Below are 1153433 nucleotides of genomic sequence, written 5' to 3' on the forward strand. Positions count from 1 at the left end.
GGCAAGAAATATAGGTCACAATATAGAGTTGGATAGATGGGACAAGCTATGGGCAGAAAATTATAAGATGACACTGTCGATTCCATACAAAGAAAATTTATACAAGATATTTTATAGATGGCACCTTCCTCCGGCACGTTTGGCTAAAATGTTTCCAAACACATCACCAATGTGTTGGAAGTGCAAGACACAAATGGGGACATATTACCATCTCTGGTGGTCTTGCAGGAAGGCACAACGCTACTGGCAAGAGATTAAGAGAATAATCGAAGAAACAACGAGGCAAAGTGTAGAAATGAAACCAGAACTCTTTCTATTTGGAATGACTACAGCACAGTGTACCAAGGAGATAAAATATCTTACCATCCACATATTGACAGCGGCACGTATAGTGTACGCTCAGAATTGGAAATCCGAGATAATACCAACAGAAGAAAAAATAATAACAAAAATAAATGAATGCGCAGAGATGGATAGGCTCACAAAAGAGCTCCAAGATAAAGAGAACACTGACTTTTATTTAGTTTGGCAAAAATGGTACACATGGTTAGAAAGAAGGATAGGGCCAACAACATAGGACATTAGGAGAACATAACTCAAGAATTGTAGAAATAGATACATGAGATGAGCCGTAGGATTGTATAAATAAATGGTTAATATGTTTGTAGAAAGATACTGCTGAACTTCAATGAATATATCAAGATATAAGCAAGTGAATTTGTAAATAGCATGATTAAGGAAAATTGGTTAAATGGACATTAATCACCGATGCGAAGGTTTTCTAGAAGTTAGTCGATTGACTCTTTGTTAATGTATAAGTGTTTACATGTATTTGTGTTTTATGTTTGTTTATGTTAATAAAACTTAAAAAAAAATGGGATAGCGGGAAGCATTATCACCTGTGACTTGCTGTTTGGTGTAGCAGCCATTTTGATACAGCATCAACAGGATGTGTTCTCATAATTCCAAATGTTCCCATTGCCTCAAAATAGTTGAGGGCTTATAAGATCTCAGGCCTTTCATATTAGTATGCCGGTCACTAAACAGAACTACTACCGTTCTCTGTTCGCTCTCATCTGTGAACAAAATTGTATAGTCTGAAAGAGATTGCCTTCTGCCTGAACATGTGAATGAAATAATAAATATAGCATCTGCACTGAAGGATGAGAACCACAACCACTGATCTATGAGAAGTGACAGAAAATTACGGTAATACTGCAATTTGTTAACACAGTAGAACAAAACTACAAGAAAACAAGATGTCACTGTAGCAAACTTAACTTAAATGTTGGTCTTCTTCCAGAATTCCAATTCCTAGAGGGGGGAAAAATACTGTCTGACACAAAGAAAGGATTAGCATTAGTTCAGAAAATTACCCAAGACATGAGATGAATGCCACACCTAGAAGCCACTGTCACCTTTACATCTTTTATTCCCTGAGTTGCAATCTGCCTACAATCCATGACTCAGTTTTGGGAAGGGGGCTTCTTCGAAGAAGAAATAAAGGGTATTACTGTATGTATTCAATAGATTGAATTTTTTTCTAAAATGTAGGAGGGGGGCAGGGGTGGGTTCTAAATTTTTTTTATTACCAGTTATGTGGGCGTGGCTTATTTTGTGGGCATGGTTTGATGGTCATGTGACAATTCTTTAGGATTTAGCAGAGGTACTGGTCTACCAGGCTTTTAACTGCTTGCAGAGCTGTACCGGTCTACCCATTTATTCTTGGAGCGTTCCGGTCTACCTATTTGTTTTTGGAGGCACCGGTCTACCCATTTGTTTTTGGAGGCACCGGTCTACCCATGTTTTTCAAGTGCACTGGTCTACCACCACACTGCCTTTTAACACTGATCAGCTGTAGGGTGGTACTTTGAAGTCCGGTGGCAAGAGTTTAAACAGATTTTTTCCTTCTAGCCAATCAGCTGGGACTCAGGAGGTAGCGAATAGATTGGGGACAGGGCCAAATAAAAGGTAAGAATAACGCGGGGGGGCGAGAGGGCCTAGCTCCCAAACAAAGAGAACCGGTTCGGTGATGTCATATCATTACCGCTACCAGCTCAGCAGAACTGGGCCAAACCGGAAGGAACCCTCCACAGGAGGGCGGGCAATCTGCCCCAGCAGAAAACACACCCATACAACTTTCCCTATACTATCCCAGTCCTTGCCCTAAAATGCTCTACAGGAACAATAATTTTAGAAATTATAGTCCCCAGCCAGAAAAAGGTTGCTTGCCCATTTCATGGCAGCACTCATTTCTCCCCACCATTGGCTATAATTAAGCCCTCTTAATCTGTACTCACATCTTTTTTCTTAAAAATATTTTGGTTCAATTCGTATCTCTAAACTTTAAACATACTATTAGAGACGTTCTAAGTCAATCTGGTTTCATTTACTCTACCTTCACTCATTCAAGTTAGAAGTGAGTGATGGCTCTGCAGAATTGGGCAACATCTTCTCTTTGCTAGGAATAGCACTTAGCACTATAGCACTTAGACTTATCTACCACCCCACAGTGCTTTTACTGCCCTCTCTAAACTGTTTAGAGAGTCAGCATATTGCCCCCAACAATCTGGCTCCTCATTTTACCAACCTCGGAAGGATGGAAGGCTGAGTCAACTTTGAGCCGCCATCATGATCTATCTGTGGGCAGAGTTAGCCTGCAACAGTGCATTCTAACCACTTTGCAATCACGGCTCTGAAAGTGAAAGAACCATGATTCTGGACTATCACAACAGATATATGGTGACTGAACACCTCTTAAAATGAACAATCTTGAGCCTGAAGCTTACATACATTTCTGTATTCTGTTATGCTTATGGCAGCAGGCATAATTCAACCATTGATGGGATTTAAATTCAACCCACTAGACTACTGCTAAATAGGAGAAGGCTGTTAAACATTGCTAGCCTATATCCAGGGGGGCACATGTGGCAGATCAAGTATTGTTGCACCCTGAAGCTGCAGATTTCGACAAAATACAGCCACAACATCCAATTGTGCTTTCTACTGCATCAGCAGGATTCAGAGGATTAGGGATCAGGCTAGAGACAGAATGCAAGCCTCGCAATAAACTTCCTCTGGATTGCATGATCCAACCGTCATTCCAGTGTAAGATGAAACCTGCTTTCGATGAATCCAATGCTGTGCATTATTTATCTTCTTGGCAGTTCTCCCACCACATATTTGGCATCACTGAGCAAAAATAAACGGGCAAGGCATCTGCATTATCAGAAGCAGCAGCAAGCAAAACTGAGTCACAAAATGTGTGAAGTGTGGCGCATGAAGACTATGCCAGTTGTCCACCTCTGATATTGTTTTGTGTAGAATTATTTTTTTTAATATTAAAATGACAAGTGAAATGATAAAAAATACAAACTAAAAATAAAGGCATAAAAAGAAAAAAGAAGTAAGAATATAATAAAGAAAATAAACATATAAGGAATTGACTTCCCCCTTCATCACAAGTATGACAATTTTAGTAATTTATTGCCTTTTAAAATACAACAGATGATTACTTCTTCCTATATCTCATCTCTTATCTATTAACAGATCCTTGAAGCCTCGTTGTTCAGTCTTGATCAGCAAAAGTTCATAAAGGCTTAACAGAGACGATAACATATCTATTTTAACCTGGTTCAAACAAATCAACTTTATATTCCTTCTTTTTACATTTAACAATCTTGATCTTGAATTCTTTCCAATGATGTCTTAGAACTTGATTTCTTTTAATGTTTTCTTTATCCCTTCTCACAAAATTTTTCAAAACTTTAAGAAGTCTCTTTTGTAAATCCAATATAGGAAAGTTATCCATGTCATTCTTTTGGTTTGTTATTTGTATATCCCTTTTAATTATTAACACATCGTGTCAAGCCCAGTTAAGTACTTTATTTGCTCACAGCATATAGACAGAATCTTGCCAGACTAAACCTACATTACCCTAATGGATATGCCCTGCAAAATTCTAGTTGTCCAAAATCTCTTCCTTTTTCTGTGATCCATCCTTGGCTGTATTGCCTCATACACACACACACACACATACACTGGGCTTCCTCCTTTCTGGACCCTTAGTCTGTCTGTACTTTCCAAAATCAAAATTCTAATCACCTTTTTGCTGTTTATTCCGAAATAGATTTTTTAATCCTTAAACCAGTATTTAAACTGTTTTAATTAAAAATTGAAGAAAAGTCACTTAGTAACTGTGAAATTTACCAATCCAAAGATTTCTAATAGCTGAAAAGCATTTAACAAGAAATTTCCAAAAGTGTTTAGAAAAGAAAGTATGTAAACTCCTTGTACTTTGAAAAGTGCCCACAAGGGTGGAGTGAAGATGGCTTTTCCTCATCTCCCAGAGCTGTAAGCCCATTAGAGACAGATTTCCTTCAGTCTCCTCATAAGTAATCTGCAGGGAGCACTTGTGGGTGATCTCAGGACCTTTCCTTGTCCAGAGAGGAATTACAAAGAGACAGTCTACTCATTGCCTCTTCATTCTGCTGCAGAGCCATCTTCAGTTCTCCATGTCTTCGTTGGAAGTCCTGATAGGTAATATTGCGTAATTCCACCAGTATAAGGATATTTCCCAAGGCAGCTTTTTGGAATCAGGATTGCTCATAGTGAAATTCACTCCAATCCCTTTCAGCAATTTAGCTTCACCTTATCTGGCGTCGGGAAGGATTCCCCTTTGGGTATTTGTCAAGCTCTGGAACAGCTGGAAACAGTTGCTAAATCAGAGAAGTGGAATACCTTTTCTCATTTGCAAATGACCTCATATATTGAGGTCAACAACCTGGAAGCCCAGCTAACATGCAGTTTTGTAGCCTTCCAAATAAATGTCAAATTGCACTTTCTTGACATTTTCAGGTAGGAACATGGACTGTGGGCTATTTCAGGCAGGCTAGATACAGATAACACTTTAAAAAAAGAGGAAAGGGGGGTAGGTGAATGCAAAAGAAAAAAAAACCTCTCTCATTTGCTTTCTCCAGTTACAGGTCTTAATATGGGATGGTGGGCACTGTAGTCTAAAACAAGCAGAAGGAGTTGTCAGCATTCCAGAAAACCCCCCAACTTCAAGTAAAAACTCTGAAGCAAGCATTTTTCAAAGTTCTATTTGCTAGGATAGGTAAAGTGGCACATCTGGGAAAACCCGAATCTGAGAGGTCCAGGTTTTCCCTCAGGAAATCAAAACCCTCCAAACCATCCCCTCACTCCTCAGTCGATCACATGCTCCAATCACCATCCGTCCCATCTCGAGACATCACTCCGACCACTCCTTCTCCAGATGCTGGATCAGCCTGACCTTGACCGACAGGAAGAATGCTATTATGTCTAAAGACAACCCCTCCACTAAATCCCCCCTCCTACTTTCCCACACATGAGAAGGTGGCAGCATGGAAGCTTCCGGCCTAATATGGCTTCCAAAGCTGACAGGAGCTTTCTTACCTATTCTACTGCCCACTTTACAGCAGAACATGGCCTCCAAACAATGCAATGAGGCAGGAGAGGATAGGGAGCCTGCCATATCTGGGGAATATTGACTCTATACAGTCAAAAATACTTCACATTTGTTCCATAGTTTGCTAAACTAGGTTGAGACACTTCCACCTTTGGATTTCTATGTGCTTTCTCTTTCCTGATAGACTTTTCAACTGACATCCATCTTGGTTGTCAAGATAAAGTTTCAACCACAACAATACAAGAGCCTTGGTGGCGCAGCAGACTAAAGTGCTATTAAGTAGCACCAGCTGCCTGCAATTACTGCAAGTTCAAATCTCACCAGGCTCAGCCTTCCATCCTTTCGAGGTAGGTAAAATGAGGACCCGGATTGTGGGGGCAATAAACTGACTGTATAAAAAAAAAACACCGCTTAGGGGGGGCCGAAAGCCCTACTAAGCAAGTATATACAAAAGTATGAAGGCTATTGCTTAACACATTGTAAGCCACCCTGAGTCTCCAGAGAAAGGGCGGCATATAAATCGAACCAATAAATAAATAAATAAATAAATAAATACACGAGCACACAATAGATACAAATGTAAGTAAACCGCTCCAAACTCGATTGCAGAAAATACGTCTTCAGTAACAGAGTGGTTCAATGCCTGGAATGCACTACCTGACTCTGTGGTTTCTTCTCCAAACCCCCAAAACTTTAATCTTAGACTGTCTACTGTTGACCTCACCCCATTCCTAAAAGGTCTGTAAGGGACGTGCATAAGTGCACCAATGTGCCTACCATCCCTGCCCTAAGGTCCCGTTTTATTCGTATCCATTTCATGTATTCATAATCATGTTTATACTTATATCTGTAATCTTATATATGTTTGACAAAATAAATAAATAAATAAAATAATGAAGATTCCTAATAACATGCTGGTATGTGGCTTCCATACCAGTTTTGGTTGTAGGTATTGGAAAGTTGTGTGGAGGAAGACTTAGGTGAGGTATTGGGACAGAGGGCATGCTCAGGTGGAGGCACGGAGTGTGCAGCAGATCAGAGGTGGGTTTCAGCAGGTTCTGACCAGTTCTGGAGAACTGGTAGCGGACATTTCAGTTACTACATTACTACCAGTTCAGAGAACCGGTAGTAAAAATTCTGACTGGCCCCGCCCCCATCTATTCTCTGCCTCCCAAGTCCCAGTTGATCGGGAGGAAATGGGGATTTTGCAATAACCTTCTCCTGGATTGGGGTGGGAATAGACATTTTATAGTATCCTTCCCCTGCCACGTACACCAAGCCACGCCCACCAAACCACACCACACCCACCAAGCCACACCCACAGAACCAGTAGTAAAAAATTTTGAAACCCACCACTGCAGCAGATGTGTCAGAAACTGATCAGAACCTGTCTTTCTAGATTGGTTTAGAGCAGGGGTGCACCTATGGTTTAGACTGATGTGTGGAATTGGGTGCTTTGCAGTGCTTTGGGGATTGGAGGCTGGGCAGAGGGAATTTAGATGGGGGAGGAAGATGGTAGAGGAGGATAACATAGTAGTACAGTAATTGTCATGGGGAGGTCTGGCGGGAGCTGGGGGCAAACCACTTTCATAGAAGGGTGGTTCCAGTGTTTTAATACAAGTACCTCATTCCAGCTCCTGTGTTTAGTCCCAGGATCTAGTTTTCAGAGCTTTGTTGGCTCTGGATTCCAACTGCTGCTTTTATCATGCTAGGTCAACCTGCAACAAACCTCATTTTATCCACAATCAAAATGAGAGGACTGACCTAGCTTGCATCACTGAGATCTGGTTGGGCATTGGAGGGAGGGTCCTACTCTATGAAATGCACCCACCTGGGTTTTGGGTGTGGCATCAGCCACAACTCCAGTGTAGGGATGGGGATATGGCTGTTGTTATTCATGAATCTCTGGTGGCCACCAGGGGTCCTGCTCCAGATACTACCAGATGTGAAACTCTCTTTGGGAGGCTGGATCAAGGTGTCAGCAGGGATTTTTGCTCACTTACCTTCTTCCCTGTAGTATGGTGGTGTGACAGATTAGTGAAATAGCAGTTCCCCGGGAAGGAAGAAGCCCATTCCAAGTAAAGGGGCATGAGACGAAAGACAATACAACCTAGAACTGGATTAGAGACAAAGAAATATATTTAGGATAGACGCTCCTAGAATCTCCCAGTGTGTATTTATTAGGGTTAGAGTAAGATAGGTTTAGTTTGGCAAGATTCTGTCTCTATGGTATGAGCAAATAAAGAACTGAATTTTGGCTGGATTGTTCTATGTCATTCTTGGACAGGACCTGACTGTTCTGATCCGGCCTTCACAGGAGCAAGAAACAGACTCCCTGCAAAGAAAAACTGCATTCACCAGCAGAAAGTCCAGGTAAGAATCCTGGAAGAAGTTAACTGAAACAATAGTCCTTATCAGCTCATTATGATAAATGCAAGGCTGTGAGCTCCCAACTGGGAGGCTGCAAATTAAGTCAGTTCAAACAGAAAAATTGACATACCTCAGTTCTGGCAAGTCAGTCTTTGTCGCACGAAACACACAAGGAGCAAACTTTCCAGAAATGTAAACGGTTGTCTGCAACAATAAAACCACTCCCCTTTCCTCCTATTTATTCCCCAGCGAGGGAGGGGTCAGTCAGTGTCCACATTTGTTTTGCTTCCTGAGCCTGCTCATTGTCCTCCATTGTTCACCTCTCCTATCTGCTCTGCGCATATGCGCATCTGAATAGGCCCTAGGTGTTCCTCCTCCTCACTCCTCTGACTCCAAAGGCAGCTGCCACTCTGGCTGGGAAATGCCGGACAGCCCTGGCTTTATCTCTGTATCTGATGCTAAGCATCCATCAGAGCCATCCCCAGGCTCCAGAACTGGCCCAAGTTCTTCCCCAATTTCCTCATCATCCGAGTCTGTCGCCAGCTCTGCTGGCAGTTGGTGGGCCACAACACTGACAAGCAGCATACCTGCTTCTGTTAATGGACTTTATATTTGGGCAGAAATGGAGTTTATCAAGCTTATGATGTCAGGTTCCGGTACACCCATGAGGAAATTACAAAAGAACACAGTTCTGGTTTGTAAAATGTCTTTATCTCCCTCACAATACACCCGGCACTAACTGACGTTCATTAACATGAAGTACATAGTCAGGACTAACTGCCTAGTTCCCTCCCCACTGTTTAAATTGTCCTTAGCCCCACCCAGCCACCCATGCACGTGTTCTGCCCCTCTCTCTTCCACCAGCCGGTTCATTTGACAGCAAGCCGGGAAGCCAGCAGAGTGTAAACGTCATTCACACCCAGTGCGCATGCATGCAGGCGTTTGTCTGCTTCTCAGCTGTGTGGCCACTACTCAGCTGTGTAGCTGCCTCACAGCTGTTTGGCGACTATGTCATTAGCAGCAACAGTTCTTCTGGGTTTTTCTTGTTCTTGCTCATCCCACCGGCAATTTGGCATGGTCCGGCTTTTTGATGGGTTTACATGGTCCGCTGGATGTATTGTGCAGTGGGCGTGTCTTTCTCGGGTGCCCATTGGAAAGGCAGTCCCGGCTTCTCCATTCCCCACTGGAATGGCATCCCCGGGCCACCAGGCACACCAGGGCTGACATATGACTCTGAGGGATTGCAACCTGCCATCTCTGACCTAGGATCTGAAATAATACAGGAGTCTAACCTATCAGGTTTACCTCTTGGGGTGGTGCTATTATAATCTGGATTTGGGGAATGTTAACATCAGTACCCAGCCATGGGCAGATCACTCCCTGTTGGGCTAAAGTTCTCTGCAGCTGCCTCTCTCTGCATGGAGGAAAGGTCTATTACAGGGGTGTCAAACTCAAGGCCCTCAGGCTAGATCTGGCCCATGGGATGCTTAAATCTGGCCCATGGGGCTGGCCTGGAAATAAAAAAGGACCGGCCCACAGTCTCTCTGCTGGCCAAAACAGGCCATGCCCCCCACCTCCCGGCCTCCTACAGCAGTCTTGTGATCGAAAACAGGCCGCGGGGGAGGCGGGCATTTTATATGTTTCTTTCTCAGCCTCATGCACTCTATCTCCCTTCTGGTTGGTTGCTTTACACATGATTCCTGGTTTCATTCAGTTTAAAAATATGGAACAGGTCTAATCCAAAGAGTTTGCTCACTTATCTGTGGCTGTAATGTAATTTGCTTGGTTTTGACTTACAACTGGATTGTGTTATCTCCTCCATAATGGTTTGTAAACAATATAGTGAGCTTAAAAAGTTAAAATATAGTACCTAATTGGATGTAGGATATGGTAGTATGCACAAGCTATAATATTTTTTTTTAATGCAGTGTGTGTTGTGGCCCTCCAGCTGCCAATGGACTGGTGGCATACTCAGATGATGAGGAGGTTCGGAAGGAACTTGAGTCAGTTCTGGAGTTTAGGGAAGGCTCTGATGGATGCTCTGTGTCGCATGCAGAGATAGAGCCAGGGCCGTCCAAATTTTCCAGCCACCGGATAGGCAGCTGCCTTTGGAAGCTGATATAAGTGAGGAGGAAGAACAGCTGGGGCCTGTTCCAGATGCACGTATGCACAGAGCAGTTAGGAGAGGAGAACAACAGAGGACAAGGAGTCAACACGGGAAACAAACCACACATGGACTCTGAATGGCCCCTCCCTGGTGGGGGAATAAATAGAAGGAAAGGGGAGTGGTTGTCATAGGAGACAACAGTTCGTAGTTCTGAAGATTTTGACTCATTGCGTGTAGTGCCACAAAGACTGCTTGCCAGAACTTAATTTGCAGCCTTTTGTCTGGGACAGGGGTGGGTTCTAAAATTTTTTACTACCGGTTCTGTGGGTGTGGCTTATTTTGTGGGCATGGCTTGTGGGGGTGATGTGACTGGGTGGGCATGGCCAACTTTTTTTTTTTTTTACTTTTAAAAGCATTTTTTCTACAGCCTTAAGAGGTTGCAGAAAAAAATGCTTTTAGAAGCTTCTGACGATCAGGCAAGTCAGCTGGGATCGCCAGAGGCTTTTAAAGGCATTTTTTTCCCTAAAACTTCTTCGGCTGAAGAGGTTGCAGAAAAAAATGCTTTTAGAAGCTTCTGACAATCAGGCAAGTCAGCTGGGATCGCCAGAGGCTTTTAAAGGCATTTTTTTCCCTAAAACTTCTTCGGCTGAAGAGGTTGCAGAAAAAAATGCTTTTAGAAGCTTCTGACAATCAGGCAAGTCAGCTGGGATCGCCAGAGGCTTTTAAAGGCATTTTTTTCCCTAAAACTTCTTCGGCTGAAGAGGTTGCAGAAAAAAAATGCTTTTAGAAGCTACTGAGATCTCAGCTGAGCTGCGCGATCATCAGAGGCTTTTTTTTAACTTTTAAAAGCATTTTTTCAGCCGAAGAGGTGTAGAAAAAATGCTTTTAAAAGTAAAAGGAGAAAAAAGCCTCTGATGAGGTGGGTGGGATAAGTGAGTGGCGACCGGGCCAGGGACCGGTTCAGGGGGGTGGCCAGCCAATGTTATTACCAGTTCTCCGAATGACTAAAAATTTTTACTACCGGTTCTTGCGAACCGGTTGAAACCAGGAGCAACCCACCACTGGTCTGGGAGCTTATCGGAAGGAACTGATAAGGTCTGTTACTGCAGTTAACTCCTTGAAGGACTAATGCTTGGACTTTTCGGTGGGTGAATGTAATTAATTCACAAGAGGAAAATAAAGAGAGTTTTTCATGACAAGGAGCCTGTTTCTTGTTTCTGCTAAGGCTGGGTCAGAACAGTATGTCATGTGAAAACGTCCAGTGGTTATTTCTAAATTGTGATTTATTGTGTAAAGCACAAATGGCTGAATTTACAGAACACACAGAGTCAAAATCAATTCATATTATGATGACTGGCAGATAGAAGGCAGCTTTTGTCAGGTATGCATACAACTCAGTGAAATCAGTGAGATTTAATTGTGTAACTAGTTGTAGTCCAAATGGACCTGGAAATGTTTCCACACAGCATGCATCTTTCTAGACATTTAGCAATATATTATGATGATTTTGTTGTGTTGTACAGTGTTCCTCTTTACAATGGATATCTGGAATAAAATTTTAATATTTTCAAAGAACTCTATTAAAAATGAAAAATGGGAGGGTCAGCTAAAGTATTCTACATCGAGTTAGTTAATATTTCAAAGGACAGATTCAACAGGGAAAAGGGAAACCTGAGTTGATATTGCCCAAGCGATAACAAAGAGTGTACAATTTTGTTATTTGGTGATGGAGAAATGCCATAAATAAGGCAGACAGATTAATACATGAAGAAGACAAAAAAGGAGATATGGATGATTTAAAGAGAAATGAATTGTTTTGTTTAAAAGTATTTTAAGGTTCTAAATGTTAATTTATCATTTAACCCAGTAAGTATAACTATAATACCCTGGATGTTGTTTAGGTTGTTTTAACTCACATTAGGCATTTGAACATCTCTGTTCCGACAATATTATACACATATTCAGATCTGCTCCTATACAAAAAGCAAAGCAGCTGGGGACTCTACATGTCTTTAATTTCTACATTATGGAATTGAGACTATCTGTGCCAGAAAGTAAATCTCCCTTTGTCTGGAATAGATGTTTTAAATGCAAAGGGGGAAAAAATGCATCTTGAGCTTGTGTCAAACACCCACCATGGCTATACCCACCCCGACCATGCCCATAATGACCACACCCACCCTGACCACACCCATCCTGGTCCTGATGTGGCCCTGATGTAGCCCTCAATGAAATCGGGTTTGACACCCCAGGTCTATTAGATAAATCCACCCTTGACATGACATAGACTGAAATTTCAGAGGAAGCTTTGGCTTTTTCGACCAATGCCCTTATTACTGTTTGGAATGAGGCACTGAACCGAATTGTGCCCATCTGAGCAGCTTCAAGAGATGAAGCAGCACAAGAGACAGCTACAGTGCTTCTGGAAAAAAACCAAGAGTGACATCAATCGAGCACAGGTAAGAACCTATATTAAGATTTACCTTGTGGTGATAAGAGTGAGAAGGTTGTTGAGAAAGTGATTGGCATTCACCTTCACAGGATAAAGTGTGAAAGGTATAAAGCAGATTATCTGGTCTCTTTTCAGTTTGAATTCAGGCCAGGATACAGTATGGAGATGGCCCTTGCTGATGACCTTTGGAGGGCTTGGGATGAGGGTGGTACAACTGTCATGGCTTTCTCCTGAATTTCTCAGTGGGCTCCAATACCATCAAATATGGTATCCTTCTGGATTGGCTTTGGGAGCTGGGAATGGGAGGCACTTTGTAATGATTCTGCTTCCTTCTCCATGGCTAGTTCAGTTGCGGTTGGGAGGCAGGAGAGGTTGAGCCCTGGACCCTGCAGTGATGTGTGTGTGTGTGTGTGTGTGTGTGTGTGGCCTCAGGGCTCAGGTTCTTTCCTCTTGTGACATTTACATGAAATTGCTGTGTGAGATCATCTGACAACACATAGTACCATATCACCAACATGCTGTTGATATCCATTTATACATCTCCACCCCTGACTAGGCAGGAGATACAGTTATGGGTGGGTGGAGAGTCTGGAGGCCCTGTGGCTCTGAATGGAGAGAAACCAATTTTGACGCAACTCTGATAGGACAGAGTGGCTTTTGTTTTTGGCACGCGTGTCTGCATGCGCGCGCGCGCGCGCGCACACACACACACACACACACACCTGGTCTGTTGAACTGTCATCTTTGACTCTGGATGAGAAAAAAGAAAAAAAAAAAGCAGAGAGAAAAGCAGATACCAATAAAGAAGAATATTTGTAGTTCATGGCTGAAACGAAGGGATCCTCGGTGCTCTCTGAGCTTTCTTGCAGTGTTTCATTACCCTAAGTAGGTAACATCATCAGTGCTAGTGGGGGAAAAAAAGAAGAAAACAAAAAGACAAAAGCACGAAACAAATGAATATATATAAAGAATGGATTGCGATATCCCTCTTGGCAGTTATACAGTTCTAGCACAATCATTCAAATTTCACCAATTTTAGAAAGGCAGAGGCCTCAGAGTGCAGGGTGATGAAGGCGACTGCAGATAGAACTGGCCTGGGGGTAGCTGAGGTGTTCTGGTATAGCTGCAGTTTTGTGCCACGCTTCTGGGGTTTCTGGGGCTTCACACCACAGCAGACTACTGGGGGGTGGGGGTGGGGCTGAAGCAGGGGTGAAATGCTACCAGTTCGGACCGGCTCGGTCGAACAGGTAGCGATGGCGGCGCGAGGCTCCGCCCACCCACCCAGTTGTCGTTAAAACCAGGAAGTAACCTGTTTTTTACCCTCTGTGCATGTGCAGAAGGGTTTGTGCGCAGAGGGTCTGCGTGCGCACTTCCAAACCGGTAGGGAAGGTAAATAGATTTCACCCCTGGGCTGAAGCTTCCAGGGATAGCTGCAGCTTTGCAGTGCAGTTCAGGGGCTTCTTGCAGCGCCAGAGCCTCTGTGTACCAAGAAGCACCTCAGCTGCAGGGTGGCAAGAATCCACACAGCCCACAGTTTTGGGACTGCTTATTACCCTGTAAGGCAGGGAGTATGGCAGTCAAAAGGGCAGAGACTGGAGAGGGCAGAGGAGTGGGGGAGTTGAAGAGGAGGCAGTTCCTTATCTTATCGAAGTTTCAGGGCTGGGAAAGACCAAGTCTGGAATGGCTTGGATTGGGGTGGGTACTCATTCAATGACTGCTGGAATTCAGTTAACGACAGCAATGGTAAGGGCTGGGATCGCCATCACTGCTTTACAATCATATCACATCACTTAGCAATGGACATTCCGCTCCCAATTACCGTTGTAATTTGAGGACGACTCGTATGTTTTTATAAGATCGGTGCTTTCACCAGTATCATAAAAATAAGTGAAAAGGTGGATTTAAGAAAAAAAAAGTCTAAATCAACTGGAAGTAATAAGCACATTGTGCCAAACTGCCCTACTGCCACTACTTGCAACGAGTCCAAAAGAGGAAAAGCTGAAGATCTAATCTGCAATGGGGAGAGAGTTTAATTGCTAATAGTTAAATTACTTCCATGTTCACCATAAAGATGAAATGTAGTATGCATATAATACAATACCTGATTAAAAAATTAAAATGGAATATGTTAATATTAAGCTACAAACACACACACATGCATCAAGTAGAAATGAGCCTGAGCCCTTCTTTTGAACTTCTCAAGAGACCTATTTTAAAAATTCATTTAAAATTTTACAGACATGTGGCCAAAACATGGACAAAATTTTTCAGAGAGCTACACGATAGCCCTGAGCAAACAGTCATCCATAGGTTAAAATTTGGGGCATTGGAAACTTGCTTTTCTTCATCCCGTCAGATCACACTTTGAGATGGTCATAATAGCAATCAGGATGTAACTAAGCTTGTTTAATGCAAGTGTTCATTATTTGAAGCTCTATGGGTGTACGGGTATCAAATGTGGCTTTGATTGAAATATATCCCATCGAAATCTTGATGCAGAGTTTCTAATTTGACACTACAGGTAGCCCTCGATTTACAACAATCCATTTAGTGACGGTTCAAAGTTACAACGGCACTGAAAAAAATGACATGACCATTTTTCATATATATGACATTGCAGCACCCCAATGGTCACATATGATTTACATTTGGATACTCAACGACTGGTTCATATTTATGATGGTTGCAGAGTCCTGGGGTCATGCAATCAGCTTTTGCAACCTTCTGACAAGCAAACTCAATGGGGAAGCCAGATTCACTTAACAACCGTGTTACTAATTTAACAATTGCAGTGATTCACTTAACAAACATAAATTCTGGGCTCAATTGTGGTCATAAATTGAGGGCTATCTGTACTTGGGTTTAAAGGTTTTCCTAATAATTGTTGGAAGCTAGCCACTAAACATTTTTCCAAGGTGTAACACTGGTGATCTGTTTGAAAAGTAAATGGGATTGGCTTAACCTGTAAACCTATCTCTCATATGCATGGATAGGTTATACAACAGAAGCTTTTAAGAATCAAGAGCTACATTAACACAATTACATTTAATCTTCATTTACATCGGTGTAATTTCCAAACAATTGTTTAGCCCAGATATTAATTTATTGGCTTTCAACCTAAGTGATCTTTGCAGGACTGTCCAAAGAGGAACATAAAGTAGGAACAGGATGATCTCATACCACAAACACTGTTTGCTTTTCTTGAAAAGAACAGAACAAGTGATGATACTCAGTTAATTTTGGCTCAGCAATGTTGCCCTTGGTTAATACTTGAACAGGGGACCACAAGGAAATCTCTAGACTGTAGGCTAGACTGGGAAGCTGAGAGAAATATCCCAAGGCAAGGCAAGGCAAACCATTCCTAAATTATCCATTAAAAAAATTACTCATTTACACATATAGCCACCAATATCCAAACCCAGCTTTCCTTCTAAAAATAATAAAAAATAGTAATAATAATTAATATTCCTGGATCAAGCTTGTGAAGTTAGAACCCACAGTGAGCGCTGATAGCAAAAGGCCATTTTTTTAAAAAAAAGACTGGAATTGCTTGCGCTGCTATGCGGTTTGAATCAGTAGTTTCTTCTCTCGGTTACCTTTAACCATAACCAAGCAATGAAAAGGGTAGTGGGAGAAGGAGGCATTTTGATGTGGAAAACGACACACACACCCCTTTTTAATTTTTTTTTTGCTCTTTAAATCTCGTGAGAGAGGGAGGGGAGCTGTTATTAGAAGGGGAGGAGGTAGGAGGCTGGGAAGGCGCACTGCAAAAAAGTGAAGGGAGATTTAGGAGAACCTTCCAGCTTGGTAAGCCCCCTTCCTCCTCCTTCTCTCCTCCTCCTCCTCCTCCTCCTCCAAGGAAAGCGTTTTCTTTACGGGGAGCAACTCGGCTCACGGCCGCTGCGAGGCGATGTCGAGCTCTGGCCATCGGCAGCCCGGATGTAGCGGCGCAGCAGCCAGCCCGAGCCGCCGAGCGGTGCCTACTGGCCTCCCTCGCCAAGTGTGGCACCACGGAGAGCAGGAACATGGCGCTCAGAGCGATGTGACGGGGGGGAAAGGAGCCGGAGATGCCGCGGGCGTTCGCCTGACACGCAGCCTGCCGGCCGGCTAGCCGACCATCGGTAGGCGCGGGCAGGGCTGGGGAATGAATGGCGCGGCTCGGGACTTTGGAGCCGCATCCTAGAAATGGGGAAAGGAAGGAGAGGGCGGACGGGCAGCAGGGAAGGAGGGAGGGAGGGAAAGAGGGAGAAGCCCCCCACCACCACCTCCTTGCTTGTCAGCCCCTTTGTCGGCTTTCCCCCCGTCTCCGGAGGGTAGCGCTGATTTGTGGCTGGCGAGGCCGGCAACTCCGCCGCGCAGAAACCAGAGGGAGCCGGTGGGTGGGTGGCTGGCTGGCTGGGTGGGTGTGGAGCGGCGTGTGCCATCGCCGGAGCTGCCGAGGGGGCGACCGGGAAGGCGAGGAGGATCCCGGGCGGCATTTGGGGATGGCGTCCAACCTTCCCCCGGCGTTAGCAGGGCCGGGTCGCCGGAATCGCGCACCGCTATCCAGGCGCCGACCCCCGGCCCCAACTCCTGCTCCTGAGGAGGGCGGGTCCGCGCGGCTCTTTGGGTGTGCGCGAAACCTTAATCGAAGTCGGCATCGGGCGTCGCGCCGCTTGGAAATAAGCCTGCGGCTGGGTGGCCGGGGAAGCCTCACTTGGCAAAACCCATTCGGGTAAGGGTCGCTCCTAATAACGTGGCCGGCAGCTTATAGGCGTACCCCGGGGACGGGGGTGGGTGGGGGATGCACACGGGTGGACGTGGGTACGCGGGCGCACCTCATATCGGGGAGACGATATGTGTGGCGAAAGGGTTTTTTAAAGGAAGCGGAGCGGTGATCCGAAGCGAATGGGGGAGCTCCGTGATTCTGCGCGCTCAGGATTTTAAAGAAAGGATGCAAAAAAAAAAAAAAAAAAAAGGGAAATCTAAAACGGGCGCCGGTGGGTTGTGCCAGCAAACTCTGTGACCTTGCCATTTTAGATGTCGCGGAGGTAGCAAAGGGGGAGAAGGGAAAGAGCCCCGACTCTAATTAAACAATACCGGCTTTTTTTGTTGTTGTTGTTAAATATAGGGAGGGACTTTTGATTTGCAAGCTACTTGCTCGGATTAGATTTCACACTTTTGGTTTGTTTAACGGTTCCACGGACGAGACATGCCCCCTATGTATAAAATCAAGTGGACCTAAAATATGTACATGGGGTCTTTTGCCAATCTCTTGATGCCTACCATAAATGTTGTAAATATTCTGTGGTGTGTATTTCTAGGAATTTAAAGGAGACGGCAGATAATATCCAGCTAACACTTTGCAAATACGCCTTAAGAGCACGTTATTTTAAAAGTTAGGCAGAAGTCAACCCTAAGTAACACTTAATTTAAAAGTGAGCATATGGGGTGGTTGCAATCTTAATCTAAGGTTATTTTTTCAACAAATTGTCTATGTAGATCCCTTCACCCTTAAACATTTTTAAATAATAGAAAGTGAAGGATTAATTAAACCCTCCAAATAGGTTATCTTTATAGCTAAATAATTAACTTTTCATTAGAAATCAAAGATGGTATGCAAACTCATTATAAGAATTAGACTGCCATGCTGGAAAAAAAATGAAGGGAGTGGGCAGGAAATCTTAAAGCCTACTTTTGAAATCAGCAGAATATACCACCAAATCTCTTTTAATTATACAGTACTGAGTTTAAAACATGAAACTTAAGATGCTGCCTATTTTTGCTATATGTATGTTAAAGTTATTTTAGGAATTTGCTAATTCCTTTGTACTTTTTATATATTACATTCATTTCACTGGGTGTGATGTTGTGGGATTTATAACAGTAGTTCTATAATGCCTATATTATTTCCGTATAATTTATTTCTGGCATGGTATGGGAACAGCCACAGCAACTTTGCATAATACACACTTTGCAAAGTGTGTAAGATGTCAGATCAGGTTCCCCCACACTCATATCTTCCGGAAGTGATAGACTTCAGCTTTCTCCTACTGTAACTAAACTAAGGATAAGAAAGCCATGATGCTCAAAGGAATGATACAGTGATTTCCAGAACATGCAAACTGAGAAAAGGAGAATTACACATTGGGCTGACATCAACTCTAGGCATCCTTATGTCCGAAGATTCATGCCTTTGGCTTCTTCTGGCAGCTAGATTGAGATCCTTTTTTTAATTTCCCATAATGCCTCTCTCCTAGTATCATTCAGAGGTTTTATGGCAAACTCAGTGGATGGAGAGTAGAGTAGAATAGAATAGAGTAGAGTAGAGTGTAGAATTTAGAATAGAATAGAACAGAACAGAATAAGAATATCAGAGTTGGAAGGGACTTGGAGGTCTTCTAAGTCTGGTTAAGCAGGATACCCTATACCCCAGGTGGCGAACCTATGGCATGTATGCCAGAGGTGGCACGTAGAGCCCTCTCTGTGAGCATGTGTGCTGTCGCCCCAGCCCTAGGATGGGTGACAGCAAGTCGCGGGCTGTTTCGTCCCTCTGCTGCGGCTCCCTGTTGGGTGATCCCACCACTGGCTGGCCCCACTCCTCGCCCTCCTCTCCCAGCCACCCCAAAGGAGTCTTTGAGGAATGCCGAAAGGCACAGATTTCCTCTGCCTTCTGCGTTCCCACCCCTGCTGAAGTGAACCAAACAGGTCGGGGTCTCCCCGCTAAGCAGCCCCACAACGCCCACTTGCGAACTCTGCTGAGCGCAGCTCCAGATGTTTGACGCCCTGCCTGCTCAGCTGTCGCCGGTCAGAGGTAGCGCTCTGCGCCTTCGCCTCCCAGCCGAAGCGCCACATTGTTTGCTTGCTGGTCATCTCCAAGGAGGGAGGTGCGCTCAGGCTGCCCAAGCCCCTGCCATGGGGGGAGAGAGGGAGAGGGAGGGGGGTGTCTTCCCGACAGGATCCAGGTTGGAGTTGCCTTATTTTGCGTGGATCTCCAATGTTTGGCTTTGCCTGCCAGCCTCCACTCCTCCTCCACAACCCAAGTGGTTGGATTCCTATGACATGTGAAGCTGGGCAGGAGAGCACAGATGGATGGATAGATAGATAGATAGATAGATAGATAGATAGATAGATAGATGATGGAGGGATGGATAGATAGATGAGACACAGAGAAAGAGACAGAGAGAGAAAGAGAGAGGGAGGGAGGGAAAGAGAGGGAGAGGGAAAGAGGGAGGGAGGGAGGGAAAGAGGAAAATAGGAGAGAAAGAGAGAGGGCGGGAAAGAGAAATGATATTACAAAAGTTTTTCTTTTTTATTGTTGCTAAACGTAATATTTCAAAAGCAGAAAAAAAATGAAGAGGCATAAAAGTGCATTTATCACATTTTTCTTAGAACAATTAGCTGAACTCTGCCTTGTTTAATCATTATTTTAGGTAGTTAAACCTCATTATTCAGGTAAAATTGCCGTATTGGCACTTTGCAATAAATAAGTAGGTTTTGGGTTGCATTTTGGGCACTCGGTGTCTAAAAGGTTTGCCATCATTGCCCTATACCATTTCAGACAGGTCTCTTCTTAAAAGCCTTTTAAGAACAAAGAACAACTTTGATGTTCGTATTTCTCTTCTGAATTTGGGGCAACTTGGAACTTAAGAGATCCAATGCTGCAACGAATATTGGTAAATCTTAATACCAAATGTAAAGCCTCTTGGCTGCTTTTCTTCAGAACTGACCCTAAAATTTCAGACATCAACCTTGGTTGATATATGTCCTAGTTAATGGAATGGAATGACACATGTTCTTCAAGCTTTCTCTTGTTCCTAAACAGCCCAAATTACATTTTTTGTCAATTGAACCTTTATCCTGTATAATATAGTTTCTCTTACTATTCTGGGATTGAACCTGATTATGTACTTCCTCTGACATCTTTCCTCTTTGTTATAGGCACTGAGTCAAAGCCAGTCAATTTTCTTTGACTTTTCTTTACAATGGAATTGTGGTGCTTGGCTTCAGCTAGGTATATTCAGATTCCATGCATGCTTTACTTGCAATTTCATTCTATCCCTAAATGGAGATACTGTGTTCTATATTCCTCCAGAACTTATTACAATTTACGTTATAATTCAACACATTTTCTTGACGGGGGGGGGGGGGTACCATCTATGATTCTAAGATGTCACAAACTATCTGAAATATCTTTGAAATAATGCAGAATAGATTCTTTAAATCCTTGTCCAAGATCGCTGAAAGCTCTTGAGAACAACTGAATTCACAGTATTTCTGTTATTTTATTTTTAGGATGTTAGTGGAGGTCCCTTGACCCTTAGACATACCTCACTGATTTAAGCCCTGAACTACAACTGTGTAACTTTACAGATATATTAGCACCCCATTCTTTGTTTCAAGTTCTTGGGTGAACAACCTGCATATGCTCCATTTCTGTTTTGGCTTTAAGAAACGGATGTCCTTATAATGTATAGGTAGTCCTCAACTTACAACAGTTCATTTAGTGATCATTCAAAGTTACAACGGCACTAGAAAAAGTTACTTATGACCATTTTTCACACTTATGTGTTGCAACATCACCATGGTCATGTGATCAAAATTAAAAAAAGCAAAGGACCTTGATGCTTGGCAACTGGTTCATATTTATGACAATTGCAGTGTCCAAGGGTCATGTGTGGCTCAGTGGGCATTGAGCTTGTCGATCAGAAAGGTAGGCAGTTCGAATCTTTAGTACAGGTCTCCTGCGTGAGCAGGGGGTTGGACTAGATGACCTTCAAAGTCCCTTCCAACTCTGTTACTGATCACCTTTTGTAACCTCCTGACAAGCAATGAGAAAGCCAGATTCACTTAACAACCATGTCACTAGCTTAACAACTATAGTGATTCATTTAATAACTGGCAAAAAAGGTTATAAAATGGGGCAAAATTCACTTAACAAATGTCTCGCTTAACCACAGAAGTTTTGGGCTCAGTTGTGGTCATAAACCAAGGACTCCCTGTATTGAGATTAAACCTAATCTTGGAATTTCTATGGTAGCTGTATATTTTGAGTTGGCACAATATCCTTTTGAAATGCTTCAAATGACTTTTTAGTGTAAGAATATTTCAGCACTATGTTGATTAATCTGAGGAATGCTTATTAGGGAGTGAGAGAAATGTACAACGGGATCTTCTGATGTCCCTTGTGACTTGCCTACTCATGACTTGTTCCTATTTTAGTTGTGTCAGATGTTGGAGGGTGTGTTGCTCAGCACAAAGTGTTTCAGAAATTTTACACCTGTCCCCCAGAGTCGTTGAAATTCATGCTCAACTTCTGCCTTGTCTTGTTTTCCAATTCAGTGGCATGAGGTCACTGTCTCTTCCTCTTCTTAGTGTTGCCACTTGCTTTCGGCTCTCCCATTTCTCTCTCCCACAGATATACTTGCTGGTCATGGCTCTTCTCTGTTGTAATGAGTACTTTTCTTTGAAAAGTATTATTAGATGGAAGCTTAAGCTTAAACATCAGAGGCCAATGACTGAGTCAGGTGAAAATCGGCATGCGGTTTAAAGCAGGATGGTGTAATAATGTGTTGTTAAGCTGATCATGGCCAACAAACCATGCATGGTGCTCCACCAGGATCTTCATAAGCCAGTTTTTTTGTTGACTATAAGGTAAAGGTAAAGGTTCCCCTCGCACATATGTGTTAGTCGTTCCCGACTCTAGGGGATGGTGCTCATCTCCGTTTCAAAGCCGAAGAGCTAGCGCTGTCTGAAGACGTCTCCATGGTCATGTGGCCAGCATGACTAAACGCCAAAGGTGCACAGAATGCTGTTACCTTCCCACCAAAGGTGGTCCCTATTTTTCTACTTGCATTTTTTTACGTGCTTTCGAACTGCTAGGTTGGCAGAAGCTGGGACAAGTAACGGGAGCTCACCCCATTACACGGTACTAGGGATTTGAACCACTGACGTGCCAACCTTTCAATCTGACAAGCTCAGAGTCTTAGCCACTGAGCCATCGCATCCCAGGAGAAAAAGTTTGTTGATATACAAAGCTGCTAAAAACAGCGAGGTGTTCAGGCACCTGGCAGGCAACCATCTGTGCCTGGTGGTTAAAGTTAATTTAGTGTGGCGTACAAATGTGGACTGATTTTTTCTCTGTGCCAAGTGGTTTCCTTTTTTCCTAGCTTTTCCTTTGAAAACTGTTGTGACTTCTATTATTTTCTCTAAATGCTTAAAATAGTTAACTGATAACTGATGTATATTGATATATATGTTCAAAAGAAAAAAGCAAGAGCATCAAAACCAAACAGGAGCAAATACAAAAACCAAAAAGCTTGGTAATATGCTATCTAATATACCAATACAGACTGAACAGATCTTCCCAGGAGGCTTCATCCAGAGCTTAAATGAAGGATCCCTTCAGGATGCCCCTATAAAATATACCTTCCTATTTCCTAGAGCAGCAGTGTATCTTCCCTCACAGCTGCAGCTACTGCACAGTTCAGGCCTGCTCTTGCTCAACAAAGTGTCTCAGCAGAACAAAATGCTTAGGGGGGGTGGACTAGATGACCTGCAAGGTCCCTTCCAACTCTGTTAATCTTCATCTTTGTGGAGCCAAATACTTCCTTGAGATGGAGCTGAACAATCCTAACCCTAACAAAAATTCAATATAATCTGAAGAAGAAAGGTGACGTTTGAAACATCCGCATTCTATATTTCTGTGAGAAAAGGTGTTTCGACAGAGTGATATAATCCATGAGGAACTACTTAGTTAAGATAACTAAAAAAAAGAAAAACCAGAGATGAGTAAAACAGTCCTTAATTAAAAGATCTACAGGATTCTCTGTTCTTGTGTTAAATCTTTCAGCCAGTCTTATTTCCCATATGCTTTAGAAGATCGCTCAGGTGTCTCTTCCCCTCACAAATACATTTACTCTTTATTGCACGCAGATTCAATAATAGTGGCATTGTGCTGACTGCAGATTGCAGTCTGATTCCACAGTATAATGTAAGTAATCATATGGTTCCTCTCCGGAGCAAAGGAACATTTTTCCTTTTATGTTGATGTGACTTCTGGCCTGTAATAGTGGGATACGCAACCCTGTTATTGGACTTCCTTCCTCCTGATTTAGGTCTATATTCAATCAATGGCACTTTTTACTCTGAATGATGCTCCTGAAGGAATTTTAAATGAAACAGATGCAGCATCACCCAGAAAATATCAGACTGGACCAGAGATTAGCTTGAGGGACATCTTTTAATAAAACAAAAACGAAGAACCTTTATTTAAATGTTTGCAACCAGTACTAATTCTCAAGAACCTTCTTCTCGTTTTTGGACATGGCAGGTTAAAGTATTGTTAACATCTTTTTAATCTGCCCATGAATTGAAATGGGTGCCTTTCATCTGCAGCTCTACTGTGCATCTTCTAAAATTTGTCCGGAGGTTTATGGAATCTTTCAGAACAGAATTAAATATAGGAGAATGAGGACTGTAGAGACAGGGGAATTGTCTGTCTCTTGCTTAACCAGTAGAAGTTGTGTCCATGATTGACAGAAGGAGAAAGGAGATTCCATCTGTGGAACTAAATCCTGTGACTGTTTCCTGTAGAGGAGAAAGGGTTTTTTTTGCTTTGGGGAAACATTTGAGCCACAATGACCACCAGACACCCAAATATGTCAGGCCACTGGGCCAAAAATCATTTCCCTCTGTTCTTCCTTGATAGCTCCTATTGAGAGGTATTACATAGCCTTCGTAAAAACATCTTCATTTTATTTATATACTCATGTCTGGAGGGTTTTTTTTCTCACTTAGAGCAGACTCAAGACAGCTATGAGAGGGCCCGCAAGTAAATTTAATAAATAAATAAATGACCAAAGAAAGCAATTGACCCAATGGTGGGATTCAAATAATTTAACAACAGGTTCTCTGCCTTAATGATTTCTTCCAACAACCAGTTCACCAAACTGCTCAGAAAGTTAACAACCAGTTCTCCCGAAGTGGTGTGAACTGGCTGAATCCCACCACTGAATTGACCCCACATTGAAACTCACAACTGCTAAGTAAAAACTATCACAGGTATTTCTCTATTTACGACTATTTGTTTAGGGACTCTATGAAATTATGACAACACTGAAAAAAGTTACTTGCAACTCGTCCTGGCACTTAATGAATGCCACAGGGTTCCCGCAGTTACACGATGGCTATACAGACACTGTATTGCGATCAGGTATTTATGACCGTTGTAGTGTCCTTGGGGCCACGTGGTCACCATTTGGGGCCTTTGCATCTGACTTCCAACAAGCAAAATCAATGGGGGAAAGCTGGGTTCCCTTAACAATCACACGATTCACTTAACAGCTGTGGGATTTGCTTAATGACCTTTTGATTCACTTAAATAACTCGGACAAAATAAGTTGTAAAATCAGCCACAATCATGTAATAAACTCACTTAATGACTGCATCACTTAGTGATGGAAATTCCTGTCTTGTTGTGATCATAGGGTTATGTTCTGCCCCAGCTACGGACCCCAAAGAATACAGCACACACAAAGTTTGTACAAAACTTATTTTACTAAAATAACTCAGTCTTTTTCAAAACAAAAGCTGTTAATAAACTTTCTTAACAGCCTACAAGAAACCAAAGATAAAGTAATCACAATCTTACTAAGGTTGGCAGAAAGCCCAGAAGCAATTTGCAGAGAATCCAGATGCGAAGTAGAGTGAACTAAAGTTGTTCTCTACAAATTGCTTCAGTCAGCATTCCTCCTTAAATAGGCTAAGGGAGTGGCCAATTAGCCCCAAGCCTTACTCTCAAGGAGACCTCCTCCTGAGGAGCTACTCCTGCCTTTTGGCCACTCTGCACGCCCATGTATCGAGAAGAGGCTCCTCCTCTTCATCCTCTTCACTTAAAGGAGCTTCTGGAGGTTCTGAAGGCCCTGGCTGAATCCCTGCCTCTGGCACCACATCTTCTCCAGCCTCCTCATTGTCCGACTCGAATGCCAGCTGCACAGGCTGCTGGCGCAACACCACACCAGCCTCCTCACTGTCAGAGTCAGCTACAATCCGCACAGGCCACTGATGGGCCACAATAGTTTACCTGTCTATCCTTAGGACTGCAAATGCCATTGTTTGTGTACCTGTGTGAATCTCTTTCAGATTATTTGCATATACAGGGGAAATCCCATCACCAGTATGCAGAAGGGAAAGATCTGCATGTATACAACAGTTTGTTTAGTGACTGTTCAAAGTAACACTGACAGAAGTGATTTACAACCATTTTTCATACTTATGGCCATTGCAGTATCCCTACGGTCATATGATTTACATTCAGATGTTTGACGACTAGTTCATATTTATGATGGTTGCAGTGTCCCAGGGTCATGTGACCATCTTTTGTGACCTTCTGACAAGTGAAGTCAATGTGGAAGCCAGATTCACTTAACAACCGTGTTACTAATTTAACAACTGCAGAGGTTCACTTAACAAATGTGACAAGAAAAGTCATAAAATGGGACACAATTCACTTAACAAATTTCTCACTTAGCAACATAAATTCTGGGTGCAATTGTGATAGTAAGTTGAGGACTACCTGTATCGATATAAGATTCCTATGAGCTATGCATTCCCGGCATCAAGATATTCAAAGACGTCCCATCAGAGCATGTCCAATATCCTGTATTCATTTTCAGAAGAAGGGTGGTGGTGCTGATTTTTATCACTTCCTACTAATGATAGGAGAATCTATTGATTTTGCTTTTTCTCAGTTTCTCTATTAACTTCTGCTTTTCTCAGGTTCTCTTGTTTTGTGAACATTTCCATTTTTGACCCATAGTTCCCCAAATATACACATTTTTTTGTGTTGAAATCTAACTCATAAATATCCCATTTTGCAAACTACCCCATCTAACAACAATCTTGTTTATTATTTTTTGTTTTTATAGACATATCCCCAAATCTTTAGCAGCATTATAAAGTTCAGAAGACAACACATTTCCACAGGTGGCCAAGGCTCAATTCGTATATTGGTAGAAAAAAAATGAAAAATTATTTTTATTACAAAATTATTTTAATTATTTTTTCATAATTAAAAATATTATCTGTAAGAATCCAAAGTAGGGCATATAGAAAGTTCCCCTTATTTTATCCTTCTAAGAACCTACAACCCAGGTGAAGTAGGCTGGGTTAATAATTAGTCATTCAGTGTTTTCCATGATCAAAAGGGGAGCTTGAATCAGTTCGCTCTATTCTAGATTACCACCTTAAACTACCATACTTTTGACTTTCTGACAATAAATCTACCCAATACAGAAATGATAATAATACGTAGTAATTTAAACTGTGGTATACAGAAGATGAGTCTTCATTCTTCAGGGTGGGAAATAGTTTTAGCACCTCAAATATTTATAAAAGCAGAAATAAGAGCCTTGATGGTACAGTGGTCTACGCACCCTGTTATTAACACAGCTGCCTGCAATTTACTGCTGGTTCGAATCTCTCCAAGGCTCAAGGTTGACTCAGCCTTCCATCTTTTCTAAGGTAGGTGAAATGAGGACCCAGTTTGTGGGGGCAATAAGCTGACTTTGTATAAATATACAAAAGGATGAAGGCTACTGCTTAACGCATTGTAAGCCGCCCTGAGTCTCCGGAGAAGGGCGGCATATAAATCAAATTGAAAATATATATATATATATATGTATGTATACATTAGTTGATAATCTAATTCAGTATTTTTTCTGTCAGCCTTCTGAGGAAGATCAGAATGGAAACACAAACAGATGAGCTTTATCATAAGTCTACATTAATAGCATCTTAAAAGTACGGTATAATCATACCAACCTTCCACTGTCTCTTTTACTGCCTCGTAAGATAAGGAGGTTCCTTTCTGAGTTTTTCTGCCCATTATGCATCTGTGGGCTAATCTTCTCTTATCTTTCCCTATGCCACATTCCCACCCACCCCCCAGTTCATTCTCATATACTAGAGGCTCCAAACTTGGCAACTTTAAGACTTGCGGACTTCAACTCCCAGAATTCCCCAACCAGCTATGAAGTCCGCAAGTCTTAAAGTTGCCAAGTTTAGAGACCTCTGCCATATACTGTTACATCTTCAAACTTGGCAACTTTAATATATGGACTTCTGAAAGTTGAAGCCCACACATCTTAAGCTGCCAAGTTTGAAGAACTGTCAGGCTCCAGAAATCAAGGAAGACACATTGAGGTTCTTCTAAGACATTGCCTTTATTGTTCCTCATGAATAGAAAAGAAATCTTGCCAAACTAAAGCAGACTACTTGCACCATTAAACATATACTCTGAGAAGTTCTGAGGAGGAGCTGTCTTAACTCTTTCTCCCATACAAACTGCCTAAACTTCACTGTCTTTTGCTCTTCTGGAATGTACCCCCTCCTTCCTGGGAATCCTTGACTATCTTCCATCACAAACACTGATCTAACTTCAGTTTCTTGCATGGATCCAGGAAAAATTAGAATTAATCTGGAATTGTTAACTAGGACCCAGACCTTAAAAAATGAAAGAAATTCACTGCAATATCATTTGTTCTAGGCCTTAGGGTGGAATGTTACAATGACTTGGAAACAAACTCAATTGAACACATTAGTGATTTCTGCTCTATGGGCATATTTGAGATTACAACAAAAAAATCTTAGCTTGTTCCACAATGCACACATTGATTATTAAATTTATATCTCCATGCTCAGTGAAGAAATAAAAAAAATAAAATATTGAAAAGGTGGATGCAAAAAAAAAATACTCTTTGATATGCAGGTAGTTTACTCGTGAACTCTTCAAATCACCTGAAATCGTTAGACACTGAAGAATGTCTGCTTCTGCCCCAATTTTAATTTATTCTTCTACCATGGCAACTGTAAAAGTCAGTGCAAATTGGAGGGTGGGATTATCTGACTTTATCTAGGGAAATACAACTTAATTATATGAATGTATATTCTACTGGCTCTGAACTGATTTTCATATATTATGAAACTGCCATTGTTTGTATAACTAACTGTTCATTTAGTTATGGTCATACTGTAGCTACATATATGTTGTGGGAGAAGATGGAACATGACAACTTGAACTAGTTGGATATCTGCATCACAGCCATACCTCATAACTTGTCAATCTCTTACTTACCCACCTGTTATTTTTCTCCTCTTTTGGTGTGCTAGTCATATACGAAACACTTCAATCGATCAATTGTTTTTCATACGTATACACTGCCCCCAGGTCATTCTCTATGTTACATGAATGCTACATTCTGAATTTCTTAGTCAAATTTGAAGCATGAAAACAGTGAATTGCATTGAGGAAAAATATTCTCCATCTGAGCCCAAGATTATTGAGACTTGAATTTAAATTATCAAAGGTATTAATATTTTGTGATTGCTGAAAACTTAAAATTTCAAGAAATTCAAATTCTTGGGGTTGGTTCCTTCATTGAATAACAATTTCTTATCCCACCTTAGTTGTGCCCAAAAAAGTAAGATTATAATTTTGTGTAATCCCTTGTTCAAAGAAAGGCAAGAGTAGACTAGAATTTTCTGACTAGGAAATGTACATATCGCGCTACAGCACAAATGCTTCTGTGTTTGATTATTTTATTTTGTCAGTTTATATTCTACAGTTAATTCAAATTAAAAACTGAATTTGTGAAACAATCCTAATGGCTCATTTCCTTGAATCCAATCTATATCTTGATCCTTGTTAAATTCTGAAATTTCTACATCTAGAAAAACAAAATGCATTATACACTTCAATTTTAGGATCATCAGCCTCTTGTTCTGGTTGGTCTTAACCAGTTAGAATTGGCAAGACAAAGCCTTAACTACAAGTTTATGGAAAAGTGCAATTTGCTTCTATTTAAGTATTCAGTGCCACATGTAATAAGGATTTTGCATGCCTGGGTATGCATCTCAATTAGATTTGCAAAATGTTTGGAGAAGATAGTTTGCTCCCACAATTAGACATTAATTTTGCATTTACCATTCACATGGAAAGCATCTCTTCACTTGCTATTTTACATACCCTTTTTAATGCCTCATTTGCTGCATGTAAATAAAAGAGTTCTATTGCCATCAGGAGAGGGAAACGTTTCAGCAGCATATATGATTGTGGCTTTTTTTATTCATTTATTTCCTTTCTTTTTGGAGTAGCCCAGGCTCCTCATAAACAGAGCAAGTGCATGACAGGCAAGTGGGGTGGAACTGCCATTTCTAAAATCAGGGTTTGGTTTTTCCATTAAAAAAAAAATGCTGGTATTCTTTTCAGTGCCACAGGATCTATCATTGCCCAAATATTCTCTGGGTGGAGCTCATGTAACTGAGATGGAATGAGAGTTGTGTATTCTATATTAAACATAGATATTTTGATTTGTAGGAAATGGAAGCTGACAATGATGTATTCTAGACAAAAGACACAGATTTAGCCAAAGGAGAAGACTTAGTCATCACCCAAAATTAGGAGAGGCATTATAAAAAAAGAAAATGTTTGCATTAAAATTGCATATATGCTTTATATGAATATAGAATATAGATAGGTGGGTTTGAAAGTAATTTATTAAATACAACTACACTTTAGGAAGATTGTCAACCTTCTGTGTTCCTATCATGGGCTAAACACTGACAACCCTAGTTTTATTAAACTAGACTTGAGGTTGGGCTGTCTTGCAAGGGGAACTCTGACTTTTGCAAAATAGGGCATGTAGCACCAACCACATCAGTAACAAATTAGTTTGGACAATGCTTTGGGGTCTATTACTGCTCTAATTAAAAGGATCTGTAGCAATAAAAACTGCTAAAAGGCTCACATGTCCGAGTGAACTGCTTCTCAAAATAAACATCTTTCTCCTTGAGTAACAAAAATATTTCTGGCATAGCCCATCGACTATTTTTGTTCTGAGTGATAACATGACAGATTGGCAAATGTCACCAGTTTGTCTCCCTCCCCACTTGTTCAGTTGCATAAGATGTTCCACTAAACAGTTATTTTCCAGCTCAATTTTGTCATCTCACTCATACATCGATTCCATGAAAACCAGAATAAGAGAGCGGCATAATTCCACAGCCAGAATTCTGAGACCTTCCGTGGGAAAATCCATCAGGTTTCTTGATTAGGGTGACTTGAGAATGGATAATAGCATGTTCACATCTGCCCCGATAGTAATTTATGCTTGGTACTGCTATCAGAAATTGTCAGCCCATCAGTTTCATACTTGGGAGAAGCCTCCCAGATACTTGTCATGTCATAGTTAGAGAAGAAGTTTGCCTGTGAGGATGAAGCTGTTTTCTTCAGCAATTGATTGCCCTTTTATCAACATGAACTTGGGAGTTTTCTTATATCCATGACAGTTAATTGTGGCATTTCTTTTCTTGTCTTTGCTATGGTTTAACAGATATTTGACCTTACACTTTTCAATCTGGGAGCAGGTTGACTCTTGGTTGTTTTCACAACTCTTTTCTGAGAAGCTCCGACTCTCTAGTTCTCAATCGAGTTCTCATACTACCCTCCTCTCCATTTCTCTCTCTTCATCTGGAAGGAATAGGACCTATCTCTTCTGACTCGGTGTCACGTCCTCCCTTCCTCCATCTCTGTGACAATTATCTTCTCTTTCTTCATGGTTAGAACCACAGGAATGGTTGACATTTTCTCGTCCCTCTTCAATCTTCTAGCAAGATGCCTGCAGTTTCAGAACTCTCTTTTGTGTGGTGCGGTGTCTTTCAATCCAAGGCGCTAACAGATAAATAGGGGAATTTGATCTTTTGGTCTTCCCTCCTCTATCAAGTTCTCCCTGCCTCTTGTCAGAATCACTGGAGGCTGCAGAAGTTTTATTGGGCAACCGGACAGATGGCTTGGGTTTGTAAGGGCATTGCAAATGGAAATCATGAAGTAGAGGAAGTAATTACACATCATCTATTGCCTTCCAGGAGCATTCATTGTTCAGGAAGCTTCTCTAATAAATCAAATGCACAAGCCAGTCACGAGTCCGGAATATGTATCTGATACAGTATTCCTCCCCTTGCCTACAAGGTGAATAAGGACAGAAGTCTTTCCTAAATAAGGCAATAACTGGTTCTGATGATAATTTCCCATTTTAGCCTCTTTAGAATGAGATAGTATAAACATATGCACTGGAAAGGACTTTTGAGATAATTTAGTCCAAATAATTGCTCATTGCAGGGTCCAGTAATCGCCCTCAAGCATCTTTGAACATATATAGTGAAGGAGAACTTGCCATTTCATGTGGCAGACTATTCTGCTAGCTAAAAGGTCAGTCTGGAAGTTCCTCCTGGTGTCTCTCCAGAACCCCCTTCCCTGCAGTTTTAAGCCATTGATTCTGGCTCTGACCTGTGGAGCAATAGAGAATAAATTCGTTTCCTCTTCTCTGTAAATCTCCTGACTGAATCACCTGTCCTAACCTTAACTCTGGCCATTGGACGGAAACTACTTTGGTCGCTCTCCTGGACAAGCTTTACAGGAAGTTGGATGAGAAGAGTGTGAATCTTTCTTGTGTTACCAGATCTCTCACAGCATTTGATATTGTCAACCAGTCTCCTTTTGCGTTGTCCACATGGGTTAGGACTGGTGGAGACCATATTTCTGGTGGCTGCACTCTTTCCTAAGCGAGTGAGCCTGTCAGTGGATATGGAGGCACAGAGGTCAGACCCTCTGAGATTGCAGTGTGGGTTGCTGTAGGGCTTAGCCTTCAACTTGATGTTGTTTAATATCAACGTGGAGTCACTAGATGAGTTAATTTGTCAGTTTGAGGTGACATAGTAACCCTATACTGGTGGTATATAAATTGAATGTCTCCAATATGAGCCAAATAGAAAATGCAGGAGATGTTCTGACCTAGTGCCTGGAAGCTATCAGGGTCTGGATGGGGAGAAACAGGCTCAGAAACAACCCAGACAAGATGGAAAGATGGTAATTCAGAAACCTCTTGAGCCTTTAATTACACCAACTTTGGAGTTGTGCTCCCTCTCAAAGAGCCATCAACTGGGAATCCACCTGGACTTGTGTCTCCTACTGGAAGAGCAGATGGAAGCCTTGGCCAAGAAGGCTTTTTCCCATCTTCAACTGGGTTGCCAGTTGTGGCCATCCTTAGAATGGAATAAAGGCAGTCATTCATGCTGTTGTCTTCACTTGGATTATTGTAATCTGCCCTGGAAGGGAGTGCCCTTGAACATCACCCAGAAACTCCAGTTGTTGCAAAATATAGCTGCTGAATAACTTGTGGGCTGACCCATTACTATAATGCCATACTGCTGCTACTGGAACTGTATTAGTTATAAGTTTGTTTCTAAGTGCAACTCAAGGTGCTAATCATTACCAATAATGCCTTTACAACTTGTGTTTCTCACTTAGAGGAGTCCCAATGATGTTGAGGTTGAGGTTGAGATAGTAGCACCATTTTTTTAAAAAAAAGAAACCTATGGGGAAATTCCCCGATGTTTCCTCCTTGCAATTTAATTAAGGTCTAAGAAAACAGGAAGGCTACTGACTATTGGAGAGATTGTACAATTCACACAAAAACACACATCAGTTGGAAACTTAGAATTAGTTGAGGATAAGAATTTGAAGGAATTTCTGAACAAATCCTCTTTCACAAGTTCAAATAAGAACTGTTGCAAAAAGCATAGAAAATGTCTATCTTTGGTGTTGATTTGAAACACATGAAATAGAAATTTTGAAGATCAGACTGAGTAATTGATGGAGAAAAGGAGGGGGTAAACTATTTCCTTTTTTAAAAAATAGTCATTTGGTGCCTCCAGAAATGTTGGGTGTTTTAATATCCACAATTCTAGTGGCTAAGAATATTGGGAGTTTGCTTTTTGCAAATTGTGACCTTTCTTTCTGCCCTTCTGGACACATTACTCTAGGCCTAGGGGAAGCTGCTCTACCTCAAGAAAATACCTTTCTCCTTTGATGCCACCTGTTTTGGATTTCTTGTACAGCCAAGTCATAAAAGTGATGAAATTCAATTCAAATCACTTGGAATGCTGAACACTCCATTTCAAGATGGAAATATCCTTCTTGAGCATGAAACAGCTATTTCAAGCATGAAATGGGCCATTTCAACTATTTGGGAAGTATTTTGTGTTCAAAATGTGTTTTGAGCTTGATATGGGATCTTTCAAATTCAAAACAGTTAACATTCAAAATGCTTGCGCCTCTCTTCTCAGTCCGTACTCTATCACATGTTAAACAGAGTTGCAGAGGGAAAACCTTATTCCACTTTTAGACAGTTGAATAAAACTGTGATATTGAAGATCTCATGAAATAAGGTTATCTGCAGTAGAGCATTGCCATAAATATAAATCTTACGAGTCTTACTGTTAATCTCAAAAAGGAAAGCTGGATGATGGTGAGCTTGCTGGGAACTCTGAATTTTGCTTTTATGGTACATTTGAAAGGTATCCGATTGAGAAGGATTGCATAAAACTGATCAGTAATCTCTGGATATTTTGTCTCACTGGACAAATAAATATTTTTTTTTAATATTTATTTTTAGTATAGGAAAAACAGGGTGAAAAGGTACTCTCTACTGAAAGTGGTGACTTGTAAAAACTTAGGTACTTCTGCCTAATTAAACCAACTCACATTAAAAAAAAAAGAAATGTACCACCCAGGAAATACATAAACAGTGAAGAAATTGAGAGTAGAGCAGATTTCTGCTCTGTTATGATGGCTTTGCTCTCAAGTACAGTTTGTACACCATCAAAAAGCTGGTTCATGTAAACTTTGTGCCAACTGGAGTTAGCTTTGGAAGCACATGTAGTACAAACAAGGAAAGAGGGAGGCCAAATGCAGTTGCAGGAAAGCAAACGCCAGTCTGTTGCAAGTTAAATGACAGACGGTGTTATGTATTTGCTAATACGTTCTATTTCTATTGCTGCTGAGCCAAAATGGGCTACTTGTCCCTTCACTGTGCTATTTACCACCTGCACACATGGGTGCAGACATTTTAATGATTGAAAAGTTCATATAAATCTTTACAAGTTTGCCCATCAAAGGGGTGGCATTCACACTTCCTTGTGCTCCTGGGCCGGGTTTTTTTTTCAAAGTTTCCTCCTTTTAAAACCAGGGTGTCAAACTCAAGGCCTACAGGCTGGATCCGGCCCATGGGGTGCTTAAATCTGGTCCACGGGGCCGGCCTGGAAATATCAAAGGACCGGCCTGTGGTGCCTCTGCCAGGCAAAATGGGCCGCATTCCCCCCCCCCGCAGCCCGATTTTGGCCTTCCTGGCCTCCATCAGCACTCTACCGGCCAAAAACAGGCCGCACAGAGGCCTCAGGAGCACCTTCAGTACTGCTGGAGGCCAGGAAGGCAAAAAACGAGGCTCAGGGAGCTCACGTGCGGCCCCTTGTGCCCCATTTTGGCCAGTAAAGTGCTGAAGGAGGTGTCCGTCCCATCTCCCCCCCCTCGCTCCCTCCTCCCGCCGGCCTGCAGGGGAGAAATACAATGATGATACAAAGAAATCCAGTTTGATATCCCCATTTTAAAATATCACCCTAAGGATGCAGAACCAACATATTCTTACAGCATCCAGAATTACTTCTCTGTCTTCCAGATGTTCCAGTGCTAAATGAGCTTTGATTAGTTACATCTGTTAATGCAGGAGAGGATTTTGCTTCCCTGCCTATTTTTGTGCATTCTCAAGCCTTTAAAAAATCATTTAAAAGGCATAGTGTACAAAAAGAAACCACCCCAAGAAACCACATTAAAACTAATGCATCCTGCTGAAATATCTTCGGATTTTCCTTCAATTAGCCCTAAAGATTGGCTGTCCTTACCATCATAAACTTCAGAATGACCCTCTCCCCAGCCCTAAGAAATAATTGAAACCTACATTAAGGTCCTTCCTTGTAGGACATGGGAATTTCCTGGTATCTCCTTTAACTCTTTCTCCCTATTTATCAGGGGTGAAATCCAGCAGGTTCTGGAGAACCAGTAGCAGAAATTTTGAGTAGTTCAGAGAACCGGCAAATACCACCTCTGGCTGGCCCCAGAGTGGGGTGGAAATGGAGATTTTGCAATATCCTTCCCCTGGAGTGGGGTGGGAATGGAGATTTTGCAGTATCCTTCCCCTGCCATGCCCACCGCGCCACACTATGCCCACCAAGCCACACCCACAGAACCGGTAGTAAAAAAATTTGGATTTCACCACTGCTATTTATCCTATACATCTATGCTGCTTTCAGATTCAACCGCTGCAGAAGGACTTCTGAACTATGGATGCAGGAGCTAAGGAGCAGGGTTCTTGAAATTCTTAATTTGCTTCATACATGGTAAGTTTCTTTTACTGTTTCTTAGAATCTCTTTAAAACGTGTTAATCGCAGCATGAATCAATTTCAAAGAAGAACAGCATTTGCTCATTTTCTGATTGGCATCACATGTTCATTACATTTGGGGAACTGACCATTCAAAGGTATTTATGTATCTTAGAGCTTCTCCTATTCCCTTCCAGTATGGCTAAACAATTTTATCTCCCCTGCCTTGCTTTATAGAAGAGGTGGAATCCCTTGCCAGTCTCCCATTTTTATCATATTGTGAAATATATCTCCCCTGGAGATTTGAGGCAGGATAGCTAATATTTAGTAGCTGGTCATAGTAACAAGTACTAATAAGAATATATTTGCTGAAGCTAATGTTTTCCTGTAGTTCTTTGATTGTTCTGATGCTGTTTAGCACACATTCTACCTGCATTTGCTTTAACTATATAACTAAAAGCTGATTGAAGTACCTCATACTTAAACCTATCCAGTTATAGGAGAAATCATAGAAGTTGTACACCTACAGTCATAGATTTCAGGGAATCTAATTCAATCTCTTGTTGATATAAAACATCCTTATTATAATAATACTTATTATAAAACATCATTATAAAACATCTTCATTATAAGAGCTGTGGTGGCGCAGTGATTAGAATGCAGTATTGCAGGCTAATTCTGCCGACGGCCAGCAGTTTGATTCTGAGCGGCTCAAGGTTGACTCAGCCTTAACTCCTTCCTAGGTCAGTAAAATGAGGATGCAGATTGTTGGGGGCAATAGGCTGACTCTGTAAACCTCTTAGAGAGGCTGTAAAGCACCGTGAAGCAGTATATAAGTTTAAGTGCTATTGCTATTGCTATTACTTTTTTTACCCAGGATTGATACATACTGTATTTTTCGGAGTATAAGACGCATCTACCTTTTTTGGTGAGGAAAAGAAGAAAAAGAAATCTGCCTCTGCCATGCAGCAAACAGCAAACAGCTTGCTTTACTTTCATTTTCGTTTTTAGCATAGCTTGATTAGCACAAGGAAAAAAAAAATCTGTTCCAGCAATTTACTTCTTTGCAGCAAGCAGCAGAGCCCTGCGCAAAACAGCTGAGAGCAAATCAGCTGAGAGTTGGGAGGCCGATCCAATCAACTTGTGCTAATTAGGCTCTGCTGAAGCTGAAAGGAGCTGTTTTTTTCTTGCTGTTTGCTTGCAAGGAGGTAACTGCTGCGAGGCAGAGGCCAAAGGGTGGGGGCCAGTGGGTGGGCGGGGCTGCATTCGGTGTATAAGACGCACCTAAATTTTCACTCCCTTTTAGGGGGGGAAAAGGTGCGTCTTATACTCTGAAAAATACGGTAGCTGTCCAGCCTCTGCTTAATACCAGATTTAGCATGTTAAATCCATAGCTGAGTCACTAAATCCATAGCAATAGCAATAGCACTTAGACTTATATATCGCTTCATAGTGCTTCAAAGCCCTCTCTAAGCGGTTTACAGAGTTAGCATATTGCCCCCAACAATCTGGGTCCCACCTCGGGGGGATGGAAGGCTGAGTCAACCTTGAGCCGGTGAGATTCGATCTGCTGAACTGTAGCTAGCAGTCAGTTGAAGTAGCCTGCAGTACTGCACTCTAATTACTGCGCCACCTCGGCTCTGCGCCATAGTTTGTGTGGAGATGGATTGTATGCTCCACCCTCAAGAATGACTCGGAAAACTTTCTCCTAGAATCTTGGAAAATCAATTCCAATCAATGGGTGGACCAGTTGGACCAAAAGTCTAACTCACCTTTTCCTGCTTTCCGGGATCAAATGGAAAGAGCTGCAGGAAATGCTGACTAATCTTTCATTAAACCCACCCACCCCCTTTTTTCCCCCCAGGAAATTGAAGCCCTTGGTTTGAGCCCTGCTTTTTGGAACAAGAAAAAACAGATCTGCTCATTAAATTGGAAAGTTGCCATCCTGTTTCCTTTCACCTTTAAATTGTCTCTTTTCAAGGCTAAACAATAAAGGGTGGGGGAGAAGGCAGCTGTAATATTGAAATGGTGGAGCCAGCAGGGGAATCATATGATGAAAGTATTTTGCAGAGATTGGTTGGCTACTGGGTGCCATCTAACAATTCAGTTTTGAAGGAGAGGACGAACATTTTATGCTCTGTTGTTTATTTTCTGCCTTTCTTCTGCTTCTGTCTGACTCAACCAACTAATCATCATAATCATTTATACAAGTGCCCAGATAACAGAAAACCATCACATCAGACTGCAGTCTAAATATTTGCTGCATTCCCCTTGATGTAAATCCATATGAATTCATTCACATCCAACACACCATCGAAGCTTTGTTAGCCAAAAAAATGACAACACCCCCCCATTCGAAACAGTCCAAACATTCCCTCCCCCCATTGGAGCAAAACGGCAAAACACATCCAATGGTTTTTAAATATTCTCATGAGTGTAAATGCTTCAGGGCAGCATTCATTTTCCCTTTTTCCTAGGAAAATGGTATTATGTTTTTACACACTGCTTTCCTAGTAGCCATCCAAAAATGCTTAACTGTTCTCTCCCTTTTTTAATTGAAGGGAGATGGTAGAATGAAGGGTGGACAAAAGCTAAACCCAGACACCAATAGACAATCAATTACACCTGATTTTTAAATAAGTGATATAAAGTATGGAAGTATGGAAGAAAACTGTGGTATTTGCTGTGGCACTATAATAAAAGCACACATGGATTCTTTATTTTTCCGTTTTCTGTCCATGATGCTTATTCAGCATGAAATTTTAGAAGAGAGATCAAATGTGCTGTGCAGTTTACTTATGTACTAGCATAGACATCCTCTTTTTATATTTTTCTATCTCCTTAGCCCTTTATCCAGTTAAGTGTATTTGCATGTCTCCTGAACTCCCAGTGTAAATGGTTCCTATCTGATGTATAGGAGATCTTATACTATCTGATGTATAGGAGATTTTATATGCTATGTTTTATCTCGGCTGTTCACCGCCCTGTTGGAGAAGGGCGGTATAAAAATCAAATCAAATAAAAATAAATAAATAAATCTAATTCTCCTCCCCCCAACACAACTTTCTGTGTGTTTCATGTGGGATTGAGAGTGTGATGTAGTCTCACAAAATTGTCTCATTCTTGTTAGGACCATTTTCACAATACTACTTCCTTCAGCTTTCCCTTGACATTGGGGTTACACCTGGGTTGAATGTTCAGGTGAGGATGTATATATATGTGTATGTATATGTGTGTGTGTGTGTGTGTGTCTGTATGTATGTGTACACACACACACACACACACACACATACATACATCAAATATATAATGTTTGCAACTATAACAAATAGCTACAGTCATGGCTAAGATAAGCAAGCACTTGAAGGAGAGCATTACTTAAGTATATCTACCAGAATAAATAAACTTTTAAATTGTCATAAGAGTCCATTCTTTTTTTTTTAATTCAGAAAAAAATAATACCCTTGCTTATTTAATGAACCACTCCACCAGCCAATCACTACAGCCACAAAATCAATCTCCCTTGTATTTCTTGTTTTAAGTAGATAATGGAATGAGATATACAAACCAGTGTCACGGGCTTGGATTTCAACTTTGTCATGCTTAGAGAAAGTCATTTATCTTTTGGACTAAGCCATTATGTAATTGGTTAGTGATTTAGACACACAATCACACTTGGTATTTGAGGAAATGTTCAACAAGTCATTGTTTTAATCACATAGAAGGATTTGTGAAATCAAACGCACATGATCACCTGCTGCCTAAACCATTTAAAACTTAAGAATACATTTAACCAGCAAATTTCAACAAGTCTGTATCTCAGAATTAGTTTATGGATTGTGTGTATAGGTTTACTTCTCTTCTGCCATATTCTCATCATATGCTAAATAATTAATTAGTTTATGGACTTGGTTTCTAGCAAAATCAGCCCCAAAGGATCCTGAAGCAGTTAGTGAATATCTATAATTCTTTGTCATCACATTTACAATCTGAACACACAGTACAAGCTATTACGAATATAAAATAGCATGATAGAATGGCAAGGTGAGAATCATGGAAACATTCCACATCCAGCAGTGATATTAGAATTGCTCTGCTAGAATTTCTCTGCTTCTCCTCCTGTCTTCTGCAGCTTGATGAATAAGATGGAACGCTAGCCAGGAAAGCCTAATTTAAAGCCAGGTATACTGGCTTAAGTGATGCAAGGTTTACACTTCACATTTACCAACTTCGAATTATATCGCCTGGATTATGCAGTTCAGCGTACAGGATAAGGGAGATGTTACAAAACCCATAAATGCATACACATCACTGTAGTCCAAGGGTGTCAAACTCAAAGCCCGGGGGCCGGATTCGGCCCTCAGGGTATTTAGATCTGACCCATGGAGCCACCCTGAAAATTGCAAAGGACCGGACCTCAGGGCCTCTGCAAGTGAAAATGGGGTTCGGGAGGGCCGCATGCAGCCCTTGTGAGCTCCGTTTTAGCTGGTAGAAGGTTGCAGGAGGCCATTGCAGCTGAAAACGGAGCTCGGGAGCCAATTTTCGCTGGCAGAGTGCTCGAGCTCCCACAGGCGCCCCTGACATGAGTGACATCAAGCTGGCCACACCCACCCTGGCCACTCCCACCCCGGCCCTCTGAGGTCAAACACAACCCTGATGCGGCCCTCAATGCAGTGGTGGGATTCAGCCAGTTCGCACCACTTCGGGAGAACCAGTTGTTAACTTTCTGAGCAATTTGGCAAACTGGTTGTTGGAAGAAATCATTAGGGAAGAGAACCGGTTGTTAAATTACTTGAATCCCACCACTGCCTCAATGTAATCGAGTTTGACACCCCTGCTGTAGCCCCTTTCACAGGAAGCATTCCTATGCGGTGGAGAAAGCAAGTAAATAAAAGAAATTAAAGGCAGGATAGAAACAATCTAACTTATCTTATTGAGACAGTGTTAGTTAAAATACAAAAGGTTTCGTATTATTTTTGATTATGCTACCAGTCTACCTTTTCTCTGGCGGTTCAAGGTAGTGTACCTAAGAGTCTCTAGTAATTCTAGCTTCCTAACAACATTTCTATGAGGTAGATTGAGCTGATGGTTTGACTTCAGCACTCCTTTAAAGACTCGGCACGTTTTTCTGATATGACAGGCCTGCTTATGTTTCATTAAGCCATTTCCTAACCTTCCTACAAGGGAAATAAATTGAGTCATTTGTTAACTTAACTCCCTTTACTTTTCAAACATCAAATGACATTTAGAGACCGTGTGTGGTTTCATTGGGGAAAGGCCAATGACAATAAAAAAAATGAACTGTAGTGATTTTCTTTTTAATTCTCAGCTGCTACAGTATAATATCCAAGCTACCTTCGGCATCGAACAGTCACTGAACAATTTCAACTCATAAAATGTGGCTATTATGCAAGGCAAGGTACACCCTTAGATTGAATTTAGGGAGAATAAGCTGTAAGATCCATAATTGCTTGGGCAGGGATTCATAATCATTAAACCAGCCCCGAAGTATCAGTTTTCTAGCTAACCAGAATTTCATATAGACCAGCCATCCAGTTAGATCAAAGGACAAAGATTACAGGCAGGTTACAGGACTCTGTTTGTAGGTGTGTGTCTCCCCCCCCCTTAAATAACTGTTTAAATAAGGACAATATAGAAGCACAAACCTGCACTTTGCACCACATAATGCCATTGTTCAATGAAAATATTTTCTGTCTTTTTAATATCCCAGTCAGCAAGAGCGCAGTCATGAAAGATTAGTATTAGGGTCTTCGGTGCAGCAGTTTAGAATTATGACTGCTTCCTGTAGAAATTGCTTTCACTCTTTATCCCATTCCACCTTCTCCAGGAAATACTTCTGAAAGGATAACAATGCTTTGGAATCTAAAGCTATGCAATTGATTTGCTGTAGTTTTCAATGAACTTTCAGTGCTATTGTTTCTTCCTCATATCCTGTCATGGTTTGTAAACTTATAAGTAATATAAAAGAATGTGCAAAACAGTTACCTCAGGTGTTTCAAGTTCAAGAGAAAACCCCACTTGTTCCATTTTTTTTCCCTCCGAGTTCAAAAGAAAGATGATTTTGTCCTGGCCTCAGAATAAAACAAACAATGGTGTTTTGAGTGTTCAGGCTATTGCAAGGGCTCTGCCATTTTTAAAAATCATGATTGGGTGTTGTTTTGTTTTGTTCCTCAATGTTTCTAGCTTTGCGTAGTCTTCAGCATAGCTTCAGGTAGTCCTCGACTTAACAATCACAAGTGAGCCAAAGGCTTCATGGCTCACTTGTGGTTGCTAAGTGTGTCTTGCTCCGTTTTATGGCCTTTTTTGCCACAGTTGTTAAGCGATTCTCTACGGTCGCTAAGTGAATCATGTGGTCGCTAATTGAATCTGGCTTCCCCCATTGACTTTGTTTGTCTGAAGATGGCTGGGAAGGTCAAAAATGGCAATCACACGACCCCGGGAGAGTGATCATAAATACATGCCAATTGCCAAGTGGTCAAATTTTGATCATGTGACTAATCATGGGGATGCCGCAATGGTTGTAAATGTGAAAACTGGTCATAAATCACTTTTTTCAGTGCTGCTGTAATTTTGAATGGTCATTAAATGAATGAGTATAACTCCAGGGCTACCTTTATTGCAGAAAGGAATGAATCCTTTTTCGACTATTGTTGGCTGAAGTTGGATGAGGTATTGGGGAAGGCTAAAAGGAGAGCAGGAAAACAGCAGGTTTTTTTTAAGCTTATGCTCGGAGGGAGATGTTTCTGGTGCTAGGTCCCAGGCAGTCCCGTATGGATCAAACAAAAAATGCCACATGTTATCTTCAGAGGCAAACTCCTGATGAGGGACCAAGCATAAGCACTGCTAAAGATACCTCACATTTGCCCACCTGTTTGGTAGATAAACATGCTACTTTAAAAATATAATTTTGCAGGATCCAATCTGAGTCTGTCACCAGAACCAAAGATTTATTCTTCCAGGTTTTCAAACTCATGCTGGAGCCCATCCTCAGGGATATTCTCTCTCCCCCTCCCCCTCCCTGAGGATGGGCTCCAGCACGAGCTTTAAAACCTGGAAGAATAAACCTTTGGTCTCGGTGACAGACTCACATTGGAGCCTACAAAATTATCCTGGGACACATACATTTACCTTCATTTGCAATATATATTTGATTTGGGGAAGTTAATATTCATTAATATTCACAAAGATAATTAGGAGACTGGAGGCTAAAACATATGAAAAACGACTGCAGGAACTGGGTATGTCTAGTTTAATGAAAAGAAGGACTAGGGGAGACATGATAGCAGTGTTCCAATATCTCAGGGGTTGCCACAAAGAAGAGGGAGCCAAGCTATTCTCCAGAGCACCTGAGGATAGGACAAGAAGCAATGGGTGGAAACTAATCAAGGAGAGAAGCAATTTAGAACTAAGGAGAAATTTCCTGACAGTTAGAACAATTAATCAGTGGAACAACTTGCCTCCAGAAGTTGTGAATACTCCAGCACTGGAAGTTTTTAAGAAGACATTGGACAACCATTTGTCTGAAGTGGTGTAGGGTTTCCTGCCTAAGCAGGGGGTTGGACTAGAAGACCTCCAAGGTCCCTTCCAACTCTGTTCTGTTCTATTCTATTCTATTCTATTCTATTCTATTCTATTCTATTCTATTCTATTCTATTCTATTCTATTCTATTCTATTCTATTCCATTCCATTCCATTCCATTCCATTCCATTCCATTCCATTCCATCCCATCCCATCCCATCCCATCCCATCCCATCCCATCCCATCCCATCCCATCCCATCCCATCCCATCCCATGGTTTGTGTTCTAGCCATGGACTCCTTTGAAAATAGATAACCACCATGCAAATAAAAAAGTTTGTCATAAGGGCATAAACATACTGTGCACATTACACAGGTGCAACTAATGTGGTTGAGAATTTTAGGTTGTAATATACTGGCAGAATATTTTGAGATGCTTCGTCCCAACCTTAACAAAGAAGAAATGGTTACTACTGGTCACAGCTGAGCAATAGCTGAAAAGTCACCTGGAAAGAAAACCCACCTATGGGGTCAGGTAGATAAATGGTTTTGTTTAAGGTAAAGCAGCTCCCAATTTAGTTTTTAACAGCAGAAGCAATAATCCAAATTCTAAAGGATTGATCATTTGGCATCAAACAAAGGAAAAGACAAGACACAAGAATTACCCCACTTATCCTACTGAGCAGTCATCTGGCTTGTTTGGTTTGGTATGTTATGCAAATCCAGCCCTTGTGTTAGCGAACCATAGCTTAGCATAATGAACAAAACCAGCCAATTGTGTCCTATTAAACAAACCAGACTTTAACAGATTATGGCTTGCCTCTTGTAAAAGTTGCTTCTACTTGGATGCAATGATTGGAGGGGAGGGAAATGAGCTTACCTTCCCTTGAGAGTTGTTTTCTTGATCAAAATTAGACTTCAGCCTAATTTCTTCCAGTGGGAGAAAAAAATTCTGGGCTTCCCATAGTTTTTCTGCAATGTAAAGGGGTCATCCTTTAGTTCTGTGTGTGGTGCCCCACAACAAATCAGAGAGCTTTCAGTGGGAGATTTGTGTATTGGGGCAGTATTTCTTATTTTGCAAGAACACCCCCAGGTAGTGTTTGGCTTCTCTGCACTTATACGTGATCTTAATTAGGCCATTTATGGGACAATGAATGCTAAAAATTATATTTTAAGCAGCCCATTTAATAAAATAAATAAATAAAACATCAATACACGTCACAATACTCTATCCGTCCAACCAGATCAAGAAGAATGGGCATGCTGCAGATTCCGTCAGCCAAAGAATGCTGTCTGGCGGGGACCAAAATACGAGCTTTTTCCGCAGTGGTCCCTGCTCTGTGGAATATCCCCCCTTCGGAGATCAGAATGGCCCCCAACCCTGCTAGCCTTTCCTAAGGCCTTAAAAACTTGGCTATGCTGTCGTATTCCTCTCCCTCTGTTGAGGCAGGGGGCTACCCAGGACAAGATCCAGAGGTCCATCAGCATTTGAAAGACAAAGGTCACTCTTTTGAAAACAGCTAAACCCACATTGTGGATAGAGAGGGCCGTTGATTTCAGAGAGGGGGAGAAGAGGCCATCTATGTTAGAACAGAACAAACCTCCCTCAACATAGGGAGAGTAATGCGAGACTATTGTATTTTTCGGAGTATAAGACTCTCCAGACTATAAGACGCACCTACCTTTTTTGGTGAGGAAAACAAGAAAAAGAATCTGCCTCTGCCTCCGCCTCCCAGCAATTTTGCCTCCTTGCAGCAAACGCCAAATAGCCTGCTTTACTCTCATTTTTGTTTTCAGCATAGCTTGATTAATACAAGAAAAAAATATATGCTCCCAGCAATTTACCTCCTTGCAGCAAGTGGCAGAGGCCCGCGCAGCCATAGGCAATGGCAATATCTGCAGCCTGAAACAGCTGAGAATCAGGAGGCCAATCCAAGGGACAATCAATTTATGCTAATTAGGCTGTGCTGAAGCTGAAATGGGCTGTTTCTTCTTGCTGCTTGCTTCAAGGAAGTAAATTGCTGGGAGGCAGAGGCCAAAGGGTGGGGGCCAGTGGGCGGGCGGGTTTACATTCGGTGTATAAGACACACCCAAATTTGGGGGAAAGGTGTGTCGTTACTCTGAAAAATACGGTATCTCCTGCCTACAACACAATCCTTTCAGCAGTTTCAAGAAGATTCCACTTCCATTTACACTCTGATTCAGGTGATCCTGAGGACATAGATAAACCCCCAAGTGGCCTCACCGGCTCTTCGAGAGAGTGTTAATGACCAGTTGACTGCAAACAAATATGATCCTTCCATCCCTCCACCATCCAGTGAGAACTGATGAAACTTCTTGGATGAGAAGCAAAACGTCTTCTTCCTCAAGGAAAAAACATAACCCAGTTGCCTTTTGAAAAAGCACCTTTGAGACATACCAACTCAGACAAACAAAGTAACAGGAACAACAGCCTAATCAAGGAACCACCAAGAACACTCCCACCAACACTGATAGGGCAAGCCATTAATATATAAACAGAGACCAAATCCCACTCTGTTCCAGCACTAAGGTTACCTATTTGGGTAATGAAACGTTTGCAAGTATACCACCAAGCTCAGAGAGCACCAAGGACCCCATAATTTAACCCTAAACGTCAAATAATTGTCTTCTATATTGGTAAATTGAATAAGCTCAGGTTTTACTAGAGTAATGATTAAAACTGTACCCACAATCCAGCCCAGGATTTCAAGCCATACAAAATTCTGTAGGAGGGTTGAATATTGTCAGGTCTAGCTGGAAATGAAAGTTTCCTAATAATCAAATAAGGCTCAGTGTTGAGTTATCCGTCATAAAAGTGTTCCAAAAATTCCTCTACTTGGGATCAAGAGCATATTTCTGAATTAACTCTTCTTCCAACTTGCTACTATGCCTTTTTTTTTTTATACCACACCTATAGTTTTTGTAGTCTTGAGAATTATGCATTTGAGTTTCCATGCCTGGTGTCCATGGTCACAGTCTATGGGCATAGCATCTGGAGCTGAGAGACTTCATTCTTCCATGAGTGATGCTACTGCCTGATTCTCCAGAAATATGCTAGGAACCCCCTAGCCTTTCTGATCCTCTGAGGCCATGACAACCATCTGAAACTGGCTGAAGGACCACTTAGACCTCCAATGAGAACATTGATCAAGGCGCCTCCCCCCCCCCCCTGAGCTACGCATCTGCAGACGGGTCTGATATGAGATGTGTAGGATTATGCTGTCAACGCCTTTAATTTCCCAGGAGGTTTTCGAAATAAATCTTTACCAAGAGCTGGCTAATTTTCAACATCCATCAAAATCATACAAAAACTAAGTGACATTTCAGAAAAACTAGTAGGCCTTCAGCAACTAATAAGCCAGCTGGAGAGTTGGGTTTGTCATCACCGAAAAGTGCGCTGTGTTGGTTTGAGTTCTATTGTTTTCAGGAGAGCATTTTTTAAAGTTGTGTTTTAAAAGGCAGACAGAAGGACCTGCCTACAGGCAGTTTGTTTGCCATCCAAAAGCTGTCTGTCATGAAGGATCAGTAAAACATTTTGTGAGTGTTTTGAAATCATCACAAGCAGGATGCCTTTGTACAATTTTTTAAAGAAAACAAAACTCCCGTGCTATATTTTTCAGTATGCTGAGAATGTAACAGAAATGTATCATGCAGATTAAAATTGTTGTAAATATCAAAATGTAAATAATGTCATTTTGGTTTCTAATTCTAACATACATAAAAGTCTAATTAGATGTAAGCAGGAATTTCTCCTTTATATACAATATCATACAACAACGCAAATAAAGAAACCTAAAATAAGTGTTTGAAGAAAAAGAAAAACTGTTTTAAATTACAACAAAGACGAATCATATGGAAAAGATTTAGAATGAATAAAATCAAGAGAGTGAAGAAGATCTTAAAGGGTAAATTCAGTGGAGGAAATACCATCAAGGCAATTAATACCTGGGCAATTCCAGATATACAGCTGGAATAGTGGACTGGACTCAAACAGAACTAAAAACAATGGATAGGAAGGCCAGAAAAATACCAATTTTCCCTGAAAATAAGCCCTCCCTGAAAATATTTAAACACATTCGCGGCCGGTCCCTGCCATTTCCTCTGGTTAGGGTTAGGGAGACAGAGCTGGAAATCAGGTAAGATGGCAAGAGGATCCCTGTCTTGCTCCATGTGCCCCAAAATAATAAGACCTCCGCAAAAATAAGTGCTTATTTCAGGGTTCAAAAATATATTATTTTCAGGGAAACACGGTATGTATGAATCATGCCCTTCATCCATGGAGCAATGTTGACAGACTCTAGTTACCAAGGAAAATAGGCAGGTGTGGACTATTGCAAGTACGTCAGATGGTTGAAGAAAAAAAGGCATTGGAAGAATATTTCACGGACAGTGAAGACGCTGCATTGAAGCTAGTATACTGGATGACTCACTGAGTATGGAGACACCAAACTAGTCTACAAGAAAGACCAAATGAAGAACAGAAAAGAGACCTGGAAAAACAAAGTATTACATGCCCAGTATATTAAAAAAGAATAGGCAAAGCAGATAATAATAAGATCTGGCGATGGGTAAGAGCAGGAAAATTGAAGAAATAGACAGAGGGGCTAATTCTGGCTGCACAAGACCCAAGTTTTAAGAACAAATGCATACAAGCCAGAATTGAGGAGCAAAAGATAGCAGTGTCACTTCTGCAAAGAAGCTGAAAAAAACAGTAGACTGCCTAGTTATAGCTGCTATAAGAAGGTCACACAGACTACTACAAACAACAGCATGACAAAGTAGCAACAATAGTGCACCGGAAGATCTGCAAGAAATACCATTAATCTGTAAGGTGGGACCTTAAAATAGACAAAGTAATGGAAAATGAAGAACCTAAAGCCCTCTGGGATTTTAGAATTCAAATTGACAGGCAGCTGCCACATAACATCCCAGATGTAACAATTGTCAATAAGAAAGACTAAAAAGTGGACATGGCAGTTTTCTTACAACAGGCGATTAGTTGGATTTGATTTATTGAACTGAATCACTTACCTAGCATTGCATCATGCAGCGAACCATGAACTAATTAGTCATATTTTAACCTCACATGTTGTGATATTCACTAACTTGGTACATATTTTGTAATTGTAATTTTGTAAGCGTCATCTGAACTTTTATTTTCTCCAAAATGAAAACGGGTGTCAAGCTTGATTTCATTGAGGGCTACATCAGGGTTGAGTTTGACTTCGGGGGGCCAGGGTGGGCGTGGCCAGCTCAATGTCACTTGTGTCAGGGGGGCACCTGGAGTGGACAAGTGCTAAGGCAGGACTTCCCTCAGACCCTCCCTCACTCTCATTATAATCTCCCTTCCGTCCTTCCTTCCTTCCTTCCTTCCTTTTTCTCCTCTTTCCTTATTTTTTCTTTCTTGCTCTCTTCCCATCTTCCCTTCTTTTTCTTTCCTCTTTCCCTTTCTCATTTCCAATCCATTCTTGCATGCTCAAATACAAAAGGGGAAATATTTCTCCTTTTGTTTTGTTTTTAATTTGTTTTGCTAGCCCTCTGCCAGCAAAAATGGAGTGTGCCCTCCCCGTGCCCTGTTTTCAGCTGCGACAGTCTCCTGCAGCCCTCTGCCAGCAAAAACGGGGCCCATTTTCGCTGGCAGAGTGCTCCAGGAGGCTGTTGCAGCCACCGCAGCCTCCCCGAACTCCATTTTCGCTGGCAGAGGGCTGAAGGAGGCCATTGTGGCCGAAAACGGAGCCCGGGAGGGCCACAAGTGGCCCTCCCAGGCTTCATTTTTGTTGGCAGAGGCACTGCCAATTGATCCTTTGCCATTTCCAGGGTGGCCCTGCAGGCCACATCTAAGCACCCCTGAATTAGAATAACATATTATTAACAATAGTTTGGTACTATTCTTTGAACTTTGCTTTGTTTTCAGTTTCTGTTTTCTTTCTCTGTCTTGTTGAAATAAGGAAGTTTTCCAAGTGAAGTAAGGGTGTGATTTTTCTCAACGCAATTTAATAGGAGAACAGGGTTGATGGTTAAAGCAGATGAATAATAATGAAGGCAAGACCAGAATTTGGAGAAGGAATCCCAGCTCCCTTTTTTTTAACCTTCTTGCAAGTCTATTCCATGGTTTACTTTCATGGGATTCAGAGGTGGTATTCAGCAGGTTCTGAGCAGTTCTGGAGAACCGGTAGTGGAAATTTTGAGTAGTTCGGAGAACCGCTAAATACCGCTTCTGACTGTCCCCACACCCATCTATTCTCTGCCTCCCTAGTCCCAGTTGATTGGGAGGAAAAGGGGATTTTGCAGTAACCTTTCCCTGGAGTGAGGAGGGAATGGCGATTTTACAGTATTCTTCCCTGCCATGCTCACCAAGCCACACCTACAGAACCGGTAGTAAAAAATTTTTAATCCCACCATTGATGAGATTCTTATCTCCAAATTATAGGAAAGGGTGTCAACCAAATGCAGATTGAGATGGCCTTGGGAGGCTGCAGAAATAGGCTTACCGCTGGCAGGTTATTGGTGTCCAAGTTCAAAAATATAATAAATATTTACTTTCATGGAAACTGGAAAGCATCACTGTGGTCATGGTGCTAGGAGATTTTATCCTTATAGCATTTTATGGTAGAAAAAGATGAAAACAGACTAAACTAGACAATCGTGAGATTGCAAAGCACACTATAGTTCACAAACTTGGCTACCTTATTTCTGCTTCTTTTTGATTGTGAGCACAGTAGAGGTAGTCCTTGACCTACAGCCATTCGTTTAGCGACCAAAATTACAACAGCACTGAAAAAAGTGACTTACAACTAGACCTCACACTTACAATGTTCACAGCATCCCCACGGTCGAAAATTTGGGTGTTTGGCAACCTGCAGGTATATACGGCAGTTGCAGGGTCCTTGGATTGTGTGATGATCATTTGCAACTTTCCCAGTTGATTTCTGACAAACAAAGTAAATGGGGGAAGCCAGATTTGCTTAACAACGGAGTGATTCACTTAACAACTACTACAGAGCCTGTAGTACAGTGGACTAAAGCACACTGTTATTAACATCTGCTGCCTGCAATTATGGCAAGTTCAAATCTCACCAGGCTCAAGGTTGACTCAGCCTTCCATCCTTTCAAAGGTAGGTGAAATGAGGACCCAGATTGTGGGGGCAATAAGATGACTTTGTATAAATATACAAAAGTATGAAGGCTATTGCTTAATGCATTGTAAGCCGCCCTGAGTCTCCGGAGAAGGGCGGCATATAAATTAAAGCAAAAAAACCCCCCAACTTCAGTGGTTCATTGAACTGTAGCAAAAAGAAAGATCATAAATTTGGCGCAACTCAACAGCTGCCTTGCTTGGCAACTGAAATTCTGGTTACAATTGTGATTGTAAATCGAAGACTACCTTTAATCAGGGGTGGTTCGCAGGGGTTCGGAGAACCCCTAGCTAAGATTCCATGCAGTTTGGAGAACCCCCAAATCATACTCCTGGCTGGCCCTGCCCACCCCGTCCCTCCCAGAAGTCCCCACACAGCCCGTTTTGGATGCAGATAAGTGCAGGGTATGCGTGGAGGCTCAGGGAGGGCAAAAAACGGGCCTACTGAAGGTTCAGGAAGTTTTTGGGCATTTTCACCCTCCTGGAGGCTCAAGAAAAGCCTCTGGAGCCCAGGGAGGGCAAAAACGCCACACACACCCCACGGTGGTACAGGAGGCCGACTAGGCTATGACCAGCATGGCCACACCCACCCAGCAACCGGGCAGAGAACCCCTTGCTAAAATTTTTGAAGCCCACCCCTACCTGTAATGGAAGGCCTTTCTAAGAGTTATGGACAGAAAAGTGTACCAAGCAACCTTTCAACTATCAACACACACACACACACACACACACACACACACACACACACACACCAGGATTTTTATAATGTTACTCTTAACCTGACTTTAAATTTAAAATAGTGATAGCAGAATAACAAAGTTTGAAGGGACCATGTAGGTCATCTAGTCCAACCCCCCCCCAACCAAGCAGGATTTGTTTCAATTGTATGAAATGAAAGAAAATATGAGAAGTCAAGAACAAGATTAGATATGAACTTAAAGATCCATCCCAAGATCTTTTCCTTCTGTTATTCCAAAAGCTACTGTAGCATGGGTGAGTTCCATAATTTTTTCAATTTAAAGCACACATGTGACTATTTCAACATATTTGGGGATCGTTTTATTTAAAAATATCATTTCTTACAATTCTCACAAAAATATGCTAATGATTTATTTATTGGTGTTTGTTAAAATGTTCTTGACTTCTGCATAGATCATGGATGTCAAACTCGTGACATCATGTTGTTGTCACGTGACATATCGCAATTTTTTCCCCCTTTGCTAAACCGGAGATGGGTGTGGCCAGCGTGTGACACATCCGCCCCGCAGGCTGCGAGTTTGACACCCCTGTCATAGACCATTTGTTTCACCACTCCTGACCCTCACCTTCTCATCTGCTTAAAGGGAGAAAATCAGCTGGTGATCTCTGCCAGCAATTGGAGGGAAGGGATGGAATTAACCCAACAGGGAAGGTGGCAATTATCTTTAATATGGCTGTGTAGCACTTCAGTGCTGACTCCAGTGATGTGGCTCCTGCAAAGAGTTGTAGAGGGAGTGTTATATTGGCATTCCCGTATGCTTTATGGAATCAGAAGAACTGCACAACCCCAGCCTTTAACAAAGATGGCTGGCAGTGGAGACAGCTGACAAGATTTGGGCAATTTAAGCAAAGTTGGGCCTGCCAGATATATGGAAGCAGATCTAAGATAAGTGTTCAAGGACACATATGCACACTTATGCATAAATATTCTAAGAAATGGGGCGGGGGGAGTTTTGAACCATTCAGTTCACATAGTAAAACATGTCAAAATGTGGTTTCGTTTGTGCTTTAGGGTGGTTTATGAATTAAATCCTTTGTGGACTTATACGCTGTGATTTATAGCTTAGTGTGTTGGGCGAACATTACTTTTTAGTTTATTCAACAAACAACCGAAAAGCAAATATGGTTTTAATACAGGATATGAATGAGCCCAGTCGGCCTAAGATGTTTAAAAGTGCTGGTATCCAAATATGTGAGGAAACTAGAGGTGTGTGTGTGTGTGTGTCAAAGTCAAGAAGTCAGTGACAACATGTGATCAAAGCCCCCCCCCCTTTTTTTTACATGTATTGCACGTAATACATTGATCATATAGTTGTGGTCACCAGTTTGTCCTTATTTTTTTATTTCACCTGCAGAAATTCTTGGTTGTCTGATCTTTACAGAAAAATCTCAGTTAGTTGCTTAATGTCGTTTTCTTTTCTCTTTGTTCTCTTTGAGCGTGAGCTATAATCTGTTTTGGATTAAATCATGAAATCCAGCTGTAGTGTTACTGTACTGCCACCATGCCTCTTTTTTCCTCCTTTTTCTGAGAGACCAGATGAAAGAAACAATATATTCCGCCTGCCTGTTTCCTACTGTGCCTCTGTCAATCACTGTCGAAAGAAAGAGTACTCTGGGATGTGCCTTAATTACCCTGATCAAAGAGCAGAGGGGGAAGGAAATCCTTGATTACTTTCTCTAGGAGCTGCCTCTAGTCCTTCTGTTGCTGAGGTGATATAGAGGTGCTGCAGGATTAGCTAAAAAAAGGACAGCACTGAGTGTTCAGACTTTATTTACATTGATGAACAACTTAACCTAGTTTTTTTTTGTGACTTCGTACTTTTATTAGTATCTCAATTTTAACTTGAAGTGATGTCCCAGTGTCTGAAGGCCGTGCGGGCCTGGATGGGGAGAAACAGGCTCCGACTCAACCCCTCCAAGACCGAGTGGCTGTGGCTTCCAGCGTCCTGATATAGCCAGCTGACGCCATCGCTGGCTATTGGGGGCGAATCACTCGCCCCCACGGAGAGGGCTCGCAACTTGGGCGTCCTCCTGGACGCACGGCTGTCTTTAGAAGATCATTTGACGGCCGTGGCCAGGGGGGCTTTTTATCAGGTTCGCCTGATACGCCAGCTGCGCCCCTTTCTAGATCGGGACTCTCTACGCACAGTCACTCAGGCACTAGTCATTTCCCGCCTGGACTACTGCAACGCTCTCTACATGGGGCTCCCCCTGGGGTGCACCCGGAGGCTCCAGCTGGTCCAGAACGCGGCCGCGCGGGGGATTATGGGGGCGACGAGGCGCTCCCATGTGACACCTCTCCTGCGCGAGCTGCACTGGCTCCCAGTGGTCTTCCGGGTGCGCTTCAAGGTGTTGGTGACCACCTTTAAAGCGCTCCATGGCTTAGGGCCGGGGTATTTACGAGACCACCTTCTGCCACCAATAGCCTCCCACCGGCCAGTACGCTCGCACAGAGTGGGCCTCCTCAGGGTGCCGTCCGCCAGACAATGTCGGCTGGCGACCCCCAGGGGGAGAGCCTTCTCTGTGACGGCGCCCACCCTCTGGAACAACCTTCCCCCAGAGTTACGTATAATAACAGACCTCCGGATTTTTCGTCGGGCCCTGAAAACCTATTTATTTCAACAAGCTGGGCTGGCCTGAGTTAAATTTTAAATTGATTTTAAATTGGGTTATCTTAATTTCGGCCAAAATATTTAATTATTTTAATACTGTTCTTAAATTTTGTATGCTTTGTTTTTATCTTGGCTGTGCACCGCCCTGAGTCCTATTGGAGAAGGGCGGTATAGAAATTTAATTAATAAATAATAAATAAATAAATAACTGATTTTGACTAATAAGTCCGAAATAGATCTATCTTAGTCTCCAATGGGCAGCAGGGTGCTTGCTGGCTGCCTGAAAAAAGCCTAGAAACTAGTGGATTGTGATTTCACTGAACTGGAGCTGCATAAAAATCTTGGTTTACGTAGGAAGAACCTGGCTAAAGAGAAATACACCCCCCCACACACACATACATATATACAGTCATGGCCGTAAATGTTGGCACCCCTGAAATTTTTCCAGAAAATGAAGCATTTCTCACAGAAAAGTATTGCAGTAACACATGTTTTGCTATACACATGTTTATTCCCTTTGTGTGTATTGGAACAAAACCAAAAAAGAGGGAAAAAAGCAAATTGGATATGATGTCACACAAAACTTCAAAAATGGGCTGGACAAAATCATTGGCACCCTTTCAAAATTGTGGATAAATAAGATTGTTTCAAGCATGTGCTGCTCCTTTAAACTCACCTGGGGCAAGTAACAGGTGTGGGCAATATAAAACTCACACCTGAAAGCAGATAAAAAGTCTTTGCATTGTGTGTCTGTGTGTGCCACACTAAGGCATGGACAACAGAAAGAGGAGAAGAGAACTGTCTGAGGACGTGAGAACCAAAATTGTGGAAAAATATCACCAATCTCAAGGTTAGAAGTCCATCTCCAGAGATCTAGATTTGCCTTTGTCCACAGTGCGCAACATTATCAAGAAGTTTGCAACCCATGGCACTGTAGCTAATCTCCCTGGGCGTGGATGGAAGAGAAAAATTGATGAAATGTGTCAATGCAGGATAGTCTGGATGGTGGATAAGCAGCCCCAAACAAGTTGCAAAGCAATTCAAGCTGTCCTGCAGGCTCAGGGAACATCAGTGTCAGTGCGAACTATCCGTCGACATTTAAATGAAATGAAACGCTATGGCAGGAGACCCAGGAGGACCCCACTGCTGACACACAGAGACATAAAAAAGCAAGACTACAGTTTGCCAACATGTACTTGAGTAAGCCAAAATCCTTCTGGGCAAACGTCTTGTGGACAGATGAGACCAAGATAGAGCTTTTTGGTAAAGCACATCATTCTACTGTTTACCGCAAACAGAATGAGGCCTACAAAGAAAAGAACACAGTACCTACAGTGAAATATGGTGGAGGTTCACTGATGTTTTGGGGTTGTTTTGCTGCCTCTGGCACTGGGTGCTTTGAATGTGTGCAAGGCATCATGAAATCTGAGGATTACCAACGGATTTTGGGTTGCACTGTAGAGCCCAGTGTCAGAAAGCTGGGTTTGCGTCGGAGATCTTGGGTCTTCCAGCAGGACAATGACCCCAAACATACGTCAAAAAGCACCCAGAAATGGATGGCAACAAAGCGCTGGAGAGTTCTGAAGTGGCCAGCAATGAGTCCGGATCTCAATCCCATTGAACACCTGTGGAGAGATCTTAAAATTGCTGTTGGGAAGAGGTGCCCTTCCAATAAGAGAGACCTGGAGCAGTTTGCAAAGAAAGAGTGGTCCAAAATTCCGGGTGAGAGGTGTAAGAAGCTTATTGATGGTTATCGGAAGCGACTGATTTCAGTTATTTATTCCAAAGGGTGTGCAACCAAATATTAAGTAAAGGGTGCCTATAATTTTGTCCAGCACATTTTTGGAGTTTTGTGTGACATTATGTCCAATTTGCTTTTTTTCCTCCCTTTTTTGGTTTTGTTCCAATACACACAAAGGGAATAAACATGTGTATAGCAAAACATGTGTTACTGCAATACTTTTCTGTGAGAAATGCTTCATTTTCTGGAAAAATTTCAGGAGCCCTGCCCTCCCAGGTAAACTAGACAGGAAGCATGGATAGATGAGGTTTATTGTAAGGCTACATTAATCTTGCAAATCTGAAAGTACAAACTTCTTTCCACTACTATTAACTGCTTAATCCATTGGGATGGATCACTCCTAAGTTTCTTTCTCTGACCATGGGAGGCTCCTGCCTCTCTTGTCTGATTGTTTCCTAGGCAGCATCTCTTTCCCTTGTTCCCCAAGGTCATTTACTCATTCCATTACACAAATAGATATCTCTTCATCATATTTGGAGTCCTTTATCTACAAGCAAATCCATAAATCATCAACTTTTCAATCCTGGTATCAGCAAAAAAGTCCATAAAGGGTTACCAGAACTTTACAAAAAGAAGTATTTTAACTTCGATCAAATAAACCAACTTTATATTCTTTCCTTTTACTTCTATCATTTTTAATTTTTTTTATTATTTTAAAATAACAGAAAAAATTAAAACAGAAGAGACAACACACAAAGATACATTTTGAAAAAAAATACATAACAAGTGCTTAATAATAACTGAAAAAACAGGAGTATAATATATTGTTACAACAATAAACTTTACAATTCCATGTTTATTTAATTTCTATAGCCATCCATCTCAGACAATGATTCTGGGTGACTTACAGTTTCAAAATCATAAAAACTATTAAAGCAACAAAAACACTTAAAACAATAAAAACATCCAAACTAAGTAAACAGTAGCCAAGCTAGATAAAAATCTTATTTTCTTTTCATTGTTTATTTCAAATTAAGTTTTTAAGTTTATAATTTATAATAAAAGTTTTCTTTTGTTCAGAGTTGAAGATAAACTCAGTGACTTTTCAAATTTGTCTCTAATAGCTTTAACATAGTTAAGAGGCAGTTTCCAAAAGTGATTAGAAAATGGGTCTTGCAAGTTTAGTATCCTTTAAAAGGTCAGCCTCCAAATAAGTTGGAATGGATTTGTACAACATTCTAAACATCAAGAACTAACCAAGGATAAAACTAACTTCGCTTGTGCAAATCCAGGTCTTTTTATAGGTCTTTAATGTATTTAAGCAAGTTTTGCAAATGTAGCTACTATGGCAGAACTCCTGTAAGACTTTCTGTCCTAATAAAATCATACATGAATATAATATATACTGTCATGATTAAATATATCTTAAATATATGACAAGAGAAGTCAGCCTAAAATGTAACAAATGGAATCATGAGCCCGGAAGGGCCATCACTTGCCTATTCTTCAAGCATTTATCACAGACCAAAATTAGTAACAGCAAACAATATAGACATTTGTCTCAAATATATGTAAAAGTTAGCCCACCCTTGTCAGTTCCTTGCATGACAATCAAGCAATGACCTGCATGCATTTCTGACTTTACAATTCCAATCACACAATTCACGTTATGTCATTTATATCATTCAGACATACACAAAGATTAACAGGTCTTTTAAAAATTGATGAGATGCAACCACAACCACAGTATGCCCCTATCCCCTTAATAAACTAAGTCTTCACACAGAATATGACTGTTTCTTATTTTCATTTTGTGTAAATTGTTTTCGCAAAAGTAGGATGTGTAGACTTCCAAAATGGCATGAATTAACAGTGCCAACAATTCCAGAGATGAGCGAAATCAGACTAGGAGGCAGAATTGAAATTGGCGATGTTATGTAACAGATATGGAGAGGATATGAGACTGAAAATAAATAAAAGCATAAAATAAACTTTAAAAGGTTTTTAATTAGAACATTGGGTCTGACTCTGATCCTAGTGTAAACTTTTTTCTTTCTGCAATATTTTCTGCAATATTTATAGTTAAACCAGTCCCCTCTTTTTCCCAGTTTTTTTTCTTCCAGGAACTGTATTAAAATGAATAGAATTGAGATTCTGCTATAATAGAGCTCAGAGAAGAGCAAGAAAAATTATTAGGGGCCTGGAACGGGGTGGTTTCTACTTATCTTTACTACCGGTTTGCAGTGGGGCTGCGCGCATGCTCTTCTGCGCATGCGCAGAAGCGTTTTGATGATGTCGGGGTCGGTGGGCGGAGCCTCCCACCGGTTTTACTACCGGTTCTATAGAATCGGTGCGAACTGGGGGCAACCCACCACTGGCCTGGAAGTGAAAATATACAAAGAATGATTGCGGGAACTGGGTATACCTAGTTAGTGAAAAGAAAGACCAGGGGTAACATGATAGCAGTCTTCCAATACTTGAAGAGCTGCCACAAGGAAGAGGCGGCCAACTTATTTACCAAAGCACCAGTAGGAAGGACAAGAAACAATGGATGGAAACTAACCAAGGACAGAAGCAACCTATAACTAAGGAGAACATTCCTACCAGTGGAACAAATTGCCTTGGGAATTTGTGGTTGCCCCATCACTGGAGGCTTTTAAGAAGAGACTGGACTATCATTTATGAGAAATAGTATAGGTCTCTTGCAAGGATTGGACTAGATGATCTCCAAGGTACCTTCCAATCCGTTACTATTACTGCTATTTTGTTAGTAACACAACAAGTCCACAAATTAATGGAAATTGTAGAGCAATGGTGAGCAACTTCTAACCACCAATGTTGTTGAACTTGCCACTCCCAGTTGCTTCAGCCAATCAATCGCAAAGGATGCTGGATGTTGTTGTAGTTAAGGAATAAGTGATGGCCCACATGTTGTTCACTCCTGCAATAAATTCTTTGTTGTGACCCAGGCCCAAGTAGTTAGTATTAAATACAAACAGTTCGAAAACAAACAGACTTTATTAGAACAGCTGAGAATTAACTCATTCTCAGTTTAGTCCAAACTAAATTAAAGCAAATTCTTCAAAACACCATTCCACAGTTTATCACATGACCTTGGGAGAATTAGGCAAACTGCAAAAGGCTTTTCTTGGCAAAAGTTCAGAAGCAGAAGATTCCGACAAGAAATGAATACAGTGAAACAAGAGCCAATTCTCTCAACGTTGTTTTCCGGCAAAGAGGGCAAGAGCTGTTGCTGGTCTTTTAAGCCTTATGGGAGGGGCCAGTCATCTCTTGGCCCTACTCCCGAGTCTTCCTCTCTGCTTTATCTGCTCCTGCCTTCTGACAGCTTTTCTCATACGTGCACTAGGAACAGGCTCCTCCTGTTCCTCTGCCTCTCTACTGTCAACCTCTGGAGGCTCCGAAGTCCACACATCACTCCCCGATGGCCCTGGCCCCATCTGTGCCTCCGATGCAGAGCCCTCATACGGGCCTTCCCCAGCCTCCAGGACTGGCCCATGTTCTTCCTCAGCCTCATCGCTGTCCAATTCCGCTGCCAGCTCCGCAGGCTGCTGGCGGACCACAACACTCTTGTTTCTGTTGATTATATTAGCTTTTCAAGGATAATTCTCCTTTCTTTCCCATAATTAATGAGTAGAGGGGCTGCTGAATAATTGAGATATGATACTGCATCCAAAGGGGTACAAATGGCTTTTCTGAGTCAGAGATAAACCAAATAACAAAATGTTCAGAATACACCATCTGAATCAACCAGAGAAAGCACAGACAGAAAGCACGTTGGCTTTGTCTACTGTTAACTATTGTAATTTGCTAAAAAAATATTTTTTTTCTAAATAATTTAAAATGGAAGAATCAGCCACGGGCTTTGATAGAAAGAATATTTTTTCCAGCTTACTTAAGTGACCATAAGTACCTAGAAAATCACACTGTCTCTCTTTCTGAAATAAGCTTTCTCCTGTTTTGCTTTAATCCCATTTTAGGCTCTCTGTTTTTATATACAAAGCATCAAAGATCTCTCTCTCTCTCTCTCTGTCAGAAGCCCCACTATGTGGCTTTTCAGGAAATTAAACTTGTGTTCCATCGCACAAACAGCTCAGTATGAGCAGCTGCATTTCATAATTGTTCCTCCAAATGCATTGGCTATCTGGAGAACGGCAGGCTGAGGTTCAGTTGGAGTGCTGGATTAAGGCTTTTCTGATTGAGATTATCAAATATACAAATATGATTCAAAGACATCCTATGCTTTTCTGCTAGGTGAATAGATTTTATCTAAGCCAACTGGAAATGAAAATGGGACAGTTTATCTCTGTAATCATAAGCTTACATTTCCCTCCTTCACTTGTAACTATAGTTTGCCACAGGTTTGCAATTTTATACATTTCTGTGAGAGAGATGGAGAGCAGTTTGATGTATTGATGAAGGTACCAAATTAAAAATCAAGGAACTATGAGTTCTAGTCCCATTTTAGACACAAAACCAGCTGGAAAAGTTTGGGAGATTTATTATCTCACAGCCCTAGGAAGAAAGCAAGGACAAACCACTTCCGAAAATCTTGCCAAGAAAACTAAATTGTCCATATAAATTACCAGTGGTCAAGCTTGACTTGAAAGACATTTTTCATGTGGCATGTGGGCCACCCTAATATGTCAGTTCATTATATTTATGAAAAATCTATATTGGCTTTAAATATCGATGATTACCAAGAATAAGAAAGTTGCAATAATTACTGAGAAAAATGGCATTACGAGATCTTGGTAGCTTACGGTTGAAAGAGAAAGCACTGAATGGCATAGGCAACTTCATGCTGTCTTTAGACTTTAGCTGCCACCAGCCCCAGCTGATATAAGCAACGGTGAGGATTGTTGCTGTCCCGAAATATCTGGAAGTCACCTCATGTTGATTATTTTTAGCATAGAGATTACACTGTAGGGTTTTTTCCCCCCCTCACAGTACGTGATGGATGAACTCACTGTACTCAATATTTCAAAAATAGTTGGTATAAACTGTTACTGCACCAAAACTCTTTTGAGAAGCAATTTCAGCCTTGTTTTAATGGTTTTGGACACTGCTTATGACAATGTGTCACTGTTAGTTCACATTGCTTTTTCTCTACTGCTCTGCCTTCCCTGATAGATTTCATTTACTCTAAGTTATGTCAAAAGAACTTAAAGAATGCTGTGTGCACAAAGACCAAAACCAGCGTCCTTGGGCCACATTGATGTGCAAAAGGAAATCTTTGAACAGGACGCAAGAGCAATAATACTTTTCTATTCCTGTTCCCCAGCAATAACATTAGGAGGTAATCCATCTAGTATAATCAGTTTGAATCATCAGCATTTGTTTGTTTAGATTTCTTTTTATCCTGCCTTTATTATTATTTTTTATAAGTAACTCAAGGTGGTGAACATAACTAATACTCCTTCTTCCTCCTATTTTCCTCACAACAGCCCTCTAAAGTGGGTTGGGCCAGGGGTGGGCTTCAAAAATTTTAGCAAGGGGTTTTCTGCCTGGTTGTTGGGAGGGCATGGCCATGGTGGCAGTGGCCATGGTGGGCGTGGTCTAGTCAGCCTCCGGCACCATGGCGGGGGATGATGTTTTTGCCTACCCTGGGCTCTGGAGGCTTCCCTTGAGCATCCGGGAGGGTGAAAATGGCCTCCCCAGGCTTCGGAGGCCCTCTGGAGGCCAGAAACTTCCGGTAGGCTCGTTTTTCACCCTCCCTGAGCCTCCGTGAGTACCCTGCACTTACCTGCATCCAAAACAGGCCACGTGGGGACTCCTGGGAAGGGCGGGGTGGGGTGGGCAGGGCCAGCCAGGAGTGGGATTTGGGGGTTCTCCAAACTGCACAAGAATCTTAGCTAGAGGTTCTCCCGAACCCCTGCAAACCCCCAGCAGCCCATCCCTGGGTTGGGCTGAGAGAGTGTAACAGGCCCAAGATCATCCAGCCATGGCATTTTTATCCCAAAGCTTTAGTATAAACTCATCTTCAGTATGTTTCATAGGAAATTCTAAATCACTCCAGAATTGTCAATTCAGCTTCAGATATATTGATCAGTATAGTATTGGCAGGAGGGGCAGTATATGACCCCTTGTTTGGAAACTAAGCACGGCCTGCTCAGCAGTTGGCTGGGAGACTCCTAAGAAATTCCATGCCTCTAAACTAGACTAGGGAGTCAAAAATATACCCTGGAAGAATGGCAAAACACTTATAGATTGCTGCCGGAAACTTTGCAGATGTGTTCAATTAAGCAACTGGTGCTAGGCTCCTGAAGATTACATGTCAATCTGCAAAAAAAGTCCAAATGAGAAAAGATTTGAGCATATGTATATCCAGCATATACTGTACATATGCAGCATATAGTATATGCACAGGTCGTCCTCGACTTACAATAGTTCATTTAGTGACCCATTTGAAGTTAAAACAGCACTGAAAAAAGTGACATGACCGGATTTCACAGTTATGACCGTTGCAGCATCACATGATCAAAATTTGGACACTTGGCAACTATTTCATATTTATAACGGTTGCAGTGTCCCGGGGTCATGTGATCCCCTTTTGTGACCTTTTGACAAGCAAAATCAATGGGGAAGCCAGATTCACTTAGCAACCGTGTTACTAACTTAACAACTGCAGTGATTCACTTAACAATGGTGGGAAGAATGGTTGTATAGTGGGACAACATTCACTTACCAAGTGTCTCACATAGAACAGAAATTTGGGGCTCAATTCTGGTCCTAAGTCAGGACAATTTGTATATGCGGTTGCTTTATAGATCACACATGCTTTGATGTAGAATTTCCCCATTTTCTCCACTGTTTCTAGACACTTGTTTCTTAATAAGAAATGTATACAGTGTTTTTCCGTCCTCTTGAGTCTTAGCTAATACCTGCTAATCATAGAACTCTATAATATAAGCAGTGCAATAACACATGAGCCACTAATTCAATTTCACGTGGACTGATAGACCTCTTTCTCGCTTTCAGTGCAATTTGCTGAAGCCAATATTCAATATTTGCTTTTCTATTAAGAGATCTGGTTAACAACTATCACTTGCCTTTGCTCTTGGTGATGGAATGCCCCCATATCCTAGGATTTTTATTAGAAACCTTAATCCCTTCAATAGGGAAAATCTGGTACATATAAAGAGGTGGCATTAGCACTCTGAAAACTAGAATATTGTTCCAGGATCTATGGATTATAATAATTTGTCTGCTATATGTATTTAATTTTTCTATTTGCATTGTGATTGTAATTGTTTTAAATTGCTTTTGTGAATTGTTAGCTAGAGTTACTTGTTTGAAATGGGCGGCCATACAAATTGAACAAAATAATATCTGAATAATAAATACCTGTCCAGTGGCAAAAAAGCTTTATGACTTTCTTGGAGTCATATTTTAAGTTGCTTAGTAAGTATTTGTTAAGTGGCACAGCATTTTTCAAAGTATTTGTTAAGTGGCACAGCACAGTATTTCTCTATTGATACTATTCATTGTTACATTGGTAAGGAAAATATTTAGAGTCAAAAATACCACAAACATTAATAACCCAAACAGTTTCAGCAAAGACATATTGCATTATAATTTGCCATGTACAGATTCTTTAAAATATCTGTGGCTAATAATTTGTCAGTTGCCTATTAGAAAATTGCCATAAAGTGTGAGATGCTGGGTTTAACAGCAGAAGACTTATTTTTTTACTGGGTTGGCAGACGCTTTGTTTGAAACTTTTTAATAAGCTGAAATGGAAAATCGAATTATCAACTGCTGGTAATGAATTCTGACTCCTAAAAACCTTTTGAATATTTCAAAAGCAAACCACACAAAAACATTCACTTGTCTTCTTACAATTTTTTTTTTTTTAATTTGATTTATATGCCGCCCTTCTCCGGAGACTCAGGGTGGCTTACAATGCGTTAAGCAATTTTATACAAAGTCAGCTTATTGCCCCCACAAACTGGGTCCTCATTTCACCTACCTTAGAAAGGATGGAAGGCTGAGTCAGCCTTGAGCCTTGGAGAGATTCGAACCAGCAGAAATTGCAGGCAGCTGTGTTAATAACAGGGTGCACTAAACCACTGTACTATCAAGGCTCTTTTTAATTTAACTTTCCTCAGCCCGTATGTTCTCCTACATTTGCTGGACTGTAATTCCCATTACCTTTAGACAGGCTGAGGACTATGAATGTTACAATCTGATATATTTGGAAAGAACCAGGATGGGGAAGATTTAACCATTGGATACTGTTTCTTTAGATTCATTTGTAGGAGATGACCAGGCTGAGCCTGAGGGAGGGGTTAAATATGTCATCAGTCATGAGTCCCTTCGCACTCACAGAGGTCTGAGTCCAGCCCATCTTGAATTCCATTGAACTCTTATCTACCGCCAAATTGTTGTGACCATTAGTAGTTCAGATTCTTAAGCTTGCAATATTTCTTTGTACCCATTTGAACTGCCTGGATATTCTGATTTCCCTGGCATTGGACATATCAGTTGTATAAATTGATCCAGAAAAGAAAGAATCTATATGCTACTATTAATTCCATCCAAGAAGTGATGGGATGGCTTTCTCCTGACAATTCGTGATTTGTTCACATACTTGAAGATTATGAATTTTGTAGTAGACCATTCATAGCTAACCCTCTCTGAGAAAGGGTTAAACAACGGTCTCCTTTTTCCCCTCTTTCCACTGCTGGGTGTTCTGGATGTCATAGGAATTGAACAAGGCCGTCCACTTATGTTCTTGAACATGAGTCCTAAACAAGAACTAATTCCTGCTTTGTTCTCAATTGTTGTTCAATCTTCCCTCTTCCTACCATACCTTATTTTAAAAAGGGGGGAAACGCAAATGGTTCCAGCTTCTTCATCCTCATCTTCTGAGCTTTCAGCCATCAATACAAAAAATCAGATGTAGCTGATATGATGAGTTTTCATCACAGAGATATAGTATTGCCATCCTATCTTGGGGATAATTAAGGATGAAAAACCTGGATGAGATGGTCCATGTCTCCATGGGATCAGTACTTGTTCTGACCTAGGCTTTCTGATACAGTAAAAGCACACAATGAGTCCCCAAAACCCTCTTTTGTGAATTCTGCTCATTCAGAGCCTGTTCATTCTCAATCTGTTCATTCACAGATGAGTCCCAAATAGTTGTAAAAAGTCAGACAGAAGTCTGCCACAGTTCTTCAGGATAAGGCTGATAAACACCCACCTTTATCTCCCTTGACACGCTGCCAAGACCTAATTGGCAATTAATTTTGCAAGGCCACACGGAACACAGAGTCAAAATGGAGCTGCAGTATTGAAACCGGCCAGCACGAACAGCGGCTGCTTCCTGCAAAGGCCTATGTGCCTTTGCTCCTCCTTTATGTCTTATGGGAGGGGCCAATCATCTCCAAGCCCTACTCCCGAGTCTACCCTTTTGTTTTAACTGTTCTTGCCTTCTGGCAGCTCTGCGCATGCGCACACTGGGAACAGGGTCCCCCTGTTCCTCTGCCTCGCTGATGTCCGCCTCTGGAGGCTCCAGAGGCAGCATATAACTCCCAGATGGCCCTGGCCCCATCTCTGCCTCCAATGCAGAGCCCTCATCTGAGCCTTCCCCAGACTCCAGGATTGGCCCATGTTCCTCCCCAGCCTCCTCACTGTCAGACTACGTTGCCAGTTCCGCAGGCCGCCGGCAAACCACAACAGTATTTACCCAAGGACATAGAGCGTTTGCAACAGGGAAATGAATTTAGAGTAGCCAAGTATTCTACTTTACAGTGAGCAGTTCTTCATTTGATGGTTTCCTCTTTCTGTACATCATAAGGATGTACAAGCTGAAGCCATCTGTCCTGGATATATCTAACAGCAAGGTGAGCACGCATCTGTCACAGCATTCCCCACAATAGTGAATGTATAGTGCCTCTGTTTAAGTTAGATTTTAAAATAGGTATCTATATACGTATACATTAGCATACAATATACAATTTATATACTACTTTAAATCCAATCTTTGGAGTGATACATTTTTTCCCTCTTTTTTTGGCAATGGGGTCAGAGCCGATTATACAGAATTTTAATGGGCAATAATTTCAGTGTTTGAGGGCCTAAACTTATGTAATAGATCTCTCTGATATATTGCTGAGATCTGAAGATGAAGCATATTATTCCAAGCGAGCAAGATATTCATCATAAAGTAGCTGACACTTAACTTGCTATATTTTTGTCCATATGCCTAAAAAAACAGGCAATATTTAACATGGAAACTGAAGTGATTAGATCTTTTAGTAGATTCTTTGTGTGTAAAGGAGTGAGTGGCTTCTTCATAATGTTGGCTTTTCACATCTTTTTGTATAGCTACAATTTTATAGTTTTATGTTTAGATGACCAGCCCTAGTCTCATGGGGAAAGAGTTTTAGGCAGTGTACAGATGAAATGTGGTTTTTTTTCCCCCATTAAACCATTGTGTTGATACTTAGTAGTAAAAAAATCATACATGTGAGCCAACTCTATTTCATATTTTTAATAGAGTGCAATGAATGCAGCCTATGAGGAAAAGGGGGAATTCCACTTACTCTTGTTCTATTTCTTCTTCTACACAGCTTTCTGAGAATGTTGTTATTATTTTCTTTCATCTATTACTCAGATAATACTTGATTTCATTGGGCTCCTTTTTGTTTAGGGTCCCTCCCCTCCTAATGTTTCCCCCCCCCCTTTTCCTCCTGTTACCTCCTCCTTGGGTATGGTTTTTTTTTTAATAAAGTTTTTTATTTTTAAACAAAAACAACATAAAAAATATCATCTTTCCATATACTTACAGACAGTGATTTGGTCGGTTAAAATCATTTTGTGCTCTCAACATTTTCAAAATTTCAATTGTGACAAGTATTCTTTCATCTAACTAAAAACAAATGTTTACACATTTTATCCAAATTTCATTTCACATGTAATATTTCATCATTCTTTATTATCTACCGATTGGTAAAATAGCTCCCATATCAAATAATATTGTTTATTTTCCTGTTCTCTTATTTCAAATGTCAATCTACTCATTTCAGCACAGTCCAATATTTTTTTAATAATTTCTTCATCAGCAATTTTCTTCTCTCCTTTCCAATTTTTTGCAAATACAATTCTAGTCGCTGTTAAAATATTCACAATTAAATATTGCAGTTCTTTATTAAATGTCTCTGGTAAGATCCCTAATAAAAATATCTCTGGTTTTAAGTCAATATGTCTCTTTGTCATTTTTTCCAACCACGTGTGTATCTTAATCCAAAATCTCCTTGCTTCTGTGCACGTCCACCACATATGGTAATAAGATCCTGGGGTCTGATGACACTCCAACACTTCTCCAATTTATTCTTGAACATTCTGGCTATCCTCGTCGGGGGTAGGTGCCACCTGTAAAACATCTTATACAAATTCTCCTTATATGCTATAGACATTGTCATTTTATAGTTATGTGATCACAATTTTTACCATTTCTCCAAATCAATACCATAACCAAAAAATTTTTCCCCCTCCTTGGATATGGTTGTTGCTATTTTGGCTGCAGAATTCAAGCACTTGTCTATGGAGATTGTCAATCATCCAGGTCATGGTTGTCCCAAAGGCGCTTTTTCCAAAAGGCAACTGGACTTCCTTGGGGTTTTTTTCCTTTGAAAATATTTTGCTTCTCAATCCAAGAAACTTCTTCAGTTCTTGGATGAGAAGTGAAACATTTTTTTAAAAAAACCAAAAAACCCCTCAAGGAACGTTCAGTTGCATTTTGGAAAAAGCGCCTTTGGGGCAAATCAAGCACTTGTGTGATTGGGGCTTCTCCTTGCTGGAAGGGACCACATCATATTTTGCATAGCTATCCAGAACAGGCAGCAAAATTAGTTCCAATGAAGGAGAATATTTGTAGCTCAGGTTTGAAATGAATGGTCCTTGGTGCTCTCTGAGCTTGCTTGTTTTCTTGCAGACGTTTCATTACCCTAACTAGGTAACATCATCAGTGCTAGTCAGTGTTGATGATGTTGCCTGATTAATGAAATGTCTGCAAGAAAACAAACAAGCTCAGAGAGCACCTCAACAAAATTAGTTGTTGTGGGGAAGGAAAACCCCAAAGTGAGCATAAGGAGACAGGAATTCCTATTCTTATTTAGGTCTTTATGACATGTGCAAAATGCTCTGGTTAATATATGTTTTAAACATGTTTGAGCCCACTTTGACTTTTGCAACTGAATGCTTGGTTGGGTTTGGAGAAGATCTGAGAAGGATATTGAGGAAACGCTTGTTCAGCTCTGCAACATTGCACTGAATGGTTGAAATTTGGTTCTCTTTTGTCTTCTATTGGTCCTAGCAGAATAACCGCATTAAAAAGCAAAGTGCATGTTCTCAAAAGAAGGGGCAAGTGAGAATAAATATTTCATGACATTTTCCATATGAAAGGAGAGCAAAAAGCGAAATGTGCCGGCTGTCACTCGGGAAGTGATAAAGTGCACATTTGTATGTAAGCATAATATAAACAGCGACATAATTAGCGAGAAAAGGACGACCCATGACTGCAGTGAGAGTTTAATCATTTCTGCTCTTCCAAATCGTAATCAGACTTCAGCTCTTTTCTATCACAGTGATTTTTCCAAGCAAAGGGTATTGGTTATACAATTTGAAGACCGACTAATCTGCTCAATTTTGCATCCAGAGGAAGACAGGTGTGTATTGCAATCCAGAGCAAATTCAGAAGCGTGTTTTGTTCAGCTAGAGTTGATTCTAACTAGATGTCCTAAGCATTGCAGACTTATCTATGCTCCACTGCTCTAGGATTGATCCCATTGTCATACAACAGTGCAGGACTGACTGACTCAAAGTCACCCATTGAGTTGTGTGCCTGAGTATGAAGTGGAACTTGGTCAGGGCATCTGCAGGAGCCATCAACAGCATAATAATAGTGAACGCCTCTTTTTAACGTCCATGTTACATGGATGTAAAAAGGGACAGGGCTTCAGGTACCTGGTCATGCCACTTTGATGTTGCTTTAGATCAGGGGTGTCAAATTCGTGACGACACGTTGTCATGTGACGTATTACAACTTTTTCCTCCTTCGCTAATCCAGGGGTGGGGGTAGCCAGCGCATGACACATCTGGCCTGTGGGTCATGAGTTTGACACCCCTGTTTTAGATGTCCCCCCCAAACGTGGGTCTCCCCAGTCCTAGTCCAACACTTTAACCACTATATTAATTGTGCTACTGAACATACAGTAGTTTATTGGAAACCACCTCTATCTAAATGAGTGAGGCTATGTTTACTTTGCCTTCCTCTCCAGCTTTCAGCCTTTGTTGTGGAATTGGCAACGTTCACCCATTTTCATTATTGTGCCTTTCCATTTAATCATGATATAGATTATAGAATATCTCAAATGACTTCGTGTAGGAAACAGGATGAGATCACTCTTCTTTGCAGTTCAATAGATTTGACAGTAGGGGTAAATGAAACCAATTAAAAATAGACAAATCCATTCATAATTTTCAAAAACAACTCCCGGAATACATTTGCTTTTCATGCTACTCTTGCTTTCAATTGCTTATTCAAAAGGACCTACAAATTTGGCACAGTTCTAACTCTTGCTATTTTTAGTCATACTTTCTACAAGCTGTCCCTTATCACTTTTGGTACCACATTCATACATTGATAACTTGGAGTCAAAAATACCAGCGTATAGTAGTTGCTTTTCCAACCAAATGCCCTCCAGATGTGTTGGGAGTTCATAAACCTGTCATTGGTATCCAGATTCACCACGCTTACGTTTGTGGCAAGCTGATATACAGCAATGCTTTATGATCTTTATGAATTGCAATGCAAACTATCTGCTTTGCAAGTCTTTGATTTATGTAAAGATTAAAATATCATTTTTCGGAGTTCTGCAAATCAAAAAGCAGAGCAGCATGCATTTGGCAGCCATAATTTACCATGAATTACATTTTAAAGTAAATAAGTGCATTTTAATAAATAAACCTAGACTGGTGTATTCTGTGAAGAAGAAAAAAAAAACATGTTCTAATATTGTGCATTTCAGTATATGTGTCAAGTTTTATACAGATTGTTTTTAAAAAGTGCAGAGCCAGGACCTAGAAAGATCACATGCAAAGCCTAATATGGACGGGAAACAGATTATTTGCTTTCCTTTGTAGGGATGTGATTAAAAAGTTGATCAGTGGCTGCTTTTCAGAGACATGGTATCTAATTTACCAGGATTGGCAGGAAAATAGCCGTTTTTTTGCAGTGGTTCTTTTCTTTGGGCAATTAGTATTGTGATGGGGTTTCCTGGGGCTGGTAGACAAACACATGGCTTTCAATGTGAGCTTGGGGTGGAGGATAGCTCGTCGACTGTCAATTTTTATGTATGCTAGAAAGCAACACAGCCCTTGTCTTGCATTGTGTATAAAGAGAAGGCTGGGAATTACAGAAAGAATGACTCATTTATTTGAAGTCCCGTTTGTTTGGTCCTTGTCCTTAGGGACTTGGTCCTTATAGGGATGCAGTGGCTCAGTGGCTAAGACGCTGAGCTTGTTGATCGAAAGGTCGGCAGTTCGGCAGTTCGAATTCCTAATGCCACATAACAGGTTGAGGTCCCATTACTTGTCCCAGCTTCTGCCAACCTAGCAGTTCGAAAGTATGTAAAAAATGCAAGTAGAAAAATAGGGACCACCTTTGGTGGGAAGGTAATAGCGTTCCGTGTGCCTTTGCTGTGTAGTCATGCTGGCCACATGACCACGGAGATGTTTTCGGACAGCGCTGGCTCTTTGGCTTTGAAACGGAGATGAGCACCGTCCCCTAGAGTCAGGAACGACTAGCACATATGTGCAAGGGGAACCTTTACCTTTACCTTACCTTGTTTGGTCCTTAGTCATAAAAGCCTCCTCTCAGGGGTGGGAAATACTGTCAAGAAGGAAGAACCTTTAGTTAGAATAGGGATCAGCAGCACCTTCTGGGAGGTGGGATATCTACAGCTAGTCCTCCACTTATAACCGTTCATTTAGTGTCTGCTCGAAGTTACAACGGCGCTGGGGGAAAAAAAGACTTATGATCGGTTTTTACTTTTATGACCATTGCAGCATCCCTACAGGCGCTTGATTAAAATTTTGCCGTTTGGCAACTGGCATGTATTTATGACAGTTGCACTATCCTGGGGTCACATGATCCCCATTTGTAAACTTCCCAGCAGACTTCCAATAAGCAAAGTGAAGGGGGGAAAGTCAGATTCGCTTAACGACCCCATGATTGCAATGATTTGCTCAACGGTGAAAAAAGGGTAATAAAACAGGGCAAAACTCATTTAGCCACTGTCTCGCTTAGCAATGGAAATTTTGGGCTCAGTTATAATCTTAAATCAAGGACCACCTGCATTCTCACGGGTATTTGAGAAGGTACACTTTTCTCTGGCCAGCCTTGCTTTTTTTTTTTCCCAGTCCCAGAAATGACCTATTTCTGACCAACTCTGAATCATTTGAGATGGAAGCAAAGTTTGCTACCTTTGGCTGGCAGATCCGCCCTATAGAAGGAGCAGCAGGTGGCTCCCATCTGGGTAGGGAGGCATCCAAGAGCCAAAGCAGCTTTTCTGCACTGAAAAACAAGCTTCAGCTGTGTTCAGTGTGGGATGGAACAGGGCCCGCTCACTCGGTGCCCTCTCGATGCTTGTAGGCACACCCAGCATATACTAGCAACCTGTGCAATTTTCAGCATGTGCATGTTGGATGTATTTGGGCAAATGCTTCCTAATTTATTAGACGATTGTACCACAATCTTCATTTGAATCAATCGACCCAGCATGCTCGTTTGCCTTTATATTTCATTTCCTACTTGCACTGTAAAGCCAAATACAGAAAAGTTAAATGTGTCCTCAACTTGCAACCATTCATTTAGTGATCGTTCAAAGTTACAGCGGCATTGGAAAAAAGTGACTTATGACTGCTTTTCACACTTAACGACCCTTGCAGTCACATGATCAAAATTCAAAGGCTTGGTAACTGGCTCATTCACAATGGCTCGTTGCAGTGTCCTGGGAGGGATCACATAATCCCCTTTTGCGACCTTCTGACAAGCAAAATCAATGAGGAAGCCAGATTCACTTAACAACTGTGTTACTCACGTAACAGTGGCAAGAAAGGTCGCAAAATGGGGCAAAACTCACTTAACAACTGCCTTGCTTAGCAATGGGAATGTTGGCCTCAGTTGTGGTTATAAGTCAAGGACTATCTCAGAAATTATGCATCCCTGTTCTTGTTGACTGATCAGGTTTTTTTCCTTTGAGTAAAATGAATTCTAAATGTAGTAAAAATAACTGAGTTAGATTCACTAACACTGAGCATGTATAGAGTAAGCCTTTAGATGTTGGCTTAAAAATAAATCTGTTTCTCAGATGAAATGTCTATAGATTTATAGCAGTGGTATAAAAACAATGCACTGAGCATCACAGCTCAGCTTCCTCGAAGGACACATTTTTCAGTAGCAGCTGAGCAAATGTGTATCATTGTTCCGTGCTTATCTCATCTTGAGCCAGTAACGAAATGAGGGAAAGAAAGTATGTATTGTTCATTGTGAATGTAACTGGTGCCAAGATGAGGTCTCTCACTCCTTAAAAGCTAGAGGGGAAAAGAAAACTGTAAATCAGGACCAGATGTGCTTCTGTATTGGGCTGAGTTGTCTCAGGCTTCTGGGAACCTTTGTTGTTGTTGTTGTTGTTTTAATAGAAATCCATCAACCAGAGACAAGTATAAAAGTGTGACTTGGGAATGGAGACAATCACATCCTACACACAACTTCCATCAGCTTCTGCATTCAAGACTACAGATGTTCTACATATCCCAGTTTCTGACACCAAATGCTAAAATGGTTGAATACCGCGGCAGTGAATTGACGTGATGAGCAGCACGTGGTCATCTGTGACAGAGTCCTTTAAAAAAACAAACAAACCACATTCGATTTCTAATCTAACAGGAGTCAGAAATCTTTGGTGATCTGCTGCAAATTGCTTAGAAATTTACCAATAGAGCTTGATCTACCTCCTGGCTATCTAATTCTAGATGTTCAGAAACAACTGCCATCCATCATGTTCTGGGTTTAGAACCTGTTGCTCCTCAGGAGGTAAGTGAACAAACATCTTACTTGCCACTCAGATGTAGCTGGCCTTACTTATTCTTATCGCAGATCTGCCCATTTCTGTGTTTTTGTTGAAGATTGTTGTTTCCTTTTCCTTTTATCGAAGGCTTTCCTAATATTGAACCGTATCTTGATAGTGATATCTTCACAGACATGAAGATTTTCCCCCAGTTTCTTTGCCTATTTTTAAAATATTTATAGTGTAGGGCTTAAGCTAATTGGTAGAGGCCTAATGATACCCCAGCACTTTCCAGAAATAGCTATTAATTAAATATTGTTATGATATCATTAAGGTTAATATTATTAGTTTGCTTAATGTGACCATTTTGTTCACACAAATGCAGTATGTAAAATCCAGGCAATTTTAATTTTTTAATTTAGATTTAAGTTTAAATTATTTTTTTTAAAGCAAGAGACAGCAGTACTAGAAAGTGGAGGCACAGTTTAGCTTTGCAAAATACTTACTTGTAGAGAAGCTGATATAGCATTTTATTCTATTTTATTGCTGCATATATGTGTGTTTGGCAAATATAAATGTACCATGTTTTCTCCAGTCATAGTTGTTTTGCCTTTATTCAGTTGTAAGTCTGTCCTATCTGATTTCTGCATTAGCTTGCAAGGTTTGGTTTGGTATTATGAAAATAAACCTTTTTTTTGTATGCACCTTTTTTGTACGTACCTGTTTATAATGATTAGATTCTTATCTGCATCTTTTCCTCGTTTACATTTTATTTTTATGGAATTTTAAGGCAGGATTTTCATTGCAAAATTCAGAGAAAAGTTACAATATAAAGGACAGTTGGCAACCCTGAAGCCTCAAAGATGGCCTCAGCCAGGTATTCTGAGAGATATATTCTCTAAGAAGAGAACAGAATTGGAAACAAATGTGAACAGAATAAAAATCTTACTTTTTGCTACTATTATGGAGGAGTTTTGGTACGTAGATAAATCGATCCATGTTACAAATCCAGTTGCCATGCTCAGTGTTCACTGAATTTAAGAGGCAGATTCATAGTAAGTTTAAGAGCCATTGAAATCTGAGAAAAGTAGTCTACAACCAATTTAAGGCCTATTCATTTCAGTATGACTAAGTGTACTCATTTATGCTGGACCCAGGCCAAAATTTGTTTTAGCACAACAGCTGATCCAGTCTGCTAAGAACCCAAGATAGATACTTATCCTATATCAGATGCCGAATATGGGGGTTCCCCATTAAACGGGAAGCAGCCATCTCTGAATAGTAATAAGTCAAGTCTCCTTCAAGACGAGATTTATTCCTGGTGACTTCACAGAGAGGTTTTTTTTTTAAATACCAACATACAGTAGAAGTAGTTTGTCATTGCTTTCTTTGGGAATTATTTAATTTCTCAGTGAAGCCTATGCCCCTGGAGTTTCTAGGTGGTCTCCATCAGAGTATCAGCCAATCCCAACCATATTTTCACAGCCCCAGACAAGGGATTCAGATGCTTCCATTTGCTGAAATAGGACCTATGGTATAGCATGCAACCTCAGGGATATTCAAGCTAAAACTCGTTTAGCCAGTTTGGTCTAGTGGTTATAGCACTAGGTTAGAAACCAGGGGATTGTGAGTTCTAGTCCCTTTGTTGGTATGAAAACTGGCTGGGTGACTTTGGGCCAGTCACACACTCTCAACCTAAACCAGGGATGGCTAACCTTTTTGCCATCGCGTGCCAAAAGTGGGGGGAGTGCGGGGGTGGTGGTGTCGCTCGTGCGTGTGCCCACACCCATAATTCTATGCGCCATGCGTGTGCGACCCCCCCGCGCTCGCCCCACTTTTGGCATGCGATGGCAAGGTAGGCCCATTTTTCGCTCTCCCCAGGCTCCAGAGCCTTTCTAGGAGGCTGGGGAGGGCAAAAATGGCCTTCCCCACTCCCCCGGAGGCCCTCCAGAGGCTGGGAACAGCCTTTTTCCTGACTTCCGGTGGGCCTAAAAGACCCAAAATTCAGCTGGCCGACACGTGCATGCACGGCGGAGCTGAGCTCACGTGCCCACCGATATGGCTCAGCGTGCCACCTGTGGCACATGTGCCATATGTTCGCCATCACAGACCTAAACCATCTCACAGGATTCTTGTTGTGGGGAATATAGGAGGAAGAGGGAGTACAGGTAGTCCTCACTTTACGATCACAGTTGAGCCCAAAATTTTTGTTGCTAAGCGAGACAGTTGTTTAAATGAATTTTGCCCCTTTTTACGACCTTTCTTGCCACAGTTGTTAAGTGAATCACTGCAGTTAGTTATGCTGTTGTAAAGTGAATCTGGCTTCCCATCGACTTCACTTGTCAGAAGGTCACAAAAGTGGATCCCATGATTCTGGAACACGGCAACCGTCATAAATATGAGTCAATTGCCAAGCCTCTGAATTTTGATCAAGTGACCATGGGGATGCTGCAGTGGTCGTGTGAAAAACAGTCATAAGTCACTTTTTCAGGATCATTGTAACTTTGAGAGGTCATAAAATGAACTGTTGTAAGTTGAGGACTATCTTTATTAGGTATGCTTGCCGTCTTGAGCCAATTTATTTATAAAAATAATAAAGACAGGATGAAAAAAAAAACCACCTAACCCTTTTCACCAAACGATAACTGGCTTCTCTTTTACTAACTTGTCCATTCCCAAACTAAGCTTACAAATTCAGTCCAAACTTTTCATTGCATTTTTTTTTTGGAAAGACCTGTTGAAACCTGAGAGCATCTCCAGCCATTGTAGCTGGGTTTACATGTCATGCAAAGTCACCGTGGTATTTTGGCTTCAAATGAAGGACTGTAAACTGCAGTTTATGACTTTGGCTGTGTGTGCAAGGCAAGTCATTGTGGCTTGTTCAATAAACCACAGTTTATTACAAAATTACATTGTTTTATTATAAAAGATTTTCTGAAAATCCAGTGAAATGAATTTTTTTTCTTATCATGTTGCTAGGGAAAAAATGACCTTTTTCTCATTTACTTGTGAGTCTTGAGTTTTTCAGCAATGCAGTTTACTTCTGGTTTGGTAGAGTAAATGTTATATTGATCAGACATTCAAGTTTGTTAGAACTAGACTTCCCAAAGTTTCACATCAGTTTGGTCTAAAATTTTTGAAACTTTAATCCCAATCTTTTAAATGAGCATCAAATAGGGAAAGGCTGCTATAGTATAATGCACTCTGCACATGGACAAGTGAGAGCGTTGTTTGCATTGTGGCCCTAGCTTCATAGATTCTTTGGGCATCAGAATCATTCCAGGTAGTCCTCGATTTACGACCATAATGGAGTCTGCCGATCACAGTTGTAAGTTGTGACAGTTGTAAATTGGGTTACCCCTGTGACCGACCTGATTATATAACCTCCTTTGAAGCAGTAGTTAAGTGACCTCCATGGTCATAAATTGACCACCACACTTGTTAATCAAATGCCGCAGTCATGAAGCAAACCCATGATTTGTTATGGTCCAGTTTTGCTGAAAAAGGATAGTAAATGCTTGGAAGTTTGTAACTGAGTCAGGAGTGGGTTGCTTGGGGTTCGCAGGGTTTTGGGAGAACCTCTAGCTAAGATTCTGTGCAGTTCAGAGAACCCCCAAATCCCACTCCTGGCTGATCCCGCCTACCCCGCCCCTCCCAGGAGTCCCCACGCAGCCCGTTTTGGATGCAGGTAAGTGTAGGTCGTGTACGAAGGCTCGGGGAGGGCAAAAAATGGGCCTACTGGAAGTTCGGGAAGGCCAGAGGGCCTCCGGAGTTTGGGGAGGCCATTTTCACCCTCCCAGGGGCTTGAGAAAAGCTTCCAGATCCCAGGTAGGGAAAAAATGCCCCCCCCCACCGTGGTGCAGGAGGCTGACTAGGCCACGCTCACCCAACAACCGGGCAGAGAACCTCTTGCTAAAAAATTTTGAAGCCCACCCCTGAACCGAGTCATAGGTACCCCCAGGGAGATCCGTCGTAACTTCAAACGGTTGCTAAGTGACTGGCTGTAAATCAAGAATTACCTGTAGAGATTTTTTCCAGTTTTGTTCAGTGCGCTGAACAAAATAAATGGGTGAGTGGAACAGCTTGCTCTGATAAAACACAATTGAGAAGACCAACCTGATGTGATATCTCTAGTTCCGTGAAAGATGGACAGCTGTATTTTTGCAAAGTAATGGGAAAGCGTACACCAGGGACCTTTTACCGACCAGTGATTTTAGTGGAACAATGTGAAGTTTCTTGGCTGCTCCTCTTTAATACAGAGTCAGAGTGAATTTTCAAGACTTTTAGAGCTGATATGCAATATAAATGGATTTTACCATTTTGAGTAAATGCTATTATTATCTTTTTCAATTATGGAAAGGTTCAGTTAATAGTAATACATTTTATTAATGCAGAAATAAATTTGAGACTTCTGTTTAATTTTGTTCCTTTTGGCTAGTGCAAACATATATTCATGTTCTCATCCATCCACTCTCTGAAACATACCTCTCTCCCCTGACTATTAACAATCCCTTCTATATCTTTAGGCAAATGGGGGGAAGGGATGAGCCACCATGGTTTTCAGGTTTTGGAAACTGTTTTATCCTGTTTGGAAATCAATTTCATTAATTCTAGATGCAGCATTAAATAAAACAATATGTTAATTGTTTTGTGAATAGCATGATTCCCTGGATGTAGGTCCTTTCTTCTGCATAAGTCTCTATGGGACATTAAAAGCAATTTGATGGCTTAATGGACTCTGGACAAGCATGGAAGTGGGCACATAAGTAGTGGTTGTGGGTATTTTACTTTATAGTGCCTTGGTAAGGCCAAGGATGCAGTACTTGGAGTACTGCATTCAGTTTTGGTCGCCACAATGTAAAAAAGATGTGGAGACTCTAGAAAAAGTGCAGAGAAGAACAACAAAGATGATTAGGGGACTGGAGGCTAAAAGATATGAAGAACGACTGCAGGAACTGGGTATGTCTAGTTTAATGAAAAGAAGGACTGGGGAGACATGATAGCAGTGTTCCAATATCTCAGGGGCTGGCACAAAGAAGAGAGAGTCAAACTATTCTCCAAAGCACCTGAGGGTAGGAGAAGAAGCAATGGGTGGAAACTAATCAAGGAGAGAAGCAACTTAGAACTAAGAAGAAATTTCCTGACAGTTAGAACAATTAATCAGTGGAACAATTTGCCTCCAGAAGTTGCAAATGCTCCAACACTGAAAGTTTTTAAGAAGATGTTGGATAACCATTTGTCTGAAGTGGTGTAGGGTTTCCTGCCTAGGCAGGGGTTTGGACTAGAAGACCTCCAAGGTCCCTTCCAATTCTGTTATTCTATTTTCCTGACTCGCTGCTCCGACAAGCCTACTAATGGGTTCCTTCAGTTCTGATTGGTTGTACTGAGTGCTCATAATGTTTTCCTCCTCCTGGTCCCGCCCACTCTGCCTCGGCTAGTCAGTCTTTTTCACTCAGTGGATTGGATCAGATCTGAGTGCTTTTTGGCTAACCTATTATTAGGCTTTCGCTGGATTTCTCTGTTAAATTTTACTGCTGTCTTGTTAATTCGTTATTTGTGTTAAAATTATTATCGGAGAGCTGCGCACCGGGGGAGTTCTTACGCTCAGCGAGCTGCGGATTCGGGCTGCGGCCCTGAGCCGCCGATCCGCCATTTTATCTCCGAAGGCCAGCTGAGAGGCGCAATTGACATTTTCGCCCAGGTGAGAGGCGCGCTTCATTTTATTGCCTTTTGTTGTGCCGCGGGTGGAGGAACTGGTTTCCCGGCTTGCCGGTATAACTGCCCTCACCCACGCAGCTTCTCCTTGCAATTTGCGGCTCCAGGTTCCCTGCCCGTCAGAGGCATACCCTGACGTTGGGAGACAGCTTCGCGGCGGGTGAGGGTTCCCGCCAATTCGAATTTGACAGCCTTGTTACTGGCTGGGGGTGAGCAGTTTATCAACTCATTTGTTCTCTTTTGGCTTGCCGATTGATTTCCTGTTTGGCTTTACTGGCTTTTAAGCGGCGCTTGCGACTCCACTGAAGCAGTTGTCGTTGCGCCCGCCATTTTCTGGCGCCAATTTCTTCTGATCGCCATTTTGAAAAGGAGTTTTGACTTGACAGCTCGGCTTGATCCTTACCCGAGCGGGCAGCAAAGCGTGGCATTGCGGATGGAGTTCCTACATCCATCTGTCTCCCTGACTTCTATTGCCTGGACGTCTGCTTAACTAAAGGGGAGTTTATTTGCAATTTTTCCTATTTCTCTGCTGCCTTCCTGACTGTTTGCCATATATATATATATACACAGAATTATTGTGGACTCTGCTCTGTCATCTGACATTGAGCAGGATGTCTCTCCACCTAGAGCCCCATTGCCCAAACCCGCTGGGAAGAGAAAGGCTAAGACCAGGGGCATAGAAAAGGCAGGTTCCAAATCCTCACATTATGATGGGACCATGGATAAGGATGCCATGAGACTCCATACCGCCTTGGAAAGGCAGTTTAATAAGGCTAAGGCTGCTAGGCAGAATGAGTCTCTCCCTGCCTTACTTGTTGAGGACAACGCGGCCCAGCCGTCAGCACCTCCTGTGTCGAACCCTCAGGTGCCTAATATTGTGGCTTGGCCACAGGGCGATATTATACTTGTCCCTCAGGGTCACGATCTGAGCTGTATGCAAGGGGACACCATAACTCAGGGTTCTGCACCTCCCCAGGCCCCAAATGTTGCCCCGGAGACCATAGTTGCTCCCGCTGCGGTGGTTTACGAGACGGGGGGGGGAACCTTAGTTCAAGTCAGACCCTGGACCTTCAATCCATTCTGTCCCAGGCCTTTGCTAGTATTTTCCAGGCCGGGCTGCAACAACAGGTCCTCCTGAACGCTTCAGGGGGTACTTTCAGTATGCTTCCTGCTGCACCCAGGGTTCAGCTCTCCTCCTCAAGTCAATCATACCACCTGTCTGAGGGTTCTGTTCAAGATGGGGATTATCTTGAGGACTTTGAACTTTCTGATGATGAGGAGAATATGCCAGACAAACCGGCCTTTCCAAGGCTTTTCAGGCCTGCCCTCTTTAAATCACTCTTGCATAAGGCGAAGGTGGCTACCAACATGGGCAAAGTACTTGACCCAGATTCATTGTCGCAGGATCAGTCCAACCCTAATGAGTCCTTATTCAAGTTGCCTCAGCCTGAGATTGACTTTGTACCATGTCCGGATTTATTTTTGCAGGTGATACAACAGCCATGGGAGCGTCCTAGGTCTCTTTCTGGACCGACCGGACATGACAAAAGGATGTATTGCGCTGCCCCAGAACTAGACACTTTATTGCAGTTACCTTCAGTGGATGAGCCTGTTTCAGGCCTCATTTCTTCTTCGGTTCTTGCCGGGGATGTTGGAGACGGTCTTAAGATGGAGGATAAACGAGCAGAGATGTCCTTTAGAAAAACGCATCAGGCGGCTGCCTGGGCCATCTGCGCGGCGACTTCTGCCTTGTTTTTTAATAGGGGGTCGCTTATCTGGCTTCACCAGCTTCAAGACAGATTGCCTCCAGAAGAGGCCCGTATTCATCAGGATGTGACTAAGCTAATAGCAGCAGCTGAATACTCTGCCGATGCCTCGTTGGATGCTGCAAAGTTTGCATCCAGAGCCCTTGCCTCCACGGTGGTTTCTCGTCGCCTCCTATGGCTTCGTCATTGGAGGGCCGACTTGAAGTCTAAATGGCGGCTTTCCACGGCTCCCTATAAAGGATCCACTCTTTTTGGACCGGCTTTGGATCCAGTTTTGGTGGAAGGTCGTGATAAAAGAAAGGTACTTTCTACATCATATAGACGACCGGATCGCAGATACACCCCTTATACCCGGCCGCCCTTTCGTGTTGACCCAGGACCCAGCGGGTCCTATTTTCAACGATCTTCCGCCCAGGGACAGTACTTGTCATCTGATCGCTCCTCCTTCCGAGACCGGGGCAGACGCCGACCCGACCTTAAGAGACCTTTCCGGGGCTCCGGTTTTCGCTCATTCCGTCATGGCAAGTGACTCGCCATCTCCTCTTTCTATAGGCGGAAGGCTCCAGTCCTTTTACCACCAGTGGGACAATTCTTCAATGGACGCCTGGTTTCTTTGCACTATCACCAGCGGCCTTCTCTGGAATTCACCTCCGCCCCTCCGAACCGATTCATTCAGTGCCCCTTGTCGGGTTCTCCTCAGAAGAGACATCTCATGGATCTAGAGATCCAACACCTGTTGGACATAGAGGCCATCGAGCCGGTTCTGGAAAATCAGGTACGGACCGGATTTTATTCAATATTGTTTCTTGTTCACAAGGGTTCGGGGGGCTGGGGGGGAATTCTGAACCTCAAACAACTCAACCTCCATGTGTTGTATTGGCGTTTCAAAATGCATTCGCTCCGTTCCATTCTCGGCTGCAGCCGGCGTGGGGATCTCATGCAGTCAATCGACATCAAGGAAGCCTATCTCCACGTGCCAATCCACCCGCTTCACAGACGCTTCCTCCGGTTTACTTACAACGAGTGCCATTTTCAATACAAGGCCATGCCGTTTGGACTATCGGCGCCTTGGACGTTCACAAAGGTTCTGGCGGCCTTGGCGGCTTCATTGTGGGAGCGCTCCGTCCACATAGTTTGTTATCTGGACGATATTTTGCTTCTATCGGCCTCCCCGGACCAGGCACAGCGGGACAGACGGACGGTACTTCACATCTTGAAGAGTCACGGTTTCGTTCTCAATCTGGACAAGAGCCACCTTTCTCCAACGACGAACATTCTTCACCTGGGGGCGATATTAAATTCATTACATGGCCGTGTTTTTCTATCTCCAGATCACCAATCCAGTATCAGGGACCTTGTGCACCAAGTGTTATCAAAGAACTCTGTTCCGGTTCTCTTGTTGTCCCAACTATTGGGGAAGTTCATATCTTGCATTCAGATCGTGCCATGGGCACGCCGCCACTCCCGTCAACTGCAGTGGTTCTTGCTCCCTTTTCAACGGACAGGGCGTGCAGAGGCAATTACTAAAGTAGTGGTTCCTCGTCATGTGCGGCAGTCTCTTCGCTGGTGGGTCTCTCCAGCCCTTCAATCCAGGACCCTCTTTCTCGAGCCTCAGCGGGTCACAATTACCACGGATGGCAGCCTATATGGCTGGGGCGCCCATCTGGAGTCGCTTCTTGCGCAAGGAACTTGGTCCCCTCTGGAAAGACAACACAGTATCAACTGGTTGGAACTCCGTGCAGTGCGGTTGGTTTTGATTCAGTTTCTTTCTCAAGTACGCAACAAACATGTTCTCATTCTAATAGACAATATGGCCACGAAGGCCCATCTCAATCAGTAAGGCGGCACACAGTCCAAGGAGATGATGGCGGAGACAGAGAGGTTGATGTCTTGGGCAGAACAGCATATCCTCTCACTAAAGGCGGAGCACAAATCGGGCAAGTCCAATCTCCAAGTGGACTACCTCAGCAGGGGTCACTTGGATCCATCGGAGTGGCGCTTGAGCCCCCTACTGTTTCACGAAATTTCAGCCAGATACGGGACCCCAACCGTCGATCTGTTTGCGACGTCTCAAAATGCGCAGCTTCCACGGTACTTAACCCGCTTTCTTTTGTCAGGCACAGAAGGCCATGACGCTCTCTCCTCCCCGTGGCCCAAAGGTCTCCTCTACATATTTTCCCCGATTCCGGTCATTCCGAGATTGATCCAGAAGGTGCTTCTGGAACAGGCAGACCTTCTCCTGGTGGCGTCTCATTGGCCACGGAGAGCGTAGTTCGCCGATCTGATGGACCTGTCTGTCGAGGCCCCATGGTGCATTCTCGCGACCGAATGTCCCTAAGCCAAGGTGTCGTTCTCCACCCGGATCCAGACTGGCTCCAGTTGACCGTCTGGCGCTTGAAAGGATCATCTTAAGGAAGGACAACATTCCGTCTGACGTCATCTCTACCATTCAAGCGGCCAGGTGGTCCTTGACCATATGCATTTACAATGCGTCCTGGAGAATTTTCACACAGTGGTGCATTTCCAACCATGTCGATCCTACCTCGGCTTCTGTCTCCGACGTCTTTCAATTTCTGCAGACGGGTTTCGACAAGGGTTTGTCCCCGTCAACTCTTTGGCGCCAAGTAGCGGCTTTAGCTACCGTTTTGACTGGAGAGGGTCAACAGTCTCTTTCTCATGATCGGAGGATTCAATCCTTTTTACACGGGGCCACAAATTTACGCAAACCCATGATACACCGCTATCCTACATGGGACCTTATCATTGTGCTGCAAGCCCTCACATTCGCTCCTTTTGAACCACTGGGTTCGGCTTCCTTGCGCTACTTGTCATTAAAGATGGCCTTTCTGTTAGCGGTGACATCGGCCCACAGAGTTTCCGAGATTGCAGCGCTCTCTATTCGACAGGACCTTTGTATTTTCTTCCCCGATCGTGTGGTTCTTCGGCTTGATCCGGCGTTTGTGCCTAAAATTAATTCAAGATTTCACTGGGCTCAAGAAACTGTACTCCCAAATTTTTGCCCAGACCCTCATCATCCGCTAGAAAAGAAATGGCATACCCTAGACGTCCGTCGAGCTCTCAGGCGTTATATACGACGTACCGCCTTCTTTCGGAAGACGGAGGCCTTGCTGGTGTCCTTTTTGCCGTCGTCCATGGGACAGAAGGTCTCTTCTGCTACTGTGGGGTGCTGGCTTAAAGCCTGTATCTCTAAAGCCTATGAGTTACAAGGGGGTTCTATTCCAGGTGGCATCTTACCACATTCCACAAGGAGCGCAGCCACTTCTGCGGCCTGGGCTACACAGGCCTCTATAGACGAAATTTGCCGGGCGGCCACCTGGTCTTCCCTTTCTTCATTTGTTCGTCATTATCGTTTGGATATGTTTGCTTCTGCTGACGCTTCTTTCGGCAGATGTGTCTTACAATCTATAATTTCCCCCCATGTTCAGGGGATGGCTCCGGTTCCCTCCCAGAATTCGTGAGCTTGGGCATGTCCCATTAGTAGGATTGTCGGGGCAGCGAGTCAGGAAAATGGACGTTGTCCTACTTGAACGTCCCTTTTATGCTCGCTGCGACGACAATTCGGCCTGCCCGTCGGCCAGCCATCCCCTGCCATGGGTGGGGTTTTCCTTTTTTTCTTCCTCTGCAGTATGTCGGTGTTGTTTCTGCTACCTTTCTGCTTCAATTGTGGAGATAATTCGTGAAAAAGACTGACTAGCCGAGGCAGGGTGGGCGGGACCAGGACTGCAAAGGAAAACATTATGAGCACTCAGTACAACCAATCAGAACTGAAGGAACCCATTAGTAGGATTGTCGTCGCAGCGAGCATAAAAGGGACATTCAGGTAGGACATTTTCTATGTAACCCAAAGAATGCCTTTACAGTGGCACCTACTGTAGTGGCTCATTGCTGGTGTGGTGAGCTAAACATATATCCAATGTTCTGATGTATCTCCCTCCCCTTCCCCCCAATGTTGCCCACATAATATTAAAGCTTTAAAATACCTTCCATTAAATAAGTTTGCAAAGTCTATGAAATGTCTCTGTTTTCATATCGTACAATTTAATCTGGGTATCCCTAACCCATTACAGACATGGGTATAAAGCTACTGAAGAATTTTGCTTGTTACAGAATTCTTAAAGCATTGTTTAATATGCTGCAAATGCCTGTAATGCTGTATGGCCTTACGGATTTTCCTCGAATATGGAACCTGCTGTACAAATAAATACTCACTCCAATGGTAAATTGGGAGCTTGGTTACCATAGGTAGGTCCTATTAATGAGGCTGGGTGTGTTCTCATACCATCCAAAATCTGCCATGCTTAAGAAAAACTAGATATCAAGATATATTTTTTTTAAAAAAATAAATTTTAAAGAAGAATGACTGTGCTGGATTAGGTCATGTGCCTCTCCAGTCTTCCTTCTTGGAAGCAGAGTCTGTAGGAACTCTATATAGGTAGTACTCCATGTACTTATCCCTCTCAAGTGCCCCTTTGACTTTTAGTGTGAAGAGTGTGTGTTTGTGTGAAATCTCTCCTTTATACCTCTTAGCCATTTATACCTTTGTCCCTACAGATTTATCCAACCACCTGTTCAAGACCTTCTCTTGGACATGCTAGTTTTGCTCACAGAGGCATTATTTGCTAGTCTGATCTAGTTTGTATTGGTGTGCTTTGGAAATACTATATGTGTATTGGGAAAAGTATTCAGTGAAAGTCAGCATGCACTCTGAAGTAAACTGTAGACTTGTTTGAGCTGGGTTCTGCTCCTGGGCAAAAATACCGTGTTTCCCTGAAAATAAGACCACGTCTTATATTAATTTTTGCTCCAAAAGTCACATTAGGGCTTATTTTCTGGTTGGGTCTTATTTTGGGGGAAATACGGTACTAAATGCATCCATCTGGCTGACAATCTTAACTGGGCTTATTTTGGGGGTAGGGCTTATATTACAAGCATCCTGAAAAATCATGCTAGGGCTTATTTTCTGGTCAGGTCTTATTTTCGGGGAAACAGGGTACATCTGTGTAGTTTTCTTGACAGCAATATGGAAATAGTCTGCATTGCCTTCTTCAAGCATTTTTTCAGCTTCTCATTCTAGCCCACAGACCTAGAATTTCTTCATGATCTCCCTTCCAAATACAACTGGGTACAATCCTGTTTAACTTTCAGGATTGGTCAAGGTTAGCTAGGTGGTATGAAGATACAATGACTGGAAGAACCAAGGTGGAGCTATTTCAAATGGCATAACATGATTTGACATGCAAGCATGAGACTTCGCCAATTCTCCTGATCTAAGTTTGCAATGCTATGCTCTTTAAATCAGGAGTAGGAGCTATATATTTACTATGGCAACATAGTTACTTAAGTTGTTAGACAGCATCAGTGTGTTCCTCTCTTCGTTTAGTAACCTGCGTAAATGTTACTGCTTTAACTTTGAAAACAAAGCCATCAGGAGGGTAAGAAGAGTGTCAAGGACGGAGCCCACATAACATATGAGAATCCTTTAAAGCATGGCTATCGTGTTCAAGTTCTCACGAAGTTGGAAAGCTAGTACCGTGTTTCCCCAAAAATAAGACCCTGTCTTATATTTTTTTTGAACCCTGAAATAAGCGCTTGGCCTTATTGCCATGCATTCAAAAGCCCGATTGGGCTTATTATCAGGAGATGTCTTATTTTGGGGGAAAACAGGGTACATCCGTCCTCCTCTCCAGGAAGAGATCATCTGGAGAATCTTCTTATTTATGTCAAGTCTGAAGTTGGCAGGGGATAACGGGAACTGAACTCCAAGACATATGGAGTGGTCCAAGTTAAGAAAAGCTGAAATAGAATGTACAAAGCAAATGATGTTCTCTGAAGGACAATAGTGTTTTCTTCGCTAATTCCCTGCCAACGTTTTGCCTCGCTGTACAAACCCACATTGTCTTTGCTTTTTTTTTTTTTTAAACTTGGATTTATTTCGTTGTGCGTCTCTATTAGATGTTTCTCATGGGAAAGCCATCTGGGTCATCCCGCTGTGCTGTGGTGTAACCAGTGAAGGCATTTTCAACAATAAACAAGGTATTGTGTGTTTCAGCAGAAATCCTGACAATGAGAAAATTCTGGGCTTGGCATTGTTTCAGTGTTTTTGCTTTTGGCCATTTTGGGACAGTAGCACTGGGGAGCAGGTGGTGGGGGAGACAACCGATTTTTAGGCTTAGAACATGCCAGGAGATTAGCAAGGCAGCACAAGATCTGCTGTAACCCTGTGCAAGAAGACCACGATATCAGACCTCCGGACTTTTCGTCAGGCCCTGAAAACACATCTATTTCATCTAGTCGGACTGGCTTGATCCCATCCTTGCGGTTTTAATTTGAATTTGGTTTTAACTGGGTTGTTTTAAATTGATGGTCAAAATTATTTAATGTCTTTTAAACTGCTTTTAGATTTTATATGTTGTGTTTTACCGTGGCTGTTCACCGCCCTGAGTCCTGTTGGAGGAGGGCGGTATACAAATTAATTAAATAAATAAATAAATAAATAAATAAATAAATAAATAAATAAATAAATAAAGACAGTGTTAGAAATGAGTGTGTGGGATCATATCAAATGTTGGTGTATTTGAACATGTATGAGACGGCTTATGCTTGCATAACTGGCAGGGTGGATTTGATTTAAATCGAGTTGATTTAAATCACAATTTAAATCATGATTTAAATCACTAGTAAAAAGGCTTGATTTAAATCAACTCGATTTAAATCATAATTTTTAAAGAGCAACTGTCATCTCTGCTACTCATCGATAGTCTCAGTGTTGCAGAATATACAGCCTGATGCTACATAACTAAGCTCTGTTTCATGCTGAATAAACTAAATTATTTATGTATCTTAAATAGAAAACTATCTTACAATAGATTTTTACCCCAAAAGTTTTTTATTAAAATAAATTCAATAAAAATCAAAAAAATCCGATTTAAATAAAAAAAATCTGATTTTTTTGATTTTTTTAAAAAAATCATTGATTTTTATCCACTCTGATAACTGGACACAAACATGATTCACACCCTTCTCTTTTCAGGAGAGGGATAAATATTCTGTATGTAGACTTATGAATTGAGAGTCATAAAAAGATAAGGTTTGGAAAGGAGCTTCAAACTCACCCAGTGCCCTCAAGATCTACAAAGGTATGGCAAAAAAATCTCCCTTGAATTGAGCTTGATTCCTATTGACTTCATAGATATTCCTGTGGTTGTTTCTTTGGCGGTATGGCTAATGCTTTTTTAGTTTGAGGCTTCCCTCCCTCCCCTCCACCCCCGTCTTACTTCCATGTTTAGGATTTTATTGAGGTTTTCCATCCATATGCTCACTAGGTCCAGCGTTGCTCACATTCCACAAGAAGACACAGGGAACAAGGTATTGTCATTTGTTGAGGCAGAACCTACAGTGCAGGATGCAAATTAGAATATTAGTAAACAGAATCTCTCTAGCCCTTTGTGCGTGCCTTTGAGACAGCCTTCCTATGGTTTCATCATCCAGGGACATTCTGCCTCCTGTACTTTCTCCTCCCAGCCCATTTCTCGCACACACTTTGTTTATTAAACAAGGCTACAGTAACATGTTTCCCGTCTATCAGGTCCCTCAATGCAACATTTCTGGAAAGCTTACGGCGGCAGAAGTCTTGTACGACAAACAGAGCAGAAGAACTATCTGTGCTCAAGTTGTAATGGAAAATTAATGCATCGATTTTAATACCAGAAGAGGGGGGAAAGTCTTGAAGCCATCATTGGAAAGCTTCAGGAGCAAAAAGTCTGGACAATCAACACCCCACCCCTACATAATTTTTTTTCTTTTCTTTTTTTTTTCTTTTTATAAATTTTTTTCTGTAATTTTTAATATTTTTTTCTATAATAAGAGTGTGTTTGCCAACTCTGAAGACGTTTGACCAATAAGAGCCACAAGTGTAGAAAGGCATTTGCTATCTAAATCACATGAAGACACTGTACAAACTATCAAGGTGCAGGCCCATGTAGTTCAGAAAGAGTCCACCAAAAATACCAACAAACCAATAAAACCAATGATTAAGGTTAGAATGAGGGAAAGAGCAAAAGAATTGTTGCTGGTATCCAAACCTCAAACTATGGTGAGGTACCTAGTTTTCTGGCAGGAGAAATCCAAGCTAGCAATCTAGCACTTCCAGCGATTTATCTAGCAGGAAGGATTTTCCCACGAAAACAGCCTCAAACTTTGGTTGTTATAGAGCTGTGCTCTAAGGATTTCCCAATTGCCACTCTCTTCTTGTCCTTCTTACTGAGAAGATTTTGGTTTAAATTTGGACTAAACATTTCGCCCCCCTTTTTTTTTTTCTTGTTCAAATTCTCTCGTTGGAATTAGACTCATTTCTAAATTACTTATTTTTTGCAAAATGTTTTGCTGTCTATGTGAATAAACAGCAAAACATTTTGTGTTTTGTGAATGTGAATTCACAAAATTCACTATATGTGAATATGTGAATGTGAATGAAAAATATGTGAATGAGTGTTCCTTTTCCAGAAGCAAAACCATCTGGAATGATGGTGGCCTTTCCCATCAATTGGGTCCATGGGCCCCCTTTTCCCATTGCATTTCAAGTGGTAGGCTAACTTCAAGTATCCAGAGCAGGTAATGTGCTTCTTCGCCAGTACCCTACTGCTGTCCTCCAGAATCTACCTCTTGCCATGACTTCTCGGTATATCTTAGTTTAAGTCAGGGGTGTCAAACTCAAGGCTCAAGGGCCAGATCCAGCCCATGGGGTGTTTATATCTGGCCAGTGTGGCTTCCCTGGAAACAGGATTGGCCCACAGTGCCACTGCTAGCGAAAATGGAACTCGGACGGCCCTCCCCAACTTCATTTTTGCTGGCAGAGGGTTGCAGGAGGCCGTCGCAGCTAAAAACAGAGCTCAGGAGCCTGTTTTCGCTGACAGAATGCTCGGGCCACTACAGGTGCCCCCAACACAAGTGACGTCGAGCTGGCCATGCCCACCCTGGCCACTACCCACCCCGGCTTCCTGAGGTCAAACACAACCCTGATATGGTCCTCAATGAAATCAAGTTTGACACCCCTGGTTTAGATAGATCCAGTCTTGCTTTATTTGTCTAAAACTGCTGGTGTAACTATACCATCTTATTGATGGAAACTGCTCACTATTTCCATCAATTCCACTGTCTTTTAGCAGAAATTTTTTTTGGTTTAGTGCTTGCTTCTGGACCAACAGACTACCCCTCCCCCCCCAAAAAAGAGGAATGGTATAAAGAAGTCACCACTGTCATGGAAATGGATTGGGAAATTATGAAAAAAACAACAACAGTTCAGCCCCCAAATATCATTGTTGCTGACACCATCCAAGGATTACATCATTTGCTTTCTAAAATGCTATTAAAATATACACTTGGTCATACCGGGTTTCCCTGAAAATAAGACCCTGTCTCATATTTTTTTGAACCCCGAAATAAGTGCTTGCCCTTATTTTTGGGGAGGTCTTATTATTTTGGGACGCGTGGAGGAAACCAGAGGAAATGGCGGAGACCGGCTGCACATGTGTTTAAATATTTTGGGGGAGGGCTTATTTTGGGGGGGGCTTATTTTAGTGCATGCGCTCAAAAGCCCGATTGGGCTTATTATCAGGGGATGTCTTATTTTAGGGGAAACAGGATATTTGACTCATCAAGAAATATTGATATGGTGTACCTTTTTCCCTGATTCTGCTAAATTTTTGACAATATGATTCAGATATTTTTCACATTTTCTTGCTTTTTAGAATGTTATCAGGAATGAACGTTCTTTGTGGAATAAAGAGACTTGTTTTGCTCAAGATCAGCTAGCTGATAGGCAGGAACCATTAAGTCCTCAATCTACAAAGAAGTGTCTTTAATCAAAAAGAGTCCCTTTTTTTAAGTTAATAAGTCAGGAACTTATGTAAGAAGCTTCAATTGAAACCACCAACATTTGGAATATGTAGGGCAGTGCACGTCTCCCTTGAGTTTCTATCTGGAATCTGAATTGGTTTTAATGTTTTGAATTTGACTTAAGTGTTAAAAAGATCTGAAAATACAGCCCATCTCTTCTGGAGTATCATTAGTCCCACCCAGGTGTGTAGTGTTTCTTTTTCCATAATCCTTGCCTAAGAGTCAAGCCTGTACAATCCATTGAAAATACAATAAATCCCATCTGACATTTTTACAGAAATGTTTGGTCTGTTAGAAATAATATTGTTAGATCAAATAAACCCTTGGTCTTGTTCAGCAAGGGCTCATGATTATGAAAAGAATACATAGAACATGTTAAATAAATAATTCTATGAATATTTCCAGTTGGCCAATTTTATTGATTTTTTTTCTCCTGTAGATAAAGTTCATGAAATATGCATTATGTTTATATCGTACGCAATCATAAAAGATATGAAACTCCCTCCCCCCCTCCCTCCTGTTTTGTGTGTATTTGTGAGCGTGAACTTCATTTTGTTATATTAAGGATTCTTCTTCCTGTTGCTCAGGGCCTCAAAAACACAGAAATTGGCCTCGGTGTCTCTGAGAAGGTCCGCTTATTGCTAGTGAATCCCTTTTAAAAGAACAAAAGGGCAAAAGCTTCAGAAGGCCAAAATAAACACAATTTTAAGCTAAAGATTTTAGCAATTCACATCTTCCTTGAGGATTGCAATCATGCTGTTAAGCCTCAGAGCATACAGTTCTGTGATTACAGACTGATGCAGTGCTGGATTTTATTTTTATTTTTTTAATAATGCTTGATTTTCAGAAGCAAAATTGCTATTTTAGTGAGGAGCAATTGCCCACCGCCTAAGCAAGAAATATAGTAAGTGGCCTCTCAAGAGATTTTTTTTTTCCCTCACCAAGAAAATAAGAGCCATGATGGATTGTCCCACAAGTCAGTCTGGAAGCAGCTTTTCAATTAGTTGCTATTCTGTAACTTTGAACTAAAGGAGACCGATATCTTGTCCACCCCTCCCCTTAGCCTTTTCTCCCAAAATCTAGATGAATGGTTTTGTGAAAAGATTTTTCTGTGTTACTCTGGACCAGAATGACTGAATGGAACCAATTTTAGTTGCTGCTCAGATTGGTGTCTCTTGACAGAGAGGGGTGGAAAACCCAATTCCTTTAATCTTGGAAGACCCACTACATGTCAGAGTAGGTGTTTTCCAGAAAATGACAGTTTTCATGATCTGATAAAGTTGATTAGGAAAAAAAAAATGAACCCCTTTCTCGTGCTGTGGACTTCACTTGGAGTGTCCCTTTGATTTGATTTGTCGCAATGATTTTTGTATATCCACAGTTGAACTTTTAACGTACAATTTGTTTTTTAGGAAATCATCTTCATGCCCCACCAAATGATTGAAAATATTAATTTAACAGATCTGTGGAAAATAAGGGCAGGGTGGATGTCTGAAAGACTGGCAATGTTCTCCTAAAGTGGCCAACTCCATCTACATCAAAAGTGTAGGTTCTGTTTTGAGCAACAAGCAGAGAATGTGTAGCTCTCTGAGTATAATTTCTGGCAACTCCTTCTAAAATGGGCATTGATGATGGAATCTGGGAATTATGTTTAAGAAATTATTATTGTCCTTGTTTTTAGCAACATTTGGAAATCACAAGTTTCCTGCCCCTAAATTTAAGCATAAAGAATTATATATGTAATTCTAACAGAAGCAAAAATATTTACAATGTACAAAGGACAAGGTAGCCACCAGGAGCCTGGTGGCGCAGCAGACTAATAGCCTGTTATTAACATTCAGCTGCCTGCAATTACTGCAAGTTCGACTCTCCCCAGGCTCAAGGTTGACTCAGCCTTCCATCCTTTCTAAGGTAGGTAAATTGAGGACCCAGTTTGTGGGGGCAATAAGCTGACTTTGTATAAATATACAAAAGTATGAAGGCTATTGCTTAACGCATTGTAAGCCGCCATGAGTCTCCAGAGAAGGGCGGCATATAAATCAAATTAAAAAAAAAAAAGATAAATGATGGCTATATCATCATCATCACCAGTATGACAACAAACAAAAAGTAACAGTTCCATTTATATACTAAAAGTAATTCAAGCAAATAATAGAAATCTGCATAAAAAGGCTTCATAGCATAAATTGGGGCCCATATCATCTGGAGTGCATGAGTTTCCATTCTTTCAAAAGATGCTGTGAAGATAGCATTAGTGCTGTTCTATTGTTTATGCACCTCTTTTTTTTTTCCAGAAGCAAAGAGCATCCTGAAAACTCATGTGTGTGAAAGCCATGCAACTTTGCCACCAGAATAAAAAATATTTCTTTTATCGCCCTATATCAGGGCTGTCAAACTCCCAGCCCGCGGGCCGGATGCGTCACATGCTAGCCACACTCGGTTTAGAGAAGGGGAAAAAATTGTGATATGTCACATGATGGCGCCGTGACGCTGTGAGTTTGACACCCCTGCCCTATGTGATACACAGATGTAATGAACCCCCCACCCTTTAATTGATCAGTTATTTTCTTCTTTCCTTCATTGGTTTAGGGCAGTGGTCTCCAATTTTTGTGGCTTAGCGGCCCAGCTGGGGGGGAGGAAGAGGGGAACCGGACTGCAAGTTGTGCGCATGTGCATGCACGCTGGCCCGTCGCTCGCACAAGTCGAGTGTGCTGGCCCACAGCCCGGTTGTGAACCAAGCCATGGTTGGGGATCCCTGGTTTAGAGAATTCCCTTCGGTTGCATGTCTCAGTCATATTGATATACCTCCAGTCTAGCAATTATATTCTCAAGGGAAAATTCATCATGAACTTTGAATAGAATGAGAAAAATATAATTATAATTTATACTAGTATTAATAGTTAATAACAGTTTCTTGATGAAATCATGAGAAAGTTTTACACTACTTTATTTTAGTGTCTTCTGAATAGAGAGATATTCTGTACCTATTCCATAGCATTTTTGTTCCCTAATAATTTTGAGCTTACCATTTTTTCCTGAATATTAAAGTATTATTGCTGATTCCTGAATTTTCTGGAATGTCGGCCTTAGCTTAGCTAAACACTGTTTTGAATCAGTTTTCAGTTGGTTGTGTTCGCTCTTAGAATGATTTCAGACATAAATAATCTATCCTTTTTCAGTTTTAGTGGTTTGGGTTTGTCCTGGATATGTTATCTCAAAGATCTCAGAGAGCTCAACGGTGCCTCCATTTTCATTTCTGGGGGCTACAGTCATCCTTCTTCAAGTATGAGATTTTCCAGTCCCAGTTTCATTGCTATTTGCTAAGTTTGAAAGCATGAAAAATTGCTCCTTGAATAGGATATTTTAGGTCCTAATGAGTATCTGTGAAGTTGGGCTCTGAGTGCTGGTTCAGCTGAATGCTTTCATCTACTGCCTGAAAATAAATTGGAATGTTGAGTGATTGAGTTGCTTTGGGCTGCTCAGAGTAAGCTTTCCTGGGCCTATAGCCTGTCTGTTGGAAAAATTACTGTGGACAATTTCCAGTTAAATTTGCACCCAGTATACTTCCAGCCAATTCTAGATTACAGCAAGTGTACATATCACTTATTTCAGCTCGGGGAAAAATATGTAAACTGGCAAAAGCAAGGAGAGAGAGACATATGCAAGTAAACATGAATTTGTATTGTTTATATATTGCCAGCTCTGTGCCCATTCCTTTTCATCTTTGCTATCCAGTCATCAACATATACACCATGTGTTTTTAGTAATGTGTATCTTAACACATTTTATCTTCTTTTTCAGGTTTTTCCATCATGTTTGGAAAGAAAAAGAAAAAGATTGAAATTTCTGGCCCTTCCAATTTTGAACACAGGGTACACACTGGATTTGATCACAGAGAACAAAAATTCACCGGACTACCTCAACAATGGCATAGTTTGCTGGCAGATACAGCAAATAGGCCAAAGCCTATGGTGGATCCTTCATGCATCACACCCATCCAGCTTGCGCCTATGAAGGTACCGTACCAGCTTTTTCCCCTCCCCCTTCATTTTCTTTTCTTTGTGATAACTTTATTAGATTTTTTTTTTAAACTAAAAAGATTTTAAAACTAACAGAAATCAATAATTAAGGTTGAAAAGGAAAAAAAGAAAGAAAGAGAAAGCAAATAGTTCAGAAAGAAAAGAAAGGAAAAGGAAATATAAAGAAATGACTTCTGATTTTCTTTTACAGGTAGGTATAGGTATAAATTTAAATTGATCTTTTACTCTAAGGTTAGAAAATAATATTCATTTTCTCTATTATCTACTATTTTTTTAATCATCAAACTCATATGTCATCAAACATACCGTGTTTCTCTGAAAATAATGTCTTATATTTTTTTGAAATAGGGCTTGGCCTTATGTGCCATACGCTCAAAAGCCCGATTGGGCTTATTAACAGGGGATGTCTTATTTTGGGGAAAACAAGGTATGTCATGTGTTTCTGTTTCATGCAAAAAAGGGATTTCCTGTCAGCATTACAAATAATTTTATCTTTTCACTGTCAATGTTGCCATCTCAGCAAATTTCATTGTCTTTACCATCCCTTCTTCCATTGTGGGTCATGTCAACTCTTTCACCATTGTGTATATAAAAGTCTCACTACTGTTAATTGCATTTAAAAACAAAGTTCCATGGTTGTTTCCCAACTTTTGTCAATCAGTCCCAAAAGAAACATCTCTGGGTTCAGTTATATATTAATCTTTAAAATCTGAATTAATGTGTATTTGAATCCATTTTTTCACGTCCACCAAGCATGATTAAAAAGTCCCCCCATTCATATTTTCAATTTACATTTGAAGTGCCTTTATATATTTTAGACAATTTTTCCAGTGACAAATACACCAATGAGACATCATTTTATAAAAGTTCTCTTTAAGATTGTAAACATAATGTGAATTTCAATTCTTTCAGCCACATATTCTCCCATTGTTTCCTTTGTATATTATAACCAAAATTTTAGCTCATTTTATCAAATATTCTTTCACTTCTTCTTCTGTGTCAAATTTTAATAAACATTTTATACGTTTCAGCAGTATGTTCATCATTTGTACATAATTCTGTTTCAAATTCAGTCTTTTTTAACTTCATTCCATATCTTAACATACTTCTTTTGAAACAAACATACAATTCATATTTGTCAAATTAACACCCAGATATCTTACCCTTCTCTCAATCTTGAAACCCATTCTGTTTGTCTCTATTGTTTGATCTAGTACCTTCATATTTTTATTAGCTTTTAATAAACAGAAGTTATGTCTTCTGTTTATTAATCTTAAAAGTCAGCTCGTATACTTTTCTTCATTTTCTTTGATGCCAAAAATTTGATTGATTACACAGGCCATCTCTCTTTCCTCTTCTGTGAGTGAAGTGTAAAGTAATATTCCAAAAGGTGCACCTCTGTTAAATACAAAAAACTGTAATACATTAGAGATACGAGCTTTTATGCAAACCCTTGACCTCTCCCCCTGTTATTCTGTCACAAATCTTCTCAGGATTCCAGCTATTAATATTACATGCCCTGGATCACATAAATCCTTAGGCAGACTAGATTGAAATGTAGGGACAAGCAGCAGAAAATAGATAAAATATTATAAGCCTGTGTTTGGTCATCTGGTTAGAAATCTTATTGAGGTCAGTGGGTCTTACCTCTGAACAGACATCTATACATTAATGTTGTTCATGGATCCCACTGAAGGAAAATAAGGGACAATGTCCATATTTGATACTGTCTTGGGACCGATAACACAAGATGCTATCAGTTGCCTTGCTTGGCTTCCAGGGCACTTTGCCTATTTATTGGTTAAAGGCATTTTTATTTTATAGTTTTAAAAAAATGCTGGATTGCCACAAAGCTGAGTAGGAATGGAATTATCTTCATTGCTTTTCTCTTTTTTGCCATCTAATAATTTGATTAATTTTACAGATAAATGTGAACTAACAATGAAAAAATAAGATACAGAGTAAAGAGAGAATAGAGATAGAAGTGCAAAAACGTATGAAGAAAAAGAAAGGGAAAAAAAACACAAAGAATGATTTCTTCCAAGGATATAGGGAACACTTACATTGAACTCTTAGTTTAAGATTGTACTATAATGTCCATTTACCTTTTAAAATTTTAACAAACATCAAATCCATATGTTAAAATCTGAGTTTTCTCCATCTCCTGCAAAATGTCTACAAAGAGCTTCCAATGAAGTTGAGTAGATGAATTCCTTCAGTGATTTTTCTCTCACAACTTAGCCATTGTTGCCAGTTCTGTCATCTTTATTAACCATTCGTCTACTGTAGGTATTTTAGGATTTTCTGAAATCATGCATGAAAACTCTGCACAGATTCATTGATATTCTTAGAAAATAAAAACAGGGTAGGTTTTGCATATGTCACAAACGCAGCACATGCAATTTTAATTTTGTTCTTTGAACATAAAGTAATTATTTCTTGTTAACAGCTAGTCCTCGACTCACGACTGGGGGAAAAAAGGTCCATTGTGGACAATAAAGTTTGCTTAACAACTACAGCATTAGCTTAACAACTGCCACAAAAAATGGGTAAAATTGGGTCAGCCTCATGACAACCACTTTAACAATTGACACAATTTACAACCGTAATTCCAGGGTCATTTAGGGTCATAGGTCGAAGACTACCTGTACTTTTGGCAATATCTATCTTGCTTGCTTGCTTGTTTGTTTGTTTTTGTCTACCTTGGTTTCTGCACTTCTCTCCTATCACCACCACAATACCGATTCTGAGGCCTTCTTTAGGAGCAACTCCATATAATAGTACAAAAAATAAAGATATTAAGAAATTAAAAATAATAACTGTTAAGCAGGAAAGAATTGGTTGTCCCAAATATTAGGTAAAATTGTCTTTGTAAATTTGGATTATTAAACATAAGGCACACAGACACACACACACATACACACACGCGCGCGCACACATACACACACACACACACACACACACACAGAGTGTTATTTTAAGCATCTGTATCTCTACAGCTACTTTCTAAGAAAAAAATTGAATTACAAACTCCAGTGCGGAGCCATTTATCTTTTGGATCTACCCCAAATTAGAATACACATTTTTGCAAAAATAAATGATGTATGTATTCTGTGTCCTGACACAGACCACTACACATGAGAGATGCAAACTCGGCAGCAAATATTTGGGATTAATCTATTCCCCTCTTGAGTGTAGACACTGGCAACATATTACTTTGAATAATTAAGTCACAAAAAGCTGAGTCTGATTAGTATTACATTAGCATCTGCTGAACCTTTAAAAAATGGCCATATGTCCTAACTTCTTCCAAACCTCACTTCCAAGCAATCCAGATTAATTGGTAATATTGATTTTCCCATCCCCCCCCCCATCAAAAACCCCCAAAAACCATTATGAATGTTTATCATTTGGGCTTCATTACAATAGTAAATGAAAAATAGATAGTATATCACATATGGAAGTCTGGCTGAAGAATACTAAAGTAAGACTCTGGCAAAGAATGCATTCTGCTGTTTGTAGCTAGTATATGTTAACTGGGATTAAGTTTTTGTAGTTTCCAGGTTTCTCAAGATTTTGCTGTAGGAGAAAAGAAGTCTCATTTGGTCTCAATATTATTCTAGGATGATCTTTAGGAACCCTTACCTTTTCATAATACAATAAATGACTAGATTCTTTTCTCCCCCTTAGACTACATTCTGATAGATCTAAACTTTAGTTAGTCTGCTTTAATCCTTAAAATTAAATGGTTAAATCTGCTTTATATTTCAGAGAATAGGGCCTAGAGTAGAACTTTTTATTAGTATATCCCCAACCTTCTGGCATGATAACCACAAATGCAATTTTGAAAGTGTGTTATTGGCACGCTAATAAATTGACTGTTGAAGTAGGTGTGGCCAGTAACAAATACAGATTTCCCAAAAAGGCAGACTGGTGAGAATTCTCCCACCACTTCTATTATTCCAGGATGTAATCTATCATAAGGGCAATGTGATAAACAGCATCCTGGAATAATAAAAGAAGTGGTGGGAGAAAGCTCACCATCCTGCCTTCTGGGAAATCTCTATTTGTTACTCTATCTCTCTACCTACTGACAGAATTTAACAGAAGAACAGAGTTGGAAGGGACCTTGGAGGTCTTCTAGTCCAACCCCCTGCCTAGACAGGAAACCCTACACCACTTCAGACAAATGGTTATGCAATATCTTCTTAAAAACTTCCAGTGTTGGAGCATTTACATTTTCTGGAGGCAAGTTGTTCTACTGATTAATTGTTCTAACTGTCAGGAAATTTCTCCTTAGTTCTAGGTTGTGTCTCTCATTGTTTAGTTTCCACCCATTACTTCTTGTCCGGCCCTCAGGTGCTTTGCAGAATAGCTTGACTCCCTCTTCTTTGTGGCAGCCCCTGAGATATTGGAACACTGCTATCATGTCACCCCCTAGTCTTTCTTTTCATTAGACATACCCAGTTCCTGCAACCGTTCTTCATGTTTTAGCCTCCAGTCCCCTAATTATCTTTGTTGCCCTTCTCTGCACTCTTTCTAGAGTCTCCACATCTTTTTTACATCATGGCGACCAAAACTGGATGCAGTATTCCGAGTGTGGCCTTACCAAGGCATTATAAAGTGGTATTAACACTTCACGTGATCTTGATTCTATCCCACAGCCTAGAACTGTGTTGGCTTTTTTGACAGCTGCTGCACAGTGCTGGCTCATATTTAAATGGTTGTCCACTAGGATTCCAAGATCCCTCTCACAGTTACTACTGTTGAGTGAGGTACCACATACTTCAACAGTCAATTTATTAGAATGCCAATAATACGCTCTCAAAATTACATTTGTATTTATAATGCTAGAAGGTTGGGGTTCCGCCCCCCTAGGCAATGTTGTAGTTGTAGTTTTTTGTGGGACCCCAAAGAACTACTGGGAACACAGTTTATGTTTGAGATTGGCTTTTTTCTTTGCCACATCCTAATTCCCCTTCAGTATTTATTTTGTAATGAGAGGAAACTCAAAAGAAATTGGTGGGGCAAACAGTTGGTTGAAGACCAAGGATCGATGGGTACCTAAACATCCAAGGTTCATAGATCAGAGTTAATTTGTTTAACCATTCAGTCGTATCTGACTCTTGGCAACTTTATAGACAAGTGCTCTCCATGCTACCCTGCCAAGCACAGCTTCTTTCATTTGTTAGATGTTCATCTTTGTATCATCTTTAATGGTAACAAGCCAGTGAGTTCTTTGCTTACCCCTTCCTTTTGATCCACTAACCAACCATTCCTAGCATCATTGCCTTCTCCAATGAATTTGCTCACATGACATGGCCGAAGTAAATCAGACGTAGTCTTGTGATTTTGGCTTCTAGTGATGCTTCTGGTTTTACACAATTCAGCATCTCTCTGTTGATTGTTTTGGTTGTCCATGATATACACAACCATTTACACCAGCACCACAATTCAGAGACATCAATTAAGATAGGTCAGAGCTCCAAGCAGTAGACTAATTGGCCAGAGACTGAGTGGGTGTGTGGGAGGATTTAGGACTAGAGATCTTTGTCTTCTTTTCCAACCAACTGTGGGATTCATTATACCTGACTACCAAATGTTTCTTTCACATTGAAGAATAGAGGCCAGACCTGATACTTTCCATCTCCATTATGTTGCTGTTATGTACATAAAAGGGTTAAATCTAGAATAAGCAAAGGCCCCTCGCTTTGGGACTCCCCATGCTGATTGCTCTGTATTGTTTCCAGCCGTTCTGGAAAGTTCTGTGAGAGATACATCGATAATCTGGATTGTTGATATTAACTCCTCTGTCCTTTTATCTCTTGCCTGTTGCTCATGTTTTCTCTCTCCCTGTTTTTGCCTGCCTTTGTCCTGTTTTGCTGGTCAGCTGTTTTTAATGTCTGCTGACAGTTAATAAATGAACACAGAGCTATAGTTTTTGCCAGTTGTACTAAATGATGCCTGTACTTGCTCTGATCTGGATATGGGGATTGACTATAGCGGGTACAACATAAACTGGAAATTAACCACAGTAATTTTCCAAATGTCATCCCGGTTTCTTAGATTGCCATGTTTCAGTTAGTTGTTTGTTTGTTTGTTTATTTACTTACTTACTTACTTACTTAGTTTGTCAAAAATGTACGAGATAACAGGAATAAGTATAAACATGGATATTAATACAGGAAATGGGTACGAATAAATGGGGACCGTAGAACAGGGACGGAAGGCACACAGACCTCTTAGGAATGGGATGTTTCCCTTCCTTTGTATTGTTAGGAGATCACCCAGGGATTTCGGGTGGTATCCTTAGTATATCGGTAATATTCTTTCTTTTGCTTCTAGCCTAGGGCAGGGGTGAGGAATGATGGCCCCTTTATGACTTGTGGACTTCGATTCCCGGAATTCCTAAGCCAGCCATGTTCCTACTAGTTCAGGAATTCTGGGCGTTGAAGTCCACAATTTATAAAAGGGCCATTGTTCCTTACCTCTGTTCTAGGGAGACAGTACAAGTACGGAACTTCTTTGAGTGCCAAAATGCCAGATGAAAGATGAAATGTACAATCTACCTTGGGTGGGATTGCACACCTTCTGAAATATCAGCTTCACTATTTGGGAGGCTTCTTAGCCCAAGAACTTTGTTAGAGGTGCAAGAGATATTGGTTGTGAGGAGTACTTTTTACAGCTTTTGTTGGTTCACCAGCTATGAGTTCCAGGGGTGGGTTCTACTTACCTTTACTACCGGTTTGCAATGGGATCATACGTGCGTGCTTGCTTTACAGATCACCAATGATGACATCCGGGTGGTGGGTGGGGCCTCCTGCCAGTTTTACTGCCGGTTCTTGCAAACCGGTCCGGACCGGGGGCAATCCACCATTGCCCCCGGTCCGGGGCTCATGATAAAAATGGACTACCACAGAGTTGCACTTGAAAAGGAATGTAGAGTTGACTTATTTAAGGATGGCTTTTTCTCCTATAGTGACAAAGCCTTTTTTCCCAGGGTTAGCCCTATCATTAGGCCAAAAAAAAAAAAAAAAAAAAAAAGACAGCCACTTCTAATTTTGAGTTTCTTTGTTGTAAAAGGCATTCTTCAAGTCTGACTTCACAGCCAAGCACTGTAAATGACAGTGTCTGTATTCCAGCCTTTGATATAGAGATGACATGGCTTTTTTCACATACAGGCTCATATCCACCAATCCTTCCCTCCCTTGGATGTTTTATTATTTTGGGAGACTTCGGGGAGATCTTTGAGGAGGGAGGGATGGAGAGAAACAACCGAGTGCTGGGGAAGGGTTGAATTTATTCTCTTCCAGCCCCTTAGAGTGGGGTTTATAAGAAGAAGGAATTTCCAGCTGACCCTTCCAACATAGGTGGCATCTGTTTTCAGAGTTGTTATTTTCTATAGGGATGGGGAACACTTTTAACTTATAACTACGTTACCGTCCTTTGGTTTGCTTTGTCTGTGTGCTGAGAAGTAGCTCTGTTTGTCTCTGGCATAAGTTGGAAAAGGGTGTTTAATGTCAGCTCCTTTCATCTAGACTACAATCATTTGTCTTTAATGTTTCCCCCCAGCCCTTTGGTAACCTATATTAATAATTGGGGCATCATCATTTTACAGAGCCAGTAAAAGCCTGCCTGCTGAAATATATTTTATATATTCAGTTACAACTGCTATATCCTCATTCTGGAACTACTCTAGTTTATCCTTTTCAACACAGATTATCTGCATTTTAATATTCAAAGCTAAAAGATTTTAATACAATTTTTTAGATATATTTTTCTCATAAAGTTTACTTTTGCTCATAACCTGAGAGATTGGTTTACCACTTAGGGAGGAAGGACCGATCCCTCTAATCACACATCTCAGTGCTATGTACAAGGAGATGGTCCTGTAGTGTTTGTTGCCGTCTATTTTTTCTTTCTCATTTTTCATCCTTTTCTAGCACTTAGCACTTAGCAATAGCACTTAGACTTATATACCGCTTCATAGTGCTTTTACAGCCCTCTCTAAGCGGGTTACAGAGTCGCATATTGCCCCAACAATCTGGGTCCTCATTTTACTGACCTTGGAACCTTGAGCCTGGTGAGATTTGAACTGCCAAACTGCAGCTAGCAGTCAGCTGAAGTAGCCTGCAGTACTGCACTCTAACCACTGCACCACCTCGGCTCTCATTCTAGTAATTATTCTAGTAATTATTAAGCTAACACAGGAGGACATTCTCTGGAGGAGGGAAGTGGTGGTGAGAACTATCATTTCACCATTCCAAGAGGAAGGGCCAAGGTGTGAAGACTCAAAGTGAAAAGTAACTTTGAGAGCTCTGTCCTTCCACTCTGTAGAACGAATTCTGCTGCTATAGTCATGAAAAGTTGGAAATTGTCCATGTATTATCAGTATTTGTTTTCCCTACCAGATACAGGAGGCACTTGAGATTATTCTTTCTCTTGACTCTTATTATTTGAGTGAATAATATTAGGGTTCCTTTGGATATGAACTCCTTTCAGGCAATAGACATTTTGGTGCTCTTATCTTGGCCAACAAAACACCTTATTGTAGAGATTCATTGGATGCCTACATTTTTCTGTTTTTAGGAATTTGTTAATGAAATTATTTTTAATAACTAATGAGGTCTTTACTTTTAAAATATACTTCATGGTGTAATGAAGGTTTACTTTATTTTCGTATCTATTCTTGCTCTTGTGATTTATTTATTGTGAGAATTCAGTTTGCTATATGAATAGCCAGGAGCCAAAGTTGTTGGGGTTTTTTTTAGAATATGGCTGGTTGGTTGTTTTTATCTGGGAAACAGGAAAGCTGTGAAAGCTTTAAAAATAAATAAACAAGTCACTAAAGGAAGCAGTGTCCTATTTCAGAAGAGAAAGTTATGGTTATTTAAATTTAGAGTAAGAGGTTGCTATATTGTATATTTGTGTCTGTTTTAGAAAAAGTCAGAAGTTATTGTTTTTATAAGTATATTTATATTTTCTTCTGTCACCTTTTAAATTTCCCACCTTTTCATCCTCCCCAATTTTTCCCGCTTTGTGTTATTTTATATTTTATTATTCTTGTGAAACTTGATAAAATTATTTGAAAAAAAAAGAAGAGAGAGTTATGGTCTAGGGAGAAAATCATATGGTCTTGAGTGCAAGCTGGTCACTAAATTAGAAACATTCTTATAATGTATATGTGGAAAATTCAGTTAAGCAGCAACAGCAAAGTGATTTCCAACCTTAATAAGAAAGGCTTTGACTACCACATTTGGACTGCAAATGTTTGGATGACTGCCAGTTAGTAGCAAAGAGACAACCTTTTCCTATCTCCTAGAGATTAATGGTAGCCCTAATCTGAGCAGGGTCAGTTTCAAGGATCCTGGGCCAATCCATGCTACATCAAGAGCAATTGCCCCTGAACCTGAACTCATGTGATGTGTAAACAAGACACCTGGGTTCATTTGTGTACCACTGTCTCCAGCAGTAGCAACAACAAAACTTCTGCATGCTCTCATACATGCTATGTGATTGGTGCAGTGGTTAGAATGCAGTATTGCAGGCTAATTCTGCTGACTGCCAGCAGTTCGATTCTCACCAGCTCAAGATTGACTCAGTCTTCCATCCTTCCAAGGTCGGTAAAATGTGAACTCAAGATTGTTGGGGGCAATATGCTGACTCTGTAAACCACACAGAGAGGACTGTAAAGCACTGTGAAGCGATATATAAGTCTAAGTGTTATTGCTATGTAGTACTTCATCCTTTCAGCTCAAAATTAGTAGCTGTTACTTTTCACAAGTCATCCCTAAAATAAAAATTATTTCTTAGACAAGTGTGGAAATCAGTGTATACAATTTTCCATTCTCATCCAGCCCTCCTAATGAATTTGAGGGTTTAAAGGCAGCGAGGTTTAAGTGAACAACTGTCATCCTGGAGTTGAGAGTCAGTTCTGTTTCCATCCATGTGGTTGGTTGGTTTGTAGCCCAAACTAACTTCCAAAGGTCAGCCAAGTGTACTTCATTTGCAAAAGAGGAATTGCTATTCACCTTGTACCTCATCATAGCATCTACACTGACAGTTTAACACTTAGGATGGAGAATACTGATTGTTCTCATAGGGCATCTTGGTGATGGCCTCATCATCTCCTGCTTGACGTGCAAAGGAGCAGTAACACACTAAAATGTATTGTGTTATTGGAACCAATGCACAGGTGGACAATGAATGAATAGGACCAGTGCCTGTTGGTAGATCCCATGACTTCTCTTGAAAAGCTTGGAAGAGACAATTGACCGATATAAGAAAGAATCATGGGCAGAGAGCTACATTGACTTCTGGGGTGGTTCCTGATGACCGTATAAGGTTATTTTTCTCAGAGAGCAGCGCCCAAGGTGGGAAAACAGGTCTCTTCCACCACTATCATCATCGTCTCCTTTGGGGTGAGAAAATGGTAAGATGGAATCTTTTTGTGGTTCTTCAGATCTCTGTAGGGCTGGGCCTCACAAAGAGAATCCAAAGCCTATAGGATGGCCTAGTGGGGCACAACTATCCTAATCCTGCAGTAGTCATCCTACACCATTAATTGGGTGGCCCAAATTTGTAGTCAGCAGTTTGCAAAGTGCAAAACTCTGGAAAGCATTTAAAATATTAGATTACAAATCAAAAGATCATATTAAAAGTGCAACCACAGGAAGTCACCACTGTTACTTCAAACAGGCATTTGGGGTATCTGCTATAGCATCTCTATTATGGGATTAGAGAACCCATACATTTTCAAGAACCACAATTACAGAATAATAGAATAGCAGGATTAAAAGGGACCTTGGAGGTCTTCTAGTCCAACTCCCTGCTCAAGCAGGAAACCCTATACCATTGCAGTCAAATTGTTGTCCAATCTCTTCTTTGAAACCTCCTCTGTTGGAAACCCACAACTTCTGGAGGCAAGTCATTCCACTGATTAATTGTTCTAAGTGTCAAGAAATTTCTCTTTAGTTCTAGGTTGCTTCTCTCCTTGATTAGTTTCCATCCATTGCTTCTTGTCCTGCCTTCAGGTGCTTTGGAGAATAGGTTGACACCACCCCCACTTCTTTGTGGCAGCGCCTAGTGGCATAACCAGTTCCTGCAGCTGTTCTTAGTATATTTGAGCCTCCAGTCTCTTAATCATCTTTGTTGCCATTGGTAGCTTTTCAAATTATCCAAAATTCAGTCATAGGTACCATAGGTCTTCATCCTGTATAATTAAAAGCGGGAAGTAATGTACTGTTACACTAATTTCAGAAATATTAAAATATTAAAGCTAATAAAAATGACTTAATACCAAAGATAGCAGTGTCTTTGTGTCTTAGCATTTGCTGCCATCTAGTGGCTTTTATTGCTCAAATACAGTATATGTGGACTTTTGTTGAGTTTTATATATATCCGGGTAGTTCAGTGTGTGTGGTTGACAGAATGTATGCTTTTGATGTTCAGATACTTTGTGTGCTCATCCATGAATAACGTTTGGTCAGGTGAAAAATAGTAGAAATGGCAGATTTTAGCTAATTTAAATTTGTACAGCATTTCCTCATATCTTTGGATGGGGAAGATGCGCTAAAACCCACATGAATTATATTAAATTTCATATGGCTGAATTTTGACAATGAACTATAATGCAGACTGCCAGATGATGTTGGGAAAACCAATTCAATCCATTGTACAATTCGACAGACATTGGCAATCTCTCCCAAGTATTCACAGACTTAAAATACAGCACAGACAAACAGTATTAAAATAAACGTACCACTTATAAACCAATATGAAGATCATTGTCACATTGATTGTCTCATCTTAAGAGCAAAAACTTAGTTCCCTAGAGGTGCCTCAAACTCAAGCATCCAATCAAGGGATAGGTTACATGAATGGAAATTCCCCTTTATGAAGTTGCTGTTTTTTGTGAATTTGTGACACAAAGTCACACAATTCCATATCTCTATTCCATCTAAATGGGGAGAGATTGGGAAGGTTCTTGACAGTTTCTGAGAAGCAATGGTAGTTAGGTGAAGGTCAATCAATTGGAGGAGCTATGGATAGGCTTCATTGTATGTATTTTATTTATTTCAATTTATATAATACTTTTTTTAGATGTTTATCCTGCCTTTTTTATATAGAACTCAAAGTGGCAAATATACCCAATGCTTCCGTCTCCTAATATTCCACAAAAACCCTGTGAGGTGAGTGGGGTTGAGAGAGAATGACTGGCCCAAAGTCATCCAGTCAGCTTTCATGCCTAAAATGAGACTAGAACTCACTGTCTCCTGGTTTCTAGACCAGCACTTTCACCGCTACCCCAAACCTAATCCCCAGTCTCTGCTATTTTACCAGTAATACAAAAGGAAATACAGTGGTATCTTGATACTCAGCTGCTTTGAAATTCATCAAATTGGTACTCAACACATTTTGACACGAACATTTTATCCCAGTACTCATTGTTTGTTTGGTACTTAACGCATAAGCTACTTGTCGATGTTGGCTGCTTTGTGACGCGCTACATTATTCCTTATGGGAAAAATCTGTTCAGTACTTGTAGTTTTTGGTACTCATCACGCCTCCTGGAACCAATTAACGATGAGTACCGAGGTACCACTGTACAATAAAAGTAATAACTTTATAGTTCTAACCACGATGATGACAGCTATTTATCATTACACTGAGATAATGTAATAGTATTACAATAGTGAGCATCTCCTGCAAGGCGGGGGGAACCCACCTTAACAGCCCATCATAACACTATAACCTAACCCATCATTTCCTCCAAAGCAAGCCATCCCTTCAAAGCAATAAGGGTAAAGTTTAGGGCTCCTGCTTGACTTAAAACTGTTTCTGGAATCATAGATAGCTTCAGTGACAAAGTGAGCCTACGCCTGGATTTTACCTGAGAGCCCTATCTGGATCAAAGCAGCCACGCTTGATTATTTTCCTGAAATGAGTTCTGTGTTGGACTTTCTTTTACCATAGTCTACAGAATACACCCATCTAATCACTTAAATTGGGCCCAGTAAGGAGCATCATATGATGCTAATGCTAACAATGCCACACTGGTTGTCTGTGAGCTGTTGAATCCAGTTTAAATAGGATAAAAATACAAAAGTGGAAAATACAAAGCCCCAAAGGACTTCGGGTGCATGACTTCCATCAACTGATTCATTGATACCAACTGGGGAAGCTCTGCTTCTGGTCCCTTTTAGTGGGACAGTAGATAAACCAGGGACTTGGGATAATTTTCAGTGATTGTCCCCTGACTAAAAAATTCTGTCATTTTGAAACAATAATTGTTTTTCCTTAGCAAGTTTTAGATATTTTTTTAAAGTTTCAGCGGTATTATTGTCTTTGAAAAGGATCTCTTATGACAGTGTATTTTTTTTTCTTCTTTTAGTTTGGATTGCATGTTTTGATTTTGTACAATGATGCTCTACCATTTTGTTCCACTGGGTCTTTTTTTATTATTGTTAGTCTCCTTGGCAAAGTTATTTTTGCATGTTCATTACATCATGGAATTGTAATCTTTGAAGTTCATTAACTTTCCTTTAAACATTTTATTACATTATAGAATAAAATACAAAAATAAAAAAGCAAATAGGAAAACACAGTGGGGGCGGAGAAGGGGAAAGAGAAGTGAGGGGAGGAGGAGAAAAGAAAATGCATTGGCTTCCAACTCCCCCTGTTGCAATAAAATAAAGCATTAACAACAAACCTCAGCTTTTACTTTTCTGTAATAATATAAAGTAGCCATTTCTATAAAAACAAATCAATCTAATCAGGGGTGGGCTTCAAAAATTTTAGCAAGGGGTTCTCTGCCCGGTTCCTGGGTGGGGTTGGCCATGGTGGGTGTGGCCTAGTCAACTTCCTGCACCATGGCAGGGGGGCGCTTTTGCCCTCTGGAGGCCTTCTTCGAGCCTCTAGGAGGGTGAAAACAGCCTCCCCAGGCTCCAGAGGCCCTCGGGAGGCCGGAAATGGGCCTGGCCTTCCCGAACTTCCAGTAGGCCTGTTTTTCACCCTCCCCAAGCCTCCACGTGCGTCCTGCACTTACCTGTATCCAAAATAGGCCGCGTGGGGACTCCTGGGAGGGGCGGGGTGGGGTGGGTGGGACTAGCCAAGAGTGGGATTTGGGGGTTCTCCGAACTGCACAGAATCTTAGCTAGAGGTTCTCCCGAACCCCTGCTAATCCCCAGCAGCCCACCCCTGAATCTAATCAGTAAAACCCAAAATCAAAGTTTCCTTTTTTTCCCACCTCAAGCACTTGCAGTTCATTAACTTGCAGTTGTAATTTTCCTAAATGAAAAAGGGAAAAAAGAGATGAGAGCACAAGGTAGAGAAAAAGAAAGACATGCTTAAAAATAACTTGACATACTTTCTGTAACCATTAGATCAGCATCCACTTTAGAAAAAGCAAATTTTAGTAATACTTTAAACCCAAGGCCACAAAGAATCACCAGATCTGCAGCATTATTTTTGCTCTTCCCTAATCACCATTGTGTTCAGTACTGGACTTCAGGCAAGGAATATGTAGTAACTTTTATCCTGTCTCTATTTGTGCATTAAGGCCCCCATTCAGTATGCATCAAGCCCACTCACAGTAAGGTCATAGCAAGGGGTGGAAAAAACCAAACACAATAGAGAAATATTGTCCATCTCTGTCCTAAAATTTTAAAATAGAATGATGATTGTGTTTTAGCATTGAAAACAAAAGTAACTTTGTCTCAGAGAGGATAATAAATTGAATAAAAATACATTCTGATTAACCACATACTGTGAACTATGCAGAGTGTTAAAGAAGTCTAAGAGAAACATCCACCTCTCCTGCATGCATCAGATGTTCTTCATAGAAATCTTGGTTCTTCTAAGTTACGTAGCAATAGACTTTGTGCTCCATCTAGTGACCAAAGGTAAGGCTAACAGAAAATTAAAGTGAGTCAAAGCATTCCTCCTCCCTTCATGCTTAAAAAGTAGGCTGAAATAATTTGTACTGCTCTCTCCTCCATTGGATCCTGGCTGTACTATACTTATGTTGCCAATGTGAGAGAAGTTTTAATAGATTCCATGGATTTCTTTCACTTCCCATCCAACAGGGAAAAAAAAACAGTTGCAATTCTAGGTTGCATTATAAGAGGGATAGAATCAAGATCATGTGAAGTATTAATGCTGCTTTATAAAGCCTTAGTAAGACCATACCTAGAATACTGCATCCAGTTTTGGTCACTACAATGTAAAAATGATGTCGAGACTCTGGAAAGAATGCAGAAAATAACAACAAAGATAATTAGTGGGATGGAGCTAAAACATACAGAATAACGGAAGGGACCTTGGAGGTCTTCTAGTCCAACCCCCTGCCCAGGCAGGAAACCCTACACCACTTCAGACAAAGGGTTATCCAATCTCTTCTTAAAAACTTCCAGTGTTTAAGCATTCACAACTTCTGGAGGCAAGTTGTTCCACTAGTTAATTATTCTAATGGTCAATATGAAGAAAGATTTCAGGAATTGAGTTTGTCTAGTTTAGTGAAAAGGATTAGGGGAGACATGATAGCAGTGTTCCAATATTTGAGGGGCTGCCACAAGGAATAGGGGTCAACCTATTTTCCAAAGCACCAGAAGGCAAGACAGAAAACAAGGATAACTAATCAAGAAGAGAACACTTAGAACAAAGAGAAATTTCCTAACAGTGAAAACAATTAACCACTTGTCTGGAATGGTATACGGTCTAATGCTCAAGCTGGGGGGTTGGACTAGAAGACCTCAAAGATCCCTTCCAACTCTGTTATTCTGTTATTCTATAATGTATGGCAGGTTTGGGTTTCAGGACTCCAGATACAGGTAGTCTTCAACTTACAATAGTTCATTTAGTAACAGTTCAAAGTTACAATGGCACTGGAAAATGGACTTATGACCATTTTTCACACTTACAGAGGATGCGCTGACACAGTGGCTTAATAACGCTGGAAATGTCGGCCAGAAATGGTCTGTACTTCAGCAGTTCAAGCCCAGTTCTGTGAGATGGAGTGAGCTCCTGTCACTCGATCCCTAGCTCCTGTCCACTCAGCAGTTCGAATCTATGCAGTATTTGATTAGATAAATGAATATCACTTTGGTGGGAAAAAAACCTAGCCACGTTCGTGTATATGGAGAGTGGAAGCTGGTGCTGGACTTAGCCGGACGCAGGCGTCGTGACACAAGGCAAGGCGACATTGGCAGAAGAGTCAACAACCCAAGCGCCGATAGCTAATTGGTATAAAGCTAGTTCATCTCCCAAGGTGAATCAAGGAAGTGCCAAACAGAATGAATTCGTAATCTAGGCTTGTCAGGACTGCATTGTGTCTAGCAGGTATAGAATTCCCCAACACTGTACGCCATACACTAAATAAATTCACATTTACAACCATTGCAGCATCCCCGTGGTCACGTGATCAAAATTCAGCCACTTGGCAATTGACTCATATTTATGACAGTTGAAATGTCCCAGGGTCATGTGATCACCTTTTGTAACCTTATGACAAGCAAAGTCAATAGGGAAACCAGATTACATAACCGTTTTACTAATTTAACAGCTGTAGTGATTCACTTAACACCTGTGGGAAGAAAGGTCATAAAAGGGGGCAAAATTCACTCAACAAATGTCTCACTTAGTAACAGAAATTGTGAGCTCAATTGTGATCGTAAGTCGAGGACTACCTGTACTTAAAAATTAATCTATATTAAATACAGCAAATGGGGGTTTGCTTGCTCCAAATAAATGTTCATAAAATCAGGAGGTAAAGTGTTCAAAAACTGACTCCAGTGTGTTTTAAATCCAGTGTTTAAAGTGACTTTCTAAAATTCTGGGTTTTGGTTTGTTGCTTTGCTGTCTTGATATATTTTAAAATCTGTCCATAATGGAGCTATGATACATGTCCAAACAAAGCTCCTAGGTAGCATTTTGTTGTTGTTTTTACTGTGCTTTTAAACTCTTCACTGTTCCATTTTTGTTAATGATGATTAACAGTGATTTGCTCTGCTATAAATTGGTCTAATACTACAAGTCAGATGTATACAACTTATTTTTTGCCTCACAGCTGCAGTTGATCTTGTGGCATACAGAGGCTGCTCATCCCCAAAAAAGGAAACTCCAGGACAAAGGACAAAGCATATTTTTAGCAATTTTCTCTTGCCATTCCATTAAAAATGAAGTTTGCTGGCAACTTTAAATGATGCTCTGGGAGCTGTGCCTGTAATTTTCAGGGACTGCAGTCAATAAGTCTTCATTTTCCAGAGAACAGCTTAGAGAGAGAATAATATCCTGTGTTAGCTTCATTTTTTATCAGAAAGTAGAATGGAGGGACCCAACACAAGGTGGCAGTAAAGAATATTTCAGCATTTAGATCAGTGCTTCTTAAACTTGGCAAATTTAAGATGTATGAATTTCAGCTCCTTAACCTGAGGGTTGAAGACCACACTTCTTAATATTGTCAAGTTTGAAAAATCCTGATTTAGATGATAAAGCTTTATCTCTCTAGTTAATCTGCACAACAGTCTTTGAAAAAAGGTCATCATGTTAATATTTTCACGATTCTCATATAAGGTATAAGGAGTTACTTTCTTACTTCAGAATAGCAACACAATACAGTATGTAGTTCCCCCAATACAACAAGTGCTGATTTAGATTGTTATAGTTGTCAATTATATTTGTCTGCTGTAAAATCACTGAGACTTCCACTTACAACAAAATCACATTCAGTAAAACAAAGATCCTGAAGGGGGGAACTCCCCCCCCCCACCCAGTAATTTCATTAAAGCAGTCCCAGATGTTTATTATAACAGGGATTTTCTTCAAAAATAGAAAAGAAACTTATTTTCTGCCTTTGTCAATAGCTCAAAAAAGATGCTTGTTTTCTTTCCTCCAGAAAAAAAAAAAAGGATTATTTTCAATTAATACACATATTTCACACCAGACATAAATCAAGGAATTTACAGCTCACTTCACAACATTTGTTCCCTCTAAATTTAAGCATCCATATAAGGCTGCTGACTTTATGATTTATTTGTAGATTTGTCCTTAAAGGGCCTCCTAAGGAAGTTTTGTTAGAATCTGGGAAATTTATTGAGAGGGACTATAGCTCCCTTCACCAATGGCATAAACTGAGGATACTTAACAGTTCTAAAACAAGACTTACTGGGTTTATTGAGTTTTTCTAGATATGCCTACTTCAGAATGTGTTTGAAGCGAGATACATTTTGTTCACAAGGTTATCTGAGGGACCGTCTCTTGCCAGTCACATCTACCTGATGTGGGACACCGGGTGGAACCCATAAGAAGGGCCTTCTCCATGGTGGCTCTCTGGAACATCATTCCCCCAGAGATTAGAATGGCCCCCACTTTAATACTCTTTTGGAAGGCGCTGAAGACCTGGTTCTGCCGGTGGGCCTTGGGAACCCAGAGTGGGATGGAGCCCATTAAATGGCTCATGTGATCTGCTGTCACTGTCACTGGGGGTGGGGGGTGATAAAAACTCTGTTCTATTTTTCCTAGCCAAAAAGAATTCATCATTGATCTGAGAGAGATTTTAATATTGTGGTGTGGTGTGTTTATAAATTTTAAACGGTTTGGATGTATATATTTTTTACACTCTACTCCTATATTTGGCCACAGTTTGTTGTTGTTATGGTTTTTTAGAATATTCTCCTTGGGTTGTTTGTGCCTTTTGGATTTTCATTGATTACTATCCTCTATTGTGGCACCTGGTTTATGCTCCAGTTCAAGAGTTTTGAATTTATTTGCGGTCAAACTTCCTTCCTCCTGTTAATCCTGTTGTGGAATATCATAACCTATTGAAAACTTGAAGAAAAAACATTTTTGTGAGAAACAGCCTCCAGGCTGTTGCTCTCACAACAATATTTAATATACAGGTAGTCCTCGATTTACAACAGTTCATTTAGTGACTGTTTGAAGTTACAATGGCATTGAAAAAAGTGACTTAATGACCATTTTTCACACTCATGATGTTTGTAGCATCCTCATCGTTATGTGATTTACATTTGGATGCTTGACAACTGATTCATATTTATGACGGCTGCAGTATCTCAGGGGTCATGTGATCCCCTTTTGCGACCTTCTGACAAGCAAAATCAATGGGGAAATCCAGATTCGATTAACAACAGTTTGACTAATTAAACAACTACACTTAACTGTTCACTCAACAATAGTTCCTCCAAACCATTCTACCTTCCTTCCTTCCCGTTTCCGGCGTTCCCGAACATCTGGTAGGCCCGTTTTTCACCCTCCCCGAGTCTCTGCACGCACCCTGCACTTACCTGCATCCAAAATGGACCACGTGGGGACTCCTGGGAGGAGTGGGGTGGGTGGGGCCAGCCAGGAGTGGGATTTGGGGGTTCTCCAAACTGGACAGAATCTTAGCTAGAGGTTCTCCCAAACCCTTGCGAACCCCCAGCAGCCCGCCCCTCTGCTAAAAGAGAAGTTGGAAAAAGAATGGTAAAACCTTTTTAAAAGTAGTATAAAAAATACACCCTCCAAATGTTTGTTTAAAAATGAAATATCATCACTTGTTGATGGAACTAAATAAAACTAAATAGATGAGTAAATTCTAAGCATTGGAAAACTACTGGTTTTAAGGCATATGCATTCAATTAGGTTGAAGTGCCTGACTTCAACTTTCAAAGCTGATATTTTGTTTATTGTTTACTATATTTAAGGAAGTCAAAAGGACGAGAACAAAAATGATTATAATAAGTTGTTGTTCCTGTTGTTATGACAACTGACTACAGAAATTTCAGTGAACTTTGACAAATAATAAAGCTGTGTTATCATCCTACAAAGTCCTGTCTTTGGCTTTCTGAAAATAATTCCCTACCTAGAAGCAAATTCCATTGCATTTAAAATAAATTATTACAGTTAAAGAGGCATGTACAGCAACTTCAACATTAGTCTTTTCAAGCGGCTGGAATATTCTATGTTGTTGCCAACATTCAGTTGCATGTAGGTCAATATGTATTATTATCTGCTAACAACAATGTGAAATTACAGTTGTCAGTTGTTTAGTTAGTGTTGGCCTTCATACGCATCACGTTCCAAAAACCTAGAATGTTTTAATATATTGGCATACAATAGTAACTTGTTGAATTTGGTATTAGATACATTTTGACACGAAAATGTCCTGGTACTCATCAATTCGACACACTGCAAAAGGAAGTGAGGGACAATCACAGAGGGCAGACAGGAAGTCAGCCATGCTGGGAAGGTCACTAACAGGAAAAGAGACAGATAGGAAGTCAAAACAAAGGGGCAGGTGGTAAGTCACATGGTTTATATGGTACTCATCCTTTTTAGTACTTGTCACACTTTCTGGAACCAGTTAAGGACAAATATCGAGGTAGAACTGTGATATATGTGTGGATCTAAGCCTTTTGCAATCGACAGATGGAAATTTTATCAATGCACAGATTTTTTAGTGCCATCCAGTAATTTTTTTGGTATGGCACCCAGTTTGTTAAAAACCACTGGAACCATCACAACTGATTTATGTCACGATTTTCAATTTCAATTTTCAGATCTTGATACTCTGTGATCTTCTCTAATTCTTTATCTTCTATTCTACTATTCCTTGGTATTGCCACAAGAATTATCCACACTTTCTTTTCAACCACAATTATATCTGGTTTGTTATAAGCCAAGATTTTATCAGTCTATATTTGGAAATCCTACAACATTTTAACCTGCTCATTTTCAACCTGCTTATTTTTTAAACTATATGTTCCTACCAATTTTTCATTATTGGAATATGATATTTTTTATGGATGTTCCAATGAATTATTTTGGTGATTGTGTTACATCATTTATAATTAATTTGTGTGATCTTTTTTGCACGAGCTGAGTTTATGGTATACTGTTTCTTCTGCTTTTTTTGCACAAACTACACTTTGAATCATTTGATGATTTTTAAATTCTGGTCTTGATTGCATTAATTTGAATAGTTTGCTTTTCCTCAGCCAAAATCAAACTTTCAGTTTCTTTTCCAATGTTCCAGTTATAACCCACTTCCAGGTTTTAGCTTTATCCATTTTCCCCTCCATCTTTTGTAAAAATTGACCATGTAATGTTCTTCCTTGCCAGCATTCTGTTTGTATTTTTATTACATGATTTCAATATCTTCTTTTTGTTTCCTGTATATTTAGTAAGTTCAAAGTTTTAACTTGCATCACGGCTTCTTCTTGGCTAATTTCCCTTGTGCTACCTTTTGTACTGTACCAAATCACTTTTTTACCATAGACAAAAACCTCATAAATCACATAGAACAAGTTGCAAAAAAGAATATGTTACACTGCACAGAGCGTTCACAGTGTGAAATAGTGTAATTGCCTCTGTGAACAATTTCTATGGCCCTTAACATGTAAGCCCAAAAATTTCTAATTGCCATAGCAAAAGAAGTCACCCTGGGAGGACTGAAGAAAAGCACCATTTGCTCCTCTTCTCAATCTAGATGAGAAGACTCAGTACTTTATGGATTTTTTACTGACCCTTCCATGTTCTTCTAGAACACGGGTGTCAAACTGGCGGCCTGCAAGCCAGATGCGTCACACACAGGCCACGCCCAGCTCCGCGAAGAGAAAAAACATCATGATACGTCATGTGACAGCAACATGATGCTACAAATTTGACACCTGTGTCCTAGAAGGTCATCAATCCTTTGGGGACATATTTTCAGAAGTTGTAGGAGCCAGTAAAAATTGTTCCCCTTCTGTTAGCTAAGTCTAACTTTTCTGGATATGAAAAGTTTATTCTTTTTTACAGAATAAAACCTCTGAGTGCAACCTAAAGAAAAGGTACGCAGATTGAAGCTATAGAGAAAATAATAGATTACAGTTCAGCTAATTGGCTTCTTCCCAGTTTATCCTTTCACTCCTAGGCAAAACCAGTTTTATCAGACATCCAGTTGGGCTGCACAGTTGGGGAGGGCTGCTGATTTAATGAGTAAGTTTTAAGGATGCTCTTAACTTTGATTTGAATTTTCTGACTGTTTATTTGACTCCTTTGGGTGGAAACACAGGTTTAGCTTAAGAAGAGAAACAAGGACCAGTCAGAATCAGATTTTTTTAAAAGGCATATATTATATAGGGTAATCTCATCTATATGTTTTAATACACTGAGGATTGCTGTCAGCATAAGCCTCTGGAACTGACATTTGGGGATTTACTTAGTATTTGAAGGAGGGCTCCAGAGCAACAAAACTACAAGATTTCCAAAATCTACTGAATTACAAAATTGTCTTAGGAAGAGCTCACCGCTGACTCAGTCTAGGATTATATAACTTCATCACGGTGTTCATTGCACCTCCTCCACTGTCTGCAGTAAAACGTTTATACTTTCAGTATAAAAAGATTGTTTTAGTCAAACAGGCCTATTCAAAGCTGGAAGGCAAGTGCAACAAACCAAAAAGGGTCTATTTTCCCCTCTTTTCTTGGCCTACCTGTCACCCTACAGCTTCTGAGAAGCAATTTTTTTGGGGGGGAAAATAACCTCACAAATCCTAAAAAGATCAAAAATCTCAAGGGATCACATTCAAAGCAAATGGAACGAAGGCATTGCAGGATCCACTGCTTTCATGGAAATGACAACAGCAGCGTTAGGCCATTGTAAGGCAAGCTCTTTTGTACGGTATGTGCATATGACATCACAACATATACAAAAAAGACAGAGCTTAGAGCAAAATCTGGCAGAGCTCATGGCAAGATACTTAACACACACACACACACACACACACACAGAGTCCAATACCACTGGGGGAGGGGACATATTCACGGAGCACTTTTGAAAATACAATATTTCATCTTTCAACACTTTTTTAATGATTATTTTTTTTTACTGGTGTTTCCAAAAGTCTGTGCCATAGAAACCAATTGTCTGTCTGTCTGTCTGTCTGTCTGTCTGTCTGTCTGTCTGTCTGTCTGTCTGTCTGTCTGTCGTCTTTCATTTTGAAGCCATGACTATATCCTTCTGGCCTAAGGTTGAAGCTGTCCATTGCTTTCAGTAGGCTGTGTATAGATTTAAAATTCCTGCTTATTCTTTCTTGCTTGCAATTAATTTGTGCGCCCAGCTGTAAGTCTGTGGAGATTCTCAATCATTTGGGACACTCAGTTGTAATTTGTGCCCATTAATAACATGGACATTGAATAAAATCAAACAAAAGGATGGATTAAGAACAATGATTTTCATCTGCAGAATAATAATGACTATGTCTTCAATATGTTTTTTTTTATTATCATAGAACACCTTGTTAGTACACTTTCTATATTAATGGACAATGGATTTTTTTTTAAAAAAATTATATATGAGGATGAATGATGAAATACTTGCATATACTTAATTTTTTAAAGAATTCTTTCCTCTCATTAATTTTTTTCCTCTAAAATCTTTTTCATTAAAATGAGAAATACATTACTTTGATGTATGGTTTAATCTTAGCCAGACTGTTAAAATATATTTCTCAGCTATTACTACATAGTATTTAAATAAACATTTGGAAATAGACTCCTGTTTTAAGGGGGGGTGGGGGAAGGGGCATTCTCAAGAAAGGAATAAAATACAGAATTATTTGTTTAACGCCGGGTCTTCCTGGGGCAAAGCAGTTAATTACCTACTTCATTACAGTCTATGGAAATACAGTGGTTTTAGAGGAGAAGCTGTTTTTCATCTCCTCTTTGTTACATGGTGAGACAGCTGTTCTTACGACAGATCCATTATAGCTTATCACCAGAGGACAGACCAGGAACATCACACCATGAAATATGCCTCTTGTCACCACCAGCCAGAACAAATGCTGGAACTCCTCAGAAAGGAAAAGATCTGCTTTTGGAGAGAAGTGGACATTAACTCAAATAGATTGGCTTCATTGATTTTAATGTACGAGGAATTACTATGACACAAAGGCAAGCCATAACTCCCAGCAGTGATATGGATTTCTCCCAGGAGCCCCTTCTTTGGCGTTAATGTATGCAGTTAGCATCAAGGAAGGGAGGATTTGAATGATAAATGTCATTTCTGGTTTTCCTTTGCACAATGAACAGGCTACTTTCCAAAGTCACTACTTTAGGAAATACAATGGTATTTTTTAGAATCAGTATTCCCAATGAGCCTTCATTGGGAAATAATGCTGATGTTGTCAGGGGATATGGATACGATTATTATTTATTTGCAGTCCCAGATCAATAAAGTGGCTATGATGAGCCATCTGCTACCAAACATAGTGACATTCTTGTCTATGAGGCCAAAGTAAAGATTGTGCAGCTCACGATCTTGTAAGGAAAAACTTGCTTGTAAGGAGAAACTTCCTAACAGTGAGGACAATTGACCAGTGGAACAGCTTGCTGTCAGAAGTTATGGGTGTGCTTCATTACTGGAGGTTTTTAAGAAGAGACTGGATGGTCACTTGTCTGAAAAGGTACAGGTTTGAGCAGGGGGTTAGACTAGAAGACCTCAAAGGTCCCTTCCAACTCTATTCTGATTGATTGGATTATTGAGGAAGCCCTTCATATTATTCTTACAAGGGGTGGCTGGACATGCCAGTATCCAACCAATCCAATATCCATGCCTTAAAACAATGATTAAGCATTCTCCTAGTAAGGATGAACTTACTAAGCCTTGTCAGAATATTCATGAACTGGAATAGGGCATGGTAACAAGGTCAGCCAATGAAGAGGCATAGCAACTAAGTCAGCCAATGTGGACTGTTTGAAAACTGAAACTGGAAGGAGTGTGGGCTTGGCTCTGTGCTCTGAAGCTACAAACTAGTCTGCTCTGCTGAACTGAAACTGAAACCTGTTTTCTCCTCTGCTTTTGGTATTGTATATTTCAGTGATGGCCATCACTGAAATATACAATACCATCGCGTGCCAGGAGAGGGGGTGGGGGGGGTCATAATTCTATGTGCCCCGCCCCTGCGCATGCATGTGCAACCCCCCCTGCTCCTTCCGCTCCTGGTACGTGATGGCCTGATAGCCCATTTTTCTCTCTTACCTGGCTCCAGAGGGTGGGTCTGGCTCCAGAGGGTGGGTCTGGAAGTTGGCAAATGGGCCGTTTTTGGCCTCCGGGGAGGTGGGGAAGGCTGTTTTCACCCTCCCCACACTCCTAGAGAGGCTCTGGAGCCAGGTGAGAGAGAAAAACGGGCCTTCTCCACCCCCCACCCCCCCGAGGCCCTCCAGAGGCAGGAAACAGCCTGTTTCCCTACTTCTGGTGGGCTCAGAAAGCCTGAAAATCAGCTGGCCGGCACATGCATGCGCGCCGGAGCTGAGCTCGCATGCCCACTGATATGACTATGCATGCCACCTGTGGCACGCGTGCCATAGGTTCGCCATCACGGGTATATTTATTTCATGTGTTATATTATGTTTAAAGAGAAGTTAATGAATCCTGCTGAATCAGTTACCTGTGTATGCTTTCTGGATTTGATTTCTGCAACAAACTCTGACAGGCCTTTGTTGTAAAAACGGAAGAAAATGTAGCTTGTGGTACAGTATCCTTCCATAATAGATAACAAATTAATTGCCTGTTAGTACACGGAAGTCTCTAACTCTGTACCTTCTATCTCTACCTGTGCTTTAATAATACACTTTTAAATACCTCAAATACTACAATACTTCTTGTTTCTAGAATGAGAACCATTTAATCCTTAGAGTATGCAGTGATAATTGCCAGTACTTTCAGTTTCTAATTACACATTGACTACTTTTTGATGTTGCAGGGAAAGTAGTACCTGGGCTTGGTTTCTTCTTAGAGGAGAAATCTCTTGTAATTTTCATATCTGGGCCCCATATTATCTCCATTTTTCTCTATGAATAATAAGCTGAATGTGACTTAAGTATTTTTGGAAATTGCCAATTACCTGCCAAATAGTTGAAAAGTGGAAGACAAGATTTACTCTGCCCTTACATAGAAGGTCTCTAACAGCTGGCCTGAATGAGTATCAACAAAAGTCTACTTCATCTACCAGAAGGCTTTTACATATTTATTTTGGCTCAGGAGGGAAGGAAAAAGCCTGGAGCATTAGGAATATGAGGAGGTTAAGATCCTGGTTTTGTAACACATGAAGAACAGCCGTGCCTCAGAGAAAAACTATGGTTTTATATGCAGAGCCACTTCATGTCACCAAAGGATGATCTTTGCTCAAACAACCAGAGGGGATCTCCTAGCTAAAAAAAAAAAGTGAGGTTCTGCCGCAGAGGAGACAAAGAGAATATTAAAGCTGCACTTGGATTTGAGCCACCCATTTGCACTTGGAAGGCAGATGCCTCCTGGGTGCTTCAGGGGCTCATTAAATTATGAAGCACTTCATTGTCAATCATGCTATTCCATGCTGTGGTAAATATGAGTGACCCAGAACCGACCCGTTAAGGAGAGACAAGTACAGAACGAAACATATTTGTATCACTGGATGTCTGATTTCAAGACAAATGGAAGCATGCTTATAACTTTCTCTACTGTTTTAGAGTTTACTGACACAAAATTAATGACATGGATTCCGAATGGCAGATAGTAATTGGTGCAAAAGGTGGAGAGGTCAAAGAGTTTTGGCTTTGGTTGTGCTGACTGTTTTCATAGTTTGAGCCAAACATTGGAAGACCACAAGCTAAGACCAGGTTTTCCTCATTAGAATCCTCTTTACTGTGGTTTGCTTAACCCAAATTTAGCCAGAGGTCAGAGGCCAAGTGGAAGGCCTGCAGGGCCTAAAATTCTGGAGAACAAACTGTGTAGCCTTAGAACATGGGTGTCAAACTCACAGCGTCATGTTGCCGTCATGTGATGTTTTGCTATGTTTTTCCCTTCGCGGAGCTGGGTGGGTGTGACCTGCACATGCCGAATCTGGCCCGTGGGCCACCAGTTTGACACCCCTGCCTTAGAAGATCATCCATTTGCAGTTAGTTTAATTACGAACAGATGGACCGTATTGCGATGATCTAGAGTAGTTATAAATATGCACCTATATCACATATGCAAGTGTTCAAGTAATCAGAATTGTGGAATGCTTTTCCTACTATTGCATAAATAGCCACCCAAACTATTTTAGTTTTTTAGTTATGTTATATTCTTTGACAACACCGATAAGTAATGGCTCACTGGGGATGCAAATACCTCAGGCTTAATAACTATATGCTATATACCGTAATCATGTCAGCCTCCCCATTCCTAGGTAAACCAGACTACAAAATCAATTCCAGAGGAAGGTTAAAACTATTTTGATTGAGATGTTATTAACCCTGACTAGGTGGCTCAGAGGCTAAGACGCTGAGCTTGTCGATCAGAAAGGTTCCACAATTCGGTGGTTCGAATCCCTAGTACACGTCTCTTGTGTAAGCAGGGGGTTGGACTAGATGACATCCAAGGTCCCTTCCAACTCGGTTACTGTTACTTCAACCCAATTGTGCCAGTCTGATTGTACTGTACCTTCTTCCTCTTCTTATAGGTAAGTGAATTAGGAAGGTGTCTGCCTGAATATCGTCCATATATAATTTTGTTGTTCTGAACTTAAAAAATGTTTCATCCCCTTTTGCTTAGGTAATGGTTTCTGCACATCTCCACCAGGGTCACCTTTACTCTTCACTATACATGATGTAGATATATTCCGTGCCATTTTCATCCATTGCTTTGTTTATTCAGAAGTGCATCCATTCTGTTAGGAATGGGCTTCCCCTTCATCGCTTTAAGTATGCCCTGGTGGTTTGTCACAGATTCCATCTTTTGAATGCCAGGGATGGGAGAGGAAAGCCATTCAGACTGCGTTGTTTGCAATGTAGCAAATTCTTATTTCTTTGAATCAGCATATTTATGCTTGAATAGTCTTCCCCCCCCCCCAAATGTTATGTTTCGGTACTCCAACTTACTGAAACTATATGACCTCACATAGGAGGTGGGCATGAAATGCATCTAAAAAAACTGCTGTGATACAATTGCTATGTTATTATATTATGCTGTGCTGTGCTGTGCTACGCTACGCTACATTATATTATCTAGAATACAGAATAAAAGAGTTGGAAGGGACCTTGGAGATCTTTTAGTCCAACCCACTGATTATATTACATTACATTATATTGCTGTGCTATACCATATGCTGTATAGGAAAGACACACATACACACCGAATGAATTGAGAAACTTATCCTATACCCAAGTACGTTAACAGTAAATAAAAAAAAGTATGAATTCCCTTAATCATAGGTATGAAAAATAAAATAAAGGATTGTTCTAAAAAATACACTATGTAGTTTGCAGTCTGTAACATGAGATTTTTCTCTAATGGCAAGCTACTATACATCCACAGCCAAAGCTGTTGTGACCCCGACTCCCGAGCCTGTCCTAACAGAGGAAGAGGACTCAGAAGGTGATGGGGAGGAACTGACAAGGCCTCCCTCTCCAGGACCCTCCTTTCTGGCAATGCCTCAGGTTCCATCCGAAGGCCAGGAGGAACAGCCTGGGATGTGCCAGGAGGAAGGTATATCGGAGCACCAATTGATAGGGAGCGAGGATGATGAATTCTGGCTTGATCCCAGGCAGCGTCAGAGGGAGAAGTGTGCGCAGCAACGGAAGAGGGGTGGGAGGGCCAGAGATTGAGCTAAGTCATGGAGCCACGCCCCACCAGGAATAAAAGTGGATGGGATTGCTCTTCAGGCTTTGTGACGGACAAAGTTAAACCCTGAAAGTCACATTGTGATCTCTGAAATTTGGCTTGGATATATTTTGGACTGAACATTGACTAAACTCTTGTCTCATGGATAATTTGTTGCTCCTGGAACGGACTGTTTTATGGGAGTGAAAATGGTCTTGGCAGGCATTCAGCAGTTTGCTGCCAAAACCTTGGTCTGCCAAGAATTCTAATCTGTTTACCTAATAAAATATTGGCAGGCTTGCTTGGTATTACGTTTGCCTGTGTGAGGAAGGGGGACAGAACAAAAGCAGAGGATGCCCTGCTGAGCATACAATGTCAAATCACCAATTTCATTTTGCCATGACCAAATGAATTCCAAGCGAATCAGAATATGATTAAATCTGGAATATTGTAAGTCCTTAATAATGTCGTTCTGTACTCACTTACTGAGAACTAAATTACACAGTTCAGCATTGCCTTACTCCTATACAAGTGTGAGGCTTGAGCCTCAGTGATTGAATGAGACTTTGCATATTTGCAACTGGTTGCAAGCCCCATTAACCACAAAGAGCTCCTTTTTTGTGCTCAAACGTTATTAAGATGGGTTGCAAATCAAAACTTGTTATGTAAACCATACATGGGTTCTGTTTTGTTTTATTACTACTCTTCTGAACCAACTTCTAATAGGCTATATGAGATGAGAACAGATATCAGATCTTATTGAGGCTCACACTGCTTTTTTATTTGAGATGCATGCTAGTCATTGCATTGTATTTGTACAAGGACAATTTTCATAAAAGTCTCCTTCCCAAAAACATTTAAGACTTCAGAGTTTCTATTATTATTACACGATGATCATATCCACTAAATTATCTCTATATCCTTGTTCCATTGTTATCTACTCCAAAGCTGCATATTAAGTTCATATTTAGTATTGAAACACAGCGTAACTCATTTTTGTCAGTATTATTCAACAGCCATCACTAGCATCATTATTAATAGTCAAGGGCACAAGAGAGAAACTTTTTAACTAAACAAATAGCCTAAGTGAAGGAAGCGGAAAGTTGATAATTTTATTTGAATTTATTTGTTTGTTTATGTGTGTATCTGTGTGATTCATCTATTACTGCAGCCCACTAGAACCCAAAGCCAAGTACAGATACTAATGGGAATATGTGTACATGTAGAGACAATTTGACAATTTGATGTAGTGGTTCAGGCACCAGACTAGAAACTGGGCAATTGTGAATTTTAGTCCTGACTAAGGTGGCTGGTTTCAGGTCCATAATTTTCTCTCAGCCCTAGGAAGAAGGCAGTGGCAAATCATTTCTGGAAAAACATTGCCCAGAAAAGGTAGGGAGTTGTCCAGGTACTTTCCAGGAGTCAAGACTGATTCAAAGGCATCCCCTGAGGTACAGTATATCACAGAAGTGAGTACACCCCATCACATTTTGTAAATATTTAAGTATATACTTAAATACTGCAATTTGAAATGCTGCATCAAATTGGTCTGCAGAGTTCATTGCCATGAGGTGCCATGTTAAACTCCAGTGACCAGTATGAGAGAGTGAGAGCGATAACACCAAATTTTAACACATCTGCTCCCCCTTTACACCTGAGACCTTGTACCACGAACAAGTCACATGACAGCAAGGAGGGAAAACGGCTACTTGGGCCCCATTTGGACATTATCACTTAGGGGTGTACTCACTTTTGTTGCCACCAGTTTAGACATTAATGGCTGTGTGTTTCGTTATTTTGAGGGGACAGCACATTTACACTGTCATACAAGCTGTATACTTACTACTTTACATTGTAGCCAAGTGTCATTTCTTCAATGTTGTCACATGAAAAGATATATTTACAAAATGTGAAGGGGTGTACTCACTTCTCTGATATACTGTATACATGAAGAACAAGCTTTTTACCATCTTCTGAGGACCATGGGAATGTATTCTTGCTTAGGGAAGCAGGCTGTTCCATAAGAGAGGAGCTGTGTTATAGGAACAGCTCCTCCAAGGTGAGCCCCATGTGTAGATGGTTCCTGCCCATCGAGGTTAGAAAGGCAGATTCTTTCTGGGAAAGATTTTTTTTTTTAATTTGATTTATATGCCGCCCTTCTCCGGAGACTCAGGGCGGCTTACAATGCGTTAAGCAATAGCCTTCATACTTTTGTATATTTATACAAAGTCAACTTATTGCCCCCACAAACTGGGTCCTCATTTAACCTACCTCAGAAAGGATGGAAGGCTGAGTCAGCCTTGAGCCTGGTAAGATTCGAACTTGCAGTAATTGCAGGCAGCTGTGTTAATGACAGGGTGCTTTAAACCACTGTACTACCAAGGCTCCTCCTCCAACATATTGATGTTAAGGACACTATTCAAACTATAAATACAGTGAAATATTTTGGTGGCTCTGTCAAGATCTTGAGACTACTTTCCCAAGTGCCACTTACTGGTTGATAGGTTAACCATATGGATAAAAATTTAAAAATTATATACTGCCAAGAAAAAAAACCTTAGAAGGGTGGAAATACTAGACACATCCCCCCCCCCATTCTTACTGAAAGTCCCAGGTAGCCATGAAATACATTTGAGTTTGCTTGCTCCAAGAATGGTTGGCTGGAATCCTATTTAACTATAAACTGTATAGACTTTATCCAAAGAGAGTTACATTTTCACACGAACAACTTAATATGGGTCATGGATTGATTAACAAGAGATCCCACCCTCTTCTCCTCGCATCATATTCCCGCCCCCTATCTTTTTAGCTAGGTCGATTTTATAGTATTAAGTTTTATATTACCAATAAAATATGCAATTTTATCTTTTAATATTGTAAAGCCATCCAGAGTTACCATATGGCAACAAGGGGACCCAATAAATTTTACAAATAAATAAATAAAATAAATATACTGAATCCAATCACAGCTCTAATTAGCCAATTACCTGAAGTCTTGGATAAAAATCTTGTTATCAGTTTTGTGGGTCAGATGTGCAGTACCTATGGAACTCTAATTATTATTAAAGGGTAACTACCATCCAGAAGTGTCCACAGGGAAGGTCAAGAACATCAAAACGATGGACGTGACTAGTAGTCAAAGCCTTGTCCTTTGAAATGTGGATCTCATGCATCACATAAAAAGGGATGGGGCTTTCAGTGTCTGGTCATACCTGCAATTTTGATATTGTTGGCCTTCTCTGCAGATACCCCTGGTCCCATCATTCCTGATCTGTATGATTTCTGTATGCAGGATGGGCAGAAAGCTGTTGAAATCCAAGAATATCTAGAAAATTGTGGATTTCTGATGCCTGCCTTAATTGGATATACTACAAGTTTAATTCAAGATAATTTCCTATAGCTGCATGTTATTTATACTCTGATCTTTAAGAAATTAAAATTCTTCTCAATGAAGTCAAAAGAAAATTTTGATCAAAGTCAAAAGAAGATTTTAATCTAGTTTGGGATACTATGATGGCAGTGCAGAGCAGAGAAATCTCTCTCTCTTCTTTCTCTCTCTCTCTCTCTCTCTCTCTCTCTCTCTCTCTCTCTCTCTCCCTCCCTCCCTCCCTCTCTCTCCCTCACTCTCTCTCCCTCCCTCCCTCTCTGTCTCTGTCTCTGTCTCTCTCTCTAACACACCTGTGATAGTGGTACCTTCCATGACCTTTTTAATGGAAGAATGAAGTACCAGTTATGTTTAGTTATTCCTTTCCATAGAACGATCCACAGAAGTGAATCACAACCTGTTCTCTCAGTATCCTAGGAAATAATGTTAAATTCCTAGGTTAACATCAAATGGTAATTTCTTATAAGAGTATTGTTGAGGACAGAGCTAGTGAGAGTATGCAAACATGCATCTTGGGGGGAAATGACATTTTGTCCCCAAAATTTTCCCACCTGATAAAAGGATATAGCGGACTGTCCCTGTATTCTTTGCAATGTTGCTGAAATGACTGCTGAATGGTTTTATCACTATGGCATTAAATCAAAGGCAGCCTTTAATCAAAAGCTATCTTCTGTTCCCAGACCATCGTTAGAGGAAATAAACCTTGCAAGGATGCTTCAATCAATGGCTTGCTAGAAGAATTTGACAATATCTCCGTGACCCGTTCCAACTCACTTCGGAAGGAGAGTCCTCCCACGCCTCACCTGAGATCCTCCAACCACATAGAAATCCACCAGCAAGAAAATGGCTTTGTCACCTATTCCCAGTATTCCAGCGAATCGGAAACAGGGACTGATTTCTTTGTTGAAAGGTACAGAGACCGATGCCTTCGTGGGGAGGAAGCAGACAGATACTCCCAAGGGAGCTGTGCTGCAAAGCAAAATGGACACCTGGCCAAACTGAAACCCAGTGAGATGTATTTTTCTGAAGCCAAGCCTTTGAAGTCTGACATGTCTAGATTCTTACCAGATTATCGCACTTCCTTGGAAACAAAAAGTAAACTGAATGAGTATGGTGGCCTGAAGCTGGAATATCAGAGAGCACCTAGCCACTCTTCTCTGGATTATAAAGAGCCTTTTCATTATGCTCTCTCTAGAACTTCTCTTCACAGTCAATACTCCAGAGAAGGACTAGAATACAGTGACAGTGAGTGGTCCAAGGATGATTACGACAAAAGACCAAAATCATCCTATGTGAACCAGGCAAGTCCTCAACCAGCCATGAGGCAAAGGTCAAGATCAGGGTCTGGCCTTCAAGAGCCAATCATGCCCTATGGAGCAAGTGCTTTTAAGTCCAATCAGCAAGGGTATTCCTATAGTTCCTACACCTACCCGCGATTGTCGGAAACAGCAGCAGGCGTTCCAAAGGTAAATTTGTATAGGTCCACGTTTTCAACCTTACTATAATTTCAGCATTTAAACACTGTGTTTCTCTTTGGTAACCACCTCAGTGCCTCAGTCCTAAAGAGGGTTTGTGTCCCAGAAAATTGACATGAGTTAGCATGGAAGTTTTCTCATTTTAAACCCTTATCAAGGGTTTAAGATGCTGAGCTTGTCGATCAAAAGATCGGCAGTTCAGCGGTTTGAATCCCTAGTGCCGCGTAATGGGGTGAGCTCCCATTACTTGTCCCAGTTTCTGCCAACCTAGCAGTTTGAAAGCACGTAAAAAAAAAATGCAAGTAGAAAAATAGGGACCACCTTTGGTGGGAAGGTAACAGCGTTCCGTGCGCTTTTGGCATTTAGTCATGCCGGCCACATGACCATGGAGATATATATCCATGTTTCATAAAGAGTTGAAATGTTCAACTGGTGAATCAGAATGACTATTTCTCTTGTTTTCCCTCATACTTAATTCTTGGAAGCATTTCCACAAACAACCATATATAAAATCATTTTCTTAGGAGAAAATAGTCTGAATAAAATCAGAAAGAAGGTGGGTAACTTAGGGGAATTGTAAATGTGAAACTACCTGATTTCCATAACATCCCTTGTTATAGTAAGCACCCAACCGCCATAGGAAAATTGGCTGAATTGTTTAGTTTAGTGTGTAGATGCTACCTATGGCAAACATCCTGCTTTTTGTGAGGCATTGTTCAACAAAGAACAAGTAGAAGGCTTCAGGACACAATCTTTTTCCAAAATAAATCTCACATTGGGATATCATTTTATAAAGTACCTACTACTGATTCAGTCTTGTCTGACAGTTGCAACCAGTCTTTGACTAGGCTTCTGCTCGGACCCATGAACATGAATGAATATTGAAATGAAATTAAGCTAGTGATGATATTTTGTGTGCTATTAAACAGCAGACCAGTCCCGTATTTCTTCAACTCATTAGTTAAGATTTACTTGTCCTCCTCATTTTGGATTTCACCTTCCTAAAAAGATTCAACAATTCTATACCCTCATCAATAAATCTACCCCTACATTTTCCAATAGAACATCATCATCACCACCATACTGACAGTTTTCTATTTTGAAACTAATTTTTCTCCACAAAATATCAGAAAGGGCACAGACAATGTCACAGAATAAATGTTAAACCATGCACAATGAATACTTACTTGCTAGCAGAAGCATATGCTTGCTGGTGATTGCTATACCTGATGATATAATTATCAATGGATCCCTGTAAGCCAGATAGATAAGACTATGGAAGAAGCTTTTCATGTTGTTATCTCATGTCATTTGAGTTAATACTATTGAACTCAATGGAATCTTTCCAGAGCAAGAGCTGATTTATCTGATTCAGTCTAGGGCACTGTTGGCAAACCTATAGAATGTGTGCCGGAAGCGGCACGCGAAACCATCCCACGAGGAATGCGCGGCTTCGCTGGCTCCTCTTCCACATTCCTGTGCACACACGCGCACCGGTCAGCTGGCCATCACGCGCGCAGGAGCAGCAAAACCCGGAAGAGCGGTGTTCTGTCGCCCATGCGCAGGCTGGCACCTGAACTTCCGGGTTTATGTCACGCGCATGCGTGATGGCCAGCTGGTGCACGTCCGTGTTGGAAACTGGAAGTTTGGGTGGTGGCTTTACTGTGGTGTGCCAAGACCTACACTCCAAAATTAAATACAGTTAAAGTATTTAACCCCCACTCCTATATGTCTAATAATTGCCCCTTCCATCTCACAGAAGATGTGTTTGGTGGAAGCATCTTGGAGGGCTCTGTGGAATTGCGCCTGAAGTATTTGGTCAATCACTATCTATGGCCTGCAGTCTTACATGGCACAGCTATGATACAGTTGCCAACCTGTTTCCAACAGGGCTGCTCTGATACCTTCAGAAAATGCATGATCAAAGCCAAAAGCTGGCAGATTTACTTTTCTGATTGGAATTTGAAGAAGTACTTTCTTGTCAAAACTCAACCCATGTATCTGGCTGCCATGGCTAATAACTCTTGATAGCACCAGACACATTCACCCTTGAGGTATTTGACTAATTCCTTTTTAAAACTCTCTAAGCCCACACCAAGTCCCACATCATCAGACAGCAAATCCCAGATCTTTGTCACGACTTGTACAGAGTATTAGTTTTTTTGAGCTGTTTTATGTCGGGTTCATTTTTCAGCTGAGCCTGCAATGAAGTATAGAGAACCTAACCATGTTTTATCATAGGCAGAACAGCAAGTCAAAAAGAATGTGCTCCTTCTTTTCTGTCAAGCCCCAGAGGAAGTTGTGTGAACCCATTATGGAGGGGAAAAAAGCAGCAGTTAATTTTGTCTAATTGAACAAGTCAGCTCTGAGTGGAGTTGACATCCATTGTCCATTTTTCAGTCCAGTGTGAGGAAATGTAATTTATATTGGCTAAAATTTGTGGATGAGTGCTTCATTTGTGTTAGGATCTGCCATGGCTCATGTTCCTTTGCGGGCATCTCCCACACCTTATTCCTTTGAGGTCTCTTAATGTGTTGCTTTTCTTTCTGCTTTCCTATCCATGTTTTTCCCTGCCTAGCCCCCCAAAAAACCCAGAATTATTCAAGCACCAGGGACCTAGCTACCCCTTAGCAACTAAACAGGGCCAATCTGTGCACCTCTACTCACAAGGATGTGCTACTGAATTCTGTGAGACTTACTTTGAGGCCAGCTCATGTAGAATTGCAGTTGAGAAAGTCTTTGTGCCAAGGAGAACATCAGATGCATTTGAACTCCTTTAACACCAAACCTTTCAGTTGTTTCTGCAGCAGCATGTTCCGTCTCACTGCTGTGACTTTGATGGATGTCTTGTCAGAATTTAATCTGCTTCATTGACCTGGATTTGAGGAAGTGATTCTTTTTCACTTTTTCTTATCTTTTCCTTAGGGCGGTTTCATTAATTTCTGTTTCTATTTTATACTTAGAAAGGTATATGATTTTATGTGTTTGTCTGATTTTTTATCTCGCCATGATCTCATCACTCTCAGTGGCATATAAATTCAATAAATATAGTGCATGTTATATTTAACCCTTTCCAGTGTTACAGATATCTGTGCCTGGACCTTGTTAGGTTGTTTACAGTTTTTTTTTTTAAATGCATACATTACAGAAAATAACGTATGTGTAAAATATATGAATGAGAGTATTTTAACAGGAGCTTTTTATTTTCTCCTGAAGACTTTGATGCAGAATAATTCTGATATTTATTAAACTACATGTCGGGTTACTAATGGGCGGAGGGATTGACTTGATCAGTCTATCTCATGAGATCCAAGGGTTAAGACTTTTACAGAGGAGGCAGAAGGAACACAATCCAGTCTGTTCCCTATTTTATAGTTTTCTTAAGCTGCACAACCATTGATTTTTAAGATACAGAACTGCATGTAATGCAATGAGCAAGGTTGGAAAAAATCAGACAACTGCTTTATCTCTTCCATATATATATATCACTGCAAAACAAAAATACTGTAATAGTATTTGAAAGTCTAGTTCAAAATCATATGACACAGCAATCCCGCAGAAGCCAAAAGCATAAATAAATATACAACTTCCTTTTGATAAGGTGTCCTTTCCCACAGTCTTTGTTATTGAAGCAACAAAAAGTTGTAGTGTCTTGCTGTGTGATATATTTAAGTATAGATTCCATCATATTTGGTAAGGACTATGCAATGCAGGTTCAGGACCTTAGCTTCCAGACTTATGGCCACAGAGAGTAGTTTGGAAACTAATGCCTAGGTAATCTGGGAGCTTTGTTAAAAATACTTAATTGTAGTATTTCCCTCCAACCCACAGCAGGTATAATGCAAGCAAATTGACATTGTTTAGTTTTCAATGTAGTGCTTTTCATTCATGGCGACAGAATATGAAATCAAAAAAGTATTGTAAATAAATATTTTTGTTTATGGAAGCAAGACATTCTGCTGTTTGGAAATATATAGTTGGAATATTGTTCTTAAAGGGGTGTCCGCAGACCAGCCATCAAGACTTCACTGCCACTGGCAGTCAGCTTCATTTCTTCTAGCCCAGATAAAATTCTTGGCCTGTCTTAGACTCACTCTATTGTTACCCTTTTCTGAGCTCTTCCTAAAAGGTTGAACTGATGTACAATTATCATATGCATCTGTTTTTCATTCCCAGTTTATTTATGCCCCAGAAATTTGCTGCTCCAAGATATAGTTAGAAGATAATAGGCATATTTGTTTTGGAAATAATGAATGAGCAGTCTTTAAAATAAACTGGCAAACACACCTATTGGTTTTAGTCTTCAGAACAGCTTCCAAGAATCAGGGAAATCCTTTTCTCGTCAAAACTTCCCAAGAGATTAAAAAAAAAAAAAAAGAAGAAGAGCCAGTGAAGGAATCTCCAGAGGTGGTTAAACAGAGCTGATTCTTGCTGTGCATCTCGTTTCCTGCGCTGGGTAGAACTCAGTTGTTCCCTCGCTGTGCAGCAACCTACGGAGATAAATTGATGCTGCAGCAGGCTTCCCCCATCGCTCCTCCCTACAGCCTTAGCATAAAATGGTCAAACGAAGTTCCACTGCAGAATTCAATTTCACAGTTCAGTTGGGTCCTTGATTACACTGCCAAATTCAGATTAATGTGCATTTAACTAACATGGATCAGAGGACTTCTGGCTGGCAGCCAGCAGTGAAACTAGTAACTAAACGCTGAATGGAGCTCCTGCTTTGTCCACCCCTGCCCTGCGCTTTACCACTGAAATTGATTGATTAAATAAATTCACTGCTATAATTATTTGTAATTGTGCTACATCATGAGTCTGTTTCTAAACCCCCCCACCCACCTACTGTGGAGATGTTACAAGCTCGCTTCCTTTGCACAGTGCTGAAAATTACTCTTTTCACAAAAGGCTTATTATTCTTTTTTTCCCTGCTTTCTTTCTTTCTTTTTTTTTTTTTTGAATCGTTCATCTACATAGGTACATATTTGAGAATGTCAAGTATTAGCAGATTAAAAAACTGAGACAAGGCTTGTAAAAAAAAGAGTCCCCCCCCCCCCCAAGAGACATAAAGACTGCTGTTTACTGAATTCCGGAAGTTCAGAAGTAAATTGGATTAAAAACTATGTAAATATTGCTGTGAAGAGTATGACTCATATATTTTTTTTCTCCCAAAACTGATTCTCATGTAGATTAGAAAGAATCAATTTGGGGACTCTGAATAATCGTTTTTAGAAGATCATTTAGGAAATGGCAGCATCTTATTTTATATCTTTCTAAAATAATGCTGCTGTGTAAGAACTGGAGACGGTGAGCTGCTTCTTTTTTATTCCCATATTGTAAATTTTCTGCAGATATCCAATCTTACTAACATTGGGGGATACATAAATTAGTTTCAGAGTTAGTGATCAGTAAAAATTGTCAGTTGTGATTATCTTCACTGATTTTTATGGTGATCTACTGTATGCTTATCAAGTTATATTAAGGTATTACTAGGCTAACATTAAGACTAGTAATAGTATTGACCAATTAAAGATTTTTTTTAAAAAAACTCTCTAAATAAATATAGCTCCTATTTAACCCAGCAACTGCAAAATTTTGAGGAAATGGCTATTTTAGAGGTCTTCCAACCAGAATCCTTTAATTTCAATGACTTTCACTTTAAATAAAACGTATTATCAGATCTCTCGGGGGCGCTGTGGCTCAGTGGCTAAGACGCTGAGCTTGTCAATTAATAGGACGGCAGTTCAGCTGTTCGAATCCCTAGTGCCGCGTAACAGGGTGAGCTTCCGTTACTTGTTTCAGCTTCTGCCAACCTAGCAGTTCAAAAGCACATAAAAAATGCAAGTAGAAAAATAGGGACCACCTTTTGATGGGAAGATAACAGTGTTCCGTGTGCCTTTGGCGTTTAGTCATGCCGGCCACATGACCTCAGAGACGTCTTCGGACAGCACTGGCTCTTCAGCTTTGAAAAGGAGATGAGCACTGCTCCCTAGAGTCGGGAACGACTAGCACATATGTGCAAGGGGAACCTTTACCTTACCCAGATTCTGGGGTCAAGGTGGGGTCTGCTGTAAACAGCATATGACTCCCTCCTGGTCATCCCCTAAGAAAAAATATTTAAGCCAAAAGCAACTTTACCACTTGCCTTAGGAAAACAACACAAACCCAAATATATAGACAGTAACATGCAGGTGGAAGAAATAGGCAAACTGTTAAACGCCATGAGATAATCTCCTTAATGCTCCCCAGACAGACCTGCCCAGATAGCAATTTACCCACAACAATCCCCTTAAAAGTACTGTACAGAACATTTCAAAAGAACAGGACATATGTAAACAGTCCAGCCCTCCTCCCCTTCCTTGCAAAAAAAAAAAGTCCACAGCAGTCTCTGCAAAAGTCTCATGCAGCAGTTTCATTCTTTTCCTGGATGCTTAATCCTTTCTGGTTGGATCTTCTGCTGCCCATCTTAGCTGGATACAGTCTGCTTTCTGAACTCTTCAAGGGATCTTCTCCAGTCAGATCTATGGTGCAATTTCCCTCATTGCTGATGCTCTCCCTTACTTCACGGTTGGCCAAGTGGCCAAACGATATTCCTGAATCCTTCCTGCTCTCAAAGCTAACCCTAACTCTGCTAGCTGCAGGGTGGAAAGCCTTATATTTTTATTTTTCATTCTACTCGTAAGTAGTCTTTCTGTCTCACTTGAAGCTCAGTCTCTTATTTGCGCTCTCTCTCTCTCTCTCTCCTGCCCAATTCAAGAGTAAACTTTTCCTCTTTTTTTTTTTTTTTTGCCATAGCCTTCCAGCAGGGGTGGGCTTCAAAAATTTTAGCAAGAGGTTCTCTGCCCAGTCGCTGGGTGGACGTGGCCTAGTCAGCCTCGTGCACCACGGGGGGGGGAGGGGCTTTTGCCCTCCCCAGGCTCCAGAGGCTTTCCTCGAGCCTCCAAGAGGGTGAAAACGGCCTCCCCAGGCTCCGATTTTGGGTTCTCCAAACTGCACAGAATCTTAGCTAGAGGTTCTCCCAAACCCCTGCAAACCCCCAACACCCCAAACCCCACCCCCTGCCCTCCAGGGTAAAGTTCTCAGTTTTGCCACATGTTTCCTAATACTATTCAGATATTATTTCCATTTCTTCCCTTTTATTCTTTCAGATAGATCAGGGCTGTCAAACTTGCGGCCTGCGGGCCGGATGCATCACGTGCTGGCTACGCCCACACCTGGTTTAGCGAAGGGGGGAAAAAAGTCGTGATACGTCACGTGATGCCGCCATGATGACCAGGTTTGACACCCCTGAGAGAGATCCTCTGTCTTGCTGGAGATCCCCAATTCTAATATCCTTTGCTGATTCCAAGCTGTCTACCAGGAACAACTATCTCCACATTAACATCTCTGAGATCTGATTTAATTTGATTTTGACTTCTTCCAGTTATATATAGCTCCAGTTTCTACCCTCTTTACTTGAGGTGATCTCTTGCAATTTGGCCCCATATTTTAAGCCATTTACTTATTTCTTTTTTTTTTATTAAAAAGTTTTATAAGAAATACAAACAATTGCCATTTACTTATTTCTTAATGCTAGTGCAATCAGTTTAGATGCCTAAATTTAAAAATATTGTGAAACTCCAGGAAAAGTGGGTTTTGCAGAATCCTAGATCCATGTCAAAGCCACTTTTTGGTACTCTTCGATAAAAGCTGGCTTAGACATTAAAAAATCAGTTATAATCAAACTGGACAAATGGAACTAAATGGATCAGTAGTCAAACTCAATACAAGTAGTCCTCGATTTACAACAGTTCATTTAGTGACCATTCAAAGTTACAGTGGCACTGAAAAGTAACTTACGACCAGTTTCCGCACTTAACGACCGTTGTAGCATTCCCCACAGTCATGTGATGAAAATTCAGATGCTTGGCAATTGACTCACATTTATGACCTTTGTAGGGTCCTGGACGTCATGTGATCCCCTTTTGCGACCTTCTGACAAGCAAAGTCAACGGGGAAATCCAGATTCACTTAACAACCATGTTACTAACTTAAGAGCTGCAGTTACTCACTTAACAACGTAACATGGGAGAAAACTCAGTTAACAAATGTCTCAGCAACAGAAATTTGGGCTCAGTTGTAATCGTAAGTCAAGGACTGCCTGTAAAGGCAAATGCGTAGGTCCATGAGAAAGTGTATTTATGACACCAAATAGTATTTATCAAGCTGTAAATTGTTAAAAAATATAATTCATGCTTTCCTAGAGTAAAGAAATTATTTAGTATAATTTATTAATATTCCAATTGAAAGGACATATGGCGCGCAGATTTTAGTGAAGTACTACAGATTCAGTTTTGAGAGCCAGTCCAGTGATTTTATTTATTTATTTATTTATTTGTCAGATTTATATGCCGCCCTTCTCCTGTAGGACTCGGGGCGGCTCACAACAATAAAACAACCCAACAATAGATAAAAATTAAATAATATTAAAAGCCAATTAAAAACCCCAAATCCCCAAGTTAAAATCCACGGCAGATCAGGGAAGTTGCTGAAAGAGCCATGTCTTTAGATCGGTGCGTAGGTCGGGGGCCGTCCGGAGCCTGGTGGGCAACCCATTCCAGAGTATCGGTGCCACCACAGAGAACGCCCTCATCCTGGGGATCGCCAGCCGACACTGTCTGGCCGAGGGGACCCGGAGGAGGGCAGCCCTATGTGAGCGCATTGGGCGGTGGGAGGTGATCCTGATTAAGGCTCCAGGCTAGAAATTAGGAGACTGTGAGTTCTACCCCCATCAGCTAAGTGACTTTGGGACAGTCACTCTCTTTTAGCCCACGACATCAGGTTCAGATGACAAGGTGGTCAGTTAATTCCCATCGCAACCAATGGATCAACCTTCAGATGATCCAAAAATGTGAATTGTCCACTTGAGAGAAAAAAAGCTAGGAAGGAAAAAAAAATGCAACTCATTCTCCTGATTCCTTTGCACAGCCTTGCTGCATTACATCAAAGAGCCATGTGGTTCACAATCCTCCTTCCATAGTCGCTGATACTACACTCTAGCTTTTGTCTGCAAACAACTAGCATTAAGTGACACACTAGCACTGAATCTGAGTTTTTCTATCACCATTAGGAGTATCATCAGTTAGTAGAGCTCTCTTTCATGTATTGGTTTAATTCTCTCAATGCTACTGAAGCCATATCCCAATGCACCTTGGTTTTGGTTTTATCATCCATAGTTAATTAAATAATGTTATAAATATTAGAGGGTCCTTAGTGCTCTCTGAGCTTGCTTCTTTTCTTGTAGATGTTTCATTACCCTAACTAGGTAACAACATCAGTGTTAGTTAAGTGATACGATGTTACCTAGTTAGGGTTAATGAAACATCTACAAGAAAAGAAGCTCAGAGACCACCAAGGAACTCCTCATTTCAACCCTGAGCTACAAATATTCTCCTTTATTGGTTATAAATATTAATATATTATAGGGAAAAAAACTGCAAGGGCTAACGCAGGCAATCGCCAGGAATCAATATTGACATGAAAACGCAGGTTCACGTTCCTGTGCACTAATATACTAGTATCTGGCAAAGCGGGTTTTTTTTAAAAAAAGATAACTTGTTCTCCTCCAGTCGGGCACGGCAGTCAGGATGGGTGGTGACTTGGCAGAGTTGCTTATTGGACCGGGTTATCTTGAAGTCGGAAGTCCCTCCTCCTGCCTGCTGACTGACAGTTTTTTCGACTCGGTCGAGTCAGGACCGGTCGTGTTTAGGGAGACTTCTGCAGTTTAAAAAAAAAAAAAAAAAAAACTAAGAAAGAGAAAAGACGCTGAAAGGACGTTTTAAAGAAGCGAGGCTGCTCTTTCTTTCAGCGTTGTAGCTGCCTAGCTCCGCTGTTGCTTCGCTAGGTGGATTGCCGGCTGGCGATCCACCCGCCGCGCGCACGAGTTCGCTCCGCCGCATCGGCCATTCCGCCCTACAGCTGAGAGGAGGCATATTTAGATCGAGCTCCGGCGGCTAAATTGAGCGTGTGACAGGATTCCGCGCCATTCCAGTGCCTTGCCGGCTGGCTCGCACTTGGATTGTAAATCCCTTTCACGTGAGCCTCTGGACAGCGGAGCAGGGCTAAAAGGGATAGCGGCGATAGCGTGGGCGCTGAGGAGCGAAGCGCGGCGCTTTGGGATAGCGCCTGTTCAATTGGCGCGTGGGCGGCCTCTACTCTATTTCAGGTGCTACGACCGGCTGGCTAGCACTTTGGCCTTATTGCCCTGCCCCTTCCATCGATCGAGCGCAGTGAGTACGTGGTGATAGTGGGGCCTATTGAGTACAGATACAAGCCGCCATTTTAGAACCTTGGACTGATTAGCCGCCATTTTGGTGTCAAGGTTGTGAAGCATTCATCTTGTCCCAGCGACCATTTTGTACTATAATCATTATGGCTGAGATTTCTAATTCTAATAAGAGCAAGAAGGGAAAACGCCACCACCATCAGCGAGACCCCGTTGGGGATGTCTCCTCTGGCTCACAAGCGAAGAAATCTAAATCGCGTTCTTCCCATGAACCACCTATGTCCAGGGATGAACAGAGGAGGCACAAGGCCATAGAGAAAGCTTGCAATAAGGCAGCTTCCTCCTCCAAAACGACTGCGCAGGATCCTTCAAACCCAGAATCTCTTCAGGCTCCTGCTAGGGACGAGGCCTTAGCAATACCCTCTTCTATTCCTCCTCTCTCTCCTGATATCTCAGTTACAGGGGATTCCTGGGTACCTGACTCAGCCTCAGTTTTTCCAACTGCCGCCCCTGTGGTAGCTCCCGCCCAAGGGGATCACATCTCTAGAGCTGTCTCTACTGGGTTGGAACATCCGGAGCTACAGGCCCCCCCAGAGCAGAGACTGGATGTCACCCCGGCCTTGGCTCGCTTAATTGCGGATTCCATAAGACAGGGCATTGCCCAGGGATTGCAAGAGAAAGCATCTTCAAAAGTTTCAGAATACCTAAGCCGCCATGCACCTTCGGTTAGTTCTCAGCCCCTTCTATCTTCTTCTCAGGCTCCGGCTAGGGCAACTTCTCCTTCTGAGAACAGCCAGGGCTCTCTGTCTGGGGAAGAAGACCAGGCAATCATAGACAATGACTTGTCGGAGGATGAGGGCCTTCCGCCTGATCAGCCTGCCTTTGTCGGTCTGTTCCGGCCCCAAATGTTTAGGTCCCTCTTGCACAAAGCCCAGGTAACCACAGGGCTGGGCCTTCCCGCAGCCTCCGACCAACCTCAGCCGGGGACTTCAACAGTTTCTTCTTCCTTATTTGACGTGCCCACGGTGCAAACCGAGATAGTCCCGGCTCCTAAATTATTTACAGAGGTTTTACAAAGACAATGGAAGAATCCGAGTACAGGGCCTATCCCTAACAGCCTAGATAGGCGCTTATTTAACTTGGCGGCGGAGTATGCCTCTCTTTTGCAGGTCCCCCCTGTGGACGCACCGGTGGTGGCCTTATCATCTCCTTCTCCTGCGTCTGGTCCCTCTGAGGAATCCCTGCGTCCGGAGGAGAGGAAGACAGAACGTACTCTCATCAAGGGCCACCAGGCGGCTGCCTGGTCCGCCCAAGCGGCATCCTCTGCATCGTTTTTTAACCGGGCTTCGATCCTGTGGCTGAAGCAGTTGCAGGAAAGGATTCCAGCCTCTGAGGTGAGAACACACCATGACATTAACAAGATACTGGCCGCAGTGGAGTTTTCTGCGGATGCCACCTTGTCTGCAGCCAGATTCTCTGCCAAGGCCATTGGTGCCGCGGTCACGTCTAGAAGGCTGCTTTGGCTGAAATATTGGCAAGCCGACGCTCGTAGTAAATGGCGCCTGGCTTCAGCCCCATATTCATGTGACAAGCTCTTTGGCCCTGCCTTGGAGCCTCTTTTGATCGAGACCCGGGATCACCGGAAGATCTTACCGGCCATGTCGCGGAGGTCGGATGGTCGTTCGTCGGGCTCCTTTCGTGCGCAGTCCTTTCGAGCTTCAGACGGCGGCTATTTCCAGCAGAGGTCCCATCGTGCCTTCCAACAACGTGGAAACTTCCAAGATTCTCAGGTCAGGCAAGGCCCCAGATACCCCCCCAAGAGAGGTCAGAGAGGCGGTAGGGGCCGGCCCTTTCGACGGTCTCGTTAGAAGCTCTTCACGAGAGGAGCTTGGGGGTCGCCTGGCCCTTTTCTCCCAGGCCTGGGAGGATACGGTTTCTGACACATGGGTAAAGAATACCATTAAATTCGGCCTTTCCCTAGAATTTCGGTCCAGCCCTCCTAATAGATTTATTCGTTGCCCAGTGTCCTTTGATAGTGCCAAGGGGCCCCTGGTCTCCGCGGCGATCCATCACTTGTTAACCATAAAAGCAATAGAACCAGTGCCTCCCTCCGATTTAGGCTTAGGGTTTTACTCCAGGTTATTTTTAGTTCCAAAGTCCTCGGGGGGCTGGCGGCCTATCCTAGACTTGAAAGCCTTGAACCGGCACATAACTTACCGCCGGTTCAAGATGCACTCCTTGCAGTCTATCTTGCTGGGCATTCGGGAAGGGGATTTTTTATGTTCCGTGGATTTAACTGAGGCCTACCTCCACGTCCCTATCCTTCCCGAACACCGTAAATTCCTCAGATTTTGTTTCAACAATAAACATTACCAATATAGGGCTTTGCCCTTCGGGTTGTCCTCGGCCCCAAGAACCTTTACAAAAATTATGGCGGCCCTTATGGGTTATGTGGCCACGCTTCCAATTAGAGTGTCCTTTTATCTGGACGATGTTTTGATCTTATCCAGGTCTTTGCAGCAAGCACACTCGGACCTATCTAGGACCCTTCAGATCCTCCAGTCTCATGGCTTTTCGGTTAATGTCGCCAAGAGCCATTTATCCCCTTCCACCCGGATCCTTCACCTGGGGGCGGTGATTGATACTAGGTCCTCGGAGGTGTTTCTATCCCCCGACCGGGTGGACAGCCTTAGAGGGTTAGCTGGCCGGGTCCAGAGCCAAGGGTCTTCCTCTATCTTAATCTTATCCCGTCTTCTTGGCAAGATGGTCTCCTCCTTTGGGATAGTCCCTTGGGCTCGTTTGCACAGTAGGGACTTACAATGGGCCCTACTGCCCTTCCAACGCTCTCACAGGGACTCTTCAGCCACGATTCTGGTACTTCCACCCTCGGTGATACGGTCTCTGTCCTGGTGGACTTCAGCAGCACTACTGAAAGGGACCAAGTTCCGAGAACCGAACCGTCTTCAGATTACGACAGACGCCAGCTTGTCCGGATGGGGAGCCCACCTGGGTCCCCACCTGGCGCAAGGCCAATGGACACCTTACGAGCAAAGGATGAACATCAATGTGCTCGAACTGCGGGCCATTTTCATGGCTCTAAAGGCCTTCGAAACCCATGTGCTAGGTCGGGACATCTTGATCTTAACCGACAATGTAACAGCCAAGGCGCATGTGAACCGTCTTGGGGGCACCCGCTCCAGGGTTCTAATGAAGGAGGCTCGGAGGTTAGGCCTCTGGGCGGAGGACCACTTAGCGTCAATACAAGCGGCCCATATCTCCGGCATTCTGAATCGCACAGCCGACTCCCTCAGCCGGGCACCAGTCGACCACTCAGAATGGTCCATTTCTCCTCGACTGTTTCAGGAAGTGACTCTTCGTTTCGGACTCCCAACGGTGGATCTATTCGCCAGTGCCACCAACCACCAGCTGCCTCGGTTCTTCACCAGGTTCCCCTGTCCCGGGGCAGAGGCGGTGGATGCCCTTCGGAGTCCGTGGCCAACCAATCAACTTCTTTATGCCTTTCCTCCAGTCAACCTGCTTTCCAGGGTAGTACGGAAGTTGATCCAGGAACGCGCGGAACTGATTCTCATCGCTCCCTCTTGGAACCGTCGCCCCTGGTTCGCAGATCTCAGATCTCTGTCAGTGGAGCCTCCTTGGCGGATCCCAGACGAACGGCTGGTTCTCAAGCAGGGACAGCTGGAACATCCAGATCCGCTCTGGTACCATCTCACCGCGTGGCGATTGAGCGGGAGCTTATGACCAGGCTTCCCCTGTCGGCCGGTGCTATTGCAACCATCCAGGCGGCACGACGAGCTTCAACCACCCGCATTTATGAAGCTACCTGGCGGGCTTTCTCCCTGTGGTGTGGAAGGCAGCTCGTATCTCCTACTTCGGCATCAATTCCCTGTGTCATCGAGTTCCTGCAGGAAGGATTAGTCTCTGGTCTTTCTCCTAATACGCTTCGACGGCAGGTAGCAGCACTTTCCACGGTCTTATCCGGCTCCTCGTCTGAGCCACTGTCACGGGACCCTCTGATTCGCCAGTTTCTCCGGGGCGCTACCAACATCCGCCCTCCGACAATCCACCGCTACCCATCTTGGGATTTACCCAAAGTCCTCCGGGCTCTTACGGGCCCTCCGTTCGAGCCTCTAAGAGACGTTTCTTTGAAATACCTTTCTTTCAAGGTCGCCTTTCTCGTGGCAGTCACCTCCGCACGCAGGATTTCTGAGATGGCAGCTCTATCCATTCGTAAGGAGCTCTGTATCTTCCACCAGGATCGAGTGGTCCTGAGATTGGATCCATCTTTCATCCCCAAAGTAAATTCTGTTTTCCATCGAGCACAAGAGGTGGTGCTACCGAATTTCTGCCCTAACCCCCGACATCATCTCGAGAAGCGATGGCATACCCTTGACGTTCGTCGCGCATTAAAAGTGTATGTTTCCCGTACGGCGACTTTCCGGCGATCGGACGCTCTCTTCGTATCTTTCTTACCAGCTTCCTTGGGGTCGAAGATTTCCTCTACCACCTTGGGACGATGGATTCGGGCGTGCATTTCGGCGGCGTATGAAGCCTCGGATCTTCCGGTGCCCCGCAGGATAACGGCTCACTCGACGAGGAGCGCAGCCACTTCGGCAGCATGGTCTACTAGAGCCTCCATTGAAGAGATTTGTCGGGCGGCTGCCTGGACGTCGCCTTCCCCCTTTGTGCGCCATTATCGCTTGGACACGTTTGCATCGGCGGATGCTGCCTTCGGACGTAGAGTCCTTCAAGGGGTCCATGCAACCTCCTAACCGAGGACCGGCCTCCTCCCTCCCGTCTGGACACATGGCTTTGGTATGTCCCATCCTGACTGCCGTGCCCGACTGGAGGAGAATGGGCGTTGGTTCTTACCTGATACGCCTCTTCTCGGACTGTCGGGCACGGCAGTCAGCCCCACCCACGTGGGGAGTCCGGTCCCGGCACTGTCTCCTCCGGGAGGGGGTTGGGGCTTCTAATGTTGTTCGTTTTTCTCCCTAGACACGTCTTACCTTTTTACTCCCTCGTCTCAAAACTGTCAGTCAGCAGGCAGGAGGAGGGACTTCCGACTTCAAGATAACCCGGTCCAATAAGCAACTCTGCCAAGTCACCACCCATCCTGACTGCCGTGCCCGACAGTCCGAGAAGAGGCGTATCAGGTAAGAACCAACGCCCATTCTGTTTTATGCTCTTAAGAGCCGCGGTGGCGAAGTGGTTAGAGTGCAGTACTGCAGGCTACTTCTGCTGATCACCGGCTGCCAGCAGTTTGGCAGATCGAGTCTCACCAGGCTCAAGGTTGACTTAGCCTTCCCTCCTTCCGAGGTGGGTAAAATGAGGACCCAAATTGTTGCTGACTCTGTAAACAGTGACAATAAACTTTGTGTGTGTGTGTGTGTGTGTTCTCTATCGAAGCACCTGGTCTACCCCAATATGGGAGGGCGCATACTGCTTCCCTTTCGCCTTTCAGCTCCAATCCAGGAGCCCTCAAGCAGTCGCATTCACGACAAACCATGCTGTGAAGCGGTATATAAGTCTAAGTGCTATTGCTATTGCTATGGGCATTCTATATGATCCTATTACTTTTTTTCATAATTTTTCTTATGTCTCATCCCCACTTCCAAAATTAAACCAAGGATGATGGAAGTTCTAGAGAACTCAAGGCCTAGAAGTCAATTATCCTTTGGCTACGGGTAATTATTCCTGACAAGGGTGGATTTTTGTTTGAACTACTTGGCTAAAAAAGCCGGTTATGATGCAGTGGCTAAGGTCCTGGACTGGAAGCAGGGAAAGAGAAGTTCCCAGTCTTCTCACACAAAGAAGCCAGCTGGGTGACCTTCGGGGAAATCACTCCCTCTCAGCCCTGATCAGCATCAAGCCAGCTGATCAACAAAACCCTTTGTGGCATTGTGTATGGATAGCTTTGCTGTAAGGCCTAGGTACCCACAGTGCAAAAGCAAGTGGACAAACAGTTGGGAGAACAACAGCCACCACTACTGAATTTTTTGGTTACCTCAGATCGCAGCCTATTGAGTGAAATAACACAAAATCCTCTCTCCTGTCCTCTTAGCAAAGAAACTGACATCCATGTGACCTGACATGGAAGAAAACAGGGTATATGTTAGAGGTATACATTGCACAGAGCCTTGTCTTAATATGTCCTCAGGCTGCCTCAGGAATGGCAATTGCTGTTCTGCTTTGACGGTGACAGCTGTAAGAGCAGCCCAACTGGATCACACAATTCTCTTCTAATGTAGCATTCACTTGCTAAACGTGACCAGCCAGTTATCTCTCAGTCTTTTAAAGCATACAAAAAAACAAGTAGTCCTTGACTTACAACAGTTCATTTAGGGACCGAAGTTACAACGGCACTGAAAAAAAGTGACTCGCCATCAGTTTTCGTACTTACGACCGTTGTAGCATCTATATGATCATGTGATCAAAATTCAGACACTGGGCAATTGGCTCATATTTATGATGGTTGCAAGGTCCTGGGTGTGTGTGTGTCATGTGATCCCCTTTTGCGGCCTTCTGACAGGCAAAGTCAATGGGGAAGCCAGATTCACTTGCTGTTTTTTTTTTTTGTTTGTTTGTTTGTTTGTTTTTAATTTGATTTATATGCTGCCCTTCTCCGGAGACTCAGGGTGGCTTACAATGTGCTCAGCAATAGCTTTCATCCTTTTGTATATTTATACAAAGTCAGCTTATTGCCCCCACAACTGGGTCCTTAATAACAACTGCAGTGATTCACTTAACAACAGTGTCAAGAAAGGTTGTAAAATGGGGCAAACTCACTTAACAAATGTTTCACTTAGCAACAGAAATGTTGGGCTCAATTGTGGTTGTAAATTGAGGATTACTTGTATGTTTGAAAGCTTCTGCTTATTGTAGTATTATTATGGTTCATCACACAGTCAGCCAGATGTTTAGACCAGACTTGGCAGTTTTATCCACCTATAAAAGTCCTTCCCCCAAGATCTATTATTATTATTATAGGTGGTTCTTTCTGGACAGTAATTGGGACCAGAATTTCCATCACTATGGTCATAAAGCATTACATCATGTGACCATGTCATGTAGAATGGCAATTCTGGCAATCCCGGTTGCCATTGTTAAGAAACTTACGTGATTGCAACTTCCGACTTCCTGTTGGCTTCCCCATTGACTTTGGTAATGTGAAATTAGCAGGGAACATTGGAAATTGTGATCACATGACTGCAGCTCACTACAATTTATTGCAAGCCAGGCACTGAGCACCCAGATTGCAGTTCTGTGACTGTAGGGATCAGTCTGTAGGGTGGGTTTCAAAAATGTTTACTACTGGTTCTGTGGGTGTGGCTTGGTGGGCGTGGCATGGCTTGGTGGGCGTGGCTTGGTGGGCGTGGCAGGGGAAGGATACTGTAAAATCTCCATTCCCACCCCACTCCAGGGGAAGGTTACTGCAAAATCCACATTTCCTCCCAATCAGCTGGGACTTGGGAGGCAGAGAATAGATGGGGGCAGGGCCAGTCAGAATTTTTACTACCGGTTCTCCGAACTACTCAAAATTTCCACTGCCGGTTCTCCAGAACTGGTCAGAACCTGCTGAAACCCACCTCTGGTAGGGATGCTGCAACCACCAAAACTCAGAGAATCAGTCATAAGTACCACTTGTTCAGCACAGTTGTAACTTTGAACAGTTACTGAACAAACTGTTGTAACCTGAGTACTACCTGTATTATTATGGTTGGTCAGACAGTCAGCCAGATATTGAAACTGGATTTGGAATTTTTTTCAACTTACTGAGTCCTTCCCAAGGACCTACGATAGGCAAATGTTGATGTTTCATGCTGTTAAAGGTATCATCACAGGATATGCCTGTCCTTATTTTTGCACATGCTTTTGCACTGTGGGTACCTAGGTCTTACAGTAAAGCTATCCTCTTCCTCTTTTCCCCAAGCAATTTTGTGAGGTGAGTTGGGATGAAAGTGATTGGCACAAAGTCACCCTTCAACAGTGGAGAAGAAATGGTACCTGATTTATAGCTACATGACCACCTATCCATGGAACAGTACTGGACTTATGACTTTTCTAGTAGAAGATATTGGCCACAGCCCCAAGACCTTTGCCTAGCTTTATATACCAGTTGTGAAACTTTTTGGACTAGGAGGCCCTGTAGATCCTAATCCATGTCCTCATCACTTTACAGAAAGACCAACCTTCTATATAAGGTTGGCTTCGAAGTTAAAAGTGTTCCAAAATGTGGAGGTCTACTTGCTAACCAGCGATAGAAGATTTGGAAGTGTTACCTCAAGTAGTGAACACTAGCCTAGCAATAACAACAGCACTTAGACTTATATGCAACTTCACAGTGCTCTAATCGGTTTACAGAGTCAGCCTATTGCCCCCAACAATCTGGGTCCTCATTTTACCCACCTCGGAAGGATGGAAGACTGAGTCAACCTTGAGCCTGGTGAGATTCAAACTGCCAAATTGCAGGCAGCCGGCAGGCAGCAGAAGTCGCCTGTAGTACTGCACTCTAACCACTGTGCTTCCGGATTCAATTCAAAGTGCTGCTTATCATCTGTAAAGCCCTCGATTTGGGCTTGGTTTCCAGATATTTGTAGGATCATTTCTCCCGGTCCACATTTTTCCATCTCTTCAACAAGGGGATGCTGAGAATTCCCACCCTGATACTGATACTTCTTTAGGACTGTCTTCACCCTTTGCAACATCTTGTCCTTGGAAGTATATGATACTCTTAACTCCCTGATCTTTACAAAGGCACTTACGGTCTTATAGTATTTCAGAGGGTGTACCAGTATTAATGATGACGGGACTGTATTAAGTTTGGTTTTTAATTTGGGGTACTATTCATATTTATTTTCACGAGCATTTCTATATTGTTTTCTGTAATATTGTAAGATGCCTTGAGGCCTATGAAATAGGTGGTGTACATATTTTTATATAAATAAATGAAGGAGGGGAACCATCTGCGGCCCCTGATTGAGTTGCCCCAACTTGATCTATGGCAATGTTTTCAACATTGTCGCTACAGAAGATAGAATTGAAACCCAAGACATCTCTTCCTGTCAAGTCCAGTTGACAAGACACTGGACCCTCGCCTCTATCCACTATCTAGAGAGCTATATAGAGAGCAGTGGGCAACCCATAGCATGCCACGGTCATGAGCCCTCTGGAGCTCATCCTCCCAAAATCCTGGCTACCAAAACCCAGCAATACAATTTATTATCCAAATTCAGAAACATTCAGAAAATGTTTTGGATCAGTTTCACAATTTGAAGAAGTAATGATGCTGTGTGCGTCTGTCTGTCTGTCTGTCTGTATTGGTACTTATCATGCCTGGGGACGGGTGTCATAGTATAGTAGAACATAAAGGGGCTAAGGACACTTATTGTTAGTAGCACCTTCAGGAAGGGGGAATTAAAAAAGAAATACAAGGCTACCCCAAATCTGAATTTTCCTGCTAGACTTTGGAAACATGAATTTAAAGGGCTTCGTCAGCAAGCAAAACTGGAGACAAGGGGAATCACAGACTGTTTTAAAGCTAAGAATAGAATAGAATAGAATAGAATAGAATAGAATAGAATAGAATAGAATAGAATAGAATAGAATAGAATAGAATAGAATTCTTTATTGGCCAAGTGTGATTAGACACGCAAGGAATTTGTCTTGGTGCATATGCTCTCAGTGTACATAAAAGAAAAGATACGTTCTTCAAGAACCATAAGGTACAACACTTAATGATAGTCATAGAGTACAAATAAGCAATCGGGAAACAATATCAATATAAATCGTAAGGATACAAGCAACAAAGTTACAGTCATAAGTAGAAGGAGATGGGCGGTGGGAACAATGAGAAGATTAATAGTAGTGCAGACTTAGTAAATAGTTTGACAGTGTTGAGGGAATTATTTGTTTAGCACAGTGATGGAGTTCGGGAAAAAACTTCTTGTGTCTAGTTGTTCTGTGTGCAGTGCTCTATAGCATCGTTTTGAAGTAGGAGTTGAAACAGTTTATGTCCAGGATGCGAGGGGTCTCTAAATATTTTCACAGCCCTCTTTTTGACTCATGCAGTATACAGGTCCTCAATGGAAGGCAGGTTGGTAGCCATGTTTTTTTCTGCAGTTCTAATTATCCTCTGCAGGATAATTTCCACCCCGCAAGGGATTAAATGAAGATGATGATGAATGTATTTCATACAATGAAATAGACGCATTTCATGACAGTGTCATTACATTCAAACTCAAAAAAAAAAAGTTTTTGCCTGGACTTTGTCCACTTTTGATACTGACTCCATAGATATTTAATCTTGCTTCTTGCTCTCTTCTTTGAGTCTGCCCTCAAACACCTCCTACCTCTTTAGCTCAGGAGTAGATATCTGTTGTCAGCCCATGTTCCTCCCCAGCCTTCTCACTGTCCAACTCCGCTGCCAGCTCCGCAGGCTGCTGGTGGACCACAACAATATCTTCTGCTCTGGTTAGAAAGTCTCTCTGACTTGACTGGAGTCTGAGGTTATACAAATCTTGAAAAGGAACCAGCCAAGGATTTCCACATGAATCAGTTCTGTTGAAAATCAGATCAAAAGTGTCTGTTCCATCAACAGCTCTCCAAAGCTTGAGGCCAAGGATTCTCCTATTAAACAATATCCCATTGATTTAGAAAGATTGGGTTTAAAGACCTGGAATCTTTTTTCAAGCAAACCATTTGTTCAACGGATTGGTGGGCCATGATACCCTGTTCCCAAAAGACGGTTGCTTGAAAGGCTGCCTAGTTTTGGCAATCAAAAGATTTAGATTCATGCTTTGAAAGCCAGTTCTCTGGAGGTCAGTTGTTTTTCTCCTACCCTTGAACAATGTCTTCTGCCCTGCTTGAGAAGACAACAAGTAAGCCTTTTATAAAGGGGCAACATCGTACTAATTGAACAAGATACCTTTAGAACATGTGTTTCTAGAGGCATCCAAGCAACTAGTAGACAGTCTGAGGGTGACATACTTGAAGAAGATTTTTTTTTTTTAAGTAAATGTTTGCATCCCTCATTAGTTCAGGAACACACGGTTGTACCAAAGACGAAATTAACTTTTTGATGTGCCTTTTTCCACAGCTGGATTATGATCGAGCACAGATAGTAGTAAGTCCACCCCTTTCTGGATCAGACACATATCCACGAGGCCCAACAAAGCTACCTCAGAGTCAGTGCAAAGCCACCTATTCAGGTAGTGGCTATCAGTACTCCGCTATCTATCACAAATTCTCTCACTTTAACCACCAGCCTTCTCTGCAGCCGAGCTCACATTATACTTCCACAGCTTCTTACCCAAGCTCCCCCAGCATCACTTCAAGTTCTTATCCTCCGCCGAGCTGGGGTTCCTCCTCAGATCAACAACCCTCAAGGGTATCGCACGAGCAGTTCCGAGCAGCTTTGCAACTGGTGGTGAGCCCGGGGGATCCTCGAGAATACTTGGACAACTTTATCAAGATCGGGGAAGGCTCCACCGGTATTGTTTGCATCGCCACAGAGAAGCACACGGGAAGGCAAGTGGCTGTGAAAAAGATGGATCTCAGGAAACAGCAAAGAAGGGAACTGCTCTTCAATGAGGTAAGTCCTTTTGGAACCATAAGAAGGTTCTTTTGCGCCCTTAATTTCTTTTCATACGGTAGAGGTAGTTCTCAACTTAACAACAGTTCATTTAGTGACCATTCAAAGGTGCAACGGTGCTGAAAAGTGTGACTTACGACTATTTTTCACAGTTACGACCTATGCAGCATCCCCATGATCGAAATTCAGATGCTGGGCAACTGGTCCATATTTATGACCATTGCTCTGTCCCAAGGTCATTTGATCACCTTTTGCAACCTTTGGACAAGCAAAGCCAGTAGAGAAGCCAGATTCACTTAGCAACTGGGTTACTAACTTATGAAGTGCAGTGATTCACTTAACCACTGTGGCGAGAGAGTTCATAAAATGGGATAAAACTCACTTAACAAATGTCTCACTTAACAACATAAATATTGGGCTCAATTGTGGTAATACGTCGAGGACTAGTGTATATCTCAATCTGAAGGCTCTCAGAGCAGAGATGTTAATGGTATATACTGGTTAGACTAGGGGTCGGCAACCTTAAACACTCAAAGAGCCACAAAGGTCCTAACCAGAAACCCCCATTCAATTCTGGAGCCGACCAGAAATCCGGTCCCCCCACCATAGAGTCTCCTCCTAGCACGGCATCCTTTTTCCTCTACCTGTCTTAACCAAAAGCCCTATCAATTGTGGAGCCGACCAGCAACAGGGGGCCGCAGCAGAGGGATGAAAGAGCCACATGCGGCTCCAGAGCCACAGGTTGCTGACCCATGGATTAGACTGTTAACTATAAACCAGGAAAACCTGATTTTCACTCGACTTCAGAATTTCCTAGTCAGTCATTATCTCTCAACCTCACTTTCCTTGCAAAGTTTTAGGGAACAGACCAGCTCTTATATAGTCAGAGTGAGGCAGACCTCTGTGCCTATACCCCACCAATGACAATACAGCATCTTGTAAGATCTTGTAGATCACCCTACCATCACTGATGGTATATAAAAGCTGTCCTCCTTATTGTTAGCACAATGACTCTATGACTCAAGAAGATGTTATCAGTTGCTGCTAGAGGAATGAACTGTTGGTGGCAGGTGGGGGAAGCTGGGGAAAAAACCTTTTTAAAACCAGCATCCTTAAACCAGTCAATCGCTTTCAGGTTCAATTCACAATATTGTCCCACAACAGTATTAAACAAAAATTCAGCAGACAATCCAGTCAGTTTCCTACATGATGAAGAATGGGGTAAGCAGCTTGCCTTTGATTCTCGTGACAAGTGTTTATGGTTTGGGTAAACCCTGACAGTGAGAATAAAATGGGAATGGGAAGAATCGTGTTAATTGCTTCGAAAAGCAAGTAGTAGAATAAAAATCGAGATGTTAAAATATCCCAGAAGTTGGACATATTCTCATTTTATATTTATTTATTTATTTATTTATTTTTCAGCTTTCTATACCGCCCTTCTCCTTTCGGACTCAGGGCGGTGAACAGCCAAAGTAAAACATTTGTACACAAAAGTTAAAATAGGTTTAAAATAATTAAATACAGTTTGGCCCATAATTTAAAACATTTCAATTCAAAACCAATTTCAAATTTTAAAAACCTCCCATAAAAATATTAAATATTAAAAGCATAAATAAAGTTATATATTTATCTTGCTTTGAATTGACCCCTACATTCAGAGCAGACACTATCCATTTGTTCTAATACCTAGAACAAATTGTAACCTTAATAAACATACCGGTAGTTTAAAGTGAAAAGCCACACACTTGCCGTCAAAGGGAAAGTTTCTGTGTGGCAGAATGGAATCTTAATTAATAGAGAAGGATTAATCAGATTCATGACATTGATTTAAATGAGTGAAATAAGTCAAATAAGTTGAAGTATCAGTTTCAGCTCAGATATGGATAGCATTCAATTTCTCACCATAGTTTTAGCAGGCATCTGGATGTTTAGAAATTTTAGAACAGTAATTACTCTGCTTTGTTTTTGTTTTTCCTGTTGACTGAGTAGAGAAGAATAAACATGAACACTAATTAATACTGTCTGGGATATTTAATCTTCACACCGTATCAGAGCAAATATTATATTATGGGGTTGAAAGTAAAGGATGATCATATATATAGAAGTCAATATGCCTTGGTTTGGCCAACTGGAACATGCTGCTGTCTTCCTGTGATTTGTTATTTTACATATTTAGGTCCAGCTTTTTAAAACGGCAAAGAATCAGACATAGATACAACTACAAATTTCATAAAGAGTTCACAGAAAGCAGTTGTCAGTACCATTCATACCAATCCAATAGCACAACAACAGCATCAGTTCTGGAGTCTTCTGAATGGACAGAGAGAGAGAGGAAGTGTTATGTGGCCACTTCAAACACAACCTGTGAACAATATAACACCGTTAATATAGTCACAAGGTTGTGACTTTTTTTCCCCTAATGCATAAGGGCAAGTCTGCATTTGACAAATTTCTCAGACAGCAATTTTCAACAAACAAATGCAGTACCTGCAGTAGCAGCAAAAAAACAACATGTTTTTAAAAATTGCTAGCGCTGGAAGAATTGGAAAAGGAACCGTGCTAGTCTATCCAGAAAGCAACATGCCATTTATGTGACTTGGAACATTCAAAAGAGTACTGTTTTGAAAAGGCTTTGTTTCTTTCTATTTTTTTTTCTGAGGTAGGGACAACATTCTTGGAACATTTAAAATGGCTATTTGGAGCTTGCAATGTACCAATGAACAGGGTTTTGCTAGTTCTAACTATGAAATATATGCTCCTCCTTGAAGTGTAGCCAAATTCTCTTCTCATTTCTGGCTGAAAGTAATAACATTTTACATGATGTTCAAACTGGACAAATGTAAATTACAGCCAACCGTAATTTACATTAATCTTTTTTTAAAAAAGAATCAAATTTGGGATACACATTTTAGTTGGCATCAGCTGAATAATAATAATAATAATAATAATAATAATAATAATAATAATAATAATAATAATAATAATAATAATAATTTTTATTGTCATTGTACGTGTATACACAGTATACCCATACAACAAAATGTACTTAACACCCAAAGACCAGGTCCAACACACATAACAATCCCCAAACACACACACACACACCACAAATTCCCCACCCCTAAACCACCCAAACATCCACACCACCGCAGACCAAGTAATGCTGTCCAACAGCTCACTGATGGTGGCCCTTTAGTTCATTGTTGAGTGCAATTATAGCTCTGGGATAAAAGTAATGAACCCCCCTCCCCAAAGATCAGCCCAGCCTTGATGCTTCTAAGATGTAGATCTGTCGTGGATTGTAGCTGCCATTTTCAAATCTGTAAACTTGTGCCATTTTCCCCCTTGGAAACCTTCAGCCCTTTCTCTTGGAGTGGGGGGATTATATTTATCACTGATGAACTACTGTACTGAGCTCTCCAGGGTTTCCGACCTACCTGAAAGATGCCTAAGACGACTGGGCCTCAGTGGGACCCTTTGCAGGTGGAATAGTTTGCTAGGCCTAGAGCAGCATCCTTGCTGCCCAGAGCAGCATCCTTCCTCTGAACTTCTCTTCCAAGGCATACCTTGTCTGCAGAACTAAGAGAAGACCGCCGATGGCATCAGATTGTCATGGTTGTAGCGTGTTGCTCAGATAAGATCATCTTATTCAGCAGAAAACAGTGCTGTGCACTTCCAAAGACCAATGTATGTCCCCCAAACCCTGCTTGTTCAAATGCAGGAGGGCTCAGGTGCAGCAAGCTTTTGCTGATCATTTGGTCAACAGATGTCAAGATCCTATTATCATCCATAGCTGTTGACAAGGCTGTTTTCCTTTTTCCTGCATGAGTGATCGTGCCTGTCCTAAATTACAGTTTTACACACCCGGTACATGTAGGAGAAACAATCCCCCCACCCCCCGCATCATTTTCTTTTTTTACCAGATTGATCTTCATTTCTATATATGAAGGAATAATTCTTCTACCTAGGCTCATTTCCAACCCCAGAATTTCATTTCTAGCCAGTCTGAACTCAGCATTCTACTGAGAATTAGCATCCAACTATGAATGACAGGATTGAACATTCTCTCTCCTTTGGCGTATATTAGCAGGGAAGCCCCTGGACTGTGTTGCCCTGTCAGCCTCTGCTCTTCTTCCAGGTTGTCATCATGAGAGACTATCACCATGAAAACGTGGTCGACATGTACAACAGTTACCTGGTGGGAGACGAGCTCTGGGTGGTGATGGAGTTTCTGGAAGGCGGTGCTTTGACAGATATAGTGACTCACACACGGTAAGCTTGTTCTGTGGCCAAGTCCTGCCTTCTGGCCATTTGATCTTTTGCAGAAAAACATCACCAAGGGAGCATTGCCAGTGCACTGTCTGTAAGATGAGGGAGCTGAAGCAGATGAGGTCTCGGTCTCTCTCTCTCTCTCTGTGCTGCAAAAATGAAACTTCCCCCAGGCAGAGCCTTGCATCAGCCTCTGAATCCCCACTGACCTCTCGTGCAAAGGGGATTCTCCGAAGGCAGGTCAGAAAGCGCCCCTTTCATTCATTCTTTCATCCTTTGCAACGCCAGGAACAAAGGAGGAGGAAGAGGGAGAAGGGCAGACTTGGGTATCTCCCATTTTGGTTCTTAACACTGATTCCCTCGACTGTTTCTATAGCAACCTTGGAAGTTACTAAACATATTTTGTGCCAGTATTGACAGATAAAACTGTAACATAATGAAGGAGAGATGCATGATGATTTGGCAGGTTTAATTTCCAAAGTGGATGCATTCTATCCCGAATCTTTCTCAAGTCCGACCTTTCCTCTGTTGAATTATAATAATATGCTGTTAAATGCATGAATGAAGTTCTTTTGGCATGCTTTAGAGCAGTTCTTCCCAAATTTGGGTGAATTACCAACAATTGGGTTAACGTGTTTTTTCTTTTCTTTCAATGATGCATGAACTCATTACCCATCACACTAAGGATATTTAAATTGACTTACAGATGGTCACATGTACTAAAATATATTTGAAAATCTCTCAGAGTTTTCCTATTAAAACAAAAATTGTTAAAATTACCAATGGTGATTCGTTGAAATGACATAAAGATCTTTCCATTATATTGTTTTTATTTTATTTAGTTATCAAATTTAGAAACAGCTCATCTCCCTCAAAGAGGAAATCTGGGCGGCACACTAATAAAATGTTAAAAACATAAAAACTTGATTATAGAAATTTAAAACACAGGCAAGGATGGTTAAAATTCAACATAATGCAGGTAGTCCTTGAGTCACGGACATTCATTCAGTGACGGTTCAACGTGACAATAGTGCTGAAAGAAGAAAGAAGATTTTCTACTAAGTGATTTTGAATAATGAAGGAAGAGCTTTGGGAAACACTGCTTTAAAGGATGAAGGCATCATTTAGTAGTTAAATACTTCCTGTATGTTTCATAATGTATCTATATCGCAGTAAATCAGTTAAAACAGTTTCCAGTAGTTAAATTGGTCTCTTTCTTTAACTAACAAAATACTATCTAACTTCCAATGACTTTATATTCTTGAAAAGCAGAGGACAAATCTGAAAGAGCAGCCAGTCTAAAAGAGCTTCGTAAGGATTAAAACATTGTTTCTGTTTACAATTTTGCTCTAGAAAGAAAAATTCAAGAGCTAAACCAGGAAAACAAACAAACAAACAAACAAACAAACAAACAAACAAACAAACAAATGTAAAGGGCATCTGTCTTAAATAAAAGACAGCCCTTTACATATGGCCACTGTAGTTGAGCTTGACACCTGTTTTATATTTTCCACTTTGAAATCAATTGTATTCTAAAATCATCCTAAAACTCTCAGCAGGCTAAGAAAGTTTAAGGCCAGATAGAAATCAGGACTGTGCAGATATACATCTGTGTATTCAGAAGTTTTCATATTGAGTTTTGAATAACAAATTGCTTTCTTCTAAAAATGGGGCCTTCTCTCATTTGCTGTATGACTTTTATTTGTGAAACAAGGGTTATTTTTAAGATTGGTTTCAGCCCACATATTAAAAATTCCCCTTACTTTCGCTAAGGGCTATTTTCTGAAATATTAGTCACCAGGCCAATATTTTGGCAGGCGTATAATTGCAAACAGATGTTTGCAGAAAAGTCTTCCTTAAATGCTGTCATTAGGATTCGATTCATTAGATGCACTCCTTGATTGCTGTTTGAACATTATAGGACCTTCCTAGAAGATCTGATTAAAGTATCTGCAACTTTTACATAAGCATCAAGTTGCTATGGGGTGAAATGTTAATCCTATTGGGTGAGCTATTTATGACCTGATAATTAGCCATTTCCACCTGAGTGCCATTGGGCATTTCTACCTGCTTATGCTCCAACTGGACATGGTCTACTCCCCATTCCATTTTTAGGGGTGCAATGACCTTGCGGCCTCAAGCTATCGTTGCTGCATCTGCCAGACCAGCTTTGTCTCCAAAGGTGACCTTCAGCCACTCATCTCAAAAACTTTGCATGTGCAGATGGGAGAAGGAAAAATACACAAGTTCTCAGGAGCCCATCTAGAGAATTTGTTACGGAAGAGATAGAGTGGATTTAGAAGGCACCAAGTTCAGTTTCTTTTATGATACATAGCATGGTAATGGACAAAACCTTTCCCAACATCGGGAAAATTTCTGTCAACCAAAGCTAATACTGCTCCACTAGACAAATCGGCTTTTTGAAATCAGCAATAACATACTTTCTAATTTGTAAGGAATCCCTCAGGAAAAAAAAAGGCTGAGTGTTTTTCATTGTTTATTTTGAGACATTGGAAATATTTTCATAGTGTTGGTTGTAGTGATGGTGGGGTTTTTTTTTGAAAAACGTATCCCAGCAATAAACGTATGATGACATTTCTTTTCCTATATCACCTGCCGAATTCCAGAATGAATGAAGAACAGATTGCTACTGTTTGTCTGTCTGTCCTAAGAGCATTGTCCTACCTTCACAATCAAGGAGTTATTCACAGGGATATAAAGAGTGACTCTATACTTCTCACTAGTGATGGGCGAGTAAGTATTTGTCATTTTTTCTGGCCTTGATTTTTTTTCTTTTTAATTGGAACCACTGTAAAGTTCAGATGACTTCGGTAACATGTTAACAACCTGTCCATGAAATGTACACTGCTTGCCTGCAGCTTCCATTATTTACCAAGAGACATGGGAAAACTTGTTCAGCCTGAATTTATACATGAACTGCCCCGGTTCATACCTCCAGCCAAATCAGACTGTGCATCAAAATCCTGACAATTCAGAATGTTGCACTAGGACTTCAATTAAAAGAAACAAACAAATGTTCTTATCACAGAGAAATATGTTAGAAACATCTAGCATGTAAAACCAAGAAAAATCAAGACAAAGATACACAAATTAAGAGTTGTTGTTGTTGTTGTTTTATTATTTTATTTTATTAGTTCAATTTATATGCCGCCCTTCTCTAGAGACTCAGGACGGCTTACAATGCGTTAAGCAATTGCCTTCATACTTTTGTATATACCTGCTTAGTAGGGTTTTTTGCCCCCCCCCCCAAAGCGATGTTCTATTTTATACAAAGTCAGCTTATTGCCCCCACAAACCGGGTCCTCATGTTGGTCCTCATGTTGTTGTTGTTGTTGTTGTTGTTGTTGTTGTTGTTGTTATTTTGTGTGGTGGCGAGATTTGCTGACACACATGCATGCAGATTTTTATAACAATTTCATTATTTTTGCAACATTTGCCAAGTGTTGCAGTAATGCACTGAAACAAATGCCCCACCAAATAAAATAAATAAAATATAATAAAAGTTGAGTAAAATCAAAACGGACAGATTCATCTATCCTGATTTGCAAATTGCATATATTCAGGGAGGATATTAAACTTACATCAAAAAGAAGAGAATACCATTTTGAATGCTTTTTGGCTGGTTTCCCCTGATTTTTGCTTAATAAGATGCACACAATGCCTCATTATGTTCATTGTCTGCGGCGCACATTTTTGTCATGAACGGTTATATAACCATCTGATTCTACCGCCCCCTTCCACTTTAAAACCATCTTTTCTATATTTCAACATGCAAAAGATGGGCAAAAGTTTCCTCCGCTCCTCCATAAAGGAAAATTGATCTGGCATTCAAAAATACCCATTGTTTTGTTTCCCTTTTATGGTATAAAAAGAACCTTTGTTTATGCCATGGATGGCTAGGCTGTGGTTTTATAAATAGTAACAATCATTTCTAATTTTTATTTGATCAATGTTGAATTAAGAAGCAGGAAAAAAGGCATGAAAAGTAATGCCAAAATAAGATAAATAGTGCCACAAATAAAATGTGAGGCACCATTTGTACAAACATTTAAAAAGCTTCCTTATTAATTATTTTGATAGCTCCCTGTTCCAATCTCAGACTGCATCCTGACATGACAAATGAGCTGCTAATCTGATCTAATCCACTTTAGTCCCATGACTCAAGGCTCAATCATTATTCTGCTTCAGGCACAGGAAGGGAGGGGGGGTCTTGATTGTTTTTGCCATGAATTGATAAATTTGTGTCAGGTATGAACCAAGCAAACTTTTATATATGTATAACATTAATTGATGGCATTTAAAGCCATCATCTCCCCCAGCCCTCAAACAAAGAATATAGGAAATTGAGGAAATCTCACACTTTTCATACTGCTATTTAGCGACAGTTTTTATCCTCTTGATTTTATTACAAGAAAATGTTGAAAGTTGGTTGAAGCTAGTAGCAGTTCATAGTAATAAACAAGAACATCTTTATTCAGTTTGCATTCTAATTTATGTTTGCATTTCTCAGTTTATGTTTCGCGAATCAATTTGCAAACCAAAAGGCAGTTATAAAGTGAAATTTGTATTTTCCTGAATTTTATGACACATTTTCTGCTGCTAGAACTACTAATTCTAGGAGCATGCAATTTGAAACCTAAATTGCGCATGGAGAGGAGTGGTAGGAAACATCCTGTCAAAATAATTCTTTCCACAAACTAGAGGAAAAGTTCCCTTAATAATAGTAAATGAGAGGTATGCAAGACAATGCAATTAAGTTTATAATCGGGCAGAAAGTATTGAAATTGTAGAAAATGAGCTGTTGATATAATTTAATTGGAAGGGAATACTACAGCCTAACAACTTTTATCATCGTCACCTAATTCCATTTGGTTCTTAGTAAACTGCTCCTTGTAGAGATGTGATGGCTCAGTGGCTAAGACGCTGAGCTTGTCGATCGAAAGGTCGGCAATTCAGCGGTTCGAATCTCTAGTGCCGCGTAACGGGGTGAGCTCCTGTTACTTGTCTCAGCTTCTGCCAACCTAGCAGTTAAAAAGCCCGTAAACAATGCAAGTAGAAAAATAGGGACCACCTTTGGTGGGAAGGTAACAGCGTTCCGTGCGCCTTTGGCGTTTAGTCATGCCAGCCACATGACCACGGAGACGTCTTCCGGACAGCGCTGGCTCTTCGGCTAAGAAACGGAGATGAGCACTGCCCCCTAGAGTAGGGAACAACTAGCACATATGTGCGAGGGGAACCTTTACCTTTACCTTTACCTAAACTGCTCTCTGAATACCTCACTGCTATTGGTTCCTGAAATAGTCTTCTGACAAGTGCTTCCTATTCTGCTTGGTAGAGGTAGCACAGAGAGGGGAAGAAAAAAAATATCCTTTTCAGCCCTGAAAATTTATCCAGGTGATACTTTTGTTCCATTAATTGCTGGTGGCCAATGCATCTAACCATGGTCAACGATTCCAGTTGATACAAAGTTTCTGTCCTACACTGGGAAAAAGGTTCCCCATCTAAATGTGTTAAACAACCCAAATTATGGGTCTGCTCAACAAATGGGAATACTATTCACTGTCCGCTTGTTTAATTTTGCACCGCATGATGTATTATTTATTGTTCAGATAAAGCTGTCGGACTTCGGATTCTGTGCCCAAGTTTCAAAAGATGTTCCAAAAAGAAAATCACTTGTTGGAACTCCATACTGGATGGCCCCTGAAGTGATTTCAAGATTGCCTTATGGAACCGAGGTAAGCAAAACAATGATTTTACTCCATTCAGCAACATAAATTATCTTTGGAAAACAATAATCTTCTTTAAAATATTTACTGCATTTATTTAAAGTTTAAATTCAGTTTGAACGTATTTCTTCCAGTCTGGATTCAGCCTGGAATATATTAATGAGATGCATTTGATTACACAATGATCTTTGGTGGGCTCAGGATGGAGGTAATGCATCCATCCTGGCTCCTCTTTGAGCTGTTGGTGACTTACAATATCATCAACAAGGGTATCTTTCTGGATGGACTCAGGGAGTTATGAGTAGGAGGCATGATGTTAAAGAACTTCCCTTCCTCCTTCCAGACTTGGGTCCGGATAGTGTTGGTTGGATGGAATTGGTCTAGAACTAGAATTGGACCATCTGGACTTAATCCAGAATGCAGTGACAGGGATAGTTATTTCATACATAACACCATTACTCTTACTATTCCACAAGGAAGACAATGAAAACCTGATTCTTTCCTTGGGGACTTGAGTCAGGATGATTCCAGAGAAGCACAACAAATTTGTGCTCTCTGATTGTCAATTAATGATAGGTTCTTGGTTTTTTGCTAGTAATTGCTAACGTTGTGTTTTGGTTTATTGTACATCACCCAGAGCCACATTCTTTGAACCAAACAGCTATATAAATGCTATATATAAATAAAAAACAAATAAGAAATAGTCTCTTTGAGCAGTTCCCATAACTTTGATAAAAATAAGATTGTCCTTCTGTTCACATGATATGTTTAACTTGGTTACTGAATTATTCATTTTCTGGCTTCATACAATACATTAATCCATAAAGAAACAAGCGGGCTTGAATTGCAGACACACATTCATGCACACAACCCCTGAACAAGGGTAAGGCTCACCAGGTTTACTTAGCATGATATATGAATGCATCTTCTAGGTCTTTATGTGACCAGGATCTGCATGTTGCGTGAGCACAGCCACTGTCTGAACAACATCACACAAAAGAAAAAAAAGAGCAGCTTGAAAGAGGCAGCGAATCAAGCAAATAGCCCTCAAAATTGCATAATAATTCTTAAAACGAACGGCTAAAATGATAACTCTTGGAGAAAGAAAAAGTTGAATATCCTGGTTTGCTAAAATAGGAAGTGCCTGTCTGTTGCAATGGTTGTTTTCAGGTGATTGTTGAAGAAGTGCAGGATCTGGTACAGAACATTATTTATAAGAAGAGTTGTAGTGAGCCCTTTTCCATCTCTTTCTGTGCTGCATTTTTGGGCCCATTCTGAGTTTTCAAAACAACTGATGTAATTAGACATATTGAGCATAACAGCAGACATTTCAATCTTTCCACAAAGAGAGGATTGTGTGAACTCATGATCTGTGCTATCACTGCAATGTCCCACAACTGCTATCACTGTTGTATGACAATCATTGCAAAAAAGACTCATAAGACTACTGTTTTGCTTTGTATTTTACTCCATCTTTCCTGGAAATAGAGCCTGCATGAAAAAAAAAATAGAAATTGCAAGTGCCTGTGATTTAACTTCAGCTTTACTAGTTTCAGGGTGGTATTTTACAACTAACTTTTAGATCTGACCCACTGTCAGTAAGAGCAGCATACAGAAAGCAATTAATCATACTCTCCATGATTCAGTGAGAGTTGACGATCATTGCTGTTCTCATTAAATAATTTGCAATGGTAGTTTGATTTGCTGGGGAGGGCTAAGTTCCTGAATTCCTTTGTTGATGTGCTTATCTTATGATGATCTCAGTAAAGTATTATTAGGCAGAACATAATCGGAAAAACTTCTAAATCCATTTTGGTGAGTCATTTATTCTTTAGAACAGCCAGCCTATCTTAAAATGGGCAATCTATGAAATATTAGTAGAACTCTCCAATTTGGACTGCAAACTCACCTAATTTCCAGACAGCAGCAAGGAGTTAGTATTTTCTGTAGCTAGTGGTTGCCAGGATCTTTGCAGCTGAAATCTGAGGGTCCTGCAAATTATGATAATAGCAATAACATTTATACTTATATACCGCTTCACAGTGCTTTGCAGCCCTTCTAAGGGTATATAGAATCAGCATATTGCCCCAACAATCTGGGTCCTCATTTTACAGACCTCAGAAGGATGGAAGGCTGAGTCAACCTTGAGCCAGTGAGATTCGAACTGCCGAAAGACTGGCAGTCAGCAGAATTTAGCCTGCAATACTGCATTTTAACCACTATGCCACCACAGCTCTTATGCTCCATCTAGGTTGGTGTTGGTTTTTGTTACCATAGAAAGACTTTCCAACACCAATCATGTGGACTTTTGAGATATGAGGACAATTAGTAATGGATAAATTTTATTTCCATAGTTAAACCTGCGCAAACAGGATTTTTAAGGTAACATTTTGGTAGAAAATGCTTTCAGGTGAGAAAACTAAGGCAATGTTAGCTACTGAAGTTAAACATATGGCCAATTTGAAATCAGATGTGTGTCGCCAGCATCTTAAGACAGAGCCCTGCAATGCCAACCACAAATTACCTCTCTCTTTTTTTTAAGGATAAAATAACAAGGAGAATTAAACATCAGTATAAGAGTATGTTTAATGCATCTTATTTGCACTGTAATTGGTTCTATGTTGCAGGTGGACATCTGGTCTCTTGGCATCATGGTGATAGAAATGATAGATGGGGAACCGCCTTATTTCAATGAGCCACCTCTCCAGGCCATGCGTAGAATCCGAGACAATGTACCACCAAGAGTGAAGGACCTACACAAGGTGGGAATGCTCACCTTTCCTTTGAATCTTGTGCTTATCGTTCGTCTCCAGCATCTTAGCTGAAATAGGTGGGGCTAACCTGAGGCCCCAGAACAACACCTAACCCCAAACTCACTGTTTATATTCCCAGAAGAGCTTCAACATGTAGACAACCAAGAACCGTTTCATGCAAACAGGATGAGACGGTGCAAGTTTCCTTTCTCCCCATGCACAAGATTATGTTGAGCCCATTTAGCTGTCTAAGTGTAGGCTTAAACTCATTTTAATCTCTGCATTAATTTATATTTCAGTAGGATATTTATATAGAATGTTCTGAGCAGAAACATTTGATATACCTGCATTTCTCCTTCCATTTAGCCATCACTCTTTTTCCTCTATGTTCTAAAAAAGGTGAACTATATGTAGCATTCAATTCTGTTAGCCATGCAAAACAGAAGATTAGGGTTTAAGGTTTAGGGTTTTGCATTGATATACTGTAATTATACTTTATATTCCCAGTTGTCCTATTGCTTATTGATAAAGAAAACAAACAATTTTTATACATAGAACTGCATTATCCCTGATAAGAATGTGTGCATGAATACTCCCCCTACCCCAATAGCATGCTTTGAATTAATAGCAGTTCCCCAAGAGGGTACAATTAAATAATAAAACCATACAAAAATTCAGAGTGAAAGTGAAGAGTTTCAGAAATATCAATCACATGCATTACATAAAATGGCAACAACAGCAGCAACTACTGTTGAAAAACACACATATGGACAATGCAGCATAGGTTCAACTCAAAGCTTGGGGAAACAGGTCTCCTGCTGGGGCCAGCTAAATTTCTCCCCATGTAAATCATTGTCATGGTATGATTGAGAGCAAGTGAATTATGGGTTAAATGAAAGCTGCTTTTGGCCTGCAAGCCCCAATCTTCTGAGGTGTGATTTAGATGTTAGTGTCCTCACAGTGTCATTTGGTCTTTTCCTAGGTTTCATCAGTTCTCCGTGGATTTTTAGACTTGATGCTGGTGAGGGAACCTTCACAGAGAGGATCAGCACAAGAACTCCTGAGGCACCCGTTTCTGAAACTGGCTGGGCCTCCATCTTGCATAGTGCCTCTCATGAGGCAATATCGGCACCACTAAATTCGGCTGCTTTTGTTCATTCGTTTATTTGTTTTCCAGGAAGCAATGAGGTTGGGCGCTGCCAAATCAGCAGCAAGCAGTAGTGATCCAGTGAGAAATATGCCACTGTTGACATGGCTCAGCACACCGTGAAAGCGTCACAGTGAAGATGTAGCTTGGCTAATTCCTGACAATGTCGACAGTTAGTGCTCCTGGGTGAAATGCAACCACAGTTGGATTTTTTTTGGCCTGAGTCAGAGCAAGAGGATTTGATTTTAAACCATCCCATTTGGGGTGAGGCAGGGGGAACTTCCAGCATTACCCCAATGGAAGGCCAAACTTTTATTGCAGATCAAAGGAGAACAACACTTCTGCTTCAAAAGAGACACTTTTTTTCCTGAATTTAAAAAAAAAGAAAAGAAAAACAACCCAAGAAGCACTTTTTATCTCAGTTAGAGCAGTGTGATGTATTTTGAAATGAATTTGTAATTTTCTGTACATTGCTTTTGATAATTTATGTACTTTGGTGTCATAGTTGCTAGTGGAAGTGATCGGTATTACTTAGCAAGTATTAGAGCGAGAGCTTTCCTACTTTTTTATCTCTTTTGAAGAGAAACAAACTTACATGCACACGCACACAAGTGCAGCTCGGAATGTTGATTAGATTTGCTTATCTGTGCCAGGCAAACATGGCTTCATTTTGCAAATGTTCAAATTGCTGGCCAATGCTGTATTCATTCCTCCATTCCTCCACAAAAATTTCAAGATTTCAGTGTTGTTTTGAAGCGATAAGCACCTGGAAAAATCTATTCATGCTTATGGAAAAGGTTGTGTCACAATTCTGTATTCATTGGATGAAAGTATCACGTCTTTTATGGTGGTAAGCATATGATCAGTTAAGAACAACAGAGGAGAAATCGGCTGATCAAGAAGAAGTTTGGTTGGCCACCAATAACTATGACATTTCTGGCTATGTACATTGAGCTTGAAATTACAACACACTTAAACAAGTCAGTGAAAGATCTAACAGTCACATTTACACTTGTTAAGCTTGCAGGCATTAACCTTTGTTAGTTTCTTTGTGAATGGGAGTTAGTTAATGAATCAGGTTAGTGCAGCCTATACTGAGTGACTTGTCCCATAGAGACCTAACTGCTCTGGATCAAAACTTGCGGGACTTGTATTCCAGCAATGGATTCAGCCAGAGCTAACATTGGATGGTGCCAGATTGAAAATGAGACCAGTTTGCAAAGCAGACCAGTGTCTGTATGGTGCTAGTTGGGGTTGCTTACTCCATATGACTTCAGCTGAGTGGTTATGCTTCCATCTGAATTCCAGAAGCCCTTCCTTGTCCTGTATTTATAAGTTTCCACCATGATTCACCATGTATCTGAGTGCCCGTCCCGGAGTTGGGGCAGAGCACTTAAGAGTATCATCCTTGCTGTCTGCAAACAGTGGCTTCATTACCAGTACTTCCTTGTGCCATCACACCACCCAAGTGGGAGTGCCTGGAACTACTGGTCTTTCTCTCCCTAAATTCTGTTCTGTCCCTTGTCCTTGTGGACTAACATCATGTCCTGTGACTTGAGGTCATCCAAGCAAATGCAGCTGCCATTGCATACTGTACTGAAAAGCCAGTATCTTCATCCATCTCTGGAATCTCTTAAAGTGGGACATTCCAAGGAGCTGATGCCTGTCCTTGTAGCTAGTCTTTAAGCTAGGCAGACCAAGGGCCTGACCTACATTCACATACCCTCGGAGGCTTCGCACACTTCCTAGTTTAGGCTACTGAATGAAGAAAGCTGTATAGCACAGAGCAGACTTTCATCGTTGCATTGCATCGCCCGCACTGCCCAACACTCTGAACTGCTCACAAGTTGTAAGTACATAAACTGGAGTTTAGCAGCGACAATAGTTCAGCACACTTGGGCTTGCACACACAGTAATGCCAGTTTTGAGTCTCCTTTTGTAGCTTCACGTGTGACAGACACCCCACTCAAGGCACCTGCGGGCAAGAGAATCTCTGCTTAGTCTTAGCAACATGGATATTGCTTCATTTGACTCCGTGCCAAGTCCAATGCCTCCCGTTTGTCTTCATTATTTTTATTCAGGCTTTAGAAGTCAACCACTAAGTGGGCGTTTTCTGAGTTTAAATCAAAGTGTTGTAAAATTTGGTTAATGTGTTTTGCCATACAGGAGAAAAAGCTGTCTAAATCCCTTTGAAATGTTAATTCAGCAATGGCAACTACAATTAATCTTATGTTGCTTGTTTGGTAGGTTTGCATGTTTACCATAGACCTGGAGAGATTTGCCTTTATTAAGTGCTCCATAATTATTTCAGTCAGTGGGAAGGAGTTATTTATTTATTCATTATGTATAACTTGAAAGCCATGTCTTTTCTAACTTGGATTTTGCTTTTCGTTTTGGGTTATTTTCACCTGATTTCACTTGAAGAAAACTGTCTGATCCTAAAACTGATGTCTCTGGATAGAGCATTTTGCATTGTGGTGGGCTTTCATTTTATCAGTAAGTTGGTTGATACCTATTGTAATAAAAGAGAAGCCAACCCAAAAGTTAGAAAGTTGCTGATTTGTGAGTGAGTGGTTAATGAAGATATATCTTTTTTTCCATTCTGTATATCGCTTTTTTAAAAATTCAAGTTGGAACCCCACATTACATCGTATACATTGATGCACTACTTTTCTTTGAATGTACATTCAGTCCCAAGCTCTTTTCGTTAAGAGGTGCATAGAATTAAGGCACTATCCTTAGTACATTTTGGATTGGGGTGGGGGGGGGGAGAGACGGGGGAAACAACATTTTGCTTCCCAGTAATCTTTTGATGGGAGGAGGCAAAGAAAGGAGGTTGTCATAATGCAAAAATGAATAGTATTACATGGTACAGTAGACAGGATTGGGGTTTCCTTCTGTGGATGGAGTGGAGTCTATTTTAAGAGGGAATCCATTTTAAGGTTTACACAAGTTATCATTTCTTTCCCATTAAAAATGGTGTGAATATATGGTGGCGCAGTGATTAGGATGCAGGCCAATTCTGCCGACTGCCAGCAGTTCGATTCTCACCAGGCTCAAGATTGACTCAGCCTTCCATCCTTCCAAGGTGGGTATAACGAGGACCCAGATTGTTAGGGGCAATAGGTTGAGTCTGTAAACCACTTAGTGAGAACTGTAAAGCAATATGAGGTGGTATATAGTCTAAGTGCTATTGCTAATTATATTTATTTATACCTGTATACAATGTAAAGGAGGGATGCGGTGGCTCAGTGGCTAAGGCACTGAGCTTGTTGATCGAAAGGTCGGCAGTTCAGCAGTTCAAAACCCTAGCACCGCATAACGGGGTGAGGTCCCGTTACTTGTCCCAGCTTCTCCCAACCTAGCAGTTCGAAAGCACATAAAAAATGCAAGTAGAAAAATAGGGACCACCTTTGGTGGGAAGGTAACAGCGTTCTGTGTGCCTTTGGCGTTTAGTCATGCTGGCCACATGACTACAGAGACGTCTTCGGTCAGTGCTGGCTCTTTCGTTTTGAAACAGAGATGAGCACCGCCCCCTAGAGTCGGGAACGACTAGCACATATGTGCGAGGGGAACCTTTACAATGTAAAAGTTATCCAACTTCCAACTAATTTTGGTTGTTATACTAGGATTTCGTAAACAATTGGCGCTACATAAGGTCCTGCAATTCTGTGTTGCCCATCTTTATTTTAGGTAATTCTCAAAACTCTATTCTGGTGAATATAATTTATATTCAGGATTGATAACCCCATATGGATGATGCTGGGGTTGGCTAGAATAGTGAAGGGGTGGTGGTTACAGTTATATGCATCACTCCACCTACTGTTCAACCTTCCTCAGAGAGATTAATGTCCCAAATATGGCAGATGATGATACTCACTGCAGTATTGAAATAATATTTGAGTATATTGCTTTGCTGTAAATTCATAATAAATTGCATCTTACTAATTATTCAGATTGTTTATATAGAAAGCTTGCACACTGTGACAAGATTTCTGACCATGATTTGCTGAACAAGCTATACTCATTTTCACATCTAGTGTTAGGACACCACCTTTTTCAGACTGTGGACCACATTTACTCTGAATGGTTCACTAGGGATGGCACACCCCAAAATCAACATGCGCTTAAGCCAGATGCTAAGTGATTTACTGTAATGTTAGATACAGTTAATTGTTTCTCAATTATTTGGTATAATTTTCTTTTCATGTATTTGCTGGAAATCTAGAAGGGCTATGGACTTCTGTTGCCCAAGTTGAGAAGGGCATATGGTATTTGAACCATGGATTATGCATCCACATGCTAAACTTATAGATACCATAACTGGGATGCAAATGTTAAAATGACCACAAGATGGCAGCAAAGGCCTAACGAAAACAAAAGACTTGGCTGATATCTAGTGGTCATTTAAAGCTTTACAGGCCAGATATGGTGATGGACGAACTACAGTGGCAGATTCACTCATAATACTAAACCAACCCAGCATTAAAAGTTTTATGCCTTAAATCAAGGGGGATCAAGGTCAGCCATACTACTGTGTGGTAACTGCATTCCAAGATTTCAAATAGAGTTATTTTTCCTAGGGCAGGTGATGTTGGACCTTTTAATGCTGCTCTGAACTATTTAGAGGAAGAAAATATACTCCAGATACCTGACACCAGAAAGAAAAAATAAACTTTATCATGGCAGGAGAAAAACGTATGAAAGAGCTTTGACAATTACAACTATAAATCCTACCAAGATAATCCATGTATAGAAATCCATACTTGTTTTCCTAATACTTTTTTCTTGGTTTGCCGGGTTCCTCCATCTCTCTGCCTCCTCCTCCTTTTTCCTCTAATTTCTCCTCCTCCTTCCTTTCTTCTTGGTTTCCCATACTATTTTCTTCCTGCAATTCCTCTGAACTTCTACTCTCCTCCTCCCTTTCTAGTTCCAGCTCTAATTGTGTAGATTTAAAATTGTGTTCATAAAAATCCTGAGCATCCCAGCAGTTTTCTATTTTCACTTTCCTATCGTTCCACGTAAACATGAGACCTTCCGGCAATAACCACCTATACATAATCCCATTCTTCCTCAGCTGTAGCGTTAAAGGCTGGTAATTCCTCCTGATTTCCCTAACCTGTCTTGGAACTTGCCTCAGCACTGAAATCTGTTTTCTCCTAAATACTGCAGCTCGGTTCCGAGATTTCTTGTAGATCTCCTCCCGCACTGACTTCTTGTTAAACCTAATATGTACTTCTCGTGGGTGGTTATATCTCTTTGCATAATTAGTATAAACCCGAAATACCGCATCAATATCACTAAGGACCGCTATTTTATCTTTTTCCAGTATTTCAGAGATAATGTCCCCTATAATCCCTTTTAAATCTTCTCCTTTTTCCTCTATTACATCTTGCAATCTTAAAATAAAGGAAGATCTTTCAAGTTCCAAAAAAATTATCTCCTCTTCTACAGCTCTATTTACTGAAATCTGTTCACGTTCATAGTCATCCAGTTGGCCTTCACATCTACCTAACCTGGTTTCCACCTCCTGTAGTCTTCCCTCCTGCTTCACCATGTCATCTCGTATTTCTTCTAACTTCTCATTAAACTCCTTAATATCCCCCCTTACCGCTCCCATTTCATCTTTCATATCTGAAGTAAGATCCTCAAGCTTTTCAAGTTTTTTGGAGATAGACTCCTGGTTCTTTATCATAACCTCCTGCATAGCTTGGAGCATCCCCTGAAGACTTTGCAAGGTGGGAGCCTTTCCCGCAAAGGTCTGATCATCTATTTTTCACCATCGCCAAGGTTGATGAAATCGGAGATGACACAACTGGAAGCATAACAACCTTTTTCCCTGTTTTAGTCATCGTAGTTGTCGCTGTAGTTGACATGGTTGCTATTAAATCTATGTAATACCGGAATTTAAGAGTGAAAGTCTATAGGGAAGACTCTCTGACTTCTGCAAAGCTTGAATAAAAGTCCATGGAAAGAACTCCTTCTAAACTGTTTCATGAAGCAGTGCCCCATCCAGGGTAGACTCTCTCTCTGTGTGTGAGTGTGTCTAATGATGATGATGACACTGTTGTATTGTTTTATAAAAATTTGTTTCCATGAAACCCTGTTTTAAATCATTTCTGTATTTTGTCCTTGGTCTTTGAAGAGAAAAATCAGTGTAAGCATTTGATTGATCTGTATACTGCTGCAATAATCTGACATTTATTTATTTACTCATTTTCCAATTTATACGAAACCAGGAGCAATTCTGGAGAGTGTACCATTATATCCGACCCCTCAGCAGATAAGGCAGCCATCAGATCTGGATTTCTAATTATTCTGATTCCCCTTATTCAATTCAGTCCAACAAACTGTACTCTTACCTTCCCTAAATTATAATGCTGAAATGAATACTATGATAAGAACTATGAGCTTTGTTTATCTAACCAGTTCCTATGTTCAGCATGCTACGATTCCACCGTTTTCTAGCAAACTGATCATTCTCGAGCTCCTGGGGAGGGAGGGAGGAAGCAGTGAAAAGAGGGAGCACCCCCTTTCCTAAAGTCTGACCAATCCTAGGAACAATGTAACCAGAACTTCAGAAGTTGAAGCAATTTGCTTTCCAATAAGGCAGGGGTATCAAACTCGCGTCGTCATGGCATCATCACGTGACGTTATCGAGACTTTTTTTACCTTTGCTAAGCCGGGCAAGGGCGGGGCCAGCACGTGATGCAGGGCCACGAGTTTGACACCCCTGCAGTAAGGAATAGATGCAGCCAGCTTTAAGCACACTACTGGACTCCTGTATTTATGCACCATAAACATTCTTCTGGATGCTTGCATTGAACTAAGTCAGATTTGTTTTAATTGCGGTCTGTGGAATAAAGTAAAATTGACTAATTCCTCATATATTGTTAAATCCAAGCCAAACAAATCACTTTATGGCTTAGTGCAGTGTATAAATCAGCACCCTGGCCCAAAGTTAAACCACCCTGAGCCACCAATAAACATCTGCACACGTTAGTCTGGGGATACTGAATTCACTGGATGGATGGAAAGCCATGGATAAATCCGAACCTCTTTCTCTAAAGAACCATCCCACAAAACAGTGACTGTGATCAGGGTTGTGACCTTCCGAAACTCTTATCCTTTACTTAGCTGGAGGCATCTCTCATGCAGAGTCCTTTTTCCTTAATCCTCTAGCATTTTATTGCATTCTTCTTTGCCTAAGATATTTTAATATCAATAAAACATTTAGTCTAAATGCTCCATATTAAGAATACTCCACATTAAGCAACATAGTTTAGGATTTATTGGTTTTTGCTGTTTACTTCCATATCTATATTTACACATCAGTTATTTCTAACACATGAAGGTTTCTGCATAGTAAGATGAACATTTCTTGGTGATAATCTTATATAATCATTACATTGCGGTAGGCATTTTTTTTCAGTCACAGTACATGCAAAGTGTACAGCCCATAAGCATTTCTCACACCAGAGCTTAGCACTCTTGTGATTTGAGCAGCAACGTTCATAAAACTGTTTGGGTGCCAAAGCATTTCAATAAGCAATAAAAATATAAAATAAAATTCTCCAAGCTTTAAAACCTTAGAATCTTAATCTTGGCTCTGTTTGAAATATATTTCAAACTGAGATGGGCTGAACTGGAAATGAGATGATGGGATCGTATGAGCAAGTCCTGAGGGTGTTGTTTTAATTTACCCAAATGGCATTATTCCTTTGAAAATATGTGAAAGTTGAGTAGAGAATCCTACCGTTCCTAGAGCTTTGGAAAAACAGGATTGATAACGGCAACTTCATAAACTGAAGGAGCACTAGCGGAGGAACTGATTAAATCTGATGGAAACCCCAAGTATGGAGAAGGAAGGTGGATTTTTTGTCAGTTCCCCTTTTCCCTTGAACTTCTGCTCTCATCCTATTGTGCAAAGTCCCCATAATATTCCATGCAGATTTTTCAAATGATGTTAAATGTAGCAGAAGGAAAAAGAAATCAAAACTTTCCTGTGAGCCGTGAAGACCCCACAACAGGAACTCTGTTCCTGGACCCCTTGATCCAAGCCATGGGCTTACATTGTGAATGGAGAACTAATTAGCGCGTGTGTCATGGTGCGCCGGTTTCATCAGCCACAGCTAGCAAGGCAAAAATAGAAATGGTGAGAACTGTAGTCCAGCAAACGTGGAAAGGGAAGGTTCCACATGTTCATTTGTCACTGTCCTCATTCCCCTCACCGCCATTGAGGTAAACACATTTTCAGAGCAAAACATACATTTCCATTCTCGTCTCCTCCACCACCACATGAATGGAAACGATGCTTGGCCAATGTAGGGAACATTGCCTGTTGGGTCAGTTCTCCAGAGAAGATGAAGTTATTTCCCTGTTTTAAGCATTGAGAAATGGCTGTTCTTCCATCCCCTCCCTTCCCACCCCTCCCACCCCTTGAATCCCTCCTCCCATCCCCCACCCCTCCATCTGTCAGTATACAGTATATTTCACTATGTATAAGAGGCCCTGACCTATAGGAAAAAAAGTGCTTTTGCTTGAGCTGATCTCTTTCTTTTGCCAGCTATCCCATATGTTTATACTCCGATCTGTCCCGTGGAATTTGGACTTGGTTGGCTGTCATTTTGAGATGGATGTGATAAACACCAAGGGTTACCACAATCACCAAGCCCAAGATCAAGCCCAATATGAGAGGAAGGGTTTCTTCTAATTGTTCTCTTTGATCCACTGGACATTTATGTTCTGCAGCACAGAGAAAAGAGAAGAATGAGGAAAGGGAGAGAAGTGTTATTTTGCATATAGGTATTTCTCCTGCAAAACAAAGGATTACTTTCATTTTCCTCGGAAGACTTCATGACAATATACAGATTCCTCACCAACATACACATACCTTCTCAACTATTCTGAGAGTGAGATTAAGCTGAATAGAAGAAAATGGACTGGCTTCAGGTCCCCCAGGATGTAGAATTTTGATCTAGATCTCCTCAGCCCTAAGGTGAAATTTAGCCCATTGTGTTAAAGTTGTGCTGTATGAAACCAAGGAGTAGGACAATTTTAATGGATCACAAGCCTCCTATGCCCTTGAAAGCCTGAGATGCATACTGCTTGGGTGTGATAAAATGTGCAGGTGAAGAAGTGAGAGGAAAATGTTGGTAACCGCACCCACAGCTTCCCAGGGAAGAAGCAGCACATCCCAGAGTACGACTCAAGACAACAGACTGCACAGTCCTGAACTGGAGGGGGAAGGGAAAAAACATTTAGACTGGCCACACTTTAGAATCTCCCAGGGCGTATCTATTAGGTTAGAAAGTTGTAGCTTTGGTCTGACAAGATTCTGCCTATTAGATGTAAGCAAATATAGAACTGCATTTGATTGGATCTCACTATGTCATCTTAGGCCTAACAATTAGGAATCCAAAGCAAGCAACCCAAATCATTATTCTTCAATCATTAGGTCTTGCCGTACTTGTATCCTTTCCTACTGCTCAAGCTGATGGGTCATTGCTTATTACCACATGTGCCAATGATAGCTGCTACCAGTGCTGTTTGCACAACCCTAGCAATAAAGCCGTTCTGATGGAGATGGAAGAATCTTAATGCCCATAACAATAACTCTCTCTGCAATTTTGTTGTTAGTAACTTCGTGCTTGATTGATTCTTTTTGTTTTTATTTTTGTCCTTTTTAATCATATGCCACCTAGAGTCACAAATCTATGATGACAGGTATACAAATGTGACATAAATAAATATAATGTAGAAATAAATAAGTCCCTATGAGAATAAAAGGAACAGAGTCTCTTTGACAGAACTCTCTTATCACGTAACCTGCCAATTGTGTGAAAATGCCTAAATTCAGCAAAGTGCATAGCTGCTGCCTTTGATAGGATTCAGCCCATCTTATTATTATCCCCTTTCTCCACAGTGGATTCTTGAACTTTAAAGTATCAGAATGTGCCTTGAATCCATTCCCTTGAATTGCTTAAAAGTCTACATCTCATTCCCAAAATTACTGAAACATGCATGGGGCTGCCCTTGAAAAGCATTCAAGGAAGCATCAGCTGACGCAGAATGCGGCTGTGTGGACAGTTATACATGCACCTACGAGGGTGCAGATTTTATATGACAGCTTGATGCTTTTTTAGTCTTTTGTTCTGCAAGCTGCATTGGTTGCCTTTTTGCTTCCAGGTGCAATTCAAGGTTCTAGTTTTGACCTTTGACCTATATGGCATGGTGATAGGTTATTTGAGGGAAACAACTCTTCCCAATTAATTTATCCATCCCACCACGTCAGGCAGGAGGGGTAGGCTAAGGGTCCCGTCTCCAAGGAGATGCATCTCATAAGATCCAGCGACATGCCTTTTGTGCTGTGGCCCCAGCCCTCTGGAACATCATTCACCCCAAAATGAGGTTAACCTCATCTCTGTTAATCTGGCAGGCATTTAAAACATGTTTTTTTTCACCAGCCTGGGAGATCCCAGGGGGAGTCTACAAGGTAGCTGTGTGAGATTAACTAATGTTAGTTCACCCACAGTCTTGGATTTTAACTGTTTTATTTTATTTAATTTTGATGTTTTTAGATTGTTATGAAGTTTTTGACTGTTTTGCTGTACACAGCCCAAAATTACATTTTGCGAGATGGGCAGCTCGTAAATATGGTAAGTAAGTAAGTAAGTAAGTTAAGTAAGTAGGTAAGTAAATAAATAAATGCAATTCAACTATTTGCAATTCAACAAGTTTGTTATTGTTTTTTTTTAACTATGGGGCCAAACACATATATATCTTTTAAACTGTATTTTAATGTTTGTATTTATGTTCTTACTTTGGCTGTGCACCGCCCTGAGTCCTTCAGGAGGAGGGCGGTATATAAATCTGATAATAAATAAATAAATAATAAACTATTCAGTGTGAGGGAGCAGAGGAAATAGGCTTATTTGTTGACCAAACATGTTCACAGAAGAAATAATGGCTGTACTTGAGAATAAGAAAACAAACTGGAGGAAAACCCTCATCATGAGGTGATCACTTGGGAAAGAAGTCAGATTTAAAAACCTTCAGGTCAGGAAGCCATTTCGAAGAACAGTATGAGTTCACTAGCTTGCAGACAATATCTAGTCTCTCCTGTTGTCTTTTAATCTGCTGGATCCTATATGCTCATCTTTGACTTTGTTGTGGTAAAAAGTTATTACCTGATCTGGTGCAATCCTCTTTTTTCCCCCTATTGTCTGCTTTGATTCAGCTTACAATTCTCAGATAGCCAGAAAGGGGGAAAGACCAGCAGGACAGCTGTAAATGGCTAGGGCAGGGCCGGATTTAGATGAAAAGAGGCCCTAGGCTATTCCACTTATGAGGCCCTTTCACCTATAGTGAAAGTGTAATTTTAATTTTGCTAACAATTTGAATGTAGGCCCCTCTTGTTCTTGAGGCCCTAGGCTGAAGCCTAGTTAGCCTATAGGAAAATCCGGCCCTGGGCTAGGGTCATTTAAAATGTTTGCCTTTGAGAAATAAAATGAAGACACACAGACAAATCCAGCCCTGGAACTCAGTCAAACTCACCACTGATTATATTGCTAAATAGAAGAGAATCACGCATTTTTTCTCAAAGTTTTTTTTTGTTTTGTTTTTTTTTGTGGACAGTTGTGGCCCACAAATCAAGAAACTTTAGAAGTAGTAGGCATTTTTGCCCAAAGCTCAGGGTCAGTCCTACCACTAGGCAGTGTGAGGCAATTGCTGCAGAACAGATGCTAAAAACTGCTGGTAAAGAAGACAGAGCTGTTTTCAAGTACCACTATAGTCCTTTGCAGTCTTGATGGAAAATTCAGAAAAAGAGAGAAAAATAACATATTGTCCTTTACCTCTGGTATAAAACTATCTTGCAACATGCCTGCGAAAGCTACCTGCTTAAAATGCATACTTTACTCAAATTAGAATGCCAACACACTAAACATCCCTCAAAACGTTCCAAAATTCACTCTTTTTTTCAGACTATTTTTTTTTAATGTAGGAAGACATGCTACACCGCTCTTGAATTTCTGGGATTACAAAATGGGAAAAAAAGGACACACTTTCTGAATAATTTAACATGTCAGCTAAAATAGCCAGGCTATTCTTGTATTGCAGTAAAAACTATAATGATAATGCTTTTGAGTTGGATCAATAAGCAATAGAGAATTTGCCCAGGGGACATAAAAGCATATGTGGAAATTTCAATTAGGAGTCAGTCCACTATACAAGCCAAAGTTGCACATGTGTCTATTTTACAGACTGAGAACTACATAAAGTTCATTATATGAAATCACAATTGAACTGAACTAATGTCAAGAATTCAAAATGAGAGCAACAACTGAGCAGAAGGTGGACAGCAATTCCCACTGTTGAAGGAAAGGAAAAGGAAGGGAAGGGAAAAAGGAGAAAGAGAAAAAGCCACCAAAAAAAATCACATTTTTTCCTGTTAAAAACCTTTATCATAAATTGATGCAATTGTAGTGCAGTCCACTACCATAATTTGAAGTAGCATCAAACTGTCATATAAAATGGGTACATATTGGAACTAAGGTGGGGATGAACATGGATTTTAATTATTAATCAGGGAAAACAATTATAGCATAACCAACCTGAGACCTTGCCTCAAACAGTTGATTATGATGCCAAATTTCTGATTTCTCTAGCAACAATGAATACTGAAGACAATTAATCCAAAGGACTAACTTCTTCAAACTCAGATTAGCAAGATTAGTTTGAAAAAATTGCTATAATAACAACACAAATTACAGCAAGTGCACTTTGTTTTCATATAGGAACTGCTACCTTGGCAAATCAAAACAGATTTTTAATTCCTTCACACACTCTCTTGATGCAAGAGAGAGGAGGCCTTTCTTTCTTCTTCTTTCTTTCTTTCTTTCTTTCTTTCTTTCTTTCTTTCTTTCCTTCCTTCCTTCTTTTTCTTTCTTTCTGCCAGCCTGAACCTGAGATTATTTACAAAATGGTTACTAGCCACTTTACCATGGTGATAACTAACTCAATGACTTTAACTTGCCCTCCTGTTGCTAGTCATCTGCATTTTCCAGTTCCAGATTTTCTACTTCTTTTATGATCAGCTTCCTTCCCTTTTAATGACATGATCTATTCCTTTCCCATTCCTTCCGTGTTCCCACTGCTATATCCTTGCTTACCTTCCTTAAATCTCAACTTTGCCTTCTGAATAATCATGAAAGTAATCAAGGGGTTATGATGGGAATTTCAGTGCCATCAACAATGTAGCGTTTAGCACTCTAGTAATAAAAAATGCAAAATGCATACTAGAGAATATTACAAAGATTAAACCACCAGGACAGCTACTATACATGTGGAACTTCATAAACCTCACCAATGAATGATTTTAACATCAGAAAAAAGGGAGGAAAGACCAAGCAAGTTGATTAGACTTTACTAATACTTTACTAATACTCATAAACCCAGGATAGTATATAAGAGGCAATGGGACAACAAATCCCTACTCAGTGCTTCTGCTTATCTATTAAAAAGCATACAAAATAGACCCACAATATACAAACTGTATGATTTTGTATACAATACGTTACTTAGGAATTTATGGATCCCTTGACAGAAATTTAGATAGGCTAATTATTATTAATCATGGTAGAAACATAGTTCTGAAGAAACCTATCACTTTCAGTTGTCAAGAGAAATCCCCATCTCCTTCAGCATTCCACTGTTGAAGAGATTTTAAGGTTTCACTGAAATCTGCATTCCTATCATTTCTCCCCCATTGATTCTACCCTGCCCTTTAGAAATACAGAGAATATCTGCTTCATTCTTAAAATGTCTATTTTATAGAGGGTCAGGCTCTTCCTATTCAGAAGGAAAGTATCTCTGGACAGCTATCATTGGAAGTTAAAAAAAACAAAACTGGCAGGATTGTTACCACTGGATTTAGAATAGCAAGAAGTTTGCTTGACTATTTGGATACTTAGCCTAATCTATCAGGGATTTTCTTACAACTTCAGATTCTTGATCCTTATTTATGCACACTGGATTATAACATCCACGCACTGTTACACCTGCACACGACAAACATTTAATAAATCCTCTATGGTTTGCCAAAACATCCTTGAGCCAGAGGAATATATAAAGTATGCATTATATAAAATAAAGACAGTGGAAATTTTCACTTTAGGATCATAAACATTTTGCCAGAATAGTGATGAATCTATACCTACTGAGAAATAAAATCTCTAGCTACCAGTAAGCAAAACGCCCCCAAAAACACAAACCTTGAAAGAAGGCATTGTGGAATGCCATTGGAGATAGTTTGCTCTTCATTAGGTGCCGTGTTTCCTTGGGTCACTGCAAGCCTCTGCCCTATGCTTTCTTTCAAGGCAAAGCCTTGCTGTTATCAATAATCTTACATCAAATTTCCCAGTGAGTGCGCTAGACACACGATTTATTTTTTAAACTAAAAGAAGGAGCCTTCCCCCATTGAAGAAAGTCTTCATCTACAATACGAAATCCTGGTCTTTATCCACCCCAATCTTCCACAAAAACAGCTTGCTTCCTCAGTCAAGAGAGTCTCTATTGACTTTCCAAATTGCATCTATAAATTGATCAGCATCCAGAGGTCCCTTACCTTCACTGAAAACAAAATCAGAGCTGATGTCAAAGGGCTGGAGGCGGACCTCTGACAGCAAGAGAACAACTGATTTTTGGTGGTCAACGGAGCTTAAGGTGATTGTCTGCTGAGCTTGACATTCATAAGACTTCCCAGCTGGGGTGACTAAAGCAGAGAGGTGACGTGTTGTGACTGTGTGTTTCCCCGCTGTCAAGAAGAAAATATTATTATTGGATGACTATCATACTTTTTTTTCCTAGACCAAATGACTATTTAATTCAGCATTCCATGACCAACTGCATTTAATATATTTTATAAATATCTTCTCCACATCTGCTAGGTTTTAATAACATCAACATTAAAAAGACTTCAGAAAATGTCTAAAGAACAAGAAATTTGATCAAATTGCTCAAAAAATCCTTTTCCTTTGTTAAAGAGACAAAAATGTGGACAATGAATATCAAGACTGTCTGTAAATATGCATTTTGTACGTTTGTATGTTTTTAGTCTTTTTTCACTTCTAGTCTTTTTTCACTTTTTTCTTTTCATTTTGTGTATTCTTTTTAAAATATATATATTTAGTTAATATAAATATGAAAAGTCTATTTTTACAAATCAGATAAAGATTGGCATTAAGAATTTGCCCAGTCTTCTGTGTTTGCAAGAAAGAAAAATAGTTTTTCTAATATATTTAGAGATTTTAATATGTGCTCTTACAAATTAGGCTGTAATTCTAATAGACAGATATTGGAAGGAACTAGATAGCAAGAGAGAGCTGAACAATATGCAGATGAACAGACACATGTTCTCTCATACATGTCAGGAAACATTCATGCTGTTGTACATGATTAGAAGCATAAAACCTTAATTTCCGTTTTCATGACATTCCTCCAGTCCTTGTATTCAGAACTACATAGCACAATGTGATGAAAATCATTAAATGCATAAGCAAAAGATGCTTTATTTCCCATTAGGATCCTAAAATGATGCTCACACTTCAAACATCTAATGGCTTATGCTGATGACAGCAGCTATGATGATCCCACAAGGAATAGCAAGTCCTAACTAGAAATTCAGCATTACCAGCAGTGCTATTATTAGCTTTCTATGACTAGATCCTGCTTGAAAAAAAAACAAAACCACACCACCCTTTTGCAGATAACATTCCCGGGGAATCACGCTCCACCATTCATGTAGTCACATGTAACCCCTTCAGAGCAGCATCACAAATGGGTCCTGAGTGGCTGGATGACGTACAGTACTGCTGATGGGGCAGAATTGGACCTAAAAAAACCCAGATGGCAAGTCCTATTGGAATGACTTCTGGACATTGCAGATCACAACTCACAACTCGTCATACGTATATGCTTGTGCGGATGAATGGAACTGTAGAATTATTCATCAGAAGAGGAAACATCGTGAAGGTCTGTATTGTCCAATACTCTCTCACAAAAAATATCAATTTTCCAAAGTATAGGAAAAATGGACCAAGTGGATAAATAAGCATAATGCAAACATTTAAAACTGAAAATGGGAGGCAAATTTTCAAAATATAAACAACCCGTATGATGAAAAGAAATGTGAAAATCTTAATAAATAAAGTTAGAATCAGAAAGAGTAAAACAAAATATCCTGTTTTTGTTAAAATCGACTGCACCTGAACAACCACTCATCTAAGAGTAAACACAATTCATTCAACAGGATTTATTTTGGAATACAAATGTAAAGAATTACACTGAACGGCTTTTAAAAAATCCTGATTTTTGTTGCATATCCTGTCTGGCTAAGCTACACATTCACATATAATGGCCAATACTAACTACTGCATTATATGTGAAAGAGATGGTGTATTTCAAGCCACTCGGAAAAGATACTGTAGTTTTTTCTATACATTATTTTAATATAAAATAGACTTTTCTTCCTAATTAATACTTAGAAATAGACAAAGATTTAATGATCCAAATTACTCAGGAACAAATAAAATACAGATGGGTACGCCTTGGGCATGCTTCAATGCAGCAATGGGGGCAGGGGGCGGGGGAGAGAACATACCCTAGAATATTCTGCACTGCAGAGGTGCCCAGTGACACACAGAGGCACCAAGAAGAAGTCCATAAGAAAGAAACACAAAGAAATGCAATGGTAACACCGACCATTAATAGAAGCCACCCAAATAGGTAGAAAGTGGTCATATTTTAGAGCATAGTAATTACATTTGAGATGTGCAGCGTCTACTAACCGTTATCTATATTAGATTGCTTAAATGTTCAACACCCCCCCTCCCCAAAAAAAATTACCAACTCCAAAATCCAAGTAAAGGCAATCATAAAATAAAATCAAAATTATTCTAATTGCCCTTCAGGGATTACATGAAACTCCCTTCTATAACTGTCCACTCCAAACCCAACACTGCACTAAAAAGTGCTGGGCCCAAGATTAGAGTACAGAATGCTTCCTTCATTACAAATGGGTTTACAGTAATCAGAAATGATTTACAGATGCCATCCCCTAACAAGCAGTATAACTGTTACATCATTTGGGCGAATAGTTTTTTTTTAAAAACTTTAGCTAAGTAATCCTTGCTCAGGGATTATTATTTTTAAAGGTTTTGTTTTAATCCTGATTTATTTGCTTCATAACGCTTAGAAATGAAAAAGGTATAGTCCTGTTTTCCTTCTAAGAATGGACTGATTTTATTCTTTTACAAATTCTGGAAGTTTTTCTTCAATAGAAAAGGGGCTTTCTAATATTTTATATCGATTTAATTGTTTGGTTCCATCTTAATATGTCAAAAGGGCAGTGCCCGGGCATCGAAGCCTGACGTAACACTGTTTTTATATGAACTATAACTCCCATCAGCTTCATTTTAACCTAAGCACGACTTACTACCGGTAGTACGGGAGCTTTTTTTTTTTTTTTTGCTCGGGATCCAGGCTGATCGTCGGGCCAGGCATCAGTTTGTTCCAAAGGCGCACAAATCTGCGCCTGGCCTGGGGGGCGTATAGTATGGTTGGCTGGTTGACAGCAAGGATGCCCTTCTTGGAAAAACTCAAGGCCATCCGCAGATTCTTAAAACCAGCTTAGGAAAAGGCCAAAGGCCAAGCCGGGCCTCGCTTCAAGCGGGATCATTGTCCACCCACAGCTCGGCCAAGAAGAGAATCCAGGCCCGAGTCGGCTGATCTGATCGAGAAGGGGGATCTGGGGTGAAGGAGGAGGAGGAGCCGTCGGGGAAACGCGGCCGCCCGCTTTATCCGCACTGCGGGCCGGGGAGAGGAGGCGGCACCGGCCTCAGGCCTGAGCCAGACGCGTTTGGCGGGAGACGTGGGCGAAAAAAAAAGCGGTGGGGGGTGGGTGGGAACCAGCTGGAAATGATTCAGGCTCCCTCCCGCCGCAGCAGCGCTTTGCAGAGACTTCGAGGTTTGCAAGCAAGGAGGCCAAAGTCGCTCGTGAACCTGGGCGGCTCTCTCGCTCTCTCTTATCCTTTGCCCACCTCTGCCTCGCCATTCCCACGGCCCTCGGGTCGGAACGAGAGGCAGCCCCAGGCTTTTCTAACCTGCCACCAGCAACTACCTCGTCTTATCCTTCTCTCCCCACCTCACCTCCCTCCGCCCTCAGGCCTGGCTTCGGCCGCGCCGCACTTACGGTTCACGGCGCCTTTGAAGTAGGTGCTCTCGCTGCTGTCGTAAACGAACTGGACTTTGCTCATTTTCCACCAGGCCTCGGGGTCAGAACTTTTGTTACGCGTCTCCTGTCGAGAAGGGTTAAGAAAAGACCCAAAGTCGAGGCAGGGCAAAGGAAGCCTCGCCGGCCGCCCGCCTGGCCTGGCCAAGCGAACATTTATTTTCCCGCGCTCGCAGCTTTCTGTGTGGCTCGGCCGGCCGCCCTCCCGGGAGATTCCTCGGGGCAGAAGGAAGGAGGAGGTTGACTTGATCCGTCGGCTGCCTTCTTCGGCGCCTTTAGCGACGGCGTACGGTCGAAATAATAATAATAATAATAATAATAATAATAATAATAATAATAATAATAATAATAATAATAATAATAATAATAATAATAATAATAATATCGGGCTAGCGTCACGGCGTCTCTTCATTTTATTTCTCTCTCTCACACTGCCAATTTTTTTCCTCCCCCCCCCCTCGGGTTGATTCTTGATTCCTTCAGTTTTGGTTTTTCTCGGGTCCTGCAGGTGATTGTGCCTCCCCCACCCCGCACCCCCATCCATTTCCCCGGGATTTCCCACCCTCAACCCCACTCCCAGCCGGGGCTCTGCTTCGAGGCGGACCTTTGGCGGTCTCTCCCCCGATACCTTGAGAAAATAAAGGCTGAGGGTGTAAGCTCTGTTGAGCCACGAAATGTGGAGTTCGGATTCGTTGCTGCTGCATTTGCCTCGCTCCTCGGCTCCGCGGGAAAGCGAGATGTAGGCTTGCTCGGTGATCGTCTGAAGGCACAACACAACACAAGACACGGGCGCATTAGGTCTCGACCCCCCCCCCCACACACACACTTCCACAAACAGCATCGGGAAAAAGAAGTGAGGTTTCTTCTCCCCCCTCCATCTCCCGCTGCCCAATATAATAGATAATAAGAATATAAATATGGCTAGCTTCAGCTCCCCACAATGGGTTAGAAGGAAACGTAACCTTATTTACTGTACCGCCCGAGATGTAATAATAATTACCCATAATAGACCCAACCTCCCCGCACCTCCGCGCCCCAGGGACTCGAGATGAGTAATTATATATTGTCATTCCCTTTCCCATCCCCCCTCCGATATGAAAAAGAAAAAAAGATTGAAGTAAACTTTGTGCACTTTCCACGATTCAAAAAAAAAAGGTCTTTTCTGCAGCGAAAGGAGAACAGGAGCGGGGGCAGGACAGACAACTCTTTGCAAACTATATGTACACGGGGGGGGTGGCGATGCTTTAGCTGCAGTTCCCCCGTGTGAGTGACAGGGAGGGGGAGAAAGCGAAGTTGCATTGCCTTAGCAACATGCCGCTTTTAAAAAGGCTGCGATTATATTTAAGAATAATTCGAATCTTCCCCTCTTCTCTGTCTCTCCCCCTGCGCGCGCGCGCACACACAACACACACACACACACACACACAATCAAGCCTAAGCCACAGATAACCCCCAAATATTGAAAGACATCCTTCTCGCGCTTTAGATAGATGATATTCAAATTAAAAGAAGAATCTCACATCAACAAAATTGCTGGCCCAGATCTCGTAGGGGACGACTAATTTCGCAGCGAATTCCGCCATGAGGCAGGTTGTTCCGTTTTCCCGAACTACAAAAATAGCCTTTTCGGGATTTGGAGATAAGCCCGAAAGATTTTCCACTTCTTGTTCTGCCAGCCCACCAGCTAGTGCATCTGTTGAGAGAAAAAAATAGGGAAAGTGAAGCAAGAGGATTCAGATTTAGGTTGCTGAAAAGGGGGGGGGTTCTCTTTACCGGCAGCTTCTGCCTGCTCTGGACACGAAGTTAAATCAGTTAGAATTTCTCCAGAGAACTCCAGCGATCTACCTTCCCCGGGGCGGTGGGGACTGGAGGAGGGAAGCTATTTAGTCGCATCTATTTTTCTTACACACAGGACACACAAGCGACCTTTTTCTGGCTGTTTTCCTCCCCCCTTTCCCCACATCGAGCTGGGGGAAAAAAGGCGAATAGGCGGAACATTTTCGAGATCGGCGGGATGAGAGGCGAGTTCCTGCTAAAGGCGGGAAAGCATGTACTCACGGAAAAGCAAAAGCAGTCCCTGCAGTGGCGGGATGGCTCCCGAGGTTTCGCACCTTCTCCGCTCCATGCTCCCCAAGCCGAGCCCGCAAGGAAGAAGGCAAGAGACGGGAAGCCGCGTGGATGGGCTCCCCTCGCCCGCTCCCGCTGCTGCAGCGTCGCTGCGCGGAGACGAATGCGCCTCGGTTACTTTTCCGAGCTCCGAGTAAGTGGTGGGGAGGCGGGGTGTACGTGGCAGGCCGGCGGGAGCTGTCCGAGGTACTGAACTCCACCGTGGTCTTCAAACGTTCCCCAGCTGGTTCCGGGGAGAGAACTGTCCAGCCTACCGTCCCACAGCTCGTGAGTTGCCGCAACTTCGCTCAACAGAAAGTGGAACTTCAAAAGTCCAATGCCAGAGATGGCTGGTAAAGCACCTGCTTCGGATTAAAACCTCTGCCAGCGTTGTCTTTGCTTCCCTTGCCCATCCACTCCCCCAGATCATTGTCTTCGCCAGGCAGCTCCAATTGTCTTGAAGAAATCCAACTACGCATTCCTTCTCCCTCCATTCTTCTTCCAGAGGACGCCTCTTTTATTAACTTCACAAGATTGCAAAGTTCAAAATACTCTTTCCTGATCCTGTTTAAGATAGTGGCTCTCTTCCTACACATACACACACACACACACACACACATACACAAAGCCTGTTAAAATGCTGCTTGCAGTAGTTCTTTAGCCAGATTTTGAGGCTGTGCACCTTAAACATAACCTTATAACGTGCTTATGAAATTCTCCAGTAATGCAGAAAATTTATATTAGTGAGACAGGAAAAAACTGAAAGATCAGCAAAGATGCACACAAAGGGAAATAATGTGTAGAGGGGGAAAAGATACTCACTGATCTGAAACCAAATGGGATATGGTGTCCTTCCAAATCTCTCTCTCTTTCTTATACACACTACTTAGACAGATAGATATACTTAGCTTAGAGAGAAATAAAGGAGGTAAACTCAGAAGACAGTGCAAGTGATCGATTTAAATGGAGACTCTAGTCTTTAAACATTGCTCCAAAGATATAATGTTTTGGGATCTATTCATTCATTCTCTTAAAGTGTCAGATTGGCTCAGATTGGAATTTACCCGCAGTATATGAGTATGAACTCAATAAGGCTTATTGCCAGAAGACTGTATATACGCTTGCAGCGATGATGCATTTCTGATCTATTATAAAAAGAACACGCATAAACATAGCTACCTCATGACTGGGGTTTAAACTAGAACCCAGCAAACCCAGATCCAACTTTCCAATTGACTATGCTGCTCACTGGGTCTTTGAACCAGTCACAGTCTCACAATCTTTCTTACAGTATTGTTGCAGAGTACTGTGAAGGATGATGTAATGCAAATCACCTTAGCAGAAAGACAATTATAAATATGATTAACACAATAAAATCATCACCAGGCCAGCCTTTGCATTTATAGGAGTTGCTGCACTAGTATGATCACTGCTTTTGAGAATTGCCTCCATTGATTTTTCTGATGGAAGCTAATGTGATTGTGGAAGCAAACCAGCACACAGGGAAGCAGAGTAAGCCATGATAGATAGCTTTGCTCAGTAGTGTGGCTCCTCCTTCCCATAATGACCACTCCCTAAATCGACTCATATCCTAGCCTCCTGTAGGTATAAACCTAGGTATTCATGCCCATAGAATCAAAGTAATCTAGTGATTACTACTAATAAATATTTTGGCAAACTCAGTATCGAATTTAACTGTTAATATTTTTCAATTCTCTTAAATTTGCAATATATCCACTTGCCAAAAGCATATATATTAGAGGTATATAATTTGATCTGTAAATAATGTTTTCCACTCAAAGTAGAGCACTTCCTTGAATTTTAAAAAGGTACATAGCATTTGAAAAGTAGTTCTCTAAAGCTGCACTTCTATGCGTATCTGCCTAGGGAGCATCCCAATTAACCAAATACACAGTACATAGGTAAGTAGTAATGCTGTATTTCCACCTGGAAGGAAATGCCATTGAACTCAGTGGAATTCATTTTTATGGATAGGATTGCGCTGGGAAATACAAAATGTTATATTTAATTTTGGAGTGTAATAAATTGTTCTTTGTTTGTGCATTCACCACTGGTAGAAAGCCATTGCTGTAAAGCCTAAAATTATATCAGGGCATCAAATCAAGCACTTCATAAATATCACATTTAGCATGGAGTGAAAATCCAAAGTAAGATTAAAGTCTTTTAAAAATAAGATTATATTTTGTAAAAAAAAAATAAAAATAAAAACCAAACCCAGATTTCCCTCTACCCACCCCCATGTTTCACCACTGAGTGTTTTTGCGGCAGACATTAGGAAGCTAAAATCTGCTGCAGCCAGAGATGCAGGAAAACAATCCAGTTCAATTAATTTTGAAGTTCATTGATCCTAAATATATAATGGGTTAGAATTAGTTAGTGTCACAATAAATGAGAAAGACTAATAATCAGTTAATTATCCTGGGGATATAATCATCACCTTATGATACTTTGTATCCAAGAACATAATCCCCCTGTCCTGAATGCAGGTATTCTAAATGATTTTTTTTTAAAAGGAGTTATCTGATATGGTACACATGTCTAGGACAGATGCTTTTTCTTTATTTCCATTTTTCCATGCCTTAAATCTTGGAACAGACATTCTTCCCCCTAATAGTTATATTTGAAAGATTTCCCAGAATTTAAAATGAATAATTTAACAGAAATGCATCAAAAATGTTTCCAAAGATATATACTAGCATATTTAATATGCTCTTTAAAAAGTCTTATAAAAACATTGACACATGGTTGAACTATAGCAAGTTCAATTTTCAAGAGCAAAGACTGAAGTGTCCAATATCCTAATTTTAAGAGTTATTTGACCATCTATATTTCATATTTTTATAAGATCAAATTACAGTTAGCAATTAACATTTTGTGCATATTGCATGCCTATGCATCTTTTCTGAAAGACGTTGGCAGGTTATTGTTAGTAGTATAGTATTTGAAAGGCCACATTAATCCATACGATATGGTGAAATACTGCAGTAGACTATTTTTTAAAAATTATGTCACATAGTAATTTTGTTTTGGAACTTTTATTGATCCTGTAGATATTTCTTAAATCCATCTATGATTAAAATCAACAAGGCAGGTAACATAGGAATGTTTTCATGACTGCAAAGAGATTGATATGTTAATGTCCAAAGGCTTTGCTACTCTTTCTGTATTTGAATGAGCATTCTGACTCCGTGAATTCCATTTGGGAGACTGCTTAAACATCTGGATTGCACAATTCTGTAAAAGACATGGAACTAAATCTAGGGTTGGATTTTGCTTAAAATGTGATTTCCAACTTTGTTGGTAAGTTCTCTAGAAATAAATAGCTTTAACAATTTAAAGGAAAAAAAATACAAAGGAAAACTTATTAAGCAACCAGAAATTTTCTTAAGACTATTGTCACTTTTTGTTGCATTTGTATATATTACTGCTGACTGGTCAATGGCTGTAAACAAATGCTACCATTGTTCCTATTTGAAACTGTGGTGGCCAAATCAAGGCCTCTTCATTATTAAAGTCAGGATGCTTTGAAAAAGAGAACTGGACAGAGATGTTCCAAGCTGTGCCAATTTGTACTGCAAATGGGACAGAAGGAAATTAACCATGAAGAAGCACATCTGAGCACCAGTACTTTCATACCCAATTGTTGTGAATGACAACCATTATTATATCATAACCCTTTAGAAATTTCAGTCCCTTGTTGGAATTTGGTGACTCTGCCAATTCCTTTCTTTGAAGGGTAGAAAGGAATGACAGAGGGAATAGAACAAGCAAAGCAGCCGTATTTTCTTCAAAAAATTAAAATTTAAAATTCTGTTCACTAATGAGTATTCAGATTGCTTTGGACACCCAAGAAATATTGCCATGTTTCTTTTAAACCCAGTGATTGAGTCTTCACGAGATACCTGCTTCTCTCCTCTAATGTAAAGAGGATTTGACCAAAAGAATATTATTTCAGATGGTGCAATGGGTGCCATAGTCCAACCTCAACCACAATAATACACCTATCTCAAATCTCTCTGTGGAGCAAATCTACATGGAAAGTAATAAGTTAAAGAAGAATGACAGAAGGCTTCCTGCTTTTCTCATATCAAAACATATTATGATTGAAAAACCAACAGTTTAAAATACCTCTGGATTGATACTACTGTTCTAAACCCCTTAGAATTCCTCATTTTGATAGGAACAATTTTCATATGATATGATATGGAGTTGATATTTGCATCATAACACTTGTGATAAGAACAGGTTAATTTCTTCCCATTTTCATTTTCTTTAGTGCACTTCTAGTTTGTTTTCAAGGGAAGGAATTTTTTTAATATTAATGGTGGATTAGTTAAGAAAGTAAAGTAACTAAAATCTGGATCTATTCACAAAAATCTATACTTTTAACCAAAACCAAACTAAATTTAAGATATTGCAATTCATATTTGCAGAAAACATAAAGAAATCTTCCTTTAGCATCCTGTGTCATTTGCAAGCAGATTCTGAATATAAATGTTCTCACACCCTGTATAAAATGTAATGTCATCAGAGGAAAAATACAGGCCATTAAAATAAAGCATTTTTATAGCTACATTTGGTGCAGGAAACCAAATGTAGCTATAAATGTCAAACATTTACAGATCAGCACACATTTTAAGCAATGCAATTGCTTAATGTGTTGGTTAATGTATGTAAAGAATTCTTTGTTTTTACTCAGATGAAAAGAAGAAATGGAGGAAGAGGAAGAAGAAGCTGCTGCTTTAATAAACTTCCTGTATTTTCTTCATACTGTAGTTTACTAAAATGGCATCCTTTACACATAAGAGCTTTTATAAATTCACCAACTCTCTCTCTCTCTCTCTCTCTCTCTCTCTCTCTCTTTCCCTCTCTCTGTAAGTGTGTGTGTGTGTGTGGTGTGTGTGTGTGCTATGGGGAAGTGTAGAGTGGAGCAATGTATATATAGTTCCTTTTCCATAGTGTCTATTATTTTAGCTGATCTGTTTGCTAAGTCCCACCATTCAAAGTCATTTATTATGCAATGTGCTATTTGTGAACATATATTTGTGAGCCAGGCTTTCTCAACCAGTGTCTGCAGCTCCAAATGGGAAAAGGATTCTGGCTAAACGATTACAGATTAGCCTTGGATAATTATTTTTATCATCTGCAAAAGGCAAGACCAACTTTATTTCAAACTGCTAATCAAATTCATGCCTAGATTCCTCATCAACTTTTCATTGCTCATTGTCAACTACGTACCTCTGCACTGGGGAACATTCTATCTCAGCTCTGCTCTTTCAGTAGACAGCTTGGAAGAATTTTTCTCTAATAAAAGTGGCAAATGTTGTTTATTCTTGATTATTCTTCCATTCTCTTTTGTGTTTCTCCCCCTACTTGTCTCAAGTAGTGCCTCAATTTCATCTACCCACAGCCTTTTGACTAACAGTCAATTGACTTGGCACCATTGATTGATTTTTACAAATGAGAGATTTATTTGTACCACATATAAAGATCTTATTATTTATTTATTATTTATTTATTGTGCTCCTAGACTGCCCATTTCCCTCAATCTTAATTAACAGAACAATTCTAATTAGCAGACATTCCATCACTTCCAAATTCCTGCCACTTGGATTATGGTAGGATTGACAAAGCATGTCTTCTTTTCCCTCCTCCTTCTTCTTTTTAAACACTTCCCTTTAGAACCAAAGAAGTGTAAGTTAAATGGATTCAGAGTTCTGGGGGGGGGAAAACACCCCAAGGTTGAGGGGTGGGCTGCATCCGTAAATCAATAGCAAGATTAAATGGGGCAATAGGAGATTACAAAAAAATGTATACACCTGAGATTTCCAATGACTATTTTCCCTGAGTTGTGGAAAAAAATCATTCCCCCCAGTTGGTTGGGGGGGGGGAAATGAGGCATGGATGACTTTAAGAGATCTGCCAAAGGTTGAAGGTTCATTGTTGTTAATATGTTTTCTAAGCAATAGCAGATGACAAATAATCAGGAATTCACGCAACTGTCAAACTACTGTAGACCAGATCAAATGTATTTTCTGCCTCTAATGAATTCAAATGACAGCCAGATTTCCTTTCCCCAAGATGCTGTCAGAAGAAGCAAATTCCTTTGTTCATTCCTTAGCATCCTACATTTGTAGAATGAAGCCTATCATCTCCAAAGCTTAAGCCATCATAGAATCATTGTTCCAATTTCTTGTGTGATTTCTCTGGACAATACTGCATTTTTCAAAACATCCACTTCAACTGTCCTTGGTAGGATCCTGCATCCAGACATCTGACATACTAGGGAGAGACACTACATTGTTTGCAGTGGGTAACTTTTAAATGAGGCAGTTGGTTCCAGGATAAGGTTTGGGCTCATGAAAGAAAAGAGCAGCTGCTCTAATTTCTTCTCTCAATGCAGAGCTCCCAAATGCAGCCCTTGTAAGTGGGGTTATTGGCTTCTATTGACTGAAAGGTAGCAGTGATTCACAATGTAATTTCCAAAACTGATAGGGTGGAACAGAAGTCTCCATGTCTTCTCCACACAGAAAGTGGCAGAAAGAATGGATTTTTACCATTATAGCAAGCAAAATTGCAGTTTAATGCAAGTAGATTTTAAGTTTCTTTGGAAGCAATGGACATAAAATGATTTTTTCCAAATAAAACTATCACTGTATTTGATTATGGTGGTAGTAGTAATAACCACGCATCTTTACTATAACATGCCTATTTGTTTTTTATTTTATTTATATCTCACCTTTATTATTTTTATAAAAAAAACTCAAGGTGGTGAACATATCTGATGCTCCTTCCTCCTCCTATTTTCCCCACAACCTCCCTCTGAATTGGATTGGGCTGAAAGAGAATGACTGGCCCAAAGTCACCCAGTTGGCTTTCATGCCAAGGCAGGACTAGAACTCATAGTCTCCTGGTTTCTAGCTTGGTGCTTTAGTCACCAGATCAAACTGGGTCTCTCTAGCAAACAAAGGAACAATATAATCAAGCTAGTTTGGGAAGGAGCGACAAACTGAATATGCAATAATCAATACAGGAGTGAAAAGGCAAGTCTAAAATGTGGCATTCCCTGTTAGTGCAGGATGTTTTGTGGACAATGTCTCTATAATGAGTGATGAAAGAGCAATGTGCCTGTATCATATTAGATCAGAAACTGGCAACTTTGGGAAATGGTGATACATTTAAAATATTAAGTACCTGGTTTGTATACTCACAGAAGGACTGCTATTATCTCCATCGGAGAGGTTTGCATTTATAAAGCAAACTTACAGGATTATGAACTTGTCTTTGGTAATATTGCCACTTTAGAAACCGTAGCAGCTAAATTATTTTGAAGTCCAAATCATGCATATTCTTAATAAAGATTATGCCTTTCGGAAAAATTGGTGTATTCTCTAGAATTGCCATTTTTTTCTATCTCCATATCTCAACCAGCCTTTAAATTGTCCAGCATTTGGCTTTTGACTCAGGACACGACCTGAAATTTGGGTGTCATGAATATTTGTGATATAATAAAGTCAAGGTTAATGAGGATTTTAAAAATCTCTGTATGTTAGACATGCCATATTGAGAATATGGAACAGATATAAACCCAGGTTGTGTCAAAAAACACCTTTGTGGAGTTTAGCACAAGAATCATTTTATAGTTTAACAGTAATAGGCAAATACAAATGGCTAATTTATAGGGAAGGCAGAAGCTAATTTTTCAAACATTTCATTTCCTTTTGAATTCTGCACAAAATGACCCCACCCTAATGAATTTAAGGAGCAGAAATGTTGCTGGCTGAGATGAGCTGAGATCTTGGGAATCAGAGAACAAGAAGAAGATTGCAGATGGTGTGACTGTCTAATATTCCTCAGTCCCTCAGCAGTTAATGCCACAGCTTATTCTTGGCAGACCCTCCCAGCTCCCCAGGAACTTTGGAAGACAGAAAAAAGAATAGCCTCACAGATCCAATTCTTAAGAAATTCTCAGTGGAAGAGCTGTGCACTATGACAACAGTCTTAACTGGGTTTCATCAAAACCAGGGGTCCCCAACCCTGGGCCACAGCCCACTATCGGGCCTTGGCCAAATAGCAACCAGGCCATGGGTTGGCATGCACACACACAGCTCAACTCGCAGAAGCGGTGGACAGACGCACACATGCATGCATAGCTCAACTCAGTCAAGCTGTGTGTGCATACGCGGCCTGTTCCTCTTCCCCCCCAGCCAAGCCCCCCAGCCACAAAGGTTGGGGACCGCTGATTTAAACAGAAAATTCCTGCATTGTAAAATGAATACTTACATATGAACACTATGAAACCATAATGTGCTGAGTTCTATTTCTACAAGAGGTAATTGAGGAATCTGGTCGAGAAAAAATCTAATAATTACACCATTATTATAGAATGTGAGATCTTCAATCCCTTAATGTAATGTGGCAATCATACAGAGGGAATATTTATTAAGCGTATTTTTACGCTGCCACAATAAAAAATGACTTTGTGACTCACATAAAAAATACAATATAAAACAGGTTGATAGTGACCTCACAATGGGAGTCAGAGAGTGTCACTTGTTTCAGAATTATTAAAGCTTGACCAGGGCAGAGTTAATTGTCACAAGGACAGCTGCTGTGTAACACCACAGAAATGAAGATTGGGAAAAGGCAGAAGGAATTAAAGAGGGAAAATGATCCATATATGTGCCATATAGTAAGTACTTGTTGACACAGTTAGCATCAAGAAAAGAATGTTTCTAGTGTAATTGAATATAAAATGTTTTTTATTGTATTTTTCAAATAGGATTCAGCAGGATTAAGAGGTTTTCCATAAAAAGTACAATTAGATAAAACCAGCTAGTTATTTTTTTTAGTGAGACATCTGCAGTGTGATAAAGAATATAGTTTATAGTTTAAAGTCATAAGGATATCAAAGCAGGTTAGACTGAAAAACTTAAAAATTTGTGTGAGGAAGATGTTTTCACACATACACACCCACCCACCCCATGATAATTTGATCCACAAGAATAGATACTAACTTTGTTTCAGGGGTTTTTATTAGAGAATCTGAAAGTTGTATCTCAGAACAATTACATCATTATCTCCATATGCCATTTTTAGGAATATTTTGAATCAGTTTGTACACGCATATACAACAACATGATCAGTACTGAGTATTACTGAAATCAGTTATCTGATTTTGTTCTAAACTACCCGTTTCCCGTAGTCTTGCTTATGTTGGTAACATGGAGACTTCCAAGCAGAAGATTGACGTGCACTGTTCTGCATTGTAACTACAGTGGGCTTTGAGAACGTGCACATTAATACTGTAGCAAATTATTTGGATATCTAACAGACATAAAAAGGATCATTTCCTCATATGAAAGTCTGAAAATCTGCATAAATATAGTGTGTAAAATTAAATTAACACAATTTTTTTCAACTCGACTTGTAAGAATGCCCACATAATTCATATACACAAATATATATATTATTTATACTGATATTTTGTGAGTGAAATATTCTGTTTTGTACATTGATTCTGTATTTATTTACCAGTAAGAGAATGACTGTGTGGCCATACAATATTCATTGGTCAGAACTGGTGTTTGTTACCACATGCAGGTTTTGTTTACTACTGTCAATGTTGCTACAGGAATGTGAATTTTCCACAAGATTGTGACTGAATCGGTATAAATACTTTACATTATCACAGTTAGAACACCCTCCTCCCAAAATCTATTTAAATCTTAGAACACAAAAACAGTAGTATTTGGGACTGGTGACAAGTTAATTGAAATGCAACCTTTAGGTAGTCTGTAAACTCTGGTTAGAGTGCTTAAAATACAATTCCTTCATTTATTTTTTTTAACTACAGCATCATAGATCAATATGGCACAGGAACAGTCTTTTGCTACCTTGCAATCCTTTCAACAGGATTTTACAAAAAATACCACTTCTAATTCAGACGTATCCAGCCCAGCATGGCACTTGCTGATGATGAAATTCTGAACACAGAAATAACCCGCACAGCTTTAATAATGAATGTTTATCTATTCTACAAAGTTATAGACGGGACTTTCCCAATATCATATGCTGATATAAGTTATACCTCTACGGAGCCTGTTTCTATGCAGCCAAAATGGCATTATACATTGTCAAGGTTTATAGAGTATAAAATATTTTTGGAGGGAAAAAACCCAGAGATACAGACAAAGGGATAGGATATCCTCTAAAACAGCCCTATTAGGACTGGGCATAACAAATGTCCATAGAATGCTGACTCATCATTGGAAGGAAAACATGAAGAACTAGAGGACAGAGGAGAAACAGAATGGGAAACAAACATCTGGAAAAGGTGGACTCTCCATGGCAACACTTCATTTGGTAACACTTTAGTCCAAGCAGTCCTCATGGCAAAATCAAAATTTCATAGAAAGATAGCCACTGACGCTATCAAATGTATTACAAGGTAAGGTTCTTTTGGAGGGAAGGAGAACTCTTATGAAATATTCTTCAGAGGTTCTTGTTTCGGGAGGCAGATTAATTCTGGGAAATTACAGTAGAGTTGTTGGTCTTTCCAAAGTCAAGGAAGCCCAGGCAAAAAGTAATATAAAATACGAAGGCAAGTCAAACAAGACTAAACATTTCAAGAACAGAAACAAGTGGTGTGTTTATAATTCAGATAAAGACAACCATCGTGTTAAGGGCAGTGCTCTTGGATTTTAAAATCACTTGCTTTCTTCTGAGAAGGAGAGTGTCATTTGGAAAAATAAAGTACAGTATCCTCCCCCCTCCCCCAAAATCCAAGCTCTTCGGCCAAGATTTGCTACCTGACACTAAGCAGAAGAGATCCCATCTTCCAATCTTCAGTGAATTATCATTGCAAAGACCCCAAAGGAAAAAAAAATCAGATGGCCTCAGATTTCAGTTTGTGCACTGGAGCTTTATACCACTGTTGCAGGCCTGCGGTCCATCTCTGCCTCTAGCTTCACCATCTGCTGCATCTCCTTGGCCTGCAAAGCAGGAGAATTAGGCTGTTAGCATGATTGAATGTGGAGAGGAATGAGACAATACATCTGTGTCTACTATAGGTTCTTTGGAGCTGTAATTCTGTGTTACGGAGGGAGGGTTGTGACAAAAAGGACCAACGTTCAGAATCATCCCACAAATCAAAGGAGAAACATAAGGGAGCCATACAATATTCTGTGGTGCTTCCTGCAGCTTCAGAATAGGCAAAGAGATATTGAATAAATCAAGTCTAAAGTATTTATTTATACTAGGTAAATATAATTCTTTCCTGATCAACTACAAATCGAAGTATTTAGGGCAGATGCTATTAATATGATTCTTTTTGGAAAACATTCCCTTATATTTTTATGGCAAATGAATCTCATTTCAAGTCAAAATACAATTGAAAAAGCCCAAATCTGGAACATAATGTACTGACAAAAAAGTACAGCCTCCTTTGAAATACTGACCAATATGGTATAATTCAACAACTGAATTTTTCCAAATGAATTCAGGGATCCTACAGCTAAAAGCTATTCAATAACCAAGTAAATCAGGCCTTCAGGAACTGCTTGAAGATGGAGTTACACGTGGGCATGATTTTCACCATATTATATAGAATAAAGGGCACTCAATAGTTTAGCATCCAAAAGTATTATTTAATTGCGGTCCAAATTAAAACTAACACATTAGGCAGGATCCAATCATTATTTCTTTACAGTGGGCAGCCCAATTATGCTTTGACATTGCATTTACAGGCTCTTTGACATTGCATTTACAGGCTCTGATGGTCCACAGTTTCATGACATCATCATGAGAAGTCACATTAACTTGTGGACCCAACTGGTCACATACCCACTGCCTTTGTCAAAGTGGCACAGGTAAGCAAGCAGTGAAAGTGTCCCACCCTTGGCAGAATAAGCCATGCATTTCTCCTAGTTCGCCTATCTGAATACAGGTAGTCCTCAATTTACAACAGTTCAGTTAGTGACCATTCAAAGTTAGAATGGCACTGAAAAAAATGTGACTTATGACCGTTTTTCATTGTTATGATCTTTGTAGCCATGTGATCAAAATTCAGATGTTGGGCAACTGGTTCATAGTCATGACCTTTGCTGTGTTCCAGGATCATGTGATCCCTTTTGGAACCTTCTGACAAGCAAAGTCAATGGGGAAACCAGATTCACTTAATAACCAGGCTACTAACATATTAACTGCAGTGATTCACTTAATAACTGTGGCAAGAAAAGTTGTAAAATGGGGCAAAACTTTAAGTGAAACATTTGATAAATGAGTTTTGCCCCATTTTACAACTGAAATTTCAGGCTCAAATGTGGTCATAACTCGAAGACTACCTGCATTTATTTTGAACCTCTCTGTCTACGTCCAAGTCCAATAGCAAGTTTTATGTTCCTTTTTTTTTGTGTTCAGGAATGTTACTTCACTATTTTTCCCATATCCTTTTCCCTTTTGCCAGCATACCACACAGTTTTGATCTCCTTTCAGAAAATAATTAGTAGATACAAAATATGCTTGGTATGGATCCAAATGAGCCAGACTCCTGGTAACTCTTCTCCGTCAGGAATATTATTTTTGAGAACAAACTATTGCTTAACGCATTGTAAGCCGCCCTGAGTCTCCGGAGAAGGGCGGCATATAAATCAAATTAAAAAAAATAATAATGTGGGACTCTTATACCTACCAACACACTTTGGAATTGACTGTGGTACGATCTATTTTTTCAATTATCCCAAAGAGCTATTTTTTAGTTGGAAAGAATTTGTTAACAGTTTAGTCCGCTAACTTGATTTCTGGAAAAGCATGAACCAGACAGTGCTAGGTTATTTTGTCTTATTTTCACAAGTTTTCCTGTTTATTGTATTAATAATGTTAATAATAACATTAATAAAATTAATAATGGTGATGTTACCTGCCTGCTTCGAAACTATTTCAGCCACATGATGTATCTGGTAGCATTTTTTTCATGAACAATTGACAGCGCCTGAGAATTAAGTTTCTATATTACAATGATTTTCACTTTGTTTGGTTTATCTGTTCATCCCTACTGTCTAAACCAGACTGATCTGATTTGAAAAACAGGAGCTCCTCCTGTACTTCTTGGAGCCCTATTGTAAGACAGGTTGCACAGTGTTTTAAACAATGGTTCCAAAAAAAGGGGACAATTGCTACTTATATAAATCATTTATAATTTGATCACATGCTTCAGAAACAATAAAAAATATCTAAATCAGTCTAAATCAGAAGTTGCCTATTTTGGCCTGGATTCATGTCAGATGTGAAATATGGAAAACTGAAATTGTTGATGAAACTGGATGACATTTGCAAGCAAAAACGTTGATGCATTTTTCCCAAAATGTGATGACTGAAGAGTCCCTGAAAAACTTGCTCCTGCACTTAGGCGGTTTCCCCCCCTCCCCCCTCCCCCCTCCCGGCAATATATTTGATTTGATTTTCAACAAAAAGTGAGAATTGCCTTCTTTGAATGAACTGATATAGTCCAATTTCGTGCAGAATTTGACCAATTACAATGCACACACTTAGTTATTCAGTATAAGAAACTGTCACTCACGTATGATGCCTATGTTTAGATGATTCATAATTGTGGGCAAATTGTTTTGTATAAACCCTAGACATGAATAAGACTCTACACATGCAAAACTAAGAGATGTATTTTATAAGAAACTAGCCATCTGTCAAATTTAAAGCCTACAAATATAATTCCAGCTTTTGGAGGCCTCTAGTAGTGTATACAAGGGGAAATATGATGCACGCCAACAGAATTCTTGGGACCTTCTCAAGTACCAAATTGATTCTAAATCAAGCCAATATAGATCAGTCATCAAATGATATCGATAAAGTAGTAGTAGCTTGCTCAGGGTACATAAATCCTACCTTGAATTTGAGAGACAGCATGGCAGGATTTCAAAAGCTGTTTGTACAAAAATAATAACATAAAAGTTCAGCAACACAATGAAGCAAATAAAATGAATGAAAAGTGAGATGACAACAACATATAAATGCAAGAAAAAAGTTATTCTGTTCTAGTCTAGTCTGTTTCTGGATTTCTCTACTTTCACTTTATTTTCAAAATGAAAGAAAGAGAAATGCATCAAATCTTTAATGGGTATACCTATATTCAAGGTACAGATTTCCAGTGCAATTCACTAATTTTTGTTTGAGCTTGATAAAGTTGAGTTAAATGAGAGGAGAAAAAATTAACCAAACCAGTAAATAGTTTTTGAATATGTCAGTAATGAAGGAAATGATGTGGAAATAATTTTCAGAATTATAGCAGAAATGATAAAGTTATGAAAAGCAGTTAATGCATCATACCCATCTACATAGCTATACAGTGGTACCTCAGTACTCAATGTTAATTGGTTCCAGGAGGAGCGATGAATACCAAAAGCGATGAGTACCAAACAAATTTTTCCTATAAGGAATAATGTAGTGAGTCACAAGGCAGCTGACACTGAGTTCTATCTTGTGCATTGAGTACCAAACAAATGACGAGTACCAGGACAAAGTTTTTATATCAAAATGCATTGAGTATCAAATTCAATGCATTTCAAAATAGTTGAGTACCAAGGTACCACTGTATCATCTTTGAGTCACAGTTAATTTCTAACAGCTACCTGGACACATCTACGCAGTTATGAAGTTTTCTAGATAACATTTTTGGAAATTATTTTTCATTTCCTTCTTCCTAAAACTGAAAGAGAGTGATTGGCCTAAGGCAGTAGTCCCTATCCTTTGTGGTTTGGCGGCCTGCCTGGCGGGGTGGAGAGATGGGAACTGGGCCTCGTGAGCGGTGGATCAACATGCACACACGTGTGTGCAGCTTGACTCGTGCCAGTTGAGTTGCATGTGCCATGCAAGTACACTGGCCTGCCGGTTGTGTGAGTTGAGCTGCGCGTGCATTTGCAGTGGCCCGCTGTTCATGCAGCCCAGTTGCAAATAGGCCACGGCTCAGTAGTGGGCTGTGGCCCACAGGTCGGGGACTGCTGGCCTACGGTCACACAGATGTTTTTGTGCCTTAACTAAGACTAAAATTCAGGTTTCCCTGCTGCTAGTCCAGCCCCATAACATTATACCAAATGAGCACATGCTCATTCACTCTGCCCTCTCTACATGTAATAGAATATGACAGAAGATACAATTATTGCTCAATAAATAACTTACATAGAACCTAGAGTAATTTCTAAAGATTCTGATTTTAGACAAACCTACAATGTTTTTATGTCCTAACTTAAGAAAGAATGGTTTATTTACACCATATTGAATTCAACAAAAGAGGATAAAACTGATCTTTATCTGTCCTTGTTCACTTAGCATGGTTTTTACAATAACTGAACTTAAAAACACCATTTTTTCTATAACAAAACTTGCATTTAATTTTTTTACAATTGTTTTTTTAAAAAAGTAGGCAATCTGTATGTTCCAGATGTTCTAGACTAAAATTCTGATCATCCCTTGCCATTATCCATATTAAGTGGGACTCTGAAATCCATAAACACCTGAAGAGCAGCAGGCTGCTTCTCCTTTGTCTGTCATAGTAGCAATAGTAGAAGCAGCAGTGAAGATGCTTGTAGATTGGCTTTGCTTCCACTAAGGGAGTATCGCATATGTCAGAGTGGATATTGAAAGAGATTGTGGTGAAACGACTTCAGTTCTGTCTAAATGTCTGCTTTGCATAAGATTAGCTTCCAGTAATACAGCATGTCTCTTTTAGTTTCCCCATTTCGGCAAGCAGCTACTGGGGTTCTTTCATTACCTCTCAAAATGCCATTGGGACACAAAATGATATCCTAATAGGCAAAGCTCAAAACTGCTCTTTTAGGCTACAGCTAACATAATGCTTTGGAGCAAAACTTAAACATGCCTGCTTGGAGTGGGGGTGGGGAAAGGGATGCAGTGGCTCAGCAGCTAAGATGCTGAGCTTGTCGATCAGAAGGTCGGCAGTTCAGCGGTTCAAATGCCTAGCACCGAGTAACGGAGTGAGCTCCCGTTACTTGTCCCAACTTCTGCCCACCTAGCAGTTCGAAAGCACATAAAAAATGCAAGTAGAAAAATAGGGACCATTTTGGTGGGAAGGTAACAGCACTCCATGCACCTTCAACATTTAGTCATGCCAGCCACATGACCACAGAGACATCTTCAGACAGCGCTGGCTCTTTGGCTTAGAAACTGAGATGAGCACCACCCCTAGAGCCAGAAACGACTAGCACGCAGGTACGGGGGAACCTTTACCTTTATCTTTATTCTTAGTGCTGGTTCATATATTGACATGGTCTATAGCAGGGCTGGCAAACTCTTGACCTGTGGGCCGGATGTGTCATGCACTGGCCAGATCCACACCCGGTTTAGCGAAGGAGAAAAAAGATACATCAAGTGATGCTGCCGTGACAACCTGAGTTTGACACCCCTGGTCTATAGATTATAAATGATGCACATAAATGATGTCAGTCTTGGTCTGATACTCATATGAACCAAATAAGTCATAAATTCCTTGCCTCAATTAAATCAATAACCAGATAACAAGCCACATCTCCCAGATTCCCTTTCCTTTTACAGTCAGGTGTTGGTTACCTGCTCATTTTGTTTCTCCAAAATTTCTAGATGCTCAAGTTGGACTTTCTTCAACTGATCCATTTCCTTTGATTGCTTCATTGCCAACTGTAAGCCAAACCAGAAAGGGGGAAAATGAAATAACCACATTCTTTTGGGTTACATGGGTTTTTCAAATAGTTCTCCCCAAAATATTGCTTTCCAAAAGAACTCTTGCCGTGTGGCAAGAGTTTGCTTCACTCGCGTGTGGCGCTTCTGCGCATGTGCAGAGCGTCCGTGATGACCTCTGGGTGGGTGGGCAGAGCCTCCCGTCACTGCCGCTACTGGTTCACCCAAACTGGAGCGAACTGGTAGAAACCCACCACTGATTAGCATCCATTCAATTCCACAGACCATCTTAATTCTTTGTACTGATAGAATGACCCAAAGGAAAAATCCGATTCTTATAAAGACTTCAATGTTCCTCCAGGACTGTGACATCAGGGCAGGGTGCAATGTACCTGAACTGCCTACCCCACTGGGCTTATGTTGCTTTCTGACAAGGGCAATAAAGGACTCAGTCATGTCACTCCATAAGCTACAAATGTCCCACATCATCAAACATACAAAACACAGTCCCATGGAAAACATAGCAAGTAGAACATGATTATTTGATCAACCCATTTATTTGTGTCCTCATAATACCCTAAATCATAAACCAAACATACAGGTTGCGTTTATGCAGTCCGCTAGGTTATTTTTCAGTGTAATTAACATTCCAAAAGCTAAACTGGAAGAATAATAAGAAAATGATGTCTGAACATTGGGTTGATGGGGAGAAGGATTTTGAGTTTCCATAGTTTTCTTTTCGTACCAATAAATTTTTAGGTAAAAATTAAGTATAATAATTGATTGACAAATACAAACAGTGTAACTAGATTCATCATTTACTTATTGGATAAGGAGGGGTGTTATCTATATAAACTATCCTCTTCCACCTTCTAAAATATTTGTGACACGAAAAAGAGCAACAAAGAAGTTCTTGTACTGAATTTGGTGTCTTCAGCTTTTAATCTGTAAGAAGTTCGAGTTTCATTAGGAAAATGTTTAAAATATGCTCCAAAACAGGATGCATATAGATGAGATTGCTGGGGCTGGATTCAAACCAATTCTGCTATTCCACATGCAATTATCTACAACAGAGATCATTTGTTTCAGCCATCCTTCTGAGACATTCCTATTCAGATACTTTCAATTACAGTGTTCTCAGGGAAATCAACAGCAACAAAGAAGTCTGTTCTGTTCATGCCTTGATACAAATTTAACCAATGTGCTTTTTGAACATATCCATAAATCAAAATTCAAGTTGACACCTGTATATTTCTGAATTTCACAATGTGAAATATCTTCACAATTACCTAATGAAGAGTATAAAATATAGAACACATATATATTATATTTAGGGAAGGATTTTGTAAATTAGGAAAGAACTTAGAGAAAGGCAGATACTGATAAAATGCAAATGAATATCCAGCAGAACCAGGGCAGAAAAGATGGACAGATTATCTGCCTTCAGACTTCAGATAGTCACAGATAACCTTTTCTGTCCTAGTGTGGACCAAAGCCCTCAAATATTCCTTTTTCCAAGTCATGATTTCTAAAAATGCTTTATGGTTTTTATTTCATGAGCAGTTCCTATTTCCACTATGCCTTCTGTCTTTCAATCTACTCAGTTTCATCAGGTTTTGGAAAACAGTTCAACAATTAAATATATATATATATGGTATTTCAGATGATTAACTACTCACCCGTTTTCTTTCTTCCAGAAACTTCTTTGTGTTACTGCTATTCAGCTCCCTCACACGCCTATGAATGATATATTTACTACTGTAGTGTCTAGTTGTATTACACATCAAAATGTCACTAAGAAAAATGCTAAGAGCCCTCCTCCTCCTCTTGGACTTCAGTCACAGACCAGTATAAAATATATCAAATTACACTTATTCCAGAAATAAAAAGTTAAGGTTTAGAATAAATGACTGATAACAAAAATATAGGTACTATTAATAGATAACTAATACACTTTCTAACTGTAAGATCTAATAATAAGAATTATATATTTATTGGTATTACAACTATAAATAACAGATATTGCAATATAGTACAGAAAATAGAACAACTATAAAATAAGTGAAATGAAACAAATAAGACTAAAAATAACAGACCAAACTATATAGGCTACAAAAGGGAATAAACCAATAATTTATATCATTAATATTAAACTGTAGATTTGGTTTCTTTAGTTAAATCTGAAATTAATCATGTTAGAAGAGAGGAAAAAACACCCAACAGACATAAATAGCAAGCAATGAAATGAAGTAGAATCCAAGGCTGAAATACAGACAGTGCTGGCAAATTAAATCTAAGCATAGAAGTCAACCTTTATTCCTGATAGCCCCAGGTCTCACAGACAAATGTTGTCACCTTATATGTCTAATCTGGGTTTAAAGCTGATAAAAGGAAGTTGACATGAAAGATATGGAAAAATGTTATGAATAAAGAATATGTGCCAATAGCTCAAAAAATCCAGAAAAATATTGATATAGATATTTAGAGCACCACTGAATTTACCCTATATTATTTAATGCCATTTAAATGGACCAAAAGAAGGGACACTGGTTATTAATTTTTTTTAAAGTTGGATTTCTAAGTGCACAATAATGGTGATTCTGCTACTCTGCTATGCGGTATGTAAAATTAGGCTAACTTTAATTGCCCACGGTTAATCCACCACCAATCGCAATATATTATTAAGTCTGTCTTTTATTTTTATACTATTATTATTGTTGTTTTAATACTTCTATTTGCTGGTCTGTGACCGAAATAAAGATTGATTGGTTGATTTGATTCTGTTAAAGCCTTTTTGTTCATTAATATCTCACAGTATTTGATTGATTGATTGAATTTATATTGCCGCTTATTCGCCCATGGCGACTCAAGGTGGCTTACAGAATATAAAACCACATTTAAAACAATAAAAACTAACAAAAAGAATCAAATAACTTAATACATTACAATGTAAAAAAAATCACCCCCACCTCCCACCCCTGCCCCGGCGACAGCAGATCACACAAGCCATTTAATGGGCTCCATCCCACTCTAGGTTCCCCAGACCCGCTGGCAGAACCAGGTGTTCAGCATTCCCTACCTCCCCGCTCTGATGGGTTGGGTAGATGCGACCAGCAAGAGACGGTCCCTCAGATAACCTTAATTTTAATGGATCTTTGGCTTTTGCATCTCCAAGGAATGCATCACAATTTGTATTCCAGTGAAGTGTTAGAGTAATAGTGCTTATGCAAAATTTAGGAGGCTAAACCTTCATTACACAGGCATGCTTTGCAAAATCCGAGTTTCTAAAGAAAGGGGGGAGGGAATCAGCAGGTTATGCTGAAAGATTCTGATAATCGTAGAGATGGCTCATTTCTCCAGTACCTAAACTCAGAGCATAAAATACCTATCTGTGAATCTGCCTAGCAACAAATCATTGTATAAAATTGAGTGAGGCAAAGAAAGGAGTTGCTTCTGTTTCTGGATCCCATTTCTCTCAATGCCTTAGCTAGGGCTTTAGGTAGATCTAGTTGAGAGGGTTCAAGTGAGAAAGTACATGTGGAAATGGGGAAATGGAGCTAGTTATGCTTAAGGAAATCGGTAAATCTCTCTTGGGCCTCTGATTTCACTCTGGTACCCTATCTTTATTTAAAAACCTATTTTTAAGAACCCATGTATCTGTTCATAGGGTGAATGCATGCCTCCTCCTGTACTTTCTGCCTTATATAGTACTAGGAATCGACTGTATGACTGTTCTTCCTTTTCCAGCTGCACTATATCAAGGGCAATGAGAAATCCAGTGACCCCTTAAAAGTGGAAGATAAAAGGGAGAGACCAGGACACTCATTTCCACACAGGTCAATGTATCAGTATGTAAAAGGGGCAAATAAAAATCCAAGTCTCTTGTAACAATGGCCTGCCTAAAGTTAGCCCATAACTCTTTATTATTAGCATTTAGCAAGAGCTTTGTATGAACTTGTCCATTATAATAAACTTTTCTGAAATAATAGATCAGGGGATAGAAGTGGAAGTTTTGTGCCATGAAGGACTTGAATTGAATTACCAAGGAAGCCTTGGTTAGAACAGAATATGGTCCAAATCATACCATGCAATGGAATGAGTCGGACAATGGTGCACGGACTTTAAACTCTTCGTAACATATTTCTGAATGCATGTAATTGAATCTTGAAAAGTGGTCAATTACAAGGTCTGGAAAAAGAAACTTGAGGGGAGCAAGGAAATGCTAATTTCATTGTCTAAGATTCTTATCATATATCTGGCTTGACAATCAGCTATCATACATATTAACTGAGATCTTGTTTTTCTCAGTTCTAGCCCTTTTATAGTCAAAATATCATCAATCCCACCCAAGAGGAAGTGACCACAACACTTGGAAGAATTCCAGTATTTGCAAAAGTACATAAACTTTAGAAATACAGGAAGGCTCCTCTCTCTCCAGGACAAAATAGCCCCTAATTCCTTCAGCCAAATATTTATTGGAATGTTACTTGAATATAATGGAATTCATATTACATTTTTGAGGTGGGTTCCAACCAGGGGTGAAATGCTCCCGGTTTGGACCGGCTCGGGCGAGTAGGTAGTGATGGCGGTGGGCAATTCGGAGAACCGGTAGCAAAAATCCCTGCCCCCGCCCCCCATGCCCAGCTGAGCCACACGATCACCAGATCACTTTTTTTTCTTTTAAATGGCTCTGACGAGCCAAGCTCTGATGATCTCAGCTGAGTTGCCTGCTAATTGGTAGCAAAAATCCCTCCCCCTCCCCCCCCAGCTTGCTTACCTTAGCTGCTGGTCGCAATGCCTTGCTGTAATCCCTGCAATCCATTGCATTAGCAAGCAACTGAATCTTCCTGCCTGCAATCAAGTAGGCAGGGAGTTGTGGACTTCAACTCCCAGAATTCCTCAGCCAGCAAAGCAAAGCTGGCTGAGGAATTCTGGGAGTTGAAGTCTGTAAGTCTTAAAGTTGACAAGGTTGGAGACCCCTGTTCTATTGGGTAAGTTTTTTTCCCCTTTGGGAGCTTTAAAAAAATAGTTAATTGTGTTTTTTTTTTAGTTGTTCTTTTTTTAGACCTAGACATTTAAAGTTTAGGAAGTTTTAAATTTAGCTGCTTTTATATAAAAATAATAATAAATTAAAATAAAATAATATTTGTGCAGCTTTCTGAGATTTAGTGTGTTTCTGTAGTGTTTCACTCTAACTACACAAACACACAAAATCTCACAAAGCTCTATGTGGAATTTTGTGTGTGTAAAGTGTGAAAGTTGGTTTTTTGGGCTTTTTGTGGCTGTGTGAGGTTCCTGCTTGTTGCAGGGGCCATTTTGGGTCTAGCACAGCTGCTTTTACATTGTGGGTGAGCCAGTTGTGTTGTGTTGTGTTTTGTAGGTTAAAAAGGGGCAAAGAAGTGACATTGACTTGGCCACGCCCACCTGACCAACAAGCCACGCCCTCCCAGTCACCTTACCACCAAGCCCCGCCCACTAATTAAGCCACAACCACAGAACCGGTAGCAAAAAAATTTAGATTTCACCCGTGGTTCCAACTGTATTAAGTAATAATGATTTGCTGGGAAGGCAAGTTATTCCACTCACATTAAACACAGTAGCCCATGAATCTTCCTGAAGAAAACTTATTCTATAATCAACAATGTAATATGTACCTTTCTCTTTCAGCTTTGTTTTTGATAGATTTATCTTGGCTTATGGCTTTACTGTTTTCCATTGAAATTTTTGCTTGGTTGGCACGCATTTCTTTACTTTCTCTAAAAAAAAGGAAAAAAGAAAAATTATGGCATTTAAATTTCAATTTTAAATGTTCTAGACTGAGGAGCATATTCAGTGGTGGGATTCATATAATTTAACAACCGGTTCTCTGTCCTAATAACTGGCTGGGTGGCCTGGCTATGGTGGGCATGGCCAGGAGGTGTGACAGGCAGCACTCGGCTTCCTGCACCCCCCTGGGAGCAAAAAAGGGCCACGGGGGGGACTCGTCCCCCCTGCTCCCCGTTTTGGGCTTAGTAGGCCTCCCTGCAGTCTCCTGGGAGTGAAAGCGGTCTGCGGGGGGGGCGCACCTCCCTGTGCCCCGTTTTAGGCCTAGTAGGCCTCCCTGCAGCCTCCTGGGAGCAAAAATAGGGTGCATGGGGACTCCTGGAAGGGGCAGGGCCAGCCAGCAATTTAACTACCAGTTCACCTGAACCAGCCCGAACCGGCTGAATCCCACCACTGAGTATATTCTCTTTGCTTTGATCTGCCAGTCATCAAGATTATACAACCAACATTAGATTATTCTCAGGACTATCAGAGAAATGGCTGCACTTTTTAAAACAATGGCCAGCTGACTTTTTTTTTTTTAATTAGGTGAGCCTGGATGGTGATGGGAAATACTTCCATCTCCTACACTCCGACATTAGGCTAAATTCAACCATTTCCAAGTGAACAAATAATAGAATAACAGTATATTGTTATACTGACCTGTCATGGGAAAGCTTCAGTTGTTGTGTCTGTTGTTCATGCACATTAATTAACAGCTTTTTCAGTAGTTCACACTGCTGGCTGAGGTGCAGATCACGCATTTCTTGCTCTTCTGCACTGTGGGTGTTGATCATCTCAGACCATTCTTTGGTGTGCTGTGCCACAATTTCCTTCACCTTTGTGGGAGAAAAGTTGGATCAGTCTTTTCTACTCATGATTTTTAAAGTGGATAATGCAGGAGGCACTTCTAGATCCATGTTTTCTGTCGACCCAGAATCTTGGGATTATACTAAGCTCTGTGTTCCCTGCACTTTTCCCTCTTTGCCCATGTGGTAGAAATTCAGAAACTCTAGTCAACCCTGGCTAATAGACCGCCAATGCCCAGTCAATCCTTGGAAAAAATAAGTGGCTGCAACATAAGTGGCTGAAAAGTAAAACATTATGTTACAAAGCTATTAACAATGCTTGAACCATAGAAAATATCTCCCCAAACACTGATTGGCTGTAGCATTAACCCACATACAGCCAATGTGGAAGGAGTACTGATATAAGGAAGTCAGCTCCTAGTAGAGGGGCTCAAAGGATACTACAAACTCTTCCCCCAGATTCCCTCTCCCCCCACACTAGTACTTTGAAGTTGAGATCTTGTCCTCTACTATCCCCCCCTTACAAGGTGGAGGCCTACATTCCTGTGTCTCATGTGCTACCTGAGGAAGGTTTTGTCAAATTATAGATGGGCAGTTCTGCCTTATAACCACCAGGCAGATAAAGTGGTACACAACCACTACCTTTTGGTTAGATAAATTGGGTACCAACAGCCTTCAGCCTCACCCTCCACTGAAAGTTAGAAGAAGAGCAACTGCAGTCCATTATCCAGTTCAATGTGATGGAATATAGTATGGAGGTGAATTCCCAGAGGGAGGAGACATATTCCAGAGAAGAGGCAACTCAGTACATATATTATGTATGAGAGAAAGGGGATGAAGACAGCCCCTAGGTCACAGAGTGTATTGTAGATGGAGATACTTGAGTGCTCAGAGTGCCAAGATTTTGTCCATAGGTGTGAAACAATAAATTCTTCAGCTTAGAAGAATCATGATGTGTCATTCTTGGTTTTGGGGCTGACATTAAAAATTATTCCATCCAATATGGCTCTACCATTATCAGAAACTTAGGAATCATTTCAACTGTTTCTATAATCCATCTCATAAACCACCCAAACTCACAGCAATAGCAGCACTGAAAACAGGTGAACCGAACTCAGCCCTAGGCAATATGTTCCAAAGCCATTACTGACTGGCTTGTCTATTATACTCCCATCAATTCTTCTCCCAGCATGTCAACAAACCATTTCCCTCTAATGGCAATGGTTGTGGCTGTAGCAAAGGCAACAGTTGCAGTTCTAATGACAAGAACAAACAATCATCCACCGGGGTCATAGCTCCTGCCTTCCAGTTTGTGTTTCAGTCTTCACATCACATGGGAACCCTAACCAGAACCCTCCAATGATGTTGCTGGCCCCTTTCTGCTTATGAACTTGGAATAGCCTTCTGCCTCAATTGCCTTTCCCTACTCTGCTTTTTACTTGTTCTTAAACGTGGATCCTTAACCAGTTTGCTCTGCAATGTACCACCCCATGGGTTTTTTCCTCTTCCCCTTGCTTTTATATTTCTTTTATTTTTTTCTTCCAGCAATAACTTCTTTTGATACTTCTGTTGTTGTGCAGAGTTCTTTCTATTGATTTATCTTTTCTCAATTTCAACCACCACTGAGTTTACCCAGATCTTTTCTAAGCAGTCCCTCAGGGCATTTCCACCTAATCTTGTTTCTGTTCTTAATCTTAATCCTTTTTTTGTGTGCCTTCTTCCCCTCCCCCAAATCAAAAGTATATTAGATATACAAAAGTATGCATCTGGAAAAATTAGGGAAAACGTTAAAATAGAGCATGCCATTGTGGCCCTTTTAATGGAACATGGAATATTTTAGACCAGTATTTTTTCAAACTTGGTAACTTTAAGAAGTGTGGACTTCAACTCCCGGAATTCCCCAGCCATCAAGTTTGAAAGACACTGTTTTAGATTGTGCTATATTGAACTCCAAGTTTATGTAAACAGATCTATGAGCATAAAGAAAATATTTGTTTATAAATGGTGGTCCTTGACCGGCATAGCATGAATCTGTGCTGTCAGATCTAACAATAAGGAATTCCAGCTGTGTGGACTAAATAATTTTACCACCAGTCTAATCTTCAGTAAGGAAAAAAATCATATTTTTACTTGCTGTCTTGCCCTCTCCCTTTGTTTTTCAAAGTAGTCCAAAGAACCTGCAGTCTTTTTTTTTTTCTTATTTTCTGGAGAACAAAACATATTTCTGACTTCTAGAAATGACTCTCACTATATGACAGTCACGTACTGAAATGCATTGTTAAATGGGCTTCTTCTGCTCTTACCTTTGATTTATGATCAGATGTTAACATTTGAACTTTACTTTCTGTTTCTTTTTTCATCTCAAGACAATTATTTCCTCTAAACACAAACAAAACAGAAGTATTTCAAGTAAGCATTTCAAATTGAATTGTTCAAATAAACCTCAAAAGATGAACCAAAACTTGAAAAAAAAAAAACTTGGGTCTGTCGCCATTGCTGGAGGTTTTCAAGAAAAGAGTGGACAATCATTTGTCTGTGGTAGGATAAGGACCCTGCCTTGGTGGGGGGTTGGACTAGAATATCTCCACGGTCCCTTCCGGCTATATGATTCTTTTCTAATCAACTATTTATTCCCCAGTGTCATCCCTCCATCTGAAATGTGAAACCATTCTGCATTTAGTTAATCTTGATGAAAAAAGAAAGGAAAATGACAATCTGCCCAGGACAAATGGCTATTTACGTCTTTCTCACTTTTTCCCGTTAGTCCAGATTGTAGAACCGTGTTTCTCAATGAATTTTGAAGAGATAGGTTACTCAGCAGGGAATCCCAAAGTTGCTTTTTCCAAAAGGCAACTGGACTTTCAGAACTAAAGAAGCTTCCTGGATGGGAATCAAAAGGTTTTCAAGAAAAAAAAAAATCCAAGAAAGTCTATTGCTTTTTGGAAAAAGCATCTTTGGGACAACCATAACTTGGATGTTTGAGAATCTCCATAGATACTCAGCAGGGAATTTCAGAAATGTTAATAAACGTATGTCCCAGGTTTGAAATCAGTGGTGGATTGCTATCGGTTTGCCCAGATTGGGCGAACTGATAGCGGCGGCAGGAGGCTCCACCCATGCTCCTGGAGGCTTCTGCGCATGTGCAGAAGTGTCGTGTGAGCACACAAGCGTGCATCTACCCACAAGCGAACCGGTAGCGACGGGTTTTGAAACCCCGCCCCTGATTGAAATCCAGCCATTTCCAATGACAGGTTCTGGAGAACCGGTAGTGGAAATTTTGAGTAGTTTGGAGAACCGGCAAATACCACCTCTGGCTGGCCCCAGAGTGGGGTGGGAATGGAGATTTTGCAATATCCTTCCCCCAGGAGTGGGGAGGGAATGGGGATTTTGCAGTATCCTTCCCCTGGAGTGGGGTGGAAATGGAGATTTTGCAGTATCCTTCCCTTGCCACACCCACCAAGCCACGCCCACAGAACCGGTAGTAAAAAAAAATGAATTTCATCACTGGTATGTCCACCTTTCCATTCCAATATATTGATACAAGTACCATTTGGGAATTAACTATGGTTTAGATCAAAATGGGCATAATGTAGATACTGCTGGGCCAGAACTGTTTTTGTCCCTCTCCTGTAGCCATTGGGGAGTGAGAGGGCTGAAACTAAGAAGAATATCTGGAGGGAAACTATCCTATATTTAAATAGGATTTATCATACAATCCTAGAATGTGCCTAGCACCGCATTTTTAAGTAGTCCTTGATTTACAACCATTCATTTAGCAACTATTTGAAGTTACAAGGCACTGAAAAAAAACGTAATTTGCAACAGTTCCTCACACTTTAAACTGTCACGGCATCCCCACAGTCATATGATCAACATTGAAGCACTTGGCAACTGGTGTATTTGGGATGGCTGTAGCATCCCGTGGCCATGTGATCATCATTTGCAACCTTCCCACCTGGCATCTGGCAAACAAAATCAGTGGTGGAAACCAGATTTGCTTAACAACTACACAATTCATTTAAAAAATCACGATGCAGTGATTTGCTTAACAATGTAGCAAAAAATCATAAAATCAGGTGAGATTCACGTAGAAACAGCCTCGCTTAGCAACAGAAATGCTGGTCCCAATTGTGGGAGTAAGTTGAGGCTATCTGTACATGTATTAATAAGCATCCATATTTAATTTAACAGCTTTCACCCCATAATGTGTAGTTCTGGGAGAAGCAGCTTTTTCAGATTTATTGTGAGATATTCTGTATGGTGAGATATGGCGTAGATGTATTGTGGCAGCAGTGATGATGATAATGATGGTGATGTATGATCCAAATCTTGAGAGGATGTTGAGATGTTGACTATCGCAAGATCCTCACCTTGTATCTTACAAAATCCCAAGGAGCAATATTAAAATCACACCTTGATCTTATTGTATTTCAGCAATTTAATTTTAAAGCTTCTGGCTGCCCACCACAGCTTTACTCATTTTATTAGTCTAGTGTTTCATCTACCAGAAAGAATCCAGGCAAATCATGCTGATTTTGATGAGAGGAAGCATTCAGTTTATAGTGTACACACAGAAAAGTGTTGATTGTAATAGCAGATTTTTGTTTTTCAATTAACATTCAGATGTTGACCTGATCAGTTAACCTGGTTAGACCAATGAAGCTGACATGAAAAACACACTATCCATTGACAACCGCACTTCATACTGTATTCCATAGGTTTTAAATACATCCTCAGAACTATTTGCAGAGTCAACATATATATCCGTGATGGCGAACCTATGGCACGCGTGCCACAGGTGGCACGCAGAGCCCTTTCTGCCGGCACGCCAGCCGTAGCCCCAGCCCAGGTCCACCGCACATGCGCGCACCTCCCATCACCCAGCTGGTCTTCCGGTCTCTGCCGCGCATGCACGGAGGCAGAGCGTTCCCCAATCTCTGCAGGTTCTACCCTCTGCAGATGCCTCTCGGTGGCAGGAAAGCAGGAGAAAGCTAACACGCGATGTGGGGAGAAACTGCAAAGATCTGAGGAGTACTGGAAGGCAGGAGGCACTCAATGGGGGAGGAACTTTGGAGATCGTGGAAGGCAGAAGAAAGCTATGATTCAATGGGGGAGGAACTTTGGAGATCGTGGAAGGCAGAAGAAAGCTAGGATTCGATGGGGGAGGAACTTTGGAGATCATGGAAGGCAGGAGGCAGCTCTTTAGCACAGCTAAAGCACAGCTCTTTAGTCAGATCTCTCCCCCCTACATGTGCGGCTCTTTTAAACAGGGAAAGAAGACAGGCAAGAGAATGAACACGTGTAGCAGGAAGCTCTGGAGTTGCCCGATCATCAGCCAAGCTCATCAGAATTAGAGCCATCCCAAACCCCACAGCCCACTAGCGAGGCAGAAGAAGGGAAAAGCCTCTCTCTTTTCAGTTTCCCATCGGGCTGGCTCTGCCAAAGGCTGCCTCCCAATCTTGGAGCCAGTTCCCTCCTAAAGTTTCAAGGGCCACCACATGATTTCCATGAACTTGAGCTGAGCAGAATTGTGGGGCAGAGCGAATGTGGCGGCTCCTGTTTTTCCCAGCTGCCGAGTGCTCATTTAGAGAAGAGGAGCTGGGGAAACAGGCAAGGCGCGGCAGCGGCGGCAGGCAGGTGTCAGGGAAGCGCTGAGGGCAGCATATGCATCTTTGGGCTTTCCACTTAGGTGGCGATAGGTACAGCATATCAGCATATGCAGCATATGCATCTTTGGGTTTTCCACTTAGGTGGTGATAGGTGCAGCCTGTCCCCGTCCACCACCTGCTTGACCTGCAGCTCCCAGTGGGAAGGAGCCCAGGCAAGCCTCGCGTTCGGAGCTTCCTCAGGGGCAGTCTCGGCCCTGCCATCTTGGCAGCGTCATGCGCCAGGTGGGGAACAGCTGTCTCACCAGGGAACGGGCCGGTACCTAGTTGTCCTCTGGTAAGAGGTATGCCGGCCCACTTGGAAAAAGTGGGGGGGGGCGCATGGGGGGGGCACGCATGCTCAGTGTGGGCGCATGTGTAGAGGGAGTGTGGGGGGTGTCGTGCACGCATGCGTAAATGGGAGCGTGCATTGCATTATGGGTTCCGGCACGTGGGAACGCAACAGCGCTCGCTCGCTCAGACTTTTGGCACGCAATGCCAAAAAGGTTCGCCATCACTGATATATATATTCAGAACCAAAATACACCTGATGAGATATGAGGAAAACAGACATATGAGCAAATATGTACCAGCTTTTATTATGACTAACTTGGGTCTTTTGTTAGCTTTCATGTGATGAGGATCTAAATATTTCATTGAGGTCAGTGTAATGATTTTGTAGATTACTATTAATTATTAATTCCCCCCCCCATTTTTCCCCTTAAAAGAAAGTGTCATTTTTAAATCTCTTAATCTGAACCGAATACACAAGCCTTCCTTGGGGATTCTCGCACTTAGAATGACATGTCTCAAGTGCAAGGGTACTTTGATCTGTCTCTTGGGGTATTAAGAACGGAACTAAATTTTTCTTTTCTGCTGTCAAAAAACGTTGCTTTTTAAACAAGGCCATACCCTTTTTTCTTGATCGCCTTCTCAAGGAGTTTCTCATAAGATAGCTTCTCTTTGTCATACTGGGCTACCATTTTGTCAACTTGTGTGCAGTGTAATTTCTGCATGACACTGTGCTCCTGCAGTGGAGGGGGGAAAAAAGGCATATTAGGCTACAGTCTGCATATCAAAGAATGTAGATATTTGTGTTTTAGCAGAAGAGGACAGAGATAGAAAAACAAAATCCCCCAAACCCTCACTATAGCATCTTTTAAAAGATTTCAAAATGGCACAAGCATCTTTTTATTCTATCATGCTCCTAAATCAGCCAAGTCTCCTGAATGGGACTGTTATCCGAAGCAACTCCTTTCCCTAATTGCCTTGGCATACCTTCCCTTCTTTCTCTTCCTCTGTCCAGGTAGTTGCACCTTTCAGAATTCACAACAGTTGCTAAGCAACCAAGGCTATTGTGTAAATAGTAAATGCAAAACAAGTGTTTTTCTTTTTTCAACTCCTAAGTTGTTTTTATTGCCTGGGAAATGAAACATCGTTCCAATAAAACCTCTTTATACCTTCCTTTGACATTTCAGAAATTTAAACATTGCTGGACAATGGTATCAATATGTCAAACTAGGAATGGGCCAACTTGCCACAGCCCAACTCACCATGGGACAACTCGCTGCGGGACAATTTAACAATTCTATTTAATTATTTAAGATAAATAAAAAAATATTTTTATTTTTGCCGTTCACATGTCATTCTGTTCCTCCTTTTGCATCCTTTCTTTAATGATTCTATTCCACCATTTCTTTGATATTAGTGTAACTCTTGTCCCACCGTGAGTTGTCCTGTAGCTAGGTGGCCGTGGCAAGTTGTCCCACAGAGAGTTGGCCATGGTAAATTGGCCATGGTGAGTTAGCCGTAGCAAATTGTCATAGACCCTGTCCAACTATTTGTCCCATAATCTTGAATAAACACACATAGGATGGCACTGAAAAGGGATACTGAAAATAACCCAGCTAGAAGGGAATGAATTCTCTCTCTTTCTCCCTCCCTCCCTCCCTCTCTCCATATATATATATATATATATATATATATGTATGCATGTATATGTATATGTATGTTGCATTCTGATTTGAAGCACCAACGATGTATGAAATATTCAAAGGTTGGAATGCCCATTTTTACTTCTTTTAGATTGAAACAAAATGCTGTATGTAAGTTTCAAACAGGATAATATACATGTAGCCCAAGGACAAAATATATTTTTATTTATTTATTTATTACATTTTGCTTTCAATATAGCTTTTAGTGTTCCCTGGGCAGCAGGAACAACATAGTGCAGTATGGTCGAAAAGGCTAAAATGTGGAGGAGCTGAAATGGAGGTGAGCAGAGCAGGGTAGGAGAAATGTGAGGTCCTCACCTAACGACAGTGCAGTCCTGGCCTGGCCTAACAACTGCACACCAGGACTACCAAAAGTGCTGTTGCTACATGGTGTGGACACGTAATGTTTCACCTAATGACTGCTTCACTTAGCAATGAAAATTCTAGTAGCAGTTATGGCTGTTAAGCAGAGTACCTGTGCTGCTATGGGGTTGGGCTTTCAAGATGCAAATGCAATAGCCTGGGGAATTTTGTAGGCAGAGAAGTATATTTATATTGGCCATGAGCAATGCAAAGAATTAATCCACTGCTCCTGTTTATTTGTGGAGTTCAGTGCTCTAGGTAGCAGTGGCAGCAAACTAGGCTGCTGAACGTTAGTTAAAGGATGCTTTCATTGCCCACCCTAGGGATTTTAAAATGTATCTTCACCCAAATAAATGATAGACAGCTCCCAGAGTGGACTGTTAATCCAGCTACTTCTGTGTTTCTAAGATGAAAAATAAGGGAAGGCAGGATAGGTCTCAAATTCCCAACTGCAAAATCCTTAAAACAGATTGATTATTGAATTGGAATATGGGGTACTATAAGAATGTTCACAATAGGACTTTTTAATGTTGAGTTTGGAGCAAAATGGTCCCCCCCCCATTTCATATCTCTAGAAAGCATCCTGATATTCCTAGGCAAATTTTAAAATTTCTAATTCTTTTTGAAAAAGGAAGAACAAAATATTTTTTACTCTGTGCTAATGGATGCTGAAGAGTTACACACATATACTGTCAGTGCTTGTATTCGAAATGAATTCCTGATTCAGAACTTTTGAAATGTTATGCATGCCTTTTGCACTAGGCTAGTTATGTAATTACAAATCAAATATTTTTGGTTAAATATCTAATCATCACTAGCTTAGCCTAAGGGTCAGAGAAATAGAAGTCATGTACTGCTTCTTAAATTTTTTCTGGAGAACAGAGTAATGTTCCATAGAGTGATGCTATCTATGAAAACAGAAACATATTTAAGAACCAATGGCATACATTATTTTAATATATGTTTTTGCAAAGACTCATACTCCATTTTAAATTTTAAGTACCCCAGCTCTGAAGAGAGAAAGCAAAAGATACCCTACCTTGGCATGCCTCTTCTTCAAAGCAGTCAGCTCTTTCTGCTGTTTTTTCAAATGTTTTATATATGCCTGTTCCCCATAAAAAAAATTGTTTTAAAAACAGCTAAATCAGAAAGGCTTGAAAACAGCTGTCTTGATTTCAAAATTGACTCTGCACAATGTGTAAAGCCACAATTTTTGAAAACATGATTTAGTTAAGCCACAATGGCTAGATTTTCAGAAAGTGTTCAATCACACACTTGGGACAGTAAGATGGGCAGCATATAAATTAAATAAATAAATGAACAAAGAAAGACCAAAACCAAGAAATCACATTATAGCTTTGAATGATGTGGAAATCAAATCAAAACTCAATACAACTTTTAAGAGGTTTAAAAATCAGGTTGCCATCTTTGAGTAATGTGCAGAGATTTCATATAAATTCCTGTGCGCTCAGACTTAATGATAATGGAAACTGTTCTTTTCTCCCTTGCTATATTACAGTCATTTTAGAATACGCTCCATAATGTGGGAGAAAAGCAAAGTGTCAGGCACCAGATCCTAACAGCTCTTAACCACTACTTCCATACAGTTTAAAAGGCTTCCCTAGAGTAAAATGAAAACCTTAATGGATTAAAGGCCAAGAAAAATGAAATCTTATTCTTAATTAATTATTTAATAAGGACATTTGGATTTTCAACCGTAAAGGAAAACATCAGAAAACAAGTCATTCTCAAACAAGAGACTGCTAAACTGAAGCATAGATTTACCTTCATCTGTTTTAAATCTTCTATCTTGATTTGAGGAATAAGATCTATACCTTAAAAAATAGAGAGGAAAAACAAGAGAATGAGCATATTTTCAGCATTGTTACTTACTTCAATGTCACTTTATTGAATTATATACACTTGCTGAAAAGATATCCAGATTATTACAAAAGAGGATAAATATTTTCCCTTAACGCTTCATAGATACTCTGACTACCAATCAGGAGAAATATGATATAGCGAGTAATCCGAATGCAGTAGTAGTCTTCTAGATGTTTGCTTACCTTTCTTAATTTCGGTACCAGGTCCTGTATTGGAAATGGGATTTGATCTGACTTCAGAGCTAGTTTGAGGAGTAACATTTGCTTTAGCATTATTAATTTTCCCCTTCTTATCGTTCTTTGACGTGTCATTTGGAACATCAGCTATGTCACTCTGTAAAAAATAAGGCCTTTTAAAAAGGATACCATGGGCAAATCTGGAAGGGCCAGTATGAAAAATTGCAAGCAGTCAAAGAAACTGAGGTCTAAATCAAGTGCCGAAGGGCAGGATGCAAGAAGTCCCAAAAGCACAACTGGGAAAGGTAAAACAGCAATTAGAATCAAAAGAGACTAATCAGAGGAACAGCCGGGCAAAATCTCTTATTATGTGGTAGCGTATGTATGTCTGTTCCTAAAGTTCGTGGTGTAATATTATATAAATTAATAGAATTCTCAGGAGCTTGAATGGGGTCCTCATGAACTTAAAATTAATATTGCCTATGTAGAAACACCCCCTCCCAATCTGTCTTAAAGGAATGCTGAAAAACCAAGATTGTGCATAACTACTCATTAAGTATGATTAGAGTGTGTGTGTGTGTGTGTGTCTGTGTCTGTCTGTCTGTCTTTCTCTCTCTCTCTGTGTGTGTGTGTGTGTAGAGGGCATGGAAACCTGAAAAAGGCCAGCCAGCAATAACAGAATCATTGCATACTAAAAAAAAATGTGACCATTTTCCTTGTTCACATTTATTATTAGCATGCTTTCCATTTCAATTCAAAAGCTTATGGACTTAATATTCAAAGAGTCTGAAATGACTCATATTGCTTAGCACAGAGATAGGCAACTTTTTATATTTAGTGGCTTAACTACTTTTAAGTTAACATTTTGGCAGCCATGGTCATGATAGCAATGCAATGAACTCAGTTTTGGTGAAGGGTTGAATATATTGCTATTAGCATGTTAAGCCTCTTAGTGACTTAATATGTTTGCTGTGCTTAATTTCTTCTTGGAAAAGCATATTGAAATTTGCTGCCAATTTTGGTGGTACAGTTTTGTGAGAGACTTTGGGGTCATAATGGGTTTTCTAGACTGTTTACAAGCAGATCTTTTTTAGTCTAAACCCTGAATCACAAACTTACCATTTCATCTTAAGAGGCAAAACCTATTTATTTATTTATTTATTTATTTATTTATTTATTTATTTATTTATTTATTTATTTATTTATTTATTTATTTATTTATTTATTTATTTATTTATTTATTTATTTATTTAGACCTAGATGTGTCCCAATTCCAACTGACTTGGGTGGTTTGAACTGTTGAGTGACAGTACAAAAGCAAAACAAATACATATGTAAAACAAAAAGCATAAAACAGTAATGACATATCTGATCATCAATAAAGCATCAGGTACCCAACAAAGGGCTCCAACATCCTAAATGATTGTAGATGAAGAGATTGGAAATTATTTGGTAGCATTTTTGAAAACTATTTTTATTTTAAGGCACAAGCTTTTGTGCACAGCAGCTCCCTTCATCAGAGTGGCGTGACTGAAATAGTATTAAATTACATAGGGATGCAGAGGAGTAGTGAGAGGGAAGACATGGTAATAATGCAGATGAAGGTTCTATGGAGGACAGATTATAAGCGCCTTATCAGTTCATGCTTGTAACGTGTAAGAGCAAACTGTGTTTGTTCTGAACATCTGAAAGCATGAATTCTATGAAGGTGAACTGTCTCACATCTGATTGAGGGGTTTGGTGGTAGTGGTGGTAGTTCCCAAATTGCTACATTGAGATGTGTCCTGGAAAGCTAAAAAACTCTGCTATAACCCTTAACTTGTTCTGAGTCCTGATTTAAATTTGCATCTCTTATGCAAAGTCTCTCCTGTCTATGTAGAATCCAAAGTGGTATTGCTGGGACACAATGGCATAAACTAGATTAAAGGAAGAGAATCAGAATTTTGCCTTCAGCCATCTTCTTTGAAACTTACCTTCTACACTCCTGATAATATAAATAATGTTTAATTTTAGCCATGGCGAAGGCACAAAAAAGTCAACCAATGTTGTCTGTCATTCTAATCTTTTAAATATTCTGCTAAAAGAGGCTCCTGGAAAAAAAATGCAAATCAATTCCATATCCAAGGTTAATTACTCCTTACCGTTTCAATTCCCATAGCTCTCATCTGGTCTGCTCTTTTCTCCATGACAGATAAAAATTTCTTTGGATCTGACAAGGCATCCACAATATCTAAAAAGGAATTTAAATAAGTAGTCAAGATATTTTCAACTTCAGATCCCTTTAAAGCCCGTCACATAATTCCTACCAACGGCTCTGCTTAATTTTATCATGCATTACTGTCTCCCTAATCGTGAGAAGTGATAAAATGGGAAGTCTTCATAAATTTAAGAGATGCAGAAGCATAAAGCCTGTAACAGGTTCCATCAGCTTAAGAGAAAAAGTATGAAAAAAGTAATGTGATTGTACATGCATGCACACACATAGCTCTTTTTTTATGCTAGAAAGGCAAGATTTTGTTCCGAGCACTACTATATATACATGTTTATGTGTGTGCATGTGAATGTATGTGTGAGAGCATACATGTACACCTCCCCCAAACCGTGCTTTTTTCATATGTGGAAAGACCAAACATTGCCTTTGCATGATAAAGCAATGCTTTTCCCTACATCGCCATATTTATCAGGGAATTATGTACTTTACTGGACCTCCCTCTGACGTTTCATCTCTAGTGGCTTTGTAAAATATTCTCGTTTCCCAAAAAATAATAGTCACAAAAACTTCACACAAAACCTCTTACTACAAATGCGTGTACCATTTTGCAATAATTCCAGAAATATACTCAATATTTTACAGACTATTCAAATCTTACTTCAATACATACAATCACAACGTTATAGATAGAAGTAAAACAAAACTATTTGGATTTTATTGGGGGCAGAAGAGGCTCCATTCTGTTTAATATCATCCCATTGTGTTGTTGTCCAACCAAAACATCTGAAAACCCCTCCCCCTTTGCACTTTGCTTGCTAAAATAGCTACCTTGAAGAATTAGGCATAGGGGAGATGGGGTAGAGATTTCTTTTTCCTCATTAAGTTCACCGTTAGTAAGAGACAAGGTCAAATGAGTGTTTTCAAATTTAGCCTTGATGGCTATTATACTAACCTATTCTGGATCTTTGGACTTGGAGAAAGAATGAAATTTTAAAAAATGTTTGAGGGTCAGAGAAATGGATAGACCCTTCATTTTCATTTTTCCAGAGGGATAAAAAATTCCCCAATAATTTTTCAAGGACAAGCGTTCCCTATATTGGTGACATTCATATCATTACTTAAAAAAAAAAGCCAGGATATGTCTTTCCTTGGTTTAATGAAATATGGGAAGCCCTGAAGATCACCAAACAGGATTTTATCAGTTGTCTTAATGCCATCTGATAATGATAATCTTTCCAATAGCATATCAAATTGGGACCAATTGTAACTTTCAAAGAAATGCATTCCTTAGCTTAGAAGCATCATTCATTCATTCATTCAATCAATCAATCAATTTGTATGGCCACCCATCTCAAACAAATAGCAAAATAGCAATATAGGCAAATTCTGTTTCCCACATGCCAAAAAACTAATGGGAAGCATGCCTCTTAGAAAGGGCACTTTCAGAGACCTATCTTTCATTTCCAACTTTAATCTACTAAAAAGGCTTAACCTGCACTCATTTCAATGGAACTGGGGAAAAAAATGTGATAAGTTCCCAGATTCATTGCAAACTTTTCCCATTATTTTCAGCACATGCCTAAGAAATATTCAAGATTCTTGGATGGTTAGGTAATTATCTTTGTGGGGGCAAGAGCTACAGTAACTGCAGGAAAAATATAAAGCAGATGGAACTACATCATATTTTAGGCTGAGCTAAGATACTCTGCTGGAAAGTTGGGGAGGATGACAGAGGGTGTGCATGAGTATGAATTTTTAAAACATGTTAAGCTTATTTTAATACTTGCATAAAGTTTCTGTGACCTTCCCACTTCAATAGGTGGGAATGCATTATCCATTTTTGTCAGCCTGGCTGAAAGGCATAAAAAGTGGGCTGAAGATTGATAGGGCCTAGTTTATTTTATTTATTTGTCAAGAACTTATTAGGTAATACATATAAGTATAAGCATGAATTGAATACATAAAATAAATACAAGTAGAGGAGACATTAAAACAGGGACGGTAGGCACGCTGGTGGTTTTATGCACCATTATGATTTATGATTTATTATTATGATTTATGAATTGTGCTGTAAAATGTCCATAATCCTTCCCGATTAATTCTCTCCATATAAAATATATGATTTAAGCATTTACCTCCAAAACCATCAGGCACATAAGTTTTAAGTACAATGTTGCAGAAAACCGTTGGCAGAGACAATGGCTTGTTGCCTTCATTTCGAAGGGAAATGTGTCGATAGCCTGCCTGAAGCCCATCCAGCGGCAATATCCTTTGACCAATCAACTTATTGTTGTCGTCATAAACTGCTATCCTCAAGACTGCAAGATCTGGTAGAATCACCTAAGAAACCCCAGAATAAAAGTGGTTATTCAGGCTCATCAGACAGTACATTCCTGCCTTGTAATCGTTGGAAGAAATCCCATCTGGAACCAGGTTGCCTCAAAGGGATGTTTGATTACATATTTACAATATTATTAGGCTTTCTTGAACGATGTCTTAGGTGGCACTATGTGTTGTTACACAGAATATATTAGTAGTGGATATTGATTTCTGCCTCTAAAAATAGCCAATCAACGTTATTTAATTCTGTTAGTTTATTTTTCTTTCTAAAAATGAAAACTCCAGAAATTTAGAAGAATAAAAATTAATAGCAAGTGATTAGAATAAATGAATCTTCAAAGGATGGAGGTTACTCAGTACTATTTTAGTAGCACAGAGTTGCTTTCTCCAAAGAGGTTCCCATTCCAAAATATCTACATTTTTACTAGCTATGCAATTCATCTGTGTCATGCACAGAAATATAATCTTCGATGGCCAAAAACATTTTTTTTTCTTATATCACCTTAGCAGGCAAACAAAGTCTGAAGGATTCTCATGCAGGAAAGAGATAATGTTCCAATAGAAGAGAATATGTATAATTCAAGGTTGAACTATGGAGTCCTTGGTGCTCTCTGAACTTGGTTGTTAGCTTGCAGACATTTTATACCCAACTAAGTAATATAACAGCACGAAGGGTCTCGGGTTTCCTCCTTATTTATATAGTAGCAGAAGGAAACACAAAGACCAGAATATATTCTCTAGCAGCCAATATGCAGATAAGCAGGGAATAATACCAGGTAGGGAGCCGCGGTGGCGCAGAATACAGTACTGCAGGTTACTTCTCTGACTACTGTTTGCCTGCAGTTTAGCAGTTCGAATTTCACCAGGCTCAAGTTTGTCTCAGCCTTCCATCCTTCCGAGGTTGGTAAAATGAGAATACAGATTATTGGGGGCAATATGCTGACTCTGTAAAATCACTTAGAGAAGGCTGTAAAGCACTGTGAAGCGGCATATACAGTAAGTCTAAGTGCTATTGCTATTGCTATTGCTAAATGATCAAACAGAAATACCCTAATCAAGTAACTGCCAAGCAGAAAACCACACCTCCACTAACAATGGCAGGGCAAGCTACTGCACGTGCATAGGGAGCAAATTACACACTCACTCGCACTGCTGAAGTTACCTAGTCGGGTAATAAAAAGTCTGCAAGCCAACACTCAAGCTCAGGGAGCTCCAAAGTTCCCATGAGGGACAATGTTTCTAACATTGGGCAATCAAATATTGCCCACATGAAGAATTGGAATTTACTTATTTATCAAATTTAGCTACCTACTCTCAGGGAGACTCAGGCTTACCATGCTATTAGTGGAAAAACAATGTTTAAAGCTCCTCATAGTACTATACTAAAGGCTAGCATTTTTTAATCATAATAGAATTACAATCCTACTTTCCTCCCCAAATGTTTACACCCAACGTTCTAAACTCTCTAATCCCCCCCAAAAAAAGATTAAGATAAACAAGGTTATAAAGAAAAGTGATCCCCAACTTTTGTTTCCAAATAAGGAGGAAACTTTAGGAGGAATTTCTTTTTAAATAGCTCTCTACCACCACATTGTGTGACTTCACCAAAACTAACAGCAAAAAGTGCTCATCTGTATGTGATTTTATAAAAGGTAGCATGGAGTTTCACAGCATTTATCCAAGTTGCACCAATGCTGATTGTAAGTGGATATAGGTCTTTTCTACTTCTCAAATTGCAGGGGACAATGCAAACAAGTTAATCTTCTTTTGTCCCATAGATTCTACTAACAGAATCATTGCTTTCTTGCCGAACAAATTATGAGAAATAAAAAAAGACCATTGCTTAATGCATTGTAACACCAGGATTCCATCGATGGAACACAAGAAAATCATTTTTTTCCCTAGCTAATGCAAATAATTAGTGCTGGCATTGTATCATAGCTTGGTCCCTTCAGGCATCATTCCATAGCAAGAATGAGACATCTCAAAATACTTTGTTAGTTTAGTTAGAGCAAATGCAAAATTATCTGAATGAGGAAAAATTGGTAGTAGCTTCTGCCAAGACTGTATGTGATAATAATCTCAAATTGCAAGTAAAATACCTTAAAAGGATTAAAAAGATTTCTAAGGATATGTATATTAAATGCTATATTAAAATATTCTGTATCATAAGGCTCTTTAAAGCATTTTTCCTTAGAAGCTGCTATTTTCTATACTTAAGTTATTCACCTTTTATTTTTTTGATATATACATTTCCAAAATATAAGCAATCCCTTCTCTTGGCTGCCTGTTAAAGGAAAGATTCAATGGTATTTAGGTAGCCTTGTCTAATTTTTGAATTCTGCAATTACAAAAAGCCTCAGAGGACTAGGCTATTATTTGGCAATTAATAGGAAATATACCAACTAGCATGCATAGTTAAGTATAGCTCAAGACTGACCCAACATAAATACTAAAATATCATATCACAACTGAGTAATAGCTCACAGAAGAATAACAACACAGAATATGTATTACGACAGCAGTAGTTTTATTTTTTGTAAAAAAAAATAGGTGGACAATAAAACACAATTTACACATTATAGGTGGTCCTGGACTTATGATCACAATTTAGCCCAAAATCTATGTTGCTAAGTGAGACAGTTGTTAAGTGAATTTTGTCTCATTTTATGATCTTTTTTGCCACAGTTGTTAAGTGAATCACTGCAGCTGATAAGTGAGTCTGATTTCCCCATTGACTTTGCTTGTCAGAAGGTCACATGTGGTGGATCACATGACCCCAGGACTCTGCAATGGTCATAAATATGAACCAGTAGCCAAGCGGTGGCATTTTGATCATGTGATCACGGGGCTGCTGCAACAGTTGTAACTGTGAAAAATGGTTGTAAGTCACCTTTTTCAGTGATGTGGTAACTTTGAACAGTCACTAAATGAATTGTTGTAAATCCAGGACTACCTGCACCTGCTAAGTTTTTGCATGAGATTCATGCTAAGTAATTAACAAACAATCAATCCTAACTTGACCGTATTACACAATTCTCCTAATATGAAGGCTTTGGGCTGTGCAATTTTTCTGATATATTTCAAATGTTATTAGGTTATGTATCGGTTGCATAAAACTTGGGTCATGCTACTATGATGCTTTATATTTGTCCCCCAACCATAACTAAAATAGGCATGATACTAGCCAGAAATGTACATCACAAAGAAAAAAAAGCAGGCAATTGTTCTGCATTCTAGACAACAGAACAGGTAAAAGGATAGAAGACACTGTCATGACGGCACCATTAACGTACACACTTCTGGATAAACTTTAGTTGACAAAAAAAAAAATTAAAGTAGAATGGTATAGAAAAAAATACAGACACCAGAGATTGCCCTTAAGAGTGAATCTGCATGTGCATTTTGACAAATCTTTATACGTAATTTCAGGGGCTAATGATTATGTACGTGCAAGCAACATGGTACAGTTTAACCATAGTGCAGCTTAACCGTGTTTTACTGAACCTGGCATTTCTTCAGAATGAAATGAGATTTGCATGCTTGCATAGAAGATACACATTTGAAAAGTCCCCTTATTAAAGAAAAAATCCCTTGCTGGGTTAATAACAAGATTAGACAAGTTATTTTCATTTGCAAAAAGCTCTTCTACAAAAGTAATATCCAATTTTATCACAAAGTGGTACAGAAAGTGTATACATGCCTTATAGGAAAGAAAATTAAGAGAAGCCCCAAATTCTCTCTAGTTCAATATTGTTGAACTGTTAAAATCTATGGGGAAACCAGAAGACTGCAAATGATATTGAGAGGCTTACTGCCTGCATCGCTATCAATAATATACAGGCCTCATGGTTACTAGCTGTCAGTAGCTTTGTCCTCCATGAATTTTGCTTAATTTCCTTTTAAAGCTGTTCAATTTATTGGCATTTACGACATCTTATGATAACAGGTTAGAGTTTAATTAAGCATTGCGTAGAAAAGTCCCGTATTTCTTATGAATCTCCTATCATGTGTTATCATTAGATGACCCTAGTGGTTAATACTGAGTAAAGAGAAAAACATCTCTGACCATTTTCTCTGCACCAGGCATAATTCTGCAAATCTGTCACCTCTGACTTGCCTTGTTTCTAACCTTTAAAACCTCCCCAAAGCTGTCTTCAGAGGGAAAGAGTCTCCATTGTCATTTGGGTAGCCCTTTTGGATCTCTAATATTCAGACTGGTGCATGATTTCCAAATTTGGCTGCACCACAGATCAGTACAGGGCTAATAATATTTTCAAGTCCCGTATTCATGATTCCAAACACAGGATTTTGCCATTTTCACATAAGCCAAAATGTTCACTGTACCACTTTGTTCTGGTGCAGACTTAAAGCCAGACTAAGAATATGCAAGAAAACACTGCCCCTTGCAACTATGGTGATGGGACTGTTTTGTAAAATGGCACAAGTAAACTCACCCCCAGAAGCATTTTTTTAAAAAAAAGACTACTTTTCTCCAAATGGTGTCTAGAAAGCTTGTGGTGGAAAAGAGAAGAAATATACACGACGTAGACAGGACGAGGGAGCCAGCCTCAGACACGGAGGCAGCACCCCCTGACTGAATCCATGTAATGACATTGACCTTAGCTTTGGATGCAGGGTCTCACCTGCCCTCTTGGCTGAAGGAACAGTGCAAGATAGCAGCCACTGCCAGGGCAGGGAAGAAGTTGTAATCTCCAAGGAAGGCAGAGGTTCCCCAGCCGGAGCTCATTCTGAGCAGACTGCATACCTGGAACACAGGCATAGCCATAGCCACGAACGAGGCTGTTCCTCCAAGAGGGAGGAAGAAGAGGAGGAGGAGGAAGCAAGAAGAGGGAAAAGCCAAACAGAAAAATAAAAATCATGTGATAGCTATAAGTGTTTCCCTTTAAAAAAAAAATCCAGATTTAGTTAACTCTATCCCATGACAAAAAGTGTATCATGGTGGATGAAGGGAAAGCGCTAGCAAGACCTGGTCTCCTAAATCAGCCTTTCCCAAATCATTGTTTCACTGAAGTGATGTGCCTGCAATGCCTAGAATTGAGATTTTAGCTGAGCATTTGGGGAGTGTTCTACTCAACGCTGTTGAGGGGACATCAGATTGGTGGATCTTTTCCTAAAGGTTTCTTGTTCAGGAAAAGTGTTGAGGCAAAGTGTTATTCATAAAAACTCAAAGGCATTCTCAAGCATCTGAAATACATACCTTTCGGAACACAAAGCATTCTTCGTTGTAAACAGGATTTAAGCCATTGTTCATCACCATCCGTGTTCGGAATTCCTTACGTATCGTGTCAGTGGGAAGGCCATACATATCCACCTCTACATAAGTGCCAATTTTTTTGTCTGATAAAAACTGACCAGATATGACCTTGAAATGGAAGCATAAAAATGTTCAGTCCAATGAGAAATTTAATACATTCAAGTGTATAATCAATGTTTAGTGTTATTCTTATATATATATAAAACATCTCATACTTATTTCAATCATTTATGACCTGTAGTCCTTACTTTATATGTTAAAGCAGCTTCAGGTATCTGAAGTAGCATATTTCAAACATTCCCTTTTCTAGGCTGCATAGCTCTAGATGCTTCCTACCTGCACAGAACAAGTTGCTGCAATAACACCATCCACAGGAGTCTCAGAAAAAGGGTCAAATGTCCGATCAGGCCGCCGCATGAAATCTGGTTTAAGAAGATAACTTAAAAAAAAAAAAATCAAAACACACATTTAGATAAAACTTTCCTTTTAATCCCTTTTAAATTAAATGCGATTATTGTTATTAGTTACTTTACAAGTTATGCGTAGAAAGCATATAATCAACTGAAAATAAATAATCATGGAAAAGTATTGTTTTTGGAATGTATATTCAAGATAAAAAAATCTAGACTTTACTCACTGAACGGTGAAAAAAACCCCTACAGTAATCAGAATGAGATAATACATCACATGCATTCAACCCATCTGAAACATTTCCTTTAAGAAATTTTTAAATCAACTTACACATGGAAACTTACGTTAATATAGGTAACTAAATAAGCATATGACAAGATTTTCAACTCAACGTTTGGCTGAATAATTTAACCACTTCAATATGGTATCTATTTTCCCTGCTGCATATCATTTGGTGAAATATAAGTCAATATAAGTCATCTGTGGCTATTTCCCAGGCTAGAGAATTTTAAAACTAGAATCTATTTTCCTCCCTTTTATGACATGAAAAGACGTATGCAGTAAAACTTTTTCCAGCCACCGGAACTACTAAATGTGTCTTTTGTGGTGATGAGAACTCTAACTCAGTGAAAATTCTATTCACTATGACAATGATGATCACTTTGACAACCACATTTGTGATTGTGACAATGATAATCACAAACCCAATATCTTTTGGGACACAAAGACTTGGTGGAAATGAACCCTAGCCATTTTGACCAAGGCCTTATTTTTTCTTTAGTCTGGACAAGGTGGATGATTCTAACCTGCCCTGCTCTGATTCAAAAATTCAATGCAAACTTCTGATTGTGGAATTCTGTTGTACAGCAAATGACAAAACAACAACAACAAAACACCAGCTGCTACATCAAAAGGAAACAAAGGTAATTCCTTAATATTCACGGGGATTGTGTTCCAGTATAAGTTCTAGTTTCTGGTCTAGTTAGTTTACAGTTATTCTTTTCCTTTTTCCTTCCTCCCTTTTCTTCCCACAATGTATAAAATGCATTTGTTGTATATATACTAAACTCAGTGGGAAAGTCTCATGCCAAGAATATGAGTCCCAATTCACAGTTCATTTCCATAGTTCTTCACAAATTCACAGTTTTTTCCAGTTCTTCCATATATAAAGATACACAATCTCTCCTTTTGGAAAATGGAATGTACACCCACGAAGTGATATACACAGAATTTGCAATGAGGCAATGAAGAAACCTATTTAATTATTCATAATTATTTTTGAAATTTAGAGAGCAGCCGTATCACTCTCGGAGAAGTTCTGATAAACTTCCAAGTAATCTGGAAGGTTCTATGTTGCCTTCGTTAATTTACAGGTGGGGCATTTTTTAAATTAATCAATGAAGAAATTAGCACACAATTTGGGAACTAAGTTATATATTTCAAGAATGTTACATTAAAAACTCAGAATTATTGGCATGAACTCTTCTGTCCTTCCCACTTAGTTATATTTCAGGCTTGGGATCCCTTTCCAAAAGATACAAAGGCAAAGTTATATTACATCTTGTATTTCTTTTGAAAGGTACCTTACCCTTTTATTTCCAAATTGTGGTTTCTCTCTTGCTCCTCCCCCTCTCCTCCCCTTCAGAGACAGAAGGGGAGCCTGATTTTTCATAAAAGAATCAGGCTGAATTTCTACGGCCTGTTTTTCATTTACAGCACATAATTAAAAGTGACATTGTTCTATATAATGGCAGCTATTAAATATTGTTACTTACCCACAAGACCCGTTATACTCAAATTTCCCCTGATTCAACTGCATTGCTAGATCTGTGAAGAGGTAAAAATAGTTTAAATCTTATTACTGAGCAATACCTATCTGAATAGTTTTTTTAAACTAAAAAATACAATTTATCCTGGATAGCCAGTTTAGTTAAAATGCTAATCCCACGCATTCCTTGAAAATAAAGAATGTGTTTTCTACTTCAGTAGAAAAATATATTCATCATAAGTTCCTGTTCTTTCAGTTGTTCATGAAATAGGGTGTAAAAGGGTGTAATTAAAAGACTGCATCCCCTTTTCTATCATATCTATCTCTCCATTCTGAAGGTACGGGTTTGTTAAGAGAACAGTAATGTCTTATAGACTAGTCCAGGGGTGGGCAATTGTGGCTCTTTTACAACCTGTGGACTTCAACTCCCAGAATTCCTGAGACAGCCAAGCTGTCTCGGGAATTCTGGGAGTTGAAGTCCACAGGTTATAAAAGAGCCACAATGTCCCACCCCTGGACTAGGACAATGGTCAATAGTGGACATGGTTGGTCAAAATGGACTACAATATTGGGTTAGCAATCCCTACATGTTTCCAATAAGAATAAGGAGCTATATTGTTCAGTGATAGAACCTGATAGACCTCAAACCATCTTCCATATGGTGATAGTTAACATGGTTACTTTGCTGATTCTTCAGTGGATTCTAAATATCAACCCATTGATGTTTTGGTGGAACCAAGTCACGAGGATGTATTTTCTATTGCCCATCATGGCAAACAACAAGAAACAGCACACCTTTAACTCAAAAAAAGTGACACCTATTAATGTGATAATTTCTGCTTTGTGGAGAAGCAACTGGCTTCCCCACTTTCTATTTCACTCAATAGAAAGAAAAGAAACAAGTTTTCTGGCTCAACATAACACAACAACGTTTTAATTGTAGTTCCTGGTATTGTCCCTTATATTTTTACTCAGAAATTATTCCTAGAAATGTCATCTATCCATCATCATCCATCCATCCATCCACTGTATCTATCCATCTATCTATCTATCTATCTATCTATCTATCTATCTATCTATCTATCTATCTATCTATCTATCTATCTATCTCTATATCTATCATCTGTTGTACAGTTTTATGTTGATGTATGAAGACATGCAAAAAATAGTGGATATATGTTTTAATGTTTTCAATCTAATTGTCTGCCTAGCTGGATTTATATTGTTATATTTAACCATGTGAATGAATCCTCCAGCAATGCCAGGAGCAAAAATCACAGCATCTGGCAGAAAGCTCCTACTCAAGCTGCCATTCTCTGAGATTGAGAGTCCGTGGGTAGGTCTGCTTACCTGGGGTCTGATAGTTAAGGGAGACCATCTGGCATCCAGCGTTCCAGAAAATTTGAGGCATGTAATTGCTGGAATCCACTCTGCCTCCCTTTGGGTATATCCGACTCATTTGCCGTTTATTGTAGCTGTATTATTAGTCAAGAAAATTGGAATAACCAAGCAACCAAGAGGTAGAATGATCCCATCTTCACATCTTAATTTTTAAATGTTTTAATTCATGAGGCATTTTTCACAAAGTACATACTATACTGTGTTTTATTAAAATAACGTGTGTTGTTAGTTGCAGTTACCTCCTTGTTTCTTAAGACCAAAGAGCCTCGTTATAGCTGCCTCAGTGAAAGGATACTTCACAAATTCAATTGCGTGGGTCTTCAAATAACCCAACCCGACAGACTCATTAAAAGAGGACATGTTGTAGTGAATGTTGCGTTCTAGAAAGAAAACCATAAAATCTGTTTTGTAAAATTTTCAGAATGAAAAATTGGTTAGGGGAGTATATTTTTAAAAATATATATTTATTACAAAAATGAAATTGAACTTCAGGATAAAGATATGCCCAACAAAGAAATTACAGAAATCCACATAAAGTATACATGTGGAATAACAATATTTATCTCCTAGAACTGACAGCCAGATTAATTGGGACGAGAAATGATGTAGAAATGATGAATTAAGCTCAAGAATAGCATGATTTTTTTTTTAAAAAAATGTTTTTAAGTCAGAAAAAGAATAAACATCGCAAATAAACGTCAGATAGCCACATTTAATGGAAGACAGAAAACTGAAGTCAAGCCAAAAGAATAAAGTAATCTGTTCTGAGGAAATTCTTTTAGTTGGGTGCCAATGCTGGTTAATTTTCTCTTTGTAATCTGCTGCCCCCAAGTGGAGAAAGGATAACACTAAACATTAGGAAACGTTACCTTAAGCCATGCATCACATAATATACAGTAATGAGGAAGAACACAGGTAGCCCTCGACTTACAATAGTTCATTTAGTGACTGTTTGAAGTTACAACAGCATGGGAAAAAGTGACATGACTTTTTCCACATGACCATTGCAGCATCCTCATGGTTACGTGATCAAAATTCAGACGCTTGGCAACTGACTCATATTTATGACGGTTGTGGTGTCCCAGGGTCATGTGGTCACCTTTCGCGACCTCCTGACAAGCAAAGTCAGTGGGGAAGCCAGATTTGCTTAACAGCCATGTTACTAACACAACAACTGCGGTGATTCACTTAACAATGGTGGCAAGAAAGGTTGTAAAATGGGGCAAAACTCACTTAACAAATGTTTCACTTGAGCAGCAGAAATTTTGGGCTCAATTGGGGTCGTACGTTGAGGATTACCTGTAAAAATAACTACTGGTACGGCAATAAAGAAAAAAATAACCCCTATTTTTTAAAAAAATCTTTTAAAGTTACCTTCTGCTACACTGAAACCTTGAAATTTAACAGGCTGAGCGTAGTTGATCAATGTTGATAAGTACGGGTGTATATTAGTTGTGGCACCTACATATTTATAAGAAGCCATCCATGCTTGTTCATCGTCTGCAGTTATCACGCCCTGAAAGTATATTGAAACAAACACATCCATTGGTGGTAGCATCTCTTGGTTCAAGTGGGAATGATTGGAAAGAAGAGGCACTCGGAATGAGAATGGCATAGAAGAACCCTACTTTATTTTTTTTGTCAGTGCATGCACATGTTTACCTGTAATGAAGAAAGATATGGGTTGGGTGTTCAAATAAATATACTGTTATGCAGGGCAACATATTTTTTTTATTTATTATCAGCAACATTTATTATTATGCATCCTTGACATGCTTGAGCAAAAAGGAGGAAAAGATGGAGTATAACTCTCAGGAGAAGAAAGGGACAATGTTAACTAATGACGCATTTTTAAAATGCAGATCAGCATTTAATTCAAAGCCTACTTTTAATTTTAATCAGGAAGAAAAAAAAAGTGAAGAAACCCCAGAGATATCGAAACAGGCTTAAACCGAAATGTCCTCTGCAATTTTGCCTGTATTTATGCAGCAGGACATTGCTACTTGGACACATATTCCAGGGAAGCACATGCCTTCCCATAAAACAGAGCTTTCTTCCAGCCAAGAATATGGAATGCTGGCCATTCTTTTCTGGCCCATTCTTTAAGACCCCTGGCATCTAATGGTGGTCACATACTCTTCTTCTCCTCCTCCTTCTCCTCAGATTAGGAGAAGAATATAGAAAAGCGCAGAAACAATGATCTACTACCACTTTCCACTTTCCACCAGCTTGAACAAAAAAAAATAGAAGGGCACATGCACTATGCTCTTCTAAGACAGCCTTCTTCAACAAGCTTCTTCAAGTCTCCTTCTGAGAGACTTCAGTTCTCAGAATTCTCCAGATATTTCAGAGACCCTGCATGCATCCAAAGGAGTCTATGTAATAGACTTTTTACCACCAAAATAGTAAAGGAGATTCTGCTTTCACTGTCCCAAGATATTACTCAATATTCTGAAGAACAATTGTTGTTGCTTCCTATGATAATGAAAGAGGACATTTTATCCAAAGTATAGCTGGATTTACATAGCAGAACTCCGAACAATGGGTAGAATGGGTATAAGCAAGATATTGACACTGCAAGAACAGAAGCTGTGTTAATGTCTTGCTTATATTACAGATATATTACAATATAATATACAACCTTCATATCTCGGCTTACAAGGGTTGAATTCACAGAATTTTAGCAACTCGCAAATGTAACCTTACAGGGGTTTGCATAAGTATTTGCAGAAATGTTCAGGTTATGAAATAATCCAGGAAGGGTTGACACTCTTGCATATGCAAGAGGTGATGTAACTTGTCATGATTTTTTTTAATCATGTAAGGAATGAGAGAAACTCAGATGATGGGCACTGATTTCTTCATATGAATCAGTATGTCTGAAACCAATTGACTGATCCCTCAATGTTAATAGCCAGCAATACATACATACATACATACATACATACATACATACATGGCAATCTCCATAGACAACTTTAATTTTGTAAGATGCCCAGAACCATGGCATATATAGATGGGCAACTATATAAATTTAATCATCAATAAAAACTGTTAACTTGCCCATTTCATAATTCAACGATGGAAACAATCTGGAAGCTTTTTCACAATAAATGTTAGAGACATATTCTATGATGAATTCTACCTCTTAAGTTCTTCAGATAAAGATAGTTTTAAGTAGCAACAATTTTGTCTCCAATTCACTCTCCCTCCCCCAATTACAATTTTAATAGTCCAAAATTTTGCCTTCCTTTCCCTAATAAAATATCTTTTCAAAAAAATATCATAAACTTGCTATTGAATATTTTTATAGTTGCCCAGAGATAATAAATGAGTAACAAATGAGAACTTTATCCTCTGTCAGAAGAATAATTACATATATGTGATATTTTTATTGCAAGGGAAAAGATAGTGATCAAAGCCCATAAAACAAACTGAAATCTGTTCATCAGCCCATATTCTTCTAGATAGGGGAAATATACAATGAAAAAAAAAACAACTTTCACATTTTAATATCATATTTTTTCCAAATATTTCTCCTGGTATCTGCATGTCTTTATGCCCCTTGAAGTAATACAAATCCAGGCCATGGAAGGTCAGTGTTTTCGTACAAAACAAGGACAATAATGCTGGCCTATTGCTAGGCCAGTTAAAGGATGCCAGAGTTGTAAACTCAACTGCCTCTTTAAAACAGGCACCGCTCCATAAAAGAGGGGAAGAAATACTCTGTAGGCCCAGGAGTCAAAATATTGAACGAGAAGACAAATATGGAGAAGAGGAATGGGGGAAAAAAGAGATCCAAGTGAAGCATTTTCAGAAGAACATTTCACATGCAATCCCAGCCAAAGAAAAGGAAAAGAAAAATAATGCGAAAGTAGAAGGGAACATGGATAAATGAAAGGGGAGCCAGACTGACTGATTACTGTATGTCTATGTAGACATCTATATAGCTGGGAAACCAAACTCATGCAGGCCTTCCATCATTCAGGAACCTTTTATGTTGGAGTGTAGGTAAGGGCAGGTGTTACGACTTCCTCTATTCTCTAAAGAAAAAGATACTGCAATACAGCTACTGAATCCTTAATACTAGCCAAATAAAGAGGTAATGATGCAGCACATTAAAAATACAGTTTACAAAGCAGTTTTATTAAAAACAGAAAATTAAAAATGTAGAAGCTATGAAAAATATCTCATGGGTCACCTTTTTATTGTTTTCTTGTTCAGAATCGTCCACAGCCTATATGGGGAAAAATATAGATATTATCCAAAGTTGTTGCAAAATCACACACTCAAAACTCAAATGCGGAGAGAGGGAATACTTTGGGCAGGTCTGTTAAATATATCCTTTCCACTGTTTATATGCAGTTGCCGTTTCTATTCAAAAACAACATGGTTGATAAAGATGCCAAAGCGAAGACCTTCTGATCAGAAAGGAGGGGGAAAAAAGGATCAGGAATTATGATATGGTTGGAAGTCCAGTCTAGATAATGGATACTTCTAGATTTAAAACAAGTGAACTGAAGTTGCTCAGTATTTATTTTTAAAAGACCTGTTACTGGTGGGGGAAAAAAATCTTGTTTGCTCAGGGAATTGATTTGCTGAATTTATATCCCACTGCAATCAATTTTCATGATTCTAAAATTGTTCAATATTGAGTTCTGCATGTTGGGTAAATGGGTACTGAAAATACATACAATTCTATCTTTGATATTAACGATGAAAAACCTGAGGTAACACTGCAAGATGCTTTTTTGCTTACATACCACATAACTGGATTCTGAAGGCAAACCAGTCAGCCCAGATTACAATGAAGCACATAGTGACTAAATGGAGGGAAGTAGCTCATTAAGTAACTAGAAACATAATATGACATAAGGGTGGGTCTTAATTATATCAAAATTGAAATTCCAAAGGAAACAAAGAAAAAGCAACTGAGATATTAGAACTTTTGAATCAGCAATCCAAGAGGTTTTGCTTTTTTTAAAAGTTGGACAAAAGCCAGCTGGCAACAAGCAAATATTCTGCTTGGACAGCTCCCCAGATAAAACCAAGAAAACATCTATATAAGAAGGAAGACGCCAGAATTCCGGCAGGAGCAAAGTTATAAAGTAGTTCAGAATTAAAAATGTTTCCTTGCACGAGCAGAATTTGATGTTGGAATACTGTTAACATTCTACAAGAAAAAAATATTAGATATCCCATGGAATGTTCTCTTAACAAAGAATCTGTGGTCCTTGGATGGAAGAGGAAGCTGTCCCAGTCTCAGACAGAATTATTACTTCTTCTTTCTTCCAGTAAGAAGAACTTCTATATAGTCTCCTACTATTATCTCAAATTTGGCCCTTTAGATTGTTTCTTTTGCTATTTTCCAGACACTTGCTTTTTAGGGTCTAGGATAACTTGCCACAGCCAACTTGCCATGATCAACTCACCATGGGCCAACTCATCACCACCAACTCGCCACGGGACAAAGATGAGTGGTCCCATTCCTTGCTTTTTACTACTCCCAGTATCAGTGAGAAATTATTCAGTACAGGCACCAATAACTCAAGAGACAATAAACTCCTAGCACTTTAGTCCTTCAGCAGTAACTATCAAAGAAGAAAGACAGGTCTTGCCTTTGTAACTTTAATTCAAATTATATGTATGAAGGCTGTACAATATCTTCTAGGACTGGTGTGCAGCCTTTTATTGAAAAAACAATAAATTGGCCTGGATAAATTGATACTGCTTGTTATTTAAAATTAACTTCTAAAATGTCATACACATTTTTTTAACCTACAACGTGTTCTCTTGGCTGTCTCTAAACCTTTTAATTAAACATATGTGAAAAAAACTGTCTTACCTTTTTAATGTGATTAGCTACAGATTCTTTTTGGCTCAGGTCATCTGCAGAAAGCTCACTTCCAAATTTATACTCTGGATGTGCTTCCTCTTCTTGCTCCCCTATGTAGCAATACAAAAGGGAATAAAATGATCAAAAAATTACCAAAAAACCAAACCAAGCAGTAAATCAAAGATATCAAACCAAAGGCAACAGAAAGGTTCCTTAATTGATAGCCTTCATTCATTAAGGGAGATCATGCTGCACTTCATGCAAATCCAATGACAGTTAAAACATGATTTAACCTTCTGTATTAAAGATTCATCCTCTATTTTCTTCTATAGCTCTGCATAAATTAACCACCAATAATTAGTTTGCTAACTGATAGAGACAAAGAGGCAGAGAATAACACACAGGAGGACAGATGGTATGCTGTTCACTAAGGGCTTGCAACTGGATGAATCCTAGTTTAAATTTAATGTTAAATGTTAAATTTAAGTTGTCCCCATTCATAACTTACTTTAAAGCCAATTCACTACTTTTCATAAACAGTTTCTCTTCCTTCAATCTATTCGCTCTCAACCTATCTAGTTTGAAAACCACTATGTTCAGTTGTAATTTATGAAACCTGAAGCTGAGAAGGGTATCAAGGGTTACAGAAAAAGCTTTGGGAGGCATTGGGGTATGATGTCTGTGCTACAGATGTTGCCCCTTATTATAGCCTGTACTTCCTGCACATAATCTTAAATTCAGAACCCAAAGATAAATGTACAAGTGACTGCTATAAGAAAACAATAAATATCCTATGCTGGCTCAGGAATTCTGGGAATTGAAATCTACAAGTCATAAAGGGGCTATCGTTCCCCATCCGTTCTAAGGCAACAAATCCAACATGCTATCACCTGATACACTGCAAACATCAGCAAGAGGAACTTAAAAATATGACAAGTAAAAAAAAAAAATCACTTTACCACTTTCTATCTCCTCTTCATTATCATCTTCCAAGATGCTGACAGGAGCAGCCGTTTCACCAGCTTCCATCATACTTTTCAAAGTTTCAAGCTGTTCTATTTAAAAGAAACATGTGTACATATCCATACAAACCCCCCCACAAAATTTTATAATCCAATTATGGAAAATAATTCAGGTAAAACTTAGTTTGGAAGGATTGCATAAGAGTTGAATTCCAACGTATTCCTTAACAAGACATTGGTATACCCTGTTATTTCTGAGTAAATTTCTCATTACTGGTATCGGAATAATATTCTCTAAACCAATTCTTTAACAGTATTAGGAGGTCAGTGTTTTCTTACAGGCCTAGAGATACGCTTTTTCTGTGATGGCACCTGCCCTATGGAGCAGCCTTCCCCTAAGAACTGGAAGCTCTTTTGTCCTCCAATGAAGACCTGGCTTTTCCCCAGATGTCAAGCCAAGATGCTAGATGAGTTCAGTATAAGTATGGTTTGTGGTTTGAGTTTGTTATTTCAGTTACTGTATTACTATTACAGTATGTGGTTTGTTTGTTTTGTGCTTTGTTTATGGAAGTTTTAATTTAGTGCTCTAGAGTAAACTGGATTTTAGCTAATGAGACTTATATATGTAAGATGGGCAGGCATATACATTTTATAAATATATGCATACAAATAGGCTACAGCAACTTTCCTCCAGAGGAATTGGGATTCTAACTTTCAACCTTGTCAATAAGCATAATGGCCATATTTATTGAAAGCAAAAAAACATTCAATACATCTAGTGATAGTAATTAAAAGCAAAAACTTTGAATCTAAAATGTAGGATTCTCTAGAAGATGTCCTTTAAAGACTTCACAAATAGTTTGCAGTGCAGTATAAGTGCTATTATAAGGAAACAATGGAGGTTACCAGCACACAAGTTAAGCAATAGATGCTTTTTCATTTAAAACACTAGGTGTTTTAAATGCACTCTACTTACTTTTTTCCACTTCTGGTTTCAACCTTTTGTTTTTAATAAGAATCTTTTTTCTCAGATCATTTGGGGCAGGCAAGGACCTTCCTGGTTCAAGCTGAAAGGCAAAAAGAAGGCATAATTAGGAAATACACTCCCTGCTGCCTTTTGTTCCTGCTTTCCTCACAATTATTATGGTGGTGGCAATTATGCACGCATGCAGACACCTAAAGGAAGAACAGTCATTCCTCCCTTTAAAACTGGGTATTGTAAGACACCTAGGATATTATCTTCTTGCATTTGACAACTTAGGTTATTATGCTTCAGGTCTCATATACACCCTAGTACCATGATGACGAAACTATGGCACGGGTGCCAGAGGTGGCACGCAGTGCCTTCTCTGAAGGCATGCGAGCCGTCGCCCCAGTTCAGCTCTGCTGCACATACGTGTGCGCCTCCCACCGGCAAACTGGTCTTCGGGTCTCTGCCGCGCATGCACAGGGGGCAGGGAACATGTGCGGGGGGCATGCACATTGCATTTGGGGGGGTTCAGGTGCACGCACGCACATTCGCACGTGTGCATGCACGCTTTGGACACTCAGTCCAGAAAAGGTTAGCCATCACTGCCCTAGTAGTTTTCCAAATGACAAACTAAAATAAAACTGCTTTGAATTAAAAATGCCTCTAGGAAGCGGTGCTCATAAGCAGGTTTTGCTAGCCTTTAATATGCTTGGACTGATCCACTCTACAGATCCTACAATAATGTATTGCAATATAGAGTTCTGTATGGCTCAAGATTAAGTTATCATTCCCTCTGTATCCCATTTCCTTTCCTTCCCGTTTCACTGGGCTTCTTCAACACTTGTTCCCCCTCCTGAATCTTTTATAGCAAGTTTTCTTACATTTTTGCAAATTTTTGTGATTCTTCCAATCAGGTGATAGCTTTTTCCTCATTATATTTTATATATGGATGGCAAACATGGACAGGTTAAATATAGAATACTACAGGTGGTCCTCAACTTACAACAGTTTGTTTAGTGACCATTGAAATTTTACAACGGCACTGAAAAAAGTGACTTATGACCACTTTTCACACTTGCAACCATTGCAGCATCCCCGCGATCATGTGATCAAAATTTGGATGCTTGACAACTGACTCACATTTATGAGAGTTGCATATGAACAGTTTTTGTGACCCCCTGACAAGCAAAGTCAATGGGGAAGCCAGATTCACTTAATTGTGTTACTAATTTAACAACTGCAATGATTCACTTAACAACTGTGGCTAGAAAGGTCGTAAAATGGGCAAAACTCACTTAACAAATGTCTCACTTAACAACATAAATTTTGGGCTCAGTTGTGGTTGTAAGTCGAGGACTACCTGTATACCTTACTCATATTGCATCTCAATAAAGGAGGACTATCCCAGGACATCTAGTTTACCCAGAATACTGAGAATTTTTTTGATTAGTTTGCATCCAGTCTTGGCTAAGTGCCAGAGATTTTAGCATTTAAGTGTCATGTGGATCAATCACAGGTATTACCATAAATGAACACTTAAAGAGGCGAAGATATGGCATTTTTTGCTATTTATTTTAATTGATGCTATAACTTAGAAAAATATGTGTGAATATGTGTAAACATATTAAGCAACTGGATGAATATATGTGAGGCAAAATCTGCAGAAATGTACTGTATTTTTCAGACTATAAAACACATTGGACTATAAGACGCACCAAAATTTAGAAGAGGAAAACAAGAAAAAAAAATAGTTTTTGGCCTCTGTGTGTCCCATTCACGCCCTCCCCGCCCCCCAGAAGCACTTTGCAGGCCAGACACAGGCCTGTTTTTGGCTTCCCGAACCCTCCGTGCCTCCTGTTTTCGCCCTCCCCGGCCCACAGAAGCACTTTGCAGAGGCCTGTTTTTGGCCTCCAGAGTGCTTCTGGGGGCCGGGGAGGGCAAAAAAGGGACGCGCGGAAGGCTCAGTAGACCAAAAACAGGCCCGTATTTGGTCTATAAGGTGCACAGACATTTCCACCCATTTTGGGGGAGTGGGGGAAGTGCGTCTTATAGTCCAAAAAATACAGCGTATTTTAAATGAAATTTGCCCTTTTGCATGAACTTTTTTCTAAAAAATTGCAAAGCATTGCAAAAACTGAACAGAACATTTTTAAGATGGAAAAAGTGAGAAACTTAGAAAAATCAAACTACAAAGATTTACTGAGGCCTATGAGAAAGGATAACTTACAATAACAACAATGAAATCATACATACAGAGGATATGTTTGCCCTCCCCCCACATCAAAACCATCAAGCTGTGTTTTGAACATTACACAGGAAGAGATAGTCTGCTTTAAAATACCACTGATAATTGGACTCATTTTATGCCGGACCAAACCCTTGCTCTAAAAAGATGTATTTTATGTTTTATGTTTAAAAAAAATAATAATAAAAATTTTTCTGGAAAAAAAAATACCACTGATAATTGGAAAACACATGTAAAAATAGGTATTCCCTGAAGCACTACTTTCTAAGGCAGGAAGGCGAGGGCTTCTATAAATATCTAGGAATGAGGAGTTTCAAATATAAAATGCTGACAAAGCAAAGGAGTTTGAGTTATGAAACAGTAGGTGTTACCTGAAATCTGATTAAGAAACTCTGAGCTCTAGAAAAATATGTGAGGACACTGAAGTGGCCAAAAAAAAATAACCACACACCAGCAACAGAACTCAAATGGTATGTTACCCAGTCACTGTGAGTGCATCACTCTTACCATCAAATTTCCAAACATTTCTACAAGAATACTTAAACATAACAGTTGGGGACTCTTACTGGATGTGTTTCTAGTGGCTGCTTTAAGAGAAGATCTCCAAAAATATCTTCACAGTATTTTGACATTTTGTATTGTTGATATTTGCTGGAAAAGAAATATTATTGTTAATCAATCAAAAATATAAAACTGAACAGAAACTGAAATATGTAATGTCTTTCAACTGCATTAGATTGTTATTACATTACAGTTTAAAACAGTTATATGTTTTATACAGTTTACAGCTATATGGTAAAACAAGTTACACATAACCTTTGTAATGGCAGAAAAATTTTAAGAGTGAGTTCAAATTTATCAGTGACTAGAATTACTTCATTAGTAATTGTGTTCCTACTTTGACTTTTAACATAAATTCCCTTTTGCTACACCAATTAAATACAGTATGAAAGATCTTTACCACTCCATAACATACCTGCAGTGATTTTCAAAGGACAAGATGACAGGATACTCAGATGTTACAAAGGCTGTTTCCTTAATGGCTTGAATCACATCCTTTAAAAATACAGCAAAATAGTCTTGTGTACATTACAAAATAAATTCAACAGCATTCTTGAGCATACCAAAAAAACAGGAGAAATGCCTCATTCAACATGGACATATAGTACACATGTTCACAGAGAAAGTAAGAGCTTAATCTTTTCTCTGGGGATCTGCATCATAAAACCTGGATGTCATGTTTCACAAAATTCTCCATACTTCTGAACGTGGTTGAGGTATGGTGTTCAGGCCACTCCTGTCATTAGGCCAGGTAAAGCAGCCATCTCAGATAAAAGATGCCAGAAGACAATGGTGGATCTCCCAGAGCTTTACTGAGCTTGCACACCAATACTGACCTTCTGCTACATAAGCAAATGTTGCTCTCAAATACAGTAGGGAAGTATCCTATCACCAATGTTGAAATAAGTGTCAAAAGGCAAGACATCTGAATATTCAATATGAAATATGGAGAGAGATGACATGTCACTAATGTCACTATCTAGGCCAAATATTCCTTATTCGTAGAAAATGTTTTTTATCTTCCTTTTTCATTGACAAGCAAGAATAATATCAAACCTAACAGAATCATAATGAATTTTATACTGTAGAACAAATAATATTTCAAACATGAGCAATGTAATCATGGGGGAGCGAGAGAAGATTTAGCTAAAGTTTAAAAAAAATAATGCCACAGATTACAGCTGAATCTGTGGCAAATTTACAAGAAAATAAAAATCACATAGGAACTGGTTACTTTGAACAGAATATCTGTACACATGGCCTTTCCATGTGTTATTATTGGTTCTTGGTCTTCCCCTTTTCCATCCCAGCAGTCAAGTTCAATACACCTAGAAGTCAAAGCGAGAGAAAGATGGAACACAGTAGTCACAACAGTCAAGTTATAAAGAACAATATAGCTCTACTCAAATTATTGGTAAGTACTCATTTTAAATATGCTATTGTTTTGCACATAATCTGAAAGAAAGGAATTAAGAAATGCAAATCTATTTTCATAGTTAAACTTGCAGTTTCATCAGATTTAATTTGCTGGTAATTAAAATAGTTTATATGTACAAAAATGAAATACATCTGACTTCAGTATAATTTATTATTTGCTGATAACCTATAATCAAAGGAATCAGCATTCAGATAGTTGTTTAAAAAACATAATCCTTATTGTGCTATTTGTCCCATAATTTCTTTCAAGATATTGAAATATATTTCTAGAAATCCTATTAATAGGTTTTTAACATATATATGCATGCATATTCCCTCAATCATCAAATCTGATGGCAAATTAAATTCACTGAATTAGAGTTTTAGCCTCCCTTAAGTACATCTCACCTGCATCCAGCCAAGAGGACTTGTCTGTACATCTCCACTGATGATTTTCCACCAAACTGCCTTCCTGTGAGATATGTGTTGTGGGAAGAGCTAATAAAATAGTGAGCCAGAGGTTGTTCCATCTCTTGATAGAGCTCTAAACGGTCAAGGAAGACAGGAGCATTCTCATCAGACATTAAGTACCGGCAAAACCCATCACTTGACATGACACCTGAAATGAACAATACACAATGTTAGAATGCAGGCTTTATCATTATTCAAAAATTGGGCTCCTAGTTCATTCCGTTAATCTGAGATGGCAATTTGATGAAGAAGACAAGTGGGGGGTTTCTTGATTCCTGATTATGTTATGAAGGGTATCCAGCCTTTCCTAGAAATAGAACCAGAGTTACTCAAAGACAATTTTCCCATTTAAAGGGGCAGGATACATACAAGATGTCCCAGGATTATGGGACAAACCAATCCATCTCCATTTGCCTCTAAAGCCCCCTAGCCAAGAAATGTTTGATCAGTTATAGAAATAAAAGGCAGTTTGGAAATCAAATCAATCTATCCCTCTGCTTAGAGTGTTATCTGCAATACAAGACAAAACTATTGGTTAGGATCACAAGCCATTTAGGACTTTAAAGATTACAGCCAGACCAGCACTTTAAATGGAGATTGGAAATACAGTATACTGACAGTCAGTGCAGGCAGCAAAACAATAGCCTAACTGGATGCCTCACAGACTCTTTTAAAAGATGGACAAAGTATATTGGTGTTTCTCAACCTTGGCAACTTTAAGACATGTGGCTGGTTGGGGAATTGAAGTCCACACATCTTAAAGTTGCCAACACTGAAAAACCCTGAAGTATAGCTCTTAGACTCATACATCATTCTACAGTGCTTTACAGCACTCTCTGAGCAGTATATCACATATTGCCCCAACAATCTGGGCCCTCATTTTACAATGTAACCTACAATGAAACAAAAGTTAAGATGGCCTATGTACAGAGTAGCTGACAAAAAGCAACTGAACTTTTTAACAGAAATGATTGACATCCACCTCTTCTTTTTACCTTTCTTTTTCAAATCTTCATCTGGTTCATATATTTCAATTATCTGCATCGCTCTTTTAGGATCAAAGAATGGAAATAAAATTTCATTCAGCCGAGGATCTCGTTGATGCTAAGGCCAGAAAAAACAAGACTGATGAAAATTACTACATGCTGCCTTGCTTCTACAAATCTTTCATCAATGCAAGTAATATTCAGGAGGGGCTTGCTTTTAAAGTCAATTAGACTTCTATTTTTTTTCTTGATTTTTTTTTAAGATCTACATTTTTACAAGTAGATTAATTTTATTTCATGTTCAGTATAATTCTGTGCTCTAATGGTATGTTAGTACAAATGACTACAATGACTACAAATGTTCACAAAGAAACAAATTCATGCAATAAGAATCATTTATCTACATTACTGCCCACATTATAATTCATTAATAAAATATTCCCTATCCCAGCCTTGAACTAAAATGCTTTTGAAATTCCCACATTTTGGTAATTATGCATTAAAATATGACTATTCATATATGAAGAGGAAATGTGTAAAGAAAGGAAAGTGAAATTGTACAAGACAGGTAGCAATGAATGTTTAAAGAATTCTTGGCATTCAATAAATAGCTTCAGTTAATTTACTTCTAAACTAATAAGAGTGCAGAAACTTGGAACTACGGGTATATCACCAATATTTATTACTCCTGTCTGAATAAAAAATGGTAAGTGTCTTATATAACAATAAATGAATTCTTCTGTTAAAGATTATACCCTTTATTGTTTGAAATACCTGACTCAAAATTGATTTCTATATTACTTAGTAATTGATAGATAATGGTTCTATTTATTTATTTATAAAATTAATTGGCTGCCCATCTTACCACAGGAGAACTCTGGGCAGCTTATAATCATAAATGATATCTCTATCTCATCTATATACACACAGACTTCCGGGTGCGCTTCAAGGTGTTGGTGATCACCTTTAAAGCGCTCCATGGCTTAGGGCCAGGGTACTTACAGGACCGCCTTCTGCCACCAATAGCCTCCCACCGGCCAGTTCGCTCCCACAGAGAGGGCCTCCTCAGGGTGCCGTCGGCTAGACAATGCCGGCTGGCGACCCCCAGGAGGAGAGCCTTCTCTGTGGTGGCACCTACCCTTTGGAACAATCTACCCCCAGAGATACGAGTGATCTCCGACCTCCGGACCTTTCGTCGGGCCCTAAAAACTCATCTCTTTCAGTTAGCCGGTCTCTCTTGATTTTATGATTTTATGGTTGGTTTTAAATTTTGATATGGATTTTAAATTGATAAATTTTAAACTATGGGCCAAATTTAATTATTTTAAATCTATTTTTAATCGTATTTATGTATAAATGTTTTTATTTTGGCTGTTCACCGCCCTGAGTCCGAAAGGAGAAGGGCGGTATAGAAATTCGAATAATAAATAATAAATAAATAAATAAAACAGAGAGAGACACACAAAACATAAATAAATTAAAACAAACCAAACATTATCATCCAATTAAAAATAGGGAGGGGGCAGATGGGGAGGAAGATAGAAACTGTTGTTAGTTGATCGATCACTTTTTGGAATTAATGCAATACTATAAACAACTGGTGACCTGCTGGGTCATCCTTTCAGAGATATTTCCTTACCAGATTTCCTCAATGCCTTCAACAATGACAAAACATCTAATGTACTGCCTTCATTGGAAAATTTGAGATACATTCAGACAGGCATCTTTAAAATAGCGCATGTTGAATGATCTATGTTCTATGACATTTTGTATTATGTCATAGAACTGTTTTATAAAATTTGCCAAAGTTCAATTCCATGGCACTCATGGGTCTCAAATCTGGACATATTCTGTAAATTAGCTGATTTGAGATACCTTGGTTCAAAAATTGCTGCTCTGTGATGCATCATTTTGTCCAGTTAAAGGTTATGGAAACAACATTTGTTAGTACTATATAGATTGTCACCGCCTTTATTCTTTTTTGGTTTTAGTAATTAAAACAATTTAATAAGTCTTTGCTATATGTAGCATATTTAAATAAGAGTAAAATATGGAGTTGCCACATTAATCATAGTAACGAATGCCTTCCATTCATTAATTATTTTATTGTTTCCATTTTACTAAATTCTAGATCAGTTCATCATTTAGTTTATGGGAGTTGAGTTTATGGGAACTGTAGCTTTTTACACCTTTCTATAAATGCTTTCTTGAGCAACTATAACTTTTGAATCCAAAAGAGGAAGGGTGGCAAAAGTGTTACAGAAATTACCCTCCCTGGTTTCTGGGAGAGTAAAAGTGAAAGAAGGGAAGGGTATTTTCAGACATGTAAGATTCTGTTAAACTTGCAAATCTGTTCTATAACCTTATAAAAAAGATAAAACCAGTACTTCTTAGTTGTGTTTCTGGTCTACACTACCTCACAAGGTTAACAGAAACTACATTCTGTTACCTTTCACTTAGCCCAATCCTAATCAAACATACTCATAAACAAGTCCGATTCAGTCCTTTCCTAAAATACTAGCCAAGCTTCAGATTAAATGCTAACCAGAAGTTGCACAGCAGAAACGTTATGTAGTAGAGTTTCTGCTTGATCTGCTGTTATAAATAACATACATGCAAATGCAAGCAAAATAAATCCTTCTGTGTAGATAAGCCTTTCATTGGGGATTTAAAAATAAAGAGATTTAAAGATGGAATATAGAGCCTCCTATGTTGTCAGACAACACTTTTTTCCTTGCCAATATGCTACATGGAACTTCTAAATTTCTAAAATATTCTGGGCATTCTCTGTAACATCTAGCAATAGCCAATGTAAAGCAAATAAATGACATTTCTTTCTACTGAAAACATTCTTTTCTGCTTCCCTACTATTAAAAATGCAATCACATATTGCAAATCATATTCCCTTAATCGATGCTCCAAATACCGTAAATGTATACCCGATGAACTGTTTTAATTTAATTCACTGTACTGGATAATTATACTAAAACTAGTCAGCTGTTTAATAGGCAACCTAAAACTAATGAAATATAAAAGCTGTTAGATGCAAGCATTATTTAATGCATTATTGAAAAAGAGGATGCAACTTCACAACCCAACCACAAAACCATATTCTCCAACATGTACAGTGAATAGCTTTGCAACGTGTGTTTCAGTACAATATCCAAAATCAGTGGCAAAACAAAGAAGGTGGTTTCAGTACATATTAACAATCTACCTGCGCTTTACATTATATATGAAGTCTTAATAAAGTATTTCAAATTACCAATGTGGAATTCTAGAGAGAAGAAAGGTAGAATCTAAATACATGGAAACAATTCCCCCAAATTTCTCTTTCTCTTGGATTCTTATAGTGTCATATTTGAACAATCTTTCTACTCCGCAAATTTAAATTGCATCAGTTCTGATGGATCAAATGAAAAATCTGTGTAATAATTAGCGTGTTTTCCCAGTTATGGTCAAAAAAGTATTTTTGAGTTCTGCAGCTCTTAGGATTAGCAACTGAGATATCAGAGGCTGACTTTTAGTCATCATGCTAAGGAATAAAGTACTTAGTTTATTCCTGGCATAGCATGATATACGAAATTTACTTCATTTAGTAATTGTGTGTGCCCTTACATATTTGCAATTAAATAAAAAATTCACTATGAGTTGTTCAAAAAACCATAATCAGAAATCATGTCTAATATAATATGTGAACTAAGAACTGTAGTCATATCTCATAAATGCAAATCCTTCTTCATGCACTTCAATAATTCACTCTGAAAGATAGTGACCATCTCTACATTTATGGTAATGAATTCCATAAGTTGCTATATGTTGTTTTCTTTTGTCATTGCTAATGACCAGTCTTGTTAGAGATATGAATTTATGAATCTCATTTCTTGGTGATCCATTCTTAAAATTGCTAGTAAGGCACTAGTACAAAGACAAATAAACATTAGATCATTTTCTAATAAAAATTATGCAACTGGGCCAAAAAAATTGCAGAGAAAATGAGAGACACAGAAGTTTTGTCTTCATTTTCCTATCAGAAGGCAAAAACTGGTAATAGGATAGCAAAGAAATTTCTCAATTCACCTTTAATGAAAACAAGCAATTTTGCTGACATATTTGTACAGGTAATTCTTGTTTAGCAACCACAACTGGGACCGGCAACTTAGTTGTTAAGTGAAGCAGGTATGTGAAGCAGTTGCTAAGTGAAACAGTAACTTATGATCTTACTTCAGCTTTCCTTTGCTTAATAGACTTGCAAAGGATGTACATGCAAGAATTGGTTGCAAAGCTACTTTTTCATCACTGTGAAAAATTTCATCACAATTTGAACAGTTGCTGTATGAGGCAATACAACAAGAAAATTTAACCAATACTACCAAGAGCAAAAGATCGTTTTTTGCTTTATTTCTATCATGCTTCTTTGTCTTCTGGAGGTTTCTCTTTCCCTTTCTTAAGGTAAGCATTTTACAAAAATACAAACCTCAAAACTAATATTTTGAAAAAATTAAAATAAATTCGCTGCTGAAGATTTTCCTATTTTAGTGTGGGAGAGACTTCTAAGCAAGAGTGGATGGTCTCCTCAGAGTAACCCCATGACAGACAAAAATACGATCAACTACATCAGAATTGCATTATAAACTGGCTATTGTGACATAATTCTTTTCTCTCACCAAATGAGAGGAACTTGGAAAGGAAAAAAGCCAGAAAGCATTTGTTGATATGGCATGAATCCTCACCAATGCTGATTTCTTAAACTTTATCCCCAGGAAAGAAACTTAAGGAGGTTTATTGACCTACTTTGCACTGTCAAGGAACATTGAAGAAATGTCTAATCAAGCCAATTGAAACAACTGGTTCATACACATTATTCAAAATACGAACAATGTTGTTTGTACAATCTACGGTACTAAATAATGAAATACTGAATGTCAACCGTTTAATAAAAAGAATTTTAAAATCTTACCACAAAGAATTCTCCATTGAGTGACTAATTTTAAAATACTGTGTATTTTGGTAATGCATAGAAAGCATATCTAACATCTAAGGAACTTCATACCACTGACATATTACCTACAATAGAAATGCAAGCATTCTGAAGACAGCTATGTCACATGTAAACCTTACAAAAACATCAGTAAAAATGAAACATTTTAGATACTACAGAGAGAAGCCCAATTTCCCTGCCACCACCTCCTCAATATTTAGAAGGACTAAATTCCTAAAAATAAAAAAGATTTTAAATCATTTGGTTAAGACAACATATGAAATAGAAACAAAACAACCACACACAGAGCATCTACACAATACAGCAAATAATCAATGCAAGCAAGTTGCAAAGCCAACAAAAAGAGAACAGGAGAATGCATCAAGTTGGAGTTGATTTTTGCACCTTCAGTCTTGCCGAAACGGAAAGACCAACAGATCAGAAGCACAGCGAATGATAGCATGGATCATGCAATGATACAACTGGGAGAAGCAAGCCACTGCAGACAGACTTGTAAGGTAGTTAATGTATGAAAAAGCTTACTTCATTTAGAAAGCTCACTAATTGGTCTACCGTTAAATAATCTGTTTTGTCTCCATTGCTGAAAAGAAATTTATTAGAAAAAAATGTAAGTTTTCATGTAAGATCCTACAGCAGGTATGATTTACATGTTGACATTTTTTTTATATTCCCAGCATTGATCTAATATTCTTTAACAGACCTAAACTGCATTTTCAAAATCAGCACTAATAAGTGATACTGACTATGCTTGCTACAAAAAAGCTCCTTCTCTCTATGCCCCCAATTTAACAGATTAAAGAAAGAAGCAATTCAACATGTAAGTCTTCCACATTAATAACTTAGTGCATGAAACCTCAGATGTTAAGACTTTCTTAACCTAATTAGTTCATATATTGTGTTAATAACCTTATAATAGCAAGTTAATATTATAGGTTAGTAAAGCCAATTTAAAAACAAAAGTGTTTCTTTAAATCAGAAGATCCTGAAAACCTGTATCGGAACATTGAGGTAAACCTTTGGAGAAAAAAAATGACTTCTGATAGGAACACTACACAACAGCATTATCTTCAGATTAAATAATATTAAAATTAAGTTTATTATGTAGAGTAACTTACATTTTTCTAAAAAGCTCCTCTATATCAGTACGAGGACATATCTTCTGGGTTAGTTCATAAAACTTCTCAAAAGTAAAAGCTGAAGGCTCTATTTCATCATTCTGAAAGTAAAATAAAACTTAATACCGGGTTGGATAAGCACTGACTTAGCAATGGAAGAATTTATAATATATTCATTATGGATGGAAGCAAATAATTTAATGTTATTTGACTAAAAAAAATAATCTGGAAATAGTTCTCTATAATCGCAACAATAATGTACATTATTTTATGTGTGTAGTATATAGCTACTGCATTAAAATATTCTAATTATAATTAGCATAGACATTAACAATGGACAAACTGCTAATGAATAATTTTTGAAGTAATACTGAATAATCAACTGCAACCATTAACTGTTTTAGGCTTATAACACCCATCTTGAAACCCTTTATTCTTGAAATTTAAATACCTTTCCACTGGGAAGACCCAATTCTTTAAGTGCCTGAAATATCACTTTTTCAGTTTTACCTGACGCAAACGTTCTGGTAATGCTAGGAAAAAAAAGGAGAATTAAATTATTCCAAAGCTTTGGCAATCTCATAAACAGAGCTGCATCACATGTCCTCTACTGAGATGACAATAGTTCATTAATGATTTTCTGAATTGATAGTGTAAAGTATCTCTTCAAGAACAGTACGCTTTTATATGGATAAATAAATAATTCCATCACCTAACTTTCACATCCATTACCATATATCTAATGTGTAGTTTTGAGTGAGTGTGAACATTCATAAACCAGGATTAACAATAGAAGATATTAATATAGAAAGCTATACCTACATAGGTTAGATACAATAGGGGATTAAATCCAAAGATATTATGAGAAAGTTAAAGTTTGAGGAAAAACTATAATTTGAATCTTGTGTCCTCACACAGAGGTTTGTAGTGGAGTTTCTGTTTTAGTAGATGAAGGCTGGGAGACTGTTGCCACTTACCCTTCTGAAAGAAAGCTGAAAAACAAAGCTTTCAAGCATCCTTTATGATTCTTTGGTTAATTATTCCCACATTTTGGTTTTTGTGTAAATTAAATATTTCCTTTTGTTGTTGTTTTCTCAAACTTTGACAACTGCTGTTACAGCATGTTCTTTCTCTCTGTTTTTTGGGTTTTCATACAGTCTTTACTTCTCTAGAGAAATCCCCGCTGATCAAGAATTATATCATGAACACAGGAGTGTTGTATGTAGAATTTTTAGTCAACCATTGCAAATATGGTGTGATCTAAGAAACTTTCTCATATCGTGTTCTAAACTTAATCCTTGGCCAATCTCACTTCAAATTTCTTTCACTGTGAATGAATGCTTTCTCAAAATTTTTTTGAAGAGTCAACTTTTGACTCTAAAGAGATTTTTACAGTGATGCCTATTCTCTATGTACACTAGAATAAGCAGATAATCTAGTCCACTGATGCTGAATATGTGGTCTAATGATAACAATGGTAGTTGTTTGCTTTAGCCTTATTACATTCATGGGCCAGAGCCTGGTTGCTGCTTAAGCCCCGTTCCCCTTTGAGCAACAGTGGTCAACTTATTTCTGTTATTCCTCCTATACTTTTGCACTTAGATCAACCAGCAGTGATAATTCCTTTGAGCCATAACTTTAAAAATTTGCAGTGCTTAACTCTACAACAGGGCTAAGCACCTGGATGCTATTTGGATGCTATACAATATCTAAGCCAGCATGGAAATAAAAAGGATGTGAGACTTGTAATTACTTTAAACATTTGGAATAAGCATGTTGCCTATCCTTCTGAACATACAGGATTAATAATTTCCCAATTCTAGAAAACTGTTTTAGAGGGCTAAATGGATATGCTATTTCTATTAAATTTCAATTCTATGCCCAAAATAAAGGAGGTTTCTCTAGCAGGGCTATACAGTATCTGATTGTTTATTTCGCTATTCAGTTGAGAACATCTGATCAGGATAGAAAATATTGTTGAATCATAGATCCTAGACACAGATTACAGGATCCCTTTACCTTGATCAACAGACTACTAAAATATATTGCTTCTAATGGACTTTCTGACTTGTGACTGTTATTCATTTTAATTTCACAACCATACAATTTCTCCATAACCCCACAGTTGAAGCTCACAATACACTTACCTTCTAACTGGAATTTTGCCATTAGTGTTAGTCAGAAATGCCAATTTCATCCAGCTAGAAGGGGAAAAAACAATTAGACTTTCCTCTCCAAATAATTCAATAAAAGCTCAGTTTATAAAATGAACTGTAGGAGGAGAATAAACCAAAGGCTATCTCTGGGATTTTTTTTTATTACGAAGTATAAAAGTAGGGCTTTAAAAGTTCACACTGTTTACACATGGAGTTATGTAAGAACTGAGTCAAATGTTCACCTTCGTGCATTCTTGTATTTTATAAACGACTACTTGCTACTTCTCATTCATAAGACTAACTACAATTCTTTCCTACTATCAGTGTAAAGAAGCCTTAAAGGGGGCTTGACGTAAACTCAGTTTGATCAGAGAAGATGAGATGCAGCTTTCTCAAACTTGGGCAGAAAAAGTCAGACTAATGTAAGTCAGTTGCAGCTGAGCTGTGACTCTATTTTACAATGAACCCTGGGCTTCTAAAACAGAGTTGAGTAAAGGGCCACAGCTCACCCTGTCTCTTAGCCTTCTGGAGGGGACAGGCCATGCAGTGATATCATGAGGCGAATGAAAGTAACACGGTTGACATTTTTCACCTAATTTTAAAATACAAACTGCTTCCACTTTGACCTCTAACCCTGCTCTTCAAACCCCTCCCCCCCGCCTGAAAATTCACTGCTAAATGTTATTGCCATTTCAGGTCATTTTTCCAGGGTTGGATGGGCAGCTAAAAAAAAAAAGAGAATGGAAATTGTTTGCTTCACACAGGCCTCTCATTCTTGTTTCTACCCCTTTTTTTTTGCGGGGGGTGGGTGGGTGGGTGGAGAAACTTCATGTAACATATCCTTGGGATATTGAAGGAATAATTGAAAGTGGAGAGTCACATGCATGCTACATAATCCTTGACACTGTTCTAAAAGTTCTAATTGAATGAAAATGCTCCAAATTTTTGGATACAGATAAAATCTTAACAGCATAAATAAACACACAAGTTAGGAAAAAGAGGGAAACGATTTCCTCTGACTACTATCATTCTGTTATCACGCCTTCTTTAACGCCTTCCTTTACAGTCATGCTAGAATGAACACAATTTAATACACATGAAATATTTAATTCAGCTGTAATGGATGGAAAGCTTCAGTTGAAATGTTTTTTCGCATCCAAGAAATAAAGCAACTACTGAAGCACTTTTGATAACATTTGTTTGAATAGCATTTGTATTACATATTATGAGTGAGAAGAGGCAATGCTGGTTACTCTACACATATTCTTGCTCTCCAGAGAGCAAATATGTTGGCTTTTCCATGTTCCATGAGCAATGTGAATAATGGAAAGGTGGCATGAGGTACGCTTGAAGTCCCTTGAATGAAGAAAAGCAGGAATTTCTGCACTCTGGAGAGCTTTACTGAAAGGGTGCTAAAAGCTACAGGAAGTTAAAGGGTGATGTAAGGGGGGCTGTTAGTGTGTCTGTGTATCCAACACTTACTTCAACTTACTTCTACAACTTGTTTTTCAGATATATTCTACAATAACCTCTGTCATCCACAGCAGAGATGCTCTGTGGCAAGTCATTCAGCCTAACATTTTGGAATATAGAAATGATCATGATGTTGGAACATGCAGCTCAGCTAATTCCCCCAAGGGTTCTTCCTACATCAGCCAAAGATATTCCAAGTAGTTTCAGAACAAATGGAGGGCTGAAAGAGTGAGTAAAGAGGTTCCAGAACCTTCTTCTCAGATGCATCTGCTTTAAATCTCTCTTTAACATTACTATGTATCCTGAGGACTTGTACTCCCAAAGGTGTTTTTTCAAAAGGCGATTGTTTTGTCCTTGAAGACATTTTACTTCTAATCCAAGAAGCTTCTTCAGTTCTGGATGAGAAGTGAAACATCTTCAAGGAAAAAACAAAGAAAAGTCCAATTGCCTTTTGAAAAAAACACCTTTGGGACAACCATGATCCAGATGACTGAGAATCTCCATAGATATTAAGGAATTGGACCTTCTACTGTTTAGAGAGTAACAACAGTTTCTGAGGGGAAATAGCATTTAAGGAAACTGGGAAGGACTATAAGAATCTTTTCAAACTTGTTGTTGCTAAATCTTTTAGGTTTCTTTTTGAAGAAATGGAAAAGAGGGCTTACAAAGTGGGGAGTGTACAAATATACTTCAGGGTAATCTGAACACGGTAGGAAGATTACATTTAAGTATTTGGTCTCAGCTGCATTTTCTTAATATATTGTAATATTCTCTGAGAAATATCATAAAGAAAAGAATAATTCAGTTCTGGATCCATTTGTATGTACAGTAAGTGGGCAGCCGTTCTCCCTCCTGAACCAAGAAAAGTTCAGGCAAAGCTAATAATTAAAACTGCCTCTCTCAACAGATCATAAAATCCAGCAGTAAACTCCCTTAACTCCTGAATGTGTGTTTGACTTTCGGAACGTATTTTATTTGTGGAAAAAAATGTGAGAAATAGATTAATACCACATTTCTCATGGATGTTTGTAATGTTGGGGAATGCCTTCTGCAGCTTATCCAGATACTGTATTTATTTCTTGTTGTGCCAAATAAGGAAAGGAACTTTTTTTAAATGCTCATCAAGAAACATGTAGAAGGAACAAAATCGTAATCGATGAGGTGAGGGGAAAAAAGCTTACTGTTTCTTGAGGCATGTCATGGGACAGACATTGTTGGCTCTGAAGTTACCTATAATTGATCTGAGTCCATCAATCCATTGCTGAAAGACAAAAAGATAAAACAAATATGTCTAGTGTGTGCCCACAAGTGTGCATAGTGACCACCCAATCAATCAATTTAAAAGCAATATAACTACAGAAACATCTTAAGAGTAACACAAGTTAGAATAATTAGTAGTGCTTATCTCTCTCTGACCTTCTATTGAAAAAAGCTTGTTTTATACAGATAACTTCTCTTCTTTAAATAATGATACTGAATTCATATATTTGAAGTACAAACACAAAATTGTCAAAATAATCTCCCATTACAAAAAGCTAAGGTTTTTTGCAGCATATGAAAGACTAAAATAAAGGGTTTTTTTTTGTTTTTTTTTAAAGGAGCCTCTCGTGTTTTAAAAATGCAAGCTTTAACACTTCTTCCAAAGTTGCACCACCAGGTGTCAGTAGAGGTTTGGAATATAATACAGTTGCAGAATTATCCAGAAATTGGGGAAGAAAAATACCGGTATGTTGATATTTCTCTAAGATAATATTGCAACTTTCTTGATTTTAAGAACAGAAATTATGGAGACCTGGACCTTACAGAAGTGGTATATGAAGAAGTAGGGAATCCACAATTTAGTATCTACTGATTTAGTATCTACCAATATTGTAGCTATCTTATAAATTACTCTATTACCTCTTTCCAAAATTAATAATTATGTAAAAACTGATGTCCCCCATGAACAAGCTCTGAATGCATAGAATAGCTAAAAAGGTAAGCAAGGAGAGTACTAATTATAACCTCATTTTTATATAATCTACCCTTTCTGCTTGGACTTCTCCATCCATACACATTTCATGCCATAACCTATAAATACCATCTTTGGCTATCTAATAATCCAAAATAAGATATCTCCAATCTTACATACATACTTTATTCAATAACTTTATTCATTTATGGCACAATTAATGCCATTATCTGGCGATATCAAGCAGAATTTGAATCCATCCTACCTCATCTCAGACTGTAACAAAACAGTTTCCTTCCAGTTGGTTACTTTCTATATGTGCTGCAGAAATTTTACACAGCTCAAAAAATATACATCAGTTTTAAAAATAAATACCTTCTTTGCTTCAGAAAAGTATGAGAAGAAGTGCATCACAAATAGGAACAGCAGCTTACAGATATTTATTTATCACATTTCTATACCTCCTATCTAACTAAGTGACTGCAGGCAGTTTACAAAATAATAATAATAATACATAGTATAAAAGCATGAATAAGAACAAAGATAAAAACAAAATTTAAAAGGTAGGGCTATAATAGTTATAAAGTTAACACGGTGGAGAGAACACCCTCACAAAACCAATCCTCCCGAGGATCGCATATCACTCTTTGACCTCCAAGCCAAATAGTAGGATCAATTCTTTCTGAAGGCCGGAAGAGGGGTGAGTGGGCTGCCTTACCTCTGGTGTCAAAAGTGTTCCAGAAGGCAGAGGTAATGGCAAACCCACAAGATCAACAACATACTGTCCCTGATTAACCAGGCTGGGATGGGAAGATACAATTGGGATGAAACATTACATTACAACTTCATTACTCAACTAATAGAATTAGGAAAGGACCTTGGGGGTCATCTAGTCCAACCTCTGCTCAAACAGGAGACCAGTAGTGAAATCTGAACCGGTTTGCTGGCCGTGAATGCGCAGTGCGTTGCTAAATGTGCACTGCATCCTTGCGTATGCACGGTGCGTGCCAAATGTGCGCTGTGTGCATGCACATGTGCAGTGCGCACCAAATATGTGCTGTGCATGCATGAACAGAGCGCACCAAATACATCCTGCACATGTATGCATGCACAGTACACGTCAAACACGTAAGTAGAACAGCGAGGGGGGGAACAGCTGTGCTGCGCAATTTAGATTCACTAGAGAGCAGGATTTCCTGCATCATAGGTGTGCATCAGTATTTTGGATGCACTTTCTGTACAGAAATATATTGTGACAAATAATTCACACCATTGCAGAATGATTATCCAAAGCCTTCTCGATCTAACGTGATGAATATGTTAAATATATATCACACATTTGGAAAAAATACATGAATGTGAAAATGCAATTTCAAATTAATATGATTTCTGAAAAGTCTGGGACAGCAGAATGAGAGACATAAAGCAAGGAAACATTGTAGATATTACAAAGCACAACCTAATATTCTGGGACAGATGTAGCTAAAAATATATAAGAAGAGCCTATCAGAAACAGAAACTCTGTGTACCAGGTAGAGAAACAGCAGTGAAATGTTATTTTACTCACATTCTCATCTTGGCTACCGTTTGTCCCACACAAACGGTGTGGTTTAGTTCAAGACTTTGTTTCAAAAGATGTAGGAGTACCTGAGTCTTCAAAATTCATTAGCTCACTATCCTAAAACCCTATTTCAAATCATTATTACGCAAGATTTTTCTTTACTGGAAGAACTTCTGTTAGGACAGCCTCTATATCTGCATTTGCCTTTTTCTCTGTTCTCTGGGAAAATATACCCTTCAGGCAGAATTTAGGAACTGCCAGGTTTTTCAAACCGAGTTTAATATTCAATGCTAATCCTTGAATTATGCAACTCTTAGATTTCTGCATAAATACTACTGTCTAAAGTCCTTGAAATATCGTTTCTGACTTGTTTTATTATTGGGAAATTGATCCTGGATAATTTGTAATCCAACAATACCTGAAGGACCTCATGCTTCTCACTTAATCTGTTATAAAATATTATTTTTACATATAACGATCAATCAAAATAGAGCTGGAAGGGATCTGGTCTTCTAGCCCAATCCCCTGCTCAAGCAGGTGATCCTATACCATTTCAGACAGGTGGCTGTTCACTCTTTCCTTAAAAGCACCAAGTGATGGAGTACCCACAATTTCCAAAGGCAAGCCGTTCCACTGGTCAATTGTTCTCACTGTTAGGAAGTTTCTCCTTAGTTCTATGTTGGTTCTCTCCTTGACTAGTTGCCATCCATTGTTTCTTGCCTTGCCTTCTGGTGGTTTGGAAAATAGATTGCCCCTCTTTTCTTTGTGACAACCCCTCAAATACTGGAATACTGGAAAACAACACTGCTATTCAGATGTCCTTTAAAAGAACAAAAACTGGAGCACTTTACAATAAACAACACTTGCTATATCTTAAAGCCTATAAATAAATTCTTGATAACAATATATTCTTATCTTCTTATTTGAATTAAACATGAAAATGTAATACTGTGTATAAAAGGTTAATCGTTTTGTAAAACCTTCTTTCGTTTAAGATGCTATTAAATTATCATGGACATTAAATTAAGCTTCTCTTTCTTCTGGCAGATTATCTGCACTTACTCAATGGCCCCAGAAGTAGCAACTTTTTGAGAATATAATCTTTCTACTTCATGCAGAGCAGCCATAGTGTTTCTTTCTAATACTAGAACAGTTCTGGGAAAAGTGCTTTGGGATCTAATGAATTCAGAGCATCACCTGAGCCATCCTGGACATGTTTCTGAACTGTCTCATTTCCACTTTTTCATAAGTGAAGAAGGAAAACAGCCGCTGTAAAAATTGCTCTGCCACTCAGAGCAATACCTCTGTAACATGGATAAGCAGTTTGCACGGAATACACACAGACATAGACACAAACACATTTTCAAGGACCCTAAACTTGCAATTTAGTGGCTGAATTTTGTTCTGTTACTTCCATTAATCAAATATCAAATGTCAGACAGTTTATCCTTCCTTACTGTACAGCCCTTCCTACCATTAAACACAATATTTTTAAAGAAAGTGCAGATTATGATCTTGGGTATAAATTTCAAGTCAGTCCTTATGACTTCTAGTTCAAAGGGTTACAGATTACATCTCTCACTGCAGTGTAATTGCTTATCACACATCTACACACTTCCTAATTGTCACACATTTTTCCCATACAGAAGAAACACCCAGATAATTTGAAAAGCAGCACACCAATTCAGCAGAGGGATTAGCTCATTTTTGCCATTGATGTCAAAAGATCTGTGTTTAGATTAATATTTGCCAACCTGTTAAAGAATACTAAGGATTTACATGGAACAATAATGCCACAAAACACCAAAGCTATGTTTAGCTGCAGTACCTTAGCGTCTTCAGTGCTTTCTGCTACCATGTATGTAAAGTTGATGTTCACCAGATCAGTGCCACTACAGACACAAACTATCCGTCCTTCAAGTTCATTTTCTGCTTTACTGACAGCTTCAAGAGCAGCTAATATTTTTGGATCCTGTTGGACAAAATTAATTGCTTGAAAAAAAAACCCTCATGGATTAAAAAAACGAAAAGAAAAATGTATTGGTCATTTTCACCCATAAGCATTTCTTATTTCTATTTACCTTCTTTATATTTTTGCCGTTATTCCAAGCACATGTTTAGAAGTATTTCATTTTCTACTTAGGCAGGTGATAATAGTATACACAGATCATATTCGTGTTAGGTAACTGATAGTGGTTTATTTACAATCTGCCTGTGAAGTAGTAACAATAATTCTTGGGTTCTGGGTGCAGTGACCTTACCCAAGTGAAATACTCCGATCATAGTTATTGGAGAGAGAGAAAAAGTGTACTTTAGGATACACTTCCCCAACTGATACCTTCCAGATATGCTGCTACTTTCAAAATTTCCCCAGACAGCATGTCCCAAAGGTGCTTTTTCAAGAGGCAACTGGGCTTTCCGGCTTTTCTTTGAAGATGTTTCTCTTCTCATCCAAGAAGCTTCTTCAGTTCTGTCTTCAAACAAAAACTAGAAAGTCCAGTTGCCTCTTGAAAAAGCAACCATGACCTGGATGTCTGAGATTCTCCATAGTCACAGACAGCATATAGTACCAAAACATCTGGGAGACATCAAGTTGGAGAAAATACCTTAGGAATAAATCAGTGGCTTCTACTCCTTCTTCAAATGTCCCTTTGAGATCATGGGATCTTTTTAAAACAAGTCCATATAAAAGATTTACAAAAGACTGCCTTACAAAGCATATTTTTGCTGGAGCCACTTGTTTCATATTTAGCATTCAAGTGAAATTTTACTTTCACTCTAGTTTGCTTGACAAATGAAATTGAGGGTGGGAAGGAATATTTATTCCCACTGCTTCAGAGAGTAATTTGTCTGGGAGCATTGTTGATTTTCAAATAACATTAAATTTAGCTTTCACAAACTGTTTTGCATTTACAGGAAAATTTCATCACCTACGGTCAACTAATCATTACAGGATTTAGGTTAAATTCTCTTTAGTTTGGTGTAGTGGTGAAGATACTGGCCTAGAAACCAGGAGACTGAGAGTTCTAGTCCCACTTTAGGCATGAAAGTTGGCTGGGTGACTTTGATCCAGTCACTCACTCTCAGCCCAACCACCTCATGAGGTTGTGATTGAGGGAAAACAGGAGGAATAAAGAATATTAGGTTCACTGCCTTGAGTTATTTAAAAATAATAAAGGCACAATAAAAAAACTATAAAAATTGGACTATATTATATCTGTCTGCCTTTCGATAAATGTATGAATACAATTTAGATTCACAGAAGGCGGTGTCTTTTTACCACCAGCCAAACTAACCAATACTCCCACTGGAAAAGGGGAAATTATGTTAGAAGCATGAATGGAAAAGTATTAGTCTGTGAAATGTATCACTATCCTATGGGCCCAACAGACTAGACAAGAGCCAGGGCTAAGGGAAAGAGATAAACACAATCATGTCATTTTGATGTCGAAGCTTCCAGTTTATTGATCCCATTCAAGAAAACCCATTTGGAAGGTACCATCTTAATCAGAATCAAAATCCCAAAGAACAAATGTATATTAAAATATTATATTTATCATAGCCTTCAATGTCTGAAGGTATTCTGAAACAAGAAGCCTTGATCTAAAGTCTAGATTTTATTTTAAATGTTTGTGATACAATGCAAGCATCAGGATAGAGCTTCTTAGTGCCACAGATTTACATGGGAAAATTTCAGCACATGTTTCAATATTTGCCACTGAAGAAACTCAGATCTATGGGTGTAATATATTTTTTGTATGTAAACACTTCTAAATTATCTGATCTTCACCAAAAGTTAGTTTCTACAGCCCAGTTTTTCAAAATTAAAAATTCATTGTCCCTCCTTAAGGGTGCAAAGACTTCAGAAGTTCTTGAAACAGAAGAAAGTTTCCATTCCTGGGCCTCAAGCCAATACCAATTGTTTAAAACAATACTTTAAAACAAAACTACAGAAATACCTTTGGTACTGCTCCAAAGCGAATACTGTTGATCAGGGAACATTCTAAAACTTGGCCTTCCTGGAAAAGAAAGGAACATCATAAATGCCAAGCAGCCAATGTGATGTATCTTGAAATAGAAAATACACCAACAGCTAAGCATTCAAAAATACACAATCTTAATTCATACCAGGCAGTATATATTACATTAATGTCAGAAAAAACAAACATGGAAAACCTGTGCTCTCTAGAATTTGTCAGCGTCTAAGTGCCTTCATATCTAACAATTGGCCATGGTGGATGAGGTCTGATGTAATTATATGTGGGAATTATTTTGGGAGACCTGGTGAAGGGATGTTGCCCAAGGAACAGTTAGATAAGAGGGAGCATAGCCTACAGCTGCATGATGGGCAAAGCAAGAGGCCCAGAAGGGACCCTCCCAAAGTTATCGGGCTATACAGGTGATGGTGCAAGAATTGTACTTTCAGTCTTATAAGGTCCTGTTAATTCTGTTTTCAACAAAGCAGAATTTATTTATTTGGCCGTGTTTCCTGTCTGGTCTATCTGGTAAGGCTGACATCTATGGAAAGGTAGGGAATTTTCTGCTCTTCAGAGATTCTTCCAGGAACTCCACAGAGCTAATGGTGAGAGATGCTAGGTAGTGGAGTTCAGTAACACATGGCCAAAGTTTCAAAGTGTTACACCATTAACTCCAGAGAAAATAAATTCAGCAACTTCATTCACACTCATCCCTCTCATAATTTCCTGCATCCAATTATATAAAATGTGGCAAGATCAATACTGAATCATTACATGAAAAGGAACAAAAATGAGTTGTTGCTATACAGGTACAAAACTGAGGCAAGTAGAGAATGGTTAGAAAATATAGAACAAGGATTGCAAGTCCACACACACAACACATGGATCTTCTATCCATAAGCACTTTTTTTTTTCTTTTCACTATTAATGGATGGAACTAAATTATTGGTTGAAAATTATTTTCTTCCCTTCAAACCAATATTACAATCTTTGGAATATTTCTTCATCATTATACCTTTAATAAGTGTGTTTAGGGGCTTAGGCACTTTATCTAGTCTGATGTCCTCTAGTTGTTCAGTTTCAATTCTTATAATCCCGCTACAGCAATGCAATAGTAGTAGCAGGATATTATGGGAGCTGTCTCAACAAATTACAGGCTAGAGCCGTGATGGCGAACCTCTGGCATGTGTGCCACAGGTGACATGCAGCGTCCTCTCTGTGGGCACGCAAGCTGTCGCCCCAATTCAGCTCTGCCACGCATGCACAGGGAGTGGGGTGTGTACGGGGCCCCCACACACACATGTGAGGGAAGGGGGGCATGTGTGGGTCCAGCGCACCCATGCAAGGTGGGTGCATGCGGGACGCGCATGCGTGGGGCGCATGCACAGGAGGCACACATGCATTGCATTTTGGGGGTTCAGGCACGCTTTGGGCACTCGGTGCAGAAAAGGTTAGCCATCACTGGACAGGAGCATTGTAATCTAAGGCCCTAATATTTGGAAACAGTGCCTCTCACTAGGACAGCTAGAATTGTACCTTATGTTTGTTAGAGGAAGCAAAAATAAAAAATAAAAAAATCATGAGATCATTGTAAATTTTACCTTTCCTTCACTTTTCCATGATAGAAAAAAGCCAAATTCATCAACTTTAAAGAGGCAGCCTGGCTCAAAAACAGAAGATTCCTGTTGAAAGAGAAATCCAAAATACTCAGGTCTGCAAGAAAGAAATTAGAATCCAAATTACCCACCTTTTTAAAAAATTCAGAGACAAAATATGTTAAATGAATGAATAACCAAAGCAGCAATGTAATCTTTGTAGAAATGTTACTCAATGGAGTTAAACAGTATGATCTTGAAGTTTACAGCTTTTACCTATGAAGGAATATTCTTAGGTCCTAGTAGATTTCTATACTGATTTAAGGATATACCTCACCTTTTCCCCAGGCTCAAATTATCCTACTTTAGATACATTATGCAAGAATCCATAATCTAGAAAACTGTAATGCTGGGAAAGGTAGAAGGAAAGAGAAGAAGAGGCAACCAGCAGCAAGATGGATGGACTCAGTTACAAAGGTGATGAATGCATTGTTAAAAAAGCTGAAGGACTAAGTAAGGGACAGCTAGCTCATCATGAAGAAAGTCTATGCAGTTGCTAAGAGTTGACAACAACTTGATGGTACATAATTATCATCATCATCATCACCACCACCATCACCTTTTCTCATGAACTTGGGTATTCCACACCGGAGATGCAGAGATGGATTCCCACCAACAATTTTTTTGGAGACAGATTTCTAAATCTTACATTTCATTCCATTTTTTAGTTTAAAACAATTACTGGAAAATTTCTCTGATTGAGATATGAAGAAACCACTCATTTTACAAACTGTATCGAAAAGGTAAAATTTGGATGCAACTGTTGGAAGTGTACCCAGGTCTACCATTCAGTGCAACAGTCTGCTTGATTCCTGCATAGGAACTACATATGAAGGTTGGTTTGTGCCATGCAAATTATCTCCCTCCACATTTATTAAAGCACTGCATCCTGTTGGAAAAAAATATCTGCGTATTTCTAATAGATATTTTTTTTTATATTTGGGATGGGGAAGTAAATACTGAAACATATTTTTCTAAGCAAAAATCATTCAGCAAATGCTTATGTTTTCTTACTGTATGCTACAATTATTGGAAATGAGATTTGCAACAATCTTAGCAGATCTTAAATCTTTAAAAGTACTTTTTTTTTATTTCAAGAGCTAAGAAAATGGAGTAAAAGTATCGCCAAAGAGGGTAATTGGGATTTCAGCCTTTTACTTGCTTGTCATGTTAAAGAGAATATTCAGCTAATCTATCAAATGCTTGAGATTCCGTTTATGCATGTTAAAATATCAAACAATGCCAGACAGTTACATTCAGTTAAACAAACTATCTACTATTAAAAGGAATGCTGATCCCATGGTTAAATAAAACATTCTGCATTTTAATCTTTTGAAGTGCAATATGTTCCCTCTCGCATTCCTTGGGATGACCTCTTTTTATCCTTTTATATTTACGCAAATCACTGAATTATCTGCCTTGCCTACATATTATATATATTTTTGTTCTGGATTCTATGGCTTTCTGATCTTTATTAGACTTTGGTCTATCGACATTCTTTTCTTTCTATGCATTTTTCAATGAGGAATTTTAAAAGGATGGCAAAAAAGTAGGAATTCAATTGCTGTGCATTCAGAAAACAATATTTTTAAATACATGTACACTCACCAAGTTGAATGGGAATGTTTATTATCATTACCAAAACTGCTTGCTGAAGGGAAACTATCATTCAAAATCTTTATATAGAGAGATATAATACGAATTAGTTATAATTCTTCCAACCGAGTAGGACTCTGGAACAGCTCTAATTTGGTTCTTTTTCTTCTATCATGGTCACCAGGATACTTAAGTTAGGCTTAGCTCAAAATGAGTCCTCTTTTTTTGTTCCTATCTTGCACAGCGTCTACTTTCACAAAAAGGTGGTGTTTGATATTCCCTCTGAAGCAATAATGACCAGAAACAGAATTCTATTATTTGCCCTCAGAATGCAGTTTCCAGTTGTATTTCCAGATACTGTATAAGTTCCTTACCTCTTCGTATCTGTCAAAAATAGCTCCATCCTGTAGAAAGGAAGGCACTGGCTTCTGCCAGTTAAATTCATATGGTTTTGCCATTCTGTGTACCACCCTGAATAATTAAAAAAAGCAAATGAAATAAATTGTTGCCATGTTTAACTCTCATAAGGAACCACAAAGGATTAATTAGGATTATTCATACAGTACTGCCACTTGTTCTTTATAGTAAATCCTAGAGAAAACCCTTCATTTAAATGAAAATCCAAACAAAGCTTGCCAAGAATCCAAATTTTGCCTATAGGGTATCTTACCTAACAGTAACTACCATTTGAAATTTTGAGATAATACCTTGTTTTCCCGAAAATAGGACATGTCCCCAAAAATAAGGCCAAGCCTGATTTTTGGGGTGGGCATAAATATAGGCCCTCCCCCGAAAATAAGCCCTAGTAAAGAGGTGGGCATGGCCAGCACAGGAGGCAGCCCTCCCCTTCCCCGGTCACCTCCTGGAGATTCAGCTCCTTAATTGCTGCCCGCTGATCAGCTGAGCCAGTGAGGGCTGTGTAACTCAGCCCAGATCTCTAGAGCACCTCCCCAGCTGCTGTCCTCCTCCCCCTTTTCCTGCCGATCTTTCTTTACTTGGGATCGCAGCACAGACCCACATCCACAAAGAGCTCCATCCTAAGCCTTCAGCCTTGCAATTCTGGAAGGGTGTCTGTGTTGCGATCCCAAAGAAAGAATGGTGTATGTGAGAGAGAGAGAAACTGCTGTGACATTTCTCCAAAGCAGCAAACAGACGGAAAAGGGCACGTCCTCCCTAAGCGAATGGGTGCGCTGTGGGAGCCTCGGGCCAGGGAGTCAGCAACCGAAAGCGGTGAGGCTCTGGACCGGTTTGGCTCACTGCTGTGAGTGGATTTGTGCATGCCTCTTGGCTAGTTTAGGTCAAGGGGCAGGGAGGCTGCGCAATCAGAACGCTTGGAGAGGGGCAGCTGAGGGGAGTGCAGGCGGGCGAGCTAGGGGAAGCGCCATGCTGGGCCTTTAAGCAGGGAAGGCCTTTGGGGAAGAGGAGGAGGAAGCCGCTGCTCCACCCACCAAGGACAGCCTCCCTGCTCGGAAGCGGAGGGCAGGGTGGGCCCGGTGCCCAGCAACCGGGAAAGGCTCAGACTCTGGAAGCTGTGCCCACCCTGGCCAGCCAAGCGATGCAGGCTCAGCCACCCCTGCACAGCGGGTACTTCCACCTGGTGCTTCGCTCATGGCAGTTGATGGCCATCACCTCACCACCCAGCATTTCGTCTACCCTATCTTCCTGGTTCCCCTTCACTGTTTCTCTTTTTCTTTCTCTCTGTCACTCTCACACACAGACAGAGAGAGGGAGACAAAGCAGGTGAAAAGTGTTTGGGCGCCCGATAGGCATCGGCCTACATTTGTGGTGGTCCACCAGCAGCCTGCGGAGCTGGCAGCAGAGTCGGACAGTGAGGAGACTGGGGAGGACCATGGGCCAGACCTGGAGTCTGGGGAAGGCCCAGATGAGGGCTCTGCGTTGGAGGCAGAGATGGGGCCAGGGCCATCTGGGAATGATGCACGGACTCTGGAGCCTCCAGAGTTGGACAGCAGAGAGGTAGAAGAACAGGAGGAGCCTGTTCCTAGTGCACGCATGCACAGAGCTGCCAGAAGGCAAGCGCAGCTCAAGCAAAAGCGATGACTCGGGAGTAAGGCCAGGAGATGATTGGCCCCTCCAATGAGGCTTAAAAGAGCAGCAAAGGCTCTTGGGTTCTTTGTAGGAAAGCAACGTTGCTAAATCTGTTTCCAGTCGGCGATTCTTGTTTCTGAACTTCATGAGGCTTTGTCAAGAAAGGCCTTTGGCAGGGTGCCAAAGAAGATAAAAGTTTGTGATAAGCCCAAAGGACTTTTTCTGAAGGACTTGTTTTGGAATTAATTTGGACTAAGCTGGGAATGAAGTAATTCTCAGCTGTTATAATAAAATAGTTTTGTTTGGGACTAATTGTGTCTTGTAATGACTAAGTGAGCCTAGGTCACAATAGCATTGTACAGTGCCAGCCTGTACGCCTATTCAGTGCTGCAGGGGCGGGGCTACAGCTACACTGAACTAGGCGCTTTTTGGGCCCTGGTCCTGGTGGCCGCTGCAACTCTCATGCCAGCTCTGCGCACAGCTGGCCTGAGAGCTGCAGCACCCACCAGACCCAGGATTGTAGCCTGGCACTTTAAGCACCAAGTAAGCGTGCAGGCTGGCGCTCAGTAGCCCAAAGGAGACGCCTTCCTGCTGGAGTTCCGTGTCCAGCCAGGGAATGGTTCCCAGGACTGCCCGATTCTCAACCAGCAGCTGCATGGTAGGAGGGGGCTTCCTGCCCACCTGAAAGAGAGGCTGGGTTGCATAAAGGAGCTTTTCCCAAGACCCTCTCAAGCACTGGGCTATTGGCTCCATCCCAGGGAGCCTCAATTGGGGCCAAGCTCTTGGCAACCGATTGAGGTAAGACTGTTCTTGAAGGCAGTGCAAGATGCGTGGGGCCTCCAGCTGCTTTTGCAGCCTCAATTGGCTGCAAAAGCAGCCATGATTCTTGCTGTCTCTTCTCTCGCTGGGCATGGCAGGGCTTCCTGCCCCTCGCTTCTCCCCCTCCCCACCCCTCCCCACCTGCCACCCCCAAATTGTTCCCCAAAATAATAAGACCCCCCCCCCAAAAATAAGGCCAAGTCCTTATATCGGGCTTCAAAAAAATATAAGACAAGGTCTTATTTTCGGGGAAACACAGTAGGTATACTCACAAAAGGCTCTATGGAGAGTGCGATAAGAACAAAGCATTCATTTATTGGAAATCTAACTACTGAAGATGCCTATAATTTCTGGCATCCAGGCATACCCTTATTTACTTTATCTGATTTCCAAATCAATGGGCATATTTCTAAATCAGTACCAACCATCTACCAATCCTTTTAATTTTGTTAAAGTGCCCGTGTTCTCCTTTTTAAAAGGAAAGATGTGCTTTGCACATGATAACCATCTATGTGGTTTTGTTATAGGAATAAAATAACATTTTTTTAAAAAAAAATCATACTGGTGGTAGAAGCCTGGCAGGTAGCAAAGAAAATATTCATCACATTGATTTTAGTAAATATTTATTCAGAAATATTTATAAGTCCTCATTTTAATCAACTGTTTGAGTTTAAGTGATGGAATTTAGAATTAAACCATCATGACATTCATTAAGATCTCTAGCTGAAAATGACAAACATTCAGGAACAAAAATGAAAACATTCAAAATGCTATTTAATACTATTAATCAGAGAGATTTTTAAGTAAACCCTAGGGCTACAAGTCAGAAAATATGAACAGCGTCAAAAGCCAGAGGCAGCTAAAGAAAAATATATGAAATGGTGATCTCATTAAAAGCTGCAATGTGGAGAGAGGGGGAAAAAACACCAACAAAAAGAAAGACAAAACAGTTTAGCCTTGGCAAATTGCTGAAAAGTATTGCTAGACAACATAATTTTCATTTGAATAAACAAAGCAGCCTTTATTTCAAGTTCTAAAAGGCTACACTTTCCCTGCAGAATTTAGATGTACCCTTTTTAATATTTTCAATTTAACGGTTGAAAAACAAATTTTGCAAAGGATCTCAGGTCTCTGGCCTTTTATCCACTCACAGGATAACCTTCAAAAGCACAGTGGAATGGGACTCAGAGTGGTGCTATTATTAAAAGACTGGGGGGGGGACATTTTGAAACCATGTTCAGCATTCTGTCCTTATCTTGTTATGCTATCCAGTTCAATGGAATGTTGGAAACATTATGCAAAAGCATTCAAGGCTCTTGCGGTCCATCTATCTGTCCATTAGCAGGATAATTCCCCCCCTTGCTAAAAAAACAAAGAGAATGGGATCAAATTTGGTATGTTAGTCAAAGACAACAAGAGAAAGATTGAGTTTGAAAATTAGCTGGATCAGGTAAAGGATAGAAGAGAAAAACCTTCCCAAAAAAATCTCCAATGCATTCCTATGAGAAGGAATAGGGCAGCAAGCCCCTCCCACTTCCTTCCTAGTCATTTGACCCAAGGCTATTTTAAGGAGTTGGAAAACATTCCAAAAACTCTGCTCTGCATCCTTTCTTTTACTTATTTGGTTGCGAGGGTGAAAGTGAACTGTGATTGGGAACATTAAATTAAAAATATCAAAAGGACTTCTTTCAATACTTCTTTGTTTTCGCCTGCTGAAAATTAATATAGACCTAACACATTACCTTAAAATAACACTCATGACCTTCAGAAAATTATGTTTTAGATTAAAAGCAAAAGCAAAGAAGTTCTGAACTCCTTGGAGATGAAGCACTAATATACAAACAGAACTTTGCCAAATAATGAACACTATTTCAGACTTGTAAAGGTAGGGAAAGGAAATTAATGTTATCTCAGCGCACTGTTCTCTCTTTTTACATTTTAATGTCAAATTGCTTTTGAAAGCAAGATACAGGAACAAAGATGCAGCAATTATGAGAGAGGCAAAATACTCTTTTGAAAACTTGCTATCTCTTCCTGCAACCACCAACTCCTCAAAATTCTTGAGGATAATTTTACTTATACTTTAGATGCTTTCTAAACTCAGATCGTCCATTATTTTATTTTAAGCACCCAAAATCATTTGCTACAATATCCTTTAAATATGCATTGTAAAAACCCATAAGTAATAAATGAAACCAAAATTTAATAATGAAACCTATGCTTTGCCATTCACTTGCTTCAGTTAAAAAGACAGGGATTATTTGCCTTCTTTCTCTAAAAAGAATAAGACACATACCGTATTTTGCGGACTATAAGACGCTCCGAAGTATAAGACGCACCTAGCTTTTGGGGAGGAAAACAAGGGGGGGGAAATCTGCCTCTGCCTCCCAGCAATTTACCTTCTTGCAGCAAACAGCACAGAGCCTGGTCAGCTTCAGTACAGTCTGATTTAGCACAAGCAGCTGGTTGGATCAGCCTCCCGCCTATCAGCTGTTCCAGGCTGCAGGGATTGCCACTGCCCGTCGCTGCCATCACTGCTGCTGCCTATCGCCGCCTCAGTGCGCCACACTTTTGGCCTCTGCACGTACCGTTTTTGGCCTCTACACGTCCTGTTTTTGACTCCTTCCAGGTGGCAGGGATCGCTGCTGCCAGCGCCTAACCCCACCGCCTGGAACAGGCCAAAAAGAGGATGTGCAGAGGCCAAAAATGGGGCGTGCAGAGGCGGCGATAGGCAGCAGCAGTGATGGGAAGCAACAGGCGGTTGCAATCCCTGCAAGCTGATAGACAGTATTCCAGGAGGCCGATCCAACCGCCAATCAGCTGCCTGTGCTAAATCAGGCTGTGCTGAAGCTGACCAGGCTGTTTGCTGCAAGGAGGTAAATAGTGAGAGGCAGAGGCTGGTGGGTGGGGCTGGCGGGTGGGTGGGGCTTTGACAACATTCGCTGTATAAGACGCACAGATGTTTCCACCCACTTTTTTCGGGGGAGGGGGAAGTGTGTTTTATAAACCAAAAAATACAGGTACATGGCTTATTTTTCTCTTATTGTATATTCTTCTAACATCAAGACTAAGCAAAATCTTAGAGGATTTAATATAAAATAAATTGAAATACTGTGCATCATTTTAAAAGAAGACCTCCAGGAAGTGCCACCTGAGTGCAAGGATTTTATATTCCTGCCCTACAATATAGTATGTACTCAAGAGTGATTTTCCCCCCTGCTCCCCCAACAGTTAACAGCACAAAGGAAATTTATGTGTTACATCTGTGGAATAAAGACACTCATGGGAGAATAGCATTTATTGCTGGCACATGATGATATGATGAAAATCAAATCAACATCCTAATAAAACTTTCAATCAGTTTTTTTTTTTACTGCAATTCTTCACCATTTTAAACAAAAATGAAAAGCATACATGCAAAATAGAAACCAATGGTTCATAATTAAGTAACTTCAACTATCAAGGCTACAAAAGACATCAGAAATATATTAATTGTGTTGACAGCTTCACTGCAACATGAACAGTTATCACATTTTCAATAATAAAACGTACATTGGTCTGACTTTACAATGCACAAAGCATGTCATCTTGACCAAAGTTTTAAATGTAACTTTAAAAAGTAGACATCATTTTCTCTTAATATTATGGGAAAATTACAATAATGACTAATATGAAATGCTTGCAAAATCTCTTCTCTATGGAATCAAGATGATGAAACTTTATGGGAATTTGTAAAATAATATCAGGAGTTTGAAGCCTCTTCTTGTTAGCAATCAAAAACTGAAGTACTTATTGTTAGTTTGGATGCCAACTATAATGAATTTTGATGGTCAAAATCATATAATCTTAGCAAACCCAGATGAACAATGTCCAATTGTTTGAATTTAACAATTCAACTGATAACCTTCATGTGACAATTTCTACAACAGCTAACGAGATCATAAAGCAACTGCCCTAAACTCTCTGATCCAAAAGGCAAGGAAGAATGGTCATCTGTGACAAAAAAAATTGAAATCAATCCAAATGAAATACTTCAGTAAAGATGCCAAAAAGTGATTTGAGGAAGAATACCTGAATATTCTGTATATTTAATCCTCCCATGTACCTATTATATCCTATATTGAACTTAGTTACAATCCTAAAGTCATTCAAAAAGAAAATATTATATTTTATCTTAATAATTGACTGTTCTGTAAGAAAAATGCATAGGGATTACATATACTACAAATTGGTGAAGAAAATCGGAAATCAATTTCTGCAATTCAGCATCCTATCTTCTCAACTGAATATACAATTGATAGTAATTCAATTGTGAATTACTATCACAATTGAGCCCAAAATTTATGTTGTTAAGTGAGGTTTGCCCCATTTTACGACTTTTCTCGCCACATTTGTTAAGTGAATCACTGCAGTTCTTAAACTAGTAGCACAGTTGTTAAGTGAATCTGGTTTCCCCATTAACTTTGGGGATCACGTGACTCCGGGACACTGCAACCATCATAAATGTGAGTCAGTTGTCAAGCATCCAAATGTAAATCAGGTGACCATGGGGATGCTGCAACGGTCGTAAGTGTGAAAAATGGTCATAAGTCACCTTTTTCAGTGCTGTTGTAACTTCAAACGGTCACTAAACGAAATGTTGTAACTGTCGAGGACTACCTGTATAGCAAAGCTCTTTTTCAGAATTCACTGTTCCAGCATATATCTGTGATTCCACAGGTTGCAATGGTGAAGAAGATGACTGTGTAAAAAAGCAATGCCTACAAGGGTCAGTGTACCTTGGTTGATTTCAAAAAGTTAAGTGAGGATGGACCTAATTAGCCTTTGGACACAAAACATCAGATATACCTGAGCTGCAGGTTAGATAGGGAAGTCAAAAAATACTGTGGATAAGAAGACGGTGGGGGACCACTTTTGTGTTATTGCCAAAGAAACTACATTGACACGTTGAGCTCCATTCAAAATAGGCTCTTTTTGGTGTCTTTTAACTTATTTACTTTTCTAATACCCTGTTTCCCTGACAATAAGACCCAACCGGAAAATAAGCCCTAGCATGATTTTTCAGGATGCTTGTAATATAAGCCCTACACCAAAAATAAGCCCCAGTTGAGATCGTCAGCAGATGAAGGCTTTTTGTACTGTATTTCCCCCCAAAATAAGATCTAACTGGAAAATAAGCCATAACGCGTCTTTTGGAGCAAAAATTAATATAAGACCCGGTCTTATTTAGGGGGAAACACGGTACTAATTGACAAAAACTTGTCCTATCTTCTAACCCATTGCTCAGAGGTAGGTCTCATTAAGTACTATTTCCACTTCATTATTATCCACAGAGACAGAAACTTTGTGAGGCAAATCATTATTAACTTTCTCAACAACTGAGAATAAAAGTTTCACCAAATGACACAACAACATCAAAGGCTACTGAGAAAACTTTTGACCAATATTCCTTTAAGTCTGGAGTATGAAATAATCATAAGAATTTTTGGTTCTATGTTTTGTAAGTATTATACTGTAGGTAAAGCATTTATTTGTACGTCAGGATGAATTTATCAGAAACACTTTAACTTACACTGAAATTAATTTAAGAGGAACTTTGGCCAAATCAAGGACAAAAATAAATTGTGAAGGGCTGATTAAGAGTCAGTAATAGAATTCTGAACAAATGAAAATTCAATTACCTTTAAGTACTAAGAAAAGAAATGCTAAGTGTACTACCAACAAGGATTTCTCTAATTTCCAGAAATTTAGCGGGGAGGGGGGGGGAACCCTTGAGATCTTAATTTGACATAAATAAAAATTAACTATAACAATTAGCTATAGCTATAAAAATTAGCTATAACAAAAAAGCAGGGGGGAGGAAATGAAAGTCTTTTGCAGATAATCTAGTTTAAAACTTCAATACTTTTTAAAAAGATCAATCAAAATACATAAATCATTAAAAGAAAGTTCAGATGTGCTTGATACATATTTTAGGAAGAGGGTATGACTTTGGTTAATGCTTCTTTGGCCTACACCTAACAAGCAAGATAGCCATATAAACTTTCAACCAGAATAGTTTTCAAGGCCTCCCAGATACATCAGGAGATGCAACTCTTTAGATTCCCCAGCCAATAAATAGTTGAACCCACTGACGGAATGTCAAATTGGAAGGGTGGAACAAACCATACACTGATTATGCATTATATTAAAAACATGAAGGGTGAAGAGCTACTAGGCAATAACATAACCATGATTAAGGATGAAAGGAATCCAGTTACCTGAAAGGAAACTAGTTTCCTGAAATATAAAATGCCAACAACATTATTTGCTTCCTGCTCCAGAGGAGGAAAAACAATAAAACTACACACTTTACTTTATTGATTAGCCCTTGGGCCATATCCAACTGCAGAGTTCCAGACACAAATTATTACTAAAATCTGATAAAAACAATTTAAAATGGAATTGGAATAAAATACAGTTTAAAATAAAATTGGAATAAAATACAATGATTTAATACATAGATAAATAAAATATGATAAAATTATATTTTGTTATCACCCCTACAATCTACCCCAATCAGTCCCACATTTGCCGATCTCAACCGAACCATTTTGCTTAAGTACTGTGTTGTGTTAAATGTTATTTTCAGATTCTGGCCGCACATAAGGTAAGTTGTTTTAATATGGGGATCCCAATGGTCATTTGTTTGGTATATAAACCAAGGTACCTCTCTCTCACTCTCTTATACAGGCAACAATCAAATAGGATGTGAGCCAGGTCTTCAACCTCTGCCGCTCCGCAAATGTAGGGTATAGAATGGAATCTCCCATAAATGACCATTGTGTCAAGCTGTTCGAATCTCGCTTGGGTAAATATCTCCCTAAGATGTTTTGGCCGTTGTAACTTCAAATAGCTGTCTTTTTGAAAAGTATGTTTCTATTTACTTAGCCACAATGAAACTAATAAAAGAGAATAATCATATAATCAATTAATAATATAATATAGTAAAATAACATGCCAGGTGGTTCAAGCTAGCTTGGCTAATGTTGAGAGGTACTGAATCCTGTAGTTTCACATTATCTATTGTAGGTTGTCTACTCCTGCTCTGGAAGTTGATGAGCTCTAGTCTGTTTATAGGTATGTGGGCAGTTTCTACAGCAATGACACCCACATTTAAGTAAACAAAAGAAAAGATTTGCAACAGTTTCTATTTGTGTTGCAGCTGATTTTAAGTGTAAAATCTATTTCATATGATTTTAGCTATGAAATATAGGAATATATGTGTTGTTCTGGACTAGAGGATCAATGTGTGAGATGTGGTACGAAGAATGTTCTCAGTCAAGAAATATAATGGGTCAGAGAAGGCATCTATTAGAGGCATTTTAATGGGATTGTTGTGTTTTGTTTTGTTTTTTAATTTGATTTATATGCCGCCCTTCTCCGGAGACTCAGGGCGGCTTAAAATGCATGTTGTGAGGATATAAAGGCTGGTATTTGTATTGTACACCTTGCAAGGAAGTCTGGCATAGAAAATAAATAAACACATAATATTTCAAATAACCTAGTAAGTATACTTTGGGTGGAGTTGAGGAAAAAAAATATTTTTTCCCAAAGCAATTAAATTCCAATTTCCCTTTCTTTCTTTTGGAGGGAAGCAACTGAACAATTTGGTATTGCATTTACCCAATACCAAAACATACTTCTGACATCTTTATTAATGTGCTGAGATCACATAGTGCCCTGGGGTACGTGTGAAGAATATGAATTGTATGCAGCAGCATCTTTGGTTGCTGTGCAACCATATCTAACCATACAAGGGGGGGAGGGGGAAGCTGTGGGAGAGTTAGGCTGTATCTGCAAAAAGGATAACAAAGGATACACAATGTTAATTGTTTGTGAGGCACTCTGACATGTGTTTGAGATGAGAAGCTATATAAATTGAAATAATAAATACAATCATGTAAAGTACAGAAAAATTGGACATGCACATAGGAATCAGGAAATGAAATCTTAAATGTAAATAAATATGAGGATGTTACTTCTTATATGCTGTAATTTTTAGCTACGATAAGAAGTTTCTTTTTCCAAATAGTTCCTAATTATACTAAAGAACAAACTCAAATGTAATTTCCCACAACTTTAATGGGGGGAAATGACTGTAAATTAAATTGCATTATACCACTAAATTATATCACTTAAACTTAGTCTGATGCATCATCAAATACTTATTCTTCTTTGTATATATTTTAATAAAATGTTTTAAAACAAAGGTAAAATGATACAAATTAATATAAAGGTGGTAAAAAAGAACAAGAAAGTAAAAGTGCAAACAAAAAGAAAAATAGAAAGGAAAAAAATAGACTTCTAGGCTTCCTCGTGACAGTTATAAGTAGAATTATAATATATGTGGAATTCATTATATGCATATCAGAATAATGCATTCAAAATTAAATTCTTTTAATTTTATTCTTTAATAATGCACTTTAAATTCCTTTAAAAAGCCATTGCCAAAGATAGAGAAGGAATATAGTAAATTGAATTCTATTGTTACCATATATTCCTTTGTTGATATAAAATATAGATAAAGTTAATGTTATTAGAGTTAACTACTTTTCTCTTTGTAAGTATCAAAATCTTTATTACCTTTCATGATCACTGTCCATAACATCATCACCATCATCATCATCATCATCATCATTATTACAATTATAAGAACCCTAGCAGAATTTTTGTTATAGTTTGCTGCACCCTGTTCCTCTATCCATAAATATTAACTGTGTTGGAGAAAATCCAAATAAAGCACACCATGACCTAATGTGACTGAATGTAACAGCAGAGTAGTTTCTCTACAAAAAGATTCTGTTTAGGATTAGCAAGGCCAAAAAGACTGGAATGTAATTGGAGAGTACACACTGAATCCCTTGTCAAGGAAACATCGGATTCCTTGACTTGGATTTTAAAATAAACACAAAGTCTACTTTTAGAGAAACAAAGAAACAGGCAAATATACAATACACAATGTCTGGCATGGAAGAGCATGCATGAGAAGGAACCAGGATCAGATCTATAGGAATATTTGCTCAATAACTATGATAAAGCATTATGCTGGGGTGCTTATTCTGTTGGTGCAATTTTATTGGAAGATTAAGTCAAGAGTGCAAAGACATGCTCAAACTATGGACACTACTTATGAAAAAACATATAAACCTTCAGAAGCTATCCTCTATGGCAACAGGATTTTATTCCAACAATGAAACTGGCAGTAATAAATGTCCTATTCTTGAACTCTCTCTCTCTCTCTGTATATATATATATATATATATATATATGTATATGTATATGTATATGTATATGTATATGTATATGTATATGTATATGTATATGTATATGTATATGTATATATGTATGTATATATGTATGTATATATATATATACATACACACACACACACACACACACACACACACACACACACACATATATATCTTCATGTGGTACTAAGTACTAAGAGGGAATCTCTGGTAATAAAAGCTACAGATAAATGATAGCCCTCACAAAAAAGAGGGGGGACTCTTTACAGACTTCTCCCTCAGGTCTTGCAGCTGAAAATAGAAAGGAATATGGGCGTAGAAAGGACAGAGGGTGTAGAGAGGGGCAGAGATAGTGAAGGAATGTTAAAAGCCATTTTACAGATAAAACAAACAGTAAATAATATTTTAGCCCTGGGAAAGAAGTCAGTATGAGGAAGAGATTGAAAATTGCCCTGCCTTGATTCTGAAGAAAAGACTGGCAGGCTTTCAAGATTCTGTTAGTATAGTCTACAAAATAAAGTGGAGTTCCAGTGGTCCTTGTGGCAGTCTCATTCCTGGCCTTGTCTACCTCAAATCTCACATCAATCTTGAGGGCGTCACAATTTTCTAATCAGAGACTACCTGAAGTCAAAGCAGTATTTGTTCACTCTCAAGGGAGTTTGCCACAGATGTTTGGAGGAGTTCAGGATCAATTTTTAACTTCACAAGTTCTCCAAGATGACTTAGCCTGTAGCAAAGAGTTATAAAATGGTAGAAATGTCCTTCAGAGACTAATCCCAAATACCAAACCATTTCTTTCCAATGATGTTGTGTAGATAGGCAGTAGCCATGACCAACTGTTTGGTAATTTTATCATTCTATAAATCCTGTGCAATCAGGATTTGTGATTATACAAAGCACATCAAATCAGCCAAATACTGCTTTTAGTATGTCTTCAGACCTCACCATCAAATGGGTTCAAGATGAAGCCACACTAGAGGACTATAGATGCTAGAGAAGTGAAAATGGGCATGCAGAAATTGTCCCTGGGAAAAATCTGAATGGGACCTTGTTGGAAGAACAAATTTGAAAATATCAAAAGCAAAGGAAGCACTGAAATACTACTAGATAAGATAGTAGGTAACTATAGCTCTGTCTCATCCTGGGATGAGGTCTGGTTATTGCTAATCTCTGTGAAGAGATAGTGTATAGTGTTTTTAAATACCTATTGTCATAGTAACTTATAAAAGTAAAAGGCTTTTAAAAACACATATACCCAGCACAACGAATTTACATATTCTGTTAATTCATAGATTATTTAACCATATTTTACTGAATGCATCACAATTGGATAAATGCTACAAATAAACTCACTTATTTTGCTTCTGTACAGTATTTAGATTTCTACATTTTTATTTTTAGATATTTCCCATTTAAAAGAAAAACATTATACTTAGCCAAAGTAATCTAATTATGCAACTATTAATGCCAACATTTGGAGATAATTATTTAATACAGAATTACCCAAAGGGATATCTAAATATATTGCATCAGTCTGAAGTAGACTGATAATGTTTTAAAATATCACTGCAGACAATATTTATTGGCAGACAGCAAGTCTAATTAACATGCATCCTATCACCCAAATTAGAGTTATTGCTGCTCTCTATCAGCTGAATTCCCTTTCCATTTTATCATGCAATTACATAAGAATGCTCGGTTTATAAAATGTGGATAAATATGATGCATGATATAAAAACAAATTCAAAAGTAATGTCTACAATTGGACAGCCAATCACAAAACTGTGCTGGATGAGGGCCAATAATCTGAATCATTAAATAGATTCAAATTAATGAATCATCAGCTTGTTCTGGATAAGGTTATGGTCCCAGGTTTAGGCAGTCTCCCTTGATATACTAAAACTAATTGACATTAATAATATCTTAATAGGCTTGAGTAGTATAGAGCGACTAAATCCAGTTTCAGCTACCTGACTAGCTGTTGCCTTTCCTAAACAGGGATAAATTTATTTAAATAACCATGTATCACAACCGGTTGACTGCAGTGCTCTATGTAAGGTAGCCTGAAGATAACCAGAAACAGCAGCTGATGGATTATCAAGTCAGGATGATGGAATCAAGAGACACTGATCCTGAAACTACTAGTCTGCCTACCGACTCCTGGGCTTAAATCAAGATGCTGCTACTACTATAGAAAGTAAAATATGATATAGAATCCAAGGATGAGGAAAAACATCTGTCTTAGCATCAAGCTATGATGCAGGAGAAGACCTGCTGCAGTTCCTTTCTGTTGGAGTAACTCATACCGTGCTGACTTAGAATAAGGTCATGCAGCAAAAAGTCTTCCAATCATGGAATTCCTTAGGACCATAATACTCCTTTAGTTGATGCCTGTTGTTGATTGATAAGTACTTTTTGATGGTATTTGGTACTGGGTTTTAACTGTTGTACTGGAATGCTGTTTTTAAGCTTCTTTGTGTTACTCATTTGGGGTTTTTTAAGATAGTATGTACGTAAAATGAATAGTAATAAAAAATTAAAATCAATTCATTTATTTTTTAAAATTTATTATAGCTACCCAAACCTGAGGGTATTAATAAACCAGGCACCCGTCTATTACATACACTAATAGCAATTTGGAGGAGTATTGTTGCAGGAAAGAAAATCTGTCTTTTTGTTTATAGGAAGGATGCTCAAAAATTATACTACAAGATTTAAGTGCTGAGTGTAGCATATGTCCTATTCACTGAACCAAGAGCCTTCAGTGTTATTCAAATATTATACTATATACTGACTATTCCATTACCAAGTCACAGGTGTGACACATAGATACCAAAGAAGGAAGGATATTAGGTATTTCTGGGCAAGAAATTCTGCACTCCTCAATAATGCCTAGATGTGGCAATAATAGGATGACAATAAATGAAAATTAAGTTATGGGATCAATTTAATGATCATTGCAGTACATAATACCTGGTCAAGAACATGGATGTGGGTAGGCTGGGGGAAAAATGGGAGAGCACAACACTGTAATTAGGAATATGGTCCTTGTTCAAATCCCATCAGCATGGCTCTCAGAATCAATGTTACAAATTTGCCACTAATATTTCTCAGGATGAATGCAATAGTCATGTCAGCTGAGAATCTAAACACAACTACCATAGCTTAGACAGACAAAAAAAGTATTCAGAGTTTTGACATGATCATTGCATTCATCCTGAGAAATATTAGTGGCAACTTTGTACGATTTATTCTGAGAGCCAGAATAAACAAAACCATGTTTATTAGCGACCCTCTTATCTTTTTCCACCCTGTTGCATATCTGTTTTCAGGTATGAAGCCTTTTTTTCATTTTGAATCATAGATTATATTGCTCTCAATCACACTTTTAACGTGATTAATTATATAAAATATTTTTTGCTTCCACTGAATTTCTTAGTTGTGTATCCAGTGTTACTACTGTAAGACATCCAGATACAATTTGTACCATTTGCCATAGTGAAACATGAAATAAGATTATACACTTGTCCAGCCACATTTCAGTACCATATCTAATGCTGAGCACCATAGTTTAAGAAGGGTTCAGAGAAAATGGAGCAAGTTCAGAAAAGTACAGTGGGGATGATCAGTGGAATTGATGCTAGGTTCTATCAAGAAAAATGTAAGGAATAATCATATTTAGCCTTGAGAAGAGAAGAATGAGGGAGTACTCTTCAAATACTTGTAAGGATGTCACACAGAAAAGTGAGACATTTTGTCTCAGAGTACCATGAAATAATGGCTTCAAATTACAGGATATTATTAGGATTTTTATATTATTAAGATATTATACCTAATAATATCATCTAACAGCAGAACCAATAGCACAGACAAATGTTTCTTTCTCTGGATGGATCAGACCAAGGAAAAGGTTTAATTAACATTCCCATGTTTCTATGTGATGGCTTAAATTGCCTCTCCTACTCCCGTAATCCTCTGCTGCAGTCAGAAAAAGAGATGTAACAAATCTTCAAGCAATTCATTAGAAAACAATAGTTTTGAAGTTGAGTGCAAATTTTGTTTGAGGTTTGCCAAATGACATTCAATGATCAGTGATTAACTTGAAATGAAAAAAATAATAATTCCATCCATTCCTAAAATATCATCTTGCTACTCTCCCCCCCCGCCCCCACCAACATTGTTCCTTTTGCTTGTGTTCACAGGGAGCTGCAGGACCATTAACCTATAATTTTCCTGACAGAACCAGAGCAGGAGCTGGAGGAGATGGATGAATTCCCTCTCCAATTGGAAAAAAAAGAGTGATAGTGCCTCAAAAATAATAAGCATCCAGTTCTCCTGATTTTAATGACACTGTAACTGAGCATGTGATAAAAACACAGGAAATAAATGTCAATCAAAACATTTTTCAGAATAATACTGGAAAATACAGGATATCTTGTAATGTAAAATTGTTAAGAGAAGCAAAGAACTACCAAACATGAAAGATAAATATATTGTACATAAGTAGTTAACAATATATAATCTACTAAACTAGTGTTCCTCTCTAAATCTAAAATTACAGAGAAACATTTGAGTTAGGGTAGGCTCAAAATCAAAGCACTGCTTTTACTGGTATGTTAGTGCCACAGAAATGGATAGCAATGTAAGGTTTTCTTAGGTCTGGCCTTACTACATTATCTGTGGTTGTGTCAGATTACATAAAAGTTATCTTGGAAAAACAAGAGGTTCATGAATCTTTGCTCTCAAAAAGCAACCATCCTAAATGGACTACTGCCCTATAACATTCAGTCATAAATACATAGAGATGTCCATAAGTCAAATTTGTAGAGGTGCCATTTCAATAGAAGTATGACCAGTCACCTCAACGAAGCTCTCAAAATACTTCAGAGTAAAATATTTCTCCTGAAATGGCATCTTACATTTTAATGCAATATTTTACACATAAATTCCAGTGAGTACTGTGGGATTTCCTCCAAGATAAACATGAACAAAACTGAAGCCTCAATGTTATCATATAAATACCCTTTTCTTCTTTTATGGAACAAGCTGTTAAAAAATTTGACTATAGTTTTAAAGGTCAAAATAGCTAAATTCTCCTTTATGTCCTGATATCACGGATTTGCTGACCAAGGATACTGTGTTTTTATATCTATTCTGTAGTCATCCCTTTAGTATGCGGTTTAGGAATTCAGTTATAATGGCAACATTTAGTAATGATAGCAAACCATGTTTTCAATTTAAGAGAATAAGAAACTAAGAGAATAAGCTTTAGATTATTTATCATAATGTCTGAATTTTATAGTTTAAGCTTATACTACTGCTATCTAATAGCACCTGACAATTCTAAGTCTGATTTTTCTCAAGAAGTAAGTAAGTAAGTTTTTACTGCGGTCAGAGACCAAATTAAAATAGATAAAGAAAGGGAGCATAATTTACAAATATGGATAGATCATGGGACAGTACAACATCTATTGCCTCAAATACAACCTGTACCGTCAATACTAGTGATCCTCTGCCGTCGGGCTTACCCGTCTCTTTTCCCGTTTTTTTCTAGCCACGACTGCAGCAAAAATTTTTTGCCACCTTTAGAGTTATATTGGGGTCTGCGTCCTGGAGTAGGAAATAAAGGCTGAACAGATCAGGTGAACCAGGGAATCTCTGGGAAATAGGAGAAATGAGTCTTGATCTTATATCCCGGTAGTGGGGACATACGAATGTAATATGGAACAGGGATTCCGGGGATCGGCCATCACATGTACAATGGATGGATTTTACCCCCCCCCCCCCGAAAGCCTACTGTCAAGGACATTCGAGGGGATCACATTAAATCGTGCCTTCATAAATGCGAGCCTGTGTTTGATAGAGTGTAACGCGGAGAGGTAAGGCGGAGGGTGAGACGAGGGAACAATACCAAGGGAAAACGGTGAGCATGTTCCCGATCCGTGTGCCAGATTTAGTTGTCTATCAATGTCGTCCAGCCGTTGAAAGATCAACGATTTGGCAGCATCAGGGCCTAGAATAAAAGCTTCAATGGGGGAAATTCCGATCTTCAAAAGTTTTGTATGGATATTACGGGCCCAGGGGCTATGAAAAGGGTCCCGCCATAGGCATTGGCCTAGGTAATAGCCTGGGAGTCTGGTCCACAGGGACAACCAATAGCCAATTGCACGTTTCCACAAGATTGTTGCAAGTGAGGATATGCCCAGTTCCAAACGAATTGCGGTGTTACTTACGCAGGGGGGGACTCCCATCAGACGGCGTAGGAACTGGCTGTGAACAGACTCAAGAGAGGAAATGTTGGATTGGACCCAGAGGGAGGCGCCATAGGTGATAGCAGCTATCACCTTTGCCCTGTAGACTTTTAATGCTGAGGGGATGTGATGAGCTCCCTCAGTATGAAAAAAGTGCAGGAGGGCATGGATGGAGATCTTAGCCTTATTACAGAGGGACTTAACCTGCGCAGGCCACTTGGTATTGGATTGAAAGAGGATACCTAGATATTGGAATCTGTGGACCTGTTCCACTGGGATGCCATCAAGGTTCCATTGATAGATTTTCCTGCTTCTTGCAAAAATCATGATTTTAGACTTAGAGTGGTTTATATGCAGTTGGTTAGCAGAGCAATAGGCAGAAAGGATTTTTAAGGCTCTAAGTAGGCCCACCCGGGAAAATGAAAGTATTGCGGCATCGCCAGCGTAGAGCAGGAGCGGACATCTATAATCAGCTAATCTAGGGGCATGGATGTAGACTATGTGATCCGAAAATGCCTTTCTCCAGTCACTGATATATAAGTTGAAGAGAAAGGGTGCCAGAATACATCCCTGCCTAACCCCTTGTTGACGGGGATAGCGTTAGAGAGATCCCCCTGCGGGGTAAAGCACACTTTTGCTTCTGTTCCGTCGTGCAGTTGGAAGATAAGCCAAAGTAATCTTTTGTCAATACCCCAGGCGGAAAGTTTGGCCCACAGTTTAGCTCTAGGGATGCTGTCGAAGGCAGCCTTTAGGTCTATAAAGGCAACACAGAGACGACCCTTCCTGGGGGTGGAATATTTTACAGCAAGAACTATATGATTGCTTCATGGGTTTTTTTGGGCAAGGAGAAATTGAGTCAAAAAGGATCTGAAAAAGATGCAGGTTTCTGAAACAAGACACAGGATGCTGCTCCTAAATGTCTGCTATAAGGATAAATAACATAGTCACCTGAATCTTTCTGTATTAGATGCACTGAAATCAGAAAGACTGAATTTATGCATATACATTTATACTTGACGTAAAATATTTGAATATAGTCAGGTAATAAAGTGAGTTTCAAGTAGCAAAATAAAAGGTGATATCCACACTATAGGTCAACAGGAAAGGGATAAAAAAGTGTGATGTTGTTATATAAATCTGTTTTATTTATTTAGCGTATGGCTGGTCACACACAGTATTAAAACACTTCATTTTTACAGGTTAAAAACAATAAAAACAATAAAAAAGCAGTAAGAAAACCTAAAAGGAAAACAGAAATAACATTTCAAAGTTTAATGTCGAGTTTGGAGATTCAGTCAGTAGCTGCCGTTGTTATGCAGAGGAAGTCCCTAGAATCTCCTGGATACCTTCTGTTAGGGCATTCCCTCACTATATGCTGGATAGTCTGTCGAGGGGCCCCGCAAACACATTGTGCTGAAGGTGTCTTTCCCCATTTATACAGGGAGTCAGTACACACCCCATGAGTTGTTCTAATTCTATTATATGTCACCCATATATGTCGGGGTAGGCTAAATCCTGGAGGTATACTACTAGGACTGATATGCTCGGAGACATCTTGGGGGGAATAGCTATTCCACGCCTCCATCCACTTTTGTATGGTGTTCTGATGATCGGCCATCAACTTACGCGCTGTCAAGATTGGTGGATTTCTTGACTTTAATCGGTATCTTAAGAGATCAGGAATGTATCCATGTATGGGTAGAGAGGAATTTAACAGGATCTTACTATACTCCCGAATGAGAGCTTCTTGTCGTCGTAAGTGCGGGGGGAGTATGTGACTAAGAACTGGTAACCAGTAACTAGGTGTAGATTTTATGCACCCAGTAATTAGCCTCATCGTATGGTTAAGTTGAACATCAATAAGTCCTGTATGTGAGCTGTTTATCCATACAGGTGCACAGTATTCCGCTGCAGAGTAGCAAAGCCCGAGGGCTACACATCTGAGAGTGATAGGATCACATTCACTATATTATATTCCTGTAATCATGGCTTTCTCAACCTGCTACCCCAGTTGGAAAGAGTGAAAAAAAAAAGAATAAAAGGACCACTTTCCATTTTATTGGGTTGCATAATCTGAAGTCACACCTTAACTGGCTGGGTTTTTTTGTTACTCAACTTGAGGTGCAAACCCATCCAAAAAATATACCACAGCTTAATCCAAGGTCTCCAAATGTTTTGGCCAACAAGCTCATTTGAATTTTTGAGAACTTGTTAAGGGTATTTGTACAAAATGGCTGGCATGTTAGGCATGGCTGATCTCAAACACCCATTTAGCAATGGCATATGCACCAAGACAAATTCCTTGTGTGTCCAATCACACTTGGCCAATAAAAAATTCTATTCTATTCTATTCTATTCTATTCTATTCTATTCTATTCTATTCTATTCTATTCTATTCTATTCTATTCTATTCTACTCTACTCTACTCTACTCTACTCTACTCTACTCTACTCTACTCTACTCTACTCTACTCTACTCTACTCTACTCTACTCTAAAGATATCCCTCATCATTACTTCTAGTATTCCAGAACATTGTCTACCACCTCAACGTACTTTTAGCTCTTTTCTTGGCATCTGGACAGAGTTCCAAAAAAGCACTTAATTTCAGTTTCTCATTTATTTTGCAAGAACGCCTCTGCATAGGAGAGGAGACATTATTATAAATAAACGTGATATTGAAGGTTGGTGTTGGCTTTGCAGCTTGCTGGCATCACTTTTAAGAAAGATACAGATCACTCAGCTTAGCTGTTGGTTTAAAAAGCCAGTATTTTATGCAAGGTCATACCTCTCCTGGCCTAGTTTACAGCAAATAGACAAAAATGTGAAGTCTTTTCTGGAGATAAATGCAATACTTCCGTTTCTTGATATATAATAGGCATTTGAGGCATTTTTCTGAGACCCAATGAGTTTGCTAATTAAATAGATCTGCATTTCCTTTTCCACTTATATGGGTATCCAGAGGAAGGAGAGCTGTTATCTAAAACTAAGTTTCCTCATTACTGGTTTTATCTCCTGGTCTTTCAGAAAATGTACATTGCACAATTTAATGATTCATTCTATCATCCAACAGTAATGGTTTTAGGGAGATACTAAAACTAACTTGTGCAATAGCCATCAGGAAGAAATAAATTGAGGGAAATATAATTAGAATGCTTAGTTTGAAAAAGTTAATGGAATATAGAATACCTCTCAAACTTAAAGTTCACACTTATTTCCTAAAAGATCAGGAAGAGAGTTTCTACAAAACTGTAAACAAACATTAAATACAGGTAGTCCTTGATTTATAATCACAGTTGAACCCAAAATTTTTGTTGCTACATGGGCAATTTGTTAAGTGAGTTTGCCCCATTTTTGTCACTTTTCTTGCCACATTTGTTAAGTGAATCACTGCAGTTGTTAACTTAGGAACATCATTGTTAAGTGACTCTGGTTGCCCCATTGACCTTGCTTGTAAGTAGGTCACAAAAGAGGATCATATGACCCTGAGACATTGCAACTATCATAAATATGATGGTTGCAGCTGTCAAGCATCCAAATATAAATAACATGACCATGGGGATGCTGCAATGGTCCTAAGTGTGAAAAATAGTCGTAAGTGACTTTTTTTTCAATGCTGTTGCAACTTCGAACAGTCACTAAGTTGAGGACTACCTGTATAGAAAGACAATAAAGTCTCTAACCAATTTAGAGTAAGTAAGAAACTTGTTTAAATATTCTGAAAGTTAGATTCATGTAAACTTAATTAGAATACAGGTGCTTTTAATCTGTGATTTTATCCTACTAGTACTGCTTGGAACTGTTGATTATTATTACTCGTCCTGATGGGGATAACTGACACTACAATGCATTACTTCTAACATATCCAGGGTGACTTCATAGTTTGGGGCACAGGGTAGAAAACTGGGACTTAAGCAATTCTAACCCCCTCCCCCAATTTATATGAAGGTGAAATAATGTCCTTTTTACACTCCTAACTTTGGCTTTTATGGCAACCTTCCTGCAGCTAGTTCCCCTACGATAAAATTTTACCATTCTCAATTGTACCCTTAACATCTCTGGGTGATCCCAGGTTGAGAAAAATTCCCACATGGTATTTGCCTAGAAAAGTAGTCCAGTATTCACTGGTAAGGAATAACTAGATTTTGAGACCAGACGTGGGTGATAATGATTAGCAAAAATTCCCATATATTGTTTTATGCCCTGATTATGCTCATATATGGTGCTATGGCGCATTTTGCTTTAGTTACAGTTTGTCAAATAAGCAAAAATGGCTGGGATGTAAAACACTAAGTCATAACGCATTGTGTATAAAGCCCCATACCTCATTTCACACAACATACAATATGGCTTGGGTGTAATCTTGGAACCAAATCGAAATAATTCCTCCTTTGAGAAATAGTTTGTTCTCAGAAAAGAAAAATGCATTAAGTATGCTTCTTCTCAGTTATTTTTGTCTTCAAGTTACAATGAACTGTAATGCTACAGATATGTTTAAACTATGTAAAGGAAAAGTAAATTTATTTTTCTTTAGTAATAGAGGCAAGTCCTATTTCGCTATAGAAAGCAATCACCATAGAGTAGTTATATATCCATCAGAAATGTTTAAATGTTTACATTCCAAACAGCCTATAAAATAAAACAGTTTAACAAAGCCAGAATCAAACGCTGTTGCTGAGATACTAATATTAGTTTACCAAAGGCAGATCCCCAAGTATTTTATTTGCATTAATTAATGGTAAAATTAACAACCTGAGAAACCATCCTTAGGTTACCTTGAAGTTCTCAAGTTAAAAAGGGAGGAAGGGAGGGAGGGGAAGGGGAAGGAAGATATAGATGGTTTAATCTATCAGCCTTGGTGATCAACTGAAAAATTGTTAATAGGCAGAATTGAGAGCCCGAATAATAAGTAAATAAAATCTGATGATTTTGGATTTAGATATCCCAAAGAATAGAACCAATGTTTCCTACACTTTTTATAGTTCCCTTTCTTAGTCCACTCCTACATATGAAATTAATGTTCTGTATACCCTTCATAAGAGAGAGTTTACTTTGCCCCAAACTGGGGTCTTACCTATTAGGACAAGAACTGGTGGATGTATAACTCTTTCATGTGAATGTTGTATTTGTTTTTATTAATTAATTAAATGTTTATGTTTTTGTTTAGACATGGAGGTAGAATCTATTTCACATGTGCTAATATAATGAACATTGTACCAAAAATGATGAAACAATATTTATAATTGTTAGATTAGGTCATTATCCTTCTTTTAAGGGAAGCGGTGGCTCAGTGGCTAAGATGCTGTGCTTGTCGATCGAAAGGCTGGCAGTTCAGTGGTTCAAATCCCTAGTGCCGGATAACAGGGTGAGCTCCCGTTATTTGTCCCAGTTTCTGCCAACCTAGCACTTCGAAAGCACGAAGAAAAATAGGGACCGCCTTTGGTGGGAAGGTAACAGCGTTCTGTGCGCCTTTGGCATTTAGTCATGCCGGCCACATGACCACAGAGACATCTTCAGACAACTCTGGCTCTTCGGCTTTGAAACGGAGATGAGCACCGCCCCCTAGAGTCGGGAACGACTAGCACATATGTGGGAGGGGAACCTTTACCTTTTTATCCTTCTTTTAGATGACCATTCTTCAGAAGCCTCTAAAACAGTGGTTCTCAACCTTCCTAATACCATGGCCCTTTAATACAGTTCCTCATATTGTGGTGACCCCCAACCATAAAATTATTCCTAAAACCATTGAAAATATGTGTTTTCCGATGGTCTTAGGCGACCCCTGTAAAAGGGTCGTTCGACCCCCAAAGGGGTCCCAACCCACAGGTTGAGAACCACTGCTCTAAAAGAAGGTCGCAAAATTTCTATCAATAGCTATAGCTGTTAATAGCATCTGATTCCTCTCTCATGCTACTAATCATTACCTATTAATTATTTCAGACTGTTCTTGCTTTCAGACCTGACACTTGCAATTAAAAAACCATGCTTTATTATATTTATTGTGTTGTTGGTTTTTATACAGAAAGCTATCTATTATGGCACATAACCAATCAATCAATCAGTCAATCAATCAATCAATCAATCAATTAACTGCTGGTTACTTTCTTGTATTTGGTTTTGGACAGTAAATAAACTTTGATGAAAGAGGAAACTGTCCTATTGCAAAAAACAGGAAATTTACCAAATAGCAATTATCTGAGTAGATAAAAATCATTCTTTTGGTGAACTGGGAAGCTTCTTTCTGGAAAAGATTATTACGTGTCATTTAGGCAAACTTCACAGATTGAGTGAAATATGACTAACTCAGACAAGGGTTAATTAAATGTTTCTTTCTCACTTTAAGGAACAGGAAAGTCTAAGATAAATGTGCACGTAGTCCTCATTTAGCGACTTTTTATGAAATTATGAAAAAGTAACTTTATGACCAATTCTGACATTTACAATTGAATTGTGAAATCCTTGTTGCTGAGTTTGGTTGTTTGCTTAGTTATAATTGCTAGTGAATATGAAATTTACTCCCTGTTTATATATTAGCTTATTAGCTTGCCTTGCTATTGTTGGTAGGGATGTGGTTTTCTCTTTGCTAGTTCCTTGATTTCTGTCCATTGGTGAGGAACAGTGAAGGAAACTACTCAGAAGTAACTCCATGTGTCTGTCTTGGTTCTTGGAGTCTGAGATAAATCTCACCAAACTAAAGCAACTATTTGCATACCTACAGTTAAAATCTGAGAATTGCTAGGGAGGATCCTTCTTAAGTCTCTTTCTCCTGACTGAACTATCTAAGCGTTGCTGTCTCTTTGTTCGCTGGAATGCAGATCCTTCCTCTTGGGAATCCAGATTACATCCACCATAAAATGGTTTGGAGTATTTCCCAACAAATTAACATTTTATAATGATAGACATCTATGTTAACAGTAAGAGAAACAGAAATAAAAATGAGCTACTAGTGTCCCAGACCAAGACTGGTCTGTACCTAGCACTGTTTAAGCCCAAAATTAACACACTAAAGTGCAAGTTTGCATGAATAGCTTTATTCTGTTCAGAGAAAAGACACAGGGAGATTCTCCCTTAAAGCCCATGTAACACCTCTTTACACATTTTTATACTCTTTGTATTTTAAATGTTTCTTTATCACTATGTGATAATCAAATCAAATCTATCTAGACCCATACCAGTCGGGCTTCAGGCAGGGGCACAGCACAGAAACGGCATTGGTCGCGTTGGTGGATGATCTCTGGAGGGCTCGGGACAGGGGTTGCTCCTCTGTCCTAGTCCTATTAGATCTCTCAGCGGCTTTTGATACCATCAACCATGGTATCATGCTGCAGCGGTTGAGAGGGTTAGGAATAGGGGGCACCGTTCTGTGGTGGTTCTCCTCCTTCCTCTCTGACCGCTCGCAGTTTGTGTTGGCAGGGGGGCAGAGGTCGACCTCGAGGCGTCTCACATGGGGAGTGCTACAAGGGTCAGTCCTCTCGCCTCTTCTGTTCAACATTTATGTGAAGCCGCTGGGTGAGATCATCCATGGTTTTGGGATGAAGTATCATCTGTACGCTGATGATACTCAGCTGTACATCTCCACCCCAGACCACCCCAACGATGCCCTTGATGTGATGTCTTGCTGCCTGGAGGCCGTGCGGGTCTGGATGGGAAGGAACAGGCTCAGACTCAACCCGTCCAAGACTGAGTGGCTGTGGCTGCCGACGTCCCGATATAGTCAGCAGGTGCCATCGCTGACTATTGGGGGTGAATCTCTGCCCCCCACAGAGAGGGCTCGCAATCTGGGTGTCCTCCTGGATGCACGGCTGTCTTTAGAAGAGCATATGACGGCCGTGGCCAGGGGGGCCTTTTATCAGGTTCGCCTGATCCGCCAGTTGCAGCCCTTTCTGGACCGGGACGCCTTGCGCATGGTCACTCATGCCCTTGTCACCTCCCGGCTGGACTATTGTAATGCTCTCTACATGGGGCTCCCCTTGAAGAGCACTCGGAGGCTCCAACTGGTCCAGAATGCGGCTGCGCGGGTGGTCATAGGCGCAACCCGTTGTGCCCATGTGACACCCCTCCTGCGCGAGCTGCACTGGCTCCCAGTGGTCTTCCGGGTACGATTCAAGGTGTTGGTTACCACCTTTAAAGCGCTCCATGGCATAGGACCCGGGTACCTTCGAGACCGTTTTCTGCCACCAATAGCCTCCCACCGACCAGTCCGCTCCCACAGAGAGGGTCTCCTCAGGGTGCCATCAGCCAAGTTATGTCGGCTGGCGACACCCAGGGGGAGGGCCTTCTCTGTGGGAGCCCCAGCCCTGTGGCATGAACTGCCCCCGGAAATACGTAAGATCTCCGACCTCCGGGTGTTTCGCTGCACACTGAAGACCCTGTTGTTCCGCCAGGCCGGGCTATCAACATAATAATTTTAAATTGAGGTATTTTAAATTTTTGGGGTTTTAAACTGGCCAAATTTATTTAATTATTATTTTAAATTTTAATCATTGTTGTGTCTTGTGTTTTTAAATTGGCTGTACACCGCCCTGAGTCCTTCGGGAGAAGGGCGGTATAGAAATAAAATTATTATTATTATTATTATTATTATTATTATTATTATTATTATTATTATTATTATTATTATTAAATATGTGCCTTGGTGGTGCAGCAGACTAAAGTGCTATTAAGTAGCACCAGCTCCTGCAATCACTGCAAATTCAAATCTCACCAGGCTCAAGGTTGACTCAGCCTTCCATTCTTTCGAGGTAGGTAAAATGAGGACCCGGATTGTGGGGGCAATAAGCAGACTTTGTATAAAATAGAACACCGCTTGGGGGGGGGCAAAAAAAAAAGCCCTACTAAGCAGGTATATACAAAAGTATGAAGGCTATTGCTTAACGCATTGTAAGCTGCCCTGAGTCTCCGGAAAAGGGCGGCATTGAATCAATCAATCAATCAATCAATCAATCAATCAATCAATCAATGTGAAACAAAACTAAAAAACTTTTGAGTTTGCAAAGCAACCAAAGAAATGATTGGCACATAAACTGAGAAAGAAATGTATATTGAAACTACGAGAGGGAAATATTGCACTAATGGATAATGTGGCTATTAAAAAAGCATTCCAATCAAAGTCATTCCAATTTTTATGAAAGACAAAACATTTCTCTGGAGAAAATAGATGTGTATCTAAAGAAACGAAATTTACCAAAGATTGCAGAGGAACAGAAATATATTATGAATGGACCTGTAACAATGTGTAATTTGTGAAGCTATTAAAAAGATTACAACAAAAGCTATGCCTGGAGCAACTGGGTTCCCAGGTTCTTATTATAAATGTTTTGAGGATGAACTTTTATAACCTTAAAAAATATGATTAATTCTATTTTACAATGAAGAAAGATGCCACAAAGCTTGAAAGAGGCCAATGTAGCATTAGTATCTAAAGAGGGATGAGATCAGACTTTAACAAGAAACTGTAGGCTGATACTGTAAATTACAGTATTGTAATGACTGTATTGTAATTTATTTTATTCATTCATTCAAGCATGTATTTTATGAATTACAGTCTGTAATGACTACAATGATTCTAGACTGAAAATAATTTTGCAAGAATTTATTCGTGAGGATCAATATGGTTTTTTATCTAAAAGGCATTTAAAGGACAATGTTAGAAATGTGTTGGACATTTTGGAATACCTGGAGGAACATAATGAAAAACAAGTCACATTGATTTTCTTAGACACAGAGAAGGCTTTTGAGAATTTGAACAGTCTTTTTGATCCAAGTTTTGGAAGATATGAATTTGGAGAGAGAACTTTATAAAAGATACTTCACAGAAAGCCCAAACAGTTGTTAATGAAGATCTAACAAAGCTTTGTGAGATACAAAAGAGAACAAGACAGGGATGCCCACTGTCTCCTCTTTTGTTTATTTTTGTCCTTGAAATGTTGAATAAAGATGCAGCAGAAAATGAGAGGATTGTGGGAGTAAAGATTAAAAAAGAACATATAAATTAAGGGCTTTTGCAGATGACTGAGTGTTTGTTTTGGAAGATCTTTAAAAGGAAATTGAAACACTAATAGAAAACTAAAAGACTTTGGTATATTAGTAAGTTTTAAGATTTACAAACAGAACATGAAAATGATAACAAATATGAAAATAGAGAATCAAATAGAAATGATGAATAAAATTGGTTTTTGGATTGAGAAGAATGTTAAATATTTTGGGTGTTTACCATGACAAATATGAATTGTATGTTTCTTATTTATAGTTATCTGAAAGCTTCAAGGTAGGCAAAAGAGTTTATGGTATTGAACATTGTTAAGATTGACCCTGAAATAAAACTGCGAACAAATTATGAACAGGTAATCGCAAAAATGTATACACTTTTATTGAATTTTGAAACAGAAGAAGAACAATTGAAAGAATGTATGATTCGGTGGGCTAAAAATGTTGGTTATAATGTACAGATGGAACAATGGGAAAATAAAGACCTGAAAGACCTGAAATTTACATTATGTTACAGTCTTAAAGAGAACTTTTAGAAAATTATGTACTATTAGCATATGACACCAGAGAATTGGTCTAGAATGTATAAAGGCACTTTGAATTTATGTTTGAAACAAGAAAGGTCATTTTATTATGCTAAAAGTCACGAAATTTTGTTTTTATGTATGAGAATGTACACAAGATTATTGCATGCACAAAGATGGAAAGATTTGGCAATACCTAAAATGAAGAAATGGTTGGTGAAGATGTTAGAACTTTTTGTGTGAAACAGGAAAAAAAATGATTTATGGTTTCGAAGATTAAGATAGGATAGATTATAGAAATCAGTCATGATCCAACTTTAGAGAAAGTGGTAAGTATTTCCATTTTTCTTTTTCTTTTCCTTTGATTTATTTCTCTCTCTTTTTTTTCTTTTTTCTTTTTTCTTTCTTTCTTTCTTTTTTTGCCTTACTGATGGAAGCTATTGTGCAATGGCTGTTGATTTGGAATAGAGCTGGTATAGAACATAATAAATATAAACCACTGGTTACCAAAATGTACTTGAGGCCTCTTTTAACAAACGAACCCATAAGACACTCCATATTATCTCTGTTTGCTTTACCTTGTTTCCAGATAAATGGGCACAATTTCAAACACAATGCTGGGCTGCAATTGCCCATAACTTTTATTTTTCAGAAATATTCTTGGAAATGAAAATGAAACCGGCTGTTTACTTTAGTACTATAGCAACTTCTGATTGTTTTATCTATATATTTAAAAGCCAAATACCACTCACTCATCACGAAATCTCCAGAACGGTAAAGCCTACAAACTTGAAATTTGGCACATATTTTTTGAAATTACCCTCAGTTCATTAGTATTTCATATATAGTATTATATTAATATGCTTTGATGCTAAGGAGCTAGACACTGTACTCCCCCTCCCCACCTGAAAGAACTCTGTTCCAACTGCCAGTTGCCTTATATTAACACATTCTGATGCTACTCCTTCGCTAAACCGGGTGTGGGTGTGACCAGTGCGTGACTCATCCGGCCTGCGGGCTGGGACATTCTACTCCCCTTCCCCTGGTGTTCCAACTGCCAGTTGCCTTTCTATTAACACACTCTGATGCTAGGGAGTTACACATTCTACATTAAGTTTCAAGCTTTAAGTGTACATTTATCATGCCCTATCACACAGTTTCGTAGCGAAGCATGGGTGTCCAGCTAGTTAATTTATAAAGATAAAATCTCAGATGGGTAGAGAGTCCATCAGATGCCCAAGTCTTGGTGTTCACTGGCAATCCTGGATTCTATGATGACAACCTTATCCAAAGTACCATAGAAACCAATTCCAATCTTTTTAAAAAGGTAGAAAAATAATATGTGATGTGGCACAAATTAAGCCCTAAAATAGTAGTGTCCAACCGTGGCAACTTTAAGACCTGTGGACTTCCAACTTCCAGAATTCCCCAGCCAGCATGGGAATTGAAGTCCACAAGCCTTAAAGTTCCCAAGATTGAATACCCCTATCCTAAAACATCTCTTTGTTTACTGGCCACTATGTGTGGAGAAGAGGACTTGAATTCTGTCTTTTCCAATTTTATGGAATACATCAAAATTACTCTGTCTGTAATGGAAAAATTCCAACAACCACCAGAGAGCAGCCATTATTTTTACTGTCCTTCAAGATTTAATTTTTTCTTTCTGGAAGTTTTAAGTACAGACAAGCTTAGGGAATGAGTAAGAAGGTTCAAGAGAGAGATCTTTTGAGAGAGTGAAGAAAATTTAGCTATTTTATTCTACATAATGTTGTTTCATGTTATGACCGTGACCAGGGGAGCATTTGCCCAGATTCGTCTGGTGTGCCACGCCCCTACCTGGACCGTGATGCCCTACGTACAGTCACTCATGCGCTCGTCACCTCCCGGATCGACTACTGCAATGCTCTCTACATGGGGCTGCCACTGAAGACCACTCGGAGGCTTCAGCTGGTGCAGAATGCGGCCGCGCGGGTAGTGATGGGAGTGTCCCGACACTCTCATGTTACACCCCTCCTGCGGGACCTGCATTGGCTACCAATTGCCCTCCGGGTGAGATTCAAGGTGCTGGTAATCACCTATAAAGCCCTACATGGCTTAGGCCCGGGGTATTTGGCGGACCATCTGTGGCCAACGACAGCTACCCATCGCCTGGTGTGTTCCCACAGGGAGGGCCTGCTTGGGGTGCCGTCGGCCAGACAATGTCGGCTGGCGACCCCTAGGGAGCGGGCCTTCTCTGTGGGCGCACCTACCCTGTGGAATCACCTCCCCCTGGGGCTCCGGGTGGCCCCTGACCTTCGCTCTTTCCGCCATGGCCTTAAAACATGGCTATTTCGCCTGGCCGGCTTGGACTGAAGGGGTTTTAGAGGGGATTTTAATGGTTTTTATAGTTTTATTGGGTATTTTTTTTAAAAAAAAATTGAACTTTGTGTGTTTTATTGTTGTGAGCCGCCCTGAGTCCTTTCGGAGATAGGGCGGCATATAAGTCCAAATAATAAATAAATAAATTATATATTTGCTCAGTCAGCTTTTTCTCTCCTATGTGGGCTGGTACTACAATATACCAAATTCTCAGAATTGTAGCCCAAATCCATCCAACACATGATGGCTAGAGCACACTGCTCATGGCTTACCTTACATGTTCCCGGGTTCTCATTTTTTCCTGCCATTTCCCTTAGTTTAGTTCCAATTTTTTTTAGAGAAGAGGTTAATCTGCACTGTTTTCTAAGCAAGCAAGAACCTCAAATTGTGCTTGAACTCAGGAAGATCTTATAAATAGCAAATGTTACCCTGTCCCATTGCTAAACTGAAGCTGTAGTTTCACTTATGGGTTTATTATCTGGAGTATTAAACATATTAAATGACTAAGAATAATAACCAAAAAAGGCAAAAACAAAGCATTATCTGTATTTGTGGCACAGCTCTGAAGGTCGGCTTATTAAATTATTGTAAGAAAGAACAAACCAAATTGAAAAATGACTGGAAAGATAATTAGATTTTCTCACTGCCAATATCAACATGACAATCTATGCAGTCCCCCATTTTATAACCTTAAATTCTACAGTTATATTGAATAGCATAAGGTACAGTTACTGAGAAAACAACTGAGACATACAAATTGGAAAAGAACATTATGCAACAATTTGTTTATAAGATTTTCCCTGTGGATTCATCACTCTTTGTTCTTTCTTTTATGTCATTATCAAATAATTGATTTCCCATGTTCTTTTCATGTTCTTTCTGTGCCTTATAATAACACAAGAAATTCAAGACATAAAAAAGGCACAGGAGAACTTATGTAACTTCTACATCCAGGCAACCTTAGAACTTCTTTCTTTAAGGAAATGTGGACTACCCAGAGGCAAGGACATATTTGGAAGTCCACACCTATATGCCAGCAATTGGCCCATCTGCTTCCATATTCTTTCTTCTAATGCCCAGAAGTCCTATCCAGCCTGATATTCATTCCAGAAGGATACAGGTAGTTCTCAACTTACAACAGTCTGTTTACTGACCGTTCAAAGTTACAACAGCACTGAAAAATGTGACTTAATAATCCTTTTTCAGAGTTACAACTTTTGCAGCATCCCCAGGATCACATGATCAAAATTCAGATGCTCAGCAACTGGGTTCATATTTATGACTGTTGCTATGTCCCAAGGTCATGTGATCACCTTTTGCGACCTTCTGACAAGCAAAGTCAATGAGGAAGCCAGATTCACTTAATAATCAAGTTACTAACTTATCAACTGCAGTGATTTACTTAACGGTGGCAAGAAAAGTCATAAAATGGGGTCAGATTAATTTAACAAATCTCTCACTTAACAACAAAAATTTTGGGCTCAATTGTAGTCATAAACTGTACTTACAATCTAAAGCATTTCTGGATATTGGCAACTAAATGGCAAAAGAATCAATTTTTTTCTGTGATGACTAAAAAATCTAGGGTGCTTCTGTCTGAAGAATTATGGAAACTCATATCAGAGGCTAGTCAGGGTAATATTGGGTTTGAATTTTGAGTTTTTCTTCTGTGAGTCACCATAAGTGTGTTGGGCAGCCATATAAATTTTAATATATATGGCTAAACAGTCTGTTCTAGAAGTATTTGATTTTACTTTTAAATGTTCTTTATTGAGGCACTGATCTTTATCAATAAAAATATACACAATTTCTAAGTACAAGCAGTTTAGAAACATACCTACCTAAAGAAATATTTTCTACCATGCTTAGTTTGTAGCCTACTAACGATCTCTCTTTGTAAAAGATCATACTTCAGTTTTGTATTGGGATAATGGGCAACAGCTATGCATTCTTTATTTCCTATGTGCTTCCTCCACCAGTGTTTTTTAACATAGTCTATTCTCTCCTGATGGGAGAAAAACATTTATTTATTTTTTTGCAAAATGTAGATAGGGATAGGTTTTGCATCTCTGAGATGAGGTGGTTTTGTGATAGCAATGGCAGCTATAGTTGGTCCACTGTAGATTTTTTCTACAGTGCAGATTTTTTCAATAGATTGGCCAAACTGAATTAATGCTATTAATGATAATGATGGTTGAAAGAAGTACTTGCCTTTCCAAAACCTAATATTTCTATGTACTTTCAATTATATCTTCTCATGAACAGTCACTGGGACTAGGAATTCTAAGAGTTAATCTAACACATTTTAGGAAGGCACCAAGATGATGAAATAGCATGGATGGAATAGCAAAATCACTAATAGTTGAGAATTTTCATACTCCTGACAAATCTATAGCTAGCTATAGGGTGGTAGACTTGCAAGCTGAGAAGGAACATATTCATAGCTACTGAAATAAATCAGTTTGAAAACAGCATATTTTAACATGTTGGAATTATCACAATTATTTGTACAACTTGGAAATAGTAATAGGTCCTTCCCCCCCCCCTTTCAAATGCCACAAACTATAAGCAAATGCGTGTAAATGTGCACATTATGAAATCAATCTAATATTCAATTAGTATCAAATGCTTTGTTCTTTTCCCATCTTCCAATCAATAGAAAAAATAACAAAATATTTTTAACAAATAACAAAAGAAAAGAGGCTAACTGGTAAGAACTGTTTTTCTCTCATAAATAGCCAAGAAACATTTACCTGATTTCTTTCCCATCTCTGAGCCCAAAGGAAATTGCCTGAACCAATTAGTCACAGAGTTGCAAGGCTCTTTTCTATTTTCTGCACTGATGCAGAAGATGGACATTTTCCTCTCCTAGATAATCTGGATTCCTACTTGAAACAGAGGTTTGAACTTGGTGACACAAAAAGCTCCTTCCAACTCTGCCAAGTCCTCTTTCCATACCACCTGATATTGCCTGGAATTCCTTAATATTTCTGGGAAGGCAGACTTGGATTGTTTTCCACATAATCAGTGCAAGATATGGTGTGGCTACAGGCAGCAATGGAATAGGAAATAGGTTAAATTTGTTTAGGGAGATCACTTTTGAACAAAGCTACATCTCCAATCTACTCCATTCTTTTCTACTGCCCAGTAGATGAGATGTACAAATGCTGCAAGGCCTAAGTAGGTGTAGCACTTTCCTTTAGGTTGGGATCAGTAAACTTTTAAAATGGCAGACACCCTTTTGCAATTTCTCACAGCACAAGAAATGGCAGTAATAATTTGTTTTTGTTTTATAATGAAAAATATTGAACTACAATGGCAAAATCTAACCAAATCTTATGTGAGAACAAATAAAACTTGTAAGAACTGGAAATTTGACTCATTTTAAATTTTTAGAAAAGTTATTTTGTAAGTCAAAGGGCACCATCTAGTGGAACTGTGGACACCCAGGCATTCTGTTAAGAACCCCTCCATGATAACTTTTTCTTCTGATCTTCCATTCATCTAACTTATTATATATAGTCTGTTTTCAAAATACAATGGGTTCATATATGGCACCTGAATTAAGGACATAACCCACTCTTTTTAATGAAAGGAAGTAATTTCTTTCTATATATTTTAAAATTTTTGTCTTCCTCTCCCACAGATACCTTATATCTGAGAAAACTATATTGGTGAAACATAAATACAACAATGACTTGGTATATCTAGTAAGCAATCTTTTCACTGCTTAGATTTAGCCAATTAAGTTCATACTGTTATTTGCTTTATAATAAGCATACTGACTAATCCACAATTTCTGTAACGCTGCTCATTATAGCAAAAGCCTACTGCTATTGAGTCTTCAAGATCAAGTGATCAACAGAATCTCTGAAGACTAAAGAACAAGTTTATAATCCATTAAGCAACAGTACTAATTGCTATATTCATATTATCTACAAGTATGCTGAACTGTTTTATTAAAAATGCCTCAAGTATTATATAAAACTTAATAAGACCAAGTATCACCAATACCTTTTTTAGAATTAATGCCATTAGTGTCAGATTCTTCACAACAATCTGTTCCAAATTAATCAATACCTCAAAAGAATGCTATAATGTTATATGCCTAATTATGCTAAATGTCAATTAAAATCACTAAACAAATAACTAAACTTGCCAGACCTCCTGAAACTCAGATTTTACAACTCCATCCAATGGGCAAAGGGGTAAAGCCATGCTCAGGAAAGGAAATAGTGGGATGGAATATCAAGCAGCCAAAAAAGCATTTAACAACCCCATGTAGTTCTAACGGAATCTGGTTTCAGCCAACAAACAGTTCTCAAGTGCTTTAGAAATAATACATCATTGGAAAGCAGAGTGAAGAGCAGAACAAAGATGCACAATCTCCTTGCCAAGGAAGACAGTAATTTGATTAAAGATAGCTAGCTGCAACCTGATTTAAGAGGCAACCCTGACCCATGTTACTTTGTTGGAAGCAACCATGTGATTTCCTCCTTTGGCTTGTCATTCTTGTCAATCTTGTTTGTAAAACTCTGATCTTGGCTGACAACTCTGACTTGATTTTCTGAATTTTGGATTGGATTTTGACTGCTCTTCTGAATGTATTTCTTGAAAGCAAAACCCACTTGGGCAAGCTTTCTTGTCCAGAGACTCTATTTTGGTTTACATTCCTTTCCTTATCTGCCTTTATCAATCCAGTCTTGAGTAAACTGCTATTTTCACCTAACAACACTCTCTCTGTCTCTCTCTCTCTGTCTCTCTGTCTCTCTCTCTCTCTCTCTCTGTGTGTATGTATGTGTGTGTGTGTGAGAGAGAGAGAGAGACAGACAGACAGACAGAGACAGAGAGAGAGACAGAGAGAAACTGAAACAAGATACACCACTACTGTAATTATATTTTATGACTCCTTTTCCATTCTAAAAAGGAACAATCATGATCACAGTGATCCATTTTCCCTCTTTCAACACATATTTGTTATTAACAATCAACCTGACTGATCCACCTTCACATTTTATATTAATTAAGATTGTATCTATTTCTTCTACTGCTTTCCCTGTTATTACCCAAGGGTTTAGGGACACTAAGTATTTTTGCCTACGAATACACTGCACCAAATGGTCAGGCAGGTTTATGTTTTCTAAACTTTCATGACTACCTCTTTACCTGATGTTATGTCTGACAGGCAATTTGAAACTCCATCAATCATTCCTGTTGTGTAAAATTGAAGGAAGCTTCCCTGTCATTGTCCGAGAAGGACGAGGATAGAGACATCTGGACAGTTCATCTAATGTACCAATTCAATCAATTCATCTTGATGTGGATCCAGCAAAAAAATCATTCTGATCTCTCTGAAGTCACAATAGACCACTGAGGATTCTATTCTCATGGATACAGAACAACCTAACATCCTAATTTGGACAAAACAAGACACAGGGAGTTTCTGAGGATTAGAATCGATGTGAGTTGTTTTTTTCCACTGCAGCATTAAATTGGGTTTCATAAAATGTATGGTTCATTTTATGAAGTTATTCAATATTAGTTTGGGTGTCCCCCCCCTCCCCCCCCAACATTGTATTCTTGCCCTGGGTTCACTCCCTTGGAAATTAATAGGCTATTCAATAAATGATTCTGGAAAGCTAGAATCTCACTTTAGCTACTGTTTTAATAATAGAGTGGTATATAAAGATTAATGGTAATGAATTTGTACGAGTGATTTTTGTAACTATTAGCAGTAGAAAGGATGCAGTTGGTGATCTTTTAAAAAAAAAGCATAAATACAGAACAATTTTCATTGTAGAAGTTGCAGAATGGTCATTTTATGTCCTTTAATTTATAATAGTAACCACAACAAAATAAACTTAATTTGGTGATCTGCTGATTTAGCCAAAAGGAACAAGCTTTTACTAGATTAAAGCATGGAAGAACTCCAAGCAAGAGCAGATTATACTATTTTTTGAGCTGCATATAGTAGGGCAGCAGAATTCTGGTCATCTTAAAATCATAAAAGCTAGCCTTGATAAAAAAAAAAAAAAGGCCCACATAATCATGTGTAGCCAAACGCATCCCCCCTTTAAATATAAACCACAGGTTCGCAGAGTAAGGGCAGAGGGGAGAACAAGAAAACCTTCCCTGTCTAAGCTGGTCACTGGTTCTACTTTCAAATCCTACTTAACATGAATATTAATATCTCAGGGGCTGCCACAAAGAAGCAATGGGTGGAAGCTAATCAAGAAGAGAAGCAACCTAGAACTAAGGAGGAAATTCCTGACAGTTAGAACAATTAATCAGTGGAACAACTTGCCTCCAGAAGCTGTGAATGCTCCAACACTGAAAGTCCCTTCCAAGTATTCTATTTCTATTTCTATTATTTCTAATTCTTATTCTATTCTATTTTATTCTAGAATATGTCTCTTGGGCTCTTCCATACGTAATTAGGCCTGACTTAGTCCTGCTTATTGGTGGATCCAAAAATGATCTTAATTTGTTGTAATTTCACATCCCTCAGTATGATATTTGCTGTGTATTACTTGAGGTCTATAAGAAAATGTGTGACAACATCAAGATATTGCTCCAATTACAAAGCTATCAGCACAACTCAAGAAACTATGGCAACTGTCTGGGTCTGTGGACCTCCATCCAGATGCTGCTGCTGCATTACAATTCCCAGAAGCTTAAGCTGGATGGCCCATGGAAAAAGATGCTGTGACTCATGATTTAGCAACCTTCTGAAAGCTACAAGCTTTCTCTTCCTAATTAGTGTAGGAGGAGAGCTGTACTGTTTGTCTATTGTAGCAAAAAACAAACAAACAAACAAACAAACCCAGGAGGACTCTAAAAGTCCTCTGCCAACTAACAAGTGCTATTAAAAGGCATAACCTTTTAATAAAATGTGTTAGTCAGAAAAGGTGCTACAAGATTCTTTCAGGATTATAATGATTTAATTACCCAAACTCTGAGTAAATACAATATTTTGCTTCCTATTAGGAATTATGTCTTGTTCACTCCCTACACTTCTCTTCCATTATTCTCAAAAGTCTCAAGGCTAAATGTTACAGAAATTGCCTTCCTAAAATCTGCCAGTGTTTATCCATCAACAGAAATATGTGGACAAAAAGAAAAATCTAATTTTTAAAGGTACAAGTTTAGATCCTAGAGAACACATGTAAAAAGGATTAAATGTCTAATTATGATTACAAATATTATGAACCTTGAAAGGGTTCATGAATAAAAAGGAAAGTTATACAATGGGATTAGAACTGTTGTAAAATGTAGTAAAAAGCATCTCTTTGTACTGGTCTCCTGATATGACAAACATTACTATAGGAATGACTCTGAGTAAGGCACTTCAAATAATAAACCCCCTTCTGTCACTCCCAATAGGAAAAAATATGAATATACTATTACTAGCTGGGAGACACAAATTAAGAATTAAATGAAAAGAAAACTGTATCCTAGGTTCCCGTCAAAATAACAGAATTTTTCCATTAATTAAAGTAAGTCATGTTGATATAATTGTGTCCTCCACCACTGTATTACACTGAAGAGCAAGTTTCTGATTATACAATTGGGTTACATAAATATTTATTAAAAAAAAAACAGGCAAACCAAATAAAATCAAGATTTGGGAAGGAAAGGAAAGTTAGTTGCCTTCAGTTACTTTCAGCTGCTGCTCTGAAGTGCTGGCTTTGCCTTTTTTTTTTTTTTTTTGAAGGGGTGGCAAAGGTGCTTTACTAGCTGCTGGCTAGCTGTAAGCTCTCACTGGAATGGTGAAGTGCTGGCTTCTGCTTACTCTTTTAGTTATAAATAGAATCATAGGGCTGGAAGGGACCACAGGGGTCTTCTAATCCACCCCTCTGCTCAAGGCAGGAGTCCTTATACCATCCCAAACAGTTGTCTCAATCTCTTCTTAAAAACCACCCATGTGGGAGCATCCACAATGTCGTTCCACTGATTAATTGTTCTCCCTGTCAGGAAATTTCTCCTGAGTTCTAGATACTCAATGTTGCTGCCTTAAAATCAGTAAAGTATTAAGAAAGTATAGTCTACTCCTATATTAAGAAAGTATAGTTTACTCCTGTTTGTTTTTGTCACTTACTAACTGTGCAACTTCACCAGTTGCAAAATCTTCTTCTCTGCTATATCCCATGACACAAAGTTTTTTCCTCCATGTCCACATTCAGATGTGTTATTATTGGAGACTAGATATGGTTCAGTAGTACTCTTCAAGCTGCCTAAAAGTCCCAGGGGAAAGAAAAAAAAAACTAAGGGAAGGAAGAGCTCATGTTGGCCACTGCAAGGCTTTCTTTCTACATGATGTAAAGCTAAATTTTGTTTCAAGTGCTCAGAAAATGTCTCTCATTCCCTTCAGGAGGGCTCCTGGATGTTGAGTTGTACATCTCAAGATGTATCATACTTTGAAAGCCCTATGCTAGGAATTAATTTCTGAGGGATCATGCACAGAATCTGCATCTGATTAGTAGTTCAACACAAACTCAAAGGTTTTATTTATTCCAAAGGTCACACCCATGATTTAAGGATATCTGTTCTTCTTTAAATTCCAGACAGCAATTTACTAAAAGAGGGCTCCCTCAGGGACTGAAGGAAGCCTTAGTTAATATGCACAGAAGTAATCTCATCAAAGTGACTCATCAATTCTATTCCTTAGCACCACTTTTTTTTTTAAAAAAAAATCAATACTGGATTTATTGCTCTTCTGGTCCACCTTCCGATGTTATATAACTTATCAACAAATGCAATTCACCCCTCTGAAATTAAAATGGGAGATAAAGAGCGTGCTGAATGTGGTTCCTATTAGATGGAGCAAATAACCCACAGGTTAGTCCTCAACATTTCTTTAAGAAATGTTAAGTAGGGCTTATATTTCCTCTTACTTGTTCCCTCCAAACTTTCAAAGACCATAGCAACCAAATGTTTCTTAATTATCAGCCTCTGAATGCCATTCTGCATAATGGCAGCAGTGCTAATATTTTGTTACTGTGTGCAGTAACAGTACATTTACTCTGACTATTACAGAGATGTTATCTGAGTGCCAGGAGCTAAAATGTGTGTACTTTGAGATGGGATATTTCTGGAAACCATTTTCATGCTATATCGATAAAAACTAGAGGGTGCTTAGAGGTGGCAAAAAAAACCCCCAAAACCCAATGCTTTTAGATCATCTGAAATAGATCAACACAATAGGTCTTTCAGCCCAAGGAAATTTTGCTCCACCCAAGAGGGTAGCAACTGGATGCACAAAACATTTCCTGAGTCAGAGATAAGACATCCTAAATCCCAGGGCTCAGTTTTTCTTACTACAATTAGCCACTCCAGATTTTTGACAAAGAGCCATTATATCATTCTGCAAACCATTTATACTGGGCGGTTCCATTCATCTGCAATTACAAGGAAATCATGAAATGTTTGAAAACTTTGAAATGTCCCTGTCCCACTGATAAAAAGCAACTTTAAAGACAACTCAGTTAATATTTATCATGATGCCTACAAAAGCCACATTAAATAGATAAATTACATAGAAAACAAGGTACAGTAAAAAAATAAATTATCAAATACCTCTTCAACATCTAAAAATTAATCTGACCTCAACATGGGACTTTGTTTCTATCTAACATGGGATTTTGTTTCTATATGTGAGAACAGCAGCATGACTTCTCTATGCACAGGCATGGAAGAACTTAAAAATTCCTACAATGGAAAAATGGATGGTCAACTTAATGGATTGGCTGAGATGGCCAAATTGACTACTTTGATTACAGAAAAGACTGCCTAGCTTTGTTTCTACTTGGAAACTATTTTTGGACTTTTTGCGTGAAAGTGAGAGAAATGAAATTTTAATGTTGGGATTTGACAAGTAGAACTGTTTATGATTATAGAAATTTATGTACAACTGTTAAACATAGAATAAGATGTTAGTGTATTTTATATTTGTAGCTGCACTAAAGAAAATTGGAAGTTACTCTTTTTCTATTTCTTCCTTTTTTTCTTTTCTGCACTAATTTTCCTCTTCTTACAATCTTTTCTTTTTCTAACTATTTTCTTTCTGTTTCCTCATATTTTATCTTTTGTTGAAACTTAATAAAATTTTATGGAAAGAAATTAATTTGAACTTCATATTTGGAATAAAACAGCAAGAACTCCCAAATTCTAGATCAGAAGGATTAATGTCTCCTGCATCAGGCCAGAAGAACCTTGGCAGATCTTAACTCAACAGCCATCATCACATTCACCCCATCTGTGAGGGAAACACAAATATACCTCTGAGGACAGTAGAGAAGTTGTTCTTGCTTTATTACAGGGATAATTGGATCTGGAACATACTTCTATATTTCACTTCACCATGCCAAACAAGCACCGTAGCAACCATTAAACCACTGTTGAACTTAAAGTTATCCATCCTCAACATAATCTTCTGCATTATATCAGCTTCCCCAATCAGCCCACCTCATTCTAGTTAATTTCTAGAAAAGTAAACAATTGTGGCAGAGAAAAATCCTATTTAATGTCATGGCAAGGGCAATTCACGTCCCAAAGTCCCATAAATATCATAACAGAAAGCCAGCCTTGATGTCCAGTCCAAAGTTTGACCTTAAAATACCTCTAGGGAAAAAAGACTGTTATTAATCCAGAATTTTAAAGAGAAAACCCATATATAATTAGCAAATATTCCTGGCTCAATAATCCACATTCATAACTGACAATGAAAGAGGTGACTCAAGTATAGCTGCTCTGATATTTTAATCTCCCACACCACATTCATCCTTTACAAATATTGGGTGGTTGAAAGATTTGATAATTCAGATTCCACTTTGAATGGATGTTTCTTAGAGATGCAATTTTCTCCTTTAAAGGAAAAGCAATGCTAGTTGTGGAGAATATTTCATGTCTCTCTTAATGGAGTCTCATACTCTCATTCTGAGAAAAGAAAACAACAAGCATGCATTCTGTATGCTTATATTCTGCAACGTGCTGTTTGTATCTAATGTGATCAAATCAATCTTTATTATGGTCATAGACCGGGCACAGAAAATAAAGCACTCAATCCAATAAAATCCAAAATACAGCCATATTAAAACCTCAAAAAGAATTTTTGAAATTCTGAAAAACGACAGAAAAGAAAACTCAAGTGATCATGGGGGAAGCTTTTGATTCATGCCAGAATGGGTGGTCATTGCCACCTTTGGCTTTAGAATAAATTGCATGGGAGCTGCTATTCAGAAATGTTTGCCAAAAATACAGTTACGTCATGTCTCCTGAAAAGCTATGTTTTACATTTTCAAGGAAACTCAATTGCCTGGAAAAGAGCCATAATACATTGCAATAACTTCAAAGAACATAAATGAAAAAAAAATACCAAACAATGTGCAATCTGGAAACTAGACTTGAAATAAAACCTTATATTTCAGACTTTTATAGTAGGTAAGACCATAGGAACTGATCTGCTTTGTGTATTAATTTGGCTCAAATCTCACCTTTTGCAGAAGAGTTCAAAGCAATATACAGAATGCTGCCTCCTCTTATTTTTCCCTACAGCAACCACCCAGTAAGGAATGTTGGGCCAAGAGAGAGTCACTGACTCAAAATCACCCTGTGAGGTTCTGTGGCTGAGAGTGTCCCTTGTTCCCCTGTCCCTAGTCCAGCATCTTTATAACTACATCACAGTATATTACACTGCCAGGAAGGAAAATGATAAACAAAAATCCCTACCCAATATTGAATAAGGAAATGAATGACTTTCTGGGCACATAATAAAATTTCTTTCTTTCTTTCTTTCTTTCTTTCTTTCTTTCTTTCTTTCTTTCTTTCTTTCTTTCTTTCTTTCTTTCTCTCTCTCTCTTCCTTCCTTTCTCCCTCCCTCCCTCCCTCCTTGTTTATTGTATTGTATTGTACTGTACTGTAAAGTCCTGATGAATTTAAAGTAGCCCAAAAATCTAAAATAACAGCAGATAACAAAATGAGGAGAAGCAACTGGTATTTTTCTCTATATTCCTCATTTAGTTCTCTTGGGCTTCCTATGTTATATCCTATAGGATAGCAAAGTTGGCATCTTCTTCCTATGAGCTGGATTTGCAATCAGGTAATGTTTCCACCATATAATAAAGGAAGTCATCTTTCCTTACAAAAGTCCCCATAAAAACTATTTCTCACACACTTTCAAAGGCCAATCAAAATTCAAAATACTCTTTTATATTATCCAGCATTTACCTTACAACAACTTACAACAATTTAAAAGATGACCTTTGAAATTATGGAACTGAAGTCCAACACATCTGGAGGGAACTTGGTTGTCAAAGATGGGCTTTAGCAGCAGAGATATTGCTGAACTACAATTCTCTGCTCCCTTGCTGTTTAAAAGGCTATCACAGATTTTTTATCTAATTCTTTAACCAGCAATTTACAATTCTGTGCCTATCACTGATATGCATATTTTCTAATAAATACTTACCTTGTAACATACCTTATATTTTTCCCAAGGAATCCCTGGAAAATCACTTACGAGCAAATGAACCACTTAATATTGGCACAAATAAAGCAAATGTACCCAAGAGTATCCTCAACAGATGTGACTGAAAATATTAATCTCTAAAAATTTAGAATCCATACATGATAACTCAAAAATGAATTGCACAAGGTTCAGGGAGGCTTATTCCCAGAAAAATGGTCTAGGATTGCAGCCCAAACCTATAATTTCCATATTCATGAAGTAATGAGCATCACCAAAAGATACTGAAGTAAAGTTCTTGATATGATTCCAGTGAATAAACATGCAGCAGAAGCAGTTCTTCAGCAATAATTTTAACAAGAAGATATGAAAGTACACAATGCACTGAATGCCTGCATTACATACTGGAAAAAAGCAAGCACCATCATAACTGAGTTTAGCACTGTAGCTACTATACAGTAAACCTTTGTAAACCTTTGCCAGGTAATTCACGGTTAATTCTGGGTCAAGGAAATGAAAAAAAAATATAGCCACTTTTTTTTCCTGCTCATTATAAAAACAAACATTTCATAAGAAAAACAGAGAGGGGTGCTGGCAAGGCAAAGGCTTTCCAAGAGACAGCTCTATCTTCTGTGGTTCTTGCAAGTTTCAGTTTAACAGCCAATTTAGATGTTTTTAATGATTTGCTCTTAATTTTCAGGAAATGAATCCAAATTGTAACACAAGAGGAGCACAAGGAATGTGTTTTTTTCTTTATAGCCACTTTAAAAATATATATATATTTTTTTGTTTTTAGTTATCACACTATAGCTAAAATATTGGCTGTAGCTGAGATGGAGAGAAGTGCTCTCAATTTCAAAAGAACCAAATGTAATCAGTTAGAATTTAATATGTCTCATATTTTTGTGTTTGAAAAAACATTTGCATCATCAAACCCCGGTGTCATCATATATAGGGCAAGGAGAAAGGAAACAATAATACAAATGAAATCTATTTGCTCTAGGCAAAATTTTCTCTCTCTTTTTTTTCTTTATTTTCTTAATAGGTGCCAGGAGTGTCTTTTCAAAGGTGAAAAAAAAAAAAAAAGAGCCTGGGAATGCAACAGACAAACACAAGGGAATGGGTGAGGAAAAATTAAACAAAAAAGGAAATAGCTAGCAACCATAACACAGCAATATTAAAATTATTTCTCAAGGGAAGAGAATTTAAGAAGGGAAGGCTTTTTCCCTCTTTAACAGAGTTGGACAAGCCTTTTTTAAAAAAAATAGAAAATGCATCCCCCACCCCCCAAAGTACAGTGCTAGGTTTTGAATATGCAAGCCTAATCCATTCTTTCCAAAGGAGAGGCTAAGAAAAGAACAGTCTCTTTTATTTTAAATAGCTTCTGCTATTGGGTGGGGGAGAGAACTTGTCAATTGCAAAGGAAACTCTCCCTCCAGTTGGTCTCTATCACAAGTGGAAGCTACCTAAAGAAGGCACCAGGTTTCCTCCCTACCCCCATTTTTGTGTCCCTCTTCTCCCCTAACCATAACCAAAATGAGACCTGCTCAGGGACTCTTTTTCTAGAGGTAAAGTGTTAAGAGAAAGAGGAAACCCACACAACTGGGAATAAACTACACTGAACTCAATTAAATCTACATTCAAATATGCTAATGTTAAGTACTTTTAGAGGCTGGGGACTTTCATGATTCTTCTGACAGTGGAGGGCTTTTAGATTATGTGCATGATTTTGAAGCACGGAGATAATATTACAGCTAGTAGAGGTTTACCTGTACAACCAGCCAACTTCAAAAGCTTTCATCTGTTTTTATTATCCTCATGACAAGAGCTTTTTGTCTTGCTGCAGCACTACTTGAGTAAATACATTTTGACATGATGAAAGCACCAGTGTACTTCAGAATATACCACATAGAACTGGACAGTTAGAAAGGAACTGTGAAGAAAATTCAGCTTGACCTTGTTGGAAGAAATATCTTTCTGGGTTCAGCCTCAAGTGGGGAAAAAGACACTGGAAACATGGAGACTGCTTGGAAAGATGGTTTAATGGTGGACAGGATCACATGGTTTGAGTTCCTGAACAGAAAAAGGGGCGAGATACAGCGAGTCCCCAGGTTTTATGCTTTCTCTGGCTTTGAACTTCCAGGGGCCCCGAAAGAGTATCCTCATTGGTTGTCAGACTCCCAGGGGGTGGGGTGTTTAGCTAGCCTTGCTGGCTGATGTAATCTTCCCAAGTGCCATGTGGTGAGTTTCTGTTGCTATTATGTTGCAGATGGGTCCTATTGTCAAAGATTGAGTTTCTGCCTCTGGCCCATTAACAAAGGGGTGGGGGGAGGCAGGAAGGTGGGAGTTGTTTTGTCTTTAAAACATGTTTCTCCATTTCTCAACCAGGGAAACATAATATTCTGCCTTTTTTAATATTTCCTAAAATATTTCATTCTTCCAGGAAAGCGGTGGGTGCTAACTTCCTACAACCTAAAAACATGCCAGTAGCTGAAAGGACTTTTCATTCTAACTGCTACAGTCAAGTGGTGGGAAGATTCAGAAGCTCACAGAGGAATTGGTCTGTGTGACAGGTACCTCTTCTTTCGCCCTTTATCATCATTTTGATGAACTTCAAAGATTTTACTTTAACATAACTTCAAATGAGCCTATAAACAACTTGTCTAATTAAGTCATAGTTCAGTCACAAAGACAGCTACTATGGTGCATTTAGCTTTCATGCTCACTGGAAATACCTAACATTAGAAATAATTTGGAAAAATAATTACTCCATAACGTTTATGAAAGAAATATGCTCCATTGCAGCATATTAATTTTTCCCTAATGGTCATGGGCTCTAGCTAAAATTGAAGGCATGACTAAAAACTTTAGTACAAGGAACTGGTGTTTAAAGTAAACACAGTGACCTCAAAAAGCATTTACACAAATGTCATAACTGTGTTGGGTAAATACGGACTACCCATTATTTTCACTTCCAAACCACTAATCAGAGATTGAATCCACATTAACATGTCAACAACATAAAATGTAACAAAGGGTTACTTTGTTCTAGCGTGAAATCTACTGCTGATATGGCTCCAACCATTTTTGTATTCTTCCACTCCCCTAGAAAAAGGTTTCTTTCAAAAGCTAACAATTAAGCAGTTGTTAGATAATGTACAGTATTTTCAGAGAAAAGTCATATGTGTGTATGTGTGTATATATATTATTATAATTTTTTTTCTTCTGTTCAATCATATCCAATTCTTGGAGAATGTCTGAACAAATCCCTGCAACTTGGCCAGGTTTTTCAGAAGTGGATTGCATTGCCTTCTTCCTAGGGCTAAGACAAAGTGACTGGCCCAGGGTCACCCAGCTAGCTTTGTGCCTAAAGCAGGACTAGAACTCAAGATTTCCTTATTTTTAATCTGATATTTTAAGCACTATACCAAACTAGCTTTCACATATACATATACATATACCTATACCTATACCTATACATAAGACATATATATAAGACAAAGAGAAAGATTTCCTAAGGATTACTTAATCACTTTTGATTAATTCAATACTATATTCCTCTGAAACCAGTACCAGTGGTCAAGAAATTCATAAAGAATTGGCATTCACTTTTCCTACAATATTAAAATGAATAAAGCTGAATTGTTCAAGGAGGTTACCTATGTCCAAATATAAAAGCTACTGCTATAAATCACATAGACATCATTGTTTGAGAATAGTTTATTAAGCAAACCATAATGCTGGATTCATATAGCATAGAAGGCAAAAATCACAGAAATCTCATAAAAATTAACGCTATGGCTGAGCAAGGTCACCATGCAAGTCTGTCATAGGATCCATGGTAAAGAAAATATATTCATGTATGGAATAACATCCTTCAAACAAGCTTTCATAGTGTTGAGGCAGTAACCGTGGAGATCTCACTTACAGATCTATGCCGGTCTATCTGCATTCTATATGTTCCTAATGTATCTGTGTGACATCAGAGTTCCATTATTATCACATCTGCCTTCTGATCATGCCAGCCACAATTAGGAGACACTAGGGAAGTGTAAGGCCTTTGAAAGGGGGCTTCCAAAAATGGAGCAGCGCATATACTGTAACGCCCTCCCTTTTGTATTGTTAATGCAGCCATCATGTCTTCTTCCAGGCACAACAGTTTTTGAATCTGCTCTTGGGATGGGGGTGTCTCTATATACAGGTAGTCCTTGACTTATTACAATTGAGCCCAAAATTTATGTTGCTAAGTGAAAAATTTGTTAAGTGAGCTTTGCCACACTTTACAACTTTTCTTTTCACATTTGTTAACTAAATCACTGCAGTTGTTAAATTAGTAACATGATTGTTAAGTGAATCTGATTTCCCCAATGACTTTGCTTGACAGAAGGTTGCAAAAGCTGATCACATGACACCAGGACACTGCAACCGCCATAAATGTGAGTCAGTTGCCAAGTATCCAAATATCAATCATGTGACCATAGGGATGCTGCAATGGTCGTAAGTGTGGAAAAAATCACTTTTTTCAGTGCCATTGTAACTTCAAACAGTCACTAAGTGAATTGTTGTAAATCAAGGACTAACTGTATATATGTATGAACAACTACCACACTTCACATTTTTACCAAAAAGGAACATTAGATTTTCTCAATAAATTATATGTAAATGGGAGAATATATCTTAGATTCATTGAAGTTCACAAAAGAGATACATTTTATATTCATTGTTTGCAAAGACATCCCAAATCAGATTACTAAATAATCTGTCTAGATACAAAAATTCCCCTTTCTTACCATATTTAGAAAATCCATACAGAGAATCAACAATTCTATGTGCACAAAGATCAGGATTTATCAAAAGAATTTCACAACCGAGTCTAAAAGAATCACATTCGTTAAATGTTTTTAAGAGAGTTTAATTGAACTGGGAATGATCTACAGTATTCTAGCCTTCTTTAACAATAGCCACCAGCAAATATCACCAGCAAATAATGTCTCACAAATAATGAGATATGATCTGGGTTCTTATACCTATCCTGACTTAAATCTGATCAACTATAACAGTTAATTCAAATTGTTCATATTATCAGAAAGAATCTCTGTATTTTTATGCATCTTTTATAAACCATTTCTGCTAGGTACATTTTCCCCATTAAACTCAGCTACCTTTTTTCTTGTTTCTGGCTGGCCTTTTCAAGCTCTAGGATTCCATCAAAATACATAAATAGTAATAAAAATATGTTGTGCCTTTCTATATAAACCCTGCAGATGCCCACAAGAACTGGCCAGCTTCCTCCTTAATTAACAGTTATGGATATTAAAAGAGAAGACAGGGATCTTTTTGTCAAAATGCAAAAGATCCTAACTCATGCTGCTCTTGAATTCTATTAGAATTCTAACAAGATTTCAATTTAGAATTACTTCACTGATAATTAATCAAAAACCTTCCTGCGACTATCTCATCTGTTATCTTTAAATAGGATTTAGACATCTATATATGAATCAACTGTATAATAAATAAACTGTTAACCAATGTAAAAAAGCAAGTATTATACATGCCATTATTCAGTTACCCATTGCCTTGGTTATTGCCATGCTGATTCCTGCATGCTGGTTGGGAGATTATGAGATTTGAAGTAAAAAAAAATTGTGAAAAAGGGCACCAGAATGCAATTTCAGAATTAAATGTTAAAAGTTTCATCTAAACTAACTAGAAAAACATAATATCCATATGCTAATATGATTTATTGATTACAGTGCAGAATGTTGTATGATCCCAAGGAATAATTGTTACTCAACAAAATAGCATATTGAATTTTCCCACCCTGCATTCCAAGAAATATACTGAACAAGCTTGTACATGATAGTTGTTGCAAGGATACAATGCTCAAACTATTAAAAAGAATGCATAGTTTCTTCTGCAGAAGAATGGCTAATTAAACTGGGGGAATACACTTCGAGACTTCATATTTCAAAAGCAAATCTGACATAGAATTTAACGCAACTACTTTTGAAATATAATTCTACATACAAATTTGCTTTTCTCTTAATGTATTCAGTTCCTCAGACAGAAATTACTACAACTGTTAATCTTATTTTATCTTACACCATACTGATTATTGCTATTGATATTCATATATTATTTAGAATTTTAGAATGATCTGTTGTTTTTAAAACTATATAATATATTTAGCTACTGCAAATATTACAAGTATTCAAAATGTTAACCTAATTCTATGATACTTGTAAATTCCCTTTGCTTTATATTTCCTGTTTTGGGGCTTCTTTGTTCTTTCTCCTTGTATGTCTTATTTTTCCTTTCCTAAAAAAAAGCTTTAATAAAAAATATAATAATAAAACAATCTAATCACATAGAGCTAATTGTAAGATTAATTGTTCTATGAAATCATGTGCTTATTGTTGCCTGCTTTTCTTGGCTCAGAAGGCAGGACTGCAAGACAGCTGAACGGAAAAATAATATACACAGCAGGCAATATGTTGCAGCATGAAGTAGCTCTAGAAACAAGCCTAAGTGTATAATAGTTAAACAAGCAAACACACATTTTCATCCTTGACATGCTGACATCCCCACCGATTTGAACTATCACCCAGGATGGAGACAAGGTTCCCCAGGCTGAAGCAAAGGAATCAGCATGCTAGGTTTGTATATTAAATTGCCTCTTCATCCTTCCTTCTTATCTTTACCTAATTTTCCTGATATTATGCATTAACAATTCTGGATTGTGTGAGGCTGCTGCATACTCTCATTGTATTTACAACTCTAATATTGCATCTCTACCTCTAACACACTAGCACATGAATAGCCTCTCTGTGACAAATCCTGGGGGGTGAGGGGGCTTTTTCTTCTTCTTCCAAGCAATGTTGTATTTTACCTTTTCTCAGATTCCTTTTTCCTTTATGGCTGGATCGCCTTTTTCACAGCACACAGGTAAGTAGGCCCAGTCCGGCAGCAGGCAGCCACAGCTATGGAAAATCTTTCAGTGTCACCCAGCTAAAAGGCCTTCTGAGTTGACCGAGTTGGAAATTTGCCGCTGGGTGCATCACATGGCTGAGGCTGCTGCCTCTCGTTTTGTGATCTGTGTTGTTCTCCAGGAATTTCCTTTTCTGCTGCTGCCGTCTCTCCCCTGCTTCTCTGACTTTAATGGAAAGATCCATGTATTCCCCTGGACATCCATCATATAGTTCCTCATGTTATTCCATTTCAAAGATCTTTTTTTTTATTATTGCTCTGCTCCCCCTCAGTTTTACTTGAGCTTACATGCATGAATTTTTTAAAAAAGTAAAATAAGATATCCTTATTTGTTTTTTAAAAGGCATGACTATGTAATAAATTAAGCTTCTTAAAGCACTGCTTTGACAAATGTATCTAATTATGAAGCATTTAATGATCCCTCCACCTGGTGGCATGGTTGAAAATGAAGTAACAGGTCCTTATTGCATGCACTTTTGCATTAAGAGCTCTCATTCAAGGGAGTAAACAAAGTCTGACCTGAAAAATGGGGATGCTGCTAAGTATCTTTTCTTTGATTTAGCATCATTCAACATCATAAACTAATCCTACCAGAAGACTGACATGCCGTAGAATAATAATTGCTACTTACCAAGAAAAGTCACATCTCACAGCAAGTGTTACTGTCCTGCAGTGAATCAGATTCACCTATAGAGCCTGCATGATCTGCCATCTCCTTTAGTAAGCAGAAGAAATCCTGGCTTCTTAGCTTACAAAACAAAAACTTTGTTGTTTGTTATGATGATCAACCCAAGGAATTGAGAAGGTTGTTCAAGATCCTGCAACCTTTAGTTTGGAAAATATTCTAGTGTCGCTAGCTATAAGAAGTCCTGAAATGATAGAAGTGTTCATTCACATCTAGGTGTATCTCATAGTAATAGTAATAGCACTTAGACTTATGTACTGCTTCATAGTCTTTTACAGCTCTCTCTAAGCGGTTTACAGTGTCAGCCTATTGCCCCCAACAATCTGGGTCCTCGTTTTACCCACCTCGGAAGGATGGAAGGCTGAGTCAATCTTGTGCCTGGTGATATTTGAACTGCCAAACTGCTGGTGATTGGCAGTCAGCAGAAGTAGCCTGCAGTACTGCATTCTAACCACTGTGCCACCACAGCTCTTATGCTATAAAGATCTTACGCTATGAAGATTAAGATAAAACCATGATGTGAGAGAAATCCTATCTTCTTTTTCCATGTTCAGACATTACAGGAAATAGAGGACAAGTGCTGATCGAATTTTAGTATCTCTTGGCTGCTTTTGTATTTCATTTATTTTTATGTTGTGTTTTAATCACTGTTTTGTGATTGTTCGCCTCTAGAGTTAGTACTTGAGATGAGTGGCTATAATAAATAAGACAGAAAAGAATGAAGTTGTGGGTGCTCCAACACTGGAGGCTTTTAAGTAGAATAGAATAGAATAACAATTGGAAGGGACCTTGGAACAGTTGTGAAATCCACATTTTTTTAGTACCAGTTCTGTGGGCGTGGCTTGGTGGACGTGGTGTGGCTTGGTGGGCATGGCAGGGGAAGGATACTGCAAAATCTCTATTCCTGCCCCACTCTAGGGGAAGGATACTGCAAAATTCCTATTCCCTCCCCACTCCTGGGGGAAGGATATTGCAAAATCTCACCCCACTCTGTGGCCAGCCAGAGGTGGTATTTTCCAGTTCTCCAAACTGCTCAAAATTTCCGCTACCAGTTCTCCAGAACCTGTCAGGACCTGCTGGCTTTCACCCCTGCCTTGGAGGTCTTCTAGTCCAACCCCTTGCTCAGTCAGGAAACTCTGTAACATTTCAGACGAAAACCATTTCAGAGATTGGTTATCCAATCTCTTCTTAAAAGCATCCAGTGCTGGAGCATTTACAACTTTTGGAGGCCAGTTGTTCCACTGATCAATTGTTCTAACTGTCAGGAAATTTCTCCTTAGTTCAAGGTCGCTTCTCTCCTTGATTAGTTTCCACTCATTGCTTCTTGTCCTGCCCTCAGGTGCTTTGGAGAATAGCTTGGCTCCCACTTCTTTGTGGCAGCCCCTGAGATATTGGAATACTGCTATCATGTCACCCCATGTCCTTCTTTTCATCAAACTAGACATACCCAGTTCCGGCAGTAGGGACTGGACAACAATTTGTCTAAAATGGCATAAACTTGAGCTGGAGGGGGTTGGACCAGATGACCTCCAAGGTCCCTTCCAACTCTGTTATGCTGTCATTCTGTCTGAGTGAAGAATGTACAAACCCAAGGCTCACCATACTAATTGATTGGGATTACATAATAAATTATAGTACAACACATTAATCCATAGTTTGTAACCCTTTGAGGTACGCAAGAACAAGAAACAAAAACGCAGAGATCTTTTTAATTAGAAACTTATGGAAATGGTATACATTTCAATAAGAGTAAATTTAAACCTCAATTTATAATAATAAAATGCCATTTTACTGGTAGTAAATTGCTTACAACAGCAATTAGGGCCTCATAAGACCACAACTTCCAACTTCCCGTTGACTTCTTCACTGACTAATGGAAATTGACCAGGGAAGGTCGGAAAACTTGATAATGCAGGATGCTGCCATGGCTGGAATTGAAGCAATGTTTGTAAGTATCATTTGTTCAGTGCCATTGTAACTTTAAACAGAACTGAACGAATGATCATAAGCCAAAGACTACCTGTATAAAAATGTTTGTGTAATCACAACAGGTAACAAAAGTACGTTGATAAACAAACTGTGCATTATGCACGTACATATGAAGCTGATTAAAACATAAAAGTATCAATTTTTATACACAATATCTTACCACATTTTGCATGTTAGATTGCCAAGTGAAATTAAAAGCTGGAATTTTCCTAGAGATTGTTGACACAAAAGGTGACCTTCAAGGTACAATACATAAGCGTCCTAGAATTGTGTGAGTCGCATTAATCTTCAAAACTGCTGGTCTACATCTGTCAAGTCATTCAAGAGAGTGTCAAATAATTACATGCTTGCCTAGTAACTGAAGTTGGCGGAAGAAGACAGAAGGGAGCTATATCCCGTATTTGTAAAGGTGAACTTCCCTTCCTACGGCCTATTCGGCAATTTATTGCCAGAAAGACATTACATGATCCCAACAAGTATATTTCTTACATCATATGTAAACGTGACCCAGCTTAAAGTACATTCAGATTTGCAGGTCAGTCAAACTAAATATTTCCATTCTTTGCTCTCTCCCCTACTTTTCCAAACTACCCAAAATGCAGAAAAAAACCATTACCCAATAGCCCTAAGCCCCAATTATTCCAATGGCCACAAATAAATAAGATTTTGATTTAGTGACATACAGACCTACCCTTAATCCACAGATATTAGTTTGTCCAGTGGCTAAGATGCTGAGCTTGTCGATCAGAAGGTTGGCAGTTCAGCGGTTTGAATCCTTAGCGCCACGTAACAGAGTGAGCTCCCGTTATTTGTCCCAGCTTCTGGCAACCTAGCAGTTCGAAAGCACGTAAAAAATGCAAGTAGTAAAATAGGGACCAACTTGCTGGGAAGGTAATACTGCTCCGTGCATCTTTGGCATTGAGCCATGCCAGCCACAAGACCATGGAGATGTCTTCGGAGAGCACTGGCTCTTCGGCTTAGAAACGAAGATGAGCACAGCCCCTAGAGCAGAAATGACTAGCATGTATGTGCAAGGAAACCTTTACCTTTTATAGTATGTATAACAGGACAAATTGTAATTGAGTGAAATGGGAATTAAAGAAACTAGAACTTTCTGTCTGACCATCATCTCAGAAATTGCACAAGTAACTTTACAATACTGTAAAGTAAATTAGTTTATTTGGTCATGTTTCCTATTTGGTCTACCTGATAAGGCTGACAGAAATTGTTACTTAATCTGGCATAATTCTGAATCTACTTAATGTAAAATCCATTTACCCCTTTCTAGGAAACTGCAGGGAGATAAAGGGGAATTAACTACTAGCCCTAGAATCCTTTGGGCACTCATAACAATAAAACAATTTTGTGGGGATTTCACTGAAGGCACCACTAATTTACTATGAAGCAGCTTGAGAGAGTTGAGACTTTTTTTTCTTTTAACTTAAATAAAGGAACTTCAGCAGAGTTGGCACACTGCCAACTGAAAGCTCCAATGATCCTGAAGTGGATCATTTTCATTTTCCTTCTTGTACAGAAAAAGAATCTTGGCTGGACAATCTATATTAGCTGAAATGGGGGCAGCCATTTCCTTATCTCTTTAAGGGGTCTTGGATTGGCAAGCAAAGATTCTTTCCAGAGTATATCTGATATATTCTGGTCCACTAGCATTTTGGTTTAAAAAGTTTTCTTTGGGTTTTTCCCCCCCAAGGAATAGAAGGCAAGACAGATAATTGATGACCTATCAATCTCTCTGCACTCTTAATAATTTCCAACGTCATTCCCCCACCACCCAAAGGAAATTGCCACCCATGTCCTATTCAAGATTGAATGTATGTTTAATTTTATTGGATGGTGTGATGATTAATGAGTCAAGGGTGATTAGGGGAACTGTTTTAGAGGAAATATTTAGATCAACTGCCTTAGAAATTAATTAGGGGTAAGAAATATATTAATTGAGAAACTGATAAGAGTGAACTTAAATGTCACTAAAGAACACACTTCATCCATGGAAGGAAATTTAATTGGTTTACTTTCTCTGAAACATACATTTAAAGGAGTGGTTTCTATACCTGCATACATCTTTTAACAAAATTCTGTAACCTGTTGGTTTTGTGATAAGAATTTTGCACCTTTTTATTTCTACAATGACCTTTGTTCATAAGAAGAGGATTGCATCTTAAAAAATTATTGGATTTCGCTATGAAATCTTGCATATGCATACCTATTCCACTGAGTGAATATTCCAACATAAGTATGCATAGCATTGCAGCTTTGCGCAACTGTCAAGATACTGCAAGACATGGCAGGGACTTGAAAAGACAGTCACACTGTTTCTTCGGAGTATTGTACTGATGCCACATAAAATATTAGAAATTAGAAATTAGAAAGTTTAACACCATGTCTACCTGTCAACATCTTTTCAAGCTACTGGGAAATACAATGAATCCAAAACACATCCAAGTGAAGCTGAGAAAAGCAACTTGCCCTTTTGCTCGTTTGTTCCTCATCAGAACCAGTATAGGACAAATAGCATTATCCTGAATGTAATTTATGGAGTGTTTTTTTACATGGCAAAATTGACATTAGGTGGAACATAACAGCTCTCCTTCCCTGCGTGCAGAACAGAAGACAAATTCTTGATGTACTGATTAGTGTTGACTTCATTTGAAAGAATATGCAGTTAAATGCATGTAATTGTACTCCATGCACTGCACTCTTGCACCCAAAGAGATTTTTATTTTCAAAGGGAATCATAGTCATATTAAATATTTTTTTCTTTTTTGATACAAAGGCAGCTCACAATATAAATTACAAAAGGAATTACAAAGTCATTCAGTAATAATAGTAAAAATAAACTGAAAACAAGACAAGATTTTTTTTTTTTTAAAGCAGAAAATAAAATGGTGGGGGAAAGAGGGGTTCCATTACAGACACAATATTTCTATATTTCCTCTTCAGGAAGCAGCCATAATTACATGATAACGTGTAAATGTATAATATGTATGCAACTAAATTTAAATTTTAAATTTAAATTGGGTTTTAAATTGGGTTTTAAATGTTTTTACATAAATTGGATGTCTTAAATTTGTTTTTTGAGCCCAAATTATTTAATCTATTTTTAATAGTTTTTAACTTTTGTATGTTATTTGTATTTTTATCTTGGCTGTTCACCACCCTGAGTCCTCCGGGAGTAGGGCGGTATACAAATATGATAAATAAATAAATAAATAAATAAATAAATAAATCTAAATATCAATGACAAGGAAGCTACTTGGGTTTCTCGTAAGAAGGAAATCCATCTTAATATTTGATTCTGAACTTCTACCCTGCAACAAAAAATATGGCTCTACAAAACAAGATTAACTCAAAGTATGGGGGGAAATGCTCCTTTTGTTTTCTTATATATTTTGAGTCCCCCATAACATTTATTTAAGGGTGTATATTCTGCATCTCCATTTACAAATGGTGTCGGTATACTATGTGCAACTGGCCGCACCAAGATGCAACTTAAACCTTCAGACCTAAATTTAATCTGGAATCAAGTTAATAGAAATGATATCCCTGGATAAAAGCTGTACCATTTAAGACAGTATGATCTGGGATAATGAGTTCTTGAAATATATTCTAAGAATACCAATTATGCCCACAAAATTAGCACAAAAACATCTCTGAATAGTCTGTACTTTGTGTATGTAAGCCATAATTGATCCAGAAAGGACCACATTGTTCCCAGTTGACTTAAGTCTCTCATCTACTAAAAGCAGATACCTGAACTATGACTTATTAAGGAAAATTAAGTTCTTCATTTAAAGAGAGTAGGAGTGTATGCTCCAAAAAATAAACATTAACAATTGAAAACATCTGCCTACCAAAGAGCTTGTTCTACAACTGGAGACCTAATGCATTACTTATTATTATTACAACAAAAAGACTTTCTTGCCCTGGAAATCTACAAACTAAAGAAAGGGCAGAAAATTTATGAACTTCCTAAATTTTGTAGAGATCCAGAACTCAGTATCCCTCAGCAACAGAGCCTTGCTTGCTGCAAGTTGTAGAGAGTTTGGTTAAAAAATATCCGAATAAAAAAATATATATATTTATTGAAAAACAAGTCAGGAGAAATATAAAATCAATACTGTTAAAATCACTGTTGCATGCTTTTGAACACCACAGCAAAAGTTCCACCCACTTGCCCTTTCCTGCTTACTATGTAAATTCTGGAGCTGCTAAATGAGAACATTAGATCATGTTATCTGCCATGCATCTTAAATGTAAAAGTAATATGCCTTACCACTGTATGCATCTAATGAATTTAAAGATGAAAATAAAGAAGCGAAACTGACTTGCCTGCTGAAATCAATCTGCTCATAGCAATATTTTATTTTTTGCCATCCAGATCAACGTGGATCTGGGCCTCTTAAATACCAATATGGACATTAAATGGGGCCCAATAAAAAGACACTGAGGAAAAGTTGACTTCTTAAAATATAGATTTCTAATTTTGATATGTTTCTACTAGGGCTGTGAAACAGCTAAAAATGCGGCTGTACAAACACACATATAGAGCCAGGGACAGTTGATGAAGCAGTCATGCAGAAAAAGCAGCATCTTTTCTGATTCAAGGAGAACCAACGCTATGCAAAGCACTGAGTATTTGTATGGGCCTAAATAAAAATATGGTCTAAGCTCAAAACTTGCTCAAATTTCATCTAAGCTATGGACCCAACACAAGGATAGATTTGCTTTCTTGCATCCTACTACTGAGAAAAAAATATGTATTTTACTTAATTTATCTATCCGTAATACAGATAGCCGACTTACTGCATATTGCTTTGTGTAATTGGAAAGAATTTTGTCTACGTAGTTAAGAATCCTGTTCCCCCTCCTCACTGGCTCCGGAGAAATCCTGACCCAAATCTAACAGAACCCTGTTTCCTGTTCCAAGACCTGCTTATTTTGGAGAACTCATTATCCCAGTTTGTTCAATCACGGTATGGTAAACCCAACCATCTGTAATAACCTGGATCATATTTAGGCACACTGTTCACAAATTACTAGTCTCCCCCCAAAAAAAGATTTTAACTGAATAAGTAAGCAAGTTATATGTGTTAGCATATAAGAGGAGTCAAAGGCAAGCCAAAGGCAGAGACTGTCTTCACAGGTATAAATGCAGTCTCCCTCCTCCCTGCCCAATCATAGGCATATATGGGTTTATTTTTAGACCATTTCCACAATAAAGGCTTGCACCATTTGGGAATCAGCTCTGAACTGATTGATCTCATGATCATCATGAGATCAATGACATCATCTATTTTCAGAAGCCCAGTCCATCCAATTAGCAGGACAGTACAATCTGTTTTTTCCCCCTCAAATTGCTGCAGTGCTCCAGATTTTATGAGCAGTCCAATTTCCTATTGGTGGTATTTTCTAGGATTCAGAGGTAGTAGAAGTAAAAGTAGCTGCAAGACACTTAACCATAATGTGAGGGATTGAAGGTGGGTATACAGGTGGTGCTATGGAATTGCTTTCAGGCTAAATTTGGCTTGCAAACCCAAGGGGCTAAAGGGCAGTTTTGAAACAAACCAACTTGAAATCATAGCTAAGTTAAATTCAGTGTAGTAGTGACAGCTTAAATACATATTCTGTGACTTGAAAGAGGTAAGTGTCTGTTGAAATCATTTATGCCACACAGTTGAGAAATATCTATGTATAAACCCTAGGAAGTAAATTAAAGCTATATGCTCTGCCACAAGGAATGTCATCTTTTCCTATCCAACCCCAACCCCAACGTTTGCCACTGAAATTGTTGTTCTCATATTTTAAGACTTCTGTAATGGATGGGTACTCAGAATTAAAAATGTGTGTGTGTCTCAAGCTCTACTCTGTGTTTTTAGCACAAGTTTTTCTATAAACAGAATTATTTTAAAACATTCATAGGATATATAAAGTTTTCAAAGGCTCAGGTCCCATTATTGAAGACATACACATAGAGGGAGAAAGAGAACACCACCCCAAAATAAACCAGATCCTGAAAAAAGTCTAATGCATCATAATTATCATGTCATGCCAGCTAGATTGCAGTTATGAAATATGCAGTAATAAAAGAAAAAAGAAATATAAAATTTACTTTAGTATTTACTGGGGCTTTAATTTAATCTACCCAGGATCCCCAAAACAAATACTAAAAGGCTGACTTCATTCTAAAATGCTGAGTAGTTTGTTTTGGTATCTTCAGACATTTCACATCAAGGGCTGCAGATGTCGAAGGAACCACACTGTTCACTTTGACATGATAAGTTATAGTTAAAGCTGGTAGATCTTTCTGACAACCGAACCAACGTTCCACTAATTGATTAAATACCATACAAAAGCCACCTACGAGTGTCTAATCAATATGTAGGTTTGTAAAGAAATGAGAGGGTGAGAGTAGACATTGCATCAGCAAACTAACTACTATCAAGCAATTTGTAAAGCCAGCCAATGTATCAAGTATCTCAATGAATAAAGCTTTTGAATTCATTAAGTTGTATTTGATGCAGTGGCAGCAATACTTATCACACTTACAAATCAATGCCTAAAGGAAGATTTTAATCCCTGCAATTTAACGAACACAATCATACAGTACACATACTAATCATACACCCACTAGAGTCAAAAACTGATGGCAGAAATAATGAATTCTCGTATTCTAGGAGTGCTCTGGTTCCCGCAGTCATTTATTTGAGACAAAGAACTTCCATAGGAGCTGATGCTACATTCCCTTTTGGACTTTGGTGAAGCCATGACTGGACAGTTGCTTAGAGTAACCTCATCCATAATTAGCAGGCCCTGCATTCCTCTCTACCCGGCTTAGCAAGACTAGCTAAAGGGGTAACTAGGAGCCAGGGCATCCAATGAGAATTGGACATGAAAGTCTGAAATTGCTTCAACATCTCCCTTGGGATTCTGGCCATGAAGAGGAATTATTGCTGAGGGATTCTCAGGGGGGTTCTGTAGTGCAGGGGTCCCCAATTCCTGTGCCTTGGCCCACTACTGGTCCTTGAGCTTGTGTGGGCCACAGAAGTGGTGGGCGAGCGAGTTTGCATGCACATCCCCTCTTGTGCAAGCAATGGGCAAGCATGTGCTGCCCATTGTGCAAGTGGTGGGTGTGGGTGTCCCCCATTCTCGCGGAACCATTCCTTCTCTCCCGCCCTAGTATTTAGGAATGGCCTTGGGAGACAGGAGGGAGAGCCGCAGACAGGACTGCCATTACACAGAAGGGGGAGGGGAGTATGGGAAAAGTTTCAGAAGGGACTTTCCCTAGTTTTACAGAGAGTAAAAGAAAAAGAGGGGAGAAAGAGTTTCAATCTTGCACAATTTTTTTAAATCTAACTTTACAATAAAAATACAGCTACTCATGGTTGTGCTTCTTCTCTGGACTATCTCACAGGGCTAACAGATTCTGACATTAGTGAGTTCTGTGTGCAATGGCCTGAGTAGCTACTTGTCACATCAGCAAGCAGCAAATTACAAGCCTGCAGTAAAAGTTAAAATGCTTGTATAAACATAAGTCCATTAAAACAGAAATATGCAGGTCAGTTGAAGTAGAGGGAAACAGAGGATATTCTTTTTTTTTCTTGTACTGCTCTAAATGTAATGAAAATCTTCATTCACAAAAAAAAAACAAAACCCTGTAGGTGAGAAATCTAATCTGAAACATGATAACTATCTATTTGCATAAATTTCTTTGGAAAAGCATTCTGTATTCAACCTCAAGTAGCAAAGCTATGATGGCTAACCTTGAGGGAACTAACTCTTAACTAACCGCTCTACAGGAGTTCAGATCAGGGGTGAAATCTAAAATTTGTTACTACCGGTTCTGTGGGTGTGGCTTGGTGGGGGGGTGGGTAATGTGACTGGATCGGCGTGGCCAACTTTTTTTTTTTACTTTTAAAAGCATTTTTTCTACAACCTTAAGTGGTTGCAGAAAAAATGCTTTTAGAAACTTCTGACAATCAGGCAAATCAGCTGGGATCGCCAGAGGCTTTTAAAGGCATTTTTTTTCCTACAACCTCTTCGGCTGAAGGGGTTGCAGAAAAAAATGCTTTGAAAAGCGTCTGACGATCCCAGCTGATCAGTGCGATCATCAGAGGCTTTTTTTTTTTACTTTTAAAAGCATTTTTTCAGTCGAAGAGGTTGTAGGAAAAATGCTTTTAAAAGTAAAAAAAACAGCCTCTGATGATCGCGCGGCTCAGCTGGGCATCGGGAGGGGTGGGGCAGGGATTTTTGCTACCGGTTCTACGAACCACCGTTACTGGATCGGGCAATCTGGTCTGAACCGGGAGTATTTCACCCCTGGTTCAGATGGTTGGTTGGTTGGTTGGTTGCTTTCTTTATTATCCCATATTTTATTAGTTCATAAGTAACTTAAGACAGCTTGGCTGGTTGGACCAAGTTCAGTCAGAATTTGCTGACTCCACAATGTGGCAACTCTATGCACAGCTGCTGTGTTTTATGCAGCCTCCAAAAAACAGGAGTCTAAATCTTCAGGACTTGACTTCAGTAAACGTGCATAGATGTTGCTAGATGAGCTGAACCAAACAAATATTTCATTAAGTACCCAAATAAATCATTGCCTGTGGACCTAGTCATTCTACTCACCAAATCAAGGACTCCTATTAATATATAATGAGCACTGTGATTGCATGCTGCATAAATTGTCTGCCTGGTATAATAAAAAAATGAGGAAATTATTGTGGATGTTGAACATAACGTATAGACGTACAACCAAGCTAACCCATACAGACAGAGCAGAAACTACACACAGCCTTTGGCCTCTCCACATCCAAGAATGCCCAAGTTGCTGGTTTGGCAAGTGTGTGAAACTATTTTTGACAGCCAAAGATTCAGACCCTCAGAACAAAATCACAATCTGACCTTAGTCCTTCAGAGTCAGGAGATCTTGTACTGCATCACATACTAAATGATTTCATGAATATATACTCAAAATTAAGATTTATCTATCTAGTGTCTGTCAATAAAAAATATATCAACCTGTACCACAGATTGCTACATTTTGGCAACAGATTTTATTTTATCTTAAAATAAACTGTGACTTGAATTAACAGGATCCTCATGTTCACAAGTTGGTAACAAAGCATCCAGTTCATAACTCATGAACATATGAGATAGATGAATTCTGATTTTTTTTTTTTTTTGCTTGCTGATCATTGTGGCAAGTGTCATTTGCATAATTGAGAGCATATTTTATTCTGACCTTTTCAAAAGCTCTTATTTCCCAAATGTGATGGGTACCGAATTGCTTTTTCTGTACTACTAACTATCATTTCCTATGGGATGGTACCAATTATGTTGGAAGAAAAGACTTGGATCTGATACGTAATCAGATACGGAGCACATTTATGACCATTCATCCTTGAATTTAAATATAAAAAACAGTGTATTATTTCTAATAATGAACAGACATCTGTCTAACATTTCATAAGAAGACGTGTTTGTGCAACCGAATGAGCATTTGAGTAATTTTAAAATCTGTAATAAACTTTTCCTGAAAAACAGATGTCAACTATTGATAGACACTTGGCCAGAAATGTTCCCAGATATGTAGCGTTGCAATCTTGGGGAGAGCAAAATATTGCAGTGTATGGTAAACAGTGCCCAAGCATATGATGCTTAAGCACTATCAGTGAAAAGATGGCCTTATCGGAATGTATTTCTATTTTCCTAGAAAGATCTGAGAATAGTGGAAGTGAATTTGTGTACAGACTGTGACTGGGTTCATATATTGACCCATCGCTCATTTATACATCATACTGAATAATCCAGACTTGACTCATTATCATATACCATACTAAGCTAAATTAAAACAAATGGCACTGGTCTTTATGTATGTGACTCAAGTTTCCTTCCTACAAATTATGTTGGACGTTCCAGAAAGGACTGTCTAAATGAAAGTCATGAAATGGCTTTTATATTTCTCTTTCTCTGATTATGTAGGAATGAAGAAAAAAATAGGACCAATTTCTAAAGTTCTCAAAACTACCATTGAACTGTGAAAGAGTGAAGCTATCATGCTCAGCTCTGAAGTCCAAATTGCACAGCCAGAGCCAGAGTTTACTACAGACAAAAATACCTGAATCCAGTCCAGACAAAGATGTGGCTTAGAAGGCGGTCTGTATTTTGTGTCAGATGGTGAGGTGATCTAAGTTTACACAAGCTCTCTTCTCTTAATAAACACAGAAAGAGGATTGCCATCTTGAGACATGACGTGACATGACATTTCAGCGGGTATCTATATTAGTTCAAGTGAATTAACATTTCTTGGTCCAGCTGGACTCTGCAAGCTCTTAAAATCTAAAAGTCATCAGATAGGAAATAACTGAGAAATGCAAAGTAAGAGTAGAATCCATGCACCAAAAAAATGCACATAACATTTTTATACCTCAAAACACATTTGCAAGATGCCCCATCTTCCTGTCTTAATTTTAAGTAAGGTACCTACCTCCCTTGATTGCTGGGAAGCACTCTGGACCAAATAAGGTAATGCTTTCTTTTTTTGCTTTGGGCTTTTGAATTTTTTATTTCTTCTGATCAACCCACTTGCATTCCTTTTTCCTCTCTTTTATGGAAGATTCAGGACAAAGTGTGTGTGTGTGTGTGTGTGTGTGTGTGTGTGTGTGTGTGTGTGTGTGTGTGTGTCTTCTGATCAACCCACTTGCATTCCTTTTTCCTCTCTTTTATGGAAGGTTCAGGACAGTGTGTGTGTGTGTGTGATATCCCAAATAGGATTCCAGTAGAATTCAAGTTTTAACAGTGTTTACTGTGTTTACTACTATTGCTTTGTACATTTATGGAAAACAAAGGTTTTCCAAAAATTGGAACTGACTGTTAAGAAATAGAACAATTTTGGGAAGGACAATATACCATTTTAAAACAATCCCATTGAAAAAAGTTCTTTATGATTACTGCTTTGAAATTAAAAAATAAAGACAAGATTTATTTTACTTTCTAGGTTCATTTGATCTCCTGCTTTTCAAACCACTGTATAAGAGTGATGGATGTTTTGTTCCCTTTTCTTCCAACCACAATTTGATTCCTGTTATATCTGCTTCTTGATTATATCGGCATCTTCTATATTTTTACTGTACCAATTCAATTTAATTCTTCACAAGTATTTGTTTTATCTCTGCAATGAAATATATTCAACCACCCTTATGTGATAATTTGTGGTCTCTTTACTTACACGAATCAAAATTCCTTAGCTAAATAAAAAGAAATAAACAGCGCTGCAGAGAAAAGTGCCTGCGGTGCAGAGATTTCCCTGGTCAAATAAATAATCATCTTTAGCCCTGTACTCCATGACCTCAGTCCGTGGCACAAAAACTGGCGGCAGATGGATGAACAAAGTCTGCATTTGAAACACTATGCTGGTGTTCTAAATAATGGTGAAACTGAGACAAAGAGATTGGAAAAGCTAGGGAAAGAAACTCAGATTTGATTTCATTATAATTCAAACTTAAATAAAAGTAAATTAAGTAAAAATTGCAAGCCAGGTTCATCTGACCTAAAGGTTAGGAATAAAGGGAAAAGAAAGCAAAGTACTAATTTGATCAGTTTTGTACCCAAAAAGCAGCAACACACAAAAGGATATTGGTTTAATTCTCCTATTTCAATGCAGTCAACTAGGAGGGCTGTAACTGCAGAGCACTGAGGTTTATAAGGCTGAGGGGAGGAAGTAAAATTGATAGGGATTAGGGGGAAAGAAGGACTTTGCAGATTTGTTTATAGCTCCCTTTATCTTTTCCTCTCAAATCAAGCATTAATCCATCTGTATAGTGACTCTTTCTTTCAGTGATTGTCCATCTTGTGATACTCTATGATCCCCATAAAAGCTAACCTCTCTGCCTTTCTGTCATCCACCACTTCTCTGAACTCGTGTTACTGTTCATTTCAGTCAAAGACTATGCTCATATTCTACCACTGACTGATCAATTTCTATAAAAGACACTGCACCCATTGAATACCTTCTATTTATCATGGTGAGACACAGAAACATACTTAACCATTTATTATTGTGCCTTGCATGGAATAATGCCATCTAAGGTAACGCTGCCTATTTGGAACAGAACAAAAAATCCAGTCTTTATGACCTCACGCTGATGCTGCCTGTTTGGAAGAGAAAGACTGGCCCTTGAGATTCTGACACAGATGCTGAACATCTGTTCTCACCTGTAATCTCACACTGAAATTGTCTAAAAGAGAAGACTGGGCAGGGGGTTCTCATGTTGATGGTACCTATCCGACTCCATTTCTACATGCTTTTTTTAATGAGGAAGTTGGTCTTTGCAACCTTGGAGGAATAAGAATTCACGCTCTTAAAATGTCCCAAATGTTTTCCCAAAAAAGTTTCTTTTTTCCAAGAGAAACTGGACTTTCTTGGTTTTTTTCCTTTGAAAATATTTTGCTTCTCATACAAGAAACTTCTTCAGTTAACTTCAGAAATGTTTTCAAAGGAAAAAACCAAGAAAGTCCTGTTGTCTTTTGGAAAAAGCACTTTTACGACAACTACGACCTGGATTTAATTTAATTTAATTTAATATTTAAATTTATATACCGCCCTTCTCCCGAAGGACTCAGGGCGGTGAACAGCCAGAAGTAAAAAACATCAAATACAAAATTTAAAAACAATTTAAAAATAAATTAAACATTTTGGCCCAACAGTTAAAATCCCCCATTAAAAATCCAAATTAAAATACACAATTGGAGAGATTAGGCCAGCCCGACTTGATGAAATAAAAAGGTTTTGAGGGCCCGACGGAAAGTACGTAAGTCCGGAATTGTCCATATCTCCAGGGGAGCTCGTTCCAGAGGGCAGGTGCTCCCACAGAGAAAGCTCTCCCCCTGGGGGCCACCAGTCGGCATTGTTTGGCCGACGGCACCCGGAGGAGCCCCTCTCTGTGGGAGCGTACTGGCCGGTGGGAGGCTCTCGGTGGCAGAAGGCGGTCCCGTAAATATCCAGGCCCTAAACCATGGAGCGCTCGAAAGGTGGTCACCAACACCTTGAATCGCACCCGGAGGACCACCGGGAGCCAGTGCAGCTCACGCAGGAGAGGTGTTACATGGGAGCGCCATGACGCTCCCATAATCACCCACGCGGCTGCATTCTGGACCAATTGGAGCCTCCGAGTGCTCTTCAAGGGGAGCCCCATGTAGAGAGCATGCAGTAGTCCAGGCGGGAAGTGACGAGGGCATGAGTGACCGTGCATAAGGAGTCCCGATCCAGAAAGGGACGCAACTGGCGAATCAGGTGAACCTGATAAAAAGCCCCCCTGGCCACGGCCATCACATGTTCTTCTAAAGACAGCCATGCATCCAGGAGGACACCCAAGTTGTGAGCCCTCTCTGTGGGGGTCAACGACTCGCCCCCAATAGTCAGAGATGGCACCAACTGACTATATCGGGACGCCGGAAGCCACAGCCACTCGGTCTTGGATGAGTTGAGCTTGAGCCTGTTTCTCCCCATCCAGATCCGTACAGCCTCCAGACACCAGGATATCATGTCAAGGGCATCATTGGGGTGGTCTGGGGTGGAGATGTACAGCTGAGTGTCATGATTGAGAATCTCCCTAACACTTTCTTAACAACTTTCCCATTCTTTCAATATAATTAGTGAAGCAGTTTCACTAATCCTTTTTAAAATAAAAGACAATTTAACTCAAATATATGAAACTTTTATTGAATTGAGGGCCACAACTACCTTTTAATGGCTTTTCTAGGACCATATTGCCAAAACCTCATTAAAAAAATATAATTTGGCAAGAATGAAAATTGAATGAAATTAAATTAATTAAAAATAATAATAGGAATGGTTAATTAACTATTTAAAACTTAAACAGGAGTTAAGTTTATTGATTTGTTAATAAGAAGGTTGTTTACAAAATGGACATTGACTCACCTGAACATCCCTTTTCAGCTCGCTGCGATGATAATCCACATGGGTATTCACTTGTTCTTATCTTGATAGACTGGGTATTCAAATTTATTTCCATTGGTCTGGCCACGCCCCTTGCTTCAGTCTTTTCACGAAGTCGAATGCAAGAAGCTCACCTAACAGACATCCGGAATAATGAACCTCGTCCATGGGATAGCCCATGACGTTTACACCTCCTGAACTCTGTAGAAAAAAAGAACACAAACAATCACCCCGGCCCCGGAGCAGACAGGCCATAGGGAGGGTTGGATTGTCATTGCAGCGAGCTGAAAAGGGACGTTCAGGTGAGTCAAAGTCCATTTTCCAGCTTTGCTGCTTCGACAATCCACATGGGATATACCCAAGCTTATAGACCCTGGGCGAGGGCTGGATTGCTCCCCAAGGCCTGGGCAGAAATTACACGTTGTAAAACACGTCTCCCAAATGAAGCCTGAGCCGAGGCGTAAATATCTAATTTGTAGTGCCTTACAAAGGAAGTTAAAGATGACCAAGAAGCTGCCCTGCATATATCCTCTACTGATGCTTGGGTAGCCCAAGCTGCCGATCTAGCTGCACTTCGAGTAGAATGCGGCAAAATCTTTCCTGGCAAGGGTTTGGCTGCCAGTTCATATGCTTTAGAAATACACGCTCTGAGCCACCTGCCCACTGTAGTTGAAGATATCTTTTGTCCCACAGATGATGGGTGAAATGATACTAATAACACCTCTGTTCATCGGAAGGCTGCCGTTCTTGTGATGTAGCATCCGAGTGCTCTATGTACATCCAACGTATGCCACCTCGCTTCGACTGGATTGCGAGGATCCGGGCAAAAGTCCGGCAAGATGAGCTCTTGAGCACGGTGAAAGTACGAGTTGATTTTAGGCATAAATGCCGGATCCAAACGTAGAACTACATGAGTATTATGAAAAATGCAAAGGTCACTTCAAATGGAGAGAGCTGAAAGCTCAGACACTCGGCGCACAGATGTCACTGCCAGTAGAAACACAAGTTTTAATGATAAGTATTTAAGACTGATGGATCCGATAGGTTCAAATGGAGTTGTAGTTAACGCCTGGAGCACCAACGTGAGATCCCATGTTGGATAATGATGTACAATGGGTGGCCTAATATTAGTAGCACCTCGGAGGAAGGACCGACTCCGCGGATGATGTGACAATAATCCATAGGTCTCACAGGCAATTACAGTAGATAATGCTGCCACCTGGCGACGGAGTGTGGAGGGCGCTAAACCTTTGTCTAGTCCAGCTTGTAGGAAGTTGAGCACATCTAAGATGAATGCTGATGTTGGATCAATATGAGAACTGGAGCATCATTGGCAAAATTTACGCCACGAAGCGTTGTAAATTCGGGTTGTAGAAGGTCTTCTGGAGGCCTGCATGGTATCGATAACTTTCCCTGAAACATTATCCCTCCTTAGAAGGACCTTCTCAAATGCCATACGGTCAACCCGAACCATTCGGGGTCTGGATGACATATGACCCCTTGGCTGAGAGAGATCTTCTCCGGAGGGATCTTCCAAGGACGTGAGACTGATAGATTGATTAGATCTGCGAACCATGGCTGCCTCGGCCAGTAAGGTGCTACTAGAAGAAGTTCTGCATTCTCGGAGCACAATTTTCGAAGAACCTGTGGTATGAGAGGAATTGGCGGATATGCATACAGAAGGCCTCGCGGCCAAGTGCAACGAAGGGCGTCGCATTCTTCTGCTCCTGGAGATGAAAATCTTGACAGGAATCTTGGTAGTTGTGCATTTTCTGGGCAAGCGAACAGGTCGATCATTGGTTTTCCAAATATCAGAGACATTTCTAGAAACAGCTGAGGATGGAGTCTCCACTCGGATGGGTCGAGATGGCTCCTGCTCAACCAATCCGCTTGACGATTCGATGCCCCCGAAATGTGTTGTGCTGTCACAGAAAGAGTGTGTCGCTCTGCCCAGTTCATTAAGCATTCTGCTTCCTGCATAAGTTGTTTGGACAGGGTGCCCCCCTGACAGTTTATATGGGCCTTCGTAGCCATGTTGTCTGTTAGAATCAAGACATGACGACCCGATACCTAGGTTTGGAAGTGACGAAGTGCGAGTCTCACTGCCCGTAGTTCCACCAATTGATGCTTTTGCGACTTTCCGCCGAAGACCACTGACCTTGTGTCACCTGCGATAGGAGATGTGCGCCCCATCCATAAAGACTCGCATCGGTCCTTAGCGTGATGTGGTCAAGTTTCTGAAAGAAACACCGCTTTAGTAAGGCTGATGACGTCCACCATCAGAGAGACCGATGGACTTGAGATGGTATCTGCACCTTGAATAGAGAATTGCTGGTTCCCCTTCTCTGGAATGGTAACAGGAACCATTGTAATGGGCGAGAATGGTGACGAGCCCATGGCACAATCGATATATAATTTATTTTTTTTAATAATTTTTATTTTATTTATATACCGCCCATTCTCCCGAAGGACTCAGGGCGGTGTACAGCCAGAATTAAAATACAAATATACAAATATACAATATCATAGTTAAAATTAATTAAAATCATTAAATAGATATAGCAGAGATCATCTTCCCCAACAACTGGGAAAGGAGCAACAGTGGGACTGATCTTTGTGATAAGATCGATAACACCATCTCCTTTATACTCTGTTGTCGCTCTGGGGAAAGAAACACTTGGCCCTTCACCAACTCTATCACGGCTCCAAGGTGTACTATTCGAGTGGTTGGATGCAGGTGGCTCTTCTTTAGATTGATTGTGAACCCATGATGCTGAAAGGTATGAATCACCATGTCGGCATCCTTCATTGCCTGCAATTGATTGGACGACAGAATCAAAATGTCGTCCAGATAGCAAAGAATTTGAATTGGAACAAGGTGGACAGATGCTGCTACTGCTGCAATCAATTTCATGAACGTCCGTGGTGCCAACAATAGACCGAACGGCATGGCCCAGTATTGGTAGTGGTGATTTGCATACGCAAAGCGCAGAAATTTCCGATATCCTGGGTGAACTGAGACATGTAAATACGCCTCCTTTAAGTCCACCGACTATAGCAGGTCGCCCTGTCGAACTGATGCCAGAATTGATTTGAGCGATTGCATCCTGAATCGCCTGTACAATATAAATTGATTTAATGGTTTGAGATTTAATATCCCTCTCCAATCCCCCGAGCTTTTCGGAACTAGGAAGAGGATGGAGTAAAACCCCATTCCCTCCTCGCTCCGTGGTACCGGCTAGATCACTTTGATGTGTAAAAGATGCCAAATTTCGTCCTCCATAAGTTGTTTCTTTAGCTGGAGACAAGGAACCGGGCATTGAATATACCTGCTTGGGGGTTTGGAGATGAATTCCAGAGTTAGTCCGAACTGTATTGTTCGTCGAATCCAAGCATCCGCTGATTCGGAGTCCCTTGGTGGTAGAAATGTTGTAGACGGCCGCCAATTGGGGATTGTGGCTAGGAGTCATTTTCCACGGAGGAATGACCATTGTCCGGTACCCCGAAAGAATTTCTTGGATTGGGCCTGGCATCTGCCACGGTCCCTGAATGTTGCACGGTCAGATTGCTGGTAAAATCCCTGGGGATAAGATCTTTGGGTCCACCGGGTCCAGAGTTATAACGAAAGGGCTGACGGTATGAGTAGGGTGCTGACCTGCGGTCTGGTCTTCGTTGGGAGGAAGAAAGGACTTTTTGTTTATCACGTCCCTCCATTAACGCTGGATCTAAAGCTTCTCCGAAAAGGTGTTACCCTTTATACAGAGCAGACACAAGTTTCCATTTGGACTTGTTATCAGCTTTCCAGTGACGAAGCCACAAAAGTCTGTGCATGGTTAGAGCAGAAGCTAAAGCCCTGGAAGCAAACTTCACCGCATCCAAAGATGCGTCCGCCAAGTATTCATTGGCAGCCACCACCTTATTAATATCTTGATGTAAACATGCTGCCTCAGACGGTATGCGGCTCTGCAGTTGTCTGAGCCAAATAAGTGATGCTCTATTAAAAAACGAGGCAGAAGAGGCTGCCCTAATGGCCCAAGCGGCTGCTTGGTGAGCTTTTCTGAGAGATAACTCTGACTTCCGATCCTCCATCCTAAGGCCCTCCATGATGTCGTTAGACAAAATAGCTGAAGATGTAAGACTGGCAACCGGAGCATCTACTGCTGGTAACTGTAGTAGATTGTCCAGAGTAGGGCAGCACAATACATCCTTTTATCATGTGTGTTAGGACCAGCAAGGGATCCAGGTTGGGTCCACTGTTTTTGAATTACATCAGAAAACAAAGGTGGACAAGGTATACTTTCTTGTTCAGCCTTGGGTAATCTAAATAGTTGCCCATGAATATTAGAAGGGTCAAAATCGTGGGAAGAGGAAGATTCCTCCAAACCCATATTAGTAGCTAACTTAGCTTTGTGCAATAGCGATTTGAATATTGAAGGGCGAAATAAACCGACAAAGGCTGGTACATCATTCTCCATCCCTTCATCATCAGATAACTGCAAATGGTCATAAAGCTCCTCATCTAGGGTAGAACCCTCTACGCCAGTAAGATCATGTTCAGAAGGATATGCAGTATAAGTATAATCTTGTATTAGCCTTTGATATGTAGAAGGAGGCTCAATAGACTGCAACTTAGTGCCCTGCTGAACAGTAACGGCCAAAATTTTTGAGATGCTTCTGAAATTACGGATTGAACATCCAAATTTTGGTTATGCTGCTGACCTTCACCTGCCCGAAGGCCTGCAGAGGTAGGTGTGAAAGTAGCTTCTAGTAACTGGCGAACTACCCCAGAAGAACTGGGAGCACCCATACCCTGTGGCAAGGAAGATGTGGAGGGAACATCAAAGGTTGAGCCTCCAAACAGTTGCTGACCTGTGACTCCTTCTGCAGTAGTCAAAGCGGCCACTTCAGAATGTGCTGGAAAGTTATCAGCTTGCCTCCTTACTTTATCAAATTGGCGCTCCAATGCCGTGTGGCGCCTTTCTGCATCTTTATCACCACCTTTGGTTTTACTAGAAGGCTTAGCCTTATCCTTAGCCGCTTTACTTTTAGAAGCTGTTTTAGCACTTTGAGCAGTTGAATGCTTCGTTTTGTGCACTATGGGAGGTGCAGGCTCACCCTCAATATCAGATGATAAAGCAGAATCTGCCATAACTATGGGCTGTAAATCGCAGTTGAAATTGAACAATTTTTTTAAAAAATTGTTAAGATTCAAGTTGCTAGTCCTGATCAAGGGTTTTTTTTTTTTTTAAAAAAAAGCTGAATAAAGTCAAACTTTACAAAATAGTATCATTCATAAATCAAACCTGTCCTCCTGGAGTCTTGCAAATTGGCATCTGTGTGAAATTTCTGATCCTCAAATGACACGAAGGAGAGACCAGCCAGACTTGTCAGCAGGAGGAATTAAAGGCACAGGAACCCAGCGCAGTGGGGACAGAGCCCTCAAAGCACTCCGCTTCGCCAGGCTCGGCATTAGTTCAAGTCCCTGAGCCTGTAGCCAGCAAGTAAGGCTTGTAAATTACATTTTTACAATGCAGCCGCCGCGACTGACAGTTGAGCTGTCAGATTCAAAAATGGCGGGCGCGAGCTGAAACTGCTCCTCAGCGCCACTGCAGCTCAACAAGGAGGCAAGAAATTTGGCGCGAAGGCTTCAATTGCCCTCTCAGCGCCGCGAAGCCGGTTCCTGAAGAGGAGTGTGACCTGATTATTCAGGCAGTGACTCCGAAGCCGCTCTCAACAATAGGGCTGCAGGGCAGAGCTGATTGATCCGGCAAGCTGGTAACCAGCCTCACACCAGCGGCAAACAAACACATGGAGGTGCCTCAGGAAGCAACCTCCAGCAAGCTGCGATTTTAATTTTACGGCGGTGGAAGCGGTCTGGAGCCCCAGACATGCTAAGAACACTTCCAGCAGCTGAGGGGAAGCTTCTTATTAATCCCCAATCCACAAACATTGCGTAGCCCTACCGGAACCTTAAATTTAGTCCATAAAGCACTTTGACAGTTAAGAAAAAGTATAGACCAACAGAAATACTACAATAAAATCTCTGATTAAATCAGAGAAATCTCACACCAGTCTGTTCCGTAAGACTGAGTGAAAAGACTGAAGCAGGGGGTGTGGCCAGACCAACGGAAATAAATTTGAACACCCAGTCTATCAAGATAAGAACAAGTGAATACCCATGTGGACTGTCGGAGCAGCGAAGCTGGAAAATGGTGTAGACCATGCATAAATTAAGACCAAATGTTTCCATAAAATATAAAAATACTTTTAAAAGTGATACAATAAACATTTATTCCAAAAACAATCTCACCAATTAGAAACATGAAAAATTAACAAATAGCAATTATGTTGTGATGAGGATCTGTTCAGGGAGAAATAGTTCATATAAAAATACAAAGAGAGGTAAAACACATAGTGAAGGGAAGATTTTAAAGGAAAGACAAATGTAAAATTTAGGAAAGTGTGGCCTTCATAGGAAGCTTCTGATCATAGTTATAGAGTAGAAGTGAGTTGTATGGCAAGATGAAAGAGCCAAACCCACCAAGATGGTCTACCTAATTAAAACTAACTCATGGAATGTCCATGAGAACTTCCAAGTGCCAGGCAGAGACAAAGAGGTACAGTTCTATCTTGGAAGAAGGCATGAGTGCAGAAGAAAGAGAAATATGGTAAGTTTTGAGAAGAATTTCCATTAAATGTCATTTTTCACTTGTCAAAACAACCTGTTAAGTTTTATCACACCATATGTGTTTTTATCAAGGGGCTCGGAGAGGACCCAAAAATGTAAGCAGAGGCCCATGAGCACCCTCAGTGCTTCCTCCAACACACCTAATTTTAAACCATATATTTATTGAGAGATTTTCTATTCCTTTATACTGAACCGTTTCCCAAATTTAAAATATATTTATGGGTGTATGTATGAAAAGAACTTGACAGAATTATTCGTATTTTATTGGCTCCTACTGGGACTAGCTGCATTTTAGAACTATTTTGGCTTGCAATTCATTTCTGTAAATAGGGGCAACAGCTGAAGAGCTAGCAGGAGTTATATTTACTACTATTTAGAGATGATTTTACTGTCTTCTGATAGTACCAATACCACAATAAAACAATTCAGGATATATACTATGTAAACAAAGATAAACTCTCTCTCCCACAGGAGTGGGGTGGAAATCATGTTAAACCTCATACATGAGGACATGACATAATGTAACAGTTATATCTTTCTGCTCTAAGAATGTGAAGATGGTAGACTTCATGTACTATTCCAAAGGCAGAAGCATAACGAACTAACTCAAGGAAGGCTGTATTGATTCTTATAGGAAGAAACAGCTTTGAAAACAACGAACTAAAATAAAACTGAAGAGATATTTATACATCATTGTGTATTTGTATTTGCATCGTAATGTCTAAGTAAGTTGTATTAATTACACTGTGACATCAATATGCATTTGTCATCATTTCCCCACCCTCACTTGACCACTACATATGCCTGTAAATCAGGGGTTTCCCAACCCCCAGTCTGTAGACCGACAGCAGTCCGTGACATGCCAGCAACCGGGCCATGCAAACAAGTGAAGCCCCATCTGTGGGATGCAGGCAGCACACGAAACCACACCCCCTCTGGTCCACAGAAAAACCTTTCTCCATGGAACTGGTCCCTAGTGCTCAAAAGGTTGCTGTAAATAACACAATCCACCACAGGGTGGATTTGATTTAAATCACGTCGATTTAAATCATGATTTAAATCACTAGTAAAAAGGCTTGATTTAAATCAACTCAATTTAAATCATAATTTTTAAGGAGCAATTGTCATCTCTGTCCCGCAGCAGCTCCTCCTCTGACCTGCTGTTGACTCACCGACAGTCCCAATATTGCAGAATATACAGCCTCATGCTACATAACTAAGCTCCATTTCATGCTGAATAAACTAAATTATTAATATATCTTAAATATAAAATTATCTTTAGATATATTTTTACTCCAAACGCATTTTATTAAAATAAATTTGATAAAAATAAAAAAAAATCCAATTTAAATTTAAAAAATTCAATTTAAAATTTAAAAATCTGATTTTTTATTTTTTTTAAAAAAAGCATCAATTTTTATCCACCCTGACCCACCACTTTATATTGTTTCATGATGAACATTTTAGCATTAGAAAAACAGCAAAATCAAAAAGGTTGTATTACACTACTATACTCTGATAGGCTACAATCAAAATAAAGCTCATGCTAATCACACTAAATCCATATAAATGAATAATTACTGTAGCACTATACAAATCTTCCAGAATTTAATTCATTATTGACTTAATCCATTACTTTTGCAGCAAAAGGACAAGGAGACCTTAAAAGTTCCACATTTCTTTTGGGATTAAATGACCATGTTGACATAAAGAGTAAAGTATAGATATCTACCTTTATATCAAGGCCACATCTTCAAAACAGTTGCATATAAAGAACCGTTCCTCTCTACAAAACAAAACAAAACAAAACAAATTATTGAAATTGGCAGCATTTCAAAATAAATTAATGTCCAATAATAGATATTTCAAATAATGCTAATGGCACATCACAGTTAATGATACCAAGTAATAGCCAAAAGCATAATCCCAATTTTAATCGCTATAATAATTAAGCACATATTCACAGTCTTTCTAATTAATATTCTTAAGTTATTTAAATAATATGTCAATGATTTTAATTAATACTATACAAATATTATTACATAGAAATGATATAGTGCATTAAAATTTGCCACAACATAATAAAGAGGAAAAATAATCTTTCTGTTCAAAAGAATTAGAGATTATCAAGTTTTTAGTACATTTTAGAACTAAAATCCAAATTTTGGATTTGGCATAAAGCACCAACAATTTGCATCATTCCCTGTAGATCTGAGAATCAAGAAATAAGGTTTAAATAGTTTCCTTTCAAAAAAAAAAAAAAGAAAGGAAAAAAAAAGAGCTAATGGCAGAAGCAAATGAAAGCATAGCAAACCTTTATTGAGGCCAGAAGTCCAACAGTCAGATCAAAGATACAAGAAGTAAAAATGAAAAACTAGAAGGCTAAAATTAAAGCAATTTTTACAAGCTTTTGAATCCAAAATGAGGTGGATTGTACAAATAAAGGTCTAGAATTAGACAACCAAGACATATGCAAACAATGGTCAGGTACGAGAAGCAATCAATAGAAGGCATGTTCTTTGTCTGGGAATTTCTTCACAATAGTATTGATCCTTATGGAGAGAGCAGCAAAAGAGTAAGTGCCTCAGAGATTCAACTCAGCCATTCACACAATGATATCTAGAGAGATGCGGAATATTTTTGTAGATGGCAGAAGACAATGCATCCAGCCTGCCAAAATGAAAGTCTGGCAAAATTCCAGAACTGCAGCAGGTGAGAAAAAATATGCTGGTATATACCCACTTGGAAAGACTACATGTGCAGTAAGGCTGAAAAAGAGAGGTTGATTGATTTGAACATCAATTGATGTTCAATTGATGTTGCTTTGAAGATCAATTTGAGCATCAACCATCCCAAACAGAAACCTTAAGGATACTTTGGGCATTTTAAAAGCACGTGGAGAAAGGGTCTTCATTGAGAGTCCTAGAGATGGAAACTTGCCAATAACCTTTTTTTAATCAGATTGAGTTGATGTGAGGACCAGTGGAGCCAGATTCACTGGCGAAAAAATGTTAATTCTAACTATACAGTAAAATGTTAATACCAAGCTCCATGGGGACTTCATATACTCTGGGGCTGCAAAAATAGCTCTATTTAGAGCGAATGGGTTCAAGGATGGCAAGATTTCTAAAAGTACAGACTTAGGTACTACAGTATAGAGACGCTGAGAGAAGATCTTGGCTACAAACACTTTACGAGCTGCAGAGGCAAAGTAGGAGTCTTTTGAACAGAAGACTGAGGAACTACACTGAGCAATATTTGCTGGATATAAAAATGTTCTCTCCATGATAGTGGAGCCTAAAATACCACTCCCAAGATATTTGTAAATGTGTACCGACTCAATATTATTCCCATTTGCCAACAATACATTTTATGATAATGTTGTACAAATATTTTTCTGATAATAGCAGTTTCTCTTGTGAACAGAAAGAAAGAAGGCTTGGATTAATTGAGTTGACATGTAAGTTAATAAATAGGAGGACTAGAATACACTCTTGCCACACATCAGGTAATAGTGTAGGGCCAACAACTTTTGCAGCACAGAGCCAAAAACTCCCCATGCCAAGCTAAAACATTACTGAGAAGTAGAGTGGCACCTCCCCACACTTGTGAATAGTTACATATGCTGGAAACTTAAAATGGGAGTGGGTTTCATTTTGGACACAATTCCCCTGTGCGCTCCACTTTTAGCTGTGGACACCTCTTATGCCTCCCTCTGTTAAAAAAAGAGTAATTAGTTAGCTAGCAATATTAGGAGGATAGAATAATACCATGAGCTAAAAATAATAATTGCACAAAATTCTAAAGACAGGCTCGGAAGTAGCTTTCTCCATCATATAGTTTTTCCAGTGAACAAGAATGGAAATTCTATGCCCCTCTCCCCACCATGTTGATTATAACCTGCACCAACTCAAGTCCAGCTCCATCAATTGTGAGAAATGCTGCATTGCGTACCAACCAGAGGGCCAGAGAGAGTGGCATTTCAAATTTCCAGAAGCTAACACTTCAGTCCCACACTCATGCAGGATTAGTTTCACCGATCATGCTTCTGATTAAATGTGTCCAAGATCTACCTGTTCTTGTTTACATAATTATACTAAATACAATAGCTTGGAATGTGGTCACCAGTTTTTTTGCCAATGTTCTAATTTATACTGCACAATATGAACATGACCCAATGCAAACTTCCATGAAGCTCATTATCTCAATGCACTTATTTTGGAAAGAAAGAGTTAAACACAATCACCAAAATGAATCATCAGTGTATGTCAGCGAGCCAATCATATAGTTTATCAGCCTCGGTTATGGTTAGGTCTGGAAGTCAAAAGCCACAGTGTCATTATACAATTGCACATCATAACAGATATACAGAACAGAAACAGATATACAGAACAAAAAAGAGTAGCAACAACATGACTAAATAGGTCTAGAACATAACGGGATTCAACTAAAATGGATTAGGGTTGCTCATCACAGCTCTTTTTAAAATAAAAATAATAATAATATTTATTTCTGTTGCTAAACAAGAGATTTGCTAAGTGAACTCTGCCCCATTTTGTGACCTTTCTTGTCACAATTGTTAAGTGAACCACTGCGGTTGTTAAGTTAGTGACATGGTTGTTAAGTGAATCTGGCTTCTCCATTGAGTTTGCTTTTCAGAAAGTCATAAAAGGTGACCACATGACCCTGGGATACTGCAACCGTCATAAATGAGTCAATTGCCAAGTGTCTGAATTTTGATCACATGACCATGGGGTTGCTGCAAAAGTCATAAGTGTGAAAACCAGTCAAAGGTTACTTTTTTCAGTGTCATTGTAAGTTTTTTTTTTTTATTAAAAAGTTTTATCAAGTATTACAACAATTTTTTCCCATCCCTCCTCCCTCCTTCCCTCCTCCACCAACCCCCCCATCCCTCATCCCCCCTCTCTCTCCAACCCCCCTCCCCCCACCCACCCACCCCGGACTTCCCAGAGCAAATACAGAGTATAACATTTAACAAACATAAACTAAAATATGCTAACTTTCTATAGGCTCCAAACTCCCTCTTGCTCTTTAACTCCCCTTTCAACTAACAAAACATAATTCAAAAAGAAAATTTTGGTTTCATTCATAGGCTATTTGAAACTTTTTAGTCTGATATTTGTTTTGAATATAGTTAATCCATCTTCTCCATTCCAATATATATCTTTCATTTGAATGGTCCTTCAAGTATGCCAAAATTTTTGCCATCTCTGCTAAATTCACTACTTTTAATGTCCATTCTTCAATAGTTGGTAAGTCTTCCTTCTTCCAATACTGTGCCACCAAAAGTCTGGCTGCTGTTATTAAATTTAAAATCAATTTAGTCTCTATGACCGTACAATCTGTAATTATACCCAACAAAAAGAACTGTGGAATAAATTTTATCTTCTTTTTGAGAATGTTTTGGATAATCCACCATATTTTTTATCCAAAATGCCTAAATTTTTTTACATGTCCACCATATATGATAATACATGCCATCATCACATTCACATCTCCAACACTTAGGTTGCACACTTGGATACACACAGGCTAGCTTTTTAGGATCTAGATGCCATCTATAAAACATTTTATAAAAATTCTCTCTTAAATTTTGGGCTTGCGTAAACTTCACATTTCTAACCCATATTTTTTCCCACGTTTCCATCATTATTGGTTCTTCAATATTTTGTGCCCACTTTATCATAGTCCTTAACTAATTCCGTTTCTGAATGTATTTCTACCTATGCATTATACAACCTTTTTATATGCATTTGACTTTGATCTCTAATTTGTTTTACCAAGTTCTCCTCATTTTGCGAGATACCAATTTTCTGATCTTCTCTCCATCTAGCTTGCAGCTGTCCATACTGAAACTATGTTTGAATTATCCTTTCTTCTTTTAATTGATTCAAAGATTTTAGTTGTAGTATACCTCTTTTCTTGTTAAGAAGCTCTTTATATGTAGTCACATCTTGTTTTTGCTCTACACTTATATTCTCTATCATGTGTCTGGGTATTGCCCACATTGGTAACTTCTCGTTTAATTTGTACTGATACTTTTTCCAGACACGCAATAAAGCATTCCTTAATATGTGATTTTTAAAAGTCTGATCCACGTTCTTATCATATAATAAATAAGCATAAATAACTGTAAACCAAATCATATCCCTCAATATTCAATATTCTTTCTTCTGTTGAGTTCATCCAGTCACTCATTGCTAATAGGGCAGCTGCTTCATAATATAGTCTTAAATTGGGCATTTTGAGACCTCCTCTTTCACGTATATCCTGCATTATTTTTTGCTTTATTCTCGGTCTCTTCCCTGCCCAGACAAAATTATTAATACCCTTCTGCCATATCTTCAAATTTTCATCTTTTTTAAGTATTGGTATCATTTGAAAAAGAAATAAAAACTTAGGCAAAGCATTCATTTTTACTGCAGCTATTCTTCCCAACAAAGATAATTGTAATTTTTTCCAATTTTCCATCTCTCTCTCTATTTTTTGCCACAACGGATCATAATTATGGTGAAATAATTTTGCATTTGATGTCGTAATGTAAACCCCTAAATACTTAAGTTTTTTAACTATTTCAAACCCTGTTATTCTTTCTAATTCTTCTTTTTGATTTGTAGTCATGTTTTTAGTTATTATCTTCATTTTCCCTGCATTTATTTTAAATCCAGATACTTGTCCATATTGATTAATTATATCCATTAAACCTACAACCGACTGTAATGGTTGGGTTAAAGTAACAACCAAATCGTCTGCAAAAGCTCGTAGTCTGTAGTCATACTGCCTAATTTTAATTCCATTTATTTTATCCGACCCCCGTATTTTACTCAACAAAAATTCCAAAGTCAAAATAAACAATAATGGAGACAAGGGACATCCTTGTCTTGTTCCTTTTTCTATATTAAAGGTATCTGTTAAACTACCATTAATTATTATTTGCGCTGTTTGTTTCTGATATATTGCCTTAATATATTGTGTGAAATATTCTCCAAGTTGCATCTTTTCTATTATTTTCAATAAGAAATGCCAATTCAATCGATCAAATGCTTTCTCCGCATCAAGAAATATTAGCACCGCAGGGATTTGGTTGTTCTTCACCAAATACTCTAATAGATTAACAACTTGTCTTACATTACTCTTCATTTGTCTACCATTTATAAAACCAGTTTGATCATTATGAATCATTTGTTGCATGACTGTCATTAATCTATTTGCTAGTATTTTGGCAAAAATCTTATAATCTGTATTTAAAAGTGATATAGGTCTATAATTTTTTGGCTGGGTGTGGTCTTGATCCTCCTTTGGAATCAGAGAAATAAAAGCTGTCCTCCAGGATGGGGGTACATCTCCTCCAGATTGTATGTTAGTAAATAATTCTTTGAGTGGTCCCACCATTTCTAACTGCAAGTGTTTATAATAAGCAGCTGTCAAACCATCTGTCCCAGGGGCTTTACCCCTTTCAACTGCTTAATTGCAAACATAATCTCCTTGGAAGTTATTGGTTGATTTAAACCCTCCCTTTGCTCTTTTGTAATTATAGGAATATTCTCTTTCTGTAAGTATCTATCTATATCTATAGTTTGAATTTTGTCACTAGCATACAACCTCGTATAAAATTCTAAAAATGCTTTTTTAATCATATTTTGCTGATAAACCTCTTTACCTTTATATTCTATTTTCTCTATGGTCCGTGACTTTTGTTTTTTCCTTAACAGTTATGCTAACCATCTCCCTGGTTTATTAGCACTGCAAAAAATATTATGTTTAGCATATTGCAAATTAGTTGCGACCTGATCTGCCATTGGCATATTAAATTGCCCTCACAGTAAATTAATTGCCTCTTTTATTTTCTTGTCTGCTGGGTTCAATATCAAAGCTTGTTCTTTTTTTTTAATTTCCTCTTCTAAGTCCTTCCTTTTTTTTTCCTGTTTACATCTATGTTTATTATTCAAATATATCAAGATACCTCTCATATATGCCTTACTTGCATCCCAAACCATTTCCATAGATATATCCTTATGCATATTTATAATGAAAAATTCTTTCATAAATTTTTTATATTTTTTTCCGTTTTCCTCATATCTAAACAGATTTTCATTTAACCTCCAAGACCTCTTAAATCCCATTTCATACTCTAATTCCATCCAAACTGGACTATGATCCGTTAAAACTCTTGGGCAGATCTTCGTCTTCTTCACCCTAGAAAAGAGATCATTAGTAATTAATATGAAATCAATCCTAGAGAAAGATTGATGTCTATCAGAAAAAAAGGTAAATTTTTTTTCTTCAGAGTTCCTCTCTCACCAGATATCTCTCAACTCCATATCATCCATCATTTCAAAAAACGATTTTGGCAATCTGGCACGCGTTGAGATATTTTGCAAGAGCCCCTTCTTATCTTTTTTAGTGTCCAAAACTCCATTCCAATCGCCCAATAAGATGCATGATTTATAATCCCATTGTAATAACTTGGAATGTAAAAGCTTGTAAAATTTTCCCTGTTGTTGGTTCGGTGCATATACTCCAATTAAAAGTATTTTTTTCTCCTTTAATTAAAAGTTCAATTGCTATGAATCTTCCTTGACCATCTGCTTCAATTAATTTAGCAATTAAGTCTTTTTTTAGGTATATAACTATACCATTCTTCTTCTCAGGAGCAGATGCAACAAAATGTATGCCTAACCTTGCATTTATTAAATATTTTTGATCTTTCCTTCTAATGTGAATCTCTTGTAGGCAGATTACATCATTTTTAAACTGTTTCAAATAATGAAATATTTTTCTCCTCTTTTGTAGTGAATTTAGGCCATTAACATTCCAAGTCAGAAATCTAGTTGCCATTCTTGGCACCCTGAAGCTTTCGGAGCATCTGCTGGAAATCACCATGCATTTTGATTTTTGGCCTTGCTCCTCCCACTGCTTCTGTTTTTGTAGTTTCTTGAATCATTTGGAGTTGCTGCACTCTTAATTCTTCTTGACGCTTGGCTGCCACTCGGGTCTGTCTTTGATCCTGTCGCCTTGTCGAGGGTGACCCTGGCCAGGGCTCGCCATCTCCGGGACACTGGGGTGTTTGGGACCAGACGGGGCGCTCACCTGACCTCCAGGCACAGCAGCATCGGCTCTATGCTGCAGCTAGAGAATCGGGCGTTGCAGCAGCTGGAGAATCGGGCGATGCAGCCGAAACCTACCGGCGCTGTCCTATGACGTCAGAGCTGCGACGCTGGGCGGCACAGAACTCAACAGCTGGTGTGGGAGGGGGGAATTTTGAATTAGTTTGCCGGATGGTGGTTTGGGAGCAGGGAAAAATATAAATAGCGCTGCACGGCGGCTGTGTGCAGTGCTGACTTAAACTGTGTGTTCCGGCCCGTTTTGTTCTTCTTGCTGTGCTGCTGCTTATCTTGAATAAAAGATTGTTAAAGGACGCTGCTTCTGAGGATTTCTTGGTGGACACGGTCTGGATGACAGACGGAGCCGAGACTTCTATTTTTTCGAATACCTCCAAAGTTTGAGCAGTAGTCGAAAGTTGTATTAAATCTTCCTGAGTAATCAAAGCTCCCCTTTGGGCCTGTGCCAACGATTCTTCCTTCTCCCCCTTTCTTGCCCCCTCTGCTTCCGTCTTCATTCTAGCTTCTGGGGACTGTGGGCATCCAGCCTTTAGTACATTGGTGTAGAAATCTCTTGCCTTCCACACTGAGTTAAGACAATATCTTTCTCCTGAATAGTTCACCACTAGTCCAGCTGGGACCTCCCATCTGTACTGTATCTGACGGTTTCTCAGTTCTTCCACCAGAAAGCCATAATCCCTTCTGGCTCTCAACATTTTGGGGGGGATTTCTTTCAGTATTAAAACCTCCTGCCCCTGCATTTGAAGTTTATTTTTAAAAGTGACTTGTAGGATTTCGTTGCGTATTTTCCTTGTTGTAAAATAGGCGACAATGTCTCTTGGTAGATGTTTCTGTCTGGCAACTCATGAATTGACACGGTAGATTTTGTCAATTTGCCATTCAAGATTTGCTTTTTGATCTCCCATTATCTGTGCAAATGCTTCTGAAAAAATCTCTCTCAAATTCTCTTGCTTATTTTCCTTGAGGCCTCTTATTCTCAAAGCAAATTCCATATCTCTATATTGTATCATTATTACATTGGCCTCTGCTCTTTCCATCTTATTCTGAACCTCTCCCATTTTATTTTCCAAATTCTCATTAGACTGCTTAATTTCTTCCACTTTTTCATCTATTGCTTCAATATGGCCTGCCAGACCTTGGACTGCCATGACAATATCTTCTCTAATTTCCTGGTTTCAATTTTGAATGAACTCTTTAATTTGAGCCATCTCCTCAGCTACATCTCGGATTTTATCCTCAAACACCGAAGTAATTTTTTTTTCTGTAACAGAGACTTGTGTTTTAAGGGCTTCTTGCAACATTTCAAGTGTTAATATTGGTGGTTCCGTTGGAACAGAGAGAGATTGCAATTTGGACGTTTGAGCTGGCGAGCATCCAGGACTTTTAGGGACAATAGTCTTTATTTGTTTTGAAGCCATTTTTAGTTTCCAATTTGAATTTATTTAGCAACCAGAACAACAAATCCACCAGATCCAAAAATTTCCAGTCTTTAAATAATATCAATCCTTTTTTAAAAAAAACACTGCTATAGTCTTTTTAGCCTTTAATCTTCTTTTCAAAGCAAGGATCTCTAATTTTAGACAGGGGCTGCCAGCGCTAAACGAAACTTTCCTTTTTAACTTTCACTTTCACGCCCCATTAAAGCTCAATCGCCATCTTGGTTTCACTTTCTCCCCTTAGTAACTCAGAAGGAAGTAATACACATTTGGAGTTAAAGTTTAGTACTTGCAAATCTGATCTCTCCTGAGTTTGCTCAGCCTGCTTCCAAATCCAATGTTTAATTCAAAGCGTTGTTTGCAGGGGTGGTCGCCGCGTCTTCTTCTGTTTAAAGCAGAAACGTCCCGGATCCGGAGTTCTGTCGGGCTTCCAGGGAGCTCTCACCCTTCAAGCCCCAGAATTGTTCCTGGGCCACTTGGGGAGCTCTACCTGCACCCATCTGCTCTCTTCCTCCCTTTTTTCCGGGGAGAAAGTTTCCAAGCTGCTAGACAGCCGAATTGCGCTGTTCTAGCGGCTTTACGCGATCGCGGGGCTGGCGCTCACAAAGGAGCGTCTTCGGCGCCTGCGGTGCCACCGGAAGTCCCTCAGTGTCATTGTAAGTTTGAACAGTCACTAAACAAACTGTTGTAAATTGAGAATTACCTGTATTTAATCTGTACAATTATCGTTATAATTCTAAATAGTGAAACCTGGAAAACCAGTGCTCTAGTTTCCAGGTATTGAGTGAGAAGTCAAATATAGGGCTTGTTGCCTCTCTAAGCAACCATGACAAGAAAACACAAAAGTCCTGGAAAGAAATCATTGAAAAATGAAGAAATTGTGAAATCTATTGGGAATCAAACCCACTGAACTATGCTTTCTAAGGTATGAAATTTGAAAAATAAAATTTCTGGAATCAAATAGCACTAATAACGACTCATGTATCAGAGTTGTTTCATACACAGAAGCCATTTCCAAATACTTGCCTTAATGGGTTGGAACAACCATTTTAAAAACATGCAAACAAAAGATTTGAAACTGAAAAAGAAAAATGGGCTGCAAAAGCTACAAAAGAACAAATAAACATAAACACCCATTTGGATGAAGCCAATTAAAATAATGAACTCTATTCAAAATAATGAACTAATTATTTTTATTTGACTATCAACAATAATTTGAGATGATCTCCTTTAAAATCTACTAAAAAAAATTTAAACAAAATTTTGCATGATGCAAATAGGGCTGCTCAATTGTGATGAAAATAATCAAAGAGACTAATAATCTCAAATAAGCCTCATAAATGCAATAACAATAGAAATGCATTATAGATTAAAAGCAAGCCACCAAAGCGAAGATCTGGTGTTAAAGTGGAAAATTAAACTGGAAAATAAAGTTCAAACATATTTCTAGTCTGCAATATTTTTTTAAAAAACTGAAAAATGGGAAAATAAAAATAAGTTTAAAAAAGCAATGCAATCAGGGGAGGGAAGTACACCGAGATTTTTTTTGGGAGGCAGGGGGGAATTTCGGCTAAAACATTTGTCCATTTTACATTTTTGATTTATGAATCATTTCAAATATTACAGCAAGGATTCATAAAGAACCATAAACTGAACATTTCCAATCCTGAAAGACAAAACCAAAGAAACAACAACCAATATTTTTCATCCAATCCTACAACATGTAAGTTAACAAAAGTAAATTGCCAGTAACATCTACAAACAATTGAACAATTAAACATACACAAAAAGCAAAAAGGAAATTTCAAAAATCCAAACAATTGTTGATTGATAAGACAATGCTTAAAATACACTTTATTAAATTTTTCCGTTATAAAAGAATATATATAAAAAAAAGACAATGCTTAAAAATGCAAAAAAACCCCAGTAAAACGAATCTTTATTTAGCTTGACCTGATTACAAAAAAAAAAAGATTTAATTCACTATTCCATAGATGAATTAAGACATGCTTGAGCATTTTTGGAATTAATTTTAAAATATAACATTTTAAAATAATACAGTCGAAAACTGGAAAATAGCATAGATGCCAGAAAAACTTGGAGAAATCAAAATTAGAAAGGAATTTACAAGACGACTTTTTGCTCGCATTCCTTTTTAATACAGCTCTTATTCCACTGCTGATAATTTTGAATAAAATGCCATTGGGCAATGAAATAAACAAGGACAAAAGTTTCATATTTGTTCCACATGGATGATTAGAAACTAGATGCAAAATAATCTATAGAAATACACTTTTAAAAACAGTTGGGATCTTTAGTGTTGACATTAAGATGAAATTTGGAATCGATAAATTGCTATGCTGGCATTAAAAGGGGGAAATTGAGTACTCAGATGGAACGTACATACTGATTCGCCCGCAAATCAAAGCATTGGTAACGAAGGAAAGGTATAATTCGGCTATTTTAGAAACAAACCATATTTTGCACACTCAAATGAAGAAGGCAATATGACAAATGAGTTAGAAAGGTTCTAAAATCAAACTGAGTAAAGATAACACAGTCAAAGCCATTAATACCTGGAATCCCCCTATAATAACATACTATACAACAGATATTGTTGGTTGGACATAAGCTGAACTAATTGCTTTAGTTAGAAAGATCTGAAAATTTATGACACTACATCATGCATTACACCCAATAAGATCATTTGTATTTAACAAGGAAAATTGGTTGGTCATGGTTTGTTACAAGTGAAGTGAGGAATGAACAGTGGAGAATGAAATTGTATATCTAAATGAATATATAAAAGAGGTGTTATTAATAAATATCTGCAAGGAAAATTATTTGAATGTGACAGAATCAACAGTGGAATATAGAACTAAACAGTTGTGAGGAAAATATGAGGCAGGAATATTAGCCATGTTTGACACCTTAAATTGAACAAAATATAAAAAAGGCAGAGTAAAAATATAATAGCAAACCTCTTCATGGCCAGTGCTTTAAAGGAAATTGTAACAAAACTTGGCAATGGCTTCAGATTGGATCCCTCAAGAAGGAAATGGAAGGATTAATATTTACATCACAAGAACTGGCACTACTGACAAATGCCATAAAAATGAAATATAAAGGAACTAGAAACACTAGCAAATGTAAATTATGCAAAGGGAAACATTAGATTGTTGACCACTAATAAACAGCTATGACACCATTACCCAGATAAATTATAGAAAGACATAGTTGTGTGGCAAAAATGATGCATTGGAATTTATGAAAAAAGATGGAATTGATGGCCCAGACTATTCATAGAATCATAATGTTGAAAAAATGTTCCAGAATAACTGCCGTATGTCAGCACAAGGAAAAAATACTAGCAACATCTAGAACACAACACACCCAAGCATCATAATACATGTGTCACTATCACATGACAGAAAAGTAGTTTAAAAGGAATTGGAAAAGTTTCTAAAATATTGAGAATTAACAACAGAGATTATAAAGTGAGTCAGCAAAAATTTCCCCATAATTACTGGAGTATTAGAAACTTCACTAAGAGAATACTACTTTAAAAGGTTCTTTAAAAATTAGAATTATTTCACTTCACAATTAGACATTATACCTTTGCTCAGAACTACATAAGTATTAGAATGGTACTTGGGCTACTTAGGCTTTGGATAAAGCTTGAATTAATGCTACATTACCACCATTTGCTGAATATTCTTCAGAAGAAAATAATAATAATGGTGAAATCCAGAGCACTTTAGTTTCTTTGTTTTCTATTACTTTGTCTATTTTGTGATCCCAGCAGTTCTTGTTTGCAGGCAAATGGTATTTCTTGCAGATAATCCAATATACCATTATTGCTACTTTGTCCTGCTGTTGTTTGTGGTGCTCTGGGACTTGAGTTGAAACAGACAAGCACATGCCACATAACACCCCAGACATAACTGTTGTTGATAAGAAGAAGAAAAAAGTCTGGATAGTGGCCATTGCAATACTCGGAGATGTTAGAACAAAAGAAAAAGAACTGGAGAAAATCACAAAATGCAAAGACCTGCAAATAGAAGTAGAACAGCTATGGCTAAATTAAGTCAAGATAGGAACAATAGCAATAGGTGCCTTGGGTGCAATTCCAAAACATTTGGAACACCATTTGAATGCCAGCAGCATTGACAAAATGATTCTCAGTCAATTTCAAAAGGGAGCTTTCCTTGGAACAGCTTACATCCTGCGACAATACCTTTAAACACTATCCTAGACAACATTTTCTTATCCCTGGTCCTTTGGGAAGGACTTGATGAGTGGATTAAAAATGCCAAATGCAATCTAAAATCTGGCTGATTGTGTGACCAACCATAATAATGCTGAAAGTAACCGATTACACATACACATACACATAAATATTGATACTAGTTTAAATCACTTGTATTTCAAAACATACCGTTAATTTGAAGAAAAATATGAACCCTTATCTGCGATTGAGGATAAATTTCAGTCACCAGAAGCAAAATACATTCCTCCAATGTTGTAATTTAAGTATTTTAAAATGCTAAATTTTTAGATTTTTTTTTTAGAATTGTTATCCTGCCTTTATTAATTTTTTATAAATAACTTAAGACTGTCATATCTAATACTTCTTCTATTTTCCCCCAACAACAACCCTGTGAGGTGGGTTGGGCTGAGAGTGTCTGGCCCAAAACAGATTTTTGCCTGTTTCTAGCCTGGTGCCTTAACCACTAGACCAAACTGAATATTGCATATGCTCAGGATCTTCCTTTCCCACTTTTCCTGTCGAATACTATAGAAGCAGATGTGACGTGTGGAATGGAAGACAGAGGAAAGAAATGTTATCATATCTGTGCTTCATAATTTCTGTGAAAAAAAGCAGACCCAAGCAAAGCCATTCAGTTAAGAACCTGCAATCACCTATTGACATCATGATCTCCCCCTTTGTCAAGTTCATTTGACAAAGCATGTAGATCAATTGTCAACAATCCAGGGCACTGGAAGCAAGTAATAACGAGAAATACAGTCAGAGATGGCAAGAATGGAAGGGGAGGTGAGCGACAATGGAAAGACTTCTATTCATTTGGTTAATGAAATCAGCTACTAACCCGCACTTTGGAAATTCAGCCAGGAAACATAATCAAATCTGTATCTTGGGCTAAAAAAAAAAAAAGCCTCCAGCTTCATCACTTATGCAGGGAAAGGCACAGAGCATATGATCCCAAATGAATCTGGCAGGAGTATATTGGATCTGGACATATGGGTAAGCGGCAGATAGACTGGGATCTATGGAGTAAATGAGTTGAATTATATCAGCCAGTTTTGAAGAACCTAGCTCAAGTCACTCGGAGAACTCTATTTTGCACATTTAGGCATCAGAAGCATTTCATTTCCTGTTCAATTCTGTACCTCTTTGGGAGCAGATGCAATTTCTGTAACATGCTACAAGAAGCAAATCAAGCATGAACATGCTGGAGAAGGGGGGAAAATGACTCCAATCTTTAAATACCGTATCTCTAAAATGTAAGCCACACTCAACACAAAGAGGTGGAACTATTCTGTCACATCATCCATCTGAGTTGAAATGCATTTATTCATGTCCAGCTGTTGCACTTTCATAAATAAAGATTAAACTGTATCATGTTTTTGTATTAAAAGTGTGGATTCTTTCTAGGCAAGAATATGTAACACTTGCATATAATCCAAAAATCATATGCTATCAATATTACTTCGGCTTCTACTTTGTAAATTCCACCAACATATTGAAAAAATATGCAGTAAGGAAGTAGGGAGAAATTATTCATTCTATATTTTTTCCAAGTCACCATTTATTTTTCTGAAAGTAATTAACCATATTCTTCTGATCAATAATCAAACTCAGACGTTTAATGCATAAGAAGGATTAAGCAATGAATGCAAACGCATATGTTACCTAAAAAAAAAAAAATCCAGCTTCCAGTTAGATGTATGCAAAAAAAGGGTCACAAAATTTCACTACCACAGGACAGATAAGTGGACCAGAAAGTAGATAAATCAGGAATGCTCTGGTATCCATTTATCCTAACTGTAACACTTCATATACCAAATGACATTCCACAAGATATTTCTAAATTGGGATTCAATTCCTGCATCATTTATTTTTCAGAATAAAATCCCATTACTGTAATTCCTCAAATATCTTCCAATGGTCACAGCTAGTCAACTGTATAAATACAAAGAAAATTCATGCTTTTATCCGGAAATGACTCTAGCCTTCATGGTACAAATGGGCTTAGTGTAACATTTGACAAGGATTTCTAAAATGGGATAGTAGGTGATACAGTATGGGTTTAAACAGCAAGTAAACGAATTGCTGTGCCCTCTTCGCAAAGCAAGAGCTATCTTTAGTTCTTTGTCAAGACAAAACATTTCCCACCAAAAGTTCTTAAGAATATATGTGTCGTGGTTGTTCCACGAAATATTTCCAATAGAAATATTTTTCTAAAAAGAACATCTTCATATTTCCCATATTAGAGAAATACTTACCAAATATTTACAACTGTTTTGATACTCATTTGTCTAATATCTGGCAATAATTGCTGGATATATAACCATGCATTTGCATTTTCATAAAAGTGGAAAAGCTCAGCCAAGGTATGCCTATCTCTTGGTTTGCCAGTTGCTTACTTTCTGCAGCTTATACTAATGAAAAAGCTTTTTTTACTTGTATCCTCATTCAACACTATGGTTTCATATTTTTTATTCACACAGAAAAGCAAGCAACTTCCAGCAAAACTTTCAGAAAGCATCACGTTGTGTCATACAAGGTAGCAGATGAACTATGAGGGAAGAAAGCTTTGCCTAACCTTGAACAAATGAGGTTGCTTCTAAAATAATCAACATGGAAATCTTTAAAATAAATCTCTCCAGACAATTACAGTAATGTAAATAAAGATAAAAATAATTAAAACTTGCTTGACTTTGGAGATAAAAGGAAAAACAATTTTCATCTCTTTTTGCATTCTAAGCAATTCTTAATTACTTGCTTAAGAGTTGGTGGGCACCATGCAATAAAATATTTGCCTTGAATACATTTTGTACTCCATACCTTTAGAGTTCTTAATTAATAGCACTAGCAGTGGAGATACCTGTGTGCTTATGTGTACAGGATTTCTCTTGGTACAATCTAGGGATTTTCTTAGAGTTAATGTCTGTTCCTTACAAACATGTTCCAACATTATAGCCAGCAGCTTTGGGCTAAAGAGAGACCAGCACAGCACTAACCCTGCAGCTCAGCAATTAAGATTTTTTTTAAAAAAAAAAAAACACACCACATTTTTATTTAACAAGAAATTTTAAAAATAGGTTTTCAAAACTACTTGCACTAAGTAACTTTTGAATTATTGAATCCTGGTCAGCCAACCCAAGGGAATATTGTAGTAAGAAACTACCAGCTCTTATTAAATGGGACATAAGAACATCATAATCTTATTTTAAAGCAGCTTCCCACCCACTCCCACAATATAATTCTGGATATTATTTAGTGTGCTGGACATTATACTAAAATTCTGACATGCACACCCCTCACATTTTTATAGTATTTTATATAATTTAAAATTGAATGATAAAGTCACCATCTTAAAATCCAATTTTGTATTTAGGTAACATTAACAGCTTGTTTCAAAGTTCAAACCCCAGAAGATTCCAACGGATTGGAACTGCTGAGCAACATATCCCGAAACAATCTGTGAGAGCCTCATGGAAAAGGATGGAAAGTAAACAGCATAAAATACCTACAATGTTCATGCAGCAACCTTGTTTTCCTTTAATTCTATAAACAGAACCTGGAATTAAAGTTTTGGCAGCTTAGACATACCAATGCACCAATATTTTTTCACTAATGAAACAATCATAAAAACATTGATTCAGATGTAAACCCATTAAGCTCAGTGAGACATCAGGTAACTGTGGTTATTACAACATTCAGATACAACTTGGGTCCAGGTGATCCATGATTCTGGCTCAACTCAATAAGCTGTTTTACTGCTCAGACCAAATGCCTGCTCAATCCTGCCTTTTGTTGCCACAAAATTCAGCTAGATTCCCAAAAGCAGAACATCACTTACATCCTCATGCTTCATTGTCTTGTGACATTTTCTACAAAGCAGTCAATTCCTCCCTTTACAGCTATGCACTCTATAAATAAATTAATTTGCTAGTCCTGATCTTCCCATATTTTAATTTCACAGATTGAACTTCTTTTACATTAAAGGTAAAGGTAAAGGTTCCCCTCGCACATACTGTTATGTGCTAATCGTTCCCGACTCTAGGAGGCGGTGCTCATCTCCGTTTCAAAGCTGAAGAGCCAGTGCTGTCCGAAGATGTTCCCGTGGTCATGTGGCCAGCATGACTAAACATCAAAGGCGTACAGAATGCTGTTACCTTCCCACCAAAGGTGGTCCCTATTTTTCTACTTGCACTTTTTTATGTGCTTTCGAACTGCAAGGTTGGCAGAAGCTGGGACAAGTAACTGAAGCTCACCCCATTACACGGCACTAGGGATTCGAACCACTGAACTGCTGACCTTTCAATCGACAAGCTCAGCATCTTAGCCACTGAGCCACCACATACCTTTCTTTTACATTACTGCATATCTTTTGCTCACTGTGAAGCTTCTTAATCCTTTTGCTTATTGTTCTTTATATTTTACGGCAGCTAGGGACAACAATTTACTTTTGAGCAAGAGAAAATAGTTTCTAAGGTATTTCTTTGATGAAGAATCACCACAAATTGTGACAACTTCTTAGAACTTTTGTTTTTCTGTTTAATAAAATCAATTTCCCCACACATTCCTTTTTGCTTGGCTCATGCCGCTATTTTCTTCAGGTTCTCAATTGCAGCAAAAGAAAGATTCAACCCTTGTCTTGAAAGACAGAGGAGCCTGAGCTGAAAGAAAAGAGTATCTGCTAATTGAAATGTAACATAAACATTGCAAAAAGCAATAACAATCCATCCATAATAGCTAAGCTCCATAACTATTTAAATAAAACAACCAAGTCTTGTGACACCTCAGAGACTTAGTGATTGTCTCAGTTGGTAGATCTTTGTGGAGAATATGCCACTTTATCAGTGCAGATTTGAGAAATGTGGAGAAGAATGGCAGGAGGGGAAAATAAAAGAAGAAGTGAGAAAGAGTGAAAAGTATGATAGACCAACATTTTAATCACCTTACATGTGTTAACAGTACCTCAAGAAAAGAAGGCCTCTGTTATGGCTAGCTACTCTTTTATTAATGACCATCATCAACAGGACAATTTTGAATACTTTTGTAATATTTCATGAATTTGATAATGCAGACTATGATCCACAAAAACTTATGCAATAATAATTGTCTGTAAGGTTCCAGAAAACTCTTCATTGTTTTCTGTTAGTGAGAGTTTAAAGTCTCATTTTTATTTGCCTCCCTGGAAACAAAGATAGATTGATTTTAAAAAACAAAAGGGAATAAAAAGAATCAAAGCACCGTTGTTTTGTCCTTTATATATTTAAAAAAAAAAATTGCAGGAAGTGGGTTAAAATTAAAACTTTATGCAAACACCAAGAACAATAATATACTTATAAAACCATATCAAGAATAAATGACACTTCTGTACAGCGCTGTGTATATGTGCATATGTGTACACCTGCAAAGACACATCCATTATAAAAGCAAAGAGGAAAAGCTGGATTTTCATGTTGTTTCTGATTCTGCAATGAAATGAAGAAAATAAAGTCATAAAGTAGGTCGCCTGTTTGTCCAGCAAACAGATTGCCTTGTTTTAGGATCCGTACTTAATTTGCAAGTCAACGGAATAGGAGATTCTAAATGATACACAAAGTTACACTTGATTTAGCCACAATCAGATACAGAAGCAATACACTATTCTTCTCCATGTACTTTTTAATTCAGTTGAAATGTCACACCAAGCCCCAAAAAGCTTAATCATTCACATGAAATCAGAATTTTTGAAGAAGAATATGCTTGTGGATTCGGACAAAGCATATTAAATTACGATCTACAAAATACTTCATTGGTTTGCCCTGGAACACAGCTAAAACTGATGGTGTTGATCAGCTGAGAAATGAAAACCAACAAATGAGTTAGGTGAGTCACTAGCTACCTACAAGTTTTAACTATAATTATTTTATTTTATATTTGCTCTATGGATACTTCAAACCATGGACTGATGTGGCAGCTGGAGTTGACTGTCATCTAAAAATAGTTTCTAGGATCTTACAACAGCCACAAACAGTTATGAGGGATCTTTCTGGAATGTTCTTACCATTTCCAGGCTTTGCAATCCCATTCAGTGTATATTTATACCTAGGACCAATATGCTAAAGACCTTTAAATACTTCATCTTTATAACTACTGATAAACTGAATAAAAACATCCTGACTAATTGTAGCCATGTGTTTTATGTAACTTTCAGCCTTCAGTAAAATACGCTGCTCCTCAGAGACAGAAGGCTACAACAGTTAATTCTTCAGGGTATTGGATTCTCAGGAGAAGGCAAAATGTGCCTAGAGAAGCAAACTAATGCTTTGTTCCCCTGGGAAACAAGTTCTTTTGTTCACATTCATTCATTTAAATTAATCTGCCTGGCAGACCCCAAAAACACCCTACAAAATTGGCTTAGAAAAGACAAATGAAAAAAATGGAATGCTTTTGAATTACTTTAAAGTAAGACATTGTTTGATAAGCATATGTTATTTGTACTTATTATCTACAGATGACAAATTAAAAAAAAGGTTATATTCGGAACTGGAAGTTTAATCAATGTTCCTAATTAGTAGTAACAAAACATTGTGGTTGGGGGAGGAAGAAAATAAAGCAGCACAAATCACCAATGGACTGAAATAGATTGTGAAAGCCCAATGTTTAATTTTTTTGACATAGAGCACCCTGTCCTTGAATGGCTGGGTGGACTGAACATTAACATTTGAACTATTATAAGTCCCTGTATTTAGCATATGCTAAATAAATAAAAACTGTGAACTCCTGTGTTGATAGGTATCCGCATCTTTTAGGACTATTTTAGTATGTGTGAACAAAGGTAAGAGGTTCTGTTTCATCAATAATGCCTTTTTAAGATGTGTTCCCATCATGGGCGTATTTGCTTGTACCATTAATGTTTATCTTTCGTAAAACATATTAGTAATAGCTTTGAGAAATTCCATAATTTAGTGGAGAGAGTGCTAAAAAGGTAATGTTACCTATACTGGGTTGCTTGTCAGATCTCAGTTCTACCAATCTGCAGTTGATGGGCAAAGGGGAAGGAAGGAGCCAGACAAAAGGCCAGGTTATCTGCGAGGTTATCTCCCTAGGGACAGCTACCTGACTTAGCAGATAGAGTGGGCACATTGCTAGTCCCTTCCCTTAAACATTACCATCTTATGGGAACTAGGAAGTGTGCCTTTTCTGTGACAGCTCCTGCCCTATACTAGTGTATATTTTTCCCCATGAAGTTCAACAGGACCTTATTTTCCCAGCCTTCCAAAAAACACAAGACTTGGCTTTTCCCCCCCAAGGACTGGGATACGGTAAGGTAGATAAGCAATTTAACGAGGGATGGAATGTAGAAACCTAACTTTGGTGCCAGGGTTTTAATTTTATGTTTTAGTAAACATATGTGTTACTTTGCCTTATTACTGATGTTTTAATTATTGATTGGGAGCAACCCAGAATTTGATATGTTAAGTGGCTGTATAAATGTTTTAAACAAGAAAACATAAATGGCTTATTTCCAAGGATTTTAAAGTGTGTTCTCATGACTACTGGAGAGATAGGAACCTAATATGAACTTCTTAAATCCAAAAATCTTATTTTTCATACTAATATTATGTAGAACTAAGAGCATACTGTATAAATATCTTTCTCTCTCTTTCTCTTTGTAACTCAAAAGCATAATTATGGGTAGATAGATGTGTCAGCAGATGGAATGGCAAGCTGCTACAATGATACATTTATGTAACTTGTAGACAGTCTGTTGCCAAATAAGCATAATAATAATAAAAGTTAAGAATTAAATTCCACAGGTCATTTAGAAATCTTAAAAAAATATAACCTCTTCCCTTCTCAGTTAAAAACATTTCCTTCTTTTAAACACTACTCCAGGCCACTACATTCCAAGTTAAAAGCTTATTATAGATAAATCACAGAAGGTCACATTACAAAAACAAAACTTTGTAAAGCTCGTGGGTCTATATATTCTTCTGTAACCTCACTGGTGCAGCAAAGGATGAGTCTACATTAAGCTTGAGATTCATACAAGTTGGTTGACATCATGATTTTTCACCGTATCTGAGTCAGCTCACCTTGCTCTTTCCTCTTGTATATAAATTCTTTAACAACATTTCATCACGTGTTATGTCATCATTAATTATGAATAGTATTTAACCTTCAAACCAAAGTTGGAAATCAAAGTAAAGTGGATCTCCAACTTTGGATTTGGAAGGCAGCACTAAATATAGATTGGAACATCATATGCCAGGACTACACCACAATGAAGAGAAACTGCTCATAACTCTTCCATCACCTTTTCACAGATAGTCCACAGAACCCTAAATGTATGTGCTTAAACCAACCAGAGCAAAAACATCCATAAAAATCTAACAACTTCAGTACCAAAAATATAATCATGAAGTACTGGGAAAAAAAGCAGACACGCCAATGGCCCATCTGATGGGAAGAAAAAATACATCATTTTTCCTCACCATAAACATGCAGAAATCAGTCTGATTTTGATCTTGGAAAATTCATCCCAGACTGCAATCCTATTCAGATTGACTTGGAAGTAAGCTCTTCTGAATGTCCTGGATATTGCTTCCACGTAAGGTAAAAATAAAATCTCCCCCAGGTCAACCTCAACAGCATGGAAGTAGTTTGCCAGTCTTGTTCTGAGATATTTTTCTGCTTCCTCCAGCCCTATCCTCAAAGTATCTCAGCTCAATCCCACCCTTAGCCTTTCTGAGATCAGAACTGCCACCTGCATTACTTCCAAATAAGTGAGAACAAAATTGTGTTATAGAAATGAAAAAAAAGGTTGTTTGGCAAATGTATCTCCATTCAGGCACAACATTGGCAGATTGGTTACCATCTGTTTTGCGGATGTTTTTACATCATATTTTACTGTCATTTAAATTAATCTGTTTTATATTTTGCTCTTTTTATTGATAGCTATCTTGAGCATGGGCGTGCAGAAAAAAGAGCAAATTTAATTGAAAACATTATGGTTCTGAGACATTTTGGTAGCTGTAGCATTTACTCTTTGACATTCATCTCTGCAATGCTGCAGATCCCTATATAAATGTTTTAATCTAATTCCATTACAATCCATTATGTATATCTTCTTACAGAAATCACAGAGGCTGGAAAAACATGGGAATGAGGAGTATTTACAGTTATTGAACCAAAGAGGTTTCATAACACCTTCCTTATCCTTCTGTCTATAAAAATCAAAATGAATCTAAAGAAGTGGAATTCTGCAGTGCAAACGTTGTGCCCCTGTTCCTGGAACTAGCACTCTCAGTCTAACTTCTGAACAAGGGGAAAATCATTTGTACACTTTGCACAGGTAACAACTGAACGTTTGAAACAGTGATGTTACTGCCCTTAGAAATACATACATCCTTGAAAAAGTAATGACAGGTTTTTGCCTTGTTCGGTGTTCACAGACTTTTAATTACTTAGCAGTCATGCAATTAATCTTTCCAGCAGAATCACAGCTGTTAGCTGATGATGGGAAAGCTGCAGTCAAGATCAGACAGGGGCACGAGAATAGCTGGTCATAGGAACTATCCAAAGGATTCAACAACATTAGGACTGCAACCCAAGTACATGAAAACAAACCTTGAACAAGCCTTACACTGTATTGTTAAGTTTCAAGCCAGCCATTTACTTCCCCGCAGCACAGGCCCTTGTGCTTGTCAGCACAAATTAATCACATCATACTTTTTTCAATATACAATGCCTTTTCAGTATTCAACTTGAGCTTCAAAGTTACTTCTTTCATGAGGTGTACCAAATCATACACTTTATATCGCAAAGGGCATCGCAAATAGTTTGCTTGCAAAATATATCCTGGCTATTTTTTAACCCAGGAGACCAGAGTGATGCACAACCTATTACAGTATGTCTAAAAATAACTAATTTGAAATCTAATATGACTTAAAGTCAGCTATTCTAGAGTTTATTTCTAAGATATGAGCCCTTAGGATTTGCCTTGAATCATTTTTCCTCTGTTATCTAAAAACTCACTTAACTTTGAAACCATCTATCCTGTTTCTCAGATTTGATTTATGTAAAACAACTCACACTTTCTCTTTATTTCAGTAAATTTTGCAGAAACATTCTCAACATTCATAACCAGTATTAATTTAATGTACATAACTGTACACACAGTGACATCCATATTTTTGGGAGGAGAGGGCACAGATAGCCAATTCCAGACAGAATCTAGACCGAAATATTTTGCAGCACCAAACTGGTACCTGCAAGGAAAGCCATGGAGGAGGTAGCAACAATTCCCACAAACTGCTTATTTAATCCATTCGTTTGCTGATTTGCAAACCTGTGCAAGTTTGAATAGTCTTTTCATTCCCATGCACCTGATGCAGATTTAATAAACAAACAACTAAATTCCTTTCTGTCCACCAAACCACTGAGGGAAATGAATTAATTTCTCTCTCTCATAATTGTTTGGTGGATCTCTAGTGCATTTCAAAATCCATTTTACCAGAAAAGACAATCAATTCAGTTTATAATCTCCCTATCAGTTTAACTTTCTTGACAGAAAACAATCATGACTTGATTTTCTTTGCTTATATAAGTGGCAATGCACCTTCCTCTAGCAACATCCTAGAAATAAAATCATGTTCCACATGTCTGAAGCATATTGGTAGTGCACAAATGTCATTTTCCAAAAATGAATAGAAAGCAGAATGAGGAGGAAAGAAATACCATGAATCCTGTATTCTGTGTGAGAGGCAATTGTCACACATACCGTAATACCCATTCTGATCAGTCCTAGTTCCTATACTGAATAGTGGTCTCTAAATGCTTCAAGACAATTGGGGGGGGGGGAATTGCAACAGGAAAAGCCTGATCCACTCCCTAAATTTATTTATTTATTTATTTATTTTATTAAATTTCTATACCGCCCTACTCCCGAAGGACTCAGGGCGGTGAACAGCCACAATATAAAACACATAAATACAAAAGTTTAAAATAGAATAAAAACGAATTAAATAATTTGGCTGAGACAAATTTAAAATACCCCATCATTTAAAAACAAATTAAAATTTACATTTAAAAAGGGGAGAAGATTTAGGCCAGGCCAGCTTGATGAAATAAAAAAGTCTTAAGCGCGCGATGGAAGGTGCACAGATCCGGGATCCTCCGTATCTCCGGGGGGAGCTCGTTCCAAATCGTAGGTGCCCACAGAGAAGGCTCTCCCCCTAGGGGCTGCCAGTCGACATCATTTGGCTGACGGCACCCGGAGGAGCCCCTCTCTATGGGAGCATACTGGCCGGTGGGAGGCTATTGGTGGTAGCAGGCGGTCCCGTAGATAACCAGGTCCTAAGCCATGGAGCGCTTTAAAGGTGATAAGCAAAATCTTGAAGCGCACTCGGAAGATCACCGGGAGCCAGTGCAGCTCGCGCAGGAGAGGTGTTACATGGGAACTCCACGTCGCTCCCATAACCACCCGCGCGGCTGCACTCTGTGCCAGTTGGAGCCTCTGAGTGCACTTCAAGGGGAGCCCCATGTAGAGAGCGTTACAATAGTCCAGACAAGAGGTGACGAGGGCATGAGTGACTGTGAGTAGGGAGTCCCAATCCAGAAAGAGACACAACTGGCGGATCAGGCGAACCTGATGAAAAATCCTCCCAGTCATGGCCGTCAAGTGCTCTTCTAAAGACAGCCGTGAATCCAGGAGGACGCCCAAGTTGCGAGCCCTTTCCGAGGGGGCCAATGATTTGCCCCCAATAGTCAGCGATGGCACCAGCTGACTATATCAGGACGTCGGAAACCACAGCCACTCGGTCTTGGATGGGTTAAGCCTGAGCCTGTTTCTCCCCATCCAGATCCGTACGGCCTCCAGGCACCGGGACATCACTTCAAGGGCATCGTTGGGGTGGTCCGGGGTGGAGATGTACAGCTGGGTGTCGTCCGCATACTGATGGTACTTCACTCTGAAACCACGGATGATCTCGCCCAGCGGCTTTACATAAATGTTGAACAAAAGAGGCGAGAGGACTGATCCCTGCGGCACCCCACATATGAGGGGCCTCGGGGTCGATCTCTGCCCCCCTGTCAACACAGACTGTGACCAGTCAGAGAGAAAGGAGGAGAACCACCGTAGTATGGTGCCTCCCACCCCCAACTCTTCCAACCGGTGCAGCATGATACCATGGTCGATGGTATCAAAAGCCGCTGAGAGATCTAACAGGACCAGGACAGAGGAGCAGCCCCTGTCCCGAGCCCTCCAGAGATCATCAACCAACGTGACCAATGCCGTTTCCGTGCTGTACCCAGGCCTGAAACACGACTGGAACGGATCCAGATACGTTTCCTCCAGGTACTGGGGAAGCTGTCGCGCAACCACACTCTCAACAACCTTCGCCACTAAGCAAAGGTTGGAGACTGGACAATAATTAGCCAATACTGTCAGATCCAGGGAAGGCTTCTTGAGGAGAGGCCTCACCACCACCTCCTTCAAGGTGGTGGGGAAGACATCCAATGTAATACTTGTAAGTTTCTGAAGAAAAACAATACAGTATTTATTAAGCCTGTGTTCTCCCAATATCTTCAATTAAAGAGTAACATCAAGTCTAGAAATCAACATTTACAGTTTCATTCTTTGAATTAAACAAAACTCCCCTTCTTCCAGCTGAGATTCATTGTTACCACAACGTGTGCCAATAGCTGTGGTTTTGAGTGAGCCATAACTTTGCTTTGACTACAATTAAATTTACAGCTAACCTTTAACCATGATTAAATCCTTTGGGAAATATGAAAGGACAGAAGAAACTATAATTTAACATCATGGCCCACTTTCAATCCCATAAACATTATGAAGAAACAAAGTACTTTACTTTGGTAGTAATCTAGTACAAAAAAAAAATTAAACAGAATGCAAGGGTAATATGTAATATGTACTTACAGTATTGCAAAACCCACATTTGTGTATCTTTAAATACCAGTTACTAAGTGGAAACAGTAGGGGAGAGCACATTTCTGTTTGTCCTGGAAACATTGATGAATTACTATCAGGAGGAGGCCGCTACATCCATCTTAGCCTATTCAAGATACATATCACCCAAGAAGAGACTCCATTGGCTTTCTATTCATTTTTACAGCAACCAACTTAGATTCTTAAGATTAAATCAGAAGTATCAAAAGTAAGATTGATACCCAGTTATTTATATGCCATAATAGGGATATGGCAGAGTTTGGCCAAAGTATGTTCCTAAACTATCTATTCATATTATTTGATCTGGGTGCTAATAGTGTTGTCATAACTGTTACTTTTATTTAGCTAATAATATCTCAATTATTTGTTAGATTTTTTAAAAAATGACTTATGAACCAGGTGTCATAAAATTACCCCAAGAGTTAATGGTGGTTGCTTATTAATTTTCTCCCTTTATTTCTCTTTCCTACTAAAATTTATTTTATTTTATTTATTTATTTATTGGTTCAATTTATATGCCGCCCTTCTCCGGAGACTCGGGGCGGTTTACAATGCATTAAGCAATAGCCTTCATACTTTTGTATATACCTGCTTAGTAGGGCTTTCGGCCCCCCCTAAGCAGTGTTCTTTTTATACAAAGTCAGCTTATTGCCCCCACAATCCGGGTCCTCATTTTACCTACCTCGGAAGGATGGAAGGCTGAGTCAACCTTGAGCCTGGTGAGATTTGAACTTGCAGTAATTGCAGGCAGTTGGCAGCTAAGTGCTACTTAACAGCACTTTAGTCTGCTGCGCCACCAAGGCTCCTTAATAATTAAAATTATTAATTTGCTGAGACCTTCCCCAATCTAGTGTTACTTATCTATGCATGTACATTATCAGGAGAATTCAAGAAGTTGTAGTCCAATTAAAAAAAAAGGAGGTCAACTTAAGGAAAGCCATTTTATTACGAAGAATAACAATTTAACGAATACTTTGTATTAAATTATTTTCCAAAGCTTTTTTTCCTGCTGTTTATTGTTAGTATCAATAATAATCAGAGAGAGAAAAAATCCACTCAACACATTTTTTAACACTAGATGTTAGTCCATCTATTCTTCCAACATGACTACATGCAGAAGATTGATGAAATTATTATCAATGTAACCAACAGAAATTTGTCTGTCAGTGGCCCCTTTTCTCTTTATCACAGCAATTCCTAACCACAACTGTAGCCATAGATCCCACAAACACTTATCAAGAAACAGCAGAGGCAACATGCATGCAGAAGCAAGCATCTATCCTGACTAAGCTTACAAAACTTCTTTTGGAATTAAGGGGAAAAAAAGGTCTTCAGAAATATTTTCATATTTTTGGCTTGTGTATGGTGGCGTGGGGAGAGAGATTGGTAAGAAAGTCTTACCTGCATTAATTGATCACAATAGTCATGTTATTTATTTATTTATTTATTGTTTGTTTGTTTGTTTGTTTTGCTGCTCATCTCAATGATGGAGCTTACCATACAATAAAAAGTGTAAAAAAGATCATAAAAAGCAATTATAATAGAAAGCTAAAAACCAAAAAGATGGATGATCTTCTCTCCCTCTCTCTCGTCAACCAACCCCTCAACCAGCACTCTCTTACCAGGAGTCCATGACAGCTGGCAGAGCCAAGTTTTCAGGCTCTTCCAGAAGACTCTTCTCTTGGATTCCGTCAGGCCAAATTCTTCTGCTGGAGCAAGTGGGGTGAGACAGCTCACAATTACAATTTCGCAGATAGCCTAAGTACCATTATCAATAGGGAAAATAGGGTTCTGTGGACTACAGGACTGGCCTGAAGAGAAGCTTAATAAAAATCTGAACAATTTCACCACATCTGGAATATTGGCTAACAACTAGAGAAAGAAATTAGAGCCAGAATGGAAGAGAACTTCTTAACAGAAGTTACCTTTATATATACTGAAAGCTCAGTTCTTCAGACCCCCAATCTCTCTACCTAAACCAGTACAATTTATACTCAAGAGGCTTGGAAGAATGCTGAACACTGTAAAAGTGTGAAAACTAAAAGTGCATAAACTCTTTGGAAAAAATAAAACCTAAACAGACTAAGGATGGAGGAAGAAGCCCAAACCTAAGCGAATAGAGCAGATCAAATACGGGGAAAACAGTGCAAGATTTGAAGTTACCCCTTGTTTAATATTCATAGTTGTTTTACAAATGAATGTTATTGGTTATACGTGAAAAGGTATAACTCAAAACAAACCAAAATATATTAAGAAAAACCACCAGAACAATAGCTAGAATACCTAAGAGCAAGAAAGAATGTTTTAAATCAGCTAAGTGAAACATATTTTGCATCCCTTGTGAAAAGAAAACTCGGGGAACTGTAAACCCTGATTCAAAGAGACAAGCATTCCAAATCTCATTCCAAACCATCACTCTTTCAAGCTGATGCCAAGAAAAAAAAAACCTGCACCAAGAATAGTCTAAATCTCTTCTTATGTCCAATAGGTAGGGACTGAAGTAATTATGAATGAAGCTGAATGTATTTGTCCCAGGATAATGTTGTAATCCAATCTGGGTCCGTCACTGGGACCAGAGGTTTAGTCTTTCGAGTTTTTGGACTCATGAGATCTCAAAAAGGACAATGAGAGAAAATAATGGCAACCCATCTTGTAGAGGAGTTGGATGGCATAAAAATTTAATTAATAAATAAAATAGCAATCACCATGAAGTCACCAGAAGGAGCTTAATTCACAGGTGATTTTACCTTTTTTATAAAGTTGCAGCTTTCCCAATCTCCCGATGTAATGTACAATTCCCATCCCTTCCAGCTACTTTGGCTACTGCAGTTTGTCTTAAACATTAAAGTACATGTTCTTTAGCATCAAGATAGCTATCTCCTCTGAACATGGAATACCGGAAACATGAAATTCATTGCTGTGTTCACCCATAATGGTAATTTTTTTAAAAATCCAGTGAATGTAGTTGTTTATATCTCCTGACGGGTAGCTGCATTTGTTATTTAAAGTTATAACCTGAGATCTATTCGGTTACATCAACCAAAGTATTTCCAAACAAACAACAAGGTTTCAGATTTTTCAAAGCATGTCATTAGGTAGGAGGTTAACTCAAAATGGGGAAATTAAGGAAGTTAAAACTAGTGTAGTTCTGGGATCCAATGTCCATATGCCAGAAACAGTTTTGTCATCCCTCAAAAAGACTCTTCTCCCTCTTGGTCTTCATTTCAAAGAGAGAGAATGTTTTAGTCTTGGGTGGTGACTATACAAACTGGGAAAGGAAGCACAGGTGACCCCTATCTTCTTTTCTTTTTCCATAATACAACTATACATTATCAGGGTCATTCGTAGAAAAAAAGGAATGGACCCACTGTGATTTCCTTTTCAATCACCAACTCATGCTGGCTGTATTTCTGTTTGGAGTTTTTATGTTCTTACTGTGAAGTATAACTATATTGCTAATCTTACAACAAGACTAGAGAACTATAGGTTTACTTGAATAAAAAACATACTATTACTCTATATTTGGGGTAGTAAATGTGAGAGAAGGATCTACATTTAAAGACATATCGGCTATTGCTTAGCGTCATATTCTCATGCCATGGCTAAAACGTTTAAAAATTAGGGGTTCTTAACCTGAAAAAAAAAAGGGAGAAAAGAAATTGTGTTTTAAAACAAAGCTTCTGTGCGTGGGAGTGCAGCTGTAAAGCAAAGCACATTGTTACCCAAGCAGATATGAAACCATACCTAATATCAAGTCAGGTTTGAAAATTGTTTTGACAGCCACTAGCACAGATCTATTTTACAGCACAGGTCTGATTTATAGGCAAAGACAAGGGCCACAAGCCAAGCCAAACCCACAGGCTGAAGTGCATTTTACCACTGTTTTAGCATATGTAACCTAAACTGTACTTCCCATTATATTAGTCAGAAATAAAGTTCAGTTAGAAACAATGCAAATACCATCATTTATTATATTACTTCCTTCAATTTACCTCAAAACTATTCATTTATATGCGGACTAAATCTTATTTGCAAGATATCTGTTTTGGATCATATGCCAACCTCTCCAACATTTGCCAAGATGCAAACAAAAGAAAGGCAGTTATGTAATCAGACTATATCTGGTTCCAAGGAAACAGACAATTGTGCAAGGTATTTCGAAGTGGTCTATTGAAAAGTGATGCCACATAATAACTCCTATTCAATCTTCACTTATGTAACATTTATGACAAGGCTACATTTTGCTCTTTACAGACCTTCATTTCCTTGGCATACATCAACAATTGGCAAAGCTACAAAACTGTACTGTTAAAAAGTAAGGTCTTTTAAAATTCATGCTAGATTTCTGATGCCCTCAGGGACTCGTCCATATAGCTTATTTGGCAGCAATGCAAAAAGTGCAATAGTTTGTTGTTCAATTAGAAATCTTTGGAAATGGACCATACGTTTATACTAATTATAGGAAGACAGTCATGGTGATCCATGGTGACAAAAAAAATCAGGATTCCGAAATAAAACTGATTTGATTAAAAGGCATACGCTTTCGTAAAGTATTCTTTGCATTGGATTAAGTGTGCTGCAGCTCACAAAAGTGTATGCCTTTTAATAACATTTCTTAGTCAGAAAAGCTGCTATCAGATTCCTGACAGTTTAAACCAAAGCATCCAATCACAGAATCTCATATACTTTATAGGGAACATGGTACTAGTTTCCAAAGTTGAACCATTGTTTTACTTACACAGATACTCTCTTCAAGTATCATCATTCATGCATACAATTCATAATTCATAAGTGACAAATCTGAGCCTTTGTGGCACACCCCACTTGTGACATGTTTCTCCTATAAGGACTCACTCTTTTATTCCTATACAATTTAACTCAGTCACAAACTCACCACTTTTATAAGTATTATAATACTAAGGAATGCAAGAGACAAAATGGCATTGTGATAGTATGACAAACGCATGCATATACACACACCAGAACAAATCAGATTTGTATAATCTTCGACAAGTGTCCTACTGCTATGATGATTAAATGCATGTTTGCATTTAAATATATGGACACACTTTTTCAGAATTAGTTGAGAACAGTGTCCATACCTTATGTCTGGACCAGCCACCTCTTTGATGACTCTCTGTCACAGGGCCTGCCTATCTCACAAGATTGTTGTGGGAACCAAATAAGTACATCACCTTAAGCACCCAGGGAAAAAAGCAGGATATAAATATTATAAATTATATATAGTGCCATATTTTCTGCCATGTGCTCTATCCTCATGCAGGAATTAATATTACCAATTTATTAAAAATGCTTGGAACTGTAGCCCCAATACATCTGCATACACAATTTTCTTAGTAGCTCCCAAAGATTGCTATCTTGGCCAAAAGTATTACTTCATCCACGAAGAACAATAATAACGCAGGAAAGGGACCAAGAAGATAAGCAATAGCGCAAAGGAGACAGTGCCAAGCATTTAGGGTTTTGTTTTTGTTTTTTTTAAAGAAAATCAACAGCCCGTTGAAAAACACCTGGCAAGAGTCATCAAATGCCAATCCGGATTAAGAATCCGGGATCTTTCTGCCTGTATAAACTTCACGAATCGTTTCATTTAACCAAACGCACCACCATCCCACGCTCGATGCCAACTCTGAAAAACCTTCACCGGGAAAGTTTAAAGGGAAATTCACGGAAGATGCCCCGAATCCATGCAGGGTTAAAGGAGGTAGGGAGGCTGTGGAAAGGGGGAAAAGGTCATTAAATAGCAAGCACCTCTTTTTTTTTTTTTTCTTTACCTCCCGCCTGAAGCTTCTAAAACTGAAGTTAAAAAAAAAAAAAAGCCTTGAGCCACCAAGCCGTTTCTTAGCTCAGCACCCCGCGCTGACATTTCATCCCCGGATGCACATGGAAAGAAAGAAAGAAAGAAAGAAAGAAAGAAAGAAAGAAAGAAAGAAAGAAAGAAAGAAAGAAAGAAAGGAGGGAGGGAGGGAGGGAGGGAGGGAGGGAGGGAGGGAGGGAGGGAAAGAAAGAAAGAAAGAAAGAAAGAAAGAAAGAAAGAAAGAAAGAAAGAAAGAAAGAAAGAAAGAAAGAAAGAAAGAAAGAAAGAAAGGTAGATGACTTGCTGGGCATCAACAACTCAAAAGGAGAAAGGAGAAAAGGCTTGGCGCTTCGCTTCTGGAGAGACCTGCCACGACGCCACTTTATAAAGCAGGACCAAACAAATCAAAAAGTGCACCAACCCGGTGTGTGTGAATGTGTGTGTGTGTCTATGCAGGGAGGGTGCAGGGGGGAAACGGTCACAGAAGAAGCCATGCCACCCAAAGGGCTTTCGCTAACAAGGTCTCGGGCAACAGCAAGCAGCAGCAGCAGCAGAGCCTTTTCCGGAGGGCCGCCAGGAATAAATCAACTCTTTCGCTCCTTTGGCTTCTTCCAAACCGGCGCTCCGGCGGGACTTACCAGCAAAGCAAAGTGCTGCGGTCCCCGCGAGGATCTCCCTCTTAGGAAAGGAGCGCGGAGAAGAAGGGAAAGGCTGCACGGAGGACAGGGAGACGCAGCCGAGGCCCTGCGGAGTCCTCCGCGGCCGGAGATCACCGCCCCTTGTCCAGCGTCGCCCCGCCGGGAGCCGAGGGATACTCGGTTCGCCCTTTCTTCCTACCTGCCCGCCCGGCGGTGCTCGGGGAAAGGCAATTCCCTGGGCTCGCAGCACCGCATTCCACCCCCACCAACACACCACACCACCCGCCTTCCTTCCACCTCTTCCCCGCCTCCTTTTTGTCAGCGCTCCCGCCAGGGTCTTACATCAGCTGTCGCCGGACGGTGCCGGGAAGGAGAAGAGAATGAGGAGAAAAGCCCCGTTCGCCGTTGCCGTTTAAGCGCTCATTGCCACAAGATGCTTTGGGGAGGGCGCCTCCTCTCCTTTCCACACACACACACACCCAACCTCCCTCCCACCTCCCTCTCGCCCAGTTCCAGACCGCGGCGAGCGGCTTTTCTATTGGCAGCCGCCGCGTGAGTCGCTACTCCTGGTTCGCGGGGTTTAAGGCAGCTCCGAAAGGCGGCGCGTTTCTAAGCCGGAGCGCGCGAGCGAGCGCGCCCCACGCGTGCGCCGTGGAGCGCGCGGGCGAGCGCGCCGCCGGCCGCCCGCCCGCCAGGCCCGCCGGAGATGTCCGTTGGTTGCGCGCGCGCACGCGAGATACGGGAAGGCGGCGGCGGCTGCAGCCAGGGCAAAAGGGAACGGGCTCGCCTTAGCCAAGCGCCGCGTCGTCGCCTTTGCTGCACTTGCTTGGGCGGCAGAGGTGGCCTTTCCTCATGGCCACCTCAAAGACGTCGGCGGGGGTCAAGCGACGCGATGGGGGCGAGGTTGCCGTATCGGTGCCCTCAGAACAATACATCGAGAGGATGGCGGCGGGAGGGAGTGGGGGGGGAGGAGAGGGGCGGCTTCATGGAGGTATTGTCTTCGATGCCGAGGCTGTGATTGAAGCTGGCCAGCAGGTGCCTCGTTCTTGAGGGCTCACAAATGGTGCCGGAACAGGTGCAGGACGGCAGAAAAGCCAGGCAGACTCCGAAATCAGAGCCATCACGAGATGGAAGCAGGCAGATCTGCTTAAAAAGGTGGATCTGAGCTGAGCCCCATGGGAATTGCCCCAATGAAAGTGTAGATCAGGACACACTTGACAACAAAGCAAGACTAGGCCAAATTCTTATCCGGTGCAAATTACAGAAACACCCAAGAAGAATTAAAAGGCAGCCAATGTCTATATTAAGCTCTTCGCCCCTATGAAACATGGAGAGGAAACAATGAACTCTGCAGCTTATTTCCTGGATCGCCTACTGTTTCTCTATTTTGTCTCAGAACTTGAAACCCCGGCGTGAGCTGAAGCGCTCAGAGAGAAAGAGAGCAAAGCTTCAATTACATGGCCTTTTAAGAATTAGAATGCAAATGAACTTGAAAACGGGAGGACAAACATTGACCAAAAAAGAAAACATTTGCCCAAAAGCAAAAAGGATATCAAAGAGGGTTGCCTGCTTATTATGGAGATTGATTGCCTTTTCTAATCATGCTCTCATAACAGCTTGCGTGGTTTCCAAACATAATGTGAAATCAATTATACTACCCTAAATTTATAAAAGCAGTTCAAAACGGTCAAATTAAAATGAAAAATGTACTAGCCTTTGAGTAAGCTATAAATCAAAGGTGAGGCAGGACTGGACAATATTATTCCATATGGTCTAGTTTGAATTCATTAATTAAAAATTGAATAAATATAATTGTGCAATGACTCATAAGATTAGTACCAATGGTAATAGGCACTTTGAGTCCAAAACAACTGGAGTACCAGTTGAACGCATTGCTGTCCATCAACTGCAAAAGACAGCTTTACTTCAAACAGCTTACATCCTGTGAGGATACCTTTAACACATCAAATAACATGTCTATCCCAGATACTTTGAAAAAAACCTCAATAGGTAGATAAAAGTGTTAAATCCAGCCTAAACTGCCTGACTGCGATGAATCATACTAATGAAGTAGAAAAATGTAACACAATTTCAATATGTGAATATTCTGACATTTTTAGTAATAACTTGTATACTTATTACACCTATTATTTTTTCAATCTTTTCTGTTTGCATTTCTCTTCTTTCAATATTCTTTTTTCCTTTTCCCTCTTTTTTTCCTTTTAATTTACCTTGTAAGTATATCGATCTACTTATATGGATATAACAGATTAATATGTATTCTTTTAATATATATTGGCTTTTACTCAACCGTAATCTTTTATTGTTACACAGTTTCCTCTAATTTTAGATATCTATATATAAAGTCTCTTAAAATATAATGCCAAAAAGAAATTTTAATTGTAACATTTTTAAAGGTCAGTTCAAATAATTGAGTTAAAGGAAGTAACAGCTGAATAAATGTCATTCTCTCCACGTGATATCAAAAGAAATAATTTACTATTGGGATGTATGCTTTTCCTCAGCACCACATCTTTCCCATGTGTATCCAAACTAACCAGGAGAAAACCTCTGTTAAATATTTTAGTTTACTGAGGAGTTTATGACATCTGAAGATGGAGGACCTCAGATGAGTACAAGATGGAAAAGATCTTGGCAGATTGTGTCAAGAAACACTGCCAAGGGAATGATCAGATAAAGACAGAATAGCCTTCAACTGGATAGTGGATGGGGCAAGAGGCTCTGAAGAGACCCTCCCTAGGTTCTCATGATGTAAAGAGAAAATTGAGGGGGGAATTATACTTTCAGACCTGCAACATCAATAGCTATAGATTTATATACCGCTTCACAGTGCTTTACAGCCCTCTCTAAGCGATTTACAGTTAGCATATCGCCCCCAACAATCTGGATCCTCCTTTTACCGACCTCAGAAGAATGGAAAGCTGAGTCAACCTTGAACCCATCAGGATCGAACTGCTGGCATTTGGCAAAATTAGCCTGCAATACTGCATTCTAACCACTGCGCCACCACAGCTCTTGATATCAGCCTAGCCAGGTAAACCAGATAGGAATCAGAATCAGATGAGCTAATTCTAATTTATTGTAAAGCTACATCGATAGAATTTTGGAAACTTAGCCTAACATCTTGGGGATTTGTTGCCCAAAATGCCATTCCTGGCATTATTCATTAGATACAAACACTGAGGTAGTATCTCAACATTGGAGATGCTTGCCCTATTGCAGAATCACCAAGGTCACTTAGATTCAAGGTAGCCCAAAATAAAGTAAACTGGTTTCCTATCCAAATATCTTGGCCCAACTTTATCAAAATTCTTCCTATATACCATTTTGATAGTTACACATTCCTCGCATTAACTGAGTAGTTACGATCATCACTTACTAGTTTTGTTATTTATCATCTGATTCCATGTTTATATGGAAGTAAGCATGAATAGGAAGTAACTATTGAAATGTCTGGCGTACTTGAGATGTAATTAGATAAATTTTTTGGAATGCAGATCAAAGGATGTAGGGCACATGCCTGTTTCCTTGTCAGAGTAACCAAAGCTACGCCAAATGAATGGTCTTCCACTGAACATATATGCTCCTAGCATAGGCTGAAGGCTGCAATGTATACTGGGATACCAGATGTGTTGAAGAAACATGCCAGTTCCTAAGTAAGTGCTATGACAACATATCCTAAAATCTGCCACTTAATTGGGAAGCTGGAACAAATCCTTTAAATTGCTGTCCATCACTGGTTTCAAAGTAGTCTTGTGTCAGTGGAAATACCCTGGGCCTGATAGTTTAGAGATTGCATGTATTTATACTTCTAATCTACTTTTTCATTCCAGGTATATTCAATTATTTACATTATTTTGCATAGCTTATAGTCTGTTCCAATGTGATCAGATTCAGCAGCTTACAATTTTTACCTCCATAACTCAGATTTAAACAGAACAGTAAATACATCATCTTTATAATTCCATAGAATCATATTGCTACTATGAGGAGTACACCGACAACCAACCAACCAACCAACCAGATGGTGTATATCCCAGAATTCTGAAGGAGCTGGTAGATATGATCTCAGAACCATTGACCCATATCTTTCAAAGATCCTGGAGCATGGGAAAATTACCAGAGGACTGGAAAATAACTGATGTTGTTCCCATCTTCAAAAAGAAAAGAAAGAAAAAGATTAAATAATAAATAAAATATAAAATGAAATAATAAAACAAATAAAATAAAATAATAAAATTAAATTTAAAAAATACAACCAGGAAACTACAGATGAATCATCCTGACCTCAATACCTGGGAAGAACTTGAAAAAAGATAAAACAACTCTTCAAACACTTAGAAACAAGCAAGGCTATTATTGAAAATCAACATGGGCTTGTCAAGAACAAATCATGTCAGACAAACCATATTGCATTATTTGACAAGGAGACTAAATTGGTCCAATGAAATGCTGTGGACATAGTATACCTGGACTTCAATAAGGCAATAGACAAAGTAGACCATTATGTATTTCTTGGTAAGATATAGTAGAAAAATGTGGGCTAGACAGCATTACCACCATATGGATTCATAAATAGCTGACCAACCACACTCTGTGTAGTCCTCAGTGGAACTATATTTACATGGAAGCATACAGTGGGGTGACCCAAGGTTCAGTGCTCTTTAACAGCTTCATAAATGATTTCGATGAGGGGATAGAAGGAATTCATCAAATTTGCAGACAACACCAAGCTAGAGGGAATAGCCAATACTTTAGAAAATAGGCTCAAGATCCTTCTGGATCTTGAAAGACTTTAACACTGGGCCCTGTCCAACAAAATGCAATTCAGTGGTGAGAAAAGTAAGATTTTACACTCAGACAAGAAAAATCAAATGTACATGTATAGAATTGGTAGGACATGGTTCAGCAGCAGTAACAGTAGAGGAATCTTGGAGTTCTAGTGAACAACCACTTAAATATGAGCTAGCAGTGTGCTGTAGCTGCCAAAAAAGCTAATGCAATCCTAGGCTGCATGAACAGAGGGATAGTATCAAGGACACAAGAAATTTTAGTACCACTTTATACTGCTTTGGTAAGATCCCATTTGGAATACTGTCAATCAATTTTCCAAAGCATCTAAAGGCAGGACAAGAAATAACGGATGGAAGCTTATGAAGGAGAAATCCAACTTAGAACTAAGGAGACGCTTCCTGACAGTGAAAACAATCAGTGACACAGCTTGCTTCCAGAAGTTGTGGGTGCATCATCACCGGAGGTTTTTAAAAAGGGAAAGCCACTTCTCCAGAATGGTAGGGTCTGCTGCCTGAACATAGGGTTGCACTAGATAACCTTCATGCTCTGTTTCAACTTTCTAAAATGGATTTGTCCACTTTATTCTTTTTAAAAATGAGTTTTTACTGGAAGCACTCAGGTAACCATTATGCTACACTTTATAGGATTGTGATCTTGAAAAGCAGAATAACTATAACAAGCTCAAATGAAGAATTCCAAAAACCATATCCCAATTGTTCATTTACCATGGGATGTAGATGGCAATGGAAAATGAACCTGGCATGATTCCTGATGGGAAAACCAAGCTTTTATGAAATAAATTAGCTGTGATGTAGCTTAATGATACAGTGCTGTATCCTTTGTATTTTTTCTTCCATGTCAGTCCTCTATTTCTCTAAATTGCTTTATTCACAAGCGATCCAGCTTGACCTTGGTATCCACAGAGCTTTGCTGATGTAATCACTTTGCAAGTGAATATGATTTCCACTGAAAGAAGTGCGTAAAAATAGCAATCTCGATAGTCATCTAAACCAATTTAAGTAACTAGATACTATTTCACACTGCATTGAGAAATGAAGGACTGCACCATTTTCCTATAGTAGAATACCAAGCCAATGTGCAATCTTCTTAATGCCCTAAGCCTTGCATTGCTTGTGTTTTTACAGCTTCTTTTTTCTCAGCAAAAATGCAGAAGTGTTTCCATGGAGTAGAATAATAATTTGCTATAAACAGTGCACCTCAACAGCATCCGATAATAGATCCATTAATTCTGTTGATGACTAGCATGTTTATGAAGCCATTTTCCTTTTAGTATTTGAAACATCTAATTCTTGTTTCTCAATAAATAACTCTGAGTTCACACAATAGCTTCAACTCATGCCTAACAACAAGGGTTAAAGTCCGAGAAAGCTATTTAAATCTTTGTTTGATATTGCTTATGCATAAATCAGTGCAGAATATATACACTGATTTTAAAGAATAAACCTGATAAGAAATCAGTAGAGAAAAGAATTATGTCAACACAGATTAGGCCCAAAGTTTCATTGACTTGGAAAGGCAGGAAGAAAATGCCTAGGATTTAAAACTTGAAGCACAGACCTGTATACGTAATGTGTTGACCTCTACCTATAGCAGTGGCAAATCACGTCTGTGCATATGACTTCATTCTTGTCTAATCTAGCTGAATAATGTCTCAGAGTTAAGTAAGTCAATTTTTTAATGAGGTGCTTGGAGTCTTGAGAACCAAGATGTACAGTCTAACCTCATGTAAACTTTGACAAAATGGATGCTTACCAGGGATGAGACGGAAGTGTTCTTATTCAGTGAAAAGTCTAACTGCCTTCAGTGAGAAAAAGACACAATACAAATCTAATACATAAGCATTTCCCAATCTTGCATAAATATGTTAACATTAGGATTCAGCTTGCAATCGATCCCTAGATTTTACTCTTTAGGTTGGGGGCCACAGGCCATAGACCGGCAGCAGTCCGTGCCACACCAGAAATCGGGCCAGCAAATGAGTAGAGCCCCATCTGTGCATATGCAGGATATAGGCAGCGCATGAAATCATGCTCCCTCTGATCAGTGAAAAAAACCTGTCCCTGGAACACCCTAAAGATTGGGACCGCTGCTTTAGGTGACACACAAGAGATGGTGTCTGCTGAATAGAGTTGTTAATAATATATAGCCTACACTGACTTCTGAGAAGCTGCATGTCAGATTGCCTCAAAGTCTAGCAGGATAGAAAGGAAGCAACCCTACCTAGAAGTTAAGAGAAAAAGAAAGTTGTACTGTTGTTTGTGTATGCCTAGCTTAGTGCTCTATATATGTATAAATGTATGTGCATATGAAAACTGTATAGAGATGTATCTCAGAAACCCTTTCAGCTCTTAATATTTGTATGTGTGCATACACTGTTAGAATTCCAATCCCACCTTTCCTCCAGGAACTCAAGGCAACATATGCAATATGGATTTTTTCCCAACAGTAGCCCAATGGAGTGTATTGGGCTCAGAGAGAGCGTCAGGCCCAAAGTCACCCATTCACCTAACCTCAGGCACTCGGTGCCTGAGGTTAGGCTTAAATCTGAGTTTTCATATTGCTATTCCAACAGCTTGAAATATGGGTCCTAAGCAGGGGTGGGTTCTACTTACCTTTACTACTGGTTCGCATCATGTGCAGATCGCTTTTGATGACGTCTGGGTCAGTGGGCGGAGCCTCCCGCTGGTTTTACTACCAGTTCTATAGAACCGGTCTGAACCGGGGGCAACCCACCACTGGTCCTAAGATTATAGAGGGGAGAACTTTGCTTCCCAGAGGCCTCTGATTCCTGTTCTTGTTCCTAAACTCCAGGGGCAAGTATTTGGGGAAAGAGGGTAAGTCTTTTCAGCTCTTCCCTTTCTTATGTTCCCATGAATAAATTGATTATAAATTGAATATAGTTCTGCTGCAATCCCATCTCCTTGCCTTGATAAATCTTGCTAAAGAGAACTCTATGGAAATCTTGGAAAAGAATGATTTTCGGTTGAAAGTAGTTGCTAAAGAGGCTGGCAGCTGGCTTTTATTGAGCACATTTTCTATTCCCATCTGGCCCCATTGACCCAGGGTGACCCCTGCTCCCTGAACATTTGCTTTATGGCAAATGAGAAAATGCAAAAGGACTGAATACTTCAAAGCAAATATTACATTAGGAGTATGTGAGACATCCATGCTTCACTTCAATGAGGAGCAGAGCACCAGGGAGATGACATAATTTGCTTTGTTGAAATACTTAAGCAACGTGATTTGGTAATGTGATCCTTCACTTTACACATAGTCCTTGTTTAGCAACTGCCTCATACAGTGACCGCTCGCAGGTTATGACAATGATGAAAAGATAACTTTGAGTCCTTGCATTTATGACCTTGGCAAATCTGTAAACCAAAGGAAAGCTGAAGGAAGATCATAAGCACAGTTGCAGTTTTACTTAGTGATCGCTTCACTTAATGACAGAGTTGCTGGTTATAGTTGTGGTCAGCAAACAAGGACTGCCTGCACTTGGAAGCATCATCCAGCAGTTCTAAGAGTAGCAGTGGCTTCTGCTCAGGGGTGAAATGCTCCCGGTTCGGACCGGATCACCCGATCCGATAGCGATGGAGGTGGGTGGTTCGGAGAACTGGTAGCAAAAATCCCTGTCCCCCCCCACATGCCCAGCTGAGCCACACAATCATCAGAGGCTTTTTTTTTTTTACTTTTAAAAGCATTTTTTCTACAACTTCTTTGGCCGAAAAAATACTTTTAAAAGTAAAAAAAAAAAAGCCTTGCGCGGCTCAGCTGGGATCATCAAAGGCTTTTAAAAGAAAAAAAACCACCCTTTTTTTCTTTTAAATGCCTCTGACAATCCAAGCTGAGTTGCCTGATCGGCAGAGACTTTTTTTCTTTTAAATGCCTCTGACGATCCAAGCTGAGTTGCCTGATCATCAGAGGCATTTAAAAGAAAAAAACCCTTTTTTTCTTTTAAATGCCTCTGACGATCCAAGCTGAGTTGCCTGATTGTCAGAGGCATTTAAAAGAAAAAAAGTCTCTGCCGATCAGGCAACTCAGCTGGGATCGTCAGAGCCTTTTGAAAGCATTTTTTTACAACCTCTTCGCCGAAGAGGTTGTAGAAAAAATGGTTTTAAAAGTAAAAAAAAAAAAAATTGGCCATGCCCACCCAGTCACATTACCCCACTACCACCAAGCCATACCCACAGAACCGGTAGTAACAAATTTTAGATTTCACCACTGCTTCTGCTCATGTATCATGCACAAGCCAAAGCCTCTGGTGTTTCCTGTGAGTGACTGAAAGAGCTGGAGGAGTTATGTTTTCACATTGAAATTGCCAAACAAAATAGCAAAGTAAGGAACATGGCCATGTTACTTTTAGAAGTCTAGAGAGGGAGATGTGCCATGTTGAAAAGCAGTGCCAAAGGAGTGATTATGTGTGTCAAATATAAGCACCACTTCAGACATTGGCGCAGAAATATTGTAGGATTTAGAACAATGCTGTCTGAAACTACAACTACATCTCAGGTGTGAAATATTAGAAAAATCCAACTTCCCAAGATCAATCATTGGTAGATGTCAAAGCAGAGGTAAAATGTCTTGAAAATTATGAAAAAACATCAAATTATGAAAAGCATATCGAAAGCAAAAGAATTTTCCTCTTTTTTTTAAAAAAAAGCTATTTCGTTATATGCTGCATTACAACAAATTATCAGATGTGTATAAGGTTGTCTCTCTGTGTATATGTTTTTCTCTCTGTTACTTTAGGAAAGCATGAATAAACCATCTAAAACTGTTGAAAAATTATTCATTAGAAAGGGAGGGTCCCTGCATATTTGATGCCCTTGACGTGATGTCCCGGTGTCTGGAGGCCGTGCGGATCTGGATGGGGAGAAACAGGCTCAAGCTCAACCCACCCAAGACCGAGTGGCTGTGGTTTCCGGCGTCCCGATATAGTCAGTTGGTGCCATCTCTGACTTTTGGGGGCGAGTTGTTGGCCCCCGCAGAGAGGGCTCGCAACTTGGGTGTCCTCCTGGATGCATGGCTGTCCTTAGAAGAACATGTGACGGCCGTGGCCAGGAGGGCTTTCTGTCAGGTTCACCTGATTCGCCAGTTGCGTCCCTTTCTGGATCGGGACTCCTTGCGCACGGTCGCTCATGCCCTCGTCACTTCCGGCCTGGACTACTGTAATGTTCTCTATATGGGGCTCCCCTTGAAGAGCACCCGGAGGCCTCAACTGGTCCAGAATGCAGCCGCGCGGGTGATTATGGGAGCGTGATGGCGCTCCCATGTAACACCTCTCCTGCGCGAGCTGCACTGGCTTCCGGTGGTCTTTCGGGTGCGATTCAAGGTGTTGGTTACCACCTTCACAGCGCTCCATGGTTTAGGACCTGGATATCTACGAGAGCCTCCCACCGGCCAGTACGCTCCCACAGAGAGGGGCTCCTCAGGGTGCCGTCGGTCAAACAATGTCGACCGGCGGTCCCCAGGGGGAGAGCTTTCTCTGTGGGAGCACCTGCCCTCTGGAACGAGCTCCCCCCGGAGATACGGACAGTTCCAAACTTACGAACTTTCCACCGGGCCCTAAAGACTTTTTTTTTCACCAAGCCAGGCTGGCCTAATTTTTAAATTTTTAAATTGTTTAATTTTAATCTGAATTTTAATGGGGTATTTAAACTGTTGGGCCAAATTATTTAATTTATTTTAAATTGTTTTTAAATTTTGTATTTTGTGTTTTTACCTCTGGCTGTTCACTGCCCTGAGTCCTTCAGGAGAAGGGCGGTATATAAATTTAAATATAAATAAATAACTAAATAAAATAAATATTTTACTCCACCAGTCATTCGGGACTATTGGGGGAGGGGTGCTTATCTTTGTTTCAATGCCATTGAGCCAGTGTTGTCCTAAGTCTTAAGACATTTCCTCAGTGATGTGGCCAGCATGATACCACATGATGCCGTAATGCCAGCATGATGTTAAATAGGTACCACTTTGATGGGAAGGTAACCTTCTGTCACCTTCCCACCAAAGTGGTACCTATTTATATACCCGCATTTGCATGCTTTCGAACTGCTAGGTGGGCAGGAGCTGGGGCAAGGATGGGAACTCACCTTATCATGTGGCACTCGGGTCTTGAACCTGGGCTGCCGGCTTTCCAGCTGACAAGCCCAGAGTCTTAACCTCAGAGCCACTGCACCACCCTTTCATTAAAAAAATAATGAAAATTAATTTCATTAAACGAGAAATTAAAGTTTAGATTTTCTCATGGGACAAGACATTTTGAATCTTTGTATACAAAGGAGACAAGAAGATGCCAGATTCATTTCTCAACATCTCCAGCTAATTCTTGTGGGGGAAACATCTTGCCTCAAACTCCTAAGTACTAATGCTGATCAATAGAGACAAAAAGCCAAAGGCTTTTCTAGATGGTGTAATCATCTACTTTTAAATTAATGAGTGAAGTCTTTTAGCCAGGGAGATAGGCAAACTGTCAGGTAATTATGTTTACATTCTAGCCGCTCTTTTTCCAATTATACTCTAAAAGAATATCACAATGCATCCAACATAACAAAGACCCGGGATGTTTTATAGCTGTAATATACTAAAATAAATTGGACATGAAGAACAATGAATTGGCTTTATGTAGGTTTATAATCAACCAGTGGTGCTTCTTCCAAGAAATTCAATCAATCATTTATTGACTTATTTGCAGGACTCATTTGGCCACCCATATATTGACTCTATGTGGCTCATCGTGATTCATAAAAAATATAGTTTAAAACAGAAGTGCTCTTTGCACCAGATGCCAAACCAATCATCCTTACAGCTCAACTCCCATCCTAACCCAATGCTTGGAGGAAGAGGAAGTTAAGAGAAAGTTAGATATCCTTATACAGCCTTATATTTAGTTTTCACTGGCTTTTCCCTTTAACCCCTTCTTCTTCGTTGAAAGATTTTCTTTTTAAAACATTGAGGCTGCACTTGCAAAAACCTTGGGACTCCACTGAACCCATTTAAAAACAAAAAAACCTCTTCAGGAGAAGCTACTATTTTCCCCAAAAGTGTTAGCCGGCTGTACTTATTAACAGTTATTGCATTTCATCTCATAAGAACATTTCTGGAAAGGATTGCCTTTGAGCTGTGCTTCAGCCAACAACTGTGCTGCAGACAGACATTAGTTGATCTATTTAATATTGTCTAAGGAGGCCCAAACCAGCAGTTTACAGTAGCTAACCAATATACAGTAAAACATGTGCTGACTGCAATTGGTTGGCTAACTGCAATTGCTGATTGCATTTGAACTGGCTGCAATACATTGGGGAATGGAATATGACACTTTTAGAGTCTGTACTCTAGCCATAATTTACCCTGGAGGTAAATTTTTCATATCATTTTGGATCCACATTATTGTATGATACTGGGTGATGACTTCAATAATTTCTTTTTTAAAGAAAGTAGACTAAACATCATTCTAGTACCAGTCAAAACCAATCAGACACACTTATAAATGTGTTATGGCATGTCGCCAATGAGAAAAACAGCATTTAGAAGATAAATTTGATTTGAATTTTGCTTCAGTCAGTCTATCGTATGAGCATCTCTTATTTTAATAAGCATTTTAGCATAAATGATGACTAGATTTTAAAATTACACAAATTGCTGCACCTTAATCTATTCTACGGTATCCTGTTAAGACTACTCTGCCACTGGTCTTATTTCTAAAGCAGAGTAGAGAGAAGCTATGCGGTCAGATCAAATTATGCCAGCAAATTTTTGTGACATTTTATGACCTGAGGGACAACACATTAAAACCCGCTGTGTGGATGTGCCCACAGTCTTGCTTGTCAACTCTTCAACTCTGGTTAAGGAATCTAGTTCATTATGTGCCGTGAACCCAGTATAATTAAAAAATAAATTATTTCAATAGTTTTGCACATGCTTGAAAAGACAAGCAGGTTAAATGTTGAGAAGGAATTATGAAGTCATTAAAACGTAAAAACTAGCCAGAGTTCATTTCTTAGCCAAGGAAAGCTTTTACTTCTCAAAAATGAAAGGAACAGGTCCTGCCTTCTGATAGCCCAAAGGGACACAGCTCCAGGGTCTGTGCAGAAACTGTAGTAGTTAGGTAATTTTAGAATCAAGTCATAATACTATTATCGGGAATGATCTTGCTGGTTTCCACATTATACCTGGAGTTGTTGACTCAACTGGAAAGTTTCCCAGCTATTAATATTGAGTTTTCAGGTTATGAAATTGCAAAAATAGTTTTCCTTTGTTTCTTGAGATTTGTAGGTAGCCTACCAAATGCCAAAACATATAATTTATGTGTGCACTGGAAAAAGCCATAAACCATAAAAAGCCAAAGAAGAATATGTTTGTCATTATTATGTTGTTTATGGACTAGGCTGAAGTTAATCAATTCTGCTGCTTGCATGTGTAAAAGCTCTGTTTTTTGTTTGTGGAGGCAATAATATTTTAGAAAGGGTGCTGAAATATTGTATCACTGTTTGTTATGGGAACAGTTCCTGCATTCTCCTGAGACACCAAAAGTCTACCTCAAATACAGCCTAGGGATTTTATCCCAGGTTAGACTTGAAGATTTTAGATTATTTCAGTTTAAAGAGGATACTGAACCAATGTACGACTGCAATATGAAATGTTGGGATCTATTAAACTGAAGTCTACGATGGCACCAAAGCGGCCAATGAAGGGAAGATATTACTGACTATTGCTGTCTCAGCTAACAAAGTTTATAAACAGCACACCATTAGGAAGATTATTTTTTAAAAAATCTATTAAGACTCAGTTTGGTTAGATAAAATATATATACAGAAGTTGCACTTATTTCATCTATAAGGGAATTTGTGCAGAAAGCTATATATAAAAGATTGCAGTTGAGACGTAAGGACATTGCACAGAAAAATATGCAATGGTGGTAAAAGATTAATATTGTTACGTATTTCCTCTTATGTTTAATGATTTGTAAAACTGATTAATATAGAGAGAGAGGCCACATGAAAACAGGGAAGATTTCCACCCATCTTCCCCAGCCAGCAGAGATCATGTTCAAGGGAATTGGTTTAAAGTAGTCATCAAAGAGCAGTAATAAGTAGCTTAATGCAAAAAAATAAATGACAAAATAAACTACACAAGTCAGGAACACTGACTGAATGTAACCTATGCTTATGTGAGCTGTTACGATGTAAGCTAGTGCCTCCACATTTCACTTTTTTCTTCGCCTACCAAGGAAATCAAAGTATATCCACCACATAATCTGGAGGTGGGGGGAAATCAAGCATTTTCAGTAACAAATTCCTCAGCCCTCCACTTTTCCAGCCATGAAAAATGGCAATTTTCTCCAAGAGGTTAATGGCAATGATCTGTTTCTCTGCTTTCTAAAGGCGATGACAGATTTCACGAGTCTTCTGGACAACTTCAAATGTTTCTCCACCCTGACAAACTAGTTCTCCTGGGAAAGGATAAAGAAGTGCTATTGTGTCCATTAATGAAGTTTACGGCTCTTCCTCAGGAGAACTTTCACAAAAGTTCCTTGAATTGTTTACAATCATTATGACAGGTTGTTAATTGATTTTGTATTTATTTAAAAGGGCCCGATGTTGGGAGAGCATTTAAACGTTGCTCCATAAGCAAAGGATCTTTCGGTGCAGACACATTTAGTACAGCTCACGTTCTCCCATTAATAATTCACTTTCAATCATGGACTAACACAGGATTGTCATTTGAGGAGATGTAGCCAGGTGGCCTTCTGCACGGTTGCACAGACATAGCGACTGAAATGTTTCTGACTGCAACCGGTATTTGAAAATTATCACTACAGGTATATAGTCCTCTACAAATTGTGTGCATTCGGCTGAAACAGGAGAAAGGGGCTGTTTTTTCCATAGGACTCATTCTAGTTTCAAATATTTCAGACAGTTCCCTGAAATTTAAGTATGTCTTTTTTCTGTCAGCATGCAGCCTAAAATTTCCTTGGTGTTAGTTTGTTGAAATCCTTTCCCCAGAAATTCCAGTTATAGGCTCGATCATATTTACCCTTTCTTTTTGTAGGATTATGAGACCTCCAACATTGTGTGATTCTTTCTACTTTAATCTCATTGACCTATTTTACTGGATCAGTCAGAGAAGAGATAGCCAGATCCCGTCCTTCCATCCTCTCTCTTCTGAAACAGGACATGGTTAACAAGCAATTCGGGAATATAAAGGAGATGCCATTTTTCTTTCCTTGGTAGTGCAGTTTTTCCCTCCAATTATTTTTACCCAGATGCTCTCCACTGGTTGTCTGAAATTTTCCAAATCTCTCTTAGCAATACCCTCTGTTTATGTTCACTTTGTCTTTCACTTAGTTTGGCTTAGTTTTCCTTTTCTTTGTCTCCAGAATTCTTTCTTATGTATTTGGACAGTTTTGCATATGCTGATTGTTTAAGTTCTGTACGTCGGCCGGTACTAATACTTTTCCCGAACCAGTGATTCATTAATGTACACACAATATTACGAAAAATGTGGTAGGTAGGATACAACTGAGGATCAAGCTGTTTTGAATATGGGTTTTAAAATGACTAGCTACAAAAATGTTATGGAATGAGTTATTATACAGGATCTACAAATGAAATCTGGTGATGTTTTATTAGCTAAAAAGCACACACAAATAATAAACCAGAAAAGTCTAGGATGTGCAGAATGCCATTCAGAAGAGTAATTTGGTAATTGTGTTAGCTTGGACCTACAAAAGAGATGTGTTATAGTTATGAAGGAGTTCTTGAGAAAAGATTAAGAGAGATTTAAAAAAAAATAGTTTTTGGGACATTACTTGAATAGACATTAAGACTTGTATATGTGATGGATAGATAGATAGATAGATGGATGATAGATAATAGATAGATAGATAGATAGATAGATAGATAGATAGATAGATAGATGATAGATGATGAGAGAGAGAGTTGGTTTATTTGATCAAGGTTAAAATATACTGTATATGGTGTTTTTAAACTAGGTTTAAATGGGATTTGCTTATAGATAAGGCATATTTTGTATTTTTTTTGAGAAAGTGATAAGCTATAATGTTAAAATTGATAGAAAGTGTTAAATTTACAAGTTTCTGAAAGAGAAAATGAAAAATTGATTTGTGGAACATTGTTTGAAGAGATTAAATATCAATATTTTCAGTGTTGTTTTTGGTAGCTCTTAATGGATTTTTTCTTGATTAAGTTTGAATAAAAATTTTTTATAATTAAGATATTTAGAGACAATTTTTTTTGTATTTTTAGAGAAAATGATATTATTATATAAACCAAAGGAATTTGAAATTGATTTTTTAAAAAGTTTTAAAATATAATTATTTCTGATAATTCTTAATGGAGTTTTCCTGATTCGCTAATAGACAAAATATGAAATACAGAACAAAGAGATCTTTGGTTAAAATATTAGAAATGTTAGTGTTTTTTTTTTCTTTGTACATTTTCCTTAGTTTGTATTAGTTTTTTGTCTTTCTAATTTTAAACTAATAAAAATTATTTGGAAAAGGAATAGTTCTGCATTTCTTAAACTCAGGAATGCGTGTCTTTTAAATGAATTGAACATGCCAAATGCATTTTTCATCATTTTATAACACAGCTTGAAAAATCAGTATCCATAAAGCACAATGTAAAAATGACCTTCATATTGGCTACGGGATATTTCTTCATAAAGATAATCAGAAGCAGACAAATGACATAAATTCTGGTTATAAATCCCTGCAGGAATCACAGGGCTAAAATCAACCTGCTTCCCTTTGGAATAAATTTATACTATCTTTGCTAGATAATGGGATTCTGCATTGTCTCATCTTCAATCAAAGGCATCTCAGCTACCTTTTTTGGTGACTAACACACCCTTAGCTCAAAATGTCCATTTCCCACTGCCTGATATAATGCTTCAGCATAATTTGCTGTAGCAAGCTTTTAAACTTTTTTCCCCCAGATGTCATATCATTAGCACTTTTATGCCTTCTAAAAATACAGCTGCGGTTTCTCGCACCTTTATTTTTAATAAGGAATCTTTGTGCTGTGATAGCACTCTGGTTGTTCTTTAGAATACATACATGTTTGTAACAATGCTCTGTATCCAGAATTCCTCCCTGGGTATCCTAAAACCTTTGTTTCCATTTATAGTTAATTTCCATATGAGTTTTAAATGACATTACACCTTCACTTAACTGCACAAGCATTAAATGTACACTAATGTAAACATTAAATGTACAATGCTGGATTAAATGTACACTGTGCAACAATATCTATTTTTTTTATTGCTCTATTGGGAGAATCCTGATTATTATTAGGACTTTGGTACATAAGCAAGGAAGATGACATCACGGAGGAAATTTCCTGGACTCTGCTAAATGTGAATTTCTATAGGAGGTTTCAAATTATGCACTTAGTATACATGGCATGTAGTTTTAATATACATATCAGAAACACGCACGGACGAATTATAGCTGTGCAATAAAAGTTGTAGTTTAAACGTAGAGCATTCTCATGACACCCAGTTGGTAATTATATTAATGTTGGGAAAATTGAGATATTGTTTGAATAATAAATATTGCATGAGAATATATCATATGTAATAAACAAAAAAACAAAAACAAAACAAAACTGGTAACTAGTCATCAGCAAACACTAGCTATTGATCATCTATGATTCCATCAAATATTCACAAAATTTTAAATGGCTACTGAGAAAGAATAATTTATAATTTGTCTAGCAGCTTAGAATCTATAACTGAATGTAAGCCTCTAATTGAATGTGAAAACATAGCAGTCTGTGCTTAAAGACAAGCAAAGGCTGAGTTGTTTTATTTGGAAGTAGGATATAGAATAGATATGGCCAACATTTTAACAACTGAGGATCTACTGTATACTGGCTTATGAGGATTCCCAGATGGAGACACTGGTGGGCATGGCCATGCCAAATGCATGTGCATGCTTCTTCAAAAATTCTAGGGAGGGAAGAAGCATCATTTATCTTTCCCCAGTAATCTCCTATGAACTGTTTCTCTATGAACAGAAGAGAAAGAGCCATCTGGAGCATAAGGAGATTTGCATTAACCCTTTCTACGTGATCTTTGCTGTTTCCCAGCTGCTATTGGTAACAAGGAAATATAGTTGGCTGGTTGGTGAGCACAAGGGGTGAAGGATCCAATCTGGGTAGGTCACAGGGACCAGAGCAGGGGTGAAATCCAGCAGGTTCTGACAGGATCTGGAGAACTGGTAGTGGAAAATTTGAGCAGTTTGGAGAACCGGTAGCGGAAATTTTGAGTAGTTCGAAGAACTGGCAAATACCACCTCTGGCTGGCCCGAGAGTAGGGTGGGAATGGGGATTTTGCAGTATCCTTCCCGTGCCACGCCCACTAAGCCACGCCCACCAAGCCACATCACACATCACACCCACCAAGCAACGCCCACCGGTAGAACCGGTAGTAAAAAAATTTGGATTTCACCATTGGAGCAGAGGCTTTCGGACTCATGCTGGAGCCCATCTTCAGGGAACTTCTCTCTAGCCCCTTCCCTCTAGCTCTCTAGGCTAAAGAGAAGTTCCCTAAAAATGGGCTCCAGCATGAGTCCAAAAGCTCAGAAGACAAAATGTCTGGTCTAGTGACCGACCCAGATTAGGTCCTGCAACATTATCCTGGGACATGCATATTTGGCTTCATTCGTGACAAGGGGTGAAGCTAATGGGAGCTCTGTGAATTACCAAAAAAGCAGCTACAGTGCTTGCTACAGTGTTTCCCTGAAAATAAAACCCTGTCTTATAGTTTTTTGAACCTTGAAATAAGTGCTTGGCCTTATTGCCATGCGCTTAAAAGCCTGTTTAGGCTTATTATCATGGGATGTCTTATTTTGGGGGAAACAGGGTGTAAATAAAAGTTAAGGATCTAGATCAGAGCAGTCAGGAATAGGAGAACTAAAGGAGCTGGTTTATAAAGGAAGGAAGGAAGAATAGAAAGAAGCAGATAATCTAGAACAAATGCAATGAAGATAAGTACAGTTCCTGTTTGAACCCTCCTCCTTGCAACTTGCAATGTCTCAGTTGACAGATCTCTGAGAAGCAAAAGGAAGAAGATGGGTTGAGGAATGGAGGATGCAATGGAGTTAGGTGAGAGACAGGGGCACAATATTTGGTCACTCTGGAGACAGAAAGAGTGAACCAGGAGGTCATGCTTGTGGATGAAAAAAGAGTAGCCAAGCCAAGACAGAGTGAAAACAACAAAAGACACAAAGCTGATGAGAATCCAGGGAGAAAAAGAAAACTTAATACGCCCAATCACAGGAAGTATACAGAAAGTAGGAAACTCTGAAGATAAGAGTTCCCATTAATCTTTCTTCCTGCAGCCTTACCAGTCAGCCACAGCAGCCAGAGAAGTGGGAATGAAAGGAGAAGGAAATGGGGTAGGTTAAGCTCAGGCTGGAGTTTACATGGATTGAGTCAGAAACATGCTGAGCTTATTCCCAGCTTTGAAGGACGTTGCTTGACTTATTTATGAGCAAATCCACATCAGCTAGGCAAGGGAGCAGGTCTCTTTCTAATTATGCCAACTAGCTAGAGGGAAATGCAAGGTATAAAGGCATGATAGGACCTGGGAACAAGCCACCAACACAGAGGGCAAAAATGACAGGCAGGAAGCAATTAAATGAGGCAGAGCCTGCCTTTATACGCATATCCATCAACTCTGAGCCAGACTTACAGAGAAGATGCTAAGCAACGAAGCAAAGCCAAAATGAAGCTAACGAGACTGGCAGCGCATAATAAAACATTTAAGAACCATGTTGCTTATCAAAAGAACCAAACCCCTCAGATGAGCATAGAACCCCTATAAAAACTTTTTGTTACTGTAAAATGTTAATTTATCATGAAATGCATGCATGAGCTTTTGCTCTCTCCCCCATTCTAATTCCAAGGCTCCAAGCACCGAAGGTATAGTGGCATCAAAGCTATGGAAGATCCTGCTGTGTTTTTGAATTTTAGCAAATGAGAACTTCTGGCAGCCCAGGTAATAATCCTTATTTCAATGAAGGCAACTGACCCTGGCATTATCACTTTTGTCCATGCTATTGTCCCCACACCTGCACAAACCTGAAGCCTTCTTGAGTTAGTTTTTATTGTTGCGTGAAGACATAAAGGAAGGAATAATGGAATAACAGAATAACAGAATTGGAAGGGACCTTGGTGGTCTTTGAGTCCAATTTCCTACCCAAGCAGAGGACCCTATACCATTCTGGAAAAATTGCTGTCTCTTCTTAAGAGCCTCAGTGATGGAGGTCCCATGACCTCTGAAGGCAAGCTATTCCACTAGTTAATTGTTCTCATTGTCAGGAAATTTCTCCTCAGTTCTAGATTGGATCTCTCTTTGATAAGTTTCCATTCGTTATTTCTTACATTTACTTATAACAGGTTAATAAGTAAATGTATTAATTTAGGTTAATAAAATTATTAATTTAGATAACTTAATATATATTTAAATTAATTTAAATTTAAAGCATGCAGGAGAGTGACCACATCCTTAGTCTCTATGAATCAGAACCAACTGTAATCCAGTAATGGTGGATTCCATGGAAAGCTTAACGTTTTGGCTACCACATATGGGCTGCAAAGATTAGATTTCCTACTTAGTCATGAAGGTCAATGAGTAGAGTTACACAATCTGGGTTGCAAAAATCTAGACAACTCCTGAATGGCAACAAAGACAAACAGAACTATCTTTGATTCCACCTAGACTTTTGCAGGCCAGATATCAAAGTCTGACTTAACTCAGTGGGCAAGCATTAGCCCTGTGCATCTTATTTAGAATCAAGTAGAATAATTAAATGAAGAAATATTTCTTTCTGATTAAATGTGAAATAACACTGGGCTGAGTGGATAGAATTATTATGAGGCACTTAGTATGAATTAGTATGGGGCACTGTATTCATATAATGACTGGCTTGAGTTACCATACCATCTTTCTAAAAGAATCTGACAGGCTACTGATTCATTATCAACAACTACAACAACAACAACAATTGTTTCATGGGTTTCATCACTTAATACAGATTTTTTTTAAAAACTTATCACATGATGCAAATTGATAGCACTCTCCTAAAAATTGAGACATCTATTTTTTATTTTGACAGTTTAATATTTTCTCTCAAGCTATTAAATTTTTCTTTGCTAATTTGGTTAAATTCTTTTTTTTTTAATCTATCTAAACTAGCAGGTAATGGACCGTTACTCAGCAAATTGATTCTCCATCTTCTTCAACAAAATATATGTTGCTGAAATATTAAAATGACAGGAAATTAAGATAAATATATTTTGTTTGCTTCCAGCAGATTTTCCACTTTTTTAATACTGATGGCTGGGTGCTGCAATGAATATATTTTAGCTAGTTTTGTATTGAACCTGGGTTATGATCATTATCATTATGTCTGCCTTGAATTGTAGAGAACAGCCAATATGATAATACAGGATATTGATTCAAACTCAGTAACCATATATTCTAATAGCTACCCTGTTTCCCCCAAAATAAGACATCCCCTGATAATAAGCCCAATCGGGCTTTTGAGTGCATGGCAAAAAGGCCAAGCGCTTATTTCAGGGTTCAAAAAAATATAAGACAGGGTCTTATTTTTGGGGAAACATGGTACTTTTCCAGCAGCAAATGTATTGACCAGAATGGCAGAATGTATTTCCCACTCCACTCCAGAAGACAAAATGTTTCTTCGAGACATTTCACACAGGTCCTGTTAAAAAATACTCATAAAGAATGCAGTATAAACTCTCATCATTCAGCGGGGAACTTTCTCATATAATGCCACTGAATGTAGTTGGTAATAATACAAATGAAAGAATACAGCTATGTATATTTATATGCAAATATAAAATGAAGTGACCGGTATATATTTGACATCTAATAGTGAAGGTATTGTATGAATTCCATTCAGGTATTACTCTCTTTATCCAGGAATTTAAAACTCTTAAGTTTTAGCCAAGTTCTAATAATTGCTATTGCAAATGAATATTTATAAACTGCCTGGAGCCCTTGGTGTGAATAAGCAACAACCATGATTTTATAATACAAAAAAAGAAAAAACATATTTGAAAAATATTTTTGAAAATACATAGGAAGGACAGTGGATCACATACACCATCCTGGACTCTAAAACCCTTGTCCTAGGTGCCATTCCACAATTGTACATTAATGTAATATTTGAAAAGTTCTTTTGTATGATTATGGACTCATATTAAGACTCATGTTCAGGTTTCTTCTCCCACACCAAAGTAGGGACAGGGTGTGTCTATGGAACAAGTACACATAACCCTGCCCTTTTTCCCAAATATGTATTTGGAACATGTGAAGAATCTCTTGTTGAACACAACTAGACAAAGTATGGTAGGCTTCAAACCATCATTGACCTGTGCACTAATTTGGACAATTGCAGAAATAATCCTAGTCACATGGTTTTGAACTGAATGGCAGACGTTTTTTAGACAACAGATCTTAGTGCTTAAATTGCATTCTTTAGTGGAGCAAAGCTTACCCCAACTGGGCACCCTAGATGCATTAAGACCATGATGGCGAACCTATGACACGTATGCTGGAAGTGGCAAGCAGAGCCATCTCTCCGGGCACACCAGCCGTCACCTGTTGCTCTTCCGGGTTCATGCATGCCAAAAACTGGAAGACCAGGTGACCGGCGCGTATGCACATGCTAGAAACTAGAAGCTCAGGTTCTCGGCAAGCTCCTGCATGCTGGGGAACTGCTTCCAGTTTCCGGCACTCCTGTGTATGTGTGCCAAGGAGCTGCTCTACTGGTTTCTGGTGTTCCTGTGCATGCACGCACTCCCATTTCAGCACTTGGTGCCGAAAAGGTTCGCCAACACTGCATAAAGACCAAGGCTGCAACGCTTCCTCAGCCAGAATGGGAATTTTAGAAATTGTTGTCCAAATAGATTTGAAGGGCATCACATTGGGGAATGGTGATGTGGCCTATAGTGGTCATAAGGCATATTTGCAGCACTTGCTCATGGCAGCTTTTTTGCTGACATTTCATTATCCAAACTAGGTAACGTAGCTAAACAGTACCTCAATCAAGGTACCTGCCAAACAAAGTAGTAGTAAACAGCTCAATCAAAGAACCTCTAAGATCTCCCCCACTAACAATGACAGACCAAGCCACTAGAATATAAACTGAGAGCAAACCATACTCCCTATCAGGATTGATGATGTTATCTAGTTTGGGTAATGGAATGTCTACAAGAAAACAACCAAGCTCAGAGAGCACCTAAGACCTCTCATTTCAACCTTGACCTACAAATATTTTCCTCTATCAGATGTGAACAAGAGAGATTGACTTCAAATGTGTCTACTGATACGTTTAGTCTGAAAGTAAGAAACAAGTATGGTGGTGTGCTATGCTACTGCTGCTTACCTGAAGAAGGAGTCCATGGCTGGGGCTATCATGATCCTACTTGCCTGAATGAGATAGGCTAGCCAAGGGGAGCTGTCCAGGGCAGATAACAGCCATTGTTACCTGATGCTGATGCTTATTTGCAGGAGAGATGACAACCAACTCTATGTCACAGTGTTATGATCATTCATTCATTCATATCCTGCCTTTATTATTTTTATATATAACTCAAGGTGATAAACATATATACCATCCTCCTCCTCTTTGGTCATTCTTCCCTAGACCAGGCTGCATTTTATTTTTTATTTTTTTTCACTCATATATCTTTTCAGATAACTCTTTATTTTAGGACATGTCAAATTTTTCAACCTTCAGCTTCCAAATATTAGGTGTGCTCAAAAGTTGTGACATGCCTGTGGGATTGTAAATATACAGTATTTTGGTTACTTTAATATAATTTAGATATGCTTGGTAGTAACTACATAAATATCATCACTTTTTAACATTTTGTTTCATAGACGTGAGTCATAACAATTAATAAACGAATGGACAGAAAAATTAAATTAAATTGTGCTATCTCTTATTTATGCAGCTATGAGATTATGAACTTTATTATACTATGAAGTTTTTTTTCCAATCAATTTCCTTGCTTGACTTCTTACATGCAAAAGCATTTAATACTTAAATCTGTGCATAACTTTATTATGCACACACAATTCCTATATCTTTTTATAAAAGGTAAAGGTTCCCCTTGCACATATGTGCTAGTCGTCTCCATTTATTCTTTTTATAAAACAACTATAACAACAACATAACACAACTCCTATATCTTTCCAGATATTCTTTAGCCTTACCATAGATGTGTGACCTAACAATTTATAAATGAATGAACACACAAATAAAATTAAATTGTGCTATTCTTATTTATGCAGCTAGGAGATTGTGAACTTAATTGTATTATAAGGTCTTTTTTCAGTAAGTTTCCTTGCTTGACTTCTTACATCCAAAAGCATTTAATGTTTAATTGTGTGCATAACTTTATTGCAATCAGTGACTAGTCACATGCAATAAAAAGCATATAAACAAGACACTGAGCATAATTTTTTACTTGATCATAAATTCTAAAATGAAGATAATAGATCTCGGTATAAAGCAGCTGTAAGTAATTTTGCAAGTGTTTTGGAGATGTTAACTTTCTTGCCTGATAAGCAAACAAAGTCATCCTTGGAATAGGTAGAATTTCTGACTGCAAGCAGAATTATGAGAGTAAGAAGCAAATTGCTATAGAAAACACATGGGCAAGAACAAATTCATTCTGTGGATGTGGCATTGTGATACTTCCTTCCAATATCATGGCGGATAAGATTAAAGAGGGCTAAAGAGAGAGATCTACCCTATGTTGGACAGATAATAATACTGAATAAATAATTTACTATTGTGAAGTGTTTCCAATTTATATCCTGCTAGTAGATGTACATATTTAATTTGTTTCACTGATTTGGATGGCCACCCATCTCACAATGGTTCTCAATACTTAAAAACAAACAAAGCACAATATAAGAATAAAAATCTAAATATCTTTTAGCAAGTAACGCCCCCACCCCCCACCCAAACAATGAAACATATGTAAACAATACACAGCAGCTGGAACTTTGGTTAAACGGAAAATAAACTAAAGATAACCCTGATCTTCTTGGATAGCTATACTAAAGACCTACTGACAAATTGTGTCTTTAGTTCTTACTGACTTACTGTACATTATGGCCACCAGAGCTTGAGACAACAAGTTACCCCGATATGATCAGACTGGATTCTGGTTTTCAGGAAGAAGAAAAATGGTCAGAAACCTCATGGCTAGAGAATTCTAAAAGGTATAATTTAAGCTGAAAAGTAGAGCCAGCATTATGGAGAACCTTGAGTCCAATGTCCTAAAGGTACTTTTCTAAAAATTAACTGGACTTTCTTTGTTTTTTCTTGAAGACGCTTCACTTCTCATCTAAAAAGCTTCCTCAATCTTCATGGAAAAACCAACAAAGTCCAATTGCTTTTTGGAAAAGCACCTTTGGGACAGCCATGACCTGGATAACTCCATAGAAACTTGAGTCCAATGGGATTATCATCCTAGATTCCTACATTTGGAATGCAGTTATGTACATGAAAGAATGCCATTAGGAATCTGGACTGGATGGTGCTTAAGTTATTAAGTAGTACATATCTGAGAGCCATTTAACATCTGGGAGATGAATCGGCTTTAAAGAGTTGTGTCCAACAGTTATGTACTTCTCTGCTTATGGAAGAAATCTAGTATGGCCTTAACAATTTTGTGTTATTGTTTATCTGCCATCAAACCTTACAGTGTACAAGATCCTTAGAAAAAGACATGAGTTTGGTTTCAGAGTAATTTACTAGAAGTTTCTCCTCTGTAGAGTTAAATAGGGCTCAAAGACTTCTATAGCCAACATGAGTTAAAGAGAAAACAGTTCATCAAAAAGCAGAACTGTCTATTGTTGAGTGTAGATGGCTGGAATTCTGCTTGAAGTGGTGACAATTAATTCACATATATATTAAGAAAACATACATTTTTTTTAGTTTACGTTATTCATGACCTGTATGAAAACATCATAGAACACAAATGGATCACTTCTTGTCACAATATCATCCAACATCCTAACCATCTTTATTGATAAGTAAATATTAGTTCTTCCCCTGTGATACCTGCTTGAATTCAGTAACTATGATCATCAAGAATTTCTATCTTCCTTTTGCGTAAATATACAGAAAGTACAAATACAGAAATGCAGCAATGTTTTTCCTTGAAGATGTTTCATTTCTCATCTATCTCCGTTCTGACTGAATGTTGGAGAACTGAAGAAGCTTCTTGGATGAGAAGCAAAATGTTTTCAAGGAAAAACAAAGTCCAGTTAGCTTTTGAAAAAGCACCTTTGGGGCAACCATGACTTGAATGACTGAGAATCTCCATAGACATCTACAACTACATGTTTTTCTTGGACTGCATGAACAATCAACAAATGTATATTTATGGACCAGGTCAGCAGCTCTAATACTGATTAGCACCAGCTCATGTGTCACCTGTTAACTGCAATTCATTGGGTTGTAGCCCACATTTTTCCAAGCTGAGTGCAAATGAGTCAGGAATTATGCACTGGCTGGGATATAAATCACAAAGAAAAGGGAGTGCTTTTAGAAAGCCATAGTAAGCATGTGCTAATGTCCTCAGAATAAATCCGTTTAGAAATGTCAGTAAATGCTGAAAAGAGGAGCACTGCTATACATTAGGAAGATCATAGGTTCATGGTTTATGAATGTTGCCATTGATTGTCGTAATTAATGCTGCTATGCTCACTTAGAAAATGCTATATATTATTCATGGCTGGGAAACCCCAGAGAACCTTCCATCTAACTCTAGCCAATAGGAATTGTTATCTCAAAGGTCAGTAGGAAATGGAGCATCACCCAATGTGAGAATTATGAGGTGGCCGCATCAGCAAGTTTGCCTTTGCACTTCACATATATTGATTGTTGTTCTGTTACGCTTTTAAAAAGTAAATTAATACAGCCAAGGAGCAACAAGAGAAGAAAAGTGGATGTGTTACATACTCAACATAAGTCATTGTCCTTTAAAGCAGGTGAGTAAGACTTTTGCTTCTTCAGAACAGAAAATGGACTAAGATAATCTCAGTCACCAGGGATAAGTAATAAAACAGATACAAAAATTCCCATTTTTAAAGGGGCCTAAGTGAAAGACCTAGAAAGCAATGTGTTACTTTCTTGGAAATACTTGATAGTTGAAATCAATTTTCTAATGCAATGGCCTTTTATACTAACTTTGGGCCAGTCTGAGCCCAATGGAGTTTTCTATCAGGTAACTTGTTTCACATTGAAGAATTCTTGTCCTGGTTCCCATAGATCAGGTGTGTCAAACTGATGGCTTGCCCTGCAGGCCAGATGCGTCACATGTAGGCCATGCCCACCCCAGCTCTGCGAAGGGGGAAAAAATGTCACGATACGTCATGTGACAGCAATGTGACGGTGCGAGTTTGACACCTGTGCCATAGACTATCAACTATCTGGAGATGTAATCAAGTGATCTTGAAAAGAGAGGTTGAGCCGTTCAATCATTTCTTTATTAATTCCTCAGGGACAAATGCTACTGTTTTTAAAAGTAATGCTGGCTCGATATGATTATTCTGTTATTATTTCTCCCTGGATCCAAGGGAGAGAAGATTGAGGGAGAGAATTGGGGTTGATGGAGACAGATCAAAGACTTGAGGAACAAAATAGTAAGGTGAATGAAAAGTCAAAGGACGGCGTATGACAGAGCTTGCCAACTATTTTTTTTTTCTTTAAATATCAAGCTCCTTGATCTCAGATTTCCTTGCCTCTTATGTGCAGCATATTATGAACATTTTGGGGAACAGTTACATCTGTTAGTGTAGTTGCTTGCAGCTGGCTCTGTGTGTGTCACACAACTGACTAAACGCAGCAAGAAGGGATAAATGAATAAATGGGCAGCACAAACTGGGAATAGGATTCAATACAAAAGCAGAACAGGAAACTATAAACATATCTCAATAAAGTACAGACTCAGTAGCAATGGACTTAACATGTAACATGCTAGTGATTTACAGATACATAAGTATTTACAGATACATAAGTATGTGGATGAGGAAAACAATGAGACCAACAAGAACACTTCACAATCAAAATATATTCACACAACCTCCATTTTGTTCTTGTACCATGGCTTTTTCAACTTGGTCTCTTTCTTCACTGTTTTTCTTAATTTGGGATTAATGACCTGCTTGGGGCAAATATATTAGCAACATTGAGTGCAATGGTAAGCTAGTTATCATCACCCATCCCTCCATGTGTCTGTCCATCCATCCATCTGTCCATCTATCCATCCATCCATCTTCATATCTATGCATATTTCCGCCACTGTGCCTTTTGTATGGAAGTTGACTATGGAACACAATATCCCCCCTCCTCCCCAAAAACAAATCCCAGAGTGACTATGCAAATGTCAGTAAGGGAGCTTCATATCTAAGTATAGAAACAATTGTAGATTGATAGACATAATTGAGCTTTGGTGGGATAATTAGCATTATTGAAATGCAAAAACTGAATAATTCAAGTATATAAATGCAACTGAAGAAGCAATTCAATGTACCATGCATCTGAGAAAGCCAGTGGAGAGCATCTGGGTAAAAATAATTGGAGAGAAAAACTGCACTGCCAAAAGAAGAAAGAATGTGAATGATGCCGTCATGAAACAAATTTCAGAAACAGGAATGAATAGTAAAAGAAAAATGGCATCTCCTTTATATTCCCAAATTGCTTGTTAACCATGTCCAGTTTCAGAAGAGAGAGGATGGAAGGACGGGATCTGGCTATCTCTTCTCTGACTGATCCAGTAAAATAGGTCAATGAGATTAAAGTAGAAGGAATCACAAAATGTTGGAGGTCTCATAATCCTACAAAAAGAAAAGGTAAATATGATCGAGCCTATAACTGGAATTTCTGGGGAAAGGATTTCAACAAACTAACACCAAGGAAATTTTAGGCTGCATGCTGACAGAAAAAAGACATACTTAAATTTCAGGGAACTGTCTGAAATATTTGAAACTAGAATGAGTCCTATGGAAAAAACAGCCCCTTTCTCCTGTTTCAGCTGAATGCACACAATTTGTGGAGGACTATATAGTGATAATTTTCAAATACCGGTTGCAGTCAGAAACATTTCAGTTGCTATGTCTGTGCAACCGTGCAGAAGGCCACCTGGCTATATCTCCACAAATGACAATCCTGTGTTAGTCCATGATTGAAGGTGAATTATTAATGGGAAACCGTGAGCTGTACTAAATGTGTCTGCACCGAAAGATCCTTTGCCTAAGGAGCAACGTTTAAATGCTCTCCCAACATCGGGCCCTTTTAAATAAATACAAAATCAATTAACAACCTGTCATAATGATTGTAAACAATTCAAGGATCTTTTGTCAAAGTTCTCCTGAGGAAGAGCCGTAAACTTAATTAGTGGACACAATAGCGCTTCTTTATTCTTTCCCAGGAGAAATAGTTTGTCACCCTGTCAGGGTAGAGAAACATTTGAAGTTGTCCAGAAGACTCGTGAAATCTGTCATCACCTTTAGAAAGCAGAAAAGCAGATCATTGCCATTAACCTCTTGGAGGGAATTGCTATTTTTCAGCGCTGGAAAAGTGGAGGGCTGAGGAATTTGTTACCCTGGTTACTGAAAATGCCTGATTTTTCCCCCCTCCAGATTATGTGGTGGATTCACTTTGATTTCTTTGGTAGGCGAAGAAAAAAGTGAAATGTAGAGCCATGAAATTCATTATCTTACATCGTAACAGCTCACATAAGCATAAACTACGTTCAGTCAGTGTTCCTGACTTGCGTAGTTTATTTTGTCATTTATTTTTTGCATTAAGCTACTTATTACTGCTCTTTGATGACTACTTTAAACCAATTCCCTTGAACATGATCTCTGCTGGCTGGGGAAGATGGGTGGAAATCTTCCCTGTTTTCATGTGGCCTCTCTCTCTATATTAATCAGTTTTACAAATCATTAAACATAAGAGGAAATACATAACAATATTAATCTTTTACCACCATTTCATATTTTTCTGTGCAATGTTCTTACATCTGAGCCTTTATATATAGCTCTCAGCACAACTTCCCTCATAAATGAATTAAATGCAACTTCCTTATATATATTTTATCTGACCGAACTGAGAATCCTAATAGATGTTTTTTTTAAAAAATTATCTACCTAACATTGTGCTCTTTATAAAATTTTGGTAGCTGAAACAGCAATGGTCAGTGATACCTTCTCTTCATTGGCAACTTTGACGCCATCATAAAGTTAAGTTTGGTAGATCCCAATATTTTATTCTGCAAAAGGTAAAATGTTATATGTTGGCTCGGTATCCTCTCCTTTAAACTGAAATAATTGATAGATGATAAGGGTATAAGATGCTATAAAAAATTAGAAAAATGCGAAGTGGTCAGGAACTTTTTTCAAAATTTATATTCGAAAAAATTAATTGATCGGGAAAAACTGAGAAGTTATTTAGAAAAACATGTTGTGAAAATTGACCAAACATATAAAGACTTGATGGAAGAAGATATAACACAAGACGAGTTTAATGGAGTAATACAAAAAATAAAATTAGGGAAAGCTCCAGGTGAAGATGGATTACCTGCTGAGTTTTATAAAGAATTTAAGGAAATAATAATACCAAAATTGCAAAAATTATTTAATGGAATTTTACATGGTGGAGAAGTTCCGTTGTCATGGAATAGAACGGTGATATCTATAATCCCTAAACCAGATAAAGATTTAGAAAGGATTGAGTCCTATCGGCCCATCTCTTTAATTAATCAAGATGCAAAGATATTTACCGCCATTATAAGTAATAGATTAAGTAGATTTATAGATAGATTTATAAGTTATAACCAAGTAGGCTTTGTGAAGGGTAGATACATGAGTGATATTGTCAGAAGAGTATTAAATATTATAGATGTTGCTGAATATAATGCTGATAAAATAGGTATAGTATCATTAGATATTTTTAAAGCTTTTGACTCTGTACAATGGGAAACTATTAAAACAATCGTTGAGGTACTAGGTTTTGGTAATAAGTTTATACATGTTATTTCAAAACTGTATCAAAAAAGTAGTGCAAGAGTGAAGGTGAACGGAAGGTTGACAGAAGAGATAAGATTGGAAGTGGGTACGAGACAAGAATGTCCCCTGTCTCCAACATTGTTTTTATTAGTTATGGAAATTTTGACTAAAATGATAGAAAAAGATGAAGAATTGGAAGGGTATAAGGGATATAAGATAAATCTGTATGCGGATGATACTTTGATTATTTTGAAAGATATAGAGAAAGATTTGAAAAAGATACATAAGCATTTGGAAGAATTTGAGGAAATGACAGGTTTGAAAATAAACTGGTCAAAATCTGAACTATTAATGAATAATAATGGTAAGGAGTGGGAGAATATGCAAGAACAACTTGGGATAAGGATTAAAAATACATTGAAATATTTGGGCATAACACTTTCACTCAAAGTTAAAGAAATGAAAAAACTAAATTATGACATGGTGATGAATGAAATTGAGAAAAAGATAGATAAATATAAAATGATAAAGTTGTCTTGGTTTGGTAGAATTGCAATGTGTAAGATGATGTTGTTGCCAAAGTTTAATTTTTTATTTGAGATGTTGCCGTTAAACTTGACAGAGAAAGATATTGAAGGATATCAGAAGAAATTGGATAAATTTTGCAATGGTGGGAAAAGACCTAGATTAGTGAAGAAAATGTGGTATCAAAATCAAAAGGAAGGTGGATTAGGAATCCCTAAACTACTCAATTATTATTGGGCTTATGCTATTCTGACTGTGGTAAAAATATTTAAAGGTGAAGATAGTCATTGGAGAGATTTAGAATTAAAAGACATTAAGAGATTTGGCTCAACATGTTTTTAGATAAATCAAAATCAAAATGTGTAATTAATAGCTATTGGTTAAAGGGATTGAGTAAAATTTGGAATAAATTTGTTAAAATTTTAATTCTAGATATAATTTTCTTAGGGAAGACAATTGAAAATTGGCCGATTAAAACTAATATAAATCGTGATAGGGTAATGGAAGATGAAAATATACAAATCATAATAGATTGGTTAAAAACTTCAGAAAATGAAAGGAGGAAAAAAGAAATCATTGAAAAATTGGGTTTAGGCTGGTTTGAAAAAATACAGATAGAAAAATGGACTAAGAAAGTAAGGGACAATTGTTCGATAAGTAGAAGTAAAACTGAATTTGAACATTTGGAACATTTAGTATTCCAAATTATGAAAGATGAAATTAGGCTAAAGGGACTTGTTAGTAAGATATATAAGATTATAAATTTTGATGGAAAACCACAAAGGGTGATGAAGATGAATTGGGAAAAAGAACTTAATATTAAAATATCAGATTTAGATTGGAATGTGAATTGGAAGAGTAGAATTATGAAGACTTTATCTGTCTTCAGGATTAAAGAGCATAATTATAAGGTTGTTTGGAAATGGTATCTGACTCCATTAAGATTGTCATTGATGGATAACAAAATTAGTAAACAATGTTGGAGATGTGATATGGAATTAGGGACTTATGAACATATGTGGTACAAATGTGATAAAGTTAAAAAGTTTTGGCAACAATTGGAGAAAATGATATTTGAAATGATGGGGAAAGCAATAATATTGAGACCAGAAACTATATTACTGTTGATAATTAAGGAAATAGAACCAACAAAATATGAGAAAGAATTGATTAGAATTATGATTATAATGGGTAGAATTATAATAGCCAGATATTGGAAATTAGATGTGAATTTTAGAATAGAAGAATGGTATTGTGAAATGTGGAAATTAGCTTTAAATGATAAAATGACATGCGATATTAAAATTAGAAATGGTGACTATAAAGAAAATATTTTCTGGAAAATTTGGAAACCATTCGTGGACTATCCGCTGGGAAAATTGGATGCTTTGGTACCTGTACCCCGAGAACGTGGATTTTGGCAATCATGAGGATATATCCGAAGAACCAAATCTTCCTTTCTTATGTATAGCACAGGGTGAAGTATTGTATATGTTGTTTGTAATGTTATTTAATAATAAAAATTATTTAAAAAATAAAAAAATAAAAAAAAATTAAATGCAACTTCCTTATATATATTTTATCTGACCGAACTGAGAATCCTAATAGATGTTTTTTTTAAAAAATTATCTACCTAACATTGTGCTCTTTATAGAATTTTGGTAGCTGAAACAGCAATGGTCAGTGATACCTTCTCTTCATTGGCAACTTTGACGCCATCATAAAGTTAAGTTTGGTAGATCCCAAAATTTTATTTTGCAAAAGGTAAAATGTTATATGTTGGCTCGGTATCCTCTCCTTTAAACTGAAATAATCTAAAATCTGCAAGTCTAACATGGGATAAAATCTTCAGGCTGTATTTGAGGTAGACTTTTGGTGTCTCAAGAGAATGCAGAAACTGTTCACATGACAAACAGTGATACAATATTTCAGCACCCTTTCTAAAATATTATTGCCTCCACAGACAAAAAACAGAGCTTTGACACATGCAAGCAGCAACAATGGACTAACTTCAGCATAGCCCGTAAACAATGTAACAATGACAATCACACTTGCCTGGCTACTGGCTTGTGGCTTCTTCCAGTACACACCTAAATTACATGTTTTCGTATTTGGCAGGCTGCAGACAAATTTCAAGAAGCAAAGGACACTTTTTTTTTGCAATTTCAAGACTTGAAAACATTACACTAACAGCGTGTCTTTTCCTGATGCACAGGGACACTCCAGACTTTTGCATTTGGTGCTCTGACAGCAAAGTTCAAGACACTTGATTTGGCTTACTCTTCTGTTTTAAGGAGATATCTGCCATCAGATAACAGTGATTAATCTATAAACCTCTTGAAAGGACACCCTCAATTTGCCAAGAACCTTATCTTAGATGCCAGCCTAATCTTATCTCAGTTTTGATGAGATATCGTAGTACGTAGGTTGTGGAAATGGTATAGTTCAGTGGTGGAATTCAATTTTTTTTACTACCAGTTCTGTGGGCGTGGCTTGGTGGGCATGGTGTGGCTTGGTGGGCGTGGCAGGGGAAGGATACTGCAAAATCCCCATTCCCTCCCCACTCCTGAGGGAAGGATATTGCAAAATCTCCATTCTGGGGCCAGCCAGAGGTAGTATTTGCCGGTTCTCCGAACTACTCAAAATTTCTGCTACCGGTTATCCAGAACCTGTCAGAACCTGCTGAATTTCACCCCTGGTTTAGTTACTCTATATCTTTATTTTAGAGAAATATGGAGAGCTGTGTTGCATATCATTTTGATTAATAAGCTTGTCTGGAAAGGGGCATAAGTACGAAATGGATGGTTCAGAAGGAAAACTGGTGCTTATCAATGTTCCTTTGTTGAAACCAGAACGTTACCAGATTCATTCTGAGATTCATTCTGAGATTTCCAACTGACAAAGATTTTTTGTTAATGGATGGGATGAAGAAATCAACTTTGTAAATGAGATGCAATGCAGCATTGCTAATCCCCTATAAAAGAGAAATTGAGAAATAGGTAAAATGAGGCAAATGCAAAGTTTTTCCTTAAGAAAACAAAAATCAATTACACAGAACAGAAGGCTTGGCAATACTAACGTGGAATAATAATTGATTACAAAATAAATATCAGTCAGTAGCATGATGATGACCAAAAGGGCGAAAAAGCAAGTGCAATTTTAAGTTGCATCAAGAGAAACATTTCTAAATCAAAGAAAGTAACTATTCTACTCTGTTCCAGATTCTGAAGCCCTCACCTTGAATATTATCCTTAGTTATAGATACCAAACTTTAAGAAGGATTGAAGTGGGAGATGATCAAAAAGAGCAATAAGAATCATTAGGGACGATATATTAGACTGGGATTGAAGATTAAAGGAATTAGAAATGCTTAGCCTTGACCACAGAGCACTGGGGAATAATAGAATAACATTTTTCAGTTCCAGAAAATGTGTCACACAAAAGGCCAAAAGCTATCCTTGTTCATACAACAGTGCACGATACAAAATAACAAATATAATGTATAAAAAGATTGATTCTGGTTGAAGGTTAGGTTCAACCAATGGCAGCAAGGATGGATGTGATGTCTCCTGCATTATTGCCTAAGGTATTCCCTGGGTCTGCATGGTATTTTTTTAATTGTCCAGTTGCAGGACCTTCAATTAATCAAAACAATATGAAAAGGAGCCCTGAAAAGGAGCAGTGGTTAGAATGCAGTATTGCAGGCAAACTCTGCCCATTGCCAGGAGTTCGATCCTGATGGGACTCAAGATTGACTCAGCCTTCCATCCTTCCGAGGTGGGTAAAATGAGGACCCAGATTGTTGGGGGCAATATGTTGACTCTGTAAACTGCTTACAGAGGGCTGTAAAGCACTGTGAAGCGGTATATATGCCTAAGTGCTATTGCTATTGCTACTACTATTGCTAAAATACAATGTCCTTCTTTAGAGGAAAAATCTTCTTGGCACATCATACTTATTCCCAATTTGAAGCATTCAAAACAATTGTTTTAAGGGTACAGTTTTTAACTGTGAATATTTTCCGTATCCCTATTACGCCCATGTAAACACAAATATATGTGTATTGATACTGTCCCCTTCATAAAGATTTGAGGTGGTTTACCATTACCATCATCAATAAAAATAAGAGATGACAAACAGTTAATTAGTAAAGCAGGGCAATTACCACCAGGAATCTAATATTCAAAGGATAGCAGATGTGCACACACACAGAGAGACACAAATACATAGAGTATAGGTGTCAAACTCGCTGCATCATGTTGCTGTCACATGACTTTCACAATATTTTCCCCATTCACGGAATTGGGTGGGTGTGGCCTGTGTGTGGTGCATCCACCCCACTGGCTGCCAGTTTGACACCTGACATAAAGTAAATGGGCAAGAGAAATGCAGAAAGAGTAAGTGAATGGGATTGGACAGAGATGATGGACCAATGTTTAATATATTAAAGCACATCTCAGCACCAGTTCATTATGTTTGTAAAGGACCCAACAGCACCCAAAATATCCTTTGGCCAATTCAGTTCTCTCACTCCAGTTGCCATTTTTTAAAGAACTGACAGGCTAAGCTTTAAACACACACACTTGTACACACAAATGGGGACTTCATTACCACATCTAAATTGAAGGAAGTGGGGAAGGCTATCTCACTCTGGACTCGGGATAAACTGAGGACAAACTCTGGTTGTTTCCTTTTCATCTGAAGTAGAAGCCAACCATTGTTTCTTATGGCAGCCTGACAAGTTATCTAATATTAGAAGTTGCCAAGGTACACTTGCTCAACTGGTTCTGAATGCTTGCAATGTCCCTCTGCAATCACAGGATCAAATCCTCTCTTCTGGAGGAGAGATCCAGAAAGGTTCATTTAGTCCCAATATGAAGCAAATAACATGCAAAAATAGGGATCCAATTATGATTAGGGAACTTGTGGGTAAATCATAATCCTTCTCAGGCATATCATATAATTAGAAACAAGTGCAGGCAACTGGAGGTGACAGTTCTAGCTTGATTCCTGGTGCCTCCAGGACTGTCATCCTTCACAAGTTTGAAGGGTAACTATCTGCAGCAGACGTCTTGGGCCAGTCCTATGATTGGAGCCTAGATCTTCCAAGGTTCTAAATTGGATGGTACATTCCAATGAGTATGCCAGGCTCCCTTGCAAGTAGCCAAGCTGTCATTTGCAAGAAATGGGAAGAAGGGTGGTGATATAAGGGGTGAAGTACTCACTTGTATCCTTTCTTGTAAACTGAATTCCGTGAGCTATTCAAATTCTTAAACAAGATGGGCATTTTGTTTTCATTTATAAAACAATAATAATAATAAAATATGAGCTAATGTGTAAACTCTTTCATGGACTAAAACCGAAGGGGTGGAGAAAATAAAGGTTTTATTGAAGCTTAATGATCCCGTCCAACCCCCAAACTGAGGATGGCAGATGGGAGGTGAGGATAAGAATCTTGGCAACTTGGCATCCCCACTGGTTGATTAACATTACCAGCCAGCCCCAGAGAAATCCCAAATTCTAAAACAAATTAGTATTTGTTTAATTATACCATAGGGTGAGTTCCAGTTAGGAGCACCTGAGGGAGAATACAGTGAAAATTCTAACTACAGGGGATCATCACCTGATCTTTCCTTCTGTTTTTTCACTAGCTATATCAGATCCCCCTTCCTATACATTGAACATTTTTGTCTTTGTATTCTGTTCCTTTTTACTTTTATTTGGAGCATGGTTGGAGTTTTAACTGCACTGCTTTCTTTTCATTTTAATCTCAGCTGTTTGCTTGACGCATTACCTTGTTTTGACCTCTTGAATCCTTTCTTGATTAGCTGTTGTTGCTTGGAGCAGGAACTGCTCTTAAATTCTTGGAACTGCTCTAGGCTACTTGGGATGATGTGAGTCACGTTATGTTCTTTCCTGCCTCTCTCTGCTCCCTTCCTTCCAAATGCCACTTATGCCTGTCTTGGCTCTTTTTTTCTACTTTCTCTCTACTGCACCTGAGCTCAGGAAGTGCCATCTGGTCCCTCCTTTTCTCCTGAGCTTCACATATTTCAAGTGGAAGCTTTATAGATCAAATGACTTGATGTACCATTTGTCACATCAATTTTCCATGCATTTATTCCAGCCCTTCCCCCCCCATACAATTATAAAATGAAACTCCTGCCTTGATCAGCTCTACATTTTTTTTTGCTCCTCCCACCATTCTGTCTCATCAGTTGTGTTAAAGAAACACTGTGCAAGCCGCCAAATGAGGTATTCCCATAGCCTACTTCTGTTATCAGTTTTCTGCATCATATCATTGGCATATCAAGTTTGTTGGTTTACCTATAGCAATAAAACATTTCCTGGTGACTCACTTTACATCTTGACCATGTTTGAAGGGAAGGAATGGCTTTGCCCATGTGTTCTTGTCCATCTTTAACTCAGGGAAAACACTGTCACCAGCAGATTCTTGATTTTGTCCACTCAGAGAAAGACAGATATTGTATTTTCTGGTCAACTGTTGTTGCCTCCTTCAGTGAAAATAAGATTGATCAATTTGCTGTCATGCTGATGTTGCATGTTTGAGGAGGGATCATTGTGACCTCACCTCCAGTTACCTATCAGAAGAGACTGGCCATTTGACCATTTGGACATGCTGCCTGACTGAAAGACAGTACAGACCCATTGGTCTTTCTACTGATCCTGCCCATTGAAGGACAGAAAGATGAGCCATGTGCTCTTCCACCCCTTCTTTCATAGTGGGCAAGATCTGAAGAAGTCCCTCTCTCCCTCTAGGAATTGTATCTTTATAGTACTGGAAGAAACCAACCTGCCTTGCCACAACTGTCTACCTGAAAAGGGATGGAGAGTAGAGAAGAAAGATTGGCCTTTGCGCTAAGGTTGCTAACCTGCTTAATGAGTAAGGAATCCCTACATCCTAAACCAGTAACAAGGCTTTTAACTTTCTTCCCCTAAAATGTAATTTGTCCATCTTGAGCAGGCTCTGATGGTCTCCAGTGGTTTTTGGATCCTGTCCCACTTTTGCTACCTTCCAATTGGAAAGCCTGCCTTATCACGTTCTAAACATTCTCTGGGTCATACCAAAATAAGAATCCAATGTATGACTTCATCCTGCATTAGCAGAATGAATGGCTAAACAAGCTGTTCCGGTCCAACTTTTTGTCTGCTTTTCAAAACTGGCTTTACAATCAAAGTGAATTCCTGTTTCTATAGTATTTAGTAGCTAATGCTGCAGAATAATCTGAATGGAGTACTATCAATGTGGCAAGTAACTGCAAGCACGATCAGCTTGCAAATTATTTCCTACTGATAAACTGAAATGGTTCCTTAATCGAGACTGTCCATTTTGAGAAAGAATAAAATAAAAGCGGAAGGAATAAATGCCGGCACACCCATTGTAAGCAGTTTTAGCTTTTTAAAAATTGGCTTCACCCAAACTCCCCATTTATGTGACAACCATAGCAAGCCAACATAACTGCATTGAAGAAAAGGGAGAAAAACAATTCAAGTAGGAAGCCTAATGCTGAAACACAGGTAAGTCCATTTAAACAACTTAATCTTTCATCTCAATTTTGGCATTGCTAATTGAACTGTTAAGAGAGATTTGGTAATCCTGTGCAATTTATTCAAATCCAGCTGTTTTATAAACTCCATCTAGAAGTTTTAAGCATTCTAAAGAACTTTGTAACTATCAGATATAAGCGGCTCATGATAGCACTTGGAATTCAGTGAATAGTTTGTATTTCTTAATGTTAGTCACAAGAGTATTTATAATCTTATAATGAATCCAATAAAGGTAGGCTTGCATCTGATTATTATTAATACATTTGTCATCCTATCACAGTTGAACATATAGTTTCTTCATAACAGAAGTGGGCAGTGTATGGTCTTCTGAATCTCTGCTGACTGATGAAATGTAAAGCACATGAAAATTACAACATATAACCTAAGAGAAGCTTGGCACAATTTTTAATTTTAAAAATCAAAGGAAAATCCCTTCATCTGCTCATTTGTGGAGTTTTTTTACTCTGTCTTTAAGTCAGTCTTGACTCCTAGTGATTGCCTGGACAAATTCCTGTTGTATTGTTTCAGAAGTGGTTTGATATTGTCTCCTTCCTGGGGCTGAAAGAGAGTGACTGGCCCAAGATCGCCAAGCTACTTTGATGTCTTAAGGCAGGACTAGAACTCACAGTCTCTTGGGTGCAGCCCAGTGTCTTAACCATTAAACCAATCTGGCTATTTTTATGTATTATTTATGCATCAACATAATTCCACTGAGTGGGGTCTTCCCTCAAAACATCTCCAATGCAGCTCTCTGCCAGAAAGTTGCCCATTTCAATATATAGGCTAGACAGTGGACAACATTCAAACATATATTTCCATAGGCTTTCTGTGTTTTAATGGCAGATTTCATTGTCAGTCTGCTTAGGCATCACCATCCAATGGTTTCATCAATGAGCCAGAATGCCAAACACCAGTGACTTTTCTTTTTGGTATTTCCAGAGGCAGTGGCTCAGTGGCTAAGATGCTGAGCTTGTCGATCGAAAGTTCAGTGGTTTGAATCCCTAGTGCTGCGTAACGGGGTGAGCTCCCGTTATTTGTCCCAGCTTCTGCCAACCTAGCAGTTCGAAAGCACGTAAATAATGCAAGTACACAAATAGGGACTACCTTTGGTGGAAAGGTAACAGTGTTCCATGCGCCTTTGGCATTTAGTCATGCCGGCCACATAACCACAGAGACGTCTTCGGACAGCGCTGGCTCTTCGGCTTTGAAACGGAGATGAGCACCACCCCCTAGAGTCGGGAACGTCTAGCACATATGTGCGAGGGGAACCTTTACCTTTAGGTATACTTAGCATGGTGGCTAATTTTAATCTTCACCATCTTGCTGAGGGAAGCTCCTCACTATACATCATAGTAGGTACATCATGGACCTACAGTCCCAACGTTCTTAAACACTCAGCCATCTTGGTACTTGAACAGGCTACAGAAAGGAAGAATTTAAACCCCCAACACCTGATATTAACAGCTCAGGAGTTTAATATTTTTTTCAAACCACATTTTGTGGAGCATGGGAAGAACTAGGTATAGAGGCCAAAACTTGTCTTCTAGCTAGTACTGTATCTCAACTTAACTCTTAGCATGGACTTTTCCATGGACTTTTGCAGTCAGTGGCTTCTCTAATGAATGGAATGCAGTAAAAGGTTAATAGTTCTGCCATTTAGGAAAAAGAAATATTCAAGAAGCCAGCTTGAGTTCTATTTATTCCTAAGGAAACAACAACAAAAAACCTTCAAAATTACATTCTAAACATACATTACTTTTAATACAAAAATCAAACATGGGGTTGGGAATGTTGGGTAATAAATATCCTTACCCCAAATGTGTGACTGTTCTACAGGTTCAAAGCCAAGAGTAAGAAAAACATCTTATGTGGTTCGATATTCAAGCTTTGAAATACTTCGCAGAGACTGAAAAGCAGGAGCAGATGTTCACCTTAGCCAGGATGTAGCCTTGAAAGGCATCGTTCCCTCTTGGTTTCTCTTGCTCATTCCAAAAAGCAAGATGTTTTGATTTTAACATTTGAGGTTCTTATAATCTTGCCTGTTCTGTAATCCATAATTTACACATTGCCTCATAGGTGTGCTCTTACTGTGTGAATGTAATAAAAACTTGGTGAGAAAGCCATATGGTGCCCTCAACTGCCTCCAGAAGTAAGTGAGTTCTAAAAATGTTTCTTTTAAAACAAAGAAATGCTGGCATTTTCTTCCCATTTTACATATAAATTTAAGAAAAAAAAAACCCACATAGCTGGAAGAAAAGTGCAGTGTAAACATCTAGGCAGCGTACTCCTTAATAGAAATTCTCTCTCAAGAAATTGCTGTTATCCTGCTGAAATGCTCCCAGTTCGGACCGGATCGGATCGGATCCGGTAGCGATGGTGGCGGGTGGTTCAGAGAACCGGTAGCAAAAATCCCTGCGCCCCCCCCCATGTCCAGTTGAGCCGCACGATCATCAGAGGCTTTTTTTTAACTTTTAAAAGCATTTTTTCTACAACCTCTTCCAACAAAAAAATGCTTTTAAAAGTAAAAAAAAAAAAACCCACTGATGATCGTGCGGCTCAGCTGGGATCATCAGAGGCTTTTCAAAGCATTTTTTTCTGCAACCTCTTGGCCGAAGAGGTGGTAAAAAAAATGCTTTGAAAAGTCTCTGACGATCCCAGCTGAGTTGCCTGATCGTCAGAGAGATATTTTTTAAAAAGCTTTAATTTTGAAAAGTTAAAAAAAAAAATTGTCCATGCCCACCCAGTCACATTACACCCCCCCACCAAGCCACGCCCACAGAACCGGTAGTAACAAATTTTACATTTCACCCCTAGTTTATACATTTTAAAACATAACAGTTATGACGCACCAACACTAAACATCCCCGTGTTAACAAGGGGTTACAATAAACACAAAACCAGAAGCCTGTGGAAGGCGCTTGACCACATTGTTACAATCATAACAATGGTTTTGCTCTGTTTTGTAAACTACTGATTGTTAGTAACAGCAAATTGTACACACCCCAACATAGTCATTCATTCAGATAAAAAGAGAGAGGGAGGGAGGGAGAGGGAGGGAAGGAGGGAGGGGGAGGGAGAGAGAGAGAGATCGATCTCCAGTCAAGCAAGAACTGAGATAGCTTGCAATGATATTTCTTTTATTTAATTCTACATTACCTTTTATTTATTGGTACTTAATTTCTCCATATGATCCCTGATCAAAATGATCTTTAAAGCATTTATAAATATCAGAATGAAACACTCATTCCAAACCCAGGGATTAAACACTTGTCTCCATTACACTAAAAGCAACATATATAGCAAGGTAAAAGATAAAAGATAAAGGTTCCCCTTGCACATATGTGCTAGTCGTTCCCGACTCTAGGGGGCGGTGCTCATCTCAGTTTCAAAGCTGAAGAGCCAGCGGTGTCCAAAGACGTCTCCGTGGTCATGTGGCCGGCATGACTAAACACCAAAGGTGCACGGAACGCTGTTGCCCTCCCACCAAAGGTGGTCCCTATTTTTCTTTTCTTTTTTTTATTAAAAAGTTTTTATTTTATAAACACGCATACATACAATATATAATCAATCAATCAGTGTATCATCTGAATACAACTTTTTTCCTGATATTATCATTTCATTTGTTGTAACATTTTCCCCACATTTATCAACAATTTTATCCCAACCCAACCCTCCCCCCCTCCCCACCCCCCCAACTTCCCAGAGCAAAAACAGGGTATAACATTTAACAAGCAAAAGCTAAAATATATTAACCTACTACAAAGTTTAAAACACCCTCACACTCTTTAACTCCTCTTTTGCAAATTCATCAACCTCCCTTTTGTAAATTCTCAAAGTCAGTTAGATTAAATTCTTTCTTCCTGAATATAAGAGCCTTTTTCTTGGTATGTAATCCAATAACTTTAACAATATTACAAGCATTAACAAACATTGATAAATTTCATTTTCATCCCTCAAACACCTTTCTTTTTCAACATTGCTCCCTAATAAAATTCTAAATTAAATATTTTAAAACTTTAAACATTTTATCACCTATACCTTGTAAAATAATATAATCTTATATTAAACATTTTAAAAAACCTCTTAATACATCAATAAGACCTTCTTAGTTCATTCCTCAAAATATAAATTTCAAAACCTTCAGGAAACTATCCCTTAAATTTTTAAACCATTTCTATATTTTTTCCAGTCCTTCTTCCTCAATCAACATTGCTCCCTAATAAAGTTCTAAATTAGACATTTATCCTCTTTAATCCTTCATAAAATTAAACATTTTAAAACTTTAAACATTTTATCTCATATACCTTCTTAAAATACTATAATCTTATGTTAAACATTTTAGAAATCTCTTAATATATCAATAGGACATTAAGTCATTTCTCAAAATATAAATTTCAAACCCTTCAAAAAGGTGTCCCTCAAATTTTTAATTATCCATTTAAATACCTTGATAACTCTTAAAAAGCTATCATTTTTACCTCGATAACTCTTAAGAAGCCAAGAGTTAAGAGTTATTACAATTGGAACCAATTGTAATAACACACTTCCTTTATATTATTATCTTAGAATAAACTTTAAAAATACAAATTTAATTAAGCTTCTCAACCTATTGCCAAAATCCTCCCCCAAAAAGATTAATCTTTGGTTCTTCCCTTCTTTCTGTATTTTTTCCAGTCCTTTTTCTTCAATAATTCTTTCTTCTTCAGCATTGCTCCTCCTCCTGCTTTTATTTTCGAGAATTTTAAAATTTGGATCTGAGGTTGATGTCTCTTTAAAAGTTTTTGTCTTCTTAAAGTTATTTCATTTAATTTGAAACCCCCATAAATCTCTCTCAAGTCCTCCTGATTAAACTCTTCCAGATTCCTTTGCTTTCCCCTCTTGGTCTGGAAAGCATCCTTTTTGTCCAAAGTCACATTAAACTGAATTTCTGCCCCATTTTGTTCCAACAGCTCACTACTGTCTAACAAGCCTTGAAGTGATACTATATTCTCCTTTGTCTCCATGTTTTGAGTCAAAACAGTTTCCTCTTCCTGAGACCTTTCATCAAAAAAACCTTTAAGACTTTCCAGTAAAGCAGTGGTTTGTAACTCAAAAATTTCATGTATTATAGCTCTTATTTGTGTATTTGCTGGTGTGTGTAATAATAGTCCTTCAGCACTTTCAAAGATGCCAGCCATTTTCTTTTTTTTTTCCAAAGTTCAATTATTTTTAAATTTGTTCAGCTATCAGGTCAATAAATCCAATAATTTTCCACACAATTTAGACGTATAGAGTAGTTAAGATCAATACCATAGTCTTTTTCATTTCACTAGCACTTTAAATCTTTTTTTTTGCCATATTTACAATGTTGCAGCTTTAACTATCACTTTCACTTGTAACTTTCGTTTTAAACGCCCTTAAGCGCCATCTTTTTTCCTTTTTCTTTTAAACGGAGTTAAAGTTTAATACTTGCATTTCCTGTTCTCCTGATTTGCTCTGCCAGCATCCAGATTCGAATTTTCTCATAATCCTTAAATTTGCGCTGCTGGTGTGGTTGCGACCCCTTGTTCTGCTTAAAGCAGAATTGTCCCGGATCCGGAGCACTGAAGGGCTTTCAGGGAACTCTCACCCTGCAAACCCCAGGCTTAAAAAGAAAAAAGCCTGGGGGTCTAGGGGAGCTCTACCCTGACCCTTCTGCTCTTCTCCCCCCTTTTTCCCTGGGGGAGAGTTTCGAGCCGTTAGAACAGCTGATTTTCGCTGTTCTAGCGGCAAACGGAATCACGGGGCTGGAGCTCCTAAAGGAGCGTCCATTTGGGGAACGCGGAGCCACCGGAAGCCCCTATTTTTCTACTTGCATTTTTTACGTGCTTTCGAACTGCTAGGTTTGCAGAAGCTGGGACAAATAACGGGAGCTCACGTCACCCCGTTACGCGGCACTAGGGATTCAAACACTGAACTTTTGATCGACAAACTCAGCATCTTAGCCACTGAGCCACTGCATCCCTAATATAATATATATTATGTATAATATATTATATTATATCCCTATATAATATATAGCAAACAAGGTACAAAAACAATATTTCACTCAATGATTTTAGAAGTAGAAAACATAAATTTCTTGGCCTAAAGACAAAAAGGGGGGAAATTCCAATTATATAAGAACTGGAGCGCCTACATACACCTATTAGGTGCCCATCAGTATCCTACTCTTGTTCTATCAGCCCTTCCTGATTTATTGATCTTGTAGTTGCTATTGATCTCTTGGAAAGCTCTAATCTTGTGAACCCTGGGAATTATAGAGTCCTCCTACTGATGATTCCAGAACAACTGACAGCATGCTTTTTATACTAAGTGCATCCTGTGGATATTGAGCCCACTTTTTTGGGAAAACAGCCACTCTTTAAAAGGCTCAGTGACCAGAGCCTTTAAAAACATTTGCAGTGGGAACAGAGGCAATATTGTATGTACAAAGAGGCAGAAAGAATGTGGGATGCTTTTCATGTCAAAGGCCCTGGGAAGCTCCATGTTGTGGACTTAGTTATAAAATTTAGGTATAGCTAAATAATTTTCTTCTTTTGTTTCTTGCTATTGTGCAAGTATCTTCCTAGATCTTGGTTGCTCCAGTACTACACAGTAAGATAGCAATCATGTTATCAATTACCATGGCACTAAGAAGCACTCTAATTCTTGTATGATGCATTAAAATCTCTAATGCTTCTGTTGGAACTATGGAAGTACTGTTTGAAAGAGAATTTATCACGTACCCTGAAGTAGGTTCTAAGATTGCTTTTGTTTTCTCCAGAGCTAATTCAATTATATCAAAAATACTGAGATCTTTGTCTCTTGTGTACAGACAATATGTCAGATGAAAAAATGAAGCATGAATGAAACAAAAGTCATGAATGAAAAAGCTTTTTCCATTACTGCCATTGTAGGTGATTGAATCATGATGGGCAAAGGAGAATATTTATATACTTAAACAATAACCTAGCCCTTTTTACTACTTCTTGTTCTTCGTTCTTGAATATATGCAAGATTGTTGAATAGGGTTTCCATTTTATTAAACAGTAGTTTCAAGTACTGAAGGAAATGCTTCCTAAAATATAGCTAACTTAATGGAATACTTTTGCGTAAGTTACAGTGATAAATACTGAAGAGTGACGCATAAAAAATAGATTTAAGACATATTTGATACAGCATAAGTCTAATCAACAATTATGATGGCTAAATAGGCCAGGCATAAATTCAAAAATATTTTTCAGGCACACAATCAGGGGTGGGTTCTAAATTTTTTTACTACCGGTTCTGTGGGCATGGCTTATTTTGTGGGTGTGGCTTGGAGGTCATGTGACTAGGTGGGCGTGGCTAGCTGGTCAGAGTCATTTCTGGAAGGTCCTCGCACTTACGACCAATCCTCGCACTTACGACCCGACTCATTTGTTTGCTTTCAACACTGATCAGCTGTAGGGTGGCCCTTTGAAGCCCCCCGGCAAGAGTTTAAACAGTTTTTTTCCCTCTAGTCATCAGCTGGGACTCAGGAGGCAGCAATAGATTGGGGGTGGGACCAAATAAAAGGTAAGAATAACGTGGGGGGGGGAGGATGGGGGGGAGAACCGGTTCGGTGACGTCATATCGTCACCGCTACCGGCTCGGCCAAACCGGACCGAACCGGGAGGAACCCACACAATGCAAGTTTCTTGCTAGAAAATAATGTGTCAAGCCTACGGTTTTTAAACTCTGCTTGTGGCTTTATATAATTTTCCGATAACCCACTGTAAGAAAGAAAAGGTCAAACCAGATCAAACTTTGTGCCTAATTCAACAAAGCATATTCTTTGAACTATTACTCCAGCTGTGGCAATTAGATATAGACATCTCTGAAATCAATCTTTAATGTTGTTGTATACTTAGAGCTAAATTATAGTGTGAAGAGTTGAAATGTCCCTTGTTTTATGTGCTTAACTTCAAATGGAAGCCAATGCTTAAGGAATCTTCTTCAGTGGAATTTTGCATGTCTCTAAATATGACATTATACAGTAAAATTTCAACTTGTTTCTCAGGACACAGTTAGTGCTTGGAGTAAAAGTGAATCCAGAAGTGAGCTTCTGATTGCCTACTTTATATCTTGTTGGATTTTAAGCTTATTCCTAGACAACCTCATTGATTGTTCTGTTTACTGCATACAACTTTTCTGCTCAGAATATCTTGAAGAATCTGATTTATTTATTAAATTTATAAGGTGACCATCTCACTATCAAACAACAGTTAATTGTCACAGGATTTGATTGTAGAAGATGTTAGAGCCTTCGTTTATCTTGGACTTGGACTTCTATTAGAACTGTTACCATGACTGATAATAAAGAATCCATAATTTCAGGAGGCAGCCATACCATCTCACTTATTAAAAATTAAGGGTAGGCAACCTGTAGCATATGGGTTACAAGCACTTCTCTAGTGTCTTTTTGTGCCTCATAGAGACACTCCCCACACATGAGTGATGCTAAATCTGGGGGAAAAAATTTAAAGAGCAAAATAACCATAGCTTGCCAAATATCCCACAGCCCCTGGAAAGCCTCAAACAATAAACTAAGGTTCTTGGCTACATAAACTATGTTTATTGGCGAAGTTTCCTCTACATTCATGAGGAACAATGGCTAGGTTTGTTGGCAACTTCAACATAGCTCCTAACATGAAATAAACACAAAACTGTCCTCTAGCTGTGCAGGAAAAGGAAACATTTTCTAACACCAAGATGTTTAGGATCTGGATAATTATGACAATAAGTACCGATAATGTTAAGAAATTTTATTTGGCTTTGTGATGAAAGCACATAAATTACAAGTGGAAGAAACATCATGCCACAAAATTGCATAGGGTTCTTACAAAAATGTGAATTATGCATCTAAAGGCTGTAAAATTAAATTATATACATGTTAAATGATTTTTTTTCCTAAGTGAAAGCAAAACCACTATTTCCAATCAGCCAATCACATACATTATTTATACCAATGTTCAATAACATTAGTTTCAAATGAAAGCAAGCCCTATCTAAAAGAAATCTCTTACAACCATGTTGACAGTTAAAATGTCCAAATTCTCTGTGTGAAGGTCTGTCCTAAGCTGCTAAAACAATTCTCAGTAGTGTATCTGAAGTATACAGTGGAGCCCAATGTAATTCAATGCAGCTCTATTCTCTATAGCAAAATGTCCACAGTAGATTATTTTGACATGTTCAACACATAACAAGGCAAATACATAGAAGGCACAAGACTCTCACATCATAGACTCCTTTTTCATTACCTTACTTTATTTCAAGTAATATTCATGATAAATGATGTATTACTGCAAGTTTTAACAATGCCAAGATATACAATATTACACACTAAAACTACAACTGCAAAAAGGGGCACTGTACAGATATTAAAAAAGTAAGTACAGTCAATGATCAGTTACAAATGTACTGAAAACCAACTACTCTGTCAACCATTAACTTGGTAACTCTACATCATAAATTAAAAAGCTTATCAGAGTTTCTCCTACTTGTCTGAAACTGCAGTATACAAGCATGGCAAAGAAATACCTATAGAACTGTTATCAATACTGGATTATTGTAGCCTGTCTAACTCGAAACAAATTTATTTAACTTTTATCTTAGAAAATGCAGCATTAAACTTTGACCCTTCCAGGTTTTTATATTTAATGATTAATAATATTGATATTCAAAGTGCAAAAGTAGAATAAATGATAGGAGTCATTTTCTTAAAATCAAAATGAAACTTTTCATTTCCATTATATCCTCTAAATTACTCCATAAAATGTAAGCAGTTTATCTTTTATATACTCTTAACAATGTGCAACATTTCTTCATGCATGATGTAAATAATGAAAAAAAAATACTGTTTAGCCAAAATTTTAGTTTCCCTATGTACACTTAGCATTTAATTCAATTTCTATTTTGTTTGATCTCTATTTATTGCTTGCATTTAAATAAAATAAGTTATTTTTACTGAGCTCCTGAGGGAAAACGAACTACATATACGCTGTTATGTATTCCAACTCTTTACCAATATCAGAACAAAATATAGTGTTTCGGTAATATCCACATGGTAGAGCAGTAAAGAATGCTGGGGGTGGAACTGTAACTTTTGTAAGGTTAACTATATAAAAGGGTAGAATTAATCAGATCTCTCTGATACTTTTCTTTTTAACAAATATTTTAGATTTGAAACGTCTATATTTCTATACACTTGGGAAATGGCATTTCCATATGCGTTCCATAGATTAAGAAAAGAAGAAAGATATAATAGCACAAACCATTTTAATAATTAGGTCAATGTTGAAAGCAACATTTAAGAATTCTGCATTTGAAAGTAGTACAGAAGTCTGAATGAAAGATTCTGATTGTGCAATGATTATTTCATAACAGTATCAGTTATCTCTGATGACTGTATGAGTCTCTTTCCTAAAGCTTTTAATTTCACCTCAAGGGAAAGTTCAGCAAGAACTTGCCTGCACATTTGATTTACAGAGACAGAATGCGCATATACATATGTGAATTCATATCACATCTGAAGCATGTATAATTACATTACTATGTCTTGAAGAGATTTTGGCTTGGGAATATATTCTACAGTAGTAGTTACCACAGTTACAGAGAACTAACACTGATAATTCTCTGTTGAGACACAACCAGCACAGCCAACTATCACTCCACAGAAAGCTAAAGAAAAAAAAAGTTTCTTTTCTCAAAGTGTCATTGTTAAGATGACGAAAGCTTTCAAGGTGTAGTTGCCAAGGAAGAAACAAACAATTACCGATACTGTGATAACCGTGGGTGGAATATTGTGCCACTCTTGTTTCATAAAGAGGTGTGAACACATTTACCTGCACAAAACATACTGGTCCCCAAAGAATGCTCCAGCCTGCTCGTGGTTTAAAAATGACTGGTGTAAATATGGCCAGAACAACACCGACCTCTTGGTTTATGCCATTAAACTAAAAAGAAAAACAAGGCCTACAAATAGGATTTAATTTCCACACCCACCCCATTTGTTTTAGGGATTAGTACAATATACCAATATAGGTCTTCCCTATCTGAAGCTGCCCAATGGTCATTCAAAAAGAGGAACATTCCTGGGGAACAACATGGTAACTTGCTCTGTCAGAGAAATTTAAGATTGGGGTCTTTGTGGGAGCTGTTAGAGAGGTGTATCAAACACTTTTCCTGGATTATCTTCTAGCTCTTCATTTTGCAGTGCTTTGTGGTTCAATTTCCCACCATCGGATGCCAGGGAAGAAGTTGTAGAGCTGTGATCTCCATCCTCACTGATTTTGCCTTTCATCGCTTCCTGAACAAATTCCAAGATTTCCAGTGGCAGTCTTTTGAATTTGTCTTGATATTCTTGATCAAGTTCAGCCTGTAACTGGAAATGACATCAATATTGTCATAAATAAAATAGCAATGATTTACCCCCTGCTTTTTTTTAAACAATAGGAAAAAAAACCACACCCTTGAATGACATTTCCAAATGGTGAAAGGGGAGGGGGCTGCATTTTGGTTATTTTTCCAGATGTGAATTTGGCATGAGGATGGGGAGGAAAATCTACCATTGGCTGACTTCCATTTCTTTAGAGCATGCAGGAAGATTGTTCATGTACCAATAAGTCATAAAGCCACAATGCTGACTATTACAGCCTGCTTTCCAAAAACTCCATCATTCTGGATGCCTTGGTATCAAACATCTGCATCCAATGCTTTCCAAGTATGTTAGACCTATTCCTACAAAATACCATGTTGCCAGGGAGATTCTGGGAGCTGAAGTCCATCTTGAGGGTATCAGATATGTGTAGGATATCCTATGTGTAGATGGACTTAATTTCGAGACTCAATATATGTCACATGACCAGCAGAAATTTTGCTGTCTCTGCCATCACTATGAAACTTGATGGGAGTAACACACACTGTAACATCTTTGTGTTAATTACTATTGCTATTTAGTCTTGTTTTGGAATTTGATACTGAGGAATATATGCTAAATCAAAAGTAAAGTCAACTTTTATACAAAATGTGAAAAGCTCCACTGATACAGCCGACAGAACTGCATTTGCTGATTTACAAATATAGTAAATGCATTACAGTGCTTGAAAGAGCACTGTAATCTATGAGTAATCTGACACCAGTTGATAAATATTTATTTATTTATTTATTTATTTATTTATTTATTTATTTATTTATTTATTTATTTGACAACTACATTCTTATGCAATAGTAATTAGTACTGAGCATGAATTAATCCAATAGTAGTTACTATTAGACACTTAACTGCTTATGAAAGAGTGATGAAACATAACGAATCTAGAGTCCGAAACAATATTTTTAAATGTTGAATTACGAGTAAAAAATCTCCATAGGAATTCAAATGATAAGGCTAAGCCATGATGTTCAGAAATGGGCAAACTGCTGCACCATATTTGGAAATGAATGATTACTTTAATTTGGTGACGCCTCACCGGAGAAACACCAGTTATTATGAAGACAGAATTGTAATTCTGTTGGCATTCACTCTTGAAGCTATTAGCTGGGCCTAATATTCAATTGCAGCAGATTCAATTACAATGGTATTTTCTGAATTCTCCCCACGAGAACAGAAATATGTATTTTAAAAAGGCAAAGATAAATGTTTGTTCTTTTCAATTTAGGAATAACAATTCTCTGCTAAAGATTGACCTCTGGTCCTTCCACCAATAAAAATAGACCCATTACAGATAAGATTCTCCTCCATCCAACATGAACCCCCTACTTTATAAAAACTGAGACACCCTCCAAATAAAGAGTAAATTCTGAGGTGCTTGGAGGGGCAATAGGGGGAGAGGACAATGCGTGATCGTAAGATTGCAAGTTCATATCATTTACCTGGAATAAGTCCCACGAAACTAAACAGGACTTCCCAGTAAAAATGCATATATTATCAAGGTGTAAAAATACTTGTAATGAATATTTGCATTTCTAATATTCAATGATCTGTTACTTTAGAACAGGGGTGTCAAACTCGCGACAACACATCGTCATGTGACGTATCACAACTTTTTTCTCCTTCGCTAAATTGGGGGTGGGCATGGCCAGTGCGTGATGCATCTGGCCCATGGGCCGTGAGTTTGACACCCCTGCTTTAGAATATATTTACACGGAGGAACCCAAGACTGTAAATATGGAAAGTTATTAATCATTAAAAGAAGACAATATTATTTTTATAATAATATCAGAACTAAATAGCTTAAATATTTTAAAGATGCTGTCTGGGGTTGAAGTCCATACATCTTAAAGTTGCCAAGGTTGAGAAACACTGATCTAAATCGTATCCAAGATTCCAAGCCGTTTACAAAGCATGAATTAAAATATATATAATAACAATGGCATCTTTGACTGTAATAGAGTCATAGTATATATTAATAACTGTATGTTAGGAGGAGCTGAATAAAATCTCTCAAGCAATTTTCTCCCTCTCCTGGAATAACCAGGGAATGAAGGTGATCATACTACCTTTTGCACTGAGTCATGTGCGTTTCCTTGAAATATTTTAAGTAATTTAACATTAGTACAGAAATACAGTTAGAAATGAAGAAAAAATGGGGAAGAGAGGAAGACTTTAGAGCAGGGGTGAAATCCAGCAGGTTCTGGAGAACCGGTAGAGAAAATTTTGAGTAGTTAGGAGAACTGGCAAATACCACCTCTGGCTGGCCCCAGAGTGGGGTGGGAATGGAGATTTTGCAATATCCTTCCCCCAGTAATGGGGAGGGAATGGAGATTTTGCAGTATCCTTCCCCTGCCATGCCCACCAAGCCACACCACGCCCACCAAGCCACGCCCATAAAACCAGTAGTAAAAAAATTTGGATTTCATCACTGCTTTAGAGGTAGTTTGGGAAACAACAGGCAGATTAAAGTGTTCCACTGATATCATATGGATATTGTACTCCAAGGAGATAGTCTAGCGGCCCATGAGGTTATTGAAAAGTTACCATGAAAAACAGAATGTCTAATCCCATCGCTCAGTTCTAACCATGACCTCCAATTATTGCACTGAGAAACTGAAAGCAGTTCAATGAATCTGCTACTAGGCTGGCTCCAGCTTTTTCTTTTTTCTTTAGATACGTAGTGTTGGATCCCAAGAGCTGTGAGCCATGCAGAAAGCTACCTCATTTTCATTAGTACTAATTGAGGAAGATATCAGTGAAAGTCATTTAATGCAGCTATTCGAGGAATTTATATCAGTCTCCAGGCTTTTATCCAATATAGTGGTATTCTTGAGGAGCCAAGCACATAGTTTCCTATTCAAATGTGTTCCCTAAATATAGGGTGGCTGGTAGGGTCCATTATCACAGCTCACTGCTCTTATAAATACTACTCACAGGTTTCAGGTACCTTGGAGGACAAAACTGTTTACCTTCCAGTGAAATAAATCTGGAAGTATATTAGCCTTGCTAGATAGAGGATGGCAAACGGGAAAGTAAAGTAGCTGAAAGAGGAGCATCTTTATACTAACTCAGGCTACATCATTGCTTCTTGTGCCCAATGACAGGAAAGTACAACAAGGCAGGATTACATCTTCCAACAATGAAAGATGTCAGTACTACAGAAAATAGCTCAAAAGGTAATTTTCCTCCTTCAAAGATTAATTACAGATAGTCCTCGATTTTGCCCACAATTGAACCCAAAACTTGCTAAGCAAGACAGTTGTTAAGTGAGTTTTGCTCCATTTTACAATCTTTCTTGCCACAGTTATTAAGTAATTTGACTTCCCCATTAACTTTATTTGTCAGAAGGTCACAAAAGGTCATCACATGACCCCGGGACATTGCAACTGTCATAAATACGAATCAATTGTCCAGCATCTGAATTATGATCATGTGATCACGGAGATGCTACAATGATTATAAGCATGAAAAATGATCATAAGTAATTTTTCTCAGTAGTAACTTCATTGTAACTTTGAACAATTATTATTGTAAGTCGAGAACTCCCAGTAATCTTTATGAATACAGGTCATTCAAAGACTCTTGCAACATTTGGATGGTAATGAAAATTTTTTAAAATGTACTGTAAATATTTAGATATATTCAGATACAAATTTCAATGGTAAATAGTAAAGAACTTCCAGTATGATTCTGCCGATTGATGTAGAAATACCAGGTGGAAAATTTTGATTTTTTTTTCTTTGTTGAGGACTCCAGTCTTCATAATTGTAAAACCTCTGATCAAATATTTGAAAGAACTATACTGTATATTTAAAATAAAAAGGCGGTTCCCATTTCAAGCCAAACAGTGAGGTGGTCATTTTGTAAATACTGATATTCACCAGAGTCATCTTATAAGGGAAATGGGTGGCATAAAATTCTAATAACTAAATAAATAAATAAATGATATAAGGAGTACAGTTTAAGATACTGTAATATTTTCTCAATTGTTCAATATTTGCACAAGTAGCAATTAAAATGGTTTGCAGTACTACATAAAACATGAATAAGGAAACAAAGTTGAAAAGCAGCTGGAGGAAGTATACTCACCCACAATGGTTTACAACATTTACTTTATTGGGCGATCCCATTGTAATAATGAAGTAGTATCAGGGCTGCCATGAATTTTTATTTTAAACAAAAAAGCAACTGATGCATCATTGACAGAGACATGAGTGAGGGAAGCAGCAATGCATATGTGCAAGAGCCTGTAGTACAGTGGACTAAAGCATTGTTATTAACATCTGCTGTTTGCAATTACTGCAAGTTCAAATCTCACCAGGCTCACGGTTGACTCAGCCTTCCATCCTTTCAAAGGTAGGTAAAATGAGGACCCAGATTGTGGGGGCAATAAGCTGACTTTGTATAAATATACAAAAGTATGAAGGCTATTGCTTAATGCATTGTAAGCCGCCCTGAGTCTCCGGAGAAGGGCAGCATATAAATTAAAGCAAAAAAAAAAAAAAAGAGAGAGAGAGAGAGAAAGAGGTTTTCTAAGAAAATAGCATAGGGCTTCAACTCAATACCAGAGAAATACTGTGACTCAACAGTATTTCTCAATAAAAACACAAAGTTGCAGTATATGGGCACTAATTTGTTAGAGGTGATTTAGTTTTTTCCTAGTATTATAAAGATGGAATGATTATTCACAAAGCACTCACTTAAGTATCGAAATCATACACAGCCCTTTTCACTGTAGATCTTAACTTTGATATTTAAAAAGAGGACTCATGATTCTATTGTCTTATTGTGACATAAGACAATAATTTGACCGCTGACAAAGTTTTCATAGTGATAGCCAATTTAACAGGTAAACCAGAAACACAGTATGCAATTATCATGACCTGTGTGAGGCATTTCATAACCACACTAGTTGTGAGAACAAAACTATGGTTAAATATCATGAAGAGCAGCTAAGCCAGTGCAAATATGAATAAGGAAAGCTTTTGGGTTATTTGATATTAAAACACAGAATACATGTTCACAATGTATCATACGAGCTAACCTCCACTCTCAACCTGTAACTCACAATCTACCAAGGTTTGTGTGTTTATCCTATTTAACTGTTAGATTAGGTAACAAGAACTGTCAGTTATTTAAGTAGCTGTAAAGTCAACCTTTGAAATAAATTTCAAACAGATCTTATGCAGTAAACAACAGGTGAAAATCTCAGGAAGTAACTGCAGGCTATTGAATTACAGCAGTAAAAAAAGGTAGCCTTTGCTGTAAGTACCATGCAAGAAAAAAGTTATTTTGCATTAAAAAAACCCACTGTGCAAATCTATTTAAAGGAGTCCATGCTGACTAGACACAAGTGTAATATCAGGGTTCCAAGTAATACACCCATTGCAATGAGAACTCTAAGGCAGGTAGATTCCTCAAAGAATAGTTTTACTGGATATCTCATATTGGCACAGGCTGGTGAAAACTGACTCTTAATGTTCCCGCCGTTTTCACCTAATTAAAGTAAAAGTTTTTCCCCTTCTTCAATCAATCACGTGGTCCAATCAAGGTGCCATTCGGTTGCCTGGTAACCGGCATGTGGGAATGTTCTTGGTTCTCAGGAGAAAGTATTCTGTTGTGGCTACAAAACCCCAGCTATCTCTATTCCCCCCTCCCTACTCCTCAGCTCCAGTGTGGCAACACCGAAGCCTCAAAATGGCCTTGGCCAGGTCAGCTTCAGGGTTAACATGTAGATTGTTTCTCATTAACAAGTATCAGAGGAACTGAGGGTTGTGTCTTGATGCTTGAATGTTACACTTTTGTTTCTTAAGTGTTTTGTTGAATTACTCGGTGGGCCTAGAAGGACTGACAAGGAAAGATGGTGGAGATTGGCAAATTTTGTATGATCCTATTAATGACATTAAGCTTAACTAGCCAACAACTGGTTACTGTTAAACAGAAAAAATGAGATATTTAAAATATGCTCCATCAACACTGAAGAACACTGCAAGGCTCTGGAATTCTTTGCTTCGTCCTTGGACTATCCCTCAAGAAAAAGAGAACCACTGATACAGGGCAAAGTAAATGAGGGTGAACAGTCTTCACAGCTATTTCCTACTGAAGCAAAAATGTTAATTTTAAAAATATGTAATAAAACCTCCACCCCACCTCAGATAAAACTACAAAGTAAGACTAAGCAATTTGAGCTTCAATTCCCATTATTGTTCCTGAAGTGATCTTTATAGATTTTCACCATTTGCCACTTTTCCAGAGATGTTTGTTTGTTTGTTTGTTTCATTCATTCATTCATTCAATCAATCAATCAATCAATCAATCAATCAATCAATCAATCAATAATTCAATCAACCAATCAATCAATCAGGCACCTCCACCATCCTTCTTTGATGTATCCAACATAACCATTTCCACCCTATCCTGAAGTCTGGAAGACTCAACACCTACACAAGAACTTCCATAATTATTACATTCAGTGGAATTGTAATAAAGTAAAAATAAATGATACAATTGTTTGTTATCATTACTCATACATAAACTCCTTTGCTTAGGAAGCTGCTTTACAGTCCAGTAGTGGGTTGCCCCCGGTTCGGACTGGTTCGCAAGAACTGGTAGTAAAACTGGCAGGAGGCTCTGCCCACTGACCCGGATGCCATTTTAGGTGATCTGCGCATGCGCAGAAGAGCACGTAGGCGCGATGCGAACCGGTAGTAAAGGTAAGTAGAACCCAAGAACCCACCCCTGCAGCAGTCCTGTGTCTGTCTGCCTTGATTTACACATTGCCAATTAATTATCCTCTGTTTCTTTTCCAAGGTGTTAAATACCCCCCCACTTAAATTAATTTTCATTCCATGCAAATTTAAGTACATATTATTTCTACAGTATGGCAATTAATAGAGATCTTAAAGAGGATTATTTCAAAGTAGACACTATCAAGAAAATTTTAAATAACAGTGATTGAAAACATTGAAGACTAATGTTCACTTAATCATAGGTCTCTTTTAATTATTTTTGGGCAGGTAGAACTGGGGATAGTATATGAAGAATTTTATAGTTGCACAGTTCTTGTTGGTAATTTTAATCTATTGAAAATGAATATTTATCCAACAGATTTCATTCAGTTAAATCATAAAGTCATAAATAATACTTTAGGGTCCTAAGAAACATTAAAATTCACACATTACTTCAGTATCATTGACAAAAAATATTTTAATTACACCAAACTGGATAAACACTGTGTTTGAATTAGTATCAGTCTTATAATCTTATAATCTTCAATGAGACTTATTCCCAAACAAATATGCAATCAATTTTCAAGATGGATGGAAAATTTTGGGAACTGTAGTCTAGTATTTCTAGAGGGTGCCAAGATAGGAAGGCTGGAGTAAAGAACTAGAATTTAATGTTTTGCAACCTAAAGAATGATGATCTTACAGTGTCTGCTTTTTGTCAACTATCTCTGGCAAAAAGTCATTATTTATCACTGACGTCTGTGTATAATTTAGGAGCTATAAGCTTGCCTTTTGAATTTTCTAACTATATCAAATAAACAAGATTTAAACTTTGCCTCTAGAGTTCCTTAACTACTGATAAATTAATAAATTAAGACTATCCAAGAAATTAAAAAACATGCCTTAATATAGCAAGAGATCCAATCACAGTAAACTACAGCAACATTTTATATTTTCTAAAGCAATTAAAACAATACTGTAAATCGAAGTACAAAATAGTGGCCTAAGTAAGTAAGTAAGTAACTAAGTAAGATATGATGCCATCTTAAAAGTTAAGCAACCTGGGCAAAATTGCAAAAAGGATTTTAATGCTTAAAGCCCTGTGAGGGAAAGCCAAGCTTTTTTGGTAATCATTATTCGCAATTTTTCTTTTTGTGTCTGCGTAACTGCAATATATTGGCAGCTGGGTATGTTTTAATATAAGTTAAAAAGTATTTATGTTATAAAAATATAATAAACAATGGAATGTAATTCTGTTCTAGATGGCATGCAACATAACTGTCTTTGAGCATAATTTTTTTCCCAGATGAATGTGGAGGAACATGTAAGAATGAATAGACTAGCTCCACCCTCTCAATATAACTTCACTAATTAGATGAAAACATTCCTGCATTGTAGTAAAATAGGGCAAGGAAAGCCTTTAGGGAGCTCTTCCCAGCTCTTCCTCTTTCATAGGCAAACCTTGTACAGAACACCTGAGCAGAGTTATGCAATAACTTTAAAAGAGAAATACAGATTGATATAATGATATGTATATATACCAGGAAGGGATGTGGTGGCTCAGTGGCTAAGATGCTGAGCTTGTTGATTGAAAGGTTGGCAGTTCAGCAGTTTGAATCCCTAGTGCCGCGTAACGGGGTGAGCTCCCGTTACTTGTCCCAGCTTTTGCCAACCTAGCAGTTCGAAAGCACGTAAAAAATGCAAGTAGTAACATAGGGACCACCTTTGGTGGGAAGGTAACAGTGGTCCATGCGCCTTTGGCATTTAGTCATGCCGGCCACATGACCATGGACATTTCTTCAGACAGCGCTGGCTCTTCAGCTTTGAAACGGAGATGAGCACCACCCCTAGAGTCGGGAATGACTAGCACATAAGTGCAAGGGGAACCTTTACCTTTACTATATATACCCAAGGAATCTGAGGTTACTTGAGGGATTTGTCTTGTTCCTATGCTATCAACCATCTCACCCAATCAGGCAGAAAAGGTAAGTTATGGACCCGTCGGTTGAAGAATTCTCTGTCGTTGCCCCTGCTCCACCTCTTCCCCTAGAGGTGTGGTGGGCCCCATTCTCCTGCTCTTTCAGAAGAGAGTGAAGACCTGGCTCTGGCAATTTGTGTGGGGCTCAGGCATCCCTGGGATGGTTAGTGCTATGAAGGTGTTCCCGTTGCCTTTTCATTTTTAACTTATTTTATCCATGTTTTTACTTGATTCCCATTTTACTGATTTGGAATGTACTGTGGTTTTAATATCTAAATTTGAGAAATAAATAAATAAATGTGAGCCAAGTTTGCCAATTAAGATTAAACTAAGGAAAACTGGATTATTTTTATATCCTTCATAGCCCCCTATTTTGAGCCATGAGCATTTTGCTATAGCATCAATATGCTACAGGGATCTTCCTTAGCATCCATCTATCCTTTTGGTTTTTAATTGGCTGCATCCAATTACACATCCACAGCCATATCCTGAAAGACCCTAAGCCTATTTCTACAGTTAATGCTAAAATGCATCATAGTAGTTTAATTCTAGCTGCCCTTACTCCAGCAATGGAGGAAAAAAATGAAAACAATAATCCCAAAAGTTGTTCAAGAATGGAGGCTGTTAATATGCAGACATAATATGCAGAACATAATATGCAGAACATAAACTCCATAGCTAAAACCAACATCAATCATAACAAACTTGTGCTCGTGTCCTGACTTATCCATACTGCAAAGAATCCCGGAGCTCCCGTGAACTCCGGTCAGAATTTAAAAGATGTCAAGACCAAGGAGATACTGATTTATACATTGACTACCATGCCGACTGTATCAAAAGTAAGTCCTCCAACCCACATCCTAACACCCAATCCTCCACCATCCAACCCCCCAACATCCAAAACTAGGCACACATGCCCCTAATTACCTCTATAACAACTGCTACTGACCTTAAATGCAAGCTACTTAACGCAAGAAGCCTTGTAAATAAAATACCTGAATTCCTCCTCTTACTAAATACGGCTATACTCGACATTATGTTTGTCTGTGAAACGTGGCTGAATACATCCCTCCCTGTCTCCATTACCACAGTAAGAGACTATCATGTTTACCGGTCCAATCGTGAAATCTGTAGAGGAGGTGGTGTTGCTATCTTCTGCAAAAAGTCCCTACATCTAAAAAATATTCAAGTTACACAGCAGCTTGCTCTTCCTGAGACCATTGTCTGCAAACTGTCCTTAAATACACATTTTGACTCTTACTATGTTACAGAGCCCCAGATTACGACATCAAACATGCGAACAAGTTAACTTCACTACTAACATGAGCAGCCTCCTGCCCACACAATCTTTCTTGGTGACCTCAATCTACCACTTATTAATTGGATCCTAAACAAATGTACAACTGAACCCATACATACAACCCAGTACAATGCTGCAACTAATCTGGGACTTGATCAACTAGTAACCAACAACACTAGACTCAACAACTGCCTTGATCTCATCTTCTGCAACAGTTTAAACTCAATTTATGGACTACAAATAAAAGAACCCTTTTCCAACAACAACCACAGCATGATTGACTTTTCTCTCAACATACGTCCCCACAAAAATCATTATAATGATGGGATTCCCAGTTATAACTTTAAAAAAGCCAACTATGATCTCAAAGACCATGAACTCTCATCTCTTGATTGGCAAATTCTATTCACTGGCTGTAATACTGCTGATGACCATTACAACATTTTCTTGCGCGAAGTCAAAAGAATCATTAAACTTTACAATACATACAACTAATAAGCCCCAAAACCAGAAAAAACAAATTACCAATAACAATAAGGAAGCTACAATCCAGAAAAAAAATCTCTTTGGCGAAAAAACAAAACTAACTATGTAGCTAACTTTAAAAGCCGCTACAAAAACTTCTGCCAACAAATAAAGACTGAATGCACCAATTATCACATCAAGCAAGAGGAAAACATTCTGCGCACAAAATCCACCCGTGCCTTCTATAATTTTGTAAACAACAAACTTAAAGACCCGAGATCTATCCCACCCCTAAAAGGACTTAATGATAAAGACTGTAATGATGAAACCATTAAAGCCAACCTCTTTAACACAGTCTTTGTAAACAGCAACAACACATAGCCAATATTTCCCAGTCGTACTATAAATAATTACAATGATTATGATGATCTAATACATATCGATTTTACATAAGACAATGTTGAAAAGACACTATGCAGTCTAAAACCATATCTATCTATTGGACCTGATGGACTATGTGCCTACTTCTTAAAAAAGCTTTCTATTGCAATTGCAGAATCTCTAAGCATAATTTTTGAAAAATCTTTCAGTACCAGCTCCCTGCCCAACCAATGGTCACAAGCCACGGTCATCCCTATCTTCAAAAAGGGAGACCCCACCAAGTTGAAAATTACAGACCAATCTCTTTATGTTGCATCACCTGCAAAGTCATGGAATCAATCATTAACCAATCTATAACCCTCCACCTAGAGACAAACAACCTACTCTCCAACAAATAATTTGGTTTCAGAAAAAAAATATCCTGTAATCTACAACTACTACACTGCAAAAACATATGGACTACACATCTCGATCAGGGCAAAGCAATAGACGCAATGTAGACTTCTGTAAAGCCTTTAATTCAGCGGTACACGACAAACTACTTCTAAAACTAAAGTCCTATGGCATTTCTGGACTCCTACATAAATGGATAGCTGCCTTCCTGTCAAACAGACAACAAGTGGTGAAAATAGGAAGTGCTCTATCAAATCCTGTACCTGTTAACAGTGGTGTTCCCCAAGACAGCATTTTAGGTCCAACACTCTTCATATTTTATATAAATGACCTTTGCGATCATATTAAAAGCAACTGTGTTCTCTTCGCTGATGATGTAAAACTATTCAACACCACTGACAATGCAACTACCCTTCAAAAAGACCTTGACTACGTGTCAGATTGGTCTAACAAGTGGCAACTTCAAATCTCAACCAACAAATGCTCAGTCTTGCAGATTGGCAAAAAAAAAAAAAAAAAAATCAGAACATAAAATACAAATTAGATGGACATGACCTTGTAGATGACCCTCACTCTGTCAAGGACCTTGGAGTACTCATATCTAAAGATCTAAGTGCCAGAGTCTACTGTAACAACATTGCCAAAAAGGCATTAAGAGTTGCTAACCTAATCTTGCATTGCTTCTTCTCTGGTAATATTGTACTATTAACTAGAGCATACAAAACATTTGCTAGGCCAATTCTCGAATACAGCTCATCTGTCTGGAACCCGCACTATATATCGGACATTAATACAATTGAGAGAGTCCAGAGATATTTCATGAGAAGAGTCCTCCGTTCCTCTACCCGCAATAAAATACCTTATGCCACCACACTTGAAATTTTGGTCTTAGACAACTTAGAACTACGCTGACTTTGGTCTGACATAAGTGTAGTACATAAAATTATCTGCCACAATGTCCTACCTGTCAATGACTACTTCAGCTTCAACCACAACAATATATGAGCAAACAATAGATACAAATTCAAGGTAAACCGCTCCAAACTCGATTGCAGAAAATATGACTTCAGTAACAGCCTGGAATGCATTACCTGACTCTGATTTCTTCCCTAAACCCCCAAAACTTTAACCTTAGACTGTCTACCCCATTCCTAAGAGGTCTGTAAGGGGCATGCATAAGCGCACCAGCGTGCCTACCGTCCCTGTCCTAATGTTTCTTTTTACTTGTATCCTTTTCATGTATTCAAATTATTTTTATACTTTTATCTGTTATCTTATATATGCTTGACAAATAAAATAAATAAATAAAAATAAATAGAACATATCATGGCATCAAATGTATTAGCAGGTCAAAACCAACACTGTAAAACTAATACATACACTGGATGGTGTTGCCTTTGTGAAGGGAAGGAAGCACAATACTGATAGATCAAAATAATTTATTTTATCTTTCATGCATGTTTTTTTAAAGTAAAACACATATACAGAAGGCGCCTGTTGGCAAAGTTAGCTAATCTTCCATATTCCACACCATATGCTTTCCATCTTGAATTTTTACAGTTCTCATATAAGCATGTTAAAATACAATCTGCCAAGCAAAAACACTTATGTCTCATAAACTATATCTTACAATTAGATCCAAAAGATGACTACATGCAAGACAGAATTCCAGCTCTCCAGAGCATATCCTGTCAAACATGACAACATGTGCTTGCAATAAATTATGTCACAACTCCCAGTATTGAATTTACTATGGGTGCTGTTTAGATGTCTTTGGCAACACTCTGAAGAATGTAATGCCCCAACAACAGAAAACCACACAATGCCACATACACCTGGCTCTTGCTTTTACCCTCCTTTCGCTCATCTATGTGTCGTTCTTTGAGTTTAATTAATAATCTTCCCTGGATGCAATTATACAGTATAAAGAATAACTCTATTAAGGTATCCATTATACACAATTTTGCCAACAAACAACAGAGTTTTAACTCCATACGGTTTGCAATTAAATGCTCAAGTTATTTAGTCATTCCTGAAATCTCAGGCGCAAATCATCTCCCCAAATATTAATATTACAATGCATTTTATGGTTCAAGTGATTCAATTAGTCTTTTTTTAAATTACATTATTGCAGTCAAATTAATTTTATTGCATAGGCCCTGATGACTAGAAATAATAGATTACAGATTACTGTTTTTTAAAAAGCAGTAATAAAATGGCTGAAATAGCTGAAATAGCCAAAAAAAGTTTAGTTTAAAAAATCACAAATTATCCTTCCTAAAGGCTACCCAAATTGAAACAAGTCTGCCTATAATTTATTGATAATGTTTGTTTTCCTTTATATGATTGGTTAATATTTGGTTCATTCCTTTGATTAAGTACAGTCCCATACTTCATCTATATATATATAAAAGCTAAATACCACTCACTCATCATCACGAAATCTCCAGAACCATAAAGCCTACAAACTTGAAATTTGGCATGTATGTTCCTCTTGGCTTCTAGGTGTTCACTAAGAAAGGACTTTTCAAAATGACCATCAGATCATTAGTATTTCTTATATTATTATTAACATGCTCTGATGCTAAGGAGTTAGAGGTTCTACTCCCCCTCACCACCTGAAAAGAACTCTGTTCCAACTGCCACTTGGGCATGGTGACTCATCCAGCCTGTGGGCAAGCCTGAGGGAGAGAAGGGGATAAGAGAGGGCCCAGCCTGAGGGAGAGAAGGGGGATAGGAGAGGCTTCTGTGGGGCAACCCTGAGGGAGGGGAGAGAAGAGAGGCCAATTGTAACTACTCATTAATTTTCAAGCTGTAAGTGTCGATTTATCAAGCCCAATCACATAGTTTTGTAGCAGAGCACAGGTATCCAGCACAAAGACAAGCCTCAAACCTTCTGGCACAAAGTTGTTTGGAGTGAAGAGACCAAAATTGAGCTTTTCGGCCACAACCATAAACGCTACATTTGGAGAGCAGTCAACAAGGCCTATGATGAAAAGTACACCATTCCTACTGTGAAACACGGAGATGCATCGCTGATGTTTTGGGGATGTGTAAGCTACAAAGGCACAGGAAATTTGGTCAGAATTGATGGCATAATGAATGCAGTATGTTATCAAAAGATACTGAAGGACAATTTGCATTCATCAGCCCGGAAGCTGCATATGGGACGTACTTGGACATTCCAACATGACAATGATCCTAAACACCAGGCCAAGTCAATCTGTCATTGGCTACAGCAGAATAAAGTGAAGGTTCTGGAATGGCCATCTCAAGTCTCCTGACCTCAATATCATTGAGCCACTCTCAAATGTGCAGTTCATGCAAGACAGCCCAAGAATTTACAGGACCTGGAGGCTTTTTGCCAGGAAGAATGGGCAGCTTTTCCATCTGAGAAGATAAAGAGCCTCATCCACACATACCACAAAAGATTTCAAGCTGTCATTGATGTTAAAGGGGGCAATACATTGTATTAAGAACTGGGGTATGTAAACTTGTGATCAGGGTCATTTGGGTAGTTTCTGTTGTCATTATGATTGAAAAAGAGTAAACACAGTTGATTGATAATAAATGGCTTCAGCCAAACACTAATCATGAGTGAAAGATTTTCATGTTATCATTCATATTCTCTGAAAAATGGCCAAGAAATCATAAATTCTGCCAGGGTATGTAAACTTATGAGCAGTGTGTACTGTATATGTATGCACTTTTTTCTCTTGGGAATTATATAAAGGGTATGTAAGAAGTCAGCAAATCAAATTAGTTTCCTCATTTGCTCCTCAAGCAACATGTAGAAAACCCTTCTGATTACTGTGGGTGCAATTTGCATAGCTGTAAACATTTATAGAATACTAATTTTCTGTATTCAACTATTAGAATTTCAAAATTCTTGTTCATGAAACAAGACAAAAGCAAAGATATCAAAATAACAAGGCTCTCTAATTACAACTTCATCTTTGATGTCCTTAAAATTGGACTTTTGGAAGCGATATTCATCTATTTTGGATGTGTCAAATTATGTGCAGTCCCACATTGAGTGAATGATGATTAACCAGACATGCTGTAATTCATACTTCCTCCTCCAAGAACTTATGTGGGAAGATGCTGATTAGCTTGCAGTGACATATGTAGATGGCATTTTGCTTTGCATTTGAAAATTCTTCCAAATAAGTTGCTTATAAATTATCCTAAATGTTCTTACAAACAGGGTTAGAGGAATTCCTGAAATTGATTCAGACTTAACGAATGGCTGCAGAGCTGGAACCACTGTAATTAATAAGACTGGTGTTTTTCGTTAATAATACTGATTTCTGTGACCCATAGTGGGTATATCTGAGTCAGTTCACTAAAGGCTGATTTAAGCTCATACCCAAATGAAGATTCCATGTTCAGTGTAATTCTGAATATGGGCTGTTAAAGGCTGCTCTCCCTTCATGTCCTTCCCCTGAAATCTGTGTGAGCATGTTGCCAACAGATCCTGGATCAGAGGGACCCTTAAATCTAAAGATGATCAAAAATCTGTTTCAAAAATATAGACCTTTCAAAGCATTGTAATCAATGTAAAACTTGTTGGGATGATTTTTTCTTAACATAAGCATCTCTTTGTTAGTTTGAAAACCTGAACTTGCTTCATTCTTCTAACCTGCAATTTCAAACCTTTTCAGGCCATAAAACTCTTAGTATAAAACTTCTTGAAATTCCTGATGAAAAAGGAAAGTTGTAATGATAGAAAGTTGACAATAAAACATATGCTAAAATGTTAATTTCTGCCTATCCATAATGAAAAGACCAATTATGAACCTCTGGCACAGGGGTGTCAAACTCAAGGCCCACGGGCCGGATCCAGCCTGCGGGGTGCTTAGATCTGGCCCACGGAGCCACCCTGGAAACTGCAAAGGACCAGCCCGCAGTGCCTCTGTCAGCGAAAATGGAGGTCGGTGGGGCTGCAGGACATCGAGCTGGCGATGCCCACCTTGGCCACGCCCATTCCCCCCCCCCAGTTAAACACAACCCTGATGAGGCCCTCAATGAAATTTGAGTTTGACACTCTTGCTCTGGCAGATGGAAATCCTTGCTCTGCCCACTCAAAGCTTTTCATCTGGCCTTCTTTGGGAGAAGGGGAGAGAGGCAGCGTTGAGGCAGGATGCAAAACGTGGCAGCTGTGGCTCCCCGCTCCCTTCCCCCGGAGAATACTATGTGGCCAAGGCATTTTCCTAAGTCAAGATTATGGTCATCATGTTCACCTTTCTGGCTGTACCTTACAAAAATTCCCATGGACATAAGTTTTATTATTTGTTTCTCATGGAACCCCATCAAATTCTTATAGAACTTTAGAGCTCCATGGAACAACAGTGGGGAAAAAACTGTGCTTTAGCCTAATCTTTTTTGCTTTATACTCTGCCTCCTCCTGATTCCTGATTTACTTAAAGCAAAAGACACACAAGGGAGATGTAGCTACATGTCATGGTTTGTGGGAATGATGCTGCCTAAGGAACAATCAGATGGAAGGTAGAGAGGGAGCCTGCAGCTGCATAATAGCAGAGAAAGAAACTCAGAAAGGATCTCCATAACTTAGGCTATAAAAACAGTACTTTCAGACTTGCATGATTCTGTTAATATAGTCTGACAATAAAGCTGAATTAGTTTATCTGTTTATGTTTCTTGTTTGGCCTACCTGGGGAGGCTGACACTACATTTCTCCTGGCTACAATTAAAATAGTGGGAGAAGCAGCAGATCCACAGACCAATAATACAGTTCCTTTTCCCAGTTTGTGGGAAACTATTTCCATCAAACAGCTCAGGTTTTTTTTGAGGCATTCAGGAGGGATCCAAGAAATACTGTATTTTGAAACAGTAGGTTAAAGTACCCAGTAAGAACTTGGGGATAATAATATCATAATTGGATTATTATAATTGGGAGTTTCTAGTATGAGTGGCTTTCTCTCCCTGTCAAATCTAAGGATATATAAAATCTAACGGTCACTAAAAATATTCTCCAAAGAATTCTTTCCAAAGCAACATTATAACAGTACATTTATCCTTTCCCATACATTCTTTATCTTTAAATATGTAGTCTGTTGCCAACTCTAGCTGGGTCCTATATGTACGTTGTTAGCATTCCATTTAACTGTTGTTAAACAATTGAGAAAAGTTAAATAGTTAACAGTGTGAAACAAAATGATTGCTGCCCACTGTCATAAGGAATGCAAAGTACCACAATTTAATTTATTTATTTATTTATTTAATTAAATTTCTATACCGCCCTTCTCCAAATAGGACTCAGGGTGGTGCACAGCCTAAGTAAAAACAGAGCATACAAAATTTAAAAAACAGTATTAAAATAATTAAATATTTTGGCCATAAATTAAAACAACCCAATTTAAAATCAATTTAAAATTTAGCTCAAGCCAGCCCAGCTAGTTGAAATAAATAGGTTTTCAGGGCCCGACGAAAAATCCGGAGGTCTGTTATTATACGTAACTCTGGGGGAAGGTTGTTCCAGAGGGTGGGCGCCGTCACAGAGAAGGCTCTCCCCCTGGGGGTCGCCAGCTGACATTGTCTGGCGGATGGCACCCTGAGGAGGCCCACTCTGTGCGAGCGTACTGGCCGGTGGGAGGCTATTGGTGGCAGAAGGCGGTCTCGTAAGTACCCCGGCCCTAAGCCATGGAGCGCTTTAAAGGTGGTCACCAACATATATGTATATTCTTTAATGTATAAAGAATATCACTTTTACAGAGGGGGGTGCTGGTGCTTATGGATTGCAGCATTTTCTTATTTTCTTAGATATGCAGTAGAACAGGGATGTCAAACTCGATTTCATTGAGGGCCATATCAGGATTGTTTGACCTTGGGGGGGCAGGTGGGCAGGGTGGCCCCGCGGGCCAGATCTAAGCACCCCATAGGCCAGATCCGGCCCATGGGCCTTGAGTTTGACACCCCTGCAGTAGAATGCTGTATTTGAAGGAGATTGCATTTGGCTTGTTACTGTCCTATTTTTATCTTGAATTACTAGAAAAAAATTCTGTAATGTTTGGAGGTTACTCATTTCTTTTTAATAATAATATTTTGAACCTAATATCCTATGTTCGGAGTTGAGAAGACACAGAGTGCCTTCCTATTTACTGTATGTCAGATCATAAGAAATCACTGAAACTCAGGCCATTACTTTGAAGAATCAGTGAAACAATCGAGGAAAAAGCTGTTTCACAAACAACCTGTTTTCTTTGAGTCTATTTTATACAAACACACACAGAGACACATTTTCATTACCATTTCTTCCTAAATGCAAAAGTTTTAATTTAATACATTGTATTCATTTGGGCTCAATTTGACAGCTAAGATTTGCTTTAAGGCTTATGTCCTACAACTAATATGACATGACTAGATAGGTCTCCCTGTCTTTCCCCCCCTCCAGCATCCATCACATGCCATCCACGGTTCAGAAATACATGAGACACTTGAGCAGGGAGAAGGAATCTGTTCCATTCTGGATATCATTTTGTCATTTGATGAATGTCATTGGATGTGTCTCCAAGTCAATCAATAAACATAATTAAATCAGGAAAGAAGGATTGTAAAATATTTAAGAGCTTCTTATCCAAAAATGTCTTTTATATACTTATGTGGCACAGTTGTCAAATATATATGGTGTTTGTAGGACTCCTGTATCACAAACCAGCCTGGGAGGTCCTGGTTTGTCAGGAGACATCCATATACATCAATTAGAAAATGAAGAACCTTTTTTTAAACCGCAGAATTGATGAGATGAAGTGCGGGGAGCTAATGCAGCTCCCAATTTTTTTTTCCTGAGATCCACTGTATTTTTCCAAAACTTATCAAATTTATTGTGACACAAGGGGAAATACCTAAGTAAGTAGCTAGAACATAAGCACTATCTTACTTTGTTATTTAATAAATCTGTAAATAGAACCAGATCCTGTTTAATTTTTGCCCTAACCTCTTCCATTATGTTTTGGAGGTTGATCTCTGACATGCTACACTGAGGCAGGGTTGCCAGGTCTGGGCTGCAAAATAATACTTTTTCTATATCCCTTAGATGCCTTCTGCTGGTTGCAAGGATTTTTGCAACCCCAATACAGCGACTTTATTCAAAGTCCATGTATGGTCATATTCATCCTTCTCCCCAAGTCATATAAAGAAACAGATAACTTTATTCCAACTCAGCACAATTACATTTGGTTCAATTTCCCTGGGCTTTAGCTATGAGCTATGTCCCTTCCTTCCTTCCTTCCTTCCTTCCTTCCTTCCTTCCTTCCTTCCTTCCTTCCTTCCTTCCTTCCTTCCTTCCTTCCTTCCTTCCTCCCCTCCCTTCCCTTCCCTTCCCTTCCCTTCCCTTCTTTTCCTGCCACAACCAAAACACTCTTGGTGCCTTATAGACCATATGCACAAAACTTAAAACCAATCATAACATTCACTACCTATAGCTTTGCAGGCCCAATAAATTGGTGTTAATATGCTCCCAGTGAACACCAATAAGCACCTGAGCTGTTGCATTTTGGAATAGCTGCACTTTCTGAGTAGCCTATAAGGGTAATTCCATTTAAAGCAGAATGTGATATTCAAGTTGAATGATTAATTGCTATAGCTCCAGAGATCACCACAATTGGCAAACCAATTGTAATTGGTCACAGACTGAGCAGTAGCCTTGAGTCCAGAAGGATATCCTCCCTTCCCATCACAAAACTGCACCTTCAGGTACTGCCTGCTCATCAAGGAACAACCCTGATGGCAATGGAAACTCCCCACAAACAGCACCTTCACCCACCTAGGGCTCAACTTCAGCCTGTCCTTTCTCATCTGATATCTGATAGCCTCATGCATTGGGAACGGACACCAGAAGCATCTCTCTTACAGCACAAGGTAGTGTTTTCAATTAGATTTAAAAAGCAGAGAGAACAGAAATGATGCCAGCTTCACCCTACCCAGGGATGGGATTCAGCCGGTTCAGACAGGTTCGGGCGAACCGTTAGCTCCGAAGATGAGCTGAGAGAGAACGGGTTCCCACCTGCCCCTGCACAATACCGACCTATATTTCCTTTGTTTGAAGCCCAGCTGATAGGCACGGCAGAGCGGATTGCCTCGCCTCAGTTGTTTTACTCACTGGGGCTGCAGTAAAAGATAAGTTTTAGAGCTGTTTTCAAACAAACTGCACGCACATGGAGCACGTGTTTGGTGTCCGTGCGGTCAGTGAACTGGTTATTACACCGGTTGAATCCCACCACTGACCCCACCATTGGGCCAATCTCTCCTCCCCCATTATCACAAACTGAAACTGCTCACTGAGGAAGGAATGGAACCACTGCAAAACAAAATCTCTATTCTCACCCCCACCCCCCCATGGATGGTCCAATCAGATACCATGGTGGATGATGTCAAATTCAACAGTAACTTTATCCATGTGAGCATTCTTATTACATTTATGGATTTTTTTTGGAAATAAAAGAATTATCTGATTTTCTGAGTCTCCTCCAAGGTGGTAGTATTAGTGCAAACATGGTAATAGTTATCATGCACAAGCCTATTACCGCACACCCCTCCCCAGAAATTTGGTTCCATGCGCATAGAGCTCAGATATGACTCCAGTTCTCTTATTCCTGTAGCATATTACTATTTTGCAAATTAGATGATCCTTAAAAATGGTGTGCCATTTCTCTATTTCTTCAGAGAGTTTCACTTATGAGTCAAGGGTTCACATTCATGATTTTTTGAATTTGTCCCTATAAAAGAGATGTCTTTGACTCCTTGATCTATTGAGCTGTCATTCAAGTGTAGCATCTCATATAAACGCCTTTCTATTTGAGGAAAGTCTGGTGTTTGATTCATAATAAAACCAATAAAACCTCACTGGCAATTAGATAAATCTGAATATCATGCCAGAAAATTATGAGTTTTGGTATCACTGCAATGTTAGGGAGGGTTGCAAGATGTATTGTCTTCTAAGAAGAGGAAACACCAAGGATAGAAATTAAGAAATGTTTCATTTCAATTCTGAGCTACACATATTCTCCTTTATTGAAACTTGTCTTTCTTTAATCAAGATAGGGGTCCCTGTTTAGTCATATGTAAGTGACCTTGGGTGAAGTCAAGCATACAGCTTCCACCCATGTCTTCATTGCTAAAAAAAAAAGCAATTATAATAGGGGAAACATCAATAGGGGATTAGTTTATGGGCATGTGTACAAAGCACATATAAAATACTCTGGACATTAAATATGTACACTGTCTTGTTATCCCATTCTACACATCTTTTTAACATTCTGAACACCCCTAAGATTAAGCATTATGAATGTAGAGTGATGGCTCATTTGAGCTAGTGGGAACTAAAATTCCACATCACCTTGACATAGAATGCTTAACTCCTGAGAAGCTGCCAACATTGGCTAAGAAGCCATGCAGGATGAGGATATAGAATGCCAGATACATTGGTTTAATATGTAGTGAGAAACAGTTGAAAAGCCTACTTCTTAGCTTTCTATCCTAACTCCCTCTGCAGGCTTAAATACTACTACAAAAGTTCTTCCAATGATCTAAAATGAATGTTGGGGGAAACAGATAGGAGAGAAGGCTGGTTCAGCAATTCAGCCTTCATCAACTGAATGCCTTCACTGTATTCAGTGTTTGGGTGAGTGCAAATGTTTCTTAAGGCCACAATCCAAATGTTTCTCAAGGCCACAATCCAAAATAGATTCATTCAGATAAAGCCACATTGGATAATGAACTTTATTCTCAGTAAGTATGCACAGGAGTGCACCAAAAATGAATTGTTGATTACTCCAATTGAATTAATTCTGTTTATGATATTTCTTGGAATTCATTTTAGGGATAAAATAATTTAATGAACACATGCTGTGATGTATTCCTGGGTGGCTGCTGATTTTCCTTATTAAAAGAGATCTGTCCCATAATGACCAAATATGCTTAAACTGATCATGAAGTTCTAGCCTTATGATTTTCTTCCAACTTTTCTTTCATCCTAAAGAAGTCATTGGAAATTGAAATTACAGTGTATGCTTCATTACTGAAGAGTAAGCTCATGAATCTAATGAAAATTATGTCTCAGGAGGCCTGCGTTGTAAATCCTGAGAGGTTTTTTGTTGGACTGCTTGACAAATACAGTATATCAGCAGGGATTCAAAATAATGTCTCCGTACAATCACTTTGAAAATGCTAACTTAAAAGCTCTGGATTTGCTTGCTAGCATTTCGGGCAATTGCTCATAGTGGAGTCTTAATTGCCATTTCAAAGAATTACTCCTGGTACAACAGAATGCAGTTATTTTATTATAAATGCAGTACTGTATACCATTTATCTTAGTAGCTACTGACACAACATAGGAAATTGCATACTGTAACTCTTGGTTTCATATGGCCTGGTTTGCTTTAATGAGGCCCTTGGCTTATATATACAGTATTTGCAGGTGTTAAATCTAAGGCCTTTAAAAGAAATGTTTTGTCATCAGGAACAGAAAAAAGGGGTGAGACAACCCATATTTGTATATACCTCTCCACTGTCTGCTTCAGCCTGCCCTCCCCACCAGCGTGCCCTCCCCAACAGATTCTCTTTGAAGGAATTTAGCTTTTGCCAAATAAAATGTTGACTTCTCAAGATGTAATATAAAACTGAATAGCATTTCTGAACTCTGTGCTATATGTTTTATTATTGTATTCATTAATTTCTATTGCTCATAGTTTCAAAGCAAAGTTTATTGGAAGGATTGAAATAGTAGGAAGAGGAAGTTAAGATCAACAGTTTATTAATTTTTTTTTAAATGGGATCATATTGGCTAAATAATCAATGGGTAACACCAGAAATTCAAAACATGCAAAGGTATGGGGATGAATCAATGGCTTTTATGTTAGGATATATATGTATATATAGATAAATAAATATATAGTGGTTAGTTTTACTAGAGAAGAAAGGCAAATGTTTCACTCACTTTCACTAGTCTCATACTCCATTTCTACTTCTGTTTTTCCTCCTCTCCTTCTGGTTCTTCTATGCTCTTTAAAACAAATCCAAGGATCGTTTCAATTTTAGATGAATAGCAATGACTAAACTAGCACATGACATTTTTACATGTAGCAATCAGTATATTTTAAAAACTTAACAAATAAGAAAAAAGTTCATGAATGCAATTTAGTTTAATTTTAATCATTTCTCTGATTGGTGCCCTCTCCAATAGGCACACACATGCATACACACCCACACCCACACAGACATACCAGGCAGTGAATCCACTCTGTCCATTCTAATTAGTTTAAAGACAATATTTTCTCCAAGTCACAAATCTGTATGACAAGCAGAAAACAAAGTTTAAGAGGAAGGAAGATATCCCTGCAAGGATAATGGCATCCTTCACAACAGAGAACAGATCCATCCATCATTTGGGCTTTTCTTCTAGTATAGCTAAAGTCAGCCACAATTCAAATAAGGCAATTCTTTGATAGAAGATCTGCTAAAAAATCAAACAGCTTCAAACCTAGAGAAGCTAAACTGGCATGCCACTCCCAACCCACCCCTCACGTCATACTGACATACTAAATTAATGAAAATTCTGTATAGGAGAAAACCATTCTATTTTTGCTTTTAAGGAATGTATCTCACAGTGGTTAAAAAAAATTAACAGGGTGTAAGTAATTTTGCGGTCCCTATGAGCATAAAGCATATTGCTTAACATTTCCTTGCTTTGAATTTTGTATGGCTAGAGTTGAGGTAGAGGGAAACAGATTGTAATATATCAGGATTTAAGACATTTCTGCTATAATACACACAAAATATTTTCTTCCAACTGGAAGGAATTCTTCTACTTCACTAACTTACCATTGTTACTGTTTAAGGGGGAAATGACTTGAAAGTAAGTACTTGCCTAAAAATAAGCTCCATTCAATTCAGTGGGGATTATTTCTGAGTAGAAATAAACAGTTCTCTCAAATATTATTTTCTTCTCAGAGGGAAAAGCAAGACATAAATTTAACTTATTTGAATTAAAGAAACAACTATTATACAGATGTTCCTTGCTTATCAATCACAAGAACCATTAAGGCTGTTACAATGTAACAAAGCTTAACCCAGGGCAGTTTCTGAAAACACTTAAAGCAGCAGGGGCGGCAATTAAGATAAGGATTAGGCTAGAAATACAGGCATACTAGAATCTTTCCTTCCTGTGTTCCTTGCAGGATTAGCCCTGTAAAGTGGGAAAATATTTCTTCCAACAACTGGTTCTCCGAACTGCTCAGAAAATTAACATACGGTTCGGGAGAACCGGTGCAAACCAGCAGGCGCCCACCACTGTGTGTGTGTGTATATATGTACATATCTATGTATATAACACGTGTACATGTGTCTTATGTATGTGTACACTTTTGAGAGCAGGAAACAGAATTTCATTTTTAATGTGTGCCAGTGTGCCCACAGTAGAAAATGACAATAAAGGTTATATATCTGTATGTAATCAAAAGGTGACATTGCCCATTGTTTTCTGCGAGGTGCTTTCCTAACATACAATAAAATCGAGAGGATGTCTCTGCTGAGAGCAGGTTGTTGATTCTAATATCTCCATTTAAAAATATGCAGCTACCTTTTTTCAAAAAGTACATGTTCAGCTCAACTTGGGTAGGTCAGAGATGGAGAGAAAACAATTTTGGGATAATAGCCCATAACAGTGAAATTGTGTCAATAATTGAATCTATCAGAGTTCATCTCAGTTGTTGTTCAATTGCTATAGTAGAGGCTATTTTAGACAATGTTCCAGTGGGAATGATATTGAACATTTTTAGTTTTTAGATTCATAGATAAACGTATTGTGCTGTGAGATAGTCCAAACCTTCACTGAAATTGCTTCTTCTTATTGAACCTTATCAATACAGAAATGTGATAGAAAGTTTATGAATATATAAACTAAAATGCCTGGAGTTGAAAAAAAAAGAAGTCATGTAGTAATTCTTTGGAAAGACTGATTAAAAAAAACACTCCTGCTGGACTCTACTTTGCACCCACTCTCAGGGCGAGGATGAACAATTAGTCACGAATTTCTTAATATTTTTTTCACTATTGCAGGGAATACAAATGGGGGAATAGACATGCTGCAAAGGGCCCAATTCAATGCAGTCAGGCACCTACGTTTTATTCATAATCACCTCATGTAACATGTGTGTATTACAGTTATATAATAAGTGCATAATTACAAAAGAGTAAGATTATACTGTTCTGCCTAATCTTTTTCAACTAGAAACTGGCAGTTTACTTGACTTGGATCCATGAAATTAAGCATTCACAGGCATCTATTCGTCCCACTCATCATGGGACCAGCTCCCTTTCTGCCTCCCAAATCTTGTCATCTTTGGAAGATCCTCTGGAACAGATTGGATTAATGCAGTGCAGCAGAAGGAGAGAAAAGGAAAGTCCAGATGCATGACATATGATATTCCCCTGACATATCATATAACCCATCAATGTCTTAAAATAAAAAAACAAATAAGGGCTATTTCTTTGGGCTCTCTACCAATCTGAAATGCCTCCTTCCTGAAACTGGAAGTAGGTCAGTTAAAGCACAAAAAAAAAATATGGTTAATTTATAGGTGGTAAAATCTTTTTCAGCTTTAGCTTGATTTGTGCCCATGTTGTTTTCTTGGCAGGCAAAAGAAAATGGTTTCCTGACTTTAAGAATGTTTTGGCTTCCCAACCTGGCTTATATCTTCAGAATTCTCTGGAACCCTTCCATCTAACTAATCTGCTTCATTTCAGAGCCCAGACAAGACCAGCCATTAGTGCCACCTACTCGGACATTTATTAATGTAGAAACACAGATCATCTTGGATATTTATCTTTAGTTCTTGGGCTTATAATATCTACCCTAACATTTAAAATACAATTTGGTAAATTAAAAAAAAAAAAAACATAGTACGATTTTGTGTGTGTATATTCAAATTATTTTACAAAATAATTGAAATAAGAAAAACTGACATAGACTTTATAATTTACTCCTGCTGTTTGAAAAGGATTCAAAGTGCTTCTTCATAACATATGTGCAGAAAATCAAAATAAAAAGTTCTATATAATACTCTCCCAAGCCATAATGAATGACAAAACTTAGGGAAATAATCATTTGGGGGGGGGGGGAATCACCAATTAGAGCAAAAATAGGAAATCTGGAATATAAATTCTCCTATGAGTGCTAAGAAGAAAGTTGGAATTCCTATTTACAGAGTAGCATTGCAATGCTTGGAGTTTGTTATTATTTTGTTTTCTTTTCATCCTGTTTAATTCGTGGACTTTGAGCAAATGGTTGTACATACTCATTTGCTGCAATTTTCAACTTCCCCCCCCCTCACAATATATATTAAGTTCAAAAGCATAAGTGAACTGATTCAATCACATCTTAAATGGGAGACTGATACAATTGCTTGAATTATTCTATACATATGTATTTACGTGCACAATGTTTGTTATAAAGGATGGATGAATCTGTCAATTACTGTTTCTTATTTTTGTAAAATAGGTCAAGTCTGGTTTATTGTACTTATTTCAACATTTGTATGAAAATGAGTGTATATTAAAGTGCTCATTTTTCTAATAATACACATTTTGTTTGCAATGTATTTACATGGTTATTGCAAATGGTTTTCCTAAATATTGTGCATTTTTGTCTTGTATTTCCACGGATTTTGGTAAATTATATTGTAACATTTCAACTGAAAATTTCAGGCAGTAATAAGGCACAATGAAAAGTAGGATAAATTTAGCCCATGAAATCGGAGAAATCTGCTCATGCTTCCAAAATATATTAATAGCTTTCTCAACAGAAGAATCTGATTATTAGAGGGGTCTCTCTAATAATCATATTCTTCTGTTGAGAAAGCAATTAATGAAAATATGATAAAAATCATAAGAATTTTTCCAAACCATTCAATGTGACTGTAACTTTAAGGAACTTAGTTGTTAAGAAGACAACTATAAAGATACCATCATATTTGATTTATTTTTTATTGTTATTCGTTTTATCTTGTTGTTTAAGTGTTGTTAGCTGCTCTGAGTTATGAATTTGAAATAAGTGGCCACATAAACTGGAATACTACTTTTCATGTGTTTATCGCTCGTTTTTAAGATGTCACATCTCTTTATACTGTTTTCCACATGCAGAATATGTGAAAGTTATTTGTAAAGTTATTTATAGACATTATTTTACAAAAGCTACAATTCTGTTTTAATAGACAATTAATCCCAGAATTAGCTACTTTAAAGTCTGAAGAAGATAAATGTGATCTTTTTAAAAAATAAAACAAGCTGTTACAATCCATGAAATTGTCTTTTGTTTATAGCATCCTACTTGACCATGGGAAGAACTTGTCAGAACTTTTAAAACTGACAAGAAAAGTTACCGACAATATATATTCCAGTTAGTTACATATTCTTAATATTGTTTCATTATAATCATATTCTTACTATCGGGTATTATATATTTATTTGCCTACAATATTTATGGCAATCAAGACAGCGATATTTTTCCTCATCTTGTTCTTAATATTTCTTTGGAAATGCAGTACATCACTTACAGACAGCTTTCCATGGCCTAATGCTATCATCAGAGTCATCTTTACAGACTTCGATTTGAATTTAGCTTTGATTCATTTTGCCAGATGGTACAAGATGAAACACAGGAGCTCAACACAATGGTTGACCTATTTACTCAGCCCAATAATCTATTGCTTAATACTTGGTGAGAGCATAATTGAAACAAATAACTTTTCTTACCTACCCTAATGTACTTTCACACTGAACGATGGACTCCTGTGCAAACATGAAAATTCAATGAAAACTTTTTTTTATTACAGTAACTTAAGGACCCAAGAATGCCTAACGTTCTCCCTCATTATCCTGAGGAAGGTGCCCTTGAGATGAATTGTAAGTCTGCTGTGTATAGATAGAATTCTTAGATACACTTGTTAGCCTTTTGTCTTCCTAACAAGAAGGATAAGAGAGAAAAAAAGGATGAACAAAAAGTATACTTTGGCTTTTCTAAGATTCATTATCCATCTACAGAACTAGTGTTTCAATGAGGTCAAGACTATTTTTAAGGGTAGCATAGGGACCAAATTCAGTTCATGCTCTGAATTCCAAAAGTAGCCAATGTACTATTCCTGATAACAATGCAGTTTGAAAAAAAAAAGTGAAATCATGGCCTCAAGAATTCCTATATGTTATCAAATCACTGTAAAAACCGTTATGGTTATAGAAAGGCAGTCCTGCAAATGGCCAGGGAAAGATCATAGCGTGATACGGTCCCTGGTACAATATATACTTTGTAGGCTCACTCCTACAGATAAAGTTGTCGGTTTTCAGGAATGAAGCTTGAAATTTTATTTTGCCTGAGAAATTAAAATGAACCACAGATGGTCCAGTGGTAGCTTAAGAAAAAACATCATTAAAAGTTCAGGCCAGAACACCTGACACCTACATATAATGTAAAACAGAATTGATTCTTCAGTGCAATAAAGTGTGACATATATTTATGATATGTTGAGTAGGAAACTATCATTAATTATCATTATTATTAAAATTATTATATTTTTCACTTCCTTCTGTGAACTCATTATTTAATGTCCTCACCCATTCCCACCTATTCATGAGAAGGAGAATATGTGATAAATATACCGTAACTGGGATATGGCCCCATGTATCTAATATTGTCTACTCTTTGAAAAGTTATGCAATCATGATTTTTTATTCATCTTGTCACAGAATGTTTTATTACATTCGCTGCAATCAACTTGCAGACGACTGCCTAGACACTCAAAATTGCTCAGAGTCATCAGTCAAAACTGGTATTTTGATGTGATATGAGGCAGTTGTATAGCATATTATTTATAATTTACCAAATCAGATATCATCCATATGCAGCGGTCAAAAGGTCTTGATAAGTATACTGAATTTTACTTTACTGGGTTATAAAAATTGATGAGAGGGGTTTGCATCATAAATCTACAAATGCATGGCCTGTGTTCAGCTAGATCACAGGTGGGAAATTTGCAATCTGCAGCTGTTGTTAAAATACAGTTATATATGTAACATTTCCCCAACCCTGAATTAGACGCTGTGCTTATTTTTCTGACTTGAAGGCAGCAAGTTTTTTATATTGGCCAAAATAGGTCTGGAATTTTTTCCGCCATGATAGGAGCTATACACAGACAAGAGCGAAACCATTTCCCCATAGAAGCTGCAGTTATGGAACTTGTGAAAACATCTATCTCCTTGCCTCACAGATTGCTCTTCTTTTGATTGATTCTTGTTTTTAATATTTTCAGTGCTCTCAAACGGAGACAAAATAATGTTTATTTTGTTGAATAGGAGACTGTGGAGAAAGGAATGTTATTCTAAGTACAGCTTCAGATAAAATGTCACTGGAGAAAAGGAAAACATGATTGATGCCAACTTTCAAGTAAGAGAATGACAATTCAAAATATTTTTTATGTGCATGCCAAAGCTACTAATTTTCTTCTCCATTGAACTTAGCTGCTAATTGCCATTGTCAAAAATAAATTGTAAAAATATCATGCCAGTCTCAGTAAATATGAAGCAAGTTAGCACCATGAAAATGGGGGTGGGAGGAAAAGAAAACACTGTTGATGTTTTTTTGGAATGCGATTTGTTTCAGCAACAGAGATGTGACTTTTAAATTAACGGGCAATTTACCATGAAAGAACAGTAGACTTTAAAAACTCCCAATTTGTTCTAAGCAAAGGGTTGCCAAGAAAGAAAGACAAATCCTTATGGACTGCTTCCTTTAAAATATTGAATTCAATGAGCGATTTTGAGTAATTAAATGATTGTGAATTCTGATATAAACTAAATTTGATCTATACCTGCCAGAACTAATGTACAAATCAGAACTAAGGCTATAATCCTCTCCTCAGTCTTCCCCAGTTAAGAAGGCTAAACTATCTGCTTACCTGGAAATAAATGCAATTTAATTCAGGGGATTCAGATATAAATACACCTGCATAAGGGTACACATTATGATATCCATCATTTTTTACATTTTCTAATTGTTCAGCTACCTCAGAATATATTGAAATTTCTTTATCAATCTGCAGTATAAGAAAAGAATAGATTACTGTAGAATGGCACTGAACCTTGTGATTCTATAGCAAAACTAGCCTTCTGGACATTTAGGAATGTGCATTTTGAGAGGAAGTATGAGGAAATACAGGTGTAAAAATATAAATATCTTGTCCAGCTGATTCCTTCATTTAATTACTTAAAAGGAAGAAACCACAACTGACAGAACAGTGGATAGGGAAAGAATAAAGATTTTCTATCCTCTATGAAGCCCTCTAGGTCTCCACTAAAAAACAATAAAAAGATCAGGAGATCTTGCAGCAAATATAGTTTAAAGACTCCCTGAAACTTATCAGTATTTCTACACAGAAATATAAAATATAGATAACAGAAATTACAGTATTCCCTATTTTTTTTTCACCTAAGATGCTACAAATCAGGAAAGTGCTTAACTTGAAATCTTGAAATCGATATATAAGCTTTTGGTCTTGTTAATTGTAATGGGAAATCTAATACTAGGTGTGGATACAGGACAGAAGATTAGAATAGACAAAAAAAGCTTAAAATCTAGGTTAAATTTTATATGAACCCCAACTGTAGAACTTGCTCCCTTTCAAATTTAAAAATGATAGAGAAAAATGTTCAAACCAAGGTTTAGGTTATTGTAATGTCAAGACATAATGTCAGCAAGAGAGCAAAGAAATTAATATTCTCCACCAGATCTCTAGATCTCTTGATTGGAAGAGGTGTAGATGAATTACAGATTTTATATATCACTTTTTATATATGTCTGCTACTACATACAAACGTACATACATATATGAAAATAAACTAAGGCTATCTTCAATATGAACACACCAAGAAATAGGAAGATGCTACATGGTTTTCATACAGCCTTATATTCAATAATGATTTTGATTTTGGCATCTTTATGAGCTTGCCCTTCCAGATTCTTGGAATGTAGTTTTCTTTCCCTTTCTACTATATTTTGTTTCTGCCAAAAACAAGTGTTATAAGTATAATACAAAATACACATATAATATAAAATACACATATAATATAAGTATAATACAAAATATACACAAAATACAAGCTGAGTGGACACGACCTTGTAGATGACCCTCACTCTGTCAAGGATCTTGGCGTACTCATATCTAATGATCTAAGTGCCAAAGCCCACTGTAACAAAATCACCAAAAAGGCATTAAAAGTTGTAAACCTAATCTTGCGTAGCTTCTTCTCTGGTAATATTACACTACTAACCAGAGCATACAAAACATTTGCTAGACCAATACTCGAATACACCTCATCTGTCTGGAACCTGCACTGCATATTGGACATTAATACAATTGAGCGTGTCCAGAAATATTTCACAAGAAGAGTCCTCCACTCCTCTGCTCACAACAAAATACCTTATGCCACCAGACTTGAAATTCTGGGTTTAGAAAACTTAGAACTATGCCGCCTTTGGTATAACCTACGCGTAGCTCATAAAATTATCTGCTACAATGTCCTACCTGTCAATGACTACTTCAGCTTCAATCACAACAATACACAAGCACACAAAAGATATAAGCTTAAAGTGAACCGCTCCAAACTCGATTGCAGAAAATATGACTTCAGCAACAGAGTGGTCAATGCCTGGAATGCACTACCTGACTCTGTGGTTTCATCCCAAAACCCCAAAATTTTAACCTTAGACTGTCTACTGTTGACCTCACCCCATTCCTAAGAGGTCTGTAAGGGGTGTGCATAAGAGCACCAGTGGGCCTATCATCCCTGTCCTAATGTCCCCTTTATCTGTATCCATTTTATGTATTCAATTCATGCTTATACTTATATATATTATCTAATGCATACTTGAAAAATAAATAAATAAAAATAAAAGTACTTTCGTACATACAATCTCTCTCTTTTCAAAGGCTATTGTTGTTAAGTCAATGTTTCATGTACATTTGGTATATGCTGCAGTTTTGCATGTTATCCTAAGAGGATGAAACACAGACTATTTACTGAATATATTTTTCATTTAGGCTGGTTTTGTTTTATTTCTTCATAATTACCTAGAGATGGAATCATTAGCTTGTCACATATGAAACAGAGCTAGAACAAATGTCTTGATGGAACTTGATCAAAGGGACTTACTATTCAGCAAATGAATTTACGATGCAGCCTTTTGGCAATTAGGTCTGTCTGTTTTTCTTCATAGTCGTTAATATGACAATACGTGGTTATTAATATCCTACTGCTATTAATATGTTCAGAGTGGCCACTACCATCTATTATTTTAAAGTAGTTTTTAAAATGTAATACAAACAAGCAATAATATAAAACAGATCATATATTAACAAAGTAAAAATCACCTCAAATTACACACTAAACCCCACTGAACGGTATCCTTAGTTTCTGAACTGTGATTTGCATCTGGATCAAAATCTGAGTATCACACCAGAAATGTCTTGCTACTAGTAGTATTTAGAAGTAGTGCTGAGCCTGCTTAGCTGTTTATCAATGAAGGCCATTGTTAAAATAATCTGAGTATTAGCATCCTTAAAAATCATCACCAGCACTTTAAATTAGACCAGGAATTAAACAGGGAGCTGATAAAGTCCAACTTCCTAAACCAGACAAAGCTTTGATATTAGTTCTATTTTCAATGAATAAATACCTTGTGTCCATCTTCAAATGTTCTTTATGAAGTATCCTATGACGCTGTGTTTATTTATCTTGAAAGTAATCAAAGCAATAGTGAGAAAGTTATGGGCCCCATAATTCTACAGCCCTATTTGTTTTGTCCACAAGAGGAGAGATAAAGGTCAATAAATGATATAACATTAACAATTACAGAAATGCAGACTATGGTACTATGGAAAGCGGCATTTTAAGTTTTAGTTTAACTTTCCTTTTTCTACACAAGAATATAGCTATAAACCTTCTCAAGCTAGTTCTTGGAAAAATGTTTCATTTACAGATAGTGGCTAAATTCAGTTTCTCGCCCTTGGGGAGGCAGCCTCAGTAGTAACGAATCATTCCTGGAAAAAAGTCTCATAATTCCCTCCTTTGGACCATTGACATCATTATAGTGTTAACAATCACCTGATTCTATGGGACCTTTGACACTGCAATCAATTTTACCCTTGTTACCCACAACAGCAAGCTTTATTGCTTCAACAGTGTGCTCTCTTCTCCAGAGAAAATGTTGCAAAATCTTTTGGTTACAGGTGATAGAGAAGTAAGATGATCATGCCATAAAATCTATTCCTTCTCTTTCAGAAGAGTAGACCTGCATGAGGTCACAATGGTAATTGTGTTTCTTCAGCTGGGTAGCCTCAGTATGAAATCACAATGGCCCTTCCTCCATTCCAGGCTGGGCAGACCGCTCTATCAATAGAGAAAGAGACACCCTAAGGGCATAATGTCTCTTCCTCTCTTGCTGAGGCAGTATAGTAGCCAATTTCCTCCCCAATGGGATACATGTAACTACCAATACGTCTCCCACTGAATTGGGCAACAGCATATGAGCAGAAAACAAGGATGGGCTTCAAAAATTTTAGCAAGGGATTCTCTGCCTGGTTGCTGGGTGGGTGTGGCCATGGTGGGCATGGCCATGGTGGGCGTGGCATTTTTGCCCTACCTGGGCTCTGGAGGCTTTCCTCGAGCCTCTTGGAGGGTGAAAACGGCCTCCCCAGGCTCCGGAAGCCCTCTGGAGGCCAGAAACGGGCCTGTTTCTGGCCTTCCCAAACTTCCAGTAGGCCTGTTTTTCGCCCTCCCCAAGCCTCCGTGCACACCCTGCACTTACTGCATCCAAAACAGGCCATGTGGGGACTCCTGAGAGGAGACGGGCAGGGTGAGCGGGGCAGGGCCAGCCAGGAGTGGGATTTGGGGGTTCTCTGAACTGCACAGAATCTTAGCTAGAGGTTCTCCTGAACCCCTGCAAACCCCCAGCAGCCCACCCCTGGCACAGAAGCAACAACTAAAGAAAAGGTGGAAAGCAGGGGCATCATATACAAGAAACTTTGATTTAGGAAGACTGGCACCAGAAGAGGCAGAAATAATGAAGGTTTGGAAGACACTTTAATACACCAAGCACTATCCGGTCAGATTCAGGCAGTGTGAGAAATGAATTTCTAGTCAGTCAACAAGTGGAAGCACCGCTGGCTCTGGCATGCCAACCTCGGTAAGAGTGGGCATTCATCTTTCAAAAAGTGCCCCACAGATCAGACTAAACACAAGAACAGGGAGTAACAGAAGGTGTCCAGGTAACAAACTGGGGAATGAGACTAGTATTGTTGAGCACTCCAGGAGACTGGGATTTCTAGGTACGATGACAAATTCACTTGCATCACTCATATGACATTTTGGGCAGTCATTCTGTCAGATGTGGCCCCAAAATTAACCTATGCCCAGGCCTATTAGAAACCAAAGTGCATAACCTTCCCTTTAAAAATAATGTCAGTCTTATTCTAGAAATGAAAAAGTGGTTTATTTGGATATGATAATCCGCTTTAAACCCAAAGGGGTTCCTGGTGCTCATTTAGTATGACATTTTAAACCTTCTCAAACATCCACGTACTCCTCCCCTAAGCAAATGTATACCAAGACAGAGTCAATTTGCATAGTATCTCTGAAGGGGAGTCTCAATGCCTCTTTCCTGAAACCTTATTAACAGGGAAAATTGTTTTCTCTTCTTTTGTGAAAGCTACATAAAGCCTTCCATTCTCAAGAGAGCAATCAGCAAATCTCCGGAGTAAGGAAACCATTTGAGATTGTCCCAAGAGGTATATTACAGAAGAGAGGACATCAGGGTTAATATAGTAAACAAGGAGGAGCAGTGTGTCTTTTAGATTATAACATATTACCAAACCTAGTAAAGGTAACTTTTATAGCAAGTTTCATCCCATTCAGGTATGGGGTGCTCCCCACCCCAAGTTTATCTTATTTTGATGAATGCTTTTAAGTTTTATTTGAGGGATTGCTTGTCCCCCATAATCTGCGCCCAGCCGATCTGATCTGGCAGACTTGGCATGATCCAGGTTCTTTCAATTAAATGATGCCATCTATCTGGACCTCAACAGTGCATCTTCACTGTAGCCATGCCAGTCCTCTGGAATAAAGCTTCCCCTGCTGAGATATGAATGGCCCTCATTCTGCTGCTATTTAGAAGGCCTGTGAAGACCTGACTCTTCATCCAGGCCTTTAGGGAGGGAGAGTGAAGTCCTGTCCTCTTTGAATTATGCAGTTTTATCTCTTTGTTTTTGCTATATCCATTTTTGCTAGTCTTCCCCTCTTTGCTTTTGTCTATTGTTTTTGTCTTGGCTTTAAAAAAAATTTTTTTTATCTGTAACTACCCAGAGTCATTGGAAGTTGGGGACCATATAAATGTAATAAAACAAATAAATTAAAAACATTTTTTTTTAAAAAAATTGATTTATATGCCGCCCTTCTCCGAAGACTCAGGGCGGCTTACAATGCATTAAGCAATAGCCTTCATACTTTCGTATATTTATACAAAGTCAGCTTATTGCCCCCACAAACTGGGTCCTCAATTTACCTACCTTAGAAAGGATGGAAGGCTGAGTCAACCTTGAGCCTGGTGAGATTCGAACTTACAGTAATTGCAGACAGCTGGTGTTAATCACAATGCTATTAGTCTGCTGAGCCACCAGGCCCCTGTAATATGTGTACTGGTAGTCCTCAACCTACAACCACAATTGAGCCTAAAATTTTTGCTGCTAAGCGAGACATTTGTTAAGTGAATTTTGCAGCCTTTCTTGCTACAGCTGTTAAGTGGATCACTGCAGTTAAGTTAGTAACACGGTTGTTAAGTGAATCTGGCTTCCCCATTGACTTTGCTTGTCAGAAGGTCATAAAAGGTAATCACATGACCTGGGATACTGCAACCATTATAAATAAAAGTCAAACCATCTGAATTTTGATCACATGACTATAGAGATGCTGCAATGGTCATAAGTGAAAAACGTTCATAAGTCATTTTTTTCAGTGCCGTTGTTAACTTCAAACAGTCACTAAATGAACTATTGTAAGTTGAGGTCTACCTACTGTATATATAAATAGCAAATACATAATTTTATTTAAAAAATCATGCCATTTTAGCTACAATGTGTGTAAAGGAAGGAAAGAAACTTGAACAAGACATTTTTTTAAAGAGATCAGTTCTATTTACTATGAATATTTCATAGTTTGTTCTGGTTCAAACTGGATATTACTGGTCTATGATGTTATTAATTTCTCACACCTGTGGCAATTCTGGATAGTCATTTTCTCTTTCCATGAGCTCCCAGATTTATTTTTGCTTGTGTCTATATTTCTATTTAGGGACACAATTGTTGACTGAAATCATTTTTTTACAAGGGTCAGGTTTAACACAGCTAATAGAGATTTTAGATGGCTTTTGCAAGAAATAACTATCAATAGTAAAATAATAAAGGATTATTCCCATTGCTCCTCATTCATACAAATGCAATTTCACCAGCATTCAATGTTAGAAGATTTAGAATTGTGAATAACTTAAAAAATGGAAATCATGATGTTAAGAATGTACATTTTTTTCCTTTCCCAATACCAATAAAACACACACAAACATGTTTGCTTTCAAAAACTAATAGAGTTAACATGCAGCTACTGTACGTCCAACTATTCATGCAAAAGAAATGGTCAATATGTATTTGTTTAAAAATAACTTTATAAATGTTCTGGCAGGATACTGAAATAAAATATATGTACTGGTCTACCTTCAAAAATAAAGGGCCTGGAAATTGTCGTTCGTCCAAAATAGGACCAAGGTAGATCTTTGAGGTACAATTTAAGATATGGATAACAGTGAAAAAATAAAATTATAGTGAATAGTGGGTTTCAACTAGCCCAATTGATTTTTTGCAAAAATCTGGATCCTGGAAGTAGTAAAAAAACCATGTGTACCAAATATAAATGAGAAATGGAATTTCTCATGACGCAGAATTAATTCCAAGTGTTCTAATTCCTCCTAAGATTACATTACATGATTGAGTTTACATTGGCGGGCAATTCTCCCTTTTTAAATATAAGGTCAAGAGATCACATTCAGTCTTGCAGAAAGCCTACATAAATGTATTTTATTTCATAACCTTCTTTCAGCGAAGGCTTATACTAGGTAAACAGAAAAGGAGTTACCCAGGCTACACATAACGTCATTCACTGCAATGCTTCAACCACAGCAAACAAAAGCAATGAAATAGAAAAGAGGGTTACTCAGGCTACACATCACGCCATTCATTGAAACTCATATGACATATGTAGCAAGAAATCAAGAGATCCACCACATTCCAAAGGATTACAATTGAGATAGGAGCCAGGCTAATTAAGAGATGCTAGGAATTCTTCTTCCTTTGAAGACCTAAAATTTCTCCACTCATTGGCTTAAGGACAAACCCTACTACAGCCAAGGTAAATTATCGATTAATAAGGAGTTAGTAATTATTTCAACTTACTTTCTTGGGAAGTCACCCATGAATTAGAAAATTCCGTAATAAAACAAGATGCTCTATTATTAATTCACACAGCACTTCCCATTATGAAAATATATATGCACACACACTCTATAACATTCATATCACACAAAATGTGGTGAGTGTGTTTGGCCTCCCTGCATTTATTGTTATCTTTTCCAGGATTTTAATTCTATTTTATCATATGGTTACACATCTCATGAAAATAATTTAACAGTCTTTGGATTATTCAAAGATAATTTGCACGTAATGAAGCAGAAACACTCAAAATGCAGTTCAATTTAGCACACGTCCTTCTTCCCATCAAACTTTACGCACTCCTATGCTTTTAATATGGTGAAGGAATTTGGAACTGTATTTATCAATTATTTTGAACTTTCTTTCTGATTTTTCCAATTCTCCATTTCTACTCTAAACTTAGTGTACCTCACAATTACTCCCCCCCCAAAACCCACTATGGAATTAAGCCCAGAGATCTTATCAGAGAGTATTATCTGTGGGTTTATTTATATTCATCCATCCAATTTCTATGGCTTTCATCTCAAGTGATTCTGGATGGCAAACAGTCATAAAAATATATACTGCTGTAAGGCGTGTGTGGCTTGAGCACCTCCTGCTTCCTATGAGGCATCTGGATTTCTAATTTCTCTGCAATTGAGGCAATTATACATGTTCCAAAATAATGTTGCAGGATCCAATTTGAAGTCAATCACCAGGACCAGAGGTTTATTCTTCCTAGCTTTAGGACTTGTGCTGAAGCCTGTCCTCAGAGGTTCTCTCTCAAGAATGTGTGCACTGGACTGTTCTGTGTGTAGTATTTATAAGGTGCCTGGTTGTTTGTGGCTTTTAGTTGTTAATAGGGGTGTTGATGGCTGGCTATTAAGTCATTGAGTGTTCTTTCCCTGTGCAGCCGTGCCTTTAGTTCCTAGGTACCTGGTGGTAAATCAGCACTCCTGTTGACTGACAAGAGGCTGGTTTCCCAGGCATCAAGCATTTGTCTGGCTATTTTTGTTCCTGCTCAGCCAACAATCTTAGTAGCTGCAAAATTGAATCCATGTCCTTGCTCATTGCAATGAACAAATTCTACATCCTCCTCTCATACATCTGCTGCACTAGGAAGAATCACTAAAGAACACTGCCAGAGGAATTCTTCCCACCTCAGATTTACAAGAAAGGGGGGAGTGGCAATGCTCTTCCTCCAATAACCTGATCTGGCAGAGAGTTGTGCATTAAAGCTGGATCCCTTTCCCAAAATGAACATCACTGGTTTATTAAGAATTCTAAATTTTTATATTAAAAATAAAGAAGGAAGTTGCACTGAAAAAAGGAGAAGGAATGAACAGATGATTATTAAAGATATTAATCTCACTTGCATTAGTTCAGAGAGTACAGTAGATGTTCTCTCAGTTCCTGGATCTCTCATAAACATATACATAAACTAAAAGATAGTCACAGAGCCCAGCTTCCAATCCATAAAATGAAATAGAATCTTTAAACAATTTGCTTTTGGTTGCTGTCCAACTTCACTAGATTTTAGCCTTGCTGCCCTCAGGTTTTTCCCATTGCTTACTTTCATCCAACATTGGAGGGACCGAGGGGGGGGGGAGAATGGATATCAAAAAGCCAAATGGAAACTGCACTTTTTTTGTAAAATCCTCTGAGAAGGAAAACCCATCGTCTTGGCTGGCTCCTCAATCTTTACTTTCCTAGACTTTTGCTGTTTCCCTCTATTATCTGGGAGTGATAAGCCAGATAGATTTACTTTCTATCTTCAATGGATTTCCATTGGATTTCCATTGCTTTCTGACTTTTAAAATTTATTTCAGTTTAGAACTGGGAGACAGAAATAATCTTGGTCTGCAGTGACACAACCTTTATTCTGTTAATTCTCTTCATCTTTTGCCATGCTTTTAAATTTCTCTTATGCTTCTCATTGGTTTTTGATATTCTTCTAAAACAGTTGTTTTAACCTGGTTTCACTGCTATCTGATGAGCTATTTCCAAAAAGGAAAGAGAATTAAAGGTTTGTTCCAGGGTAGTTATCACATGCGGATAGTCAAAGCTATGGTTTTCCCAATAATAATGTATGGCTGTGGGAGTTGGACCAAAAGGAAGCTGAAACTCAAATACTTGGGCCACCTAATGAGAAGAGAGGACTTGTTGGAAAAGATCCTGATATTGGGAAAGTTTGTAGGCAAAAGGGGAAGGGAACAGCAGAGGGTGAGATGGTTAGATAGTGTCACTGACACAATGAACATGAATTTGGGCAAACTCTGGGACACAATGGAAGATGGGGGGAGGGGCTGGTGTGCTATGGTCCATGAGGTCACAAGGATCAGACATGACTTAGTGATTGAACAACAGCAAAGTTATCACATGAGAATATCCAGCTCATCCAACACCCTCATCCTGCAATTATTAAATTTACTGGGTCAAATCACCCTGGAATAAGATGTGAATCTTCAGAACAGGTACAAGACAGTGGACCTTCTCTGTTGTGTGGTCCCAGTTCAGTGGTGGAATTCAAATTTTACTACCGGTTCTGTGGGCATGGCATGGTGGGCGTGGTGTGGCTTGATGGGCGTGGCTTGATGGGCATGGCAGGGGAAGGATATTGCAAAATCTCCATTCCCACCCCACTCTGGGGCCAGCCAGAGGTGGTATTTGCCAGTTCTCTGAACTACTCAGAATTTCTGCTACTGGTTCTCCAGAACCTGTCAGAACCTGCTGGATTTCACCCCTGTCCCAGTTATCTTCAGAGGTATCCTTGGAACTCGTATGAGTGCTTTTTTAATGCCAGCAAAATATATTCTTTTTCTCCCAGGTATTTTTCAAGATTTGTATAGTTTTTAAATATTGAAAAACTTTTTACATTGTTTAGCAGTTCTGTGGTCTTTGCAAATTGAGATTAATAATATAACAAATACATATTAAAAAAAGGCCACTCCTATCAGAAGACAAACTCTCTTTTATAAGTACTTTCAATCCCATCCAAAGCCAACATACTAAAAGAATTAGGGTTCGTCAGAATTCAAAGGATTAGGCAAATCATCAAAATAAACAGTAAAGAATTATTTAAACTATAATAAGCAATCTCCCGTAGCAGCTAAGAGAACTGTTGTCTGCTGTGCAGAAAGTTTCCAAATTTGGGGCTACTGTGGCTTCCAGTTGCTAAACTTCAATGGGCACTTTTTCATAATAGCCCCACTGTATTTTTCTTTTATTATGTTACACAGCCCATGGTGAGTTCCTCTGTGATGCAAGCTTCAGCAAGTCAACAAGCAATAATATATAACATCAGTTTACCCCACCTCTTCCTTTATAGGGCAATGTCAGTTTAAGTAGCAATACCACCCCATAGCAAAATCAACAGCAAGATTAATTCCCCAATTATTTTCTTTAAACAAAGTTAAATGGATCAGTGTAAAGTGAATCAATACATAGTTATTACATAAATTGTACAGCATTTGCAGAATAAACCCAAAAGTTCCCAGAAAGAAGGATCTGAACCTATACCTTCAAGTAGAACTGTGATTGGGCTGAAAAAAGTGACTTACGGCCAATTCTTGTACTTATATCCACTACAGCATCCCCAAAATTTAGGTGCTTGGCATCCAGCATTTAATTAGGAATGCTGCAATTATCACCGTTTGTGACCTTCCCAAAGCACTTATTACAACAAGCAAAGCCAATGGAGGAAGCCAGATTTGCTTAACAACCATGTCATTCACTTAACGACTATGGGGAATTTCATAAAACTGGGTGCAGCTCACTTAATGACTGCCTTGCTTAGCAATAGCCATTTTGGTCCCAATTGTGGCAATAAGTTGAGGACTATCTGTAGATCCTGAATGCTTTGAGACAGATGGCCAGAGAAACAATAAAAGTTTTCTGCATCTGCATCATTACATACAGTAATAAACTGAATGAGCTCGGAGATCCCGTCTATGCAATAATGCTAGAATTCCTGTGATTATACCTTTTATCAACTGTGGCTTGATTATTATGATTAGTACTTAGATGTTGCAGTTTTCCTGCAGTTGCAATCAAGTTCTTGATTATAACCACAGCTACTCTTTAAGGCATTTTTCTTTATAATCAAGACTCTCTAAAATCTTTAAGTAACTGACAAAATCAGTAGTTTGTAAGTACACACTGGCTTAATTGGGTGCTTTTACCTGCTTTTAGGATGTGTGGAGATCAAGATTTAGGTCATATTTATGTAGAATTACTGAAAGTTCAACCGTTCATAATTTTTTAAACATACTATCAACTCTGTGTGGCTTCTGAAGGAAAAAAAATGGCAGACTGAAAATCTTTTTGTGAAAAGCAGACCTGATAACCACACTGAAGAATGAAGAGCTGGTGGGTAGACCCACTCTTCAAATCTCTTTGTATAAACAGAGAGATTGATTGCCCACAAGTTGCTGTCTGGAATGATCTCTGGCAGGTTTAAGTAGTGAGAGACAAGGGAATAATATTCTTGTTCAAACCACAGTCAGGGCCTTTAAAAGAATATTGTTTGCATTCTTCTTTATTTAATTTCTTTTTCTTTACTACATTCTTTTTTCCCCCTTTTTCTTACTAGCTCCACTTTTTTCTTTTACTTGGCACTTATTATCTTTTTTTTTAGTCCATATTAATTTTTATTTAATATAATTTAATAATTTAATATAAGAAAGGCTGAGCGCCAAAGAATTGAGGCCTTTGAATTATGGTGCTGGAGAAGATTCCTGCAAGTCCCTTGGGCTGCAAGGTGATCAAACTGGTCAGTCCTAGAGGAGATCAACCCTGACTGCTCTTTAGAAGGCCAGATCCTGAAGATGAAACTCAAATACTTTGGCCCCCTAATGAGAAGGAAGGACTCACTGGAGAAGAGCCTAATGCTGGGAAAGATTGAGGGCAAAAGAAGAATGGGACGACAGAGAATGAGGTGGCTGGATGGAGTCACTGAAGCAGTAGGCGTGAGCTTAAATGGACTCCAGAGGATGGTAGAGGACAGGAAGGCTTGGAGGAACGTTGTCCATAGGGTCACGATGGGTCGGACACGACTTCGCAACTAACAACAACAACAAAATTTTATTATTGCAGCCATCCTTAGATAGGTAAAAGTCTCATTCTTGTTTTCTTCCTGTCTCTTTGCCTCTTCTCTTGAAGTTTTCGTCACCTTTATCCAAGTCCATTTGTAATTTCCATGAAATAACTTCAGTAAATATCTTGTATTTCAATTTTAAAAAATAGTCCATCTCACTATTAGGATGCATTGTTTGTATGTTCTTTCTGATTTTTAAATGATCATCCAATTCCACTTATACATCTAGTATTTTTATTTATTTATTTATTTATTGTAAATTATAATGTTTAAATCCATCTTAAAATCCATTTTGATTGTTTTCAAGGGAGATTATTTATCTTCGGTAGCAACTTCTAGTTCCAATAAAGAGTTATAAAGCTCAAGAACTTCACAAGCCCACCATTCAAATATTTCCTTTAAAGTAGTCAACAAGTGCTTTAGTATTTGAACTTCAAAGTGTTGTTTTGCATTGAAATGTAAACAAGATTCACTTTTCTCTTTCTAATTAATTTCAGTCTTTCTTTAAATCAGTTTCACAAACTATAGCGTTTAAACTCTTAAAAAACAACTTTAAAATCCCTGCTGTATGTTGCAAAAAGTTACAAAAAAAGTCCTTTCCAAAGTTGAAAAAATGTAATTTCCTTTCTTTTTAAACAGATCGAAGGGAAACTCACCCAGCTATGCGTAGGCTTGTTGTTCCAAAGTTTTCCAATCTTAAAGAGGCAATAAAATCACTCCAAAGTGATTAAAACAATGAGGTTTGGTCAAACCTTGAGTCCATGAAAGGTTGCATTTATGGCTCAAAGAACAATGAAACCTCAACACCCAACTGATCGTAAGTGGCTGCAAAAACATCAATTTCTGCCTTCTTTTCACAAAAAACTACTCTACTGTTATGGAGTACTTATGGGCAATCTCCAGATCTTTGTTCCAGAGAGAATTTTGGCAGTTTGGCTTTCACATCTAGCTGCCCTTATAATACTCCCACAATCTGAGCAAAGTGGACTGAGGACTGGACCCTTTCCAGATGGGTTTCAAGCTCAGTTAGGGGACAGAAACAGAATTGGTCCCACTTACCGATGATCTCTGGTGAGAGTGGGGTGGCAGCAGATTATCTTTCCTTGGTCTCCTTTACCCCTCAAGGCCAGTCCCAATTCGTGTTCAGTTCATCCAGCCCATGGCTGCTCCTTTGTAGTAAGCCACAGAATTTAGTACTTTCTCCACTTCTTTTTATCAACTACATGAAGCCATTGGGTAAGATCATTCACCATAAGGGGATGAGGTATCATCAGTATGCTGACGATGCTCAATTTTATATCTCCATTGTGGGTGACTGAAATGCTGTTGTCACTGCTGTCTTGCGGTATGTGGAGGCTCTGGGGATCTGGACAGGGGACAATAGGCCTTGGCTGAATAATAAGATCAACTAAGACCAAGTGACTATGGGCAAATGGGCTTCGGGAACCAGCCATTTAAATCTTTAGCTCTGGACAGGGTAGCACTGCTTCAAGACACTTAGTGCACAACTTGGGGGTTCTCTTGGACTCTTGACTCCTGCCTGAAGAGCAGGTGGCAGCCATTGTTAGGAGGACAATTGAATACTTTCCTGGATCAGGAAACCTTGTATTCAGGTCCTGGCCATCTCTCATTTGGATTAGTGCAATGTGCTCTAAACGGGATTACTCTTGAAAAGTATTTGGAAACAACTGCTGGCTCAGAATGCAGCTGCACAATTCTGGGGGCCCCCAGGATGGCCCTTATACCACCTTGATTATGTGAGCTGCACTGGCTGCCAGTTTACTTCTGGGTCCAATTCAAAATGTTACTTATGACCTTTAAATTCCTTTATGGCATGGATCCAGATTATCTGAAAAACTCTCTCATCCCAATGAAATTGACCCACACTAGGAGAAGAGGCTGGCTGTGAACCCTGTCAGCCAAGGAATTTTGACTGGTAGGGTCCAGAAGAAGAGTCTTCTCTGAAGAAGCACCTGCCCATGGGAACATCATATGAAGATCAGGTCTACCCCACCCTCTTGGCATTCCATAAAGAATCTTCCTTATAAACTGGATCTGCAGATTGGCCTGGGTCCCAGATAGGGGTTTGCCATTCTGGAGGTGGTTACCAGATTAAATAGAAGCTCCTACTTCCATTTGATTGTATAACCCCTGTTAATTTAGCTACTTCTTTGTTAACTTTTATGTATTTATTATTCTCTTACTGTTTTATAATTTCGTTTATTGGATTGTAAACTGCCTAGGATTGCATTATAGTGAGATGGGAGATTTAATTTAATAAATAAATAATGCAAAAAATGTGGATATTAGTTTATCTTGCCTCACTGGAAGCATTTTTAATATTGCAGTTATAATCTTTAGTTTAAAAAAAATTCAGCAGAAATCCCTTTGGTACTCATGTATGCAGAAGTATTAGCCAAAAAAGAAATCTAATTATCATGCTGAGTATCACTTCAGATTGTAATATGCGTTTTTGTGACCCACTCATAGTTGGGATAAAAATATATGCAATGTTGGAGCAAGAATAAACCTGAAATAATGCAGCAGGACAAATATAAAACCAAGGAACAGTCACACTGTTTCACAACTTCTAATTTGTGACAATTTTTTTTTTTTTTTGGAATGGGAAATTTTCAATTGCAGGCTTCTGTTCATGGCAGTTTGGTTCATTCAAATGAAAATAGTTCTTTTATTATTATAAACACACACAACCCCCCTCACATGCATATATTCACCCATATTTTAATTTTACTCAGTACTGAAACATACTCACTCAATTTTAAGATGTTTTTTTCATTTCTATGAGTCCAGAAACATTATTACACTTGCCCAGAACTCAAGGAAATGTGCACATTACGTAACAATTTATTTACCAGCCCAGTTCATGCATCCAGAAGTCTCCCGCACCCCTGGAATCCCTCCCATTCTATAATATCCCAGATCACAATTCACCTCCAACAATCACCCAGTTTTAACAGAAGCAGCAACATAAATGATGTTAAACTCCGTAACCCCACCATAAACTCCCGTCACTCATTTCTTGTTCAAGGAACACACACAAAAGCAAACACTGGGGCCCTACAAATTGATCCAGTCAGTGACTGCATAAAAAAAAATCCCTTATCCAGTGCCATCTTTAAAATGTTTGGCCTTTTAAATGTGCCATAATGGATCCCAGGATCCATATGCCTATAGGATTCGGGGTGAGGTATCATCAGTATGCTGATGATACCCAACTATACATCTCCACCCCAGATCAACCCAGGGATGCCTTTTCCGTGATGTCTAAGTGCCTGGAGGTGGTACGGGTCTGGATGGGCAGGAACAGGCTCAGACTCAACCCCTCCAAGACTGAGTGGCTGTGGATGCCGGCATCTCATGATCTAGTATCCCCATCACTTTGGATGGGGGGGGGAGTAGCTTACTCCCTGTGAAAGGGTTCATAATCTTGGTGTCCTCCTTGATTCATGGCTGTCCTTGGTGGATCATCTGATTGCCGTGACAAGGGGGGCTTTTGCACAGGTTTGCCTGGTGCGCCAGTTGCGCCCTTTCCTAGACAGGGATGCCCTCCGTACAATCACTCATGCTCTCATTATTTCTCGGTTGGATTACTGCAATGCCCTCTACATGGGGCTGCCCTTGGTGTGCACCCAGAGGCTCCAGCTGGTCCAGAATGCGGCCGTGTGGGTTGTTACGGGAGCTTCCCGTTACTTTGGTGTAACACCTCTCCTGCGCGAGCTGCACTGGCTGATGGTGGCCCTTCGGATCCACTTCAAGGTGCTGGTACTTACCTATAAAGCCCTTCATGGCATGGACCCAAGATACTTGCAAGACCACCTCCGACCAGCCTCCCTCCGCCCAGTGCGCTCACATAGGACTGCCCTCCTCCAGGTGCCGTCGGCCAGACAATGTCGGCTGGTGGCCCCCAGGATGAGGGCATTCTCTGTGGTCGCACCGACCCTCTGGAATGAGTTACCCACCGGGCTCCGGATGGCCCCCGACCTCCGCACTTTCCGCGCCGACCTGAAGACATGGCTTTTTCAGCAAATTCCCTGATCTGCCGCGAGGTTTTAATTGTCTGGGGATTTTAAATTGGCTTGTTTTAGCACTATTTTATTGTTATGTTGTTTTTATTCTGTGAGCTGCCCTGAGTCCTACGGGAGAAGGGCGGCATATAAATTTGATAAAATAAATAAATAAATAAAAAGGGTGGGGGGAGAGGGCAGGATGTAGCTGAATCTTCATGTTGGATTACAAGCAATTCTTGGAACTTTGCAGAAAATTGCCATGTAGATTATTTATTTATTTATTGAATTTCTATACCACCCTTCTCCCGAAGGACTCAGGTTAGTCATAGTTCCTCCGTAAATTCAGGTCTAAAACACAATCATGTGTATAGATGTAGAAGTTTGACTCCTGGTCTGAGTATCAAAAGTGCAGCTCTCCCAAATCTAAAATCCAACACTGCCTAGTAAGTTTCACTGATTGCCCATCACATGCATCAGTGCTTCAGCTGCTTTGAAAAAGGTACTCAGAGAACAAGCAGATTCTTTATGGGGGTTTGGCTCATAATCCTTTAGCTAATTTACAACCATTTCACTTGAAAAGAATAAGCTTATGCAAATGAATAGAATGAAGGCTATCTGGCTTGGCATTGTGAAGAATTACATCATCAACCCAAGCCTTACAAAGAAATCAAATATATTGTTGATATTTCACTATAATTTTATTATACCTGCTGATCTTAAAATTTTATAAATGCTCAAATCACGGCTACTCCCAAAGCTCAAAGGTAGTGTAGGTTTTGGGGCAAGCGAGAACCGTTTCAGGTTCACTGCTTTGCTGTGAATGTTGTTTAAACAGCATTCTGAAATTCCCATGACCCTGCTTTCCAACACAAAATTAGCATAATTTATTAACAGTTACTGCATTTTTTGTTATAAATACGAACAAGTAAGAACAACAAGTTTCTCTCTTTCTCCCTGGGTATGCTTTGCCTTTTGCAATGCAATTAACACGGTCATTTTTGCATAATTATTTTTTGTTTTGTTCTGATTTTTTCCCCCTCTGTGTTATTGCTTGCTTTGCTACTAGTCTATTGCTAATTGCATTTCAGTGCAAAGCTGCTGCTCTTCTTATGCTGTGCACATTTTTTAAAAATTCTCTTTTATTTTATACAGAGTTTGCACTGGGTACTTTGTATTATTATGTAACTTATAATAAATCCTTATTTCTTTAGCTTCATCGCACCGGAAAATCCTTTACCACTAGTTCCATGCCTCCCACGACTTCTTGAGAAATACCACCCAGTGGTAAATATTATAAGCATATTGTTCTGCAGCGTTCAACTGTTGGGTGAAACCTTCTACCTCAGATGACCTCTGACTCTCATGCCTGTGAATCTGAAGGCATAAATCAACAAGCCCTTCATCTTTCCATTCAGTTGCTTGTACTTAGCACTAACTAAATAAAGCAATTCTGAAAAAGATGTGCCTGTTACGGTTTTGGGGTGGTGTGTTTATATTGTGGATATATACATTACAGAGTGTTCTTTACAATTCATGATTTTCCATTCATTTACATATTAGCATTTGCAGTTTTTTTACAGTACTTTATAGCAGGGGTCTCCAACTTCGACAACTTTAAGACTTGTGGACTTCAACTCCCAGAATTCCTCAGCCAGCTTTCTGGGATTTGAAGCCCACAAGTCTTAAAGTTGACAAGGTTGGAGACCCCTGCTTTATAGCAATGCAGCCAATCAATACACCGATTTCATTTTGGCTTTGTCTGCTACTACACTATTTTGCATTGGGTTTCCCAACCTGGGTTTTTAGAAAAAGAATGGAATTTTAATCTTTGGCAGTATAATTTCCAAAGATTCCATCTTTGGGGCTGTTCTTTGATTCTTCCCCCAAAATAGAATAGGAATAGGAGTCATGGTCACAAGAAAGATACTTCAGAATAGCCGGCAGCATTTTGGAAGGGTTTCCACAGATTGATGCCAACCTCTTCCTGATGTCAACCCAAATTGTTACATGCTTTTTATTGTCCAGAGTATACTGCAGACAATATTTTTCCTATTAGAGGAAAAGAATCATGAAGGCAATGTCTTCTCTGGTGAGGATCTTAGTGGCTTACCAAGCAATCAACATATGGGGTAAGCATGAGGCATTCAAGTCATCTGATCCAGGTATCTAAAACTCTCTGCTTTGGCCCTTGGGCTGGTCTAATTGTCTTCTATGGAAAAGCTGCATACTTCTGCTAAAAATGAATATAGAACCTGAGCCTGTTAAAGCATTGATGTGAGTACATATGAGCTGAAAGGGCACAAGAGAACTGGGTTGACCTCACAAGTCCTGCAAGATATTTCCACATGTATGCCCAATTTCTTTGGTTTAGCTGAAGATGCCTTAGAATGGCTAGAAGCCCTGTGAAGAAAAGACCTACCGGTCAAAATCTATGACTCCAAACTTCTTTCACAGCCAGCCTGCATTATTATTATTATTTCAATTCTTCTCTATGATGAAGATCTACTATATCTTTAAGGAAGCCTCATTTTTACAAGACAGACGTGTTTTTAGCACCTATAGCTTAGATCTTCTAGTCAATAGCAAAAAGCACTGTATGTTTTCTTGGATGTGTGTGTTTGTGAAAGTCAGAGTGAGAAAAAGAATGCATATATTTGTGTGTATTAGCTTATGTAACTGTGGATATACAGAGTCATGCTAGTGACATAACACATCTGAATAGTTCCATTGCTGAAGCAGAACACAACAACTAAATTAATAATAAGATACCTGAGTTTATAGCACATTCTATCAGGATTATAAATAAAAAGGCTAAGAGAAGAAAGTTCAAGGTGAATCCATGTAAAGAAAGAAATTCAGATCTTGCTTTCACAAACAGAAGATAAGACCACAAATGTGTCTTTGGGCAGACTTCATTGTCTAAGTTAAGTTTCTCATCCTTCTCTCTCTTAAATTAAAGCAGCCCAGCTCCTTTAGACTTGTTACATGTGAAATTCTCCAGACCTCTGAACAATTTTGTTGCTGTCATCTGAATGATTTTCAATTTCCTTTTGAAATAGGTCTTTTATGAAATAGGGCAACATAATGTAGCATTCTAGCAAAGAACACAACTCACCAGTGCTATGCAAAAGAGGAAAATCTATTCTTTGTCTTACAGTGGACCTTTCTGTATGACTGCATATAAAATACTGTAGCACACGGGTGTGAAACGTGCGGTGTCACGTTGCTGTCACTTGACATTTTGTGACAATTTTTCCCTTCACAGAGTTGGGGTGGGCATGGCCTGTGTATGACGCATCCAGCCCGTGGGCCGCCAGTTTGACACCCCTGCATTTGTAAAACATTATACAGCTGATTAAAAATTATCTGATTAACTAGGATTTACAGGTTGACCTCCTACCTAATAAAAGTGTAGAAAATATTTCTTACATATCAGGATTTGTTCTAACTAGATGCAAAAATTCACATTTATGTCGAGCAGACTACATTTGAATATAGTAACCATTAGAGTCCACCAACTGAAATCAATGAGACATAAACATTTGCTCTAGCTAATTGAAGCTCAATTTATTTCAGTGGGCCTGCTCTAAATATACTAATTCTGGACTGAACTCAATTCCTCAAATCTGATTTAGTTTTATCAAAGAATCTGCTGAGAAAATATAAATTCAAGATCTTGGATTGTCTAATATCTGCAATCATTTCCAATCTGGAAGTACTATGCATCAGAATTGTGTACTAATTTAACTACTTTCCTCAAATCATTAATGAATGTATTAAACAACAGTAAGAAAACGGTTATGTTTTCAAATGCATTCACTTTGTCACAGGGATGAAGAACATGTCCTCATACTCCTTCAGGCATCTATAATTGGAAACTGCCTTCTGCATTATTGAATTTCTAATATCTGCACAAGCAAGGAAGCAATTACAATTAGAGGACACCTCTAGACTGCTGGACAGGTAGGGTAAAAATAGGTCAGCCAAATATGCTCCACATTGACAACAGCTGTTCTCCCATTAATATGAAGGATAAAACTCTATCTAGGCTAAGGTATGCCTAAAATGAGTTTGCCTAATAGGTTTTTAAAGTATAAGAAAAGATATTTGGAGTAAGTATATTTGGGAGGTAGTTTTAGCTGGGACAAAGGTTTCACAATGTGCTCACACGTATTCCCCCCTCCACTCCTTCCAGTGCAAGAAAAACAGACACAGGAGATTGCCATCAGAAAGAAAGCATATCTACTCTCCATTTCACATATTTGAGTAATAGGAGTAACTAGGGTCTATGGCAGTCTACGCAGGTGCCCAAGTCTATTCATTGGTGTCTATTCATAAAGATCCTGCTTTCCTGATTTGCCCCACATGGCTGATGTAAATATATATTCAGAAGTGAGAGGAAGTGATGCAGGGGTGAAATCCAGCAGTTTCTGACAGGTTCTGGAGAACCGGTAGTGTAAATTTTGAGCAGTTTGGAGAAGTGGTAGCGGAAATTTTGAGTAGTTCGGAGAACTGGCAAATGCCACCTCTGACTGGCCCCAGAGTGGGGTGGGAATGGGGATTTTGTAATATCCTTCCCCCTGGAGTGGGGTGGGAATGGGGATTTTGCAGTATCCTTCCCCTGCCATGCCCAAGCCACGCCCACCAAGCCACACCACGCCCACCAAGCCACGCCCACAGAACCGGTAGTAAAAAAATTTAGATTTCACCACTGAAGTGGTCTAGATCAGTGGTTTACCTAGTGCCAGCTCTGTAGTATCTTCTTTCACAGTGTGTACCACAGGTGTACAGGTCCTCCTTTACTTAGAACTAGTTGCTTAGCAAGCATTTGAAATTACAAAGGACCTCCCCCCCCCAAAAAGCTATAAAAGACCCAGTTTCAAAGGAACTCCTCAAACACTATAAAAACCCCAATTTAAGCGGCCCCTTCTGCTGTCATCTGATTGCATTGTGGGAGCTTGGTAACTGGCCTGCATTTTTGGCCATTCGCAGAGCCCCATGGTCCTGAGACTGCAATTTACAATGTTTTTTTTTTTAAACCAGAAATCAGTGTTTACTTCTGGTTTCCAACAAAAAAATGCCCACTGGGTACAATCGGTTTGCTTAATGACCAGGGTGTTTGCTTAACAATTGTGACATTCACTTAATGACTGCCACAAAATAGGCAATAAAGTCGATTAATTCCAGGCTGAGTTACCATCATAAATTGAGGATTACTTGTATACGCAGTCACACAAGGGAAGCCAGAAGAATCTTTAAATTAATGTAGCTAAGTGGTAGCTGCAACACTGGATCCATATTCATAAGAAAAGCATCAAGCTAATTCGGAAACATTTATTGGACACCATGGAGAGGGTAGTTTCAGGAGGGACAAAAGAACTCTGGGTAAATGCCATTCCTTTACTCTTATTAAGTAATTGTCTATTTGTTAATTCCTCTTTCCTAGTCTTAACAATCCTAAATGGTGGCTGTCCTGGTTCACATATTAAAAAAAACAACCTGCAAACAGAAAAAAGAGGTACAATAATCTCAATCCGATTTCATCCACTTATTCATTTTTTCCAGACTTAAGTTTCTTTACTCAATATTTCCAGATGATTTTAAAAATTACAAGCAATTGAACTTGGAATACAAATTTCATAGAATTTTTAGCTAGTGACATATTATACTGCTAAATTAAGGACTCAAGATTTCAGAGTACCTATAAATGTCCTTCCAGCTTAGTTGTCTTGTACAATTGTCAAAGTCTAATCAGTATTCTTGAAAAACATTTACATTGTTGGGTAGTTGGTTGGCTGGTTGACTGGTTGGTTGGCTGGCTGGCTGGCTGGCTGGCTGGAGGGCTGTGCATTTGCGTGTGTGTGTATGAGTGTGTATGGGGCTCTGCCTATCTGCCCAACAAAATGACAGTTATATACCCATTTTTTTTAATGAAGTTGTATGCTGAATGTTTGCACAATGTTTATATTTGTATCCTCTTTCTGTAATTTTATGACATAGTGAGATAGGATGAAACAGTGGTGTAATATATTCCTCTTTCACCTTATTCAATATCCAAAAAGCTAAAAATTACTTGCAATAAACAAATTTGTCATCTCGTAAGCTTTTGTAAATCTCACTCTGATTCATCAGATAAGAAATATCAAAGAAGTGAGATACAGTGAAATCTCACCTATTGGTGGTGCCCATTAAGAGAATTTAAGTTTGTCACAGGCATTCTTGCATTGACAAATGTGTTAATACACAGATAGCGATAAGAAAACTGGGTCCCTGGTACAGGTAGGGCCACAATTGAGACCAGAATTTCTATTGTTAAGCAAGGTGGTTGTTAAGTGAGTCAAGCCCAATTTTGCAACCTTTTTTTGCCAGTGGTAATTGTATCACTGAACTGTTAAGTAAATCATGTAGTCCTTAAGTGAATTCCAGCTTTGCCCGTTGACTTTGCTTGCCAAAAGCCAGCTGGGAAGGTTACAAATGGGAATTCTGTGATCCTGGGATATTGCAACTGTTGTAAATACATGCCAGTTGCCAAGCACCTGAATTCTGATCACATGACCATGGAGATACTGTGTCAGTTGTAAGTGTGAGAACCTGTTGTAAGCAACCTTTTTTAGTGCCATTTTAACTCTGAATGATCACTAAAAGAATGGTTGCAAATTGAGGACTACTATTAATCTGAGTTTTACTGCACTATAACCCACTAGTTGCTAAAGTTGTTAATCAGTGGAAAACAAACTTTCCTTGCCAATATTTAACAATGCTACTCCAAGTTTTCTCTTCCTGAGAGATTGGTGGCGAGTAGTAGAGAGACAGCTTTTTCAATTTTGAGACTCTAGAAAGAGTGCAGAGAAGAGCAACCAAGATGATTAGGGGACTGGAGGCTAAAACATATGATGAACGGTTGCAGGAACTAGGCATGGCTAGTCTAGTGAAGAGAAGGACCAAGGGAGACATGACAGAGGTGTTCCAATATTTGAGGGGCTGCCACAGAGAGGAGGGGGTCAAGCTATTTTCCAAAGCACCTGTAGGCCAAGCAAGGAATAATGAATGGAAACTGAACAAGGAGAGATTTAACCTAGAAATAAGAAGAAATTTTCTGACAGTGAGAACAATCAACCAATGGAACAGAAGTTGCCTTCAGAAGTTGTGGGAGCTTCATCACTGGAAGCTTTCAAGAAGAGATTGGACTTCCATCTGTCAGAGGTGTTGTAGGGTCTCCAGCTTGGGTGGGGGGTTGGAGTGGATGACCTACAAGGTCCCTTCCAACTCTGTTAATCTGTTGAATTTCAAAGCAAAGCCCTTGCAGATGAGATGCAGGGTCACTGGCAAGAGGTTTCTTCCTGAGATTGAGGCACAGTGACAGGAAAAAAAAAAGCTAATTTCCCAACTTTTCTTAATAAGTGCATTTTTAACTTCCTAATTTTCCACAGCCAAGTAGTATTTGGAGCAAGCGGTTTGGGAGGTGGGGGGGGAGGGATGGGAGGCAAAGGCAGAGTTTTCCCCATCTGTGATAGCACTCACTGTCTTTCAATTCTAAAAAGTCAGAGTTAGATTTAGCCAACCCAGATTATCTGGATATGAATTCCAAAATGAGATGATTTTAATGGCTTAAGCAGAGTGTGCAAATACTGCACAGATGGTTTGGCAGTATATTACATCAGATAAATCTTGTAGGTAATTTGTAGTTGGGCAGCAACATTTCTCAGTCTACAACTGAATTAATTTGCTGTCACTGTTGTAAGAAAAAAAAAAGTATGCCATTTGTGTTTGATTTCTTGATTTTATTTTTGCACGCACCTGGAGCTTAGTGACAGTACCCAGAAAAAAAACTTAAATATATGACAGAAAGACGATTTTTAAATTATTGGTGCCTCTAATTTGAATTTTGTTGTATGATGCCATTTATTTTATTTTATTTTATTTATTGCCATGATACCAAACTGCAGGAATTCAGTGAAGCTGAAACAGGTTCATAATATGGGATTTAGATAAGTGATAAAGAGCTTGTCTAAAGCTGATTAAATACCTGTATCACCCCTGTTTATATCTAATCACAAAATACCTTAAGCAAGCATATTTCCAGATAAGTGAGCTTGAGAGAAATAATCAGGCATTATTGCCAGTTTAGGAAAGTGAGAAATCTGCCCTTTGAGTTTCAAGGCGACAGAGAATGGTTGGTTATATAATCAAGAAAAGATGCATTCATTGTCTAAGCAATATTAAATATTGCAGTGTTCAATGCTCCTATTCAGGATATTCCATTCCTTATCCCCTTCTGCCTGTATCCACAAATACTTAAACAATATACCTCCTGAACTCTGAATACCTCCAATGCTTGTTGGGCTACTTGGGAGAAGGGAGATTCTTCAACTACGGTATATCACAAGGGTTTTCCACTTCATTAATTGTAGACTGTTCTCCATTAATTTTTCAGAAATGATCCATTTTGGCTGGCACCCAAACTCAAAGAATAGTTCTTGTTTTCAACAAGAGGCATATCTATTCTCCACATTTAAAACAACGAGTATATTCCAGATCCCTTTTCAAATCATTGGCTTGTAGAAGAAAACTTTCTTAGCCATAAGAAAACAGAAGGGGAAAAATGCTCTGACTTGAATATTATACTAACTCTAATTTTCTGCCTTCAAGGACTATAAAATATAGCCAATCGTTTTATAATTTCCATGCACTTAGAAAAAGTCTAAGATAAAATGTCACCTATTTTCCTATGCGATGACAAGCATAGTCAGTTAGAGTAACTGTAGTGCAGGGGGTCATGTGACTAGGTGGGCGTGGCTAGCTGGTCAGAGTCATTTCTGGAAGGTCCTCGCATTTACGACCAGTCCTCACACTTACGACCTGACTCATTTGTTTGCTTTTAAAACTGATCAGCTGTAGGACGGCCCTTTGAAGCCCCCCGGCAAGAGTTTAAACAGTTTTTTTCCCTCTAGTCATCAGCTGGGACTCAGGAGGCAGCAATAGATTGGGGGTGGGACCAAATAAAAGGTAAGAATAACGTGGGGGGGTGGGAGGGCGGGGGGGGGAGAACCGATTCAGTGACGTCATATTGTCACAGCTACCGGCTCGGCCAAACCGGACCGAACCGGGAGGAACCCACCACTGCTGTAGTGAACTTACCAAGAAAACAGTCTAAAACATTTATAGATTGCCTTTATTTGTTAACTGGCAAAAAGCACAACCAAAAACTCAATGAATTAATTTCTAGGATGGTATCAGCTGCCAGAATAAGCAATACAACCATTGGAAACTAATTGCAGACCTCCTGACAAGAGACTGGGAAAACCAACAAAACAAATATGATATTATGTTCAAAGTGCATGCATACGCCATCTGCTCTGCTGAGAATAGACAAGAATTCAAAACATGCCTCATAATATCTGCATCTTGTAAGAAAGAGTATCTTATAGCATACTATATTCTTTGCATTTTGCTAATTTGCTGAGACCAAAAATCACTAAACTTTCTTGCATGTTACAAGAGAACCTTAAATGAGCTATTTTTTTTTTTTTTACACATCTATCAATGTATTGCACCCTCTGCTGGTCAAAGATATTCCCAAACAAAATGATAGCTATTTATCAATCCACAGATTAACAATGTCCTTGATGGAAGGTATTTCAAATGTATATATGTGTGTGTGTGTGTGCTTTTCCATACCATGAAATATTTGTACATCTATCTGATATCAATCTCATAATTATTAATTATGAACTTATTTGTGCTCAAGTTCTCTTACCTTGGGCTTTTCATCCAGTATTTGCTGACGAATCTCTTTGTGTTTCTCCACGAGTTTTTCCTGCCTTTTGGTCTGGGCATCTTCTAGCTGTAATTGAAAAATAAAGTCCACTATAATTCACATGCCTATCTGAATTCCTCAGTTTCACACTCAAGAACGCAATAGCAATAGCACTTAAGACTTATATACCGCTTCATAGTGCTTTACAGCCCTCTCTAAGCAGTTTACAGGGTCAGCATATCGCCCCCAACAATCTGGATCCTCATTTTACCAACCTCGGAAGGATGGAAGGCTGAGTCAACCTTGAGCCGGTGAAACTGCCGGCAGCCGGCAGTCAGCAGAAGTAGCCTGCAATACTGCATTCTAACCACTGCACCACCGCGGCTCTTCAATATCATAATTATCTTGGGTAACAAAGTTTTAGAGAGCATTGTGACATAAAATAATGTCATTATTATTAAAATAGTCAACTTCTTTCATGTAAGACTTCAAGGAATGTCAGTAGATTTGTTTCAAATTTAAAGTTATATTAGCTGGAAATCTGCAGCTGAAAATGGAAGATACATTCTTAATATATGGTGATTAACTGCAGCATTTAATTAGGCCAAGTAGCCAGCATTAACTACAGGGCACACTGTCCTTTTTAAAATCTAAACATATTTATGTTCCTGCAAATCTCTTGGACTATGTTGATAATTTTTAATACCAACTTCTGTGTCATTAGGTGAAGTGCCATATGCTCTGAAGAGAGTGAATGGCTTAATTGGTCTCACTGGTAACTTGTTTTAGAAAAACAGCATTTTTTTCTATAGACAACATGCAAATCACAGAGCTTTGAGGAAACGAAGGAAGGAAGGAAGGAGACAGATACTAGATACTGATGAGCATGCTGATTTTATTTTTAATTCTATTCAATCATGTCTGATTCTCAGAGACTGCCTTGACAAGTCCCTGCAGTTTTCTTGGAAAGGTTTTACTGAAATGATTTGCCATTGCCTCCTTCCTAGGGCTGAGAGAAAGTGATTGGCTCAAAGTCACTCAACTGGCTTTGTGTTTCAGGCAGAACTAGAACTGGCTTTTCCGGCAGGCTTGGGGCCGTTGATCTCGCTCTTGCGATCCGGCGAGATCCGGCCATGAATGGTGTGAATGAGTTTTAATGTTTTTAATTCTTAAATGTTTTTTATAATGATTTTAAATGCATTGTGAGCCGCCCTGAGTCTTCGGAGAGGGGCAGCATACAAATTGAATTAATAATAATAATAATAATAATAATAATAATAATAATAATAATAATAATAACAACAACAACAACAACAACTCACAAATCTCCAAGTTTCCAGCCTGATAATGCTTAACCACTACACCAAAATAAAGCTTGTTCATAAAGAACTCTTTATTCATGCATGTTACTGGGAAGCATTTACTTTTATAGATGCTCTATTTGATTTGTCATGAAATCTTACTGTAACTAAGTGATTTTTTTAACCTATTTCTGAACAGTACTTTGGGGTCATAACTTTGTCATACAAGAACAGAACCTGGATTACAAAGATATTATTTGGTGTTCATCTGAAGTATGCATGCATAAAGGAGAATATTTGTAGCTCAGGGTTGAAATGAAGAGTCCTTGGTGCTCTCTGAGTTTGCTTGTTTTCTTGGTGACGTTTCATTACCCTAACTAGGTAACATCATCAGTGCAGTGTGAAGCATCGGTAAGAAAACAAGCAAACTCAGAGAGCACCAAGGACCCCTCATGCATGTATGTATGCATTGAACAAATATATATGGCCACTCATCTACCAAAAGTACTCAAGGTATCAGACAGAAACCCAAAACCAAAATTACATTCCATAGCAAAACAAGTAGCAATTGAAGTTCCACATCTGAAACACAATTGTTCAACTTCTCTATATTCCTTCTTATTTCGGTTGTGGTGCTGTTACATTTGCAGCCAGGTAAGATCTGATCTGCCTCCGGAGAATCAAGGAAAAATGGTAAATTAAATTTATAAAATTTTAGCACTATCTGGATATTGGGACTAGAAATTGTCTCTGCACAAAAAATAAGCACTACTATTATGTTGGGGTTTTGCTATTTCAAGATAATTACAATGTGCAAATCAGCCTAAATATTGAAATGGATGATATAGTCTTTATGCCAAGGTGAATACATGTTTTAGGCAGTAGACTTACTCTTTTAATGGAATGTACCACCTCTTGAATATATGAACGAATCATTTCTGTCTTCTCCCTGAGAGGAAAATTAAAAATGATTAATCCCATTTATTTTTAAAATCAGTTATTACTGGTTTTCTGCCACAAATAATTTGTTTACAAATAACTGGCAAACTTCACTAAGAGAAATTCAGAGCCAAAATTTACATATATTGCCCAGTGTATTCTTCATCAGATTTCAAAATGGTTTAATTCTTTATTTCAAAGGGATTGTGTGCTTTCTGTCATGTGCTATTATGAGTGCCATTATGATTGATTTTAAACTGCTTGGAGGATGAATCAAACAAAAGATAAGATAAGCTCTTCTAAATAAAGGAAAAATAATGCACTGTGGGAATCTATGCTACTGTTCTGCCTGCTTTTTAATATAATATGCGGGAAGCCATAGTCAAACATACATAAAAAAAAATATTAGGATTTTCTTCTATTGGTGTTTCAGGTCTTCTGGATACAAATTAAGCTGAGAATTGAAGACTGCACTTACTCATCCATTTGATTTCTGTCCTTGGACTTTGTTTCAGTGACCTTCTCTTGCCTTTTTTTGTCCATCTTTTTCTTCAGCTCTTTCTTTTCTCTTTAACAAATCCAGATTTGTTTTTAATGAAAGAAGAAAACAGAACAAACGTTACGCTATGCATATTCACCCAGAAGTGATTCCCTTTGTCTTGACTTGTACTACTGTAAGTACATCTAAAATGGTAGTCAAAAGAATTGGTAGGTAGTCTTTACCTTTCAGAAATCTCTTTCAACTTCTTCAGTTGGTTGCTTTGGCATTCTTCTGCTACATCTGTCAGCTTTTGTATAAGCTTAGGAGGGGGAAAAAACAGATATGTCATAAATTGTACCAGCCACATTCAGTTGGTAAGTATTGAACAGGTAGTCTTCAGGTTTTGATTCTAATGGAGTCTGCCCTTTAGGGTAGAAGATCAAAATAATGTTAAATGAACTGCCTCAAGTAATGACCAGCCATCCTTGTTCTCCCTAATACATTTATTAAATGAGTGCATGGGTCTTTAAGTGGAAGTGGGGGAGATTTATTTATTTATTTAATTATTTATTTTATTAGATTTCTATACCGCCCTTCTCCCGAAGGACTCAAGGCGGTGAACAGCCAAAAGATAAAACACAGAAATACAAAATTTAAAATAGATTAAAACAGATTAAACAATTTGGCTAAATTTTAAAAATATCCCATAATTAAACAAATTAAAATTAGTGTTTAAAATTTGAATTTAAAAATTTTAAAAGGGAGAAGATTTAGGCCAGGCCAGCTTGATGAAATAAAAACGTTTTAAGCGCACGGTGGAAGGTGCGCAGATCCGGGATCCTCCGTATCTCCGGGGGGAGCTCGTTCCAGATCGTAGGTGCCCCCACAGAGAAGGCTCTCCCCCTAGGGGCCGCCAGTCGACATTGTTTGGCCGACGGCACCCGGAGGAGCCCCTCTCTATGGGAGCGTACTGGCCAGTGGGAGGCTATTGGTGGTAGCAGGCGGTCCCGTAGATAACCAGGTCCTAAGCCATGGAGCGCTTTAAAGGTGGTAACCAGAACCTGTGAGGCCTAATGCAAATACCAGCCCATCTGCCTCAGGCCTCCCCTATCCCCAGATACTGGGCCACAGCACAGCTGACCGTCTTACCAACCAGAAACAATAGGGAAGGAACACCCTGGGATCACCTCTCTTTCCTAATTCTGCCTTTGCTCTTTCTCCTGCCAAGGTGTTCTGCCTTTCTGGGGCAAAACAAGAACTAGTTTGCTAGCCTTTTGGAGTGTTCTCCACTAATCAGGTATTTGCCCATCAGCTGTCCATAGGGAGGCTGCAAAGCTCTCCTGCCTCTCTAGGCTTTGAGAAGAGGGCCTTTGCACAAAAGGTAACTTCAGGAGGAGCTTCCCAAAACCCTTTCCATACCTTAATGCCCCCCTCCCTTCCCTCCAAAAGCCACATTTCTTCAATAACAAAAAAAAAAAAGAAGCTGGTAGGGATGGACTCATTGATCTTTCTTCCTGCCTCCTCCCACTCGAGTTAGGTGCTAAAACTAAACTGTCCCTCTGCTTTCCAAACAATATCTCTTTGGAAACCATAACTTGACTCCAAGTGAAGAGAAGAGGAACCAAGCGAGCAAGGAGAAAAAAAAAATCTGTAGCTTTTTACTCTAGAGGGCAGTCTACAGTCTAGCATTTAAGTCCTAGCTGGACAGTATAAGCAGCCAGCAGGAGAGCTAAAGCTTGCAAAGACCAAGCGTCCTCCATTTTTTGGCACAACTTTTAGAGATAACCTTTTTTTAAAAAACTTCGTTTTGTCTCCTTGCTCATTTGGTTCCCCTACTCTTTAGCCTGGAGTAAGCCCAAAGCCTAGAGAGCCAGGAGAGGTTGCAGCATCCCTATGGACAGCTGATGGGCAGACAGCTAATTAGCAGAGAAAGCTCTGCAAGCAGCTGCCATTTTAGCAAGGAATTGTCGGGGTGCTGAAAATGGCGGCTGCTTCCAGGGGAGCAGCCCTAAGTGCTGCAGAGGGTAGTAGGTAAGAAAGGCAAGGGAGGCCACTGCAGCATCCCTCTGGTCTGTTGTAAGTGCGAATGACCATGGGAATGCTGCATCTGTCATAACTTTGAAATAGGTTATTTGTTGTTTTGGGGTGTTGGTTGTTTGGAAGGGTTGTTAAATGGCCGTCATTTCTGGAGAACTACCTGCACAGTGAGACTTTAGGATTCTATCTGCTCACCCTCGGAATGGATGCTTAGTCAGACAGCAACTGGTAGGCAAAAATTTCCTGAAGGACTAGGATAGACTCCCATCTTGAGTACTAGAAAGCTACCACTAGTTGGCATGGATAATATTGACTTAAATAGGCCAGTAGCCTATATTATACCGGTGAAGTAACATACATATGTACATGCATGCATGCATAATAACTCCTTGAATAATCATCCTTCTTCCTATTAGCACAGTCAGGGGATATTTCCCACCTGTGCCAAACTGGAGAGGATAATTAGACAAAATAATCAACCCAATCAGACAAAGGCCAGCAAAAAATAAGCAGTACTACCACTTACCTCAGGATTATAGAAAGAACCAGAAAACAAAATAGCCAGAATTAGGCTTGGATATTGCTACATCCATTATCTGGATCAACACATTTTACTCTGTCCAATGGTAAGGACACTTCTACATATATAATAAATGGAAATAATTTGCCCCAAACATGAAGAGATTTCATTTGAATCTAAAATCTGCCTTTAACCAGAACAGGACTGTGGATCTATACAGACTTGTATGGTTGACATCTGGGACACTGCTGTCAAGAACTGATAATGCTTAATGCAAGGACAGATAAATTTTTGCTCCCTGTTACTTTCCAATCTCATCCAAAAGAGAGGGGTAACCTAAGACAATCCACCAGGCCTACGAGGACTATATTTATGAACCTCTGTTTCTGTTATTATAAGACTTTCTGCAGATAGATACCTTGTGATCATCCATTTCTCTCTACTAATTTCCAATGCATTACAAATATCATGTTATTTTTAATTGTGATCATGCTAAAATAACTTTAGTATGACAGAATAGTGAATGAGGAACAAACTCCATTATGTTTCATATAAGAAGCCATCTGCTCATCAGAAAGCACAATCAAGCAACTTGTTATAGTATTTAAAAATGCAAGTTCTGAAAACTTGATTTGAAAACATACCACTGGACCAAATATATGAAATTAAAAGTAAATATATACAAATTAATCAGCAATAAGTTCTAATTAATAATTCTGTGCCTTCGAGGCCGCCATGACTCCTGATGATAGACAAGAGATTTATATCTCTATTTTTATTCAACTTCTATGGATTGAAGATCCATAGATCTTCTATGGATTGAAGATCCTCTGTAGGTTTGCTTTGCAAAACTTTCAAAAGTTGTTTGCCACTGTCTTCTTCCATCTGGCAGTTCTTCAATCCATAGAAGTTGAATAAAAATAGAGATATAAATTGCTATGCTAAGTTAGGGGTCATAAGAACATTGTCTTCAATTGGAGCAAAGACACTACTATACTACTAGTAGTAGTACTACTATACTACTGCGGGACTATTTTATCCCAGCGCATCAATTAAAAATATTTTGCCTAATCTTACCAAACTAAGTCTTGAACTGTGATGGCACAGGAATGAGTTTCAATATATTAAATAAATGACTTGTTTTCATGAAAAAACATGAACATTGTGATGCTTTGAAACCTAAGAACATCCGACCTGAAAGGATTTTGGAGATTTGACACAGGACACTGTGGCTATTGCATACATTTTCCCACAGTTATGTATTCGTGTGAAATAGAGAAATACTGATTTGAAATATTACACATTGTGGAAAGTAAATGGGAACTTTCAGCAATTACAGCATGTTAACCAATCATGAGGATTGACCAAAGTTAGGCATCATGCAAAGCACTGTTCTGTGATGATCAACTCCCTTTGATCCCTCAATCAGGAACGAAAGCCTCAAAGAGCATGTTTCTCCCATCACTTTTCCTGTTACTGAACAGATGCCTGAACCATTGAAACTTTTCCACTGATCCCAAGCTGGCCCTAATGCCTTTCCTGGGAACATTCATGTGAAATTGAGAAATACTTTTCAATAGTTTTTCAATAAGAGACTGGACAACAATTTGTCCAGAATGGTGTAAAGTCCCTTTCAACCCTATGATCCTATGATTCAGCATCAGATAAGTTTCCTGTATATAGTAGCATATGTTTGGGGAGGATGGATAAGTATTTAAATTAACTTACCAGTGGTATGACTGGAATTTCATGCCTTTTAGGCAGGAAGCTATGTTTATACTCATACTTGTGAACTGTGATGCCAGTTCCCTATTCTGGTTCATAAGGCTTACTAAATTAGCAAACACAAGTCTAATCTGTTTTACCATATTATACAGATGGAATGAAGTAGCCAGGCTTGTTAGAGTATCATAAATTTGGACAAATCCACATTCTGGGGCAGATTGAAATAATAGTAACATTCCATTGCCTCCTCCTCTTTTTTCTTGACATTCCAAAGCATCTATTATTATCTGATCGGACTCTTCATTTAGCTGCTCCATGCAGGGTGCCTGGATCACAGCTGTAAAAATAACAGCTGCTCTGGGGACAATAAATACACAATATTGTTTTGTTCTTTCTAGCTTGTATTCTAGCTTCTATTTAGAACACATAAATTTACAGGAGGTTTTCTGGCACAAACAAGTAGTTAGAAGACAACTTAGTAGTATTAAAGCTCTTGTTTCCAATTTTATAGGCTACACGAATTTAACTGCTCATTTTGAAATGCTTTCTGAAACTTTTGAGAGACAGCACTGCATTAGGGGTAGCATGACAGTCTAAGTATCAAAGCCAAGACGAGGAAAAGACCCCCAAGCAATAGTATTACCACCATAACAATATATTAGACCTCACTCTTTGTTACTTGTGGTGAGTAAAACTGAAAGGATTGCATCTGCTCTCAATAATCACAGATACAGAAAGTAGGAAAGGCACTGACACTAAAAAGATTAATTAAATAATACAAATTTGCACATTTGTACATTTAATACAAATTACATTTGTACCAGGAGTGGGTTTTACATTTTTTTACTACCGGTTCTGTGGGTGTGGCTTATTTTGTGGGCGTGGTTTGATGGTCATGTGACAATTCTTTAGGATTTAGCAGAAGTACTGGTCTACCAGGCTTTTAACTGCTTGCAGAGCCGTACCGGTCTACCCATTTGTTTTTGGAGCGTTCCGGTCTACTTATTTGTTTTTGGAGCGCACTTGTCTACCCATTTGTTTTTGGAGTGCACTGGTCTACTTATTTGTTTTTGGAGCGCACTTGTCTACCCATTTGTTTTTGGAGCGTTCCGGTCTACCCATTTGTTTTTGGAGCGTTCCGGACTACCTATTTGTTTTTGGAGTGCACTTGTCTACCCATTTGTTTTTGGAGCGCACTGGTCTACTTATTTGTTTTTGGAGCGCACTTGTCTACCCATTTGTTTTTGGAGCGTTCCGGTCTACCTATTTGTTTTTGGAGCGCACTTGTCTACCCATTTGTTTTTGGAGTGCACTGGTCTACCCATTTGTTTTTGGAGCGTTCCGGTCTACCCATTTGTTTTTGGAGCGCACTGGTCTACCACCACACTGCCTTTTACCGCTGATCAGCTGTAGGGCAGCCCTTTGAAGCGCCGCGGCAAGAGTTTAAACAGTTTTTTTTCCTTCTAGCCGATCAACTGGGACTCGGGAGGCAGTGAATAGATTGGGGGCGGGGCCAGGCAGAGGTGGTATTTACCGGTTCTCCGAACTACTCAAAATTTCCACTACCGGTTCGCAAGAACCGGGGAGAACCGGTAGCAACCCGTTCAAATAGATGATTTGTACATCTATTACACTGAACCAACAAGTCTAAAGAGAGTGTGATGTATATTTCTGGTTGCTCTATCTTAAATACCTGCTGTGCACACAAATGTTTGTCCCATGCCAAGACAGATGGAGATATGTCAGTAAACAGATCCCATGCATAATGCCAAGGAGCAGAGCCATGAGATGGGTTACAAAGAAACCTCTATAGGTAGGTTCTGAAGAGGCCAAATCTAGGTTTGTATACAGTGTTTGCAGTAGTATTCATCATACAAAGCAGGAAAGCAATTAGTACATACCAATTTAATATGTGCTTGTTTCTGGTACTTTTCACTGTAGTACTGTTCTTGTCGAAGGTTCAGCAGCTGCTGCTGCTGTTTTTCTTTGAGCTCTATTAACCTCTGTGTCATTTCTGAATCAAGGGCAGCCAACTCTTGTTCAATAGTTGAAGGGCTATGATCTGGGCTGCTGGTTTCACTTCTATAGCACAACACAGAACAATAAATATGAATTGCAGCAATACAAATACAGAGGCCCTGTCCCCCAGGTGACTCCCATTATTCCATTAGCCAATATAACATTGACCTAGCAAAGATTCTTTTTTTTCCCTTGTCTTGTGCAAATGTGTAAATATGCATCTGATGTTCACATATATGTATACAGAACTCTTCATTTCTTGAAATATGGACGGACAGAGCATTCAGACAGCGATTATGAATTTAATTCGATTTCTATAATACCCCTAAAAGAAAGCTGTTAGGAACAGCAGTAGTATAACAAAAAGGGATGAAGGTTGGTGTAGATTATTATTGTCAAGTAACTAAACTGATGACTTTTCAATGAATATTGGAGAAATAAGACAAAATATTGACGCTTTGGGTTTCATTAGTTTCATCTAATGACATTATGAATGTCATTGAGGTTAGCATTATTTCATAATTCATAAAGCTTACCAAATCAATCGGTTCAATTTTTTTTTAAAAAAAAAAATCTAAGCATCCCCAAACTGCATAGCATCCTAATGTGAAACTATTTAATGAACTCCAAAGAGCAAAGTTCATAAAGACCAAGGATTTGTCAAAGGAAAGCAAGCTTGAAACAACATACAAAACCCAAATGAGAAAAATAATCTGTGCAAAATGGAAACTGAACAAAACTCCCTAAGGAACAGGGAGTTTTATTTTTGGTCTTGGGAAAGAACTGCTATTATAAAAGTGAGGTGAGAAGGGAAAGCAATGAATGGAGCATGTGAACCAAACAGAGCAACTGCAAACTAAATAGTAACAGTAGTACATTCCAACCACCACCCCCCATCCCGAAAATTAAAAGCCAGGCCAATATACATGAAATACATCTTCCTGAGCTCTGACAGTTATATCAGAGATGCTTATAGTTCAACCCAGGTATTAAGCCAGTTGCCTAGGAAACCACAAGCTTAAAAGGAGAGGTGGCTAAAGGATCAGGTTCCAGGTGGAGAAAGATAATAATCAAACCCTGAACACAGATTTGTGTAAATATAAGGAAGAAGAGTAGCAACTCAAATCTAGAAACCAACTCTGACAATGCTGTAATGTTTTGAGGCTGGAAACACCTACGCAAATAGAAAATGGCTTAACTTCATTGGTATTGAATTTTGACCTAGTTACTGGGTCTGACATCTAAAACTTTCTGTAAACTGATGGGATATGGATGAGGGCCTTCCTCTCTCTGATTGACATTCAGAGGTATGCACGCTGCATGCAGCTCTTCTCCCCTAGCACCACCACCTGCAACATCTTGTAAGACTTTAATGCTGAAAACCTCTGCTCATTTCTCTCCCTCACATATATATTTGTGTTAAAAAATCTATTGACACCAGTCAAGGGACACTAGGTACTTTTTAAAAATTACCTACCTACTGTTGTGGCCCATACGCGGCCTGTGCAGCTAGTAGCTGATTCAGACAGCGAGGAGGCTGGTGTGGTGCTGCGCCAGCAGCCTGTGCAGCTGGCACTCGAGTTGGACAATGAGGAGGCTAGAGAAGATGTGGTGCCAGAGGCGGGGATTCAGCCAGGGCCTTCAGAACCTCCAGAAGCTCCCTTAAGTGAAGAGGATGAAGAGGAGAAGCCTCTTCTCAATGCACGGGCGCGCAGAGCTGCCAAAAGGCAGGAGTGGCTTCTCAGGAAGAGGTCTCCTCGAGAGTAAGGCTTGGGGCTAATTGGCCACTCCCTTAGCCTATTTAAGGAGGAACGCCAACTGAAGCAATTTGCAGGGAACAACTTGGTTCACATACCTTCGTGCCTTGATCTTAGTTCTTTGCAAATTGTTTCTGGGCTTTCTGCCAACCATAGTAAGATTAAGATCATTTATTCTTTGGATTCTTGCAGGCTGTTAAGAAAGTTAATTAACAGTCTTTCTTTGAAGAAAAAACTGATTTTATTTTAGTAAACTAAGGTTTGTACAGACTTTGTGTGTGCTGCGTTCTTTGGGGTCCGTAGCTGGGGCAGAACATCTACTTAATGACTTGCCTCCAGACGTTGTGGCTGCTCTAGCACTGGAGGTTTTTAAACAGGGATTGGACAACTATTTGTTTGAAATGCCTGAACAAAAGGTTGAACTAGAAGATCTCCAAGGTCTCTTCCAGCTCTGTTATTCTATTAATATAGGCCTGTCCAGAGAGCTGTATGACAGAGACCTGTTTTTAGTCAATTTTTCTTAATATTACTCATGACTACATGCCCTACCAGCCCCTGGATCAATTTGTCACTGGCATGAATGGCAGAAGCTTCCACATCACAGTAACGTTATATATAAAGCAGTGCAACAGAGGTTGCTTCACTTAGCATAAAGGAAGCTCCAGTCTTGTCTGGGAGGAGACATGAGACCCAATCAGGGAGTATACTACTTTCATGAAAGGCCAAAGGAACCTTTGTAAGAAGATAGACATACTTTTTCTTACTGTCTCTCTTAGCTGTTTTCTCCAACACCGCCCTCCGTCGCAGATAATCGTTTTGAATTTCGTTATATTTTGTGGTATGCTCTTTTATAAGATCTGTGGTTTTTTTGTGATGTTTCTTCACAAGATCCTTCATTTCTTTGTAGTGCTTCTTCTGAAGTTTCACAAATGCCTTCTGCTGCTTTAATTCCTCAATGGTTTGTGCTTCAACTTCTGCAAGAATAAGGGGAATTATGTGATTGCCGCACAACACTAGACATGCAGGGGATATGCATTGTTTTATTAACGGGATTTTGCTGCTACTGCACGAAGCTGCATTTAAAAGCAATTATCCTGTTTCAATAGAAGAGAATGTACATAGCTTAGAATTGAACTGTGGGGTCTCGGTGCTCTCTGAGCTTGGTTGTTTGCTTGTAAACACTGTCCCAATTAGGTTAACATCAACAATTTAGGTGTGGGATTTGCTCCCTGTTTATATACAGTAGCTTGTCCTGCCAGTTTTGTTCACAGTGTGGTTTTCTCCTTGGTAGATTCTCAATTGTTTTTTCTGCTTGATTGTTTGCCTGGTGTTAATCCCTGCTTATCTGGCTGCTGGCTGCTAGAGAGGATATCTTTTGGTATATTTTTGTACATCTTAGTTTTTTATTGTCTCTTTTGAGTGGTGTATAATTATGATTTATTTCTATATATGTGCATTGGCGGCTGATTTGAAATTGAAATTAAGTCTGTTCATGAGTTGTAAAATTAAGGAGTTTTCATTGTGTCTTCTGATTGCTAGTTGATGTTCTTGGATGTGCTTTGTCTTCTAATTGTCTATCCTACATAGTGGTTGTTAACAGTTTTTACATGATTCCTTTCCCCACCACCCACCCTTGGGCTGCTGGGTTTTTTGGTTTACTTATGTTTTGGAGGGTTTTAGTTGGTTTGTGTGCCATGGTGATGCTATAAGGTTGTAGTAGGTTGTTGGTTGTTTTTTATATGTTTTTTGATGTATAGTATACTAATACTATACTAATTCTTTTCAGAACTTGTGTTTGTTGGGTTGAGTAATCAGATACTTTTTGATAAAGTTATATGGGTATCCATTTTGTTGGAAGATATTGTTCAGGCAGTTTGTTTCCTTCTTTTTTGATGTTATGGGTTACTGTAGTATGTTGGAATCATCTGAATTCATGAGTATAAATACACTACGTTTGTACTTGGCTGAATTGATTACTGCATTGCACTTGTATTGCATTGCATTTGTACATTGCAGTGTACACTGTACACTCTGCACTACACTTGTACACTGCACTGAATGTGTGCTCCTCTGAATTGCACAAGTACATACTGTATCCACTGCAGCAACCTCTTTCTGTCTTTATGTGATCTTATGAGTCGCGGTGTTGAAGTGGTTAGAATGCAGTACTGCAGGCTACTTCTGCTGACTGCCTGCAATTTGGCAGTTCAAATCTCACTAGGCTCAAGATTGACTCAGCCTTCTCTCCTTCCGAGGTGGGTAAAATGAGGACCCAAATTGTTGGGGGCAATATGCTGACTCTGTAAACCGCTTAGAGAGGGCTGTAAAGCACTGTAAAGCGGTATATAAGTCTAAGCGCTATTGCTATCTTATCAGAATTATATAATTCAAAAGTCTCAACTTGTATGAATTATGTAATTCAGAATATTTGAAAGATAAAGGTATTTCAATTCGATTTATTTTGCTTCATCAGCAATTGTTATTTATACTACTGAATCACCTCACCTGGAGATAGGCATACTACTAAATAGCCCCCACATTTATTAATACATTCCACAATATAAAAATGATCCAGTTCAGTCTTTTTTTTTTTTTTTTTACAAAAGCAAGATATATTCTATGTAAGTACATCTACACTGCTCAAAAAAATAAAGGGAACACAAGCAGAAGAAATCCGAGATCTGAATGAATGAAATAGCCTTATTAAATACTTTGTTTGTTACATACAGTGGTTTTGTGGTCCCTTTAGGTGTTTGAACAGTGTATAAACTACTGTATGTAAAGAACAAAATATTTAATAAGGCTATTTCATTCATTCAGATCTCGGATGTCTTCTGCTTGTGTTCCCTTTATTTTTTTGAGCAGTATATTATTTAGTTTAGAGAATTCTAGTTATTTCTGGTATGTAAATTTATAACATGTTCTTCACATCAGATCAGCAAGGTACATGTTATTCATAAGGAATACAGAACATTTATATCTCAAGAAGCACCTTACCCATATTTTTATGCAAGCAGATTGCACATGTAACTCATTGCTCATTTTTGTGTTTGAAAACAGTAAATGATCCTGTATTGTTCCTTGAGAAGTAAAGGATAAAGATATCCATCTGTGTATGCTCATGTATCCTCACAAGAGCTTTTGTACAGCTTTAAGATTTTTTGTTTTGACTACAGCTTTTTGCTCTAAAGTGAATGAATTTATACAGCAAATCCAAGAGTTATTTAATCATGCCACGTAGAAACTACTGATGCTTGGAGGGAACTCTATTTAATCTATTATTTGCATTGCTGTTTATATGCCAGTTTATCAAATTCAAACACATGCAAATGCATCCTTGATCCTTAAATTTGGACTCAGACCTAAACTCAGTCATCATTTGGATCCCAGTTATTCATCCTGCCGGGGTGAAACTGGTGCATTCCAGTAATTTGGCCTCACTCCTTAAAATTTAAAATTCCTTAAACATATAATTGTTCTTCCTAGATGATAGTTAAAGACCACCAGAGTCTTAACTATTGCAGAGTTTAACTATTGTTCAGAGTCATTCTGAACAATAAACAGATTAAAATAGCTATTTGTATGTGGTATGTTTTTTCTTGCAACATTCCCATTAATTTGTTTAAGAGATACTGTTGTACAGCACCATCGTGTTTCTTACCTGTCAGGACACTCTGAATCAGATCTTCTGTTTTGGCTGGAACTTTCACAGAACCTAGGTGTAAATAACATCAATATTTCAACTGGTCTGAAATGATGAATACAAAACCGTCATTCTTCTCATTGGCTCTGAAAGAACCAGAGGATATAATGCCATCCTTGTTCATGCTGTATTGACAAATAACATGTTTTTAGCTGTAGATCAGGCTACCCAAATCCACTACCTGCCCTCAAATCAATCCACCCAGCCTCTAATAATAGAACAGCTTTCTAGGTTCTGCCCCTTTGAAACAAAGTTAGCATCTACATGGAAGCAGTTTTGTCAGAGGCTGCTCCAAATTGAGAGTTGCTCATTGGCTGAAGCTTGTCTAGTCCTAACTCTGAATCTTCAGGCATAAGATGAAAACCTGGTTTTATTTCGTTGATCTACTTTTTAGCTCCTAAAACCTGTTGACTGGCGGAGGCTTTGATGTACGCACTGTGTTTTTTGTGACTTTAAATACAATCTCTTGTTTCTCATTTGTATTAGCTGCTTTGAAAGCTTCATAAGAGAAAAGTAGGTTAAACATATTTTAAATACATCCCTGGAGCAGATGATAGAAAATTGCCTCTTCATTATTTGATGGTATTAGTTCCTTTTCTTAATGTGTGAGTATATATTTAATGTTAAATTGGGGCTGTATTTCTGTCCCAGCATACAAGTCACATTATCTCTCTGTCTGCACCTACCCCATGCAAGAAAAAACTTTTGTCCCTGTTATCTCTGGGATAGTAAGAGCATTTACCTGCGTACTTCCATTACCCTAAGTGGTCCAAGCCACTTACAGTCACTTACTGAAGTTGAGGTTGGGTGTTCAGGGAGATATATACTTACAGGTGAGTGCTGTGGCCAAACATTGCTGCTATTTATCTCAATAATAAATAAATTATGCATCAATCCTCCTGGTTAATCTGCCCCATGAATGTAAATAGGAAAAAGGTTTGTTGCCCCACTCTGTCACTGCTGTTTGTTTCAATGATTGCTAGAAGGTGAGGCTAGCCATTGTGATTTCACACTAATGTTGTCCATGTCACGAGACATGGCCTTTGTGACCTCAAGATGATGCTTTCTGTTTAAAGGAGACAGTCTGTCCATTGGGACCTAATGCAGATGACATTTGGCTGAGAGAAAGGATCTGCTCATGGTTAATTTGTACTCTCAAGAAGATAAACTGGATGGGTGCCCCATCCTTTTAATCCTGTTCCTAAGATTGGGTTATGGCAGACTTCACCTGCTCAGGTGCCCTGCAGATTAATGGACTTCAATTCTCAGAAGAGAAAAGGACAGCAAGAGGTATTTTTGTTTCCCTTGCTCTCTCTTAGGCACTGTTCTTCAAAGTTTCCCATATCCTTTTGAAATAAAAGCAGGGGAGAAGATGCTTCTGCAGGCAATAAATACTTCTTGAAATCTTTGCAAACAAAATTGCTGACATTCACTCTCAAATATCTGCTGCTTGCTTAGTTTAGTAGAAAGATAATCCCATTGTAAGATTATCTGGGATTATTTTGTGGGATCCAAGGAAATGATTAAGAAACTTTTTACTATACATTTTTTGAAGGTAGGAATGGTCCCTTTAAATTTGATGGAGGCAATGATAATTTCCTTATGAAGAGGTCATCTCTTAATCCAGAAGCCTGGACAACTTCTATTCATTCTACAATCTTAATTTTCTGATAGATTTTGCAGAAAGTGATAGGGTTTCAGCTACAAAAGTTCTAGAGGTAATGAATTATCTGGATTTCTTCAGTTGCAATTCAGAACAGGGCATGGGACTGAGACAGCATTAATTGCTTTGGTGGATGGCCTACCTAGTGTGTCCCCCTAGATATCTTGGTAGCGTTCACTACCATTGATCATGGTATCCTTCTGAATTGCCTGCAAGGATTGAGGGATGAAGGCAATGAGTTACAGTGATTCCATTTCCTGAGTGGATGGTTCCGATTGGTGACCATGACGGAGGAACACACTAACCCATGGTTGCTCTAATATGGGTTGCTGCAGCAGTTCTCTCTCTCTCTTAATATCTACATAAAACTGCTAGGAAAAGTCATCCATCCATTTGAGACAGAACCTTCAATACGTTGTGATACTCAGTTACACTCTGCCACCAAGGCCAAAGTGGAGATACTATGGTTCTTACTTAGTGACTGGAGGCTGTGAAGGGCTGGAGGAGATGAAAGAAACTCAAAATGAATTCTAGCAAGATGGAGTTGCTCTTCATAATTAAACAATTTGGCTCAATTTTGGTGTCAATGTTAGCTCTGTATAGGCAACAGATCTATGACCTTGGGCATCCATGCCTTCAACTCTACCTGGTTTGACTACTGCAACATTCTTGATATGGGGCTGCCTTTGAAGTTGACTAAAAATGCAATTGCTTTAAAATACAGTGGGTCTGGCAATTAATATTGATAAGATTGACACAAGCTCTACAGTAGGATTGCATGCAAGCATTTGTATAAATAAATAATAGCTGGTGCATAAAGACTTGTACCGAATTCGTTTTTACAGTACATAATGGAAGCATAGATATAATGGGAGAAAACTGATTTTTTAAAATAAGTTCACACATTTAGAGATTTTTGAGCATTAAAACATTATTCTGGGGATTAAAATGTTTTAATCCTGCATTGGATATGTTCATTATTTCTTTTGTAATATGCTAAATATGCAGCCTCTAAAGAATGAAACTTGACTGTTCTATCCTTGCTTAGTCCTAACTATTTTTCCTTGAAAACTGAAAGTCTAAAAGGTCACATGCTGGAACTTAGTTCTTTAGCAGGGTCATAATATCAGTGACCTGTTTTGTTCTTCTTGAGTCACACTGGCTCCAACTATCCTAGAACCAAACTTTTACCACATAGCTTCAACTATAGCAACAGCAACACAACCAAAATCTCTCTAGCAAATGGTTTCCTAGAGTCTATAAACTCTGATCATATTCTTGATAAAGCATTAAAGCTGGTCTAAACAGGACACAGCCAAATTCTGCTATGGAATGTATTTAGCATTCTCTATCTGGTCTCAAAGCCCACCAGTTCATCTGATCTTTCATCTATATCCTAAACTTCTTCAAGATGTGTACACAGAAGACAGACTTTATCTACACAACACCCCATTGAGACTTAGAAATTGCCACTTGCCCATGATCTTGCCCATGGTTATGAGCTTCCTAGCTGAGCAATGATAGGCCATTGTTCAGAACCAATGTATCTAGCGAATATATTCTTTTATAATTTTATTTCTCTGTCACTCTTCCTCCTGTGGATGCCTGCTACAGACCACAGACCACTGAGTCTAGCTTGCTTTCTTTCTTTCTTTCTTTCTTTCTTTCTTTCTTTCTTTCTTTCTTTCTTTCTTTCTTTCTTTCTTTCTTCTTTCTTTTCTTTCTTTCTCTCTCTCTCTCTTTCCTTCCTTCCTTCCTTCCTTCCTCTTTTTTTCCACATTGGAAGATATGAATAGAGATTTTGTTGCAAGCATTGCTTTTCAAGCAGTCACGGATATAGATGTAACCATCAAAAGTGATGTAATTTTTTTTCCTGGCCAGGAGAAATTTAGCTCTTTTTTTTTTAAAATAGAAGAATAGCCCCAAAATCATGCACTATAGTATAGTTCTTACCCAGTGTTGGTTGGCTTGGAACAACCTGAGTAGAAGGTTTAGGGCTGAGAGATGTAGTGCAATTTACTCCATTTTCTGCTGGTGTAGGTTTTGGTTCATTGTGAGCTTCTGAAGGCGCATCTCCTTGTTCTGCCTAACAATTCAAAACATTCCCCATAAAATATGAAAAAAGGATTTGCGATTAGAGAACTTGCATGAGGTTTTTACTTTTAACATGTACAGATTCAACCCATAACAAACGCTGGTATTCCTGTACTAAGATTTATTCAAATTGTTCTTTGTTAAGAAAAATTGTACTTCTTCTCATTTCACCATCAAAAAAGGCTTGCATAATAAAATAAATCTAGCTGCCATTATTACTGTTCAACTCTTCTGATTACTTACAGGTAAATGGGGGAGGGTTTTTTTTTTTTAAAAGCAACAACACTTGAAATTAAAAAACCCTATCATTTTAACAAATAAATAGGAACAATCCAATTTCAAAATTAATATATAATTAAATATACAGAGACCCCACTTGGAAAGCTGCAGAACCTATTATATAGATCGTGTTGGTAAAATACACCCCTAATTTTAGCTGTAAAGAATCACCATGTCAATTAACCCTGGCAATGGAAAATGACAGTAACACACATTTTTAACGTCAAGTTTCTTTCATTGCTTTTCATCCAAATTTATTCTCCCTGAAATTAAAAAGAAAACCTAGGCTTAGGCACGCCAGTAAGTCACGATCGTCCCATTTCTGCCTACAGAGCTCTGTAAGCTACTATGTTTTAAGGTAATAACTATGCAAGGACATCAGCAGAATGCACCAGTTACCACTTAACACCATATGACAGAGAATGATTTCTTTCGCTTTCCTTTCAGGGTTTGTGTCCCAAAAGTCTGATTACTAATTCACCACTGAGGCACAGCAATAGTTCCCAGGACAGCTCACCCATAATTATATTCAACAGATAAGCTTACGTAAACAGTACCTCCATCCTTGCCGCATGCTTGGATGACTATGCCTGTACCGTTCAACCTGTTTAAACATTCCCAACAACCTGTACTTCCTTTACCAGCTCTCAATGCCCATGTTTAGAGCCTCATTCCTTTTTACTAGGCACTAATCCTCTCCCCCTTGCTTAAGGTCCTATTTATCGGAGGAGACTGAAGACTCCTGCGAGACAACTGGAAGGGGGGAAGAAGATCCATAGTTACAGAGCACTGCTAAGCAGTTTGCCTCCTTGAGGTACGAAAATTTATATAAGGAGGACCTGTTGCCATGGTACCTTGCTGGATTAGCTTCTCGGGAGGTTTTCATTAGCATTCTTCACTGGTAATAAACTGATGAGAGGGGGGAGAGAGACAGTTCTTTTCTCAAAACCCTTCACCTTTCTAGTAAGAAGGTATAGGTTGAACAACAGGGTGGGATAAATGAAACTGAAAACTCTGTTTTTGCACGACACACTACCGATAAGGTTTTCCTTCCTGCTCCAATTTAGTACTTCAGAGGATAGCAGGCGTAAATTAGCTCTATAAGGTATAAGTCTATACCTTACAATACATCCAGTCTTTCAAATGTAGGAATTATCTGTTTACATTTCCTCCCTAAAAAATTGAGGCAAGGTAGCTAATAAACAACTCTATATTGAATTTTGTTTGTTGGCACCTACTGAATAAAAGGAAGAACAAGGGGAAAAAAAGGGAAAGTACAGTATAATAAATAAAAGCTTGGCATCTTTGCAGATTAAACCAGCTAGCCCACAGAGAGATACAGGCATTTATTTGGCTCCTCATTACAAAGATATTTATTTTGCTGGAACAAAAATGCAACATCTTAAAGAGCTGGAGAGAAGCTGCTTACAGAAACATTGATGTAATGCTGAATTACAGCCAGAGCAATTGTTTGTGGAGGGATCCCTCACCTGGTGCTGAAAGATAACTGCATCTGGAGCAATGCAGCAGATTTATCACACAGTCTAGTGCACATAAAACAAAGTGAGAAAGAGGGAGATGGGGAATTTTAACACACAAGTGTTCAGACTTGTAGAATTATGACTATGCCATGCTAACTCAAGCATGGTTGACAAAGATGAATAAAACAATTTAGTAGTGCTTTATCTTTTTTTTTTCCTAATTTGGAATTTGTTGTGGTTTGCATTTTTATTTTTGGAAGCTGTTGCATCTAGAAAACAAATGTTCAATTACAATGAACAGGGCTGAAAAATATAAGTAGGTGTTCAGATATTATAGCTAGGAGATTTGGGGGAAAGGCTGATCGTTTGAGTTATTTGAAAGGTTTACACAATACATATCGGGATTTATGTCCCTTTTCCAGATATGCGGATTCTGTTTGACTGATCTCTAACCATGACTCAGTTGTCCAAAACCATGGAAGCTTTGACTAAATGCTAGTTAAGCAACTAGCTGCAAGATATAATATTTTTAATAAAATGATAAAAGTAGGGACATGATGTACACTTTTTTAGTATGTGTGTATGATGTTAGGACACATGTGCAAAAGAGATGGACTTTGTGGCACAATGGTATGACACTGCCTTTATTGGTTGCCCCCTTGCCCTCTCACCCAGCCCCCCTGAGGGAATGTCTCTGTTAGAGACAGTTTGTTTAACTGTCTCTAATTTATGGGACTCAAGAAGAAAATAACATTTTCGTAGAAAACCACCGCACTTAATATTATTAACAATATTTGTAGTTTTAAAAGTTGATAATTATTAAGAAAAGTAGTTCTTTCCAGTCATGAAAATTAAATGAAATGTGCTGTTCCATGTCTAAGCTTTTTGAAATTTACAGAAATTCAAATGTATATAGTAAAAGCTGGCTCATATATGTAAATCAAAATACATGTTGTTGACAGAAACATGCAGAAACATACATTTTATGTTGGGAATGCAACCTTCTGAAGGGAGGCATTAACTTGTGAGGATCACTTCTCTTATGCTACATTTTAGGAAACTGATTCAAAAGAGAAAAAGAAATCCATTCTGTTTTTTATAGTAGCCAATTACATTGAATAAATCCACGTTACCAGTCATGATGGAATTAGATTTTACCTGCAATGCAGAATGCAATGGCTAAAACTTTTTAAAGTTTCTGTTACTGTTATTGACATTATTGGAACACGGAACTGGATGGGGAGAAATAGGCTTAGACTCATCTCAAGGGACTGTGGATCTGGAAACCAACCAAGACTAGAGATAGTTGATGTGTGTCTCTGGATAGGGTAATATTCTCCTTTACCAATTGACCCCATACTGTGTGGGTTTCTTGGAGTCATAGCTTCTGACTGAACAATAGGTGGAGAGACCATTCCCAGGACAGCTCTTGGGCCTTTTTTGTGCCTTTTTTATTTTTATGAGGCAGCTTTCATTGCAGTCCCTTGTGTCCTTTTCACTACATGGATAGAATATTGTGATATGCTATATATTGGGTTGGTCTTGTAGATATATCCTGAAGTTTCAGGTGATGTAACTTGCACTAACCTACCATAGTTACAGGAACATCGAGGTTCACCCATGTAAGAGCATGACTACGGAAATTGCAATGGCTGCCAGTTAGGTTTTGGGTGCAAGCATGTCTCCTTTAAAGACTTACATTAATTAAAGTCTGGGTATACTATGCTTGCCTCTTCCAAAGTGAATTTACTATTTAGAAAGCCCCCAGACAGTCTGACCTCTGAGGGAAATAAACTTTTATTATATGGGTGTCCCTATAAATTATTTAAATAAATAAACTTTGACCCAAGATTTCAGACTTTCTCAGTAATACACTCCCTGTCCCTCTGGAAGCAAATAAGCAAGCAAATAAATAAATGTTTCAAATACCAGTTTATTCAACAATATTACCGAGCAGTGTGTGTAAATTGAAATGTCATCACTTTGAATAATGGAATCTGTTCACTGTAGAACAAGACCAGCCACATGAGTGACTCCACAATTTCCTGCATGTCTTTTGATTATCCCAATCTTTCTATAAAGGAGCAAATTTCAATGTAGGGCATACAACTTAAGAAAATATTAAAAATTGACATGTGTGGGATACCCTTTACAATGTAAATTTTTTTTCTACAGTCTTACAGCATCAAGCAGTATGCTCAAATGACCCCTCTGTTATTTCATCAAATCCCAATTCTTACCTCCTTCTTTATTTCTTCCTCGTCTTCTAGAGTCAGTGCTGCCAGTTGTTTTGCTCTCTGCTCCATCAGGTTTACGTATCTGATTGGATTGGATAATGCCTCAATAACATCTGCAAATGAGGGAGAGATTTAGAACCCAATGCTGCTTTCTATTGAATAGCGCTGGTTTTTTTTTTATAAAAACTGATCTATCATTCTAAATTTAGGCTGATTTTTTATATTTATTAATCTTCAAAGCCAGTTTTAAAAAAATAGAGGTCTAATGCAACTGGAGGAAGAGGAAGAGGAATTAAATTCCAAGTTTGACATAAAAAGCAGGGACGAGTGCAGGAAGGAGCAACATCAATAGTTTACAAGGAAAGCACAGCAAAATGAAATCAAGGAACACAGTTCAAAGTCCTCAAGAACTGAGCACCTTCTTCTAGGACACAGATTGTTGGGGGCAATATGTTGACTCTGTAAACTGCTTAGAGAGCACTGTGAAGCGGTATATAAGTCTAAGTGCTATTACTATTTCTCACTGTTTCAAATTCTTAATGCAAAGGTTCAGTTAAAGTAGTTATTTTAGATGCTGACAATATATGACACTTTGTAAATAAAATAATTGTAAGTTACATTTCTATTTTATCTTTATAAATTTGATAGTTACCTGCATAGGTATCAGGTACGTAATCTTTCACCTCAATGTATACAAATATGGCTGGCAACATCAAGGGCTGATTCCTTTCATTCCTTAGGCAAATATAATGATAACCTGGGGGAGAAAAACAGTGAGACAGCTACTCTCTCTGGGCCTCCATTTCTCTTACAAGTTAACGAATGCAGCGCTGCAGGCAATAAAAGCACACATCACAAAAAAACTGATAAATGTTTAACTTGAGTAAGACAGTTAACTTTCAAATTCATGAAAGTAAGCTGTAAAGAACAAAGGCCCATCCATTACAATATTTTTGTGTGCCTGAAATGCCCAATGACTCAACTGACTCCTTGTGGCTTTCTTTCATTTGAATGTTTATATTTTAAAAATCACCTTTTGATTAGAAATCTGAAAAACTGGAACTGGAAAACTACCTGGCAGCCATTTTGTGTCACCACCTATTAATATGTTCTCACAATGCAATTGTGCCCCCTGAGTCCAAAGAGAGTGGTAAGACTTTCTTAGGTGCTTGAGCGGCAATATGTAACTTTGGGAAAGTCCAGGTTTGTTAGGAAGCTTAAAGGTAAGCTCAAAGAATAAGGCTTAAAATTTGCTACTGGAGGATTATAAATGGAAGATAATGTTTGGTGTTTCAGGCTTGCAACTGCCTAGAAGCCCTCTCAAAGAAGGGAGAAGTCATGAAATTAAAGGTCCGATAAGATTGTGGACCAAAGCAGGAACTCATCTCAGAGATAAGCCAACTTGAAATAGAGTTTGAGGACTTGTGAAAGCTTCCTTTCCCATATGTCATTTCCTAAATGGTCAAGGCCAGTTTTGGGATCAGGTTTAATGCCATTTCTCCTGCAAACAATCTCTGCAGGAGGGAGCAGCAGCAGTCTTGGCTGGAGAGTCAAGGGGAAGGAGGCTGATTCAGCTGACTTGGGTCTCAAGATGCCATCCCCTAGTAAGTCCTGTCATAGTTGTATACTTACATATGCAGGAAACATGTTACCTGAGTTCTGTTTGCCTTCTTTCCTTCTTTCAAGATTAATGCAATGACAAAAACAACAACAATAATCCAAATCTCTACCTGGTCGAATTGCTGATACTGGTAATATCCGATGCCCGATAAACTTTCCTCCTTCTTCATAAGCAGCTATCCTCAAACATGCTAGAGAAGGCAGGACCACCTGAAGAGAGATTTTTTTAGTGTTTTATGGTGCACTACATACACAGAGTTGGAATAAGAAGCATTTTCACAGAGATATTTCTGAAAACTGTTAACAGGATTTGAATAATACTTGGATAATACAGTCTGAGTCTTTGGCTAAATTTTCTCTCACTCATTCACATACAGAGAAAAAGTACCCTTGGGAACATCATTCTTGGCAACTATATAAGCATGTCCATGTTTTCTTGGCAACTGTACAGAAGCCGTTTGTTTTTTTCTAGGATTTTTTCTACTTTTCAATCTAGTCTATACTTCTGAGATTTCTTGGTGGTCTCCCATCCTAATACTAATCAGATTTCAGATTTTACCCTGCATAACTAACTGAGATCAGCTAAGGTCAGCCACAAGAAAGAAAACAAAAAAGATAATCAATTCTCTTTTTCTAAATACTGGAATGAACTGTAGTAAAGGAATTTAAAAACATTTTAATTAATAAGAAAAGCATCTTTTTTCTCTTGCATGTTCTTTATGATGACAGGTAGTCTCATTTCAACAACTGAAATCAGCAATTCAATCACTAAACAAAGTGGTTGCTAAGTGAAACTGTGATTGTGTTTCTGGTCTTCACCTCTGCTTTGCTTTATAGATGTGCAAAGGTCATAAACTTGAGCATTGGTCATAAAGTTAGTTTTTTATCATTGTCATAACTGCGAATAGTCACAGAATGAGGCAATTGTTAAGTGAAGACAACCTGCATTGTCTCTTCAAGATGGTTCTGATCTGATATCACAATTGGTCTGATGTCACATAGAATCCTCATAGAGTCTCAGCAACAGCTGATGTCAATAGAATCCTTTTAATTCCTAAGACTTATAACTGACAGCGTGAAGGCAATGGAAGACTGAGAAGGGGTTATGTGGAATCTTCTGATATCTAGGAGCAGCCCACAACCCACAGAAAACGGCCACAGGATTTTACATGAAAACTTGTGGATGCCAAAATGGCTCAAATCATGTCAAAGAGTTCGTGTCAAAAGCAGGAGGATTTGGATGAGCAATAATCAGCTCATCTCATGGGCAGTAAGAGTTCTCATACTACTAAAATTCAGTACTCAATTGCTCTGAGTAAAAAAAATGTAAGTATATAAACCATTTGATGTATCATGTTTGTTAGTTTCATTCTTCTTCTGTAACTCTATTAGCTCAAACGTGTGTATCATTAAACATTAAATGTTTTTCAATACCTTGTTTCCTTGAAAATAAGACATCCCCCTGATAATAAGACCAATCAGGCTTTTGAGCGCATGTGTTAAAATAAGCCTCCCCTGAAAATAAACCCTCCCCAAAAATATTTAAACGCAGAGCTGGAAATCAGGTAAGATGGCAAGAGGGCAAGGCCCATCTTGCTCCACACACCTCAAAATAATAAGACCTCCCTGAAAATAAGGCCAAGTGCTTATTTCGGGGTTCAAAAAAATATAAGACAGGGTCTTATTTTCGGGAAAACACGGGTATTTGGCACCTAAACTAGTCGATAATTTTCCCATCATTAGCTTTAATGTAGAGTGGAGACTCACATCTGGTTTTCAGAATGCACTTTTCATGTGCCAATCAGTTGCTGGTGCAGAACTGAGCTTAAAAGAACAAGCTTTCAACTAACTTCTTCTATAGGGTTCTGCTTATCTCAGTGTCTGAATGATCTTGGGCATATTATTCTCTCAACATTAATCCCTCTCTTCTTTCTTTATCATGGATATATTCAAATGTCTTACAGACTACATTAGGGCTTACAAAAAAGTATTACATTTTTCTTTAGACACTTCTTAATATTAATTCCCCTTTCTTCCTAAAAACCCTATCAAATATTTCACAATATCCTAGAAATATAATGCTTTATATTACTATGATTAGATTTATGATTTTCATTTGGGAATAAGCTATTCAATAATTGGGTTTTCTTTTAATTATTTGTGTACTGTGTCATTTTAGGTGGGATAATGGCTATTTATTGAATTTTTTTTTTTAAAAAATTGCAATTTATAAAAGTAGAGGAAAAAGTAATATGCAAAATAAATGAAAAGAAAAACAGTAATATCCAACAACTTAATCAATTATAAAATTGTAATACTATAACAAAAATAAAAAAAACAATAAATAGAACTCTCTTCCAGAAATTAATATACTAATTTAAAACAAATTGCCTAAAATGAAACATATGCCTTTAATCATGTAAAAATACTATATTGAATTGTGCATAGAATTTGCTTGTAAAATATTATGAAATCTGTATCAAAGGGAAACCTATTTCAGGGGAAAACTGTCTTATCAAATATGGGTGAATTACACATTTCAAGATTGGTATCTCCCACTCTCTCAATATAATCCTGTTGTCTATTTCTCATGCCTGATATAACAATAGAATGTCTTTCCACCTATTTTTACTTTTTCCACAAAGATAAACATTCATTTGACTCAGTATCAAAATTCAATCTACATGCCAATAAAGCCCAAATATGTCTTAAGTGCATTTAACCCAGGAAATTAAAGACTTTTTTTGCTGCATGTTGACCCAAGAAATTGTTAGGAATCTAACAGAGATAGATAATAACTCTCAATTAAGCCCATATACACTTAGAATTCTCATTCTAGTTAAATATAAATCCAATCATATTTTTGATAGTCTGATAAATGAAAGCCTCTTTCAAAAAAGAGTCTCAGCTTAGCCTAAAAAAATCTTTGTGAACCTGCCACATTAGTTTAACACAAATACCATATGAAATAAAAGTATACACTAAATGTAGTATGATATATCTATATATATATACATATATCAGGGGTGAAATGCTCCCGGTTCGGACCGGATCACCCGATCTGGTAGCGATGGAGGCGGGTGGTTCGGAGAACAGGTAGCAAAAATCCCTGGCCCCCCCATGCCCAGCTGAGCCGCACAATCATCAGAGGCTTTTTTTTTACTTTTAAAAGCATTTTTTTACAACCTCTTTGCTGAAGAGGTTGTAGAAAAAATGCTTTTAAAAGTAAAAAAAAAAAATATTGGCCATGCCCACCCAGTCACATTATCCCACCACCACCAAGCCACGCCCACAGAACTGGTAATAACAGATTTTAGATTTCAATGGCTCCCATAATTGAAATAGAAAAACACCCCCATAACATGAATAAACGTGACGATACCTCCCGCCTACCAGACATCTGGAAACTAGCCCTTGTCAACAAACGAGTCCCAGCACCCACAGACAGAAAAATCTACACCCCAGAAGCCAGACACACACACCCCGAGACCTCCAACCAAATCACATTCCAGCCAGCCACAAAGATGAAGCCCTGCCACTTGGTGGAGAAAAACCGACCATACACCCGAAACCAAGCCAATAGACACAGACTGGGACTCCCAACCAATCAGAACGAAGAGGTGGGGCCATCCCAGCAAAGCAGACTACCAGCACCAGATTTGAAATAGTAACGGCAGTTGCTGCAGAAGACCCCTTGCATAACCCTGATGATGGCAGATGAGATTCTGTCGAAACGTTGCCAAAGTGCTCTCAATCTTACATGGGAGAAGACCCGAATACACCAAGACTTGCATACCTGTACCCGTGAAAATCTACGATTTTAGCCAGAAGAGAAATTTTTCTTCTGGCTGGCTGCCAGAAGAAAAAAAGCCCAGAAACTAGTGAATTGTGATTTCACTGAACTAGGGCTGCATAATATCTTGGTTTACGTAGGTAGAACCTGGCTAAAGAGAAATACACATAAAACCTACGAAATATATATCTATATCTATCTATATCTATCTATCTATCTATCTATCTATCTATCTATCTATCTATCTATCTATCTATTTTCTGAGGTTTTCGCGGGTGTTTGTATGTAGGTCTTTGGTTATTCGGGTTTTCTCCCGCGTAGAATTGGAAGTGTCTTGGCAACGTTGAGACTTTGTCGAAACGTCGCCAAGACACTTTCAATTCTACGCGGGAGAAAACCCGAACCAAAGACCTACACACACACACACACACACACACACACACACACACACATATATGCATTACTGTTCTAGCCAGGGTTTTTCCTACGTAAATCAAGATGTTTGTATAGCCATAGTTAAGTGACATCCCAAATCACTATTTTCTAGGCTTTATCAGACATTTAAGCAGCATTATGCTGTCAGCTGCAAGATTTAAGGGAGACTAAAATAGATCTATTTCTGCCTTATTTGGCTTCATCAGTTAGCCACACCCTCATTTTATGACTATTTGGCTTCATCAGTTAGCCACACCCTCATTTTATGACTCCTCCCTGTAACGGTCAAATATTTATTTTGTTCTTTTTTTTTCGTAAAAAATGAATATATATAGTGTCTGTGTGTCTGTGTGTCTATATATCTCATTGAAAATCCTTAACTGGATCACTAATAAGTTATCGAAAGACATAGCAATTTGTTTTGTAAAACTGCTAAAATTTATCAGAGCAATGTGTCAATCAAATCTCTTCAAAGAATAGGATATACATTATCTATATATTCTTAAACCCTATAAATATTTATAGATTTTTAAATAAAACCATGACTCCAGCAACCTTAGTATTATTACTACCAATATATAATAAACCCACCAAACGATTTTTTTTTTCTTATAATGACCTTGTAATTCCCTGTACCGGGATGGAGTCAGGGTGACTGAATGGAGCTGAGCATTTTTTGGCTGGATGCCCTTCCTGATGCCTACACGGAGTATGCAGCATATATTTTCACTAAGCACCCAGAGAGAAAAATATCTATTGCTACCTGGGATCTAACTCACAGCTTCCTAATTGTGAGGCAACAGCACCACCTCTAGGCTACCACGCTACTCAGTATCAATAGCAAACCAATATACACAAAAGATTTTTCATCATAAAATATCTCCTGTAAAAGGATAACTTTGTGTCAGCCCTTCAAATTATGCCATGTCACAAGACTGACATCACAGGAAATACTAAAACTTGACTATGTATTGATACAATAGCAGAATCTTGACAATGTGACAGTGTTTTTCCTCCTCTTATACCAAAGACAGTGAAGACAGAGCAACTGTAATTTTCTTTCTCCCACTTTTTTGTTTTCTAGGCTGAGCTCAATATTTTTGCTAATGCTCACCACACACCTTCTACAAGGCTATTTCTTTTTTGTTCCTCTACACCTCTTCATTGTATAGCTTTTTAAAACAGTGTTTAAGGTTAGTAACATTACACGTTCTTTAATATTCTGGCTTAATAACCTAAACCCATGATGGCGAACCTAGGGCACGCATGCCAAAGGTGGCACGTAGAGCCCTCTCTTTGGGCATGCAAGCTGTCGGCAGCTGCTCTTCTGATTTCCAGTGCACGTATGCACTCTGGCCAGGTGATCTTCACACGTGCCAGAGCCTCGGAAACCAGAAGACCAGTTGGCTGGTGCACATGCGTGCGTAGGCCAGCTGGTCTTCAGGTTTCTGGCACTCTGGCACGTGTGAAGATCAGCTGGCATGTGTGTACCAGAAACCAGAAGACCAGATGACCAGCTGGTCTTCGAATTTCCGGGGCTCCGACATGCGTGAAGACCAGCTGGCTGGTGCACATGCACGTGCCGGAAAGGTTCGCCATCACTGACCTAAACATTGAAATGTAATAAAATAAATAAAAAAGGGCAAGCCTTTTTTGATAGCAAAATATGAAATGATCATAGATGTAAAAATTATGAGCTATCTAATAATAATAACTAGTATACTGTTATACTGAGGTAAATTAAAAGGAAAATGAGTATAAACAAAAAACATAAAACAAGAATAAAATAAATGACTTCCTAGGAGACTCTATTTGTTGATTTGTTTAAAAGACCTGTATGGCTGCCTATCCTAAAGCACAACTCTGGGCAGCTCACAGCAACAATAAAATCACAAACACAATAAAAACCATAATAATTGCAAAAAAAAAAAAAAAGCCAACTGCAGGTGACTTTCGGGCAGTCACTCTTGTTCAGCCCAACCCACCTCACAGGGTGGTTGTTATGGGGAGAATAGGAGGAGGAAGGTGTGTTGGAAATGTTTGCCGCCTTGAATTATTTGACAAAATAATAAAGACAGGATGTAAATAAATAAATATAAATAAATAAAAAACAATGAGATGTCCCAAGGCTCCATAGCTCCTCAGTTTCTATTTCTATCACATTCACTACCTGACCCCACTCTTCCCTTCTGTAGTTTCATTAGGCAAACAAGTGCCAACATTATTACTAAAATAATAAAATACTAATAATACAAGAACAAGACTGGAAAAGAAGGATCCAAATAAAATGCACCTATGGGCAGCCATACAAGTCTTATAAACAAATCTATCAATAAATTCAACTACCGTAAAATAAATCACATTTTATCAGCAAGCACTTAGTAGCATCTAAAATTAAAGGAAGAAAGCTTTCTTTACAACTCAGGTGGAACAGAATTAGAGCAGACAGAATTTTTAAGTGATTCATGTTGGCAAAATCAGAATATAATAGCCAGAGGGATCAAATGCAAATACCAACCTTCTTAAACACTATGGCTTCTTCTTCCCATACAGGATTCACAGCATTGCCTTGAGATGTCTTTGTCTTGAGAGCTTTTCTTCTCGTATCCACAGGCAGACCAAACATATCTACTTCGACATAAGTTCCAACTTTTTTGTCAGAAAGTAATTGCCCAGAAATGACCTAAAAAGGAAAGTTTGAGACATTCTATTAACACACCTTTGCTTCAATTCATTTCACATTGGCTAAAGGGCTTGTTTTCTTAATATGTAAAGCTTATAACAAGAGAAAATGGTTGGGAGAGTCTACCATAAGTCCTTCACCACAGACTGATCACTCTGTAATTGTCTTGGAAGGAGTACCTATCCCAGGCACCTGTTGGACCCAGCTTTGTTTCAGAAGGAGCTTGGGCTCATTCTTGAAGGTCTGTTGCACAGTTCAACTGGGACCTTGAATTAGATTGGGCCTATGTGGCTCTCCTCAGTTTACAAAAATGTTGAGTGACAAAATGACAAAAGAAGCATAAAGAGTACCACTGGAGGACAACAAAGAATAACCACACATCTTAGAACCTTTATTCAAGGCTGGTTTGTGGTGATAAAACTAGCAGAAAGTGCATATTTTTTTTCCTTTATCAAGTCCAAAGATAGTCAATTGGCAACCCTACTGAGTTGTGGAAGATTGTATCCCAATTTGGTAGGACACAGTCTGTCATTACTACAGGGCCATTGTGAGGAATATTCTAAGCATTTGTTAAGATAAAATTGCTCAGATAGGCTTGTATAGGTCTGGTTTTGTTAGCGGGGATGAGTTTGAACCTGCTAGTCCCAAGGAAGCAGACACACTCCTTAAGGCTGTGAGTTTGACCAGCTATATATTAGATCCCCATCCATTCTGGTTGGAGGCCTCCTGGGAGATGACATGTGATTGATGGTAAATTCATCCTGGAGAGTGGGAGTGATCCTGCTGATGTTTAAGAAAGAGGTGATCCTACATCTCTTCAAATAGCTGTAGTTCAATTTTCATCGGGCCTCCAACCTTCCATTTTTAGGGAAAGTTGTTGAGAAGGTGCTTATATTGCAGTTTTAGAAGACCCTGGAGGAAGTGGATTATATGGATGGATGTCTTTCAGTCAGGCTTCAGATCTGGATATGGGAACAAAATGACACAGACGTGCAAATGACCTATAGTGGGGATAATGCACCCATCTTTTCTCTCCTTGATCTTTCGGTGGTTTTCAACACCATCAATTGTGACATCCTTCTAGACCAGTTGAAGGGGGTTAGAAGATGGCAGTTTAGTGTTGCAATGAATTTTCTTCTTCTTCCAGAATTGGTTCCAGTGAATATTCATAGGAGAGGAGATAACTGATCCCTTTTTTTTGTGGTCTCCCCTCAGATAATAATGTCTCCCTACCCTTCTGTATTTCTTGACTACTGGTTCCTTTACTGCTGATGGTTGATTCTAAAAGGCAGAAGCTATTCACCATTTTGATATGTTCATTATCGATTCTAAGGATAGTTATTTTACCTTTGCCATCAGTTTGATCTTCTTTATATAATTAATTAAGCTTGTTTTCTTGTCCAAACATGTGTTTCATCTCCCTTTCTTCAATTTTGGGCATAATTTCTATTTTCCTGGTTATAAATATCTGAATGTGACTTGTTCAATATGCTTATAACATATGCTGATAACAAGTACCTTGCATATATGAGATTCACACTTTTTAAAAATATTGGGAATGAGTACATGTGAACTTATTTTGGTCTTTCAGGTTCATTATGCTGATAGAATTTAGCAGATGAGCAACTGGATACCTACCTTTACAGACAAAGTGTTTGCGACTATTCCATCTACAATACTTTCCGTAAATGGATCGAAATGTTTGTCTGGTCTTCTCATGAACTCTGGTTTTAGTCTGTATCCACTTTTGCCATTATACTCATACATCCCCATATTTATTTGCATAGACAAATCTATATGAAAAAAATAATTGTGTTATGGGATACTACACAAATATATGTTAATGGGACAATAGAGAAAGCCAAACAAATTGACAAAAGTACAACACTGAAATTTTATTAAAGGCTTCCTGGCCTTTTTAAAAATTCGAAGTTAAAACAGGTAGTCCTTGACTTACTATCACAATTGACCCCAAAATTTCTGTTGTTAAGTGAGACTTTTGTTAAGTGAGTTTTGCCCCATTTTACAACCTTTCTTGCCACAGTTGTTAAAGTGAATCACTGCAGTTGACAACTTAGTAACACGATTGTTAAGTGAATCTGGCTTCCCCATTGTTTTTGCTTGTCAAAAGATTGCAAAAGGGGATCACGTGACCTTGGGACACAGCAATGGATGTAAGTATGAGTCAGGTGCCAAGCATTTGAATTTTGATCATATGATCATGGGGATGCTACAAAGGTTATAAGTGTGAAAAATGGTCATAAGTCACTTTTTTTCCAATGCCGTTGTAACTTAAATGGTCACTAAATGAACTGTTGTAAGTCGAGGAGTACCTGTATACTGAAGTCTGTCTGTAAAAATAAGAAGCTAATTTTCCATTCAACATACAATATTTTGAGCTTACTTTCAGGACTATTCACAAGGATTTTAAAAAAAAAACTATATCCAAGACAATGATCGATAATAGATTTTTATGTATATATAGATTGGATATTTCTGAATATGCTCAACAATAACAGCATGTAAAGTGCTGTGACGTTTGCCTAAAGTGCTCTGAATAATCATAAAGCTATTTATGCTGCCCACTGAATCTGGGCAAAACAGCATGGACTAAAACCAGCTGGATGAAGAGACCTCTTAGTCTTTATCCGTGGTCTGGTTACATTATATATTGATTTAAAAAAAAAAAAAACACCATTATCCCCTCCACAGAGCTGAAAAGGATTCTATTTAAGTTCTGGTCTAATTTTTATTTAGATGAAAAGGAAGAAGAGACAATGTCACTTGCCTCACTACATGTTTGGCAAGTTGTAACAAAGCAGAAGTGAGGTAGTCAGGTGCTAGAAACAAATATCTCTGATAATTAATAACTGCCAGCTGTGCTGCCAAACTCATTAAAACCACGTGCCCCTTTTTAATAAAGCAGCTAGTGTTTTCATTTTGATTTCACACCAACTGATCTTCTTTGAAAATACGGATTCTCAGCACTGAATGGGTAATGCAGTTCTGAACTGGGTAAACGAAAGGCTTTCCACATTATCATGTCTGAGATTCAGAAGGGAACAGAAACAAATGAACAATCACTTGCTAATATTAATTTCCTACTGCCTATAATCACATGTTTTTCACTGCTCATATTCATAAGCTTATTATGTTTTCTCGGATATATTGCTGGTATTAAAATATGTCCCTCGTTTTAATATCACAATAGAGCTAGGATCAAAAAATCCATCAAAGAGACATGGAGAATACCAACCCATGTAACGAAATAAATGGTAATCATGATTTGCTTAAAAAGCTTCTATTAATGCAGATTAATTAATGCAGGAAGAGTCCTCCACTCCTCTGCTTGTAACAAAATACCTTATGCCACCAGACTTGAAATTCTGGGTTTAGAAAATTTAGAACTACGCCGCCTTCGGTATGACCTAAGCATAGCTCATAAAATCCTCTGTTACAATGTCCTACCTGTCAATGTCTTACCTGTACTTCAGCTTCAACCACAGCATTACACGAGCACACAATAGATACAAACTTAAAGTGAACCGCTCCAAACTCGATTGTAGAAAATATGACTTCAGTAACAGAGTTGTTAATGCCTGGAATGCACTACCAGACTCTGTGGTCTCAACCCAAAACCCTCTAAACTTTAACCTAAAACTGTCTACTGTTGACCTCACCCCATTCCTAAAAGGTCTGTAAAGGGGCGTGCATAAGAGCACCAGCGTGCCTACCGTCCCTGTCCTAATTTTCCCTTTAATTGTATTCATTTTATGTATTCAATTCATGCTTATACTTATATACATTATCTAATATGTACTTGACAAAATAAAATAAATAAATAAATAAAAAAGATTACTTATTCATGCCAAAGTTTTAAAGAAACAATTGGTTTCAGAAGTAGGCATGCCACTCTTAGTACTTTTAATTTTTCACAAACTTGGTGCTTCATTATCTACTATTCTTCCTTATCAGAAAACATACAGTAACATAGATCTTACCTACAGTTTGGAAGTTAAGAGCAACCATTTGACAGCCTGCATTCCAGAACAGCTGAGGCATGTAATTTGAGGAATCAACACGTGTCCCTTTGGGGTAAATTCGGCTCAGCTGCATTTTATTATACCTAAATTGTGAGTGGTTAAGATAAAATACAACCGGAGAAACTACTAGATTAAAAGTTTGCACAACAAATTACTTGTTAATTTTGGAAAGAAATGGTGACGCCAGATTCAGCTCTGGCTTTTTCTTATCTATTGCTATTATCAACTTGATAGGTAAGTAGTTGTATTTGGCCTTAAAACAATAATAAATTTGATCTGATAGTAGGGATGGAACTGATTCTGAGAACCTTAATAAAACAGGTTGATTTGCAAAATGAGTATGTTTGCTAGGAATTATTGTGGAAAAGAGTAAAAACAAACAAATTCAAACTTCTTTGTTGTCCAAGGCCAGTCTATGGATAGCTGAGATAAGCAGCACTCACAGTGTACTCATCCACACCATCATGACATAGTGAGCCTTGTCACTCCGAAGCAAGTAGATTAACGGACACTTCTATAAAGAGGTGCCATCATACATGGCAGTAGAAGAGACTTAAAAATGGCTGCCATCATCATGTAATAATATTGGCTTCACAGTCCCACAAAGTACTGATTTATAGAATCAAAAGAGCCTCTATGCATTTTGCTTTGTTTCTATGACAAGTATTTGTGTCAAGCATTTAATGTTTTGGTGCAAATGAGAAATTTTGATTCTTTTTTATATAAAATATAACAGCAAGAGAGAAAAAGAGTGGTAGAATCCAAGGACTGATCTTATTTTTTGGACAGATCCTGAAAATAAATCTACAAAACTCAAGATTAATAAATAGATTAAAACATTCCAAAAAACTCTTATATATTTTAGAACAGAATTATTGCTCACTTGACACAAAATATGATAAATGGGGGCAAGAGGAAGATTATAATGTCACTATTGGAAACATGAAAAGCTTCCTCATATTAATGGAGTCTTAAATCTGAAAATGTCAAGTTTGATTGGCAGCCACTCTTCAGTAGTAATTATGTTTCTTATCACCAGTTACTGTAGTTGTTTTGATTTTAATTGAAAATGTCATAGAGCAGCAATATGTCATCTGTTCTATGCTAAAATTTGTCCACGTAGAATCTACTCTGAGGAACTATAGATTTATCCAGATATAATTGATAAGTACTTAACTAGGAATGTAAACCCCATTCATTTCTAAGTTTTAATTAAAAAGGATGAATACTTTTGTAGGGGAAAAAAACCCTGATGTATCTATCAACATCACTTTGCTATCCTAATACTTATATATAATGGTGTTGGGTGCATGTTTCTTCAACCTAAATTAATGTTCAGTAATGGTCCTCAGCAGCCTCTATTCCTCAGATTGAAGGTTTTCTAAGATATTTTTCTCAATTTCAAAGATACTCCACAAACTCGACAGGAGATTTTGTGAGCTGTTCAAGTGCTTTGGTTTCCACAAAGGAAGACATTTCAAAACTCTTGTTCCGTTCTGTAATTTAAAAAGAAAAAAATATCACAGTTTTTAAAATTAAGATTATGCTTTATGTTGCTCAACATAAATCCATCCATCCAGCATCGCATCAAAGCTTTATCTTGCTCATGATTCAGTTCCCAAAGAGGTGAACTAAAAACCCAGGAATTCCTGTAATTGGGGAAAAAACATGTAATAGTTTATATTTTGGCAGCAGGGGTCCATACACTTCAGATAGTGAAGACAATAGACAAATCTGTTTGTAGTTTTCAGTACACGTTTTTATTTACCTTCCCATCCTTTTACATTGGATATGTCTGGTTTTTAATAATATGACTGAGGCAAAACTTGCAGGCAGCTATCATCTAGATCTGCAGTACTCGAACCATGTTCCCTGGAGGTCCAGGCTTTCACAGACTCATCCAGCGGTTCAACACGACTATCTAAGAGCTACAGCGGTCTTTATTCTTTTGTTTTATTTCAAAAAAGAATTGTCTGTGATAAGGTATTACATAAATATTATTTGCTACTGCACTGCACTGATTTTTTCACATTGCGAATGGTCCCTCAGGTATCTCAAGTCTGAAGACCATTGACTAGACCAGGGGTCCTCAAACATTTTAAACAGGGGGCCATTTCACGGTCCCTCAGTCTGTTGGGAGGGATGGACCAGCTAGGTGGGTGTGGCTAGGTGATCATGTGACTGGGTGGGTGTGGCCAATTTAGCAGTCCCTTAAACAATATACACAAATTAAACTTGGTTATGCTCCTGGGATTGGAAAACAGGTTAGTGAAGGGATGTGGCTGCCTTGTGTGTGTATGTGTGTCTCCCTCTCCCTTTCTCTTGGCCACAGAGACTCCCTCCTCTCTCTCTCAGCCTGGATCCAGTACCACTCTGCTGCCCCCAAACGGGCCCATTTTTGGCCACTCGAGGGCTCTGCGCATCCCATTTTTGGCCTCCTTGACCTCCAGTACCACTCTGCCACCGAAAAATGGGCCCGTTTTTGGCCTCCCGAGGCCTCTGCACATTCCATTTTTGGCCTCCTTGGCCTCCAGAAGGTGGGTGGGGGCTGGCGGGAAGGTGGGGTGATGTGGCAAGGTAACCTTGTGGTCCCTCATGGGCTGGATTAATGGCTTTGGCGGGCTGTATGTGGTCTGCGGGCTGTAGTTTGAGAACCCCTGGACTAGACCAATGGTTTACTTATTTGCTTATTTTCAAACCATCTGTATACTGCTTACATAACAGGAAAATTGATGTCATACTAGTTACACCATGCTGCAAATGATGCCTATGAAAGTTTAATCACTGGACATTTGGGAAGTAAAATAGGCTGTAGAAAATATTGCTATCAACTGAACTGCAAGAGTTGATAAAAAAAGCCTAATAGTACTGATTAAAAACTAATAAAATGATCCATTTGACACATTTTACTTTGTAAGAAATGGTACAAAAAACACAGTAATGATCAAAGGACTAGAACAGATTTATACTTATTACAGCCTCCTCCTCCCCAAAAGTGCTAATGAATACTAAAAATAGTGAACAATGGCATTTATGTCAAATAATAGAAAATATCAAAACTTTGTAATCAGGGTGAAATGTAAAATTTGTTACTACCGGTTCTGTGGGCGTGGCTTGGTGGGGGTGGGTAATGTGACTGGGTGGGTGTGGCCAACTTTTTAAAAAAAAAACTTTTCAAAGCATTTTTTCTAATGCTTTGAAAAGCCTCTGCAGATCAGGCAACTCAGCTGGAATCGTCAGAGAGGCTTTTTAAAGCATTTTTTTTACCACCTCTTCGGCCAAGAGGTTGCAGAAAAAAATGCTTTGAAAAGCCTCTGATGATCCCAGGTGAGCCGCGTGATCATCAGAGGCTTTTTTTTTAGCTTTTAAAAGCATTTTTTGTCGGAAGAGGTTGCAGAAAAAATGCTTTTAAAAGTAAAAAAAAAAAAAAAGCCTCTGATGATTGTGCGGCTCAGCTGGGCCTGGTGGCGGGGGGGTGCAGGGATTTTTGCTACCGGTTCTCCGAACCACCCACTGCCATTGCTACCGGATCAGGCGATCCGGTCCGAACCGGGAGCATTTCACCCCTGTTTGTAATCCAGAATTGAATAATATATGGAATAATTTCATGTATGAGAATTGACAGATGTATATTTTGTGGGAATATATTTTTGTTTTATCATTAAAGAGTGCAGACCTGGTGAATTTTACAAAACTCAGATTCACGTACACCCTAGTCACTTCTTATCTTGACTACTGCAGCACACTCTACATAGGGCTGCCTTTGAAAAGTATCCGGAAGCGCCAATTAGATAAAAATGCAGCAGCCCGCTTGGTGTTGTACAGAACCAGATGTGCATGTGTCACCTCTCCTGCAGGAGCTGCATTGGCTGCCAATTTCCTTCTGGGTACAATTTCAGGTACCGGTTGTTACCTTTAAAGCCTACATGACACAGGACCAAGTTGTCTAAAAGATTATCTCTTCCTGGTCACATCCACCTGATCCACTGGAGCAAGGAGGCAGGGAATGTTGCCAGTCCATTCTCCTAAGGAGGTACATCTGGCGGGACCCAGAAGATGAGCCTTCTCCATGGTGGCTCCAACCCTTTGAAACATCATCCCCACAGGGATTAGACTGGCTCCCATTCTGATACTCTCTTGCAAGGCCTGAAGACCAAGTTTTGCCAATGGAGATGGAGAACCCACAGTGGGTTGAAGCCCATCAAATGGTTTGTTTGTTTGTTGTCATGGGGGGGGGGTGTTATTGTTTTTACTGTTTTTCAGATTTTGATTTTTTGTAAATCGCCCAGAGTCACTGAGAGTGAGTGGACAGCCAATAAACTCTCTAAATAAATAAATAAAACAAAAGATAAAGGTAATATGAGGCAGACTGTCATACTGATTAAAACTACAGAGTGCCATTTGAGACAAAAGTGTTAAGGGCACAGTAATGGAAAAAAATTGGGGGTGGGGGAGAAGCTTGCCTTTACTCTTTCCTTTGCAATTGACACACTTTCATTTTGGGATTACAATATTCTAATAGCAACCACTAGGAAAATAGTAAAAAAAAAAAAAGCAGAGGGGAGGAAAGGGTCACTAGAACAACCTGCAGAGAGAGGAATTACACCAGATTTACTTCTAAAAATGTTCAAAGAATTCAGCAATAACTTAGCTAATTCACTTGATATTAAATTGATGGCTTTTGAAAAAAGAATGGGTCAAAGAATGTAAAGATGAAAGAGGAGAGAAAGGTAGAAGTTAAGGTGGAAAGCTATGTAAAACAAAGTGTCGGGAGATGTAAAACAAACTAATGATAACGTGGAAATTCTAGAGAATAAGAAGCTGTAAACAGTAATCTCTTTCCAAGAGAACTAGATAATTTGGCTTTAATAGAATTAAGAGAGAAGGAATTTTCTTTGAGATTTAGAGCAATCCCAAGGGATTCTGATGACGATATTAGAGAAAAGGTAATTACAGCTTTAGGGAAGCCCCCTTATGAACTTTTTATGTAAAATAGAACAAAATGAATTTATGATTTTGATGATTAGACAGGATAGATTATAGAAAGAAGAGAATTGTGTTGTAACCTTAGAATCAATTTATAATCGTACTTATAACTGCTGTAAAGAAGATTGGAAGCCACTTTGTATTTTTTTGTGTATTTCTTTTCCTTTTTTCTTTTCCTTTTTTCCATTTCTTGCCCTTTTAGCTTTTTCTGATTTCTTTATTTTTCTTTTCTTCTACTTATGTTATATTTATTTATTAAGAAAATGTATATGGCCACCCAACTCACTCTCAGTGACTCCAGGCAATTTATAAGGATAAAACCCCAGTAAAAAACCAGTGTTACTTTTATTCATTTTTATCTTTCTTTTTAAAAGAAAAAGAATTTAAAAAGAAGTAAATTTGCTAGTAAAAAATTATAGATGATAGAGATAAAGAATTGGCATAAGCACTTATACCAGCCTTCTTCAATTTTCTGCTTTTCATATATAAAAGTGTCATAATTCCCCAAATTCCTATCCAGTATGACATACCCACATGAAACTTTTACATACATGCGTTTATTCAATGATCTTCCAAAGCAAATAATAACATGTGTCCAGAGTCTTAATAGTGTGATTCATTATTCCCATCTATCACCAATAATGAATTCAAGTCAAGTGTAAACATATTTTGAGAAAGCAAATAGAACATAGTGCAAATATCACAGGCTGCCTAACAGAAAGAGTACTGGAAGCCATAATTCCTATCAGCAGTGCGCACTGCAATTCAGTGGATGCAGACTTCCTGAAAAAGTAACAGCAAAAGACACAATTCTCTGCTTTATCAAATGAAGTGAAACAGGACATGGTCTCAAATGGTGTTCTGCTCCAAGTAAGAAAATGTAATAATGTGTGTTCCCAGCAAGATGGTTTTAGCAAGAACCAGCTGGAAATCTTAAGTATGGACCATTAATTTCTAGTGAGTGATTTAAAAATAAGAAAAACAATTTAATGTGTGCATTCTTGTCCTGTGTTGTGCCTATAATCAAAAACATTTTGCAGAAAAATAAAAACACCCTAAATCAAACCAAAACTAAAACATTTAATACTTCCTTCCTGGCATTGTGGCATAACACGACACTACCACAGTACTACTTTTTAAAAATACATGGAACATAAACCCAACTTGCATGTCTTATGACTCTTTAAACTGAGAGGAAGACGGTTTCATCTCCTATTCACACTGTTCCAGTGGTGGGTTGCTCCCGGTTCTGTCTGGTTCTTTAGAACCGGTAGTAAAAGCGGCGGGAGGCTCCGCCCACCCACCTGGACATCATAATTGACAATCTGTGCATGTGTAGAAGTGAGCACGTGCGAGCGAACCGGTTGTGAACTGGTAGTAAAGGTAAGTAGAACCCACCCCTGCACTGTTCAGCTTGTTTGTTTGTAAGTGAAAGCATTCCTTAAGAAGTTACCAGAAGATTTCATAGCTGTCTTGTAGAAAAAACTGAAACCTTCACTCTTCACAGAGGAACTGCCAAAACATCTGCATGTAACTTGAAAACTAAGCTGCTATTAACCAATAGTTGGCACTATATAACTTATCGGTTTACTACTGTGTCTTGGAAATGGGAAAAAAGATTGATGATACAAGCTTCACCCAACCAACACTAAATAGTAAGAAGTGAATAATCCCCATACTTACTGTTAGATGTCTCAAATGACTCAAACTTTACAGGCTGTATATAATTGACTAAGTTTGACATTTCCTCGGTAGCCATGGCCTCACTTCCAGCTGTTCCCTAGAGCAGAGTTAAACTAAAATTAATACCAGAATGCTTTTCAATGAGAAGGTTGAATGAGCTTCTAGAGGAATGAACAATTCTGCTCATCTTTTTTAAATGCTTTCCTACCTCAAAGGCAGAGAAACACATTTAAATCCTAAAACTTGAAATATGAAACTTGAAATAAATACATCATCTAAAATATGATGTAGAAGTACACATAAGCCAACCATTGGCTCATGGTGGCGCAGTGGTTAGAATGCAGTATTGCAGGCTACTTCTGCTGACTACCAGCCGCCACGGTTTGGCAGTTTAAATCTCACCAGACTCATCCTTCCATCCTTCTGGAGGTCGGTAAAATGAAGACCCAGATTTTGCAGGATAATATGCTGACTCTGTAAACTGCTTAGAGAGGGCTGTAAAGCACTGTGAAGCGGTATATAAATCTAAGTGCTATTGCTATTTTACTTATTCAGCTTTGTGGAGTTAATTCAGCTCCCTAAACCAGGGATCCTCATCCTGTGGGCCACAGTCTTTTCATAACCGGGCCGTGTAAATGGTCGGCTTGGGTATACACGTATGCACACACATAGCCCCACTCATGTGAGCATAGTGGGGGCTTGCGGCCCCACTCGCATGAGTGTCATGAGTGCTTGCAACCCCATTCGCACAAGCAATGGGTGCTCACAGGTGCGCATGCATCTCCCACAAAACAATCCCCTCTTTCCCCATCCCCACCCCCCGCTGTGGGCCACCAATCCAGAAAGAAGGGAGAACTCTGCCCTAAGCAATATAACAAAGTATATATGGAGCACCATCCCTACATATGTCAACATCTGCTCTCACTAAGGACTGAGTGTGCTATGTGAAAAATAAAAAGCCTATAGAGTTATTTACAAATGGTTGCTGATCATACTAAATTAGACAGGGAGACATGGAATAAAGAATTGGAATGTCTGGTTCATGAATATCAACAGGAAGCCTTTTTGGCACCCATCTTTTCCATTACTCTAGATTTAAACAAGTATTCATAAAAGTATGTGTATATCGTACTTATACAGTATGCCTATTTTAAAGAAGAAATGAACAGCTTTAACTGACTATTGAGAAAATAGTCCATATGATCTGATTGTTATAGACAGAAATTATTTCATATTTGAGTCTTGGAAGACTAAATTTTCTATTTCTTAAAGACATATGTTCAGAGTTTGGAAATTAATGGATGGACGATAGCAATGGATCCTGCATGTTGTTATGGTAAAGGTAAAGGAGTCCCTGAAGATTTTACCTCACTAGTTGTCAACTATAGGGGATAGTGCTCATCTCCGTTTCAAGGATATTAAGCTAGCTCTGTCCAAAGACATTTCCATGGTCATATGGCCAGCATGACATCACAGAGCACCATTATCTTTCCACTGCAGTGGTACCTATTTATCTATTTGCATTTTCATGCTTTCAAATTGCTCGGTTGGTATGAGGATGGGAGCTCACCCCATCATGTGGTGCTCAGGCCTTGAACCTGGGCTGCTGGCTTTCCAACTCAGGAGCCCAGCACCTTAACCTTAACCGCTGAGCCACCACCCCATCCATTACAGTAATTTCTTTATTATGGTCACAAAGAAATTACTGTAAGGCCAGAAGGAAATTCATTTACCAACAGCTATAAAATGGTCTGAAGGACCTCACCTTGCTTTGTACTTTTGAACAAGCATGCGTCCAACATTTCAGTTACAATTTTACCTTTCTTGTTTACTACTAAGTAAACTAACTTATATATAAATATTGTAATTCCATAACATTATGCTTGTGCATGTATCAGGGTAATCCCCCCCCCTCTATTTTTGTCTCTCTAAAAAGACAGCGATCAAGACAGAGTAAGTGAATGGGTATTTTCATCTTATTGGAGCCAGACTTTTTCTACATATGAATAAGGCCCAGGAGAATGAAGTGTGGAGATGCCAGAAAGCAGAGGGCTAAATATGCCTCAAATAATTTCACCTAAAACTGGAAATCTCTTCCATACGTTTTGGACCAGTAGTAAAAAAATATGCCATATGTTTTACGGCTGGGTTTTTGGTTCTTAGTATCCACAAGATGGCAGTAGAATACTGACTCATGCGGATAATTATGTAGACATATTTCCAAGTCATACCAGGACCATTTATACTTCAAAATTATTCATTCCTTACTTCATCCATTGATGATTTTTTGCAGTCATCATCATAGTCATCATCATCGTCACTCTCTATCTCTGCTTCACCTGCAATATTTTAATTGGCAAGGAGAAATCTTAATGGGAACATCAACCAATATTCACACATATTTTATAAACATACCTTTGCTTCAAAGCAAATGCATTATTACAAGACCTACTGCACAGATGTTTTCCTCCCAAATTATTTATGAGGCAAACAACCAAAACAGTGCCTTCTATGACTAAAGCAAGCAAGCAAGCAAGCAAGCAAACAAACAAACAAACAAAAAACAACAACAATCCCAGCTTCATGCCCCTACTTGCACATTTTTGTTTTTTAATATTATGGAGATCATTAGCTAAGGTTTTATTTTCCATTGATGATTGAAATGCTTCTTCATTTCTGTCTGAGATGTAAATGGAAAGACTGTTTCCATTATTCATAGCTTTACCAGATTCATGCACAAACACATACACATATATACAATATATACAGGCACAATATTATCCAACACACCCTAAAACTGACTTCAGCCTCTGCTTGTTCACAGAGATGTCTTCAATCAGCCATGACATATAGTGGAAGTTGGTCTAATAGTAAATCTCTTAGCAACACTATTAGCCTTTTTTTAAGGTGCTAGTCAGGGCCCTTATAATATGGCACAAGACCAGGCTATAACAGCTACACCTTGCCACAGTTAATGTCTCAGGAAGGCCTGCTAAGGGTCCCTTTTTCTGTTTGAGGTTTCTGGGACTTGGGTTTATGATATGACCTCTTCAATGCTTTTATTTTTAATGCTGGTCTGTGACTATAATAAAAATAGATTGATTGAACTCTTGGTGGCAGTTTCTATATTTTCAAAATATAAAAGTCAAATGGCATCCTCCCCATTTGTATTCAGAAATATTTTATTCACCGTATTTACTTATTCATTCACTCATTTGGCTGTTCAGCCGTTCATTCAATTTCAATAGCTATCCAACCTCAATCCTATTGACTGTGGTTGGCAAAGAACATCACAACAATTAAAACCATAAAAACTTACAATGGAAATGGATAATCATAAAAAGTTAATGGAAATATTTCTTCTTCAACAAGCTTTCAGCTCTAGCTGACTGGCTCATGTACATTTCGCCTATATTTTTTAACTGGCTGTTTATTTTACTTTTGTATTATTTCTTGACTGTTTCATTTTGTGGAACAGTATTCAGAATCGTAATATTAGGGCAGCTAACAAATATGGCATATACACAAACAAACAATATTTTCAAAATAGTCAACAATTAGTAATGATAAAACAACAATACACCCACACCCACATACCTACTAAAATGCAGAAAGAGGAAAAGTCAAGAGTGATATGGAAGTGAAAATACTGTGCTCATTCATTTTTGGAATTCAGACATTATGGGGTGGGGGTGCATGCTCTAGCTCAGGGGTGTCAAACTCGATTTCATTGAGGGCCACATCAAGGATGTGTTTGACCTCAAGGGGCCAGGGGGGGCATGGCCAGCTTGACGTCACTCATGTCGGGGGGTGCCTGTGGTGGTCCAAGCACTCTGCCAGCGAACACGGGCTCCCGAGCTCCGTTTTCGGCTGCGACGGCCTCCTGCAACCCTCTGCCGGCAAAAATGGAGCTCGAGAGGGCTGCCCACGGACCTCTCAAGCTCCATTTTTACTGACAGAGGCACTGTGGGCCAGTCCTTCACTGTTTTCAGGGTGGCCCCATGGGTCAGATCTAAGCACCCTGTGGGCTGGATCTGCCCCCAGGCCTTAAGTTTGGCACCCCTGCTCTAGCTGGTAGATCCAAGGTCTGCCCATCACTGATATTCCTTTCTCTGTCCCCCTCTCCCTTTACAAATTGAGAGTCATGGAAACATGTTGGTTTCAATTATGAAAGCCATAAAAATTCTATAATTGACTTCAAAGTCTGGGAGGGAGTGGAAAGAATTTGTGCAGTTCAAGGCCAAAACTTTCTGAACTAAAACTGTATAGTTCTTCCCAATTCTCCTTCAGATAGACACAACAGATTTATATCAAACAGTGCCTAAATTTCAGAAGAAATAATAAATACCACCCAACATAAACTTGCTTCCCCGATCAATGTTATGAAAAGCTATTATTTTATTTAGCAAATTCCTTAAGGTACATGACTGATGAACAGGTCTTAATTATGTGCGAGTGCTTGAATAGTAGTAGGCTTACTATTAAACAGCCTGGTTGTTACTACACTTTACTTTCTCTTTTATCTGAAAGATAGGGTGGAGTGGGAGTAGGAGTAGGGGTGGACAGCAGTGGTGGGATTCAAATTTTTTTACTACCGGTTCTGTGGGGGTGGTTTGGTGGGCATGGCATGGCTTGGTGGGCGTGGCAGGGGAAGGTTACTGCAAAATCCCCATTCACTCCGATCAGTTGGGACTCGGGAGGCAGAGAATAGATGGAGGCTGAGCCAGTCAGAGGTGGTATTTACCAGTTCTCTGAACTACTCAAAATTTCTGCTACCAGTTCTCCAGAACTGGTCAGAACCTGTTGAATACCACCTCTGGTGGACAGGGCTGTTAATTTAAGAGTATCTTCACAAACTATCATCTGGACTTGGAGATTAAGGCTATGTCCAGATGTCATCCCTTTATCCTGATCACCACTTTATCTATTCAATTAGTACAATAACTGAATAGGAATATGCAAAGTGCTTTTACTTTGAAACAGGTTTGGTCTCCTCAGTCTATTATTGTGGTGAACCCACATTTGACATTCAAGGCATTTTTTTAGTCTTATGCTTAATACCTTTCCCCAAGCAGCTGGGATAAAATCATTTCTGACTTTGCAACTGTGCATTCCCACAGAAACACTTCATTTCAAATCAGGTGAAATGATAAAGGGATAGAAGGAAAAGCTTAGCTTAAGTTCCTTATAACAAAAGGACAACTGCATTCCTAAACCGATTATTGATATAATGCTGCTGAATGGGTGCTATGACATCTGCAACTATACACCTTCCAAAGAATCTGTTTCTCAGCAGAGATAAAGTGGTGACCAGGATAAAGAGATGACATCAAATATCTGTGATCACATCTTTCGTTTATTTTTAAAATTCACACATCTTACATTCTAAGTATAGTAGTTCTGTTCAATGGGGAGGGAGTAAAATAAAAACCAAAACGAACATATTTCTTTGTCTGATGAAATGAGAATGCCGTGAAGCAAGAAAGAAACCAAATTAATGGTCTAAAATGTTCCAAAATAATTTGATAGTGAAGCAAAAGGAAATAAATGGTATTTATTTTTCTGAGCAGCTGAGGTGACATGTCTCTTGGCATAGAAGACTTCATAAACCGAAACAGGCACTGTTGTTCTACTATAAGCGGGCAGCTCCTAGAGTTGATATTAAAAGCTGGTATTTTTTTTTTAAACAAGCTTCTGAATGGATGCTAACAATTGAGAATTTGAGAGCAATACTGATACGTATGGCATAAAAAGAAGGATGCTGCTGTCATGGAAACAGACTGCAGGGAGCCAGACACATCAGCGTAAGGCTGGCAGGAATCCTGAAACTTGTATTGTACCTTCCCTGGACTACGCTCAGCCTAAACTGTGGGCAATAGCTACAGTTGGCACTGCCAATGTTCCACCTGGTATCTAGGGCTCTGACTTCTACTTCCTCCTGAAAAGCAAATTTGCTAGACCACTCAAACATTAAGACTATTCAAACTATGTCTAGTTTGTAAACAGAATTGTTTTCTAGATATAATATTAAAACACAAAGTAGGTTCACGATATCTCTTTCAAGTTTTTAAACACAATGACAGCAAAGCGGGAGCCTAGGAGCTTCCCGCCCTCTCTGCATTGGGATGAGCACTTCCCTAAGAGGATTTTAGATTAAGTAGCAGGGCACTTGCTTTGCCTACAGAAAGTCCTTAATTCAATCCTGGGAATCTCTACGAGGCTGCTTGTCGGTATTTACGATATTAAGCAGATGATCGATGGCTGGGTTTTAGAACAAGAAGCAACCCATTATTTTTACCTGCTCCGGGGGAAGAGGGTTCAAAGCTACTCGATGCATCACTGCACGCATTTGAAACTTGTTCTGAAAGCTTCTTCTTTGCACTCCCATCCGCAGACTTATGGGATTTCTTTTTGTTCTTTACCAGGATTTTGTACATCAGGTCTGCTGGGCTAGGAAGTGGGATTCCACGTTCGAGCTGATCGGAAAGAGATAAGGGTAGCGAAGAAACCTCTTTGAGCAGTATTTACTTTTAATTTCCCTGTCTTTTAACAGAAAAAAAATATTTAAACAAAGCCTATCCTCATATACTTCTATTAAAACTATTTAAGATTATTTCCCTCTGTTAATGGCTGCCTTAGTATGCTCCCATAGACAGGTCCTAATCTCAATAATAGTTTGCTGCCTGCTACATTTTTATTCTACTGCAACCATACTATACATTTGTTCTACACACATACAATAATACTGTAGGCCTTTCACACCATTAGCAGTGATACTTTTCCATCTTTAATTGTGTTAGAAAGTACTGTATTTGAACCTCTTAATGGTGGCAGATATTCACGGAATCTTTGTATAGGATGCCATTATTATCACTCTTGTTCAACAACCGACCTTAACCTTAAAAATGTAATATCAACATACAAAATGTGTGCTGTTCTATATGGATTCCTCTATAAAATATGAGTCGCATAGTCATGATGATTCCAAAGAAAAAGCTTTAGCTTTTTAATTTCCTTTTCTTGGTGTCTGTAAAAGACATCTTATAAGCATGTGGTACTGCTTTTACCCACCTCTATGCTATTTATCTCCTGGGACAAAAAACAATTTAACCTGTTTTTCTGTCTGTGGTCACTTTATGTTTCTAATGAATTTTTTTTTCATGTCTTCAGGTGGTGTTCTGTATCATAAGCAAAAGAAAATCCCTGCTAATGCATCTTGCTAATGTAGGATAATGCACGTACATTAGTACAGAATAGGATTTTTGAATTACATAGTAGAATTTCCTGCTATCAGATAATTTTAAAGGTGGAGTAAACAGGTGCATAGAAGATAGGGCTACCTAGAGCTTACTAGTCCTGTTGGCTGTTTGTTAGCTTCATATCACAGGCAACATACCACGGATATCAGCTATGGAATAAGCGGGGAGGAAGTCTATTCCCTCTCCATCAATAAATGTTATCTCTGTGAAGGGAAATGGTTGATCACTTTGTGTAAACAGAATGCAAGGTTGGATGACTGTTAGCCTGATCTAGCAGGGTCATTCTTAATATTATCAGCTATCTCATCGTTACTATACTATGAATATTTGAGCAGCAAGAATAAGACTGGATTCCATAAATCTTAAATGATTACACAGCACAAGATCCCTTGTATGCATGAGATATCGCTAACAATTCACTTGTCAATGGGACAAAATGATTGTTTAGCAAAGGGAGATCTGGAGGAACCCACATCACCAGGATGTACTAGGTATGTATATTTTTTTAAAACCATTAGTATCCTAGTAAATACCACTTGCTGTTGTTATACCTCTCTCGCTTTATGTGTTTGATTCCACCTGGGACACAAAACTATTCAACCACCGAAAAACAATTTAAATTACATTGAAGCATTTTTGCTGGAGCAGTTTACAAAGGAGATTATAGTCTTTGTTAGGCTTTCACATATAGACTTGGTATGGATAGGATAAGGTTAAGAGACTGCTTAGGAATAAATTCAAATCCTCAAAAAAAAAAAAAATCCTCCTTATAGTTTTGATACAATTCTTGTGCTGCTCAACCCAAATAAATAATATTTTGGGAAATGAACTCTACTTTACAGCAAAGTAAAACAATTAAAAAAGATTCCATTTATAAGTCTCTGTTACACTTTTTTTCTTGTGAAAGCATACATTATACAAGAGGGATATGTGCTTCAAATATATTTCAAAGATATATGCCCTTCAACTCTCAATTACCCAAGAATAGAATAGAATAGAATAGAATAGAATAGAATAGAATAGAATAGAATAGAATAGAATAGAATAGAATAGAATAGAACAGAACAGAACTTTATTACGGTCATCGACCAGCAATTACCCAAAAATAAATAAATAAAACAAACCAGACATTCCCCATAAATAAAGAAATTCATTAAGTTGGAAGATAGGAAGGAACCACAGAAACTTAAACTTCTACATCAAATATTACTTGATGTAGTCAAAGAGTCAACAAAGCTAAATAAATAAAAAGGTACTTACTGGATATTTTTCTAGTGGTTCCATCAGCAAACCATCTCCAAATATTAACCTGCAATATTCTGCCATTTTTGCCTGCTGTTTAGGGCTAAAAGTGGAAGAAATTGTGAAATTAAATAAGGGTTTTTTTATAATGCTAGAAATGGAGGATATAATACCCTCTAACTAGATGAAGAGGTGTAATTTTCCGATCCTATCATCTTAAATTGTACTCGGTGATCTAAAGTCATTACACTATTAATTTGACTTCAATAATAGCTTTCTTGCCACATTTTTACATTAATCAGCACAATAAAGGTACTCATTTATAGTTTGTCATTAATAGTGATAAAAGGAAAAAAATGAACTTTCCTCATATACATACAAGAAACGACGTGTTTAAGAGATTACAGAAAATTATTTTCACATCTAGGTACTCGTAAAAATATTTATATTGTTCTACAATAGAAGAGAATATCTGTAACTTGGGTTTGAACTGCTGAGTCCTTTGAGCTCTCTAAGCTTGGTTGTTTGCTTGTAGACATTTCATTACCCAGCTAAGTAACATTGTCAGTGCAAGTGAGTATGCAGTTTGTTCTATGCTTTCTCCTTTAACCCCAAACTCATTCACACATTAAGAGCCATTTCCTTTTGCTGTAGATGTGAGCCATGTCCTTTCCTTTCCTTTCCTTTCCTTTCCTTTCCTTTCCTTTCCTTTCCTTTCCTTTCCTTTCCTTTCCCCCTCCCCCCTCCCTTAAATTCCTGTCAGTTTCCACATTTGTTTTCCCTGTAGGAAGCTTGCAGGGAGAAAGTCAGCCGGAAGTTAAGTAGCTGCTGCCAGATGTGGGGGAGAACAAGTGTGTGTGTGTGGTGGGGGGTCAGGGATAGTAAATGAGTGAGAGGTATTGCATGGGTTGGGAAGGTTGTGCACCAAAGATACCACATGAGCAGAGAGAGCACAAGGGTGGGTGGTATAGATTGAGAAGGCTTCCTTTTCCCTTCCTTTCCTTTCTCTTCCCTTCTCAAGAGACAGGGAAATGGCTGCTGCTGTACTGGGAAGGAAGAGAGGGAAGCGGCTGGGAAGTGGAAAGTGGCTGGGAAATTGTCACAGAGCTTTAGAAATGAAGATCATGTGGCTGCAGTGGCTTGCAATCTGCAGTGACTTGATGTTGCTGTGCAGTGAGTGCACAGCAATAACCAGCAGCACTAAAGCAAGCACATTTTTCTTAAAATTCATTCCCTCGGAAATCATAGGTTCTGGATTTTGGGCATATTCTGTAAGTTAGTTCATATGAGGCACTGTGGTTCGAAACTTGCTGCCCGATCATGCATCATTTTACTCAGTTAAGGGTCATAGTTTTAATAATATATAGATTATAGATACCCCAAAAGCTCTGAAAAAAATAATAACTTAGTTTGACTGGAGTATGCTGCAAGTGCTCCCTTCGCAAGTAAATGCCTGGGAGGACAAGAAATGTTCATGCAAAAGAGCTACATTACAATTTAACACATTTTTTTTTACCGGTAGCAAAAATCTACAATAAAATATTATTGATGCATCTTATCTACTGCAACCTGCTGGAAGATGGCATTGTATTCAATTGCCAGCACTGGAAAACCAGATTTTCCTTTCCCCTTTGGCATAATGGATCCCCCCATCTCAGGGGTGAAATCCAGCAGGTTCTGACAGGTTCTGGAGAACTTGTAGCGGAAATTTTGAGCAGTTCGGAGAACCGTTAACGGAAATTTTGAGTAGTTTGGAGAATCGGCAAATACCACCTCTGGCTGGCCCCAGAGTGGGGTGGGAATGGGGATTTTGCAATATTCTTCCCCTGGAGTGGGGTGGGAATGGAGATTTTGCAGTATCCTTCCCCTGCCATGCCCACCAAGCCATGCCCATCAAACCACGCCCACAGAACTGGTAGTAAAAAAAAAAATGGATTTCACCACTGCCCCATTACCAATATATTAAGTCATTTAATAGTGCACTTTATATGCCACTCAGTTCCAAAATAATTCTAAGTATCTTACAAATAGTACAAGTAGAAAGAATTAAATGGGGGTGGGAGGAAGACCCATAGTAAAAACCATACCAACAACTGACATGCAGGAAAATTGTGTTAGCAGCAACCTACTGTAGGGAGGGACTCCTAAAGTCGTTTTTAGACCAGGGGAGAAAGTAAAAGAAACTTCTGCTTCATAAGTAGAAAGCATCCATATAGGAAATTGGACATCACTGACTAAAAACATTATTTATACAAAAATCTTAAATTACTTACGAATCCACATGATTCTCAAAAGAGAGGAGTATAGGGAAAGGAGATGTCTTAAATGCACATTCAGCAATAGCTTCTATAACTTCCTAGAAAGAAAGAAAACAACAAAGAACACATTTTCCCTTAAGAAAAGAAATGATTTAACACGCAAACATAAAGTGGTTTTGACAGTTCCGCTGACCCACGCTCAGGATTTTATAATTCTTAAAAGAACAAGGCAGTTCCAACACCATTAAGTTTGTCTCCGTTGTGACTGGCCTTCTAATCTTGTAAACCAAGTAAAATGCTGCTGGCATGTGGGAGAATAAACAGTAGTTTGTATTTAGAATTGTGTGTTCACAGGGCTTACAACAGTATTCCTAAAGCTTCACTTTTAAGAGATTTTTGCATAAAACATAGTTTTGTATTGCCAGGTAACATTTATTGTATTTGAAAGGAAGATTTCTTTTAGGTACCATTAAATTGCCACTCTTTAGACTGATGTCTGAGTTTAATAAATCCTTGAGTATCTGACAGAACAAAAGAAAAGAAAAGAAATGTGTTTTAAACTGCAATTTGTTTCATTTTGGCTTAGCATGCTGTATAAACCCAGACACTATAGTTGGTAGAATATGTATGAATCTACTTAGTGGTGTACTCAATGTGCCAGGACAACAACAAAGAGCACAAGAAGGAAACCCCCAGCTGCTGATCCAAAAGAAAGTCAAGACGCTTTTTAGGATACTTCTACCCCTGATTAGTATATGTTTATTCCAACCTGAAGCCATTCTTATCACTCACTGCAGCCATAAACATGCTTGAAAAATTTATAGGTTGGAATGGGTCAGGTTAATCTGATTTAACCTCACACAGTGATTTTACTTAACCTGTTGTCTGATGCTTAAAGACTTGGGGGGGGATGTATGGGAAGGCTTTCAAATTTCTAAGAAGCCTCCCTGTCCTGCGCCCCCTCCCCATGGATTTACTTCCTGAGGAAACAAATAGAATGTGTGAAAAACCAGTAGGATTTAGCTGAAATGGAGTCTGCTTCTCTACAAGCTGATTTAAATTAAGAGTTGCCTTGTCTCCTTACAAATTTATTTGCCTGTGGGTTTTTATTTTTTAATACTTCATCTAAGTGGGAAGTGCTTAAAACTATTCATATAAAAAACTGCTTCCCAAGGAGTGTCTTAAACTTTGATGTAAGATTGTGTGGACAGACTGTGCAGCTTGATATAATTGGACTATTGATATATTCATTGAAGCACTGAAGTACATATTTTCTTATATAGTGATAATTCTAATGAAAAATTATATAGCTCAGCAAAGACATGAAGATTTACACATTCGCCATGTTTACTTTACCATGCTTTTAAAATTAGTTACCTTGGCTAAAAGGCAGCATATAGAAATCTAAACATTTAGTAATAAAAATATGTCATATAATTCAACATAATTACACAGGCTATATAAACAAAATTAAAACAACCATGATGCTACTTTTGCACAAAAATTTACTTCCAGAAGCTTGCTTTATTAAATGTATTCAGATAATTACTTATCCACTAATTGCCTAAGAGGAGAGAACAGAGAAAGTTTTTAATTTACCCTAGAGAAATTTTTATGACAAAAAAGGGTGTATGCGCGTATATATATACATTCTATAAGTGGAAATTCTGTTCCTCCAGATCACAGACCCTGAAACAACACAAGGCAACACTAAAACAGAAATTTTGGCTTTCACTTCTCATCTAGTATTATCTGTCTGAATAACTTTTAATTGGTACCAATTCAGTAATTTTAACAAATGCACTAAAGTTTAAACTAAAATGCTTTCATTATAATTTTGTAGTGCAATGTAAAGACAGTGTATCAATATAATAAAGAAAATCAATAGTATTTGAATTTTGCAGGGGATTCTTTTAACATAACTAACCATCAGATAAGGAAGGGTAAATGGTATCTAAAAGTCTTCTAATAATTGTGAGGCTTCCTCACATGAATTTTCCTGGAAAAGCTAATTTTACACAATATTCACCTTTTTACTGAAAAAATGAATTTGACAATATTAAACAACCTAATCTAGATAAAACACAAATCTGTTTTACAAAGAAATGTTCAGAGGGCAACATGTTTATTATCAAGTTCTACGGTTATGAAATCAAGAAATATTTTTTTAAAAATCAAATTACATAAGCTTTGCACTAGGTTTGTGCCTCTGCACATGTCAAAACTACTTGTCAGAAAAATGACAGTCAAAGCAAGCTATTACATGGGCCACCAAGAAGTGTGCTGATTAATGGCTCTGACCTCAGACCCGGTTATCTCAAAATTGTTTCCCCTGCCTACTAACAGATTACTTCTCTTTTACTTTGCTCCTTACTAAATCAGGAAATGTCAAGTTAAATAGCAAAGTAGCAGCATTATTTTGAAAGAGACATTCAGGCATGCGGTATTAAAGGTACAATAAGTGTAAGTCAAAATATCCTGACATTCGTCATCATTTCTAGTGAAAGAAGTAACATAAAAAAGAAAAAAATTAAAGAGGAACAAAATCTCCCAATTCATGTGTGGGATGTGCATGACTCTCTAATGCTAGCATTTTCAGAAGCATTCTGAGATTAAAATAAATGTTTAAAAATTGCCAATTACTAAATTAAAACACCCTCTCTCTTTCTCGCTCTTGATTATACAATGCTGCCAACAAAGAAGCCTATATAAGAATCATATCCAAGGAATGCTTGGTTTCTAGATGCCACTTTTCTGACTTTTGTTTCATTTCTGTGCATGCATGGCAAGCCAAAGAGAGATTTCTTTTGAAAGAAAGCTGCTGGGTAAAACAAGGAATCCATCCAAACTTCAACAGGGAACATTGCTCTGCTGGGCGTCACTTTTTTGTCTGTTTTACTGTTTGCTCAAAGATGAGGTGGCTCCACAAACTGGAGCAGCAGTGCAATGCAGTGTAACATACATGGCAGAAAATATCCTTCCCATCAAAATTTTACTTTTTTTTAATTACCTGCATATTCTACAAACCTTTGGCAAGATAAGCAAGGAATAACAAACAAAACCAACCATAATTGATTTAACAATAATCCAAGCAACACAATGACCATCAGCCAATTCACGAATGAATCTAGCAATAATGGGGAACAAATAAGAAGCTACAGCCGTTTCAGTAGAAAATTTAAAAAAAGATGATAACTTCATGAAAGAGTGTTCTGAATCTGGGCATGCTGTAATTGTGGTCTCCTTCTATTCACCACTCACTTGATCTTAGAAAAATGAAGTGCAGGCTTCTGTTGCTATCTGTAGTATAGTTGTACACAGTCTGTTTTGGCAGTCAAAAATGCAAATCCATTAATAGCAGATAATCATCACAAACAATATATGCAATTAATGAGACAGTAATATAAAAGTTAGGAGCAAAACATTGCTTCTTCAGATGTTGAAATTGGTTACGGTAATCAATGTGGGACTTATGATTTAGCACTGAATTATTTAAACAGGTAATGTCAATTATGGTTTCCTGATTGAGGCTGCCTCATATTTAAAAGTGTGTCTAGTCTGTGCACTGAGGTTTTCTCTTATGTGTGTAAGTTGATGACTGGCTCAGATGATACATCTATTATAATGAGGGACAAATCAATTTCTTCCGATCACTAGCAATGCTGTTCTAATTTTCTGTCAAGAATGCTGATTAATTGTTCCAAAAATGTGTGCACAAGTGAATCTTTAAAGCCTACCACTCTCACAGGATTCATATCCAATAATACACCAGAGGGCTTGCAAACACTATTCTTTTATGTAATAAAGATTGTCCTTCCTGCTGCTCTTAAAGGTAATTTTCTCCCTGAGAAAAATTGATATGCTTCATGTGATCCAGGTCTATAATAGGAAACTTTAGTATAGTTTACATGAGTCATTTGCATAATTTAGGTATATAGGCTGCTACATAACCTCAGCCTTACCAATAATATCTGGTGTAAATCATGTTTATCCAGTGTCATACCTCATAACTCTATCGTGATTTCTTGCTTAACAAAGATAATTGAGACTGGCATTTCCATTGCTAAGTGAAAATGTAAAGTTAAGTAAAGCATGTTGTTGTGGAACTGAATTTAGTGACAGCAATCCCTGCAATTCACACTACAGTTGCTAAGTGAAATTTCCAGGTAGTTAAGGAATAACTTCATATGGCTACAACTTGTGACTTCCCTCTGGCTTCCCACAAGCAAAGTCAATGAGAAAATTGCCTAGAATTTGCAAGTCCCGAGCAGCTCACAAGCAGGATGGATGGTGGGTATGTACGGAGTGTGTGTGTGTGTGTGTGTTGCAATGAGTGTGTGTTGGCAGGGAAAGGTTTCTGTGACACTGTGTGAGTGCATGAGAGCTGAGGAGGGGGTGCAACGGTAGTCCTCTACTCACAACAGATCATTTAGTGACTGTTCAAAGTTACAATGGCACTGAAAATAGTGACTTATGACCATCTTTCACAATTGCACCTTTGCAGCATCCCCATGATCATGTGATCAAAATTCAGATGCTTGACACAATTGGTTCATTCTTATGACACTGCTGTGTCCCACGGTCATGTGATCTCCTTCTGTGACCCTCTGACAAGTAAAGTCAATGGGGAAGCCAGATTCACTTAGCAACGGGTTTACTAACTTATCAGCTGCAGTGATTCACTTAATACTCATGATTATTGTACTGCTCTCCAGCCCTTCGCCAAACAAACTGCCTCCTGCTACAGCCAAATGTTTCAAATTTTGACTCATCAGTCCAGAGCACCTGCTGCTATTTTTCTGCACCCCAGTTCCTATATTTTTATGCATAGTTGAGTCTCTTAGCCTTGTTTCCACGTCGGAGATATGACTTTTTGGCCACAATTCTTCCATGAAGACTGCTTCTGGCCACACTTCTCCGGACAACAGATGGGTGTATCTGGGTCCCACTGGTTTCTGTCAGTTCTGTACTAATGGCACTGGACATCTTCTGAAGTCAAAGGGAAGTAAGCCATACGTGTTTCATCTGCTGCATTAAATTTCCTTTTGTTGACCATTGCATCTATGGTCTTCAATGTTGCCCATTTCTTTGTGCTTCTTCAAAAGAGCTTGAATGGCACATCTTGAAATCCCAGTCTGCTTTGAAATCTTTGCCTGGAAGAGACCTTGCTGATGTAGTATACCTACCTTTTGTCTAGTTCCTGTGTTCAGTTTTGCCATGGTGCATGGCCTGTGACTTGAAACTATCTTCTATAACCTCACTTTAGTAGCAGAGTTTGGCTGTTCCTCACCTTGTTTTAAGACTCCTACAGAGCTGTTTCTGTTTCGGTTAATGACTATTTTTCAAATTTCAGATGAAATTGATGATCATTAGCACCTGCTTGGCATAATTGGTTAATCACATACCTGAATCTAATCCTATAAAACCCCTGACTTTGACTTCCGGGTTTTGCTGGCTCCGGTGAAGACGGTGCCTTTTTAAGGTCCGCCAGCCCCGCCGTTTGTAGAGCCGCTTCGATCGTGAGAAGCGGCTTGAAAACTCCAGAATCTGTAGGATTTGAAGGAGAGAGTTGGCAAGGCGCAGGTTGAGCCCCTGTGAGCCCCCAGGAATTTGCTACTGGGGAGGAAACAGGCGTGGCTCCCTTTCAACTTGCAAAGACTCCAGGCGGCGTGGGACGACTCTGTTTATTGCAGAGCAAGCCGGCAGCAGCAAACACAGCCGATTGAATTTAACCTTACTAATTAACGGAGAAAAAAAAAAACCCGAACCCTGAAACCAAGGAATTGCAAGTATTTCCCTTTCTTTGTGACTTTTTGATCTGACTAAAAACTGAAGTGAGTGGGAGTGGCTTGAAAAGATGGCGCCGCTCCAGCGCTAACAAGTTAACAAGCTGAAAGGGAAAGTGACTCTTTGAAGCTATTCTAACAAGTTACATTGTAGTGCTGTTTGTTGCGAGTACAGGAGAAGAGGGGTGAGAAAAAAAAAATCCCTTTCTAAAACAAGCTGATTTCACACAAGTTTAATTTTACTTACTTCTAACCTGATTAAAACTGGGGGATTTTCTAAGAGGACTTTGTGGTGCTGGAAGAAGAAAAAGGATTTTTTTTTTTAGAAAATCTAACTCACGAGGTAAAATGGCCTCTAAAAAACAGGAAAGCAAGGCAGCAGGGGGGGGATCTCCCACACATAAGCCTGAAGAGCAGTTTGATTTTGAAAGTTTAAAAAAATTTATCACGCAGGCTTTGGATGATAAATTTCAAAAATCCCAACAGGAAATTAAGCAGGAAATTACTGAAATGAAAAATTTGGTGAAAGAGAATTATGACAAGGTGACTGATAAATTATCAAATGCAGTTTCTGGCCTGTCAGAAGTTATTATTAAAGTGGACTCTAAATTGGAAGAATTTAAATCAGAAGTGAATGTTAAAATAAAAGATACTGATTTTAAAATTTCTGATGTGGATAATAAAGTGCAGAGAGTTGAAGATGAAATCACGATGATGAAATTCCGGTCCATGGAATTTGCTATAAGAATTAGAGGTATCAAGGAGAGTGACCGGCAAGATCTGAGACAGGTTTATGCTGATGCCTTGGCTGTGTTGTTAAAAATTGATCCTGATGAGATTTTATGCAAAATAGATAAAATTTACAGAGTGAACTCGTGGGTGGCCAGACAAAGACAATTACCAAGAGACGTGGTGATTTATTTCACAGACAGAAGAATGAGAAATGATATTCTGCAAAAATCTTTTCTTTCCTCTGTGCAAGTTGAGGGAACTCAAGTTGGAATTTATAAAGAGTTACCGCCAAAGATGCTGAAAGATAGAAAAGATTTTGGTTTTCTAGTAAAGGAATTAAACAAATTACAGATTCCATTTCGGTGGGATGCCCCAACGGGTATAATTTTGAAGTACCAGGGGGAAAAACACCGACTGAATACTGTTGAAAAAGCGGAATATTTTTACTACAATGTTTTTAAAGAGAGGTCACCATCTCCACGCTCATCTACTGTACTGGAGATAAAGGAGAGTGAGAAGGAGAAGCAACCCCAGCAAGAATTGGAAGCGCAGCTTAAGCAGATTGAACTAGATCCAACGGAAGCGCAGGGTGCTGAAGGAGGTTTTCTGGATGAGCCCCTGTTAGAATCTTCTCCAATTCTGACTACAAGAGATGTGGCACTGGACCTAGAGCGTATGGCTGAAGCTAAAGACCAGCGAATAACTCGTGCAGTTTCAAAACAACTTAAAGAAAAACAATTGCAAGAAAGAGCTACGGCACAACAATATAAAAAAGGAGCTAAGAGTACTACAGATCAAAGGGAAGCCATGGGGAGAGCAACGTCGGTGGCCTCGGAAGACATCCGGCAATTCTGCTCGTCGCTTCAAAAAGGTATACATGATGGTTAAGTTTTTGTCTTGGAATGTGAATGGACTGAATTCGCCACAGAAAAGAAAGAAAATATTTACATATTTACAACAATTTAATAATGATATAATTTGTTTACAAGAAACTCATATCAGAACGCAAGATCAAAAATATTTGATAAACTTAAAGTTAGGAATACATTTCATAGCATCAAATTTGGAAAAAAAGAATGGCGTGGTTATTTATATAAACAAAAGATTTTCAGCTAAAATTATAGAAGCGGATGAAGGTGGTAGATTTGTAGCAATTGAACTGTGTACCCCATATGGTCAAATTCTTGTGATTGGGCTTTATGCTCCCAACCAACAGCAGGATCACTTTTATAAAACTTTGCATACTAAAATGTTGCAATGGGACTATAGATCAATTTTGATTATGGGAGATTGGAATGGAGTAATTGATTCCAAGCTAGATAAAAGAAGTCTGCCGAAGTCAAAGATTAGACTACCACAAACTTTTTTTGAAATGAAAGAAGATTTGGAACTAAAGGATGTCTGGAGAATACATAACTTAGACTTGGATTATACTTTCTTTTCTGACAGACATAGATCTTTTTCAAGGATTGATTTTATTTTAGTATCAAATGATTTACTTGTCAAAACAAAAAGAACAAAAAATTTTCCAAGAACTTTATCTGATCATAGTCCAGTATGGATAGAAATTGAGACTGCAAAAATTGAGAGAAGATCATGGAGACTAAATGAAAATCTGTTTAGATATGAAAAAAATATAATAGAACTTAAGAAGCAGATGAAAGAATTTTTTGAAATTAATTTGAACAAGGGTACCCCTATTGAAATTGTATGGGATGCGAGTAAAGCATATATGAGAGGGGTACTCATTTACATGAACTCTAAGCACAAATTGAATAGACAAAAGAAAAGAATTGAAATTGAAGCAGAAATAAAGAAAAAAGAACAGTTACTTATTAAAAATCCAACAGATGAAAGAACACATAGTGCTATAAAACTCTTGAAAGACCAATTCCAAATGCTTATGGCGGACCAGGTTGCAACAAATTTACAATATGCAAAGCATAACACATTTTGTAATGCCAATAAACCGGGCAGATGGCTGGCTTACACCCTAAGGAAGAAGCAGAGTATGCGGACCATCGACTGTATTGACATTGGAGGGACAGAAATTTATCAACAAAAATTAATTAAAGAAGTTTTTGTAGATTACTATACTAAACTATATGCTAAAGATGACATACAGAATGGACTTATAGAAAAATATCTAGAAAATAAAAGAGTTACAAAAGTTACTAACTTACAAAAGGAAAGACTGAATCACCCTATAACAGCTGAGGAGATAATTGTAGCAATAAAACAACTGAAAACTGCCAAAGCTCCGGGAATAGATGGTTTGACTGCAGTGTATTATAAAACTTTGCAAGCAGAAATGGTGGAACAACTTAGAGACTTATTTTGTAATATACAACAAGGGGGTAAAATACCCCCATCATGGAAAACAGCTTATATTTCTTTGATACCAAAAGAGCAAGCGGGTCCTAAAAAACCGGAAAATTATAGGCCAATATCTCTTCTGAATAATGACTACAAAATTTATGCAAAAGTATTAGCCAACAGGTTGATGCCAGTGATTCAAGAGGTGATTCATGAAGATCAAGCGGGATTTATAGAGGGTAGATATATGAAGGACAATGTAAGGCAAGTGATAGATTTACTGGAATATCTTGAGAAGAATAAACAGATCCCTGCAGTGCTGGCTTTTTTGGATGCGGAGAAAGCCTTTGATAGAGTGGATTGGAATTTTCTATTAAAGACTTTGAAAAAAATGGACTTTGGGGATCAATTTATATTGGCGGTTTCAGCAATTTATCAAGAGCAAAAGGCACAGATTATTATTAATGGAAGTTTGACAACAGATTTCAAAATTGAAAAAGGAACAAGACAAGGTTGTCCGTTATCCCCATTGCTTTTTATTTTAACATTAGAAGTCTTGTTGAATATAATAAGGGATTCGATTAGCTTGAAAGGTATAGTGATAAGGCAAGAAGATTACAGAATAAGGGCATTTGCAGATGATCTGGTTGTTACCCTAACACAACCGATGGAATCAATAATCCTGATGAAAGACATTATAAGAGATTATGGTGCAGTATCAGGATTCAGACTGAACCAGAAAAAAACTAAGATGATAGTCAAAAATATGACACAAGAACGAAAATATGAACTTGAAAGGAGGGCAGGTTTTGAGATTGTGTCAAAGGTTAAATATTTAGGAGTTCAGGTTGCAGAATCTAATATGAAACTGATTCAAAATAATTATGAGGTTTTGTGGCGAGAGGTGCAAAAAGACATGGAGACATGGAAAAAACTGCAGCTTTCTTTACTTGGAAGAATAGCAGCAGTAAAGATGAATATTTTGCCAAGATTTCTATTTCTGTTTCAAATGATTCCGGTGCTTAAAAGTGATAAACAACTGAAAGAGTGGCAAAGAGGACTGAATAAGTTTGTCTGGAATGAGAAAAAACCGAGAGTGAAATTGAAAATTATGCAAGATGTTCCAGAAAGGGGAGGTCTTAAACTTCCAAACCTACAGTTATATTATGAAGCAGCAGCTTTGACTCAAGCAAGTGACTGGTTTGGAAGGAAAAAGACTGGAATATTGAATATAGAAAGTTTTGATCTTGAATTTGGATGGCATGCTTATTTATTTTATGATAACAAAGTGGATAAAGTATTTAAAAGCCATATACTTAGAGACTCTTTGATGAGAGTTTGGAAGAAGCACCGACTCAAATGGGATTACAAAATACCGTTATGGCTGGATCTTGGTCATACTATGTGGAATACAAATATAATGTCACTCGGGGGGTTTTTATATAAAGAGATTCTTTTTACAGATGCGGGCAGATGGCAGTTGAAGACATTACAGACACTGTTGGATGAAGGAATTAATTTAACTTGGTTACAATATAATCAATTACAATTGAGATGGAAAGAGGACCAAAAAACTGGTATTATGTTGCATGAGGAAGAATTGGTCAGACATATAAAAGAGAAAGGTCCAATGCATATTAAAAGGCTTTATAATGTTTTGTTAGAAAGGGATTCAGAAACTGAATTGGTTAAAGATTGTATGATTAAGTGGGCACAAAATTTTGAAGAACCAGTGATGTTAGAAACATGGGAAAAGATATGGGTTCAGAATGTTAAATTTACACAATCACAGAATTTGAGGGAAAATTTTTATAAGATGTTTTACAGATGGCATTTAGATCCCAAGAAATTATCCTGTATGTATCCTAATGTTCAGCCAAAATGTTGGAGATGTGATTGTTTAGATGCTACATATTATCATGTTTGGTGGAATTGTAAGAAAGTTAAGGCTTTTTGGATTAAAATATGGTGGGTTATGCAGAATGTTTTGAAGAGAAAAATTCCATTTTCCCCACAATTGTTCTTATTGGGTATAGTAAAGGGTTTTACACTGGATGAAATTAAGTTGATATTGTACATGATCACAGCAGCGAGGTTATTGATAGGTAAATATTGGAAAAATGAGGCTTTACCCACTATTGAAGAATGGACTTTGAAGATGGCCAGTTTTGCGGAGATGGCGAAGATCTCAGCATTTTTAAAAGATCGCTCACAAGAGACTTATGAATGGGAATGGAAAAAGTGGATAGATTATGTGCAGAACAAATATCAAGTTAGGAAATACCAAATAGCTTTTCATTGAAAGTATTATATAAAAATAGAAATGTATGAATACTGTGAGGGGGGGGGATTTTTTTTTTTTTAAGGGGGTTTGAGGGGTTCAAGTTTTGTAAAAAGGGGACTTTGATGGGATTATACTTCATGGAAGTCAGGGGGGGAGGGTTAGGGGGGGTTTGAGGGGGGTTAGGGTGGGGAGCGGGGGGTGGGATGGGGGGGAAAATGGGGTGAAAATGTAATTGTAAAACTTTTGCAATAAAAAAAAAAAAAACCCTGACTTTGTGCAAGTGTAAGAATTGATACTGTTTTGAAAGCAAGGGGTGGTCACACAAAATATTAATTTGATTTGGATTTCTCTTCAGTTCATTAACATTCCCTTAGGTTAATTGATAAAAATAAACTATCAACACTTCTATTTCTAAAAGCATTCTTAATTTACAGCAGTTTTGCACAACTGCTTAACACTTTTGCACAATACTGTACTTCACTGTCCCTGAGGGGGAGTAATATCAAAATGTATTGGGCATATTTAATTTTATCAAGGTTTTTAAAAGGCTAGCAAATTTATCTTTATTAGAATTACTCAGGGGTACTCATGTAGTTTCCCTAAAGAGAAACATTATGATCTTATGAAAAAATAATTGAAGGAGCACTGAAAATAATTAAGAATCCAGAGATATTAGAAATAAATAATAAAACATTGAAAGGGAAGACAAGCGGTACACAATAAGTACTTGTAAGCAGGGAAATATTATCTATAACAAAGAAGCATATTAGATGGTGAAATCCTGGCACTTGTTTATTAAATAGTGACAGGCTACAGTTTTATATTTATATATATTTTATTATATATATTTATCTATATATAATATATCTATATTCAGGATCAAAAAGTTTGTCTATATATTTTTCAAAAGTAAATCCATCACTCAAAGTAAAATATATATTATTTGATCAAATTACAGTGTACGACCAGGTCTTCTAATTGATGCTGCAGTGAGATCGAACACGAGGAACGGATCTCTGTGCTCCCGTGCCAAGTTCTCACCATTGGTGGGCTACAAAAGGAGCCAAAGCTGCCCTGTAGGTGCGGCGAAGCAAAGAGGGGTGCTCTGTGAAACCGCGGGGAGTCGCAACTCTCCTCCTGGACCCTGGGCTTTTTTCCCCTCTCAGCCATGACGAGGAGAAAAGACAGCCTAAAGATGACTGCCATGAAGCTGGGGCAGCCAAGGAACACCTAAGAGTGATGCTGGAGCGGAGTTAGTGAATAGTGCCTGGAACAAGGTGAGAGGATTCTTTCTTATTTAAAACCCAACCCCAAAAGGAAATAATCCAGAAAAAGAGACACTCACAACTATTTGCTAAAGCAGCAACTAAACACTTTGAGAAAAACTTCAGAATTGAAAGAAAATAATTAAGGGAAGAAAAGCAAAAAAACCTGTTAAAAATACAGAAAATTGGACTTTTAAACTGAGCATGCATTGTTCTGGAAAGACATTTAAAAAATACTGAAACTATTTACCTAAAAAACTAACTTTGTTTCTATATTTTGACTTATTAAACTGGTTAACATTGAAATCTAAACTGAGAGTGCCATCTGTTGACGAAAGGAAAGTATAACATATTCTTAAATTCTGGAAAATTCTGACAAGGATATGTTTTATGCACTTACGTCATGACTACCAGAGATTTAAAAATGATAATAAGGAAGATTTTTTCATTAAAGAGACCCCTGAATGCTATGATGCAAGATTGAACGCATAAAGGGGATTTAAGGAGGTTCTGGAAAGCCTTTGGGATTAACTAAAGGAACAGATTGATTAACTATGGAATACAAAAATTGGGAACATTGAATTCTCTTTGGGGAGTGACTTTAGGCTTGAATATATGGTTTTTGGATTACTGGACAAGAGCGGGACTTATTAAAACAAGATGAGATGCTACATCAGGGGGAAATGAGTGGAATTTGGGAAGAAATGGTGTTAATGTTTCAAAACATCAAGGACATCCACAAGGAGATTAAGAATTTAATACATGGCATGAACGAAAAACTGGGAAATATTATACAAAGGACAATGAATGATCAAGACGCCCAGGAAAAAAAGGAGCCAATTGAAAGAGCAGATGAAAAAGCAGAACAGACTAATCGGCAAACAAAACAAGACGACAAAAAGGAGACAATAACAAAAACAACAATTTTTGAAAGGGAGACAGGGGCAGGGGTAGATATTTTGGAAGCTAAACAATGGAAAAGGGCGGAGATGGGAGAAATGTTTAAAATGAATAGTCAGGACATAGATGCACATAGGGATAAAGATCCAAGAGAGGAATATGGGATGCAAGTTAAAAAAACAAACAATTAAAGCTTTCAAAATGCAAGTGTTGACAGATAGAAAGGATTTGTTCTTAAATATAATGGTGACATGATTAAAAGTTAGAATAGCGATAGAAATAAGAGAGAGGGGAAATATGAGTATACACATGTATACCCATGTATACACATTTTTATACAATATGATAAAAGTAATAATAAGAGGGAAGATTAGAAATTGAATGATGGTATTATTAATTATGTATGTTTAAACAATATTGTGATTGGCATTGAAATAACATATTGAAACATTGAACAATTAAATAATGAAAGTTTATAATCTAATACAAATATGTGTATTAACACTAGAACTACATAAACCTGAGGAATGTAAGAAATGATTAATATCACTATTTTTATTTGTACTTAAATATATATGTAGATAGGGATAAAGATTCAAGAGAGGAATATGGGAACTTTAAAACTTTAAAGTTTTAAAGTTCCCATTTAAAACTTTAAAACTTTAAAGTAGGCAAGAGATGACGTATAGAAAGGATTTGTTTTTAAATATAAAGGTGGCATGATTAAAAGTTAGAATAGGGATAGAAATAAGAGAGAGAGGGAATATTAGTATACACATTTTTATACAATAAGACAAAAGTAATAATAAAAAGGAAGATTAGAAATTGAATGATAGTATTATTATGTATGTTTAAACAATGTTGTGATTGGCATTGGAATAACGTATTGAAACATTGAATAATTAAATAATGAAAGTCTATACATTATTAATACAAATATGTGTATTAACACTAGAACTACATAAGCCTGAGGAATGTAACAAATAGGATTAATAGCACTATTTTTATTTGTACTAAAATGTATGATACCCAGATACCACACTGTTCACGCATTGATATGGATATTTTGCAAAATAAAATGAAAAACTTGAAAAAGAAATTACAATGTATGACCTATTACATAAGATAGAAGGCTCCTAGTTGTATTCATCAGAAATAATAACAAATAACATCCACAAGATACACCATTATTATCCCAAGTATATAGGAATGGACGATGATGACATGTAATCATTAGTTATTGGTAGAGAGCAGGAAAGAATGGAGAAAAGGGCACATTTTTATAGACAGTTACAAATTGTGCTGAAGAAAAAAGCATGAAGAATTACAGACAGCCATTAGTAAAGGGGGTTTCAAAACATAAGGTCCTGAATTCTGAGGCATTGTCTGAAGAGAATGTACATTCAAAATATATTTTCTGTTATCAATCAAAATTCCACAAACCATTACTATGTAAAATCTGCAAGTTAAATCATCTCATGAATTACATACATAGACGTGTGTGTGTGTGTGTGTGTGAGAGAGAGAGAGAGAGAGAAAGAGAGATGGAGGGAAGGAGAGAGGGAGTGGGAAAAGAAAGAAAGAGAGAGAGAGAGAGAGAGAGAGAGAGAGAGAGAGAGACGGAGGGAAGGAGAATGGGAGAGGGAGGGGGAGAGAGATTATGTCTGAAAAAACAATTTTGGTTTTTGGATAGATTCAATATTAATGATACCACACACACACACACACACACACGTGTGTGTGTGTGTGTGTGTGTGTGTGTGTGTGTGTAAAAGGTCAACTGAAGGAAAGAAGATAAACTGAAATTACACAACTGAAATTACAACACAGGAAGCCTGACAAGCAGCGATAATATACATTATGGGATAATTAGCCATATGTTTTCCTGTAATTGCCTCTATCTCATTGTTCTTTGCTTTTTAATAATATCTAGCTTCAGTTAACTTGAGTGAATCATGATCCCAGGATACTTTCGGCAAAGACTGACATAGGGAAAGAAAAGTTGTATCTTACACAGAATACCTGAAATCTGCCCATTAAATTATTAATTCAGCTATTTTGTTACTGATGTGAAATCAAACTTATTTTAGTGTATCCCCAATACCATAATACATGTTTTATTTTTCTCATACCCCTAAATAAATGTGCTTTTTAACATACACAAAAAAGATGACATGCAGGTGAATGACCTCAATAACACATCTGCAGATATAGACAACTGTGATGCTCATTGTATCTCTGTTAGTTAAATAACTTTTAAATAACTATTCTGCTATCTCAGTCTGGGGAAAAGTGCCAGACTGGATAAAATCTTTAAAAGGCCCAGATAGATCAGGATCTGTTTCAAAAGTAGCCCAAATAGTCCACATTTGCTTATATATTCACGTATTATCAGTTTTGTGAGAACTGTATACTTGTTATTGAACTGAACCATGCTTTCTCTGGATTGAAAATATTGTTTTTTGTCTCCTTAAAAATGCTGATGCCAAACAAGCTTTGTAAACAGTTTATTAATGAAATATTTCAGCTGAAATAGCTACTTCTATTTGTACCACTACTAGTTACTTAATTGGCACTCTAGAGTAGGCTCAAGCTCCTATTTATCATTCTGTCCAGGGATGAAATCCAGCAGGTTCTGACAGGATCTGGAGAACCGGTAGCGGAAATTTTGAGCAGTTCGGAGAACCGGCAAATACCACTGGCTGGCCCCAGAGTAGAGTAGGAATGGAGATTTTGCAATATCCTTCCCCCAGGAGTGAGGAGGGAATGGAGATTTTGCAGTATCCTTCCCCTGCTACGCCCACCAAGCCACATCACACCCACCAAGCCACGCCCAAGAACTGGTATTAAAAAAATTTGGATTTCACTACTGACTCTATCCAATATTGGGCAGTGATTTCCTTTTTTTCACTTTGGGCTCTATCCCTCTCCAAGAAGATCTGGAGGATCCTATGCAATAAAACAGAATTCATGAGATTCATGCCTAGCAATACTTTATGCTGTAATGTTCTGTCTACATGCATTTTATGTCAACTGGAAGTGTGTGAAAAGGAAACTTTTATTGCATCGTATGAATCATGCATTTAATTGTAAAAAAGTTAACACAATCAACATGTGGATTAATTTATAGTTATTTGCAAGTATGGAGACATAAGGTATTCTACATGTATGTAGAAAATTTAGTATGATATAAAAATGCTTTGTTTAAAAAAATCCTTAAAATCCAAGGAGTTGAGTTAGATGCCTGGTGACTTCATGGATGCATCCATGCAATTTTCTCAACAGAAACACAGAAGGAGTTTTCAATTGCTGCTTTCAGGGATTGCTTTGCTTCTTATTCTAGTCTATAGCCCCTGAAGATTTCAAAATTTACCATTACAGTCATTAGTGGGTTGCCCCCGGTTCGCACCGGTTCTATAGAACCAGTATTAAAACCGGTGGGAGGCTCCGCCCACTGACCCCGACGTCATCAGAATGCTTCTGTGCATGTGCAGAAGAGCGCACGCATGAGTGAAGCAAGCACGTACGTGCGTCCCGTTGCGAACCGGTAGTAAAGGTAAGTAGAACCCACCCCTGATTACAGTACTGCCAGATGACCTGCAAAAGTTCCTTTCACTACTTGAAAAATGATTATTTTATTCATTTATTCATTTATTTATCCAAATGAGTACAAGACTGAGATTAAGTGGTTTTTAGTCAGAAACCAGGGAGTTAGCTAGCATCTTATACAGATAAATATTCCTTAATGTTAAGTATAATGGAGCAAAATATTAAGAATATAGAATACAATTAAGATAATCATTCCTTTGTCTTCCTGTCATTTTCTGCAACTTTATATACAACCTAATTGTTATAAAAATTAAATTATGCACATTGGCCGGGCAACACTTCAGAAATAATTTGGAAAAAACTGCTTTGGAGTGCATAGGAGTGTGAATACAGCAGCTATCTACATTTTGAAAGCAGTCCATTTGTCTTGGGGTCACACAGCTGCTTAAGAAATGGCCTGATAATTTAAATTCCTGTTGTTGTTGTTTTAACCTTTCTCTATTGAATTGAATTTCTAAAATAGGCATCATTTGTTTTTCTGGAGACATTCTATATTCACCTGTGTGCATCTTATGTCTGCATATACACACGTGCATAAATATTCTATTTTGCAATTATATTTTTACAGGGATGTTCTCAAATGTACCTTAAAGGATATTTCTGTTGTCATGGTGAATCCATGGGTAATGACCGGCTCCTCTTCAGCAGTTCGGCCTTTCCAGCAGTCCAGCTCAACACAGCGGCAGCCAGACAACAGCACTTGACGATACATCTCTACAGAAGAGTTGCCGGCTAGCTGTCCAGCTGCAAACAGAGAAGAAGAAACTGAATCAAGGCAATCCATTCTGGACTAATGGACCTAAAGCGTATTGTCTTAAAAATATAAAAGTCTGTGCCACCTATTTTTCCCAGTGGCAAAAGACAAAGTGATAAATAGATAAAATTAAATGCACTCTTACAGGGAACAGAGATAGAAAATGACATAAGGGGCAAAATGAAATTAAAAGATAATTAATATTCTAACTGTTTTGAATGTTCCTATTTTTTAAAATGCTTAAGAACACATTGAACTACACATTTTGGTGGCCTAGTAAGAAACACTACAGAACTATACACAGTAAACAAAGAATTATGAAAGCCTCTTTGTGTTATTTAATGGCAGGCAAATCTAATTTCTGAAAAAACGTGGTCATGTCATTTAAAGATCAGGCAAGATGACTGAATAGAATAATCTCTTTTTTAAAAAAAATCGTTATCAAGTCTGCATAGTTTGAAAAAGGTTGCAATCCCTTGTAACTCCTCAGAGAAATTAATCAGGCCTTCAAATCTTTCCTCATCCTCTGGAATTTTATATGCAACTATTTAAGTTATTTTACAATAGCCAATTGCACACCTAAATGGGCTTTACTTACCCAATGGGAAACTTCTTCAGAAATTAGTGAGACAGGTTTTGTGGCTTTCTTATTGAACCAATCCTTGTTTAAGGATAATATGTGTCCAACCAATAAACAACTAATTAAATGAAGTTTAGGTCATCCATAAATCCACAATGATACATTTAAGGAAATAAGCATCTTATTTCTATATAGTAAATAATAATTGATACATATTTACCTCGTGTCTTAGCTTAAACTGCAAATTTTAGCAAGACAACAAAAATACCTGCAAAAAGAGCTAAACTTCTAGAATTGTAGTGAATGCTACTAGCTTTATTTCTAAAAATACTGTCAAAGAAAAAATTAGGTTGAGTTGTTACATTCTTGAAAGCCACCTTTGAATAGCGAAGAATCAAAGTAATGTTGCTGTCTTTTCTTTTCCTGAATACTGTTCAGGTACCAAGCCTGACGCTATGACTATAACCAGTTTTTCTTTTTTTTATAGAACAAAAGGGTCCTCAGGATTTTGCTAAATTATAACCGTATCCATCATCAAGCAGTGTGGTGGCCTAGAGGTGAAGAAGCTCGCCTCCCACTTGGAAGGTTGAGAGGCAGTGACAGATCAGGGTGCGAAGAGAAAATATCAGTTGCAAACTCCACGTAGGCGTCAGGAAGGGCATCTGGCCAGTAAATACTCAGCTCCATTCAGTAGCCCTGACTCCATCCCGAATCAAGGGATGACAGAGTCGTAAAAAGAAAAAAAATTAACGTATCCAATCTATCATCATTGATAATGCTGGATGGAAGGGCTGAAGCTCTACTTCACTGACAACTATAGGTGCAAAATATTTTCTATCAATAGGCGATAAATGGCAGGGAAAAAAAGGCAGACGAGCATCAAAATCTCAACATTGAATCACTTCAGATTCAATATCAGACTGTCTGGCATTTGTTCCTTAACGTGTTCCTTTGGTCATCCAAACAGACAGAAAGATATTTGGTTAATAGGAGACTAAAGCCTTTTCATAAGATAGCAGCTTTATTACAGTATCCAGGATCATGTAAGGGGAAGAGATTATGTATATTCTTTTCAGCCAAGAACAGGCAGAATCTGAAGCTGAATTGGTTAGACACAAGAGGATGCCTGCTAGCTGGGAGCTGAAATCCAAGGAAATTATTTTTAATTATTAGAAACGGTAGTACAATATGGAAACTGAAAAGCACTTATGGGAATAGTTGTGTGCCTCTAGTGCTTGCTTAGCTTTGAAGCCCAAAGAAGTCAACTTCATTGTTGCCATCAGTTGAGAGCTATTAGGAGGCACCAGAGAACAAACCCAAAGGGATCTCCCAACCAATACAATACTGGAGAATTTGTGATATTCACCCATATTGATACACTGAACCATTTCATTACATAGCTTAACTTTCCACACTTTAAAACATCGTGTCTATGCTAATGAAATTTGGAAACATGTATACAAAATGCTTTTACTCCAGCGTTGTTGAGAGGAAGAGGGAAAACCAAAATGAAACCTTTAGGTAGCAGAAGATAAAACAAAAAAGAGACAGAGATTAGCGATACTTCTCCGCTTTCCAAAATACTATGATATTAGCAATGTGGGTTTTTTGCAATGTGGAGGGTGGCTGGGAAATCCAGCATTGCAAAAAGCACGCAGAGAGGATGCTGTAGGTAACATCAGACACCATGACTTCAGGGTGCAGGAAGTACAACTTTCTTGCAGTCCTCATCTGCATGGAAGATGCAGTTCTGTGCAGGAAGCCTGCAGGAATTATTACCATCCATCTTCTGCATTTTCCGCTGTGCTTTCAGAGAGAAAGAACCTTTGTGAAGAAAGCTACCCCTCCCCTTACTCTACATGAATACCTCCTTCTACTTGGAGATAAGACACTCTTTCAATCATCTCCTATATACCGTGCCTTTAGGGTAGAATAGGAGACTCAAAAGATTGGATGTAGTGTCACCATCTAGTCTGCAGTCTAAAGACCTGCCACCCAGACACAGAGAATTAATTCTGCAGGATGAGCTCTGCATCACTTTACACAATGGGGACAGGAGTGCAACGACAGAATAAATATGCCTTATAAAACATTTCTCATGCAGAAAAAAAACAAAACACTGAAGGTCTCAAGAAGACTTGGGTAAGACTATTGCCACCATCACCACCGTTATTTCTCTTGTGAAGCATTTAATCACCTGAGCTTCCTCTGAAGTAGCAACTTGCGTGCACCTTTGCATTCAGCTCAGAAATTATTCAGGTTTCACAAGCATTTCCTTCGATTTGCAGACTGTCCGAAATAGTAAAAAAAAAGAAAGAAAAAAAGCTTTCCAAGGCTGCACTGCTTGTCTCATGGCAACAATTTTGTGGGGTGAGGGAGCATAGATTTTTAATCTTGCTTAAAAAAAATCGACAAAAACTCTTTTTTAATCTTTATTATTTAGATGTTTAAATGATCTTGTTAAAGGTGCCGCCGTTCTAAAAATGACTACTATTGTGGAGGAAAAAAACAATCATGAACAAGCCTCTTGGCTGAACGGTGTGCAAGAATGGACTCAGTTTTATGCTCTTCAAGCAATTATTAGAAATGCAAATTTTGCAGCTCCCATTCATGGACGCTCACAGCCACTGTCCATGAAACGTGATGGTAATAAACTATGTTGCTTTTGATAATCCTCATTCACACTGCCAAAGCACATACTGATTTCAAAGCAATCCAGGCCTAAAAATAAATTGCTGTCTACTATTTGCTAAGACATGTACTGAATCACCCACTCCATATTTGGGGAAATCTTTAACAATGAATAAAACTGAAAAAGGTATCCGTTCCCTCAAAAGGTATGAATGTCTGTAGTCAAGTCCCACAATAATTTGCTACTGAAGTAGTATAAAACTTTAAAAGAGAGATAGAGATAAAGCCACCGCCTTAATATTGACCTTTTTCACATATGAAAACTTGAAAATGTCAAAATAAAAAAATAATGGAATCAAACAGCTAAGTCAAAATTTTGATCTAAAGATAATTCAGCAAGGAGTTCATGTGGACAATATTTAGTGGCTTACATACAGTCGATCAGAATAGAGCTGGAAGAGAACTTGGAGGTATTCTAATGCGAACCCTGTCCAAGCAGGAGACCCTATACACCTGGTGGCGAACCTATGGCATGTGTGCCAGAGGTGGCATGCAGAGCCCTCTTTGTGGACACACGTGCCGTCGCCCCAGCCCTAGGGCAGGTATTGGCAAGCCGCAGATTCTTTCGTCCCTCCACTGCGGCTCCCTGTCAGGTGATCCCACCACTGGCTGGCCCCACCCTTCACTCTCCTCTCCCAGTCACCCCAAAGGAGCCTTTGAGGATTGAACACCGAGAGGCATGGATGTCCTCTGCCTTCTGCGTTCCCACCACGCACTGAAGTGAACCAAACGGGCCAGGGTCTCCCTCCTTGCTAAGTGGCCCCGCGAGCCCACTTGCAAACTGCCTGCTCTGCTCTCGCTGGCCAGAGGTGGGGCTCCGCGCTGCTGCCTCCCAGCCAGAGAGCCACATTTGTTTGCTTGCTAATTGCATCGGAGGAGGGTGCTGTGCTCAGGCTGCCTGGGCCCCCGTCATGGGGGGAAAGAAGTAGAGGGAGGGCGGGTGTCTCCTTGACAGGATCCAGGTTGGAGTTGCCTTATTTTGTGTGGATCTCTAACGCTTGGCTTTGCCTGCCAGCCTCCACTCCCCCTCCAGAGCCCAAGTGGTTGGATTCACATGACATGTGAAACTGGGCAGGAGAGCAGAGACAGACAGACAGACAGACAGACAGACAGATAGATAGATGAGGCAGAGAGAGAGGGAGAAAGAGAGGGAGGGAGGGAGGGAAAGAGAGAGAGAGAAACAGGCAGAGAGAGAGAGAGAGAAAGAAAGAGGGAGGGAGGGAAAGAGAGAGAGGAAGGAAAAGGAGAAAGAGAAAGACAGAGAGGGGGAAAGAGAGAGAAAGAGAGAGGAAAGGAGAGAAAGAGAGGGAAGGATTTATCACTCTTAGAACAATTAGCTAAACTCTGGCTTATTTATCATTATTTTAAGTAATAAAACCTCATTATTCAGGTTAAATTGCCATGTTGGCACTTTGCGATAAATAAGTGGATTTTGGGTTGCAGTTTGGGCACTCAGTCTCTAAAAGGTTTGCCATCACTGCCCTATACCATTTCAGACAAATGGCTGTCCAATCTCTTCTTAAAAGCTTCCAGTGATGAAGCAGCCACAATTTCTGAAAGCAAGCCTAGTTAATTGTCCTCACTGTTAGGAAGTTTCTCCTTAATTCCAGTTTACTTCTCTCCTTGATTAGTTTCCATCCATTATTTCTTGTCCTGCCCTTCTACATGGTATTTTCTATCACTTTTCAGAAACAGGTGGATAAACTTGTAATTAAATGAACAAATTACAAGTACCATGAACAAAAGTTACAATAGTTTTTGTAATGTCATCTAATGATTGTTATAGTTATACCCATTTTTCAAGAACACAATGTCCCCTAAACTGTAACACTACAAAGGCATCAGAATCTTCAGGCTTTCTGGACTGGACCCTCTGTCTTGTACCTATCATGTAAATGAAGGAACCTATTGAACCTATTAAGTAAATTTCAGACTCTTCTATAAAGAAAGAGATCCTCTAGCACATTCTCCAACCTATCAATTAAAACTCCAACTATCTTGGAGAAATCGGTAAATAAACAAAAAGAAGGGTGGCTCTTCTATAGCTTTTACAACTTGAGGCTTTCAGCAGTTCTGTCCTGACTTGGCTATCAAATCCTGGATCTCTAGCGAAGTATCTAAATACCATTAAAACTCTTCTCCTGGCCTTTAACTGGGTGAAACGGTACAATGTAGGGCAACTATTTTTGAACCTATATACCTCACATGGACTAACTTACAAAATGCACCCAAAATCGGGGACCCATTGCTCCTGAGGGAATGAAATTTGGGAAAGTTGTGACTGCTTCAGTACAACTAGCTGCTGCTCCACTACTAGGCTACTGCTGGAGTCACCTGGTTTTCATTTTTAATGTTCTGTGATAGTTCCCTACCTAGTCTCACAATCCCTCACTCCCTTTCCTCACCCAGCAGCAGCTACTTACCAGTTTGCTAGGAAGGCCAGATCCTGAAAATGAAACTCAAATACTTTGGCCACCTAATGAGAAGGAAGGACTCACTGGAGAAGAGCCTAATGCTGGGAAAGATTGAGGGCAAAAGAAGAACGGGACGACTGAGAATGAGATGGCTGGATGGAGTCACTGAAACAATAGGTGTGAGCTTAAATGGACTCCGGAGGATGGTAGAGGACAGAAAGGCTTGGAGGAATGTTGTCCATGGGGTTGCGATGGGTTAGACATGACTTTGCAACTAACAACAACAACAAAAGGGAAGAAAGGGAAGGGAAGTGGAGGAGAAAGGGAGATTTCCAATGATTCCCACAAGGAAACTGAATGGGGAAATCCAACAAGAAGTTGGAAGCTATTCTTGCTCCCACTGCTTTTTTTGCCTTGGTCATTCTGTTTCTCCCTTTAGCTAAGTAAATATCTTTGAAACAATGATCCAACAGGGCCTGGGTTGTCTCCTTTGGAATGGTTACTGGGATCTTACACTACGTTTTGCAGCAGTCATAACACTGACTTTTAACTATATTTTTAAATAAATAATTTTATTGCTCCAGGTATTTGATATTTTGCTGCCCTTGTTTTAGCTTTTATCTAGAGCAAATGACTGAATTCCAGTGGGTCAGTGCATTGCATATTTTCATGACTGAAAGCGGTTTTCCCCAACACTTGAGAAGTCAGGTGGTCACAGTGAGTTTCTCTCTAGCGCTAGTGAACATTTGCTTGCATAATGTTGCATCTCATATTGTGTTGTATCCGTAGCCATCAAAGAAACAATTCTGCGTATCAGTTTTTGTGATTAAATATCCCATGCCATTAATAATGGGGTGACACAATGCAACAGTCAATTTTAACATATGGACGTGGTCAATTTTAAGATATGTGCATGAAAGTAAAGTAACTGGATGTGATATCCAGAAAAGATCATCTTATTGTTATCCCATGTTACATGCTGACATTCAGCAACGCATGCTTTCCTAGCGAGCCTTACTACGGCAATCCTGAAGCAACTGCGGAGAAAAATATGAAAGAAGTTTATCAGCTACAGAAGCCGTAGAATGCAATAGTCGTGTTTGGCTTTTAAAAAGGATGTGTGTACATTGAACTGTAAAAAGCTTAGAAGAGTGTGCCTTCTTAATCACACAGATAAATGATAATTGTTCTTGAGCTTTTGGCACTGCAATACGAGGAGCTATACAGTCAGTCCTTCATTGTGACAACAGTAATAAACTAAACTGATAGCTAGGAGAAATCTATAGCAAAACTGAGTTCCAAATTAAAGGCTGGAGGCTATATGAGGGAGGTAGGGATTGAAAAACTACTCCCCTGTTTTTTTGCCATCTGGATGACAGATCAAGTATAGTTTGGAATCTCTTGGAATTGTTTTCCTTTTTTTTTCTCCTGATAAAATGGTAGCTTTGGATTATAAAGAGCATTATTTTCTTAAATGAAAGTAACCATTATAATACTTAAACGAATAATCAGTGCTTGTACTGTCAAGCATGTTTTCATAAGACTAGTATCAAACATAAGGATCAGCGTAAGATACCGACTCAAACAGTGGTGGGTTTCAATTTTTTTTACTACTGGTTCTGTGGGTGTGGCTTGGTGGGTGTGGCTTGGTGAGCGTGCCAGGGGAAGGATACTGTAAAATCTCCATTCAGAATTTTTACTACCGGTTCTTCGAACTACTCAAAATTTCCGCTACCGTTTCTCCAGAACTGGTCAGAACCTGCTGAAACCCACCTCTGGACTCAAAATATCATACATTTAGTAAACTGTACATATTAAGATGATTGGTCAGGGAACTATTACAAAACAAAATTGTACAAAGAAAAGAAGGTTGAAACTTAAGAAAACAAATAGAATATCATAGATGGTTAAATTGACTCTACTTCTGTTAAAACCCCATTTAAAGTTAAATCCATCTTCCTCCATCTCTTTCATGTTGGTACTTTGGAAACTGCTTTTAAAAGTTATACAACAGCTTGAATATTTCTGTAATCCCTATTGGCATAACTTCATAACAGTAAGCACTTGGGAGGGATGCTATAAAAAGAAAAAGACTAAATTATTTAGTAGCAATAGAAAGGGGGGGAAAATCACATTCAGGAAATATGGTGCAAGTCTGAAAAAAAATCATTATTGATGCAGATGTGACCCAATAGGTAAAGTTAGAAAACAGCTACTCTTCTACATAATAATCTAATGTGTTCATATTTCCAAGTCCATAGGTGAAAATTTACTTAGAGAGCAAAACACCACTATAGAAAAGGCTCAAGGACGATTGGTTTTACATATGATAATTACAGAAGGCTATTCTAAGCACAAAGACGGAAGACTACAGAAACACCATAATGGAGAAATGGATTGAGAAGGTGGCCGAGTTTGCAGAAATTGCTAAATTGATTTTTTTGATCAAGGAGGGAACTGCAACTACTTTTATAAAAGGCTGGAAACCCTTTATGGTGCGGTAGAGCAGTGATTAGAATGCAGTACTGCAGGCTACTTCTGATGCCTGCCGGTTGCCTGCAATTTGGCAGACCGAATCTCACCAGGCTCAAGGCTGACTCAGCCTTCCATCCTTCCGAGGTGGGTAAAATGAGGACCCAGATTGTTGGGAGCAATAGGCTGACTCTGTAAACTGTTTAGAGAGGGCTGTAAAGCACTGTGAAGCGGTATATAAGTCTAAGTGCTATTGCTATGGATTATTTTTTTTACTGAAAATGGATAAAAGTGAATTGATGATATGGGGATTTATTGATTAAAAAGGTTTGTTTATGGGAAGAGAACAACGATATGCAATTCAGGAGAGTGGAAATAATAATTGCTATGTTTGTAACTGCTGCAAAGAAGTTCAGAATATGCTTCATTGCTTCTTTTTCTTTCCTTTTCCTTGCCCTACCCTTCTAACATTTTACAATTTCTTTCTTTGCCTATTTCTCCTTTTATGTTTCTGAAGGTTTTAAAGACTTTGTAAAATCTTGTAATAATTTTTTTTTTTTTTTTTTTAAAAAGAAAGATGGTATGGGCATTGGACAAACAAAAACCACAAATATTTTCCCAGCTCTTTCCCAACAAGCCCATAAGCTCTGTTGGGAATCTTGCGCTTGATTTATACACAAGGAGCTTTAGTGGGATTTATAGACATTTCTTTCTATTGATCCCAGCACTCTGGGCCGTGCACACTTTTAAATGGCAGAAAAAAGGTGGCTTCCTCTACCAGAAGGCATATGGTATTAGGCTGGGTCAGAGAATGGGAGGGCATAAATATTTAGACCAGCTGGGATCGCTCTACTCTGTGTAGTACAGAACAGCTGGACTGAAAGATGGTTCACTAAGCATATTTGTGTACTGGCACTTGAGTGCTTGGATATAAAAAATCTCTATACAAAATTAAACACTACATCTCCAATAGGAGATACCCAGGGGTGCTATTCAGCAGGATCTGGAGAACTGGTAGCGGGAATTTTGAGTAGTTCAGAGAACTGGCCAATACCACCTCTGGCTGGCCCCAGAGTGGGGTGGGAATGGATATTTTGCAATATCCTCCCTCCAGGAATGGAGAGGGAATGGGGATTTTGCAGTATCGTTCCCCTGGAGTGGGGTGGGAATGGAGATTTTGCAGTATCCTTCCCCTGCCACGCCCACCAAGCCACGCCCACCAAGCCACGCCATGCTCACCAAGCCACGGCCATGGCCACGGTAGTAAAGAAATTTAAATTCCACCACTGGAGACACCCCATATTATTATATAAGAATTTCCAAACAAGCACATTTTAACCAGATTCTTATATATATACACCATTTAGGATGGCAAAACTCTTGTCTCTTCTCTATACAGCCTTCTTTTGTGAAGAAAGCAAAACTGCTAGTCCTTCTACCAGTGCTAAGAACTCTCATATTTGCTCATATGCATAATTAGTCATCCAGTAAATTTAGAAATGTTGATAAACTGTGTATAAATACTGTGGAATCAAAATGCATATTCTTTCATAAGTTAGTTCAGAACCCCAATCCTGGGTGATGTTTGGAAGGTTATCTTTCCCAGTGGCCTTAGTTTCTTTCTTAGTATTCTTCGCTATTGTTTCTTATTGTAGTTCTAGTATTTTACAACACTGGTATTGTATTTTAGCCTTTTTACTGTAAGATAGAAATAAAAGCCACTTAGAGTCCTGTTGAATTGGAACAACAGGTGAACCCTGTCAGTAAACTGAGGGTAAATAAATTTCCCTGTATCTAATGTTGATTTATTTCCACTTCAGAGATTTAGCAGACTTCTTCCTAAAATTCTCTTCATTTCATTTTTTTGCATGCATGCCTTTTTTTTTTTTTTGCAGTTATTGATAATAAGGAATCATAGTAGCAAAAGGAACATCCTGTATACAATATAAGCTTTATACTGTAAAGTATAAAGTATCAAGAAGAATCAATGACTTTTATCTCTTTGAAATTTTTGGTGGGGTATGTTCATTGATGTAAGAGTAACAACACTGAATCACAGTATACATCTGAAATACAAGGCTGCTTATTTTATAACTCAAGCAGGGAACGGATGGGCTTTCCATTGGTATTATAATGCTCACCATTATTGCAGGTAATAATGTTACATACATGTATACATGCATACATATAAACATACATACATACATACAATTTATAAATCTTTTTCATTGAAGAAACAATCACATTCAGATTTGTTGGAGGTGATGGGAATTAGTCTAACATCTAGAGGGTTACTGATCCTCCACTCCAGTGGTGGGTTTCAATTTTTTTTACTACCGGTTCTGTGGGCGTGGCTTGGTGGGCGTGGCATGGCATGGCTTGGTGGGCGTGGCGGGGAAGGATACGGTAAAATCTCCATTCCCACCCCACTCCAGGGGAAGGTTACTGCAAAATCCCCATTTCCTCCCAATCAGCTGGGACTTGGGAGGCAGAGAATAGATGGGGGAGGGGCCAGTCAGAGGTGGTATTTACCCGTTCTCCGAACTACTCAAAATTTCCGCTATTGGTTCTCCAGAACTGGTCAGAACCTGCTGAAACCCACCTCTGCCCCACTCTTTGTATTTCTGCAAAGCCATACTGTATGTATCATCTAGAAATCATGGTTGGTCTCTTTTTAGAATGGCTACCCTTTCATTAAGGTATTTAAGCTACTATCGAACATGCAAATGTTCCTGAAACTTCCACTACCAGACACAATCTATTTCCATTTTATATTAACTCTGCTGTTTAGAATTGACATTTTTGCAAATATTTTATTCATTTAACAAAACTGAATGCTACAGATAGTCTCCGACTTAAAACTACCGGTATTTGTTTAGTGACCATTACAGCAGCCCTTAAAAAGTGACTTACAACTTGTCCTCACACTTACAACCACTGCAGCATCCCCATAGTCACATGATCAAAACTTAGGCGCTTGGCAAGTGGAGGTATTTAGAATGGTTGCAATGTCCTAGGGTCATGTGATGACCATTTGTGACCTTCCCATTTGGCTCCCTACAGCAAAGTCACTCTGGATTTGCTTAATGACCACATGGTTCACTTAACTGCAGTGATTCGCTTAGCAACTGTAGCAAACAAGAGCGTAAAATTCATTTGATAAGAGCAGATACTCTTCGGCTTAAGTAAGTCCCTTGACTGCCTGGATGAGCAACAAATATTCTGGCCCCAATTGTTGTTGTTAAACTGAAGACTATCTGCTCTTATCCAATGAATTCAGCAATGCCACTGTGGCTGCTGCAACTTGAAAATAAAATACCGCCAGTGGTAGTAATGATCTATAAAAATGCAATGATTAAATTCCATTTCAAGCCACTGCTTTTTTTTTTTTAATTGGTGTGTGAAACTAAACATCAAAAAGCGGGGACTTGGGGTGTTTTTGCACAATGATGTTCTTCTGGTTATTCATCTTCATAGTAAACACTATAATTTGACCTAGCCAAAAAATGTATACTAAACAATATTTGGGACTATCTGTTCCAAGGCCAATTTCTAAAATTACACATTTAGCCATAGCATGACAAGAAACTGGCAGTCATGGGTCTGGGTGGAGTTCTTTCAATCTTTGCTTAAGCCAATCAAAGCTACAGTATCTTCAGTTCACATCACCAAGCCAAAAAAATATGTAGGACAACATCAAGCTAAATCTGTATCACTGCTGATCTCAAATAGAATAGAATAAAATTGTTACTGCCATTTTAAAAGTACACTAATCAGCACACGATAAAATGAAATTTCGTTGCATTTAGCTCTCAAAAAGTAGCCATTATGCATACACATATATGAAACATCACAATCTATTTTGATTGTGTGTGTGTGTGTATCAAAAAAAAAAAAAGAATCCTGCGACTTTACAAGACAGATGGCAAAGGAACAAAGCTGTAATAGAAACTAGTAGTCCTGCTATAGATACTTTGAAACCTCCTCCCAGAGGGGAGCAACAGAGACAGGCCATGAAGTAGGTGTGTGGGGTCTCTAACAATACTTCGAGCTCTAAGCACATAACGCTTATAAATGGTATCCTGAATGACGGGAAGCAAACTTTCTATAATCTTCTCAGCTGTCGTTACCACTCTTACCCAGAGGGAAGCAACAGAAACAGACCATGAAGTGGGTGTGTGGGGTCTCTAACAATGCTTTGAGCATTGTTACACAAAGAAGTATTAAAACCTAATAGGCCCAGATTGTTCACCAAATGCTGAGGAATGATAGTGTTTCCTTGTTTTCACATAATAGTGTTCTATGTAAAAGAAAATAAGATTTGTCAAGAAATACTTGATTACTGTTGTGTGCTTATTTCAAAACATTTTCACTTTGTCGAAAGTCAACTCTTCGTTTAACTTATGAACTTTTTTAAATATGATCATGTTTTGAATAATAAGAACTGCCTTCTAATTACAGAGTACAAATTGTCTCACATTTGTAAGTGAAGTAAGTTCCAATAAACTCATCTCCACATAAAAATCAGTGCAATACACAGACATTTTTTAAAAAACATACATTTTGCACTCATAAAAATGAAAAAGTCTATTAAAAACAACTGAGGGAAGCAAAAGAAAAGGCTGCATTTCATTAAATAATCCTTGATGAAGATTAATATTGCTGTCTATCTACAAGTGATCCTACGTGTCTTGGCTTAGCCTGTGTTTTTACTCAGTCTTGTCAGGCAAGATGGAACGTGTATCTATGGTTCAGGAAGTTCAATATATATAAATTTGAATTTGATTTATAACTTTGAATCCTACTCATTTTAAGTCCACTAGCTTGGCAAAGAAATTCCACTTAGCATTCAAGATAGCTGTGGTTATCTAACTGTATGATGTCTTGTATTCCTAAGCACTTGCTTGAACAGGCAGAGTTTTCAACTTTGAAAGCCAAAACTAAAAACCAAACAGTTGTCATTCATTGCTTGAACTTTAAAACTTCACCAGTTCTGAAAATAAGGCGTAGGTGCACAGGCTTCCCTAAAATCTTGGACACACATTCATAAGACTTCCAAATCTTGATTCCAAACCATCATTTCAACGCGACAGATGAGTGAAATTATTAAATACCAGACTGGTATTTAGGATAATTATATTACCTACATTTAATTTCTATTAATCTTTAATATAAATAAAATTAAACCAAATTTAGGCTTTGCATTAATACCAGTGCTTTTTGTGATTGAATGATTTGAGTGATCAAAATGCCCACTCAAAAATGTATTTCTATAAAGTATGCATGTATAGAGGAAAAACAACCTTATTCATAATAATTAACAACCATGTTGCTCCTGATGAAAAACTATGTTTAAAAGGTAATACTTGAGTATGTTAATTATATTCTCATATTGCTTCCTTGAATCCAGTGTGGCTTATGCATTTCACAGAAGAAATAAAGAATGTAAAAATAACTGGCACGCACTTTCCCCCTTGCAGAGTTAGGAGTCCTCTGTCAGTAATAGAAATAATGTAGAGAAAATATGGATCTCCAGACATGCTGTTTCCTTTCAATAGGGAGGGATTTAGTTTTATGTGGGAGCAGTAAAATTTAGTTTTATGTGGGAGCAGTAAAATGTAAAACTTCCTTGAATACAGTCTCAAAAAATATATCAAGGAAAAGCTTCTGCATTTGAGTATTGATTTGTTAAGATGCGCCCAATGATCAGTAAATAAAAGAAGATTACTTTTTTTCAGACATTACTTTGTTAAATCTATGGTAAGGCTAGGAATTCCAGCTTTTATTTGTCATAATTCATCTATTTCTTCTGAGCTCGTATGGTAAAGGAAACCCAGATTCTTGTCCACCATTAGTGAAGAAAGTTCACTAGGTGACTTTGAGTCCTTCATTCTCTTAGCCCAACCACTTCACAGGGATGTGGCAGTGCTGTCTAGGTATCAGCATGTCCCAAAATTTTTGATGAACACTGGGCCCTACACAACAAAATGAAGATCTTATACTTAGGCAAGGAAAATCAAATGCACAGGTATAGAATAGATGATACCTAGCTCAACAGCAATAAAAAGAGAGGGCCACTAAGAATCCTAGTGGACAGCCATTTAAATATGAGCCAGCAGTGTACTGCATCTGCCAAGAGAGTCAATGCAGTCCTAAATTGCATCAGTAGAGAAATAATGAAGTATTAGATCATATGAGTAGCACTATATACTGCCTTGGTAAGACCATATTTGGAATACTGCATTCTGGTCTGTTCACCACAATACAAAAAAGATGCTGGAACTCTACACAGAGTGCAAACAAAGGTGAGTAGGGACCTGGAGGTTAAAACATATGATGAACAATTGCAGGAAATGTGTATGTCTACTCTAATGAAGAAAAGGAGTAGGGATGACATGATAGTAGTCTTCCAATGTTTCAGTGGCTGTCACAAAGGAGAGGAAGACAATATATTCTCCAAAGCATCTGAGGGCAAGACAAAAAGCAAATTATCAAAGACAACTCCAACCAAGAACTAAGGAGAAATTTCCTGACAGTGAGAATGATTAACCATTCTTGCCTCCAGAAATGTGGGTGCTCCATCACTGGAGGTTTTTAAGAAGAAGTTGGATAGCCATTTGTCTGGAATGGTATAGGGTCTCCTGCTTGAGCAGGGGATTAGACTAAAAGACCTCCAAGGCTCCTTTCAACTCAGTTATTCTGTTAAATAAAAATACTATTTGAACCAGAATATTACAAGGCATTATGTACATGGTCTAAATCTCTTTAATTTACTCCAGACAAACTAAAGACACAACCACAGTATGCAAACAAAATAAACAGAAATGCAAGACAGTTGCTGTTCTTCCCCCTTTTGGCAAGCTTGCCTTGAGTGAAGAATGAAGAGCCTCCATCTACATTCTGTCCTTAGCTGACCTACTTGTTGTTCACTCATTGTCATCAACATCTCAGTTATCCTGGTTAATGGAAAATGGCTCTTGCCATATGTGTACCTCGTGAGAAAGCTGACATTCTTTAAAAAATGATTTCTGGGATTTGTGATGGCCATCTCAGAGTTTTTGCTAAATCTAAAAAGGCATTCTTCTGAAGTGCAGGCTTAATTTAAAAGAAGCTCAACAAAAACCAAAGTACTGAAAGTTAAAGTCAACATGGCTTGACTTGATCTACTTGTTGACAGTAGATCATTCATTTTATGGCTTAAAAGTTCTTAAAACAAGGGCAAGAGCTGAGGAAAAAAAGCGATGTGGGCAGGTAGAACTGGCAGTGAAAATGGCCCAAGAATTTGTGAGAGGCCACAACATATATAAAAATGGATAAAGTGACAATCTTGGCTCAGAGAGACAAGCTTCATGCACTTCATATATGCATTGTTGAATGTAAACAAAGAGAGTAGGGCTTATATCACCATGCCATGTCTACCATTTTGCCTAATTTGGCTACCCACATGGACAATGCTGGACAGTATCCAATCCTCTCAGCAGGTATCCTTCAAACTTGAAATATGCAGATTTGTATACAGAATGTAAAGAACATCAATGTTATAAAAGAAATCTAAATAACTTGTTTTTATACTGTACCTGTGAGGTAGGTATTATGTGAGGAATTGATAAAATAGTGAGACAGAGGCTGACTCATATCTTCATTCAAATCCAGTTTTTCAGGTGGAACAACTCCATTTTCTTCTCCACTTAAGTATCTCATAAATCCATCCACTGATATCTGTCCTGGGAGAAAAGAAATTCAAAAGTCATATTCTTTAGCTCCATATGCTCCACTTGCAGCTCACAGGCTCATTTGGATTAATAATTTTACAAAGCAAAACAACACATTATTTCTTGTATCAGCAGCAATATACTGTAGGTTCCTTCCCCCTTTATTGCTATTGATCTATTAATGACTTGTTCAACCAGATATTCTTCAGTTGTGTTGGCGCTAAAATTCCAAGAAATCCCAGCAAATATGGTCAAGTTCTTTTCTTCTAAGGGTAGGATGTAGAGAAATAAGAATAAGTTTTATCTAAGTCAACCATATTAGCTCTATTATGTATTCCTCAGTCTGTATTAAACAGCCAATTTCTCAGTGCCCCAAATGTCATAAAAGATAAGGATCTGATTGCAAGGGAAGAACACCTGCTACTACTTGCATCAGATTTCTTTAATAATTATTGCCTTGGAAGGTCAAAAGGAGAAAGAGAAAGAAATAGGCAATCCATACATACAACATTACTTCAACATTTCTCCTTTTAGCTTTATATTTTAGTTGTCGAAAAAAAGGAAAAAGTTTAATGAAGGGAGTTTCAGAATAAATGTCCTTAGAAATCTATGAATCTGTGTCCTATTGATTATATTGCAAATTGACCGCACTATCTTGATTCTAGTGACAGTTGCAATGATGGTGTTCTCACAATATTGTAACCGTAATGCCCCAAGTACTCATGTAATTAAAAGCATGACTTCTGCCAACTTTAGTTTGGCTTCTGCTCAGGCGATCGCTCAACAGAGGAAACAAACATACTTTACATTGCAGAAACAAGTTTGAAAATTGCTCTCCAGCTTGACTGTTTTAAGCTTGTCTGTTTGGAATTTAAGAGTTCAGAAATTACACATTCAAAAACCTCCATAAAATATGGCATAACAGGCTGGTGAACATCCCAGCCAGCTCAAGGATGGCTGGCAAATTCCACAATTGCTCTGGATATTAAACAGAGGAGGTTTACATATGAAGAAATATAATTAGAAGATGTGTTGTTCTCAGCTGCAGCTTCATGCAGCTTACTGATGTTCTTGCTAATATCCTGCATTCTTCATAAGGATATACATATCTGAATTAGAAAGACAGCACTGCTTGCAAGCAGCAGGACAACGACTTTGCCAACCAGAAGCTGTTTAATGTCTCTTATTATGGTTTTTTTCTATATTCTCATCAAGTTATTTTCATTGTATATGTGGATTATCACTGCATGAGAGAATGAGTGGGTAAAGCCAATTGATCCAGCACTTTTGTTATATCTTCACCAGGGTCATTGTACTGGGAAAGCAAATGTCTATAACTGGCAGCTCCTCAAAGAAGTTTCCCGTGATATTTTGAACATTGGAAGAATGACATTTTTAATCCATCAGTAGCTCAGTGCAGAAACAGCCATGCCATCAGCCTGCACTCCCAAGAAATGGAGAACAGCAGGGGTCACCATAAGACAACAAAAAGGCAGAATAAATAGGATTCCTATTCCGTTATTGATCACGGTGTGAACCCCTGAAGAAATCTGCATTCAGCCCTAAGACTTTGTGCCAAGTTGTTTCGCTTCTCATCCAAGAAGCTTCTTCAGCTCTGAAGAAGCTTCTTGGATGAGAAGTGAAACGTCTTCAAAAAAGCAAACAAACAACCCAAAGAAAGTCCAATTGCCTCTTGAAAAAGCACCTTTGGGATAACCATGATCTGGAAGCTCATTAGACATACTTTCCAGTGGTGAAATCCAAATTTTTTTACTACCGGTTCTGTGGGCGTGGCTTGGTGGGCATGGTGTGGCTTGGTGGGCGTGGCAGGGGAAGGATACTGCAAAATCTCCATTCCCACCCCACTCCAGGGGAAGGATACTGCAAAATCCCCATTCCCTCCCCACTCCTAGGGGGAGGATATTGCAAAATCTCCATTCCCACCCCATTCTGGGGCCAGCCGGAGGTGGTATTTGCTGGTTCTCCGAACTACTCAAAATTTCTGCTACCGGTTCTCCGAACTGCTCAAAATTTCCACTACTGGTTCTCCAGAATCTGACAGCACCTGCTGGATTTCACCCCTGATACTTTCTTGGAAAAACAACAAGAAAAACTACCTTTCAAAATTCAAAAATAACAAACCTAGCAGAAAATGAATCCTTTTCTAAAATGATCATACTTTTCAAACACAATGAATGAGCAAAAGTCATCAAGCCCGTAAAAATCACACTATCAAAATTTGATAACAATATATAGAAACTTAAAAGAACCTGTAAAATGCCTCAAAATTGAAATACCTGGTGCATTCATTGGCATTGTGAGGTCAAAATCCCCAGGGGGAGAGCGTTCTCTGTGGGAGCGCTGACCCTCTGGAACGGTTTACCCACCGGGCTTAGGACAGCCCCCGACCTCCTCTCCTTCCGCTGTGAACTGAAGACGTGGCTTTTTCATCAAATGGACTGACCCGTTGTGGGGGGTTTTTACATTGTAATAATTTTAATTAATTTTAATTGGATTTTAATTTATATTTAATTCATATTGTTGAATTTTTATCTTGTAAGCCACCTTGAGTCCTTCGGGAGAAGGGCGGCATATAAATTACAATAAAATAAAATAAATAAAATAAAAATAAAAAATAAACCAGTAAGCAGCATTCTTAACAAAGTCTTACTTGATCTCAGAACAATCCATAACTTTCAAATCAATACTGTACCTAGAACTACAAGCAAAGCATCTCAATGAAAATAAGGTGCTAATTCCTATTGTAGTATCAAAAATATAAACATGTGAATTTAATATACATTATACTAGAAGAGAGTCTGAAATATGTATAGATGCTATAAAAAGATGGCATTTTTACTTAAAAAAACATGCTATTTTTATTCTTCATCCAAGTCTCATTTTAAGCTTTTTTCTATAAACACAAAAGAATGAAGAGCATGTTTTTTTTGTGCAATATAGCTGGGGAGTGAATACTCTGACCTGTTCAACTGATACATATTTCTGTAATTAACAAAAATATAGGTTAGCAGATGAGCTTATTTTAAGAACATTCCTGCAATCTATTTATACATGTATCTGCATATGAATTATTCAAGAGTAATGTGCATATTCTTTAATTATCTATTAAAGAATAGCTTCTTTCTGTTAATCTGGAAAAAAATCCTCTTCTTCCTTCTGTTTTTATTTTCAAGAAAGAGGTTTAACATGCCCCATTACAATATCCATGATATTTAGACTGCTTATTCTTTAAAAAAAAAACATATTTCTAAGCCAGTATGTATGCTTTGCTAGATTCTGAGGATTTCAGATACAGCTAAAAATAAAAAGATAATTTAAAAAAATCAGAACACCCTCATCGTCTTATTTAATAGATAAGATGTTCTGGAACCGACTTAATTTTTTTTATCTGGGGTTCTCTCAGTTCTTAATTCCTTATCACAAGAAACTTAAAAAACTATTTTTTCCCCCCATTCAAGCTTCAGCTCATAGCAAAAGCGAATCAAGGATTTATTTTTTTCCTCTTTGCTCAGGGATAACTGTCTTTGCTGGTCAAATCTTGTTGGACTTCCTAAAATTAAGATGTCCTCTTAGGGATAGGGAACAAATGTTGAAGATGTACAATAGAAACATCCATTAATATGACACTTCTATTATTGAATATACAAATTAACTTGGCAAAATTATAATTATTCAATGCATACTGTTAAAGTACTGTTTTCAATATAAAAATAAACTGAATATTTATGAAATATAAAAATGCAATTAAAAAACTCCACACTCTAAAAAGCATATATCAGTAATAATTGTATATTTGATGCCCCTTTGTTATATTATTTTCTCTACCGAGCATCTGAAAATCACACTGACATCTTCTAGATTTTCTCTGCATTCTTCAGTATGAGGCTGAAATACTGCTTATGTTTTCTGGGTGAGAGAATTATATTTGACTTTTTTTTTTTTTTTTTGTCCACTAAAAGGAATCCAATGCTTTTAGAGCAAAGAGCTACCAATGAAAAGCCATTTTGTCTCTGTCTCCTTAGCAATAACAAACATTAAATTGATCTCTGCAGGTCTGTGCAGAGATCCAGATATGAAGGGCCAGATTGATGTGGAGTGTCTACTGCCACACACCTGCATCTATCAGGAACTTCTTAAAGCTGCTGTATATCTTTTCCTGGGATGGTAATGAGCCCAGGCAGTTTAAGTAGGCTATGCAGATTCTTAACCACATTTTATTTTTGAAGTCTGGATCTCTTCACAGCTCTAACATAAACACATTATCAAAAACAAATGAAACCACAGAGAAAATGTAGTTTTAGCACTGTGCTGGTGCTGCCTGTCACCAGCCTAGAATGCAGAACTTGGGGCAATTTAAACCGGAGGAGAAAGCAAAGCTTGCTGAACAAAAAGCTAAAAAATATATATCTAAAATATAGCACTGTGACATATGCAAAGAAGACTGGCAATACAGAGGCTATGGCACTGAGGGGAAATAGGAAGCTCTTTCTATAAAGTGTTTGCTCTATCTCTGTCTATTATTTTTGTGTTAAGTTTTTTCCCCTCACTATGGGATGATGTTTCTAAGGACTAACGCCAATCGCTAGGATTTTTCAACATAAAAGATTCTCTGTTCTGTCAGCCTCTTCCTTTATTATTTGCCTATCTTCAGATGATCAGAGCGACTCTCATGTTATGTAAGGGCAGCTCAAGCAAAACCTGAAAGGTTTCGCCCTATTGTTCTCTGGAATGCCAACAAAATTCTCAGTATCATTTTATCTTTTGATACCAATCGGAATTGAACTATTCAAGTCGAGACTTTGACAGATGTCCAGGCAGACTATTCCTATGAACATACCCTGTCTTTTCAAAAAAGAATATCTTCTTTTTCATGTATAACGTTTTTTCAAAAGCTTTCATATTTAACATCAGAAAAATATATTATTTTTCTGAGAGATGGGTGCATCAAAAGACTATGGATGTGTTTAAATCACAGGCCAATTAAAATTAGTTAGAATTCTGGCTTATTTGTGAACAGGCAGTGTAATAATTAATGCAAATATCTTTCTAATTGCCTCATCCATGTTTCAATATATAGATGGCTGAATCTGTGATATGTTTACTGTTGACCAAACCAGGCACCTTGGCTTGTTCACGTCCCAAAAGCCTGAACTTTGGGTTTCTGAAACCAAAGTGAAGCTTTTGGTTTCTGACCCTGGATTGTTTTAAGTGGGATGCATCAAAGCCAATGGTTCAGATGAGACAGTAAATGAACAGGAGATGAAGAGATCTGGGATTTGACGACAAGGGTAATGCTCATTTTCTGCTACAGACTTAATATCTTATCTGAACTCAGCTGAAGCACCTTTTGATGCTTCAATTAGCACTAACTTCAACCAAATTAAAGAAAATGTTTACATATTTTCCAATTGCAAATGCAATTCAGCTGATTGCAGAAGTTACCTTCTTTTTAGTACGTTTTGGCAATAAATAATGAGATGATGAGATTATTAATGTCTCCTGGGAGACTATTCCAGAAGGAACAAACAACATCCACATTTTTATTGCGGAATAAAATCCTTCATGATCTGCATACTCACTTCTATACATTAAGATGTTTTAGCATTAAGATTATTACAACTTGCCCTATCCAACCATAAAAAGGTAAATAAGGTCCTTCACTTATGACCACATAAGTGAGCCCCAAAGTTCTGTTACTAAGTGAGACAGTTGTCAAGTGAGCATTACCACATTTTATGACCTTTCTTGCCACAGGTGTTAAGGGAATCACTGCAGTTGTTAAGTTAGTAACAAGATTGTTATGTGAACCTGACTTCCCCATTGACTTTGCTTGCCAGAAGGTCGCATGACCTTGGGATACTGCAACCATCATAAGTATGAGTCAATGGCCAAGCATCTGAATTTTAGACAGGTGACCATGGGGAAGCTGCAATGGTCTAAGTGTGAAAAACAGTCATAAGTCGCTTTTTACAGTGCTGTTGTAACTTCGAACCAGTGGTGGGTTTCAAAATTTTTTACTACCAGTTCTGGGTGTGGCTTGGTGGGTGTGGCATGGCTTGGTGAGCATGGCTTGGTGTGTGTGGCAGGGGAAGGATACTGTAAAATCTCCATTCCTACCCCACTCCAGGGCAAGGATACTATAAAATCTCCATTCCCTCCCCACTCCAGGGGAAGGATACTGCAAAATCCCCATTTCCTCCCAATCAGCTGGGACTTGGGAGGCAGAGAATAGATGGGGGCGGGGCCAGTCAGAATTTTTACTACCGGTTCTCCGAACTACTCAAAATTTCCACTACCGGGAAGTGACCACACACTTCTGCAGCTGTGATACTTACTGCTATATCTGCTAGGTATTTCATGGTGAAAGGCCCTGCCAAGAACATTTCCTAGGGGACTGTTGGGACAGAGGAGAGCCAGTATTTAAACACCGACTGAAAATAAAATAATCTGCTAGGTTGAATGCCCAGCACATCGCAACATCCCCACTAGTAATACCCACTTTTTTGTCCCAATCAATGAAATCAGCAAAGTTCCAAAATGGTAGTGAATCCAAGGCTGTGCTCCTTCTTCCCAGGTCCACAGAGAATTGTTTTGTAAACTATTGTTGGTCTAATGAAATCCTTGTGGGTCAGTAATTTAGAAAATCCTTCACAATCTGCCATTTTCTGAGGTGGGACTACAGCAGCTAAAATAAGAATAAACTAAATAATAAATTAGCCGGTTTGGTCTAGTGGTCATGGCAACAGGCTAGAAACTAGGAAATTATGCGTTCTAGTCCCACTTTAGGAATGACTTTGGGCTAGTCGCTCTCCCTCAGCCCAACCCACCTCACAGGATTGTTGTCGTGAGGAAAATAGGAGGAGAAAGGGGGTATGTTCGCTGCCTTGAGTTATTTATAAAAATAATAAAGGTGGGATTAAAAAAAACTTTAATAAATAAATAAATAGGTTTCAAGAGCAGGACTCTTGAGCTGAGTGGTATATCACAATGTGAGTAATCCTAGAGCCATCACTCCATCTTGCCTTCTTAAAATGGTGCTTCAAACTTTAATGTCCCCTTTTTATCAACAGTTGTTACTGACATAGGTTACTGGCTGTTTTAAAGTTATTAAAAAAAAGCAAATTAAAAAAAATTGTTTACAGAAATGCCTTTCCTTCTAGAGATGCTGTTGAATAAGCATAAAAATGTCATCTTGAGAAAACACTTTATCTATTAGTGCTGATGTGGTCCTTCCTTAAACAAAATCTCCAAGTTAAACTCTGTGGTGATTGGCACTGGTATCTGGCCCATTAAAAAAGGATCTGTATGATAATTCTTGCCTTCTTTTTCCCTTCTAGATTTCTGAAGCTAAGTAAATGACAGAGATAAGTCATCTTTGAGCCACATACAGTACCTGTGTTGCCCCTCTTATTAAGAGATACTGGGTCCACTGGTTCCTTCTCTTATATAGTATGAAAGATATAGAAGTATACATTACACAGAGAGAGAGAGAGAGAGAGAGAGAAGAGAGAGAGGGGGGGAGAGAAATATTATCTGTAGTCCCCTACCTGAAAAAGATAGGAATATCAGTGGATTTTGTCTACCTGAACCAAAAAAGCTAGGCCAATGACCTTGATGATTTAGTGCAGACATTACATACCTGAGGGAAAGGGACCAGCCATTGTAACCTCACACTGATGTTATCTGCCTGAAGGAAGGACATTGGCTATTAACACCACATTGATGCTACTTGCTAGAAAAAGTCTGACTTACACTATCAGAAACAGTGGGGGAAAATGGACATTTTATTATAGCCTTAAACTAGGAGTCAAATGTAAGTATTCTTTATATCCTGGGAAGAAGCATTGAAAAGTCATTCTTTGTATACATTTGTGTTTTCCTTTCTTTTTCTTTAGATCTTTTCACACTTTTACTCTTATTCTCTTTTTATCATTTCTCTTACAGTTGTTTCCCCAAAAATAAAACCCTGTCTTATATTTTTTTGGAACCCTGAAATAAGCGCTTGGCCTTATTGCCATGCACTCAAAAGCCCGATTGGGCTTATTATCAGGGGATGTCTTATTTTGGGGGAAACAGGGTATTAGTTTCTCTTGTTAGCTGTTGTTATAGGTGTATGCTTATAAAATGTACTGAAGTGTATGCTTATAAAATGTACTAAAATGACTTGATGAGAAACAGAGGGGGTTTTACACCATCAAAAGTAAAGAGAAAAACTGATTTTTATTTCATATCTTTCCAGAAAGATATTTGGTTCAAATAACAATGAAAATTAAAGAAAATATTCCATTTCTAGCCATATTTATTTTCCTCTTGCTAGAAAATAAGGCATTGGGCCATGATGTTGGATGAGCCCACCTTGGAGTTCTTTATTATGTTACTTCATTGCACCTAAGAGTTTTCTGTTGCTTTGAATTTATTTTTATGTTGATTTTTCTTTATTATTATTTAAAGTCATGTGTTGAATGGGTAGCTATATAAATTTAAATAATAAATAAAAACAAAAATGGCAGTCTTCTCCAAGATGCCTTCCAGATATGTTAGCATCTCATTTAGAATGTGCCAAGTTAGGAAATGTTTCTTCCATAGGAATCAAAGGAAAGGAAAGAGATAACGTTCTTAATTCAGAAACGTTATGAAAACAGCTGTAAGAAGCCAAAGTGAGAATCAAGATTTCTACGCAATTGCAGGCAAGGCAGTAATCTCCTGTCTGAACAGAAGAAAGCATACTTCAATGGGGAAATAGCAAAATCTCTTATCATTTCAGTTGGAAAATCCAGCCTTAATCTCTACCCTTTCAAAATACAGCTAGCAGTAAAAAGGAACAAATCTCACCATCAAAAATACTAAAGAAACCTGTAGCATGAACTACAAATCTCTTGCTATTTGTTAACTCATAGCACAGATGTTTCATTTTACATTTCAAACTTATCTTCTTGATCTTTTTAATTAACTAATGTGAAGTGCTTTAGCTTCTAGCTATTTGAGAACTGCTACATAAACAGTCATGAGGATTTCACATTACAATAAAAGCTTTTATTAAACTCATAAGTTAACCTCATTAACAGGGACACTTGGTGTAAAGAAATGGAAGGCAATTTATTATCTATTGATACAGAAAGTATTCAAAGATTAAATCTAGTGATAACAAATAACTCTGAGCTTTGCAATGGACCGAGAATAGATTCCCATTTCTTTCTTCATAATAAACTGAATACTTAGAGAGCATTCATGTCAAGCATTAATTCTAGGCTTTCAACAGGCTGTAGAAAACTTATGACTTCTCAAGTTAGGGTTATTAGAGCTGATATGATCTTTATAAAAATGAATTTAAGAAAAAATATATAAGAAAAATGGATCAGCTTAGCAGCAATCTACTTGAAAAAAGAAGAGAGAATGCAGGAATATAAGCCCTTATTTCGTGCTATTCCCAGCCACCCACCCACCCCAATATATAAGATCCATGTGAATAGAAATTTCTCTCTCATGCAGTAAGCTCTAAAGCACAGCAATATTTTCTAATTGCTTGATGAATCAATTAGTAAAAGGAGCCTTAGTGGTGCAGACTCCTCCAAAAAGTCATCAAAGCTTAGCCCTGCAAGTTGTACTTTCATGGGGCCCTCCGTTACTATGAAGTATGACTTACTTGGGATGAGATTTACATCAAACACTGTATTGAAAATCGTGTTGCATTATTAAAGTATATTCCAAGTGGAAAAACCAGGCCTCCCATGCTTTGTACTTCTGGTAATGTGGCCTACTGTCAAGAAAAGAGACACACCTTTCCTTCCAACTGAGAAGAGGCAGAATCATAACTGCTTTTTCTTATTAGATGCATCACTGAAAGTTTGCATTCATTTTCATCTGTGCTTTTAAAAATAACTACCCAGAACACTAAAAAAAATTGGTGTACATAAAGAAATCATCAAATATAAGCTAAAATAATATATTAAATAGAGAAGACTGAAAGTTGAAAGTTGGACCATTGTACTGCAAGGTACGAAAAGATAGCTCCATGTAATTAGGTCTGTACAATTTTTCACCTGATGTGTGGTTGAAATACAACTTCCAGCAACCCTAGCTAGCACCTGGTTCTCAGTCCTGGACTGGAATATGAATTAACTGAGGTTCAATGCCTTATGACATGGCTATAGCAGATTTGTGAACAATATTTATTTGTATAAGAAGGATTGGAAGTTATAGCTCATATTCAAAAATTGTTCCCGAAATGTAAATAGATTATCATCACTTATAACAATTCCAGCATACATACTGCTCTTGTACTTGCTCCATTGCCATACAAAAATTCCTAGAGAAATTTGTATAATGACCTGTTTTTTTTTTTATTAGCATAGCCTTTTCATCTGATTTTGCCAATACCAGAAATTATACGTACAATACTTTCATCAGAGTATGCCCCATTGTGCATGTATGTGGGATAAAATAAAGCCTTGACAATAGTTAGCTAAGATAGCTATGTTAAAGCTACAGTAAATCATTCTACCTCACCTTGGTCTTGCTCAGTGGGAGCTTATGCAGAAAGCTTTTTAAAAATTGAAGCTTTTGTTTATTGATATTCCAGGGACTTTGTAACACCTGAGTTGCGTTACTTAATAATTTTTTTTAAAAAAAATGTGTATGCATTTCTTTATTGATTTATAATTTCACTCCACATACACACCCCTTCAACTCTGGTGGGCATTGAAGGCATCTTACAAAATTTCAAAACAAAAACAAAATAGAAAAAGTTGAAATCCAGGTTGAAAAATAACAACAAAATAAATACTAAAACCATCTAAAACTTGAGAGCCTGGATGTTGATCAATTTCTTAAACATTGAGAGAAGAGGGGGTCAAACGCCACTCCCCATGGAAGATACTCCACAGTTCTTGAGCGGCAGATAAGAAAAGGTCTTCTTGGAGATGACAGAAAACCTGAGTCTGATAGCAGAACATAATCTAATTTGCTGACATTAAGAAGTAGACAGTCTGATAATGAGACAGATAGTCTTGTACAGCCTAAACCATTAAATTTTGAATGTGTCGAGTAAACCAACTGCTATTATCAAGGATAGCCAACAATGACAAAGATTGTTCTTTCTGTTTAATCATAATAGTTCAGGGTTTTCTAACCAAGTGCCCTTCAGGTATATGAGACTTAAATTCCCACAATTTCCAGTCATGTTGTTCTGGTAAGAAGAAGAGTTTATAGTAGGAAAGCAGCTCAGTCTTGGAGAGTGGGCTAGGAGGGAGAAAAAAAAAGGAAGATTTTACTTTTAAAGTTGGTTTATCTAAGGGGGTGGCAGAGAGGCACTTTACTGCTAGTGAAAGAGATCAGAGAGCCAGTTTGGTGGGGTGATTAAGGCATCACACTATAAACCTGGAATTGGTGAGTTCTATCTACTCTTGCTGGTTGACCTTCACCAGTTACTCCCTCAAGGAAGGAGTCAATAACAAACTACTTCTTTTTTTTATAAAAACGTGCCTATGAAACTGCAGGGACTATTTTTTATAGATGGCATCTAGACCCTAAAAAGTTAGCTTGTATGTATCCAAATTTGCAATCCAAGTGTTGGAGATGTGAGTGTGATGATGCCACGTATTATCATATATGGTGGACATGCAAAAAAATCAAAGCATTTTGGATAAAAGTATGGTGGATTATGCAAAATATTCTTAAAAAGAAGATAAAGTTTACTCCACAGCTGTTTTTGCTGGATATAATTACAGATTGTACGGTTATAGAGACTAATTTGATTTTAAATTTAATAACCGCAGCAAGACTTTTGGTGGCGCATTATTGGAAGAAGGAAGACTTGCCTACTATTGAAGAATGGACACTAAAAGTAGTGAATTTAGCAGAGATGGCCAAAATTTCAGCATATTTAAAGGACCATTCAAATGAAAAATATATTTTGGAATGGAGAAGATGGATTGACTATATTCAAAACAAGTATCGGATTAAAAAGTTTCAAATAGTTTATGAATGAATAAAGAGATTTTAGAAAGTATTTAAATCTAGTCATGTAAAAGGGGAGTTAAAAGTACAAGAGGGAGATAGGAGCCTATAGATAGTTAGCATATGTTAGTATATGATTGTTAAATGCTATACCCTGTATTTTGCTCTGGGAAGTTGGGCGGGGGAGGGCTGCGGAGGGAGGGGGGAGGTGAGATGGGAAAATATTTGTAAAATTTAAATTTTTTTTTTAATAATAATAAAAAAGAAACTGCAGGGACTAGTAAGGCAGTCACCAGTACAGACAGGAAGGAAGGAAGGAAGGAAGGGAAAGGGAATATCTAAGAACATTCCGAATTTAATAAAGTCCTTTTCAGGACTTTAAATGGTTGAAAAAAAATTCAACCATTTGTTGGGAAGTTAAAGTACTAAGAGAGAAACAAAAACATATGTAAAATCCCACTTTTAAAATTAAGACATTTTGGCTCAGTAGGTCTCAAAAACTAAAGTTGAATTAGCCTTTTGTTAATTGGCTCCCTTTCAATGATGCTTCCTCTCCCTTACCTAATCAGCCTGTGACTCTATACTATTGTTATGGAATCGTTTCAAAAGCAAGGAAGCCTGCAAAATACCCTTAATGAAAATCATAAATACAACATTATGTTAAAACGCCAGGCTCTTGCAATGCATATGCTTAGCTGAATATAAGCATAGAATCTGGCAGAAAGCCCAGCTTTGGCCAATAAAATGATTACTGATTTCCCTAAAAGAATACCTTTTCCCAGGAGATGATGGAATGCACTTCTATCTGTTCAGAAGCCCACTTAGCATAACTACAGGTAGTCCTTGACTTATGACCACAGTTGAACCTAAAATTGCCATTGCTAACCAAGGAGTTATGAAGTGAGTGTTGCCCAGTTTTATAACTCTTCTTTGCCACAGTTGTTAAGCACGCCAGTTGTAAAGAGAATTAGGTTGTTGTTAGGCAAATCTGGCTTCCCCCATTGACTTTGCTTGTTGGAAGCAGCTGGGAAGGTTACAAACAGTGACCTGGAGACAGTACAATTGTTATAAATACATGTCGGTTGCCAAGTGCCTGAATTTTGATCATGTGATGCTGGGGACACTGCAACAGTTGTATGTAAAATGGTTATTAGGTCACTTTTTTTTCAGTGCGGTTGTAACTTTGAACGGTCACTAAATGAATGGTTGTAAGTCGAGAACTACCTGTAACATCTTCCCAGTACAGAGGAAACTGTACTAAAACCACCACCGGGATTATCAAGCAACAGAAATCTTTTGCTGCAATTCAATGATATAAGGATGGTTTTCTATATATTAACCCGCCCCCCTCCCACATACAGTATGCTCCCCCCTGCAGTTTTCAAACTCTAGTAAATTAATTATTGTCCTGGTGATTACATTTACATTGCCCTGAATAATCTATCCTGTGAAGTGAAAAGCAACAGGGAAGCTTAACTTGCTTTGTTCGCTCAACAAACATATTTAATCTGTAACCACTGAAAAATCTTAAGCAGGCATGCTAATAATGTCATTGAATATGAACTGGTATGTGCCACAAGGCATATATGTCCACTGTAATTGCTTGGAGCCAGAACTGTAATATAGAAGAAAATGACAAATACTGACCTTTCTTTGCCAAACTATTATTGGGTTCATATTTTTCAATCAGTTGTTGAACCTGTTCCTGCTTCAAGGGCGGATAGAGAATTTCATTTAACCGTGGGTCTCGTTGCTTGAAGTTTATAAATTCCATCATCTGGTCAACAGTTAGATACGGTCTGCTCTTTGCCCCTCTGATAAAAAGAAAAACCATCAATACATTAAAAAAAAAGAAAGAAAAGGAATGTGAGCAAGCATCCTACATATCTCCTTCTGTTATGTTTCCTGGATGAGCTAATACACACGAGAACAAGCTCTTGAATGTGTAGGCTCATACCGATAATGGACTAGATGTTTGATTATATTCCATTTTATTGAGCTTTATGTAACTTCCTCCTCTCTCCCACATTTTATTAAGACTGGAAGGGATGGAGTACACTGGTAAGGATGATAAGTCTGTAACTTGAGGATTATCTCTAAACCTGAAGCTACAATGCAGAGAAGGTTGATACGCTGAACAGTTACTCTCAATTTTATTGGATCTAAAGTAAGTGTTGTTCCTGAACATCTGTGGCACCTCTGGAGTGGGCATTGGTCGGAACCCTGACAATCTGCCTTCACTGTCTTGCTTATAGAAAACATAAAATAGAATCACAAAAATCACCCTCTTTGTCCCTTTACAATCCAATCAGAATGTAAAAGGAACCAAAAAACCCCCACCAGAGATAAATTACATGTTATGATTTTTTTGCTTCTCTGGGGCTCATGGATGCAAGTGAAAGGCATTGGACAAAGCACATATTAATTGGGCACATATGAATCTTCCTAGATTTTAATCTTAAAAAGGAACAGGAAATCTCAAACCAACAAAACAGAAAACTGTTAGTTAGGCAGTTGATTATCAATAGTAACGTTTTTTTTAGCCAGTTTACTATTGAACCAATTTTTAAATTTGCTAAGTTAGATTAGATAATAACAGAGGAATTTAATAATAAAGATCTGCAATGGATGCAAATTAACATGGATTTTGATCCCCTAGCACAAGCTTCTGACACCTTTTGGTGGTCAGATTTCTTCAAAACATTTTCTAGGGCAACAAGTGTCACAAGAGGAACAGTGATCATATGAAACAAATAGTACCAGAGTTATATATTCTCCCATTCTTATAGAAAGGAAGTTCTCTGCTGTTTTTCAAGCTAATTAGCCACTTTTCGGATTTTCACTGTTTTTTGTTTACATACGGAATATGTGAAATTGAATACTGGTTCCTCCGACCACACGTTTCCCAAACCTGATTTGTAAGATGTGATTCTTTTGTAAGAATCTCATCAGATCAAACTCATCAGACCCTCATTGGTGTGCTTAGAGCAGCCACTGTCACAAGTTCATATTTGCAAATAGGCCTGCCACTTTTCCTCATATCATCATCAAATAGCATCAAGACATAGTGCCACAGAAGCAGCATCTAGCAACATCCTTTAAGAAGAAAATAAGAGTGTAGAGCTATTGCTAAAACGCCAGAAAACCAGACTGGAAAATTCTATGTAACTCACAACGCATGAGAAAAGAATATGTGTATTCTTGGGAGGGGCAGATATGGTGGGAGCAGGGGGCCATATCACGTGGTGGGGGCGCGCACTCACTATCTTCGAGTGGTGGCACGCCCCGGTCCCCAAAGCTCTTCTCGTTCCCCAGGTTGCACAGACTCTCAGGTCCTGAGCCTTTGGCTGTTGTTGTGCAATGCCAGGTCCGTGGTAAATAAAGCCCCCCTCATTTGCGATCTTATTCAGGAGGGGGGAGTGGACCTGGCAGGTATTAGGAGACCTGGTTGGGCCAGGAGGCCAGGAGAGAGGGGTTACCCTCGTGGATATGTGCCCACCAGGCTTCCGCGCATTCCATCAGCCAAGAGCTCAGGTAGGGGCGGGGGTGGTGGTGGCAGTTATTATAAAGGAAGGTCTTGATCCGACCTTCTGTAACGCAGGTCTTGATCCAACCCACTGTAACGCAGATAGCCGGATGTGAGTCCCTTTTTGTGAAGTGGGGTCGTGGGGTGCAGATGGGCCTGTTGATCACGTACCTGGCTCCCTGCCACATGGCAACGGCCCTGCCCGAGCTGCTCAACGTCATAGCCGAGGTGGCGGTTGATACCCCCAGGCTTTTGGTCATGGGGGATTTTAACCTGCCATCCATCAGTGAAACGTCTGGGGCGGCTCGGGAGTTCATGGCTTCCATGACGGCCATGGACCTGACTCAGTTAATTCATGACCCTACTCACATGGGCGGGCACACTCTGGACTTAGTTTTTGTCTCTGGTCAGTGGTCGAGTGGCCTTGATACAGGGGATATAGTCATTGAACCCTTGTCATGGTCTGACCACTCGCTCCTTCGACTTTACTTTCTAACCACTACACCGTGCCGCAGGAGGCGGAACCGATTAGGTGGTTCGGCCCCAGGGGCCTGATGGATCCTGATAGGTTCCAGATGGAGCTTAGGCCATTTCCTGAGACTCTAGCTCATGACTCGGCTGAAGACTTGGTGGCCGCCTGGGATAGTGCAGCTACTGGGGCTTTGGACCGCATCGTGCCTTTGCGGCCTCTGACCTGGCACCGAACTCACCTAGCTCCTTGGTTCTCCGAGTAGCTAAGGGAGATGAAGCACCGGAAAAGACGCCTGGAGAGCGGTTGGAGGACCAGCCATTCCGAATCTGACCGAACACTGGTGAGGTCTCATATTAAGACCTACCTAGTGGCGATAAAAGCGGCAAAATCTAGCTATTTTTCCGCTCTTATCACATCAGCAGATAACCGCCCAGCCGCCCTGTTTAGGGTGACCCGCTCCCTCCTCCATCTGGGAGCGTGGGATGATCCCTTGCAGGGTCAAGCTGAGGATTTTGTGCAGTATCTGCATGATAAAATCGCTCAGATTCGGGAAGGCTTGGCCTTTGACTGGGTAAGTTCAGACAGGATGATTGAGGCAGGTCTTGAGAGTGTTATCTGGGAGGAGTTTGATCCTGTGGCTCCCGAGGACGTGGACAGGATTCTGGGACGGCTGAACACGACATGTTTATTGGACCCGTGTCCCTCCTGGTTGGTGCTGGCTTCCCGGGAGGTTACACGAGGCTGGCTCCAGAGGATTATTAACGCTTGAGTGAGGGTGTCTTGCCGGCCGCCATGAAAGAAGTGGTGGTGAGGCCCCTCCTCAAGAAGCCCTCTCTGGATCCGGCTGTTTTGGTTAACTATCGTCCAGTCTCCAACCTTCGTTTTGTCGCAAAGGTTGTTGAGAGTGTGGTGGCGCGGCAGCTTCCACAGTACCTGGATGAAGCTGTCTATCTAGATCCGCTCCAGTCCGGCTTCAGGCCTGGGCACAGCACGGAAACAGCATTGGTCGCGTTGGTGGATGATCTCTGGAGGGCTCGGGGTAGGGGTTGCTCCTCTATCCTGGTCCTGTTAGATTTCTCAGCGGATTTTGATACCATCAACCATGGTATCATGTTGCGCCGGTGGGAGGGGTTGAGGGTGGGGGGGCACCGTTTTGCGGTGGTTCTCCTCCTATCTCTCTGACCAGTCGCAATCTGTGTTGGCAGGGGGGCAGTGGTCGACCCTGAGGTGCCTTGTTTGTGGGGTGCTGCAGGGGTCAGTCCTCTCGCCTCTCCTGTTCAACATTTATGTGAAGTCGCTGGGTGAGATCATCCGTGGCTTTGGGGTGGAGTTCCATCAGTACGCTGATGACACTCAGCTGTACATCTCCACCCCAGGCCATCCCAATGATGCCCTTGAAGTGATGTCCCGGTGCCTGGAGGCCGTGCAGGCCTGGATGGGGAGAAACAGGCTACGACTCAACCCTTCCAAGACCGAGTGGCTGTGGCTTCTGGCATCCTGATATAGCCAGCTGGTGCCATCGCTGGTTATTGGGGGAGAGTCATTGGCCCCCACAGAGAGGGCTCGCAACTTGGGCGTCCTCCTGGATGCATGGCTGTCTTTAGAAGAGCATATGACGGCCGTGGCCAGGGCGGTTTTTTACCAGGTTCGCCTGATACACCAGTTGCTCCCTTTCTGGATTGGGACTCCTTACGCACGGTCACTCAAGCACTCGTCACTTCCCGCCTGGACTACTGCAATGCTCTACATGGTGCTCCCCTTGGGGTGCACCCGGAGGCTCCAACTGGTCCAGAATGCGGCCGCGCGGGGGATTATGGGAGCGATGGGATGCTCCCATGTGACACCCCTCTTGTGCGAGCTGCACTGGCTTCCTGTGGTCTTCCGGGTGCGCTTCAAGGTGTTGGTGACTACCTTTAAAGCGCTCCATGGCTTAGGGCCTGAGTATCTACAAGACCGCCTTCTGCCGCCAATAGCCTCCCACGGGCCAGTACGCTCGCACAGAGAGGGCCTCCTCAGGGTGCTGTCGGCCAGACAATGTCGGCTGGCGACCCCCAGGGGGAGAGCCTTTTCTGTGGCGGCACCCGTCCTGTGGTACGACCTATCCCCAGAGATACGTATGATCCCGGATCTCCAGACTTTTCGTCGGGCTCTTAAAACTCACTTATTTCATCTAGCCAGGCTGGCTTGATCCCATCTTTCGGTTTTAATTCGTAATTGATTTTATTGGGGTGTTTTTAAATTGTGGGCCGAAACTATTTAATATCTTTTTAAATTGTTTTAAATTTTGTATGCTATGTTTTTACCTTGGCTGTTCACCGCCCTGAGTCCTGCTGGAGAAGGGCGGTATAAAAATCAAATAAAATAAATAAGTAAATAAATGTGTAAAAAAAAGTGCTGGCACCAATTTTTAAAAATTGGAGGACTTTTGAGAGGGAAGATACAAAATACAGAACTTGAAGAGAGTGTGTAGCAGAGACAAGAATTTAATTCTTTGTGCAACCAGAGTTGCTCCATTTCAATTATGTCCTCCTCCGATTTTCTTTCCCTCTCTCCAGATAATTCCAAATATATCCACATTGCTGTCAGTATTCTCTTTCATGCATCTACAGTTAAAGTCCCTCTAAATTCCAAGGAGTTCCATACCAAAGGCATAAATATTAAAAACATAAGAAAAGGAATACATTTGATGTTCACTCTTAAACTGTTTTGGGTTTTCCATAATATTAGAGTATGAAATAACAGCAGCTCAGCTGTCAACTGAATTTTATATTGAATGCAAGCACTGACAATAGACACTGTATTACACAGTCTTGTGACTTATCTTTTTGCTATGTTGAAAAGATCACCATGGCACGCACTGGGTACTTCCTGACTGTTTAGTTTAACTAGTTAAAAGGAGTTCAAACTAGTATATGCCGGAAGATAAACATCATCTGACAGTTACATTCCATTAGGAATATTGTATTATTAATGTTCAAGAGATCAACAAAAGTAGCCGAGCCTTACAGAGAAACATTCTGAAACATTAATGTATCAGAACAGCTGATACATTAAAATAATAGCCAAAATATCCCAAACCTTGGTTGATCAAAAGATGATGCTAGAACTGGAATAAAGCAATTTGCCATTGGTAAAAAATATTATAACAAATACAGAAGTGAAGAAAAATGTAGGTTTCTATAACTCGATTGCAAAATCAAAAACTCCAAACTCGATTGCAGAAAATAGGACTTCAGTAACAGAGTGGTCAATGCCTGGAATGCATTACCTGACTCTGTGGTCTCATCTCAAAACCCCCAAAACTTTAACCTTAAACTGTCTACTGTTGACCTCACCCCATTCCTAAGAGGTCTGTAAGGGGCGTGCATAAGTGCACCAGCGTGCCTACCATCCCTGTCCTAATATTCCTTTTTACTCTTATTGTTTTCATGTATTCAAATTATGTTTATACTTTTACCTGTTACCTTATATATGCTTGACAAATAAATAAATAAATAAATAATAAGTAAATAAATAAAAACTCCTTACAGTTCTAGGAAGATGTGATCAATTTCAGGCCGAGGACAGAAGTTGCTCAAAAACTCCCTGTATATTTCTGGAGTGAAGTCCTCTTGGGGAATTGAATCATTCTGGAGAGGAATTAAAATACAGCATGTAATGATTTCTCAAAGTTGTTGTTCTTTTTCAGTTGTTCAGTCTTTCTCAAAACTTTCACTCTGCTAACAGTTCTACTACATTTCTTCTAATTTACTTGGCTCCTGTATCTCCTTGGAGTTTTGCTGAATATTTGTTACAGATTGAGAAGCAAAGCCAAAGGCTATACATTGAATTAATCTTTAATAATGGTTACGGACCAGAATTAAAAATTAAAATGTTAAAACAAAACAAAACAAAACAAAACAAAACAAAACAAAACAAAACAAAACAAAACAGAAGAAGATATAACAGTATATTAGAGTTAGTGATGAGGTCACCAATAAGCAGCCAAAATCTGCCTACCATGTTTCCCTGAAAATAAGACCCTGTCTTATATTTTTTTGAACCTTGAAATAAGCGCTTGGCCTTATTGCCATGCGCTCAAAAGCCCGATTGGGCTTATTATCAGGGGATGCCTTATTTTGGGGAAAACAGGGTAATTTTACAGACAATGTAGCAGAATTTAGCTATGTTCAAAGAAACTATATTATAATGACCCCAAAGTAACCGCTGTACTTATAAGGTATCAGAATTTCCCAGATCTTTTGTTAGATAAAGAGTTATAAAATGAGTCCATAACTGCTGTGGGGACAGCATTACAACATGCTAGGATTAGCACCCTCTGATATTTAGAAACAGTTAATATACTGTAAATGTCTCACTGGCTTGTGAAGCAAGGCCTGACTGCTCAATAAAACAGTCTTGGATAGAATAGCCAAATCCTGTTGGACCTCCCGGTTTTTAATATGCCGTTTAAATGTACCAAATCAGTGGTGAAATCCAAATTTTTTTCCTACCGGTTCTGTGGCTGGGGCTTGGTGGGCGTGGTGTGGCTTGCTGGGCATGGCTTGGTGGGTGTGGCAGGGGAAGGATACTGCAAAATCTCCATTCCCACCCCACTCCAGGGGAAGGATACTGCAAAATCTCCATTCCTTCCCCACTCCTGGGGGAAGAATATTGCAAAATCTCTATTCCCAGACCACTCTGGAGACAGCCAGAGGTGGTATTTGGCGGTTCTCTGAACTACTCAAAATTTCCACTACTGGTTCTCCGAACTGGTCAAAATTTCTGCTACTGGCTCTCCAGAACCTGTCAGAACCTGATGGATTTCACCCCATGTACCAAATGCATGCTCATAGCCCATCAGTAGGAACTCCTCCAAGATGTTGAAGTATTTTTAAACCCATGTTGATTTACAATTATCTTCCATAAGGGGAGTTCAGACCTGCACCCTATCTTCTTACACCCATTTTTTTCCAGTATCTTATTGCGATTCCAATATGACTTTTTGAAATTCTTCCAGCAAACAAAGTCAGCATCCTATTTTTCCTTTTTAAATGGTTCAGAGATATCTCAAACTACACTTGAATACCTTGAGACTATAGCCTTATCAGAAAAAAAAAAAAACATAAAATACAATGAAAATTTAATTTAATGGGTCCATTTGAGAAGGGGTTGTCTTTCAGTCTTAAAGAATGTGAGATGGGAAACCTTTAAATGAAAATTTCATAAATGTCAACCCTCAATCCAATTTGTTGTCATATAACAATGTAAAGCAAGCAGATGGAAGTGGAATATAAATTATATGTGGTGGAATTATTCAATTTCCCCACTTCAAAATTTATTTTCCTACAATCAGTAAGGACTGCAGAATGAATTGCTTGTACTGCACTATTTATTTTTTGTAAAAGTTGAAATAATATGACATTAAAATAACTTATATATCTCCAGAATAACTGCAAAGTCAAAAATCAGCATTTCACAATTAGTATGTAAAAATATTTCTACCCATCTAATAGAATCATATATAACACTCTTTCAGCTATGCTATTAAAACCAAAAATTTACAAGTTTCCATTATTGAACAACTTTCACAAATTGGAGCACTGTATGTCATCTTGATTGCTCAAGACTGAACAGCTTCCTAACTCTGTTTTGCTAGATTTACAAAAAGAGACTACTTAAAATACGAAATAAATTTGTAACAAAGATCAACAACTGCTGGAATGGACCACAGAGAAAGACTGTCTTATGCTAAAAAAAGAAAGAAAAATTGACTTATTTGACCATAGTTAAGAAGGGAGATGTCCTTTTGACATCTCTCATCTTAATGTGTTGTGTATTGGAGTTTGTTTTTTTCTTAAAGGAGAAATGTCTTTGCTTATGATGCTAAACTTTAGATATGGTTTATTTAAATAAGGATACTGGGACCTTTTTATGCCTTTTAAATGGATATAACCTATAGTTGAGAAACTGAGTTTTATATTTGTTAATTTTAATATTTTAAATTGGATAAGAAGATGTACCATGTTTTCCCCAAAATAAGACCTTGTCTTATATTTTTTGGAACCTCGAAATAAGTGCTTGGCCATATTTTCTGGGATCTCTTATTAGTTTGGGGTGTGTGGAGCAAGATGGGGCTCCTCTTGCCATCTTACCTGATTTCCAGCTCTGTCTCCCTAACCCTAACCAGAGGAAATGGCGGGGACCGGCTGCACATGCGTTTAAATATTTTTTGGGGAGGCTTATTTTCGGGGAGGGCTTATTTTCAAGGGGGGCTTATTTTAGCGCATGCATTCAAAAGCCTGATTGGGCTTATTATCAGGGGATGTCTTATTTTAGGGGAAACAGGGTAATTATTTGTTTTGTTTATTACTAAAAGATGGGTTACGGAATTAAGAGTTCTATATTTGTAAATTAAAATGGTGAAAAGATTAGGAAATTGTTTATACTTGTGATGAGGGTGGGAAGTTGCTTTCTTAAAAGGCGATTTTTTTTTTGGCATTCCTTTTCTTTTTTCTTTCATCAGTTATTGTTTTTTATATAAAAATCTTAATAAAGTTATTTTTAAAAAGACCGATCAGCTTCCATATCTCTACGGTCCAAATGCTATTCTGATCTGCTTAGACCAGAAATATATTAATTATTAATGGATGTTTTATTTCCTCTCTGGGTTTTTATCTGCCACCAGATAGTGAACTCCCTTCCTATTCTTACCATATACTTCCTGCCAATTAACTGTTGTTGTACTGTTTTTATTTCCAAATATTGCTCTAAAGAAATTTTCTCAACTATCAAAGTAGTTTGAAAAGATCATCAATCTGAATGAAAGTGGACTGAAATTGAAAACCAATTACACTAAACATTCCAGTGCCAATCAAAAGATCTTTTCTGACAACTATAAATCTTTATCCATTATTGGTCAATCACAAATCTTTTCCATATAAATCTAGGCAATTTGAAATGAATCTGTTTACTTTTTAATAGAAATGCAGTATTTTCCATCTATCACTTTCATTTTTGATGGCTAATAACTATAGTTTTTAATATTTTAGCATTTTAAAAAGAAATTTTGGCATGTCTCCTTTTGGAGAAACACTACATTAAATTTCTGTTATCTTATTTCTGTTATTTCCCATAATAACTGAAAAAAATAATTTCATTTAAATATTTGTGTTAAAATTATTTTCTATAATAGTGAACCAGATTGCATTTAGTTAATTGGAGGCTACAGATGTCCCCAAAACCAATAAAATCCTTTCAAAAGTCTAACAAAAAAACCCTTCAAACTTGTTGTGGCCCGTCGGCTGCCAGCAGAGCTAGCTGCAGAATCAGAAAAGGAGAAGGTTGAGGGAGAGCTTGGGCCAGCTTCAAACACTTTGGAAGGCTCTGATAAGAAAACTGCATCAAACAGGCAGAGCCGGGGCCTTCTGTCCTCCCCTAGATGGAGAGGCAGCTATCTTCGGGGCCTGAGCTGAGTGAGGGGGAGGAACAGATGGGGCCCATCCCAGATGCGCTTATGCGTAGAGAAGAAAGGAGAGGAGAGCAAAGGAAAGCAATAAGATGGCTCTCGGGGAAAAACAGATGTAGATGCTAGCCAGTCCCTCACTGGCTGGGAAATAAATAGTAGGGGTTTGGGAGTGGCTGGTTGTCACAGACAACCATTCATTTTCTAATATACAGCAAGCAACTCAGATTCCTTGGCCAGAACCAGGTTTGTTGGGATAATTACATTTGGTTTTTGTTAATTCATGTGAATAAAAGACTGTTCCTGCCCTGCTTTGAAAAGAGGTTTGTTTTACTCATGAGTAAGAGCCTCATCATTACTTGCGAAAGCTGGGTCAGAACAAAACTATGCATCTTTTTGTTTCACTTTTATTTGGTAAAGATATTAACCAGTTGTGGATTTTTAAAATATTTTCATGTTATTCTCTTCTTAAAATAAATTCTAATTTTCAACTACTTTCCAACAGTATTTATAACATGCACTGGATTTCTTTCATTACATTTTGCTGAAAATTAAAGTTATGCTATTCACAAAATCTCCTAGCCCAATCCTAACTCTGCAACAGGGGTGGGTTCTATTTACCTTTACTACCGGTTTGCAACGGGGCCGCAGGTGTGCGCACGCTTCTGTGCATGCGCAGAAGCTTCCTGATGACATTGGGGTTGGTGGGCGGAGCCGCCCACCAGTTTTACTACTTGTTCTTGTGAACTGGGGGCAACCCACCACTGCTCTGAAACTAGTACAACTAGTCTTGCGGAAGTCAACCCTACTTGTTTTCTAAGGGGCAGGGCTCTAAGGTAAGGGCTCTAAAATGCATGCCTCATTCTGATGTAAAGCACTGTGACTGGCACATATATTGTGGCCACTAGCAAAAGCATAACCAGTTAACCACTGCCATGAGATCAAAAAGGGAAAGGGACTGAACAGAAATGGTATTTGATGACAGAGTTCTGCAGGATAAAAGTACTGTACATGCATTTTGAAAAAAAAATATTGTTCAAAGAATGTATAAGCACTGCATTATACAACTTCTCATATCTCCAATAGCAACCTAATCGCTTTTACACATTGTCCCTTATTTACCTAGGCTTTTTTCAACTATTTTTATGCCTTACTTAGCAGCTATTAAATTAGTCGTTCACTATCACAACCATTTAGCATTTAGTAATTGGAATCGTGCTTGAGTAAGTTATTTTCTTTTTTCTTTTTTGTAAAATTACAAAAAATGTTGTAATTTTAGCTCTTTTAAGTATATTAGGTCTTCTTCTGTAAGTTAGTGTGTCCACCCTTGTTTTATTTACTCATTCAAAACTTTTAACCTTATTCTCAAGCTCTGTAACTTCTTGTCACCGAATTGTGTTTAAACTTGGCGTGGCCAAAATGATTTATTTCATTTCATTTTGAAGAACTTAATTGCAGTACCTGGCTGTGAAAAATAAAACTGAGCATTTACCTAAACAACTCTTTTTAAAAACAGCAACAACAAAAAAAAACTTCTCACCTTAAATTTCTCTGCTGAAGTAAGCAACATGCACCAAACCTGTGCCTCTTTCTGGGTTCAGACAAATCTTTATTTTTTCCCCCTGCTATACCAATACAAAAGCTGGATACTTCAATCTATAGACATCTGATTGCAAAATTAAGATGTCATGCCATCATTATTACTTTTGATGGGAATGTTTGGATTTATATACCAACTAATCTCCAGGAGTGTAAGTGGTTTATGCACAAGTATTCTTTCATTTTATCTATATAAATGCCTTGGGTAGAAGACTGGTCAGAAACAGACCACTCATTTCATTGGTATGCATTGTCATTAGAATCTTATATATATATATTTTTAAAAAATTTAAGCTTTTAGAATGAACTTTAATGGATTTTTTTTAAATTCTACCTTTCTTTCATATATAACTCATGGTTGTTACCATGAGTTATATATACCAATATTTCTTCCCACTCCTATTTTCCCCATAACAACAAACATGTGAAGTTGGCCTGAGAGTGACTGGTTTAACTGGTTTTCCTGCCTAAGATGGGACTAGAACTCGCAGTCTCTTGGTTTCTAGGACAACTTAACCATTACACCAAACATGTTTCCAATTTAGCTAATTATGTTACATTATTGTTGTGCAATTTGTTGTTCAACTCTTTTGTTCTGATCAATGATGAAATAAATCATTGTACTTATTTATTTGTCCTATAGGTTTGCTTGGGAGGGACCAATTGAACTGGGTCTCCCAAACCTGATCTATTTTCTTAACTAGATGATAACCAGTGATAGAACAGAGAACTGGACCAAAAGAGATTTCATGAGAGTAGCTGTTTGCTCTTCCACAAACTGAGAATAATGCAACCACAGTGGCAGCAGGAAAAGGTCAGGCAAAGATGAGATTGCCTACAGAAATTGCTTGCTTTTTCTCTTCCCCCACCCGTTTTACAGAGAAGAAAGAGAGAGAAAAAGATTTCAAGAGAGCACTGTAAACTGTTTGTGTAGCATGCCAATGGATCCCAGCCTCAGACTGCCAATTTGACATTGCTTTTGATGTATAGAAAAGCTAATAGATTACTCTCTTGAAATCCCTCTCTCTCTTCAATTTTGCTGCTCTCTTACTGTAGTGAAATCCCTTCCTCTCCAATATCTCTGCTTTGCAGGGGATGGGGGAGAAGAAACTACAGGTCAGGCATAAAAGTTGTACTGCCTATAATGGCAATCACGTGATTGAGGTATGCTGTGGAGGCAGTAAATGAGCTGTAAAGTTTTTTTCAGCACCACTGTAATTTCAAATGGTTGCTGAATGAATGGTCGGTAAAATGAGGATGACATGGTACACACTCCAAATTAAAAATTCACATTCTGCTTCTAAGGTCTGAATGTTAACAATGATTACAGTTCATTGTGAATGAAGGATGTGAACCATATAATATTTAGCTTTTTGCACTAAGTAATATATTTTAATGGGTTTCTGATTCACAATTTTTACTCTATTTCTCTAGGACATTCAACAGTTAATTCTTCGGGAGAGTCACTGACAAATTTTTGCTGTAATACACTATATAATATACTACATTATCAGAAATGTAAAAAGTATCACAAGAGATAACAAAAGTAATTAAACTAATGCAAAATTATAGAGTGGATGGGTAAACAATCTTTGCTCATAGGAAGCTACACCTGAAATGTCAAAGTAAACATAAAAGGTTTTTTTGAAATAGACAAAAATGTAGCAAACGTAGGTCTGGTTTGCTTGAATACTGCTGTGTTGAGAGAAATACTAAGATAGAAAAGCTAGAGCCATTTATTTCTTTGCTTTGTACAACTACCAAGGTAATAAGAGCTGGCAAGATAAAAGATACTGTTGTCAACTTTCTTCTGGGTTTTTGTTTTTTAAAGATAGGGCCTTTTCCCCCACAACATCCCAGTGACTGGAAAAATTCCCAGGAGCCAGTAGAAAAATCAAGTGATGTTTCACATTTGCTTCCCCTCTTAAGATATCTGCATTTCATATTGGGCTGACTTTCAAGAATAACCCAAAAACTTCAGCTGTGAAGCTTTCAATAGTAAGAGGGAGAAAAATACACATTCCATCACTTGATAAATAACTTCATTGGCCACCCAAAATGGGCAGAATGTTGATTTTGAATGAACAAGCCAGAGGCCATCTTGAACTAGAGTATCTGGAATACCACTTCCTCTCTCAACATTGCTGGTTTGATATTAAATGTGCCCAACTTCAGCTTTGTAGCTTGTGGGTGGCTATCAGTCAACCTACTAGGTAGACCAGAATAGAAAATCAACTCTACTGGAAGACTAAAGCTATATCTTATTGAGATAGGCTATAATAACAGAAGCTTGCCAGCCTGATTGTGCTGTAACTCCTCCCCAAATTTATCCCAATGAATCAGAGGGAGCCTGCCTGAATTGCTTCTGAATATTATCTTATTTCCCAGGACATAATCTTCAGCCCTCTTTGCTTATGTAACAGTTCTTGCATATTTCTGTCATGGTAATTTCCCTTCCTCTTTATACTGTTAAAGCTGCATAATATTTTTCTTGCTGGTGCCTTTTTTTAAATTTTTTTTTTGGTAGAATTCTTAACATCCCATATGCATTTTTGTGGCATGTAGGAGGAAAGCTTACTAATCAGATAATCCTCAGTGTCTCTCCCCATCAAAAGGAATCAATGTTGCCTGCAGGAAGAGACTGATGAGACATTTTTCCATATTGAATGCTTTTGTCTACTGTCAGCACAGATCAGGATGTACTTGAAGGTATTAATTAAATAACTTTATATTTTTCTCCTTCCACAAAGATAAATTCCACATTAATTAAACCAAAGTTGGCAACGTATCCTTTATCCTCACACTTCTGCTCACCAGGCTCTTTCAATTCCACCCACCCAGGAGTTTCTTCATCTCTTGTTTGGCTATCAGTAATCAGGGTTTATTTTCCTAAGCACTTATTACAAATTCTGTTTCTGTACAGGTTTTCTCTGGCAAAGATAAATTTTTTATCATTTTTTTTTTTTTTTGGTTTCTACTGTTTAACTTTAACGTCTAAAGATTCACATTGCATTTTTACTTAATTGATATTTTATAATGTAGTCCTTAAAAAGTTTTGTCAACCAACCTAATTGGAAAGATAGTGGATACATAATTTCAAATTCAAGATTTCACTCTCCAAAATGTGTAGGAGAGGAAGTGACACTGAGAACCATTCTTAGAGCATTTCTTCCTTAAGATTCAAATCAAACACTTTAGGTTGTTTGGAGGAAACGTATGACATGATATTCTCTTGCCTTGTTGCTGAATATATTTCTCCAAAACATTTAAATCCCTATTGAGGCTCTGACATATTTTTCTTTTTCCTACCCCAGTGCTGCTCGCTAAAACAGCAGCCAATATCTTTCAGTAAATAAGCCAGCTAAGGGTAGATACAGCAAATTTGCCAAGCTGGAATCCTATTAGAATGCTGAACAATAGGATGTACCTAGAGACAAGCATACAAACTTGGTGCATGAAAAATTCTAGAACTGACACACACTAGAACTAACATCAGAGTACCTGGATTGTATGCCTGGAAGGGAAGCGGAGGCCAACATTTCTTATTAAAACCAGGCAAAAAAAGTTTCAATACTTACTCTAGCAGATGGAAGATTACAAGCTTCCAATGCAGTCTCAACACGCTTTCTGTCAGAGGAGAATAAGCGATAAATACTGCAAAATAGAAAAAAAGAGAAATACTCTTCAATAATCCCTCATACATTCTTGGTTTGCTAGTATCACACTGTCTAAAAGATTGCTTCTTTCTTTCTTTCTTTCTTTCTTTCTTTCTTTCTTTCTTTCTTTCTTTCTTTCTTTCTTTCTTTCTTTCTTTCCTTCCTTCCTTCCTTCCTTCCTTCCTTCCTTCCTTCCTTCCTTCCTTCCTTCTCTTTTGAATTTCTATATTTGGCTGCCTCTATATTCATATACTCAGTGGCATCTAAATTTATCAGAGAATATCATTTCTCTCCATCTAACTTTAGAACCAATTCAGACATTACAAAAAAATCAGATACCCTGCATTATTTTGGACAAGGTGACACAAGCAATGTTAAGTCTCTGACGCTTACGATGCAAAATTTTTCAAACCGAGTTTTATATATTAGTAAGATACATTTTGGATGTAGGTAGATGGGTGGATGATCCTGTTAGAATGAACTTGCTAAGAGATAATTATTGCCCTTTCAGTTCTGCATATATCACCGTGCACATTCCCTTCCCAAACAAGCTCAAATAATATTCTAGAACTGGGTTGGAGACCCAGCTGATATTTGTGAAGCACAGCTCCTTCCATCACTTGCTTTTGAACCATGTTGATGGAACCTGGGGTTCAGCAATACCTAATTTCCATCCCTATCCTAAAGGCCAAAATGGCTGATATCGAAAGCACACAGTGCTTTCACATTCATATCTGCCACCAAAATACTAATCTAGGAAACTACTGGGCTGTCATTAGCAAATAAACTGAAAGGCCTTGCACATTTGATCTGTACAAAATAAATCTGATTCACTCTTCAACTTTATTTTTATGCATTTCTGGCAAGGTTTTTTCCAATTCTTCATTTCTGAAACAAAGATTTTGTTCCCACTGTGGTGATTAATTTAATTCTGAGCTGTACCCTCCTACACTACAATTGGATAACCTATATGACTTGCCAGAGGCATTATGTTGCCTAAAGTAAAGGATTAAATGCTCCCCATTCCTTCTATTCCACATAGGGAACATCAATCAACAAATAGTTGACCATACGTCAACATTGGTTATGTCATAATGTATTTAGTTGCACTTATGGGTAATGGGCTAATTAATATTGCATTTCAGACTAGCTATATGAGAAACATGGCTCTTCAGTCTGACATCTTGCCATGTATTTTGATCTCTCACAGCAATTATTCTGATTCAATGTATGTTTAACCCTTGGGAAGCTTCATACAACTGAATGCCCTTGTGTACTTATATTTCTTTTACACAACAAAAGTTTTCAGTAATGCCTTCTTTGTCACATGCTAACTATGTTGGCATGTCTGTGTGTGGTTTGCAGAAGAGGAGAGTGAATTATTTTGTATATGGTAAAACAACCAAAGACACCCCCTTCCCCCATTTACAATCTGAAATGGTATAATCCAGACACAGCTTGACCATCATAAAGTGAAAAGCACTGCACAATAATGAAATTTCACGGCATGCTTCTATTTTTAAATGGTGCCTAGAAAGTGAGTTTCATAATACTGTAGAACATGCAATGACACAATGGAACCCAACTTACTTCTTCAAAGGGATACGCCCATCTGTAGTGACTTGCAATTTAAGTTTTGTGTACCTAAGGAACAAAATAATGTGCTGGTGAGAAATTATTTGCAATCACAATATTAGAACTTGCTTTATCTATTGTTTACCATAAAACAACCTTGTACTTTGTTCTATTGAAGAAAATTGTAATCTCACCCAAACTGTTTCCAAGAAAAGCTTAATGCATCTAAACATCAAGAAAATGATCTTTACCTGTAATGACATTTCTAAGTGCACCTTCTCAGGGAATAATCGAGTCCCCCCAGTGTTTAAAACAAAAACAGAATTTTGTTCAAATTGGTTTGTTTTACACTATTCTTACATGTTTCTATTATACATATATGAATTCTGTATTGTACAGAATACAAATCTGTACTCTGTTCATTAAAAAGACAGGTCATGGATATGGGAAACTGGAAAACTTCACTAAGCAGAGATTGTGCACTAGAGTAAATGCAGGTTGAAGTGCTGACAGAATCCTTCAGTGGACAGATGGACTTGATGATCTTTTAGGTGACTTCCAAGTTCTTGCATTCAAGCTGCTTATGGCACGTTTCTATTCAAACAGTTCACTCTTATCAGGGTGGCTTTTGGGCCCTCTATAGCCATGTGAAAAAGTCATTTCTCTTTCAGAAGTAGGAATGTAGGGTAAAAACAGAGGGACAAGCTCAACTGCTTAATTGGAAATAAATGTAAATAACATATGGCACCGTGAAGTTTTTGAAGGGATACTTTACTTAAACAGAACAGGCCTATTAATGTTCACCAGATGCCTTCTATATGTATTCATGTATGTATGCATGCAAGTATTCAATTTTTATAGCCATGCATCTCAGTCAATGACTGGGCTTACAATTAAAAAAAAAAATACATATTACTATCAAAATACTAAAACATTTTGAAATAGTAGAAACAATAGAAATGGCCAAAATAAATATACATAGCAGTTGAGATACTTGGCCAGTTAGCAATATAGCTAGGAAACGGAGCCCTTAACACATTCAGCACCCCAGGCACGGGAACGTAGCCAGGTTTTTAAGGTCTTATGAAAGGCTAACAGGGTTGGGGCCATTCTGATCTCTGAAGAGCAGGGACCACTGTGGAATAAATCTGTGTTCTAATCACAGCCTACACTCTATGACTGATGGGATCTTCCCCATTCTGCGGAACCTGGATGTAGTGCATCCAGAAGGTAAACTGCCTAGTAAGTATTGGTGAATAATTGGTAGGAGACAAGTATGTCTGTAGTGCTTACCACAATAACCACTTGGCTGGGTACCACACTGCACGATAGAGCTGCCCTGCCTAAAGCTCCCTCTGCACTGACCAAAGTTGTTGTAAGCAGGCTAACTCTACTTCATTTTGTAGACAATCCCAAAGCCACCCAGTTTGAAAGCACTTTAGCCAGTAATGAAAGAGGGGATTGATAAGAGCCTTTTCTCGAAGCACTGATCTGGAGTGGTTGAGGCCCTGCAGATTGCTTCAATTAAATCAAATGGCCTCTTTGCTTTCCCAGATCCAATGACGCCATCTCCACTGCCCCAAAACACTCACTTGAAATGAATCTACATTGTTTCACAAAAGCTTATTACTGTATACACTCGTGGTTAAGCCTATCCATGGATAAACTGAACCCAGTTTTGGGGATGTATTTGAGGATCTAAAATTCTTGGCTTATCTGTGAGTATATGATATACAACAGCTACCTTATACATAATGAATCAAGCTGTCAGGAGTCGCAGAAATGATGGGAAGAGAAAGGTGATACTATGCTTCCAATGTTTTTCACTAGTTTTACCCTCTGAAGTTAAGAAGCTGGCTTGGGAGTGAGAAAAAAAAAGGGGAAAATGAAAATAGCTGTAGGCAGGATTAAACCCTTCTGCTGAAAAATTTCAACTGCCCTTTTCTCCACATTCACTTAATCTTCAAGCAAATCCTTCTCCTTTTCTTATTGGAATATCCCTTGTCTATTCTCCTGTGATATAAACAGGTTAGACATTACAACTTATTAAATTATAAGTATAATATTTATAATTTTGGTTTAAAGAAAACATTATTATTATTCCAGTTAATTCATCAAACAGTTCAAGAAATCTTGGCAATGCAGTTCATCTGTACTTCTTTAGTGGAACCTAAATCTGAATATCAATGATTTCATTCTTTGCATTACTCTAATCCAGTAGATTTTTCAAAAAGGATTCATCTACAGCAGCAGTCCCCAACTTTTGTTGGGTGGGGGGAACCGGGTTGCATGAGCAACGGGCCAGCGCACAAGCACACACAGCTCAACTTGTACAACCACGTGCAGATGTGGACCAGTGGTGGGTTTCACAATTTTTTTACTACTGGTTCTGTGGGTGTGGCTTGGTGGGCGTGGTATGGCTTGGTGGGCGTGGCAAGGGAAGGATACTGCAAAATCCCCATTCCTTCCCCACTCCTGGGGGAAGGATATTGCAAAATCTCCATTCCCACCCCACTCTGGGGCCAACCAGTGGTGGTATTTGCCAGTTCTCTGAACTACTCAAAATTTCCGCTACCGGTTCTCAGGAACTGGTTAGAACCTGCTGAAACCCACCTCTGACGTGGACGCGTGCTGGCCTGCCACTCACACAAATCAAATTGTGCACACATGCATGCACGCCAGCCTGCTGCTCATGGGGCCCAGTTAAAAATTGGCCACAGCCCAGTAGTGGGCTGCAGCCCGGGAGTTGAGGACTTCTCATCTACAGTGCAGGAAATATCCATATGGAACATGTGGTGTGTGAAGAGCTGTTAATTCTTGGGGAACTCTTTTATAGAAATCATTCGGCTCTGAAAGCATTGTGAAAGAGAACACACCTTTCTGTGCATTACATTTTCTACCGAAAAACAGCATTTTTTAAAAAAATGTCACCAGGATTTCATTACATATGCTTGTGTGTAACATGTAGTTTAAATATATCTCCGTTTATTCTTGCTCAGTCATCTGCATGACTGTAGATAAACTTGGGTATATTTACGCGTTTCCTCTTTAAGCTGAAAAAAAATGCCAACTATTTTTGCCCCAGGATGTTGTCATCAACACCACCCTTTGTGCTTTTGTTTCAAAGCCTTCTGGATCAACACATCGTGCCTACAGACTTCACAGGAACAAATTTACAGTTATTTGCTTCTGAGGGCAAAGGAACAGGCAATTAAGAAAGGGAGGGGGAAATTTGTAGCCCTTTATTGTTCAGCTAATACCCTGTTTCCCCAAAAATAAGACATCCCCTGATAATAAGCCCAATCGGGCTTTTGAGCGCATGGCAATAAGGCCAAGCACTTATTTTAGGGCTCAAAAAAATATAAGACAGGGTCTTATTTTCAGGGAAACATGGTAATAGATAGCACATCATAAGGAGATAAGCCTGTCATTTGTTGTTTATAACCTTAAGCAGCAGTATCAGGAATCCAGATCTGTCAGTTTTCAACTAGCCAATCGATAAGAAAATGAATATAGTTTTAGAACTGGCCACTATTATTTATGCTATGTTGACCAGCAGGTTTAAGGTAATGCATACTAAATATTGTTACCGCTGCAGATCCATTGAAGTGAAGATTCAAATGAATTTTTTCCAGAATTCTACTGGGATTCAAATCTGGATCTATCTAGGGAACTGCCAGAATCAATCTCCGGAGGAAAAAGTTGGGTGGTGGTAGTGGAGGATGGAGATTGCTCCTGTAGTTCCATGCTGAAAAGTCTTTTATATCTTTCTTAGATATAAGAAAGATATATAAGCTAGTGGTAGTCACATGTTCATTCCAGGACATACTGAAAAAGGAGCCCCAACATTCTAACAGAGCGGTGTATAACTTTAAGTGGATAAGATTTTCATTTTTTATAAAAAAGACCAGACCCTCCTGCTGTCTTATAAAAATTATAAAGTAAGTGCCATATCCATCTGCTCCCAGTCAAATCTGGAGAAGTTGTCTGATCACAAATCTACTGCTAAAAAACAGAACAGACTCGGTGTCTTACGAATCCCTACTGCTGAAGGATTCAAGCCGATTGTTTAAAGAACTTAGTTCAGGTTCCTACTCTAACTTTTAGTAGAACATCTCTCAAGGTTCTCAGGAGATTTCTCAGGATGTTGCTGACTTCCTTCTTTACTCGTGAAGTGCCAAATGTATCCACAGAGATCCTTCCTGAATAATAGAGCTTTCTGCCACGTAACCATAAATAAGGATGAAAAGATTCTCCTCCTCCCCATGCATAAGCTAAGTGACAAAATTGTGGGCTTCTGCATCCAAATACTTCACAATTAGGAATACATACCTTGATTATGAACTATATTTTTGGGCCACAAACATGAATTAGAGAGTTGCTTAGCACACTATCTGCTGCTGTGACTCCTCTTGTATATTCATTACTAGAATAGGAAGTGTATTACATAAAGTATTAAGATGGTGCTAACAAAAGCTCAGACTACACCTATTTGAGTCATCATGGCTGAGCTTCTTAGTTCTCTTTCTAAAAAGACGTTCAGTTTGCTATCTCAGTGAGAAAGGAGGAAAAAGCATGTTTAGAGAGGCAGTAATCCATCATCATGAAAACAATTGGTAGCAATAATTCTTTCAAAAAAAAAAAAAAAAGGGAAGCTGACACATAAGAAACTGAAGCAACTTCCCGCACAATAAGGATTTTGGTACTTACGCTTTTTCCAGAAAAGCATCCCTGGACATGTTCTGTGCCAACAGGTTTGTTGCCAGACTGAAGATTTCTTCTGACCATTCCTAAACAGAAAAGAAAAATAGAAGAAAAAAGAAATTCCGTTTAGATTCATCCAGAGGAACTTTTCTTCAAGGTTCTCTTTGAATAGTGACACCAGGGTTAAACCTTCCCTTAAGAAAACAATCAAGGTTGGTAGAAAGGTGTAACAAACAAGCAGAAATGGACAGGTTTATGGACAGGTATGAAACAGAATGGGGTAGAAAGCATGGTGACTGGGATTGTGTGTTAACGGAGAGAATCAAACAAGAATGAATAAGAAGAAGGACAATCCCATTACTAACAATATCATCATACAGTTTTGGACATACAGATAATCCTCCACCTATAACCACAATTGGGCCCAGAATCTCAGTCACTGATGAAATGGTCATTAAGTGAGATGCCACCTGACCACTTTGCTCAAAAGCCACAATCTTGGCTCTCCCAGTTGCAGTTATTAAGCAACCGTGTGCATCATTCATCAGAATGTCAGGAAGAGGGCCCAGGCCTCCATGATCTGGTTGCAGAGAGAAGGCTCAGGCCTCCCAACACAACCGGTTGCTCAGGTCCTCTCCCTGCCTGACCGGAGAGAGAAATCACAATAACCTAGTATTTGCTAGCATTTTCAAACATTTGAGGTTCATTTCTCCAGGGTACTGAGGGACAGACCACAAATCTGGCAAAACACTGGTGAATGCTATTGTTCTGGAAGGCTCAAAACGTTAGCAAATGTCAGAATTTCCCCCTTACCCATCAGTGTCCTGAGCCTTTCAGAACAGTGGCATTTGCTAGCATTTTCCCCTCCCCCCTCTGGAAGTTGAGGAATACTTGTTTCAAATACTATTTTACACACTTACAACAAAACAATAAGGAAGATTTGTATTATTGTCTAAGCTTATGGCAGAGGTAATACTTAAATTTGGGCCTTTGGGGCTCAGTTTTTGACTCTATATTTTTTCTTCTACCATTCCGTCATGTCCAATTCTCAGAAAGTGTCTGGACAAGGCCCTGCAGTTTTCTTGGCAAGAGTTTTCAGAAGTGATTTGCCACTGTCTCCTTCCTAGGGCTGAGAGAAACTGACTGCAGGTATTGTTCAACATACAGCCACAGCTGGGACTGGATTTTCACTTCACTAATCAATGCAGTCATTAAAGGAATCTTCATGTGACCAGATCTGATTTCATGACTATTTTTACAGAGGGCATTAATGACGCAGTTGTTAAGCAAATCCACTTTACCCAATTAACTTTGCTTGTTGGAAGCCTACTGGGAAGTTCGCAAATTGCAATCATGTGATTGCAGGACACTGTATCCATCATAAATGTGAGCTGATTAACAAGCATCCAAATTGCAATCACATGGACTGCTGGGGTGATATGATGGTTGTAACTTTGATGAGGGTGGTAAGGCCCTCATAACCTGAAATTGTCATTAAATAAACAGACATAAATTGAGGACTACCTGTAGCCCAAGATCACCCAGCTGGCTTTGTACCTAAGTCAGGGTTAGAACTCATAGGCCCCCAGTTTCTAGCCTGTTGCTTTAAGCACCACACCAAACTGGCTTTTACATTAGCTGTCTTTTATTAATATGCAAGAAAAGAACCATGGAGTTCAGACCTTCTTTTGGAAGGTTAATGAATAAACCTCTTGATGATAATATAACAACCTCATTTCCATTTGAGCCATATTATGTAGCAGGAAGCTGACATATTTTAATGTAGACTTTACACATGCTTTAAGGGAGCATATACATGTGCTAAGATGATTGTGGAGGTCACAGAATTCCCCATGCCAGCTGCTATTCCTTTTTCTTGATGGAATCTGATCTAATTTTTACTCTCATATTACACTGAGAGCAACATTCGTGAGAAAGCAAAAGTATGCACAGCAGTAAATGGTGAATTAAATGCCATATGAGAAAAACAACTCCCAGCCAGGATATTTTACAAAACTGCAATTGGCCAATTTAGGGAACGGGATTCTGCTATGGATAACCGAGAACTGCGAAGATGAATTTGGACGCTATGAACTGTTGGTCACATGTCAAGTCTCACTGAAGTAGCAGCAATCACATGTTTTAATTAAAGGTTCCCACGCTCTGAAAAACACAGATGCCCAGAGCCTCTCTCCCTCCTGCATACAGCATATTCTTCTTTCATTTCTTACCCTTATTCCCACATCTATGCTGATAGCTTGGAAAATCTCCTTGTAATCCAATCTTAAAGTCTGAGACTTATTATATGTAAGCTTTCCTGCTGTTCTCCTTCAATATTTGGTCTTTCAAATTATCGTCTTGCCAAATAACTCCCTTCCCTTCCCTGAAATTCATAATAAATTCCTATTTACAACATTTCTCTAGAAACAATGCAAGTACACTTGTCTTCAATCTCCTTGTCATAAAAACCTTCCCTTCTTAGTTCACTGTATAGTTGGCAACCACAATATTATTAGAACTACTTAAGACTGAACCCTGGTACAATACTAGATAACACTTGAGAGACTTGAAAACATATGTTTGTCCCAAAGGTGCTTTTCAAAAGGCAACTAGAGTTTGTATTTTTCCTGAAAACTTTTCACTTCTCATCCAAGAAGCTTCTTAAACATTTTCTTGAAAAAGTTTTGCTGAGAAACGAAACATTTTCAAGAAAAAAACACAGAAAGTCCGGTTGTCTTTTGAAAAGCACTTCAGGACAACCATGACTTGGATGATTGAGAATCTCCATAGACTATTTTGATCTTTCAGGGTGATCTGTCCCCGTACCCACACACACACAAACACAGCCAGCTGAGGGTTAAGGAAACACTTTGGAACGCACCCAGGTCTTATCTCCCACTTGGCAGCGATAGACACACCATCTGCCAAATGCCTTTATTTTCACAAACAGAAAGATAAGGTACTTAACGTGCAAAAAGTCCAAGCAGAAATAATATCTCTCTCCGCAGTTCCGAACGAGGCTTTAGTGACTATCCAAGGTTTACTTTTGTTCGTCACAAGGATCACTGACCACTACCCTCTATTATCTAGTCTCTCGGGTGTGGTCCAGTGACTCAGTTCTAATCCCTAGCACGCCTCCTAAGCTGCTGCAAACGTTTATCACGCCTTTGGAGGCATGCGTCCAGAAATGATGTTTCTTCATCACTCTGATCCGAGCCAGCTGTCTCCCTACTGATCTCCTCTCCCTCGGCCGGCACCTGAGACAATGCCAGAGGGGAGGGGCCTGGAGAGGGAGGCCTGGCTGACTCCTCTTCCTCATGCTTGGAGCTTTCTTCCTCCGATGGGACAGGCTCAGAGGCGGGGCCACAACACAGGGCAAATACTCCTTAGCTAACCATTAAGCACTTCTTTTCCATCAGATCATCATAGAGTTGGAAGAGAGCTAAGAGGTCATCAACCCCCTACACACTGTAGGATTAACTTCACCATCCCTGATAGATGGCTATTCAGCTTCTGTTTGAAAGCCTTCAATGAAGACAAAGAAACCATAAAATGCAATTCTCCTTCTAGTTCTAACTTAAAGCATTTTAGGTGATCCAATCTTACCATGAGATTTGAATGGCACATGAAGCAAGCAAAGATCTATTTCAATTGTATAAGTATTATGTCTAAATGCCGGAGCAATTTTGCATTTTTCTCCCCAAACCAAAAAGGAATTTTATCTGGACAAAAGCACGCTCCTTGTAATGAATAAAGATTGAAGTAAACATAATTATTCTGCAGATTAAATATGCTTCCTTTAATTCAAAGAAGTTAAACCAGGAGGGATTTTCTTATTGAGAATTTAAGTTCACACTTTCTATTCTGCCTAACATTCAGTCCTTCTACGCTGCATTTAATCTCTTCAACCAACTCTCCTCACTCCCACTGAAAATTCAGGGTACTACTTCTAATATCAAACTTATCTTACAAGTGCTAAAAGATATTAAAAAGGGAGATAATTAACAAACACAAGAAGCATTGAAGCATGTAGATCCTCCATATTCTGTAGGAAAGCAAGTTAGCAATTCAGAATCTTTCTTAGGGGTAGTACCAGAGGTGGGTTTCAGCAGGTTCTGACCAGTTCTGGAGAACCAGTAGCGGAAATTTTGAGTAGTTTGGAGAACCGGTAAATACCACCTCTGACCGGCCTTGCCCCCATCTATTCTCTGCTTCCCGAGTCCCAGCTGATTGGGAGGAAACGGGGATTTTGCAGTATCCTTCCCCTGCCATTCCCAACAAGAAACGCCCACAGAACCGGTAGTAAAAAATTTTGAAACCCACCACTGGGTAGCACAGATATATTTCTGCACTTTATTGCTGGCCACACTCAGTATAACCTTATCAATGGTATAAGGGGATGAAACAGACCCCATCTTTTTCTACATTACCAGGGAGTAAATGTTTAGCAAAGATATGGAAAACTATATATCTATAATATTCGACTAATTATGTGACATTAAGTTCTTGGTAAGATACATTGGAAGTGGTTTGCCTTTGCCTCCTTCCTAAGGTTGAAAGAGAGTGATTTTGAATCCAGAATGACATTGAATACTTTTAAATAGAAAGTCTAAATTCAGGCATTAAAATTCACATTTTTAAGGAAGAATGAAAAAAATAGTGAGTTAAGTATCAGATAGACACATGCAAAATCAAAGAAAGAAATAATCAATACAGGAAGACCAATAGATGAAAACCATTATTATTTGTCAGAACGATAGAATTATGGAACTACTAAACCGTCCTCCCTTGATATGTTAAGACTAAAACTCTCACAAGTCCATCAGTGTGACCATGGAAATTTGGGTGGCTCAATATGCAGAAAATATGACTTCAGCAACAGAGTGGTCAATGCCTGGAATGCACTACCTGACTCTCTGGTTTCTCCCCCAAACCCCCAAAACTTTAACCTTAGACTGTCTACTTTCAACCCCATTCCTAAGAGGTTTGTAAGGGGCGTGCATAAGCACACCAGCGTGCCTATCGTCCCTGTCTTAATGTTTCCTTCTATTTGTATCCATCTCATGTATTCATAATTATGTCTATTCTTATATCTGTTATCTAATACATGCTTGATGAAATAAATAAATAAATAATAAATAAATAAAGAGTAACAGGTTGGAAAAAAATGAAGAGGGAGGAAACTCCAAAGATGAGGGGTTTACAGTGAAAGAAAGGAAGTTTTAGTTGCAAGTTTCCCAGAGCCATTTAGGATTCAGTCAAACAAACAAACAAATAAATAAAGCAAAGCTCCTTGTTTCTTCTTGTTACAAGACATAGGCGGTCTATTATTTTGGATGTCTATGATTTCAAAAGCAAAAGAAACAAGGTAATCCTTTTATTGTTAGGTTCTTATCAAAGCTATGGCTCATCCAACATTTTATCCTGTCTTGTCTTGCTTTTTCACTTTCCAAAATAACCAACTGCTTCTTTCACATTGCAATGCTGGAAGAATTAATAATATGTTTTAATTCTCCTTGTGACACTAAATGCTACAAAGATTGAACATAAAAAAGGTTACACCTCAAAATACTTTTGGTGTAAAAACAGAACATTCCTCACACATTTAGAATTCACATTCTAATGATAATAATTGGATTTGTTTTTAGACAAAGCACGAACATCACTTCATTTGAAATGCAGCCTCCCTCTCTGCTCTGGAATTCTGTCTGTTTTTAAAAACTGGAGGACTGGTTTTTTTTTTGCTTCCTTCCATCCTCATACCCTCATTTGTTTCTTGATTTATTTTTTACTGTCGAACATTACAGTCCTGCATTGATATATATTAATTAGAACTAAGAAAACTCCTGTTAATACACTTCATCTAACCAAAATGGAGAACAGAGGCTTCAACATTTGATTATATAGATTTGATATCTTGTAAATATCTCACGTACACAATTCCCACTACTATCCCGGGGTGGCCATTTATTCACTGCCAAGATAAACGAAATACATCATTCAAAGGCAGGACTCAGCACCCTTAAAGACATGCCAAGAATTGCATATATTTTGAACATGCAGACACACATTTAGAACAGTGACAGTGACTTGACATACATTTAGAACAGTGACAGTGACTTGACACATATTTAGAACAGTGACAGTGACTTGACATACAATATGGTATGGGAAAGATTGTCTCGGCAGCTTCTAGTATGTTTGTTCCCTCTGCCATCCTGGACAACGTTAACTTGGAAATGTGCCTTTCTTACAGTTTTTCACCTTAAACCATGTTTGGCTCCCCCGATAGCCCTGATTCTTGAAGGTCTGGTTCCTTTCTTAGTGACAGTTTCTCTTAGTGAGAGTTAGCTCTTCATATTTTTGTGTCCAATAGCAATTCCTTTTCTCCATCAGAAATGCTGGACAAGTGAAGAAATTCTAGAAGTGACATTTTCATATATCTCTAGCTTTCTTTCAAAGTACAAAATTCTGGATTCCCTTCAAGAGAAACTCAATACAGGAAACTAGAGGTGGAATCCTGTATGTAAACATATTCTCCAGAGTTCCTAGTATCTTTCCTTGTACAAGTAGTATAAACTCCCATTTTACTTCCATTTTTAAATTTTCTTTTTAAAACATGCCTGTTCAGTTGTAATCTTACTTTTTATTGGCTCCAGCAAGTTTCCCAGGATGTGGATATCTAATATCCCAAACAATGTTTGGGAAATACTTTCTTATATTGTATCTTCATTTAGGTTTCACTCACAATTTTTTTTGTTTTTGTTTTATAAAAACAGTGCTCCATACTATCAGAATCTGAGGCTTCAGGAATTCCAGTAAAATACAGTAGATCTATTTCCCCCCTTCTTTCATGCTTGGTCCCCGTTCACCAAAATTGTATGCTTGATGTGGCAGAAGCAAGATATGATGTTCATCCATTGTGTTTGAAGAGGACCATGACATTTAACAGGTTGTGGGCTATCCAAGATGTGTCCGCAGGGGTTGGTAAGGCCTATACGGGCACAAAATATTCTGTTGTGGTTTGCAGCAGCCTGCGGAGCTGGCAGTGGAATCGGATAGTGATGAGGCTGAGGAAGAACATGGGCCAATCCTGGAGGCTGGGGAAGACCCGGATGAGGGCTCTGCATCGGAGGCAGAGATGGGGCCAGGGCCATCGGGGAGTGATGTGTGGACTCCGGAGCCTCCAGAGGCTGACAGTAGAGAGGCAGAGGAACAGAAGGAGCCTGTTCCTAGTGCATGTATGAGAAGAGCTGCCAGAAGGCAAGAGCAGCTAAAGCAAAGAGGACAATTTGGGAGTAGGGCCAACAGATGATTGCCCCCTCCCATAAGGCTTAAAAGACCAGCAACAGGTCTTGGGCTCTGTCGGAAAACGACATTGATAGTCTTGATGCACGTATCTCTTGTCGGGGTCTTCTGCTTCTGAACTTTTGCCAAGAGAAGCCTTTGGCAGTTTGCCTAATTATAACAAGGTTGGTGATTAGACTGAAGAATTTGTGTTATGAAGAGTTTGTTTTAATTTAGTTTGGACTATGCTGAGAATGAGTTGATTCTCAGCTGTTCTAATAAAGTCTGTTTGTTTTGGAATTGTTTGCATCGATTACTACCTACTTTGGCCTGGGTCACAACATGTTCTGCCACATGTTCTGCCGCATGCGTGGGCACCATTGTTGCAGCATTTCCAACTCTGGCTTTGTGGAGTGCTCGCTTCTCTTGTGCTACGGTTGTTCTTCTGTCCGCAGATGTTTAGCAGCCTTGGCGGATCAGCGTGCGCCATGTCGATCGATCTTGTGCCAGGGTTTCCCAGGAGGTGGTGTCAATATCCAGAGACATGGATATAAACATGTCTTTATATCGCTTCCTTTGTCCCCTATGCGACTGCTTTCCTTGAGACAGCTCACCATAGAGAAGCTGTTTAGGGATGCGATGGTCTGGCATCCTTGCAACATGGCCTGCCCAGCGTGTCTGGGCTTTCATCAGCAGGGTGTGAACTGATGGCAGGCTTGCTCTGCAGAGGACTTCTGTGTCTGGCACCTTGTCCTGCTACTGGATGCTCAGAATTCTATGGAGGCGGGTCGTGTGGAAGTGGTTCAATTGCCTAGCGCAACTCCTGTATACAGTCCAAGTCTCACTGGCATACATCAGGCTAGTTAGCACTACTGCTTGGTAGACTTTGAGCTTTATAGCAAGGCTTATTCTACGGCGGCCCCACACATTGGTCAGTAGTCTGCCAAATGCAGCGCTTGCCTTGGTGATTCGGCAGTTGACCTCAATGTTAATTGTCACTGCACGGGAACGGGGGCAGAAGCAAGTTAAGATGCTTCTGAAGCACAACCTTCTTTTTAAGCATTTCAATGTTGCAGGCAATATGAGGCATCTCATTCTAAATAGAAGTTTCCTTAAAGATACAAAATATTTACCAGACAGAACACTTGAGACATCTGTTGAAAAGTATGGATGCTTTTGCAGATTACCTGTGACTTCGAAAAAGATTACTTGCCTAAAGAATGTTAGTATTTTTGTAATGCCTAAGCAAGGTCTTCTTCTCCTTCATTTATTTCCCTGATCAATTGATGCGGTAGCTATTTCACTTGTCTGTTCGCCATCCAGTTTTATAGTCCCCCTGTTGTTTTTATTTCCCTTCCCAATGCAACTACTCTTTCCTCCTTCCTTTTTTCCTGTATTTGCTGGAGTGCACAAATGTGTTCAAATATTGCATCTGGGAGATGTAATCATTGTTATATGCTGATCAAGGAGTCACTTAATTTTATAAATGGCATAATTTGTACACATACAGAAACACAGATACACAGATGCAAAACCCAGGGGGAAGAGGGGAATTGCCACAAGTGATTTCAGCATGAATTGGAAACGTTACACTATCAAGGTGGTAAAGCTGGATTGCACAGAATTTTTCTATGTATGGATATGCAGAGAAAGGATTGTCTTAAATTTGCCATACTCCTTTGTGTAAAATTCAGGCTCATCTTCCTTTGAATAAGGTTGGTAAAGATGTCCGTGGGAAAAAGAAGAACATCTCATGAAAAGCAGTTTGTTGCACTTATCCTTAAAGACATTCCATACAATTGCACAGACTTTGAACGTGCTGACACATTTAGAAACAGAATGACTGTAACTGCCTAGAAATACAATTCAGCATAGATAAAATTGAATAGACAGCATCGCTTATGTGCTCAGTCTGCCATCCTGGGCGAAGGACCTATCATTAACTTGCAAATTTGCCCTTGTTATGGTTATGGTCAAAGTTATTTGTTAACTTTGACCCTTTGTTCATTTTAAACCCTGGGTGGACATTTAGCTACCCCAATATCCGGATTCTTGTGACCTTATATGAATACATCAATTCAGATGGCCAAAACTTTATAGGAGACTGAAACTCCAGAACAGAAGAAATTATAAGACTGAAAAAGTAAAGAAAAGAGCTGGAAACAATTAACAACTGATAATTATTTGGAAGCTTCTGTTTAAGCAGCTTGCCCTAGGTCGGTGAAATACAACACCCCCCCACCCCCACCCCAGGATTATCTAAATCCATAGTTTCATGAATGTAAAATGCCTAGAACTACAGAGCCATCTTTTAAAAGACTGCAAAATCTGATGGCTGGTTAAGGTCTGACATGCCCCTGAGAAATGTTGATCAGGATATTTTGTAAAAGACTTCAGAAAGCAGTGACTTTCTTAACTGTCCCATGGGTTTATTCATGTCCTATGTGCTCTGCAAATGCTGTTCTGCATTTTCTCCTTATTTTCAAAGTTTTCCTAAGATTGTTAGCCTCAGGCTATCATAAAAGCAAGCCAAACAATGTGCCTGAAAAACTGCCTAATGACAGTTAATTGCAAACAGGGCAAAATGTCAAGCCACTAGAAAATAGTCCGAAAGATATGCCACCATTAAGTCCAGTCAAAATAAATATAGTTGAATGAATCTTGGAAGGTGACACATACCTATGGCATGGTTCTCACACAGCATTTCTCCTGAGGGAAACAATTTTGGTATGCATTTATTACAAGGTGAAGTGTGTTCATGCACAACAAACCAGATATACTTATTTTTAAAAAAGACCTATACTTTTAATGCATTGAGTACAGCAGTGGATTGGATTGTTCAGGTTTCTGCAAGTTGATGAGGAGAAAAGAGAGCCAAATATCCATTAATCAGGGTTAAGTGCTGAAAATAACTGCTAGATGTTTAACATAAAGCTATTGCCTTTAGCACCTTTCTGTGTCTAGAATTCTGATTGGAATCCTTCCTTGTAAATCAGGGATGTGAATATAACTCTTTAGATTTAGTTAAGCTTTGGGTTATTTTACACTATACAGTTTTCCTTTTGCTCTTTATTGCTTATCTATACAGTTTTTCTTTTGCTTATCTATTACCTATAACTCACAATTTTTTCAGTTAGTTCAGAGGATTCTTTGTTTTCTTATCCCCAAATAGTAGCTTCCAACTGTGAAATGACTTTGATTTACTATAAAAGCACCTAACAGAGAATGGACAGATATAGTACCAAATTTGGTTGGAAAGAAGCCAGGAGTGATCAGTCTTCATCCCATATCATAAGAAGTATACCTCAATAGTTGTTGGCAAAATATTTCAGAGAAGCCAATTATAGATTAATAGGCAGATCAACAGACACGTGGAGATAAACCATATTTTCACACCATTCAAAACAGACAATAAAAAGCTACAGATGCAGAAAAACCAGAAGACATTCTCTTCAGCAGCCAACACCCAGATAAGTGAGGATTAACACCAGACAAACAATCAAACAGAAAACAATACTCCAATCAAGGGACTACCCAGGAAAACACACATCCTCACCAAAACTGACAGGGCAAGCTATCGTGTACAGACAGGGAACAAATTTCACACTCACTAGCACTGAAGATGTTACCTAGTTGGATAATGAAAAGTCTGCAAGCAAATAAACTCAGAGCACCAAGGACTCCACAATATATTTATGGTTGATGGACTGCACTGCCCACCTGATTTCACCAGCAAAGTACACATTAGCATTATGTTTCAACTCATTTTGCCAGCAGCTATGCTGGCATCTTCAAAGACCGAATTTCAATTTCTTCAGAATAGACTAATTTGAAATCTACTCAAATGAAGAACCAATCAGGAATCAGCTTTCTTGAACTCTTGTACTATGGGCCAATCAGAAGTCATCTTGCCAGGTTATAATACTACAATTCAGTGAGTTCCTGTTCTCTCAGTTCACAGTATTCTTAATAAAGATCTTTATATCATATATAATTTGAAAGTGCCTTCTTTCTCTCCAAGTTTTATTTCCTTACTTTTTCAATGGAGAGGCCATCAAATTAACTATTGTCTTCTTTATTCTCTCTCCTCCCTTGTTCTTGTTTAAGCTGCCATTGCCTTCATTCCTAGAATTAATAACCTCTTTTCTTCTCTATTATACTGGTCAGAGCCTCTATTATTAAGCCCAAGGGGAAAAAATCTGTTTACCACTTTCCTATCTTTGCCTTTAAGTAGCATTCAGGCTAACATTCCATTCCATTTTCTTAACCTTTTTTTTTACTTTCTAATTCAGCTGAGCAGTAGATACAGTATGGCATACTGGAGGCCAGTTTCAATATCATGGCAAAGAATTAGCAAGTTAAGAGCAGTCAGATAGGCACCTGGCTATTCCTAGGTTTCTCCTTATAGCCAAAGGGATAGAGATAATGGAGGAAGGATGAGCCATGGTGGCGCAGTGGTTAGAATGCAGTACTGCAATCTACTTCTGCTGCCTGCCGGCTGACTGCAATTTGGCAATTCAAATCTCACGAGACTCAAGGTTGACTCAACCTTCCATCCTTCCGAGGTGGGTAAAATGAGGACCCAAATTATTGGGGGCAATATGCTGACTCTTTACAAACTGCTTAGAGAGGGCCGTAAAGCACTGTAAAGCGGTATATAAGTCTAAGTGCTATTGCTATTGCTATCAGGAAAGTTTGCTGAACAAAGTTTGAAAGCCAAACCAGGAGGTTTTAGTTTGGTGGAAGAATAGCAAACAGTGCTATATAAATAGTAATTTACTGCAAATTGCTATCAGGCGCTTCCAATATGATCACATGCCGAAAAAGTGGGAATGGAAAGCGAAGGACGCTCCACTTACACATATATCATCTGAAAACAATCTAAGCATATAAAGGGACCCTAAGAAAATAAAAATTGATAGTATGCTGCTGCAGCTTAGCACTTTCTTGGGAAATGTGCCAATCTGCCCCCAAAATAACAAAACAAAACTGAGGGATCTTAGGAAACTACAAAACAATATGTTTGGCGAACTGGTCTTAGGGCAGCCATTCTCTAAGAATGCCTACAGCCTTTTCTCAAAATATATCCACCAACCCAAAAGGTTGGCGAATCATCCTATTTCCTGTTCCTATAACTCCAACACATTTCTACTCATAAGTATATTCTGTCATATTTCCAAGTTAATTTGCATTTTTATTATCCACTTTTTTATTATCTACAGTATGTACTAATTAAATGCTTACATTTTACTATGCATTTTTTCCCAAGCACATTTTGCTAAAGATATATTTTTCTCAAGATACACAGTACACAAAAATGCACATGCGCGCACACACAATATATATGTATATACATACAAACAATTTTTGAACTCGGAAAAAATGAGAGAAAAGAGATTTGAATCAAGAAAAATATCAGAACGTTTGGGAACTGAAGATGTAAAACAAATCCTTTTAATTTATTTCTTTAATTCCATCCGATTTATTTATAGAAAGAAAATAAACCATTTGGCCTCAGAATAAACCAATTTGATTTCCAAACAATACATTTCAAACATAATAAAGCTACATACTCAGTCATTTTTCTTCCCTTCTTGCGCTGTTTACATGCTATAATTCAGATTATGCTGTTCCTATTAACTCTAGCAACAAATTATGTAGTTTAATGCCCCTCTGAACCAATGGATTTCAAGGTTTGCTACTTCATGAATACATTTCTCTCATTCATGATGTGCATCATACTTTATCCTTGAAGACACCTGCCTCAATATAGATAAAAATATTTTTTCATAGAAAAAGACAGCCCTTAAAAGATCCATGTTCTCTGAGGCACTTCACCCAAATTGGAACCGATTGGTGAAAGTTATTTTTTCTCACTTATTTGGTTCTGCCAGAGGGGACGAGAGGGGAGGAAGGACCTGTAGCTTAGGGATGGAAAAATGCATTGCAGAAAAGCAACATACACAAGACATTTGCATGGAAAAGAATTTTAGGCAAAAGCTCGACATGAACCCCCAAGATGTTTGAGGGGACTAGGAATTTTAGTTCAGCAACATCTGGAGGACCACAAGTTCCCTACCACTTGGAGTAACTCTTGTCAGGCAGAGTAGATAGTCCCCTTTGCCAGTTGCATCCCTTTCTGGATCGGGACTCGTCACGCACGGTCACGCACGGTTGCTCACGCCCTTGTCACCTCACGCCTGGACTATTGCAATGCTCTCTACATGGGGCTCCCCTTGAGGAGCACCCGTAGGCTCCAACTGGTCCAGAATGCGGCCGCGCGGGTGGTGACAGGAGCGACGTGGCGCTCCCTTGTGACCCCCCTCTTGCGCGAGCTGCACTGGCTCCCAGTGGTCTTCCGGGTGTGCTTCAAGGTTTTGGTTACCACCTTTAGAGCGCTCCATGGCTCAGGACCAGGGTATTTACGAGACCGCCTTCTGCCACCAGTAGCCTCTCACCGACCAGTTCGCTCCCATAGAGAGGGGCTCCTCAGGGTGCCGTCGGCCAAACAATGCCAACTGGAGACCCCCAGAGGGAGAGCCTTCTCTGTGGGGGCACCTGCCATCTGGAACGAGCTCCCCCCGGAGATACGGAGGATCCAAGACTTACGCATCTTCTGCCGTGCCCTAAAAACGTTTTTATTTCAACAGGCTGGTCTGGCCTAACTCTCCCTTTTAAATTGGGTTGTAAATGTTTTTAGATAAATTGGATGTCTTAAGTTTGTTTTTTGAGCCCAAATTATTTAATCTATTTTTAATAGTTTTTAACTTTTGTATGTTCTTTGTATTTTTATCTTGGCTGTTCACTGCTCTGAGTCCTCCGGGAGTAGGGCGGTATACAAATATGATAAAATAAATAAATAAATAAATAATAGATAACCCTCTTGGTAAAACTTGATTTAGACTTGCCTGCAACTATGCCTAGGCATCAATGCATACCTATGTTGTGAATAAGTTGATGGGTAAGCATAAGTTGTAGATGGCGGCAGATGGGCCGATACAGATACCTCCCAAATCTCAATTATGCATTGTGTGGAGATGCGCATCCTGCAAGCTGATTGGTGGATCTGATTTTTTGTTGGGAAGAGGGTGGAAGGTAAAGCACATTTCAACAAGGTTAACATTAGCAGAAGTATAAAGGCAACAGCTATGCAACTCTCTTCGAACAACAGATGCATACATTCCCTGATGTGCCATGACGCATAAGTCTAACCCAAGCTTAAGCAATTATAGCGCTATTTTTGTTATTGTAGCAATTGCCAGAATGAAAGAGAAACCTTGCTTTGAGTTGTTTAGGGATTTATATGTTATCCACTAAATCCTGAATTGTTAACTGACAGCCAATCCAATACTACAATCAGAAGTATATGTATATGCATGTAAGCGTATAATCCACCATTATAGTTTTTACAGCTGAAATCTTCGTAACATAGAATAATATATTACAGCATTATAGAAATCTAATCATAGATATCACAATGGCTGTGATATAATTATATATATATATATATTTAAGGAGATTCAGGGAGATATAATTGTACAACAATTATATTCTCAATTACCAGACTTTAGGCTAGCTCATTAATAAATCTATCTTTTCAAGCTTCAGTTTCAGTCTATTGATCCAATACATTCAAGCATTAGACAAAAACAGGCATGGCCTTTCCTGGTTCAGATGTAGAAGTGAAGTAGACTTGGATTTATCAGCGTACAATTGACACAATACCTAAAAACTACCCTGTACCCTACTCCCAAAGGCCTCTTACAAATCAGAAGCAGGCAGCCATTTTGCGAATAGACCCTGAAATTGTTTTGGGGAAAAAAAAATCATTTTTAGACAGAAGCAAAGACGTAATTCGGATGCACTGGAGTCATGGGAGGAGTCAGAGTTGAAACCTGCTTTTCAGTCTTTTAAATACAACCAGAAATGCCATTAAATGTTAGTGAGAAAGGTGAGGGATCTCGATAGTGATAGGAGCTTGAGGAATCTCCTGAAGAGCTTTGTGATGGACTGGAGAAGGTAAACCTCATCTGCCATCCTGTCTCAAAGGAATATAAACTGTACTTGTGGCTGATAACCCTGGCTGTGGAAAATAACACATAAGAGGTTTCACTCATGGAATGGGAAAATGGAAATAGACATAGAAGCTGGCAATGATATAAGGTAAAGTTGGAGTAAGGGAAAGGGAAAAATTAAAATATATGGCTAGCAAGCAAATAAGGAATTAAGGAATCTTGGAGTGCTTCAGGTATGTAAATTCCAGGGGTGTTCAAAAATAGCACACACACAAAAAAGAAATAAGCAGAGGGATTACTGAGGAACTGAAGGCACCAGAACAGAGGCCCAAATGTTGCTAGCCATATGAGGTTGTTGGCTAAATTTAACTGAAGGTCATGATTAGCTCTTTGGGGGAATTTAATAACAACTTCACATTTAGATAAGCCACACTGTCATTTTGGCACAAATTGTATTATTGCCAGTAGAGAGATAGTTAATCTCTGAACAATATAGTACATTATAAAGTGAATAATCATAGAACAATCATAAAGTAATTTACTGCAAAATCCACCTCCCGTCATAGCAGATAGAGGAGGGAGAGAGAACTGTAGCTCAATTTATATAACTTAATTGACTTACACTTGCTTAATTATCACACTTTATAAATCAACCGTTGAGAGAAACTAGTAGTATTCTAGCCATGTTAAATATAAAGGAAAAAAAATGCAAGAAAGAGCTTGTATGCTGTATTTTGTTTGATAAATCTTGAAAAGTCATGAGAAAGTTAGAAGCTGGATTCCTAACCAGCATTAGGAACACAACAGTGACACCCAATTTTGTGACACCCCACAATATCTCTATGCATGGTGTGTGGAACAGTCCACTAGTCAATTAACAGTGTAAACCATAAAAGAAAAAAAACAAACAAAGAGCAATCCAAATATGAAGCAAGAAATAATCTTTGCAACAATTTAATCACCTGTTAAATCAATGAGGGATTTCAAGACTTTATGAACTCAAGAGTACCAAAAACTTTTTCACCATATATCTGAAGGAAAACATGTAACAAACAAAATTAAGTTTCCTTTCAGATGGAATTCCATAATGAGGTTGTTGGCTATGCCGTTACACAAATATAATAATCTGACAGTGATCGGTTCAATTGACTAAAAAAATATGGTGAACACAGTGTTCCTTAAATTCATTTTACATTCTAATATTAAAAAAAGTTAAATGTGGGCTGATTTTTTGCTTCTATTAGGTGGATACAATGCTAGTTAAACAAGCATTATTTATATTAGAATCTTATGGGAAACTTTGTAAAATATTTCGCTGAATTTACATAACAAATATGTATCAGTAGTTTCAAATCAAGGCTACCCTTTAAAAATCCAAACTGGAATTTAAAGTACTAACTAATATTAATATAATACTCAATATTCTGCAGAATATATAGTGGGGCACATATTCTCAGATTTGGTACAGAAACCTGCTATTCTTCATATATACCAAGGTACAAAAGCAATCTATAGCATGGCATATTGACTCTAGTGGTTAAGGCATCAGGCTGGAAAGCAGGATGAGTTGAAGTCCAGCCAGCTGGGTGACCTTGGGCTAGTCACTCTTTTAGCCCAACCCACCTCACAGGATTGCTGTCATGTGGAAGAAGATATGTCAGACTGCTCCCCACCTTGATTATTTGTGAAAATAATAAAGGCAGGATACAAACAAACAAACAAACAAACAATCACAGAACCCTTGACCTCTTCCAAATCCTAATATCTGGACTACAATTGGAGCTATCCTGCCCTACTTTTCCTGGGCTGATCATATAACCTTCTGGAAGAGTAGCCACCAAATTTTTGTTCCTTTACCTCATGAAGTGTGTGTATGAAATATTTGTATAAAATATACAAATGTATGCATGCTGAAATTAACATCAATATATTACTCTTCTAAGATCAAAGAGTACTCATTACAGTATTTTGAAAGAGTTTTTTCCGAATAAATGATTTTTTGACCCAAGGGAAAAATTAAATAGATTACTGAGGAAAATGCCAAACTAGAAACAATTAGAGAGTTTATTCCAGTTCTAACCAAACCTAGCTTTACTGAATTTCCATATAAGTTGTTAATTCCATCATTCTTCTACGAGGTTTATCATAATTCATGCAACCCTATATCCATGCTTCATGTTCTCCTGTAATATCAAAGGAAATTGGCACATTGCAACAACAGAGACCTGATCCATTCTTTCTTCAAAATCGGAAGAAGTTATTGACTGGTGTTCTTTAATTACTAAATAAAAAAATATAGGGATGGTCTGGATAGAAGACAATTCATTCCAGCTGTATATTTATTTAATCAACATCCCATGAAGTCTGCACTGAAAAATTTTCCTCCTGGAAATGTTGAATAGTTTAGTATCCATATTAGTAGAAGACAGAACAACCTTCCAGCCCAAGAGAAAGAATGCTTCTCTTAAGTCTGTGGGTCTTATTATTACAGCACTCAGGGTGAGTGCTTCCTCAGCAATAAACAATAAATAAACAGCTAATCAAGTGTGTGTGTGTGTGTGGATGGGGTGGGGGAATCACCCAGGTTTGGCTGATGTTACAGAAATATATAGAAAAGTGGCCAAGTTTTGTCCTCATGAACTCTGAAATCCTTTTAACTATTTAACTTGCTGTCTTTTATTCTCCATTCATTCTCTTCTTTTGAATTGCATAGCCAGTCAACAGCTGATCTAAAGCAGTAAATAAAGCTAAACTAAAAGCAAATCAAGTCACACATTCTCAGAAATAACAAAAGTGGAATCTTCAAACTGATTTAACTGTAACATTCAGTTCGTTTTTTTTTTAAAGCAGAAAAGTGCATTAAACTTGGTTCTAAAAAAATATTGTTTGGTGCCATTCATTGTTAAAGTTTCCATTAATTTTACTTCAGCCTTAGAAAAAGAACAGAACTCTCAACCAAACAGCAAGTGGAAATCTCAGGAACTAATTATTCTCCATAGTCAATTATCGAGAGACAAACTTCCAGAAGCTAAATATGAGAATGTCTTTAATCATTTCCTCAAAGTGATTTCCAAACTCTCCTGCTTATCCAAACCTCATTATTTACAACAGAGTATTATAATAATAATGATAAAAAAACCTGCCAACAAGAACAATAAGCTTTTTAAAAAGCCTATTGAATGAGACAACAAGGCCAAATGAAGGACATCTATCTATAAGCTGTGGTGCCCTAAGAACCAAATATCATTTATCGGGCCTCACACTTGTATAACATTTCCAAGGAAAAGTGAGGGAGAAATGACTTTGTAAAAAAGGGAGGCAAAGGAAGTCTTTCTTTTCCATGAGACCCCCACTGATCCCCCTGATCTCTTTCAGATATTCCTGCAATGTATGGAATCTTCAGTCACTAAGGCAGAAACTTGTCCACCCCAAGGATAAAACACACAGACACAAACTGAGCAATGGGGTATATGCAGTACAATGTAGTGAGAATGTGCAGATCTGTACATTGGTGAAACAAAACTACCACTCCATAAACGCATGGTGCAGCATAGGAGAATAAACCCATCAGGACAAGATTCAGCAGTCCATCTGCATTTAAAAGACAAAGGTCACTCTTTTGAAGACAGCAAAGTCCACAGCTTGGACAGAGAGGACTGCTGGTTTGAAAGAGGAGCCATCTATGTAAAAATTGAACAGCCCTCCCTCAAATGGGGTGGGGTGTAGCTAACGAAAAGCTAGCATCAGTGGTGAAATGCTACCGGTTTGCACTGGTTCGGGTGAACCAGTAGCTTTAAAAAAAGCTAGCGGTAGCTTAAAAAAAAGCTACCGGTTCCTTAGAACCGGTCTTTCCAACGATCAGCTGTGCCATGTGATTTAAAATTGCTAGAAAGCAGGAAATCCTGCTTTCTAGTGAATCTAAATCATGCAGCACAGCTGTCCTCCCCCCGCACTGTTCTACTTACCTTCCCAAGACTCCTTTTTCCGTGCAAAGCGCATGTTTGGCACGTATTGTGCCTGTGCGTGCACACAGCATGTGTTTGGTGCGCACTGCACATGCAGCGCATGTTTGGCATGCACTGCCTATGCACGTGCATGCACCATGCATTTGGCACGCACTGCGTATGCGCGGCCAGCGAACTGGTGGCAAACTGGTTCAGATTTCACCACTGGCTAGTATGCTCTAATGTCTATGTTATATCTTGTTCCAGGCCACCACAAAAAAAAATTACAGTATTAAAGGTGGCAAAATGTAAGAGAAGAGCAGGCAGAGTTGGGAGACAGAGTTAAATGAGTTGTCAGCCTAGAATTGTTATGTTCCCACAAACAGTCTAAGTCCAATCCCTCTTGAATTCTGTTTACTGTGTTGCCTGAAGCGCAATCATGTGACTGTGGGTGAGATGGGGAGAGACTATCAGAACTTCGATACCTCCTTTTTTCCAGATAGGTCGTAGTTTTGAATGGTCATTAATGGACCAGTCGTAAGTTGAGGACATGCCTATATCCCATACATATTAAGAAAACTTAAAATTTGCTTTCCAATTTTCAAAGCAAAAAATCATATGTTTTAAGGAACTGGTCAGTTCCTTAAAAATATAGCTTCATAGTGATACAAAAGATATCTATGAACAAATAAAATGTTTTTTTAACTAAATAAAACTGCTGAGAACAGGCTTGGGAACACAAAAGTTTATACAACACATATTTAGAAAGAAAACTGCTAAGACCCATATTATGTAGTTCTTGACACATTTTTTTTAAAAAAATATATCACTAGATAATACCAACAGATCCCAAACTGTATCCATATAATTTCTAGCTGCAGTCACGTTAAATTTAAAAACAAATATTAATAAATCTTTTCAGTTTTAAGGGAAAAAATCTGAACTGCCATACCTTTGCTATTTCTTCCTGAGCGGCTACTAAATTCAAGTAAGATATATTGACTAGGTCAGGGCCATGAACAATTGTAAGCATTCGATTTTCCAGTCGTCCTCCTGCATTTCCTACATCCAGGTGTTCGCGTAGTTTTGGATCCTGGAAGTAAAAAGACAGAAAAATATTAAAGTTTACTTTCTGAAATTCAATTTCAAAATAAAGCTAAGGGTTTTAAGCAGGTACATTTTTTTTTTTTTTAAATTTGATTTATATGCCGCCCTTCTCCGGAGACTCAGGGCGGCTTACAATGCGTTAAGCAGTAGCCTTCATACTTTTGTATATTTATACAAAGTCAGCTTATTGCCCCCACAAACTGGGTCCTCATTTAACCTACCTTAGAAAGGATGGAAGGCTGAGTCAACCTTGAGCCTTGGAGAGATTCGAACCAGCAGTAAATTGCAGGCAGCTGTGTTAATAACAGGGTGCTTTAAACCACTGTAGTACCAAGGCTCTTGGTTTCAAGATGAAACCATCCCGTATGGGATGCTCTCATTCTTTTTCTATATAGTCAGAATACCTGTATTCCAAGCTATATCCTGAGCACATATATTTCCTAACTGTGGGATTCAGTAAGCAGTATAGCTTGCAAAGGGTCTTTAGGTTAGAGATTCTAGGTTGTATAAAACAGTGTGAACATGCTTGTGGTAAAATTGGGCTCTGTTGCACTTGTGCCAAAACTGATCCTGACTGACCCTCACCACTAACAAGAAATGGTCTTCATTTTGGTTCAGTGGTTTTCTCTGTCTTCATCATATGAAAACCTCAGTTACCAAAAGCCATGATGAGTCCATTATTCATGATTACAACATGACAGATGGTATCTTGGAATGTTAAGAGGAGAAATAAAATGAACTGAAATGAAGAAAAGAATACTGCATATTTGTGAAACCAAGACAGAGAAGAAGGGTTGTAAGAACTTTGAATAAAGGTGGCCTGATCTGGTAAAACGCACTTCTTCACGAGAACACGTGTAGTGGTGAAAGTTTAGATTTAATTATGGATGAAAAGGGTCTCATGTCAGAAAGTTTGAACTAATGGTATCTAGATTGTTGTAGAAGATACGTTTGGAAATAGTTTATTGTTGGTGATGGCTGCATGTTACACTCCAGTGAATGTTAAGTATGAAGAATTTGCAGTGAGATTTGCTGCAGAAAATTGTGCAGTATTCTGGCTGCACATGATTTAGAAGAAAAAATTATTCTGTTATTCTGTTAATAGACCTGGATGAATGCACGGTGGGAATGAGAGAAGTGAATAAACAACAAAAATCAAAACCTGGACCATTTAGAAAATGGTCCCATTATTAAACTGCTTTCACTAATGAAAGATTTTCTTAAAATGCAATCACAGCCTGCTTTCTTGCAACTTAAATCCATTATTCCCTGTCCTATAATTTAGTATTAAGTCTTTACCTACTGTAATACCAAAAGTTATTCCTTTTCCAAGCACAATTTCCTGAGAATCTATGAAGCAAGATATTTTTTTAAGAAAAAAGGGAAGAGATTACAAGACTTCCAGCAATTGAATTAGTTCTTATGCACATTCCATAAAACCCCAAAACTACTGCCCTTATATTTGTTTTTACTGCCTTTTTGTGAACCAGCAGTCTCTTCACTGACAACAAAGAAGCTCCTGGTGGTTGTTTATAAAACCATTTTCTGATTATTTATCACTCTGGGAATTTATCGTTGTATCTCAAATGACAGAGAACAGGTCTTAGCTTTCTTTTGTGTAACTTCATTTGAAGTGGAGGAAGGGGCCCATCCTAATCCTCCTACAGTTTATTTCCCCATTAGAAATGTATAGCATCTTCTAGAAGCACCCAGACATCACTGAAAAAAAAAGTATTAATATTTATAATGGGCTCTGATTATCGGATAATAAAGTGGAATTATAAAGTATACTTCTATTGATGCAAATTAAAATTGGATTTATACCTTCTGCAGCCTTATTACATTGTTGGGTAATTGTTGTAAGCAATCACCTTTCCAATATCTTTCACACTGCTATTATCAAGCTAATTACCCACCCACCCATATTATACCAGCACATTTGACTTCTGTTTTCCAAATGCAGTTATTTTATGCTAATTTTCAATCAATTATTTTCAATCCATGCCTCTAATCTACTATGGTAATGAATATTAGAGACATAAACAATATTTGATTACCACATCCAATTTTATGTCATTTGCAAATCTGAATTACCAGAGCTAGGTTTGACGTTTCTATGTCCCCTCTCCAGTTTGATGAGGAATTGTTGAAGAATTCTCTTTTGAATGTGATTTGAGCTAGCTGGGTGTCTTCTACCTTTTTATGCACCACAACCTATATTTTAGAAGCTTCCAAATCAGAAAAATCACATGGTATTTGCTCCTCTTTTTAAAGATGGGGAAACATAAGGCTGGGGAAACCAGGAGATTCAGGCAGTTCAAATGAATATAAAGATTTATTGCAAGCTTAAGCTCTCTACAAAAATCTGAACTACTAAGGGTCAAGGGAAATGAGCAGGAATAAGAAGGCATTCAAAGTGGGCTGATCTTAGATCTCTTTTGGGTGTGCAGGGACTCGTGACTTATGATGTGTTTGACTCCTCCCTCAGGCTCAGCATGGTCATCTCCTACATTGTCCTCTAGCATTCGATCTTTTCTGTATTTCCCCTTAGGTAATTTACAGCATCTTCAAGCATCACCCAGACTTTCCTGAGAGCTCATAATGAGCTCTGATTAGCAGATAATAAAGTGGAATGATAAAGTATACTTCTCAAACATTTCTCCAATTTTAATTTATAAAGTTCATCTAGCCTATAACTGAATTGCTTCAAATTAGTCTTGCCTTGGAGGTTGTATGGTTGTATGGTGGAAACCATACAGCCTTAGCGGTAGGCTCATCATCATTATGGAGCTCCCTTTCATGGGAAGTTTATTTAGTATCCCCAATGTACAGTTTTAAAACTGGTTACCTGTATTTGCTTTCATCTGATTAATTTGTGTCGCCCCTTTAAATTACCCTTTTCATCAGTCATTTGTATTGCCATTATTTTGACGGTTGGCTTAAGAGATAGATTGCGATCCATTTTGTATTTAATTTGCAGCTTCATTGTTTTTAGCATATAAATCAGTTTGGCAGGGCTGCACACAAGTTTGTAAGCAAACTAACCAGCTACCTCTCTTCCTGGCAACCAAGAGTTTGATCCCCCTAAAACTTCATCTGAAATAGCCACTCTTTCAACAGTAAAAGGAATACATATCGTCTCCATCAACTGTATGAGCCACAATTTGAGGAGAAATCATAACTCTTGTGATTTGCAAAACTATTTTTTTTTAACACTGAGTTGCCCTCAACTTGTCCCTTATAATCTTCTGAAGTTATGAAATACCCTGACCGTTGGCCGAAGTCAGCCTTATTCGATGTCAGCCGTGATGATTAATAAACCAATTGCCTTGATCTGACAAGATAAGAAGCAAAGCAAAGGGCCAGTTTATTAAAAGCTCAAGCAGTGATTTATTTTTACATACATTTGTTGTCACTAAGCCAGGCAAAGATTTCTTTCAAATGCAATGAAATACCCTTTCCTATTAACCTTGACAAAACATCAGTACTAGGGTTTTTTTTAAAAAAAAAAAAAAAGGGACAAAAAGAGCAAATAACAGCAGACTTCTACCCAACGTTTCTTCTCAATTATTTAGAAGTCATTAAGTTTATGATTCTTATGATGCTTATTTCACTTGACTCCTACTCTAGTGCTTTAGCATTTTCCAATCAGAAATTGCAAAGAGTTAAAAAGGGGCAAAACCATTCCTGAAGATGATCCTACATATACCGACCGTATCATTAACCCACACTGAAAAATATGCACAACAAAATTATCACTTTTCTACGTGCAGTTGTTACCTATGGGATTGGGTAGAAGCAACACGTGGATGCAATACATTCGATTCAATGAATGTAATTGTGTTGAAATCTGCACAAAAGAACTAATACATGACAGAGAAGGGATGGGAGGAGAATGCATCTGACTCAATGTCACTGTCATAACTAAAGCTCCATTTTGGGCAGCACAACACAATGAACAAGCTAAACACATTTTATCAAGCCAGGAAGAATGATTTGACCGTTCACTAATCTTAGAGGAGAGGAATGTGTATGTCATATGATTGGCTTAAAACTTTGAATTACTCTGACTTGACAATATGAAGCAAAACATTGTTTTATTGCTTTTGATCAATTAAAATTCAATTGCCAATCTAGCTGGATTATTTTGTGCCCATAATAGAAGAGGATATCATTTTATGCTTTTCCTCCTGAGCTTCTCTGCCACTACCTACTACTTATTCTTGGTGACCATTCAGGTTTGCTTCCTAACTTATCTTTTTACAAGAACATAAAACACAGACACATTTTTATTTTAACAAGATTATCATTTTGTGCAGGGGTGGGTTCTACTTACCTTTACTACTGGTTCGCAATGGGGCCATGCGCGCGCATGCTCTTCTGCATAAGCACAGAAGCTTTTGCGCATGCGCAGAAGCATTTTCATGACATCAGGGTCAGTGGGCAGAGCCTCCCACCAGTTTTACTACTGGTTCTATAGAACCGGTGCGAATCGGGGGCAACCCACCACTGATTTTGTGCCCAAAATAGAAGAGGGTATCATTTTATGCTTTGCCTCCTGAGTTTCTCTTCCTCTACCTACTACCTATTTTTGGTGACCATTCACTCTAGGATTTGTTCATAATTTATCTTTTTACGATGGATTCTAAGAACATAAAATAAAGACAGATTTTTATATTAACAAGATGCTATTTAAGGCCTTCTGAGATTCATACATTTGGAGAAGGATGACAGTTCTTCAAGCTACAGGAAAATCAGATACACAATTGTGCATTATATGTACTGTGCATGCAGTATCCAGAGACCATAGAAATTATAGCTTCATAAATGAGCTGGAAACATACAAGAATATTCCTGTCTTAACCAAAAAGCAATTTTTTTTAGTCTGGATAAGGGAAAAACTACTGTGTTGTCTTGGTCAGGAACTAGACTATAAAATGAGAATATTCCATCCTGAGCAGTAGGATCAGATCATAGGATTTAGGGTGGTCTCCAAATCACATCGGCCATCCTTTTGGGACAATTACAGCACATTTGGACTTTTTAAATTCATGTTTAAATTAGGCTGAAAAGTTTAATCTTTCTTCCCTTCAGTAATGTAAGTCTGGAAAAGAGACTGATTTCAATAAATTTGTATTATTTCCATTATGAAAAAAATCACTGTAAAACTCCTGAGAAAGATGAGTTTTCAATCATTTGAGAGTATATTCCAGCTATAGTTGATGGATATATATTATGCATAGCTACTGACACCAGGGATGAAATCTACTTACCTTCCGTACTGGTTCGGAAGTATGCACTCTGCGCACGTGTCACGTGCGATTTTAGACCTTCTGCGCATGCACAAAGCCTTCTACACATGTGCAGAAGTCAAAAAAAGGTTACTTCCTGGTTAAAACCAGGAAGTAACAATGTCTGGGCGGGTGGGCGGAGTTTCGCGCTGCTGCCGCTACCACTTCACCAAACCATGCACTGCTGCCACTACTGGTTCAGCTGAACCGGTGCGAACCGGTAGCATTTCACCCCTGACTGACACAGCTTTTTTTTTTTTTTAAGATCTTGCCCCATCATAGAAAATGCTTAAAGGAGAGGTGGGTTTCACCAGGTTCTGACCAGTTCTGGAGAACCAGTAGCAGAAATTTTGAATAGTTTGGAGAACCGGTAGTAAAAATTCTGACTGGTCCCGCCCCCAACTATTCTCTGCCTCCCAAGTCCCAACTGATTGGGAGGAAATGGGGATTTTGAAGTAACTTTCCCCTGGAGTGGGGAGGGAATGGAGATTTTACAGTATCCTCCTGCCACTCCCACCAAGCCACTCCCACCAAGCCATGCCACGCCCACCAAGCCACGCCCACAGAACCGGTAGTAAAAAAAATTGAAACCCACCTGGGTTATACCATTATAAGGCAATTCCAATCTTACTAGAATATTGAGGAAAAGATTTTGTTTTTGAGAAAGGAAAATAATTTGAAGATTAAAAACAGTACTTAATTCAATACAGAGCAATCGCTATCTTTTCTCCGGTTACACAATTAGCTATCTATATATCATACCACAGGGTAGTTTGTTTGGAGTATCCATAACAAGAAAATTTTGGATCTGTGCAAAAGTAGGTGCATTTTCTGGTTTTCTACAAAAACCAGAAAATGCAGCCTGCATAAAAGCAGTTGCTTGGCAGAACAAACCTCAGAGAGAGAAAAAGACAACAAACACAAATCTGCTGATATGCCCTTAATTTCCTGAATCATTTGCTTGTCTAAGGCATCCTACTGAGATATGTCCCTCTTGACTATTCTAACCATTTTGCTCAACCATCTCCTCAACATTGTCACAAAGGCCACATTGTGCTGGCACCAAGCGGTGTTGAAAGTCTATTACTTGAACGATCTTATTTTTTATGTAGTGTGCATCTGCTTTATTTTAAGTGGGTGACTGGCTCATTTATTTCATTATCACTCCAGCTGACAAAAGTCCATAGCTAGTGCTTCTCTAGTGCACAAAAAGATGTATTTGCAGATACCAACTATGACAGAAGCTGCAGGCATTTTTGTACAAAATAATCCCTGTCACCCACCAATCTTTTGAAATAAGGTCAGTGATAGCATAACATACTCTAGGAATATGAAAGTACCGCACTGTGCTTATTCAAAGCTGGCATCCACAGCCAGGATGGATTTCTTGGGCTTTATTTCTTTATTTACAATTACAGAATCAATATTCATTTGCTGGCTTAAGATATGTATTCCACTCACCCTTTAATATAAAAGAGTACAGCCACAATAAAATACCGTTAAAATAATTCAGTGAATAATGGCCAAGACACAGTAATCAAAACCAACTATGTATCAACCGACCAGTTCAAAAGCAACAATATTAACTTGTTTTAAGTGGCATAAAAAAAGGAGGCCGGTAAAACATAAGCAGAAAAAAAGGGTATGTGGAAGAAAATTCAGTAGCATCCAACTGCAAAACAGACTTAATTGGCAAGTGGGAAAACCAATCCTCTTTTCGCTATAGTTCCTAAATTTGTGCCAACCAGTGCAATGCACTGACTCATGTCTTTCAGATAAATCAAGAGAAATTCAGTAAGGTTACAGCATTTCTCAGGGTGAGAGATTCAAAGTATGGGATTGCGGCTATGTTTTGAACAGACATTATCAAGGGAGAGATTTCAAGTCACTCAGAGCGAAAGGAAATTTAATGCTAGATTATGAAATAACGGGACAAATAATTAAGCAAGGTCAAACAATTAAGCAAGCATCCAATATACACGCTATAATAAAGATGAATGTTAAAAATGCTTGTCACGTAAATGAAATCGGAGGAAATATGCCGCATTACCAAGAGTTACAATCTTGTATAAACGTGACATTTCTTTTTCAGTTTTGTGCTGCTCAGTTCAACGTGCCAGTGTGGAAATTACCTGTAATATGATTTTTTTCTGTATGACAGAGATACTAATAACCCAATTTGGACCATGGCTCAGAAACAGAGAAACCGTAGAGAGTAGACACACTTGTCTTCTATAAATTAGCTTCCCAGCTCCACTAATCGCTATAATCAAAAGCAGATTTGGTAAAATATAATTGAAAAGTCTTTCAGGGTGAATCAAAATGATTTGAAAACCCTTGGAAGGTGTACCTTAGTACTTATTAAAATATTCTTTGCATTGGTCACTTCTTCCAATGTGTACCAATTAACAATACAAAGTAGAAAATTGCAGTGATAAAATCCTCCCTGGTTTGCCACCGATTCACTGCCAAATGCATGCTGTGTGCAAATGCACAGCATGCGCCGAATGCATGCTGTGCGCGCATGCACGGTACGTGCCAAACGTGCACTTTGCATGGAAAAAGAGGCTTGGGAAGGTAAGTAAAACAGCGAGGGGGGAAACGGCTGTGCCGCGCGGTTTAGATTCACTAGAAAGCAGGATTTCCTGCATTCTAGCGATTTTAAATCACGAGGCACAGGTGAACATCGTAAATACTGGTTCAGCACAACTGATCATCGGAAATATTGGTTCGGACAAAATGGTAGCTTTTTTTTTACTACCGATTCACCCGAACTGGTAGTTTTTATTCCTACCAGTTCGCACGAACTGGTGTGAACCGGTAGCATTTCACCGCTGGAAAATTGGGTATCCATTTGTTCTTCCATTGGCAAAGAGTGAATCCAAAGCACAGACAAACCACCATTCTTCCATATTTAGAATGTGTAGCTACTTTTATTCTAACATCAATATTCTCATCATCTACAAAAATAACTACGATCCCTCTAGCCAAACCTTCCACTCCCAGGCAATCAGATCTATATAACAGAAGATTGGAAACTGCACCCAGTTCAAACTACCCTCCCATTGCTTTTCTGTTGCTGACTTCTAATGTGGATCATGTAGCAAGGACATCCTTTCCACAGCCAAAAATCTGCTCAGCATTAGTCCTCATAGACTTCAGATGATTGCCTGCATCAAAGGTTGAATGTTAAAACACAACTGGTGTGTGTGTTTAATAAGTTTAATTCTACTTGACCTTTCTGCCATATCTCATCTCATTCATTCAGATGTCTTTGTATACCAAGGCAAGATAAAAATCCTTGATGTCTGATTTAGGATAATAGTGAGTACAGGTAGTTGTTGACTTATGACAGTTCATTTAATGACCGTTTAAAGTTACAATGGCACTAAAAAAAGTGATTTATGACCGTTTTTCACACTTACAACCTTTCCAGCATCCCCATGAACATGTGATCAAAATTCAGGTGTTTGGCAACTGGTTCATATTTAGAATAGTTACTGTGTCCTAAGATCATGTGATCCCATTTTCTGACAAGCAAATTCAACGGGAAAGTTAGATTCACTTAACAATCAGGTTACTAATTTATCAACTGTAGTGATTCACTTAACAACTGAGGCAAGGAAGGTTGTAAATTGGCATAAAATTCACTTAACAAAAATCTCGCTTAACAACAGAAATTTTGGGCTCTATTGTGGTTGTAAGTTGAGGACTACCTGTAGTTACTAAGATAGGAGTTGAATAAGAACTTTGCTTTGACTAAAATTTAATTATTGTATTTTTCACTCCATAAGATGCACCTGACCATACGATGCATCTAGGTTTAGAGGAGGAAAACAAGAAAAAAAAAAAATCAGGCAGCACCTGAGAGGACCACAGATAGGTGTCCTCTCATGTGTCAGCTCTGCCTATTGACTCCTGCACTGCGGAAAAGAGACAGAAGAGGCAGGCAATGACAAAGACAGAAGAGGCGGGATTCAGCACTGTAAAAGGACCCTGCTGTCACGGCCCGACTGCTATTCACCAAAAGACCTGCACCGTCCACCTTTTTTTGGGGGGGGGAGTGTGTTTCTTATGGAGCCGAAAATACGGTATATTTTTAAATTCAACAATGTTTAATTGTGTTTTTAAAGTTTAAATGAATTGGTTATTCAAGAAATAGAGCTGTAAAGAGTATATGCATTCGTTAGCTATATATTATGGAGAATGTAATATATCTAAATATAGGCAGATATATTTACTCCACTGGTTTCACAGTATAGATGGACACATGGACACACACACACACGTATATACAATATTTAAATCTCAGCAGCATAAATATTACCCAGTCAATATCTCCTGGATGCAGTGACAAAGCTTTGTTATTTTTACTGAAATGTGTTAATTTTTTAAAGATTTTGGTTATTTAAAATTACAAAACAACAGAGAACAATTAGTTACAAAATAATGTTAACATTGAAACTTACAAACATACAAAGTCTTGGAAATTTCTCATTTAAAAAACCCTTAAAGAAATTAAAAAAACTGACCAGATTGTACCAAATAATGCTTTTGGCCACCCACTGAGCACAAAAAGATCCATTGTTCCTAAATCTTGACAATCTCCAAATGAGGATACATACAAGCAGAAAAAAGAGATGCTTCAACAGAAATTCTAACAACTCTGTAGATTTCTTTTTAATCTCATATTAAGGGCAAAAGAAATTGCTTTCATATTTTTTAAGTCATCCATTACAGGTTTACAAAACAGCATTGAAATTAATTGTTTCAGGTTGTGCGATAAATAATATATACTATATATCTCTTGTGGCACTGTGCAGATATTGAAACTGCTCATCAGAATTTTAATGGGCTCATGTAATAAGAGATTTACCTTCAGAGTTGATTTGTTCAATAATTTCTTTTCATAATTTTATTTCTTCACGCTAATTCAAATAGATTTATAGTATATTAAGTTATGTTTATTTTACCCAAATTCTAAAACAATAACGCAGAATTCAACCTTTCCAAAAGTTTGAACATGTAGCAGATCATTAAAAAACCGCCTTGTAAATCTACACACTTCCAAAACTCTGACTCCCATTATCTTTAACTGGGTAAAAATCAGGGGTGAAACGCTACCGGATCAGACTGGATCAGCCGATCTGGTAGTGATGATGGTTGGTAGTTTGGAGAACCGGTACCAATGGCAGCTGGAGGCTCCGCCCACCCACCCAGAAGTCATTACTTCCTGGAAGTGGCCCAACAGGCAGAAGTGACATGCCCAGAAAAAGACTCCAGTCTTGCCCTGGAGCCGCCGCCCACTCGCCACCCGCTTGTCCTTCGCCTTGGGTCAGAGGCCAGGGCCCAGGGATGCGCCATTCACCAAAGCGCTGGAGCCACCACCTGATTGCCACCTGCTTCAACCAGGTCAGGGAATGCACCATTCCCCAACTCAGGCCTTGCCACGGAGCCGCTGCCTGTTTGCCCTTCGCCACATAGTGTATCCTATTGCTCACCTTTCTCCCGTGGCTGGCTGTCAGGGAAGGCAAGCACCCGAAAGTCACCGGAGTCACTCACTCTCCTTCTTGAATGTGCCACCACCATCACTGCTCTGGTCCATGTGCCAGCTGCGCAAGCGCACACCATTTATTTAATTCACTCATCAGCAGCAGGTTGGCTGTGCGCTTGCGCAGCCGGCGCATGGACCAGGGCGGCGATGGTGGCGGCACATTCAAGAAGGAGAGTGAGCGACTCCAGTAACTTTTGGGCACTTTCCTTCCCTGACAGCCAGCTGCGGGAGAAAGGTAAGGACACACCGCTTGGCGATGAGAGAGCGGGCAGCGGCTCCGGGGCAAGGTGGTATCAGGGAATGGTGCATTCCCCGACCTGGTTGAGGCAGGCGGTGAGCAGGCAGCAGCTCCAGGGCCCCAGGGAATGGCGCATCCCTGGGCCCTGACCCAAAGTGAAGAGAGAGCAGGTGGCGAGTGGGTGGCAGAATAGAAATTTAAAAAGTTTCCCTACCAGGTTCTGTGGGTGTGGCTTGGTGGGAGGGGGGTCTTGTGACTGAGTGGGCGTGGCTGTGAGTGACATTGAGTTGGCCACACCCACTCAGTCACAGGACACCCACTACCACCAAGCCACGCCCACAGAACCGATAGGGAAAAATTTTAGATTTCACCCCTGGTAAAAATGATGCACCATAGGGTAAATTTTTTTGAAGCAAAGAACCCCAAAACTTACAGAGTGTGCCATCCGTAGGTGAGACATCTGAGGTGGCTTGGGAGTTCAGGGCTTCCATGACAGCTATGGACCGGACCCAGCTAATTCATGGCCCTACTCACATGAGGGGAAACACGCTGGACCTGGTTTTTGTCTCTGGACAGTGGTTGAGTGATCTCGAGATAGGGGACATAGCGATTGAGCCCTTGTCATGGTCGGATCACTCCCTCCTTTGCCTTGACCTTCGAATCGCCACACCCCACTGCAGGGAGGCAGAACCGATGAGATGGTTCTGCCCCAGGTGCCTGATGGAGCCTGATAGGTTCCAGACGGAGCTTGGGCCATTCCCTGAGGCTCTGGCTCACGTCTCGACTGGAGACCTAGTGGCCGCCTGGGATAGGGCGGCTGCTGGAGCCTTGGATTGGGTCGTGCCTTTGCGGCCTCTTACCCAGTGTCGATCCCATGTAGCTCCCTGGTTCTCCGAGGAGCTGAGGGAGATGAAGCGCCGGAAAAGACGCCTGGAGAGCAGTTGGAGGGCCAGCCTTTCTGAATCCAACCGAATACTGGTAAGATCTCATATTAAGACTTACCTAGTGGTGATAAAAGCAGCAAAATGTAATTATTTTGCTGTTCTTATTGCGTCATCAGATAATTGCCCGGCCGCCCTGTTTAGGGTGATCTGCTCCTTGCTTCACCAGGTAGCGTGGGAGGACCCCTTGGAAGGTAGACCCGAGGATTTTGTACAGTATCTGCATGACAAAATCACTCAGATTCGGGAAGACCTGGACTCCGACTGGGTAGATTCAGGGGGGATGGTGGAGGCAGGTCTTGAGAATGTTATCTGGGAAGAGTTTGACCCTGTGACTCCTGACGACGTGGACAGGATTCTTGGTGCTGGCTTCTCGGGAGGTGACACGAGGCTGGCTCCAGGGGATTATAAATGCTTCATTGGGTGAGGGTGACTTTCCCGCTGCCTTGAAAGAGGCGGTGGTGAGGCCTCTCCTCAAGAAACCTGCCCTGGACCTGGCAATGTTAGCAAATTATGGTCCGGTCTCCAACCTTCGCTTTGTGATGAAGGTTGTTGAGAGTGTGGTTGTGTGACAGTTTCCCCAGACCTAGATGAAACGGTTTATCTGGATCTGTTCCAGTTGGGCTTCAGGCCTGGGTACAGCATGGAAATGGCATTGGTCACATTTGTTGATGATCTCTGGATGGCTTGGGACAGGGGTTGCTCCTCTGTCCTGGTCCTGTTAGATCTCTCAGCGGCTTTTGATACCATCGACCATGGTATCATGCTGCACCGGTTGGAAGAATTGGGGGTGGGGGGCACTGTGTTGCAGTGGTTCTCCTCCTTTCTCTCTGAACAGTCGCAGTCTGTGTTGGCAGGGGGGCAGAGGTCGACTCTGAGGCGCCTTATATGTGGGGTGCCACAGGGGTCGGTCCTCTCGCCCCTTCTGTTCAACATTTATGTGAAGCCACTGGGTGAGATCATCCGTGGTTTCGGGATGAAGTACCATCAGTATGCTGATGACACTCAGCTGTACATCTCCACCCCGGACCACCCCAATGATGCCCTTGAAGTGATGTCCCGGTGCCTGGAGGCCATGCGGATCTGGATGGGGAGAAACAAACTCAAGCTCTATCCATCCAAGACCGAGTGGCTGTGGTTTCCGGCATCCCGATATAGTCAGTTGGTGCCATCACTGACTATTGGGGGCGAGTCATTACCCCCCACGGAGAGGGCTCGCAACTTGGGTGTACTCCTGGATTCACGGCTGTCTTTAGAAGAGCACTTGACAGCTGTTACCAGGAGGACTTTTCATCAGGTTCACCTGATCTGCCAGTTGCGTCCCTTTCTAGATCGGGATTCCTTACACACGGTCACTCATGCCCTCGTCACTTCCCACCTGGACTACTGCAATGCTCTCTACATGGGGCTCCCCTTGAGGAGCACCCAGAGGCTCCAACTGGTGCAGAGAGTGGCCGCGCGGGTGGTTATGGGAGCGACGTGGCATTCCCATGTAGCACCTCTCCTGCGCGAGCTGCACTGGCTCCCGGTGGTCTTCCAGGTGCGCTTCAAGGTTTTGGTTACCACCTTTAGAGCGCTCCATGGCTTAGGACCTGGATATTTACAGGACCGCCTGCTGCCACCAGTAGCCTGTCACCGGCCAGTACGCTCTCATAGAGAGGGGCTCCTCCGGGTGCCGTTGGCCAAACAGTGTTGACTGGCGGCCCCCAGGGGGAGAGCCTTCTCTGTGGGGGCACCTGCTATTTGGAATGAGCTCCCCCAGGAAATACAGAGGATCCTGGATCTGCACACCTTTCGCCGCGCCCTCAAGACTTTTTTTATTTCAATAGGCCGGCCTGGCCTAACTTTCTCCCTTTTAACTTTTTAAATTGTAAATTTTAAATTTGTCTTAAGTATTGGGGGTGTTTTAATTTGTCCCGGGCCAAACTATCTAATGTGGTTTTATACTGTCTTTTAAATTTTGTAATCTATGTGTTTTTATTTTTTGGCTGTTCACCGCCCTGAGTCCTTCGGGAGTAGGGCGGTATATAAATTTAATAAAATAAAATAAATAAATAAATAAATAAATAAATAAATAAATAAATAAATAATATACTATTATTATTGTGGAATTTAAATTTGGCAAACTTTGTAAAACATTTTATGTCATAAACATTCATAAAGCAGCTTATGATATTATACAAAATGTCACAAAATGTTTCCTGTGCTGATGTTTCATTGAGATGTACAATTCAACACGGGCTATTTTCAAGGCAGATGCATCTCTGAATGTATCCCTATTTTTCCAGTTAAGGCAGTACATTAGAAGTTCTGTCACTGTTGGAGGCACTGAGGAATCTGGTAAGGAAAATTCTCTGAAACAATGACCCCAAAGGCTATCTAATAAACACTATTTGCCAGATTTACACAGCCTATAATAGTGATGGCTAACCTTTTTTGGACAGCGTGCCCAAAGCGCACGAACCCCCCAAATACAATCCGTGCACGCCCCCCTGCATGCGCCCTGCCCGGCCATGTGCCCCACACCCATGCATGTGCCCCTCACTTGCACCCCGCATGCACGGTAGAGACATGAAGACCAGCTGACTGGCAGGAGGCGTGCATGCATGCACGGCGGAGCTGAGCTGGGGTGACGGCTCGCGTGCCCACAGAGAGGGCACTGCGTGCCACCTCTGGCATGCTTGCCATAGGTCCACCATCATGGGTCTATAATAATTAGATGAGCAAAGCTGAAATCATGCTGGCTAGTCTATACATTTGAATTTTATGGTGCACATTAATTTGTGCCAGGAAGGCTTTAGACATACTGTATTATGCTTATTCAATTATTCTGCAGGAAAGAATAATTATGAGAAACTGCAGCATAGAATCTTCACTAATTTGTAAGGAAATTATATTAACAGGACTATTTGTTTATTGTATTTCAAACTGCTACACTCAAAACTTGTTGCACTCAAAACTCCCATCAGTTACCCCGTTAAAAACAAAACAAGGAAAATAAATAATATTAATTTGGTGAAATAAAAAAGAAATTACTTGAAAATGTTATTCAATATTGGTAAGAGTCATTATTGTTATTACTACAATTTTCTCTGTGAATCCAGTAGAGATTCTTTTATCAGCATTTAAACAATTGCTGGGATTCATTCTTAATCTGAGATGTAATTTATTGTTGCACATAGCAAATGAATACAAAGTAACTTGCATATGTGGACTGGAGGAGAATTCTTGCAGAAATCTGTTAGTGAAGAGTGGATTGTTGATTTCTCTTAAAATATGCTACCATATTAAGTATGTGCATGTGACAAATACATTCCAATTAAAAAAAACTAAAATGAAATATATACTGTACATTTTACAATTATATTTAGAGTATATACTGCATTTTTGGAATATCTTATTAAAAATCCAATTGTTGAAGTTCAGCTTTCAACATCAACAACAGCTTTCAGATTTCACCCACGAATTTTAAAGGAATTGCAGACCTCACCGTACCTCCTTGATTTAAGCTACAGTTGAGTGTTTTTATGCAGTATTCTAGATGCTTAATTAAGAGTAGTCTTTCTTGTGATCTCAGTGAATATCGAGAGGACAAAATTCTTGCTATACTGAAAGAAGAAATCAAAAGCATTTAATTAGCTAAATTAACTGATATTAAGCTGAAAACAAGCATAAGGAGCAGCATGCCGAAACTTAAAATTATGGGATTCACTCTATCATAACATGAGAATATTTACCTAGTTAGATTGATAGGGCGAACCATTTCACTATGGTGATTCGGGGTGGCTAATAGCAGTTAAAAACAAAAACAGCAGCAAACTAAAATGCATAACAGCAGCCAAGGTAAATACTACTTAAACAGCCATTAATACAACTATCTCACAGGTTCTAAATGATAATTCGAACCCAATGCCCAGCAACACTATGAGTTCTTCAGGGCTTTGTAAAAGTTTGGCAGAGTGAAGGCCAATTTATTCCCCAAGGTAAGGATGTTCCAAAAGACAGGTGCCACAACAACAACGACGAAAAGGATTGCTTCCTCAGTCCCACCAAATGACTGGCAGCTGATGGCTATAACATGCCACTCTTCTTGGTTCTGATGAGATACGTAGGAACTATTGGAGATAGGTGGCCCCACACATAACCCAGCCCCATCCAAGAAGGGCTTTGTAAGCGATCACACTATAACATTGAATTGGGCCTGGAAGCACACTGGTAACCAAAACAGTGAGTGGAGCATTTATATACAGTCTGCATACTAGGAGACACTCACAACTGTTTGTGTCATTGCATTTTGAACTAATTGCAGCTTCTAGATGTTCTTCAAGGGCAGCTGCATCTACAGCTCATGGCAGTAATCCACTGGGCTTTTGACTGCTGATGTTTCTTGAGGACTGCCAACGTATATACAACACAATGGAAAGAGTCATGAACTTTGTAAGTAATTTATTTCTTGCAACAGTTGAGACAATACACCTGCAACTCAATCTACCACTCAGAATTACTCTTGTAGCAACATTGCAGGCCCACTGGGAGTTGACTCAACATTTGCTAAATTAATTCAGCCCATGGCTGCAGGCATGTGTAAAAACTTAGCTGAGAGACAAATCTCATTTTTCATATTAAGAACAATTATGTAACTATTATTTGACTTCCCACAGATAATAGCACAGGTAAGATTGAGGGGATCTTGGACAAAGTCTCCATTCTGTCCCAACTATATTCCTGGGCATTGTACCTTGACTTTCACTCTAGTGCTCTTCACCCACCTAACCCTCATGTTCCCTTACTCTCTGTATTATAGTGCAGACAGAAGAAGAAAAATGTGAGATAGGACCTTCTTGATATTTTTTTTTAAGTTTATGGTGGAAAACAGGTGGGCTGGTGGGTGGAAGTAAGGAGCATAGTATACTCAAATTTAGGGCTGTCCTAATTATGTTAGCTCTTTATAAAACCATCTTACCAGAAAGTGATTTTACTTGCAATCCTCATTCACAATACTGTCATCCTCAGCTTCTCCTTGACTTGAAGGGGCTATAGAATCTGTCTCTAATTCAAATGTCTTCCCGGAATCTGTATTTTGCTGATGGTAAATCACGTATCATTTATTTCTGGCTTGCTTGGGGGGCGGGGTGGGGGTGGGGGGTAGAGGGAAGGAAATGCTGGTTCTTGTGAAGCACGACAAACCAATCTGCACTGATGGCAACTAATATCTCAGATATTAATATCTCAATGCAGAAATATAGCATTGCAAGAAATTTAACTGTCAGTGAACTCAGTGTTACACACACATTTTAATTATTTTTCAGGAGCTTGCTATCAAAGAATTTTTATTTTGGAACATGCCCACAATTCCCAGTATTTGCAATCTGATGAGGAACATTGCGTTGATACACAGGCTTATCTAGAATAGCTGGTGCAAATGATGAGTTCAGTGGCGGTGTTTCTCTAATGCTGTTAATCCATTCTCCGTCAGTGTCATTCAAATTGTTATATGTCACTTAAAGTGAGTGGCACAGTAATCCATGCTATTTTGATGCTTGTCGTTAAGACATATTTATCAGCAGAGAGTTAAACAGGAAGCTTGTACAATCACCCTATTGCTGCTTTGGAAAGATGATGTTTTAACAGAACAATCAGAACTTGAAATATGTTCATATAAATGTCGAAAAAGGAAATGCCATTCAAGTTAAGATAAAAATGTATCAATATTTATCCATTATAAAGATTGGATACATTATAAGCACTTAAATACGGATCTCCCACACCAGTGGTGGTTTGCCTCCGGTTCGGACTGGTTCGCAAGAACTGGTAGTAAAACCGGTGGGAGGCTCCGCCTACCGACCTGGATATCAGGAAGCTTCTGCGCATGCGCAGAAGAGCGTGTGTGTGCAAGTGAAGTGCGCATGCGCACGGCCCTGTTGCAAACCAGTAGTAAAAGTAAGTAGAACCCATCCCTGTCCCACACGCTAGCAGGGTGGAAGGCAACCATACCTCAGGGGTAATTGATTCCATAAGAATTAGAATTAGCATTAGAATTCTTTATTGGCCAAGTGTGATTGGATACACAAGGAATGCCATTGGATCACCCATCTTTAGCTTCCATGGAGTTGGGTCTTGAAGTATTCTGTTCCAAATACATTGTAAGAGATAAGCAGATTCTGACTGGAGTAACAGTCCCGAAGGAGAGCGGAAGCAAAAGCCACAGAGGGTTTTACAGGTTTGAAGGCAGAAATTATGAGCATGTCTTAATCATCATGCTTTTAAAAATATTCTGGTGCAGCCTTCCCTCCATTTAGTTCCTACTGTCTTGAAGTCAACCCATGTATAGCCTGTCTGAAGAACAGGGAACTTTCCATCTTAATGAATCTGGTGGTATCTGGCATATAAAGGTTCTTTTAAGTTAGATGAGAATATATATACTTCAAGTGTGCAAAATGTTGGAGTCAGGGGAGAAGCAACGTTTTAAATGCCATTATATCAAGTGTGGCGGTCTAGAAGAGAATCAAGGGAAGTCTGACATTTCTGAATGGGCATATGATATAAGTGAGGAGATCACAAGATATTAATCCCAAAATAGAGAAAGAGAGAGAGAGAGAGAGAGAGAGAGAGAGAGAGAGAGAGAGAGAGAGAGAGAGAGAGAGAGAGAGAGAGAGAGAGAGAGAGAGAGAGAGAGAAAAGAATGAGTTACACCATAAAGAGTAAAAGCCTACAGGCAGCCAAGTAGAAATCTGGAGAAGGTGATAGTAAATCTATAGGTGAAGGCAATGACGGGAATCCTTTCATTGGAAACAGATTGTGCTATTAATGCTATACAAGAGTAACAGAAATGGGATGCCAAAAACTAGGAAAATGAAAATGATTAGAAACTATGTGGCTGAGAAATGAAATTTGCCCACTAGGCACAATTCAATATAAGTAAATATCATTTTACATACGTTCTCTTTTGTTATTATTTCTTTACTTACCAAACATAACTACTTATTAATGTTACTTGCATTTTTTTTCAGATCAATTTCGTTTATAAGTATTTGCAGAATGGTATACCTGATTTCTAAATTTACACTTTTTGTCAAGCTAGCATAGAAACTAAAACTAAAACACTAAAATTGTATGTACGCCCCATTATCAAAATTCAGTTATCTGGAGGCAAGTAAATTAAGTGACTGTGTCACTTGGTGATGGAAATTCCCAATTTTGTCATCATTAAACAAATACCACTTGGAAAGTAGATAGATTTCCATGGAGAAATGCAATGAATAATAATGGTTATTTAAGGCTTGTTTTAATTATTTTGTTTTATGGTACGCTGTCCAGAGTCACATTTGTGAGATATCAAATCAAATCTTCATTAGGATCTTCTGTGTAAACCCTATTGTGCCCAATGATGGGGCATTCTGCATTTCTGACCTGTGTAAATTCAGTTCAGTTTTATTATTATTCCTGTAGTCATTAATTTCTGCATTTTAAAAAAAAATCTTCAGGATGCCATGAATTTCTTCAGTGGTTTTCCTGAACTAGATGCTGATTACATTTCTGAAAATCATTGAAGATTATACTGTCAACCTATATGGAAAGAATAAGCTAAAAATGAAAATATATTGGTACGAGAGATATAGCTGCAGCCAACCAAATGATTCGATATGTGCTTTTCTATTCCTGTGCACTTACTCTTTTGCACCCAGGAAACTACTCTAATGAACTCCGAAGTCAGATACATTCATCATGTTGAGCCATGAAGTATTTATTTGAATTTAGCTTTGTGTGATGTGTGAGCCCTGTGTTTTATGAATTATTCCATAAATCCTGATTAAGCAAACTATGACTTAGCCCGGGGTGGGCAACTGTGGCCCTTTTACAACCTGTGGACTTCAACTCCCAGAATTCCTGAGACAGCCAAGCTGACTTAGCCTGATGTTGGAAATTTACTACTACATCAGTAGTAAATAGTTGAGCGAATAATATTAATAATATTTTAAAAACCCTGCAATTTTAACAAAACTACTTTTTCCTATGTTAGCATATCCAATGCAAGCAGTTGCATAATGAGTGGAGGAATATAGTTGTGTCGATCAATTTCCCTGTGTGATTGGTTTCTTTCCCACAATGCTCTGGGAAGCAACCATGTCCAGTAGTTCACACGCCATTTTAATTATGGCTATTTTATCTGTTACAGCAAAACTTGCTTGGTGGGGAGTGAAGGCTGAGGAAGAGGCCTGATTCACTGGGACAAGAAGAAAATTATTTACAGTGGCACTTCCAGGTTAGACAAACTGCTTTACTCCATTCAGTTACATTGTACACTGAACTAATCTGTGTCATGAGAGGGCATTTCATGCAAAAGCTTCAAGCCCGTAAGATTTTGGCAAAGACCCAAAGTAATTTCTTTTGCTCAGAAAGCTCAAGATGAGCTTGCCCAGTAAAGTTTATCATCTGCACAAAATATATTAATGTACCTTTCTCATTTAAAGCTTTTGTTCAGTGAAAAGCTTCAAGGAACCATTTTATTATGTGATCATTTGTTTTCTTTCTTACAGATTTGGGAACGGAACGTGTTTTGTTCTGCCATTACCGCTACTCAGCAATGCAGTGAGAAGCTGCTTAATGGATGTGACTTTCTCCAAATACTAAGCTAAGCTTCTGGAATCATATGACTCTCCAAATTCAGAAGACTGAGCTGAGAAAAAGAATATGCATTCTTTTCTTCATAAAATCCTCTATTTAGCTTGTGTTTTTTATACCACTATGAATAATTCTTGAAATCTTTTTTTTTTTTTTAAGTATTTCTTCAGGCATTATCTTATATACTGCGTTCATCCAAATCCCTGAAAGAAAACTCCAAGCTTGCTACTCTTTTATTTAATATGTCAAGATTTTCCTCGGTTGTTCTCCAGGCTCCTCAAACCTCTGCCATAACCGTATTAAAGCAAAGTCTGCTTTAGCAAAAAGCAAATTATTCAATCATGTTTCACTTAGTATTTTCTTGTAAAGATAGAGAGAAGAATGAATAGCAAAAGGAGGCATTCAAACTTTAGCCTTCCTGTCTTTTTTCTAATTTGTTCCTGTCATAAATGCTTTGTGTCCTTCTCATTCAATAATCTAAGAGAATAACGAACTTTCATCCACATCAAATGATTTTTGAAGGCATTTCTTTAACTGATTGCTGACTTATTTTTAGATTGTTATTGTTTGCCTGTTTTGAACTATTTGTCTGTTGTCCATTTCAGGAGTCAACTCTGATTATGGCAGCCTACAGATACACTTAACACATAATCTCAGAGGATTTCTTAAATGTCAAAGAAATCACGAGTACTGCAACTGAAATTATATGACAGTGTTATATTTATTCTGAGGCAAACAACAACAACCCAGTCTGGAAAGGAAAATGATCCAAACTAGTTTAATATAGAAATATAACTTTTTTCAGGTTAATGTAGAAAACACAACATGTGTTTTCTACATGTATATATAAACATATAACTGTTCATGGCTAACCATCATGAAGATTATAGCTTCCTAGGTGACAAATCTCTATCTAAATTTGGATCAAGAATTTTATTGAAATTCCCCAATTATCAAAACAATAATGAGGACAAGATGTCTTAGGCAATTATGAAATACACCAAGGGTACCCAAATTAGGATCATGAATATTAACCAAACAGTAGCTTTTTTCCCCTCAAAATAGTTAACAGCTGTTTACATCTGTTGTCAATCCAAAATAGAAAGCAAAGCACCTTTGTGTATTTATATGGCTGCTCCGCCCCGCCTCCCTTTCCCCCCCCATCAAATCATGAATGTGAACAGCTTTCATCTGATTCTTCTGCAATTTATCTTTATACTCATTTAATGGATTTATTTCTGACATTTTACGTTTAAAAATATTTGTTTTCTTTTGTGAGGAGTGCCCAGAATCTTCATGTTCCCCATTCCAGTATTGAAAAACATATTAAAAATATTATTCATCTAATACATACTGTATGTTCATACCTATGAATATCAAAACATCAAAGTCAACACATTCTTTTTAATAATAATATCAGTAAAGGGTTATGAATGACATTGTTTATGGAATAATATGGCTGATGCTGAAATTGCAATTGATTTGAATCTGAGAATCTTAGAACTGAGAAGGACCATTTAATCCTAGGAATAGGATAAGATGAAGCTTTTCCAGATATACATATATCTGAATTGCCCTTTGGAAAGGTCTACAACCACAAACATCCTTGACTGAAATAGTTGGCAAACACATCTTCACAGAAAAATGCAACTCTCAGTCTCTGTAGCCAAACAACAGAAAACCTTTTGAGATCTGAAATTATCCCAGCAACTGTCCGGCCAACTAGGGTTTCCACTACCTTCCCATGTATCCCATTTGGTTTTTTACTCAGAGCTGAAGATTTAAAGCTGATCATCCAAGCCCAGAGAAGCTCTACAAAGTAGAAATCAAAACCTTGTTTTGAATTAAGTTTACCTTAATCCCTCTCCAAGGGGAGAGTGCTGTCTTGGTTATGTATTGGTTGTGGTTTAGTACTTGCTAATTCAAGCTAATGAGTCCCACAACTTGCTAATTCAAGCTAATGAGTCCCACTCGGAGCCTGAGTGGCGTAGGAGGCTAATGCCTCCTACTAAGGCAGCATTTAACATCCAGCTGCCTGCAATTACTGCGAGTTCAATTCTTACCAGGCTCAAGATCGACTCAGCCTTCCATCCTTTCTAAGGTGGGTAAATTGAGGACCCAGTTTGTGGGGGCAATAAGCTGACTTTGTATAAATATACAAAAGTATGAAGGCTATTGCTTAGCACATTGTAAGCCGCCCTGAGTCTCCGGAGAAGGGTGGCATATAAATCAAATAAAAAAAAAATTCATAACCATGAAAATCAGCTAAAATCCCTCTCTCCTTCTGGGCATCTTTCTATGGTTGAAAGCGGTAAGAAACTGGGGTATAAATTGAAAGTCGGCTGTCAGACAAACAAACCTGCAGTTTCCCTGCTTTTATGGCATGGCTATATTAAAACCAAATCAAAATATACTGGAGTAACTAGGTAATAAAGAATCACATATTAAACCCCAATTAACGAAGAATATTACGGAATGGGCATGTTCTGTTACCAAGAATTTTATGATGCTGTTGGCATTTGTTGAGGAAAAACTGCATATAATCACATTACAAGAGCAAAAAGTGTTTCTAAAAATGCACGTCAAAAATGTATGCCTTAGACAAAAAATGCAAAAAAGCAATGATATTTTTTTTAGCGCCAATGCTGACGTGGGAATAAGCTGAAGCAAAACTAGAGTATGGAAAACAAGAATATGAGGGAAAGCAAAAGAGCTAATATCATCATTCTCATCAGTTATAATCTTTGGGTAGAGTTGGGTGTCATTAGTAATAATGGATAATTTGGCAGGCTTCTACTTGCTGTAATTTATAGAGACGACCTTTTACTGTAACAAAATCGATACATCTTATTTGTCTTTAATGTCTTTATTTGTCCCGGTGCCTGAAGGCTGTGTGGATCTGGATGGGGAGAAACCGGCTCAAACTCAACCCTTCCAAGACTGAGTGGCTGTGGTTCCCGGCATCCCGATACAGTCAGATGACTCCATCTCTGACTATTGGGGGCGAGTCTTTGGCCCCCTTGGAGAGGGCTCGCAATCTGGGAGTCTTTCTGGATACACAGCTGTCCTTGGAGGAACATCTGACGGCTGTGGCCAGGGGGACTTTTTGTCAGGTTCGCCTGATAACGCCAGTTGCGGCCCTTTCTTGATCGGGATTCCCTGCGCACAGTCACTCATGCCCTCGTCACCTCTCGCCTGGACTACTGCAATGCTCTCTACATGGGGCTCCCCTTGAGGGGCGCCCGGAGGCTCCAACTGGTCCAGAATGCGGCTGCATGGCGCTCCCATACAACACCTCTCCTGCGTGAGCTGCACTGACTCCCAGTGGTCTTCCGGGCGCGCTTCAAGGTGTTGGTTATCACCTTTAAAGCACTCCATGGCATAGGACCTAGATATCTTCGATATCTGCTGCTGCTACCGACGGCCTCCCATCAACCTGTGCGCTCCCACAGAGAGGGCCTCCTCGGGGTGCCATCAGCCAAACAATGTAGGCTGGTGACCCCCAGGGGGAGGGCCTTCTCTGTGGGGGCACCTACCCTCTGGAACCAACTGCCCCCAGAGATAAGGAGAATCCAAGACCTCGGTGCCTTCCGCTGTGCCCTTAAAACTTTCTTTTTTCAGCAAGCCGGGCTGGCTTAACACTTTTAAATGTTTTTAATTGGTTTGTCATTGTTTTTTAATTATGGGGCTAAATTTATATACATCTTTTTAATAGTATTTTAATGTTTGTAGTCTATGTTTTTATTTGGCTGTACACTGCCCTGAGTCCTCAGAGAGAAGGGCGGTATATAAATTTGATATAAAATAAAATAATATGACTTATAAATGATATTCCTACAATAGATACCTTCAAAAAGCACAAAGGACCCTTCCTTTGCAAAGTTGCTCTTTAATATATAATAATACACTACTGGTATGAACATGGTAGACAAATCTAAGTGGCATAAGAGTGTCATGTATTTGCAGAGGAAGAACGTAGAGCTCAATAGTTTGTTACATTTAGGAGCAAGAAAGATAACTGCATCTATCTGGTAAAGCATTTGCATTTGAAGAGAGCTATTAATTTTACATATTGCGTTTGGGAGGTATAGGAAGGAAAAGTTAGCCAATCGTTGAATTACAAAGAATCATTGATTAGTGGGATATGATTGCCATACTGAAGCATTGTTGAATAATTTTAAAGTTATTGAAAGACAAGCAAAAGAGAAAAACCTATAATAAATCATAACAATTTAGAGAATATCTATATTTTTTTTTTCAACCAGCTTCCCTGGAGACAATTCATATATTTAATAAATCTCAATCAGCTCCAGCCATTAACCCAAGACAAGGGTTATGGTAACAGTTATGCTAATCATTTGGAGGGCTCCATGTTGCCTACCCCAATCCCACCACACCAATTCCTCAAGAAGGATGTAATTGAATCTTGTTCTTCTGCAACTGGCAAACTCGCGGCTCAGTTCAAACAGAGCAGAAAGGCCACACCAGGAAACAAGGAGTTTGATTATGGTGTTGAAAGCCCACACTTCTCATTTCAATGAACGTTACAGAATGAATTCTCCGTTTCATCAAAATGCTGGTTTTAAAGCAACTGACACTGAACTAATGCACTGTCCCCGTTTCTGCATTCAACTGGGAAAAATGAGACAATAATTAAAAAGCCTGCTTACTTAGATAACAGGACAGGTATTGTTGATGACAATGTAAAGGAAATCGCTAATGTAAGACATAAGCATTTAATACTCTCTTCAAACGAACAAAGGCAGATCTGTCATCTGTTCCACTTCACAGGAAAAAAAAGCTTTGATTGGGAGCAAACAATGCTTGAAAAGTTATGGGCAATTTTATTTCTTTGAGCTCTAAAAGAAAAGCATCCAGGGACATCTGGAATCCCATGAGATGTAAAAAAAAAAAAACCCACTCTGCTGTTTTAGTCATCAATCTCCAGAGATGACATCAAAGATAGATATTTGCAAGAAAACTCTACTTCGGGAGAGAATTGAACTTATTTGATCAGTCTTCCTTCAGATGTCCCTTGCTGATTATTTTGACCATGTTTCTTATGAGTCCCAGCCGGCATGGATAAAGTAAAATAAAATAAAATAAATTGTAGGCCAAATGTTTAAAGGAAGGAAACCATGTTAGAGAAAGATTAGGTAGGTTGAGCAATCACAAACTAAAACAATCCAGAAGATGTATAATGCAAATGTTTAACATTTCCTACTACCTAAAAGAGGAGAAAGCTTTCAAACCACAGTTATTAAGGTGTGCTGAATCAGACTAAGAAGATTTAAATATGATTTGTACAGGATTTATTTCTTTAAAAGAAAATACATAGCAGATAAATGCTGGCCATTGTTTCCTGCCCCAAATATTGCAATGAAGCATGCTGCCTGTGTAGTCACAATCTGTCCATCAGCAAGAAAACTCTCCAAAAACAAATCAGAACAGGATTCGTGTGAGGGGGAGAAATCACACACACACACACACAGACACACACACACAGGTAAAGGGGTGAGGGAGGAGGTTTAACAAATTCCAGAGCCACTTAAGGCCTGGGGAGAGAAAAAAAAATATCCCCCAATGTACCCCTACAGGAAAGATATATGTAGCCTGCCTTGTGTTTCCTAATGCATGTTTATATATATTTTTAAGTGTGCAATACAAGAGGAATGTGGAAGCATAAATATGCAGAGGGTACACTAAGTACCAGTGGTGGGTTTCAATTTTTTTTACTACCAGTTCTGTGGGTGTGGCTTGGTGGGCATGGCTTGGTGGGCGTGGCAGGGGAAGGATACTGTAAAATCTCCATTCCCTCCCCACTCCAGGGGAAGGTTACTGCAAAATCCCCATTTCCTCCCGATCAACTGGGACTTGGGAGGCAGAGAATAGATGGGGGCGGGGCCAGTCAGAATTTTTACTAGCGGTTCTCCGAACTACTCAAAATTTCTGCCACCGGTTCTCCAGAACTGGTCAGAACCTGCTGAAACCCACCTCTGCTAAGTACCTACCCAAATAAAATTCCCTTGCACACATACCGATTAGATTCCGGGAAGAAAATGCAAGCCCATCTAAATACATAAGTACCCAACATATTACTTTGTTATAGAGAAGAAAATACAGATAGACCTTAAAGTCCGTAGAGATTCTCAATCATCCAAGTCATGGTTGTCCCAAAGGTGCTTTTTTTCAGGAGGCAAGTGGACTTTCTTGTTTTTTGTTTTGGAGATGTTTCGCTTCTCATCCTAGAAGCTTCTTCAGCTGTGACAGGAGCTAGCACCCCCACTTCAATTCCCCACTTTCCTGTCAGAGCTGAAGAAGCTTCTTGGATTAGAAGTGAAACGTCTTCTAAAGAAAAAACAAGGAAGTCCAGTTGCCTCCTGAAAAAAGCACCTTTGGGACTGATAGTCCTTGACTTACGACCACAACTGAGTCCAAAATTTCCATTGCTAAGCAAGACAATGGTTGTGAGTTTTGCCCCTTTTTTATGACCTTTCTTGCCACAGTTATTAAGTGAATCAAGCAGTTGTTAAATTAGTAACACGGTTGTTAAGTGAATCTAGCTCCCCCACTGACTTTGTCAGAAGGTCACACAAGGAGATCACATGACCTGGGGACACTGCAATTGTCATAAATACATGCCAGTTGGCAAGTGTCCCAATTTTTATCACATGACCATGAGGTGATGCTGCAACAGTCATAAGTGTGAAAAACGGTCAAAAGTCACTTTTCCAGTGCTGGTGTAACTTCAAATGGTCACTAAATCAAGGGTTGTAAGTCAAGGACTATCTGTATAAAATGCCTTGTATGTCCACATTTGGTAAATAATCTTAACAGCCATGGCTTCCCTTGCCTATTTAGACATAATTTCCTTCCTTCCTTCCTCCCTCCCTCCCTCCCTCCCTCCCTCCTCCTTCCCTCCCTCTCTCCTCTTCTTCTTTCTTTCTTTCTTTCTTTCTTTCTTTCTTTCTTTCTTTCTTTCTTTCTTTCTTTCTTTCTTCTCTCTCTCTCTCCCTCTCTCTCTTTCTTTCCTTTCTTCCTTCCTTCCCTTGTACTTTTTATTTACTTATTACTTTGCTTTCCTGACTTTTCTCTTTCAAAATCTGTATTGTTGTTATTCTTTTTAAAAAAAATATTTAATAGACATATTGTTTCAGGTAATAAGATTAGGGCTGCAGCATCACACTTGGCAAGAGTGTGCATGACATTTTGCCCACCTTCCTTTCAAGCCAAGTCGCATTGCGGTTCAAGGTTGGCAGCCTTAATCAGAAGGACGCCTCTTTCCATTCAACAGGACTTACAAGTAAATACATAAATACAAGGACTAACAGTAAAACACAGAATAGAACCTTTGCAGTTTCGCAACTTTGCATTGTCTCTAAAGGCAAAGCATAACCATAACTTATCTGAGCCATAATGTGCTATAATTAAGATTAAGTAGAATGTTTTACATATATGGGCTTGCATAAATCTGTGGGAGGAACTGTTGGTGCCTTTCCTTTCACTTTGGCTTTATTTTGGAAAATTTCATTCATTTTGCATCCAATTGTTAAAGAGTTTTTATGCACAAAATAAATGCCTGCTATAAATTATCCCAAACAAATACATCTTTCTTCTTTTTCTTCTTGAAAGACACTTGCAGTGAATTTCTTCACATATCTCTTTCAAGGTTTGTTTTCTTCATTTTTAAGGTCAAAATATCTGGCAGCTGATCTGAAAGTTATTCATGGTCAATTTATTTTCTGGGTGACTGACACTTCAGTCTGAAAAATCCCCAGTTTTGGAAATATACTCTATACAGTATATGAATGGAGGCATGGTTGACTTTGTCTGAATAGCCTCTTAATACTGCTTGTGTGTGTGTGTGTGTGTGTGTGTATACACACACACACATATACATATACATACACGTATGTATATGTATGTATGTATATAAAATATATATATATAAATGTTCTGTCATGAACTGCCTGCCAAGAGATTTTACTCACTAAGGGAGTGAAATCACACACACACACACACACACACATATATATACACTGTATATAAAAATTATATATATATATATATATATATATATATATATATATATATATATATATAAATTTCCAAATTTATTTTTGTACATGCACATGCACACACACGCAGACAAACACAACTCATTTTGCCTATCCAAATTTTGCTGCTGCTAAGATGGGGGTTAAATCCATTTCCTTGTACTCATGAAGGATAGAAGCTTCTCTTACCTATTACCTTCTTAATAGCAAGAATTTTATTTGCAGCTTTTGATGACTTGAAAGTCAGCTTTATTAAGCTTATAATAAATTCATTTATTGGTTTGGAAGCAAAAAAATGGCTTTCTCTCTATAAACTGATGCTATCTTCAAATTAATTTTGCTGTTTATCTATCCCTGTTTGAATTCCTTGGCTGCCACTTGTAGGGTTGAGTTTAGGCCAAATGCAATGTTACACAATTGATTTATTTTGAGAACTGTTACAGAAAAGGTGTGGAGAAAAAAATATGGATGAAGACCTTATTTGGAATATCTTCATGATTTGCCTACATATATCCTTCCTCTAAAGAAATGATATTAAATATAAATACTGTTTTGAAAATCCATGCTCTATGTTTATAGCATAGGAAAAAGCCATTAGCCAATAGAAAAGTCTTTAAAATAACCAATCCTAAGGCTTATCAGAACAGAATAGAATAGAATAGAATAGAATAGAATAGAATAGAATAGAATAGAATAGAATAGAATAGAATAGAATAGAATAGAATGACAGAGTTGAAAGGGACCTTGGAGGTCTTCTAGTCCAACTCCCTGCTTAGGCAGGAAACCCTACACCACTTCAGACAAATGGTTAGCCAACATCTTCTTAAAAACTTCCAGTGTTGGAGCATTTACAACTTCTGCAGGCAAGTTGTTCCACTGATTAATTGTTCTAACCATCAGGAAATTTCTCCTTAGTTCTAAGTTGCTTCTCTCCTTGATTAGTTTCCACCCAGGTGTTTTGGAGGATAGCTTGACTCCCTCTTCTTTGTGGGAGCCCCTGAGATATTGGAACACTGCTATCATGTCACCCCTAGTCCTTCTTTTCATCAGACTAGACATACCCAGTTCCAGCAACCTCCAGCCTCCAGTCCCCTAATCATCTTTGTTGCTCTTCTCTGTACTCTTTCTAGAGTCTCAACATCTTTTTTACATTGTGGCGACCAAAACTGAATGCAGTATTCCAAGTGTGGCCTTACCAAGGCATTATATGCTCTTCTATAAAATACAACAACTAAATATGAAAGATTATGTTCATGCAATTTTGGAGAAACAAACAATTGGACAGGTCTTCCTTTACTTTATAGATTTGTAAAAATATTATATAACATGAAGCCTTCAGCAATTTCTAGGTAAAACAGCTAACTATTTATTATTAAATAATAACTAAGATAAAACCTGGAGGTCTGCCACCTATTGCTGGGCAATGGCGAGCCATGACATCAGTTGAATCCCTCAAAAAATGTCCTTTTAAAAAAAAATGTGGTTCCTTTAAAATATATTTTTCTTTTTCTTTTTTTTAATCAAGTTTTTTATTTTATATTGTTTATACATCTCAATGCATGAATAGTGTGATATCTGGGTATCATACATTTCAGTACAATAAACAAAATATTATTACTCCTAGTTATTACATTTCATTTACATTGTTTCATATACACATATCTTTTGCTATCACCCTTCAGTTCTAAACCTTTTTGTTCTTTCATATGCCTTCACGTGTGAGTGTGTGTGTGTGTGTGTATAATAGTTTGTAATGTATGTATGTATGTATGTATGTATGTATGTATGTATGAGGGGTGGGTTCTTGGTGGGGGGGTAATGTGACTGGGTGGGCGTGGCCAACTTTTTTTTTTTACTTTTAAAAGCATTTTTTCTACAACCTTAAGAGGTTGCAGGAAAAAAAATAGGCGCCTCTGACGATCAGGCAACTCAGCTGGGATCGCCAAAGGCTTTTAAAGGCATTTTTTCCCCCTACAACCTCTTCAGCTGAAGAGAAAAAATGCTTTTAAAAGTTTTTTAAAAAAAAGCCTCTGATGAGGTGGGCGGGGTAAGCGGGCTGGAGACTGGTTCGGGGGCGTGGCCAGCCAATGTTATTACCGATTCTCCGAACTATTACAAATTTTTACTACCAGTTCTTGCAAACCGCTGCGAACCGGGAGCAACCCACCACTGGTATGTATGTACTGTATGTATGCATGTATGTATGTATTTCCTCTCTTGTTTCTATCTCTATCTCTATTATGTTTTTTGTTTTTTTTTCCTTTCCAATATCATTATAATATTCAAAGACATGTTTTTTTAACTTCCCTTAGTTAACTCTTCGCATCAATTTATATCAAAAATTCATCCTTCAATCTTTCATTATTCATTGCCTCAATATAGTACCAATCACAATCATTACATAATTCTATAATGTAGAGTATAATTCTATTAATACACATATGTATATTAAGCTAATCTCCCCTAAGTACACCTATTACTGTTCCTTGAGTTATACACTATGATATGATGCTGAGGTGATTTAAGTAATCAGGTAGACAAAATGAATTTATGGCATACATAGCATAGTTTCATGCAGTCATCAGAGTTAAGGTGATATTTAAATTTTAAATAAAAGCCTAACCGATTTAAAAACAGAAGTTGAAAAACTCTCTTCATGGTACTTGGAGCTGAGTTCCCCATGATCTGCAAGAAATGAAGTCCGCAACATTATGTTTTAGAGCTGTAACAGCTGCCCAGAGTCATGGTATTAATGAGAAGGGCAGAATGGAAATTTAATAAAGAAAGAAAGAACAGAATAACAGAGTTGAAAGGGACCTTAGAGGTCTTCTAGTCCAACTCCCTACTCCAGCAGAAGACTTTGTACCATTCCAGATGAACAGCTGTCCAATCTCTTCTTAAAAATAAACAAGGTCCCATAATTTATGCTTGCTACTTAAAATAGTATCACTGTCCTTTAAGTTGAACTCACAAATAGGAAAATATTGTCATTTGTAGTAATATTATTCTTTTTTTTTTTTTGCTCCAAATGACACTGTTGATCAACAGATCCTTCTATCATGTAATGCCTGGGAGAATATTTCACCCAGTTGGAATATACTATTCTCAATCTGTTGCAATATGGACACCTGCCTTCCACTTCCGTTAAGTCAAGATTAGTTTATCACTAGAAACCTGTGACTCACTGAGTCATTGCTTTAGATATATTTCCTTACCAAAGCAGAGAAAGAGAATGATGACAGGCAAGGGGGGAAAAACAGTGGGAGCAGGAGTGATTTCCAACTTTAGGCCAGCTAAAACATGGCTGACTGCCCTCTGGCAGTTAATGGCAGAGAGGCAGAGGTGGAATCGCGAAGCACAGGATCACCGAACCGGTTGTTGAACTGGAAGGATCCCACCACTGCAGACAAGTCTCTGGGCCTCTGGAGGACTAAAACAGGACCAGTCTATTGAAGCTCTGAGCAGCAGGGGGACAGTGTAGTAGGAAAGCAGCATTGAAACAGCAACAAATCTGCCAAATTTGAACCCTATAGGAGTCGAGGTCCTGGATTTTGGGCATATGAGAATTTTAGTTGTATATAGATTAGTGTCATTCCCTCAGCAGTCTCTATCATATCACTCATATCACTCTGTCAGTTACTAGGGAATCAAAGAAATAGAAAGAGAGATATAGTCCTCAACTCACAACAGTTCATTTAGTGATTGTTCGAAGTTACAACGGCACTGAAAAAAGTAACTTACGACTTTTTCACACTTATGGTGGTCATGTGATCAAAATTCAGACATTTGGCAGCTGACTCATATTAATAATGGCTGCGGTGTCCCAGGATTGTGTGACACCCTCCCCTCTTTGGTGATCTTCTAACAAGCAAAGTCAATGGGAAAGCCAGATTCACTTAAGAACTGTGTTACTAACTTAACTGCAACGATTCTCTTAACAACTATGGCACGAAAAGTCATAAAATGGGACAAAACGTACAAATGTCTTGCTTAGCAACAGAAATTTTGGGCTCAGTTGTGGTCGTAAGTCGAAAATTACTTGTACAGCAGACAATTTCCAAACTTGTCATTAAAGAAAATTAACAAAAGGCCATCCTTGCATGGAAAACTAACTAAAATTAGTCTTTTAGATGCCATTTAATGTCTGTAAATCTCCTGAATTCTCATATTCTCATATCATATTGTTTTCTGTGTCAGTCCTATTCGCCAAAAGAATTTAGTTTGTTGCCTGGCAAAATACAGTACATTTTTCTTTTATGCCAATATTACGTTTTTTTATCAAAGTAACATGTTTCCCCGAAAATAAGACCCAACAAGAAAAAAAGCCCTAGCATGATTTTTAGCATGACCCCCAAAATAAGCCCCAGCTAAGATCATCAACCCTGGGGTGGACGTGGCCAGCACAGGAGGTGGTGAGCATGTGGAGGCCGACAATGTCCAGCAGTAGCCACAGCCTGCTGGCCCCTTGACCGGTGCAGTTTGGGGCTATGCAGGTGAGTCTGAGCGCTGAGACCACTGGGCTCATTTTTAAATAAAAAATGATTAAAATAAATCTTGTTTCAGTTTTGTCTACTTTCTCTCTTATAGGAATACATATGAAAATATATCCAGATTTTTCATGGAGAACACTGTAGAAAAAATACAAAGTTAATGTTGAAAAGAAACATTAAGTTCGTATTAATTTTTTCCATGCTGTTCTCTCTAAAAAAATTGTATATATATTCATATAAACTTCTACAAATAAACAGATTCCTATGCCACATTATTTCTAACATTCTTTTCAAGGCCCTGGAATGTACTCCACAATAAGAGTGCCCAGAATTAGAGCTATAGTTTTCCATTGACTCTGTGGTCCTATTTCAGAATTATTTTCTTCTATTCTGTGCAATTTCCTCTGTTCAATAGAGTGGAGCAGACAATCATATACCCCCTCAAGCACTGAGGGAATAAATGTGTAATTTTTCTAAGAAGCATTCCAGATATAATTTCTCACCCAAAGCACTTTGGAAGAGGTATCAGGAATAAATTAAAGGCAGACTTATGGTCAGCATGACAATACTTTCCCAGTTTCAGTGACTGGAATATGTAAGCTTTCAAATAATTAATCAAAGTCATGAGTAAATATCAATCCCTCATTGAAGTTTTAGTCCATTCTCCCATGCTGTTCCAGTAAAACAGCTTTTCCCAACATGGACAGCATGTATTTAGCAACAATTCCAGATGCCAAGGCCAATCTGGAATGGAAAACAGAACTAGTTACTAGGTGCCCAGGGATGTCACCTTCCCTGACCCTAGGATCTAGCCCCGTCTATTTTAATAAAGCACCATTAAGAGTGGAAGCTGCCATACTGCAAAACAAGGGGCCAGTTTATGGCATTATCATTATTTACAAGAATGTTCCTAGTCCCACTCCTTGTGTACTCTTAGAAAATAAGCATTTTCTCTTGGGGGTGGGGGGAGTAAGTGACAAAAGGACAAAGGACATCCCTAAGAGGGGGTAGGCAAGGAGCAATCTCTCCTATTTGGCATATGACAAGTGTTTTGTGAAGCATGACTCAGCATGACGGTCATGTGGTAAGATTCTCATGTCATGCTTTCAAATTTTCAAAAATATTCATCAGCCTCCCAAAATTATGTTCTTATTACTGGTCCTACATTTCAAAATAGCCTAGACAAAAACTCTGCATCAAATGTTTGCCACATATAGCTCCAGATAGAGCAACAGAGTAGAAAGTGGCTAATTTCTAGCATTTAACTCACTTTATGATATCCTTAAAAAAAAAGTTTTTAAGCCCTCCACTCCTAACTTCTAACTATTTCCTACAGTGCATTTAGCTATATTTACCTTCATTCAAGCAGGCACTTACTCCAAAACATGCAAATAACTGAATCTAATTTTCCATGAATTTGGATTTTTGGGTTCAAATCTGCATGCTCACTAAGGGAAATATTGTATTTTTTATATTTATTAATCAAATATGTGACTTTGGGCTGATAAGTATATGCATATGTGTACATGCATTTGTATGTGTATATACTCTCTCTGTGTGTATATGTACATGTATATGCTTGTGTATGTGTATATATATGTATGTGTGTATGTTTTATAGACACACACACAAACACACACCATACATATATATGTGTATGTAAAGGTTCCCGTCGCACATATGTACTAGTCGTTCCTGACTCTAGGGGTGGTGCTCATCTCCATTTCAAAGCCGAAGAACCAGTGCTGTCCGAAAACATCTCCGTGGTCATCTGCACAGAGATGCACGTCAAAGATGCATGGAACGCTGTTACCTTCCCACCGAAGGTGGTCCCTATTTTTCATTTTCATTTCCATTTTTTACGTGCTTTCGAACTGCTAGGTTGGCAAAAGCTGGTACAAGTAATGGGAGCTCACCCATTACGCGGCACTAGGTATTCGAACTGCTGAATTGCCTTTCGATTGACAAGCTCGGCGTCTTAGCCACTGAGCCACTGAATTCCCCAGTGTGTGTGTGTGTGTGTGTGTGTATGTGTATGTGTTTGTATATGTATATGTATATATATGTATATGCATATATATGTGTATATATGTATGTATGTATATATCATATAAAAATCCACATTAATAGGCATCATCAAAGCAAAAAAATAGAAACCATAGAAGACACTTTAACAAACTGCACAAACATTGAAAACATATATCTTCCTGTCAATTAGGACAAGAATACAAATTTAAAATATGGTCACTGGGTTGGGATTTGCCCATTATTTTCTTCTGTATAAAAATGTTAACATTGGCTCATTTCTATTATGGACAGTGCTACGGGACAGGCAACCTATGGTTTTCCTTTAAGCAAAATCCCTCCTATATAGCTGACTGGATGTTTTTTCTTTCAGCTTACTTAAAATCCCATCATCTTTCTATCTTTACAAGTGTCACCCTAAGGAAAAGAACTGCATGCAGTTGCCATGAAAAAGAAATGATCTGTAACAGCTACAATCTTCGCTTCTATCTAGAAGAGGTTCAACCAAGGTACAATGGCTTATATTCCTGAGATTCAGTGTTCTCATCAGCTACTTCTTAATCACTACGAAGTACTAACTCATGTCCTCAACATCTTGGAACAATAAAAATATGTCCATGCGTTTTTCCTACCCCAAAATAAATCTGTCCTGTGAAGGAAGGAAGCTTTCATGTCTCTGAACACAACTTTTGCTTAACTTCACAGAACCACATAATAGCACATCTGTAGGCTCTTGACTGGGGTTTTGTCTGGCTTGTTCTTCTGCCAATAGCCTGCCATTCCCCCTCCCCCATTCCTTTTTTGGGTTGGATGAAAGGCTTCTCTCCAATTTTACGTCAAAAGGGTGATCACTGACCTTTTTGAGAACAGTACTTAGAGAAGGAAAATAATCCCTAAAGCACATAAACAGTGCCAAAGTGGCTCAAACTGGGAGCCTAACTGGTACAATTGGCACCCCTGCTAGCAGACTCCAGATGACTGCACACCAGAATCTTCAAAAGCTTTTATAGCAAAGAATAAAGATGGATGCCTTCAAATTCTGGCTTTATTCATACATGCTTGTGTCTTTGAATAGATAAATATAATTCTGGCTTAACTTTTCCTTCATTTTAAAATGTTAACTATGTTCAAATGTGTTTGGTGTGATTACACACAAAAAAAGCCTTTAATTTGCAAATGAAGACTTCTAAGACAATCTTGTATTCTGTAGTCGGTTGGAGGAGTTGCAACAGCACAACAAGGAGAAGCCTGACGCTGGCTACAATTTGTTCAATACAGAGCAGGCACTTATGCCTCTTGCCGGCAGGCAACTTCTATAGAGAGACAGCTAATTTGGGTGAGGAAGTTCTTCTTGTTCTATCTCCAGCACAGAATCTAAAGACTAATAAGACTGAGCAATTATATAGAATGGAATACTTAAAACCACTATTGTAAAAGGTGAAAGCATTCTGTCTCTCTGGGATTGAGCATTCTTGCGAGCAGGAGCCTAGCCTGCAGGACTCAGAATGATAGCAGAAAGGAGATTTATTTAAGCAGCTACATTAGAGGAATAGGCATAAACCTCACACCTAGTTAACTGCAGTCTGCAAGGAGAAGAGTCAGAGAGAATATGTGCTCTGTGCACGTACCTCTGAGAAGTAAGCCCTAAGGGTGTGATCTTGGATTACCAGTTGCTTAAACAAAGAAGGACCCCTTTCTCTTTTCAGCCCATTACCCACCCATTGGTTGATAGGAGAGGTCAGAAACTGAAGAATTAATGCCACTGAATTATCATATCCAACAACTAAGTAAAAGGTCCCGCTCTAGGGCACGATGCTCATCTCAGTTTCTTGATTTAGGGTGCCAGTGTTGTGGTCCGCCAGCAGCCTGCGGAGCTGGCAGCAGAGCCGGACAGCGATGAGGCTGAGGAAGAACATGGGCCAGTCCTGGAGGCTGGGGAAGGCCCGGATGAGGGCTCTGCATCGGAGGCAGAGATGGGGCCAGGGCCATCGGGGAGTGATGCACAGACTTTGGAGCCTCCAGAGGCTGACAGTAGAGAGGCAGAGGAACAGGAGGAGCCTGTTCCTAGTGCACGTATGAGAAGAGCTGCCAGAAGGCAGGAGCAGCTAAAGTAGAGAGGATGACTCGGGAGTAGGGCCAAGAGATGATTGGCCCCTCCCATAAGGCTTAAAAGACCAGCAACGGCTCTTGGCCGATTTGCTTCGTGTTTGGATGTATTTCTTTCTTGTCAGTGTCTTCTGTTCCTGAACTGTTGCCAAGAAAAGCCATTGGCAGTTTGCCTAATTATCCCAAGGTCAGAGATAAACTGAAGGTGTTCTGAGAACTTTGCTTTCATTTAATTTGGAATAAGATGAGAATGAGTTAATTCTCAGCTGTTTTAATAAAATCTGTTTGTTTTTGGAACTGTTTTGCATTTAATATTAACTACATCGGCCTGGGTCACAACAGCCAGCATTGTCCGAAGACAATTCCCGTGGTGATGTGGCCAGCATGGCTACACGCCAAAGGTGCTGTTAGCTTCCCACCAAAGTGGCACCTATTTATCTACCTGCATTTGCATGCTTTCAAACTGCTAGGTGGGCAGGAGTTGGGGGAAATAACAGGAGCTCATCTTGTTGTGCCCGACCTCGAGTCTCCAACCTGGGCTGTCACCTCTGCAGCTGACAAGCTCAGCATCTTTAACCGCTGAGCCATTGCACCCCCATCCAATAACTACCCCTTGATAAATAAACAATTGCATAGATCTGAAGAAATGGCAAACAGCTTTCTCTCCCAGGCTTGGCACTAACCTATTCTAACCTCAACAATATATTTGTAATGAGGTGGGGGTTATGCTCAATCTTTTTATGGCATTTTACCTTTTGATAATTGTGGGATTTTTTTTCTGTTTCTAACAAAGAATGCCACCCAAAGTTGCTTTGAACAGCCTTTAATTTAATTTAATAGGCCCATATACCCATTTATTCCCATTTAAGGGTGCTCACCAGCGGTGGGATCCTCCCGGTTAAACAACCGGTTCAATGATCGTGTGACTTGCATGCGTGCACAGTTTGAAGAAATCTTCACTTCCTGGTTTCTTCGGAGGAGTAACACAGCTGATTCGCGCAGCAATCCCTCTACCGTGCAAATCAGCTGAGAAGATAAAGGTAGGAAAATAGCTCAGACGGGTGTGTGGTCCATCTGATTGTTGGGGCAAACCAGTTCGCTCCCAGCTGATCGTCAGAGCTACCAGTTTGCCCAAACTGGTGCGAACTGGTAGAAGCCCATCCCTGGTGCTCACCTTTGTGGCCATCACAGTCCTGTCAGGGTTTCAAGTAATAGATCCATATCAAATATTTATCTGGTGAAAACTGATTCTGAAAGGACCCACGGTTTTTCACCTAATTAAAAGTAAAAGTTTTCCTCTCAACCTAAAATGATCAGTCACATGGTTCAATCTAGGTGCTGTCTAGTAGTCTGGTGACATCACTCTTCCTTCATCCGACCAGGTGTGAGAACGTCCTTGGTTCCCAAGCGAATGTATTTCATTTTGACTACAAAACCCCAACTATCTTTAATTCCCCCTCCCTATCCCTCAGCTCCAGTGTGGCAGCACTGAAGCTCCAAAATGGCTTCAGCCAGGCCAGCTTCAGGGTTGACAAGTCCTGGAGCCGAGGTGGCGCAGTGGTTAGGGTACAGTACTGCAGCTACTTCAGCTGACTGCTAGTTCAGCAGATCAGCGGATCAATCTCACCGGCTCAAGGTTGACTCAGCCTTCCAACCTTCCGAGGTGGGTAAAATGAGGACCCAGATTGTTGGGGGCAATATGCTATTTAGTATACTGTCTTTGGTGTAAGCCGCCCAGAGTCCTCGGAGAGTGGGTGGCATAGAAATATGAAAAATAAATAAATAAATAAATAAATAAATAAATAAATAAATAAATAAATAAATAAATAAATAATCAACAGGTCCCCTAGCAATATTTGATAATTCTCATGATAAAATAATACAGAAACAAAAGCAAATCAGTATCATCCTATACAAGCTTAACATCCAGCCGTGAAATGACATTCCTGTTTGGCAACATTCTTTGCTAGATTAGGCTACAAAGAGTGATCCTTTTGTGTTATCTCTTTTAATTAGCATGAGATACATATTCAGTGTCCTGGATTTCTTTTTAATCTTTGTATTAATGCCACAACAAATAAATCTGTAAACTCACATCAACTGTGGTGCATATTTTAAGCTCTCCCTAAATTCTGAGTTCTTTTCTTACAATTTAATGTGACATTTATACTAAAGTTAAATTACAGATTGACATAATTACTAATCATCCAAAGAGTAACAAGAGACCAAGTATGTGACAGCACAATTCATCAGATACAAGGCATCTTTTCTTAGTTCAAGAGAAAAGCAATTGAAACCTATTAGTTTATCTGACATATAATTGGTTATTACTGACTAAATTATTACTATCAAATGCAGAAGATGTAATGTTTGGGGAGAAACAGCTACATGGGAAGTGATAAAATTACTCATAAACCAGACTAGGTTTCCTATGAGATGCTCTGTCTCTGCCCTGCAGAATCTAATCTAGATACAGAGTCGCTTAGACAGTGAGATGGGCAGAATATAAATTAATTAATTAATATGGGTCAATCCCTTGGTTCCAGCTTCAATACATTTTGCTACATTTTCTCATTTACTGAACTGTTCAGTGAAGCCCATTTCAATTATTTCAGATTTCAGCTACGTGTAAAGTAACCCTGACAACCAATTTATCCCTGCAGCAAAGCAAAGGGACAATATATACCTACGAAGTACTGGGGGTACTTGACCCTTCCTCTTATAACCAGAAAGGAATAAATCTGGATTTTCATTTAAATTATGAATCTGAATTTCTTCTAAATAAAAAGGAACAGGAACAGGCTGCAAGGGGAGGAATTTGGGAATAGTTGAAATATTAAGCAGCTTTTTCTCTTTAAAAACTATATTGTGAGAGATGAGAAGAGGGTGTGTAAAATGGCTACTTCTTCCACTGCTACGTTGCACATGGCTGCAAAATGCTGCACATTTAGCACTACATTTAAAAAAATATTGTATTATATTTATGGCAGTAAAGCTTCTGACCTGCAAAAAGACAGTGCTTATGAATATTCTACCTTTCTGTAGAGCAAAGCTATCAAAGCTGTGCACCACACTACAACTGCATCAGGGCAAATTCAGTTTAGAGTAATTGGTCGGCTTCCGAAAACACAAACATGTAAACAGCATTTCATCTTAACTGCTGGTGCAAACCCTATGCCAGTGATGGCTAATCTTTTCCAGTGCCCGAAGTGCGCATTCCTGAACCCCCAAAATGCAATGTGCATGCAGCCCCCGCGCATGCACCCCACCCCGCGCATGCATGCACGGCCCCCCACATGCCCCCCGCACTTGTGAGGCAGTGACCCAAAGACCATCTGGCCAGCAGAGGTGCACATGCATGCGCAGCAGAACTGAACTGACGGCTTGCGTGCCATCAGAGAGGGCGTTGCGTGCCACCTCTGGCACGTGTGCCATAGGTTTGCCATCACGGCTCTATGCGAAGAATGAAATTATCATTATAGCTTTGAATTGAAGAGAGAACTAAGAAAAGAATTGAGAAATGCGTAGAGATCTTGAGCAAGCCAACATAAGAAGCAATAATAAAAGAACAGGTAGAGTGCTGAGTAACTCTCATTAATTAGAGGTAGATTACTATCTCTTACTAGTATCTGGTCAACTATTATTAACATAATCAAACATGGATATACTTCAATGGGAAAAAAATTCTCAAACCAATCAATATTTTCCTTTGATTCAAACAGGAGGAGAGGGAGGGAAGGGAGTCAACCAATTAAGAACTTTTATGTATTTTTAACACACTGGTTCCACAGAAGCACAACATAGCAAATTATGAAACAACTGCAATTCCCAAAGTATCGTAGGTGTCCCAGTATTTTTTGTCATTTGTCAGGTACCATACTGTTCATCTATAATGCGGAATATTTCTACGGCTCATATAACAGTTTAATGTAGATGATAAATATCATGTAGACAAAATGGAACCAACAACCTTCTGTAAGTTATTAGCAAAAACCTATGGCACCACCATTCACTTGAAATGAGATGAATAATCAAACATAGAAAAAGCATCCCAAGAAACCAGAAAATAATCAAGGTTATATTCCTTTTCTGAATGTGTATTCAGAAAAGCCCCACCATACTAATCATAATCCATTGTTCATATTATCCCAGTGTAAACCTTTTATTAATTTCAATAAAATTAAGAGGCTAACTAATGTCCTTCAGTATTACCATTTGTCGTGACACTTTAAAACCTAATACCATGGAATAAGAACATATTTTTCCTAAACATATTGGTTCATAACTATTTTGTTTCTGTACCTATGCTACCATACATATACAGAGTGTATCAAAAGCCAGACCCCATAGGTAACTTATTGTATAAATTATATTCAGTGTTCAAATTGGTTGTTTTCTTTTAAACACTTTCTTTCTTTTTGATGCCTGACCTTTGAATATTTCCATTTTCTCTTTAAATATTAATTTAAATTGATAAAACATTGTGATTAGCCTAGTGGGGCCTGAGTTTTGGTACTACCCATACACAGACTGAAGATCTCTTCATTGTAGGTTATGGACTATAATCTGCCATACTGGTTCCAGTAAGGGTTGTTAGGTAGATACTTATAAAACTTCCCAGTTAAGGACTAAAACAGAGTAACTTCTCAAAGCTCAGTTTCCATGCTAAAGAGAGGATTACAAATTGGACCTTCCACTTCTAGTCTAGCATCCTACTGGCTTATTTGTTATGGAATGATGGGACCAAACAACATTCCTGGATCAGCCAGAGACAGTTTTATTGTGCAGTTTCAGAACCAGATTTGTATCTGCAATTCTGAACTAAGAAGAGCTCTGATACAATTGCTTTTATACATCTCCAAGACAAAGGATTTTGCAAGCACAGCAGTTTTCCATTTATGGTTAACATACATTTGTTTCATTGACACTTTCTAATTACTAAATTCCTTCATTATTTTCTAGTTCATAATGTTATCTTAGATAAACAACCTTCCTCAATTCTGTGACTGCTGATGTGTAGATTAATGACTGCTTTTGGATAATGAGTAATTTTTTGTTTCAGATGGATGTCTTTGCATGTCTTTGCATCCTTGACAGCTAGGCCCCTCAGAAGATATATATTACCAAGAATGGAATTTAGCTGACTTAGTGTAATCTCTAAACAAGCACATTTCTTTCTTATAATAATGTGAATAAAGAGGGTCCTTCAGTGTTCATATAGCTGACCCTGTACTATTCCTACATCATTCACATTATATTTGCATCTCTTACACATGTGAATATACACATGCACACACACAGATATAACATGACATTAAAAATAATCTGAAGAAAGCACCACTGCCAATGTAGATAATAATACAATCAGTTTTACTAAATGAGTCAACTCTGTAAGATATTGTTCTGTCCCCGTCTCACACACGCACACAAACAGTCAGCCAGGAGTTAAAATAAACTTGCAGACAATAATTTCCTTCGATAACAGAATTGGCAGCAACCCAGTAGCTGCTTGCCAAAAACTTTACTCACAGAGGGAGGTGTTCCTCCTCTGTCAGATAAACCAAAATAAATTCACAAAGCCAAAGAATTGTCAAGTCCAGTCCATAATAAATCCAAGGAAGGCAGATAACGAAGTTCCAGAGACACAGTATGGCTTGCTAGCTGTTCAGTTTTGTCCGTCACAAAGTCTGAATGGCCACCACACCACCTTTTATCCCCTGTGGGGTGTGGTCCAGTGACTCAGCTTAATCTCTGGCACGGCTCCGTCTCTGCTGCGTACGCTTGTCTTTCCAACGCTGGCGGGGATCCAGCCAAAACTTATCTCTGTCGCTGTCTAACTGCGGCTGCTCGGAGATGCCTGGCTCCTGGCCTATCGCTTCTCCTTCGGGAGACACCTGAGGCATTGCCAGAGAGGAGGGTCCTGGAGAGGGAGGCCTTGCCAATTCCTCTCCTTCACTTTCGGAGTCTTCTCCCTCTGATAAGACGGGCTCAGGGGTCGGAGTCACAACAAATATAGTATTAACAGTATATGATCCTGATAATTATTACATATCTAACAAAATATATTCTTTTTGAACAATTAAAGCTTCACATTTGGTATGATTTCATTATAAAAATGGAACATTTCAAAATGGTAAATCTGTAATGCTTAGGACTAAGTTAATCCATTCCAACATAACATTAATGTTTCCAAAACCAAGGGAAGATGCTGAACAGTATCTGGCATCACTGACAATCATACATCTAACTTTTCCCCCAGATAATATTTAAACTTGTTCCTTCAAAAACCTGGGGACTCTACTTGCCAGCTATTATTAGGAGAAAGTTGACAGTTGAGAAACCTAAGAAGCACAACTGGTATCAAAGGAAAGAAAGATGGCATTTCTGAACTAAATAGTATTACATTTGCATTTGAAACAACTAAAGGATACTTTGAGTTAACCTTCAATCTTAAATCAATCAAAACTCAAGAATGCAACATAGAAAAGCCATGTACAAGATTCTCTTGCACCCAAATCACAATGCTTATAAATTATTTTCTGTCAACAATTTTGTGCTTTAGTAAAGATCCATTCAAAAGGAATGTGATGGCTCAGTGACTAAGACGCTGAGCTTGTCAATCAAAAGCTTGGCAATTCAGTGGTTTGAATCCCTAGTGCCACGTAACAGGGTGAGCTCCTATTACTTGTCCCAGCTTCTGCCAACCTAGCAGTTCGAAAGCACGTAAAAAATGCAAGTAGAAAAATAGGGAGCACCTTTGGTGGGAAGGTAACAACGTTCCGTGCGCCTTTGGCGTTTAGTCATGCTGGCCACATAATCACTGAGATGTTTTTGGACAGCCCTGGCTCTTCGGCTTTGAAACGGAAATGAGCACCACCCCCTAGAGTTGGGAATGACTAGCACATATGTGCGAGGGGAACCTTTAGAACCGTAAAGGTTCTAAACCTTAAAGATCCATTCATTTATACATCAAGACTTATGGAAGCACTTAAGAAAAACAGCTACTTTTTGTTCCATGCAAGGAAAAGCCACATATTCTGTATCCTTGAAAACTGAATCTACTGAAAATTTACTCAACATGCACCCACATTTTCAACCCCCTCCATGGAACTCAGATACTCAACAACAGTTACATTTAGATGCAGCACGTGGAGCTGAGTGTTTAGAGGGCTGGAACTGTGTGCCATCAGGATTCTGACTTCACAAAGGATAGTGATCTCATTTAGACAAACACAATTAAAGGCCTTTTAGCCCTTCTCCGTCAATACTAAGAGATTGGTCATAGAAGAATAGAACATTTTCTCATGTTCTCTTGAACATCCTGTTTTTTTTAAAAAAATATAGTTTGCCTGTTCTCTTAAACGTTCAGGTTTTCAGTCACTACATGATAATCGTTTCATATCAAACAGCTACAAGATTATCTGTGCAATCAGATGCATTCTGAAGTTTGAGAAACAAGCATCTTGTTCACACACTTCACAATCTCCCTAATTCATTGTATGGCTTTCAAAAATAAAGATGCTCCCATCTGTAAGGCTTTTAATTCATTCTCAAACTCAGACGCAGGCTAACCAAGTGGTACATCAGATTATTAGGACTCCAAAAACACAAAACAACATCTTAAACCCAAACTGCCACTGATTAACATTAGGGGCGGCCATTATATTTCTAGCATTACTTCCCATGATCTGGATTATGTGGCTCCTGTTAATATGTGCCAAAATATTGTTAACAACTGATCTATTAGAACACCCAGTTTCCTTTCATAAACCCAGATCTACTTTCTCTTATACTTGAGCAATTCATCCCCCCCCCTCACCAGATGCAAGATTTCATATCTCTGTTGTTATTATTATGAAATTTATTGGCTGTCCGTCTCTCATTTCAAAGCGACTCTGTTAAATTTCATGTTGCTTGTTGTGGTCCACTATTGAAGTATCTGTATCTTGCTGAATTTATTTTATCTCCTGAAGTTTTACTCACTCTTCTTACTTTTGTTGCCATCTACGTATCTGATAATCATCCTTTCAATACCTTCAGCCAAGATTTTAGTAAACAGGTTAAATAGCACAGACAGCACCCAGGATAAAGCCTGTTACCCTTCAGTCAGTGCTGCTCTCCAAGTACATGTAGGATCTCATTACCCATTGTTTCCTATCACAAAAAGCTTGTTGTTTGGGCTATTTCTTCCAAGCCTCACCTTTTTCTGGGTTCTAGTCTGTTGAGGTGTAAATAAATCAATGTACCGTAAAACCTTTATCTCTATTAAGATCTACTTTAACAAATGAGCCTCTGAAGCAGTTAACAATAAATGTTTTTATTTACATAACAATAAAAACGATATCTATTCAAATATTAAATAGTATTTCATTACTTTGCTTAAATATCCTGTCAGATATATATATATGTGTGTGTGTGTGTTTGTGTGTGTGCGCGCGCGTGCGCGCGTGCAGTTAATATCTTGGGTTTCTTCCCATTTCTTCATGGGAAGAAACCCGAGATATTAACTGTACACACATATATACCCGTGAAAACTTACATACATACATACATACATACATACATACATACACACACACACACACACATATATTATATATATATATATATGCATATATGCATATATGCATATTCTTTCTAGCCAGGTTTTACCTACGTAAACTAAGTTGTTCTGCAGCCCTGGTTCTGTGAAATCTCATTCACAAGCTTCTGGGCTTTTTTTCTGTTGACAAACTGCAACTCTGTGTTGCTCTCTGGGAGACTCAGATAGCTATTTCTGCCTTTTAAGGTGTTTTCTGTCAAGAATCTCCTTTTATACTGTCAACTGTGACAGTTAGGTGAGGGAACATAAAAGTCCTGGATATTCAAACCCATTAGCTGCTTTCTGATTGGCTCACCCACTTGTCCATTCCAAAAGCCATTAATAGGCACAGCAATTGAGAAATAACTTTTCTCTCACATAGTCTTTCTATACGACCCAGATTGTTGGAGGAAATATGCTGACTCGGTAAACTGCCCAGAGAGCACTGTAAAGTTCTACAGAGTGGTATACAAGCCTAAATGCTAGTACTATCGCTATTGCTTTTTGCTATCTTGCTTGTTGCTACATAAACCTTTAAAAATAGTTGGAGAATAGCCTCCACTAAGAGGAAGGCTTATTAAGATACAAGGAGGCTGAAGTAGGGAGAGGTACTCTATTTACATCCCAAGCTACTGGAACTTCAAGTGGCAATGCAAACAACTTGAGGTGATCTTTTGACTCCCTTTTCAACTCCTTCAGAATTGGTGCATTAGAGGGTTATTACGATGAGAGAGATATAAGACACCTTAACTGGCCTATCATAATATGCTCCTATGTGAAAGATTACCATCTAAAGTACATGACAAATACATGCATTTGATAGCAATAGTAGATGCTTTATTTTACTCATCTCCTGAAGCCTCCGGGTTCTTTTTAAGACACCCCCACAATTGACACATTACAGAACGCAAAAAAACACCAATCCTCAATGTTTAAGATGACCTAGTCACAGCACTCTTTTATCACCCCAAGTTAATATTTATGCACATAAAAGATTACTCAAGGTCAGTGGTGGAATTCACATTTTTTTACTACCGGTTCTGTGGGCGTGGCTTGGTAGCCGTGGTGTGGCTTGGTGGGTGTGGCAAGGGAAGGATACTGCAAAATCTCCATTCCCACCCCACTCCAGGGGAAGGATACTGCAAAATCTCCATTCCCAACCCACTCTGGGGCCAGCCAGAGATGGTATTTGCCAGTTGTCTGAACTACTCAAAATTTCCACTACAGTTCTCCAGAACCTGCTGAATAGCACCCCTGCTCAAGGTGTTGTATCATTTTACCTGATGACAAACTCAACCAAAAAACAATGTAAAGAACTAGAAAGGGACAGGTTTCTAGGCAACTAGGAAACATATTACAATGAGTACCATTAAAGGTAAAGGTAAAGGTTCCCCTCGCACATATGTGCTAGTCGTTCCCTACTCTAGGGGAGAGTGCTCATCTCCGTTTCAAAGCGGAAGAGCCAGCACTGTCCGAAGACGTCTCCATGGTCATGTAGCCGGCATGATTAAACGCCAAAGGCGCAAGGAATGCTGTTACCTTCCCACCAAAGGTGGTCTATATTTTTTACTTGCATTTTTTATGTGCTTTCGAAGTGCTAGGGTGGCAGAAGCTGTGACAAGTAACTGAAGCTCACCCCATTATGCGGCACTAGGGATTCGAACCACTGAACTGCCGACCTTTCGATCGACAAGCTCAGTGTCTTAGCCACTGAGTCACCGCGTCCCTATGTATGAGTACCATTACTATCATTAAAAGTTGTCAAAATGTTTTTTTGCTATTTGAGGTATTGTCATATAGGCACATCATTAAAGCTTCTCTGCTGGGATGCCGGGGACGCAGTCCATTGAACAAATGAATAAAGGAGCTTGCAAAATTGGTAAAATATAAATGAATTCATCACTTCACTTATGGGAGAAGAAAAAAAGCACCAATGGAACGGTAATGGATGTTTGTGAGCTTTTGTTTCCTGTTATCTCAATTAAAACTGACGTTTTACAGGCTGTTTTTGATAGTCCCTTACTGAATTTTCTTTCAAAGCTGTCTCCAATCTTCTAAATAGATCAGTTCTGCAAAATAAGTATCAGTTTTTCTAAGGATATGCATATTAAAGGATACATATATGAAGTAAACACACATATTTTTGGTGGAAAACTATTCATTTCTATCATTTATTGTCTGAATACTCTATACTGCTATCAGATTCAAATACACACAACACTCATTTCTTAATTAATGAATCTAATGACACAACCATTTCTGAGCACCACAATTCTAAGATGTATTATCTTTTAAAATTCCAATACTTTTCTCTTTCCAAAATCTTGTCTTTTGTCTTATACATTTGAAGGAAGGACTAAGCAAAACTACCATTCTGAGAGCACTATTATCAAGGAAAAGTTCATAATTTGGCTGCCACACTTTATCACTCTTGGGAGAATTAATACTATTTCTGTAGTGTTTGTGTACAACTGAGTTTACTCAAATTAAAAGAGAACAATCGCTTCTAGGGAGACTTGAGTGTGGCTTTATATGCATTCAGCGATTAAAGAGAGCATCACTTGATGAAGTGATGAAGCAAAATAATGCATATTATGCAGAGGCAGTTAGCTTTGTGAGAGAATTCCAGGAATATTAGCTTGCCATTAAATACACAAATTCAGGACTGGAACCCTGGCAGCTGAAGCAATCAAAGGCCAAAGTACATTTGATGTTCTCATCTTACATACCCACTAAAGCCAATTTCTAAACTTGAAAGTTGGGGTGGGATGGCCTTGTCTGAGGTTCATGTTTAAGCCTAATGGCCTGATTTACACTTCCTAGAATTATTATTTTTTGTTTTTCTACTATTGCAGACTTCAAGAGTTAATGAACCATATGTAAGATTATATGGAGCGCTTCGAGCACTATTTTGGATTCTTCTCTGGTGAAGACATAAGGTTGCTATTTTGCACATATTTTTCTATACTATCTTAGATGTTTTTCCCACAAGGGAGGATTAAGTCACGTACATGAATGCCAAAAGTTGATCGGCCAGTTGAGAAGTTAAAGCGATTTTCTGAAATGTCTGGAGGTTATCTGAAAGAGCAGCGTTCCAAGAGCAACCACTGAGCATTGCAGAGGATTCTGAGAAATATTTTTCTTTATTCGTTGACTTCCCCTATGAGAAAATACTGAACCCAAGCAATTGGGAATAAGAAATAGTGGAGTATCAGAAACCTGAAATCCAGAAAAGATTACCAAGTCCTACAGAATGTATCATTTAGGAACTTTGGTAAAAAAAAAAAAAAAGCTCCTCTACAGTGTGTAATCACTAAACTAAAACCTTTTTAAATTCTGAGCACACATATGAAGAGCTGGATAGATAAATAATTTGACTGAAAGCCACTTCAGTCTAAATTGCACTATATTGTGGACTAGTGATTTCCTCATAAAATCTGATTATGTAGACTAACAGAATGCAAATGCCATAAAGTTTAAAGAATATATATGCCATTAGTTCCCTGTATAGAGTGTACACTCATTTCCAAAGTGTTCCGAGCTGCTTAATTTAAGTTTATTGCTGCAAAAGAACAATGCAAACAAGCGTGTTAATATTAATACTTCACCAAACTGCTTCTTAAGATGCAGTTTCCTTCCAACCTTTGAATTAGAGAAGTAGCAATGCATTTTGCTAGAAGGCACTATAAAAGACAGCACAGCATGGCTGTGATTACTAGGACTTTTTTACCCCTCCTTTGGTTAACAAAGTAAAATTAAATAAACAAAGAAATTATGTAAGTTCTTCATTCTTCCAGCATATGGTTTACATACTCTATAGACAGAAATAAAAGATAAGCAAATTTTTGATCATTGCCAAAATATATACTTAATCTCAACAAATGTACAAATTTGTTGAGATTTGCACAAATAAAATGCCTCTTCAAGATTCCAAGTTCCATTTTTTAAAGAAGTTCCTGTCAAGCACAAACCATCAGGCGAAGATAAAATTAAACTGATTTATTGGTATTCATAGCCAGGCACAGGAATTTTCTCAAGTAATGGTTATTACCTACCAGGAATTAGATAAAGTCAAAAGAATTCAAGGGAGGCTTGGACTTAACTCATTTGTAGCTACATAGGGATTCTAGGCTGATCCCCCTTTTCACTTCACCCCTAGGTTCTGCCACTCATTCCCCCACAGTTCCATTGCTTAATTAGCATTATCACACATTGAAAAGCCCTAAGTCAAACAAAAGCAAAAATTGACAGCCTTTCTATCAAAATGTATTGAGAAACTATTTTCTATTATCCAGAAAATTTACTGGGGAACCTGAAGAACTGAAAAGTATTTTTACATAAAACATGCCAGAACATAGATATGTTAAAAAGATGTATTCCTTTTATCCCTAACAATGCCATTATGTGTTATTACGGTTGGTTACACAGTCAGCCAACTCAGTTAGACTGAATATAGCATTTTTATCTACCTGTCAAGTCCTTCCCAAGGGTATAGGGATAGGCAGATGTTGTTGTTTGGTGGTATTAACCATGACATCACAGGATTTAAGCTGTTCCAAATTTGTTTGTTTCTTTGTTTTTGAACCACCTATATCCCTCAGAGTAGGATTCTGGGCAATATATGACAAAATGTTGAAGTGTACAAATAACATATAAAAATTAAATATTTAGAAAATATGGAATTTAGAAGGAAGCAAGGATGATTAAACATTTAAAAAGGCAAAGGAAAGGCTCTCAGGGTGCTAAACAGTCAAAGCCAAAATGACTTTGTGCTCGCTTTTCCCTCAAGGCTACAGAGCCATGTTTTAAAGCTTCACGTTGGAGTTAAAACAACTGACAAATCTGTCAATGCTAATGGTGTTCAATTGGTGCTCCAGTTGCTTTGGGACTGCACCCAAGGCAGGGGTGAAATCCAGTAGGTTCTGACAGGTTCTGGAGAACTGGAAGCAGAAATTTTGAGCTGTTTGGAGAACCGGCAAATACCACCTCTGGCTGGCCCCAGAGTGGGGTGGGAATGGAGATTTTGCAGTATCCTTCCCCTGCCACACTCACCAAGCCACACCATGCCCACTAAGCCACGCCCACAGAACCAGTAGCAAAAAAAAATTGGATTTATTAGTGCCTTGGACCCAAGGCACCTATTACTATTGGTACTATATTTGTTTTCTTTTGCCATAAATCATTCTACTTCTATTTTCAGGCTTTTATTTGCAATGTTTTTCCCCCCAGTTCTTTCTCTTTTACTCTGCTATACCCAGATTTTGCAACATCTACTAACTAGCCTTCTTTCTTTCTTTCTTTCTTTCTTTCTTTCTTTCTTTCTTTCTTTCTTTCTTTCTTTCTCTTTCTTTTCTTTTCTTTTCTTTTCTTTTCTTTCTTTCTTTCTTTCTTTCTTTCTTTTTTTGGCTTTCTTGTCCACAATGATTAAGCCTGGGGTGTTATGTGGCAGGTGCTTGTCTGTTTGAATTCTAACAAGATGATTCGCTGAAGGGGATAAAGGTACAAAATAGCTTTAAATTAAGCAAACTAGTTAAGCAAAGGGGTCAACCATGGTGAGAGATAGGGTGTTGCATTGCACTTAGATACAAGTGCATACCAAATAAAAATTCCAAATATTAAGATGATTAAATACAATGTGTTTTCTTAGCAAGCAGGGTGTAACTTCAAAAAGCAGAAAGACTGATTTGCTCCATTGTCTCTATCCAAGGTCCTGAAAAACCTGCTTCTCCCTATCTGAGTTCTTGCTGAACCTGGATTTTGCATGGTCCTTTTCAGCAAAATTTCTTTCTCCCCTCCAGAAAGCCTGACAGAACTGCACCCTTCTCCTAGCCAATCAAAATGTTCCTTTTGGCCAGTACTACACTCTGAATGACTGAATTATGAAACAAGAGGTCCTGTTTCAAATGTCAGCTCTACCATGACTTGAGTAGGTAGCTGTAGGCAATTAAATTCTCCATCCACTTCAATGTAATTTTCCAATTGGAATTAATCAATACACACACATTCACACACTTGCTTAAATTATAGGACTGATGTAAGGACTGTTACAATGAACCTGTGTGAAGCATTTTAAACATTAGAAAGCATTATATGAATACTAAGATTATATTAGGATACATGACATCACACATCCTAAAATATATTGTCTATGTTCAGGCTATTTTTTGATTCCACTTCTACCCACAGCTGAAGAATGGTTGCTATGCAATGTGTCAGATGCTATTTCAGCTCCAAAATTCTGCCTGATGCAGATTCTCTATATTTAGCTCACAAAATATGTTACAATAAAAATCTAGTTCAAAACTCAAATTCTCATGAAATTTGGATGCATTCTAGTAAGAAATCATGAAATATTTCAGATGCAAAGTCATATATGCAAACAATGTAAGGTTTAGTTTGTACAAATATGTGCTTACAAAACAGCATTGGCCAAAGTAACTAGCAACGCAGGCACACCACAAACACAATTAGTAGGGTAGGGTATTTTATTATATTGCTTTCAGAGGTAGTTAAAAATATAAGAAACATTCAGTTGCATCCCTTTCTGGATCAGGACTCATTAAATACGGTCACTCATGCTCTCGTTACTTCCCGCCTGGACTACTACAATGCTCTCTACATGGGGCTCCCCTTGAGGAGCACCCGGAGGCTCCAGCTGGTCCAGAACGTGGCCGCGCGGGTGGTTATGGGAGCGACATGGCGCTCCCATGTGACCCCCCTCCTGCGCGAGCTGCACTGGCTCCTGGTGGTCTTCCGGGTGCGCTTCAAGGTTTTGGTTACCACCTTTAGAGCGCTCCATGGCATCGGACCGGGGTATTTATGAGACCGCCTTCTGCTACCAATAGCCTCTCACCAACCAGTACGCTCCCATAGAGAGGGGTTTCTCAGGGTGCCGTCGGCCAGTGTCGATTGGCGGCCCCCAGGGGGAGAGCCTTCTCTGTGGGGGCACCTACCATCTGGAACGAGCTCCCCCAGAGATACGGAGGATCCCGGACCTGCGCACATTTCGTCGTGCTCTCAAAACTTTTTTGTTTCAGCAGGCTCTCCTTTTTTAAATTTTTAATTCGTTTGATTTTATAAATTGGGTGTTTTAATCTGTGTTTCAGCCAAAATATTTAATAATTTTAATATTTGTATTATCTGTATTTTATCTTGGCTGTTCACTGCCCCGAGTCCTCCGGGAGTAGGGTGGTATAGAAATTTGATTAATAAATAATAAATAAATAAATAAGAGATAATGTCTAAAAAGGTTGTCTTATACAGCAGCCCATTTTACAAGAAATTTCTGAAGGCTACTGAAAATAGTGTTTGCCACCTCTGATTATATTCTGAAGCATCTGTTTTCAAACTCTGTGGAGTATCTACATCCATCTGACATCTAAATAATTTGTTTATTCGTGTCAGAAGCATCACAATCTGAATAATTATTTCTGATATTCGGATTTCAACTCAAGCTTCAATGGAAGTCCTTTGAATTAACAGGGAAGCCAGCAAGAAATGGATCAGGTTGTAGAATTAAAACTCTTGGAAGAGAGTTCCCAGCTCCGTGTATAAGTCCAGATTAAAACAACCCTAATAGATGGTTGTCCAGCCGCCTCATAAAAAGAACTAGAGAAAGATAGTTGGTGAACTGGTGAACTGCTTATACTGATAGAAATGTTTGTTTTTTTCTTAACACTTAGTTGGAGCTTTGAATCTGTTATTTTGCATCCTTCACTTCGGAATAATAAAGCATCTTTTCCCTTGAGACAATGTTCAATATTCAAAGAGTACTATGTTATCTCTTCTCAGTCTCTTCTTAAGACTGACTGTTGCTAACACCTTCAATCTTTTTTCACAGGATTTATGTTTCTAGAATTCTGATTACATTGTTGCTCTTTTCTGTGTTTTTTTTTTCAGAATTTGTCTGAAATTCTTTTAAAAGACTGGTTTTTAGAACTGGTTACAGTATCCAAGTTTGCATAAAGCAGAGATATTAATTATACCATCTGTTGATGTAGCATACAATTGCATTTTCAGCCACATCACATGGCTTTTCATGTAATTGGTTTGTGATCACCAATTCAATGTCTTTATCAGAAATACTATTATTAAACTAAGTACATGTAGTCCATGCATACCAACTGCCTTGTGAGGCAACCATTCAAAATTGTGGCAGTGCTAAAACAATAACATGCAACTAATCCTCACATTTATGACATCACAGCATCCCAAAATCACAGGATCATCATCATCATTCATGTCCTCATATTTAGGATACCAACATCAATTGATTGGAATTGAATTGAATTGATCATGGAGTTTTTAACTCATTTACAATAAATGGGTATTCCCAGATTATGTTTATCTCAATCAGTAATCCTGTCCCTTCATACAGTTGTTCTTAATTTCCTGATAGAACACATACCCTTTTGTACAGGAAGATTAAGCCAAAGTAACAAATTGAGTGGCACTGTCACTTTTTTCTGATAGGAGTTGTCATGTTCATTAAACATCTAATTATTGTTTCTTCTGTGTTTTGAAATCATGTTTAAAAGCTTTGTATTACTTTGCATTATTTATTTTAAAAAATGCTCAAAACAGCTACCCATAAAACCAGTAACAGATTTTAAATATACTGAATGATGTGAGAAGTGAAATCATCTAAAAATAAGAATAGTATATAAAGTACAGAGAAGCAGAGATAAAATTAATCAACCACAGAGACAAAACATCTACATTCAGAATGTGGTGGCATTGGGAATTCTGAAAACAACAAATTAATGTATATGTGAATACATCATGTCTACATCATGTCACTTTTGCAGGGGGGAGGGGAGATAGAGGTATGTCCTATAGTCTACTTTTTCATAATCTAGCCAGGTTTTTTAAAAAATAAAAATACGTGTGTGCAAGTTGAAAACCGAATCCTCTTCTTGGACTGAATGCAAATTATCCTTAAGTCTTTCAAGAAACGTTGGGGAATTCATTGTTTTATAGCTTGCTCTTTCTTCTATAGAAGCAGTGCCTGGTCAATACCTAAATGACAATTGTTAGTAAATTTTTCTTACAAGTGTTAGAAAAAATGAAGCAAATGTCAATTTTTGCAGCTTTACTATGGTTCATCTGCACATATTATTTCCAAAAACTGTTAGCTTCACACTGCACACTGCAATCTATCTTTTTATGAAACCTCAACCTGGATTTTAAGAAAAATTCTGTTCTTATGCTTCTGAAACTACAAGAATCAGTTCAGATTTCCTGTGCATTAATTTTTCAAATATCTTTCAGTCAAGCTTTCTAACAATTGTAGTTAAAATTTCCAGTTCATGCTAAACAGAATATTGTAAATGAATAGCAAAAAAGAAAGTTACTCAAGCTATTATTTCCTGTTCAATTTAGAATTTCCTCAAAATCATAACACTCATAATCTGTTAACCATGAATTTGCAATATAAATATTGTTCAACATTGTGTTTGATAAGTACTTTGGAAACCTCTTCCTTTCCTTTTATGATTTTGTTTGATGCAATAGGTGACTGTCAATATAAATGTGTGCAGACATAGAGTCAAGTAACTGGAAAAAGGAGGAGGATTGGGTTCAAGTGAAAGGTTTTGTTCAAGTGGAGAATATATGTCAAATATTCTCTTAACATCGACCTCACAACATATCTCTCTGTTGCTTCCTGTGACATTGATTTTTTGAATTGTCTGACATAAGTACTAATGAACACTCAATGTAGCTCAGTATTTGCACTAGTAATTCTATTTGTTGTCTCTGTCTGAGCAGCTAATGGCAATTTATATATTGTATTTATGCATCACACTAAGCTATAATATAGCATGTTGAGTGAATCAGCTTTGGAGCCTTGTAAACCGTGGGTCATATATAACTTTATTGTGTGAACCCAAGTAATTGCAATGAATGCGATTCATCACGATGAAGCAACCTTGTTTTCTTGCAATATATGAATTAGTTGCAATATATAAACAATATCTAAAACTGAACATTTTACTCAATATAAATGACAATATAAATAACAACTGATTTATGCCATAATTTTAATTTTCTTCACGTTATATCAAAACAGTGAAATATTTTATTCCTATTTTAGTTATAGCTATAGTTACTATAATAAGGCAGTGGTTTTATGGGAAAAGTTTGAGAAATAAGCCATTTTAATTAGAGGTTTTGAACATCAGATTGCTGTTTTTTTACTTCTTCTTCATCATCTCTTATACTTTCCAATTTGGCCACACCATCACAGCAGGTCTAATTGGTATATGAAAGAACTGGGGAGATTTAACTAAGGTATAGGAACTGATTGGTCAGGCTACTGAATCTTCAGCACTGAAATAACACAATGCTTTCTGCAGAACACCATATGGTATAAGTAATTTTTTCCTTCAGTAGAGGGGAAATGATAGCAAGAGGAATAATCAGAAGAAAAATGCAAGAAATGCTTGGGGGTGGAAATTTTTTTTTACCTTCCTCTAAATTGCTGATTTGCTCTCCCTGGGTATTCGTTTATTTACTGATTTGAAAACTTAGATTATATTCAAGATCTGTTGAAAATCTGTATCTAAATCTTTTTTCACAAAATCTTTTTTCCCCTCAAATTTCTTCACTAACTTCTCCAGGGAATCTTACCATAGAAGTCTTAGAATACAAACACTAAAAATAATGTATATCTGCTTTGAGTCTGGATCAGTTTATAGACTGGAACTTTACCATAAAATTTTCAATGTCTTATCCTTTTTGAGACGTCTCTGTTATCTGTTCCTTCTGTACATTTCTAGCCCATAGAATTAAATCAGAATACATTTCTTTACTTGGACCAAGAATTATTCCACTTTGTCTTTCAGTGGATTCAGAAGAAGAGATTCATGTAACCCTAATAATTAAAAGTAATAACTCAAGACACCTAAAACAGGGCTTGTGAGATACATAAATTGATTCTTAGCATAGCCATTGCACAATGCAAGCTAAACTGTAATGAAGGCCATGGATTTAGTTTGCAACATAATACACCTTTGTCATAATAAGAATAGGAAGTTTCATTAATTCATGCTATATATATCAGAATACAACATGACAGTACCGATCAGCACAAAAAAGCATCTCATACAAAGTATATTCATCCCCACCCTATGCTACCAGTGCCAAACATGAACACTTACAATAAAACATACATGAAAGTTAGTAAGATATCTGAGGAAAGCTGCTGGAGTGACCAGAAGAGATAAAATCAGAACTGAGACCATAAAAGAAAGAATTGGCATAGAACCGATCTTAAACTACATACCAAAATGCCAAATATAAGTGGTTTGCTCACTTGGAGAAGATATTGTGGGATTCCACACTGTACAAGGCATATATAAAAAGAGCTGAGAGTCAAAGAACACAAGGCAGACCCAGAAGAAGATGGAGAGACAACGTCAAAGACCCACTACATCAATTAACAATGGTTGAAGCCACCAGAAGACCAAGAATCAGAACTTTGTATCTCCCTCAATACCGATAGCTAGCTAGCTAGCTAGCTAGCTAGCTAGATAGATAGATAGATAGAAAGAGGGAGGGAAGAAGGAAGGAAGGAAGGAAGGAAGGAAGGAAGGAAGGAAGGAAGGAAGGAAGGAAGGAAGGAAGGAAGGAAGGAAGGAAGGAAACCAAATGCACCAGAAAGATCATCTAACTTTCCCAGTTCCCAGTTACAAAGGAATTGTAACCCAAAACATTTGTAGGGCATTGGTTTGGGGAAAATGTTGGTGGGTGGGTGGGTGGGTGGGTGTGTTATATAATATTTTTGAATATTGCACTCAGATAGCAATGAAGCAAAACAGTACACACACACATCCCTTCCAACACGGGTCTCTTGTGCACCAACACAAAGTGCGTCTAAGATTATTGGAAAGAAAACAGATGGTGGCCTGTTCTGAAAAAAGCATGCCTTTTAAACAGCTAAATCTAGATACAGCCTATGAAGCATTCGCCAAGCTAAACAAGGGCCTGCAGTACAGAACTTCCTTTCCCAATTTAGCTTATCATAACAGTTATTTTAAAACCAATTTATATCCCTAAAGTGACAATATAATGAGGAAAAACTTTAAAACAGATTCAGAGATGGCCTAGCTGCTTGTCCCATAACATTAAGAGCCCTGGTGGCGCAGCAGACTAAAGCACTGTTATTAACATTAGCTGCCTGCAATTACTGCAAGTTCAAATCTCACCAGGCTCAAGGTTGACTCAGCCTTCCATCCTTTCTTAGGTAGGTAAAATGAGGACTAGATTGCGGGGGCAATAAGCTGACTTTGTATAAATATACAAAAGTATGAAGGCTATTGCTTAATGCATTGTAAGCCGCCCTGAGTCTCCAGAGAAGAGCGGCATATAAATCAAATTTTAAAAATCTGATCTAAGCATTCCAAGTATTTGTTCATTTCTCTACGTTCTCTTTTTCATTCCCAAGTGAAGTATGTCTAATACCATTCTATAAAGCCTTAGTAAGACCACATCTAGAATACTGCATCCAGTTTTAGTGACCACACTATAAAAAAGATGTTGAGATTTTAGGAAAAGTGCAGAGAAGAGCAACCAGGATGAGGGAACTGGAGGGAACTGGAGACTAAAACATATGAAGAGCGGTTACAGGAACTGGGCATGACTAGTCTAGTGAAGAGAAGAACCAGAGGAGACACGATAGCAGTGTTCTAATATTTGAGAGGCTGCCAGAGAGGAAGGGGTCAAGCTATTTTCCAAGGCCCCTGAAGGCCAGACAAGAAATAATGGATGGAAACTGATCAAGGAGAGATTCAACCTAGAAATAAGGATACATTTTCTGACAGCGAGAACAGTCAACCAATGGAACAGCTTGCCTTCGGAAGTTGTGGGAGCTTCATCACTGGAGGCTTTCAAGAAGAGATTGGACTGCCATTTATCAGAAATGGTGTAGGGTCTCCGCTTGGGCTGGGGGTTGGACTGGATGACCTACAAGGTCCCTTCCAACTCTGTTAATCTGTATCTGTATGTCCAAAGGTGCTTTTTCAAAAGGCAACTGGACTTTGTTTTTCAACTGGAAAAACAAAGTCCAGTTGTCTTTTGAAAAAGCACCTTTAGGACAACCATGTCCTAGACGACTGAGAATCTCCATAGACACCAACTGAAGTATGTTTAACCACTTTTCATTATCTATAACGGCCCTATAAAATATGTAATCTGCCATGCCCAACAGTCTGATAACCATGCAAAGCAGTCCCTCTATGGTTCTCTAACTCTCTAGAGCCATGATGGCGAACCTATGGCACGCATGCCGCAGGTGGCAGGCGGAGCCATATCTATGGGCATGCGAGCATTGCCCTGGCTCAGCTCCAGAGCACATGCGTGCACCAGACAGCTGATTTTCAAGCCTTCCAGGCCCTCTGGAAGTTGGCAAATGGACCATTTCCAGCCTCCGGAGGACCTCGAGGGGGGGCGTTTCCACCCTCCCCAGGCTCCTAGAAAGCCTCTGGAGCCTGGGGAGAGTGAAAAACGGGCCTACCAGGCCCACCAGTAACCTTTTTGCCATCACGTGCCAAAAGCAGGGGGAGTGTTTGTGGGGCACGCGCACATGCATGGGGTGGCGGGACATGGGGGGGGCATTGAATTATGGTTGTGGGAACATACGCGCGCAACCCCCTCCTGCACTCCCCCCACTTTTGGCACACAATGGTATCACTACTGTAGAGTCTTTTGTAGCCCAGGAGGCATCACATAAATCCCAATACGTGGCTAAAAGGCTGCCTTCAATATAAAGCCTCAGAAGTTGTACACGATGTATTAAAGGCCACCACTGATTCTGAACAATGCCTGAAGGCAAAATTTATCCTAATACCTCCTGAAGGCGTATACCCACCACTCCCCTAACTCGATTTTTAACAGCTCAGATGAACAAAAATGGAAATTACCAAAGTCTGTCACAAACTAATTAGCAGTGTCAACTGCAGGCAAAAACAACAGCAGAAAGAGGTTTCAAAGCTGGTATAGGAAATAAAGTGCAAATGATCAATATTATTTGCCCATTTACAAGAGTAGATTAAAATTGTAACACCCTTTGCCTTAAATGATGCTGTGCTTGTAAAGGCAGTGGATGTAACACACTTTTCTACATAATATTTCACCAAGTATTATTAATAATTTACCCTCCTACTATAAGCCACAGCGTTAATAAATATTTCTCTTTTCAAAACTCTCTTTTCCAGAGTTACGATGGATTGTTTTATCACGAATCTGTGGTCTATATAACCTCTCCCTCTCTATGGTTAAAAAAAAAATCTATGAGTTATAGATTTATGGCTTTATATAAGTTATAGCTTTAGTTTGGCAAGATTGATGTCATGCCCAAGCCCAGAGATGATGGACAGAATCTTGCCAAACTAAAGCTATAACTTTCTAGCTTACAAGTCATATCCTGAGAAATTCTACGGTGTGGCTCAAGGACTGCACGGTCCCTTAATTCCTTTCTTGGGGCAAACTCTGTGTTGCCAACCCCCCCCCCTCAGCTCCTGCAGATGCACATTCCCTCACATGCAAGAATAAACAAAGTTCAGATTTGTCTTCTGCCCAATGATTCTAAAATCCCTTTCTATGATAAAGAGTCTAAATGATATCGTAACTATTCAGTCACTCTTATTAACAGAGGTTTCTTGGTTGCTTTGCATATATTGGAAAAGCGTTATCATACAATTTTTTTATTGTCATCATTTGTCATCTCTATGATGGCTGACATAATCAATGCACTTATGTTTACATCAAATGCTTCACTTTAGCTAATTGGCCTAATTTTAGCTGTCTGATATCAAATGCAAAATAGCATTTTGGTTGAATGTCTATGGAGATTCTCAATCATCCTGGTCATGGTTGTTCCAATGGTGCTTTTCAAAAGACAACTGGACTTTCAAAATCCAGTTGCCTTTAGAAAAGCATCTTTGGGACAGCATTTCAGTTGATATTTCTATACTACCTAAACATTTACCGATCTACAACACATTCTGAATACTACACATTCTAACATGTATTCTGATTAATACATTTGAAATGCCCCATATACTTGTGTTTATTACATTATTGGGATGTTTAACAAAAATATCTGACGATAATTCTTCCTGTGCAGCATTGTTTCTAGAAAGATGCCTAATATCATAGGGCAGTGATGGCTAACCTTTTTGCCATTGCATGCCAAAAGTGGGGGGAGCATGGGGGGATGTGTGCGTGCATGCCCACACCCATAATTCTATGCACCACCACCCGCACATGCGTGCACAACCCACCTGCACTCCCCCCGCTTTTGGCATGCAATGGCACAATGGGCCCGGTAGGTCGTTTTTCACCTGCCCCAGGCTCCAGAGGCTTTCTAGGATCCTGAGGAGGGAAAAAATGGTCTCCCCCCATCCAGGGGGCGCTCCGGAGGCCGGAAATGGCCCATTTGCCGACTTGCGGTTCCACTGGAAGTTGGCAAACAGGCTGTTCCGGGCCTCTGGAGGGCCTCCGGGGGGGAGGCCATTTTCACCCTCCTCAGGCTCCTAGAAAGGCTCTGGAGCCTGGGAAGAACAAAAAACAGGCCTTCCTCACCCCCCCCCAGGCCTTCCGGAGGCCAGAAACAGCCTGTTTCCCTACTTCCAGTGGGCCCAGAAGGCCCAAAAATCAGCTGGCTGGTGCACACATGCACGACAGAGCTGAGGTTGCATGCCCACTGATATGGTTCCACGTGCCACCGTGCCATAAGTTCGCCATCACGGCCATAGGGCATTGCATATGTTGGGAGATGCAAATGCCTTTCCTTTCTTTTGTTTGAGAAATGTAAGTTATGAATTCCAAAGTATGGGAAGATAACACAGGGACAAACAGATGTCATAAAAACCTCATTTGCTTTCTTTCTTTCCCACTTTAGCAATCAGCTAATGTAACCAATCAATGTAATAGTTAGAGAAGCAGCACAACCTTAGACTAATTTCAATAAATTATCCTCTAATGATTGTTTAGCTGGATTTGAATAACTAAATATTTTTAGCTAGCTTTTGTATGTTTTGGGATCTAGTTCTTGGCACAAAGGGCATTGAAAATGTGTATGCCAGCAGCAATTTTATTCTGGGTGATGGTTAATATAGTGTTAGGCTGACTGCATTTGCATTAATTATTCAAAATAATAGTATCAGAAGGTTATACACTATTATCTTAATTGACAATATCATTACATCTGATGTAAACTTTAAGGAGCTCATTTTTAATGCATATTATTTTAGTATAATATTTATGTTAAATAATATTAATTTGTAGAGTCAATTTGGTGTACTGGTTAAAGCAACAGGCTAGAAACTAGGAGACAATGAATTCTAGTCCTGCTTTAGGCATGGTCAGCTATGTCACCCTGAGCCAGTCCCTTTCACTGAGCCCTAGGTAGAAAGCAATGGCAAACCACTTTTGAACTCTTGCCAAGAAAACTACAGTGACTTGTCTGGGCAGTTGCCAGGAACACACATACACACAAAATCTGTCTTTGTTGAGATTATCATAAAAATGGTTGAATTAATGGTTCCATTCTCTCCCGTTTAAATTTCAGCTGCTCTCTCAGAAATACAGATATATTTTAGACAGTGATACCTTTCTCTTCTCTGAATAGATGCAACCAAGATATTGCCCCTAGTAAATGTTACAATGCCCGAGTAACTTGGACTGCTTCTTTATAAGTGCAGTCACAGATCAGGCTTTAGGCTCTAAAACTCTAACTAGACTCTATTGTCCTTGAACAATAAAAATAAGGCTAATAGTTTCAATCACAATGCTTATTAGGCATGATACTGTTATACCAGGGGATGCAGTGTCTCAGTGGCTAAGACGGTGAGCTTGTCGATCGAAAGGTCGGCAGTTTAGCGGTTCGAATCCCTAGTGCTGCGTAATGGAGTGAGCTCCTGTTACTTGTCCCAGCTTCTGCCAACCTAGCAGTTTGAAAGCATGTAAAAAATGCAAGTAGAAAAATAGGGAGCACCTTTGGTAGGAAGGTAACAGCCTTCCGTGCGCTGGCCCCATGATCATGGAGATGTTTTCGTATAGCGCTGGCTCTTCAGCTTTGAAACAGAGATGAGCACCACCCCCTAGAGTCGGGAACGACTAGCTCAAGCAGAAAGATCACTCAAATGTATTCTGCATGCCTAACAGCCTTTGCCTGCTTTGTATTTGTACCAAAAACAAGTAAGATGGAAAACACATCTGAACTTTAATAAAAGAAAAACTTCAAAATGCTGAAAGATGCTTATGAATTTAATGAAAGCAGAGGACGGGTGTTAACTGATAAACCCTTGGCTTTATCTGCTTAACTCAGTTGCACTCAGTCTTATACAGAGCATGACCAATAGTCATTGGCACGAAAAGGAAAATGTGACAGTTTATAGAGCAAAAATGGCCAAGCTGCCTAAATGAGACCTCTGCTTTATTTGGTAAGAACTGTTAAAAGAAAATGTATTTTAAAGTGTGTGTGTGTGTGTGTGTGTGTGTGTGTGTGTGAGATCATTCAGAAATAATTCATTCATCTTTTTTATTGTATGCCTTACTTTATCAAATGTGCTGTATGGGAATAATGTGTGTGCTATAGAGTATTTTCAATTTTATTGTGATTTTATTCATTGGGTCTTTCAAACCCAATGGTAGGCTAATGGTAGTCAAAAACAGAAATGTATTCTACTTATTCATTCAATTAATTTATTAAATATGAACTTATATTTTGCCTTTTTAGTGTGACTCATCGTCTTCTCCCCTTTCAATCTATTCATCTTTTTTTCAGCCATACATATTTTTATTGTTTAATTTTTGGCACATGCAGGTGGGAATTGTAGTTTTCCCAAAATAATGTTTATACTAAAAATCTCATATTAAGGTGATGGGTAAACACTAAAATCTGTTTTTTTTTATTTGTGAGGAATTAAGAATTATATTTGAACCACAGATGAAACATTTCAATACAAGAAATTTAAAGCCATAAATGTACAATACATTTAGGATTTAATTTACTAGCTTGGTCTATCCATAAATCAATGTCTGTGGCCTTGTAATGTAATGTAATGTAAAAGAGACGAAAGGAGGCAACATCTTGCAGCCCTACTGTAAAAATATCTCAAAAGAGCTTCTTACATTGAGCACCTGAAATAATTCCTCCCTTGAAATAACAATAGATAAGAACACTTACGGATAAATTCTAAGAAAACATAACTAGCATTTATGAAAAAGAATGACATGAATATGAATGATCCATTGTTGTTTTACATTTACACTTTTTATTCACTATACCTGAAGACAACTTAAAATAGCAAACAAAGAAAACCACATTAAAATAAATACAATTTATTTGGCCCTTAACTCTGTAATAATTTAAAACAGGTCCAAACATCAGTCTTGAGAGAGGACACATTCCCATGTTTGAACATGAAGAAAAACCCATTCCCACAAAATGGGCTGAGATACCTTCAGAAAGATTCTGCTGATCTTCATAGCCTTATGGCTTTGTAACAGAAGAGGCAGTGTGGCTAAGATGCTCAAGCTTTTAATAGTCAATACTAAGAGCCCTGATTCTGGTATGCGATGTATGATCCACATACTCTGTATCCTTGGCAGCTGGCTGCTGCATTTTGCCCCAACTGCAACTTCTAAACAATTTTCAAGGGTAGCCCCAAGTAGAATCTGCTGCAGTAGTCAAAATGTAACCAAGGCATGGGTAATGATAGCAGAATCTAACTACCTTGTTTTCCCCAAAATAAGACATCCCCTGATAATAAGCCCAATCGGGCTTTTGAGCGCATGGCAATAAGGCCAAGTGCTTATTTCAGGGTTCAAAAAAATATAAGACAGGGTAGCTCAGCAAGAGATACTCTTTAATTTTCCCAGTAAGGAGCACAGGCTGTAGAAGATCTATCCCTTTCTCACACCTGGGCTAGAGGAAGATGCAAAGACCTCCTGGGTGATAGGTACCAGCAAGAAGCTGCATCAAAGAAGAAATGTGGGCTAGGTATACAGAGCCAGAGGATTCAGCCCTACCGCTTCAGCAGTGCTGAAAAATGGCTTTTTGGAATTGAACGGTAAAAAAGAAACGCAGCTGGATATTGTTAGAGAAAATTTCTCTATAGCTGTGCCTATTAATGGCTTTTAGAATGGACAGATACATAAGCCAATCAGAGGGCAGCTAATATGTTTGAATCTCCAGGGTCCTACCCTAGTTAGCAATATAAAAGGAGATTCTTGTCAGAAACTCTTGGCTCTTCGATCTTCACTCGTCTTAGCTATTTGGTCTTAGGTCTTAGGTCTTAACTCTTCTATGATCTTCCGTTAAACAACTGTGAGCAGTTTGGAAGTCTGTTAGAAGAGCAGTTCTGGTGGTTTATAATAATATTTCTTCTGAGGAAGAATAGTCATAGATAACATAGCTTAGAGAGAATAGATATAAATATAGATATATAGCTGACAGGATAATTAATCATAGTAACTAAGTGATTTATTAATTGTATAGATGTTATGTTTTTATTATGTAAATAAAAACATTTACTGTTAAATGATTTAAAGGCTCATTTGTTAAAGTAGAAATTCATAGAGACAAAGGTTCACGGTTCATTGATTTTATTAACCTCCACAACAAATATCAACAGTCTAATGACAACACCCCATTCCAAATTTCCAGATGATCTCTTTTTGCAGTTGGGTAACACAGGGAAGAAGATGAAACTCCATGAAACACTTTCAATAATCGTATCCAGTGAGCCACTGCTACAATATTATATTTTTCATGTTTGCCTTCCCAGATGCTTCATTCTTCATCTACATTTTTCATTCCACACTCAAAGCTATGAAGTACAAAGTGGTGCAACTGTGGATTGTTTTTCCCCAACATCATCCTGTTATCCATCTAAAAGCAGAACACCTATTTTTTTTTCTTTGTATGGGCTTCCCCAATTCATTTCTACAAAATTTCGTTTTCATATCTCCTCAACCTTCAAAGATATTTGAAAATAATCTTAATCTTCTGCATTTCTACTAGTTATAAAATGCATAGAATACAGTACAGAGGGTGGGGGGAACCCCATTGCCCTGCCCTTAGCATCTTACAAGCAGATGCTATACTACTGAGCACCAAAAAGCAGTTAAGACACTTCTATGTGAAACAATGCAGGTACCTAACAGAACAGGTCATGCGTGTCTTCACAGCTCAGATGAATGATGAAATTCCACAACTGCCTAAATAATGTGGTTGCTGAGAAAGCCAGCCAGCCAGCCTAACAATCATTTGACCTGGTAACTTTCTGGTATTCATTTCTTATCTCAGGTAATGAGATTTATTTCACTCCAGACTCTATTAATATAGAAATCTATTTTTATATCAATCTTCCTCTGAAAACATTGGAAACAGCATGCTGCTGGAACAAAACAATTCTCCATCTAGAGTCTCTATGAACCAAAGACCTGAAATACTGAAAAATTGAAAAAAGAAACCTTATATTGCTACTTCCAACGCTCAGAAATCAGAAATATTATACATTTAACATTGTTTATGTTATCTGAAAAATTTACTGCATTATTAATAGTGTTATCATGAAATTTACTTCCATGTTTCTGACTCAAGGTCATTTCCATTGAAAGTTACTCTTGACTCTGCCTATGTTTACTGGGTGAAAGGACAAGCAGCAATAGTTTTATGTAGAATAGAATTCTTTATTGGCCAAGTGTGATTGGACACAAGGAATTTGTCTTTGGTACATATGCTCTCAGTGTACATTAAAAAGACAAGATACATTCGTCAAGAATCATAAGGTACAACACTTAATGATAGTCATAGGGTACAAATAAGCAATTAAATCATACTAGGAAACAATATAAATCATAAGGATACAAGCAACAAAGTTACAGTCATGCAGTCATAAGTGGGAGGAGATGGGTGATAGGAACGATGAGAAGACTAATAGTAATAGTAATGCAGCCTTAGTGAATAGTTTGACAGTGTTGAGGGAATTATTTCTTTAGCAGAGTGATGGTGTTTGGGAAAAATACTGTTCTTATGTCTAATTTTTCTGGTGTGCAGTGCTCTATAGCATTGTTCTGAGAGTAGGAGTTGAAACAATTTATGTCCAGGATGTGAGGGGTCTGTAAATATTTTCACAGCCCTTTTTGACTCGTGCAGTATAGACAGTCTGCAATGGAAGGCAGGTTGGTAGTAATTGTTTTTTCTGCAGTTCTAATTATCCTCTGAAGTCTGTGTCTGTCTTGTTGGGTTGCAGAACCAAACCAGACAGTTATAGGGGTGCAGACGACAGAGTCAATGTCTAGCCTTTGTTCCTTTTCTGTCATTTCAGAAATGCTCCCTTAATCTGACATCATTCTCTTAATTTGCCACCTTTCCTCCTAGTATGGTAATTGGCTGAAATTCCATACCTCAAAATAGTAAGAAGTCTTCTCCTTATCTTCGTTTCTTCAGGTTTTCATGCTTGTGAATCCACACTCTATGGACCTATCAGTTAGATGCCTTTTGGAAACCCATGTATGCCATCCTCCTCCATTTCTAGTAATTATTATTTCCACCTCCACAACCAATCCTTGCCTCCACAGACTATCATTATATTCTGAAAAAATCTAATCCAATTTCTTCTTAGGCACTGCCCACTATATAATGATAGTCTGTGGAGGCAAGGGCTGGTTGTGGAGATGAAAGTAATGAGTTTGTTCTTCTAACCGTGGTCTTCTTTTCAGCCCTAGCAGAAAAATGAGTCCCTTTAGATGCCACAGAGCAAAGGAAAGAACTGAATTGGATACAGCAGAGCTAAGCAACCTTACAGGCCAAGAAAACGTGAATGTTGTATGTAATTAATGCTCTCACAAAATGGATACTATGCCTGCTACAGACCGATATAAAACATTCGATTCTCTGCCATCCTAAAGTATCTTTCTTGGCTTTTAGGCAAGCAGCCACATTTTCAAGCAAAGCCATTTTACAAAGATTGATTGATGCAATTTATAATGTTGCCCAACTCATCATTTATGACTCCGAGAGACATACATCAATTATTTTTTTAAAAAAACCCATTTTTTAAAATAAAAAAAAATTCCAGTTACTAAACCACAATGATACATGCAGATACAGATGGACAATCCAGAGGAAAAACAGCCACTGACTTTCCCAGTAGGATAGGGTTCATTGTCATCTGGGCCAATAAATGAGGGAAAAAGTGTTTTTTCACAGTTCTAGAAAAGGCTAATAAGGTTAGGACCGCTTGAACTTCAGGGAGCAGCACATTTCAAAGGGCAGAAGCAACAACAGAGAAGACACATTTCCTGGGTGCCATTAGATAACCCTGCTTCAAAGAGGGGACCTGGAGTATGCCCATTCTGTACATTGCAATCTAGTAGAATGAGCAGATATATCCAGGAAATGACAGCTGTATGCTATGAAGGGTGTTGTCTATTATGACCCATGCTGCTGCATTCTTGACCAGTTGCAGATATGGATGGTTTTCCAAGGCAACCCCATGTAGAACTTTAGAACTGAATGTCTGTAGAGATTCTCAGTCATCCAGGTCATGGTTGTCCTCAAGGTGCTTTTTCAGGAGGCAACTGGACTTTGTGTTTTTTTTTTGAAGATGTTTCGCTTCTCATCCAAGAAGCATCTTCAGCTCTGACAGGACAGTGAGGAATGGAAGCATTTATATTCCTTGTAGACAGCTGGTCATTTGCATCCTTTTAGAAGGCCATTTGCATCCTTTTAGAAGGTCATTTGCATCCTTTCAGAGGGTCATTTGCATCCTTTCAGAGGGTCATTGCAAGTGCTTCAACGACCCTCTAAAAGGGTGCAAATGACTAGCTGTCGGCAAGGAATATAAATCCTTCCATTCCCCACTATCCTGTCAGCGCTGAAGATGCTCCTTGGATGAGAAGCAAAACATCTTCAAAGACAAAACAAGGAAGTCCAGTTGCCTCCTGAAAAAGCACCTTTGGGACAACTTTAGAACTGGTTATCTCAATGGTACACTGGTACCATTGACCATGATAAGCTTCCAAACCAATTCAGGAAATGCTTTCAACTCCATGGAGGACAGGTTGAAGTCTCTCAAGACCATAAGCTTAGGGAATTCCTTAGTTATACTGGTCATGGTATCTAGGAGCTCAAACAGGGAGGCACTTCATAGCATGGAGGTGTTGTGGTTCGCCAGCAGCCTGCAGAGCTGGCAGCAGAGTCGGACAGTGAGGAGGCTGAGGAAGAACATGGGCCAGTCCTGGAGGCTGGGGAAGGCCTGGATGAGGGCTCTGCGTCAGAGGCAGAGATGGGGCCAGGGCCATCTGGGAGTGATGTGTGGACTCCGGAGCCTCCAGAAGCTATCAGCAGAGAGGCAGAGGAACAGGAGGAGTCTGTTCCTAGTGCACGCATGAGAAGAGCTGCCAGAAGGCAAGAGCAGCTAAAGCAAAAAGGACGACTTGGGAGTAAGGCCAAGAGATGATTGGCCTCTCCCATAAGGCTTAAAAGACCAGCAACAGCTCTTGGGCTCTTTGTCAGAAAACAACGTTGATAGATTTGTTTCTTCTCTTGCTGCATTTATTTCTTGTTGGTGTCTTCTGCTTCTGAACTTTTGCCAAGAAAAGCCTTTGGCAGGATGCCTGATTAGAACAAGGTTGGTGATAAGGCTGAAGAATTGTGTTATGAAGAATTTGTTTTGAATTAGTTTGGACTACGCTGAGAATGAGTTAATTCTCAGCTGTTTTAATAAAGTCTGTTTGTTTAGAACTCATTGCATCTGATAATACCTACTTGGGCCTGGGTCACAACAGGAGGCTGGTACAGCAGCATCAATCCCTAGAGCCCAATTTTATAAACAAGGTCTCACATCTGTGAAGTAGCTCCCTTGAAGAGCACAAGCTGCTTAGCTTGAAGAGCACAAGCTGCTTAGCTCCCCCTGCCCACCAACACCACCACCAGAAATAATATTGTCTACCCTTAAAATCCTGGTGTATATTCTCTCCCTAACCCCTGCCGTCCTTTTTATAAATGACAATCATCTGAAAAATGTTGGGTCAGTTGGCATGGACAGCCAATACATTTTTCTGCCTCTGTGACAATTATCATTAAAAGAGACCACACTGGGGTGAACTAGGAAGAGGCATATAAATGAATTGTGAAGGACCAATCTGGTTGGCTTTCATTGAAAAAAAAATTCTTTCACAACTATCTAACGTTTTCACATTTTCAAAGCACTATTCAACTGTAGTGGCTTCATATAAGTCAGGGTTAATATCTTCCATTTTATAGATTAGGGCAGAGGCTATGGAATTGGCTTGCCTCAAACCAGCTACTGAGCTCATTACAGAAACAAGATTCAACTCAAAGACTTCTTAATTCAGAGTTTGGTCTCTGAGCCTTTAAGGTTGTATAGGGCCTCTCATTACCCAGGTTTCACTTTAACTGCATAAAACAGCAAGTCATGTTCAATGGGGAGAATTGGGAGAGGGGGAGGGCATGGCAGGGAGACAATCTGGTATGTGTGTTAAACTCTTGTTTCTCCCAAGTATGGACAAGGGTAAAATCACACAAATAGCAAACAGAATATTAGGAAGAAAATATGCTGCACATCAACAGTTTTCATTTTGATTAAAGGAAAATTCATAATGAGTCTGAATATATAAGAGGGTCTCCAAGTAGAAGTAATCAACCATGTAAGCAGGAAAGCATTTAAGTGGATTAATGGTTCATTGCACAATGCACAAACACCAGAAGCTAGGGCTCCTAAATTGCAATAAAATATAGGGGACAGTATTAATTTGTGGGCTGTGGGCAATCCTCTTTTAGTGCACCCAAATGGATTAAATGACTCTTGGAATATTCCATTCCCAAAGTATTAGATCTATTGGCAGAAACTTGGTACCCAAATCTCAACTTGAAACAACTTTATCCTTATTCTGCAGAGGTTAGTCATATTCGAGCCAGGAGGTTTGATATGCTTGTAATTTTTAGATAAGGTTATTTAAAATTGCACCAGAAGTAATTGTATTGAAATAAATGGAGAAGCTGCATTAACAGCCATTTATTACTCGTGAAGCCTACAGTAAATGAATTAGGAAAGACTGCACTTATCCAGACATCTGAAAGATGACTAACAAAGCCTGAGAAGCTTTCCCAATATACCATGGTAATGGAACATTACTGTTATCTCAAAATAACCATCACAGAATACCAAAAGAATTAAAGATGCTAATGTTCACATTTACGAGGTTATAATAGATGGGATTGTTGCAATTCTAATTACAATTAATGTACTGTGATGGTTACAGGCAATAAGGAGACACCTGCATTTATTAACCTATGCTATCTATGCCCAGAAATTAGTACCATACAACTTACTTGCTAGCACAACAGAGCAAGCCAGAAGTATATAATTAATTTCCTGAATTTCATAATTATATGCAAATCTAAATCAGCATCATCACAGAACACGTAAACACATGTAAACTGAGCAATTAGCAACAGTAGTTATTAGGAAAGGTTTGGGCAAAAAGATTGTTTTATTCAGAATTCTTGTTTTTCACATCCTGGCTGCAGAATGATAACCGCTAGAATTATTAAAAGATCGATGACAAACCGTGGCCCTTCCTCAGTTACAAATCCCCCCCTGCTCCCCTCCGCCCGCACCTCATCCTCATCCATGAGATTCAGTGACAGGAGCTGCTGGGAATTTTATGTGAAAAGTTTGTTCCAGGTTGTCCAGCCTGCATGCCTTTTAAATGTTGGGGTGCCCAGAACACCAAATATTGAAGAACTAACATTTAAATTTACACAAATGAAAAATGCCCCAAAGCTGTTGAAAATTTAGGAAGAAAACATTAGCATTTCATGAGAGAATGTTTAATTTTGCAGATTTGTTGCATTCTTTCTTTCTTTTCCTTTTTTCTTTTCATTCCCTCCTTCCTTTCCTTTCCTTCCTCCCTTCCTTTCCTTCTGTCTCTCTCTGTCTCTCTCTTTCTATATCTCTCTCTCTCTCTCTATGTCTGACTCTCTCTCTCTATGTCTCTGTCTCTCTATGTCTCTGTCTCTTTCTGTGTCTATCTCTCTGTCTCTGTCTGTCTCTCTCTGTCTCTGTCTGTCTCTGTCTCTCTATGTGTGTAGTGGTGGTGGTGGGTTCCACCAAGGAGAATGTTAGCATCTATTATAAAAGAACCTAACTTCTGGCTATAGCAAGACACATGGGGCTTCTACCTAACTAGAGCTTGGTTATTTATTTCTTTATTACATTTATATTCCAGCTTTATAATATGCAGCTCAGGATGGCATACATTATGCTCCCTCTTTCTGTTTATTGAGTGAATGGAAATGTGAGCCATATGGTATAAAAGGGATCTTTAGTAAATGTTCCAGTAAAAGAAAATTCCAAGCATATAAATAAGAAAATCTCAAATGGGCCTAAAGCAGGGGTCTCCAAACTTGGCAACTTTAAAACTTGTGGCTGGGGAATTCTGGGAGTTGAAGTCCACAAGTCTTAAAGTTGCCAAGTTTGGAGATCCCTGGCTTAAAGGGTCTGGAGTGGGGTGAGCTGGTTCTGATACAAGATTAATAAAATCCATTGCCCAGGAATATCTTATTCTATGTTGATGTTTCGTTTCTATCTAGCCCTTAAAAACAGATTCTGCTTTTAAGGATCATGCCTGGACTGTGTGGTGAAAAATCCTGCTGAGCCTTATATCATTACATTCTTACATAGCTTAAGAAGTATATTTCCAATCCCCTCTTCTCAGTTATCAATTCTCTTTCTGCTCATAGATTTTCCCTTCACGTAGAAACTTCACTCTAAATTCTGCATGTCTCTTCTCTGTAATCCGTTTTTAAACCAAGCACTTTAACCCTATTTTGATGTGATTATTGAGTGCTGATGAAATGTAAAAATTTGTATTGCCAATTCACTGAAGTTGAATTAGTTTGCTCCCGTTCCCTGGTGATTTATGCCCATATCTCAGTGGACTATAGACTAAAATTAAAACATTACCTCAGCACCTTTTAAAGATTTCATTCCTTTCTTCTCATGTTCACAGACACGTGCCCTGTCTAAGTCACTGTGCTCTTACTATGTAACAGCTTATGCTGTTCCAAAATTCCTTTTCACAACTAAAAACATCATTCCTGTCACTTATGAAAAGTGAGTTTCTTTCAGGGTTCTTTTTTATTTTGCCTTCTAAAATCTCTAACGGTGAAGGCCGATAGAGATTGCCTTCATAATCTCTATCGGCCTGCCTAAAACATCTGACCTGATCCTTTACTTACTGTCCCCTCGATATTTTATGATCAGTTCCACTAAATCAGCTTCCAAACCCCATAGTCCAGTCTAAAAGGTGTCCAACTCAATCAATGTTGAAAACAAATAATGGTGCTGACACTGGGAATGTAGGCCGTGTTTGTTTGAAAAATGACTGTTAAACTTTAAAACAGCCACATTCCTTTGGGAAAACTGATGATTCCGACCACAATTAAACATTCTAAGGGAAACAGAGGAAGTTAAAACTACAAATATCTCAGCCATACCAGTCTCAGTTCTGGTCATGCACATAAGCTTTTTCATTTAATTTTCTACTGTCTTTCTCAATAGAATGATTAGCTTCCCTAATGAAGTATGTGCCATATCTTTGTTTTGGGGGACCAGGAGAAAGGAACTGATTTGAGACTTACAGGGATGTCTTGCACAGATCTCTTATTCTAATTGTGTCCAAGAGGAACTAGCATTCTAAGAAGAAGGTGAAAACCAGTTTGGTCTAGTGGTTAAGGCACCAGGCTAGTGCCTTAAGAGACTGTGACTTCTAGTCCTCAGGCATAAATGTTGGGTGGAAGAGAAACCAGTCACTCTCTCTCTTTCTCAGCCCAACCCCCAGGATTGCTGTGGTGGGTAAAACAAAGAGGAGGAATGAGTATTAGGTGTGTTGCCGCCAAGGATTGTTTATAAAAATAATAAAGGATAAAAACAAAGAAACAAACAATGTAGATCTCAAGGTGAAAGGAGGAAGAAACTGTAGTCTGAGGCCTTATCTTCTTTTTTCCTGTATCCACTACTGAAAAATAACTCAAAAGTCTGTCTTAGTGATTTACACTATTCCTATTTTTGATATATATATAATCATGACTCAGTAATAAGGATTGAATCCTGTTACAACATTGAATTTTAAATGGACATTAAGGAGTCAGTGCAACAAGTAATTAAACAAGAGATAGAATTAATATTGCAACCCCTTTATACTCCTGCACTTCAAAACAGATTAAAAATGCTCAGTGGGGACCATCCTGAACTACTGTTCTTTCCTGTTTTATTCAATATTCCAAAGTAAGGAAGAGGAGTTTTAGTCTGGATGAATTTGCAATGCTTGCACTTGGATGGCAGTACCAAATAAATGGAGACTAAAATGGAGCAGAGAATCAATTTTAGCCCAGTAATTAACTGCCATAGCTATTCAAGGATGCACAATGAGACTTCTACTTATCTGAAATAACAGCAAAGGGCAATAGACCTTGCACTGCAGAACTGTAATGATGAATTAAAAGAGAAATCAGCTTTTAAAGAAGTTTACTTAACCAGCAGATAATATCATAGTAAAAACCAGTTTCGTTTCCTTTTGGATCATCTGCCTAGGGTCTGATAATTAAAACATTCATATTTATCTGATGGTAAAATAACGTCCACAAATAAGGGTCTGATAATTAAAACATTCATATTTATCTGATGGTAAAATAACGTCCACAAATAGTAAAGTGATTATGCTTCCACTGTTCTAATGCGTTGCTCAAATCCTTTTTTTGCAAACTGCCTTTTTTCGTTTTAATTACAGTAGTTTTATTCCTTTTGTTTTACGGTTTATATCCCACTTTTCTGCTCTTAGGGCACTTGGCAGTAATGAGAAAATAATAAAACATAAGCACTTAAAACAAAATTTACCCCAATCTAGTTCAAATTTAAAATATAGTGCTTCGCTATGAAGAATCTCATCTGTGATAACTTAAGGTACCCTACCGCTGCCTCTCCCAGACAGCATGGAGCACTGAGATGTAATGAACTGCCTATGGCATGTCTTAAGTTCTTACTATGACCCTACTCTAACTTTAAATATGATCCTGAAACCTGAAGACAGAGTTTTCCACCATTCTGTAATGGCAAAAAGACCATAAATTCTATATGCTATATGCTATAAATTCTAAAACAGACACAGCACAATTACAAATACAACAAACAAAACCAAATCTTTCCACTTAATGTGAAGTGACTTCTACATGTCTTGATTCCTCAAAACAATAAGTGCAAGCCTTAGGTACGAAAAGGTTGCCCACCCCTGAAATACTTCTAAGCTCTTTATTTCCAACAGCCTCTTTCAACCTTTCCAAATATTTCATTAGTACACAGAGGCATTAGTAGGATCAAATAATGCTATTTTCATGTCACTTCATTTAATGATAGCTTCTGAGCTAGAAATAAAAGTCAAAAATAAATAAAAGGATCTAACAAAATTGGGTGTGTGTGTGTCATTTAGCTAAGTCAAAGTTAGTGCATGGTACAGTAAAGATAGCTGAAGGATATTTCTACAAGCCATATGGCCAGAAATGACAACTACTTATAGAAAACCTGGCTCTTTTTACATACACTATCAGATGTGCATTTGTAAATATTTTCTAAAGGTATCCTGGAAAAATGATATAAACTCATCCATGGTGGCCATAATATATACTGGAATCTGAAGGGCTTATTAGACCTTTTTTTTAAAAAAAAAATGGGGTGAATGGAGTGGTTGGAGCCATTTGAAATCATCATATGGTATGCAGGAGGCTGAAGGTATAGTACTTACTGGTCCCAGCGGAGTCTCACAGCCTCAGACACCAAGCACAGATGCCAGGAGGTGATATAAAAAGACACTGCAGAGAGAGGCTGACTTGAAGACGTGAACTGGGCCAATGACAGTGGAGAGAACAGGAGACCTGCAACACTGGGAAAGCTATGAGAACTGAAGAACTGAAGAGTAGGGCTAGCAATTGAATCTAAATCCTTCCGGCTGGGATCTTTGGGGATGAATGCAGCTGAACCAGCCTCTGGAGGTTGTCAACAACATCAACTGCAATTGAGAGGGCTTAAGGACACCAAAACTGAATGCTGGCTGGTGAGGGTGATGAGACTGCTAGTGATCCTGCTTACACTAACTGTGACATCATAAAGCTGGCCTATTTGGCCCATGCAGCCTGGCTCTGGGTAGGATATTTGGTCATCTCTCTCTCTCCCTCCCTCCCCCTCCCCCTCCCTTCCTCTCTCTCTCCTAATACTACTTAGCTGATGGATTTTTAAGAAAATGAAGTAAAGTATCTCCTCACTGTGAATGCATACCTAATTTCTGGAATTCATCTACAAAGGATTTTATAGATAATAAATATAACAATAATTTAGGCCTAGAGTTATACAGAGCTTCAATATGTTTGGAGATGAGATGTTGTGGATATTGATTATTGGATAAGAACAAAAGAGAGATTTTTTGCCTTAGATCCCAGAATAAAGATATCCTAAAAGCAAGTAGCTTGTCTCTGTGGAAAGGAGATTGCTGAATCAGATGAACAGTTACTCTGAATAAGCTTGTTGGCCTTTCTTCAAATTAGTAATTGCTTAATCTATTACATTAATTGCTTTCAGGGTCATATTTCTTGTTATTCACACTTCGTGATGCACTTTTAACTCTTATAAAAACCCTTTGGGAAATTCATTTTTATTCATTTTCTATAATAACTATAAAACATTTTTCTATTACCCAACTTTTCATAATACAAGTTAATTTATATGATAGAAAAATAAAACTTTATAAGTAATAAAAATATAAATGCCGTTTAGGTCCACTGTTCTTACCAAAAACCCCTCAGAACAGGGTGATTTTGAATTATTTGTAAAATGCAAGCAAGAAGGGAGAGTTCTGTAAGGTTGAGGCTGCCTCTAAAAAGATATTGCTGGCCTTTCACTCCCTTAAACTCAGATCAATGGGAATCTAGAACAGTCCTTCCGCACATGGTTCTGGTCAGAAGAGGCAATCCTACCAGCAGAAAAGTCCCAAGCCTTTCAAGTTTAAAATCAGCAGCTTGAGTTGCGCCCAGAAAGTTACTGATAATCTATCTAGCAATGCCAATTTAATTGTAAAACTGCTGAACTCACTTTCTCCTGTCAGTGCTCAGGCTGCTATACAGTACTTTGTACCAACTAGAGCTCCAAGTATTTTTCAATGGTTTGGTAGCCCTAAATAAAGAATGTTGCAGTAGTTTAACTGTTACGTGTTCAGGACACGGATCATTATAGCATAGATCATTATAACCAGCACTCTGGTTCCAAAAAGTCTGAATTGGAATACCAGCTGAAGCCTGACAAAAGAATCAAGCATATCTGCAAGTCACAGAGGATTCCCAAGTTAAAGATCTGTTCTTTTTTTGTGAGGATACTACCTCACCAAGACCCAATTTAGGGATCAGGATTGAGCAACACCTGTCATTCACAAACAAATAGTCCATCTTTCAGGGATTTAATCTGAGGCCATTTTGAGCTCATTCCAATCTTTGGACACTGGGTTAGGATTTCCACAACATCTGTGCAAGAAATTGCAACATATGATTGATTAGCATCTGGTGATACCTTATCCTAAACCGGTGGACAATCTCTTCAAATAGTTTCATGAACCTATTAAAAGCACTGGGAAAAAGAGCCAGGATCTATGGCAGGGGTGAAATCCAATTTTTTTCCCTACCTGTTCTGTGGCCGTGGCTTGGTGGGTGTGGCAGGGGAAGGATACTGCAAAATCTCCATTCCCACCCCACTCTAGGGGAAGGATACTGCAAAATCTCCATTCCCTCCCCTCCTGGGGAAGGATATTGCAAAATCTCCATTCCCACCCCATTCTGGGGCCAGCCAGAGGTGGTATTTGCTGGTTCTCTGAACTACTCAAAATTTCCGCTACCGGTTCTCCAGAACCTGTTAAAACCTGCTGGATTTCACCCCTCATCTATGGCATGCCATACTGGAGGATTTAAGAGCTGGACTGTTTTTCCCATGCACATCAACTGATAAATTTCTACTCGGTAGGTAGAGGAAAAGTTGTCTAATTTCGTTGGATTGAGCAGATGTCCTTTCAGAAGAAGATGGACTATGACCTCCTTTAAAATAGAAGATCCCTCCCTCTCTGTTGAGGAAAAAATGATCAACCTCCAAATCTAACCTCCTTCAGCTACTCAAAGAGATGGGACAGAGATGCAACCTACAAGGAAGTGCTCATGTCACAGTGCAGCCTACTCACTCTTAAATTAAAGCTACATTATAACTTTCTACTCAATTTCAACTGATCTTGCAAGATGTTGCCTGAATTATACTGTAAAACTCTGGCTAAGAAGTATCTTATTCAATGGTAGTGTTGGTAATTTTATCTTTAAACAATTTCATAAAATTGTCCAAGAGGAAATTCTTTCATCTGTACACCCAAAAGCTAGGATAATCCTAGCTAAAATCACTTGATATTCATCTGCAGATAATAGAAATATCTTCAATAAAAGAAATATAAATGCTTTGCCATTCTTTTACTCACAGGATACTCCTGAACATGAGTATGCTACCATATTTACTTCCAATCATTCACTATTTTTCACTATCACTGTTCTTAGATGTTTCATGAGCAGCTTCAATCCTCCAGGATCTGAAATCCAGGAGAAATTACTTGGGGACAATCTCATCTAGAGATCTCTGCAGAATTTCAGAGACCTAGATGTGCTATGTAACTATCTGATAATTAGGAAGACCACCACTGGTCTTAGAAATTTGTCCAGATCCATTAGGCACTTGGATAGGATGTTAATTGGCCCACTATTCCTAAAAACATCAAACAAGGCCACAAAAATATGTGTGCACCATAGCAAAGCACTAATGTCTACTAACTTGAGATCACAGTTCCACAACTGTGAGATTATGTATTAGATCTAGATGTGACTTCTCATGTATATCAGGCCAGAGATGAGCTTGGACAAGGCCATGGTCACCATGGAAGCCATAAACTCTGAAGCATGGAGATTTAAGTCATCCAGCACTCAAAGGCTAGGCAATTCTAATACCAGCCCAGGCATGAGCTCTACAAATCCAGACAACTTCAGTCCTGCATAACTGCACTATAATTCACCCTTTCTGCAACTAGGGTATTTTTCTTTAAAAAAAAAAAAAAATCTGGATCGCAAGTCATTTATAACCAATGGAGTTATTACATAAGTAGGTTTTCTGTGAGGAAATGAATGCAATGTAATTTAACAAATCAGCTGCCCAATCCACTTGCATTTTAAATACCATTGTATTGTAATTAGCCAGAAATTTCCAATTGATCAATTCACTAATCATGCACAATTATTGCACATATTGGCATTCATTATTTTGAAACAAGTGCAGCTGCTTTAGATTCTGATCTACTTCAGAAGCAACCCAGTTAATTTCCCATTAAAAACAACAACCACAATTTGCATATTGAAATGCTAAGTGTTGCCTCAAATGATTACCGAAGATGAAATTAACCATTCAGTATTTTCTTTTTTGATTCCATCTACAAGAACTGATGTCACCTTGTGATGTAAATTCCTCTTCTAATTCAGTGTATTATACTGGGTGGAGAGAGAAGGGCAAACAAATGTCAACGTTCTGAGTAACGCATCCGCCAAAAGCAGAACTCCAAGGCAAGTAGATTCCTCAAAGAACATGTTTATTGGATACATCATATTGGCAAAGCTGGTGAAAACTAACTCTAAAAGCACTGCACACCAAGACAACTAGACACGAGAACATTTTTTTCCCAAATGCCATCACTCTGCTAAACAAATAATTCCCTCAACACTGTCAAACTATTCACTAAGGCTGCACTACTATTACCATTAGTCTTCTTACCGTTCCTATCACCCATCTCCTCCCACTATGACTGCATGACTGTAACTTTGTTGCTTGTATCCTTATGATTTATATGGATATTGTTTCCTGATTGCTTATTTGTACCCTATGACTATCATTAAGTGTTGTATCTTATGATTCTTGACGAATGTATCTTATCCTTTTATGTACACTGAGAGCATATGCACCATAGACAAATTTCTTGTGTGTCCAATCACACTTGGCCAATGGTGAAATCCAAATTATTTTACTGTGGGCATGGCTTGGTGGGTGTGGCAGGAGAAGGATACTACAAAATCTCCATTTCCACCCCACTCTGGGGCCAGCCAGAGGTGGTTTTGCCAGTTCTCCAAACTACTCAAAATTTCTGCTACCAGTTCTCCAGAACCTGTCAGGACCTGCTGGATTTCACCCCTGCACTTGGCCAATAAAGAATTCTGTTCTGTTCTGTTCTGTTCTGTTCTGTTCTGTTCTGTTCTGTTCTGTTCTGTTCTGTTCTGTTGTTCTGTTCTGTTCTGTTCTGTTCTGTTCTATTCTATTCTATTCTATTCTATTCTATTCTATTCTATTCTATTCTATTCTATTCTATTCTATTCTATTCTATTCTAAAGGTTCCTGTGGGTTTTAGCCTAATTAAAAGAGCAAATGTTTCCCTCCCCAGATGTCACCAGTCATATTGTCCAATGAAAGTAGCTGGCAGGCTGCTTGGTCACTCGTCTCCTCCTTCAACTGCTACTTGTTGAGATGATCTTGGTTCCCACAAGAAAACGTTTTGTTTTGACTGCTAGCAGGTCTATCTACTTCCCCTTCTCAGGGTGCATGGCAACTATGAGGCAGCAAAAGATGGCTTCAGCCAGGTTCACTTCAGAGTTGACAACAAGTCAAAGTAACATTCTTAAGCATTTTTCCTGCTCACCTTATAATTGTCAAGCAAACTATAAAGAGTTCACTGGAACAAATAAAATGTGAAGGGGAGAATCTTTTCAGACTAATATATTTTATTAAAAGGTATAACGTTTCCTACAGCCCACTCTATCAGATGGGCTGATATGTCTGTCTTCCTACAATGAAGAGAAAAAGGATAATTTGAAGCTTTTCTTTGGGAATTGAAAAAGAATAGCACTCTTCACATAATACTTTTTTAAATGTGTTACGCACAATCTGCCTCACTAAATATTCTATCTTCTTGTGAGGTACAAATCTGCCTTTTCCAGGAGACAACTGTGTGCACATAAAGTGTCTGTAAATTGCATTGATATCACCTAAAAGGAAGAGGAAAAGCGATCCTGGAGTCCACAGGGAATTTGCACAGCTAAGCAATAGCAACCATATTCTTTCCTTCATTCCTTCATCCTCACAGAAAAAATAAGTGATAGTATCACCTGGGGTTGGCAGGGAAGACAGGAGTCTTGTTGCATTTTTGTGTGCTTGTGCATTTCATGTGGATTACCCAAATGAGATAAACCTCACAAAACTCATCGGAAAGATGAGCAACCGTAGTTCACACATTGCACTAAATTATAATGTGATTTGTTTACATTTGGCTTAACATGATGTATGAACCACCAAACCATTGTTTGGTTCATACCAAACACAAAGAAATCACAAAGAAATAACTCACAATGAACCTAATGTGTTTGGCCAGTTGATATTACGCACTTATTTATATATACCTAATTTCTATAATCACCATTTCAACCAAGAGACTCTGGGCAACGAACCATTCTAAAACAAATAAAAACAGTACAAAACAAACACATACAACAGGCAAATTATTATCATAATAATTGTCAATAAAGCCAAGAATTGGTCCCCTTAAAAACACCTCCCCCCCCATGAATGATTGTGCCTTTATTAATTTAATTATTATTTTTTATTTCAAGAAAATCCTGAATAAAACATCAGTACAGCCAGTGTGGGTTTGTTTAAAATGACGAGTACTTAGTTACATAAATTTCCATTTGCAACTGAAGGTGGCATAGTTCAAGTATATTGCTGATTCTTGGTTAATACTAAACTACACTGTTAGTTCAACAAGCGTCAGCTCTTTGAGATAGGTTAGGTCAAGAAACTAGGCATGGCAGCGATTTCAAGAATACTCTTAACTGAAGCAAAGTAGCTAAAATAAAATCCTCAGAGCCTATTGTGGAAGTTTTTCTCTGCCCCGTATTATACTGAAACAAATCAGGATGGGGTTGTTTGCCGTTTCTGTCACACACTTCCTTCTTCCTCAGGACTGCATAATCTTTTCTGCAAGTCCACCATCCACCCCCCTTAACCATATACTCACCCCTTCCCTTTTCCCCAAGGTCAACTCCACATTTCTTTACAATAGGCCACTTTTCAAAACCCATACTCGGAAGTTGACCTATTTAATGGAAAGCTAGTGGAATTTATTTTAAAGCAGGAGTTCAAGTTCAAATATAATGCAAAGCTGGGATTCTCTAAAAACACTGAACTGGGCCAGACCTTTCTTTTTTCCAATTCAAAAGAAGAATGGGAGCAAAAAGAACACAGTTATTTTCCTCCGTTTTTTCAAGGTCATCATTGCATGGTTCAAACTTTGCTGGCAAGTTTATTTTCCCTGTGGTATGATAAATAAGCCAGAGTGTCTTGCACCACGTAATGGTAAGCAGTACATAGGAGGGAAGTGATCTTTTGGGAATTATGGTAGGCTGCTTTTTCATTCTTTTGGGACATAGGCAGTGATGTCCTGAGAATGCTGTGGTAGGTGAGTTTAAATTTTTCAACCCTCTTTAGAGGATTTTGAGGATGTTTTTAAGGTAGTCTTCCACTTACAACAAGTCACTTAGTGACTGTTCGAAGTTACAATGGCACTGAAAAAAAAGCGACTTATGACCATTTTTCACACTTATGTCCATTGCAGCATCCCCATGGTCACATGATTTTTCACATTTATGATCGTTGCAGAGTCTCAGAGTCATGTGATCCCCTTTTGTGACCTTCTGAGAGAGTGGAGCCTGTCTCACCTGTGGGGTATAGGTTCCGCAGCATACTTTCCTTGCCTCACTGGGTGGGATGGGCTGATGTAATGGGATGGAGACAGTTCCGTAAATAACCTAGCCCAATGTCATGGAGGGCTAGTTTTAAAGTCGTAACCAACACCTTGAATTGGACCTGGAAACAAACTGGCACCCAATGCAGCTCACGCAGCAAAGGTATTACATGTGTTCTTTAGGCACTCAAGATTGCCTGTGTGGCTATATTCTGCACCAGCTGAAGCCTCTGGATACTTGCTTTAAAAATCACTTGCTATCCAGGTATTATCCTGGTATTACTTTAAAATCACTTGTTAAGTAGAAATGTGCTTGAAATAAGAATCTTGCTTCATATTAAGAACAACATATCCTCACTTGAAGTGGGTGACAAGTCGGCTGTATTCTCTCAGAACAAACTCAAAGCATCTCAAGAGTTTGTTCTGACTTCAAAGCAACAGTCCCAGAACATATGTAATTTGTTCTAAATTTGGAACACATGAAACACCCCATTCTGAGACCGAATAGCTCATTTTTATGTTCTTTTCTATGACCAGAACATTGAAAATGCTGCCACTCATAATAACCAACTATTTTTTCCCTTGAGATTGAACAAAAGGTTTTTTTTTTAAAAAAAAAAATTGAGCTCAAAACCAATTCTTGGAATACACAAGTTTTATTGCAAGGCTAGAATATTCAAAGCAGGCATTTCAAGCTTGAAATATTTTTAGTTCAAAAGGTTTAGTACAATTCTCCCCACTCCTGTAATGAATTGCATGGATAGATGATCAGCTGAAAACATTATTTTCCTTTTTTTCTTCTAATTTAATCTGCTAATGAGCAATTTGTTCAGTATAATTTTTTTCTACTGAATCATCTCATCACTATTTTCTAATATATTTATCTTTGCTTTCTTTCTAAATTATAAATCCCCTTAATTCCCCAGCCCCTACATTATCCAGATATTTGCAATAATGCAAGTCTGCTGTCCTAAGTAACTCCAGGCCGTATAGCTATTGTTTAAGAGTAGCAGAATGCTTCAGCAAATCTTGTACCCTTTATAACCATTGAAAAAAAATCTGTTCCACAAGTTCTGGAAAGATACCTCATTTTATACACTGTGCTAAGTTATGTCTTCTTTTAATTATGGCATGTTAAATAGGTCGGAGGATTGGTATATCATTCATATTAAATGTAAGTCATGGTTTATCAATCACGATAGCGAGAATGATTTATCCATGTGAAGCATAATGCCGGAATTCAGCCAATGAGCTCTTTCACCAATAGATCTAAGATTTAATGGTTGTGAGGAGGCTGTTACTTGGTGCCAGACCACTGCTGAGGCAGATTTAAGATGAATGAAGATGATCCAGCAGGAAAGAGGTGATCTTCACTAGAAAATGGAAGAAAACCTCTTATGTAGTTTACATAAGAGGTTTATATAATTTTAATTGTTTTAACTCTTTTAATTGTTTTTAATTCATTTTTTTAAAAAAGGGGTTTTTAATTAATATGGGCCAAATTTGTTTAATATACTTTTAAATTGTTTTAAATTTTATATTTTTATGTTTTTATTTTTGGCTGTAGACCGCCCTGAGACCTTTGGGAGAAGGGCGGTATATAAATTTAAAAAATAAATAAATAAATAAATAAATAAATTCATTCCTCTATGTCACCTGGAGGAATTGTCTTCAGAAAGCGGACATGCATGGCTTCAACCAACCTCCTGCAGGAATGCTGTTTTCAGGATTCTGTACTTTGGTGGCTGTTTCTGATTTAGTTGGCAGAGAGAAGATATTTTCATCTAATCAAGGAACTACCAAGAAGAAAACTACCTCCTGCCCACCAACATTGGCAGGGCATTATATAAACAGGGAACAAACCCCACACTCATTAGCACTGATGGTCTTACCTAATCAAATAATGAAATGTTTTCAAGCAAATAGCTACCCTCAAAAAGCACCAAGGACTCCACCACTTAACTCTGAACAACATGTATTCCCTTCTAATGGTTCCTTCTGCCAGGCTGATCACCACTGTAGTAAATTAGTCAGATGTTTTGCCAGTCTAGCTGATTCAGAATGCCCAGCAGCAGGGATGGTTGTGTCAAGCCTGGAACACAATTCTCCTTTAATTTCCACACTTCTCTGGATCAGTGCAAATCGCAACTCAACTTACAGTGCAGATCACAACAATTTACCATGAGCCATGGTTGCACAGTGGTTAGAATGCACTAAATTCTATTTTTTTTTTTAATTTTAACAAAGCTGCACATCCCAAGCAACTCCTTGGACCCCATTTAGGCTGTTCCATACCTACCTGCGGTTTAGTGTTTGTGGACAGGAGGCAGGGGAAAAAAAAGGCTAGGTAGGTTGTAAGATACAGCTACTACTTTAGATTTAATGAGAAAGTGTTACATGTGTAAATTGCAGCAATATGTTAAGGTTTGAGAAGTCAGTATATGGAACTAGCCTGAACAGTTCACCATAGTGAAATCATTTAATAGGAAATGTATGTGCTGAGTATGTGAGACTGAAAATGAGATTTAAAATGCATCACTAAAATGTTATCAGTGGAGAATTATTTCTTTCCTGAGTAGTTTCAGGGAAACTAAATCAAATGCATACATGTTATATCTTTATTTCATAAATTACGAATCATTTACATTTATATGATTTGGGGCTATTGGATACTTTTCCTTTGAGGCAAATCTTCTTGAATATCTAATCCATGGGTTCCTATCAAAATGCAGAATAAGAATAATCAATGTAATATTGAATGGTTGATTAGTCTGCAGCTGCAGTATTTCACCCTATCAGGAGGAACATGACATTTTGAGCTAAAGAGAGAGTGAGAAAAAAAAGGAGCTGAAATAATGAATTCAGAGGCTTTTGATATCCAAGAATGGGAGGCAAATCAGAAAGGAAGATAATGGAAGGAAGCTGTGAAACATCTTCTATTGCATGTAGTGAATAATTTATAACATTAAATTCCGGCCTAAAAATAGACAAAATAAACATCATTTAACATAAAATATAAAAGTATGACCAAGAAAAATTATTATATTTCAGATTGGATTATTACCCCAGTGCTGTGTCTCAGATTTTCAACAGCTTTTACAAAACAAAACAAAACAAAAATCCGGAAAAATCTTCATAGAGCAGATGTCAAAAAATATTCTGCATTTTTAAAAGGCCTTTAACACATAACAAATGGTGCAAGATGAAACTGACAAACTTTTTTTTTCTATGTCTGAGAAGCTCTACAAATGCTGCATTGAGTTCTTAAAGGAAAAGAAGGACATACATCTAATTAATAAAATAAATAACACATTGAAGAGTGAAAATCAGAAGTTGCTCAAATGAATCTGAATTCAGGAAGAACCTACAGGGAGGGCAATATCATTCCTACTACCATTCATTTTTATCCCAGGAACTGTTCTGTTTTGAAACCACTGGATGTAATTACTTCCGACTAAAGAAGAAAAATCAGTAGGGAAAAAAGAACACACTGATATTTTAGGAAGTTTCTGGATACCAGATGGTTGAAGGCTCCCAGGAATTATGTATCTTCAATTTTGTCTTTCATAAAAATGTCTAATTGGAGTCTTAGTGTGGTTTTGTATACACAAAAATGCAGAGTAGTGCAACATAAATTGCAGGGATAAAACACTCTTTCAGGGAAGCGACCCATCTGGATTTTGAGAGTAAAAAATGCAGCCTAATCATAAATTAACATGCACAGAACTGTTCTCTTAACATTATATTTTGAGAGCATTTTAGTTTGACTTTTACATCAACCCCAACCCAACCCAACCTACCAAAAAATCAGTAAAGTCTATGGAACCTGTACGTCTCTCACACAATATATGTATGATGTTTACTATTCTGGAGAAAATCTTGTCTAGGGAAAAGATAGGAACATGAAGATTCAACTCCTATCATGGTAGAGTGCCCAATGGATTTGTGGACTTTCTTTTCCATGAAAGAGCTATTAGAAGGAATTTCTGAAATGCAGAACTGGTGACTGTGACAGAATGAAGAGCTGGAGAGTAGACTGGTTCTTTGGTAATTCACCAAAGGAGATGATTTGAGATTGCCCCAAGTACTCCAGATAGCTGTTCCCTGTGAGTTGATCACAAGACAGTTGTCTCCCAAGGGTTTAGTGCTTGGGACATGAGGGAATGGCCCAATGGTGGGTTGCCCCTGGTTCGGACCGGTTCTATAGAACCAGTAGTAGAACCGGCGGGAGGCTCCGCCCACTGACCCGGACGTCATCAGAAGTGATCCGTGCATGTGCAGAAGCTTCTGCGCATGCACAGAAGAGCGTGCACGTGAGTGGGCACAATGCGAACCGGTAATAAAGGTAAGTAGAACTCACCCCTGGAATGGCCATCTTGCTCAAACTGCAGTTGGCGCCTTTGAAAGGACACTAAATCTGCATATTTCCTTTTCAGCTACTTTGGAAAATGCTTGCTAACTTGTTTTTCAGATGTAAAGAATGTTTAAATCAGAACCTTTGGCTGTCCCTATCTGGCCCAAGATGTTTGCAATGGTTGGGTGTCAGCAGCGGAGGGTGGGGTATCAGCAACAGGAAGATTGTGGTGAATGGGCAGCATAGGCAGGAAGTAGGGCAGTAATGAAGGGCGGCCTTCCACAACAGTCCCAGTTTCTCAAGTGACCCCCTTGGAAAAATTAATTGCCCATCCCTGGTTTGGATCAACAAGTTTGACAGCACCAAGTGAATTTCTTAAGTACTTTAAAAAATGGAATAAACAGCAAATTAAAACATTTAAAAACATTTTTTTTATGTTTTGTTCCTTTGAAAATATATGAATTTGCATTGTAATTTTCTTTATGTTTTGTTTTTTCCCCTCTTTCTAAGACTATTAAAAGGAATAAAAAAGTTAATAAAAAGATTGCAATTAAAGGAGAACATATACACTCAACCTTGAACTACAGAATTACAGGACTTAATTTACAATTACAGAAACAAAATATTTTAACAGTGAACAAATTGAAGGATATTTTTTGAACAGTGGGCTAAGAAGTTAATTTTAAGTGTGTCAACAGAGACATCTGCCACTATGGAAAGACTGGGTCTAAAAGATGTTGCGGAACAAGAACAAGTTCTATCTGACAAGATCAAGAGTGATTTGAAAGTGGATTTACAAATGACTGACTACAAGAATATCATGGAAGAAGATGTCACACTGGATATTAAAAAGAACCCAGTTGATGTCTTAATTAAAGGGGGAATATACAATCAATAAACCAAGAGAGTAACCTGAATAATTTTCCTACATATGATTTACAGAAGAGGATGATTAAAGTCTTGAAGAATCTCTTGAAAAGGGACAAAGAGAAAATGAAAACAGGTTCTATGACTTTATTTGAATGGATGAATGATTAAGATTGTTAGAAGTATTATGAAGGTATACAAAGTTGATTTATTTGATCAAGGTTAAAATAGATATGCTGTTATTTCTGGCAACCCTTAATGGACTTTTGTTGATACCAGGACAGAAACGTCAATGATTTATGGATTTGGTTATATATAACTGATGGGAAATGAAAAGAAAATATCATTTTTTCTGTTTTATGAGGAAGTGATAAGTTACTAAAATTATATACAGGTGTTCTGAAGAGGGTGGGAACTGACTTCTTTATGTATCTTTTTTCTTTTTACTATATTCTTTCCTTTCCTTTCTTTTCTATTTCTCTGTTTCCTTTTTTTATTTCTTTTCTGGACCTGCAGAGCTAGATTATTTGTATTTTCCTGTATCATTATTAAAAAATGATATTTGAAGAACTCACGGTTTCATTATCAATGATTTTCCATCGTAGCAAATCCTGACTACAGATACTCCATTTTTGATTCAAGGAACACCACAATTTTTTTTCTGTTTATAGGCTGCTTGATATTTCACACATTTGCAGAAATTGGCTTTAGTAAAATCCAATTCCATGGAAACTCAGCTGTTGTTTACCATGGGCATGTTCATTTTATGTCCTAAACACACATACACTGGGTACTGTGTGGTTAAACATGTTATATTTATAAATAGACAGCCTAGTGGTATCACGAACCTTAGCAGACATTGAACTAATCACTTGCAGCAGGGATGGGTTCCACTTACCTTCGCTACCAGTTCGCTCTCATGAACGTGCACGCACATCGTGTGTGTGCACATCGCTTCTAAGCATGCGCAGACCATCTGTGATGACATCCAGGAGGGTGGGCGAAGCCTTCCACCACCATTACCGGTTCACCCAAACCGGGACAAATTGTAGTAACCCACCACTGACTTGCAAAACAAATAGTGCATCAGTATTCCAATACAGATAGCTTTGAAGCAATAGATTGATAATGTTGACACTCTCCATACAAATTGCTATCAGGTAGTCTTCAACTTACAACAGCAACTGGACTGAAACCTCTGTCTTTAAGCGATGCACAATTACATCACTTAACAATGGCGCTCCCTGCAGTCCCAGTAGCCGTCATTCATTTATGGTCAGTCCTATATTATGTTAAAAGATTGCCTTTTTCTTAGGACAGAATGCCAACATCTGATGACAAAGCTATTTTTTCCTCTCAGATACTCTGGTTAGTTTGACCAGCCATAATAGATCACCCAACCTGTATCATGGCTGAATGGCTATTTAGACCAATCTCTCCTCAGCTCTTCTCTAACCAGAACAACATGCATTATGAGATCAGATTCTTGATTATATGGAAACATGCTTAACAGAAAGTATAAAATATTGGAGAGAAGGGCCGAGTTTGTACCAAAGAGCTGCTAGCTGACCAAAGATATGAGAAAAACAATAAAAGTCATGAGGGACATTTTTAAAGCAACCTTCTGGCAGCCCTGAAAATCTCTGAAGTGCTCATTTCTCAAATTTGGCACCACGTTCTTTAGTCTTTGAGTTGCTCATTTCCTGAATCAAACCTAATCCTTGGATAACAACATCATGTTGATCTGGTTAGCAACATGCTATTGCTTATAATGATTATGTTGAAAACCAGATGTAGTTCTTCAGCTGAATGACTGGAACAAAGAAGCTATGGATGCCACGGGGCCTATACTGATAATGTGATCAGTTTAGAGACTAAGTGCCAAACAAAGTCTGACAACTTTGGACACATCATCACAGAGCATCTGATCGTCCTTCTATATTAATGATCTGCTTAGATGTTGATTTATTTTTCATGGGGGAAAAGAACTTTTATTACCATACAGCACTTAACTTAAAGCTTCAAAGCATGTATTCTGTTAATAAAGTATCAATTACTATTATTTTTCATCTACTATAGCTAGACAAGTTTCCAAATGGAGCCAAAAATATCTCTTTCTATCCTTGCAGAATACTTATATGTATATGTGTGTCTTAAATAATTAAAAGTAGAGAACATTTTGAAGGTTCTGTTCAAAATTCTCAAAATCAAACTGATTTTCCTCTTCTTGCCAAACAATTTAAATTCTCCATCATTTCTGGTCAACATGCCTCAAAAAAATTCAGAGTTACTTGAAAAAGCATCTCTCTTACTTCCAGGAGCTCAATTGCCTAATATAGCAATTAACCTGTCACCTTTCATTTCCCCCAATTTTCCAAACAAAACCATTAAATGAATTATTCCCAAGTATATCAGCCACTTAGCTGCACAATAAGGTTCCCCCCCCCTTTCCCTAAAGGGAAAGAAGGTGAATTGTTTGAAATGTGTAATTATCAGCCATTAGGGAGGAAAAAGGTTTAAGACTCATCAAGTCTTCCCCTCCGGTCTTTTATGGAGGGGGATAACTTTTTACCCTTGGTAAAAGTGTCTGATATCAGTAAAGAAATGGAGAGAGAGGGAGGGAGGGAGAGAGAGGGAGGGAGGGAAGGAGATTTAAAGCAAAGCACAAGTTGGTAAAACATTTCTAATTCTAGTTCTTTCCTCTAGTCAAGGGGGGGGAAATCATGCTTTTCTATGAGTCTATTTGTTATAACTTTGCTTTCTTCCTCTGAACAATGATTTAATCTTTCCCAAACAGTATGCCATTATATTGCAATGAATACTATGCTGGTAATCCTCTTTACAAATAAAAAGGAAACCTAAACCATTATTTTATTTTCCTCTTCAGTCACCCCAGAGAAGAATATAGGAAAAGAGAACATAGCATGCCAGCATGGAAGAAAAAGATCATACCTTTCCAGTGACCAGAACCATCAAGGTATAGTGGAGATATCATCACTTGGATAGCATTAAGACACCATGAAGATCTCTTTTGTGATGATTCAAGCAGCATTCCTTTGCTTGCAACCATTCTTTCCATCTCATCAGCTATTATTCTGCCACAAGGCAAGTTTTTAGCACCATGGGTTTCCTTGCAAATCTATCTAGAGATAGGCCGCAGTTGCTTTCATCGTGGATGTGTCTCTGGCTTTTATTTTTTAACAAGGCCTTCTATACTGGGTAAACACGCAAGGGTTTTTTCAAACCTAAAACGTTTCTTCTCCTGGATATGAAAACAGGTAGCCAACCACTAGGTAACAAATAATCTATTTTGTAGCAGTATGAAACTAAAAAAAATCATTTTTTTAATTTAACTTCTCAGCTCTTTCTCCCATCATTACATTTTCATTTTTTTTCCTGTCAGAAACCGTAAATACTTTAGAAAGGCTGGAGGACCATTAAAAATAATCATGGAGCTCTGGGAGACATATTGCTCAGTTACGTGCGCATGCCAGCTTTTATTCATCCCAAAATGGCTACAGGTTAAGTGGAGGATTGATGGTAGAGAAAAGGAGAGCAGCTTTTCTATACCGCGTGTGTTCATTCCTGCCAGCTGATCGTCCGCAGAATAGATAAAATTCAGAAACAAATTTCATCCCTGCAGATTGGAAAAGTAAGAAGGGGGAATATTCTAAGATTAAAAATCAGCTGCCTTTAAGACCTCTGACCTATATGTATTCTGGAAGAAATCATAGCAGCATTTTATTAAAAATTAAAGAGGGACAGAGAGACTACCATAGCATTATATGGTATATGTTGTTGGTTTTTTTTTGTTCCTAGTTTACTATATTCAACTGCAAGGTTAAGTTATTCAGTCCATTATATATAGTGCAGGCCCTGACTTACTAAAATATTAAAAATTCTTCTGCTGGAATTTTTACCCCAGACTAAGTAGGATGGGATCATTTTGCAAGAAGAAAGCCACCAGCAGTCCAATCTCTATAGCAACATCTTAGGTTGGAAAAAGCTATACATTTAAAATAAAGGGTACATTCTTGACCCTCCCCCACCTTAATCCAGGGGCTCAATATTTGTCCTTTGAGATATTTCCTTATTCCTCTTCATCAGCCCTTGAATCCCTGAATACCACCAGAGAATACAGAACAAAGACACAATCAGAATGTGACACATGAGCCTGGCTGCACATTTTCTTTCATCGTGTTTTGTTCCAAAGGACAAAACTTGATTTCAATGCTTTTACTGTTCTCTAATTTGTACAAGAAAAGATGGAGCCACTAGACACACCTTCAAGCTGCTTACTTGACAACTTCTTTCTTAGAAGTCATGTTAAAGTTCCTAGCCTACTATAAGTACTTGCTAAGTTCTCGGGGCAATGATGTAGGTTCATCCATTACAGTATTGTGAGGAACACATTTTATACAATTTGGTATAAAATCAAGATTTGCAACATATATATATGTATGTATGTATGTATGTATGTATGTATATGTATATGTATATGTATATGTATATGTATATGTATATGTATATGTATATGTATATGTATATGTATATGTATATGTATATGTATATGCAAGAACAATCTTATTCATTTTATAAAGTTCTCTCTGAAGTTTGTATCTTCCAAAACCTTGAACAACATAGCCCAATTTAAATTGCCAAAGACCTTCTCTAGGAAAATCAATGCTGCTTTTTTTTTAATTACGTTGCTTCAAATATTCCAAAATCTCCAACACACTTTTAACATCATCCTTTACACTGTCTTTTAGATAAAAACTCATATTGATTCTAATAAATTCCTGAAAAATTATTTTAAGTCTGGCAGCTAAAATGGTTTTGAACAACTTGGAGTCATTATTCAGCTATGATATTGGCCTCTTTAGACATTAGTGCTATATAGGAATCTTTCCAGCTCTCTGGCATCTTTCATCCCTGTAGGATAGAATTCATTGTGTTTTGTAAAGGTTGTAAAAGTTCATCCTCTAAACATTTATAATATGAGCTTGATAAGCCATCTGGTCCAGGTACTTAATCTTTTTCATAACTTCAAATTTTTCCCTTATTGGGTCCATTCATAATCTGCCTCTGTTGCTCTGTAGTTCCTGGTAAAGGTTTATTTAGATATTCACCTATTTTCTCTACTGAGATCTCACTTCCTTATAGAAATTGGAATAATATTGATGGAATGGTTTTTGTAAGGCCACATTGTTCATAATACAATACCCCCCTGTAGAACTTCAATATCATTTTCTTTTCACTATATATGGTAGACACTACCCTGGTTTATTTGCAAACTCCTTATTTTCTTTAAGAATTCACTTTTATTTCAATTTCTCTTACCAATAACTTAATTGCTTAATTTGTTAAGTAATACTTATTTTCTCTGGATATTTCTTTAATTCTCCTTTTCTCTTTACTTCATCCAAAACAGCTTGTGTTTTCTCTTAACTCATCGTTTCAAATTCATAATTATTTTGTATAAAATAACCTCCAATAAAACTTTTACTTGAACCCCAAACCATTTTTAAATCTACATTTTACCTAAAAAAAGATCCCTATTTCTACAATTCTCCACTTTTGCTTCTTTCTATAGCAACCTTTCATTCAATATCTAACTAAAAGACTTAGATTTTCTTTTATAAAACAAATTCACAATATTATGATTCAAAAAGTCTTGTATAATATCTCTGCTTTAGAAACCTTAGTAGCCAAAATTCTTTGAAATTCAGATCATGTTAACATCTTCAAGAATCTGTCTTTCAGAAAACTAGGTATACTCTCCTGAATTACCATTTTTCTGTCTCTATATATCAGCCAGTCTTAAATCGTCCATCAAATGAAAGAAAACTGGGTAATTTGCCTTGAATAAATTTAATATTTTTCTCTTTTAGTTGCAGATTTAACTACAAAACAACACCTTTTTTCTTTTTTTTTCTTGCTGAAATAAATTCCTGCTCCTGCTGAAATAAATTCTTCAACCAAATTTTTATGTCAAATACTTTATGTCATTTTTCCAATATGTATTTATTGTGAAAAATTTTTTATCTTGTTTTGATTTTTTTTAAATAATGAAAAATATGTTCTCTCTTTAGAAGAGCATGTTACATTTATATTCCATATCAAGCATTTGTAATCCAAAAGGTAACAAAAATTAGGGGAAAACATTATTCCTGTAGCACATAGTTCAATATCTATCAGCCCAAGCAACCAGGAAGAGTTGTGGATAGACTCAATAAAATAGTCTATTTTATTGCTGATCCCTTATATTACAGTAATCTTGCTAGACAGTCTTCTCTTGCAAAATGGCGGATTAGACTCAGATGTTTCCTCCTCTAAATACACACTAACCTAGAATGTCTCTTTAATTCCCCCTAGAAAAACACCCTTTCGGTGGATGGTTCCAGGGGTGGATTTCAGCAGGTTCTAATCAGTTCTGGAGAACCGGTAGCTGGAATTTTGAGTAGTTTGGAGAACCGGTAAATACCACCTCTGACTGGCCCCACCCCCATCTATTCTCTGCCTCCCGAGTCCCAGCTGATCAAGAGGAAATGTGGATTTTGCAGTAATCTTCCCCTGGAGTGAGGAGGGAATGGAGATTTTATAGTATCCTTTCCCTGCCATGCCCACCATGCCACACCCACCAAGCTATACCACGTCCACCATGCCACATCCACAGAACCAGTGGTAAATTTTTTTTGAAACCCATCACTGGGGGGTTCCACTATAAATTCACCTCTTTAAATTTCCTGTTACACCTCTTGGAGTTTTTATGTAGTTTCCTCTGATACCTCCATTTGAATCGCCTCCAATTTTTTTTTTTGAACTTTTCTAGAAATTCCCTTGCCTTCTGGACAGAATTGAATAAAAGCTCTGCTATTTAAAAGTAAGAACTCATAGCTTCCAGTTTGACCCATTGAAATGGGATCTGTTTCTGTTTCAGTGAAAAAGGTACTATTTTCTCTTATGTAAAATTCCAATATATTTTTTTTCAAGGACAATTATACCCTTATTATCAGTTTTCAGACTTGTATTAAAATACTTATACAAAACTCTCTTGCCTTTTGTCCTGATAAAGTAGCCCAAAACATCTCAGGCCTTCAGAACTCTTCTGAACACCAGCAGAGATGCTGGGTGGGGGAAACCTGATCCCAGAGGGCAGGCACTGCTGCAGTGAAGGTGTTGCCTCTGGAGTCATAATAGATAGCATTGTTTCACTGATACAACCTGGAGTTTAGCAGCCCTGCCAGATCAAACAGGGTGGGCAGTCACTAAGGGACTGCCCACTAAGTAACCAGGCCCTAAGTCACGTAGTGCTTTTTAGTTAATGACCAACACCTCAAATTAAACACAGAAACAACCAGTGCAGCTTGCAAAGCAGAGCTGTTACATGAGCATACTCAAAGTGAATTATGTATGTCATTTCCAGGCAATAGTAATAATAAGTGATTTCAGGATCTAAAAGAAAGCCGCTAAGATGAGGCTTTCAAGCAACAGTTATTTATTGGGACCATCCATACTACTTTTTAAAAAATGAGTAATACATTTTAAGTTAACTTTGATAAAAACAAGAGAGGATTATAGGAAAGACTGATAATAGCCACTAAAAGCAACTCCAGCCACAGCTTTATTTCAACTAGGAGAGGCAATTTTATTCTGCTTTATGTTTATTACCTCTAATTTTTATTTCTTTCCCTTCCTTCTTTCTTTTACACCTTGTTTTATCAGCTAGTGATGAAATAAAACCTAGCACTGAGAAAGATTTTTCTCTTACCACCCCAGTGCATAGTACTATTTTAGACTTTCCCAATCTTCTACTATGGTTTCCTAATTCATGAATAGATTTAGAATTACTTGGCAGACTAGGCAAAGCCATATCAGGGGTTGTGGTGGCACTCCAGAAGGCAACTAGTACCATGGACACCTGGAAATGTCTGATTTCACATAATAATACTTTGATCCCAACTACAGTCACAGATCTCATCATTATAAACTTTATTATTTAATTTTATGATCATCACCATCTCTATTAAGTCTGCACTGTGAATAAGAAATATCTATCACTATTTCTGCACCCTGAATTTTTTTTTTTTAATTTGATTTATATGCCGCCCTTCTCCGAAGACTCAGGGCGGCTTACAATGTGCTCAGCAATAGAGAATATTGGTTATAGAGAATAAATTTTAAACTACAGGTATAGTAGTTTAACTACAGCTAAGGGAGACATTTGTTAAGTGACTTTTGCCCCATTTTACGACCTTTCTTGCTACAGTTATTAAGTGAATCACTGCAGTTGATATGTTAGTAACATGGTTGTTAAGTGAATCTGGCTTCCCCATTGATTTTGCTTGTCAGAAGGTTGCAAAAGATTATCACATGATCCTTGGGACACGGCAACAGTCATAAATATGAGTCAGTTGCCAAGCATCTGAATTTTGATCACATGATGGGGATGCTACAAAGGTTGTAAGTGTGAAAAACGGTCATAAGTCACCTTTTTCATTTCTCTTGTAACTTTGAACAGTCACTACATGAACTGTCAGGGTCTATGGATATTATGAAAATATCAAACAGAAGAAAACAGAATCAGATACAGTACTTTCTATGCATGTCTAAAGCTATGTTCTAACATCTAAAGCTATACTCCATTGCCTGTCTAGGCAACTAACATTCAAACTCAAGTACCATATTTTTCGGAGTATAAGACGCACCTTTCCCCCCCAAAAATGAGTGTGAAAATCTGGGTGCATTTTATACTCCGAATGTAGCCCTGCCCAGCCTCTCAAATGGAGGTTTCAGAGACTGAAAAAAGCATCGGAAACGAAGCTTCAGAAAAAAAGCCTCAGAAATGAAGCTTCAGAAAAGAAGCCTCCAAACAGAGCTTCAGAAAAAAAGCCTCTGAAAGAAGCTTCAATAAAAAAGCTCTGTTTTGGAGGCTTTCAGAGGCTGAAAAAAAAGCAAGGCACAGAGCTCACAACCAACGAACCTGTTGCTAAAATTCACCTCTGGGGACAGCTGACTGGAGATATTCCGGGAGGCCGATCCACCCACCAACCAGCTTTTTTTTTATTTTCCTCCCCCAAAACTAAGGTGCATCTTTTACTCCGGTGCGTCTTATACTCCGAAAAACATGGTATTTTGTGTTAACCATGTCACAATGTTTTATTAGTTTATATCAAGGTCATCCATTCACTTAACTGGAATATAATATCAACAGACAAGTGGCTACCCAGGAGCAAGAATGCCATATTTTTAAAAAATGTTCCATGAGGAGGATTTTGTTGTTTAACATACTTCAGACAGTATTCATTTTTATTTAAAAGTGTTCTATATGCTTTGTACTTTGACACGTTGAAGGACTCATTGTAACAACACCAAATTCTATTAGAGAGCATATATCATTTCTAAATTATATTTTGCATGCTTACCTATCAAGGTTAATTGTTATAACCCTTAGTGATCTTATTCTGGTTCCTACTCCTTTTGCCACAACTAAAAAAAATACATTTTCACTCCACTGCCATATTCCAGCTTAGACCATAAATCTCTTATGAGGCCAGCATGTAGTCTTTCTGGCTATTGCTAATTACAAATCTCAGCATCCCTCACCATTGGGCATGCATTTTAGAGATGCTAAGTGTTTTAGTGCAGCAATTTCTGAAATGCCACAAGTTGCTACCTTTATACTAGACCTATAGCTACTTACAAATAGAAGATATTTACAAAAAAAAATAGCAAATAACAAAACAACTTGCCAATCTGTCATGGCCCCTTCAGAGCTCGGTTTGGGGGAGGAGAAGGAGGAGGAGTTGGAACTGGGACCGCCTGACAGGAAAGGCATGCCAGAGGCTGAGAATGATGCTGCCCAGGTCCCTCAGGCATTGGGGGAGGTGGTCAACCAGACGGAGAGCTGCCTGCCTGCACAGACACAGGGGAGGATTGGTGCTGACTGGCAGTGCGCTGATAGGCAGCCGATCTTCTCTGATGAGGAACAGCTGTCTACTCCATCTGATCCAAGGGCAAGGAGAATGGAGCATAGCCAGGCCCAGAGAAGGGCTGCAAGGCTACTCAGGAGGAGCTCATCTCACCCCTCCTCACAAGGAACACCTGGAGGGAAGAAACGTAAAGGAGAAGCCGTGATAAATTAGTCTTTGCCAGAAACAATTGTTTGCTTTGGTTTACACTGTCTTGGCTTTTGACTCGTGCCTGCTGCTGTTTGCCTTGCCTCACTTGGAAGATTGCTCTTCACATTTTGTTTTGGACTAGCCCTTCTCTTGTGGAGTGCATTTGGCCTCTGCTTCACTGTACCTTTGGAACTGCTTCTTGTCCACGACCTGTTTCTTGTCCTGAGGACTGCCCTTGTCTTGTGCCTAGTGTCTGCCTTGTGGCTGGGACTTGGGACCTTGCCCTGTGTGCATGCTCCTACTCTGTGGTCTTTCTCTGGACTGTGGGCTGTGCTTGGGAGACTGAGGGTGGCTGCCTTCAGGGTAGTGTGGGGGTGGAGCCTTACCAGTTGTTGGAGGACCGTTGGCTGGAACATTTGTTAAGATAAAGAACTCTCTAGAGGCCTGCCTTGCCTTCACCACCTTGGTCATAACACCAATCGTTATTATCCCACTATAATCCTAACCCTCTCTTATGTAGTAAATTTTCAGCCTAAAAAGCAGCTTTCCGTTTCAAGAATGAAGAATCACTGCCTCAATTAACTTGAACTCTAGGTGATGTACAACATTAATAAAATAACTCAATATATAGTTACCGGTAATATGTTTAGTTGGGTGCTTTTTTTTTTGTGCTTTAGTTTGTATATTAGACTAAGAAGAATTGAGAAACTCAGCAAATCCTACACTAGAACCACACAATTCTAAGTGTGTGGTGAAATTCTCCAAATGCAGTGGTGATAGAAAGATACAAACTCACGTGAATTCAAGGAAACTCTTCCATATAGAAAAGGGAGAGCTGTAATCCTAAATCTGCTTAGGCAATGTATATATTTGTAGTAAGTTGGGTTCCGGTTCATGTTTATTGTATTAAATAACTAATTCTAGATGCAACCATTTTGATTCATTAGTTTTATAGGTCAGTTAAATCATCAATCTTTTCCCTTAGAGATACAAGGCAAAATCAAGAAATTAAACAAGTAAGTGGTTAACAAATCATGATAAGAAGCCTATTCAGAGTTTTGCGATGAGAGCAGAGGATGGCACCTGCTTGTTCAGAATAACAGCTTGAGGATATGGAAAGATGGGGGCAAGCTATTTCATTTTTGAAGAGTTCTTTAAATGTGAAAATGTTTCAGTTCAAGCAAGATTAACCAGCTGTCTTGATTTCTGCCCCTTTGTTCACAATAGCAGTAATTGTTCACATAGCACAGTATTATCAATACAGAATCTGAAAAATAAATCAGAGCCACATTATTTTCATGATTAAAATTGAAGTGTGAATGCAAACTTGGGGCATAGTCACATTTTTAAATCAAGACTGAAAGTGGAATGTTTTTTTTTAAAGTAGATATTCAGATTCTAATGTACTTTCCAAATATTCTCTTAGAAATTAATTCCCATCAGTACAAGAGATTTGCATTGCTTATGAGGCTTCCATTACTCACACTTGAAGATATGAGGCCAAATTTTACGGTGTCTAAAGTCCTTATTAAAACCCAGGAACAATGTGGGTTCTATGGTTAAAGCAAGAATATTTTACTGATTGTGTCGATATTTTGCTACAGACCACAGAATGATATTTGTCATGTCAGTGATAAAATGTCTTTCACGCATGCAGAAACCACATCAGAAAGCCATGGATTTCTATAAGCTTGCAAAGACAGAACCAATGCTCAAATGTAGTAAAGCAATGTGCTATTTAGGAGAAGTAAGCCAATATAGATGTCCTTGGTTGAGGTCAGATTCCACAGTTCACTGTTTATACCAAAAAACAAAAGACTGCACCTTATAAAATGCAATGGGTTAGATATAACATGCAACAGATACAATTAACATGGAGGCTCTTTAACTACAACTCAGATGCAGCCATAGTATAGCAACTTTTTAAGAAGGGACTTTAAAAAGGATGGCATCTTGAATCATCTGTTAATTACAGAGCTCTATGGGATTTCTCTTCTGCTAATAGCAGAAGTTATCACCTGTACTGCAAATATATTGCATACAATTCAACCTATCATAACTGCATTATCTCTGCCTTCCTGATTAATAGGGCTACTTGTCTGATGTTAGGGAAGATAAAAAAAAATATTTGAATAATTAGCTGCAATTCTATTATGTTTACCACTGAGTCTAGTGGAATATATTTTTGAGGAAACTTGTGCAGAACGGTGCTTCTAACAATAGGCACATCAATTCTTAAATCTGACTTCTTTCCTCTTTATGTTACGTTTTAGTATATTGAGACAATGTGGGCCATATGGGCTGGGTAACTTAATTTTTCAACATGCATTTATTGCAGAGAAATCTTTATTAAATAGTTTTCTTGAAAAATATGTGATGCTGTTTTTAGGGACTTGGTTGAAAATCAAGATGATCTGAAAATATTGTCATTCTCTACATATACATTTGGTGAAAGTAACTTAGTTTTTCCACAGGTGTTAATCTTTTGCTCCCCCCCCCCAAGTTTCTGTTTGTCACTTATGACAAAGGCACATGCATCTCTGCAGGCAAATCAGCAGTGCTAATTTTGGCTTATTTACAGGTAGCTCTTTTAGGAAGAACATGTTTTTCTGCAGCTGTGATAATCTGCTCTTAATAATATTTAATGGCCACTGGTTGTTTTGGTTCAAGATTATTCTGCTAAATTAGAGAAATGACTTTCATCCTACTTATGAGAGCATTTAGATCTTCCAGGTGTGTGCATTTGGAAACTTAGTAAATGCAAACAGCAGTTAACAGCGAGCAACATCTGGATGTATATATGCAGCATGTGTATATCATGTTTATTTTATCAAAGATTATACTGCCTCATTTGTTTCTCCCCCTACTACTTAACTTGTCTATTATATGGAAAAGGGTGAGGGGGGGAAATGACTAACCCTTCACTAATGACCCACAGATATCTTACCAAAGTAGATTGCTTACTTTAAATTCATTGGAGCCATCCTCCGGTGAAGTGGGGATTCCAGATTATACTGCAATAACAACTACAGGTAGTCCTTGATTTACGACCACAATTTGAGCCCAAAATTTCTGCTGTTAAGTGAGGCATTTGGTAAGTGAGTTTCCTCCCCAATTTACCATATTTCTTGCCACAGTTGTCAAGTGAATCACTGCAGTTGATAAATTAGTAACCTGGTTGTTAAGTGAATCTGGCTTCCCCACTGACTTGCTGATCCGAAGGTTGCAAAAGGGGATTACGTGACCTTGAGACACAGCAATGGTCATAAATACGAACTTGTCATTAAGCATCTGAATTTTGATCACATTGTCACAGGGATGCTGCAAAGGTTGTAACTGTGAAAAACAGTCATAAGACTCTTTTTTCAGTGCCGTTGTAACTTTACATTAAATGAACTGTTATAAGGAGTCCCTTTCTGGATCGGGACTCCTTACGCAGTCACTCAGGCACTCGTCACTTCCCGCCTGGACTACTGCAATGCTCTCTACATGGGGCTCCCCTTGAGGAGCACCCGGAGGCTCCAACTGATGCAGAATGCGGCCGTGCGGGGGATTATGGAGCGAGGGGGCGCTCCCATGTGACGCCTCTCCTGCGTGAGCTGCATTGGCTTCCGGTGGTCTTCCGGGTGCGTTTCAAGGTGTTGGTTACCACCTTTAAAGCGCTCCATGGCATAGGGCCTGGGTATTTGTGGGACTGCCTTCTGCCGCCGATAGCCTCCCACCGGCCAGTACACTCCCACAGAGAGGGACTCCTCAGGGTGCCGTCAGCCAGGCAGTGTCGGCTGGCGACTCCCAGGGGGAAGGCCTTCTCTGTGGCAGCACCTGCCCTCTGGAACGACTTGCCCCCGGAGATACGCATGATACCAGATCTCCGGGCTTTTCGCCGTGCCCTAAAAACTTTTCTTTTCCACTAAGCAGGGCTGGCGTAAACCCCTCCCCCTTTTTGAGATGTTAGATTTTAATTGTCTATGGGTTTTAGTTGGGATGTTTTAAATTTTGGGCCAAAGTGTGTAATTCTTTTAACAAATTTTAAATTTTGTATTAGGATGTTTTTTATTTTGGCTGTGCACCACCCTGAGTCCAGCAGGAGAAGGGCGGTATACAAATTTAATAAAATAAATAAAAATAAATAAAATAAATAAGCTGAGGACTACCTGTAACTGGAGGCACAAAAAAGAATGGAATGAACACATTTACACTGTTTTTATAGGCCAACCCTCTAACTTTCTTTACAGTAAGATTCTCTTTGAGAAAGATGGAAAAGAGAATATATATATATATATATATATATGTATGTATGTATGTATGTATGTATGTATGTTTTCTCAGGTTTTCGCGGGTGTTTGTATGTAGGTCTTTGGTTATTCGGGTCTTCTCCCACGTAAAATTGGAAGTGTCTTGGCGACGTTTCGACGAAGTCTCATTCGTCATCTTCAGGCTGGTGTTCTCGGCTTCGTGCTTCCAGGAGCAAATTGCTCCTGGAAGCACGAAGCCGAGAACACCAGCCTGAAGATGACGAATGAGACTTCGTCGAAACGTCGCCAAGACACTTCCAATTTTACGTGGGAGAAGACCCGAATAACCAAAGACCTACATATATATATATATATATATATACACACACATACATACATACATACATACATACATACATATATATATATATATTTAATTTGATTTATATGCCGCCCTTCTCTGGAGACTCAGGGCGGCTTACAGTGCGTTAAGCAATAGCCTTCATACTTTTGTATATTTTATACAAAGTCAGCTTATTGCCCCCACAAACTGGGTCCTCAATTTACCTACCTTAGAAAGGATGGAAGGCTGAGTCAACCTTGAGCCTGGCAAGATTATAATCAATGCATGTCTACTATCTTAATGAGACATGTATTAATTCCCTTTTAATTTACTTGAAATATTTTATTACAAAAGAATCACTAAAATATATTTATATTACATTGCTTACAAGTCTCTTTTTTCTTTTTTACAAAAGGAAAAAATTAAGAGAACGAAAAAGAAAGTAATATAATAAAACAAAATCATACTATGGAACAACCAGATGAAATAATATTCACCATCATTTATATAATATATGCATATATATTCATTGCTTCAACAGAAAGTCAGTTCATAAATAGAAAGTGAGCACATATCCATAATCCAGATCCGAAATAACTTTCTTACAATGTTGAATAATTATCTGCTTTGCTATCCCTCATGTGTCATCTATCCATAATTTTTTAGACAGTGACACCAAATGTTTTAAATATAATTGAAATTATGCTGATTCAGCCACACAACTGTGCTTCTTCCTCTCCCCAGAGAGTAGAGTCACTGTCACCATTGTACTGCCATATTTAGGAGACATTTTAACAAGTTCCATTTTAAAAGGTGAATAATTACCAGGCAGAAGCAGTTTCAGGGGAGAGAAGGAAGCAACAGATTAACCCTTGCAAAGTCAGTCTTTCGCTTCACAAATGAGGAAATCATTAACACACATCTTCCTCAACTATTGGTTTGTGAATCTTTGTTTTCTTCTTCCATTTGAGGAAGATGGGGATGGAGGGACTCTCTCATAGACATACTCACGGGGGTTATGACATGTTTGTTTTCCTGCAAAAGGATGACAAGAGCTACATATGTTATAAGTAAAGAGAGTGTCTTGCCCTTTGGGAAGAGAAAGTGAAGGGACCAGAAGCAACCCTATCTATCCTCTAGTTTATCAAAACAGGTGAGCATCTCCTGGATCAGCATAGAAAGCACTTAATAGTACTACCAAGAACCCTACCAGGGGACAAAATGTAGCCAGGTGGAGGAGATAGGTGAGAGAATATAACACAAAGGACAGAGCCTGCCAAGAAGAGATTTTGTTATTCTTTTATTTCAGAATACATTACAGAGTCTCCCCGGTGATTATGATTCTGAAACTCTGCATGAAGAATAGCTTCTACAGAAGATCAATGTCTACAGCTTCTTCTCTTTCCTGCCCAGCACTTCTAATCTGTTTCTTCTGGATCTCAGCTGTCTCTGGCTACCTCATTTGCCAAAGAAAGGATTTCTGCCTTTGTCCTGAAGAGGAGAAACCAATGGTTAGTGATGGTTAAAACTTGGTGCTAAAAGGAACAGTAGCAGCAGTCTCTTGTTTTGATAGTCTCTTGGGGTAACAGTATTCCCTTCCCAGGGCTAACATGTGGGACAAGATAGAAAGGCTTCAAAATTCTTTAAACCCACTGACAATTATGATGTACTACTGATCCACATGACAACAAATGACATAACCAGAGATAGCCAAGACCCTACATTATTTTCTTCCTCCTCCCAAATTCCATGGCCCAGGAAGAGAAGGAAAATTCTGGAAATAAACAACTAGTTATATGCAGATGGTGCCAATGGGGGCACTTTGGATTCTAAATAGGAGGAATTTCAATAGTGAGGGATTCTTATTAAATGATGGGCTATATCTCATGAATACTGGGAAAAATGTGTTTGGAAAGTGATATAAAGAGTTTTAAGTTAAATCTTGCAAGGAAAGAAGAAGAAAACTCAGAAAATAATGTTATGGGTGTGGTAAAGGGAGTAATACACATACATAAAGCTATCCAATAATAAGCAAGTAAATGATGGAGTAGTTATATGATCCAAGATTTCCTGTGCCTCTATTCGCATTCACAGAATGGAGGGGACAAATTGGAAGAACAGAAATTTTAATAAAAGTAGATACAATTTATAAGCAGTACTGAAATCCAGTGTGATGAAGCCCACAAGTGGAATGCAAAGACTGAAGACTAACAATAGGGGATTTCAACTGCCCAAATAATTTTGGAAACCAATAGTTCCTTGAATTTCTCAGAGGTCTTGTTGGCTCTTTAGTTTCCAGAAGTCTGAGATAGATTCAAGAAAATCAGTCTCCTAACTAACAGGGAAAATTTGATTGAAGAGATAAAAGCAGTGGGAAACACGGAAAGAAGTTACCATACCATTTTGACTTTCAAGATATTATAGAAAGAGAAGTGGGCAAAGGTATAAATTGACTTCATTTGACTTCAGGAAAGACAATATCAAGAAGCTTAAAGAATATGGTAGGATCATGGGATTTCAAAGATCCTAAGGTCAGAGCACAGGAAGGTCTTAATTTTTTCAAATTTAAGATTGCATTTCAATGCAGGCTTGAAAGCCATCTGTCAAGAATGCTTTCCTGTATTAGGCACGGATTGCACCTGGGGGTCTCTAAGGCCCCAGGATTCTATGATCTAGTCTACTTTCACAGTTGATGTAAACATACCAGAAGGATGAAGGCACAATGAGCAGATGCTCTAAAACAGGGGTCCCCAAACTTGGCAGCTTTAAGACTTGTGGACTTCAACTCCCAGAATTGATAGCTGGCTGGAGAATTCTGGGAGTTGAAATCCACAAGTCTTAAAGCTGCCAAGTTTGAAGACCTCTGCTCTAAGAGAATGTGACCCTGTTGCTTCCTTGACTTTTTTTTTTCCCTAAGGGACTTTGTGAGTAGCCAAAACACAAGAAGAGAGACTGCCTCCTTTCTGCCATGGCTGGCTGGATTATATATCTCCCTACAGAGAACTCTGCTTCAATGCCTCAAGAAACGGGCAGCTGGGATAGCAGGGCAGGAATGACAAGAAATCAGAGTGCAGGGTCGCGCAGTTGCAACCTGTTTTGATCTTTGGTCAGAAAATGCACAGAAGCGCTTACCTTTCAATCAGTTACGCTCTCCTTTCTAAGCAGCTGTACCAAAGAGCAGTGTTACTTTAACAGGCATAAGTTTAAGGGTTCTTTCTGTAACAAAACTCCATCATTCAACTGGGAAGGTACAGACGAAGCCAAAGCTCATTCATGTTGGCATAATTTAATTATTAATTCATTCTGTCAATTGTTGTAATAGATGTGGGGATTTGTGTGTGCACAAATCAAGCAACAAAGAATTCTAGATTAATCTTTGCTACAGGTTAACAACTAACTGCAGCCGTGCATTTCTCCAGCTCAGGCACTATCTGTATTTGTATTTGTATTTATTTGCATTTATTAGTTTGTCAAACATGTACAAGATAGCAGGTATAAATATAAACATGGATATGAACGAAAGAAATTAATACAAATGTGGACAGTAGGACAGGGACTGTAGGCACACTGGTGCACTTATGCACATCCCCTTTACGGACCTCTTAAGAATGGGGTGAGATCCACAGTAGACAGTTTAAGGTTGAAGCTGTGAGGGTTTGAGGATGTAACAACAGAGTCAGGTAGAGCATTCCAGGCGTTGACCATTCTGTTGCTGAAGTTGTAGTTTCTGCAATCGAGTTTGGAGTGGTTTACCTTGAATTTGTACCGATTGTTTGCCCGTGTATTATTGAGGTTGAAGGTGAAGAAGTCATTGACTTCAGGTATGATCTATCAACTAAGAATGTTCCCACTTTCCTGAAAATGATCTTGTTTGGTCCCTGGCATGCAACTCCAGTTTCAGCTTTTCTTTTTCTAAAAAGGGTTTCAAAAGGAGGTTTCCTAGTTCCTGAACTATGACCCCTGACCTTGAAATGACCACCTCACAACAAGCGTCACTGCTGCGCTTTGGAGTACTTAGGAAAATGAAGTCATTTGCCAGCCTCCTTGATTCTCACCATAGACAGGAAATCTGGCCACAATAGACAATTGTTTAGAACTGTGTATGTATCCAGCGTTTACCGTACTTGTGTATTATTACGGAATAGTAGCTTTCAACAAACTTGATTGAAAAGTCTGTCAGAACTTCCTTCAACAGCTGCCAAAGCCTTTAAATCTCTGATTTAACCAAAAGTTTACTTAAATATATCATAGAAAAGCATTTGCTCCAATGTTCTTTATAAAGCCAAAATCTGGCTTAACATATATAAAGCGTTAAGGTGGCTGAATATCAGGTCAGCTAAAATGCTGATCTTCAAAACTTATCTGCAAAACTAGCTTCCGTACCACTCACAAATATTTACTTCTATGTTCTTCCCTGTATTATTTCACAGTGCAAATTGGATGCTGGTCTTCCTAAGTTTTCACAGAAAATATTCATGTGATAATTATAATGGAATCAAGTCCAATATACACAGGAAATAGTCTTTTTCTTTTCCTGAAAGTACAGCTGTAATGGTTCATTGGGCTGGGAGCCATGAAGAAATAATTCTATTAAGCATTCTCTTGTTTCTAAGCAAACTTTCAAAATATTAAATAAGTTGGAGATACACATTGTTGCAAGAACATCCACCAATGATATAACAATGCTCGTGTATAAGGCAAGAATTAAAGCCAAGAATAACTCAATTGGCTGCTTGGCCAGTTCATTAATGACAGATATAGCAATTATTGAAATAAACCTATTTATTACAAGTTGTTTTAAAGGTGTTTAGAAAATATTTCTATTCCATATACTTATGAAAGCTGTAATAGGAATGTATCATCTTAGAAGAGGCATCCTTTAGCAACTGTTCACAATTACGATGTTGATGGAAAAGTAACTTTACACCCAATCTTTGCATTTACAACTTCTGCAGGCCGGTAAAGCAAAGGAAAGCTGACATACGTTCATTAAGTGTACACACAGTTTCATTATAATGACCATTTCGCTTAGTAACTGAGTTGCTGGTCCCAGTTGTGCTCACTTAAAAGAAGAATCCCTATATTTCTCTACTTAGAATTTGCCCGCCTGACTTGTGACAGAGAAAAAGAGCTCAGTTTAAAAAATTATTAAAGCTTTTTCAACTAAATCCTTCTCACGTAGGACTTGGTGTGAAACCCTTCTTTATAGTTTTTATCACAAGTTATTGCGTACAGATATGATTTCATCATTTCACAAAATTACTCCTGCTATAGGCTTAAAAATACCACATGGCTTGGGTATTATACTCCAGGCAGACACTTCAGCGCCATCCCCCACCCCCACCCCATTATTACAAACTATGCTAATTCAATTTTAAAAAATCCCAAAAGTTGAAAGTGTTTTGATTCAAAAGGTCATTTTTCAATACTGATGGGCTGTCAGATCAAACAAATAAGAGAGTACTGTTTATGCTAGTACAATGAGAAACTCCTTCCAGACAGGGTTTTCGGTTCAGATGTATAGTCAATGTTAAACTTCACTGAAGCATTTAGCAGATGAAAACAGACAGCTTCTCTTACACTACCACCATGATATTGCCCTCAGCTCTGACAGTAGCGCTTTTTAATATGGCATTACTTGCCAAAATCACTGACTTCTTTTGCTTTTTTAATTAACTCAAAGTCAGTAATACAGAAGTCCATTGTTCAATATAAAGGAAGGAAATGAATGGTGAAGAGTTATTTTAAGCACCCTAAAACAGATGCTACATAGTTTTATAGGAAAATTTGCATATTATTTTCTATTAAACATAAAACCATTGCAGTCTTAAGAGGCTAAAGAACAAACTGGATTCTTGTTTATTTGAAAGAAATCAGCAAATAACACTGATTTAATTAAGTTTAATGCTGATTGGAAACCCCTTTTGGACTTTTTAATGAGAAACAATACACAGAGAAAATAGTAGATGACAGAAAAATGAAAGTTGTTCTGTATCCATGGAGTATGAGTTTAATTTAAATTTATACCTAAAGCTATATGTAAGCTACATTACTACATTACCTCTCTGGTGAAGAACAGGTAAGAATTATATATATGCGACTAATGGTTTTTGCCCTTCCTCCCCTATTTTGGAAGAGAAATCAAATTGTAAGAGATAAAGAAAATCAAACTTCCTTAAAAGAAAAGTAACCCAACGATATATGGAGAAAGCACATGCAATGCTCTCAACAGACCATAAGTTGATGATCCACCATTATTACCATGGAAGAAAAAAGTTCAGGATATGTATATTGCTTCCCAAAAAATAATTAATAGGAAAAATAAATCTTGAATTCAGTATGAAATTTCATAGAATGCATTAGTTGTAAAGAGAAATACAAATAAGAAAATATAAGATTTCCAGCAAATTTGTGTTCTGATTGCTGACAATTATGAATCAATATAAAATAGGACAATAACCAATACAATGATTTTTCTAATAGCTTTTTTAATGAAGGATTATGACTGACCATTCATTTCACTTAAGGAATGTTCCTGAGATCTGGAAACCCAACTAGATGCAATCTGCCCTCCCTAATGTTTTTTTTTTCCTGAGAAGCCAGTGAGATATTACCACTACACAACTCTCTCTAAACTTTGGAGAAAACTAAGCTTAGTACCCTTTAATGTGCTCCATATGGTGTTTCTTGAGGGGATTTACAAAGTAATCTTTTATGAGCTATGATTGTATCTTTATGGAGAAAGTATAGTCAATTCAAAGACTGTTCTACTGAACTTTTAAAAGCCTATAACGATCTGCTTTATAATTTCTTATTTTATAAAATGCCCAGGCCATTCTAGATTATTCTATATGCAACTGTTGTCCATGATTCATTTTCTATAAACATGCCAAATTTTGCTATTTTCTTGAAAAACCAGACATACATTTATTGTATTGGTGATCTAGCTTAAATTGTCCTGATTTATGTACTGTTAATTTGTTAAATTCTGGCCAGCAGCCATAATGAAGAGCTGAATTGAGTGAGGTAATTTGAGGTTGGCCATGCTTGAGAACCCAAGTGTTGTCTTAGCAGGTTTGGGGAATGAAATCATCACAAACATCACAATAGTTTATTTATTTGAACATGGTATAATATATGAACACAAAGGTTTATTTCAAGCCAGACATAAGGTTTTACTGTATCATATGACTCCAGCCAGTAAGTGTTGGTCTATTTAATCTACTATTATCAACATTAACTAGCAGTAGATCTCCGGGATTTTAGGCAGCTATTGGGAAATGCCAAGACTTAATTTTGTGTGTACTCTGTATGTAAAGCTCTATTGCTCAGCCATAGGCCCTTACTTACAGTATAGCAATATTATCTGCCTTGGAAGATATTGTCCATGGAGACTGGTAGGAAATCTCTACAGATTTATTTGAAGTATTTCCTTTGTTCATTACATCATTTTGAATTTTTTTTTAAAAAAAAAATCCCACCTGGATTTCTCCCACTGAGAAAGAAGAGCAGCTCAAAACCCACAGGACTTCAATGTTCCCGTTTTACAGTTTACTACATCTAAGGTTTTCTTAGTTTTCAAAGGCTATTCACAATCTTCACCAGACACCCCCCCCTCCCCCAGTGACACTCAGCATGAATGCAGCTTCACTGTAAAGCTAATAGCCCAAAGTTAATAGTGTAGGGAGGCCACTATGATAACTGAAGCAGACCAGATTTTCGACTTGGTCAAAAATAGTTGTAAGTAGCTCCAGGAGCGATTTTTATGGCCTTTCAGCACTGAGGCTTATGGTGTACACTGTGAATTTTCTCCCTGAAATTCAAAACTATCTTTAAAATAATAAAGGCTTCACATGCTGAAATGCATACAGAAGAGACAGTCTCAATAACACAAGTAATATTTTTGGGTTCCTGAACATCAAATATCATAGAAGGATTCTTGAATCTAGCAGTCTCACATCCCAAAGCTATTACCTCTGGGGTGGGGGGGGAAGAAACACCTCATGCCTCTCTCCTCAGCACAGCAAAGTCAACAGAACACCTTAAGGATTTCCAAGCTTCTAGTTTTGTAAGCAGATATTTGAAAAGTAATTTCCTAGAACCAAACAGTTTCCGCACGAAATTGAGTTTCTGTATTGCTTCCAGGATAGGGATGCTTCTGGAAACCAAAACAGGCAGATGTTTAGAATATGCAGATTCTCACATCCTGCACCTGGTATACAATATTAATATCCCACAGCACTCACAGGGGGGGAAAAAAAGCCCAACACATCCTTTGTTATTTATCAGATGATCTGAGACAAAATTCTAAAAAGAAAAATACATTTAAGCAACTGTATTATTATTTAATCATTGTCGTCGTCATCTTTAAGTCAAGAGCATTGTCTTAGTCTTATGCATTGATATTTAGCTCACACTTCATGCACATCTGACTTTAATAGATATTGGATTCAATAAAAAAAAAATTCTATAAAAGTATCGTTTACCACCATCTCAGATAGACAAGAAACCCTTCTTTATTAACCTTCAGGAAGAGACACTGTCTCACTTGTGGAAATTAGGACTTCTGACTCCCGTCCTCCCACTCTTCTCTTCTAATCCATCAGTACAGCCAATATTGTGGGAGGAGCAAGGGAGCGGCTTGAAAAAAGCTATCCTCTGTGGATATTAAGAATATGTCTGGAAACATAACGTAACAGGGAAAATAGGCCTTCAATGCCTTATGAGGAAGGTCTTAAAATGGAAACCATCATCATCATTCCAAACACCATCTACGTTTTCTATTATATCAACCACTGCTATTGCTCTCTTGTCAGCATTCCCTTTTTCTTGTCAGGGAAAAAAGAAAATCCTTGCCATTTTTCAATTTCTGTAAGAAAACCTGCCCCTGAGAATTTTCTTTTTTCACTTTTTGTTCACTAATGGCTTGAATGTAAAGAAAAGCTTGAGACCAAACAGTAGGCAAATTCCTAAGTACGCTGTGCTAAAATACAATGTGTCAGTGGATGCCCATTTAACTCCACTAAAGCTTTTCAAAATCAGCAGAAAGCCCCAATTATTGGACAAAACGTAGGCTTCTACCTACAAGAAAATGAATAGAAGATTAAAATCACAACTAGTGAATAGCTGAGACAGACCGAAAAACAAAATTTTAAAACAAATTGAATTAATCAATGTTGGTGGCTAAAGGCTGTAATAAAATTGATGTGAATAAACAAATTAAAATAATTATGCCACATCCATCCCCACCCCACAATATTTATTATTGTTGCCTTTTATCACATTAAACAACATGACAACAACTTTAGATGCATCCTTGTTGTTAAAGGATTGGTTAAACAATACAAGATTGTGTGTAAAAACTTTTAAAATGCTGATTTTAATCTTTGTGCATGTTATACATTGCTCAGAACTGGTTGGAACGGAAGAAATTTGATAATAAAATATTGGCATCACAGTTAGAATTACTTGTAACATATTGCTTGCTTACTTGCTTATTTGAATGCTTTCATGTCCACCCAACCCAAAGTTGACTCAAAGCTCTCCTTGTTGATTTCTAACTAGGTATTCAAGATTTAATGATTCTGAGTGAAAACATGTTTATTGTTTGTTCAATAGTTCCTAGAACTATTATAGAAGAAGAAGAAGAAGAAGAAGAAGAAGAAGAAGAAGAAGAAGAAGAAGAAGAAGAAGAAGAAGAAGAAGAAGAAGAAGAAGAAGAAGAAGAAGAAGAAGAAGAAGAAGAAGGAGGAGGAAAAGTAGTAGTAGTAGTAGTAGTAGTAGTAGTAGTAGTAGTAGTAGTAGTAGTATGCACCTGATGGTTCATTTTTAGCTTTAAACTCTCCTGCAGTTGTACGGTGGATGGTCTCTGATTTTACAGAATGCATTGCTGCTTAAAGCGTGCAAGATAAATTGCTTAGTTATCTTGTCTGAAAATCACTTTACGAAGGACTTAGCAGTCATCACGGCAGAGTCCTTGGTGCTCTCTGAGCTTGGTTATTTGCTTGAACACATTTCATTACCAAACTAGGTAACATCATCAGTGCAAGTCAATGATAATGTTTCCTAGTTGAATAATGAAATGTCTGCAAGCAAACAACCAAGCCCAGAGAATGCCAAGAGCTTCATAGTTCAACTTTGAGCTACATAGATTCTCTTCTATTGGAGCCAACAATGATATAGAAATATGTTCCAAATGTTTCCGTGTAGTACTGTAGAAGTCAGAATCCTTTGCAGCTTTCGCCTTGTTTTGGGACTTTTAAATCTCAACTCTCAGCCTTATCAAATATAGTTAAATAATATAATAGTCCAAACCATCTAGAACATGGTACGGAACCTTTCCTTCACCATGGATCCCCTTTAAATACCTTTGGTGGCCACAGAACAGGGCCACGGACCACCAAGACTTAACTGTGTTTAATCTGTGTTTCGGCCAAAATATTTAATAATTTTAAGGGATTTTTTAATATTTGTATTATTTGTATTTTATCTTGGCTGTTCACCACCCTGAGTCCTTCGGGAGTAGGGCAGTATAGAAATTTGATTAAATAAATAAATAAATAAATAAATAAACTCAAGATTTAAATTATAACATTTCTTCAAGCCATGGACTATCTGTGATGACATCATGGCCCCCAGTGGTTGGTGGACCACTGAGCTAGAGGACTACTGATCCTCTATTCTTCTATGCTGAGTGTACACTGTACATTGGTGGTGGTAATCATTAAATGTATTGCTTTAGTCGAAATTTATGCTTTTAAAAAAATTTGTATGGCTGATTTGATTTTGACTTTGCATGCCATGTAAACCCAGCCACTATGGTCTGCAAAACATTTATCCTGTAAGGTAGGCTAATGAAATAACAACAGTGGAAGGAGAAGCAGCATTGTACAAAATTATATTGATATAACAGCAGAAAAAAAAGTATCATAGCATTGTATAAACCTCAAAAGTCTCTGTTGTCCTTACAGCTGAAATTCCCAAATCAATACAGTAAAAACAAGGGCTCCTGGTGAACATGAGATTCCTTAACTTGTAAAGCTAAGAAAGTGACAATAAAATTCTGTTCTGTTCTATTAACTCTCCTCTCCTCTCCTCTCCTCTCCTCATATTAGAGAAATCAGAGTCCTTCAAGCTGATTGGGCGAGCATTACCCACACTGGCTGCTGTCTCCACTCTCAATGGAGAATAGGAAGAAGTGATTTAATTTGTACTTTTTCAGTTTTTATATTACCACATTTCCCCAAAAATAAGATAGGGTCTTATATTAATTTTTGCTCCAAGAGACCCTTTAGGGCTTATTTTCTGGTTAGGTCTTATTTTTTGGGAAATATGGTACTAAATGCATCCAATCTGGCTGACAATCTTAACTGGGGCTTATTTTGGGGGCAGGATTTATATTACGAGCATCCTGAAAAATCATGCTAGGGCTTATTTTCAGGGAAACACAGTATGATAAAAGCATTCAATTGAGATAAACAGCATTATTCTTAATATTAAAACAGCTAATCATCACCATTACCTAATCCTTTTTCTTTATTAGCTAATGATCATTTTTCTTTTGGGATAGACATTAGTTAAAACAAGTGTCCTTCCAAGGAACACCAATCAGAGTTCTTATTCCATTAGAAAATTTGGACCCAGAATGCCAGAACCATATCCAATGCCCATTTGTTTGTATTTTTTTTAAAAAAAAACCTGCATTCAAATGCAGAAATGCAAATTTGCAACTTATATTATTTACTTCTAAACTTAAAAATCACCACCAGTTCACACATGTGCTGACCCAACTCAGAATCTAAATGGTCAGTCTTAAGTTTCAGTTCCAGAAAAACCCAGGAAAACTGCCCATCGCACATGGGCTTTACTGTGTTTGATGGGTTCAAAGAACTATAATTCCCATACGTGGTCATTTACTTAATAATTTGATTCCTGCCATAATCAAAAGAGACACTCAATGGCTAAAAAATTTCTAAAGAAGACTTGACAGTTCCATCAAATTTCAATTGGTCTTTTGACATTTCTCTCAAGTGACTTGATATTTTTTCATTAGAGAGCCATTGTCTCATTCAGTTTCTGTGGAAAATCTGTTGTTTTTTGACTCATCTTTTGTTGTGCGACCAAAATCCCAATTATCATGTCATGTGTTCTTTGAGGTCACCTTCTACATAAATAGCAATTTATCTGAGCAAACCTTTCCATATTTGGGGTCTACTTTGAGTGTGTATTCCAGACTCTATTTTTCATACACATCCATCTATACAATACTTGTCATAAAACTACATACAACCATTGTAAAAGGATCGGCATTATACTGTATGTTAGAGACAACAAACTGGCACTATATTTCAATACATAGGTTCATTCATTCATGTGGCTATACACCATTAACATATTCTAACAAGACTGCAAAATGAATTATTTATTTTATTTTATTTATTTATTTTATTAAATTTCTATACCGCCCTACTCCCGAAGGACTCAGAACGGTGAACAGCCACAGAATAAAACACATAAATACAAAAATTTTAAATAGAATAAAAACGAATTAAATAATTTGGCTGAACAAATTTAAAATATCCCATAATTTAAAAACAAATTAAAATTTACATTTAAAAAGGGGAGAAGATTTAGGCCAGGCCAGCTTGATGAAATAAAAAAGTCTTAAGCGCGTGACGGAAGGTGCGCAGATCCGGGATCCTCCGTATCTCCGGGGGAAGCTTGTTCCAGATCGTAAGTGCCCCCACAGAGAAGGCTCTCCCCCTAGGGGCCGCCAGTCGACATTGTTTGGCCGACAAATTACAGATGTAAAGAAATTACATCTTCTTTTGCTCCCAAAAACTTTTTGTTACCTCTTCCCTAGCAGTCATTCAGTTTTTAAGGACATCATATGTATTTGCTGTGATATATTGAATGAAAATTCACATTGAAAGTTGGTGGCTATAAGGCAACCCAGCTGTGAGAGCAATTGCTATGCTTCCCTTAATAGATATCCATCTTTTAAATTCAAGAGCGGATTTATTTTTTAAACAAGCAAGCTAGGCAACAGTGTGATTCAATATGATTTGAGCTATCTGTCCATCTGAATTTCATTAATTAATGCCATAGTCATGGAATATTGCCCATCCTCCCTTCAAAAAGTGCATGTCAGTTGAGTGATACTGGTAAAATAGCAATGGCCTTTCAACGTTTAAAGTGCTTTATGGAGGCCCCAAGAGCTTTTAAGATGGGCTGATGGTATGGAGTAGGGGGTGTAGACAACTAACCAGGTGTAATACAAAGATACATTCCCTTAATATCCTAGTCATAAGTGCTTATAACTTTCAATATAGCTGTACTGCTGTCATTTCTCGTTTAACCAGCTTTTCTGCAGCTATACTTCTAATAATATAATTTTATTGATATTAGGGTATAAAACACCAATGAAGTTGAAAATGGTGGGAAAAGGGAAAAAGGGGGAAAGAAAGAATTGTAGGATAAAGAGGAAAAAAGAAAAGCATTAACTTCCGATTCTTTTCAGTGCAGTAGACTGAATATAATTATGTTACAGCCTCAACTTTTTATTTTACACACTCAATATATACTAGTCATGTCTATAACAAAAACCTTGTCTAATCAGTAAATTGTCAGCCCTGGAGGCCATCTTTTCTTTGGATCTTCAGGGCTGCCACACTTGGTGGATGGGCATGCTGTGGGAACTGGGAGAGGGGCTAGATGGTAACGGGATGAGATCTATAGCCATAACAACAACAACATTCTTTCACTGGGAGTCAAGGACGTTCAGCCTGCACACCTGGGGAGGCATGACTGGGAAACAACTCCAGTTAGGATGGTGACCTGATTGGACCATGTGATGGACATGTGGGTGCAAGGGAAGGGACTTTGACTTTCCTTTAGGTGGGGAAAACCCGGGAGACTTCAGATTCGGGTTTTCCCAGATGTGCCAATATGACATCTCTAATAAAATGGAACTTTGAGGAAATGCCTGCCTCAGAGTCTTACTTGGTTGGGGGTGTTACTTGGAACCATGACATCAAATATCAAAATCAAAGTTGCAGGTTTTTTTGTCTCAAGCACAAACTCCAGAAGCAGTTTCCAGAGAGAAGCAAAACTAGATGTATTCTTTTCTGTCATAAAAGCACTTAATTTGCTAGTTCCATCCGTTTCTCCAACCATTCTTCCATTGTGGGAATTAATATATTTTCCCATTTTTACTCATAAATTATTTTTCCTGCTGTCAACACGTATAGCATATGTAGCAAGTTCAAGTTCCAATTTTTTTCCCCCAAGTCCTTTGTCCATTCATGCCAGAAGGAAAATCTCTGGTTTAATTTGTAAATATACATGCAGCTGTATTTTTGACACTATCTTATATATTCTATAATTGGGCTTTTGGCTTTCTAGCAAATTATGGGTTTAATTATATTAAATTATTTAGTTAACACCTAATCAGTTATCTAGTGCTGCAGTATATTTAATTCATCGTTCACCAGAAAGTAATTAGAAACCTATTTTTCCCAAGATAGACATTCTCTGAGCTGGAGTATAGCCAATATTAAAATGCATATATTCACAGAGATCCCATTCATCAAGACCAACGCCAGCCTCTAAAATACATTTAAGAAGTCTTTCATTTACTTTTCTGGGCATGAATAAATGAAGTTCGGAACAGATTGAGCATTTATTAAAGGATGCATCGTCTGTTTGTGTTTTCCTAAATATTTCCCTGTTGTTTTAGCATTCAATATTGTTACAAAAGATGTCTTTACATTAAAAGGCATTTCACTGAAGCAAATGAACTGAAAAATTAAAATAATGCCTCATGTAGTTGATGGTGTGCCTTTCAATCATTGTTGAGTTCTGGCAATGCCTAGACAAGTCTTTGCAGTTTTCTTGGCAAGATTTCACAAGTAGTTTGCCCTTGCCTCCTTCCTAGGGCTGAGAGAGGGTCGCCCAAGGTCTCTCAGTTGGCTTTCCATAAGGTAGGACTAGAACTCCTAAGCTCCTGGTTTCTAGCCTGGTGTCTTAAGCACTATACCAAACTCGTAAGGCATGAAATTAAGCCATTTTCTTCTGCAATAACCTATAATCTTTAATTGGCCCACATACATTATACCCATGATGGCGAACCTATGGCACAGGTGCCCAAAGTGGCACACGAAGCCTTATTGCCAAGCACGCGCCCCCTTGACTGTTTGTCTTCTGGGTTTCTGGCGCACATGTGTGCGTGACGATCACCTGTCCTTCGCGTGTGTGGCAGTGCCGAAAACCGGTGTGCTCATGTGTGCTGGCCAGCTGATTGTCAGGTGCGCATGTGCACCAGAACCTGGAAGTTTGGCTTTTCCAGAGTGCGATCCCTTCATATGTGCGGCAGTACCAAAAACCGCCCTGCGCATGCACGCCGGCCTGCTGATTGTTGGGCGCGCATGCATGCTAGAACCCGGAAGTTCAGCTTTTCCAGACTTCAGCACAGACCAGCGTGTGCATGCACAACATTTCCAAAAAGGTTTGCCATCACTGCATTATACTATTAGTTTATTTAATCAGAATGTGTTGAACAAAGAATTCCTTTTATTTATATGAAACACTAAGCCATTGATAAAGTATTTATGAACAACAACTGTGTTCATCCCACACGCCAAGCCATAACCAAAGAAAACATATTCTGGGCTACTATAAACATGATACTTCCATTAGCTCAAGAGCCACACTTTATGGCGCTCCCAAAATCTGTATAGTCAGGGCTCAGTGCTATTTAGGAGTGAAATGGATGTTTCATTCATGCAACATGTAGGGTCCATTTTGGCTCTTACCTTCTCCCAACACTCTAAAAATTGTGGGGAGAAATGCTGAAAATGTTTGTCCTGCCCTCTCAATAGGCCATAAACAGTTGCTGGAGGACTGCAAACCTAAGGTTGTTCTTAGCATGATGGGTGGCTTAGCATGATGGCTGAAATCAGCCTTTGTGGGTGTGTGCAGTTAAATATCTTGAGTAGATCCAAGGGTGTTTTTAACACTAATAGAATTGGCTGAGAGAATTGATATCTTCGTACTACCCTTCCCCAGTCCTATATGCCCTCAAACATAAACAAGGACCACAACAGATTTGGGAATGCAGAGGACAAAAGGTAAAACTCCCATTATACAGGTAGATTTTTAGATGAACCAGTCCTTCAAAATAGTCCGTTAGTATAGCCAGCTAACAAATAAACTAGCTTCTTTACTTCTGGTAAAGTAGCCAAGACCACACTTTTTTCAAACTCATGCAAGAAACATTTAGCCTATGAGATATCCATGAAAAGCAGAAAAATTGAGGTAGTCCTCGACTTAAAACAGTTCATTTAGCAACCGGTCGAAGTTACAACAGCACTGAAAAAAGTGACAAGGCCATTTTTCACACTAATGACCACTGCAGCATCCCCAGGGTCATGTGATCGAAATTCAGATACTTGGCAACTAACTCATCTTTATGACGATTGCTGTATTCCAGGGTCATGTGATCCTGACAAGCAAAGTCAATGGGGAAGCCAGATTCACTTAACATCCGTGTTACTAACTAATCAACTGCAGTGATTCACTTAACAACTGAGGCAAGAAAGGTTATAAAATGGGACAAAGCTCACTTAACAAATGTCCCACCCAGCAACAGAAATTTTGCGCTCAATTATGATCGTAAGTTGAAGACTAGCTATAATGAACTTTTTTCTTATGCTCTGTGTAGGTGAACAGTATATGTTGGCCAATAAGTAATATTTCTATACATTTTATACTTTGTGCTCACTGTTTTATTAGTACGATATGCTCAACAGAATACTTTATTTGACAAGATGTAATTATTCAAGCAGAAATTCAGATCAGGTTGGGGAAATTGACTATTTTTTGCCAGTGTGTTCAACACTTATTCCTGGCTGCAGAAAGTCACTTTAATATAATTGATTTCATTGCTTCCAGTTCTGTGAGGGTAGCCAAAAAAAAAAAAGGGGGGGGGAGTGAATTAAAAAGTACCTTGAATTTATCAAAAGGTAAAAATAGAAATGATGACAAATGGAAGTAGCTAAAGCTAACTTTCTATCTAAGGCAGAGCTGGATATTCTTTAGGAACGTGCAGCAAGGATGGGTTTTTTTTTTTAATGCTGATGTTTTCAATAGATAATGATGGCAGGTGAACATCTCCATTCTAAGCTTAAAACGTTGCATTATGCATATTCAAAATTCTACAAAACTAAGTCATGAAAAAAGCTAATATCCTCACTGCTAAATTTCTGTTCCCGTATAACGAATAAAAATAAATAAACGAACATTTTAGGAGTTTAGCCATCAATAGGCAAAGCTGCACATTGTGTGTGTGTGTGTGTGTGTGTGTGTGTGTGTGTGTTAATAGAAAATTGTACCGTCTAATTGGTTCCTGGCTACAAAAAGGCCAACTCACCATTGGTATTTGGGAAGGACTTGACGCTAAATGGAGAAGATGCCATCTCTTCCTCTTCTGTAGCTCTGCTTTGATTTGCTTTCCTGGACTGCAGACAAAGCTAACGCTTGCTTCAGCTATCTGAATGAAATTATATCAATCCATCTATCTATATTTGAACCTTGCTTCTAAATAGAAGACAAAAATAAATGAAGCCGGGACTGAACAGATGCAGCAGTGCTGCTTCATCGCTCATATCTGCATTTAGGTGTCTTTAATGACAGTAGTTTACAAAGAAAAAGAAGCACAGCAAGAGTTATCTTCCTAATTCAAACAGCAACTGCGCTTCCTATATACAGAGCAAATACAGAGCCCAGGCATCAGCACATGTTTTTCCTGCCCTTTCAATTTTATCCTATTTTAAAATAGTACATTTTAGCATGCATTTCTTTCCCTTTAATTATTTTTCAGTTAAAATAAATAGACCAGGCTTTGGTAGATTTATTAGATTTTTTTTTACTAAACTTATTAGACTCTTTTGAAATGTAATCGTAACTTTTTCCAGTGAGAGGAAACTGTTATCTCATTATTTGAGCAGCTGTCAGCTATAAAATACGATCTTGGAACCACTGGAAAAAAAAAAGATTTTGAGGCTTTTGTTCAAAAATACGAAACCAGATCCGCTAATCCATTAAGGCTTATGCAGAAGCTCCAGCTAAGCCACACATTCCAGATATGAACTCTGATAAAGGACAAGTGATTAAAGTAAAACAAACTGACAAAACTGTGCAACAATCCAATCGTTATATTAATAAATCCTTACATTGTGACAAGGCAAATAGTGGTGGCTTCATACACACTAAAGCCTAATAGAAGAGAATCTGTCTTGCTCAGGGTTGAACTGTGGAGTTATTGATGATTTCTGAATTTGGTTGTCTGCTTGCAGATGTTTCATTACCCAACTAGGTAACATCCAGACAGACAGCCAACTCTGTTCCCTTATAGCACTGAAGATGTTACTGCTTGATTCGGTGATAGAAGAGACGGACACAGTTCTTCAGTAACCACAGCTCTTTAATAGTAGACCAGTACAACCCAACAACCTGCTAGTCTGGCAGCGTCCTCTTTTATAGAGGGCTGCCAGACGGCTTAGCCAATGAGATTCAAGTATTTTCCCACCTATTTGGAGGACCTGAGTGAAGCCTGCAGCTCACTTCCTTATTGTCTTATATGGTATATAACAATTACCTAGTCAGGTAACAACATGTCTGCAGACAAACAACCAAGTTCAAAGTGCACGAAGGACTCTGGTTTGGATACAAAAGAGGACATTATCTGCAAGTCTCATCTCGTGTCACAAACGCAAGAACCAGAAAGGGGGGAAATTATTAATTTAAATTTGAAAAGCTTAAAAACTTTAATAAATTTATTAAATATAAATTAAATATTTATTTATTAATAAAATGTATGTAGTTCTAGCTAGCCCAATGCTGGACCACGTTGATGGCAGGGATATTTCCAACCTTCAAGTCATTTTGTGTGCATGTCCGCTCAGGGGACACTGTAAAAGATGGATAGTTTAAACAGTGCCACATTCTCAATAAACATTGTTGTCTTCTGGGAGAAACCCCCATTTTTCCATGTGGTCTTCAGTTCTAGCCAAACCACCGTTCACTTAAAACAAACAACAGATTGCTCTCTATAGCTCCTGAACAGTCTCAATATTGAGATTTTAGGAGAGTAATTGTAATCTCCCTAGAACTTCTTCACTGTCAATACAGACAGAGATTTATATGCTGTTGAATAGTTTCAAAGTGCTCCAAACCAAAAATGGATTTATTGTCTTTTAATCAGGCTAGTATCTCTGTGATGCTATTGAAGATGGGACCATACTTAGCATTGCTTCACAGTCTTTTGCGAAGTAAAAGCTAATTCATCTCTGTCTTACTTAGAGACTCTGTAGTTATTCTAAAATTTTTATCAGATGTCAGCAAGTCTTCCTCTCCCCCCACATCCAGCCTTAGAAAAGCAAGGTAATGGGAATCAGTCACGCTCACTAAATAAAGATGTGTCAGATATAGATGAAGCTTACCTTATCAGTACCTTTGGTTTCCTTCCCAGAAATGAACAAGAAAATAGAATACCTAAGCTGGAAAACCTTAAGAAAAATTACTGGTCGCATTTATCTATAACAGTCCCAAGTCATACTAGTGTTAAGACAAGGTTGCATATTAGATCCACTACTCATTAATCTATATTTAAATCCAATAATCCAAGGACTTGCTGTTTCAGCCCATCACCCACCTATTTTAGCTGATTCCCCAGCATTACTGTATGCCGACACTGTAGTTTATTTATTTATCTAATTTATTTATCTTTTCTTGTCTAGAGATGACAGTGACTATGTCTACTTCACCGGTGGGAATGAGAACACCACAACTATAAGAAAATCAAAGTTTTAGTGTTTCCCAAATGGCAAATAAATGAGAGGAGCATACTGAGGAGGTACACACTTATAAATATCTTGGAATGCAGTTTCAAGTCTTTTTGTCCCAGAATGCTCTTTTTTTTTTTTTTAATTGGCAAATGTCACACAGAGTACCACTTATAGCCACTATAAGATTTCACCGCTCAAAGAGATCCCATTATATCCCTGTGGCTTGTAAGTTTTTGCAAGCTCAGGTAACCTCTCAATTTCTTTACGGCTCCCTCATTATTAAATCTACTCTTAATTTTTTTAGATCCTATTATATTTATTTTCTGATGTATATGTCTTGTCTCTGCATGTGTGTATGTATGTATGTATGTATGTATGTATGTATGTATGTTTGTATTAGGGATGGGTTGCCCCCAGTTCTGACCGGTTCTGACCAGTTCTATAGAACCGGTAGTAAAACCAGTGGGAGGCTCCGCCCACTGACCCTGATGTCATCAGAAGCTATCTGCACAGAAACAAGGCGTATGCGTGAGCGAAGCGAGTAGTAAAGGTAAGTAGTAAAGTAATAAAGGTAAGTAGAACCCACCCTCGTATGTATGTAATAATTTTACTATCAAATATTTTATTGTATTGTATTTGGCATTAGGGCTTTAATAAACTGATTGATTGAGCAAGACTTGACAAAGTTACAGACTCTGCTTGTTGCTATTACTTGAAAGAAAACATACCTTGAAGCTTGTCTGGTCTCTAGTCTGGCACCAAGATTTAATAGATGATATGGACTATAGGATCGGTCAAGGGCTTGGAATAAAGAATTCAAGAAGGTATTTTTGAGAAAGATGATGGTATATGGATGCTTACCTTGTTAATATTTTATACCTGTTTGTTTGAACAAAAATATCTCTAATGATCTGGTCATAAGCACCTAAGAGGCTGATATAAACCGATTCATTAAAGCCTCAAGGTTTGTACAGTGACAAAGGGTGGGGTGGGCCTAACAGGGGCACTTATTTATTTAGAAAATATATATTACGGCAGTGCATCTTGAATACATAATTCTACACACCAAACAACCAATATGTAAAAACCATAGTTAAAATAACCAAAAACTAAAATCATCCAAACAAGGAAAAATAATGATTCACTATATAACAAACTTGCAAAGCCTTTCTATTGGGCTTCCCTAGCATTAGGTCCTAATGCCTGGGGGAAAAGGCAACTACAGAGAGTAAGAAAGCTGACCTTGATAGAAATGGTGACCCAAGCAACAAGGGAAGAAAATGGCATATGTCTTAAATAAGATACGCATACGTGACTCAGCAGACACCTTCCTAATTCACAGGAGTATTGAGATGGAAGAAATATAGTAAAGCACAGTTAAGTTTGCAAGGTTCTGTTACTACAGCTAATATTAATAAAAATTAGTTTTAGCTTTCTTGTGAAGTTGATTTCTTGGCCTGGTCTACATAGTAGGGTTGACATCAATTTTGCCAAAGACTAAGAGGGCCAGAATGCTCCCAATCTGTGGAAAAGATAGTTACACAGGATAAATTCAATGACAGAAAAAGCATCAGTCCTTCAAGTTGCTACTGTTGAATAGCGGGAACCTGTAGCATGTACTGTATGTTGTCTGACCAGATGGAATAGGCAGAAATCCTTGGCAACAGACCATCCCACAATTAATCTGGCCCAATACCTTGCAGAGTTTTAATAATTATAAAGATGAATGGCACCCAGAAGTGTACTGAACGCCAATGCAGCTCATGAGCAGAGTATCGTAGAAGCAAACTCTGGAGTGTGCAAAATTATGTGCCCTGCTACATTCTGAACCAGTTGAAGATTCTAAGTGTTCTTCAAAGGCAGCCCCACGCACTATCCACTGCAGTAATCTAATTGGGAAGCAACTAAGGCATGAGTGATAAGGAGCAGAGCTTTCTTCTCCAGGAACAGGTGCAACTGGAACATGAGAAGAGGGTTAGGCCCAAGCACAAAGTTGAGATAGCGAGATCCCATCAAGTTGACTCCTTTACTTGTTTATACCTAATGGACAGAATCTTGAAACTAAAGCTATAACTTTCTAAGCTATTAGCTATTACCTGAGAGAATCTAGAGCACGGGTATCAAATTCAAGGCCCGCGAGCCAGATCTGGCCACAGGGTTCTTAGATCTGGCCCACAGGGCCAGCCTGGAAATAGCAAAGGACTGACCCACAATGCCTGTGCTGGCCAAAACGGGGTGTGGAGGCCTGCATGTGCCCCCCCAGCACCCAATTTTTGGCCTGGATGGCCTCCTGCAGCACTCTGCCAGTGAAAATGGGCCGCACCCCTCCCCTGTGCCCCATTTTGGCCAGCAGAGTGCTGCAGGACGCATCCGTCCCATCTGCCATCTGTCCTGTCTCCTCCCCCCGGCCGGCCCACGGAGAGCAACTACAATGCTGATCCGGTCCTTGAAGAAATCCAGTTTGACACCCCTGTTCTATAGTGTGGTTGCCCTGAATCTCTTCCACCACCACCCCACATCCAGCTCAGGATTTTGCCATCTCTTAATCTGGGCTTCTCTCTGGGAAAAGTATGTGTTACCAAGTCTCCCCCACTGCTCCTCCATCACACATTCCATCACAATGAGCTAAGGACACCCAACCACAGGTGTCATCACCTGCTCTTGCAAGATTGTCCACCAACTCTGTCTGAGGACCTGAAAAATGAAGAATCGCTAGATCTAGGAGTGAGGCACAGGCCAATCTTGCTAGGGTAGAGTTGTAACTTGATCACTCCTATTCAGGCCTTCAAAGTCTCCTTCTTAATTACTTTCCATTAAAAATTGGGTAAGCTTAGTGACTGTGGAATGAAAAGGAACTATTTGTTGGGGGGCATGGAATATGAGAAACAATATGAGAGGGATTGACCCAGATCTGGAATAGTAAGGTGACCAATCGTCCTCCTTTAGGGAGGACAGTCCTTTTGTAAGTTCTGTCCTCTCTTGAAAAGTGTCCTCCTACATGTCCTCCTTTTCGATATTTGAAGACTAATCTGTAAATCTCTGTATTCAATTGATGCCGATCTGATCCGTTGCATGTGATGTGACATATTTGTATTTGACATGACGATTCGTCAAGGCTCGGTACACTGTGGCGAGACGCGATTATGAGACACATGCGCTCCGCACAGGAGAATTGTTTTGAGTGAGTGTGCCATGCTCAAGAGTGCGCTACGCACAAGTGGTTTTGTTTACTTCTTACCGAAACACGACATGGCACACACGCACGCATTAGACTCACTTCTTTCTCAGTGAATATTCAATCATACACAGGTGAGCACAATAATTCACGTTTTATTAATTCATTATCTATTTAATAATTTCCAAATATGTATAATTTTTATTTAGAATATTTTTTTCCTTCAATTTATTTGTGTCCTCCTTCTCATTGTAAAAAAGTTGGGTCACCTTAGGAATAGGCAGTTTATGAGAGATATTGATGAATTACAACTTTTAATATCTTCACCGCTAGTCACTATACTGCTGGGAGATTTAGTACATATCTGAAGGGATACCAGTTACCTAGTTTGGATAATACACCTGAAATAAGAGATGTCTCACTGATTAAGCAAAACCATTAACACAACTACTGTTAATTATGAGGTTTTATTGTTGCTTTTAAACTACTTAAATTTATTTTGTTATTCTGTGCCTATTTTTTGCTATCTCTGTTTATGTAAGACACATCAAGGAAGGAGGAGTGTTGCGCAAGCCTTTTTTTTTAAAAAAAAAATACAAGCTCTTGAATAATTTTTAAATGAATATTTGGGGGTTCTTTTTAAACTGAGCAATCACTTGGTCCATGTATGCAGATATGAAGTTGTCAATTGTCTTCTCCTTGATGTCCTTTGGATTGATGGATCTGGCACATGGCTCCCCAAACTAAATTCTGAATCTACCCCATACTCCTCCCCCACTTTTTTTGTTACTTTGCCTTTTTCAAAACATTTATTAAAAATAAGTGTGGGGTTTTTTAATATCAAAAGCTGCTTTTTGAATATGCTTCAGAAATCCATGACCAGTGACGTTATTAGCCCATCCTGTTGAAAAATGTATGACCCCTGAGCAGAAATAATAAAAATGTACCACACATTTAAAAATGAATGTTCACCACAGTTGACACTATTTCAGCTTGTTAGTAAAACCTCAGAACTATATAAAGATTCTAGTTTCCATAGAAACTGTTGGGTGAATTTCAGGATGTTAAGCATATATGTTAATCTGTATTTTTCATTTTCCTATCACATTTAAAGTATCGTTTCTAGTTTAGCAATATAAAAAAAACTGATCATGATCTACAGCTTTTCACTGCATCAATATGCCTGTACTTCCCAGCCTCCCTCCCCATCCCGCACCACTAATAGTCATGGTCTGGCTAATCCTCAGACAAATGTGGGTGTCAGGGTATTTCACAGGCTGAGAATTAAAATCATGAGATTTACAACAGCCCTGCAGTGGTCGGGTTGCTATATGTAGAGAATAGAAGAGCCTAATGACAGAACTCCTGTATAATAGTATTAACAGCCCTGCAATATGCATCACTTTTTTAAAAAAATTATTCTGCTTTTTAAAAAAAGAATGTGTAACCAAGAGATGTCCCAAAGGTGATCATAGCTGCAAGGTACTGTCTCACAGTGATGCTTCTAGAGATTAAAAACTTACAAAACTTGCAAGATGGCTTATCATAAATACAGCTGATCACATTAGACCAAGTTTTGCATTGGTTATTATTATTATTATTATTTTTGCAGTCAACCCTGAACCAGAGCAATGAGCGTTTAAAATAACATCACAAGCTATTATTTTCTAGATTTAATTTATGCCTCATCCTTCTCCGCTTTCCTCTAGCAACACGAGAGGCAGGAATCTGATTCTATTTCGAAAGAAACTGAGATTTCCACTTGTTGTCCCATAAAGGCATGAGCTGAAATCTTTTAGAGGAGGAAATGTTGTGATATTTACAGTAATTTGACACTTGGCTAACAAATACTCTTACAAGACTACTTGAAATTAATTTGTAACTGCACCCATGAACATTTTAATGAAAGGGTTAAGAGGGTGAACAACAGATGTCCGTAATATGATCTTTCTGTCTTTTTTTATACATGCATGCATATTCATAAAACCAACTATGCTCAATAATACAAAACCAAATCTCGTTTTCTCTATTGAAAGATTTGGTGTTTGGAAGAGGAGCAAAATCAATAGGTTATTATGCCTGTTGTGCAACAAATTAAATACCGGTATATATATTTTTATGGATCAATCAAGCTGTTTTCCAATCGACCTTTCAACAGCATCCCACCTTACATGTGTTTTATTAACCAAAATAATGAATAATAAAGTACAATGGAATAGTAGTAAATCGTACTGCCTTTGAATTATAAAAGTATTCCTTTTAGAATATTCTTGCATGAAAAGTACATAGCTGGAAGGATCCAGTGCCTAAAATGTAAAGATATACTTGTGTGTTGAGATGCGCATGCTGCTTTAAAGCTTAAAAATAGAAGTCTGATACAGCAGGGGTTACAGGAAGAGGGCAGAGAGGAAAACAGGATAAAGAAGTGGAATAATGATTGCATCCCTGGTACTACACATCCTAGTTGCTGGAATACAGGTAGTCCTCGACTTACAGCAGTTTAGTGACCACGCAAAGTTACAACGGCACTGAAAAAAAGTGACTTATGGCCGTTTTTCACAGTTATGACCTTTGCATCATCCCCATGATCATGTGATCAAAATTGTGGTTCATATTTATGATGGTTGCAGTGTCCTTTTGCAACCTTCTGATAAGCAAAGTCGATGGGGAAGCCAGATTCATTTAACAACCAGGTTACTAATTTATCAAGTGAAGTGATTCACTTAACAACTGGTACAAGAAAAATCATAAAATGGGGCAAAACTCACTTAACTCACTTCCTTTTTTGTTCCTATTTTCTATATTTTGTTTTCTTCTCCTTTACATCTTTAACTCTTTTTGCTATTCTTTCTATTAGTTTGTATTAGATTTTATATTCTTTCTACCTACCTACCTACCTACCTACCTACCTACCTACCTACCTACCCATCCATCCATCCATCCATCCATCCATCCATCCATCCATCCATCTATATCCCAGTCTTCCTAAAACATAACATCACAATAACATAGCAACAATCTTAAACAATAAAACTAGCAATATAGAGTATGAGAGATCTAATCCATTTCACAGTCACTAAAACCAATATCTATATATGGAATATATCATGCTGTTCTAGTTCCCTGATAAAAAATAACCATGTTTTAATAATTCCCTAAAAACCAAGAGAGAGGGGGCCTTTTGGGTGTTTAGGAGAATCCTGTTCCATGGATGAGAAACAGTAATTGAGGAGGCTCAACTCTGAAGTCCCTAAAGATATCAATCTCTGAGTGAAAAGAATACAAAGATAACCTACACTACTAGGCCTTATTGTGCACAGGCAGCTGTTATAGGAAGAATGGAGTCCTGTAGATATCCATCTTTTGAATCATGCAAAGCTATAAAGGTACTAAATGAAGACCTTGAACAGAACCCAAAAGTCTACTTGCCACCAGTTCAGCTCCTGAAATAGTGATGTTGGAGCCCCATGGACAGTATTTAAGGTTGTTCTCCATCCCCCTTTCAGATTCCTTTCATCCCAACTCTCCTATCCTTCCCTTCCCCAGAAGAACAAAATGAAATAAAAGCAACTACTTTTTTTAAAAAAAATCTAAGAATATCTCTTCAATATGTGAGAAGCCCAGATAAATTCTTATATATATATAAATCTTGACAACTGTTGTTTTCCTTCACAGCATGCCAGCTTCTCAACTTTGCCTTTTGTTTTTGTTATTGTTCTTGTTGTTGTTAATCAAAAGGTGTGTGTGTACATGTGTGTGTGAGAGAGAGGGAATGAGAGAGAGAGAGAGATGGAATGAGCCTAACAAATTTTACAGGACACATTAATTCGCATGGTATTTCATTGCTTATCTTCAGGAAGACATTACTTGTCTAAATTGTATCAGGGACTGAAGACTCATATGTTGGAATTGCAAGCAAGAAGAAGAAAATAATAATGGAGATACTCACAGAGACAATTTCAGGCACAAGTAAGTAAGCAAGTAAGCAAATAAGAACAGCTACACTTGTGTAAGGAAGCAGATACCTTGCTGTTAAAGTATCTGCTTTGATTTCTCTGCAAAACTACTGGCTATCAACAATCGTCTAATATAATACAGGTGAAGCTCTATCTCATCTCACATATAAAAGCTGTTCTTCAAGCAACACATTGTAGTTAAAACTGTTTATTTATTTATTTATTTATTGGTTCGATTTATATGCCGCTCTTTTCCGGAGACTCAGGGCGGCTTACAATGCGTTAAGCAATAGCCTTCATACTTTTGTATATACCTGCTTAGTAGAGCTTTCGCACCCCCCCCCCAGCGGTGTTCTTTTTTATACAAAGTCAGCTTATTGCCCCCACAATCCGGGTCCTCATTTTACCTACCTCGAAAGGATGGAAGGCTGAGTCAACCTTGAGCCTGGTGAGATTTGAACTTGCAGTAATTGCAGGCAGCTGGTGCTACTTAACAATGCTTTAGTCTGCTGTACCACCAAGGCTCACTTTTTTTGCCACTGAATGGCAGAAAACAACTTGAATATGTTTATGGAGCTTAGTATAAACAGCTGTATTTCCTCATAAGCCCTCAATTTATGACAGAAATATCGCTAAGCGATGTGGTCATAAAGTACAAGCACATTATTTAGCACCAGCAATCCCTGCAATCCCCATTGTGGTTGATAACGGAATCCAATGGTTGTTAGGTGAGGCAATTTCCCACAGGAAGTTGCACATCCTATGCCTGCAGGCAAGCAAATGACTGCTGCTGGGTGGAGCATGGGTTGGGGGGGAACAGAAGGCTGTAGGGGAGGGTCAGGACAGTGCATCAGGGTTTGCAAGAAGTTCTGTAATGCTATGTGGGAATGATCTTGAGGGACGAGGGAAAGAGATGCTTCCTAAGGAATGATCAGACAAGAGGAGGAGGAACTTCACTAATTTAACTGTCAGTAAAAGACATTTAAGAAGGACCTATCCTGATTGACCAGGCTGTAAAAAGAGAAGGTGGGAGATTTGTACTTTCAGACTTGCAAGATTTTGTTAATGTAGCCTAACAATAAAGCAGAATTAGCTCACCTGGTCACGTTTCTTGTTTGGTTTACCTGGAAGGGCTGACAGGAGCTATATATGTTGAGAAGAGTCAGAAAAGGTGCACAAGGGTTAAGAGGGGATGTGCAAGAGGCATCATGCAGGATAGGGAGTGTCTCTGAGAGACACTACGTTGGTCAGGAAAAGTGCGCAAGGTGCCCAAAAGATGCACGAGAGGCACCACATTGGTTGAGAAGGGGTGCAACTTGGGGTATGCAAGGAATGCCACAAGGATTGGGGAGGATGTTGCGGACGATCCAGAGGGTTTTCTCACAAGTCAAGAAGAGCGTGCAAGAGGTGCTGCACAGGTCAGGGTGCACAGGACTGTGCAAGAAGTACCAGACTTTTTGAGAAAGATGTGTGAGATGTGGAGCAGGTCCAGTGCTCAGAGGTGCACGAATGGCTGGTATGGTGTAAGTGCAAAGGGGTTGGAGCAGTGGTGAAATGCAAAATTTGTTACTACCGGTTCTATGGGTGTGGCTTGGTGTGTGTGGGGTGTGGGGTGTAATATGACTGAGTGGGCGTGGCCAATTTTTTTTTTTTTTTACTTTTAAAACCATTTTTTCTACAACCTCTTTGGCTGAAGAGGTTGTAAAAAAAAATGCTTGTAAAGCCTCTGACGATCCCAGCTGATTTGCCTGATCGGCAGAGGCTTTTTTTTTTTTAAAGCCTCTAAAAATCCCAGCTGATTTACCTGATTGGCAGAGGCGTTCTTTTTTTTTTTTAAAGCCTCTGACGATCCCAGCTGAGCCGCGTGATCATCAGAGGCTTTTTTTTTTTACTTTTAAAAGCATTTTTTCAGCCAAAGAGGTTGTAGAAAAAATGCTTTTAAAAATAAAAATAAAGCCTCTGATGATTGCACGGCTCAACTGGGCAATGTGGGGGGAGGCAGGGATTTTTGCTACCGGTTCTCCGAACCACCCGCCTCCATCACTACCGGATCGGGTGATCCGGTCCGAACCGGGAGCATTTCACCCCTGGGTTGGAGGAAGGTGCGCTGGTAGGGAAGACTCATCCTATTAACTTTCTGAGGAAGCTGGCAGGGAAGATTGCAGATGGCAATCCTATGATTGCAGGAAATTTGACAACCAGTCCTGAATGCAAATGGGTTGCCAAGGCCCCTGGTCACGATCATATGACTACTTGGGTGCTGGGATGCCTGGAATTCTGAGGACCAGTTGTAGCTACCATTCATTCAGCACTTGGAATGGTGGCTGACTAAATGGTCATAAGTCAAGGGCTACCTGTATTTAGGATGCAAAGTTATATATTCGGGATGCAAAAATACTATATATACCCTTCACTATTTTAAAAATAATGATATGGTAAAAAAACACCTTTTACTTTTCACTTTTAGATACTATAAATCTTCTCGTGCTATTCATCTTAAAATCAATAACAGGGAGAAGTACTTTGATATTTATGTGCAAGCACCATAAACAGCCACTGTGAATTTTCAATTACACTTCTAGCCTTTTAAAAAGCTTTTTGCCACTGAAGTGGGTCCTCGGAAGAAGAGCAAAATATCACGGAAATAGCTGTTAACCAAATATATTCAGGTGCATGACCAGCTTCACACAAAACTGTCATTTTTAATTAAGAAAAGGCCAAGGATGCTGCCTGTTTATATATTTGAGAGCTGGGTTTTCCACAAATGCTATTAAGGGGATCTTTTGTTTGGGAAGAAGACATGCAGATGTTAATAACCAGGTAAAATACCACACGGCTCTCACCAAGATACTCAATTTAATATGCAGTAAATGCAACACTGTTTGACTTTAAATCAGGGGTGAAATTCAGCAGGTTCTGACAGGTTCCGGAGAACCGGTAGCGGAAATTTTGAGTAGTTCGAAGAACTGGCAAATACCACCTCTGGCTGGCCCCAGAGTGAGGTGGGAATGGAGATTTTTGCAATACCCTTCCCCCAGGAATGGGGAGGGAATGAGGATTTTGCAGTAACCTTCCCCTGGAGTGGAGTGAGCATGGAGATTTTGCAATATCCTTCCCTTGCCACGCCCACCAAGCCACACCCACCAAGTCACACCATGCCCACCAAGCCACGCCCACAGACCCAGTAGTAAAAAAAATTGAATTCCACCACTGCTTTAAATGAAATGTTATACCAGATCAATTTTGCCGGACTATAGCAGTATACAGTACCAATAAGAAAATACAGTAATCAATAATAGCAAAATAGTATAATAGAAATAAAAACATACACTGATGACTTGAGACTCATTCTCAAAAAAACCCTTGAAGATCCAACATTTTACATCTTTTTGGAAGACTTAAGAATCGGGGCCATTCTTGCCTCATATAATAAGCTGCTGGGGACCCAGCCTTCCATCGCATCGGGGATCGGATGGGAGTCCTCCTCCTCCTGCATCTCATGGCAGGTGGATACTCTAAGAAGAAGCTCCCTAAGGGTCTGGATCAAATGGGCAGGTTTGATTTATGAAAACACGGCCAGATCCCAAACCATTAAAGGTAGTGACCAACCCCTTGGCTTGTACTCAGAAACATGCTGATATCCGACATAGCTCTTCATCATAATCATAAGTTTATTCATCAATAAATAATGCAAGCATGCTTGTTCATGTCTTCAAGGATAGCCCTATGAAGATCGGATTACAGTATTCTAAGTGAGGGACAGTGCTCAATGCATCTTGACGCTATTAAAAATCAGTTTGGTGAGTGTACCTAAAATTGATCACTGATTGATGTTATCTATAGTAATCCCCTTGAAAAAGGACAATAGCATACTTCCATACTTCTCGTGAATGCAGTTATTCAAACTAATTTGGCTCGATTTAACTGGATCACATTATAGTCACTTCCACCAAGATTTTCAAATCATTTGACATAATATGCTTTCCAATAAAGCGCAAGAGGTCTCATTAATGCATTAAAAACCTCACAGTTAACCTTATTCTAAGTAGTAGTGAAAACGTATGCTGAGGTCTTGTATGGTCACATGCAGGGCTAGCAATAATATGCTCTATGTTCCTGAGAACGAAAACAAGGGAAACCCAAGGAATACTTCCATTAAGATATATTCAACTGAAGTCTCCAAGATTTGATTAATCAATGTGTTTAATTTTTTTAAACTGACTATGTGCCTTTCACCGCAATATTCACGAAAGCAAAAAGAAACTGAAGAAATCATGTAATCAAGAGTAAGTCTACGTATCGCCCGCCAGGCACGCTGCATCTGGAAACAGTAGACTACTATTGGGCAAATTAGATTATGGATTTCTCTTTCGTTAAAAAAAAAATAAAATCCTCCAGACAAGGAAAATTTACACAGGACTAGCAGTGTAAGTCACGTGGGATGTGGTGGCTCAGTGGCTAAGACGCTGAGCTTGTCGATCGAAAGGTCAGCAGTTCAGCGGTTCGAATCCCTAGTGCCGCGTACAGGGTGAGCTCCTGTTACTTGCCCCAACTTCTGCCAACCTAGCAGTTTGAAAGCATGTAAAAAAATGCAAGTAGAAAAATAGGGACCACTTTTGGTGGGAAGGTAACAGCGTTCCATGCACTTTTGGCGTTTAGTCATGCCGACCACATGACCACAGAGACGTCTTCAGACAGCGCTGGCTCTTTGGCTTTGAAACAGAGATAGCATTGCCCCCTAGAGTCGGGAATGACTAACACATAGGTGCGAGGGCAACCTTTACCTAGCAGTGTAAGGTATCCTACATGAGAGGGATTTTTGAGTAATTTATTCACAAAGAGAGAGCTAACTAATATCTTCCAGGGGGACCGTTTATGTGGAGAAGTAGTCATTCATCAGATTAACACTTTCAGATTAACACAAATGTCATTTTTAACTTGTAAAATATCTGGACTAATTAAATCAAGAATATCTGCAGTTACCGAGTCAGGCTTATCACATAGCTACTCTAACAACAGTTTTCCTGAAAGGCATTCTTCATCAATTGTGCAAACACGTACAATTTTCCTACTATAAAGCATGTCATGGCACATGTTCTTTAATGGAAAGACAACAAGCCTTGGCATACGTAAGGCGTCTTTTCTTTTAGTACGCCCTTCATGTTGTATGCTAAATGATCACTGCAACATTTGTATGGCACAAAGAAATGTTTCTTACCTTAGGGGCTCTGGCAGGTTTCCCACATCGAGCATCTTTCACAAGGCTGACATCTAACAGTTCGAATTCCTGCACCTGATAGAAAAAAAGGGAGGAAAAAGCCTCATGATTTATACTGGGCTATACAAATGATACAATTACATCAATTCCACTGCATTTCTTTATATTAAATGACCGAAAGTCCGCTTGCATTCAGGTTCTTAATATGCCTAAAGTAATGTCTAAGCTCAAAGCAAACCTACCTGTAATTACAAATAATTATGACTATCCATCAGAGATGAGAGAGTCTGTAATCCGGTTCATGTGGAAGTCACAAAGTGGAGGAAAGGCTGCTCTAAAAGACCCATAGAGTAGAGTAGAGTAGAGTAGAGTAGAGTAGAGTAGAGTAGAGTAGAGTAGAGTAGAGTAGAGTAGAGTAGAATAGAATAGAATAGAATAGAATAGAATAGAATAGAATAGAATAGAATAGAATAGAATAGAATAGAATAGAATAGAATAACAGAGTTAGAAGGAACCTTGGAGGTCCGCTAGTCCAACCCCCTGCCCAGGCAGGAAACCCTACACCTCTTCAGACAAATGGTTATCCAATACCTTCTTAAAAATTTCCAGTGTTGGGGCATCCACAACTTCTGCAGGCAAGTTGTTCCACTGATTAATTGTTCTAACTGTCAGGAAATTTCTCCTTAGTTCTAAATTGCTTCTCTCCTTAATTAGTTTCCACCCATTGCTTCTTGTCCTACCCTCAGGTGCTTTGAAAAATAATTTGACTCCCTCTTCTTTGTGGCAGCCCCTGAGATATTGGAACACTGCTATCACTGCTATCACTGCTATCTCCCCTAGTCCTTCTTTTCATTAAACTAGACATACCCAGTTCCTGCAACTGTTCTTCATATGCTTTAGCCTCCAGTCCCCTAATCCTCTTTGTTGTTCTTCTCTGCACTCTTTCTAGAGTCTCCACATCTTTTTTACATCGTGGCGACCAAAACTGAATGCAATATTCCAAGTGTGGCCTTACCAAGGCATTATAAAGTGGTATTAACACTTCACGTGATCTTGATTCTATCCCTCTGTTTATGCAGCCCAGTTGGATTTTTTGGCAGCTGCTGCACACTGCTGGCTCATATCTAAATGGTTGTCCACTAGGACTCCAAGGTCCCTCTCACAGTTACTATTATTGAGCAAGGTACCATGTATAAGGTACCTGTGCATTTTGTTTTTCTTCCCTATCAAGCCCTCCTCCTTATAGAAGTGCTGTTCTCTAGGGCCATGTTCTCCAGAAGATGCTGAATCCTACTGAAAATATCAATTGCCTGGATAACAAATTAATTTAAAAAGAGCTTTCAAACATGGCATTCTAATTTGATTTAGAAATGCAACATTAGTCTACTGTGGCAGAGTAAACTAGCTGGGTATATCATATGCAGCCACCTGGATTTCTTATTAGCTCAGAAACTCGCCAAAGATCAGAGAAGTTTAATGAGTTCTAGTATTCTTCAACTATTGAATATTGGCAATGCCAATCACCCTGAGGATCTTTTTAATACTAATAATAAGTTCTTAGTAAGACTTATTTGCTCTATATCCAAAGCAGATATCTGAGAGAAATACACTAGTTGGTGGCAAATCCCATCCAACTTCTTGTTTTTGCTTCTCATGAAGCATTCTACAGATTAGTACATACCGTATATTTATTTATATTATTGACATATTCATTTAATAGGTTATCATCCAGTCAATACAACCAAAGTCAGGCAGACTCAACCCAACAATTATTTATTTCTTTATTTAATCTGGATAGTAAACGTATGTTCAATTATCAATATTGTATTATAACTATATCAAGCATTGTTCAAAGCAGGCTTAAGTTTAGAACTGCTTACAAAGTGAGTTTTTTTTTTAAAAAAAATTGTCCACTTAACAGACTTTCTGTGAATCAAGCATGCATTCAAAAGGGCTTTGACTATAGATCTTTACTCATGCATATTTGTAATGAAACAGATGCCTTATTAGATAACTGGCCTAAACTACAGTATTTAACAGATTTAAAGATAAATGCTTTGAATTTAAGTCTGGAAAACAGTTGATTATGACCAAATGATTATGGAGAGACTCAGTTATCCAGGCCATGGTTGCCCCAAAGGTACTGTTTAGAAGGCAACTGGACTTTCTTGGTTTTTTTTTTTTTCCTTGAAAATGTTTCGCTTCTCATCCAAGAAGCTTCTTCGGTTCTTCAGAATTGAAGAAGCTTCTTGGATGAGAAACGAAAATGTTTTCAAGGGGGAAAAAACAAGAAAGCCCAGTTGTCATTTGAACAGCCACCTTTGGGAGTTGACAACCAAGGGATCTTCTTAATAACTGGACAGCATGAGCCCATTTTCATGCATCAGATAGGAGTGAAATTCTAACAATTTAATACTCTACAACAAGACCCTACACATGCTACATAAAACCAATGCAGGAAAAGCTGCAAGCCAATTCCTTCTTAGTCAACTGGAATGAATGAACAGCTTCTGTCTTCAGATAGCATGTGTGCATTGCTGAGTTCTGTTAGCAGATGAAGTAATCCACAACATGCAGGCAAACTGTGGTCAAAATCGCTCCAGGCCTCTCTAAAAAGGCTTCCCAAAGGTGCCATTTCCTTCTACATGGTACAATCTTCAACAATAAGAGTGCTGAACACTAAAAACTAGCATGTCAACACTAGGCTAACCTTTACCCTGAGTAAGCCATAAAAAGATCATTTTTAACTCACATGGATCTGAAAAATGTCTTAGTTTCTAGTTTGCCCTCAAGACATCTGCAAAAGCTGATGATGATCTAAGATCTAAAATTTAAAAATCAATTCAGTCATCTGTAATTTCCATGTACCATCCTGTAAGTTACATCCATACTGAATTCACACAATATAAATATTTAATCCATAGCAAAACAAAAACGAAACATCAGCCGATGAGTAGCAAACATGTCGAAAATGAAATTCTGCTGCCCTTCAAGAGAAAATCTCCTTTCCCATCTTCAGCATTTTTTTCTGTTTAGACTAATTGCTTTCTTTTTCAATTCTTTGTTCTCCTCTGGGTTAACACTCAGGGAGAACTGACCTGTACATCCATTGCTAAGCAAGGTAGTTGTTAAGTGAGTTGAGTCTGTCAGATATTGCCTGCATATGATGCACCAGAGACTAGAAGGGGTTAAGTCTTTACAGACATCACATGTGACTATATCAGCCAATGAACTCTCTTATTGGACTCTTACCTAGAAACCACTTGGATATCTTCCCTTTCTTTTTCTCTCTTTCTCATCTATCTCTCAGTGAGACAACACATGAACTTCTCTCTCCTCTCAACATCTGAGTCATACAGTTAGGGTAAAAAATGTAACAGGATACCCTGTTCATTATCGTATGCATGTATATATTTGTAAATAATAAAAATAACCTTTTGAACCTGAAGCTGTATTGACCAAATAACTTCCTCATAGAACCAAATGAGCACGACCATCAAAATATATCTGATAGTGTCCAATTTGTACAGTTCCATAGTCAGTATCAACCTTCTCCAGCCAACAGCTCTGTTTGTGATGGTGAAAGGTTCATTTTCTAAGTTTGTGGGTTCATTTCCAAACATTTCGTTATCAAGCTAGGTAACATCTTCAGCGGAGTTTAAAAGAATGTCAGTGTCAGTGTTCTTCAGTTTATAAAGGCTTCAGATGTGGGTGTGTCAAGGGAGGGTCAGCTGTGAGTCCTCAGTGAGTCTTGTGATGGGTTTTGTGATAAGGAGGTTACATCAGGTCAAATGTCATTAGGAGGTGAACTGGTGGTGGTGGTGGAGGGGTTGCGTGGGTTGGCTGAGAGTCAGTGCTGTCTCTGGTTGGCTGTGTGGTTGATTTGGATTCTGAGGGATTCGTAGACTGTAATGTTTGGAACCAACCCACAAACTTGGAGAAGGAAACTTCACCCCCATCCTACAGATATTTGCCACTATTGCAAAGCTCTATTTATGTGAAGGCATGTACAATTCCCATCACTCAGTCAATGGAGATGATGGGAAGAGTAATCCAATGCATCTGGGGGCAGGGACTGATTGAGGAAAGATTAGATTATGGAAACAAATGCCTTTCCCAAAACAATTACAGACAGTCCTGGTTTAGTGACCATAACTGGACCAGCAACTCAGTTGTCAAGCAAAGTGGTTGCTAAGTGAAACTGTAACAATGCTTATCTTACTTCAACTTTCTTTTGCTTTCCAAACCTGTGAAGGTCATAAATCTCAGGATTGATCATAAGCTTACTTCTCTATCACGATTATAACAGTGAATGGTTGTTAAACAAGACAATCACTCAGTGAGGACTATCTATACCACAGGTGTCAAATTTGCTGCAGCACGTTGCCGTCACGTGACGTTTTGCGATATTTTTCCCCTTTCACGAAGCTGGGGTGGGCGTGGCCTCTGCGTGACACATCTGGCCCGTGGTCCGCCAGTTTGACACTACTGATCTACACTGTTTCTGGTATTTTAGCATATTACTTATTTACTATTCTAATATGTTCTGCTTCTGATTTCCTAACCCTCTTAAAAAGCACAGTCTTTCTTGTAACTATTGCTGCAGTGGAAGAATCATTTTTTTTTTTTTTTGTATTGGCCAGTTGAAAAGGTAGAGTGTTTTGTTTGCTTTGCTCTTGTTTCATTTTGTGGAGTCTTTGATTTTGGTTGTTTGCTTGCAGACATTTCATTATCCAATTAGGTAACATCATTAGTGCTAGTGAATGTGGGGTTTGCTCCCTGTTTATTATAGGCATTCATGCAGAAACAATCATTGTTCCTTGGTGGAGATTTGCCTACATGCACATTTCTCCCATTTGCATGCTTTCTCAAGCATCTGACATTCATATGTAGTTCCAAAAGAAGAATGTCCATGGCGATTCTTAGTTATCTAGGTCATGGTTGCCCCAAAGATGGACTTTGTTTTACCTTGAAGACGATTTACTTCCCATCCAAGAAGCTTCTTCAATTCTGACTGAATGGTGGATGATGGAAGGATTTATATTTCCTGCAATCATCTGGTTGTTAGAACTCAGAAACAGTTATTGAGACCACCTGAAGGTTTGACTGTGACCTCAGAATCACCTAAATAGTGCAAATGGCTGTGGAACCTTCTTGGAACTGCTGAAAGAACTGTGTTGTAAGGCCTCAATGACTCTCAGAAAAAATAGTAATGATCAGATGACTGCAAGGAATATAAATCCTTCCACCCTCCACCACTCAGGCAGAACTGAAGAAGCTTCTTGGATGAGAAGTGATTGTCCAATTGCCTTTTGAAAAAGGACCTCTGGGACTTCCAAAAGAAGAGAATTTATGTAGCTCAGGGTTGAATAAAACTCACATTCACCACCTGGCTGAATAATGAAATGTCTGCTATGTAAGGGTCTTAAGTGACTTAAGTCTAATGAAACAGAGGTGAAAATGAATAATTGGAGAATTACTATCAGAGTACTTATTTAAGAGTATATATTTTAAGAGGGACGCGGTAGCTCAGTGGCTAAGACGCTGAGCTAGTCAATCGAAAGGTCGGCAGTTCAGCGGTTCAAATCCCTAGTACCGCGTAATAGGGTGAGCTCCTGTTACTTGTTCCAGCTTCTGCCAACTCAGTACTTTGAAAGTACATAAAAAATGCAAGTAGAAAAATAGGGACCACTTTTGGTGGGAAGGTAACAGCGTTCCGTGCGCTTTTGACGTTTAGTCATGCCGGCCACATGACCATGGAGACATCTTCAGATAGTGCTGGCTCTTTGGCTTTGAAACAGAGATAAGCACCGCCCTCTAGAGTCAGGAACAACTAGCACATATGTATGAGGGGAATCTTTACCTTTACCTTTATTTTAAGAGTATTCATGTGAAGTTGGACAAAATATTCTGGCAATCATCACGTGGAATTGAAACCAAAACTTCATACATCTAGACTTGGTTGAATTATGTATCTTTTGATGGTGGTGGTGAATCATCTTTCGGTGTTTTCATTTTCCTGTCATTGTTCTTCTCAGATGCCATGACTTCTTGGATTCCGACGCGCATCTTCCAGGGAGAGCAAGTGAGAGTTGCTGGTTGATGTATCACATAAATCATATTATACAAATCTCCCTGGGGTTCTTCTATCGCTCTTGCTGGCAGCAGGAGTCAAACTGACAGAATTCAGCAGCATGTATCTGCCCCGCTGCTCTTTCTTGGATAAGCCAAAATTCTTCACTAATTTGGTTTTTTGCTCCCATTATCTTGGAACAGGTAAAAAAGGTCAATTTCTGACAAACAGCATCTGTCTTTCTTGAACATAAAAAAAGCAGCACTCACGACCTGCGTTTCTCCCTTTACTTCCTGTTTGGCAGATTGTTTTGGTTTTAAAACAACAAAGCTATTGATACAGCATATGCTGCTGCATTCTGAAAATCAGCAGAAGCTTTTAAAGCCTAGTGGCGTTTAATTCAACACGCTCCTCAATGGGTCTGCTTTTGGGGCGGAGTGGGGAGCAAAAATCCTTTTTAAAAAAAGATGAAAAAAGTCAAAGTGCATTTTGAATGACTCTTGGATGATAAACCAAATTCTGAGGGACAGTAACGTTTACAAAATCTACTCCACACACGCTATTAATTTATTAGATTTTTATCCTGTTTTTATTGCTTTGTAAGTAACTCAAGGTGGCGAACATGCTTAATATTCCTTCCTCCTATTTTCTTCACAACAATCCTGCGAAGTGGGTTGGGCTGAAGGTGACTAACTAAGTCCTAAGCCCTAAGTCACCCAGCTGGCTTCCATGCCTAAGACTGGAGTAGAATTGATAGTTTCTTGCAGTGGTGAAATGTAAAATTTGTTACTACCGGTTCTGTGGGCGTGGCTTTTAAAAGCCTCTGACGTTCCCAGCTGAGCCGCGCGATCATCAGAGGCTTTTCTTTTTAATTTTAAATGCATTTTTTCGGCCAAAGAGGTTGTAGAAAAAATGCTTTTAAAAATAAAAAAAAAAGCCTCTGATGATTGTGCGGCTCAGTTGGGCATGGGGGGGGGCAGGGTTTTTTGCTACCGGTTCTCCAAACCACTCACCGCCATCGCTACTGGATCGGGCGATCCAGTCCGAACTGGGAGCATTACACCCCTGGTCTCCTGGTTTCTAGACTTGTGCCTTAACCACTAGACCAGTGATGGGGAACCTATGGCATGGGTGCCAGAGGTGGCATGTAGAGCCCTCTCTGTGGGCACACACGCCATCGCCAGCTGCTGTTCTGGTTCCCGGTGCGCACATGCACACCGGCCAGCTGGTCTTCGCAGGATCTGGCGTGCCAGAAAACAGCCTGAAAACAGCCCAAAAAAACAGCCAAAAACCGCCCAGAAAACGGCCCCAAAAATGGCTTGAAAACACTCCCCAAAACACCCAAAAAACAGGTATGCATGCACCAGCTAGCTGGTTTTCGGGTTTCTGGCATGCGCGAACACCAGCTGGCCAGTGCGCATGCGTATGCCAGTGCACCAGCCAACTGGTCTTTATGTTTCCGGCACTCCAGCATGCACACTGCATGCGCATGCACGTGTACATGCAGTCCGGTTTGGGCACGTGCCGAAAAGGTTCGCCATCACTGCACTAGACCAAAGTGGTTTTCATGAAGGCCTTGAGGATATGGAAGGGTGCTTTGATGAATTTTCTGCCATTACATTTTTCTCTTTCCTTTTCCTTTTCCTTCCCTTCCTTTTTATTTTCTTTATATGGTCCACCCATTTTACAAGAAATTACTCTGGGTAGCATAAATCTCTGTTAGTATAATTATTTTTAGGAAATGGTTAAGCCACTGGAGGTTTGTAAAACTTCAAGGAGATACAGAGCCTGGAGGACGTAAGGAACTTTTTCTAAAAACAAACTTGCCGTGCAACTGGCGTGTGATCTCAGCTCCTAGTCTCAAAACTCTTACAATTGTGTTGTGTTGCTGTCATCCTCCATTCATTCTGTTCTCGGCAGAAGCCAGAGGCTACTGATATCAAATGGAATGGTTTTCCCTCCATGCAAGTTAGCTCAGACATATCAAAAAGAAAAAGGGCCTCGCTGTTTTTAGATGCAGCTCCCTCATGGCGGGTTTTGGAGGGGGAGGGATTAATTAAGAGTGGGGTTTTAGACAGAAGTCTAAGGGGAAGTGATCAATCTATGGATAATGATACCCATCAGATCTATCTTTAAAAAAGGATGTGGTTCATAGATTATTCACAGGTGATAGAAAGGACTCAAAACCACCACATCAATCTGATCATTCAGAGGCAATGTAGAATCAAACAGCACTTCTTCAGGGCAAAAAGTATCCCAACTAAGATGAACTTGTGGAGAGAGCTATTTTATCTGATTATTAATGGTTCCCTCAGGTGGGTGAGATGCAGTGGTGGGATTCAAATAATTGAACAACTGGTTCTCTGCCCTAATGACCAGCTGGGTAGGCGTGGCTCAGTGGTCATGTGACTGTGTGGCCGTGGCCAACTCAACCTTATTCACGTCGATGGGTGCTTTGCCTTAGCTGTTACAATGTAATAAGGATTAACCAGAGAGGCAGTTTCTGTAAGCAGGGCAATAAAGATTAGACTAGAAACAACACCAGAATGTTTCCTTCCTACCTTCCTTACAGGATTAGCCCTGTAAAGTGGGAAAAAAAACAAAATAAGATTTCTTCCGACAACCAGTTCTCTGAACTGCTTAGAAAGTTAACAACCAGTTCTCCCGAATAGGTGCGAACTGGCTGAATCCCACCACTGGTGAGATGCCCTCTGCCTTAAAGGAAGCAATGGTATGTTTCATGTCAACAACATCATCCTTAGTTCTCTTCACACTTAATGCCAAACACAGAGCTTACTATTCTTACAATTTTTAGGAAGAAAGAGAACAGCTTCCAAAATAAAAGAACTACAGGAATCTTAAAATTGCTCTTACATAGGCAGGCTGAGTCTTACATTAATATGCTAACATAAATATATTACCTCTATTTTTATTTACGTTTTCCCTGTCTTTCTCCTCCGCAAACATTTCTTTTGGCAGAAACCATTATTTCCTACTTTTGTCCTAAACACTCTCCTTTCTTTTCATAGATCATAAGAATAAGGAGTATATTCTGTATAAATTTTTTAGAACAATTCATATTTTTCTTTTTCTTCTGATTGTTTTAATATACATGGTATCTTTATTTCATTTTGCATACTTAGATGATCTTCTTCTCCTTCTCCTTCTCCTTCTCCTTCTCCTTTTTCTTCTACTACTACTACTTCTACTTCTACTTCTACTTCTACTTCTACTTCTACTTCTGTATGACCATAACGGTGTTGCTGGTATCCTTAAGATTTATATTGACTGTTTCCCTATGACTATCATTAGGTGTTGTACCTTATGATTCTTGATTAATGTATCTTTTCTTTTATGTACACCAAGAGTGTATACACCAAGACAAATTCCTTGTGTATTCAATCGCACTTGACCAATAAAGAATTCTATTCTGTTCTGTTCTGTTCTATTCTTCTTCTTCTCCTTCTCCCCCTCCTTCTCCTCTTCCTCCTCTTTCTCCCCTGCCCCTTCCCCTACTCCTCTTTTACCGGTTCAGGTGTTGAGGGAGATACAAAGTTCTGGCTGTTGCTCTTTTGGCAGCTTTAACCATTGTTAATTGATGTTGTAGTAGTGTGTCTTTGATGTTGTCTCTCCATCTTCTTCTGGATCTACCTCATGTTATTTGACCTTCTCCTCTTTTTGAATATGGCTTGTACTGTATTTGAATATGCCTTGTACCCAAGATATCCTCTCCAGATGAGCAAACTACTTCATTTGCTGTTTTTGTATGCCGTTTAGGATTGGTTCTATGCCAATTCTTTCTCTAATGGTCTCATTTCTGATTTTATTTCTTCTGGTCACTCCAGTAGCTTTTCTCAAACATCTCATTTCTGTGGGGATTAACTTTCATTTATGTTTTACTATAAGTGTTCATGTTTGGCACTGGTAACATAGGGTGGTGGGGATGAATGAGATCCTTCTTTGTGCTGATTGGTCCTGCCTTATCTTGTAGGAGTGGCACTAATACTTGGTTCACTTTACTGCATTATACAGTATATTAATCTCTGTCCATTTTACCATCTTCAATGAATGTTGTTCCTCAATATTTGAAGTTTGATACTTGTTTTATGCTTGTTCCCTCTGTTGCTATGTTTAAGGTATGCTTTTGCAATAACTTCTTTTTTCTCTTTTCTGATTCTCATATTATTTGTCTTGCATTCTTGGTTCACGTTATAAGATATTGTTGTAGTTTCTTAGCTGCGCTTGCTAATCAATGCCTGATCATCTGCAAAGAATGATTCATTGATATTACTTCCATTCTTGGGTTTGACTAAATTCAAAAAATTAACTCAGTAAATTCAATTAAAGATCTTTTTAACTCCAATTTCTTTCAATTTCCAGTACTTCCTCTTGGTTTTTATTTATTTATTTATTTATTTATTTGTTCAATTTATATGCCGCCCTTCTCCGGAGACTCAGGGTGGCTTACAATGCGTTAAGCAATTGCCTTCATACTTTTGTATATACCTGCTTATTAGAGCTTTCACCCCCCCCAAAGCGGTGTTCTTTTTTATACAAAGTCAGCTTATTGCCCCCACAATCCGGGTCCTCATTTTACTTACCTCGAAAGGATGGAAGGCTGAGTCAACCTTGAGCCTGGTGAGATTTGAACTTGTAGTAATTGCAGGCAGTCGGTGCTATTTAACAGCACGTTAGTCTGCTGCGCCACCAAGGCTCTTTTACCTATTTTGGACTCTACTATTTTGGTCCTTGGCAGTAAGTAAATCTTAACCATTGTCATTTCAGAAACAGCGCTTTAGCTGAAGGCTTATACGGAGTGGTTTTTCCTTCCTGTGGAGTAATCAAAACAGGAGCTACTCTTTGAAGGAGAAAATCTCAACTCAATCATAATGCCCAGGAAGCTCAAACCACAACTCATATGATTAGGCAATGGGGGGGGGGAAACATCCCAATTGGGGGGTATGCGACTTGAATGTGGATCAGGAATTCTCTCACTTCCTCTCATTGTTCCTGGCAAAGCAGATCTGGGGGTGGGGGGGGGAGGATGGATCCTAAAGTTCATGGAATATGTACTGCTCTGCCAGAAAGGTTGTGTAGATTCCTGTACACAAACATTTTTAATCGAATGGCTATTTTCAGGAATCTTTCAGTAACAGATGATAGGAATTATTGAAGGAAATCCAAATGAGGGACATGTGCCTCAGAAATGAAGATTTATTTGACCACTGATTCTGCATATATGTGGATACTGTTTATAAAATAAATGTTGTGTTTCTGCAGAAGTTATAATACTGTTCACTCTGATGCATAGTCAAAATAGCACCTGAGAAATCAAGAAACAGTTGTGTTTTAAAAAGCAGGCATATGCTTCACCATCTAAGCAAAAGTAACAGATTTCTAAGTAAATATAGGCCGTTGTCATTATGATGGCAGTTGGAGTCAGAATTGCCATTGCTAAGCAATGTGGTAATAAAGTGACGTGCCGTATGATCACATTGCTTATAGACGGCAATCCGGGCAGATCTGATTGCTTTTGTAACCCCAAGACATGCAGAAGTGAAGTTAAGTGAAAAGTGAAGGGATTCCCATGTATGGAACCTGGGTTTTTTTTTTTTGTGAGAACTTTAAGTACAACATCATGGGAATAAAGAGGTTGCTTCCTCAGAATGCCCAAATAAAAGTGGGGTATAATTGAGCAGTTACCGTATATTTCTTGCTTATAACTATTCTTTTTTTTTAACCTACTACAACTCGGTTAACATAATTTGAATCACATTTAGTTAAGGTGATTGTACTGGATCCTGTCAATTTCAGTTTTAAAAATGAAGAACCTTGAAGGAAGTCCAAGGATCTATATGGCCTCAGTATAGTTTAGATCAGGGGTGAAATCCAGCAGGTTCTGACAGGTTCTGGAGAACCAGTAGCAGAATTTTTGAGCAGTTCGGAGAACCTGCAAATACCACCTCTGGTTGGCCCCAGAGTGGGGTGAGAATGAGATTTTGCAATATCCTTCCCCCAGGAGTGAGAAGGGAATGGGGATTTTGCAGTATCCTTCCCCTGCCATGCCCACCAAGCCACACCACGCCCACCAAGCCACGCCCACAGAACCGATAGTAAAATAATTTGGATGTCACCACTGGTTTAGATGTTTCCACTGCAGGAAAATATGGTTTCTAGGTCTGTGCTGCGCTTTGGGTTGTGTAAGTACTTTCTTTTTCAGTGCCACACAATCCTGGGAAAAGATGTGCTTCCTTTTAGGTGTTGTAGACCAATGTTACATTTGTACTCTTGTGTATTCTGAAGCACTGGCACATTTGTAGCGAGTTCCCTCTTTTAGAAGTACGTCAGTATAAAACATCAAATGCAATCTTGTTCTTCTACAATTGTAGAACTGAAGCTCCTTTGATTTGCCAGTGTTTTAGATCTTATTTTCTGGACTGGCATTGGCCATGAAACAATTAAATCTATTGAGATAAATGTATTTTATACACCTACCTGAACAATCCTAAATACTTGGAGACTTAAGTACCTTGTCTTCCCACATTATGTCAAATAAGAAAAGTGGACAGGTACACAGCAAAGAATAAAAAAGCAATTCAGACTTTTTAAATAACAAATCATTAAACACAAGGTGGTGACTGCTATTAATGGCATTCATTTAATAAATGTCATGTTTCAGATCTCAGCTTTTGCTGCAGCTTTCCAATCTTCAGCCTACAGACATTTTTTAATTCCTATTTTTCATTCTATGCCTATTTAGCATTCCCTCCCACGCATGTAGCACAATGCTGCAAGTTGGCTGTTTATAGAGAATTTCTCATTCTTTACAAGTTTGTGTTTTTTGAGTTTCCCTTTCTTGAGCTCCCCAGGCACTCAGGGAAATTGTGTCATGTCACTTGAGAAAATGGCACTTGGAGATGAAGATGATCATCCTGCCGTAGTATTAAGAAAGTGGAATTGCTTCAAAATGTACCATACATCCCCTACCATACATTCTTTATTATAAGGAATTATACCTCCTCTGTTAATAAACATAATTGATTTCCTACATGACTGTGTGGTAAGCAAGCTGTACAGTCAAGACCAGGTTCCTGGGCAAGCTAACATAAATGTAACACGCTCCAAAAAAATTTTGTTCTAACTAAGCATGTTAATGAATTTGAATGAATGCATTTTTTTTCCTAACTGCGTTCCACTCAGAATAATTTTCTAGGCCTACCTTATTACTTAGGGAAATTAATAGAATATGCTGCAAGAAAGTAAAACATGTAATATTAATAAGGTTTAGGCACAAGTATGCTAGAAATAACTATGCAGTCTCCGAGAGAGAAGACCGAACCACGAAGGCCTGTTCGAAGTCCAGATGTTTCAGCACCGGCTCCTTGGCAAACAGGGCTTTGAGAGCTTCGAATGCCTGCTGGCAGTCCACCGTCCAGCGGAGTGATTGACCCAGTCGGGGTTTTGTCTGTGTGTGCTTTGTCTTCAAAAGGTCCGTTAATGGCAGGGCAACCGTAGCAAACGAGAGGATAAACTGCCGGTAAAAACTGGCAAACCCCAGGAATCTCTGCACCTGTTTGCTTATCGTCGGTGCCTGCCAGCCCCGGTTTGTCTGTTCAAGCACTGCATTCTCTCTTTTTTTTAAAAAAAATAATATTTATTGGATTTTTAAACATTAAAATACATAGTACAAAAAATAGAAAAGAGCAAAAAATAGAAAACCATAACACACAACAAAAACAAACACATCAAAACTTAAACATTAGTAACAGCTTTTCTACATCAGTATCTCTATTCTAATTAATTTCCATACACAAATTCTACTTCTATCTATCACTATCTTAACTTACATCCTTATCTAAGTTGTAATAACTTTTATTCACAATTCGACTTCATGACAAAATATCGCTTACGTTTTAGATTTACTCTCAAGCCAGGAATACCATCTATTCCAAATTAAATAATACTTGGTATCTTCCCTTTCCTTAATTTCCATAGATAATATGTCCATTTCTGCCCATTCGTATATTTTTTTAATTATAATCTGGTCTGGAGGGATATCCGGTTGTTTCCAATTTTGTGCTATGACAATTCTACTCGCAGTTAGTATATGTAATATGATATATTGTAATTTATTTTTCCATTTTCCCTTCCAAAATACCCAGGAGGAATAGTTCTGGTTTTCTTTCTAACTTCTGCCCAGTTATCTCTTCCAGCCATTTTTTTATCTTCCACCAAGATTTCCTAATCTTAGGGCATTCTCAATCACATAATAGTGATAGAAAATAGGTTTGATTGAAATATCAAATGGTTCCTTCAATTTGACAAAATGTGAATCAAGTTATCCCAACCAAGTAGATCCACAAAGCACCAAATCATAGCACTTTACAGACTTGATGACTTTGGTGATGTTTCTGGGATAATTATGAGTTCATCTCCATGTAGGAGAAGTTGATGGCCCTTTGATATAAGTAGATGGCCAATGAAAATCACTGTCGCATTAAATTTTTTTGTCTAACAAAGCTTTTTAGGAGTGGCCAGCCAAAGGCTTTTGACTTCATTCACTTTCCCAGCTCTGAAAATGTTTTAATTTGCTTAGCCATAAACCTTAACTTTATTCTCTTGGGCTAATAGAACAATATAATTCTGTGCTCATTCTACTAACACAACCGAAAGTTTAATTCAAGTCTTATCTGACCAATCCAGTAAGCACTACTGGATCAAAGCTTACATTTAGATTACATTCCACTGACATTTGGATCAAGGTTAAATTTTATAAAAAAAATCAATGAGCTTATGTCAATAGTTATAAAAGTTGCCCTAAATGTTTACTGTCTTTAATAATAAGACAGGGCAAGGCGACTAATGCTATTTGTTCAGTATCAGCATCTTTCCCTATGTTCAACCTATTTCATTATTATTCCTTCATACTGATAATGGCATCTTGTTTGACTTAAGACCACCCTTGATTATATGATTGCATCATTGAAACTGTGATTTAGAGTTATTTGTATATCATAATCTTAAATCAGAGGACCACAAGATGCCATTGGTCCTTAATTATGATGCCATCTAAGGCTAGAATATGTCATGCAGCTTTTTTAGATCTTTATATTTCTAATGTACATAACAAGCAAGGCGTGTTCGATGATAATTGCTAAGTTGCTATTTAACCTCATTAGGATGTAGCAGAATTGTGCCATCTGATACATTCTAAAAGTAACACCTTTTAGGCTCGTTATTCTATAAATATGCCAGAGATTGTGAGTGTACCTGACTCTTTTATGCATAGGATGGTACTAAGTCACTGATTTTAGAATATGCTTCTTGGGAAGTAGTACCCTGTTTCCCTGAAAATAAGACATCCCCTGATAATAAATCCAATCCAGCTTTTGAACACATGCGCTAAAATAAGCCTCTCCCTGAAAATAAGCCCTCCCCAAAAGTATTTAAACGCAGAGCTGGAAATCAGGTAAGACAGCAAGAGGAGCCCCATCTTGCTCCACGCGCCCCAAAATAATAAGACCTCCCTGAAAATAAGGCCAAGTGCTTATTTTGAGGTTCAAAAAAATATAAGACAGGGTCTTATTTTCGGGAAAACATGGTATGCTGGGACTTGCACTTCGTGAATAACATGCACAATGGGTGTTTTTTACACTTCTGAACGAAGCTCTTTTACTGCATTTGATTTGTGTCCAGAAAAACGTTTCCTGTCTCAACTTAACAATGAAGAACTTCTCATTGTTTTTCTCAAAATCATAAAATGTCTGCTTCAAAGATCTGAGGAACTTATCGTAGCTAGACAGGAAGTACTGTATACAATGGAAATAGCTCTGCCAAGTACTGTTTAAGATTTCTTAGGAAATTCTGAACCTTGCTTTTATCTAATTCAGGTTTTGGGCCTGTTGCTGCCCTTGCTTTGTTATAAGCATGGCATCATTGCCAGACACTGCAGTACTTTCAAAACAAGTCCCAATGTATTGACACCTCATCTCAAGAAAGAGAAATTGTTTTGGCAGTTCTACTTCTAGGAGGTAATTGCTAGAGGATAAAAGGGCTTTGTTGTTAGCCAAATATGAGATGGAAATTTTCAAAAACAAATAATCAGACACTCTTCTAGAAGCAGCTTCAGTCCCAAACCATTTTTTAAAGTCCTGGAAAAGAAAGAGCGCTCTCAATGCAAATAAGATGATGGATGAACACCTAAAATGCTATACAGTTCTCTGGCTCCAGGTGTAATTACATTGTACACTATGAAATAGGCAGGATGTCCTCAGCCAATGCTCTGCATATGCCATCTATTTGCAAGGAATGGTTATTTGCTATACACCTCTGTTGCTGAGCCTATTTTTCAACAGGGCTATAAACTATGGTCATAACAACAGCACACATATGCATGTATAAGTGCAGTGCAGAACATTTTGCACTTACTGCATATAAGATCAATTCAATCATTACCAAATGTTATTATAAACATACAAGGAAAAATAAATGTACATTCCATCATGTTATTATACAGTAGACTTTCCAGATACAATATACTGTTAATTTAAAGGATGATTAGTTCATATTGGGAAGTGTTTATAAATACAATAAACCCAATTTGTGGCAAATGTTGGTTTTTATCAAACCACAAAGCAGTTTTTCTAGGAACCTTATTTTCCCGTTATTTGAAGGATCCTATATATCTCATAATCTAACATAATGTAATTAGGTAGCATATCTCCATGCAGGCTCTCACAACTATCCAAGCATATGACTGTAAGGACATAAGTGGTTTTTTTTTATTTTAGCCAGTCAGTACAATACTGAGTAGCTAAACAGTTAGCTGTAAGGAAATGTCACCAAAGTTAGCCAGAATTCATAAACTGTTTATCTAATATGCATAGCAATGACAATCAATGTACATTCATCTCATATGGACATCCTCATACAATTCTTGAGCATTAAATAATTAAGATGCCAAAAATCATGGGGAAAAAAACCCTGGTCCCCCCCTTCTTTCTACTTATGTGAGAATACAGCTTGCAACAAAATTTGTTAAGGACTAAGATTCAGGTTGGTCTAGTGGTTAAGGCACCAGGCTAGAAAACAGAAAACCAACAGTTCGAGTCCCCCCTTAGCCATGAAAGCCAACTAGGTGACTTTGGGCCAGTCACTCTTTCTCAGTCCAACCTACCTCACAGGGTCGTTGTTGGGACTAAATAGAAGGAGGTATAAATAATGTATTGTACAAATAATGAAGGTGGAAAGAAAGAAAGAAAGAAAGAAAGAAAGAAAGAAAGAAAGAAAGAAAGAAAGAAAGAAAGAAAGAAAGAATCAGTTCAATAATCCAGAACTAAACAATGTATAGAAAGAAAAGAAAAGAAAAGAAAAGAAAAGAAAAGGTCAGTTCAATAACCCAAATCTAAGAGGCATATGGGAGGGTGAATATGGAGTTGTTTTGACTAAACCTTCCAACTTCTCCTTTCTAGAACTCAGGAGGCATATATGAAAACATTGCATTATCTTTTTACTTGCTGTTTGAGTAACATGCTTCACTGCTACCGTTAAACACAGACCATACTGCTTGGGCCAAGAAAGACTCCTCTAACAAAAAGTGACAGGAGTCTATTACACATAAAGAATACTACTACTTTTTTTTATTCCTTCCACCTAATGAAATATTGAAAAGAAATTATGCAAAATGATGAAAAACATTTTCTGTAGTGAAGTTTCTCAGAAAACAGAGTGAAACTGGACTAAATCTAGTGTGAGGAAGAAGTTGACAAAAGAAAGACAAGTGTTTGAAAATAGGCAGGACTGGGATGGTGAATACATCCCTACGAGACAGCTGGAAAATGGCTTAAAGCATTGCCATCTGATCCATCCTAAGGCCGTTTCTCTTCTGATCATGTGATCCAGTCAAAATTTATGCAACCCACCCAGAATTTCCCAATGTGCACACACACAGTGTGGCCAGTGCTGTCAAAGGTGTTGGAAAGAATCCAAGAAGCAATCCTTTTAATGCTTCCCTATCCTGTTTCAATTAAAAATCAAAATGCCAGGAAGTAACAGGTTACTATTTGTTGTTTGTGTATTGAATAAAAGCCAAGTTTCAAATGGCTTTACTCTGAGTGGCAATCCTGAAGTTTTAAAAATAAATGCATAACATCAAGCAATATGGTAAAAGCCAAAACTCAGAATCTTTTGTTCAAGCAATTAATTATTTAGCAACAGAAAAATCTGATTATTGGAGCTATTAATAATTGTCAGGTAAGATATGCAATAGGTATGTCTTATTTGTCCACTGTTTTTAAGTAATGAAAACTGAATAAATAGAATTAGAATTAGAATTTTTTATTGGCCAAGTGTGATTGGACACACAAGGAATTTGTCTCAGTGTACATAAAAGAAAAGATACGTTCATCAAGAATCATAAGTGATAGTCATGCCAAGGAGCCATGATGGCACAGTGGTTAGCATGCAGTATTGCAGGCTAATTCCGCCAACTGCCAGGAGTTTGATTCTCACCGGCTCAACGTTGACTCAGCCTTCCATCCTTCCGAGGTTGGTAAAATGTGGACTCAGACTGTTGGAGGAAATAGGCTGACTCTCTAAACTGCTTAGAGAGGGCTGTAAAGCACTGTGAAGCAGTATATAAGTTTAAGTGCTACTGCTATTGCTATATTCTTTTCCATTTTGAAGTTCCATCAGTAAAGGAAGGCAATGCATAGATTTTGGAAGTTGTGGAATGGCAAAAAATTGCTTGTTATTTAATTTAAGGGAATATTTCTTTGTTTTACTATGATATAATGCTGAAAAAGATTTAGCATCCCATCACTTAAAATGACTTGGCTGGGTTGGGTGGGGGCATGTATACACTGAGTTTTTATTCTATTTCATTGAGATACTGTATGTCTTTGAATGTAGGGTTCTTTGTGCAAAATGAAGGAAAAAGGCAGGATGCTCTCATGAACATTCAGATGAAAGCACATCAGATGAAAAAGATCAGTTTTGGTTTGGGATTTTTATGATAGTTTCTTCTAGCATAGCCAATATGCATCAGTACCAGAGTCCATCATTTTAAGTACAGGAGCCATATTCTTAAAGAGCAGCAATATGTTTCCAATGGAACAAAATATTTGCAAGAATAAAATTCAAAATCTCATCAAAATTATAATTTGGGAGAATAAAATGGCCTTTGTGGTAACAAGAAAAGTGTTCAAAATACTTTGAATAATTAGCATTACATATCGGTTATAAAATAAAATGCATGGTGAAAAAATGCTGACAATATCAAACTGTCAGATTATGAAAGCTCCTTCTATCCTAAACATATTTGACTTTAGTGTAAAACTGCATTAAAATATCAATGAGCCATTGCAGAAAACTACAAGACAGTTCACATTACAAATTTTCCAGTAACCTCAAGAATTCCCGCTAGTATAAATTTAACACCAGTTATGGGTAGTCAGTTAATATCATAACTGCTGCTGGACTAACAGAGAAAAAAAATTAATCAGTATAATCGTTCAGAGAATGAGTGCATGTTGTCTACTGAGAATCAATGAATGGATGCATTCCAACTTCTCCTAACATACACAGCAAAGGATTGTCCACAAATATGTGATCCAAATTCATAAAGGCTTTGAACTGTGAAGAACTGGGAACTCTGAATACTGTCCCATTCTTATCCACAACTCTTTCTATCCTTCCCACCAGGATATCTGAGCTCTAATCAAAGCTAAATCACCTCTCTGCTTTAGCATGGAAGTCAAAGTGGTGAAGAGGTAGGGCAAAGTAGCTTGAGAGAAAGTGAAAAGTGTCTTGGATCTAGAGATTGAAAACAAAGCATAACCCACTTCAAAGCTTGCCTTTTGACACAACACAGTAAAGAGGTCTTACTTCTCTCTTTCATTGGGAAGAAATCAGAGAAGGAATCAATTTAGGTGAAAAGAGGCAACCCAATCCAGCTGTGACAGGCATGGGAAAGAAATGTTTCAAGGAGATTCTGCCTTATTTAATTCACTGTAAGATTGGCTAGGAATTTACTCTTGCAGTGTTCATTATTTATTTATTTATTTATTTATTTATTTATTTATTTATTTATTTATTTTGTCGAGTACATATTAGATAATATATATACGGTAAGTATAAGCATGAATTGAATACATAAAATGAGTACAATTAAAGGGAACATTAGGACAGGGATGGTAGGCACACTGGTGCTCTTAAGCACGCCCCTTACAGACCTCTTAGGAATGGGTGAGGTCAACAGTAGACAGTTTTAAATTAAAGTTTTGGGGGTTTTGGGATGAAACCACAGAGTCTGGTAGTGCATTCCAGGCATTAACAACTCTATTACTGAAGTCATATTTTCTGCAATCGAGTTTGGAGTGGTTCACTTTAAGTTTGTATCTATTGTGTGCTCATGTATTGTTGTGGTTGAAGCTGAAGTAGTCACTGACAGGTAGGACATTGTAGCAGATGATTTTATGAGCTTTGTTTAGGTCATACCGAAGGGTTAGAAATTACATCATTTCTAACCTACATCTTTTCTATCCTGCTCTATGGAGTAGAGAGTTGATCTCTAACAGAAAGCCACTTGAAGAGACTAGAAGCATTTAAAATGTGGATTTACAGGCGGCTGTTACGTATAAGCTCGGTTGACAAAATCAGAAATGAGGAGGTGATAAGCCGTCTGGGAAAGCCAAGGGAAATCATCAAAACCATTAAAAAGCGAGTTAGAATATTTTGGACATGTGATGCGACACCCGGAAAAATACGACCTACTTCACTTAATCCTCCAAGGAAAGATGGAAGGCAAATGAGGTCCAGGCAGAAGAAGAACATCATGGCTTCAAAATCTAAGGGACTAGTTTGGACAAAACTGAGCAGCACTTTTTCATGCAGGTGCTGATAAAAATATGATCACCGACATGATCGCCGACATCCAATGATGGATATGGCACAAGAAGAAGAAGAAGAAGTTCATTACTGTGTTTTTACACCAAGCAAGCACCAAAAAAAATGCCTTTCTGGAAAGCTGTTGCTTTCTTGTTTCTTTGGTTTGTCAACTATCTGGTGCTTGATATCTACCGCCTCAAGCAGACTAGTGAAAAGAAGCCTCATCAGTCAGTGGCTTGCTGTATACCAGGCCTTGCTTCCAGCTTTAGAAGAAAGGGGAAATATTCAGCTTTTAGAAACGGTCAAAATATCCTAGAGAAAATGTTGTGTATTAACTCTCTGGTGAACTGTATCTCAGAGGCATCATCTCTTGAGAGCCATCTATCTGGCACCTTCAAGCAGGACTAAACTACTTTCAAAAGAGCTGTGAAATCCATTTGTCACTTGTCAAGGTTAAAAGCTCAGCATACACAGAGCACACTGAAATCCATTCCAGGGCTGCAGTTCCCATAGCAGCAGTTAAAAGTACTGGCAAGCGTTTATTATTTACAAGTAGGATTTACTAAGTTCAGATCAAAGGCAAGTCCATTCTTGGGTTTTCTTCCTGAAAGTAACTGGAAAGACTCCTTTAAGATTCTGCATTCATGAAAACAGACTTCCTCCACATTAATTAGCATGCTAACTAGTTCGTTCTAAGCTAGGGAAAGCATATCTGCTGGGAAAGATTGCATTTGCATAATGCATCAACTTAAAAGAAGGTTAGTTCAATTCACCATTCCAAAAATGTGAATAAGAACCTTGAGAATTCTTGACAATCGATAAGCTGACTGGGGAATTCAAATCCACACATCTGTAAAGTGGACTAGTTTATGGAAGACTGGGCAATGTCTTGCAGTTTTATCTTTATACAATTTGAGTGGTAAAATATTACTTTTTCTTTCAAACTGCAAAAAGTAGATGAGGAGAGTAGAATGATTCTCTTGCTTCTTGTAAAGCAAAACACGAAGTGAAAGCGGTTAAGAAGTATCAGGTACTGTTAGCTTCTAATTATTCTCAGAAGCCTCTCTTCATCTTCAACACTGGAAAGCTTTTTCAGAGATGTTGAAGAGGGAATAAACATAACTGAGAACAGAGTTGTTCCAAAATGCTTTGATTTACTTTTACACAAATTCGTGTTTTGTTGCCACCCCATATTCTAATCTGCTGTCCTGTATCCCAAATATGCCACTAGACCAGGGGTCAGCAACCTGCGGCTCTGGAGCCACATGCGGCTCTTTGGGCCTTCTGCTGTGGCTCCCTGTCGGGTGATCCCACCACTGGCCGGCCCCACCCCTGGCCCACCCCTCCCAGTCACTCCTCGTCTGGCCTGAGAAGGTAAGGGTGATGGCGGGGGATGGAAAAGTGGCTAGGGCAGAGACAGAGAGATACAGAGAGAGGGGGAGAGAGAGGGGGAGAGGGAGGGGGAAGGGAGGGAGGTAGGGGAGAGAGAGATATATTAGAAGGGTTTTGTGGTTCCCGGTGTTTTTTAACAACTGGTTCTCTGCCCTAATGACCGGCTGGGTAGGCATGGCTAGGGGGTTATATGACTGGTGGAAGTGAGTGACATCGAGTTGGCCACGCCCACCCAGGTTTTGTGGTTCCCGGTGTTTTCTTTTCTGTGGGAAACGCGTCCAAATGGCTCTTTGAGTGCTTAAGGTTGCAGACCCCTGCACTAGACCAGAGGATGTGAAAGTCTGGTTGAGTCTGCTTGTTTTACCCCGATTGCAGATCACATGTGTGTTGTTGTTGTCGTTATTGTTTTTACTATGCTGTTTTAATTGTTAGCCACACAGAGTAATGAACTTGAGTTGGACAGCCTTATAAATTGAAATAAATAAATGATATATCCAAGCAGTAGCATATTCTTTCATTTGAATTTGACACATGGCCTCTTTAAGTTCTCCTATTTATAAATGTGTCTACCTCTGGAAATTTGAGAGAAATATTCTCTGGCATACTATGTATGTTATCCCATGGCCAAATTTATCAAACTATTTCAAAACATCAGCTCCAAGATAGGACAAACTGAAACAAATGTGTCTAAAAATTTAGCATCTTTTTCAGCTCCTTTCACCACCTCATGGTTAGGAAGGGAATAAAGAATCCCATGTTTTCCCTCTGCAAGTATCTAAGTTCTTTAATTTCCTCCTTACCTTCCTACTTTCTCAGTGTGACATAATATTAATGTATAATGAGACTTCCAGTCTGTCTGCTCAAAGGATCGCATTAGACCAGTTTGCACTCAACTCCTTTCACTGGATACTGAAAAGTTACTGTGGGGACAGATATGGGGAGGGCATGCAATAAAAGCCATATTAAACTCTTGAATGGAAGATAGAACATAATTGTATGGTACAAATATATACATTTTAATTAATCACTTCTTTTTCCCACTCTTCCTTCCAATTTAGGATTGCTTACAAGTGTCAAACCCAACCAATGATTGGATCCTCACAACAGTCCATTGGGGTTTATGCTTTCCCCAGTTAAAACTTAGCATTGATCTCTACATCATTCTGGTGCCCTCATGCAGGAAAACTGAGGAGACAAAGAAAAGTCAGTAACACATGATTTCTTCCAATCAGATATCATCTTATTAGTTTTAAAGTAAAAGCAAAAATGTAAAACACAGCAAAGGGGGGGAAATGGATGCCTCCCAACCCATAGTTTCAGTCTTAAATGACTAATATGACTGACAAAGAGAAATGAGATTTATTTGTCTATTAAGATCTGCCTCAATTTCAAATATTATCCTAACGTGGCTGAGATATTACATCTTTGGACTTTGCCCATAAATTATTTACCTCCGCCAGAACACTTAAAATGCAAAACCCAACAAATTTCCTTTTTCTCCTTTTGCTATCAAAGTTTGCATACCAGCCAAAAGATAAACAGAAAAGCATTAAGTGTTTTACACAGGATTGTATGCTTTCAATCATCAAACAAATATTTCTGAGGTCAACATTTGACAGCATTTTGCATTTAAGAACTAGAGACTGAGAAAGCCAGGTTATGGCCCTGAAAGACAGAATGCTGCAAATTACATTGGAGTATAATACCTAATTCTCCATAGTAAATAGGTGGGTTTATTCAGATAGAGTTGTTAAAACTCAACACTTTGATGAGAGAACACAAAGTACAGGAACTCACTGCAATTTCAGTACTAAAATCTCAAGTGTTCCATCAATAAGGAGAGGCTATTTTCAATATCTTCTTCTTTCAATTGTGTTTTTGCACCCTACATCTTAGCCCACAATTCCAGTGTCGATGGGCAATTCTACCCTGCTGACTGATAAGAAGATGAAAAATACTTTCAGAAAGTTTCATCAAGCGTTAATTAGTGATTGTTCATATAATCTACTTTTTCTTGGAAGAAACAAGATTGCAAAGAAGAGAACTACATATGCTAATGTGGGGTAATTTTTGTTACTATTATTCTAGAGGGGAGGCACCAACATTTGATGACCTAGGTGACACCAAATCTTCAAATGCTTCCTGGTCCTCAATCAACATGAAAGGAGACTGCATAGTTGTGTAGTCCCTCTTGTATACCATACATACATACATACATACATACATACATACATACATACGTGTGTGTGTGTGTTTTCATAGATTTTCACGGATAGAGGTATGCAAGTTTTGGTGTATTCAGGTCTTTTCCCATGTAAGATTGAGAATATCTTGGCGATGTTTCGACGAGGTCCCACTCGTCATCTTCAGGCTGGTGGCTTCGGCTTCGTGCCTGTGCGAGCAGGCCCATCTTTTGCTCGCACAGACACAAAGCCAAAGGCACCAGCCTGAAGATGACGAGTGGGACCTCGTCGAAACGTCGTCAAGATACTCTCAATCTTACATGGGAAAAAACCCAAATACACCAAAACTTGTATATATATATATATATATACACAGTATATATATATATATATATATTCAATATATTGACTTATTCAGTATTTCACGTACAGATAGCACTCCACAGAGTTCAATAAATTTTATAGACTACTCTGTAAAAGCAAACATTAGCCCTGGAAATAGATTAAATCAGTTGAGATTGGACCATGCACAAAACTATACGATTGTCTGATTTAACACGGGGTACAAAAAATGGGGAAGAACACCTTTGCTCTGTAAATTTTATTTGGGTATCGAGATGTAACTTATAAGTGCCAAACAAACTGCAATTTGGCTATCCAACAATTCCCATCCAAAATGCAGTCACTAACAGCAAAAGTACTATGCCGATCAACAGCCATCCAGACAAAATTAGAAAAGGTGTCTCTTCAGCACAGAACTTCTTCAAGGTGTAAATTGCACGTTCCTAACCTCAGCTTTTATGAGAAATAAGGCCTCAATATCCTTCATTTAATGTCTTAATATCTCTTTCAAGATAGTTTTTAACAGTTTTCGTATAACTACATAATGCAGACTGTTTTATTTTTAATGCACTCAGGTATAACACAGTAAATTGCCTAGCATTATATGCATCAAAAATCAAACAAGCCAAGTGTGTATCTCTGTATACTAGCAGGAGCACTTCATCTGCATATCTGGCTCCTAACAATTAGATTCTGGTAGCCATTGTACATCCATCACTGAGTTTTTCCTATTTTCTTTTTCTAGCGGAGTAATTCTCCGAATACAATTACTTTTCCTCCATTAACTGAGTTCCAAAGCTAGACTGCAACCATTTCAATGCTTAATTCTTTACCTAACACAAATATTGAAGTCTTTCTCTGTGAAAGTGTTACATCTAAGAGTGCACAAACTCTGCTAACACTATAAAAATATTTTGCTCTAGACTCCACAACAGCTTGCCCAATCCATGAGCATCAACTATCAACTATCAACTATCAACACATCAACTATTAATGCCACAATGTGAAGACTTACAAAAGCTTTCTAGAATTAAATTGCACACAAGTTTCAAATGCAAGACTACTCGGCGAACTGTGTCACCAAGATCAAAACAAACTATTTACAACTGCTAATCTTGACGGGCCAAGGAACTGTCAAAACTTGGTTGTCTAAGAGTTTCTTTCAAGAAGTGAATTACATAATCAAAGTGCTATAGAAATAGCAAATCCATTATAAGTATCTAGGCTAATAAATCTATGAACAAGATATTTGCCTTTTGGATACCATAGATATGCTGATGAGATAAATATTGCAATTGATTTTCTTTCAAATATAAAAAAATTGGCACATTTCAGCCTGCATCTATATTAAAATTTCTTTAGGAAGTAAGACAGTTGAGTATACCCTTCTAAATGTTATCAATTTCAAATATACTACCATGACTCAAATTTTGCTAACATCCAAGCTTCATCTTCTGTACACATTTGTTTAATCTCCTTCTAAACGTCACAGAACTAGTTATGCTCAATGTTATGGTGTAGATCATTCACCACCCTTGCATTGTGCAACGAAGAACAACTTGGGAGCATTTGCCCAAACAATAAATTAAAGATCAGTGAAACTAAGTATTGTCACATTATGTTTAATTAAAGAATTTGCTTCTAAAATATATAAGACATTGCTGACTGAAATGGTTTTCAAAGGTGATCAGATACATTGACAGGCAATTGATCTATAAGACTAGTTCAATACTTTCTATATGCACTTGTCTCAGAGAACATTGTCTGATATATACATGGGACACATTAAACACCAAGTAGATTGATGCTGCTAATAGTGCATAATTTTTGTTAAAATATTGTTTTTGTTAAAAGGATTACTTTCATGGTACCAAGTTATAGTAAGAGAATTTTTCAAGTCTAAATGTGCTTCCCCTTTCTTTCTTTTATCTTTGTGTGAACTAGCAAGAGGTTTATCTGAGACCTTTTTTCAACTTATTTGAGCCACTGTGGCGCAGTGGCTAGAGTGCAGTACAGGGGTGGGTTCTACTTATCCTTACTAGTGGTTTGCAGCGGGAGTGTGTGCGCACATGCTTCTGGGCATGCACAGATCACCCATGATAACGTCATGGCAGGTGGGCGGAGCCTCCCACCGGTTTTACTACCGGTTCTATAGAACCGGACTGAACTGGGAGCAATCCACCACTGGTGCATTACTGCAGGCTACTTCTGCTGACTGCCAGTTGACTGCAATTTGGCAGTTCAAATCTCACCAGGCTCAAGGTTGACTCAGCCTTCCAACTTTCTGAGGTGGGTAAAATGAGAATCCAAATTTTGGGGGTCAGTATGCTGACTCTGTAAACCGCTTAGAGAGAGCTGTAAAGCACTGTAAAGCGGTATCTATGTCTAAATGCATTGCTATTTTCTTGGCCTGAGTTCAAGCTTCTCTTATTTGACTACTGCCTTACAGCAGCTCTTCCTCCTGTTATTCAAGGCCATTCCTTATGTCCTCTAAAGCAACCCTATGTTATCACTTAGATAAAACTGATTTAAAAGAAGACTTTTTAAAACTTTCTACCTACTGGAAATAACAATTCTCTTCTTCTCTTCTAAATTAAAAAAGAAACATTGAGGATTTATTAAGAAAGTATTATGGGTGATGTGCAACAGCCACATACTTTAATGGGTTGTAAACCAGGTATAACAATGTGAAAAACAGGAATAGTGAAGTATTCAAGTAAATAGAGTTGCGATAGCTACCCCATTTAAGGACAATGTAGGTATTTTTGCAACCTCAGGAGATAACTAATATGTAATCATGTGCATGGACCATTCACATAATTTTGAACAGGATTCTTCTAATTGTGAAATTGTGATGTGGCAAAATTGAGCTTGTGAATGCCAATTTATTTTCTCTGCTGAACTAAGAAATATTGATTCAGGTTGATTGTTTTCCTGATGTGTCAGGTTTACTTAAATGATCAATCATGCTCGAGAATGGATATTTCAGACAAATGGTGCTGAGCAGGGAAAAAGGGAATGACCTTATTCCTTCTTCTAAAGATTTTTTTTTTTTTTTTTTTTTGCTAAATAAAGATGTTCTCCAGCAAATGAATTATTTCTTTTTTAAAAGATGCACTACTTCATGGTATATTCTGGGTACCATTTGTGGAACCTTAGCTCTGAACAATAGAGAGGCTATAGCAAGAACCTATTCTGTAGTGGCCAACAACTTGATTCATGAAGCAGTGTCATCAGGATTATAGCCAACTCTCTGACCTTCTACCTACAAGTTGTTGTAGCACCATCAACCATTCCCAGGTACATCTCCTTATCAGGGGTACTATCAGAAGACAAACATAGCAACTGATCCAAAACCCATTATTTGTGGAATAGAGTTTCAAACTACTTTGTCAAGTACCAAGTGCCAAGTCCTTACACATTACTAGTTATTTTCCAGTCAAATTTTGTGGTACCTGTGACCACAACAGTGGTACCTCTGTAATGGAGGGCCTTTTGGTTTCAGCGTTCTGAGTTTTGGGCGATATGGCGGGGGAGAGAGGTATTTGACCAGGTAAAGGAGTTTCCATGACATGCAGGGGTGAAATTCAGCCGGTTCTATCCGGCTCAGGCGAAAGGGTAGCGGCAGCTGCGGGAGGCTCCACCCACTTGCGCGGACATCATGATGTTGCTTTTTTGCGATGATTTAAAGCCTCTGTGTATGTGCAGATGATGCGGCGTGCACACATTTGCGAACCAGTAGGGAATTTAAGTGAATTTCACCCCTGATGACATGACTTTCTGGATGCAATTAAAGCTCCGTATGACTGAAGCTGCTGTAAATCGAACAACATTTCCCAGGCTTTGGTTGACAGATCAATGAACTTTTTTGGTATTCCTACACCACATAACCTTCCTTTTCATTGTTGCAGTTAATCTTCTTGTAAGTCTATGGGTCATATACGCATACATGTCCATGTATGTGCCATGCCATTTTTTTTCATTAAAAACTACAAGAGAGAAACTGCTGTAATAAACCCAATGATACTTACTGTATGTTATTATATGAGAGTTCATATAAATATATTTGTGTGGCCACAAAGGGAAATGTATCAGTGGTGAAATCCAAATTTTTTTACTACCAGTTCTGTGGGCGTGGCTTGGTGGGCATGGCTTGGTGGGTGTGGCAGGGGAAGGATACTGCAAAATCTCCATTCCCACTCCACTCCAGGGGAAGGATACTGCAAAATCCCCATTCCCTCCCCACTCCTGGGGGAAGGATATTGCAAAATCTCCATTCCCACCCTACTCTGGGACTAGCCAGAGGTGGTGTTTGCCGGTTCCCCAAACTGCTCAAAATTTCCGCTACCAGATCTCCAGAACCTGTCAGAACCTGCTGGATTTCACCCCTGAAATGTATGTATGTTGGCCATTGCACTGTACAGACTATTAGAATGTTTTAAAATGGTCACCATAAGAGAAAGTCTAGAAGGCAATCTAGCATGTTAGACTAGCATACAAATGTAGGCTCTCCTACTTTCTTCAGAGAACAGAGAAATGTGATGCAAGGAAAGGAAAGTTATCCTCATCCTCTTTAAAATGGAGAAATTCAGGAAAACGGCTTTTAATATAGGTTTATTCTTCTATTTTCAAAGAGAGGAAATCTTTTCATTTGTGTGTTGAAAAATTGGCATTGCAGCAGGAGACCTAAACTCTTTGAGTGACATGCCAACAACGTTCATTTTTAAAAACAAAGTTTTCTCAAACTAGCAATGAAGCCACATGCATTTTTATGGCCTCAAGGCTTCCCTAAGATCAGTGGAAAGATGGCATTGCTCCTAACCTTTGAGAGGGGTTTTTTTCTGCCATAAAAGAGAAGTAGAAGATGGTATCCGAATTAAGTACAACACAACAGAATTCACACACAAGTAGAATTCACACAACCAAGCCTATGTAATTAATTGAATTGTCAAGTTGGATCCAGAGCTGCCGTGAGCAGTATTCCATTAATAATGAACTTTGTCTGAATGAAAGACCCGTAAAGATTAATGCAAAATGTACTCACGAAGGGGAAAAAGAAAATCAGAAATATAACTTCCAGTTCCCATCCAAACTTTGAATAAGAATTTCATTTGGCTATCAGCTCATTCTAAAAAAGATGGGCACTTGGGTTAAAACCAAGATGATGTATGAATGCAAAAAGAAAAGAAAAAAGAAAAAGAAAAACAAGAATATCTTAATGCAATACATATTTTATAATAATATTTTATATTACATATACATATCAATGCATGAACATGTATTGGGTGCCATACATTTCAGTACAAATAAAATATTATTAATCATAGTTATCACATTCATCCAACTTAAATATTTCTAATAGTAATACACATTTATATCAAATTATAATCTTTCATTATGTCATATTGTTTAAACATACATAATACTACCGCTGTTCCATTTCTAAACCTCTCTCTTATCATTACACTTGTCTTATTTTATAAAAATGTGTATACTAATATTCCTCCTTTCTCTTATTTCTGTCTTTCTCTTATTTCTGTAACTCTGAACAATCATGAAACGGACTGTGGAGAGTCGACAGTTATAATGTTTCCTTGCTACCAGAAAGAAAACTCCTACTAAGCTTATATAGGTAATCCACATTTTTTTAATAAACACTTTATTAAACTTTTATTACATTAAAAACATAAAAAATTATTTCACTGAACAACAGCTAACTGTGGTGTTTTTCTTGTGACAATAATTCATGCATTATTTACAAAAATTAAATTGTGCATATTTACATTCTTATTTTATCTATTACTTGTACTTAATAACTATCTATCTTCAATCTATCTCTGTTCTGTCCAGTTATACTACTGTTCCCACACATTGTAGAATATTGATGTCTCTTTATCTTTTAAACTCAACGTTAATTTGTCTATTTCTGCACAATTCATGATCTTTTCTATGACCAGTTTCTTTGCGGGTGTACATGGCTGTTTCCAACATTGAGCATAGGCAATCCTGGCAGCGGTTAATATGTGTAGTACTAGATATTTTGTGCCCTTCACATTTTTTTTTTTTTTGGAAGATCCCCAATAGGAAGAGTTCCAGTTCTAAGTCTAATTGTAATCCACATTTTATGATCACAATTGGGGCTGGAACTTTTGTTGCTAAGCAATGCAGTTTTTAAATGATTTGCACCTGATTTTGTATCTTTTTGTGCTGTAGTAGTTCAGGGAACCATCATGGATGTGAAGCAAATCTGGCATTCCCCACTGACTTTGCTTGTTTGAAGCACCCCAGAAAGGTCACAAATAGAGATTATGTCATTATGAAATGTTGCAACTGTTGTAAATACATGCCAGTTTCCAAGCACTTGAATTTTGATCACATGACTGATGCAACAATTGTAAATCACTTTTTTCAGCTTGATTGCAACTTTGAACCGACGTGAAACAAATTGTCTTAATTTGAGGACTACTTGTAATTTGATCCTTTATTAGTGCCAAGGTATTGGAAGGGAGAGAATTTTTTTTTTCTTCAGAAGCCGAAATCAGGTTGCATTTTGGTATGGTAAAGTCTTTTTTGTTTTTTTTTAATTCAGACAAACCTGCTATAAAAGTTCTATACAGAACTATCGTGGAACATCGGTTTTTGAAACAAATTCCTAGGTGATTCACCAAAAGAAGTAGGAGGTGGGCTTATTGAGCCATAAGCAAAACTGTTGATAAGAATGAATTCAGGAATTTAAAATTGTAAGTAAAAACATATAGGAAATTTTCAAAATGACCCTTGGGGATACTGCATTATTTGAAAAGGGAGTCTAGCTGCTCTAGAGAAAAACCAAACTCTCTTTTGTAAAATCCCCTTCTTGAACAGCAGAAACAAGCAAGCAAGGAAACCAACAAGCATGTCCAAGACAGCCAAACAAAATTCATCAATATTTTGAAAACAACAGTTGAGTGTACACAGCCACTCAAGATGCCAAGGGTAGAAATCCCCCATGATAGTAAAGAAAGTTAGCATCCATCCCCCTCCTAGAATAATGAAATATTTTGAGGAATATTTTAAAAAGGCAGGATAAAATATTTTCCCTAAAACAGAAATAAAAAATCTTAAGGGAGACAGAAACTCAGAGCCCCAATTACCCTCCCCCCAGCAGATATTTTGTGCTCATTGAGAAAGATTGGGCCAACCTATCTACAAAACAAAAGAGTTTCAGCTCCAGAGTGAAGGGATTAAGACATGACCCTTCAGGACATAATAGGATTAACCCACTAAGACACAGAGCTCACTACATTGCACAATCTCCTAAGGACGCTGCATCACCTTCAGAAACTTCAACCAAACTTCTCAGACAACCTACAGAGCCAGCTATGACCCCTTCATAGCCCCATGGGAGTCTGACAACAGCTAACAGAATACACGTTCTTGCACAGGAACAGGAAGCTCAAGTTCAAAGCCCAAGAAAAGGCATAAAAACCCCTCACTCTCAACTCCATGTGGTCAGCTGCACCAGAACCATGTGCTTGGTGGTTCTGCTTCATCAATAAACCATCTTTCCAAACAGTCTCCATGTTTCCAGTGTCTTTCTCCCGTCTTGGAACTGAATCAGATGGATATTTCTTCCAACAATAGCGAGGTTACTTTTGATAGAAGGCAAAAGACATTTATTCCCATTTATCCCCTCAGATGGGACAACACTACCATTTAATTTCCAAACACACCTGGCTCACGAACAGGCAAACAATATTAATTTAGCAACAGAAGTAATAATTCTCACCCTGTTGACTCATTTGAAATGGAATTTATTCAAGCTCCCTCTTTGGAAATTCATCCTTTTGCCCTCCCACCCCATCCCCATCAAGTCTCTCCTCCCACCCTCAGCCAAGCTCCTCCACCCACCCAAATGGTGTTCAGAGCAGCCACCATTAATATATAAAGTAACTAACAATGTAAAATAAACATTAATGAAATTGAGATCATTGTATCATTTTCTTATGCCTAATTTACTCTAGAAGAGGGCTGTCAAACTCGCGGCCTGCGGGCTGGATGTGTCATGTGCTGGCCATGCCCACGCCCAGTTTAGCGAAGGGGAAAAAGTCCGATATGTCATGTGATGCCACCGTGTCGACAGGAGTTTGACACCCCTGCTCTAGAGTCCCAGAGGGGGTTAAAAACCACAAGTACAGTGAAGAAATAAAGTCAGCAGAGTTTGTTACTTTTGACAACTACAATCCTGCTCTTCCATCTCCTATAGGACAAGACTCCATCACAGCACAATTTCTCTCTGCCGTGTTCTGAAAAGCAGGGTTAAATCACTTTAACAGACAGAAATTGGTCTGTCTGTTACATCTGCACTGATGACTAATTATTTACAAAGCAGCTGGGATGTTGTCTTTAGATATACAGAGGATTTCTGCTCCTGTCTGAGCTTGTGGTGGCCATTTCTATGAAATAATACATTTTAGAACACAAACCCGTGCCGAATTATGTCAGTTGGCAAGTAACAAGGACTCTTTACACAGCAGAGTGGCCCTGCACTGACCTACTTCAAGTTGCGCCTTGCAATATTTAAATAACACCCTTAAATATTAATCACAATCTGTCCCCTTGAAAATGCCAGCTGTATTTTAAACAATTACCCTCGCCACAAAAAAACAGGAGGGCATCAAGGAAACATATGCATGGATGCCCTGCCAGCATCAGTGAATTGCAAAATATCTTCCAACCCTGTAATTGTCCCATAACAGTATAGAGAGCTGTTTCTATTTTAAACATGTAATGATCCATCCAATGTGTATGCTGGGAAAGAGCAAAGCAACCGATGTATTTATAAATTTAAGTGGAAACTGGTGGAGTGGGAAGGAAAAGTTTTTAAATAGTTAAATCCAGTGAAGAATTTAATTTTGTAGAAGGGGAGGGGGGGGACAATCCTAAAGATTTCCTGCTCTAATGCAGGAATAGAAGCACGAAACAGGTGTCTTCTTAATATCCAGGCTACCAGCTACACTACTGAGGCCGAAGACATAAATAACAACCAACATATGCCCAGATATCAAGGACATGATGCAAAGAATATACGATGTCATTCACTATATAGGCTCAAAGCAACATAGAGATTTCTCCTCAACCTGATAAAAAACAGGAAGCTGCAAAATCAAATAAAACTGATGAATAAAACAGGTTTTCAGCTTAAGAAGAAGGTAAAATATTTGGGTATAACTATGACAAATATGAATTGTATGTTATTTTACAATAACTATTGGGTTAAGACCTGGAATGAAGATGGGACAAATTACAATTGTCATTGTTGGATAGAATTTCTGTAATTAAGATGAATATTATTTTCATTTCAGATAATACCCTGTTTTGACAACTGATGTACCAATTAAACAAGGCAGAATGATATATCTAAATTTGTATGGCAGGGGGAAAAACATCTCCATGAGTTAATTATAAGGTAGTGTAAGATGTGAAAGAAAATGGAGGTTCTACTTCCAGAATCTGCTTCTGGATTTTGTGCTTGAAATGTAAAAAAATTAAACTTTGACTTTTTTTAAAAAAAAATTGATTTATATGACGCCCTTCTCTGGAGACTCAGGGCGGTTTACAATGTGCTAAGCAATAGCCTTCATCCTTTTGTATATTTATACAAAGTCAGCTTATTGCCCCCACAACTGGGTCCTCAATTTACCTACCTTAGAAAGGATGGAAGGATGGAAGGATGAGTCAACCTTGAGCCTGGCGAGATTCGAACCTGCAGTAATTGCAGGCAGCTGGTCTTAATAACAGGGTGCTTTAGACCACTGTACTATCAAGGCTCCTTTGGGTTTTGCTGATTAGATAAGTTTGTTGTTCTAGAAATTGCTAGCGCATGTTAAATATGTAAAAATAAAAAGCTGAGGTTGTAATGTTACTATCTTATTCTACTGCATTAAAATTAATGAGATATCGAGAACACATCAATAAAATAAAGAAAAACAATGAACTAATCTGGAGCTACATAATAATACATAAAAATATTTTGTGAAAAGACACTTTCAACTCTGGATTTTCTATCTGCTTCTAAGATAAGATTCTGTGTTTTAATCCCTCTTCAATCACAAAGATTTAAAACTGCTATAAATGTATTAAAATTAATTACATATTCAGTTGTAAAATGCCAGGAGTCAATACCAATTCCATGGTATATACGGCTAATAATTAAGCAGCCATCATATATTTAATCATACCTACCAGGTTTATATACCAAGAATATGGGTTAAAATCAGTGGTGGGTTTCAAATTTTTTTACAACTGGTTCTGTGGGTGTGGCTTGGTGGGCGTGGCAGGGGAAGGATACTGCAAAATCCTCATTTCCTCCCGATCAGCTGGGACTTGGGAGGCAGAGGGTTGGGCAACTCAGAATTTTTACTACCGGTTCTCCGAACTACTCAAAATTTCCTCTACTGGTTTTCCAGAACTGGTCAGAACCTGCTGAAACCCACCTCTGGTTAAAATATGGACTCTTCATTATTGGAATCAATTTATCAGACAATACTATTTCATCAGGTCTTATTTATTCTCCAAAAGGTCAGCCTACATAAAATCAATCAATTAATATCAATCAATACATGGCAACGGTTGTCTTCTGCTGTGTCTTGATGGTTATGGGTTCCCCATTCCTGTTTAATATATAAGAATTTTATCCATCATCCCCTAGACCAGCGTTTTGACTTTTTCAGTGGGGTCTGTGAAATCAAAGTTATGTGTCAGATATTGAAGAAAATTGCAAAATGTAAATGTTTTCATTATTATTTCTTATTTTTTTAAAATGTGGGGATTTCCATAAAATATTTTATTTATGTTAATATCTAATGGGTTTAATATTGTTATTTTTATGTTCAATAAATGTTCCACAAATGTGTCAATTTTATTTTTTTAAAATAGTAAATATGGATAAATATAAAGGATCCCGAGAGTAGAAATTCTGAAACACAGCCCTTGACATTACACCGAAAATAATAATAATAATAATAATAATAATAATAATAATAATAATCAGACTGACAGGCACTTGGTCCACAACACACCTGACATAACAATAGTTGAAAAGAAAAAAGTATGGTTCATTGACATTGCAATACCTGGTGATGCACGGATTGAAGATAAGCAGCAAGAAAAAATCACAAAGTACCGGGACTTGCAAATTGAAGTTGAGCGACTGTGGAAAAAGAAATCGTGTGTTGTCCCGATTGTAATTGGAGCCCTTGGAGCAATACCCAAAGGGCTACCCCGCTATTTAGAAATTCTAAATTTGCCGGACTTGAACATTTTGACTCTACAAAAAACCATCTTACTCGGAACATCTTACATCCTCCAACGATACCTTAACAGTTCCTAGGTCCTTGGTTAGGACTCGAGCTGCTGAGCTATTAACCAGTCTCAAAGGCTGTGACTCTCACTAAAGATTAAATAATAATAATAATAATAATAATAATAATAATAATAATAATACCTGAGATATTCATCCAGCATTTGAAGCAGATTAGTAAATCTTGCTATAGTAACACTGGTTTGTATCCAGTTAATCTGTCTCTCCCAAATTACTGTAGTCAAATTCAGCAGGGATTTAATTTTGAGAAAAAAATCTATCCTCAATTGACACAATATCACTTCCAAAGCAAAGTTTTGAAAAGCACATGGATCTACAGAGAATAAAGATATTTAAAATTACATCCACCTCTGCACCATTAGTGGAAGAAATCTCCACAGAATCCAAAAACCATCAAGAAAGAGTCATCACCTTCAAAACAATTCCTAATCCATTTTGTTTCCAATTCCTTGTTAGTTTTGCTTTCAATGAAAGATGACAGATTTTGTATGTCCAAAGTTGCTACTTCAGTTTTCCATCAAGAATTTGGCTTATATGTAAACCACAGGTGATTTGAAACAGCAGTTAATTGTTCAGGAATGCTTTAATGTACGTACTCTGTCTTTCAACCAGGGATGTAATTATTATAATAAATATTTAACATAGTTGGATACAATACTCAAATTTAATATGCCTTTCCTGTGACCAGTGGTCAGATTCAAATAATTTAACAACCAGTTCTCTGCCCCAATGATTTCTTCCAACAACAAGTTCACCAAACTGCTCAGAAAGTTAACAACCTGTTCTCCCGAAGTGCTGCGAACTGGCTGAATCCCACCACTGCCTGTGACATATCCACTTACTGCTGGCCCACAGAAGTGTTAGATAATGTGTCTCAATAGGGCTCCATTTTAATAAGTCAAAGGTCTATGATGTTTTGTTTACTATGTTCATACACCACACTGCTATCCCAAGTAAGGCCCATCATTTGCTGCTGCTTGTAGAACACAGTTCTCCTTTCCATAACTGCATTATTGCATGACTTCAATAAAGAAAGAGCTTTTGCACTTACAGCTATAGATGTAGAGGCTCCAACAGAAATACTTAAATTAACCTCAAATGAAATAATCACAAAATAATACTAAACATTTTCTGAATCTGGAAGATCCTATGACAGTGATGGCTAAACTTTTCTGGACTGAGTGCCCAAAGCATGCATGCACACGCACAAATGTGCGCATATGTGCCCAAACCTCCAAAATGCAATGCATGCATGGCCTCCATGCATGTGCTCCACCCCCGCACGTGCACCCCACCCCATGCATGCGCCCCACCTCCTGTACATGCAACCCCCCGCACATGCCCCGCCCCCATGCATGCACGTGTGACCCCCCCGCATGTGCCCCCCCGGGCATGCATGGCAGAGACCCGACGACCAGCTGGCCGGCGGGAGGTGCACACACATGCACGGCGGAACTAAACTGGAGCGACGGCTTGCATGTCATCAGAGAGGGCGCTGCATGCCATCTCTGGCACGCGTGCCATAGGTTCGCCATCACGGTTCTATGACAACATTTTGCAACTTGTTCTGTTCTGACTGAGAACTGTTCACATGAATGAAATGCAAATCACATTCTTCAGTCCTAGATGCAACACTGGCTAAAAGACCAATTCCAGACAGGAAACCTGTAATAACAAAAATAAAGTAATATACCTGTCACCATCTTTACCTTCTCAGAGCCATAAGGAAATCCACTCCAAAAGTAAGATTTGTCAAAATATACCATTCCCCATCCCTCAACCAACCAACCAACTGTTGATGCATTTGCTGGTCATTGCCTCAGTATCTTGACCATTTGAAGATGAAGAACAACTTCTAAGAGAAAATGATATAGGACTTCATAATTTTTATTTATTTTATTTATTTATTTTGTCAAGCATGTATAAGATAACAGATATAAGTATAAACATGATAATGAATACATGAAATGGATACAAATAAATGGGGACAGTGGGACAGAGACGGTAGGCACGTTGGTGTGCTTATGCACGCCCCTTACAGACCTCTTAGGAACGGGGTGAGGTCAACAGTAGACAGCCTAAGGTTAAAGTTCTGGGGGTTTGGGGATGCAACCACAGAGTCAGGTAGTGCATTCCAGGCATTGACCACTCTGTTGCTGAAGTCATATTTTCTGCAATCGACTTTAGAGTTTACCTTAAGTGTGTATCTATTGTGTGCTCGTGTAATGCTGTGGTTGAAGCTGAAGTAGTCATTGACAAGTAGGACATTGTAGCAGATAATTTTATGTACTACACTTAGGTCAGACCGAAGGCAACGTAGTTAGAAAAATTCCTTTCTCAGAATACATCCTGACCTGAACTGAATAGTGAACCCACTAGAAAGGATTGTCTTATTAAAATTCACAGGAATTCAACAAATGGCTTCCAGATTATTTGCAAGCATGACTTGAGCAGAAAACTACTCCTAGTATCCCACTCTATTCCAGCATATGTGTAAAAAGTATGATCAAAACCAACAACATAGACTGCCCTTATGAGGTTTGATGAGTCCTCCCTTGCTTCTGATCAGACAGCAATCTTAACTCAGCCATTTATTTCCTACATTTGTCCACCTCCAGTGAAGTCAAACATATGCCCTTTGTTTCCAAGACAACAGGGAAGGATTACAATTTGCTAAACAAAGGTTTTGAAGGGAAAACCATCTCAGTTGTATTTTAGCCTTAATAGATTGCTTGTATTTAGAAATTCTAGAAAAGGGAGAATTTGGTTATGTATTTCACCAGAATAGCCTAAAGTAAACCATTTTGTCGTTTTGATGGCAGAAAATAGAGCCTGAAAGAACTGTACATCTTTCATCTTCTCCTGTTGACATAAGGTAAAGGTAAAGGTTCCCCTCACACATATATGATACTCGTTCCCGACTCTAGGGGGCAGTGCACATCTCTGTTTCAAAGCCAAAGAGCCTGCGCTGTCTGAAGACGTCTCCCTGGTCATGTGGCCAGCGTGACTAAATGCCAAAGGTGCACAGAACACTGTTACCTTCCCACCAAAGGTGATCCCTATTTGTCTACTTGCTTTCGAACTGCTAGGTTGGCAGAAGCTGGGACAAGTAATGGGAGCTCACCCCATTACTCAGCACTAGGGATTCGAACCGCTGAACTGCCGACCTTTCGATCAACAAGCTTAGCGTCTTAACCACTGAGTCACCGTATCCCTCTTGACATACTTGACATACTCCCGGTTGACATTCTTGTCTTTAATTGGTTATTGCTTTCTTCTTCACAGCTTCTGCCACCATCACTGTACCACAAATGAGAAGATAGATAATAAAAGGCAAGCTAAACAAGCAAATAAAGTGATAAAGTTTTGTTTGCCTTTAATTCCCTTTTTTAATTTGCAGAAAATTCCACGTTCTTCGCTGTCAAAGTCAGACTTATATACATGGCTGTTTTTAATGATATGGGCAATGTAAACCATGACGGTCAGATGGGATGGTTCCCATTACTGGCAACATGGCAATAAAAACAGGCTTAATTGGAAACAGTATACTGGTATGTACAACGGAGGAAATATATGGAATTTGAAATAAACATCTCAAATCAGCTAAGCTATCAAAATCGATAAATTCCTGTTACACAGTGTAACAATTTTAACTGGCGTTAGTGGTATTGCATCCCAAAATGCTTCTCTTTCTGATAAGGCATGTACACCACAAAAAGGTAATGATATTATTTTCCAAACATCAAATACTTTTATTTCAAGATTTTTTTCAGGCAATTAGTCATTTCCTCCAAGGTACTATATACTACAGCCTATACAGAAGGTAATGTAGTGAATGAACAAACAAAATGTTAAAAAGTCATCTAGTTACTTACCAAGCACATCTAAATTATATTAAAGTAACCAAAATATCTTTACAGTCCCCAAGGCGTATCACAACTTTTGAGTACCCCTAATGTTTGGAAACTGAAAGTTGGAATTTTGACACACCCTAAGTCAATGTAATGTACTACAACTTAAAAACATGTTATGCTGTTCATTCATATTCCTGCACTATGAATATGACCTTTCCCATAGGTGTCAGTATAGGTAGACATCGGCTTAGAATAGTTCATTTAGTGAGCATTCAAATGGTACTGAAAAAGGTACCAATGACTTATGACCATGTTTCATAGTTGCGACCATTCTAGCAGCCCCATGGTCCCATGATCAAAATTCAATTTTTTAAAAAAATTAAAATATTATGCTAGTCGGCTCTATTTGATTATATAGGTAGTCCTTGACTTACAGTAGTTCATTTAGTGACTGTTTGAATTTATAATGGCACTGAAAAAAGTGACTTAGGGCCATTTTTCACACATTGCAGCATCCTCACAGTCACATAATCAAAATTTAGATCCTTGGCAACTGGTTCATATTTATGACCGTTGCGGTGTCCCCAGGTCATGTGATCCCCTTTTTTGCAACCTCCTGATAAGCAACGTCAATGGGGAAGCCTGATTCATTTAACAACCGGGTTACTAACTTATCAACTGCAGTGATTCACTTAACAACTGACACAAGAAAGGTTGTAAAATGGGGCAAAATTTACTTCACAAAAGTCTCATTTAACAACATAAATTTTGGGCTCAATTGTGGTTGTAAGTCGAGGACTGCCTGTATTCCGGATGCTTTTTTGCATTCTGCACCTCCCAAGAATCCACAAACTCAAGTCTTTCAGATCTTCTAAATATGTAACATTCAGACCAGCATGTAGTTAAAAGGAGAGATCTTCATCAAACATTGTTCACTATTTTTCTTTCAAAGTTTCCACAAAAAGAACGAAACCCGTTTCAGCTATCTTCCTGAAAAGAATGCAAGGACTGAAGACAGTTTCCTCCTTAAAATGTTAAGGAGGATGATCCATTCTCTGCCTTTTGTCAGGAGGGAACATTATGCATCCTTCTTTGAGCTCCTAGAGAAAAATCAGGAGGTAGATGAAATTTAAAATATATATATGTAGCTGAATAAAATAGAACTATCATTTCTTGTGATGTAAGTCAAAATATGAAAAGAAACTATACTCTCCCTAATATAGTTTAAGACTGAATTTATTTTACTTTGTGGTCACATTATACCAATGACTCACATTCAATCTGAAAGCAACCACCGCTCCAATCGTTTTCACAAGTACTATTATTAAGCTAGATACTTCCCCATCCCATGCCGGTTTTATTTTTGTTTTCCAAATTAAGAACCCTTCATTTTATTCTGTTAGTTTCAGCTCATTTCTCTAAGCAATCGGAAAAGTTCTGAAATTTACTTCCATCTTCTAGAGTAATAACTACTCAACATCTTCTTGGCTGGGTAGAAATAATATATACCAAATGTTATACTTTTATTCTGTCCAGATACAGGATAGAATGTATTACTATAGCTATAAATTCCTTTGAGAGAGAAATAGCGACTTGAAAAGAGCAAAATCAAATATGCCCTAACCCAAAATTTATGAAAAGTGCCTTAGAAGTGGAGTGATTGATGGCCGTAGCTCAATCACATCCAGATGCTTCAGTGAATGGTAAGATGCAAGGACCAAGCCGTAAAGGAACTTGCAGAATAATTGAAGGTTCAGGTACACCGTTTATTTATTTTATTTATTACTTTGTATGCTGTCCAGCTCTCAAGGGTCTTGGTGATGAGCCAGGTCTTCAAGGTCCTTGGACGTTTCAAATAGGATGGATTTCAGTGGAAACCATATTCTAGAGGGAAGGTGCTTCTACAGAGAAGGTGTGCTTCTGCAATCCAGAAAGATAGCATTGTATAATGGAAGAAACCCAGAGCATTTGACCCCTGCAAGACTGATTCAGCCAGGTAGATACTATGGAACAGACAGTACCTCAATTAATTAGGCCCTATGTCATGTAAGACTCAAAAGACAACAATTAGCACCTTGAATTGCACCTGGAAGCAAACTGGCAAGCAGTGCCGCTCACCAAACAAAAGCCCTTCCAGTTAAACCTAACAGATGGGAAACACAAGATAAACTAATTGTATTTCATTGAAAGTACAAACCTGAAAGTACAAACTTCCCGCCACCACCTTTAACTGGCTGATCCAATAGGTGGGTCCTTCCTGAGATCTTTCTCTGATCATTAAGACACTGGAGGCTCCTGCCTCTTGTCTGATTGTTTCATGGCAGCATCTCTTCCCCTTGTTCCCCAAGGTCATCCACACATTCTATCACATCCATGGACCTCCTTAGGCATGCCTATAAGTGTTCAAACCACTATACCATGGACCATTTGAAGATGCTAGGTTATGGATGTCAAATTTGCCGTGTCACATTGCCATCACAAGACGTATTGCAACATTTTTCCCTGCGCGGAGCTGAGGTGAGCGTGGCCTGCGCGTGACACATCCAGCCCTCAGGCGCCACTTGACACCCCTGTTTAGGTGGTCTTCAACAGCAGCCTCATGTAGCTTAGAGCCTCAATTTCACTTTGCATTTGGGTTGCCCCCAACATGCATATAAAAATATGCCTCTCAATCCAGTCCTGAGCTGGAGCTTTCAGTTGAATGTCTGCATACTGAGAGCATTCCTACCATTCCAGCTTTTCTAAATTGTCTTAGATGCAACCTTAGAGGCTAATCGACACCATGGAAACAGACATGCCACTGCTGAGTTAAGTATATTCAGCCAAATGATCAGTGAGGACAACTGATAACAGATTGCATATATGAATGGTTATTGTGTCACCTGGTACACAATATTTGTACACCTGCTACATATTTGTACTGAGCTGTGTTTAAATTTGAAGAAGCATCCACAGGTGTATCCTATATAACTTTTCTGATGACTGTGGTTTCCCAATGAAAGGAAATTACTTTCCTATGCGGTCTTATTTTTTGTCCATTTCCTTTGTTTATCAGTGTGCTTATTTATATCTGCACAGTATTTTCATGTTCCATTTTTTCTTGCTTTTAAGTAAACCATGCATCAAAATGGGAAATAAAAAAAATGATGTAAAGAATAAAACAACCAACACCATACTCCCCTTTGCCCAAAATACAAAGGAGCATAAAATTTAAAAAAAAAAAAAAAAAAAAAAGACTTCCGGTTGGCGAGCTGCAGCGACATGGTGCTGAGTGAGTGACTGTCACCCCTCAACACCGTTTGTCACCGCGTTTTGGGGATCCCTTCGGGGGCGCGGGTCCTGGAGAGCCCCGCGGACAATAGAGAGAGCCGGGTGAGCGAGAAAGCGAAGCGCAAACGCCTCTCGCAAAACCGGGCAGCTCTGTCAAACCGACGCGTGTGAAGTCAGCCTTTCAATGGCTGACCCGAAGCTGTGGTAGCTGACAACTAGATGGGAAGCAAGAAAGATCGGAGGCTGCAGTGCTGAGGTTAAAACGTGTCCTCCCTGTGTACATGAGATTGAACATCAGGAAGGAGCCGGCGGAGTCGGGCGAGAAGGGCTCGTACGGAGAAGAGCGGCGACAGAGATCGGAGAATAACTGAAAGACCACAGAGCTCGACAAGCCGGTGCAGAAAGCAAGAAGCTGAGGACGTTAAACTATTTGCGCAAGAAGAGGATCGGTGGATATAGGGAGAAAGGAAACTAAAAGAAGCCAGAATAACTCTTTTTTACCATTTGCCGGTGAAAGCAAAAAGGTGAACGAAGTCGGAGATTGGACTCTATCCAACTATGCCAGAGAACAGGAAGTGCAGCCATTGAAGAAGCCTGACAGAGCAAATTGAAAAGGACTGTCATAGAGACAATCTAGCCTCGAGGCTTACCATAGAGTTTTGACAGTTTTGACAGTGGCAAAGTAAACGTGGAAAGAAGAAAGGGTTGGAGGAGACCGGTGGCTGAGTGAGAAAGAATATCACCCCTTTGGAAAAATATTACTTGTCCCCAACTGAAATTTTGGATATTTTCTCCTTCTTTCTCTTTTTTTCCCTCCCCTTCTGAAATTCTTCTTTTAAATATTTTGACCTTCTGCATAAGAACATTGTTATTAATAAGAATAGTAAATTTTTATATTAATTAATTAATTAAGCTCTGACCTTTGCCTATAACATAAGATATATTTTTATAGAACTCATTAGATTTATACACATTTAATTGACTATTTCATTGTATCTAACTATATTTAATTGTATTTAACTATATTTATTTACATCTATTTGTACTGATACTATTCTCATATATTGACTTATTCACATATGGTTATATTAGAATTACATTACCCACATATATTAATTTATTGGTAAACAGTTATATAGGAATTGGAATTAGAAATCTTTTTAAGCAGTAAATTAGTCATAGGAACTTTAGTTATAGATAATAGATGTTCCTAGGAGCTATTGTGTTATTGTGATTTAAATTATTAGGATTTGAATTAATTATTAAAAAGTAGAGATAAATTCTTACTAATTACTATTTAATAGATCAATTAATTCTAAATCAAGTACAAACCATAAATCCAATTCATCTTTCTTACTTATAATATTGATTGGAAGTGATATAGATTGATAAACTGATATTGATTGACAAGGGTATTTAAGACATTGATTGGAAGTGATATAGATCGATAATTTGATATTGATTGATAAATAACTGTTCTCCATATTCTGGGAAAGTATAAAAGGAGGTGACAGCCAGTGTATGAAAATTTGGAGAAATATTGAGAAAATAATTAGAGAACAAAAAACAATTTTGAAAGAAATGACGAGCATGTCATCAACGATCCTGAAAACAGGAAAAAAGACCCCCTCAAATCCCACTATATCTTTGACCTCCCCGGCTACCCAAAAGTCAACAGAAGGACTACCAAAAACAGACAAGGCCATAGCAACACCAACATTACTAACAGTGCAGTCAACATTGACATTAATCCAAGAAACAATGATGGCCATGCAGGAAAAAATGTCCACAAATCACACCGAACTAAAAACAGACATCCACCTACTGGACCAGAAGATGAATGAGATTCAAGTCTCAATTTCCAACAACGAACAAAGGATCCAGAAGGCGGAGCAAAAAATAGAACAAAATGAGAAGAAACTGGACTTGGTAGATCAGACGTTGACAATGCAAAACAAGGAATTAGAAGATTCGTTAATACAATTAGAAATGGACAGGGCGTCGTTCTACTTGCGCTTCCAAAATGTGGAAGAAGATAAAGAGGAGGATCTGGGAGAGAAGATGGCGGAACTAATCGCAGAAGTACTCCAACAAGATAAACGTGAGATCATTAGAGAACTGGACGACGTCTATAGAGTCCAAACAAATTACGCGAGGAGGAACAGGCTCCCCAAAGAAGTCCACATTAGGTTCGCAAGGAAAAAAGTAAAAGACATCCTATACAGTATGGCAAGGGACGGACAAATAACATATAGAGGAAAAGAAGTGATAATATTAAAACAGATCCCAAGAAGAGTGAGGGAGGTGAGAAAAGATTATAGATTTTTGGCTGTGCAATTGAACAAAAGAAATATATTATTTAGATGGCTCCTGCCAGAGGGGATGTTAATCACCTGGCAGGGGAGAAAAATAAAAATAGATAGCTTGAGCACAGCACAAGATTTTCTTGATCAGTTAAAGGGTGCTGAAGAAGAACAAAGTAGCAAGGAGGAAATAGAGGCGACAAACTTAGAAGAGGAAGGAACCGCGGAGGAGAAGACCGAAGAAGGAGCTAAGGAAAAAAAAACAAGACCAGTAAGAGCCGTAAGACTAAATAAGAACTAAGACCGAGCAAGGAAAATAGGAATGAATGATTTGAAATTAATCTCAGTAAATGTTAACGGATTAAACGACAGTAAAAAGAGGAAATTAACACTTACAAAATTAGCAAAACACAACTTGGATATAATCTGCTTACAGGAGGTCCACATAAAAAAGGATGAGGGTAAATGTCTGGAGTATAAAAAATATGGTAAATTATTTACATCATTAGCAGAAAAAAGAAAGAGAGGGGTAGCAATTTATGTTAAAAAAGGAATTGACGGACTTCCGGTTTGCGAGCTTCGGCGACGGCGGTGACTTTTTAAAGACCGCCAGCCTCGCCGCCTGTAGAGCCGCCCCGCGAACGAGGAGCGGCTCGAAAACTCCGAAATCTTGAAGATTGCAGGAGCAGAGACAGCAGGGCACAGGTTGAGCCCCTGTAACCCCCCCAGGGAATCGCTTCTGGGGGAGAAAACAGGCGCGGCTCCCTTCCAACCTGCGGAGACTCCGGGCGGCGTGGGACGATTCTGCCTTCAGCAGAACAAGCCGACAGCAGCAAACGTTTAAAGTGAGAGGAACTAATTCTAACAAATAGCGGAAATACCAACTTGAATCCAGAAACCTGAAAATTGCAAGTATTAGTGCTTTATTGACTTTTTAAATCAAAGAGAAAATGAGCGAGTGAAAGTGATTTGAAAAAAATATGGCGTCCAGCGCTTGAGTTAACGAGCTAGTGAAAGTGGATTTGTGAAGCCTCTCTGCTTTGTTACAAAGTTGAAAAGTTGTTACAAAGTTGTCTTACCTAAAGGAAAACATTTTTTTTGCTAAAATTTGACTTTGCTTTACTTCAGTTTTATTTGGCTAAATTTGGGGGACTTTTTTAGAAGCTTTTGTGGAAGAGGGAAAGGAAAAAGAACTTCCCTCTTTAGAAAAATTAGCCTACGTGGCACAATGGCTTCAAAGAAGCAGGAAGGGAAGGCATCAGGGGGGGGATCCCCCATACACAAACATCAAACGCAACTTCCCCCTGCTCAACAGCTACAAACTCAGAAAAAAGAACTTGATGTGGGAGATTTAAAAGACTTTATTTCTAAAACTTTGGATGAAAAATTTCAAGAATCCCAACAGGAAATAGATCATAAACTTCAAAAATCACATGAGGAATTTCTGCAGGAAATTAATGAAGTTAAAGATATGGTGAAGCAGAATCAAAATATGGTGACCAAAAAAATATCAGAAGTGGCGTCTGGCCTGGCAAATTTTATTGGGAAAGTTGATTTTAAAGTTGAAGAACTTAAATTAGAAGTTAATGTTAGGATGAAAGATAATGATTATAAAATTGAGGAAGCTGATAATAAAATGCAGAGAATTGAAGATGAGATAGTCATGATACAATTCCGGGCGATGGAATTTGCCATACGGCTTCGGGGAATTCGAGAGGCGGAGAGACAGGACCTGAGACAAGTTTGCTCTGAAGCCCTGGCTAAGATTTTACAAGTTAATCCTGATTTGGTATTTCACAAAATAGATAAAATTTACAGAGTCAATTCTTGGGTGGCCAGACAAAGACAATTGCCTAGAGATGTGGTCATATACTTTACTGAGAGAGAAATTAGAAATGAAATCCTCCAAAAATCTTTTCACACCTCTGTAGAAGTGGGGGGCTCACGACTTGTAATTTTTAAAGAACTACCTCCTAAAATGCTGAAAGCTAGAAAAGAATTTGGTTTTCTTGTCAAGGAATTGAAAGATTTACAGATACCTTTCCGGTGGGATGCACCAGCTGGGATAATTTTTAGATATAAGGGAGAAGGATATCGATTGAATACCGTGGAGAAGGCACAACATTTTTATAGTACTATTCTTAAGGAAAGAACACCATCTCCACGTACATCTACAGTTTTGGAGATTAAGGAGAGTGAAGAGAGGCAGTTGGAAGAACAGCCCAAGCAGGAATTAGAAAATGTGCAAGGTGCAGAAGGAGGTTCTCTGAGTGAGCCCTTACTGGATTCTTCTCCAATTTTGGATTTGATTCAGTTGACTGAAGTTAAAGATCAACGTATAACTAGAGCTCAATCCAAGCTACTTAAACAAAAGCAACAACAACAACAGGAAAGACAAGACAAGAAGGCAGCTAAGAGTACCCCACAAGAGAGTGGAGCTATGGGAGGAGCAAGATCGAAGCTTTTGGATGAACTTCAAATATTTTGCTCTGCGCTCCAGAAACAGGCTGATGACCCTTAAGTGCCTATCTTGGAATGTTAATGGGTTAAATTCAGCACAGAAAAGGAAGAAATTATTTACATATTTGAAACAATTTAATAATGATATAATTTGCTTACAAGAAACACATATTACAACTCAAGATCAGAAATATTTGATAAACTCAAAATTAGGAGTACATTATATATCTTCAACTTCGCAGAAAAAGAATGGTGTGGTTATTTATGTAAATAAAAAATTAACAGCAAAAGTTATAGAAGTAGATCAAGATGGTAGGTTTGTAGCAATTGAATTGCTTACAGCAAATGGTCAAATTCTTTTGATTGGAATTTATGCTCCTAACCAACAACAGGATTGTTTTTACAAGATGTTACATACTAAAATATTGCAATGGGACTATAGATCTATTTTATTGATGGGAGATTGGAATGGAGTAATTGATTCTAAACTAGATAAAAAGAGCTTGGCAAAGTCTAGAATTAGACTACCGCAGACTTTTTTTGATATGAAAGAAGATATGGAACTAAAAGATGTTTGGAGAATACATAATCCGAATGAATTGGATTACACTTTCTTTTCCGATAGACATAGATCTTTTTCTAGGATTGATTTTATCCTGTTGTCAAATGATCTACTTATTAAGACAAAAAGAACAAAGATTTTTCCAAGAACTTTGACTGACCATAGCCCTGTATGGATAGAAATTGAGATGGATAAGGTTGAGAGACGTTCTTGGAGATTAAATGAGAACTTGTTTAGATATGAAAAAAATATAATAGAACTTAAAAAGCATTTGAAAGAATTTTTTGAAATAAATTTGAATAAAGGTACCCCAATTGAAATTGTTTGGGACGCTAGTAAAGCATACATGAGAGGGGTACTTATCTACATGAATTCTAAACACAGACTGTTCCGACAAAAGAAAAGATCTGAGTTGGAAATGGAAATAAAGAATAAGGAACAGTTACTTATTAAAAACCCAACAGATGAAAGAATAAGAAGTGCTATAAAACTTTTGAAAGACCAATTTCAAATGCTTATGGCGGAACAAGTTGCAACAAGTTTACAATACGCAAAGCATAATACATTTTGCAATGCTAATAAACCGGGCAGATGGTTGGCTTACACACTGAGGAAAAAACAAAGTATACGGACTATTGATAGTATTGACATTGGAGGGAAAGAAATTTTTCAACAAAAATTAATTAAAGAAGCTTTTGTGGATTATTATACTAAATTATATGCCAAAGAAGAGGTGCAGAATGGACTTATAGAAAAATATTTAAAGGATAAGAGAGTTATAAAAATTACTGATCAACAAAAGGAAAGAATGAATTATCCTATAACAGAGGAGGAGATAACAGCAGCAATTAAGCAGCTAAAAACAGCCAAAGCTCCTGGCACGGATGGTTTGACTGCAGTGTATTACAAAACTTTACAAGCTGAAATGGTGGAACAACTTAGAGACTTATTTTGTAATATTCAACAAGGGGGTAAAATACCACCATCTTGGACAACTGCTTATATATCTCTGATACCAAAGGAACAAGTTGGCCCTAAAAAACCAGAGAACTACAGACCAATATCTCTTTTGAATACAGACTATAAAATTTATGCGAAGGTATTAGCCAACAGGTTGATGCCAGTAATTCAAAAAGTGATTCATGAGGACCAAGCGGGATTTATTGAGGGCAGATATATGAAGGATAATGTAAGGCAAGTAATAGACTTATTGGAATATCTTGATAAGAATAAACAGATTTCTGCAGTGCTGGTTTTTTTGGATGCGGAGAAAGCCTTTGATAGAGTGGATTGGAATTTTCTATTAAAGACTTTAAAAAAGATGGGCTTTGGGGACCAATTTATACAGGCGATTTCAGCAATTTATCAAGAGCAAAAAGCACAGATTATTATTAATGGAAGTTTGACGACAGAGTTTAAAATTGAAAAAGGAACAAGACAGGGATGTCCGTTGTCCCCACTTTTATTTATATTAACATTGGAAGTCTTGCTAAATACAATACGGGACTCAAAAATTTTGAAAGGTATAGTGATAAGGCAAGAGGATTATAGAATAAAGGCATTTGCAGATGATCTGGTTGTTACCCTATCACAACCAATGGAATCAATAATCCTGATGAACGACATTATACAAGACTATGGTAGAGTTTCAGGTTTTAAACTGAACTCAAAAAAGACTAAAATGATAGTTAAGAATATGACACAAGATCGTAAACATGAGCTTGAAAGGAGGGCAGGTTTTGAAATTGTACCTAAGGTAAAATATCTTGGAATTCAGGTTGCAGAATCAAATATGAAATTGTTTCAAAATAATTACGAGGTATTGTGGCGAGAGGTTCAGAAAGACATGGAGACCTGGAAAAAGCTGCAACTGTCTTTACTTGGAAGAATAGCAGCAGTTAAGATGAATATTTTGCCAAGATTTCTGTTTTTGTTTCAAATGATTCCGGTGCTTAAAAGTGATAAACAACTGAAAGTCTGGCAGTCTGGTGTGAATAAGTTTGTCTGGAACGAGAAAAAGCCGAGAGTGAAATTGAAAATTATGCAAGATGTTCCAGAAAGAGGAGGCCTTAAACTCCCAAATCTACAGTTATATTATGATGCAGCAGCTTTAACTTTAACAAGCGACTGGTTTGGAAATAAAAAGGCTGGAATATTGAATGCAGAAAGTTTTGATCTTGAATTTGGATGGCATGCTTACTTATTTTATGATGATAAAGTCGATAAAGTATTTAAAAGTCACATACTCAGAGATTCTTTGATGAGAGTTTGGAAGAAGCACCGACTCAAATGGGATTATAAAATACCGCTATGGCTGGATCTTGGTCATACCTTGTGGAATACAAATATAATGTCACTCGGGGGGTTTTTATACAAAGAGGTTCTTTTTACAGATGCGGGCAGATGGCAGCTGAAGACATTGCAGACACTGTTGGACGAAGGGATTAATTTAACCTGGTTACAATATAATCAATTACAAATGAGATGGAAAGAGGACCAAAAAACTGGTATTATGTTGCATGAGGAAGAATTGGTTAGACATATAAGAGAGAAAGGTCCAATGCATATTAAAAGGCTTTATAATGTTTTGTTAGAAAGAGATTCAGAAACGGAATTAGTTAAAGATTGTATGATTAAGTGGGCACAGAATTTTGAAGAACCAGTGATGCTGGAAACTTGGGAAAAAATTTGGGTTCAGAATGTTAAATTTACACAGTCGCAAAACCTGAGAGAAAATTTTTATAAAATGTTTTATAGATGGCATTTAGATCCTAAAAAGTTGTCATGTATGTACCCTAATGTTCAGCCAAAATGTTGGAGATGTGATTGTGTAGATGCCACATATTATCATGTTTGGTGGACCTGTAGGAAAGTTAAGGCTTTTTGGATAAAAATTTGGTGGGTCATGCAGAATGTTTTGAAGAAAAAAATTCAATTTTCTCCACAACTGTTTTTATTGGGCATAGTTAAGGGTTTTACATTGGGTGAAACAAAATTGATATTGTATATGATAACAGCAGCAAGATTGTTGATAGGTAAATACTGGAAGAATGAAGCTTTGCCTACTATCGAGGAATGGACTTTGAAGATGGCCAGTTTTGCAGAGATGGCGAAGATTTCAGCGTATCTAAAAGATTGTTCACAAGAGACTTATGAATGGGGATGGAAAAGGTGGATAGAATATGTTCAGAACAAATACCAAACTAGAAAGTATCAAATAGCTTTTATTTGAAAATAATGTATCAGAAATATTTTAATGTAAAGAGACAAAGAGGAAAAATCATATAGGGGGAGGGATGGGTTCAGGTTTATATATTAGTGTTATTAGTTATGAGTATGTAATAGGGAAGTCTGGGGGGGGAGGGTTAGGGAGGGTTAGGGTGGATGGGAAGTTTGGGGAGGGAGGTGGGGGGGTGAAAAAAGGGGTGAAAATGTAATTGTAAAACTTTTGCAATAAAAAAAAAAAAAAAAAAGGAATTGACGCAGAATTGAAATATAATGATACAAAGGGAAGAACCCTCATGGTTGAAGTTACGAGAGAAAACACTAAAATGTTACTAGTGGGCATTTACGCCCCAAATAAAAAACAAGGAGAATATTTTCAAAAGCTTCGTGAACAACTAGGGAAAATGGAATATAACGAAATTTGCATGATAGGCGATTTCAATGGAATCGTAGACCCAGACAACGATCACAAAAGCAATAAAATGAATAAAAATAAAAGGATGACTTTACCAAAAGCCTTTTTCGACTTGGTGGAGGAGATGAACTTAATTGATATATGGCGAACTTTACACCCAAGCGAAAGACAATACACATTCTATTCCAATCCGCAACAGTCATGGTCGAGAATAGATATGGTCTGGGTTACCAGGACGTTGGGGTTAGAAATAGAGACGGTAGAAATCAGCCCAAACATATGGGCAGACCACAATCCCCTGGAAATAAAATGGAGAAACACAAAGAGAAAGAAACAACTGAGATGGAGGCTTAATGCAAAACTACTATGGGACAAAGAGTGTGTGGAAAAATTGAAAGGAGAATTAAAGACTTTCTTTATAGAAAATGAGAACCAAGGGACACCCCGTGAAATAATATGGGACACAATGAAGGCCTACCTAAGAGGGGTAATAATATCCTACTCTGCATATAAAAATAAATTAAAAAGGAAATCCCGGGAAGATCTTATTAAACATCTGGATGAAGCAGAAAAGAAACTCCAAAAAATACCTGGAGATACTGTAGCAAAAGAAAATTGGCTGGTGTGGAGACATAAATTAAACATCCTAGATCAAGAGGAGCTAGCTCAAAAAATAAAAAGAACAAGACAGTATCACTTCGAGAATGCTAACAAATCGGGCAGGTGGCTGGCCTATAAATTAAAAAAGGAAAATGAAAAAGGGACAATTCAGATACTAGAAGACGCTGAGGGAAATCTTTTAAACAAAGAAGAAGACAAATTGGAAAGGGCGAGAGAGTATTATGAATCCCTATACAAAGAAGAGGAGGCCTCGGAAGAAAAAATAGACCAATATCTGGCAAATGCGGAGCTCCCACAAATAACAGAGGAAGAAAAGGAGATGCTAAACGCTAAGATAACAATTGAAGAATTTAAAAAGGCTCTCTCCAAACTCAAAAACAACAAATCGCCAGGCCCAGACGGATTCCCAGGAGAAATATACAAAAAATTTGAAGAAATCCTACAACCTAAATTAATGGAAATTTTCAATGAGGTTTTGATGGGCGCAAAAATTCCTGATTCGTGGAGGGAAGCACATGTTACACTCCTGCCGAAAGAGGGTGCCGACCAAAAAAAAATCCAAAATTACAGACCGATTTCGCTTTTAAACACTGATTACAAGCTATTCATGTGTATAATGGCAGAAAGAATCAAAAAAATATTAAATAATTGGATTCATAAAGATCAAAATGGTTTTCTCCCGGGGCGACAAATTAGGGATAATTTGAGAATCATATTAGATACTTTAGAATATTACGAAGAACACCCAGAAAAGCAGTTGGCCTTAGTTTTCTTGGATGCCCAAAAGGCATTCGACAATTTAAATTGGAACTTTATGACCAAGCAAATTAAAATAATGGGATTCGGGGAAAACTTTGAAAAGACGATAAAGACTATCTATGACAATCAGAGGGCGAGCATTCTAGTTAATGGAGATAGGACAAGAACATTTCAAATTAAGAAGGGAGTAAGGCAGGGCTGCCCTCTGTCACCACTATTATTCATTCTGGCTCTAGAAGTTCTGCTACGTAAGATTAGAAATAACAAAGAAATCAAAGGCCTAAAAATTAGAAAAGAGATCTATAAAACGCAAGCCTTTGCGGATGACGTGGCACTAATACTAGAAGACCCATTAACATCTGGACAAAAAGTATTAGAGGAATTGGGTAAATATGGCGAGGTGGCTGGCTTTAAATTGAACAAATCTAAAACTAAAATACTAACTAAGAATGTAACTGAGGTGCAGAAGAAAGAGATAGAAGGAACTTTGGGCCTACAGGTTGTCCCAAAAATAAAATACTTAGGAATTTGGCTAACCAAAAGGTGTTCATCTCTGAAAGAAGATAATTATACTCCATTAATTAATAAATTAAAACAAGATTTGGATAGATGGAAAAAGATTAAATTGTCACTTATAGGCAAAATCGCGGCAATCAAGATGAACATCCTCCCCAAGATCTTATTTTTATACCAAAACTTACCAGTGATTTTAGAGAAAAAAATTTTCCTAGAATTAAATAAGATCACGAGGGATTTCGTTTGGGAGGGAAAAAAATCGAGAATTTCACTCAAAATCTTACAGGAAAAAAGGAACGTGGGAGGATTTGGACTCCCGAATTGGGAAATGTATTATAGAGCAGCAAAGCTGATATGGATAAGGGAATGGATCACTTTGGAGAATAAGAGAATCTTAATGTTAGAAGGCCATGATTTACAGAGAGGGTGGCATGCGTATTTATGGGACAAAGATAAGAAAAAGAAAACCTACTTCCACAGGCATAAAATCAGGGACTCCCTAATACAAACGTGGGCGGGGATTAGACAGAGATATTATACAAAAGTCCCAAATTGGCTCTCTACGGTAGAGGCATTGATTTATCCCAACAGGTGGGGAATGGAGAAACTGTGCAGATACAAAGACATCCTCGACGGAGGGGGAAACCTTAAATCAAATGATGTCCTGAGAGACCAAGACATAATTTTAGATTGGTGGACTTACATGCAAATAAAATCAAGATACCAGAAAGACAAGGATGAATTTGGTTTAGAATTAGGATACAACGGATTAGACAAAATTCTGATGGGACCAGGAAAAAAAGCGTTGGCCAAGCTGTATAATTACTTATTAGATGAGGATAGAGATGAGGACATAATCAGAAACCAATTGAGAGCGTGGGAGAGAAATATCGGACATAGTTTGAACTTCAACGAATGGGAAGAGGCGTGGAATAAAAACTATAAATTAACTAGAGCAGCCACGTACAAGGAAAATCATTACAAAATGCTTCATAGGTGGCACTTAGCACCTGCAAGATTAGCACAGATGTTCCCCAATGTACACCCAAGTTGTTGGAAATGCGGTCATGGTCAGGGCACCTTCTTTCATATGTGGTGGACATGCCCCGAAGCCAAAAGATACTGGAGCAAAATTCAGAGATGGTCGAAAGACATACTCAAAGAAGAAATTGATTTGAACCCAGAAATATTTCTCCTGGGAATGGTAAAGAAAGGGCATGGAAAGGAAAAGGTCCACCTCCTAATACACATAACTACAGCTGCCAGACTGGCGTACGCTCAATACTGGAAAAAGAAAGACCTACCACCAGATGACCTTATAATTAGCAAAATATTAGAGTGTGCAGAGATAAGTAAATTAACATACGAGATAAGTGATGATGAAAACTCAGATTACGATATGATATGGGGAAGATGGTACGAATGGATAAATGATAGAATCAAGGAAGGAGTTAAAGGTGCGGAAATTAATTAGAAATGTATAGTATAAATGACACCAGATAATTTTTTCATGTATATATGTATAAACACTGCGAATCCGATGTCAAACAAAATTGCTATTATATTTTATTTGCCTTAAAAAAAAATCAATAAAGTATATATCTATAAAAAAAAAAAATTTAAAAAAAAATCCTACAACATAATTTGAGATAATACATATAATTATTATACAGCTTTGCCTCACCTAGATCTTTTCCATCTGCACAAGCTTTCATCAACTTGGACCTCAATTCTCATAATCCCTGAAGCATCATTTACTACCCTGTTTTCCCGAAAATAAGACCTCCCCGGATAATAAGCCCAATCGGGCTTTTGAGTGCATATGCTAAAATAACCCCCCCCAAAATAAGCCCTCCCCGAAAATAAGCCCTCCCCGAAAATATTTAAACGCATGCACAGCTGGTCCCCGCCATTTCCTCTGATTAGGGTTAGGGAGACAGAACTGGAAATCAGGTAAGATGGCAAGAGGAGCCCCGTCTTGCTCCACATGCCCCAAAATAATAAGACCTCCTCGAAAATAAGGCCAAGCGCTTATTTCAGGATTCCAAAAAATATAAGACAGGGTCTTATTTTTGGGGGGGGGATGGGACAGTACATGTAAACAACATATGGCCTACTGCGTATTGCTGAACCTATGTCTTCCATATCCTTCTTTATTGGCGGTGGTGTCTGGAGTTACTTTACAATTTTCAGACCCTCAGCAATATTTGGAGGACTGCATATTGCCATGCATGTGAGAAGGTATTGATTAATTAATTAGTTAATTAATTAATATAGTCACCCATCTCTAACCAATGACTATGAGCAACAAACAATCATAAATACAATTAAAACATGATATAAAAAGATATTAAATACAAATAGCAGCTATGAGGGTTTATAATTCATCAGTGTCAGCATCACCAAGAAATGGGATCCTCTGTATCCTTGGAACTCCAGGCCCAGGCCAGGTCTTCAAGGCCTTCCAAGAGTCCAGTAGGGTCAGGGCCATCTTAATCTCACAGGGAGGGTGATCCAGAAGGCAGCACTATGGCAGAAAAGGCACACCTCCTTGCCCTCACCAGTTGTCATTCCTTAGCTGACGGGACTGAGAGTGAGCAGATTCTTATTAGAATTATATTTAATTATAAGGTTTCATCAACTGGACACAATTTTATTTAGTTACTCCCTTGCTTCCTCTTCAACTGGCTTCAGATATCTGCAACAAGTTATTTAGGAGAGAGGGTGAAGGTACTTGCATTCCCTGTGTTGTTACTTCCAAATGAATTATTAAACACTTTCACTCACTTTGAGTTTATGATTCTGCATTCCTCCCTAATTTAGCCTATATAGATGGAAAAACAAAGATGGACAGTATGAACTTCGTTTCTTAAATTGTTAGATCTACTAACCCTACATTGATTGCAACTTCCCTTGCAAGCCTATGGTATGTAAGGGGTAACACATCATCCCTTGTTAATCCATGACATCTGAAGATGTTTCAGAGCAGAAATTGTTGCCCCAGCAGGCATTTATTTTTTTTAAAAAAAAATAATTTTTATTGAACAGTTTTTTTAAAAAACAAAAAATGAAATTTTTACAATTTTCTTCTTTCCAACATTTCCACATCAGTTTTCATTTCTTATCTATCTATTTTTCTCCCTTTTTTCTATTTACTATATATACATGTGATTCTAATATTTATTTATACATATGAAAATATCAATGTACTAAATTACTATCATGCAATCAGGCATTTCTTAATACAAATGAGAAATACTTGTGAGCAGGAACAGATACTCAATTTGTTTTAAAAGTAGTTAATTATTTCAAGACAGAAAATATTATTTGTATACTAATGGGGGATGTTTGTATGGATAACATCATGCAGCTATGAAAGTTGTTTTATAATTTTAAGACATAATAAAATCCATTGCAGATGTCTTAAATATTACTATAAATTTCCAGGAGAAGATTTACCATAGAATTTAAAGGGTTGTTTTTTTTTTTTTTGCTGATGGCAGATTCTAACAATCCAGTGATGTTGATTGATTATTATTTTATCATATCTTTTTATATAAAACTCAAAATGGTGAGAATATCTAATACTTCCATCCTATTAAAAATAAATATGTTTTTGTTCTCCATATCAACACTTTGACATGGATTGTGCTGAAAATAAGTGACTGTCCCAAATTATAGCTTAAGAAATCTTGCTTTATTTGATCATTTAAGTTATTTTGCTATACAGTATTATCCACATGATGAATGGGGCCATATTCCCTATCTATGTTAAAGAGCTTTTCAGCCCATGGACAAAAGAAGCCTACTTGTGCACATATATGTATGTAGGATATATATTGGCTTCTATGTGATCTAAAGCTCTGAGCAAATTCTGTTTTCTATGTAAGTTTATTTTTCCCTTTGTCATTTCCCCCTTTGTCAAGATGACTGATATGTGGGGTGAGTAGCAGCAAAGTCTAACGCAACTTTGGCCAGTTTAAGACACGTGAACTTTAACTCCCAAAATTCCCCAGCCAGCCATGCTGGCCATGCTGGCTGGGGAATTGTGGGAGTTGAAGTCCACACTTCTTAAAGCAGGCAAGGTTGTGTTAGATCAGGAGTGTCAAACTGGTGGGCTGTGGGCCGGATGTGTCATGCGCAGGCCACGCACACCCCAGCTCCGTGAAGAGAAAAAATGTCATGATACATCCTGCGAAGGCAATGTGGCACCACAAGTTTGATACCTGTTAGACAGTGACTTAACTAGTAGAAAAGCAGAGATACATTACTTCTTCTAAACATTGACCTTCCTTTGGACTGATAATCATTTAAAGGAAACCAATTTTAAGCATATCTCAACTCTTCCCCAAAACAAATTCATGACAAATATTGTAATAAAATCATAATCAATACTCCCTCTGTGGTATAAGGAGGTAAGGATCATATATCATACCTTTAAAAAGGCATAAATAGCTTCATCAATAACTAAGCATTATTTTGGGACATATATGCTCAATTTTAATTTTGTAAAAGTGCCAAAGATATTGTACAACACAAGTCAAAATTAACCCTAGATTGATTGCAGATACCCTTGTAAACCTGTTGCATGTATGATAACACAGGCATTCCTTGTTAATCTTCATCTTTTGGATGCTTCTGGAGTCATCCCAGACATTAGTTATCTGTGTGATCATAAATTACAAGCACATGCATAAATCTAAGATTAACCTTTGATCCCTGCCTTAATTATCTGAATTAAAACCCATCTTACTTCAGGATAGGCTACTAAGCACAGTACATCAAAGCCGGCAACAAACTATCCATATTAATTTCAACACATTAAATTTCATGTTTTTAGTAAAAGGGAGAAATTAAACCATGAATGCTCCAAGTAATAAATGACAACTGACTCCAGTATAAAATGTGTGGGCTGATAGCTTAAAGCATGAATGTCTACCATGACTTATTGGAGTCATTAAATGAATAACATACATTAATTACAAAAGGCCTGAAGTGAAAAGAGTTATTTGTTGTTTTTTTTAAGACAAAAACTTGGTTTATAAAAATTCCCCAAAAAACAATAATATCAGGATTTTAACTAATACAGAATCTTCTGAAACCATTTCAGAAAAATGACCCTAAGAATCCTGTCATAGAATTAAAGACTAAGGTGCAAACATAACATACATCAGGGGTGGGCAAATGTGGCCCTTTTACAACCTGTGGACTTCAACTCCCAGAATTCCTAAGACAGTCTTAGGAATTCTGGGAGTTGAAGTCCACAGGTTGTAAAAGGGCCACATTTGCCCACCCCTGACATACATAATAGTTCCAATTTGATCCAGCGAACAGATGTAGCAGCACAATAACATGGTACAATCTAAGATAGGCCCATTTGGGAACGAAAGGTTAGAATCAGAAAGTACAAAAGAATAAAACTGGTTTTCTCACCCCACAAGAGTTGAATGAGGAAAGTTCCTTACCCTTTAAGATTGCAACAATAAAACACCCGTTTTTAAGAACATTCCCTGGGTTAAAAAGTGAGCCAGACCTAGCACAGCAAGTAACAAGTTGGGTTACAACTTCTTTCCTTCATGTAGTAAATTAATTTGTAGAAGAGAGGGCCTTTTTTAATCCCTGGGAGACATATCCAGGTATGGCATAAACATTGCTGTCCCATCAAAGGATTCCACTAGAACTCTGAGGTGCTTAGGTAGACTTGACCTAAGGGATTTGATACAGAAGAAGGAATCTAGTGTTGACATTACCAGAATCAATTTGTCTCCCACAGGAAGAAATCACTGAACAGCTGGTGCAAGTTGCTGAAGGGCAACTACGTGACATAAAGTCTTAAAGCCTGAGGTAACTGGCTTGTTTTGCGCTTGAACAGCTATTATGGGGCATCTCTGCCAGCATTAGGCTGCTCCCTTACGTAATTGCAAAACATTGTTTACTCCTTCAAGTATAAAATCCTTCTGGCACTTCTCCACAAAGCAACTAATTTTAGCTTATTGTTTCCCTCTGGCTGAAGGTTAATGACCATATGAATAGACTTAGGGAAGAGCTCCCTGAAGGAAAGGATCACTATCATAGATCTTAGATCTATCGATCATCACCCAGGGCTGAAGGCTGCTTCTTCATTCTTAATATCAAAATTGGGGGTATTTTTCCTTCAAAATCAACTTCCACCAAAATTATACATGGAATCTGGTTTATTAAACATGTAAAAGATGTTAAAAACATCTCTCCTTTAAGTGCCTTGGCAAAATTGGTTAAATATAAATTATTCAGGTAGAATTGTTATCATTCAGCCACAGATGCCAATGACTTTTCAATTCACATCACTGAAGGTCAACACTTTGCAATGTGATTTCAAATTACAAAGTAATGTTATGTACCAAATAATGTTGCATTCTATAGTTTTGTCCTAAGTTATATGCATATGAAAAATAGCATTATTAATATTAAGGCTTAAACACACATTTACCTATCTGCAATCTTTTCTCCAAAATAAACTGTCAAGTCAAATTAAGAAGCCAATACTGAAAATTAAAGTCTATTCAATTAGGATACTGCAAGCATCAGTGGTGGGATTCAGCCAGTTCACACCACTTTGTGAGAACCGGCTGTTAACTTTCTGAGCAGTTTGGCAAACTGGTTTTTTGAAGAAATCATTAGGGCAGAGAACCGGTTGTTAAATTAGTTGAATCCTACCACTGGCAAACATCCACTTTCTATTGGCTGACCTACAATAAATCTGAATGGTAAGCAGAGGTTTTGCCAAATTTCACGGTTCTTTCCAATATGAATCTAGCATAAAAATCTTGGCATTACAACCTCCTGAATTACCATATTTTTCGGAGTATAAGACGCACTCCCCCCCCAAAAGAGGCTGAAAATTTGGTGTGTCTTATACTCCAAATGTAGCTTTTTTGAAGCTTTTTTTTCAGCCCTAACAAGATGCTAGCGAGTGAAATGATCTTCCTGCTTTGCCTGCTTTTCTCATTGCTGCTGCCTCCAACAGTCAGCTGTGCTTTAGAAGCTGTTTTTCAGCCCTAACAAGGCGCTAGCAAGTGAAGCGATCTTCCACGCTTTGCCTGCTTTTCTCATTGCTTCTCTCTCCAACGATCAGCTGTGCTTGAAGCTGTTTTTTTATTCCCAACCAGGGGATAAAAAACCAGCGCTCATAACCAACAAACTAATGTGCTGAAGCTGACCAGACTAAGGACGCTAGCCAGATGAATACCTGGTAGGCAGATTTTTTTCCCCCTATTTTCCTCCCCCAAAACTAGGGTGCATCTTATACTCCGGTGCATCTTATACAACGAAAAATAAGGTATTTCTTGCTTCAAACAGTATGGATTGGATTGGCCCTTGAAGGTAATTTAAAATGTGGGGTGTTGGGGAAAAGAGGAGAAACCTTTTTTTTAAGCATTCTCCATATGAGAAGCAGACTGGTGTTCAGGAGTATTCTATTATCTATTCCACTGTATGATTGGTCTATCTAGTCCATGCCTACTGTTCATATATTCTTTCATTAAAATACAGAATAAATCAAGGCCACCAATAGCAATCACTTGGCATAACCAAGCATAACTTAGTCTATATTAAATTAAATACATTCTAGCTATCAGTTGGCCTTTATACCAGGACTTGCTGTGAAATTGATGTGCCATTTGACAATCACAAATCATTCATCACGCTAATCAATTTGAGTTCATCATACATTTTACTGAGTGTGTGAAATGACAACAATGGCAGGAAACCTTTGTAAAAATAAACTGGTATTTGAATATAACTGAGGAGAGATGAGAGAATTTTCTGAAGGTCACCTTATTTTAATTTGGAAATTTCTTTCATTCCTTTGAAGATGATTAAATTATAATTACTTGCCTTCATGAGCTATTTTTGATTATATAATAGCTTTATAAATTAGTGACATTAGGATACAATTTATTTAGAACACATGGATTTTTTCCTTCCTTCTATATTTGCTACTAGTACAGTGTGACATATGATAGTAAAACATGTGTAATCCAGCTGAAAATGAAACTGTTTCAGAAATGCCTTTCCAAATTTCCACCCCTTTGGCCACAGTGATAGCTTTAATTCCAGTCTCCCCTTGCCCTTTGCTCCCGTTTTTATTCTTCCCCTGGAGACTTGAGAATAAAATTAATCAGAAAATTCAGTCCAGACAACTCTGACAACTAGAACCAGCCTACAGTATCTGCATACAGAATTTAAATGCCAAAATGTCTCAATGCTGTATTCTGTATCTATTGTTTACTTCTTCATTCAGTATTATCTCCTTGGTGGCCTTCACTGATTCCCAATCAAACCAATTCTTTCTAAAAGTGCATTGCAACATTAATTTTTCTAATCAAATCAAGTAAATAAATATTTTGGTTCTCATTTTATTCATGCATACATACATATGTATGTACGTATCAATTCAATCATTCCCAATATAGCTCAGACTATATGTTTAGATTTATTCTTTATCAGACAATCCCAATATGAAAACACTTAATCAAATCAAATACAGTTGGGTCCAAACTCCATGCAGATCACTGCAAAAGCTTTTGATCCTTTGTTACTCTCAAGAGCATAAGCCTCATTTTGCAAGAATCCTTTTCATTCATCATGGATCTCTAAGGTTATGCTACAGTTGACACATTCCTTTATTATGCAAATTGGGCTGTGGGATGTGCATAACAAGAATGCCTACATAAATATAAATTGGAATAATACATTTACTTGTTTTACACCAAGTTTCTGAAGCTACATTATAAGGCTCTGAGCCTTAAAGCTAAAATTTCATTTTTATACCAAAACATGGCAGAAAACATCAGATCTTTTCCCCCTACAGCTAAGAAAGTTTAGGGCAGCCAAATAAAAAAGAGAGTTTTGACTGAGTAGCTTGGGAATGCTCTAAAATGATCTTGCAGCATTTTAGAAACCCTATTAGGCTCCTAGACCTCATCTCAGGGTTGGCGTTGTATTCTTCCCAGTTTATATTACGGATGCACTTCAATATCTGTGCTCTGCAGTGAAGTCTAAACAGAGCTCATGGCCTCCATAATAACCATGAGCATCTCCCAAGTAAACTTTTATTTAACACAGAGATGGTACTCTCTTGAAGTTTTGTTTTGTGGAATGGAATGGAATGGAATGGAATGGAATGGAATGGAATAGAATAGAATAGAATAGAATAGAATAGAATAGAATAGAATAGAATAGAATAGAATAGAATAGAATAGAATAGAATAGAATAGAATAGAATAAATTCTGAAAAGAGAGTGTGATTGTCACTCCTCTGCTATTGTTAGACTGTTCACACATTTACCTGAGATTTGCTGTAACCTCAAATCCCATACCTAACCAGAGTGCTAGATGAGATTGTTCCTAAACTGTTATCCTTATGAGGTTATCCAGTTCAGAAAACAGATTCCATAAACAAACTAGAACTATATGTAATTGAGAAAGGCGATCCTAACTTTATTTTGCAAGTCCGACTGTGTTTTCCCTTCCTTCCTTCTCTCTTACATCAAGAGATGTGGGGAGCACACCTGAATCTCTTTCTCACCCAGGCTCAAAACATGTTTATGCACCTATTGTTGTCTTAAAAGTTTTCTGGAATAGTTTCTCCAAGGTCATCTCCATGGCTCCTCTACAATAAATAGTCACTATTTGTTGATCAATTTACCAAGCAAGTCTGCAAACTAAGGCACCAGAAGTAACACTTAGGACATTGGTGGAGAAAAACTAGAAGTGAACTGATTGAACCTGGATAGGAGCTCATAGTCATACCATGGCAGTAGGTAGTAACAACTGACAAAATCTACCTACAAGCCACTGTTTTACTCTTCAACATTATTTCCTCAATAACATTACTCAAACTTGTTCAAATCTTGACTCCACATGGGCAGAATATTTAGAGATATAAAAGCTAGAGATTCATATTCCACTGTTGGAATGGCCTGGGAATAGCCCAGACCTTAACCCAATTGAAAATCAATGGAGCCGACTAAAGAAACTTGTTAGTCAGAAGCGACCCAGCAATAAAATCCAGTTAATAGAAGCAATCATTCAATCTTGGTTTCACATTATAACAGCTGCAAAAATAAAAGACTTGGTTCACTCCATGGGATGATATTGTAAAGCCGTAATTCATGCTAAAGGTTAAGCAACTAAGTATTAACTGATGTGATAATTTTTGTGTATCTCATTTTTTCTATGGTGATAATTTTTGTATATCTCGTTTTTTCTCCGTGTTTCGCTTTTCTTCTTTATACTGTAACTGCTATTCTAATAGCAAATCCTTCATAAAAGTTTGCATTACATTCTTGATTAAATTATCTTTCCATTGATATATAATTTTATGGTACAACAAAAAAAAGTGGTGTTATTAGCTAGTTTTAGAAAATATACTTTTCCCAAAAGATTGCCACAATTTTGGCCACTACTGTAGTTTGAACGATACCTCTGTTTTTTGTGTGGCTTCAAATAACAAGGAATAGACTTTGGGGTTTGGCAGCTCATAGTAACCAAATAGATAGTTTCTAATTGAGCATAGTAGCAATTTGGCAATTAGATGGACCAGTTTCTAGTTATCACCCTGATTGATTCCCTATATTTGACTGCCACTATAGAAGCTTTTCCTACCCTAAATATTAGGTTGGAGAGTATTGAGATAGAAACAACACAGCAGGTTGAGTTGACTCTGCATTATAGAAGGGAGAAGATATTAGTTCAGTAACTTTCCTTGAAGTAATAGGAGCTGTAATATTTTATTTTATTTGGTTTAGAATTTTCATATACTGTCAGATTGACCTGTGGTATACAGTAAACCCAAATAAAGATAACTGTCCTGTAAAAAGGATTCAAAAATAATCTTTAAAAACTATCAAATGTTATCATAATCACTATAACAAAAAATAGAAATCTTACTGATTGCAGCCCTTAAATAAAGGCATTCTTATGTTTTGGAACCTACAGGATGAAATTAATCCCAGATAACATTGCAATTATCTTGAAACTCCCCCCCAAAAAAAGTGGTGTTATTAGCCATCAAACCTCAAAAATACACTTTTCCCAAAAGGTTTCCACAATTTTGGCCACTACTGTAGATTATGTAATTTCTCCCAGTCATAAGACACCTCCTTCAGTTCTATTTTTTAAAAAATCTAAAGCAGCCAAATGTTCTGTATTAGAGCTTTAGTACTGATTATACTGACATAAATGCCAACTTTTAACTGAAAATCCTTGATTTCCCCTGTACTAAACTCACAGCCATAGCTGTTTTCTCTGGAGCTCGTGGAACCCCATCCATTTTAGCCTGCTATTAGCAGTAGCCAATTACTATTTTGATGTGTTGAGAGTATTGTCTGTATCATATATATACCTGCCCAGCAGTGGTGGGTTTCAAATTTTTTTACTACCGGTTCTGTGGGTGTGACTTGGTGGGCGTGGCATGGCATGGCTTGGTGGGCATAGCAAAGGAAGGATACTGTAAAATCTCCATTCCCACCCCACTCCGGGGGAAGGATACTGTAAAATCTCCATTCCCACCCCAGTCCAGGGGGAGGTTACTGCAAAATCCCCATTTCCTCCTGATCAGCTGGGACTTGGGAGGCAGAGAATAGATGGCGGCGAGGCCAGTCAGAATTTTTACTACCGGTTCTCCGAACTACTCCAAATTTCCGCTACCGGTTCTCCAGAACTGTCAGAACCTGCTGAAATCCACCTCTGCTGCCCAGCAAAACTGAGCTCTCCACCAGCTTTATCCATCATGACCGCATCAAAAGAAGCCATCAAACACACACCCACACACACACACACACACCAGCCTGTTCTGTCCCAGTTCAGTCTACCCAAAGCACCACTCACAAGCTTAGGAATGTGCATTAAACATTCATTATGCCCTTTTGATTATGTTTATGTATTTATGTATTTGATCCCCCTGAGCTTGCATAAATGTACTGAACATATTCAGTCATATAAAACTAAGTAGATGCTGTATTTTACTTTATTGACTTTAAAAATGTTTTTTAATCTTGCCTTTATTATTTTTATAAATAATTCAAGGTGGCGAACATATCTAATACAATAAAAACTTAATCACTCATTATCTTTGTGGAAGTCAATCAAGTTTAACCCATTGGCTTGTGTTTGAATAATCACCTTCCTAGGTAAGCTATCCCTGCAGAGACTGAGTGTCCCATTAAAATTAAAGGTGATATGTAATTATCTATCATTAATGAAAGAATTGGAGAACATTTTACTGTGCCTATGCTCATCATGCCCACTAGAGAAAAGCAGATTCAAAATTACTTGAGTGAATGAGAACAGGTAACAATTGTGAAAGATTCATGCTTAAATAAAGACATACAATTCAAAGTCAACTGAACTGCAGTGGTCATAGCAATGAAGAAATGCTATGCTGTAGCACTCTATGTACCAAGTCACTCAACAGCACTCATAAAACATCACATGCTTCCTGTGCTCACAATGTATAAGCTGTCCTACATAACTTGAGGCCAAGGGGTTGGAGTCTAACCACCCTTAATGACTTGCCCAATTTAAAAGATTCACTTCTGCTTCCATTAGAAACAAGTATGGCAGGAACATAAGTGCCTTTTTGGGCAGTTTTATGCAGGCTCCAGTATTTCCTGCCTGCAAAACTGGAAAAGAGAAACTTCATCTGTGTTATTATCCTACGACTGGCACACAAGATTGAAATTTTTCCCCCTTTTCATACAACATTTGATGAGTGCTATCATTTCTCTTTCATTGACCTTTTATCAGAGGTTTTAATAATGTAGTGGTTTACTATAAATAATGTAAAAAGAATGTATAATAGAAATGTATAAAAATACAGCCTCTTATTTTTATTGTCATCTCGCTTATTTGAATTAAAAAATCAGGAGAACTCTTTCATAAGCAAGTAAAAAAAAGATGGGGGGAAAATCATGGTACAATTGGCTTGTAGGAGAAAAACGGGGGGGGAGGAATCAGAGAAAAAAAAAATCTTGTTTTCCCTAACATGAGGAAAAGTTGAAAAAAGATAGAAATAGATTTAAAACTTCAGTGAAATATGTTATGAATGCAATAAGACAACATGCTCATTATATAGCTATTTATTATTCATTTATTATTATTATTATTATTATTATTATTATTATTATTATTATTATTATTATTATTATTTTCTTCAATTTATATGCTGCCTTTCTCCGGAGACTCAGGGCGGTTTACAATGCATTTAAAAAACCATTATAAAAACATTTAAAAATTTAAACATTAAAACCCATTCACACCATTCATGGCCGGATCTCACAAGATCGCAACAACGAGATCAACGGCCCCAGGCCTGCTGGAAAAGTCAGGGCTTCACTGCTTTTCGGAAGGCCAATAGGGTGGGGATGGTCCAGACCTCAGGAGGTAACTAGTTCCAGAGAGTTGGGGCAGCCACAGAGAAGGCCCTCCCCTGCGGGCCCGCCAGCCGGCATTGTTTAGCTGATGGGACCCGGAGGAGATCAACTCTGTGGGATCTTACCAGTCGCTGGGAGCTATGTGGTAGAAGGCCGTCTCGAAGATAACCTGGCCCTGAGCCTGGTTTATTATTACAGGTTATTACAGGTTATTATTAAATAACCTGTAATATGTTTTTTTCTAGTGAGGAGAATCAGTTTGATCTAGTGCAGGGGTGTCAAACTCATGTCATCACGGCAGTGTCACGTGACGTATTGGGACTTTTCCCCCCCTTTGCTAAACCAGGCATGGGCGTGGCCAGCACGTGATGCATCTGGCCCGCAGGCTGAGAGTTTGACAGCTCTGGTCTTGTGCATAAGGCACTAGCCTAGAAACCAAGAGACGGTGAGTTCTAGCCCTATCGTAGGCAGGAAAAGCCAGCTGTGTGACTTTGGGCCAGGCACTCTTTCATTCCAACCCACCTCAAGCAGTAGTTGTGGAGATAATAGGAGAAGGAAGGAGTTATAAAGTAATAAAGGTGCGATAATATCCCTTTAAAAATCTAAGATACCTGTCTACTTACCTACCATGTCAGAGACTAATTTTTGAATACAGAATAATAATTTTATTTCATTCAGAAATACATACCAGCAAATACGATACACACACAAAATACTCAGTGAAATATCTTACCTATGGACAATTGAGATGGGAAAAGTCAACTGAAACACTAATAATATAGACTTGGAATTTTACTGTTGTGTTATAAATCTTGATACACTGTAGTATTTCAATGCAGATTTCTGTGCAGTAATATTTATGCAATATGGATTAAAAGTGTGAACATTCTATTATTTAGAAAGCTTGAAGTGTTGAGGATAAAAAGAAAAAAGTAAAAACGTTATAGATTTTAATTGTTTAAAGTGTCAATATTACAGTCATAAGCTGTTTGATTCTTCATCTAAAATATAGCATAAAAGGAATTCCCCTGCAATTTACATCAAAGTAAATTGATGTAAAAAATACATAATATTTAAATAATAATAATATTTTTACTATTTTAATGGGTTGTTTTATTAGAATTTTCAGCCAATTGATTTAATTGTTTTAACTTGTTTTTAATTTTTCTATTGTCATGGTTTTATTTCTGGCTGTACACCACCCTGAGTCCTTCGGGAGAAGGGCGGTATAGAAATTTAATAAAAATAAAAAAAATAAAATAAAAAAGTATTAGTTACAGTAATACTTTCAGTCTTGAACTAATTGCTTAATATTAAGATCTCCAGTGTATTGCTCCTTAGTGTGTGTTTTACACTGATAAAAACAAGAGATAAAGTAAATATAAAAAATTTAAAAAATTAAAACATCTAAAAAGTAGAAAAGTAATAATAACAAAAAAAAAAAGAAAAGAAAAATACTGTACTAATTTCTGACTCCCCCTTTTTATACATTTGAGATATTTGTAAGCAGTCAAGGTCCCTTAAAAATATACTATACATGGTTATATTTACTATGCTGTATAATGTGTTGTATCTATGGGAACCATGCTTGTTTAAATTTAGTTAAATTTGTACTGTGTAAGTATCATATACTGTCAATTTTGCCACTGCTGCATATTCCCCAAGTTTTTCTCAAACAGATATTGTTGGATTTGCATTTGCCTCCCAGCGTTGAGCAAAGTTTATTTTTGCTGCTGTAAGCGTATATCTCATTAAATTATGTTTCTGGATAATTTTTTGAGACAATATACCTAATAAGAATAGTTGTGGTTTCATTTCAAAACTAAATTTCTGCATTATGTGCCAATACTTCCTTATTAAAATAAAATCTGTGGTTTTGCTTTCTTCTCTTTTTAATGATCCACAGTTTTGCCTATTGCCAATCCTTTCTGGTAATAGAAACTGCAGCACTGCTGAAACAATAAGGATCTCTGGCGTTATGTGTGTGTGTGTGTGTGTGTGTGTGTGTGTGTGTGTGTGTGTGTGTGTGTATCAGAAATCTTCCTTCCATTATGAAACACATGTTAATAGATGTCTTAATATCTTAATATCATCATCAAGTCAGAGGAAATCAAATTCCAATACATTCTTTATAAGACATTTCATACTCTTTGTGTTTTTGCAGCTAAATACATTTCTGTACTTCACCATAAGTTCCCTAATAATAGGCTTTTTACAAACACATTATATAGCATTCCTTTGAAAAACTGCTACTTTGTTCCTGAGATGAATAAGCTTCAAACTAGAGTCTAGGTCAGGAAAAAGAGCTGTTCCTTGGCCAAAGGACATCAGTTGGCCAGGTTTCAAAAAAGAAAAAAAAATATTTTCACTGTCCATCTTTTATCCATCTGAATAACCCAAGTAGCAATACACAGACACACACACATACATGCACTCTCTCTCTCTCTCTCTCTCTCACACACACACACACACACACACACAAATCACCTTTTGAATCTTAACAGGCTGACCACAAAAATAGTCAGGTACTCTCCTCTCCCTAATACCTTCTTGTGGACTTTGTGTGCAAGAATCTTCTTTACTCAGTAAAGAATATTCTTTACTCCATATAAATGGGCTCACCGATATTCTTTATGCCAAGTAAACATCCCTCAGAATACACCAAATTGTACTTAAGAATTAAATTTGACAATAGCTTCATTATGTTCATTATGAAAGAATTACTCCATTCAGAGCAGGCTGCTAAAATCATTCCAAGATGCAGGGAACTAGTTTTTTTGGACCGTGAAGAACAGAATACAAGTCAGGAAATAAGCCGTTTGGCATACTGTGTTGGCAACCCAGCACTGTGGACTATTTTAACTATCTTGATGACAATCCTTCCATTCTCTCCAAATCTGGCAGTTTGGCTGGTTCACCCTATTCTTCTTGATAGCGCAAAAAATAGAGGACTATTTCTTATGAGAATTGGCAGTCACACCAAAGGTTTGCAATAGGAAATAATAGCCAATTTGTTTGTTTCATGTTGTGGGGAAAACACATGTGTGCCAGATATGTACAAACAACATGAGTTCTTGTGTCAAATAATGCCAATTGAGGAAACTACAACTTCAAATCCTGTCATCTTAGGCAAACAGCCATAGTCTGAGCAGATTGATTAAACCTTCAATATGCATCAAGTCATTATCATAAATCACGGCAATTCCCTGTACAGTTCAACATTTGAAGATATTTTGTTCAAAGCAACTTGCTCATAAGAATTTGTGGTCTGTTATGACAACTGAAAAGTCAATCCTTTTCAATGCTGTACTCTTTAAATATAAAATCTGCCATAATTAGAGTGAAGTAAGATGAAGCTCTTATTCAAATGTCTTATTCTTTTTCAAAGCATGATTAACTCAACCCTCTAGATAGGAAATTTAACTCATCAAAAGTATCCACAGGGTTCCAATGAATAAATCATTTAGCATTTTAATCACTAAGTAACATTATTTCAGCTATCTATTAACCCTGATTTCCGAAATAGCCACTGAAATTGTATTGAAGTCATTAACAATAATTCATTTCATCGAAACAGCTTTTTATTGAATAAGACCACCGTAAAAACTCTGAAAGTTTAAAATGAACTTTATAGAAGGTATTATCCATTAGGTTAATTTCTTCTACCCTGTGCCTTAACTAAACTATATATGTTTAGTGCACTAAACTATATATGCTTTTTAAATATGTTTCCCCTTACTTATTTTCCCTCTAACTTAAACTGGAAAGGTGTTGTAATCCAACATATATTTGAAGTTTTTCTGTATCTTTTCCAGCTTTACAATGTCTTTTGGAGGTGTGCTAATCAGAACCGTTCACAATACTCCGAAGTCTCAGCACAGATGTTTAAAAGCATATTGCTATTTTTGTTTTATTTTTAATTACCTTCCACTTGATTGCAATCATGGAATTTGCCATTTTCAAACTAGCCACGCACTGTGTTGGCAAGTTCATTAAATTAGCTACTATGACCAAGATTCCTTTCTAGACCCAAACTCTTGTTTTTTTTCAAGAGGCAACTGGACTTTCTGGTTTTTCTTCAAAGACATTTCACTTTTCATCCAAGAAGCTTCTTCAGCTCTGACTGGATGGTGGAAAAATGGAAGGATTTATATTCCTTTCAGACAACTGGTCATTTGCATTCTTTTAGAGAGTTGGTAAGGCCACCTGGAGATTTATCTGTGTCATCAGGGTCACCTGAGGTGCAAATGGTATGGAGCCTTCTTGAAACTGTTGAAAGGACTGTGTTGTACACTGGAGATAGATGATGTTGTATCCCTCCCCCTCTGTTGAGAGAGGGCTGTTCAGTTTTGACACAGACGGTCTCTTTGGCCCCTCTTTCAAACCAAAAGAAGTTTGAATGTTGTGCAGATCCTGGCACCTTTTTAACATAGTCAGAATGAGGATTATATGGATCTATAGAATGATATTTCTCCAGATGGCAAGTAGCATGCAAACAAAGGTCTGCTTCCTGGGTCATTTGAGGTGACATTGTTTGATTGACATGACCTGGAATATGTTCTTTGTGTTGGATTGTACAGGCTGGGAAGAAACTTATCAGAGGCAAGGTGTTCATCAGATCATCAAACCCTATGCCATAAAGGATATAGGAGTGGTAATCATTACTTTGGATTACACCTTGAATTATATCTAGCAACCAGCACAGCTTGCAAAGCCGCAGCATTATCTTGGCATACTGTGGAATGCCCATCACTGTGTCTGCCATGGATTATAGACCTTCTGCAGTTTATCGGTGATCTTCAAGGACAGCCCCATGAAGAATGCATTGCAGTAGTCTACACACAAGGTGAATAGACCATAAGGGGGAATATATCTTGAATTTATATTAGTAATAAAAGAAAATGTTGACTGATTTAATAAAAATATGACAAACTCTTGCAACTATAACTTATTTTCCATTGAGAACATTTAACAAATTGATAATCATTTAAATATCTAATGATATCTAATAAAGTTCAACTTCTATAACATTAGTTTTAAGTAATAAAACATACTCGATACACTAGATATTTTAGAATGGTATACATACATGCATTCTCCTTTGTTACCATAGTATGCAGTCAATTTTATAGGCTAGCCTTTTCCAGGTTGTCAACCTCTATATAAATCAGAACTCTATGAATATTGAGTGGACATTCTTGGAAATAGAGAAGGTTGCTATAGATTTTATCCTATGAATCCTGGGAGTGACACTGCAGCCATCACATTTATGATAACTTGTATTTTATTTTAATTTTTTTTGGTAGATGTGGATCATAATTGAAACTATCAGGTTGCTTTGCAGGAAAGAAAACTTTAAGACATTTTTATATTAACAAGGATAATCAACCAACTAGAGAGCCAATTTGGTGTAGGGATTAAGGCACGGGACTAGAAACCAGGAGATTGAATTCTAATTCTCCCTGAGGCACAAAGCCAGCTAGGTGATCTCGGGCCAGTCATTCTCCCTCGGCCCTTGGAAAAAGAAGGCAGGGCCAAACCACTTCCAAAATGTTGCCAAGAAAACTGCAGAGACCTGTCCAGCAAGTTACTAGGAATCAATACTAACTCAAAGGTACAAAGAACAAAACATCTTAGTACAGGATGGGTTCTTCACTTACTCACTCACGCACACGCACACACAATAGGTGTGCGTGTGTCTGTGTGTGTAATAAAAAATTCCTTAGTCTTAGGATGGGTGATAACAATATGAGCTTTCCTATTTCCTATTCCTAAATAGTGTATTGGCATTGTTAGGGGCAGCCATTTTACACTGTTGGTCGTTGACTTTTAACAACTTTCCAGCCATCATTCCTTTTCTAAAGGAATAAAAATTCATTCTTTCTCAGAAGGTGCAATCTAGTGTTGTGGAAGCTAAGTTTCATTTTAACCATTACCAATTCCATTTACCTATGGCTCTCTAGAGGAAAAACCTCCATAGTTTCATTCTGAAAGACATGTAAGACATTAATCTGTCTACTAACCAAAACTTCCACTTACATGTTTAAATCATCAGAAGTGATGCAGAAAGAGCACATCTTCTATGATTCAAGAGGGCACTAGATGCCTGAAGAATGCAGACACAGAACGGTGTGTTTTCTACTAATTAGAGGAACCTAGCAGTTGACTTTTGATCAATTAAATATTCTACCTTTCTCCATAACACCCAAGTCTATGAATCAGGCCCAATATTGGAAACGTGAACCAATCAATCAATCTAAAAGCATTAAGTCAACACACAACTCATCCCAACGATAGCAATCAAGCTCCATATAGCAAAATTTTTGTGTATGGCCTTTTAAACTTCTTGACCTAAAAAGGTAAAGGTTTCTCCTCCCCAGTTGTGTCTGACTCTAAGGGTGGTGCTCATCTCCGTTTCCAAGCTGAGATAGCCAGCATTTTTTTTTTTTAATTTGATTTATATGCCGCCCTTCTCCGGAGACTCAGGGCAGCTTACAAGGCATTAAGCAATAGCCTTCATACTTTTGTATATTTATACAAAGTCAGCTTATTGCCCCCACAAACTGGGTCCTCAATTTACCTACCTTAGAAAGGATGGAAGGCTGAGTCGACCTTGAGCCTGGTGAGAATTGAACTCGCAGTAATTGCAGGCAGCTGGAAGTTAAATGCTGCCTTAGGAGGCATTAGCCTCCTACGCCACTCAGGCTCCACTGTCCGAAGACTCTTTTGTGGCCAGCATGACTATTCGTCGAGGTGCACAGAACACTGTTACCTTTTCACTGAAGTGGTACCTATTAATCTACTTTCATTTGCATGCTAAGTTGGCAGGAATCCTAAGCCCTAAGGTCACTTAACTATTAAAGATTTTATTTGGCCTGTTGATGGTATGCTGAAAATAGAATCCCTAAAGCAAAAATGTAAAGAAGCAGGGCAAATACCTGTATTTCCCTGAAAATAAGACCAGGCCTTATATTAGTTTCTGCTCCAAAAGATATATTAGGGCTTATTTTCCGGTTAGGTCTTATTTGGAGGGAAATATGGTACTAAATGTGTCCATCTGGCTGACAATTTTAACTGGGGCTTATTTTGGGGGTAGGGCATATATTACGAGCATCCTGGAAAATCATGCTAGGGCTTATTTTCCGGTTGGGTCTTATTTTCAGGAAAACACTTCATTGATTTAATGAAGTCAAAATGAAATTGCATTAATGAAGTACAATCAGTATGATCATTTCTCACGTATTTTCTTCTGCTCATAAATAATTATAATTTTGAAGCAACTTCTGGAGGGTCTCTAGGAATTCAACATAGTGTACAAGACTCTGGTTTTGAAACTTGCTTCAAAAGCATACTTAGTGTTTATATTCCTGATCTTATCATTCTAATTTCTTGATTAAATTAGAATCCATTTTTGTTGTGAGAAAAGAAATCAAGGCAGAAAATCCATCTTCAAAAAAGCACAAAAATTATTTCTTAAATTATGTGCTTTAATATAGATATTCATACTTAAATAATTTCAAATTGCTAGCTTTTCAATTATGGATTCTACCAGTACTAGAAGTACAAATAATCCTCAACTTGCAAACACATTTGGGATCAGAATTTCCATTGCTGAGCAAGAAGGTTGTTAAGTGAGTCTTGACCAATTTTACAATCTTTTTACCGCGCTGTTAAGCAAATCACTGCAGTTGTTAAATGAATCACACAGTCGTTAAGTGAATCCGGCTGTTCCTGACTTTGCTTGTTGGAAGAGAGCTAGGAAGGTCATAAATGGTGATCACTGATCACACGACTGACCCCAGGAGACTTTAACCATTGTAATTACATGCCAGCTGCCAGGTTTTGACTCAAATTTTGATGACATGACCATGGGGACGTTGCAACTATCGTAAGCGAGAAGTCATAAATCACTTTTTTCAGCACCGCTATAACTTGAACAGTCACTAAACGAATGGTTGTTAAGATTTTTTCTGTGATCTTTCCAGGAACAATAATTCAGTATGATGACTTTGTATAACCACAAACGACCTTCAAAGGATATGATATTTAATAGCTATTACAAATCCTTCACATACCAAATGGGGCATATACGTTTATCTCTCTTGTGCAAACCATGCATTTTTCATAATCTACAGATTAAGCACTGACAAGATCTTTTGTCCATCATGAACGGAAACCAAATAATTTGTTCAGGCATTAATTTATCTTGTCTCCCAGGTAAGAGGTGGGTGTTCTAACCAATTATCTGTCTTCCTCCTGGCAGTAAAATAATGAACCTAACAACAAATCATTTATACACAGCATACACAGGATCTCTAAGTAATCAGGTAAGCATGGGATCTTAAGAGAGTCAGACGCCCAATAGCTACACAGATATCACAGATAAAATCTGGCATTATTTTCATTACATATTAACCCTCATGAGCTATACTGAGCTACTTAATATTAACATTTAATATTAATATTAAATGAAGAGCCTGGTGGTACAGTGGACTAAACTACTGTTAAAGTAGTATTTAGCTGCCTGCAATTACTGCGAGTTCAATTCTCACCAGGTTCAAGGTTGACTCAGCCTTCCATCCTTCCGAGGTAGGTAAAATGAGGATCCAGTTTGTGGGGGCAATAAGCTGACTTTGTATAAAATAGAACACCGCTTGGGGGGGGCCAAAAGCCCTACTAAGCAGGTATATACAAAAGTATGAAGGCTATTGCTTAAAAGCATTGTAAGCCACCCTGAGTCTCCGGAGAAGGGCAGCATATAAATCAAACTAATAAATAAAGAAATATTAAACAGCTCAGTGTAGCTCATGAAGATTAATACTTTAATTTTAATTTAATAATAATTTGATTTAATAATAATACATTTTAATTAATATTAAAAACTGAGAAGGCAGTAGTGGAAGCATAAGTTTCCCTCACTGTCATTTGGTTTGAACTTCTACATGCTCCTCAGGTCAGAGTTCTTTGGCCAGACCTTTTAGAAGAGATTAGGGCCAGGAAAGAGTGTTTATATTTCTTTCTGTTCTTATTTTTCCACTAGCCATGCCAGCTATATTGAAATTACTGATGGGTGAAGAGTCTGCCAGGCATGTGTATATATATATACTCTCATGCACAGAACAACAGACTGAGCAGATAAAGCTAGAATAAAGTTAATATTAGGATAAAGTTAAAGTCCTGTTTCCAGTGAAAATTTAGCTAGGGTATAGGATATTGTATAGGGTCTCCTGCTTGAGCAGAGGGTTGGGCTAGAAGACCTCCAAGGTCCCTTCCAGCTCTATTCTGATTGATTGATTGATTGAGGATTAGGCTTCCTGCAAATCAGGGCCAAAAACCAACCAGTGAGTAAGGTTCAGAGAGGCTCTCTAAGGAAAGTGAGAAGAACTGGAAATAAAATAGAAATGTATATTTCACCAAATACATAAACTGAATCTGCTTGGTGCTTTCCTAAGAAGAACCCCACACAGCATACTTGAGCTCACGAGTTGCGTACTTACATTTCAAGGCTAAAAAAAACCCCCAAATGAACGATGGTCTTTGAGATGAAACAATTTTGATTTTAGATGAGATTAATATGAAGAAAACCAAAAAGAATTTGTTCTATTTTCTCAGAAAGAAATTTTCTAACAAACATTTGCCTCTGTTATTATTTGGCTTATTTCCAGTATCAGATGCCTAGGGAGGATCAGTGAGGGCGCACGGTTGTGCCCATGTGCCAATGGCCATCTGCTTGGCCACTATGGGAAAAGAATGCTGGATTTGATCAGCATTTGGCCTGGTCCAGCACAGCTGTTCCATTCTGAATGTAAATACAGAGCTGTGTGAGCATGCTCAGTATAAGCAGTCCACCATTTTAAGCCACATGTGACCTAAGGTTAAATACCTTATGTGAAAAATCAGGTAAATCTCAATGGCACCACTGTCTCTTCCCTGCTTGCTCAGGAGAAAAAATAAGAGTGGTGCCAGCAAAAGAACAGGGGCAAGAAAGGAAGCTGTGTCAGAAATAAGGCTGTTGGAGGAAGAACAGACACGCCCATCGTCTGCTTTATGCTCATGCCTTATGCACTGGTTCCTTGAGACCTATATATTATTTAATTGCCAACAAATTACTCCTAAGGGAGTAGGATCATGAAAAGAAAAGAAGAAAAAAATTGTTCAGTTCACCTGGTTAATTAACAAAAAAAAAGAGGAACACAGTACCATTCAAAACCTTGCCACTGATTACAATGACATAGCCACAGTTTCTGGATTATAGGTTTTAACTGAGAAGAATAGGCAGCTGCCACTTTATTTGAACAGAAGAGAAAGTGGGGGTGGTTTTAGGGATTCCACTACCAATGTCTGACCAAGTCTATTCAAGAGCAGCAGTTGCCCACGGATCAAAGGACAGGCCATGTGGGGGAGAAGCTGTTGCTGAATTAACAAGATGCTACGAAAGACTTTCAAGACTGGCTCAAATCTTGAGGTTGCTCTGAGGACTGGCTATGTTGTGTGAGAGTCTGAAGTTTCACAGGAGTGTTATTTGCTTAGCTAATCTAAGAATCTGAGAACAAGAGCTAAGGATCCATCAGTAGGTAGATGGCACCCAGCTCTACCTTTTCCATTTTAACCTAATATTGGCTAGGCAATTGGCATTCTGAACTAGTGCTTGGGCAGGATATTGACCAGGATGAAGACCAATAAACAAAGTCTCAGTCTAGATGGAAATATGGCTTGTGAGTAATGCATTGCTTAGCTGACTGTCCTGAAGGGATCTGAACTTGCCCTAAAGGCAGGTGCCCAGTGTGGGAAATGCTCCCAGATTTATCACTGTAACTAGAGGCCCAGGTAGCCTTAGAAGTGTTTTCTATAAACTTTGATTGATTTCCTAACTGCAACTTTAACCAGTTAGGGGCAGCTTTTCAATAGTTAGTTAAGCTCTGGTGACTTCCCAGTTGGATTACTGCAATGTGCTGCACATAGGCCTGCCTTTCAAAATGTTTCAGAATAAAAGCAGCTTACTTCAGAACAGAGCAGCTACATTACTCATTGAGGTTGACCAATATGAATGTACAATGCCAGTTCTTTGCTATCAACACTGGTTGCTGGTCAGTGGTGGGTTTTAAAAAATTTTTACTACCGGTTCTGTGGGTGTGGCTTGGTGGGCGTGGCATGGCTTGGTAGGCGTGGCATGGCTGCATGGCTTGGTGGGCGTGGCATGGCTTGGTGGGTGTGGCAGGGCAAGGATTCTGCAAAATCTCCATTACCTCCCAATCAGCTGGGACTTGGGAGGCAGAGAATAGATGGGGGCGGGGCCAGTCAGAATTTTTACTACTGGTTCTCCGAACTATTCAAAATCGGTTCTCCAGAACTGGTCAGAACCTGCTGAAACCCACCTCTGTTGCTGCTCCATAAGTGCTGGGATTTTTTTAATCCTTTTTTACCCTTAAAGGCCTAAACACCGGGCTATGTGAAGAAGTGCCGTCTCTATTATGCATCTAACCAAATCTTGATGTCATCCAATGAGGGCCTCCTCCAGTTCCCTTCACCAAAATTGATGAGGTGGTTTTCTACAAAAGAGAGAGCTTTTTGTTTTTTTCTGATGGGACCTAATTTATGGAATGCCCTCTCCAGAGAGACTTGACTGGGGCCAATGACATCATTTCAGTGCCATGTTTCTCTGGCTTTTTAACTGGCATTTGATTGTATTTTAATTGCACTTTAATTCATACTGTATTGTTTTCATTTTTGAATGACCACCTTGTACCTGCTGAGTTTAAGCGGTGCTTTTAATAATTCTTTTTAGTATGTATTGCATTATAGTTTCTGTAATTGGAGGGTTTACATAGTTTAATAAATAAGTTCTGTTTTTGGCATGTATGGGAATCCTAGACTTGACTGACAACCCGTAAATCTCTCACAGAACTCCCAGAACTCCCTATTATCACTTCATACCAAGTATCTCAGCTTGGGTATGTGTCCTATTCCTGAAACCACTATCAGTCAGTGGAGACATTTGCAGTGACAAATGTCACTGCAAACCTAAATGGACAAACCTTTTGACCTAACCCATGAACTTTCAAAAAGATACTAGCTACATAAACTTATGTCCACACAGCTCAGAAAACATCTTACAAAAAATGCATTTCATTTTATTAGCATTTAGAGATCGCAGGCTTAGCTTACCTAAGAATGACATTGGAACGATATTGGAAGTCATAGTGACCTACAGTATTAAGCTTCTTGTTGTGCCCTTAGAAGATTTATAATAAATTTAAATTTTATGGTACCAATGACTTTATTTGTGCTTTGTCAACATTGCAGACCATTTTATATATGCATCTTGGAAGCACCTGAAGTTGTTTTTCTATTTTCATATAGGCTACAAATTTAAGGTAATGGATAAAACTACAGAAAGTCATTAATATAGAGAGATGCTTCAAAAGCTATAACATTTGAAAGGCAGTAAATTGAGTAAGGCTATATTAGGAATGCTACCCTTACTTATAAACTAGAAGGGATGTCGCTGTAATTAATGAAATAAATATATTTATATCCCACATTTTTTTTCTATCTATCTTTCCAAGAAGCTTACTCAAATGGTAGATAAAGGACCGATTTAATGACATGCTTTCTGAGCCTTCAGACATTTCAGTATACAGTGCATCTTCTCAAAATGTTCTTCAATGCAATATAAGGGAGTAGAAGTTCAAGTCAGAAGCCAAACAGCATGGACTACAAGTTATCCACTCCCAAATTGGTTTTAATGGACTAGTGATCCCAGAAATAACTGCAGATCACTTTCTTCTGTTGTCAATTTAAAGTGACCAGGATCATATTGGCAAAAAAAGAATGCTTTCAAAACTCGTAAGTTTTGAGAAATGGTTAAATCCATGCCTCTAATATCCTTTCATACAGCAGTGCAATGATCTTTAGATGGTTTTCTGTTTCTGATGATTACCAGCTACTCGCTGTCAAGTAGCCAAGCTGATAGAGGCATAACTCTAGGTAGTTTTAAAGATAGCCTATAGCTTAGATAGTGAAGCTAGGTCAACTACATCAGCTCTAAATGGCCTAGGGGAAATTGTCTTCTGCAGTCATTTTATAATACTACTGCCTACTTTCAACCATGGTCCCTTACTGGAAGAGAAATCAAGACATACTTTTTTCTCTTGATGGTACAGTGCAAGGTTCTGCAACCTTAAACACTCAAAGAGCCATTTGGACCCGTTTCCCACAGAAAAGAAAACACTGGGAGCCACAAAACCCTTCCCGTGTCTGTCTATTTCTTGGGCGGCCACAAAACTAGCATATGTAGTTGAATTAAACGTTCTGTTTTCTTCCGAAACTTTTCTTTTCTTGGATTTATCCATTGTTGGCCTGCCGGGGTTGAAAAGCTCAATAAATCATGTGCCGGCGGGTGTCGCACATTGGCGGTTGTGACACATATTTTGAGTGACAGGGAGCCGCAGCAGAGGGGTGAAAGAGCCACATGCGGCTCCAGACTCTCGGGTTGCTAACCTCTGGTACAGGGAGTAAGGCACCAGGACTACATTGTCAACAATCTCATCTGGGACCACTATTGCCTTGCAGGCAACTTACAGCAATTTTTAGTTTGAGGTCCATTCCAATCAGCAGAATGCGACATAATTTAGTTTTTGCCAATTACTTGGCTCTAAATAAGATGATCAATACAGCATCCCCTTTAAAGTTTTTTTTTTTCCCAGAAGGCAAGTGTTACTGTTCTCAATGGAGATTTGTTCTGAGTTGGAGGATTCAATCTCAGTTGGCTGCTTCTACTTTCTCCAGCCTATTTATTTTTTTTAAAAAAAAATCTTGCCCAAAATCAATCAGGGTCTGGTTGGAATCTACTTCCTGTCAAGGACTATGAGTGATAATGTAATAAAATAATTTCACCTCTTTTAGTCATTGGTTTGTATAGTGGAGGAATTGCTAACCAGCAATAGAAACTTTGGCTAATTTCCTGCCAACCCACACTGTAGAGTATCAGCCATATCTCATGAAATGGAAGGACTACATTTATGTTACATACAAACCTATAATTATGTTTACAGTATTTACCTACTGTTTCTCCCACAAAGAATTTACCATTAAAATGGAAGGGGTTGTCTTAGCCTCACTGAGAAAACAGTTCAGAAGGCAGATTAGTTTTCCCTAATTCCCATGTATTGAAAAATATGACATTGCACACAAAAAGTAATTCACTTTCAAATAACTATTTTTAAATTTTTATTTATTAATCATATTTATATAGCCACCCATCTCACAAGAAAGCATTGTTAGAGACCCCACACACCCACTTCATGGTCTGTCTCTGTTGCTCTCCTCGGGGAGGAGGTTTCGATGTATTTCTAGCATGACTTTCAGATTCTGTAACAGCTTTGTTCCCTATGCCATCCACCTGGTAAACTTGCAAGATTTGTTTCTCTCACCATGTACATGTATAGATCCAAACTAGACTGCGTTGTTTCTCTGTGTCATATAATATATGTGGGTACATGCATAATTTAAGAGGAATGCGGTGGCTCAGTGCTAAGACACTGAGCTTGTCGATTGAAAGGTTGGCAGCTGAGCGGTTCGAATCCCTAGTGCCGCATAACGGGGTGAGCTCCCATTACTTGTTCCAGCTTCTGCCAACCTAGCAATTCAAAAGCACATAAAAAATGCAAGTAGAAAAATAGGGACCACCTTTGGTGGGAAGGTAACAGCGTTCTGTGCGCCTTTGGTGATTAGTCATGCCAGCCACGTGACCACGGAGACGTCTTCGGACAGCGCTGGCTCTTTGGTTTTGAAATGGAGATGAGCACCGCCCCCTAGAGTCAGGAACGACTACCATATATGTGTGAGGGAAACCTTTACCTTTACCTTATGTCAGCAGGAGAAGATGAAAGATGTACAGTTCTTTCAGGCTCTATATCTTTAAGTCCTACACCGTTCACCTGAGTTGGATGTACATACCCTCAAATTAAAGCTGACAGTCTGCAGTTAATGCACATTGTGTTTGTTTCATTCCAACTCCATTGTGGTGGTGTCTAGAGCCAAAGATGTTAGAATTGTGTCGATGTCCCAATATTTCTGGACCTGACTGTAAACCTACCTTCCGGGTTTATCCAGGAAAGAGAATTGAGTATGAATTATCAGGATGCAGGAAGCAGAATCAATAGCAATCATATTGCTCAATGATTGCTACATTAAAATAGCACTGAAATGTACCCACTGAATTTCTATAAAATTCCAAAATTTGTCTTTGATGGACCAAACTTTCTTAGGATGACTATACCAAAATTTGTCATTTCTACATTGCACCAACCAAAGAAATATACTCTTTTATTCCAAGCTAATATTTTATTCAGGAAATAAGATAGATTTAGTTTTCCACATAAGGTCGGATTCCTCAAGTTTATGCGACACATTTTAATATTATTTGCCAAGATATAAAAAAATTCTTCTGAGCATTAATATCTGGAATTTCTCTAACACCATATAATCACCAGGATGCTGTCAGGATTGAATAGTTCTAAAATAGAGTGGCAGAGAGGGATCCACAAAATAAATTAAATGCATTTACAAAATCAAGGCAGACTTTTGAAAAATAATAGACAATTTTAGACTTTAGATATATAGACATAGGTTACAAATGTCAGACAACATCCAACCAATCTTTTTTTCATGCATTTAAGAACTTAAACCCACTAGACATAATGCTTCCAATTATTATGAGACCTGTTTTTGCTCATTCTCCATAAAACACTCTGATTCAGTCACTTTATTGTATTGGTCTAACTTCTGAAATATATTCTGTTATGTAGTTAACCATTTTTACTATATAATGACATGGAAGAACAGACCAGTCCCTTCAAACACAGAACGTTCAGTGCTAACATCTGGAGCAACTCTTAGTTGTTTCTAATGCTTGGATAAAAATTGCAATAAGAAAACCACCAGCACCACACACAACATTCATCTTCTTAACATGTTTTCACAACCTAACAGCAGCTGAGCAAATGTTTGTAATCAGTATTAAGTTGCTTTTTGCTTGTTTTGAACATTGCTTTGAAATTCCAAAAGTTGCTGATCTACAAAATACAAGCTAGGATTAGAAAATTTCATATAACACCCCCCCACACCCCAAGATAAAACAGTTTCACATTTCCTAAAGTTTAACTGAGCCAACATGATTATTGGTAGCCTATATGAACCAATTACCATTATATCTGGTGGTAGGTAATTCCATGGTATTCCCCTCCTATAAATGTAGCATGGAAGCATCTAGGACAGGGGTGTCAAACTCTATTTCACTGAGGGCCACATCAGGGTGGACCTTGGGGGGGGGGGGCTAGAGTCGGTGTGGCCAGGGTGGGCGTGGCCAGCTCAACATCACTCATGTCAGGAGTGCCTGTGTTGGGCCAAGTGCTCTGCCAGTGAAAACAGGCTCCTGAGCTCCATTTCAGCTGCAGTGAAAACGGGCTCTATTTCAGCTGCAACAGCCTCCTGCAACCTTCTGCCAGCCAAAATGGAGTTTGGGAATGCCACCTGCAGCCCTCATGAGCTCCATTTTTGGCTGCAATGGTCTTCTGCAACCCTCTGCCAGCAAAAACGGAGCTCGAGATGGGCCACACACAGCCCTCCCAAGCTCCGTTTTTGCTGGCAGAGGCACTGTGGGCCGGTCCTTCACTATTTCCAGGGCAGCCCTGTGGGCCAGAGCTAAACAACCCATGGACAGGATCCGGCCCCCGGGTCTTGAGTTTGACACCCCTGATCTAGGACTAACCCAAATGGTGGCAGAAAATTTCACAATAATAATAAATAATTTCAGCTTTTTGCATTTCTTGAAATTATGGGTGCTCAGGAAAACTCTTTAAAAATTAAGTCCAAGAGTGCAATATATGTTTAAGAAAAGTAAGATCTTCTATTTCCAAGTTCATGTATGTAACAATGATTTTACTCCAATGGGGTGGGAGGGAGAGAGAGATAGAGAGAGATTCCAACTCTGTTATGCTATGCTATGCTATGCTATGCTATGCTATGCTATGCTATGCTATGCTATGCTATGCTATGCTATGCTATGCTATGCTATTCTACCTCAATCATTTCAATATATTTATCACTGCTAGAAAAGGCATAATAATAAGTTTCTAGATATTGCAGAATTGCAGCCAATTCTGACTTGCTGCAAATTTTACTGATCTCAAAGTTTAAAAGCAATTGTCTCTGGGTCTTCCTCAAATGACTCTATGGTTGTTAGGCCTTGACAAAACTACTAAGTTGTCTGATAGGTGAGTCCAAGTACAAGATGCTCTATGGTTTCTATGCATTTCAGAAATAGGATCTTGATAGAGCAACTTCATTAGGTCACACAAAAGTAAGAACTGAAGAGGAACTGATGGGAAAGCAAAAAATGCAAGGGAGCAGTCAGGAAGACATGCTTTTTTTAATAACTAAGGCTAATTAAACACATTATTGTTTTAGACTCAGTAAACGAATAATCAAGGAGGCACAGATGACTAATCCATTTAGATTGGATTGTTCACCACTCGTACATTTGTACTACAGGCTTTTTAAAAACTCATGTACGTACTTTATAGAAGCAATATTTTCATATGCAGTATTAATTTTTTTACTGAAAAATGGAATAATTGCTAAAATGGTGCTATACATAAAATGTTAGCCAGCATTTTATATATATTAAACATATTTTATAACAGCAAGTTATGCATTGTGAATTAAAAATAGCTGACATTCTCAAGTGCATGTTTATGTGTTTCCATTATTTATACTCATGAAATAATTCCCATTTATACTTAAAAAGTTCATTGAACTTGTTTATTCACAATTAAATGTTGCTAGCTTACATTACAGAGTGTGCATTATAAATTTTTAAGGAAAATGAACCAGTTACATCATTTACTGGACATGATTATCCAGCCCGGTTAAGCAAACAAGAGACTTCTTTAAAATAATAATTTCTACACAATATTTATTCATTATTGAATATTGTCATTTACTTAGATGTTCAATCATGCATTATTTCTTATTTTTCTGACATACTATGATTATGGTGCTGTTGGGATTATCTAAACAAAGTAACTCTTCCAACCAGTTTTGAGCAGTATCTAGGAGTATTTGAGGACAAATTTTATTCAAGCAATGCCCTCATATTCTGGCACCTAGTTCAAGTTTTCAGGGGCTGATATTTCTTTCCTTCCTTTAAGTATCTTTTTTATTTCATTCAAGTAGAAAAATCTCTCATCCCTTGTTTGTACAGTACATAGGACCTATAAAACACAGACCAAAGCAGCTATGAGGAAAACCAAAGCTGAGAGATTTTAAGAACTAGATTATTATGAAAAATCTTAGGGACCATAATTACGGTAAGTAATAGAATCTGGTTTAGAAGAGAAAGTGATCCAGAGGCCAATTTACAACCATATGAATGGGGAGAGATGGGGAATTTGCTTATATTCACAGTTCCATGAATGAAACCTTCTTTAATTTAAACAATGAAACAAACAAGGAAATGCTTAGATCCTGACTTTTCTGCAGCCATCATCTTCATCCTATTTTTTCCCCAAATTTCTGTCTCTGTTGCCTTTTACAGAACAAAATGGGTTCTTGGCCTCAGTGCCAGTGTAATGATAATTTAAAAAACAGACATCATTATTCATTTACAATGGCCCATGATGTCTGAATTCCACTGCAATAGATTAAAGGCAATTGTTGTCGCAACACCTTTTTCTGCTTTAGAAGAAAACAGAAATTCTAGAATATGGATAAGCAATTTTTTCCCATCCAGCAGTGCTCTTTTCAGCCTCTGAAGTTTGTGCATAGTGATATAGCAAAGACCCTAGGAATGGGGTTGAATTTATCCTCCTTCCATTTATTTTGGATGTGCAACATGCCTATACTAGGATTATGGCGACTTAAAATAAAATTGTGAACACTTTGCCACTGAATTTCACAGGAAAATATGCAGATGCTTTGATTACTTCAGTAATGGAACATGAGCTGTATGAAGCTTCGGATCACAAAATCCAACCCCGTTTTTAGTTGCTTGCTCTTTGCACTTTTGGAAACACGATATAAAGATCTAAATTAGGCTATTTGTAAATCTATACACCTTTTGATAGAGTTGCCAAATAAAGCCAAGTGACAACTGACTAAAAGGTTGAAAAGACCAATTTGAAGAAATAAGTTAATTATAAATATACCACATTGACACAGCCTGCTTGCAGTATAGAAAATTGAATCATTAAATGAATTTTCTACCTCCTTACAGCTATGTAATTGGACCCATATCCTACTGTTTGAAAAGAGTCAGCCATGACATTGGGTCAAAATTAAAATTTCCATGGGCATACTTTTCAGCAGCATCTTCCTGTAACTGTTAGGTAAGCTGTAACATGGTTTAACAATGAGCTGTCTCTTTAACCCTTGTTCTCTTATCCAGCTCTAGTCACACATAGCAAAAGGTTCTCATCCAAGACATAGGCAACTTGATGATGTAAAAGATAAAATTCTACACTAGATATTGTTAATATTCATGGGTGACTTCAATCAGCCCAGAAATATGACCCATAATCCATATTGTATTTAAGCATACTGTACGTACTATATTATTACAGGTAGTCCTGAATTTACGACCACAATTGAGCCCAAAATTTATGTTGTTAAATTAGAATTCTTTATTGGCCAAGTGTGATTGGACACACTTGTCTTTGGTGCATATGCTCTCAGTGTACATAAAAAGAAAAGATACATTCATCAAGAATCATAAGGTACAACACTTAATGATAGTCATAGGGTACAAATAAGCAATCAAATCATACTAGGAAACAATATTAATCTTAAGAATACAAGCAACAAAGTTACAGTCATACAGTCATAAATGGGAGGAGATGGGTGATAGGAACAATGAGAAGTTTAATAGTAATGCAGACTTAGTGACTAGTTTGACAGTGTTGAGGGAATTATTTGTTTAGCAGGGTGATGGCATTCGGGGAAAAAAACTGTTCTTGTGTCTAATTGTTCTGGTGTGCAATGCTCTATAGTGTCGTTTTGAGGGTAGGAGTTGAAGCAATTTATGTCCAGGATGCAAGGATTAGGGTTAGGGTTAAGTAAGTTTTACCTCATTTTACAATCCTTCTTGCCACAGTTGTTAAGTGAATCACTGCACTTGATATGTTAGTAATCTGGTTGTTAAGTGACTCTGGCTTCCCCATTGATTTTGCTTGTCAGAAGATCACAAAAGGTAATCACACGACTTTGGGAAAAACCAATGATCACAAATACAAACCAGTTGTGAAGCATCTGAATTTTGATCATATGATCATGGGGATGCTGCAAAAGTCAAAACTGTGAAAAATGGTGATAAATCACAATTTATCAGTGGCATTGTAACTTTGAACGGTCCCTAAATGAACTGTTTTAAGTCAGTAACTACCTGTACTTGTTTACCAACAATTCCATTCTATCACCATGGAACTCAAAATTACTTTTCTCAGGCCAATCTATAGTATAAGTTAAAAAGCTCCATGAAACTGTGATATCTCCCTTGGACGACTCCCCAGATTCCTCAGATGTCAGCTCAGGGGAGGATGAGCCCACTCCTGGCACTCAGGAACTGAGTTGATTGATGGCTCTAAACGGCTAGCTGGAAGAGATTTGGAAGAGGCTTCACTTGGGGAAAGCTTGCAGTGGCAGACCGCCAGTGAAGAGGAGGAGGAACTGCCTTCTGCACCTGATCTGCACCTGATCTGAAAACACATAGGGCAGAGAGAAAAGGCAGGAGCAACAAAGATCAGCCAGACTACTCGAGAGGGGAAAGTCCCGCCCATCTTGATGGGCTACACTGGAAAACTGCCTACTTATCACAGCAGACAAAGGGAGGCGTTGCTGGGAACAACGTGTTGGTTTTCTGTGTGTTTTTGGTCGTCATGTTTCCTGTTTCAAACATGGACACCACGTTTGGAATTGAATTATGCCTTATAGATTCTGAAATTTTCTTGCCTCGTGAGCTCTCCTGTGTGCGGATTTAAGTTTGTTTGGTGGAGTTATTTGTCTGAGCAATTTTCAAATGCTTTGTAGACCATTGGGCCATTCATTGCTTTGTGAACTAATCTTGGCCTGCTTGTGGTTGGACTTATTTAGGACAGTTTTGAATTTTGTTGAAGGGAATTGCTGGGGTGCATTAATAACCACAGTTATATATGTGTATGTTAGTGTGAGCGGGGGCCAGCACAGAAAAAAACAAACAAAAAGTCATATTCCAATAAAGTATCTTTCCCTCCTAACATCACATACTGATCACATAATCAGTAAAACAATGGTGACACCCACAATCACAGAATACTTTGATTTCTTTTTCCAATTTGAATAATCTATCTGTAGGAAATTGTCACAGACCTGTAGCATCAACAAGCTGAGAGATATACTATTAGTATGAGCAAATTCCAACCGCAGACAACAAGAAAAATTGTCTACCTATTTATTGTTAACCGCCTTTAATGTATCTTTTAATGTAGTAGAATTAAATAGTGAAATCCCAATATCAAGGACAGAGACTTTAATATTCCATTTTAACATCAGGGCAGCCTCACTGAGTAATGCTAATTAACATCTGCATTCTCTAGAGGAAAGTGAAATATGCTGTCTAGGCAGGAGTCTTGCCACACAAATGTGCAGATGGACCATCTGGATAGAAAAGGGCATCGCATCCAGCCTGCAGGGTTATGCAATTTAAGGAAAGTTGCTATTTCTGTTTTCCCAGATTACAAATTGCCAGTGAGGGAAATGAGCCGATTTAGACAAGGCTGATTTATGTATGAACTATCACTCCTCAGTAGTGCTAAAATGCTTTTTGTATGAATTTCTGATTACTGTAGTTGAACTAGAAGAGATGAGGCTATACTTAGCTGGCCAGTAAAGTGCCTTCCTGTGGCATCTGGCCTTTTTGTAGTAGTTAACCCAAAAACCGCAGCTTCTCTTATCATAGCTCTCTAAATCATCAAACTTTAAAAAACTCAGGATATTAGATGCCTCTAAAAACGACTACCCAAAGGAAGAACAACTAAATAACATGCCCATGTTCATATTCATACCTGCTATCTTGTACATGTTTGACAAACAAACAAACAAACAAACAAATAAAATGTTGACAAGGAAAGGACAAAACAAAATCACTACAAATTTCTGGCCTATTTATTACCTAAGGCCAAATAAAATCTGGAAGATTTAACTTACAATTTTGCTTACTGCAAGTTTTACTGGTAGTTTACAATAAACTAGTCAGCTGCTACTAAAGAGGTAGTAGCCACCTATATTTGCCAATTGCCTCCCACATTGCTTTTTGGATACAGTAAACAGTCTTAGGCAGAAACAACTTATTCAGCCACCCACTAATATTTCTATTGTACTCAGCTTTACTAGGCAAATCATGTGAAAAGAAGCAGAAAAAATACAGAGGGTGAGCCAAAAAGCAGGGATTATTGCAATGAATACCTACAAGTAATCCTCGATTTATGAGCACAATTGAGCCCAACATTTATGTTGCTAAGTGAAACATTTGTTAAGTGAGTTATGCCCCATTTTACAACTTTTCTTCCCCACTGTTGTTAAGCAAATCATTGCAATCGTTAAGTTAGTAACATGGTTGTTAAGTGAATCTGGCTTCCCCATCGACTTTGCTTGTCAGAAGGTCGTAAAAGGGGATCACATGACCCTGGGACACTGCAACCGTCATAAATATGAACCAGTTGCCAAGCATCTGAATTTTGATCATGTCACCATGCTGCAATAGTTGTAAGTGTGAAAAACAATCATAAATCACTTTTTTCAGTGTCATTGTAACTTTGACCGGTCACTAAATGAGCTGCTGTGAGGACTACCGGTATTTGGTTCATTTTTTTGTTGTTGTTTAGAGTTGTGTGCTATTGCTGATTCTTATCTAATAGGAAGAGTGTATCACTGCTAGAAGGAAACAATTATTTTAAAAGCTATTGCTAAGGTAAAGATGAGGCCTCCAACTTTGCAATAAACGTTGATGTGAAACTTTACCTATGTTATTAGTAGCAGTGTGTGGATATGCCACAGATGAGTTCTGAAGACTGAAGAAAAGCTATCATCATTCATTTTTGACAGCATCATTTTTACACTACAAAAGATGTAAAGGGAATCGCCATGATTTCAAAGGGTGAAAAAAACATCACAAAGCCTTAACAGCAGAGGACACACAACAGTTCAGTGAAGCCTCAGAAGGAGGGAGGGAGGGAGGGAGGGAGGGAAGGAAGGAAGGAAGGAAGGAGGGAGGGAAGGAGGGAGGGAAGGAGGGAAGGAGGGAAGGAGGGAAGGAGGGAAGGAAGGAAGGCCAAATAGCAAAAAGAATGAAGTGTTTTAAAAGTGACTACAAACCAACTGGAATAGATGCATCCCATATTGCTCCCACTTATCACATCTACCATCTTGCTTATGGGCATGTTTCCATAAAGCATTAAACCATAAGTTAGGTCTACGTGTTTCTGATTCAAAAAACAGATTGAAGACACAGCAAGAGCTGCTTAATGAAATTAGGAATTTGCCATCATATGTTACAAATTACAGGAAGAATAAAAAGTTATTTCAGAAAGAGGGATTTTGAGAAAGATGACAGAATTTGAAACACTTATAGAAATCAAGAAGTATGTATATATACTTCTGTGTGTGTGTGTGTGTGTAAAATTTTTATTGAAAGAAAAATATTACACCAGATTAAAAAGCTACAGAAACTTAAAGAGAAAAATAGAAAAAAGAAAAAGATACAAAAGAATTAAAGAATTAAAGAAAAAGGGAAAGATAGAAAAAGGGAAAGAAAGAAGAAAGAATTATATAATGATAAAGAAATGAAATAATTCAAAAATTGTGTGATAAAATGGATACAAAACTTCAAAGAACTTATCACAGTACAACATTAGGAAGCGCTATTGAAAAAGAAATCAATGAATTTTATTCTAAATTATAGTTTAAGGCAAGATTGGTATGGAATGTTTTATCAATGCTATATAACTGTGTCAATAATTACTAAGAATGTTGGAAATGACAAAATAAAGAAGAAACATTTTACTATGGGTGGCGATTATGTAAAAAAATGCAAACGTATATGAAGGAAATACATCAAAATCGTAAAAATAAAATTTGAACTGAAATCACAAATATTCTTACTAAGTTTAACTCTAGAAAATGCAAACAAAAAGCATCACAATTTGGCATACCATTTTTAGGAAGAATCAATCAATCAATTTTTATTACAGTCACAGACCAATTTTAGGAAGGAAGTTATGAAACCAAATATAATACAGTAAGAATTTAAATAGATACCAGGAATAATATTCAACATTAAGTATAAATACTTACATTCAGCAGCTAAAGAAATATACAGAAGGGAAAAGGAAAATCTGTTACTAGAAAGTTTTCTCATTTTTTGTTTATATACATGCTTAATTGTTTTATGTTATTCCATAGTTACTATGCAATGTAGGCTTTTTTCCCTTTATATTTTAATATTCTAATTTTTTTTAAAAAAAAAAACAGGTTGACAAGCTTTATGAGAAACAACCTTCCATCAACTGCAAAGCTCCTGTAAACCTTTTGCTCAGTTACCAGCAGAATAATTTCCATTCCATTTAAGAAAATTTCTAGGTGTGGCATGATATAAAAACTGAGTTTCAGTTCTGCTTTGTTAACTAAATCAAAAATATAGTCCAGGTTTCTTTACAAAAACACTCCACAAAAGTAGTCTTTCCTATCGTAAGGTCCTCCTCTCATGGCATGCTTACTACAGTACTACCAGAATTTCTTTTCATCGTTGACCACATCACAAGAATACGATGGAAAATAACATGTTGGAGAAGTACCCTTCGACTATAAGATGCAGCATTTCAACAATTTTTTACTGAACATTTTGTCAAAAACATATGGAAGCCGAAAATGAGCACAGAATTTGTACATTTTGGATCATGCATTTCAACAGAAATGTTCTCAATGAAATGCTTTCTCTGCTTTCCAGTTCCCACATTTCTAGAAGAGATAAATGACTGCTTATTTTCAGCCTAGCTTAGTTCCTTGCTTATGATATGAATCAAGTATTGTAAGTTACCTTGACTAGTTCCTGACCATTCCTGTATAGAAAACTAGAAATACAAGCACTTCAAAGCTGTTAAAATTTGGAAGCAGCGTCAATTAGGAAACCAACACTGGACAACAAAAGAAGAGACAAACATACCAAGAAGACATTTAATGTGTTTAAATCCTAAGGATTTATTGTTAGTCATTACTGAACTGTTGATTGTTTATTTACACAATATTTATTTACAATTTATGCAACAGCTCTATTAGCTTCATGCAGATCTTGACAACTGGAGACCAAGACTTTGTTAGAAGCAGCTGTCGGGCAGTCGTTTTCTTCCAAAAAATGCTCTTGTTTACACGGCAGAGTTAATTCTCTACTCCCTACCCTTCCATTTTATCACAGCATTTACAGCCCATATTTACAAACGCTTCTTTTTTAGCCACCTTATTCGATGGGAATAGGGAAGCTATTGTTTGTTGGATAGCTATATAACTGATGATCGGTTATGAGCAGTATGGGAAATAAATGATTACAGCATGGTTCTTTTTAATGCAGTGCCTTTTTCCATTTTTTTAGTTTAATAGATATTTAGAAACTCAACCACATAAAAGAGAGTTTACAAGTTTGTATATAAAATTCAGTAAGAATGTCTGAACTAACATTAGATTATTGCTGGCTAGGGAATTCTGGGAGTTGAAGTCCGGACCTCTTTAACTTTAAACATTTTATTAGGTTATAAGATAAGATACAAAATACAAAAGTAAACAGGACAGCAGTGGGGGGAGGGGGGGTAGAGAAGTGAGGAAGTTTGGGAAAAAGAAAAAAAAAAGTGTTGACTTCCAGTTTCCTGTGTTGTAGTAAAATACGGCCTCAACATCAAACCACAACTTTTGGTTGTAATATAAATTAGCCATTTCTACAAGCATCTATCAATCTAATTGGTAAAACCCAAAATCAGAGTTTCATTTTTTTTCCACCTCGAGCACAAAGTTCAGAAGCAGTCTCCGTGTGGAAACAAATTTTCTTTAATTTTAATTTTATTATTTTCTTTAATCAAAATAGTCAATTTAGCCATTACTGCCATCACTTCTGCAACCATTCGTCCATAGTGGGAATTGAAATGTCCTTCCATTTTTGTGCATACAATAGTCTTGCTGCTGTCAGCATATATTAGGTCAAAGTTCCAATTTTTTTCTCCAAGTCTTTTTCCATTAGACCCAAAAGAAAAGTTTCTGGTTTCATCTTCATTTTTCAGAATTTTCTGAATTATAATAAGAATCTTACTCCAAAATCTCTTTGCTTTATCCACCATAAATGATAAAAAGCCCCTTTGTTATTTCCGGATCTCTTAAAGTAACCAGGCTTGAGAAACACTGGATGAGTGCTGCGTATAAGACTGATCTCCTATCAATTTAACCAGTGGTGAAATCCACTTACCTTCGCTACTGGTTCAGGAATGGGAGCGTGTGCACCTCTTCTACGCATGCGCAGAGCCTTCTGCACTTGTGCAGAGGGTCAAAAATGGGACGTAATCATATCCCGGTGGGTAGGCGGAGCCTCCCGCCGCCGGCGCTACCAGTTCGCATGAGCTGGATAGATCCAGCTGGATTTCACCACTGAATTTAACCCATAAGGCTCCCTCTTCTATTTACATTTTACCTTTGTTAAAAGATTGTTTTATGAATTTGGTTTGTTAACAGATGCATCTAAGCATCTGTTTATTGTAAACATGCTTTGTGGCAGCGCAAAGATCCTACAGTTACAGAACCCTCTAGGCATCTACACAGCCTTTATGGCCACCATTTTGTGAAACAGAAGTCTGCACAGCAGCTATTTTCAAAGTAGGCCTCCTGAAAATTCCAAATGGGCAGTGGTCCAAAAAGACCATTTATAAATTACTGGTCTATCTGGTTTCTGCATTGAAATTATAGGCAGTCCTTGTTTAATGATCACAATTGGGATCGGCAACTAGATTTGTTAAGTGAAACCATGACTGTGCTTATGATCTTACCTCAGGTTTCCTTTGCTTTACAGACCTGAGAAGGTTATAAATGTGAGGATTGGTCATAAACAGAGTCATCTCTAATGAGACGGATAGCACATAAATTTAATAAATAAACTTTAAAAAATAAAAACTTATTTTTTTCAGGGTCGGGCTGAGGATTTTGTGCAATATCTGCACGATAAAATCACTCAGATTCGGGAAGGCTTGGTCTCTGACTGGGTGGGTACAGGCGGGATGATGGGGGCAGGTCTTGAGAATGTCATTTGAGAGGAGTTCAACCCTGTCGCTCCCGAGGACGTGGACAGGATTCTGGGACGGCTGAATGCGACCACATGTTTATTGGACCCATGTCCCTCCTGGTTGGTGCTGGCCTCCCGGGAGATTAAGCGAGGCTGGCTCCAGGGGATTATTAATGCTTCTTTGAGCGAGGGTGTCTTGCCTTCTACCTTGAAAGAGGCGGTGGTGAGGCCCCTCCTCAAGAAGCCCTCTCTGGATCCGGCTGTTTTGGCTAACTATCATCCAGTCTCCAACCTTCGCTTTGTGACGAAGGTTGTTGAGAGTGTGGTGGCGTGACAGCTCCCACAGTACCTGGATGAAGCTGTCTATCTAGATCTGCTCCAGTCCAGCTTCAGGCCTGGGCACAGCACGGACACGGCATTGGTCGCATTGGTGGATGATCTCTGGAGGGCTCGGGATAGGGATTGTTCCTCTATCCTAGTCCTGTTAGATCTCTCAGCGGATTTTGATACCATGGTATCAGGCTGCGCCGGTTGGAGGGGTGGGGGTGGGGGGCACCGTTTTACGGTGGTTCTCCTCCTACCTCTCTGGCCGGTCGCAGTCGGTGTTGGCAGGGGGGCAGAGGTTGACCCCAAAGTGCCTTGCTTATGGGGTGCCACAGGGGTCAGTCCTCTCCCCACTCCTGTTCAACATTTATGTGAAGCCGCTGAGCGAGATCATCCTTGGTTTTGGAGTGGAGTTTCATCAGTACGCTGATGATACTCAGCTGTAAATCTCCACCCCAGGCCATCCCAATGATGCCCTTGAAGTGATGTCCCGGTGCCTAGAGGCCGTGCGGGTTTGGATGGGGAGAAACAGGCTCCGACTCAACCCTTCCAAGACCGAGTGGCTGTGGCTTCCGATGTCCCGATACAGCCAGCTGGTGCCATCGCTGGCTATTGGGGGCGAGTTACTGGCCCTTACGGACAGGGCTCACAACTTGGGCGTCTTCCTGGATGCACGGCTGTCTTTAGAAGAGCATATGATGGCTGTGGCCAGGGGGGCTTTTTATCAGGTTCGCCTGATTCGCCAGTTGCATCCCTTTCTGGATGGGACTCCTTACACATGGTCACTCAGGCACTCATCACCTCCCGCCTGGATTACTGTAATGCTCTCTACATGGGGCTCCCCTTGAGGAGCACCCGGAGGCTCTAATTGGTGCAGAATGTGGCTGCGCGGGGGATTATGGGAGCAATGGGGCGCTCCCATGTGACATCCCTCCTGCGTGAGTTGTATTGGCTTCCGGTGGTCTTCCGGGTGCGCTTCAAGGTGTTGGTCACCACCTTTAAAGCGCTCCATGGCTTAGGGCTTGGGTACTTACGGGACCGCTTTCTGCCACCGAGAGCCTCCCACCGGCCTGTTCGCTCCCACAGAGAGGGACTCCTCAGGGTGCCGTTGGCCAGACAATGTCAGCTGGTGACTCCCAGGGGGAGGGCCTTCTCTTTGGCAGCACCTGCCCTCTGGAACGCCCTGCCCCCGGAGATATGTAAGATACCGTTCTTTTCGCCGTGCCCTTAAAACTTTTTTATTTCATCAAACTCGGCTGGCGTAACCCCCTCCCCCTTAAATATTTTTAGATATTTTTAATTGTAAAATGATTTTAGTTGGGGTGTTTTAAATTTAATTGGGCCAAAATTTGTCTAATTCTTTTTTTTAAAAAAATTTGTAAGTGATGTTATTTATTCTTGGCTGTTCACCGCCCTGAGTCCAGTAGGAGAAGGGTGGTATAAAAATGTAATAAAATAAATAAATAAATAAATTGTCTATGGAGATTCTCAGTCATCCAGGTAATGGAAGTCCCAAGGTGCTTTTTCAAAAGGCAACTGGACTTTCTTTGTCTTTGCTTGAAGATGTTTCGTTTCTCATCTAGAAAGCTTTTTCAGTTCTGAAGAATGGATGAGAAGCGAAACGCCTTCATGTAGTAAGAAAAAAAAGGCCCAGTTGTCTTTGGAAAAAGCACCTTGGGATTGCTTTTTCATCACTGTTCTAAATGTGAGCAGTTGCTAAATGAGGCAACCTACAATATTCATCTCACTTTCAGCTTCCAGTGTGCTGCCCCAGATCCTGAATCTTATTCACAGGTGCTTGCTTCTCTACTCTTATTACTCTATTTTCTGTCAAGCTCTTCAAGTAGTTCCAATGAAGTTTTCAATCAAACCAATATACCACACAAAGACACATATACGCATATAGAGACCCTGCCAGTTACCTAATTAGAGTTTCCACCACCTTTTAAAAAAATTATTAGATTGCAGTTATTATTACAGGAAAGAGCCCTAGTCCTTGCAATCCTCTACTGGCATCTCCTATAATCATTGTAAACGTTCCATAATATGGTGACTTTCTGATTTCTATTGTTAGTTATGTACTGCTTCCTTAAAGAAGAAAATGTAAAACTTATTGGAGCTTCTGACCCTAATAATTACTATGATTTTCCTCTTTTCCTCAACAATAATATGAAATATAAGGTTTCACAGACCATCTTTAAGTGCAGAATGTATGTCTGCATGTAGTCCTTGACCTATGACCACAATTGGAACAGAAATTTTGGTTGTAAACTGTTATGGTTGTAAGTCGAAATACCCACATGACTGGATGTGCTTGCTGAATTATTTTTATGACAGTTCTTAAGCAAATTATGTGGTTGATAAGCAAATCCATTCTCCCAAAAGGACTTTTTTTTTTTTGCAACAAACAGGAAAAAAAACATTGCAAATCATGATGATGTGGCCACAAGACACTACAACTGGTCATAAATGCATCTGGTTACCTAGTGTCCAAAATGTGGTCATGTGACATAGGGGTATGTGACATTTTACAATAGCCAGAAGTGTCTTACTGGCAGTAAAGCACCCTTTCAAGGACATCATAACGCTGAACAGTCATTCAATGAGTGGTTATAAGTCAAGGACTATCTGTATGTTTATCCTCAACTGACTGAAAATAAATCTCTGTCACAGTTTACAAGGCCGGAAAAGAGCTGATCCTTCTTCACTTACTTTATGAGTTATGCAGGTTTTTCTTAAGCTTTTCATGAAAAATTCATAAAAACATTTGAGAATTTATGTTTTTTGTGGAAGCTTTTTGCCCAAAAAGGAAATCTATCCTCTCAAAAATAATAGAAAGAAACTGAGATGATGCACTAAAGGTAGGAGAGACACTTCTGTTTTCTTCTTAATATAGCAGATTTCCAGCACATGATTGGAAAGATCCTTTCTTACTAGGAGTCCGAGTTTTTATTTCTTTACCAGAAGTTGAACCGAATCAGGACACAGAAAACCACAGGCTTCCTTTGCAGAAAAGAATGCTTTAGGCCATGCTTAGGGCTTCTCCTTCTCCTTCCTCTTCTTCCTCCTCCTCCTCTTCCCCTTCTCTCCTTCCCGCTCTCCCTCTTCCTCCACTCCTCCTCCTCCTTCCTCTTCTTCTTCCTCTTCCTCCTCCTCTTCTTCTTCCTCCTCTTCCTCTTCCCATCCTCCTCCTCCTCTTCCCCCTCCTCTTCCTTCTCCTCCTTTTTTTTTCCAGTAAAGGAAAGGAACAAATATCTCTAACCCCATCAAGCTCTTCAGACACTATGATGCCATTTCCAAGAACACATGCAGACATGTTCGCAAAAAAGAGAGAGGAATGTTTCTAACACTACAGAAACATCAATGCCTGCTTATACTACCATAATTAATTTGCCAAGAGCTCTGCTACTGAATGCAGAACAGTGCACACAAAGTTGGGATAAAAATCTAATTAATAAATGTTCTTGTCTATGGTTTTCATATGCACAATTAACAAGAAGGGTTAATGTATGATAAAAGATGAAAGATCTTATGGTTTTGAACAAAATTGAGTCTGAAATAGAATTATGTAATAATAATGAACATGTCATTGCTCAAATGTACAAACTGTTGCTGAAATATTGGACAGAAGAACAGGTGAAAAAATATATGATTAAATGGACTAAAATTTTGGTTACAGTGTATAAATGGACCAATGTGGTTGAAAGGACTAAATTTTACTCCATATTCTAGTCTTAAAGAAAACTTTTATAAAATGTATTGTTGGTATTTATCACCAGAGAGAATTATCTAGCATGTATAAACATGTTTTGAATCTTTGCTGGAGGAACATTTTATCATGCTTAGTGGATACATAAAAAGCAAAAAAAGGAAAAGAAATGGATACAAATGTATACATTAGATTGAGAAGATTTTATAGATTAAAGTGCAAGTGAAACTTTTGGGACTAAATGGACAGGCAATTAGAAAAAAGTCATAGAACATTGTTTCTATACATGACAATTGTATAGAAAGACTATTGTACGCTCAAAAACAAAAGGGTTTGAAATTACCCACAGCAGAGGAATGGTGAAGATGATGGAAATTATCCAGAGATGGAAAAAATGACTTCCTTGATCAGATAATAGGCAACGTCTACATTTATGGTTAACTAGAAATCCCTTATATACTGGTTGAATGAAATGGAGAAAAATGTACTTATGACTTATGGTTTTAATGATTAGAAAAAAAACGAATAAAAAAGGTGAACCCTTTTTGTAATCATGAAATAAGGTATAATTTTGCAATCATGCTTATATTTGCTGCAGAGGAAATCTTCTTCTAAGAAGAAGCTTCTTCTTTCTATTTCTTTTTAGTTTCTCAGTGTAGTTTTATTTTGTCTTTTTCCTTTCTTTCTTTCTTTCTTTCTTTTTTCTTTCTTTCTTTCTTTCTTTGTTCTTCCCATTTTCTATTGTGTTAGCCTTTAATATTCTCTTTAAAACTTTTAATAAAATTTATTTAAAAAATAAAATAGTGCCGTTTTCAAATATACATCTCTTTGCTCCGCATCTTGTTTTAACAAAATAAATACTTAAGTTTTATCTTTTTAAAAATAAATAAGTTGGCATCTGAAATGCCCTTTGTTTCAAAACTAATAAATGTCACTGTGAAAGCTAACTCTCTGCTGACATTTACTCAGTTACAGAACACTCTAAAAAGCAGCCCGCCACTGAGGAAGAGCTTTAATATTTTTTCATGGTTAGGAGGTTTGTCATTAAGGCCCTGCTTCACTAACAAGACTACTGTCAAGACAGAAGACAAACTTGGCTTCCTCCATGATAGCTTTTCCTTCTCGTAAATAAAGCACAGCACTGAGCATTAGGCTCAGAAAATCGACCTGCAGTTTATCAACACCTTTTCTATTAAATTCTTTTAAGAGAAGATTGCTTCCAGGTAGTAGGGGCAATGTGGAAAATATAAAAGTCATAAGCTTTAAATTCACCTTCAAGTAAAACAAAAATAATTTTAAGCTAGGAGAGAACAATTATATTCAGACACGTGAAGCAATGCAGATGAATGTATCAGGAAGGAAAGGGGGAATTATCCTACAGGTTGTTCTTGACCATTTGAAAAGACAGTGGTGCCGAACAAAGGAATTGCAATCTTTATCCAATGCAATCTTTATCCAATGGCCAATGTAGCAGCCCTGCGGTTACATGATCACAATTTAGGCACTTATGACCAACCACAGAAATGCTTCAAGTGCCTCCACTTGTCCGTCTTTCTCCCATCCTGCTCCCCTAGGTCCCTTGATTCTACTTCCCGCTTAGGTGAGTATCTACAGGCCTTGGGCCTCCTCCCTGCCCTGTCCTGCCTTGGTCCACTTACCTCTTCCAAAAATCACCTTTCCAAAAAAGAATCAGCTGATGCGCTTACATGGCCTTCCTGTACAAGAACTGCCTTGTGCCCTACTGAAAGCGTGCACCATTTTGGAAGTTGCTGAAGTTCTCACAATGAGAATTGTAGGCACTTCTAAAATGACGCCCACTTCCGGACTGTCATGAGATGGTGTCTGTATAGGAAGGTTGCGTGGCATGTCAATTGATTCTCTTTTGGAAAGAGAATCACTTTTCTGAAACAGTGCCTAGCTGATCAAATGTGCAGGGGTTGCCTCGCACCATTCTGGAGGTGGGGACCATTTGTGCAATCTCTCAGAAGAGCACGATTTACAAAAGGCCAGGTTTGAGTTGGGTAGTCTTGCTGTGCGGGTCTGTGTCAAGTGTCTTAGGGCATCTCCCACCCTGAGGCCCCTCTTAATTACCACAATGGGGAGAGACGGCATTGTGGTTCAATGAAGCGATCACTGAACCACAATGGCTTATGGCCATAATTCCAGAGTCAATTATGTTTGTAAGTCATACTTTCCAGCAAGTAACTAGGCATGGACAGAAATATTTTCAAAACTAACAAATTATGCAAACCAATCAACAAATTACAATTATTTGCATAATTGTAATTTGCATAATTACAAATTAATTTAATTATCTATTTCTTTTCCTGGCCATCACATCCCTTTGAGAGCATTGAATCTGACTTTTGTTTTTTGTCCAGAAATTGTTTCCTTTTCCCTGTCTTACTAACTTATAGTATGATGTCTGTGGTTTATTCAACCTTTTTTTCCATACAAAAGCATTTTGAAAAGCAAGTTGCATCTGCGCCCTAATCATATATCAACTCCACTCTGAAAGTCAGCATATGCTTCATCCCCCACCCCCAAAAAAGTGCAAGCTGGACATTTTTATCTTTGGCACTTTCTCAACTCTAAAAGCACTTATTCTTTTTTCCCCCCTGCTATTTGGAAGAAGAAAAGCAATCTCAAAAGGTAATTGAGTAATAGGTTTATGTTTTGGCACAAAACCTACTTATTACATAAAATGCTATTGGCTTTGCTATTATGTTAATTTCATTGCAACTAGTTTGAAAAAACGATGGTCAATGCTATTTTGAGCTGCTATTTTTCAACCAGTCAACCTCACCAATATTAAGAATATGATTTATTCTGTGGAAAACAAATAACTTAAGGGGGAAAATATTTCTCAACAGGGCACTATTAATTTATGGATATTAAGGTCTTCACCATTCACCTTTCAAAACCTAAACTTTAGATTTAGAACCAAATACAACAAAGAATCTATCCATCTAAACCATGGGTGCCAAACTGGTGGCCGGCGGGCCAGATGTGTCATGCGCAGGTCACACTCTCCCCAGCTCCGCAAAGGGAAAAAACGTCATGATACATCACATGACGGCAACATGACGCTGCAAGTTTGACACCCGTGAACTAAACTGTCCTACTTTGGCACTTTTATGAGAGATGAAACACTACAAAATTCCTTTCCAATGAATTTAAACACATATTTTAAGACAAACTTATCTGAATAGTATCACCAAATGCGCAACTAACAGTGTTTCCTGAATTGTACTTCTGGATCTTTCATAATAAAGAATTATGAATGGACTGAAAAAGAAAAAGAAATAACTAGTTTCTGACACCTGAGGCTATATACAGTAACATTAATAATTCAAACAGAATGAAAAAGAAATCTACTGTGGAAACAGGCTGTTTGGGCATTCACTTCTAAGCATAAGTATTTCTTTTTATTCTCTTTTGGAGCACAAGTGAATGAGTCTTTTTTAAAATATTAGGGACATCACACAAAGGCGTGTTTTTCCAAAATTTTGTTTTTCTTTAAGTGAGCAATTATTTCATTCTGTACTGGTAATTCAAAGGAGCAAACAAAACAATGACATAATTCTCTGGGGAAACTGAATTCTGACAAAATCAATTATCGACATTCTAAAATTCAAACATTATAGTTCAGCAACTTATGCAAAACCTGGTGCTAAACAGAACTGACACCCTCTATCTCCCTGTGTTATAACTGAAGAAACTTAGTGGTACAATGCCTTTTAAGAGAAATAGCCAATGGAATATCTACTGACTAATGCTGCTCTCCTCTTTATGCATCCCAGAATACTGACTACATCATAAAGCGTCCACACATGAGTGACAAGGAATCATTCGGCTCACCAGCAAGTATCAGTGGGTAAGGCACTAAGGATTGCCAAAGCAACCATTATGGGTAGTTCTCAATTTATGATTGTTCACTTAACAAACATTCAAAGTTACAACAAGCCTCCCTTGAGCTACTAAGACCCGTTTCTGGAGTTATGACAGCTACACACACACATATAGTGCATTTTGGGAATTGGGCAACTGGTTTTTTTGTAAAAAAAAACTGCAGTATTCTGCAGTCATGTAACTGCAATATATATATATATATATATATATATATATATATATATATAGAGAGAGAGAGAGAGAGAGAGAGAGAGAGAGAGAGAGAGGGAGGGAGAGACAGATAGACAGACAGAGAGAGACAGAGAGAGAGGGGGAGAGAGAGAGAGAGAGGGAGGGAGAGGGAGAGGGAGAGGGAGAGGGAGAGGGATTCATATTCGCTGGTTTCTGGTATTTGCTTCTGATTTCTGAGGAAAAAAAGCCTACTGGGAAAAATGTGTTTGCTCAGTGACTGCCATGTTTGCTTAACAACTACACTGCCTGCTTAATGACTGTCATAAAAATGGTCATAACTTTGAATCTGGTCATGTGATGCCTCAACCTATGACCACAATGACTTATGATGGTAATTCCGGGCTCAATTACAATCATAAATTGAGGACTACTTGTATATAATAATTTTTATTAAGTCAGGATGAGGAAATAAACATATTTATTGTAATAAACCATATAGTCTGAATGTAAATTTAAATTAAATTAAAGCAAATTTAATTTTTATCATAGCAGTTCCCATTTGTTAAAACACATCCCTTTGTTTGTCAGTCTAAGGGTTTGTAACCTTCATATAAAGAATGGCTACTCATGGTAAACAACTTCCAAAAATCTTGCCTAGAAAACTGCAGGGATATCTAACTTTCTTTCTACTTGGAAACTGCTTCTGAATTTCGTGCTTGGGATGGGGAAAAAAATGAAACTTTGACTTTGTGTTTTGCTGATTAGATAAGTTTGTTGTTACAGAAATGGCTAATAGATATTAAATATATAAAAGTAAAAGGTTGAGACTGTAATGTTACTATATTATTCTATAGCGTTAAAAAGAGTCAGACGTCAATATTTTTCTTTCTCTCCCCCCCCTTTTCCCTTCTTTATATTCCCTTTATTTTCATTTTCATTTGTATTTTGTACTTTGATAAGTTTAATAAAATTATTAAAAAGGAAGAAAACTGCAGAGATAGTTCAGCCAGTCTCTGGAAGTCAAAGTATGCTCCCTCCAAAAATACTGTTCTACCATTTACTGCTAGACTTAGAATGCCTTTTACTAAAAGGGTGCTCTACTTAAGAATTCTTGTTTATCTTTCTTATCTTGATGTATTTGTAGCTGTATTCTACTTGTAGGGACAGATTGCTGAGAATTCTTGACATCCTTTGAACAGTCAAATATTCAGTTGTTCAAGAAACAACTTTGTTTCTTGAAATAGCATGTACCATAAAATCCTAGTAAACACAGTAGTGGCCAAAATTGTGGAAACCTTTTGGGAAAAGTGTATTTTCTAAAGCTAGTTAATAACACCACTTTTTTTTGGAGTAGTACCATAAAATTATATATCAATGGAAAGATAATTTAATCAAGAATGTAATGCAACAACTTTTATGAAGGATTTGCTATTAGAATAGCACTTACAGTATAAAGAAGAAAAATAGAAAAAACAAGATAGACAAAATTTATCACCATAGAAAAAATGAGATATACAATAATTATCACGTCAGTTAATACTTACTTGGGTAACCTTTAACATGAATTACGGGCTTACAACGTCTTCCCATGGAGTGAACCAAGTCTTTTAGTTCTGCCGCCGTTATAATGTGAAACCAAGATTGAATGATTGCTTCTATTAACTGGGTTTTATTGCTGGGTCGCTTCTGACTAACAGGTTTCTTTAGTCGGCTCCATAGATTTTCAATTGGGTTAAGGTCTGGGCTATTCCCAGGCCATTCCAGCAGTGGAATATGATTATCTTGAAACTCCCCCCAAAAAGTGGTATTATTAGCCATTAAACCTCAAAAATACACTTTTCCCAAAAGTGGCTATTGTACAACCTACAGGTCACACTAAAGCTTTGGATAGAGATCCTCGCATGTCTTTTGGCTCTTTTAAGATCCAATCAGAAAGATCTAATCATATATGCTAACCTGAGACATCTGGACTCATGAAATAGAGTAAAGATACCACAAGAATGTGCTTAATCCAGGAAGGCATTTCCCATTGTTAATGTATTAGCAAATAATTGGAAAAATGAAAAAGAGTCTTAAGAATAGTCTCTGAGAAGGATGACAGAATTTGAAATACTTATACAGAATCAAGATGATTTATTAGGACATGTTTACAAATTATTCAAATATGTCATGGACACAGAGGAAAATAAAAATTCTATGATAAAATGGAAGCAAAATTTCCAAGTAGTAACAGTGAAACAATGGGAAAAACCATGGAAAAAAATCAACAATTTTTTCATCAAGTTACAGTTTGAGGGAAAAATAGTATAAAATGTTCTGCAGATGGTTAATAACTCTTTCAACAATCATAGAACAATAAACATTGGAAATGCCACAACAAAGAAGAACATTTTACCAAAGTTATGGAAAAAAACTCAAAAGTACTAGAAAGAAATACACCAAAACATCCAGAAAATTTGAATTAAAGCCACAAATATTTTCTTATGATCCCAGAGAATAATGAAATGAAAAGCATCACCATTTTTATTAAGATATATGCTAGCAGAGGCAAGAATCAACCCAGCACATCACTGGAAAAGAGAAACCTTGCATTCAATAGGGAGAATAAAATTGGAGAGAATATTTGGCAATGGGAAAATTGACTGTATATATTCACACGAGCAGTCTAACCAAATTCGAGCAGGTAAAGTTCCCTTAGATACAACACATAACACAGCAAGGCAAGCTAAGACACTTAGAATATGTTTTTTTTAAAGAAAAAGATGAATTGCTTAAAAATATAGTCAAAATGATACAACTAGAAATATGCAGCCATTGCATAGGTTCAGTATAGCAATTAGCAACAGGGGAAAAAGAAATTGGGGATGGAGACAGGGGCCATTACAAAGCATTTTTCTGTAATGTTTGTATTACTTATATGTAGCTTTGGATTATTTTCCTCAATAAATAAATAAACACATATAATGTTTTGGCTCATTTGTTAATGAGGTTTTCTTTAGTTTTAGGACTTACATAGAAGCCAGATCACATTTTGGGTCATACTTATGCAGCGATTCTGAAAATGCAAAAGAGCTCACAAAGTATCAAGCATTGTTGTATGTGACCAAAAATGAACAACTAATGCTTACATTTTCTGTTCCCTTACAGATCTCTCCAGCCTATTATCCCTGAAAGGATAAATTTGACGCCAGACCACAAGCAGACTCTCAAACTCATCATCCTGTCATATTTACTTGATTGCCCAAAGGGGCCATTAATTTTTATCTTGCTATATGAAGCATCTGTGTTTTGGCAAGCACCACCTTTAATCCTGATTGCAAAAGGGACTAAATCCAATTTATCAGGCAAGGTCATCCTCTGTAGGTACAATCTGCAGGACAACAGTATTTGGTAACAAGCCAAGGGATTGGTAACTTTCAACTGCTTTTACATTGTACTCATCTCCAAGTAGATTTTAGCAATTTTCCAGCAAGCAATTTTCTGCACAATGCGAATAAGCATCCACCATCAAGACCAGTATCAAGGGTCAGTGCTATCTATTATGAAATGGCCACTGATTGCCTAAAGCTCTGAGACCACTTTTTAATTTCTTTTTGAGCAACACAGCTGGCAAATTCACTCTTCAACTACCATAGCTAGCAAACATGTTTCTCCTAAAAACAGCCAGGATTCTCGGGACATTCCAAACTGAAACTAAAGCTAAGTTTACACAAGGCAGAGTTAATCATATACCAAATGCACAGCACTGAAGATAAATTCTGTAGGTAATTAATACATCCAGTCATCAACTTTATTCCAACATCAAGTAAAACTATAGATGATTGCTGCCTGCATCTGACATAGAATTCAGGGAAAAAATGTAAATGTTACTATGAACAAACATCTTGATAAAAATTCAAACATTTAGAAGTCATAATTTGAAGATGACCCTCAGTGAAAAAAATAAGAATATGAGTGGTCAGTCAGAACCAAAACAGAGATTCACTATGTGAATTATTGGAATTGGAAAGAACAAACAATCAATCTGAAAGTCAAAATAAACAGAATGATAAAAAATACAGTTAAATTTAAAAAATATAATAACTAGAATTTTTTTTTAAAATCCAGATCACACATTAGTGTAAATGTGCGGTCTCACATGATCAAAAATAAACAATTGGATTAGGTTACTAAACCAGATGAAAGCTATATCTCCCACCCAAAAGTGATTGGCTTCTAGCCCTTTATGTAGGATTAGTGAGAAAAAGAGGCACAAAAAAATTAAGCGTTGATTAAGCAGAGCTCAAATCTCACAGACAGCAGTAGCTGGAATTCCTTCATAATAGCTTCCTTGTTTTGCTACAATAAATCTACTTATCAGACCCCTTCTATTCTGGGAAATATTCCTGTAATGTTTTGCTTTGTTAGTTGATACAAGCTTGATAATTACCTCCTTTCCCCACTCAGGGAAAATAGACACATCAAGCTAAAGTGCAATGTGTTTGATTTTTCACTTAACATGTATGAAAGTATCCGTCATAGTTTACTATCATGTGTGATGTACTAGACCACCATAATATGTAGTATATTTAACCAGTATCTTAAGAGATACTATATCTAGTAGATTCTGACATCTGTTAAAAAAATCAGTTTAGGCTTTCATGTTAATTAAATTTCTTCTTAGATCAGAGATAGGGTAGAGCTGAAAAGTGAACAAATTAGCCCCCAAGACAAAGCACCCATCTATCCATCACTTCCTTGGACTAATACACTAGCAAAGCAAAAGCAGGTGAATTAAGTTTGCTTATGAACTTAATTTATAAAGTATGCTGCAAAGTGAAGCTACAGTCTTTAGCCAATAATCTGAACAGGCATATTTGACATTTATTAGTCCCAGATGTACATTTATTTACATGAAAGTTTACAATTTCTAAGGACATAGTCCAACATTTTTTAACTGAAGTCCCTCTACTTTAAAATAACCATATGGTGTATTGCATTCACAGTCTGCCACCTGTATATATTGTAGGTTCCAAGACACAGTAATATAATCGAAATAGATCTGTCAATGTCTATCAACATAAATTTCTCCAGTGTTTGGGGCCAACATGGCTGCTTAATCAATTGCTTCAAGCTAGTATATTTCATTCTCTTTATTTGTTAAATATTAATGATATATGGTAGAATAGAAAAATTTAATATGCTTGCCAAGGAAATAGCTGCTAAATAAATTTTGCTCTAAATACATGATTCTTTATTCTTCAAAATTAACTGTAAAGCTTTCTAAATCAATACAACTAAGTGATCTAAAACAATTCTATAGACATATCCAGCTAGCAATCTTGTATTTACTTAAATATGTACATTTAGTGCCAACTGTTCCTTCTTGTGCTGGCATTACTTTCTAGTTACTCTATCAGCGTTCGGAAGGCCAAGTTAATTTTTAAACAAGCCATAGTCTTTATGGTACACACTGTAGATGTCAAGCATTACCCATAACTACAATTATGCTGTGCTAGTCAGCTACAGAAACCAGAAATAGTAGATGCCTGATGGGCAGGAGGCACTGGTGATACAGCTAATGATTACTCATGCCTGGCTGATTTATTGAAGCAATAAAATTAAATGATACAGCACAAGGCCCATATTCGTCCACTATCACAGCCCACACCTGCTTACATGGAACAATGCCAACTCACTGCTATCATCGCAAGGCAAAAGCAACATCTGTTGCAGACCACTTTGTCCCACGATTAATTCATCCATAGATGGAATCGCCACCCATCCTAGGAAGCTAATTACTACTTAAGAACAGGAGCCTGGGGATCTTGTCTTTTAAACTCAATCTCACCCGACAGGCTTGGAGAAGTAACTTCAATAGGACAGAAGCAGCAACTGAAAAAACAGCAGGAAAGAGCAGTGTTTGCTCTGAACCATGGCCATGCATATTATGATTATATTGCTCCGCTTACATTTTATATTAGAAATCTGCAGCTGTGTAGATATCCTCCAGAGATGGTATTCAGCAGATTCCAACCAGTTCTGGAGAACCGGTAGCGGAAATTTTGAGTTGTTTGGAGAACCGGCAAATACCATCTCTGACTGGCCTCGCCCCCATCTATTCTCTTTATTTTGGAATTAATATCAGAGCCATTTCATGACTAAATACAAATTATTCATGTTGGAAACCAAAGATGTAGAATCCAAAGAAATAACCTGTAGCCACCAAGCACTACTGATCTTGCAATATTGCTGTTCGGTGCTGACTTGGGCAATTATATACATTCTAAGAGGGGATGTGGTAGTTCAGTGGCTAAGATGCTTAGCTTGTCGATCAGAAAGGTCGGCAGTTCGGCAGTTCGAATCCCTAGCACTGCATAAGGGAGTGAGCTCCCGTTACTTGTCCCAGTTTCTGCCAACCTAGCAGTTCGAAAGCATGTAAAAAATGCAAGTAGAAAAATAGGGACCACCTTGGTGGGAAGGTAACAGTGTTTCGTGTGCCTTTGGAGTTTAGTCATGCCGGCCTCATGACCACGGAGACGTCTTCTGGACAGTGCTGGCTCTTCAGCTTTGAAATGGAGATGAGCACCGGCCCCTAGAGTCGGGAACAACTAGCACATATGTGCGAAGGGAATCTTTACCTTTACCTTTGTACATTCTAATCTCATGCTTCCCATATTTTTCAAACTGAGATTTATTTATAGAAATACATATTTTTTTTAAAGACAGGGTGTGATATATATATATATATATCACACCCTGTCTTTAAAAAAAATATGTATTTATAATGTATTAAAATATGTATATATATATATTTCAGCAAAAAGAGTCTGGGCTCAACAAAAATATACCAGTATTATAGTATAAATTAGCTACGATCATAAATGGATGAATCCAACAATATTGCCTCCTCGAGTTGTGGGTGCTCCATCACTGGAGGTTTTCAAAAATGCAGTAATTTCTTTATTTCATCAAATTGGGACTTCTGCTTAAGAACATCTAAAGTTCGATCAACCAGCTTCTCTTTATTCAAACCAGTTTCCTGAAACTGACATTCCACAGGTTCTATTGGAGTATTGTCTTCAAAGTCATCATTTGAGTCCTGGCTCATGACACTCGCCACAACCACCATCCCTATATATTAAATCCAATATGTGTAGATTTTTGTAAATACTAACTACCCTGTTTTCCCCAAAATAAGACATCCCCTGATAATAAGCCCAATCGGGCTTTTGAGCGCATGGCAATAAGGCCAAGCACTTATTTCAGGGTTCAAAAAAATATAAGACAGGGTCTTATTTTCGGGGAAACACAGTAGTTAGAGAGGAGTATGGGATATTATATTGCTGAAAAAGGACTTTGTCATTTAATCCCATATTTGCATTAAAATTAAGTAAATACATCTGTAAAGCTTGGAGATCTAGCTGTTTAATTCTAGAAAACAGAAATAAAATGTTCCCCACCACTGTTACTTTTGGAAATATTTATAGGAAATGGAAGTAAACAGAAGGAGAGTGATTGGATCAAGTTTAGAAGAAGACCAATAGCTGGGTGGTTGCAAAAAAAGAAGATAAAATATATGTATACAATGTAGTAGAGTCTAAGATACTGAGTGGCCTTTGTTTTTTGTCTATTAAAATACTTACTAGTTAGAAGTTAAGTTTAAAGATTTCAGAGGTAATGCAGTGTCCACCTTAAAGAATGTTAAAATATTAACCTGAATTTTCCTTTGACATTTAATGAAATGCCTTTTTTTGCAAACAGGTTGATTATTTATCCAGTGATGCTTTCGGCTGTTTTTCAACTAGCTCCCACATTACAGTACCAAGAATTTTTAAGCTAGAACACTTTATTAGTTTACACAGAGACTAATGATATTTACAATTGCTTTAGGAACAAAGGGCTCCCCAATAAGCACCTTATTTAATAATATGCTTACCTTAAAGTGTTAGATATTGTTCAATTGTTCAGTTGCTTTCCAATGCTACACCTTGTACTTTGTTTTGTTACACAGAAAGACCCACCTGCTGAATGCCTCATTTTATGATAATTTTTCTCTTTTATATTCTTACTAATGGCACACATTCTATTATGCAGAATTCAGCCTTTCTTCACATGGAAATTGAGGGCATTTATTGTATTTTACTTTGGATACAATAAATTACAAGGTTCATTGCTTTTCATATTAAAGCTGTTCCTTAAATGCATTGAGTTGAACAAAAAAAATAGCTCAACAACTCATGTTTCAACTGAACTCATTGTTCATATAAATGAAAGCTTGAAGTAGAGTCAGCCTCCACACTTATCGTAATCTTGTTCTTCACTTCAACACTACAATGGAAAACCTAACAACTTGTCCAAGTGCAATTTTCTTGTAAGTGTTCCTTTCCTTCTCTAAAAGCTTGCCCACTGCAGTCATCCAACTTATTTAACACACCATGGAGCCAAGCGATCGTGTATTCTATTATTTTGCTCTAATATTCAATTGCACAATCACAAGTATTCAGGGCCTTTTCTTTTGTAACTACCTTAATTCTGTTGAGGGAGTTCTCATCCCCACTTTCTGCCATGATTTCATCACATTAATTTTGCTAACAAGAGCGATTATCTATTGATCTACAAAGTAACTTGCTGAAATGCACCCAATCCTGAATCACTTGAGGCAGCATCCATTTTCCCTAGTGAAAATGCAGTGCAAAGCTTAAGCTAATACACCATTTACCCGAAATTTTCAAATTGCTGTAGTGCATATTTGGAAGTAACTGCAAATCATGGCAATCATCCCATTTGGCAATGAGTGTCAGTTCAGTTTCTAAGTAACCAAGTTCTAATTTGATGTCATTTGCTTTATTTCATCTTATTACTAAACCTCATTCACTTCTCAGATTCTTTCTTCCGTTTTATTTATGCTTTAATCATTAGCACCGGTGATCAAAAATTTAATTTTCTTTGTATATTTTGTATCACTAGAAATGGTATACCATTTTACTAGTTTTTCTACAATAAACAATGTTTATATACACTTCTATTAATGAAGGTAAAGGTTTGTTCGTCCGAGCTTGTGGATTGGTTTCTGAACGTTTTGTTACCAGGCTAGGTAACATCTTCAGAGTTTAGGGGGTGTCAGTGTTCTGTTTATAAGGGCTTTAGGTGTGAGTGTCAAGTGAGTGTCTTGTGATGGGTCAACTGGGAGTCATCATTGAGTTTTGTGATAAGGAGATTACCTCAGGACAGGGTCCTTGGAAGGTGAACTGTGTGTGGGGGGGGGGAATTGTGTGGGTTGGTTGAGGGTCAGTACTGTCTCTGGTTGGCTGTTGGTTGATTTGGATTCTGAGGAATTCGTAGGTAGAGATTAAGGATCTGGGGTTGTGGTGTTTGACTGCCAGCCGGTGTTCATGGATTATTAATTGGAGTCATGTTTGTCCCAGATAGAATTGGTTGCATTAATCTAAAAAAATTAATAGATTACTTCTATTACAAAATTAATAGATCTATTAATGCTAAAAGAATGCATGGATATGCAAGAAAAAAAAAACCAATGCATCATCAAACAAATCAAATAAAGAGTTAGCTCTCCGGAGAAGTCAATACTGCTGGGAAAGGTGAAAGGAAAGAGGAAAAAAAAGATGACAACCAGAGGCAAGGTGGATAGACTCAATTACAGTGTTGATGAATGAGCTGTTGGAAGACCTGAAGGACCAGGTTGGGAGCAGATCCTCCTGGAGAAAAATCGATGTGGCCAGTAAGAGCGAACAATTTGCTGGCACATAATCAATTGGTCTATAATTCTAAAACATTACTTTAATATTAATACTATTAGTAGTAAGTATTGCAGTAATTACTCATCACAGAAGTAGTTAATGCTATAGGCTATCTGGTAGAAAATATAGAAAAAGTTGAAAGGCAGGTCAGAGCATTTATATGTAACAAATATAAAATAAGATCATTAACTGCCTATCAACCTTTAGTCCTAAATGGATTAAGTTGAAAGGAAAGGTTTCCTCTTACGATGCATTTGAAGAAGCATGTGCATGATTTGAAGAGGGACAAGGGCAGCTTTCTCCTGAAGCCTTCCAAAGCATTGCAAGAAGGCAGTGGACAATTTGAAGAAGTGCATGGATGGATAGACTCAGGAAGACTTGACATGGCTAGCAACTGCCTCTCATAGGACCTTGCTGGGCACATTTCATCAGCAGTGGGATGAAGAAGACGACAAAGGTCAGCTGGGGGCAACAGGGCTTGCAGAGCAGTAACAGTAACAGAGTTGGAAGGGACCTTCGAGGTCATCTAGTCCAGCCCCCTGCTCATGCAGGAGACCTGTACTAGGGATTCGAACCGCTGAACTGCCAACCTTTCTGATCGACAAGCTCATGTCTTAGCCACTGAGCCACCAGAGGATGGCAGAGGCACCTTGGGTTTTGCACTGTGGCAGTGAGCTGGCTGGTCGTAGGGTAGCACAGGGGTGGCAGTGGCCAGCTGAGACTGCTGTAGATCACAGGCCTCTACTTCAGCTCCAGCACTGCAAGGATCACCATGGAGTGCCACTGTGGAGAGTGGCCAAAAGGGCAGAGATGGGGCAGGAGACAGCTGGTAAGAGGAACTGAAATGTCCCAGCAGTCATAAGTGCTGGTGGCTTGCCAAGCATCTACACTTTGATTTTGTAACCATGGGTATGCTGCAGCAGCCGTAACTTTGGAAATCAAGCAGTTACTGAATAAGTAGTTATTAAGCAAGAACTGCTTGTATTTATTACCATCTCAATCTGCAATTACCTGTAAATACTTTTGCCAATACGAAGCCACACCAATTTGCAGGTACCAACACTATGGAAAAATTGCATTATTTGCTTATCAACAAAAGGCACCGTTCACCCTTTATTGCAACATGAATACAGGCTTAATTTATATTGTGAACTACATCAAAGGAACACCCAGGCCGATCTGCAAGTATCACCTTTATTAAAAAATGGTTTGCATTTATTTATTAAAATGAATAGAATGGCTATGTTTCCAGGAGTAATGTGCCCACTGTGGAAACCAAAACTTCTGTGAGTAAGTTACTGTTACTGCCTGCAGCTGCTTATTGTGAATACAGCCTCATTATGATACATTTTTAGAAATTGAGTCATAAATGTTTCTGGGTGACCAGAATAGTTATAAATAAAATGTAATCTATACTGCTGTGTTCCTGTAGTGAGTACTAGGTCATGGCATCAGCAAAGAGCTGCAAGCAAAATCATCTTCTGGCAGATTATAATTGCAATGTATGGCTTCACATACAGATGAGGATTTCCGTTGATAATGCAGTTTCTCTCAGGACAAACCATTTGTGCATTGTCAAGCTCCTTGACTTGTGGTCCTGAACTAAAAGACCCACATCATATTCTCATAGCCCAAATGCACCTTCTCCGTGGCCTCTAGGTCACATTTCATCTATAAAAGAACCGTGCCACAGCATTCAAATATTACATTCTTTTGAAATAAGTATGCTGTAATGCAATCCTATTCTATACTTTACGATTTGAAAGGATTTCCGATGTTATTTGGAGGCCAATACAAAACCTCTATAAAGCAATCCAAAACGTTGTCTCTTCTCTGATAAAATTACCAAAATCTTCAGATCATCTTCACAGCCTTCTTCCAAATAAATAGAGCCGTGGTGGCGCAATGGTTAGAATGCAGAATTGCAGGCTAACTCTGCTCACACTGCCAGGAGTTCGATTCCTTCAGTCCTGGCTGGCTCAAGGTTGACTCAGCTTTTCATCCTTCCGAGGTCAGTAAAATGAGGACCCAGATTGTTGGGGGCAATATGCTGACTCTATAAACTGCTTAGAGAGGGCTGTAAAGTACTGTGAAGTGGTATATAAGTCTAAGTGCTATTGCTAAAGTGATGTATCGTATTTTTTGGAGTATAAAACGCACCTTTTTCCCCCCTAAAAGGGGGTGAACATTTAAGTGTGTCTTATACACCGAATGCAGCCCCGCCCACCCACTGGCCCCCACCCGTTGGCCTCTGCCTCCCAGCAGTTACCTCCTTGCAGCAAGCAGCAAGAAAAAACAGCTCCTTTCAGCTTCAGCACAGCCTAATTAGCACAAGTTGATTGCATCAGCCTACCAAATCTCAGGTGTTTTGCGGGGGCCTCTGCTGCTTGCTGCAAAGAGGTAAATTGCTCGAGCAGATTTTTTTTCCCCTTGTGCTAATCAAGCTATGCTGAAAACGAAAATGAAAGTAAAGCAGGCTGTTTGCTGTTTGCTGCAACGAGGCAAAATTGCTGGGAGGCAGAAGCAGAGGCAGATTTCTTGTTCTTGTTCTTGTTCTCCTCACCAAAAAAGGTAGGTGCGTCTTATAGTCCGGTGCGTCTTATACTCCGAAAAATACGGTAAGTGGTTTCTAAGAGGGATACCTTTTAGCAGAAAAACCTTGGGAGAAAAACGCCTTGCCCCAAAAACTTGCTTACTGATTTTTGGGGATATAAACAGTACGAATACTGTGATCAGGTGATAGATTTCAGCAGCAGACTGATGAATTAAATGGAGAGGGTTAAACTAATTAATTTGCCTTTTCCAAACTTACTTACAAAATGTTGACTGATACTTGTGCAAGAAAATAGAGTGAAAGTGGCCATTATTTATTTTAACCCAATTGGGAAAACCTCTTGTGTTGCTGCATTCCCAAACTCCTTTCTCTGTATGAATAGCCTGATTGTCTACAGAATTCAACATTGTACAGAAGGTTTTCCTGGCTCCCCTCTCTTCCCCTTTAGTCAGGAGACATTTTAAAAAACAGTGTTGAGGCCTTGGGGATACTTGTCCCATTTAGCATTAAGAACTAACCAACAACACTGCGGAAGGGAACGTCTTTTTAAAAAGGAGAGAAAACAGAAAAAGTACAAAATGTGTGCAATGTGGATAAAAAAACAATTCTACCTACGGCTCTACGGACATTTAAATTATTCACGCAGCTTTTTGCCCTCCTAAGACACATCCTCATATGACCGATGATAATAAGATCTTTTTAATCTAAAATTCTAACTATATATTAGAGCTAAAATGCCACATAATTTTAGGAAAATACTCTTCATACAGAGATATTTTTGCCAACTGTTTCCTGTAGATTCTCACCCTGATAATCCAGAGGAAGTGCCTATCCTCTGTACCAATAGTCCTCAATTTACAACACTTTGTTTAGTGGCCATTTTTCACACTTATGACCATTGCAGCATCTCTATGTCATGTCTCCTCCTCCTCCTCCTCCTCCTCCTCCTCCTCCTTCTCCTTCTCTTTCTTCTTCCTCCTCCTCCTTCCGTGTCTAGATCAAACTTTAAACTGCAAAAACGAAGCCGCCTTCTTCACTTTGTCATTGGCCAAAAATAAGTCATTATCGGTATATGTTTCTGGTAATAGCCAACATACCAGTAGATGGGTGAGGCTCTGTGTCTCTCCACATTTACATAATATGTTGTTATCTACTAAGAGGTTTTGGTCATGTGATCAAAATTCAGATGCTTGGCAACTGAGTCATATTTATGACAGTTGCAGTGTCCTGGGGTCATCTTTTGCAACTGTCTGAGAAGCAAAGTCAATGGGGAAGCCAGATTCACTTAACAACCATGTTATTCAGTTAAAACTGCAGTGATTCACTTAACAACTATGGCAAGAAAGGTCGTAAAATGGGGCAAAAATCACTTGACTGTCTCATTAACAACAGAAATGTTGTGCTCAGTTGTGCTCAAGGAATACCTATACTCCAGTTTGGAGATGTGTATCTATGGAAGGGAACAAGACTCACTTCTGCTGATAGATACTCTTCTTATTTCCATTGTATATAATCCTGTATTTTCTTTCTTTGAATTTGGACTGGGTGATATGCAAAAAGGATGGAATACATGCTGTATGTGTGTGAATTTGCCACTCATTTTAAATAAGGGTTTAAATACGTGTGTTTCTAAATGAAGGCTGTACCCCCACACTCTAGTATTACAGAATACATTACATAACACTAGCAAACATCACATGCATTTCATGCATTCTGTCCTTTAGTATCTGAAACCTGTTGCTTGAGGCAGATTCCCATATTTGCTCCCATATCTTTGAACTGTTGCAAGAAGCTTTCCCTTTTATTTCCAATGATGGTCATGCGGCATGCTTTGCTTCGGTCAGGTTGTCCTCCAGAATTTGATAGCAATAGCATCCTTTTTTCATATTTACCTAGAGTTTCAGCCAAATGGAAATAGTGGTACCAATTCCACCATAGTTCTTTGAATCTGGAATGGAACACTCAAGTGTTTCAAAATGAAAGCACTCTAACAATGGCATTGTCCTAGTTCCACCACTGTTTTGATGGGTCTCAGTAGTTCCAATATCCTCATTAAGACTGCAAGTGCTGGATGTCTGGGAGTCTCACAGGAGACTGTAAGTAGATAGGAAGTAGCTCCATTCGACCTACCGGCCTTTATATCAAACAAATACAGCAGTGGTGGGATTCAAAAATTTTTACTACCGGTTCTGTGGGCATGGCTTGGTGGGTGTGGCTTGGTGGGCATGGCAGGGGAAAGATACTGTAAAGTCTCCATTCCCTCCCCACTCCAGGGGAAAGTTACTGCAAAATCCCCATTCCCTCCCAATCAGCTGGGACTCGAGAGGCAGAGAATAGATGGGGCAGGGCCAGTCAGAGGTGGTATTTGCCGGTTCTCCAAACTACTCAAAATTTCCACTACCGGTTCTCCAGAACTGGCCAGAAGCTGCTGAATACCACCTCTGAAATACAGGGTATACTGTTTTTTAAGTACACTAGTACTGCATAATGCCACTGCTTCCAAATATTACTATTAAAAAATGTCTTCAGTCTTCTTTGTGTTTTCTTCATGTATATTTACTCACTCAATGTGTCTTGTCTGTGTATAAAATATAGTCCTATAAAAAGTTATTGGCACTTCAGTATGTTCCCGGGTGTCAAAACAAACCTTGTCGTTGCATTTTAATATTTCCTTGTTTTGAGCCAGAAAGCTATATCAGAAGATTCAGAAGGTGCAAACCCAATGCACAACTTAATTTCTCACCTGTATATACTGCTATTCTTAAAAATCAAATTCCTCTTACATATAACAGTGTTGATAATGAAAATATGTTTGTTTGTTGTTGTTGTTTTTTACAAAAAGCAACTACAATGTAACCTTAAAATGTTTTTTTTAAATGTGTAATTATTTACTTTGGATAAAATTAGATTACATGTACTAAGACCTCCTATTCAAATAATAACTAGAGAAAGCATTATAACCATGCTATTTTTCTCTACTAGAAGGGAAATCAAACTGACCTGAAAGATAACTTTTGAAATCTTTGGTTCTCAGAGATGACAAAAATCACCCACCAGAATTAACTGGGGAGTATCACAGCATCACTTCTCCCGATAGCTATATTTTTATGGTCCAACATTCCCTTTAAGTAATAAAGTAACAATAGGCAGGGTTCTTCCAAAGGATTCTGGATGCTAAGGAATGGCATGTGCTCTAAGGAACACTATCATCATAGCCGTTTTGGAAATTCCACTTTCTCTTCCCCTCCTGGAATAATCAGCATTCCTAGTTGTGCCGCCTACCCGATCTTAGTAAATTACAAATGCCCCAATTACTAAAGGTAAAAATGGATAATGGCCAAATTATGAAAGTAAATGCTTCATTTATTTAGAAACAAAATGATATTGCTGACGAATGCTATGAGGAGGTTTGCCTCATGCAGTTTATTTGTGTGCATTTTATTTAACGCTTCTGCCATGTCATCATTTCAACGTATTATACTATGCATTCCCTTCCAGTCAGGGTGGATAAAAATCAATGATTTTTTTAAAAAAATCAAAAAAATCAGATTTTTTTTTATTTAAATTGGATTTTTTTTATTTTTATTGAATTTATGTTAATAAGAAACTTTTGGGGTAAAAATCTATCGTAAGATAGTTTTCTATTTAAGATACATAAATAATTTAGTTTATTCAGCATGAAATGGAGCTTAGTTATGTAGCATGAGGCTGTATATTCTGCAACACTGGGACTATCGATGAGTCAACAGTGGGTCAAAGGAGTAGCAGAGATGATAGTTGCTCTTTAAACATTATGATTTAAATCGAGTTGATTTAAATCAAGCCTTTTTACTAGTGATTTAAATCAAATCCACCCTGCTTCCAGTCATTTTGAATATTCTTGGGCCACACCAAAAGAGCAAATTAACAGTCCCAAGAACTTATACCATGAGAACATCTAAATTACACTCTAGTGAGGGGACAAGGGAAAGACTCTTCAACTGAAAGAAGAATTGCAATTTCTTTTATCTCTAGGTGAATCAGTCTACTGACTACAAGTAGTCCTCGACTTACGATCACAATTGAGCCCAACATTTTTGTTGCTGAGTGAGACATTTGTCGAGTGAGTTTTACCCTATTTTTCTTGCCACAGTTGTTAAGTTGTTACACAGTTGTTACACGGATGCCAAGTCAATTTGGCTTCCCCATGGACTTTGCTTGTCAGGAGGTTGCAAAAGGGGACCATATGACCCCAGGATAATGCAACCATCATAAATATGAGCCAGTTGCCAAGTGTCTCAATTTTGATCATGTGACTATAGGGGAAATTGTCATCAGTCACTTTTTTTCAATGCTGTTGAATGGTCACTAAATAAACTGTTGTAAATCAAGGATTATCCGTACAAACACCTACACATAAACAAAACATCATATTGTAGAACAGAGACATTTTTCAATGTATATTTTTTTTCAGCTTGCCTGGCGGTAGACTGTTGGAAGACATTAGAAGAAAATACCACTTTTAACTTTTTTTTCTCTAGTAGTAAAATACAACACTCAGAGCTTTCTCTATTAATATGCACTTTCATTGATCAATCAATATGACTTCCCCAACAGACTCACGGTTAATCAAATCATCTTGTCACTTAATCATTTCTGAGTCTTGCCCACCCATAAGCAAATAGCTATGAAAAAAAAAATATGATAGCTGAATTCTCTGACTTCCAAGTTTCTTGTTTTTTTTCTTGACACATGGTGATGTGTCCAAAAAAATTATAGACTCATGTGAAGCCTGGGGCAAAACTGTTAATTCAATCACTGTTGGGCCAAGAAATCATAAATACCCAAAAAGTGCTATTATGACAATACTAATAAAAGAATAGTAATAAAATAGAGCCAGTTTAATCTAGTGGTTAAAGCATCAGGCTAGAAACCAGGAGACTATAAATTCTAGTCCTGCCTTAGCCTTGAAAGCCAGCTGGCAACCTTGGGCCAGTCACTCCCTCTCAAACCAACTCACCTCATAGGGTTGCTGTTGTTGTAGGAAAAATAGGAGGAGAAAGGCTTGTTGACTATGTTCACCTCCTTTAGTTATTTGTAAAAATAATAAAGGTGGGATACAAATAAACATATTTTTTTAAAAACCTGCACTCAGAATAATCCCCTTTCTCAGTATGTTAATCATCATTTTCATACCACCAGCCTTGTGCAAGTCTGTCTAAAAAAAACGCATCTCTGTGTATAAAGATTTATGCCCAAACTACAATATGTGAAATGAATATTTGATCTTCTGATGTTCTATTTTTACTTAAATAAAGCTTCAAGGGATCTGTATTTTACCACTGGCATTTGTGGAAGTTTTATTCGCTGCCATGATTGTGGTCACTCCAGAAAATGCTTCTATTCTACATATTAAATCTAAACAAAATAGGTGCCTTTTACGATCTTAAGCAATTTAAGTCAGGTACACAATTTAGATGAATTTTAAACCCTTTTTATCAGTGTCACTGCTCCAACATAAACCATCCCCCTGGATTTTTCTGTGTTTATGTTAAAATAAAACAGGAACCATGAGTAAGACATTAGGTTGCTATGTTTATGCTGTAGTCCTTCAAATGATCAAAAAGGCAATTAAAAGTATAACAAATAAAGTAAATGGCTGCTATTGGATTCACAAGAATCATAAAGTTTTGTAGAAGTTCACCTCAATATCTAAAGTATAAATTCAGAAATGATAGCTACCCTAGCAAAATTTAAGTCCATATTTCAATGAACTCCTTTTTGAAAAATGAAAAATGTTTTTGTAAACAAAAAAAATATAAATTTGTTTTGTGTTCTTTGACAGGACAAAAACAAGAGCCCTTTGCTAACCAGAAATTTGCTTATTCCCCCTTAGTATGCTACTAAGAATAAACCATAGAATTTAGATAAATAGATAAATCTATCATCCTAGAAGATTTACATAAGATTTCCTGTTCTTTTTTTTCTAATCGTTTTCTAGTAACTGAAAGGTAAATGCTGGTATTTACTGCAGATTCTTCCTTTAAGACTTTTTTAAACTAATCTTTCAGTAGTTGCTAACACTGTAAATAAGTGTCCAATTTCTAAAGTCAGTTGATCTGTTTTTGTTTTGCCAAACAGAGCCTTAAAAGATACACCCTGGCAAATATTTCTAAATCCATTAACTAAAGAGAAAAATGCTCCTCTGACCTTTACAAAACAGGGCATTTTACATATCCATGATCCCTCAAATAATCATTTCAAAAATTTTATGCCACTCTTTCAAGATTCTTGGTTTCTTCTAAGCCAACAGAAAGCACAAAACCCTAGCAAGTACAAGATTATATATGAAGATATGCTGAGGGAATGAGTGCATCCTTCCTCAGTATATCATATATCATCTTTCAAACCTGTTCCTGAAGTTCATAAATTGCAAAATGCCCCCCTTCCTTGCCTGATTTTTCTTTCACTTGTGGCTAAATTTCTCTGACTTAGCCCTTTCTAGAGATGTTGGAATAAATGGCAATGCTTGCTGGCAGTGATAAGGAGTTGCAATTCAATATATTTAAACAGGATGGCCAAGTATCCACAGCTTTAAGTATCAGCAGTCAAAAGAATTTGCAATCCGCACTACTGACAGTCAGAATTCAGTGATCCTCTGAAAATATATGCCAAAACAGTGAAAATGATGAACTCACTCAAGTGAATTTCACACTAACCAACAATTACTCAAGTCTCTCAATCATATCAACAAAGGGATCTTGTTAAAAAGAAAAATGAAAAGCTAATTCAAGCAGTTCAGAATATTTTTACCTTATTTTGATCTGTCCAGTATAAGAAAAATCCATGTGGGTCTGTTCTGAGAAAAACTGTTGTCACGCTAGTAGAATCCTGCACAAAAACAAAGGAAGAAGAATTAACATGTGACATAATCTTGAACAGAAAATGTTTAGCTCATAACATATGCATACAGAAATATACCTAACTCATAACATATACATATAGAGAACAATACCTAGAAGGAAGTAAATTTAAACTACTGTAATTTGTTGTGTACTCAAGTCCTTTTTACTCAATAGGTGTTCACATAAACCATTTGAACAGACTAGGTAAATATGAGGGTGCCAATTAACTATACTACTATACTTTTATAACTCTACCTCAGGTGTATCCAATCCACAATCCAAGGGATGTGGCCCTGGACAACTAGTAATGTGGCCCCACAAGGTCATAAACTGTTTACACTATGTGATTTATATACATTAACTATATTATTATATTTTATATGAAGCCCAAGACAATTCCTCTTCACTCAACGCCACCTAGGCAAGCCTAAAGTATGAACACCCATGATCTACTCTCTCCATACTCCCAAACGCATTTTTGAAGATAAATCTGTCAGTACCCATTTGAAATCCTACTTTAAATGCCGCTAATTCAAAATGAAAGCATTACAGTTAATTAACCCCACACAAATATACACTGCAAATATATTCATCAAGTACTTTAAAACCTTCTCAATTTGCATAATTGTTGAATGAGACCAATTGACAATGCTGCCGTATCACAACATTTGGGAAGCCAATCGCATCTCATAGCTAAGCAATCAAGAACTTGGCTTCTCTCTTTGGAGAACTGCTTTGAACGGGGAAGCATTTGAAAATGTGTCCCCTTCAATTTCATTGAGTTGACATTGCAAGTCAATTTCCATTCAACATCATTTTTACATTATCTCCTCTTGAAGTATACAGCATGATTCTTAGTTGGTTGATATGCAGCTTTTTTCTATGTGTTATCCAATTATGCTTACTGTCTATCTGACACCTGCTCTGTAGAGCCTATAAATTCCTCTATTTCACAACTCTTGCTTTTTAACATCCATATTTTTTTGAGAAGTACTTTACAGAACCACCATCCCTCTCATTAGAGACAGAATGTATATAGGAAGGAGCTTCAGTATACACACAAAAAAACCCACATGTAACCTTGTGCTTTTGTTTGCTTTAAGCAAGGGTCAAATAGTATATTTAAATAGTCCCCTTGGACTCGTCCTTGATGTGTTAACTGACATAAGCCTAATAAATATAGTAACTAGGAAGCCATAGTTGATCTGTTCCTTTAGTAACTGATTTCAAGCAAAGGATAATACACCATAACAGGAAGCCACAAACTGCTTTCTTCTGTGTCCTCATCTACTTGAGCTAAACCAGCACTTACGTCCATTCATTTGTCACTTGAGATTATTTTATTTGCTTCTGTAGAAAGTTTTTAAAAAATAAAACAGAGCTCATAATATCTCCCCATAAATAAGAGACATTAATTCACACGAACATACAAAATCATTTGTTTTGCCTCAAATTCAGTTTCTACATGATACAATTATTGTTATCATTTCCCCATTAAAACATATTTTTGCTGCACTAATTTGTTCACTTTTAATACCCTGTTTTCCCCAAAATAAGACATCCCCTGATAATAAGCCCAATCGGGCTTTTAAGCGCATGACAATAAGGCCAAGAGCTTATTTCAGGTTTAAAAAAAATATAAGACAGGGTCTTATTTTCGGGGAAACATGGTAAGACTAAATAAATTAAGAATCCCCATCTGAAAATGTTGTATAGATTTTCATATTTTACTACAAGTAGTCCTCATTCATTTAACAACCGTGTTGCTAACTTAACAACTGCAGTGATTCACTTAATAACTGTAGCAAGAAAGGTTGTAAAATGGAGTAAAGTTCACTTCACTGTCTCACTTAGCAACATAAATTTTGGGCTCAATTGTGGTTGCAAATGGAGGACTACCTGTGTGTCTAATAGGATGGTTAAAAAATAGAATAGAATAGAATAGAATAGAATAGAATAGAATAGAATAGAATAGAATAGAATAGAATAGAATAGAATAGAATTCTTTATTGGCCAAATGTGATCGGACACACAAGGAATTTGTCTTGGTGCATATGCTCTCGGTGTACATAAAAAAAAAAGATACATTCATCAAGAATCATAAGATACAACACTTAATGATAATCATAGGGAAACAGTCAATATAAATCTTAAAGATTTAAGCAACAAAGTTACAGTCCTAGAGTCATAAGTAGAAGGAGATGGGTGATAGGAACGATGAGAAGATTAATAGTAATAGTAATGCAGACTTAGTGAATAGTTTGGCAGTGTTGAGAGAATTATTTGTTTAGCAGAGTGATGCCGTTTGGGAAAAAACTGTTCTTGTGTCTAGTAGTTCTGGTGTGCAGTGCTCTATAGCGTCGTTTTGAGGGTAGGAGTTGAAACAGTTTATGTCCAGGATGTGGGGGTCTGTAAATATTTTCACAGCCCTCTTTTTGACTCGTGCAGTATAGAGGTCTGCAATGGAAGGCTGCTTGGTAGTAATTGCTTTTTTTTTTCTTTCAGAAGCATATTGTAGCTACAGTACATGATTCTGTACATGACATAGGACCAGGATATTTACGGGACCGCCTTCTGCCACCAATAGCCTCCCACCGACCAGTCTGCTCCCACAGAGAGGGACTCCTCAGGGTACCGTCGGCCAAGTTATGTCAGCTGGCGATACCCAGGAGGAGGGCCTTCTCTGCCGGAGCTCCTGCCCTTTGGAATGAACTGCCCCCAGATATTCGTAACATCTCTGACCTCTGGGTCTTTCGCTGTGCCTTCAAGACCCTACTGTTCCGACAGGCGGGGCTGTCTAACTGAATGATTTTAAATTGGGTTTTAATATTGGGTTTTTAAAATTTGGCCAAAACTATTTAATGATTTTAATTAATTTTAACTATGATATTGTATATTTATGTTTTTAATCTTGGCTGTACACCGCCCCGAGTCCTTCGGGAGAAGGGCGGTATATAAACAAAATTATTATTATTATTATTATTATTATTATTATTATTATTATTATTATTATTATTATTATTATTATTATTATTATTATTATTATTCCCAGCTTCATTAGATAGACCAGACCAAGAATAACTCACAGAAACACCAAGAAAACTTTGATTGAGAGTATTTATAAAAAGAGAATCTTGCAAGTCTAATTGTGCTATGTCTCCTTCCTTTCTTATTCTGTTCCCATATGAATAAGGGAGGATTCTGAGTCACTTGCAAATGCTTTCTGCTTCTTTTGGACTTCAACCATGTTTTTCTCATCCCTCTGGGAACAGATCTAGCCGATCTCTGTCAAGATCATCTTCCCTATTCTCTACAACAATTGATACAACTGTGTAACACAAAAGAAAGTTAAGAAAAACTAAAATTTGGTAGCCAAATACTAAATAAAAATGATCCACTACAAGCAATTCTTCAAGATTCTTCCTCTTTACAAACCTAACAACGTATGTATGTGGACCAGGTTAGGAAATCAAAAACATGCAAGGCAATACAAGTAGTCTTTGACTTACAACAGTTCATTTAGTGACCATCTGAAGATAGAACACCACTGAAAAAGTGACTTATGACCATTTTTCACACTTATGATGACTGCAGCATCCCCATGGTCGTGTGATCAAAATTCCGGCACTTGGCAACTGACTCATATTTATGACAGTTGCAGGGTCTCTTGGTCATGTGATCACCTTTTGCGACCTTCTGACAAGCAAAGTCAATGGGGAAGCCAAATTCACTTAACAACTGTGTTACTAACTTAACATGTACAGTGATTCACTAACAACTGTGGCAAGAAAGATTGTAAAGCAGAGTGAATCTCACTTAACCATTATCTCACTTAACAACAGAAATTTTGGGCTCAATTGTGGCCATAAGTTGAGGACTAGCTGAACTACATTTATTATAATATTAAGGTATCAGAATCTTACAAGTCTGAATGTCCTTCTCCCCACCTCCTTTTATCTTCATGACAATTAGGGAGGATTTGATCTGAGATATTTTCTTGAGTTACAGTTAGGCCCTAGACCTCTTTTATCTGATTATTGTCATCTTGGTAGCAGCTCTTTCTCCTCTTTCTTTTCTGGCCATTACATACATATCTATTTTATACCTCTAGAATTTCTTGGTGACTTCCATCCATGCGTTTATAAAGGTCCAGCTATCCTAGGAAGATCCTAGGGCCGTGATGTGCCACACGAAGCCATGTCTCCCAGCACGTGCAGCCTTGCCTGTTTGTCTTCTGGCTTTCTGGCACGCATGTGTGCGTGACAATCAGTGCCAAAAAACAGTGTGCGCATGCACGCTGGCCAGCTGATTGTTGCGTGCGCATGCGCACCAGAACCCGGAAGTTCGGCTTTCCCAGAGTGTGATCCCTTCAAGCATGCAGCAGTGCCAAAAATTGGCCTGCGCATGTGTGCCAGCCAGCTGATCGTCGGGCACACATGCGCACTAGAATCCGGAAGTTCAGCTTTTCCAGAGCACAATGCCTTTGCGCCTGCGGCAGTGCTGAAAACCGGCATGCGCATGCACGCCAGCCAGCTGATCATCAGGCACGCGTTCATACTAGAACCTAGAAATTCGGCTTTTCCAGAGCACAGCCCCAACGAGTGCATGCATGCGCACGACGTTTCCATGCAACCTTTTCGGCACTCAGTGCAGAAAAGGTTCACCATCACTGTCCTAGGGGAACCTATCCCATATGGGGGAATCAACCAAAATCAGCTAGGTATTACCATTTTTGTACATCATTCTACCATATTAATTTTTCTACCACATGTACCTAAGTGCTTGTAGGAAGAGATCTGTGTTAAATTCTGATGGCAGAAAGTCAGAAGGAACTATAGCTATTTTTCAGCTAACAAATTATTTTAAAAAGCATAAACAGTTTGAGTTGCACCTCATTTCCTCAGATGCATGGAGTGGATTGACGGATGTAGGATTTAAATTGGGATGAGACGGGGAAAGGGAGGGGAAGACACAGTTGTGATATAGCTACAATGTACATGTGAGGCAGATTACAAGTATCTTATCAATTAATAACTGCAATGTGTTAAAAACTCAGAGGGCCTGCTGAGACCTTCTGAACTTGTTAGATAGCTCACACAAGGAAATCAACTCCACAGGAAGGCTAGAATTGGCTACTGAGTGGATATTATAACAGCATCTTGTAAGTCTAACTGTGCTGTTCTTCCTCTTCCTTCTTATAGTTCTTTGAATTACGGACATATCTGCCTGACCTGCTTCCAAATGTTATCTGGCTGTTTCAGACTTTAAAAAATGCTTCAGCTCTTTTTGCCTAGAAAACAACTCTTGCATATCTCTGTCAAGATCATCTTCCTTATTCTCTATAGATTGTCTGAAACCTTTTGATGGGAGTTCAGCAATGTCTTGCTCAACACTGCTATTAAATTTCCCGGTCTGCCATACTTGTCCCGGGAGACTAGTGAAAAATCAACTCATTTTTCACAAGCAATGAATCCAAGGGACAAAACAAGAGACATACTTAGGCAGCAATAAACGAGAGTATTTGTAGCTCAGTTGAAATGAGAGGTGCTTGGTGCTCTCTGAGCTTGGTTGTTTTCTTGTAGACATTTCATTACCCAAAGTAACATCATCAGTGTACTGATGAAGTTACCTAGTTTGGGTAATGAAATGTCTGTAGGAAAATAACCAAGCTGAGAGAGCACCAAGGATTTCCCACAGTGAGGTAAGATCCTGAGTTCAAAGCATGGCACAGCATTATTACTGCTTCCTTGAGCGAGGGTGTCCTACCGGCTGCCTTGAAAGAAGCGGTGGTGAGGCCCCTCCTCAAGAAGCCCTCTCTGGATCCAGCTGTTTTGGCTAACTATCATCCAGTCTCCAACCTTCGTTTTATTGCGAAGGTTGTTGAGAGTGTGGTGGCGTGGCAGCTTCCACAGTACCTGGATGAAGCTGTCTATCTAGATCCGCTCCAGTCCGGCTTCAGGCCTGGGTACAGCACGGAAACGGCATTGGTCACGTTGGTGGATGATCTCTGGAGGGCTCGGGATAGGGGTTGCTCCTCTATCCTGGTCCTGTTAGATCTCTCAGCGGCTTTTGATACCATCGACCATGGTATCATGTTGCACCGGTTGGAGGGGTTGGGAGTGGGGGGCACTGTTTTGCAGTGGTTCTCCTCCTACCTCTCTGACCGGTCGCAATCTGTGTTGGCAGGGGGGCAGCGGTCGACCCTGAGGCGCTTTGTTTGTGGGGTGCCGCAAGGGTTGGTCCTCTCGCCCCTTCTGTTCAACATTTATGTAAAGCTGCTGGGTGAGATCATCCGTGGCTTTGGGGTGGAGTTCCATCAGTACACTGATGACACTCAGCTGTACATCTCCACCCCAGGCCACCCCAATGATGTCCTTGAAGTGATGTCCTGGTGCCTGGAGGCCGTGCGGGCCTGGATGGGGAGAAACAGGCTCCGACTCAACCCTTCCAAGACCGAGTGGCTGTGGCTTCCAGAGTCCCAATATAGCCAGCTGGTGCCATTGCTGGTTATTGGGGGCAAATCATTGGCCCACATGGAAAGGGCTCGCAACTTGGGCGTCCTCCTGGGTACATGGCTGTCTTTAGAAGAGCATATGACGGCCGTGGCCAGGAGGGCTTTTTATCAGATCCGCCTGATACGCCAGTTGCATCCCTTTCTAGATCGGGACTCCTTACGCACGGTCACTCAGGCACTCGTCACTTCCCGCCTGGATTACTGCAATGCTCTCTACATGGGTCTCCCCTTGGGGTGCACCCGGAGGCTCCAGTTAGTCCAGAATGCGGCCGCGCGGGGGATTATGGGGAGCAACGGGGCGCTCCCATGTGACATCTCTCCTGCGCGAGCTGCACTGGCTTCCTGTGGTCTTCTGGGTGCGCTTCAAGGTGTTGGTCACTACCTTTAAAGCGCTCCATGGGTTAGGGCCGAGGTATCTACAAGACCGCCTTCTGCTGCCAATAGCCTCCCACCGGCCAGTTCGCTCGCACAGAGAGGTCCTCCTCAGGGTGCTGTCGGCCAGACAATGTCGGCTGGTAACCCCCAGGGGGAGAGCCTTCTCTGTGGCGGCACCTGCCCTCTGGAACGACCTACCCCCAGAGATACGCACGATACCAGACCTCCGGACTTTTCGTTGGGCCCTGAAAACACATCTATTTCATCTAGCCGGGCTGGCTTGATCCCATCCTTGCGGTTTTAATTTGTAATTGGTTTTAACTGGGTTGTTTTAAATTGATGGCCAAAATTATTTAATGTCTTTTAAACTGCTTTTAAATTTTATATGTTGTGTTTTACCATGGCTGTTCACCGCCCTGAGTCCTGTTGGAGAAGGGTGATATACAAATAAAATAAAATAAAATAAAATAAAATTAAAATAAAATAAAATAAAATAAAATAAAATAAAATAAAATAAAATAAAATAAAATAAAATAAAATAATAAAATAAAATAAAATAAAATAAAATAAAATAAAATAAAATAAAATAAAATAAAATAAAATAATAAAATAAAATAAAATAAAATAAAATAAAATAAAATAAAATAATAAAATAAAATAATAAAATAAAATAAAATAAAATAAAATAAAATAAAATAAAATAATAATAAAATAAAATAATAAAATAAAATAAAATAAAATAAAATAAAATAAAATAAAATAAAATAAAATAAAATAAAATAAAATAAAATAAAATAATAAAATAAAATAAAATAAAATAAAATAAAATAATAAAATAAAATAAAATAAAATAAAATAAAATAATAAAATAAAATAAAATAAAATAAAATAAAATAAAATAATAAAATAAAATAAAATAAAATAAAATAAAATAATAAAATAAAATAAAATAAAATAAAATAATAAAATAAAATAAAATAAAATAAAATAAAATAAAATAAAATAAAATAAAATAATAAAATAAAATAAAATAAAATAAAATAAAATAAAATAAAATAAAATAAAATAAAATAAATAAATAAAATAAATTGTAAACATGCCACAGCTAGATTTTTTTAAAAGCTCTCTGTGTTTTCTCTCAGGGAGTGAGGCCACTAAATAACACAAGCTGAGCCTTTACCCAAATGCACAGCTGAGGCCTATTTCTTATTGTTTACTCTCCTCTGGCTTGCTCTTTGGCAAGCCCCTCTGATCTGTGGACTTCGGCCTTCTGCTGCTGTATCTTTAAAGCATGCCCCTGTTTAGGACTAGACGGCTGAAGTTCAGAGTCTGAGTTACTGTCAGTGGGTACAGGCAGGGAATCCTGAAGCTTGCTGGATCTTCCCCAGCCAGAACAGGATCACTGGCTTCAACATTGCTGGAATCCCCTCTTCTGGGACCACTATCCCTAGATGCCCCTAGTTCTCTTTCCTCCTTGTCATCATCATCAGAACACAAGACCAGCAAGACCATAACATGGGGAATGTAACCACTGAATTCCTTGTGGTGGTCAGATCCTTCAATGTTGGCTCTGGAGTTCTCTGCAACTATTTTCCACAATGAAGGAGAAGAACATTCATCTAATCTACCCTGGCACCGGATAGATCCAGCTAGCTTCCAAACTAAGGGAACCTGATGTTGTTTCTGAGGGTCTGACATACAATTTGACCGAGACCTCAGTCGTTGGCTTGAATGGAGAGACAACAACGGCCTTGATTTGGGCTGTTCTCATGCAGATACTCTACCTGTGAACCAGGGATGGGTTCTACTTACCTTTACTACCGGTTCGCAACAGGATCGCACACAACGGGATCATGTGCAGATTGCTGATGATGACATCTGGGGCGGTGGGTGGGGCCGGTTTTACTACCAGTTCTTGCGAACTGGTCCGAACTGGGGGACACCCACCAGTGCTGTGAACCCTAAAAAGCCCCTTGCCCTTCCCTAAAACTTTAGCAAGTTTTTTTCCTCCTCAAGAATTGAGTTAGGATTTTGGAGGAAACCATCTGAAGAACTGGCACAGGATCAGAATATGTCATGTTTTGGGTCTCATGTTTCTGCTATTTTAATTGTGATGTTCTCATTCTTATTGTTTAACTTCTTGGGTTTTGAATCCTATTTGACTCACCCAGAGTTGCGTTTTGTAAGCTGGATGTCCATTCAAAACTGTTCAAATAAATAAATAAATTCCTAGGCTTGTCAAAGTTCATTTTCAAATGTTGAGGCACAGCCAAAGGTATCAAGCTCCTACGAAAACAAACACCACTGAGTCATGTGCATTTGCAGTTTGTCACAGACGGAAGGTCATAAACATGTCAACTTTTTACATAAGGAAGGATAATGCATTGCTGTTTCTGATTGGATGTTATTCTGATTTTTTTTAAAAAAAAAAACCCAATGAACCAGACTGTGACCTCATATACTATTAGATCTTTTATTGTCAGTGCCATCTGGTATATGTAGCTCCCCCTGACAGGCTATACATTTCTCAAGAGTAATTCTGAACACTGAGGGAAGTTCTTGGCCTTCATTTATCCGCTTGGCAAATAGCTCTTCCTGAGAAACTAGGAGCTTAAAGGACAATCTTCTCTTATATCAAACTTCTACTGTTCAGGAGTTATTAGCAACATGTTTTACTATTGAATTATTTGGGGGAGAAGGGGGAGAACCCTAAATTGTTCATTAACGATGAACTATTTTCCCCCTCAGCTGTCTCTTTGTGAAAGCATCTTGTCCATCTGAAAAATACATTCTGTTCACTATAAGAACTGTCAGATATATATGACTCTCATACAATATAAAAAATTGTTCCAACCATAAATGTTCAAGGTATTTCCAGATGAAATGTGTGATACCATTCTCTTATGATAATGTCTACCAATATATCTTCCTCTGAAGCTTTTTTTTAAAAACCTGCAAAAAAGGAAGGTTCCAACATTTTGAATGACTTTCAGCATAATCCAGGTTTATCTTCCAGGTATTGATTTGTTCTGTGGTGGTTTTAAAAGGCCTTCTCTGAAGCTGTTTTAGGTGCTAAATTACATTCTGATGATGCTTCTAAGTTTTTCACCATTTTATATATAGGCTACAATGATTACACTGATTCCTAATCTTCCTTCTTTTCTATCAACTACATGAACCAAAGGAAGAAATGTTTTAAACCCAGAATTGTGTGACTTACCTACCGCAATCTTAGTTTCAAGTGCTAAAATTATGACACGTTTATTATATATTTGTATCCCAGTTCTGAACAGAAAAGTATTCATATTCTTATCACCTTTCTGAAGAATCTTCAAGGATAAGAGTTTTGCCATTAGAATGTATTTTTTTTGCACATCAATGTATTTCTTAAATAATTTTAAGTAGTTTATGTTTGTTTTTTCTGAGTTATAAGGAGTTAAGGACCTAGGGAGAATATGAAATGTAATAATTTGTTAGCATATTTTAGTTCTTGATTTATGAATGCTATACCCTGTGCTCATTCTGGGAAGTCTAGGGAGGGGGGTGGGGGGGAGGGAGGGGAAGGGAGGGGAAGGGAGGGTGGGAAGGGGGAGGGCGGGGGTGAGGGGGGAAGGGTGGGGGGTTGAAAATGTTTGTATTTCTTATAAAACTTTTCAATAAAAAAAATGTATTTCTTAAATAGGATAAGGGCATTATATGAACATAATTAAGCTCTGCAAATGGAGTGACTAGTTAACTGGCAGCATTCAGTATTTGTGTCTATTTCCTTTCATGTTGCTAAATGCTGGAAGGCTACCAAATCTATCAAAAATGAATCCAGAAAGGAAAAAATCTGGGTAACATACATAACGGTTCTTGTGGAACGCTTCCAAGGTAAAAATTCAAACATTCCAAAATACTTCTCATACCCAATTGGACTACGACTTTAACAAGAGGATCTTCTCCCTATGTATTGGTGACAGTGTCACCTCTACAGGTAGTCCTCAACTTATGACCACAATTGAGCCCAAAATTTTTGTTTTCAACTGAGACATTTGTTAAATGAGTTTTGTCCCATTTTACGACCTTTCTTGCCACAGTTGTTAAGTGAATCTTTGCAGTTGTTAAGTTAGTAACAAGGTTGTTAAGTGAATCTGGCTTCCCCATTGACTTTGCTTATCAGAAGGTCGCAAAAGTTCCCGGGACACTGCAACCATCATAAATATGAACCAGTTGCCAAGGATCTAAATTTTGATTATGTGACTGTGAGGATGCTGCAATGGACATAAGTGTGAAAAATGGTCCTAGGTCACTTTTTTCAGTGCCGTTATAACTTCAAACAGTGAAGTCAAACACTGACTAAATGAACTACTGTAAGTCAAGGAATACCTGTATAATCAAATAGGGCCGATTAACGTAATATTTTACTTTTAAAAAGAAAATCCTAACAATAGGAACAGGTCAACTATAAAACAAATTGTTCATTGAGAAGATAGAGGACTTAAAAAAAAGGCCGGACAGTCACGTATAGTGTTTCCTTTAACTTGAATCCCTACCCTGAGTAAAGATTTGTATTTAATGAGTCAATTAGTCCCTTCCAACTCTATACATTGAGAAGCCAGTTAGTGTAATTGATTACCCTAACCCTAACCCTAACCCTTCCATACTACCACCTCTTACAGTACTAGACAACACAGTATCAACAGTAGAGACCTTCAAATTTTTAGGTTCTATTATATCTCAAGACCTAAAATGGACACCTAACATCAAAAACGTAATCAAAAAAGCACAACAAAGAATGTTCTTTCTGTGCCAACTCAGGAAGCTCAAACTGTCCAAGGAGCTGCTGATTCAATTCTACAGAAGAATTATTGAGTCTGTCAACTGCACCTCTACAACTGTCTGGTTTGGTTCTGCAACAAGACAGACACAGACTTCAGAAGATAATTAGAATTGCAGAAAAAACAATTGCTACCAACCTGTCTTCCATTCGGGATCTGTATACTGCACAAGTCAAAAAGAGGGCTGTGAAAATATTTACAGACCCCTGGCATCCTGGACATAAATTGTTTCAACTACACCCTCAAAAGGATGCTATAGACCAGTGATGGCTAACTTTTTCCGGACCGAGTGCCCAAAACGCACCCGAACCAAATGCAATGTGTGCGTGGCCCCCACGCATGCTCCTCCTCACATGCACGCATGGCTCCCTTGCACAGCCCCCCACCCCTCACGCATGCACGGCAGAGACCTGAAGAGCAGCTGGCCGGCGGGAGGCACACATGCATGCACAGCGGAGCTGAACTGGGGCAACGGCTCGCGTGCCATCAGAGAGGGTGCTGTGTGCCACCTCTGGGACACATGCCACAGGTTCGCCATCATGGCTATAAAGCACTGCACACCAGAACAACTAGACACAAAAACAGTTTTTTCCCGAACGCCATCACTCTGCTAAACAAATAATTCCCTCAACACTGTCAAACTATTCACTAAGTCTGCACTACTATTACTATTAATCTTCTCATCGTTCCTATTACCCATTTCCTCCCACTTATGACTGTAAGACTGTAACTTTGTTGCTGGTATCCTTACGATTTATATTGATTGTTTCCTAGTACAATTTGATTGTTTGTACTTATTTGTACCCTATGACTATCATTAAATGTTGTACCTTATGATTCTTGACAAATGTATCTTTTCTTTTTATGTACACTGAGAGCATATGCACCAAAGACAAATTCCTTGTGTGTCCAATCACACTTGGCCAATAAAGAATTCTATCTATCTATCTATCTATACTAATAATATGGATTAGTCTCAGTCTATAGCCATAGAGGGCAGAAGGAGTGACCTTGGTGAGCAGGAAGAAGACCTGCTACCAAGATAAAGTCAGATAAAAGAAAACAGAGTCCAAGACAGGAACGTACCCTGAGTAAACACCTCAGAAAAATTCCCCCTAGTTCTCACAAGATAAAGGAAAGGAGTATATTCACACTTGCAAGATTCTGTTAACATAACCTTATAATACAAATAGCACTGTTCTATATGACACTGGATTTCTTGAATGCCTAACAATAACATTAAAAAAAAACCCATTCTAGAATTGTCTGATTTGTGACAGGATCCTATGCTAACTCTTGCTGTAGCGAGCTCCATTTTCTGAAGGCCTTCTAACATAGAGGTTTCAAAAGTCTTCTGAGACATAGGTAGCATCCATTCCTCACAAACACATTATATGTTGTCAGAATAAAAAAAATAGTCAAAAAGAGTTTGTTCAAAAAGAATGTTTTGGGAAGTTGGCACCTCATCCCCTTAATAGGAAAGCACTGCCAAATCAGTTATAAGAACTATTTCCCACCTCTTCAATCAGAAAGATAGACTCTGTGGGAAATACACTAGGGAATTCCTATTTTAAGGTAATGCTTCTCTGCTTCATCCTTCTGGCTGAACAAAGACAGGGAAAATTCCTATTAACATAGGGCCAGATTATTAGAGTAGTTTTCCTTCTGAAACCTTCATGTTTAGGAAAGGAACAGAAACAGGAGAAATATAAATCCTCTATTTTAGTTGGGAAATATATTAGGGATTTTGCAATGGAAAGAGTAAAAGCAGGAAAGCTGACTGTCATTACTGAATTATTTGTGAGAAATTTTGGAGGGCAGTTTCCCAAGGCTATGTTTTCTTGTAAAATAATCCCTGAATGGCATGTCAAAGGTCAGTGACTAAAGAAAGGGCCTTTCCACCTATCATAGTTTACAAGAGCATGTTTGATTTAGTTTCCCGGTACCATTTACATTTTTTCCCCCTTCCAAACAAGCTAAAGCCTGAACATTTTTATTTCTATTGCAAAAGGCACAAGGAGGAAGGCAGATGGTAATTAGGTTCGCCAGGTCTTGCAAAATGCTGTTTGTACATCGTCTGCCTCATGTAAGCACTCCAAGTACAGCCTGACAAGCTAAGCAATAGGGATCAGCGTGCATCATCCATACATTTTTCAAGCGCCTCTGACTCTGTAGTTCTGATTTCTTCAAGGAACAGAATGACAAGTGTTGGAAATGATCCTGGAGGTCTTCTAGTCCAACCCCCTGCTCAATCAGCACACCCTATACCATTTCAGACAAATGGTTGTCCAATCTCCTTTTTAAAAACTTCCAGTGTTGGAGCACCCACAACTTCTGAAGGCAAGTCGTTCTACTGATTAATTGTTCTAATTGTCAGGAAATTTTTCCTTAGTTCTAGGTTAGTTTTCCCCTTGATTGATTTCTTCTTGTCCTGTCTTCTAACATTTCTCCAAGCAGAACATGTTCCAATATGGAAACTTCTCCAATCTATATGCAGACAGCTTAAGGTCATCTAGACCCCTCCAGATGCAAATCCGGACCCAAGCACATACCAATTTTACATTAATGAGGGACATTAATTCTCCTCCTTCTACAGCTGCTAACCAAAAGTGACAGCTGTTTTACAATCAGCCTCTATTAGTCATATGCTGGATAGTTTATTTGCTCATCTGGTCATCCAGGAGCTATCTTTCTTTGATTCATATTGCCGGGTTACGCTGTTAATAATTTATATTTATGTGATTTCTTATGTGATTCAGAATATATTTGAAACAGCAAGAAACTGCAAGCAATTTACTTTGCCTTACGTTGTGGGGTGAAGTAAACATAATTTTAGCAAAAATCTACTTCAAATCCGATTTTATAAATGATTAATAATGCAAAAATATATCAATCATTCTGCAAAACCCATCTGACTTCAGTTGTTTTCCATTGGTTGTTTTCAGGGGTGGGTTCTACTTATCTTTACTACCGGTTCGCAACGTGATCACGGACATACACTCGCTTCACTTGCGCGTCTTGCTTCTGCGCATGCGCAGATCGCCAATGATGACATCTGGGGTGATGGGCGGGGCCTCCCGCCGGTTTTACTACCGGTTTTTGCGAACCAGTCCGAACCGGGGGCAACCCACCACTGGTTGTTTTTTCCTAGCTTAATTTCTGGATTCAGACCAAGTTGATCTGAGCTCCTGGAGACTAAATGGACACAGCCATGCAACTCTTGTGGGAGCAATACAGAAATAGTTTGCTACTGTCATCTTCTGGAATGTTTTCAAGTTATTAATCTACCCTACAGCCCTGGCATTCCCTGATGGTATGCCATCCAACTATTAACCAGGCCCAATTTTGCTGCTACCTGCCAATTCTACATAGTCTAATGGAGAAAACAATGTCATTTAAAAATGGTCTATAAGACAATAAATGCTAACAAACACTAATGTTCTTGCATTTAAAAATTGGTAAGATGCAGATATTAGATTGAACAGGTTGACTGAATAATACAAATCTGAAATAGACCATATGGCTGGTACTTTGGCAATAAAAATAACGTAATTATGGCTGTTTTATTGATCCCATGAATTTCTGAGTTCTATTGTTCACTACTTATGACAATAGACATCCCATGCACCATTGGTTCATCATTTCCATGTTTCCTCACCTAAACAGAGAAACTGAGAAACCAAGGGTAGGCAAAAAAGCAGTGGGAACAGGAACGACTTCTGACTTCCTGCCAGCTTCCCCACTGAGTTTCCTTGTAGGGATCTGGAAGGAAGCCTTGGAAATCTTCCTTCCTTCCCAGCATGCAGGTAAGTGGCTGCTGCTCGGTGGAGGAGGGAGTAAAGAGATTATGAGACTGTCTGGGAAACTGTCATGGACTGTTGAAAATGAGTATCACATGACTGCAGCAGCAGCGGCAGCCAGTAGCACTGAAGCAACCACAACTTTTCAACTTTTGAACCTTGGTTCAAAAACTGTTGCCTTATGATGCATCATTTTGCCCAGTTAGATGTTATGACAAAAGCAGCTTCACTGCATATAAAACAAATCATTTATAAATTTAATTAATGTATCTCTTATGTTTTTTTTATTGATTTCACATATGTACATGGTCACCCCATTTACCAAAACACTCTGGGTGGCAAACAAAAACAATCACAATCTATAACTATTTAAAAAGGGGGCATAAAAATCAATAGCATTAGCAGTTGCAGACCCTTAAAAAAACCCTCACAATTAAAAAAAGAAACCTACACCTACCGTGTTTCCCTTTCCAACCGGAAAATAAGCCTTAGCATGATTTTTCAGGATGCTTGTAATATAAGCCCTATCCAAAAAACTAAGCCCCAGTTAAGATTGTCAGCCAGATGGGCACATTTAGTATGATATTTTCCTGAAAATAAGCCCTAATTGGTGAAACACGGTATATCAGAACTCCATCAATACCCTGATCCCAGTGCATGCAGGAACAGACTGGTCTTTACAGCCCTGTGGTGGCCAACAGGGTCAGGACTGCCCATATCTCAGAGGGAGGTGAGATATGGGCTTTCATAAGACAGGCACCATGACAAAGAAGGCATGCTATGAAATATCATCAAAAGACTGCTTCGCTAATTGAATCTGAAATTTGATCACTCTGCCCAATCTGTTGGTCAGAAACTATCAGGAGTTGTGGTCTCAGAAGGAACCTGGTCCCATGCTCTGTACAGCTTCAAAAGTGACAACCGTCACAAATTGCATTCAAAAGCCCATTGGGAGCTAGTGCAACTGACAAAGTTTCAGTGTTACATAGGCATAACATGGGGCAATTAGTACTCTCCATACTGCTGCATTCTGGACTAGCTGAAGCTTCCAAATGCTCTTCAAGTGGCAGCCCCATGTAAAGCATCTTGCAATAGCCAGCAGAGAGCTGGCTAAGGCACGAGTGACTTTAAGCAATGTTTCCCGGTCTAGTGCCCAAGATATAATTGTTTCCTCATCTGGTGCACAAGACATAATTGTGCAAAGGCTCTCCCGGCCACAGCTGTCACTTGCTCTTGAAGCAGGAACTGTGAATTCAGGAGAACCCCCACATTATGCATCAACTCTGCTTGGGGGGAGTATTGAAGCTAAATGCAAGTTCAACTTTGAACAAAGTTATCATGTCACTCCAATCAACAAAATGTGCTTTTAAGATTCAGTGTATAATTTGTTTTTGCACTTTTGCTTATGGTGTTAATGGGTGGACAATAATGATTACTCCCTGATATTCTGTGAGCTGTCTTGGGAACGTTTTGCAGAAGCTACATATTAAATACATTCGTTCAAGCATGTAAATAGTCAAGCTTTTCTATGAACACACACACAAACACACACACACCAGGAAACTCACACTGAGATTCATGTATCAGCCACAAGAAACATCAAAAAGCAAACTCATAATTTTGTCTCTTATGGATAAATTAATATCTGAGTTCATCTCTGAGTCCTTCGGGAGTAGGGCGGTATAGAAATCAAATAAAATAAATAAATCTCTCATTTAACCAGTTTCATAAAAGTCTGTTATGAAACCAACTTTGATACTTCAGATTCCTGATATTATCCCGCTCTTTTAAAGCCATAAACCTGAAAACCTATAGTGCAACCTTGTTCAATCTTATTCTGCAGTTAATCTCTAACTTTAGCAAGTTACTAAAGCTTGTTGCTTTGCAAATATGTTGAGGTTTACAAACCTTGGAAAAATTGAGCAAGTCGCCATTTGAAATCTATCTACCTGAAGTACAGTGATAAGCGGTTCAAGAAGAGTAGCCAAGAGTCAACAAGAGCCAGAGCCTGAAGCACAGATATTCTTAGAAGCCCTTCAGATTTTGACATATTTGCAGTAAACATCTGCTCATCTATGAAAGCTCTGACTTTTCAGTTATGCTCTACGGACTTCGGATTGGCATGAACTAATACTGTAATACTTCTCATGGGTGTTTGTCTACTTGAGAACCAAGAATCTCTTCGACTTTAACAACCCAAACCCAAGAAGCAATGAATTTATTTTTAACAGAACATCCGCTGAAAACAAACCTACCAATAATAGTCATACAACTGGCCATTAATAGGAAACAATTCTCATTTGTGTAATATATTCTATCCTGTGTATGAAATGAGCCTGTATGTGTGTGTGTGCGCATATGTGTGTGTGTTGTGTATACAATAGAATTAGGGTTACACCGAAGGTACTCAGGTGAGTCCACTCAGTGTTCCACTGTAGCTTGCTGGAACCCTTCCGAGACTCTGTTAAGGAAAACTGAAGAGAAACTCCATCTCCCATTGTAGTGGAGGCAGTGGTGGGATTCTGCCGGTTCTAGGCAGTTTGGCCGAACCGTTTGTTAAATTGCTGGCTCACCCCGCCCCTTGCCCTGCCCCGCCGCACCACTGGGCAAGGGGTGGGCGAGCCAGCAATTTAACAAACGGTTCGGTGTTTTTTTATAATTTTATTGGCCTCGCAGCTTCCGTGGGGCTTCAAAGGGCCGCCCTACAGCTGATCAGTGTTAAAAGAAAACAAATAAGTAGACCGACGCCTGCAAAAATAAATGGGTAGATCCAGTGGTGGGATTCTACTTCGGTAGAACCGGTTGTTAAGTAGTTAAGTAGTTAAGCCAGTGGTTGCCAAAGTGGGCGGTACCGCCCCCTGGGGGGGGTCGGTGGAATGCCTTAGGGGGCGGTAAGAGGCAAGGGGGGCGGCAGGGGGGGCTAAATGGCAAGGAGGGTGGCCCCCACCCTTTGGCCTGTGCCTCACAGCACTTACCTCCTTGCAAGCAAACAGCAAGAAAAAACAGCCCCTTCAGCTTCAGCATCGGTTAATTAGCACAAGTTGATTAGATCGCCTCCCAACTCTCAGCTGATTTGCTCTCAGCTGTTTTGCACAGGTTCTTTTGCAAGCTCTTGTTTTGCAAGCTCTTTGCTTGCTGCAAAGAGAGTCAAGCAGATTTGTTTTCCCTTAGCTATGCTGAAAAAGCAAAACTGAAAGTAAAGCAGGGTCTTTGCTGCAACGTGACAAAATGAGGCAGAGAGAGATTTCTTTTTCTTTTTCCTCACCAAAAAAGGTAGGTGCAAAACTGCAAACAATGGGAAATTTAGGGCAAAAGAGGAGAGTTCAAGATTTTAAAACACAAAAGAAAAAAAAAGCTAATTTTAATAGGGAATTGTAATAATTGAGATACTATTAATTGTATATTGTGTGGAAAGCAGAAATGGTTAAGTTGTGGTTTGGAGGAATATATGGGGGAAATTATTGGGTTTATTATTATTGGTAAATATAATTAATTGATTTGTAAGAAATTGGATTGCATGGAAATAATTGGAATATTCACGTTCATATTGATTAATATACAAAAAAGATAGTTATATAACTAATTGATTTATATTAAAATGTTGAATTTGCATTAAACAACTGTAATATTACATAATTAACTAATGTGAGGATGGATATAAAAATAGATGACAATGGGAAGGGGTATAATAGAGAATAGAAGGGAAAAATTGAATTTGATTAAGATCAGAGATGAGGATGATATTGGTTTTTTTAAAAAATAGATGAGGAATAAATATGGCAAAAAGGAAATATAGAAATTGTAAATTTAATTGAAATGACTAAACACTGTTTAAGTTTGTGAACCGGCCAAATACTCTGTTCAAAGAAAATACATTGTATGTTTGTATGTGTGTTTCTAATTATTGCTATTTATTCATATTTGTTCTCTTTTATTCTTTTAAGTTTAACAATTCATTCTTTATCTTAATATCTTTATATTTGTTTGGGGTTGGCTTTCTTCCCTTTCATCTTTTTTATTGTACAGCAATCTTTCTCCTCAAACCTACCACCTCTCTCTTTTCTTTCCTTCTTACTTTCTCTTCCCCCCACCCTCTTTTTCTCCTCCCTACTTCCTCTTCCTTTCTCCTTCTCCTCCTCTCTTCCTCCCTCTCTTACCCTCATTCCTACTCTAATTTCCCTTCCCTTCCTTCATCCCTCTCTATTGCTGTATCCTTTTATGCATATGGACTACTCAGAGGGCTGAAAAAGTTATTTTTGACTGGTTCTCGCACTTTTGACCAGTCCTCGAACTTACGACTGTCCTCACATTTTACGTTTTTGCCCTATCTTGTCACCATGGTGAAGAGAAGCAGTTGTGAAATGAGTGACACGGTTGCTAAGAATGCTACAATGGGCATAAATGATGACCAGTCATAAGTGCGAAGACCGGTCAAGAGTGCGAGGACCTGTCAGAAATCACTTTTTTCAGCCCTCTGGGTAGTCCTTTTGTGCATATGGACTACTCAGAGGGCTGAAAAAGTTATTTTTGACTGGTCCTCGCAGTTTTGACCAGTCCTCGAACTTACGACTGTCCTCACATTTTATGTTTTTGTCCTATCTTGTCACCATGGTGAAGAAAAGCAGTTGTGAAATGAGTGACATGGTTGTTAAGAATGCCGCAACGGGCATAAATGTGAGGATGGTCATAAGTGCGAGGACCGGTCAAAAGTGTGAGGACCTGTCAGAAATGACTTTTTTCAGTAGTCCCTATGCAGATAGCCACGCCCACCCGGTCACATGACCAGCTAGCCATGCCACCCGGTCATATGACCAGCTAACCAGGCCCACCCAGTCACATGACCACCAAGCCACACCCCCAACTAAGCCACGCCCACAGAACCGGTTGTTAAAAAATTGAATCCCATCACTGAATGGAGGGTAAGGAACACTATGAAATCAAGAAGATATTGGACTCAAGTTATTTTAAGGGGAGATTGCAATACTTAGTGTAGTGGAAAGGATATCCCTCAGCTGACGCTGAGTACGCAGGGGCCCACAATGTTAGTATACACACCCACACCAGTGGTGGGTTGCTCCAGTTCACACTGGTTCACAAGAACCGGTAGTAAAAATTTGTAGTAGTTCCGAGAACCAGTAATAACATTGGCTGACCACACCCCTGAATCGGTCCTGGCCCGGTCGCTGCTTGCTTAACCCACCCACCTCATCAGAGACTTTTTTTTTTTTTTACTTTTAAAAACAGTTTTTTCTACAACCCCTTTGGCTGAAAAAATGCTTTTAAAAGTAAAAACAAAAGAGCCTTTGATGATCCCGCGGCTCAGCTGGGATCGGCAGAGGCTTTTCAAAGCATTGTTTTCTGCAACCTCTTCAGCCGAAGAGGTGGTTAAAAAAATGCTTTGAACTCTGACGATCCCAGCTGAGTTGCCTGATCGGCAGAGGCTTTTCAAAGCATTTTTTTCTGCAACCTCTTAAGGTTGTAGAAAAAATGCTTTTAAAAGTAAAAAAAAAAAAAAAAGTTGGCCATGCCCACCCAGTCACATTACCCGCACCAAGCCACGCCCACAGAACCAGTAGTAAAAATATTTAGAACCCATCCCTGACACACACACATACACAAGCATATCTATACACAGCACTGTAGTAGTTTTTACTGTAGTAAAAACTGAATTAAAAACACGATGCAAGTAAAATACACAATAGTTCAAGTTCACTACACAATACTATCTATATAGGATTATACAATAATTTTCTTCCAGTTTACATGCAAATTCGACTTAAGAACAGACCTTGCGAATAGAACTCATTCTTAAACTGGGGACTACTTGTTTGATCTAGTGGTTAAGGCACCAGACTAAAAACCAGGAGACGGTGAGTTCTAGTGCTGCCTTATGTATGAAAGCCAGATCGGTGACTTTGGGCCAATCTTTCTCTCTGTAGGGAAAATGGAAGGAGGAAGCAATATTATGCACAGGTTGTCCTCAACTTACAACAGTTCACTTAGTGACTCTTCGAAGTTAACAATGGCACTGAAAAAAAGTGACTTATGACCATTTTTCACACTTATGGCCGTTGCAGCATCCCCATGGTCATGTGATTTACATTGGGATGCTTGACAGCTGACTCACATTTATGACGGTTGCAGTGTCCCAGAGTCATGTGATCCCCTTTTGCGACCTTCTGACAAACCAAGTCAATGGAGAAACCAGATTCACTTCACAACCACGTTAGTAATTTAAGAACTGCAAAGATTCACTTAACAAAGATGATGAGAAAATGAGGCAAAACTCACTTAGCAAATTTCTCACTTAACAGCCTAAATGTTGGGCTCCATTGTGATCATAAGTCGAGGACTACCTGTACAATCATCAGCTTGGGTTATTTATATTAAAAAAAACACAATAAAGACAGGATAAAAATAAATATTAACAAAATATTAACGAAACGGTACCAACAGAGGAAGAAACAATTAAGAAAATCCTTGACTGTGCGGAGATGGATAAATTAACGAAAGAAATAAAAGAAAAGGAAGATACAGAATATTATCAAGTCTGGACTAAATGGTACAATTGGCTTGAGATTAGGGAAAGTAAAAGTGAATAAATTATGTGACAAATGTGTAAAATACTGTAAATGAATAAAACTGGAAATAAAGGGACGATAAAGATAAAGATGATAATAAAGGATGAAAAAAATGGGAAATGTAGAAAGTAGAAAGAAAGAGGAACGAAACTTGATACGTAAAAAGAAACACATATTATGTGTTTGTGTTTTGTATGTTGTGTTGTGGTAAAATAAATAAATAAATAAATAAATAAATAAATAAATAAATAAATAAATAAATAAATAAATAATAAATATTAAAAGTCAGAATCTGGTATTAAATCATTGCAGTATTGAGATATTTCTCATAAACACTGTTAATAAAATATTCCCTCTTAAGCTTATTGGGACATTTTCCCTGGTATATGACTCCTGACAAAGTAAAACAAAAAACAAAAACAACTGCAGCAATAATATACTGCTTCCATAAGGAATCCATCTGCCTAATGGTAATTCTTGAAGTGAAACTTAAATTTGCACAAGATTCAGCAGGGGGACAGCTGGCTTCTGCATGGATTGATGCATATACTTCAGAAAAAAAGTTCATCTGCTTCTTGTTTACTCTAAGCAATATCTGTTCGGCAAACTTTAATGATTTTAACTTTACTTTTTCTTGGCTCCCTGCATTGTACTTACCATGTATTTCAAATATAAAATTTAAATGACTAACAGTGTGTATCCTATATACCAATTTAATTGAGAAAACCTAATGGACTCTAAATAAAAAAAAAGGGGGGGGGGAAGGGGAAGCAAGGAAGGGAAAATAAAGGTTTGATCTCTGTTCTCTGAAACAGCATTGGTAGAGCTTTCATCTTTCACACTGGCTTATCCATCACAGAATATGCAATTAGCAAAGCACAATGCAGCAGAGGTGATTAAATCATTAACTCATCTATACTTTTCCAATTCCAATCATGGAGCATAGGGAGCATTTCAGTAGAACATTGGGCAACTAAAAGGCTTTAAAATTCTGATGCAGAATCATAGCTTTTCCAAGATGATTATATGCATATTTCCCCCAATGAACACTGACTAATGGCCTATGCTTATTTTATTGCCTTTTGTTGCCATATCTACAGGGTATCATAGTCATTTAGAGCTGTTTGTCCCAAGCATCTGTCACACTACTTTGACCGGGTTTATATATTCAGTAATGGCTGGATAGCTCTGCATCCATTTCCAAGACAGCTAGTGTGTACCAGTAAGACCTTTCCCCGCTATTCCTAATGTATTTCTCTTTTATTTATAAAGGAAAGAAAAAATGAAACAATTTCTTACGACCCGTTATTTCTACCAATATTTTACAGTTGAGCTGAACTTCTGAAAACAACCACTATATTTTGAAAACCAGATAATGCACTCCCTAAATATGTTGAATAAGAAATAAGAAGACAGGAAAAAAAAATAAACACTGCCCAATAAAATCTTTTTTGCCACTTCAGCCAATCAAGCCTTCTTCCTGGATTGGATCTCTGTTCCATTCTCTCTCTCTCTCCCTCACTAAACCATAGGCTTAGCAGTGCCTAACAAATGAGCATGTTATTTTTATGATCCTTTGTTCCATCTATAGCTGTTACGGCAAACCTATGGCATGTATGCCTCCCACCAGCCAGCCAATCAGACACACCTGCATGCACGGGGGTGGGGGGAGCCCGCGGGGTTGTGGACATTACATTATGGGTTATAAGTGCACAGAGGCCTACTAGGCCCAAAATGGGGGGTGGGGGGTGGGGGTGGGGGGCTAGGCCCATTTTTGCTCCCAGGAGGCTGTAGGGAGGCCTACTAGGCACAAAATGGGGCATGGAGGGAGCGTGGGGGGATTGCACACACATGTGCAGGAGGGGGGGTCACTCGGGGGGGTCACACATGCATTGCATTATGGGTGCTTTCAGCACACGACAACAAAAAGGATAGCCATCACTGTTTTTAGACTTTTACAATTCAAGTCTTTAGGCATCTCCTTACCTGGAGAGTAGACCCTGATATGCTGGCTATGTAAAGGATCTACTCTTGGAAACCAAAGTTGTACTGGCATTGGGTACCTTAGATTATAATTTTAGACACTTAAAATAATGCACCAGATACAGGTAGTCCTCGACGTACAACCACAATTGATCCAAAATTTCTGTGGCTAAGTGAGACATTTGTTAACTGAATGTTTCCCCATTTTACAACCTTTCTTGCCACAGTTGTTAAGTGAATCACTGCAATTGCTAAATTAGTGACATGATTGTTAAGTGAATCTGGCTTCTCCGTTCACTTTGCTTGTCAGAAGGTTGCAAAATGTGATCATATGATCCCAGGACACTGCAACCCTCATAAATATGAGTCAGTTGTCAAGAGCTGCGGTGGCGCAGTGGTTAGAATGCAGTACTGCAGGCGACTTCTGCTGACTGCCGGCTGCCTGCAATTTGGTAGATTGAATCTCACCAGGCTCAAGGTTGACTCTGCCTTCCATCCTTCCGAGGTGGGTAAAATGAGGACCCAGATTGTTGGGGGCAATAGGCAATAGGCTGACTCTGGGGCAATAGGCTGTAAAAGCACTGTGAAGCGGTATATAAGTCTAAGTGCTATTGCTATCTGAATTTTGATCACATTACCATGGGGATGCTGCAATGGTCATAAGTGTGAAAAATGGTCATAAGTCACCTTTTTCAGCGCAGTTGTAACTTTCAACGGTCACTAAATGAACTGTTGTAAGTTGAGGACTACCTGTACTCAACAGGGGTTAAATATTATACTAAACCACTTTGTTTTTCTTAAGAATGGTACATGGACCAGGTCACTATTCTGGCTTCGCATATGAACATTGCCAAAGTTATAGATATTTTGAAAAGAGTCAAGACTGAAATCAGGTCCTTCAGGAGTTGAGGAATCTTTTTCTATTGTGCTGAGCTGGGAGAGCTAAATGTGAAAACTCCAATATCCCAGAATCACTTTGTTTTAACCTTGATGAAACACAGTAGCTCTGCAGTTTTCAAGGATGAATGACATGAATTCCACTAGAGCTATGGGGCATTTAGAAATATACTTAGTTCATTTGTTCTAGCATTAAGTTCTGGCATTGAAAATGGATTCCAGGCAGAACTCTGGCATAAATCTTTTCTGACCTTTTGCGAGTTTATAACATGGACTAAGTCTACCTTTGGTTTAATATATATCTATCACATAGTTGAATTCCTATAGCAGGTTGGTTCCCCTTAGATCAATAATCCCCAACCTATGATCTTAGGAGCACCTGTAAACAGCAACAATATTGCAGTTTATGTTGGTGTGGGCACTGAAATAAAATATAAAAAAGTGAGAATCCCACAAGATTGTCAAACGTCAAGGTTTCTGACGGAACACTAAAATCTTGTATCGTTAATTGATCTAATGGAATTTTGCCCATTTAAACAAATCAGATGGATTTACTTTTGGTGTGCATTGGAGACTACTCTGGTAATCCATGAATACTGGCTGGACTTGTGAAAGTCACAATCGACACATCTGTAAACTAGATTTAATCAAGAAAAAAAAAGAGGCTTCACCAAAAGAGACACAGAAACTTCAAACAAGGTTTGATGACTCGATAAATGTTCTTAACAGCAACATGGAGCTGTCACTTCTCTCTTCCAAATTGTTTTTTCAACTTTCAACTTTAGCCGATGCCCCTAAAATTCCTTGAAAGCCTCCTACCTTAAGCGCTAACCAGGCCCCAATTTTACTGTAGCTTCTCAGCCAACCTTATTCTATGTCTGCTCAGGAGAAAAATTATTCATATTTTTTATTATTTTCTTAATAGGGCTAAAACCCTACCTGGACACTATCCAGATATGCATATGGACTCAGAGTTTACTTTTACATTTTTACAGCCTTTTATGATCACAACTTCTGAAAAATAATGGCAGTTTTTCCTGCTACTATGAGTTGGAAAAGTGATAAACACTGCTATTAAATTATACAATACACATATCGCAATTAAAAAGAAAAACAAAATAGCCCAGCCTTCTGGTTTGCAGTTCTCAGTAGCCCCACACACCACCACCAAATGCTGTATAGTTCTTCATCACCAAAATAATGCCCACCTTTTACCTGGTTAACAGGTACTTTGTGCTGATCTGAATTAATCCACTTTGTTAATATTTCAACTCCCCCTCCATCTCCATTTACTTCAGCTCCAAGTTTAGACAAGGAGTTGCAGGATTGACAGGACATATATTTTTTTCACTGTTGAACTTCCTTAGAGACTTATTGGCTTCTCATATGCCTCCAAAGCACAAAGACCCAAAGCACTCTAGGAGCAATCTCTTCCTTTTTATACACCATGCTCAGGGGTGAAATCCAGCAGGTTCTGGAGAACCAGTAGCGGAAATTTTGAACAGTTCGGAGTACTGGCAAATACCACCTCTGGCTGGCCCCAGAGTGGGGTGAGAATGGGGATTTGGGGTGGGAATGGAGATTTGGCAGTATCCTTCTCCTGCCACGCCCACCAAGCCACACCACGCCCACCAAGCCATGCCCAGAGAACCGGTAGTAAAAAAAATTTGATTTCACTACTGACCATGCTTCATGTATTGCACAATTAAATTTTAGGAAAATTTAAGTTAAAAAGCTGTTATAGAAATTGGAACAATTTTATCCTTTTCTAAAATGGTGCTCTCCACATATGTACTTGGATTACAAATCCCATAATATGTGATGCATACAAGTATTATCTATGTTGGCTAGGAAAGGAGGATTAAAATTATTTATTTGATAATATGAAATAGACCAAGCCAATCATCCAGTCCCTGGGCAGAATACATAGTCATTCCACACTACTAAAATAATAGCCCATTTGCCTCTATGTCAGATAACACAATGATTTGTCAAGTTAAGATATTATTTGCTTAGGATCCAATCTGGGTTGGTCACTGGGACCAGAGATTTAGTCTTCCAAGCTTTCGGGCTTGTGCTGGACACTTTATCTTTTATATATTTATATATTTAAATTGATTGCAGCATTATAAATAAGAGAAACAAGGACAAAAGAAGAGGCTAAATAAGTATAAATATACCAAGAAATCTCTTTGAATACTATTTCTGAAGAAGCTTCAGAATTTGAGCCTTGATCCAATTATTATGAACAGTGTTATTCCGGTTAGCACTGTTCTACAAGGACCTACTTTATACACATCTCCTCTTCTTGCAGGGGTGCGCTAAAAGCCTCTTTACCCGAGTGCTCATCATTTTAGCACAAACTAACCAATACACTAACTTAGCAGCTCTACTAACTTAAAACAAGCCAGTTAATACCATAAATTGACATAACCAAAGATGCGAAATATAAAATGTAAGGCTATTTGAGGTAGGAAAGTTTTTATATGTTTTAGCACAATCGCTAGGTAATATGTAGGGAAGCACTCAAATCAAGGAATGCATACAGGAGATTCCCCACTATTCGTTTCAAAAATCTCCTTTTGTCCTTGCCTTATTTAGAATGCTGCAATCAATTTAAATATATATGTAAAAGATAAAGTGTCTAGCAGCTCTATATTTATAAGAGCCATGGTGGCACAGAGATTAGAATGCAATATTGCAGGCTAGATTTGTTGTGTGCCAATTGGCAGCAGTTCAACACTTCGATCCTGACCCGCTCAAGCTTGACTCAGCCTTACATCCTTCCAAGATCGGTAAAATGAGGACCCAGATTGTTGGGGGCAATATGCTGGCTCTGTAAATTGTTTAGAGAGGGCTGTAAAGCACTGTGAAGCAGTATAAAAGTCTAGGTCAGTGATGTCTAACCTTTTTCTCATCACATGCTGGCACACATAATGCAATGTGCACGCCCCCACCCACGCGTGCATGACCCCCCCATGCTCCCCCTGCCCCCAATGCATACACATGCAAACCTCCCCACGCTCCCCACACCCCACCGCGCATGCGCGTGTGACCCACCCACCCAGCACATGTGCATGACCCCCCTGCATATGCACATGCATCTCCCGCATGCGCCCTGCCCCCTGCACATCCCAAAAATCAGCTGGCTGGCGGGAGGCACGCGCGTGCATGCACGATAGAGCTGAGCTGGGCAACGGCTCAGGTGCCTGCAGAGAGGGTTCTGCGTGCCAGCTGTGGCACGCGTGCTGTAGGTTCGCCATCACGGGTCTAGGTGCTATATTTTATTTTAGTTTTTATTGTTCCTCTTCCAGGAGAAACTAATTTTTGTTTGATAGATTGAATATGTAATTGACTTCTGAATCCAAGCTCTAGGTGACCTTAGATATATCAATACATTCCATATGTTTCTTCCTCTGAAATAATAATTGGATGGAGCCCCTAATAAATACTTGAACTATGATGTAAAAATGGAAAGATTTAATACTAAAAAAAAATTCAGGGTTTTCCTTGTTAAAAAATGATCCTCCCAGTGAAGTAGAGATTTTGTCTTTCAAAGTGCCATTGTAAGAAATTGAGAGAAAGAATTTTTGTTGATAAAACCTAATTGGAAGTGTACTAAGCAGATAGTTTTCTCCAATAATACAGCCATGTATCATAATATAGGTAGAATAATATAGGTCGAACAGCATTATTCATTGCATGAAAGAAGGCACCAAGTTCAAATCCAACAGAGTCAATTAAAAATGATCCAAGCAGAGGTTTGAACAGTCACATTTCATAATTTGGTGTCCTCCAAGTTTTTTGAACTTCTATTTTTATCATGCTGTGACATATAGCCAAGGGCACAAATGTGGGTGTTTGTGGTGAAAGGAATCCATCTTCAGTTTATTTTACATTATCTTATAATTCCCAAGTATCTCAGATGACAAATCCTTAGAATCTATCTGGCAGCACACCATACTATTTTGACCTCTTCTGAAGCCAGATCATAATTAAAATTACAATAATACTTACCTAACAGTAATCTCTTAGTTCAATGGACTCTACATCTCGTTAACCTGACATACATTAGAACAGAGCTATAAAGCACTGAAAGAGATACTGCTCATCACTCAACTGCCAACTAGAAGCAATGCCAAATTGGATATTCAGTGAATTAGCAATGGTTTATTCTAGCACAGCCGTTAGTTAAATTACATTTATTCAACTGGCGTATAAACTATTAAGGATAAAATTAACAGGGCACAAAAGTGAAACAAAATGCAAACTGACCTCAAGTTTCCAAAATACTTCCAGCTCAATAGTTAGCCAAATATTGGAATTCACACACAAATGTATGAATCCAATGTGCGATCATAGTGCTCCCATAATTATTATTATTATTTGTGATTGTATCAACCTTAGCCAATATACACAGAAGGATTTACAGACATATGCCAACTCTCCCCCTGCCCACTATAATCCAGAGGAAAATAAGGAACTCAGTAATGCTACTTAAATTTTCATACTTCCATGATTTTATTCAAACCCCTGACATTTCTGTTTACTCAGCTTCTAATCAGATATGTACAGTAATTACTTCTCAAGGACCCAAGTTTTAGAACTTGCTTGTTTAAGTCTGGTGTCAATTCCTCCATGCATTGTGGATGGTTTGCCCATCTATGTTTTCTAAGAAAATCTTCCAACTTGGTAACCTACAAATAATGTAATTTATAATTACATAACTTCCAGAATTCTCAATGTAGTCAAAGCTAGTGTCAACTTGCAAAGCATCTCTGGCCTGCTCTCAAGTTGCCATAGGCCCGGGGGGTGGGGGGGAACCGGCGAAACAGCACGGCAGCCAAAGACAGATGCACATTCCATGCTTATTTCTCTCAAGGCTGTATCCCAGGGTTACTCACAGCAGCCAGAGGGGAGTGACCTCTACAACCCGCGAAATTGCTCCATTGGCTAATGTGACTGATGACACACCCTGGGGGGAGAGGGGAAACATGGTCATAAATGGAGTGTAAATTACGTAGGGTCAGGTCAGAGCTGGTTTGACTTGGGAACGTGCCGACATGAAGCTCCTAATAAATAACTGGATTTCTTTTGAAGCTTGGCTCGAGGCTCATGATTTAATTAGAGCATCTGTAGGAACCCTGACAACAAGCTCACCTGGAAAGCATAAGAATAGGAAGGCTATTTCTAAACTATTATTTTCTTGCAATAATGGTCCCACTGGCTTCCTTCTGGTCATAACAATCCCTCTAGTGTCCACTGTCAACCACAGGGGAGCAAGTAGGAGCAAGTGATGAATGATGCAAGGAACACCATGCTGCATGTTTAAAGAGTTTGGGATAATCATAGAAGCATGGAAATCTGTACTGCTGCCTTTTCTGATCCTGTTCTTCATTTTGCCCTTCATCACATCCTGCTATGACAGGAAGGGAAATCAGAAGAGAAATAACTCTGCTTGTCACATGAAGTGGCGAACTATTACCAGCCTTAAAGCAGAAATGGAGTAGCTGCAAATCTCCAGATGTTGCTGAACTACACCGTCCACATTGCTGAGGCTGCTGAGAAAACCACCAGCTCACCCATTCCTACCCTTGAGTAGAATTCCTCATAGGAGGGCCTTCTTACTGAATGTCAAAACAGATTGATTCTAGCATATTTCATAAGAGATGGTTTTGCATACCAGGTGTTTCACTGAGGCCTGCTTTGTCATGGATTAGCATATTCAGTGAACCCAGCTATTGGGGTAAGTCACGATTTATGATGTAGCTCAATATATGAACCCAGCCAAAATCCAGGCATTACATCCACTGAATATGCAGGACTTTGGAGGTATTTGGATTGCATTTCAAGTACAAGTTGAACTAAAGTGTTAGGGAATGTTGTCTGTTTCCATAAAGGAATAAGTAGCATTGCAATTTGTACATTACGTTTAGACAGTGAGTTCTGCCAGATGCAAATGTATAATATGATTATATTTTAAAATATATTTAATACCTTTTAGTCTCACTTTTCTTCTAGGAGAAAGATGCGCCACGGACTGTACGCAGCCCTCCAGATCATTTAGGGCAGACAACACGTCATTCACTTAGCATGAGAGCAGTGGTCAAAAGTAGGGCAGCAACTTGCCTGTACTTCCATAGTTGACAAGGAAGGAGGACAGGGATCTTCATCTCCTAGCTCCAAGCAGGTCCAGCCATGAGAAGGTTGCATCTCCTCCAGCTGCCTCTCCTCCTTGTTACAGTTTTAGAGAATACAGGTAGTCCTCAATTTACAAGAGATCTTTCAGTGACAGTTTCAAGTTACAACGGCACTGAAAAAAGAGACTTATGACCATTTTCACACTTACAACCATTGGTGGTATTCAGCCGGTTCTATCCGGTTCAGGTGAATCGGTAGCAGTGGGAGGCTCCGCCCACCCACCCGCATGTCATCACGTCCTTTGACACTCTGCACGCACTCCCATTTGCGAACCAGTAGCGAAGATAAGTGAATTCCACCCCTGCTTACAGCTACTTTAGCATCTCTATGGTCATGTGGTCAAAATTCAGATGCTTGGCAATTGATTCATATTCATGACAGTGCCCTGGGGTCATGTGATCACCTTTTATGATCTTTTGGCAGGCAAAGCCAATGGGAAAGCCAGATTCACTTCACAACTGCATTGCTAACTTAACAACTGCGGTGATTCACTTAACAACGATGGCAAGAAAGGTCGTAAAATGGGGCAAAATTCACTTAACAATTATCTCACTCAGCAACAGAAAATTTGGGCCGAATTGTAGTCCCTGCAGCTGTATCTCCAGACAGGGTTAGTCAAGGTGTTCTTGCACTGCTAACCCTGCATCCAAGTGCTGGATCCTGACAACTCACTATCAAGGCATGGATTGTGCTTCTCATTATACAACTATAAAATGGAGAAGTTGCAGTAATGATGGTGATAGAAGGAACAGTCCCCAGCAGTGGTGGGTTGCTCCCGGTTCTGTCCCGTTCTTGCGAACCGGTAGTGAAAGCGGTGGGAGGCTCTGCCCACTCACCCGGCTGTCATAATGGACGATCTGTGCATGCGCAGAAGCACGTGTGCTCCCGTTGTGAACCGGTAGTAAAGGTAAGTAGACCCCACCCCTGGTCCCCAGCCCTGGCCCCTAGCTATGTTTATTTTGATCCTTCATACTCTTAAGACAACCCAAATGGAGGGAAGGCCACACAGTAGAAGAGAAGCAGTAGAAGAATCCACAAGTCCTGGGCTAAATTGGTCTAAACCCACATCTGGTAGGAATGGCATAGAAGGCATCTCAATTGCTCCATATACCACCTGACTACTTCTAACGCTTACTGGAAACCCCAATGGTCACTGTCCCAAAGGTGTTTTTTTTTTCCCAAGAGGCAACTGGACTTTCTGGTTTTTCTTTGAAGATGTTTAGCTTCTCATCCAAGAAGCTTCCTCAGTTCTGGATGAGAAGCAAAATGTCTTCAAAGAAAAACCAGAAAGTCCAGTTGCCTCTTGGGGGAGGGGGGAGCACCTTTGGCACAACCATGACCTGGATGACTGAGAATCTCCATAGACACTCAATGGTCACTGCACATTCTCAATGCACACTGCACTGCACAGCCATTTGTGTGCATTACTACTCCCCACTGCATTGTACCACATCCTTCCCATCTGGTTGGACACCATGTCTACCAAGAGAACAAAGCCATTCTGTTGGCATTGCATCCTCTACAGGCCTCAGCTGACAACAGCATTATTCTCCAGAAAATTGCAGAAACCATTTTGATACACAATTTGCTATGGGTTAGTGCAGGAGTCGGCAACCTTAAACACTCAAAGAGCCACAAAGGTCCTAACCGGAAGCCCCCCATTCAATTCTGGAGCTAACCAGAAGTCCAGTTCCTCCACCATAGTCTCCTCCTAGCGTGGTATCCTTTTTCCTCTGCCGACAGAAGTCCGGTTCCTCCACCATAGTGTCTCCTCCTAGTGCGGCGTCCTTTTTCCTCTACCTGTCTTAACCAAACGCCCTATCGATTGTAGAGCCGACCGGCGACAGGGAGCCGCAGCAGAAGGATGAAAGAGCCACATGTGGCTCCAGAGCTGCGGGTTGCTGACCCCAGGTTAGTGATATTAACAGCACTGAGAAATTAAAAACAGAGGTGCACTGTTGTCAAATCCCATGCAGTGTTCTTTTGATGTATATCATAAGAAGTCAAGTCAAAAGTAATATTTGGACATCACTTAGACAATTGGCTATGTATTAATGACATCCATGTTAGGGTTAGCAACTTTAATGGTTTCATTATCCAATGATAATGGGATCCAAAAAATGATTTGTGGAAGAAATAAAACATTTTCCAAGACAAATGGGAGAATCTGTATTTATAAAAGAAAAACCCAGTCCTTATTTAGCAAATTATTATTGTTCCCAAGAGTATGTTTATGGGTCTTGAAAAATTACAATGAAATCCTTGGTAGGGGGAGGGGGGGTGAGAGGAAAAAGTTCTACAACTTGGCAACATTTTCCAAGCCTCTAAAAATTTGAATCAAGGTAACTAGACTTATTTTTTGTTGGTGTGAGACGTTGCGTTGCTCATCCAACTAGCTTTTTCAGTCTGAGCATGTTGATTCAGTCATTAGAATGTACTAACACTTCCCCACCAACCTCAGGGTTTCTTCCCCAAAGTGCATACCAATATGTCGATGAAGATTCTCAATCATTCAGGCAAAGTTGTCTAGAAAATTGAATCATCGCAACAATGACTCAAACAAACAGAGAATAAGTCCAGTTGCCATGATTCAATTTTCCAGACAACTACTTAGACGACTGAGAATCTTCATCGACGTATTTGCCAAGCATCTTTTTCTTTTTCCAAGTCTAGTAAAAATTCAACAGCAGCAACTGTTATGGTAAGTGAAATGATAGCAAAACCTTTTAGAAAAAGACTTAGCTGTAAAAGAACATGAAAACAACAAGCAGATTTTATGTCCCTGCAAAAGTTTGGAAGGCATAAGCTTGCCTATTAATTCAAACACTTGAATTAATGTTAATAATTAATTGAAGTGAATATATTAATAATAATTAAAATTAACACATCTTTTTAAAACTACCACCACAAAACCCCCCACAATGGATTAAAGTTAAGTATAGACTTTGAGCGATTTTCAATTTGGTTGTCAAAAGTACCAGTGTTTTCTGGGTCACGTATTGGCAGAGTTCACTAAATTGGAAAGTGCCAGAAGTACTAGAATTAATGCCACTGGAAGGTATTATAATGAATCACAAGAACTGGGAAAGGGCACTGAAAAGGCATGCCAACAATTTGTATCTTTGGGTACAATGGGGCACCTTCAATGCGTTTTGAAAACATCACTAAGGGTGGATGGGTGTAAAAAAAAAATTATATCTTTTAATATGTTAGGAATTGATTTCCTTAACATAAACTGCACTTTGCATCAAGAAACTGTAGGAAGCACAAATGAAAGGTGTATGGAGATAGCTATTTGGCAATTTAAATGTTTATGGGTAAAAAGGCTGAATCGTAGGCAGTGTATTACTTTTTCTAGCAAGTACCTAAACTTTCATATCATATTTAAGTTAGATGCCTGAGTCCTGAAATTACATTGTTTCTCTTAGAGAAGAGATTGATTTCTTCATGAAAACGAAGAACAAAGTGGTTCCTTGGCTGGCTGATCCTGCTTTTCTCTGCATTCTTGCTTTTCTATAGATGTAATTAAGTACTGGATTACTTCGATGCCAATGAATTGTTCGCCTTCAAATTACAGATTGATTTCCCTGTACTTTCTTTGGGGAGTCAATGTAGTGGTTAAGTTATTTCTCACTTAGCAACATAAATTTTGGACTCAATTGTGGTCGTACGTTGAGGACTACCTGTGAATCGAATGAGTGAAGGAATAAATAAATAAATAATCTTTGGGGATAAAAATCATTTGCCTCATAGGGAAATAGTTTGATACCTTGAAGAAGCCCTTGGATTAATGAGCTTGTCCTCGCATGTGACACACTTGATTAGTCGAGTTTTAGACCTCTGCTCTAGGATGGATGACAATTTTGACATCAAGAACCCGATTTGTTAGTGGTCACAAGTAATGCAGGATAGAAGTAAAGAGCAGATATAGCCACAGCTTTTCTATTCTCTTGTTTCCTTTCATATCATTCACTCCAGCCAGTTGCGATAAAAAGGTATCTCCTTACCCCATTTCTGAACTGATCTCTGGAACAGATGCTTTGAAATTAGAGGAAAAGCCTCGTGCGCAAGACGTGCAGGTTCTAATCTCCACTCTTACCTAGCAATGTAAACATACTTTATTCTTCTCATAACCTATGATGATTGGATCCGAGTAGTCTTGATTAGCCCCAAACACCATGGGGGTAATTACCGGCAAGTGGGGACTTGAACCTGTATCTCTCCTCCATTCTAATTCAACATAATTATTACCCCATAGTGGCTCATATTCCAAAATATATAGAGAAATGTATTAAAATTTGTAAGATGCTTCAATCTCAGAGGACTATTTTATTTTCAAATATTCGTTCATGTGTTCATTGAATGTCAACACAGATCCTTGGGAGAAAATGTAATAAACGGATTCTAGTCCCACTGACACTTTCAGTCTATTTAAATGTTTATAGTTTCTGATCCCATCTGATTCTTACCATATCCAACACATCCCTTGTTTCTTATTTCAGCAATTTAAATTTAGCTGTGAAATCTGAACTGAGACTGGTTTCTGCTTCCTTTCGGTACAGTCCCTTATATATGACTATACTAGTTTCAAAAAGCTTCTTTATAAACACAATTAACATTTACTGATCGTGTTTTCCCCAAGCAGTAAGTGGGTTGTTGTTTTTTATTACTTATTTTCTACTTCATTAGAATCTGCAATTACAGAAAGACAAACAAAGAGACAGCTATTCTAAGTTCCTATTTTGTCTTGTCAATATTTCAGCAATATAACTATGACAAAAATACATTCTATTTTATTTAAGTATATCTTCTCTTGCTACTAAACTGCTGAACAGAACCAAGGATAAATCTCGTAATAAAAAATTATTAAAAGCCTAATTAGTAAAGGAAGTGTTGGGAAATTGCGAGTCTGACAATTAGTTACCTAGAAAGTATATGAACTAGTATTTATGATTTTATGAAATTAATTAGCATGCTTATAACTTATAATTTGTACTATCTTTTATGTGCTGTATGATTCATTGTATCTGTAAGCTTTTAGATTCACTCAAATGAAGTGGCACAAAATTACTTGTAATCAATGAATGAATGAACAATGTATGTATGTATTTTATTCGAATCACAGCCTAGGAATCTCAATCTCTTTCTCCCACACGCATACACATGCACACACCACACACACACACATACATACATATACATGGAGTCCTTTCACAAATTTATCTTCACTAAGAGAAAGGTATAATATTTCTAGCTGTTTTTTTCTCCCTGTAATTGAATTGGTGGAAAATTAAAAAGACAAAAAAGCAAATTAGGAGCATACAATTTGTGATCCCTAAAGAAGTGGTACTTAAAGATTCTTCAAAACCTATTATCAATTGACAACATTTGTGTGATGGAAGAGAAAAACATGAATAGAGCATGCAAAGAGCAAAAAGTGCATTGCCTATATTTAGTTTTAATTAACTTTAAATATGTTAAATTTCACTTTTGTCTTCAGCCTGCTTATTTGTTTGTCTTAACCCCCTAAGATGTACTACTCAAAGTTTAAATGTGACTCTCAGCCTCAGAAAAGTAACAGCATAACCCAAGTCTACAGTTCTCACTTGGTCCTTACAATTACATAACCCACAGAGGCTGGGAAATTATCTTATCTGCATGTCTAGCTTGGCTTTAGGATTAGATTACATCTAATTACATGAGATCTTGCAACCATTCACCTTCTAGTTCCCAGGGTCATTTTTAACCCAAGCTAAATTTAGAGGTCAGGATTTGTTCTTTAACTATACAAAGACAAGCAACACTCCCAAAATTCAACATCAACATAGCTTCTGTGTTGCCTGATGTTATGCCAAGAAAATAGATTGAATGAGGTGAAGTAATTTAGGCATGGTGTTTTCAAAGAACCAAGTAGCCTATGACATGTTGTTGTAAATTGTGACTAAGCAGCTGTCTGAAGAATTTTTGAAAGGAATTTCCATAGAAGGCTCGATCTAAATATATTTAAGTCTGTAAGTCTTGTAGCTTTAAAGAACTTAATTGCTTAGATGATGCTATGCATATAGAATAATTTGGCAAATCTGCATACTCTGAAGTTTATGCATTGTTATAATTAAAGGCACATTGCTTTAATAAATAATACCTTCATAGAGTCTGTTAATCTAGAAGGCTCTTGCCTTAACAATCTATCATGTGGCTTCTATTTACTTGGCAAGAAAATATTTCACAGCTCTAATTCTCAAAAGAAGCCTGGATATCTATGAGAACTTTTAATCATTATCTTTCCAATCCTTCCAATTCTTACATTAATAAATATGCTCCAGTTAATTGGTGGACTAGCAGTGGACTTCTTTAAACAATATGTTTTATTTAGAACCAGAGATCATCATAATGTGAAATAATGCGCAAAATAATTTTCTAGGGTGTCTCTGAGCAAACTCTGAACTGAACTGCATCAGTTTAGTAGCAGAATTCTATTCATTTTTTTTCCTTACCAAAAAATATTAAAAATCCTAGTTTCCATAAATTCTCTTAATTTCAGCTGACTAATTTGGGGATTGGGAGGAAGATTTGCTGTCGCTGTTATTATGAAATCAGCTCCAGATGAGAAACGTATATCCAACATCAGAAATCTATCTCCTGCCTACAGGAAAACTAACAGGCATCTCTTCCTGTCTATGACAAAGGCTAATTGTTTTGTTACATTTTCTTCAAGAAAACATCTCTCCCGCAAACTGATTATGGTAAGTAACAGATATGCTCTTTTACAGATCACCACTAACTTTATTCTGTACCCACAACTTGTGATATTTCTAATGAGATAAACTTCTCAAACAATTTTGTTTTTTAAGCAAAAAAATCTTATTAAACTGCAACTTTTTACAGTATGATTTGCTGTACTTATATATCAGTTTTAAAAAGTCTCTAATCCTAACCCTTAATAGAACACATCAGTGCTAAAAGACCCCAAAGGAACCTGTTGCCTAAGCATTTCAATTAGAAATTAACATTTATTGCTATCTGTTCTCCCTGGCAATCACTATTTTACAAATCCATATTCAGAAGACATAGTATTCAGAAAAAACTAGCTTTGTGGCAAAGCTTTACACAATGAATAATAACTAAATGTAACATGCAGAGTCCATGAAAAAGCTGGTTTTACTAAGTAAACAGCCCAATAACTAGATCTGATTTACACCCGATACATGATCAACACAAGAGACAGAAATTGGGGAAGGACAATAACAGAGGGCTAATTGCATCACTTGGCCTGGAGAAAGAGTACAAAAATTGAACCATTAATTTCACCTATAAAATCATTTCATATTTAATAAACACCGGGATTCTTTTGCAATGGCTTGTGCGTTTTTCTACAATAAAATTATTTATCTACGCTTTTCTGTCTGTGGAAATCTTTTCTTGCCATTTCATTCTTAGCCAATGAAAAAAGTCTGATAGTTTGCTTTTTGCAGAACTACCAATACTGAACTTTTAAGGGCCAAACAAATTAAGCTTTTTAACAAGCTTGTTTTCTATGAGTAAGACAGTATACCTCTTTACTGTATATTGGAACATTCAGCTGGACTCCGACCAAAGTAATAAAACATAAGCCGAGTTTAACAGCTTTCATGAGAATGAAAGTGCAGGTCCTACACCTGTTACAGAAGGATCACAAGTACTATATAAGGTGAGAAAGAAATTCACACTCTAAATAAATCTTTAGGTCTCTGAAATCAAATGTGCCGTGTTATTCTTAAACCTACCAGAAAGTAAGATGCAAAAAGCACTCCTCTTAGAAAACTAACTTTTCATTCTCATCTTTGTTTTAATTGTCCTCAACAAGATAATGGCAAAGAGACAAAAAGGAAATCTCATTTAATTTTTGAGTCTTTTTTGTCTAAGAGATCTCTCTTCTCCTTACCCCATTATCCATTTATTTTTTTTCTATTGCCCTTTTCAGACTATTAAGAGTGTCTGTTGGGACCACTAAAGTCTTTTTTGCTTATGCAAAGAAATAATATTTCAAATGCATTAACAGCAGAGCATATATCTATTAATTGATCATTGTGCTGTAGGAAAAAAATGTGAATCCAGCAGATTCATCATATGAAGAAAGGTCTGTGAAACAGCATCTAACGGATGGTTGAAAGCTAAAAATATTTCAAGCCAAAGAATAAACACGATTGGTATATCTGCCACTTTGGTGGAGTTGTTTATTTTCCAATTCCAAATTTCATTTATCCCTTTATGCTTTTCCCCCCCTCTCCAGTACACATGCACACAAGCACACATACTGTGCATGTTTTTCTTCAGCTGCTTGTCTAAATCCACATAAGTGCACCGAGTCGCTTGTTGCTATGGGTAACTTGCCAGGAACCAATGCTCTAGCTTTTCCAATGTTACAGTGCAGGGAAAAAAAAAAAATTGGCAAGCTCCATCTTCCTGCTCCTTTCCCAACTTTAAACCTGGTAGCACCTACACTTCCCATTTTACCTCCTCTCTGCCCACTTGTCAGAATGAAGGATCCACGTCACTCAAAGCCACATGGCTCTCTCACCCACATGACATGTGGGTATAGTCTGACCCACAGGCTGGCTCTTACCGCCTGAATGGCCAGATTAAACTATTTGGAATTGAGGGGACACAAGATGCGGCCTTATAATGCTGGAGCCACCTTAAATGGTGTCGTCCGTCCTGCTCGCAGGAAATCTCCTAACTGGACAACCCCAGCACACTCAGAATTGTTCAATATTCCGCGTGCCAAGCATATGCTCTCTGGCTGGGCTGCAGGCAGTGGACAATCTGGCTGCCCCCAAACAGCTGAAACTTGGCCAGCTCCACGCCGTCTCTTCTTTGATGGTTAGCACACATCCCACACGCGGATGCCCTCGCCCCCTTCCCCGGGCAGCGCGCGCCGCGCTGAGGAAACGCATCTCCCGGCACATGGTGCAGTGCCAGCCCATCCATCAGCTCTGCCCGTCGCACCGCGGGGGTCTTGCGCCCCTCGCGCCCTTACACCGTGGAAAGGGAAAGTAAAGCTGGCGGGGTGGGGGGAGGGAGGAGGAGAGAGGGAGGCAGAGAAGGGGGCAAGTAGGTGACAGAGCTCCGCAAACTTACGTCGTCCCACTTGACGAAGGTGGAGCCCTTCTTGAGGCTGGCCGAGACCCGGACCGGCTGGAGCTGGAGAGCGTGGACTCCTGGCTGTGCCCCAGCCATTGGCGGCAGCACATCGAGGCTTCCCACCGGAGAAGGGAAGGAAAAGGCAGGCGGTAGCAGCGGCGACGGCCGGGAAAAACGCGAGCCTTGTCGCAGGAGCCGCCTGGATCGCTTCTACGCCGACCGGAGGGAAAGAGAAGAGAAGCAGCGGCAGCTGCTACTCGTGCCAAGCGCTTCTCGCAAGGCAGGGCGAGCCAGACGCGTGCCTACAGCAAAGAGCCAACCGTTCGGCGGTACATCCTACAGAGAGAGAAGGCGAACGCACACCTGCATGCAAGCATCCATGCATGCATGTACCCCCTACATGCACATGCACACGCGTCGCCGAGGCGCTCCTCGCTGCTCTGGCAAATGCAAACCGCGCTGCCGCCCTCTTCTTCCTTCCCCGGTTCTCTCTCTCTCTCTCTCTCCCCCAACTTTTCTCCGCGCTCAGGGCGCGGGCGAGCGACTCGAGCGGGCAGCACCACCTGCTGGCCGAGGGCGCCGCCTCTGCAGAGCATGCGCCCTCCCTTGAAACCCGCCGCCTTCAATGGACAAGCCTTCCCTGACAGGAAGAAAGATCGCAGTGCCGGATCACCCCGTGCGCTCTTGGAGGTGCCTCAGCTCTAGAGATCCGCGGGGCCGCCTCACCGCCTTATGGAAAGCCTGGCTTTGAAGGATGGAGAGAGAGCCCCGAATAGACGAAAACTCGTACAGCGAACGATTTCTTTTCGTTCAAGGAGATCGGTCCGGGTTGACCGAGACGGAGGCGTTCAGGAAACCGTGTCCTGACTTCTCCGCAGAGTTCCTGTTGGCCCTACCGATCTCGTTTGCAAGAGCTGCGCGATGCAAAAATTGGTTTTTTTTTTTTTTTTTAAATTAGGCGCATTATGTGATCATTTCAAGTCACGAGTTGCTTTCTTTTTCCCCAGATTCCTTGCACTATCCTATAAAGAGGAACAGGAGATATTCAATAGCTGAAGAAACTAGCAGTAGGGTATGCATATATAAAGCATATATAAATAGTCCTTTTAATAAGGCACGCCTATCTGTCTGTGGGAGCCGGTGTGCCACCCATGTGGAAGGGGGAAAAAAAACAAACCTCAGAGGAACTTGTCCATCTTTCCATGCAAAGTTTCTGCTCTGAGTCAAGGTTCATGGGATCAACCACAGTCAATTGGGTTGCATCCACATTTTGATCTCAGGCTAAACAAGCTACATTAGCTGCACTCCTTGGTGTGCTCATCTTTGAAAAACTCAATTCTATATAGATCCTGTAACCACCACCCCTCACACCCACACCCTTTTCCCTAACTTGTCAAAGTATCTATGAGTCTTGTCTGCCATCCCAGGATTCAACTATAAACCATAGATCTAAAGGTGGGGGGGGAGAAGAGATCTAACCCAATTTAGGCACCACTTAACCAACCAAGGCACAACTTAAAAGCATTTTTAGAGGGGAGGAATTACCTCTTTGATGAAATGATGATTTATTTATAAATGATTATTTCAGCATGCCTTCAACAACATCTGTACCGGTAGTTTTCCTTATGTGACATTCAATTTTGCCCCAGCGTGATACATTCCAAACAACTATTTTATGTCATCTGACGGAGGCCACGAGGAATTTTTTAATTCCTCTACAATATAATTACTACTCTACAATAATATGCTATAGTTACTACTCGAACAAAAATGCTATACAGATTTGTCCTTGTCTGTTTTCCATATCCGATACCCCTCACTCTGCAATTTTGACTGAGGAGATATTCTTATTAAAATTAATGGCTCCTTTTCCTTCTGGTTTGCCAATTTCTCAAAGGGCTTTGTTTATACAGCCATTGAGTTATCATTGTCAAAGTATTCAGCCTCTCCCCTTCATTACATCCATAGTTCTACCTAGTATTTTCATAGTTCATACTCTATCAGGGCAATTAATTCTGACCATTTTTATTCATAACTAAACATAATATTTCATAAGTCACTTTTTCAGTGCCATTGTAACTTCAAATGGTCACTATACCTGCAATATATTATTAATGCTCACAAATGCTCTGCAAACTCTTGTCTTGGGGAAAAAATACTAATGCAACAAAATGTATAAACATTTGGTTGAATGTTATTACTGGAGATTTGGAGTACTGTATTTTTTAAAAAAAAATATATTTCAAATGCAACACAAAGCAATAGTATTTTTTATGCTTTTACATTTCAAGATTATCTCAAATTGTCCTACCCTCCCCCAAGCTAAAATTATTTTAGTTTGCTATACTGAAGATGCTCTTGGAAAATGATACACACTTAATTTGCAATCCTCCTTTTATATTGTTTGTGAAATCAGTGACAAAACACAATAGGAGAGAAAAGATCAAAACAGCCTTTCAGAATGGCCAGCTAGTATGACCACTATAGAATCTGGAAATTATGGTCCAATACATGGAAGGCAATAATATTGTATCAACAACATTCAGGTAATTGACTGCAAGATGATTATGGGCAATAATGATAAAAACATATGTCATATAATTTTATCATCTCAGTAGGCTAATTATTCCATTTGCTTGCAAATTAGCTACAGATGTGTCCTAGACCAGATTTGAGCCACCAGTGCACTTAACACAGAAGGGCTATTACTGTTTTATTACCAGCCATAGGTTTCTTTGCATATTACTTCATGGACTGATGAAATCCACCCAGTTTATTCCGTTGCTCCACCATTCACATCCTGATTTATTCGTAACTGGCAAAATCCCTGTCGAATTATAAGGGTAAACACAGGCAAGAATGACAGGTAATTGTACATCTTTGTGATTTACATTCAAGGACATTATGCCTCCAATATATTATACAAAATAATTCTAGTGGAAAACATAGGATAGCCTTTTAGCTCAACTGCAACAGTTCAGTGTTTTGGCTAAATAGACTATGGACTAGAAACAGCAGTTATTACCTTTGGAAATAATGGCATAGCCTTATTGTGATCATATGTTAAAATCAGAAAACTATTATCTATTATCATTATTGCTAATTACAATTCACCCCAAAAAACTCTTTCAGTTTTTTTGTATAAGACTCAATTGTTAATGCACAATTAATGGCAAATTGCTTAACGCATTGTAAGCCGCCCTGAGTCTCCGGAGAAGGGCGGCATATAAATCAAATTTTTTAAAAAAACCTCAACAAATGCAATGAAATGATGAAGGAAAAACCATGCCATTGCTTCATGACAATGAATCAATTTGAAACCACAATTGGATGCACATTTACTAAGATATGATTTACATGCTGAAAATAGTTCTTAATTAGCAAGGATACAAATCTTCTTTGGAGTAGAAATATAGATAGGCTGTCATAACTCCTTAACGCAGTGTTTCTCAACCTTGACAACTTTAAGAGATGTGGACTTCGATTCCCAGAATTCCCCAACCAGCAGCTAGCTGGCTGCTGGCTGGGGAATTCTAGGAGTCGAAGTCCACATCTCTGAAAGTTGCCAAGATTGAGAAATACTCCCTTAAAGGATTAACACAGCATTTACTGGTTTATCCTTACCCTTTCTGCTAAATGAAAGTCTCTAATGCTGAAGGGGAGCGGAAACCATATCAAGGCTATATTCCACCCATAGCTCTATATAGGAATGTATATAGATTTCACATGTTTCTCTCAGATTAATCTTAAAGGAGTAGCAGGAGCAGGAGTTGTTGGAGAAGAAACAGTTTGATGATGCCAATCCTAAGAAGCTAAGGCCTAATTCTAAGGTCTTAGCAAAACTTCCCCCCTCCCAGGCCTGCATTTAGATTGTAAAGCAAATATTCACTAAATCCATAATACCATTTTCTTCCCCAAGTCAGAGAGCAAGGAGATGCCAGACTTCTAGGAATAGTTCTTTGGACTGTTGATCTATTCAGACGTAGTCCAGCAAATATAATTTAATCAATCCAGCCCAAATGTGACTGGCTGGAGACCAGGCGGTCTGGAATAAAAGCTTTTGTCTGGTCTCATTCAAATGCTGAACTAACATCCCTACAGCCTGGCTAAACTGTTTGTTCTTCACAATTAATTCTTCAATTGACCACTTGGTAATAAAACTGATGCCAGAACTATTCTGAACTTTATTACATACACTGGAAACCTTTGTCTAAACTCTGAACTAAACCTTGATCATGCTGTTATTGTTGGTTTGTGTACTGATTTTTGACCCAAGATTTTCTGGCTGTCCTTTTTATTATTTCAGTATGTGAGATCTAGAACAAACAGATGTTCCTAACTGTCTATCAAAGCTAAAGACATGAGGTAGAAGCAAAAGAGAAAGAATTAACTGGTCCAGAGGTGCAGAAGAACTTGGTTTCCAGATAATTTGTGGGAAGTGTCAATTTTGGAAGCTTTCTTGGTAGAAAATATAATGTGCAATAAGTCTCTCCAACTAGCAGGATAATCAGTTGGTTTACAAGACAATAAAGGATTCTAGTTTAAGAAATGAAAGGTTTGTGTCAAAAAATATGCATGTACCACTCAAGAGTTAACATGAGTAAAATAACAATTTTACTTAGTTTCTTAACCCAGTGTTGAGAAATGGTGATCTTGAAGGCAGTCCGTTTAGCCATGGAAATAAAAACAGATATCTGAAGGGTCACTGGAGAGAGTTAATTAGACCATATTTTTAAATAGGTTTCTCTTGCTCTCAAGTACTATTTGTGAGATCAGTCATTCCCAAGAAACAAAGAGGAAGTAGATTGAGTTTCTGCCTACATTTATAGGAAAGTGTACTTTGAAGGACAAGCTTTGCTTAGAATAAACTATTGCTCAGTTTAAGGTTTGGCTGTTATGTTCAGACATCCATACTAAGGTAATTTTATTTCCCATATCTATTGTAGAGTTAAAAGGGATGCAGTGGCTCAGTGGCTAAGACACTGAGCTTGTTGATCGAAAGGTTGGCAGTTCAGCGGCTCGAATCCCTAGTGCTGTGTAATGGGGTGAGCTCCCATTACTTGTCCCAGCTTCTGCCAACCTAGCAGTTCGAAAGCACGTAAAAAATGCAAGTGGAAAAATAGGGACCACCTTTGGTGGGAAGGTAACAGTGTCCGTGCGCCTTTGGCATTTAGTCATGCCGGCCACATGACCACGGAGATGTCTTCAGACAGCGCTGGCTCTTCGGCTTTGAAACGGAGATGAGCACCGCCCCCTAGAGTAGCACATATGTTTGAGGGGAACCTTTACCTTTTATTGTAGAGTTCCATCTTGGGAAGCATTCATTTATATTTGAGTTAGCCCAGTTCTTTACCAAAATCTTAAGTTACTTCCAAAAATCAACAGAAACATACCTAAAAACAAACACAAAAAATCAGAGAATTCAAGATAGAAAAAAATTAAATGGTCTGGCTCCTTGTGTAATCTATCTGCTACTACAATAATAGCATCTCTTTTTTCTGCATTTGTGATCAGCTGAAAAGCAGCATTTTAAAGTTGAGATGTCACCATTGGCTTCTGGCATACTTTGTAACGAAGTCATATGTCATTTCCATTGTGACATATATGTCATCATTTGCCCATACCATAAACACCAAGAGCTATCATCTGTCTGACCAATAATCAAAATAATATTTATTCAGCAGACATCAAAGTCTTATCAACATTTATATATTCTCATTACAATAAAACTGGCTTCAGCCGGGAAGTAAATTTGAAGAAGGAAGGCTAGAATGACACTTTCCTCCTCATCTGGAAGTTGATCTTTAGTTTTATAGAGTAACACATGTTGATTTTACATCCAGATAACCAATCAGTTTCTATTAGTGACTATTTAAATGCTTTAGCCAAAAGCAATGTTCTTTTCTGAGCACCACTGCTTCAGCTATTAAGAACAGGAGCCATTAATCAGTCAGTCCTAATCACAGATGTGTATTATTGAGCACAGATTAATTTGGGGGATTTCATTTGCATTCAGAAATTAGGATCAGCTGGGTAGCCTTCACAGTTTATGAATGTCTACGCAGATAGCCAAGCCAGCATTACTTGATCCTGGACCCCAAATAAATAAATACTCAAACAGATGAATTCAGATGAATGTATCAATGCACTTCAATACAAATAGCATTTCAAATTCATTTCTATTAGAAATGAACTAAATAATTTAAAGTTGAAATTTAGCTGCCAAAAAATGAGAGAAAGGCTAGAATAAATGAAAGGTTTGAATTATGCCATAAGACAATACAAAACCTGAAGGAGACACAGGTAAACTAGTAAGGTGGCTCCCTTATTAATATTATGCCTATTTCCTTTTTAGTTTTGCTTTCATACTTTTTAATGATTAATAATTATATAATAGTTTTAGATAACTTTTATATTTTATTGGATTGTTGTACACCACCAAAATCACTTCCTTGAGATGGGTAGCTGTATAAATTAGACAGAAATATTTGCTTGGTTTAGTGTAATCCATCTAAATTTGTTCATAGAACACGATTGGCTTAGTTTTTCATTACTATTAACAGATAAAGAAATATGAAACACTGTTGTTTATATCAAGGGTAGTGATGTTAGTTTGTGTCTTAGCTTCCTTTGCTCCAGATAGTTTTCTTCTGTTTCATAATCTTTTGAAAGAATATTTAGACATTGAAAGAATATTTAGAAATTTGTTCCAAGAGTAGTGACTCTGGGATTACGGTTTAGCCATGCTAGGCCCTTTAATAGGAGGGGTGAAAAGTTTTTTTTTTTTAAAAGAGATGAAATGATTGCAGCAGGCCTATTCTTGTAAAAGTGTCCTAAGATCACTTTCAGTGTCTTGATATTGGTAAGATAATTAACATCTGTTCAGTTTTAGGACAATGTATCCTGAATACTATAATATTCAGCCCACATTGTTTTTGAATGTAATACAGTAGAACCTCTGGTCATGATTCTGACCATGACCAAATCAGGTTCCGACCAAAAAATTTACAATTTTTTTTTTCACGGCCTATTTCCCCTTCCAAGCTATTTTTTTTTTTTTTTTGTAAATGCCAAATTTCCAAAATTAGGTTCGGGTCATGACCAAATCGGTTTGCGACCAAAGTTATGGAACAAATTATGGTCATGACCAGAGGGTTCTACTGTATTCTGATTTACACAACTGCTGGGCCCTTAAATGTCTCACCTCAGCTTTTTATGCAAATAGATTCACAACAATGTAACCGATCCACAAATCAAACAAATTAATTCAGTGAAACAAAATGAATCCAAATATAGCCTGAGATAAAGTTCAGAGACATTCTATGAGGTTAGGTAACGGGAATTCAAGACTAGAATAAACAGATAACCCAGCACCAAAAAAGGGCAGTTTACAATTGTTTGTTTATTACATTTCTAGGCTACCCAACTCCAGATGACTATGAGCAGTTCCCCAGTATTTAAAAACAGCAGCAATATACTATATTAAAAAATCAGAAAATAGCAACCATTAAGAAAATAAAACTATGCCTTCATATCCCCAGTAACTCACAGAGCCTATCCCCCCATCTCAAATCAAGGTCTGAGGGAAAAAACAGGTTTTTAAAAATGCTTTAAAACAAGGTCTGAGGGAAAAAACAGGTTTTTAAAAATGCTTTAAAACAGGTAAGATGGGAACTGAACAGATTTCTGGGGGGCTGTTCTCAAAGAACAACCTGAAAAAGGAAAGAATGAAGATTAAAATTGTCCACTATGGTGGAATTCAGTAATAGTTTCTTTAGCCATCACCATGTTTTTTAAAGTAGTGGAACCACCACATGCTCCCAGCCACTCATCACCTGTTTCTTGGCAAAGAGAAAAGAGAGAGGAACCCTACAATAATTAAACTTAACTTGGTCAAAGTCCTGACCATTTATAATCACCAATCTAGCTAACACTAGTTCATTTTTAATTGTAACAATATGTGGGCATTCATAACAAACAGCCAGACTGGCTTTCTTAATCGACTGAATGCTTTTAATTAGAACCCATTAGAAGCTGCAAACTAAAATTCAGGCAGTGAATCAGTTTATGTTGTTCCTGAATAATTTAGTGTGCCATGGTTATTAGAACATTTGGTGTACAAAATATCAACAAGGGCACGTAGTTTTTTTTTTTCCTGGAATGACTGAGCAAGTTTAGGGATCCCAGTTGGGATAAAGGGTGTGAAAAAGTTCATTACATTCTTATCAGATTGTAGTCCTTGATTACAATAGTGCAAGAATGGAATATACTACTATTCTGGATGTATAAAGATATACATGGAAAGGCAAAAAAACATTTTGAGTTATGAATAACAATCAGTAAAGTGCATTGAAACATCAGACAGGCATGTAATCCTCTAGACTAGAGCAGTGTTTCCCAACCTTGTTCAACCTCCAGATGTGTGGACTTCAACACCAAAAATTGCTCCATACTCATGTGTTATTAGATGAAGGGACTTTACCCAGGTATGCAGTTAGAAAAACAAGGCATGGATCAGCTGTTTCTTTAGGTAGTGGAGATATTCCTCCTGCATGCCTCATTGAATTTTTCAGCAACTATGGATTACCCATGTATTTCTCTTAATTCAGAATTGGCTCCAGCCCCATTCTATATAGTAAAATTACCAGCAGGTTCCACTTTCTCTTGGGATAGCAAAGGGTAATTTAAAAGGAAGCAAGATGCCAAAAAACAAAAAAAGATTTCCTCTTCAAGATATTCAAGTGAATATGGACCTCGTCATTAAAATTACCTTCCTTCTTCAGCAATGAATGCTCAAATTTTTCATTTATTGTTATTCAGATAATATACAGAAACAATGCACCATTCACAATTCAGCTGCATGCAGATTGAGAATTTCTGCTCTGAAAAGTTATGCACACACCCTCTTTTAAAAGGTTCCTCATCAATCTTTCAGAAAAATGCTTGTCTTCCTGAACAGTCTTGTAAAAATTTACTTTTAATCACTTTTTCTATGAAGTCTAAATGAAACGTAAGGTCTCAAACTCATACTGTGCGGGTAAGGGTTAGTTCTAGCCCCTTGGGTATGCTTTTCTTCTGTTAGGCTGTCAGAATTTCAAGTTTGATACTGCATTTCCCCGAAAATAAGACTCTGTCTTATTTTTTTTTTTGAACCCCGAAATAAGCGCTTGGCCTTATTTTCGGGGAGGTCTTATTATTTGGGGGCACGTTGAGCAAGACGGGGCTCCTCTTGCCGTCTTACCTGATTCCCAGCTCTCCCTAACCCTAACCAGAGGAAATGGCGGGGACTGGCTGCGCATGCGATTAAATATTTTTAGGGAGGGCTTATTTACGGGGAGGGCTTATTTTTCGAGAGGCCTTATTTTTAGTGCATGCTCTCAATAGCCCGACTGGGCTTATTATCCAGGGAGGTCTTATTTTTGGATTGAATTACAAACACAGTATTTGTAGTTCAATCAGGATTTTAGAATATTTTTTTAAAAAATTCCCATTTCTATGAGCCAGGAGGTTACAAATCCAATCAAGGCTGTTTTAAGCATTTTCTCAGCTTTTTACACTTGATAAATTAGTAAGCTACACTAAAAATACCCTAGGCACTGTAACAGATGTGTTACCACCAAATTAGTCTCAATGTCTAATTAATATGAAGGAAGTCTAACACAAGTCTATCAATCACTAAACTTCTTATAAACTCCAGTGCCACCTCTACTACACCTAACAGATATAACCGAAGCATGTTCAGAACTAAGAAACAGAGCAGACATCAGACTGTGTATGTCTCTCTCTTTTTCATCAGTTCTTTAAATCAATAGCACAGATGTCAAAGAAACATTATGAGAATAGTGTGCTTTGTTCTGGAATAAACAAAATGTGAATATTAAGTTTGCATAATCTTGAAAGTACAAGCGAAAAAATAAGACGAAAAGAAAGTGCGAGCTTAGGAATCCATCTCAGTTCAAGAAACAAATCCCAGAGGTCAGCAATAGACCTTTTATGATATAACATTGATGGGTAAAATATGTTACCGTGTCAATTTAAGATTAGCTAAGTTATATTTTTAGAAGCTAACTATAACTTTAGTTATTATCTCCCTGTCACATACAGTTATATTTCTGGTCAAAGCTCTGGATATGTCCCCTGATTTTTGTGCTAATAAATGTTTTGGTCCCTGAACCTAGCAAGTTTTACACTTGGGGTAATCAATCATGTTATTCCCATAAGACATTAATCTTGAATGTTCAGCAAGTCCAAAAAAGAAATACTAGCTATCACTAAACCCCAAAATATAATTTATCTCATAGCAGTCCTTTGCCTTACAACAGACTACTCTTCCATTGAACGCAATCTAATGGGCAATACTAAGGCAACTGTGCTTTTAGTGTTCTTTTTGGTATGAGTCATGCACACTCAAGAGCTGTTTACTTCTTTTATCAGTATATTAATAAGCTGAATTCGTTCAGAGAGAGGTTAGGTCCAGCTGGTGAAAAATCAGTTGTTTTGAGCATCCAGAAATGGATCAAGGCTTTTAGCATTTCAACCCTCCCTACTTAAGATCACTTTGTCCTTCTGAAGTAGCAATTGCTGATATCATAAAATACTTTTGGTTTTTACATTCTAGATAAAATCAGAGTAACAATTTAGAGACTGAGTAGTGCCTGTCTATTCTGGTTAAACCATAACAAATGAATGCCTGTTTTGACTTGCTTGCACCGAGTATATAGCAGCCTGTTATTTATTTCTTTCTGAAAAAGCAAGTGGTTGTGGATGGATGAACATATCTTAGAAAGCACTAGTTTAATCTCCCCTCTCCCAATATTTTCCATCCCTAGTCTATTTGACCCATTTTGAGTACAAAATGTATTGGTTTACTCTGATCTCTGGTTTAAATATGCTAAAAATATAAAAAAATATTTCAGAAGGACCAAATTTAGATTAAAGGTAGAACCAATGTTCCCAAGTTTATAACTCCTGAGTTTACACTAGGTAGATGACGCAAAATGCTACTACATTTGGGGCTGCAGACTAAGCAGTAAGTAACAGTACTTTTAAATATATTGGCATTATAATTCTAAAGAATTACAAAGTAAGCTAGTGGATACTCCCAGTGGAGAGGGGAAAAAATGATCATCTGATGAGGATGGTTTCTTTTTTCATAAGTCCAAGTTACATGTGCTGCTGGTTAGATCAACTGACTGAGTAATGTTGTTGGGCTTTAATTAATTGCATGTAAGGCTCCATCATCTCAAATTAATATCAAGTATCACTTATATAAGGGTCACAAGCGTTTTTCCTTTTCTTTTCTCTGTCCGTGATATACTTATCTTATGCCTTGTGCTGGAAATAGATTTGAATAACTGTCTTCTTGGTGGCTGCAGCCTTCACTATGTAAAAGCCAGCTCAGAATTTTTGTAAACTGACCAGACAAATGGACAAAACGCATACGGAAAACTCAAGAGTGTCCCTAACAATTTATTGTTTTTGCTTTCATTCTGGAATGTTTTGTATTTCGCCAAGAACTAACATTACTCAGGGGACAATAACAATTGGTGTCCTCAATTTATGACCGCAACTGGGATTGAAAAATCCATTGCTAAGCAGTATAGCTGTTAAGTAAGGCATTAGGTGGGAGCACCCAATTTTACAATCCTTTTTGGCCATAGTTATTAAGCAAATCACCCCAGTTGTTAAATGAGACATCCTGGGACTACGATTTCAATCTTTCCTGCCAGCTTCCCCATTGACTTTGCTTGGGGGAAGCCAATCGAGAAGGTTGCAAATGGGGATCACATGATCTCAGGGATGGCGCAACTGTCATGAGTGCAAGGACCAATAATAAATCACTTGTTTTCAATGCCCTTGTAACTTTGGCCATGAAATAATGGTCATACATTGAGGACTGATTGACTCATGGCGTTTGTTTTTCTTCTAGGTTGGCAGGAGTACAATAAAGATAATTTCACAGCCAACTTTAAAATGCTTTTGTGATGGTCTTCATAGAGTCTTCTTCAGAGGATGAGGAGTTATTACTGACTATTAGGGTCAGGATCCAGGAGGAAGAACAAAGGAAGAACCAGCAGATCTGCAATCCAAAATTCCAATCAGGATTTCCCGACTTCTCAAGGTTTATGAGGGTGCTAGTAGACTGACAATGAAAGGGATGAAAGCATGAGAAGCATGAGAATGCAGGGCAAAATTTCTTGGGAGTAACTGTCTACTCAGGAGTTGTTATTGTCCAAATTAAGCTTTGGAAAATTGGAGAGGACTCAGTGTTGGAAACAACACCTTTACTTTTTGTGTACCTATGATTACCTGCCCGAATCTTTGTCTTATCCTCTAGAAATGTCTACTTTGACTATGGCCCAGTTTGTACCCTGAGCTTACTATACTCTTCAATCCTCTGGTGTGGGAAGGGAATTCCTTTGCTACCTCAGCTGACTTCTGGATCATTGCTAGACTCTGCCTCTGATTCATTCCCTGGCTGGTTGTTATTTGGTTAACAGAAAAGTTTAGCAAGTTCTATCTGCAAGCACACTGTCTCCTCAGCAGGAACAGGAAGAGCTTCTAAGGCTACACGACTTTCCATAAATAAACAAGCAAACAGAATTGTTAAAAGAGTAAAGATAGGGATGGTTCATTGCACGGGGGAGGAGGAACCAAGGTTATAGAGAATGGGTGATAAACTGTGGATATTTTAGGAAAATTAGAATTGCACATTGCCAAGTGCACAATGGATGAGTCATGTGGGGCACAATGAAAGCGGCTATACAGAGCTCTTGAGAGCCGTTACATTAGTGGAGAGACTGTGGTAGGCAGTAATTTGGCAAAAACCTAAATTGAACACCCCAGAATGTATTCCAGGGTGAACCCACATTACTTGGGCTGAAATTGGAAACAAACATTCTTAAATTCTAATTGCATTGTTTTCTTTTTATTAAAACGAAAACCTTCAGGAATGAACATAAACAGAGTTGAGACGATTGCTTGAGGCTAAAAATAAAAATCACTGAAGACAGGCGGCTGTACAAAGAGAATAAGCTTTCCGAAGACTGGAATGTTTGTGGACAGTGAGGAAGGCCTGATTAAAGCAACAGATATTTAAGGCAACTTTTTGTACCTTTGAAGACTTCTCTTTTATGAGTTGTGCAGCACGTCTGTGAAGAAAATGCCAGCTTCCTCTCAAACTAATCCTGTTTCACAAGGGACAACATTCTAGATCTGGTGCTTCCTTGTTGTCTAGAGAAGAAAGAAGAGGTTTGCTCCGCAATAGATGTTGACAACACATCAGAGAGAGAAGGTCTCTTTCTAAATCAGGGGTCTCCAACCTTGGCAACTTTAAGCCTGGAGGACTTCAACTCCCAGAATTCCCCAGCCAGCTGGGGAATTCTGGGAGTTGAAGTCCTCCAGGCTTAAAGTTGCCAAGGTTGGAGACCCCTGTTCTAAATGTCTTTTCCTGAGCTGCCCAGAGAAGACTGCTTCTGTCACTAAACTACAAACCAACAATGTCTTAGCCTGGTGTGTGCTGTGTGGACTTAGCCTATGTGTTTATTGAACTCAGAACATTGATATTAATTGCATAAACCTTAGTTGGATTAACCCTGGTTACCCTTGTACAAACACAGCAGTAGCTTTTCAGACATAAACCCTAGTAACTAATTAAATAACAGTATATTCGTAAATATTCTTCTTTCAGTAAATCAGAAGAAAATAGAAGAAACCTCAGAGATTTTACACCTGCGTGTGTACAAGGAAGGTGGTTCTCCCAAGTAGTAGCTGTTAAATTCATTTCATCTATTTTGCTTTTTAAAAAATAATACTGGCAGCTTGAATAGAACAGAGAAGACAAAATCAATAAGCTGGTGAATTGGCACAGAGCAGGAAGGCAAGACATAGCATCTACTGATCATTATATATTAATGCCTCCATACTCTGATTCCTTGTTTTGTTTAGTAAATCCTGATATAATAAGCTAGCCTGCATATGTTGTAGATGCAGGGATGTGGGGGAAATCAATAAGGATTTGGATGCCTCTGGGAAAGGCCTCACTCTGTAGCCGTCTTACTACAGCAGATGGCTTAATGTTATTAAAAACTAGCAGAAGTGATAAATGTCATTACAAAGAACTGACAGAAGGACGGAGAAAGGAAGACACATTTTCTATACAGTGGAAATTCCCATGCTTTCTAAAGTACTTCTAAAGGCTGGCTTATTTTACTGTTGGAAAAAAACTTTGCAATACGATTTTGATTCAGAGGGCAGCCACAATTGTCGTTTTCAGATAATTAGCAGGCTTAAGATGTATTTCCAGAGTTGCCAGAACCTGTTAAACCTTGCCAGTTTTCTTTTTTATAATCTTACTCAAAAAGGAACTTTTATTGCAAGAGAGAGCCTTGATTGCATAATAAACCCCATAGTGTGGTTTCTCATGACACAAAATATATTCAATTATGGTAGTAAATTCAAGGAAATAGCAATAGCACTTAGACGTATATACCGCTTCACAGTGTTTCACAGCCCTCTCTAAGCGGTTTTCAGAATCAGCATATTTCCCCCTATTGGTCTTCCAGAAAGCGGTGAAGACTTGGCTTTTCCGGCAGGCCTGGGGCCGTTGATATCGCTGTTGCAATCTTGCGAGATCCGGCCATGAATGGTGTGTATGGGCTTTTAATGTTTTTAAAATGTTTTTAAAATGTTTTTTAATAATTTTTCTATGTTCATTGTTCCCATTATTTTTGCTGTAAGCCGCCTAGAGTCCCTCAGGAGTTGGGCAGCATAGAAATGCAATAAATTAAATTAAATTAAATTAAACAATCTGGGTCCTCATTTTACACACTTCAGAAGGATGGAAGACTGAGTCAACCTTGAGCCAGTCAGGATTGAACCCCTGGTGTATATTCCTTGTTGAAAAAAATTGGACAATATATTGTATGGAAGGCTGTGAATAGATTCTATTCAGCAATCATTGAAATCAATATTTCAATGATTGCTGAAATTACTTTGTACATCCTCCATACAATTACACAGCAAAGAGCAAATGTTTCCCTTTAGGTAGATACTAACTTTCCTGAATAAAACATAATATACTAATTTCAATTTTTATAACATATCGTGCACTCTGACTCATGGTGGGAAAACAACCCAAATCTTGGCAGGCATGAAGGAAAAGCTTAGTCCTTTTGGCTAGTGGAGTGATGTTTCATCACATTAGGATTAAGCGGTCATGTAATATTAGCATTCGGTATTTAGGTTTTTGTATGAAAAGATCAGTTCTAATAATTATAATGGGCTGTCGGAATAACCCTGGGAGACAAGAAGAGGAGCCACAGCCTAGACCATAGTTAAACAAGAAGGAATGGGGGTGGAGAAAGCATCTCAGAAGGGACCCTCCCTAGTGCTCTGGGAAGTAAAGCCAGAAGAGGGGAAAAGTACTTTCAGGCTTGCCAGATTCTGTTACTAAAATTTTACAATAAAAGTAGTGCTAGAACGCATGGCTCCGTTTCCTGCCTGAACTACCTTGGAGGGGTGACAGTAACCAATACAGTAAATATAATTGTTACCTTACATAACTGGCAATATAAACTGAAGACTCTGTATATGCAAAATATGTTCAGCCAATGAGCTATGACCGTTCATACTAAAAGCTTTTAAGTGATGCTACATAGGAAAAGGGTTAACTACAGATGTTGTGTGGCAAAGGTTTACTCTGGGATATGAGAAAGCATTAGCCTCCAGTATCTGAGGGATGCCGAATTCACTGAAGCAGTCAAGCAGCAAAAACTTTGTTGAAATATTTTGGGTTTTACCTTACAAAAGAATTAAAATATCAAACCAATAGCATTACAGGAAATAAAGCAAGGCAGTTATTTCAGAGGGAGTCACTGTAGGAACATGAAGGACTCATACATTACTTTCAGCCATTATTTCTGAAAGCCTATTGAGTAAACGATAATTGGCTAGTTTTGCTCAGCGTTGCCATAAACTGTGATCATAAATCTCAAAGTCTGGTTTCATACAATGCACTAAACTGAAGTTAAACAAGCCATATTATAGCCAAGGATAGTGTACGCATCCAGTAAACAACTCAGGGGCATAAAAATGAACATTGCAACTCATCTACAAGTAGAACGTAAGAGACTTTCAGACTTATACTAGGAAGTCTGATCACGGCATAGATGCAATTTAAGTTCTTCAAAGCTGAAATAATTTTGAGAACCCTACAAAAATCTGAGGCCACTAATCTAAAGATTGAACTCTTTGGTTAAACTTTGGACCACAAACGAGCAAATTACGTCGAGCCAAATGCTGTTCATACTCTTAGGCTCACCAGTCTTAGCAAGCATGGCTGATAGTTATAGGAGTGAGAGTGAAAAATTCAGAACATTTATCACATTTGAATTATTGCTTACTCAATAAAGATAATAAAGATAAATAGATGCACGCACATACACATATATAAAGACATGCTGGAATCTGATTCATATACATAGCCTTTCCAGAGTTATTTATGAGTCCAACTTAAATGAGGCTCGTTAGTGCATAAGCCACTGTAAGGGCTGATGCATGATATACGAAGATCTACAGTAGAATTCCATTTCTGCGGAGCGATGACAAGGATATGGCTTCTGCTGTGTGACCATGCTCAAATTGCTTGCTGTCTCATTTCAGGAAATATGGTGAATTAGGGTGATTTAGATTCTGTGTGTGACTTGGGTCTATTTCTCCTATTTTTAAAAGAGCAAAAAAAAAATAAAAAAAAAAATACCGAGCATCTTGCTCTAATAATATGGCGAGGATAAATGACATTGCCAAGAAAATGACAACGTGAAAATAGGATTGGAGCTGGATGATGCTGTTGCTGGGAGAGTTTTAAATCAGTCGAAAAACAACCACTTAGTGAAATCTGGGGGAGCCAGAGCTTTGAACAGTAAAAACAGCCCAACAAAAACATCCTTATATTTAGCATGTTGTGATAGGTGTGTGCATGTTTGCATTTAGAGGTGATTGAGAGAGTCTGCTAGTTGTCGGTGCTTTTCTTGGGAATCCTTTTACTGGGAACGTCTTTCCCACCAAAACCAACAAGAATTTGATAAATATAATACGATATATGGCTAAATGTTATCATTCCAAATTATATTTGACAAATTGCTTCATTTTAGAGCGTCTTTAGAAGATCAAAACAAGCAGTGCTGAAATACAATCTATTTACATTACTTGAATTTAAAATATTTAAATCTTATTTAAAATGCCACTTTTTAAAAAACAGTAAAGTGACTTGCTGGCTCCTAGGCTGACATTATAAAATGTCATTCTGCATTGTGATTTGTCTCTGTTCAAATGGGGGAGTGCTTGGAAACAGTTATAAGCAAATCGTAGCTCATAGACCAATCCTGGCGAACATACAGGAGGGATGTAAGTTGTGCCATGGTTGCCTACCACTTTTCTTGCACAACTTTAATTTAATTAAAAAATAAATAAATTTAAATGTAGAACATTGCTAGGAAGCTGTCATATTATAAACACCCACCTCTTGCATCATGTTTATTTTTAAAATTGGTAGCTTCAATCAACATCCACTTGCCTTCCTCTCCCCCCCAGACCTTAAAAGTAATGGTAAAGGTTTCCCGTCCAGCTGTGTCCAACTTTAGAGGCGGTGCTCATCTCCGTTTCTTAGCTGAGGGAGCCAGCGTTGTCCGAAGGCATTTTGGTCATCATCAGCATGACTGTATGTCGAGATGCATATTATCTTCCCAACAAAGTTGTACCTATTTATCTACTCACATTTGCATGCTTTCAAACTGCTAGGAGGGGAGGAGCTGGAGCAAGTAACAGGAGCTCATCCCATCGCGCACCACTTGGGTCTTAAACACGGGCTGTCAGCTTTCCAGCTGACAAGCTCAGGATCTTTAACCGCTGAGTCATCACGCCTCTTCTCCCAAAACCTTAGGATGCTAGAATATGGGAAACAGAGGGGATGGCACAAAGGTACCTCGTGAACTGTGGAAGTTAACAAAGGTTTATGACTAGTCACATATAAATACGGTATGCATTTAAGTAATAAAATAAGCAAACCTCCCCAAAGCAGTATTTTTGTGAAGATCAGGCTGTGTTTACCATCAGGCCTGCCCCATTCAACTGGGTCAGCTCAGGATGATGCAGCAGTTATTTTTTTCAGCCAGTATTTCCTGCTATGGTCTTCTTTTCTGCCCTTTATGGGCTCAAGGGCAAAAGAAAGGCAACAGCTTCTCCTGTTTCAGCTAGCTAAGAAATGCAAAGGCAGTGTTAGCCCACTACAGTAGGTCAGCCTGGAGATGTCTAGGCCTACTGAAGCATGTGATCAGATTATAAATCCACCCCCAACACAATGTGGCAGTGACACTATTTACAACAGTAGAGTTTATTTGGAACACACAAAACACTATAGGAAAAAAAAAACCCATAATAGATATCAGGAACACAGAAATAATGGATAGGTCCATCTAAGGTGGCAATTAGACCTCAAAGAAAAATGAAACTTGGAAAGAAGCCAGGTGTTTGCCTTGAGCACATACTGCATAAAATACACTAGTCCTTGCTTAGTGACACTTTGTTCACAAAGATGATGAACAAGAAGACTTATGACTGGCCTTTACAGTTGTGGACATCATAGCGTACTGCGGTCACGTGATTGTCATTTGCAACCTTCACATCCTGCGTCTGACAAAGTCAAAGAGGAAGCCATCTGGAAGTTGCAAGTCATGGTCACATGATGACATGCTTAACATCTGGAATGGCCATGGTAAGTCAGCATGATCATGTGATGTCACCTTTTATGACTGCATCACTGAGCGACAGAATTGCCGATCCCAATTACGGTCGCTAACTGAGGACTACCTCTAAAGCCAAATCTTAATCTCCCATTGTCTGTTATTCAGAGTTTTTATCCATGGGCTGTCAGACTCCTGAATGAGAAAAAACTATGTAGTATGATGGCCTGCAGGGCCGGCGCAATGTGTAACATGTTCACACTGGTGAAATAGGACTGGGTGTTTTGTTAATATGATTTATTGGGTTAGGGGTTTTCTATCTACAACTGTGAGTTGTATTGTGTTGGGTGGAGTGCACTGAGGGAGCTCAACCAATCTCATTGCACATGTGTTGTGCACTGACAATAAAGATTTGATTTGGTTTGACTATACCTAGAGTTCCTGGTGAGTTAGGTCCTTTCCTGCATTCTTAAAAGTTCATGTCCGACAACTTGGGAATGAGGTTATGATTCCTTTCTTTCCTTCTCCACAACCAGCTGCTGCTTTTGGAGAAATTCAAAAGAGCATAGGTCTCTAGCAATTTCCTCCCCTGCTGCTTAACTACAAGAGGAGAGGAAATGAATGTAATCATGAATTTAGCCGACTAGTCCCCGGAGGCTCGCTTGCCTAGAAGCATTCATCTGCAGGTGAATTGGAAGTACTTTCTTATCTAATGGAAATCTCTAGACTTTGTGTTCACAGCGGTGCCTCTTACAGTGGGAATACTTACAAAGTGCTGAAAAATGGGGGGTGGGTTCTTTTGTGCTAAGGTTTGCTTTTACTCCACCCAACAGTTAATGGGAGGATATGGAGGGACCAAAGTAATACACATTCTACTGAAATGTGAATCCAGCCAGTTCAACCAGTTCTGGCTCCTACCTCTTTCATTCAGCACAGAAATAAAAGACAGAGCTATTCCTTTTCAGCTTAGCCATCCAATGTGATTAACCCTTTTAGAGATACAAGGGAACATCTTTAAAAAGCAGGGTGGGACTATTATCTGTCTCTGGCAGCAGAGGCTTGCTGGTTTCGAGGAGAGGCACTGAAAACAGCTCTCTGGCTGGTGGAAAATGGGGCACCTTGTTCCAGGATGCCTGCCCTGGGCCTCTTCAACCAACCTGCTCCTCTGCTGATCTGCTGAAAGAAGCTAGCCGATCATCTGATTCCAAGTGAAGGGTACCTACTAACCAATCTAAAGGTACTTAAAGGTACTAAGGCTGCATTACTATTACTATTATGGTAGTTTTCTCACCATTCCTATCACCCATCTCCTCCCACTAGGACTACATGACTGTAACTTTGTTGCTTGTATCCTTACGATTTATATTGATATTGTTTCCTTAAGTGTTGTACCTTATGATTCTTGACGAATGTATCTTGTCTTTTTATGTACACTGAGAGCATATGCACCAAAGACAAATTCCTTGTGTGTCCAATTACACTTGGCCAATAAAAAATTCTATTCTATTCTATTCTATTCTATTCTATTCTATTCTATTCTATTCTATTCTATTCTATTCTATTCTATTCTATTCTATTCTATTTCTCTACCCTACCCTACCCTACCCTACCCTACCCTACCCTACCTTCTTCAATCCGGAAGGGGGAGATATGACATCACTGTGTCCTTCCTTTTCCTCTGAAAGAAAATAAAGCATGGCTGGCCTCTGTCTGCCATTGTTCTTTTTCAAAACATTATCTTTTTCTCTGGAAGAAGGAATCTGTGATGAGGGTCCAAAGGAATTTGAAGTTTGACCTGAACTTTCGACTTCCACAAGGCATACACTTGACTCCTGTTAGTTATGAGTCTACCTGTGCATGCTTTTCTTGACAAAAATGCAGCAGTGTTTCATTACTACCTTCTCCTGGATGAGATATGGATTCAAACCATTGGAGTGGGTTGATCAGCTGGAGAATTAACCTCTTTTAGTCTCAGTGCAACCTTAATCCAACACTTGTCACTGCTTGAACAACAGTCTAGATTCCTAGTCTAGCCCACAGCTCTGTTCCCCCCCCCCATGGTCTCCTATTCAAGTATTGACCCAAATTTGAATTTAAATCTTACTGTTATGAATGGCTTCCTAGTCTCCAGAGTCACTTTAGCCACCACTGCTATTCTTTGCAGCCAACTGGGTTGCAATCTTTATTTTTCTGTCCTTTCCAGATGTAGTATTGGGCTAACATGCAAGCCGAACACTAAGTAAATGCTGAAATCATTCAACAGAACTGTGACTCTATGGGGAATGTCTGCAGGGTATAAAAACATTTTTCTTTGGTTAGAAAATATTCCATAATTGCTTCTTGGACGCTTTGACTGTATATTTTACGTCTGGCTTCAAAGCAGCAAAAGTTCACCCATTAACTTTCTTCTTAATGTTACTAGTTTCAACAGAACCCTAGATGAAGTCTGGAACGCATTTGCAATTGATGTAACACCCAGTCCAGCAGTGATTGTCAATACAAAATTCAATGCATATGTACTCAAAGGCTCCCTTTTCTTTCAAGGGCTTTGCAAATCCCCTGGGCCTTTTACCCTGGCTGCCCTTTGGAGATTCCCCCCCCCCCGCCAACATGCTAGACCCAAATAGAGTGGGTTAGTTGAACCTAAGCTAAGAAAGACCAGCTCGTTAGTACTTGCATGCACAAATCCAAAGGAAAACTGATAGATCAGAAAAATCAAACATAAATCTTGAAACAAAGGGGTGGAAAATCAAGGAAAAGGTGTGGACGTATCTATGAAAACATCACAGACTTCAGTTTAGGCCAATCTGGTTGAAAGAATACAGGCCAACCTCTCACCCCACCCTCACCCCCACAACCCCCCCCCCCCAATGTGGCTGTGCTTTCAAAGATATGTGACAAACAGAAATCCAACATGCTTCCTATCAACTGAATTTCTATCTGATGGACTGTTGTAAGGGGCCTAAGAGGATTCTCTAATTGAAACCCAGTCTCACTACCAAAGGAACCTGGGGCAGATTCATGGATTATGCAGAAACATGGGTTGTTTCTTTTTAGTTTAATGTGGTGCTTAAATCCAGCCATTGTTGCATCACACTTGTGCCAGAAGCACGGAGGTGCTCCCAGGTTGAAAGGATTAACCAGTGACATCACCGTTACCCAGGGAATGCCCAGTTGGGGGCTCCTTTCATGTCCCCAGCATGAAAGCTGGAGCAAGGGACGGGAGCTCACCCGCCTTATGGCAGCACTCAAGATGTCAAATACGGGCTCGCTTAACCTCCAACCCTGTGTCCTAAGTACGCAAGCCACCATGCTCCTCTCCAGCCATTGTGGCTTGTAAACTATGGTTTATAATTCAGAATATGCAATCACAGCAAATTGATTCTTTCAGCAAACCAAGACAGAGCAAGCCATGGGTTAATATACTATGTGAATGCAAAGTTGGAATTAACCTTGCATTTCTGAGTTTCTCTAGATATGTGGGGCTCATTTCCATTAAGTAAGGGAAGGCTGCAGTTTTACTGAGCAACCTTTTACTTTACTAGCACGAATCCAGGTAAGAAGCACGCAACTGCATCTTGATTTCTGATACTTGTAGGGGTTGAACTTTTTCAAACTCAGTAAACTTCATGTGTGAGCAGACATGCTCCAATTTATGTTGATTATTGCTAGGGTTACCAGATAGCTAAGGAGAAATGGAAAAGAAGGCCAAATGAAGGCAGAGGGGCAGGAAGAGACACGAGCTCTTTCTTTGTTTCTACAACAAAAATTACAATGAAAAGCTGCAAAAAAAAAAAAAAGTACTATATAAAATTACCTTTCCGGCATCAGAAAGACTGATTTTTAATCACAATATTTTTTCCAACATATCTTTATTTTCAAGAACATATGCTAGCAATAATACAGAATTGACAACACACTCGCCCAATTTCACTATAGAAATGATGAGCCATTGATCTACAGATTACAGGAACCATAGATTTGAAGTAGATTGAGATCAATTGCTGGGATCAAGAAATAAATATAGATAATCCTCACTGACTGACCGCAATTGGGACTAGCAACTCTGTTGCTACACAATGAAGTTGTAAAGTGAAACGTCACATGGCCGTGTGCTTGAATTTGCTAGTTGAAAGCCAGCATGAATTTTGCAAATGGCAATCATGTGACTGTGGAACACTGCAACCATGTTAAATGCACGCTGGTTGCCAAGCATCTGCATCATGATTATGTGACCACAGGGATACTCCAAGGGTGGTACGTGCAAGCACCAGTCTCCTTTCCCAGTGCCATCATAACTTTAAATGGTCACTGAATGAGTGGTCTGTAAGCAAGAACTACCTGAAATATAAATTTAGGCAGTCAAGTTTGTCGACAGACAAGGAAAAGAAAGAAGCAGACAATTTGCAAGGTTGGTTCACATACAAGGTACATGAAAGTTTGAATGACTACTGTTGTAAAAACAATCCAATTTTTTTAAAGAAAACCATTTAAAAAGCTGGACAATATTTGATTTTAAGATTATGCCTGCTAGACAGAGGACAAAAATGAGGACACACCACTCTTTTGGTGGTCATGTAATATTATGTCATGCAACATAACATAATCACAACAATTGCTCTTCTTTCATTCTCAGCGCATTCTGGCTTCTTCTCATTAGTCATCTCTAATGTTTGGTTTCCATAACATTTCCATAAACCATAATTATGCTTTTTTTGAGGGAGGTTTCCTAAAAAAAACCCCCAACTTTCTTTGAATTTGGCTGGCTAACTGCATGAGTCCAACTGCTGTGGTTTAATATATGACTCAGTTCAGAGTGTGAACCCAAACGCCAAGCTTTGATTAAGCAACCCATGACTTAGCAAGATATCCAACCAAGGTCTTTCATTATAACTCATCAAAATGGTTGTGTGCCTATCCCAAGGGTGCTTTTTCGGGAGGCAACTGGACTTTCTTGTTTTTTGTTTTGAAGACATTTTGCTTCTCATCCAAGAAGCTTCTTCAGCGCTGACAGGAAAGTGGGGAATGGAAGAATTTATATTCCTTGTAGACAGCTGGTCATTTGCATCCTTTTAGAGGGTTGTTGAAGCACTTGGAAGTTTATCTTTGTCCTCAGGGTTACCTGAGTAGTGCTCCTGGTTCCTGTAGTCTCAATTTTTCCTCTGGAAAAATATTATGTTCCTGTTTCATCCCTTGACAGTCTGGATCCTATGAAACTGCAGAAGGATTTACTTCCAGGCAGTGGTGGGATTCAGCCAGTTGTCACCACTTCGGGAGAACCGGTTGTTAACTTTCTGAGCAGTTTGGCACACTGGTTGTTGGAAGAAATCATTAGGGCAGAGAACTGGTTGTTAAATTTCTTGAATCCCACCACTGCTTCCAGGAATCCATGCTGATCTTCCCACTCATCTTTTCCCATTTCGTTTCCAACATTCATCCAGCTACTACTTAACCAATTCAGTTGCATAAATTAATCCATGGGGTTGGACACAGAAGCAAATCAATTCGATTTTAATTGAGGGTCTTCCCGTTTACAGCATGTAAATCAGTCATAATTATTTCTTGCTTTATATTAGGTAAAAATTCCCCTCGCACATATGTGCTAGTCGTTCCCGACTCTAGGGGGCACTGCTCTCCGTTTCAAAGCTGAAGAGCCAGCGCTGTCGGAAGACGTTCTCCGTGGTCATGTGGCCGGCAAGACTAAACGCCAAAGGCGCACGGAACCTGTTACTCTCCCACCAAAGGTGCTCCCTATTTTTCTACTTGCATTTTTTTACGTGCTTCCGAACTGCTAGGTTGGCAGAAGCTGGGACTAGTAACGGGAGCTTACCCCGTTACGCGGCACTAGGGATTCGAACCGCTAAACTGATGACCTTTTGATTGACAAACTCAACGTCTTAGCCACTGAGCCACCGCGTCCCATATATTACTTTTTAATTACTTATTATATTACTTTTTAGAAAATAACCACCCAAACAAAATTTCAATAGTTTTTTTAAAATTACTGGTCCTGAGAAAAGTGTTTTGTATTTTAAAGTATGCATACTACTGACATTTGCAGCCAGAACCAAAGGCGATCACACCGCCCTCCCAAAACCCGCGTATTGCCCTGAGACGGGATTCGTCTTGCAATCACGTTCCTCGTGCTCATTCCCACCGCGCTTCTTCTACCCCGCACATGGTGGAAAGCCGTCGCATCGAACCGGAAGCAAAGCTGCCCGTCGGGCAGTTCCCGTCACTCTTGGTTCCTTAACTCGGCTTGGCGGCGGCGGTTTAATTTCCTAGTTGCTCAAGATGGCGGCGGCCGCCTTTGCAAGGCGCTGCTGCAGCCGCTGGAGAAAAGAGAGGATAACTCCGCTGCTGGTGATGCTGTGGGGAACTGCCGGCCTAGCGTCCCTCCTTACGGTTGCGGCTTCCCTGAAGCCGGAGCCGGAGGCGGTGGTGAGCCACGTGGTGGAGCTGAGCGGGTCCAACTGGAGCCTCCTGCTGCAGGGCCAGTGGATGGTGGAATTGTGAGTAAGCCAAAGGGCGCGCGCAAACTTGGAAAGGGAATGCAATGCAGGCAGAAGAGCCCTGCCAGCCTTCTCTCTCTCTCTCTTAGAGCGCCAGTGGCAGGATGGACTACAGCCACCATCATCCTCAGCCAGTTTGCCTAACACGTTGCAAGGCAAGGCAGTGTAGAGGGCTCCGGCTGCAAATCCGGATAGCCTGGCTTGACACTTATTTGGGGGGCATTTACTTCGGTCCGCAAACGTGGGGGAACCCTTTCTAGCGTGATAGGCGTTTCCCTGCGCTTAAGGCAGATGCAGTTCATAAACCTAGTTCGTCCGTGTTTAATTTTGGGGAGTTGGCTTTTTATTAATGCAAGTAAATAATTAAGGCGATATAGGTTTTTCTTTTGTTTTACAGAGCTTTTATTGTTTAAGTCTTTTCCGATGGACTTTAATTAAATCCAATTTCCCCCAAACCAGTGCCTGCTCAATATATTAGTATTAATATATACTCAATAAGTCAGGTTAAAGAATTCCCCTCTTCGGGCCATACTGTTCGGTTGTAAAGTTGTAGTTTATTGAGTGTCCTTGCAATAGTTAGGCTACATTGCAAGATATTGTTTGGTATTTGATGCTAAACAACACCTGCTGCAACATGCTAAACTTTGCTAATGAATTGATACATATATGTAAAGTGCTGTGCCCAAACAAGCAATATTATGGCATAATGTAATGGCCTAGTTCTCAAAATGCTTGAAGACAATGGCTGAATTTGCACAACGAACTGAACTCACAAACCAATTTAGTGATTGGCTAGTGGAGGGGTGGGCAATTGTGGATCTTTTACAACCTGTGGACTTCAACTCCCAGAATTCCTGAGACAGCCAAACTGTCTCAGGAATTCTGGGAGTTGAAGTCCACAGGTTGTAAAAGGGCCACATTTGCCCACCCCTGGTCTAGTATATTGCATGAATTTATCTACTATCATAGATATGCTTAGGAAGGACACAGTGAAAAACAACAACATGCAGTTCAGGATAAGGGGTTAGCTCTACAGTCCATGTATAGCTGGTTAGTCACTTCTGATAAGGATGACCAAATTTTGCACATGAAGTAGGTTAGACATGCTGTTGTGGCAGCCCACAAATTGGATTACGTATGTGATATGGGTGTAATTCTGAAACAGCAAAATATAGTATTCTAGAACTTTTGTTGCTTTTTTTTATAACTGTTTTTCTGTGGGTTTCTTGAAAAGTGGCAGTATGCATGAAGCATTTCCTTTTTAATCATTCAAGCAGACATGTATTATTGCCAGGCTTACAAGGCTGGTTCAAAGGGCAAGTGCATATGTAGCTATCTACAGGCATGTACATGATCCACAGCCATTCTATTTTCTTCGAAAATACAGAATGGCTGCCCATGCATGAACATGAGATGACAGCCAAGGGCATTTTCCATATTAGATCCATGAACTTGGACAAGACATAACTTCTTTTACAAGTTGGAAAACAAATTGATTCCTACCCCACTCACTCATATTGAACACTCATTTTGAAAAATGTACAGACTATTAAATAGCAATTGTCAGCCTTTTTTATATTTGGTTCAGTTATTTTTATTTGTGTACACAAATTATATGCTTTGTCAGATGTGCATATAAAATAATAGCTCTTATTTTAGATTTATAATGTAAAAGACACACCCTGATCATACAACAATCAGATTCTGCTTAGGGTAATTCACTGGTGATTCATTGCCAAACAAACGAAGAAACCAAGAGATGCTTTGGTTCACAATTTGAATACCATGGATATAAAGCAAAAGAGAAATACAATTGAAAGAGAAAGTATGTTCACCTCATCTTAGCCCTCTTTTTTGGACATGGATGAAATCCTAAATTGTCACACAATGAAGTTTGGTTATGTCTGGGTTTTTTTCTGTTAACACAAATGCATAGACTTCTTCAGGGTTTCATTGATCTGGTCCAGGGTATCATATGGATGAGGAATAAATCTGTGAAGTGAAATTTAGAACTAATGAATCTAGTACAATATATCATGAATAGGTGATCTTTTGATGGCTTCTGGCCTTAACATTTTTGTGTAACTGCAGAATGCTAGAAATCAAGTAACTTGATTACTTTGGGGACTTGAAGATTCTGCTAAAATATTATAAAACTAGTTGTCAGAATTACATTATATACTTTATAATTTAGGAAACCCTACGTGTTTTAGCACAAAACTAGCAGTTAAACATCTCCAGAACAGGTTTGCAAAATGTTCTGTCACAGGATGTTCTGTGAAACGTAGAATACACTAAATGGCTTGTTTTGGGACTGGAACATTGCATGATGTCCTTGCTTGATAGGCAATAGTATAAAATCCTTACATAAGAAACACTGCATCAATTGTGAAGGCGGTTCTCTTTCCTTCAGATATATTTCTTGCAGAATAACTGTAAGTGTGCAATTTCTGCAGCATACTTTTCCCTTTGGTTTGGCCCTTCGTGGCCAGAATAAAATTTTTATGAAGTAATATATTAAAAATGTTTGCTGCCTAGAAAGTTTGTCTTTATTGCTGAAAAATTACATTATGGAAGGTGACTGCAGCAGATTGGCTGGTGTTAGATACTGATTTCTTTGATAAGAATTTTAAGAGTATTTGCTATACTAATTATTTGGATGTTACCTTGTGATGCTGTTGAGTTGTTCAGTTTTTTTAATTGTATTCCAACTTTGCTGTTAAAGAGCATAGCTGTGCTCTCAAGACTATCATGTACACTAAGTTTTTCAGTCAGCATGCCTGCAAACATCTCCTGCAGAAAGTGTATCTCCTTCAAATGGCTATATAAAATCACTGTTGAATACTGTGTTCATATATACTGGATAAATGAAATATATGATCCAGGATGTAGCTCTACATCAAAATGTAGAGCTACATCCTTAGAATTCAAAGCAGCAGTACTGGTCTTGTTAGAGGTTCCAAGAAGCAAACTCAATAGGGGAAGCCAGATTCATTTAATGGCCATGATGAGCTTAGCAATGAAAGTTTCGGTTCCAATAGTGGTTGTAAGTCAAGAACTGCGTGTATATAATTTGGCCTATAGCAGTGTATGCCACTGCTCTGTCAGTGATCTGTGAAATTGAGTCAATTGGATTTTTGACATTGACTGAATGTTGAGAATAATATTTTTGGCATGTCTATTGAGTGAATTTGGAGAATAGAATGATTGTGGACGTGTAACATTGGCATTCTCACTGCTTTTTGGTGCGGTATTATGGTAGAAAAATACCAGGTTGCATTGCAGAATTCTTGGAATGAAGAACATTAAGAGCTGAAAATATCTTGTAAATTAAAAACTATTGTTTCAATTTTCTCTGAACTTGAAAGTGTTCCAAGGTAATAAAGGGTATGTTTTGTGCTTAGATTCCTTAGAAATACATAGAAAAGTTATGGTACAGTCAGAACAGCCTGTTTGGAATTCAAAGCAAGATACTAGATGATTTTGAATTCAAAATTTTTTGCCCTTGTCTTTTTTCTGTTAACTGTTGTCAAAAGCCTATAGATTTTGATAAATTGGAAACCACCTAAGCAGATAATGAAGTAAGCTCATGCTTATATCGTACTGTCACTTTCCTTAGCTATGCTCCTTGGTGTCCTGTCTGTCAGCAAATAGACTTGGCATGGGAAGCTTTTGCAAGAAATAGTAAGGAACTCGAACTCAGTGTGGGCAAGGTTGATGTCACTCAAGAACCAGGTAAGTAATGAATAATCACTAAGAACAAAAATCAATGTAAGTAATTCAATTGCTTTTTTACGTAAGTAATTTAATTGCTTTTTTAAAAAAATGGAAACAGGATATTAAGTCTTAATGTTATTAGCCCAAATTCAGATTAATTTTCCCCAAACTCTGGTAAGATGTCTGATATGATCCCAGATCAGTGTGATCAGCACCCATGCTCAATGGGGATAATCAGCATTGTAGACATATAGTCCAGTGATTCTAGATGGTGACAAGGTGGGCTAAAGCTGCTTTGGAAATTAGCACTATTGTGTAAGATAGTCCTCAACTCACCGTAATGAACCCAATCATTATGGTTGCAAGTCATGATGTCATTAAGTGATGCGTCCACAACATTGCCTCACTTAACAACCCTTAAACCCTTACCGCTCCTCTCCCATTAAATGGAGCATGGGATGCTTCAGGTGAGCGAGATCTAGTACAGGCCCGGGCCTTCCTGGTTCAGGCATCCTAAGGTCTCCTCCTCTCCCTGAGGCACCTTAACAGAGAGCAGAGGTTTAGGTCATTAAATGAGGGTTAACCTTGGGTTCCCGTAGCCTTTGGTCAGCATCTTATCCCACCTTTTGTCAATACGCAGAGCTTGAGCTCATGTTGGGAAAGGGATGGCCAGGCTGCTCTGCCCCTCAGCATTCCTAGACTGTGTGGCTCCATCTCAGATGCAAATGCCATTATCGGAACGGCCTTAATGATTGTTTAAAAAATATCAACATGTACTTATAACTTCTTTTGTAATAAATAGAAGAAGCTCACTTGTGAAGTCCATAAAAACCTGCTGTTCCAGAAGTTTGTAATGTAAAAAAAGAATTTAAAAATCAATTCCAAGGTGATTAAGAAACAAGGAATGGTTGAATTTTGAACTTGAACTTGAAGCAGTGTTGAAATGTAAAATTTGTTACTACTGGTTCTGTGGGCGTGGCTTGGTGGTGGGGGTAATGTGACTGGTTGGGCATGGCCAACTTTTTTTTTTCTTTTAAAAGCATTTTTTCTACAACCATAAGAGGTTGCAGGAAAAATTGCTTTTAAAAGCCTCTGACGATCCCAGCTGAGCCGCGCAATCATCAGAGGCTTTTTTTTTTTTTTACTTTTAAAAGCATTTTTTGGCTGCAGAGGTTGTAGAAAAAATGCTTTTAAAAATAAAAAAAAAGCCTCTAATGATCGCGCGGCTCAGCTGGGCATGGGAGGACAGGGATTTTTGCTACCGGTTCTCCGAACCACCCACTGCCATCGCTACCGCATTGGGTGATCTGGTCCGAGTCGGGAGGCATTTCATCCCTGCCTTGAAGGCTATATTACAACTATGAGTGTAGTTGTAATCCATCAACTTCTAGTCACTCAGCTCATAAGCAGACCTCAAAAATATTGGTTCCTGCCATCTACTCAGAGGAACATTGTGTAGAGTCCATGTGGACTATCTCGAGAGCTCTCTTTTCTCTAGAGTGATTTTTTTTCCAGCTTGGATCCCACATCCGGCCAAGATTTCGGCTGTAATGTCCTGTTTCTTCAGGAACATCTTCAGTTTGCTATGGCCTTGGAACCTTTTTAAAAATGGTATTAACCCTATTGTAGGGTTTATGCTAATTTATACATTACCTGTCTCACAACAATTTTTGAGAGGAAGGAATTGCTGGTAAAAAAAAGTTTTTTATTTGACGTGACTTAAGTCAGAAAATATATTCTTCTTCCAAGATGCTTCTGGACTGTCTGTAAACTAACAGCTTGTGTACGTGGCAAAAAAATTCTCATGGATATTTTAAAATTGCCCCTGAATATTTCTGAAATGTGCTAAGACAAATTCTTTTCTGTTAGTACTTGGAATTCCTCTCTCTTTCCCTTGTTTTCTTTCAGTGTCTGACCACTTTAATTATAATTCACATTTTTACCAGTGGTGGTTAAGGGGATCCAAAGGAGACCAAAGGGGTTCTTGTTATTTATGTGAAGCCATGGGAGTGTAAGTTGCCAACTCCCACAAAATGTGTAGAATATAAAAATGAGCTCTTAATTGTAAAGTGTTTGTCAGATGATGATTATATGTAAGAAGCAAGATAAGTGCTATTTAAAACAAATATCTATTCTCCTCAGGTGTAAGTGGCCGTTTCTTAGTCACTACTCTTCCCACTATTTACCAGTAAGTATGTATTTTAAGTACTCTGAAAATAGTTGCTATTTACAATTTTAATTGAAAATGTTTCCTTTTATGTGTGTGTGTGTGGCAGAATAAAATATGTGATGAAGCTAAGGAAAAATCATCCATATATGTCAGTTACTTCAGAAAGCAATGCAAACTTTTTTTTAAAAAATCTTATTGCAGAGAGCCCCATTATTTTATTTGTCATAAACAAACCACAATGGAATTCACAATATCTCTCCCTGTAATCAGGTCCAGTGGGTTTTATTAATTAGATTACTTTGATTAATTATAAAAAATGCCATCACTCTGCTAAACAAATAATTCCCTCAGCACTATCAAACTATTTACTAAGTCTGCACTACTATTAATCTTCTCATCGTTCCTATTGCCCATCTCCTCCCACTTATGACTGTATGACTGTAACCTTGTTGCTTGTATCATTACGATTTACTGTTTCCTAATATGATTTGATTGCTTATTTGTACCCTATGACTATCATTAAGTGTTGATGAACTTTATGATTCTTGACGAATGTATCTTTTCTTTTATGTATACTGAGACCATATGCACCAAGACAAATTCCTTGTGTGTCCAATCACACTTGGCCAATAAAGAATTCTATTATATTCTAAGATAGTAAATTAAGGTTGTTCCTGGGTTTATATACCCCAATATCCTTTGGAAAACACAACCTAGATTTTTGGCCCAGAGGAAACATACTATATGATAGCTACCCAAAACAAGTAATTAGGTGATTGAGTTGTAATAAGAATAAAAGGAACTTCTTTTGGTTTTTCCCTGAATATATCTCCTTATTCCTTTCTTCTCTGTCTTATTTTCATCTCCTTTTCCCCCTGCTTTCCAATTCCCCAAGTGGAATAATACTCTTAAGGATGTGGAGAAAAATAGTACAAAAAGGATCCAGTTCTCTGTAAAACTTGTTAATTTGCATGATTGCTGCTCTTCTACCCTGGAGGGTAATAAGGTTTTAGATTCAATAGCGTAACTGTACTTTAATCTGTTTTCAGTGCAAAGGATGGAGTTTTTCGCAGATATCGTGGCTCGAAGACATTGGAGGATCTAGAGAGTTATATCCTGGAGAGGAAATGGGAAAGTATAGAACCTGTGGCAGGATGGAAGTCTCCCTCATCTCTAATGTAATTATAATGCAATATCGTGTCCCAGATTGGAATTTCATCCTAGGTTAAATGCAGCCTTGGCTGAAAATAGCAATTCCCAGTTGAATATTGTTTGCACTTTTTAACTTTCAGGGTGACTTATTGTGGTAGTCTATGTTTCATTCTGCTCTACCATCTACTGGTAGAGATTGTCCAGTGCTTTCAGGATTATAGAAAGGTATTTACTTTGCATTTAATTTTGAGCTGGAGGTCCATGTTTTTAAGGAATAAAAATCACAACAGGTGGTAATTGGTTGTGGTGATGACATATGGAATATATGTAATTAGAGGGTACCTGTAGAGTACAGCTTAGTGAAGATTGCTATTATATCTTGTGTGAAGTGTATTCATTATGATAGAGATTTTCTGTATAAATGTAGATGAAACAGTATGATAAAATCTGATAATTTGGTTTTACTAATACATTCTGTAAGTATTGTAAAGGTTGATTAGAGAAACACCACTTTCTTTTTATTTCCATAGTTAACCGTATTTTTCAGAGTATAAGACACATCTTTTTCCCCCCAAAAAGAGGGTGAAAATTTGGGTGCGTCTTATACTCCGAATGTAGCCCCGCCCAGCTTCTCAAACAGAGCTTTCAGAGACTGAAAAAAGCATCAGAAAAGAAGCTTCAGAAAAGAAGACCCCAAACAGAGCTTCAGAAAAGAAGACTTCAAACAGAGCTTCAGAGGCTTTTTTTCAGAGGCAGGAAAAAAAACAAGGCACAGAGCTCACAACCAAGGAACCTGTTGCTAAAATCCACCTCTGGGAACAGCTGATTGAGGGTATTCCGGGAGGCCAATCCACCTGCCAGTCAGCTTTTTTCTTATTTTCCTCCCCAAAAATTAAGGTGTGTCTTATACTCCGAAAAATACAGTAAATTATTGTGTCTCTCTTGATCAAGTAACATGAGAAATAATAGAATAGTAGTCCCAGAACAAATGGGAACCCACTTTTTCAATCTTTAATTATTTTTAGTGATCATGTTTATATTGATTCTTATTAGGATGTATGGAATGGCAGGACTCTTCCATTTATCTGGATGGATCAGAGTAAGTAAGCAATATGTGTCTTAAGTACTGCAGAAAAACTTTATATCTGATCTATGGTTTTAAAAGGTCTGTTGTGTTCTCCAATGATCATATAGCTTGTGCGCCTTTATATGGTATGGAAAGAATATAGATCAATATTAATGCTGATCAAACCTATCCATGGAAAAAGTTTCTACTTCTAAAACTTTGGTTCAAATTGTGACAAATAATTGAAATTTTATGATGGGATGCAAGATTTCAACCTGGTTGCATATCAACGCCGTATTCTGCCATATGGTAAAAGCTCCAACAGATTTATAAACTCTTCAAAACAGTGTTTTAAATTAAGTATATAATTCATACATTTCTGTTTAGAAGGTGCTAAATAACAATAGCACTTATGTATTGCTTCACAGTGCTTTACAGCTTCTCTTAAGAGGGTTACAGAGTCAGCATATTGCCCCCAACAATCTGGGTCCCTCATTTTACTGACCTTGGAAGGATGGAAGGATGAGTCAACCTTGAGCCTGTGAGAATCGAACTGGCGAACACTAGCAGTATTATTAGGATTATTAGGAGTCTGAAACAGTGGCCCCCAACCTTTTGGGCACGAGGGATCAGTTCCATGGAGAAAAGTTTTTCTGTGAACTGGAGAGGGCATGGTTTTGCATGCTGCCTGCAGCCTATGGATTGGGCTTTGCTTGTTTGCATGGCTCTGTTGCTGGCATGCTGCAGATCATTGCCAATCCACAGACTAGTGATTGGGGACCCCTGGTCTAAAACATACAGAAGAAAATACACAGTTGCTGTTTACCTGTACTTATTTAGACAATGGTATCAGTTGTATTCAGAAATAAAAGTTCTAATATTAATGCTACTTATAAGCCTGGGAAACCAACAGTTGGAATGTTAATTAGAACAACAAACAAGCACAGCAAGACTCTCAGTTTCTCTGAATAGGGTCACAATATCCACTGGCTTTATCTATGCACAGCTTCGTGTTTTTCCTGTAGGTACCTAAGCTTTAAAATCAAGATAATCTCGTTCTGTATTGATGAGTATGTCTTGTGAGAAATTAGAGTAGACATGAAAATGCATTGTTCAATAAATTGAATTGCTTCTGTCAACAGTTGTTGGTAACTTAAAACCTGCGAGGTGTACCTCATCTGAAAATTAATGTTAAAAAAATTGAAAAATATAGTAATCTTAGTAAAAAAAACATACCTCAGATGCTGAGCGTAGGTACATATCGCAGCTGGCACTACCTAATACCCACAGAAGATACAGCCAATGATAGTTTTATAAAGGATTTGATTTTGTAAATGATTTATGTGAAATTGATTCAAACCTCTTAAAGTCAAAACAAAACAAAACTGTATTCTTCTGTAATTACATTTTCAGAATGGATATATTGTACAAATATTCCAAACAATAACTGGTAGATAATGGAACAGCAGTTTCAAATCAGATTATGTTTCTGTTGCAGCAAATCCACAACTATTTTACTGGCACTCTTGGGATTCATATTTGGGTTTCTTATGCCATCTTCATATTAGCCACCCTTCTGATTGGTCTTATCTTGGCTTTGGTAAGAAAACAGTTTTATACTCTTAAAACAGGTGTATAAAAATGGGAATAATAATGTATTGATAACAAACACAGCAAATGGTATCATCTGAAGAGTTCACTGTATATTAAGAAGACATTGGTATTCCTACTGTATTGGGGAATTGTGAAAAAATTAATGGTAGATCAAATCTTTCTATGTTATCAGAGAAAATAGTAATTCTCTCAAGAGAATGGTAGACAATTATCTCTCAAACTCTTGGTCTTCTCTTGAGCTTTACTTTTTATCAACTAAGTGATCCTGGTCTATGAATTATAAAACTCAAGAGAAATTAGTATTTCATATGTTAATAAATTTTGAAAAGAAACATTACTGTCAAAGATGTAATGTTTAATTTTTAATTTTAATTTTATGATGAATTTTGGCTCATTAAACTTGGAATGGAGCAAAAAGGATAATCTTATCTGTATCTTCCTGATATCAAGGAATAGATTTATTATAAATTATTTAATCTATTTTTGAAATGTCCTTATGTTCCAAAAGTGAAAAGATGGCACAGCATGTTTCTGTGGTCTTAAGTATAAGCAGACATTGAGGCTTAGATTAACCTATATTGATATCAAATATGTTTTTGGATTAGTTTTATTTTTTGTTTTATTTTAATTGGTACAGTATATGTAGCTTCTTTTGTATTATATAATCACTGGGGTATTTTGTTGCTGTAGTTATACACCACCAATTAAAACACAAAGAAATATCACTAGAGAAATTATAATCTAGAACTTCTATATTGTTAGAGCAATAGATCAGGATCTCATTAAGGATTCTGAAAAGTCCTGGTTTATCTGGTTTAGAAATAGCTGCATGAAGATTTGTGTAAAAAAAAAAAAGCAGTTAGAGAGGGCTTTGATCTATGGCTTTCTTTAGCACAGCTCATGACTTTCATTGGCATAAAAATATGGGTATTTGACATTGAAGTGCAACATAATTACAAACCACTCATATAATAGTGTTGGGCTATTTAACCAGATTTGAAATTCCCTAGGTTTGTTTTATAGTACTTTTTTCTTTCTTTCAGATATTTGTTTTGCTTATAGACTGCATGTGTCCAGCTAAGTCCAAAGAAGAAAGTTTTGGTATGTACACATAATGAAGAGTAATGCTAGTGCTTCTAGTGTTTGTATATAGTTTCCCGGAAAGAACTCAACAGAATAACAATAAAGTACACTGGAAGACTCCCTTTAAAACAAACAATAGACTATACTGAGGTCCTGATAAAATTTGCATGCATCTACTGACCACACAGTGCCAGGTTCGTCAACATCTTGGCCACAGTGCCCTGGGGGTAAAGCCAAGTCTTCACTGTTTTCCTGCAAGCCAGCAGGACCAGGCTTATCAATGGGAGGCTGTTCCATAGGATAGGGACCATGACAGAGAAGATATGCTTCCAAGTTCCCATCAGGCAACACTGTTTTACTGAGAGGACCTGGAGCATGCCCACCTTGTCAGTTTAGTAGGAGGGTGGAAACCATTAGGAATAGGCGGTACCACAATTAATCTGGCTCCATGCAACATAGGACTTTAAGGTGACAACCAGTACCTTGAATTGCACCTTGAAGCCTACTAGGAGCTGAGGGCCAAGGCAGTTCATACAGCAGTAGTATTGCATGGGCATACCAAGATGCACCAACTAGTGCCCATGCTACTACGTTCTGGACTATCTGCAGCTTACCAACAAGGGCAGCCCTATACAAAGCACTTTGCACTAGTCCAATGAGTTCTGCATGGAAGTAGAACACATTTTCAAATAGTATGGAAATATGCCACTGTGAATAGTAACCTATTTTCAGCATTCCCTTAATTTCCACTCTGATAAATAACCTTATCACTGGATTCAAACATCATGCTGAATCATAATGAGATTGTTTTGGCCTGACTTGTATATATCCAGACATTATATATATCCAGATGTCTGGTACACTTGCAAGATTGTTTTCTCTTGCCATGTACATGTATGCATCCGAATTAGACTCTGTTGTTTCTCCATGTCATATAATATATGTGGGAACATGCATAAGTATGTATGTATGCATGCATGTATGAATGAATGAATGTCTTTATCTTGTCATGTTTATGTTTATATTAGAGGTGGAGACCCTTTGAGAGCTGTAAACAATGTAATTTCATTTTAATGTATTCCGATTAGTGTACATTTAAAGTGACAATAAAATTATTCTATTCCTATTCCTATTCCATTCCATTCTATTCTATACAATCTGTAAGTAGTTCAACACAGAGGTAAAGAAGCTTGGGGAAATGAATGACAAGAGTTAGATCTGAAAGCTGGCACTTTGTAGCTTAGCAAAATATTCCATTTGTACAAAAATACTAGCTCTTGTTTCCTCAATACTTTTACCTCAGATTCCGTAGATCCTGATGAGAATAAGATAGAAGATGAACAACAAACTTTGGAGCTTTCAGCAGGGGACGAAATTCCAGAAAAGGGTTTGTCTGTTGGAGAAAACGAAGAAGAGGGAGAAGATGAGTCTCAGCCCAATTCCTCAGATGACTCAGCAGTTGAAGGATGTGAGGGAGAAAATGATTTAGAGCTTTTCGAATCTGACAAGTTAGAGGAGACCTCCTTAAGACAACGTAAAAATCAGATGGAGTCTGAACTATAGTGAAAGTAATTGAGCGTATACTTTTAAGTGGACCAAAGAAGATTGGGACCTTCGTTTTGCAGCTGAAGCCAAATATTTGACTTATAAGCTGTTGCAGCTAAATATAGGCTGACTGCCAGAAAGCATCTGTTTTTATTTTTAAGGTTAATATTTTGAATGTAAAATATGGCTAATGTTGAAATCAGAGACATGACAATCAAGCAACCACATTGAGTTCAGGGATAGGTAAGAGGTTTTATTGCATCAGCCATACCATAAACTGTACGAAGTGGTCATTCTGTACAACTGCAAATTGTCTGTGTTGCAGAATTAAGTATAAAACAAGAAAAGTTTTTTTGGGGGCTTGCTGGTACAAGTTAATTCCAAAATGTACAGTTGAAGACAAAAATCTAGAGGACCGAAGGCATCTTAAGACAGTAATAAGGTTTTACTGTTTGATATGCTTGAATAGATAACTGTTTATAACTCTCCAAGGTCTTTGGCTCCAGTTACCTAAGGCACTTCCTACAGGCTTCAGAGCTGTGATGTGTATTTCAGGGGAGATCATAGTATAACAAGAACTATGTTTACAATATAGTTTACAAGCTGCAAAGGTTTTACTTTCAGCTTTCTTGAAAGCCAGGAAGAGATTTTTAAATATGGACGTGGCTTTCTTACAACAATCAGTTTCATATCCATTGTCCCAATATTATAATCTGTCAAGTCAATATCTCAGTATCTGATTTGTTGGCCATATTTAGATTCCTTTGGATTCATTCAAGACTGCTTTGATATAACATTGATTCTTTTATGTATTCCAATTCAACCCACAATGCAGGAGAAGCCTGAAAAAATATCATTGCAAATTTCTTAATGCAAACAGAATGTCTGGATGCATAAATTGATTTTTAGTTTGTCCTCAATAATCAGAGTATTTATTCTGTCCCATAGTTGTCAAAGTTCTGTATAGTGTAGATCTATGAAGAAATCATGTAAGTATCAGTATTTCCTTGTAAGGTTATGCAAGTGTTGAATGTGTTATGATGAATTAAGTTTATCAAAGAAGCAACTCAGAACAGTATTATTTCCCTTTGTATTTAGAGACAATTATTTTCAGTGGTATCCAGCGAATTAAAATAAATGTCAGGATCATTGTTAAACATGTTATTCAACTTTCAGGTTCAGAGATTTTTTAAGCCTAAGAAATGATAGGCTCAGACTAAAGTAGTAAAAATAAAGCACTATATTTGTTTTATGTGCATGCTGTCATAAAATTTGTCAGTTGCATTCTCTGTTGATTAGAACTATTTTCAAATTTTTGTTAACCTTTTGTTGCACTAAAATGAGTCTTCATATCTATACAATTTGCTTAGTAAAAGACCTTTCTAAAGAAGTTTTAGTAAAACTATCCATTGCACTTTGTTAATATTACAGAATATAGAGCAAATAGATTCAAGTGCTGGGGGTGAGGGAAGCATTTAATGGCAAATAAATGTTTAAATGTACACACTTAACCTGCTATAACAATACTTATGTTAAGATTCTCAAACATGTATTTTTTAAAAAATAACACAGTTAAAGAAACTAATAGTTCAGCATCTGCATTTACTAGCATTTTTTTTTATTGCTGTTAAAAGCACGAAAAAGATAACTTATTTGATTTGATTCTTAAACCTCTGAACCTTAGTAATATGACCAAGCATGTTTTTTTGATAACGTAAAAGATTCAGGTTGAGTATTGGTTTGAGAAGCTGGTCCATGATGGTTGTATCGTGTCCATGTGTCCATGGAGCTAAATCCACAGTTTAGTTTTATGTAAAAAGAATTCAGAGTTAAATGCTCTGGGCTCAGTATGACAGTACTTGGTATATTTTTCACAGTCTTCCTTATTTGTCTTCCAATTTTTTACAAGGTAAAGTATTAGAACTTAGTTCATAAGATTTCAGTTCAGTTCATTCTTGGTTAGAGAGTTGATGGCTTGATGTTTACGTGGATATATAAACCACTGCTTTAAGCTGGTTTATAATAAAGATGACTGCAAAACATTCCAAAGGAATTATTAAATTTGGGGGTTTTTTTTTTAACACAGAAAAAAAATTGAAATTATTTTGAAACAGTGATCACTATGACCTCTATTTATAAGTTTGAATGTATAGGTGCTTTTAAAAGCAGCAAATGGAGTAAACTAATTCATTTGAAGATTCTTAAGAGTTAATATTTGGCAAGTAAACTTCTTTGGCCAGACATCGCTATTTTGCATCTAATTTTAAAAAGCAATATTACCATTTGTGTTTCTAATTGTTACTTTAAATGAACACTTGCTCAGTTTTTAGTTTAGTTTGACATGATTTCTATGTAAAACATTTATATTAAAATGCTGTTTCTTTATTAACTATAAACTTTATTATATATCTCTGTGTTCACTTAATGTTTGTTTATTTAAGGTGTTTAGAGTTTTTAATCACATTCACTCCTCATCTTCCTCTCCTGGTACTCTGTCTCAACTGTTGCTTCAGTTTCTAGAAATTCTTTGAAAGCCAGGGGGCTTTCCGGGCATTGAACTGAGACCTTAATCATCATGTACCAGAGCCTCAGGATTAAGCCCGAATTTCCTTTGGAACCAAATAGGGTCCATTCAGCCCTCATGGCTGACTGATTTAATAGGGACACCCAACCTGGTTTCGGTTATACATGCCAAGTCAGCCCTCTTATACACATGAAGCCATGAACAAGAGAGGCTTAATTATTGGTCAACGTGGCATTTAATAGTGGCATTTGGAAGCCAAGGTCTGGCAACCAGGCATAAGGAAATAGCCTTGGGATCAACTGGAGACATTGAAATATCTTCTCCAGGACCAGCCAGCCCTGCCCTATCTCCTGTCCAAGATTCTGTTGTCTGCTCCTTCTCTTCCCAAAAGGCCAAATCTCCCTGACTTGTGCCATCCATCCCATTGATAAAGGCCTCCATCCAGTCCTAAACTAGCAATCTTTCTCCCTCTCTGGTTAACTAGTTCCTGTGAATTGCTTCTGATCTAGCATGCAGTGATCTGCCAGTCAGCTGCATTCCCATCACACATCCACACTACACTCCTAAATCCCCTCCCCCACTCTCATAGGGGGGTTTATGAGGGGCAAAATAGGCACTCATCACTGGCTGGACCAACCCAGAAAATTATAGCCCCTCCCCCCACATAACATTCAGAGGAAATCTAGGTGATCACATCAGCTGGCTCCAAGTACTGATTGAAAGTCCTTTCACTTCTCATTCCAAGTCCTTCAGTGCTGTGCAGAAGAATCCTTGGGCAGACACTGCTGAAAGGTAGCACAAGTGGATACATTTCTCTCATCTGCAACCTCTGCCATTTGTAAAAGACAAAATGGCCTCTGTCCAGAATGACAGGCTGTATGGCAGATAGAGGACAAAAGCCAAATCCAGCTCTGTTACTGGACCAGTTTTGCTCCTTGGTACTCACCCATAGCAACCAGAAGTTCCAAATCTCTGAATTCAGGCTTCTCTGGGTTGCCACCATTGCTGTCCACCAGTTGATTGACAGTATCTCCAACTCTAATCTGCAGCACCTCTAGATCATCTGATTGAATACATTAGCTGTAAGGGGAAGTGAATGGATTCAGAAAGGTAAAAGCTTATGTAATGATGTGTGTTATGTTTTTACATTGGAGTACACTGTATAGGGTGGCTCAGTGGCCAAGATGCTGAGTGTCGATCGAAAGGTCGTCAGTTCAGCGGTTCGAATCCCTAGTGCTGCATAATGGGGTGAGCTCCCATAACTTGTCCCAGCTTCTGCCAACCTAACAGTTTGAAAACACATAAAAAATACAAGTAGAAAAATAGGGAACACCTTTGGTGGAAAGGTAACAGCGTTCCGTGTGCCTTTGGCGTTTAGTCATGCCGGCCACATGACCATGGAGACATCTTTGGACAGAGCTGGCTCTTCAGCTTTGAAATGGAGATGAGCACCGGCCCCTAGAGTTGGGAACGACTAGCACATATGTGCGAGGGGAACCTTTACCTTTACCTTACACTGTAGAAGAAATTTTAGTGGTAGTTCAGCTATAGAACCATTGTGTCTATATTAATTTACATATTACAGAATCTGGAATATAATTTCCTTTGTTATTGGTTTTTTTTCCTTTTTAAAAATGAAGTTCTAGATAGAATCATAGATAAATTACATGAGTAAAGAGATGGCATGAGATTGGAGTAGGCTATTGTAATTTTTCTTTCTAATTGTAGAGCGTGGACTATGCCACTACTGAATATTCACTATATACTGTAGATATATTACTTTGTTCTGTATTTCTTTCTCTGATACACAGTGCAGACATCTTAATTTAGTGAATGTCAAAGTCCAAAAGAATAGTCCGGAAATGTCAATTTATTATTTGGGTTACTTAAAAAAAGGTTTTCTGAACTTTGCTTTAGTTTAATGATTAACAAGTTGAAAACGTCCAGGACTAAATGATTTAAAGGCAAAACAAAGTAATCTACACCATGTCTGAAAGACCAATTTGCATTGCTGATTTTGAAGAATATGCTAAGAAATTTCTTCAAAAATCTGTGTATGATTATTATAAGTCTGGGGCTGATGATCAACAAACATTAGCTGAAAATGTAGCTGCATTTTCAAGGTAATTAACAATTCAAATATTGTATTTAATAGCTTTTAATATAATTAAAGTAGAATTGAAAAACCGTACATTATCTGAAGTGCATTCATGATTGGAATAGGTTGTACTAAAAGTAAATTGGTCATGTACAATTTGAATGAGCATTCATTTGCTTCTTTCAACTCTAGATATCGGTATACCATGAAACAGAATTCAATTTTTATATGAAATATTATAGTTTTGCAAGGCATTACCCTGAAATTGGATGAGCCTTTGAACTTGGAGCAAAAAATTGTGTTGTGCTCACAAAGCAGCCCTGTGACTAATATATTGCCGTTCTATCTACCAAAATAACTTAATGCCTGTTCACATGCTTGCCTAGTATATCACATTTGGCAATATAAAAGTCAGCTAATCATAAATATCCGATTTGTGATGCTTAAATCAAATGTTCAATTATTATTTTAGGAAAAATATCTAAGATTTGTGCTTGTAGAGGATTGAAAAGTGGCATTTTTTTCAATGGGTGGGGGAACTGAGAAATTATAGAATATTTTTTTGACTTGTGCTGTTGATAAAATAGGTGATGGTAATGGAAATTATTGGTAAAACAAGGACGAGAATTTGAAGGTGAATAAAGTTGTGCAATATGTGAATGATCCTGAGTTAGTGGGAAATTTTCTCATTTCAGTGATTAGGTTGAAACTGGGAGAGTTACAGTGCTCATATGATCTTAACTGATAATACCCTCTTCAAACATTGCCCAAAATATCTATCAGAGCTGCACTAGAATGCATTTCTTGACTATTTAATTGAAAGCTCTAAAAAGGAATAAGTGGGCCAAAATAATAGCACCTACCCTATATCCACCTTGTGTTTCATAAACTAGTATGAATGAGATATTATGTGAGCTACCACAAATAAAATAGGTTATTGGCATAATTAATGCACGTTGCTTTATATCCCTTTCACACATAAAGATCAATATTTATGCTTAATTAATAGAAATAATGATGCTGAGCATAGATTATGTATGTAATTAAACTGTTTCATAACAACTTTGTCTTGAATGAAATAAGCTGAATACAGAATATGAGAGCTTTTCTTTATTCTGTGTTGAAGTTGTGCATATCAATCATTAGTTTTGCTTCTTGAAAAGTCTTAAAAAGGTCAAAGACAAAAACTTGCAGTTTGTCTGTTACTAGGCAAAAACAATTGTTTCAACAATTTTTTCAGTTGAATCTTTTTTATGATAACTTTATTGCATTTTAAGCATGAAAGATAAAAACTGATACCAATAAGATGAGAAAAAGAGAAAAAATAATGAAGCCAAAAGTGTAGAAAAAAGGGAAATAAATATAAAGAAATGAGTTCTGATTTTCTTTTACAGCAATTATAAATTTAAAATGACCTTTATGGTTGCAACATAACTTTTATTTTTCTATCTATTATTTTTTCGGATCATCAAACCCATATAGCATAATTTCATTTTTCCCCTTGTTTCACGCCAAAAGTTCAAAAGGGTTTCCAATCAGAATTAATCAGTATCATTTTATCTAATCAAGGCTTTCAACTTAGCCATCTGAGCAAGTTCATCATTTTCATCATTACTTTTCCATTGTGGACAATGTCAGATCTTTTCACTGTTGTGTATGTAAAAGTCTTGCTTCTGTTTTCATATATAACAATAAATTCCACAAGTTTTTTACAACTTTTTGTTAATCTCAAAAGAAACATCTCTGGCTTCAGCTGTATATTAATCTTTAAAATTTTCTGAGTTAATGTACATATTTGATTGCAATTTTTAATGTTTATTTTTTATGTCACTAAGCATAATAAAAAAATCCTCTCTTGTTCAGCATACATTTGAATTACTTTTATCATTTTTTTCAAAGTGGAATAACATTGATGAATGTGAGGTAGACCAGTGAACCAATACTAGTCAATGCAAAATTTTAGGAAGAGATGCTCTCATGCTTTAAATTCAAGAACCATACTCTAGACTGGCAAATCAAATCTCAGAAAAAAGCAAGGACAAACCACTTTTGTATTGTTCCCGAAGAAGTGAAATACACAATGGATTGACCCTCCTAGATTGGATTCTAACTAATAAAGCGTTGACTAGTGGGAACTTTAGGACGAAGTAACCCCATTATCTTGAAGTTCAGGATTCTATTGAAAAATATATTAAGATAGTTCTACATGTACATTAGATTTCCAAACAGCCAACTTGAACTACAGAAATGTTAGGCAGGGTCTCAGAAGAAATCCTCAGATCAAAGAGAGCTCAGTGGGATTGGGGATTTCTGAAAAATAAGACCCTAGAAGTACAATCACAATCCGTACCAGTGAGAAAGAAACAACTCTTTATACCCCAGGAGCTTTTGACTAATCTAAGAATTAAAATAAATATATATAGGAAATGGAAGGTGAATGTAATAACTAAGGACATTTGTTCCACAAGAGAAGACAAGAAAGAATAGGCAGAAAGTAAGCAAACTTCAATTGGACACGAGGAAAAAAATCTTAATAGTAAGAGCTATTCCACAAAGGAGCAAAATTACCTTGGGAAGTGTTGGTCTCACTTTGGTGACAATATTGGACAGCCATTTTAAGAAGAGATTGGGCAGCCATTTGTCTGGAATGGTACAGGATCTCCTGCTTGAACAGCGGTTTAGACTAGAAGACCTCCAAGGTCCCTTCCAACTCTCTTATTCTGTTATTTAAACAGAAACTGAATTTCCTTCTGATAGAGATTAGATTTCTGAACTGGGCAATGAGTTAGATTAAATGATCTCCAAGTCCCTCTTAAACTTTCCATTCTGTAATTCTGCTTCCAGGAAGTTACCAGAAATTGAGTTTGATCTTTAAGGGAGATTTCATCTTTACTTTTTTAAAGATACTGATCAAAAAGAAGAAAAGGATAATAAACACTTTTCCATCCTGGTTGAGAGAAAGAGTACAAACCAAGAAGGTTCTTTAGTATACAAATATCATACAACTTAAATTTAGTCATTGAGACACAAAATTTCTTAATGATTTCTATATACCAAGACAACTGTGATGGGCAGATTTGGGGACATTAACCCCAAATGATCTTGAATTTTGGAATGATGGCTCATTCCATTGTTGACAGTATATTTTATATTTTTCCATTCAAGTTCAAGAAAAAAAATTATAGAAGTTGCAGCTGGGTGCATATTACGGAGATAAAATTGACTTACAGTTATATTTATCTTTCAGTTCAGACATAAAGATTAAAAGGATTATTATTTCTGTGCTTTTTACAACCAAGCAATGTCTACAATTCTAAAAGGTGTTAATAGGGAGGGAAGAGGTATTAGAATAAAATAAATGAACCCTTTAATAATGCAGGGAAAAGCTTGTGTACTGTAGATTTTGAAAATCAAGTGTCATAGCCAAACTGCAATAAACCTCTTCTTACAATTGCATATTATCTCTAACAACAAAAACAAAATATATGGGAGTTTGCTCAATGTGAGTATTTTTAAAAGCTTAATTATATAGTGTTTTGAAGTCTTCTAAACAAGTGATTTGAGATTATCAGGATCTTTAAAAGTCCAAAATAGTTTGGGGGAACTAAAAGAAGATGTCATCTTCTATTTTTGATATGTTCCAAGTTTCTTTCAGCCAGCTCACATTAAAACATTGATTTTTTTTAAAAAACAAGGTCATGGTGCTGATGGCATTTTGACATACAAGGAAATCAATTTAAAATATCTTATTTCAGCATGTTAAATTGGGATTCAGAGAAAATGATCAGATTGCAGAGAATGAATTCTGATAGATTGTATCTTTGACTTTCTAAAGGTCTTTAGAAAATAAGATGCTCTTTGCTGACAAAAAGGAAGCCCAAAAGCAGCTTGTTTAACAAAGTTAATCATGTTAAACATGTTATTGCTTCCTGGAGCTCAGTGCCACTGAGATTTATTAAAATGTGGGAGAGGGTGATGATGGATGCTGAAAACATATTATAAAGAATTATTAGGTTAAAAAGATACATTTCCCCCCCTGTTAATTAGAATAATTGGGAAAACAAATATTAATGATGACTCATAGTGCTAGAGATAAATTAGTTAAATCCTGGTGCTTTGATGTACTGTATTGTGGTTCCAATATTTCTTTGTATATGTGGATTCAAGTTCACTTTGGGTGACCTTTTGAATTAATCTCTGCAGTTTTCATGGCAAATTTTAGAAGTGGCTTGCCCTGATCTTCCTTCTAGGACTGAGACTGGCCTGACTAGTTGGTTCAGTGGCTAAGACACTGAGCTTGTCGATCAGAAAGGTCAGCAGTTTGATGGTTTGAATCCCTAGTACAGGTCTCCTGAGTAAGCAGGAGGTTGGACTAGATGACCTTCAAGGTCGCTTCCAACTATGTTACTGTTACTAAGATCTCTCTGCAGGCTTCATGCTTAAGGCAGGCTTAGGTCTTCCAGTTTATAGCTTGGTGTCTTAACCACTACCTCTTTAAGGTTTGGATGCAGAGAGAAGCCAGCATTAGGGGGGCAGAATATAATGCTTTTAAAGCAAGCTAAAAGAAACACAAATAATTTTATAGATGCTATGGTAGTATCGGGATTAGACCAGCTGACTAAATACTTATATTTTTCAATAAGGTTGTCTTTATCCTGGGAATTGCCAATGATATCTTCGAACTGAAAAGGGTTTTCTGCATAACCTAAGTCAGTTCCTGGAACTCATATGGCTGTCCAGATAGCATCTCTTGGTCACATTCCATTTTCATATGTTTTCATGGTGATGAAAAAAGGGATGCACAACTATTTGGACTGTAATTGGTACATGGGCTGTATCCTGGAGAGGCATGGTTCCTCCTCCTCCTTTTCTTCTTCTTTGTCATTTTCATATTATTTATAACATTTATATCATAAATTGTATTAAGGCTTTTGGTTACAATAGTAAAAAACTAATGCATCCTAAACTTAAAGAAAGAAAAGGAGACAAACGATTATAGTGAAGAAAAGAAATATGTAAAAAAGTTATTTCAACCTTCATTACAACAAATGTAGTAACTCTTCACCCCCGTAAAGTTACAAACAGATATCTCTTCATCCCATGGTCTGATTTAAAGGGATCTGCTGTGGTTGTGAGCAAGATGGTTAATCCTTTAGTCTCCTAGTGCTCAAACCATGGAGGACCCCTATCCTGTGGTCTCCTCACAAGGAGCAGCCATTCAGAGGACATGCGGGCAATCTCCCCTCCTCTCCTTGTCCAGGGAGTTTCCAAAGAACCAGTTTAATCATCAGTTATTTGGTTTTTGTTGTGGTTTCCACTTTCACAGAGACTTCTTCAGTTCACCATGCTTCCCCTAAAAATCCCTGGAAAACCATGCTTCAAAAAGAAGGAAAACTAGACTTGATTTAATTGCAATCCAATATTGTACAATTACTTTCCAGTTATGTATTATGTAACTTGTGTCAAGAAAACTACAATTGGATAACTAGTATTTCACAGGCTGTTCATCTTGGCACTAGACCTTGGCTATTGAAATTTTAGCTCAAACTCATTGACATTTGGCAACTAATCATGCTGCTTTTTATTTACTTGCTCTCCATTCCCGGCCATTTGTAACTAACAAAAGCTGATGTCAGTGTCTTGGCCATTTCCAGATTTCAGCATCTGATGAGTCATTTTAAAAACCAAACTTGCTGTCAGTTAATATTGGAGGCAGTAATTTATTGCGTCGGCATCACACATCTTAATTTCTAAATAAACCCTTGCTGTGAATTATTTACTATCAGACCTTTTCCATCCATGCAGATTAAGACTTTACCCCCGGATGTTGAAAAATGTGTCAACCCTGGACCTGTCAACTTGTGTCTTGGGAGAGAAAATCAGTATGCCAATATGCATTGCAGCCACTGCCATGCAGTGCATGGCTCATGCAGATGGGGAAATTGCAACTGCTAGAGGTATGTTCCGGGTATGGAAATTCCTTGTAAAGAAATTCAGCAGCGAAGATGGTTCAGTTAAGGGAAGAATGCAGAAATGTCTTCTTTCAGATTAAAGAAATCTTATTGTCTCCAGTCTGTTTTGCCTGTTTAATTATCATATTTTGCTTAGGGAACAACACATTAATACTATATCCTGTGTTTTAACTTCCAAGCAAAATATTGTGCAACAAGGCAAGTAAAGTTATAGGGATGCAGTATTTAGAGTTGACTAATCAGGAAATGCTTTTACAATCTAGCACTGGCATCCTTTTTTAAATTTAGAGTTAATATTACTGTATTTTTCGGTGTATAAGATGCACCTTCCCCCCCCCAAAAGAGGCTGAAAATTTGGGTGTGTCTTATACTCCAAATATAGCTTTTTCAAAGCTTTTTTTCAGCCCTAACTAGGTGCTAGCCAAGTGAAGCGATCTCCCTGTACTTTGCCTGCTTTTCTCATTGTTGCTTCCTCTCATCTGTGCCTTTGAAGCTGTTTTTTATCCCCAAGCAGGGGATTAAAAATCCAGCAAACTAATGTCCTGAAGCTGACCAGACTAAGGACACTAGCCAGATGAATACCTGGTAGGCAGATTTTTTTCCCCTATTTTCCTCCCCAAAAACTAAGCTGCCTCTTATACTCCAAAAAATACGGTAATCTGCTAAACTACAGCTGAGGAAAAAATAAAGCTCTGTTGGCACATTGCAATAGGGCTACTTTTCTGAAATAAGACACTACATGTAGTCTAAGTAGACTGAGTAAGCAGGTCCTGAAAACACCAGCTGAAAATTGTTATCCACAATAACATTCACTTTGGGATAAACGTGTGTTGTGTCATGAAAATAAAAAGTGTTCCATATTTGATTCTCCTGGGACGTTTTATTTAATGTACACCATCATTACACTAGAGTGGGAATTTAGCTACTTTATTTTATGGTTTTCCACCACACATATTCTTCCTAGTACTTCTATGTGTATTTAAGATAAAGTAGCATGTTAAGGGAAAAGCTTATTCTTTGATTTCTTTCTCAGTTATATACAGAGTATTCATCTTATTAAACATATACTGTAGATTTACATTGCAAAATAGCAGTAAGAACTATTCGGCACTATTGCAAAGCAGTACAAAGTAATCATTCTGAAGAAAAAGGTATGAATTGTAACTTGTAACTTTCATTTGGTAAATGAGGCTTGGCAATGTAATGTTATGACACTGGGCTTGAATTAGCCAATACTGATATCTTAACTATTTTTAAAATGTTTTAAATGTTTACTAGGCCTAGAAAAATAGTACTACTTATGTACATGAACACTATTTTAGCATCTCATTTGCTACAAGTCTTTCATCAAAAGTTTATAGGAATAGTCACAGATTCATGATATATTTAAATAGTGCAGATCAGTGCCAAAGCAGACTGAACAACAAATTTCTCCAGTTTAGTGGTTCTGATTATATTTCACTGAGAAAATTAAATTGTTCTTGGGAATCTGTGAATGTACACCATTGTCTGCCTGACCATTACATTATTAGCTTATGCTGCTAATGCATTAGAGTACATGCAAATTTACTAATTTAAAAACTATATTGGATAAAACAATAAGCCAATCCTGAAATATTTTCTGAGAGAAGTCAGCTGATCAAAAACTAACTGATTTCTCAAATTTACCATGCCAGTGCCTACTTGTCTTCAGAATTTTTTTAAAAAAATTCTAAAATTTATTTAATTAAGATTGCCTTAAGGCTGATTTAGAGTTGCCTGCAAGTGTCTGTAGCCATCGCTGCATCCCTATATCGTGAAGGGGTTGATGAGTAAGCAGAGGTTGCAGAGGGCTGGAAATGGGTCACTGCAAACATCTCCTGAATCCCAATAGTGCATATAGGTGTGCACCCTCTGTACTGATTGGTTCTGACTTCTTGCTGGGAGGCAGGAGAAGGCAAGGCACATTCAAGCAGGAAACTTTAAAATTTCTGACATCTAAAAGGAAAGCCTATGCAACCATCCCTGAAAACCAGATACATACATTCCCTCACCTGCTACATTGGAGAGCTCTGCTCCAGCTTTCACTTGGGCTGAAAAAAAAGTGTTTTTTGTGGGGGGTGTATATTGTCCCTGCCATAATTTTTTTTCTTTTAATGACCCTGTAATCCAGGGGTCCTCAAACTTTTTAAATAGGGGGCCAATTCACAGTCTCTCAGACTGTTGGGGCCCCAGACCAGCTGGGTGGGTGTGGCTAGGTGGGCATGTGACTGGATGGGCATGGCCAGTTTAGCAGCCCATTAAACAATACACACTAATTAAACTTTAATTTGTTTTCCTCCTGGGGGTGTTTTATTTGCTTTTGTTTGCATGTTGCTCTTTTGGTTGATGTTTTCTTTTTACTAGATCGTTTTTAAAGTTGTTTAGGAATCTAGTGATCCACTTCAGGAAACTCAGTTTTGCAGCAATTCTTCACCGGCAGGTGGGTGGGATGATGTGGGCAGGGAAGCCTCTTAGTCCCACATGGGCCGGATTAATGGCTTTGGCAGGCCATATCTGGCCCGTGGGCTGTAGTTTGAGGACCCCTGCTATAATCCCTTGAGTCGGGGTGACTGAATGGAGCTGAGTGTTTACTGGCCGGATGCCCTTCCTGACACCTACACAGAGCTTACAGCAGATATTTTTTCTTTGCACCCAGAGAGAGAAATATCTGCTGCTACCTAGGATCAAACTCACAGCCTCCTGATTGTGAGGTGAAAGCTCCACCTCTAGGCCACCACGCCACTCACCCTGCCATCAACTTATCTCTGAATATTTACTGTTATGTCCTAATTTAATAGCCAGGATTCTTCCTGAGATGACATTAAAGGCTGAATCCCTCATCTTCCCACTGCCCCCATGTAATAAAATCTTTTGAACTGAATTCTTCAGGCAAGAAAGAGACACCAATTTCTAATGCAGTTTTAATTATTTTCACTAAGCACCTCCATGGCTTGTGGATTCCTAACCACCAACAGATTAAAAAGCTCTGGGCAGAATCTTGTGTATGGTAGAATCTCTCTTTCATTGAGATTTCTGTAACAGGAATACCCTGTTTATACTCTCTAAAAGCTTCATTGCTTTAATAAGCCATGGCAATGTATTTGCTTTGTTCTCCTAGTGAGAGTTTTATATCCTGGTGAAGCAGTTACTAATTTTTCCTAGGTCAAAACCTGCTAGGTGGTTTGTAAGATGTCATGTATCACAAAACCTGACCACTGTTTTCAGACATATTTGCATGTTTTGGGCACATCTTTGCCCTACTGTTTCTTCAGTTCATCTGCCAAACATTAATTGACCTGTTGCATACACGATGGGTGTACATATTTTAAAAAGCAATTTACTTTGGCCATGCAGGTTGTTGGAGCTAATGGTTCACTTTAAAATAACAAATCTGTTTAACATTCTAAGTTATAATGGCACTGAAAAAAATAGCTTTCTGAGGAATTCTTGCACTTATGATTGTTGCAGTGTCCCTGTAGCATCATCATCAAAACTTGGACACTTCACAACTAGTGGGTGTTTATATCACAGTCAAGTGATCATCATTTGCACACTTCATAGCTGGTTCTGACAAAGCGAGCCAATGGAGAAGCCGGCAGTAAAATTGCAAGTCATGTGATGTCTTGCTTAATGACTATATTGCTTAGCAATGGAATTGCCAGTCACAATTGTGATTGTTGAGCAAGGACTACCTGTATCCCTTGAAGTGATCCGGTTGTTATTGCTGCATCGGCTGGACATGTGTTTCCAAATGAGCTTGCAAGTGTGAATGGAAAATGCACAAGACAAAAAAAAAAAAAGCATAATTTGGTTATTATGCAATTGTTAGCATTAATTAGACAGAGCATTCCCTTGCTTGGGCCATCCGATGTAAAAAGAAAGGCGATGAGTTCTTTTGTTTGTTTGTATTACAAGGCATATACTCAGTTCGGACTGGTTCAACCTGCGGGCGCTATGCCGTTTTCTAAGCTGCGTGCATGTGTGCAAGCTGCGTGTGCAAGCAAAGCGCATGTGCGGAAGGCGCGCAAGTGAAGTGAGCGTGCACGTTACTTTGGTTTTGTTACCTATGATTTGCAATTAATTTGGTCTTAAATTGATGGATTGCCATTTAAAAATCAAGCTCAGTAGAAAACATTAATCAAAGCACTTTCTGAGATGTCTTGCATAATAGTGTCCCTTTCCTTAGAATTTAGGAGTAGATAAATGGTGTCATGTATATCCTTGTGCATTTTGACAAAGCTGTATATTAATGTGACACTGTTTTCAACTAAATCAATGGTCAATGATAATTTGGTTTATTCTATTTATTAGAGTTCATATCTGCTGTTATGTGATTCAGCTAATAAGTCCAGTTCCAGCCCTTCAGAGTTATTCAACTTTTTTCTTTGTTTGTAAAATTACTCTGAGATTTAATTTTAAAAAGCTTAATTGTGAAAAGCTTTATTTGTTGGTCTGCTGGAATTCAGAAAGACGAGAGTTTGCTCTGTCAGTTGGGTTTTGTCACATTATTATTTTACCTATGTTATTGTGAGATGTTCATTTTCATAAAGCATTCCACTCTTCTCTTACTGAAAAAAAAAAGGTATTATTTGAGCCAACTGATCAAATTCATGTTAAAGCTCTAAAAGAGGTCATCTCGGTGCTATTAAATGAAATCTTAATATATTAATATGTACAGCACAGTTGATACAAGGGGCTGTAACTGTTTATTACTCCAGTTAATGGCTGTTTCTTCCAAGTAAAATTTTTGGCTCAATTATTGATTGTATATACCCATGATGGTGAGCCTATGGCATGTATGCCACAGGTGGCATGTGGAGCCATATCTGTAGGCACGCGATAGTTGCCCTAGCTCATCTCCAGTGCACATGCGTGCACCCGCCAGCTGATTTTCAGCTGGCCCTGCCATGCTACCGCTCCCCTCCTAGGAGTCTCCATGCCGCCCGTTTTGGATGCCAGGTAAGTACAGGGCTCATGCGGAGGCTCTGGGAGGGCGTTTTCGGCCTCCAGAGGGCTTCCGGGGGATGGGGGAGGCCGTTTTCACCCTCCCCAGGCTCCAAGAAAGCCTCTGGAGCCTGGGGAGGGCAAAAAACGGGCCTACCGCACTCACCAGTAACCTTTTTGCCGTCACATGCCAAAAGCGGGGGTGGGCGGGTTGTGCGCGTATGCGCAGGGGTGCGGAGTGCAGGGGGCATTGAATTATGGGTGTGGGCACGCGTGTGTGCGACCCCCCTTGCACTCCCCCTGCTTTTGGCACGTGATGGGAAAAAGGTTAGCCATCACTGGTATATACTATTGAAAACACCCCATTTGCTGCACTGAAAGGAATAATGACATATTATTAGGCAATCCATGTCAAGACTATGAGAGGAAGACAGAGTTATATGCTACAGTATAATGAGAAACCAAACATGGACGGTGGGGGAAATAACAATATTCAAATCTTGATGCTTAGAATCTCACCAGTGATGACCAAGCCCACAAATTAAGGGCTTCAAGCAAGAGAGACTGCAAACACAACAGAACTAGCTTCCCATATTTTGAAATGAAGTAATTGTCAGAGTTCCAAGTCACATACCCATAGCAAACAAAGCTCTGAGGCAGGCAATTTCCTCAAAGAATAGGTTTATTGGATATGTCATATTGGCACAGGCTGGTGAAAACCGACTCTGCCTATTCCCATGGTTTTCATCTGATTAAAAGGAGCCCTGGTAGCGCAGCAGACTAAAGCACTGTTATTAACATCAGCTGCCTGCAATTATTGCAGTTCAAATCTCACCAGGCTCAAGGTTGATTCAGCCTTCCATCTTTTCTAAGGTAGGTAAAATGAGGACCCAGATTGTGAGGGCAATAAGCTGACTTTTTATAAAATATACAAAAGTATGAAGGCTATTGCTTAACACATTGTAAGCCGCCCTGAGTCTCCGGAGAAGGGCGGCATATAAATCAAATTAAAAAAAAAAGTAAAAGCTTGTCACTTTCTCAAAAAAATCAGTCACATGGTCCAATCAGGATACTGTCCAGTTGCTAGGTGACTCCAGTCTCCTTCTTCCGAGCACCTGCAGGAATGTCCTTGGCTCCCACAAGAAAGAATTTTGGCTACAACACCCCAACTATCTCTACTCCACCCTCCCTGTCCCTCTGTGTCTGTCGAGAGTGTTCTGTTTTATGTATTTTTTTATTTAATTTATTTATTTAGTTATTTTCGTCGAGCATTTATTAGATAACAGATACAAGTATAAACATGAATATGAATACATGAAATGGATACGAATAAAAGGGAACATTAGGACAGGGATGGTAGGCACGCCGGTGTGCTTATGCACGCCCCTTAAAGACCTCTTAGGAATGGAGTGAGGTTGACATTAGACAGTCTAAGTTTAAAGTTTTGGGGGTTTGGGGAAGAAACCCCAGAGTCATTCATTCATGCTGACCAGCATATCCTTGATATAAATTCTTAGAGCATTTGATTAATGGATTATGTGCCATTGTGTCATTGTCAACTCTAGACAGATTTTCTCCATGATAAAAAGGTAAAGGTTCCCCTTGCACATATGTGCTAGTCATTCCCGACTCTACGGGGCGGTGCTCATCTCCGTTTCAAAGCTGAAGAGCCAGCGCTGTCCAAAGACATCTCTATGATCATGTGGCCAGCATGACTAAACGCCAAAGGCTCATGGAACACTGTTACCTTCCCACCAAAGGTGGTCCCTATTTTTCTACTTGCATTTTTTATGTGCTTTTGAACTGTTAGGTTGGCAGAAGCTGGGACAAGTAACAGGAACTCACTAGGGATTCGAACCGCTGAATTGATGACTTTTCGATCGACAAGCTCAGCGTCTTAGCCACTGAGCCATTGCATCCCATATAACGTATAATATGGAGACTGGTTATCTCCATGATAACCAGTTCCTAGTTGGTCCTTCAGCTCTTTCAGTGGCAACCACGTTGTCATTGTAGCTGAATCTTCCCCCTTGGTGTTGGCCCCTCTCTTCTTCTCTTTCCTTCCACTTTCCCCAGCATTAGAGCTTTCTCCAGAGAGCTAGGTCTTTGCATAATGAGTCTGACATAGATAGGATATTTTACAGATTATGAGAACAACTCACAGGGTATTTTCACTGGAAAACTGAATTCAATTATTTTATTAGCCCTGTTATCTTAGTCTCCCAATGGGCAGCAAAGGGTCTGCTGGCTGCCAGAAGAAAAAAAGCCCAGAAACTAGTGAATTGTGATTTCACTGAACTAGGACTGCATAATATCTTGGTTTACATAGGTAGAACCTGGATAAAGAGAAATACACATAAAACCTACGAAAAAGAAAGAAAAACATATATATATATATATGTGTATGATCTATATCTATATCTATATCTATATCTATATCTATATCTATATCTATATCTATATCTATATCTATATCTATATCTATATCTATATCTATATCTATATCTATATATATATCACATGTAATATGACATTTTAAAATATAAAACTTTTTTCACATATGCTCCATCTGAATAGCTTAGCTTTGCATATTCTTGCTTTTCAGGCCCAAAGGCCATAATAAAGGTTTATTTGATTTGTCTATTCTTCCTGAGAGAATAAGAATAAAGGAGTTCTTTAACAGGGCTAATAAAATAATTGAATTCAGATTTCCAGTGAAGGACTATAGCAATTAAAATATTGTAAGCTAAAACTATTTCTATTCAATGTACAGTACATTTTATTTGATCCATAAAATGGCCTATGAACTTCATGGTTGAACTACAAAAATTGGCTAGTTGTGAAGAATGGGTGTGGGTCTTAAAACTCTGTGTGTCTTAAAAAAACACACAAAGTTGGCAAAGAAAGAAAAGGGCCTTAGGTACCGTAGTTAGACTCTGGGGTCTGGCAAAACTTCACACAGTATTGACTGATTCTTGTAAATGGGGAGAGGAAAAAAAGGGGCCCCGGGTAGGGGGGGTTCACCACTGGAGATGGTGGATGAGGAAGATCTGATCCCCTTGTCATCCCTCTCTTTGTTTCTAGTTTTTTTTTAGTAAAGTTTTAAAATTTTAATTGTTTTTATATTTATCTTTTTAATCTTTGTAAGCTGAGGAGATGGGAAGCATATAAATTTAGATAAAATATCTATCTATCTATCTATCTATCTATCTATCTATCTATCTATCTATCTATCTACTGTGTTTCCCCAAAAAGAAGACCCTGTCTTATATTTTTTTGAACCCTGAAATAAGTGCTTGGCCATGCGCTCAGAAGCCCGATTGGGCTTATTATCAGGCGATGTCTTATTTTGGGGGAAACAGGGTATCTAGATAATGGATGGATAGATGGATGGATGCTAGACAGACAGATAATACTGTAATATTTGCACTGTTCATTGCTTCTACAGCATTCATCACAAGAATCTCAAAATTTCCACCTCCTTTTATACCTTTCTGATAACATGAGAAAAGTGTCAAATGTCTAATAAGCTAGCTCCCTCTAGTGAATCATTGAAGGTGCAGAATCAGAATTTAACACTTTGCTCCAAAGTTGCTCCTGTGACAAGTTACAAGGTTATTTGGATTTTTTTTTTTAAAAAAAATCCTCCTTAAATTTGTAGGGGTAAACACAAACAATTCAGGCAGTGGTAATGTTAAATTAAGAATACAAGAACTGGGATTTGATGTAATCTAGTATATTTTGATTAGCTATTGGAGAATGGAAAACATTCCCTTCTGAATAGAAGGATAGAGATGTCAGCCTCTTTCACACAATAAAAGAATTAATGAGGGGCAGAAGTAAGGTGCAAGCTATTTTCCACACACTTCAAGCTACATGTCTATTGTTCACCCTGAAGTACATTCTAGTTCACTTATCAAGCGTGTTTCTGCAGCCATTTTTTTCTGAGATATCTCAGAAAAGAGCAATCAACTTTAGATGAACTGTCTGGTGCCAAACAAGTAAAAGCAAACTGGGCCCCTTCGAAGCAAGATGGTAACCACTCTTAGGTAAAGATTTTTAATTAGAAAAAAGTATGCTAATTTGCACAAGTGAAATTAAAACTTCCCATGCATCTTTACAAAGAACAGCTCATCTGCATACCCAGAGAATACTGAAACATGTCCTCCCCTCTCCTCCCCACAAGTACTATCCCTAAGTGGAGGGTTTCCCAACCTTGGCAACTTTTAAGACATGTATAATGGATGGAAACTGAATAAGGAGAGATTCAACCTGGAAATAAGGAGGAATTTTCTGACAGTGAGAACAATCAACCCATGGAACAGAAATTGCCTTCGGAAGTTGTGGGAACTTCATCCCTGGAAGCCTGCAAGAAGAGACTGGACTGCCATCTGTCAAAAATGGTGTAGGGTCTCCTGCTTGGGCAGGGGGTTGGACTAGATGACCTACAAGGTCCCTTCCAACTCTGTTAATCTGAATGTGGATATCAACTTCCAAAATTCTCCAGCCAGCATGACTGGCTGAGGAATTATGGGAGTTGAAGTCCACATGTCTTAAAGTTGCCAAGGTTGGGAAACCCTACCTTAGTAGTGTCTCTGTTCACATGTCTTTCGTGGTACCTGCTTCCCACTAATAAACCTCCACAGTTGTTATCCTTCTGAGACACAGAAGAAGAGTGGCCCTAAATAAAGTCATATTGCCAAATATTCATCATTTATAACTTGCTGAGTTGCAGGTTGTCCTAATCAGGTTTCATCCTTCTCTCTATGGTCTCATAAGCAACTTCACTTCCTAAACTAGCAGCTTATAATATCCAATAATGTAGCTTTCAGACAACAGAAGATTGACTTATTCATGCCTACTATTTATCAGAGGCAGAATCTATACTTTGTATCTGTTTCTAGGTTTCCAGTAATACAATTCATGAACAGGAATTACAGAAATCTAAGTAGCTACTTTAGGGATGATAATTAATTGAAGAGTCAATGTTAGTAGATGCTCCTACAAAAAATAGTAGGCTATTAAATGTAAATCGAAGAAATAATTAAACAGTACGGTATGCACATCAAGATATTTAGTTATTGTTCAGAAAGAAAGCAGTTCACTTAAAGATTTAGAAACTACATTCTTCTGATTATTACCATAGATTACCCTCTCCATGTCTGCCAGCCCTTTTTAAAACTATGATTCCTCCACATTGTCTTTCTCTAACTTGATGCCCTCTGGATTTTTTCAGCTAGAACCCCTCTTAATCCTTAGTCAATATGGGTAAATCTTTGTCCCAGCAGAGGATAGAAAACCATCTAAAACCATAGTGCCATTATGAGAGGCAACAAAGCTTTAAAGAAAGTTAAAGAGGATTAGAGGTTTGTGGATTGCATCCATTTCATGTTAAATAAAATATGCCCTCTGCCCCTGGCCACAAAGCTAGAGATTGCTGTATTTCAATCTTTGGTGAAGGAGGAGAGAAATAGTTCTAACTGAGAGCCCATCAACACTGCAGATCAATACTTGATTCTTATAGTAAATGCAAGAATGCTGATTGGTAATGAATAATACTCCCCATACATTCATACAACATGCATGTAGAAACAACTTTCACTGCATCAGGAACATACATGAAGGCTTTTCTTCCACACTTTTTTAGAGTACACCACAAAGTTTCTGCCTTGTGGAAATATTAACACATGAAGGCCAAAGGCTAGAAACTAGGAAACTGAGTTCTAGTCCCACTTCAGACATGAATGCTGGCTGGGTGACTTTGGGCCAGTCCCTCCCTCTTAACCCAAACCACCTCATACAACTGTTGTGGGGAAAATAGGAGGAGAAATGAGTATTAGTCCTGAGTTATTTATAAAAACAATAAAGACAAGATTAAAACAAAAATCTAAATCTGTTAGCCAAAAAACAGCTGATGACATTTAAGTCTATGTCCACTGGATGGTGCACTAATACTTCTAATAGCAAATACTGTGCTCCTTAACTCCAAGGTTGTTAATATTGTGACAATTTCTTGTGATAGATTGATAAATATTAATCAATGTAGCTCTTAATAGGAAGTAATATATTCAAAAAGAGTATTTCAGAAGGATAATTGAATTTGCGATAAAAAAAGCTGGAACTAAATGTTTTTTTAAAATTGTCCCTTTTCTAATTCAAATCTTTTTGACATAGATTGTTTATACACCTCTCTCTCTCTCTCTCTCTCTCTCTCTCTCTCTCTCTCTCTCTCTCTCTCTCACATACACACACATGCTTACATACACATGCTTACACACACACAGGCAGATGCATGAAACCAAGTGGACATTAAGGTTGAATTTGAATGTAGATATGTAATATGGAGAGGCTTCTATCTTCTATCCTTTTAAAAGCTTATTGAAGTATCGGTATTGTTTTGGAATTACTTGCAATATAGTGCCAATCACATGAACAGTTCAAATATACCAAACACACTACCCCAAAGCAGATTTGGCCATTAACTTGCTATTAGGAATGTACAAACCCTAATCTTCTGTTTTCATCTTTTGATTGTATGGTTAGTAGGACATGAGTTTATGATTCATGTGCTTTAATATTCAACAGACAACTAAATCTTTAAGAAGTATTTCTAAAATTAGTGGGCATTCCGAAGAAATTATGGTCACAAAAAGTAGGGATTGCTGTGGCTTCCTCTTTTCTTGCTAAATGGCTAATCATCCCACCATTAAAAACATGCTTTTCTGCTGTTAGGAAGAGTTGGGAATCAGTACTCTTTTTCCACTGGCTACTTAGTCACTTGGATTAACTGGATTGTGACTGACAATGAAGCTGACAAGCCTCCTTTGAAAACCAGTGGGAAATGACTCGCTGGCTTGGGTTGGGAAGCAATGATCTGCAAGCAATCACTAGGGAGGAAGGCACATCAACTGCTTCACTTTCCTCTTAGCATCCTTGCTCAGGATTGGTGGGAGAGAAATGTTCTCAGCTGCAGGCAAGAGATCCTATACGTGAGTATTCATCTCACAGAAGTTTTTGGAGAGCAGGGAAATGCCAGGCTAGCATAATTGTAGTATAGCTTAACATCCAGACAAACTGGCCTAGATGTTATACAATATACTCATTCTATCAAGAAAGTGAGGAATGAAGTTTATAAGTCCCTTGGTAGTTGATGCTGGACAAAATAGTTGGTTTGAAATGAAGGAGCATAAATATTTTTAAAAAGGCTTTTCCACAGAATGTCTATTATTACAATAAAAAAAAAAAACAGGCTTCCTTTATTCCTCCATAGAAGCTGTCTGTTAGTAGTAGCAGCTAATCCGATCTATTTACAAGGAAATGATAAATGCTGTAATCAAGTCAGAGATAACAAACAGGCAACCACCCAACTGTGAAATCATCTGGCATTCATCGTGCCATAAAACAAACTGAATTCCATGCTGCCAATACAGATATTTTTGTCTTTGCATGAAAGCGATGAGGCAATTAAAATGTGGCATTTTTTTTTTCAAAATTTTGAAAAAAAGTTATTTTAATTTCTGTGCTACAGTCCTCCTGTGACTAATATTCTTGCTTTTCAGCCTGTAGGTCAGCAGGAACAGGAATGATGCTGAGTTCCTGGTCCACAACATCCATAGAAGAAGTTGCTCAGGCAGCTCCAAAGACAATTCTCTGGTTGCAGCTCTATATTTATAAGGACCGTGAGGTCACCAGGTCCTTAGTGCATCGGGCCGAAAAAGCTGGCTACAAAGGCATTTTTGTGACTGTGGACACCCCTTATCTTGGAAAGCGGTTAGATGATGTACGCAATAAGTTTCGTCTGTCTCCGCATCTCAGGTACTTAGGGACAGAAGTATCAACTTCCCATCTTTTTCTCTAGGTTCAAACCCTACATGCTATATGTATAGTTCATATATAATTCAAACCTATACCATGCTATTATTGTAACAATAAGCTAGTAAACATGCCTTCCATATCTAGTATGCCAAATATGGAAAAGAAAAAATATTTCATGCAGGTTGATAATTTTACATCAAACCATGTCCATACATTTATAAAAACAGTTTTACTGGTGTTTTACTGAAACCCTAAAAGCCATTCTTAATTAACAAAAAAATGTGCTGTAAAACAAATTTTGGTGTTGCAGTTGAAATGGAAAATGTCTTGTTCTTCCAGATATATGCATTTTAGTAATGTCACTTTGAAGGATTATTATGACATTAATTAAATTTTAAATTAATTTTAAATTAAAAATTAATAAAATTAGTTATTGAGTTTATCCCTCTTCATATAGTTTTATATATTCAATCTGCTGCCGGTGTTGGGAAAGTTGAATATTGATTTGATATGTTGTTTCATACTCGCGGTTTCTAGCTGTTAATGGAGGAAACAGGAAATGGTGTCCTTTCAGATACAGCTGAATTGCAGCTTCACGTTTCCTCAACATTGTCCATCTTGGTTGGGGATGCTGGGCACAGTTGTTCCATATTGTCTAAAAGATCACTGTTCCCATCCTGCCATCAAGACTAGACTAGAGATTTATGAACCATTGGGAGGCAGCTGTGTTTTGAAGGGTCTAGCAAACTGCTTTGAGTATTTGTTCTAATATTCTGAACACACATGTTCAAAATAGGTTGCTAAGATGGCCAGCAGCTGCTTTGAAGCTCCAAGCAAGATGTTAGCTTTAATTCTTCTCCTTCAGTTCCCTTCCTGTTGGATTTTGGGACACTGTGGGAAGATGGGAAGCGGATTGTTTCCTCTTTTTCTTTCTTTCTTACAGATGCTGTACATTAAAACAATACAATGGCCAATCTTCTCAACATTTGTTGGTGATATTTTTGCTTAACACAAGCTGAATGGATGTGTCATACACACCACAATTCAAAGGACACACTCAGCGATAGACTTCACCTGAGCTACAATATAATACAAACTGTGATGAATCAGACATACTAAGAGTTTATTTTGTCCAGCATCTTGTAGTCAAGAGTAGTTTAACCAAACAGTTTCAGGAAGCCACTGGGAGGGTCTGAGTCATAAGCCCTTCTAGTGTGAATCAATTTTCCATTCCAAATGTCTGGTATGTAGCTATACAGTACCCTTCAGTACAGAAGCTTGTCTATTTTGTTTCTATGTATGGATAATTGTTGCTAACAGTTCTATTGGCTCCCATGGAGTTTTCAAATGATCTTTAAAGCTATTTAGTTGTCACAGTTAAGACATCTTGAGTAACTAATTCTATATGTGAACAAAATATACTATATGTATATTATACCAAGAAAACAAAAAATATTTTCTTTTCTTTTTGGAAGAAAAAAAAATGCATCGGTGACATAAGGTATATTGTTGCACACAATGACATTCAGTAAATGTTAACCCAAAAAGGTTCCCCAGCCATTATTTATACACACACATACAAACATGCAAGCTTTTAAGGCAATGGCAAGTGTTGATATTTTTCAGTTAACTTTTCTTAGTTTCCCCCCACTTTCTTTTTCCAATTTCAGAATGAAAAATTTTGAAACCAATGAACTGGCATTTTCATCTGAGAAGGGTTATGGTGAAAACAGTGGCCTGTCTGTTTATGTCGCAGAGGCAATAGATCCATCAATCAACTGGGATGATTTGAAATGGCTCAGAGGACTGACTTCATTGCCCATTGTTGCTAAAGGAATCCTCAGAGGTTGGTTTGTTTGTCTAAAATTCTATAATATTTGAGGGGCTGTAGAACTTCCTTCCCTAATCAGCTACCTTCTAGTGAAAAGCAATGATAATGCTTAGTTTTCCAACTTCATTTTCTGTGCCTTTATCCTGCTAGTTATTGGTCCAGTGGTATTTTACATGTGGTACTATCAATGATGAACATTTTGTCTGAATTGTTGGCCAATATCTCAGCAGAAGGGCGTATGAACTACACAAAACCTTTGTTGAAAAGGTTTATCTTCACTTTGTATATGTATATATACAGTAAATGTACATCTCAGAGAAACAGACAGCATATGTAAATACAATCTATCTTATTTTATAAGGAGCAATTTGTGCTATCCATTTTACTTCATAAATAACTGATCCCTAAAGCCATCAAACATACAGGGCAGCTGCTTGCATAGTTGAAAAAAAGGGTGCAAGGGTCTAGCTGGAGTAGGGAACCAAATATTGGTCCAAATAATAGTAGGTTCTTCCTTGGTTTGAAGATAGAAAAGTAAACAAAAGCTTCCATAGTATATTCAATAAATTTCATTGTCACAAAGATGAATGTTTGACATACGGTAAATATCTTAAAAAGAGTGGATTGGAGATGAGTTTCTTACACAAACATGAGTGCAGACATCCTTGTTGAAAATCATCCTTTGAAGATTAACTTGGGAGGGCCTGGTTTCCAGCTGAATATTAATCTTCTATAATACCTGGACAATGCTTCCCTTTCCCCCCTCCCCTCCCCTCCCCTCCCCTCCCCTTCTCTTCTCTCTTTCTGTTCCTCCTTTCACTGTAAGAGAGAATGGGAGATACAAATGGGGATCTATTTGTTTTTTAAATGGACTTTCTCTTGCAGGTAATTAATTTTAATCCGTAGGTAATCTGATTCAGTAATCATAATAGGTCCCATTTCTCTTTTTTGGTATATATGAGCCAGGGGTGAAATGCTCCTGGTTTGGACCGGGTCACCTGATCCGGTAGCGATGGGTGGTTTGGAGAACCAGTAGCAAAAATCCTTGCCCCCCCCCATGCCCAGCTGAGCCGCACGATCATCAGAGGCTTTTTTTTTTTACTTTTAAAAGCATTTTTTCTACAACCTCTTCCGATGAAAAAATGCTTTTAAAAGTAAAAAAAAAAAAGCCTCTGATGATCGCGTGGCTCAGCTGGGATCGTCAGAGGCTTTTAGAGCATTTTTTTCTGCAACCTCTTGGCCAAAGAGGTGGTAAAAAAAAAATGCTTTGAAAAGTCTCTGACGATCTCAGCTGAGTTGCCTGATCTGCAGAGGCTTTTCAAAGCATTAGAAAAAAATGCTTTGAAAAGTTAAAAAAAAAAGTTGGCCATGCCCACCCAGTCACATTATCCACCACCACCACCAAGCCACGCCCACAGAATCGGTAGTAACAAATTTTACATTTCACCCCTGATATGCGCATGGGTGTAAAAGTATCTCCAGTTCAAATAATAATAATGATATACTTGCAGGCAAAATGCAAAAGTGTTTTCTGATGCTGTTTTCCTGAGGTATAAATTGTACTGTTTTGGCACTATAATTTCATACACAGCAAATAATATTTGATAGTTTATAATTTGTTTTCTAAAAGGTGCTTGTTTGCTTTAGGGTTGGGTGGGCTAGATTATACATGAAATAAAACGTAAAAATATATGAATATGAAGAGAAAAGCTATAACACAATGTTAAATGGAGCTCAGCTTAGGTCATATCCCTATTTACACTTTCTGGAATTAATTCAATCAATTTTTTTAAGGGCAATCTTTCAAGTTACTATATTCCCAATGTCATTTTGTGACTTGAGGCTCTACTTTTGAAGAATCATAATTTTTAGGCGTTTGTTAAAACTGAATTTAACCTGCTTGGGTTTGGCTCCCTTTGTACTGATAGATCTATCAAACTTCTTGGAGTTGTTGTTTGAAGGCAGGACTCCAGTAGTATGGTTTTCCTACAGGGACCCTCCTTGCAGTAGAACTGGGGAGTTTCTCAACTGATATTAATTTCAGAAAAGTTTTTTTAAAAATTGGGATATAATCATTTTTTCCTCAGAAGATAGAGGATTACAGATTGTTTATTAGATAAAGGTAAAGGTTCCCCTCGCACATATGTGCTAGTCATTCCTGACTCTAGGGGGCGGTGCTCATCTCTGTTTCAAAGCCAAAGATCCAGCGCTGTCCAAAGACGTCTCCGTGGTCATGTGGCCGACATGACTAAACGCCAAAGGTGCACGCAACGCTGTTACCTTCCCATCAAAGGTGGTCCCTATTTTTCTACTTGCATTTTTTACATGCTTCCGAACTGCTAGGTTGGCAGAAGCTATAGTTTTAATTATAAAAGAGCCTTCACACTATCAAGGTGCTAGGCCTTACTATTTATGGCACCTAGGAAAATCCATGATGGAAGACATCTTGCCTTTGTATCTCTCTAGGGAGTTTAAAGAAATAGAATGTCTTCTAAATCTTAGCCTTTTGTTTAAACTAGAGGTTCTATGTAAGGAAGCATGTTTTTGTGTATGATTTCAGTAGGCAAACCCATCAGTCACACAGACTGCTATGTCTCAACAAGTTAATGTAACTGTAAGGGCTCTTTTGATACTGAGCATGCCTATATGTCAATTTGTACATTAATGTAATTGTGTGCTGATCTCTGGTACAATAAACTCCTTGGGAAAAAATTCTCTTTTCTAAGGCCTGCTTAGATGGACAAGATCCAGGAAGCAACATGTTTGGAATAAATTCAGAATCTTGGAAAGTGTAAGAATTTTCCATTCTGATTTAATTAAGGCATGATCTCTTTAAATGATTTGAAATGTTTCTTCACTGTCTTTTTTCCACCTGGGCTAAATTTGAGATAGTTGTGAGAAATTGCAGAAAGACCAGGAAATGAATTAGAAAGTTATCATCAGTCATCAAGACACAAAGAATGAGAAGTTTTCCTTTCCTTTCTTGGCCTTCCTGCAGTTTCTCACAACATTACTAGGAATATGTCATGTCACAATCTCCCCCCCCCTTTTTTTGTTTGCCAATTCAAATCCACAAATAAACTTACATTTTGTATTCTGGCTAGTAGGATTAGATAATAAAATTGTATCCTTGTACTTTTCTAATAGCTTTTAACTGTATTTAACATAAATTTGCTTGTGATCTTGGTTTGGAGTTGTTTTATGGTGTTTTCTACCATTTTCTGCATGTGTGAACATTTCCCAAAATAAAGTTTTATTTATATAAGTATCTTACAATTCTCTAGGATCTGATCTATATAGATATAATAAAATAAATATAAAAATAATATATTTAATTCTTTATAGGTACATGTCCTTTTGTGCTGGCTTGCCTATGATTAAGTCTACTTTGTTCTCTTTGGGATAACGAAGTCATTTAAGCAACATGAAGTAACTGATGTAATCATTTGTATAGATAATTACTGAAATAATTAATTGTGGTCAGCAATAAGTCTCTCAACTAAAGGGATGGTTTTGAGGTGATTAGGAGGATGAGTATTTATTAAAAGAAATGGGCACATCATGGAAGCTAAGTTTTGTTTTGAAGTGGAAACGTTCCAGAAATTCTGCTGAACTGTTTAGATTGGTTGAATTCAATAGAAACAAAGCCAAAACAAAAACTGAAGGGATCGCAGAGTGATTTTGCAGGGTGGGGAAAACAAAACTGGTGCACATCAGTCCCTCTTCTCTTTCTTCTGAATGGCCTTATACTGGACCACCAATCCACCCCATCTACTCAGCTCTTTCCCTCCCCTCCCCTCTCCTCCACCACTGTTGATGTCTCAGTGTGGCATGTCACCCTGAACTGCCAACCACACATTTTTCCTGGCATCTTAATTTCCCTCCCTTCCCACTACTGCCCCTTCTATTGCTTGTATGTTTCAGTTTATAACTAAAACTAAAACTAAAACAAGAAGAAGTCCCATCCAACCACCCAAACCAGGCAGGTGCAGATCAACCCATGGTCTGTGTACAACAGGCTTTGCACATCCCTGCTTATCAGTCTGGCAAAAGAGGTGTTGTTGATAGTCCTTTCAAAGGAAAGAACAGGGCCTTGTACTTAGGAACAAGGCTACTTTTTAGCTTCAGCATTGGTTCTGGGGATCATTTAAATGGCTGCATTGCATTTTTCAGGCTGCCTTCTGTTTCTGAAAAGCTGGCATTAATGGATGTTGCAGTTTCCAGAATGACAGCTGCAACTTTTAAAAATTCAGCATTTTCTTTCCCCAGCTGACGATGCTAGAGAAGCAGTAAAGCTTGGCGTCAATGGGATTTTGGTCTCAAATCATGGTGCACGTCAACTGGATGGTGTTCCAGCTACTGTGAGTATTAAAGGAGAAAAAAATATTAAGACTTGGTCTTAGGGATCATTTGACTAAAGCGAGAGCCATCAAGCAGCTGGTATTTCTCTAAAATCAGAAAACAGTTTGGCCTTTTAGAGATGCTGCAGTGCTAATATTTGATACTAGCGAACTACTATTGACTCGCTTGGTTTTTGGAAAAGCACATAATATGAAATAGAAATTCATTTGCTTGTTTAATATTAGCTTTGTTCTTTAGAACCGAATGCAAGCTTATTTTTTTTCCCCAAGCTTGAAAGGGTTGCTTCCTTATTTTTGTTTGCCAGAGCATCATAAAGCAAAATGTTACAAGCCTATGCATATTTTTACTAGTATTAATCTGCTAATTATTTTTTCATCATAAAATAATCTACCCTGTCTTGATAGCGTGATTATCAAAGGATATAAAAGAAGCTTGGAAGTCTCTGTGTGGCTGGAACTGATTCAGCTTGGCTAAACATAGAACTACTTCAAATAAGGTTTTAGCGTGTTTAGCAGTTATTTTTGCAGTCTATCAATAATCTGTGACTCCCTTTCCTGTTGATGCTTTAATGTTTATAGTGCTGTATTTCAGAAAAACTGTAAACTAATTACTTGCTGTAAAGTATTCCCAAGAAACATTTTAAATAAAGGTAATTAACATGGCAAACTTAAACCTTAAAGTATTAAATGAAATTCAGGCCCAATAAATGCTTGATTAAAACAAACAACAAAATTACTCTAGTTAATGTAGCAGTTGATTTATCTTAGACACTCAAGGTAATTACGTGAAAAGCAAGAGAGTGATTCTAAAGAGGGAAAAAAAACAGAGTCAGCCTATTACCCTCAACAATCAACGGAGAAAAGTATATTCTAATCTTTTTCAGTTCCACAGATTCAGGATTCCACAGATTCAGTACCACAGATTCAGGAGGAACACTCAAAGTGTATTCTTGTCATGTCAATGGCATAAGCTGGTTGTCAATGGATGAAGGTTGGCGTTGTGTGATCCAGAAAATTACATAAACCCAGCAATTGACATAGCATGTTGTCTGATGATTGCTTGATTTTCTGCCATCAAATTGTTTTTTATTCCTAGCAACCTCAAAGATTTTCTCCATGATGATCTATTTCTAAACTGTTCTTTCAAGTTTCCCAATGGGACACTCATCACCACTGTAACCATGTCCACCCACCTTGTTGCTGGTCATTCTCTTCAGAGGTGGGATTCACTTACCTTCCCTACCGGTTCACAAATGTGAGCATGTGCCTTCTGCACCTTATGTCCAGGTGGGTGGGTGGAGCCTCCCGTGGTCTCTACTACCGGTTTGCCCAAACCAGACAGAACCGGCTGAATCCCACCTCTGATTCTCTTCCTCTCTTTCCTTCCGCCTTTTCCAACATTAGAGTCTTTTCCAGACAGCTAGATGTTCATGGAATGATCTGAGGTCATTTAAGCCTGATCATTTGTGCCTCAACTGAGAACTCTGGGTTGATCAATGATCCATTTATTTGGGTTCTGTTTGGCTGTCCATGGTACCCTCAGAAGTCTTATCCAACTCTAAGTTCAAAAGCATCAATACTACTTCTTTACAATCCAACTCTCGCTTTCGTAGAGTGTCACAGGTAATATCATCACTTGCATATTTCTGATATTTTGTATGTAATGCATATCACAGTACATTAAAGCCCTACTATATTCTGTTTGTTTGGAAGTAGCTTACAATGGAGACCCAGAAGATGTTTGTTTAATCTGGGTTCAGCATGTTGTATGAACCTAGTCATGTAATTATATAAGGCAGTTTGATGGAAGGGGAGGGATAATCAAGTTTTTCTTTGGCGTGCTTAAGATAAGCATGTATTCATGGCTTTTATTTTCAGAAAAATTGACTATTTTTTTTCACATCTATACCAAAAAAGAAATAACTTTACTGCAGCTGGCATGCCAGTTTAACAGGCTCAGAACAGATTAATCATCCTGGAAGAAGGAAAGAGAAAAAATATCTAAGCATTTTTTTTTTTGAAGTGATACAATGTTGTATTTCAAAATGGGAATTACGGTAAGTGGGTACCTTATTTAAACTGAAAACACACTGTGAAACTGTGCCAAGTAAGGCATACAATCTCTGAATGAACAAAAGTAGGATAATTTGAATGCTGTTTCCAAAGGTGCTACAAATGTAAATGTCCAATACTGACGCTTGCTTATTAGTAACTCCTTATTGGATATTTAAAAAGAAACTACGAGTTATTCAGCATGAGGGAATATGTGAGGAAAGCATAAAAAATTGGGCTAGTGTATAAAAAATATCTTCATTTGACTTCCAGGCTATAGGCTATTACTACTTATCTCAACATTAATCAAGACTAGTTGCTATTGTTACTAAGTGGAGGCAGAATATTATTGTACAATTAGTTTTTATAGGTAGCAAATTACAGCAACATTAAAGCAGTAAACTGTAATAATGTGTAAGGAAAATCTTACATCTTTGTACCAGAAGAACTGTGTTAGGTGTGCCAGTTGTGATGAGCAGAAATGCTACACTCACTTGAGTCATCCTATTGGTAATAAAATGTCCCACATTACTAAAAATATCATAAATATTCAGCTGTCATTGGAACATGTTCCTCCTCTTTCCATAAGATTAATACAGATAGTCCTCAATTTATGACCACAACGGAGCCCCAAATTTATGTTAAGTGAGAAATTTGTTAAGTGAGTTTTGCCCCATTTTATGACTTTTCTCGCCACGTTTGTTAAGTGAATCACTGCAGTTCTTAAATTAATAACATGGTTGTTTTGAATCTGGTTTCCCCATTGATTTGGCTTGTCAGAAGGTCGCAAAATAAGGGGACCATATGACTCCAGGACACTGCAACTGTCATAAATGTGAGTCAGTTGTCAAGCATCCAAATTTTGATTGCATGGACATGGGGATGCTGCAACGGTCATAAGTGTGAAAAATGGTCATAAGTCATTTTTTTCAGTGCCATTGTAACTTTGAACAGTCACTAAATGAACTGTTGTAAGTTGAGGACTACCTGTATTCCCATGTCTGATTTTTTTTAAAAAAAATGAGAATAGGCTATGCCAGTAGGGTGTCCAATCCCTCTGATGGCCACAGCAAACCTGGACTTGAATGTGCCAAGCACAATGGCCAGATGGGAGGGGCAATTCTACTGTGGGCCAACTGGAGTCCAGCTGTAAACCCTCTTATAAAGACTCACAACAAGAAAGCAAGATTCTTACAGATACAGAATGGGCAGATTTATTGCGGTGGGGAAAAAAAGGGGCAAGGTTCCAGAATCTCTGTAAATTGAATATGTATATTTTGGCCATCAATTATCAGCAAGTACATTAAGGCAGGGCCTGGCTAATGCCTTTGATCTTCTTTATAATCAAGTCTTGATTTAATGGGGAGGATGCTAATTACTGATTTGAGACCACAAAAATGTCCATCTGTTCTTGTTCTGCAATATTTTGAAAACCTCTATCCCCCACCCCCGGCTAACAAAATTCTATCATAGCAGCAAATCTCTGACTTCCAAAGATTTTTTTTTCTTGATAAGATCTAAAATGTCCACATGGGAGGTCTGGTGGAATAGATTAAAAGTTATTATTATACAGGTGGACTGAGAACAAGTCCCACACTCACCATTCGCCAGGTCATCTAGATCAGAGGTGTCAAACTTGCGGCCCGCGCTGGCTATGCCACCCCCATTTTAGTAAAGGAGAAAAAAGTTGTGATATGTCATGTGGTGACAACGTGTCGTCATGAGTGACACCCCTGATCTAGGTAGCCAGTGCCCCACTGCCCTATTCAGCAGTTAACTGGAAGGAATATCTTCTATTTTGTGAAAAAGCAAAACAAACAGAAAGGAAACAAAGCTTGCTTCTGACCTCATAACTTAGTCATTTATAATGGTTTACGGTGCATATAAACTCAAGCAATAACTTATCTATAGAAGGACTTCCCCAAGAAATGTAAAAAGCAGGCTTATCAGTAATTATGATAACAAGAATGAATTACTTCTCCATCTTATATGATACACTGATGCAAGGTATAACTCCATCAATCTGTGCTGCTTCTTGTCTATAGGCCTGTCTGTCCCAATGTTCACCATATTATATTTTAGCGATAGCCAATGTGTCTCATACATTGGGTGGACTGAGTCTAAGTACTGCTGCTTTCCTGTCCTTCTTCAGGACAGGAATTCTTTGGAATTCTATTATTCCAAACATCTTTTTGGCAACAATGACCTGACATTGATAGATTTCAAAAAGCTAGGAAGAGATTACAGGAAATTCCATGGTTGCAATAAAAAGAAAAATCCCAGAAGAAGGCAATGGAAAACTACTTCCACACTATTGTGAAGAAGATGAATGGATGCTCATGAAATTACCAAGAATTAACTCAGAAGTGTTATGTTACAAAGGGAAGCGTGAACTACAGTGTAGGAAAAGTGTAGCTATTCCACCATGAAAGTCATGGTGTAGCTATTCCATCATGAAAGACATGGTGTGTGCCTCTACTCAAGAAGCTATTGATCAGCTTGGCTATAGGGAAGATTATAGATAAAATAGTAGTGTTGCAGATGCAGTAGATGAACTGATTCCTTTTCAGATGGGACAGGATCATCAGACTCAAATTATCTGACTCCTATAATTGGACTGGAATGGGGAAAGCAAATGTCATGGATTTACTGGATTCCTTAGCCATCTTCAATATCACTGATGACATTATTCTTCTAGGTTGGTTGCAAGGATTGGGGCAGGGTATGGTTGCAGCGTTTCTCCCCATTTCTGAATGGCTGGTTCAAGTCTCAAGCTAATGCTGTTTTTGGGTGTGTAACAGGGGTGGGTTCCACTTATCTTTGCTACCGGTTCGCAATGGGAGCGCACATGGGGATGACGTCGGGGTGGGTAGGCGGAGCCTCCCGCCACCGTTACTACCAGTTTGCAAGATCCGGACTGAACCAGTAGCAACCGACCACTAGTGTGTAATCCCTCCCTCCAGCCTTTCTAGCAATTCCCCAACATCCTATGCATCAAGTAATCTGATGATGATACCCAGGTTTTAATTATATTGTTTTCCATGCTGGATGAGCAGAATATACTATTGAGGTTCCTCTTGGATGTGAAGGTTCAGATCAAGGGGAAAGGTTTAAGCTTAATTCCCAAAAGACAGATTGACTATGGAGTCAGAAGCTCACTGGTTTCAGAGAAAGACCATTTTTAGCTCTATACAGGATTGCATTCCTTAGACTGGTATGGTGAAGTCCCTTTGGATGGGTATCTCCTGCTTGTACAGCAAGTGTACATACCCAAGAATGTTTTGGCACTTAATGTTTCATGCCAGTTACATCCATGTCCACACTGAAAGTCACTCTTGCTGTTTCAGTCCCCAGCTGGGTTACTGGATTAATGTGCTCTGCATGGAGCTACCTTTGAAGACCATTCAGAAGCTGCAGCCATTTCAGCATGTAGCATCCTAAATATTTATGGGCACCTGGATGTTTCCCTGTGTTTCCACTTCTACTGTGGAAGCAGCATTTAAGAGCTCTCAAGGCCTGTCTTTTTTGCTAGGTAAAATTGTTAAAATTCACAGCGGGATAAAAAAAATATTATGGCTTGTAAATATAGTTTCTCCATATTCTATTTAACCAACTAAGTGGTTGTTGAATCGTATTGTAGCATAGACAATGGAATGTGCTATCCATCCACCCTTGAAAACAGCAAGGAAGCTTAGGATGGGTAGGTAAATTATTACCACCACCATAACATTTTCTATTTTTGCCCCAGGATAAACTCCCTGAAATGCCAGTCTGCCTCAAATGGAGATTACCTTACTTTTAAGGAAAAGTCACTGGTCTACTCTAAGTAGTAGCAATTCCCCAAAGCTCTGGATTTATCCTACTGCTTTACTGGATTGCTGGATTTGCCCTGCTGAGGTATCTCTTTAAATGGTAGATGCTAGGACCAGCTTTGTGATCCGAGTCATGCAAAGGATGTCACTGAAATGATAATGAATTCCCAAATTCATAATAAAATAATTACTTTAAAATTCTGATGGTTGCCTTTAGGTTGTCTATAAAGTTTGGCTTACTCTTCAGAGCAAATCTGTTCCAAAGTGGTGGCTGTTTCCTAAGTCTGGTTATAAATGGATGAAATGATTGCTTTAATTATGACTTGTGTCATAGTACTAAAGGAACAGCACTTGGGGCAATATGCTTGGATATGACAGTGAGTGTACATATGCGGAAGTGGGACCAAAATATTTCTGGCTCCAAAGCAAAACCTAAAGAGGGTAAACAATCTCTTTTATTATGTGCCAGATGACTAGAAAACCTCAACTGGAATATAGCAAATTGAACTTGCAAGTTTTGATTCCCCTCAGGCCACTGATTTTGTCTTCAAAGAAATCACTCTTGCTGCTGCTTGTTTCTTATAGCATCATTTTCAGAATATGAAAAAATTAAGTTTATTCATACAAATATTCCTTTGCTCTCTTACATATCAACATATTAGACTTGGGAGGAATTGTTGACATGCAATTTAAGACCTGGAACTCGTCTGTCATGATTTTGTGTCATGTCCAATCATAACTATGAGCAAGGAGCTGAATTGTTAGACATTGTGGCTTTTCGTGTGCAGAAAAGCCATTTTTTATCCTTATGAAGCAGTTCAACAATAACCTTTTTGTTAGTTGATTACATTGCCCTGTTCAAAGAAGAGGATTTGGAAATGCACAGAGTATGCTTCAGCTTGTACAATTGATAAATGGCACAGCTTTTTACGCACTACTTTTATATGAGTCAAAGTAAACTATTGAAGAATTCTTCGTAACCAATTACATCACCTTTGGAGTGGGGTTAAGGAGGATTTTCCCCAGAAAATGTCACAGTATAAGGAGCCAGAATTTGTTTACTTAGCAAAGGTTTTTTTAAAAAAAACTACTGGAAAAGATGAGTCGTACTCAAATTCTGCTTTTATTAATATCCCCTCTCCCCTTAATAACTTCCCCAACTATTACTTAGTAGGAATAATCATTGCATGTACTTATTTTACTTATTACATTAACTGATTCTCTCTAAATTGGGTTCAAAATATGTGCAATTTCCATATTCTGCTTAAGCTAAAAGCACGGAAAACACTTTTAACTGTGAAGCTGCCAGTTCCTATTGGTGTGTTGTTGTGGGAAATGGTTTAACCCTAGGCCCTTGCATTGTGTGATGCTTAGTGCTTGAGTCTCTCACCATTCCTCTTTAAGATCTACATGCGCCTGCTGGGTGAGGTCATTCAAGCATGGGATGTGGTATCATCATCATGATATGATAGCAGTATTCCAGTATTTGAGGGGCTGCCACAAAGAAGAGGGGAACAAATTATTCTCCAAAGCACCAGAGGGCAGGACAAGAAAAAATGGTTGGAAACTGGTCAAAGAGAGAAGCAACCTGGAAGTAAGAAGAAACTTCCTAACAGTGAGGACAATTAACCAATGGAACGGCTTGCCTCCAGAAGTTGTGGGTGCTCCAACACTGGAAGTTTTTAAGAAGAGCCTGGACAGTTGCTTGTCTGAGATGGTATAGGTTCCCCTGCTTGAGCAGGGGGCTGGACTAGAAGATCTTCAAGGTCCCTTCCAGCTCTATTCTATTCTAAATTCTGAATCAGTATTCTGGTAATACCCAGTTACACATCTCCAATTCTGGCTGGAAAGATGATTCTGGTGCTTTCTTAGTATCTGGAGGCTGTGAAGCCCTTGGTAGGGAAGAACTGACTCAGGCTCACTCCCAACAAGATAGAGTGCTTTGGAGATTTTGGTCCAGGAGGTTTCCTGATTGGACTATTTCAATGCATAGTATTCATGGGGGGGGGGGGGGATTGAACACTACTCAGAAATCAGAACGGAACCAGAATGCAGTGGTACATGCAGTGTTAGTCACTCTTTTGTTTGCTCATATCACGTTGCTATTGTGTGAGCTTTAGTAGCTCACTGTTTCTTTCTGGGTTCAGTTCAAGAAGCTGGTTATTAACTTTAAGCCCTATAAGGTAAAGGGTCAGGTTATTTGTAAAACTGCCTCTTCCTGGAGATATCTGCTTCCCTCACCAGATTAGGTTGGGTGGCACATTTCAGCTCCCTCCTCTTAGGTAAAGGTAAAGATTCCCCTCACACATATATACTAGTTGTTCCCAACTCTAAGGGGCGGTGCTCATCTCCGTTTCAAAGCTGAAGAGCCAGCACTGCCCAAAGATGTCTCCGTGGTCATTTGGCCGGCATGACTAAATGCCAAAGGCGCACGGAACATTGTTACCTTCCCACCAAAGGTGGTCCCTATTTTTTCTACTTGCATTTTTTACGTGTTTTCGAACTGCTAGGTTGGCAGAAGCTGGGACAAGTAACAGGAGCTCACCCTGTTATGCGGCACTAGGGATTCGAACCGCTGAACTGCCGACCTTTCGATCGACAAACTCAGCATCTTAGCCACTGAGCCACTGCGTCCCTTGATCCCTCCTCTTAGAAGCTGCCATTTAGTTGGACCAGGAAATGTGTCTTTTCTACAGCAGCCTCTACCTTGTGCAACACCTTCCCCTTGAGATCTGGCAGGAATTCACTCTTTTTGAGCCTTCCAGAAAGCTGTAAAAGATTGGCTCCCTTCCCCCACACCTCCACCATTGGGATAGAATAGAATAGAATAGAATAGAAAGATAGAATAGCCCAAGGACTATATTATTTGATAGAAGGAAGACTTGTTGCTCTGGATGTTTTGGCCTTTTATTATTGGGGAGCCGCCCAGAATTGTGTTTCGTAAGATGGGTGGCTGCAAAAATACAAAAAATACACAAACAAATAATGGTTAGCAAGCCTATCTGGCTGGCTGATAGATTTTCTAAGTCTGCTAGACAAGTGGGCTACCTTCATACCAACGTGTGCAAACAACCCCTCCGTGCCTCTCCATTTGCACTGCTGATTAGTGGTTCCTGTTAAAACAATGACAGATTTAGCAGGAGCATATTTGCATTGGAGATATCTGGGAATTCCCTTTGAGATTCAAGGAAATAGGCAAATATCAACACGTGGCAATCTCTACTCCGTCAGCAGGAAAGTCATTAATGCTGCTGCTGCTGCTGCATACTGTATCCTCAAGGATGTGACCATCCAGCTTACGCTTCTCTTCATTAATCACTATTTTCATAATTTTAGTTTTATACAAAGACATACATTTTTCTAAATACCAATTAGTCTACAGTAGTGGCCAAAATTGTAGAAACCTTTTGGGAAAAGTATATTTTCTAAAACTAGCTAATAATGCCACTTTTTTGGGGAGTAGTACCGTAATATTAAATATCAATGGAAGGATAATTTAATCAAGAATGTAATGCAATAACTTTTATGAAGGATTTGCTATTAGAATAGCAGTTACAGTATAAAGAAGAAAAGTGAAACACATAGAAAAAAAATGAGATGTACAAAAATTATCACCATAGAAAAAACGAGATATACAAAAAATATCACCATGTCAGTTAATACTTAGCTGGGTAACCTTTAGCATGAATTATGGCCTTAAAATGCCATCCCATGGAGTGAACCAAGTCTTTTAGTTCTGCAGCTGTTATAATGTGAAACCAACCATTGAATGATGGCTTTTATTAACTGGGTTTTATTGCTGGATTGCCTCTGACTAACAAGTTTATTTAGTCGGCTCCATAGATTTTCAATTGGGTTAAGGTCTGGGCTATTTCCAGGCCATTCCAGCAGTGGAATATGATTATCTTGAAACTCCCAAAAAAAAAAAAAGAAAAGTGTTATTAGCCATCAAACCTCAAAAATACACTTTTCCCAAAAGATTTCCACAATTTTGGCTGCTACTGTATATAACATAGCTGGAACAGACTTCTCCTATCTCTTTGGTTCTCTCTATCTTAATCTTTTGGGTTTGGATTTTCTCTGCCTTTAAACATGTCTTTTCTTTCCTTAGGCAAGGGTTACTTAACCTAAAAAAAAAAAAAGAAACAAAAAAAGAGGGGGGGAAGGAAAAGAACTGAGGCACTTGATAATGCTGATTAAATTACTAATTAATCATCTTGAGTCAAATAGGAACAGCTCTTGATCCTCTTTGAAGCAAGAGACTTTTTAGCTGGAGCCTGCCAGCCCATGAATTTTCTCACTTGCATTTCACTTATACTCTAGTGTTATTATAGAAAGAAGTGAAGTAGCCTGAATAGGTGGCTCAGAGGCTAAGACTCTGAGTTTGTCGCTCAGAAAGGTTGGCAGCTCAGCGGTTCGAATCCCTAGTACAGGTCTCCTGCGTGAGCAGGGGGTTGGACTAGATGACCTCCAAGGTCCCTTCCAACTCTGTTACTGTTACTTACTAGCTTTGGGCTGGTGGATGAAGGATGTAAGAAAGCTCATAAAACTGGCCAAAATTCACTTAACAAATGTCTCACTTGGCAACAGAAATGTTGGGTTCAACTGTGATTGTAAGTCAAGGACTGCCTCTATATCTAAGGTGCTGCAAACCATATATTGTACACTCAAACATTCACACCTCACCAAGAATTTGGATCTGTAATAATGCTTCAAGAAATTAATGCTTGAGGACCAGGAGAATGTAAAACATATTTGATATATGTAGAATTGTTCTGAAATGGATAAAAAAAAAATCTTAAAACTATACGTTTGTTATACTAAAGCATTGTGTATATGTACACTTACATATCTGCGGTTCTTTGTATAGATAGAGAGAGCTGGAGAGAAGAAAGGACAGTAATGGAAAACAAAAATGTAAATATCTTGTCAGCTCTGGAAAAGTCTAAGCAGGTCTATAGAAAAAACAAACAGACAATAAAATTGTAGGTTGTGCTTGAGGATCTATATAGAGCAGAAGCAGGGGTGGGCTTCAAAAATTTTAGCAAGGGGTTCTCTGCCCAGTTTCTGGGTGGGTGTGGCCATGATGGGCATGGCCTAGTCTGCCTCCTGCACCATGGCAGTGAGGGGAAAGGCATTTTTGCCCTTCCCGGGCTTTCCTCGAGCCTCTGGAAGGGTGAAAACAGCCCCGTTTCCAGCCTTTCAGAACTTCCGGTAGGCCCGGTTTTTGCCCTTCCTGACCCTCCGTGTGCACCCTGCACTTACCTGCATCCAAAATGGGCCGTGTGGGGACTCCTGGGAGGGGTGGGGTGGGCAGGGCCAGCCAGGAGTGGGATTTGGGGGTTCTCCAAACTGCACAGAATCTAAGCTAGAGGTTCCCCCGAACCCCTGCAAACCCCCAGCAGCCCACCCCTGAGCAGGAGTGTCCAACCTTGGCAGCTTGAAGACTTGTGAACTTCAACTTCTAGAATTCATCAGCCAATCATGCTGGCTGAGGACTTCTGGGAGTTGAAGCTTGGACACTCCCTGATTTAGAATCTAAATGTTGGAACGCCATATGGGATTCTGGAACCAATTACAGGCCATGTCAATATAAACAATATTCTGAATTTTCAGTTATCTAGCTCCCGTATTTAAAGGGCCTAAGACTCATCTACTACAGGTAGTCCTCCATTTATGACTGGCAATCATTCAAAATTCCAAGAGATCTAACAAAAAGAGTATTTATGACTTAGATATGTGATTCTGACAACTGTCACAACATTTTGGGTACCTGGTAACTGGCTCACATTTACAGCTATTTGCAGCATCCTGTGGTCATGTGACTGTGGTTTATAACAATAGCAATAGCACTTAGACTTATATACCGTTTCACAGTGCTTTACAGCCCTCTCTAAGCTGTTTATAGAGTCCACCTATTGCCCCCAAAAATCTGAGTCTTCATTTTACCCACCTCGGAAAGCTAAGTCAACCTTAAGCTGCTCAGAATCAAACTCGTGGAGTGAGTTAGCCTGCAGTATTGCATTCTAATCACTGCGCCACCACAGCTCTTATTTATGACATTTTTGTGCCAGAAACTGGCATTTACTTCCAGTTCCTGGCCAAAAAAAAAAAAAAAAAGCTCATTGCAGACAATGGATTCACTTAATGACCACCACAAAATTTGTCATAAAATTGGGTTTGTCATGTGATGATTTCCTTAATGACCAGCATAATTCTGGGCTCAATTATGTCCATAACTCAAGGATTACCTATATATTGAAAAGTCTGTTCCATCAGTCCAGACTGACTGAATTACAACTTCCTATGATTTAATTTAATTAATTCAATTTATATGCCGCCCCTCTCCGAAGACTCAGATTAATGCAAATGTCGTCCAACAAATTTGAAGAGGCTGCTCTAGGATCTCTATTCTGTTTGTAGTTCTCTGTGACAGAAACTTTCAAGCATTAATTATACATCTCAGAGTTTCTACCAGTTGACACTCCCTAATCCCTGGAAGGCAGATTGAGTAGAATCTAGCAACTGATTTCTGGAGAATGAGAGTCAGCAAGGCTATAATAATGAAGGATTTTAATATGATGAGGTGTCACTGAGAGTCTAGGTTGCAGTTAGTAATTATACGTTGCAGAACATGGCCTGTGGTTTCCCAGAGAATATGCAGAAGCTTTGGGGTTTTCAGTAATAGACACTTGGATATATAGTTCTTACTTTAGCATTTGAAGTAGGCTAGCTGGAATATTTATCAAACAGGATAATAAAATGCCATGGCATTTACAGCTTCTAAATATTTAAATGTTGGACCTCAAAGATTCTTCTGCATGTATGTCAAATATGGAATTCTCCTCCCTTCTCATTTTCATTTACAGATTGAGGTCCTGCCTGAAATAATAGATGCGGTGGAAGGGAAAACTGAAGTATTTCTAGATGGTGGAATAAGAAAAGGCACAGATGTACTCAAGGCCCTGGCTCTTGGGGCCAAAGCGGTCTTTGTAGGAAGGCCTGCAATCTGGGGTCTTGCCTACCAGGTAATATAAATCATTCTTGTTCTTCAGTGTTTGTCAGAAAGACATCTCCGTCCCTATTTTAGCAGTCATTGGAGTGCTTCTGGACAAAAACAACAAAGTGACAATTATAATGTTACAAGAACAACCCAAAGGATCTGACTGGTTAAACTGCATAGCTGGATCCTGAGGCCACTACAATATTGGTATTAATAACTTGAATGAAGACATGATGAAAAATAGAAGAAAGACATGAAGAAGACATGCATGAATGAAGATATGAAGAAATAAATTTGAAGTCGGCAACATCATATATTGGATTTGTGAATGTTCTACATAGCTAAGAATTAACTCAATGAATTTGAGAAATGGGCTAAAAATAATGGATTTCCAATTTGTATTTCAGATTTAATCTTACATTATTGTTTGTTTAACAATGATTTTTAAGACACAACCAACTGGCCTCATAAATTCCAAGCCAGAACATGATGGTACACAAACCAAAGTGCCAAAATTCATCACATGCTAAGCCCAAACCAACCAAACCATATTATGGATAACTTTTAAGTCAGCCTATATATAGTGCACCATGCATATTAACTGATGTCTTCAGAAAAATAAGCTCATGAGGTCAATTTAAATGACTTGGTATGCTCTGCCATTTTCCTGAATGATTCAATAGGAAACATAGGAAGGTTTCAGTTTCTTTTTCAAAGCAATAAACAAATGGACCTGAAATTGTCAGTGAGCTAAACTGGAGTTGTGGAGAGTAAAGAAAGATTAATCTACTAGACAAATATGGCGTTTGTCAGTTAGGACAAAGCTAGGACCACTGCATTTATATTCATACAATGTGCTTTAATTTAATTAGGGTGAAGATGGTGTGAAGGAAGTTCTTCAGATACTGAAAGAAGAATTCAAATTAGCAATGGCGCTCTCTGGTAAGATGCAAAGCACACAGGTAGTCCTCAACTTACAACAACTTGTTTAGGGACCATTTGAAGTTACAAAGGCACTGAAAAAAGTGACTTATGATCAGTCCTTACGCTTACAGTTATTGCAGCATTTCCATGGTCATGTGATCAAACTTTGGATATTTGGCAACCGGCATGTGTATTTATGATGGTTGTAGCATCCCAGAGTCATGTGACTGCCATTTGTGACCTTCCCAGCAAGCTTCCAAAAGGAAAGTCAATGGGGGAAGTCAGATTCGCTTAATGAAGATTAATTCACTTAGCTTTGGTGATTTACTTAACAACCAAGGCAAAAAAGGATGTAAAATTGAGTGCGACTCACTTAATGCCTTGTTTAGCAACAGAAATCCTGGTCCCAATTATGGTCATAAATCCAGGACCATCTATATTGGGATTATTTTATTTACCCTTTGTATGTTGATTACATTTGATAGGAAAATAGGATTTGTACATTGGAATGTTACACATACAGTAGTGGCCAAAATTGTGGAAACCTTTTGGGGAAAGGGTATTTTCTAAAACTAGCTAATAACACCATTTTTTTGGAGTAGTACCATAAAATTATATATCAATGGAAATATAATTTAATTAATAATGTAATGCAATACGTTTTATGAAGGATTTGCTATTCGAGTAGCAGTTACAGTATAAAGAAAAAAAGTGAAAAGTGAGATATAAAAAAATTATCACGTCAGTTAATACTTAGGTGGGTAACTTTTAGAATGAATTACAGCCTCAAAATGTCTTCCCATGAAGTGAACCACGTCTTTTAGTTCTGTAGCTGTTATAATGTGAAACCAAGATTGAACGATTGCTTCTATTAACTGGGTTTTATTGCTGGGTGACTTCTGACTAACAAGTTTCTTTAGTTGGCTCCATAGATTTTCAATTGGGTTAAGGTCTGGGCTATTCCCAAGCCATTCTGGCAGTGGAATATGATTATCTTGAAACTCCAAAAAAAAAGGGGGGGATGTTATTAGCCATCAAACCTCAAAAATACACTTTTCCCAAAAAGTTTCCACAATTTTGGCCACTACTGTAGCTCACACGGGCATCTCATGTTTAGTGGCTTGCGTATCAGAAAGCTTTCTCAGCATCTTTTACTTGATCTTTTTAAGTGCACTTATTTGAATCTTTTATACATAAATTATAAAAGCTACTACTTAGTTGTAGCCTTCCCCTTTCTAAAAAATCCATAATATAAGTTAACAGCTATTTTTAATGAAATTCTTTAAGGTCAAACTAAGCCTGACTATTAATGTAGGGTTAAACATGAATTAACTGAGATAATGGTAACAGAGTTTATAAGTACAGGGATAAGAGAAGAGTAATGTGTTTCCAAGGAAAGTTCTTTTGGGTGTAGTATTTGTTTTATGGAAAATTCCACATCACCCCAACATCTTTGGAGTAATAGCACTCAGAAATGAAATTAATCTTATGTGGCATCTAAAAGATAAACATTATGATACCAAATGGACCTCTTTAAGGAAGATTATTCCAAAGAGATGCCATTTGAGAAAAAGGCATAGTTATTAGCCACTCATCCTTACAAAATAGAGCAGGAGATCCAATGATTTGTGTAAAAACATACAAAAAACAATTTCAAGATTATTATTGGAAATACTTGTTGGAGGCAATTATTTTGACTATAACTATTCATCTTTTTCTTGTCTAGGTTGTCCAAGTGTAGAAGCAATAGACAGAACATTGGTCCGGAGAGTTCGGTGGGAAGCTTCCAAGATGTAGCTGCATCTGTTGTTGGAACTGCAACTTGTTGCATATTTCTTGTTACTTATCAAGAATTTGGAATTAAAAATAAACAAAAGCTTCCAGGAAAGTTTTAGTTGGAACTACCAAAGCTGTTTCTTCTGAAAATATACCAGATACTATGTCAATCTCTTTTTAATTACTGGTGTAGTCTATACTGGTATGTATCATAAGAATGACTTTAGACATCTACAGTATATCCTCTTAAAATCAGTGCTGAATGGATTTCATTACTTTTGAAGAATGTTGCGCAACCTCCAGTGGTCTTAGATATAATGTTATAACTTTCATTAATGATGAAAGTTTTACGTTTTCTGATGGACTGAGAATGACAAAACTTCACTTATAAATATTACAACTATTAGTAATGATTCTTTGAAGTGGTTTGGCTCACATGATTAGGAGTAGTTGATCTCTAAATTAACAGTAAGCAGCTGTTTATATAGCACATAATTTTAAAATAATATTTATAGTCTGAAATTCACAGAATGCTTCTTAGCGATTCAAATACTGAATCAAGCCCAAACGGTAGTTGCTAAACTTAGTGCCCTAGCATCAGTGGTGGGATTCAATTTTTTTTACTACTGGTTCTGTGGGCATGGTTTGGTGGGCATGACATGGCTTGGTGGGCATGGCTTGGTGGGCGTGGCAGGGGAAGGATCAGCGGTGGGATTCAGCCAGTTCGCACCACTTCGGGAGAACCGGTTGTTAACTTTCTGAGCGGTTCGGCAAACTGTTTGTTGAAAGAAATCATTAGGTCAGAGAACCTGTTGTTAAATTACTTGAATCCCACCACTGGGAAGGATACTATAAAATCTCCATTCCCTCCCCACTCCAGGGGAAGGATACTGCATAATCCCCATTTCCTCCCGATTAGCTGGGACTCAAGAGGCAGAGAATAGAGGGGGGCGGGGCCAGTCAGAGGTGGTATTTACCAGTTCTCAGAACTACTCAAAACTACTCAAAATTACTACTCAAAAGTTCTCCAGAACTGGTCAGAACCTGCTGAATACCACCTCTGCCTAGCATTATCTTTCCCCTTGTCAACTACAATGCAGGAAAGCAAAGCAATTTTTTAGCCACGGACTGCTGAAGTTATGGAGAAGGAGAGCCATACTAAATGCCTTTTTACGTGTGCACACACAATTGCAAGGGGAAATGTTTGGGGAGACGATTGGAATTATCATTCACCTCAAATCTCCTCTAGCATCAATGGCAAACATTAGATTAGTGATTCAGCTTTCCAGGTTTTCAAATAACCACCCAAAGTGAGCAGGTAGTGAGACAAACAGACCCAGTGTGACCTCCTTTGCTGGCATTTACATGGCAGCCAGAGCCTGTTGGGACCGATGCTGCTTCCCACAGCATCCTTAACTTAGAGCAGTCAGACATGCACGTACATGGTTACTGAGGCTAACCTTTATTATTTTTCCTTGAAGGATATTTACTTTTCTCCAAGAAAAAAATGTGGTTTTTTTTTCCAAGTAGGTGTGTTGAGTCATCAAACTAGCAAAAGCACACTCAAATTTTATTCCACTAATTATAATAGCGGTGTGACCTACAAAGCATAACATTAAGTTTAAATGCAAAATAACTAAGACTGATCAACCTTCTTTGGTTTGTATGGAAGTGGGAATGAAGCAAGGAATGATGGGAGAAAAACAGTGCTTGATCAATTTTAGCGCATACAGTTTTAGGAAAGAAAATATTTGGGGACGTAACCACTATGATTTTCTACTATCCTTTTCTTGAAGATGCATTCATAATATACTTATTGTAAACACATCGTGGATCTGGTTTTCAGAAATGGCATTAATTAAGTTCTCAAAATGTGTCTTATCTAAAGGCTAGATCGGTTTAGAAGTAAGTAGATTGAGAGAAAATTGCTTTCCATCAACAGTTCATCTGCATGCGTCATCATGATACTCATTAGGAAAAGTGTTGTAGCAAAACTGAAATTCAACTTGATAATGGAGCCTAGAGCAAGTAAAGCTTGGAAGTAATTCTAGAGGTCATCTAGTCAAAAAATGGGGAATTCTGGGAGTTGAAGTCTACACATCTCATAGGGGCCAAGTTTAAAAAACACTGATCTTTTCCAATCCTGTGCACAGAGTGCAAGAACTCTGTGCCAGTGATGAGTTGCCCCCAGTTCGCACCGGTTCTATAGAACCGGTAGTAAAGCCGGCTGGAGGCTCCCCCCACTGACCCTGATGTCATCAAAACGCTTTTGCGCATGCACGCAGCCCTGCTGCGAACCGGTTGTAAAGGTAAGTAGAACCCACCCCTGCTCTGTGCCAGTTGTGGTCTGTCTACCCAGCCTATCTCACAGGATGGTGGGTGGAGATAAAAATGAGGAAAAAACTACCTGTACATCATATTCATCTCTTCTCCCAAAACAATTATATAAATGTAATGTTAGGAAGTCTGACTTGGTTGCAAAGAAACGCAAGAAGCTATTGGATGAATAATTAGATTTTATTGATTGATTGATTAGCCCTTGGGCCATATCAAAGTGCAGAGTTCCAGAAACAAATGATTACTAAAATTTGATAGAAGCAATTTAAAATGGAATTGGAATAAAATATGATTTAAAATGAAATTGGAATAAAATACAGTCTAAAATGAAATTGGGATAATTTAAGATATAGATAAAATATGATAAAATTATATTTCGGTGTCACCCTTACAATCTACCCCAATCAGTCCCACATATGCAGAGCTCAACCAAACCATTTTGCTTAAGTACTTAAGGATAAATAATTAATAAATTTAGGGCAAGGGCATCACATAACATAATTTAAAGAGCAGAAGATGATTTCAGGTGATTAGTTAAGATTCATTAAAATTCCTGAAGCCACTTCAGTATATCCAAACTGAGTTTCAGAGCATCAATCACAATTCTTAAGCAATATACTTAGATATGTAGCCAGATTCCTAAACACCCTCTCCCCTTAAATCTGGTGTATTATAGCCAGAGGTGGGCATCACATAATGTAACAACCAGTTCACCCAGAACCGAAAATGTGAGTGTGCAAATGTTGGGGTGAGGGGTGGATGGGAGATGAGAATATACCAGAAAAACTAACACAAAGATCTATAGCAGTGAAGGCTAACCTTTTTGCCATTGCATGCCAAAAGCATGTGGAGCGTGTGGGAGGTCACACGTGTGCGTGCCCACACCTATAATTCAATGCGCCCCGCCCCTCACCCCTCGCGCATGTGCGCACGCCCCCCCATGTTCCCCCAGCTTTTGGCACACGATGGCACGGTGGACACAGTAGACCCATTTTTTGCCATCCCCAGGCTCCAGAGGCTTTCTTGGAGCCTGGGGAGGGTGAAAATGGCCTCTCCCCCTGGAGGCCCTCCGGAGGGCGGAAATGGCCTGTATCCCGACTTCTGGTGGGACTGGAAATTAGCTGGCTGGCGTGTGCATGCGCGCTGGAGCTGAGCTAGGGCAACGCTCACGTGCCCACACATATGGCTCCACGTGCCACCTGTGGCATGCTTGCCACATCACGGGTCTATAGAGATTCCCAGAGAAAATAGTGAATGCTTAAACCATCAATATTAATATAATACCTTTTCCAAGCTTTGGAATGAAGAAAGGGTACAATCGTAACCGCAGCATTGGGTCCATATGGTTGAAGCCTGATATAGCCTTATAAAATGGAACTGGAGGAATAGGGTACTTTTCTAAACAATGCATTTTTTCCTACCACATATTGCATATGGAATTTGTTTGCATAGCTTAGATGGCTTTAAAACACAATTCATCTAATTGACAGGAAAGTAAACTTTATCAAATGAGCGGTTAGATAAATGAAACTTCTTTGCTCAGTGGCAGGGCACTTGAGAGCCAGCCACATAAGGGGTATGCCGGCTGCAATTGTACTTCCCTTCATGTATTGGCTGTGGGTTTTTTTGTTTTTTTTTGAAGAAACCAGAATTTTATTTTGAATCCCCCCTCTTAATGTAAAACTGGTATTTGAACGGCAGAAAGTTAAACAGGAAAGCAGTTAGGGATTATGTTTTCAGAGGGCTCTGCCGGTTACCAGGACAGGGGTTGAAGGAACTGCTTCCTGCTTTGGGGAGGGTGTATCTTACGGGTGGAGCTAATCTGACGGTTGGAACATTTGCTCTGCTCATCATGTAAATTGTAAAAAAAAAAAGAAATGCAAATATTGCCTTGGGCATCATCCTTCTAAAGAAAATTAAATCTAGTTGATAAATAATGTATCCCTGAGTTTCTTGTTGTTCAGGAGGAGTTGAAATTGGAATATGTGAAGAAGCCAAAATGATAATTTCCAAAAGAGTGACCAAGATCCTCTGTTGTAGCTGAAGCCTAGTCTTATGACTCCTTAAAGCAGGGGTGTGTTTGACATGGCATGGCCAGCTCGACATCACTCATATTGGTGGTGCCTGTGGTGGACCGAGCATTCTGTTAGCGAAAATGGTCTCTCAAGCTCCGTTTCTAGCTGCAACAGCCTCCTGCAAGCCTCCGCCAGTGAAAATGGAGCTAGGGAGGGCCGATCTTTCGCTGTTTCCAGGGTGGCCTGTAGGCCAGATTTATGCACCCCGCAGGCTGGATCCAGCCCGCGGGCCTTGACTAAGTTTGACACTCCTGCCTTAAAGGCTGAATATATTTACTGTGACATAGACATTTGAAAGGTACAATTTTTTTCATCAGATCTACTTGTACTGTATAGTATTGTATAAAAGTTTATATCTTATTGTACAAAAGTCATTAGTGTTATAGCTTTAAGAACACATATTGCTCCTAATAGAACTCCCTTTACTTATTGGTATAATGTATACATGTTGAGCCTATTCAGCTTAATCTTTACATTTTAGAATATTTCTCAGGGTGAAAAAGCTCACCTTTCTTTCCTATGGAACACCATGGTCAAAGGAAGTTAGAGTTATTCTGCTTACTATTTCTTCCTGAAAATAATATAAATAATTTTCAGGGATGATTGAAAAAGTTTTAGAATCATGTGGTGGCACAAAGTAGATACGGGGTATCACAAACAAAACTTTTGAATGCTTCAGCAAGCATATGAGGAATGGTATTAATTACTATCTTATATCCTTGGACATTTAGTTCTCACTTTGTAAATATCCTTTTCAGAAGAATTCATGAGTTGAGTATTTTCCCACCAGGACTTTTGAAATAATGAAATATCTTTTGGTAACAATTTTGAAAGCCCCTTAATGCTAAGTGATGAAACACAAAATGAAGTTGGATTTAGGTTGTAATCTGAAGATGGACAATTTTTTTTTGGTCCTGGTTTTCAAAATTCTACCCTTTATTTATTGTGATTTGCAATGTTCATAGCAACCAAACAGTGTATATGAAAGTTAAGCAAATGTTTCTTGGTGTGTAATGAAGTGTAATTTCTGTTGTTTACCAGGCTTATCATATTGGTTGCAATGTGGGATTCATTGCATGTCAGTTACAGAAAACATCAGACAGTGTTTATTTTAGATAATATAAATTTAGAGATTGGGTAGCTGTGTCATGTGTTTATATGCTTAGGATCTTTTTCCAAGATTTAATCATGAAGAAATTTAGCAGTTAGCCAAATCCAGCTTCGGAAAGGTTTCCTATGAACAATAATGAAGTGTCCAATTAGTGCCTAATTAAACATTTGAGAGCTAATGGCAGGGACATTTCTTTAAGGCCACATCTGATGCCTTTCTACTACGATGTTGAATCTCTCCACAGAAAGAATGACTTCTGTGATTGATATTAAGACAAAGGTCAGTGAAGATGAAATATGTTTACTTATTTCAGTCCATTAAAGACTCTAGGATTTAAATAGAAAATTACAGAATTTTGAAACAACTTAGAGGTTATCTTTATGGGCAGGAATATCCCAGAGATACTTTGGAACAATAATTTGGAGGGAAAAAGCTCCAGAGAGGGATTTTTATACTTCTGCCCTAAGAAACTGAACTTGGGAACAGAATTCCTTCAAAAAGGAATTATGAATACTGAAGGGCTGCCATTTTTATGTCTTTTTCCAGCAAAAACCACACTCAGTATTTATGTTAAAACATACAACAGATAATGGCATATGTTATAAACCAAACAAGATAAATTTTCCATGAGGAAAAAGGAAAATACAGTAAAGAGCAAGGAAGTTTAATTACAGGCATGTTGGCTAAAATCAATATCCCTATATAAAAAGAGGAGATTGACAATGGTCTTCAGACTAGTTAAGACTGCATCAGCAACTGTTCTGAAAGACCACATTGGTGTTTTTCCTATTCTGATGAAGTTAATAAACCAACATCTATTCCTAGAAATGAATTCTCAAGTCCAACAGAGATGGGCTAGACAGCAGAAGCAGAAGAACTGAGTAGAGGTCAGTAAAATATCTTTACTACTTGCCTTAGAAATCTTGTAAACTGTAAGAGAAGCTTTCCATTCTCATTTATACTCAGTGAAGTCTGAGTGATTTGAAACGCTTCTTCCCAAATTCATTGCCACCTGAGATAAGTTGAGTCTTCTAAGAAGGTCCCCAATTTGAGCAGGGGGATGGACTAGATGACCTGCAAGGTGCCTTCCAACCCTATGAATCTATGAGCTATATGAAATTTGCTTTCTGTCTCTTGATAGCTTATTCTCCATTACTTTTTGAGCTCTGCAAAATCTGTGACATAAATTGAGGCAATTGTCTAATTCTCTCACACTTGAGTCAGGGAAACTACTGTTACGTTTGACTCCCCTTTTCATTCAGTCCTAGCAACATTTCTTCCTTCCTCAGATTGATCAGGAAAAAGTCTATGTTTTCTTAGTCCCATCAGTTTTAGATCTTGCCACACTGAAAATCTAATCTTTTTTGTATCCACATAGTTCTCTTGATAATGGTACAAAATTGAAATTTCTCATTAATCTGGACTGGTTTTCTCAATTTCCCAGTCTCACATAAGAGTCCTGGACATTTTGGGTAGTCTCCTACCTAAATATAAAAAGTCTTAATTTGACTAACTTTTCAAATTGATAAGGAGCTATCAGCTGGGCTTGGCACATTGAATATCGAATGCTAGATTAATGTTTCCCAACCTCAGCAACTTTAATATTATGTGTGGACTTTAACTCCCATACTCAGCCAGCCTAAAAGTTCTCTATCTTTCAGAGTTCTTTGGTGGTGGCACGGCTAATAATACTTTGAACTTCATTTTTAAAAATATATTTTGAAAACACCGCTCTAGATCCTGGGGCTAGATAATTTGCAACTGTATTTACAGGAACACCGTATTACAACTATATGACTGAATTAGTAGAAGAAAGCAAAGTTAAGGCTACACAACCAGAGGTGCGTTTCAGCAGGTTCTGACCAGTTCTGGAGAACTGGTGGCAGAAAGTTTGAGTAGTTCGGAGAACCAGTAAATACCACCTCTGACTGGCCCCGTCCCCATCTATTCTCTGCCTCCCGAGTCCCAGTTGATTGGGAGGAAATGGGGATTTTGCAGTAACCTTCCCCTGCCACGCCCATCAAGCTACGCCCACAGAACTGGTAGTAAAATTTTTTGAATCCCACCACTGTACACAACTGACCACATTTAAGCTGAGGCAGAAAAGGAAATCCAAAGGATTGTTAGCCTTGCCACCACCAAAGAACTCTGAAAGAGTGAGAACTTGATCATTTTATTAAATTAATTGGCCAATGATATTTCATACTATCTGTAACAGTGTCCAAAGCCACAACAAATTCATTGAATTTGCATTAGCCTTGCAAGGTAGTCCAGACAAGAACCATGCCCAGTGGGTACTAGCTCTATCTTTATTGTAAGGTTACATTAACAAAATCTTGCTGGTCTGAAAGTACCTCTGTCGCACCACCTTTACCATCTCTTCTGAGAAGTTTGCCATTCCCCCATTCCTTCTGCAGATTCATCTGCTTCTTATTTGACCGTTGCCTAGTCTGTGGTTCTTCCTCCTGCCTCCGAAGGTCATTGCCACTTACCTCTTATGATTCAAACTCCTGCTTCAGAATGCGTTCCCACTTGGATTTGTAAATCTGATTGAAAAGAGTAGCATCCTGGAAGTGTTGTGAACTAAAGCATCCTTTCAATGCCTTCTTCGGCCCTGTTAAATGAAAGAGTGATACCCATAAGGAGACACCTATTTCTGTTCTGTATTGCCTTTCCTATTGTACTATATTTGAAAGGGCAAACACGTATACTTTGGTAGGTTCCAGTGGTGGGATTGAAATTTTTTTACCACCGGTTCTGTGGCCGTGGCTTGGTGGGCATAGCATGGCTTGGTGAGCGTGGCTTGGTGGCCGTGGCAGGTAAAATCTCCATTCTCTCCTTACCCCAGGAGAAGGTTACTGCAAAATCCCCATTTCCTCCCAATCAGCAGGGACTCGGGAGGCAGAGAATAGATGGGGGCGGGGCCAGTCAGAGGGGGTATTTACTGGTTCTCCGAACTACTCAAAATTTCTGCTACCGGTTCTCCAGAACTGGTTAGAACCTGTTGAATACCACCTCTGGTAGGTTCAATCTTGTTCCTCACTCTTACCCTTATGCACCGCAAGGAATATATGAAGAACGTATTAGTTCACTCTTTTTTACTGAGTGTAGACCTCCCTTTCCAAACCTGATCTCCTTCATTTGTGTTGAATGATAATTCACAACTGAATCTTTGGTCATGGAATGTTTTTGGAAGATTCTGACTTCAGGAAGCCTAGTCTAGATGCCCCTTACATTACTAGTGCTAAATGGAAATGGTAGTAACTCTTAGAGAAAGATTTGGCCCTGTTCTTTTAATCCTAAGGACAATTTGGCATGAATATCTTCAGTCTTGGGCTTACATGCCAGTTTTTGGGTAAGAGACAAGAGCACTCTCCATTAGAAGACCCGAGTTGAAGAGTGTTCCTTCTTCAATACGACAAACACACAATTAATCCGTTTTGTGCTGACCTTCATGTTACCCCTTAGCGGTGAACTCATTTTTTTTTTGGTCTACTCAAGCCAATCTAAATATAAGCGCTGTTGCAAAGTATTGCTTAATGTTACCTTTTCCACAATACCAGAAAGGCATAAATAAATAAATAAAAAGGAAAATGCCACTTATGTGTGCAACTTGTCTGTCGAGCGGAGGACTTCTAAACATTAATAAACTGGGCCTTGAGTCACATACCCTTTTGATAAATGAAGCAGTGTGGTTTTTCTGAATCCGACTGGAGATGCAAGAGACTCCATGAAACAAACCTGTGGAAGTCGGCAGGAATGGCTCTGCTTGTTTTGGCTCCCTCAAATGGCTTTCAGCCTCAAATCAAATACAGGGAGCATGAGAAATGCTGGCTTCTGAAGTCATGATTGTACTCTGAACCTCATGCTAAGGCTCCCCCCCCCCTGCTTAATAAAGCTTCTTTTCATGTGAAAACCTGGCTTCAGGCAACATGGAAGTCCATTTGTCAGCTTTCTCTTTATGATAGGGCACCTAGAAGCTGCCTTCCGAAAGCTCTTGGAGCAGTCGGAGGGAACTTCCTCTGCCTGTGCAGCTCATTTACAGCTCTGTGCAGGCTGTTTGTCAGCTGAGAAGGTCCCATGCAGAGTTGTCCAGCTTCTCTTTCTAGATTGACTTTCTGTTGCTTCAAAGGGGCAAACCTTTCGTCTAGGGGTAGACTGCTGGGGGTTCGCAGGGGTTTGGGAGAACCTGTAGCTGAGATTCTGTGCAGTTTGGAGAACCCCCAAATCTCACTCCTGGCTGGCCCTGCCCATCCCGCCCCTCCCAGGAGTCCCCACATGGCCCATTTTGGATGCAGGTAAGTGCAGGGCGCGTGCGGAGGCTTGGGGAGGGCAAAAAATGGGCCTAATGGAAGTTTGGGAAGGCTGGAAATGGGCCCGTTTCTGGCCTCCAGACGGCCTCCGGAGCCTAGGGAGACCGTTTTCGCCCTCCCAGAGGCTTGAGGAAAGACTCCGGAGCCTGGGGAGCGCAAAAACACCTCCACCCGTGGTGCAGGAGGCCAACTAGGCCATGCCCACCATGGCCACGCCCACCCAGCAATCAGGCAAAGAATCCCTTGCTAAAATTTTTGAAGCCCACCCCTGCTTTCGTCCATTCATAGCTACAAATCCTTCGACCACCACTACAGGTAGTCCTCGACTTACGACCACAATGGAGCCCAACATTTCTGATCTTGTGAAACATTGGTTAAGTGAATTTTACCTCACTTTATGATTTTTCTTGACACAGTTGTTAAGCGAATCATTGAAAATTGTTAAGTTCGTAACACAGTTGTTAAGTGAATCTGTCTTTCCCCTTTAACTTTGCTTGTCAGAAGGTCACAGAAGGGGATCGCATAACTCCAGGGACACTGCAACCGTCATAAATATGAACCAGTTGTCATCTGAATTTTGATCACATGACCACCGGGATGTTGCAATGGTCATAAGTGTAAAAAACGACCATAAATCTCTTTTTTCAATCCCGTTGTAACTTTGAACAGTCACTAAATGAACTGTTGTAAGTCGAGGATCACCTCTAGACTACTGTATTGATAGTTACAGTGATTATTTCCCTCCTGGTTATGATAATATGAGGATGAATTTAACAATTAGGGATCATTGTTTATTCTTTTGACAACATCATATACTTTCTGTCCTGATCATGTGTGTTTTTCTAGCAGAATTGGATCTTCTTCTTAAGAGCAGCTCCTTAGCAATATCAATATATTTGGTTAAAAACATTGCAAAAAAATATTGAAAGGCCCCCAATTTAGTTCTCAATTCAACTTCCCTTGCTACAAACAAGTTTTCAAAAAAGGAACATTGACATGACCAAATGTAATTGATCAAAATTATGTCTGAAACTTGTATACTGCTTTGTCATCTCTCCTTCCCCATTCCCCCCATTTCCTGGCAAACAAAGAATTCTTTTGCCCTGATAATCCTCTTTTTTTTTCTTTTTTTTTGCCAGAGGCAAATTGCAGATGTTTGCTTTCCTTCCAGCATGTAATTTATTTAAGATGCAGAGTTGCAGTCTGGTATTTTCATTCAGTCATTAGGGCCACAGCGGCAGGTGGCTAATAAACAAATTTCCTATCCAACAAACTGAAAATGAGATTTTTGACATCCAATTAACTTTTTTCAGATTGTCCTTGTGATGTATGACAGGGCTTCATAACAGAGGGAGTCAAAATGAAAAGTGAAGTAAAGCAGACTCTTCTAAACATCTATTAAGTTTGTCCATCGCACTCAACCTAATTTGTACGTGCAAATTGCATTACATACTATATTAGCACTTGTGGATGATGGCCAGCGGCAGTGGTGGAATTCAAATTTTTTACTACCGGTTTGGCGGTAGTAAAAACAGTTTTGGGTGTGGCGTGGCTTGGTGGGCGTGGCTTGGTGGGTGTGGCAGGGGAAGGATACTGCAAAATCCCCATTCCCACCACACTCTGGGACCAGCCAGAGGTGGTATTTGCCGGTTCTCTGAACTGCTCAAAATTTCCGTTATCGGTTCTCTAGAACCTGTCAGAACCTGCTGAATAGCACCCCTGGCCAGCGGGCATGTATTATTATTATTATTCCTATTTTTCTGCTCCATCCCTCTAAAAGCCTCCCCTTGTGCACTTTTTGGACAGCCCCTAGACCAGGTCCAGATGGGTCATCTCTATGACACTGGCTTCTTTCAATGACTGCATTCCTATTTTTCTTCTGAAAATGGAGCAAAGCTGGACCTTATTTTTTCCCAAGGCTGGGACTTCTAAACTGTGTTTTGTTTTAAGTTGGCTGTGTCTTAGCTTAGGCACAGACAAGACAAGGCTGAGCATCCCTGCAAATATTTCATGGAAGCAAGATAGGCCATCTTATTAGTGACCTTCATCTTAATTCTTCTCGTCAATGTTGCAACCTGTGTTCAAAGAAGCAAGCTGCCCACCTGATTTTCTCTGCTTAGATAAGCAACTCTTACAGTACCTTTGACCCAGTCTTTAATATTTCTAGATGGTTTCAGAACCTTTGTAAAAAAAAAAAAAAACCAAACACCATTGCTCCATTTGCTTTACTTTACAGTGAAGTCACTGAATTCTTGTCTGTAGAGATTCTCAGTCATACGGGTTGGTTGTCCCAAAGGTGCTTTTTCAGGAGGCAACTGGACTTCTTTTTTCTTTTGAAGATGTTTTGCTTCTCATCCAGAAAGCTTCTTCAGCTCTGACAGGATAGTGGGGAATGGAAGGATTTATATTCCTTGCAGACAGCTGGTAATCGGCATCCTTTTAGTGGGTTGTTGAAGCACTTGGAGGTTTATCTGTGTCCTCAGGGTCACCTGAGTAGTCCTCCTGGTTCCTGTAGTCTGCAATTTTTTCTTCTGGAAATCCATTCTTATTCCCATATTATTCAAAAGGTGTTCATCCCAATTTATATGGCTAAACGTCTGTAGAGATTCTCAATCATCCAGGTCATTTATCCTTCGATTCCCCACTATCCTGTCAGAGCTAAAGAAGCTTCTTGGATGAGAAGTGAAATGTCTTTAAAAGGAAAAAAAAATAAACCAGAAAGTCCAGTTGCTTCTTGAAAAGTACCTTTGAGACACTGAATTCTTGCTTCACCTTGCCTTCCAGCCTCTTGGACCCCTTAATATTTCCCCCACCCAGATGCCCATGAAAGCAAGTAAAGACCCAACAAATTAGCATCAAGATTAGAATAGAATAGAATAGAATAGAATAACAGAGTTTGAAGGGAATTGGAGGTCTTCTAGTCCAACCCCCTGCCCAGGCAGGAAACCCTACACCACTTCAGACAATTGGTTATCCAATATCTTCTTTAAAATTTCCAGTGTTGGGGCATTCACAACTTCTGCAGGCAAATTGTTCCACTTATTAATTGTTCTAACTGTCAGGAAGTTTCTCCTTAGTTCTAAATTGCTTCTCTCCTTGATTAGTTTCCACCCATTGCTTCTTGTTCTACCCTCAGGTGCTTTGAAGAATAGTTTGACTCCCTCTTCTTTGTGGCAACCCCTGAGATATTGGAACACTGCTATCATGTCACCCCTAGTCCTTCTTTTCATTAAACTAGACATACCCAGTTCCTGCAACCGTTCTTCATATGTTTTAGCCTCCAGCCCCCTAATCATCTTTGTTACTCTTCTCTGCACTTTTTCTAGAGCCATGATGGCGAACCTATGGCACGGGTGCTACAGGTGGCACACGGAGCCATATCAGTGGGCACGCGAGCGTTGCCGTAGCTCAGCTCCAGCACGCATGTGTGCACCGGCCAGCTGATTTTTGGGCCTTTTGGTCCCATCGGAAGTTGGGAAATGGACTGTTTCCAGCCTCCGGAGGGCCTCCGGGGGAATGGGGAAGGCCATTTTCGCCCTCCCCAGGCTCCTAGAAAGCCTCGAGTCTGGGGAGGGTGAAAAACGGGCCTACCGTACCCACTGTGCCATCATGTGCTAAAAGTGGGGGGGGCGTGCGCACATGCGCAGGGGCAGGGCGCATTGAATTATGGGTGTGGGCACACACGTGGGCAACCTCCCCATGCTCCCCCCGCTTTTGGCACGCGACGGCAAAGAGGTTAGCCATCACTGTTCTAGAGTCTCACATCTTTTTTACATTGTGGTGACCAAAATTGGATGTAGTATTCCAAGTGTGGCCTTACCAAGGTATAATAAAGTGGTATTAACACTTCACGTGATCTTGATTCTATCCCTCTGTTTATGCAGCCTAGAACTGTGTTGGCTTTTTTGGCAGCTGCTGCACACTGCTGGCTGATATCTAAATGGTTGTCCACTAGATCTATTATAAAAAAGGACTTTACTGTACAAAGTACTTTCCGACTGCCTAATATCACAGCTAATGGAGGTTTTGAAACAGAAATAATGGATGGTGCCTTGGCAGGTCACTGTTTAATACCTATTTAATTTTTCACATTTTGAATCACTCCCCTCCCTCAGAAAGAGAGTTATCCTATTACAGAACTGAAAGGATTACTTGGCAGCAGTAAATATAGGGGGACGACCTCAAGAACCAATATAGCAGTAACAGCATCATAATTGAAATTTTACTCTTTTGTGCCTGGGTGTAATGTCAAGGGATAGATAAAAGCAACAGTATTTAGATCGAAATGCCATAACCACCATCCTGGATGTTTTAATCTTTCTACCTGTTCTTGGTATTTCCTGCATATTATTAGTGTTCAAGGTTGGCAGATGTGAAGGCAATCCAAGTTCAGTTTCAGATTGCATTGTAAGGAATTGGAAAATAGAAATGAAATAAAAAACTCTGTAGTGTTGAAGCATTCCAAAATGTTGGGCGAAAGAGTCACCTTTATTTCTTCCAGAACAGGATAAAACAATTTTCATAGATGGGTACAAGGATTCCTGCTACTGATATTTCCAACCAACAAAATTGACTAGCAATGAACAGAATTTGGTATTCTGATAAAGTACAGATAATCCTCGATTTACAACGTTTTGTGACCGTTCAAAGTTACCACGGCACAGAAAAAAGTGACATATGATTGTTTTTCATCCTTACATATCGCTGCAGCATCCCCAGAGTCATTTGATCAAAATTCAGATGCTGGGCAACTGACTCCTATTTGTGATGGTTGCAGTGTCTCTGTGTTACATGACATGATCACCTTTTGTGACCTTTCGACAAGCAAAGTCAATGGGGAGGCCAGATTCACTTAACAACCGTGTTATAATTTAACAACTGCAGTGATTCACTTAACGACTCTGGCAAGAATGGCCGTAGAATGGGGCAAAATCTGCTGTTTTGCTTAGCAGCAGAAATGTTGGGCTCAGTTGTGGTCATAAGTCGAGGGCTACCTGTTACCCCAGAATTCCAGGTTGGGCAGGTTTTCTTTTTTCTTTTCTGACTTGGATTATAGTCAGAGAGGAAAAAGAGTTCTCACAAATTTCCTCATTTAGCTGCAGCGGTCAGGTTGGAAAAACAGAAGGCACCATGGGGAAGTTGGCACCGCGTGCTGTGCCATGATATTTGTATAAAAACAGACTGGGTTAAAAAAAAAAAGGATAGAAATCAATGGTCTTTCTTGTCAATATCAGTGTTTGGACAGAAGCAGCTGTGACTGCTATTACAGTAGCATGTCAGTAGGGTTCAAACCTCATTTCTAAGACATTTCTCCATTTTGGGAGGGCGACATGAAATACAGCTCATTTGTGTTCAGTTCTGAATGTATACCTTTTCTTTCCCCAGTTGTTAATTCATACTTACGTTAAAACCAAGTAAGTTTGCTGCCTAAGTAATCCTCTGGCTTGTGCAGGAAACAGATATGAAAATGCCGAGTTCCTTTAAAAGGGCAATTGCCAGCTTACACGTATAGTACAGTCTCTCCCTCTCTTGGCTCAAAGATCCACCAGAAAAGTGAACAGGATCAGGGGTGGGATTCAAAAATTTTAGCAACCGGTTCTCTGCCCGGTTGCTGGGTGGGCATGGCCATGGTGGATGTGGCCTACTCGGCCTCCTGCATCACAGCGGGGGTGGCGATGATTTCACCCTCCCCAGATCTGGAGGCTTTTCTTGAGCCTCCAGGAGGGTGAAAACGGCTTCCCCTGGGCTCCGGAGGCCCTCCGGAGACTGGAAAGGGGCTCGTTTCTGGACTTCTGGGAGGCCCATTTTTCATCCTCCCAGATACCTCTGTGTGGGCGCTGCACTTACCTGGCATCCAAAATGGGCTACGTGGAGACTCCTGGGAGGGGTGGGGTGGGGTGGGGTAGGCGGAGTCAGCCAGTCCTTGCAACTACTGGTCCGGTGAATCAGATTAAAATTAACATCCAGTTCTCCTGAACCAGTTTTAACCGGCTGAATCCCACCCCTGAACAGGATTAAATAAATCATTATACATTTTTGAAATGCTGGTGTCTGTGAGTCCTCTCTAAAAATGGTACTTAACTAGATGTCAAACACCAGCCAGAAGAGTTCTTAAATTATTCATCATGTTTTGGAAGTGAGATGTTTCAGAAATGCGTCTGCTTAGGCTGCCATAAAAACAATGAAGCATTACATTTGTTTGGCTACCTGTTGAATTTTTGTAATGGAGGTATGTCACCTTAGAGGTATTTAACCACTACTGTAACTGGGACCGTCATAGATTGGGAAATATTTTATTTTCTATCTTGAAGATGCCATAAGGAAGAAGAAGATAATTGGGGTGTGATAACATAAGAATCAAAAGCTTCAGTCTTTCCTAAGTTCTTCAACTCTCAGCTAAATTTCCTCTTCTTTGTCTTTCTGCTATCAAGGTTTGACTCTAAACTATCATGCACTGAAAAGGGCAGTTTATGTAGGGAGGATTTGTTTTTAACAGACAATGATTTTGATACTGATACTGAACTGATTTTTGTTTTAACTTCGTGTGTTAACTGCTTTAAACTCCATTTATAGCAGAAAGCTATCAAATTAAAATGGGGGGATGGGGGAAAATTTGTTAGTACTGATCTTTGTAATATGTAGTTGGACCCACTCAGTTAACAAGCACCTACTTCCCTGTTCAGTTAACATTTGAGCAAAGAGTATAGATAATCCTTGATTTACAATAGTTTGTTTAGTGACTGTTCAAAAGAACAACAGCATGGAAAAATTTACCGTTGTAGTATCCCCATGGTGTAGGTCAGAGGCCTGCAACCTTAAACACTCAAAGAGCCATTTGGACCCATTTCCCACAGAAAAGAAAACATTGGGAGCCACAAAACCCTTCCCGTCCCTGACTATTTCTTGAGCAGCCACAAAACTAGCATGTGTAGTTGAATTAAATGTTCTGCTTTCTTCTCAAACTTTTCTTTTCTTGGATTTATCCATGGTTGGCCTACCAGGGGTTGAAAAGCTGAATAAATTGTGTGGGTGTCACACATTGGCAGTTGTGACGCATATTTTGAGTTACAGGGAGCCACAGCAGAGGGGTGAAAGAGCCACATGCGGCTCCAGAGCCGCAAGTTGCTGACCCCTGGTGTAGGTGATTAAAATTCAGATGCTTGGGCAACTGACTCATATCTATGATGGTTGCAGTGTCCTGGGGTCATGTGATCACCTTTTGTGACCTTCTGACCAGCAAAGTCAATGGGGAAGCCACTTAACAATTGTGTTACTAACTTAACAACTGCAGTGACTCACTTAACAACTGTGGCAAATGGAGCAAAACTCACTTAAAAATGTCTGATCTAGCAGCATAAACTTTGGGCTCAATTGTGGTCGTAGGACTATCTGTACAACATCCTAAAATCATAATTGGTTTGTTTTCTTAGCTGCAATCAGGGATGTTGTTTTGACTGTATTCATATGTCAGATGAAAATATGGCCTCAACAAAGTTTACAGCTTGATTATAAAGACTTCAAGAAATTACATTTCATGTGTTTTCTCAATACACCATGGCTTCGTCTGATAACACCAGGTGGTTCAGCTTGAAGAGATGCTTTTTCTTCCCTGTTCAACTTTGTTGTGTCTGGATTTTGATTCAGTCGGGGGGAAACCTTGAAGTTTCCATATTCGCAGAAGGAAAGGAAGATTGTAAACTGCCAACATTTCTTCTTATTACGTCAATGCATCACAGAGTTTAATCTTTATTTCCACCTCCCTCCAAATCTTGCTTTAATCCCCAGGTAAATTTTAAGCAGACGGCATCTCTGCTTTGTCCATTAAAAACCTGACTGAATTTGAAAAGCTTGCAAAGTGCACGGGAGGGAAGAGGGGAGGGGGTGGGCTTCAAAGTGCTGTTCAACTGTTGAGAATCTACCCATATTGCCCAGGGGGTATGAGGGAAGTCTGGTTGGCCTCCATTCATTACTAAGCAGCTACTCCAGACATTTCACTGGTGACTATTTTGTTATCTCTGGCCAAGGCCTGGAAAGCAAACAAGGGGAGGAGGAGGGCCACGTAAATTAGGCACGGAGGTTTGAACTCTGTGGGATTTCCTCTTTACCAAAACTTTGCATGCATGAACGGGAGTTGCTGAATGAAGTCATTGTGCTGAGACCCTGTGTAGGAAGGCAAACTTTCCTTCCTTTCAAAACGCTGATAATTAACACCTAGGTCTTCATTTATAGATCAAACTCTTGTATTACTGCGAAAGGGAAACTCTCTCCTTAATCAGTCAAACTGTATCTGAGGTCACGTTATATGAAGAGATGAAGAGCATTACGGATTCCTTGTTTCCAGAGCAGTAAGAAATTCCAGAGGCAATCAATGACTCTGTCTTTTGAAAGGGAGCAAATCAGACGTGATCTGAAATGATTAAGAAGTCAGACCTGGTTATTTGTTGGATGGGAGACCGTCAGGAAAGTCCAGCGTTGTAATTTAGACTAGGAAGTCAAAAAGTCATCCTGGGAAAAGGCGCAAGAGAACTTTCACATGGTTGCCAAGAAATCCATTATGGACCTGTCCATACAGTCACCACTGGTCAAGCGCAACACAAAGATGACTTGATTAGTTTTGCAGAAGATACTTTGTACTTACTGCCAAATACTGATGTGGCTGCCTCTCTGGAAACTATGTGTAAGGCAGGTAACTATATTTTTTCTCTTTATTACCAGCATGCTTCCGAACATTAAATTTGACTGAATTTTGAATAAAACCAAGCTGATTGGGACAGTCGAGCAGGATTCCTGTAACAGACAGAATAGAAATGCAGAAGGACAATATAGATACAATGAACATGATGAAATGGGGAAGGAGAGAAGTAGCAGATTTTCTGACTGCAGCTTCAGCTTCAATTCACAGTCAAAGATTTTAGAAAAAACTGTCCAATCAAATGGATAATGTATAGTGAAGTAACATATCAGAAGATCATTCTCACATTTAGTGAGGCATTGTGTTCTCTGTATATGTCAGTCAGTCAGTCAGTCAATCAATCAATCAATCAATCAATCAATCAATCAATCAATCAGAACAGACCTAAAAGAGACCTTGGAGGTCTTCTAGTCTAACCCCATACTCAAGCAGGAGACCCTATACCAGTGATGGCTAACCTTTTTGCCATTGTGTGCCAAAAGTGAGGGGAGCAGGGGTGGGGGGTCACGCGGGTGTGTGCCCACATTCATAATTCAATGCCCACCCTGCACCCTGCACCACCATGAATGTGCGTGTGACCCCCTGCGCTCCCCCTTTTGGCATGCGATGGCACGGTGGGCCTGGTAGGCCCGTTTTTCACCCTCCCCAGGCTCCAGAGGCTTTCCAGGAGCCTGGGGAGGGCAAAAACGTCCTTACACCCCCCCTGGAGGCCCTCCAGAGGCAGGAAACGGCCCATTTCCCGACTTTTGGTAGGCCGGTTTTTTGCTCTTCCCAGATTCCAGAGGCTTTCTAGGAGCCTGGGGAGGGTGAAAATGGCTTTCCCCACCCCCTCGGAGGCCCTCCGGAGGCAGGAAGCAGCCCATTTCCCGACTTCCAGTGCTCCTGGAAGGCCCAAAAATCAGCTGGCTGGCACTTGCATGCACACTGGAGCTGAGCTAGGGCAACACTTGTGTGCCCACAGATATGGCTCCGTGTACCACGTGTGGCATGTGTGCCATAGGTTCGCCATGACGGCCCTATACCATTTCAGACAAGTGGCTGTCCAGTCTTTTAAAGACTTCCAGTGATGAAGCACCCACAACTTCTGAAGGCAAGCTGTTCCACTGGTTAATTGTTGTAAAGCCAGCTTTCCTTTATGGTATTCCAGATTGTCAATTGCATGTTATATTGATTGGAGACATTCAAATCAACAACTTCTGTACCTCAAGCAGAATCTTTCTGGCTGAAGCATGGACGTAAGTATGTAGAGTAGAACCATAGAATCGTATGGATGGGAGGGACCTTGGAGGTCTTTTAGTCTAACCTTCAACATAATTCAGCTCAAGGTACAATAGACTTAAGGCTCCTGATTGAACTCTGAAATATATCACACAAGTGAGCGTTAGCATTCAAGTACCTTATTTATTTTTTTATCAATGAAGTCCTGCAGACTTTCTTTAGCTAGCTGAAATGACTGTCTGTGGCCATGTAGAATGCAAAGTAAAAAAAAGTCCCTTAATTAGATAGCTGTACTAATTATTTTAGAACTATAAACAATACTATTTACAAATCTAAGATCACTAGCCAGGCTGTATTTTTCTGTAGTTGAGAATAGAGTGCGGTGGCCCTGAATTATGGTTTCTCTTTCAGAATAACATTAACTATGGCTTGATTATTTCATGCTAGGCATTATTTTCCAGTGGGGTCTTTTTTTCGGGGAAACAGGGATACACACACAAATATATATCCGTTTCCCCCAAAATAAGACTCAACCAGAAAATAAGCCCAAGCATGATTTTTCAGGATTGTAATATAAGCCCTACCCCAAAAATTAGCCCCAGCTAAGAGCATCAGCCAGATAGATTCATTTAGTACGACATTTCCCTGAAAATAAGACCTAACCAGAAAATAAACCCTAATGCATCTTTTGGAGCAAAAATTAATATAAGACCCGGTCTTATTTTCAGGGAAACACATGTGCATATATATTCAGCTTGAATTCTAATTCTTTTTAAAATACATCTTACTTGGAGAGGTTAACAAGGACAGGATTTTGAAAGTCCATATAACAAAGTTATACTTTAATTTGTATTGCATTTTAGCAGAATACGTATAATTAGTCCATTATTAAAATAGCCATGGGAAGCACTGATATAAGGGAATAAAAGATACTTTCTACCAGTGGTGAAATCTAAAATTTGTTACTACCGATTCTGTGGGCGTGGCTTAGTATGGGGGGGGGGTAATGTGACTGGGTGGGCATGGCCAATTTTTTTTTTACTTTTAAAACCATTTTTTATTTATTTATTTTACTTTATTTTATTTTTATTTATTTTTATATGCCGCCCTTCTCCGGAGACTCAGGGTGGCTTACAATGTGTTAAGCAATAGCCTTCATACTTTTGTATATTTTATACAAAGTCAGCTTATTGCCCCCACAAACCGGGTCCTCATTTTACCCACCTTAGAAAGGATGGAAGGCTGAGTCGACCTTGAGCCTGGTGAGAATTGAACCAGGCAGCTGGATGTTAAATGCTGCCTTAGTGCATCAGCCTCCTACGCCACTTAGGCTCAGATTACATGTAAAACCATGTAAAAAAATGCTTTCAAAAGGCTTTGACGATCCTAGCTGAGTTGCCTGATCATCAGAGGGTTTAAAAAACCCTCTGCCGATCAGGCAACTCAGCTGGGATCGTCAGAGCTTGGATCGTCAGAGCCATTTAAAAAAAAAAAAGCCTCTGATGATCACCCGGCTCAGCTGGGCATGGGGGGGGGGCGGGGGCAGGGATTTTTGCTACCAGTTCTCCGAACTGCCCACCGCCATCGCTACCTACTTGCCCGAGCATCATATTGAAGATGAGAAATTGCAACTCAGTTTCCTACTGATTCAGATGATTTGAGCAAAAGTTGCTCATTAGAGGTTAACTGAGAGAGCGTAATAGATAGTATAGCATGAATAACAAAACCAGTCCCTGGTTTAATGAAAAGGCCTTGGTTGTGTGTGTGTGGTTTGTTGGCTTATGGTGACCATGAAGATAATGATCATGCTGTTACTTAAAATTCATTTACTACCCCTGGGAGTACTAGAAATGTAAGTTGTGTGTGCAGTGTGATGGCTGTGTCATATTCCTTTCTTAGTATCTGACTCATTTTCTCAGTTTACTTCAGTCAGTCCCTCTTTTGGGCCCCTCACCTCTCTAGGGCAGAACCACAGAGGGTTGGAACTGTAGTTCTCCCCTTATAGCCCTGGAGGCCATAAATCAGCCACAAAAAGAAACTTTTAGTGAAGTGCATGAATGTGGCTTTAAAAATAGTTCTAGCAAAACTAACCCAGTAAAATAAAAACTGGGGGGGAATGTCAGAAGTAGCTTTTCAAAGTGTGTATATGAGTGTATATAAATATCTCCACAGCCTACACATGCACAAACACACACACAGACACACACAGACACACACACAGAGGCACCCATAAGTGCCTTGTGGTATATAGGCATCTATACGATTAATTTCTAAGATTTTTTAAAAAAAATATGAATGCAAAAAGAAAAATAAATAAACCCAGCAATGTTATATGTGGTGGTATAAATCAAAATGTCTTCAGGGTAAAATATTATAAGAGCCATACAGCATAACACAAGGACACTATTTATCCCACTGTTGTATTCCCCAGTCTACAAAAATCAAGGATGGGTTTAGCACTCAGTTCGAAAAGAAAGTGGCTGCCTTACAAAAGGCTCAGCCTTGGGGTTCCTGATAGCAACGTTCCTAGAGATTGGGACCTATAGCAAGTCTTCCCTACTGGGATACATCATCAGGGGTGTCAAACCCACGGCCCGCGGGCTGGATACATCACACACTGGCCATGCCCACTCCCGGTTTAGCAAAGGGGGGGGAAAAGTCATGATATGTCACGTGACACTGCTGTGATGACACGAGTTTGACACCCCTGCATCAGATGGATAGATTCTCCCTGGAGTAAATAGCCTCACAGATACTATTCTATGCAGTTTCAATGGTAATAAGTGTTTCCTTGAATGGCACCTAGAAGCCAATTGGCAATCAATGCAGCTGTCCAAGTAGAGATGTAAGATGGATGAAATGCAATGTGTCTCTTACTTCTCAAACCTGTATATTCTGGGTCAGCTCTAGCTTCTGAATGGTCCTGAGCACTAGTTCCCTGTAGTAGCTGTTCTAGCTGAAACACAATGTGACAATTGCTTAAGTGACTGCCAACAGAGTGGGTTTCTGTAAAGGTGCTGCTTATACGGTCTCTCCCTGCTCTTACAGTGGATGCTGTGAGTCCAGGAGGATCCCAATTTGCAGACATCTTCTGCACAGAGGAAAGGTAACCTTGGCCAAGGCGAAAAAGTCTACTGTAACCTATTAGCTGCTACACTCACAGTCTTTGCTGTGATGGAGACTAAGCTTCTTTTTACTTATCTAGACTTCTACAGTCATCAGACATTGAGATAGAGCCTTGATACATTTTTAGTTATAGTTAAAGTATGGGTGTATAGCTATGTGTCACCACATATTAATAATGCTCTATCTTACATATTGGCAAAAAAAAAAAAAAAAAAATGAGAACATAAAATATAAGCTAGATGGACATGACCTTGTAGACGACCCTCACTCTGTCAAGGATCTTGGAGTACTCATCTCTAAAGATCTAAGTGCCAGAGCCGACTGTAACAATATTGCCAAAAAGGCATTAAGAGTTGTTAACCTAATCTTGTGTAAATTCAGAAGTGGTCTCCATGTGGAAACAAAAGTATTTATATTCTTTTCTTTAATCAAAATAGTCAATTATGCCATTTCAGCCAACTCCATCAACTTCTGTAACCATTTCTCCATGGTAGGAATCGAAGTGTCCTTCCATTTTTGTCCATACAATAGCCTTGCTGCTGTCAACATATATAGTAACAAAGTTCCATTTTTTTTCTCCAGGTCTTTTACCATTAGGCCCAAAAGGAAAAATTCTGGTTTGATCTTTATCTTCATTTTCAAAATTTTCTGTATTAAAATATGAGGCATACTCCAATTTATATATCATCTTATAGAAATTCTCTTTTACATTATAATTTAATGTAAATTTAACGTACTGATAACCATATCTGATAGCTACAGGTTTCATTTTGTTGCACTGTATCTTTTTTGGGGGAGGAGACTATAAATACCGTGTTTCCACGAAAATAAGACCCTGTCTTATATTTTTTTAAACCCTGAAATAAGCGCTTGGCCTTATTGCCATGGGCTCAAAAGCCTGATTGGGCTTATTATCAGGGAATGTCTTATTTTGGGGGAAACAGGGTACTTCAACTTCAACCTCTAGTGGTTATTCATGATCCAGGGAAAGAACAGGAAAAGGAAGATGGTCTGATGTCTGTCATACATCAACTTCTGTCCACAATCTAGATAAGAATGAAGTATATTGTGCAACATATAATTTGGTTGCTTGATCCTTATTTACTTGCATTTCCCACTTGGTTGAAGCTTCCAAGTATTTATAAATTATCTAGGAAAGCAGAGGAAATCAGGATTGTTTGCTTCTCAGTCTGACTCAGCTGTAACCTATGCTGGCACAGCACACAAAAATACAATCCAGCTGAAGCAGCAATTTTCTAATTGTTGCATCTTGTTTTATTGTTAAAAGGCCACTTTGAACATTGACCACGGGAAATGATTTAAATGAGGAGATATTTAATCATACAATTTTATTGAAATAGGATAGGGCTAGTTTAGAGAAAAGAAGGACTAGGGGTGACATGATAGCAGTATTCCAGTATTTGAGGGGCTGCCACAGAGAAGAGGGGGTCAACTTATTTTCCATAGCACCAAAAGAAGAAACAATGCATGAAAATTAATCAAGGAGAGAAGCAACCTGGAATTAAGGAGAAACTTCCTAACAGTGAGAACAATTAACCAGTGGGGCAGCTTGCCTTCAGAAGTTGTGGGTGCTTCATCACTGGAGATTTTTAAGAAGAGACTGGACAGTTGCTTGACTGAAATGGTATAGGGCAGGCGTCCTCAAACTTTTTAAACAGGGGGCCAATTCATGGTCTCTCAAACTGTTGGGCGGCCGGATCGGCTGGGAGGGCGTGGTTAGGTGGTCATGTGACTAGGTGGGCATGTGGCTGGGTGGGCCAATTTAACAGTCCATTGAACAATGCACACAAATTAAACTTTAATTTGTTTTGCTCCTGGGGGTGTTTTATTTGCTTTTGTTTGCATGTTGCTCTGTTGGTTGCCTTTTCTTTTTACTAGATAGTTTTTTCAGTGGTTTAGGAGTCTAGTGGTCCACTTCAGAAAACTCAGTTTTGCAGCAATTCTTCTCAGCCCCAAGGAGCTTGAGAAATCTCTCTCTGTCTCTCTCTATCTCTTTGTCTCTCTCTCTCTTTCTCTCCTTCTCTCTCTCTCTCTTTCTCTCTCTCTGTCTCTCTCTTTCTTTGTCTCTCTTCCCCTCTCCCTTTCTCTCTCCCTTTCTCTCTCTGTCTCTCTTTCCCTTTCTCTCTCTCCTTCTTTCTCTCTTTCTCTCTCTTTCTCTCTCTCCTTCTCTCTCCCTCTCTCTCTCCCTCTCTCTTTCCATCTCTCTGTCTCTCTTTCTTTGTCTCTCTCCCTCCCTCTCTCCCTCCCTCTCTCTCTCCTTCTCTTTCCCTCTCTCTCTTTCTCTCTCTCTCCCCCTCTTTCTCTCTTTCATTCTTTCTCTTTCTTTTTCTTTCTTTCTCTCTCTCTCTCTTTCTCTCTCTCTTTCTCTCTCCCTCTTTCTTTCTCTTTCCCTCTCTTTCCTTCTCTCCCTCCCTCCCTCTCTCTTTCTCTCTCTCTCTCCCTCTCTCTCTCTATCTTGTGGAGGTGGTGAAGGTGAAAAATGGGCCATTTTTGCCTGGTTTTTTTTGCTTTTTTACCCCCTCACCGCCTCCACGAGCATTCTGCAGGCTAAAACCAGGCAAAAATGGCTCGTTTTGGGGCAAAAACGGGCCATTTTTGCCTGTTTGTTTGTCTCTTCTAACCTCCCCCCCCCACCTCCACAAGCATTCTGCAGGCTAGAACCAGGCAAAAATGGCTCGTTTTTTGGCCATTTTTGTAACAATTCAAATATTTGATCTTCCAATCTTAACAACAACAACAATAACAACAACAACACAAACACACACACCAGGTTCTACTTACCTTTACTACTGATTTGCAACGGGGCTGCGCGTGCACGCTTGCTTTGCTTGCGCGCATGTGTGCACGCTTTTCTGCGCATGCGCAGAAGCATTCTGATGATGTTGGGGTCGGTGGGCAGAGCCTCCCGCCGGTTTTACTACTGGTTCTGTAGAACCGGTGCGAACAGGGGGCAATCCACCACTGACACACACACACATATGGAGTAGAGAGGGGGAGAGGGAGAGGGAGAGAGAGAGAGATGCCTCCTCCTGAGTTTGGTAATGAAGGCAGTTTGGTCATATATCACTTTCTTGGTATTAGCTACAACGGACAATGCTAAAGGCATGGTTTTTATAGGAAAATATCATTGATCTTTTAAAAATATATGCTGTGCCCTATAATTTTAATCCAAAAAAGTACAAGTAAGGTCAAAAATTATCTACACATTTTTGGTAAATGGGGACTCCTTCTACATCAAGTAACGGTAGCAACAGTAATCACTGATGTGCATTGAGGCAGTTGGGGTCAAGGATAGGAGCAGCTATTGTAAGTATCCATAGGTAGAACCCATTTTATCAAAACAATGAAAGAATCTGTAGCAGACCAGACAAGTACTTAGTCTACTATGAATGAACCTGATTCATCAGATACAACACAGAAAACTGAAGAAGGAAGGGTAACAACACAGAAATTTTGCAACACACCTTGCATTTTTTCCAGCTCCAATAGCAATTACACAATGTGCAAACATGTTTTAATAAGAATGGAAAGTTATACACATTATGAAAAGCACCAGAGCAGTATATACTGTAGCTGCTCTGCAGGCAAATGCTGAAACATCCTACATTCAGATTCCAAAGTACAGGTAGTCATCGACTTACGACCACAATTGAGCCAAAAATTGACATTGTCAAGCAAGACACTTAAGTGAGTTTTACCCCATGTTCTGACATTGCCCCAGTTAAGTGTACCCCTGCAGTTATTAAGTAAGTACCATGGTTGTTAAGTGAATCTGGCTTCCCCATTGATTTTGCTTGTCAGAAAGTCGCTAAAGATGATCACATGACCCTGGGACACTGCAGCTTGTTGCCAATTTTGTTGTCTGAATTTTGATCATGTGACCATGGGGATGCTGCAATAGTGTGAAAAATAGTCATAAGTCACTTTTTTCAGCGCTGTTGTAACTTTGATCCAGTAGTGGGTTTCAATTTCGTTCACTACCAGTTTGCTTGTGGGTGCGCTCACGTGCAGTGCTTCTGCCAATACACAGAGATGTCCAGGCAGGTGGGCAGAGCCTCGTGTTGCCGCTGCTACCGGTTCGCCCGATCCGGGGCAAACCGGTACCAACCCACTACTGCTTTGATCAGTCACTAAACAAATAGTTGAGAATTACCTGTATGTTAACATACATTCCACTTAGGGGCCATACTTTGTGACATAAGAATTGGGCAATGATGATGGATTGAAATGTGACTGTTCCATACTCACAGGCATAAGAAGAAATGGGATCAATTATTACACATAATACTTCTTAAGGCATATATGCTTAATTGTTGGTTTCATCACTAATTGGGCTACTAATCAGGCTCAGCTCAAGATCAATATTGCAAGGAATTGACTCTACTACATGTGTAGATGACTATGTATTAATGAATTCTGATAGGTGAGTATATAAATATAGGATTGTATTGTGGCATTTCTATGTATCGGTATATATTGATGAATGCTTGGATGCGAGAATGGATATGAAGTCCTTAGTGCTCTCTCAGCTTGGTTGTTTGTTTGCAGATATTTCATTATTTGACTACATGAGCCTGAGTATGGGATTTTCTCTTTGTTTATATACAGTAGCTTGATGTACCAGTGTTGGTGGGCATGTGGTTTTCTCCTTGGTAGTTCCTTGATTAGAGCATCATTTTCTGTTTGTCTGCTTGATTGCTTGTGTCATCAGTAGTTCCTTGATTAGGGTATTGTTTTCTGCTTGATAGTTTGTCTGGTATTAATTCCTGCTTATATGGGTGTTGGCTGGAGAGGATCTTTTCTGGTTGTTTTGTTTTCTTAGCTTTTTTATTGTCTCTTTTGAATGCTGTGTAAATATGGTTTATTTCTATGTGTCTATTGATGGCTGATTTGTCAGGGCTGGAGTCCTAATTACACTTGCCATTTACAAGAGGATTGCATATAGACATAGACTTTGCATAGACTAGTATAATGAAATATGGGACTTCATTTATACAGAATATAAGAAGTTAAAATGATAGTTGTATAAATGTGTTAGAAATATATGCATACTTGAATAATATTTGCACTAGATAAGTGATGGTTAACCTTTTTGTTAACCATCAAAGTTAACAAAAGTGAGTGCCCAAAGCATGCATCCACGTGCGTGCCCCAATCCCCAAAATGCAATACGAGTGCCCCCTGCGCATGTGACCCACCCCTGCGCATGTGTGCATGTTCCCTGCACATGTGCGTCCCCGTGCATGCGCCCCGGCCCCTATTTTGGCTTTCAGGTTGGTGCAGGAGGCTTTTCCGACCCAAAACGGGGCAATAGGGGGCTCACGATCTCCACAGTTTCTCCCCACCCCAGCGCATGCCCAGGCTTTCTCCTCCATTTCTGCCTTCCCCAATCTCCAGAGTTTCTCCCTGCATGCTCGGGCTTTCTCCTCCATTCCTGCCACAGAGAGGCACCTGCGGAGGGTGGAACCTGCAGAGATCGGGGAAGGCTCCACCCGCACGCATGCGTGGCAGAGACCCAAAGACCAGCTGGCTGGCGGGAAGCGCACACATGTGTGGTGGAGCTGGGCTGGGTCATGGCTGGCGTGCCCACAGAGAGGGCTCTGCGTGCCACCTCTGGCATGCATGCCATAGGTTCGCCATCACAGCACTAGATTATATATAGAATATAACCATATACAGTTATTATAACATAACATACCATATTTTCTCTTTGTTGTATTTTTTCACTTCTTTGTTAAGCCAATTTTTATGTGTTTTTTAAATGTTCTCTTTGACGATATATGTATATATCCCCATCATTATCTTTCAGTTTTCTTCCTTTTGTTTCTCTTTTTTGTTGTTAATTAAAAAGCAATCAGTAAATAAACAAAAAACAAGTGAAGAACAATCTAATTCATGCATCAGCCATCTTGGGTCTGGCTTTACACGCACAAGCCAATCTAAAAGCTGACTTATCTAGACCAAATAGGAATCCATACTGCCATATGGGTATAGATCCTTCAGAACAAGGAAGAAAGGCCAAAGTTGGGAGAACTCTGGAACTGAGAAGTTGCTGTGCCTCAACCTTGATTCTCCTAAGGGAGCATGGCCAGAAAAAGCCTTATCAGGTGCATTGCATACTGCTATTGTTACCTTCAAGGAGACAGTATTATGCCTCCCCTTTGCACTAAGAAGTAGTCCCCTGCTTGTCTAGGTTTGCTAGGAGACACTCTTGCTTCTGCCTGCCTTCTCTAAAATAGCTATTTTCTCACAGCCCAGGTAACGGAGATTGCACAGAGGCTCTGAGTGAATGCTGCCTTCACCATGCCCACCTGTTCTCCTCATCTTGGCTGGTGCAGGCTGACAGAAGACATAGGATGAAGTATAAAGATGGTGGGATGTAGGGAAAGCAAGAAAGACTGAGTTAGATGACGGGGAGTACCAGCAAGTACAGTTAGTAGACAGGGAGCTTCTGCGGCTGGTGCCAGGGCAGTAAATCTCATAGTTTCCACTGGCAGTTTAAGTTGTGTCTTGGATTCAGGTTTGGGTGTATAAACCTGGATTTCACATAGACAGTTAGATCTCTGCCAGAGTGCTCTCCCTTTCTCCCTGGTCCAGCCCTGTCCAGGCAGATTGGAGACTATGTGATCTCCTACAAATTGTGCTTGCAACTATTGTGGAGGGTTGTGACCCATAGATAGAGAACCACTGAATTATTCCATTAATTGGAGTAATTCTCATATACTGTATGGGCCCCAATGCATCTGTGGATATCTATAAAACCTGGGCTTTCACTTGATGTTTGGATTTTTAAATTATCTTGGAATAATTATCCCGAAAAATGTATTTATTTCAGACTGTTTATTTCAGATAAATATTGATATTAAGACGGTTAAAAATCCCTAACAATTTATGTGGAAAGATAAACACTGTAAAAATTAATGTCACTTCAAGATTATATACTCGGAGGAATCCCCTATCTTAAAGTTAGTTCAAACAGATAAGTTATTAAGAAGGTTTATATGGGAAGGACAAACTGCTAGGTTTTTAAAATCTAAACTATGATTACCATGTGATTTTAGAGGATTTAATTTTCCTGATTTGTAGCTTTATCACTAGGCATATATTTTGACTGCAGCAACAGCAACCAAATTAAAAAGACCACCATGAGCACAATTAAGTTGTTATCTGATTCCCACAATACCATGATGGGAATTTTGGTCTATGTTAATCACAGTTCTACTGTAATTCTGTTTAAAGGCTGTAAGGCATATTTGCTAGACCTTGTGCTAGCTATATAGTTTTGACTCTTATTCACATAACAAACCGGACATTCCAGTTTGAAAATCCCAAACAATAGGGGTTTTTGAAATTTATGGAGAAATAAGGATATTAACATTTTGAATAATTAATTTCCAGTCAACTGAATACCTACAAGAAAAAAATGGCTTATATAAAATTGCCAAATGGTGTTTTATTCACTAAAATATTATTTGATTTTGGCGCAGACAACATTTAAAAATCTTGAATTACTGTTAGTATTGAAATGTATTTTGGATTATTCCAAATCTACTTCAGTACTTCATAAAAGAATGTTAAATATTGCCACGAATGTTGGATAAAGAATTGGACTATCCCAAAACAACCAACCAATAGTGAAGGGTCTTAATATTAAATATGATTCCTGTCTTAAAATGAGAACAGTTGAACAAAATGTTTGTTCATATTTATTGGACACCATAGAGAACGTTTAGAAAAGATTAGCATTCAGAAGGGGATACATACCTTACCAAGGTACTCTACTTTTTTTTCATTTCGGCTTAATGACCATAGACTACTAAAATGCTTTGGGGAAAAGCAATTTGTCTATGAATGTACGTGTGATATTTGAATGATATATGCAATGATATATTTGAAAATCATATGAAGAACAATGGATTGAACAAACATAAACCCTAGCCAAGTCATTTTATAAAATAGAGAGTGTCACCTTATATTTAGTTTCAGATTGTTAATAGCATGTTACGATTAAGCAAGAAAAAAAAAGGTCAAAATTTAATGTACGTTAAGAAGTCTGGCTGTTTTCTACCTATATTAGAATCTCTCTCTCTCTCTCTCTCTCTCTCTCTCTCTCTCTCTCTCTCTCTCTCTCTCTCTCTCCCTCCCTCCCTCCCTCCCTCCCTCCCTCCCTCCCTATCTCCCTATCCATCCATCCATCCATCCATCCATCCATCCATCCATCCATCCATCCATCCATGAGACTCTGGGTAGCTTATTGTCATAAAATAACAATATAAAAATTTAGAACTTTATATATTGTCCTTGTTCTTCCATTTCTTTTTGTTTCTTGTTACTTTTTTAATATTTCCCCTCTTTGTTTCTATATATATGAAAGGAAATAAAAAAATATTTTTCTGAGTGATGCTGTCCTAAAATCACTCAAGGAATTGGTTATTGATTTGGTCTCCTTGATCTAGATACAGCACTTGATCCAGAGTACTGCACATTTTGGACTGTGGAGGGGACTTAGTGAGACAGCTTATGAGAGGGCTTGAACGCTTCGTCTTGAAAGAAAACACATATTGTGGGCCTAATTTTCTGAACATACTGAAAATAGCTTTTTGAGGATTCAGAGTCTGTTTGGAATGTTATCTTCTTACTGTGGTTCAAATTATGCTGCTCTTTCTTTAGCAGAAGATCTAAGCATTCCAAATATAGCAAGAAAAATACAAGTCCACAAATACAAGCTAGAGTAAGTACGGATACATTTTTTAAAACTGAAATTTGTTTTTCTCTTGTCGTATATGATCCTTTTAGGACATCTTTAATTCTTTGAAAGTGTGTGTTTTCCCACAGATTGATCCAAAGTGCTGAAACTGAAATGTTGATGAATAATAGAGTTTTACCCAGCTTATCTTTTACAGTATTTCACCCCATAAAAATTCCAAAGACAATTTTGTATTTGTGTCATACTATATGATACACATCTGTTATCTAATATTTATGTATTAAATAATGTGGTCTGCTTGGTAAGATGTGCATTTTCATAGGCAGACCTTTTGATTTACTATATTAGATTTCTACACAGTGACCAACCAGAGGTTGCTCATTGGGAAAACAGGGGTATCCCATTTATATCTTTTAAAATTATTATTAAGAGAATGTCAGAATTATTATTCAAAGTTCAATCAGAATCGAGCAAAAAGGAAGGATGAAAACAAACAATAAAATCCTGAGAATATTAGTCTAACCCGGAGGTTTCTTGGTACATTCTTGGTGCCCTCAGTATTTGACTAATTTTTTTCGTAATACCCCTGTGCCAAAGGAAATACAGTTCTATTTATTAAATAATTAGATTCAAATTAAAAATATCTGCAGTGCCTCAGTACATAATTTGAGAACTGTGGGTTTACTAATTGGAGGCAGGTTATGTGAAGACATGCAAATCTTTTAGAGTATAAGAAGAGATAAAAGAGTAGTCCCTTTGCTAATTATCTTTACCTCTATTGCGTCTGGTAATAAAGCTAGTACATACAAAATTGATTTCCATCAGTTACATTAAAACAGCAATAATGTCAAGATATTATGCTGACCTCCATTAAAACAATAAAAACAGTACCAGACCACTTAGTGTTTCCTATCACCTCTCCAAATGTCCTTAAGAAGGTAAATAATAATGTTCTATAAAATGATCTGAGGTAGGCAAGTCTTTAATCCAAGCAATGGCAGGAAATGTGGCCCTGCTGAACCGTAAATCCTGGCAACCTCAGCCAGTTTATCAGAGTTTTATTGCACACAATTAACACAAAAAATACAAATGCATACAACAGCATTACAAAAAAAAAGTTATTATGATCAAAATCACGATTGGTATCTGCTTAGAATACAGGCATCAAAAAATGCTCATATGTTCTGGATGTCTCAGAGAATGTTCAATAAGAATTAAGTATCATCATCCTAGTTTGGGGATATGAATTGGACGTTGAAACTATGTAAAACAATTTGGATTAATTTCAACATCCAAGTTACATCCCTATTATACCCAACCCTTACTGAACATTCTCTGAGGCATCTAGTACACATGAGCACTTAAAAAAAATGCTTCAATTTAAGATCATGGGTCTTTCATTTTATATTGTTTCATGCAATCCTCCACCAGACTTGCTGGAGATAATGCCTTCTCTGTTGTGGTACCTGTTTTATGGAACATCATCTCCCCCGAAGTGTCAGATGACCATAAATCTATAAATTTCATCCTTTTCCTTCAACTTCTTAAAAAGAAAAGTATAGTATTAGAAGCCACAGATACTTCCTTCAAAACCCCTAATCACTGTGGAATTTCTAAAGTAGCAATGACATTTGGTCTAAATAAACTGAGTAGTAAATGCTTAAATTGAAGAAACTGCCAAGAAGCGTTTCTGAGTTAAATCAACCTTGTTTTGTTAATTCTGCAAAAGTTCAACTTGCTTCTGGTGAGGGATTTGGGGAATTGTAATTCTGCAAATCTCCTACTCTTGTTTTAATTTCTGAAACCAATATTTCTATATATAGACATGGATCCTAGCCCTAACAATATTTTAAAGAAACCAGCGCATATATTAAACACATTATTATTTGTAACACAGCAATTTTTCAATTAGTCTATGTTAATATGATAATTAATAGCAGTTTCCTTTTTAAATGTATCATTTATGATGATTGGAAATAGACTACAAACAGTCTATTTTGTTCCTTGACTTCTTTCCTGGTCAGATTTTAGGACAATCCTTTTATTCTACTTACAGAAATGAGAACCAGTGTCCAGGGGTATCTACTACTTTCTTCCTCATTGAGAGAACATATGTGCCAATATATTGCTGATCTGTACTTCATTGACTATTGTGACCTCCTGCTGAGGCTATCCAACTGAAGAGGGAAAAAATGGCTATTGTGACATCATAAATTGATATTACACTTGAGTGGACACATCTAAGGGCTTTCAGAAACCACAGATAAGCCCCTGATGTGACTTGTTTATTTATTTTAAGAATAAAACTTTATACTTATCGCTTACAGAAACGCTGGGCTATCACTCACAGAAATGCTACCAACCAAACCATAACTTCAATACAAAATCAAAGCATTCCTTAAGTGACAGCATTTTGTTTTATTGCTTCTTCTGACTATTCAGGACTTCATGGACATCATTTTGCCAGGTCTGTATCTCGCTGAACGTTGATAAAACTCTGTCATAAGTGATATATGCTTGGTTAGTTCATCTTCTGCCAATCTCACTTGGATTGCTTTTGATTTTTCTAAGCATTAGGCTTTACCAAGCACCTCTTTTCAAGGGATATTACATGATGTGATCAATATCAGGGTTTTGAGTGAGTAGGTTGTTTTTATACCATATGCCTATTTTAAAGAAATGAGAACTACCAATTTTTTCAGAACAAATGTTCCCTAATGTCCTTAATTGTGCTCTTTTCTCCATACACATATGTAGAAAAGCTCAAAGTCTTGGAATTTGCTTTCCACCTTCATGTGTTGTTGTAGGGGAGCTCCTGAAAATGTGGTAATAGTTGTTGGGTATATATGAGACACAGAAAAATCTGTTTCTATGAAGTATAAACAGATATAAAGGAAGAACATCTTCAGTGGCGGACCATAGGATAAGGAAATATTGCTACATATATATCTTCCTTATAAGATCAAAGAAACTTTTTGACTTATTTGGAAGAAGGTAGTGCTTGCAATCTACCTTGCATCCCCCTTCCCCCTTCTTTCCCCATCTACCCTGAACTCAGAAGCTGTCAGGACAGGTTAATACTGGGATGAGAAATGATGATAAGGGTTGTCTGCTAGACCTAGGGGTTGGAAAATCATTTTAAAACAAATCAGTGGTAAAATATTTCTGTATTGCTTCCACAAAAAACTACATGGATGTATTCATGAGTACACCTGGAGCGATTTTAAGGAGATTTTATCTTAAAGGTTATCCAATAAAATTTTCTTTCCAGATGTATAATTTATCTGAATTTCATTGAGTGATATTTAAAGAGGATTTTTTAAAGCATTTCCCTTATAGAAATCTACTTTTCTGATAATTGGATCTAGAGTCTGGATCTGTTCTTAGATATACCATGCGCTTGCTTATTTGTCTTAAAAAATAAACTTGGGGGAAACAAATAATCTCCTATTCATACTGGGACTGTGTGAGATTTCCTACAGCATCTCCTGCTTCCCTTTAGTTTCCAGGCTTCACTAAGAGAAAATGGAACATTCTTCTTCAGAATGAATGGAACCAACAGCAATTCTTTAAAATGATGGATGAAGTAATTTTTCCCCCTCTCTGGCAGCAGTTATATTTCTCAGTGACACAGGAGGAGGAAGAAAACATTTAGGAGGAGCTTCCACTTCTTCAAAAAAGTAGACAGATACTTCCAGACCTCAGGTAATTTTTCTGCCAGAAAAATGTGACTTACCTAAATAGCTGGCCTTTGTACAGAATCCCCTTTGTTCAAGACGTGGCTATTAAGTACAGTAGCAAAGATGGGGATGGATAGATCATCAACAAGCAGGTCAAAGTTTGCCTGAGTTGAAACAAGTGTTTGGCCAGACAATCTGGATCCTGTTTGTCTCTTGAGTCAGGTAGCCAGTTGCCTGTGTCTGAACAGAATATTTTACTTCTCCCTTTCATCCGGTTTGCTTTTTTGGCTAGTTGGTTGCTACAGTTCACCTATAGAAATTATACTGGTAGCATATACGCATAATTCACCTCAAAGTAAGGCTGGGAAACCTATAATCCTCCGGACTTTGCTAAGCACAATTCCTGAATGTCTCAGTCAGTAATAGGGAGGTGTGATTCAGCAACAGCTAGTGGATTTTAGGTTTTCCAATCCCTTCTTCTAATCATAATTATTACTCTATAACAGATCATTGATCTAAAAATGAATTTTCACAAGGTGTTTTTTTTACTTAAGCGTACATGTTATACCAGCTGTAAAATATAGTTAGACAAATCTCAGGGCTGGTCTTTTAAAATATTTGTAGCTGGGGTCCTGATACCAAGAGTCTGCTTCCTTAGAATCTTAGTAAATAAAGCAAAGGGACTCAGTAACCTTCCAGATATTGTTGAATTCTGATTTATATTGTGCCCTGTCACAAACTCCAAATGGTTGGCTAGGTTGTATTCTTCACATCTGAAGTAATGGATCACTATCTAGGTATAGATAATAGAAGCAAAATCATTGGGCTGTAACTACTTGTAGTATTAACTAACTTTTTTATTGGCTAATCATATGAATTGGGTGCTTTAAAACTGCTTTTTGAGTTAGCTTAGAAAATAATAACACAATAGTTCCAAATTACTCCTATCCTCATGATAATGCTTCACCACTAGAAGGATATCACTAAGGAAAAATAAATATTTTCTAATCTGAAATCTGCACTCCTCTATTTCAGTAGTTCCAGAGGACTATTGAAAGCTTTTCTTTTGGAATGAAATAACTGAAAATATAATCCATTCTACTATTCCCTTGACAGACACCAAATACTTAATTCCCTTTGAAAAGTGAAGGATAGGTTTGCATATTCCTCTTATAGGGATTTTATTTTCCTCTTATAATATAATGGACTACTAGCATTATTACCAATATTCCAGTAGTTCTTGGGCAGAGCAGGATAAAATCAGTAATCGCTACCCTGAAGAAATGTTCAATAATGAGCATTAATGAAGGAAGGAGAGGAAAGCCATGTTTTGTACATTTTATACAAAATGTATTGTACTAATGCCTCCAGTGCAATTTTTAGCCTCTCTTAGCAATTATAGCCCTTTGTAGGCATTCGCTTGCTTAAGCAAATGGCTCAAATATTGTAGGAAATCTAGGACTGCCGGCAAACCCTGTCTACATAGGTCATTTTACATTTAGAAGAGAACCAGATTTATAAGAAAATTATAGAAAATATTTCATAAATTCTTGATGCCAGATTCAGCTGTTAAGTCTTTTAATAAATAAGGCAATTCACACTCTATTTTCAAACACAGAGCTGTTTTTCAAATGCTTAGTGCTCCACATCTTATCTTGTTTGATTATTTTGGTGGTTTTGCTGCTTAGATCATAGTATTGAAATTGCAGTCTGGAGCAGCTGCCTTGAATAGAGAATAGGCCATAGAGTAGCACACTGTTCCGCGTATCCCATCTACTGACAACCTGGGTTCTCTTGTGTTAATAAGTTTAACTATATTGTAAATCTCTGCATATTTTTTCAGGGCAAAGTTCAGCTATGAATTTATTTCCAGAGTAGTGTGCATAGAATGCTATACAATGAGTTAATGACCCGGCATTAGAGGATTGAAGTGTTGCACTCATTAAAAGCAATCTATTGTACATATACAGGGACACGGTGGCTCAGTGGCTGCTGAGCTTGTCGATCAAAAGGTCGGCAGTTCAGCGGTTCAAATTCCTAGTGCCGCATAATGGGGTGAGCTCCCATTACTTGTCCCAGCTTCTGCCAACGTAGCAGTTCGAAAGCATGTAAAAAATGCAAGTAGAAAAATAGGGACCACCTTTGGTGGGAAGGTAACAGTGTTCTGTGCACCTTTGGCGTTTAGTCATGCCGGCCACATGACCAGGGAGACGTCTTCGGACAGCGCTGCTCTTTGGCTTTGAAACGGAGATGAGCATCGCCTCCTAGAGTCGGGAACGAGTAGCACATATGTGCGAGTGGAACCTTTATCTTAACCTTACTGTATATATATCTGAGCATAAGACACTCCAAGATGAACCAATTTGCAAATCGGTGTCATTTCAAAACATTTCTTGTAATAGGTGAAATTATAATATGGGCATAGCCAGCTACAGGTCAGTGATATCTGCAAAGCTGAATGACCTCTGCAGATTAATAGAAAATAATCAATTGCCACCAATGCTACAACACTAGGTGATTCAACATTGATTATAAAAAGACAATTAAGAATGGAAGAGTGAAGTCTTATCTCATTGAAGTTCAGCCAGAAACCTCACTTGAACCTCTCTTCCCCTTTTGTTATTTTTAGCATCTACAGTTTATGTGACTGTGAAAGCATATGAGATGCTATGTTGCTTAAAAAATGTTTAAAATTTACCAGTAAACTCTTGGTGTTAATGGGGGCATTAACTGACTTTGATCTGATACTGCATTAAAAGATTTCTAAAACTAGAGAGCAGCCCTATTTAATAAAAACTTTTAACAGAACTGTCTGACACCTTTACTCCTTAAGAAAATGATCCACTTTGATGCTGTTCATAATCTTGTTAGCTACGTTGGTCTGGGATTATTGAATAAATGTCCTTTTTGATAGATTGGATCTATAGAATGCCATTGGATAAATAGTCAAAGAAGCTGATTGGTCAGGGTTAAGTGGTAGACAAATGTTAGATAAGCTAATAAAGGATCCCTTTGGATTTAGTCAATCATGATCTTGCTTTTTTCAAGCCTTTTGGATATGCTCAATGCCTCTCCCTGCTATTGAATTCAGAATGGTAGCTGGTAGCTGAAAGACAGCTCTCAGTGCCTCTCATATGCAGATAAAATGAAATTGTTCCTGACTGCACCTTCTCCTCTCCTCTCCCTATTTGGAAGAGATGGTGGATGAAAATTAAACATTGACCTCAACAGCCTAGAGCTGTGAAAGTATTTAATTAAACAACCCCATGATATTATACAGTGCAATTCCTTTCTCACCCTTCGGGGTTGTCTTGTCTTCTTCAAAGTTGGGTCCAAGAGGCCTGGAAGATGGAATATTTTAGCACAGTATCTTAGCTGTTCCTAGCACTGCACTCTTCTGGACAGAGAGCTCTGATGTTGTTCTTGGGATCTGTTAGAGCCATTTTCCCAGTTTAGGAGTTTGTGCCCCAAGTGTTCCTGCCACTATTGGGGCCACTTTGGGCTTTACTTTATACATACATACATACATACATACATACATACATACATACATACATGTATAAATACATACATACATATACACAGAGAGAGAGAGAGATACACACACACATACACACACACACATATAGAGATATAGAGATATAGAGATATATAGATAACTGGACTGTGGGTATGAAGTATAAAAGCAAAGGAGATGAGCCATGTAATTAGTTAATTTTGTTGCTTCATGACTTCAATGCAACAGAGCTTCAAATGCTTTAAAAAGCTTGGTTTATAGCCACATCCTGTGAAAGTCAGACTGTGCTTCTGATTGAAAAGCATTACTTTAATTCCTGTAATGGGGATTTAATTATTTTAGTTATTTCTGGAGATATACAACTTTTCAACCAGGGGAAAAATGACTCATCAGATGCAATTAGATTTGTCTTTTTTAAAAATAATAATAAAAGTAATTAAACAAACAAACAAACAAAAAAAGACCTAGTCTATTTCCCCCACCCCCCTTAAACATAACATTCATAACCATGCCCAACTAGACTGGTCATTGTTGGAATCTTTAAAAGAAACACTTATGAAGGAATATGAATTGATCTATTACCAATTCAGCATAAAGCTGAAACAGCCAAATATTCCACATTTTAATTAAATATATGGAAAACAAGGTTCATTGGCATTTGTTGAAACTGCTTATAAATAAAAGCTTATGTAATAGATATGATGCTGGATTGCTAAATTTCATAATGTAATGTGTTAAAACATCCCAGAGATGGCATCTTGTCAAGAGACGTAACACTTTTCAATTATGAAAGCATTATTTTTTAATTTTTTTTTATTAAACAGTTTTTTTAAACAAAAAACTATTTTTTTTCCAATTTTCTTCTTTATAACATTTCCGCATCAGTAATCATTTCTTATATATCCATTTTTCTCCATGACTTCAATTTACTATTTATACATATGATTCTACTATTGATTTATATACATAAAAATAACAACGTACTAAATTTCGATCATACATTCTGTTTCAGTTCCATTTCCACTTGTTCGTTACTACGTTTCAACTCCTGTATCTTCCTCATTTAATCTTTCCTTGCCCTTTATACCTCTCCTCTAACCATTCATACCATTTCTCCCATACCATGGAAGCATTGTTTTACCAGCCCACCACTTATCAAGTTGTGTGACCCCTGTAATAGATTGAAAATAAAAATTGAACAATTTTTTTTTTTGCAAATCGGAATATTTTTGTTCAGATATAAGGTAGTTCACTGGATATATTCTGAACACAGAAGGAGCGTAGAACATATTTTTTTAATTGTCAGGCTATATCACATTGTTGGGGTTAGCTAGAAAATTACTTATTCTTCAAATTTGTATTGCAGCAGCATTTTTATAGCTCTAAGAAAAACCTTTGAAGATGAAATCCAAGGGAGGCATTTTATATCACATAAGACATTCATGATATTTTAATTTAAATAAACAAATTCAAGGATATTTTTTCAAGTACCCAATCAGTGCTGACCACAACAGGATAACAAACACAAGATGGTGGTCACAGCAGTGAAGTCCAAGGCCCACATCTTTGCTCATGCGTTCAAAGTTGATTTATGTGCAAAAGGGGTGGGGCTTGGATTGCACTGCCATGACTGCCAGCTTAATATTTTCTTACTGTCTCCCAGTAGATGTTATTGCATCTGATGCTTAATCATTGCTGTGCTTCAGTGATGAAATGTAAAATTTGTTACTACCGGTTCTGTGGGCGTGGCTTGGTGGTGGGGGGAGTTAATATGACTGAGTGGGTGTGGCCTTTTTTTTTTAACTTTTAAAACCATTTTTTCTACAACCTCTTCGCTGAAGAGGTTGTAAAAAAAAATGCTTTTAAAGCCTCTGACGATCCCAGCTGACTTGCCTGATTGGCAGAGGCTTTTTTTCCTTTTAAAAACATTTTTTCTATAACCTCTTCAGCCGAAGAGGTTGTAGAAAAAATGCTTTTAAAAGCCTCTGATGATCCCAGCTGAGCCACACGATCATCAGAGGCTTTTTTTTAAAAAAATTTTTAAAAGCATTTTTCCGGCCAAAGAAGTTGTAGAAAAAATGCTTTTAAAAATAATTTTAAAAAAGCCTCTGATAATTGCGGGCAATGTGGGGGGGGGGCAGGGATTTTTGCTACCGGTTCTCCGAACCACCCGCCTCCATCGCTACCAGATCAGGCGATGCGGTCCGAACCGGGAGTATTTCACCCCTGCTGCACTTGCATTATATTATTCAGCTGACAGCTGTATGTTATATTATTGTTCTATTTGGAATCAGGATGTATTAAGCTCCATCGATCTGTGTAGTTCTTTATTAGGAACCAAAGGGTAGGTCCCTTTGCTAACAATTTAAAACATGACAGACACAGAGAAATGGAGGACATTTAAAAAAAAAAGATAAATGGACATAATTTTACTATTTCAGTTTGAAGTCCACTGGCTTAGTTAATGAAAAGATTTACTAAAGGAAGAAGTTAAAAGCTGTTTCCCCCAAACCTCTGCCTTCCCAGTGGATTTAAATGCTCCCTAACACCTATAGAGTGCCAGGTTAGGGGAAACATTTAACAAAAGAGATCAAGAAATGGAAAACTAAGGGGAAATGGGCAATCAGTTCAGAGTGGCGCTGGAATTCTTTAGATGGTAAAGTGTAGTCTATCCAAGTGAACAAAAGTGATAGAGAAGTCATATCTGTGATATATAAAAATATATAAGAAGTGATATAGAAAAATAATGAGGGAAGTGAAGTTAACAGTTCTGAGTTTGTGGAGGGTTACAAGTGGACAGGAAGACAGTGAAAGGAAATAAGAATTCACGTCAGAGTAACTGACAAGTGAACTGAAGAAACTACTTGAGGAGGGGAGGTGAAATGTTTTCAAAGAAAAAGAAAATCCAGCCGCCTTTTGGACGAAGCATCTTTGGGATAATAACTATGACTTGGATGATTGAGAATCTCCATAGATGGAGCAAAGAGTGTTTTTTTTAAAAAAAAGAATACAATTTTTGTAAAATTTTAGAGGGAGACATGAATATAAGGAGACAAAGGAGGAAGAATAGACTGGGATTGGTTTTACATATTGTGCTAAACTATATTTTACCTTAATCATGGTTTGTTGAATCCCCAATTTACTAAGTTCACATAGCCTATTAAGCCATATGCCATAGCCTATAAACTGAGTCTGTAACTACCGTTCACCCAACCTGTTAAGCCCAAACTTAACCTACTATGTCTATCCTGAGTGATCGAAACATGACAATATGTCAGAGAGGAGAATGAAAGCTTGTGTGAAAATATGTGAAATGTTGCCTTAGACATAATTTGGCTAGCGATAACGATGCATTATTCAAGGAGAAATATCAGAGCAGCAAATGGAGATATGGCACTAAGATGGATGATGAAAAGTCTTGGCCAGTTGGAATATTGGGTTAGATAATTTGGTTTTGTAGACTGAACAGAAGACAATCTCCTGGGTTCTTAAGAAATCAGTTATTCCAGTTTTTAAATGTTGGTAGGAAATACAAACCCTACTACAGCTACAGTTTCGTTTGACTTAAACGCATGACAGGCAGAATATATTGGTCAGCTGCATATGAGGTATGCAGTGCATCAGCAGAGTAAAAAGGTATGTTTGAGAGTGGGGTTAATATTCATAGTTCAATTTACAGCGCCCCATAATAGTTGAAGCCTACTGTGAAATCCACATCCCACTCAAAAAGTTCTCTTTGTCGAGCCAACTGTGATTTTTGGCTGAGGAAGGGGAATGGGTATGCAAAACAAAGCTCTTTTTACTAGTCAAATGTTTACAGTGCAAACAAATTCAACTATGCATTACTTCAACTTGAAAACGAACTGACCAAAATTCCATTCTAGTGTCCTTATTGTTTGCTTTCTTGTTTCCAGAGGGCCTTGGAATTTTGCTAGGAAACACTATAGGAAGAAAGGTGATCAGTACAGGAAGGTAGCAAAATTGGCAGAATTAGATGCTTATTTGCTTAATTTCATTTCCAGCACGAGAGATTTGTTTTAAATGGAAGCTGTAATGCAGGTTTATTTTATGTCTCCAGGATTACAGTGTGGCATGTGCTATGAAATATAGGATTCGGAATGAAATGCTGAAGGAGCATGTTCTGATAAGTTTAAAGGACAGGAATCTAAGGAATTGTTATTTTATTCTACAAGAGAAGGAATCTGGTGATCATACGGGATTTCTACAGTGTTTGGCAATAGGCCGTATCAGAGATATTATCTTAATTATCTTTATCCTTTATTGTGATAAGGCATTCATAGAATTCCTTATTAGCCCTTTCAGGTAATCCAGACAAGAAAGACAACCAGTAGTACTAGCTCTGTCTTTATTGTAAATTTACATTAACAGAATTTTGCAAGACTGAAAATGTTTCTCCCTTCCTTTACTCTCTGGAAAACTAATATACTTGTATTGAAAATAGGCTGCTAAATGGTCAGTTTCAGGAGACCCTATGTTGATAAGCAAAATTATTTAGCCTATGAATGCCTAATTTCCCTGCCCTCATAAGACCTGTCTTGGCCTTTGGATGGCATTGCCCTCCAAAAAAGTGAGTGAATTCAGGAGAGAAACTAAGCTGGATTTAAATCACATTAAACATAGAGATATATTATGATTGTCCTCTATACATATATTTTTTTACTTAAGAGCCACGGTGGCGCAATGGTTAGAGTGCAGTATTGCAGGCTACTTCTGCTGATCACCGACTGCCAGCAGTTTGGCAAATCGAATCTCACCAGGCTCAAGGTTGACTCAGCCTTCCATTCTTCCAAGGTGGGTAAAATGAGGTCCCAAATTGTTTGAGGAAATATGCTGTCTCTGTAAATCGCTTAGAGAGGGCTGTAAAGCACTATGAAGTGGTATAAAAGTAAATGGTATTGCTATTGTTATTTTTGGTTGATTCACGTTTAAAATGAGGATTTGGCTGCAACTTTTGGAGGGTGTACACATTCACAAATGAAAAACTTTGTGGAAGTGGGGAATGTGAATACCTGAAGCATTAGGCTACTCCTGTGGTTTAGTCTGCAGGTTCAGAAAAAATCATTTTAATTTTTTGCTAGTAGCAGAACAAACAATATAATTGGTTCAGGTCAAGTGGGAAAATGAAAGCAATATTCCTGTGATAGTAATCTTTGTTTATGTTTATTCTCTGTTATTGAGTTGCCAGAGTATAATGGAAGGAATTGTAGAACAATCCCTGTTTGATGAAGATAGCTCAGACTGGAGAATCTTTAACAGATGGTTGTCAAGCTTGCATGTGAAAAAAACATCCCTACTTCATTTAAGAACATTTCTCCACTCAATAATTAGCTCCACTCAATTTGAACAGGTCTCATTGCTAAGATATGCCAAGTTCATCCAGAATGCAGCATACCTCCTTTAGATCTATATGTAGTTCTAACACTGTGGAATATGCCAGACTACATGTACTTGCCTACTACATATTTAATCAAATCTTATATGGAGTATATTCAATAATTAAATGCCCCCCAAGTGCTCACAGTATCAAGGCCTTTGTACTTAAAGTAGAAAGAAACACAAGTTCAAATTCCTGTTTAGTTGTGGAGCTGACTAATATGTGCTGTGGGAATTGGTGCTGGAGTGTCTTGCTCAGGGTGAGGAAGCCTACAGAAATGTGGTCTACGAATCTTCCATGCATAGTCATTCTAGATGCTAATTTCCACTCAGGTTTGACTATGGATCTCTGGGATCTTTCAATCTAACTCAGGAGACTCCTTACTTGGCAACTTTAAAACTCGGACTTCAACTCCCAGAATTCCCCAACTACCATGGCTGGTTGAGGAATTCTGGGAATTGTAGTCCACAAGTCTTAAAGTTCCCAAGTTTGGAGGCGCCTGGTCTAATCTATCTAACAGAATCCTTTGATAATAGAAGTGGGGTGAGAACCATAGATGTTGCTTGGAAGTTGTTGGGAAAACACAATAAAATTGAAATACACAATCTAATATATTGGGAAAACTAGTACAAAGAAAAGTTATGATTTTAAGAAGAGTGTGGCTAATCAGAAGCCAATTTTCTCAGAGCTGCCATTTTGATGTAGTTTAGAGAAGACTTTACGTATGTATGTGTGTGTCTTACAGAACTAATTCTGATCATACAATTTAGAGTAAACCCTAGTGAGGTCTACTTGAGAAATGAAGCCAAATATATCTCATATTACCTGGTGACATATTTATGCTGTTATGGAAAACTTCCTGTGTTCAATCAAACTAGGCTTGTGTTGTTATCACCACTTTTGTCCTAAATTATTGAAATTGCTGACATTTTGCTAGTTCTAAACAAAAGCCAGGTTGTATCTGAAATATGTAAATCAATGAAGGAGAACAGGAAAACCCTGTTATATGACCAGTCTTTGTTGTGTTGGAGACTCTCTTATTCATAGTCCTGAAGGAATGCAGTTATTCCTATACTGATGCTCCCAAGTCAACTATTGCTGGAATTTGTATAACCTGCAGCTTTGCTCATGTTTTGCTGATGGTCATAAAAATTTAATGCTGACATTTGAGCTAAGGAATTTCAGCTTTATTTCAGTTAATTTTGTCTCAACCCTCAACTACTGTCCCTTATAATCAATGCCTCGCTATATCAAGGCATGGATTTCTTTTTAAAATATATCTGTGTGTTCCAGACCTGTGTCAACAAATAAAAATGAAATTCACTTCACTTCCTCTATATTGTGCCCTAACATATTTGTAGACTGGTTTTTACACTCGGTAAGCTTTCTGGTTTACATTGGATAAGGTTTACCCCACTGGGCAGGAAATGGTATTTCATCGCATTGAAACACAATGTAGAAAAGGTTTTGCAGTGCAATTCTACATATGAAAGTATTTGATTCAATCCAGAAAATCCCTAGCATAGTTTCTGGTATGAAACTACTGAGAAGGTCTATTAGAACGCATAGTCCCAGGATGTGTAACTTTTTCTGAATTGACTATATAGGTTAGTTCTTGGGGAGTTATTTGGAGAGCCTGACAGAGGTTATTGATGAGGGGACAGTGGTTGGTGGAGATCGATTTTCAATTCTTTATGATCTCTCTCTCTCTCTCTCTCTCTCTCTCTCCCTCCCTCTCTCTCTCTCTCTCTCTCTCTCTCTTTCTCCCTCCCTCCCTCCTTCCCTCCCTCCCTCCCTCCCTCCTTTTCCCTCTCCCTCTCCCTCTACTTCTCCTTCTCCCTCCTCTCTCTCTCACACACATGAACACAAACACACAAATGCAGAGCGTACAGATAATCCTTGCTTAATGACCATTCATTGCAACTATTTTGAAGTTTGATGGTGCTGAACAAATTATATTAATGCCTAGTCCTCAAAGTTTACAGGTAAGAAGAGTTGAAGTGGAGGTGAGCATGGCAGAGTGGTAAAGCTTCATTTGCTAAAGGGAGCTTGCTGGGCTCGATCAGCGAAGAGGCAGTGGTACAGAGCCGATAGATCACTCAGGGCAGGAGAAGCATAAGGTCCTTGTCTAATGATGGTACAGTGACAGTCCTCACCTAATGAATGTAACTGGGACTAACGGGATTGCTGTTGTTAGGTGTTGTGGTCATGTGATGTTTCGTTTAATGATTGATTGACATTCAAAAATTCCTGTTAGGGTTTTTAAATGAAGTTTCCCTCTAATGCACACTCCTTGCTGAATCAGTGACTCCGATTATATTTCCCTCCATTGCAATTAGTAACAGGAAAGCAGTGCGAAATTTAGTTTCTGCCATTCAGTGACCCATGGAGGAAACACTGTGGATGTGGATTGCCAACATGGGCCTTAGATAGCAATAACCTTGATGAACCAATAGGTAGATATAATCAGTTACTCTGTTCCATTCCATTCCATTCCATTCCATTCCATTCCATTCCATTCCATTCCATTCCATTCCATTCCATAGCATGATCCCATTTCAGGTGTATTTAAGATTATTCTGAATCTTTCTATTTGACTTGTATTTGGTTTACCCCTAATATTTTTCTCCAGTTAGTTACAGATGACTTGTGCATTCTAGTTTGTTCTACCCATCACAACAAATCAGAAATTAGAAGAGGTAGTGTAAAAACTTAATGGGGGAGGATTTACATGTAAGCTCTTGCGATTCATGGTTCCCTGGCTTTTGTGATTCTAAAAGCAACTTTCAGGAGCAGCCACTTGATTTATGAACATTTGCAAGCTGCTATCCCTTGGATAGTTAAAATATGTCCAACTTTCCTTGAAGTTGTATCTGTTGTGGGATATAATGATATAGGTAGCATTTTCTGTGCCATGTTAGTGATTGTTTTTAAAGACAACACTCTGGTCAAACTTGTCAACCACTTGGTCCTAGTTTCAGTATTTCCTTGTGCAATCCAATACAGGTAGTCCTTGACTTATGATCACAATTAAGCCCAAATCTTCTGTTGTTAAGTGAGACATTGGTTAAGTGAGTTTTGCCCCATTTTATGACTTTTCTTGCCACAGTTGTTAAGTGAATCACTGCAGTTGATAAGCTAGTAAGCCAGTTAAGCAAATCTGGCTTCCCCATTAACTTGTCTAGACAAATTCTAGACTCTCTTTTTCTCTTAAGAGAGTTGGAAGGGACCTTAGAGGTCTTCTAGTCCAACCCCCTGCTCAAGCAAGAGACCCTATACCATTCTGGACAAGTGGCTATCCATTCTCTTCTTAAAAACCTCCAGTTTTTAAGCACCCACAAATTCTGAAGGAATGCCAGTCCACTGATTACAGTGGACTGGCATTCCTTGACTTATGACCACAGTTGAGCCCAAAATTTCTTTTGTTGAGTAGCAATAGCAATAGCACTTAGGCTTATATACCGATTCACAGTGCTTTACAGCCCTCTCTAAGCAGTTTACAGAGTCATGTATTGCCCCCAACAATCTGGGTCCTCATTTTACCCCTCTTGGAAGGATGGAAGGCTGAGTCAACCTTGAGCCTGGTGAAATTTGAACTGCCAAATTGCTGGCAGCAGGCAGTCAGCAGAAGAAGCCTGCAGTACTGCATTTTAACCACTGCACCACCGTGGCTCAGTGAAGTAAGTCATTTCTTCAGTGAATTATAGAATAGAATAGAATAACAGAATTGGAAGGGACCTTGGAGGTCTTTTAATCCAACCCCCTGCTTAGGCAGGAAACCTTATATCATTTCAGACAAATGGTTATCCAATATCTTCTTAAAAACTTCCAGTGTTGGTGCATGCACAACTTCTGGAGGCAAGTTGTTCCACTGATTAATTGTTCTAACCGTCAGGAAATTTCTCCTTAGTTCTAGGTTGCTCCTCTCCTTGATTAGTTTCTATGTATTGCTTCTTGTCCTGCCCTCAGGTGTTTTGGAGAATAGCTTGACTCCCTCTTCTTTGTGGCAACCCCTGTGATATTGGAACACTGCTATCATGTCACCCCTAGTCCTTCTTTTCATTAAACTAGACATACCCAGTTCCAGCAACTGTTCTTTATATGTTTTAGTCTCCTCTGCTTGTCAGAAGGTCGCAAAAAGTGATCACATGGCCTTGGGACACAGAAACCATCATAAGTATGAACCAGTTTCCAAACAGCTGAATTTTGATCACATGATCATGGGGATGTTGCAAAGGATTTAACAGTCTAAGTCCCTTTTTTCAGTGCCGTTGGAACTTTGAACGGTCACTAAACAAACTTGTAAATCGAGGACAACTGGTAATTTGTTTCTCTTTTAATAGTTTGGTTGCCTTTGCATTTTGTATCATTCCTTGATTTGAGATATCTTTTAATAACCGGTGGTAATGAACAAATACTTTTAAATAAATGTCAAATCTGGGTGTCATCTGGAACGTATTTCAAAGCACAATCCTGCAAAGCCCAAAGAAATATTTAAAAATGGTCTGTAAGTATTAAAATAGCGAGGATTAGCAACTGTACAAACAATTCCCTGTCTGTAGCTGTAGTAAATTAATGGTGAGTAGTTATGGATTCTATATCTTGCACTGTTCCAGATGCATTGGCTTTAATTACTGGTTCGTTTAAGTGCAGAAGTGGTGGGAGTGGAAAAGCTGTTCCAGCAATTAAGATTTGAACTTTGGCAGGGCTTTCAGGAGTTCCATTAGTTAGTCCAGTAGATTGTACTCAGAACAGCTGTCCTTGTTAAATAACTTCTTCTTTTTTTTTAAAAAAAAAAAGAGTAAATAATAGGGCTGTGTATTTCTTTAGCAAAGGAAACAAGTTAACCTCACTATCAAAAATGATAAAACGAGGTTCCCCTTCTTCCAGTGCACAGATTTAATTTTATCAATCCTCAGTCACAGTGGCTTATTAAATTAAAGAGTAGAGAAAGATCTCAGAGGTTTATGTAAGCCAACCCTTTGCTCAGTGTGTTTGAGCTTGGTCCCTTGCTTTAGAATTCTTTCAATTGTAAAGAGTCCCTTGGATGGAGCTAACTGAAATTATATCATGGGGAGATAAGGAGTTTAATCCATTATCCCATCCTGCTGGTTACAGGTAGTCCTCGACTTAAGACCATTATGGAGACCAGAGTTTCTGTTAACTGAGCAAGGTGGTTGTTCAATGAGTCATGCCCAATTTTATGACCTTTTTTTGCCATGGTTAAGCAAAAAGATTACAGTTGTTCAATGAATGATGTGGTCCTTAAACAAATCCAGCTACTCCCATTGGCTTTGCTGGTTGGAAGGAAACTGGCTGGGAAGGTTACCAACGGTGGGTCATGTGACCCTGGGATGTTACTGTCGTAAATAAATGCCAGTTGCCAAGCGCCCGGATTTTGATCATGTGACCTTGTGGATGCTCCAATGACTGTAAGGGAGGACTAATTATAAGTCACTTTTTTTTCAGTGCCTTTGTAAATTCAAACAGTCATTAAACGAACAGTTGTAAGCCGAGGAGTACCATATTTGCTCAAAGGCCTCCAGTCATCTCCAGTCATCTTGAGATGTTGGCTGTCCAAGGAGCTTCCCTCACTCTTCCCAAGGAGATCTAATCAAGTCAGTTTTGATTAGGGAAGCCTTGTCTGAAAACATTGAGAAGCTTGAACACTCTGTGTCACCACAAAGTGGTACAAATATCACAAATAGAAGGACTCATATACAACAAATCTTCTAATCATATTAGGAATTTTCAGCCTTAGGAATACTTTATTGTGTTAAGGCAGTTTGAAAGGGTGCCCTATTCAGACTTCACTGCTGGGCAAATCTCCAGTCTTGGTTTTTCTGCCAGATGCTAGAAAACAGGAACTTTCCAAAGCCAAAGGGTTTCTTCGAACGTAAGTTGGATAACCAGAATAGCTTTTAACTTGATAAGAAGTCCTTCAGATCGAGTCATAGGAGAAGGCACATAGATTCTTCGGACAAAAGAAGAGCTTGATTTGTCACGAATGGCTTGTAGGGAGGTTGCTATTAAATATCACTTGCAAGTGTTTCAACAAAATCAAAGATAAAAACTTTATTAAGGAATCAGATAAAGGGAGTTTCTGATTCCAAGTTTCTGTTTTCTAGTCAAACTTTCTAGAGCGATGGCACTTCCCCAGGAAACAGCTGAAAGAAACCTAATAAATGTCAGGATCGGTATAAGCAAGAGGTCAAGATTTACAAAGAAACAAAAAAAACTTGTTTCCTGCTAAAATTACATTTCTTACTCTTAAAAAACATAGGGGTGGTCTTGATTAAGGAAAGTTTCAAAATACTATGGAAGAATTTTGGTGAAATAATATATTAGCCCCCTTTTTTTTGACAGCAGTAAAAGATTATGCACCAGCAGCTGTTACATCTTCCCCAGTTAAATCTTCTTTCACTTGTGGAAAGTGCAACCTGATAGCGATGCAGGTTCTTGCTGGACAAAAGTTTGCTGCTTAAAAATCAGGTCCAGGTCTTCCGACTAGGCTGGAAAGAATGGGCATCTTCTTGGGGAATGGGTGGGGAATGATGCCTCCTTTATGACTTGTAGACTTCAACTCCTATCGTTCCTCACCTTTGATCCAAAGCAGGGGTCTTCAACCTTGGCAACTTTAAGAGTTGTGGACTTCAACTCCCAGAATTCCTCAGCCAGCTTTGCTTTGCTGGCTGAGGAATTCTGGGAGTTGAAGTCCACAACTCTTAAAGTTGCCAAGGTTGAAGACCTCTGATCCAAAGTGTCTGATTACCACTTCTCAGGAACTACCCTTACATTAGAGATACTACACTTTCAAGGTAACATGGCTACTGGTTTAGGAAGGACATCTACCACAATGGACGGTAAGAATTTAGTAACCTCACAGGTATTTACCAGGTAGTGCTGTTTTTTGGCCACATCCGTACATCTGTTTTCTTCTGTGCTTGTGGTTGGATTCACCCAACAGTTTAAGCCAGCCTTGGTTTATAAATTGCTGAGGTTGATTCATTAAGCCAAAACCAAATAAATAATATTATCATTTGCTGTAACTGTAGGAATTCGACCATTTGAGCAGCCTTCTTTGCATCAGATTATTCTTTAAAATTCTGAGATACAGTATGTTTATTTTTTCTGTCTTTTTTTTTGCATAGGGGATTGTTAAAATATAATAGCAAAATATGGAGATGAAGCACAAAATATTTGTAACAGACCAACGCACTGTTTGAAATTGTAGTGGAAGATGGATTTATGTTTTATGTTTTGTTTAAAAATAAAAATAATAATAATATATATATATATATATATATATATATATATATATATATATATATAATAGCAAAAAAAAAGATTTGCAAAAGAGGACACTTCAATTGCAAATCTCTGTCATGAAATAGCATAATAGAAATAGCATTTGGACTTATATACTGCCCCAATTAAGGGATGCTGTGGCTAAGATGCTGAGCTTGTCGATCGAAAGGTTGGCAGTTCAACGGTTCAAATCCCTAGTGCCGTGTAACGGGGTGAGCTCCTGTTACCTGTCCCAGCTTCTGCCAACTTAGCAGTTTGAAAGCACGTAAAAATGCAAGTAGAAAAATAGGGACCACCTTTGGTGGGAAGGTAACAGCATTCAGTGCACCTTTGGTGTTTAGTCATGCCGGCCACATGACCACGGAGACATCTTCAGACAGCGCTGGCTCTTTGGCTTTGAAACGGAGATGAGCACTGCCCCCTAGAGTCGGGAACGACTAGCACATATGTGCGAGGGGAACCTTTACCTTTACTTAAATTAATGAAAGTTACCTTACTGCCCCAATTAGCACTTTATAGAAGTCTCTGGGGGGGTTTACAATGTCAGCATTATTTGCATATTGCCCCCAACAGTTTGGGTCCTCGTTTTACCAACCTCAGAAGGATGGAAGGCTTGAATCAACCTTGAGTCCTGAAAGAAATCACAAGGAATCATAATGGAAACTCCCCCCCCCCCAATTTCAGCTGTCTGTAATATTGGATCACATTTACCTACTAATGAGTGTAAAAGCTGTAAAAATTACAACGTTAATATATGTCAATACCCAAGAATACTTGAAAACAATATCTGTGTGCTAAGTATTTCTACATGGCTATGAAAGCAACTTGAGCAAATTCCATAGCCATATGGTAGTTATATGCAAGTGTTAGAAGTGTCTGAAAAACTTTAGAACTTGTTCTATTGACCTGACTTCGTGGAGCTGCCAGGATCCAGCTGCAGCAGCACGCACAAAGAGACACACATAAAATATTCCCTGAAATGAAGTTCATATAAACATGTTAAACAACCACCATCTGGATCATCTCATGTTGTCCTTCACATCATTAAGCAGCTTAAGGAGCCGAGCAAATAGGTGGGCAGTTTGAGCTCTCAAACTGAAAGGAAAAAAAAAAAATCTAATGTTTCATATTAACCACTGGCCTAGAATGGTAGTTATGAAAACCAGAATGTTCCCCTGGCTCCAGTTTGGAAAACATTAAATTTGCTTCTGAATCCAGTTCACTTTTTAAAAGCCAGTTTTGAATATCTAGCACCTTTTTTTCCCATGTAGGACTCTAATCTGTGTTGAATGATCCTAACCGTTATTTTACTACCATGTGAAATTAAGGATATTGTACGATAGTTTGCCCATTCTATAAATGGGTTTTTGGTATTGGAATCGTTTTTGGTATTGGAATGTAGACTGACCTCTTCCAATTGGCTGGTCATCCTGTTGTTCTTCAGATTTGCTGGCAAAGTTTGGTTGCAACCTTGACATTCTTTCTTCTTTTCTTCATTTTTTTGCAGTCTTTTATGGACTTCTTTAAGTTAATTCCATCATTCCTCTGGTTCTCTGTTAGTAAGGTTTAGGACCTCAAAATGATTACTGATGTTCTCATTGAAAATGATGGGTCTATGCTCAAGGTCATATTGCAAAAATTGACTGGCTTTCTTCTTTAGATTAATTTGAATCTTGCACATGAGCAGTCTGTGATCTGTTCCATAGTCAGCTACTGAATATGTATTCGATGCTATAATTGAGCTACCCCATCTCTTTCTAGCAATAATATAATCAGTTCGATTTCTGTATACTCCATCTGATGATGTCTGTGTACAGAGGTATCATTTGGTTCTTTGAGGAGAGTGTTAGCTATGAAGAAATGGATAAGAATGGTGGAAATGGATAAGTTGGTCTCCTGCTCCATTACAATTCCCCAAGTCATAACACCCAGCGATATTTTCCTCTTTCATGTTTCCAACTGTGACATTCCTGTCTCCAATCCCAAGCAGGACATTGTGTTTGCATGTTGTGTAGATTTTAAGTTGAACTTGATCATAGAAAATCATCAACTGGCAGATTAAATCTCAGAATCACTGAACTATATCTTTCAAAGATCCTGGAGCACAGGGGAACTGCCAGAGGATTGGAAAAGAGCTGATGTAGTTCCCATCTTCAAAAAAGGGAAAAAAATAGATCCAGGAAATTACAGACCTATCAGCCTGACCTCAATACCAGGGAAGATTCTGGAAAAGATAATCAAACAACGAATCATTGAACACCTAGAAGCAAACCAAAAGCCAACATGGGTTTGTCAAAAACAGATCATGCCAGACTAATTTTATTGCATTCTTTGACAAAGTGACAAAATTAGTGGACCAGAGGAATGCTGTCGATATAATTTACTTGGACTTTAGTAAAGCATTTGATAAAGTAGACCATAACCTAGTACTAGATAAAGTAGAAAAATGTGGGTTAGACAGCATCACTACCAGATTGGATTCGTAACTGGGTGACCAAACGCACTCAACGTGTAGTCCTGTAGAATTAACTGCATCTACATGGAGGGAAGTATGCAGTGGAGTACCCCAGTGCTCTGCTTTAGGCCCAGTGCTCTTCAACATCTTCATCAATGACTTGGACGAAGGGATACATGGGGAACTCATCAAATTTGCAGATGACACCAAGCTGGCAGGAATAGCCAACACTCCAGAAGATAGGCTCAAGATACAGAAGGATCTTGATAGACTTGAACATTGGGTGCTATCTAACAAAATGAAATTCAACAGTGAAAAAAGCAAGGTTCTACATTTAGGGAATAAAAACAAAATGCACAGGTACCGTATATGTGGGGTATTGCTCAATAGTAGTAACTGTGAGAGGGATCTTGGAATCCTAGTGGACAACCATTTAGATATGAGCCAGCAGTCTGCAGCAGCTGCCAAAAAAGCCAACACAGTTCTGGGCTGCATAAACAGAGGGATAGAATCAAGATCACGTGAAGTGTTAATACCACTTTATAATGCCTTGGTAAGGCCACACTTGGAATATTGCATTCAGTTTTGGTTGCCATGATGTAAAAAAGATGTTGAGACTCTAGAAAGAGTGCAGAGAAGAGCAACAAAGATGATTAGGGGACTGGAGGCTAAAACATATGAAGAACGGTTGCAGGAACTGGGTATGTCTAGTTTGATGAAGAGAAGGACTAGAGGAGACATGATAGCAGTGTTCCAATATCTCAGGGGTTGCCACAAAGAAGAGGGAGTCAAACTATTCTTCAAAGCACCTGAGGGTAGAACAAGAAGCAATGGATGGAAACTAATCAAGGAGAGAAGCAATTTAGAACTAAGGAGAAATTTCCTGGCAGTTAGAACAATTAATCAGTGGAACAACTTGCCTCCAGAAGTTGTGAATGTCCCAACACTGGAAATTTTTAAGAAGATGTTGGATAACTGTTTGTCTGAAGTGGTGTAGAGTTTCCTGCCTGGGCAGGGGGTTGGACTAGAAGATCTCCAAGGTCCCTTCCAACTCTGTTATTCTATTTTAACCCTTCTGCACCGATGGTTGGAGTATAAACTTGAATGAAAAAAATGACACTGAGCAGTATACAATAGTGAATTAAAAAAGAATTTAGATCCGTGCTCCTCCTGGCTGGGGGTTTATGATTAGCTTCTAGAGCTGGTAAACTCTTTTTTCAATGAGGGCTATTTCTTTAAAGAGGCCTTGGTTTGCTCCCTCCCTAAGAAACCATCATTAGATCCTACTATACTGGACAATTTTTGTCCAATATCTAACCTCCCCTTTCTTAAGAAGATGGTTAAGAAGGTGATTGAATGGCAGTTTCAGAAGATAGAATAGAATAGAATTAGAATAGAATTCTTTATTGGCCAAGTGTGATTGGATACACAAGGAATTTGCCTTTGGTGCATAGGATGAAGGCAATTATCTGATTCTCTTTCGGTTGGGATTCAAATCTTGATATGGGATTGAAACGGCATTGGTCATGGCTTTTAGATAATTTCTGGCAAGAATGGGAAGGGGATGGTGCATCCAGCCTTGTCCTATTTGATCTCTCTGCAGCTTTTGATACCATCAGCCATGCTATTCTTCTGAATTGGCTGAGAGTATTGAGGTAGGTGGTACTACATTGTGCTCGTTCCACCTCCTTTCTCTAGGGTCAGTTCCAGATAGTGGTGACTGGGGAGGAAAGATCCCACATCTGGCCCCTTTTATAAGATTCAGTTCTCTCTCTGTTCCTTTTCAAAATCTACATGGATGTGATCATCTGATGCCTTGGGGTAAGGTATCATTATGCTGATGATATCCAATAAGCACGTCTTATCCTGATATCTGGAGATTATGAGGATCTGAATGGGGAACAACAGGCTTCAGATGAAACCTGACAAGACTGATAGGCTTTGGGTTTTGGCATCTTTCAGTTCTTGGACTATGCTACCTTTGATGCTGGATAGGGTTCTACAGCCCGAGACAGACCTGGTCCTTAATCTGGAGGTTTGCCTGGACCCAAATTCTTGCTCAAACAGTTAAGAGGATTTTTGCAAAGCTTTGCATTGTGCACCAGTTGCAAAAATACATCTGAATAATAATGCCATCACATCTTCAAGTAGCTGATGTTTATGGACATATTTCAAACACTTCCCAATGTATCCCAACACAGCACACATTACAATAATCTTTAGAATATTAACCTAAACAGGGGTCAGCTCCTGTACAGATTAACTTGCTGAATGTGGTCATTCTTTATGTGTTATGAAAGTCCGAAGTGTTGAAAGCAGGTTTCTAGAAAAAAATGTTTTCTGAAAATACATGTTTGGAACCTATTTTGAAGCTTTTGTTGATAACTTCCAAATGTTATACAGTACATGCACAACTAGATTCAGATGAGAGTACTAGCAACTGGCTTTATGTTGGGATTGTTCCAGTTGATTTATTGTCTGGCTGAATTCTTCAGTGTAGCCTCAAAAGACAAGCAATTCCCTGAACTCTGATTGTGTGGTTTGCGGTAATTCACAAAAGTTTACTTCTGCAAAACTTGCTAAGATTTCCATTTCCAAACCTGTGTGGAAAACAAATATAATAGTCTTAGCTTTTCCAAACCAACAGTGTTCTTCCTAAATTGGGTACTCATTTCTGTTTTCACAATGTTATGAGTTTCCATGAGCTATCCACATATGTTCAATGAAAAAAATGTGGGCATAGGTATTAAAATAACCCTGACTTTTATGGAACACATACAATAATGTAATTGGAGGAAATATATATATGTGTGTGTCTGTGTGGTGTGTGTTTCTAGCTGTCTCATTTGCTTTTAGATTTTTATATAATCTGCATCATATTCTCCATGGCAAAAAAATCTATATCAGACTGTCAGCTTCCAAAATGATATAGTCAAGTAAAGGTTTCCTTCAATGGAAGTCCAATAGAGAACAAAATAATTAACAAACTGTTTAAAAGTAAAAGAGAAGGATCAGATATAAAACACAAACTCAAGGAATGATACAGAATATTAGTGACTATTATTACCAGTGTTACCTGTCTCTAGAACTAACAAACAGAATGTTATTTATATAAAATTAAGACACAGACTAGAGGTAAAAGTGGAAGATAGAAGCTGGTCAAAATAAAATAATATCCATCCATCCATCCATCCATCCATCCATCCATCCATCCATCCATCCATCCATCCATCCACTCTATCTATCTATCTATCTATCTATCTATCTATCTATCTATCTGTCTGTCTGTCTGTCTGTCTGTCTGTCTGTCTGTCTGTCTGTCTGTCTGTCTGTCTGTCTGTCTGTCTGTTTATCTATCTTATCTATCTATCAGTGGTGGTTGCCCCCAGTTCGCACCGGTTCTATAGAACCGGTAGTAAAACTGGTGGGAGGCTCCGCCCACCAACCCCGATGTCATCAGAACGCTTCTGTGCATGCGTGCGGCCCCGTTGCGAACCGGTAGTAAAGGTAAATAGAAACCCATCCCTGCTATCTATTTATCTATCTATCTATCTATCTATCTATCTATCTATCTATCTATCTATCTATCTATCTATCTATCTATCTATCTATCACCAGACGTGTCACAGTACAATGAAGTGAGCAAAGCCCAACATGTCTAGATATATTATATATTCTGAATGAAAGATAAGCCAAACATTTGTAATTTATTTATTTTTTTGTTGAAACTCTGGATTTTAGTGTACAGCATCTCACTATGTGTGTTTGGGGGATTTTTTTCATCTACTTTTTCATCTTTTTCTTTTCTTTTTTTAAAATGCATTTTTATATTAAGTTCTTGTATTTTTAACTGGTTAATATAACTCTTAATAAAATTATTGGGAAAAAAGTAGTTTTACATCGCCTTTATGTGCTTTCATGAACTATGAATTCATAGTTGAGCATAAACGGCACCATTTGTTTAAATTGTTTCCTTAATGAAGTTATTGTATCTTCCACTAAGAACTCAGATCAAAATGTGGCTTTTGAATCAAGTATGGGATCATCTGATATCTTGTCCAAAGAAACTGTGTGCCTTTTTCTTGCACATTCCTCTGAAAATTTCACCTGAATAGTATATTGGAATATCTCAGCAGTGATTTCAGTAGTTTTGTGGCTTTTACAAACCTTGATCTCTGCATCCAGTTATGTATTCTAAAGTACATGTCAGTAGTTCTCATACAACAACTAATTGCTGGACAGCTGTAATTGTAAAGAATGTAAAAACCATGACTCACTTATAAGGCCAAGAGCTTATAGTTCAAGTTACGCTGTCAGGATTGAGAATATTCAGCAATTTGCTAATTGTATTATAAATTTGAGATGCATCCAAACACGGAACTTTTACACTGTCAATGTACTGTAACTTTTCCATTCCATTTCCAATAGCACTTGCACACAGTGTTTCACAAAGGAATTCAATATTTTCCATCTCTTAGCTGAGAATACAAAAAAAGAGGACAAATGTGAAAAAGCCTTAAAGAAGCTGATGTTGTTTTGCAAGATTTAACTGCATTTCGTAAAACCATGATATCCACTACAAAGTCAATAGTTTTAATGTTTACTAGACAACCTGTGATCCATATTTGGGTCATATTTTCCTTACAGAGGAACAGAATGATCACAGATGGGGGGGAAAAAAAAACAAAACACAGTGGGAGTGGGAGCTATTTCTAACTTTTTGTCAGCTTCCCCATTGACTTTTCTTGTGGGAAGCTGGCAGGGAGCATTGGAAGTGACTATCATGTGACTGCAGCTGATTGCAGAAGTGTGATAGCTCTGAAGTGACCACAACTTTGCCATATTTCAATGTCAGAAGAGGAATAGATCCTGGATTTTGAATGCATTCCTTAAATTGGCTCATTTGGGATGTGTTGGTTCAAAAATTATTGCCCTGAGATGCATTGTTTTGCCAAACTTAAGGCTACAAATACCGTAGACACACAGACAGGCGAGTTTTAGTAGTATATACAGTAGATATCTACAAGTCTCTCTTGCACAACAGCATGCTTTCTTTTTATACTGAATCATTGTCATATTCTTGACTGTTATAGTTAATTAATGACAAATTCCGATCTTCACATTTTTTCAAGAGGAAACGGCCAATCCAGCTCCACTAGAGTCTTTCACATTTATATACAGATAGTCCTTGACTTACAACAGTTCATTTCGTGTCTGTTCAATCTTACAATGACACTGTAAAAAGTGACTTTTTTCACAGTTTTTCACAGTTACAACCTTTGTAGTATCCCCATGATCATGAGATCAAAATTCAGATGCTTGGCAACTGGTTCATACTTATGACCGTTGCTTATCCCTAGGTCATGTTTTTGCAACCTTTGGACAAGCAAAGTTGGGGGGAAGCCAGATTTCACTTAACAACTGGGTTACTAACTTATCAATTGTAGTGATTCACTTAACAATTGTGGCAAGAAAGGTCGTAAAATGGGGCAAAACTCACTTAACAAATTTCACTGAAGAACAGAAATTTTGGGCTCAATTGTGGTCGTAAGTCGAGGACTACCTGTATTATACGAAATGCTTTTCAATCACAGATTCACTGTTTTATATACTGACTATTCTAAGAATGATATTTTTTATGTTGTTTGTGATATAAGTCTGGAAACAATCAAGAGTGACAAAATACAGTAGTATGTTTTTATGATGCTCAACTTTTTCTTCAATATATGATTTGGGATCAGTTAGATAGGTTTATTCTGATTCTTTTTCTTAGATAGCAGTCTTGAATTTATTTTTGATATGCCTGATGTATTTTGTCACAAGTTGGTCGTACTTAAACATAAGTTCAACACATAGAAACAGCTACCACTTCTAACATGTCCAAGTGTTTCACAGACTGCACATAAGACAAATTTTCTTTCCACTAAAAAAGCAATAATTGATAATAACAATAAAATATTTTCTCCACTAGTAAGTTTCTCACTGCAATTGGAATTTTGAAATCCCAAAATAATTGCCAATTTCATTCATTCTTGGATTTCCAAATAGCCTAAGTGTCTTTTTTTTTTTTTGCCATTTTTCATCCCCTCCCCGCCCTCCCCCCCATTTATCCACTCATGCCATCTAACAGAATAACTTCTGTCTGCTGCCATGGATAGCATTTATGCAGAATGTTGTATTTTCTCTTCCCAATCCTTTTACTGCTTTCACAATTCCACATTAGGTTGTACAACCATATGGACAGTCAATAGTTGGCTTGAATTTAATATCCAAAAATGAATTTCCTTATTCAACATTTACCGTTAATGTAACTGCTGCAATCACAAAATTCAGAAATCTGTGAAATCCTAAGAATAATTACATGGCAAGTCATTACTCCAGGAGATGTGTATCAACATGCAGAAGACTGTGTTGATCAAACATTTTTGTATCCACAAGTCTGGTGTTGATTCTCCAAGGCCAATGGAAGGTAATCATGGCAATCTCTACTGAATGAAAAGGAATGGTACTTATAGCTTATTAGAAAATAGTACTTCAGATGTCCTGTTAAATACCTGTAAAAAGGGGTGTCCAATGTTGGCAACTTTAAGACTTGTGAACTTCAACTCCCAGAATTTTCCCAGCTGACTCTGAGAGTTGATGTCCACAAGTCTTAAAGTTGCCAAGGTTGGACACCTCTGCTGTAAAAGAAAATTCCCAATAATTCTTGTGATGACCAGCAAATGTTTATAGAAAGTTATAACAGACAGTTTCAACAATTGTAACATTCCTAAAGTCCTTATGCATCAGACATTCCTCTCAAAGAACTGTGGAGGATGAGGCAATAGGGCTAACCACTAAAATGTGTTATTTTATTTGATGTGAACAAACAAGGTTTTTGAAGGATTTGGTCAAAACAGTTAACAAATACCAACCAGGCCTGGTACTTTTCTCAGAGTTAAGGCTGCCGAGGCTTGCTTGAAAGTTTGTACCACTTTCTAATGAGTACTGCTGTAAAAGTTTTTTTTCCCAAAGCTTTTCTTGTAGGAGAAAATTGAGGTGCGTGGGAGAAGAAGAACTTATATTTTATACCCAGAGTAGTTCTAAAGACCTTAACATTCATCAAACATTTGAAAACCTTCTGACTGAGGGATGCCAGGAGTAAGCCAAATGTGTTATTCAGATCTGAAAACACAATGAAAATTCTTTGTGGTTCGCAAGGTTGCACAAAGTAAATGAACCACACCAAAGAATTTCTTCTTTTACAATAACATAACACAGAAAAAATATTTGGTGTTTTAAGTTGAACGGCTTTTTTTCATAACTCCCCTCATCTTTTTTTAAAAAAAAAATTAGTTGCATATTTTCATGGATAACAATTAGTTGATAGCAATTTATGGGAAATGTTATGGATTGTACTGGTGTACCACATCCCCATCGACCAGTCTAGTCAGCAAAACCTTCTCAGAACAGATGGACACCAATTGCTCTGCTATAGCTCAGTGATGTTTCCTTAGAGTAGATTGAGCATCAGGATAGCAGAGCTCCAGAGTGAATGTTTAAAAAGAAATACTGAAATCAAAGAATTCTGCTCCCCTATGTTAATCATAAATATAGAATAGGGAGAGGCAGAAATGTGTCAACTCAACGTGGCCAACTCGCCATGGGACAATTCAACAAATACAAAAAATTAATTTCAGTGAAACCCTGGACAATAATAACAAAGTCAGTCCAGAAATACGAGAATTACAATAATTTCAATGAAAATGTAGTCATCAATAATAAAAGCAACTAAATGAAAGGATTAATGCAGCGTTGAATTATCCCATAACAGGTTTTCCTGTGGCTAGTTGTCCCACAGTGTGTTAGCCATGGTGAGTTGTCCTAGACCCACAGAAATGTACATTTGGATCTTTTGAATAATTTGAAAGAAGTGACAAGAATGTCTGACTTCTAAATGTTTAATAAGAGTAGTAATGCTTGCATTACTTGGAGTACAACTCCAAATAAAATTGGGTTGCTGAAATAGAAGTCAACTTGGGGAAAACCAGAAGTGGGCTGAGATACAATGATTGTGAAATAAGTGATGGTCCTGAAAGAATAATTATGGTGACTCATCTTGTAAAACACAACTCTGGGCAGTTCATAGTGATAATAAAAAGCAACAACAAGAAAAAACAAAATCAGGTGCCTGATTCTCCTTCTTTAATAAGGCAGTCAATCAATTCATACAAACTTTGGGCTCCAGCCTTACCCTGCCCTAGTACCAGAGGTGGGTTTCAGCAGGTTCTGACCAGTTCTGGAGAACCAGTAGCGGAAATTTTGAGTAGTTCAGAGAACCGGTAGTAAAAATTCTGACTGGCCCGCCCCCATCTATTCTCTGCCTCCCAAGTCCCAGCTGATCAGGAGGAAATGGGGATTTTGCAGTAACCTTCCCCTGGAGTGGGGAGGGAATGGAGATTTTACAGTATCCTTCCCCTGCCATGCCCACCAAGCCACTCCCACAGAACCAGTAGTAAAAGTTTTTGAAACCCACCACTGCCTAGTACCCATTTTGGTTTGATCATATGCTTAGAAGCTTTCTGGTTATTTATTTGAAGAGGAAGTTTTCCACACTGTACTTTTGTATTCCTCCTCTTCGAGAAGATTCTCAATATTTGATAAGTCTTCTCAAGATTCTAGTAGGTCCTGTTAGTTCTGGCCCTCAAGTAGAAACTGCTCTTTATAGAAGAGTATCACATAATGGACTGGATAGGTTCTGAAAGCAACTTGACAAACACAGCCAAAGAAAAAACTCTTAATGCTCACTAAATAAGTTTCCAACCTGACTTTTGATTAATTTTGACCGTTCCTATCCCAAATTAGACATAATATCTTTTCAAACATTGGCTCTGTTTTGGAATACAGGCAGTCCTCAACTTATAATCACTATGGGACCTGAACTTCCATCACTGTGAGCAATGTGTCTGTTAAGAAAGTTGTGCAGCAAATCACTGAGCTTGTTAGGTGAATCCAGCTTTCTCCATGGACTTTGCTTGTTGAAAGCTCTCTGGGAATGTCCCAAATGGTGATCACGTGATCTGAGTATGCTGCAACTGATGTAGGTTCGTGAGGTTTATTATGCATCCGAATTTTGATCCTGTGACCATGAGGACACTGCGCTAGTCATACCTACAATGACTGGTCGTAAGAAATTCATATATAGTATTTAAATACCTTAATCAGTTTAAACAGAAGATTGCATAATAAATGTATTGTATGTATGTATTAAGGCAACTCAGCTGGGATCGTCAGAGGCTTTTAAAGGCATTTTTTTCCCTACAACCTCTTTGGTTGAAGTGGTTGCAGAAAAAAATGCTTTTAAAAGCCTCTGATGATCAGGCAACTCAGCTGGGATCGTCAGAGGCTTTTAAAGGCATTTTTTCCCTACAACCTCTTTGGTTGAAGTGGTTGTAGAAAAAAATGCTTTTAAAAGTAAAAAAAAAGCCTCTGATGATCACGTGGCTCAGCTGGGCATGGGGAGGGGGATGCAGGGATTTTTGTTACCGGTTCTCCGAACCACCCGCCATCATCACTACCGGATCGGGCGATCCGGTCCGAACTGGGAGCATTTCACACTTGGAACAGCCCTTTCTGAGAACAATTACATTGTGCCTACTCTGATTCTTTTACTTGTTCTCCCCCTACCCACACCCGTCTATCTCTGGAGTACAGTAAATTCTAGATGAGTGAAAAATATGAGAAATGGTGCTCTTCACTTTGGTACTTTTCTAAGAATGTTTGTAAAATTAGGTATTATTTGAGTTACTTGTCAAAACAATGTTCCTGTGGTAAGGCATTCTATCCCTTATGAATGACTATCCAGCTTGTTAATTTAAACATCCCCCTGGAAGAAAATCACACAGATTTTTTGAGAAAACAAAGGTAAGCAGAAAAGTTATCATAGATCTACATCTAATTGTCACAGAGAGTGATTTCTTCTGAAAGAATAGCTTCTCAGATTCTCCAAATCTTTTGCATCTTGATGTCTACTAGTCAGTTTTGAAAGATCCTCCCTTCATTCCTGGAAGGAAAAGACAGGCACGGATATCCAATGCTGACATTTTGGCAACAGGGACGGAGAAAGTTGTTTCAGGGTCAAGCAAAGATGACAGCTCAAGCTAGGTCTGCAGATGCCAAAAAGTTAATAGTCTGTGTAATGCTACCTTCTTTAAATTCCTGGGATTACTGTGGTTTCAAATATTTTTAGTATTCTTATTTTCATTGATTCAAGAGGCTGTCAGTAAAATGCTGTGCTAGTGCATATCTTCAGCAAAGTGACACTTGGTTGTGGCGAAATATCATAATTGGGGTGTATGGAATCTGCATCTTTGCATTGTAATTGTTTGTGTGGGTGATTTTTGTGTTATAGCTCAAGTTTTAATACTAAGGACAGGAAGAGAGAAGGTAAAATACATTTTCTATTCTCATCTTCTCCAAAGCAGAGAGTAAAATAATTAATTTCTGCCTTATGAAGAATGTTAAGTAATATAAAAATAATCAACTACGTGGGTCTTGAAATTACAGGCATGCCTGAGGTGTAAGAATTAGCATTCTAAAATTGTACTGCAGGAAATAGCTGGGTTTTATTTTACTCAGGTAAAATGTAGTTGGCTAATTTGTGAGCCCAGTCAATGTGATGAGTTAATGTTTAAATGTATTGCACAAACCAGGGTTATTATATTAATTTCTAATCATAATTGAACTCTACATAATCAAGTTGTGTAAATATAGCTGATTATCTTACTGTTCAGAATCCTTTTTGCATTGGGGAATGAAACTGAGAGTGATCTTCACATCTTCATGACACCATAGGTTCTAGAAGGTTCTAGAATCAATTAACTTTCAGCTCATCTCCTGCTCCAGAAGAAATATTCTAGAAGTAGTTTTGCAATAGGTTTCACTAGGAAGGATTTATTTATTTATTTATTTGTCAGATTTATATGCCGCCCTTCTCCTGTAGGACTTGGGGTGGCTCACAACAATAAAACAACCCAACAATAGATAAAAATTAAATAATATTAAAACCAATTCAAATCCCCAAATCCCCAAATTAAAATTCACGGCAGATCAGGGAAGTTGCTGAAAGAGCCATGTCTTTAGGTTGGCGTGGAAGGTCATCCGGAGCCCGGTGGGCAACCCATTCCAGAGGGTCGGTGTGACCACAGAGAATGCCCTCATCCTGGGGACCGCCAACCAACACTGTCTGGTTGAGAGGACCCGGAGGAGGGCAGCCCTATGTGAGCGCACTGGGCGGTGGGAGGCCGGTAGGAGGTGATCCTGCAAACACCCAGGGCCCATGCCATGAAGGGCTTTATAGGTGAGTACCAGCACCTTGAAGCGGATCCGGAGGATAGCTTTCCATTGGCCAGAGTTTGGTGTAATCTACTTTCCAGGTCCTAGAATTCTCCCTTCCCCTTATCAATTCTTCAAAGTAGTCCAGACAAGAAGCACAAAATAGTTGAGATAAGATTTCTAACTCTGATTCTTTCTTTTTTTTTGGATTGTAAGGTTACATTAACAGAATCTTGCCAGTCTAAAAGTATTTCTCCCCTCCTTTCTTTTTACTCTCTGGAAAACCAGGGAAGTCACTCTGCCAAAAAAAAAAATAAAAAAAAAATGAAGTGAGAAATGGCCTCAGTGTCAATTTTTCTACTATACCTTTGTTCAGTCAGATAGTCTTTGCCTTCCCCTTTTCCTTCATCTGCTAAAATTTTTGGGATCAAGCATGAAGACACTTGTGTAGTGGTACAAAAGCGCACTAGAAAGCAAGAGAGGTAAGACAGGTAGTAGAGATGTTTGCATACGTCAACCAAGGGCTTGGAGGAAGTGAACGCATTTGAGTTTACTTCTATTTTCTTTTTCCTGGTATGTGAGGCAAAATTTATCTTCCATTTCCCATTTCTGTCTTATGAAAATAATTTATCTTCCATTTCCCATTTCTGTCTTATGAAAATAAGCACAAATCCTTTGTTAGTTTTTCTCAACCATTTCCTCCACATTCTTCAGAAGGAGAGAACCTTATTCTCCAATGATTCCATTCCTCAGGTACATAACAGAAGAAGCAAGTAAGCACTGTATGAAGGTTTTTCTTCCAGGTAAGAGCAAGTTTTTAGTCATCCCTTTTCTTAAAAGGCAGTCTTGTACAGGTCTCCTATCTGCCTAAGGAGAGGTGACTCTTACATTTGGACTTGGGAGAGTAAGGAAACCTCATCTGCCTGGTTTTGCAAAAAAAATCCTCTTTCTTATAAATACTAATATTTCTCAATCCTTCAGGCCGGGATCATCAGTGTGTGGATTTTATGGAAACATAGTGTTATTGTGTAATCCAAGCTCTATTCTTTTTTTTTTTTTATTGACCAGCATGTGGGTTGGATATAAGAAATCCTGATTCTTGACAACAGCATACAACAAATAAGTAGAAATAGGGAGCAGTGGGCTAGACATTGCTATTTTTATTTAGAGCAAGGACCTCAAGGGATCTGGGAAAGGAGAAAGGAGGTTAAAGGGAGCAGAAGAATATTGGTAGAGCTTGAGATGTACCAGGGCATCAACCTGCAAGGTGTGTTTAAACTGGACAAAAGTGGGTGTGTGGTTTCTAGCGATTTCAAGGGAGGCGCTGTAGTCTTCATGTTATTTTTTTTCATGGTGTTTAGCCTAAACTGTGCTACAAATCATAAATTGCTTTTTGGGTATATATGACATCGATTTGGCCCATGATAATATGAAGCCCATTCCTTCTAACTGAACCATCCAAGGAACCCTTACATTATTTTTTTGACTTTGTTCAAGCTAAAGTCCACAGATTTGCAATCTAGATTGATCCTTCCAGGAAAAATTCAATCTATATTTCAGTTCAAGCAGTGTTTGCCTCCCTTTACTGAGCTTGTGCTCCTACTGATAAAGAAAAGATTAAAAAAAAAGAGTCAAGAGAAGGTGGAACTCTGAATCTTATGTAGAAAGAGAAAAAAATGCCACAATATTTACATATTTCTTTTTATATAGCACTGCATTCCAGTGTGATTCCTGATGGAATCACATTAAAAAAAAAATCAAAGTGACAAAAACAACAATTTAGAAAAATGGAAATAAAAATACATTAAAAAAATGTTTCCCATCTATCTTGACACTTCCCTCTCCTATAATATTTCATATTAGAGGAGTGTTGTAATTTGAGGAGTTGCAGAATCACTAAAATGTCACAAGACATATGTCTACTCTAATTCAAACCCTCTGCTATTTGTAGTCCAGAGTCATTTTTAATGATTAGGAAACCATTTTTAAAGATGTGATGTATATCTCAGTGAGTAAATGTGCTAAGAACTGCAGACCTAGAAGTGGTATTGGTGTAAGTTACACCAGAAGGATATATAGGGAAAAGAGAACTCTGAAATGGTATATTGATAGCTGGATTTTATATATACGAAAAATCAAAATTATCACTCTGTTCTTGCAAGTTGTAGACCTTTTGCTTCCAAGAAATTGGAACCTGGAAGTCCAGAACAAATTCTGAAATTTTATATTTTACTTCTGTCTACCTACTAAAAATAACTTTACCGATCAATCCTATAACATTATAGCTAAGTGTCAACTCTTGTTTAAATTATTGAAATGTTTTATCGTTGTTACCTCTTTTGATGTTTCAGAATCAATATTTCCTTTACAAAGGTTTCTCCCCTTAACTAGCTCTATGCAATACTTGGGCCAACTTTATATATAAACCAGATCCATTTGTGTAGCCTATTTAATATGTGTTAATTTTACAACACAGTATCCCACAGTAGTATAAATTCTCATACCGTTTGTACAACAAGCAACATGTTTACACACAACAGAAAACAATTTGGGGCATGCCATGCTGATTATCTAACCCCAAAGAGTCTACATTAGATGGAAATGTTATTAATTTAATCACAGTGTGAAATCAATCCCAGTTGAGCTATGATCAGAGAAGGAAGCTGTCATTTTTCTATTGTGTTATTTCAATTGTTACTCTAGAGCAATTGGGTTTATTAATTTTAGGGCCTTTGTACTCCAGGGGTCAGGCTTGTAGCAAATTTAAACTCAGACTGGATGATATAACAATGTTGAGCAAATGATCCTGGAGGCAGGCCATTTGATCTGTAGCCTTTGGCTGCTGTTTGCTTCATTTTAATCTGGAACTGTTTAAGAGCAACTGAAAAGCTGAATAACCATCTGATGGATTTCCGGTAGATTCTCAATAGTTTTTACTTAAACATATGTCTTCCATAGACCCACAATTAAAACAGGACCTCTGAGTAGTAGCTGTGCATTAGTGGTTTTATTTTATTTTATTTATATTACAGATGTACAGTATCTGCAAGAATGTTGAGGGCAAGATAGCTTTATAACAAGTTCAGAAGAACTTGCATTGATCCACCGCAAGAACATAACAATAAACAGTGCCCTGCTGGATTGAATCTCTGGCCCATCCAGTTCAGCAGTCTGTTATCATTGTGGCCAGCCAGCTGCAAAAGGAAGCCCACTAGACTTCCAGTAATTGGTTGAAGTTGACTTCTTGTTTAAATACTTGAGATAAAGAATTGTCTTCCAAGATTTAGTTATACCAGTTCAATACAGTACAGATTCCCATACAAAAGAGAAAATTCATTATTTTACCAAACTTCTTTTTTTACTGATGTAATTCTCTACATTTCTATGCATTTTATAACAATTCTTTTACTTTATTCCAAGCAACGTCAAATGCACTTACAATTCATTCTGTTGGAAGGTTAATCTTCGGTATTTTTTTGGAGAAGACATACTGTATACCATTTTCTCCTGCATTTGTTTTATTTTTACCTTCCTTCCTTCCTTCCTTCCTTCCTTCCTTCCTTCCTTCCTTCCTTCCTTCCTTCCTTCTTTTCCCCATCCCATCCATCCATGCATCCATGCATCCATCCATGCATCCATCCATGCATCCATGCATCCATCCATCCATCCACCCACCCACCCACCCACCCATCCATCCATCCATCCATCCATCCATCCATCCATCCATCCATCTATCTATCTATCTATCTATCTATCTATCTATCTATCTATCTATCTGGTTGTGACATATAACAATGTTTGCTATGAATTCCTGCTTACTTTCATATGCATCCATGACTATCGGGATGATACTAGTTCATACATTCCGACATGCATTCCTTTTATTCAAAAGTTACATCTTCACTTGCATGCTTGTATTCACAGTATGCACAAAAATCACAGCAACTTTATACTACTTTAATATAACCTTGTCCTTTTTATTTATTACAAATAGACTAAGTTTCTTCTTTCTATGCCATTCATGTTTTTTTTTTAAAATTATGCCTATTACCCTTCTGCAATTTTGCATATGCTGTACCATGGTTGTCATCAATGCATCCTATTCATGTTGATCTTTGCCCCCCTTGTGCTTTTTTTCCCAATGACATGTAAGGGTGGTTTTTTTTTTTTTTTGTAAGACAAGAAAGAAGGAGACTTGATGACCAATCGTAGTTGTATTCATGCCACATACAGCATTCCTTGTTAACCATAAGGACTTAACAACAGTTGGTTGAGGGGTTTTTTGGCACATTTTGGCCAATATACCACAAGGATAACCAATGTCCATTTTCCCTCAAAACATGTCCAGCTAGTTCTGTGCACGGTAGAATCTTTAGTCTACTCTCTCTACATCCCAGAGACTTATTGAATGTGGAAAAATCTCTCTCCTGAATGCCACCAACCAGGAGGTATAAGCAATGTATTGGCACTCTCAAAAAACTTTAAACATTAGATTCTTAGCAATAATCTTTTAATCTCACTCTACTGTTAGAAATCATTTGAATGAAAATTCTTGGTTAATTTAATACCCCCGACAAATAATAAATCCCCCAAGTCTGTAACATTTGATGAAGATCAAGGTCAGTGAAGGGCAGATGGGTAGCTAGTGACATGTGGTAGTTATACCTTTTTTCTACTGAAAAATTGCTTGGATATATTTCCTAAATTATGCTAGGCTGACATCCAGGTTAGACCACTGTGATGAGAGCTTTCCCGTGGTGATTACTTCTAAAATACCATTGGTGTCAAATGCAGGAAGAAGAAAATATTGAGCAAATTTCTTCAATTGGAATATATCAAATAGATTTTAAAGCAGCTTCATATATATTTGTGTCTTTTCTGACTTTTAAAAAAATCCTATGACTTGAAGCCTAATACTGACTAATGCATTGGGATCATCTTTGTAAGTTCATTGGAAGATATTAGCCAGGTAGGGATGCCGACAAGGGAAACATTAGAATTGGCACCTAAAGTTGGAAAGTTTCAGCCATTGCAATGGCTTTTCATTTGCTCAAACGTTTAACTTACTATATTTAATAGTGATGTTTTATGTTCTTGTTTGCTTTTCTGCTGATGTTGATTTTTAACTTTCTGCCTATGTTTGTTCATATGGAGCCTTTAAAATAAAAATACAATACACTTTCAGTTTCTCAAATATGCATCATAGCAATTTTTACAATCCCAGGTTTTTATTTTTTAATGTAAAAAACAGAAAAGAAAAACATCAACTGGATAAAAGTGGGGGCGGGGAACCAAACCCAAACTTTGAATAAAAAAGGAAAAAGGAAAAAAAAAACCAACACATATCAGAAAATATACATTAAAACCAAACATAAGTTTGGAAACAACAAACTTGTAAAAAATTATTTCTTAATTTAAAGGGCAAGCATTTCTAGATTCACAATGCTGTTAGAAATGTTATTTAAATAATAACGGAGTATCAGAAAATTGGATTATAATATTTGAAACTGATTGAAGCTTTGATCTGTGTGATATATTTATCTGTTTGTCCACAGGTTTTAAAAAAGCTTTCATTATCCTCACTGAATAGTTAGACATTATCATCAAGTTGTGGTTGTCTATCATCTTTTTTAGTTAGCACTGACATGTTGGCCAGACATACCAAATTTCTTACGATATTGTTGAAAAGGCCATAGTCAGTCAACCAATAGCTCACCCACTCTTCAACCACTGTTTAGCGCAGAATGAATATCAAACATCCTGTGTGCATTCTGTGGTTATGTTTTATTTAGCAGTCAAAGTGTGCAGGTTATAAGGCATGTTGTGGCCTGGACATCTCCAGAGTAACTGTCAAAGTGTTTAACTTCTTCCAGGTGGCAGTGGAAGGGGTGATACATTACAGAGGAAATGAGGTGGAGTCATTGTGGTTTATTTAGGCTGGGCGTAGTGGAAATACATACTCCTCTTCATCTCACTGCGCCAAGAATTTCATATCTGGTGCGCCAATTATAATCACATTAACCATAACTGTCTTTTGTTCCAAAGGTCTAGTCCCATTCCCAGAAAGGCAGAACTGAAAGGCAATGGAAAGAAATGAAATAATGATCCACAGTTCTGAAGGCCCCCAATGCACCATCATAGCTGTCTATTTGAGAATTGTATAAATACCACTGCTTTTAAAATATTTGCTATAGTAGTATTGGATCATCTGTTCTCTGTGTTTTTAAATCGGATCTGCTAATGTAGCTGCAGCGTGAAGGCTACTACCATGTGTAAAAAGATGATTAAATCCAAATTTGAATAAGGGAAACTACTTGGTGAGATTGAAATAGAAAGAGAATATATGCACATGTTAATACTTTAAAGACCATGTTAATACTTTAAAGACAGCGTTTCTCCAAAAGCAATGTGTAGGATTGTATCCAATTTTCATCTTGCTAGTAGAATGGATAGTGATGATTGATCAGGTTTTCTGTACCTCTTGCATTCTTACACACGTGTCATTGATCTTTTGTGTCTGTTTATTGGATACAGACTGTATAGACTTGTGATTAACTCGGATAACTTCAAGGAAATCCTAACTGTTCATAGTCAATACAGAGATACAAAATGAATGTTAACACTTGCTCGTTATAAATATTTTTTTATTTTATTGCTGCCTTAAGCATTCAGACAAACATGTCAAAGAAATATAAATAAAAACAGGATTTCATTTTAAATCTGTCCAGGAGTTAGGGTTGAACTCTGTCTAAAACATTACAATATCAGCAACTGACAGTCTATTCCATCTTTTAAGTGTTAGCTGGTATAGGCATCTGATTCTGAGACCTGAATAGATATTACAAAATTGGCAAAATATGACAGAACTAATGGAGTTAGAGTTCAGAGATCATAACTGCTTCAAGAAACATGTCTTCTTGTACCACCTCATAATGATTTCAAATATTTCAGGCAGCATAACTGCAAGAGTGGAAGCATCATATATTTATGACCTATTGATTTCAATTGTTCATATATAATGACTTGCTACAAGATATTTCTTCAAATCAGAAGAAATAAATTAAGGTGGTTATCTATATAGCACTAAAATGTTCATCCTAGTACCTTTGACTGAGCAAAAAGGTACTACCATAGGGCAACATATTTTTTGAACCAAGGTACCTCAAATGGGCTAACTTACAGAAAGTGTTCAAAATCTGGGACCCCTGTTTCCTGTGAAATTGAAATTTGACAAATTTTATCAAACATTTTATGATATAAAAATTATCATAAGACAGTTTACGATAAATACAAAAATCTCATAAAACATTTCCTGTGCTGATGTTTGACTATACTATAGTCAAACACGGTTCAACATGGACTGTTTTCAAGGCAGATACAACTCTGAATGTATCCCAACGTTTCTAGCAAAAGTAGTACATTGGAAGGTATCAAAGAATCCGACAGGAAATATATCTGAAAGGATGATCCAATGAGTCGTAGGTTGTCTAGCCATTTACAAATATGTGTCAGGTACAAAAAGAAAGAGGAATAAATAAACACCTTGTATGAACAGCGGGCAATCCACGTTTGACATGAAACTATAGCTACAGAGATTCCTTTAATGAATCATAAATGTATGTAGCGTTATGAAAATCTACCTCCAGCAGATAGCTATTGTTTTACTTTGATGTAATTCTGATGGATTGTACCTGCAGGCTTATGAAAGTTACTGAATCATTGCTTATTACACCAAGGGGTTTTTCCCCCCATGTATTTGTCTTGCTTAATGCTGCTCATGTTATCTTTTTCATGCTGTATGGACAGGTTCAGGCTTTAAGCAGGGATTCATGCCTTACCCATTGTATGTAGTGAAAGGCTGTGAGGGAGGGTAGGAGATGGGAGAACAGAAGGTTTTATTTTTTGAGTCAGCTACACTGAGAACTAATCAATTTTTCATGTACATTCTGCCATATTTTAGCTGTGCTTCATTACAGACTTTCCCCATCTTTCAGTATTTATAAGAGATTTTCTAAGAGAGGCTTTTCAGATTAGGTACATGGATAACACCACTGCATATTTGACTGATCAGATAGTGCTTGTTATATCTGGCTAAAATAAAACTTTGTACTGTTGCTGTTATGTGTCCTTTAAAAGTGGACTTCTGAGTTCTTTAGTTCTGTAAGTGTTCCACAAATGTCTGAACACTGAGCAGTTTTGCAAAGTTTACATTTGCATGTTTGCCTAAGAAAGATCGTCCACTTTTCTTGAAACGTTTGGAGATCACTTTTCATTTCATTGTCTGCCCTAAAACAGAATGATCAGAAATATTTACTCAAAATAAATGTAATGAAATAGTTGTATTTTAAATTAAAAAGTCTTATACGACTAGCTAAAAATTTTCAGAAATAAAACCTTACATGTATTTAGGATGTATCCAACCATCCATCTAAGTTATCTAGTTGTATCCTGCCTTTATTATTTTTAGAAATAAATCAAGTTAGTACCCAATGTATCCAACAGACTTTCCTCCTTCTATTTTTCCCCACAACAACAACTCTGGGAGTTGGGTTGGGCTAAGAGAGAATGACTATCCCAAGGTCACCCAGCTGGCTTTCATGGCTAAGACAGGACTAGAAATCATAGTCTCCTGGTTTCTAGCCTGGTGCCTTTATCCCTAGACCAAACTCTTTTATATTATATATTGTTAAATTTATATTGTATATTGTAGAGGCATATTGTCAGCTCATGAATATTCAAGTTATATATTTTAGAGGGATTTGTAAATATCTCCCCTTAGTTGAAACTTTTCATCAGATCTTGCATAAATGGAGGATTTATGAGAGTATACATAATTGAAAGCTGGTGCATATTATAGCACCTGTTGGAAAAATAGCCCTCTTGTATTTATGCTATAGTTGAGAGTGAGTCAATTTGGTCTTCTCTTTTCACCAGGAGGTGAAGGCACTGTATGTAGTATTTGCTACTATATATGGAGCATGGTGGCTCACATGGTTAGGACCAGTGGTGGGATTCAAAATTTTTTACTACTGGTTCTGTGGGGGTGGTGTGGCTTGGCGGGCGTGGCTTGGTGAGCATGGTAGGGGAAGGATACTGTAAAATCTCCATTCCCATCCCACTCCAGGGGAAGGATACTATAAAATCTCCATTCCCTTCCTACTCCAGGGGAAGGTTACTGCAAAATCCCCATTTCCTTCCAATCAGCTGGGACTCGGGAGGCAGAGAATAGATGGGGGCGGGGCCAGTCAGAGGTGGCATCTACCGGTTCTCTGAACTACTCAAAATTTCCGCTACCAGTTCTCTAGAACTGGTCAGAACCTGCTGAACACCACCTCTGGTTAGGACGCTGGGTTGACAAGCAGCAAGCCTGGGTTTGAGACCCAAGTGCTGCCATGGGATGGGGCGAGCTTCCATTGTTTGCTCCAGCTCCTGCTGGGGACATGAAAGGAGCCCCGAATTGGGACAACGGTGATGTCATCAGCTAATCTTTTCAACCTGGAATGCCTCAGGGCTTCTGACATGAGTGTGATGCAGTTACTATATATTGGTGTTTTTTTAAATGTAAGATTGTTCTGATCAATTGCAAAGTCCACACCAGTGGTGGGTTGCCCCCGGTTTGCACCCGTTCTATAGAACCGATAGTAAAACTGGCAGGAGGCTCCGCCCACCAACCCCGATGTCATCAAAACGCTTCTGCGCTTGCGCAGAAGAGTGCCCATGCACACAAGCGTGCGTGCGCATGAGCGAAGCAAGCGTGAGAGTGCAGCCCCACTACGAACCGGTAGTAAAGGTAAGTAGAACCCACCCCCGGTCCACACCCAGTACAGAATGGGGCAGTCAAGAGCGGTTCTTTTTAAAAACTCAGCTGGCTCCTCCAGACTTATAACTTCTATTCAAACTTCCCTATGGAATTCCGCTTCTGATTTTCTGCTTCTGATTTAACTCAGGAGCTCCGGATGGGGTGGGGCTGTTGTGCAACAGTTGGGCAATTGCTTGAGAAAAATGCTTTGGACAGATAGCATTGGATTCCAGTATTGACAGGCTGATGCTCAAATCAAAGGAAACTTTGCAATCACGTTCCTGATTTACAGCCTTTGGGATGTATTGGGAAATTGAGGAGGCAAAGGGAGAGATTGATGAAGTTATCTTGGGAGTTTGCCATTTGAGTGTAATGGAATTCCAAGTAATACGTACCACATCCATCATGTGCGGCTCTTAAACTTTTTTAATCTCTGAGATTTGGTTTAAATTAGAATGTTGTAACTATCCTTTCAAAAAGGAGGAGAAGGAAGAGCGTGGGGAGGGGGAGAGGAAGGGAAGCAACAGAGAAAGAGAAAGGTAGATTTTGACCAATGATGTATATATACAAAGGTAATCTTAAAACTATGTATTCTGTTTAAACCAGGGGTGAAATGCTCCCGGTTCAGACCGGATCACCTAATCCGATAGCGATGGAGGCGGGTGGTTTGGAGAACCGGTAGCAAAAATCTCTGCCCACCCCCCTTTGCCTAGCTGAGCCATGAAATTATCAAAGGCTTTTTTTTTATTTTTAAAAGCATTTTTTCTACAACCTCTTTGGCTGAAAAAATGCTTTTAAAAGTGAAAAAAAAAGCCTCTGATGATTGTGCGGCTCAGCTGGGATCATCAGAGGCTTTTAAAAGCATTTTTTCTACAACCTCTTCAGCCGAAGAGGTTATAAAAAAAAATGTTTTTAAAGGGAAAAAAAGCCTCTGCCAATCAGGCAAGTCAGCTGGGATCGTCAGAGGCTTTAAAAGCATTTTTTTTACAACCTCTTCAGCCGAAGAGGTTGTAGAAAAAATGGTTTTAAAAGTAAAAAAAAAAAAAGCTGGCCACGCCCACTCAGTCATAATATCCCCCCCCACCAAGCCACGCCCACAGAACTGGTAGTAACAAATTTTACATTTCACCACTGGTTTAAACTGAGATTACATTGGATCTAGAATCTATAGGCAACCCTTATGTACCCTGTTTCCCTGAAAATAAGAACCAGAAAATAAGGCCTAGCATGATTTTTCAAGGTGTTCTACCCCAAAAATAAGCCCCAGTTAAAATCGTCAGCAGACGGAGGCGTTTAGTACTGTATTTTCCCCAAAATAAGACCTAATCGGAAGATAAACCATAATGCGTATTTTGGAGCAAAAAATAATATAAGACCCGGTCTTATTTTGGTGGAAACACGGTAGGTTTTCTGAGCAATCTGTTTTCTTTTTTTTCTAATCTCTTGTATTTGCTTTTTTTATATATATAACAAAGAAAAAAAAAGCAGGTGGATTATGTTCTTTTGGAGGAAAACTTCTGTTGCAACACTTAGGTGGTCCTTGTACCCCGAGGTCTTTTTCCAGAATTCTGCTTCCTCTACCAGATGCCTAGAAGGAAATTAAATGGTGACTCCAGCTGTTTGTATAACCACAAAAATCTCCTGATGATTCAGGTTATTTATTGTGGACAATATAAAAAAGATGGAGATAAAGAGAAGAGAAACAGAAACAAGATGTTGTTTGTCTCTGCTTTGTTTCCTATCTGCCACATCGGTTTGTAAACTGTTAGGTTTACTGGAAGGATTATATAGTTTATAAAATGCAGTTGATTAACAGAAGCCCTTCTCAATAGTTGGGTGCCGAGTAGGATGAATTTAAATGTAAATATTATATACATACATACATATATGTATGTATATCAAATTTATATTTTGCTGATGTAGAAATAAAGGGAGAACAGTATAGAGCTATTTCGCTCTCATCAGCTAGCCATACCCTTACTTGGATTCGAACTTGGGCTGCCTGCATGTTAGGCAGTTGTATTAACCTCTGAGCCACAAGTTCTCCTCCCTTCATCAGCTTGATCCAGGGGAGAGATTAAGTGTTTTTCTATTGAGGCACCTGGTCTACCCCACCATGTGGGAGGGAGCATACTGTTTTACTTTGTTTGGTGCTTTAGGTACACAAAAGATAGGGGTGCTTGCATTCCAGAATACTGTAAGGAATAACAATGTAGTAATGCAGTTAATGACATTTGATGTGTATTTGGGTGGAAAACAGTTAAATTGTATATAAAACAGTAAAAGCGAAACTAAACTCACAGTAGTTTAGCTACACTAAATGTAGTTGCATAGCATAGAAGGCTGGAGATCTCACACCTCCTTTCTCTGCAGCCTTACACTTTGGCCCCACATTCTGCCTTGGGATAATGGCTTGGAGATTCCACTTTCCAACATTTAGCTTCTGGGTGGCAGTTGATTTGGTCTCATATGCTAATCTTTTTTTCTAGTGCTGAGAAGGTAAACTTAGGGGGGAAAAACAGTTTTTCTAAAGCTATCTCCTAGCTTTGTAGCGTAAATGGAGGTAACTAACATTTCAGCCATTCTTTTACATCTTTGGAGAGAATAATCTAATATCACAAGAGATAAACAAAATTAAACTTTTTTAAAGTAGAAAAGTTATGGCAAATGAAATGTTACCAGCAGTCCTAAGGTTACAACAGCAGTTGGGACCAAAATTTCCATCCCTAAGCTATATAGTTGTAAACCATGATGTCATGTGTCAGCATCACTTAGTGATGGCGGATGCAGGAAGAGTCATACATGCTGGCTGGCTTGACCATGTAACCATGGAGGTACAGAGGAACTTTGAGGACCAGTCATAAGTCCATTTTTTTTCAGTGCTGTCAGAATTGACTGATTGTTGAACAGATGGATGTAACCCAAGGACTGCCTGTATTTACTTTTAAAAGATTTTTACCAAAATATTTGCAGTGATCCAGACAGATCACAAGATGGTGCTGTTGTTGTTAGTTGCGAAGTCGTATCCGACCTATCTCGATCCCATGGACAACTTTCCTCTAGACCTTCCTGTCCTCTACCATGCCCCGGAGACCATTTAAGCTCACAACTACTGCTTCAGTGATTCCATCCAGCCACCTCATTCTCTGTCATCCCCTTCTTCTTTTGCCCTCAATCTTTCCCAGCATTAGGCTCTTCTCCAGTGAGTCCTTCCTTCTCATTAAGTGGCCAAAGTATTTGAGTTTCATCTTCAGGATCTGGCCTTCTAAAGAGCAGTCAGGGTTGGTCTCCTCTAGGACTGACTGGTTTGATAGCCTTGCAGTCCTAGGGACTCGCAGGAGTCTTCTCCAGCACTATAGTTCAAAGGCCTCAATAGTTTGGACAAGAAGAACTGCTCTAGATTATATAACAGTTCAAACAAAGGGATCAAAGCAAAAAATAAATTGACTAGCATCTAATGGTCTTGTATGGAAGCATGACTTGAAAATTTTGGATAGATCATCACATTCTTCATAATGTGCTGTGATGGATATGGTACTGTTACAACAGCAAATTGTACTTTTTTTCTTGCACAAAAACGATTCAAAAACAATTTCACAATCACATGATCTATGGGAAATGTCTGATCTGTTCTTTGAGACTATTTCTAAAGATATTAGATATTATTTCTAAAGATATCTCCCCCCTCTCTTTCTCTTTCCATCTCTCTATCTCTCTGTCAGGCCTGGAAGCCATCTTTTGTATTAGGCCTAATAATTGTATTAGAACCCTATTTAATACCCTGTCTAATAACCTTGTATTAGAACCCTGACACACACACTCTCTCTCTCACTCTCTCTCTTTCCCTCCCTCCTTCTCTTTCCCACCTTTTCCCTCCTTTCCCCCCTCTCCCTCCCTCCTCTCTCTCTACCTCTCTTTCTCTTTCTCTCTCTCTTTCCCTCCCTCTCTTTCCCACCTTTTCCCTCCCTTTCCCTTTCCCTCTCTCTCTCCCTCCCTCCCTCCCCCCTGAACTGGTGCTGGGTAGTGGGAATCTGATGTCTGTAGGCCAATGAGCCCAGGAGCAGCGTGCTGAAGTTCAGCTGGCTGGTGGGGAGGCAGGGCATCCCAACACAGATAGCTCTGCAGGAAAAGCAACTGACATCTGGGAGGCCAGAAGGAGCTGAGACAACGCAGGGTCGCATTGTGGTTCCATGTCGTAATGGGCTTCAGGAGGAGGGGACCCCGTCTCCCCCATTGTGAAGCGCACGAGTGAAAAAGTTCACTCAATCAATTCCAACTTCTCAAGATCTATTTCTTTTGTGAGAAGTTGGAATTGATTGAGTGAATTTTTTTTTTAGTCCCACAATCTTTTGTCTCCCTGCAAATGATGGCGAGAAACGCGATGGAGCTGGGCTGGGGCGACGGCTCGCAGGTCCACAGAGAGGGCTCTGCGTGCCACCTCTGGCACACGTGCCATACGTTCACCACCATGGGTATATACATTGCTAAGCCAGAGTAATATTTAGCATCTATTCAGATAGGAAATGTTTTAAGAAATGCTTTTATATTGTTAGTCACAGCAGAATAATTGTTTTATGCATTGCATTTAGCTTAGCGGCAAATATATCTGTGCTTGATGTATCAACCCTTACATTTGTTTTAGCTGATGACAAGATTGTAATATTCACAGTGGTTTTTGCTAGGTCATTGTTGCCTACAGAAGGATTCCTGGATGTGATATCTCAGAATGTATTTGTTGGCATGGTGCTTATTGTATAAACAGCATTTTCTGTGGTCCATTGTGGAACTGGAACCGATTTGTGTTTTGGCCAGTCTTTTCTGGCTTAAATATCATTTTTGTGCTGACACAACTGTTGCCCAGTTTCAAGGCTGAAAGTAAATGGCTCTAATAGTTTGGCAGACCAAACCATTGCTTCATGGTGGAATTAAACAGGGATACAACAAACAGATCTAGGACATGTGGACGTTTTTGAAGACCACAATGGAAAGTAGTGGCAACGCGTTCGAAGTGTCATGTTTACCTATGGCATATGATGTCAATTATATGCTCGCTTTATCTTATCCTCTAAGGATTTCAAGTTCACAAAAGCCATTGAAATGGAACTCTACGCCAGCAGCCAGTGTTGTTTCTAGTGAATTCTAATATAATACATCCCACTTCTTCATTCTCTTCTATCTAATCATAAAACTATTGTGCAAAGCTTTATTTTTGTCGCCACCTGATAGCGGCCCATGTGCATCCTCTTTTTTGTGTCCCCCTAAGCTATAAGAGATCATGCCACAGAAATTTTGAAGCAAACTATCAACAAGTTGAAGTATAATGTCCTACTGAATTACAATAAGATATCAAATAATTTTTTTGTTATCTTATTTTGATAATTATTTTGATATTTTATTTTGATAAGCTTCTGCCAACCTAGCAGTTCGAAAACACGTAAAAAGTGCAAGTAGAAAAATAGGACCACCTTTGGTGGGAAGGTAACAATGTTCCGTTCGCCTTTTGCATTTAGTCATGCCAGCCATATGAGCACGGAGATGTCTTCAGACAGCGCTGGCTCTTCAGCTTTGAAACAGAGATGAGCACCACCCCCTAGAGTCGGGAATGACTAGCACGTATGTGTGAGGGGAACCTTTACATTTACCTTTATCAAAGAAATAAGATGTATAAGCTGAAGACACAAGCAAAAGTTATGGAAAAAAAATAAAATGATATGCATACCCCAAACACAAGTAGAATGTTTTTTTTAAAAAAGCTTAACCATATGATGTTGTTATTTGTATCACAGAAACCAGTGGTCTCACAGTGTTTCTCAACCTTGGCAACTTTAAACTGTATGGATTTCAATTCCTAGAATGGGAAATTCTGGGCATTGAAGTCCCCACAGTTTAAAGTTGCCAAGGGTGGGAAACACTGGTGTAAAACAAAACCCTTTTCTAAGGAAAGTTGCCACATGCAGCTTCACTTCCATCTTCCAGTCCACTGGAATGGTGGAAATCAATTATGTAAGAGGGCTCTGGACTCTTCTCGGTATCTTTCATTTTTTTTTTTTTTTTTGCTGAATCACAACCTGAAAACAGAACGAGACCAAATCTGATGTGGGGAGAAACTAGCAAATGAAAGATGGAATTTAAAAGAGGCTGGATCAGGCCAGGGGCTGCAGAGACACCAGGCAATTGACACTGATACTTTTCCAACACAAACCCAAAACAACAACTTAATGTAAGATATAGTAGATGTAGTTAATAAATAGATGCAATAAGATTTAGTAGATGTAGTTAATGTAATTAATGTAATTAATAAACAGATGTAATAAGATGTAGTACATGTAGTAAGATGTAACTTAAAACTAGCAGTTCAGAGACAGAGACAGTGGTTGCGATAGTAAATAATTTTCTGCCTAACTTCAGAGACTCCTAAATTGGGGCATGTGCTAAAAATATTTTTTTTTCAAAAGCCCCACTTTAATTTCTATTCTGCTTATGGCTTTCTCCACCCATACACTACGATGCTTCCTTTCTGCTAATGTAATTTCTGAATAAAGATGGTAAATGATGAGATTTAAAAAGCTGTCTTGGGAAATTAGCTTTAATGAGCTATCTTTCTCCTGCTGCTAAAAAAAAAATAAAATCTAGAATAACTAATAAGATCCCACATTTTTCACAAACCTACACATCCATGTCTTCAATTTCTCAGGATTTTTGCCAACCATTACTCACTGAGGTAAGCCTACCTTCTCACAGCATCCTCTCATCTGACAGTGACTGAACTAAAAGTGCAGTTATTCATCCTAGAAGGAGTCATTTAATATGTAAAGCCAATGAAATTTCAAGTGGCTTATATAGAAATTGTTTTCCTAGGCTTGAGTCCTCTATTGGAGCATTTTGTCTATAAGAGAAGGTGCTGGACTTTGTTCAGTTTATGGTTGCCAATCTATTTTTAACCACGTTTCCAACTTCTTGAATTTCAAAGAATCCTAGAATGATAGGGTTAGAAGGAATCTTGAATGTCCATTAGTCCAACCGTTTGACCAAAGCAGAATCCTCAGACCATCCAGATTCATGGTTTTCCAAGTTTTGTTTGATGGAGCACCCACAGCTCCAGGAACCAAGCTGTTCCAGTTCTTAATAACTAACATGGTCAGGAAATTCCTCCTTCTCTCTATAAAGCTTCCACCCATTGGTGCTTATCCTACCCTTCATCCCTATGAGGAAAAATAACTACATTCTTTTTCCGGTGACACTCCTTTAAGTTTTGGGAAGACTGCATAGTCTGTTAGAGCTTGCCTCAATACTATAGGACCTGCTGAACTGTATACTTAAAGGCCACACTTCCTTTACCTGACTCTACCAGCCTTAAGTTCCTCTTGAGTACTTTTTGTTTGGTGTGATGCACGAGGGAAAAACTGATTAGGATCTGTTATGATTAAGATCAGCCTTGATTAGTAAAAATGTGCTCAATCTTTATGAAGGCTTTTTATACTCCTTTCTATATTTACTTCTTGAGGGCTCCTGATTTCTATCACTGAAGAATAATGCATCCTCTTTCCAATGTACAATTTAGATTGTTGAAAAGACATTGATGCCTTGAGCATTAAAAAAAAGGCTGATGCGCGCGCGTGCGCGCGCGCGCGCACACACACACACACAAATTAATATGTGAAAAGAAATGTCACAAGGCTGTGGAAACCTCCAAATAATTACTATCCTAGAGTGATGAGCAAGGTTGCAAATCCAGCAGCTAGATCTTAATAGATCAAGATCCATTAACTTAAGAATTATCTGATCTTCAAAGCTATGCTAACCAATATTTTCTTAGTATATGTTGCTTGAGTTCACATAATACATGTAGTTACCATCATTGTCTTCTTTTTCTGGATAGTTTTTCAGCCCTTTTTCATATCTATAAGGTATGTTTATTTAAATCCTTGGTGTTAAAAAAAGTTGAAAATATTTTAATATCAAGTATTGGAGGAAAGAGTATAAATCTTGTACACTGAGGACTGAATTGAATTGAATTGGCACAGTTGCAAGCACTAAACCTTAATTAGATATAGTGCATAGATTATGTTTGCACTATATGTTTATTAAACCATATTTGTTACATTACTGTAATGTAAATCACAACAAATTATCTGCTTCCATTTATAGCTTAATTTATCCTTGTTCATCTGGGTTGGGCTACATTTCTTTCATCAGTCAAACATTTTTGCTCCATGCTTCTTCTGACTACTGAAACCACATCATATTATCCACTGTGCGTTTGGTTTTAGGATGTGTCATGAAGCAGGTCCTTTTCCTTGGTCCCACCAAGGTTCATGTGTTGATTGGAGGAAGTTTGTCCCAGAAAATCAAGAAAGAAAGAAAATGTGAGGGAACCACAAGAGATTTGAGGCTGAAGATCAAACACAGAGATGCTGGAACATGAGGAAACCAAAATAGCCAAGCCATCTGGGAAGAGGCTGCTGGGCAAAAGAACTGAAAGCCACTCTAACCACGATTATGGAAGCCTTTCAGTTATTGTATAGACATTCTTGTCATATAAAGACGTGGCTTGACATATGCTCCATCACTGGAGGCTTTCAAAAAGAGACTGTGCAATCATTTATCTGAAATGATATAGGCAGGGTCTCCTGCTTAAGCAGGGAGTTGGACTAGAAGACCTCCAAGGTCGCTTCCAACTCTATTATTCTGTTCTATGTTCTACGTAATGATTGTTCTATCTTATTAATTCAAAACAGTTGCCCAAAGGCTATGAGGAGAGGTAAGCTAATGGAAGATCCACAGTTCAAAATCAGCATATTGATAGCCTGTACAGCCTGAAAGGGCTTATGGAGCAGAACAACCCCATATATTTGAAGTCCCCTTAGTTCTTTTATTGTGATTGTCCTATCTAGATGATATTATTTACAAATGATAAGCCATTGCTTTCCCCTGTAACTAGGCACTAAAATTGCTAAATTAATAGCAGGATTTCAAATAGGAAATCAAACATATTTCATGCTTCTCTTTTCTCTCATTTGTTGTGCAAGCTATATAACCAAAATGCCTTAGCTTTAGTAGGAAAAATATACTCTTTGTTGTTTGCCCTCATATTACAATGGATTACAATGTTTTTTTTTTGGTGTATGAATGTAATTTAATATCTATCTGCCTGCCTGCCTGCCTCTCTCTCTCTCCCCGTCCATCCATCCATCCATCCATCCATCCATCCATCCATCCATCCATCCGTCTATCTATCTATCCGTCCATCTATCCATCCATCTGTCTATCTATCTGTCCATCTAGCTACCTATCTACCTGCCTGCCTGTCTACTTATCCATCTGTCTATCCATCCATCCATCCATCTGTCCGTCCTGTCTGTCTGTCTGTCTGTCTCTGTCTGTCTATCTATCTATCTATCTATCTGTCTGTCTGTCTGTCTGTCTGTCTGTCTGTCTGTCTGTCTGTCTGTCCGTCCGTCCGTCCGTCCATCCATCCATCCATCCATCCATGACATTATCCCCCAGCATTCTTACTTTTATTCTGCATTTTAAGATTTGTAGGGTTGACCCTTTAATGGATTATTTTTGAAGAAATTATTTTAAGAACAATGCAAGTTATTACCTTGAAAGACCTCAAGTGAGTGGTCAGCAGAACGTTAGTCTCTCTTCTTAAAACTATAGTTTGCACTGGAAGGATATTTTTTCTTTTAGGTTTAGCTATTGATAGCCTTGGGCACAGATTTTAGACTAGAATTGAAAAATATGTTTTCCTTACCATTAAAGAAATTAAAGATATTGAATCAAAACAGTCTTAAACTCATAATTTTTTCTTGGGGAGGTTTAATGTGATGGTAAATAAAATAAATAAATAAAAAGAAATAGGAGGCAGCAAAATATATGTAGCATCTGAGGTTTTAAGAAATAACAGGTGACATATAACAGGCAATAAAATAAATGTTAGCATGCCCTTTTGGCAGACTGGCATTTTCCTCCCAACTGAAGGCTTTTTTTCTAGTGATGTCATTAGGCAAATTGTATCTACATGCAGAAATTACATTAATCATAAAGAATGGAGGCATCTGTAAAGAGGGAAATAGGCCAGATTCCTTTTTGAAGCTACTAGTATGAAGGTAAATGAAAGCTGTTTGATCCTACTTGCCACCTTGTATTTAAAGGACTTGGCATCATATTTAAACCTGTGGATTAGACAATCATAATATTCAGAAGTACAGAAATGTGTTATCTAACATAGAGGCAGGTAGCTAAAGTTTTCCTTTCTGCGGCTATGCTAAGTGTGTAATTTGGGGAGAGAAATAAAGTGCCCTTCTAATGAAGCATAACTGCACTGAAGGAAACGAAAAATAAACAATTAGGTATTAATTTGGGGCGGGAGCTGCCACTTTCTCATCAGGTTTTTTGCCAGGTTGGTGAAATAAATCTCTTTCTGAAAGAGGTAGAGAATAGGGCTCCTTTTAATTTAACAGATTAACAGAGTTGGAAGGTACCTTGTAGGTCATCTAGTCCAACCCCCTGCCCAAGCAGAACACCCTACACAGAGGTAGGTTCTAAATTTTTTACTGTGGGCGTGGCTTATTTTGTGGGCGTGGCTTGATGGTCATGTGACAATTCTTTAGGATTTACCAGAGGTACTGGTCTACCAGGCTTTTAACTGCTTGCAGAGCTGTACCGGTCTACTCATTTGTTTTTGGAGGCACCGGTCTACTCATTTGTTTTTGGAGGCACTGGTCTACCACCACACTGCCTTTTAACACTGATCAGCTGTAGGGTAGCCCTTTGAAGCCCTGCTTCAAAGAGTTTAAGAGTTTAAACAGTTTTTTTCCTTCTAGCCAATCAGCTGGGACTCAGGAGGCAGCAATAGATTGGGGGTGGAGCCAAATAAAAGGTAAGAATAATGTGGGTGGGGGTGGTGGGTGCCCCCAGCTCCAGAACAAAGAGAACCAGTTCGGTGACGTCATATCGTCACTGATACCAGCTCGGCCGAACCGGGCCAAACCGGGAGGAACCCACCACTGACCCTACACCATTTCTGACAAATGGCAGTCCAATCTCTTCTTGAAAGTCTCAAGTGCTGAAGCTCCCACAACTTCTGAAGGCAAGCTGTTCCACTGGTTGATTGTTCTCACTGTCAGAAAATTTCTTCTTATTTCTAGGTTAAATCTCTCCTTGTTCAGTTTCCATCCATTATTCCTTGTCTGGCCTACAGGTGCTTTAGAAAATAGCTTGACCCCTTCTTCTCTGTGGCAATCCCTCAAATATTGGAACACTGCTATCATGTCTCCCTGGTCCTTCTCTTCACTAGACTAGCCATGCCCAGTTCCTGCAACCGTTCTTCATATGTTTTAGTCTCCTGATCAGCCTGATTGTTCTTTTCTGCACTTTTCCTAGAGTCTCAGGCTATCTTATTAAATGTTGTTTAAAATGGGGGAGGATTGATGAATTGCTAGCTGAGCAACCAAGTATAAAAAGGAAGAGGAACTGTTTGGAAGTAGGGAATGAGTTGCTTAATCTGCAGTATTTTATGAAAGTATTAGAATGAGCCCTCCATGATCTCAAAGAGGATGAGATTTCCTCTTCACCTCTCCCTGTCCTTTCATTCTTCAGGATCTATACCATGATTGTATTAAGCCAGCAGCCTAAGCTCTGTTGTGGTAGAGTTGAGAAGAGTAACTAAGGTAGACCAATAAATATAAAGTTCCACTGGCAAATGGTCAAATCAAATCTGAGCAATCTTAGGATATGAATTGAATTCTGCTCCTCTGATGGCATACTCTGGATGTAAACAGTTAGGGAGTGATCCCCATGCCTGCACATTTACCAAATTCAAGACCTGGTGATGGTAATATGGATTTAGGTAATATGGATTTAGAATTGTAGGGAATGAAATTAAACTTTTTTTTTACTTTAATCAGTAGAGATGGAATATAAAATGGAACTGAAAGTGATTTGGCAACTGAGCTGCAATCTAAATTTATTTTTCCATCAGCTATTTCTTGCTAAAAGTTGCTGTGACGGTGGATCAAAAGCTTATGAAAACAGAAGATCAATCAAATTCATTACACGCAGACAAGATGTCAACAAGGCACACCCATTGTTCTGGGCTTGGTAGCTTATGTGTTGTGTGAGCCAAACCAAAATACAAGACAGTCAAAAACCTGTCCCAAGTGGGTGTGACTGCAAGCTTTGTGTGGCTCATGTTTGAAACAGAACTCTTGCAGTAGCTCTTGTTACAGACCCAGGCTGCCACCTCATCAGGCAGATGATAACAAATGAGTAAAATAAAACAGAATTGCTTCCCTTACTAGTCAAGTGGGCTCTGGTCCACCAAAATGAATACCAAATACCTTTCCTCATTTTCACTCTAGTCCTCTCTTTTATTTTCTGTGCTGCATGAAAATTACTACCCTGATACAGAAGTGGAAACTCAATTTGTAACCATCATATTTCTGCAGTGAGTTACAAATAGATGACTGTTGTTGGAAAGTATCTTCCAAACCACTTCCTTCACCTGCAGTTAAATTGTAAAATCAAAAGTGCTGCTAGTGCTAAAATAGGTTGTTTGTTTATTTCCTGTCTGTATTATTTTTTTTACAAATAACACAAAGTGGCAAACGAATCTAATACTGATTCCCTCTTTTATTTTCCCAACAACAGCCCTATGAGATGAGCTGAGATGAGTAACTAGCCCAAAGTCACAGAGTCGGGTTTTTTATCCCCAACACAGAACTAGAATTTACCATCTCCTGGTTTCTAATTTGGTACCTTAACCACTAGACCAAACTGTTGTATTGTCTAGTTGCAACTAAAAGGGGAAAAAAAGTCTGAGAAGTCTAATTAAATAAATCCCTTCTTGTGACCTTATTAGTCAGGGTTCTACTATTTGTCACAACTTTTCTTGACAGTTTTCATTACTATGGCAACTCAGCTGAATTTTCCTAATGCATCAGTACTTTTTTTAATAGGGTACTTTGGCCCTATCAATGGCTCATCCTTCCAGTTGCTAAGGTTGCAAATAGCCTGTGGTATCCAGTACTCAAGGTAGAAATGCTGTCTCATTTTCACATTAATATGTGAAAGGATTTATGAATCACAAGCAAAATCAGTAAATATGCATGCATACATACATATTATATATGCATATACCTATACATGTACACACATACTTTCTTTCAGAAGTAGAAATAACATTATGCTAACAAGACCAGGCTGCTACATCTCCCCCATTTATGGGTATGTGGCTCTGCTTGATAAAGCTGAGCCAGTATTTCAGGGTTGAGTGAGGGTGGTTTTGCCTGGCAAAGCAGGTGCTTTACCTCAGCAGAACTACCCTGTTCACTAACTTGGGAGCAGGTTTTGGCCAGCCATCAGAATGTGCCTCTTCCCTTTGGTTCATGGTTGTTTTTCCTGCAGGTAATGGCAGGTGGCAGCAAGGGAACACAACAGCCACTTCTTCAAAGTATCTCGTATGAAATCTGTGAAGACGTCCTTGCTCCCTAGGTCAGAAGAGGTCTGAGCAGTGAAGGTAGGGCAGCAAAGATATACTTGTATGTAGTGGTGGGTTGCTATCAGTTCCTCCCGGATTGGGCAAACTGGTAGCGGCAGTAGTGGGAGGCTCTGCCCACCTGCCCGGACGCTTCTGCGCATGCGCAGAAGTGTCACACGTGCGAGCAAACCGGTAGCAAACTAAATTGAAACCCATTACTGTTTGTATGTCTCCTTGTGGACCAGAGATAAGCACATTCATGTGGCCAGGAGGAAAAGCCCCACAACAAGAAAGAAGAGGGCAAGATGATTGGTGGTCGGTACTTCTGGGTAAAAGAATATTTGCTCTGCCCAAAGTTAAAAACAAAACCAAAAACAGCAAAAGTTATTTTTTTAAATGAGCTGGGCAAGTGGAATGTACAGTGCCTGGGATGTTGGATGAAACACTTGATTTGGAATCTGTTTCATTTTATCTTTATTTTATTATTGGCTGCAAACTATCTTTATAAGGGTGTTTAATTTCAGTGTGTCTCTGAACACACCCAACCACACACATAGACTGCAATGAGATTTTGAATGAATAGTTTTTCTTCTGCACATGATTGGAGGCACCTCCTCCTCACATCAATAAAATATGACTGTATATATGAGGCAGAAATCCCTTACTTGGTACAGTATATGTGTGTTTCTCTTTCTCTTTTCTTTCCTTTTTCAAAAGATCACTTAAGTAACATCAAGGGTAATATTCACTTACCTTCGCTACCGGTTCGCAAATGTGAGCGTGCGCAGAACCTTCCACGCATGTGCAAAGCATCAAAAACGGGATGTGATTACATCCGGGTAGGTGGGCGGAGTCTCCTGCCACCGCTACTGCTTCATGCAAACCGGATAGAACTGGCTGAATACCACCACTGAGTAACATCTAATATCAGTCTGGCAGTAGGTTGGCCTAGTAATGAGTCAAAATAACATTCATCTACTGAAAGAAATATTCTTTCCACAAGGCATATTTTAGATATTGCTACTCAATACAGTTAGATATTATTGGTTAACATTAAGAGGTAGGTTCCATTAAATACTTGCTTAATATTTTCTTTAAGTCATCTCTTACCATTAAAGATAAACTAGGAGAAGGTGACATTTGTAATTTTGACTTCATTTTTTAAAATCCCACCTCTATTATAAATAGCCCAAGTCAGAGAACATACACAATACCCTTTCTTCCTGATATTTTCCCCATAACAAAAAACCTGTCAGGTGAGTTGTGGGGCGGGGGAGAGAGAGAGAGAGAGAGAGAGAGAGGGAGGGAGGGAGGGAGGGAGAGAGAGAGAGAGAGAGAGAGAGACCCAAAGTCACCCAGCTGGCTTTCATGTCTAAGGCAGAACTAGGCCAGCACCTTAACCATACCACCAAACTGGGTCATGGGGTTTTAATTGTATGAATAGTTTCTCATGCTCCACAAAAAACCCCCTCATCTTTCCTCCTCATTTATACAACTGCTTTTTGGAAATAGAAGAAAAAATGATAGGCAACTCTGGGACCCTGTTTCCAAATTCACTATAAATTATTTTGAAAAACTATGTAAATCCTGTGAAGTTAATGTATGCAATGCTCTGTGGGAATGACCTTGCGGAACAGGAGGGAGAGCCTCAGACTGGACAACTGTTGTGTTAAAAGGTATCTCAGCCCACAAAAGAAAAAAAGACTAAAGAGGCCGTGGGAAATGTCTCAGAAGGGACCTTCCTTAGTGTTTGGACAGTAAGTGTGAATGTGTCAAGGGCCCCAGTTATATTGCTAATTGGCCAAATATCCTTCTCCTATATATATTTAATTTGGATGTTTTTTAGAGCTCTTATTGGTTTTTATTGTTTTAAAATGTTTCCAATATTTTTAACTGTAATATATTTTGTGAATATATTATGCTCAGAGTCATTGAAATGGCTGACCATAAAAGTTGATTGATTGATTGATTGGATGAATAAAATAATAATAAAATAAAATAAAATATAAAATAAAGTAAAGTAAAGTAAAATAAAATAAAAAATAAAATAAAGTAGAATAAAATTAAAATAAATTAAAATAAAAGGAGTGGAGAAAGAAGGAGAGGGATGTGGAGAAGAGGAGAGAGGAGAGGGGAGAGGAGAAGGAAGGAAGGAGAAGGAAGTAGAGAGGGGAAAAGAGAGAGATAAATATATAGAACCATATGGTACAATTATGAAAATAATGCTTATAACTATGACGTACAACATTATGCATTTAAAAGAGACTATAAATGTATGTCGTTGCAAAACTGGAAATCTGATCTATTATAAAGAAAAATGTACAATAAATATATATATATAAAGAAAGACTTTCCGGCTTGCAAGATGCTTAATGTTAAAGTAACCTTACAATAAAAATACAGCTAGTACTCCTGGTCGTACTTCTTGTTTGAATTACACCACAGGACTAACAATACGGCTACTTTCCCAACCTGGCACACTCCAGATATATTGGGACTACAAGTCCCGTAACCTCCCAGCCAGCATGCCTGAATAGCATAGATCCAGAAGACCCCAAATGGGGGGCAGAATAATTTCATGTCACTAACAGAAGAAAATGTCCTCTCCTAAGGATAATGCTGAGGTTGCAAATGTTTTAGAGGTTTACTTAATAATGCTCCCAAATATGCCCTAAGAAAATGACTTTAGGGAGAAAATGTGATCTTATTTACATCCTATTTTGACAAGCACCAGTGATTGCTCATGCCAGATTTTTCTTGTCTTCTGTCAAGTAGACATGCAATTAATTAGTCTTTGAGCGGTAACCCAGCCAGACTTTTTAACCCAGAAGGAGCAAGGTCAGGCACTTAACATCATTTTAAGATTCTTGTTATGTGATCGGTGAGGCCAAAGGCTAAATAGTTCTGGCTAGCTGGCTGTGTACCTCTAGGTGGGTGAGAATTTAAAATGGAGCAAAAATATTGGAAAAATCTCATAATGTAAAGGCAAAGAAGTGGACAATAGCTTGAGTTTTATTAGTTGAATCTAATAATCTGTTAGTCTTAGTTAGCCAGCAACATGCAAATATTGTAGCGAGTGAGATCAGAGGGAAAGAAACCAAAAGCAGGGAATACAGAGAGTCATAACTATGTTATTAATGAGGAAATGTATGCAAATTAATTATGGTGACCATCCACAGAAAAGATTGAAATTTGTTATTTTTGCCTCAACAGATTAGCACAGCTGCCTGGCTAAAAAAATAAATATTACTTTAGCTGATTCTTTATCCGTATGTTTCTGACAGGTTCGTTCCAGAAATAATTGAAAAACAGAACCTAAAAGAATTTTTTCCCCCTTAACTTTGGCTTCAAAAGCAGCGATGACTAACTTTTATGTGCAATTCAGAATTTCAGCTCTAAAAAAACGGGGGAAGGGGGTGATGGGGAAGGAGAATGTGCTTGGAAAAATAAAAGCACCCCCTATTATTTAAGTGTGGAAATGATAAATTGTTCAGGGTCAGTGAATACTGAAACATGACCGCTTAATCCCAGAAGAGCCATCATGTAGGCAGGTTGAAATGTGCAAGGAATAGCGATGAAGATAAAAATAACAGAGTGGTTTAGCCCAGAAATGCCTAGTGTTAATTTGTTTTCCATGAACAGTAGACTTTCTGTAACCTTTAAATCTCAGTTTCCTTCGGTAGTTCAGCAAAATTCTCCTGACAAATATTAAAGTGGATTTTGTTGCTTAATACATTCATGCTTTTCTCTCTATCTCTCTCTATCACGTATCACCAACTGTAGGTTGCTTTCTGTAGTCCTTATAATAAGCATTATACAGCCCATTCCCTGGGGATCAGTCATCAATGAATGATGGCGAAAAGCAGCTCTGGCCAGCGATTTTCTTTTGATGAAATGGGAGAGCCTTTTAGAAAAAGAGAACAACCCCAAAGAAGGGGACATATTTTAATTTCAGTCTGAGAAAAAAGCAAACATTATTGGTATGAACAAACCTTTAAGTCTCCGAAAGGGAAAAGAAAAAGAATTAAGGAAGTCAAAGCAATATCATTACCATTTCCAAATACAAGTTATATTTTGTTGTCTCCTCTGGGATAGAACTCCTGTAGGCAATCAAAGGGGGACTTTGGGGTTTTGTGTGAAAGTGACAGGGTAGGCAGTTTTTCCCCTTGGAAATATTGGAAGCAGCAAATTGGCCAGTTTAGAACAAGCCTTGTATTAACATTGATGTTTTTTTCTTCTGGTTGGACATGTCCAGTTGGAGATGGGATGAAATCCTGGATTTCTCTGTCAATTTCTGTTGGCAACTCTCCCTTGTGGAATTTTTTTAAAATATAGATATTCTCTCTCTCTCTCCCTCCCTCCCTCCTATCTATAATCTATCTATCATCTATCTATCATTTATCATCTGCCATCTGTCATGTCTCTCATAATATAAGACATATATAATAAGTAGTTGCTGACTATCTCAGGGCTGGGAGGGATGCATCTTATTACCATAGCAACAGAGCTCACCCATTGTTAGGTGAGCAAGAGCAGCAACAGAATACTGGGAGATAGATGCATAATTGAACTTTAACATATTTAAGAGACAAACAAATTTAAGAGAGCGCAAACTCTCTCTTCCTTGCTCAGTTTGTCGTTCTTCCTATTTCTCACTATGAAGCAGGACGTGCTGTCTTTTCCTAAAATTCAGCTGGTTACTCAGCAGCTGGCTAAACAGGTAGGTCTTTGAAGTCTAGTAGAACTCATAAAAATGCTAATAACTAATAACTCTCAGCTTGAACAGTAATGAAGGAAAGGCCCATATTAAAAAGACGCCTGTGAGAGAATAGCTGCTTTGCAAATGTGGGCTGGTATCTCTGGTGCTTGTAGGTCAGCAGATTCATTTTAGGCTTCAAAATGGGAAGAGAAAGATCAGGGCTGTTATAATCCAGAGCTGTTATTGCCACGATGGACAAATAAGTGAAAAAGGTACCCCAAACTGTTGTTTTTTCAATTTCCACCCTCACCCCATGTACTTGCTTTGATCCCACTAGGTAAATAGCTAGAAAACTGAAAAATCCTGGAAAAGCACTCCTCTCCTTTAAAAAGAAAACCACGTTGTAAATCACTCCTTTTTAGTAAAGCAGAGTGTTCTGAGTTTGGAAACAGACCTGGGTCACAGACTCTATAGTTTTGGCCTTGCTTGCATTCTGGTTTTTTAAAATATTAAGGGCTTGCTTCTTGACGATATCCAACTTTGCTTTATGCCATGGAGTATGGAGACTTTTTTGAACGTTTCAATTCAACATTCGATTATTGTGGGTAAGAAGGATCCTAGGCCTCTGAAAGCAGGAATGGTTAACAAAAGTGTTCACCCTGCCTTGTATCACATTTTGCCCATCTGACATTTAATATAGGGGCCCCCTTAAAAAGCAAACAGACAGTAGATTGTGGTATTGACTTTAGTGTGGCACTTCCTAAATTTAGAAGACGTGCCACTCAAAAGTATTTGTACTGCACCACGGCAAATGTTTACTCTCCACTGCTGCAGGCATGCTGTCCTTGGGCAATACAAATTACCAGTTGTGAAGTTTCTTTTTAAAAAAATACACATTGCTACAAATACTGTATCTTAGAATGATTAATCAGACAACATACAGATGTGGGACTTTGGATAAGTGATAAGTATTGACACCATGAATATTTCCAGCATTAGAAACCAGAGAATAGAGAAACTGAAAATATGAAGTAATTAACTATGGGGGTATTCAGAAGGAGGACCTACCATATTTTTCAGAGTATAAGACGCACTGGAGTATAAAACGCAGCTTAGTTTTTGGGGAGGAAAATAGGAAAAAAAAAATCTGCCTACCAGGTATCCATCTGGCAAGCGTCCTTAGTCTGGTCAGCTTCAGCACGTTAGTTTGCTTCTAGGGCACAGCTGAGAGGAAGCAGCAATGAGAAAAGCACGCAAAGCACGGGGCGATTGCTTCACTCGGCTAGCGCCTAGTTAGGGCTGAAAAAAAGCTTCTAAAGTACAGCTGAGAGTCAGACCAAAGCATGGAGATTGCTTCACGCTAGTGCCTCATTAGCGCCTCGTTAGGGCTGGAAAAAAGCTTCAAAAAAGCTACATTCGGAATATAAGATGCACCTTAATTTTCAGCCTCCTTTAGGGGGGAGAAAGGTGCATCTTATATTCCGAAAAATATGGTATGTCATAAGCATATATTTTATTCTCCAGATTCTGTTTTCCATCATCAGTGCCTGCTGGTAGATTTGCCTTCTCTTATCCGCATGTGAAAATTATATCTAATAATGGATATATATATATGCATAGGAAATATATAAGATGAACAGGTTGGGTTTGTTTTATGTTTGCTCACCCACTTTTAAGTTCTTTTTAACCTGAGAATCAGGTTTCCTTTTTATTTCCTTTAAACCTGGAAGTCAGTTGAGATGAAAAAAGTCAGGGGCCACACTGTTCCATCTGGGTCTCTCTGTGTTAAATTTTATCAGTGAATTCATTATAGATAGTCCTCGAGTTACGGCCACGATAGTGCCCAATATTTATGTCGCTAAGTGAAACATTTGTTAAGTGATTTGCCCCCTTTTACAACTTTTTTTTGCCACGGTTGCTAAGCGAAGGATTGCATTGGTTAAGTTAGTAACACGGTTGTTAAGTGAATGTGGCTTCCCTGTTGATTTTTGCTCGTCAGAAGGCTGCAAAAAGGGATCACATGACCCCGGGACACTGCAACCCTCATAATTATGAGTCAGTTGCCAAGCATCCAATTTCTGATCATGTGACCACGGGGATGCTACAGCAGTCATAAGTGTGAAAAAATGGTCATAAGTCACTTTTTTTCAGTGCCATTGTAACTTTGGAATGGTCACTAAATGAACTGTTGTAAGTCGAGGGATACCTGTAATCCAAAGCAATTGCAATCACGTCTGATTAATTTAATTTTGTTCTTCCAGCCACTTGCAAAATCTTTCTATGTGGCCCTTATGCCACACTGCCTGTAACATATTGTGCAAAGGGGGATGCTGCCAGAAAAGTTGTCTCTCTCTGCCCTATTGCACTGTGTAGGTTTTATTTGTTAGCTGTATAGCCAACACATTTTAAAAGACACATATCCCTTAGCTATTTGTTAAATGCTTAGCATCCTAGTCGTTATTCACCAATAGAGTAAGTAGCTCAGCATGTGTTGTGACCTAGGCTTCCTGAGTCATTAAAACACACGAGTAGTCCCAAAAACTTCTTTTATTGCAACAGCTGTGAATTACGTTCATTCACAGCTGAGTCACAATTAGGTTGCAAAACGTCCTTCGAGATAATCACCAACCTTTATCTCCCTTGACACTCTGCCAAAGACCTACTTGGCAAAGCCACATGGATTCCAGAATCAAACAGAGATGCTGACTGGGAACAGAATTAACAATGTTGCTTTCCTACAAAGTGCCGACGTGACTTTGCTCCTCTTTTAAGCCTTATGGGAGGGGCCAATCATCTCCAGGCCTTACTCCCAAGTCGTCCCTTTTGTTTTAACTGTTCGTGCCTTCTGGCAGCTCTGTGCATGCGCGCACTAGGAACAGGCTCCTTCTGTTCCTCTGCCTCTCTGCTGTCTGACTCTGGAGGCTCCGGAGTCTGCGCATCACTCCCAGATGGCCCTGGCCCCATCTCAGCCTTCATCCGGGCCTTCCCCAGACTCCAGAACTGGCCCATGTTCCTCTCCAGCCTCCTCATTGTCCGACTCCACTGCCAGCTCCGCAGGCTGCTGGTGCACATTTCTTTGTACCATACTATGGTATACCGAAATTGTTGGGTTTCAGCTGAATGGGTCTTGAGTGGTTGAACCTTTCTGTCAACCATGCTTTCTTTCTTTGGTTCCATTCCTCTCCACGTTCACATAAACTCTACAGGAGGCAAAGGCAGACAGATAGTCCTATGTTGTACTTTCTTCCGAGCTTTAGAATTTATGGGTCCCAGAAGTCATAGATTATGGGAGCCTATTAATCTTGAGCAATGCAAGTCATTTTTAATGACAGATAAAATAATTTATTTGTATTCCTTCTTATCTCTATTGTGGCAGCAATTTTAACTTAAAATCAGCAGAAGGGCTAATGGAGGGAGAAGTGCTTTTTATACAAACATTTCTTGGCCAGGTGCAGGAATGTGATATTTATATGTTTTATCATATTTGTATAGATGTTCATCTCACACAGAAGAGTATCTCTGGGCAGTGCATAATTTACAAAAATCAATCATGGTTATGTGGCTGTTAAAAGTCACAAATTTATCAACAGGGATGTAGTTTTAAAAGGATTCATATGAATTGGGATATTAAAGGTTGGGAAACTCAGTAGCCGGAATCGTATTTACACATGTCATATTTTTAATTGCTTCAAGTCTTAATCCTAAAGTAAGAATTATAGTATTAATAGTTGGAGTTATTTCAGTTTCATCTGATTGTTTTGATGGGTTTGATTACAGCTGCTATATTTTTTGATGTTCATCTCAAATACCTGTGTCAAAAGACCAGGTGAACTGAAGCTTATACCATGTATCTGTTCTGGGGAATTTCTGCTGCCTGTTTAAATACTTGGGATTTAGGCCAAGAATATCTCTACTGACCCTTTGTATGATTTGGTCCTGATTCGAATAGAATTGTTTTAGTTTATGTAACTTGATTGCTTGAAACAGGTACATGTACATGTACAGGTACAGTACTTCCTGTACTGATTTAGTTTCCTATGGGGCATATTTTTTTAAAAAATCTACAATGTTTTGCCTAATCTGGAGGAAAATTATGCTATTGCTACTGGTGGGGGAACACAACATATTTTTTTTTCTAAGTGAAAGTCATTTGATTCAGTGTCTAATTTAGATTGGCCAGATGGAATCTCTGGTGACTGATCTCTGTAGGATGATATTGAAGAGCAGAGACTAGCTGTAGAAGTGTAGGCATATATGAAGTTATCAGGTATACCAGACAGTAGTGGGATTCAAATCTCATCACTACTGGTTCGCTCATGGGTGTGTGCATGCTTGCGCAGAAACATCCAGGTGGGTGGGTGGAGCCTCCTGCCACCGCTGCTACCAGTTCGCTCGATCTGGGGCGAACCGGTAGCAACCCACCCCTAATACCAGATCAGGAAATCGCAGAAGGCTAAATCTACTTTTATTGAGATTGGGTGTAATAGGGGAATCTTTCATGTCTGAACCACCTCTTCCTCCTCCTCCTCCTTCTCCTCCTGTAAATGGGGGAGGTATCTACATGAACTGCTTTTGAAGATTATCTCATTCTGGAATTTTACCAAAAATCTTTAACTTATTCTGGAATTAAAAAACACTTTTGCCCAGGTAATATCTTCTACATATCTCCATCAATGTCATGCTCCAAAATCCAAGACAGACATGTTGTAATTCTTCTAAGCAGATTTCCTTATTGTTCCTCACCTATACACAGCATCTTGCCAAACTAAACCACTCCCTGAAAGCATATACTCTGAGAACTACTAGGGAGGAGCTGTCTTCACCCCTGTTCTCTCACACTGAGTTGTCTCATACTCCTCTAGAATGTACTCCCTTCTCTCCTGGGAATTCAGACTGCATTCCATCACAATCAAGGACACTTTTCTTATTCCTTTGCAGCAGTCTTCAGAAAGCAAGCATTAATACACATACTTCGGTAGTTTCTGAATGTTCTTCTACTTTTGCCCATATTCTTGATTTAGCCCTCCAATATAAAATTGGAGAGGAGAATCTGCTTCGCCAAGTGAATCATCCCAGTGGTTGGCAGTGGCCTCAAGTTTAGAGCTGAATTTGTGGGCTAGTGAGTGACTCAACACTGAATGTGGTGTGGTTCATTTCCCGGTGAGATGAGATTAGGGAAAGTGAACGCTAGGTTTTAGTAAAACTGATAGCTTCCTGAATAGCTCCATACAAAGCTAAGGATGAAAGATCTGAGGAGTAACCTGGAATGCTGATTAAAAATAAGCAAATCCAGAATGGATGTTGCTTAAAGAAAGCAACATCATCTAAATGATCAGCTCTGGCTGCTGTGCACAAGTTCTTCATAGCTAAAAGGGCTCTATCCATTTTTAACAATGACTGATTCTGGTTGCATAAAGTGGAATGGTGGCTCTGCTGGGACACAGGCCCAAGATAAAAAAGTAAATTTGATTGAGTGAAATGTAAACATATGTTTCACTAAAACCTAACATAATGAATCCAGTAGTTTAAATGAGTAATCCCTATGAATTTCACAATTTCCAGTGTCTGTTTCATAAACCACATCACTGGCAGAAACTTTGGGAAGGGCCTCTGAAGCCACACCCAAGACTTGAGTGTCTAGGCTACATGGGTCTAAGGACTTGGGTGCTACATGTCTACTGAGAACCATTCATTGCAGGCTGGCAGGCTGAAGAGATTTGAGTTGAAAGGATTCCCCTTCTGCTAGTATTTTAGGGTAGAGTAGACATTGGAGGCTAGTTTTGAAGTTCTTCCTGATACCACCAACCATCCATGATCCTTGGCCCAAAGGTCGTGAATACTAACTAAAGTCCAGAACTCCAAGCATTTACTGGAAGGGGTGGTGCCTCTTCTACGGTTATAGAAGGGATGATTTGCTGTTTGAAAACACTTGCGTAAGCTAGTGAAGTTTTGTGTGTTGGCAAGAGGGGTTTCTTGGCACTGTTTTGATGGGGGAGAAGATAATCTCAAAATGCAAATCCGTCTGTGCATCATTTTCTACTTCAGAGTATTCAGAATGATGAACACTAGTTTTGGCTTGAAAAAAATGGATCTTCATGTGCAAAACTCATTCTAGTTCTCATTCCAAAGGAAGAAAAGCTTCCCAGGAAGTAATAGACAGGGTCATATGCCTGAAGGTGTTATATAAATATTGAGCATGCCTGTTTGTATAATCTTCACTACCTTTAAAAAAAACAAAAAAGAACCACGCATCTTTCATTTATTGTCTTTTCAAAGACTGGGAGACTTAAGATTGTACGGTATAAGTAGGTGCCTGTAACCAATTTATGATCACTTCCAGTGCAATTCTGGGAAAAGGGCTTTATTCGGGTTTTTTTTTTAAAAAAGAAAAATTGAAAAGCAAGCAGACTGGTAGAAAAGCACATCTGTTTTTGTAAAACACACACACGCTCACAAACACACATGCACACAGCCCCAAAAATACAAAACCATGGAACTTGGGATATCCACCCCCCTTTTCCGTGTGGTATTTTACTACCACATGGCTTTAATCCTACATCTGGGCCTGTTGTTTTATGAAATATTTCCCACAGATGATGTCAATTATACTTTTTGTCCCGGCCATCAATTTACGGACTCTTGGAATAAGACAAAATGAAACAACCAGAAAAAGATCAACTTATGTGGTCTACTCCCTGACAAAATTATAGTGCTGTGATACACATCTAAAATCAATAATTCTGTTAATGATTAACAGAAAACATTGCTTAGGTTATGAGCAGCAAAGTGGACCACACTTAGCAGATGTTTGGCTCAGAACTGCATTTTTTGTTTGCTGCATGTTTACCAGCAGATGTTCAGCCCTGTATTTTGAATTAGCTAGTGGTTGGTCTGAGTAAACCATCTGCCAGCAATGCAGGTGGAATGCTCTTAGTTTTGCAGAAAGGAAGAATACTTTTTTTCCTTCCTGAAATCCAGAATTATTATTCCAAAATGATTTGTGTGGCTGCTGTGATGGATATTGATACTGCTGTAAGTTTCTGAAGCTGAACCATAAACTGACTTAGACTAGATCGGGGTCTCCAACCTTGGCCACTTTAAACCTGGCGGACTTCAACTCCCAGAATTCCCCAGCTTTGCTGGCTGGGGAATTCTGGGAGTTGAAGTCCGCCAGGCTTAAAGTGGCCAAGGTTGGAGACCCCTGGACTAGATGACCTGAAGTACCTTAAAAGTCTCTGATTCTATAAAACTCACAGTCTCATGAACATAATTGCCTATTTGGTCTTTTCTCTGACTAAATCTAGATTGACTAGCTATTGCAGGTCTTGCTAGAGGTTCTGACTTTTTAATTCCCTGATCCTTCCGAAGTCAGCAAATGTTTTTTGGGGGAAAGCTTCATTGTTGTTGGAGAATTCTTTCAGCAGTACTGTTCTGTTCCCCAGGCATCTGGCTCCACTGGGAACAGGCAGATAAACTCTAGCAAACAGGTTTTCATACAGATCATTTATTAGGATATCCTCAAACAGACTTACAAACGTGATGAGTCATGGTGGGTCATGTTGAGATTCATCCTTATTTCATAATCTGTCCAATTTCCTAGTGTAAAATGATGGTAGTTCTGTCCCCCTGTTCAGAAAGCATGCTTCTCTCTTCTGTGGTAGTTCAAAATGGCCAGGTCTTTTTTCTGTACCCAGGCAGAGAGCCTCTGTAGCCAATCAGACACACAGATATGGTCACATGTCATGGACTACATTTCCCATAATACAATCTCTCTCTCTCTCTCTCTCTCTCTCTCTCCATCTCCCACAATGCAATCTCTTAAGGAGACAGCTCTTAATCCTTAAGGTAACTAATTCACTATGACTCACTATCTGTAACAGCACAAGTACACTAGTGTACAAGAGCTACATGCACCCATTACTCAAGCACAGCATCATGTATGCCATTTCCTTCACTCCCTTTAACACTTACAGTACTCCCTTGGATCTGACATAATAACACATTCTCTGTACAATTCACAAAATCTTATATATTATGTACAACTCTTTCCCTTCCCTTCCCCTCCCCTTTTCCCTTCCCCTTCCTTCCCTGTTTAAATGGTTATTCTGATAATTATAATCATAGTATGGCTGACTGTAATACACCTAACAGATGTTTTTGCCATTTGGGAAAAAAGAGAGGGTAAAGAGTTGAAGGTCTTTGGAAGGATCTTATCATGGAAAAAGGCCAGGATCTGCCCATCTGTATATTATCGGACCCTTTTAATGGGAGATGTCAAGAGACAAAACTTTGGAGCCTTCTGTATGCAAAATATCTTACATTACCATTGACTCCTATCAGCATCGGTGCTTCTATATAAACAATTTTTATTCGGAAATGAAATGAGTACGTCGGGGATATTGCACCTATTAATGTTAAAAATAGTCTCCAGCTCTTTGCCAATGCTTAAGTGTTCTTATTTTTTCTCTCTCCTTTTTTAAAACTTTCAGCTTTCTCTTCACAAGTAGGGGGAATCAGGAAGCTATGTGTTCCTGGCACATTGCTTTTTTTTCATACTGGCTTCCTGAGAACAAAAGATCTGCCAAGGAAATGGCAGAGATGATGCTCTGTAATACTACTTAAAAACAGTGAATTACACACTTACAAGTTCCTTGGATGTTTTTTTTGACTCACAAATTCAAATTGTGTCATCTCCATTCCATTCTAAGAGAAGCAAAGATACATTATTCTCATATTGCAATTATTTCCTAGCCTTCTTCAAGCCTTAGTAGGCTGGCAATGTTAGATTGCTTTTCATACTCAAGATGCAATAGATACATCTAAGAAACTGATATGGTGGATGCAATGGAGAAGACTTCTGCCTACTATTGTTTTGAAGACCTCTGGCCTTGTGTTTCTCCAAGTGCAGGTCACAACCCCCAGGGCAGTCAGGAGACAATAAATGGAGAATTGCTAGGGAGTACCTTCTGATTAAGGTCTCTGAGCAAGCTTACTGGTTTGACGCTAAAGCATGTTGAATGCAAAGCAGTTCAATGGCTCTTGAATTTTGAATGAAACCTGAGTGTGATTTTTGTTTTGTATTCAATACACTAGGCTTGCCCTGAAAGGAGAAGCAAATGTTTGGAAGGTGCAACACTTCAATGCAGAACTCTATCCTTTTAATCCTTTTTTTAAGTCATCATTTTAATGTTTACTGGTTTTTAATGCTTGGAAGCCACCCAGAATTGCCTTCAGATGCGATGGGCTGCACATAAGTCTAATAAATAAATAAATAAGTAAATAAGTAAATAAATAAATAAACAAACAAACAAACAAACAAACAAACAAACAAACAAATAACAAATCAATCAATCAATCAATCAATCTAAGCAAATAAGTAAGTGAAGCTGTGCTGGGAGAAAGAAAGAAAGCACCCAAAACAGCTTAGAACTTGTCAGTAGTTTGTTAACTGTAACATCTTTAGCGGACTTAAAGAGAAGTTGATTCGAGGCAAGGAAACAGTCTCCCATTCATCCCCCCCTTTCTTCAAAATGAAGCCCCAATTTCAGAAATAATGCAAAAGTGAACAAACCCCTTTTAAAAATAAGGTTTTGAATTTTATTAGGGTTCCCCCCCCCAGTTATTTTCAATGATTTGGTTATATTTTATAATATATGGTCTCTACCTTTTACATATTCAATTAAATTATTAAAAGGCCATTATTTATTTGTTTGCCCAACTTTTTTTTCTTCCTAGTGTTTTCCTACAAGTTCAGAGTCTCCTTTTTTTGGATCAACCAAATGTTGATTCATTGGTTGCAACAGGAATTGACGGACTGGTTTGTTGCCCGAGACTGAGGTTGCGAACTGAGACAGAGCAACTGGCCCAAAGTCATCCATCCATCCAACCTTCATACTTAAAGTGGGACTAGAACTCACAGACTTCTGGGTTTCTAGCCTGATGCCTCAACCATTCTTAATCTTAATCTAACTCTAACCCCAATGAAATCATTACTTTCATTTAGGGGGAGCATTTTACACACATTCATTTTGTAATTTTGGCACAAACCACAGTTTGTGTATCCTTGTCTCAATCTGTGAATTCAATTTGTGCTCACAGTCTGGATCCAAATGAAAATGCATCACGTGTTTCCAACTCTTGCCTATTTCTTTAATTATTGTTATGATGGGTATCAAATGCATTTGTAACACAGAATATGTTATGTAAAGTTAGTCATTGCACATGCTTAGCTGTTGACAGTTCTAGAGTTTATTTTATTTTTAAGACAGAAAATACACAACATTTTTTTTTTCTTGAAACTTGCAACTATTGTATTTCTTACAAAACCAAAAGAAAAATCTGCTTTTAACTTTGGGGTTTGAGGATTAGATTGGATTGGATTAAAGAAATATTGTAGCATTTTAAATACAAGACTATTCGTATTTGACAATTTGTTATATGTTAGACTAAAGTTAATATTTTATGAATATGGTATGTTAGAAAGTTGATTACTAGTATTTTAAATATTGGTATTATTTGCTTAAATTTAGAGAGAGGTTGTTGAATCATTATCTCTAGATTAAAGAGAATCTTTGTTATAATTTTTTTTGTTATCTGTGACTTTTAATTTGTTTTGCTATTTCCTTTTCCTTTTATGTTAGCTTGTATTATACTGTCTGCTTTTGAAATTTAATAAAGATATTATAAAAAACTAACTGGAACATTTTTTAAAATGTTATGTGATGATGCATAATAATGTCTGCAAATATTTGGGATTATTGGGTTTTTTAATTGTAAATACTTATAAAAGCTGCCTAATGTTTAAGTTGTCAGGACATTCCTGTAAGAATGTTCCTGTGCCTCCAGAAAACATAAGAACTTTGGATGTACTTTGTTTAGTTCAAAAAGAGTTCAGATGAGGCATGCTGGAGTCAAGGAAAACCAAGAACTGATTTTTTAAAAGTCTTATTTTACAATATTTCAATGCAGTCTTTTTGCAACATGAATGTAAAAATTGCTATATATATATATATATATATATATATATATATATATATATATATATATATATATATATATATATACTTTTCGTAGGTTTTATGTCTGTTTTTCTTTTAGCCAGGTTTTTCCTACGTAAGCAAGATTTTTCTACCACCCTAGCTCAGTGGAGTCACATCCACTCGATCCAGAATCGAGAAAAATCTTGGTTACGTAGGAAAAACCTGGCTAAAAGAAAAACATATATATAAACATACAGGCCAGGCTTGATTATTGAGTTTTTACCACCAAGTTGATGTCAACATATGGATATTCTCCATGATGATTTATCTCTAACCTGATCTTTCCACCCTTCCGATGATGTATTCATTGCCATTGTAAGTGAATCCATCCATTTTGCTGCTGATCATCCTTTTCTTTCCTTCCATCTTTCCCATCATTAGAGCCTTCTTCAAAAAGATAATGTGTCCGAAGTCGGATAATTGGAACCTGATCATTTGTGGCTCTAGTGAGAACCCTGGTTCAATGGTTCATTTATAAGTAAGGCTTAAAGGAGGCTAACTCCATTCCTTCTGTTTGAGATACAGAAATGGTTGAAAAAACGTGCTTGTTTTACTGTCCACTTTAATAGGTCATTATTGTCAAGACTTTTTCCTCTTACAAATATTTTCTTTCCATGCACACATGTCCCCTTGTTATTTATTAACATAGATTGACCAAAACCCATTTTCCTAAATGCACATTGCTCTTCTTTTAGAGTCTGATGTGTAAATTTCCACAGGGCATACTTTTTAAAGCCAGTCTCTTGCTCTCATTTCTGCTTCAAAGCAGAGACAGTTATTGGGAGCAGGTTTTGATGCTAACACTAGGCTACTGTAGAATCTGGGGGGAGTGGAGTACCCCAAATGTTTTCCAATGGAATTCTTCTCATTCCCTCACATGCCTGCTGAATTGGACTTTTCGCTGCTGCAGCAGCTGCTAGACTCTCTGAAAGGACGACTCTGTTCCTTGGAGGCAAACTGACCATAGCAAGGAAAAGCGAGTGAGGGTACCATTTACCCACCCCTCAAAAGGAAAGAAGAAACCATAGAGGCTTGGAGGTTAATAGTGGAAAAAAATGGAGTGAAGAAAAAACAAGACTAGGCACTATCTCATAAAGAGAAGCTCTGAGTTGAAGGCAAGAAAGGAGAAGCTGAAGTAATATTGATCTAACAGAATAAAAGTGTTGGAAGGACCCTTGGAGGTCTTCTACTCCAACCTCCTGCTCAAGCAGGAGATCCTATACCATTCCAGACAAATGGCTGTCCAATCTCTTCTTAAAAGCCTCCAGTGATGGAGTGCCCACAACTTCTGAAGGCAAGATGTTACACTGCTTAATTGTTCTCACTGTTGGGAAATTTCTCCTTAGTTCTAGGTTGGTTCTCTCCTTGATTAGTTTCCATCCATTGTTTCTTGCCTTGCCTTCTGGTGCTTTGGAAAATAGGTTGTGACAGCCCCTCTTAATAGAGTAGAATAGAATAGAATAGAATAGAATAGAATAGAATAGAATAGAATAGAATAGAATAGAATAGAATAGAATAGAATAGAATTTTTTTATTGGCCAAGGGTGATTGGACACACAAGAAATTTGTCTTGGTGCATACGCTCTCAGTGTACATAAAAGAAAAGATACATTCGTCAAGAATCATAAGGTACAACACTTAATGATGGTCATAGGGAACAAATAAGCAATCAATCATATTAGGAAACAGTCAATATAAATCTTAAGGATACCAGCAACAAGGTTACAGTCATAACATTAGTGACAGCCCTTCAAATATTGGAACGTTGCTATCATATCACCCCAGTCCTTTTTTCACTAAACTAGACATATCTAATTCCTGCAACCATTCTTCATATGTTTTAACCTCTTTGCTCTTTTCTGCATTCTTTCCAGAAACTCAACATTTTTTTTTATAATACGGTGACCAAAACTGGATGCAGTATTCTAAGTGTGGTATTACTAAGGCTTTATAAAGAGGTAGTAACACTTCATAATGAACTAATGTTAATATTATTATTACTAATTATTACTAAATTAATTAGTATTAAAGCGTTACTAATATTTCTGAAAGGAAACCTATGTTTCCTCAGTCCATATTTGAATATTTAATATTCACATCTTGAGTTGTTGCTGACATTGGAAAATTCTCTCTAATGTGATTTTCCAAGTTTGTCACTTTCTGTGGTAAAACCTGAAAATAAAAGTGGTAAAACTTGAAAATAAAAAAATCCATTTCTTGTTTTCTGCTTATTGTAAACTTACTATTTATATTATTGTAACAATAAATAATGGATTATATCTTGTAAATATAAGGACTGTTTTCTCTACGGATTTGGAAGCAGTCTTTTGATGGAACTATTACGTTTTTGTCACCTCTGAACATTAGTTCTTATATAATTACTTTTAATTTCCCAAGACATAAAACTTACCACTCAAATGAATTTGGGCCATCTTAGTTTATATTTAATATATATCTGCTCCATTTATTTTCTCTTGAGCCTTTAGTGTGTAGCTTGGCTATAATAAAAAATTTATTTATTTATTTATTTATTTTGTCGCATTTTTATGCTGCCCAACTCCCAAGAATAAAACATAATAAAATAGCATTTTAAACAGAACCTTTTAAAAAATGGTCTCCAGAAAAGGAGATATATATATATATATATATATATGTTTTTGTAGATTTTCATGGGTAGAGGTATGCAAGTTTTGGTGTATTCAGGTCTTACACGGGAAAAGACCCGAATACACCAAAACTTGCATATATATATGTGTGTGTGTGTGTGTGTGACTCCACTGAGCTATGGCTGTAGAAAAATCTTGGCTACGTAGGAAAAACCTGGCTAAAAGAAAGCCCCCAACCAATCAGAACACACCTCCACCCAATCAGAACACAGCCAAGCTCCCACCCAATCAGTTCACACCCCCACTGGCAGTTAAAAGGAAGAAACAGCTGCGATCACATTGCTCCTAGAAGCACGAAGCCGAAAACACCAGCCTGAAGATGACGAATGAGACTTCGTCGAAACGTCGCCAAGACACTTCCAATTTTACGCGAGAGAAAACCTGAATAACCAAGGACCTACATACAAACACCCGCGAAAACGTCAGAAAACATATATATATGTCAGTTAGTCAGTCAGTTAGTGCAAAATGACTGCTGACATAAGCCTGATGATGGCAGATGGGATTCTGCCGAAACGTCGCTTCTACCCTTTTAGGGATATATCCACAATTACACGGGAAGAAACCCGAAATATTAACTATACACACACACACATATATATATATATATATTCGTAGATTTTCACGGGTACAGGTATGCAAGTCTTGGCATATTCGGGTCTTTTCCCATGTAAGATTGAGAGTATCTTGGCAACGTTTCGATGAGGTCCCACTCGTCATCTTCAGGCTGCTGTCTTCAGCTTTGTGATTGTGCTTTGCTCGCACAGGCACAAAGCCGAAGACACGAGCCTGAAAATGATGAGTGGGACCTCATTGAAACTTTGCCAAGGTACTCTCAATCTTACATGGGAAAAGACTCGGTGATGAGAAGAGAGTTTTGCCTCCTAATGTTGTTTCCTCCCCCCCTGAAGCTGCTAATAATGACACAGGAAAAAAAGGCCAATAAAAATCTGAAGGGAGAATCTAAAGGGAAGATGAGTAGCAGAAAATGAGAAACTGGAAACCTCAAAACAAGAAAATACATGGGAACCGGTTGATATGGATTTCACATCCAGGGTTTTTTTTTTTCAGGAAAAGCTATAATAGTAATATCACAACAATTTGATGGACCCCAAAGTGATAATAATAGAATAATAGAGTTGAAAGGGACCTTGGAGGTCTTCTAGTCGAACCCTCTGCTGAAGCAAGAGACCTTATATCATTTCAGACAAATGGCTGTCCAATCTCATTTACACAAGAGGAAAGGCTGCTATCCTAGGCTTAGAATACTTCAACCCATCTATCCATTAACTCCTGATAAGCTATGGTTGCTACCTTACTTATTATGGCATGGATATACATGAAAGATGTGGCACCACAGTTAAGAAATGGAACAAGAAATGGAAGAGGATAGCCATAAATGATCAAAGGGCCTTCAGAAGAAAAGAGGAAAGATTTGAGACCATTTAATTTAATTTAATTTAATTAATCATATTTCTATGCCGCCCAACTCCCAAGAGACTCTGGGTGGCTTACAACAAAAATAATACAAACAATGAACATAAGTTTTTTTTTTAAAAAAAAACATTATAAAAGCATTTTAAAAACATTAAAAACACATGCACACCATCCATGGCTGGATCTCGCAAGATTGAACAGCGAGATCAGCCAGGTCTTCACCGCTTTCCGGAAGGCCAATAGGGTGGGGGGTGGTCCGGACCTCAGGAGGTAACTGGTTCCAGAGAGCTGGGGCAGCCATAGAGAAGGCCTCCCCCGCAGGCCCGCCAGCCAGCATTGTTTAGCTGACGGGACCCGGAGGAGACCAATCCTGTGGGATCTTACCGGTCGCTGGGAGCTATGCGGTAGAAGGCGGTCTCGAAGATAGCCTGGCCCTGAGCCATGTAGGGCTTTAAAGGTAATAACCAACACCTTGAATTGTGCCTGGAGACCAATAGGGAGCCAGTGCAGCTCGTGGAGAATTGGTGTAATGTGGGTGCATTTAGGTGCACCCACGATAGCTCGCGCAGCTGCATTCTAAGCATTTAGCTTAGAAAAGACAAATAAGAGAGGTGCTTTCTGTTGTGTTTGGCTATAACTCCAAGTGGAATGGTTCAGTCATTGATGTCAGTGATACGAACAACATAAAATGCAGATTAGAACCAAGAGATGTGTTCTGTAATAAGCAAGGAATTTATTAATTAAAGCCAGCACATGTCTTAAGAGCGGAAGATATCTTTTCACGAAAAGAAAAAAACTTTAAAAAAAGTGGGCTGCTTTAATGAACAATAGAGAGATGACGAGCTTCTTTCAAATCATTTTTCAAATGTTTATTCATTTCAGGGGAATTAAATTATCTTCCCCTCTCACTTCAAACTCATGGCTGTTTGAAAGCATGAAAATCAAAGACAATGGGGAACATTCAGGAACAAGGTGCACCCTATTGCAAAAATGAGGGTAAACATTGATAATAACTTCATGTTTTGGGGAGACCTGACAAACAAGTGAGTTGGGAGGGTTTTTTTGGTTGCCATGCCACACAAAGAAACATTGCACAAGTGCATCAGTTTAAGTAAGTCATGTTCTCTTAGGAACCTGATCTTCCCTTGTTAAACCTAATTCAGATGAAACAATGAAGTTAAAAAGAAATGTCGCTTCATTATGCTCTTTAAATGCTACAATAATTTTAGTAAGTGCCTCTTGGCAGAAGCAAGCTCACATCATTAGTTCCATTCCTGGTTGCTTTTAACTTTCTTTCCCCTTTACATGGCCTGACTTGACAGAACAACAAATAGACTGTCCATCTGTACACATTTATTAGAGAATTTACAATCTGAGATCAAGGGAAAGAGGCTCATCACAAGGCTAGTGAGAGTTCCCATTTGTAGATTTTATGACCTGCCTTTTATAATAATGACAGCTAACAAAAGGTTGAGGAAGTAAGTTCATTAGACATAATTGCAATAACTTGATATATCAGATAGCAGGTCATTTACTGTCAACATAAACTATTGTTATTTGTTGATCTTTGCTAATCCAGCCCAAGTATCTCAGTTGCAGGCCTTCTAAATCAGTTATTTTCAGTCATTCTGGCAGTAAGGGAGGAAAGGTCTATTAGAGGAAACTGTGGATAGACAATATTCATCTGGTTTTTAGTAGTCACACTGCTTGATATCCAAGTTTAGCAAATTAGAATCAGATTGAGTAATAATGAGATCCGTAAGGTGTATGATCCTCACAAATGTACCACAACCTTCCCTGAGCAATTTTGCATGAGATCAAATAGCATAGGAAATAATGGCTGAAGGTGTGTGTTTGTGGGTGGGTGTAACGAGTTGGATGTAATATTATGGATTTTATTTAGGCTTGTTCCAAGTAACTTAGTGTAGGAAGTTAGCACCCATCCCTTTCCTAGAGGAATGAAATATTTTGGGAAATATTAAAAAAGCAGAATATTATGTTTCCCTGGATGAGAAATGGAGAAGCATGTTTTAAAAATGAAGCAGCCCCCACCCTTTGTCAATGGGTCAGAGGCAGAAACTCAATCTTTGTCAATGGACCATCATCTGCAACACAATAGGACCCATCTAGCAACAGAAACTAACACAATAGGACCCATCAAGCAACAGAAATTCACCACATGGCACCTGGGAAGATTACATCAGCCAGCAAGGCTAGCTAAAACCCCCACCCCCTGGAGTCTGACAACCAATCAGGATACTCTTTCTGAGCCCCAGGAAGTTCAAAGCCAGAGAGGGCATAAAACCCGGGGACTCACTGCCTCTCGTCCCTTTTTCTGTTCAGGAACTCAAACCATGTGATCCTGTCCACCATTAAACTATCTTTCCAAGCAGTCTCCATGTTTCCAGTGTCTTTTTCCCCACTTGAAGCTGAACCCAGAAGGATATTTCTTCCTACATTAGAAATAATATTCACAACATATTTATCATCAAACATTTTTCTACTTTGAATAGCAAAAGTTAAAATTCAACTTGACTACGATCCAGCACAGAGGTCTCCAACCTTGGCAACTTTATGACTTGTGGACTTCAATTCCCAGAATTCAATGCATGTTGGCTAAGGAATTCTGGGAGTTGAAGTCCACAAGTCATAAAGTTGTTAAGGTTGGAGATCCCTGAGCTAGGATATGTTAGAACAGTGTTTCCCATACGCTGGATACGAACCTATCATTTAGATTTGTTAATCTTCCATAAATTCGCGACCTTTTCTCATTCTCTCTACTTGTCTCTGGGTGATAAATGAAAGACTGGAATGTGAAGTTATTAGAAAAAGATTAAATGGTTGGTGTTTTATGAATTTTATGAGTTATCATATTAAGCTAATTTCTATCTTCATTCAATCAGATACTTTTTCATTGTTCTGTTTTCTGGCTCTGCCTATTGTTTTTATGAAATTGTAAGCTTTAGTAGGACTCATATATTAGATTTATATATTTTATATCAGTGATTCATGATATGCTAAAGTAATTCTGTAATTACTATAAAGTAATTTAAACAAATGGAATCAGATCATTGTGGATCTGATTCACTTACCTGAGTTTCAGCTATACTTTAAATACATATGGTATATAAGATCCCATATCAAAGATTCAACATATACCTTTGAACAAGAAAAAGATTCTTGTGCACAAATTGTGAATATGCATTATTTGAAAAAGATTTACAAATACATATATAGACTATAAACTGTTTATATACCAAAACATGTCACCAAATTGGTAGATTATCAGTAGATGTCAACTCTTAACATCTCCAGACTCTGGAGAAGCTTTATTTTGGTTTTAGAGCTGAAGATTATTGATTTTAATTTCACAGAATTATAGAATTGTGGAGCTGGAAAGGATCACAAGGACCATCTAATACAACTCTCTGCAATGAGCATGAGAACCAATTAAATATTTTAATTTTTCATTACTCTATACTGGAATGATTACAAATATTTTAGAAACATAGAAAACTGACCGCAGAAAAAGACCCAGCAGTCCATCAACTCTGCCCTTTGAGGGGATGCCCCCCCCCATTTTTTGGTTTTCTTTTTAAATTATGTATTGATTATTTTTTAATTATCATTTTTTATACTTTATTTTATTTGATACTTTATACTTCTTGATCTTTCTTCCCCAGCAAACTGAAGCTGGAGTTACAATGCTTTCAGGAGATGGCTAGCAAAAGGATATAGCACTGAATGGGCCAATATATCACTTGTTTTCAAGGTATTGGAGGTCATATAGCTGATTTTAAAGTAAAGCTAATTTTGGCCACTTGAATAAAACTGTTGCATTCAAGTGTCATAACAAGGCACTATTCTTTTGTGATCTTTGTTTCGCAATTATTTTAACCAATTATTTTTATCAACAGCTATCATCATCATTGACTAATTCTATTTTTATTGTAAGCAGAAATCTCTCTGGATAAAGGTATGTATTTTTCTCATGTGGTATGAATTGACTTATAATTTTAACTGACAATCATGTTTTAGCAAAAGAGCCAACTAAGTCTAAGTTTAGATTTTGTGGTGGATTTTTGAACATAAATGCAACATTTTCTGGCTTTCTGGTGAGCTTCCTTGGCAGAGGGGCAATTATACTAAAGTAGCCTTGACTAAAACAACTATTCTTTGTAGAAATGTTAGCACATTTGTCTTAATGTGAGACACCTCTTTACGAAGGTGAAGAATCCCCCCCCTTTTGGGGACACACACACACACACACACACACTTAACATTTTCTGCTTTCAAATCAAATCATCACTCTCTTTCCAAGGGTCTCTTAATGTGAATGTTAACTTGCTTTCCAACCTGCTAATAATTTTGGTAGGAGGAACCCAAAGGATATGACTTTTGGGTGTTCATTTTCCTTCCATTTTCCTTAAATTAAAATTAAATTAAATTACAAGAAAAGACCTATTTAAACCATCTGACCAGAAAATGCTTTTATATTGTTACTGCAGATGAAAAATGGCTTTCAGCTTTTTAGTTAAGTAAATCAGTAAATCAGAGCAAAATAAATATTTTCTGGCTGCACACGCTTCTACATCATAGAGGGGCAAAATATTGACATGTCTCACCATTTTCATTTTAAAGTAAAACATGTTTTTTTCCATATACTGGTATAAAAACAAGTCCAAATAGCCCAAGGGGTTTCTGTTTTCAAAGATGGAAATTTATATTACAAGATGTTTTGAGTCTTACAGGTGTAAAAAAAATCTTTCACAACTGGATGGACATGAAAATTCTTTTTTTTAGTTAAAAGGTCATTTCTTCACTTTTTATGTTGGAGGAAATCAAAAAGGTTGGCTTGCATGCTCCATTAGAATTCCCATCCCATCGTGAATGTACAAAGAGTTTTGTAGATTGACAGCAAATATGCTCGAATCTGGTCTTCACAGTGTGACCTAGGTCTCCTTTAATAGTTATCATGAAGAGATCTGTTACACTTTCTGAATACTTATGGGGTTGGGTGTTGGCAAGAGCATGTGGATTTCTTTGAAAAGGGATGATATTTTCTTCTAACTAGCATAAAACTCCCAAAGCGCCAGGAAACACATGCACACACACACACACACACACACATATATATAAATTCTGAGGTTTTCGTGGGTGTTTGTATGTAGGTCTTTGGTTATTCAGGTTTTCTCCCACGTAAAATTGGAAGTGTCTTGGCAACGTTTTGACGAAGTCTCATTCGTCATCTTCAGGCTGGTGTTTTCGGGTTCGTGCTTCTAGGAGCAATGTGTGATCGCAGCTGTTTCTTCCTTTTAACTGCCAGTGGGGGTGTGAACTGATTGGTTGGAGGTTTGGCTGTGCTCTGATTGGATGGCGGGTTGGCTGTGCTCTGATTGGATGGGGGTGTGTTCTGCTTTTTGCATGGATGTGTGGTGGTGACATCCTGTGTGGCTTTCGTGAGTGTGGGTCTGGTGTCCTTCTTTGTGTTAGGGACTCGTTTGTCAATGAGGGCGGGTTTCCAAATGGCTGGTAGGCGGGAGGTATCATCTTGTTTATTCATGCTGTGTGGGCGTTTTTCTATCTCGATGGCTTCTCTGATTATTCTGTTGTTAAAGTGTTCAGTTTTGGCGATAGTTCTGGTCTTTTTAAAGTCAATATCATGTCCTGTGGCTTTAAGGTGTTGGACCAGGGAAGAAGTTGGTTCCTCTTTTCTGACTGAGTTCTTGTGTTCTTCTATGCGTGCACTTATTCGTCTGTTGGTTTGTCCGATGTATGTGGTGGGGCAGGCAATGCATGGGATTTCATATACTCCTTGATTTTCTAACTCAATTTTGTCTTTAACATATAAACATATGTTAGAAAGGAAAAAAGCCCAGAACCGAGTAGATGTGATTCTACTGAGCTGGAGCTACAAAAAAACCTTGGTTACGTAGGGAAAACCTATATATATATATATGCAAAAAATATAAAAATAAAGTTTTCTTAGATCTTGGTTGAACCACAGTAATCAGTTTAGCCATCCCAAAAAGTTGTAAACATTGTTTTTAAACTGAAAGTTTCACATAATGCAAACTTTTCATGGGTAAAAGATCACATTTATATCTGGAACCCAATAATTTTTATATACAGTATATCTTGCAGGAATAAATACAAATACAGGTAGTTCTTGTTTAGTGACATAATTTGGACTGGCAACTCAGTTGTTAAATGAAATGGTTGCTAAGTGAAATTGGGACTCTACTTATGATCTTACTTCATACCAAAGTAGCTATAACTTCATTAATAACTTTCACTATCTCTTGTAATACAACAAACCCATATCTCACTCCATTCTCTATAAACAGATTTTTAAAGCTTAATTCCACCTGAATCAGCAGAAGTTCATTAAGGGTCATCAGAAATAACAACAAAACTATTAGCAACTCTACTTAATGAACCCACTTTTCCTTTACATTTATTAATGTAAATGAAAACATGAAATTTCTGTCCCGTAAACAGAATATCATCATTCAATCCTAGTTAGAAACCCAGTAAACATTACTAGAGATAGCAGCCCATCTATTTTGATGTTGGTCAAATAAGTTAATGTTATATTTGTTTTCCTTCCTCCTAACAATCTCTAGTCCCCTCAGATAAAGTCCTAGCATCTCCTTCCTTTTTGTGTTTTCCTTATTTTTTCTCACAAATAATTGACAATTTTAAGAAGTCCCTTTAGTAAATCCAAATAAAAAGGTTATCCACATTACTTTTCTGGTTTAATATTTAGTTGGTTTTTTTTTAATTGTTAGAATATTAGGCTATTATATCCTATATTTCATTTTTATGTTTTAAGTCCACATTGAAATCAATTTCAATCTTATCCAATGAAGCTTGTTCCTGTGACATTTAGTTTATCTGTAACAGTGGATATCTTTGAAATTAATTTCTGAGTCCAAAACTCATAATTCTTTCTCAGTAACTCCACTGATGTATTTATTTCCTTTTGGTTCCTTGTAGTGATTAACTTACAAAATATCTTATCAGTTATTTTCCCCGCAAGATGTAAACTTGGAAAGTTTCCCATGGGAAGGATTCTTATAGTTAATTTAAAAGTGTTAATCTGAGTTCCTTCTGAACTCTTACTCTAATTAAAACTTTCTAAAATCAACATTCCCCTATTTGCGGTATGTTAAAACATTTATTTTGCAAACCTTAGACTTGTAATTCAAACCTCTTAAAAGACTGAAAGAGATTCACCCAGTGAATACAATAATGCCTGCTGTTCCAAAGATTTTCAATCTTTAAAAAGCAATAAAAAATTAAATCCAAAGTGATTAAGGGATTTAGGTTCAGTCAAGTCCACATAGGCCACTTTGACAGCTATGTATTCAATGGAATCTCATTGAATGGGATGCAAGCCAACTGCAAAAACTTTGGTTTCTGCTGCCTACTTACAATAAACAGCTGCCTAGAGTACAAATGGGCAATCTCAAGAACTCTCCTTTCTCCAGAGAGATTTTGGCAGTCTGGATTCAGAATCAACCTGCTGTTTTCAAGCCATAGTGTTTCCCATTATCCATGGGACAACAGTTCACCATTTCCTCATTGGAAGTCATCCAATTTTAGTAACAAGTTCTGAACTGAAGGAAGTGAAATGAAAATTAGTAAGTTGGTCCTGTGATAAATGTGGAAGATCCATTTTTGGGAAAAGAAAGAATATGCTCTCTCTTGGTATCTATTTCTTAAGCAATAAAGCCTAAGAAGTATTTCTGATATTGAAAGATGACTGGGTCTTGTAAGTAAACAAGATTTGAGTCACTTCTTTTAATATGTGTATTAAACGGCAGAATATATGTGGTTTTGAAATCTTTTTGATTCACCCTCTCTTCTTTCTTCTAAAAATTCAAGTAATAGTATCATCATTCATGGAATCAGGACAAATACATCTATGAAATTCTTTAAATATTATGTGTTTATTAATAGGACATAGTTGTAGAAAGAGATACAGTAAAAAAATATTTCTAATTATTATAGATGGATAAACTAGGAGTTCATCTATATTCCAGCAGCTTTGCATGCTGTGAAAAATGGTTGCTAAAGCATACTATAGTATAATTTTGTAAAAAAAAAAAAGCCACAAAACTAAACACATTGGGCATATTTAGAGGTATTTAGATTAAGAATCTTTAGTTTCTAACTGTTGGGCCAAAATTTGGGTTGGAATTGTGTCAGATTTTCTTCAGGACACTTTTTTTGGGATACAAGGCTATTTTCTAAATCTAACCATTTCATTTTTCTCTCTCTGAATCTTTTTCCTTTCATTCATGGTGTGACCAGATGTCTTTAGTTTCTTTTGAATTGGACTTGAATTTGAAGAGGCCTTGACCACAAAACAGGATGAGGCTTTGCAATTACAGCAGTGAAAGAGAGAGATATAAGAAATAAACCTTGAAACAGATAATTATGTGCCACAGTAATTTTCCATTATGTTACAGGTCTCATAGAAGAGATTTTTGCATTTTGACTCAAATCCTAGCATCAAGCAGAATGAAGTGGCTTCCTCGCTGATTAATCAAGTAGAATGAGGTGGCTTGTAGTAGATGCAAGGTTATTTTGCCAATTTTCTCATGTTGGTACACTCTTGGTAGTAATCTTTGATGTTGGCCTGCCCAACTGCCTGTGAAGATCAGTTGCTTTATGTCAATAGAAACATTTGGCGAGCAAATGTTGTAAGCTGCCTCAAGTCACCTATATTAAAATTTTAATAAATTTAATAAATTTATTTAATAATTTAATAAATAAAAATAAATAATAATAAGAGCAGCATAGCACAGGCCATCAGAGGGCTTATTCACATTCAACTTGCATATTGATGTCATTGATGCTGCATTGCATTGAGAACAAGCTCAATGGTGGGGTGAGCAGTACTGAAGTTTTGAACCACCTATGCATACCTTGAAGTCAAAACCAAAAGGGCAGATGGAAACAAACTAAAGATCAGGTGCTATATATTTTTTTTTCTGCAGCAGCTGCTTTATAAGAATAAATGACTGGTCAGCAAACCACAGCCTGCACTAGCTCTAGAGATTTCAGGCTTGCCCTGTCAAAATTTGGCAGACTGCTAAACAGAGGCACAAATTCCTGACGTTACAACAGAAACTAAATAGTGCTAAACATTCAGGATTTAACACATCCAAAATACCCTTGTCCCACCCACCCAGAAGAGGGAATAGAACTGGGAAAATGCGATGTTCCCCCTTAGTGAGGTTATAATGTCATCATCCCACCTGCTGGGGCCGTTGGCTACAAAAAAAAAAAATTGCCTGTCCTTGCCCAAAATAATACTATACTGCTACCAGTGGCATTTTATAGGATACCTGCCAAGTAAGCTCTTTCAGGTCAAGGCTTGCTGTCAAGTTGTTGATGTTTTTAAAGAGAGATATTTCCCAAAGCAGACTGCAGTGAATGCCCTTCACATTTATCCTCTGACTTTTAGAATAAGAATGAATCTTCTTTACTAAACTAAAAATACAACCCCCCCAGCTTTTACTGTATCCTCTTGACATTAATTTAATACTTATTATTTTTATTTTGGGAATTGGTTTTTGAATCCATCTGTACAGCTGTTCCTCTTTGAATCTTCTTCTTCATGTCTTCTTTATCATTTCTGCCAGTCACCATTAACGCTGACCTTACTGTCCAAGAGATCAGATTCAGAGGCTGCACCCTCTTGCCCCCGATTCACCATCTGAAGAACTTCTCAGTCCTTGGCAAAGATCCTATCAAACTAGCCTAAGTCTGTTCCTGGCTTGTTGCTTATTGTGGGAAGAAGCTGCAAAGTGCATGAGCCTTTCCTGTGTCTTTGTTAGTTGCATGCAACAAATGTGTGTTTTCAAGTTGGATCGGCAACCTTTGTTCTCTGACACAATGAGCAGTGAGAATAAATGCCCATTTGAAGGATTGAAAAGGCATGCCCTGGCTATATGAATTGCTTGCTACCCATGGGCTTGTTGTACCTAAAGGCTATGAGAAAATAGCTCTCTTGTTTACTATACTGTGAGAAAGGAAAATGGTCTTTGAAATCTGTGAGGTGAGCTTTGTGTACCAAAAGTGAGCCCCCTGCTGGTTTAAGTGTGCATATTGATGGATTATATATAGAAGAGTGATCTGTAATGCAGTACAGTATTTCATACAAATGGTCTGGTTTTTTTAAAAAAGGAAATAAAACAAGAAAGATTGAAGTCTTCTGGAGAAAGATAAATAAGGGAGTCCAAGAAGCAGCAAAGTTTTATTTAAACTTTTGGATTTTTCACCCCATTCATCCATTGCTCTTAATGTGAGAATGGCAGTCAGGCTTCACACACTTAGGTCTGTTGTGATATCTTTGCACCCTTAATTTGAGGTTGCTGTTGAATGAAGCCGTCATTCCTATATTCCGGTCATCGTGCTTTGACAAGTCAGAGTAGATTGGAATATATTCTGGAGAACATTGAAAAGGCAATGTAAACAAATACATGAAAAGCAAAACTTTCAGAAGCAAGAAAAACACATGATGTTATTCAGTAATGAGACTTCTGAAAGTCTTTTTAACATTGCACATACATGCTTTGAAATTAATACAAATGGCCATTCAACTGGGAAGCCTTCTCCAGTAGCAGTCTGGTTTTTAAATAGGAAAACAGGAAGCAATTTATGTTCTTTTCTTCTGACATCTATCATGCCTAGCTTTTATTTTGGTAGTAATTTTCCACATTGCAGCAGAACTATTACAAAATCTATGACATTTCAGTGACTGTAATGAATGGCCAAAATAGAATTTAGATGGGTTACTTCTGATGTCTAAAAGTCATGCCATGCTAATCCAAGTCAAGCTTTCTAAATGAAATTGTTGGCCAAACTGCCCGATTCAGATCCTAATGGACAGTCACGGACGTTTAATGTTTTTCTAACACACTTTCAAGCAACTCTACCTAAGGTCAATGTTTGCTTTGGGGAACTGTGTGGTGTGCTTGGATTATGAAATGGCTGTGGAATGCAGGAGACCAGAAAGCACTTCCCATTGGCTGTCTGTGATGTCATCTTAGTGGGTAAACTCCAGTAGTGCTTTAAGCAATTCTGACATTACCTCTTTTGTTTTGCTAGTGTAATTCCATTTGAGCAGGAGTTTAGACTGAGGCCTTTTCACTAGGAAGTTCAGCAACTTTGCTGGGCTAAAGGGAAGGTGAATAACTCTCTGTTCCTAAAAAACATCAGCACACACTGGGTTTTCTTTACATCTCAAGAACCTTAGATGTTTGAGGTAGTGAAAGGAGGTCCCAGGTAAGCCGCCACTGACCTCACTTCACAAGATTCACTTTAGGTTTCAGTTTGAGGCAAGTATCTGAAAACAGATTAATGGGGCTTCGTTGCCCATTTTCCATCAAATATACATTTTGGTTTCTACATTTGATCTTTTTAGTGGATGATCCACAGCAGGCCAGCCTTTGCGGGTTTTTTAAAAAAGCAAATTTCTAAACTTCACATTTCCAGAGAGTATATGGAATATTTTACATTCAAAATTATTCAGATTTCTGGAATAAGGAAATGAATAAAGAAAGGGTAAATCCTGCAACTGGAAAGTGAGCTGTTGGGTCTGTTTCCCCATCAGAAAGGAGACTTGAGGAAGGAACAGCATGCCAGATTTGGGGTGCTACCATCAGAAAGGCCCTTGACCCTATATACTATAAACTAACAATGTCGGCAGCATACAAAGAAAATCTATATAAAATGTTTTATCGTTGGCACTTGCCCCCAGCAAGATTGATGAAAATGTTCCCAAACAGACCAGTGGAATGCTGGAAATGCAAGCAGAAGCAAGGAACATTTTTTCATATGTGTTGGACATGCCCAGAAGCCAAGAAATATTGGATAAAAATAAGAAAATGGCTAGAGGAAATCACAAAACAACAAATAGATTTAAAACCAGAATTATTTTTATTAGGTATAGTAAGAGGAAATTATTATAAGAAAACTCAATATATTATGTTATGTTATGTTATTAGTATAACAACAGCAGCTAGAATCACCTACGTGCAAAACTGGAAAAATGATAGTACTCCCTCCAATGGAATGGTGATAAAAAAGGTGCTAGAATGTGCGGAGCTGGATAGGCTAACAATGGAAATAAAAGAAAGAGGAGAAATGGAATATTATTTGATTTGGGACACATGGTATAACTGGTTAGAGAATAGTTATGAAACCACAATAATGATATAATGTATAGAACAGATATGTATAAAAATGGAAAGGAGGAATAATAGAAATAATGGGTATGTACTTATGAGATATACTGATGCCAGAGCGCTGTAAAGATTGAAATTGTGATACAAAATGAAGAAAACTGCTTAATAAAAAGTAATATTAAAAAAAAAAGAAAAGAAAGGCCCTTGACCCTGTGACGATCATCTGCATCTTGATGGCCGGAGGCATCTCCATTAAAGATATCAGTATGTCAGCAAATGCACATGAAGACGAGTGGCACTTAAAATATCCAGATTAGGAGGGTCCTTAACCTCAAAACCAGTATTTTGAAATCAAGTCCATAAATGAAATAACAACCCTGTCAGCCCTGTAGGCCATCTTTTTCTTTGGATCTTCAGGGCTGCCACAGTTAGTGCTGTGGGAAACTGGGAGGGGGAATTGCATGGAGTTGCAGGGATATCTAACCATAATAACATTCCTTTCTCAGAGAGTCAAGGACATCTCGCCCTGCACCTGGAGGCTGGAACTGGGAAGCATCTCCAGTTGGGATGGTGCAACGATTGGATCATGTAATGGACATGTTTGTGCAGGGGGAAGGGACTTGGACTCTCTTCTGGGTGGGGAAAACCTGGAAGCTTTCAGATTCGGGTTTTCCCAGATGTGCCAATATGACATCTCTAATAAAATGGAACTTTGAGGAACTTCTAGCCTCAGAGTCTTCTTTCATTGGGGGTGTTACTTGGAACCCTGATAAACCCTTTTCTAGATGGTAAAACACTGGAGTAATGTAGTTATCACGTGGAATCCAAATAAATAGCTTTGCAGGTATCCTAATAAGAGTTTTCAAACTCAACTTATAGGCTTCCCTTTAGTTGCTGTGTAAAATAAACTTCCTTTTTCATTTTCTCACTGGAAGTGATAAGAGACTTCATGCTCGCGGTGTTTGGAGAGCTTCTTTGCCACGTGGCTCTATTCCTCACCATGAGAACTAGAAACCTATCCCTCTACTGGTGGTGTTTTGTTTTGTTTGTCTGGTATTGAGCTGTTAACCAGTATAGATCAAGAGATTTGTGAGAATTATTGCAACGTCTCTTAGCGCTTTAGCCGGAAAAGCCACAGCAGCAGCTTTGATCCTGTTTTGTTAGTTCTTGATCAAGTGACCTCTGTATATAAAAAAAGAGGACTGGTGAGGAAACCCGGCTCTCACCACACAAAGGATGTTCTGTATCTTGCACAGTAGTTGTTCTCTTTCAGGGTGGCTTCCACTGCTCCAAAGGCATATTTCATGGAACAATTCACAGCATCAATGGAGTTTCTCAGAAAATGGGTGCTAAGTTTGTACAACGGAGCTTGTACGAGGGCAGGCATTTGTTTTCACTACATGTCAAAGCCTTTTAATTCTGAACCAAGACTGAGTGGACTTATTTAGGCGGACCAGGAAGAACGACTTGAAAACTGCAACAATTGCTGCTTCAGAGTTCATCGTTTATTGCAAGGAACTCTATGGTTGGTGTGTGTAATTCTGTAGTATTCATGGTGGACATTTCTCCCCCTCCTAATAATTGACATACAAGAGGAAACCTTGAGGAATAGTATGCAAATTTCTTGAAACTGGATGCTGATGGGTATATGTTTCTATGTGCTCCTTAAAAAGGAGGTAGAAAATACATTCTTTAAAATAGTATTATCTTTTTTTTTCAGTTGGGGATTATGTTTAATTATTTTGAGGGGGCTTCAAGAGCCACAGCCACTGTGGTGGTAATATGTGAGAGAATAGCACTGTAATTTTCAGATTCTGTGTATGTGTGTGTGTAGTTGTAATTATGGATGAATGGGAATGTTTAAAGGTAAAATAGGTGAGTTTTGCATCGAGATTTTATAAATTTTATTTATTTATTTATTTTTACAAAATGCAATCTTGGGGGCATCTGAGCCCACATCAGTGAGTATATTGGTCACTCACTCTATTTTAAAAAGATGAAAAAAAATTCTGATTAAAGCATTTAAATAGGTAGGGAAGTGTTTTGAAAAAGATAACAGCTTGTGGCTCTTCAGATGTTACTGAATCACAACTCTGCAGAACCTCAATGAGTGGGGCATGTAGGCTATATCGTTGTATCTAGGAGAGCTATAGATGTCCTGTCCATGTGAAATTATGTGGAGAATTCATTCACTAAGTTAGCAAGTGGTGTATTGTTCCAACTGAAATGTTAGGGTGAATGTCCAGCCCTTGAATCTGTTTTAATCACAGATCTTCAGATGATGTAAAACGTCTCTAAAACAACAAATCAAATAATTGTCAGAGGAATAGACCTCCTAAAGCAAGTATGCTTTAGCTCAACAAAATACTTAAGATGACACTAAATGCTGTTGTGCAGATTGCACTAAACAATAACTCAACAGTTTTCTAGAAAACCACAACCTGACCACCTGTCAGGAGAACTAATAGCTCTGTGTGTCATATATGAGTTTAGTTCCTCCAGTCTAGGGGAACAGGACTAAATCATTAAGAGACAAATCCCATCAGCATATCAACATGTAATATCAGGGTTTGGACACTACCTGACACTCCAGTATCAGAGTAGGTAGAGTAGCCCAATAGTCTTGATGTAGTAACATTCTTAGGTATTTCAGTTTTCTGCTACAAAAGAGTTTGAAAAGAAATAACTAAACTGTTTATTTATTACAGTCATTGATCCAAAAGGATAGAAAATAGTTTGTTCCTGTAAAATCTTTCTATGTGTAAAGCCTTAGTATAAATTATCTATTCTTTGAGGGCCGCAAAGATGTTTTTTCAAGAGGCAACTGGACTTTCTGGTTTTTCTTTGAAGACATTTCACTTCTCATCCAAGAAGCTTCTTCAGCTCTGACTGGACAGTGGGGAATGGAAGAATTTATACTCCTTGCATACAGCTGATAATTTGCATTCTTTTAGTGAGTTGTTAAGGCCGCTTGGAGGTTTATCTGTGTCATCAGGGTCACCTGAGTGGTACAAATGGGTGTGGAGCCTTCTTGGAACTGTTGAAAGGACTGTGTTGCAGACTGGAGATAGATGATATTATATCCTTCCCCCTTTGTTGAGAGAGGGCTGTTCAATTTTGACATAGATAGCCTCTTTGAACCCTCTTTCAAATTAGCGGTCTTCTCTGTCTAAAATGTGGACTTTACTGTCTCCAAAAGAGTGGTCCTTGTTTTTTAAATGCAGATGGACTGCTGAATCTGGTCCTGATAGATTTGTTCTCCTATGTTGTGCCATGCATTTATGAAGTGATTGTTTTGTTTCCCAATGTATAGATGTGCACCTGGCTCATTGCATTGTAATGCATAGACCATGTTGCTCAGACACAAACTCTTGAAAAGCATCTTTGGAACCACCATGACCTGAATGACTGAGAATCTCCACAGACATTCTTTGAGGGCATTGCTCCCCATAAGAATTCTATGACATACATGGAGTCTTAAGTGGAACTTTCTTATTGAGTGATATTGATGGTCTCTATAATAGTAACAGCTACCTTAAGAAGTCCAGTGTTGCAAAATCTGATCATGTTAAATGGCATCAACTCCCTCTGGGTCCCATTTATGCAAGAATGCCTCCTAACCAGATCCTCAAAGCAGACATTTTCAGTTACCCCTCCCATGCTATGAAAGGTTGGAAACCTTCATTTTGTATCTCTCCCTGATAACTTGGTTACCATTGCTACATCTGCTTATGTGGGTCTCAAAATTATTTCTGAGGGGATTGTTTCTGATTGATGTAATGGTTCTGATTGTCAACTACTCAGAGCCTTTGGGAAAAGCAAATAAATAAATAAATGGAATAAACCCCAAAATTGATGCAAACTTTTGGGAAGCCCAAATGGCCTTCCCCAATAGTTGTTTCATTTAAAACAGCAACATCATTTAAAAAGCAAATCTGTATGTGTCTTTCTTGTATGCATACAAAAGTATTAATGGGGCATGTATTTCAGAGAGTAGATTCAAATTTAGTTTAGTTGTTTCTTAGCTATACAAATATTGCATAATTCTGTTGCATAATTTAAATATCTCATTTGCTTTAGTTTACAAGAAAAATCATAGAAAGGTAATCAACCTCCCAAGAGTCATTAATGAGTAACCTTCTGATTTATAATGATGATTTTTTTTTTAGATTATTATGAAAGAATAACATTTATTTGAGGACAGGCTACCCTAACACTTTGATGTCTGTTGGCCTATTTGGCAGACAGTTGATAAAGACAGGATCATGTGACCCTGGGAAAAATTAGAACAGAACACTAAATTTGTTACACAGGAATCATGGATGGATATGTTTCTTCCATAAAACAGTTTATGTAACTTCAGTTTATGAAGCCTCAATGGATCTTGAGCAATGAACTTTGAAAAATAGGCTCACTCATAAAAGATGAGTGATTTTAAGTTACCTTCAAGATGGCATTCTCCCAACCATCCTGTTGAGCAATTAGAAGTAGGGTATATACTTACTATTTGTGTACTAGACAAAAGAACAGAGACCGAGAGGCTGACCGAAAAGACATATTTAGAAACTTTTTACCTACTATGTCTTAAATATTTTACTAATGACAAGTTCTTTCTATGGACACTTGTTTATGGGGAAAAAATTAAAGTAAGAAAGAAAATGTGATTTAAAAATTTAGCTCACCTCCCTGCATACCTACCAACCAGTAGTGAAATCCAAATTTTTTTACTACCGGTTCTGTGGGCGTGGTTTGGTGGGCGTGGCTTGGTGGGCATGCCAGGGGAAAGATACTGCAAAATCTCCGTTCCCTCCCCACTCCTGGGGAAGGATATTGCAAAACCTCCATTCCCACCCCACTTTGGGGCCAGCCAGAGGTGGTATTTGCTGGTTCTCTGAACTACTCAAAATTTCCGCTACCAGTTCTCCAGAACCTGCCAGAACCTGCTGGATTTCACCCCTGCTACCAACTCAAAGTCTCAAAAACTTTTCACACAAAGAAGAGATTTTACTTTAACTGTTTTGCCTGCTGCTACCTGTGTATTAGTGCTGATATTTAAGACTCATTATTAGCTGCAAATTGGATATCTCAAAATTAGGTGGCAACATTAAAGAGGACTGAAAACCCCAAAAGAAAGTGCCAAAATAATGTTTAAAGTGGAAACATTTATTAGGAAATATAGCATCCCTATAATTCTTTTTAATAGTAATTTTGTTATGAATTTCAACTATGGCACTAAAAAGAAAAAGAAATACACAGAAGGTGCAGAAAAGAAAAAGAAAATAGAAAAGAAGAGAATGAAAGAATAAATATATAAAGAAACTACTTCCCCCTTCATTACAATAATATAAGCAATTTTAGTAACATTACCTTCTCTTAAAATACAGTAATTTCTTCTTCCCATCAGAGGTGGATTCACATGCCTTCCCTACCGGTTCGCAAATGTGAGCATGCGCGGCACATGCGCGGCACATGCGCAGTAGTCACACATTACGTCTGGGTGGGTGGGTGGAGCCTCCCGCAGTCATCGCTACTGGTTTATGTGATCCGGAGAATCCCATCACTGCTTCCCATATCCCATCTCTTATTGAGCAGTGAAAATCCATTAAGAGTTAGCAGAGACAACCACATATGTATTTTAATCTTTGTATTCTTTCCATTTACATTTAACATGTCCTACAACTTGGCTTTTTATCTTTCCCAAAATTCTTCAAAGCTTTAACAAACATCCTATCAATCCAATATTGGAAACTTATCCAGGTCACTCTCTTGGTTTATTTGAAAAATCTCTTTTATTGTTAAGACATCAATCAGTTTGTTTTGCAAGCCCAGTATAGCATCTTTTTCCATGTCTTCTAGATTGTCATTTTTAAATCCACTTTCACACCTGTCCTTGGTTTAGAATTGGAAACTTCTAAAGACTCTGATGAGCCTAGAAGTCTGAAAAGAATATCTACATTTATGCTGACTGGAAACCAGAGGTGGTATTCACCAGGTTCTGACCAGTTCTGGAGAACTGGTAGCGGAAATTTTGAGTAGTTCGGAGAACTGGTAAATACCACCTCTGACTGCCCCATCTATTCTCTGCCTCCAGAGTCCCAGCTGATCAGGAGGAAATGGGGATTTTGCAGTGTCCTTTCCCTGGAATGAGGAAGGAATGGAGATTTTACAGTATCCTTCCCCTGCCACGCCTACCAGTCACATCCACAGTACCAGTAGTAAAAAATTTTTAATCCCGGAGGCTTCCGGTTTGGCTTCCGTCATCGCTAGACGGTCTTTTGGGACCGCCACCCCCGCCGCCCGTAAAGAGCCACCCTTACAGCTGGGAGGCGGCTCGAAAAACTCTGTTTCCTTAAGGAAATGTGAGGTGAGCCGGCGAGAGCAGGTAGAGCCCTCTGCGAAGTCCCCCTAGAGTTTTTTTTAACTCTTGGGGAGGAAGCAGGATGAGGCTCCCTATCCAGCTCGCCGCTGCTCCGGGCTGCGGGAGAACTCTGCGCTTTGCAGAGCTAGACGATGTGACCGACCTAATCAGCGAAAACTAACAGATTGATTGAATAAGCAGGATGAAATCTGGATTTGGGACTCTAAATCGCAAGTATTTGTAACAACCCTATGATTGATTTTAAGAATGAAGAAAGAGTGAAAAGGGGAAAAAAAAGTTTAAAATGGCGGCTGGCTGAGGCTTGAGAAGAAAGCTGAAAGCGAAAGTCTTTCTCTTTGAATGGCTTAATATGTTACAAAGTATCTAGCAATAGCGCTGGCTACAAGAGAAGGGAAAAAAATTCTGTTTTATGCGTCTTCCTTTCCTAGAGACTTGATATTGATATTGTGTGGAGAGAAGACTTTTGCTTTAAAAAGAGTCTGTTTGTGTGGCAGGATGGCGTTAAAACTGACAAAGCCAGACAACCAAGCTGTGGGGGGGGACTCCCCCATTTATAAATCACAAGAGCAATTTTTGAGCTCGCAGATGCAGAAAGATTTAAAGGAATTTGTTGTGGAGGAGATGGCAAGACATGATGAGATTATGAATCAGAATCTTGAAAAATTTAGACAGGAAATTAAAGAGTTGGTTCAACAAAAGTATGATAACCTGAAGCGATATATTGTAACAGCTTTGAAAAGTTTCTCAGAAATAATTCTAAAGATGGATAAAGATATCAATTTAGAAATAGAGTCTAAAATGAAGGAAGCTGATCACAAGATTCATAATCTGGATAATAAAATACAAAGAATTGAAAATGATTTGACAATGATTCAAGAAAATAGCTCAGAAGTAGAGTCTAAAATGAAGGAAACTGATCACAAGACTTACAATGCAGATAATATAAAGCAAAGGATTGAAAATGAAGTTACAATGATGCAATTTAGACCCATGGAATTTGCAATCAGAATGAGAGGAATACAGGAAAATAACAGAGACTTGAGAAAGATGTCTGCTGAAGTTCTGGCTGTGATCTTAAAGGTCAGCGTTGAAGAAGTACTCTGTAAGATTGATAAGGCCTACAGAGTAAATTCTTGGGTGGCAAAGCAAAGACAATTGCCTAGAGATGTGGTGATTTATTTTACTGATAAAGGAATAAGAAATGATATTGTGCAAAAGTCTTTCAACTCCACGCTAGAAATGAATGGAATGAAGATTTGGATATATAAAGAGCTGCTGTCCAAGATGTTAAAAAATAGAAAGGACTTTGGATTTTTGGTGACTGAGCTAAAGAAACAAAACATCCCATTTAGGTGGGATGCTCCAGTTGGTATAATATTGAGATATCAAGAGAAAGATATCAATTAAACACTGTTGAAAAAGCGGAAGAATTTTACTACAAGGTTTTTAAAATGGGCCCAACATCTCCACGTATGTCATCAGTGTCAGGAATACAGGAGGGGGATAAAGATAAGCAAAATGAACAAAAGATTGAAACTCAGGCCAAGCAGATGGAGATGGAGGTAATGGAAAAACGACAAGTTATAGAGGGCTTTTTGGATGAGCCGCTTTTGGATTCTCCTTCAGAGGCTATAGCTGGATTACCTATAAATAGAGAGGCGGCTTTGGATCTCGATTTGATGTCTTATCAAGTTAAAGACCAGCATGTAATTCAATCAGCTGACATACAAGTCCTAGAAAGGCAACCAGGGTGGAGACCTAAACCACAACAAGTTAAGAAAAGAAGAAGCAGGTTCTACAAAACTAAAAAATTTTAAACTACATTTTTTTTTTTAGCCAACAGATTAATGCCAGTTATTTAAGAGACGATTAAATAAAATAAGCGGGATTTATAGAAGGCTGATATATGAAAATACAGTTGAGGCAAATTACAGACTTATACTATTTTGAGAAGAATAACAGATCTCTGCAGTGCTGGTGTTTTTAAGATGTGGAAGATGGCCTGTGATTGAGCAGATTGGAACTTTCTATTTTGGACTCTCTGAAAAATGGATTACGTATATGTTGAGCTATAAGGCAAAAGAACTATGGAATTGGGGCATGCAGATGATCTGGCTGTTACCCTAACGTGATTGTCGGAATTAATAATCTAGACAAAAGACATCACAGAAGATACCATATGGAATATAAATATAAAGTCACTCGGGGTGGTGGTGGTTTTATATACAGAAATACTTATTAATGATGGGGGCAGATGGTAATTGAAGATACTGAAAATACTGTTGGAAGCAGGACTTGATGTTACCCTAACATGGTCGATGGAATTAACAATCTAGTTGAAAGACATTACAGAAGATACTGTATGGAATACAAATTTAAAGTCATATGAGGATTTTACTTATATATGGAAATATCTTTTAGTGATATGGGCAGAAGAATAAAGATATTAAATATATTATGTATGGTAGACCTGTAGGAAAGTGGGTGAAATAAAATTGATATGGTATAAGGTGATAGGTAACGTTACTGATTGCTTAGTTTAGGAAAAGGGATGTTATGTTTAGATATTAATATACTTAAAAGATTTGAATTAAGAGATATATGTATGGGGGTGGAGGAAATGGGTAGATTGTGAGCAGAATAAATGCCAAATTAGGATTTATTATATAGTTTTATAGTCAAATGCTGTTTTGAAATGTATAGTATACGGGGGACATAATAATAATGTTAGAAAGAAATGCTAAACACATAGGGGGTGGTGTAAAAGGATGGTAAAGTATTATATAATGTGGTATTAATTTGGATTTCATCTTGTAGAAGCCATGGGGGGAGGGGAGAGGGAGGGGGGGTTAGGGAGCGGGGGGGGAAGGGGGAAAATTTGTATTTGAAAAACTTTTTCAATAATAATAAAAAAAAATTAATCCCACCACTGTTGGAAACCCATTATGGACTTTTTTGTGTAAAAGAGAAAAACCAATGAGTTTATGATTTATGGTATTGACAATTAGACAGGATGGATAGAAAGAAGAGAATCATGATGGAACATTAAAGAAAAGGGTAAATTTGTAATTGTATTTATAACATTTATATTATCAGAAGCTGCTTCTCCATATCTTCTTTCTTTTCTATCTTTCTTCTACCTTTTTATTTTGCTTCTTGTTTTTGCACTTTAGTTTTATTTTTCTTCCTTTTCCTGTATTTTTGTTCTTATTTTACTTTAGATTGGATTAATTTTTACTCTCTTTAAAAAAAATCAATAAAATTTACATTTAAAAAAATGACCCCAGAAGTGGAGCGTTTGAATTCTTCTCCCGATTCTGACTGCATTCTTTGACAATGTATATTTCTTGATTCATCTTTTTGCTTCTCCCTCTTCCTGCAGATCCATGATATTCCTTCTACTAATCCTTCATAACCAACTACTGGCATAATGTATTATTCCAGACTTAAAAACTGAGAAAATAAGTCCACCAGACTGGGATTAAGTCTTGAGGCAAAAACTAATGATTCTGAAATCGGACAGAATTTTTATATAAATATGGAAGGCATTCCTCTGACATTGGAGATCAGAAAAAGAATGGCCTAAAGTCTATTGGCTGAAATAGCAGAAAGAAATGATCTAGGATTTGACCCTATGATAGATTTTCTATAACAAAACAAATGATTCAGTTGTTATCAAGTCTGGGAAGCATCTGCTGTTACCTACTTACTGAATGCAGGGTTGAGTTTCTGCAATGCTAAGATTGCTATGTCTGGAATTAGGTCTCAAAGATCTTTCCTATCCACAGAAAAGAATCTGAAAGAGAAAGAAGAATAGTACAATTTATCAATCGCTGGATATGAATGATTGAATATATTAGATGCAAAGGAATGTGGAGATAAACTTCATTGTTTCCATACTAATGAATGGGAAGTAAACAAAATTGGACTTTAATGATAGCACCGGAAGTCAAATATATCTAAAAGCAATGGTGGTATTCAGCCAGTTCTATCCGGTTCGGGAAGACCGGTAGCGGTGGCTGCGGGAGGCTCCACCCACCCACCCGAACATCATCACATCCTGTTTTTGATGCTCTGCGCATGCGTGGAAGGCCTTGTGCATGCATACACGCTCACATTTGCGAACCGGTAGCAAAGGTAAGTGAGTACCACCCCTATCTAAAAGGTATAATGGAAATATGGCGAGACAATTCCCGCAGCTGGAATACAAGAACAGTATGTCAAAAGGAACAGAAGCAATAAAAAGTGAGGAGCTGTTGCAATATATGTTAGATGTATCCACACCAGCTTAGAAATCCAAGTATTTTATTTTATATTTTATTTTTTTATTTTATAATTGGATTTATATACCGCCCTACTCCCGAAGGACTCCGGGCGGTGAACAGCCAAAAGATAAAATACACATAATACAAACTTTAAAAACAATATAATTGATGAATAAATTGATGAATAAAAGATGAATTTGTTTGGGCCAAATTATTTAATTACACCCCTATAATTTTAAAACAAATTTAAAATTAACAGTTAAAAGGAGGTTAGGCCAGGCCAGCCTGTTGAAATAAGAAGGTCTTGAGGGCGCAAATCCGGGATCCTCCTTATCTCCGGGGGGAACTCATTCCAAATGGGAGGTGCCCCCACAGAGAAGGCTCTCCCCCTGGGGGCCGCCAGTCAACACTGTTTGACTGACGGCACCCTGAGGAGCCCCTCTCTATGGGAGCGTACTGGCCAGTGAGAGGCTACTGGTGACAGAAGGCGGTCTCGTAAGTACCCCAGTCCTAAGCCATGGAGCGCTCTAAAGGTGGTAACCAAAACCTTGAAGCGCACCCGGAAGACCACCGGGAGCCAGTGCAGCTCGTGCAGGAGAGGTGTTACATGGGAATGCCACGTCGTTCCCATAACCACCCGCACAGCTGCATTCTGGACCGGTTGGAGCCTCTGGGTGCTCCTCAAGGGGAGCCCCATGTAGAGAGCATTACAGTAGTCCAGGCGGGAAGTGACAAGGGCATGAGTGACCGTGCGTAAGGAGTCCCGATCCAGAAAGGGGCGCAACTGGCAGATCAGGCGAACCTGATAGAAAGTCCTCCCGGCCACAGCCATCAAATGCTCTTCTAAGGACAGCTGTGAATCCAGGAGGACACCCAAGTTGCGAGCCCTCTGCGTGGGGGCCAGCAACTTGCCCCCAATAGTCAGTGATGGCACCAACTGACTATATCGGGACGTCGAAACCACAACCACTCGGTCTTGGATAGGTTGAGCCTGAGTCTGTTTCTCCCCATTCAGATCCGCACAGCCTCCAGGCACCGGGACATCACTTCAAGGGCATCATTGGGGTGGTCCGGGGTGGAGATGTACAGCTGAGTATCATCAGTGTACTGATGGTACTTCACCCCGAAACCACGGATGATCTCACCCAGTGGCTTCACATAAATGTTGAACAGAACGGGTGAGAGGACCGACCCCTGTGGCACCCCACATACAAGGCGCCTCGGGGTCGACTTCTGCCCCCCTGCCAACATAGACTGCAACCGGTCAGAGAGAAAGGAGGAGAACCATCGCAACACGGTGCCCCCCACCCCTAACTCCTCCAACCAGTGCAGCATGATACCATGCGGCTTTTGATACCATGGTTGATGGTATCAAAAGCCGCTGAGAGGTCTAATAGGACCAGGACAGAGGAACAACCCCTGTCCCGAGCCCTCCAGAGATCATCAACCAATGCGACCAATGCCGTTTCCGTGCTGTACCCAGGCCTGAAGCCTGACTGGAACGGATCTAGATAAACCATTTCATCCAGGTACTGGGGAAGCTGTTGCGCCACCACACTCTCAACAACCTTTGCCACAAAGCGAAGGTTGGAGACTGGACGATAATTCGCTAACACTGCCGGGTCCAGGGAAGGCTTCTTGAGGAGAGGCCTCACCATCGCCTCTTTCAAGGCGGCGGGAAAGACACCCTCACTCAAGGAACATTAATAATCCCCTGGAGCCAGCCTCATGTAACCTCCCGAGAAGCCAGCACCAACCAGGAGGGACACGGGTCCAATAAACCTGTGGCTGCACTCAGTCTACCCAGTATCCTCTCCATGTCTTCGGGAGTCACAGGATCAAACTCTTCCCAGATAATATTCTCAAGGCCTGCCTCCATCATCCCTCCTGAATCTACCCAGTCAGAGTCCAAGTCTTCCCGAATCTGAGTGATTTTGTCATACAGATACTGCACAAAGTCCTTGGCCCTGCCCTCCAAGGGGTCCTCCCGCGCTCCCTGGTGGAACAGGGAGCCGGTCACCCTAAACAGGGCGGCCAGGTGATTATCTGATGATGCAATAAGAGCGGAAAAATAATTACATTTTGCCGCTTTTATTGCCACTAAGTAAGTCTTAATATGAGACCTTACCAGTGTTTGGTCAGATTCAGAAAGGCTGGCCCTCCAACTGCTCTCTAGGCATCTTTTCCGGTGCTTCATCTTCCTCAGCTCCTCGGTAAACCAAGGAGCCAGGTGAGACCGGCACCGGGTTAGAGGCCGCAAAGGCATGACCTGGTCCAAAGCTCCAGCGGCCATCCTATCCCAGGCGGCCATTAGGTTTTCAGTCGAGTCGTGAGCCAGAGCCTCAGGGAATGGCCCAAGCTCCGTCTGGAACCTATCCGGATCCATCAGGCACCTGGGGCGGAACCACCTCATCGGTTCCACCTCCCTGCGGCGGGGTGTGGTGGTTCGAAGGTCAAAGCGAAGGAGGGAGTGATCCGACCATGACAAGGGCTCAATAGCTATGTCCCCTATCTCAAGATCACTCAGCCACTGACCAGAGACAAAAACCAAGTCCAGCGTGTTTCCCCCCATGTGAGTAGGGCCATGAACTAACTGGGTCAGGTCCATGGCTGTCATGGAAGCCATGAACTCCTGGGCCACCTCAGACGCCTCACCGACGGATGGCAGGTTAAAATCCCCCATGACCATAAGCCTGGGGGTATCAACCGCCACCGTGGCTATAATGTTGAGCAGCTCAGGCAGGGCCGCCACCATGTGGCAGGGAGCCAGGTACGTAATCAGCAAGCCCATCTGCACCCCGTGACCCCACTTCACAAGGAGGGACTCACATCCGGCAGTCTGAGGAACAGTGGCCTCCCTCGGACCAAGACCTTCTTTAATGATGACTGCCACACCCCCGCCCCTCCCCTGTGACCTTGGCTGATGAAATGCATGAAAACATTTGAGCCTGTAGTACAGTGGACTAAAGCACTGTTATTAACATCTGCTGCTTGCAATTACTGCAAGTTCAAATCTCACCAGGCTCAAGGTTGACTCAGCCTTCCATCCTTTCAAAGGTAGGTAAAATGAGGACCCAGATTGTGGGGGCAATAAGCTGACTTTGTATAAATATACAAAAGGATGAAAGGCTATTGCTTAACGCATTGTAAGCTGCCCTGAGTCTCCAGAGAAGAGCGGCATATAAATTAAAGCAAAAAAAACAAACAAAAACCGGGTGGGCACATTTCAACGAGGGGGACCCCCCCCTCCTGGCCCAACCAGATCTCCGTGATACCCACCAGGTCTGCTCCCCCCTCCTGAACAAGATCGCAAATGAGGGGGGGGGGTTATTTACCATGGACCTGGCATTGCATAACATCAGCCGAAGGTCCAGGGCCTGAGGGTCTGTGCAACCCAGGGAACGAGAGGAGCATTGGGGGTCAGAGCACACCACCGCTCAAAGACTGCGAGCGTGCACTCCCACAACATGATATGGCCCCCTGCTCCTGCCATATCTGCCCCTCCCAGCCACAGTACTGAAGTAATGCCCATCATCGGCACAAGCTCTAACCCCCTCCTTGACCCCGAGTCCTGCACCTCCCATGCCGCGCTCCTCAGCCAGACCAGGCCCCCTCCTCAGTGGGTCATCCCCCACACCCACAACCCTCAGTGGGTCTAATCCCCCCCCTCGCGGGTAATCCCCCGAACCCACACAACCCACCCCCTTCAAGTGAATGAATTTGGACACTCTAAAGAGCAAATTCAGGCAAGGTGGTGAATTTCAGCTCCGTAGACAATGAACCGCTTATTCAGGAATTGGCTTACTTGGCAGAAGAGTCACAGGAATGACTCAGCAAGATTAGTCACTTAAAAACAAGAACAGAGTCATATATGCACAGAAGGTCTGCACACTACTGTACACAGAAGCCAAAGTCTTTATATTGGACTGAGTTTAAATTCTAGGTTTTTTTCTTTCCCACCACCTTCCTGAGTGAGCGGATATTAGATAGTTCTCTTAATGGCCTTTGTTGTTGTTGTTAGTTGTGAAGTCATGTCCGACCCATCATGACCCTATGGACAACATTCCTCCAGGCCTTCCTGTCCTCTACCATCCTCTGGAGTCCATTTAAGCTCACACCTATTGCTTCAGTGACTCCACCCAGCCACCTCATTCTCTGTTGTCCCCTTCTTCTTTTGCCCTCAATCTTTCCCAGCATTAGGCTCTTCTTCAGTGAGTCCTTCCTTCTCATTAGGTGGATTAATGGTCGAAGAAAACACCTAATCTAATGTGATGTTGCAGTTCTCTCTGGTGAGGAAATTGCCACAGGTTTTTGCGTCATCTGCTTACAGTTCCTTATATTGGTCTTAAATAAATGAAGAAACAAATAAAAGAGATTTGTCCAATACTGGTCCATATTGATTGCATTTTCTCTTGTCATCATAAGACCTTCCTCCATATATATTGAATGCATTGTACGCACTATAGCATATGTGAGATGGATTGTTCTTTTCCATATTCATGCAATATTTCTTTCATAGGGAAGCCCCATTTTCACAAATTGTCCTTTGATCTTCTTATACTCTTGTGCACAGTCTATTCAGCAATTCCAATATCATGTCCTCATCAAAATGGCCTTTAAATGCAATCTTACCAATGATATGCAGGTTCGTTCTCTACAAAAACTAAGGCAGTTTATCCTGGGTGCCCCAATATTTTTTTAATTTTTAAATAAGACTGTAGCACAGTCTGGAAAGAACTATAGCCAGTTCAGAGAAGAGTTACCCAAATGGTGACAGAAACAGAAAGCCTTATGGGGAGGAATAGTTAAAAGATCTGGGCATATTTAGCTTTCTAAGAGATTGCTGAAAGGAGAAATAATAGCAGCATTTAAATATCTGAAAGTTCTCACATAGAAGAGGGAGCAGATTTACTCTCTATTGCTCTACAATGCAGAACCAGAACCGGTGGGTCAAAACTAGAAGGAAGTAAGTTCAGGCCAGATGTTAGAAGAAACTTCCTGACTATGTAAGCTGTCAGCCAGTGGAAAACCTGCCATATTAAGTGGTGAGTTCTTTGTTGCTGTTCTTCAAAAAGAGTGTGATGTTAAAATTCATTTCTATGCAACAACTATAGTAGTATTCAGCTAGATGGCAGTATTTACAAGTTTGGATCTATGATATATACTCTATGCTCTTTTGTTCTGAGTAGGGTTTCCTGTTACAGTTGCATAGTTGAGCAGTAAAGCACATGGTGACTGTACTCTTTGCTGTGTGTGGTGCTTTATATAAACAGAATTTCTAACAGGTGGATGAAAGATTTTAGGTGCGATCCAAACTTTTCAGGGGTTTTGTCTTAAAAAGGACATTTAAGGCCCTGTCCAACTCTAAGCTTCTACCACTCTATGGTAGGCATGTCCAACACATGGGTTGCATGTAATCCTGGACAGCTAATAATGCAACCCCACAAGATAATATAAAATATTAACAAACAAAGAAAGTTTGTTATTTATATACATTAACTATATTGTATATTTTATATATGTCCCAGGACAATTCTTCACTAAGCGTGGTCCAGGCAAGCCAAAAGTTGGACAACCATGCTGTATGGTAGAGTTTTGCTAGTCTCAAACAGTATTTTTTAATATAAATAGGAAAGAAGGGAGACAATAGGGGAAGGTAATAGGACATTTGTTTCCAATTACTTGTGGCCTAATTTTGCACACATTTCATGAAGAATGTTATTGTAGGATTTGGGGCTCATTCTTTAATTTCCCCAACCTGAATTTTCTAATATATAAATTATACTGTCTTTCTGTTTTATGAATTTTCCAGCACCAGAATTTTCAGTAGGGTTTTTTTTTTTTGTCAGTAGAGATGTGCAAAACGTTTCCATTCCAAAGATGAAATATTCTGGAGAACTCCAGAAGTTCTGCTTTTCTCCTCAACTCAGCTGATCTGCTGATTCCAAAGGGTGGTCTTAAACTTCCCAGAAATAAATTGTCCATGAACTCTCCAGGACGGGAAGTGGTTTGTGATGTTCTGGACTGAGTCTAGTCTCATAATGAGCCTCTTTCCAACCTATAGCTCTGGATTTCACAGACTCTCTTCCATCCATGTACTAACCAGGGCCAAACTTGTATAATGAGACTTCCTTTTTCCCTTTTTAGATTCTGCACCTGTAACAGAGAAGCTACTGTTGCTAATTTGAGGCATTCACCAGGGAGAGACAATTAACTCATTGACTGGAACAAGGGAAATTTAATAGAAAAACTGTCATTTACAGACCAACGAAACCACTGTTAAGTTTTGCAGATCTTTGTTACTGGAATAAACATTAGTCTGTAAAATGCATTTGCGTACTTTTTTTCCCCAGCTAGTTGCTATGCTGAATAGAGGCTATATTAAGAAATCTGGCTGCATTTTGAAAGGCTGTGGTTTCCCCTGTGTATGATTAGGCATGTGCAGTTTTTGTATATATTAGTCAGGCATCTGAATGTAATCGTAAAAGCAGCATAACAGTATAAACCTGACTGTGTTTATTCAGGAGCTATAATAATTAAATGAAACTTCATGTTAAAAGACACATTTAAATATGTCACTATGTATGTATGTATGTATGTGTGTGTGTATGTATGTATGTATGTATGTATGTATGTATGTATGTACCTGGGTGGTAAATATTAGGGGAAAGTGTTACTTTTGGCTTTCTGGGGGCACATATGGAAACATCTGGTTGGTTAACTTAGGGGTGAATGTGGGTAACTAGATGGATCTTGAATCTTGAATCCAGTAGTGCTACTTTCATTTCAACACTAAGTAAGAGGAAATACTTTTTGGAGATTGAGCGAAAGAAAACTCTGTCTCTTTGGCTGTTTTCCTGATATTGCTTGTTATGCTCATATTATTACTGCAGAAAATGCATTCAGTTCACCAGAAAAATAACAATTATGAAATATATTACAGAGCTTTAAACTGAACATTGATAAGTCATTTTAATGCTGCTGTATGTTGCACATCTTTACCAATCTCTCTGGCAGGAAGATGAAACTCCCTGCCTCCATCTTTAGGGAGGAACCAGAGGTGGGTTCTATTTAAAGCAAAATTTCCCTGAATTTCCATTAATTATTCTCTGTCCCCCATCTTCAAGATGGAGGATTGCACTCCTCTCTGCTTTGTTTTTGTTTTGTTTCCACATCAATCTGTAGACAAAATCAGATACAGGTGGAGAGTAGAATAAAATATCCCAAAGACTATAAAACTGTAATGTGCAGCATTTGTCCTGGCTTCAGGTTTGAATCCTCCAAGAGATGGAGGAGGAAACACTGGACTCATGCAAACTTGTTTGAAAGGCCAAGTAACTGTGTTTGTTGCCCCTGATTCACGACATCTCCCTTACTTTGGTTGAAATATATAAAAGGGGTGCGGGGGTGTGGGAAAAAGAAACGATATCCTGTTGGAAAGACTGTTCTGTCTGTGAATGTAGGGATTTTATTAAGGAAGTAGCTGGAAGTTCTTAGACATCTGGATGATGAATCATGTGCCACAGAACAGGAGCAATTAGCTACTTTTAGGTCAGAAAAGGTCTTGGAAGCTATCTGAGAGACTTGCAACAGTGCCAGGAAATAATGTGAACTTGACAGGAATCCCATAATTCATTTCTGAACTGGCCTTTGTGGGACATAATTTGTTAGCACGTACATATTACCCCAGGTAGCAAATCCGATCCATTCTCTAGCCATCAAAGCTGGGCAGGCTTTCCTAATGTCTTTTTAAAGGATTTAGTTGAAGGCAACTCATTTCATGATTGTTATAAAAGCGTGTGTTTATTTATTTAACCAATAAAAGGATCTCTCTCTCTTTTTCCCCCCACTCGAGGCTATACATAATTTGTGACATTATTTTTAAACAAACAACAACTGTAAAAGCAAAGTGTCATGTGCTTGGGTTAATGATCCTGATGAAATATACAACCCAACTTTCATTCATTTTAGGACAAATACCAAAATGTTCTTAGAGTGGGTGGGCATATGCGGGTTAGAAGTGCATGAAACTTTCCATTTTTCCTGCACATTTATTTTTGCTTTCCTGAATGCGAACGTTGCATGTTTAATACTATTTTTTATGGATAGGTTTTGTGTTGCTAATTATTCTATATCTTAAACAAGATTAAACAGTCTGCCCTGAGTGGAGTTTTCATTCGTCTCAATACAGCTGACCCAACTCAATGTTTCATAGCCAAGGTTCCTCAGTGTTTTCAAGGGCTGAGGTGCTAGGTCAGGGGTCAGCAACCTGCGGCTCTGGAGCCACATGTGGCTCTTTCACCCCTCTGCTGCAGCTCCCTGTCACTCAAAATATGTGTCACAACCACCAATGTACGACACCCGCCAGCATGTGATTTATTGAGCTTTTCAACCCCTGGTAGGCCAACCAGGAAACGAAAAGTTTCAGAAGAAAACAGAACGTTTAATTCAACTAAATATGCTAGTTTTGTGGCCGCTCAAGAAATAATCAGGCACGGGATGGGTTTTGTGGCTCCCGGTGTTTTGTTTTCTGTGGGAAACGGGTTCAAATGGCTCTTTGAGGGTTTAAGGTTGCAGACCCCTGTGCTAGGTAATAGCAGGACTCATGTTTCATCTATTAAAAAAATCCAAATTCGAACATCTGAAATTCCAGGCATGGCAGAGATTACTTTGATAGAACAATGACTGGACTTGATATAAGGCAGCAATAACATTGATCTCTCCATAGTTACATATTTTCAAATATGTTTGGGACAATCTCTGCTTAAGAGCAGGGTTTTATAAACTGTGTTCCATACAAAATGTTAGGGGTGCCATAGAAATTAAGCGCAAGAATCCCCATTCACTAAAATATAGCCAATTGCCTATTGCCAGAACTAACTCTCTCTCTCTCTCTCTCTCCCACTCTCCTTCCCTCCCCCTCCCTCCCCTTTCCCCATGTGTATATAGTATTATTGCCATGCTATTTTACCCTGTCGTATCTATGTTCATAAGTCTCTTTAATGTCAGTCTTTAAGGGTTTTTTTTATTAATATGGAAAAAACAATTATAGTTAGAAGTATTTATCCTTGCCTACCTAATATTTTATTCAGAAATGCCAATCCTTGTACTCGGTTTTAACTGTGGGGACATTTTATTCATATTAAGCTATTTCTTTTAGATTTTTAAATACTTAATTTGGAAAACACTTTGGAAAACAGTCTGTTTCCAAAGCCTGTTTCATTTGAAAAGAGTCTAAATACTGAGTTCTAGAGGGGCAGAATACCTTCTCTTGCTTTTGGTTGTTACTCTCCATTTGACTTGCTTTTCTGTTTTACTCATTAAGAATAGCTATCACTGCCAGTTTCTGCTGTAGACTCTCTTCTCATGGAACAAATCAATCTTCATCTATTCTCATCAGTTGAAGTATGGTCATTCATTGATCTAATCCAGGGGTGAAATGTTCCCAGTTCGGACCGGATCGCTCAATCTGGTAGCGATGGAGGCAAGTTGTTCGGAGAACCGGTAACAAAAATCCCTGCCCCCTCCCCCATGCCCAGCTGAGCCGCACAATCACCAGAGGCTTTTTTTTTTTACTTTTAAAAGCATTTTTTCTACAACCTCTTCGGCCAAAAAAATGCTTTTAAAAGTAAAAAAAAAGCGCCTCTGATGATCGCGTGACTCAGCTGGGATCGTCAAAGGCTTTTAAAAGAAAAAAAACCCTTTTTTCTTTTAAATGCCTCTGACGATCCCAGCTGAGTTGCCTGATCAGCAGAGGCTTTTTAAAAAAGCTTCTGCCGATCAGGCAACTCAGCTGGGATTGTCAGAGCCTTTTGAAAGCATTTTTTTACAACTTCTTCGCCGAAGAGGTTGTAGAAAAAATGCTTTTAAAAGTAAAAAAAAACCTGGTAGTAACAAATTTTAGATTTCAGCACTGATCTAATCCTTTGATTTTTTAAAAAATCTTGTTAAAAGCTCACATGTGCCAATGTGCTACAAATACTGTATATATCAGGATGCTTGATGACAAACATCACACAAGTATTGTGCAGGTTTCTGTCCATTCCATATCACAACGGTTTCTTAGGACTTGTACACTTTGGTCTTTTCTCATCCTCTGAGATTAGTCAAGTGCAAGCTCTTGATTTAGAATGGAAATTTGTTAGGGATTCACACTAAAACTCTTGGCTCAAGCTCTTCTAATCAATTGTTAGCTCTCCTGTGAGTGAATTCATTCACCCAACCACTGCTGCCTTAAATTTTTAAATCACTGCTACTGAGAAGTAGGCAGTTGCTCAATCACCTAAACTGGGCGATTGACAGCAATTATGACCCTTTGCAATCAGCCATATTTAAGAGATTATCTTTTTATCCCTCAGTATATCATCTTTCAGAACGTACAGTTTCTCTGGGCATTGTCTTTTGTTCCTCCTAAATGAACTCCATGGCAAACTCCTATTAGATTTCCCTGCTCAGTGAATTTAGGATATAGAAATCATAAGCAGGCTAGGTGCCATTATCTAGCCCAGGGGTGTCGGCAACCTTAAACACTCAAAGAGCCATTTGGACCCGTTTCCCACAGAAAAGAAAACACCCGGAGCCACAAAACCTTTTTGACATCTAAAATGAAGATAACGTTGCATATATATATATATATATATATATATGTAGGTCTTTGGTTATTCGGGTCTTCTCCCACGTAAAATTGGAAGTGTCTTGGCGACGTTTCGACGAAGTCTCATTCGTCATCTTCAGGCTGGTGTTCTCGGCTTCGTGCTTCCAGGAGCAATGTGAGATCGCAGCTGTCTCTTCCTTTTAACTGCTAGTGGAGGTGTGAGCTGATTGGGTGGGAACTTGGCTGTGTTCTGATTGGGTGGAGGTGTGTTCTGATTGGTTAGGGGCTTGGCTGTGCTCTGATTGGCTGGGGTTGTGTTCTGTTTGGGTGGGGGCTTGGTTGTGCTCAGCTTAGTCTGAGTTGCAGGGGGATTTGAGCTGGTGAGCTGCGTTGTGGTTGTTTGGCTTCGTGTTTGTGGCCGTGCGAGCTCTTCATGGTGGGTGTCAGTCTGCTTCATGTATGGATTGGAGGGGTTTAAAGTGGCTAATGATGCAGCTGCGGTCTGGCTTCTGGTCCTTGGTCGTGGCTCATTATCAGTGTGGGTTTGAGTCTGCTTTCTGCGTGGATGTGTGGTGGTGACATCAGGTGTGGCACTCGTGAGTGTGGGTCTGGTGTCATTCGTCGTGTTAGGGACTCGTTTGTCAATAAGGGCGGGTTTCCAAATGGCTGGTAGGCGGGAGGTATCGTCTCGTTTGTTCATGCTGTGTGGGCGTTTTTCTATCTCAATGGCTTCTCTGATTATTCTGTTGTTAAAGTGTTCAGTTTTGGCGATAGTTCTGGTCTTTTTAAAGTCAATATCATGTCCTGTGGCTTTAAGGTGTTGGACCAGGGAAGAAGTTGGTTCCTCTTTTCTGACTGAGTTCTTGTGTTCTTCTATGCGTGCACTTATTCGTCTGTTGGTTTGTCCGATGTATGTGGTGGGGCAGGCGGTGCATGGGATTTCATATACTCCTTGATTTTCTAACTCAATTTTGTCTTTGGGGTTCCTTAGGATGGTGGATATTTTTCGGTTTGTGCAGAATGCTGTCTTGATGTTATGTTTGTGGAGGATTTTGCTTATTCTGTCTGTGGTGCCTTTTATGTATGGGAGGAGGGCCTTGCCGTTTTCTTGTTCTCTGTCTTGGATTTTAGTGGGGGTTTCTTTTTGGATTAGGTTGGTGATCTTATTTCTTTGGAATCCATTGGATGTGAGTACGTTAGTGAGGGTGTGTAGTTCGGTTTTTAGGTGTTGTTCGTCAGCTAAGCGTTTTGTTCTGGAAATGAGTGTCTTGGCTACAGAGTTGATCTGGGCAGGGTGGTGGTGTGAGAGTGCGTGCAGATAGCGGTTTGTGTGTGTTTTCTTCTGGTATATAGTGTGTCCTAGGGAGCCATTGGATTTTCTGTAGACTAAGACATCCAGGAAGGGAAGTTGGTTGTTCACTTCTGTTTCCATGGTGAACTGTATTTTGGGGTGTAGGCTGTTGAGGTGTGTGAGGAAGTTGTCCAGTTTTTCTTTCCCATGTGGCCAGATTATGAAGGTGTCGTCCACATATCTGAGCCAGAGTTTGGGTTTGTGATCGGATTTTTCTAGGGCTTGGGTTTCAAAGTATTCCATATAGAGGTTGGCAATGACAGGTGAGAGGGGTGATCCCATGGGTGCTCCTTCTGTTTGTTTGTATTTCTGTCCATTATAGATGAAGTATGTGTTGGATAGGCAGTGGTTGGTCAGATCTAAGATGTGCTTGGGGGGGTTATATTTGTTTTGGATAACTGTCAAGGCTTCTTTGATTGGTACTTGGGTGAAGAGGGATATGACATCAAAGCTCACGAGTAGGTCACTGGGCTGTAAGTTTTGTTGCTTTATGATGTCTATGAACTGGAATGAGTTTTTTACGTATGAGGTGATGGATTCTGCATAGGGCTGTAGTTGTTTGGCGAGAAATTTGGCTAGGTTTTGTAGAGGTGAGCCTATGGAGCTGACTATGGGTCTAAGTGGGGTTCCTTCTTTGTGTATCTTGGGGAGACCATAAAGCTTAGGGCATCTGGATGATTTCTCTCTGGGTATGATTCTTTGCTGAATCTCTTCGCTGATGGGGGAGGCTTTTATTTTGGATCTGGTGGTTTTTTCCAGGTAGGTGGTGGGGTCTGTGTTTAGGGGTTTGTATATGGAGTCTTGGAGTAGGTTGGTTAATTTGGTTTGGTAGTCAGATGTGTTCATAACCACCGTGGCATTGCCCTTGTCTGCTGGTAGGATTATTATGCTGGTGTCTTCTTTCAGGTTAAGTAGTGCTGTCTGTTCCTCTTTGGGTAAGTTACTTTTGGGTGGCTTGCTGGTGCAGAGGATATTGGTGATTTCGAGTCTGATTCTGTTTGCATCGTCGGGGTTGATTTTGGTCAGGCTGGTTTCAACTCCGCATATAATGGTTTCAGTGGGGATGCTTTTGGGAGCGACTGCAAAGTTGAATCCTTTGGAAAGGACATTGGTTTCGGCTTTGGTGAGGATCCTATCTGAGATGTTATGCACTGTTTGTTTCATGTGTGGCTGTGAGGGTGGAGGGGATTGTTTCTGGCGTTCTTGTAGTCTTCGGAGTTTGTTGGTGTGTGTGTCTGTCTTGAGGGTGGTCTGTGTTTCGGCTCTCCAGATGGCAAGTTGTTTGGATTTGTCCCAAAGTGCGGGGTGGATCTTGTTGCTGAGTTTGAGGTGAAGTGTGAGGAGATCTTTGTTGATTTGGTCTAGGAGGAATCTTTTTCTGTGGAGTTCATTTCTGATTAGGGCTAGTTCTGTTCTTTTCAGAATGCGTTTGGTGGCTGCAGAGTTGAAGTGGAATTTCAGTTGGAAGCCTGTGGGGATTAAATTTTGATCTCGGCAGTTGCGTAGGAATGTAAGGTCACATAAAATGGAAGCTCTTTGGACTTCAAGTTTTTCATAGGTCCTGGTCAGATGGTGGATTTCCTCCCCGTAGAGGTGCGATATTTGTTTTCTCAGGTTTTCGCGGGTGTTTGTATGTAGGTCTTTGGTTATTCGGGTCTTCTCCCACGTAAAATTGGAAGTGTCTTGGCGACGTTTCGACGAAGTCTCATTCGTCATCTTCAGGCTGGTGTTCTCGGCTTCGTGCTTCCAGGAGCAATGTGAGATCGCAGCTGTCTCTTCCTTTTAACTGCTAGTGGAGGTGTGAGCTGATTGGGTGGGAACTTGGCTGTGTTCTGATTGGGTGGAGGTGTGTTCTGATTGGTTAGGGGCTTGGCTGTGCTCTGATTGGCTGGGGTTGTGTTCTGTTTGGGTGGGGGCTTGGTTGTGCTCAGCTTAGTCTGAGTTGCAGGGGGATTTGAGCTGGTGAGCTGCGTTGTGGTTGTTTGGCTTCGTGTTTGTGGCCGTGCGAGCTCTTCATGGTGGGTGTCAGTCTGCTTCATGTATGGATTGGAGGGGTTTAAAGTGGCTAATGATGCAGCTGCGGTCTGGCTTCTGGTCACCACCACACATCCACGCAGAAAGCAGACTCAAACCCACACTGATAATGAGCCACGACCAAGGACCAGAAGCCAGACCACAGCTGCATCATTAGCCACTTTAAACCCCTCCAATCCATACATGAAGCAGACTGACACCCACCATGAAGAGCTCGCACGGCCACAAACACGAAGCCAAACAACCACAACGCAGCTCACCAGCTCAAATCCCCCTGCAACTCAGACTAAGCTGAGCACAACCAAGCCCCCACCCAAACAGAACACAACCCCAGCCAATCAGAGCACAGCCAAGCCCCTAACCAATCAGAACACACCTCCACCCAATCAGAACACAGCCAAGTTCCCACCCAATCAGCTCACACCTCCACTAGCAGTTAAAAGGAAGAGACAGCTGCGATCTCACATTGCTCCTGGAAGCACGAAGCCGAGAACACCAGCCTGAAGATGACGAATGAGACTTCGTCGAAACGTCGCCAAGACACTTCCAATTTTACGTGGGAGAAGACCCGAATAACCAAAGACCTACATACAAACACCCGCGAAAACCTGAGAAAACATATATATATATATATATATATATATATATATATATATATATATATATATATATATACCTTTATGCTATATATAAAAAACCGATAATGTGTTGCATTTATGAAATCAATGAATTGCTACAGAGAAAACAATTTTTTATTTCTGCATGCAACAAAAATATTTTGAACTAAAAAAAAAAAGGATGGGTTGAAAAGCTCAATAAATCACATGCCAGCGGGTGTCGTACATGGGCGGTTGTGACACATATTTTGAGTGACAGGGAGCCATAGCAGAGGGATGAAAGAGCCACATGTGGCTCCAGAGCCGTGGGCTGCAGACCCCTGACCTAGCCCAATGTTCCCAACCTTGGCAACATTAAGAAGTATGCCCTTCAGTTCCCAGAATCCCTAGCCAATGCTATAGGTTGGCAGACTGACTGGGGAATTCTGGGAGTTTAAGTCCATATGTCTTAAAAATTGCCAGGTTGAGAAACACTGATCTAGAGAGACTTCGCTGATCTTAAAAAAACTAAGACTGCCAATCCAATTAATATTGAATGGGAGACCACTGCCTTGATCTGCTTGAGAAAAAAAGGTATAGTGTAAATGAAATAAAATAGTCTATATATCAAGAAGGATGATTTCTTCTTTTGTACTGTTTTGGTACAGTGATTTTTTTTAAATATACAAGTATGCATTTGCCATATGGGAAATGCATACTTGTATATTTTGGGAAAGGAAGGAAAACTTTGCTTCTGAAAAGAAGTTAGAACAATTACTGATAATTGTAAAAGTTGTAAGTGCTCTAATACTGGAGGTTTTCAAGAAGTGATTGGACAACCACTTGTCTGAAATTCCTTCCTGAGCGGAGGGTTGAACTAGAAGCCTTCCAAGTCCTTCCAACTCTGTTATTCTGTTCCCCACAAATCCATTGCAATTGAAGCTATAACATGGTTTTTGCTACTGCATAGCAATAGCAATAGCAATAGCATTTAGATTTACATATGCTTCACAGTGCTTTACAGCTCTCTCTAAGCGGTTTTACAGAGTCAGCATATTGTCCCCAACAATCTGGGTCCTCATTTTACCCACCTTGAAAGGGTGGAAGACTGAGTCAACCTTGAGCCTGGTAAGATTTGATCTGCCAAACTGCTGGCAGCCGGTGATCAGCAGAAGTAGCCTGCAGTACTGCACTCTAACCACTGCGCCACCAAGGCTCTTCCAGAATGAAAGCATGAATAAACACCATTCTTAAAGGGCAAAAGATATACTATTAAAGATAAGATAGAGGTTACTATAATCTTTACTTGACAATAGTGGCTACATATTATTCATAGACACACACATTGTATTGTATTGTATTGTATTGTATTGTATTGTATTGTATTGTATTGTATTGTATTGTATTGTATTGTATTGTAATAAAAGATGTTTCCCTTTAAAATATTTAGTTGCTTCAGGTTTAATTTATTAAGCAGAAATATCATGGACATATTCCAGTTGGTAATCATAGCTTTAGTGATATTCCCTGCATTAATAATCCTGGTTGTGCTGTTTGACAATTTATTTAAGACTTTTCCCCTATAAAATCAGTTTATCAACTTGAAACCTTTATTATTTTCACAAATAATTCAAGGTGGTAAACATATCCAACACACTTTCCTCTTTCTATTTTCCTCACAACAACAACAACCTTGTGAGGTGAGGTGGGACTTGAACTCATGGTTACTTGCTTTCTAGCCAGATGCTTTAACCACTAGACCAGATTGGTTGCATTTTTGTTAGCTTCATTGAATCATTGCAGTTCTGCTCCATGCCTCAATTAGTAACATTTTTATGATGAATATATGAGGTTTCTGAAAGGTCTATGAACAATGGACCCTGAATAAATCAGTGACTTTTCTGTTTTATTTCCCAACTAGTTTCTGGCTAAGCCATGGAGAGTGAATTGGGTGCATAGATGTCTGCTCTTCTAGTGACAGCATAAGTCCTGCTTATCCTGAGCTTCTACCTGAGAAAATAACCCATTCATTAGTGTGGTAACCCTGTCATGATCAGCTTTTAATGTCCATGCCAAGGAACTGCAATCGTGACTATAGAAGGAAAATTAAAATTAAAAAACATCAAGCAACAAAAGAATCTTGAATTATTAAATAATTAATTTACTTTGTTTCTGATCAGCTAACAATCAAGATCAATAAAAGATGGGGAACAATCTGCTCAAACCCAACCACAATATAAATAAAATTGACATTAAAATGTTAAGCAGAAAATGTAAAAAGTCACACAATCGCCAAATTCCCTTCTTTCCAACATTTAAGGTTTGGGCCTATCATCCCCATCCACAAAATTGTTTCCTGCATGTTGCAGAGTAAAGAAATAGTCACCTGATGTCCTACTTTCCATCCTTACTCTTTGGAACTGTTTGTGTTAATTATCCACAGTGTTGTTTTCAGTGGTCCTGGAAAGGTCTATGCATTTTAATATATAGCTACAAATATATAGATAATGTAATTGCTGCCTGTTGTTCATGTCTTTCTTTCTCTCCCTTTTTTGTATACCTTCTCTCCAGGGGTGGGTTCTATTTACCTTTACTACCGGTTTGCAACGGGGCCATGTCCGCGCTCTTCTGCGCATGCACAGAAGCGTTCTGATGATGTTGGGGTCGGTGGGCAGAGCCTCCTGCCAGTTTTACTACCGGTTCTATAGAACCGGTGCGAACCGAGAGCAAAAATGCTTCTCTCCCATTTTTCCAGTTAACTATTTTTAATGTTTTCTGGTATTTCATAAATAAACGAAACTATATTTCTACTAAGTGAGCTAAGGGGTATGTGCTTGCTTGGATCTGAATATAGGGATTGACTGGGAGTGTCCTGGATGCAAACAAACTGGAAATAACCCACCATACTTTTTTAAAAAATAATATATTCTCCTCCTGTACTGGGGACAACCAGATCTTAATTGCTCTTTTGAAATCCAGGAGGGAAAGAGCAGACTGCATCTCCATAAAGAGGGATTTCTAAAGTTTAGAATCAGTGATGGACAATGCTTGCTTCTGAGGTCCCATCGGATGATAGTCTTGTATAGACAGGAAATCCCATCTGGCATAGACAGGATCAGGAAGGGTCTGATCCTATTCAGTATGATTGTACTAGTAGATGAATTCAGAAGTTGGTCCCTCAGATAACTTGGTTTAGGCCATGAAGGTGACAGTCAGTATCTTGAATTGTATTGTATTGAATTGTATTCCAAACAAGGGGTGACTAAGGCATGAATGTAGCATGCCCTTCTCATCCAGAAATAATCTCAAACAGTACACAAGATTTACCTATACCAAAGTTTTCCTGGCCATAATTGTGACTCCATGAGAAGCAATAATAGTTGCTTAATAGCAACTCTGTTCAGAGTCAATCATGGGGTTGTTTAGCCCCCAATTTGAAGCCACTGTCTTGAAGGGATTCATGTTTGTTTCTTCCTTCCCATCCAGACCTTATCAGAATAATAGAATATCAGAGTTGGAAGGGGTCTTGGAGATCTTCTAGTCCAACCCTCTGCTCAAGCAGGAGACCCTATACTACTTCAGACAAATTTGTCCAAGTCTCTTTTTAAAAATCTCTAGTGATGAAGCACCCACAACATCTGAAGACAAGCTGTTCCACTGGTTGATTGTTCTCACTCTCAGGAAATTTCTCCTTAGATCTAGGTTGCTTCTCTCTTTGATTAGTTTCCATCCATTGCTTCTTGTCCTGCCTTACCTTGACAGCCTCCAGGCCCCGGGCCAGCACTTTCAAAACATCACATGTTTTGACCAAGGCCAAAAACTATAGCTGGGTATCATCAGCATACTGAGGATATACCAGACCCCATGCCAGTATCTTCCCACATGCTGCTCTACATTGATGTCCTACTGATGTCTTAGCTCTTTGTAAACTATTTTTGTGTAGCTTTATTTTCCATAAAATTTCATTCTCTCATAGTTAATACATTTGTTCCATTCCACATGGAATACTCTGTTTCCAGATGTCTGTTGAAGTAAGCAATGGGTATGTATCTGGGACTGACATTTGAATTTTTTCAGGGACAGAAATATGTGGGGGAGTTGACTTAGAGGTTAATGCTATATAATACACCTGGGAGCTTTTTCAGTATATTTTCCTCAACGATCCCCCTTCTTTTGAAAAGAATACTATAAGCGTGAGCATTATGTTGTGTTAAGTAGAATAATTGTAAGAAATGACAAAGGAATATATCTCTAAGGAGATGGTGTATGAGCTAAATTTGAGTATTAAGAAGTTTGTTTTGCCATACGTAATGTGAAGTTATTAGCCTTATTTCTAATGTGTTTATGACTCCAGTGGGTGTTGCACAAATGGGAGAAACAGCTATTCTTGCAGCTCTACAGTGCTAAAGGAATAAATAACATTTAACCATGAGGAGAAATCTGGGGAAGATTAGGACAGACGAGATTACAAACCCATGTTAGTGTAATCATTACCATGTTTCCTGAAAATAAAACCCTGTCTTATATTTCTTTTACCACCAAAAAAGGCACCAGATCTTATTTTCTGGGGAGGGGGGGATGTTGTTCACTGACTCACTTCACTTACCTGCATTGCCCCCAGCCTCCTTTTCACTATCAGAGGCCTTCAGGAACTTCTTCGGTTGGCAATAGTTGCAGCCAGGCCTTGCACAACTTGGCCCATTTCTTCTGCAGCCAGCAAGGCTTTCCTGATAACAGCTGTTATCAGCTACAGAGGCCTTCAGGAAAGCCTTGCTGGCTGAAGCAGAAGAAATGGACCGAGGTGTGAGAGACCTGGATGCAACTATCCAAAGGTAAGTAGTAGGGCAGCTCCATCTCCCCATCCCCAACCTAGCTTAATTTTTACCTGTGCACCCTGGAGTGGGCGGGGTCTTAATTAGGGCTTATTTTGGGGTAGGGCTTATATTGAGCGCGCATGTAAAAATCAAGCTAGAACTTACTTTCTGAGTAGGTCGTATTTTGGGGGAAACACGGTAGGTGACAACAGATTCTTCTCTAATTTATTTATTTATTTTATTATTGGACTTCTATACCACCCTTCTCCCGAAGGACTCAGGGCGATGTACAGCCATATTAAAACACATATAAATTTACAAAATTTAAAAACAATTTAAAATTGAATATATAAAAATTTGGCCCATACATTAAAAACTAACATACACCCATTATAAAATTCATATTAGGCCAGCCCAGCTTGTTGGAACAGAAGGGTCTTCAGGACGCGGCAAAAGGTACGCAGGTCAGGGATCGTACAAACCTCTAGGGGCAGCTCATTCCAGAGGGCTGGTGCCCCCACAGAGAAGGCTCTCCCCCTGGGTGTCGCCAGTCGGCATTGTTTGGCCGATGGCACCCTGAGGAGCCCCTCTCTGTGGGAGCGTATTGGCCAGTGGGAGGCTATCGGTGGCAGAAGATGGTCCCGTATATACCCCGGTCCTAAGCCATGCAGGTTATTAATGCAGTCATTAATAAGACAGAAAAACAAGGGTTCCTTTTGTTTATTGGAAACAAAAGGGGGAAAAAATAGCTCGTGAACCTCTACCCTCAAACTTTCAAGTTTTGGAATTGTCTCTTATTGGTAATCCTCAATTTGCCAACACAATTGAGACCAGAATTTCCACTGCTAAGCAAGGCGGTTGTTAAATGAATTGCACCTAGTTTTACAACCCTTTTGCCATGGTTGTTAAGTGAATTGCACAGACTATTTGGTTTGTTGGAAGTTGGCTGGGAAGGTCTCAAATCATGTGACCCTGGGTTGAGGCAACAATCAAAAGTGCAAGGGACGATGGTGTATCATTTTTTCAGTGCTGTTGTAATTTTGAACAGTCGTTCAAAAAAGTAGTTGTAAGTCAAGGACTTTCACATAGATTCTTTATCATGTTGTAGAGGACAAGAAGATTTTGGAGACAAGTGAAAAGTTTATGTATAGTGCAGCAAGGATCATTTAAAAACTCTTGTTTTGTATAATTCAGATTCTAATACTCCCCAGGTAGTTAATATAACATTTTAAGACTCCTGTTTTGCACTTCGTTTAAAAGGCATCCTCAAAATTTAAAAAAAAACTCACAGATGTTTTGTTGCAATTAGTTTCATTATATTAGAATAATTCAAATATTAAGAAATGATCTGATATGTAGAAACTGATACTTTATTTTGGGTCAGACTTGCCTTTCTTTACAGAACAGGAAGCACTCAGATTTTCAGAAGAAATGATACGTGAACAGGGGAATGAGAAAACCAATTTCAGTATAATTTTTAGGAGGTACTCCTTGTGGTATTCTAGTGGATACAGGGTCTGATGAAAAACATCCAACATGATGAGGAAAAACATCCCACTCTTCAGACTGCCAGCTAAACTGTATTTAATATTTGCCTTGAAATTTGGATTATAGAATTTACTCTTAGTCGTAAAACCTGGATAAAATTATACACACACATTACCTGGTGTTA

At 38.6% G+C, this 1153433-nt stretch overlaps 6 protein-coding genes and 11 long non-coding RNA genes across 50 annotated transcripts; 11 read left to right on the plus strand and 6 right to left on the minus strand.

Moving 5' to 3' along the window:
• Positions 1-4659: 4659 nt before the first annotated feature.
• On the minus strand, positions 4660-13490 carry LOC148116729 (uncharacterized). The gene is made up of 3 exons (XR_015733729.1): positions 13176-13490; positions 7453-7565; positions 4660-4705 (listed from the first exon to the last, which is right to left on the minus strand). It is a non-coding gene; the product is annotated as an uncharacterized LOC148116729 (long non-coding RNA).
• A 2641-nt stretch (positions 13491-16131) lies between these two features.
• Positions 16132-165772, plus strand: PAK5 (p21 (RAC1) activated kinase 5). Of its 10 annotated transcripts, none has more exons than XM_034432366.3 (11): positions 16132-16499; positions 35560-35646; positions 72168-72561; positions 93733-93947; positions 126636-127421; positions 148808-149302; positions 153441-153574; positions 156199-156325; positions 159202-159327; positions 161946-162080; positions 163054-165772. In XM_034432366.3, exons 3-11 carry the CDS (start codon positions 72501-72503, stop codon positions 163207-163209), a joined length of 2235 nt encoding a protein of 744 aa, XP_034288257.2. In that variant the 5' UTR covers positions 16132-16499; positions 35560-35646; positions 72168-72500; the 3' UTR covers positions 163210-165772. The 10 variants fall into 10 exon arrangements, with proteins under 10 accessions (XP_034288257.2, XP_034288258.2, XP_087738436.1 ...); XM_034432369.3 differs by having other exon boundaries at positions 16148-16499; positions 148976-149302; XM_060689329.2 differs by lacking the exon at positions 16132-16499 and adding an exon at positions 16775-17092.
• Positions 165773-170486: 4714 nt separating this feature from the next.
• Positions 170487-183831, minus strand: LAMP5 (lysosome associated membrane protein 5). The gene is made up of 6 exons (XM_034432364.3): positions 183566-183831; positions 183028-183200; positions 182136-182267; positions 181469-181574; positions 177845-178033; positions 170487-171963 (listed from the first exon to the last, which is right to left on the minus strand). Exons 1-6 carry the CDS (start codon positions 183630-183632, stop codon positions 171785-171787), a joined length of 846 nt encoding a protein of 281 aa, XP_034288255.1. The 5' UTR covers positions 183633-183831; the 3' UTR covers positions 170487-171784.
• An 8820-nt stretch (positions 183832-192651) lies between these two features.
• PLCB4 (phospholipase C beta 4) lies at positions 192652-373333 on the minus strand. Of its 18 annotated transcripts, none has more exons than XR_015731278.1 (40): positions 372648-372964; positions 340129-340182; positions 264711-264807; positions 262687-262767; positions 261068-261127; positions 258937-259080; positions 254778-254857; positions 252115-252168; positions 250419-250500; positions 249968-250068; positions 249375-249432; positions 243860-243968; positions 242802-243012; positions 242212-242305; positions 241393-241472; positions 240983-241067; positions 238178-238268; positions 237199-237294; positions 236249-236349; positions 234605-234640; positions 231778-231919; positions 230699-230783; positions 230353-230477; positions 229010-229061; positions 227160-227262; positions 226767-226931; positions 221341-221545; positions 219135-219223; positions 217000-217150; positions 216719-216768; positions 215973-216038; positions 213489-213604; positions 209235-209310; positions 206786-206961; positions 205975-206076; positions 202000-202057; positions 200234-200320; positions 197537-197573; positions 196554-196625; positions 192652-194628 (listed from the first exon to the last, which is right to left on the minus strand). XR_015731278.1 is itself a non-coding variant. In XM_060689325.2 (40 exons), exons 4-40 carry the CDS (start codon positions 264792-264794, stop codon positions 194540-194542), a joined length of 3621 nt encoding a protein of 1206 aa, XP_060545308.2. In that variant the 5' UTR covers positions 264795-264807; positions 318428-318565; positions 340129-340182; positions 372990-373276; the 3' UTR covers positions 192652-194539. The 18 variants fall into 18 exon arrangements, 16 of the variants coding, with proteins under 16 accessions (XP_060545308.2, XP_087738441.1, XP_060545310.2 ...); XM_060689325.2 differs by lacking the exons at positions 196554-196625; positions 372648-372964 and adding exons at positions 318428-318565; positions 372990-373276; XM_087882315.1 differs by lacking the exons at positions 196554-196625; positions 372648-372964 and adding exons at positions 331691-331909; positions 372990-373257.
• A 47100-nt stretch (positions 373334-420433) lies between these two features.
• PLCB1 (phospholipase C beta 1) lies at positions 420434-918579 on the minus strand. The gene is made up of 32 exons (XM_034432348.3): positions 918400-918579; positions 878020-878097; positions 755837-755911; positions 620722-620862; positions 600530-600609; positions 595835-595888; positions 594167-594242; positions 585074-585174; positions 579195-579361; positions 565437-565583; positions 549535-549692; positions 532072-532154; positions 529817-529901; positions 527596-527773; positions 523566-523636; positions 521298-521394; positions 516040-516124; positions 514587-514711; positions 512224-512378; positions 510421-510585; positions 503785-503884; positions 502707-502811; positions 502058-502167; positions 497917-498049; positions 494259-494312; positions 491352-491571; positions 488723-488903; positions 482782-482858; positions 482537-482626; positions 482011-482068; positions 479819-479905; positions 420434-423066 (listed from the first exon to the last, which is right to left on the minus strand). Exons 1-32 carry the CDS (start codon positions 918496-918498, stop codon positions 422842-422844), a joined length of 3660 nt encoding a protein of 1219 aa, XP_034288239.1. The 5' UTR covers positions 918499-918579; the 3' UTR covers positions 420434-422841.
• LOC148116730 (uncharacterized) lies at positions 451256-471521 on the plus strand. Its single transcript, XR_015731281.1, has 3 exons — positions 451256-451282; positions 452726-452816; positions 471273-471521. It is a non-coding gene; the product is annotated as an uncharacterized LOC148116730 (long non-coding RNA).
• On the plus strand, positions 495410-502258 carry LOC117674366 (uncharacterized). Its single transcript, XR_004593819.3, has 3 exons — positions 495410-495590; positions 499049-499150; positions 502088-502258. It is a non-coding gene; the product is annotated as an uncharacterized LOC117674366 (long non-coding RNA).
• LOC117674365 (uncharacterized) lies at positions 504740-512523 on the plus strand. Of its 2 annotated transcripts, none has more exons than XR_004593817.3 (4): positions 504740-505000; positions 508987-509095; positions 510456-510826; positions 512177-512523. It is a non-coding gene; the product is annotated as an uncharacterized LOC117674365 (long non-coding RNA). The 2 variants fall into 2 exon arrangements; XR_004593818.3 differs by lacking the exon at positions 512177-512523 and adding an exon at positions 511801-512128.
• Positions 573359-601757, plus strand: LOC117674367 (uncharacterized). Of its 4 annotated transcripts, none has more exons than XR_009621964.2 (5): positions 573359-573405; positions 596250-596370; positions 598038-598178; positions 600574-600735; positions 601576-601757. It is a non-coding gene; the product is annotated as an uncharacterized LOC117674367 (long non-coding RNA). The 4 variants fall into 4 exon arrangements; XR_009621963.2 differs by lacking the exon at positions 573359-573405 and adding an exon at positions 579627-579714; XR_015731279.1 differs by lacking the exon at positions 573359-573405 and adding an exon at positions 579627-579714 and having other exon boundaries at positions 598041-598178.
• Positions 640167-708297, minus strand: LOC148116731 (uncharacterized). The gene is made up of 2 exons (XR_015731280.1): positions 696620-708297; positions 640167-640466 (listed from the first exon to the last, which is right to left on the minus strand). It is a non-coding gene; the product is annotated as an uncharacterized LOC148116731 (long non-coding RNA).
• LOC117674368 (uncharacterized) lies at positions 743423-762180 on the plus strand. Its single transcript, XR_004593823.3, has 3 exons — positions 743423-746796; positions 750519-750631; positions 761875-762180. It is a non-coding gene; the product is annotated as an uncharacterized LOC117674368 (long non-coding RNA).
• A 24613-nt stretch (positions 918580-943192) lies between the features above and the next one.
• TMX4 (thioredoxin related transmembrane protein 4) lies at positions 943193-958407 on the plus strand. The gene is made up of 8 exons (XM_034432346.3): positions 943193-943654; positions 947274-947389; positions 949514-949559; positions 950591-950719; positions 951747-951792; positions 953258-953359; positions 954417-954474; positions 955760-958407. The coding sequence occupies exons 1-8, from the start codon at positions 943437-943439 to the stop codon at positions 956017-956019; spliced, it is 975 nt and encodes a 324-aa protein (XP_034288237.2). The 5' UTR covers positions 943193-943436; the 3' UTR covers positions 956020-958407.
• A 1395-nt stretch (positions 958408-959802) lies between these two features.
• Positions 959803-1001259, plus strand: HAO1 (hydroxyacid oxidase 1). The gene is made up of 8 exons (XM_034432345.3): positions 959803-960648; positions 966429-966580; positions 979120-979375; positions 981046-981221; positions 985476-985567; positions 998301-998459; positions 999307-999376; positions 1001085-1001259. The coding sequence occupies exons 1-8, from the start codon at positions 960512-960514 to the stop codon at positions 1001153-1001155; spliced, it is 1113 nt and encodes a 370-aa protein (XP_034288236.2). The 5' UTR covers positions 959803-960511; the 3' UTR covers positions 1001156-1001259.
• Positions 1001260-1018481: 17222 nt separating this feature from the next.
• Positions 1018482-1021025, minus strand: LOC117674363 (uncharacterized). The gene is made up of 2 exons (XR_004593815.2): positions 1020865-1021025; positions 1018482-1019757 (listed from the first exon to the last, which is right to left on the minus strand). It is a non-coding gene; the product is annotated as an uncharacterized LOC117674363 (long non-coding RNA).
• A 13916-nt stretch (positions 1021026-1034941) lies between these two features.
• LOC117674360 (uncharacterized) lies at positions 1034942-1072586 on the plus strand. 3 transcript variants are annotated; one of them, XR_004593814.3, is made up of 4 exons: positions 1034942-1035201; positions 1036237-1036439; positions 1067156-1067205; positions 1072448-1072586. It is a non-coding gene; the product is annotated as an uncharacterized LOC117674360 (long non-coding RNA). The 3 variants fall into 3 exon arrangements; XR_004593813.3 differs by lacking the exon at positions 1067156-1067205; XR_009621962.2 differs by lacking the exons at positions 1067156-1067205; positions 1072448-1072586 and adding an exon at positions 1051943-1052003.
• Positions 1072587-1094214: 21628 nt separating this feature from the next.
• On the plus strand, positions 1094215-1138699 carry LOC117674155 (uncharacterized). Of its 2 annotated transcripts, XR_015733736.1 has the most exons (4): positions 1094215-1094404; positions 1113443-1113501; positions 1137307-1137417; positions 1138520-1138699. It is a non-coding gene; the product is annotated as an uncharacterized LOC117674155 (long non-coding RNA). The 2 variants fall into 2 exon arrangements; XR_004593716.3 differs by lacking the exons at positions 1094215-1094404; positions 1113443-1113501 and adding an exon at positions 1131599-1132244.
• On the plus strand, positions 1104136-1113248 carry LOC117674154 (uncharacterized). The gene is made up of 3 exons (XR_004593715.3): positions 1104136-1104283; positions 1105578-1105737; positions 1113209-1113248. It is a non-coding gene; the product is annotated as an uncharacterized LOC117674154 (long non-coding RNA).
• Positions 1138700-1153433: the final 14734 nt, after the last annotated feature.

Source organism: Pantherophis guttatus, chromosome 1, assembly GCF_059756535.1.
Source record: "Pantherophis guttatus breed Tessera chromosome 1, ASM5975653v1, whole genome shotgun sequence".
Taxonomy (NCBI): Eukaryota; Metazoa; Chordata; class Lepidosauria; order Squamata; family Colubridae; genus Pantherophis; species Pantherophis guttatus.

Excerpts from the sequence above, each read along its gene's own strand:
- TMX4 (XM_034432346.3), top strand. The coding sequence starts at position 943,437 with ATGGCGGCGGCCGCCTTTGCAAGGCGCTGCTGCAGCCGCTGGAGAAAA. Across the intron at positions 943,655-947,273 it reads GGCCAGTGGATGGTGGAATT|CTATGCTCCTTGGTGTCCTG; the intron begins GTGAGTAAGCCA and ends CACTTTCCTTAG. Across the intron at positions 949,560-950,590 it reads ACTCTTCCCACTATTTACCA|TGCAAAGGATGGAGTTTTTC; the intron begins GTAAGTATGTAT and ends ATCTGTTTTCAG.
- PAK5 (XM_034432366.3), top strand. The coding sequence starts at position 72,501 with ATGTTCAGAAACAACTGCCATCCATCATGTTCTGGGTTTAGAACCTGT. Across the intron at positions 127,422-148,807 it reads CAGCAGCAGGCGTTCCAAAG|CTGGATTATGATCGAGCACA; the intron begins GTAAATTTGTAT and ends CTTTTTCCACAG. Across the intron at positions 153,575-156,198 it reads GATATAGTGACTCACACACG|AATGAATGAAGAACAGATTG; the intron begins GTAAGCTTGTTC and ends GCCGAATTCCAG.
- PLCB4 (XM_087882312.1), bottom strand. The coding sequence starts at position 331,784 with ATGGAAATAAATTTGAATACCCAGTCTATCAAGATAAGAACAAGTGAA. Across the intron at positions 243,013-243,859 it reads TGAAGATTTGAAAAAGAAAG|GTGTCATGTCAAGTGATGGG; the intron begins GTAAAAAGAAGA and ends TGTTCATTTCAG. Across the intron at positions 209,311-213,488 it reads AAGGCGATCAAGAAAAAAGG|AGGAAATAATTGTCTTGAGA; the intron begins GTATGGCCTTGT and ends GTTTGTGTTTAG.
- HAO1 (XM_034432345.3), top strand. The coding sequence starts at position 960,512 with ATGTCTGAAAGACCAATTTGCATTGCTGATTTTGAAGAATATGCTAAG. Across the intron at positions 981,222-985,475 it reads TGCTAAAGGAATCCTCAGAG|CTGACGATGCTAGAGAAGCA; the intron begins GTTGGTTTGTTT and ends TTCTTTCCCCAG. Across the intron at positions 998,460-999,306 it reads TCTGGGGTCTTGCCTACCAG|GGTGAAGATGGTGTGAAGGA; the intron begins GTAATATAAATC and ends TAATTTAATTAG.
- PLCB1 (XM_034432348.3), bottom strand. The coding sequence starts at position 918,498 with ATGGCTGGGGCACAGCCAGGAGTCCACGCTCTCCAGCTCCAGCCGGTC. Across the intron at positions 502,812-503,784 it reads AGTATCAGCAATTCGACCAG|GTTATCATTATATTTGCCTA; the intron begins GTAGAGATTTGG and ends TTTCTCCCCCAG. Across the intron at positions 482,069-482,536 it reads GACAGAAATCAAATGGATGA|GGAGAAGACAGAAATGATTC; the intron begins GTAAGTGCAGTC and ends TTTTCCTCTCAG.
- LAMP5 (XM_034432364.3), bottom strand. The coding sequence starts at position 183,632 with ATGGAGCGGAGAAGGTGCGAAACCTCGGGAGCCATCCCGCCACTGCAG. Across the intron at positions 181,575-182,135 it reads TCAGCCTTTATTTTCTCAAG|GAGACGCGTAACAAAAGTTC; the intron begins GTATCGGGGGAG and ends CCTTCTCGACAG. Across the intron at positions 178,034-181,468 it reads CTTCAAAGGCGCCGTGAACC|CGGGGAAACACACAGTCACA; the intron begins GTAAGTGCGGCG and ends TCTTCTTGACAG.